Source organism: Triturus cristatus, chromosome 6, assembly GCF_964204655.1.
Source record: "Triturus cristatus chromosome 6, aTriCri1.1, whole genome shotgun sequence".
Lineage (NCBI taxonomy): Eukaryota > Metazoa > Chordata > Amphibia > Caudata > Salamandridae > Triturus > Triturus cristatus.
The window spans coordinates 1,480,184,905-1,481,338,337 of NC_140589.1; the positions used below are offsets into that span (position 1 = coordinate 1,480,184,905).

The following is a 1,153,433-nucleotide window of genomic DNA, read 5'->3' on the forward strand; positions in this document are numbered from 1 at the left end:
TAGGGACATGATCCTCTGGGGAAGGGCAAAAGCAGTACGTGCCATTGAAAGTACACAGGTGGAATGAGGGCAACTACACAATCAATGATCCAGGCTCACACTGTGCATCACAAGCTACACCAGGATAATGTGCAGCACCTCTAAGCAGTCACATGCCACAGGCCACTGACGCTACCGCAGCAGAGTACACAGACACACACAGGCACAGGACATTCACCTGCCATTGCCAAATGCAGTGACAAATCTCACTCTGCACATGTGCCACTAGACGGGGGGGGGGCTCACAGGTGTGGGGCTGGCTCTGCAGGTCAGACACACAGCACTGCTCCCTGCTCACATCACATGGGCAGGGTATATCCATCCCTCATGCAGCCCGGGTGCTACGCTCCACATATGCACCCACCCACATGACAGGGGACTTACACACACACCGATGTCCAGGGTACGAACACATCAAGTGGACACGCTCAGCACAGGTACACAGAACTAACACACATCTGTGGGTACAGTCACCTGTCACACTGGGCTGACCACATAATCACATGAGGACTGTAGAGGCTACATTCCCAGGAGGACAAGACAGGCAGAATGTGGCATGCACCATGCAGTGATTGTCACAGTAAACACAATGCTAGTGAGGATGGCAGACATGCACCACAGCATGCTCTGGCTGGGAGACATCAGGCATTCCCCCCTGGGACCCCCCCTAAAGTACATAGCATGTGTGTCACACCTGGACACAATGGCAGAAGTCACACTCACAAAAAAGGGACACAGTCTGTGCTAGTGGACTCTGCACTCACCTGATACCCTGGTCGCCCATACAGCAGGGGGTACTGTGGGAGGATCACATCCAGCAAAGCCAGGTTCTCCTCCAGGGTGAAAGGCTGTGACCTCTCCACAGACCTTGACATGGTTCCAGGGAATCAGTAGCAGCAGCTGGGTCGTCGAATACAAAGATGTGCAGGCAAGTGCTCCCTCATGGGACCTGGCTGCCTTATATCTGCCTTGCTGGCCTGTTTCATGCACAGGAGTACAGAGTGATTGGTCACTCACATTTGCATCCTATGTTTCCTCCAATCCCTTCAAACCTAGCACAGTCAGTGGGTTCTTATTGTGTTCTTTTCTTCAGCATGATGTCAACTCCAGAAGCACATTGCAACAAAGTAGATTCATTCAAACTGACTACTGCTGTGCACCTGCTTAAAAAAATTCAAACTTTAAACTTGGTATCCATGACAACCAGCATGCATGTAGGCCTTTATACTTGTCCCTCATGTGTCCCCTATGTAATTTGGAGCTTCACACACAGGTACGGTGCGTCCCGGGGCCCTAGGGCACCCCAAATGCATATCAACGGCCCGTACAGGCGTGTGTACGGTCCGTCTCACTATGGGTGTTCTCGCGTATGCGTACTCATAGTGATAGTGAGCGTACAGGCGTGTGTACGGTCCGTACCACTATGAATACGCATACGCGAGAACACCCATAGTGATAGTGAGCGTACAGGCTTGTGTACGGTCCATACCACTATGGGTGTTCTCGCGTATGCGTATTCATAGTGCTACAGACCGTACACACGCCTGTACGCTCACTATCACTATGGGTGTTCTCGCGTATGCGTACTCATAGTGGTACGGACCGTACACATGCCTGTACGCTCACTATCACTATGGGTGTTCTCGCGTATGCGTACTCATAGTGGTACAGACTGTACACACGCCTGTACGCACACTATCACTATGAGTACGCATAGGCGAGAACACCCATAGTGAGACGGACCGTACACACGCCTGTACGCTCACTATTACTATGGGTGTTCTCGCGTATGCGTACTCATAGTGGTACGGACCGTACACACGCCTGTACGCTCACTATCACTATGAGTACGCATAGGCGAGAACACCCATAGTGGTACGGACCGTACACACGCCTGTACGCTCACTATCACTATGAGTACGCATAGGCGAGAACACCCATAGTGAGACGGACCGTACACATGCCTGTACGCTCACTATCACTATGGGTGTTCTCGCGTATGCGTACTCATAGTGGTACGGACCGTACACATGCCTGTACGCTCACTATCACTATGAGTACGCATAGGCGAGAACACCCATAGTGAGACGGACCGTACACACGCCTGTACGCTCACTATCACTATGGGTGTTCTCGCGTATGCGTACTCATAGTGATAGTGAGCGTACAGGCGTGTGTACGGTCCGTACCACTATGAGTACGCATAGGCGAGAACACCCATAGTGAGACGGACCGTACACGCGTGCGTACGCTCACTATCACTATGGGTACACATACGGCAGCACTCCCATACTGATAGGGAACGTACACAGGCCCTCTTAGCGAAAGTACGGTGCCTTTCACACATCACAGTGGTGACAGGCAGCACACAGGAAGGAATAGGGCTGACATACTTGTCCATGGATGGACATCAAGGCATTGTCTGGGCAGTACTACATGTGTGGGGCACAGGTGTGAAAGGCTGTGATGTGGCACATTACTCCTGAGTCGAGAAGGCACCAGATGTATGATGAGATGTGTACAGATGCTATGTGTGACGGTGCAATGTGTGCCAGGCATGCCCTTAACTCCTTTGACATGTGTGCATGTCGTACTGCACACTTGGGATGAGCGTCACTGGCATGGCACGGTCAACAACACATGCAAGTGTCCCCTGATGCCCGCTACAGGGGTTACCACACCAGACATGTCACTACCCACGGTGCACGATGTGACTATGTCATGTATGTGTGGGGGGTTCCCATTAGGTTGATGTTGGAGCTCCCTCAAAAGCATCAGCTGGTGCAGCAACCAACATGTGTCTGTGTGTAGATGGACATGGCACACTGTTCCGCACACCAGGCCACATGTGGTATCGGATGTGAGGTGCGTATGTATGCATGGGACACGGAGTAGCGTAACAAGGACATGTCTGCATCCTCTCTATGAATGTGTGGTGAGTCATCACATATACACCTTCATGGCAAGGTGTGTGGGCTGTCCAAGTGTGATGTCATGTGACCTGTGGCTCTAGTGTTCCGCTACCAGTCTCTGCAATCGACATCCTACTTCTGCTGATGTGTGGATGTATGTCACTCCTGTGTTGCGTCTGGCTGTTCACTTACACTGGGACACAGCTAATCCCATGCCATGGCATGTGGAGGTTCACAATCTCCGTGTGTAGCTGGGTCTTGGTAGGAGTGTCACCTGGCAGCCATACGTGTCCAGGGCATGTGGCACATACCTGACTCCGTATGTCGCATATGTGTATTGACAGATTAACATGTGCTCAGCACCAAAAAATTGTTGTTGTAGTGCACTCACTCTTCCTTGTCACTTCCAAATTACTGCAGAGCGCCGCCTCTTCCCCGAGCACTTCCGGACTTGGCTGACATGCGGGAGAATGACTGTATCCGGTGCTACCGCTTCCCCCAACCGTTGATTCTGGAGTTGACGGCGAGGCTGGCACCACACCTGCAACCGCTGCACAGGTATCCTACGGCACTGACACCCAAGCTGAAGGTAATGGCAGCCCTACATTTTCTTGCCACGGGTACCTTTCAAAATACCATAGCTCATGTTGGTGGCATGTCCCAGAGCATGTTCTGCCGTGTGCTGCATGATTTCTTAGAGGCCATGTTGCTTCACCTGGATGAGTTCATCCATTTCCCAACCCCTGAAATGTTGACTGGTATCAAGCGTGGATTCTATGCCCTGGGAGGGATGCCCCATGTCATTGGGTCCATAGATGGGACACATGTGGCTTTGGTACCACCACAGGCACAGGAGGTAGCGTACAGGAATCGCAAGCACTACCACTCCATCAATGGCCTTGTGGTGTGTCTGTCCAACATGGTGATTTCACATGTCTGTGCTCGTTTTCCAGGATCAGCACACGATGCGTACATCATGAGGCGTAGCAGGGTGCCTGAAATGATGACGCAGCTGCGCAACGAACGAGCATGTGTTGTTGGTGGGTACACTCTGTCTGCCCTGTATTTTGCGTAGGAATTAGAGAAAACAGGGGTAACCCTATAACCCAAGGAACCTGGGCCTCATCAATATAATATAAACAACGGTTCCACAGGGAAACAGTTAGTTTCAATCGCAATACATCAAAAAACACACAGCATTTATAGATCAATCAAATAATCAATATTAAACAATGAATTTACAGTTCAAAAAGCAACGATTTATTCTTTTTCTTTTCAATCAGGTTTCAACTCATTCAAATGTACACAAAAATCCTATACAAGGGAAGAAAAGGCTGTATATACAATATTTTTGAAAAACGACGCAGTGACCAAGTGAATAAAGTGACTTAGTGCAATGGTGAAAGTGTAGATATTTACAGTATATGCACGTGTTTCAGAAATAAAACCAAAATATACACAAAATTTCTTATTCTGAAAATAGTCCTCGGCTTCCTTATGGGTATATAGTCAACCTTGTAAGGCACATGTCCTATCTTTTTTATAAACAAGGAATTCCAATTGGTTAAGGACTGTAGAACCGTCGACGTTTCGACCCTACATCAAACAATCTTTATAAGCAGTCATATCGGGTCTTCTTCAGGACACAGGGGGTGTGTATACCAGCCTAGACAAATTGAATAAGTATGTATAAATAATAGATCTCAATGCTGTGTTACAGACTTCGAACAGGGAGAGCGGGAATATTCCCATACACTCACCTAGGATATGGAACAGATGTCCACACAAATGTCAATCAAGAAAACAATAGTTAAATATTGGAACTTGGCGGCTACAGAAATAGGAACTGTTGATCCACCACTGTTTGCCTTTAAACGCGGTAGGAGTGTTAAGGATGCTGTAGTTAATGCTTACCTTCAAAGTCCCCCTGTACCAGACTTACGTTCACAATTGTCACTACCACCCATTTTGGGTCATAAAAAATGTGGCAACTGCAAAGCCTGCGTGTCCACGATAGAAGGTCCTGTGTTTGTCTTTGGGACAAGGAGCTATACACGACCTGTTTTTACGAATTGCAATAGTAACAATGTAATTTACGTAATATATTGCCCATGCGATAAAATCTATGTAGGGCAAACTACACAAAAAATTAAGTGCCGAATTTTACAACATATGAGCAGGATCAAATGTAAAACACAAGGGTCTCCTTTGGTGGACCATTTTCTCAGTTCCAACCATGCACCTGATAGTTTGAGATGGACAGTTGTTGAAAAAGTGCGGTTGCACCCGAGAGGTGGCAACATACATTCCATTCTCAACTACAAGGAATGTAGATGGATCCACACTTTGGACTCTGTAAAGACAGGATTAAACGAAAATGAGGAGACCAATAAACAACTAGGCATATTATGCTTTGGCTAAAGCAGACATGCATTGATATCTGGTTGAAAAAGTTTGCTTAATTTGTTGCCAACCTTCTGTACTTACTTATGCCTTTCTGTCCCAGTCACTAACAATGAACCATCCAAAATAATGATTTGCCTGTTCACTGAAAAACTTTATACAAACTGTTTTTTGAAAGGTATCTGGTGTATACACTTTGTTCCAAGTGAAGCGTTCATGGTATCCACTATATAAGAAATGCTAACATCCCTAGAGTTGTTTCTTAATAACCTCCTTTATTAATTATGAACCACAGGCAAATAACGATCTGGTTGATCACTGAAAAAACTTTATGCGAATTGTGTTTTCTGACAATTATCTGGGTAACACACTGTGTTTCAAGCGAAGTTAATTGGGGTTATGCATTATGTACTAGAATTGTTAATATAGCCTGAGCTGCTCTCTTCTATTGTGATTTCGACATTGTCCAACTAGGTTGTAAGAGTTGTCTAACTTGAAGAAAATGTATAACAGAGACTTGGAGCTAAATACACAATTTGAAATGAATGTTTCTAAGAATTCACTATGTAATCTAAATAACATGCACCTTTCAATACGTTGCACTTTATCATCTATGCTGAAATGTAGAACAGTTTGACTAGGGCACTTTGTTGCTACCTCACACGTACGAAGAATTGGCATGTTCGGTGAGAGCCGTTTCGATGTCAGTTGACGTTGTTACCATTAGTCCTGTTTCTATGTTTGCTGACAACAGCAATATAGCTGCTGCACGCACGTTTCCCGGGCTTGCTGCTCCAAGTAAACGGACCCCCTCGAATGAGAGAAATAATTGAGGAACATCAGGTATGAGGTGCCTCAACCTCCTGTATTTTACCTGTAAAACTTTAGGCTTAGTTTGTTTAATAGCATGTGCAGGCCGCGAGTCCGTTCGCTGGTAAATAGACTGTTAAACGAGCAGCTCTTATGCACTCGATAGATATGGGTTGCCCGATGAATTGTATTCATATACTGTATATTGTACGCTATGAATTGGACTGTCGCCTCGTCTGTGATTAAAAGCTTCGTTAACCGAGTTACAGCATTCCGGTTGAACATAGTCATCCCTAAAGTTTGCGTGATATCGCATATGTTGGATATATTGGTTGATTTGGTTTAGTGAATCGAGTCAACCGCGAGCTCTTATAATTGGCGATTTATCGTTGAGGTTATTTACTACTTAACAGACTAGACCGAAATGCAAATTGTATCATAATCTGGGAAACTATATATGGTGGGTTGGCTTAGTGAATTGAGCCAACCTTTAGTTCTTTTTAATTTATGATCCATTGTTGAGGCCATCCACTTGCTAACAGATTAGATCTTGGTTGAATATAAAATTTGCACAACTAAATATGTTTTGCTTGTGCATTTTAGTTGAATTCGTGTCCTGATGGCTGCGTCTACTTTTGAAGTGTTATACGCTAAGTTTCTATCTTGAAGCCAGGTGAGCCACCACTTGGGTTATTCCAAACTATTAATGGTCTTATTTATTATTTTTGTATCGCATGTCGTGAATAGTTTTTTGACTATTCTCATTTGGGTTCACATTTTTAGTATTCAAAAGAAAGTCCCGTTAATTGAAGCGGTTTTAACATAGAAGGAATTAACCTGTTAGACTAAGAAGAATCCTGTTGCAGCCAACCCTTTACGATTCCGGTAAAACTCGAATAATTTTTTTTTTTTGTGTAATGGCTTAAATGATTTCGTGCCTTTGTTGTATTCTTACTACTTTGCATATATGTCACCAGGCAGTTCCCTTTGACTGATAACGAGTGGCAACTGCGACATTTGTGTGGACATCTGTTCCATATCCTAGGTGAGTGTATGGGAATATTCCCACTCTCCCTGTTCGAAGTCTGTAACACAGCATTGAGATCTATTATTTATACATACTTATTCAATTTGTCTAGGCTGGTATACACACCCCCTGTGTCCTGAAGAAGACCCGATATGACTGCTTATAAAGATTGTTTGATGTAGGGTCGAAACGTCGACGGTTCTACAGTCCTTAACCAATTGGAATTCCTTGTTTATAAAAAAGATAGGACATGTGCCTTACAAGGTTGACTATATACCCATAAGGATGCTGAGGACTATTTTCAGAATAAGAAATTTTGTGTATATTTTGGTTTTATTTATGAAACACGTGCATATACTGTAAATATCTACACTTTCACCATTGCACTAAGTCACTTTATTCACTTGGTCACTGCGTCGTTTTTCAAAAATATTGTATATACAGCCTTTTCTTCCCTTGTATAGGATTTTTGTGTACATTTGAATGAGTTGAAACCTGATTGAAAAGAAAAAGAATAAAGCGTTGCTTTTTGAACTGTAAATTCATTGTTTAATATTGATTATTTGATTGATCTATAAATGCTGTGTGTTTTTTGATGTATTGCGATTGAAACTAACTGTTTCCCTATGGAACCGTTGTTTATATTATGCTGTATTTTGCGTAGACTTCCAGCACGACCGCTTCTCCTGTCCTACTTATGTCCATGTGGTTTCCATGTAGGGGACGCTGGCTATCCCAACATGCCATGGCTGATCACACCTCTCCGCAACCCCATCACGCCGGCCCAGCTCCGCTACAACACCGCCCATGGCCGGACAAGGCGAGTGATTCAGATGCCTCCACAAGACCGGCGGCGCCCTCCCATATGCCCCGGCAAAGGTCTGCAAAATTTCATGGTCTGCTGCATGCTGCACAACATGGCAGTTGAGAAAGCTGTGCCACTCATCCTGGATCAAGATGATCAGGACCATCCACCCGTGGAGGACGAAGGTCTTGGCAATGGGGCTAGTGATGTGGAGGATGTGGCTCCGCAAGAGGACATCCGGACTCGGCTCATACGCGACTTCTTTGCTTAGTGGTGAGTACCAGTGTCTGTGTGTGCACGCATTGGTCCCCATGTGGCATGTGTTGCGATGTGTGTGTCCATCTGCATGTATGCCACGTGAGTCAGAGGTGTGTGTGGATGTGTCACTGGAGTGATGGTGCCAGTGATGAGTGTATTTCCCCAGTCATAATTGTGACCTAGCATGTTGTCATCCTTACATGTGTCGAGTACATGCACATGCAAGTGGCAGTGCTTTTTGTGGCTGACTTCTTGTGTGTCTCTCTTCCCCAGGTACTTGCGCATGCCGTCTGCTGGTTGCATTGTTGTGGCACTGCTATTCCTCATGGACACGTCATCGTGTGCTGACTCAGCGTTACACGCACGGACAAGTTTGGAAGTCTCCTTAGGGTAAGGGATGCATCAGGGGTGTATTGGGTGTGGCAGTTGTTTACGATGTATGCACACTGCCCCTGTCGATGTTTGGTTCCTCTGCAGACATGTCACATCACCATGGTACACATGACATGCAGCTGGGTACACCTGAATAGATGGTCAGACTTGTTGACAGTCATCAGTGATGGGATTGTGGAATGTGATGATGGCATCAATGTGTGTTACACTGCCCTGGGACACATACGGTTTGCATTGGCTTGACATGGTGTGGGACTTCCACATCAGCGGATCAATGGTGTATGGCAGTCTCTCCGTGAGCAGCAGGGGGTGTTTAGCTGTTAGCCAACACTTGTGTGCCAGTTCCATGGCTATCACGCATTTGTGCTGCTGAAGGGGGGTGCCAGTGTTGGACCCACATGTTACTCCACATGACCCGTTCATGTGTACTCCGAGTTGCCTCTGCAATCCCGAATACATCACTAATAAAGGTGTCCCTATGCCTCCAAGGTGCCTCTTCTCAGTCAATGCTGGTGTGTTGCCACGGTGCACCCGGCATGTCTGGCATGGTTTTCCGCGATAGTGGCTATGTGTCTATGTGTCGAGTAGCAAGATGCAAGCTGTTTGTGTGGGATTAGACTGTGTATTGTGCATGATGTCCATGACTGTGTGGGTATTGTGACATGTGCCATCCCCATGCATCCAACGTTGGCCAGGCCACCATTCTCTGCATCCACCTGACTCAAGCTTGCAGGACATGGTTCTGCCACCTGTCCACACATACCTGGGTGCCCCCCAGGACACTCCACATGATCCCTGACCTCTGCGCATGGCTGTCGCTGTACTCAATGTGTCTGTCGGCACGGTTGTGCGGCCACCCCCTCAGCTGGTTGGGCCCATCACGGGTGTGTATGGTGATCCATGTCTGTCTTGCCTAATACAATGTGACCCATGTGTGTCCTGTGCCAGACTCAGGCCCCAGGGTGTGGATGGTTGAAGTCAAATGAGAACTCAGGCATGGTTAGACTTTACAAGACACATGTAAGGTAATAATGCAATCAGTAGGCATCTTCTCTTTATGGTGCGACTTTTTATTTTGGTTGGGTTGGGGGGGGGGTTTGACATGAGGGGCTTTCCGGGTGTGTGGAATCCAAAGTTCACTAGGGGAGTTGGTGTCCTTGCCATTTGAAATCCTCAGAGTCCATGCCACAGTCTTTGTCAACATTGGTCAGACAGTGACCAGCAAGTCCATGTGGCAGAGAATGTCTTTTGCTGCTGTGCTGCTGTTGCTCCAGTGGGCCAGGTGCCAGGCCAGGTGTCCTGGGAGATGGTGCTGTTGCGCCGACCCTCACGGTCTTTTCCGTGGACGACCCGCCCTCCTGCGGGGACCCTCAGAAGCAGGCCGTGACGATGTTTGGGATGCTCCGTCGGATGTCTCCTCCTCCTCCTCCTGATCCCTCCCTGTGGGTGGTGATGTTCTACGCCTGATGGCACAGGGAGGGTTGCCCATGTTGTCGGCCATCCGACGGAGTGTACTGTGAATTCCCGTGAACACCGTCACGAGCTCAGCCTGTCTGTCCTCCATCCGCCGTTGGTGTCGCAGTAGACAGGCATGTTGCTCCGCATGTTGCTGGGCCTTGATCTCCTCGAGGATGGACACAACCTGGGGCATGCCCGTGGTGTCCTGCCGGTATGTGTCCAGGATGTTTCGGACATGGGAATATACCGGTTCCCCAGCCAACAGGTCAGGCTCGCGCCTCCGCCTTCCTCCACTCCCACCACCCCTGCCCAGTTGCACCTGGCCTGCCCTTGTGGGCACATCGGGTCTCCGGGACCCCTGAGGGGTGGCATTGGCGTTGTCGCCTGCCTCCTCCTGGGTGCCCGGGACACCGTGTCCCTCCTGGCCAGCCTGGCTGCATTGTGGTGGTGGGGCAGGGATCCTGGGTGTCTCCTGGGATGTGGCAGGAGTGGGGGTGGTGGTTGGCCCAGTTGTACCTGACGCAGGTGCTGCAGGTCGTTGGACACCAGAGGGGCCAGGTTGGTCGGGGTCGGGTTTGTCCACAGAGTGGTGAGAGTCGTCGCTGCCGGTGGCTCCGTCATCCCGCCGAGCCGGGTCCTGTGAGTCTTCCCCCCCAGTGTTGGGGGGTGATCCACGACGTTGACCTGTGTGTGAGAGAGACAATGTTAATTTTGTTCCATGCAACATGCATGTTTCATTCATTTCAAAGTTGGCACATTTCCTCTGGGAATTTGGATATGTCTTGCATTCCACTCACAGTGTACTTGTGCATGGGTATGTCCCTTGGCCACAGCTTTTGCGACTTTACCTATGTGTGGCACAGTCTTACTTGCTGCGCCAATTGTGACTGCAGTCAGCAGTGGAGTGGGCAGGTGTGGCGAGCCATGCATTGGCGCCTTCCGTGTTGCACTGTACGTGGGCACATGGAGTGGTTTCACACACTTAGATAATGCAGATAGCTGGCGTTGTGCTCGTGCACAGGTTGTGACATGGCCCTGTGTTTTGCCATGGAGAAGAGGGGGGGTTCTGGCACTGGCCACCCTTGTCTACATGCACGCAGTCCACCTGCTGAGGAGCAGACATTCCCACACCCCCCAAGGCTGAATTGGTCTCCCTGTGTGTCCCTTTCTCACTCCCTCTCTGTCCCCCTCTCCCTCCCTCTGTGTGTCAGCCTCCTCCCTTTGTCCGTCTCCCTGTGTCTCCCTCCCTCTCTCTCCCCCTCTCCCTCCCTCTGTGTGTCACCCTCTGTCACCTCAGCCCAGCTTCCTAGGCACACACTTTTAGCAGATCTTTGAATGTCCCTTGGCTTGTTGATGTGAGTTTGTTTCTGATCTCCAGGCAGCCATTGGGTGTAGTGTCTGTGTGTGCGCTGCTGCTGTGGTGGTGTGTGCTACCACTCTTTCACAGTGTTGGCTGTTCATTAGCTGCTGTCATGTGCAAAAAGTGCCTTCACCCCATGTGTTAATGCAAGGCGTGCGCCATTTGCTGGCAAGTCTTTCCTGTGTGGGGACACACTGTTTGTCTGGCTGTGACCTAGGCCATATGGGCAGAGGGCATTGTTGTCTGCTTCTGAGTTGCACTATGTGATTTTTGGGGCCCACACTCCCGCCATCCGGGTTACCGTGTCTTGTGTTGGTGTTTTCTGTGGCCTGTGACTTTGCATTGTCCAGCTGGGTGCATGGGGCATGGTGGCGCCAGTGGCATGTGCGTGTTCATGGAGTGTGGTTGAGTCATGCGATAGCTTGGGGTGGTTGCGTGCCTGTTTGTGAGTTTGGTTGTGGATGACGTTCCCCCCATGTGAGGTGAGTTGTTTGTGTACTCACCCGGGTCTCGGAGTCCATCTAATCCGTCCACTGCCACCACCGGCAGTATGGCCATCACCCTCTCCTCCCAGGGATGGTATTCTACGCGTCTGCGGGGCGGCCCTCCTCCAGTGACGTTGGCCTGGTTGTGTTCGTCGGTCATTTTGGCTCGGACCCTCCTCCGCAGATCATACCACCTGGCTTGGCATTCATGCCTGGTCCTTCTGGTGTCCGCAACAGCATTGACAGCATCGACAATCGTCTGCCACATGGCTGTTTTTTCTGAAATGCTGGTCTGTCTGACCAATGTTCCAAAGAGGTGTGGCTCGACTCTGAGGATTTCATCGACAAGGACCTCCAACTCTCGGCTAGTGAACTTTGGATTCTTGTTAGTGGGCATGGTGAGGGGTGTGGGTGTGGATGGTGGGGGGGGTGTGTGTGGATGGTTGTGGGTGTGTGGGTGTGGTTGTACAGGTGTGTGTGTGAATGTGATGAGGGGGTGTTTGTGAAGGTGTGTGTGTGAAGGTGTGCAAGTGTAAGGTGTAGTAAACGTTATAGTATGGTGCTGTAGGTTGTCTGTGGGGTCTGGCAGCAGTGAGTCTGTTGCAAAGGCTCATGGTTTGTGTGTGTGGGCCCTTTTTATTGGTCCATTGGTGGGTGTGGCTGTGTTTGAACTTTGGGTGGGTGTGTTATAAGGAGTGGTTGTGTTTTGGGCCTCTGTTTGGGATTTTGGCAGTTGCAGGTCAGTGAATGTGTTGTTTTTGTGCTTGTTGGACTTGTTTAGTGGCTTTGTGCCATTCGAATGGTGTATTCTTGTGTTGTTTTGCTTTGTCCTGGTTGTGTATGTGCGTTTTTAACGTGTGTACGGTGTGTACTTCGGGCATTTTGTTGTACAGTGCTGTCCTTGTGTCTGGCTTGGTACGACTCGTACATGTGCGATGTTGTGTGAAGGTGCTGGTGTTGGGGCCTGGGGTGCGCTCCGTACTTAGAATGTTGGGGTGGGGGTACGCTCTATGCATACGCGGGTGGGGGTACGCGTCGTACATTCACGGTTGGGGTGAGGGTACGGGTCGTACATACACGGTTGGGGTGGGGGTAGGCTCCATACATACGCGGGTGAGGGTACGGGTCGTACATACACGGTTGGGGTGGGGGTACGCTCCATGCATACGCGGGTGAGGGTACGGGTCGTACATACGCGGTTGGGGTGGGGGTACGCTCCATGCATACGCGGGTGAGGGTACGGGTCGTACATATGCGGTTGGGGTGGGGGTACGCTCCATGCATATGCGGGTGAGGGTACGGGTCGTACATACACAGTTGGGGTGGGGGTACGGGGCGTATATACACGGTTGGGGTGGGGGTACGCTCCATGCATACGCGGGTGAGGGTACGGGTCGTACTTACACGGTTGGGGTGGGGGTACGCTCCATACGTCCGCGGGTGTGGGTACGGGTCGTACATACACGGTTGGGGTGGGGGTACGCTCCATACGTACGTGGGTGAGGGTACGGGTCGTACATACATGGTTGGGGTGGGGGGTACGCTCCATACGTCCGCGGGTGAGGGTACGGGTCGTACTTACACTGTTGGGGTGGGGGGTACGCTCCATACGTACTCGGGTGAGGGTACGGGTCGTACTTACACTGTTGGGGTGGGGGGTACGCTCCATACGTATGCGGGTGAGGGTACGGGTCGTACATACACGGGTGGGGGTACGACTCGAACGTACACGGGTGTACATACACGGGTGGGGGTACGACTCGAACGTACACGGGTGTACATACACGGGGGTACGACTCGAATGTACGGGGGCTGGGGGGGGGTCGGCGCGTACATACGGGGCTGGGGGGAGTCCGCACCGTACATACACGGGTGGGGGTACGACTCGAACGTACACGGGTGTACATACACCGGGAGTACGACACGTACACGGGTGTACATACACGGGGGGGTACGACACGTACACAGGTGTACATCCACAGGGGGTTACGACACGTACACGGGTGTACATACACGGGGGGGTACGACTTGAACGTACGGGGGCTGGGGGGGGGTCGGCACGTATGCAGGCACATGTCTCCATGGTTGCTATGGGTGTTCGGTGCGGACGGTGTTTTTTCCATCCGGTTGTAACATCGGACGCACGGGATGGATCGTGATTCCGCGGTCGGACTTCACTTTTCACATTTGTACGGTAAATCGTCCGGGGACGTGTCGGACACATTTTCCGACCCGAGGACGTGTGGGGAATTATTCCCAATGCGATTCGTATGGTCTTTTTCCCATGCGAATCGTAATTGGCAGTTTGTACGGCACTTGTACGATTCGTACGGTAAAAAGACCGGATACGAGTCGTACGGGGAATTTTTTTACCGGATCGTGATCGGCACCTAAGTGATTTGCCCATAATCACAGGATGTTGAGCGTGGTTGCCGAGATTCAAACCCGGTTTGCGTCTTGGCAAGTAGATTTGAGTTCCATCGCCCTAGCCATTAGGCCACATCCTTTCCCCTTGTGAGAAGTGGGGTGAATCCTGGTTGCTGGCATACCTTACGGGGCCCCAGAGCCAACTGAATACCTAGGGTATCACCATGACTATGGACCTGTGGACATTTCAGGGTGTTCACCCAGCACAGAGGAGTCCTTTTGCCAGTGACCTGCCTCCCATGGATGTTGTAAAGTGGAAGTTGACGATTCATGAACCAGTTGTGGCCTACACCTCCAGTGCACAGGAAGCCAGGATCCATGGAGTGCGTATGCCCTGTGTGGTAGCCAGTCCTGCACTTTGCTCACCCAGAAGTCTTGGGGGAGGCAGTGATCTGCTTCAAGCTGTCTTGGGGATTGAAGGTAGCATCCTTAATGGACCTTCGGGCCAGTGGTGCAAAGCTCCATAGACCGAAAGCTGGGCCCCCAGTTGGACCACCTCAGCTGGGGATTGGGCTGGTCTCCCAGAGTGGGGACAGAACTCCATTCTGTTTGCATTGGGTTGCCAGGGTTGGCATGCCTGACCTGTGGCTCGTACTCTGGTTCATTGGTAAAAGAGCCACCGCTGGTGCACAGGGACTTACTCAACTTGCAAACTCGATATCCAGGAGGTCTGCGAATCAGGATGTCTTGTGGGCCTCTGTCTCTGAACCACGCACCTCCCTGGGCCTGCCTAGGGAACCTGCGGAGGAGCATTAGTCTGCCACCAAGGGCTTGGACCTACCTCTCTTGATGGCCATGGAAAGAAGTGGAGGTGCGCTGGGATGCTGCAAGAGAGAGGGGCGCATTGAGGGACCCACTCTGACAAGGATAAGCGAGGACCTTTTGGTGGCTGATGCCCCGATGGCGCCTTCAATTCCGCTAACACCAGGTCCGACTTGGTGGGGGGAGAGAGAGGGGGGGGGGGGTCAGTGAAGAGTTTGCTCTATGGCCTTATAAAGCTGGTCTGGAGGAAGACTAGGGCGCAGTGAGAACCTGGAGGGCGATAAGGCTGATGTGGCGATGACCTGATCCCTCAAGAAGAGTCAATGAGCTTCAAACAACAACGTAACGTACTGAGCTTGGGCATGCACACGGCTGGCCCTTGTGGACCCAGGAGGTGAGCACCCTTGAACAGGAGCTTGGTCCTCTCCTCTGGACCTGGTGGGGAACGCCAGTGTTCATTTTAAGACCTAAACAAAGGCATCCTTCAAACAAAGAGCATCAGGCTCCGCTAGAAGACACTGAAGGGCACCGAGGAACAGACATACAGAAACATATCTGGACTGCACTGAGCAGGCCGGAAATTGGAGACTGAACCCTCACCACTGGCCAGTCTCCCTCCCTCACGAGCCTCTTGCTGCTGGCTTGTGGCTAGGTGTAGATTTTGTTCCCCATGGAGGCCTGGAGGGCGGCCCTGGCTGCACATGCTGCCTGCAATTGTCCAGTGGTCCTTTGGCGCTAGATGGCTGGGTTCCGCTCTTGGTGACAGAACTTTCACCTAAACCGCCTTGTTCTGCGGCTGGCTGCGCACCACAGGAGAGTTTTTGGCCCAGGACTGAACTATCAGGCATCAGGTTAGGCATGGTTAGCTGTGTAGATGGAATCACTGGTTCCGGTTCTTTGCATGAGATGGAGAATCTAATGGGCCAGAACCTGCTGATATTGTGTGGCCCTCTCCAGTGACTATGATACAGCGGAGGCTCTAAGCTTTAAATTACTGCCTTTCTGCTAGCTTTGGACCATACAGACAGAATGCTACACAGCAAATTCCCTGGAATATGAGAGACTGTATCACCATACCAAACAAACAAGTGTAAATAGAGCACAGCCTAAAAACTGAGAGCATGGGGTTAGACAAACCTTCTTCCGCAGTGGCGCAGACAAAGATTGATAAATTCACAGCTCCAGTGCCTGAGATGCCCAAGACGACTTGGGAAGGAAGTCCACTCCAGCTTTTCCCAGAAGCCACTGACACTGGAGCCCTTCTACAAGCCATACAGGTGCCAAGAACGGCATTGGAAACCAAAATTGGCAAAGTGGGTGTTCATGTCACTTTTCTTTGTCACAACCTCCACTATGTGGTCAAAAGAGTCTCGGAGTCTGAAGGGCCTATAACCAAACTCGAAGATGCAGTCCAGGAGCTCAGATCTTCTGTCTCGCACCTGACAACTATGTCTAAAATCCTGGAAGATTTAGCAGAGAGTGCTGAAAATTGAGTGAGGAGGAGCAACTCCTATTCATAGGCTTCCCAGAGGGGGCAGAGGGAATATCCCCAGAGAAATTCTTGGAGACATGGACAACCTCATAGATATCCATGGATAACCCTTCATCTAGCTTCACAATGGAAAAGAGCCCACAGATCAATGGCACAGAGACCTTCCCCAGGTACCTTCTCGTGCACTATGCTCACTAAGTTACTGAACTCCAGAGATGGTATAATTAAGGGAGTGTGTACAGTTAAGAAGCTATCATTTCAATCCTCTTGCATCATGTTTTCCCGGACTATATGCGCCTAGTGCAACAACAACGGTAATCCTAAACTTAGAGCCATGAAACTCCAGTATATGTCTATTTATACCCTGCAAGGACCACAGTGATCCACAACTCCAAATCCCTCTTTTTGGAGGCTCCAGAGGCAGCCTTGGACTTACCATTTGAGCAAAAGACTCCCAGATTCAATCCTGATCCACTACGGGGATCGCCCAGGCAAAAAGCCAAGGTACAAAACTGAGATAACGTTGGCAAACTATGAAGAAGCAAGAGGTTATGCAAGTCGTGCAAGTTAATCCAGGAATCACCAGACTCCTCAGAAACAGAAAGCAGCTGCCCTGGAGCTCACTGGAGTCAAAGACTCAGTACTACACAAGGATCGCCGATACTTCGAAGCTGCAGAGCAGATGGGATGATTGCTGTGGAAACGAACGGATGAATGGCTACTAACCCCTAACATTCTGTTATGCCGGCAAATCTGTATCCTATATACACTATTCCTATGGGGGTCACAAGCGCAACCATTTGATGTTCAAGTTTAGTTTAACTGTTTAAAGCTATGGATTGGACAAGGGATGCCTCTAGACAGAGGTGTGTGGGGGCAGTTGCAGGAAAAGGGGTTGTATTCAACCAGTTGGTCAGCGTTACTTCATATGGTTTAAATCTACACACAGTCCTTGATCTCTTGTGTTAACACACATCAGTCAACTTTGATCAGGAACGGCTGTGTTCTCACTGTTCTCTGTCTAGTTATGCCTAAGTCCCTGCATTGGCAACCATCACAGACTCACAAATGCAAATCACACACCAGCATGTATGACACAGTTATGGCATGGAATGTAAATGGGCTGAACCACTGCATTAAAAGGGGAGCAGTCCTTAAGTTTGTAGAGCGACAATCATCAGCAGCCCTGTTGCTAGAGGAGACTTATCTATTAAGTACCTGTTGGACATGGCCCTTTTTGCAGGGTCTCACTCAGATTTTTGCCTTCTGTTGCTGAACCTTTTTTTGTTGGCATTAAGACTCTGTTCACTTTTTCCAAGCTAACTAGTGGTACAGCGCTTGTAATCTCTCCCTAAAACATGGTATAATTGGCATAGATCTGATTGATACATTTAGTTTACTTGTAAGTGCCTAATAAATGGTATAAATGTACTAGCAGGGCTGCAGCACTCATTGTGACACCCACTAAAGCATCCTTTTAAAACATATCTCAGGCCTGGCACTGCAGCCTGTGCTGCAGTCTTAAACTACCATTTTGACCTGACAATTTTTTTTTTTGCCAGGCCCAAACCTTTGTTTCATTATCTATAAGTCACCCCACGGTAGGCTCATTGGGCAGAGTTCACCGTTTCAAAAAGTAGGACTTAAGTGTACTTAAGGCTTGTATGTCCTGGTAGTGAAAATCTCCTAAAGTCATTTTTTACTGGTGGAAGGCCTATCACATTGACTAAAACTGGTTACCTTATTACATTAAATATGGATAACTTTGGAGTGTGAGCGGAGAGATATGGTGTTTACACATAAATAAATTGTAATTTTAAATCCTCTTTAATGATGAGGTTGGATTTTAAGTCACAATTCTGAAAATGTAACTTTGAGAAAGTTGGCATTTTCTTTCTCTAACCATTTGTGCTCTCTGCCAGTGTCCTGGAAGCTATCACGGTAAATGGCTTTGCTGTTGGGGTTTATGTATTACTTTCAGACTGTGAGAGAAAGTCGACATAGGTGTGGACAGGATCGCCATCTCGGCAGGCTGACTAAGAGGAGCTACACCCTGCCGTATTTGCACTTCAAAGAACTCTGCCTCACACACAAAAGAATCTGACACCAGGCCTGTCCTGTCTTTTGCCACCCCAATACTTCTCAGAGCCTTGACATGGAAAGGGAAAAACTTCCCAGAAACAGATGTGGGGATAGTAAAGGGAATTCCCCCACTTCAAAAGCTGGTACCAGATATGAATATTGGACCTCCAGAGCCACTATACAGTACACTCCTAGGTCTGTGGACATTACAGAAAATGGACCGCCTTGCCCCTCGGACAACTGCCCTGCTGCTACCAAAGGACTGCCTTTCTGCAACCAGAGGACTGCCCTGCTGCTACCAGAGGACTGCCCTGCTGCCACCAGAGGACTGACTTGCTATCTTAGAAGGAAGACTGGACCTGCTCCCTTCATCCCAGGCTAACATGAGTGACTCCAACGAACAGTTGGCTGACCTCCTGTCTGACACAACCCAGCTGCACTGGATCTGCCTGGACCTGATAATGGACGTGCCGGAACCCTGGTGGCCTCTGCTGGAGTAAATTCCTGATCCCCAAGAGGTACCTCCCCAGGCCCTGATCCTTGGACGGCATGGGTTGAGCTCCTCCTGCGTAGAAAGGTGAAATCCAGAAGTTTGGGGCTTTTCATGACTGCAAACGGGCCCGTTCGTACTGAGACTCTGCTGGTTACGATGACCTCCAAAAAAAAGCACCAGTGAACTGACTCTTTGTGCCACAATGACCGCAAGCGATGACTCCAGGCCTGCTCCTTGCGCCACAGCAATGACCATCCACGACACTCTCCCTGCTCCTCGTGGCTTCCTCCACTACGAACAGAACCTGGTCCTGGTATCCGTCCCGTATATCAGCCTGAACTTTTTACATTCCCCCAGTCTAGAATGACAAGATGAGCTTGAGTAGCACTTTGTGCTTTTGGGCGAAATATCCACCTAAATCTTTGAAACTGCATATTTCTGGTTCTACTGATTAGATTTCTGTTGTTCTGGTATACTTGTATTTATCACAGTTTACCCTATTGCTCTAAATTGGTTTGGGATTTTTCTTGTGTTGTGTTCAGAGGGTTAAGCACATGTTAATTTAACCCCTTCAGCGCGGCGTGGATTACCGCGCCGTGCTGAAGGTTACGTGCGCGGGGCCGTGATGGAGCGGTTCCGTCATGCGCACAGCGCAACCGACGCGCATAACGGAACCGCTCCGTCACTCGCATCGAAGGGGTTAATGACTTTTGTGTTTGACCATGACAAGGATTATGGTTGTTACCTGATTGGGGCTTTCACCCCTCAACCAATACCCGATTTTTTACAGTGCTCGATTCTCGTTTCTAGCTAGATTTGGTTATGATAGGGTGCATCATGCAGGTTACACCAAAGGTTCCGGTGGAAAGCGATTCTCCTGCACAAAACTTCCCTCTCATCGTCTCCCGGGTGAAATCCGATATAGATGAGCGGTAAGTTGCAATAGAAGGCTGGGAGGCTGGGAAACAGTACAATTTACTAAGTGTCTACATCCCCCTGCAATTATATAAAATGTGGGTACTCCCACTTGGACTGATGCAAGGAATCACAATTATAGGGGTGGATTTAATTCCAAGTTGCAACCCATGATGCATTCTACTGTGCCTAGAATAGCCAGTCTTGTTAGGGATAAATGGTTTGCAGACTGGGTAATGAGCATGGGGCTATGTGATGCTTTGCCTATCTGATATCTGCTAGCTAGAGAATATACACACATCTTCAGTCCATAAAACTAGGTCATGTATCGACCCCCCTATCACTTGGCATTTTTTCCCCAACTACTGTGTGAAAAAACTTCCCACCTAGTCATCAACTACGCCAAAAGCCTAATAATTGGGGACTTCAAATATTGGGCTAATGATACAATGGGTGGCACTAGCTCAGCCGAATTGACTGACTTATTCATTGGACTGAACTGTGTCTAGCATGTGACAGCTCCCACTCGCATCAAAGGCCACACCCATGACCAAGTCTGGACATCCAACTTGATGGTTTCTAATTTGAGGATCTCCCCTTGCACCTGGTCAGACCATTATTTTATAAAATTCTCCCTCACAAATCTGCACTTAGCTAAGCCCCACACTAAGGCTAGCCTTATTGCACGAAATTGGAGACGCTCCAATATCGGGGATTTCTACAACGTGCTAGCTACGACGGCCCCACCTGAACAGCTTTTGATTAATAGACATGAAGAAAGCATCAAATCGTGGCTAGTGTCTGCCAGTGATAGCTTCGCACCCATCAGGAAAGTCAAAACAGTTAGACACCACGATACCCAATGCTGGTTCTCGGAAGATCTAAAACTTAAAAAACATGCCCTCTGCCGAGACGAACGTGCCAGGAGACAACATTACTCTTCAGACAAAAAAGATCTTTATCTAACCCAGCTTAAACAGCATAAAAAATCCATCTTACAAACTAAGGCAGCCTATTTCTCCAACAAAATATGAGCTCAACTATTAAATCTAAGGATATTTTTGCTAATATTGACTAGCAATCCAAGCCGGATAGAGTAACGGCGAAATCAGCCCCCACTCAAGCACTATGTAACTCACTCAATACTTATTTTATTAAAAAATTATCACCATCAAGACTAGCATACCTGCTAACTCTCCCCCTAAAGCTCAACCATCTATGCTCAGGAACCCTCATTCTCTGGCGCAGTTCCCTTCCATCACCAGGGAAGCCTTCTCAAACCTACTAATGAAGGTCGGATCTGGCTCTCCAATGGATTGCTGCCCTCTGCACATATTAAGGGAAGCCTTCCTCACATGCCTGGACCCCCCTCTCGCACATCTAAACAACTCCCTCATTCGGGAGACAGTCCGTAATACATTTAAAGAAGCAGAAATTATTCCGATCCTGAAGAAAGCAGGGGCAGACCCTTTAGCCCTTACGAACTATTGCCCCATCTCCCTACTCCCCTTTCTAGCCAAGGTCCTGGAAGCTCACGTGGCAAACTGCCTCAGTTCTTTTATTGAACAGTCCCACTACTTTGACCACCTCCAGGCAGGCTTCTGATCCGCCCATTCTACAGAGGCTGTTATTTTGACGGTCCTAGACGAACTAAGGAAAGGGGCAGACAAGGCCACCACGCAGGCCCTGGTGCTTCTCGATCTCTCCGCAGCATTCAACACGGTCGACCATAAACCTCTGGCTTACCATGTCAGTAATGCTGGGATACAGGGTCTGGCTCCTAAATGTCTTAAAACCTTTGTGGAGGATCGCTTTCAAACTGTACGCCTTGCCCAATTCTCCTCCCCCAGAGTCAAATTGACATGTGGGGTGCTGCAGGGTTCCTCCCTCTCATCTCATCTTTTTAACTTGTACTTATACCCCCTTATTCACTCCCTGGGCGAAAGGAAGGTTTGCACCTTCAACTATGTTGATGATTTCCAACTGATCTTTGACATTGACAAGTCGACCGCCTCCATCTCTAACTTTCAATCCACAATGCCACATATAAGCAGCTGGATGAACAGTAACCACCTGAAACTAAATCCAGACAAAACAAAACTTATCCAAATTGATTGGCCCTCAAACTCCTGGAATTCTAACTTCTGGTTGACTGAACTGGGAAACCCCCCCATTCCTTCCAGATCAACCAAAAGCCTGGGCATCACAATTGACAGTGACCTGTCTATTAAATCCCAGATTGGGACGGTGGTCTTTTCCTGTTGCTTTCAGCTTTGAAAGATAAGGAGTATCAGCAGATTCCTTACTACTGAAGCCCTGACCCAAGTAGTAGTGGCTTTAGCCATCTCTCATATTGACTATGCCAATTCACTCTACTTTGGTATACGAGCAAATCAATCAAAGAGACTACAACTGGGGCAAAATCAGGCTGCCAGATTAATCTACAACCAGCCTAAATGGCACCATGTCACCCCGCTCATGAAAAGATTACACTGGCTCCCAGCAGTCGAACGCAGAGCATTGAAGCTAGGATGCATAATTTTTAAAGCACTACATATCAAATGCCTGGTGTTTGTATCTTCTCGGGTGCAGCAATACTCCCCTACGCAGGATCTTAGGTCTTCCCATCTTAATTTCCTAGCTACTCCAGCTTTTAAACGCAAGAAACTGGGAGGACTAAGATTCGCGGTCTTTGCCCCACAATTTTGGAACTCTCGTCCTCTTGACATCAGATCGATAACATCATATTCCCAAATCAGGAAACTTCTAAAGACCTGGCTCTTCCTCCAGGTGTATGAATGAATCACTTAACAGTAGTGTCCCCTTAACTCCAGCGTCATGAAACCGTATGGTGTACTTGCACTTTAGAAGTATCTTTAACATATCATACTGTTAACCTTGCCACTACCGACATCCTGTGTACAACAGCATCACAAATCCTACCTTGGGGAATATCGGATCACTCCCCAGTCATAATCTGATTTGGATCCCAAAGGGAGAACTTGCCCGACCTGGTGCCTTAGTGCATAGTGAGTAATCTAGATAAAAAATGCATGTGCCTTCTAATGCAGGAACTGATAGCCTACATAAATTTCCATCAGGGTAAGTTGGATTTTCCGAGAATGCGGTGAGCAGCCGGAAAAGTCAATATATGTAGGATTGCCAAAGCCTATCTGAACAGAAGGGAAAGAGAGAAGCAACAACAGGGGGTTACCCTGATGCCAGTGAGCAGTGCTGCTTACTCCACAATCTAGACTGGTCCACCATTGTTGTTATACACAAACCAGGACATCCGCCTGACCAATGTGTTTCGTACTGTCTGATTTCCCTCATAAACACTGAAATTAAGATTTATGCTAAAGTCCTAGCCAACAGGTTCCTGCGCGTAATAAAGTTGTCGGTTCATCTGGACCAATGAAGCTTTATACCCCAATGTAGTACCCTGCACTGTTATGTAGAGTACACACCGCTCTTGCGTGACTGCATCAACTCAAAGACCCTAGTGCCTCATGCTTATAGGCTTTGAAAATTATTTGATACATTGGATTGGGGTTTCTTTAATAGGGTGTGGATGCACATGGGATTTGGTCCTCGATTTGTGTCCTACATTCACACTCTCTCCGTCCAACCCAAAGCACAATGAAAGTGAATGGTATTCTCTTCCCCCAATTCCCAATCCTTAGGAGCACTAGACAAGGATATCCTTTATCTCCCCTCCTGTTTGCCCTGGTTATAGAACCATTAGCAGTGTGGGCCAGATGTGATGCTCATGTCCAACGTTTACATTGGGCAAGGAGGACCAGATTGCCCTTTACGCAGAGGATCTCCTCTTGTTCGTCTCCCATCCCCATGATACAAGCCTCAGGCCAATCAAATGCTAGACCTATATTAGGAGGCTTCTGATCTCAAAGTTAAGTGGCCCAAATTCCTCCTGGTTCTACTTAGAAGGGACAGAGAGGTTACGGACTGGTAGTCCGCTCTCCCAATACATAGGCTCAGTTGTCAGTACCTGGGGATTCATATTGCTTTGGTGCCCAGTGTCGTGTGGAGCCTCAATCTCTCCTCCTTCATGGCTAAGATGAAGAAAGACCTCAGTAGATGGGGCAACCTCCCACTCAATTTCCTGGTCAGAGTAGCTCTGTTCAAGATGATGATCCTGCCATCAATTTCTAAATGTCCTACAAACGTTCCCATAAACGATCCCCCAAATTTGATTTTGTGAGTTACTGAGCAAGCCTCACTCCTTCATGTGGGCCAACCAAACCCTGCATTATATTTAATAAATTTATACAATCCACCTATGATAGTGGGATGGTCAAGACAGATTGGCACCTGCTGAACGATTGATTGAATGGTGGGTGGCAAAACCCTGCTTTTCAAGCTGAGGTTTCCATGATAGGCCAGTAATACATACATGGGCTGATGTATGGTTCTCTTATCCTCACTCATTTCAAAAACATTCATCTGCATTCCCATCGCTCAATCTGGCTTTGTGCTCCACCACAGAATATTTAACCTTTGTAATTAAATAGACCACGTCAACCTGGGATTCTCTCCCTTCATAGCCATCAGCCACTTCAATGGCTTATGATCCGTTTGCACTACAAACCTAGTACCAAACAAGTAAGGGCAGAACTTGTGCAACAGCCACAGTATCTCAAAGCTTGACTTCCCTTTGGCCAGATAGTTCCTTTCAGTGGGTAGTAGATTCCTATTAATAAAGCCTACTGGACGCTCTCTATTTTTGTCACCCAGTTGAGCTAATACTAATCTAACTCCGTGGTCAGAGGCACCCATCTTGACAACAACAGGCTGACTGTAGTCAGGCACTCTCAGCCCTTATTAGGAATGTACACTGCACTGGTGCACTGCTTAATGCCTTCTTCAGCTCCCCAAATGCCCTTTGACAGTCCTCAGTCCTGGACTGCTTCTTGGAGGTCAACGCAATCAACTATACTCACATAGGTAGCAATAAAGTTCATGTAGTATCCTGTGAGTCCTAACAAGGTCTTCAGAGACATCCACTCTGTGCATGACTTTTCCCTGTGCATGACTCAGCCCCTCCTCAAGAGACTTCCACACTATGCGTGACTCAACTTTTCCAGAACCTTCACGATAGAAAGTTCTAGAATATAAAAGGCACACCATTGGTACCATGCCTTGATTGGAAATTGGTTTCCTGGAAGAAGGAGATGCTTGACAGTTCTAGAACCTGCCTGCACATTACCATAGAGCTCGTGCCAGCAAGCAGTGATTTTGTCTGCTACACGGACTATGTTTCTCCAGCAGTTTCAACAGATGATTTCAGCGACCTGCAAAGAAGAAAACAGCCATTACCAAATAAGTACAAGTGTTGTACGCAGTGGCGTAACGAAACTTGAGGGGGCCCCCCTGCAAAGTGCATGAAGGGGGTACCCTCCAATCACACTCAGGAGCTCTGCTGACAGGTTACTGGGCTGAAGGGGTCCCCTGGAGCTCGGGGCCCCCCGCACGGCGGGGGCCTTTGTTACACCCCTGGTTGTACGATGCATAAATGCAATATTTATGGATGGTGTGGTCGAGTGGTATAAGTAACTCAGGCTTTCCAGCTGTCTTTGACACACCTCTCTATTTATTTGCTACTTCAGTATACAGTCTGAGTATAACATGAAAAGTAAATACACCAGACTGTACCTCTCCTGAAATGCTGGTTCTCCGCGTAGCTCCCAGGTTCCAGTTTTTGTCCTTCCCCTGGTTGACTCTTTTTTCTGGTTGGTTCACCGGTGAACAGAAGCCTTGGGATAAACCACATAAATTGTCCATTAATTTTCAATCTAAAATTACCTAAAGCAATTAAGGGTGCTCCCCATCACCTCACCAAACCAACTGTGTGGGAGGAGCCAAGATGGCGACCGGGACGGCAGCGTAGATTCCCGGCTCCGTGAACCTCCGCATCCCGCACGGATATCCTGCACGAGATCCTCAGACTGCGCCATGAGATCATGTTTGTGAATGAGAGAGACGACCGATCGTGTGACTCCGAGGTTTCTGGCTGCCGTACCGCCGGAGAAATCTGCAGTTGAACTTTGCGGCCCGTGCAGCCCCGGAGCCGGGACCTCGAGTGGACGCCTTGGCCGGGTGGCAGTTTCACAACAGCGGCCTGTGGTGACTGGGTGGAATCGGTCCACCGGAGCGGTGCTGCCCTCGGCCTGCATTTTGCCGTAGTCGCTCCCACTGCTAAGCGTAGCGGACTGAGGACATGCCCGGGGGTGCAATTCTCAGATTCTTCGGTGCTTGCCCCTGCCTTTGACGGTGAACTGCCCGGACGCCGCCCCTAGCTCGCCCTGATCCTTGCGGGCTGCTCCCGGCTTTTCGCGGGAGCTGGTCCGTGGCGGGGACGACTGTTGCCCGTGACCACGCAACGGCTGAGTTTGTGCCTGCCCCCGGACCCCTGTCTTCAGCGACGTGGACCTCGAGGCGCTTGTCCCTGGGTCCCGGCCCCAATACGAGTCGGGCCTTCCCGGCGGCCATCTTGTTGCTATGCAGCCTACCATCCTGTCCACTGGGTCGCAGCAGGATTGGGAGTGTGTGACTTTTGGGAGTGTGGCGGAGCGATCGCAGAGAGCTGTGCTGGGGTACGGCGACCTCCTAGAGGCCCTTGGTGCCCTTCATTTCTCCTTGGCTCGTGGCGCCGGGGTCTTGGGGAGTAAGCTCGATGGTGTGGCATCAGCGTTGGGACAATGGCGGCATGCTGGTCCACAGGTACACAGGGGCTTCCCGCACTGCACACAGGAGGATAATGTCGCGGCCACCCCTGCGATTAGTGCACAGCCGGACACTCCGGACAGTATGCTACCGTGTGATCGGCTAACTGAGGGTTTGATCTGTTCCGGAGGTATTGGACCTGAGTGGAAGGTGGTGGCCTTGTCCCGTGCACGGCCTCCGGCGACTCAGGGACAATTCCAGCAACGTTTGTCTACTTTGGCTGATTCAGCCTTCCTGGACCTTGTGTGCAGTGCAGATCCTGGGGCAGCACTGGGAAAGACGTCCCTCCAAGATGCGGATTGTGTTGGTACTCAGAGACTTCCACCCCACCTGTGTGCGTCGCTTCCCGGTTGTTTTTGGACACTCCTTTACCTTGGAACATCGGACATGGTGCTGGGTCGAGGGGTAGGCATGGGCAGAATTGCAAAGAGTGGTCAAGGATGAGGCTGATCCTTCGGGGGTGGTCATCTAGTAGACGGGCGGGCCTATGGTTGCGTACTCTCATGGTTATTAGCATAGTTGGTGCATAATGCTCCCCATCCCCCTTTTTTGATATGGTCGATTTGGTGCTGCTTATTGTTTGCTGTGGGGAGACTTCACCGTGCGGGAGGGAGAAGCCGGGGGTATGTTTTGAAGGCCCTCCTTCAGTTTATTATACTTTCTCCACCCCCCCATCTGGTGGGGTTCTTTCTTACTCCTTTTTCCCTGTTTCTTCTATATTTCGGGTCTAGTTCCAGGGCGACAGGCACACTGCTGGGGGGGGGGCCATACTCATTTGCAGAGGTGCAGGGTGGGGGGTTGGGGGAGGGGACTCTTTAGTCTTTATCACTTTTTCCATGGCCTCCTTTTTCTTCTCCGCTTCTTTTTGTTTTTTCTTTTCTGGGATCAGCGCGGTACACCTCCTTTGTTGTGAATCGTCGCCTCTTCATGTGTGCGGGGTGTTCTCTGGGCGTTAGGTACCGGGGCCTGCAGGCGCAACTGTTTTTGATATTCTTCCCCATCCGGATTTTCCCGTGTCTGCGCCATTGATCCAATAGATTGCTGCTTATTGCTTACGTCTATTATTCTTGCCCCTTATCGCTGTTGGGAACTTGTTTGGCACCTGATCCTACTGTCTTGTTTCATTATAAAATGAAAAACCCTTTTTCTCCTGGTGTCCTACCTGCGCGGCTCACTGGCCGGACTATATTGGAATGAAGATTCTGCTCTCCGAGGTGCCGCCGGTGTTTACATTTGCTCTTATTGCTCTGATTGTTTAGCGGCCGGCCCAGGGGGGTTGTAGGCCCATACTTGTTAATGATTGAAATGTCAATAAAGGTTTTAAAAAAAAAAAAAAAAAAAAAAAAAAAACAACTGTGTGCCTTTTCCTAAATGAGATTTGTTGTCACCAGTGTTGCTCATCACCAGCATAAACTGCCAATTCCCTACAGTCGACCTCTCAGTGAACTACAAACACCACAATTGAAAGAGAAATTGTAGCAGCTCTTGCCTGTGGCCATGACCCTCTCCTAGGGCCATAGCGGTGGAACCCATATGGCTTTTCTGCCTCTCTGGGACGCAAACAGTGGTGTCTTTTCAGAGGTCTTCTTTGGCTTTCTTTCTCATCGTTCTTACACCCTCCTAGAAACTCCTTTGCTTCAATGTCAACGTCTCCTCTGTCCGCTCCGTCTTCTTTCCCCTTGATCCTATTTTCGTAACTTCCCGCTGTAATCACCTCTAGTGTCGTCTTCTCCACTGGCATTTTCGCATCATTATCAGCTGCTGTTTCTCCTCCTTTTTACCGGCAGCTAAAACACGATCATTTACCGCTCCAAGGCAAATGGCAGCGGCCATATTGGATTTCTCAGAGCCTGCTGACGCTTCACACTGCTCTAGGAATGGCTGTTGGGGCCATTTAGTTGCTGGATTCCTATAAAGTTAAACCAAGTTCTTTTGTAGTTTCCTGGGAATCTAGAGGGGCTGAAAGGAGAAAGGTTGTAAGGCTAGGAACCATCCCATAATTCTGGGGTTGGTGTCTTTATTACGGGCTAGCCATGTTAAGGCGGAATGATTGGTCAAGAGATTAATAAAAGTACGTCCTAAAAGGTAATATTGGACTGCTTCCATCCCCCATTTAATGGAGAGACGTTCTTTTTCTAGGGTTAAGTAGTTTCTCTCTCTGGGAAACAATTTCTGACTGAGGTATAACAGGGGGCGCAAGTACTTTGATCATCAGGTTGGGATAGAATAGCCCCTAAAGCATAGCCCGAAGCATCCGTTTGTAGTACAAACGTTTTATTGAAATTGGGACACTGGAGAAGGGGAGCACGACATAAGCTATCTTTTAATCATTGAAAGCTGTTTTCATGGACATTGGACCATTGCTGGATGCGGGGGGGGGACACTTGTTAGTCAACAAGTCAGTAAGGGGACCTGTGATTTCAGAGAAAGAGGGAATGAACCTACCAGCCCCAAAAACAAACAAATTTCCCGTTTTGTGGTAGGTCTTGGTATTCGTTTAACAGCCTCGATTGTGTCTATTTGTGGTTGGACAGTACCTGCCCTAATAGAGAACCCTAAATATTGGATATGGTTAGTTGTGAGAGTTGACTTCTTAGGGTTAATGGTAAGCCCTGCTTGCTGTAAAGTGCTAAAAATACAGGCTAAATGTCTCAAGTGGGCATCCCAGTCTGAACTGTAGACCACTGTATCGTCAAGGTAGGCTGCTGCTTACCTACAATGGGGTGGTAATATTTGGTCCATTAGTCGTTGGAAAGTGACAGGGGTTTAGTAGAGACCAGAAGGTGACAATTTAAAGTGATATAAGCCCAAAAGGGTTGGAAAAAGCTGTTTTCTCTCGGGCCTCTAGGGTGAAGGGAATCTAGCAGTATCCCTTGGTAAGATCTAGGGTGGTCATTATGTTGGCGCCTTCAAGTTGTTCCATCAGTTTATCTATGTGTGGCATTGGATAAGTGTTGAATTTGGAAATGCTGTTTAGCTGTCTAAAATCAATGCAGAATCAAAGACTTCCATCCGGTTTTGGGACTAACACTATAGGAGAACACCACTCCCTTCAGAACGGTTCAATGATACCTATTTCTAACATGCTCTTAACCTCCTGTTCTCTACTATCACTCGTCTGCCATGCAGGAATACAATTCGTTTTTTTTTATGATCGGTCTCTCTGTTGTTATGATTTGGTGTTCTATAAGGTTGGTATGCCCTGGAGTACCTGAAAACAAGGCCGGATATTAATGGATTAAATAGTCTAGTTGTTGTCTCTGTTCTGTGGTTAGGATGGATCCTATTTTAATTTGCCCTTTGGTTTCACCTTCTAATGGTGGTGCAGGTATAATAAAGGGCTGGGACCCCGTGACATAATTGATGGGGTTATTTGCAGCTCCGTCAAGAAAAGGTTCTTCCCATTTCTTCAGTAGGCTGATGGGGAGTATCTGACCTTTTTGACCCCTTTTTGGCATCGCTATTTTATAGGTGACAGGGGTTATCTTCTTAAGGACAGTATAAGGCCCTTGCCAGGTGGCAAGTAACTTGTTGTCTACAGAGGGGAGCAATATTAGTACTTTCTCACCTACTGATAAGTTCCATAGTCTTATCCCTCTATCATAGGACTGTTTCTGTTGGGTTTGGGCTCTTCCCAGGTTATCATGTACTTGTTGCCACAGGGTTGATAAGAATTCTTTTAACTTGGTCACATATTCGGGTAGTGTTTTCGATTCATTTTTTTCCTCGGTTCACTGCTCTCTGGCCATATCTAATAGGGCTCTTGGTTTTCTACCAAATAGGAGCTCAAATGGGGAATACCCTGTAGAAGCTTGTTCATGGGTATGGATTGCAAAAAGGACAAGAGGTAGTTTATGGTCCCAATCTTTCCCTGTTTCTGATATTATTTTCTTTATAATAATTTTTATTGTTTTATTATACCTTTCCACTAATCCATCAGTTTGGGAGTAATAAACAGAGGTATGGATCTGATTTGCTAATTTCTGACATTTACCGGGATACGAAAGGAGTGCCCTGATCGAGTAACAATTCCTGAGGGAATCCTACTCTTGAGAAGAACGCGATCACTACTTGGGAGGCTGTTTGAGCTGTCATGCAGGTTAGGGGAATGGCTATGGGGTATCGAGTGGCATACTGGAATAAGGATGTATTGATGTCCCCTAGCAGAGGGAAGTAAGGGGCCAACCATGTTCATGTCTAAGGGTACTTCAATAATAGGAAGTGGGTACAAGGGTGCCTTTGTAATCCCTGGAGGATTTATCAGTTGGCACCATCTACAGGACGTCCAATATTTGGCCACGTCTTGATATACTCCTGGTCAATAGAATTTTTCCAATAAATATTTTAGGGTATTTTCCTTACCGTAATGTCCTCTTTCCATCTGGCTGTGGGCTAATTGTAGAACCTGTTTACGGAACCCTGTGGGAAACAATAACTGCTCTAATTATTTCTCCCCCACAGTAGTTACACAATACAATAGACCCTTTTCGACCACGAATGTGGGTCCTACCTGTTCAAGATTGCCGTCCCTGACTTGTTCCCAAGCATGCATCAGAGTGTTGTCCTCACTCTGCGCCATTTGGAAGTTAGGTTGTGAGTTGTCCATTGCCTCCGGGACTATCAGAACAGAAGGGGAAGGGGGGTTAAAATGAGATAGGAACTTGTGTTTTTCTCTCACTTTTTCTTGTCGGGTTTCCTCTCTTTCACAGATAGGTTCTCTATATCTACCTGACTAAAAGGTGCTTCATTAATCCAAGTGTCCCTGGGGTTTTTCTCCTCCACGTGCTCTAAATATTGTAGACATTTGGGATGGTTGGTTCCTATTATAACTCTCTCTGGTTGAGATGGGATCACTCCCACTGTCCGTAATGGAGGATCACCTTCCATCAGAACCTCTGCGACAAGATACTCCTTTTGGTCACCAGAGACACTTGTTACATTAACAACTCCCCCCCCCCCGTAACTTAGGCTTCATTTACTAAATCTTTACTAATTACAGTGTATCGGCAGCTGGTATCTAGTAAAGCCAAAATGGCTTTGCCATTTATGTGGATGTTTCTTTATCTCTCTCCCCCATGGATAAGATTCTGCCTTTTGTGTAACTAATTTCCATGGCTTCCATAGGTGGATTCCCTTAGGGACACTTGTGAGCTATGTGCCCTATTCCCAAGAGTGAATGCTTTGTGGCCCATTGGGAATGATCAAGGCTGCTAGCTGCAGATTTGTTTTTAATCTTCGTAACCAAATTTGCTTTAGATTCTATATGTGTGGATCCCTTGGTAAGTCCTGTAGATTTATTGAAGGTCATGGATCTAAATTCAGAAGAGCGATGAAAAGCACAAGCCAAGTCTACGGCAGTGGTAGCTGATAAATATGGATGTTGTTTGAGACAATTCCGTGTGCTTGGCCGGAAAACTTCAAGAAATTGTTCCAAACATATCTTCTTAATTACTTATCCTATGCATGCTGAGTTCGATTGGAGCCACCGACTCCCCAGATTCTTGATCCTGTAGAACAATGCCCTAGGATTGTCTCCTGTTACCCATTTTTCTGTACGGAATTTTATGCAATATTATTCAGAGTCACAACTGAGTTGTTCAAGTATGGCTTTCTTTATGTCCACATAAATTGTGGTTTCTGTTGGATTGGCAGTCTGATATGCTGCCTGTAACTCTCTGGAGAGTAGTGGTGCTACATACTGTCCCCACCTTTCAGGCAGCCAGGCTGCCATGGAGGCTAGCCTTTCTAAGTTTGTGAAGAAGTAGTCAGGATCCTTTCCCTGCAGATATTTCTGGCATCACTCCTCATCAGCCCGGCTAGCTTGAATCCAGTGTTACAGTGAGCACGGGACTCACGTCTGGGCATTCCCTTCCCACTTAGGGTGACAAAAGCAAAAAGAACAGATGATGGACAGAATGCTGAACAATGCAAACACTCACCCCAGTCACAGATCTGGGTTTATTCCATTGTTCTTTACTCACCACACCACCCCAGTTTGGACCCAGCCATATGCAAATCAGTCTTGACCCTGCTGCTCATGGGAACAGTCCAGCCCAAACCGCAAAGCCAGGTCCACCTTGAACCAGAAACAAGCATCCTAGGACCAGTTTCAAGGTATCACCCCTCATCAGCCAGGCTAACTTGAATCTAGTGGCACAGTGAGCATGGGACCCACGTCTGGGCATACACTTCCCACTTAAGCGACAAAATCAAAAAGAACAGATGATGGATGGAATGCTGAACAATGCAAACATTCACCCCAAGTCACAGACCTGGGTTTAATCCATATTTCTGTTGCTCACCATGCCACCCCAGTTTGGTCCCAGTCAAAGCTGGGTCCAAACGGGCATAGCATGATGAGCAAAAAAACGATGGCTTTAGGCCCAGATCTCTGTACTGTGAGTGAATATTTGACATTGTTCAACATTCTGTCCATTAATTGTTCTTTTTGCATTTGACTCGCTAAGTGGGACGGTATGCCCAGACGTGGATCCTGTACTCTCCATGTCACTGGCGTCAAGCTAGGTTGGCTATTGAGGGATGATACCCCGAAACCAGTCCCAGGATGCTTGTTTCTGGTCTTGGGATGACTTGGCCTGGCAGTTTGGACTGGACTGTTCCCATGAAGAGCAGAGTCAAGACGGATGGATCTAGGCCCAGATCTCTGTACTGGGATGAATGTTTGACATTGTGCAACATTCTGTCCATCAATTGTTCTTTTTGCATTTGGCAGAACTCCATTTAGAGGGCCATGGGGCAAGTAGTGGCTACTGAGCCTAACCATGGGGATTGTGGCTTTTTATTCCTGGTTTCCCAGGGCCTGACCTACTATCTGTCCTGAGTAACTGGGCCAAGTTCTACCTCTTTCAGCACTTGACTTGCAGTGGTATTGCAAGTCGAGCATTTCAAGGCTCTTTGAGGGGGAGGTAGATGCAAGGCATATACATACACAATACTCAAAGTACAAACAGTAATGGCAATAAGCTGATTGTCCAGACAAATACTTACAAAGCACAGAAACACCACACTAAATAACGTCAAAATCTCCTAAGGTCTGCGCTAGCATCGTCCTGGGTGAAATCTCTGTGTCCCTCTTTCCCTTCTATTGGAATTTGTTATTCTCCATTTGATAATGGAGGCAACTTCCAGATGTGGCCTACACTAGTCCCTATGAGGCAAAATCTACTTTGGCCATAAGAGTCAATGTTAGCAGCGCTAGCTGATAATTTTGTGCGAGTCTTCAGCTTGCCGATGGCCTAGAACAGTCTTACCCAACTCAATGGGTGTTTGGCCAAAATAATGAATAAAAAAACATTGTGATAGAAAAATTTTGTCTCAAGAATATCGGTATATCAACAGGAATATAAAAAGTAAGAATATTGTTTTAGGTGTTGTTTTTAATATTGTTGTAAAAAATATCGAATTAGATGATATGGTTGTATATAATATCATTTGTAAGTGTTACTTTGTATGTATTTTATTGTGGTTTGTCTGATTTTATATGATTAATAGTTCTTTTTTTTTGTGTGTTTAGTAAGATAATTTTTTTAATACTGAAATACTTAACATTTGTATTTTTAGTTGTACTAATGTGTAAAAATAAAGTATACGTAATTTTTTAATATCAGGATGTTGGATTTTAGGGGATAAGTGTGGGAAGAATTTTAGAAAGTAAATATTTTAATTACATTTTTATGTCAATTATTTTTTAGGCATGCAAATTAATATTGTAAAATGTATAAGTGTATGTTGTTACATTTATAATCTTCCAAATAATATCTTAGAATTACTTTGAATGTATATATGGTGAGCCAGGGTTCTCTGCAGATAGACGGAGGTCAGGTGAAGTAAGTCAGGGGTACTGGCAGATGCAGGGAAGGTGAGAGAGTTCCAAGGGTCTAAACATAGGAGTAAATGGTGTTGGCCACTGCAGCTACAGAGAGGGCAATGGGTGTGCCAGGCTTCTGAAGGTGGAAAGGATTCAGTTCACTTGTGTTTGGAATTTCAGCACATGATAACGGGATAGATAGTTCATCTTTTCTGCACAGATGGCACAATAGGATTTAGAGATCTCTGCACAAATGATGGTGCAATTAAATACAGAACACAATAGTGCAGAGAGTTTTTGGAATGGGTTAGTCGTCTCTGCGAAGAGGGAGAAAGGGCTAAGTGTGTTTATACATTTATTTATTTGCAGTTTTATGTAGAGCAAACAAGGACAGAGGACATTAAAGTGCTTTAGGTTGTAAAATACTGCATTACAGGACTAAAGTAAAAAAAGCACTATTACATATATAACGCATCACTGGAAATGAACAATAACCTAAAAATAACAGTGCATAAAAAATGCACAGCGGTCAAGAAGGTAAAGAGAAGCTGGCATTTGAGTGAGTCATCAGGAGAAGTAGCCACCTCCGTCGACGAGTAAGAATAGAAAAAGCAAGGTATTAGTCAGAGCAGGCAATAGTCCTCCAAATAAAAGGCTAGACTAGGATAAGTTAATCAGTAAATGGAAGAATCAATATTTAAGAGGGGATGAGAGATAGGAAACAAGCATTGGCATAGCCAATAGGTCTCGCCTTTGGGACCTTATAAATGTTTAGTTATCCAGCACAATATCCTTGGTGCAACAACATCAAGTGTTGCATGGCTAAACACTTATAAGGTCCCAAAAGCGAGACCTATTGGCTATGCCAATGCTTGTTTTGAGTGAGTGGCTCGTGCAGGTATGCCACTGTGAGGTAGAGATGCTGCGAGTGCTTTTACAAGAGTCCCTGTGACGTTGCGCCTCTTCAAAATGTATATTGGGTCTGGTGTAATACTTCTAGCCCCTATTCCCGTCTTCTCACACCCAATGCATGACACTCCTATTACCCCTGCCCTCCAGTGACACTTTACTTGTCACTGGTGGGGGTGGAGGGGGTGGAGGTGGTGGATGTGGTGGAGGTGGTGGACGTGGTGGAGGTGGTGGTGGTGGACGTGGTGGTGGTGGACATGGTGGTGGTAGTGGATGTGGTGGTAGTGGACATGGTGGTGGACGTGGTGGTGGTGGACGTGGTGGTGGTGGTGGATGTGCTGGTGGACGTGGAGGTGGTGGTGGACATGGACGTGGTGGTGGGGGTGGACATGGTGGTAGTGGATGTGGTGGTGGACTTGGTGGTGGTGGACATGGTGGTGGCGGACATGGTGGTGTTGGTGGATGTGATGGACGTTGTGGTGGTGGACTGGTGGTGGTGGTGGACGTGCTGGTGGTGGTGGACATGGTGGTGGTGGTGGTGGACATGGTGGTGGTGGACATTGTGGTAGTGGACGTGGTGGTGGTGGACGTGGTGGTGGAGGACGTGGTGGTGTAGGGCATGGTGTTGGAGGACGTGGCGGTGGTGGACATGGTGGTGGACATGGTGGTGGTGGTGGACGTGGTGATGGACGTGGTCGTGGGGGACATGGTGGTGGACATGGTGGTGGATGTGGTGGTGGACGTGGTGGTGGTGGACGTGGTGGTGGTAGTGGATGTGGTGGTGGTGGATGTGGCGGTGGACGTGGTGGTGGACATGGTGGATGTGGTGGTGGACGTGGAGGTGGTGGCTGACGTGGATGTGGTGGTGGACATGGTGGTGGTGGACGTGGTGGTGGTGGACATGGTGGTGGTGGACGTGGTGGTGGTGGATGTTGTGGTGGTGGACATGGTGGTGTTGGTGGATGTGGTGGACGTTGTGGTGGTGGATGTGGTGGTGGACGTGCTGCTGGTGGTGGAGATGGTGGTGGTGGACGTTGTGGTAGTGGATGTGGTGGTGGTGGATGTGGTAGTGGAGGACATGGTAGTGGTGGACATGGTGGTGGTGGTGGATGTGGTGGTGGTGGTGGATGTGGTGGTGGTGGGGGACATGGTGGTGGACATGGTGGTGGACGTGGTGGTGGACATGGTGGTGGTGGTGGTGGATGTGGTGGTGGTAGTGGATGTGGTGGTGGTGGACATGGTGGTGGACATGGTGGTGGTGGTGGATGTGGTGGTAGTGGACGTGGTGGTGGTGGACATGGTGGTGGTGGTGGACATGGAGGTGGTGGTGGATGTGGTGGTGGACATGGTGGTGGTGGACGTGGTGGTGGATGTGGTGGTGGTGACATGGTGATGGTGGATGTGGTGGTGGTGGATGTGGTGGTGGTGGAGGTGGTGGTGGTGGACGTGGTAGTGGTGGACATGGTGGTGTTGGTGGATGTTGTGGTGGTGGACGTCATGGTGGACGTGCTGGTGGTGGTGGACATGGTGGTGGAGGACATGGTAGTGGTGGACATGGTGGTGGTGGTGGACATGGTAGTGGTGGTGGACGTGGTGGTGGACGTGGTGGTGGGGGACATGGTGGTGTATGTGGTGGTGGACGTGGTGATGGTGGATGTGGTGGTGGTGGATGTGGTGGTGGACAAGGTGGTGGACAGTGTGGTGGACAGGGTGGTGGTGGTGGACATGGTGGTGGACATGGTGGTGGACGTGGTGGTGGTGGACGTGGTGGTGGACATGGTGTGATGGTGGTGGTGGACCTGGTGGTGGTGGACGTGGTGGTGGTGGACGTGGTGGTGGACATGATGGTGGACGTGGTGGTGGTGGACATGGTGGAGGACATGGCAGTGGTGGAGGACGTGTTGGTGGATGACGTGGTGGTGGTGGATGTGGTGGTGGTGGACATGGTGGTGGACATGGTGGTGGACGTGGTTGTGGTGGAGGACATGGTGGTGGTGGTGGATGTGGTGGTGGTGGACGTGGTGGTGGTGGACATGGTGGTGGTGGACGTGCTGGTGGACATGATGGTGGACGTGGTGGTGGTGGATGTGGTGGTGGTGGACATGGTGGTGGTGGTGGATGTGGTGGTGGTTGTGGACGTGGTGGTGGATGTGGTGGTGGACGTGGTGGTGGTGGACATCTTGGTGGTGGTGGACGTGGTGGTGGTGGATGTGGTGGTGGTGAACATGATGGTGGTGGATGTGGTGGTGGTCAATGTGGTGGTGGTGGTGGACATGGTGGTGGTGGATGTGGTGGTGGTGGTGGACATGGGGTGGTGGACGTGGTGGTGGTGATGTAGTGGTGGACATGGTGGACATGGTGGTGGTGGACATGGTGGTGGATGTGGTGGTGGACGTGGTGGTGGTGGACGTATTGGTGGTGATGATGGTTGTTGTGGTGGTGGATGTGCTGGTGGTGGTGGACATGGTGGTGGTGGACATGGTGGTGGACGTGGTGGTGGACATAGTGGTGGTGGTGGACATGGTGGTGGTGGATGTGGTGGTGGACATGGTGTGGTGGTGGACATGGTGGTGGTGGACGTGGTGGTGGTGGACGTGGTGGTGGACATGATGGTGGACGTGGTGGTGGTGGACGTGGTGGAGGACATGGCAGTGGTGGAGGACGTGTTGGTGGATGACGTGGTGGTGGTGGATGTGGTGGTGGTGGACATGGTGGTGGACATGGTGGTGGACATGGTGGTGGACGTGGTGGTGGACGTGGTGGTAGATGTGGTGGTGGTGGTTGTGGTGGTGGTGGACGTGGACGTGGTTGTGGTGGAGGACATGGTGGTGGTGGTGGATGTGGTGGTGGTGGACGTGGTGGTGGTGGACATGGTGGTGGTAGACGTGCTGGTGGACATGGTGGTGGACGTGGTGGTGGTGGATGTGGTGGTGGTGGACGTGGTGGTGGTGGTGGATGTGGTGGTGGTAGTGGACGTGGTGGTGGATGTGGTGGTGGACGTGGTGGTGGTGGACATCTTGGTGGTAGTGGACGTGGTGGTGGTGGATGTGGTGGTGGTGAACATGATGGTGGTGGATGTGGTGGTGGTCAATGTGGTGGTGGTGGTGGCCATGGTGGTGGTGGACATGGTGGTGGTGGATGTGGTGGTGGTGGTGGACATGGGGTGTTGGACGTGGTGGTGGTGGATGTAGTGGTGGACATGGTGGTGGTGGACATGGTGGTGGATGTGGTGGTGGACGTGGTGGTGGTGGACGTATTGGTGGTGATGATGGTCGTTGTGGTGGTGGATGTGCTGGTGGTGGTGGACATGGTGGTGGTGGACATGGTGGTGGACGTGGTGGTGGACATGGTGGTGGGTGTGGTGGTGGACGTGGTGGTGGACAGTGTGGGGGAGGATGTGGTGGTGGACATGGTGGTGGACATGGTGGTGGACATGGTGATGGACATGGTGGTGGATGTGGTGGTGGTGGACGTGGTGGTGGTGGTCGACGCAGTGAAGGTGGACATGGTGGTGGTGGTGGTGAACGTGGTGGTGGTGGACATGGTGGTGGTGGAGGACGTGGTGGTGGTGGACATGCTGGTGGTGGATGTGGTGGTGGTGTATGTGGTGGTGGACGTGGTGGTGGACGTGGTGGTGGACTTGGTGGTGGGCGTGGCAGGGGTGGACGTGGTGTTGGTGGAAGTGGTGGACATGGTGGTGGACGTGGTGGTGGTGGGCATGGTGGTGGTGGATGTGGTGGGGGTGGTGGACGTGGTGGTAGTGGTATACGTGGTGGTGGTGGTGGTGGTGAATTTGGTGGCCGTGGTGGTGGTGGACATGGTGGACGTGGTGGTGGTGGACATGGTGGTGGGGGACATGGTGGTGGTGGTGGACGTGGTGGTGGTGGAAGTGGTGGTTTTGGTGGAAGTGGTGGTGGTGGTGGACGTGGTAGTGGTGGTGGACATGGTGGTGGTGGACGTGGTGACAAATAGTGAGAAAAGGTAAAAGCAAAACACAGAGTTAATGATAGCCGTGCACGAGTGAATAACTAATGCTGGTATTTTAAAGCACACCCGTGCTTGTCACAGTAAAAGCAAAATACACTGCTGACACTGCAATCGTGTGTTTGATGGCCCGGGAGTGGTGCGTGCGTGCGCGCGCAGTCGGCTCTTTTTGGAAGCACATACTCGTGCTTGTGGGCGCGCCCCTGCTCGCTCCCACAAGGTGGATGCCGCCACAAGCACGAGTATGTGCTTCCAAAAAGAGCAGAGCGACGGCTAAAGGTCCTCCTATGCAGCGCATGCGTGCTGCGTAGGCGAGACCTAAAAAGGCTATTGTTAAAAAAGGACTAAGGAGGAAAGACATAGGAGGAAGGCATGAATTCAGAATGGGGCTTGCAGGGACTAGTTTGTAAATGCTTGGGGATCATGTTAAAAAGGTTAATCATCTTGCAGCAGGGTGGTGAATGTTTTAAAAAGCCCCTACAAAATATAATATTGTGTGAAAATAATCACATTGGATTGACATTGCTGATTTGTTCAGCTGATATTAATGAGCTTACAAAGTGCCATACATAAGGCATTAGAATGTCACGCACGAGCACACTGCTGACATAGAAATGTTAGACTTAACCACATTTAAAACTTGATGGCAATAAATGGTGAGAATCCCTTGTTACAAGGCCTACATTTCATGATAGAGCAGAAAGCCGGAATGACTCATGGGAATACTGATAGACTTTCTCTCCAGTTTTGCCGATCTGACAACCAGACTTCTACACCACTGGAGTAAAGTTCCGGGTAGTTTGATCTGGAAGGGGAATCTGTTGAGATGGGACTGTCCCATAGTAAACAGGCATGTACCCCTGCACTGAGTGCCTGACCGTATTTGAAACTGTTATCCTGACTTTTTGTTTGACCCTCGCGTCATGCTATTCTAGTGTGTGTGCAGACTCCTTGGCCTATCTCTGGTAATGTGAGGTCCAGAACCTGTTCTGTGACCTGGAGAGGCGCACTTGGTGTACCCTCACAGTGGTTATAGGATTACTGCCCATGCCTGGGTGGAGACGCATAAAGCAGTGGTGGCAGCGTACCATGTTTTGTGAATCTTTAGTGTGACCAGACATATTTCTCTGTGTCAGAGAGAAAGTACAGTCTACTGACCCCTCTTGCGTAATGTTCTGCTGTTATGACAATCCCCAGAATCTTGTGCATTCCTCTTGTATGCATGTTGAGTGTGTCTATGCAGCGATTGTGTAATACATGTATATAAGTAGGACTCTATGTGTGGTACAAGTCTTTGTACTGGGCCTGAAGGATCTATTTTAGATGCTCCAGGTTTATCATGGCACAAAACGGAGGGAAGAGAACACCTTCCCCAGATAGTGGAAGTGTCCTGCATGCATTGCTCTGCGATGTGGAGACCCAGACACTGAAGTGAAATTGGTGAACTATGCCGATGACACCCAACTCTTCTCTCTAGAGGGAAATCAGTCGATTCCTTTGGCAACTTTTCATGATTGCATGCAGGATACTGCCCACTGGCTAAGAGCTAACTCGCTTCAATCCAACTCGGATAAGACTGAAGTTTTATACTGTCCTGTAGGGAGGGTCCCTCACTCTTTTCCTGATAATTTTTGGCCTTCTTCAACCATGTCTACTCTGGTTCCGGCTAAAGCAGTACATAATCTGAGAGTTATGCTTGATGCTAACTTAACTCTGGAAACGCATGTAAACAAGGTGGTGGAGAATTGTTTCTCCCTGATTAGAACTTTAAGGAAGATTCTCCCGGTACTACCAAGGACGGCCAGAGGGCTGGTTGTTGGTAGTATCATCCTCAGTAGACTTGACTACTGTAACGCCTTACTGTTGGAGGCCCCTACATCTTTGATTGAACGCCTTCAAAGAGTCCAAACTGTGGCGACTAAACTAGCATTGATGAAACCACGACGCTCATCGGGCTCATTGGCCCTTGCCGAGCTTCATTGGTTGCCAATAATGCAGAGGGTCCAGTTCAAGTCTTTATGCTTGGTTTTTAAGGCCCTTCATGGCTTTGGACCCATACCTCTTCAAGAGACCTTCACATGGTATATTCCAACAAGGTGTCTCCGTTCTGCCACTGCCTGTCTGGTGAAAGTCCCGAAGATTCGAAGGGCCAAGTCAGGAGGCAGGGCGTTCAGCTCTGCTGCTGCCAAACTCTGGAACAGCCTCCCTTTGAAATTTAGACAGTCTCATGATCTTCTGCAGTTTAGAAAGAAGATCAAAACATGGCTGTTCCCTAGAGCTTGACAGTCCTGGACTTGCCCTGCTTGACTCCTGTTCCTCCCCTCCACCCTTTGATGATGATTCACGTACTATAGCGCCCAAGATACCCGTTGGGTGATAGCCGCGCTTTACAAATATCGCATACAATACAATACAATACAATACAAGCGAAGGAGGATGGAGACAGGGCTTCCCTTAGAAATTCAAAGAGGACCTTGTTAGCAAGCTGATTAAGCTCAAAGCAGTTGCTAAACTAAAGTGTTAAACCTCATGGAACTGGGAATTTCATGTGACTTTATGACCAGAAAAACAGCCCCACACAGTAATCCCCATTCCATGGAGTTGAGCTAGTAGTTGTGTGGTATTGGGGTGAATTTACTGCACTAGAACAGAAAAGTCACATGTGATTATTCGTTTCTTCAGTTCTATGCGACTCCAATGAGAGCCTGAGTGTTCGCTGCCTTGTCTGAGTAGCTTGTTCAATGCTGCTTTTATTTTGCATTCGAGTGTTTCCAGTCCAGCATTTATAATGGAAAGAACACTACAAGTACCAGGTTTCAATGAAAAAAACATGATTGTATAGGTTGCTGTGGTATCTGTGTAGCTATGGGGAATTGTTTCATTCTATGTACTGTGTATATATGCTATGTAGTGATTGACTAGTTTAACATTCTATGAATTGTATGAATACGCTATTTCTGAGCCTTTTGCAGTTGTGCATATGCAGTTCCTGTCACTTCAGTAAATATCACTTTTGGATGGATACATTTTGTTCCCCTGCATACCTGAAGCTTCAGTTACTTGCCTGCCATAGGTCAACTGCCAGAGCTGCTATTTGTGTTGGCAAGTGGCAGCGCCCCTGTTTGGAGTCCATCTTAAGCTCTGTGCTTATCTCTCTCTCCCCCCCCCCCTCCTTTGCCCCCCTCACTTCCTGGCATCTTGCACAGTATTTTTCCTTTGGCTGAACAGGCCAAAGTGCACTTCATATGTTGGAAAGGACTCCTCATCACAGTGAAAACAATACCATGTGTCATCCACAGGCATCAGGCCCAGGACAGGCGCCACGTCACGGCTATCCCTGAGAAGTAAAGGCACAGGCTGGGGCTGGCTGAGGTGCACCTTGTTCACTCTGTGACTGTTAATGCGGCCTGTTATCAGTGCCCAAAACTCATTAGTATCAATAATTTTAAGAAAAGTTAATCTACATTTCATTTGCAATAGATCCAATTTAAGTAGGGAGGCAAAGCCCTTAGTGGGGCAGACCCAGCACTTCCCAACAAGGCTCCTATTCTTTTCATGAACAGAACCGCTCAAAAGGGCTTCCATAAATGTAGTGAAACATGCATTTCTCAGAGGAACTGCTATACATTAAATGCACATTACCAGCAGTTCTCAAGACAGTTGCCATACTGCCAGTGGGACAGCACTTCTCTGGAGGCCCGCCATACCGTTTTAAAACGCCATATCTTAAATTAGACAGCCTGGACAAACACGTCTCAGTATGGCTGCAGTACCTTCCATAGACTGCACCCACACTAGATGCCACACCTTCACAGGGCAGTGCTAACTCTTCTAAGCAGGGCTGCATTACTTTTCCTTGACAGTACCAAATCACCTTAAAGGTGCTACCTCACCTAAAATTGTACAGGACCAGCATTTCTCGGCAGTGTTGGCATGTTTTTGAAGATACGGGGGCAGATTTTAAAAGGTTCACACAACGCAGCAAAGCAAGTAGCTGCTCTGTGTGAATGGGAGTGAGCTGAACAGCGCCATAGTTACAAAGCTAAGGCGCCCTTCTGCCCTCTCCCTGCGCTGCTGCACTTGTGGCCGCCTAGAGCCAACGCACCCCTATCTGTGTCATAGCGCAAGCGTGCCTGCGTTGTGGTCAGGAATGTACTTTTGCTGGAAGGTAAACCTTCCTCCACAAAGACGATCCTCGGAGGCGTATTCTTCTTCTCATGTGTTCTGCAGAATGCAGCACAAATCGAAAGAGGAAGTAACGAGGAGAAATTAAGATATATCAAGCCTCAGCAAGGTGGCAATACCTTTAATAGAACCGTATGGAACGACATTCACAGCAGGACTCCTCTAATTTCCGTGAATATTAACATTCAGCAGCAGGGTTGTAATACTTTTCATGAACACTAGCAGCAGTTTTCAACTGGGCTTTCATACCTGTCAAGCTCCAGAGAGTCCTAGCTATCCTCAACTTCCTCAGGGGATGTTGGGTCGACAGAAACCTCCCACGAGGAAGAAGGGGAACATGATCAAGGGAGAGGGAGGGAGGACAGGAACTCTTGCTGCTCACAGGCTGAAGATGGTAACACCTGTCCTGGATTCTAGGTCTGCGCTCTTGAGTGGTAAGGCTCTTTTGAGGGTATAGGATATTGCTGGGGGACACAACACTCACTCTAGTAGCAATATGGAGATACGCAATATCGCTGCTTGTACTCCAGCCTCCCAAGGATCTATGTGAGTACGAGAAAAGCAAGGTAAGATAGATGGTCATTATAGAGGAATGCAGTATTACAGTGTGTACTCCATATTCCCACACAAACAAGCTGACTTGAATCGTGAGTGGGTGTTGTGGTCATAATATCAGATGTCAACCTGGATACTGGCAATGCTCCCCAGGGTGCCCAGACATCAGCGATCATATAAAGCAGTTGGTTGAATCTGTAAAAACAATGACAGGCAAACTCCATCACACAGAAAAACAGGGCAGGCAACACAAGGGACTGGAGAGAGGGTAGAACACAACAAATATGAAAGACAGCAATACAGGTGAACCAACTATTGCAGGTAGAAGCCATTGCACCTGCGAGGTGTTCCACGGCAAAGTGGCCCTAAGGCACACTTACTTTATAAACTCTACCTCAATTAACCCAGAAATACCTGATAAATCTGAAGTCCCACCACACAGTTGTCAGCAGTCTACCTTCTGACTTTCCAGCAACCCGTCCTCCACACCTCCATTCTCTTCCCTGTCGGAGTCAATTAATCTTAAAATGATTGCGAATGGGCCTTAATAGATGACCCCTGCCCTTCCCCTGCAAACTAGCCCTTAAACTCCTAACAATTACCTTCTTCCAGTCTGTCAAAAGCTCCCTTTCCTCAGCCCCCAGGAGATTTTACTGTTTCACAGGCTTAAGATGGAATTTCTTTTGGAACTACCTTAGTGATCTGCGGCCTCGGACAAAAGAAAAAAGTCCCCAAGACCTCTCATAAATGCCATAACTCTTCCAAACCACTAAGTACTGAACCTGTCCCCATCTGGAATCAATAATGGATTTAACCTCATACTCAGGAATCCCATTATTGATGAGAGAAGGAGGTACGGTAACAACTTTTGTAGTCGCAGGATAAATTCTTGAGATATGGACCACTGGGAGTAGTTTCCATTTCTCTGGCAACACCAACCTAGCAGTAAGCCTGGGTGGTAAACTCCTTTACGCTTCGGAGTTTGCAGAGTTTTCTGCACTCCGCATTATGCGGAGCTCGCGGAGTTCTGAAAAAGTCAGAGTTTTTTCCTGGCTCATGCTTGTCAACATCAAGTTGCCGAGCGAAAGCAAGGAAAATCCACCTCCCGGTGAAATTTTTCCTTGTTCGTGATCGTCAATGTCAAGTTAGTGAGCGCGAGCGTGGAACATCAAACTCCCGTCGAGATTTCTCAATGCGGGTGGTCGGATTTTTCATTGCGAGTGGTCGCGTATGCTTGCGACCGCTCGTGTTGAGAAACCGTCCGTTCGCGTTGAGAAAGCTGCCGCTTGAGTAAAAAATCTACTCGAGCGGCAGAAAGGAAGCAGCGCCCGCTTGCGCTGTGCATGATGCCGTTCACGATGATTGCACAGTTCGGACTAACACCCGGCACTGAAAATCACCACGAACGGCATTTATCTAACACACTCGGCTGCTTGCAGAGCTCCACGTAGAACGGCTGAGTTTTTTTCCCACTTCGCCAACACCGCCCAGGCTTACCTAGCAGTTGACTTTCCTACTAGTCCGGAGATCTTAACCTGGCCCAACAAACTTAAGTATACATTTTGGATGAGTGCCTGGAATGGTGATAAATCCAGTAGAAAGCCACAGTTATCCCTCAATAATATGGGGGAGCAGCTTACAGTGTCTATGTGGTTTGACCTTACTAACTATTGGTGTCACTCTTTTGCTTATTTCTTTTAATGTGATTTAATAAGTGAGACAGTAAAGGCATCTATGAGGATGATAGGGACATAGGAAACGTGCAGGGATGCAAACCATAGGTGCAGTGAAATAGAGGTGTGCAGTGAGTTATTGTATGCAAATTCCACCATACTAATCACTGAACCAAGTTGGACTGCTGGTTCATAGGGAAGCACCTAAGGTACTCTTTAATTGTCTGATCCTCTTGTTCTGCCTTTTTTTTCAGATGTAGCAAAAGGAGTTAGTCAGTCAGCCATAAAACTTTATTCCGCTTAGAAAAGCCATAAAAGAACAAATTACAAACACATATTATACACACAATTCATTTCATAAGGCAAATGGATAAATCATTTTAAATCCCAACATATAAATCATAATTTAAAAACAACTGAAACAAAAGAAAATCCTTAAGCCAAGACCATTACCCGACCCAATTAGCAATATCTTTTCCTGATGTTAAGTGGCCCTCTAATAAAACAGGTCACAGCATGGCAAATCTGCAGAGAGTTCAGAAACTGTAAAAATCCAAAACCTTCCTGAAAAAAGTTCAAATTGCGCGAGCACAAAAGAGGAAGCAGAAGAGGCATTTACACTGATTTATAAAGTGCACAAAAAACAAAAAGTGCGAGGTGCTTTGCCTTGACAAATGATCACAAGGGCAGAGAGGGAGATTCTCCAACCATACCCCTTGTAATGGGAAAGCTAAAAGAGAGTGCAGTGTCCCCAAACGAAGCCTAGTTAAATAAAACCTGCATTGGGCATTTTCTGCATAGGAGAGGTAGAATTCTAACTCCTGGCCAGATGTGAAAACAAATAATTTGACAGAGAGGGAAGCTGGGAGGCTTGTTGCCTACACATACACTGCGACTGCTCATAAAATACTGAATTTATCTGATCTCTAGTGGAGCTGGCAATTTGGTCAGGGTTATTAAAAAGCTCTGAAAGGAGTTATTACCATTCTCCCTGGTAATAGACTCGATATCACCATGAGAGGGTTACCAATCTGGCAATACTTATAATCTGTGAAGACCCCGCCAATGAGTTAGAGGGTTTCATAATGGACGGAAATGGCCTCATCTGAGTAATCTGATTGAGTAGAAATGGTCTCTCTTGGCAAACTGTTACTAACTCTTTCTCTATAACCTAGGCTATTTCCTGTAAGTAACTTTCAGCTAAATCCATATCAAAATGGGGAATGCCAAATTGTCAAACCTCACAAGATGAAGAAGGGGGAAACAGAAAAGGGAGAAAAAGAGAGAGAGACACACCAGAGCTTTTTCTTATCGCAGGCCAGAGATTGCATAACCCGTGGCTGGATTCTGGGTCCATACTCTAGTAAGGTAAGCCTCTGTTGCAAGTAGAAAATATTGCTAGGTGGACACAGCACTCACTCAGGTAGTCATATGGAGAGGATCTGGGTGAGTATGAGAAAATCAAGATAATACCCAAAGGTCCTCATAGAGGCGTGCAATATTACTGCTTGTACTCCAGACTCCCAAGGAAACACGCTTTCCTGATTGGGTGTTGCTGTTGTGAGAGCAGGCGGTGACCTGGATATCGGCGATGGTCTCCAGGGTGTCCAGGCATCAGAGTCCACATAACAGGAGCTGATTGACTCCTGGTAAACAATGACAAATAAACTCAAACAAACTGGGAAAACCGGGCAGGGAACAAAAGAGATCAGAGAAGGGAAAACAAACAAATGGAGGGAAAGTTACGGGGGTGAATGGTCAAAGCTGGAAGCCAATGCAGCTGTGAGGTGTTGCCAAGCAAAGAGGTAACTAAGCACAGGTGTTTTATACAACTCTATCCCTATTAAACTGACAGTGCCTCATAACTCAGAAGCAAACTGTCCTCCACAACCTCCACTCTCTTCCGTGTCGGAATTTATTGATTTTAAAATTATTGCAAAGGGCCTTACTAGCTGATGGCCTCCTTCTGCTGACTAGCCCTTAACTCCTGACAATGCCTTTGTTATGTAGATTTGTAGAGCGCACTATCACCCGGAAGAGTATTCTGGTGCTGAGCAGGTGTGATTCTAAGCACACCTAGGGCCTAGTGAGACTACTCAAAAATCCAGGTCTTTAGCTTCTTGCAGAATTCAAGAAGTAAGGAGGAGGTTCCTATGTGTAGTGACAGGTCGTTCCATGCTTTTGGAATGACGTAAGAGAAGCTTCGACCACCGAATCAAGTTTTCCATACGTTTGGGATTTGTACAAGTAGGAGTCCAAATGAGCGGGTGTCTGGATGGTTTGTGAAAGCAGATGCAATTGTTGAAGTATGCTGGGCCATTGTTTGCAGCCCCTTCAAAGTGTGAGTGAGGAGTTTGAATTTTACTTGTTTGTGAATTGGGAGCCAGTGGTGCTCTTTCAGCTGTGATGTGGGTGCGGCATGGGGGGTTGAGAGTGATTCTGGCAGCTGAGGTCTGAATGGTCTGCTGCCTTCTGGTGAGTTTTTGCTGATCCCAGCATTGAGGGTGTTCCCATAGTCCAGTTTGCTTGTGACCAGGATGTGCATGATGGTTTTCTGGCTGCTGATTTGAAGCCATTTGAAAATCTTCATCGTCATCAGGTTATGGAAGCATGAAGCGGTGATGGCATTGACTGGGGCCGCCATGTCGGGTTTCCTGTCAATGGTAATCCCAAGGTTCTTGGCATGGGTGATGGAGGTGGATGTTGGTATTAATACTATTGGCCCCCAGGTGGAGTCCCATGGTGATGTGCTCTTTCAGAAGATCACAAGTTTGATCTTGTCGGTGTTCAGCTTTAGATGGTTGTTCTTAATCCAGTGGGTGATTTCAGTCATGCAGGCATTGAGCTAGTCTCGGGCACCGGGCTTCTTGTCCATGAGGGAGAGAATGAGTTACATGTTGGCAACATAGAGGACTTTGATATCATGAGACAAGGGTCAGGCTCAGGGAGGATCCTTGATGAACTCCCGAGATGAAGTTGTGGGTGTCCAAGGTGTATGGTGCCAGGCTAACTGACAGGGTCCTTCCAGTGTGGAAGGAGCAGATGCATCAGAGTGCATGTCCTTTGATTCTGATGTTGTATAAACATTAGATGAGGATTGGATGAAAGACTGTCAAATGCTGCAGAGAGGTCCGGGAGGATGACCCGTGTCCCCTCTGTCCAGTGTAATGTAGATGTAATCTGTGGCAGCGAATAAGGCAGTTTCTGTGCTTTGGTCGGGTCTGAAACCAGACTGAGTCATGTTGAGAAGTTGGTGGTCGTTGAGGTATTCGGTGAGGTGTCTGTTGATGATTTTCTCATAGTCGTTGGCTGGGAATGGTAGTAGGGAGATCCATCTGTAGTTAGCGAGTGCTGAAGGGTCCGCAGAGAGTTTCTTTAGCAATGGGAGGACAGTTGTGTATTTCCAAGCACCTGGGAAGGTCGCAGAAGAGGTGGAGGCATTCAGAATGGGTGGTGTGAGCATGGCACTGATGGGCTGGAGTCCTCTGGAGTAGGCATGCCCGGGGCAGGGGTTCCATAGGGCCTCTGAGTGGATATACTTCATGGAGGTGGCATGTTTTTCTGGGGATATAACAGACAATTTGGTTAGCATTGGTTCTTTGGATAAGATCAAAAGGCATTTGGTTAGGTCTGTCAAACCAGTTATGGACTGAAGTTTCAGTAAATAGCGGTAGTTTTGTCGCTGAACAATTGAGAGAGATTGTTGCAGATGTGCTGCAAGGGATTGATCAAGTTGGAGGTGGCTCATGGCATGGTGACATTTTTCTCAATGGCATAGTGGTGTAGCTAGTCCATGTGTCGCCTGTGGCAGTCCCTACGTTTGCCGCCCATGGCTGCATGTAAGAGCGGAGGGTGTGTGCTGGCGATTTTCATGACGACCGCAGGTAAGAGTAGGGGCGGGTCAGGGGGTGCTGGTGATTCCCACGATGGACGCAGGTAAGGGGGGAGGCCGCAGCCCCAAATCTTGTGCTGCCTGCGGCAAACTGCCCCGCCTCCCCCGTACGACGCCACTGCAGTGGTGAAGATATTCGCTTCTATTGATGCTGGCATTGATGCAGTCCATCAGAGCAGCGCGTTTCATGTTCTGAATCATTCTGTGGTAGTGTCTCAGGGCGGATATGAACATGCTCCTGTCTGCATTCTCCTACCACATTTTTCACTTGTGCTTCAATTGTTTGCGGTGGCGTTTCATCAGACTGAGTTCCTCCATGTAGCATCTAACCTGGGGTCTGGATCTTGTTGTATGGTGTTTAGGGGGGCGGGAGTTGGCGCAGGAGGTGACCCAATTGTTGGAAATTCATGATGGCTTTAGGGACACTGTTGCTCTCTTCTGGTCAGTGGGTGTTTAGAGCAGTGTTCTACTCCTTGTCAGTGATGCTGTTCCAGTTTTGGTTAGCTGTTCTGGAAATGGTGCATATGCGCTGGATGGGGATGCTGAATTTGATGAGGGTGTGGTCTTTCCAAGTAATTGGTGTGGGCTTGTCGGCTCAGATCTTGCCGAAGTTGGTGAAAATGGGAACCAGGAGGTGTCCACTGATATGGGTAGCTCCCTTTACGCGTTGGGTGAGACAGAGGCTTCTAAGGGCTTCAAAATGAGTGCTCTTGAGCTAGGGTCAGCGTGGTCTTCCTGGTGGAAGTTCAGGTCTTCGAATAGGATGAATTTGCTAGCATTGATGGCGAGTGGTACGATGAAGTCTGTGATGGTGTTGGTGAAGTTGGTGTGCAGTCCAGCTGCTCTGTAAAGGAGAGGGCCACTTAGGGTGAAGTTGGGTGTGAAGTGGAGCTTGAATGACAGGTGTTCAATGTACCAAACTGTAAACAGCATTGACAGGAACCACTGTGATGGTAGTTCCTGCCAATGCTTCAGAAATGACTTTCAGCTTGGAGGTAATTTCTAAAGTAGGTGGACAGTAACTCTTAGTGCAACAGAGTGATTTACTCCTTCTCCCTGATGGAGTAATAGGTCACCCTACCTATATATAAATTAGACCCTTAGTTACAAATAGGTTTGCCACTTTTCCAAGAAATGAATACCGCCCATTGGTTGCTGTTTTAAGACTGCAAAGGCCCAGACATGATACTAAATAGGACTTCACAAAAAATCCAATGCATTCATATGTGATGTGACTTTTCTGGCTGTGTTTACTTTAATTATTAGTAGTGAATGGTTAATGCTGCTATAGAACACATGTAAAAGTGTGTTCTGTTTATGTTTACTGTCTAAAGTATGTGCAGATAATGGCTAAAAATACAAGCTTTTGGTGATTTAGCTTATTTTTGTACTGACTGGGACATTAAAATGCCCCTGCTGTCTCATTAAAATTGTAACAGCTCTGTTGGAAAAAATGAAATATTTAGATCTCTTGACTGGGGGAGAATGTCTGCATTGTCAGCATTCCGTCCATCATTTGTTTGTTTTAACGCTTTTCGCCCTAAGTGGGATGGGTATTCCCAGACGTGGGACCCGTGCTCACTACGCCACTGGAGTCAAGCTATCCTGGCTGATGACGGCTGATAGCCAGAAACCGGTCCTAGGATGCTTGATTCCGGTCCAGGGAAGACATGGCTTGGCAGTTCGGGCTGGACTGTTCCCATGAGGCACAGGGTCAAGACTGATTTGCATATGGCCATGTCTGAACTGGGGTGGCGTAGTGGGCAAAAGAACGATGGATTTAACCCAGATCTCTTGACTGGGGGAGAATGTCTGCATTGTCAGCATTCCGTCCATCATTTGTTTGTTTTAACGCTTTTCGCCCTAAGTGGGATGGGTATTCCCAGACGTGGGACCCGTGCTCACTACGCCACTGGAGTCAAGCTATCCTGGCTGATGACGGCTGATAGCCAGAAACCGGTCCTAGGATGCTTGATTCCGGTCCAGGGAAGACATGGCTTGGCAGTTCGGGCTGGACTGTTCCCATGAGGCACAGGGTCAAGACTGATTTGCATATGGCCATGTCTGAACTGGGGTGGCGTAGTGGGCAAAAGAACGATGGATTTAACCCAGATCTCTTGACTGGGGGAGAATGTCTGCATTGTCAGCATTCCGTCCATCATTTGTTTGTTTTAACGCTTTTCGCCCTAAGTGGGATGGGTATTCCCAGACGTGGGACCCGTGCTCACTACGCCACTGGAGTCAAGCTATCCTGGCTGATGACGGCTGATAGCCAGAAACCGGTCCTAGGATGCTTGATTCCGGTCCAGGGAAGACATGGCTTGGCAGTTCGGGCTGGACTGTTCCCATGAGGCACAGGGTCAAGACTGATTTGCATATGGCCATGTCTGAACTGGGGTGGCGTAGTGGGCAAAAGAACGATGGATTTAACCCAGATCTCTTGACTGGGGGAGAATGTCTGCATTGTCAGCATTCCGTCCATCATTTGTTTGTTTTAACGCTTTTCGCCCTAAGTGGGATGGGTATTCCCAGACGTGGGACCCGTGCTCACTACGCCACTGGAGTCAAGCTATCCTGGCTGATGACGGCTGATAGCCAGAAACCGGTCCTAGGATGCTTGATTCCGGTCCAGGGAAGACATGGCTTGGCAGTTCGGGCTGGACTGTTCCCATGAGGCACAGGGTCAAGACTGATTTGCATATGGCCATGTCTGAACTGGGGTGGCGTAGTGGGCAAAAGAACGATGGATTTAACCCAGATCTCTTGACTGGGGGAGAATGTCTGCATTGTCAGCATTCCGTCCATCATTTGTTTGTTTTAACGCTTTTCGCCCTAAGTGGGATGGGTATTCCGAGACGTGGGACCCGTGCTCACTACGCCACTGGAGTCAAGCTATCCTGGCTGATGACGGCTGATAGCCAGAAACCGGTCCTAGGATGCTTGATTCCGGTCCAGGGAAGACATGGCTTGGCAGTTCGGGCTGGACTGTTCCCATGAGGCACAGGGTCAAGACTGATTTGCATATGGCCATGTCTGAACTGGGGTGGCGTAGTGGGCAAAAGAACGATGGATTTAACCCAGATCTCTTGACTGGGGGAGAATGTCTGCATTGTCAGCATTCCGTCCATCATTTGTTTGTTTTAACGCTTTTCGCCCTAAGTGGGATGGGTATTCCCAGACGTGGGACCCGTGCTCACTACGCCACTGGAGTCAAGCTATCCTGGCTGATGACGGCTGATAGCCAGAAACCGGTCCTAGGATGCTTGATTCCGGTCCAGGGAAGACATGGCTTGGCAGTTCGGGCTGGACTGTTCCCATGAGGCACAGGGTCAAGACTGATTTGCATATGGCCATGTCTGAACTGGGGTGGCGTAGTGGGCAAAAGAACGATGGATTTAACCCAGATCTCTTGACTGGGGGAGAATGTCTGCATTGTCAGCATTCCGTCCATCATTTGTTTGTTTTAACGCTTTTCGCCCTAAGTGGGATGGGTATTCCCAGACGTGGGACCCGTGCTCACTACGCCACTGGAGTCAAGCTATCCTGGCTGATGACGGCTGATAGCCAGAAACCGGTCCTAGGATGCTTGATTCCGGTCCAGGGAAGACATGGCTTGGCAGTTCGGGCTGGACTGTTCCCATGAGGCACAGGGTCAAGACTGATTTGCATATGGCCATGTCTGAACTGGGGTGGCGTAGTGGGCAAAAGAACGATGGATTTAACCCAGATCTCTTGACTGGGGGAGAATGTCTGCATTGTCAGCATTCCGTCCATCATTTGTTTGTTTTAACGCTTTTCGCCCTAAGTGGGATGGGTATTCCCAGACGTGGGACCCGTGCTCACTACGCCACTGGAGTCAAGCTATCCTGGCTGATGACGGCTGATAGCCAGAAACCGGTCCTAGGATGCTTGATTCCGGTCCAGGGAAGACATGGCTTGGCAGTTCGGGCTGGACTGTTCCCATGAGGCACAGGGTCAAGACTGATTTGCATATGGCCATGTCTGAACTGGGGTGGCGTAGTGGGCAAAAGAACGATGGATTTAACCCAGATCTCTTGACTGGGGGAGAATGTCTGCATTGTCAGCATTCCGTCCATCATTTGTTTGTTTTAACGCTTTTCGCCCTAAGTGGGATGGGTATTCCCAGACGTGGGACCCGTGCTCACTACGCCACTGGAGTCAAGCTATCCTGGCTGATGACGGCTGATAGCCAGAAACCGGTCCTAGGATGCTTGATTCCGGTCCAGGGAAGACATGGCTTGGCAGTTCGGGCTGGACTGTTCCCATGAGGCACAGGGTCAAGACTGATTTGCATATGGCCATGTCTGAACTGGGGTGGCGTAGTGGGCAAAAGAACGATGGATTTAACCCAGATCTCTTGACTGGGGGAGAATGTCTGCATTGTCAGCATTCCGTCCATCATTTGTTTGTTTTAACGCTTTTCGCCCTAAGTGGGATGGGTATTCCCAGACGTGGGACCCGTGCTCACTACGCCACTGGAGTCAAGCTATCCTGGCTGATGACGGCTGATAGCCAGAAACCGGTCCTAGGATGCTTGATTCCGGTCCAGGGAAGACATGGCTTGGCAGTTCGGGCTGGACTGTTCCCATGAGGCACAGGGTCAAGACTGATTTGCATATGGCCATGTCTGAACTGGGGTGGCGTAGTGGGCAAAAGAACGATGGATTTAACCCAGATCTCTTGACTGGGGGAGAATGTCTGCATTGTCAGCATTCCGTCCATCATTTGTTTGTTTTAACGCTTTTCGCCCTAAGTGGGATGGGTATTCCCAGACGTGGGACCCGTGCTCACTACGCCACTGGAGTCAAGCTATCCTGGCTGATGACGGCTGATAGCCAGAAACCGGTCCTAGGATGCTTGATTCCGGTCCAGGGAAGACATGGCTTGGCAGTTCGGGCTGGACTGTTCCCATGAGGCACAGGGTCAAGACTGATTTGCATATGGCCATGTCTGAACTGGGGTGGCGTAGTGGGCAAAAGAACGATGGATTTAACCCAGATCTCTTGACTGGGGGAGAATGTCTGCATTGTCAGCATTCCGTCCATCATTTGTTTGTTTTAACGCTTTTCGCCCTAAGTGGGATGGGTATTCCCAGACGTGGGACCCGTGCTCACTACGCCACTGGAGTCAAGCTATCCTGGCTGATGACGGCTGATAGCCAGAAACCGGTCCTAGGATGCTTGATTCCGGTCCAGGGAAGACATGGCTTGGCAGTTCGGGCTGGACTGTTCCCATGAGGCACAGGGTCAAGACTGATTTGCATATGGCCATGTCTGAACTGGGGTGGCGTAGTGGGCAAAAGAACGATGGATTTAACCCAGATCTCTTGACTGGGGGAGAATGTCTGCATTGTCAGCATTCCGTCCATCATTTGTTTGTTTTAACGCTTTTCGCCCTAAGTGGGATGGGTATTCCCAGACGTGGGACCCGTGCTCACTACGCCACTGGAGTCAAGCTATCCTGGCTGATGACGGCTGATAGCCAGAAACCGGTCCTAGGATGCTTGATTCCGGTCCAGGGAAGACATGGCTTGGCAGTTCGGGCTGGACTGTTCCCATGAGGCACAGGGTCAAGACTGATTTGCATATGGCCATGTCTGAACTGGGGTGGCGTAGTGGGCAAAAGAACGATGGATTTAACCCAGATCTCTTGACTGGGGGAGAATGTCTGCATTGTCAGCATTCCGTCCATCATTTGTTTGTTTTAACGCTTTTCGCCCTAAGTGGGATGGGTATTCCCAGACGTGGGACCCGTGCTCACTACGCCACTGGAGTCAAGCTATCCTGGCTGATGACGGCTGATAGCCAGAAACCGGTCCTAGGATGCTTGATTCCGGTCCAGGGAAGACATGGCTTGGCAGTTCGGGCTGGACTGTTCCCATGAGGCACAGGGTCAAGACTGATTTGCATATGGCCATGTCTGAACTGGGGTGGCGTAGTGGGCAAAAGAACGATGGATTTAACCCAGATCTCTTGACTGGGGGAGAATGTCTGCATTGTCAGCATTCCGTCCATCATTTGTTTGTTTTAACGCTTTTCGCCCTAAGTGGGATGGGTATTCCCAGACGTGGGACCCGTGCTCACTACGCCACTGGAGTCAAGCTATCCTGGCTGATGACGGCTGATAGCCAGAAACCGGTCCTAGGATGCTTGATTCCGGTCCAGGGAAGACATGGCTTGGCAGTTCGGGCTGGACTGTTCCCATGAGGCACAGGGTCAAGACTGATTTGCATATGGCCATGTCTGAACTGGGGTGGCGTAGTGGGCAAAAGAACGATGGATTTAACCCAGATCTCTTGACTGGGGGAGAATGTCTGCATTGTCAGCATTCCGTCCATCATTTGTTTGTTTTAACGCTTTTCGCCCTAAGTGGGATGGGTATTCCCAGACGTGGGACCCGTGCTCACTACGCCACTGGAGTCAAGCTATCCTGGCTGATGACGGCTGATAGCCAGAAACCGGTCCTAGGATGCTTGATTCCGGTCCAGGGAAGACATGGCTTGGCAGTTCGGGCTGGACTGTTCCCATGAGGCACAGGGTCAAGACTGATTTGCATATGGCCATGTCTGAACTGGGGTGGCGTAGTGGGCAAAAGAACGATGGATTTAACCCAGATCTCTTGACTGGGGGAGAATGTCTGCATTGTCAGCATTCCGTCCATCATTTGTTTGTTTTAACGCTTTTCGCCCTAAGTGGGATGGGTATTCCCAGACGTGGGACCCGTGCTCACTACGCCACTGGAGTCAAGCTATCCTGGCTGATGACGGCTGATAGCCAGAAACCGGTCCTAGGATGCTTGATTCCGGTCCAGGGAAGACATGGCTTGGCAGTTCGGGCTGGACTGTTCCCATGAGGCACAGGGTCAAGACTGATTTGCATATGGCCATGTCTGAACTGGGGTGGCGTAGTGGGCAAAAGAACGATGGATTTAACCCAGATCTCTTGACTGGGGGAGAATGTCTGCATTGTCAGCATTCCGTCCATCATTTGTTTGTTTTAATGCTTTTCGCCCTAAGTGGGATGGGTATTCCCAGACGTGGGACCCGTGCTCACTACGCCACTGGAGTCAAGCTATCCTGGCTGATGACGGCTGATAGCCAGAAACCGGTCCTAGGATGCTTGATTCCGGTCCAGGGAAGACATGGCTTGGCAGTTCGGGCTGGACTGTTCCCATGAGGCACAGGGTCAAGACTGATTTGCATATGGCCATGTCTGAACTGGGGTGGCGTAGTGGGCAAAAGAACGATGGATTTAACCCAGATCTCTTGACTGGGGGAGAATGTCTGCATTGTCAGCATTCCGTCCATCATTTGTTTGTTTTAACGCTTTTCGCCCTAAGTGGGATGGGTATTCCCAGACGTGGGACCCGTGCTCACTACGCCACTGGAGTCAAGCTATCCTGGCTGATGACGGCTGATAGCCAGAAACCGGTCCTAGGATGCTTGATTCCGGTCCAGGGAAGACATGGCTTGGCAGTTCGGGCTGGACTGTTCCCATGAGGCACAGGGTCAAGACTGATTTGCATATGGCCATGTCTGAACTGGGGTGGCGTAGTGGGCAAAAGAACGATGGATTTAACCCAGATCTCTTGACTGGGGGAGAATGTCTGCATTGTCAGCATTCCGTCCATCATTTGTTTGTTTTAACGCTTTTCGCCCTAAGTGGGATGGGTATTCCCAGACGTGGGACCCGTGCTCACTACGCCACTGGAGTCAAGCTATCCTGGCTGATGACGGCTGATAGCCAGAAACCGGTCCTAGGATGCTTGATTCCGGTCCAGGGAAGACATGGCTTGGCAGTTCGGGCTGGACTGTTCCCATGAGGCACAGGGTCAAGACTGATTTGCATATGGCCATGTCTGAACTGGGGTGGCGTAGTGGGCAAAAGAACGATGGATTTAACCCAGATCTCTTGACTGGGGGAGAATGTCTGCATTGTCAGCATTCCGTCCATCATTTGTTTGTTTTAACGCTTTTCGCCCTAAGTGGGATGGGTATTCCCAGACGTGGGACCCGTGCTCACTACGCCACTGGAGTCAAGCTATCCTGGCTGATGACGGCTGATAGCCAGAAACCGGTCCTAGGATGCTTGATTCCGGTCCAGGGAAGACATGGCTTGGCAGTTCGGGCTGGACTGTTCCCATGAGGCACAGGGTCAAGACTGATTTGCATATGGCCATGTCTGAACTGGGGTGGCGTAGTGGGCAAAAGAACGATGGATTTAACCCAGATCTCTTGACTGGGGGAGAATGTCTGCATTGTCAGCATTCCGTCCATCATTTGTTTGTTTTAACGCTTTTCGCCCTAAGTGGGATGGGTATTCCCAGACGTGGGACCCGTGCTCACTACGCCACTGGAGTCAAGCTATCCTGGCTGATGACGGCTGATAGCCAGAAACCGGTCCTAGGATGCTTGATTCCGGTCCAGGGAAGACATGGCTTGGCAGTTCGGGCTGGACTGTTCCCATGAGGCACAGGGTCAAGACTGATTTGCATATGGCCATGTCTGAACTGGGGTGGCGTAGTGGGCAAAAGAACGATGGATTTAACCTAGATCTCTTGACTGGGGGAGAATGTCTGCATTGTCAGCATTCCGTCCATCATTTGTTTGTTTTAACGCTTTTCGCCCTAAGTGGGATGGGTATTCCCAGACGTGGGACCCGTGCTCACTACGCCACTGGAGTCAAGCTATCCTGGCTGATGACGGCTGATAGCCAGAAACCGGTCCTAGGATGCTTGATTCCGGTCCAGGGAAGACATGGCTTGGCAGTTCGGGCTGGACTGTTCCCATGAGGCACAGGGTCAAGACTGATTTGCATATGGCCATGTCTGAACTGGGGTGGCGTAGTGGGCAAAAGAACGATGGATTTAACCCAGATCTCTTGACTGGGGGAGAATGTCTGCATTGTCAGCATTCCGTCCATCATTTGTTTGTTTTAACGCTTTTCGCCCTAAGTGGGATGGGTATTCCCAGACGTGGGACCCGTGCTCACTACGCCACTGGAGTCAAGCTATCCTGGCTGATGACGGCTGATAGCCAGAAACCGGTCCTAGGATGCTTGATTCCGGTCCAGGGAAGACATGGCTTGGCAGTTCGGGCTGGACTGTTCCCATGAGGCACAGGGTCAAGACTGATTTGCATATGGCCATGTCTGAACTGGGGTGGCGTAGTGGGCAAAAGAACGATGGATTTAACCCAGATCTCTTGACTGGGGGAGAATGTCTGCATTGTCAGCATTCCGTCCATCATTTGTTTGTTTTAACGCTTTTCGCCCTAAGTGGGATGGGTATTCCCAGACGTGGGACCCGTGCTCACTACGCCACTGGAGTCAAGCTATCCTGGCTGATGACGGCTGATAGCCAGAAACCGGTCCTAGGATGCTTGATTCCGGTCCAGGGAAGACATGGCTTGGCAGTTCGGGCTGGACTGTTCCCATGAGGCACAGGGTCAAGACTGATTTGCATATGGCCATGTCTGAACTGGGGTGGCGTAGTGGGCAAAAGAACGATGGATTTAACCCAGATCTCTTGACTGGGGGAGAATGTCTGCATTGTCAGCATTCCGTCCATCATTTGTTTGTTTTAACGCTTTTCGCCCTAAGTGGGATGGGTATTCCCAGACGTGGGACCCGTGCTCACTACGCCACTGGAGTCAAGCTATCCTGGCTGATGACGGCTGATAGCCAGAAACCGGTCCTAGGATGCTTGATTCCGGTCCAGGGAAGACATGGCTTGGCAGTTCGGGCTGGACTGTTCCCATTAGGCACAGGGTCAAGACTGATTTGCATATGGCCATGTCTGAACTGGGGTGGCGTAGTGGGCAAAAGAACGATAGATTTAACCCAGATCTCTTGACTGGGGGAGAATGTCTGCATTGTCAGCATTCCGTCCATCATTTGTTTGTTTTAACGCTTTTCGCCCTAAGTGGGATGGGTATTCCCAGACGTGGGACCCGTGCTCACTACGCCACTGGAGTCAAGCTATCCTGGCTGATGACGGCTGATAGCCAGAAACCGGTCCTAGGATGCTTGATTCCGGTCCAGGGAAGACATGGCTTGGCAGTTCGGGCTGGACTGTTCCCATGAGGCACAGGGTCAAGACTGATTTGCATATGGCCATGTCTGAACTGGGGTGGCGTAGTGGGCAAAAGAACGATGGATTTAACCCAGATCTCTTGACTGGGGGAGAATGTCTGCATTGTCAGCATTCCGTCCATCATTTGTTTGTTTTAACGCTTTTCGCCCTAAGTGGGATGGGTATTCCCAGACGTGGGACCCGTGCTCACTACGCCACTGGAGTCAAGCTATCCTGGCTGATGACGGCTGATAGCCAGAAACCGGTCCTAGGATGCTTGATTCCGGTCCAGGGAAGACATGGCTTGGCAGTTCGGGCTGGACTGTTCCCATGAGGCACAGGGTCAAGACTGATTTGCATATGGCCATGTCTGAACTGGGGTGGCGTAGTGGGCAAAAGAACGATGGATTTAACCCAGATCTCTTGACTGGGGGAGAATGTCTGCATTGTCAGCATTCCGTCCATCATTTGTTTGTTTTAACGCTTTTCGCCCTAAGTGGGATGGGTATTCCCAGACGTGGGACCCGTGCTCACTACGCCACTGGAGTCAAGCTATCCTGGCTGATGACGGCTGATAGCCAGAAACCGGTCCTAGGATGCTTGATTCCGGTCCAGGGAAGACATGGCTTGGCAGTTCGGGCTGGACTGTTCCCATGAGGCACAGGGTCAAGACTGATTTGCATATGGCCATGTCTGAACTGGGGTGGCGTAGTGGGCAAAAGAACGATGGATTTAACCCAGATCTCTTGACTGGGGGAGAATGTCTGCATTGTCAGCATTCCGTCCATCATTTGTTTGTTTTAACGCTTTTCGCCCTAAGTGGGATGGGTATTCCCAGACGTGGGACCCGTGCTCACTACGCCACTGGAGTCAAGCTATCCTGGCTGATGACGGCTGATAGCCAGAAACCGGTCCTAGGATGCTTGATTCCGGTCCAGGGAAGACATGGCTTGGCAGTTCGGGCTGGACTGTTCCCATGAGGCACAGGGTCAAGACTGATTTGCATATGGCCATGTCTGAACTGGGGTGGCGTAGTGGGCAAAAGAACGATGGATTTAACCCAGATCTCTTGACTGGGGGAGAATGTCTGCATTGTCAGCATTCCGTCCATCATTTGTTTGTTTTAACGCTTTTCGCCCTAAGTGGGATGGGTATTCCCAGACGTGGGACCCGTGCTCACTACGCCACTGGAGTCAAGCTATCCTGGCTGATGACGGCTGATAGCCAGAAACCGGTCCTAGGATGCTTGATTCCGGTCCAGGGAAGACATGGCTTGGCAGTTCGGGCTGGACTGTTCCCATGAGGCACAGGGTCAAGACTGATTTGCATATGGCCATGTCTGAACTGGGGTGGCGTAGTGGGCAAAAGAACGATGGATTTAACCCAGATCTCTTGACTGGGGGAGAATGTCTGCATTGTCAGCATTCCGTCCATCATTTGTTTGTTTTAACGCTTTTCGCCCTAAGTGGGATGGGTATTCCCAGACGTGGGACCCGTGCTCACTACGCCACTGGAGTCAAGCTATCCTGGCTGATGACGGCTGATAGCCAGAAACCGGTCCTAGGATGCTTGATTCCGGTCCAGGGAAGACATGGCTTGGCAGTTCGGGCTGGACTGTTCCCATGAGGCACAGGGTCAAGACTGATTTGCATATGGCCATGTCTGAACTGGGGTGGCGTAGTGGGCAAAAGAACGATGGATTTAACCCAGATCTCTTGACTGGGGGAGAATGTCTGCATTGTCAGCATTCCGTCCATCATTTGTTTGTTTTAACGCTTTTCGCCCTAAGTGGGATGGGTATTCCCAGACGTGGGACCCGTGCTCACTACGCCACTGGAGTCAAGCTATCCTGGCTGATGACGGCTGATAGCCAGAAACCGGTCCTAGGATGCTTGATTCCGGTCCAGGGAAGACATGGCTTGGCAGTTCGGGCTGGACTGTTCCCATGAGGCACAGGGTCAAGACTGATTTGCATATGGCCATGTCTGAACTGGGGTGGCGTAGTGGGCAAAAGAACGATGGATTTAACCCAGATCTCTTGACTGGGGGAGAATGTCTGCATTGTCAGCATTCCGTCCATCATTTGTTTGTTTTAACGCTTGAGCTAGGGTCAGCGTGGTCTTCCTGGTGGAAGTTCAGGTCTTCGAATAGGATGAATTTGCTAGCATTGATGGCGAGTGGTACGATGAAGTCTGTGATGGTGTTGGTGAAGTTGGTGTGCAGTCCAGCTGCTCTGTAAAGGAGAGGGCCACTTAGGGTGAAGTTGGGTGTGAAGTGGAGCTTGAATGACAGGTGTTCAATGTACCAAACTGTAAACAGCATTGACAGGAACCACTGTGATGGTAGTTCCTGCCAATGCTTCAGAAATGACTTTCAGCTTGGAGGTAATTTCTAAAGTAGGTGGACAGTAACTCTTAGTGCAACAGAGTGATTTACTCCTTCTCCCTGATGGAGTAATAGGTCACCCTACCTATATATAAATTAGACCCTTAGTTACAAATAGGTTTGCCACTTTTCCAAGAAATGAATACCGCCCATTGGTTGCTGTTTTAAGACTGCAAAGGCCCAGACATGATACTAAATAGGACTTCATAAAAAATCCAATGCATTCATATGTGATGTGACTTTTCTGGCTGTGTTTACTTTAATTATTAGTAGTGAATGGTTAATGCTGCTATAGAACACATGTAAAAGTGTGTTCTGTTTATGTTTTCTGTCTAAAGTATGTGCAGATAATGGCTAAAAATACAAGCTTTTGGTGATTTAGCTTATTTTTGTACTGACTGGGACATTAAAATGCCCCTGCTGTCTCATTAAAATTGTAACAGCTCTGTTGGAAAAAATGAAATATTTCTTAATTTGTGTAGTTAAATGAGGAATACTTGTTTCTGTAATTTGTGTGTATTGTTTTGTGGTTCAAATGATCAGAAATGCTTAGGCTGTGGTCCTCGACTTCCAGAAAAGATTCAGTGATCATCCCTGGATTCCAATAAGGATTCATTGGGGGGTCCCGGAGTGCCAGTAATGATGAAGTAGGGGTCCACAGAAGTCGAAAGGTTAAGAACCACTGATCTAGAGTCTTTGTAGAGCTGAGCCTGAGAAAAAAGAACAACCCTCTGTTCTCCTTCCCCAGTTATGCTCCCATTCCTATTTCCTGGGGCAGATTCCAATAAGTAAGCTACAGTCTCTTTTTAGTTTGTATTACATAAAAAAAAATAAGTATCATGTGGGTACTCTATTGGCATATAGCTCTAGCAGTGAAAACCACCCGTACAAGGTGCAAAGTCTAATAAATGTACAGACAATTGTATACAATATTTGAATTCAGCTTAGAATTAGAAATGTGCCTCTTCTGATGTAGTTGGGGAGAGGAAAGGCGGTCGAAATCTCCCTCCTCCAACAAAGGTAAAAACGTTTATACATATGTTGCATTTCAAAACTACCTCCCAGCTAAGAAATGTGCTTCAAATATCTATTGCACCCATGATAAATTAAGAACCTGATTTACAACGAGCTTACTACCGCTGTTTTTGCTGTTTCTATGTACTTTAAGTAACAGGTGTTAGTTTTACCCGGTATAATGATGCTAAATTTCCCGACGTTGGAAGGGTAAAGGCTGAGTTAGCATTACTGAGATTCAACTATGTGTTCTGTAAGTCGCAGCAGAAGTCAGCAGTGAGGGCTCAACTCTTAGCCGTATTGCCGACTGTGTGCAAGAGGGGTGCAGTAAACTCGCTTCCGACGCGCCTACCTTGTGCAAGACTACTGCTGTTATTTTGATCACTGTGGGATGATATTTTATTTAAAAAAACTATTCAATCATTATTACAAGCTACCACTATGTGGACACCGATACCAGCAATAAACCCACTGGCATGGAAGTCACTGGAAGTTTCCAGTTATTTATAAAGTTCTTAATACCAACATGAAGCCTGTTACTAAGCACCCTCAATGTTGACAAATATGAAAGCAGAAACATAGGGGGATAAAATACTTTTCCCAAGATCGCTGCTAAGTTGCATTTTGGCTTGATGGTTTCGGACAATGAGCATCAGGGCAGGTCTGTGCGTGCTCTTGGCTGTGCTTGGTTATGGATTGAGCTGGGATGAGCATCAGGCAGGGCTGCGTTGTAAATACACCAAACCATGCTCAATGGATGGCTATTTTAAAAAGCCAAACAGCTAGACAACTAGCTGAGTAGGATGAGTGTCAGCCAAGAGAGAGGTTACAGGTGTCACTCATAGTGTACCGACGCAGACTGTCATCCTTCCCATATCAAGAAAATTGTATTGTATTGTAATTGCATTTATATAGCGCTTACTACCCCTGACGAGGCGTCGAAGCGCCTTTTCGGCGAGTAGCACGCTACTCCGTAACCCATAAATGATTAGTGTTGAATTAGTATAGTGAAATATGAAAGTCATTTGAGTGGTGGATAGGTTAGTCAGTTATTTGGATTCAGAAGGATAGCGAAGGGATAGAGGAGCGAAAAAAGTTTGCATTTATATAGCGCTTGTTACCCCTGATGTTGTGTTGATGTACTTTTTCGGCGAGTAGCACGCTACTCTGGAAGCCATAAAGGATTAGTGGTGCATTAGTATACTGAAATATGAAAGTAATATGAGTGGTGGATATCAGTCAGGTATTTGGATTGAGAAGGATAGTGGAGGGATGCTTTGTGGCTCATAGCAGTAGAATGGAGGCTTGGGATGAGTAAAAGGGAGGTGGTGGGGGAAGAGTCAAAGGGAAGGGTTTAGAAAGGCTTGTTTGGGAGATTGAGTAGTAAAGTGGTAAGAGAGGATGCAAGAAGGGGTAGAGTGGGGAAGAGTCTAGAAAGGGCTATTTTGGGGATCATAGTAGTGGTATACGGTTTGGGATGAATGAGAGAGTTGAGGTAATGGATATATTGATAGAGGTATAGGGTGAGAAATAGGGTAGTGCATTGGAAAGAGTAGTAGAAAGAGGTTTGAGATTAATATAGAACCCTCTGGTCTAAAAGTCCAGCAAGAGTAGGAGAGAGCATCCAAAAGGCACCCCAGCGTCCCCTGGAGTGCCACCCAGCAGGACGAAATCACCCACCCACCAAAAGGTGGCACGCTCCATCACTGGGATTCTCCTCATTTCGCGATCCCTGACTCCCTTTGAGTTGTGTAATAATACCATCTAGTATTTGTACACAATTGAATTCAATGTAAGGGTTCAGCACTATAAAAAGCCAGTATTGCCCTCATTTGGAAGGTGTCACCATACTTAGGCTCAGCTCCAAAGAAGCCAGCAGCTTCCGTTAGGCTTTGATGGCATCACCTCCCCTGAGAACCTTCCTCCGCCTCTGTTTAAGTGCTAATATCTTCATAACTCATTCTCTTTAAAGGGGTCTCACTCATAAACGCCCGGCCTCAGCTCCATTTAGGATTGGCAACTTTCTCAGAAAAAACAGCCTGTCATTTCTTTACCTTTTGCATTGCCTGATAGGGCAAAAACATTGGTAGATCAAAATATTGTGGACAATTCTAAGTATTCTTTTGTAACATGGCAAATACCAGCCAGGTGACAGACCTATTGGGGGGTGCCTTTTGGGGATATTTAGACCCGGCAAGCAAAACTGCACCTCTAATGTGTGCAAGTGTACGGATGCTAGAACAGATGGGAGACGGGGCTACACGTGTATCCACACAAACAGAAGCCAGGCCTGTTGGCTTTGTCGCTGCTTCTGCCCGTTGCGGGCGCTGTGCGCCAGTGCCATGCTTGCCCCCTCCTCTGGAAAGCCTCGTCCCTCTTCCTCCCACCCTGCCTTGCGAGCGCGGGAGGGGGCGCGCGCTGACCTTGGCAGCTCCCAGCTGTGAGGGTGAATCAGCGGCCGCGTCCCGCGTCGGTCCTTTCCTCCTCTCACACAGGAGGTTTTCTCCGCTATCGGTGCACAACGGGCACAAAAACGTGGTCTGTTCTCCGCAAGTGGCCCGCCTACAGCCTTCCTCTTAATTGGCAGAAGCTGCTGGTTTTTTTTTCTTTCTCCTTCTCAGTTATCAATTCTCTTGGTCTTCTTCTGACTGAACTCTGTAATGTTGCAGTTTCTACGTTTAAGAAAAATAGGCCTCAGTTTGAAACTGAAGTACAATCTTTACAGTGGTCTGCGAACAGATAGCCCAAAGGTGGACTCAATAAGCAAGGAAACCTAGAACAGTGGTTCTCGTCCTTTTGACTTCTGTGGACCCCTATTTAATCACTATTGGAACTCAGGGACCCCTCCTAAATCATTGTTAGGATCCGGGATCCCCACTGAGTCTTTTTTGGGAGCCGGCACGGCCTAAGCATTTTCTATGATTTGAACTACCAAAACAATATATAAAAAATACAGAAACAAGACTTCATCAAACAAATACACAAATGATGAAATATTAAATTTAATTCACTAACAAATGTAAAAAAAAAATCTTAAATTTAATTTTAATGGGTGGATTTGAGCTTTTCTGACTTCAATTGAGGCCACTTACGGTCCATACTGTATTCTGTTTGATGCACATGCACTGCTCCCACAAATAAATCTGAGGGCTTAACTTAAATTTTAGCCTCCAAATTTACTTTTTGCTTTTTTTGTTGATATACATTTTTTTAATCTGTTAACATTATTACATTTTCTAAGCAGCTGCTTTTTTCTAGGCTTCATGGACCACCAGGGATCCCTGGACTATGTTAAGAACCTCTGCAGTAGAAAGTTCTGCCTGCCCTGTGCAGGGACGTAGCATGATCAGTAAGATTTGGGGGGTAGGGATGGGGGGGGGGGGAGCTTTAGATTTCCCAACAATCATGCTGGCATATAATGTTAAAATACATTATACAGCAAGCAGGGCTCTTGAGAGGGACTTAAGGGGCAGTGGAAAGGGAGAAGAATGCGGATTGGTAGGAGTAGTAAGTGAGAGAAACACAACATTTTGTAAAAAAACCCATAATTTTTGAGGGCTTTCAAACTGGAGATGAGAGAGTGTATGTGGTTTTGTCAGTTTGTGGATTCAAAAATCCCAGGTGAAATCCAACAAACACGTCACCATACCCGAACGAATGCACCCGTACCCAACTAGTCATCAAAAAATACATTTATTAGGGGGGTGTACCACTCAAAACATCCCCCCTGAAGCTAGGCCCCTGTCACTGTGATCAGTTGAGTGAGAAGTTCTTTATAGTCACCGTACGCAACTTTCCAGCAGGGAGTTCCCCTTCCAGACCAGCAGAGTAGGTCTGTAAATTGATATCCATCCCATGCACGGACAGGTTTCCTAATAAAATACACGTGGCTTCTGAGGCCACAGGCTCTTCTGAAAACATTCTCTATTGCCACATGTACCGCAAAGTAAACAGCCACATGTAGCTGTGTTGCTTGAACGTCAGAGAGGATCGGGTTGGTAGTTTGGAATACCAGTGACATTCCTGAGCGATCAACACTGATATAATGTTTCCAAGGATTTCGAAAAATGGCGTGACAGTTCACCTCGTTCGAAGGCGCATAGCGAGAGTTCTGTTCCTGGTCTCATACTTAGCCAAGTCTTACCTTAAGAACATCCCTGATTCGTGCCAAATATGTGTAAATGTTTTTGTATGCTCCTAAAATAAATGTACAGTGCTGAAGCCCGAGGACACTTTCGTAATTGTACACTGCTATTAATAAATTAAACTTAGACTGGCTTGTGACAGCCCCAATTTAGCTTGGAAGGTCACCGCTCACAGCTTCACTGGAAGTGTCCTCCTCGTCCCCAGGTGCACTTTACCTTCAGCCCCCCTTTCTCACTGTCAACAAGCACACCTGAACTCAGCTTAAAGAGACATTGCTTCATTTTAACCTGATGCCACCTTCTACTTACTGTCCGTTGTGCCAGAGGAATAACATGTAGCGCCATCGCGCCACCATGGCTTCGACACGCAAGAGCAATGATCAGCACATTTTTGCATGATGGAGAAGAGGGCAAAGAAGTGGTCGAAAGAAATTTAAAGACATCGCCTGATTACTTTCCAACAATCATCACCACGGCACCATCACCACGTTTTCTTCACCACAGCACTTATTCTGTGAGGAAGAGTCCCCAAACTGAACACATGCAACTCGTTGGTCCACCAAAACAAAAGTTCTTCTGATAAAACCTAAAAGAAGCTACTTTCCATTTTATTTGGGAACCACCCCATCTACTATAAGATAATTGCACTACATGTATGGTCGGAGGAGCATAAACAGAGGGCAGCTATGTGGGATGTAGGATTATGACAAAGAAAACTTAGATTTGGAGTGATGAAGATTTCCAGTAAGTAATTGTGACATTCCAACCTCAGTCCTTCATTTATGATACACCAAGAACCTTTACACTCCCATGCATTCAACCAGGGCCTAAAACCAGCATCTCGTGTATCCTGTGATTGTCATGAGTGGTAAACCCATTTTTTGTCTATTTTTTTGGGATGTTGTTTTTATTATAGTTTTAAACAGGGACAGATACAGTATTACAAATCGATGGCAGGCACATGGCCAATCCATAGCACTGACATGCATAGCCCCAGAAGCCAGTAGACACATAATTCAGCCTCCTTCCTCCTGCCCCCATGCATCCTCAGGTGTGTCTAGTCAACATGGGATCAATAAATCAATCCCTTTCATGGTGTTCCCCCGAACTGAGGGTCCGTGATGTTCCCAAGCATTTCTCCCCAAGTCACCTGGTACTTGCCACCCTATCATCTCTCCAGGTAAATTTAATGTGCTGTTCGTCCGCCAGCGTCCATTCCAGCAAGTCCTCCCATCAATCTGCCACTGCAGGGGCCCCGGCTGCCTTCCAATATATTGTGACTCGCCTCCTTCCCAGCACCACCCCAAGTACCAAGATTTGCATTTTGAGGTGCTTCTGACGCAGCACCACCCCGATCAAGCACAGGTTTATGGAGCTCTCCACTTCCACTATATGTGGCAGTGCAGCCAACACAGCCCGCTGCTACTCCTCCAGCCGAGAGCAGGTCGATGCCGTGTGGAAGAAATCAGCTGAGGGATGCCCACATCTGCCGCAATCCACTGGGCTCCATGGGAATATCCATGTCAGGTTAGTCTGCGTCAAGTAGGTCCTATGTAAGTAGTGGAACTGTATCCATTTGAATATGGCATTGGGGAGAGCTGTCTGACCTGTTCACAAGCCCCCCTTCACTCAGTTTCAGTGATCGCATCAGGGCAATCTGCGCTCCCCCTTTCCCTAGCGTGTTCCAGGGAACCACCTCTGCCCAGCACCAATGCCACCTGCAGATCGCCAACATCTAGGTAACCTCAGCAACTGTCTCACCGCCACATGCTCCTGTGGTCTGTCTGAGAAGGAGGGACAGAACTGCCCGTACCCAAATGAACCCAACTAAAACTGTTCCTGTGCCTGAGTGAAGTAGAGAGATTTATCATTTAGATATAGAGGACTGGCTTGGTCACATCCTCCCTCTCACAACTTTGTGTAGGCCTTATCTGTTCACAGGTCAGAAAACGATTTCAGTGCCCAAAGGGGCAGGTCTTCCTTGATGGGGCTGGTCTGAAATAATTTATAAACCAATCTGTGCCACACTCCTGCCATTAAGCGAATGATCTATGTAAACCCCGCTGGGGACCCCCTTCTCTACCATAAATAGTTCTGGGAGGGTGTACGGATCATGTATGACCACCAGGAGGGTCTGCTCCCAGTAAGATCAACATAAAGCCAACTCACGGTGTGCTGGACCTGGGTAGCCGTGAAATACAAAAACAGGTCTGAGAGTCCCAAACCCTCTCCCCACCCAGGGAGTTTAAGGATGTTGAGTTTTATTTGACTTCTCTTCCCAGCATCACACTAGCACTCACAACAATTTATCCAACTGGACACGTGCTTGAAGGGACCGGGCGCAAAACGTCTCGTAGCATATACAGGCAGCGCGTCAAGAATACCATTTTAGCTAAGGATATTCGCTCAATAATTGAAAGGGATAGGGTGTTCTAGAACCCAACAGACCCAGGGACATCGAATGTATTTTGGGCACCCTGGGCCAAACTTATTTTGGGGGGCTCTGTTTGGAACAGCTTTGAATTTATGATGCAATGTCAGCTTTTTCATGTTGTCTTTGGCTAGGTCGCTGACAATGCACAGGCACGCTGGTCCACATTCTAAATGTTTTTCCATCTAATATTTGGGGATAGTGATGTGTGTTTTCAATGTTGTAATGCAGCAGCAGCTCACTAATATTATTACAAATAATCACTGTGAGCTACGCCCATTTCTCAAATGTGAGGTCCTGTTTAGATCTAAAAGGAACTTTTTTATGGCTGTTGCATGGTGTGGAAAAGCATAAACACAACATTTCTCTTCATAATCTCTGTAAAAGACTCCCAAACATCACCTGGATTAAAAATAAACTAAAGGAAAGTGGTATATTGTCAGAAGCTGGCTTGGTATATGGTGCAAACATGTAAGTGGGCACTCTCCACTAATCCAGACAACCCTTATGATGATTTTGGTGGTCTTAGACAACCTTAGAAAGCTCTCTAAGTGGTAGCTGTGGAGAGCGGCCTCCAGGCTTAGTCGAGAAGGAGTGTAAAGCAGCTTGTTTTACCAGAGTATAATCTTTTTTTTTTTTTTTTATAAATTCTTTTTATTGACAAAAATAAACATACCGGTCACTTACAAATTTCAGATCTTTTTGAGTTACAGTGGCACAACTTTGGACTCTTAGACATTCGTATCTCTTAACATGGCACAACAGATCAGGAGCGTAAATTATCCCCACGTTCTTGGGTTAGCCGTTCCTCAACTGAGGGATAGGTTGGGGGCTCACAGACGTTACCACGGTAGGTATTCCAGGGAGATCAGATCGCCGCCCACTTCCCAGGGCACCCCCTCGAGACATACACTATCTTCTCCTGCAGCATTCACCAGTCCATGTCTCTCTTCCACGCTCCAAGTGTAGGTGGCGCCCCCGCCCCCCACAGCCGCGCTATGTTACGCTTTGCAATCACCAGCCCCAGCGTGACCTATATCCTGCCCTTTACCGGCAAGTCTGTGGGTTCCCAGATGTTTAGGAGGCACCTTTTGGCTTCAGGTCGTAGCTACACTCCCCACACATTGCTCATACAGTCATGTAGTTTTGCCCAATATGTGCAAACTTGTGGGCATTCCCAGAGCATGTGAAGAAACGAGCCCCGTTCCCCACAGCGCCTTCGACAAAGTTCATCCGCACTCCGTCCCATCACTCTCAGCCTGGTGACCGAGACATACACCCGGTGTAGTATTTTGAGCTGTATCAGCCGTAGCCTCGCCGAGATCGCCATCTCTCTGGGAGAGGAGAGCGCCTCCCTCCACTCCCCCTCGTCTATTTCCAGGCCGTCTGCCTCCCACCTCCCTTTGAGTAAGCTCAGTGGATCTGGGGAGTTGTGTATGAGCTTCTTATATGTGAGGGATATCGCCCTAGCCGGTAAATGCCCATCCAACAGTCTATCCTCTAGGGGGGAGGATTCCGGGAGCCCCGTCCCCGGTGGGATGTTGGATTGAAGGGAGTGCCGGACCTGCAGGTAGCGGAAGAATTCCGTGTGCGCCAGGTCATGCGACTGCTGGAGGGAGGCGAAAGACACCATCCCCTCCGCCCCCCAGAGGTCTCCTATACGGGATATACCAATCAGATCCCACTCGCGGAATCCCTTAGTGCGACCCAAGGACCCAAGCTTTTCTGATGCCCAGAGCGGGGTTGCCTTGGTAAGCTTGTCAGCCCATCCCAGATTTCGATTCGCGATGTGCCACAGTTGGACCGAGTGTCGTGTGGGGCCCGTAAGGCAAAACTTATTGGGTCGCGAATAGAGTGCAGCCTCAAAGTTGCCCCCAGGGAGGAGCCACTTATCCATCCCATACCCGGGTTCATCCCCACTACCATATGTGCCCGGATTAATGGCAGCGAGGTGTGCTGCCCAGTAATATTTGCGGATGTCTGGCAGTGCTATGCCCCCGTCATACCACCCCAAGGTCAACTTCGAGAGAGCAATGCGCGGCGCGCCACTCCACAGCAGATCCCGCAGAGCGGTCTCAATTTCTTTGAAGTATTTATGCGGTACCAAGTCCGGGTAGTTTTGGAGCGCATATAGGAACCGCGGCAGGGCCATCATTTTAAAGAGGGCCGCACGGCCCAACAACGATAGCGGTAGCTTCTTCCAGGTCGCCGCATCACTCTGAAGTCTCTGCAGGGGGGGCCTGAGATTGTTGTCAAAACGCATTTTTTTCGTCTCCGGAGATGTAGATTCCAAGATATTTGAACCCGGCCGCGGTTATCTGGATCGGGCATCCACGCGGAATAGACGGTGGGCTCCCCCAGAGCACGTATAGCGATGACTTTCCCCAATTGATACTATACCCGGAGTTTTTCCCAAAGCTTGTAAAGATGTCTAAGGCCACCCGTAGCGACTTGGCGGGGGAGGCAAGGTACAGGAGGATATCATCTGCATACAGCGAGATCCTGTCCTCCCGCCCCTCAGCCCATCGCAGCCCCCGTATGGAGGGGTCCTGCCTGATCCAGGCTGCCAGAGGCTCCAGACAGAGTGCAAACAGCAAGGGCGAGAGGGGGCAACCCTGTCTAGTCCCCCTTTCAAGTGCAAAAACTCCAGAGAGCTTATTATTGACTACCATCTGCGCCAAAGGTTCAGTATAGAGGAGGCGTACCCACCCAATGTAGCTAGGGCCAAAGCCCAATCTTGCGAGGACCGCCATCATATAAGGCCACTCCAGCGTATCAAACGCCATAGTGGCATCAAGCGATACCACCACCGCGTCTTCCTGGATCGTGTGCCGGCGTCCCATCACTCCGTGGAGCCGCCGCAGATTGAGAGCCGTGTTCCGGTGCGGCATAAAGCCCGACTGATCAGGATGAACTAGCTTAATGATGACAGGCTTAAGCCGGTTCGCCAGAAGCTTAGCCAGTATCTTAGGCTCGGCGTTCAGCAACGATATCGGCCTATAGGAGGAGCAGCAGTCCCTGGGTTTCCCATCCTTGGGGATAGCCACCAGGGTGGCAATGCGTTGGTCCCTCGGTAGCTTCCCAAGCGCCTTGCTGTCTTCGAACACGCTTTTGAGATGCGCTCCCAGGCAGTCAGGTTGGAGCTTGTACAGCTCAATTGGTAAGCCGTTCGGGCCCAGGGCCTTCCCGGGCCGCAGATCCTGAATGGCCTTGGCCAGTTCGGCGATGGTGAGGTTGCTTTCTAGGGTTTCGCGATCGTCGTCGGAGAGCACAGGCAACCTAATGTCTTTCAGGAGCGCGGCGGAGTCCTCCTCCGACCTGTCTGTTCCCCTGCTGTATACCTCCCTGAAGTGCTCCACAAAGGCGCCCACTATCTCCTGCGGTCCGGTCAGGGGGAGATTCCCTACGGAGCGGATTTCAGCCACCACCCTCTGCGCCATCTGTTTTCTGTCCAGCCAGGCTATTAATTTGCCCGCCTTATCCCCTTGGTCGTATAACCGGCCTCCCTTCTGGCTCGCTAAAGTCTTCGCAGCTTCCGTGGCCAGGGCCTTATACTCAGCTGCTTTGAGTTGCATTTGATGTTGGGCCTGCTGGGTCGTGCGCTCTTGCGCCTCTCTTTCCAGTGTGAGAAGGTCTCGCTCCATCTGGAGCATCTGTGCTTCCCTTTCCCTACGCTGACCGGCGATTTTCGAGAGGGCCTCCCCCCGCACGACGGTCTTAAATGCCTCCCAGAGGGTAGACGGCCCTCTACCGTACCTACGTTTTCAGTGAAGTAGTGGTCTATGGATCGTGTGAGCGCCTTCTTAAGCTCAGGGTCACGCAGCCACCAGGGATTAATGGGCGCCACACACCCCACCCTCTGCTCCCCGATCGTCAAGTGCGCCCATAGCGGGGAGTGATCCGATATGCCCCTCGGCAAGTGTCTAACGTCTTGAACCACGGTATCTCGCTGCAGGTGAGTCAGGAGATAGTCTATCCTGGAGAATGTGTGGTGCGGTCCCGAGAAGAATGTGTACTCTAGCTGAGTGGGGTGACGTAGGCGCCAAAGATCCACCAGCCCGTATGCTCCTAGCAAGCTAGCGAGCCACTTTTGTCCCTGTGCAATGCAGCGCGACGGATGTCTGTCCAAGTCGCCAGACACTACTGCGTTGAAGTCCCCCCCAACTAGAAGCTGCCCTTCGGGAAGAGAAAGAAGGAGTTCCCCAGGATCCTGATAAGACTGACTTTGGAGACCCGGCGGTATGTAGACCGTCACCAGGTTAAGCGTACGGCCTTCCCATCGCCCCGTGAGTACTGCGTATCGGCCCAGAGGGTCCGTCGTCGTGCTTTGAATTACCAAGGGGAAGCTACGACGCACCAGGATGCCCACCCCCCGGGAACCGGAGGTGAAGCCCGAGTGCACGGCTAGGGTGTATCCCCACCTGTTCAGTGCCTGACATGTATTTCCGGTGAGGTGCGTCTCCTGCAGCAGAACAACATCCGGGAGATGTCGTTTGAGGAATTGTAGTACTATAGTTCTCTTGAGCTTGTCCCCCAACCCATTAACGTTCCAGCTGAGCAGCTTGACACTGCTATCCCACTTCATAGCCATTCCCACAATTGGTGAAAAGATGTCGTCCGCAGGGCATGCCACATCGCTCCATCACACAAGGATCGCGTTCAAGTGACCAACTAACATTCCCCTCCCCCCAAAACGTATCCCGAACTACTCCATACCCCCCCTGAAACAGTGATCCCCCCCTCCTCCCGTTCCTCCCTGCTACCCTGCTGTGTAGGTTTACAACTACCCACATCCCACAACTAGCAGAGCGCCTGTCGCCCTAAACAAAGAGGGAAGAGAAAGTCCCTTCCCTCTAGAAACTTATTAGTGAGGCGTGCACTAGCGCCAACTCCATCCGGTGGGCGCCCCCCCCCCACCAACACACATCTCTCCTCCCGCCCGTGCGCGCCCGCCACCACAGTCGTCTCAATGTCCCCCCCTCACAGGAACCATCCCTCTTTTGTGGGGGTTACTTCAGTGTCAGCGGTGAGTGGGGCCCACCTCCCATCGCAAAATGTCAATGGGTTCCCAACCCCTCCATGTCCGAGGCAGTCCCCAACACCTCCTCAAGAGCCCGTCCCCTCCACACGCCACCCCGCCCCGGGCTCACCTCCCATCAATACGTTAGAAGAAAGTATACATTACAGTTCACTGCATAAGCGTCCAGGGGAGGAGGGGGGGGGGGGCGACGACCTCCACTCCTCCAAGTCTTCACCCCCGCAGTCGTTATATGCCAACCAGGACCGGACTACGGGATCTAGAGCGCCAGGAGCACTGACTTGATTTGTCCCCCTCTGGCCCGCCCACCTGCGGGGCCAGCGAGCCGGCCCGGGCCTCCTCTCCGCGATTCCTTGTCGCACTGTCCGTTGACCGCGGCGGTCTCCTGTCTAGCCAATCCTGAACCTCCGAAGGCGCAGTGAAGAAGAAGGATCCACTGCCATCGATGACTTTGAGCTTTGCCGGGAAGAACATCATGTATTTGATGCCCCTTTCCCGCAGCGCCGCCTTCACCCCTTCAAAGGATCGCCGCTCCATTTGCACCTTGAGCGTGAAGTCGGGAAAGAATCTGATTGTCGCATTTTCATACTGGACGTCCCCCTTTTGCCGCGCGGCCTGCAGGATGGCGTCCCGGTCCCTATAGTTGAGGATCCGTGCGATGATAGTTCGCGGCGGGGCTACGGGTTTAGGCCTGGGGACTGGAGCGCGGTGGGCCCTCTCCACCGAGAACATGGCGGAGAGTCGCTTTGGTTGCAGGGTGTTGAGGATCAAGTCCTCGAGGAACAGGTCCACACTAGGCCCCTCCGAACCCTCCGGAACTCCCACCACGCGTACGTTGTTCCTCCGGGCCCTCCCTTCCTGATCCTCCAACTTCAGGGCCACCTGTCGGTGTTGGTGGACAAGCTCGTTCACTCTCTGTTCCAGTTTTTTGGATGAGGCCGTAAGTTCCGCGATGTCCACTTTGTTAGTTCTGGCCTTTTCCGAGGTTTTGTTAAGATCCGTTCGCAGAAGGTTCATTTCAATGGACATTTTATCGATCTTGGTCTCAAGGGTGGTCCCCAGAGTCTGTATGGCGGACATAATGGCCGTCAAGGATGGCTCTGCCGGCCCCTCTCGCTCCCCCGCTGTTCCCTCAGTCTGGGGGGTCGGCCTCGGGACCGCATACTTGTCGAGTTTGTTCGATTGGGCCGCCACCGCACCTTTGGGCCTCATGGTAAGGTATCCGACGTCGCCACCGACCACCTACGCGATCCACAACCTAGGCCCCCTCTCCAGCGACGCTTCACTGGCCGGCCGTTACAGCACCTCTTCTTCTGCTGCGAAAGCCCCGTGCCCTGCCAAGGCGCCCAGCCGCGGCGGGCCTCTGCAATCTGGCCACTGTGTGCCGCCCGCTCCTCCCAGCGGCGCAGCCGCCCACCGGATATCGTCGAGGCAGCCTGATGGCACCGGGGGGGGGGGGGGGGGGGGGGGGGAAAGCCGCAGCCCACCTCTCTGCGGACCCCGCACCGGCCGTCCAAGTCCAAAGGCCCTTCCCTAGGGCCGCAAAGCCATGTGCCCAACTTCAATGGTGTCTGGGGAGAGGCCTGTGCAGTCCTTACTTCACTCGTGGTCCCGGGGTCCACCCCGCCGGATCTCCACCTCCGCAGCGGCTGGGTATGCAGGGCTGGGGCTCACGGGCCCCCGATCAGCCTCCCGCCGTCCACAATGTAGGCGCCCTCACCGCCGTCTCCTCGGACCTGCCACATGTGCCAGGGGCCCGTCCGGGCACCGCGTCGTCGCCCCCTCCGTCACTTGGAAGGCAGCACTCCGCCGCCCAGAGCAGCCACAGGACCCGGAGCACCCAGGGCCGCGGCCGCCACCGATGTCCGGCACGTCAGCGCTGTGACGGCCGCTGCAGGCTTCAGGTAGGCCGCCGCGCCGGGACGTCGCGTGGGCTCTTCGGACCGCCTCCAAGCAACTCCCGTGCGCCGCCCGGCTCCGATGTCCGTATCTCTGCAGCGGAGGCGTCCCTGACTCCCGGGGACAGCAGATACAGGAGAGCGGCGCCCCAGAAGGATTCCGGCGTGGTGTGGGTGGCGCGCACGAGCGAGATAATGCCGGATATTGCCGGGTAGAGGCGCCGTTCCGACGGAGCTCCGAACTAGGCGGCCATCTTCGCCGGCGCCTAGCCACGCCCCCCGAGTATAATCTTTTTGATATAGATTAAGTGAAAAATAACCACACAGTTTATTTATAAAAATATGTATATATTATAAGACACTCACTAACACATACAGATATCTCCTAACCGGAGATATACACAATGCACACAATACTTTGCCACTGACGTAACGAAATTCAAGTGGGCCTTGCTGCAAAGCACATGGAGGGGCCTCCTCGGGCTCAATCAGGAGCTCTGCAGCCAGAGTGCTGTGCTGAGAGGGGCCTCCTGAAGCTTGGGGCCCCACCCGCACCGCGGGTGCTGCGGGGACCTGTGTTACGCTCCTGTGCTTTGCAATACAAACAGGTAAGTAGCACAGATACACAGTGGTCGCTAGGGGGAGACCAAACCATATACTTAAATAGTAGTATGCGAACCACGACTCAAGTCAAGACTATACCCAGAAGATGTAGAAGTGCAGGGGACCCAAGGAACCACATGAGGTAAGTAACCAGGAACCCAACGGAGGCTGTGTGCAGAGTGGGAACACGACCGTGGGCTCAATACCAGTCAATGTGTTAGTCACGGTTGAAAAGGTCCGGTGGAACCTAAAGGTGGATTCAAGATGAGAAGTACCTTCAAGCAGAAGGGACAGAGTCTATGCCACTCAGGAGTGACCAGGAGGCACGGAAGACGAATGCCCACCAATGTCGGGTGTTGCAGGAGAGTTGACGGTGACCTTGGAGCTGCAGCTGCGAGGACCAGGCGATGCTGTGGAAGAACAGGAGCCATTCACGAGCTGTCCCACATCGGGTGTCGAGAGTTGAGGGGTCGGTGTCCGCCGGGAGCACCAACAAGTCTTGGCAACTGCAAACAACGTGGAAAGAGAAGAAGGTGCAGTGTCAGGACCAGCAAGGTCCAGGTGACTCACCACAAACAGGGGAGTTAGGGCAGACCCAGAGCAATCAGAGGAGCCTGCTGAAATCAAAGAAGACCCTCAAGAGGACCCACAGGCTGGAGACACTTGAGTCGCAAGAGGACCTCGAGCAGCTCACCAAAAATGCAAGCCCATGATGCAAGTGATGCGGTGAGGACAAAGATCTTGATCACAGGAGATGCTTGAGGTTGGGGCTACTTGGAGCCCAAAGATCTTGGAGGAAGGAAGCCAACAAGCCTGTGCAACGGCAAGTTGATGAGGTGCAGAGGGGTTTAGTTCCTGCAGCTCCGATGAGGGATACTGGCCTCAAACTTGATGAGAGGACAGGGCAGGCCTCGTTGGATGTGATGGATTCCAAGTTGCAGTCTCAGAGCCCAGAGCAAGGTCTAGCTAAGTTCAGAGTGCCCAGACGGTCGAAGAAGTCGTGTCTTGAAATGAACCTTGTCCCATGATGAATCTAGGGACCCACGACAGGCAATCCCTTAAGTACCCTAAGGAAAGGGTTAGGATGATTCAGGGTTCCCTCCCAGGGGAGGGGTTGGACAGTGCGGAGGATACTCCTATGTCCTTTGTCCAGTTTTGCACCAGAGCGGGAGCCAACGACACCCTGAGCTGGTTTGAACTGGACTATGCAAGTAGGGCACCAAATGTGCCCCTCAAGCAGACTGAGTGGCGCTGTAAAGCGCTCCCACCCAGGCCCCTATACACTAAAATCTGTCTAGGAGGTGGTCACACTGCCCTGTGACAGGATAACTATTGTGCTGCCTTCCTCTGCTCGAGCTTGGCTCAGCAGCAGGAGGGCAGAATTGTGTCTCTGGTCGGCAGCAGCCATGTTGTGCTGCCTGGGTTTAGAAGACTGGTACCGGGAGCACTGAGGGCCTCCCGGAGGAGCTTTACAGGGCATGGAATCATACCTCCCACGCCATTTACGGTGTGGGGGTATGATTCCAACATGTTTGATACCAAACATGACAGGGTTCGTTACAGCCACTTTAGAGATGGTCATCGTGTAATGACGCATGGCCACTCTATGTATCGTAATGGCTGATGCACTTACAACCCGGGAGAATGGACTCCGAAGGTTGTAAGGGTGTCCTGCTCATGCAGGGGCACTCTCACACTTAGAACCGAGCCCCCTGCCTTCAGGATTGAAAGGCCTGCTTTAGGGGTGACATAGGTTTAAAGTGCAGTAACCTTAGATATAGTGAAACCTGTATCTATCGTAAGTGGTGCTAGCATCAGCTTACACAGGCTGCAATGGCAGGCCTGTAGTTATAGTTTGAGTGATCTCCCATGGGTGGCATAACACATGCTTCAGCCCATGGGGGACCCCTGGGGTAACTATGTCCTGGGTACCTCAGTACCATATACTAGGGACTTATACGGGTATACTGTAGGAAGGTGGATATCTGACTATGGTTACCCCAAAATTTTTGCCTAGTGTCTAGCTGGTTTTTCGACTTAGTTGGCCTGAGATCCTGCTATTCAGGATCTCAGCCTGGCTGTTCTCTCTTTAAAATGGACTCCATGTACCCTAGGTACATACCCAATTGGTTGGATCACCCTGTCAGCCCCTGTACCAGTGTACACTAGGTACCCAGGGCATTGGTGTACCCAAGGCGTGCCAGGGGCTGAAGCATGTATTATGCCACCCCAGGCTTGGCCTAACAATCTGACACAACTGGCTGATCACTCAGCTGGGGTAAGTTGGTGTAATCACCTCTTACTTAGGTGTAGTATACCTATACCTAACCTTAAATGGGACACCTGGTAACCTATAAGTCACTCCTATGGCAGGCCTTAACAATCCTGAAGGCAGAGTGCTGGGTTCCATGTGAGATGGTGCTCTGGCATGAGCTGAGCCTGTCTGCAGTGGTCGGAACAACTTCCTTCTACTGTTTCCAGATATCGTCATACCATATACTCTTAAGTGCATTATGAACCTCGCGGTTAAATGCTAACTTTGGTTTGGCTTTATCAAAACATGTCGAGTAAGGTGTCATACGAATTGGAATACTAACCCCTCGCCAATTCTGGCGACGGGGTTAGCATTCCACCCTTCTAGAGGGACACGACATGTACAGTACCTGAAACCCGGCTAAAATCAGACATAGCCTCAGCTCCACAAAATGGATGCTGCCACCACAGACACAAGTCTGCCCTCCTGCTGCTGGGAGTCCTTCCAGCTTGGGAGGTGTGGACAAAGGGTTTCCTGCCAGGGGAGGTGCATGCACCACCCCAGACAGGATTTTGTGTATTGGTCAGGTAGGGCTTGAAAGAAACCAGACATGCCTGTGGCTCACAAGGAGCCTCGGTGCATATGCCAGTTCAAACCGGTCCTGGGGCACACCAGTCCCGGGCCTGGGGCGAGCTGGACAAAGGATTGGGGGTGTAACCACCCCCCTTCCTGGTCCCACCCATAGGGGGGGACCTAGCAGGTAGTCCGGCCCCTAGAATCCGCATAAAGGTAGGAGCTGTCTCCTAAGACTTCAGACATCCTGAAATCAACTTGAAACTAAGAAGAAGACGGGAACTTCGACATTCTGCTGCACAGAAGACTGAAGGAAATCTCCCCTGTGGTCAGGGAGTGACCACCTTGCTAACGCAAGCACCATCCAGCGAATCAACGTCTGCTTTGCCGCCGCCTCCCGCCGGAGCCCGAGCCCAGAGACTGACAAGACTTGGACCTCCAGACCTCTCACCGCCCGATCCACAGTCCCTGAAAAGAGGAGACCCGTGGAGGCACCGAGACACGTGGAGCCAGCCATCTTGAAACGACCACGACAAGCTGACAAGTGCAACAACCGAGGCTCCCTCCAAGTTGTGCTTTGGGATCTGAGAAGCCCAACTTTCGAGCAGCATCTGCACCAAAGGTGAGCCCTCCAGCATCTCCACGATCTGTGTGGGGCCCTTCTGCATTTTGCCACTCGACGCGCCTAACGGGTTGCTGGCCCGCTGGCTAGTAGCCATCTTGGCGACGAACTTTACGAAATACACCGCTGGTCTGGTTGCTCCAGACTGGCCCTTGCTCCCCTCCAAAGGAGCAGTCCCTCTGACCTTGCTGGTCAGAACCATCAGCTTATTTCATCTCCTACAACAATTGCTTTTGCCAAGGCTTGTTTGCTTCGATCAAGTCGCCGACACCGCCGACAGCGAGAGCTGGCGTGGGACAGCTCATGAACCGACTCCTGGACGTCGTCGACCTCCAGGGACCACGTGGCTGCAGAGACAAGCTACACCTTTCTTCCTGTTTGCACCCGACATTGCCTGGTACCCACCTGGTGCCACGCTGGTCACTGGCTAGTGACTGTGAACACTGTCCCCTCTGCTTACAGGTCTTCAACATCTCCGATCCACTCTTGGATCCACCGCATCTCTCCCGGACCGACCGCCTGCAGCATCTTTGTCTTCAGGCTCCACGGAACAGATAGAAGAAACCCGACGCACTTCGAGGCCTATGCACCCGCTTCCTGTGGGTGAGGTAAAGCTGGCACTCCTGTGCCCAAGTGTAGTATTACATCTCTAGTGCCTGTGTTCCAAATCTTGAGTTCCTAGTCCATCCGGAAGATCCTTTTTGCAGTAACTTTGTACTTTTTACGCACCCATTGAAACCTAAGGGAGCACGCGTGTGACTATTTGCTCTGCACACGCCACCCGTGGACCTCCTGGTCACTAACTGAAGTTAGCTCCTTGTAGGCCCAGCGATTCTAGAGGCCCTAGGCCTTTTCCCTTTCCTGTTCGTGGTACTTATACCACTATTTTAGTATATGGTTCGAGCGGCCACCAGGGCCTATCCATATAAAGTGCAACTTCTGTGTATTCTACTGTAATCTTGTTTGACGATTTGTGCTCCTGTGCTCATAAAGAGACTAGGGGTTACTTTGAAAAATAAATACATATATATTTTGAATATATATCTGTGTGGTGTCCTTTCATTGGTATAAAAGGGGGTTACATTTGGTAAAACAGCTGGCTTAACACGCTTCACGAGTTTAGCCTCAAAGACTGCTTAGCCTACGCTACCACTAGGGCAGCTAGTCCGAAAAGGTTGACTTACAACCACACCATAAGGGTTGCTTGGCATGGTACAAGGTGATCACTTTAACTAGTGAGCATCATATACCAGGCCAACTTCTCACATTGGTGAGCAGCGGTTGGATTTGAGCTTGCTGTGTTTTACCATTGTAATCTCTTGGTTACCAATTGAAAGATCACATAGGTACCTGTAGGTACATATAAAACAAGATTAGATATACATAAGTTCTACTGAACTTAGTTGTTGTAGAGCAAAGGGAGTAGCACACCCTGACTACAACTACTAGATAGGTTTAGTAGGTAAACCCAAGTGTAGGTAGATTGCAACACATCCACCCACACTTAAGAGCAATGGCTGGGGCAGAGGGGTCCACTGTACCCATCTCTGTTGAGAGTGACCCCCAGAGGGCACCATCCATCTTTGCTACCCTTAATCAGAATGAGCTCAGGCATTTGGCAACCCTTAGAGGCCTTAAACAGCCCAAGAACCCTACCTCTGCTGAGCTCAGAGAACTCTTGCAAAATGATGAAAATCAGAGAGAGCTCAAGAAAGCTTCCCAGTTAGCCCCCTTAGGGTCAGGAACAGGAGGCCCCCCTTCTGAAGATGCTACAGAAGTACCCCTTTCCAATAGCCATCCCTTAGATGAGAACCATACTACAGAGGAGGAAAGTGGAGAGGATACAGAGAGTAGTGAGGATGAAGGGAGAACTAGCCCAGTGCCAAGTGTTATACTTGGCCCAGCTAAACTAAGGCTATTGGGGACTGACAGTGGGATCATCCCATTGGATCTCCCCAGTGGACTTAACCAGGGGCTTGGGAGGCAAAGGAATCGCTCAGGTGACTCCAATGCTTCTCATGCCTCTAGAGGCTCTCAAGGTCACTCCAGGAAAAGGATGACCACCCCTCAGAGGAGGGAACACGAGGCCAGAATGCAGGAAACCCAGCTGAGGATCAGGAAGCAGGAGCTAGAAGTAGCCCTGATGGAAGAAAAACTGAGGAAGGCTAGGCAACCTAGAGAGAGTGGGTCTATACCCACTGGTGGCAGCATTGTCCCTAAGGACAAAGATAGGGTCTTTGATAATAGGAACCTGTCTAAGGTTGTGCCCCCCTACAAAAGTGGGGATGATATCCACAAATGGATAACTGCTCTTGAGAGAGCCTGCAAAGTACAGCAGGTTCCTGAAGACCAGTGGGCAGCAATCCTCTGGCTCTCCTTTGAAGGAAGAGGCAGAGACAGACTCCTCACTGTTAGGGAGGAGGATGTCAGAAACTACAGAGTCCTGAAGAGTGTCCTAGTTAATGGGTTAGGCTTAACCACTGAACAGTACAGGTTAATGTTCAGAGACACCCAGAAGACACAGACTCAGGACTGGTCTGAATATGTTGAATGTGCCACTAAGGCTTTGGAGGGTTGGTTGCTGGGAAGTAAGGTATCTGATTATACAGGATTGTACAATTTGATGATGAGAGAACAGATATTAAGTAACTGTCAAAACCAGCTCCTCCATCAACACCTGGTAGACTCAGATTTGACCTCTCCCCAAGAATTGGGAAAGAGGGCAGATAAATGGGTCAGGACCAGGATCAGGCCTAAGAATCAGGGTGGTGACCAAAAGAAAGATACCACCAAACCTCAAGAGAAGGGTGGGGATAAAGCAAAAGAGAAATCTTCCTCAGGGCCCCAAAACTCCACACAGGGTGGTGGGTCCCAAGCTCCCTCCTCTACCACAGGTAAAAAGCCTTACTGCCATGAGTGTAAAACTCCTGGGCATTGGAAAACTGACAGCAGTTGCCCAAGGGCTACAAACAAAACTGTTCCTCCAACTACTCCTGTCACACCACCTATTACTGTCAGCAGTAATCCCCCAGGTGGTGGGAGTGCCCCCAAAAATTTGGGTGGGTTTACTTGGGGAACACAGGGGGACCCTGGCTTAGCCAATTCCCCTACAGCAACTACTCTTGTCTGTGATGGTGGCATGGGGTTTGCCAACTTCACTGCCTGTCCCAACACTTTGGGTAGGTACAGACAGGAGCCCTACATCAATGGTACAAAAGCTGAGGCCTATAGAGACACTGGAGCTAGCATCACAATGGTGGCCCATTGGCTAGTTCCCTCTGAGCAGCTTTTGCCTGGTTTCTCCTACCAGTTGACCAACATTGATGGCAAACAGAACAGTCATCCCATGGCAGAGGTATGTCTCAGCTGGGGAGGTGTCACTGGCCCTAAAAGGGTGGCAGTGTCCCCAACCTTGCCTGTAGACTGCTTACTGGGGAATGACTTAGAACTCTCAGCTTGGGCTGGAGTTGAACAAGACACCCATTCTAAAATGGTAGGCCTTTCACAAAAGGGTAGTGGGGTTGTGCCATTCACAACCCCTGTCCAAATAGATTTCCTCCCTGGAAAGGTTGGAAGGGCAGTGGTAGCCACAGCCCAGGCACAGACAGACTTCCCTGTAGAGACTGGCAGAGCTGTGACAGTCACAGCTCAAACACAAACTGAGTGCCCCCCTGAAAAGGTTGGCAAGGCTGTAATGGTCTCAGCCTATACTCAGACTGACATAGGTGTAGTGAAGCCTGAAACTATGGATCACTCCACACAAACAGAGAGTAGTGGGGAGGAAGAAAAGTCTCCCTCTCCCCAGACATTAGGAAAAAGTCAGCCTCCTCAGGGAGCTGACCTCACCCCTTGTGAAGGAACTGCCCCAGAGGTAGCCAGGCCTGGCCTGGCAGAGCCTCTGATGTCAGTGGCCCCTTCCAAGGTGGGACCCAGTCTGGTGCAGGTAGCCTACCTCTCTCTACCCTGCCTCAGTCAGCCCAGGGCTGCAGAGGTCAGGGAGGCCAGTGGACCCCAAGAGGGCCCCTGTCCACAAGAACCCCCCATCAAAAGAATGAGGATTGCCTGGCTAGTAGCCCTAGTCAGGTGATGGGTGAAAACATTCCTGAGGGATCTCCTTTACAGGTAGTTAGGGACCTCCCCCTGAGGGATTCTGTTGGGTACAGGCAAACATGGGACCTTAGGGCCCCAGACCTGACCTGTCCCTACAGTAAGCCCACAAAAGGGACCCAGCCTCCAGCTTTAGGTAGCCAGAGGCTGACCCTGAGAGCACAGTGCAACTCAGTTCAGGAAAGAAAGGCATCCATGGTGGAGGGGGATTGGAGGAAGCTGAGGCCTCACTTTGAGGACACTCACTTCAGTACTCCATCTCAACACCCGCCTTTTACTTTGCCAAGACACACCAAAGGTAGAGATTCCCTATGGTGGAGACCCTCTGATACCCTTAGGGTGAGGGATTGCTTAGTGGACCATGAGACAGGGGGTAACCATGCCAGTGCTGGTTCCTCCTTATATGGCCACTTGGGCAATATAGGCTTACCTGGTCAAGGTCAGCCTTATCTCCCTTCGTTTGGGAGGGGGTTGTGTAGGAAGGTGGATATCTGACTATGGTTACCCCCAAATTTTTGCCTAGTGTCTAGCTGGTTTTTCGACTTAGTTGGCCTGAGATCCTGCTATTCAGGATCTCAGCCTGGCTGTTCTCTCTTTAAAATGGACTCCATGTACCCTAGGTACATACCCAATTGGTTGGATCACCCTGTCAGCCCCTGTACCAGTGTACACTAGGTACCCAGGGCATTGGTGTACCCAAGGCCTGCCAGGGGCTGAAGCATGTATTATGCCACCCCAGGCTTGGCCTAACAATCTGACACAACTGGCTGATCACTCAGCTGGGGTAAGTTGGTGTAATCACCTCTTACTTAGGTGTAGTATACCTATACCTAACCTTAAATGGGACACCTGGTAACCTATAAGTCACTCCTATGGCAGGCCTTAACAATCCTGAAGGCAGAGTGCTGGGTTCCATGTGAGATGGTGCTCTGGCATGAGCTGAGCCTGTCTGCAGTGGTCGGAACAACTTCCTTCTACTGTTTCCAGATATCGTCATACCATATACTCTTAAGTGCATTATGAACCTCGCGGTTAAATGCTAACTTTGGTTTGGCTTTATCAAAACATGTCGAGTAAGGTGTCATACGAATTGGAATACTAACCCCTCTCCAATTCTGGCGACGGGGTTAGCATTCCACCCTTCTAGAGGGACACGACATGTACAGTACCTGAAACCCGGGTAAAATCAGACATAGCCTCAGCTCCACAAAATGGATGCTGCCACCACAGACACAAGTCTGCCCTCCTGCTGCTGGGGAGTCCTTCCAGCTTGGGAGGTGTGGACAAAGGGTTTCCTGCCAGGGGAGGTGCATGCACCACCCCAGACAGGATTTTGTGTATTGGTCAGGTAGGGCTTGAAAGAAACCAGACATGCCTGTGGCTCACAAGGAGCCTCGGTGCATATGCCAGTTCAAACCGGTCCTGGGGCACACCAGTCCCGGGCCTGGGGCGAGCTGGACAAAGGATTGGGGGTGTAACCACCCCCCTTCCTGGTCCCACCCATAGGGGGGGACCTAGCAGGTAGTCCGGCCCCTAGAATCCGCATAAAGGTAGGAGCTGTGTCCTAAGACTTCAGACATCCTGGAATCAACTTGAAACTAAGAAGAAGACGGGAACTTCGACATTCTGCTGCACAGAAGACTGAAGGAAATCTCCCCTGTGGTCAGGGAGTGACCACCTTGCTAACGCAAGCACCATCCAGCGAATCAACGTCTGCTTTGCCGCCCCCTCCCGCCGGAGCCCGAGCCCAGAGACTGACAAGACCTGGACCTCCAGACCTCTCACCGCCCGATCCACAGTCCCTGAAAAGAGGAGACCCGTGGAGGCACCGAGACACATGGAGCCAGCCATCTTGAAACGACAACAACAAGCTGACAAGTGCAACAACCGAGGCTCCCTCCAAGTTGTGCTTTGGGATCTGAGAAGCCCAACTCTCGAGCAGCATCTGCACCAAAGGTGAGCCCTCCAGCATCTCCACGATCTGCGTGGGGCCCTTCTGCATTTTGCCACTCGACGTGCCTAACCGGTTGCTGGCCCGCTGGCTAGTAGCCATCTTGGCGACGAACTTTACAAAATACACCGCTGATCTGGTTGCTCCAGACTGGCCCTTGCTCCCCTCCAAAGGAGCAGTCCCTCTGACCTTGCTGGTCAGAACCATCAGCTTATTTCATCTCCTACAACAATTGCTTTTGCCAAGGCTTGTTTGCTTCGATCAAGTCGCCGACACCGCCGACAGCGAGAGCCGGCGTGGCACAGCTCGTGAACTGACTCCTGGACGTCGTCGACCTCCAGGGACCACGTGGCTGCAGAGACAAGCTACACCTTTCTTCCTGTTTGCACCCGACATTGCCTGGTACCCACCTGGTGCCACGCTGGTCACTGGCTAGTGACTGTGAACACTGTCCCCTCTGCTTACAGGTCTTTAACATCTCCGATCCACTCTTGGATCCACCGCATCTCTCCCGGACCGACCGTCTGCAGCATCTTTGTCTTCAGGCTCCACGGAACAGATAGAAGAAACCCGACGCACTTCGAGGCCTATGCACCCGCTTCCTGTGGGTGAGGTAAAGCTGGCACTCCTGTGCCCAAGTGTAGTATTACATCTCTAGTGCCTGTGTTCCAAATCTTGAGTTCCTAGTCCATCCGGAAGATCCTCCTGGTCACTAAATGAAGTTAGCTCCTTGTAGGCCCAGCGATTCTAGAGGCCCTAGGCCTTTTCCCTTTCCTGTTCGTGGTACTTATACCACTATTTTAGTATATGGTTCGAGCGGCCACCAGGGCCTATCCATATAAAGTGCAACTTCTGTGTATTCTACTGTAATCTTGTTTGACGGTTTGTGCTCCTGTGCTCATAAAGAGACTAGGGGTTACTTTGAGAAATAAATACATATATATTTTGAATATATATCTGTGTGGTGTCCTTTCATTGGTATAAAAGGGGGTTACATTTGGTAAAACAGCTGGCTTAACACGCTTCACGAGTTTAGCCTCAAAGACTGCTTAGCCTACGCTACCACTAGGGCAGCTAGTCCGAAAAGGTTGACTTACAACCACACCATAAGGGTTGCTTGGCATGGTACAAGGTGATCACTTTAACTAGTGAGCATCATATACCAGGCCAACTTCTCACATATACCATTTCCCAATCTGGGAGGTACCTAAGTACTTACCATAACCGATTTAGGGGAGAAAGCACAGAGACTGGGGTCCTGGTTACCAGGATCCCAGTCAGACTAGTCTGAAACAGCATATCACCAGGCACAAAGTGGTGGTAACCATAAAAGCAGATCCTACTTTCCTACATGTATAAAACAATCTATCTTTAAGAATCATTCAAGGTCTTCAGGGTAAGACTGTGTGGAGAACAGAGGAGAATCTATCAGACCCCCCCGACTAAAAGGCTGGGGTCCTGGGCCAGAGCCAACTTTGCCCATGCCTTAAAATGTCTATGAACAGACCGTTTGAGACGCTCCAGTTACCGTCTTATGTTAAGGTCGTATTGGGCCACTGGGCAGTCAGTCACCCAAATCTCCAGGTAGGGTAGCCTGTCAATTTCCCACTGCAGCCCCAACCCCTGAGGGGGGCTTCAGCTGTGTGTTGAAGTCCAACTAGAGGGAACAGTCTAGACTTTAATCTGTTTGTTTTTAGTCCAGACGTGTCTGCAAATCCCCCATTTCCTGTAGGAAGAGGGGCTCCAAGCGTCTTTGGTCTCGCAGATATATCAGGTTGTCGTCTGCATACAATGACACCATGTGGCAGGGTTCCAGTCTCAACCACAGCTGATATGCCAAAAGTTCCACCGCAAGCATAAAACACCGGGAGACAGGGGACAACCTTGTCTAGTGCCTCTGCCCAATTTCCATAAGTCTGAGACAATGCCTCCCATGAGCGACCTGGCAACTGGGTCTAGAGACAATAATTGCACCCACCAAATAAAGGTGGAACCAAAGCCCATTGCCTGCAGGACCACCCACATATACTTCCAGCAGATGGTATCAAACATATTTTCCAAATCCAGCGCTGCCAACGCCTGTTACGCCTTGGAGGCTTCCAGTGCATGCATCACGCAATTGAGGCACAAGATGTTAAACATAGTACTTTGTCCAGGGTCAAATCCTGTCTGGTCAGGGTGCACTAATGTGCCGACCACCCTCAACAGCCTGGAGGCCAAGACCTTACACACTGCTTTGTGTCCATGTTTAGCATTAAAAGAGGTCTATATGAAGTCAGTTCTTTTTGCTCCATGCCCTCCTGCTACCACTGTCGCCTACCTCATTGAGGGTGGGAGAAGCCCTCAGTGCCTTGCTTCCTCAAAAATGTCAAGCAAACTCTCTAAGATTGTGGAGGGTAGAGCCTGGTCTAATTCAGCAAAAAGCCTGTCTGTCCCCAGTGGTCTGCACAGGGCCTCTTTCAGCTTCTCCAGCTCAAGTTGTTTCTCCAAGGACAGCCGCTGCTCCTCCGAGAGCCTTGGCATGGTGGACTTGGCTATATATCAGTCCAGGATGCCCTGCGGGATGATATGAGTCTGAGCAGGCACGCAACTCCCATTGGGCTCAAAGGGCTTCAGCACCCCCCCCCCATTGTGTGTGGCAGCCCGGGCTAAGACAGCTTCCCGGGCACACACACAGCCGCATCCGAGTACTTCACAGGTCTTTAAAAGACTATTTGCTCGTTAATGAGGCTTTGTTGTTTTTTCACCTCTTCTTAGAGCCCCTGCATCTCCACTCTGCCGATTGCTGGAAGAATTAGCCCCCCCCCCCCCCGAAATTATTTCTTAGCCCCCCCCGAAATTTGGCTCTAGTTGCGCCTCTGAGTCTAAGCAAACTCCAACTGCAGGTACTCTGATCAGGCGTCATCAATTTGGTCCCTCGCTTCTATGTCAGGGCCTTTACTGCAGCGCAGCAAAAAGATACGGAAATGTGTCTGTCTCTCTTTAATAGCCAAGCAACAGTTTGCCTGATTTATCTCCCTCTCGGAATAGGCGCTGCCTATACTGCAAACAAAACTATTTCTCAAGTCTGGCGCAGGTGACCTCCATCTGCCTTTTCACCTTTATCAGTAGATGGGTCTTGCTAGGGTGCGCATCTGTCTGATCTTTACAACAAGCCTGTTTACGTTCCAGTTCAATAAGAGTGTATTCTAACTGTTAGTATACCTATGTTAGCATGCCTGCGCTACCCACCTCAGTGCCACTTTGTAGGCTTCCCATTCCACCACCCTACTGTCTGCAGTACCAGCATTTTTCCCATTCCACCACCCTACTGTCTGCAGTACCAGCATTGCGTTGGAAGAAGAAAACCATGTATTCTCGGACTTGGCCCCAGAAGGCCTCATCCATCAAAGCATAAACAGGCAGCTGCCACAAAGAGATCTTGGGCCTATGCCATCTAGGCACCATCGAAAACCAACAGTAGGGAGTGATAAGGGAGATTCCTATTCAGTTATGCTGAGGTTTTGTATAGATCAACATCATCTCCACAACCAAGTACGCCAGATGTCTACCAAATGGAAGTTCTCCATCGCTTACCCCAGTGTTGTGACCTGTCATCAACATTCAGGGCATAGGTGTTCACTATACAAGTTTCAAATCCATCAAGGACCCCTACCACTATGGCATATGTACCCAGAGGATCAAACAGGACAGCCCACTCCATGTTAAAGTACATAGCAACATACACGTGGCCACTCGATAATTTCCCTGACTTTAAGAACTGTCCGGAGCAAGTGGGTCTCCAGCAGCATCACTATTTGTACTTTATACCTGCAGAGGTAGCAGTATACTCCATACTGCTGAGGAAACTATTAAGACCCTGGAGTTTGCAGGTCATTAATGTTCTCTTCATGGTTACAAAAATGCACTTGGTAGGTACCCTTCCACTGGGCGGCTCTCTGTGAAAAGCAGAAGGACTCAGCTCTTTTTAGCATCAGTGTTGGCCATAAGGCGTCTGGAAACACCCGCCTGCTCTTGTGCCTGCAACTTCCATGGAGATTCAAAGAAAACACCCAACCCCTCATGGGTAGAATCTGAACCCTGCCAACTGTTGATTGCCCAGGTGTAACACTAACTCTCCCACCATATTGGGTGATCATGCACATTGCCCCCACCCCCTCAAAACATTGCAATATCAACTAAGCTCTCAAAAACAGAGGTCCAACTCAACAGTGAGAAAATCACAGCAGGGTATCAACCAAACTGGGCCCATCCTAAACAAGGCAGCTTTGATTGGCACAACTCTGCCAGCACTGTTCTCAGAGGGCAGAGGGGAGCAGCAGGGCAGTCCCCATGGTGCACCCATCCCTGGGGTGATGGAATGCCCAAAATGGTATCACTTTCTGCAATCCCCCATCAGTTGTTAGATGGCAACCAGATACATAGGGCTTCATACCCCATGTCCTCTGCTTTCTTGAGGCCGCTCCGCCCAACTGAAGCTTCTGATCAAACTAGGACACGTCAGTTGCCATGTGAACTCTAGGGCTTTTTGCCTGGCAAGTCCGATTGGACGGACCGCTCCTGGACTGCACTAGTTTCACCCGTCATTTCAGGGATCTGCAGTGTTGCTGGATATTGGGCAACATCATTATGTGAGTAGCGCACAGGGGAATGTCTGTAACCCCCCCACGCTCGTAAGTGCAGTGGTGACATCTGGCATACGGCCTGCTTAAGATAATGAATAATGCAAATACAATTGATGGACAGAACGCAGATCAATGTCATACATTCACCCCAGTACAGAGATATAGGCCTAAATCCATTGGTTTTTTTTCTCACCATGCCATTCCAGTTTGGACCCAGCCATATGCAAATCAGTCTTGACCCTGTGCCCAATGGGAACAGTCCAGCCCGAACTGCCAGGGCAGGTCCTCCCTGGACTGGAAACAAGCATCCTGGGACCGGTTTTGGGCTTTCAGCCCTCATCAGCCAGGATAGCTTGACACCAGTGGCATGGAGAGCACGGGACCACGTCTGCGCATACCTGTCGCACTTAGAGTGAGAAAGCAAAAGACACACAATTGATGGACAGAATGCAGAACAAATCAAAACATTCACCCCCAGTCAAGAGATCTGGGTTAAATCCATCATTCGTTTGCTCACCATGCCACCCCAGTTTAGACCTGACCATATGCAAATCAGTCTTGACCCTGTGCCTCATATGACAGTCCATCCCGAACTGCCAAGCCAGGTCCTCCCTGGACCAGAAACAAGCATCCTAGGACTGGTTCCAGAGTTTCACCCCTCTTCAGCCAGGATAGCTTGATTCCAGTGGCACAGTGAGCCCAGGACCCACGTCTGGGCATACCTGGCGCACTTAGAGCGAGAAAGCAAAAAAAAAACACAATTGATGGACGGAATGCAGAACAAATCAAAACATTCATCCCCAGTCAAAAGATCTGGGTTAAATCCATCATTCTTTTGCTCACCATGCCACCCCAGTTTAGACCTGGCCATATGCAAATCAGTCCTGACCCTGTGCCTTATGGGAACAGTCCAGCCCGAACTGCCAAGCCAGGTCCTCCCTGGACCGTAAACAAGAATCCTAGGACCGGTTTTGGGGTTTCACCCATCTTCAGCCAGGATAGCTTGATTCCAGTGGCACAGTGAGCCCAGGACCCACGTCTGGGCATGCCCAGACGTGGGTCCCGTGCTCTCCATGCTGATTTGTATATAGCCAGGTCTAAACTGGGGTGGCATGGTGAGTAAAAGAATGATGGATTTAACCCAGATCTCTTGACTGGGGGTGAATGTTTTGATTTGTTCTGCATTCCGTCCATCAATTGTGTGTCTTTTACTTTCTCGCTCTAAGATAATGAATAGCAAGGGGAGCCGGACGTGGTTCAGTTAATATACCACTACCTCGCATACTCGGTGAGCGTGATCTTTGGGGCAAACCTAGGCCTACCAAGCCACACTACATTGGCGACGAGGGGGCCACGTACCCGACTGAAATCCTCTTGCGCTCACCCTGATTCCTGCAGTCTCTCGATGGACCTGGTCTCGCCGTCCGCATCTTGTGCAGCGCCCGCTGAGGGAAACCGACGGTGTCTTTTCAGCCGACGCTTTTGCTGGCCAAATGCAGCGGCCCACCTTGTCCTGCTCAGTGGAATGTCATACATGGAGCCCAAGAGCCCACACATGCCACATCTCCTGTGGCATGTGTGAAAGTCTTGGTCAGCGGGGAGCGTATCCCATCTGAGAGGTAGTGTGGTGGCTGACCCATTCTGTTACCTGACAACTGAGTACTCCCGACCCACAAGAGAAACCCCACGAGGCAGGGGGGTAACAAAATCAAAATAAACAAAAAAAAAGAAAAAGAGCAAAGGACAAAGCCTCAAAGCTTTCAACCCAAGAGGAGCCCTACAAATCAGTGAGCCTTCCGAAGGTGAGTAGCTCGACCATTCCACTACGTAGTACACCCCCTGCACACACCAGAAAGCGAGGCCTGTGCATCCCCTACTATATAGCCAGCACAAAGGACCCTCAGGCCCCCGGACTGTGACCTTCTCTGCTCCCAGCCGCTCCTGCTGTGCTCTACCTCTCGGGCACATGGCTTCCAACCCTCCATTGGAACCTTTCATGATGATGGGACCTCCACCCTCCCAAGCTGCTCGCTGGAAAGCATGGCTGGAGCACCTGGAGAACTACTTTGAAGCTATTAAACTGGTCCCAGGGTGCTTGTTTCCGGTCCAGGGAAAACATGGCTTGGCAGTTCGGGCTGGACTGTTCCCATGAGGCACAGGGTCAAGACTGATTTGCATATAGCTGTGTCTGAACTGGTGTGGCAAAGTGAGCTAAAGAATGATGATGGATTCAACCCAAATCTGTGACTGGGGGTGAGTGTTTGAAAAGTTTCAGCACTCCGTCCATCATCTCCTTGTGTTTGCTTTGATTAAAATCCCCGCAGGCGCCCCATGCTCCTACATCTGGGAGGAGCTGACATCCATAAAATATCGAATTCTGTGGTCAAGGCTGTTCCCCCATGAAACAACATCACCCTGAGGGATGCCATCACAGCAGACTTTGAGCCTTATGCTAACTAGGTCTACGAAAGCTTTCTTTTGCGCCAAGCTCGGCAGCTACTGAAGGAATCAGTGGATGTTTTCCATGGGCGGCTAAGGGAGCTTGCCAGCACATGTACTCTTCCAGACGAAGATGACAAAGTTTGAGCCAAATTCATTCAAGGGTGAGCCTCCTCTAAACTGTGTGAACGTATCCTACAGGAGCCCAATATGTCCAAAAGAGTCATCCTGATGTTAGGGCGCTCTAAAGGACTCTCCAAAGCTCGAGCAGCCCACATAGACCCTAACTCATCAACCCCTATCAAAAAAGGGCGCGTCAATGCCGTCCAGGAAGGTGGTGCTTACAGGCAAAGCCTTCACCAAGCTCTGCCAAGCAAGGTCCACAAGCCCGCACCTGTAGATGGGGTGGTGGCCCCTACTCTCACACCGGAAACTGCCCCACTAGTGGCAAAACCTGCAGTGTGTGTGGCAAATCAAACTACTTCTCCAAAGTCTGTAGCTCCTCACATGGACGACGACCCAATGGCCCACTGAAAGCGTTCCGTACAGTGAAACTACACCCAGCCAACCTACCGGAGGGCGGCATGGACGGAGATGGTGCAACTATTGTCCACTTAGTGAGGATGCTGGCTACCCTCAAAGCCAATCCCCAGGCAGCCCTTATATGCCGAATCAAAGTGCAGGACCACACAGTCTCCGCCCTCATAGACCCGATGCCTCGATTCATTTTATGGCCACAGACGTCTACCACAGCCTGTCTGACCCACCGTCCCTCCGGAACACTAATGTGCAGGTATATGCTTTTGGCAACCTCTCACCGCTGCAGCTTCGTGGTGTGTTCCAAGCTGGCCTATCTCATGACTCAACCTGCTGGAGGGTGAAAGTTTACATATCACAAGAATGGTCAGGATTCCTTCTCAGTTGCCGCATGGCCCAGGATCTGAACCTCATACAATTTGCCTTTTGGGGTGCATGCATACGATCTGGATCGATACTACAGGATTTCGCACCTCTATTCAACGGAATCGGCTGCCTGGTAAGCCGGACATCTAACTGCAAGTAGATGAGTCTGTCTCCCCAGTGGCCCCCCAACATTCAAGGATTGCATTCCACCTTCTACCCAAGGTGGAGGCCGAACTGAAGCTCCTGGAGAAAGCTGGTATCATCAAGTGAGTGAGAGGCCCCACACCGTGAGTATCCCCCATTGTTGTGGCAAAGAAGCCCAAGCAGCCTGATGCAGTCCACATTTGCGTATACATAAGGGTCCCGAACCTGGTGATCAAGTGGGAACCTCATCTTACACCAACCATAGATGACATCATCGTGGAGCTGTTGGGCTTCAAATGATTCTCCAAAATGGACCTCAGGTCGGCTACCATCAAATCCCACTGCACCTGGACTCCCGTCCCATTACCACCTTCTGAACTCACATAGACCTCTGGAGGTACACAGGCTCAACTTCGGCATCTCCATGGCAGCCAAAGTTTTCCATAACATTGTAAAAAATGTTCTCTATGGCCTGCCCGGAGTGCTCAAAGTGAGTGACGATATCCTAGTTCACTCTCCCATGCTTCAAGAACATCTGACTTACCTCCATGCCGTCTTCACCAGGCCTCAAAAAACGAGGGCTCATGCTGCAAGGCGAGAAGTGCAACTTCCTACGAAAGGAAATCAGCTTCTTCGGTTATTGTTTTTCAACACAGGGATTGGCTTGGACCCCCGACAAAGTATAGGACATACAGGAGGCTCCGGCCTCATCATCAGTGTCAGGTGTCCGCAGTATCCGAGGCTTGGTGACGAACTGTGGATGCTTCATGAAAAACATCTCAAACATTACCGACCCATTCAGGGACCTCACCAAGTCATCCAGCCTGTGAGTGTGGAGACCAGAGCAAGAAGAAGCGTTTTGACAGACCAAGGCTGCCCTGTCCGGCGATACCTCTCTGTTGAACTTCAAACTCCGAAGAGAGTCCTAATTAGTGGTAGAAGCCAGTCCCACTGGCCTTGGAGAGGTGCTAGCTCAACGACAAGAATGTGGAGAATGGGCCCCGGTGGTGTACGCCAGCCACACACTCACACCCACGGAGCAGTTATATTCTCAAATAGAGTGTGGGGCGAGTGCCTTCCTATGGGGCTGCAGGCACTTCTACATCAACCTGTATGGTCATCCCTTCTCCACCATTACAGACCCTAAGCCACTGATCCCGCTCTTCCAAGGGTCCTCGTCAAGGCCTTCCAGAGGATTGAAAGGTGGATCCTGCAGCTGCAAGAGTTCCAGTTCACTGTGGAATACCGACCTGTCACACGGAACCCATCTTTTTTCTTGGTCAGGCATGCTCGACCAGCCACTCTCCCGAGGCTGCCGAAGCTGCGAAAACAGAAGAATACATGCGGATGATTGTGGATCGCTCCAAACCATTCCCGATGTCCCTGCTGGAAGTAAGGTAGGCCACCCAACATGATGACTGCTTACAAATCACTATCAAGTCAGTCACCACCGGAGACTGGCTACCACTTCAAAATCTGACGTCCTTCCACACAGAGGCTGTCCTGTCCACCCTCAAGGCATTGTATCATGTTCGCCAGGAGCTGTCGTTCACCAGCGATGGGTGTCCATTAAGAGGTCTGCGACTCATGTTACCAGAAAGCCTCACACAGAAAGCAGAGCTCCTGCCACATGGGGCGCATCATGGCATCATGAAGTCTAAGAACTGACTAAGGAGCAAGGTCTGGTTCCTGGGTCTGGATCAGAGAGTAGAAGCAGTCGTGCAAAGTTGTCCAGTCATCCTTGCTATGAGCCCACCTGTCCGCCCTGCACCTGTCATAACTGAAATTGGTCCTAGTTCCCTGTGGTAGAGAGTAAGCACCGATTTTGGCAGCCTACTTGGGGAACAGCACATGCTGGTCATAGTAGATGACTACTCATGCTATCCCAAGGTAGAAATCATAGCAACAACATCTGCCTCAGAAGTCATCTCGTATCCGGAGAAGCTCATGGCCACTCATGGCTTGTTCAGAGTGATCCGCACGGATAATGGGCCTCCCTTCAACAGCTCCGACCTAGCCGATTACTTGAACTCTCACAGCATCAAGCACCGCCGCATAACCCCTCGGTGGCCCCAAGCTAACGGGTAAGTGTAGTGTTTGATGGGAACCCTCACCAAGGTGATACAAATCGTACAGAACTGAACATGCCTAACCCCCCAAATCAGTAGTACCTCCGGAGAACCTGCACCAATGTGTACGCCTCCCAAAAATGGCAGGCTAAGGAGAGCCCCATCAAATTAGGTGATCATGTGCTTGTGAAAGAGTGCCACCCAGGCGGAAAAGTTCAGACTGTCCTTCGAACTTGATTCATGGATTGTTATTGACATAAAAGGCACAAAAGTGACAGCCAAGAGAGGCCACAAGTGCATCTCAAGGAATATTTCCTAATTCAAGAAAGTCCAGTGGAGGCCCACCACTGTATCCATGTCGGCTGACCCGTGGGAAGATGTTGCGGCGAGTAGCCCATCGGAGACCGAAGAAGACAACAGTCAGAACCAGGAGCAGGGCATTCTGAGAAACTGTTCTCAACACCGTTGCCCGGCCCATCTCAGGTTACTGCGGGCATGCCCCCAGTGGCACTCAGCAGGAGCCCAAGAGCTGCCAGTTCTGTGAGCCCGGGAAGAACCTCACCGGACTCCTCAGTCTGGGGTGATAGCTGCAACCCCACCCCAAGCCCTCTCAGAAGTACAATGACTTTGTGTGTGGCTAACCTGGGACTAATGCCGATTCTGCATTTGTAAGTATTCATATCCCCTCCACGACACCAAGTAAGAGTGTGATGTGAGGCATGTATCGTGGTATGGACTAAAGTGAAATACTGTGTTTTTGGGGTGTTTTCCTATTCCATGTTTAAATTGTTTATATATCCTCATAAAGGAGAAATGTAGTGTTGCCGGATACTGGGCAACACCATTATGTGAGTTTTGCACGGGAGAATGTCTGTAATTCCCGTGCGTGTAAGTGCAGTGGTGACGTCTGGTGTAAGGCCAGCTTAATAAAATAAATGGCCCGGGGAGCCAGGTGTGGTTCAGTTAATATACCGCTACCGTACATACTCTGCGAGTGTGATCTTTGGGGCAAACCTAGGCCTACCCAGCCATACTACAGGATCGGACATTCAGCTGCAGAACCCGTGCTCACTGTCACAGAGTTATCTGTCCTGTCAGCTTCCTGGATCGTGATTCGACCCACCCCTTGGGAGACAGCCGCCAGGCTGAAACACTCCCCAGATCCAAATCTCCAGGTACAACTCTGTATTGCTTCATTTTGCCTACTCCGGGAAACTCACGAAGCGCAGGCTATTGCAGCATCTTCAACCATCTCTTTAAGGACATATGGCTGTGGTCAGTTTTGCCAATTGTGTGTTTAGGTTCTTGACCTCACTATTTAGGCCTGGAAGTGAGCCTTCCACCATGTGCACCATCTGTGCCACTTTCCAGAGGCCAGTTTGCAGCAGATTCACCTCTATGGCCGCCAACAGATCTGTCTTAAAGGGGTCTTCAAGTGTTGCCTCTCTGCCCTTTACTCTCTGTGGATCAGTCTGTCTGATGGTCCTCTGAGGCTGAGATTGGGCCATAGCATAGTGTGTAATTGTGTTGCTCTGGTTTTATCTGCCCAGTGTAATATCTGTGAGTGAAATGCACTTGATGGAAGTTTACATGGTTGCTGAAGAGCCTTGATAGAGGTTCATCACCTGCACATATACTGGACATTCCATTCTCACCGGTACGCATGTGTGAGTGACTGCTGCAATCAAAAGTCCTTTTAACTCTAAAGAAGGATAAGTGTGATCCAATATAAATAGGCTTACCTGTTTTCAGTTTCTATATTTGGTATAGTCTGGTGGGGTTTTTTCCCGTGTTTTCAATACCTTAAAAACAGTGGTTATCAGTGGTTACTCGTTTTCACGCCATTAAAAACAACAGAAACAGTGTTTTTCCGGTGTTTATGGAATGTTTTGCTTTTAATTATTGCTTGCTTTTTTACACTGATAGTGCATGTGTATAGACAGCGTGCGTACAGGGTAAATGAGGTCCAAATACATTTTTGCAGATCAAACTTATTGTAGTACACCATACAGTACTTCTTTAGTTAGTCTTTGTCATGCATGCTCGCTCTCTCCTTCCTATGTAAAGGTTTATCAGTGAAAAGGCCCTTTCAACATTGGCACTTGAGACGGGCAACACCAAAACAGCCAGTACACAATTTACTAACTTTCGCCAATGACATAGCTTTCCATGCCAATGCTGGAGCACCTGAAGATTGTGATTCTCTAGGACATGTTCTGCAATATATGCGTTGAATTGGGCGCATATGCCCTCAGTTATTGAAGCGGTCAAAAATTACGCAGTACTTTTCAAAGTCTGGAGAAAATTCAGAAGGGATCTAGAACTTGTGAAGAGTACCTCAATGAGGCTTCATTAACTTCAAATTCCATGGTTGATGAAGGGACATTACTATGCATCATTGCAAGTCATTTCTCATAGACTGTAAAATAAAATTTCCTGAATTGCTCCTCAACATTTCTTTGCTTATCAAGTGGCAAGAATTCTAACATGGAGCATGTTTCAGTGCCAAAGTGACTAAAAGTGTTGCCCAGCCTACTCTCAAGATTTTTCACATCTACACCAATTACGCTGAATACTTGGTAGACAGGGGTGTTTTCAGACTCTAGAATTTTGATTATGTCCATTACAGCATTCATGTTTTCATGCAAAAACCTAAGCTTGCAGTAGACTGTACTTTTTCACATCACTATCAACATGTGACCAAAGATCATCACATTTCTTGCCTTTCTCATCATCACTAAGCAAACATTCTGTAAACGGTCCCCACATGAGTAATATAGCATTCACAGCCTTTAGAACTGAGAACCACAGCTAAATGACACAGTTAGGATGAATCTTTATTTGATGCCATACAAAGCACAAAATGAGAAATATTTGCATTTAGTTCCTGGGCATAACGAAAAAGTGCACCAGAATGGACAATAAAGTCAATAGAATTCTTCATTAACTGAAAATTGTAAAGATGCTTTCAGCATACCATCTAGCAAGTGACAAGGATCTCTTACAGGGAAGCACTTCAGCTCAGGTATCGATTTTGACAGGTCATCATACAACTTTTTCATATACATAGCTGAATTACTGCAAATACAAACACTATCACTCCAATCTTTATTGAACTTGGTAGGAACTTATTACAGCAGCATTCCAAGTGACACTGCCATGTTTACCAAACGTCTGTTGTCATGTTTTCACCACTATCTCAGATGCTTGCTGACTACCTGTCACTACACCTTGAATTGTATGTTTAAAGCCTGGGGCTTTTGGCAATTTACCTATAATTAAGATTGACTCACTAGAAAAGGGGGCTGATGTATCAAAGGATTTCACCCATTTTCTGTCTGTGGGTAAATGTGATGGTACATATTGGGAAAGAATTCTTATGAAACCAGCCATTTTACCTATCAATGAAATCAAATGTAGCCAAAATATCAAGTATAATTTTGATTTACTGATTCTCTACAGTTTATAAAATAACTAAATAAGACCTAAAACATGCTTCCAAACACTGCATCTTTTGACCAAAGACCACAAAACCGAAAAAAAGCAGAAGGAAGAAGAAACAATATTTTAGTGACACCCCTAAACAACAAAACTCAAGCAGAATATTGCTAGTCCAGCACTTCTTGCTGCTGCCTTGTATAACAAAGTTACACTGTATTGGTTCCTTCTGGAAGAAATAACAATGACTCTTCCACTCATCTTTTCCTTTCTTTGAATGGCACTTAGTTTGTGGGTGTGATGGTGTTTTTTCAGTGTTTATATGTTTACACTGGTGATGGCTATTTTCCTTTTGGTGGGGTTTTATCAGTTATAATAGGTTTAAACCTAAACCAGATAGCCTAAATATAAATTATCATGGCCATTTGGCACCACCGAGGATTACTCCAGCCCTAGTCCATGGTGAATCATGCCCAAGCTGGTATCATCACCACTGCAGGAGAGGAACTGGGAATTGGAGAAGCTATGATTGAACCATAATGTAGCCCCCACCCCCAATGAAAGAATGCCATACCAACTTTGCTCCCACTAACTCATCATACTGGGAAAAGGAATCTTACTGCTCAGAATTGAGGGGTCAATCAGAGACACGTTCCTCTATATCTTTGTGAGGAACCCCTAAACCTATACAAATTCTGGGACCAGAGTTTGCGAACCGCAGAGACCCAGAGAACATATCTGGTCTACTAATCTATCAAGAACTGAACACTGAAAGTCTCTTAAGTTTCCTTGATTGATTGAGAAAAGAGCGACTCCTCCCAGTAGCCACTGAGCCACCCTGCCCTTAGTGTACATGTGAAGGGTATCACGTGTCTCCTTAAGTGGGTTGAGATTAAAAGCATAAAGCCACAAAGGACATGTGACGAGGTAGCATACTTAGAAAGTTGTCCTGAAAGGGCTGAAACTATGTTACCTCACAGGCAGAAAATGCAGACTGGAACAAATAGAAGAGGAAATGGAAGAAAGGCTAAGATGAAAGACATAAGAAGGAGGAGAATATAAAAAGAGGAATGAAAGACTAAGACTGTCATCAGGACACAAAGAAAGGGAAGACAGAGCTGTGTGAAAAGAGAAACATCGTGATGGAGGAGAAGGAGGTTGAGGCAAGGGCAACTGGTCCTTGAACAGTTGGAACAAATATTGAAAGGAGAAATGCAGAGATGAGAACGACGGAGTGGAGGCTCAGCACAACCGGCTGACAACAGTGTTTAAAACAGCAGATCCTGCAACATGAGAAGAAATGGAACCTAAGAGCTGATTTGAGGATTGGTGGTGCCCAGCCTTCCACCAGCGAATCACACTCTTCCGTCTCAGTCAAGGGAAGGATTATGGCTATCCAGGTGCATGGGATAATACAGGAATGAAAGGTGGCGGTGGGGGGCTGAAATGACCAACCTAGTTGAAGAACAGAAGGCCAGGAATCCGTTAACCCCTTCGATGCGCATGACGGAGCGGTTCCATCATGCGCGTCGGTTGCGCTGTGCGCATGACGGAACCGCTCCGTCATGGCCCCGCCGCGAACCTTCAGCACAGCGTGGAAATCCGCGCCGCGCTGAAGGCGTTAATGGTTCAGAGTTCATTCTTAGGTCTGACGTTAGGCAAGACTACAATTATATGTATAATATACTTACTTAAAGGGACTTTCAGCCACCTATCTTCTCCCCTTAGTCTGTTGTTGTATCATGCACATTTTCTTCCATCCACTACAGCATACAGCATGGGACAATGGGTTTGCCTATTTCAGTAACTGGTCAGCTTCACTTTGAGAGACTGAATTTTGCTCTTTCACATTGAACATGTCCACACACAAAGGTAGTTCCCTTCAGTGCCAGAGTTTTTATTTTACTGTATTATTACTTTAGTGTTGCCCTTGTGTTTAGCGCCTGAGCAGGATGCTTTCTACTAGATGAAAAAACAGGCCACATTCTAGCTTTATCAGTTCCTGTCTTTTATCAATGCTGTTGTAAATTCCTTTGAAGTGTCTTTTGTTTATTTGACTGCTTGTATTTCACAGCATAACAGATTGCATCCATTTGAAACTGTTCTGTATTGTTATTCTCTTTTTACAATGCATGCAGGACACAACCCAAAAGCTTCAGTATTATACATGTGAATTCACAAGAGGGTGGACAATTCTTCAGAACACATTTATTCTGGATTCAGTTTCACCAATGATTCTTTAATAAACTTTGCTCAGGAAGAAAATTAGCCTTTCTCATGTTTAATTTGCAGCACTTGTGACACTTAAAAAAATTATTTCCTTCCTTGTTTGTTTGTTTCTTGCTATCTTTCCTTTTTTCTTGCTTTCCTTCCTTCTTTTTTATTTCTATTTCTTTCTTTCATTCCATCTTTCCTTCCTTCTTACTTTCCATTTTTCTTGTCTTCTTTCTTCCCTGCTTTTTTCTTCTTTCCTTCTTTCTCATCTTCTTTCCTTTCTTTTTTCATTCCTTCTTACTTTCAATATTTCCAGTTTTCTTTCTTTCCTTCTTTCTTATGTTCCTTCCTTGTCTACTTTTTTGCTTCTTTCTTGTTTTCTTTTTGTCTTCCTTTCCTATTTTATTTCTTTCATTCTTTTCACTTTTTTCATTCTTTCTTCCTTTTTTCTTCTTTCTTTCTTCTTCCTTTCTTTCCTTCTCTTTCTTTCTCTCGTTGTTTCTTCCTTCTTACTTTCTTTCCTCTTTCTAACATTTATTTAATTCTTTCTTGCTTTCCTTCTTTATTTTATTCTTTCCTTCTTGCATTCTTTCTTATCTTCTTTCTTGCCGCCTTTATTTCCTTCTTTCTCAGAGGTAAAAGGCTGGCTGCCAATGCCAAAACGATTGGCTTTTATAGGTCTGTGTTAGCCAAGACCATGAGATTTTACTAACATTATGTGTATGACATAGCTGATTAACTAGTGATCAAAAGAAGAGACTTAAACAGAAATTTTTTCAGTTTTTTATTTAGTTTTTTACATTTGTAATTGTTAGTCAGTCATAATACCTGGTTCTTTCCCAACCGTGCAAGCTTTTGGTGAAGCTTCTGAGACTCCCGACACTGAGAAGCTTAGGGAGCTATAGACCGAGGACCAATACTTCTCCTGGAAGGAAAAGAGAAGAGACATTTTCTGAGACTAGTGATTGTAGCACTTAAATATTTAGAAGCAGTGAATGTGAACTGGCTATAAAATAAAGATATAAGACCCACTTTCCCGTTGAACCAAAACAAACCCCACTATTACAGGGAAGTAAACAACACTTTGGAAATCTGGATAATTCTTTATTTAAAATGGTGAATCTTAAAGGAGTTTATAAACACCGCACTAAAATTACACAGGGTCAGGGCTGAGAAAGAGCCCAACATAGGTCTTTCAGAATTCTAATTCCAGCTGAAAAGTAGAGGAAAAAAACAGGCTCAAAAAGATAAATAAATCTGGGCACCAACACATATATTAAAACATTTACATGCCTTCAGGAGGAATTCAGGCTACTGAAATCCCAATTCTTCCAGAATGTACAGCTTAGACATCATACCCGACACACCTTCACAGCTCACTGGAATTTAGCTCATCAGAGGTAAAACTTACTATGTCCGCAATCCCTGACAAAAGTATCACAAATCCACAAATCCCTGGTAATTCACACACCAGGCAAATTCCCAGAGATTACAAGAACATGAGAGACCGATTGAGGAACGTAAGAAGATGAAGACTGCCAGACTGCATTGTGGCACAAAGGTAAGTTGCGATCTGAGCTCGTTATACACTCATTTAGGTCAAATATCTACACTGAGTCGACTATATGAGAAAGATGCTCTGAAGGACAGGTAGGTAGTCATCACCCACAAGCAAGAGGTCCCAAGAAGCAGGACGGGGATTTCTTGCACCTGATTTGGAACTGCTGAGCGTGAAGAGGCTTCTGGAAGGCCAAGATTTAACTAAAGTACTTGGATACCCTATTGTCCTCAGTCTGCACCATGCATTATTGAATATACGAGCTCGACCTGAATAGGTATCAAGGGCATTTGTGGGCTTAGGATTGGTAAAAGCCAAAAGGGATATAGCACAAACATAGAGAACTGCTGAAGCTTGAGGTATTGCTTATGGAGAGCAGGGCTTGAGTGTTGTGGAATCCTACAGAAGTAGATTTACAAAACACAAGGATACCCTCAAAAACACAAATTAATCTGTGGTATATTGGATTATTGGTGGAACATGGTGACTCCTCCGATCGGAGAGTTTCCCTTGGACTGTGATGTCTCTAATGTAATGGTAATAACAATGTATATCTCGCATTTATTATAATACAAAAATTCTAAGGTGGCTAGAAGTTTGGAAGTAACTCTGCTAAATTGCTTATATGCGTGTTTTAATACATGAAAATACCAATTAAATTGTTTTTCAAGAAAAAAAGATTAAGTGAGTAATGAGCGTAACTAAAAAAAGGGAAATTAATGTATTGAAATGCTTCTATCTCAGGGCTAAGCCTTTTTATGATTAAATCAGGAGAGGACATCACAGGAAATAAGTTAGCACCATCTTGGATTGGACATTGCGAAAAACGAACACTGGGAAAGGAACCATTGGGGATATATGGAAACTTGGGGCCAGATCTGCACACGTTTTGCAAGGAATGGCACCATTCAAACGCTCAATGAAAATCCCCCATATCAAACATTTTATGTGGTCTCGCTAAAGACAGTTCCAGCTGTTAGGAGACAGCATTGTTTACCATGTTCCCCATAGAGAATCCTTGATCAAGAATAGAAGACTTTCTTGTCCATCTCAGCTACCTTGCTCGTATTTGTTGCTTTCCTCCCTTTCTGTGTTTGACCCGCCCACAGGAGCTTTTGGGTTTCGCCCTCAGTAGATTCATCATTCTTCGTGCTCAGAACACAGCATTCCAAACAGCTTTGTTTAAACAACACCAGTTCGCTGTCGTCCACTGCCACATAGTTGTCACTAGTAAAACTGCAGCAGAAATGTGGAAGCTACAACATCAACCTTGGCAGACAAGTATAAACAAGCACTGGAAATTCCAATCGTTCTCCCTTGTAAGTAGAGGTAAGCAAGACCAACTGATGATGCAATGTTCGCTTTCTTCTTCATGCTTCCATGCCCAGCCCATAGCCATCCTGGACTGGCACTCACAGCGAGCCATGGAATATCCCTCTGGTGAATACGACTGCAGAGATGCTGACCCTACAAAAGTGGCATGGAGAAAGATGTCTTATTATGTGCATAGTGCAAAGACCCACTAACATGCTGCAGCCTCCAGTAACTCCTCTTTCCGGATGTAACACAACCACAGGTTGGTAAGAAAAGGACTACCTTCACTGTGAGTGACATCATGGCAGAAGGCAGAATATATGGATGGAGCCTCTTAGCAAATCAGATATGTTGTTTGATCTGAAATCTGCCATGCAGGTGCCTCATCATAACTGTGACAACAGCAAGTGTGGTATCTTGAGGTTCTGCCTTACTCCCTGTGATCACCTGGCGCCTAGGCGGGCTTGGGACAGAGGACAGTAAGATAACCAGGAAACCGTGCTTGGTCCTCCCATAGTGAGAAGTGATGACTGTAAGGTTACATGGCATTCAATGGTAGCAAGCAGAACACTCAAAAGGCTATGCTAATGCTCACTCAAAACAGCACCCTACAGTCTTTATCTTCCTAATCACCAGAAGGTCTTGCTCATGTGATGTTGTTTTAATCTCAAAATGCCTTATTGAATTTAAAACACATTGGCCATAGGAGACAACCTCCTGTATTGAATACATCGGAATGGCATATCCATAATCTAATACTCAGCATCTACTAACCATCAGTATTTTATGTTCAATTACTATACAATTGATAACCTACAGAATGCTTTATCCACAAGAAGGACTATAAAGAGCCGATTCCAAGCCAGATGTCAGCACCGTGTAGTAAAAACAACCAACCAGGAAGCAGCAAGAAGTCCAATCCGTTGGAAGTCCTGCCCGCAGGAAGGAATATAAAGAGACAAACCATTGCAAGCACATTCACCAGAAGCGGTCAACCTGGAAGCAACATAGGTCCTGACCCACACCTTCCTAGGATGCTTATCTCCAGCTAATAACAAATGAGAACAAGGGCAATTCCTATCTGGGCGCGTTATGACCTTCTAAGTGCCTGAGGCTAGAACCCATGGTCATAGAACATTCCATTTCTCAACATGTTCATACTCATTAAACAAGGGCCTCACATCCACACTTCCATGAACCATCCCAGTATCTGATGCATATTCCACAATCACCACAAAATCTATACCTACACAAGCCTTACAACTCCATCAACATTCTCCTCATCACAACACACATCAGACTGAGCACACATTGCACTTTGTGTTGATCAGTGAACACTCGGCAGTCCTGCAAGCACCCAGGGGGCTCTCCCATTTTACTTACAGGGGAGGATGTCCACAAGATTATCCAGATCCTACTGAACAGAGGTGAAAAGTGGATCGTAATGCAGCAGTTACAACTCTGGTGGCCCACTAGAGCCCACATAGTAATGCAGATTACCAGCAGTCTGTACTCTGATGAGCTAAGAAGAACCCTGGTGAATCTACTAAGTCCATCCATCATAAACTAGGGAGAACAAGTACACTTCAGGATACAGATAATGATGTACATCCTTATGTCATACAGAGCAGCAGGTTGATGTTACTGCATAGGCAGATACTAGGTGAACCAAGTATCCCCCTAAGAGAAAGTGAAAGTGTTAGGCAAGAATCAAGGGGCCTATGTATCAAGCCCTTTTCCCGTTCGCCGGTTGCGAATGGGAAAAAGCCTTTTGGGATGATACAAGGCCCTCGCAAAATAGGGAGTCGCAAAATTTGCGAATGCATTTAAGGAATCGCAAATTGCGATTCCTTAAATGCAATGTAGGAAGCACCCAAGTTGTGCGATTTTGGCTTAAGAAATCACAAAATTACCACCAACTTCAGGTTGTTGGTAATTTGCGATTTCTTTGAAAAATTCACTTTTTTGCATTTTTCAAAGTGCCATATGGTGCACATACATGCCCGTATGGCATGTATGTGCGCCATATTAGCACACATGCACATTTCAGGGGTCCAACAGGGTGTCCTTTTGGAACCCTTGCACCCTTGAATTTGCATGCGCAATTTGCGAGTACCTATTGGGTACTCGCAAATTGCGCATGCAATTCCCATTCATTCCCATGGGCCTCTTGGCCCATAGAAATGAATGGGAAGCCATTCCTTAATTGCGACTCGCAATTTGTGAGTCGCATTTAAGGAATGCTAAGGAATCGCAAAGTATTTGCTAATTTTTAATTACATCTCATTTTGCGATTCTCAAATAGCGATTCCCAAGAGCTCTCTCGCCTGTCAAGATTGTGTATCATATCTAGAAGTGAATATCCCACTATATTCTTGTGGAGTACATACCTTGATTGTAGTTCTTGTGGCGATCTTCTGATGTCTCCCACACACCAAAGAGAATCACTAACCAAAGGTATGTAGGATGGGTGGTCCAAGCCGACCTCAATAGAAAACTACACCAGAGTAAGGAGGGTGGCAGAAGCCATGGCACAGTCAGATGGCACAATAACTATAGAGGTACTTAATATTTTGCTGATAGGAAAAGAGTAGCGGCATAATGGTGATATCCAGATATTTTCAAACAATGAAAGCTACACCACATGTGCCCAGGAATAGTATTACAGTGGCTGAAGAGTGCAGCCGAGCCTTAAACCTGCCCAAACTGTGATTTCATGAACTGTAATCCGGAGTTCTTTGAGTAAATCATAAAAGTCATCATAGTCACAGATAGGAGACGGTATATGGCCTTAAAATGGCCACCAATCCACGGAACGTCCAAGAAGTGAAGAACTATTTAGAGATGGCGAAGTCGCAACAGGCCCCCACAAGAAGCATTCCCTCCATGAAAGACATGTTCACTTACCAGCACCACAACACTGTACCTTTCTCGAGACACCCGCCTGTGTGACCGAGGAGCCTAACTGTACTGTACTACTGCAAGAAGACAGTGCCCTGTAACTTAAGCCAGTAGATTTTTGGACCGCCACGGAATAAATTTATTTCCAGATAAATGGAGAATGAATATCCATCCTAAAGCACACAACAACGGATAATTTATTTTATTGCTCATTGGAAGAAGGATTGTTCCCTGATTGTCTAGAGAAGACGCTAAGCCATATCCACTTTGATCCCGCGGAATTTGAAATGCCTGGCATGGTATTGTTTAGATACCTACAGCCAAGGGATTTTTTAGACTGCTGACAGCCAATAAGGCAGTATTTGAGAGTAATGAATATCTGGATAAATTTGCTAGGATACCGAGTCAGGGCACTATCAGTATCTTTTATAAAATCTTGTCGGACACTAAGGACTTTGAAGGTAACATCGAGCACTTGGCTAGCAGACGGCAGTGAAATGTTTTATTCGAACTCTCCATGGCTGAGATCACTCAAAGTATTTCATCATCACACGACGTGCTCAATGTATCTTGGCTCAAGGTTAATTCTTTTAAAATTGTTTATGATCTGTAATATTATACGCCTCATGGGCTGCATAACTGGGGTCTTTGGGAGACCTCAAATTGTTTCTGAAGTCAGATCCTGCCACTGATACTAAATATAGGGCCTCCTGCCCTAGTATAGCACCCTACTGGGCAAACATGTTTGATAAACACAGTAGGGCGTTTAGGCTCAGAACCGATCTGAACCTCAGGTTATCTTGCTGGGCCACTCCTCTAACATACCATCATATCTGACCGGGATGTATTTCTTCTCACTCACAGTGGCTCGTTTGAGTCTGGCATGAGTATGGTTACAAAGGGAAGCACCTAATTTTAAACCTTGGTGGCATGAGTTTGTTTTCTTGTATGGTCTTCAAAAATCAATAATCAGTTGTGATCCAAGTCGCAAGAGACTTCCAAAAATCTGGGAGAAATATAATGAATGGATGGTGGTACACAATCCTGGCTGTGCAGACGCGATTTAGTGCCTTCTGCTGAGTAAATGGTATGTGGCGATTGATTGTTGATAGTTTTTTTTTTATATTTTCCATGTATAACATAAAAAGTACTTTTGTCTAAAGGGGGCTGCATCAGTGAGTAACCGATAAATTGTGATGGACAACAGTACTTTGGTAAATTTCTGATACTTACCTAATAATAAAAAAAATTGCATATGTGAATATTTTTGCTGCTCTACTCTTTCAGCCTGCTCCTTTGTTAGGTAGCACTGGCATTATTGATTCTCAAAATGTACACTACATAATGCTTCTTTCTTTATGTATAAATGCTCCTGCAATGGACTCACCTCATTACAATGTAAAGTGCTTTGATGACGATTTGATTTGGCCTGTGATGTAGGAGGCTAGCTTAGTATATGATGCACACTTCATGGAGTGATGCACCTTGCACTAATCCAGGAAACCCTTATGGTGATTTCAGTGGTATTTGATAACCTTAAAAGCTCTCAAAGGTTAGCTCTGGAGAGCAGCATTTGGGCTTATCTTGAAGGAGTGTAAAGCAGCTTGCTTTACCACATGTAATCAATAGTGTAGATTAGATGAGAAAGAACCACACTGTGTTTATGTAAAATAAGTATATTTATTACACATCACAATCACTATCACTTGGTATATCTCCTATCCCGAGATATCAATAATACACATAAGAATACTTCAAAGAAATCAGGTAAGTAGCACAAATATACACTTGCGTACGGGGGGAACCAAACCATATACTAAATAAGTTGAATGCGAACTGCAAAGTAGAATGGAAATTGGACCAAAGGACTTAGAAGAGATTGGAGGACCAGGAACCAACCAAGGTAAGTACCCAGGAACCCGAAGGAGGCTGTGTGCAGAGTGGAAACACAGCCACATGTTCAGTAGAAGTCAATGATGAAGTTGCGGTTGCAGTTTTAAAGAAAAAGGACCCTTCCCAGAGGACCTCGAAGAAAGCCTTTAGAGGACGGAAAGTTGGAGAGCCACCTCACCCGTTTATGCCCTAGGAACCAGGTTACCTGCACCAGGGGAGCCGGGTGCATAGGGGTGAAGTGACGTTGCAACCTCTCATAGATGACAAAGAGCGACTCGGGATGAAAGGCCTCTGGAGAAGTCTGTGAAGATGTCCGGTGAAATCCAAGGGTGGATTCTTGAAGAGGTGAACCTGCATGCACAGGGGACAGAGTCTATGATACTTGGAAGTGACCAGGAGGCACAGAAGCACAATGCCCACCTTTGTCAGGAAGTTCAGAAGAGTTCACGAGGACCTTGTCGCTGCAGCTGTGAGAACGCAGTGATGCTATGGAAGACCGGGAGCTGTACATGAGCTGTTCCACATCTGATGTCGGTGTCCTGGTGGTTGGTGTCCGGTGGGAGCACCAACAAGCCTTGGTACACACAACTGGCGTGGAAGACAAAAAGATGCAATTGTTGGGACCAGCAAGGTCCAAGGGACTTATCACATGCAGAAGAGTCAGAGCAGGCCCGAGCATGCAGGGGAGCCCACCAAAGCAGAAGAAGACCCTTGAGAGGACCCACAGGCCATAGGATTCATAAGAGGACCTCAGTGAGCTCAACAAAGATGAAGGCCCACGATGCAAGGGATGCAGGGAGGATGCTGTTCTTCAAGGGATGAGATGCTGGAGGCTGCAGCCTCTTGTAGCCCGAAGATTTCTGGAGTGCAGAGCCAACAAGCCTTTGCAAAAGCAAGTCAATGCTGTACAGAGGGGTTTGGGCCCAGCGGGTCCGACAAGGGATACTGTCCTCCAAATTGCAGGGAGGACAGGTCAGGCCTCGGGGAAACCACAGATCCACCACATGTATTGCTGAGTCTTGGGAAGTCTATAGGACAACAGAAGCAGCAGACCAGTCCGCTTCGATGCAGTGCCTGCAGATGCAAGGGCGTGACTCCTTCACTCCAAGGAAGATTACTTCGGATGTCCTTGATGCCCACAGATACCTGAAGATCCTGAGTGAAGCATAGACACAGATGAGGCAGAATGCTTGCAGAACAGTGAGAACAGGGCCAGCAGGAGTCTTCCTTGATGCAGTCTTGGTCCGAGGCGAAGTCCGGCGAAGTCCAAGTGTCCAGACGGTCGAAGAGTGTCTTGGTTTCAGAGATGAGTCTTGTGCCACGATGAATCTGAGGACTCACCCATGGGGGAGCCCATAAATATCCAAGGAAAGGGTTGGAGCAACTCAGGGATCCCTCCCAGGGAAGGGTCTTCACAGAGGGGAGGATGCTCCCCTGTCCTTTGTCCAGTTTTGTGCCAAAGCGGGAACCAAGGGTTCCTGAACTGGCTCAAACTGGTGTATGCAGTGGCGTAACAAAAGTTCAAGGGGCCCCCCTGCAATATATTTATTTATTTATTTATGTAAGTGTCTTATATAGTGCGTGAATCACCCTGTACGGGGTATCTCTGCGCTGAGACTGCTTGTGGCCATTCCAAAGAGGATTAGAATACTTCCGTTTTCAGAATTTTTCTGAAGGCTAGGAAATGTGTACACTGGCGCATCTGTATAGGGAGTTGATTCCAGTATAGGGGGCTGGGTGAGAGAAAGCTTTGCCTCCCATACGCGCCAATTTGATGCGGGGGGTACAGAGAAGTGCTTGATGGCTAGACCTAAGGGGCCTGGTCGGTGTATATACACAGAGGGGCCCCCGCTCTGGATTTATTCCGGAGCGCTCAGGCATAAGTACTGTGCCGAGGGGGCCCCATGCAGCTCGGAGCCCCACCGCACCGCGGGGGATGCGGGAGCCTGTGTTATGCCCCTGGGTGTATGCAAGAAGGGCACCAAATGTGCCCATCAATGCAGTTTTGTGGTGCTGGAAAGCACCCCCACCCAGCCCAATACACTAAGTCCTGTCTGGTCATACCTCCCTGTCACAAGAAACCTATTGTTCTACCTTCCCTGCTCGAGCTCAGATCAGCAGCAGGAGGGCAGAACAGTGTCTGTGGTCAGCAGCTGCACTAGCTTGCAGTCAGACCTTGCAAGGCTGTAACTGGCAGTACAGGGGGCTCCTCTAAGGGCCCCCCCCAGTACATGGGATCATACCTCCAATGCCAGAATATGTGTTGGGGTACGATTCTGACACGTTTGATACCAAACAGGATCAGGTATGGCACAGCCATTTTATAGTTAGACATTTCATAATTACTGAAGTCCACTATATGTCTTAAAATGGCTGACCACACCTAAAAAGTCTGAGAATTGACTCCAGGATTTGTAGAGTTGCCCTGCTCATGCAGGGGCACCCCCACCTTATAACCAAGCACCCTGCCCTCAGGATTGAAGGGCTTACCATAGGGGTGACTTATAGGTTTTAGGTACAGTGCCCTCAGATATAAGGAAACGTATATCTGTTGTTCGAGGTGCAAGCACCATCTCTCACAGGCTGCAATGACAGGCCTGTAGTCAGAGTTTAAGTCCGAGTTTAAGTGGATTCCCATGGAATGCACAATTCATGGTGCAGCCCATGGGAGATCCCTGGCATACTTATGCCCTGGGTACCTTAGTTGCATATACTAGGGACTTATAGGGTTACACCAGTAGCCAATTGTTGAGGTACTTAAGTACTTACCAAAGCCATTTTGGGAGAGAGAGCACAGATGCTGGGGTCCTGGTTAGCAGGAACCCAGCAAGCTACAGTCAAAACATACTGATATCAGGCAAAAACTGGGATAGCCATAAAAGAAAGATCCTACTTTCCTACACCTGTGCTTTAGAAAACCTCCAAATAAATGAATAAGTAAATAAAATGTAAGTGCACGTGTAGGCTGGGTTTATGGCCTGGAGCCAACAATCTAGGAGACTACCTGGCTCATCACATAGTGCCAGCCTTGCAGGCGAAGTTCCGTAAAGCTAAGAATAATGAAGAGCATGAGGTACTGGTTTTGGAAAGCAGTAAGGATGAATAAAATAACACTAGCTGAACAGTCAAATGAGTTTTACAGGCATTCACAAGGATACATCCGACTGGTGTGAAGAACGTTTTGGCGAAGCATTAACACAAAACCCAGGAGACCAAGGCAAAACATCCTACCAATCGTGAGCATTCTCCAGACAGTGACCTGCATTATCCTGCCATGCTCACTAACCAGACAAACTCTACACTGTCACTGAAACGTCACCATAGCCTGGTGCAAACCAAAGCATATGTTCAAGATAATATTTTGTTTCCCATGACCATGTGTTTCCCAAACGATTAAATAATTAAAATAATGATAAGTCAATGGCTTTTGTTTTAGGGGGCAGGAGTAGCACACTATCAAATATGCATTGTACCAAACCAGAGAAAAGTAATATCCTGGATCAATCCATCTGGCTACATGTCAGATGGACAATATGTTTTAGTAGTGATTAAAGAATACTCCCCCTAGACACAGTTGAAATTGTGAGCACCACAGCTTCCACCTCTTCCATTTCTAATGGGGAGAAAATGTCAGTACCCTGTGGAATTTCTGAGGATTTTAAAACTCACAATGAACGTACTGTCCAAGGATTTCTGATGTTGGTTAGGAGTCAGAAAGCAGAATGATCCCCCTGCTGGGCCAACAGCAAACGTGAAAAATGAAAGATGTATGGGGTGGCTCAAGAAAACAAAAGAAATGTAAATTAACTGTATATTGACTAGAACTGTTGATATTCAGATTCCTTTGGAAAAACCGAGCTACACTGCACACACTCAATAGATGTTGCTAGGGAAGCGTTTAGCAAAATCGATTAGCATTAGATATTTTACTGGCAGAAAAAGGCAGAGTCTGCAAGATGCTAAAATCTCAGCATTGCTGTTCATGCAAACCCGATGAAAGTAACATTTCTGATCTGAAAACCTGATTTTGAACCATTAGAGACATTAGAAACCCTGTGTTTTAGAAAATTTCAGAAAGGGTATTTTGACAATTGCCAATTGGTTTGTTACTGCTAGTGGAGGAAGCCTGAAGGCTATATTTATGCAAATACTAATAGTAGGGTGTTGCCTATTACTCTATTTTTTTACTTTTACTCTTATTTCTTCTGTCCAAATATCAAAGTAGATATTGTATTGACAGAAGGAAATGCAGAGCAATGACAGAGAGTGGAAAGGGAATTTTAATTACATGAACACATCAATCAAGATTACAGAAAAGCAAAACAATACAAGAGTTTGAAAAGAAAGAGAAAGGACTCAACTGAAGATGAAAGTAGTCTTTAAATGACTCATGTGTAGGAAAGTGTAATGGCTAGAAACCATTGATGAGGGTAATTTGTGAAGCTTTTTTAAATAAAACTAAATGTAGTTTTAGAGAAAGTGCAATATTAACATGTAATCTTAAATGAAGTAAAGAAATATTCAAAAACATGACAAAATGAACAGCTACCATATTTACACATACTAGGCCTCGAACGGATAAAGTAGCACTGTTAAAAGTCAAGTTCACTTAGAAATGCTTTAACGCATGAAATGTTATTTCTCAAGCAGAAGATGAGAACACAAAAATGTTTAATTTTTAAACTCTACATAGAAATGCTTTTTCATAATGAAGTTAACATTTCATGAACGTTTTACATATTTATGCAGAATGTTTCTACATAAACAAATCGTACTGTTGCATATGATTAGAATTTAGTCTTTTTAAATGGAAAACTATGAAACCATACATATAAAATCAGCCTTTAAACTTGATTTTGACCCGTTTAACTAACTTGTAGTTCCCTTTCAGAGCATATTTATTACAATCATTTTTCTTTTCATTAAAAAGATGTTTCAACTTTTACATAGCCTATTGTGTAGACTTTAGTTTCAAAAGGTTAGAAGGGTACAAGTATACGTGGGAAAGAAATGTTAAATGAAACATTGAGCCATGCTCAACAATAGCTGCAACAAAACTAGCAGAACAACTTGATGGACCATTGTTCTCTTAGCGATATAATTATGAGTGATCCTGTTCCCAGGAAAACATCAGACTCTGATTGGAAGGGCGAAGACAACAGAAGAAACAGTTGCAGACTTTCATAAAATGTGTTGTTTAAATAAGTGCGTGTTACTAGATTAGGTTCAGAAGCTTTTACTTCATTTTCCCCAGACCCTATGCCACATTACTCTGAAACTCTACTGAGTTTCTTGAACTTCTCTTTATGGGATATTCTGCTTTGAGATGTTATGTTAACTAAACTTTTTAAGGGCAACGGTTAGCCTAGTGTGTCCTGGCGCTGAGCACTGCCTGCTGGCTATCATAGTTGGAGGGTGCTACAGGGTAAAAAGCCATGTTTTCACCCCCTTTCTGAAGGAGAGGAGATCTAGTGAGTTCCTCTGGTGGAATGGAAGATCGTTCCAGGCCTTAGAGGCACAGGTGATAATACTCCTACCTCCCCAACTGGCTTTTTTGACCGGAGGAACTAGGACTTGTTTTGCTCTTGTGGAGCGGAGGGTCCTTCTAGGGACATACCACTGAAATTTTTGCCTCAAGTGGTCGGGGGAGATGTTTGATTTATTGAGCTGAATTTGCTGACGCTTTATGCTTGCTCTCACTCTCTCAATATAGAGCTCTGTGTGAATCTAACTGACTCCTTTATTCCCTTCCATTCTTAGAATAGGCAATTATCCTTTATGAAAGGCGCTTATTGTGTTTATTGATTTCTATATGAATTTGATATTATCAAGATTTTATAACATTTATTGATGAATTTGATAACGGCAAAATAAAGATGAGCTGCTAAAAGATTTTGAATGAATGTAAACCCTTAAAACTTCTCCTAATTCTCTTCATTGACTCAAAGATAATATTGATGATTAAGAGTTGTTAGTATACTTGATACTTTGATTTTTCTCTTCTCGCCACATTGGCCAAGATCTATCAGCCTGACAGAGAGGGAATTAGCCTGGATGATTGTTAACCAGAAATGTTAAATTAAACCTAATTCTCGCTCCAGCATTCCCAGGTCACCATGCTGTTTGCATGAAATGTGGGAAGTACCATCTTGGTGTGCGCCATTGGTCAACATTCATTACCCAACGATTCCATTAAATGCTTAAATAAGAGATTAAGGTCCTGTTTTAAAGTATGAAGATCTTTAATCTGTCCATCAGGGTGGAAATGAGCATTCAGTCTGCCATCATGACAGACAGAAGACCATCATATTTAGAGATCACTGTTGACCCAGCGGTGATCTCTGCACCTTTGGAGGAACCACCAATGTGCAGTTCTTCTGAATGTACCAAAATGGTGGACTAACGTCATTGGGTTTGGTGGCTGACCAACAAACTTTCTGTTTTCAAAAACAAACTCCCACAATGAGAGTATATTTTTGAACAAAAAATAACTAATGACCACCACACCCACGGAGTATCCCTAGTTGTGGGGCGGGTAATTATTTTATTCTTCTGTTTGTCCCCGCCAGGTTACTGGAACTTATCATTGGTAAACTGACCCGCAATGGGTCAGTCAGCCACTAGAAAGAAGTCTACAGGCAGGGAAAATGCAGATGGAGATTACCTGGCCTGGCAGTTTTAGCTCGACTTTTCCTAATGGCACAGGACAAAGGTTTATTTGTATATGGCTGGTCTCTGTCTGGAGTGGCAGAGTGGGCAAAAAATGATGGACTGAACGCGGTCCTGAGCGATCGCCATTAGCTGAGATTAATTTAAGCATTAATTTCAGCACTAAGTTCTCTGTTGCAGTTCAATTCATGCCTGCCCATCTTTGTTTCAGGAGGTGTTAATTCATAGAAGTTTAATATATCAAGCCAAGTACACTAAGCCTCCCTTTATTTTGGGGCCATCAATAATTTCTTTAATGTTCTAGACTTCTCCCTCAACCACTCTGATGAATATAAGGTATAACTATTTGGGCATTTACATGCCAGTGCTACTAAGAGAGGTATAATCTAACTATTTAGTAGGATAATATATGGAATATTGGCCCATGTGTTTGTGAACAACAGGGTAGTAAATGAGATGCAAAATAGATTCAAGACAAACACAGCAAATCAAGCAATGAATTTAATGTGTGAGGCAATCTAAATCTTAAAGCAAAAGGCATACCTTGGGTTCATGTTTTTGAAGGTATCCATAGTTTCAGTGAACCAAGGCTTTTCAATGTAGCACCTTGAAGAGCTGGGGTCAAGCCAGAATTGTCACACTGCATCAGGGCTAGGCAGGCGCTATGGTGACAACCTCACACCAGGTCATTGTGGACATCGGGCCCAGTCCAGACCTTTTCACCTACAAATCATTGTTTTCAGATGTTTGTCTAAGTGAGTCAATGGAAACAGAGCAGGAGTTCCAGTGACGGCTGGCATGTACCAAAGGTGGTGAAGTGGGTGACACAATAAAAATTATAAATTAAATAAAATACACCTACCTTCCTGTGTGATGTGATGTCCTCCTCCTTTGGTCTTCTCTCTTCAAGGCAGGCTCCAAAGCGGGACCGAGCCAACTCCCCTAACCAATCCTGGTGCTGCTCTCACCTGCATGAGAGAATCGTCAGGATTGGAGGTAGCGGCCTCACTCAGCACTCTCAAGAGCACTGAAGGCCTGAAATTTCTCTAAGCCAGCTGTCTCAGACAGCTGGGTTAGAGAGGTTTAAAATGCGCATGTCTGACTGGCCATCGCAAGATGGCCAGCTAAAGAGACATGCACATTATGAACTTTAGCGCACAGCTCCCTGCTGCCACTTGGCAACACTGGCCCGCCCAGTCCTGACACTCAGTTTGGGACGGGTGGGTTGCTGAAAAATAAAATGACAATAAATTAACTTTATTACCATTTTATTTTTCAGCTCTGGCCTGCGGCTTTTCTTTTTGTGGAGACACTCCTCTGCTCAAATGGAGGAGCCGCGCAATTCAGGACAGGCGTTAATGTCGTCAGTGACCAAGTAGGAGGTGGCCACCCAACCAGGAGTAGTAGGTGGTTATCTATGCTTGCCTTTTGCAGTGGTGGCTGCTACTGGGAAGCAGCAGTGGGGCGGGGAAGGGCGAGAAAGGGGGAGGGGTTAAAAAATACAAATTCACTTACTTGCCGGCCGGTCGGCTGGCCACCGCCTCTCTTCCATCCTCTTCCTGGCTTCTTCTGTGCAAATAGGAAGCAGGAAGCACCTGGGCTGCCAGGCTCCCCACATCTAATCACGATGCTGCAATGCAGCCTTGTGATTGGTCTGAGTGCCATAGTTCGGCGCTCAGTCAGGGAATGGGAGCCTAGGCATGTTCTCCACCCAGACTGTAATGCAGCCTGGGTGGAGAACATGCAAAGTACGCATGACTGTTTAGTCGGCCCGAGAGGGACGGCCAATCAGTCATTGCGCACTGACAGAGTGCCCACCACTCTTTCCCCCTGTTCTGAGAGCAGAGCAGATACACCCTGCCCCGCCAAGACACCGCAGCAGGAACAAATAAAATTATATGGTCAAGTTATTATCGTTTGATTTTTCCTTTTTTTTACACGGCGGTAAGCAGTGGGGTGACACTCCTCCGCCTTAGCGGAGGAGCAGCCACTGGCCTTTTGGTACGCCTGCCACTGCCACCCTGTCGTCAGGCGTCATGAAGGCAGTTACAACAAACAAATGATGGACGGAATGCTGACAATGCAGACATTCTCCCCCAGTCAAGAGATCTGGGTTAAATCCATCGTTCTTTTGCCCACTACGCCACCCCAGTTCAGACATGGCCATATGCAAATCAGTCTTGACCCTGTGGTCCAGCCCGAACTGCCAAGCCATGTCTTCCCTGGACCGGAATCAAGCATCCTAGGACCGGTTTCTGGCTATCAGCCGTCATCAGCCAGGATAGCTTGACTCCAGTGGCGTAGTGAGCACGGGTCCCACGTCTGGGAATACCCATCCCACTTAGGGCGAAAAGCGTTACAACAACGGCATGGTGAGCAAAAAAACGATGGATTTAGGCCCAGATCTCTGTACTGGGGTGAATGTATGACATTGTTCTACATTCTGTCCATCAATTGTTGATTTTGCATTTGTCACCCCGAGTGGAAAGGGTATGCCCAGACGTGGGTCCCTTGCTCTCCATGCCACTGAAAATCAAGCAAGCCTGGCTGAAGATGGCTGAAATGCCAGAAACCGGTCCTAGGATGCTTGTTTCCAGTCCAGGGAGGACCTGGCTTGGCAGTTCGGTCTGGACTGTTCCCATGAGGCACAGGGTCAAGACTGATTTGCATATGGCTGGGTTCAAACTGGAACGGCATGGTGAGCAAAAAAACTATGGATTTAGACCCAGATCTCTGTACTGGGGTGAATGTATGACATTGTTCTACATTCTGTCCATCAATTGTTGATTTTGCATTTGTCACCCCGAGTGGAAAGGGTATGCCCAGACGTGGGTCCCTTGCTCTCCATGCCACTGAAAATCAAGCAAGCCTGGCTGAAGACGGCTGAAATGCCAGAAACCGGTCCTAGGATGCTTGTTTCCAGTCCAGGGAGGACCTGGCTTGGCAGTTCGGTCTGGACTGTTCCCATGAAGCACAGGGTCAAGACTGATTTGCATATGGCTGGGTTCAAACTGGAACGGCATGGTGAGCAAAAAAACGATGGATTTAGGCCCAGATCTCTGTACTGGGGTGAATGTATGACATTGTTCTACATTCTGTCCATCAATTGTTGATTTTGCATTTGTCACCCCGAGTGGAAAGGGTATGCCCAGACGTGGGTCCCTTGCTCTCCATGCCACTGAAAATCAAGCAAGCCTGGCTGAAGACGGCTGAAATGCCAGAAACTGGTCCTAGGATGCTTGTTTCCAGTCCAGGGAAGACTTGGCTTGGCAGTTCGGTCTGGACTGTTCCCATGAGGCACAGGGTCAAGACTGATTTGCATATGGCTGGGTTCAAACTGGAACGGCATGGTGAGCAAAAAAACGATGGATTTAGACCCAGATCTCTGTACTGGGGTGAATGTATGACATTGTTCTACATTCTGTCCATCAATTGTTGATTTTGCATTTGTCACCCCGAGTGGAAAGGGTATGCCCAGACGTGGGTCCCTTGCTCTCCATGCCACTGAAAATCAAGCAAGCCTGGCTGAAGACGGCTGAAATGCCAGAAAACAGTCCTAGGATGCTTGCTTCCAGTCCAGGGAGGACCTGGCTTGGCAGTTCGGTCTGGACTGTTCCCATGAGGCACAGGGTCAAGACTGATTTGCATATGGCTGGGTTCAAACTGGAACGGAATGGTGAGCAAAAAAATGGATTTAGGCCCAGATCTCTGTACTGGGGTGAATGTATGACATTGTTCTACATTCTGTCCATCAATTGTTGATTTTGCATTTGTCACCCCGAGTGGAAAGGGTATGCCCAGACGTGGGTCCCTTGCTCTCCATGCCACTGAAAATCAAGCAAGCCTGGCTGAAGACGGCTGAAATGCCAGAAACCGGTCCTAGGATGCTTGTTTCCAGTCCAGGGAGGACCTGGCTTGGCAGTTCGGTCTGGACTGTTCCCATGAGGCACAGGGTCAAGACTGATTTGCATATGGCTGGGTTCAAACTGGAACGGCATGGTGAGCAAAAAAACGATGGATTTAGGCCCAGATCTCTGTACTGGGGTGAATGTATGACATTGTTCTACATTCTGTCCATCAATTGTTGATTTTGCATTTGTCACCCCGAGTGGAAAGGGTATGCCCAGACGTGGGTCCCTTGCTCTCCATGCCACTGAAAATCAAGCAAGCCTGGCTGAAGACGGCTGAAATGCCAGAAACCGGTCCTAGGATGCTTGTTTCCAGTCCAGGGAGGACCTGGCTTGGCAGTTCGGTCTGGACTGTTCCCATGAGGCACAGGGTCAAGACTGATTTGCATATGGCTGGGTTCAAACTGGAACAGTTAGGCCCAGATCTCTGTACTGGGGTGAATGTATGACATTGTTCTACATTCTGTCCATCAATTGTTGATTTTGCATTTGTCATGAAGGCAGTGACAGTGAGCAGACAGGGCTCCGAGAGCCTTCTCCCACTGCTTGCCCTGTCCCTAGTCCCTCAGCATCAAGCACGAGGCTGTTTTGGGGGTGAAGGCGGGACAGTGGATGATGTAATGGAGTGTGGCAAATAATGAGTGCTGTCACATTTGCTACACCTGGCTATCTGGCAAATCAACGCCCATGATCTTGACGCTCGCCGTTCCTAATGTTCAGGAGTTTTTGCCACCTCCAGAAAATCTCTGCTGCGCAGTGAGACGAGCGGCGGCTGCTGTTCCCGCCCTGCAGACCCTCCCTCTGTTTTCTTGCGCACAGTCGGCAGGCTTGCAGTGTGTGGGCCCTGCTGTATGCTCTGAAATGCCTCATGTTGGCAGTGACGTCTTACAGCATGTCATAATCCACTATCATTAGCCGGGCTATTAAAACAATTACACAAACAACCACTTTCGAATTATGTTCGCATGAGGTATTTTTGTCCCCCTTGCATCCAGCGTCCTTCAAGTGCGCGCGCTGCTGTTATTTTCTTCTCAAGCGCTCAGAGGCCTGCAGCGATAATTGCTGCGTGGCACTAGTTTCTTTCTTAGTTTACTGTTTATGACGAAAGCCTTTTTCATCTGACTACTCTAATGCGCTTTCCTCTGTACAAAATAATTTCTCCACGTCTCACCCGCGCCCATGCTCTTTTTTCACTACTTTCGTACTTCTAATGCCTTATGGCAGGCAGTGAAGGCCTAGAACCTTCCCTCTGAAACAGCAACACGTTGACGGAAAGCACTATATACAGAGGGGCATTATTACAACTAAACAGTGTATTCTTATAGATGAGTCCCCTAAACAATCAATCTAGGTAAGTCATACCATCATTAAACTTGCCATAGTGCACTAATATACCTTTGGAAGATTTGTTAGCTGAATACATTTACTTTTCGATTTCTCGCCTGTCTTCTACTTTGCCAATCTCTTGTTGTGATAAGTTCCCCATCTCCCTAGTGAAAGGAGATCATTCACACCTGACACTTTATTCATTCATGCATTCATTCGTTCCTCTGTGAGGTTGTTTTGCTGACCGTCAAGTCATCATGCTGTCTGTCTTATGACAGCTTCAGAAACAGACACGCCCACTGAAGGCGCTAGGGTGTTGCCCCACTCAGCCCACTGGTCCAGTTGGCCCATCAGCGGGCACTTTTGGGCCCTTATAGAACAACACTGAGAAGGGAACAGGAGCAGGGAACCATAGACAAAGGACAATCCAAGACAAAACTTCAGAGTAAAAGACATGATGAAACTGGATTCCAGCCGCACACCAACACGCTGTAGCGTGCTACCCACGGGGACAAGCGCTTCTGCGCCCCACACAGGAGTGGTATGCACTATACAAATACTTCAATGCAATACAAATAATTAGTGATTTAGGCATTCGCTGCTGACATTAGGTGTAACCTGCAGGATGTCAGAGCTACATGGTATTTTATTTCAAAGTCCTGGGCAAAAAAATATTTTCCCATTTAATCACATGCCTTAAAAATTACACAGGCACTTTTTTTTCTTTTTATTTACCAATCTGAGTTCAATTGGCATATGAAAAGACAAAAAACGTGCAAAAGTGTTTTTCTGAACAGTGGAAGGAAAGCAATGGATGAATGAGCAACATGGAGCGGGCAGGGGTTGAACACTGGTGACACTGAGCAACTGTGAGTGCAGCGTAGAGCTGTACATGAGGGAGGCAGCTGGAAAATACATGTACTCTTGTAGAGTGGTTAACTGAAAAGAAAAAGAAGTTCTTTGAAAGCAAGCTGTGGAAGCATAGGACCCAGCCAATCTAAAGAGATAGTAAAGAGGCTATGCTCCAGGGGAGGGGCAGACACCAGATTGACAAACTGGGAGACGAATATGAAGCAGGCAATTGAGAAAGACACAAATGCCAACCAATGGTAAGCAAAGGGCAGGCTCCATACCTACTTATATTCTGGGTAAGCCCACAATATAACTTTTGCAGCCAGACAGCTCTACTGTCTTATAGGCTCGAACTAAAAAACACAATAGTTTAACATAATGTCAGCATTCAATTATGCACATAACTATTGCCATAGTTCTGTCAGCTGTGCAAATTTATGGTTGTTATGCTTTTTCCAAAAATAGCTGTGAAAGAACAATGCCATTTTAGAATGGTGTTGTACAGCGATATACATTGCCCTGATAGATGTTCACTCGTGCCATAGTGTAGGATGTGTAGTGAAACAATCAGCAAATAATTGGATGTTGAAATGTTCCTACATGGTGACCAAATTGCGTCCTGCTGTGCAGAAACATGATTGTAACAGCTCCAATGATATAGGACCCACAACCCAAGCAGATAAGCGACCAGGAATCCGAAGATGGAGTTAGCAGTTTCTCTAGAGATCTTGACAAACTGTACACATGCCATTGACAGCATACTCAATAGATCTGGCCTAGAGACAGCTTTTACTGTTGGGTCAGCCTTATGTAATTAAAAAAAAATACATGCACATATACATACATACATACATACAGAGGCTTTGAGTCAGCCCCCTTTATCATATGGTCTTTTCAGCTGTCATTCACATTATTCTTCCGCATATAACAAAAAGTGTCAGTGGATCAGCCCACTTCAGCCAATGGCTGTCTTTGATGGCATTGTGCCAATATTTTCCTTTGCCAATATTTTTTTCTTTCCATTCTTTATACTTTTCTATATTAACGACATCTTTCTGTGTTTAAGCACTGTTTTCACCTTTCAGATATTAAAAAAATAGTACATTTTCTTTGTGCCATTAACAATCATATTCCCTGGTGATGTGCATTAAAGCCAAAAAGGATTTTTGTAGGTACCCCTGCTTGCTAGAAAACGCTAATATTTTTCTTAAAAAATGATATGCTAAGTTCAAATTTTTTACATATATGTCAAGCATATGGTTGCCAGATCTAAGCAAGCATGATTTATTTTGTTCTTCTTTTTATTTTTGTGGCATATACTTGCAATACAGTTTGAAAACACCTTTGTTCTCACACCAGCTTACCAAGGCCAGAGCTATAATTTTGCCAAAGCTTGTATTTCAAATGTCACTTTGCCTCATGCATTCAGTAGATGCTAGGACTCCTGTCAAGATCTAAGGAGTGTAAAACGCTGTGCAAATTTGCTGTCACAGGGCTGGTACTGGGGAATAGGCTCACAGCGATCCACTAGATCTCTGTGAAAGTGCCTTCACACGGAGCTTGGCTGAAAGACATGACTGAATGGACCCTGCAGAAGAGACACTTCAGAGAGTTTGGGAAAGATGATAAAGCAATGTATAAGATTGGACAGTGTGTAGCAATAATCCCGCTGAAGAATGCTTGATCGAAGGGGGAGGGGGATTCAGACGAGCCTGATTGACTACACACACACCTGGACTGACCTGTATGCTGCAGTGGCAGATGGCTGAGATGGGCTGAAAAGACTGAGGGCGGGGTAAAGGGGATAACGGATTTTACAGATATGGTCCTGCTTTCAAGTACATCTTACACAATGATGTTAAAACTGCCTCTCTCCAATTTGATGTGCTGCTGGATGTTATTTTTTGTTGCATGTGCATTGGACATGAAAAGTGGAACAATATTTTTTAAACATTTTCGAGGCAGTTATGAGCTAAGTCAACGAGATTATAGCACAAATTGAATGTTTGGTAGTTCATTTTGCTAAAAAAGTTACAGGTATAGTGCAACTCAATTATAAGCATTTACTTTATGAAACACTGCTACAAATTTCTAAGTACACCAATGGATAGATCTAATGTTGGGGGCGCGGCTAGCAAGAAATAGATGGCGGACGTGTGATCGCATCTCTCCGCTCCGGCCCAAACAATTATCCTGTGCAATCAACTCACTGGGGGACCATCCAACCAGGGGGTGAAACACACGCCCCCGCAGCCACTGTGGTGCGGGGGGCCCAAGCTCCAGGGGGCCCCCTTAGCACAGTACTCTGGCTGCAGAGCTCCTGATTGAGACCGGAGGGGGCCCCTCCACTTGCCTCGCAGGGAGGCACCCTCAAGTTTCGTTACGCCAGTGCATCCAACCCCAAAAATACACTCCCCACCCCAGTGCCATCCTGGTTTACACAGCCTTGAGTCTGAGGGTGGGCATGGAGCAGTGCGGGAGGAAACTTGAGCACCACAGCTGTCGGGCCCACACTATTGCCTGGGGCGAGACAGTGCTGAAAGAGAGGACGGAGCGAGTGATACCGGTGGCGTCACACAACCACGGAGGTGAGCCCCCGCCCTGGGTTCGCTGGAGGGCCCCCTGCTTGAGCATACAGCGATGCCTGAAACTCTGGCGGCAGTCCCCAGTTTGGGCAGACAGCAGTTGCTGGCCTGCCCTGGGGATGGGGAGTTCGAAGTTGGGGCACCTGTTGTTGTTTGTCTCTGGGGCAACACTGTTTGATTGGATAGTAGGTGTGTATTTGGGGGTTGCTTGGAGGCGAATGGTTGGAGTTAATGACATACCGATCTAAATGGCTACCAGAAATCTGGTACTCATCTGTGTGATTTGAAATGTCTAGGGAATGGAGTCTGCAGCTAAGTGACACAATATACATAAATACCTTAGCTGCAGAGGAGTACAGATTGCTTTGCCACAGGAGTCCCATCTCACAAGGATAGAGGTAAAGCACCTATGCCGTAGATGGTATAGCAAATTATATGCCACCTTTTATTCTGCTCATGTGAGGGGTCCCTGGTATGACTCAGGAAGAGGATCCCTATTGATTTTCTACAATCATCAGTCGACATGTAAGGGTAATGTGTCCTGGAGAAGAGCAGGCTATTGTGGAAGGAGGTGACTTTGGGGAGCATTTATGAGCCTAATCAAGACCAGTTGGTGTTTCTCCATTCACTATTTGCACCCTTGGGGAATTTGGTAGACGGGAACCTGCTTGTGGGGGTGACTTCAATTGTGTTACAGATGGGCTACTGGATCACTCCACACTCCCCTTACCTGGAGCACAAGCTCAAGCGCTTAGAATAGCTACAGGTTCCGGGAGTGGTTAAAACACTGGGAACTGACAGACGTGTGGCGCATCCAACATGGTATTGTAGAGGATTACTCTTATTCCTCCCACATTTATGCTCTCCACACTAGGCTGGACAGATTCCTGTGCTTAGAGAGGCTGAGCCAATATGCGACCTTTACCAAACATCTAGGACATACTCTCCCAGACCACAGCCCTCTGCTTCTATGGTTTTGACCAACTGATGATAGGCTAGTTATTCCCTCATGCGACTCCATCTGGCGGTGCTTGAGAACCCTTGTTACAGAGAATCACTACACACCGCCATCACAGAGTATTTTAATAATAATCAAGGCTCAGCATCGTCTGTACTTATAGAATGGGAAGGCTTCAAAGCTGTAGTCCTTGTCCACTGCATGTGTCAGTCAGTAGGAATCTGAAGAGAACTTAATGAAGAACTACACACACCAGATGTCACTCTTCATATACTAGACAATAGCTTAGGAACGTTAATCACCGAAGGCTACTAGATGCAAAGAAACATTATAATACCACCTTAGTATGCCTGAGACGCCACGATTTAAAAACAGTATAGCCCGGGCCCACGAAGAAGAGGGTAAATAAGGGAGGATCCTGGCGTGGCTCATTCACACCGACCTGAGAGGCATACCCATTACACACCTATGATCTGCTGCAGGGGCACATATATTTTCCCCAGGGGTCATTAATGATGAGTTTCGGGACTGATACAAGGCACTATATTGCCTCCCAGAGGCACTCCAAAAGCCCACAAGATGGCTTCTTGGGCCTTCTGCCTCTCCCAACACTGCCACCTGGGGTGCAGGAATCTATTGGAGGACCAGTGACAGTTCAGGAGATACAACATGCCATTAAGGAAATGGCCATTGGCAAGAACCCAGGCCCACAGTAGAGTTTTACTCTGCTTTTACAGATCAGATAGCACCAAAGCTAGAAGCGCTCTATGCTGAGTCCTTGAAGGCCTCCTGGCCGATTCCACGAGGAGAGCAACTGTGATTTGCCTCCTCAAGACCAAAATCTCAAGTGTATCCACTTCCACCTTCCGGACACTGTCCTTGCTAAACATGGACTTCAAGATCTCAAGTAAGGTGCTAGCATGTAGGTTGCCCCACTATATGCCGGTTTAGGTCCACAGAGACCAAAACGGTTTCATACCGAACTGCCGTACCTCCCTTAACCTCAGGAGACGTTATCATTTTCTCTACTACCCAGAGATACAGGCTTTACCAGAGGCTATGCTCATGTCAGTGGACTTTGAGAAGGCCTTCCACTTGGTATAGTGGACTTCCTGTCGAAGGTAATGCGTAGAATGGGAGAGGGTAACGACTGGATTAAATTGGTTAGCCTACTCTATTCTTGACAGATGGCACGGGTTAAGACTGTTTCTGCAATCTCAAACACATATTATATTTTGGACACAAGGCAGGCTGCCACTGTCTTTCCTGCTATTTACCCTAGCCATTGAACCTTTGGCAAAGAGATTTCAGTGAAGGTAGAGGCATAATAGTTGATGGTTATGAACATATCATCTTGCTTTATGCAGATGACCTCCTTCTGTACATAGCAAACACAACAAGATGATGGACAAAGTGCTGAAACTTTTCTACCACTCACCCCCGTCACAGATCTGGGTTGAATTCATTGTTCTTTTCCTCACTATGCCACCCCAGTTTGGACTCAGCCATATGCAAATCAGTCTTGACCCTGTTCCTCGTGGGAACAGTCGAGCCTGAACTGCCAGGCTAGGCCCTCCCTGGACCTGAAACAAGCATCTTGGGACCGGTTTCAGGGTTTCACCCCTCATCAGCCAGGCCAGGTCCTTCCAGGACCGGAACCAAGCATCCTGGGATCAGTTTCAGGGTTTCACCCCTCATCAGCCAGGCTAGCTTGAATACAGTGGCACAGCGAGCAAAGAACCCACGTCTGGGCATACCCATGGCCACTTACAGCAAACATAGCAATCACAACGAGATGATGGACAGAATGTTGAAACTTTTCAACCACTCACCCCAAGTCACAGATCTGGGTTTAATCCATCGTTATTTTGCTCACTATGTCACCCCAGTTTGGACCCGGGCCTTTTGCAAATCAGTTTTGACCCAGTTCCTCATGGGAACAGTCCAGCCTGAACTGCCAGGCTAGGCCCTCCCTGGACCTGAAACAAGCATCTTGGGACCGGTTTCAGGGTTTCACCCCTCATCAGCCAGGCTAGCTTGATTACAGTGGCACAGCGAGCAAAGAACCCACGTCTGGGCATACCCATGGCCACTTACGGCAAACATAGCAATCACAAGATGATGGACAGAATGTTGAAACTTTTCAACCACTCACCCCAAGTCACATATCTGGGTTTAATCCATGGCTCTTTTGGTCACTATGCCACCCCAGTTTGGACCCAGCCATTTGCAGATCAGTCCTGACCCTAATCCTCAGGGGAACATTCCAGCCCGAACTGACAGGCCAGGTCCTCCTGGACCGCAAACAAGCATACTGTGACCGGTTTTGTGGCTCACCCCTCATCAGCCAGGCTAGCTTGACTACAGTGGCACAGCGAGCAAAGAACCCACGTCTGGGCATACCCATGGCCACTTACGGCAAACATAGCAATCACAACAAGATGATGGACAGAATGTTGAAACTTTTCAACCACTCACCCCAAGTCACATATCTGGGTTTAATCCATGGCTCTTTTGGTCACTATGCCACTCCAGTTTTGACCCAGCCATTTGCAGATCAGTCCTGACCCTAATCCTCAGGGGAACATTCCAGCCCGAACTGCCTGGCCAGGTCCTCCCTGGACCTACAACAAGGGCCTATATTCTGCCCCAGTTCGACCCTGTCCATAACATATGGGGCAGATGTGTTTTTTACCCTAAAAATACCTCTAAAAATACTCTGTTCTCTAAATATGCCTTTCGTGAATTTTTTAGAACCCCTTGCTGCATCTCGTGGGGCAAAACCGAGTTCACCATGAATGGTCAACGTTTCAAACGAAGAGCCCCTAATCCCTTTTATTGATTACAATAAAAAAGTCTACTTCCTGGAGAAGTTTCTTTGAGAAGTAACCAATAAAAGATTATAAAACAGCTGATAAAAAAATTCAACACTATCATGTTGTTGGTGGTTTCACTGCATACAATGTTTAAAATGTTTTATAGGGCTCATCGTAGTGTCCTAGTTTACGATGTATCTGGCAATGTTTGCTTCTGGTCCCTCCCTTGGCGAATACTTGGTCAGATGTTTAGAAAGCTGAGAATTAATAAATTTTATTTATTTATTTTATTATTTAAGGATCTTGTTAATGATGCAACAGATCCTAAAGATGACCTAAGTTTCAGGGGGAGCCAGTAAAGATACTTTAGTACTAGGGTGATGTGGTTGGATTTCTCCAGACCCTTAATGAGCTCTGCTGCTACGTGAAGGATGCCTTTCTGGAGACCAAGGGTGTCTCTGGGATGCCTTTGAGCAGGGTATTGCCTTTGTTTCAGTGGGAGAGAACAATGGTTTGAACTGTTGCTCTTAAGTCTTCTCCTGGGAGAAAAGGTTTCAGTTTTTTCAGAAGAGATCATTAGAAGCAGGCTATTTTGGACTTCTTGTTAATGTGTTCTTAGAGTGAAAGGTTTGACTCAAGGGTGAGTCTGATTGATTTGGTCTATTCTGTCAGTGGGGGTGTGAAGTCCTTTAGGTTTAACTTAGAGAGCCATGAGTCAATCAGAGAATGTTTTTCATTATTGGCAAACAGAATGAATTTTGTCTTTTTGGTTTTTAGCATCAGTTAGTTTGTTGACTTCCAGATTTGGATGCATGCGATGCACGCCTTAGGTCGCTTTTTATTGTTGGTTGAGATTTTGAGATGGCATTGAGCTCCGAGACAGAAAATAAAAAGCCATTATGATTTTTGCTATAGACTGATTCCATAATTTGAGAGGGTAATTAAAATATATAAATAAAAGTACCGCTCAACTATTCAGTAATGTTTGCACCCTTTATTAAGTAGCTACACAACTATTCAGATTTCCTCTTACTATGCAAAATGATCAGGTGTAATCATTGAAGATCAAATAGATCAATACTGTTCAATGCGTTTGCTGGACTTCATGTGCCCAGCATTTGTTCAAGGTGCCAAGGTTGTCACTCATATTATGTTTTTGGTGCCCTCAGATTACTAGGCTTACAGAGTCATTCCCCCTGCAGTAGAATTATCCATCTGCTGTCAGTGTCATGATGCCATTGTTCTCATTGCTGCATTACCATGTTGAGTGCAGTCATATATATAGAACTGTGACATGTTTTCACAATCCTCAAGCAGTTAGAGCCCCATAACATCATCTATATCAACATTTTTCTGTTGCCTCTCTCCTTTCTTTCTACTTCACCTTTCTCTACTTCACGTCTTTCTCTTTCCGCTCTGTATTTTTGTATCTTACCTCTCTACCTCACCAATTACTGCATCCCAGCCTTTCTTTCTAATGCACTTCTCTATCTACTCGCATCTCTGACTATCTGCTCCAACTATTTGCTCCATCTCTCTTCCTCATCTATTTTCCTTTCTCATGTCTCTCGACATAGTGCACCTTACCTCTCCAACCTCGCCTTTTTTTCTACATCGCCATATATCTACCACAGGCATAGTTCAACTCTCTTTACTTTGCCACTTACTATATCCCACCTCCCCTTTTTACCTTTCTACCTTCCACTTCTTTTTACCTGACGTCTTTCTAAACCACACTTGTCATTTTGCCCATCTCTCAGCATTAACACTCTCTACCCTAAATCTCTAACTATTTCTCTCACTACAAAAAGAACAATTGATGGACAGAATGTTGAACAATGCCAAACATTCACCCCAGTACAAAGATCTGTGCCAAAATCTATCGTTTTTTTGATCCCCATGCCATTCCAGTTTAAACAAAGCCATATACAAATCAGTCATGACTCTGCTCCCAATAGGAACAGTCCAGCCCGAACTGCCAGGCCAGGTTTTCCCTGGAGCGGAAACAAGCATCCTGGGAACGGCTTTAGGGTTTCACCTCTCATCAGCCAGGCTAGCTTGACTCCAGTGGCATGGAGAGCATGGGACCCACATCTGGGCATACTTGTCCTGACTCGGGGTGACAAATGCAAAAAGAACAATTGATGGACAGAATCTTGAACAATGTCAAACATTCACCCCAGTACAGAGATCTGGGCCTAAATCCATCAAATTGTTGCTCCCCATGCCATTCCAATTAAACCCAGCCATATGCAAATCAGTCTTGACCCTGCTCCTAATGGGAACAATCTAGGCCAAACTGCCAGGTCAGGTTCTCCCTGGACCGGAAACAAGCATCCTAGGACCAGCTTCGGGGTTTCACCCCTGATTAGCCAGGCTAGCGTGACTCCAGTTACATAGGGGTACAAAAGAGGGTGGTGATGGACGGAGCATCAGAACCAATCAAACACTCACACCCAGTCAACAGATCCGGGTTTGATCCATCACCGTTCTTTAGTTCACTCTGCCACCCCAGTTCAGACATGGCCATATGCAAATCAGTCTGACCCTGTGCCTCATGGGAACAGTCCAGCCCGAACTGCCAAGCCATGACTTCCCTGGACCGGAAACAAGCTTCCTAGGACCGGTTTCTGGAATTTCAGCCGTCTTCAGCCAGGCTTGCTTGAATCCAGTGGCAAAGTGAGCAAGGGACTCACGTCTGAGCATACCCTGCCAACTTATGGCGAACAAAGCGGTACAAAAGAGGGTGGTGATGGACGGAGCATCAGAACCAATCAAACACTCACACCCAGTCAACAGATCCGGGTTTGATCCATCACCGTTCTTTAGCTCACTCTGCCACCCCAGTTCAGACATGGCCATTTGCAAATCAGTCTGACCCTGTGCCTCATGGGAACAGTCCAGCCCGAACTGCCAAGCCATGCCTTCCCTGGACCGGAAACAAGCTTCCTAGGACCGGTTTCTGGCATTTCAGCCGTCTTCAGCCAGGCTTGCTTGAATCCAGTGGCAAAGTGAGCAAGGGACTCACGTCTGAGCATACCCTGCCAACTTGTGGCGAACAAAGCGGTACAAAAGAGGGTGGTGATGGACGGAGCATGAGAACCAATCAAACACTCACACCCAGTCAACAGATCCGGGTTTGATCCATCACCGTTCTTTAGCTCACTCTGCCACCCCAGTTCAGACATGGCCATATGCAAATCAGTCTGACCCTGTGCCTCATGGGAACAGTCCAGCCCGAACTGCCAAGCCATGCCTTCCCTAGACCGGAAACAAGCTTCCTAGGACCGGTTTCTGGCATTTCAGCCGTCTTCAGCCAGGCTTGCTTGAATCCAGTGGCAAAGTGAGCAAGGGACTCACGTCTGAGCATACCCTGCCAACTTATGGCGAACAAAGCGGTACAAAAGAGGGTGGTGATGGACGGAGCATCAGAACCAATCAAACACTCACACCCAGTCAACAGATCCGGGTTTGATCCATCACCGTTCTTTAGCTCACTCTGCCACCCCAGTTCAGACATGGCCATATGCAAATCAGTCTGACCCTGTGCCTCATGGGAACAGTCCAGCCCGAACTGCCAAGCCATGCCTTCCCTGGACCGGAAACAAGCTTCCTAGGACCGGTTTCTGGCATTTCAGCCGTCTTCAGCCAGGCTTGCTTGAATCCAGTGGCAAAGTGAGCAAGGGACTCACGTCTGAGCATACCCTGCCAACTTATGGCGAACAAAGCGGTACAAAAGAGGGTGGTGATGGACGGAGCATCAGAACCAATCAAACACTCACACCCAGTCAACAGATCCGGGTTTGATCCATCACCGTTCTTTAGCTCACTCTGCCACCCCAGTTCAGACATGGCCATTTGCAAATCAGTCTGACCCTGTGCCTCATGGGAACAGTCCAGCCCGAACTGCCAAGCCATGCCTTCCCTGGACCGGAAACAAGCTTCCTAGGACCGGTTTCTGGCATTTCAGCCGTCTTCAGCCAGGCTTGCTTGAATCCAGTGGCAAAGTGAGCAAGGCACTCACGTCTGAGCATACCCTGCCAACTTATGGCGAACAAAGCGGTACAAAAGAGGGTGGTGATGGACGGAGCATCAGAACCAATCAAACACTCACACCCAGTCAACAGATCCGGGTTTGATCCATCACCGTTCTTTAGCTCACTCTGCCACCCCAGTTCAGACATGGCCATATGCAAATCAGTCTGACCCTGTGCCTCATGGGAACAGTCCAGCCCGAACTGCCAAGCCATGCCTTCCCTGGACCGGAAACAAGCTTCCTAGGACCGGTTTCTGGCATTTCAGCCGTCTTCAGCCAGGCTTGCTTGAATCCAGTGGCAAAGTGAGCAAGGGACTCACGTCTGAGCATACCCTGCCAACTTATGGCGAACAAAGCGGTACAAAAGAGGGTGGTGATAGACGGAGCATCAGAACCAATCAAACACTCACACCCAGTCAACAGATCCGGGTTTGATCCATCACCGTTTTTTAGCTCACTCTGCCACCCCAGTTCAGACATGGCCATATGCAAATCAGTCTGACCCTGTGCCTCATGGGAACAGTCCAGCCCGAACTGCCAAGCCATGCCTTCCCTGGACCGGAAACAAGCTTCCTAGGACCGGTTTCTGGCATTTCAGCCGTCTTCAGCCAGGCTTGCTTGAATCCAGTGGCAAAGTGAGCAAGGGACTCACGTCTGAGCATACCCTGCCAACTTATGGCGAACAAAGCGGTACAAAAGAGGGTGGTGATGGACGGAGCATCAGAACCAATCAAACACTCACACCCAGTCAACAGATCCGGGTTTGATCCATCACCGTTCTTTAGCTCACTCTGCCACCCCAGTTCAGACATGGCCATATGCAAATCAGTCTGACCCTGTGCCTCATGGGAACAGTCCAGCCCGAACTGCCAAGCCATGCCTTCCCTGGACCGGAAACAAGCTTCCTAGGACCGGTTTCTGGCATTTCAGCCGTCTTCAGCCAGGCTTGCTTGAATCCAGTGGCAAAGTGAGCAAGGGACTCACGTCTGAGCATACCCTGCCAACTTATAGCGAACAAAGCGGTACAAAAGAGGGTGGTGATGGACGGAGCATCAGAACCAATCAAACACTCACACCCAGTCAACAGATCCGGGTTTGATCCATCACCGTTCTTTAGCTCACTCTGCCACCCCAGTTCAGACATGGCCATATGCAAATCAGTCTGACCCTGTGCCTCATGGGAACAGTCCAGCCCGAACTGCCAAGCCATGCCTTCCCTGGACCGGAAACAAGCTTCCTAGGACCGGTTTCTGGCATTTCAGCCGTCTTCAGCCAGGCTTGCTTGAATCCAGTGGCAAAGTGAGCAAGGGACTCACGTCTGAGCATACCCTGCCAACTTATGGCGAACAAAGCGGTACAAAAGAGGGTGGTGATGGACGGAGCATCAGAACCAATCAAACACTCACACCCAGTCAACAGATCCGGGTTTGATCCATCACCGTTCTTTAGCTCACTCTGCCACCCCAGTTCAGACATGGCCATATGCAAATCAGTCTGACCCTGTGCCTCATGGGAACAGTCCAGCCCGAACTGCCAAGCCATGCCTTCCCTGGACCGGAAACAAGCTTCCTAGGACCGGTTTCTGGCATTTCAGCCGTCTTCAGCCAGGCTTGCTTGAATCCAGTGGCAAAGTGAGCAAGGGACTCACGTCTGAGCATACCCTGCCAACTTATGGCGAACAAAGCGGTACAAAAGAGGGTGGTGATGGACGGAGCATCAGAACCAATCAAACACTCACACCCAGTCAACAGATCCGGGTTTGATCCATCACCGTTCTTTAGCTCACTCTGCCACCCCAGTTCAGACATGGCCATATGCAAATCAGTCTGACCCTGTGCCTCATGGGAACAGTCCAGCCCGAACTGCCAAGCCATGCCTTCCCTGGACCGGAAACAAGCTTCCTAGGACCGGTTTCTGGCATTTCAGCCGTCTTCAGCCAGGCTTGCTTGAATCCAGTGGCAAAGTGAGCAAGGGACTCACGTCTGAGCATACCCTGCCAACTTATGGCGAACAAAGCGGTACAAAAGAGGGTGGTGATGGACGGAGCATCAGAACCAATCAAACACTCACACCCAGTCAACAGATCCGGGTTTGATCCATCACCGTTCTTTAGCTCACTCTGCCACCCCAGTTCAGACATGGCCATATGCAAATCAGTCTGACCCTGTGCCTCATGGGAACAGTCCAGCCCGAACTGCCAAGCCATGCCTTCCGTGGACCGGAAACAAGCTTCCTAGGACCGGTTTCTGGCATTTCAGCCGTCTTCAGCCAGGCTTGCTTGAATCCAGTGGCAAAGTGAGCAAGGGACTCACGTCTGAGCATACCCTGCCAACTTATGGCGAACAAAGCGGTACAAAAGAGGTTGGTGATAGACGGAGCATCAGAACCAATCAAACACTCACACCCAGTCAACAGATCCGGGTTTGATCCATTACCGTTCTTTAGCTCACTCTGCCACCCCAGTTCAGACATGGCCATATGCAAATCAGTCTGACCCTGTGCCTCATGGGAACAGTCCAGCCCGAACTGCCAAGCCATGCCTTCCCTGGACCGGAAACAAGCTTCCTAGGACCGGTTTCTGGCATTTCAGCCGTCTTCAGCCAGGCTTGCTTGAATCCAGTGGCAAAGTGAGCAAGGGACTCACGTCTGAGCATACCCTGCCAACTTATGGCGAACAAAGCGGTACAAAAGAGGGTGGTGATGGACGGAGCATCAGAACCAATCAAACACTCACACCCAGTCAACAGATCCGGGTTTGATCCATCACCGTTCTTTAGCTCACTCTGCCACCCCAGTTCAGACATGGCCATATGCAAATCAGTCTGACCCTGTGCCTCATGGGAACAGTCCAGCCCGAACTGCCAAGCCATGCCTTCCCTGGATCGGAAACAAGCTTCCTAGGACCGGTTTCTGGCATTTCAGCCGTCTTCAGCCAGGCTTGCTTGAATCCAGTGGCAAAGTGAGCAAGGGACTCACGTCTGAGCATACCCTGCCAACTTATGGCGAACAAAGCGGTACAAAAGAGGGTGGTGATGGACGGAGCATCAGAACCAATCAAACACTCACACCCAGTCAACAGATCCGGGTTTGATCCATCACCGTTCTTTAGCTCACTCTGCCACCCCAGTTCAGACATGGCCATATGCAAATCAGTCTGACCCTGTGCCTCATGGGAACAGTCCAGCCCGAACTGCCAAGCCATGCCTTCCCTGGACCGGAAACAAGCTTCCTACGACCGGTTTCTGGCATTTCAGCCGTCTTCAGCCAGGCTTGCTTGAATCCAGTGGCAAAGTGAGCAAGGGACTCACGTCTGAGCATACCCTGCCAACTTATGGCGAACAAAGCGGTACATGTTCGCCATAAGTTGGCAGGGTATGCTCAGACATGAGTCCCTTGCTCACTTTGCCACTGGATTCAAGCAAGCCTGGCTGAAGACGGCTGAAATGCCAGAAACCGGTCCTAGGAAGCTTGGTTCCGGTCCAGGGAAGACATGGCTTGGCAGTTCGGGCTGGACTGTTCCCATGAGGCACAGGGTCAGACTGATTTGCATATGGCCATGTCTGAACTGGGGTGGCAGAGTGGGCTAAAGAACGGTGATGGATCAAACCCAGATCTGTTGACTGGGTGTGAGTGTTTGATTGGTTCTGATGCTCCGTCCATCACCACCCCCTTGTGTACCGCTTTGTTCGCCATAAGTTGGCAGGGTATGCTCAGACGTGAGTCCCTTGCTCACTTTGCCACTGGATTCAAGCAAGCCTGGCTGAAGACGGCTGAAATGCCAGAAACCGGTCCTAGGAAGCTTGGTTCCGGTCCAGGGAAGAAATGGCTTGGCAGTTCGGGCTGGACTGTTCCCATGAGGCACAGGGTCAGACTGATTTGCATATGGCCATGTCTGAACTGGGGTGGCAGAGTGGGCTAAAGAACGGTGATGGATCAAACCCAGATCTGTTGACTGGGTGTGAGTGTTTGATTGGTTCTGATGCTCCGTCCATCACCACCCCCTTGTGTACCGCTTTGTTTGCCATAAGTTGGCAGGGTATGCTCAGACGTGAGTCCCTTGCTCACTTTGCCACTGGATTCAAGCAAGCCTGGCTGAAGACGGCTGAAATGCCAGAAACCGGTCCTAGGAAGCTTGGTTCCGGTCCAGGGAAGACATGGCTTGGCAGTTCGGGCTGGACTGTTCCCATGAGGCACAGGGTCAGACTGATTTGCATATGGCCATGTCTGAACTGGGGTGGCAGAGTGGGCTAAAGAACGGTGATGGATCAAACCCAGATCTGTTGACTGGGTGTGAGTGTTTGATTGGTTCTGATGCTCCGTCCATCACCACCCCCTTGTGTACCGCTTTGTTTGCCATAAGTTGGCAGGGTATGCTCAGACGTGAGTCCCTTGCTCACTTTGCCACTGGATTCAAGCAAGCCTGGCTGAAGACGGCTGAAATGCCAGAAACCGGTCCTAGGAAGCTTGGTTCCGGTCCAGGGAAGACATGGCTTGGCAGTTCGGGCTGGACTGTTCCCATGAGGCACAGGGTCAGACTGATTTGCATATGGCCATGTCTGAACTGGGGTGGCAGAGTGGGCTAAAGAACGGTGATGGATCAAACCCAGATCTGTTGACTGGGTGTGAGTGTTTGATTGGTTCTGATGCTCTGTCCATCACCACCCCCTTGTGTACCGCTTTGTTCGCCATAAGTTGGCAGGGTATGCTCAGACGTGAGTCCCTTGCTCACTTTGCCACTGGATTCAAGCAAGCCTGGCTGAAGACGGCTGAAATGCCAGAAACCGGTCCTAGGAAGCTTGGTTCCGGTCCAGGGAAGACATGGCTTGGCAGTTCGGGCTGGACTGTTCCCATGAGGCACAGGGTCAGACTGATTTGCATATGGCCATGTCTGAACTGGGGTGTCAGAGTGGGCTAAAGAACGGTGATGGATCAAACCCAGATCTGTTGACTGGGTGTGAGTGTTTGATTGGTTCTGATGCTCCGTCCATCACCACCCCCTTGTGTACCGCTTTGTTCGCCATAAGTTGGCAGGGATAGCTCAGACGTGAGTCCCTTGCTCACTTTGCCACTGGATTCAAGCAAGCCTGGCTGAAGACGGCTGAAATGCCAGAAACCGGTCCTAGGAAGCTTGGTTCCGGTCCAGGGAAAACATGGCTTGGCAGTTCGGGCTGGACTGTTCCCATGAGGCACAGGGTCAGACTGATTTGCATATGGCCATGTCTGAACTGGGGTGGCAGAGTGGGCTAAAGAACGGTGATGGATCAAACCCAGATCTGTTGACTGGGTGTGAGTGTTTGATTGGTTCTGATGCTCCGTCCATCACCATCCCCTTGTGTACCGCTTTGTTCGCCATAAGTTGGCAGGGTATGCTCAGACGTGAGTCCCTTGCTCACTTTGCCACTGGATTCAAGCAAGCCTGGCTGAAGACGGCTGAAATGCCAGAAACCGGTCCTAGGAAGCTTGGTTCCGGTCCAGGGAAGACATGGCTTGGCAGTTCGGGCTGGACTGTTCCCATGAGGCACAGGGTCAGACTGATTTGCATATGGCCATGTCTGAACTGGGGTGGCAGAGTGGGCTAAAGAACGGTGATGGATCAAACCCAGATCTGTTGACTGGGTGTGAGTGTTTGATTGGTTCTGATGCTCCGTCCATCACCACCCCCTTGTGTACCGCTTTGTTCGCCATAAGTTGGCAGGGTATGCTCAGACGTGAGTCCCTTGCTCACTTTGCCACTGGATTCAAGCAAGCCTGGCTGAAGACGGCTGAAATGCCAGAAACCGGTCCTAGGAAGCTTGGTTCCGGTCCAGGGAAGACATGGCTTGGCAGTTTGGGCTGGACTGTTCCCATGAGGCACAGGGTCAGATTGATTTGCATATGGCCATGTCTGAACTGGGGTGGCAGAGTGGGCTAAAGAACGGTGATGGATCAAACCCAGATCTGTTGACTGGGTGTGAGTGTTTGATTGGTTCTGATGCTCCGTCCATCACCACCCCCTTGTGTACCGCTTTGTTCGCCATAAGTTGGCAGGGTATGCTCAGACGTGAGTCCCTTGCTCACTTTGCCACTGGATTCAAGAAAGCCTGGCTGAAGGCGGCTGAAATGCCAGAAACCGGTCCTAGGAAGCTTGGTTCCGGTTCAGGGAAGACATGGCTTGGCAGTTCGGGCTGGACTGTTCCCATGAGGCACAGGGTCCGACTGATTTGCATATGGCCATGTCTGAACTGGGGTGGCAGAGTGGGCTAAAGAACGGTGATGGATCAAACCCAGATCTGTTGACTGGGTGTGAGTGTTTGATTGGTTCTGATGCTCCGTCCATCACCACCCCCTTGTGTACCGCTTTGTTCGCCATAAGTTGGCAGGGTATGCTCAGACGTGAGTCCCTTGCTCACTTTGCCACTGGATTCAAGCAAGCCTGGCTGAAGACGGCTGAAATGCCAGAAACCGGTCCTAGGAAGCTTGGTTCCGGTCCAGGGAAGACATGGCTTGGCAGTTCGGGCTGGACTGTTCCCATGAGGCACAGGGTCAGACTGATTTGCATATGGCCATGTCTGAACTGGGGTGGCAGAGTGGGCTAAAGAACGGTGATGGATCAAACCCAGATCTGTTGACTGGGTGTGAGTGTTTGATTGGTTCTGATGCTCCGTCCATCACCACCCTCTTGTGTACCGCTTTGTTCGCCATAAGTTGGCAGGGTATGCTCAGATGTGAGTCCCTTGCTCACTTTGCCACTGGATTCAAGCAAGCCTGGCTGAAGACGGCTGAAATGCCAGAAACCGGTCCTAGGAAGCTTGTTTCCGGTCCAGGGAAGACATGGCTTGGCAGTTCGGGCTGGACTGTTCCCATGAGGCACAGGGTCAGACTGATTTGCATATGGCCATGTCTGAACTGGGGTGGCAGAGTGGGCTAAAGAACGGTGATGGATCAAACCCAGATCTGTTGACTGGGTGCGAGTGTTTGATTGGTTCTGATGCTCCGTCCATTACCACCCCCTTGTGTACCGCTTTGTTCGCCATAAGTTGGCAGGGTATGCTCAGACGTGAGTCCCTTGCTCACTTTGCCACTGGATTCAAGCAAGCCTGGCTGAAGACGGCTGAAATGCCAGAAACCGGTCCTAGGAAGCTTGGTTCCGGTCCAGGGAAGACATGGCTTGGCAGTTCGGGCTGGACTGTTCCCATGAGGCACAGGGTCAGACTGATTTGCATATGGCCATGTCTGAACTGGGGTGGCAGAGTGGGCTAAAGAACGGTGATGGATCAAACCCAGATCTGTTGACTGGGTGTGAGTGTTTGATTGGTTCTGATGCTCCGTCCATCACCACCCCCTTGTGTACCGCTTTGTTCGCCATAAGTTGGCAGGGTATGCTCAGACGTGAGTCCCTTGCTCACTTTGCCACTGGATTCAAGCAAGCCTGGCTGAAGACGGCTGAAATGCCAGAAACCGGTCCTAGGAAGCTTGGTTCCGGTCCAGGGAAGACATGGCTTGGCAGTTCGGGCTGGACTGTTCCCATGAGGCACAGGGTCAGACTGATTTGCATATGGCCATGTCTGAACTGGGGTGGCAGAGTGGGCTAAAGAACGGTGATGGATCAAACCCAGATCTGTTGACTGGGTGCGAGTGTTTGATTGGTTCTGATGCTCCGTCCATCACCACCCCCTTGTGTACCGCTTTGTTCGCCATAAGTTGGCAGGGTATGCTCAGACGTGAGTCCCTTGCTCACTTTGCCACTGGATTCAAGCAAGCCTGGCTGAAGACGGCTGAAATGCCAGAAACCGGTCCTAGGAAGCTTGTTTCCGGTCCAGGGAAGGCATGGCTTGGCAGTTCGGGCTGGACTGTTCCCATGAGGCACAGGGTCAGACTGATTTGCATATGGCCATGTCTGAACTGGGGTGGCAGAGTGAGCTAAAGAACGGTGATGGATCAAACCCGGATCTGTTGACTGGGTGTGAGTGTTTGATTGGTTCTGATGCTCCGTCCATCACCACCCTCTTTTGTACCGCTTTGTTCGCCATAAGTTGGCAGGGTATGCTCAGACGTGAGTCCCTTGCTCACTTTGCCACTGGATTCAAGAAAGCCTGGCTGAAGGCGGCTGAAATGCCAGAAACCGGTCCTAGGAAGCTTGGTTCCGGTTCAGGGAAGACATGGCTTGGCAGTTCGGGCTGGACTGTTCCCATGAGGCACAGGGTCCGACTGATTTGCATATGGCCATGTCTGAACTGGGGTGGCAGAGTGGGCTAAAGAACGGTGATGGATCAAACCCAGATCTGTTGACTGGGTGTGAGTGTTTGATTGGTTCTGATGCTCCGTCCATCACCACCCCCTTGTGTACCGCTTTGTTCGCCATAAGTTGGCAGGGTATGCTCAGACGTGAGTCCCTTGCTCACTTTGCCACTGGATTCAAGCAAGCCTGGCTGAAGACGGCTGAAATGCCAGAAACCGGTCCTAGGAAGCTTGGTTCCGGTCCAGGGAAGACATGGCTTGGCAGTTCGGGCTGGACTGTTCCCATGAGGCACAGGGTCAGACTGATTTGCATATGGCCATGTCTGAACTGGGGTGGCAGAGTGGGCTAAAGAACGGTGATGGATCAAACCCAGATCTGTTGACTGGGTGTGAGTGTTTGATTGGTTCTGATGCTCCGTCCATCACCACCCTCTTGTGTACCGCTTTGTTCGCCATAAGTTGGCAGGGTATGCTCAGACGTGAGTCCCTTGCTCACTTTGACACTGGATTCAAGCAAGCCTGGCTGAAGACGGCTGAAATGCCAGAAACCGGTCCTAGGAAGCTTGTTTCCGGTCCAGGGAAGACATGGCTTGGCAGTTCGGGCTGGACTGTTCCCATGAGGCACAGGGTCAGACTGATTTGCATATAGCCATGTCTGAACTGGGGTGGCAGAGTGGGCTAAAGAACGGTGATGGATCAAACCCAGATCTGTTGACTGGGTGTGAGTGTTTGATTGGTTCTGATGCTCCGTCCATCACCACCCCCTTGTGTACCGCTTTGTTCGCCATAAGTTGGCAGGGTATGCTCAGACGTGAGTCCCTTGCTCACTTTGCCACTGGATTCAAGCAAGCCTGGCTGAAGACGGCTGAAATGCCAGAAACCGGTCCTAGGAAGCTTGGTTCCGGTCCAGGGAAGACATGGCTTGGCAGTTCGGGCTGGACTGTTCCCATGAGGCACAGGGTCAGACTGATTTGCATATGGCCATGTCTGAACTGGGGTGGCAGAGTGGGCTAAAGAACGGTGATGGATCAAACCCAGATCTGTTGACTGGGTGTGAGTGTTTGATTGGTTCTGATGCTCCGTCCATCACCACCCCCTTGTGTACCGCTTTGTTCGCCATAAGTTGGCAGGGTATGCTCAGACGTGAGTCCCTTGCTCACTTTGCCACTGGATTCAAGCAAGCCTGGCTGAAGACGGCTGAAATGCCAGAAACCGGTCCTAGGAAGCTTGGTTCCGGTCCAGGGAAGACATGGCTTGGCAGTTCGGGCTGGACGGTTCCCATGAGGCACAGGGTCAGACTGATTTGCATATGGCCATGTCTGAACTGGGGTGGCAGAGTGGGCTAAAGAACGGTGATGGATCAAACCCAGATCTGTTGACTGGGTGCGAGTGTTTGATTGGTTCTGATGCTCCGTCCATCACCACCCCCTTGTGTACCGCTTTGTTCGCCATAAGTTGGCAGGGTATGCTCAGACGTGAGTCCCTTGCTCACTTTGCCACTGGATTCAAGCAAGCCTGGCTGAAGACGGCTGAAATGCCAGAAACCGGTCCTAGGAAGCTTGTTTCCGGTCCAGGGAAGGCATGGCTTGGCAGTTCGGGCTGGACTGTTCCCATGAGGCACAGGGTCAGACTGATTTGCATATGGCCATGTCTGAACTGGGGTGGCAGAGTGAGCTAAAGAACGGTGATGGATCAAACCCGGATCTGTTGACTGGGTGTGAGTGTTTGATTGGTTCTGATGCTCCGTCCATCACCACCCTCTTTTGTACCGCTTTGTTCGCCATAAGTTGGCAGGGTATGCTCAGACGTGAGTCCCTTGCTCACTTTGCCACTGGATTCAAGCAAGCCTGGCTGAAGACGGCTGAAATGCCAGAAACCGGTCCTAGGAAGCTTGTTTCCGGTCCACGGAAGGCATGGCTTGGCAGTTCGGGCTGGACTGTTCCCATGAGGCACAGGGTCAGACTGATTTGCATATGGCCATGTCTGAACTGGGGTGGCAGAGTGAGCTAAAGAACGGTGATGGATCAAACCCGGATCTGTTGACTGGGTGTGAGTGTTTGATTGGTTCTGATGCTCCGTCCATCACCACCCTCTTTTGTACCGCTTTGTTCGCCATAAGTTGGCAGGGTATGCTCAGACGTGAGTCCCTTGCTCACTTTGCCACTGGATTCAAGCAAGCCTGGCTGAAGACGGCTGAAATGCCATAAACCGGTCCTAGGAAGCTTGGTTCCGGTCCCGGGAAGACATGGCTTGGCAGTTCGGGCTGGACTGTTCCCATGAGGCACAGGGTCAGACTGATTTGCATATGGCCATGTCTGAACTGGGGTGGCAGAGAGGGCTAAAGAACGGTGATGGATCAAACCCAGATCTGTTGACTGGGTGTGAGTGTTTGATTGGTTCTGATGCTCCGTCCATCACCACCCCCTTGTGTACCGCTTTGTTCGCCATAAGTTGGCAGGGTATGCTCAGACGTGAGTCCCTTGCTCACTTTGCCACTGGATTCAAGCAAGCCTGGCTGAAGACGGCTGAAATGCCAGAAACCGGTCCTAGGAAGCTTGTTTCCGGTCCACGGAAGGCATGGCTTGGCAGTTCGGGCTGGACTGTTCCCATGAGGCACAGGGTCAGACTGATTTGCATATGGCCATGTCTGAACTGGGGTGGCAGAGTGAGCTAAAGAACGGTGATGGATCAAACCCGGATCTGTTGACTGGGTGTGAGTGTTTGATTGGTTCTGATGCTCCGTCCATCACCACCCTCTTTTGTACCGCTTTGTTCGCCATAAGTTGGCAGGGTATGCTCAGACGTGAGTCCCTTGCTCACTTTGCCACTGGATTCAAGCAAGCCTGGCTGAAGACGGCTGAAATGCCAGAAACCGGTCCTAGGAAGCTTGGTTCCGGTCCAGGGAAGACATGGCTTGGCAGTTCGGGCTGGACTGTTCCCATGAGGCACAGGGTCAGACTGATTTGCATATGGCCATGTCTGAACTGGGGTGGCAGAGAGGGCTAAAGAACGGTGATGGATCAAACCCAGATCTGTTGACTGGGTGTGAGTGTTTGATTGGTTCTGATGCTCCGTCCATCACCACCCCCTTGTGTACCGCTTTGTTCGCCATAAGTTGGCAGGGTATGCTCAGACGTGAGTCCCTTGCTCACTTTGCCACTGGATTCAAGCAAGCCTGGCTGAAGACGGCTGAAATGCCAGAAACCGGTCCTAGGAAGCTTGGTTCCGGTCCAGGGAAGACATGGCTTGGCAGTTCGGGCTGGACTGTTCCCATGAGGCACAGGGTCAGACTGATTTGCATATGGCCATGTCTGAACTGGGGTGGCAGAGTGGGCTAAAGAACGGTGATGGATCAAACCCAGATCTGTTGACTGGGTGTGAGTGTTTGATTGGTTCTGATGCTCTGTCCATCACCACCCCCTTGTGTACCGCTTTGTTCGCCATAAGTTGGCAGGGTATGCTCAGACGTGAGTCCCTTGCTCACTTTGCCACTGGATTCAAGCAAGCCTGGCTGAAGACGGCTGAAATGCCAGAAACCGGTCCTAGGAAGCTTGGTTCCGGTCCAGGGAAGACATGGCTTGGCAGTTCGGGCTGGACTGTTCCCATGAGGCACAGGGTCAGACTGATTTGCATATGGCCATGTCTGAACTGGGGTGTCAGAGTGGGCTAAAGAACGGTGATGGATCAAACCCAGATCTGTTGACTGGGTGTGAGTGTTTGATTGGTTCTGATGCTCCGTCCATCACCACCCCCTTGTGTACCGCTTTGTTCGCCATAAGTTGGCAGGGTATGCTCAGACGTGAGTCCCTTGCTCACTTTGCCACTGGATTCAAGCAAGCCTGGCTGAAGACGGCTGAAATGCCAGAAACCGGTCCTAGGAAGCTTGGTTCCGGTCCAGGGAAAACATGGCTTGGCAGTTCGGGCTGGACTGTTCCCATGAGGCACAGGGTCAGACTGATTTGCATATGGCCATGTCTGAACTGGGGTGGCAGAGTGGGCTAAAGAACGGTGATGGATCAAACCCAGATCTGTTGACTGGGTGTGAGTGTTTGATTGGTTCTGATGCTCCGTCCATCACCACCCCCTTGTGTACCGCTTTGTTCGCCATAAGTTGGCAGGGTATGCTCAGACGTGAGTCCCTTGCTCACTTTGCCACTGGATTCAAGCAAGCCTGGCTGAAGACGGCTGAAATGCCAGAAACCGGTCCTAGGAAGCTTGGTTCCGGTCCAGGGAAGACATGGCTTGGCAGTTCGGGCTGGACTGTTCCCATGAGGCACAGGGTCAGACTGATTTGCATATGGCCATGTCTGAACTGGGGTGGCAGAGTGTGCTAAAGAACGGTGATGGATCAAACCCAGATCTGTTGACTGGGTGTGAGTGTTTGATTGGTTCTGATGCTCCGTCCATCACCACCCCCTTGTGTACCGCTTTGTTCGCCATAAGTTGGCAGGGTATGCTCAGACGTGAGTCCCTTGCTCACTTTGCCACTGGATTCAAGCAAGCCTGGCTGAAGACGGCTGAAATGCCAGAAACCGGTCCTAGGAAGCTTGGTTCCGGTCCAGGGAAGACATGGCATGGCAGTTCGGGCTGGACTGTTCCCATGAGGCACAGGGTCAGATTGATTTGCATATGGCCATGTCTGAACTGGGGTGGCAGAGTGGGCTAAAGAACGGTGATGGATCAAACCCAGATCTGTTGACTGGGTGTGAGTGTTTGATTGGTTCTGATGCTCCGTCCATCACCACCCCCTTGTGTACCGCTTTGTTCGCCATAAGTTGGCAGGGTATGCTCAGACGTGAGTCCCTTGCTCACTTTGCCACTGGATTCAAGCAAGCCTGGCTGAAGACGGCTGAAATGCCAGAAACCGGTCCTAGGAAGCTTGGTTCCGGTTCAGGGAAGACATGGCTTGGCAGTTCGGGCTGGACTGTTCCCATGAGGCACAGGGTCCGACTGATTTGCATATGGCCATGTCTGAACTGGGGTGGCAGAGTGGGCTAAAGAACGGTGATGGATCAAACCCAGATCTGTTGACTGGGTGTGAGTGTTTGATTGGTTCTGATGCTCCGTCCATCACCACCCCCTTGTGTACCGCTTTGTTCGCCATAAGTTGGCAGGGTATGCTCAGACGTGAGTCCCTTGCTCACTTTGCCACTGGATTCAAGCAAGCCTGGCTGAAGACGGCTGAAATGCCAGAAACCGGTCCTAGGAAGCTTGGTTCCGGTCCAGGGAAGACATGGCTTGGCAGTTCGGGCTGGACTGTTCCCATGAGGCACAGGGTCAGACTGATTTGCATATGGCCATGTCTGAACTGGGGTGGCAGAGTGGGCTAAAGAACGGTGATGGATCAAACCCAGATCTGTTGACTGGGTGTGAGTGTTTGATTGGTTCTGATGCTCCGTCCATCACCACCCTCTTGTGTACCGCTTTGTTCGCCAAAAGTTGGCAGGGTATGCTCAGACGTGAGTCCCTTGCTCACTTTGCCACTGGATTCAAGCAAGCCTGGCTGAAGACGGCTGAAATGCCAGAAACCGGTCCTAGGAAGCTTGTTTCCGGTCCAGGGAAGACATGGCTTAGCAGTTCGGGCTGGACTGTTCCCATGAGGCACAGGGTCAGACTGATTTGCATATGGCCATGTCTGAACTGGGGTGGCAGAGTGGGCTAAAGAACGGTGATGGATCAAACCCAGATCTGTTGACTGGGTGTGAGTGTTTGATTGGTTCTGATGCTCCGTCCATCACCACCCCCTTGTGTACCGCTTTGTTCGCCATAAGTTGGCAGGGTATGCTCAGACGTGAGTCCCTTGCTCACTTTGCCACTGGATTCAAGCAAGCCTGGCTGAAGACGGCTGAAATGCCAGAAACCGGTCCTAGGAAGCTTGGTTCCGGTTCAGGGAAGACATGGCTTGGCAGTTCGGGCTGGACTGTTCCCATGAGGCACAGGGTCCGACTGATTTGCATATGGCCATGTCTGAACTGGGGTGGCAGAGTGGGCTAAAGAACGGTGATGGATCAAACCCAGATCTGTTGACTGGGTGTGAGTGTTTGATTGGTTCTGATGCTCCGTCCATCACCACCCCCTTGTGTACCGCTTTGTTCGCCATAAGTTGGCAGGGTATGCTCAGACGTGAGTCCCTTGCTCACTTTGCCACTGGATTCAAGCAAGCCTGGCTGAAGACGGCTGAAATGCCAGAAACCGGTCCTAGGAAGCTTGGTTCCGGTCCAGGGAAGACATGGCTTGGCAGTTCGGGCTGGACTGTTCCCATGAGGCACAGGGTCAGACTGATTTGCATATGGCCATGTCTGAACTGGGGTGGCAGAGTGGGCTAAAGAACGGTGATGGATCAAACCCAGATCTGTTGACTGGGTGTGAGTGTTTGATTGGTTCTGATGCTCCGTCCATCACCACCCTCTTGTGTACCGCTTTGTTCGCCAAAAGTTGGCAGGGTATGCTCAGACGTGAGTCCCTTGCTCACTTTGCCACTGGATTCAAGCAAGCCTGGCTGAAGACGGCTGAAATGCCAGAAACCGGTCCTAGGAAGCTTGTTTCCGGTCCAGGGAAGACATGGCTTAGCAGTTCGGGCTGGACTGTTCCCATGAGGCACAGGGTCAGACTGATTTGCATATGGCCATGTCTGAACTGGGGTGGCAGAGTGGGCTAAAGAACGGTGATGGATCAAACCCAGATCTGTTGACTGGGTGTGAGTGTTTGATTGGTTCTGATGCTCCGTCCATCACCACCCCCTTGTGTACCGCTTTGTTCGCCATAAGTTGGCAGGGTATGCTCAGACGTGAGTCCCTTGCTCACTTTGCCACTGGATTCAAGCAAGCCTGGCTGAAGACGGCTGAAATGCCAGAAACCGGTCCTAGGAAGCTTGGTTCCGGTCCAGGGAAGACATGGCTTGGCAGTTCGGGCTGGACTGTTCCCATGAGGCACAGGGTCAGACTGATTTGCATATGGCCATGTCTGAACTGGGGTGGCAGAGTGGGCTAAAGAACGGTGATGGATCAAACCCAGATCTGTTGACTGGGTGTGAGTGTTTGATTGGTTCTGATGCTCCGTCCATCACCACCCCCTTGTGTACCGCTTTGTTCGCCATAAGTTGGCAGGGTATGCTCAGACGTGAGTCCCTTGCTCACTTTGCCACTGGATTCAAGCAAGCCTGGCTGAAGACGGCTGAAATGCCAGAAACCGGTCCTAGGAAGCTTGGTTCCGGTCCAGGGAAGACATGGCTTGGCAGTTCGGGCTGGACTGTTCCCATGAGGCACAGGGTCAGACTGATTTGCATATGGCCATGTCTGAACTGGGGTGGCAGAGTGGGCTAAAGAACGGTGATGGATCAAACCCAGATCTGTTGACTGGGTGCGAGTGTTTGATTGGTTCTGATGCTCCGTCCATCACCACCCCCTTGTGTACCGCTTTGTTCGCCATAAGTTGGCAGGGTATGCTCAGACGTGAGTCCCTTGCTCACTTTGCCACTGGATTCAAGCAAGCCTGGCTGAAGACGGCTGAAATGCCAGAAACCGGTCCTAGGAAGCTTGGTTCCGGTCCAGGGAAGACATGGCTTGGCAGTTCGGGCTGGACTGTTCCCATGAGGCACAGGGTCAGACTGATTTGCATATGGCCATGTCTGAACTGGGGTGGCAGAGTGGGCTAAAGAACGGTGATGGATCAAACCCAGATCTGTTGACTGGGTGCGAGTGTTTGATTGGTTCTGATGCTCCGTCCATTACCACCCCCTTGTGTACCGCTTTGTTCGCCATAAGTTGGCAGGGTATGCTCAGACGTGAGTCCCTTGCTCACTTTGCCACTGGATTCAAGCAAGCCTGGCTGAAGACGGCTGAAATGCCAGAAACCGGTCCTAGGAAGCTTGGTTCCGGTCCAGGGAAGACATGGCTTGGCAGTTCGGGCTGGACTGTTCCCATGAGGCACAGGGTCAGACTGATTTGCATATGGCCATGTCTGAACTGGGGTGGCAGAGTGGGCTAAAGAACGGTGATGGATCAAACCCAGATCTGTTGACTGGGTGTGAGTGTTTGATTGGTTCTGATGCTCCGTCCATCACCACCCCCTTGTGTACCGCTTTGTTCGCCATAAGTTGGCAGGGTATGCTCAGACGTGAGTCCCTTGCTCACTTTGCCACTGGATTCAAGCAAGCCTGGCTGAAGACGGCTGAAATGCCAGAAACCGGTCCTAGGAAGCTTGGTTCCGGTCCAGGGAAGACATGGCTTGGCAGTTCGGGCTGGACTGTTCCCATGAGGCACAGGGTCAGACTGATTTGCATATGGCCATGTCTGAACTGGGGTGGCAGAGTGGGCTAAAGAACGGTGATGGATCAAACCCAGATCTGTTGACTGGGTGTGAGTGTTTGATTGGTTCTGATGCTTCGTCCATCACCACCCCCTTGTGTACCGCTCTGTTCGCCGTAAGTTGGCAGGGTATGCTCAGACGTGAGTCCCTTGCTCACTTTGCCACTGGATTCAAGCAAGCCTGGCTGAAGACGGCTGAAATGCCAGAAACCGGTCCTAGGAAGCTTGGTTCCGGTCCAGGGAAGACATGGCTTGGCAGTTCGGGCTGGACTGTTCCCATGAGGCACAGGGTCAGACTGATTTGCATATGGCCATGTCTGAACTGGGGTGGCAGAGTGGGCTAAAGAACGGTGATGGATCAAACCCAGATCTGTGGACTGGGTGTGAGTGTTTGATTGGTTCTGATGCTCCGTCCATCACCACCCCCTTGTGTACCTTCCAGTTACATAGGGAGCATGGGACCCATGATGTCTGGGCATACCGGTCCCACTTGGGGTGACAAATGGAAAAAGAAACATTGATGGACAGAATGTTGAACAGTGTCAAACATTCACCCCAGTACTGAGATCTGCATCTGAATACATTGTTTGCTCCCCATGCCATTTCACTTTAAACCCAGCCACATGCAAATCAGTCTCGACCCTGCTCCCCATGGGAACAGTCCAGCCCGAACTGCCAGGCCCTCCCTGGACCAGAAACAAGCATCCTAGGACCGGTTTCAGGTTTCACCCCTCATCAGCCAGGCTAGTTTGACTCCAGAGTTATGGAGAGCATAGGGTTTTATGCAAATGATGGCAGTGGTTTTGAGAGAAAAAGCCAGCACCTCTGTTGAGTTCACAAACGTAATCTCACACAGTCTTTAAGGCATGCTCAATGTAAACATTGTGCCACCAACAGTGTTCCCAGTATAAGGAGAAAACTTACTCCAAAACCTCAAAATCGAAAATTAAACAACAGAGCACAGCACAATGCACAGTTACAAATGACTATTGCGTCAAAAGACAATTTTAATCTCGCAATTAATAATCAAAAAACAAGCAATAGGGCGCAGTCTTGACCAAGAGTGAATCAATTTCGTGATAAGTTGACACGTTGATGAAGCAAGCACACAGCCGACACATGGTTTGTCGTTAAACTACTTTCTCAAGGCTGTTAACAAAAACATATCATGTACAGCTGAAATTTAACACAAACAGGGAAATAATATTCAGATTTCCCAGTGTTTGACTATAACATGTGACTCATAATATCTTGAAAGAGTGTCTCATGGTCCATGCGCAATAAAATCCAATTAAAAGAAGAAAAAGTGCATGATAGAGACCTGACCCCATTTATAGCTATAAAACACATGCTCTAATCAATCAGTACCCAAGTTAGTTAAAAAAGCAGTGAAGGTACCACAAAACCTTATAACCCATTTTATGTTTAATGAAAAGAGGACACCAGAAACTGAGAGAAAAGTAAAACACAGGGAAAAAGAACAGGAAAAAAGAACAAGAAAAAATAACTTTCAACAATTACCTTAAAAACAGTATCCAAGTAAAGAAAGCACAATCAAGTATGAACACCCTTAACTTCAGTTGAAGAGGGGTTCAGAGATAATACTCCTTGTGTTTGCTTTATTTCTCTCCCTGCGTCATGTCTGAATGTCTTGCCTCTCTCTATACCTCATCCTTCTGAATACCTCATCCCTGATCTACATCTACAATACATGATCTCTATCTGTAGCTCTACCTCAATCTATAACCTTGCCCATCTTTATACTCTGCTTTCACCCCGCCCCCTCTGTATCCTTCCTGTCTTTGCTTTCTGTCTCCTACTACCACACCTATCCCTTCTCCCTCTATTTTACCTCTTGCTGAACCACTCTACTTATATGTCCTTCTCCCGGCTCCAGTCTTTCTTGTCTAACCAAAAACGTGCACACATAACAAGAGAAGAGAAGGGACACGGCAACTAAAGAGAGCCAATGAGAAATCTGCCAGTTTTCATGCTAATAATTAGATTTTGTACTGCTGCAATGAGAATGACCCTTTTGATTACAAGTATACGGTACATTTTCCATCTCTATGCCTTATTTTAATAGTACGCAGTAGTACACAAAACATCCACCAAATCACCCTTAATCTGCTTGAGAATGAGTTGGAAAGGCTGGTTAGGCACTGAATTCTACAAGAAATTTTTTCAAGACAAAAAAACTTGATCGAAATGCAAAAAGAAGTGGCTTTATACCAGTTTGCTCTAGTATTAATTGGCTGGTGAACGCTAGGCAGTCTGAGCCTTGTGCTAATTTTACGTTTCCCGGTTTCTGAAAGTTTAATGTATATTTCAATATTGTGTGACATTTAAATGTAAAAGTTGTTCCAAAAGGGGACCCAAAATGGGTCTTGCCTTGATTCCCAAAAATCCTCAAGATGGAACTGCTTCATCACCTCCTGGTACTGCGAGTGTCCCTTCTTACCTTGCTTCCTGGCAACTCTTTTGGCTTCTCAGTTCTCACAAGCAGCGAGCAGTGCAGGAAGCCTTTAGGCAGAGCTGAAGCCGAGACGCAGCCGAACCAATAGGTATTCTTTTGTTCTAAGATCAACATACACGCGGGGCCAGAGTCCACTGTGCAGATTACAACAGGAATTTATTTTCCTACCTAAGAAAATGTGTTTTTGTATCAAATTGTGTAACATTTCTTACAGAGAAAAAGCTTGGCTGGCTCTGTCTCTTCTTAATAAAAAAAACCAAAACGTTTGTCTGGAGCCATAATTTGCTTGCCCATCTTCACGCAAGAGTTAAACATGGCTGACAACAAGTACCTAACTTAAGGTCTAGTGAAACAGGGTGATTTGCATTAGATTGCACAGTTTAGTTAAACATGGAAGCTGGGAAAACAAAGCAAGTTTCCTGCTCCCAGATAGTGGCAATTTAGCCATCAGCATCTCCTTCTTACACGTAGACTCCATTCCTGTGATAGAGCCCATGCATGCTCAAAGCCGAATACACACCTCACACATATCACCAGTTTTACTCACCTTTTGATCTCACCAACTACTAACATTCACCTTGTACCCTTTTTCTCACTTCCATCTACGTTCTGACAGGTGCCCTTCACTTTGCAATAGAGTGTCCATCTCACTGTAAGTCATTACAGACACTGTTCCCACTTCTGGGCTTTTGTGTGAGCTCCTAATGATTTATAGCTATTGCGGTCTTGGCACTCTTCCACTGAACTAATTAGACGGTAATGCCTGATAGCAATGATTTGTAGATGAATAACTAGGGTTGGAAATGGTGTCTGTGATAATATGGAGTTCTCTCTTGGGGATAAATATGCTCCTCCTTGTGTAGCAATAGCAGCAGCTAATTACCTACTGCTAACCATATACCAAATTGATTTGTAAATGAAATCAATTCTTATTTTTCAACATAGCACTACAGCTCAAGCATACATTGTGTAATGCAAGTACATGTCACATTAAAAACAAGAATGTATCCATTATTTCAAAAGTTACTTCACCAGGTTAAACTATTATATAAACAGATAAATAATGTATGTTCCAAAGGCGGACTACTGGTTATCCAAGACCACAAAGATAATCCTTGTGTGTATTATTTTTCTTGTATGGTGGCTAGGCCTCTGGGGAGTGTTGATACGTTTCGGCCTTACATATACTTTGTAGGCCTCATCAGGACATCAAAGGAGCTTAATGAATTTTGCTGACTTCTCATGAGAAGATTAGCATATGTTATTAGTGAATTTTCTTTTAATTTTGCAAACGTTTCAATCTCCGCCCGTATGGATGAATCAAGGTCGAATTGTGTAGATGAATCTACAACCAACTGGTAGCACTTCTGTTGGTGTGTGCGGGAGACCTACAATCAATCAGATATCTGTTGGGAAAAGCTGCCTCCATATTCAATGGCAGAAATCTCTGAGGGCTTGCAGGGGATACCCTATTCTTTATATGGACACCCTATCAAGCACTGACAATCAGTATTGGATCAACTGCAGCCGCGGTCCGTCCAGGTAACAGCGGTAGGGTGGTGTGGCAGCGTGCAGATTTCAAGGGAACATTCATTATTTATTTCATTTCCCCTCTGCTTCGTCCCTCGAAATCCCCCCCATGTGGCCCCACCGCTGTTACTTGATCGGACCGCGGCTGATCAATTGTCTTTCTTTCAAGCCCTTCCAGGATCCTCCGAATTGCCTACTATCCCTCCCACACCAGAGAACTTTACACCATGCCTTGTTGGACACGCAATGTCAGTAAATGCTAAGCTGTCAAGTGGCCCCATGTCATGTGTGACACATTCAGCTAGTACTGTCTTTTTAGCTAGCAGCACTTGGGCTGTTGGGATTCTTATATTACTGAAAATGGAGTACAAGCCCTGAATGCAAAGTAAGTTTATATTAAAAGCTACGACAGCCTGAAGAAGTCCCACTTGACAAGACTAGAATTGGCCTCACTGACTACACTTCCACAACACTCACTAACCTGAAATGGACTCCTGAAATGCATCTATTGTCCAGCCTCTTCAACTTCTTAACAGTTCATTCATCATTTAGTATTTAATGGTATTATATAGCACTTTTTACCGCTAATGAGGCCACAAGTGCTCTCATTCATCAAAGGTGCTTGGTACCCTTTCGAATGCATGGTCAGCAAGGTGTGCATTTAGGTTGGGCTTATGGAGGTATTGGATAAGGAGAGTGAGGTTCTTACAAGCACTTTCCAACTTGTCCACTCTATTTGTCATCTCCCACTCACACATTTACCTGGAAAGTCACTCAACCACAGCCTTTCAGATGCAATGGCCTGGCTACAGATATTGCAATTTAACATGAGACAGCCAACATGACAAGTTAGGGTCTCTGAAGTATTTGTAACACCTAAGATGACTGTCTGTTGCAGAGAATTTTGAATCTCTTATTTCTGTATAAACTGGATTCGGTGGAGAAACCTTTCAGGGCTTCAAAGGGACGTGGCATGTTAAACATCACAGGAGTTGTATCCTTACCACGGCTCAAAATTGTGTCCACTTATTTTACATATCTTTTATTAAGCATACCATTGCTATTGTTTGGTATGAGTGAAGCAGTAAAAATAAAGTAGGAAATATCAAAATTTGTTTAAAAGTGTGCCTATTTTTCTTCTGCATAGAGAGAATTAGCAATTGTTTTGGCCCTTTACTGATGGTTAAAAACAACATAAAACACATGCAGTTGTGTTATAGTACTTCCAAAAGCTGCACAAAATCAGTTTATTATTCAACTATGAGGGTATAAATGATCAGTTTTATACTTACCTTTAGCCCTTGTGTCAGTACCTCAACATTTGCCAAACTACAATATTGAGTTTCAGGTAGTTGAAATGATTTGCCAAGGATCACAGAAATGACAGCACCAGGATTCATTGCTTGTTTCACTCAAGTCAACATCGTAAACTCTGAATACATTAAGTCAGAACTGCCAGTATATGAACCAAGTTTCCCACAAATCAGTACACGGAGTTACCTCAACTGTAAGGACAACATACGTCACACAGATATCCTTTAATGTTCCACACCAGCAACCTTTTCTTTCCTGATCCTGGCAGGCAGGGATCCTGTAAAGGATTGAGGTCTAAGGTATGGCTGCAGATAGCAACATCCCGGTTAGCGAGGTGTGCGGCTGTCAGCCAAGGCACTTCAGGGCATTTTATTTTACACTTTGCACCATGCAAAATTACCAAAAGTGAGAGAAACAAAGTGTTGATTTGGGGTTTACTAACTAGAGCAAAGTATCCCTAAAGTAATACAAAGTAGCACAACTTGACGTCAAAAGAACGTCCAGTGGGTGGCACATTCGCGTTCCTATGCAACCACTAATGTTTTTTTTCATGGAAAACCCTATCTACTACAATTTGTAACTAGGGCTTTGCACCAAAAGATTACATCTCCTGGAGACAGGCATAAAGTTGGAGAAAATCAATTTTTCCAAACATTTCATGTGTGCTGTAGTTAATTTTGTATTAGAAGAGTATTCTTCAGTACAAAACTATGCTAGATTTGCAGCCATAAATGTACCAGCACTAGGGAAGAGAGCAAAAGCACCATATCTGCTCTTTCCCTTCTATGCAATGAGCACAGCAACTTTGGTTGCTGCACTGCATTGATTGAATTTTTAGGTCAAGCATAGGCAGCAAGCATGCGCTGTCTGCAAGACCTGGTGTAAGCAGTGTATGGAGTGTAATCCCGCCTGCTGCTTGCCTCTGGTTAACTCCTCTGGTGCTCTTCTTTCTTGGCTCCTTATTGGTTGAGACTCCCAAAACATCACTTCTGTTGTATCGCAAGTAGCACCGGCCAACTACAATTTTGTTACACTGTAAGTGTTTACGTATTTCTTTTAGGGTACTATTCTTTTATGCTACTGATATTTTATCACCATGGCACCTAGCACGGCGCCCAGTTTTATGTTTTTAAACACCATAGCGCCCACTCTATGGGCCTCCATGCACATAACTTAAAAATGCACAGGCGCAACGCTTTATATTTTAGCACAGTGCCCGCTTTCATAATATTTTTTAATTACTGTGCACGGGCACCACGCTTTATGTTTTAGCACGGCACCTGCTTTTATATTTGCAACACGGGTGCCGCGCTTTTGGTTGAGCATGGCGCTCGCTTTTATGTTCAAGAAAGCAATAGCTTTAAGTATTGCAAATGCGAGGCCTGTTACATTGCAAATGCTTGTTATTAAATGTAGTCTTTTCTCTGTGTGCACTTATTGCTCAGCTGTGGGTGCCTACTAATGCCCTCCCTTTCGGCTCTCCACGCCTGGTAACATCCTGTTTTACTCCCCTGCCTGGGCCTTTTTTTATCAAGTCAGACAACAGGAATTGAGATGCATTTTACTTTAAATTGCAAATCATTTATTTGAAAAATGACTCAGCGGGTGTGCTGCTTAAACAAATGAAACAGTTGCATTTTAATTGTAAATGGCAAGCAAATATATTGGCCTCCAGGTACAGGGAGCCACGGGAACAAAAGAGTGAGCTGGGAGGGGAGTGATAGGGGGAGGGGAGTTGGACCACATGGCCCTTCTATTATTTCCCCCCTGCACACCGCTCTCTCCCCTGGAAACCTGACTAAGAACTGCCCCACTCACAAGAAAACAGCAGGATTCTCTTTTTGAGGCTAACTAAAGATTAACCTCTCTTCCTAAAGGCTATCCTCAGAGTCCCCAGAAGATGTGACATGCATACCCTCTTTTAAGTTTGACAAGCACTCTATCAAACAAATGTACTTTTGAAGAAGAAGAATAGTTTTGACTTTATTAAGAGAATAACTTCCATGTGCTTTAATGCAAGGTAAATCTATCCACACTGTGAAAAGCTAATATTTCATACAGTATAAGATTACTTGTATACAGTTTATCTGGAAGTATGTATGTTCCAGCATACTCGGTTATGCTTTACATGACGGAATTCAAATATAGCCACAGACTATATTACAGATGGTTCCTTTAATTTCGAATGCATGTCTCATAAATGGCCATTTCAATGCCACCGCATTCAACCAACCCTTGACTCTTAATTTGGTTAAACTTTGACACTGGACATGGTGCTATCAGGATAGAATTCAGCAGTTCGCTGTAATGTATTCTATCTGATCGCTGAAGAATAAATAAGTCTAAGAACTGCTGAGCATATTCTGGTAATGCGGAAGATAAAGCAGTAAACGACCAGCTCCAATTGTGTGAATCCCATATTGTTATAGGTCGAAAGAGGTATATTTCAAGTTGGTTAAGCATGGTGGAAATCTCAAGGTAATTTGTCTCCTGGCTGGACTCTCACGATAGCAAGGGTGAGCAGTCAAGGCTTCTCAGGGATGTAGCGTGGGGGGGGAGGGGTGGGGGGGGGGCAAGAGCTCATAACTCAACAATCAACCAACAGGCAAAATAATTAAATGACCAGCCCTGCACTTGTCTTTAAGTGAAAGCGATCACTTTAACCAAACAAGTGGACTAAATACATAATTCAAATATGCTAAGAAAATATGGGGTTGTATTCCTAGTTGCGTTCTTCAGAAGGTGGTACACTCTTCTGCTTCAGTACCTTCTACCCTCAAGGTACATTTTATAAGCTACAGTCCCCAGTATCTGGAGGCAGAGGCGTCACTTAGGCAGAGGTGCAAATTCTGTCAATCTTACATCCGTAGAGCTTAGAAGTACAACTCAGCTACTCGTTCTTACCCCTGGTTTACTTTGGGCAGAATGTCTGACGGTCTCATGCTCGATTCTGTTGAAGTGTGCCTCAGCCCATTTGCTCCGGTTCCAGGTGAAGCCTCTCAATGTCTGCGTACCAGTTCTCGAAGGTCAGGTGGTAAGACAGGCTAGCTCGTGCCTTTCGTGATAGCTTTTATTAGGTGCCTGTAGGAAAACAGAGTTTTTTGCGCTTGTCCCCCAATTTTTGCTCTAGTTTGCACTACTAGATGCTGGTTTTTGACTCTAACAGTGCTCTGAAGCCTGCTAACTAGGCTCCAGTGTGAGAAAGTGCCATCTGTCTTGCATGGTATGCCCCCACTTTTTGCTGAATTGCTGAATGTACTTTGACTGAGTGTGCCCGGGACTCCTGCCAATCAGGTGCCCAGGGCCTATGTTCCTTCCCTAAAACCTAAAACCCAAATTGGCAAACCCTGGCCACATGTCAGCCCCTGGTAAATCGTACCCTAGGTACCCAGGGCCTTGTGACCAGGGAAGGCCTCTAAGGGCTGCAGCAGTTATTGTGCCACCCTTAGAGGCCCTGTACCCTAACACAAACACACTGCCCTTGCAGGCTGAGTGTCTGGGTACAAGACACAACAAAGAGTCGACATGGCACACATCCCTGTGTGCCATGCCCACAACCTACACTGCCCTGGCATACTCTAGCTGGTGCCCTATGCCAGTGGTGTGGGCACAGGAGCATGAGCCCTGTGCCCCAACAGTACCCAGGTCCATTCCTGGGCACTGTAAGTGCGGTGCTGCCATTTAAGAGTATATGGTGTTGGCAGCTTGTCAAACACGAACTCCACAGCACCATAATGGCAACACTGAAGACTGAGAAGTTTGGTATTAAACTTCTCAGCACATTAAACCCGCACTGATGCCAGTGTGGAATTTAATGTACAAAGCACTACAGAGGGCATCTAAGAGATGCCCCCTGAAACCTAACCTACAATTCACGTCTTGTCTGAGAGGCTGCCTAGGCTGCCACACAGCAGACATTTTGCTGGACCCCTGGGTGCAGAGCCCCCACTCTCCTGGGCCTGCAACACTGCACATCCTGGGCGAGGTGCTAGGTCTCCTCCCCCAGGATGGGCAAGGGGAAGCTTCAAAGGCATGCCGCCTTTGTGAGTTTCTCCAGGCCACTTGCTGTACTCAGCAACTGGCCCCCACCGGTTCTGACCCCCACTCTGGCGGGAAGACTGGCCTGAAACCCCAAGTAAGGACAGGGGATGTGCCACCCTCTGACAACCCCACCCCTCAGGTGGGGGAGGCGAGGTGAAGCACATCTTGGGGATCTCGCCATCTTGAAGATGGGAAGCCCTGCCCAATCAGGACTAGGCTACTGCCTCCCTCCCACAGGAGAGTGGCAGGATAGGGGGTGTACCCACCCCAGGGCAGGGACCAATTGGTCCCTGCCCTTTACCTACCTGTAACGCCCCTAAATCTAGTATTTAGGGGCACCTTGAACCTTCCTTCCTTAGATCCCAGATTCCGAAAAAGCAAAGAAGAACAAGAAGAAAGAAGACCTGCCGTGCAGCTGCCAGGAAGAGGAAGACACCAACTGCTTTGGCCCTAGCCCTACCGGCCTGTCGACCCTCAAACCTGCTCCTGCTAAATCAGGGATAAGGACCATTGTTTTTGGTATCACTAATCCACCCAGGTCCTTCTTCCTTGGGTTACCCCATTTTTGTAATGGCAGGGATAAGGACCATTGTTTTTGGTATCACTAATCCACCCAGGTCCTTCTTCCTTGGGTTACCCCATTTTTGTAATGGCCTGCTAAATCCCGGCACCTCCTGTGGCCAGCAACCTCACAAACCCCGGAGGACCTGGCTACCTTGAGACTCTGAGCATCTGGGACTCCCACGAGCAGTGGCTCTGCTCAAAGCAAGTATCTAACCCCTGGCATCAGCCCGGAACCACGAACCCTGCACACTCTGCACCCGCCAAGCCTGGCCTGTGCTGGAGTGGACAAAGACCCCGAGGATGTCCCCTTGGTGACTGTGACCCTGAATCCCGCACCCAAGGACCCACCTCGACGCTCCTGACGACGCCTGCAGCCTCAGAACCAGGGCCCCCCCAACCGCGATCAACAGAGGGTAAGATTTCCCGACACCAAAAGGCACCCCTGCACCCGGCGCCCTGTGCCCCCTGTGCCTGACTCCTGGGTACCTACCTATCCTCCAACTACCCAACTTACCTCTCGAAGTGGTGGTGGCACCTGAAGAATCTTCGTCCCGAGCTTGCAGCCTTTGTTCATCCTTGAGCTTCTCCATAGCAATCCATTGAGCGCCCGAAGGCTCAAAAGCACCCTGCACCCAGCCGCCCAAGTGGCCCTGGCAGTGTAACTTCTACTCCTACCTACTTCCCCATGTGCCCTGAGCAAGTGACCAGGAGCCCAGCTCCCACAGCCGCTTGGCTTGCTAGTCAGCAGCCACCAACCAAGGGCCCCCTGCCTCCCATAGGATAACATTGGTCCTAACTCTCTCTGCACCAGGCCTCCCCAGTGCCGCTGAGGGTGTAACAACTGTACATACCTGACCCTGGGAGACCCCTGAGTCTGTGCCCAGAACCTTAACTCTGCCAGTCGAGTACTTACCCAAAAGCCGATAACTCACTTTTCTTCAATAGGGTAACATTGACTGGTTTCTTCTGAAATTTCTTCTAAGTGTGGAGTTTCTAAAACTTAAAATATTCACCTAAAATCAACCGAGTAACGAAAACGGAAATACTCACCTGCTATTAGGAGAGATCCCAGTGCTGGATCTTGGTGCCCAGCACTGAGCCTAAAAAGTACTCACCACCATACTTACCACTAACCCGATTTTCTTCCTTAGAAAATCATTGACTGTTTTTCTGTGAAATTTCTTCTAAGTGTCGATTTTTGCAAACTACACATATTCTTTAAAAATCGTACCAACTGTGAAAACGTAATTACTTACCTGTTTTAGATAGAGGTCCCAGTACTGAGCCTAGGACCCCAGCACTGGATTACAAAAGTAACGAGAACATACTTTACCCGTAACTTGAATTTTCTTCCATAGGAAACCATTGACTGTTTTTCTATGAAATTTCTTCTGTCGATTTTGCAAACTTATAAATGTTCCTTAAAAATCGCCTGTATAACTTAAACGCAGTTTCTCAACTGCTTACAGGTGGTACACTAGTGCTGGATCCAGGATCCAACACTGACCTAGAAAAAGTAACCATAACCCCACTTACCTGCTAAGTGAATTTTCTTCCATAGGATAACATTGGTAATTTGATCAGAAAAAGTTTCTGTCAACTTTTAAAATAGCAAAATATTGCTTAAAAATCACAATAGTAACTAAATCGAATTTACTCACTTGTTTCCAAGAACTGTCCCAGGACTGAATCTAGGATCGAGTCCTGGAGTTAGAAAAGTAATCCTGAAAGTAATCAATTGCATATAACTTAAAATTCCCATTGAGCTCAATGTATTATTGTGTTTGAAATTATGTTGCCTATAGCAACAAACCGTAACTATTTCCTACAAAAGTCAATTGCATATTGCAAAGTGTTTAACTAAAGCATCTCATTCTGAGAAAGTATATTTTAATACCTATTGTTGGTTCTAAAATAAAACAACCATATATTTTTATACAAACCATTGGCCTAGAGTTCAGTTCTTGAGTGTGTGAGACCATTTGCTGACTGAGTGTGTACAACAAATGCTTTACACTGTCCTCTGATACTGCCTTACTGCTCGACCAAGCTACCACTTTAGAGAGTAAAGTTATATCTAACTTTAGCCTCTGCCAAACCTCTGGGGACTGTGGACTCTATGAACACTGTACCTATTTGGGAACAGTATATATAGAGCCACTTTCCTACATCCAGTGCCAGTGCTCTTTCCCTAAAACTGTTATGTGTGAATTGGCACTCCCAAATGACAGAGACTTTACCCCCTTATAAGTCCCTAGTATATGGTACCAGGGGTACACAGAGCATAGGTGGTAGGGCAGTTCCCAGGGCTGGAGGGTGGTTTTGTGCCACCCTGTGTGACTCAAGCAAACTACTGACAGCATGCCTGTCATTGCAGACTGCAGGGGCAGTGCAAACTGCTTGCACTCGACTGTGCCCTCACTATGTGTGGCACGGTCAAATGCACTGCTTTTGGTATATATCAGTCACCCCTAGAGAAGGCCTCCTGTGTCCAGAAGGCAGAGTGCAGTATATTAAGAGTGTGGACATGTAAGTGAAAGCTTATGTCTCAATAGTGACTTAACAATTAAAGTACACTATAAGTGATAGGCAGCCGACAGGATGACATGGTACTTGCACCCAGGAATACTGGGGTTGCTAGCACCATTATGGTACCAGCTAGATATGTAAAGTTTGTGTCAAACAATGTGCCTTCTCTCCACTGACACAAATCTGGTGTCAAGGGAAGTTTGGCATACACCGAAGGGGCACCTTAAAGATTTTCATGTTCCTTACTGCCAGGTTTCACCTGGTGGTATGGAACAGTAAAAAATGACCACAGTTCAGCCCATATGAAATAGGTGGAAGGACATGTAGCCATTTCTCCGCCAGCCCTTACTCCCCAGGGTTGTCAGAGAAGTTTGGCTATGGTGCAGACAGAGTAGTTTCTGCTGCGGCCAAACTTAAGGTCCGCCTGCAATTTAAATTTGACGGACAGGTGGGCAGGGAATTCCGTTGCGATGGAATACTCTCACTGCAAATATGTAAATCAGGCCGAAAATCATCAGCTGCCCCTTCCTAACAAAGTCTTCATGGAATTTCTAAAAAGAGCCCTGTCACCATCCTTCTTGCTTCATATGCTCTTTACATACACACATGGGATGTCAGCAAGTTTCTGGGTTACACATAACAGCATATCTTTACTCAAGAGATGTCAGATCAGAAGGCCACACTCTAACACAAATACAAATGTCTGGTTTTACTATGAATCACAAAACGCAGTATGCTACCACCACCACTTTATGTGCTACTCGCAGGACAGGGACAGTAGTCCTCAGACCACTATGAGGCTATGCTTGGTGTGACTTCACATTGTCAGGGACATGCCTAGGCCTCTGTGCACATCCTAGATTACGTCGTACAAGGGCCAATAATAAAGGTCAGGATACTAGATTCACATGCAGACAGGCACTCAGGGCAAGGGAACATGCCTATGGTACCATTCAGGGGACATTCCTGTGTCAACACCCTCTAGACCTTGTTTGAGCTCAGTAATACATTTTAGATTCTTGGTCACATACGCTGTTAACCTATGACTCAAGCAATTAAATATTGAGTTCTGAAAATGCATATCTTTGCAAACAAGATTCATCACTTAAGCCAAAACAGACCTAGGGTAATCTAGATGTGATAGGTGTTGAGTCTGAATGGGGATTTTTAGACCTTACAGCCTGAGGTTGTTCTTCCCCCTATCTTTTTGCCTCCCTCCTCCACTTTTTCTGATCTTGTTTATGCAAGTATTAGAAATCTGTGAACTTTACCACTGCTAACTAGTGCTAAAGTGCTTATGCTCTCTCCCCCTAAACATGGTAATATTGGTTCACCTCCAATTAGATTATTTAATTTACCTATAAGTCCCTAGTAGAGTGGTATTACCAGGGCCAGACTGGGAAACTAAACCGGCCCTGTCAAACTGCTTGGCAGGCCCCCCTGGGGGGCTGAGGGGTGCAGACGAGCTGTTAGCAAAGGCTGGTTTCGGCTGATTTTATTACCAGGGCCGATATTGCAATCCCCCGGTAACAAAAACGGCCCCCAGGGGCCCAAAACGGCCCCTACCCTGGCGGCCCACCAGGGAAATGCCCGGTGCCCGCTATGGCCAGTCCGCCCCTGGGTATTACCTGTACCCAAGGTCTGTAAAATAAATGCTACTAGTGGGCCTGCAACACTTATTGTACCACCCACCTAAGTAGCCCTTTAACCATGTCTCGGCCTGCCATTGCAGTGCCTGGATGTGCAGTTTACTCAGCTATGTAAACCTGGCAAAATTAACGTTTTGCCAGGCCCAAACCTTCCTTTTTCATACACATAGGTTAGGCCCTGGACAACCCAGAGGGCAGGGTACACTGTATTTAAAAGACAGGACATGTACTTTTAAGGTTTACATGTCCTGATAGTGACACTTACATTTGTTCTTCACTACTGCAAGACCTATATCACCCGTAGGATAATATTGTGGTTACCTTATTACATTTTATAAGAGTATTTTCCAAATGGGAGGATATAATAGATTCAAGTTTGGTGTCTCTGGAATGACAATGTGAATTCCAAACTTATGGTGAAGTCGGATTTTAAATAGCAGTGGCTTTCAGAAAGTTGACATTTTCATACTTTAGCCATTTGGTGCCCTCTGCCTGTCTCTGATCACATGTCTGGGGTGGGTGACAGCTGTGCTTTGTGTATTCCCCCTTGACAGCCACACACAATGGCAGCTTAGGTGTGACTTGATGGGCCATCCTGGCAGGATGGGAGGGAGGAGACAGACCCAGCTTCACTCACATCTAAATAGGCTGTGTCATCGCCCCAAACAAAGGACTGCATAGCCCTCTGTAATGAGTCTGGAGCCAGGGCAGGACAGGGGGACCACTAGCAATGCAAAAGCATGTCTTTGAAGTCTCACCCACTTCAAAAGCACAACTGAGTATATGTATTGGACCTCTGAATCCACCACTTCAGTATGCTACTGGACCTGTGAAGACTGTGCCAGGAAGAAGGACTGCTGTGCTGCTGAAAGGACTGCCACTCTGCTGGACTGCTGTTTTGCTGTTCTTCTGCTTTGCTGTGCTGACCTGCTGTCTGCTGTCCTCTTTCCTGGGCGAGGGGACTGGACCTGCATCACTTGAACCCAGAGTGACTCCAAGGGCTAGCTGACTGGCCTCCTGATCTGAAGTCTCAGGGACATAAAAGAGTTCCAACCAACTTGTTTCTACACCTAGACTCTGCCAACTGTGAGACTGCCCAGCCAAATGTTGCCACCCCAGTCCTGGACCCTTGGAAGTGGGCCTAAGGTGCGTCTTCAGTGAAACCAACGCATCCTCTGTTGAACAACGCATCCCCGAGCAAAACCAATGCATCTTCTCGGCTGAGTGGTGCATCTTTGAGCAGAACCGATGCATCGCCGCTGTTGCATTGATTGTACTAGTTGCAAAAGACTTGCATCGCCACTGCATCCCGCATCTTTGTACTGTCGCATCGCCTTCGGATCCGCCACTGTGCAGTGCTTTTCCCTGCGCAAGCTCCTCGCATCCCTCATTGATGGCAGCCTCGATGGCAAACCTCCGCATCGTAGGTTCACCGCTAATCGAAACCAAAGCATCGTATCCACTGTGCCTCACATCCCCGACACCGGCCTTTGCATTGCAAGCTCCGTCAACAGGATTCTGAATGTCGACACATCAAGATCTCGCTGAGCTGTCTCGTCGCATCTTGGAACCGATGTATTGCCTTTGCTGCGCAACACATCTTTGACGCAGATACACGCATCGCTCTGCAACGAGGATTATTTTACTTTTGTTCAACGGGGCTTCCTGGGTCCCTGTATCCGGTCCGCACTCCATCGCGGTCAGCCTGAACTTTTTACTTTGTTCTTGTTCAGAACAAACAGGTGTCTCAAATAGCGCTTTTTGCTTCTAAGCGCTATTTTTCACTATAGATTTTAAATATCTCATGTTCTACTTATTAGATTTTTGTATTGCTTTATTTATTAAATTAAGCTCTATTTTTCTAACCTGGTGTGGAATCTTTTTGTGTGGTGTTTTTGCTGATTTACTGTTTGAAGTGTTGCACAAATACTTTACACATTGCCTCTAAAGTTAAGCCTGACTGCTCTGGGCCAAGCTACCAGAGGGTAAGCACAGATTCATTTAGGGAGTGCTTGTGCCTTACACTGACTAGGATTGTGGTTACTGCTTGACCAGGGCTCATACCCAAGTCAACCAGGGACCACATTTCTAACAGGGATCTTTGGAGTGAGTACATATACAAATGTATTGTACATGCCATGAACACCTTCCTGTTCTATAGATAGGTCAGCGCCAAAAGGCACCTACAGTTCTGAATAAAAAGTATTTTTTTTCTTCAAGTGAGTTCAAAGAGATATTACCCGGATACGGTAGGCACAACACACGGTTTACATAGTCTCTCTAGAGGTATTTAAAAAGTTAATGATTTCATTTGGCAAATATAAACGCATAGGTGATTAAATATGTACTTCTTTGTAGCGAATACACATTAGAATGTCAATTTACAAAATTAAACACAGTGCCATTTCCAAATACGCATTTGTAATTCATGGATATATTTAAAAGGCACGTAAAAATGGCACAGATACATATACCGATGGTGAAATTCTGTTTTTATTCAGTTCATTCCTTACTTCAAACACTACCGTGACTCAGTGCCACATTATGTTTAATTAAAGATCAGATTTACATAAATAGAAAGAACCCACATGGCGGCCTCTGCGCCCAGGTGTGCAGTATTGGATGAGTCACGAAAGTGTGCTTACTAATCCAACACCTACACTTCATTACATTTTCAAGGACAATTGCAACGGCCACATAAGATGAAATTGTGTCGCAAGCCCACGGCACCACGCTGTTCTTGTGGCAGGGAAGCAAGCTTTCGTTTTATGGTCACTCCAGCGCGAGCTTCGCTTACACACAATAGTCCTTTGGCTATAACCGGGGAACCTTTGGACCAGGGCTTTAAGTGGGCCGGGCCTCACCGGGTCTGAGCACCAGCAGTTTTTTACAGCAGGCGAGACATCCAGAAAGCTGACTGGAAACTAGCCCGAAAGATGCTCGCCTGGTATTTGGTCTACTGTATATCCTGTAAGTTTGGTAGTCAGTAGTTAAGGCTATACTGGGCACTCAGACAAACTCCCAGATAACTCTACTAGCAGAGGCTTGTTTGTGTTATTCCCCTGTTCCCATTGGGCGCAGCTGTCAGCTTACTGACTACAAGGGTGGTCCTACACTAGCTGTCAGCAACTGGAACCCTAGGAGGACCATGCAATCAACCCCAATTTAAAAAAAAAGTTTTTACAAATTAGAATTTTTTCTTGGCATCTGGATTGAAATCCTAGGCTCATATTTGTCGGCAAAGTGTCATAAACAGGGTCAGTGACAGGCAAGGCAGGTACAGGTAAGAGCAATGTGGCGATTGGGGAGGGGGGAGTCGACATAAGACAGGAAAAGGAAAATAAAATAAATAAAACCACTTATTTTGCGCTCGCCGCATCACGGTGATGCCGCGCGAGCGCAAGGTAAGTGGTTTTATTTATTTTATTTTCCCAATCCCGTCATATGTTGACTTTCCCCCCACTCGCCCCACCTCATCGCTCTGACCTGTACTGGCCACGACTGATCAGTGAGGCTATGTATTGTTAGCACGGTCGCTCACACCCGCTACACCAGGGATGGCTCCTACGTTTGAGCAGAGGGGCATCGCCCTACATGGAAAAGCCCCAGACCAGAGATGAAAAATAAAATGGTAATAAAGTTTATTTATTACCATTTTATATTTCAGCATCCAACCCATCCCGAACTGAGTGTCAGGACGGAGCGGGGCCAGTGCTGCCGAGTGGACGCAGGGAGCTATGAGCTACGTTTTGCGACAGCCAGTCAGACATGCGCATTTTAAACCTCTTAGACAGCTGGCTTAGAGAAAGCACAGGCCTTCAGTACTCTTGAGCGCGCTGAGTGGGGCTGCTCCCTCCAATCCTGGCGCTTCTCTCATGCTGGTGACAGCAGCTCTAGGATTGGTAAGGGGAGTTGGCTGGGTCCCCCGCTGGAGCCTGCCTCGAAGAGAAAAGACCGAAGGAGGAGGACGTCGAATCACGCAGGAAGGTAGGTGTATTTTATTTAATTTATCTTTTTTTTGTGTGACCTGCCTCACCACCCTGGGTACATACCAGCCGCCACTGCGCTACACAATTTTACACTTTGCTTCTTGTTAGTCTCCAGTGGCTGTCAGGCACAGTGTGGTACGACCAAATTGCTGGGATGGACGAGTTAGGCTGCCTCTTTTAGTAGGTCTGCACATGCATTCTAAAAGAAGCCTTACTCTGCTGACTGCCACCTTGTGGTCATAACTGCAGAAATGAGTCAGGGGTAATCTACCTAATCTTACGAAGCCCCAGCCTCCAGTCATAGCTGCTGCAGTCCAGAATGCAGTGACACCGTCTGGTTAATATGGAGTCAGGGTGGGGAGGTGTTTGGAGGAGCAGTTAGGAAACAGGCATAGTGGGCGTTACAGAAAGGTGCATGGTTCCACCTTGCTTTGTATATAGAAGCATCACATGACGTAAAACCAGGGACGTTTGGAAATGGACAGAACGATGCACATGAACGTTGTAAACCTGGTTTATATGTACTTCATAAGCAGAAAAATGCAAACAGGGGGATGCTAGTTCAGGAAGATCATATCATTTTAAATTAGAGGTGAAGGGCATGCTGACACGTCAAGATCAAGTTTGCTTCTTTTTCTCCTTTTGTTAGGGTTTGATTCTCATTTAGTTGTCTTCCTGTACATTCATTTCCAGTCACGTTTCGACCACAATATTATTGTCCATATTTCACTGTATCAGATTAATGCTACAGCCTTTCATTAGAAATTGCCTCGGGCCTACAATTCATCCTATCTTCTATTCTTCACAACTGAACCCAAATGTACCAGATATTAACCATCTGCTACTTTCTGAACTCCAACCATTAATGGTACACGTGCAACCAGAATATGAAGCTCAAGAGCATGGGCGTCCGCAGACATTTTTCCGGGGGGGGGGGGGGGGGCTAACCTGGCAAATGAAGGGGCGTGGCTAATGTAAATCAATAAGGGCGGGCTAAAAAAGCCAATCAGGATCGGGTAATTCTCAGGCCAAGCTGAGAAAAAAAGTGGTGAATTCTGCATTTGAAACTGGACAACAATTAGAGCACACATGAACCCTAAAATTACCCCCCTGGCCCCTTAAAACTCATATTTGCCCTGATCCCTAAAATTAGCCCCCTGGCACCCCAAAACCCATAACCGCCTTGACCCCTAAAATTGTCCCCCTGGCACCCCAAAACCCATACCCACCCTGAACCCCAAAATTACCCCTGCCCCCCCAAACTCATACGCACCCTGAACCCTAAAATTACCACCCTGGCCCCTTAAAACCCATACCCGCCCTGAACCCTAAAATGACCCCCTGGTACCCCAAAACCTATACCCACACTGAACCCTAAAATTACCCCCTGGCACACCAACACCCATACCCACCTGGAACCCTAAAATTACCTCTTGGCAGCTGGTACCCCAAAACCCATAACCACCCGGAACCCTAAAGCTACCCCCTGGCACCCCAATCACTAACCCACCCTGAACCCTAAAAACTCCCTGGCACCCTAAAACCAACACCCAACCTGAACCCTAACGTTACCCCCTGCACCCCAGAAGCTGAACACTACAAGTTTACACTACATTTGCATATTCGGAGGGGACTGTCCTCCTTGTCATTTCCATGCATGCAAGTCTAGAACACCGTTCACTTAGAGTAAACTAGATATGCAGCTGGTAGGTAATGCTGAGGCTGTAGAATGCATTAAAGTTACTAGAACTTACTTACTTAAAAACTGCTGCCTTCTCTTTGATACTATTCAGTGGAGTCGGGCTGATTAGCTGCACTATCGTCCTGGCATCCAGCCCCTCCCGAAGGTCACACTGTGTAGATAAGAGGTCTTCAAACTTTTTAGGCCAAGCCCCCCTGACAATATTTTTTAAGAGTGGAGGTCCCCACAATCACTTACATTTCAGAAAGTTGGGATTTAGCATTGTTGGCAACCATTTTTACCCCGAGGTGTTATCTGACAACTCATTTTCACAATTTCGAAACAACATTATCAGTGTTTTGTAAATTTAAGATTTGTGAGTTGTAAATCTTTCAGGAGCCCATCTAGTACTGTGCAGCCCGATCCAGCAAATAATCAGAATGTTGGCAGACTTGGCAACCACATAATTCTCTGGGCAAGGTCTTTGCTCTGAAGATACAACTCAATCTGTGGAAATTCCCACTGCCATATATGTTTATTTTGTATTATCCCACTAAAGCAGTATAGATGCCTTCGACCCCGGGCGAGGACCTTACAGACAACGCACACACACTATCAGCCCCACTTGAGCAGTCTCAAACAGCCTTATAGTGCATACTATTAATGTTACCGGTCGACCCTACCAGGAGGTCCACGCACGATTCATTGAGGCGCCACACCTACACGACAGGTCGTGCACTCGTTTACGAGGTCCAGAGGTGAACTTCCATGCCCTTCCCCTAGTTTAAACCTGTTTTACACCCTAGTTCAAGCGACATATTATTCACTCGAACCCCTGGGACACACGCATTGTCTCGTATTTGATCACTTCATCTCACTACTGATTCTGCGTCAGGTTTTACAGATGATATGTGATACCGCATACTGTACTTTATGCCATAATTGCTGGAAAGATTTGAATAATGTACAGTATATAAATTCTGAAAATGTCAATAAAAATATGTTACAAAAAAAAAAAAAAGCAGTATAGATGCCTTGGGCCCTGGTGCAAGCAATGAAAATGGCCTTCTGGACTAAAGCTGGGATTATCAGGGTTTAATGGGCCGGATGTAGCCGCGGTCCGTGCAGGTAAAAACGGTGGGGCCGGGTGGGGGGAGGGGGGGGCGGGTTGGGGGGGGGAGGAGGGGCATTTTGACGGACGATGACGAGAAAAAATTAAATAAATAATACATTTTCACTCGTCATTGTCCATCGGCAGCCGGATATAAATTAAAGCTGTTGCAGGCAGTTACTTGACAGCACTATCACAAATGAACAGGAGGAAGTGAAAAACTGCAACAAATGGCCTAAATTTGCTTTGTTATTATGGGAAAAACTTTGACAAAAGATAAAATGTAATTTTGCCTAAGACTCTGAAATTGCCAGCATCACAGCAGATTTGCAGAATCCAAACTGCTGTTGGCTAAAACGCCAGGACTCCCAGAGATGAGACTCTCAACTGGGGCCTCTTGATAGCAAAGTGAAGGACACTAGGTCATCAACATTTGCACAGGGCAATTATGCTGTATGTAAGACCCCATATCGCTCTATGTTTTTCAGCATGTCTTCAGTTAATGGTTCCTTTTTGTCTGATCATCAGGGTGTTGCTCTGCTTTTAGAAACATTCTCAGGAAAGACAGCGTCACCTGGACCATGAGCGGCAGAGGTGACTCAGAAGCACCTGTTTGTAAGTTATTAAAATGTCCTTGAGGAAAGAGAATGCAGGCACCCCCAGTATCTGCCACCATATAGTGGTTGTTTGCTATTTTGTAACATCTATAAATAGATTTTGACTGGCTGATGCTACAAAAATCTGTTTAGCAAGCCCATCTACTGCTGCCTCTGCGACTAGCGTGACTAATGCCATACAGCCTGTAGTTCTACATTGGACTTTGTGGCACGTGGCCCAAGTGAGTGTAAACTTACCATGACTGCAGGACTGGAATCATCTGTAGTAACGGAGAGCAGATCTAATTTTTCAACTGACAAGGGAGAGACAAAACCCAAAACTTATTGGAGGTTTAAGAGTTGAGGGGAGATCCCTCTCTGAGTTCTGAGGGGAGGAGTGTTGGAAGACTCAGTCAGTGTCAGACTGGAGTAGAAAAGGCCCGGATACCAAAATAAGAGGCCCCACTTATGAACTGGGTTCATGAAGCAGAGATGAAAAAGAATGGGCAAGACTCTGAGAAAGAGAGAGAAGTGTAAGGTGGTGAACAGAAGAGGTGTGAGCTGGAATCAAGAGTAAGCGGCCTTGGTATTTGGCCACCCTGGTGTTCAGCAGTGCTGGTGGCAGCTTTTAAGAAAAAAACATTGGGTCCCTAAAACTATTTATTTACTTTTTGACAAATTAAGTACTGGAAATAGCACTGGAAACAGTACTATAAGAAGACCAAAAGAGAAATGAAGAGTGGGAGGATCGAATAGAATCATATTCTTCTTGGTTTTATGTAGTTTGTGCGCATTGTACAGTAATTAAGCCAGATCCAGTGCAAGGACTGAGAAAAGTACCCCCGAATGATCTGGAAAGTAGACACCCCTTCCTCACAATTAGACAGCAGCTGTAGTTTTTTGGCCCTTATGTCAGCACTCAGAGCAGTGGAATCAACAAAAAGAGAACACCCACTCCATCAGAAATCTTTGGTACGAAATCATTGGCAATAGTAAGCAGTACACAATATAGTTAGTTAGTCTCAGATCATCGTGAAATGTCTGAGTACATCCACTGGGCCTCTCAAGTAATGTTACTTGCACTTGTAATCACAGTCATACTCATAGCCGGTTAGCCTCATATAAAAATTCCAGTGACGAACAAATAAACAACGCACAACACTCTGTGGCCTGGTAGAAGCATCGAATTAGCTTCAGTTTCGGAGCGGATTCGGAGCACAGCAGACGGGGTGGTGAAAATATATTTAGACCCAGACCAGAGGCGCAACTAGAGCCCAAAGTCCGGGGGGGGGGGGTGGGAGGCTACTACAAATTTCGGGGGGGGGGGGGTAATTCTTCCGGCAATAGGCACAGTGGAGATGAATGGGTGAAAAAACAACAAAGCCTCACAAAAAACCTCGTTAACACATAAATGGTCTTTTAAAGACCTGTGAAGTACTCGGGTGCGGCTGCAAACAAGACGGTCGCCAGCCCGGGCTGACACACACACGAGGGGGGGTGCAAGGAGGGGCGCTCCGGGGGGGGAGAAAGCGCCCCTCCTTGCCCCACCCTGCAGACGCCCATGCTCAAGAGATCTGTGATTCTCAAATTTTCTGAGATCTTCTTCACTTTCTGATTCATTTGAATGATTATCCATGTAGAGTGTGCTATTGAATATATAATTCTTCAGTTCATGCTTCCTGAATGGGTCATCGTTTTTTCCAGTGGCCTCCTGATAAACCTTAAGCTTCAGGAGGGGGCATACAATGACATTCTGTCAAGCATTTCATCGAGGCGGTGTGCACTTGAAAGAAGACCCTGCATTGCCGGGTTCTACACACTTTGTGTTGTGTTTTGAGGCTGTGTGTCTGTGGACTCCATGCTGAGTGCAAAGGTATGTTTACACTGCCCAGACCTCGTTGGGTTTACGCTTTCAGTGGCCTGCTCGGAACGGCATCAGTGAGGGGCACTCGTTAGAGCAGGAAAGGTTGCAAAAGAAGCGAGATGTTAAACCTGGGCTCCTTCTTCTCATGCCAAAGTTAATCTTGTTAGAAATGGCATCCTTGATGCGGTTTTCCCCCTAAGTTTTTGTCTTCAACCCTCCTGTTTGCAGACTTAGTTTTTGCTGGCTTTAAGACTCTGCATACATTAACTCTACTAACAAGTGCTAAAGTGCTTTTGAACACTCCTTATAAAATGGTAAAATAGGCTTAAACCCAGTTGGCATATTTAATTTACTTGCAAGTCCCTAGTAAAGTGGCACTATCTGTGCCCAGATCGTAAAAATTAAATGCTAGCAGTGGGCCTGCAGCACAGATTGTGGCACCCTATTAGGTAGCCTTTTAAACATGTCTCAGGCCCGCCATTGCAGACTGTGTGTGCAGTTTTAAATTACCATTTCAACCTGGCAAAATAAACCATTTGCCTGGCCCCAACCTTGCTATTTTAATACATATAAGTCACCGCTAAGGTAAGCCCCGATCAGCCCAGATGGCAAGATGCAATGTATATGAAAAGTTGGACATATATACATTTTACTTTTTTTACATGTCTTGGTAGTGAAAAAACCTTAAATTCTTTTTCACTACTGCAAAGCCTACCTCTTCCATAGGACAACATTAGAGTTACCTTATTACCTTTAATATTACCTTTGATTATTACCTTTAATAAGTGATCATTTCCAAATGGGATCAGGTAACCAGTTCACATTCTGTATCTTTGGAATTCTAATCAAAAATCCTCTCTTATGCAGGCCTGGGCGTAGTGGGTGTAGGGGGGGTACGCGGAGGGCCACGGACGTACGAACAAACTCTGTGGCCCTCCGCATAGCCCCGCTACACCAACTGCCTCCACCCCCCTATATTAACAATGACATAAGGAAATGAGCATGCTCTTTATTATGGTGCACAATGTACTTTACAATAGCGTTTTTTCATATCTTTAGCACTTTTTCTACTTTAATTAATACGCATATCAGTCTCTTACCATATATATATAAGATACATCATTCATCCCCACACTGACAGTATTTATTTTCCCATACAGCCTTGACAACTACGTGTCATTCTACTGCCGTTCATGAAATAAAGAATTAATTTTGATGCCACTTTCTACGTCTATTAGAATTGGATTAGTGAGGTGAGTGCATCCACGCACTACGCTCAGTGTGGATTTTGTTTTAGTCTGTTAAGATTCTAGATCAGGAAGTTTACTTCCATTTCCTGACGCGTGGGTGGTGCATAGCAGTGCTACATAGAGCATATGACATTTAGCTGTTCCTTTGAGGTGAGTCTAGTGAGCAATATATTTCTATAAGGTGTTTTTTGATTGATTGCCTATTAGTCAAACCTTACAGGTTAGATTAAGCTCTTGATGGTAATTATGTTTTGCTCTCCTTCCCTTTCCTATGTTTTTCAGAGAGTTTACTTTACATACTACTTCTTGAGGTCTAATATACGCCCCTTGTGCTTGTATTTTTGTAATATAGGAGGTGAGAAATAACTATATGTTTATATACCTTCTGAGTATATATAATTTTTGGCGATATATGTGTTTAATTTTCTCCTTGACATAAGCACTGGTGCTTTAATTTGGATCTGTCTCTGATGGTATAGCTTTTAGAGATTGATATATTCTTGTTATGATGCAAGTCAACAGATCATGCAATGTAGTGACATATATTAATTTCATAATGGTGTGCTATATATATGTTGGTTTAGATTTTCTAAATGGTTTTAAATGTTTTTATATGTTTTTTATATGTCTATTGTGGGGGACATGCAGTATGCCCCCAATTTGAGTAACACACATCAGTCATCTAAAGGATTGTTATGTGATTTGTTTGAATTCTGTTACATGTGGTCTATATAATTTCAGTGTTACTTGTTGTTATGTTATAAGTTTCTTTGTTATTGTAGAGTGTTGGCTCATCTAAAATTACCTATGTTATATATATATGTTTATATGTTTATGTTGTCATATTTGAGTTATGTTATATTTATGTTGTGTCTTGTCTATAATGTTACAGCCCTGACAAAATTCCCTCTGGCAAAGTTTCGGGAATGAAACGCGTTGGCTGTGTGCCAGTTTAAAGAGATTGTGGAATTACTCTTCACGCTGATCCTTGACTCCAAAAAGAGTGCACCTTCCAATTTCTCTCTTCAATGAATTTTAGTACTTAAAAGTAAGTTAAAACCCACTTACCTGTACTTCCGTGTCCCCGGGCTGCCCTCCTCCTCTTCGTCCCAAGAAATGCGCATGCGCGGACACGCGCGCATGCGCAGTTTTCGCAAGGATTAGAAGAAACGGCAACGAAGAGGAGGAGGGCACCCTGGGGACATGGCAGTACAGGTAAGTGGATTTTAATTTACTTTTAAGTACTGGAATTCATTGTTAATATAGGGGGTGGAGGCGGGGGCTGGCCAACTCCGCTACGCTGCAGCATGTGCGGAGATTTGCCTTCTCCGCGTAATGCGGAGAATGTAAATCTCCGCACACTCCGCGGGCGGAGCTGATGTCCCCTCCCAGGGCTACTCTTATGGTGAAGTTGGATTTTAAATTACAATTTTGAAAATGCCACTTTTAGAAAGTTGTAATTTTCTGCTTTGCCTATTTAGTGTCTAGGTCCCCATGACTGGGTGTAGCTGACAGTCGGGCTTTGTGTAATCCTCCTAGACAATCATACACAATAGGGAGCTGAGGTGTGCCTGGATGGGCCATCACTGGCAGGAAGGGGGGTCGGAGCTGGACACAGCCCTTCCTACACGTAGTCTGGCGACAGGTCATGGAACGCAGGATGCCTGGGTACTTAAAAGGGAAACCTCTAGAAGCTTCTCCCACTTCAAAGCAAGGTCCAGGTATAAATATTCAACCCTAGTCACAAACTCTTTGGTACACTTCTGGACCTGTGGATACTCTGCCAGGAAGAAGAACTGCTGTACTGCAGAAATGACTGCCACTCTACTGGACTGCTTCTCTGAAGGACTGCTGCCCTGCTGCTCTCTTACCTGGATGAGAAGGACTAGACCTACATCTGTTGTATCTCGGACACCAGACTGACTCTAAAGGCCAGGTTGCTGGCCTCCTGACTAGATACTGAGGGATAGAAGGCTCCAAAAACCTTGAACCCAGCTTCTGTACTCTGCTATCTATGAGTCCTACCCTTCAGAGTGGTGCTACCCCAGTCCTGGACCCTTGGAAGTGGGCCTGAAGGAGCTCTGCCAGCCCATCTGGGGATCCAGCAGACCCTACGCATCACCTCTGCTGCATGGCAAAATCCCGAAAAGAACTGATGCACGGTTCTCCTAGCGCAAGGACTCCACATTGACCTCGCTACCCACATTAGAACCACTGCTGTGCTCACCCTCGCACCGCATATCTCTAGGTAATGACAGTCTCGACGACGATGCAAATCTATAGTTGATGGCAGTCTCGACGAAGATGCAGGTTCTTGCATTGTAGCCTTGCAGCTCTTCGGAACCGATGAATTGCTTGACTGTGTGATGCATCCTCGACACCAGACTTAGCATCACAAATCCTTGTTGATGGGATCCTCAACAACGATGCAGGACCTCTCATTGCAGCTCCTTGAAACCGATGCATCACCTCGTCTGCACAGCACATCCATAACACAGGACCTTGCAACAATTCACAACCAGGATTCCCTGTAGCAGGTTCACGCTCTATTGCGATCAGCCTGAACTTGTGACATTGTCCCATTCCGGCGTGACCAGATATCCACAGTTGGCGGTTGTGCTTTTTGACACCAAATTTACTGAAATCTTCAACATTGCGTACCGCTGGGTCTACAGGTTGGAGTTTTGCTACTTTAGTCATGTTTTATTTATTACAATTTACTCTAAATTTCTAAATTGGTGTTGGATTTTTCTTGTGTTGTGTTTGAAGTGCTTCTTAAATACTTTACACATTACCGCTAAGTTAAGCCTGACTGCTCTGTGGCAAGCTACCAAGAGGGTTGATTGAGCACAGGTTATTTTGGGGTTTGCTTGTGCCGTACCCTGACAAGGATGGTGTTTGCTGCTTGAGTAGGGTTTCACCCTCCTCAACCAGTAACCCAATTTCTCACAATGCCATAATTCTGAATAGGTATGTGCTGCTATCCTTACGTATGGCCTATAGCAAGATGGTGGCTCTTCGACAGATTGTTGCTAAAGCAATCCAAGCCAAACCAATCTGGAGCTACTCTTTTCCCTGTGATGTCATTCCCCATTTAGATCATATAAAAGAAGGTATTGATGAGAGATAGATGTATTATAACTCATTTGTTCCCTTATTGTCCATCATATTCACACCTATTTGCTGCAATGTTTGTTTTTCATTTTGCTACACTTTTACTGTGGCTAAATTCCAATTGGATTCCTTGTTTCTGGAACATCCTTACCAGGCTGCTTTCTCTACCCTGATTTAGTGAGGTTTCGGTTCTTTGCTTAACTACATTTGCATTAAATATCTTCAATGAAGAACGCTCAAGATTGCCCAGATTTATTCTGCCTTTGTTGGGGGTGTCCTCCATTTGGGGCTCTCTCAAGGAGACTTGTGACACCGTTCACATGTATATTAAGTGCAGGATGGCACCATGGCTACTAGGAGTAGTCGCCCTTTCCTCAGGTGATCACAAAGATAACTTGATCTTCAAAGCATCGACGCCTAGACACAAAGTTAGTTTACATACAGGGCAAAGCGAAAACAGGTATGAAACCAATGAGCTTTACTTATAGGACAGTGTAGAAATGTGAATGACAAAGGTCTTTTACATAGAAAGTTGTGTGGAAATGAGCATTACAATGGTGCTTTTGGCTATGGGTCAGTGGTGCTATTGCTTACAGTGCAGTGGCGAAATTGGTATGGCAGTGGTTCTTTACACATAAAACAATGTGGAAATCAACATAAGGAAGGTGCTTTATATATACACACCCCAGGATATTCAAATGAGCAGGACAAAGCTGCTTTACGAACAAAGCAAAGTGGAAATGGGCATACCAAAGGGTGTTTTACATAAAGAGCAATGTAGAAAGTGGCATGACAGTTACGTAGATATTGAAATGGTCATGACAAACTTACCTTTAGAAAAAATGTATCTGGTAGCGACAGATCCAGACTGACGAATGGGGGAATTCTAAAGGTAAGGAATCTACAACTAGAAGTCTCTATCAGATAGAGGTGTTTTCCATACAAATCGATGTTGTTTTATACATGAGGCAATCTGGAAGTGGACATGGCATGGTGTTTTACACGGAGAGCAATGGTATTTAACACTACAAGCAATGTGGAAATGAGCGAGCCAGAGGTGCTTTAGATACAATCAAATATTAGATAGGTAGAGCAAAGGTGCGTTACAGACAGGGCAGTGTAGAAATGGGCCTAGGAAAGGGGCTTTCCAAAGAGTATAATGTGGAAGAGGTGAGTGGTGACTGACATACAGTGCTAAATTGCCAGGCAGTGTAGAAAGGAGCATAACAACAGGGCTTTACATATAGAAATTTGCTACTTTCCAAATACGTCAATGTCAATGCCCGGAAATCACCGCTTTCTAAATCACCTTCATTGGTGACCGACACCGCGCCCAGCACCGGAATCCCAAACGGGTCCTCTGATTGTAGAAGCTACGGTGAGTCCCCCGCCCTTACGGCCCTTCCCCACCGCCTCCCTGGCACAACCATACCTTACCCCGCCTTTTCTACCCTCAGGCTCTACCGCCGCTCCATCCGGAGGCTACTACGGCAGCCGTGGTGAGCTTTTTTGCCTTCCTCTCTACGCACCCCTCACTTGGGTTCTCGTCCTCGCGCAACTCGTAGCTGCAACCATACTCTTGAGCACGTTCTCCCTTCCTTCTTGTGACATGTTTCTTCCGTACCATGTTTTTTAATACCATGCTTTCTTATTATGCCACAATTAGCTTGTACCCACCTCGTAGCACAATTGAAATCCACGCGCAACTTATGTTATTAGTCACCGCCAATTGAATGCGTTTGATTACATATTTAACTGCTCGTTGAATTCTGGCTCTCGCTATTACTTCTGCAACTTCTGACGTCGTGTTACATGTCACTTTTATCACTTATGTTCACCTTGTCCCTGTGTTAGTTGCTAGTCAACCTCAATATATCTTGAATTGTCTTAACCTTATTTCCCGTTCCTTCCTTCCCCCTCCTCCCTTCCAAGGTTATTCAGGTTACATCCAACAGGCATAACAATTCTAGTCCTGATGATGATCCTTGTATTTCCCCAATGGATCGAAACGCCGTCGACATTTTAAACACCTTATATGCTAAGATTCATATATTGTAATGCACAAAGGTGTTATGTGAATTGTTTGTTTATTCATTTTTCAACAGCGCCCCTCGCAACAAACCGTGCTCCTTGCCTGAACCTATGTTTTTCGTCCTTTTGTCTTGCACAATTTTCATTGTCCATACACGACACAGGCTTGTGTCCCACTTTGTGCATCGTTTTGCTATTGTTGATAATTTATTTTATGTATTAGTAAATTCATGACCACTGTCCGGCTGGACAAGTCTTCTTAAGTACTGATTGAGTCCTTATTTATTCTAATGGATTTTGAAATTCTAGGGACCATTGTTGTTAATTAACTATAAAGTAAAGCACAAACAAGCCTAGCAATGGAGCTTTAGATGCAGGGCAATGTGGAAATAAGCATGACAAATTTGCCTCATATTCAGGGCAATGAAGTAATGGGCGTGGAAAATTGGTTCCTGTGTATTGTGTCAGTCTGTGACTCCTTCTTAAACTATACATTAGAGTATTAGAATTGTCTTTAAAAAAATATGATGTATAATGTATTTTGGTGTTATCTTTTCTTGAAGGGAATGGAGAACTCATTCCGAAATACCCCACTATCAGGTCATCCGGTCCCCATGGAGGAAGGGCTCAGGAACCCCTCAGGATCTGTAGTTCCTCCTGTAGTCAAACTTTTGTCAAGGTGCGTTCCTGGCTGTAAACCTAGCAGTGTCTGCTCCTTCGTCCAAGGCAAGGCACGGCGGGAGGAAGGAGCACACATGGCCAGGTTTCCAGACAGGTACACGCCTGGACAAAAGTTTGATGACAGGGGTTCCTGAGCCCTTCTATGGGGCCTGGATGACCCGATAGTTGGGTACTTATGGGCCAGATATGTAAAAGGTTGACAAAGGTCACCCTTTTGTTAGTAGCTGCATATTAGTGTACATTTGCCATGCCTGGATGTTGTGTTTCCGGCCTGAAGAATGCCATGGACTCACATGAGCCATCAGGCAGAAACATGTTGACGGTACAGTGGTGATGGGGTACTAATTCCCCCTATCTCCACATTTCATTTGATTTTTAATACCAAGTGTCATTTCTAGTAAATCTAAAGGTCTGTTTATGATGTCACATTGGTTTTTAGTCTGTTTAGGTAGAAGTGCCCCCCTGACTCCAGGTGCAGGCCGTTCTCCATTAAAGTGGGTTTTTGGAGAGTGTGGGTTGTCCTATGATGAAGCATGACACTTGGTCTTGTGTGAGGACTTCCCGTCACATTTTTCTCTATGTCCAGTAGCAAAGGGGTTTGAGTAGAATCATTGGGGATATATAATACCCAAAATAGATTCTTGGGTAGCTCTAGTGTGTTAAAAACATTGTGCTTGGCGGCCAGCTCACCCTTGAGGTCCCATAGCCTCTAGGTCCCTGCCTTTGATATCCTTCAAGGGTGTATGTTTGGAAATCTATCTCCAGTGCCACCAGTCAGGATTTATTCACCTCAGAGTGTAGACCAAATAAAAGGGTTCGCAGTAATTTATGTGGCAGCACCACCCAATATACGCCCATTGGTGTAGATGGAATACTAAAGTTTTGTGACTGGGTTATTGACACAGAGGACAGGCTAGAGCAGGGTCAAGGGAGGTTCATTCCACTTCCGGGGTGGTACAAGTAGGGTTAGAGGGATCTGCACGGAAACCTAGGAATGTCAGTTTGTTGTATGGCTTTGGCGTCCTTGAAGTTTTGCACCTTTTTCAGTTCTCCCGGAGGTGTCAATAATTAGGGTCTTCTAGAGAGTGTTTAAGATTAGTTCCATTCTCTTTTTCTGATCCAGGTATTATTGCTGTGGATTTATCCTTCCAGTGTACTCCTTCCTTCACTGAGGCTCGCGGACAGTCTCTCTCTATCTTGTCAGTGTACATCAACTCGAAGAAGCTTGTAAGCCCAGCATTAGGAATAACTATAATTACTTTGTTCTGTGGCACTTTTATAAATGCTTGTTATAGTAGTATATCACTTTATTCGATATAAAATATCATAAAAGTACGAGCAAAATTGATCCATCATAAAAGTCCATCATTATACAGCATATAACAAGATAAAAGTAGGATATAAAAAGGGAATATGTACAGATAAAAGACCATAAAAAACACTTCCTGATGTAACAAAACAAAATACTCATATATCTCTAAAGGCCTAACTCTTGCTAGGCCTTGACAATTTGGTGCGTATCAACCAGGCACACCCCAAAAATGTGGCTTCCCCACAGACCAGAGCAAGGGAAGAGGCATCAGTTAAGATAAAACGTAGCGCCATCCTGTAGTCCACAAAACCCACATTTCTGCAGATTGGACTAAGCCATTTCCTCCTTGCCGCCCTATAAACCGGACACGCAAAGAGGAAATGGGGGATGGATTCATTGGGGGTGGAGCACCCGGGACAATTGGCAGATGTTGCGCTCTGGTTTTTCCAACCTGCTACCAAAGTGTTAAGCGGGAGGGTTCCAAACCTAAGCTTCATGTAGAGCATTCTGTCTCGTGGAGATTGTATAAAATCGAGATACTGCTCAATTTTTGCATCAAGCTTGTGCTCCAGGAATTGGTCAGTGAGGATCCCTCGGTTGGGGTTTCGAGCTTCCTCTCCCTTCACCCAATCCCAAAAGGCTTTTTTAATGATTTGCTTTGCGGGTGGAGTCTGGCTAGACCATGCCTCCCCATATCCAATTTCTGTGGCCAACTGCTTTAATTTACAGATCCATTTGATCTTGTTGCCTGTAATTTGATTAATGATCTCATTCAGGGCAGCGGCATAGCTGGCCAGTTCAGGGGTGCGTCTCAAGCGGACCCAAAAGAGCAGAGGCGCAATCTTGCTATGTCCTTAATAGAGCGTTTGCCCAAATCCTTGAGAAGTGGTGTCAGGGGGGTGGAAGATGGGAGAGAGACCAGTCCTCTAAAAAAATGGTTCTCTGATTTCTCCAGGTCACTGACATTCTCAAACCCCCAAAGCTCCGCCCCGTATAGTGCTGAGGGTAGAGCTTTCCCATCGTAGACCACAAGGGCAAGGACTACTGGTCTACTGAAGGAAAGCCGCTGTTCTCTTAGAATTGCCCCCACCACCCTCTTATGGTTAAAGAGCATTTTAGCTAAATGACTGTTCCATTTCATCGTGTTGTTAATCCGGATACCCAAATAATCAAAAGATTCTACAGTATCTAGTGTCATACCCTTAAGTGTGATGGCATTCCTAAAATGTTTAGAGTGGGATAGTGTCATTAATTTTGTTTTGGTGGTATTAATCACTAAACCCCGTGCATCACAAAACTGGCAGAACCTATCAAGCAGCTTTTGCAGGCCACTTGGGCTTTTTGACATCAAAAGGGTGTCATCGGCGACGAGGAGGGTAGGGGATTTCTCCCCTGCCAGGGTTGGGGCATCTGATGGATCCTCTCTCAAATGGTCAACCACCCCATTATAAAGAGGGAAAACAAGGTTGGAGCCAGCACACAACCCTGGCTTACTCCCCTATTCACCGCCACCCTTTCTGTCAGCTGGCCCGGATTGCCCCACCTGATTTTAGCGTAATTCCCCTCATGGAGGCGCTTGATAATATCAAGAATCAAGGGTGGAAAGCCCAAGTCGGACAGCACCTGCCAGAGTTTGGCACGAGGGACTAGGTAAAACGCGGTCTTAAGATCGATAAAGGCCAAATATAGGCTGCCTTTCCCAATGACCACTACTTTCCAATGGATCATGTAGAACCGAAAGACCTGATCCATCGTGCCCACCCTCTGTCTAAAACCTGCCTGAAAGTGCGAGAGCACACTGACATTGTCCATCCACGACCTTACCCTCATAAGGAGGACCCTGCCAACCACCTTCTGTATTACGTCGATTAAGCTGATCGACCTGTAATTGGCAGGATCCTCCTTGTTCCCCTTTTTGAATATGTCTACCACTTCGGCACCCTTCCAAGAGTCCGGGACAGGGTGACCTCTAGCAATTAAATTCAATATGAGCAAGATGAAATCAGCCCATAGTTTAGGTTCTTGGAGGAGGAGATCACCGGGGATGCCGTCAGGGCCCACCGCCTTTCCTGGAGCTAACCCTGTAATAGCAAGGGAGACCTCGTTGAACTTAAAAAGATCGGATGGACTAACAGCCTCAGGGATCACATCTAGTGAGGGATCCTCCGGAAATAGAGGGAGCTTCTCGCAGTTAGAAGATAAAAAGCTATCTTTCAAAAGGGAGGCGGATTTAAGATCCTGCCAGTGCGCTTCTTCCCAAACGCGCTTGGCTTGTTCAATTGTCCTAGCATACTCTTTCCTGGCAGATCTGACAGAAGAAGTGTTTTTGCTTTGAAGGGCTACAGTTAACATGCGTCTCTTTTCCCTACATGCACTTGAATACCACGGGTTGGAAGGCCTAGGGATTGTTTTGTGCGTGCAAGGCTCTGATATGGTAAAGAACATTCCCAACTTTTCAATAATTTCTTAGTAGAAATTTGGAAGGGGAGAGTTCTGTGCTCCCACATAGGACTCTCTGAGCAGATCAAGCTCTAAAAACTTCTGCTCTATGAGGTCTCTTATTTTACACAGTTTATCCTTCTCATGTGAGACCCTATGCCATTTAAGACGTCGGTTACAGTTAGAGGGCACCACTTCTTTTGTTGTCAGTCTTGCTTCATTATGGGACCTGGGAACTGTCCAATTATTGCTTAAAAGCATACATAGCGGGTTGTGGTCACTGTCCTGGGACGGTAGAATTTCCATGTCCGCTAGATCGTGCCAGAGCCGTATATCCAGCAGGATATAGTCAATCCTTGACGGACAACTGGGCCTACTATATGTATTGGCCCCGCACAGATCGGAGCGTGTCCTACCATTTACAGTCTTAAATTGTGCTCCAATGTTAGGGCGCTCAATTGTATGGCCCTTTGGGTCCACTTCTTAATTGGGGCTAAACTAAGGGGGGGGGGGGGGATTGCAAATTTAGTGTCCTGCTCGCTAATGCCCAAAACATCCTCAACACAAAGGGGTTCATAGGTACAATTGAAATCCCCTACCACAATAGAAACTGAGTTGGGATTGATGCTAGACAGCTCACTCTCTAGTACTGCTATAGTTGAAGAAAATTGTACCCCGGGAGACCCTCTAGCATATACATTGAATATTTCCAAATTAAAACCATTTTTGGAGCCTTTAACCGTCAGGTGTAAAATGTCATTTGAGGGGGTTGTGTGCATACAAGTAGACCAGTTTAGAGAGGTGTTTAGCCAGATATGGAGCCCCCCCTGCTGGTCGACCTTTCCCTGATCTTATGGCTGGGATGAAGTAGGTGGCAAACCCAGATTTGTGGAGGGGTAGCAGACTCCAAGTCTCCTGAAGCAGGCAAATGTCTTAGCTATCTATGAAATTGTTCCACTCTGGGAGCAACAGTTTTTTTTTCAACCCAGCTATGTTCCAGGAAAGAAAACAAATTGTCCCTGGACTACTGCCCACAGATCGAATACCGCTAACACTTGTATGCCTAATGCAGTCGACCATTGGACTCCCCCGCTCCGCTATCCCTACCCCCCTAATATTTAGACAGGAGGCTACATCGTCTTTCCCCCCCCCCCCTTTATTTTGGTACCAGGGACTGATGGCAAAATTGTGTCCAATCAATCGACTGTACTCAGACCGGACTCTATTCCTCCCCCATCTAATGTCCATAATGGGGAATTACGAAACTGGATTGCCGAGTGCTCGGGGGGGAGGGGGGGGGGGGAGTGCGGAATTCAAGTGCCACCAGATTTCCAGCAATTTCAGCATTGAATACCTGCATCTCGATACAGTCTGTCTGCGAGCCATCCTTTTTGATCCTCCTTACTTTTGCCACATCCTCCCGTATTACCGTCCTGCATCCCCTCACATATCTTATCCAGTGGATTACTTTATTGTGGAGGGATTCTTGGCTTTCATATCTATGGGGACTCGTATATTTTGGGACCTTAGTCATGTAAATTATAGAAATGGGGTTCCTTGTGTATGTGTTACCCCTAATGGACCCCAAGCATGTCTGATCAGACTGCCCTTCCCTGGTCATAACAGTGCTATCAAATTTAGCTCTTAAAGGAAATCGATCTAATACACTGCCTCTATTACCCTTGCCTAGGTCCAGATCAAGATGTAGATTGGATTTTCTGTGGGGAATAGAACTATCAGTAGGGAACTGGGCTTGGGACACTTGGCCTATCACTGGCCCACGCCTAACCTCCTCAGAACTCCTTCTCACCGATTCCCTACCTGTGCTGATACTAGTAGATGGAGGGGGGGGGATGGCGAGGCCAGGTGGCCTGTACCCAAGCACATCGACCTTCTCCCTCAACAAGGCCAATTCCCTTTCAAGAAGTTCCACTCTCTGTCGAAGAGCATCGTTTTGGTGGCCGCACAAACTGCATTTTGCTGGACTAGCAGAGGGCTCGGCCACACCTACTTTGCTCGGGGTGGAAGTTAGGCTGTTCTCGATACTGGAATCTAAAACAGCATACCTATTTAAACAGGGTAGTTGGACAGATAGACATTCGCGATGAGTTCCCTTGCTGGTGGCTCCTGTAAAATCACTTAGACCGACATTTTTTTGTGAGGAGAGGGGCCCAAGAATACCCTCCCCTGGTCTGTGTACTTCACAAGTGGAATGCTTTTTAGGTGGTTTCTTATTGAACATTGCGGGAAATACTCTTTCGTGTGGCTGTGCTGATGCTGACACTTCCTCTGGATGATTCACATTAACAGCTAAAGTAGTGTTATTACTAGCACCCAGAATGTCCTCACAGTCATTCACAATACCTACAATCCTGGTTAGGACACAATTGCTAGCCGCATGAGAGACTTTCTTAGCTTTTTTCCCTCTTTTACTTAAAAGTGGCCCCCCTCTCTCCATTAGCTTCCTCTTTCCCATTGAGATTATTCCACTGAATAACGGGATAGATACGCAGTCACTGATATCAGCTTAAACGTCTAGCCGGTGTGCCCGACCTGAAAGTAACAAACAGTACCTGCAGTTATGGGCTTGTGGTTCAGATGACAGAGGGAGGGCACAGCCCAGCCTCCTCCTGGCGATGACGGGCGCAGACGGGCCCGGCCTGGGCCCAGGCACGCCCGTGCGCGTCCCGCGCTGCGGGAGGGCTGTTCTGTTTTTGTTGGCCCCGGCGCTGTGGTGACGTGTTTAGCGTGCGACACCCAGTGCCTGCTGGGGGCTGTAGTCAGCGGAAAGCCGTTCCCCTCACGGCGGGGCCCGATGGCCAATGATCGAGCTGGCCATTCCCCTCACGGCGTGGCAGGCGGCAGCAGTGTGGAAGGAGCAGGAAAGCCGTTCCCCTCATGGCTGGATCAGCAGGTGCAGCGCCCGTTGTTGTATGGCTTTGGCGTCCTTGAAGTTTTGCACCTTTTTCAGTTCTCCCGGAGGTGTCAATAATTAGGGTCTTCTAGAGAGTGTTTAAGATTAGTTCCATTCTCTTTTTCTGATCCAGGTATTATTGCTGTGGATTTATCCTTCCAGTGTACTCCTTCCTTCACTGAGGCTCGCGGACAGTCTCTCTCTTTCTTGTCAGTGTACATCAACTCGAAGAAGCTTGTAAGCCCAGCATTAGGAATAACTATAATTACTTTTTTCTGTGGCACTTCTATAAATGCTTGTTATTGTTCCCTTCTTATTCATATGAACTAAATGTTCCATACTGTAACCTCCTTGGTAGCTCATCATGTATATTGTTGCATCCCCTCCTGTGTCTCACCTGAGTTGCAACATTTTCCTCCCTCATCCTCATTTTTCTCAGTTGCATTTCCCTGTCTTGCCACCAATATGCGGTAAGGAAGCTCCTTTGTGGAGGTTCGCGAATATCATCTGAGCTGGGCTAGATGAAAGAACGTTAAGAATAGCGATTTCCTAATTGCAATATTTTACTAATAGCAATTAGCATATCGCTATGCCTAATGTATGAAATTCTTTTTAGTATCATTAGAGTTTCATAGTGAGTCACAAATAGACCTACCTCATGAATATTAATTAGGTAGGTCGCAATTTGTGATCGACTACGATTCGCTGCCAGCACAGGGATGGTGGCTGCTGGTGTCAGCAGACAACCATGTCTGTGATTGCTTTTAAACAAAGCAATCTTTCTTTTTTAAACGCAGCCCATTTTCCTTAAAGGGAAATGAGATGTGTTTAAAAAGAAAATAATGAATCTTTGAAGTTTCAATCTTTAAGAGTAGGACCACTGCCTACTCTTAAAAAATATTTTTCCAACCATTCACAAAGGGGAAGCGGTCCCTTGGTGACCCATTCCCATTTGCTAATGGGTCACTTTCAACTTTCAATTAGTGGCAAATGATGAATGTTTTGCAACCGCATTTTGGTTACAAAACATTTGTGCATACCATTTTGATTCAGTATTAGGAAGGAGTACCCTCAACACGCCGCTTCCTAATACCAAATCAAAAAATCCAAAATGTGATTTGCAATTTGGGCTTTGTACATCCCAATAAGCATTTTAGCGCTCGCAAATGTTCACAAATTCAAAAATTCTTCGGACATGTAGCCCTATGTTGTATCCTTTTCCTGTTCCTGACAGATTGCTAGACAAAAAAAGTGTTATGCACTTGAATGTTAATCCTTTACAAGTAATTGCTCAAGAGATACATAAAGAAAAAATAAATACAGAGTAGGATACAACAATGTGTGCCAAAGAACATACAAAACTTGCTACCAATAGTGAGACTAGTAAAATAAGAATCGGTGTAAGGGAACACTTTTGCGACAATACCTCAAGCTAGACAACAGTTTAAGTGATCAAAGAAAAGGTATCTGATGACCCTTGCAATATTACACCAAAAAAGTTATGGTGAGGGTTCTGCCCTTAACAGGACCCTATGTGTCAGAATAACAGTACACACTTCATTAAAAGACTGTGAAAGAGGAAGTTTTCGTGCCGTCCTTATCACAGGCTGTACTATTGATGTGCAATTCAACCGTAGAATTAGGCACCTTGCAGCTCAGGGTCGGACTGTGAACCAAACCCCCCCCCCCTCCTCCTCCCGGGATTGGGGGTGCAGCTGAGCTGTTTGCCAGGGACAGTTTCGGACGATTGTGTTACAGGGGCCGATGTTGCAGCCATGCTGCAAAAGTGTCCCTGTAACAAACGTCCTGTGCCCGCTACCGCCAGTCCGGCCCTGATGCAGCTGCACTCACAGCTTTTTGATAGGAGAGTCGCACCTGCTTTACCATGTCTGTAGATGAAAGACCCAAATTTGGAATAATTAAAATAATTAGCAATTTATCTGCCTGTTGTCTTCCATGTCCCTCCTTTTTAGGTCTCGCCTGAGACTCATACACTGAACCGAAGGCACAAATGAACAAAGCCAGCTGCTCTCCTGGCGAGAAGAAAGTCTGGTTTAGATTGTGCACTCACGCACGGATGACCACCAACTCATACACTGAACCGAAGGCACAAACCTACATGAACGCCGTCATAAGTATATAAAAACACAAGTGCGCCAAGCCAGAGTCGGGAGCAGTTTGGTATTAGACAAACGTTTGCGCAAGTTATTGTTAATGGCAAGTAATCAGTCAGGAGGAGGCTTGTGCGCGAGCTCGGTTGTATTTCCTAAAGATTTACTTGTGGACAGCATTTTAGCAAGTCCTCGTGCAATTAACAAAGACATGCACTTTGACACCCTGCAGGGAAGATCTCAGCACGAATGGGGCCAGTACTTGCATCGGCGAGGGGGCACATCCCCGTTATTCACCGCGCTATACACAAGGAAGGCACGTCAGCACATTCCCTTCGGTTAGATTAGGACCATGCCACACACTGCTGCACACCACACACTGCTGCACGCCACACACTGCTGCACGCCACACACTGCTGCACGCCCCACACTGCTGCACGCCCCACACTGCTGCACGCCTCACACTGCTGCACGCCTCACACTACTGCACGCCTCACACTGCTGCACACCGTACACTGCTACACGCCACACACTGCTGCACGCCACACACTGCTGCATGCCGCTGCATGCCACACACTGCTGCACGCCACACACTGCTGCACGCCGCACACTGCTGCATGCCGCACACTGCTGCACGCCGAAAACTGCTGCACGCCACACACTGCTGCACGCCACACACTGCTGCACACCACACACTGCTGCACGCCACACACTGCTGCACGCCTCACACTGCTACTCACTGCTGCATGCTGCACAACACTGCTGCACGCAGCACACTGCTGCACGCCACACAGTGCTGCATGCCTCACACTACTACACGAAACACTGCTGCACGCCACACACTGTTGCACGCCGCACACTGCTGCACGCCGCACGCCGCACACTGCTGCACTCCACACACTACTTTTATGCGAGTTTATGCTACTGACATTGTAAATGACAATGCCTTTTATTTGTTTTAAAACCAAAACATAAATAAAAGGCATTGTAATTTTACAATGCCAATAGCTCAAACTCTTATAAATGCGAGACCTATTGCATTGCAAATACTTGTTTAGATCTTGGCCAGACAGAGCATGCGCTGTCTCAAAAAGACATGTTGTTTACAATCCAGTGGGCTTCAGCTTACCATTTGTTCGCTCCATCGTCATTCTTCTATCCTTCGTTCCCATTGGTCCCTGGCATGCATGTGTCAGGCCTCTTGTTGTGTTTAGGCCTCCCCCAAAACAAGGACCATGTACTTAAGCCCGTCCACTGCTCCTGGTTTAGAAACGACTTTTTTCATTGTAAATGACTACTTGTGTTTTCACTCGCTCTGTCTTCCATCTTCTGTCGACAGTTTCCCCCTCCCACCGGCCCCCATCCCAACCCCAACCAGATCACCAAGGGGAACTGTTTGTATTCAGTTTGTGGCCCTTGTGATCTTGAACCTCTTCTATTTCGATTTGACTATGCTTTTAGGAGGAGTGTTTTTAAATAAATAATATATATATTTTTAGAGCGTGCTGCAGACTACATAAACAGAAGACAGACACTGTAAATCGTAATATGATATGTTTTGCTGCCAGCGTGATGTTCAAAAAATGTTGGTACTGATAGTACTGTTAAAACTAGTGGCTTCGATATTGTTCTTTAACTGCCTTGTGCATGTAATTATTTATTAGCTGCAATGACTGTTTTTCGTGGAAAATGCGAAATTAACATATGTCATGGCTTGTTGTTGTACACAGCGGTCAGTCCCCTCTTTTGTGTGTAGCAGCGGAGTGCCCGGACCCAAGCACTTCAAATCTTGCCTTCTCCAATGTCCCCTCAGCAATGCATGTTCATGTTCCTACAGAGGGTCGTGTTTACTTGTTGGCAATAAACAACTGCTGGCAGCAGCGATGGGTCACATGCTTTTTATTTCCCTTTCGCCGTGTTAAGTTTTGCACTTTGGTTACTGGAGAACACACAGCCAATGCCCGAACTGATGTGAAATGAAGGGACATGTTTCTTGATTTTCTACAGGTAGCGCAGCAGTGGGATAACTCAGTGGGTGAATGCATTTGTTGCTGAAATCTGCATGCAACCTACAACACATAGCTTTGAATATGGCAGGTCAGGTAAATATTTTCACCCTTCTAGTTTAACCCTCTGAGGAACAGGATCGCTATTTACAACAAGCATTGGCAAATCCAATAGGTCCCAGAAGCGAGACCTGTTGGCTTTTCAAAAGCTTACATTGTGTACTCGTGGGCTGCATAGCTAAAAGACATTAACATTAGCAAAGCCAATATCTCTCGTATCGCCAAGACCTATTGGCTTTGCCGATGCTTGTTGTTACGGCCATTACCTTGTAAGAAAATAACAAGTAACTGTACAGGGTAACCTGCTAAACAAGCACTTGTGCAGACATTAATGCATTCCTGTGATTTATTTGCAGATACCAATGAGTAACAGTGTGCAGGACCCTCACAAGAAAGTCTGCACCTCTTCAGTCTTCCGCTATTAGACAGAAATAATTATTAGAGGTCAATAAATATCACCGGGAGGCCTCCTTCCAAATAGTTATTACTTCATGTTGTTTGTTGTAACAGAAACCAGACCTCTAGGAGTATTAGACCACTACCCATCAATTATAGCATCCGCAGCTCAAACTAATCCACAATATATCTCTATTGAGTCAAGCAGCATATGCGAGACAGCATGCGGTCTTCACTGGCTGGCTCAATTTAGAACAAGACAACTGTGTGCCCTCCTACAAGAGGCCATACAGAAATAAAAGGAAACTTATCATTGGAAAAGGTAGAAGCCGTTTAAGTAAATCTGCACAGTTCTCATCACATCCAGTTTAAAAAACAACTGCTGCCCAAAGAGGAACAAGACTGTTTAAATGCTGGAAGGAAAACTACTCCTTGAAAAGAAAATATCTTGAACACATTTTAGGATCAGGCATAAGGTGAAGACCATCTGGAGTGAACTACAAAAATGGCCCGTAACTCACATGTACCCCTAGTAGATGTCACAGCCTCGAGCGGGCGAAGGAATATAGAATTCATGTAAGCACCATCGAACGATTGTATGAAGAAATATCGACCACAAAAACGTGGTGGTATTGAAATATCATTGTCAAAACATCAGCGCTCAAAATATCAACTTACATGCATACAATGTAAAGTACAATAATATCGACTACAAAAGCATCATGGACTAAAATAAGAACATTTCATTGGTAAGTATATGTATTTGAAAGTAATTAGCATTACTGTTATTTGAAGGAGGATTTAAAAAACATATGTTACATTAAAAATTACATAGCATTAAAAAGAACATATAAACAATAATTTACTAACTTTAAAAAAATGTAATTCTTAAATAACGTGTATTTTAAAGCTAAATCTAACTATTAATACAAAACGATTCTAATATTAAGTTACGAATTAAAATAAATGTATTATAAATAAATATAATTTGGAACTACAAATATATTATTAATTTAGATTGAATCAGAAAACATGATATCAATATTTTAGGTTATTAATATTTTTAAAACATTTGCAAATATATTGAATATTTATTAAAAATTGTAAAATAAATATTACACATGTGACAAAACTAAAACATTAAAATACTAAAATACATTCAAAAATATACGAAATAGTTAACAAATAAAACACCATACAAAATGATTACAATTAATTAAATAATTCAACCATATATACACGAGTGAAGTAAAAAAATAGTAAACTAAGTATGATCTAAACATAGTAAAAAAATAAACAAATATAAAAACAACTCAAATACATTTCTCTAACTACAATCCTACAGACATTGGGGAAAAATATACCATGTGAGGGGAAAAATTTCTATTTTGACTAAAGCCTAACAATCGTTGGAGAAAACACCTACATTGGTTAGGTCAAATTTACTATTCTAACTCCAATTTAACAAATGTTGAGGAAAGTATGTACATAAGAATCAGGTCAGAATTAATATTCTAACTCCAGTCTAAGAAACATTAGGGAAAGTGCATACATTGGCGGGGGGCATATTTACTGGTCTAACTCCAGTTTAATAAATATTGAGGAAATTGCATGCATTGTTGGGAGAGCGGAGCTCTGATTTAGTATTGTAACCCCAGTCCCATAAACATTGAGGAAAATGCATACATTGCCAGGTGGAGAGGGACAGAAGTATTAGAGGTATTGTTCTAACTGGAATCTAAGAAACACTGAGAACAGTGCAAAACAGGGGGTACAATGTACTGTTCTAACTCCAGTCCAACAAACATTGGAGAAAGTGCATACATTGGGGGGGGGGGGGGAGTAATTTATCACGCCTATTACAAATATATAGGAGACTATATAAAAAAAAAGAAAAAACCTAAAGTTATTAAAATATCTTTAAGATGAAAAGACTACAAACAAATATTAAACAGGATTGTTAAAATGAAATCTTAGAACTATTAACAAAATTTAAATAAAAAAGTCCCTCAAACTCACACATAAAATGCACAAACCCTTTTATTTAAATTTTACTAAGTCAGTTTTCGAATTACTATTAAATTATTACTTTTTTAAATAATTCTCACCCATCCACCAATGTACCCCACCTTTTAAAAAAAATACTATAATTTCTTTTCAAAATCTATAAGCAAATATTTTTCACTTTTAAAATGTATTAAACATAATTAATAGATTTCTAAAAATTCATATATTAACCAAGAAATAAATATACACATCTATAGTTATATCTATCTATCTACATCTCTCTATCTATAAAACACAAAGGAACTCCCAAAACAAACCAGACTGCAATACAAGAGATGTGCTAAACGCTAAAGGAGCAAGTCAGCCGTAATTCTCTGTCCTCAATCCCAATAGGAGCACTCGCAGGTGAGAGTGCTGGAAAGCCGTGTTTATTTGACATAAACAAACACAGGTTTCCAGAACTCTCCAATGTGAGCGCTCTTATTAGGATTGAGGATACACACACACACACACACACACACACACGCGCACACACACACGTATGTATTTACATAGTTTAACAACAAACTACCCACCCAAAAATATATTTTTTAAAACACTACCCACTCAATCCCCAAATACACTCCCCAAGCCATGATTAAAATGTAATACATAACTGAAAAAATATTAAACTTTTAAAAATTACTATTTTAATGTATAAAATAATTAACATATTAATCAATTAACATGCATACGTAGTTAAAAACACCAATCCCCCAACAAACCTAACAACGTGAGAAAATACACATTACTATAGTATATTTTTTTACACATTTTACGATAAAATATATAATAAAATGAAATCATAATAAAATATGATAAAACACCCAAGTAAAAAGTATAGTGAAGTAAATGATTGTTTACATGTCAATATTTGAGTAAAAAAGTAAATGAGCACAAGACTTGTCCTTTGTATTTCGTCTGTGAATTTTTTGTAGTCACAATATTTTGACCAAAATATTACTGTCAGGCAAACTTTTGAAGTTGCTATTCAGGTGGAATACCCTTCTACACATTCAAAGGATTCATGTCAAGTAACATAGGTGAGAGGGAGTGTTCCAGTCTCTCTCTCCTGCATTCATCAAAGCAACATATACAGTGAAGGAAAGGCCTAGCCTCTGGCAGATGGCACTGATGCACTACAGACAGTGCTTGAAATGGAAAAAAAGAAGTGCAGGTACTCTGTACCAGAGTTTCTGAAAAGTGCTGGGACTATCCAATTAAAAGTATTACGTTTTTCTACCGGTACTCTCCCTCTCAAATAAAAAAGTGCCGGTACTCAGTACCAGACAGTACCGGCCCATTTAAAGCACTGACTACAGAAAAAGAAACATGATTAAACAAACAATAAGAGTTTACTCCTGAAGAAAACCGAGGGCCTATGTTGTACTACTCAGCAGTGCAGAGCATAGAACAGCAAATTATAAAACAAAATTGATGCAAAAAAATAAAAAGGATGGGAGGCCAACTCGACTATGTGATACTAACATAGTTGCTAAAGGAGACGTCAACTTGATCAAAACAGAACTACAATTAGTTTGTGGGATGGAGAAGGCCAAAATCGGTGGTGATGTAGATGATATTATGGCAGTCCTTAGGTTTGTATCACAACCCAAAAAAGATCGCTGTCCAAAATTCCAGCATCCTGAACTGTGTGCGGAGACAGAATGACCCATATTGAGTGGAAGCAGCGCCGTCTAATATTGTGACCCTCAGTGTTTTGTGTCTTCTTACATGCAACTCCTGGGAGTCCAAGCAGCTAGTCAGAGTTCAGGGTTAGCTTACTGCTTTGTTCCATGTCCACCACCTCACAGTTACACAATCTATCAGCACAAGTGGTCTTGGTTATGTTGTATTGCCCCTGTTGTGCCAGAGCGCACAAATTCCTTACGCATAGATCAATGAAGGCAAACCGACCTTTAAGGACCTTTGTAATTAAATGGCTACAGTAGAAAGATATATAACAGAATCATATGAAGGCAAGACAAATGCAGTGGAAGGATAAAGAACACAGATCAGATCTTCCTTGACTCAGGATGCAAACCAGGAGAGCTGAATTATGGTCTGTTGGAGCACAACCCTAACATTGATATAGTGAGACTGAATGCTTTGGTTCCAAGATCCAGCAGAGTCTACAAAACGGCAAAGGTAGGTGCGAAAGGAAAAAGGTGAACAGGAGAAAGAATGATGTGAGGCATATGGTAGTAAGTGGCAAGAGAGATGATATAAAGGAGCAAACAACTAGAGAAACAAAGACATGAGCATTTAGGGAAAAGGACATTGAAAATATGACTTTGGATAGTGCTCACTATGGCTGCCTCATCCTATCTACCTATGGTACTTTTACAACAATTTAAGGCAAGGCAAATTCAGTGAGGGAACACAGCCCAAACTTAAGTCATTCTAAGAAAGGGACAACAAAGGCTCTGTAGCAAGATGGGGGATAACTGGAGAAAAGATTTGGGAGACTCGGAGTGAAGTTCAGTGAGAAAAGCCGTTCAGCCGGAATTACAACTAATTTGCCAGTCAAAAGGCATGCATGGACAATAAGTAGCACCTACGGAACAGAAAGTTGGCATCTCATTTGACAGGAAAAACAATGTAACTGGGTAAGAGAAGCTGATTGGTTACTAGTGAAATCTGGAGAAAGCGATAAGTAATTGTGTGGGAAATGTGGTTGGCCAAAAGTAAGAAGTGATGATTTCCGAGACTCGACGATTTTGGGCTTGTGCTCCATATTGGATTTGAAGGTTGAAAAGGAGATTGGAGACCAAGGAAAAAGTGAGGAGGTTTGACAGAAACAAGTGGAACAAAAGAGATGGACTGTAAGTGAGAAAGGACACTGCTTGGAAAGAACATCCTCTGGGAGAGAAATGAGAAAGATACAGCAACATCTTTTCCGAACATCATCAAGCAAGAGAACAAGCAGGTAAGACTGCGGCGAACAGCAACCAATTGAGATTGCATTGACCAGAATGAGGAGAGGAAGGCTGGAGTAGAGGGATTGGAGGAATAGAGACTGGAGAAGGGCAAGTGCTGACATGACTGTAATCAGAATGGTTGTTTGGGGAAGTATTTTTATCTGTCTTGTGGGCTGAAAGTTGGCCAACACTGTTGAATACTCTTGGAGGTGCCAAAAGGGATATGAGGAGAGATAAGGGAGTATAAGCATAGAAGAAGGGGCAGAAAGGGAAAGGGAGAGAGCTGGAGGAAGAGATTGGGTGAGACCTTGGGCAGGAATCAATGTGAGAAATATGATGGAGTAGGAAGCAAACATGTAGGAGCCATGTAGGAGTTGATGTAGGTGTTGAAGGTGATAGCAGATGAAGAGTGAGCACACGATGAGGACAAGGCAGGCAGTTGATGAAGATGGTAGGATGGGGATTAAGTTATTTACACTGGTTTGAATTTGAAATGCATAGTAGGCATAATTTTAACCCGTTTATTTAGATGGGGAAGTGTAGTAACTAAAGGATGTTTAGAGAGGAGAAAGGACTAATCATGTGGGTGTAGAGGAAGAAAGCAACAAACATATGAGTGGGAACTAATACCTAATACTAAAAAAAGAAGTCATTTAGCAGGCAGAGAGGAGGAGGAGGAGGAGGAGGAAATATTCTGAACAGTGAGAACAGGAAGATGATCACTGTAAAAAATGACAGAGAAAAGAGAGACATACTTGTGGAAGGGATTTTAGGAATGTATAATGGGAGAAGATAATAGAGGGGAGGAAGGATGTAGAAGGAATTTAAATGTGGGTTGATGAAGGATAAAGGTAAGTTCAGGAGCAGGAGAGGAAGGAGCGTTGGAGCTAGGCATACATGGAAAAAAGATTATGGTTCTTGTTATATCCTGAGTATTACATTTAATTGTAATTAGACTAGGGCTTCCTAGCTGCTCAGCCAGAGTGAGAGATGGTAACGGAATGTTGGTGTGACTGTGATGAATGGAATGCCTGGGTGCCTGTGTGGATGAGTGGTGACAGTTGGAGATGGGCTGAGCAGCTAGGCAGGCTGCTCCTGGTGGGGCTGGTGTAGGAGCTACTACATAGCTGTACTAAGACTGATACTGTTTGAAACTGGAACCAATAAAGAAGACTTAGAAACTTACAACATGGCTACTAGTGTTTTCATGTAAGAGCACATCATTTTGGCGACGAGCGGACCTGGACCCAAGTGTGCTTAAGGACTGAACAGTAACCCAGAGACTACAAAGAAACCATAGTAACCAGCGCAACTGCAAAAAAAAAGAAAAAAAAATACATGAAGCAGAATGGAGTAAAAGGCAAGCCAGCCCCACCAGTGTCCTGTCATCGGACGGCCCCACCCACCACCACCGTGTGTGTCCGGCCTGATCTTGCTCCATGGATTGACCACAGGTATGGTCTGTATGTAAGGGTTTGAATGGACTGACTTTCACCCTACCACTTTCTTTTGAATCTGCCGTATGGATGTAGCCACCGCGCAAGGGGGCGTGGCTTAACACGCAATGAGAGCGGACGTGCCCGGGTAGAGCTCCCATCTGAGCCTCCCTACCCCGGGTCGTTTCTCCGCTAAAAAATCCTCTCCGCGGCCCGCTACTGCCGGCGGACCTGTTCCGGCACCTGCTGCCTGCACTGGCCGACTTTGAAGCCCATCGGTGGTGGAGCCCCGCACCGACACCGACGGCGGGCCTGCGGCGTCGCTGCTGAGCCCGCGCCTGGGGACGCGGACTACGCGAGCCCGCGGCTTTGGATACCTCCCCGGGCCTTGAGCTGCGGCCTGCGGAGAACGCCTCGCGGCACCGCGAAGAAGCCCGCGACCATTGCGGAGGAGCCCACACGGAGCGGGCATAGCGGCAGGAGGCACCTGGAGACCCCCCCCCCCCCGCCCCTCCCCCACGGGCGAGCCGGGAACGGCCTGGAGCAGCCGCGTGGACATCGGCTGCGGCACCCAGCACACAGTGAGTTGACGGATGGGGGCCCTGGGAGCGGCGGGGCGCAACCAAAGAGATGACGAGGCCTAGCCGCTATTGCCCATAAGTAAATGCACACGACCTGCTGCAGGGCCGCGATGCCTCTGGGGAGGGGCCGAAATCCACAGCAGCGATAGGGATCCCGGGATCTGCGCCGGGACGCAGAGGCTTCGCCTCCCCCCCACCGCTCTGGCCTAGCTACTGCTGCACTGGGGTCTGGCCTCTACCCTATTGATCTCCTGCCCGCCTCCGGACACTGCAAGCGGACTCGCCCCAGATAGGAGAGCGACACTGCTGAGGCCTGCGGCGCTTACCGCCGCTGCTTGAGGATACAGAGAGCGCTACCAGGATGTGGACCTGGACCCCATAGACCAGTGCAGCATCAACCCTGCGCCTCAGGCCGCTGCGGCGGCGAACTATGAGCACGGAGTGGACAAGAGGCGCGAACACGTCCTGACCCTTTGGAGGGAGCCTTCAGACGTCCGTGTAGCGGTCTGCTCGGAGACATTGGACCCACGACGGCCGGGACGCAGTGCGTGTGACCCGGCGATCCGGAGCGGCGAGCCCTGGCGCTTGGCGGCGACGCAAGGCCTGCAAAGACAACCCCGAAGATGCAGGGGTGACTTGCCGCGCGCGACGGGCCCCCGCCCCACACCTACAGGAGAACCTGCCTTACACACGCCACCAGCTCCATGCCTAGAGGGGCGCGAACACGTACTGGACCGGGAACTGCAACGGCGAGGGGAAAACAAGTGAAAGCGGCACACGGGATGGACGCCGAGCAGGTGGCGGCGAAGTTGGACAGTGTCCTGGCGGTCATGGAACGGATGGAGAAATTGCTCCAACAGACGCGCACCTCTCTGGAGACCAGAATCGACGGCGTGGCGATAGATTTGACCCACCTCCGAGCCGATCATAAAAAGCTACAAGATCGTACTAAGACCCTGGAAGACGCGGTAGCAGTCATCGAACCAAGGGCAGTGCAGACGGACAAAAAGGTGCAAGACCTCCTGAACAGAATGGAGCTATTGGAGGGCAGGGCTGAAGATGCGGAAGGTCGGGCACGAAGAAACAACATCCGCCTAGTGGGCATCCCGGAGAAATGGGAAGGAGTGGATCCCGCCCGCAAGGTTGAGGACTGGCTACGAGACCTGCTGCCAGATGGCGCGCTTTCCCCCTACTTTGTGGTGGAGAGAGCCCACCGTGTGCCCGCGCGGCCGCTCCCCTCGCGTTCTCACCCCCGACCGTTTCTCCTTCGAGTGCTCAACTACCGAGACCGGGACGCCATACTACGCGAAGCCAGGAACCTGGGGGAAATCACCATAGACAACGCTGCGGTGATGTTCTTCCCGGACTACACGGCGCGGGTGCAGAGAGAGAGGCATTCCTTCCTGGCTGTAAAAAGAAGACTGCGCGAAGCGGGCCTCAAGTACTCGTTACTTTTCCCTGCCAAACTACGGGTGGTGGTACGTGACAAAACGCATTTCTTCGCGAGCCCTGAGGAAGCGGAGGCCTGGCTGGATGGAGGAACGCCCGACGCGCCGTGAAGAGTGCCGGGAGCTGCCACAACAGCGAGACCCAGGGGGCCGGGGAGGCGACGCCGTCGAAGATCGCCTACGCCACCGCTGGCCCGAGAGGCGGTGAGCCGCTCCCCACCGGCAGCCCTAGTCCACCAGGAACAGCAAGACGCCTTGCGCAGGGTGGCGGCACTCAGCAACTCCCCGGCGCCGTCGCTCCGCCTGGGCGCCAGCCCGGCAGCGTCTTCCACGGACGACGAGGCGATTTACGGCATCCCAGATACGCAGAGCTCTGGGGGGCCCCCGGAGGTCACGCCGCAAACGGTGGATCTCTTTGGCTGACGGAGCCTGGAAGCAGACTGTCATCTGCCGCATGGCATGAGCCCACTTGAGTTCCTGTTCAGCTGCCCCACCTGTCCGTGGGATTGCCTCGGGCCTGCTGGCGCCCACACTGTTGCTGCTCTGGGGAGCTCGAACACGGAGCTGGCCACTGTAAGTACATTTTCTACTCATACACACGTGAATCACCAACACAATTTGCGGGGACACGGGCGTGTCCCACAGCGTTTTACTGCCAACCCGCTGCACCATGATCTGGTTGGAGGGGGACCCGCCCCCCCCTTGGTACTTTTGCCCGCACTTGGCTGATATCTGGGCGCACGACTGCCACGGCATTGAACAATAGACACTAGACGTCCGCCGGTCAGCGGAGGCATGCATACCACACCCGGGAGAGAAGCTGGGAACCTCCAAGACTGCACTGTTTTTGATTACTGTTAGACTGTAAACCACAAGAACCCCCTTAGACTGTATAGTTTGCAAGCTCACTTGAGTGTTTGGACGGCGACCTGTTGTGCGGCCGACCTTTTGGTATTTTGGAACTTGTTGCCATGTTAAGGCTTTATGTATTCCCCTTCTTCCTTACCCCCCTACCCTGTTGGAGATCATGGCACTGCGCACACGACACTTATCACGACTACACGGTGGGAGCGGGCTGCTGGAGCTGGGGGACCCTTGGGCTGGGGGCCGCGCCTTGGGGGGAGGGAGGAGGCACGCATACACGCGGCTGCTATGGCTAGTGTACAGTTGTGCACCTGGAACGTCAGGGGAATGCACACACCGGCCAGACGTTATCATATATACTCATACCTAAAGCGACATAAAATCAACATTGCGCTGCTCCAGGAAACTCATTTGAACGGAGCCGAGGTGCGGGCGCTGCGCCGTAGATGGCGAGGGCAGCTGTATGCAACGGAATATTCCTCCTACGCTCGCGGAACACTGATATGGGTCCGCCCTGGGACTCCTTAGGAAACCACGGAAGTAGTAGTAGATCGGGAGGGCAGATATACGGCTGCACAGGGCAGGCTAGATGGCCAACTTCTCACGCTAGTGTCCCTCTATTCCCCCAATGTAGAACAGGGAAGCTTCCTGGCGCGGCTCTCAGCGACCATGGCACCTTGGCATGCAACATCATGGATAATAGGGGGCGATTATAATTGCACTCTAGATACAACACTGGATCGCTCCTTCCCACCCCCGCTAACGCCTCTACACGGGGAGCCACGAAAGCACTACTAGAATGGGCCACACAATGGGATCTACACGATGTCTGGCGATGGCGCAACCCGGGGACACGGACGTATTCCTACTACTCTGGCGCTCACGACTTACATGTCCGACTAGACCGATTCATGGCATCTACTGCCCTTCTACCCCACGTGACGGACGCACAATCCATGGGCCGCACGCACTCAGACCACAACCCACACTTCATGTCCATAGCCTGGGCACGCCCGCACCCTCCTGTACCCACATGGCGCCTGCAACCTGCGCTGTTGCTGGACGCGGCTTTCCGAGATAACTTGCTTACACGCGCCACGCAATACTTTGAGGAAAATGTTGGCACGGCATCCACTCCACAGGTGGAGTGGGACGCCTTCAAGGTAGTGCTCCGGGGGCACTGCTTGCATGCACAGGGACACGTGCGGCACCAATTGGAGAGGGACCTAACTAGGCTAGAGTCAGACCTACTGACGCGGGAGGAGGGGGCTATGGACGGTGACGAGGATCCGCTGCACGAGGCCCGCGCGGAACATGCACGCCTCTTAGAGCGACTCTGAAACGTCAATTATGCTGCGCACTCGGCAAAAACGCATCATCTTGGCGACAGACCTGGCAAACTCTTAGCGTGGCTGATCTCTCAAGAAACCCGCTCGACTCCGGTGGCGGCTGTGCGGGCGGGGGGGGGTGGAGCTGATATACAGACAACTTGGTGTCCACGATGTCTTCACTACCCACTACGACGAGCTGTATCGCTCCCGCTTAACAGTCCCCATCCTGATATAGCCGACTACCTCTCCCCCCTGCCACTGCCGCAACTAACTATTGCGCAACAGGACGAGCTGGGCGCCCCACTGGAGCCAGACGAGCTCCGGGAAGCCATCTTTAATTTGTCAAACGGCAAAACGCCGGGCCCGGATGGGCTACCGGCGGAGCTGTACAAGGCCGGCTCGGACATTCTCGTCCCGGAACTGCTGAGAATGTACAACGCGGCAGCGGAAGATGCCGCTCTGCCCCCTACGTTAAATGAGGCCATGCTAGTCTCTATTCTAAAACCGGGCAAGGATAGCATGAGGGTGGGCTCTTACCGCCCACTGGCGCTACTGAATGCGGATTATAAAATCCTGGCTTCTACATTGGCTAGGAGATTGGCCCCCCATGTACCCACCCTGGTGCACCGAGACCAAAATGGATTTGTCCCCACACGCCACACTTCCCACAACATACGCCGCCTCTTCCGAGTACAGGAATACGCTACGCAACAGTGGCCGAGAGCGGGATGCCTGATACTGGATCTGGAGAAAGCTTTCGATTCAGTTGAGTGGCCGTACCTGCGGGCGGTTACAGAGAAGTATCAACTGGGGGGGGGATATCGTGCCATGATAGACCTGCTTTATGCCAAACCGACAGTCCGAGTCCGTACGGGCCGCCTCCTCTCAGCTGCCATCCGAGTCCGCAGGGGCACCCGCCAGGGCTGCCCACTGTCACCATTGCTGTTTTCGCTGGCCATGGAGCCGCTGGCCGCGATTCTCAGGACGCACGGGCTGGAGTGGGGAATCCCGTTGGCGGATGGTATACATGCGGTGTCGCTGTATGCAGATGATTTGCTACTATACGTTAGGGACATAACTGCCATCCCCGACTCCCTCACTGACATATTCCACACCTTTGAGAGAATGTCGGGTCTGAGAGTCAATTGGGCCAAGTCGGGGGCATATCCCTTTAGCCCGGACACGCCTGAATGCGACATCCGGCTGAGAGGAGACAGACTGCAATGGCATCCCACCACCTTCTGCTACCTAGGGATACGGATCTACAGAACCCCGGCTGATATTCTGGAGGGAAACCTCTGTCGAGCGATTGCTTCTGTCCGAGCACAAATTGGCTTCTGGAACACTTTGCCCCTTAACGTGCCCAGCCGCGTGGCACTGACCAAAATCATTGTGCTGCCTCGCCTACTCTACTATTTTGCGAATATGCCTCTGTATGTTCCCGCCAAGCTATTCCGTGAATTAGAGGTGATGCTGCGTAGCCTCATCTGGAACAAGGGGAGACCGCGAGTGGCGCTGGTTAAGTTATACATGCCCACGGATTCCGGGGGGTTGGCAGTCCCTAATCTGGAATTGTACTATCTCGCGGCACAAATGCAGTGGGTGGCGGGATGGCTGAGCGGCAAGCAACTTGAGGACACTGCCTCGCACGCGGCTGCCTGGTCGCGCACGCAAATTAATACGCTGTTCCACCCGATAACCCGCACAACCTGCCCTTCCCAGATCTACTTGGCAGTGGCGCGCAGATGTTTCCTGAGGTGCCTACGTCTCACACGCGCAACTACGCCATACGCCCTGAGCTTACCGCTCTTGGGTATGCCTGGCCCGACGGGGCCGCTCACGGAGGCCCACTTGGCTAGCTGGGACCAGGCGGGGGTGGACACGCTGAGCGATCTGTATGCAGATGGCGACCTGCTCACGTTCGTCAACCTGGCTGAAGACACGACTCTCCCGGCGGGACAGTTCCTCCTACACGCCTCCCTCTTGCACACACTCACTGCTTCCTGGGGCGACATGGCAGCGGAGCCTCCGGTACATACCTTCATACAATACCTACATGTAATGGGGAATGGCGCACACATTGTGCACTGGCTGGCACAGGCACTGCAGGCGCACTCGCAACCATCCACATTAACGCTAAGGGAACGCTGGGCGGCAGATAGGGGAAGAGACTGGACAGATAAGGAATGGGCGCTGATACTGGCCGGCCCGACCAAAGTCCCGCGCAATCCCCGATTTAAAATGATACAATACTACATACTGCAGCGCGCATACCTCACGCCCGACAAAATTAACAGGTACTTTGCGCGGACAGATGCGACCTGCCAGCGATGCTTGCTGCCGAGAGCGGACCTCTTACACATGCTTTGGCACTGCCATGCTGTGCAGCCGTACTGGGACGACGTACTAACACTGCTCGCGCGCGGCGCTGACGGACAACTTCCGCGCACATGGGAAGCAAGCATACTAGGGCTCTATAGGCGCACAAAAGACAACAAAGTACAGGCACGCTTTTGGGACATGGGTCTTATAACGGCCAAACGCTTGCTCACCAAGCATTGGAAGGCAACCGCCCCCCCCACACATCCGACATTGGAGGGCCTCCTTTACCAATTGGGCGCAGGCGGAGAGCGCAGTGCTTCTTCGTGAAGAGACTGCAGGGCTCCCGAAGTTCCCCATCGCCCAGCTTTGGGATAACCTCCTCGCAGCGTTTCAGAGAGCCTGCCAGGACCGAGGGATAACTTGAATCTCTGGGGCTTATCACTCCCCTACTAGTGGGATGGCGGCAGCCCTAGGCCTATTGCCCTCTCGACGGCCCTCTTTCCCCCCCCCCCCCCCCCTGACCTGCGGCTCCCCGTGCACACTGCACGGTCCCACTGTGCTCCGCTTGGTGGATGATGGCCCCCCTGCTCTATCGCAGAGTGATCTCCTCCTCCCTCCTCTCCCCTTCCCCTTGACCCCACCTGAGTTTACGACCCTAAACTTCACACCCCCCTATTGCCACACATACATGGGGAGTAGTTTATATATAGGTTAAGTTCCCAGATCGAATCCTCATTTCACCACAGATAACAAACGATGGATGCGTCGCGCGGCACCCCCGGGGAGCTGCCCTCCCTAGCGCGCCCCCCCTTACAGATGACAATGTGATGTAGACACGCACTCCCTACCTGGGGCGGATACGCCCGGAGAGTGCGGCAAACTCTTGCCCTGGGCGCACTATGTGCCATGCCGGGTGTGCGCCGACACTTGGCGGCTGGGGAGGCGCGGCGCTGGAGGGACGGATGCGCACCGCGTAGCACACTCATACCCATGGGCTACGAAGCTGCACACTAGACTCGCCGGGCCTACACGTTGTCATATATGTCGCAGTGAGCTACACCACAGCATCCTTGTCGCGCTTCAGCCTACACTATGAGCACGACGCTGACGCTAGGCTGCCCGGAGGCCTTTACATTTTGGGGTAATAGTGATGTCCTGTAAGACTCCAGATCAGGGCCTAGGTAACCACCGACATAGCCGCGGAGTGGACTGGACCACAGCGCCATCCTCTGTTGCTGACAACACACATCAGGAATACCACAAAACTACACCGGAAAAAGGAAAAATCCCCATGTATCTGTTGTTTTGACAATGTACGCATCTCATTCCTGTACACATGTTAACCTGCACAACGCCGCCGGACCTCCGGGTTGCCGGCTGAATGGCTGTATCCCACCATTGGGAAACGTGCGCTTTGTTTAACTGATTCGCCGCCTGGACGGTGACTGTACATTGTACGATGCAGCAACTGCAAATAATAAAGGTTTTATCAAAAAAAAAAAAAAAAATGGATGTATCCACCGCGCAAAGGAGTGTGGCTGTTCAAGATGTGAGTTGTGGTCCAACTCAGTGAAGTGAATTCACAGGTGCCACACAAGAGTGGTGTGGTGTTGCTAAGATTTGTGCCTTGGTCTTTGTGAGCACAATTAAAGTCCGTTTACAAAAAGAATACTGGTGTGACCCTGTACAATTTTCACAATCTGGAGTCAAGTGCACAAGGAATGGATGACTCGATGCTTCATCTCTAATTCAAAGTTCAAATTTATAAAGGCGAGTTAAAGACTAACTCTGTGAATGTATTCACATGTACCACACATGAGCTAAGTGGCTCTCCTCATTTTGTGCCTTGGATGAACATGGAGTGCGCAAGCCAATGTGACCACTGTGACTTTCTTTGTGTTTACTGGGGGAGTGCTTCTTTTACTTGGTGACAGCCCTGGATCTACTGTCACAATATACTCCGTGTAGTGACTACACAGATGGTTTTAATAGTGGTACTGCAGGGTTGTTTTCGTGGATGCGATGGAAAATGCCAAAACGCTGTTATTGAGGACTTGTGAGGTGAGACAATTTATGATTTTGGTTGCTTTTGGCCGCCCATTATGTTCTGACAGTTCAACCGCTGCTCAGAGGTTTGAAAACATTGGCGCATGCCGCCCCGAGCCGCGCGCTATCTACAGCCGCGCGCAATCTTACCTGTTGGTGTTCCCTGAAGTGCAGTGGTGTCTCGCTCCTTCAACTGGCTCCTCTTGACGACGTTTGGTGCGCGCCTGTGCCTGTAGCCACCCCGCGCGTGGCACGCAGCGTGCCGCCATCTTGTGGTTGGCGGCACCTTACTATTCTTGTGGATCTTGTTTCTGCCAACCACGCTGCTGCGGTAAAGGTTTCTTCACAGTTTGATTGAGGCAATATATCATCGATGCGTCTACAATTGAAAAGAGGCTTGAAGTTGTGGCGCGGGAGTGTTCATTTAAAAAGACAGAGTGGCATTAATGGAGGAATTGTCGTTGAGGGATGTTTCTGGTGAGGTCGTATTCGAGGGATGTCTCTGGTGAGGTGCTCCGTTTCATGAATGTCGGAGCAAAGCTTACTGTGTTCTTGCATGTTGTCCTGCCATAGCCATCATGTTTCACTCCAGAGCCAGACATTGGTTTATACATACTGTCGAGGAACAACGGTGACATTTAGTGCGAGCTTGTGGAGTCACCATGGAATATTATGCACAGTGTTGTTCCTTGTTCTGACTATTTCTAGGTGGGGCATATTGTTGTGTTGCTGTAAGAAAAAGATTATATGTGTATATAAACATGAAAAAGTAATGGCACGCAGTTATCCTCTTTAGTGGGATTTATGTTCAGATAACACAGGTTATTGGTACACTGTTATTCTTTCAGGAGGGCAGCATGTTTTGGTCAATTGTATCTCAAATTACAGAGTTTGGCCAATGGAGCACAACTCGGGTGAGTGGTCGCTCACCGGCGTGGGGCACAGGTCTCTAGTGTTCTACAGTAAATGTAACATGTATAGCAATTTTACTTTGTGATGCCACAGTTTAATGGGTTGGGACGTCCTAGTCTCCTGGTGGGTGGACATCACAGGTTATCCCTTACATGAGGGTGGTTCTGGTCTTGGTGTGTGGTTTCCCACTTCTTTGTGTTGTGTTGGTAAGTCGTCTTGCGCTGCACGTCTTGGCTGTTTGTATGTCTATAAGTCGCCCTGCGCCTCACATGTTGTCCTGTGTAAGTCGTCCTGCGCTTCAGATGTTGTTGTGTGGAAGTCGCCCTGCGCCTCACATGTTGTCCTGTGTAAGTCGCCCTGTGCTTCAGATGTTGTTGTGTGTAAGTCGCCCTGTGCGTCACATGTTGTCCTGTGTAAGTCGCCCTGCGCTTCAGATGTTGTTGTGTGTAAGTCGCCCTGCGCATCACGTGTTGTCCTGTGCAAGTCGCCCCGAGCTTCAGTTGTGGTCGTGTGTAAGTCGCCCTGCGCCTCACTGTGTGTACCCTCTAGGTGGTCCATATTGTGGTACACGTGTATTTGTAGTATTGGTTCACCCTTGTTGTCTGTTTCTGGCCTCGGGTGTTTATCGTGGGGTGTGTTCACCTTTCACTACATGGTTTTCAAATGTTCAGGGGGAAGGATGGGGTTACTATTAGTATGTAATTTTAGTTGTTTGACAATTTATACTCCTTCCCAAAGGTACGCAGTGTTAGTCTGTTTTTCTGCGATGCAGTGTTAGTCTGTATCTCTGGGTTAACTTGGATTGTGATTTAATAACTATTTGAATTAATAATCTTCTTGAGGGAGGATGGGGAATTTTGATGCATGTTTTTATATATGTCGTATTTTGCCCATCTTTTCTTTATTTGCATTGTTCTCTCTTTTGTGATGTTTTATTTTTAGTTGCATCCTTGAGTTATGAACATCACTGCTTATCTTGTGTGTAGTTATCTGCTTCAGTATTGTAATCTTTGTTTTCATTTTAAAAGGAAAGGGATAATGTTATATCCTGAATATTACATTTAATTGTAATTAGCCTAGGTCTTCCTAGCTGCTCAGCCAGAGTGAGAGATGGTAACGGAATGTTGGTGTGACTGTGATGAATGGAATGCCTGGGTGCCTGTGTGGATGAGTGGTGACAGTTGGAGATGGGCTGAGCAGCTAGGCAGGCTGCTCCTGGTGGGGCTGGTGTAGGAGCTACTACATAGCTGAACTAAGACTGATACTGTTTGGAACTGGAACCAATAAAGAAGACTTAGAAACTTACAAAATGGCTACTATTGTTTTCATGTAAGACCACAACAGTTCTCTCTGTCAATTAGGAGGTGTCCCAGGCGGAAGGATGTGAGGCCATTGTTATTACAAGTAGAGGTTCTGGGATAACTATGGAAAAAGGGATGGGAGGAAGGACAAGGAGCGGAGAATACTAGAATAACTAATGGGAATAGCGTGTAAGATAGATAGATCAAGCAAAGCAGTTCTAGGAGGATGGGGACTTGGCAGGCAGTCGCTGAGGTGGTAGGATGGGGATTAAGCTAATGATCGTGTTTTGAATTTGCATTGCATAGTAGGCATCCTGTTAACCTGTTCTTTCGATGGGGAAGTGTAGTGATTAAAGGGCGCTTTAGGGGGGAGAAAGGACAAGTCATGTGGGTGTAGAGAAAACAAGCAACACAAATATGAGTTGGAACTAATCACCAATACTAACAAAAAGAAGTCAGTTAGCAGGCAGAGAGGAAGTATTCTGAGAGGCCAAAAGAAGGGAGCACATACCCACTGTAGAGAGGGTAAATAAGTAATATATAGGCCAGCATAAAGACACAGAGTTTACAAGAGGTTGTTCCAGGGGTTGCTGCATCCTTGGGCTTGTTTGCAGATGAATATCCCATGACAACTGTGTAGCATGTTGTTCTGTGTACACCATCCCTTCGAAAGGTTCCACCCTTTGGAACAGCAATCATTGATTCATTCTCAGGTAACCTAAGGATACCGCTGCAAGTGGTGAAGTGAACTTTCTGCCTGTGCTGGCACTGCAAAAGGCCTTGCGTCAGCGATTTTCTAATTGCAATGGCTGAATGACGCTTAGAAATAAGATGCCCGACCAAGGCAAGATAAGTAAGTTGCTCACAACCAATCAGTTTGCCCTCCCTTGACAAGGAGTACACTGAGGTGTGATTGAGACATGGAAGCTCAGAAACAAGCAGCCCTTATTTATCAAAGAAAATTTGCTTAGCGGGTTTCTGAGATGAACAAAGATGATCTTTAAGGTGGACATGGACACCCTAAAAAGAAAGTTTTATGACGATTACCACGTTGAAGGCTAATGTCAGGACCAGAAAGAGGGAATGGACTGTTGCTTCCTACCACGAGCTTCCATAAACTTTCCGATTCCCAGTTCTTGTATGTACAAGGCATTTTGAAACCAGACCTCTGGGAAACAAGAGAAGAGAGGGAGGCAAAATACACCTCTAATACCAATAAAGGCGTCACCAGCATCTATGACATAAAGAAGAGAGCATGAGAGAGCACTGTACTTACACTATATATAGATGAGGAATAGGTGTAAAAGCAAGTACAAACTTCAAGGCTGGAGGCAGCTGACCTAAAGGTAACCGAACTGTGGTAACAGGTGGGTTCACTGCAGAATGAAGACTGTTGCAGGGAAAAATGTTACAAGAAGCAAGAAGTACAGAAACACTGAACCACACATAAAAGGGAAAATTATGCTTTGCGAAGGCCCGCTAGAAAACAACACAAGTGAAGATGGAGGTGCTGAGTGACAAACTGAGTGTGAAATACATTAACTGTTGCCAGACACTGAAAACGTGCCCTGAAGCTGCTTTATGCTACTTTTCTGTTGGTCTCCATCTTGGATTGGGATAAAGTCTATCCATCTTGGACTGAGCTGTATGGAAGTAGTAAGAAACTTTGTGCCACATGTACACCAAAGCTATCATGCCCACCCTAGATTAACCCCTTCGCCGCGGCACGAATTCCGCCGCGGCGCTGGGGGGGGGGGGGGTTTGGGGGCAGTGCGGCGCCGCTGTGCTCATGACGGAACCACGCCGTCATGAGTCACGGGCGAGCTGTGCTCATGACGGAGTGGTTCCGTCACGACTCCGCCCACTGCGCTAATCGCCCGCACAGGCGGGGAATTAGTGCCGCGTGGGCGGAGCGGCCGCCAACGGCCGCAGCATGACGGAACCACTCCATCATGAGCACAGCTCGCCCGTGACTCATGACGGCGTGGTTCCGTCATGAGCACGGAACGGGTTAAACACTATCGGCACCAACTTTCAATGTGCTACAAGGCTGCATACCAAAAAACACAGTGTCCCGTTTATCTCTGCACACTTGTCATGCTCATGGCATCCGACTGTACTTACGCCCCACAGCTGGAACCAGCTAGACAACTAGCTGTCTAGACCTGGTGAGCTACAACAACTGAATATAATCAGATGGGATAGGATGATGAAAGAAGAGAAGAAAATAGACCTGCAAGCATCAGACTTTGGGCCAGTTTGAATCAATGCATGACAACAGCGGAGGACCAGAGTTGGGATTTGCAAGAGAAATGTGAAAATTCTGGAAATGAGAGCAAAATGGGACAATATTTGAGTCTGCGACCTAGATTTAGAAGGCATGACTGTCGTTGAGTTCCGACAATTAGAGTGGGACAAGGATTTAACAGCAAAGACCAAATGTCAAAGGATCTCTTTTTGAGAACATCTTCCTACCAGCAGAAGGAAGCTATCTATAAAAGAGGGGTTAAAGCAATGAGGACTATATTTTCATAATACTAAACCCATCATCCTCCATGACAGTACACAGACACCACTGCTCAAGAGGAAAGTTTGTATCAAATTATGGTTCCACTAAATGAAAGGGTAATAAGGTACAAATGAACTTTACCATGTAGCCTTCAGCTCCAAACGGAAATCAATATGTACAATGTTATCACTTTGAGGAAGGTCTATGTACACTTCACTAGGTGATGAAGGAAAGAGACCGTGTCGTATTGCATGTGAAGCAACCAGTTCTATGAAGACGTTGTCTCCCAAGAGGTAGAGGCACAGATCATGGAAGATGGCCTCCCGAGGTATGATAAAAGCATGGATGAACTTGCCGGAAGGGGTGCTACTGCTGCCTTTGACACTGGGGGGCGCCTATTGGATATCTGACATTTGAGTACTAGGCGTTGGTGTTGTAAGGGGGTCAGGCACTGTAGAACCATAATAGTCTGGGGATCCTAAAAAGAATCAGATTTCAGTGAGGTCCTGCCAAAGGCAGATGGAGAGTGGTCCCTAGCTTCTGAGTGTGGTGAGATTGTCTTCTGGGGTCCCACCCCCATACGGGTTGGTCCTGAGCAAAAGTTTGATGCCGAGGGTACATGAGCCTTTAAATAATACAGAGACTCCTACTCGACCTATATTTCTTTACTCCTGGCTACCATTTAGCACTAAAGTGGGTCACATGCTGTTACACAACCTGTCTCCAAGCTTGACTTATATTACAATATATATATTATAATTCATTTATTTTTCCTTTATCGTTTAATTTAAAAGGAGTTAAGCCATGTTCTCATTGCAATACATAGAGAAAGACAGTGTTCCACATTTGACAATACAATATACATACATTGTTGATTTAATTCTGTCATTTGACAAACATCAGTGCATTGAATATAGATTCAATAAGTAGCATGTCATTTTGAGAAACTAAAATCCACTCTAATCAAGAAACAAACAACATCACCCCCATAATCACACTTCATAAATATCCTCATCGATCGTATCGCTGACACACACTACTATTTGTTTCTTGATTAGAGTGGATTTTAGTTTCTCAAAATGACATGCTATTTATTGAATCTATATTCAATGCACTGATGTTTGTCAAATGACAGAATTAAATCAACAATGTATATATATATTGTATTGTCAAATGTGGAACACTGTCTTAAACTATGTATTGCAATGAGAAAATGGCTTAACTCCTTTTAAATTAAATGATAAAGGAAAAATAAATGAATTTTGGAATATAAGTCAAGCTTGGAGACATGTTGTGTAACAGCAGATGACCCACTTAAGTGCTAAATGGTAGCCAGTAGTAAAAAAATATAGGTCGAGTGGGAGGCTCTGTATTATTTAATTGTTTATTCCCACTGCTCCCAGACCTGTTCAATTTTTCTTTAAAGGGGGGCGCCTTTCTCATTCAGTTACAAAGAGCCTTCCCACAATACTGAAAATTGATGTCTGGACACATTATGCAAACAGAACACCCCACACATGTAGGATTGATGTTGACTTTTTTTATGTTTTGTTTGTTGTTTAGATATAGCGATATTTTGCTTTGAGCTAGTTGTGGACCTATAGGTGGCAGCATAGGCAGCACTGTAATTACTGCTGCCCCACAATAAAGCACTGAAATCAATTGAAAACTAAACTATTCAAGTTCATACTGTTCACTGTGTAGGACCTAAATGCTCCTGCAAAACATAAAGAATATTAACACATAAGAGAATACAGACCAGGTGTTGTTGCTTTATAGGCACGTGACCTACTGTATGCAAACACATCTAGACTCAAATCTGCATTCTTTCATAGTCAGGAACATTCTGTAGACAGGGCATGACTAAGGATGTAGCTTTTCTCCTAACTAGAAAAAGGCGCTTTAAGACAATAGGTAGACACCTTTGAGTAAGTATGTGAAATTCACCTTAAGTAAGAGGAAGATGGGAGAGGGAATGCTTTTCTTCTCCAAAGCCTGGAGAGCATTGCGGGATGCAAGGGGGCTATTCGGCGGACTTCAACTAGGTGGTTTATATTCAGCATTACAGACCAGGGTGTTCACAGCTAGTTCCAAAGTTGTCTCTGTTCACTTTAATATCACTTAATTATGGTGGGGATAAGGCATGACCTGTACACACAGAGGAAATAATTGCTAATGTATACCCAAAACATACTCCAGATTTTTCTACCAAGGCCCCTGAGAGCTACAGCCTGCCATTCAGGCATAGACTCTAGGACAGTTTGGGGGTACGCCATGGGCTCGATGCCTCTAAAATTATACCCACCTGAGCTGAAGTCCAGGACGTGGAGTCTAGATAAACACTTGCTGACAGATGCTGCACATTGGATTGAACTGAGGAAGTGACTAACAGAATATTTAGAGCTTATAAATTCAGCTAGTAGCCAATACACGTAATGCACTTATGTCAGTGACTTGGGGATGATTGTTGGAGACAGTGGCCATAATGAAAATAGTATGGCCACTTGTCACTTGTGCCAACCAACATGGACCTGAATCTTAAGGAGCTGCGGGAGAAGTGTGAGTCCTAGATTTGTTGATCTAGTGAGAAAGAGAGCAGGCATATCAAGTTGGCCCTGAAAGGATGGGTAGAATTAGTTCAGCAGGTGGAACTAACTAACATGTATAGATGTTTGCATTTTCCACCTTTTTGCACAAATGTATTAATTTGTGTTTTCCCCAGCACAACCGTAACCCAGCTTTGGCCAGTCACAAGTTATCTCTGGAAGCAAAGGAAAAGATGTCACCATTACTAACATTAGAGAGGTAAGCATCTTCAAACTACCAGTTCAGAAGTAAACAAATTGATAAATGTATCATGCAAAGCAGACATTAAAATTCACTGAGATCTAAGCGAAGTTGGCACTAGGGAACTAGTACCATTACAAACAACTGGTTTACAAATTGGCCATTCTCAATTGTTGGCCAAGGGAGACAAGATTGACATTTTCTGTTCAGCAGCATAGAAGTCAAAAGGCACCTATATATGCGTGAGAGAGCCCTGGTGATTGAAACAAACTGAGGATCCAGTTCAAGCCTCTTGCATCCCTCAAATTCCTCGAGAATCAGTCTGTGACTGAGTCTGAGATGCTGAGGGGTACTTGGCCTAAAGAATTATATAATTATATAAATGATATGAAGCCTCTTATATTTCTAAGCTCTGCATTGCATAACAGAGACCTCGACCAGCTTACTCTTAAAGAGGTCTGGGTTCAAGCCTGCATCCCAAGCCATAATTGACAGACGTTTTACGAATTAATGCAACATTATTGAATACAACATTCTAGAGCAGGACAGATCTGTAAAGTCACACTCATGTAAAAAGAGAATCTAAATTGTAAACCCAGAACCACATTTTACTGCCTCACCACCAGCATTAACGCCAGCAATAACAAACCACTCAGAAGTAGCATCATCTGCCAACCTCCTGGCAATAACAAAACCTTCACAGATGATCTTATAGAATTCATGACTGTCCAACTGCTCTACTCCCAAGGCAATCTTTGACTTCAACCTACAATCGCACAAAAAGGAACATAAGGACCGTGGACAACTGAAAGCCTTCTTGGATGCCAACTGGTTTGCACACTTATCTAGGTCACAAGCTTGTATCAAAGGATCCATTGTAGGTCTTAACTTGCTAGACAAGGGCTTGTTAAAGCAATTCCATCCTCTACTGGTAAAAGAAATGGATCTCCCTCTCCTTCACTTTCTTCTGCACTTCACTCACCCCATACTGAACTCTCCCCCAGACAAGCGGTGGCTCTTCCGCTAAGGCGGAGGAGTGTCGCCCCACTTTCATTCAGCACTGTAAAGAAGGAAAAATAAAACTATTATAACGCAAGGTTATTATCATTTTATTTTTCCATGCTAAGGCAGTTTAGCGAGGCGGGGTGGGGCTGGGCTCTCTAAATGCCCATGACTGTTTGGCCCGCTGTCTTTGCATGTTCTCCACCCAGCCTGCATTATAGCCTGGGTGGAGACCATGCCCAAGCTCCCATTCCCCATTTGAGCACCGAACCACGGCGCTCAGACTAATCACAACACTGCATTACAGCATTTTGATTGGCTTAGGGGAGCTTGGGTGCTAGCACAGAAGGCAGACAGAGGACGGAGAGGACTATTTTGGGTCCTTTTGGCTGTAGTAACTATAGAAGGGCAGTTTGTGACTAGCAATAGGGCTTACTCTTTTGTTGGTGAAATTTGTCAGGCCATAGACCCCTACCTAAACCTTTCTAAACCCTTCCTTACTCTGCTGTTAACCCCTCCCCTTTAGTCATAAGTATTCACCAGCCACTTCTCTCTATCCCTTCCATCTTTTTTACTAAAACCTATACATGCATGTGTGGAGATCTCAACAGGCAGGGGGAAATTTCTGCAAATGAAAAATAGGAGAGGCAGAGATCTACTCACATAAATATTTTAATAGCATTTTGTAGTACAATAGAGGTACTACTGTAGCATTACTAACCGTACTATAATATTCAGTTTGTGAATAGACTCCATGGTGGAAAAATTCCTCAGAGAAGATGTTACCCACTACACATATTGAGCTTTGCACAGGGCTCCTCTCTTCCGTTTTTCTCATTCGCAGAACTTAAAAGCAATCACAGAATCTAGATGAGTCCAGGGACCTAGGCACTACCTTGTCACACACAGGTATAAAACTGATACAGATGTTACCATACTTCAAATCAGTACCACTTTCTCTTTCAAGTATATACCTCTGGGATTGATAAAGATATTTAAAAGGCGAAATGCATAAAATATGATGCACATCACAGTGAAACAAATATGGTTGCTGTGATTCAGCATCTACATTGTCTTTGATAAATATCAGCTTAGCATACTTAAAAAGAATTCTCTTGGCAGTCTGTGCACCAAGCCACACAGTGTTATGAGAGTCACAAAAGAGTGCCTCTTAATATAGCAGCTGCCTTTCATTTGCTTCTCAAGGGCTTTTGTACTAACCCCATGAGATGCAAGGTGCATTGTTGAGATCCCATGGCAGCACTTTGGCGCCTGTATAGAGCAGTGAGTCAGGCTTTTGTCTTCAGCCAGAAGGAAACCTAACATGAAGAACAGTTCCACATAATAATTCTTTGTCCATGGTCTTAGAAATCTCCAGCTGCGTTCAGAAAGACCTTTTAGAGAAAATGTCTGTAAATTACAGGATCTCTGAACTGGCTGCTGAAGAGTGTTGAAGTTACATGTGTTCTAATTACTACTTAAAAAACTGAATTCTGCAGGTCTGTAATCCAGCAAACAGAATTACATGTGGAGTCCCAAGACAAGTTTGTTGTAGTTATATAGGACTTGTACTGTATGTCAACAGGGCCGGACTGGCTGCAGCGGGCATTTCCCCAGTGGGCCGGAGGGGTGAGGGACAGTTTTGTTGCTGCAGGGGCTGGGTTTGTCACTGGGGGCCAGTTTTGCAGCAGAGCTGCAATATCAGCCTCCTGTAACAAAAGCAGGAGTGGTGCTTTTTACTAGCCCCCCCCCCCATAATCAGCCCAGCACCGCTCACATGGCCGGTTGAGCAGCAATCTGCCAGGGCTGATTGCTGTTCCCAGGCCGGCCCTGTACGCCAGAGAGCAATCAATCAATCACATCATTTGTAGAGCGCACTACTTACCCGTGAGGGTTTCAAGGCGCTAAGGGGGGGGGGAGGGGGTGCTGCTGCTACTGGTCGAAGAGCCAGTTCTTGAGTCATCTTCTGAAGGTCAGCAGGTCTTCGGTTTGTCGTAGGTTGAGGGGGAGGGTGCGAGGGTGCTCCAGGTCTTGGCGGCGCGGTGGGAGAAGGACCTGCCTCCGCATGTGGTTCTGCGGATGCGTGGGACCGTTGCCAGGGCGAGGTCAGCAGAGCGGAGTTTCCTGTTGGGTACGTAGAAGGAGAGTCGACTGTTGAGATAGGCTGGGCTGGTTTTGTGGAGTGCCTTGTGTGCGTGCACTAGGAGCTTGAAGGAGATTCTTCTGTCGACGGGGAGCCAGTGCAGGTTTCTCAGGTGGGGGGTGATGTGGTCACGGCGCGGTATGTCGAGGATTAGGCATGCAGATGCGTTCTGGATTCTTTGCAGTCTGTTGATGAGCTTGGACAAGGCTCCGGCGTAGAGGGCGTTTCCGTAGTCGAGTCTGCTGCTGACTAGCTGACTAGGGCCTGGGTGACTGTTTTCCTCGTGTTTGTCGGGATCCATCTGTAGATCTTGCGGAGCATACGGAGGGTGTTGTAGCAGGTGGAGGAGACTGCATTGACTTGTTTGGTCATGGTGAGTTTTGAGTCGAGATGACTCCCAGGTTGCGTGCGTGGTTGGTAGGGGCACGGGGGTGTCCCTAGTGATGCAGGCCACCAGAAGTTGTCCCACGCTGAGGGGTTGGGCCCGAGGATGAGGATCTCCGTCTTGTCTGAGTTCAGCTTAAGACGGCTTTCCTTCATCCAGTCGGCGACAGCCTTCATTCCCTGGTGGAGGTTGGATTTGGCGGTGAGAGGGTCCTTGGTGAGGGAGAGGATTCAGCTGCGTGTCGTCGGCGTATGAGATTATGTTGAGGTCGTGCTGTCAGACGATGCGTGCTAGTGGTGCCATGTAGACGTTGAACAGCGTCGGGCTGAGGGAGGATCCTTGTGGGACGCCGCAGATGATCTCGGAGGCTTCGGATCGGAACGGGGGGAGGCGGACTTTCTGAGTTCTGCCGGTGAGGAAGGAGGTGGTCCAGTCCAAGGCCTTGTCACGGATCCCTGCATCGTGGAGGCCTGTGCGTAGTGTGCGGTGGCAGACGGTGTCGAAGGCTGCGGAGAGATCCAGGAGGATGAGGGCCGAAGTCTCGCCGTTGTCTAGTAGGATCCTGATGTCGTCCGTGGCGGCGATGAGGGCGGTCTCGGTGCTGTGGTTGCCACGGAATCCTGATTGGGAGGGGTCCAGGATGTTGTTGTCTTCGAGGTGATGGGAGAGCTGGATGTTAACTATCTTCTCGATGACCTTTGCTGGGAACGGAAGCAGGGAGATGGGCCGGAAGTTCTTGAGGTCGCTCAGATCCGCCTTGGGTTTCTTCAGTAGAGTGTTGATCTCTGCGTGCTTCCAGTTCTCAGGGAAGGAAGCGGTCTTGAAGGAGAGGTTGATGATGTTGCGCAAGTGGGGTGCGATGGACCTGCCGGCTTTGTTGAAGATGTGGTGTGGGAGAGGGTCGGACGGGGATCCGGAGTGGATTGTGCCCATGGTCTTGATTGTGTCCTCGATGCTCACGTTGGTCCAGGTTGTCAGGGAGTTGTGGTTGGTGGGGTGCGGTGGGTCCGGCGTGTCGAGGCCTGTAGGGGTTGTCCGGGGGTTGAAGCTGTCATGGATGTCGGTGATCTTGCGGTGAAAGAAGGTGGCGAGGGAGTCGCACAGGGCTTGTGATGGCGGGATGTCGTTGGCGCTGGAGCTGGGGTTGGAGAGTTCCTTCACGATGTTGAAGAGCTCCTTGCTGTTGTGTGCGTTGTTGTCAAGGCGGTCTGAGAAGAAGCTCCTTTTGGCGTTCCTGATGAGGTGGTGGTGGTTGCGGATGGCGTCTTTGTGGGCCGCGCGGCTGTCCGGCGTCTTGTTGCTGTGCCATATGTTTTCCAATTTCCGGCAGGTGCGCTTTGAAGCGAGGAGTTCCGGGGTGAACCAGCTGGCTCTTTTGCTGGTGTCTCTGTTGGCGGGCATTTTCATTGGGGCTAAGGTGTTGGCGCAGTCGTTCATCCAGTGTCCGAGGGTGAGTGCACCATCGTCGGGGTTGGTGGGGTTGGACGGTGGGTTGAGTGCGAAGCTTGTCTGTAGTAGTTCTTCAGTGACTTTGCCCCAGCAGCAGTGGGGGATCTGTAGGGGGCGGTGGTGTGTGAGGGGTTTTCGGAAGGAGAAGTGGATGCAGTGGTGGTCTGTCCAGGTGAGTTCGGAAGCGTGGTTGAAGGCGACATGGGGGTTTGAGGAGAAGATGGCATCAAGTGTGTGACCGGCGATGTGGGTCGGTGTTGTGACGATCTGTTTAAGTCCGAGGTTGTCAATCAGGGTGGAGGAGTTGTTGTTCTCCAGATGATAGTTCAGGTCTCCGAGGAGGATGTAGTCTGTGGAGGTCAGCGCGTGCGTGCTGATGAGGTCAGCGGTGGAGTCACAGAATTGTGGCCGGGGTCCTGGTGGTCTGTAGACGAGGGTGCCTCTTAGGGTGGTCTTGGGGTCCGTGTGGATCTGGAAGTGCATGTGTTCGGCGGTGCTGAGAGTGTCGTTGGTGTTTGTTGAGACCCTGATGGTGTTTTTGTGGACGATGGCGATTCCTCCTCCGGCTCCGTTGGTGCGGTCTCTGTGGGTGATCTTGTACCCGTTGGGGAAGGCTATGGCGATGTCCGGGGAGGAGGCTTCGTTCATCCAGGTCTCGGTCAGGAAGGCGACGTCGGGGGATGCGGTGTCGAGTAGGTCCCAGAGATCGACGGCATGTTTGCGTGCGGAGCGGGTGTTGATCAGGATGCATCTGAGCTGGTTGGGATCTGTCGTTGCGGGTGTCTCGGCGTCTTCGAGGCAGGAGAAGTTGCAGTTCCGGCAGGCGAAGGGACCGTGGGTGCGCTTCGGGGCGACCTTGCAGCAGGTGTGGGTTCTTCCTGGATTGAGAGCGACGAGGGTGTTGGCGTGGTAGCGGAGGCGGTCTTCCTGGCTGGGGCAGGGGTTCTGGCACTGGGCGCGGTCCAGGCGCGGACGGGCTTGCCTTAGGCGCGCCTTTGGCGCGCCAGCGGCGCGCCCACTGCTCGCGGCAGCGCAACGGCCGCCATGGGGAGGTGGGGAGGGAGGAGCACCTGGGAGGCGGGAGGCGTGTGTCGGGTGCAGCGAATGGGCGTGGAGGGGGCGGGGCCGCAGGGGAAGCAGAAGCGGGGACGGGGGAAGGAGACAGGCAAGGGGCACAGACTCAAGAAGGGGGCACAGAAGTCAGCACAAGGGGCACAGAATAAAAGGGGGCACAGAAGTTAGCACAAGGGGTACAGAATAAAAGGGGGCGCAGAAGTCAGCACAAGGGTTACAGAATAAAGGGGGCACAGAAGTCAGCACAAGGGGTACAGAATAAAAGGGGGCACAGAAGTGAACGGCGAGCGGGGGGCAGGGGGGCACAGAAGAGGAGCGGGCAGACAGAGTTAAAGGCACAGAGCGGATACGAACCTAAGGCCACCACTGGCCACCAGGGATGAGGCGCAGGTGGAAGCCTGCCGGCGGTGGAGGGCCTCGACTTCAACAGCGGAGCTGCAGCGGGGGGAAGCGACCTACCAGGGAAGGTCAAGGGTCGCTCATGAAAGTATCGATTAGTCTGTAACTAGACTGTGTGAAACAGCTTCAATGTGTGTCTTTGGTGGATTTAGTGGAAAATTAATGTGGAGTCATCTGATTGCACGGGTGTGTGGCAAAGAAAAGCAATTACTTGACAGGAGAAGAAAGAGGCCGATTAAAGACGTCCCAGTTTCATACACTTGAGTAACTGCAGAAGTTGTAGCGTGCTAGGAAACAGGTGTAAGAAGAGGTGTCAGAGAAAGAGAGTAGCATGTGATGCGTTAATCATAGAGGAGTCTGTGGCAGTAAACGAAGGGCCTGATTTAGATCTCGCCGGACGGGTTGTTCCATGACAACGGAGACAGATATCTTATCCGCCAACATATCAATCCCATCGGATGCAATGGGATTTATATTTCGGAGGACGGGATCCAAAACAGTTGTTCGTGCCCAAAGACATATACCTGGTGGGTATAAGCATGGGTATCAACATTTTTAGATATCTGGGGGATGGTGTAGAGAACAGTACATTTGGCTAAAACAGCCACATCAGTATATTAAGGTTAACACCGCAGCATGATCTTTTTATCATTCATAGCTCATGGAATATGTTATGGAGTGGGTCTTGACCTGTGATCCGGGGACCCTAGGGGGTCCGACAGGCACACTCGGGATTTGCGACTGTTTTACATAATTAAATAATATTAAACTTAGTGCATTAAAATGAATAAAGTATATATGTATAAGGAAGCAAAACTGAAAATGTAAAAGCTTCTGCTATATTTGTTTGTAAATTAAATACATTATTTCAATATTTGAACATATGTAAAGTGTATACTTTTTTCTACATGGGGGTCCCCGGATTCCAGTACCTGTTCAATAGGGGCTCCACAGAAGTCAAAAGGTTAAGAACCGTTGTGTTGAAGTATTGGTAGTTATTTTTGCAGCTCTGAGGGTGTCGTGAAGGAGTTTTCAATTCATTTCATGTTTTAAGAGATGTTGGAGACACTGAGGGCCCGATTCACAGAACTAACTTAAGACAAAATCCTAAACTTACTACCATTTTGGTATTCACAGAAGGCACTTACTTATTTTGGTATTCACAGAAGGCACTTACTCATTTCGGTATTCACAGAAGTTAGGAGTCCTAACTTTAGGACTCCTAAATGCCTTCTGTGAATACCGAAAGTCTTAAAGTTAGGATTTTTCTCAGTTTAGGAGTCCTAAAGTTAGGAGTCCTAACTTTACTACTGCTAAAGTGAGAAAAATCCACACTTTAATACTTTCGGTATTCACAGAAGGCATTTAGGAGTCCTAAAGTTAGGACTCCTAACTTCTGTGAATACCGAAATGAGTATGTGCCTTCTGTGAATACCAAAATGAGTAAGTGCCTTCTGTGAATACCAAAATGGTAATAAGTTTGGCATTTTGTCTTAACTTAGTTCTGTGAATCGGGCCCTGACAGGCTAAGCGTATGGGATACGTTTGAAGAAAAATGTTCTCAGCAGGTTTTAGTTGCCGGGAGTCAGCAAAGATACAGAGACACAAGTAGGAAGATGTGTTCTTTACAAAGAAGGGGACAAGGCATTGATTGACATGAGTCAGCCAATGAAGACCATTGAATTTGTATGTAATGTGTGAGGCAAGCTAGGCTTGGAATTTTTGGAGACCATGATTATTTGAGCATAAGACAAAGCGTTGTTTGATTATAATGGATTAATATACCTAGGAGGTGGATGTAAAGCTTATGGAGAAAATCCCTACAAGAAAGTCTAATTAGTTATTAAGGGAAGTCTTTATGCATATAATATTTTATGGATAATGGAGTAAAATGTACCTTAAAGTGGATGCAGAATATTTTGGTCAACAGGATCAAGCATAATAGAACATCTATGTATAGTCTGCAATCGAATGGGCTGACAGAGAGAATGAATCATACAGTTAAAGGTGTGAGTGATTCGGCACCTTCTGTTGACAAAAACACCAACTGAAAAAACACTGTTTGGATGCATTGGGCCACTTGCAATGATGTGATGGGAGAAACACCGTTTAAACTGATGAGAAAGAGAGGCAAAGGCACAATTGTATGTGTTCTAAATGATTATCAGAAAAGGAAAGAAATGCCATAGCAGCAATTGAGAGACTCTGTTTAGACTTGTTAGTGGAGGAATGACTAATTGTATAATGTAAGGAGATTCAGCAATTCATTCAGGTGGAAGCTGGGAGGTTTTTGTAGACGTGAATAGGCTGGTGAAAACAGTGCATGGCCAAAGTTTTTGAGGCCATGCACTGTTGCACTGGTGTGCAAGAAATGTGCAACATAACAGAATCAATAAAAGTGAAATGAATCCAGGTTAGCCTTATATGTGTACAATGTGAAAGGCACCCATCATGAGTGAAGTTATTATGACTATGTTGGATTTTATATTTATTATAAGGAATTCATGAGCGTTCAAAGTGATATCTAAGTTAGGAATGCAGAGAACATCACTGGTGGTTTAGAAATTGTGGCAGGGGATAGTGATGATGTGGCTTGTGTTGCGCTTGAGTTTCCAAAGTCAACATACTATCAGAGCATCCACACATGGCTCGCCCACATACTCTCGCTCAAGGACACAAGAGTTTTAGAGCTAATGTGGTTTGTCCATTACAGGACTCTTGCTTCCCTTGGGACATGGTCCCTCTAGTATTACAGCCTGCGAACGTACTATAACAGTTATCAAAAGAAATAAAGATGTCAACTTTGAACTGGATTGGAATATATTTAATGCTATACAGAACTTTGTACTGGATAAATTACCATGTCATGATCTGTAAAGCGCTCTGATACCCTACGGGGTCATGTTTGCGGTATACAAAACACTGAATAAATAAATGATAAAATAGTGGATCATAAATGTTCTATGTTTGCGATTTGTTCCTTGATCAGGCTGATGGACAATTGTGTTGGTTGTCCACCGCATAAAGAACTAGGGAAGATCAACCCAAGACAACCTTCAACGTTTCTATCCTGTTCCAAGTCAGAGCACCTTGACTTATGTTCAGGACCCATCATTTTGGGCTCCTGTGATTGAGAGAATATGATGGATCTCTAATTTAGATACAAAAGTTATTGGCAAAGCTGGACAATATAACTTCGGTAATGACAAACTGATCGTACACTTCTCTCTTAGTCAATGCAGCTCGATGGTCCTGATTATTGGTGGAATAATGGAGGGTTGGGTATTTACCGCACCCGCTAAATCCAACACCACAAAGTGCGACATTGCTAGATACAGCAAAAACCTCCTATTTTAAGTATTGCTCTAGAAAATGAGGAATTGCATTCTGAATTTTATGTTTTCTACGTTATATTACAACGTCTTCAGGTATAGGAATATAACACATTTTTTTGCTAGTTTCACCTGCAGAAATTAACCAGGGGAAACTGCAGGGGTAATCAGCACATGGAAGTCTGATCCCTGTGCAAACAGTTGTTAGTGCAGGGAAAGGAATTTGCCTGCATTACAACAACTGTTCATAGTAAGGGCCACAGTATTTAAAATATGCCCTGTGATTGGTTTGGGCGTGTGTGGGTTTGGTTTGAGTGTGTGAAGACCCCTTTAATGCTGCTAAGAGTACAATTTGCACCTGAAATATTCCACCTTGCACCGACCCACCGTTCCCGCTCACTCCATCGCTTACCTCACTTTTCAACACATTTACTCACCCATCCACCCACTTGTTAGTTCACTTTCTGCCTCACAAGCAAGGAATGTCAGTAATGCACGAGCAGACTGGCGTCTCTGTACATGCAAGTGAATTTCTCAGATGTGACCTAAAGGCCCATGCCTGATGGGCCTGGGAAACGCAAGCACGCTGCCGAAGTGTTGAGCCGGCCACTCGGATCATCTGCTTATCGGCTTAGCTGTGCCCTTGACAGTGGCTTATGCAAAGAAGCATTGTATTCAACCCAATGTTGCAGAGCTGAGATGGAAACATTTTGGAGGACGAGGAGGCAACATGAACATTCCCTTGAAGTGCCGGATGTAAACTCAAGACAAGGACAAGCTATCGACCTTCTCACATTTTTTGCAATATTTTCTGAATACAGTTACAAAGAAATAGGTCCGAATTTCTGCTCTTTTGCAAACATAGTTTTAACCCGACAATGGCCTATCCCCTTTTCTCGTACATATAAGGCAGGTGTTCACATTTTTTTTAAGTCTGACATTAGCCAAGACCTTTTGATTTTACTAAATGTATATGTATATTACACTCACTTATAGGTGCTTTCAGCCAGCCCTATTCATCCATTAGTGTGTTACTGTGTTTTTCAAATTTTTCTTAAGCCCACAACAGCATTCAGCTTGGAGCAGTGGTTCAGCCTGCTTCAGCCTTTGGATAACTTCGCTATGAGAAGGGTATTTTGCCCTTCCACAAGGAGCACATGCACATCCACGCGCTAAGTACTTAATTGTCGGAATGCTGTGGAAATGCATCCTTTTTGAGACCCAAAATTACTTTGCTTTTAACCAATGTTTTTTTTTTTGATCGATGAGGGCCTAACAGTTTCCGCATAAATAAAGTATTGCAAAACCATGAGACAACAAAACAAGCATTGGCAACCCCAAAAACTGACGGCCAATGCCAGACCGTTTGGCATTGTAAATGTTTGTTTTAGGGTTGGATTGGCTATGCAAATGTTTGTTTCAGATTCGGAGTAGAAACAGCTTTAGCAACTTCATCAGCCTTATATAATAAAAACAAATCATAAATAAAGTATCCACACAAATATACAAACATAGTGGCACAGAGTCATGTCTCTGTGTGCTCATCTTAGGTAAAAGAGGGGACTTTTAAAACCCACACCCAACTTAAAAATAAGGTCGTACACTGACTCAGTAAACATTTTGACGACAGCCCTGTTTCAGCAAATAAAATTATTTTTGGAAATAGAGTCTCATGGATCAGACTTGTTAACAAGCATGTTGAAGGCGATGCCAGCCTTGTTAACTTTAGCAGTGCTGACTGCGTGAGTCACCTGCTCTCACAACCATGCAACTTACAAGGCACTCCAACAGATATTTTTGTACTCCCCGGGGTTTTATTACAAATCCATATCTTGGCATTTTAATTCTGTTTTCAACCCAGGGTTCAATCAATTCCCTTCTCGCACAGTTATTGCATTACAGAATTGATCTTACCCACTGCAAGATGTAACAGATATCGATTGACAACCATACTCGGAACAATCCCTGATCAAAAGGGTCGCTTTTTTCGGTTGTAAAAGCAGGGGCGTAGCTTTGGGGGTTGGGGGAGGGTGTCTGGGGTGGTTCACCCCCATAATAAATGTATGTGCTGATGAATAGCTGGGTACAGGTATTTTCAGTCCAGTGTGGTGAGGTGTCTGTCGGATTTCACCTGGGATTTTTGCATGCATACACTGACAAAAACACACACTCTCTCATCTCTGTTTTGATTGCCCCAAAAAATATTGAGAGGCATATTTATGAGCCCCTTGTGACACTTTTGTGTCGCCGCTGCGTCACTTTTCGTGACGCAGCGGTGGCGTAAACAATGCGCCACGTTGTGCCATATTTACAAGGTGACACATTTAGGCAGATGCGTCACTTTGTAAACCCCTGTGCTACGTTATACCTGCATCAGGTATAATGAATGCAGGGTGGGTGTTCCACCGCAAGAAAGCCTCGTAAAAGTGGCGCAGCGAAATCTATCTGATTTCACAGCACCACTTCTAGGGCGCCAATCCGTCGCAACCTTTTGCCTGCTTCAAAGCAGGCAAAAATGTGACGGAGTGTTAAAGGGGTAGGCCTCCCCCAAGCATTGCTGGAATTGCGTCATGCTTGCTCCAGCAATGCGTGACTTTTGCGCCAACAGATACGTCAGGATTTCTGATGTATTTGTCATTCCTTGCAACAGGAGAGTCATACAGTAAATACGGCGCATCCATGGTGTTGCAAGGAGGGCGTAGTGAAAAGTGTTGCATCGCTGTTTTAATGCAGCGATGCAACACTTTTCATAAATAAGGCCCTCATTATTTTACAAAATATTGTGTTTCTCTCGCTTAGTACTCCTGCAAATTCGCATACCTTTCCCTTTTTACTGCCTTTTATGCCCCTCTCCAGTGCCCTGTGTGTCCTATCATGTATTTTAACATTATATACCAGCGTGAATGTCAGGAAATACGAAGCTCACACCCCCCAATCTTACTGACCAAGCAACGCCCCTGCGCAAAACCGTTCAAGCCCTATTTTTTGTAACTTAGAAATGATTGAGATTATAAGCTGGAACATTGCTGGCTAAGCATCTAAGGCGAAGTGTCAAATATGGTCTTCTGTCATTGAAAGTTACGATTTAGTTCTATTACAAGAGACCTGGTGAATGGGTGGGATGAATCGTCATGGCTACAGCTGATATTTCCTTCCTGCACAGCCATCTAACTCGGGAGTGCGAGAGGTGTACTTTCACTCGGGGTAACACTGTCGCTGAACTGCGACGTCATCTTGGTCCTTGTTGACAGTTGTGCATTACAAGAAGTAATCAGGGCACAAGTCCTATAAAAAGAAGTGGTGGGACTGACCAAGTAAGACAATATGCAAATAACCTCATGACGTCACGACGTAGCGCTATAAAAGAAATAAAATAGTGCTACTTAAATTATTTGTGCAAATACTGGGGCAGACTAACCCATCTGACAGTCTTACAGTGTCTGCATTGATATACAGGGACAGAACAAAGGCAAAAGCATGCTTCTCTTAAGTACCTGTGAAGAGAAGGCAAGCTGTGTGCCTTTGTTTCCCTCTGTGGCATTTACATTTAAATTTAAGGATCCAGGCAGCCCCCCAGTCAGCATATACAAAGAAAAGGAGGCCGGATGGCCGCTTAACTTCGGCCCAGGTGGAGGTGAAAAAAGGCTCCCTCGCTGCCTGCACGTTGCTGCTGGTAATGCAAAGCAGGCAACGTCAAGTGCGGCTGAACGTGTCCCGGTATCTGAAAATTACACCGGGACAAGTTCAGCATATTTCTGTGGGGCCCAGCTTCTTGGCAGGGGGGACGGTGTCCACCTTGTGAAAAGAGTGGGGGGACACCGTGTACCTGCGTGTACCCCCGGCTCGAGCCCTGCAAGTAATGGTTCTTAATTGCAAAACGAGTTTCACACTTTGCCTATTGAATTTTTATAATGATTTTTCTTTCTCAAATGTCGCCAACTATAAAATGTTATTTGAGGTGGTAGACTCTTTAACGAAGTGCTTGAGTGGGAGAATGATACATGTCTTTCTAATTTTGTGCGAAGATTTAAACAGATTTTGAATGTCACAACCTTTTCCATGGAGACATCTGCCGACAAAATGAAATATAAAAGACTGCGGCATTCTAACAACAGAGGTTTGGAGCTAGGAAAACCAATTTTAGAAAGAGATTTTACTTGCACCAATGATTTACAGTCTGAGGAAGCTCTACCTGTGCCAACCTTTTTCATTGTGGGTGATCATCCACTATAGACTGCAAATTTATTTCCAGATCCCTACTCACTTTTATAATTTATTGTGAAATGCTTAGTCTGAGCACATTAGATCATAACCCTCTTACTTTGTGCTTGGAACTCCCTATTGCTGTTCATCAACCAGTTCTGGGACTTATTATAACTCTGCTTCCTAGAGACAACAACCTTTGTCTTGTATGGAAATTACTGTTTTCCACACTTTTACTGGAAAGGTTCATCAAAGATAACCTCCAGGACTGTTTCACCTGCCTCGCCAAGGAAGACGACAGCGGGGCATATAGGAGTCTTTTACCCCAGCTTTGTAGGCACACAAGAAAACTGCTTTTGAAACTAACCATGAGATCTAGTTCTCAGAATCTCGAATGGTTCGATTTAGCTTGTGCCTTGGCGAATCGCAGGCGGACACTTGTCTTTGGCGCTGTACTGAAGAATATCACACTGTGAGCTGCAGGGCACACTACAGATATACAATCATGAACAGGAAGAAAGAAATACAAAAAGATAATCTACAGCATATTATGGAAGCCAATAAAAGGAACAGCAAAACCTTTTGGACAACAGTCAGTTGCTTAAGGAATAGGAACAGAAATATGGCATCCCCTGGAACACATATCACTGCCGACATATGGGTTAAACGCTTTTCTGGTTTATATAGCCTGAGCAGTATGGACATCAATTTAGAACCCCAGGGGCTTGACAAGGGTGTTTGTGCCAATTTGCAGTTTGGTTTAGACGAAGTAGTCACTGCTCCTAGGGATTGTTCCCCCAGCAAAGCCCTAGGCCCTCATGGGGTCCCAGACGTCCTCTAAAATGTAACATTGATATTTATGCACCCTTGTTAACCAATATTTTTAACAGTGTGACTAGCTTCTCCTCACCATTATCATGGGCCTACTCTGAAATCACACTCATCTTTAAGAAGGGGGATCGATATGACCTGGGATGTTATCGATCAATCTCTCTATGAATTCCACCGCCAAAATCTTGGGTAGAGTAGTCTTTAATCAGATTTGAGACTAGGCTAACAACAAGAGTATTCTGAGTTTTTACCAACACGGGTTCACGGAGCGCCTTGGTACAGTGGAACAGTGTTTAAACCTTGAATTGATTATTGGTAAATATGTTGTGGCCAAACACTGTCCACTGTATCTGGCCTTCATTGACCTACCTTCCACCTTTTACAGGGTAAACAGATCTAAGTTATGGTCAGTACTCTCGAGAAAGGCCAGATACAGTGGACAGTGTTTGGCCACAACATATTTACCAATAATCAATTCAAGGTTTAAACACCTAGATCTGGTAAATTTTTTGGCTACCTTCCATCAAAATCTAAATGCAAGAGTTAGATTTGACCCAAATGGGGAGTGTACTGATCCATTCAACCTAGAAAGAGGAGTCCGCCAAGGATATGCTTTAGCCCCAATTTTATTTGTTTGTACCATTATCTAATTTCTTGTGGTCAAGACGTTCCAGTGATAGGTAACCAGCATTATTATATGCCAATGATGCTGTGCTTCTGGTGCGCACGTCCAAGAGCCTGTCCCATTTATTACAAGGGTTCTCTGTATTTATGAGGGTCCATGACATGCAGATAAATTATTCTAAATGACACAGAATGGCTTATGGCCCCAGGAAGTCTAGAATTAATTCTATGTACATTGACTCCAATTTGCTAACTTGAGTGGTCAGTTTGCAATATTTAGGAGCAAAATTTGAAATATCTCGCCACTGGTATTCAAATATATTTGTGAGATGGATTAAATTAATTCAATTTACAACCTGTGCCCTCTGGTAGGTGGCATACTGGTAACCGCTTTCTTAAATACTTTTAAAACAAAATGTTTCTTAAAAGCAACATTTGTGGAAGGCGTTTGTTGTTACGCCAATGTAAACCGCATTCAGATAGAAGAAAAGCGATTTTGTAGGAGGCTTTTATCTCAGCGCCTCAAATAGTGTTTGCCATGAGAAGTTAGGGCTTTCCGATGTTGAAGACGGTATTAAGCTTGCACCCTTAATACTTTGGAAATCTATATGGAGCAATCCTTGTGCTCAATTTAACCAGAGGATGATTCATGATTGCCTGAGATGTGAGCTAGGGCGAGTTATTCCCTGGCTAGCATATGTGGCCCTGGCTAGCATATGTAGGCCGGATCTCTTAACAAACCCTACCTGCATAACATATCTAGATACAATTTGGCTTAAACTTGCTTTTATGGTTGCCAGGTGTCACCAGAGAGATCTCAGAGAAACCACTAAGGAAACTAATAAACAGTACCTTCTCCTACAGACAGCCACAGGACTCAAACCCTACTTATTGTACAATCTAAATCAATAGAAGAGATCCCTACTGCTGAGATTTAGAATTGGCTCTATTTGCACCTTGTTATGTTTTCCATGAGGCTGATCTGGAAAGGACAGCCGCTCACCTTGTCTGTATGATCAAGTATCAAAGCAAATGTTACTGAGTGTCCTCTTTAATGCACCTTTATTGGAAAATTGACCAGGTTGTTTTAATTGCCTATCTTAAAATAGGTCGTACAGGCCAGCTTTTGTTTTTTCACAGACTTTTAATGACCAAAAAACATGCTTTGCTGTTACCAGCTTTTTAAAAAGTGCTGTTGGTTACCATAAATCTATGTATAATTTTTATATCAGTATTTTTTGTATGTTTTATGCATTTGTTGTAATGAAATGTTGTGTCCTTATGATTAAGTTACTTAATTGAGTAAAGTGTTTTTGAACTTTTAACTACATAGAGGGACTGTTTGTCAGCCCTGTTCGCCCTTTGAATTGTTCTACTGTCATTCAGGTTTGCTTCTGCCCAACACAGTATACAGCCCCCTTCAGCTATTGGCTCTCTTGCCCTATGAGTGACAGCAATTCTCTTCATGACATGTGCACACTAAAATAAGTGCACCTCTGTGTATGGGTTGGTTGGCCAATACTTTACTTTGCCAACGCATATTTCTTTTGATTCTTTATCCTTTTTATATGTTTAGTCATCATTGTGTGTTTAAACTATGTTTTCAGGTTACAGCAATTCAAAACCAAAAGTGGATTTTCTTTGTACAGATAAGAATCATATTTTCTTGGGATGAGCATTAAAAATGAGAAAGGAGTCATACACCTACCCTAAGTACACCTTCCCACTAGGAAGTAGCCATACTGTTCTTTTAAAATGATATGCAATATTGTTTTCATTTAACATTTTAATTTCAAGAATATGGACAGCATGCATAGGTGGCAGCAAATTTTCTTGTTATTCTTCTTGCATGTTTCTAACATATGCTTGTAATACAAACAAGCATTTACAATGCAATGGTCTCGGCATTGTTAAAGTTAGAGCTATTGGCATTGCTCATAACCCCCACCACAAATCTTCAACACAACACTTAACCAGCACTCTTAACCCCCTTTATTCTCCCGATGTAGGCAGCAGTAGAACGAAAGCACCAGCTGGCAGAGTTATATATTTATATGGCGCGAACTCACCCGGAAGTTATTGGAGCGCTTTACATAACCCCGTATTTACATTACACATTCAGGCACGGGGAGATTTGGAGCGCCCCGCATGAGTGCCGGCTACGTTACACATTCAAGCACGGGGAAGGATGTGGATGCGACCCCGAGGGACGAACTCTGGCTTCCAGCACAAAAGTCGGCAGTCTAGCCGACGGACAAAGTAATGATATAGCGTGAACTCGCCCGGAAGGTATTGGAGCGCTTTGCATGGCCCCGTATTTACATTACACATTCAGGCACGGGGAGATTTGGAGCGCCTTACATGAGTGCCGGTTACGTTACACATTCGGGGAAGGATGTGGACGCGACCCTCAACACAACACTTAACCAGCACTCTTAACCCCCTTTATTCTCCCGATGTAGGCAGCAGTGGAACGAAAGCACCAGCTGGCAGAGTTATACATTTATAAGGCGCGAACTCGCCCGGAAGTTATTGGAGCGCTTTACATAACCCCGTATTTACATTACACATTCAGGCACCGTGAGATTTGGAGCGCCCCGCATGAGTGCCGGCTACGTTACACATTCAAGCACGGGGAAGGATGTGGACGCGACCCCGAGGTACGAACTCTAGCTTCCAGCACAAAAGTCGGCAGTCTAGCCGACGGGCAAAGTAATGATATAGCGTGAACTTGCCCGGAAGGTATTGGAGCGCTTTACATGGCCCCGTATTTACATTACACTTTCAGGCACGGGGAGATTTGGAGCGCCTTACATGAGTGCCGGTTACGTTACACATTCGGGGAAGGATGTGGACGCGACCCTCAACACAACACTTAACCAGCACTCTTAACCCCCTTTATTCTCCCGATGTAGGCAGCAGTAGAACGAAAGCACCAGCTGGCAGAGTTATATATTTATATGGCGCGAACTCGCCCGGAAGTTATTGGAGCGCTTTACATAACCCCGTATTTACATTACACATTCAGGCACGGGGAGATTTGGAGCGCCCCGCATGAGTGCCGGCTACGTTACACATTCAAGCACGGGGAAGGATGTGGACGCGACCCCGATGGACGAACTCTGGCTTCCAGCACAAAAGTCAACAGTGTAGCCGACGGACAAAGTAATGATATAGCGTGAACTCGCCCGGAAGGTATTGGAGCGCTTTACATAGCACCATATTTACCTTACACATTTCGGCACAGGGAGATTTGTAGCGCTTTACATGAGCCCCGGTCACGTTACACATTCAGGCACGGGGAAGGATGTGGACGCGACCCCGAGGGACGAACTCTGGATTCCAGCACACGGCGAGGCAGAAAACAGGCACACAGGCAGCATCTGAATACAGAGAGGCTTACTCCCAGAAGAAAACAAGCACACCACTGCCTTTCTCCGAGGTGAAGCAGAAATGCCTCGGAGAAAGGCAGCGGCGTTTTCGGATTCAGGGGCGTGTTTTTCTTTCTCTCCTCTTGCCATTGGCTGGAGGAGAGAAAGAATGGAATAAACACGCCCATCGAATAATCGACAAAAAACAAGCCCCCGAATCCGAAAAGGACGGGGCCTGTATGGAGAGACAAACCTCTTCTCCAATGGCTGACCAGTATTCAAGAGGCCAGCCAATGGAGAAGAGGAGAGAAGAGGGGCGGGTTCAAGCCCCTTTTCTCCAAGTCATTAAATCTCGCGAGCGAGACTGTGCAAACGCAGCCTTCGCTAGCTGAGACCTAAAAAAAAGAAAGAAAATTAACAATCACACGAGCTTCCCAAAATCGGCCCCCCTGGTTTGCCAATGCTTGCTTATTTATAACTGTCTTGCAAAAACTAGATTTACGCATATTTGACCCGTGCTACTTTGCTTTTACCACTTGTCCATGTAGGGTGGCAATGAATAGCCAGTCCAGGGTTTCCTGGTAATGCCTGGCCTCAAGGGAGCAGCATGTGCAGTTGCTTCACAAACTCATTTTTTTATAAACGAAGTTTTTTTCTTGGCAGAATTAATTCCAGGTTCGCATACAATTAGAAAATCATTCACTCCTTCTCGTACAAAGTCTGTCTTTCATTTACTTTTTCATCTGATTTACTTGCAAAGATTTTATATTTTTTTATTTCTAACCCTAAATATGTGTTTGATCTCCAAATGGTGAGAGTCTTAAAACATTTAGGAAAACAACTTTAGAGGCACAAAATGTATTGTACCAAAAGCCGGCACGCAATTGTTTTCAGAATTTCCATTTTACTAAAACAGGATGACGAGTTAATATCAAATTCCAAATGCTTACTCTTTACCCACATAATTTGGTTGCTTAAAATGCACTGTAATGTTCACAGATGATTTCTTAAGTTTATATTATGATTTTTTTGTTGTAAACATAGTGTAAATAAAACAAGATTGTACTACTGCATAGCAACCCCAGGAATATCATAGAACAAGAATATCAAGAACAGAATATTGAAGGTCAAAATATCGAAAGGAAGGACATATAGGGAATTATAACTAACATTTGGCGTGGTAGGGGGTTGGCTGCAGGGCCTGCATCTAAACTCTTGCAGGCAAGCAACCCCACGTTGCGCAGCGCTCAGCTGCCTACCCGCGGGCAGCCAACTACCAAGGCCAGACAGAGCGTGGGATTGGCTGCAGGGCCTCGTCTGTGGCCAACCCCCTGTGGGCAGCAACCCCCGTCACGCAGGGCATTTGGCTGTGCACGGAGTGGATTGGCCACAGGGGCTGACTGCACTCTGGCAAACTCCATCCCCTGGGGGCGATTTGTCAGAAAATAATAGGGTGCGTGCTCCTCCTCTCTTCTCAAACCTTTGCAGGCGCTGGGGATCCCATCCCCTGGGGTTATATTGTTTTATTGAGGGGAGGGGAGACGCAGCCCCCTCCCTGAGCCTTTGCAGCCCCGGGGACACAAACCCCGGACGCTGTCATGTTTTTTAAGGGGCGTACGGTGCCCCTTCCCGACCCTCTGGGTGCCCAGGTGAGTCCAGTCCCTGGGGTATTTGCTATTTTATTTAAATAAAAAGGGATGTAGGCTCATGTCCCTCTCCCCGAGCCTATAGTGGTTTATCACCTGCAGGGGCCCCACCCTTTTCTTCAGAGTCACAACTGGGAATAGCACTTCAGATAAGATTTTCTTCATCTTGCATTGTCAAATGTTTGTTTGGACTCAGAGCCTGAAGCTTTTGCCATTAGGTTGTCATGTTGGAGGTGTTCTAGGTTATGTGAAAAAAAATGTGTCTGTCCCCATTACCTTGAGGGCTTGACCATGAACCACCTGTGGACGAGGCAGATTTGGGCGCCAATGTGAGGGCACTTGCAATGTATCTTCCTCTTTCTCTTCTGTGTTTTTATGAGGATTTCCTCTGATCCTTCTGGAGCCCACAGTTCAACTCAGGTGACAGTATATGCATCAGATACCTGACAAAGGCACTTGCCTGTTAGTCTCTCCATTTGTACTGTCCTTTGCGGCACCACACCAAGATATGAGTGAGCATTATTTTTATGTCTTCAGCAGTTCACCAATGTGGATTGCTGCTGTGCAGGCAAGAAACTTGTTCCCACAATGTCTCACTTGCCATTAACCCAGACCGATTCACATGGTCCAGCATCAGCGTCATATTTATTTTATATTTTCTCCTGTCTGTTCCTTCTTTCCTTTAAGGGCATGGTATCTACTGGGCATGATTGTGCCATGAATTTGTATTTCACAAATTTTCGTGCACATACGCACCCAGATGACGATGATGGCATTATGCACAATTATTCGAATTGACACCTGTGAACACTTTAACCTTGTTTACAAATTATGTATTTTCAGGGCAGAAAGTGTCAGTCGTTATTTGAACACATTACAATAAGGCCGAAACAGAAGCAGCTCTGTTAGTCCTATGTTCATTTCATTCACAATGTTTAAAGGACACGATGGGTGTGTTTACACATGTGATCAAGGCTGCTGGGCAGCTGAAACACGTAATGTGTAAATAAATGGATTCCTACATTTCACCCTTCCTGGTCCTGAGAGTGTGTGTTATACTATTTTGGAAAGCAGAATTGATATTGTCGGCATGCTTCGCCGATGTATGCAGCACTTCTCACTGGTCCTTTACTTTGGGAAGGAGCGTCTTTTGTGGGATATATATATAGGTTACAGGGTCGTTATAGTCAGGAAATAGAATTAAAAAAACCTTAGAAAGTCACTGAAAAAACAAAGGTTACAGGGACGTTCTAGTTAGACTGACATTTAACTCGTAGAAAACGGGAGAAATTCAGCAGTTATAGTTACCTGAGCTAACTATAACTTACGTCCCCACAATGCACTGCTTATGACCTCACATATTACATCACTCATGTCATGGTCAGTGACATCACTCATGTCATAATTTTGACTAGAGGTGGGGGGGCCGCACAACCCCCCTCCTGGGCCGATTTAGGCCTGAGGACCCCATCCCCTGGGGCCCGGCCTCAATTGTGGGTGCCATGGTCCCACTCTGTTTAAACAAAAACAGTGGTTCCTGTGGACACTCAATGATTAATATCACAATATAATTCTCAGCACAATCGCAGTTAACTGGGAGTCTATCAATGTCAGGGAAAGAAGAACATGTAACACAGGCGGTATAGAGAAACAAGTTTTTTTATATATGGATATTCACACATTTGTTATAAATTTATCAGTGTTGAGTGTCCCAAGTGAAAAAAAGCGTGAAACCTATGAGTATCAATTGTGACTTTTGTGACATAAAAACAAGGTTTCGATGTTGTTACAGAAAACATCCATTCAATGGATACACAGTCAATGTTAACCAATGTGGGGTCTCATCAGGACCTATCAATGTAGGGACACCTGTGGATGACTGACAGTGAGTGAGGAGAACACAGGTATTCATGAAGTCAATGTAGAATTCAGTTTCAATCTGTAGCAGAAAAATTCCCACTTTGGATTCCCTGCCATTCAACAAGCAGAGACAGACGAGAGCAGTTCTCCAGGGAGTCCAAGTCGGGAATTTTTCAGCTACAGATTGAGTGTAAGAGAGGGATGCGTTCCGGTGCGTTGGGGTTCTGAATCAGTTTTTCTCGTAGCAGAGCGATGGTTATTATCGATTAGTTTGGTGATTACTGATCATTGATTATTAATTATTGTGTTTGACTAATTGACTATATGTTTTACATTAAGAGTTAGTGTCACGTTTTATGTTGTCTGGAAGCACAGGTACAGAGATACCTGGGAATCCTGGGAACGGAATTTAGAAGAGCGTGGTAAGGAAATCCCACTGCAGAAGGTTACTCATCTGTTGTCACAATACTGAGAAGCTACGCAGGGCTGGCAGCATTATATTAGGGACTATATTGTATAAGAGTAGAGTGTGAATGACAGCAGAGGGCCCGCCTGTGACACTTTGGCCTTACCCAAAGGAGGAGTATCCCTAGAGCAGTAGCAGGCTCTCCCGAGCTTAAGTGAAGGGTAAACAGTGCTTTTTACTCATAGTGACAGGAAGGAATTTTCTCTTTGAAGCGAGTGAAGAAACTATCTTTGGTTTAGCGGAGCAGACAGAGTAGCTCTGTTTTTACGTTGTTACTAACAAGAATTTTTATAAAGAAAAACTAGAAAAGACATTGTTGTATTACCTTGTGAAGGGAGGTTCAGTAGTAGGAGCCATACTGACGTCACAGAGAGCCGCGCTGGTATTGGTTGAAGCAGCGGGCGTGAGAAAACTGCAGATTGTAAAGGGAGGGTCAGTTGAAGGAGTAATACTGACGTCACAACAGATGCGCTGGCATTGGTCAGACAAGTGGGTGCGTTGTAAGCTCTGTTTGGTCAGTAGACAGGTAGCGTGCTGGTATTGGGTGAAGAAGGGAATACGTAGTGAGCCCTGATTGAATTGTTGCTGTGAGTCGCACAGGCATTGGATGAGTGTTGGCTAACAGGCTACGTGAGAACACGGAAGAGTGTTGGGATTTTGTCAAGTGAATTATATAAAAGAACAAAAAAATGAAGTTGATTAATAAGATCAAGAATTTCTTTAGGAAGGACAAGCGCATAGTAACTAGGGAGGGAATTTTTATGCCACCTCCCAATACGCCAGCTTCCTATATGATGATGGAAAGTGGATATCATACGTTTGTATGGTTGGAAAATTGGGTGGAGTATATGAAAGATGATGGTGTTTTAGCTTTCCCTGAACATGGTACATTTAATGTAAGAATTCTTCAGAATTTGAGAAATAGGATGAATTCGTTAGAACCAAATCCTAGGTTAATGCAGTATGAGGCTTTGGAAGAATGGGAAGTTGAGGCATTTGAGCGTGAGAAATACAGAGGAGGCATAAGAATTAATAGAGGATTTCTACCCAGACACCCATTTGACACTCGAGGAGATCAAATGAAAAGATGGAGAAGGGCTGTAGTAACAGAGGAGTTGTATCCAGGATTAATGGCTGAAGATCAAGAAGGGAGCAAATGTAAAAAAAAACGAAACACCTAGGTGTGGCAGGAATAGGGTGTGATGAATCTGATGATGAGTTGTTGAAAGATATTTTAGTAAAAAGACCTCCACCTTATCAGGAAAGACATACAACTCCAAGTGCCCCCATGATGGGAACTCCATTGGTTCCAGAAGTTCTATATGACCCAACAGTCATTCGAGCATCACAGGAAAAGAAAGGGATGCATTGAACAAAACAAAAGAAGAGATAATTCAGAAAATAAATCAGTTAGGTTTAAATGCGGACGCACTTGCAGTACCATTAACTATTGGTCCTGTAATTCCATTGTATGGTGATAAACAAGGTACACCAAAATCACAAAATGTGGGGGTCTCACAGAATAGTGCTAGAAAGGAGATAGTCATGCTAGAAGATCAAACTAGTGAGAGTGATTCGAATATTTCATTATTGGATCTCCCAAATATTGAGACTGTGACGGAAACCCCAAAGAGAATTTCACCCATAGATGCAAGCAGGAAAGTGTCAACTGTCACTCCAGCGGCAGGAAGTTCTGCTGGATTTTCTCCTGAAGATCTGGAGGAATGGGAAAAAGGATTAGGAAAACAGAAAATGCCACCAAAAACTATAGATGTAAGCAAGTTAAGGGTGGATTTAGAAGAAATGATCATTGGTACAATAAGTCTTGACAGACTTGTTTCATATGGAGATGAAGAATTGTTGTTTCTGTGCAAAAGTATAACTTGGAGGACAAAGAATTGTCATGAGAAAATAGCGGAAGCAGCTTTAGAATTTGGGATAGATATAGAAAAGTCAAAAGTACTACAAAAACCCTATAGATCAGAATTTACTGAGAAGGACTTAGAAAGCTTGAATGCGTCAGGAAGGAGATTACAAATAAGGGAATTGATACACCTTTTGAAGAAATAGGTAGATGAAGATCGATGGAGAAACAGATGGACAAAGAAAAGAAATGAGGCAGCTAGAAAAGAGGTATCTACATTTCCGTTTAAAGAAGTAGAAAAGGTTGAAAGGATGTGCCCGATGAGAGAAGTTCCAGGTGGTGGTTATGTTCATGTTCCATGTAGTAGACAGGATATTTTGTCCTTTACAAATGACTTACCTAGATTGAGAGAAAATACAATTGAATAGTACAAGCAGGTAGAGAGATTTGTCAAGGTTTCAAAGGTTTTGTTGAAGTATTTGGATGGTCTGTTTAACATAGTGGTACAAACAGATTTGTGGACAGAATGTAAAATTACAGTTTATTGGCCAACTGAAGAGTATCCTAGAGAAGGAAAGACAGGTGTGCCTTCAGAGGATGTAATGAAGAAATATAACCAAGTAATTACTTTTCTAAAAGGGAAAATTTCCCCTAAAGAAACAGATTGGATTAAAATAGACAGAACAACTCAAGAACCCAAGGAGTCAGTGCATGCGTACTATGAAAGGCTGCTACAGGTGTTTAAGCAGTATAGTGGATTCGAGAACATTGGTGATAAAGATATGGGACATTTTGTATATAGGATTGTCTATAGGCTAAGATAAAAAATTAACCAGATGATTCAGCAGTATATCCTTTGCTGTCAAAGTAAACCAATCGATGATATTTTGAAGTATGCAAAATACTGCAGTGACGACATTGATGCAAAGCATAAAAAGTTAAAAGAGAAAATGATGTGGGCACAAGTGAAGATAGCGGAACGCCAAGAAGCAATTTCCGGTTCTCAAAATGATAATCAGATGAATGGACAGAATCAGAATAGTCAAGAGTCGAATAAAAGCAAGGGAAAGGGACGAATGAATAGAGAATAAGCGAAAAAGAAATATCCTTGTCATGGGTATGGAAAGCTTGGATATTGGAAGAACAAGTGTAGAAATATTCAACAGAATAATGGGGTAAATCAAATTTTAAACACGCAGATGCACAATGAGTTGGTTGTGAATCAACAGCAACAGCAACAGATAGTTACTCCTCAGTTATAGGTGCCACAAGCCCCTTAGCCTAACAGTGTGAACGCTCAGGTACAGAGGTACAGTGTGAACACGCATTCCGTGGAGAAAGTGGTAAGAATACACAGACCGTTCAACAATATTGGATGCAAAGTGATGCGAGTGAATTGGGAATGTCACAATGACGGTGCCTGAGGGGGAGGAGGAGTGTGTGCTTGGCGCATCCTTGGAGGTAGATCAGTCAGGTCCATTTGTTGATGGGAAGGTTGAAGAAAATGACATCACTTTCCTAGTGGATACTGGCGCTACCCGTTCTACTGTAAGGACAGCAGAAATCCCAAACCTATCCCTCTCGGAAGAAACTATCCAAGTTGTAAGAGTCTCAAATAAGCAGATTAGGACCCCAGTCACAAAACCAATAGAAGTGAATATTGAACATTTTAGAGACATGCATCGATTTGTGGTATGCGACTCGAGTCCAGTAAACCTATTAGGTAGGGGCTTAGTCTGCAAAATGAACTGCACCATCTTTTGTACGCCTGATGGTGTGGCTTCCCAAACACCGGATGAAGATGTAGCTTTCAAAATGATGCTAGCTAAACAGGGAACAGAAGTGAATGAGATGTTTTCACTTCTTACCAAGAGTGATTTGCTTGATGAAGTAAGGAATACAGTGAGGTTAGATGTGTGGGATTTTACAGGAAAAACAATTGGTCTAATGGCAAAGGTAGACCCAGTCAAAATTGTGGTAAAGGAGGGTGCAATATATCCAAATACACCACAATACAGAATGAGCCTTAAAGTAAAAGCAGGAGTTGCCCCAGTAATTAACCAAATAATTGAACAGGGTATTTTAAAAGAAATATTGAGCAGTCCTTGTAATTTGCCACTAATCATGGGAATTAAAAAACCTAGTGGAAAATATAGAATAGTGCAAGATTTGAGGAAAATTAATAAAATAGTAGTACCCTGTTGTCCGGTAGTACCAAACCCTGCAGTGATTCTTTATCGGATAACATGGGATGCCCATTGGTATACTGTGATTGATTTGTGACAAGCATTCTTTTCGATTCCACTGCATCCAGATAGCCAATATCTTTTTGCTATCTGGTTCGGAAACAGTGCTTTGGCATGGTGCCGAGTTCCTCAAGGGTACACAGAAAGTCCGCCGATATTCAATCAGATTTTGAAAAAATGTCTAGAAACTTTGGTTATGCCAGGAAATTTGGTCTTGATTCAGTACATTGATGACCTATTGGTGGCATCAAAGACACGAGAAGCTTGTGTTACTGACACAATAGCTAGACTGAACCATTTGGCAGAAGGAGGACACAAGGTGACCCCAGAAAAATTACAGTGTTGTAAACAATAGGTTCAATATCTTGGAAATAAGATAGAGAGAGGAGTCAGAAAGGTGACACCGGAAAGGATAAAAGTGATTCGACAAATGAGCATGCCTAGAACTAAAAAGGAAGTGTGAATGTTTATGGGAGTGGTTGGATACTGTCGTCAATGGATAAGTGTATTTTCACTACTTGCAAAATCTTTAATAAGGTTGACACGAAAAGATATGACGGATCCGATTGAGTGGGATGATGAAAGTGAAAAAGCATTCATAAAATTGAAAAGTTGTTTTTGTCAAGCACCAGCATTGGGAATGCCAGACTATACGAAAGAGTTTGCTTTGTTCTGTTGTGAAAGGGAAGGGTGTGCACTTTCAGTGTCAACCCAGAGACATGGATTGTCTCGACGTCCAGTAGTACACTTTTCTGCTACTCTTGATCCAGTGGCTGCAGCATTACCTGGCTGCTTAAAAGCAGTAGCTGCTACTTGTGTGAGTCTGGAACAGAGTGAATCGATTGTGATGTGACATCCTATAAGGGTGTATGTACCACATTCAGTTGCAATCCTTTTAACAAGAACTCGTACTCAACATTTGACCCCTAGTTGGCTGACTAAGTATGAAAGAGTAATTTTGGGCGCTGAGAATGTAAGTGTGACAAGATGCACCATGATGAATCCAGAAACATTGTTGCCTGATTCCTATTGTGAGGAAGTGAAAGAGGAAGTTGATCATGATTGTTTGGATGTGACAGAAATGTGTACAAAGCCAAGACCTGATCTCCTTGACGTTCCACTAGAAGAATCAGACTTTGTACTGTTTGTTGACGGGTCATGTTTGAGAAGAGAAAATGGAGAATATGGTGCCGATTCCGATCCTGGAAAAACCGGGTACGAACCGTCGGTCGGAGCGTTTTCTCCGTCCGACTCGTACCCGGTTGTAAAACTTTACAAACATGCAAGTACGATTCGAACGGAAACACCATTTCCGTACGAGTCGTACAAAACACCGACCGACGTAAATATTCATACAAATGTGATCCGGGAAAGCGCCGACGTGACGTCGGGACGCTTTCAGGCAACGTTTCACGAACCAGGAAGTACGATTCGAACCGACAGCAGTCCGGACGGCAATATTTTTACGGCACCCAAAAAGTGCCGGAAAAGCAAAGTACGCCGTGAAACGACCAGATTAGGGGGCCCAGTACGCGCCGTAACCCCCCCCCAGCCCGGGTGAGCATGCGCCCAACCCCCCCCCCGCTCACGAGTCGTACCCCCCCGTACGTACACGGGTGTACATACACGGGGGTTCGACTCGTACGTACACGGGTGTACATACACGGGGGGTTCAACTCGTACGTACACGGGTGTACATACCCGGGGGTTCGACTCGTACGTACACGGGTGTACATACACGGGGGGGTTCGACACGTACGTACACGGGTGTACATACACGGGGGGGTCAGCGCGTACTCACGGGGGCTGGGGGGGGTTCGGCGCGTATGTGGGCACATGTCTCCATGGTTGCTATGGGAGTTCGGTGCGGACGGTGTTTTTTCCATACGGGTGTAACATCGGACGCACGGGATGGATCGTACTTGCGCAGTCGGACTTCACTTTTCACATTTGTACGGTAAATCGTCCGGGGACGTGTCGGACACATTCTCCGACCCGAGGACGTGTGGGGAATTTTTCCCAATGCGATTTGTATGGACTTTTTCCCATGCGAATCGTACTTGGCAGTTTGTACGGCACTTGTACGATTGGTACGGTAAAAAGACCGGATACGAGTGGTACGGGGAAATTTTTTCCAGGATCGGAATCGGCACCTAAATGTCTGGTTATGCTGTATGCACCGTGTCAGGTATCAGAGAAGCTTCCTGTCTAAGAGGAGTCAAGTCTGCACAAATAGCTGAATTGTTCGCTTTGACGAAGGCTTGTAAAATTGGAAAGAAATTGAGAGTAACCATATTTACAGACAGTCAATATGTTTTCGGGTTTGTGCACAACTTTGGCCAATTGTGGCTACAAAGTGGATTTCTGACTTCTTCAGGATCTCCCATAAGAAATGGCAAAGATGTTAAAGAAGTATTGGAAGCATTGTAGTTGCCAAAAGAAATTGCAGTGGTCAAATGTGCCGCACATAAGTCAGGAAATGATTATGTGACACTGGGTAATCAGTACGCAGACCAAGTAGCACAATTTTGTGCAAGAAATACAATGACTTTGAACAGAGGGATGGAAAAAGAAGTTACCAATTGCCAACTAATGTTTTTGAAACATGGGATGAAGTTAGACAATTACAGGATGAGGCAGACATGAAAGAAAAGGAACATTGGATCAAAACAGGTTGCACAAGAAGGGCTGATGATGAAGTGTGGGTGTGTCCAGATGGTAGACCAATAATGCTTGATAGCCTGTTGTCACAAATGGCTTGGGTATATCATGGAACTGCACACGTTGGGAGGGATGCCATGATCAGACATTTCAGACAGATGTGGTTAAATCCCAAGTTGAGGGTTGTTGCAGAGAGACTCTGCCAAAGATGTTTGACCTGCCAAATGCAAGATCCAGGGAGGAAGACAGTGGTCAGGAAAAATTGGAAATGCTGAAGGACCATTCACAAGATTGCAACTAGACTTCAATGAGTTGCCACCGTGCAACGGTTTGAAGTATGTCCTTGTCATTGTTTGTCTATTTTCTCGATGGGTAGAAGCCTATCCCACGAGAAGGAATGACAGTCTTACAGTTGCCAAACTACTGTTAAGAGAGTTATACCTAGATTTGGATTTCCAGTCACTTTGGAATCAGATAAAGGACCTCATTTTAATAATGAGATAATTAAACTAATATGTGAAGCTTTCAAAATTGAAAAGAAATTACATTGTGCCTATCGACCAGAAGCCTCTGGAGTGGTTGAGCAGCTCAATGGTACAATAAAATCCAGGTTAGGAAAGGTGTGTGCATCCACTTCACTGAAATGCCCTGATGCTTTACCTATTGTATTCATGAGCCTTAGAAGCATTCCTGTCCGAAGAACAGGATTAAGTCCGCATTAAATCCTCATGGGAAGAGCAATGAGACAGGCATTTGTACCTGGAAACAAATTGATGAATATAACTGATGATTTTGTTTTGGACTATTGTAAAGGACTAGTTGATCTGTGTCGCACCAGGTTGGAGAAGATGCAAACGCAGTACAGCCAAATCAAGCTCATGATTTGTGTCCTGGAGACTGGGTCGTGATAAAGAAGCACACGAGGAAATCGTGCTTGGAAGCCAGGTGGACAGGACCTCATCAAGTCATATTGGTTACGACAACAGCAGTGAAGTGTGCTGGCTTACCGAACTGGATCCATGCCAGTCATACCCAAAGAGTCCCAAGTCCACCTGAATGACAAGAGCAGCAACTGGTAGAACAAAGAAAAGAACCAGAAGATGAGAGTTGTGAAGTTGGAGAAATCAGAGAGACAGACTGAAGAACGCATTGAGGAAGAACAACCAAGTACAAGTCAAGTAGAGTGGGCACCAGTTACTGGGACTGAAGAGACTGCTGTAGAGACTGAGAAAGAGTTAGAGCTTGAAAGACCAGAACAAAGTGAACAAAGAATAGAAGAATCTTCTATAGAAAATCCAGATCAAGCTCAGTCAGAAGAAGAAAAAAAAAGACCAGAGGGTTCAGAGCAAATACAAACAACAGAAGAAAAAGAAGCAGAAAATTCAGAACAAGTCCAGCCAAAATAACGAGAAAAAGAAAGGACACTTGTAATAGGTGAAGAAGATGAAAAGGCAGTACAGACAAAAAGAGTTAAAAAGGGAGATCACTGGCCGAGTGGAGTGAAAAGACTGACATACTTTCTAAGAAGAAAAGCAGGGAGAGAACTAGACCAAGTAAACGAGGTATCAAGCCAGGTTGAGCAAGAACAAACAAGAAGAAGATCATTAAGATTGTCAAAAAAGCGAGGGTACCAAATAGAAAATATAAGGCTCCAGAGTGGACCTATATTATACTGGAAGATTTTGAAAATCTTGATCTAAACAGAGAACCAGAAAATAGCATTGTTGAAGGATCTGATGAAAGGGATTTGAGACCACCTTAAAGAAAAGACATTTGTTCAAAGGGTAGATTCATTGAGACATTATCAAAAGAAAAAAAGTTCGAAAAGGGAGAGGGACTGACCAAAAGCTGAAAACCTTTGAAGTGTGGGATCACACAAAAACTTTTCTTTTTATAATTTTACAATATTTTTATTAGAAAAGAACAACATTTTAGAAATAAATTTTAGATACTAAAATGGCGGAAGTAAAAGTGACTGAACATCCAAAATCTAACTTAAAACGACTAAGTGTTAAATGTTGTCTATGTAGTGTTACAATACTAATATTGATGTGGTTATTATTAACTGTTGTGATACCTGTCCTAATGGTAACTAATAAAAGAACACAAATACTAGTGAAAGAGTGAGTGCAGTTACTAAGAGAAATACTACTACATATTTAGAACAAATGGATAAAAGCATGTATTATCATGATAAATCAAGTAGTGATTAGTCATTACATTTATTTACTAAACTCCTTTACCAATATGTTAACACAATGGATGTGAGTGACTGTTATGTCTGCATGAAACTACCTACTTCTGTCTCAGAAGGTGTTACATATCACCATCTTCCATTAACTTATGGTGTGTCTTGTAGTGTTGTAAGTAGTCTGTTTTATGTTACTGGTAAGTTGCAATACTATTATAGTAACATGGATTTAGTATTTTCAGAAATCCCTATTAGAAGAAATATGAATCCAGTACTAAGTGGTACTAAGTGGTAAAAATGCAGAGTTCATAGTTATAATACATGCTCATAAAAATAATTTAACATGTCTTTTGCGTGATGAAGAAAAATATTTTCTAAATATATTAGAAGAAAGAAGGCAGGATTTCCAAAAGAAAGCGGTTGAGCAAAAGTCCCATATACCTTCATGGGCTGCTTTAGAAGGGGACTATAAGAAAGGCGAGACTCATGCTGCAATGTCACTGGACTTGTCAAAATTGGGGATATTCTGTCTACATTGATTAAAAACTGAGTATAATAGTGTTTTCATTGATACTAGCGAATGTGAACATACCTTCCTAATAATGGGGGGGATGGGGACTAAAAGGGGGAACTGATCCTGTATTCCCAGGAATTTATTATGTGTGCGGTAAAAATGCCTATTATAGGCTACCTACACGATGGTATGGCAGTTGTTACATTGCCATTGTATTTCCGAAGGTATACCGCATCACTAAGAACAATGAAATGAGTGACATAGGTAAATGACTAACAAGAAATAAAAGAGCAAGTTTTTCAGAAATAGTAGGCGATATATTTGGTGCACTGATACCTTCAGTTGGAGTCATATTGAATTCACATAAGATACGTCAACTGTAGTTGATTGTTTATCAACAGATACTGCTGGAGGATTCTTAATGATCAATACTCAAATGGTTGCAATCAGATCTATGGTTCTGCAAAATAGACCTGCCCGTGATATTTTATTGGCAAAAGAAGGCGGAGTCTGTGGCATGTTGAAAGTTCAATACTGCTGTACATATATCCTGGACAAAAGTAAAGGTATTGAGGGATATATCAAGAATATTACGAAGATTCATAAAGATCTGACCCAACTGGAGTTTGACGGTGTATGGGAAAAATTCAATGAAAGTTTTTCCAAAATAGGTAACTGGTTTTCCACTTTTGGAAGTAGTTTATTAGGGAAAATATTAATCCCGTTGGGCCCGATTCACAGAACTAACTTATGTTAAAAACCTAAACTTACTACCATTTTGGTCTTCACAGAAGGCACTTACTCATTTTGGTATTCACAGAATGCACTTATTCATTTCGGTATTCACAGGAGTTAGGGGTCCTAACTTTAGGACTCCTAAATGCCTTCTGTGGATACCGAAAGTCTTAAAGTTAGGATTTTTCTCACTTCAGGAGTCCTAAAGTTAGGAGTCCTAACTTTACTACTCCTAAACTGAGAAAAATCCTAATTTCAAGACTTTCGGTATTCACAGAAGGAATTTAGGAGTCCTAAAGTTAGGAGTCCTAACTTTACTACTCCTAAACTGAGAAAAACCCTAACTTTAAGACTTTCGGTATTCACAGATGGTATTTAGAAGTCCTAAAGTTAGGACTCCTAACTTCTGTGAATACCGAAATGAGTAAGTGTCTTCTGTGAATACCAAAAGGAGTAAGTGCCTTCTGTGAATACCAAAATGGTAGTAAGTTTAGGATTTTGTCTTAAGTTAGTTCTGTGAATCGGGCCCTGTGATTTCAATCACATTAGTTATATTAATGATAGTAATGACCTATAAATGTTGCAAGGGAAAAATGAGAACTGGGTCAATGATTGAAAACCAAGAATAGAAAGATGGTAAGAAAGAGAAAAAGGGAGTAAATAGAGTGAGAGGAAATAAGAGACAATCAGTATGGTAAGATGAAATAAATGAACATAAAAGAGAGAAATAAAGAATGTGTAGCAAACAACGTAGGTACCAAGATCAAATGATAAAGTTGGCACTTGGTAATGAAGGGTATTTTCTGATGGCTCTAAAATGCCATCAGAGGGGGGATTGATGGAGCAAGGATTCAAGGAAAATAAATTTGCTCGGATCAATCTCTCATTAACAGGTACTAATAACTAGAAATAGTAAATAAGAGAAAATTAACATGAACACGACATTTACATATGGGGAAAAGAGCTTTATGCACGCTTGAATAACAAAGAATAATTTGCTACGCAACTAAAATCCCGCTTGAAAATGATAAATACTTTGCGCATGTGCAAACCAGAACTGCGTAAATAACAATGTGACTAACTCGTTTGAGAGGGAAACTCTCATGCATGCGCAAAGATTACTAACCTTAGGTCTTGAGGCACCGTGTGCTTGACATATGCTTGCCTGAACTTCAATAGAAGATGTTGCTGCTAATGCTTTTGCTTAAAGAAAGAGAATTTAACATGGGATAGAGTAGAAGTGGGTGATGAACAGTGACAATCACATATTTAAGACATTAACATCTGTTTATGTTTCCTTTATTAATAGTGTATGTTTCGGACTAATGTGCTAAGCCAATGAAAAAGATGGCGGTGAAGATGTACACCAGTTGGGAAATGCCCGGTGTGATACAAATTGTGACCCGCTGACCGGATTGTTGACAGGCTGCCAAGAGCCAAGGACAAGTCGTTGTGTGAACGCATTCATCGACTGTAGAATCCTATTGAAAAATTGTTTAAATTGATACAACAGATGCATGGGAAAATAATAAGGCAGAATAATAAATGAGCTAAAGGGGAAGGGTTTTGCTAAACAAAGAATGACAGCATGAGGTGATGACAACTCCCCTGCCCCTGCCAAATCATAATCCATGATTCACTGATATTTGCAACTTTTGAGGGTGGGACATGCAGAATTAAAGAGTATAACTAGAGTGACTTAAGTTAAGAGGGTGTTGATGTTGATGCTGAGTGAGGTGAGCTGCTACCGAAAAAAAGAGAACAGAGTGGGAAGATTCATTTCCTGAAAGACAGCCTGATTAGATTGAAGATTTGCGGAAGAATATCGAGGAGGGAGAGAGTGTAAGAGAAGGATGTGTTTCGGCGCATCGGGGTGCTAGAGAAGTTTTAGTAGGTATTATCCTATTCTGCTCCTTTTCTATAGTCTTTGTCACCTGATTCTTAAGTCAGCAGACCTTCACCAGTCCTTTGGCCAGAGGGTTAGGTTTCCCGTTTCACCATTCGGTAAATATTATTCTGTCTTAAATTTGCATATCTTTTGCAAATGTATGATTTATTACATCTTTTTCTCTTCATCTATCCCTTCCTAATGTATTAATTTGGTGAATGAGTCGATAAATTGAATGTATTTGATAAACAAATGTTTCTCTCCCCTGAAAGTTTATGGAGTTTGCACTGTGAATCTGTACATATGGGCGTTCATTTTGACTGAGTTATTAGATAAAATTCATTGAATCTTACCCGGAGTCTGTGATTATTTTATTGAGTGTTATAAGATAAATTAGTTAATTTGTTAATATCACCATCAACTACTCGACTAATGGTCCCTTGACCAAAGGAAGAGTGTTGATCTGTGAAGGTTAGTTAGGCATAGACTAATCCAGATCAAGGTGAAAATAAAACTTGACCCCCAGCAAAACAGTCAGGAAACTTGAATGTGTATATGGGCTGATTTTGAGAAATTTGTTGATTGTGAAATGTTCATCCTGGCCTTTTGCTGGATTACCCCCACCATATCTTTGGGATCAGGGTAATCCCATCCCAACCTGCCCTCTTCAGGGATGTGAAATTCCTATATCCTGACACCCAGGACATATTGATTAGGGTCAAGGGCAACAAGTTATCATCTCTATTTTGTCCTTGGGACAAGTAGCTAATGCTGTTCAAACTTGTATTTATAGTTCATTAATTAAAAGCCTTTATTATTAGGGCGAGCACTATGTAAATGTTGTAAGCTCGTACTGCACAACTGACAGTGGTTCCAGTATAATAATGTGTACACACGTTTTCAAAGCTTAGCATATGAGGAAATGTCTAATGCCCCCAGAATGCTCTCTGATTAGATGCAAATATTTGCATAAGCTTGAAATTAAAATGTTCACAAAAAAATGAAAGTAGGGAAAAACATTTCACTAAACTACTGTAAAAGTTTAGGTACCATTTAGTAAAATGTGTTGATGTATGCTAGTATTTCCCAAAAATATTCATAATTGAAAAATCAGTGCAACCAGTTTCAATAAGATTATGGGAAACAAAAATAAACAAGCACTGGCAAAGCTAGGAGGTCTGAAATTGGTGGTCAGCCTTTCAGTTTTGTCAAGGCATGACTTGTTTTGGCATGGTTTTTGTAAAACCTTATTGGTGGGGGAGCTACCAGGCGCTTACTATTATAACAAACACTGGAAAAAACAAAAATTGTTTTTGGTCTCAAAAAGCTCTCATTGCTACAGTAGTTCCTGGCACTGAACAAAACTACTTTGAGTGCCAATATGCTCCTTGTGAAAGAGCAGAATGCTGTCAATCACAGTGAAGCCAGCCAAAAGAGAGAGGGAGAGAGAGAGAGAGAGAGAGAGAGAGAGAGACAGAATTTTAATAAACACAAACGGGTCATGGTTAACGCCAGACCTAACCAGTGACCCAATTATTAAAGAAAGTCTCAAAAGTGCACCCATGGTATATGTCCTCTCATTAAGTGCATATATATGGCTTTCATGAATTCACAAGAATTTACAGAAGTAGGGCAAGAAGGAGTACTCCTAGAAAATATTTGTGACCTGCATTTTAGCATGAGCAAATATGCACGTGTAGATTTGCTCATGCAAAAATCTGAGTGTTTGCAAGTTCACTTTTTCTCCAACCACTTTTTTCCCAACTCTGGAATAAGGTTTACGTCTGCCATTATCAGGAGTAAATTACCAACCTTTCGCAGTGTGGGAAAAGATTAGCTATGAGTTGGTGAAAACCCTTAAAATATGCAAGTTAGTAGGTTTGCACAGACTCAGAAGGGCAATTCAACCCTGGAACTGTTGCTTACCACTACCTTCAGCCCCAGTATGCAGATCTGCGGAAACATGGCAACATTAGGGAATTGCTAGTATTCAAACCCTACTATGGTGTGAGCCCTGGCATAATCCGAGAGGCTATATCAGAGCTCTTATATTATGAGATTGCTGCCTTAATTTGTCACCACATTACATGGCACAAAAGGGAAAAGTGGATTTTGTTGCAGGACAAGTAGATTTATGTTGCAACCTGCCCCACGGACAAGTAGAATTGTTAATTAAATTCCACATCCCTGCCCGTTTTCTTTACTTGTAAAACATTTTGTGGGACTAGTCTCCGAGTCCCAAGATAGCTGCTAACACTTCCTGGTTGGAGTGTTGGCAGCCAATCAAATTTCAGCATGGGGAATGTGGATCCTCGAGTCCACTGCTAGGATCCGTGCCCCAGATATCTATATTTGTTAAACTTGAATATCTCCAAAACTACTGGATGGATTTACACCGAATTACACAAAACACATATTTGGACCAACATCTATCTTTATGCCAAAATTGGCATAATTCCTTTCAGCGGTTCGTGCTGTAGTCATGTTCAAAATCCCAATGTGAAAATGTATGGATAAACGTGTTTTGGGACACCCTTTTTTTCTCGGACCCTGCTTGATGGATCACCCCAAAACTTTCAACACAGCAGCTGAACTGAGTAAAGCAAACGTTTTGAAAAGTTTCATGATGATCCGTAAAGCGGCGCCAAAGTTATTGGCAAAACAAAAAACACTTTTCCTAAGGAAACATGGTCCTAACTTTACTATAACTACCTACTGGCGACCGCCAGTGGGTAATATATATATATATATTATCTACTGGCGGTCGCCAGTAGATAGTTATAGTTAGGACAGTGTTTCCATGGGAAATCCGCAACATTCTATTTGGAATAACTTTGGCGCCGGTCGACGAATCCTCGCGAAATTTTCAAAACTAATGGGGCGCTACGCTCCGCTCCTACCCTGAAAGTCTCGGGGGGATTCATCAAGCGGGGGCTGAGAAAAAAGGGGGGTCCCAAAACGTGTTTTCCCCATGCATTTTTCCATAGGACCTTTAGACACAGCTACAGCCCGAACGGCTGAACAGAATTACTTGAAATTTGGCAGAGAGGTAGTCCTCAGGTCAAGGATGTGCCTTTTGTAGGTCTGGTGTAAATCTGTTCAGTAGGTCCTGAGAAAATAGCATTTAAATCAATATATATATCTGTAAGCGCGCTCCGTGCGCTTACCGTAAGCTTTCCGTACGCGCACGGTGCCGTGCGCGAGCTCAATTCTGATTGGTGGTTACATGACTGTAAACATTCGAATCGGTCGAAATCAGGAAGTGTCGGCCGCCATTTTCTGTCTCTCGCACTGAGAAACAAAGGTGGGGAACGTGAAACGGGGGAAACGAAGAGAGTTGCAGACCCCCTAGTGTTTGTCAGGGGGTCCAAGAAGGACCCAAAAGTACGAAAAATAAATTTAATAATTTTAAAAAAAAATTGCGGGGTACGCGTACGGTAAGCTTACCGTACGCGCACGGCAAAAAAATAAAAAATAAAAAAATAAAGAAGTAACAATCACATTTATTAAATAAATTAAAGGACCCACAAGGGAGAAAAAAACAAATGTTACTGCGTAAAAAAAGGCGAGGCGCGCACGGCATGGACTGCGTAACGTGGGCGCTCGGTGCGCGCAGGGTGTGCGCATAGTGAAAAACCAGAAAAAAAAAAAAAAAAAAAATACATAACTTAGCATTTAAAAAACCTTGCAAATTCACTGAAAAAAACATAGGTTTCACACATCGTTATAGTTAGCTGTACATTACACTCGTAAAAAACCAATGAAATTCCACGTTATAGTTAGATCAGGTAACTATAACTTGCGCGACCGCAATCCACAATGTGTAATTTCAGATGTCATCATTGATGTCATGAGTGATGTCACTGACCATGTCATGAGTGATGTACTATGTGACGTCATCAGCAGTTTATTGTGGGCGCGCAAGTTATAGTTACCTGATCTAACTATAACGTGGAATTTCATTGGTTTTTTACGAGTGAAATGTACAGCTAACTATAACATGTGTGAAACCTATGGTTTTTTAAGTGAATATATATATATATTACCTACTGGCGGTCGCCAGTAGGTAGTTATAGTTAGGACCACGTTTCCATAGGAAATCCGCAACATTCTATTTTGAATAACTTTTGCGCCGGTCGACGAATCCTCGCGGATTTTTCAAAATAGGTGGGGCGCTACGCTCCGCTCCTACCCTGAAAGTCTCGGGGGGATTCGTCAAGCGGGGGCTGAGATAAAAGGGGGGTCCCAAAACGCGTTTTTCCCATGCATTTTTCCATAGGACCTTTAGACACAGCTACAGCCCGAACGGCTGAACAGAATTACTTGAAATTTGACAGAGAGGTAGTCCTCAGGTCAAGGAAGTGCCTTTTGTAGGTTTGGTGTAAATCTGTTCAGTAGATTCTGAGAAAATAGCCTTTAAATCAATATATATATCTGAGCCAGCTTACGGTGCGCTTACGATGCGCTTACCGTACGCGTACGGTGGCGTGCGCGAGCGCGATTCTGATTGGCTCTTAGATCTTAGTAAACATTCGAATCGGCCGAAGCCAGGAAGCGGCGGCCGCCATTTTCTCTCTCGCACTGAGAGTGTGGATTAAAATACAAAGCACAAAAACATGTAAAGGGGCTGTTTGGACAGCTCCAAAGCACCTAGCCATGTTGAGGGAGTCCCCAAAGATCCCCCAAGGCCAAAAACGGATTTTTTTTTTTTCGCTAATTTCGCCGATTACGCTTACCGTACGCGTACGGTAAAAAAATATTTAAAAAAAAAAAATTATCCACACTCTCCCCAACCCGTGTGCAAATGGTGCCCGAAGGGCACCATTTGTGCTTGGCTTATAACAGGTGTGAAAAATTAAAATATTACCTTTCAAACCGCGTGCTCACTGTGCGCGCACGGTGCGCGAAGCGCACCGTGCGCGCACGGAACGAACTGCGTTAAGTGGGCGCGCACGCCACGAATGGCGTAAAGTAACTTAGCATTTAAAAAACCGTACAAATTCACTGAAAAAACCATAGGTTTCACACACGTTATAGTTAGGAATTAGCATTTAAAAAACCTTGCAAATTCACTGAAAAAACCATAGGTTTCACACATGTTATAGTTAGCGGAAATTTTACTGATAAAAAACCAATGAAATTCCCCCGTTATAGTTAGTGCAGGCAACTATAACTCACGCGACCGCAATCTTCTGCTGATGACATATGTGTCTTTATGAAAAAAAAATATTTGTAATATATGTATAGCTAAAAATTTATGGAAGAAGACATGGGCAAATAAGTGTCTAAATACAGTATTAGCATCAGCAGAGGATTGCGGTCGCGTGAGTTATAGTTGCCTGCACTAACTATAACGGGGGAATTTCATTGGTTTTTTATCAGTAAAATTTCCGCTAACTATAACATGTGTGAAACCTATGGTTTTTTCAGTGAATATATATATATATATATGTATATATATATATATTTTCCTCCTTTGCTTGTGTTGCAGCCACCGCACACCAAACCAGAGGGCTCGACGTCGTCTTAGGATCACCCAAGCTCGATCCAGTAGTTAATCCATCAAAACCTCAGTTTCCCCATTTAAGGACGACGCCATGTAGTGCCAAAATTTGCTTTATTTGTCGGTTACAGCAACCGACTAATAAATATATATATATATATATACATCTATATATCATTTATTTATTTTATTTCCTTCAGAAATGCTACATTGGGAAGCCGTGTTACTGCTTTGATTGGAGGTCTTCTCGAAAGCTATCTATAGATTGCCTGACATTTAGCAGCAGAGTGAAAACCAAGGACATAAAAGATATCCTCGCCTTCCAGCCACATGACTGCTTGTTCTGAAATAATCCATGGAATGTTCAGTGACCTTGTTACATTAAAATAGAATGGAAGGCATCCTTTGAAATCAATACCAGGGCCCACTTGGAAGGTAATAGTTTTCAGTATTATTTTAACTTTGTTTCACTTTCAAGTCCTGCTGTCAGTGCTCTTCTTGGCAGAGTAAAACCAAATTCTTGTCTAGTTCAGCTATGAGTCCTGTGCAATATTAGTTTTACTTCCCAGTAAAAGAGCTGACATGCAACAGTTTTATTTGTGTAGGGGATTTCATAATGCCCTTGAAAAAATTATCAAAAAACAACATATATATTTCAGGAAAAAATCAGTCTAAGCAAAGTTAGAAAGACAACATAAAACTTAAAAAACAAAAACAAAATGCCTGTTAAGGAAGCAATGTGGCCTTTACATTTATCTGAAAATGTGCATATGAATTTGCACATCATGTCAAACACGATACCACAAAAGACATCACATATGACATAACCAAAGAGATCTAGGGAGGAACAGTCTCCTGTGAACCATGCATATTGTGCATATGTGTGTTACATATAGTGCAAGGCTAGAGGTGCAACAAAATGAGTGCCGTCCGCCTCATAAGAGCCCATGCCTATGCGGCTATGGTTGCCTGGAATTGTTTTCGTACACTAAGGCCCTCATTCTAGGCGCTGCACAGTCATTTCAAGTTGTAGACCTTGATATGGAGAATAACACAGTAATAGGATGTTTTCTGCCTTCCAAGGTGTACAAACTTGAAATGTTCAGTGACGGCTCCTCCGCGTTGCCCTACTGCTTCTACTGAGTGTAAAAAGAGGAAAAATAAAATGATAATAAAAATAAAACTTAACTGGACGACAGAGCAGGGGAGGAGTGGGTTGCACTCCCTAAGTGTGCATGAAGGCTTGGCTGGCTGTTTTGGGCCAGCCAACCATTCATGCACACTTAGCATGTTCTCCTCCCAGGCTGCATTACAGCCTGGGTGGAGAACATGTCCAGGCTCCCAATCCCTGGCTGAGTGCTGAACCACAACATTGCAGCGTTCGGATTGGCTATTGGGAGCCCGGGTGCTTGCTGCTTCCTGTTTGTACAGGAGAACCAGGAAGAGGATGGAAAGAACAGAGGCGAGGCGGCGGCCAGGTAAGTGAATGTTTTTTTTATTCTACGTCCCTGGCTTCCCCCTTCCGCACCCCATTGTTGCTTGCCAGGAGCAGCCGCCACTAGAAATGTCATCTATTTGCATGCAACAATTTTTCCACGTTTTGGCCGTTTTCCCGTACTTACAACCAAATTTAGAATCTGCATTTGGCAGAAACAAGAGTGATATGCGTAAGGGCTGTAATGAGGCTGAAGTTTCTCGGGAGGTTCTGCTAATTTGCTATTGCCGGTCAATGGGATTTGCTACATGTCACGATAATTTAATTTGTGATGTGTTCTGCAATGTTGTGGCTGAAGCCTTGTGCTGTGTATTGGGTTATTACTAAAAGTTGCAAACTGATGGATATTTAAGATTTTTATTTAAAGCCTTAAGGTCTCCATTTCTTTTTTATACATAACTCCCTTCCATCTATCAGAGTAATGGATGCAAGTAAATTAAGTAAATGAAATACTTAACTCAAGGCCCGATTTAGAGTTTGAAGGATGGACTAATGTCCGGCCTGAAGACGGAGTAAATTACTCTGTCGCCTTGATGTACATCCTGTACCCTGAATCTAGATATGTTCCCCGGCCAGCAGACATCTTTAAACTTTGGCAGGAACCACTATCATGGTCTTTCCTATCAATATTGTAAACGTTTGATGGACGGCTTCGTCACACAGGATGATCGTCCGTAAAATGAATACATAGTTCTACTTTTTTCAAAAACAAACTCCCAAAGTGGGTTTTTGTTTTTAAAAAAAGTAAAACTAATGAACCCCACACCATGGGAGTTTTTTCCCATGGATTAGGGGCTCATATTTTTATTTTTACTGTCCCTCACCACTAGGTTTTACCTGGAGATGACGGTCAGTAAGAAACAACCATCTTTCTAGTGCTGTATCTGTAGCCCACTTTAACTTGTGCCCTAAAGTAACTGCACCTCGAATCCTCACCATGTACTGCTTGTACCCTCGCATATTACATCACTAATGGTGTGTTCAGTGATTGCATTGATAACATCCCTAATTGCATTTGAAATTACATCATTGAAACCAACACTGTGCATGGAGGGGGTGCGAATTATAGTTAGTTTAAGGCATTAGTTATTGTTACTTTAAATAATTATAACTATTTGATTTCAGTGGTTTTGCTAGTTTCAAACGATAACTGACATTTTCACTGAACTATAACGCGGTTTTAACCTTTGTTTTTATCAGTGAAATTCTAAGGCTCTTTCAATATAAAGTAAGATGTTATTCCAATTTCTAACTATAACGTTACTTTAACCTTTGTTCTTTTAAAGTATATATGTGTTTGGGTGTGTGTGGGTGAAAACCCTGAAAACCACTGACAAATCGATCCACTCATGATATATAGATTGGCTTATCAATTATGACATTTGTGTAGCCATATGCAGCACAAGGAGGTGGCACCAGTTATGGTTCAAGTAGCAATGTCAATGGTAATGTCATAAATAATACAATGAAAGTTATCACATATGATGTCACTATTGGTTTCATGTGTGATGTCATTCACCATGCAAGGAAAAGTTTAAGTTATGGTTTGTGCCACAAATCATGACTAGTTAATTTTAATGGTTTTGTATGTTTGAGCCAGAACCATAGCTTGGTTTTTAACTGTGTTCATTTTCAATGAATTTCAATATTTTTAACAGTATTTTGGATTTAAAATACGTATTTACTAAAAGTGTGTTACTAGTCAAATGATATACTGTAGAATGGTTCAATCTTACCTCTTTCAGAATCGTTTTAAGTTTCTTCTTTGGGTAAGTTCTGGACCTGGACCACCACCTCACTATATCTTTGTCTCTATTGGAGTGTTCATATCCCTGAGTGTGCATCTGATTGAGTGGTGGTGTGCATAAACCTGGACAAACCTTGGACGACTGCTGCCTCACTGTACCTTTGTGTTCCATTGGAGCATTATTATCCCTGAATGTAGCATAATGTGTGCATTTGAGAGTTGTGGTATGCAGAACTTGTGTCTGTTTTGGACGCTGTCCACTTCACTGCAGTTTTGGCTTCATCGGAGTGTTTATGCACCTGAGTGTAGTCCTGAGTGTGTATCGGAGCATGGGGCAGTGTGCGTGAATTGGGACCTGTGTTGGACACTCACCGCCTCCTGTACCTTTGCTTCCATTGGAGTGTGCAAATCCCTGAGTGTAAGTCCAGAGTGAATGTGTAAACATAGAGCTGGGTTGGATACCAACCACCTCACTGTGCCTTTGACTCCATTGAAGCGTTCATGTCCCCGAGTGCATTCCTGAGTTGTATTTGAGTGAGTGGCAATGTGCATTGGACACCCATCGCCTCAATGTACCTTTGGTTCCAACTGAGCGTTTATATCCCATAGGTTTAGCCGTGTGTGCCTATCTGACACCTGTTTTGGACACCTTCTGTTTTACTATACCTTTGCCTCTATCTATGTATTAATTTCCCGGAGTGTAGTCCAGAGTGCATATCTGAGTGAATAATGGTGTGCGTAAACCTTGGCCTGAGCTGGACACTGACAACCTCACTGTACCTTTGCTTTCAAAGAAGCGTTCATATTGCTGAGGTTAGCCCTGAATGTGAATTCAAGTGAGTACTGTTGTGTGTGTTAGCTTGTGTTGAGTAGTTCCAACAAATCTATATAGGTTCTGCATGTTTAGACAACATAAATGGAAGGATTGGTGTCCAGACTGATTCCAGACACCCCAAAGGATATGTTAGTCTATTAGTCCACCTAGCTCACAGTGCCACTACTAGCCCCTCTTACCTAGGAGCAAATAGTTTCTGGCAACTATCGAACATGACAACCCTGACCCCTCAGGGATCCTGAAAGCAGTACAGTGTTTTTCGCGGAGTCACTCGTGCTTAATTTGTCTCTGAGAGATACACAGAATAAACGGTGGGGACGTTTTCAATAAGCATTTATTGAACCAGCGTTATTCTAGTGTAAAGTGCGTGTGCTGCAACAACCATTAGACAGAAACAGATATATATGATTATGAGCAGCAGCAGAGTAAGAAAAGGTAGAATTCTACCATGGTGCTAAAACAATGGATATACGCAGGCATATAGATACATGACAGTAATAATTCGTACTCCTACGATGCAAACCCTAACTAGATGTACCTAAGCATACATAGCATGTATGTAGGTGTATAGCTAAGAGTCCCCTTAGGATAAAGCCAACCCCATTACCTGATGTGGGAGAGTGAAGGACACCTTGTGAGGGATGTCAGACCACTGCGTGCTGGAGTGTCTGAGTGCAGGAACTTCCGCATCTCGCGTCAGCATGGAAGTCTTTTTCTCCTCTGGTTTGCCCAGCGAAGATGTAGTGCTTATATACCCGAAAGGTACCCTTAGGAGTTCTACCTAGAAGTGTACCATGGGCATGTCGGGCAAGGATGACAATAGAGGTGACCCATATACAGAGTTATTATGCAGATGATGGTAATCCTGCTGTGATACTGAGAATCCTCATGCATAATACATGAGGCTAGTTTTCGGAGAAAACCACACAACAGTCATGTAGCACCTAACTAGGTAAAAGGTCAGCGCCAGACCTTTTTATGTAGAACAAGGGTAGGACAGATGTAGGTAAAAGGTCATGTAACTACCTAGGCCTATATTGGTGTACATTGGGGTTCGGAACACCTGGACTTATTTAGGGCACCCACCACCTCACTGTACCGTTGGCTTCATGGGAGTGTTCATATTCCTGTATGTAACCCTGAGTATGTATGAGAGTGTGTGGTGGTGAGCGTAAATCTGAACCTGCGTTGCACACACACACACCACCTCACTGTACCATTGGCTTCATTAGAGCATTCATTTCTCTGAGTGTAGCGCTGAGTTATCTGGGTGAGTGGCGTGTGCCTGAAACTGGACCCGTATCTGACACCAACTGCCTCACTGTACTTTGTCTCCAAAGTAGTGTTTGTGTCCCTGAGCGTAGTGTGTGAATGAATGAGTGGTGGTGTGCGTAAACCTGGACCTGCTTTGGATACTCATCACTGTAAGTTTGCTTCCATTGGAACATTGAAAACTCTGAGTATAGCCCTGAGTATGTACCTGAGAGAGTAGAAGTGTACGGAAACCTATGATATGTTTATTCCATGTGTTTTCCTCAATTCCTTTTGTTTAAATTTGAATGAAAAGTCAAGAAGTCCAACCTAGCAATACATTTTGAGAACTATTTCTATGGAGTTTTGGGTGTTGCACTGTTTGTTCGAGAGAGTGAAGTTTTGATCATTTTGGACAGGCACTGAGGTTGTTCAGTGAGTACCTCTCAAGATTTTTGATCGTGCCATTACTTTTGGCAGCATGATTGCCTTTTTTTGAATTACATGTTTGTGGCTCATACATTATTCCGTTGCTATCAAACAAGTAGCAATTCATACCACTTTCCACAGACTTGTTGAAGCCTTCACTGTCTATATTCTATACCGTGGGCATTACATCAAGCAGTCAGTGTTAAGTAGTCTGGCAGAAGATCACCGAGGCATGCCCTGGAGGGAATGCACAGTGCCAACATATCCAAATGAGCATTGTGACATTCACTGTAACTAGGCCAAATAGATAGTAAAAATTTTGCCAAACAGGAAGTAGCCCTGCGGTGTCGGAAGAAGACTTAAGACACAGATTCAATTAATTCATAAGAAAGTGGCACATTACAGACAATGATAGAATACGTTGGGCACAGTGTGGCAATAATACACTGATTTGGGATACAGAATGATTTAAATCCAGCACATGATGTCCTTAGAATATGGGTACACAGTAGAACAACAGTAGCAGTAAGTGGGTTTATCGATATTTACTGATGGCTTAACAATAATGTTTTTTTTATATTAGATGGTATTAGATGGTATTTGGGCTTAAGTATTGTGCCAAAATCTAATTGCATAAAGACTACTCTAATCTATAAATTGTGGATGAGGCTTTGCTGGAAACGAACCGCTTAGCAAAAGGTGCCAACCCTTTTAGAATGAGAAAAGATTAAGGTAAAACAACAGAAATACATCTAGATGATGTTAATGAAAATTCTGGTAGTGATATCAAAAAACTGAAGAGATAGGAAATGTTAAGCAGAGATGGGGAAAAAGTAATTGGTGGGAAATCTCTTTGTTAACTGGTTATTTAGAACATTGGATGGTACAGAGAGTTTTGATGATCATGACAATTCCAAATTATGAAGAGATATTAAATAAGGCATGTTTACAAGAATGGGAAGAAGTCATCAAAGGTAAGGAAAGACATTTGATTGAAACACTATTGAAACATGTAAAGTTGGAACATGTAAAGTTGAAATCTGAGACCGAATCTTTAAAAGAAGAATTATTGGAAGTGACAACTAATGATACAGTAAAAACATTTTTGAAAGAATTGGAAGAAATTCCACTGTATAAACAGAGGAAATGTAAATGAGATTGTAATGATTATGATACAGGGAGGGTTTATTGGGACATAGCAGACACCTAATACGCTGGTTTGAAGCATCCCTCCGGACCCATGCGGCACTCAGCTTAGATCCACTCCGCCGTAAATGGGCGCTAGACCTGGGACGGCAGCTAGCGGATAAAGAATGGACACGGATACTAAAGAGCCCGGTATGCATACCCAGGAACATGAGATTTAGGCAAATACAGCTGTAGATTGTTCACAGGGCATACCTCACACCCACCACGATCAATCGTTATTTTCTCCGCATAGATGCGGCGTGTCCGAGATGTGCTCAATCAGGGGCTGACCTGATACACATGCTATGGAGCTGCCCTCGAATACACGCATACTGGCACACAGTAAGCAGACTGCTACGCATATGCACTGGTCGCGACTTACCCTTTGAATGGACAGTATACATACTGCATCACTTCAAGAGGACCCCTACCACTAAGGTCATCTCCAGGTTTCTGGATCTGGAGATAGTGGTTGCTAAGCGACTTTTAACTAAGCGGTGGAAAGCGAAAGACCCACCACATGCACGTGCGTGGCGTCACTCACTGCTAGCAGCGGCCAAAGCGGAAAGCATTGCCATTCAGCACGAAGAAACACTGGGGCTACGCAAAGAACCCATAGCAACCCAATGAGGGGGGTCTTCCTACACGCACTGCAGCAGACTGAGGAAGGAGGGACTGAGGGGCGACCTGGTAGTGATGAGTGTGAACCAGTAGCAGGAGCCACACACACCACTAGAGGAGATGCAGCGATAGTCCATGTGCACGTAGGCACCGCAGGGAGAGGATAAATGTTAGTTCAATTAGAATTAGTGAGGTAGACGCTCCCGGAAGAGACAGAGAGGGGGGATCAATACAAACGGACAGGTCTCTGTTGTTGTGTGTTTTGTTCTTTGTTATACCATCTGTTCAAATGCCCAAGGTGGAATTACTGGAAGGACTTTTACGGAGCATTAAAACTGTCCTACCTGCACTCCATTGTATTTAGCTGTAATTCTACATAATGTGTAACGCCGATTGGAGAGCAGATGTTCCTCTCACTTTCTTAAAGCAGGAATTGTACGTTATTAGCTGTGTACCTGACAAACACACCAAACGGACTGCATGCAATACTGATGATTAATGGTTACACATGTATCATAACTCACCCTTTTATACTGTAAAAACAGCTTTCCAAGCATCTGTTGCCTTTCATAAAAATGCTAAATCAATAAAAACAGATTTAAACAAAAAATACAGGGAGGGTTTATGCAATTGGACGTAAATATGACTGTACAAAGATCATAAAAGTGTTGCTCAGAGGATTGCTAATTTATCAACACCAAGTTCTTCTGAAGTTGAGTCAGAACCAGAAAGAATGAATACAGTAACAACTGAGGGGACGAAAACTGATTTTTATTTTTTTTTAGAACAGATGCATGTAATACTAGAAGGACATTCATTAGGATAGAGCAACTGAGAAACAAAAAGTAAAAAAATGAAGGAGGAGACAAAAGGCAAGGCGAAGTAAAAAAAGGAATCTTCACATTTTGGGAAGGACCGCCACAGCCAGCCATGCGGTGGCGGTCCTTCCGTATGCCGACCGCAAGTTTCCCCCGGCCAAATTAGGATGGCAGTGGGAATCTCACCGCGACAGTCGGAAAGACCGTCCACCACGGAACTGCCACAGGCAATCCTTACGATTGCCTGGTGGAGCGGTCTTCACCAGTTAAATGGCAGCATTGCCTAGCAGGAACCGTCTGCCAAATTACGATGATGGCTTGAGACAGCCTTTCCACGGCAGTGGAACTGCCATGGAAAGGCTGGCGGGGATTGGGTTTAGGGGCCCATTGCGGACCCCCCTTGTGTTGGGGGAGGCGAAGGTGCACTTGGGGGGTACCCCCCTACCTTTCACAGCACTACGTGGCAGGCACTGTGTCTGCCACATAGTGCTGTGAAATGCACAACATGGCATTTTAGCATCGCGGTGGGTGCTGCTGTCAACAGCAACCGCCGCAATGCTAAAATGCAGGATCCAACCGCCACGGTGGTGGTCGCATCCTGATCCAGTGTGTGGGACCGCCGCATGCATGGCGGACGGTCCCAGTTTACATCAGGATGGCGGACGGACTCCAGTCCGTCTGCCATCCTAATGAGCCCCTTTGTGTGGAAGAAATAGCAAATGTGGACAATTTAGATGCATTGATTTGACTAATAGAGAACTTGACGCTGATGAACTGGCTGTTTTACAATATGACTAATGTCACAAGGGAGTCACTGTTCCTTTTTAAGGGAGAGAGAGAGAGAGGGAGAGGAGTACTCAAGTTGTGGACTATTCCCTATGTGGGGGACAGTGTGTCCTCATCTTGATGCCCTCACACACCCCAAAGGATGTCATGCTTCATCATTGGGCTTTTGCTCCTCGTCGGGCCGGTGCTTCAATGTCCTACGGGTCCCCCGAAGGGTCTCTTTATCGGAGATCTTTTGATGAAACCGTATTGGTGCGTGGGTGTGAGTGGCTGTGAAGTCCTAAAGTGTGTGTTTTTAAAAATGGCTGGAGGGAAAGTGAGTACATTTATTAGGGTGATCCCTCTGTCATTATTAAAAACAAAGTGTGCGGTGCTGCTCTCAGGGATATTATGTCCCTATGTAGCTAAATAGATAATATATCCCTAATGGATATATTCACAGGTCAACATGTTTCGCGCTTATTGGTCTCAGGAGGAGATCCAGGGCGCTTCGTCAGGACCAATTAATTGTTAGAAAGAAGTGTATGTGCAGTGGCCTAATTCATTCAGTGTCGCCAGACGGCGAGAGACACCCAGGTGCATCGGCCCCTGATACATCGAGGAACCCTCTCCAGTGACTCTAGCTTATCTCATGGGGCCTTACCCTATCAATTAAGGGAAGGATTACTTCCTCAAACTGTCCGGCGACACTGGATGAATGGTAAAACAGTTGTGAACAGGCAAAAATAGTGTGCACTGGATTGACTATATCGATGACCTACTTTTGATTTGATTTGGAGATGCTGAAGAATTTGGCTAAATTTCTGCTTCTCTTGAATGAGAATATTTAAAATTTTAAATTTACTGGTAAATGCAGTTTGTAAGGAAACAGAATGCTTAGATCTTTTATTGGTTGTGGGAGAGACTTCCATAAATTAATTTTTACATGCTCAGTCTTGCCATCCATATTTTCTAGCTGATTAGAAGCATCAGTATGGTGAGATGATCAGATCACGATGTAACCGCACTAAAAGTAGTGATTTTATAATTGAGGCCTCAGAATTGCAAGATAGGCATACTAAACAAGGGTATTCATTGAGTACAAAAAGACATGCTACAGATAAAGCCTTGAATAAGGTTAGAGGTTTTATGCTATTTCCTAAAGTCCTCCCCAGCCTGGATAGGAAATATAATTTTGTTACCAATTTTATGAATGATAATAAAGAATTTCATAAGATTTTGTCCAAACATTGGGATATTCTTATGTGGATTTAGAATCACATAGTTGTATTGATAATAGACCAATCATTACATAAGGTAAAGTGAATTCAGTAAGTGATATTATCACTAGAGGTTATTTTACTGACAACAGAAAAAGGAAAATTGATAGGATTTGACTAATGTGGGTTTTTATACCTATGAAAATTGGGACAACTGTGAACTGTGAATGACTATATGTAAATGGTTCAATAATATTTGTTCAAAAATAAATATTGAAGTAAGATTATTAATCAATTGTATTACAGATTTTAGAATGCAGTACTTCTTAACCAGTGGCCAGAGGACCTGTGGGGGTCTGCAAGGCCTCCACAGGGGGTCAGCAGCTGTGTTAACAAATTAAATATTATTAAAATGAATACATTAAAATTAATAAAGTATATACAAATAAAGAAGCAAAACTGAAAATGTGAAAACGTTTTCTATATTTTATTGTGAATTAGACAAACTATTTCAACCTCTGAGCATTTGTTTGTGTATACTTTGTTTTGTATTTTTGTGTATAATTTTAAAATTAAAATCATAGAAATTGCTTAGGCTGGGGTCCCCAGCTTCCAATAATGATTCTGTGGGGTCCCTGTATTCCAGTAATGATTTAGAGGGGGTCCACCAAAGTCAAAAGGTAAAAAAACTCCAATACAGTGTATACCTTGACATGTCCCTCTGATTTGATATATGTGGGCAGCACTGTAAGAATAATGAAATTACAAGTTTTAGAACATGTGTGTTCTATAAGAAATATTGAAATTATTCTTATCCTTATGCTGAGAGACATGGAAGTGAAGGTATTGTAATACAAGTAATTGGCTTTTCCATGGACAATAAATGGGAAAGAGGCAGTAATTGAAAATTACATCTTTGGCAAATGGAAGCCACAATTATAGTACACCTCCAAACTAAGAGCCTAACTTAGAGTTTGGTGGATGGGATACTCCGTCACAAACATGATGGATATCCCATCCGCCGTCTTACAAGTGCCACTGTATATATTTCTCTCGTAATAAGGCAGAAGGGATATTCATCACATTTGTGACTTAGTAACCCATCCGCCGAGCTCTAAATCAGGCCCTAAGTCTATGTATGGTATGAATACAATAGAGAAATTTCATTTTATTTGTAATGGGTGTGTATTTTATGGCAAGTATGAAATATTTTTTTTTTGTGTTGTACATATTATGAAGTAGCGGTTTATAAGTAATTATTGATTAAGCTATTAGGCAGGGATCTTTATCAAAGAGATTTGGATATCCAGGGCAGATTTTAGAGTATAATTCCTAATAAATTGTGGGTTGATTTGATGTTGTAGATTAGTATGTTCTATGAACACGTGACTGAATTTTTAAAGTTGGTCTCTTTAAAAATTGTGGAGCCGGGTTTTCTTTGAGAAAGGCCAGTGAGCGGACTGGGACGCATTCCTCATTGTACTTCCTCACTGTGCAATTTGCACTTTGTCAATTTTATGTAAAATAAAAAATGATGTGTTTATTCCATAATTTTTGGGAGTTCCTTTTTAATAAATTGTATTAAAATAGATTGCAGCCCTGCCTAGCAATATATTTTGTTTCATTCCGTTTTTGGTGCACAATTGTTTGCTTGAGAAAGCGTAGTTTTCATGATGTTTTATAGCTACTAGTGGCAGGATTGAGTCTTCTGTTTAAGTCTTAATTCACCAGTGTTACAAGGATGCACCACTGTATGATTAAAAACTAGAGCCTGCTGACTGCCCTACGGACCTGTTTCCGTGGTTTAGGGACTGCCAGCAGTATTGGCAGGCATGGATCGGGAGTAGCAGGGTGGGGGGGCAAAACAATTAAAAAACTTACCAAGCCCTCCTCTCTCCTCCGTCGTCTCTCTGGAACGGAAACAGGAAGCATACAGGCTCCCCTAAGACAATCACAATTCTGTTTTTAGCAGCATCGTGATTGGTCTGTGTGCCGTAGTTTGCCGCTCAGCTTGGGACTATGTGCCTGTGTATGTTCTCCACCCAGGCTGTAATACAGCCTGGGTGAAGAACATGCTAAGTGCGCATGACTGTTTGGCCGGCCTAAGATGGCCAGCCAGTCATGCGCACTTTCAGAGTACCCACCACTCCTCCCCCAGCTCTGTGAGTAGAACAGCCCAGCCCCGCCCCGCAAAATAGCTTCAGCAGTGAAAAATAAAATTATAATAACATCAGCTTTTATCATTTTAATTGTCCTTTTTTTAAACTGTTGAAAAGCAGTGGAGCGCTACTGCGCTGCCTTAGCGGAGGAGCCATCACTGACTGCCAGAACCTGTCTCTGCCAATTCCATTGATGAAAGTCAACAGCGGGGAGCAACATTTGGGAGGTGGCTGCTGCAAGGACAGGAATGAAGGCTTCACTGATATTTTTCCAAGAGGACAACAGGGACTGCATGCACTTATGACATGGTAGCGGGAACGTCAAAGTGAATGGAACTGGGGGTATAATTAAGCGGCACTATGGCACTTCAAACAGTTTCCTTGGGATTATTGAACATTCTGCAACTTTGAACAGCACCAGAGGCATAACTGATCAGCCATTGTACCTGACGGTGTGAGGTCTTGTGGCCAACGCTGGGTCTGGTGACTTAGTGGACGAATGCACCCACCGCAGGGATCTGTGCTCGACCTCATGGTCACAAGTGCAAATCTCGGTATGCCCATTCAGCCTTTCATCTTTCTAAGGTTGATAAAATTAATACCATTGAGTTGGGTAACAATAAACATCTGTTATTTCAGCACCAATAACATTCATGGTGTATGTGTGCTTTACAAGTACACATTTTATGTTGTGTTATGTTTGTCACTATGAGCAGCCAATGATATAATTGAACTGTACTGTGGAACTTTGAGTAGCCCCCTGGCATAGTGAGGCAGTATTTAGGTACTTTTAGTAGTGTCACTGGATAATTATAGCAGCTAGCAATATAACAAGTCGGCAATGCTGGGTGATGTGCTGTTGTGCTCAAGTACAGAAGCGGTCATTCTATCACCACGTACTTCCTACTTGTATCACTTGATTGCCCATTTTGCTCATTGTCTGACATTTGGTTTCCAATCTGACCTATATGTGTGTCATATTCAGCTCTTTTGAATATCTGAGGCCGTATTACAGCAAGTGCACCGGGGGCGCAACGGGTGTTTGCGCCTGTTTTGCATGCCCCAGGGGCACTTTGGCATTACAGAAGGGGGCGCAGACACTTGTGCGGCCCCTTCTGTAATACCGATAGCGCTGGCGCACTTAAAGCGCCAACGCTATCGACAGGGGGCGTTCCCTCATTTGCATGAAGGCGTGCCCCATGTAAATGAGGGAATCACTTTACCTCACTCCACTGCCAGTATATTGTACCAGAGTGAAAAACCCTGCATGATTCAGTTTCTGGTCCCAAAGAGATTCAGTATGTCTACCTTCTCTTTGCCCATAAGTTGTGCCGCCTGAAAGTCCAGCATGGATGTCTGAAACCTACTGCTAGCATCACAGTAGGCAATGGGTCTCCAACAACTACATCAAAGCACATGAAGCAGACAGAAACTGCTTCAGAAGGTCTGTTGCACCATCTAGTACTGGTACCATTTAAGTGGAAATCCTGTTTTAGGTCTCGCCTGGCGAACGCAGCGCAAAGCGGTGCTGTCCTCCAGCGAGATCTATTGTTGCTGACTTGCCTCGGAAGTGGGACAGGAGATGGGCACGCGCAGGCTCTTGGAGGATTTGAGTTGGTGTACGCGCTTGCTTGCATGTCCCGTGTTAATTAGGCTCTAGGCAGTAGTTTGCTTGTGAACGCGCTGTAAGACGCGCTAGCGTTTACTGTTGTAGAACAGCACGAGTTTATCTTGCACCTGGCGCCAGGTATGTTAATTAGCTTCCTGCTTTGTTGTTTGCCGATTGTGGTTCTACAGTTCCAACAGAGGGCATAAGCGGCCGCCTTGTTGGCGCCATGTGTGCTTCTATTATTGACAATCACTGTAGAAATGCATGCTGCTTTAGTGTTCGTTTGCTTGGAAATGTGTTTACGTTTTGATCTTTGCTGCTTTATTCATATTTTTGGCGAAGTATCATTTATCGCTAATTTGTGTTTCTAGTGGTGCCATGTGTGCTTCTATTATTGACAAGCACTGTAGAAATGCATGCCGCTTGCGATGTTCGCAGCTTTATTCATATTTATGGCGGGCTTCCATTTATCGCTAATTTGTGTTTTTAGTGTACAGTTTCCCGGGCTTAGAGTCTTCGTCGGAAAATCTTTATTTGAAAGGCTTTTTCAAACTTGTGATCTAGATTCTTAATTTTAGCACTTTTGCGTTATATAGATCGCGCTGCATTTCATATCGCTGTTAGATTAGTAACGTGCTCGATATTTTCCTGAGTGTCTGATGCAGTGTTACCTGCTGCTTTATGGTGGGAGTGAGGCACATTGTTATAAGAGCCTTTTCTTATAAGGCAAGGCAACATTGCCTATTGCGGGGCGCTCGCTCGTGCTTTTACGATTGTTGTCTTATGGCGGGCTTCCATTTGTCGCTAATTTGTGTTTTTAGTGTACAATTTGCCGGGCTTACAGTCTTCGTCAGAAAAAATGTATTTGAAAAACAAATATGCTAAAAACATTTAATTAGTAGGTACATGGTTTTGCCTATGCTTTTATAGAACGAAAGCATAATACACATAAAAAACTGCATGCTGTGTCTTTAGGAATGCGTGCTCAGTAGTTTTTCATTGCGACTACCGCTGTTGTATTATGTGCATGCTGTAGTCTATGCTACGTTAACAAGCATCTGTTACTGTTACAGTATAAATACATTTTCCAAAAAGAGTACGCCAGTTTAAGTAAATATTATTTAAGAAAATGCATTTCATTTTCCCAGTTTCCCGTATGTTTTTTTGCTGTCCGCTTTACTTTTATCTTTGGGTTTTCCTGCACGTTTCTGACTCTGTGTACGCTGCCTTTTTAGTAGCCACTGATTAAGCGTATATAGGTAACCGCATAAAACTTCCTTTTACTGCTGCCTATACCGAGGGTTCGCTTCGCCAGTCCACATTGCTTTTCCACTACAGACACAAACCACATACAACTATTATTGTGCATCATGCTATAATTCCTATCGTGCTGCGAAACTACTACCCCTGCATCCCCCGCTTTACTCGCTATAGGACCGTCTATCTCACTACTAGTTTCGCTTTCATTTGCTATTCTCGCCAGGACGCCTTTATTAAACTGCATGCCCCAGTACCTCCACATGACCCCTGCCACAACTCCGACCACACTGTCATCCTTGCCCCTTTGCTCTCCCCCACTAACACTACTATCAAACTACGGCCCCTAGCCCCTGCGGTCTATCTCCTTCTCTCCCTGCAATACATATACACCGCAGTGCCACCGCCCTTTCCCCACCATACCTTTCATCCCACTAAAACACCAAACTCTTTCGCTTTATCCCCGCCACAACTGCTGCGTCACACTAACACTACACGCCTCTCTGCTCTACTCCCATTATGCCACTTACAGCGTTAGCGATACAAGTCTTTTCCCTAGACCTCCGCCATCACTCTTCTAACATACTCAAACATCTAACCACCGAGTTCTACTCCTACAAATCTTTCTAATAATCATGTCAGTGTATACACGTGCTATATTTGTTGAGCGGTGTCATCTTATACTTCATCTACTTTGCATCATTTACCAAAGCCATTTTGCATATAATGCTATGCAAAGTTGAAAACATTTCCCACATATCATATTATATATTATATGAAATTTTATATTTTGCTACTATTATTTACTGCGGCACAATTGAAAACCATTTCTTAAAACTTATACCCTGAAAATGACACTACTGCAGTTTTTACTGTTGCTATTTTAACTATCGCTATTACATTAGCTTAATCGCGCTATTGCAATACGTATTTGAAAATTACGCTACATAACAATAGCAATTAAAACATACAATATAATATAAACTACGTAATAATATATTAAGGTACTTACAGTTTGCAGCATTAAAAAAAGCATCGCTAGGGAGCTTCCATGTGCGCATTTGGCTAAAATTCAAATCGTAAACGTGTATGGCGTCCAAAGCAAAACGCTCTCAGCAGCAATGTGCATGAGCACGCCAGCCAAGTACTACCACGTGATTTTTTTTTTTGTCCAGCATACGTTCAGCGGTGGCAAACAGCTTTGAAATAAATGCTTGTTCTTTTAGCAAAAATAGTCTACGGATAAAGATGCGTTTTAAATGTTTGCTTATAAAATGTTGCTCTTTCGGCGACACACTAAATAGATGCATGTCTAAAGACATAATGTAAACACGTGTAAACGTGTTTAAAAGCCTTTGCTTAAAAAACAAAAAGCGTATCAGCAAAAACATAAAAAACCATGCAGGGCGTTTGTATCCATGCTTAACAAAAACACACTTAAAAGTCTTTTACATACATTGCACACGAACAAGCACATTGCCTCGTAGTTATAGACACACACAAACCTGTTGTGCAGTATAATCGGCATTTTGGCAGCAGTGCGTTATAAAGCTATATTGATTACACGGTAATATAAATCTATCCAGATCGATACATTGTTGTACTTTTTTATCTGAAAAATTTCGATTACCAATGTTAAAATACAGTACTTACCTTAACTGCTACACCAATGCCACATAAAAAATAACTAGCAGAAAAATACCACAAAGTGCAAGGTAAGCCATTACAAACCTATTTTGCAGTTTCATTAACACACATTAAAAAAGTTGCAACTATTATACTTGCATTCTTATTTGCAATACCGATAGCTCCAACTTTCATAATTCGAGACCTATTGCATTACAAATGATTGTTAATACACGTATCGGCAAAACTCCAAATGCTCCCAAAAAAGAGGTAGCATCAAAATTTTGAACAACTCATGAATTTTGGTAAACAAGAAATCTGCGCCATGCTGTGGATAAGACAGCTCTTAACATAACATACACGCTTGGGTATTGCATGGAGAATTTCTCAGAGCGGAGTGCAAATTTGGCAACTAATGGATTCAAATACTTATGCACTGTAGTTATTAGATATTTCTTATCTACTAACTTAAAATGTATAATTGAATATGTAAAAGAAAGTTGCATGGTGGGTGGAAGGGTTCTGTTAAGCAAGCTAGCATTTTTATCATAGTGATATGGGTGTTGAATCCTTTCCCTTTATCACTCCAGAGGAAGGATATTGAAGTTTTCCTTATGACTGACAACATTTTTACGGGAAGGATGAAGAGGAAAAATGCCTCTACATGTTATCTATGGAGAACCAAGAAGAAAGGGTTTTGGTTATCAGAATTTTAGTAATCATTACAGTGCCTTTAAATTATGACCCTTGATGTATTGGCTAAATCAGGGTAGAACCGATATTCTAGGATTGCACATCAATGAGCCATTGGTCTCTAAAACCTCTTTATTAGATTTTTTGTTTGAAAAAGGATAATAGACACTTTATAGCTTAAAAACCTCTGGCAATATCTCAATCAGTTAAAACATGATAACGGAGACCCAGAATAATTTCTATTTACATGAACTGGCTCCCTTGTGGAAAGATCTGCCTAAACAAATTAAAAATAAAATGGCCCCTTGGACAAGTTGACTTTCTAAAGGGATAAGTCTGAGTGGGAACTTCTACAGAAGTCTTTGAGTTTTTGAAACTTAAATCTCGTATACGGAATATCAAATTGAGTAATACATAAATATTATATTGAAAAGGGAGTCCAGACACTTCTCACCAGGGTAGCAATACTTTTATGAGAGAGTACCGGCACTTCTCAGCAGCAAATAAGTACTCTGGAACACTGAGTATCTCCACTTCTTTACTTTAATTTCAAGTAAGGATTTTGCACATGTTTGTATTAGTCTTGTGTTTAGTGTGTTCCGTGATCTTGGTCCTGCCGGCAGGGCCGGCTTTAGGGCGGTGCGACCGGTGCCACCGCACCAGGTGCTGACTCTTCAAGGGGGCACCGTGCTTGGAAGTATTTTATGGTTTTTTAAAAGCACCTGCTGCTGCATTGCTGGCCTCCTGCAATTTTCATACAATAAAAATGTCAAGATAACTATGGTGATTAATGTTCTTCCAGGAGAGAGAAGGAGTTTTGTCTAATGGATGTTTTAACTCATTTTATGGTAGCACAGAGGGCTAATATGCCTGCTGCAAAGAATGGGAACCATGTAGATCCGAAAGTGCATATAGTTTAAATAGGTCAGTAATTTTGTCAGAGAGATCCTTTTGTTACTAACAGTGTAGATGTTAAAATCCTAACATGGAACAGTGAGCTAAGAACTGTAAAAGAGCTGCATGCAAACTGCAAGGTATAGATTACAGCATTATAATTTTCTCCTCTGTCTTTCATTAATCTAATATTTCAAAAAGGGTTCATTTCGGTAAACAAAAAATATCCTTATTATTAAATGTAACCCCAAACCATGGGGTTATGTTTAAGATTCTGAATCTGTGCTTCTTCAGACCAAGCACTCTTAAACTAAAATGTCTACCAGTATGGATGGCATGTGATTCACATTGTAGTCTTCTGGTTTATGGAACATTTCCTATATACTAATTTGCACACCTTTGACTGATTGTGTCTGTGTAATATGTGTGTGATGTAAAGTGCTCTGACACCCTATATTGGTATAGGAGGCACTATTAAAAAATATATCTGAGAGAGAGTGGTTACGGAGACTTGAGGGGGCACTGTTAAAGGATGGTAGTGAGGGAGTCTGTGGGGGGCGCCGACAAACATTGTCGCACAGGGCGCCACCAGTGCTAAAGCCGGCCCTGCCTGCCGGTGCTGAGCAACCACAAATGTTAAATGACGAGTGCTGAGGAGGGTACCCACCGAGTCTTCAAATGCTATCCTTTACCAGGCACAACCCAGTGGAGTTACAAATATAGTGAACGTCACATGTGCAGTATTTAAAAAGCAAATGTTTACTGCCATCTAGTGGCACAACACAAATGTACTGCTAGATAAACTTATCAGAAATCTGTTTATGCCTTTCAATTTAAAACAAATGTGGCCCCAAAAAACCGAACTTACTAATAAACACAGATTCACACATTTATCACTACTTCCATGTTTTTACCACAGTTCATTCAGCTTGACAGATAAAGCAATGCGCAGTGTCTCACAGATTCAGTTCATGCATGCTGATGAGCAAAGTGAAGTATGATATGGTGTGATAACAGAGATGTGCAAAGTGATGAGTTTGACATGAGTGTGACTTCTTGATTTACCGCCGTTCTTGAGGTACGGGGGCGCGTCCCCTCACCCACCAAGGGTAATGGACATCTTATTACACTCTCTGCACCTGCGTAGGTAATATTTCATGAAAACCACAATTTATTAACGGAGATCACCAAATATGTGGAGTTCAAAATGTTCTCAGGAGCTGAAAAACTGCCATAATATTACACAGCTGTGCAGTTTTAATTGCAAAGTCTGTGTGAGTTAAGCACACACGCGCATTACAGGCATAAACTTTGTTGGAAATGCATGAAATAATAAATGCATCCGAGACAATATGTAAGCGACCATTAATTATTATATGTATCTTTTAAAAACGTAAGGCCAGTAGTATTCATTGTGAATGCACTTCTTTTATAAAAAATGTTTTTAAAGGCCTGGAGGTGCTGATACATTCTGCTTGCCGCTTTTTTCTGCCTGTACATAAAAAATGTATCTGCTATGATGAAAATGCACAATGAAGACTAGCAGTGGGCTGGGTCTTACCGGCACAGGCAAAGCAAAGAAAGAGCATTGAGATGGGTCCCAGCTGGGTCCTTTATTTCGGTCTTCACCTCTGAAAAACAAAAAAATAAATGTAAAAGTTCTGGAGGGCTACACAAAACCCTGAGTGAAACACAACGCTTGCTGGCAAAATCGCCCCAGTCCGAGCCCCGTCTGGGACAGAAAGAAGCTGCCCGGCAACATTTTTTAAATGTATGGTGGAACCCACAATGCTTTTTTAGTGTTCCTAGCAGGAACTGTTCCACCAGTACAGATTGTCAGGACTCAGGCCTCTGACAAGAACCCCAAAGACTAAACGTAAGAGGGCCCCTGAAAAACTGAATGAATAAGGGAGGAGGGCAGGAGAAAATCAACAATGAAAATAACAACCTCCCCTATAAATTTTTAGTCGGTAATAATTCCCACAAATGATCAATGCCTCATTCAATCACAGAACTATTGTAAAATTACTTTTTTTAAACAATTTTATTTTTATATAAACAGAAATATAAATATAAAAAGACTAGTACAATGAACATAGTTTCAATAATTTGTACTGACAAAATGCCAAGTAAACAAGAACCCACCTAGTAAACGCCAAGACTGTGCCAGTCTATTTATTCATTGTTTGTTTGACAAAAGCCCTAGGCCAGTTGCTGATTCAAAGACATATTGAGAGCTTGTCGCTCCTCACTTCAGCATAGATTTGCCACCTGGCTAGCATTGTACTGGCCTCGCTGTCATTTTCAAACCGAACAGGTAAAACATAATTATCAGGAATTTATTAAAACCCAGTATTTTTTCCACTTTGAAATGTAAAATTAAATGAACAAATACAAGATGATAAAATGTTGAAAGAATTTCAATGCAGAGTGTTCCATTTATAATTTTTTTAAAGCAAATGGAGACAATATTAATGTGTTAAAAGAATACAGGTGACTTTACGCAAATTGCTATACGTTTACTATCCTCTGGCCCCTTCAGGACCCCAAAGAACCCACAAACGGACGGTATTTTTCTGACTACAGCTCCTGTATGGTTTGCAAAGTCCATTAGGTACTCTGTGCATTCTCGACAAGGTACATTGGGGCAGATTTACAAGAAAGTGACGCATCTGTATAGATACGTCACTTTCCCTGCGCCACCATGCAAAACCCTTGTGTCATCATGGAAGCGCCGTATTTACAATACTTGCTCTCCATGCCACTGGAGTCAAGCTATCCTGGCTGAAGAGGGGTGAAACCCCGAAACCGGTCCTAGGATGCTTGTTTCCAGTCCAGGGAGGACCTGGCTTGGCAGTTCGGGCTGGACTGTGCCCATGAGGCACTGGGTCAAGACTGATTTGCATATGGCTGGGTTCAAACTGGAACGGCATGGTGAGCAAAAAAACGATGGATTTAGGCCCAGATCTCTGTACTGGGGTGAATGTATGACATTGTTCTGCATTCTGTCCATCAATTGTTGTTTTTGCATTTGTCTCCCCGAGTGGGAAGGGTATGCCCAGACGTGGGTCCCTTGCTCTCCATGCCACTGAAGTCAAGTTATCCTGGCTGAAGAGGGGTGAAACCCCGAAACCGGTTCTAGGATGCTTGTTTCCATTCCAGGGAGGACCTGGCTTGGCAGTTCGGGCTGGACTGTGCCCATGAGGCACTAGGTCAAGACTGATTTGCATATGGCTGGGTTCAAACTGGAACGGCATGGTGAGCAAAAAAACGATGGATTTAGGCCCAGATCTCTGTACTGGGGTGAATGTATGACATTGTTCTGAATTCTGTCCATCAATTGTTGTTTTTGCATTTGTCTCCCCGAGTGGGAAGGGTATGCCCAGACGTGGGTCCCTTGCTCTCCATGCCACTGGAGTCAAGCTATCCTGGCTGAAGAGGGGTGAAACCCCGAAACCGGTCCTAGGATGCTTGTTTCCAGTCCAGGGAGGACCTGGCTTGGCAGTTCAGGCTGGACTGTGCCCATGAGGCACTGGGTCAAGACTGATTTGCATATGGCTGGGTTCAAACTGGAACGGCATGGTGAGCAAAAAAACGATGGATTTAGGCCCAGATCTCTGTACTGGGGTGAATGTATGACATTGTTCTGCATTCTGTCCATCAATTGTTGTTTTTGCATTTGTCTCCCCGAGTGGGAAGTGTATGCCCAGACGTGGGTCCCTTGCTCTCCATGCCACTGGAGTCAAGCTATCCTGGCTGAAGAGGGGTGAAACCCCGAAACCGGTCCTAGGATGCTTGTTTCCAGTCCAGGGAGGACCTGGCTTGGCAGTTCGGGCTGGACTGTGCCCATGAGGCACTGGGTCAAGACTGATTTGCATATGGCTGGGTTCAAACTGGAACGGCATGGTGAGCAAAAAACGATGGATTTAGGCCCAGATCTCTGTACTGGGGTGAATGTATGACATTGTTCTGCATTCTGTCCATCAATTGTTGTTTTTGTATTTACAATACGGCGCACCATGGCGCAAAGATTGACAGAAGCGTCAGAAATTCGGACGCATCTGTTGATGGAAAAGTCACGCATTGCTGGAGTTGTGTCGAAAGTATGGCGCAACTCCAGCAATGCGTGTTGCGGCCTATTCCCAATACACTGTGTCACTCCTTACGCCTGCTTAAAGCAGGCGTAAGTTTTGGCGCAGTGGTGTCCTAAAAGTCACGCAGTGAAATCTTGTAGATTTCACTGCGTCACTTCTACGAGGCTTTCCTGCGTGGGAACGCCTACCCTGCATACATTATACCTGACGCAGGTTTAATGTCAAGCAGGGCTTTACAACGTGACGCATCTCCCTAGATGCGTCACGTTGTAAATGGGCCGCAACTTTTACGCTGCCGATGCGTCATAAAAGTGACGCAACAACAGCGCAAAAGTGACGCAAGGGGCTTGTAAATCTGCCCCATTGTCTTTTCACACCGCTCAACCCGAAGGGACCGCAGAAGGGGACAAGTGCAGCTTCTACCTGGGTGTGTCTCTCACACCGTGAAACATAACCTCAATCTTGGTGCACGCCTTACTCTTTTAGTGCAAGTTCCACCCATTGGCGGAGTCTCTCACCGAGCGGGAATCTCAGGCTTTGAAGCACGGTCTCACTCACTGGGCATGAATTTTACATCTTAGAGTACAAAAGTCCCTCTTTTACTCTGATTTTCAACTGGGGGTACATTATCACTCACAGTGCTTAGACTCTTCACTCGGATTACAGTCTACAGTCGCAGCAAGTATATGAACTCTTAAAAGTGGAAGCTGGAAAAACAAGACAGCGGGTCAGTGCCATTTAAAGTCAGTGAATTCGTTCTTCCTAAGGCTGTTGAAATACCTTATAAACTCACCCTACAAACAGAACTGGAGCCACATCGATAATATTAGGTCGGCAGACCAAATAAATCCAGATACATCCACAGCGGCAAAACTAGTTTTGTCTCCAGATGGTGCAGGTCTCTGTACCTCAAATTCTCATGCACCCCACTTTCAGTTCATTCCAGTCTGTTCCACAACCAGAATCCTGCTAGTCAGCCTCCTAGTTTCCTTTCTGCATCTTTTAGTTCCTAGTTACTGTGTAGAGCATTAATAGATTTTGCATACTGTATTCTCAGCTTGTATCATTGCCCCCTCCTCTGAAGGATAAGAGGTTAAAACGTCCCCGTTGATTTTTGTCAATACCCCTGTAGGAAACCCATCTCTCTATATAGTGCACCACTAGGGGATACACTGTGCAGAGAGGTCGAGGAGACCCTTATTGGTTTACAGAGGCAAAAGTAGATAATACTAATGCTCTATTTTTGTGGTAGTGTGGGCGAGCAGTTAGGTTTATCAGACGGTAGTGCTAAGCATTTGTTGTACTCGTAGAGGCAATAAATGATACACACACTCAGTGAACGAAGTCAAGACCGAATTTGAAAAATAGTGTAGCAAAGTGCCCCTATTTGCATGGTTACACCCCACTTTTTGCCTGACATCTGATGCAACCTGACTTGATGTGCCCTGGGGTCCCTGCCATTCAGGTTCCCAGGGCCTATGTTCTTTTCCAAAACTGTACCTTTGTGTCCACAATTGGCACATCCCTGGCCACAAGTAAGCTCTTTGTAAAAGGTATCAAAAGGTACCATGGGTAACAAGGGCACTGTGACCAGGGAAGGCCTCCAGCACCTATTGTGCCCCCCTTAGAGGCTCTACACCTTAACACACACACACACTGCCACTGCATGTTTTAGTGCAGAGGAAAGTAAAGAGTCAACATGGCACACTACCCTGTGTGCCATGCCTGCAATCCACTGCTTGAGACCTAGGTAAGTTACCAGCAGGGTGCACTAGTCCTAAGGTGAGGCTACAGAGGCATGAGCCATGTACCCCTACAGTGTCTAGGTCCATTATTAGACATTGTAAGTGTAGTAAAGCCATAAAGAGTATATGGTCTGGGAGTTGGTCATTGCAAATTCCACAGCTCCATAATGGCTTTACTAAACACTGGGAAGTTTGGTAGCAAACATCTCAGCATATTAAAACCACACTGATGCCCTCAGTCAGAGGGCACCTTAGAGATGCCCCCTGAAAAACGACCAGCCCTGGGGTGGTTCCTGAATGACTGCACGTCATTTGCCACCACCAGACAGGTTTCTGGACCCCTGTGTAGATAACCTCCACTCTCTGGGTCCAGAAACAAACCCCATCCTGGGCAGATGTGTCATGCCTCCTCCCCCAGGATGGGCTGGGTCCACGAAAGGGGAAGCTTTAAATGCCTGCCACCTTTGTAAGCTGTCCCTGCCTTTTGCTGCACCCAGCACATGGCTCCCACTGGTTCTGGCCCCCACTTTGGATGGCAGAATCGGCAGGAAAACCAAGCTAGGAAGAAAGGTGTGCCCACCTTGGCCAACCCCACCACTCAGGTGGGGGAGGTGAGGTGAAGCACACATCTCAGTCCCCTCCATCTTGATGATGAGGGGACTCAGCCAGTTAGGAAGAGGCTCATGGCCCCTCCCACTGGGGTACCGACCCCAAAGAAGGGACCCATTGGTCCCGACCTGCACATCCCTTTATTGCCCCTAAATTTAGTATTTAGGGGTGACCCTGAGCCTTGCCTCCTCAGATTTAAGGAAGAAAGAAGAAGTACCGAAGAGCCGTGCTGACCCAAGTAGGAGAAGAGGACACCAACTGCCTTGGCCCCACGGCCTTGGGTGGCCAACCAACAGTGTCCAGGCATCTCCCCATATCCCAACTTACCTCTCCAGCTGGTGATCGCCTTCAGAAAGTCTCCCTGCCCGAGCCGGCAGCATCTTTGCAAAACCGAAGGTTTCCACTGGAAAGCACAGGGTCCGGACATCCATTTTGCACCCTGCACCAGGTCGCCCCAGTGCCGCTGGTGGTGCACCTCTTGCGCTGGTCATTGGCACCTGCCGTTCTGACCTTAACCCCAGGAGCTTTGATCCCACACCTGAGCAGCCTGCTAGTCAGCAGTCCCTACCTGACGGCTCTCTTAGCCCCATTGGCTAACGTTGGGCCCCTGCAATCTGCAACCGTCCGCTTCAGTGCCGCTGGTGGTGCAACTTGAGTGCCCATCTGGACCTTGGGAAACCTTGGTCCTGAATCCCAAAACTCACCTTTGTAAGTTGTGTACTTACCTGTGAAACCGCTAACACATTTTCCCCATATAAACCAATGTAAAGAGATTTTGGGCCAAAAAAATGTCTTAGTGTTGAACTGTGTTGTATGAAGAAAAAGAATTCCATTGCAAAGTATAAAAAGTCATACTTACCTTGTATTTAGAGATCCTAAGGTGTGGTATGTAGGCATACCTCCCCAGTACTTAAAGTAATCCAAAAGTAATGCAAAAGTAATGAAAAGTAATTATTGCGTAATTACTGTGTAATTTAAACTGTTTCCAAAGCATTTACAAACCTGTGACGATTGCAATTTCAAGCAAAACTGCCTTTTCTTGAACAGTCTTTCATTTGAAAGTATATTTAGCATACCTGCACCAAGTCTTGCTGGGTTCTAAGATAAAACATAACTGTATCATTTTATACTTACCTTATTGGTCTGAAGTCTGTCTCTGAGTGTGTGTATCAGATTTTGATTGAGTGAATACAATAAATGCTTAATACACCCTCTGGATAAGCATAACTGCTCGCCCACACTACCACAAAGAGAGCTGTTAGTACTTATCTAATGTAGCCTCTGCTATATCTCTGGGGACTCCTTGGACTCTGTCAACACTAATGCCTCATTTTGGTATAGTATATACAGAAACAAAATTAACCAAACAGTAAATAGAGGGTTTAAGGGAATGTTTAACCCCTTCGCCGCGGCAGGAATTCCGCCGCGGCGCGGGGGGGGGTTTGGGGGCAGCGCGGTGGCGCTGTGCTCGTGACGGAACCGCTCCGTCACGAGCCACGGTTGAGCTGTGCTCATGACGGAGTGGTTCCGTCACGTCTCCGCCCACTGCGCTAATCGCCCGCACAGGCGGGGAATTAGCGCCGCGTGGGCGGAGCGGCGGCCAACGGCCGCAGCATGACGGAACCACTCCGTCATGAGCACAGCGCAACCGTGGCTCATGACGGAGTGGTTCCGTCATGAGCGGGGAAGGGGTTAAAGACCTTGGGCCCGATTCACAGAACTAACTTAAGACAAAATCCTAAACTTACTATCATTTTCGTATTCACAGAAGGCACTTACTCATTTCGGTATTCACAGAAGTTAGGTGTCCTAACTTTAGGACTCCTAAATGCCTTCTGTGAATACCGAAAGTCTTAAAATTAGGATTTTTCTCAGTTTAGTAGTAGTATAGTTAGGACTCCCAACTTTAGGACTCCTAAATGCCATCTGTGAATACCGAAAGTCTTAAAATTAGGATTTTTCTCAATTTAGTAGTCCTAAATTTAGGACTCCTAACTTTAGGACTCCTAAATGCCTTCTGTGAATACCGAAAGTCTTAAAATTAGGATTGTTCTCAGTTTAGTACTAGTATAGTTAGGACTCCTAACTTTAGGACTCCTAAATGCCTTCTGTGAATACCGAAAGTCTTAAAATAAGGATTTTTCTCAATTTAGTAGTCCTAAGTTTAGGACTCCTAACTTTAGGACTCCTAAATGCCTTCTGTGAATACCGAAAGTCTTAAAATTAGGATTTTTCTCAGTTTAGTAGTAGTATAGTTAGGACTCCTAACTTTAGGACTCCTAAATGCCTTCTGTGAATACCGAAAGTCTTAAAATTAGGATTTTTCTCAATTTAGTAGTCCTAAGTTTAGGACTCCTAACTTTAGGACTCCTAAATGCCTTCTGTGAATACCGAAAGTCTTAAAATTAGGATTTTCTCAGTTTAGTAGTAGTATAGTTAGGACTCCTAACTTTAGGACTCCTAAATGCCTTCTGTGAATACCGAAAGTCTGAAAATTAGGATTTTTCTCAATTTAGTAGGTCTAAATTTAGATTTAGGACTACTAAATTGAGAAAAATCCTAATTTTAAGACTTTCGGTATTCACAGAAGGCATTTAGGAGTCCTAAAGTTAGGAGTCCTAACTATACTACTACTAAACTGAGAAAAATGCTAATTTTAAGACTTTCGGTATTCACAGAAGGCATTTAGGAGTCCTAAAGTTAGGACTCCTAACTTCTGTGAATACCGAAATGAGTAAGTGCCTTCTGTGAATACCAAAATGAGTAAGTGCCTTCTGTGAATACCAAAATGGTAGTAAGTTTAGGATTTTGTCTTAAGTTAGTTCTGTGAATCGGGCCCCTTGCATGGATATACTCCCCTAAGATTACTTTTGAAACAAAACACTTACCCATGGGTCTAAGAGGTCTACAAGAAAACCTTGAGTGCTGTAATCCTATAATAATAAGATATTACCTCAAAAGGAGGGGGAGAGTTTTTCAAAGAATTTTTCTAAAAAGGAAAATCCTTTAAAAAGGACGGATACCCATCACTCACCAAAGTGACATGCTTCATCATCTGGGTTCTCCTTCCTGGTTACTTAATTATGTAACGAGGGGCTGCAACCTTCCCACTGAGGGAAGGGAGCTCACGGATGTTTTCAATATGCAGAAGTACATGAGAAACTACAGATGTGAAGAGATATTCTATGAATGTGAGGGATGGACGCAGTGCATGGAAGTGAACAGTGATGTTAAAATTGGTAGTGGCAGACATTTTTTTTTAATAAGTATCTTCTACTAACCAAATTAAAAACAGTGCAAAAGCAGTGTGAGCAAATTAACTGCTTAGATGTAACGGGTTCTGGTCTACATGTTTCAGCCTTCTGGGATATCAAATGTATCCTTGGCCTTCCTCAGGACCACTATAGATATTTGCTACTGCGTAGTGAAAAATAAACAAGTGAAAATACAAGGTTGGAATCAATACAACCAGAAAACCTGATTTGCAGGAGTGACGATCCTTCAAAAGTGACAAGATAGTGTTAAATCCTGAAACAGAAGAGTGATATTTAGGATACAGAACACTAGGTCAAGTGTATATATAAATTTACTTTCTCATTAGGTGGTAAATTAATAACCATCTCTTACGACATATCAAATTATATGTTTCCAAGAACATCTCTTTACAAAGTTTATGCTCACCCGTTTCTTCGGGGGGATGGACCTCACCTGGCCACTGCTCAGGAATGGAGGCCCCGCTCTATCAATAAGAGGGAAAAAAAGGTATAAAAAAAATGATGTACATGGAAAGCGAGTCCTTTCCCCTGTTCATACATTTACCTCTAATTTAAAAACACATGTCCTGCACCAAGTGATTCTCTTTGAACTAGAAAAGTAGTAGACAGTAATAAGGCTAGTTCTGTACCTTACAGCCACTCATTGTAAATAATGTAAAAACTCAGAGGTAGGGAGTTTGTACTCCTTTATGTGTTTAAATAGCCATATTCATTGTCAGATAGAATATACATACTAACAATGCCTATTCATAAAGTAGTTATGGTATTCTAATTAGCAGGCGCTTCCGGCGGTGTTTAACCGCTTAGCAGAAGGAGTTGGGTAGACATAAAGGTGCCCTCTTTGTTATAGAGATCACAGGACATCAACTCTAACAGAGCAATTATGTACCCAACTGCTACATGTCGGAGGTTTTGTTACTGACCTGTCCGTCGGTACTTCGGACGGCCGTTGAGCTGGGGAAGGAGGTACCAACGTCAGGAAGAAGCCTCGTTTAAATGCGAAAATCTCACCGCAGCTGAGAACAGTTCGGTTACGAACCGGCACGGTTTTGCTGACGTATATATCTTATTAACTACAAATTGTGCCCAGTGCATGTGGGAAAATGTAGTTTTCAAGACTCTGTAATACTTTCGTATCACGAGTCACATGATGACTACAAATGTGTCCCGAGGCATGAAGGGAAACGTAGTTAGTAAAGCTCCCTTCCTGGTTTTTAGGTCTCGCCTGACCCAGCGCATGCGCTGGTCTGGCGAGACTTATTGAGAGGGCTCCAAAAAGTGCTACCAGGCCAGCCTAGAGCTACAGTGCATGTGCGCGGGCGCGCGCGCCGTGCTTTACCGCGATTACTTTCACTTTTGCGGCCGCACGGCCGCTTGGCATAGCCAATAGGTCTCGCTTTTGGGACCTTATAAGTATTTAGTTATGCAACTGTTGCATTGCTAAACACTTATAAGGTCCCAAAGGCGAGACCTATTGGCTATGCCAATGCTTGTTTACTTTTTATCAGCAGTCAAATAATTCGATGATGTGTGTCCTGTTCGTGTATTTCCATATTGCAACAGTGTCTTGGGAAACGTGGTGAAAGATACCTTTATCGGTTACAATCTCAACATAAAAAAAGTAATGAAAAGTTGCTTGTGTGTTAAAGACATCGGTAGTCTGACTTCACATGTCTTTATATTTTGATAAAATTACTAGTATTCCAACACGTGTGCTGGCGCACTGCATATGACCCGTAGGTATCAGAGCGCTTTACATACATACTGTAAAGAAAAACAGACGGAAATTGCATTACATAGTAGGCAGGAAGTAAGGAAGCAAAACCAGGGATAAAAAAAAGACAGCATGGAAGATAAGGTGGTTAACACAGTCCGGTCACCAACTATCCTAGAATGTCAAGAGAGAGGAGTAAACTCAGATATTGAAGTCTAGGTTAGTTGACGTTGGTCAGGAAAGTATTTTTTAAGGAGATGGATTTTCAGGTCCCTTTTGAAACAGGAGAAGGAGGGGTTGCATCTGAGGACTCTAGGGAGAGCATTCCACATCCTTGGAGCGTTGCCAGAGAACGATTGGTATTGTGTGGTTTTCTTTTTCAGTTTCAGAGGAATAAGAAGGAGTGAGTTGGAGCTTCTAAGCGATCTGGATTGACCTGCTCTTATCAGTTTGTTGTTCAGGTAGTTAGGGGCCGGAGAGTGAAGGGTTTTGTGTGTGTTGCAGGCCAGTTTGTAAATACACCTCCCTTCCATGGGAAGCCAGTTGAGGGAGTTGAGAGCTGGAGTGATGTGATCAAATCCTTTTACTCCAGATACGAGTCGAGCGGCCATGTTCAACACTGTCCTTAGAGGGGCTAGGCGAGCTTTTGGAGTCCCTGTTAGGATGGCGTTCCCGTAGTCGATTTTAGAGAGAATTAGGGATTGGACTACTGTCTTGAGGTCATCATGGGGAAGAAAAGGTTTCAATCTCTTGAGGTGTTTTAGAGAGAAAAGAGCACTTTTTGCAGAGTTTTTGATGTGGGCCTCCAAAGATAAGTTCTTGTCAAGGGTGATGCCTAGAGACTTAACTGAGTCGGATAGGACGATGGGGCAGTTTAGGGCGACCAGATTCTTGAGCCACTCTTGGATTGGACGATGGTTGCTTTTTGGAGAGAATAGGATTCGTTCTGTTTTATCTGGATTGAGTTTTAAGTGGTTGGCATTGAACCAAGAGTGGCATTGAGGTGTTGGATGTCACTGGGAGACTTGATTTTGAAATAGATTTGGGTGTCATCAGCGTAAAGGTGGTAATTCACTCCAGCTTTTTTAAAGATGATTGTGAGGTGCTCCATGAAAAGATTGAAGAGGGCCGGGGAGAGGATCAAGCCTTGCAGGACCCCAAGTGTGACTTTTGTTGGCTTCGAGAGACAGAAGTTGATTTTAATTTGTTGCGAGCGTGGTTGAAGGAAGGAGGTGAACCATGTTAGTACTGTGCCATTGATGCCGGAGCGCTTCAACATGGTCTCCAGAAGCGCTGGAAGATTTACTGTGTTGAATGCCGCAGATAGGTCAATAAGGATGAGTAGGCAGGCATCACCTTCATCTAAAGCCTTGTGAATATCGTCAGAGATGTTGAGCATAGCTGTTTCCGTGCTACAGCCTTTCCTGAATCCTGATTGAAAGGTGTCGAGGAGGTTGAACTCATCAATGTGTTTGTTGAGTTGGTGGAGAACGCATTTCTCCAATGTTTTTGCAAGGAATGGGAGGTTGGAGATAGGTCTGAGGTTGTTGAGATGAGTAGGGTCGGCCCCTGTTTTTTTGTGAATGGGTGTGATTTGTCCAAGTTGAAGGGAGTCTGGGACACAGCCTGAGGTGAGAGAGGCGTTGATGATTTTTGTCCACAAAGGGGAAATGGTGTGGTTAAGTTCTTTTATGATTGTGGATGGGATGGGGTCCATAGTGTGGGAGGAAGGTTTTAGGTTAGAAATTATACTGAAAACCTCATTTTCCGACATTAGCTCAAAGTCAAACCAATGCGCATTGTTTTTCAGCTGGAGGCAGACCTGATTGTCCTTGGTAAGAACTCTTTCTGAATGATCAGGGGTGGTTAGAGTGGGGCAGGTTAAGAGGGAAGGAGGGTTAGAGGTTTGGATGAAGGATTGATCAATTTTTGAGACTTTATTGGTGGCTTTGATTTCTTGAGAGGGAGTGCAGTTAGTTTGGCTTTTGACAATGTTGAAGAGTTCTCTCAGTCTGCTTTTTGCCAGATCTAGTTGGCTGCGGAAGAAAGACGCCTTTTCACTGAAAATGTGTTTTTTGTATGCTTGCAGAGCAGATCTAAGTTGCGCTAGGTGTAAGGTCGAGGGGTTTAGTCTCCAAGACCTTTCCGTTTGTTTGAGTTGACGCCTTTCCTCATTCAGATCCACGTTAAACCAGGGATAGATTTGGTTCGCCTCAATTGTTTGAGTTTGAGAGGAGCTACTTTGTCTAGAACCTCTGTCATTTTTGAGTTAAAGTGTGTAGTGAGGTCATCGGCCGTCGATGATGAGGGTTGAAGTTGAAGATGGGCATGAATCCTGGATTCGAGTTCGGATAAAGGGATTGCTTTGATATTTCTGGTCCAGTGTTTAGGTTTGTCATCACGAATAGGTTGGTGGAAGACAAGTGCATCAATCTTGAACAGAATGAGGTGGTGGTCGGACCAGTCAATGGGAGAAATCGCTCTCAGAGAGACCAGATCATTGTTGGTAATGATCGCATCCAGTGTTGCACCTTTGATGTGAGTTGGTTTATTGCAGAGTTGTTTGAGGTTATATATTTCAAGTAGGTTGGATAGGTTCTGGGCATTGGAGTCTTCTGGGTCGTTCCAGTGGATATTGAGGTCACCCAGGAACACGTCTTTAGTGTCTGTCAAGGAGAACTGTGATATTAGGTCTGTTAGTTCTTCGGGGAAAAGGGTACGCTCTCCAGGAGGATGGTGGATGGTGTGGAATTTGATGGGTGAGGTGCCCTTGGCATTGAGTTCGACACCCAGGTATTCAAACGATAGGTATTCTGCAGGTTTAAGTTTGGTAATCTGTATTCCTGCCTTGTGGATGATGGCTAGTCCTCCCCCCCGTTTTGATCGGTCTGTCTTGTCTGATGATGGTGTACCCTGGAGGGGTGAGAATGTCAAGAATGGGTGTGGAGTGGACATTGAGCCAGGATTCGGTGAGGAAAGCGATGTCAATTTCTTCAGCGAGTAGAGCTTCAGCAATGTCTGTGGCGTGTTGTACTGCTGATCTGCCGTTGAGGAGCATGCAAAAGAGAGGAGGGGGAACCTCGATGATGGGGGAAGGAAGGTGGATAGAGGAGTATTGAGCAGGAGGTCTAGGCGAGTGGACATTTTTAGGGATTCTGTTAGTGCCGATAATAACAGGGATGGGGATAGGGGCTGACTTCTGGCTCAAAGTGAGGTAAGAGTCGTTGATCTCATCAGGTTTCAGCATCGAAAAGGGTTGGCGATTCCGGTTGGGTCGAAGTGCCTGAATCCCTGATGGACTGGAGGGACGAGGGGTGCACTGAGGGGCCAAGGGAGCGGTATTGAGCGGGGTGGGAGGAAATCTACCCGGGGAGAGGGAGCACGGCGGCTTGGTCCTGTTGAGAGGATCTTGTTGTAAGTATAGGAAATCAGCAGCAAGGGAGTTAATTTTCAGCTCCATTCTGTTCAGTTGCTGTGCTATTGAGCTGAAAAAGTTTAAGGTTTTAGGCAGGGGCCGAGAATGACTTGGGTCTTTGGAGGGAGAGTGAATGAATATGGCTATTTAAACACATAAAGGAGTACAAACTCTGTAGCTCTGAGTTTTTACATTATTTACAACGAATGGCTGTAAGGTACAGAACTTATTACTGTCTACTACTTTTCTAGTTCAAAGAGAATCACTTGGTGCAGGAAATGTGTTTTCAAATTAGAGTTAAATGTATGAACAGGGGAAAGGACTCTCTTTCCATGTACATCATTTTTTTAGACTTTTTTTCCCTCTTATTGATAGAGCGGGGCCTCCATTCCTGAGCTGTGACCAGGTGAGGTGAGGTCCATCCCCTGGAAGATACGGGTGAGCATAAACTCTGTAAAGAAATGTTGTTGGAAACATATAATTTGATATGTCGTAAGAGATGGTTATTAATTTACCACTAATGAGAAAATAAATGTATGTATACACTTGACCTAGTGTTCTGTATCCTAAATATCACTCTTCTGTTTCAGGATTTACCAATATCCTGTCAATTTTGGAGGATCGTCACACCTACAAATCAGGTTTTTTGGTTGTATTGATTCCAACCTTGTATTTTCACTTGTTTATTTTTCACTACGCAGTAGCAAATATCTATTGTGGTCCTGAGGAAGGCCAAGGATACATTTGATATCCCAGAAGGCTGAAACATGTAGACCAGAACCCGTTGCATCTAAGCAGTTAATTTGCTCACACTGATTTTGCACAGTTTTTAATTTGGTTAGTAGAAGATACTTATTAAAAAATGTTTTCTTCCACTACAAATTTTAACATCACGTTTCACTTTCATGCACTGCCTCCATCCCTCACATTCATAGAATATCTGTTCACATCTGTAGTTTCTCACGTACTTCTGCATATTGAAAACATCTGTGAGCACCCTTCCCTCCGTGGGAAGGTTGCAGCACCTGGTTACATAATTAAGTAACCAGGGAGGAGAACTCAGATGATGAAGCATGTCACTTCGGTGAGTGATGGGCATCCGTCCTCTTTAAAGGACTTTCCTTTTTAGAAAAATTATTTGAAACACTTTCCCCTCCTTCTGAAATAACATCTTCTTATTATAGGATTACAGCACACAAGGTTTTCTTGTAGACCTCATAGTATATACAGAGCCAGCTTCTTACAAATAGTACTTTTTTTATATAAATATTTAGATCAAGAACTTCTGGCACAAGGTAAATACTTTTGGCAATATAGAGAAATCACAGTACATGCAAGATTCACAGTTATGTGCAATTATGCACAATACATTCCCTCTGGAGGGAAAAAGTAAATTGGAAAATCAATGCCATGCAGTTACTTTTAAGAATCACCTTTTGGAAATTAGAAGGCTCGGGAGCCAAGGTCCAAAGTTCCAAGGCCAAGTTCTCTTGAGCTCCTGAATTTCAGCGGGAACAAGGGGACTTTGTAGCTGGTGCGCTACGAAGAGAGGGGCCACCTGTAAAAGCAAAGCAAAGAGGGACTTGTAGGCAAGTCTGAGGGCTCTCAAGGGAGAGTAGAGGTCACAGAGGCTCTAGGGCCAAGGGAACACAGCTGGTTTGGATATGCCCCGGCCGGGTGGGCTGAGTTTAGTGTATACGTACAGCTGGGCAATGGCGCGCAAAGAGACACCTCGCGGTCAGGGGCTGGCACCTTGAAGCACGGATTCTGGAGCTGCTGGGCCACTGCTGAGGTGGATCTCTGGAGTCCTGATGTCCATCCTCGGGTGCTGGCTCACTGTAAAGGTGGATTCTGCCTGAACTCGGTTTTGTAGTTTTTTGAAGCAAGGGGCTCGGTACCCCGGGTAATCATGCTTTTCAGCTCCGGTGGGTCCTGGGGTCTCAAGATTTGGTGCAGAGGCCAAGCTGACCCTCCAGAGCAAGTGTACCTTCGGTTGGCACTTCGGACGACGCTGGACCGTACTATTCTGTTTTTGGGGCCTGCGGCTGAAGGGAGAGCACTCCTCTATTACAAGAGAGTTCCTTGGTGATCTACGAAGGGCTGATGATCATCCGGGGTTTATGGAGGCCACACAGTGGCGAGACCATCTTGAGGATAGGTACTATTGAGTGCTGTGGCGGCAGGCAGGAGTTTGCGCCCAAAGTCCTCCACGAAGTCTGCAGTTCTCGGTCCAACAGCATTTCTTTGTTCGTCTTCTTCTTATGTCCGTCGATACTAGTTCCAGGGTCTGGGGATGGCACTTAAATTCAAAATTCAGGAGTGTTTACAAGGGTGTGGCAGGTAGTGTCCAATTGGCCCCTTACCTGGGGTGTCTACACGCTCTATTATGTCCACCTCATGTGGGAGGGGGACTAAGCCCTAGCCCTGATTGGCAGAGTTCCACTATCTACAAGATGGGTGGCACTGAATGCACTTCACCTCACCTCCAGCACCTGAAGAGTGGAGTTGGCATAGGGGAGTACACCTGCTATTCTTTCTTCAGTTTCCCCGCCTGTCTTCCTGCCAAAAGGGGTGAGGACAGGAGGGAAGTGGGCCTGCTCCTTCTAGCAGGAGAGGCTGAGGTTGTATTTCAAAGGTGGCAAGGCTTTGCAGATTCCTGCCACAGATGCCCCTCCCGACCGGGGGGAGGTGTGAACACCTTCGCCCTGGGCAGGTATTGTTCTCGACCTCTGAGTGCGAAGACACTCACTGCATGAGGGTAGAACTCTGTCTGGGGATGACAGGCTGGCTCTAGCCAGTCGGTGACCAGACTAAGGGTTGGTAGGTTTCAGGGGACCCCTCTAAGAGGTCCTCTGTGTGCAGTTATTAATAAATCTAACACTGGAATCATTGCATGTTTGGTACCAAACATATAACACAGTGAAGCCATCATGGAGCTGGGGTACTCACGATGACAAATGTCCAGTTCATGTACTCCCTTTGGCTTCCCTGTTCACTTTTAATGTCCAAGAATCAACATGGATATTGCAAGGGCATATCTGCTCATGCAGTTATGACCTCACAGGAGATATAGTGCACCATGCCTTAGGACTATAAGGCCTGCTATAGGGATGCCTTCCCTATATCCCATGCAGTGTCTGTGGGCATGGCACACATAGATGTGTGCCATGTTGATTCTTTGATTTGTCTGCACCAAGGCACGCAGTCTGCAATGGCAGTGTGCATGGCCTTGGTGAGGGGACCCTAGGGTGGCACAATTTGTGCTGCTACCCTTGAGGTCCCTCTTCAGAGCCAATGCCATAGGTACAAGGGGTACCATTTACTAGGGACTTACAAGAGGCACTGAAGTTGAGCCAATTGAGAAACAAAAGGTACAGTTTAAGGAAAGAGCTCTGGAAGAGGGGGCCTGGTTGGCAGGCACCCTGTGTACCTCCAGTCAGAGTTACATCATTTTCAGGGAAAAAGTGGGGGCTAACCATGTCCAAAAGAGGCACTTTCCTACAACCCCTTTAGGAGCAAATGCATTCTCCCTGCCATTCATCTGCTTAACATGACACATAAGTCTTGCTTGAATTGGCAAGACAAGAACTCAAAATGTCACTATCTTTTCTCAACAGCATGCCTTCCCCATCTGTACCAGCAAAGTGCCTCAGCGGTGCTGGCCAGCAGAGGAACGGTCTCGGGGGATCTCCTGTGTGCAGCAATGGCTGAATCTGCTGCTTCAATGAAATATGGGACACCAGTAGAAACGCATCACTTTTCCTTGGCTCGCTTCTCGGCCATCCTACCCCAGTCCACGATTATATCCTAGTACTCCAACTGAATGCCAGGCTGCTTCTTTACACCAGATCAGGCCACCGGCCCGGAGCAAAACCAGAGACTACTCATTAGTCCATGCTGGTGAGCCACCTCATGCTGTTCTGGGAGATTGTGACTGGCCATCAAACTTCCTTGAGGAATCACTGAGGCCAGGAACAAAATCTCAGTCTAACACTGGCATGGAGTACAGCCATTCTGAAGCCTGTCCAGCTGGGCTTATGTTAGGCAATTTCTCATAAACTGAGCTGCAAGTGTTACCGGCTGGCCTCATACTTGTTAATAGAAATTCAGGGGCTGATGGTGTTTATTACTATGATTGACAGATCTGTAAGCAAATTTCAAAAGTAAATTGTGCTGTCATATGCACAATGTAGCTTCTATTTTGGTGTTTTAAATAAATTCTTGGTGACTAAATTAGACCTGTAGACTTTGCACTTGCTAGGTGCAGAGGTCTCATTTTCCATGCTTGCATGAAAGCCTTTAGTTTCCTTGCTATGCCAATGCTCTTAGACATAAAATAAAGCCATTTGCCCTCCCATGGATCACAGGTGTGAAGGTCTCCCATAACATGACCTGAGACTCGAACTCGACGGAGCCCACATTGGCTTGGAAATAGCATTCTGTTTCTTTCAAGAGGTATAAGGAACATGATTAATATGTTTACCATGCGTTCAATTTCCAGAGGCTTCCAGTTTGGGTCCATCAATGGCCCAAGAAGAGAATCAACGGAGAGTAATCTGAGATACTGCAGAGGATGATATCAACCTTATAAGCAGGTGGAAACTGATGAGTTTAGGCAAAAGTTGAACACACTGAAAAATAACTTATGGGCACCCAAGAAGTAGGTGTATGGCTTGGAGGTGGGGTGAATCAGGTTCCACGAGCACAGGGGAGCTACTGAAATCTCTTATTGGGGGATGTGTGAGTCAAGCTCTGACCCTAGGACAGTACCTGCCTGTTGGACTTGGCCCTTTTTGCAGGGTCATCCCTAAACTTTTTGCCTTTCACCTAGCCTTTTTTTCTGACATGGTGTTGGTGGTTTTAGGACTCTGGGCACTTTAGCTCTGCGGTCCAGTGCATGTGCTCTCTGTGTTAACTATGGTAAGATTGGTCTACACCTGTTTGGCCTATTTAATTTACCTGTCAGTCCCTTGTAAAGTGGTATCTCATATACCCAGGGCTGGTAATTTAAATGCTACTGGTGGGCTTGCAGTGCTGATTGCGCCACCCACCAAAGTGGCTTTTCAAACCTATCTCAGGCCTCTGTCATTGCAGGGCCTGTGCGTGCAGTGTTACTGCCGCTGTGACGTGGCACCTAAAGTGTGTGCCATGTCCGTGACCCACCCTTTTACTACATGTCAGTCACCCCTAAGGTAGGCCCTAGCTAAGCCCTATGGGCAGGGTGCATTGTAGGTAAAAGATAGGACATGTGTGTGAAATGTCCTGGTAGTGACAAACAGCCATTTTGGTTTTTCACTACTGTGGGGCTGCCCTCCCATAGGAATGCATTGGGGATTCCCTGATAAGTGTTTCAGTGGTAATTCCTGATATGAGAGGCACAGCGTGGTCAAGTTTGGTATGTTTGAAATAGTAATAATAAATGCTACGCAATGGTGTGCGCAGATTTATTATAACTATTTTAGAAATGCCACTTTTAGAATTTGGCATTTCTGTGTGCTATGTGTCTGCCTGCCTGATGTGAATTGCATGTCTGGCTTTTGAGTGACAGGGGCTGGTGAGGTGTGTGTGGCTCCAGGAGGGGCAGGGTGAGTCAGCGCTAGGCTGAATGGGACATCTGCATTTGGAGTGGTGGGAGGAGAAGTCCCTGGTCCCTGAATAGGATGGTGCCTGCCCTAGTGAATGCTGGCTTCGCCCCTCTGTGGTGTGTCTGATGACGAGCCCCCACCTAACAATGGAGAAGAGGAGCCCTGTCAACAGAGTGCTCCAAAAGCTCCCTGAACCAGTTGCATCTGGTTCCCCTAAGCCCTGTCCTGCAGACAAAGAGATTCTGTGTAGAAATACTGGGACTGTGACCCCATGAAAATGTGCTGTTCCTGACTTGGGGGTGTGCTGCTGCTAGGGCCCAGGAGGAACCGCCATGGGGGCTTACCTCCCTGCTGGAGGGCCCTGTGTGCTGGCCTCCCTGGACCCAGCTGTCCCCCCTGGACCTAGAAGAACATTTTGCTTGGACTTATGCTTCTTTTTGATGAAGGAATCATGCTTCTAGCGCCTCGTGATGGCTTTCTTTTAACCCTCCCAAGAGGAAGAGCGTGGGCTGCGCAGTGCTGAGCTGCAGCCCTTTTGGAGGGAATCCCCGTCGTAGGGATTAGCCCGCATTGCTGCTGTGATTAGTAGGTGCCCACCCCGCATTTGTGCGTCCTTCGAGCGGGAGCCTACCCCACTTTATGGGTATCTTGAATGGCAGGTGCCCACCCCGCATTATGGTGTCCTTTGGCAGGTGCCCACCCCGCCATTATCTTTAATTGAAGCGGGAGCCCACCCAGCGTTTCACCGCCGTGGTCCGAAGTGAAATTGACCGGCCGGAGGCTGCCAATCGCAGCGCGGCCGGAGAGGAAGTCAGGCAACGTGGTGCCTGACGAGGGGAGGGACTTTCACCTGAGCTGGGGGAAGCCCCGCGTACGCCGCCATGGAGAAGGGAACTCCCGTGCCGTAAAGAGAGACCTGCGGTGTTGTCCAGAGGAGCCCCGGTGAAGGGGGGCTCCACGAAGCCTTCCGGGTGCCAGAAGTGGCACCAGAGCTGACCAAAGGAGCCTGGGTCGAGGGGAAGGTCTACCCCGCCTTTGTGTGACCCTGCAGTGAACTTCCCAGTGAGCAAGAACCGGGAGAACGAAAGGGAGGCCCCGAGAGGCGGGGTCGACCAAGGCACACTGCCAGTGCCCTCCCGCTGCCTCAACGTCATTGCCAGAGGAGCCCCAGTGAAGGGGGGCTCCACAAAGCAGTGTGGGTGCCAGAAGCGGCACCAGAGGAAAACAGACAGCGAAGGAGCCCGGTGAGTGGGGCTGCGTTGAGAAGTCCGGTGGGGGGGTGTGTCGGGGCACATTGTCGGTGCCCTCCGCCCTGTGGTCATACCCCTTGTGGTGCCAGTCCTGCCAGGGCAGTTGGTAGAGTCCCAGTGGAGGACTCAGGGCACAGGAGGGCCAGTATTGCCCCCTTTTCCCTACATCAGCAACGTGGGGGCGATTCTTCTCAGAGTCCCAGAGGGGCCTAAGGAGCACAGTTGTGCCCGGCCTCACTTCCACAGATGCCATGCATGACAGTGGGCAGCTGTGACGTTTGGGGACATTTTTGTTAATGAGGAGGGGGGTGAGTTACACTTCCCCAAGCCCAGCGCAGTGCACATTTTGTGTTTGCTGCTGAAGTAGCCAGGGGGCCCTTTGAGAGATCCCCCCTAGAGCCCTGACTTTCTGGACAAAGGGCATTTGAGCCCCAGTGTAAGACCAGTTGGCCTGGGGTCATTTTAGGGTGTTGTTAGGGTGCAAGGACCTTGCCAGTGCTACATGGTGCACTGCTGCTTTTATGCCTAAGATATGTTCTGCCTAATGTGATGCCTCATGTGATTCATGCCCCATGATTACGGCGTAATGTGTTTATGCTGATGGAGTTTGGGCTTAATATGTTTGATGCATAATGTGTTTTTATGCTTGTGATACCTAATGTGTAATGTATTTATGCTTAGGATGTTATGCATAATGTGTTTATGCTGGTGAGGCCTAGTGCGTAATTTGTTTATGCTAGTGAGGTTTGGGCCTAATGTGATTTATTGCCTAATGTAATGCTATGATATTTTAGGATGGTGTCTAATGCTAATGTGATAATGCTTAGGTCATTATTTTACCAGTAGTTACTGGTTGTGGTTTATATTTACTTACCTGATCTGATGGTTCTGACCATGGCCCGATAGGCCTGGTCCTGTATATAATCCCCTGTGAATATTGTCTAGTGCCATTTGGCACAGAGTAAATGTGTGATTATGTTGTATCATAATACTAAGGCTATTTTTTGTATAATCTTGTGTGTAGTTTCTTTTGTAGTGTGCCTAGTGTGTTGAGGCTGTGTGTGTGTGTTGTGCAAACGCTTTACACATTGCCTCCGGGATAAGCCTGACTGCTCGTGCCAAGCTACCAAGGGGGTGAGCAGGCGTTATCTTCAGCGTGTAACTCCCTTGCCCTGACTAGAGTGGTGGTTTCTGCCTGGCTTTGGCACAAGCCTTAGCCAACCAGAAATCCCATTTCTAACACTGCCCATTTCCTAGTTCATTATAACATCAAAGTCTTCTGCCACTAAGAAAATACCCGGTGCTATCACCTTTGTGCGTCATGTTTAATGAGCTTTACGGAATGGGGGTGGTGTCTGCAAAAAAGAAGGGTCACTCCAGGGGATCATTTAGAACAACCAGATTGGAGAACATTTGAAAACCTGTACCTCCCTAGGAAAGGACCGTGAAGCCAGCTAAGTAGGTATCCTGAAGAACTAATATTTCAAGGACTGATGTTTAGCGGCCTTAACGGCAGTCCCTCTTTTTACTTTGTACATCTTGGGACACTGAGATAGGGCACTTCAGTTACATTGGGCTTAGGCACCACTGGTGCAGGAAATGGATCATTCGATAGAAATACATATAGCCCAGTGGTCGAAATTGGTGGGATCAGTGGGGCAGGATGTGCCCATCCTTTTTTAATTTAAGGAAAACAGTTCCTTTACTTAGTGAAAAGATACCCGTCCCGGGACAGTTAATTCCTTGGGCACAAATGCTTACGCAGAAGTGTTAGACAGGGAGTCTCCTGTGCTGTGAAACCAAATGTGGGCAGACAGCTAAACAAGCCTTCTTTCCAGTGTGCCTGCTTACCTAAAAGAAATGTAAATGTGCATTACGGGTCCATCTGCAAATGTAAAGGGAGCTCAGAAGCCGGTATTGGCTTTAATTAATGGTATCACTTGACACTTCCTGATGACACAGATTTATTCTTAGTGAGTGGTATTGGAAAGGAGTTACCAGCTGAGCTGCGAAGTGTGCTTTTTAAAAGGGCGCAGCACAGGCCCCTGCAACGCAGAGGCCTTTGTTAAACCCTAACTATTCTTCACTGCTCCAACCAGGATTCAATTCAGTGGCTCTCTGGTTACAGACACAGACCTCTACAGTGCATTAACTAATAGAGTTTTCATAAAGTTCAATAGTGCATTTCCCACTGATTAATTTAACTTGTATTTATTTTACATTTAAGCTGTGTACTATTTTATATGTACATACCTGAAGGTGAAAGACCGAAAAAAGTTACAGAATATTTTGTTTTTTTAGCCATGTCTTTGACCCCACATCCTCTGCGCACAGCATCACAGTTCCCTTCCTTTTTATTAATGCACTTTGACCGTTGAATTAGCCCCATGAGAAAATTAATTCAAGAGTCAATATGCCTGTGCCAGCTGTGAAGACAATTTGAAGAAAATAACATTGTTAACATGAAGCCTACAAACAAGCTCCCACCCCACCAACACTTCTAATCTGACTTGTCAGTCACTCTCCTCAGGAGCCTCCGAGAGCCCAGAATAAGAGGTGCACAGTGAACTCGCTTCCAGCCCCACATGTGGATCAAAATGAGCAGGACATTATCCATATCAGAGAGAGTGCAATCATAAGAAAGACAAAAATAGTAAGTAATGCCTGACCAGCGTATAGGTCTTAGGACAGGAGGAGTATTATGTTGTCAAGCTCTTGCAAAGGAAATAGATGAGTAGAAGAAATAATAGAAGGATAGCTGTGTATTGATACACTGCAGCCACCCCACTGAATGTAAAAATGCAATAGCTCGCAATAATGTCAGATGGAAATGTACACGATTTGTTCCCTCTCCTCCCCGTGCACTGTGTTCATCAAAGAAAGCCGTGCAGCCTCTTATTTGCATGTGCCATTGTTCTCCCCTCCATACCGTTCATGTTGCTTGTTTGATTTGAGCTTGCTTGTGTTGTCAATCTAGAGCTCTGATGGCGTGGCATAGAAATCTGTGCCTTTTACTATCTCAGGACGCGCTGAGGTAATTCAGTTTTAACTCCATTTTGTATTCTGTCGCCATTTTGTTGCCCTCACTCAGGCAGCTTGGTAAACCGAGTGTTTTTGCCTTTTGTACTGCGACGTGTCAAATAACCTTCTGCCTCTGTTTACGAGACTGATGTCAGGGACTGGCTGAGTCTACTAATCCTCGTCTGGTTTGACTAAACCCTGTCTCAACTGTCTGTCGGTTCACACCATTCTTTCCTGACTTTATCTTATCTTCTGGCCTTCGCTATTCTCTACTTGTATTCTCTCATTTCACAACTGTCCTCCAAAGCATACAAATATGTCCTGCCACCTGCAAGTTGAGTTGTAGACACTACCACTGATTAACTTGTGGGGAGGGGTGACAAAAACAGTTGGAAGAGAGGTTTATTTGGGTTACTTGATATCTTGTTTTCAAACTTTTCTCATTGGTTATATCTTGTTTTCAAACTCTTCTCATTGGATAATCATGTATGCATTGGGAGTGTTCTTGGTGAATCTATGCGCTATAAAAGATTGTGCGCCACGGAGTAAAGTGGCAGTCTCCTAAGAACATACTGAGTGTACTTCTGAGACAACTGTACTTAGCTGCAGCTAATAAACCTGATCTTCTACGCTCAACAGAATGTCCTGTGTCTCTGTTCAACAAAGCAGGTGAACTCAGGAGATTAAGGCGTGCCCTGCGCTGCCAGGCCCATAAGGCCCTGGTTCTTCAATTGGTGCCCTCTGTGAGGCGGCTTCAGAGGTAGCAGTTCTTGCCCGAGGATCGTGAGGAACCCCGCAAGAAAATTCTGGAGGAATCGCGAACCACGTCAAGCGACCCCTGTATGTCGAAGTGGTCCGAAGGTCTTTTTCAGCGCGGTTTCTCCTTCCTGACAGCTGCTGACGACTGCTGCCCTGACTGCCGCCTTGCGTTGGCCCTTTTTGGTGATGTATGGTATCGCGAGACGTTAGACGGGCCTCTGTTGGCGTAAGAAGACACTTAGTTAAGTATTGGTGGGTAGCTCCCACTATTTTTGTTTTGATTTGGGTCTTTGATTCGGCTATTGCAAAAGCCGAAGCCGAGGGGTGAGTACGTTTGTGCTATATTATTTGATTTAACCCCTTGATGTTTGTGAACAGTCCAGTGAAATAACGATGCCTGGTCTGAGTAAGTTTAGAAAGTTTTGTTGTTTTGGTTGTGATAGGGATTCCCGGCTGGAGGACTCTTGTCCAATTCCTCCGGTTGGAACTCCCACTTATGAGCTTTATTCTAAACATGGTGTTGGCCCCATTGCCTTTAATGAGGCATGGATCCGATACACAAAGAACGATGTTGTTCTACAGTGGCCACAGAATGGTAGCTTTGAGCCTGACATATTAGATAATTTGGAAGCAATTTTGTTTAAAAGAAAAGCCCGGCCGGCAATGTTTGACTCTTTCCACCTCTGGCGTAAGGATGCCAAACAAAGAGAAATTAAACAGGCAAAACGAGATAAGAAAACACAAAGTATGACGATCATACAGGCTGCCCAGCAGTTTAAAGATAATGAGATTAATCATGAAATGGAAATTTCTTGAGTTTTCAGTCTGTTAAGCAAAATGTCAGTTAATTAATATTAAGTAGAAATTAAATAAAAATCCAGAAATGAACCATGTGATATGCTAAATAGCTATATAATTTATAGAGTAAGCAACTATGCACATGTACAAACTGTTAAATGCTTAAAAAAATAAAATTAAAATTTACATTCACTAGGAATACAATGGCCTCAAAAACGAAATTGTGTGTTTTGTAGAAAAATAAACTTATAGTATTTTTTACTTACATACATTGTATTAGATATTAACAGGCAAACACTTGAGATGAAGTACATTTTTGCTTAACTCAAACGCAACACGCATTGATATGTCTTAGTTTGAAAAAGACTGCCACCGTGCTCATGTTACAACACTGAGAGACAAGCTTTTATTGTCGCTGAGCAAGCAGCTCTAATAGACAGGAATGTTTATTCAGCCAGGACTTCGCCCTCAGTTGAACACGGGTGAAACTTTGCATTTCAAAATGTTGTTTTAAAGGTTCCAAAACTAAGGTTCATTATTTTGTATTACAGGAAGACATTTCAATTAAGGGTTTCCTCTCTTTAAGCATTTTTATAAGAATATTTTTGGTTCTAATGTTAAAATAGTTGTTCTGTTAAAAAAAAAAAAAAAAAGTGGCGAAGAAATTTTTTTGGGTCATGTTTTAAGTTAGGCTTCTGTGCTTAGGCTTATAAATAAACATCTAAAATGATAGGCAAGGGATGCAGCTTGCTTTTATATGTGAAATTATCAAAAATGATTGGGTTTATCAAAAATAATTATTAATTATGAAAAATAATTATTAAAAATAAGTGCTTCTAAATTCATTTTTTTTACTATTTATAAAGCTTAATACTCATACTGTGACCTCCTAGCATTATAATTTAATTTAAGTTGTGTTGTACTGCATAGTGAGGACATTTGTATATGGAATTTCCCTTGGCGCAGGCTTAAAAAAAAACCTCATTTTTTTTAAAGGATTTGCAAGAGATATGTCTAATATCCAATATCTGCAATCTGTAAAGAACATTCTGAGGATGATTAATATGTAGCACAATTATAGGATATTTATTTTTAAGTGCCCCAAATATCAAAGTCGAAATTGGGTAAAATAGACTATTTAACAGCATTCTTGCCCTTTACAATAGATTTAAAGTGCCTTAGGCTTCAGTAAATGCATATATTTAGGTATAATACAAATTTGCAGGTTGTTCCCATTTGGGGTTGCTTTTAATGTCTCAGTGAGCCAATGTGCCCAGTGCAGAGGTTTGGGTTTAATATCAAGATTGAAGGTTATAACTCTAGCTAGACCTACTGAGACGTTCATCCTTTTAAGGTTGATGAACTAAGTACCGTTGCATAGGGTAGTAACAAACATTTGTTCTAAAGCTAGTATGTTATGTTATTATGTTCTGTGAGTTATTCACAGTAAATGTTTTAATAATTTAAGAATAGAAATAAATTGTAGCCCCTAAAAGAAGTAATATATATAACATGTGTTTTTAAAAAGGGTTAATTATTGCAGGTTAGGAAGAGTTAGGAAGGTTTTTTTGTCTGTGACAAGCTTCAGGGTGAGGAGAGACACAGGGCTGAGGAGCGCAGAACGCGTGGCAGATTTTGACCTCGAGGTCAGTAAGGTGGGAGTTAGGAGTGAGTGTAAACAGATGGAGAAACCATTGCTTGGAAAAGCTTCTCTGACAAGAAGACATTAATGCTTGCACACTATAGGAACCTTGAACAGTGGCGGGGACCAGGAATGCTGGCAGAGGCTGGATAGCAGCCCAGAAAGTTCTGCTGAGGTGTTATTCTTAGCTCTTGGAGGACTGTGCAAGGTCGAGAAGTGCATTCCTGCACGGCCTCGCTCAAATAAGGGCCTCAAAGGGGGTGATACATTCATATTTTTGCTTTTGAAAATACTGTCCATGTAGTTGCCTTAATTTAAGATGGTTGGTTACAATTGATATTTTGTGTGTTATGTGAAGTATCAGCAGTAGGTTGAAACAAGATGGTTTTTTTTGTATGACTTCTTTGAAAACAAAACAAAATGTTTGTGTGTTTTCCATGTTTTTGCATTTTGTCCTTCTATGAATTGTTCCTGCTGGTCCTGTGTGTCAGAAGCGACACAGTAAGTTATATTTGACAGCCGGTCACCACTAACTGGTCACCAGCTGTCAAACGGAGGGTTAGGAAAGTAAAAAAGTGTAATTTTCATTTTAAGCCTGGCAAATTAAGCAGGCCCGAATATTGGGTTTTGGGCTGCAGGTTCATAGTGCATAAAGTACATGACATGGTGTTGTGAGGAACTGGAACATTAGCTGAGATTACCGTATATGGTGTAGGGGCCAGCGGTAGAGTTAAAATTTGTGTACTATTTTGACTTTTGTGTATCACCCATACTCTTAGTATTGTGTCACAAACTTGACTATCACCCGAGTAATTTTTCGTTCTTCCTATAGATTTTTCTTTTGCCGCTTCTCCCCTGATTGATGTTGCATTGTGCCTAGTTATTGGGGATTTTAGCTATGTCCTAGTCCCATTTCTCTTTTTCGAATTCCTTTCGCCAGTCAGCCCTTTTATTATTATTGGTGTATTGTTCAGGTTCACATTTCCAGACTGTAGTAATGTACCAGGGACCCCCATATTATGTATAATTACTTTTTTGTATGACCAGACTGGTTTTTAAGAATTTTCTTTAGGCCTACTTCGATTTTTTCCAGTCTGACTGTCAGGGTAGTGATGGACTGGTTAACTGACTCAATACTATAGTAAGACAAGTTTTCCACCTCAATAGGAGATACCTTACATTAATTTTTTTAAACATGACAAATTTTCAATGACTATTTTAATTTGGTTTTTTAGCCTTTTGTTCCTGCTTCTTTAATTTTCGGTGGGATCAGATGTGTTCTAAATCATGGAAATACCAGGACTCTCTGCTTCTTGTCTTTTGTTTCCACATTTGATTATTAGCCTGTGTATTGCATAGTGCACCTGATGCACAGTTATTAAAGGGAGGTATCTACATGTCCCTGATAATCTGTATCATGTGATTTCTCTTTTGAGGTGTTCTAGATAAGGAATTTAGGAACACCTAGACGTAATCATTGAAAAAAAAAAAGAATAAAAAAAAATGTTTACCCCATTAGGCAATGCCACCATGTGATAGAATTCTCATGTAATTATCTACCCTCAGATGGCAGAGGATAATGAAGGGAACCCAAATTGAAGAGACTAGAAGTACTGCCTTGAGAATGACAGTGTATTCTAGACCAGAGTTGTCCTATGGCGTATGGTCACTCCCTTGCAAATTGTAGGCCACCTGCTTGCAGTCCCATTGTTAAATACAATGAACTGTTTTTATACTAAATTGAGGGAAACTAACAACTGTGTCACATTTCCTACGTCACTAGATTCTGCGGGAATTAAGTCATAATAACCTGCAGAACACTGATTTAAGCCTAATTCCCATCAGTGACAGCTACAGATGAAAGACGGACGTCTTGGCCCTACAGTCCCAGCACCCAGAAAGTAGCAAGGCTGGACAGCGATCGCCAGCGCGCCATCAATGGTATCTCCAAAGCATCGTACTTGCTCCATCAGACGGCGTTGGACATCACAAAACCAGAGTTTCAGTGTAAAATAGCGAAAGAGAAGGATCCCTGTTGTTGATGGCAGAGCTGGTTTGAGGCTTCAGTTTTCTACCTGTCATGTGCTGGTAACCTCTGACAGTGTGCAGTCCCTTGAGCCCTTTGGCCTGAGTTTTGGCCACCCCCCCTCTCTTTTCTTTGCTCCAACGGAAGGGCAGTGCACCAGAGGATCTAAGGCACTACATGATGAAAGGAAAATTAAATGAAAGAGCAGCCCAAACATCCTCTGACACCGAATAGCAAGTGTTGGAGCCTGAAAGTGTTGCTGAGCGTGAAAGTCTGTTGCTCTTTCCGATTAATAGTACTTGGGTCTGCACGAGATGATCTGTGCCCATGACCAACGAAGAGCACAATATCTGTAGTGCCTGCCGTAGAGGAAATATATTGGTGTACTGCCTTGAGACATTGAGACTTTCGAGTAAGCTGTGAGTGTTTGCCAGGAGGCCACTCCAACGGATACTGAGATGCACTATTTTCATGAAAGGCCTGAATGAAGAGGCCCAATGCAGAAGAAAACAACAGAAGAAGATTTGATGGATGATAGAAGCCTACCAGAGAGGCTTAGAACGGACTTTGGCATAGTTATGGTTGCACAAGTGGTTCCCGTGCAATTGCATAGAATGGGTGTTAGGAGACTGATTCTTATTGTTTTGCTGGCATTGTTTTAGAGTAGTATTCTGTTTAGTAAAAGCAGAATGAGGTCTATCCTCTGTTGAAGAGTATCCCCATTTCACCTGAGAGCATTGATAAGGATCGCCACTGTTTCACCCGAGTATACAATAGTCACTGAAATGCATAAGAGCACTGAAAAGGTTCGCTAAATAATTTTAGGATTTGCTTTTGCCTAGGGTTGTGAAAAAATGATAATCTTGTTTATAATAATGGTCATTACTTTCTTCTGCTATCTGAATGTTAATTATGACTCGATGCTTTGTTCTCTTTGTATCCCTGTTGATAGCTTACATATACCTGCTTAAATGAAATGTGTAGAATGGAAAATGCTCACCTAGCAATGAATTAGGATTTGCCTGAGTAATGGCAAAAGGAGGGTCTGAGGTGATTCAGTTTTAACTCCATTTTGTATTCTGTCGCCATTTTGTTGCCCTCACTCAGGCAGCTTGGTAAACCGAGTGTTTTTGCCCTTTTTACTGCGACGTGTCAAATAACCTTCTGCCTCTGTTTACGAGACTGATGTCAGGGACTGGCTGAGTCCACTAATCCTCGACTGGTTTGACTAAACCCTGTCTCAACTGTCTGTCGGTTCACACCATTCTTTCCTGACTTTATCTTATCTTCTGGCCTTCGCTATTCTGCTTCGCTTCATTTTTCAGTGCACCTTTTATTTTATCTGCACGCTTTTACAATACAAGAGTTTGCAAACATCTGACATCACTGTTGTTCCACAATCACCAATTGGATATCATTTACATGTACAAGTCCTTGTGCTTAATGTAACTACGCATATCAATAGACGTAGATATCGCCCACATGAATATGTGCAGTTAGGGGCCATGTTTAAGTAGGGCTGTGATCGCCAGCATCCCAACACCACCCATTCTCCCACTGGGTGATGATTTGTTTATATACAACTAAGGAACACAGCAAGATGGTAGGACGTCTTTCCAAGTTCAAGTATTATCAATTGTCAAGTTGGGCAAGAGAACTGAGGAAAGTAGGGAAAGGAAGGAAGAACTATGAGATAGAACATCAAATACGACCCCCTCAAAGGACAGAAGTTGCAAAATGGTATTGGACGCTGATAGAGGCGGGGGAAGAACCCTATTTTATGCTGGGAGAGATCTGGAAGAGGGACCTGCCAAGCCTACAGACGAAAGACTTATGGCAAGTATCGATGACTACTTTTTGGTCAACCATAAAGTCTGCAGCCCTCAGAAAAAAATCATCCCTTCACAGGGCATACTAAACACTGAAGAAGCTGTCCAAGTTGGGGGGACAAGAAGTGAGAAAATGCCCCAAATGATGAGAAGAGAAGGCTGACGATACACATATGTTTTGGTGGTGCCCTCTGATAGTGATCTTCTGGCAAGATGTGGGTTAATTGGTCAACGAGATTGTAGATAAAGACATGTTACTCAAGAAACAAAAATCTTTACTGTATGTGCTAATGTTGCTGGCAAGAAGGGAGATATGCATAAAATGGGTATTGCCTACTCCTCCAACAAAGATCGAATGGGTAGTATCAATCAGGACGATAAAATCTCTAGATCGCTAGAGTTCATTGAAAAAAAGAGCAAACCGTTGGGAAAGATGAGATATTTGGGAAATGAAAACTAACAAACATGGAGCGTGGAGATAGTGGGACAAATTAGAAACTGGTCCTATGAATAAGATATCAGTAGCCACATTTCTGGGAGGAGGAAACTCTCCCTGGATAAACAGCTAAAGTGGCTGTGGAGCTTGTTTAGAGTGTAACATGGACGATACCCTTGTCCCTGATCTTCTAAGGGAGAAGATATCGGAGTTGCCGGCTTGATCTGCCTCACAGAGCCCCCATACGCCTTTTGATGTTATCTGAGGGCTAAAAATAAATGTAAAAAAAGACTGCGTTCATTTAGTCTTTGGTGGGTGAACATTGCTTGTACTGAAAAAAAACCCCGCTCAGAACAGGTTAGCTGCTGGATGACATGCTTTTGGTCTTCCTTGGTTTCTGTACTATAAAACCCTACAGCCTCAGCTTCCAAAGGAAGCTTCCATCTGCGCTGCACGCTGGGTCGGGGCAACCTAGCATTTTGAAGTTGAGCATGAAGCTGCATTGTGAGATGGGGTCTAGCCGTATGTTGCCCACCTTCGACAGGCACCCGTACTGTGCTGTCCATCAGCAGACATCATCTCTAGAGCAAGTCCAGGGGCCGGAGTGCTGCTGTCTACTCGACGATCTGCACATATAAAGATAAGGCGGGGTTCAAAGACAAAGTAAGAGCTCGCTCCAAGGGGATTGGGCCAGCTATGCCTTTTTCTTTTCTAATTTCTTCACTTTTAATCTATTCAGCTCTTATAAACCGTCTTGCTTTTATTTCTCTACCCCACCCCCTTCCTTCTTTCACCCTGTTACTCTCTTTCCCTGTTAATCTTTTCTGGTTTCCTTCTAAACCCACTATTTCATGCCCAGATTTATTTTATTCTTCACGCTTTTCGTTTGTACCTTTTTGCTTTCTGTGTTAACTTGCTTGTACATATGACTTTCTTTACATGTTGTTGCCTGTTCACTAATCCATTTGGGCCCGATTCACAGAACTAACTTAAGACAAAATCCTAAACTTACTACCATTTTGGTATTCACAGAAGGCACTTACTCATTTTGGTATTCACAGAAGGCACTTACTCATTTCGGTATTCACAGAAGTTAGGAGTCCTAACTTTAGGACTCCTAAATGCCTTCTGTGAATACCGAAAGTCTTAAAATTTGGATTTTTCTCAATTTAGTAGTCCTAAGTCTAAATTTAGGACTACTAAATTGAGAAAAATCCTAATTTTAAGACTTTCGGTATTCACAGAAGGCATTTAGGAGTCCTAAAGTTAGGAGTCCTAACTATACTACTACTAAACTGAGAAAAATCCTAATTTTAAGACTTTCGGTATTCACAGAAGGCATTTAGGAGTCCTAAAGTTAGGACTCCTAACTTCTGTGAATACCGAAATGAGTAAGTGCCTTCTGAGAATACAAAAATGAGTAAGTGCCTTCTGTGAATACCAAATTGGTAGTAAGTTTAGGATTTTGTCTTAAGTTAGTTCTGTGAATCGGGCCCTTTGTGTTTAACTTCTCACATGCCCCATTCATGGCGTGTATTCCCCTCTCCTTCTCTCTTGTACATTCAGACTACAAAATCCTGCTGAAAATCTTATATATCTAGTTAGTTAACACTCCAAACCAAAGCACATAGGTAAAACACATTTTCATTAACAACACCAATAGCTCTTAACTCTCACAAATGCAAGATCAATTGCATTGCAAATACTTGTCTTAAATGTGTGGTAAATGAAGCAGTATAACTGAGAACAGGAAAGCAGCCACTGGTCTGACCTGAGGGAAGGGATTGCCTCCTCACAGTCTCTCGTGAAAAACTGCCAGAGGGAGGCCAAAAGAAACAAGGCTTCCAATTCCCCAGGAGGCTGCAGTTCAAAGCGCGACCACGAGTGAGAGGAAAGCCTCCCCATCATCTCTGTGCGATGCGCTGCAGAGTAACGCAGCCTGAGGGGAAACTCTGAGCGCCCGTCAAGAATAACGAAGATGTGGCTTCTAACATGTGTATTCTCCCTGGGAGGAGCGACAGTAAAAGCAGCTTTAAACAAAATACTAAATTAGAGCTGATACTAGTGGCAAAGGAGGCAAAACAATTTAACATGACAAAATAAGACAGGTTTAATCATTAAAGTAGAAATACATAAATGTGCACTACTAATCTCTGCTAGGGCAGCAAAGAAGAGGGAGTTTGCTGCTTTGCAGAGATGATTATATTGTAATGCGTTTGCTGATTGGTGAATGGTTTATGGGGTCACTGGCACTCTGCATGGCTAACCTCATCGTGGGGCCTCATGTGAGCAACTTCTTCCATGTTATATGGATAAAACAAGTTTACTTTGCTGTTAGAGTTAAAACACTAAAGAAGATAAGTCATAAGGGCTCCTGGTTTTATGGTATTTATTTTTTTAACATTTCCGTCTGTATTTATCCATTTTGTTTTCATTTTATCTGTATTTATCGACATTTATTTTTGGCGCAAGCAAAAAAAGATGCAGCAGCTAGTATTGTTTCACATTTATATTAAATAGACAATGAGCACTTGGTTGTTATAGGTTTAGATAGATTTATGTAGATGGGTAAATGGGTTACTGCTTTGAACAAAGAAGTCCTTTTGTTACTTGCACTTCATTAATTGTAATCCTTCTAATATAGCACAGTGAGCTATGAACGGCATGTGGCTCCTAAACCTTGTAACCCCCACTGTCTTAATTAACACATCCTACACATTGATTTACACACATATGATTTATTGTCAATGTATAATGTGTATGTGTGATATAAAGCGCTCTGACACCCTGCAATCCCCCTGACCCATATTACACTTCCCCCAAAACTGCTAATTATCACCCTATATGATCCAAATCCCCACTCTATCTCCTGAACAGCTAAGGCCTCATGTAGGTAGCCCAATACCGGTCGGTAACGGCCGATTTTCGGTAATTATACCGTTACTGACCGGTATTTAGGCTTTTGAGATGTAGGGGGCACATTACAGGATTCGGTAATTTACCGAATCGGTAAAATTACCGAATCGGTAATTTTACCGATTCGGTAAATACCTAATCCTGTAATGATATGTAGGGGGAGTGTGTGGGTGTCGTGTGGAGTCGGTATTTACCACCAACTAATAGTTGGTGGTAAATGAAGAATGGCTCTGTAAATGCATTTTCAAGCGCTTAGAAGTGTGCAATGTGGCAGACATACATGCCCTTAGGGCATCTATGTGTGCCACATGTCAACACATGCAGGAATCAGGGGTGCAACAGGGTGTCAATGTGACACCCTGCCACCCTTGATTGTGTTCCCCCCATTACCGAATCGGTATTTACCGATTCGGTAATGAGGCATACCTTCCCATTGATTCAATCAATGGGAAGGTATGCCTCATTACCGAATCGGTAAATACCGATTCAGTAATTACCGAATTTCTACGAATCGGTAATTTTTACCGCAGGAATACCTACATAGCATTTACCACTTCATAAATACCGAATCGGTATGATTCGGTATTTATGAAGTGGTAAATGCCAGGCCACCTACATAAGGCCCCTAGTGCATACACTCACCCGGTCTTTCCTCATTTGCATGCTGTACCACTGCCCTCTGCAGTCAAACTCTGCACCAAGATCATGGACATTATGGTCTCCACTGAAACTTGGCTCAACGATATCGCAAGCAATGTCCTTGCCCAACTTCTATATCCTCTTTTCTCTATTTTGAGATGCGACAGAGAAGATAGACATGGGGAGGTCATATTCATGCACAGAAAATCACTAAGCTGCAGGCTTCTACCCCATATCCATTTTCAATCCTTTGAATGTTTATAGATGGAAATCTCATTACATGCGGACCCAAACTTAGGAAGAACGTGATTTATCACCCCCCGGGACAAACCAACATTTTCAGAGAAGAATTAATTTTTCACTTCACAATTAATCAACTCAGACAGCAATATCTTTCTTGGGGATTTTAGCCTTCACTGGGGCTCCAAATGCAATACACTACTGGACAACGTTGCTACATTTCTCAACTACAATGACCTCTACCAACACTGCAAGGGCTCAATGCTGGATCTGATCATTGCTGGAATGCCCTAGCTAGTGACTCCATCCCAGTAGATTGGTCTGACTACCTACATATCGCATCAAAATGTCCTTCACACACACAAACCCTTGGTCAACACAAGAAGAAAATAAATTGGTTCAGAGACTCTAGTACCATCGACATCGAAGCCCTTGCTAACTTACCTCACATCAATAGTACTTCAACACAACATCAACAACGCTACAGTCAAATTCAACTGCTGCATGCAATACTTGATTGAGAAACTTGCATCCCCTCAAGAGCAAATGGGGAAGACTCAAGCCTTCTCTACCTTGGTATTTGAAATTGCAATATGAAAAAAGAATTGTATTAGAAAGCTTGCGACGTAATGGAGACAAGCACCCTCTCCATTCAGTCTAACTAAGTTACGATCTGCGAGGAAAGATTACAAATACCATATTTTTAAAGCCAAGGCATCACATATTAGAGCCCTCCTGGATACTGCCAAAAATAGAAAGAAATGACTATATGAGGTAATCAAACATGCCAACAACCCTTCCCCCAACCTCCACCCAAGTCCACAAATACACTTTGGAACACCTTTGTGGAGTTCTTCAGCAAAAAAGTAAAAGATATAAGCATCTCCCTCCCTAACACCCTGCTCAATATAGCGGAGGAGAAGCTGCCCTGCAAGACACTGCAGACATGGTCCTCTTTCTCCCCAATCTCAGAGGCAGATCTACCACTAATTATCCGGAGGGAAACCCACAAACCATCCTTATGAAGCCATTCCTGGCTCCATCAGTAAGTCATTAAACCAACTGCTACGCCCCCAAAGACTACCAAAGACTCCTTAAACAGGGCTTGTTCCTAGACCTTCTAAAAGTGGATCAAATCTCTCCTCTTCTAAAAAAACAATCATTGGATCCTAGCGACTTTAATAAGAACAACTTTCGTCAAGTCTCCAACCTGCCAGGTACGGTGGTTAAAATTAGCGTAGACTCCCAAACAGCATCCTGGACGCACTTCAATCTGGTTTCGTCAGTGCCACAACACAGAGATTGCAGTTCTAAAGATTGTCGATGATGTTCTCCACATCCTTGATACTGGAAATTTCTGACTTCTTGTTCTCCTCGACCACTCTGATGCATTTTATACAGTCAACCACCAGGCTTTGTTAGTCACACTGAAGCAGCGAATGGGATGTTAAGTGTACTCCTGAATGGGTTCACCTCCTACCTACCAAACCGCTCCTAAATAGTTAAAATCAGCGCCACGGTCTTGAAGCCAGTTAGCTTGCCACAAGGTGCCCTCCAGGGAGTGATCCTTTTCCCCACCCTTTTCAACCTCTATCTCGAACCCCTCTGTTTGATCCTCATGAACTCTGCGGAATCCTCTTCTTCCTGTGAACTGAAAACACACAAGTCTACCTGAAGGCCCCCCCCCCCCGATTATTTCATCCTTTTATTTAACACAAGAATTCAATCATAGATGACATATCACTCTCTGAAACTACACCCAATGAAAATAGAAAAATTCTTCATATAGAACTCCAAAGAAAGCTAACTCATTGGTTCAAAACTGAATGAAACTACTCCCTGCCCTCGAGGGCCATTCCGCCATTGTTCAGAATGCCAAGTCACTTGGTTTCACCTTCAACAAAGATTTAAACATCCTGAGTCATAGCACAGCTATGGCTAAGAGTGCTTGGTTTCAGCTAAGACTGCCACGAGAAATCAGACACCTCATCTGAGAACAAGACCTAAAATGAGTTGTTCAGGTGCTCAGTCTTTCTAGACATGACTCGAAATCGCACACCCTTCTGGCATCCCCAAAGTCCATCTCAGATCGCTCAAAGCAGTCCTCCATGCTACAGACAGCTTTGTGACCAGTCACAAAAAAAATTACCACTTTGCTCCAATTGTATGTTCCCTTCAATCTCTTCCAATAGAGGCATGAGCCCAATTCAAAACTGCCTGCACCACGCTCAAAGCACATCACTCATCTTCATCCTCATACACAACTGAGAAACTGAACATTTCAGGTGTGAAGCAGGAATCAAGAAACGCTCAATTTCTTCTCCTCGAACCACCCTTCTTAATTCGGTTGCGTTGTATGAACCAATACTTCTCTGGAAGCGCCACAAGAATTTGGAACGCCTTCCCCCTCCAACCACGTCCAACCCCTGACCACGTCATGACACCTTTAAAAAAAGATCTCAAACTGCTCTTCGAAAGACACTTGGATGAACTCCTCTTGCCTCCCCCTGCTCGCTGAAGGTTCCCCCTGCACCAACTTTTGATGAACCTCACTTTGTAAAGTACCATTGCCATTTACTTATATTGACTGCTTTTCATTCTACTTTCATTGCATCTTTGTGTCAATTACATTGTGATTCATGTGTTGGTTCTATTTCAAAGAGCACTGACGCCTCTGAACCAAGTCCATGCTATATAAAATCACAAAAATAAATAAAAATATGTCCTGCACGCTAATATTTAGGAGAGATTTAGAAAACAAGAAATTGGGGGATTTAACTTCACCCATTAATTTACAATGAGGTGGGTTGGGGGCGTTGGGGGGGGGAGTTTTAAGCAGCCGTTGTTTTTTGTTTTACAAAATCAGCATCTTCAGGGGCCTGTATTGGGAGTGATGCCGTCGGCCGATCAGAAGCAACAGAAAACCGGAGACGGACGACTGGAGGATTGGGAACCCATCAAGATTGCAATGAGGAGGGTTTACCCCCAACAGTAAAGAAGAAATAAGAAACACAAGAAGTGCCACGGTCCCTGGATTATTATACCAGTACAAGATACACGATTGCACTCATGAATGTCCTACACAGAACCTCCCAGCCCTGAGGAAGACCTTCCGAAAATCCTCACGGTCCCCACACGATGGTCGAAATGCGTCAGCACCCCCCTCACTGAGGCCAAGGGTCTCCCTGTTTGGAATTGTACAGACCTTAAAAGATATCTAACCAAAGCTGGATTTAGACAGCTTAGACTCGGACTTCGACAGGTTCTCCCTGACCTCATCACATTGGACCTAGGAATGATCACAGTATCGAGGATGTATAAACTAACAAGACCCGATGCTTTATAAATATAGTAGGACTACTAAAATTAACTAGATGAAGATCTATGTGATGTATGTAATGTATGTCATGTTCTGATGGCATTATATATAGAGTTTTATGTAAATTGTCTGTTGAAAAAAGTTTTCATTATGTTTGTATAACAGATTTTCTGTCTTGAAAAAGAAAACCAACAAAAAGAAAAAACAAACAAATATATCCTTTTTGATAAGATGAACCCTGTGTTTTGGTTTTCTAAGACCAATGTATGTATGATGGCTCTAACCCTTTTGCACAAAACTAAAATGTATTAAATGAAGTTGACTAACTAAAACTTACCTGCAGGTGTGAGTAGATGGCCTGAGGTACTAAAAAGAATAGGGTATTGATGGTCCAAGAAGCAAATGCTCATTGTTTTGCTTAACCGATTCCAGCCTCTTTGGTCGTTAACAGAATCACTACTCTTTCTTTGAACCGCATGTGTGCTACATCATCACATTTAAGAACTCTCTGTGTTACTGCTGCCAAATGTTAAATAAATTCCGTCAAAGCAACATCACTAAAGGGCATATTTATAAGCCCCTTGTGCTGCTGTAGTGTCACTTTTTTGTGACGCTCTGGCAGGGCAAACCACAAAATCATATTTATGGGGCTACGCAAAGCCACTTTGCATGGCTTTGAATAGCCTCATTGATATGGAGTAAGGCAAGGCAGTCCAAATCACTGTGTTGACTTACTCTGCACTAGGGAGGCGTTCCATGGGCGATGAGGTGGGTGTTTCCACGTAGCACCCATGGATTTTGACACTTCCCCAGATTTACAAGACCATATAAACCTGGGGATGAGCCAAAACCTTACACCTCCCCAGGAGAGGTGCAACGAGGAGAAAGAACTTTATTTCTCCTCGTTTTTAGGTCTCGCCTGAGCTAGCGCATGCGCTGCTCGGCGAGACATTTAGTAAGCGGCTTTTCAAAGCGCTTCCAAATGCTTTTGCCGGCCACCAGCTTGCGGTTACACGCACAAGCGCGTGCGCCTCGCTCCGCCTCTGCCGTCACTGCTGAGCGTGTATCCTTCGCGTGCTTAGCAGAGAACGCGTCATCGCGATCACTTTTACTTTTGCCGTCGCGCGTGCGCCTGCTTTCACATTTGCCGTCGTGTCTTCCACTAATGTTCTAATGCTTTAGCACAGTCCAGTGCTTGTTTTATTGGCAATTCAAGGTGCGCCAGCTAAACAACACTCAAAAGCATATTTTTAAATCTTTCTTTTACACCAGCAGTTTTTTGATTTTCGATACTCAACACGGACCTCCATTTAAAATATAAAAGCTCTGTGTAATTTTCACTGTGGGTGATGAGCACTTATTACCGGCGCTGCTCAGTTGCAATTGGTTCAGTGAGTATTCTTTTACTTTTGCCGTCGCGCGTGCGCCTGCTTTCACATTTGCCGTCGTGTCTTCCTCTGATGTTCTAATGCTTTAGCACAGTCCAGTGCTTGTTTTATTGGCAATTCAAGGTGCGCCAGCTAAACAACACTCAAAAGCATATTTTTAAATCTTTCTTTTACACCGGCAGTTTGTTTTCGATTTTCGATACTCAACGAGAACCTCCATTTAAAATATAAAAGCGTTGTATAATTTTCACCGTGGGTGATGAGCACTTATTACCGGCGCTGCTCAGTTGCAATTGGTTCAGTGAGTATTTCCTTTGGTAAATGAAGAGCATCGCATCCTGTCAGGAACATAATCACACTGTCAGGGACTCATTACCTGGCGCGTGCTTCCAAAATTTACTCTGCTAACGGAGGCGATTAGTGCATTTATATGTTCTGCTCTCACAACTGCCTTATTTCAATCAGATTCACGGAGGATCAGACGCAGGTATGAATTGCGTCTTTTACTCCTTCTTGCCCAGTCCACTGGAGGAACCCATGGAATTAATGGTGGCAAAAGCTCCTAACTGCATTAGACCAGCTGCTTTGGCTCAGAAAGCACATCCCCAATAACAAACATTGTAAACAGTTAGAATAGTAATATTATTTGTTGTTTCAAAAATGTTAGACGTCATTGTAATTTGGAAAGAAAAAAAATATAAATATAGTCTTTTCTTTTCAAATATATATATATATATATATATATATATATATATATATATATATATATAGTAAAATTTATGTCACGTGAAAAACACTGACGTTTTTAAGTGTCCATGACTAACATAAGGAACTGAAGAATGGGGTCTCCTTTCAGACTCTTTCGTGACCTCTCTATTTCAATCCAGTGCAAGTCCACAAGCTTCAAAGCAGACAGAGTCTCTAGAGCTTGCAAAAATATTTACATAGTCAACATCACTTTGTCTAGTGTTTTTTTTTTTGAAAAACCTTTATTGACATTGCAACCAAAGACAAGTATGGGCCTACAACCCTCGGGGCCGGCCGCTAAGCAGTTAAAGTAACAGCAAGCAAATCTTAATCACACGCAGCAACTCGGGAAGCAGATTCTCCATGCTAGTATACTCTAGTCCAGTGAACAGCCCAAAGGGGAAACCAGGATATAAAAGGTTTTCATTTTACAATAAGGGATAGAAGGATCAGGTGCCAATCAAGTTCTCAGCAGCGAAAAATGGCAGGCAGAGTAGTGAACGTCAACAATGAACAGCAATCTATCAAGTCACTGGCGCTGAAACAGGAGGTTCAGGATGTGGAGGAATGTCACGAGCTGTTTGCGCCTGCAGTCCCCTGCCCTAGGACCCAGAAGACATCACGGAAATTGATGCACAAATAAAAACAATGATTGGCAACGAAGGAAACCTACCGTACTGACCCCAGAAAAGAAAGACAAAGAAGAATAAGAGAAGAAAAAGGAGGCCATAGGAACAAAGTAAAGGACTAAAGAAGCCCCTCCCCCAACCCCCCACCCTGCACCTCTGCAGATGACTACGGACCCCCCCCCCCGCAGTGTGCCTGTCGCCCCAGAACCAGACCCGAAATATAGAAGAAACAGAGAAAAAGGGGAAAGAGAGGAAACCCCCCCCTAACAGAGAAGGGGAGAGAGTAGTAATAAACTGGAGGAGGGCCTTCAATCATGCCCCTGGCTTCTCCCTCCCGCACAATATATTCCTCCCCAAAACAAACAATAAACAACCAAAATTCGACCATGTCTAAGAGAAATGGGGAGCATTATTCACAGACTACACTATTAGTTATGCCGTGAGAGCACACAACCCCCAAGCCCGCCCGCCTATTAAATGACAACCTCTGAAGGATCAGCCTTATCCTTGGCCACGCTTTGTGAATCCACCAATGCATACCCAGCGACCCATTATCATGTCCAAAGTTACAAGGAAGAGGAGCGTCCAAAGAAGACCAGGAAGGGACACACACATGTAGGGAGAATGTCTCTGAACACCAACACAGTCATCGTCATGGAAGATCACCTTTCCCAGTACTGCCCCAGGGCCTGCGCCGCACACAAGGTCCAGGAAGGAGGAATCAGCCAGAGCAAGCGACCGCTGCGGGAAGATCGCCCGGGTCGCCGGAGGCCACGCATGGGACAAAGTCACCACCTTCTGCTCAAGTCCAAAATCTCCGGAACAGGCCGACCCCACAGCCAGCCGACCACCCGCTGCCACAGTGTCCGAAATTTCCAGCTGTCCCTTATTCACAGCGGCGGTCACGTTACTTTCCTCCTGTGTAGGGTTCACTTTGTCTAGTGTTAATGCTAGTTTAGTTATTTTCTAATGATGTTTTAGGTATACAGGATTGCTCAGGTGCGAGTCTGACTAAAACCCTCTACATTTATCACTAGGTTTGCGCATAAACTTGGCAACTTCCTTGCAACAGCCCTGGTCACTAGAACTATGTGTTTGAACAATAAGCAGGGCCACTGAAATTATGTGGCAGGGAGCTCCAAATTATGCATCAGGGTTGACAAAATTATGCGACTAGAAAAGTAAATTATGCAGCGTAATGCAGCATAATTGATAGTATTTTTTTCATTATATTGTAATTTGTATACGTTAAAACTGTATGGGCAAATATTTCACCTTATTAGTACCAGTTTAGTAACCAAATACAGAAATAAGCAAACAAAAGATGACCAGTTCACCTTTGTGAAAGGGCATCCAGCTTCTCTACAGCACAGCTTAGAAACATTGGATAAGCCAATAGCTCTACCTAAACACTTATAAGGCCCCCCCAATGCATAGCCAATAGTTCTTGCCTTTGGGACATTATAAGTGTTTAGTTATCCAGCACAATATCCTTCATTAAACAACATCAAGTGTTGCATGGCTAATCACTTATAAGGTCCCAAAAGCGAGACCTATTGGCTATGCCAATGCTTGTTAACTCTTTCTATGCATGCTGAAAGAGGAAAAAGCCTTACAGGAATGTTTTTGTGCAGGAAGGCCCATTCCTGAACAAACACAATCCTGCCAAGAACACTTGCTTCGTTTCGTTTTGTTAACTTTATTCGACAGTAAGTCATAAAAGTATCACAAATATACATAAAACATATTACAGCCAATAAAACAAATTTATAAATAGATAAAATTGTAAAAAACAATTAAACTACATGCAATTAATGTCGAATACTTTTTTTTAAAAAATAGGGATGGAAGAAGGTTTACCATAGCTCAATTAATTATACCTGGGGCAAGCCTCCATATCCTAGTACTATTCGGATTTCATATACCTAGCGGTATTCCTTAGCTCAAATTAGCCATGCCCATTTCAGGAATTTTGCCATGGCTAATGCAATTGGAAGGCTAGGTTCAGTGCATAATATTCTTAATGCCTCCTCATGTTTCCGTAAACCAATGAGGCGGCATATTGGTTTAACCCATTTTTTTCTTGGGGCTGCATATAATGGGCAACAAGAAGTGGCTCATCGTCTCATTCTTATCCTTACATTTAGGGCATTTATCACCATCAGTCCCCGCCCATCTAGACGTAAATGCCCTAATGGGAAGGGTTCCTATCCTAAATTGAAAATAAAGCTACCGGTCTATTGGTTTCTCTATTACATCCCAATGGGGTTCCAATAATGGGTAAGATTTAAATTCGAGGAAACGCTCTGTGAGATGAGCAGAAGCATTTACAAAACACTTTTCAGAGAAAATCATCTCCCAATATATCTTCTTAATTTCTGTCTTGGAGGGGAAAACAGTGTTTGTTGGGTCATCCCACAGATCCCTCAACCCCATTCTCCCTAGAAGAGATCTAATTGATTTCAACCACTTAATTTTATGAAAGCAATCCTTCTCTATTACTTCCTTGAGACCCCTTGCATAGTGATACAGTTCCTCCGTGGTCCATAGCCTACGCCAATATAATACTGGTCGCAGCATGGCAAGATCATACACAGACTTCTTACCGAGATCACAAAACAGGGGGACCAAAGGGGTACTTTGGGGGACATAAGTAACTTTCCTCAAAAACTCATTTTCTAAAGTGGTCAGCTGCTTAACATTAGAAAACCCCCACAGCTCAGCACCATATAGAACGGAACCCAAAAGTTTCATCCCATAGATCTCTAAGACTGATCTAATCGGTTTAGTGAAAGAAGACTTAAATCTTTTAAGTAATGCGCCTGCTTGTTGTTTAAACCTTAATATACTTGTATCTAACTGCGTATTCCAGCACATATCACTCTGAAGGTTGACCCCTAAATAAGTAAAGGCTTCAACCCGCTCTAGCCGACAATTGCCCATATATATACTTCCCTTGAACCGTTTTATTTGCTTTTGGCATCTAGGTTCAGTAAGGACCATAAATTTAGTTTTTGCACTATTTATTTCTAGCCCTCGCATATCACAAAAATCCATAAAACGCTGGAGTGCCTTCTGTAGGCCACTTGGGGTTTTAGAGATTATTAGAGTGTCGTCCGCGAACATAAGGACCGGGACGCACTCTCCTGCCAACACGGGGGCATCAGTTGGAACCAGAGAGAGGTATTTGGCCACTCCGTTTATAAAAAGTGAGAACAGGGAAGGCGCCATAACGCAACCCTGTCTCACTCCCCTCCCTACCGGAAAAGCATCTGTAACTTCACCCTGCCTGCCCCATCTAACTCTTGCATAAGTATCCTCATGAAGGCGTGCAATCAAAGTTAGCAATTCCAATGGCATACCTAATTCCTCCAATACTTGCTAAAGCTTCCCTCGCGGGACAAGATCGAACGCTACCCTTAAATCTACAAATATTGCATATAATGCACCTTTGCCCAAAACCACAACACGCCAATATAAAACAATAAATGTAAAAACCTGATCTATCGTGCTAGTCCTTGGTCGGAACCCAGCTTGCAACGGGCTAAGGATATCCCCCTCTTCCATCCAGTCCTGGATCTTTCCCAGGACCAGTCGCCCCAGTATTTTTTGTAATAAATCGATCAGGCTAATAGGCCTATAGTTACTCACTAGAGACTTATCACCTTTTTTATAAATGGGCACAATTTCAGCTCCTTTCCATGTGTGAGGGACAACATCCCCTGGGCAAAAGCATTAGATAAATAGCCAATATATAATCTCCATCTCTCTTTATCACTAAGAAATAAATCCACAGGTATACAATCCATCCCTGGTGCTCGCCCTGAAATTACAGCATTCAGTGCCCTATCCACATCCCCTAAGCTAAAAACGATGCCTTCATAAAATTTAGAACCGAGAGCCGTCCCACTTAAGTTGCCTTCAGTATTAGCATACTGAGGCTTGAAAAATTCAACCCAGGAGTTTTGGGGTACGTTATTTTGAGGACTAACCGCACGCCTACCTCCTTCCCATTTATAGATATCCCAAAAAAGTGCCTGGTTCTTTGATAGACATGCGTCTTTAAGATTCAGCCACACTTGGTCATCCCAATCTCTTTTTGCCCCAGAAATTATTTTTCTATAGTTGCAACGGGCTGCTCTAATTATCTCCAAATTCCTTGTTTTTAATGCTAAGCTCAAGTCAGCCCGAGCTTCCCTACAGGATTTATTGTACCACCTCTATGGTTTTTTAGTCGCCATTATCTTAACAGTACCAGATTTACAAAAATGGGCTTTGAGATTAATGAACAGACCATTATGATCATCCTCAAATGGGCAGAACTTCATCCCAGGACATGCACCATCTCCCATCTTATCTAATACCTTATCAAGCTGAACTTTAATAGCACTTAGTATATCAGCTAGTTTGCTCACTTTGCACTACTTAAGATGACGCTCATCATTTGATAAAATAGTCTGAGGGGCGAGTAGGTCTTCACTTAAATTAACTATTCCCTCCTGGCCTAGCCTAAATGATGCTACAAGAGGGTTATGATTGCTCTCAACACGAGTCCTAACTTCCATGTCCACCAGGGTATGCCAGAGCTTCAAATGGACGAGTAAATAGTCGATATTACTTGACCTTATCCCATTGTCATACGTTTTTACTCGCTTCCTATCAGACAATGTCCGACCATTTGCAGCCCTTAATTGGTTACCTAAACAAAGCCCATTTAAATACAACGCAGCCTCAGTCCATTTAGCTGATGGCCTTGCCTCCAGTTCAGGGACACCCCATCTAATATCCTTCTCTTCCAACATATTTACATTCCCCAGACCAAGCGGTTCGAAAGTTGTATGAAAATCACCCGCGATTAATGGCAAAACCCCATCTGGCAGAGATTCAATCAGGAATTCTAAAGCCGTAAATACCTCCGTTTTTTTCCCACCGGGAACTCCTCGAGCATACACATTAATTATAACGATTTTTAGGTCACCCAACATATTAAGCCTAACAGCGATAATATCGCAGTGCCCAGGTGAAAATAATTGGATACTACAACTTAAATGCTGTTTGACCCAAATTGTCAATCCTCCCTTTGGGCGTCCCCTTTGTCCTCTCACTGCAGGGACATAAAAGTTCAGATAACCTGGGTTAAAGACTGGTTCAACAGACCAGGTCTCTTGAAAGAGACAGATATCAAAATTATTAATAAATTCTAGCCAACATGGTGAAGCAGCCTTAGTCCCATTACCAGCTAGATTCCACGATACCATTGAAATCAGGCTAGCTGTAGTCTGTGTACCCTCTTTCATTACAATCCTATCCGCAGTAGGACTCGGGTACAACATCATATGCGCAGCTATAGTTTGTGGTTCCTTAATTGGTACGTTCCGGCCTAAAGTAGAACTATGGTGTGTCATCAGATATTCAACTGTGGTTTGAGGTTCCTCAATTAATGCATCCCTAGTTATGTTGGTGCTAAAGTAAAACTTCTTATACTTAGCCGGGATCAATGAATTATCTGCCCTATGTGAACGTAGGGTTGTGCTAATACTAACATTTACCCTAGGACTTGACACTCCCTCAGCTATTCCTATACCATCAATCATTTGTCCTTCACCTTCCATTAGGTTTATCTCAAGCGGTCTTTTTGTACTACTAAAACTTGAGGACTCACCCCCTGACTCCATTTGCTGTCAGTCGCACTCCTCCAAACCTGACAAAACTGAAAACCTATTATATAGACTTAAATTCCGTGTAATCGGGTAGCTAGATCGATCATTCCATAGGGACATTTCTCTACATAGATCTTGCACAGGAGCATAAAAATAGGTTAAAGAAAGTGATTGGATCCGTGATCTGGGGTCTATTTGTGGCCAATTACAAATATGTTCAACACATCTCCTATCTCTGAAATTGACAATCACACAGTCCCCCCCAACTGTGTTTACACTTCTGCCTACCCAATTTACTCTTCTTACAGACAGAATCTCGGCCCTGTTATACACGGGCAACGGCCTATTCGCATTAAGCCAAAATGTGCACTTATTTTTTAGCTCTGCATGTGTCTCCCTCTTACCCAGCCCTAATGATGGTACCCCTGCCAATATAACCACATAGGGGGCAGATTCAGGAGGGAGTTCCACAGTAGGTAGGTTTGGTATCACATGCTCTAAGGGTTTAGTTGGTATAAAGCCCACATGAGATGCCAATTTACTTGTCCCCATACTTTTATCCTTGGCTCCCTGCTCATGTTGCCTAGCCTCAGCAACAATAGCCAGTGGGATAGTAGTACAAGTGGTCTCAGACATATTTACAACGGAGGTACTACTCCTATTTGGCGATCCATTTTGGGTGTTACCCACAGCATTTTGGCATTTGGCTATTAATATCGTCTGTTTGCTGGTTGGGTCGCTATTCCGATTACCCATCGTCTTCTGAACTGATGCTAGCGAAAGTTCAAGACATGTCAATCTAGACTCAATACGGTCCAGTCTTCCGTAAGTTGGATAAATCATCTTTTTAAGCATATCTTCCAAATTTTTCCAAAACGGGGTACCCGCCTCCTCTGGAGAATCTCTCTCAACACCTAACTTGGGGGTTATTTCTTTACTTGCTAGACAAGATGGACCAGAACAATCTTTGTTTATAACACTCTCTTTGGTTACTCGATCTTTCCCCAACTTCCTTTTTCTGCCCTTGGGTTTTGATTGTGTTAGAATTTCATCGCCCGAAGATCTGCTTTCCATAGACATACCCTTAGTTTGGTTCATCATACCCTTTTTGGCTATTAGCGCTGATCTAGTTTTAATAATAGGAGAGGTCAAAGAGTTCTGGGAGGTATTTTTATTATTCTTCCCCGAAATAACAATAAGCTGTTGGTCCGCAACCACGACAACTGGGCTACTAGTAGCTTCATCCGGAGGGCATAATGTGTCATCTGGATCTGCTTCAATAGGAAGTGGAGATTTAATCCCTGCCAGGCTTCCCATAGATGACCGTTTGTCAAACACAGTATCTAGGGATAGCCTTTTTTTAGTCAATTCAATATCTTTAGCCAAAGCTGTCGACACCCGTATAAGGAAGTTGTCCAAAGTGCCCATCATTGACCCGCCTGCACTAGCACGGGTCACACTATTATCTCTTAAAGATGTTGTAGTAACAGTAGCCATAGTGGACACTTTATATCCTCTACTGCAACAGATACAGATATTAGAAGATTTTCCGGGGAAATTAAGTATGCACACTAGAGTAGGTCAGGGTAACGATAACCCTCACCTTGCATTAGAGAGGTGGTCCGTCCCGTCCTTAACCGGTCTTGAACGGGCTTAAACGGGTTCGCCCTTGGCCCGGCACACGTCCGTCCGCGTCAGGGAGCGGCGAGGTGCTAAGAAGGCGCCGACAGGCAAGTGGAATCAGGTGTGGCACACCAAGCCCCCTGGGACACGTAGTTCAATTCCTGCTGCTCTGCACTCCAAACAACTGCGAAGCGTCAGCGGGAGCGGTGAGGTGCTATGAAGGCACCGACAGGCAAGTGGAATCAGATGAGGCACACCAAGCCCCCTGGGACACGTAGTTCAATTCCCGCTGCTCTGCACTCCAAACAACTGCGAAGCGGCTCCCACGTCAGCGGGAGCGGCGAGGTGCTATGAAGGTGCCGACAGGCAAGTGTAATCAGGTGAGGCACACCAAGCCCCCTGGGACACGTAGTTCAATTCCCGCTGCTCTGCACTCCAAACAACTGCGAAGCGGCTCCCACGTCAGCGGGAGCGGCGAGGTGCTATGAAGGTGCTGACAGGCAAGTGGAATCAGGTGAGGCACACCAAGCCTCCTGGGACACGTAGTTCAGATACAGATATTAGAAGATTTTCCGGGGAAATTAAGTATGCACACTAGAGTAGGTCAGGGTAACGATAACCCTCACCTTGCATTAGAGAGGTGGTCCGTCCCGTCCTTAACCGGTCTTGAACGGGCTTAAACGGGCCCGGGCTTCGCCCGGCGCACGTCCGCGTCAGGGAGCGGCGAGGTGCTATGAAGGCGCCGACAGGCAAGTGGAATCAGGTGAGGCACACCAAGCCCCCTGGGACACGTAGTTCAATTCCCGCTGCTCTGCACTCCAAACAACTGCGAATCGGCTCCCGCGTTAAAGGGAGCGGCGAGGTGCTATGAAGGCACCGACAGGCAAGTGGAATCAGGTGAGGCACACCAAGCACCCTGGGACACGTAGTTGGTTGCATGTGTTGGTACTAGGCTGCTGAAATGGCGCAAGGGCAGGGGAAAAGGACAGGAAATCAGGAATGCACCGTATTTGATAAATAAGGTGTATTCCTGCCTTTTAACTTTGACGTAGGGCAGAGCAGCAAGGTGACTTACTGCGCTGTCCTACGCCAGATCCCCATAAATCTGCCGCTTACTGCATGGCTATAACGCTCCAGCAAGTGGCGCTGCTCGCACGCGGGTCCAAGGACACCAAACTCAGCGAGGGTTCCTTTTGCAAAATAAAGTATCTGTGGCTGCGGCTCCAGGTACAAATCGAACCATTAGTCTTTCCGGCTATCCAATCAGCTCTGCGCTCATCCGACCTGTTCTCTTTTAATATAATCGTATTAATATATTTTTTATACGATATGGTGTATTGGGGGATGCTTTACTAGCGGCCAACTCTCCACCATTTGGGGGAGGCAGGTTCAATATCCGATCCTGAAGCCTGTGTCAACGCTGCACTTCTCACGTGCCCGGCTGCGGCACCGTGGTCAGTGCTCTGCCAGCAGGGTGGCGACACGCCTCCAAGCCCCGCCCTGTGAGGACACACTGCGCTTGCAGCGCGTGGTACTCTGACGTCTGGGTCTATGAGCGCCGCGTGCCCGCCTCTCCCGCGCCTCCAGCTCCTCCTCACCTGTCTGGCCATGGCAGGCACAACGCGCAAGCTCGCCTCGGTAGACTTTCAGGTGTTTGGCCGTGTGCAGGGTAGGTGCTGGTATTGGGCTCTATTGCTATGCGTATGTTCTTTCTGTGTTGCTTCAGGAGCCTGCCCCTTGTAAATGGATATGTGAGAGCTGCATGGTCCAAAAATAGCCGCCAGCTTCTATTGGCAGCGTTTGGGCATCCTTTTTATTATTTCTGGTTAGAACAAGTGCTATCCTGGCTGCCTAGAACGTAAAAAACAGGCGAGGTATACAAAACCTAAATGCACAGTTTTCGATACAAATAAATTATATCGCCTGTGATTAATGTGGAAAGAAAATATGTAACGTGCACAGTGCCGTGCGTTCTTTCTCCACGCCGGGCACCTTATTTCAATCGAAGTTCTCACTGCGCTCTTTTAAGCGATATCTCGAGGTTTGATTTTAACCTAACAAAATGTCACACCCACAATCTCAGGCTTCCCAATTTCATGTGTTAGAAATTCACCCAATTGAAGTTTTACTCTGCATTCTGGTAGTCGTGGTTACTTCCTGATTACACCTCACGTTGGACATGTTCTCTGTGACACTCGTACAAATGGGTGAGACTGTTGTCACAGCTGCACCTGCTTTCCCTCCTCCTACAAACCAGTTCGAAAAATAACCTGAACATTGGGCATGGAATACAAACTTTTTTTACACAAAAAACGGATGTACCTGTCAAATGGACGTGTGTGTGTGTGTTGTTATATTTAATAAAGATACAGAACGGGTGAGGTGGGCCACATTCTCAAAGCTGTGCTTTAATAAAACATAGAAATCTAGTTACGTAGGTCCCGTATTGCCGTACATGTTTTAACTGATGGGTATGTTTAGAGTGGAAGTCACGTCACAAATACCCCTCAAGCAGTCTCAGTAATTAGTCTAATCCAGGTGAGGTCATAAACTCAATTAATACACAAACATGCTTTAGAAAGTCTCGGTTAGATACTCCTATATACACATATGTGTTGTCCCTCATTTAAATCGCATCTTCACGACCCCACAAGGTGACCTTCTCTCCTCTTTTCCCTACACCGACTTCTGTGAGGATAGTAACATGCAAGCCAAGCCCATGATTCATTCCACTGCTGTGAGTCCCCGATCACGGCAGCAGCCTTGACGCATTGGCCCAGCTCGCCTTCTAAGCTGCCCAAGTTGGGGTGAGCCGATGACCTGCTGAAGGTGAGGAGTAGCCAGGCATGCCTCTCCCTCTTTTACCACGCAGAGGAAAAAGAGTAGCGCAAGGGTCTTACAGACACTGTGGTTGGCGGCATGGCATGCTCTTTTCATCCCTTTGTGTGCTGAAGCTGACCTGCAGTGGAGCAGGCAGCAAGATGGAAAAGTAAAAGAGAGTAAGGGAGGAGAGAGAGAAAAATACAGAGGCCTCGCATTTAAAGTTTGGTGAGGCCATTCCCCAACTGCCTGAATCCGATAGCCAGACACTGGCCCCTCCAAGCCTACGCATTAACACGAACTGTGAGCAAGGGAAGTGGTAATGTCTACCAAACCCCATGCATCTGGCAACTCAAACAACCACACTAAAACTGTGATGTTTTCACTCTGGTTGGGGCATCAGAAAGCTGTGACCATACTCTGGCTGACCATTCCCAAGCACCTGTGTCACTATAGTACAAGGAACCTGTCCCCAAAGACACCCCCACCATATACAGTGCAAGAAGTCACGTCTGGCAAAGTAGGGATTTGCACACGTGCTGGTCTAACTGCACCGTGTGAATCATGCTACAAAGTACAGCAGCAGCCTTTTTGCCATTCAGCATATTCTTTGCACCGTCAGTACCCCTCGAGGTAGAAGCTATGAGTTTCCTGTATTTCGGCAGCCAAAGAAACAGATCTGGCTACAAATTAATTTATATTGCTACACCTAGTAGGTAAAGAAGTCTGCATATTAATCCTCATAGTCCACGCTCAGGTCAAGATTACTACAACGATGCTCTGGCAGCACCGAATCAACGATTCGGAACTCAATTCTAACCACGGCTACAATTTTATTTCCAGACAATCAAAAAAAAGGACCTAAGGAGCCAATTGATGCATTCTAAGCATGCTTCGAGTGTCTATCCGGCACGTGTGAATTAACAGGCCAAAAAGATCAAATACATGCCCAAATAATTCAAGGTTACGACTCAGCAAAATTAAGGAGGTTGATCTGGAGAGAACCCAAAATGATACAAAAAAATCTATAACACTCTTCTAGCAATCAATCCCTCCAATCACTTCTCTGACCCCCTTCCTCCTGCCCTATTCAAAATGATAAAAACATCTATCCTACCATTATGGACAAAAATTGTAAACGCCTCTCTGAGACAAGGCTCCATACCAGACTGTCTTAAAATAGGGCAGGTTACACCTTTACTAAATAAATCCGACGCCATCCCATCAGATCTCAACAATTACCGCCCTATATCCAACATCCCCACTTTGGCGAAACTGTTGGAGACATGTGTACAAATACAATTATGCAATCATATTGAGAACTACAACCTCCTAGACAATCACCAATCTGGTTTCCGTCAAGGTCACAGCACAGAATCTGCACTCACCCACATATTGGATGACATACTAAAAATGCTTGACTGCAACGAATCATGCCTAATGATACTTCTTGACCTATCCTCCGCCTTCAACACGGTTAAACATGACAACCTACTGTCCCTATTGGAAGGAAGGCTGGGCCTCTCGGGCACAGTGTTACATTGGTTCTCCTCCTTCCTTAATAACAGAACACAAAGAATCAAGATGAAGAATTCACTCTCTCAGCCCTCTGTGGTCAACATAGGCGTTCCCGAGGGCTCAGCCCAATCACCTATTCTTTCCAACATACTAATGGAACCCCTGGTGAACACACAGAAATCTGCGAATATCCTATATCAACTGTATGCGGACGGCACTCAACTGTATTTTAAAATCTCCACTCAAGAAAACGTAATTTCCCTCTACACTATTCTACAGAACACGCAAAGTTGGCTCACGAACAACCACCTCATGCTTAATACAAAAAAACAGAATTCATTCTCATCGCCCCACCCAATCACACACCAAAGATAGAGCAATGGTTGAAACTCCTAACCTCCATTGACTTTGCTCTCCTCATCATTGACTCTGCGAAATCCCTGGTAGTCACCATAGACAAACACCTGAATATGCAGTCGCACATCACTAATGCCACGAAGGGAGCCAATCACCAGATGAGTTTACTAAGGAAACTTAAACCCTTCCTCCCTCAGACCAACCTAAAAATGGCAGTGCAAGCCTTAGTGCTACCAAGATTAGACTATGGAAGCACCACTCTTTGCGGTCTCCCCAAATACAAGCTGGCTCCGCTGAGGGCTTCACTTAACACTGCAGCAAGATTGGTATCAGGATCTAAAAGAAATAGCCACATTTCTCCAACCTTGAAAGTGCTGAACTGGCTGGCCTATGAGGCTAGAATACAACTAAAGGTTGCCTGCATGACCCATAAAGCACTACATAACAATACACCCAGTTACCTAGCTCTAAAGCTAGAACGATCCGGAGGATGCAGACAACTACGAAGCACGAGCTCTTTACTTCTGAAACCGCAATCCTTTCATAAAAAGAGAACTGGTTGCAGAGCTTTTTCAGGGATCACTCCAAAGATTTGGATCTCCTTACCTCCAGTGGTATGGGGAATCTCTTCCTTTAAATAAGAGGTAGCAATACTCCTAATGAACAAATTCACGTCCTAAGACTTGATTCTTTGCTGACATCGAGTCATCGATACGATCCTCATATCACTGGCTGCCTCTTGTGGATTGAAAGAGAACATTATATGTTTGTTTATTTCCACAATACTGACCTAAGGCTCAATAACTATATATAATATAATATAATGTTCTGTTGCCCTCTGGGATCAGCATATGTTGTCCACCGGTCACCTATGTTATCTTATACTATTTACCTCTTTTGTAAGTAATGACGAATATCAAATGCGTGTGTACTACCTCATTTCTTATGTCTTTATAACTATATACTATAAAGGGCTCTGATACCCTCGTGGGTCACGTTCGCGCTATATAAATCCTTATAAATAAATAAATAAAATAAAATACTGCGTGCCATGCTAGCACTTAGGCATTCCCATAAACTCTCAGGAGACCCCGTTGGTGATATGCCCTGTCAAGAATGTAGCTGTCAAATCAGTAACAGAACAGAACAGAACAGAACAAAACAATAAAAAAAGTCCTCCAGAAGGCCTTCCCAAATGTTAGGTATTGTGGAGTCTCTCTCACTCTTGAATCGTCTCGCCTGGTAAGCGTTAACATTTGTTAAATGTATGGAAAAGCAAATCACTTTGCCAAAGTATGTCAGTAGTCAGCAGAAAGTTTATTAACACCCAACGGATGTATTTTGCCTCCAGGTGAGTTTGTTAAACATCTTCAAAGTACCCCTGAAGAAAACCAAAGTGATCAAAGAAGAAGAGCACGTTCCCACAATATCTGCTGTGGATGAAACAAGAAAACCAAGCATGGCTACCCGTTGCGATGCAAACTACGACTCCATGGTAGATGCACTGGCACACTAGTAGCACAAATGCATGAAAGGACTACAAGCTGCGCCAGTCCGACCACAAATTACCACATGCACCAAAGTATACTCATGCAACAGTTTGTCGCCTCTTCCAATTGCAAGAACCTTTAAGGTGACAGTTGCTCATCTGCAAAAGTCAGTCGGAGCAAAATTCTTTCTCTTGCACACATGGCAACACACTCCGCTGCGAAGATGCTGAATCTCTCCAATGGGAAACAGCCTTAACAACGTGGGCGCAGCCCCGTGTGCTGTTTTCTCGCAAGCTGAACCAAGCTTGCCTTAACCACTCATGCCTTAAGAATGCATATGTGTGATTTAGGCATTGCACGGTCTAGATGCAGAGCGGATGGGTGGGCACAGGAAGACAGGAAGGGGTAGGATCGGAAGAGGACGCAGTGAGGTAAGTGGGGGATAGTTTTTCGGGTTGGGGATAGTTTTTAGAGCTCGGGGTTGTTTATAGGGAAGGGAGCAGTTTTAGTCCTCAGGGTAGGAGAGGCTGATTCGGGATAGTTTTTAGGGCGTGGGGTCAGTTTGTAGGGCTCAGGGCGGGGGGGGGGCTGGGTTTGGGTCATTTTAGGGCGTGGAGTTTATTTATAGGGCTCAGGGTGGGGGAAGAGGGACAGATTTCAGGGCTGGGGGCAGGGGTATGAACAGTACGAAAAAGGTACCCCCTGAATATTTTGAGGTCTAAGAGGAGGGGGAAGAACAAAACTAAAGAAAGAAACCTCTGAACTGACCTATATTTCTTTTGATATGGCCATATATGTCTCAAAGCTACTAACACCCCAATGTCACTGGCATACAACACAATTGATTACAAAAATATATTTTTTATTTGGTTCTTCTTTTAGCAAAATTATTTTATGTTTTTTTAATTGTTTTATCATTGTACAATAACTTAAAAAATACAAATTCATCATTGTCTACACATACATATACACAGAAAATAGATGCAACCAACAATTACCTAGAAAGCTATATAATCACAAAAATGTGGGTGTGCAATAGTCATATATCATTTCATCCCTAGAATCATCAGTTGGTATTTGAATTATTTCATGTATTTCATATGTGCAAACTAGGTAATTGCCAAAACATTTCTTAAATCAAAATATAATAACTAAGAAACAGAAATTAATACATGACTAAGTAACCCCACAATAACTTTCCACAAATCTCTCTCACCATTCAGTCTTGCTCATTCACACCTACACTCATACTTGAAAAAGATTCAAGCATAAGGGAGATCCAATAACAATCTAGTAGGGACAGACTCTGTAATTATTGGTGATGTGAATCACACCCATCAGATTCCTCTGGTGTGTCTGTCTCTAAAGGAACTCTCTGCATATGTGATGGTCAACGCAAGTTTCGGTGGATCTGCATTTACACCACCTTCCTCAGGACCAAGAAAAGATAAAAAGGATTCTCAAATGGAGTGTCCGGGGTTTATCTTTTACCAGCAAATACTAACAATCATATTCAAGGTGGGCCAGGAGTTCATGCAACTGATAGCACATTGCCACCTGGGGCCAAGTATCAGATCTCCCATAAGACTGGATGTAAAATTAGACCTCATTAGAGCCTTAGATCGGGCTCCACTAAAGATGCATGCTAGGGCGAGTATATTGAGCTGATGTCTGCCATGTGTTATTTAGACATCTGTCATGCTGGTTATTGCTCAGTCCAGTAACAAAAAAACGAGTCTTCGGTCTGGCCCACGCTCAGCAGTTGAAATGGCAGACATCGGATCAATATACTTACCTTAGCATGCATCTTTACCTACTTGTCAAGTTACTTAACATTGCCAGTGATCGTTTCCCTTTTCAATATCTAGAACTCTTACAGGTCTTTACCTTTGTCCCATGCAAGTATCATATTCGAAATATTTCTGTTTGTTTTTGTTTTCTTGTTTTCCATGTACTGATAAGGAGTTCAACTGGGCCATGGATAAAAGCATGAAATGCAATGCTCAAAGTTGTCATTTGTGAATAAATGTAATAATCTGGCAGTCATGTAGCGCATTAGTGGTTCTCCCCACCTTACAGCACCATCATATATTCATCTACTAAACCCAGATAGTGAGTGACTTCACCCTTGTAGCGCCATCTCCCTAATTAGCATACCACTGCCCGCTTGCAAGTGACATTAGTTTTCTGACTTGACCTACTTATAACAGCAATTGTATTTAATTCCATGTATACCTCTGAAAGGTTGGTAGGGCTGGAGAGCACTAAGTCGTATACTTGCTAAGTCATCCCATTAAGAGTTTGATACCCGCAGCCAGTGCTGGCCTATACACACCTTGGAGGCCAAACGGTTAATGGACAAAAGCAAAGGACAGAGTCATATGTTGAACCTTCGTCTCAAAGAGCAATGGAGTTGGGTCATCGTTTTTCACATCCTGAGCACTCTCATACATCTGACTTACTCCACCCAAGCACCTTTGCTCACATAATAAAAAACGTACGTAATTACTTGATAAAATTACAAAAACTGCATCTAAAAAATATATTTCGCTCTGACCTTGTGGGCCTAGTGCCTTTAGTAAGTTAACACAAATCCACTGACAATCTGTTGATTTTTCAGCCCCTGCATTGGAAATTAGTAAGCTAAATTATAACATTGTAGGAATTTGATCTACCGTCAACAGCAAACCAAAATTAGTGATCTTATGTAAAGTAAAAAGATGTCAGGGCAGTGCAGGTAAGGTAAGAAGTTAAAATATGTTAATACCGGTAGTCCAGATGAATTACATCCATTGTTTAGGTTTGTATTCCACTTGTTAATAATAATAATCCACATTTGTAAAGTGCGAACAATCACCCGTAAGGGTCTCTAGGCATTGGGGGCCGTCGGGAAGATTAAGCAAGCTATTGCCCAGAGTCGCATAGTGCTGGGCTAATCTTCCGCCGGCGATCGAACCATGATCCCCAGATTTCGGAGTCAGTCGCCCTGGCCGCGGAGCCACACCTCTTCCACCTGTCGCCACACCTCTTCCACCTGTTGTAACCATGAATCAGACAAGACACAGTCCTAGATAAAACGGGTAAAAAATGTAACCTGCTTTTGCATCTTTTCACAGTACACTAACACAAAATACAAAACAACAAACAATTTGAGGCATGAGTGTCACGCCATGAAAGGCGATCTTCCAGCATTTAAGACCTGTTTTAGTCAACTGAGAAGAAAGACCTATGAAATACATAGAAACAACTCACAATTATACAGAGGTGGGCAGAGTGGAAGGAGAGTGCAGCTGGAGTGACTTCACCAATAACGAAAGAAACAATTGATGGACGGAATGCTGGACAATGCAAACATTCACTCCCAGTCACAACGATCTGGGTTTAATCCATCATTCTTTTGCTCAACACACCACCCCAGTTGAATGTTATGATTTGTTCTGCATTCCGTCAATCAATTGTGTTTCTTTTGCTTCCTCGCCCTAAGTGCGCCAGGTATGCCCAGACGTGGGTCCTGGGCTCACTGTGCCACTGGAATCAAGCTATCCTGGCTGATGAAGGGTGACATACCCTGAAACCGGTCCTAGGATGCTTATTTCCGGTCCTGGAAGGACCTGGCTTGGCAGTTCGGGCTGGACTGTTACCATTAGGCACAGGGTCAAGACTGATTTGCATCTGGCCAGGTCTAAACTGGGGTGGCATGGAATGATGGACTTAACCCAGATCTCTTGACTGGGGGTGAATGTTATGATTTGTTCTGCATTCCGTCCATCAATTGTGTGTCTTTTCCTTCACCATTAACGAAGTACAACACAGTGTGAGTACAAACGAAAAGAGAATTAATAGATGAACTGGACATCTCTGAACAAGGATTTAGAAGAAACATTTTCAGAATAAGCAAGATCCTAGTAGAGGTCAAGGGCCCAAACTTAGAGTTGCTTGTTTAACAGTGCTTTAAATATATACTGAGACATGGCACCGGGGTCCAGGAGGTCTAGGCCATTTTTTCCCCACTTGTCGAGGTCCAGCCCTATCCACAGAGAAGTACAGGAGGAGTGAAGACCAGCAAATCCCGAATCAGAGGCCATAATCATCTTCCCTAATTGCCCCTTAAATGAATGAACATTGTAGGGATGAGGGGATCCCACCCGGCCAAAGCTAACATCCTCCATAAGTTGAAAGCTTTTCCCAGAAACAAGCAGGATTTCACTTCACCGAAAGAATCCTCTTTCTCTGGTGCTTTTGGCTTCTTCCGTGTTGGTTGGTTGGTTGGTTAGGGGGTGCCGAAGATCACCAAGCAGATGTAGGTTCCTGTACTTCTTATGCTCATCAGAGCAACACAAAGCACAGACTTAAGAGCAGGCTGGTTTCCCATTCACACCCAAGTCACTTTTCCTCTCTCACAGTTGCTCCTGTAAGACAGTAGTTTAGAAAGAAGAGAGAAAACACTGGTGTGTGAGAATCTGCAGCATAAGATAAGTACGCTAGGCAACTCCTTTACACTTGCACCAGATATAAGTGTACTAGCACAGAACAATGATCGAGAATATCTTTGCAAGAAATTGGAATCTGCTAGGTTAAATGAGGGACAGATCTGCATTCTGAAGCACAAAGGAAAGCATGGTAAAAGACTTGAACAACAGTCTTCGAAATAAGACTGTTGACATAGCATTGAAAGGAATAAATATTGAAAGTAGAAACCATTAACATTCTTCACTGGGAGACTTTCCTTTGGCTCTTAATATGCACCATTCAAATTATAGTCCACTCCCAGGTTTATTCAGTCTTTGAATTTGTAGTTAGAGAGCCTTTAAATAACGCACAAAAACAATGTGATTGCCACAAGTCATGACTAATTACATCATTATCTATTTATGTTTGCTTTAGTTTATGACTAGTTCCATTCATGTACTTTGCAATAATTCTCACAACCCCTTGGCTTTAAAATGTTCTTCTAAATCTGTGCTCTAGAAATTTGAGTATGGTAAAGCAGCTGGAACTCGCCCCAAGGGGTTCAGGTGATGGGACAGAGAAGCACACCTTCTGGTTCAGGAATACATTTTTTAAAAGAGCCCTGTGCCGCAGAAGCTTTTTTAGGTCTCACCTGGCGTTAGCAGCGCGCATGTGTTGCACTCGCCATGCGAGGGCTTCTTGGAATCGATACGATTCCAGAAGCTCGCTTTCTGCTCCGCCCGTGTTTTGCATTGGTGTGCGTAATTTTTGCATCTCCAATTATGCAAAACCGGGTGTTACGATTGTCCAGGAGGCTTTTTAGTCCCTCCTGGTTACCACCCTGTCCACTTTTGGCCCCGCCCACCAGGATTGGATTTTTTACTTGCGGCGGGAGACAGTGTCTCTTAATTAGCCGCTAAGCACTTTTTTCTTTTCGTTGTGAGCCACTCTCACTGCAGGCACAGCACAACATGTTTTGTTTTATTAACGGAGCATTGCGCTTTAATGCGCTTTAAATTTTAAATGCAGTACTGGGCTATACAGAGCCCTCATTGCTGTGCGTGCGCTACATGAACGGATATTTGTTTGTTGTGTAGTGTGCAGTACTGGGCTGTACAGAGCCCTCATTGCTGTGCGTGCATGACATGAACGGATAGAATAGGCTCTTGCTCTACAAGGTCTGCTGGCTGTTGGTTTAGCAAATTCATACAGCTCAAACTGAACTCAAGAGTAGTAGAGACCTTTACAAGACACCCAGTTATATTACACAAGAGCACATTCACAAAGGAACACATTGCCTTTTAGAAGGCACGGGAGATTAACTAATTTGCCCAGAATCACACATTGGTAAGCCAACGCCGTGACTCGAACAACACCAGCTTCCGCACGCGATCATCATGTGTGATTAATCAATTAATCGCACGTGATCATCATGTGTGATTAATCAATTAATCTCCGCATGGTCCCCATGTTTACTAAAAACAGGGTGCTAAGGAACATTCACATGCGCTATAAGAAGGGACCACCCCTTTAAATCTGTTTCGTGTTCTATCTACTCGCCGTTTTTTGGATCTAATATTCGGCGTCTTTCTGCTCTCCCATGTGCCCCCTCCGAGATCCTCCTCTCCATTCGTATTCTGCCAGCACCCTCCTACCCAATAGTCATCCACCACCACCACCACATCCACCACCACCACCACCACGTCCACCACCACCACCATGTCCACCACGTCCCCCACGTCCACCACCACCATCACCATCACCACCATGTCCACCACCACGTCCACCACCACGCCCACCACCACCTCCACCACCACGTCCACCACCACCACCACTATGTCCACCACCACGTCCACCACATCCACCACCACATCCACCACCACATCCACCATGTCCACCACCACCACCACATCCACCACCACCACCACATCCACCACCACCACATCCACAACCACCATGTCCACCACCACCACCACCACCACATCCACCACCACATCCACCACCACGTCTACCACCACCACATCCACCACCACCACGTCCACCACCACCATGTCCACTACCAACACCTCCACAACCACGTCCACCACCACCACGTCCACCACCACCACCATGTCCACTACCACCACACCCACCACATCAACCACCAGCATGTCCACCACCACGTCTACCACCACCACATCCACTACCACGTCCACCACCACCACGTCCACCACCACATCCACTACCACCACATCCACCACCACCACGTCCACCACCACATCCACCACCACATCCACCACCACCACATCCTCCGCCACCACCACGTCCACCACCACCACGTCCACCACCACCACCACATCCACCACATCCACCACCACATCCACCACCACCATGTCCACCACCACCATGTCCACCACCACCACGTCCACCACATCCACCACCACCATGTCCACCACCACCATGTCCACCACATCCACCACCACCACATCCACCACCATGTCCACCACCACATCCACCACCACTACCATGTCCACCTCCACCACCATGTCCACCACGTTCACCATGTCCACCACCACCACGTCCACCACGTCCACTACCACGTCCACCACCACATCCACCACCACCACCATGTCCACCACCACCACATCCACCACCACATCCACCACCTCCACCACCACGTCCAGCACGCCCACCACCAGCACGTCCACCACCCCATCCACCACCACCACGTCCACCACCACCACATCCACCACCAACACCACATCCACCACCACGTCCACCACCACCACCATTTCCACCACCACCACGTCCACCACCACCACATCCACCACCACCACATCCACCACCACCACGTCCACCACCACCACGTCCACCACCACCACGTCCACCACCACCGTGTCCACCACCACATCCACATCCACCACCATGTCCACCACCACCACCACCACCACATCCACCACCACCATGTCCACCGCCACCACATCCACCACCATGTCCACCACCACCACGTCCACCAGCAGCACGTCAACCACCACCAGCAGCACGTCAACCACCACCATGTCCATGACCAAATCCACCACCACGTCCTGCACCACCACTACGTCCACCACCACCACCACTCCCACCACATCCACCACCACCACGTCCACCACCATCATGTCCACCACCACCACCTCCATCACTACCACCACGTCTACCACCACCACGTCCACCACCACATCCACCACGTCCACACCACATCCACCACGTCCACCACCACCATGTCTGCCACCACCACATCCACCACCACATCCACCACGTCCACCACCACATCCACCACCACCACATCCACCACCACCACGTCCACCACCACCATGTCCACCACCACCACCACATCCACCACCACCACGTCCACCGCCACCACATCCACCACCACCATGTCCACCACCACCACGTCCACCACCACCACATCCACCCCCACCACGTCTACCACCACCACCATGTCCACCACCACGTCCACCGCCACGTCCAACACCACTACCATGTCAACCACCACCACCACGTCCACCACCACCATGTCCACCACCACCACGTCCACCGCCACCACCATGTCCACCACCACATCCACCACATCCACCACCACCACGTCCACCACTGCCACCACCACGTCCACCACCACATCCACCACCACCACATCCACCACCATGTCCACCACCACCAGCCCGTCCAACACCACCACGCCCACCACCACATCACATCCACCACCACCACGTCCACCACCACGTCCACCACCACCACCACGTCCACCACCACCATGTCCACCACCACGTCCACCACCACCACGTCCACCACATCCACCACCACCACAACCACCACCACCACCACGTCCACCACCATGTCCACCACCACATCCACCACCACCACGTCCACCACCACCACATCCACCACCACCACGTCCACCACCACGTCCACCACCATCACCACGTCCACCACCACCACGTCCACCACCATGTCCACCACAATCACCAAGTTCACCACCACCACCACATCCACCACCACCACCTGTGACAGGTAAAGTGTCACTGGAGGGCAGGGGTAATAGGGGTGTCAACCCCGGCTGTACATGGGACATTTAAAGATGCATTGGGTGTGAGAAGACGGGAATAGGGGCTAGAAGTATTACACCAGACCAAAGATACATTTTGAAGAGGCGCAATGTCACAGGGGCTCCTGTAAAAGCACTCGCAGCATCTCTACCTCACAGTGGCATACCTGCACGAGCCACTCACTCAAACAAGCATTGGCATAGCCAATAGGTCTCGCCTTTGGGACCTTTTAAGTGTTTAGCCATGCAACACTTAATGTTGTTGTACCAAGGATATTGTGCTGGATAACTAAACACTTATAAGGTCCCAAAGGCGAGACCTATTGGCTATGCCAATGCTTGTTTTAAATATGGAATCATATAATGTCCACTACAACTATATGATAATAGTGTTAGATTTGGCTAAATGACTGCAAGATTGAGAAAAGTTTGCTGGGAATTGTAGTTCTAATCTTGCATGAAACTCCCATCCTATTGGCGATTTTCCTTCTGTGTGTGGCAAAGATATCCATGTATTTGCCAGAATTGCATATTTTCTGGGAGAATTTGTGGAGCAGTTCCTGTAGGTTCAGCACAGAGACAGGATAGGCATGAAAACATGTGCAAAATGTCACATATGCATCTCCGCTTAGGGCCTTAACATATTCAGACATTTAGTAATGTGTTTTTGCCAAGATGTCAAAAGTGTTTCACTATATCTCTCTTTGCCAGATTCAGGTGATGGGGGAAAAACAATTAACCTTTAAACTCACAAAATATGTAAAGTTAAACAAACCCTGAGCCACATTTGAAAGCCTGCTACAACACACCCCAGAAATAATATTCAACAGTTTATGTTCTTCTTGATGGTCAAGCTGCACAGACAGCCAATCAGTCAGAGCTTATCTGGAGGTAACACAAGCAAACATGGCAGCATGAAACTCTGACACTGTTTCATCTTGACTAGCACTGCTTATATATGTATTGTTAGCATGTAGTACAAGAATCATTTCTCAACATGTGCAAACATAACCGAGGAAAACATACTGAATCAAATGATTTCAACAGTCCCCCCTACAATGCAAACTGAGTATGAGTACCAATAATTGTATTGTATTGTATTGTATGGAGTTTTTGTATAGCGCAGTTGTCACCCAACGGGTATCCTGGCGCTTAGAGACCATGTTGTCCTATGGCAGCAGAACGGCTGAGCTACTAATCAGGAGTATTGCTACCTATTCCTGGTAAATAGCCAGGTCTTAAGGCTCTTCCTGAAGTCCATCAGGGAGTCAGCTTGTTTAAGGTTTTGGGGTATCTCATTCCAAAGACATGCTGCTGCTGTGCCAATGGCCCTACCTCCCATCCTGGCCAGCTTTACTCTAGCGATAGACACCAGGCTTTGACTAGTAGACCGGAGGAGTCTTTTGGGCTCGTACCAGGAGAATGTCTCTCGCAGGGGTACCGGACCTGTGTTATGTAATGCTCTGTAAACCATACAAAGAGACTTAAAGCTAATTCTATCTTTGATGGGCAGCCAGTGAAGGTCCCTCAGCGCCAAGGCAGCGGAGGAGCCACGCTGTCTATTAAGAGCTAATTTAGCTGCCATAGACTGGACTCTTTGCAACCCCTGCAGGATGTATTGAGGAGCACCCAAATACAGGGAGTTGCAGTAGTCAATTCTGCTCAGGATTATACTTCTAACCACCAGGGGTCTAGCCTCATTTGGTAGTAGGGGAAGAATTTGCTGAAGAGCTCTCAAGAAAGTGGCTCTGTATATACTGCGCCAAAGTAAGGTTCAGTGTGCACAGAGTGCACAGTCCCCAGAGGTTTGGCAGAGGCTAAAGTTAGATATAACCTTACTCTCTAAAGTGGTAGCTTGGTCGAGCAGTACGGTAGTATCAGAGGACAGTGTAAAGCATTTATTGTACACATTCAGTCAGCAAATGGTCTCACACACTCAAGAACTGAACTCTAGGCCAATTGTTTTGTATATTAAAAGATATAGTTGTTTTATTTTAGAACCACATGTAGGTATCAAAATACTTTCTCAGAATGAGATGCTTTAGGTAAATACTTTCAATAAGCAAGACTTTTTTTTTGACAACCAATTTTATTGAGTTTTGGATGTAACAACAAACAGCACCATTCAGAGCTACATGTACATTATCAGAATAGGGAGAAAAACACATCGCAATGACATCAAGGCTACATAAGGAAATCAATAAGAGCATATCCACGTGTACCTGAAGAGCGGACCACTCCATCTCAGTCATCGAGCACCCTGACTCATTTGCCCCACATGCGGCAACATTTCTCAGGCCACCCCCTGGCTACATATAGAGGCCGCTCCTGCGCAGCGCACCAATCCACCCCCCCGGCGCAAGCGCCCTAGTGTGGGAGGAGCAGTGTCCAGCCAATGCGCAGCAATGTCCCTCTTGGCGACCACCAATGCTGTGTTAAGGAAGAGCTTCTCAGCCCTGGAGCCGTCCAATCCATCAGTGACGCCCAGCAGAACATGTATGGGATCAAGAGGCACCTCCCATCCCAGGACCCCTGTCAGATCTTGTTTTAAAAATTCCCAATATCTCTGAATCGCAGAACACAACCAAACCATATGGTAGAAATCAGCGTGGGGGTGGGCACAGCGGGGGCAGTGGGCGTCAGGCCAAAGCCCAGCGCGGTGAAGACGCAGGGGTGTAAGGTAGGCGGCGTGCAGAAAATAAACTTGACCAAGAGAAGCCTCGCCGATACCGCAGTCGTCCTAGGGGCCATCAGGGCGTCCCTCCAGTCCTCATCCTCCTGAGCCCCAAGCCAGCCTTCCCACTTCTCGTGGAGTAGGGAAAGGGAATTAGGGGTGTTGTTGGTGAGTGAGCGGTAGATCCGAGAGACTCCACCCTTCCCCAGGTCCCCGGTCAGAACCTGCGCCTCGGGCGGGCTATATTCGGGCAGGGACGTGCCGTCTGTAATGTGGGAGCGAAGGGCATGGCGCAGTTGCAAGTACCGAAAGAATTGAGAGAGATGGAGGGAGTGTCTGGCCTGTAAGTCCTGAAAGGATCGGATGGGGAAGCGACTTCACGAAGCCTAGTGCCACAACACAAGGGAGTGCAGCGGGTCAGCCTGCCTGCCCATTGAGTATGACGAAGTGATGCATGCCAAGCCAGGAATACGCCGCGCGTGACCTCAGGAAGAGCTCGGGGAACTGCGGTCCCATAAAGCATCCCCTGGATAGAGGAGAAGCCCAAGATATGAAGCTCCAAGCGAAACGCTGGGTCGGACCAGCCGCCATTAAACCAGTCGTGAATTGTGAGGAGACGAGTCGCTAGGTAGTAGAGGTTCGTCATTCCAAGGCCTCCGTCAAACGGTAGGATTCGGCATTGGGCCAGGGCCAGCCTGGACTTCCGTCCTCCCCAAGGAATTTGGTGGCCATGCCGTCCATGTCCCGGATCCAAGATCTGGCGAAGGAGAGGTGGGTGTTCTGGAGCATGTACAGAAAACAGGGCAAGATCATCATTTTGGACAGGGCAATCCTGCCCAGAGGGTTTAGAGGCAACGTGCGCCATTTAAGGAGGTTGGCCAGCGGGGTGACATTGAGCTCCCACGCGAGGTCAGGGAGGAGGGAAACCCAGATCCCCAAGTACTTGAAAGACAGCCGCCGAAGAGGAATCGATGACTGCCAGTCAAAGCACTCGCGTCATAAGTGTAAGGGGACAAGGACGGACTTGGCCGGGTTGAGCCGCAGGCCGGAAGCTCGTTCAAAAATAGCCAGTGCCCGAAGGCAGCGAGTTCCCGACCGGGCTGGCTCCGCCAGGAACAGCAAAACATCATCCGCTTATAGCGCAATTTTATCCTCCGCTAGGCCAGGCCACCTCCAACCAGTCAAGGAATGGTCACTGTGGACAAGGCAAGCAAACGGCTCCATTGCCAGAGCGAAGAGGATCGGGGAGAGGGGGCATCCCTGCCTCGTACCCCATCCAATGGGGAAGGGTTGGGATAGAGCGCCGTTGGTTAGGACCTGTGCCCAAGGACGGTGATAGAGTAGTCTCACCAAGTTACGGAAAGGAGTACCAAAGCCCGTCTGTTCCAACACCACATCCAAGTAGCTCCAGTCAACGGAGTCAAGCAATAGACTTTTAAATGCAATAGTTACAGTTGTTGCAATAGGCAACACAAGTTAAACACAATTATAACATTGAGCTGAATGGGAATTTTAAAGTAAACACAATATCAATTACTTTGCATAGGTTTTTCTTACTCAGAGCTGGATCCTGGATTCAGCCCTGGTGCATCTCCTGTAAACAGTTGAAAGAAATCGTTTTTGTTGCACAGGCTTTTTTTAAGGAATATTTGTATGTTTCAAAAATCGACAGAAGAATTTCTGGCAAAAACCAGCAATGTTATCCTATGGAGGAAAGTTTGGTTATCGGAAAATCCCAGTTGTAATTGCTTTGCAGGGTCAGTGCTGGGAACAAAGATCCAGCACTGGGATCTCTCCTGATAACAGGTGAGTAATTCCGTTTTCGTTGATCGGGTGATTTTTAGTGAATATTTCAAAGTTTCAAAACTTGACACTTAGAAGAAATTCCAAGTGAAAACCAGTCAATGTTACCCTATGGAGAAAAAGTGAGTTATCGGCTTTCAGGTAAGTACTCGACTGGCAGAGTTAAGGTTCTAGGCATAGACTCAGGGGTCTCCCAGGGTCAGTAAGGTACAGTTGTTACACCCTCAGCGGCACAGGGGCAGCCGGGTGCAGAGAGAGTAGGCCCAATGTTAGTCTATGGCGGACAGGGGGCCTTTGGTTGGTGGCTGCTTGCAGGCAGGCCACGCGGCTGTGGGAGCTGAGCTCCTGGTCACTTACACAGGGCAAGTGGGGAAGTAGAATAGGATAGATGCTGCACCTCCAGGTGCACTCGGGCGGCTGGGTGCAGGGTGCTTTTGAGCCGTTGGGCGCTCTATGTATTTCAATGGGAAAGCTGCAAGACGAACAAAGGCTGCAAGCTCGGGGACGGAGATTCTTCAGGTGCGACCACCACTTTGAGAGGTAAGTTGGGGAGCTGTAGGTTAGGTAGGCACCCAGGAGTTGGGCACAGGGGACCGCAGGGCGCCAGGTGCAGGGGTGTCTTTTGGCGTCGGGAAATCTTACCCTCAGCTGGTCGCGGTTGGAAGGGTCCCTAGTTGTGAGGCTGCAGGCGTCGTCAGGAGCGTCAAGGTGGGTCCTTGGGTGCTGGATTCTTGGTCACTGGTGCCGGGGGGACGTCCTCGTGGTCTTTGTTCACTCAGGCACAGGCCAGGCTCGGCGGGTGCAGAGTGTACTGGATTTGTGGTTCCTGGCTTGGCACCGGGGGTTGTTGCTTGTTTGAGCAGAACCACTGCTCGTGGGAGTCCCAGTCTTTTAGAGGAGCAAGACAGTCAGGTCCTCCAGGGTTTTCGAGGTTGCTGACCACTGGAGACGCCCGGATTTAGCAGGAGCAGGTTCAAGGGTAGACAGGCCTGTAGGGCTGGGGCCAAGTCAGTTGGTGTTGTCCTCTTGTTAGCAGCTGCACGGCAGGTCTTCTTTCTTCTTGGTAGTTTCGGAATCGGGATCTGAGGAAGGAAGGTTCAGGGTTCCCCTAAATACTAAATTTAGGGGCGTTACAGGTAGGTGAAGGTCAGCGACCAATGGGTCGCTTCCCTGGGGTGGGTACACCCCCTATCCTGCCACTCTCAAGTGGGAGGGGGGCAGGAGCCTATTCCTGATTGGGTAGGGCTCCCCATCCTCAAGATGGCGAGAGCCCGGAGTTGTGCTTCACCTCGCCTCCCCCACCTGAGGGGTGGGGTTGGCAGAGACTGGCACTCCCCCCTTCCTTACTTGGGTTTTCCCGCCGATCTTCCCGCCAGAGTGGGGGTCAGAACTAGTGGGGGCCGGTTGCTGAGTACAGCAAGTGGCCTGGAGAAGCTCACAAATGCGGCATGCCTTTGAAGCTTCCCCTGCCCATCCTGGGGGAGGAGACCTAGTACCTCGCAGGGTTCTGCATTGTTGCAGACCCACGAGAGCATATGGCTCTCTGCTCAGGGGTCCAGCAACATGTCTGCTGGGTGGCAGCCTAGACAGCCTCTCAGTCAGGACGCTGGTTGTTGGTTAGGTTCAGGGGGCATCTCTAAGATGCCCTCAGTCGTGCATTTTACATTAAATCCCACACTAGCATCAGTGTGGGTTTAATGTGCTGAGAAGTTTGATATCAAACTTCTCAGTCTACAGTGCAGCCATCATGGTACTGTGGAGTTCGTGATGACGATCTCCCAGCATCATGTACTCTTAATGGCAGCGCTGCACTTACAGTGCCCAGGAATGGACCTGGGTACTGTAGGGGTACAGGGCTCATGCACCTGTACCCACACCACTGGCATAGAGCACCCAGCTAGAGGGGTGACTGAGGTATGCCAGGGCAGTGTGTTTGTGGGCATGGCACACAGAGATGTGTGCCATGTTGACTCTCTGTTTTGTTCTGCACCAAGACACTCAGCCTGCAAAGGCAGTGTGTGTGTGTCAGGGTACAGGGCCTCTAAGGGTGGCACAATAAGTGCTGCAGCCCTTAGGGGTGTTCTCTGGTCACAGGGCCCTGGGTACCTAGGGTACCATTTACCAGGGGCTGACATGTGGCCAGAGATGCCAATTGGGTTTTAGGCTTCAATGCAGTTTTAGGGAAGGAACACAGGCCTTGGACACCTGATTGGCAGGAGCCTAGGGCACACTCAGTCAAAGTACATCAGCAATTCAGCAAAAAGTGGGGGCATACCATGCAAGAAAGATGGCACTTTCTCACAATAATGTGTAAATCTTTCTGTAAAGCAACAAAACTCTGTATAATAGGAGGGCTACGGCTAGGAGGATGATGTACGTACAGTTTACTTACAGGCTGTGGGTTCAGTCTTCATGTAGCTTCTATGAAGGGGGTGCAATAATGCAGTTTTAAACAGATAATGGGGTCCTTGAAGAGACAAGTCTTTAGTTCCTCCTGAAAATGAAGGAGAAATGGAGCATGATATATCTGAATTGTTACGGTGTTCCAGATCCTGGGTACCTATCAAGAGAAGGCTTATCTACTAATCTTCTTGCACTTTTTACTTATGCCTGGCAGTGTTATTGCTGCCTGTATTGTGTTGAGCACCACTGATCCTGGTCCTGTCTGCCATGTTTTTCATGTTGAAGTTCATGCTTTTGTAAGGCAAAGGTGATCAAGTTCCTGAAGCATAGAGCTGTTATTAGATACACTTTCTAAGAACTTTGTTGAGCCATGCAGCCCCGTTGAGGACCCCTCTTCCCCACCAAGGTGCCATGTGGGTGTTTGAGATACCAGCAAAGTGGATGTTGCCTCAGTGGATATGGGCTAGAACTAACGATTGAACTGCTTATCCGAAGTCTGATTCAAGAAGATAGGCTTTGAGTCTGCGAAAAAGGGAGGATGGGTGCCAAGTAATATGATTTTTTGAGGGGGACTTTTTTTTGTCTTGAGGCTGAGACCACTTCTGAAGTGGAATATGAGAAGTGTTTAGCCAGCAGTTCAGGGGGTGCATTAATGTTCATTGCCATGAGCTAGCCTATCTCTTTCTGGTGTTGCTCCATTTTCACTTTCAATTTAAAGTAAACTTTTGAAATCCAGGCTTCCTTGGTAGGTAGGCAGTTCTTTAGGTAGTCAATGTTGCTGTCAGCCGCCTTCTTCCTGTGGAGCTGTAGGTATTGATTGATCTTGATGTTCTTGCAAGGTAGGAATACACCCAAATACTCCTATAAACAGGTTGTATGTGATCAGTGACAGGATAGAACCTTGGATAAACCGCACATCAAGGATATACAGTCACTTGAGTTTTCCATTTGAATATACTAGCATCTGTTGATCAGGTAGGAGGCAATTCACTGCAAGATGATATTCAACCCCATTTTTGTGGCCTTTGTGCTGAGCATGGTTTGATGCTCCAAATGCTGCAAAGAGATTGAAGATGAGGCAAACAGGGGTCATAGTTGCTGTCTCTGTGTTGCGCAGTGGTCTGAATCGAAACCGGTTATCCTGGAGCAGGGTGTTGACACAGGAAACAACCATTACAATGCAGTCATTACAATGCACTACCCTTACAGCGCAGATGTTACAATGCAACTGCCTTTACGTCCCATGCCATTACAACACATGCCCTTACAATGCATGTCACTACAACGCATGCCATTACAAAGCATACCATTACAACGCATGCCATTACAACGCAGTATAAGGTAAGTAATGGGGATTTTTTTGTTTTAGGGTGGGTATGGGTTTTGGGGTATATGGGGAAATTATTTTTACCCCTACACTATCCAACACTTACCCTACTGTTGCACTCACTGGAGTGGGAATAGCATTTTTTACCCCTACACTATGCAACACTTACCCTACTCTTGCACTCACCGGAGTGGAAATAGTAAATCTTACCCCTACACTATCCAACACTTACCCCACTGTTGCCCCAAAAGTATTATGCGTTGTAATGGAATGTGTTGTAATGGTATGCGTTGTAATAGTTGTTTCTAAAAATGCGTTGTAATGGCATGCATTGTAAAATCATGTGTTGTAATGGTAGTTGCGATGTAAAAAACGTTTTGTAAAGGCTTGCGTTGTAATTGTTTGCGTTATAACGTTATATATTCTGTTGACACACTTCGGTAGCTGGATAGTGACCTATTTCTCAAATAATCCTAACCAAAAAGGGGAGGTGGTTAATTACGCATTTGTTGGCGTGGTATCTGGGGTCATATGCTGGATTTCTTTAGCAGTGGGAGGATGTGTCCGGTTTTGACCAAAGGCCCTAAGATGGTTCTCTTGGGTGAGGGACGTGTTCAGGCTTAGCAGAAGCATGGGTGCTTCACAGATGACTAACTTTATTATTGATAATGGAACAATGACTTGACCTTGAAGGAATCTAAGATTCTCGAGTGGTCGTTAATGTTTAGAGTGTAGTAGCCTCACAATGGTTGTTGAACAGTGGCATTGGGGGTGATGCCTTGTTGTCAAGTGTCACTGATGTTTCTTTTTTTCAATTTTCTCTTCTCAAAGAAGCGTGCATTTTAATTACCTGTGGAGTGTTCTCTCGGTCTGTATAGTGTGTTCATGATACAGTGCTTGATGTCTTGGAAAATAAATGTCCCGCCTTTGGTGGCTGTATTGATGGTGTTGGCATAATAGATTGCTCAGCCCCTTACTATGTCCATACCAGTCTTCTAAGACTACCCTCTCTATAATACACAACATCTCTATTTCACTTTGTTACCAGCATGCAATACCTCCTTAAACCACAATAACACAATTCCATGAAGACAACAGTTTTGTGCCCTAATCCAAAACACCCCGGTCTCTATAGTCATCAATATCCTACCTCCATACCTGAACAGCTGCCTGCTAGGAGCAGTTACCCCTGAAGCCACCTTGGTTCTCACTTGTGCAATGCATGGTAATTTACCAATCTTCATGTGTTGTTATACACCAGACCCTATACAGCTGTGCAAAATAATCCTTGTTTCCCTTTCCTTGCGATTTAATGCCCACCTGCTCGCCTTCTTTAAGAGTCAAGTTGCGATGCATTTTCCCAGGCACATGGCAGCTTCCCAAATTCTGTTAATTCAAAGCTTGCAGCGATGGCGACATACAATACATTTCATCCTTGTAGTCATTATTGTGAATATGAAACGCACTGACTGGGTGACGTTTCGTTGTGACTAAGCAGAGTGGGTGGTTGTGAAGTGTGTTTGCTAAAATCACACAATAGGGGTGCAAGTACAGATATTTCAGCTTCAAGGGTACCCTAAGCTGCTTAACCGATGTGCAGCTTCTCATGTTATGGGGTTGGCGTTTGTTGCCCATGAATGACTCTATGATCATGTCTTTCTTTACATCCTATAATGTACAAAAATGTTGCCAAGCCCCCAAGCATATGTGTCAAGCTGTGGGTGCATTGTTGACAATGCAGTAGTGGATTATGTCTCTGCTAGGTACTTTTCCTTTCAAATCCTGATTCCTAATGTGCTCAGTTCTGTCACTACATTGTAAGTACATGTTCTCGAGTACGGAGTGAAGTGTGTTCATGAGTCATAGGCTGTATGACACAGGAATAGTTATATTGATTTTGTTAGAAATTGAGGGTCTCTAGTTGGCAAGACCTTGCACCTTTGTCCAAATAGGTACCCTTCATCCTAGTCAGGATAAGGGAGTTACACTCCTAAAATAACCACTGCTCACCCCCTTGGTAGCTTGGCACGAGCAGTCAGGCTTATATTAGAGGCAGTGTGTAAAGCATTTGCACAAAACCAACAGTAATACAGTGTAAGCACTACAAAAGGACACCACACCAGTTTAGAAAAATATCCAATATTTTTATATACAAGACCAAAAACGATAAAAATCCACAATACAGTACTTAAAAATCTACAGTTATCAAAATCCGCTTTAAAAAAAAAAAACAGTTTCTTTGTGTGGCATTGTGAGCAAACAAATCCAAACACTTCTGGCTGACCACCACGTCGTGTGCCAGCTACGATGTTGGGAAGACCCGCAAACAGTACCTTTTAGAAATGCAGGGCGCCGGTGACCTCTCGTTGAGTGTCCGAAAACACGGCGTCCGCAGGCGTCGGTTATGGAGGTCGGTGCAGGAGTCGTCGGAGCCCTCGAAGTCACACGTGTTGCAGGTCTATCTCCTCTCTGTTGGAGTCAGGAGCGCTGGCGTCGGCAGGCGTCGGGTGCTGCGGTGCGAAGTGCAGCGGTGCAGCATGCGGTGCCCTTAGGTCGCGGTGCGAGCAGCGGCTCAGTGGCGGCATCAGATGGCGTCGTCGGTGAGACCAGGGTCGCGGTGCGATATGAAGGCGGTGCTTGTCACGGTGCTAGCAGGTCACGATGCAAGCAGCGGCATCGTCGTTGCTGAAGCTCTGTCGTCGGCTGATGAACTGGAATCGATGGTGCCGGCGTCGGTAGGCCAAGGCTGTGGTGCGGGATGAGGGCGGTGTGTCGTGTAACTTTACGAGCGGTGCCCTCGAACTACGGTGCAAGCAGCAGCATCGATTTCAGCGTGGAGTGGCGGTGTCGGTGATATCAAGGCAGCGTCGTGAAGCGAGGCGGTGCGGAGTGCGGTGCCCACAGGTCGCGGTGCGAGCAACGGCTCGGTGGTGGCGTCAGCAGGCGTTGTCGGTGAGTCCAGGGTTGCGTTGCGGCGTTGCGGCGATGCCCTCTGCGGTGCCAAGGCATCGTCATGAAGCAAGACGGTGCGGAGTGCAGTGCCCACAGGTCGCGGTGCAAGCAGTGGCTCGGTGGCGACGCCAGCAGGCAGTGTCGGTGAGACCAGGGTCGCGGTGCGGCATTGCGGCAGTTCCCTCTGCGGACACGGAGTCGGCAGCAGCGTCGTAGACGTTGTCGAGTTGCTTTTACTCTGTTACAGCACAAAACACACAGTCCCCAGTGCTGCGGGCAGAAGAGCTTGAAGTCTTTGTTGTTCCTGAGACTTTCTGCAGATTGCAGAAAGTTCAGTTCAGTCCAGTCCTTTCACTGCCCAAGACAGAAGCAGCCACTGCAGACCAACACAGTAAAAAACACAGCAAAGTGGTAGGTCCTCCACACAGCTTCTCCAGCTCTTCTTCTTGACAGTCTTCTTGATCCAAAAGAGTTCTAAAGTTCAGGGGTCTGGGCCCCAATATTGATATCTCAAAATCCTTTGATCTCTTAGACAGAGAGTGTCTGTGCCCAGCCAGAACCAGTTCTGCCTTCTCTGGTGTGATTTCCTGGCAGGAGGTGGAGACAGCATTATCAGAGGCAGACCAGACCCTTTGAGGTGCAAGGAAATCTCCTCCCCCTTCCCCCATTGCATCCCAGGTCCATTCAGCCCTTTCCTGACCCTACCTAGACTATCTGGAGCCACTCCTGCACCCCAGGCTTCTATCATCCAGAACCCAGCCAGGCAATCCACATTCCAGCAGAGGCACACAGGGTGACTGAGCAAGAAAATACCTACTTTCTAAAAGTGGTATTTTCAAACACAGAATGTAAATCACCTTCACTAAAAGATGCATCTATAGATTCTGAGTTCAGGCATACTAAACTTTATTTTCCCACCTAGTTCCCAGTGCCAGTTATGTTTATAAGATGTAATAAACAAACTTCCCATTCTGTCCAATGGGGAACAGGTAGCCTTGCAATAGTGAAAAACGAAATGGGCTGTAATTCACTATCAGGACATGCCACACACACCAGGGCATGTCCTACCTTTCACATACACTGCACCCTGCCCACAGGGGTACCTTGGGCCTACCTTAGGGGTGACTAACATGTAGAAAAGGGAAGGTTTAGGGCCTGAAAAGTGGGTGCACTCGCCAAGTCGACATGGCAGTTACAAACTGCGCGCAGACTCTGCAATGGCAGGTCTAAGTTACCTTTTTAGAACTACTCGTAGGGGTAGCACAATCCGTGCTGCAAGCCCACTAGTGCATTTGATTCACAGGCCCTGGCACACGCAGTGCACTTTACTAGGGACTAACAAGTAAATCAAATATCCAATCATGGAAACACCAATCCATAGCACAATTTACCACAGGAGCACTTGCACTTTACCACTGATCAGCAGTGAGAAAAGTGTGCAGAAACACTACGCCAGCAAAAACAGAGTAAAAACCGGGAGGGCAGAAAGCAAAAACTCAGGGGAAACACGCCAAAAGATGCCAAGTCTAACAGATTTCTACATCAAACATCTTTTACAAGCTATTTTTTCATTGTTATATGATTTTTAAAAATTCAGTATAATTCCCATTATTCCTTATTACTCAGCAAGTCAGTGATTAGGCAAGTTTTATGGGACATGAGATCTAAAACAGTGGAGTGGAATCTGAAGTTTAAGTCTGAAGCCCGTGAGTTAGAGTTCACAATTCATCTTGAAAATAGTTACTGGGAGAGATGGTTGTAAACAGCATTCATATTTTATTTCAATTATATAAGGTTGTATCAAATTTTGCAAGAATGGTTTCCATCCTCTGAGTGGAGCATATTACACTCCACCACTGTGTATATTTCGGGGGATCAGGGTCTTTCCAATGAGTGGGTATCTGTTTGATGGTAGCACCATTCAAAACTACATGTACATTATCAGAATAGGGAGAAAAACACATTGCAGTGACATCAAGGCTACATAAGGAAATCAATAAGAGCATATCCACGTGTACCTGAAGAGCGGACCACTCCATCTCAGTCATCGAGCACCCTGACCCATTTGCCCCACATGCGGCAACATTTCTCAGGCCACCCCCTGGCTACATATAGAGGCCGCTCCTGCGCAGCGCACCAATCCACCCCCTGGCGCAAGCGCCCTAGTGTGGGAGGAGCAGTGTCCAGCCAATGCGCAGCAATGTCCCTCTTTGCGACCACCAATGCTGTGTTAAGGAAGAGCTTCTCAGCCCTGGAGCCGTCCAATGCATCAGTGACGCCCAGCAGAACATGTATGGGATCAAGAGGCACCTCCCATCCTGGATTCAGCCCTGGTGCATCTCCTGTAAACAGTTGAAAGAAATCGTTTTTGTTGTATAGGCGATTTTTAAGGAATATTTGTATGTTTCAAAAATCGACAGAAGAATTTCTGGCAAAAACCAGCAATGTTATCCTATGGAGGAAAGTTTGGTTATCGGAAAATCTCAGTTGTAATTGCTTTGCAGGGTCAGTGCTGGGAACAAAGATCCAGCACTGGGATCTCTCCTGATAACAGGTGAGTAATTCCGTTTTCGTTGATCGGGTGATTTTTAGTGAATATTTCAAAGTTTCAAAACTTGACACTTAGAAGAAATTCCAAGTGGAAACCAGTCAATGTTACCCTATGGAGAAAAAGTGAGTTATCGGCTTTCAGGTAAGTACTCGACTGGCAGAGTTAAGGTTCTAGGCATAGACTCAGGGGTCTCCCAGGGTCAGGAAGGTACAGTTGTTACACCCTCAGCGGCACAGGGGCAGCCGGATGCAGAGAGAGTAGGCCCAATGTTAGTCTATGGCGGACAGGGGGCCTTTGGTTGGTGGCTGCTTGCAGGCAGGCCATGCGGCTGTGGGAGCTGAGCTCCTGGTCACTTACACAGGGCAAGTGGGGAAGTAGAATAGGATAGATGCTGCACTTCCAGGGGCACTCGGGCGGCTGGGTGCAGGGTGCTTTTGAGCCGTTGGGCGCTCTATGTATTTCAATGGGAACGCTGCAAGACGAACAAAGGCTGCAAGCTCGGGGACGGAGATTCTTCAGGTGCGACCACCACTTTGAGAGGTAAGTTGGGGAGCTGTAGGTTAGGTAGGCACCCAGGAGTTGGGCACAGGGGGCCGCAGGGCGCCGGGTGCAGGGGTGTCTTTTGGCGTCGGGAAATCTTACCCTCAGCTGGTCGCGGTTGGAGGGGTCCCTAGTTGTGAGGCTGCAGGCGTCGTCAGGAGCGTCAAGGTGGGTCCTTGGGTGCTGGATTCTTGGTCACTGGTGCCGGGGGGACGTCCTCGTGGTCTTTGTTCACTCAGGCACAAGCCAGGCTCGGCGTGTGCAGAGTGTCCTGGATTCGTGGTTCCTGGCTTGGCACCAGGGGTTGTTGCTTGTTTGAGCAGAACCACTGCTCGTGGGAGTCCCAGTCATTTAGAGGAGCAAGACAGTCAGGTCCTCCAGGGTTTTCGAGGTTGCTGACCACTGGAGACGCCGGGATTTAGCAGGAGCAGGTTCGAGGGTCGACAGGCCTGTAGGGCTGGGGCCAAGTCAGTTGGTGTCGTCCTCTTGTTAGCAGCTGCACGGCAGGTCTTCTTTCTTCTTGGTAGATTCGGAATCGGGATCTGAGGAAGGAAGGTTCAGGGTTCCCCTAAATACTAAATTTAGGGGCGTTACAGGTAGGTGAAGGTCAGGGACCAATGGGTCGCTTCCCTGGGGTGGGTACACCCCCTATCCTGCCACTCTCAAGTGGGAGGGGGCAGGAGCCTAGTCCTTATTGGGTAGGGCTCCCCATCCTCAAGATGGCGAGAGCCCGGAGTTGTGCTTCACCTCGCCTCCCCCACCTGAGGGGTGGGGTTGGCAGAGACTGGCACTCCCCCTTTCCTCACTTGGGTTTTCCCGCCGATCTTCCCGCCAGAGTGGGGGTCAGAACTGGTGGGGGCCAGTTGCTGAGTACAGCAAGTGGCCTGGAGAAGCTCACAAATGCGGCATGCCTTTGAAGCTTCCCCTGCCCATCCTGGGGGAGGAGACCTAGCACCTCGCAGGGTTCTGCATTGTTGCAGACCCACGAGAGCATATGGCTCTCTGCTCAGGGGTCCAGCAACATGTCTGTTGGGTGGCAGCCTAGGCAGCCTCTCAGTCAGGACGCTGGTAGTTGGTTAGGTTCAGGGGACATCTCTAAGATGCCCTCTGTCGTGCATTTTACATTAAATCCCACACTGGCATCAGTGTGGGTTTATTGTGCTGAGAAGTTTGATATCAAACTTCCCAGTCTACAGTGCAGCCATCATGGTGCTGTGGAGTTCGTGATGACGATCTCCCAGCACCATGTACTCTTAATGGCAGCGCTGCGCTTACAGTGCCCAGGAATGGACCTGGGTACTGTAGGGGTTTAGGGCTCATGCACCTGTACCCACACCACTGGCATAGGGCACCCAGCTAGAGGGGTGACTGAGGTATGCCAGGGCAGTGTGTTTGTGGGCATGGCACACAGGGGTGTGTGCCATGTTGACTCTCTGTTTTGTTCTGCACCAAGACACTCAGCCTGCAAAGGCAGTGTGTGTGTGTCAGGGTACAGGGCCTCTAAGAGTGGCACAATACGTGCTGCAGCCCTTAGGGGTGTTCTCTGGTCACAGGGCCCTGGGTACCTAGGGTACCATTTACCAGGGGCTGACATGTGGCCAGAGATGCCAATTGGGTTTTAGGCTTCAATGCAGTTTTAGGGAAGGAACACAGGCCTTGGACACCTGATTGGCAGGAGCCTAGGGCACACTCAGTCAAAGTACATCAGCAATTCAGCAAAAAGTGGGGGCATACCATGCAAGAAAGATGGCACTTTCTCACAATAATGTGTAATTCTTTCTGTAAAGCAACAAAACTCTGTATAATAGGAGGGCTACGGCTAGGAGGATGATGTACGTACAGTTTACTTACAGGCTGTGGGTTCAGTCTTCATGTAGCTTCTATGAAGGGGGGGGCAATAATGCAGTTTTAAACAGATAATGGGGTCCTTGAAGAGACAAGTCTTTAGTTCCTCCTGAAAATGAAGGAGAAATGGAGCATGATATATCTGAATTGTTACGGTGTTCCAGATCCTGGGTACCTATCAAGAGAAGGCTTATCTACTAATCTTCTTGCACTTTTTTACTTATGGCTGCCAGTGTTATTGCTGCCTGTATTGTGTTGAGCACCACTGATCCTGGTCCTGTCTGCCATGTTTTTCATGTTGAAATTCATGCTTTTGTAAGGCAAAGGTGATCAAGTTCCTGAAGCATAGAGCTGTTATTAGATACACTTTCTAAGAACTTTGTTGAGCCATGCAGCCCCGTTGAGGACCCCTCTTCCCCACCAAGGTGCCATGTGTGTGTTTGAGATACCAGCAAAGAGGATGTTGCCTCAGTGGATATGGGCTAGAACTAACGATTGAACTGCTTATCCGAAGTCTGATTCAAGAAGATAGGCTTTGAGTCTGCGAAAAAGGGAGGATGGGTGCCAAGTAATATGATTTTTTGAGGGGGACTTTTTTTTGTCTTGAGGCTGAGACCACTTCTGAAGTGGAATATGAGAAGTGTTTAGCCAGCAGTTCAGGGGGTGCATTAATGTTCATTGCCATGAGCTAGCCTATCTCTTTCTGGTGTTGCTCCATTTTCACTTTCAATTTAAAGTAAACTTTTGAAATCCAGGCTTCCTTGGTAGGTAGGCAGTTCTTTAGGTAGTCAATGTTGCTGTCAGCCGCCTTCTTCCTGTGGAGCTGTAGGTATTGATTGATCTTGATGTTCTTGCAAGGTAGGAATACACCCAAATACTCCTATAAACAGGTTGTATGTGATCAGTGACAGGATAGAACCTTGGATAAACCGCACATCAAGGATATACAGTCACTTGAGTTTTCCATTTGAATATACTAGCATCTGTTGATCAGGTAGGAGGCAATTCACTGCAAGATGATATTCAACCCCATTTTTGTGGCCTTTGTGCTGAGCATGGTTTGATGCTCCAAATGCTGCAAAGAGATTGAAGATGAGGCAAACAGGGGTCATAGTTGCTGTCTCTGTGTTGCGCAGTGGTCTGAATCGAAACCGGTTATCCTGGAGCAGGGTGTTGACACAGGAAACAACCATTACAATGCAGTCATTACAATGCACTACCCTTACAGCGCAGCTGTTACAATGCAACTGCCTTTACGTCCCATGCCATTACAACACATGCCCTTACAATGCATGTCACTACAACGCATGCCATTACAAAGCATACCATTACAACGCATGCCATTACAACGCAGTATAAGGTAAGTAATGGGGATTTTTTTGTTTTAGGGTGGGTATGGGTTTTGGGGTATATGGGGAAATTATTTTTACCCCTACACTATCCAACACTTACCCTACTGTTGCACTCACTGGAGTGGGAATAGCATTTTTTACCCCTACACTATGCAACACTTACCCTACTGTTGCACTCACCGGAGTGGAAATAGTAAATCTTACCCCTACACTATCCAACACTTACCCCACTGTTGCCCCAAAAGTATTATGCGTTGTAATGGAATGTGTTGTAATGGTATGCGTTGTAATAGTTGTTTCTAAAAATGCGTTGTAATGGCATGCATTGTAAAATCATGTGTTGTAATGGTAGTTGCGATGTAAAAAACGTTTTGTAAAGGCTTGCGTTGTAATTGTTTGCGTTATAACGTTATATATTCTGTTGACACACTTCGGTAGCTGGATAGTGACCTATTTCTCAAATAATCCTAACCAAAAAGGGGAGGTGGTTAATTACGCATTTGTTGGCGTGGTATCTGGGGTCATATGCTGGATTTCTTTAGCAGTGGGAGGATGTGTCCGGTTTTGACCAAAGGCCCTAAGATGGTTCTCTTGGGTGAGGGACGTGTTCAGGCTTAGCAGAAGCATGGGTGCTTCACAGATGACTAACTTTATTATTGATAATGGAACAATGACTTGACCTTGAAGGAATCTAAGATTCTCGAGTGGTCGTTAATGTTTAGAGTGTAGTAGCCTCACAATGGTTGTTGAACAGTGGCATTGGGGGTGATGCCTTGTTGTCAAGTGTCACTGATGTTTCTTTTTTTCAATTTTCTCTTCTCAAAGAAGCGTGCATTTTAATTACCTGTGGAGTGTTCTCTCGGTCTGTATAGTGTGTTCATGATACAGTGCTTGATGTCTTGGAAAATAAATGTCCCGCCTTTGGTGGCTGTATTGATGGTGTTGGCATAATAGATTGCTCAGCCCCTTACTATGTCCATACCAGTCTTCTAAGACTACCCTCTCTATAATACACAACATCTCTATTTCACTTTGTTACCAGCATGCAATACCTCCTTAAACCACAATAACACAATTCCATGAAGACAACAGTTTTGTGCCCTAATCCAAAACACCCCGGTCTCTATAGTCATCAATATCCTACCTCCATACCTGAACAGCTGCCTGCTAGGAGCAGTTACCCCTGAAGCCACCTTGGTTCTCACTTGTGCAATGCATGGTAATTTACCAATCTTCATGTGTTGTTATACACCAGACCCTATACAGCTGTGCAAAATAATCCTTGTTTCCCTTTCCTTGCGATTTAATGCCCACCTGCTCGCCTTCTTTAAGAGTCAAGTTGCGATGCATTTTCCCAGGCACATGGCAGCTTCCCAAATTCTGTTAATTCAAAGCTTGCAGCGGTGGCGACATACAATACATTTCATCCTTGTAGTCATTATTGTGAATATGAAACGCACTGACTGGGTGACGTTTCGTTGTGACTAAGCAGAGTGGGTGGTTGTGAAGTGTGTTTGCTAAAATCACACAATAGGGGTGCAAGTACAGATATTTCAGCTTCAAGGGTACCCTAAGCTGCTTAACCGATGTGCAGCTTCTCATGTTATGGGGTTGGCGTTTGTTGCCCATGAATGACTCTATGATCATGTCTTTCTTTACATCCTATAATGTACAAAAATGTTGCCAAGCCCCCAAGCATATGTGTCAAGCTGTGGGTGCATTGTTGACAATGCAGTAGTGGATTATGTCTCTGCTAGGTACTTTTCCTTTCAAATCCTGATTCCTAATGTGCTCAGTTCTGTCACTACATTGTAAGTACATGTTCTCGAGTACGGAGTGAAGTGTGTTCATGAGTCATAGGCTGTATGACACAGGAATAGTTATATTGATTTTGTTAGAAATTGAGGGTCTCTAGTTGGCAAGACCTTGCACCTTTGTCCAAATAGGTACCCTTCATCCTAGTCAGGATAAGGGAGTTACACTCCTAAAATAACCACTGCTCACCCCCTTGGTAGCTTGGCACGAGCAGTCAGGCTTATATTAGAGGCAGTGTGTAAAGCATTTGCACAAAACCAACAGTAATACAGTGTAAGCACTACAAAAGGACACCACACCAGTTTAGAAAAATATCCAATATTTTTATATACAAGACCAAAAACGATAAAAATCCACAATACAGTACTTAAAAATCTACAGTTATCAAAATCCGCTTTAAAAAAAAAAAACAGTTTCGTTGTGTGGCATTGTGAGCAAACAAATCCAAACACTTCTGGCTGACCACCACGTCGTGTGCCAGCTACGATGTTGGGAAGACCCGCAAACAGTACCTTTTAGAAATGCAGGGCGCCGGTGACCTCTCGTTGAGTGTCCGAAAACACGGCGTCCGCAGGCGTCGGTTATGGAGGTCGGTGCAGGAGTCGTCGGAGCCCTCGAAGTCACACGTGTTGCAGGTCTATCTCCTCTCTGTTGGAGTCAGGAGCGCTGGCGTCGGCAGGCGTCGGGTGCTGCGGTGCGAAGTGCAGCGGTGCAGCATGCGGTGCCCTTAGGTCGCGGTGCGAGCAGCGGCTCAGTGGCGGCATCAGATGGCGTCGTCGGTGAGACCAGGGTCGCGGTGCGATATGAAGGCGGTGCTTGTCACGGTGCTAGCAGGTCACGATGCAAGCAGCGGCATCGTCGTTGCTGAAGCTCTGTCGTCGGCTGATGAACTGGAATCGATGGTGCCGGCGTCGGTAGGCCAAGGCTGTGGTGCGGGATGAGGGTGGTGTGTCGTGTAACTTTACGAGCGGTGCCCTCGAACTACGGTGCAAGCAGCAGCATCGATTTCAGCGTGGAGTGGCGGTGTCGGTGATATCAAGGCAGCGTCGTGAAGCGAGGCGGTGCGGAGTGCGGTGCCCACAGGTCGCGGTGCGAGCAACGGCTCGGTGGTGGCGTCAGCAGGCGTTGTCGGTGAGTCCAGGGTTGCGTTGCGGCGTTGCGGCGATGCCCTCTGCGGTGCCAAGGCATCGTCATGAAGCAAGACGGTGCGGAGTGCAGTGCCCACAGGTCGCGGTGCAAGCAGTGGCTCGGTGGCAACGCCAGCAGGCAGTGTCGGTGAGACCAGGGTCGCGGTGCGGCATTGCGGCAGTTCCCTCTGCGGACACGGAGTCGGCAGCAGCGTCGTAGACGTTGTCGAGTTGCTTTTCCTCTGTTACAGCACAAAACACACAGTCCCCAGTGCTGCGGGCAGAAGAGCTTGAAGTCTTTGTTGTTCCTGAGACTTTCTGCAGATTGCAGAAAGTTCAGTTCAGTCCAGTCCTTTCACTGCCCAAGACAGAAGCAGCCACTGCAGACCAACACAGCAAAAAACACAGCAAAGTGGTAGGTCCTCCACACAGCTTCTCCAGCTCTTCTTCTTGACAGTCTTCTTGATCCAAAAGAGTTCTAAAGTTCAGGGGTCTGGGCCCCAATATTGATATCTCAAAATCCTTTGATCTCTTAGACAGAGAGTGTCTGTGCCCAGCCAGAACCAGTTCTGCCTTCTCTGGTGTGATTTCCTGGCAGGAGGTGGAGACAGCATTATCAGAGGCAGACCAGACCCTTTGAGGTGCAAGGAAATCTCCTCCCCCTTCCCCCATTGCATCCCAGGTCCATTCAGCCCTTTCCTGACCCTACCTAGACTATCTGGAGCCACTCCTGCACCCCAGGCTTCTATCATCCAGAACCCAGCCAGGCAATCCACATTCCAGCAGAGGCACACAGGGTGACTGAGCAAGAAAATACCTACTTTCTAAAAGTGGTATTTTCAAACACAGAATGTAAATCACCTTCACTAAAAGATGCATCTATAGATTCTGAGTTCAGGCATACTAAACTTTATTTTCCCACCTAGTTCCCAGTGCCAGTTATGTTTATAAGATGTAATAAACAAACTTCCCATTCTGTCCAATGGGGAACAGGTAGCCTTGCAATAGTGAAAAACGAAATGGGCTGTAATTCACTATCAGGACATGCCACACACACCAGGGCATGTCCTACCTTTCACATACACTGCACCCTGCCCACAGGGGTACCTTGGGCCTACCTTAGGGGTGACTAACATGTAGAAAAGGGAAGGTTTAGGGCCTGAAAAGTGGGTGCACTCGCCAAGTCGACATGGCAGTTACAAACTGCGCGCAGACTCTGCAATGGCAGGTCTAAGTTACCTTTTTAGAACTACTCGTAGGGGTAGCACAATCCGTGCTGCAAGCCCACTAGTGCATTTGATTCACAGGCCCTGGCACACGCAGTGCACTTTACTAGGGACTAACAAGTAAATCAAATATCCAATCATGGAAACACCAATCCATAGCACAATTTACCACAGGAGCACTTGCACTTTACCACTGATCAGCAGTGAGAAAAGTGTGCAGAAACACTACGCCAGCAAAAACAGAGTAAAAACCGGGAGGGCAGAAAGCAAAAACTCAGGGGAAACACGCCAAAAGATGCCAAGTCTAACAGATTTCTACATCAAACATCTTTTACAAGCTATTTTTTCATTGTTATATGATTTTTAAAAATTCAGTATAATTCCCATTATTCCTTATTACTCAGCAAGTCAGTGATTAGGCAAGTTTTATGGGACATGAGATCTAAAACAGTGGAGTGGAATCTGAAGTTTAAGTCTGAAGCCCGTGAGTTAGAGTTCACAATTCATCTTGAAAATAGTTACTGGGAGAGATGGTTGTAAACAGCATTCATATTTTATTTCAATTATATAAGGTTGTATCAAATTTTGCAAGAATGGTTTCCATCCTCTGAGTGGAGCATATTACACTCCACCACTGTGTATATTTCGGGGGATCAGGGTCTTTCCAATGAGTGGGTATCTGTTTGATGGTAGCACCATTCAAAACTACATGTACATTATCAGAATAGGGAGAAAAACACATTGCAGTGACATCAAGGCTACATAAGGAAATCAATAAGAGCATATCCACGTGTACCTGAAGAGCGGACCACTCCATCTCAGTCATCGAGCACCCTGACCCATTTGCCCCACATGCGGCAACATTTCTCAGGCCACCCCCTGGCTACATATAGAGGCCGCTCCTGCGCAGCGCACCAATCCACCCCCTGGCGCAAGCGCCCTAGTGTGGGAGGAGCAGTGTCCAGCCAATGCGCAGCAATGTCCCTCTTTGCGACCACCAATGCTGTGTTAAGGAAGAGCTTCTCAGCCCTGGAGCCGTCCAATGCATCAGTGACGCCCAGCAGAACATGTATGGGATCAAGAGGCACCTCTCATCCTGGATTCAGCCCTGGTGCATCTCCTGTAAACAGTTGAAAGAAATCGTTTTTGTTGTATAGGCGATTTTTAAGGAATATTTGTATGTTTCAAAAATCGACAGAAGAATTTCTGGCAAAAACCAGCAATGTTATCCTATGGAGGAAAGTTTGGTTATCGGAAAATCTCAGTTGTAATTGCTTTGCAGGGTCAGTGCTGGGAACAAAGATCCAGCACTGGGATCTCTCCTGATAACAGGTGAGTAATTCCGTTTTCGTTGATCGGGTGATTTTTAGTGAATATTTCAAAGTTTCAAAACTTGACACTTAGAAGAAATTCCAAGTGGAAACCAGTCAATGTTACCCTATGGAGAAAAAGTGAGTTATCGGCTTTCAGGTAAGTACTCGACTGGCAGAGTTAAGGTTCTAGGCATAGACTCAGGGGTCTCCCAGGGTCAGGAAGGTACAGTTGTTACACCCTCAGCGGCACAGGGGCAGCCGGATGCAGAGAGAGTAGGCCCAATGTTAGTCTATGGCGGACAGGGGGCCTTTGGTTGGTGGCTGCTTGCAGGCAGGCCATGCGGCTGTGGGAGCTGAGCTCCTGGTCACTTACACAGGGCAAGTGGGGAAGTAGAATAGGATAGATGCTGCACTTCCAGGGGCACTCGGGCGGCTGGGTGCAGGGTGCTTTTGAGCCGTTGGGCGCTCTATGTATTTCAATGGGAACGCTGCAAGACGAACAAAGGCTGCAAGCTCGGGGACGGAGATTCTTCAGGTGCGACCACCACTTTGAGAGGTAAGTTGGGGAGCTGTAGGTTAGGTAGGCACCCAGGAGTTGGGCACAGGGGGCCGCAGGGCGCCGGGTGCAGGGGTGTCTTTTGGCGTCGGGAAATCTTACCCTCAGCTGGTCGCGGTTGGAGGGGTCCCTAGTTGTGAGGCTGCAGGCGTCGTCAGGAGCGTCAAGGTGGGTCCTTGGGTGCTGGATTCTTGGTCACTGGTGCCGGGGGGACGTCCTCGTGGTCTTTGTTCACTCAGGCACAAGCCAGGCTCGGCGTGTGCAGAGTGTCCTGGATTCGTGGTTCCTGGCTTGGCACCAGGGGTTGTTGCTTGTTTGAGCAGAACCACTGCTCGTGGGAGTCCCAGTCATTTAGAGGAGCAAGACAGTCAGGTCCTCCAGGGTTTTCGAGGTTGCTGACCACTGGAGACGCCGGGATTTAGCAGGAGCAGGTTCGAGGGTCGACAGGCCTGTAGGGCTGGGGCCAAGTCAGTTGGTGTCGTCCTCTTGTTAGCAGCTGCACGGCAGGTCTTCTTTCTTCTTGGTAGATTCGGAATCGGGATCTGAGGAAGGAAGGTTCAGGGTTCCCCTAAATACTAAATTTAGGGGCGTTACAGGTAGGTGAAGGTCAGGGACCAATGGGTCGCTTCCCTGGGGTGGGTACACCCCCTATCCTGCCACTCTCAAGTGGGAGGGGGCAGGAGCCTAGTCCTTATTGGGTAGGGCTCCCCATCCTCAAGATGGCGAGAGCCCGGAGTTGTGCTTCACCTCGCCTCCCCCACCTGAGGGGTGGGGTTGGCAGAGACTGGCACTCCCCCTTTCCTCACTTGGGTTTTCCCGCCGATCTTCCCGCCAGAGTGGGGTCAGAACTGGTGGGGGCCAGTTGCTGAGTACAGCAAGTGGCCTGGAGAAGCTCACAAATGCGGCATGCCTTTGAAGCTTCCCCTGCCCATCCTGGGGGAGGAGACCTAGCACCTCGCAGGGTTCTGCATTGTTGCAGACCCACGAGAGCATATGGCTCTCTGCTCAGGGGTCCAGCAACATGTCTGCTGGGTGGCAGCCTAGGCAGCCTCTCAGTCAGGACGCTGGTAGTTGGTTAGGTTCAGGGGACATCTCTAAGATGCCCTCTGTCGTGCATTTTACATTAAATCCCACACTGGCATCAGTGTGGGTTTATTGTGCTGAGAAGTTTGATATCAAACTTCCCAGTCTACAGTGCAGCCATCATGGTGCTGTGGAGTTCGTGATGACGATCTCCCAGCACCATGTACTCTTAATGGCAGCGCTGCGCTTACAGTGCCCAGGAATGGACCTGGGTACTGTAGGGGTTTAGGGCTCATGCACCTGTACCCACACCACTGGCATAGGGCACCCAGCTAGAGGGGTGACTGAGGTATGCCAGGGCAGTGTGTTTGTGGGCATGGCACACAGGGGTGTGTGCCATGTTGACTCTCTGTTTTGTTCTGCACCAAGACACTCAGCCTGCAAAGGCAGTGTGTGTGTGTCAGGGTACAGGGCCTCTAAGAGTGGCACAATACGTGCTGCAGCCCTTAGGGGTGTTCTCTGGTCACAGGGCCCTGGGTACCTAGGGTACCATTTACCAGGGGCTGACATGTGGCCAGAGATGCCAATTGGGTTTTAGGCTTCAATGCAGTTTTAGGGAAGGAACACAGGCCTTGGACACCTGATTGGCAGGAGCCTAGGGCACACTCAGTCAAAGTACATCAGCAATTCAGCAAAAAGTGGGGGCATACCATGCAAGAAAGATGGCACTTTCTCACAATAATGTGTAATTCTTTCTGTAAAGCAACAAAACTCTGTATAATAGGAGGGCTACGGCTAGGAGGATGATGTACGTACAGTTTACTTACAGGCTGTGGGTTCAGTCTTCATGTAGCTTCTATGAAGGGGGGGGCAATAATGCAGTTTTAAACAGATAATGGGGTCCTTGAAGAGACAAGTCTTTAGTTCCTCCTGAAAATGAAGGAGAAATGGAGCATGATATATCTGAATTGTTACGGTGTTCCAGATCCTGGGTACCTATCAAGAGAAGGCTTATCTACTAATCTTCTTGCACTTTTTTACTTATGCCTGGCAGTGTTATTGCTGCCTGTATTGTGTTGAGCACCACTGATCCTGGTCCTGTCTGCCATGTTTTTCATGTTGAAATTCATGCTTTTGTAAGGCAAAGGTGATCAAGTTCCTGAAGCATAGAGCTGTTATTAGATACACTTTCTAAGAACTTTGTTGAGCCATGCAGCCCCGTTGAGGACCCCTCTTCCCCACCAAGGTGCCATGTGTGTGTTTGAGATACCAGCAAAGAGGATGTTGCCTCAGTGGATATGGGCTAGAACTAACGATTGAACTGCTTATCCGAAGTCTGATTCAAGAAGATAGGCTTTGAGTCTGCGAAAAAGGGAGGATGGGTACCAAGTAATATGATTTTTTGAGGGGGACTTTTTTTTGTCTTGAGGCTGAGACCACTTCTGAAGTGGAATATGAGAAGTGTTTAGCCAGCAGTTCAGGGGGTGCATTAATGTTCATTGCCATGAGCTAGCCTATCTCTTTCTGGTGTTGCTCCATTTTCACTTTCAATTTAAAGTAAACTTTTGAAATCCAGGCTTCCTTGGTAGGTAGGCAGTTCTTTAGGTAGTCAATGTTGCTGTCAGCCGCCTTCTTCCTGTGGAGCTGTAGGTATTGATTGATCTTGATGTTCTTGCAAGGTAGGAATACACCCAAATACTCCTATAAACAGGTTGAATGTGATCAGTGACAGGATAGAACCTTGGATAAACCGCACATCAAGGATATACAGTCACTTGAGTTTTCCATTTGAATATACTAGCATCTGTTGATCAGGTAGGAGGGAATTCACTGCAAGATGATATTCAACCCCATTTTTGTGCCCTTTGTGCTGAGCATGGTTTGATGCTCCAAATGCTGCAAAGAGATTGAAGATGAGGCAAACAGGGGTCATAGTTGCTGTCTCTGTGTTGCGCAGTGGTCTGAATCGAAACCAGTTATCCTGGAGCAGGGTGTTGACACAGGAAACAACCATTACAATGCAGTCATTACAATGCACTACCCTTACAGCGCAGCTGTTACAACGCAACTGCCTTTACGTCCCATGCCATTACAACACATGCCCTTACAACGCATGCCACTACAACGCATGCCATTACAAAGCATACCATTACAACGCATGCCATTACAACGCATTATAGGGTAAGTAATGGGGATTTTTTAGTTTTAGGGTGGGTATGGGTTTTGGGGTATATGGGGAAAGTATTTTTACCCCTACACTATCCAACACTTACCCTACTGTTGCACTCACTGGAGTGGGAATAGCAGTTTTTACCCCTACACTATCCAACACTTACCCTACTGTTGAACTCACCGGAGTGGGAATAGTAAATTTTACCCCTACACTATCCAATACTTACCCCACTGTTGCCCCAAAAGTATTATGCGTTGTAATGGAATGTGTTGTAATGGTATGCGTTGTAATAGTAGTTTCTAAAAATGCGTTGTAATGGCATGCATTGTAAAATCATGTGTTGTAATGGTAGTTGCGATGTAAAAAACGTTTTGTAAAGGCTTGCGTTGTAATTGTTTGTGTTGTAACGTTATATATTCTGTTGACACACTTCGGTAGCTGGATAGTGACCTATTTCTCAAATAATCCTAACCAAAAAGGGGAGGTGGTTAATTACGCATTTGTTGGCGTGGTATCTGGGGTCATTTGCTGGCTTTCTTTAGCAGTGGGAGGATGTGTCCGGTTTTGACCCAAGGCACTAACTAAGATGGTTCTCTTGGGTGAGGGACGTGTTCAGGCTTAGCAGAAGCATGGGTGCTTCACAGATGACTAACTTTATTATTGATAATGGAACAATGACTTGACCTTGAAGGAATCTAAGATTCTCGAGTGGTCGTTAATGTTTAGAGTGTAGTAGCCTCACAATGGTTGTTGAACAGTGGCATTGGGGGTGATGCCTTGTTGTCAAGTGTCACTGATGTTTCTTTTTTTCAATTTTCTCTTCTCAAAGAAGCGTGCATTTTAATTACCTGTGGAGTGTTCCCTCGGTCTGTATAGTGTGTTCTTGATACAGTGCTTGATGTCTTGGAAAATAAATGTCCCGCCTTTGGTGGCTGTATTGATGGTGTTGGCATAATAGATTGCTCAGCCCCTTACTATGTCCATACCAGTCTTCTAAGATCACCCTCTCTATAATACACAACACCTCTATTTCACTGTGTTACCAGCATGCAATACCTCCTTAAACCACAATAACACAATTCCATGAAGACAACAGTTTTGTGCCCTAATCCAAAACACCCCAGTCTCTATAGTCATCAATATCCTACCTCCATACCTGAACAGCTGCCTGCTAGGAACAGTTACCCCTGAAGCCACCTTGGTTCTCACTTGTGCAATGCATGGAAATTTACCAATCTTCATGTGTTGTTATACACCAGACCCTATACAGCTGTGCAAAATAATCCTTGTTTCCCTTTCCTTGCGATTTAATGCCCACCTGCTCGCCTTCTTAAGAGATGCATTTTCCCAGGCACATGGCAGCTTCCCAAATTCTGTTAATTCAAAGCTTGCAGCGGTGGCGACATACAATACATTTCATCCTTGTAGTCAATATTGTGAATATGAAAGGCACTGACTGGGTGATGTTTCGTTGTGACTAAGCAGAGTGGGTGGTTGTGAAGTGTGTTTGCTAAAATCACACAATAGGGGTGCAAGTACAGATATTTCAGCTTGAAGGGTACCCTAAGCTGCTTAACCGATGTGCAGCATCTCATGTTATGGAGTTGGCGTTTGTTGCCCATGAATGACTCTATGATCATGTCTGTCTTTACATCCCATAATGTACAAAAATGTTGCCAAGCCCCCAAGCATATGTGTCAAGCTGTGGGTGCATTGTTGACAATGCAGTAGTGGATTATGTCTCTGCTAGGTACTTTTACTCTCAAATCCTCATTCCTAATGTGCTCAGTTCTGTCACTACATTGTAAGTACATGTTCTCGAGTACGGAGTGAAGTGTGTTCATGAGTCATAGGCTGTATGACACAGAAATCGTTATATCGATTTTGTTAGAAATGGGGGTCTCTAGCTGGCAAGGGCGTGCACCTTTGTCCAAATAGGGACCCTTCTTCCTAGTCAGGATAAGGGAGTTACACTCCTAAAATAACCCCGGGTCACCCCCTTGGTAGCTTGGCACGATCAGTCAAGCTTACATTAGAGGCAGTGTGTAAAGCATTTGCACAAAACCAACAGTAATACAGTGTAAGCACTACAAAAGGACACCACACCAGTTTAGAAAAATATCCAATATTTTTATATACAAGACCAAAACGATAAAAATCCAGAATACAGTACTTAAAAATCTACAGTTATCAAAATACGCTTTAAAAAAAAAACAGTTTCTTGATGTTGATAGCTCCATCCGGGGCTATCACGGCATTGTGAGCAAACAAATCCAAACAGTTCTGGCTGACCACCACGTTGTGTGCCAGCTACGATGTCGGGAAGACCCGCAAACAGTACCTTTTAGAAATGCAGGGCGCCGGTGACCTCTCGTTGAGTGTCCGAAAACACGGTGTCCGCAGGCGTCGGTTCTGGAGGTCGGTGCAGGAGTTGTCGGGGCCCTCGAAGTCACACGCGTTGCAGGTCTATCTCCTCTCTGTTAGAGTCAGGAGCGCTGGCGTCGGCAGGCGTCGGGTGCTGCGGTGCGAAGTGCAGCGGTGCAGCATGTGGTGCCCTCAGGTCGCGGTGCGAGCAGCGGCTCAGTGGCGCCGTCAGATGGCGTCGTCGGTGAGACCAGGGTCGCGGTGCGATATGAAGGCGGTGCTTGTCACGGTGCTAGCAGGTCACGGTGCAAGCAGCGGCATCGTCGTTGCTGAAGCGCTGTCGTCGGCTGATGAACTGGAGTCGATGGTGCCGGCGTTGGTAGGCCAAGGCTGGGGTGCGGGATGAGGGCGGTGTGTCGTGTAACTTTACGAGCGGTGCCCTTGAACTACGGTGCAAGCAACAGCATCGATTTTGGCGTGGAGTGGTGGCGTCGGTGATACCAAGGCATCGCCGTGAAGCGAGGCGGTGCGTAGTGCGGTGCTCACAGGTCGCGGTGCGAGCAACGGCTCGGTGGTGGCATCAGCAGGCGTTGTCGGTGAGACCAGGGTTGCGGTGCGGCGATGCCCTCTGCAGTGCCAATGCGTCGTCATGAAGCGAGACGGTGTGGAGTGCAGTGCTCACAGGTCGCGGTGCAAGCAGTGGCTCGGTGGCGACGTCAGCAGGCCGTGTCGTTGAGACCAGGGTCGCGGTGTGGCATTGCGGCAGTTCCCTCTGCGGTGCCGTCAGGACACGGAGTCGGCAGCGGCGTCGTAGACGTCGTCGAGTTGCTTTTCCTCTGTTACAGCACAAAACACCCAGTCCCCAGTGCTGCGGGCAGAAGAGCTTGAAGTCTTTGTTGTTCCTGAGACTTTCTGCAGATTGCAGAAAGTTCAGTTCAGTCCAGTCCTTTCACTGCCCAAGACAGAAGCAGCCACTGCAGGCCAACACAGCAAAACACACAGCAAAGTGGTAGGTCCTCCAAACAGCTTCTCCAGCTCTTCTTCTTGACAGTCTTCTTGATCCAAAAGAGTTCTAAAGTTCAGGGGTCTGGGCCCCAATATTGATATCTCAAAATCCTTTGATCTCTTAGGCAGAGAGTGTCTGTGCCCAGCCAGAACCAGTTCTGCCTTCTTTGGTGTGATTTCCTGGCAGGAGGTGGAGACAGCATTATCAGTGGCAGACCAGACCCTTTGAGGTGCAAGGAAATCTCCTCCCCATTCCCCCATTGCATCCCAGGTCTATTCAGCCCTCTCCTGACCCTACCTAGACTATCTGGAGCCACTCCTGCCCCCCAGGCTTCTATCATCCAGAACCCAGACAGGCAATCAACATTCCAGCAGAGGCACACAGGGTGACTGAGCAAGAAAATACCTACTTTCTAAAAGTGGTATTTTCAAACACAGAATGTAAAAATCACCTTCACTAAAAGATGCATCTTTAGATTCTGAGTGCAGGCATACTAAACTTTATTTTCCCACCTAGTTCCCAGTGCCAGTTATGTTTATAAGATGTAATAAACAAACTTCCCATTCTGTCCTATGGGGAACAGGTAGCCTTGCAATAGTGAAAAACGAAATGGGCTGTAATTCACTATCAGGACATGCCACACGCACCAGGGCATGTCCTACCTTTCACATACACTGCACCCTGCCCACAGGGGTACCTTGGGCCTACCTTAGGGGTGACTAACATGTAGAAAAGGGAAGGTTTAGGGCCTGACAAGTGGGTGCACTCGCCAAGTCGACATGGCAGTTACAAACTGCGCGCAGACTCTGCAATGGCAGGTCTAAGTTACCTTTTTAGAACTACTCATAGGGGTAGCACAATCCGTGCTGCAGGCCCACTAGTAGCATTTGATTCACAGGCCCTGGCACACGCAGTGCACTTTACTAGGGACAAGTAAATCAAATATCCAATCATGGAAACACCAATCTATAGCACAATTTACCACAGGAGCACTTGCACTTTACCACTGATCAGCAGTGAGAAAAGTGTGCAGAAACACTACGCCAGCAAAAACAGAGTAAAAACCGGGAGGGCAGAAAGCAAAAACTCAGGGGAAACACGCCAAAAGATGCCAAGTCTAACAGATTTCTACATCAAACATCTTTTACAAGCTATTTTTTCATTGTTATATGATTTTTTTAAATTCATTATAATTCCCATTATTCCTTATTACTCAGCAAGTCAGTGATTAGGCAAGTTTTATGGGACATGAGATCTAAAACAGTGGAGTGGAATCTGAAGTTTAAGTCTGAAGCCCGTGAGTTAGAGTTCACAATTCATCTTGAAAATAGTTACTGGGAGAGATGGTTGTAAACAGTATTCATATTTTATTTCAATTATATAAGGTTGTATCAAATTTTGCAAGAATGGTTTCCATCCTCTGAGTGGAGCATATTACACTCCACCACTGTGTATATTTCGGGGGATCAGGGTCTTTCCAATGAGTGGGTATCTGTTTGATGGCGGTCACTCTTAGAAGGGAAACAAGCAGTTAAATCTTGAGGTTATCAAGAAGCCTTTTTGCAGACAGGGATACTAACAATAGATCTTTGAGGGAAATGTAAGTATTTGGGATTATGATGAAGTTTATCCCATTATAGATCTTAGATTAAACAGTGAACAATTTGGGGAAATTGGAGGAGCATGTGCGCTATATTGGAATTCAGGGAAATACATTTCCAGCATTGGTCGTTGGTAAGTAAACCGGTTTGGTTTGAATTTACTAGAGGACCAGATTGCTCCATGAGATCGAATAATGCCTTTATTGCAAATAATTTCAGTCTTACAATCGAATCAGGCACAGGGCTCCAAAGAGTCAGGTATGGATAAAATTGGGCAGAAGGCTCTGATCTTTTTGTATGCTGAAGAGGCAGATGGGGTAGTTGTGTTCATTGAATAGAAGACAGCGAGACGACAACAGGTGATTTTGCTATTGATACTTGTTAAGGCTAACATTTTGTTGATCAAAAGAGTAATTTTCAGAATGTTTTTTTTCTTCATTGACTGGTAGGTCATAGCAAGCTATCACAATTGGGAAAGGTATATGGTAGCCTTGATCATAGAGTTGGCAGACAAAAAGGAGTCCTTCATTTATCCATATGTGCCACTGTGAATACATAACAATGTCACTTCACCCACATCGATGTTCTCATAAGTTTATTCACACGGAGAACGAGACACCCAGCTCCATCACAGTCAGGCACAGCTCCCTCAACGGTTCCTACATTCAAACATGGAACCTTCGTACGTCATAATGAAGTGCTCCTGTCACACCAATCTCAGCCTGACTGCGATTGGCTAATTACTATATGACAGCCATAATGTTGGGTTATTTGGGGATTGGGGATTTCTAATTATAAAGTGTACAAACCGCAGTAAAGAAATATATATATTTATATAAAATAAGTAATCCTTTTAAAGCACATAAAGTCATCCAGTTTTATCTTCCACCCGCAACATTGTATGCTTTTTAGGTCTCGGCTCGAAGGCTGCGCTTGCGCAGTCTCGCTCCGAGATTTACCGTTTCGGAGTGGGGCTTTAACCCGCCCCTTTTTTTTACCTCTTCTCCATTGGCTGGCCTCTGAAATACTGGTCAGCCATTGGAGAAGAGCATTGTCTCTCCAAACAAGCCCCGTCTTTTTCGGATTCGGGGTCGTGTTTTTTCGATTCTTTCTCTCCTCTGGAATGTAAACATTCCAGCCAATGGCAAGAGGAGAGAAAGAAAAACACGCCTCCGAATCCGAAAACGCCACTGCGTTTCTCCGAGGCATTTCTGCTTGACCTCGGAGAAAGGCGGTGGTGTTAATGGCGTCCTCTCCCCCCGCTCTCGGCTCCTGTGTTCGGCTGCTGCTCTGGTCTCCTCCCCCCTGTCCTCTCAGGCTGGCGCCGAAGTGTTGTGCATGCCCTACCATCCAGCTCCCTTTCTGTAAGTTTCTAAATGCGCTTCCGCAAATACAGATGGTAAATTAGTGTGTTCTGTGAGCCTTTGCGTACTCACAATGGCACAAGCTCACGTGCCATCGGCCCTTTCGTAATTGCTTTGCAAATCCGGTCGACTGCTCATTTTTCAGCCGGGTCTTTTAAGTTCCGATTATTTTGTCATGAAATAAATTCCTTGGTGAGCATTACATATGCCAGCCCCCGCCCATTTGCTCTCACAGCAAGCCTCCTTTTGCTCATGTCCGACCCCTGCCCGTCCAGCCAGGCAGCACAGGGGCAGGCGAGCGGACTGCCTCTGCTGTGCCCAGTGCTGGTGCTGTTCGCATCAATAAAGGCGACTGGCGGCAGCAGGTTATTTTCTTGTCACGTGTCGTAGGTGTTCCCGTGTGTTTTTATGGAACTGATCGGGCCATCACTATTTCGCTGTGCCCCCGCGCTGTATTCATATAGTCAGACTCGCAGCACAATGCCATGTGGGGCCAAAGATCTCCATTATGCCCAGCCCCCAACCCCCAGGCAGGGGCCACGGTGCAAAGCCGGTGCTGTCAAGAGCTGTAGAAGCTTCGGGCCGTGCTGACAGCTTCCAGGCGCGCTGCTGAGCAGTAGGCTTCCATGCGCTGCTGACCAGTCATGCCGAATGAACGTTCAGTACAGACTGATAAGCTCTACTGAAAGAACACTAATGCCATGCTGGGCAGACGTAGTGAATTCATTGCTATAACCCGGCCTCCTCCATCACTCGGAATGAACGTTAGTGCTATACTGAACGTCCATTCAGAATGAACTTCTAGGCGCTGCTGATCAGTCATTTCAAATCAATTTTTAGGCGCATCTGACTAGTTGTACTGAGGGACCTACCTCTGTCCTGTTGACCAGCAATAGCCAGTTTGATTTTAGGGACTGCTGACAACCATAGTGAGTGAGCTACTGGGGGCTGCTTGCCAGCCACACGGAAGAAACTATTAGTCACTGCTGAATTGTCCTAATGAATGCATTTCTAGGCGCTGCCTATCATTCACACATGATGTGCTTTTCTACAGTGCTCAGTAATCCTAAACTTCTAAGTGCTGGTGACAGCCCTACAGCATGTATTATTGAAAAACAATAATGACTGCTTACTAGTCACATATAGTGAATACGCCTCTAGGCACTACAGCCAAGTCACAGGGAAAGAGCCCCCAGGCCATGCTTACCAGCCACCCCAAAAGATGGGCCCTGCACGTCAAAGACAGGCCTTTCAGGAGAGACCTTTACCGAGAAACAGGCTTATCCCAAGAGGCAGACACCTCCCAAGGGACAGACTCCTCTATAAGGCCACACCCTTCGGAGGGTTATCACTTCTCCATAGCACAGCCTTCTCCAGAGGCAGACTGTTCAGAGACAGAACTTGCCCGTGGACAAGCCGTTCCCCTAAGGCAGACCCTTCCAAAGAAGTAGATCACTGCCTACAGACATCTTTCTTAGTGACAGACCTACCCTTCCTAGCCTACAGATCCTTCTCCAGAGACAGTTCTTCCTGGAGTGCCTAACAATGGTGTCTCCTAACGGTATGTTGACGGAACGTTAAGAAACACCATTGTTAAGCACCTTCGAGAAAAGGGAAGTTTCCACTCAACCTTGCACATCGTCAACTAGTGATCTGGTGTTTAATGTTCTTCCTAGAGAGAGATCGGAGTTTTGTCTAGTGGAATTTTTGACTCCTGGAAAGGTAGCACATAGGGTTAATGTGCCTGCAGCAAAGAACATGTACCATGCAGATCACAAAGTGCACATAATGTAAATAGGTCAGTGGGCTACTGCGTGTGTGTGTGTAGGTGGCTCTGTGGGTGGCTCTATTTGTGTGTGGGTTGCTCTATGTGAGTGGCTCTGTGGGTGGCTCTGTGTGTGTGGGTGGCTTTGTGTGGGTGCAAATGCAATTGGTCTCGCATTTGAGAGTGATTAAGCTATTGACATTGTAAATAACAATGCTGTTTCTTTAAATGTTTTAAAAACAAAAACATAAACAAAAATAATGTCATGAGCAATGCCAACAGCTCTAACTTTAACAATGCCGAAACCATTGCATTGTAAATGCTTGTTTGTCAAGGGCATGACTGCCTTAAAGAACGGCTTGTGCTCGCATCAAAGAATAGGACCAGAGAGGCCAGATATGGACGGCACATCAACAGCTAGGAGCAGATGCAACGATTTTGAGAGGCAATGTATAAATGTAGCTCTCTCTTTCTAGACTAGAATTGTTTGAGGTGCCCTGAAAGCATAAGACTGAATTTCCAGATGGGAAGAGAAAGCAGGCTCCCCTCATACTGATCATCTCTAATGGACCAATCTGTCTGGGTAGGGACAGTCCAGAAATGATTTCCTTGAAGGTACTTATAGAGGGTACGGCAATGGACAACGAATGCCAGTTTCTAGTGGCACAGAGCTGGAGTAGGCACCGAAGACAGCAAGAAAGAGACATTTGGAAGCTTAAGGCAGAGAGCCTGAGGGCAGTAGTTATAAGTAACTGAGGGAGCATGCATGGACAGAAACTCACAGGCGCAAGCAGGTGTAGGAGGATAGGCAAGCAGGTGCGGGAGGGTACTCAAGCAGGTGTTCTGAAGGTGAAGTAATCAGTTGCATAGGAGAAGTCACAACAGCTGCAAAGGCCCAACAGTTGAATGCAACTTGTCTCTCTCTCTCGAGGTAGGTTCTTGATAGCTGCTTATGTACATCATCACAACGTGTCCAGGACACCGTGGAGCACACCATATCTCCCACCACCAGTTTCAGGTGGGAAAGTCCTTTCCACGCTTGTTCTACTTGCATTCCTCTACTTTCACGGGGCTGTTTTGAATCCCACTGTGCGGAGAGTGATTTCAATTACTCTAAAAACAAAAATACCCTAATTATAACGAGCCTTTTATTCTCTCCTAGCTCTCTTATTTTTCTCTTGTCGTGTTATCATTAGAGATATTCTTATTGCACTTCTTTTTATATGTCGTCAAACCCGGCGCATTCAAAATGGACCACATGTGGAACAGCCACATATATTACCTTTAAATAGGAAAGCATTTTATCAATACGTATTTTGTATATACATACTATGGATATGTGGACGAGAGTAACTACCGTTGGCTGAAAATATTGCATGCATGCCACCCATTAATTTTTGATTTTTCTCAGTGATTCAGGCTTTTATTCTTTCGAGGTATTCATTCATCAGTATCATTCAATAATATTACATTCTACATTTTGAGAGAATGATGCTCTTATATGATGCATTTCCCATGACTAAAGAAAACCAGGTAGGTCGACAGTACAGGGGATTAAAGGCAAAATTAGCATGAAGCTCCCTTTTAACCCTGATGAATGACATCTGAGGTGTCTACAACTCAACTACATTATTTAAGGACCTTGCGAATAGAGAAACCTCGTAGTAGCATATTTCTTTTTTCCGCAGTACAAGCATTGGCCACTGGGAGGAGCTACAGGCTACATCCATGGAAGGATCTGTGGCTGCCTTTTTTTCCAGTCAGTTGCGGCAGCTGATTTCATTCACGTGGAATGCTCCCACCGTGACCCATGTATTTTTGTTTTTACAATATTTCATTTGAACTCCAGAAGACACCTCGAACTCCCAATGGGAAAATCCGCTTACACGACTTATAAATTAGGAAGTTCACGCTGAGCAGCATGGCAAATGAGTATAGTTTTTTTGTTAACGTGAACTTTGATACGTTTAATCAGAAAATGCTAAGCTTGCCAGAGGTCCACTTCAAAGAATAGTGTAAAACTGCGAAAATATTTATTTCACCGCTGTTCGGCTTTCGCTTGGACTAGTTAGAGAGGATGCAGTTTACAGCTGTACTTCGAAGATACTTTTCTTGTTTTAGTTTTTCCTTCATATTCCTCCAAAAATTCGCCTTCGCAAATTGCTTGCATTTGGTTACCCTCCGTCTACTTGTTATCAAACAAGAACGTAAGTCACGCTTTCGAAGTAGGCGCTCTGCTTGGGTTCCAGCGATTTTCAGTACTGGTTTTATTCAGAGCTTTGAATGTAGTAGATCCGTATACCTCTTATTTATTTATATCCATGCATCATCTGTCAAATTCCGATCAAAAACAAATTCCATGGCTTGCTAGGTAGGGTGGGATGGGGTGGTTATGTTTGAGTAAGTACCTTTTCTTTCTTCTATGCCGCCCCACTGCACTGCTTATGACCTCACATATTACATCACTCATGACATGGTCAGTGACATCACTGATAACATCACTGATGTCACCCCCACCGTGGCCGATTTCGGCTTTGGGGACCCCATCCCCCAAGGCCTGGCCAAAATTTGATGGGGGAGCGGGGCCGCGCGGTCCCCCTCCCTGGGCCAATTTCCCTGCTCCCACCGAGGGCACCCAGTGTGATTTAATGGGGACCGAGGGGGAGCCTACATGCCTCCGCAGTCCCAGCCGTTTCCCCATCTCCTGCGGGAACCAGCACTGCTCCTGCACACAGGGAGCTGATAAATATGCAGCTCTCTGCATGCTGGAGCAATCTTTCATCTGTTTTCTTGCACGCATGACAGCGGGCAAGGAAGCATATAAAAACTCCACTCCCAGCAAGCGGGAGCAGTTTAACAGCTTTCGCTTTCTGGGAGCAGAGTTAGTATTTGCTCTCGCTTGCTGGGAGCTTTCACAACTCCTGCCAAGCAAAAGCAAACTGCTATCACGTGAGGATGGGCACCTTGGGAGATAGCAGGAGCCAGCACTGGGGGGTAGCAGTTCCCAGGGCCATTAATGACTCCTCAAGGGAGGGCCGTGCAGCCTCCTTCTTTAGTATACACGGGGTGGCCATGGGGTGGTGGTGGTCCCCAGGGCCGTTTTTGGCCCTGGAGAGGGCCCCTCCACCAGTTTTTAAAGTTGTAGTTGGCCCCGGGGAGGTGGTGGTCCCTGGGGCCCGAGGGTCCACGTGCCACTGGCATATTTATTAATTTAGCCCAAGGGAGGTGGTGCAACCCGGGGCATTTTAAAGCCTTTTTTAAAAATAAAGTCGCAGGGAGGGGGTGATCCCTGGGGCTTCGAAGAGCCAATGGAGGGGATCCACCCAGCGCCCTCCAATATTAAAATAAAGTCCCAGGGAGGTGGTGGTCACCGGGGGCTAAAATGAGCCCTTGGAGGAGCCTCCGTGCGGCCCCTCCTTTATTTTTGAAATACCCTCATGCCCTCGGACCTGGCCCACCCAGGGGCTAAAGTGAAAACAAGTGCTGGAGACCGCACTTGCTTTTTTTTTTGTTAAATTTTTGTTGCAAATTTGTGAATCCGTTGCGATTTTTGCCCCAATTTGTTTTTCAAATGCACTTTGCCTTGGCGGGGTCACATGGGGACCCCAGCACCAAAGCTAGGGAGTCAAGATATTCCTACCCTGCCCCCTTTTCTTTCTTTTTTTTTTTTTTTGGGACTTGGCTGAAGCAGAGTCCCAAAATGGCTGTTAACACTTCCAGGTTAAAGTGTTGGCAGACAATCAGATCGCTGCATGAGATAGTCATTATATCGCGGCCACAGGTATACACGTTTGGATTTTCTTTAATATCTACAAAACTACCAAGCAGATTTACTTCAAAGTACAAAAAGGACGCTTTCTGGACCAAGAGCTACGTTTCTGCCAAATTTGGTGTAATTCTGTCCAGCGGTTCAGGCTGCAGTAGTGCCTAAAATCTGTACGGGAATTAACATGGGAAATACACTTTTTTTGACACCCCCCCCCCCTCCCGCTGCATGATGAATCACTCCGAAACTTTCCATGTACAATAAGACTCACTGGCGCATTGTTTTGGGGAACATTTTGGGAAGATGTGTCAAACAGCACCAAAGATATAGGCAAGTCAAAAATGGTTTTCCTATAGAAATTAGGTCCTAACTATAACTGCCTACTAGAGACCGCCTCTGGGTTCCTATGTGTCTCTCCATTATCTCCTCAAACAAGATAATACACTGATAGTTACTGCTGTGCTTCGTTATTCTTTCTCATCTGCACTATGTTTACCTATTATGGGGACTCCAGACTTATCTTAACTAAGATTCCACTGACTCAGCTGTGAGAGTTAGGAGATATACTAGAGATATACTCTTTTCCTGAGTCTGCTTTAGCAAACCCTGGCAGTGGTGGGCCAAAGCTTATTTTCCCTAACACCCTGAACATGACCGTCCATTCCATCGAAATTGAACGCCTTCTTAGCATTGAGTGAAAGGATAGCTGCAGGCTCAGACCGTGTTGAGTACATTTTACATAATTGTGCAGTCAACTGAGATTTTGTCTTGATCTTTTGGACATAAAGCCTGAATAATCAGTATTCAAAAGGCTTATTATCACTGTCAGGCACTGTTTGTCACCACCTTGTAATAGGCACCCGGATGACAAAAAAGAAGACGAGTTACCTGAAATTCCCCGATAAGACGGCATCGATCCAGCACCTGGGAAAGAAATCAACATAGTTAAAAGAGAAAAAGTCAAGGAAGAATCGAAACAGAAAAAGGACTTGTGTTATCCCCACAAAAGGAAGCAAGGGAAGTGGACAGAGAAGAAAGACCGAGGAAAAAAAGAGGCGGTGTAGCCAGGCAGAAAAAAGGACACCGAGACCGAACCAAGGCGCGCAGGAGAAGATGGATGTAAGACAGGAGAGGACATAAGGAAGGAGACAGCACCTGGAAGCACCCTTGGAGCGCGAAACCAGCATCACTCAAGCAGGAGGCCTACACCTTCACCGAAGTGCCTCTTGACAAAGACACCCTCCAGAAATGCCCTCGGCCTTGCCATGCTCCCGGATGAGCATTCCTTGCCCAGGTCAGTGAATGGGTATGGAGTTGGAGTGTGCAGGGAGGGAAGTCCCTGCTGGGTAAGAGTGGGGAGGAACGTTGAAGCTCAGCTTGATAGCACCAAGGCAGGCGGTAAAAGGAAGAAAAGGAGAGGACCTAGGACAGAGCCTTGTGAGATGCACACCAGATGTAGGGTGGATGTTTTTCAGCCCTACGGATGCACTGCGACATTTTGGGTGTTCTACCGAAAGAAAGCTGCCAAGATCTGGGAGATGCACAGGGTTGCAAAGCCCCACAGTTTAAAGTGCATGCGTGTCCTCGAGAACATTTTAGACTGAGCAATGTATTGAATTATTGACTGTGCCAAGAGTTAGTGCTGCATGCTTGTCTGAACCACGGATTCTGGCGATACACTTCCTTGATAAGCCCTATGTCACTTCCTCCATAGTAGAGCTGTCTTAAGAGGCGGCTTCTCATGCATCCCAGCTTGCCCACTTTCCATAGAAAACAATGGTGCAGACGGAATTTAGCGGCCTTAATAGAGCACCACCTGCTCTGCCTCGTCACAGGGCGTGTGTGAAACAGAATAGGTTTCTGTTTAACAGTCCTAACCATGGGACTTCCAATATTTTATCAGAAAACTGTAGACTGGATACCAAAGAGCTACAGCATCAACAAAACGCATCGCTCAGTAGTGTACAGTTGTAAGTGTTTACTTACTACAGCGCTAAACCGTGCTGCTAAATGAAAGCGAGAGCAATGCTCTCTAGAGCAAATATACCATTGTAAGCCACCATCCTGGCAGGAACAATCCCAAATTCTATCAAACTTCATGTCAAAGGAAGAAATGCCTGGAATTCGAATTTCGAATGGAAACATAAACAATTTTTTCTTTTCCTACCTAGAAGACATCATAATTGAACACCTGAACAAGATTTGCAATCACTCGTGTATAATGTATGCGAGATCATTTATTCCGCATCTATTTCTCTGTTTACCCTCTAGCAGCGGATGTGCAAAGCAGCCCTGATCCACTCCCTCTTAGCAACCATACTGCAGCTGCAAAGAAAGTCCTTTCTCTGTCTATCTGACTGCTCCTAAACATCTTCTTCTGTTCCTTCCTTGTGTGTTCCCATCTATCCATTCCGAGTCGGAGCTGTCATTTGTATAAAACTCCTTCACCTCGAACTGATCAGGGGAATGTCAGTGGGAAACCTCTCATTGGATTTCTTGGCATATTCAGAAATGTGTAGTATCCGAAGCAACCACGTTAAGAATTCTTTATATTTTGCATTTTGATGTAAATATTGCAGAATGTTCACGAATCCTATGCGATTCAGATACATATTTATGTTAAAAAACGAGATCTTGATTGATGTTGAACCTGAAGAAATGTGTCCAGCCAAAGTGCACTTCTATATGGTGAGAGCACAAATACATTCCACAATGTAAACCAATCAAAAGCCACAGTTACAGAGCCATAGATGCTGACCTCAGTCTAATGCAGCAAATAAAAGCATGTCGATAAGGTGGCAAGTATAGCGGAATTTGCAACCCAAAGTGATCAGTGAAAGCTGACATTCTTTACATTAGTCCATGGCAAACAATGGCTAATACATACCATGCACAGGAACTGAAAACAGAAAATCCAATCTGAATTGCATGGAAAGTGGAATGGTAAAAACATGGCACTTGAAGAAGCACCACAGGGTGAACATGCACAGCATGACTGACATTTGCCTCTCGCCTTCATTACTATCATCCCATACCCATTGCAAGTCTGAGTTATTGCATGTGCGTGGTTCATAGCGTCATAGTGGATACACAGAACACACAATACACAGAATAGCCACTGGTGCAGGCAGGCGAGTAGTGGGAAATACATGACTCATCCTGTCTCTGGAGTACTGCTGTAGACTCGTTCCAGTTCCTGTTTTTACATAGATACTTAGGGACTTCTTGCAGGAGAGATTAAAGTTTCAGTTGTTGGCCTTATGTCTGGACGCTGACTCATTTATGAAGCATATAGGTTAAAGGAATTTATTTATTTATATTTATAGCATTTGTAGAGCGCAACTGTCCCCTTACAGGTATCCTGGCGCTGAGGGCTTTCATCTGAACATAGCAGCTGTTAAAGTAACCACACGAAGACCACACGGTCACTTGGGGAAGAGCCAGGTTTTTAAGGCCTTCCGTAAGAGCAGTAGGTCAGTAGATGAGCTAAGAGTGACCGGTAACTTGTTCCAGAGCTGGGCTGCCTTTACCGTAAATGCTTGTCTGCCTTGTCCAGTCTCACGGAATCTGGTTACACAGAGGAGATTCGGTGATGCTGAACGGCGGCATCTCCCAGGGGTGCATCTCTTTAGACTCCGTTGCAGGGGCAGGGGGACCATGCCTTGAAGGGCCTTGAAGACAATACACATAGACTTGAAGGCTATCCTCTGTTTCAGAGGAAGCCAGTGCAGTTCCTTCATCGCATCAGATGTGGATGATCAACAAGGTTTGTTTAATGCCAGCTTGGCAGCTGACGCTTGGACTCTATAAAGTCGGTCAATAAGAGAGTCCGGTGCTCCGAATAGCAGAGCATTACACAAATCTAGACTGCTTAGAATCACGCTGCGCATGATTTGAGATTTGGCTTAGGCTGGCAATAGTAGGAATAACTTGCTAAGACCACAAAGAAGTGCAAAGCAAGCACCTGCTACTTTGTTTACATGGTTCTACAGGGATAGTTTCGTATAAAAAATAACTCCAAGGTTGCAGACCGTGACAGGAAGATGCAGCTTTTCATCTGTTAGGAGAAGCTAGAAGTTAGAGAGTAGTGTCATAGGGACTTTGTTCATAGAACAGCAGAGAAATTCAGTTTTATTACAGTTAAATTTGAGGAGAATTTGTGTTCAGTCAGTTAACTATATCTATCACGCAATTCTGGAAAGCATCAACAACGTCCTGCTGGTTATTGTTGATGGGCAAAATCAGCTGAGTGTCATCACTGTAGTTAACCAGCCTGATATTATGAGCTTTGATAAGTGTAATGAGCAGCTTCGTGTTAATATTAAAGAGGATAGGGCTGAGTGCCGAACTCCGAAGAACTCCATGTTAGATAGTTTTAAAATCAGAGCGGTAAGGGGGCAAGGCAAAGGCCTGGCACCTATTTGAGAGCTTGGAACATATCCACTTCAGTATGGAACCACTAACTCCAATCAAAACTAATCTAGCCAAGAAAGTGTTCTGGTTGACCGTATCAAAGGCTGCCGACAGATCGAGCAGTATAAGGACTGTGGACTGGTCGATGTCCACCTTCAACCGGAGTACATCCAATGCCCATGAGTAGCGTCATCTCAGTACCATGCCCTGGCATAAAACCAAACTGTTCCTGCTCTAAGAGAGAGTGGTATTGCAGATACTGGGACAGCTTCCTACTAACAATGAGCTCGAGTATTTTTGCTGGGAAAGGAAGAAGTTATATCGGCTTCTAATTACAGAGGATCAACGGATCCGCCGTAGACTTTTTCAGTAGGGGGTTGACTATGGTCCTCTTCCACATCCGTGGAACAATGCCCTTCTCCAAAGACTGATAGCATACCTGCAATGTAGGGGGAATCAAGTCATCTGCCATTTCTTTCCATACCCTGTATGGTCGGGGGTCAAGAGTTAAGCCTGACGATGTGGACATAGCAATGGCCCGAAAACTGTCATCAGATATTAGATCTAAGATTTCCAACCTGTATGAAAGATTATCTGAAAGATTAGGCTTATCGTATGTTTCGATGTTGCTGAACGCCGTAACTTTGATATTAGAAGGAACAGATGTGACTAATCCTATACTTCCATCTGGATGTGTTTCACCCTGACCAGGCACTATCGGTTCGGGGGGGCTCCAATGTCCTCCAGAATCTTGCTGATCTTCGTCTCAAAGAAATCAGCAAGATTGTCACAGAGAATTTGCGAGGTGTTACTTCCTGTTTTTGACACTCGGGTGAGACAAATCACGTTAAATGTAAACTACCTTATTTGCGCTTTTGGGAGCGGCAATGATCATATTGGCATAGCAGTCAGCCTTTGCTTTGCATACCTCGCTCTTATATTAATTCAGAAAGATCTTTAATCATTTTTTGTCCTCTTCTGAATAAGACCTACACTACTTCCATTCAGCTTTTTTTACAGGCTTGTTTTAGAGCTTTTAGTGATGTGCCATACCACGGGGCAGTGGGTCAGCGACGTGTTTAGTGATGTGCTATACCACGGGGCAGTGGGTCAGCGACGTGTTTAGTGATGTGCTATACCACGGGGCAGTGGGTCAGCGGCGTGTTTATAAATTAGTGAGGGGTATCTGTGAGTCAAGTGTTGCTAAGATACCCTCCTCGAGAGCTAAACAATTGTCCTCTACTGATTTCTTTGGGTTAAAAGTATTGGAAAGGTTGAAAACCTGTCCATGTGTTTGCCTGGTGAGCTTGTCCCTTCCTTTCCTCATTATGGCTGTGACCCACTTCAGGGATTAAGGTTCCTTTAAATTGAGAAGGAAGGATATTCGTGCATGGTCAGTCCAGCACAAGGGTAAGATATATTTTTACGAAAATTAACCTGTCACTTGAAAAAATAAGATGCAGGTATGACCACCCCAGTGGGTAGGGCCTTGACCTAACTGCTGCAGTCCCAGAATTTCGCAGGCACTTTCAAGTTCTTTAAATGGTATTGATAGATCCTCCCCGGCCGACAGATTAAAAACTCTTAATAGAAAGAAATTAGAATGGGCAAGGGCCATATTGGAGATAACCTCTATAAGTGGTTTAACTTGTGGGCTCCGGCGGCCTGTAATTTAGGACTCCAGAAACACAGAGCACCTTTCCGACTTCAAAGTAAATCCCAATAATTCATGGCCTGATAGGTCGGGGCACGGACGGGCACAGACGGGCTTGCCTTAGGCGCTCCATTGTCGCAACCACTGCACGTGTCCACTTCCCGGTCGCACCAGCGTTCGCTCTAAATAGTTTTCCCTCCAAGAAGACTAGACCGGCCCCCAAAATGGTTACTGGTGTCTCTCGCTGGCAAGGTGAGTAAAGTGCATGCAGTGCAAGCAATAATGAACAACAGTAAAATGGTTTTAAACCTAATTTTTAGCAGTTTAAAAGGCTCCCAATAGAGTGTGCAAAGTACGCCGTAACAGCAAAGTCAAGAGTGAACGCATAAAGTTTATGAGATAATTCCCCTTTGACCTTAGTACATAATTTCTGGTGTTTGTATGATGTAATGAGCCACCTTTATTACAGTGTTTTTAAGTGTTGTTTCAGGGGGAGGCACCTGAGAGTATCTAAGCCACAAAACAGTTCCTCTTATCTAGAAGATACTATGTCAGACGTTTCTGTACTCACTTGCATAGTAACCAGCCACATACTATTTGCTTTTATCCGCTGACAATCTAACAGTCACTGCAAAATACATATCTGGTAGATGAAAGGAAATGTGAAGATTTGTTTTCACAAAATTGCCCTTTCATTGTTCCCCCGGTGAGCATCACTGCAGGCAAGTGAGAAAGGGTAAAGTAGCCCAAACTCTCCAAGTCAGCAAGATAATCTTCCAGCACAGACCTCTATTTCAGTAATCTATAACAACCAAGTATATGGTATTTCATTGGCTATTACGTTATGTGACCGCTTTAGGTTGAGATGCAGGAGTGAGAAAGCCTGAGAAGTTATGGTAGAAGGATGACCCGCCTTTGAATGCGTATTGCAGCAAATAGGGCGGAGCATACCACAGCATGTATAGGAGGAAATTAAGAAAGATAATGAGAAAACTCTGAATGTGCACATAATTGGAAGTACGAAATGGCAAAAGTCAAGAGGAAAGGAGTTGACGCTCAAAGGTCATTGGGGTTGGAGCCAACCATTCTCCAAGACGGTTGCCTCTGTTTTCTGCGGTGTGGCGGTCCTATCTCTGAAGCTGTTATTTCCCATGGATGAAGTGTGGAGGGTTTAATGCTTGTGTGCCTTTCCCTATGGGCGTGAGGCACACCTGCTAGGTGTTTCTGCAGTGGTGGGAGCAGAGTGGTCCCGATTTCTACACAAGCAATTGCTCCAAATAATGCATAAAAATGGCAGCACCAGCTACATCCCTAGGTGGCTTAGTCCTCAGGTGATTAGGCTGACACAGATGACCAGAGGATGGAAAATTTGACATCTGGGGGCGAGGACAGCGGTGCCAAAAGAGACCAATGGAAAATGTGGCCAGCAGGAATAACACATAGAGGGGGGACAGATAATCTGGTTGCTGACCAGCTTGCACAGTGGCAGCCAGCTTTGTTTGTGGAAAAGAGGACTTTTTCTGCCCAAATCTATGACCTAAAGGGACACTAGAGATGGCATAGCAGTAGCGTCTGTCGGACCTGAAATAAAATAGTTTCATGCTGAGCCCTTGATTATGGAAACTCTTAGGGACATGCAGGGGACCACACAGACGATAGATTGTATAGTCACTGTGTGGGAGTGATCGTTTGATTTGCTGAAAACGCATCTGCACAACACAGAGAAAGTGGTTGGATCCCTGGAACTAAGGATTCTGGTTGTGGAATAATTGGCATTGGAGTCAGAAGAAGGCACCAAGATGAGTCAGAAGTTTGAGGAGGATGCATACTCCATAATTGTTAACTTTGAATCAAACATGACAATGCTGAAGCTACGAAGGTCCAAATCCTGGGCCCGCCTACAACTGCGGGTGCTGATGACTTGAGAGAAGCGCATTCCAAATAGGGAATTACTCAGAGATGACACTGACACAATGGTGATAATGGTAAAAGCCTTGTGCATTCCTTCTAGAATACCTCAGGAAAAAGCACTGAATCTGGGCATGATAATGGAAAAGGTAACTGACCCGAAACAGTGAGGGAAAATAAGCCAAGCCATGGGGGAAAACCAAATCTTACTGTGAAAGGCTCCAGGACTCACATTTTTGTAGAACTGAATCATGTGAGGCTGATGAAACAGGGCCTGCAGCAGATTAAAAAAGATCTGATTTCTGTCTGTGTTTCAGATTCTTTGTGGTTGCCTGCTTACAGGTCGAGATTAAGGGGGAACATTTGTGTTCTCTCAACATGAGGCAGCTAAAGAGTTTATAACTACTAAAAGAGGGAACCGGGAAGATGCTCTTAAATATGCCAATTGAGCTTGACCCCATCACACTGCGAGAGGCTGACGAATAACCTCTTATGTGTGCTGACCAAATACTTTACTCATATTAGGCCCGAGGGGAAAATACTATGCAAATTTTGATTGAGAAATGTTTTTGCTGAAAAATTGTTCTTTGTTGTTGCTCTCTACTGGAGGATGCATTTTAGATATATCATTTGTTTGCCCCACAACCACCCATCCCCCATCCCATTCGTAGAGTATGATCTTGGTACTGAGCAAATTTCAGCATTTGGGCCAAAGAGACAATGATAATAATACTTTGTTTATATGCCTCCTGAGTTACTGTTAAGCGTAACTAGAGATTCAATTTAGTATTTTGGAAAAATGTGTTACTTCCTGCTAATAAATAGATTAAGACTAGACCTGGGCGGAGTACAGAGAACTCCATGAAGTGACCAAAAAACTCCACCACGCTTTGCAGAGTCTGGAAAGCGGCGGAGTGCGTTAGGTTGTGCAGTTCGTGCTGATTTTTAGCGCCAGGTGTTTGTCCCGCACTGGAAAATCAGCACGAACGGCAGCATGCACAGCGCAAGAGGGCGCTGCTTCTTTATGCCGCTCGAGTAGACATTCTACTCGAGCGGCAACTTCTTCAACGCGAACGGAAGGTTTCTCAACACAAGCGGAAGCAGCCATCCCCGACCGCCCGTGTTGAGAAATCTCACCGGGAGGTGGTCTGGAGTAAGATTTTCCTCGCTCATGCTCGCCAACTTATTGTTGGCGAGTGAGGAAAAAACTATGCTCCTTCAGAACTCTGCACGCTACGCAGAGCGCAGAGTGGGAAAAGCTCCGCTACCCTCACGACCAGAGCGATATTTCATGCCCAGGCCTAATTAAGTCCACCACAGGTTAGATTTTCAAATGTGGAGTGGTAGGAAACATGGCTAACAGTAAAGATTGTCTTGCTATGAACAAACATACAAACTCTGCCTGTAGGTAGGCATTTTGTGAAGTGTTGTAGAACCAACTGCAAGGAATCAAGGGGAAAGACATACATAGAGAAAATAATGAGATTGTCTTACAAATCGAAAAAGTGAACCATGGTAATGCCATGGATAACATTCAGAGACTATTGAAGTGGATATATTTTGGGACTCCTATTTCAGATTGACAGTCATTTTCAGGGTCTAGTTGAAAAATCTTGCAGTCTCAATTTCGAACTTAATGAAAACTGGATGTAAAACGTGTGCGCTAAGAAGATGATTAAAACGGTACAGAATTTTGAAGCATGGGTAGAGCAGAAAGGCTTCTATATAGAGGGAACGGGGGATGCCATTCTATGCCGGCCTCACCAGAAAATGTTAGGAGTAAAGTTAAATCCAAATGCAATTTTCCTCGTTCAAATTCACGGGAGAAGATAAATTGAGGATAAGGTTGCTTTTAGGTCTGAATTTCTAGACGTGTTCAATGGAAAATTAGGTTTGCTTGAAAACCTATACCGTAAAGATTAAATTTAAGGCAGATTGCAAACCTGTTATTTGTGAAGTAAGGAAACGTCCAGAACTGACTATAGGTCCAATATTGAAAGAGTTGGTTAAGCTACATAAACAGGAGTGAATAAACCAGTGGAGCCAACTGAATAGTTGCCTCTAGGTGTGGTTGTGTTAAAACCAAGAGAGGGGGGGCATTAGTTTCTGCAGTGATTTCTGGGAACTAAACCAGTATGTAGCAGTTGATCATTTCCTGCTTTTGTCCAACTGTTAACTGTGCTATACCACTGGGGCACTGTCTTTGATTCGGTTTTGCAGTTGGGGGCTAGTTGTAACCATGTTTTGTCCATCGCTCTTCTAAAGTTCTCACCTCTGACTTTGTTCTACACGATAGTTTTTGCGTCGGGTGTGTCTCCTTGGGGAACCCCATCTGAGCCTGGTGTCTGTGGGGGGCATTCTTTGACTGTTCCGAGCTCTTCCCATGGTATTAGTAATCTTGTCTTCTTTGTTCAGACTGGAAGCAGATCATTTTGCAAATCCCTTTTTAGCCATCATTTGACATGGCCATAAGTATTGCATCCCAGGCTTGGACTACGTCAGGCTTCCTCAGGCACTTCTTGAGTCCAAGTGTAATATCATGCTTTCGCATTCACCCTACGTCCGTATCTCCGATCTCCACCTTGCCAGCCTACCACTCCCCGCATCATTACTGTTTACTGCATCACTAGTATGAAGGCAAGATTGGCAAATATGCTGGTAGGTTTTTTATTTTTAGAGTGCGGGAAGAGGCCCCACAAGCAAGCCCCCGGGGACAACTGGATCAGTCTGCTGGTTGTCTATTTAAAAGTTTATTTATTTATTTATTTAAAATCTTTTTATTAAATTTCAAATGTATACAACGGAAGCAGTGCACATTTGCGCCACGCAGGGCGCATATCGTAAAGGATGAAAAAACATATGAAACATTACTAGGTGACAGAGGCATTACTAGAGCAAGTGTTATGACAATACACTTTCCATTCTCCAACCATAGTTTCAGCACAGTTACACAGTCAGACTCCACCGAACCCATGAGTGACACAGACAACCCTGAACAGTTTAAAATGAAGTACCACTAACAGTAACGGAATCTTGCAAATATTGTCGAAGTGGCTCCCAAATATCAGTAGGTCTAGATGCGGATGGCAGCTCCTCTGCATAGATTGTGAGAGTTTCCCTACAATATATCAGATCTTTAATCCAAGCTGACAACTGAGGGAAGAGGCGACCACCCCAAGTCATAGCAACTCGCCTTTTGGCTAGCAATAGAGCAACGCGTGTAAATCTCCCTATTACCCCCTTTATCTGTGGTACAAGACAAAGCAAGCACACCGCTGGCGTGCCCTGTAACATAACTCCCGTCATCTTTCGTATATGACTGAGAATCTCCTTCCAGTATGTGTATACCACAGTGCAGTCCCACGCGAGATGGCAGAAGTCAGCCTTGTCATGCCCACATCTCCGGCATCGCGCGTAGTCTCGGAGACCCATTTTGTACAATTTCAGAGGAGTATAATATACCTGGTGTATAAATTTCAGATGTATAATTCGTAGATTACCATTGGGCGATAGCGTCCCTGTAAGGGTGCAGATATGTTCCCAATCTTTCGCTGTCATGGGGACCTCAAGCGCAGAGTTCCATCGCTCATCTGTGCCTCCCCCTACACCGCTTTGTATAATTTTGTAATCAGTTTCTTCTTGGAAGGGGCCACCAGCAGCAGCTGTAGTGAGAGAAGCGTCAGGGGCTCGGTTGGAAACCCTGAATAATGACCTCTCAAAGCGCGCTTTAATCGGTGTATAGTATATGTGAAGAGCGGCGTGGGATTGCTAATGAATCCCAGTTCAGTGTCTATCACGCTCGTACCTTCAGAATATACATCTCGCATGTGCGTCATACCTACTTCTTTCAGCGACCTAACAGGACCAGTATCCTGCATGACAGACAACGCCGCATGTCCCGCAAGCGGCATTGCCGGAGCATACAGAGGGAGCTTCCCTGCCAACCTGCCAATTGCCTGCCATGCCCTCACCGTCGTATCTATAGAATTAATTTCGTGTTGGGGTGTGCCTCTTTTTACGTGAGTTAGTATTCCCGACAGCGGTGTGGGGTATGTGTCTCCATCCTCCACCGCCACATGAGGGGTAAAGTCATGTGGTCGGTACCAATAGTAAGCGTATTGAGCCTGAGCACATAAATAGTAAATGTATAAATCGGGTGCACCAAATCCCCCCTTGGCATATGGAAGCGTCAGCGTGGCCCAGCTAATTCTTACCTGCTTTCCTCCCCACACTAATGTCAGGAGTTGAGCCCTTACCAATGCGAAGAAGTGTCTAGTCAACGGAATGGTAATATTACAAAACAAGTACAAGAATCGTGGCAGTACCGCCATTTTGAGTAACGCAACACTATCTGCCAAAGACAGAGGAAGATGCAGCCATCCCTCAACCTGCTCCTCCAGTCGATGGAGCGCCCTGCCGTAGTTTTCCTTGATAACCACCTCGGGGTCACGATGCACCCAGACACCTAAATATTTAATTGGCTCAGTCGTCCAAATTAACGGATATTCCAAGGGGGGGGGGGGGTTGCGTATTAGAGGTTAATGGAATAATCACTGACTTTCCCCAATTGATAGTGAGGCCAGAAAAAAGGCCAAACCTAATATATTCTCTCAGCACCTGCAAAAGATGAGACTGCGGTTCCCGTATGAAGAGGACCATATCATCTGCGTACATGGATATCCCGACAGGGCGCTGATTAAAGTTAAGCGCAGCCTGTCTATGGCGCTGACGTATTGCACAGTCCAGCGGCTCAAGCACTAGAGCAAACAGGAGAGGCGACAGCGGGCACCCCTGCCTGGTGCCTCGATCTGTACGGAGAGGGTCCGAGGTAAGGCCCGCCACCCTCACCCTCGCAGAGGTGTCCGTATAGAGGATTTGCAGCAATCGCAAGAAAGCATTTGGAAGGCCCATTCTCCTCAAGATGTGAAACATGTACTCCCATTCGATAGAATTGAAGGCCTTAGCGGCGTCAAGCATGACCGCAACAGCCCGAAGATCAGGGTTCAGGATTTGATACATGGCGAATATCGTGCGTAGATTACTGGAGGTAGAGCGCCCCGGAACAAAGCCGGCCTGATCCGGGAGTACCATAACCGAGAGCAGGGGCTGCAGTCTAATAGCCAATATCTTCGCAAAAATGTTGGCATCTAAGTTTATTAATGATAAGAGTCGATACGATTCGCACCTAGTCGGGTCCTTATCTTTTTTTAACAGAGTGATAATAAGCGCCAGCCGAAGCGAGGGTGGCAGCCTCCTGGACTCATGTGCTTCCGCATATACCTCTAAAAGGTATGGGGCGACAATGTCTATGTATTGTTTGTAGAATTCCGAGGTGAGCCCATCCGGGCCCGGGGCCTTGTTGTTAGGTAGAGATTTAATGGCTTCTTTAATGTCCGCCTCCTCTATTGGCCGTCCAAGGTATTTGCGGTGTCCGTCCGCTAGCCAGACGCATGCAACTCCCTCCAGGTACTCGGACAATGCCGTGTCATCGCATACGCCCCTGGAAGCATATAGCTCGCCATAAAAATTCTTAAATTGTTCCACTATGTCTTGGGGTTGATAGTGTTCTCCCCCATTCTCGTCTATTATCTTATGAATCTGCTGGTAATTAGCACGCGCCCGAATAGACTCGGCGAGCCTTCTGCCCGGGCGTCCGGCCTCGCCACAAGCCTTGGCTACCTGTCGTTTTGATATATAACGTATCTCTGTGCTCGCTAAATCATCATGCTCTTTCAGTAGAGCATGAATCCTGTCGAGTGGAGTGGTCGTCGGGTCCGCTATATATTGTTTTTCAAGTTCCCCCAACTGCTCTTCGATCTTTGACAGCTGTCGTCTGAGGTCCCTCAGTATCCCCGAAGAGGCTTGTCATACATACCCCCCGAATTGTAACCTTGAATGCTTCCCAAAGTGTTGCAAAACTGTCCACTGATCCCACATTCTGTGTGAAATATTGCGTGATTGCCTGTCTTATAGTGTCATCATATATCGGATCTAGCAATGCCTCCGCCCTAAATCTCCATGTGAACGGAAAGTGCACATTAGTTGGTATGCGGATTGTCAGCAGCACTGGGTTATGGTCTGAGAGCGTGCGCGGTAGATTGTTCACATCCACAACCCAGCAGTTGGCACCCTCATTTAGTAGCCAGTAGTCCAGCCTTGACCAACTGTGATACGACGGTGTCACATGCGTACCCATTCTCTCGACAGCACTGCGCTACTTTCACTGTACGCGCCCCTTGTGGGTTACACCTGTCAAGGGTCGGATGTAGGTGAGTATTAAAATCGCCTCCCCATAGCGTCGCCGCTTCCGGCCACGTCCGGAGCACATCCAACAGCCGTACATATGGTTGCGGGTCGTCCACCACTGGTCCGTACATGTTGACAAGTGTAATTAGTGTATTTCCTAACTTGCCGTGCACCAAGGCCCATCTCCCATCTCCGTCAGTCTGCGACCGTATGGGGGAGAATGGTATGCCCTTCTTTATCAGTATTAGCACCCCCCTGGCGTATGTGGAGAAGGAGGACGCCAATCGGTATCCCGCCCATCTGCGCGCTACATTAGATTCACCTCGCGTGGACAAATGCGTTTCCTGCAGCAGAGCAAAATGAGTTTTATGCCTATCTAAATGCGCTAACACCTGTCGAACTTTTTTTGGATTGTTTAGGCCGCGTATATTCCATGTCATACAATTGTAACTCTCACCCATTATCCACATTACCACATAGCGCTCTGCCTGCAAACAGCAACAGTGACATGCACCGCAACCATCCCAAAAAATCTGTGTCCGCTTCCGGCACACATAACACAACAACAAAAGGCCGAGGCCCTCCCCCACCCTCCACCCACTTCAGCAACCCCCAAACGCCGAAGAGAATCCCTGCCATAACTGTCCCACCAACCAAAAAACTACTCGCCACAAGAAGAAGTTGGGGTATTCCCTTGGAGGGAGTCATGGTGGCGCGCATTTCTCTCCCTTCACCCCTCTGCAGCGCTCCCCCGCAGCCCATATCGTACTTTTAGACCTTATTTTTATCCGGGCACCCAGGCCTCCTCGTCAAACCACACCTAGCAACAGCATATCGGGTCTGAGAGTCTTCCCATCGACCAGCATCGTACAATGTACCGTAGCGCAGCACCCCCGCATGCCCATCAGCGTGTGTCAACCCGAACCCGCTCCCAGCAAACCTGTCCCCAGCTATGCCACTAAAATCGCAGCAACCAGCATAACAGAGAGGAATAAGGAGCAATAAGACAGCTAGTATATAAGTGCTATTCAACATCAGAAGTGTGTTCAGGTGTCTGTTTTTTACGCCTCAGAGACCGCGCATATTCCAGAGCTTGTTTCGGATTACTAAAAATCTTCGCTGTACTGTCCTCTCCAGTCCGTAGTCTCGCAGGATACAGCATGGCATACGGTACCTGCTCCTGAAGCAGCACTTTTTTAACCCCTTGAAACTCTTTTCTCGCCGCCTGTACCGAGGCCGTGAAGTCAGGGTAGAATGAGAGTTCGTTTCCCTGGTACATCAGCTTTCCCCTCCGACGCGCCACACGCAGCACCGCATCTCTGTCTCTGAAATTGAGAAGGCGCACTATAATGGGCCGTGGTGGTGCGCCCAGTGGCGGGCGCGTCGCCAGAGATCTGTGCGCCCGTTCAACCACCAGCATAGTGGAGAGGTTTTCCGGTCCGCATACCTCACGCAGGAGGGTTTCGATGTACACATCTAGACGGCCAAAGTTTGTTGACTCAGGCAGGCCTAAGATGCGTATGTTATTCCGCCTCGAGCGCGCTTCAATATCCTCATTCTTGTCTTTGATTAACGCCAACATTTTTTCCATGTCTGTCGCCCTGGTAGCCACCTGTTGCAGTCAGTCCTCAGCATCAGAGATCCTCTGCTCAGCCGCCCCTAGTCTCGCACCCTGTTTATCCAATTTTGCTGATATACTGTCCATGCGGCTGGTGAGTGCCTCAATCTTGCCGTCTATTGATTGCAAGCTATTCTGAATCGCCTCCAGAGTCTTCTCCAACGCTGTGGGGACCGGCTCCACTGCGTCCATTTCCGCATCTGATGGCGCGCCCTGCAGAGCTCTACTCGACTTGCGCGATTCAAAATTGAGCCGAGGCTGATGTTTGTCGGGTTTCCCCATTGTTCAGAATTTTAGCCTTTCTTGACCGGTTGTCTCTAGAGCACACATGCACCGTTAGGCCACACACTAGGCCCGCCTGACTGCCCACAGTACCATATAGCTCGCAGCACTTCCAGAAGGCGCAGGCACTGCCGGGCAGCCACCACTTATAATCCACTTAGCTCCCCAATCCCGGCAGCCCAGCTGACACTTCCTGCGACCTGAAGACCAGCGCCCCACAGGCCCACCGCAGACCATCGACCCACCGGCAGGGACGTCAGTGTCGCATCGCAAGTGCTGCCACCAGCGCAGGCCCAGTCCGTACTGATTCAATCACCCCAGAGAGCACCCACAGCCACGCACCAAGGATAGTGCCGCCACCAGCGTCCTGTATCAGATGCCCGAGAGAGAGCCTGGGGAGCACCCAACGAGCAGAGTTCGCAGAGAAACTGGCATCAGGCTCCTCACGAAGCTCCTCGCACTCGGAGCAGGACCCCAAACAGCAGCAACTGTCAAAAGAACACAGGGATGGAGGGGGGGTGGACCACGCCCCATGCGCATTACTCACTGCAACGATATCCCCCTCCAGTCCTCCGGGGCTCCCTGCCGTCCTCGATCAGCAGCTCGCGGCCTTGCACGGCCTCCCAAGCCAGGCGCTCACATAGTGCACGCCCGCAGCACCCGGGCAGGCCGCGAGTACGCACGCCCGCACCCGGCTCCGGCACGGGCGCGGGATCTCACAGCGCCGATTCTTGCAGCGGGGGGGCCTCCGGCAGCTTGATGATCACCTCCTCCGCCCCATGCACAGCAGTCAGCCAGCCTCGACTTATCTATCGCCCCCAGAGTTGCTCCTCTCCTCAAGCGGCCGCCATGTTGGCCGCGCACGGGGTCCGGGGAACGGTACTGATCTCGGCCACAGGGTCATCCCGCTCCGCAGCTGCCATGGCCGCAGCGGTCTCCGGGTGTCCAGGAGCAGCTCCACTACATCAGACTCGCGGGGGGAGCCGCCTCGTGTCAGGATATTTAGCTAATTGTTGTGGCGACCGGCGGAGCTGCACTACAGTGCCGCCATTTCGCCGCGCGCCAAGCCACACCCCCCGTCTATTTGAAAGTTGAACTCTCTCTCATATGGAAAGTTTTAGCTTCTGGATTCCTACATCTCAGGCACAATGCATAGTAATTAATATTATTTTGGGGAGTAATGTAGTTTGTGCGTATGATGTTAAATTGTATCATTTACAAGCTTTCCTGAAAACTCCTAGAGCTGTGCTCGGTATTTGATCCCCATTTTCCTCTTCAGCTGTCTTACCAATGTCTGCTTCTACGTTTTCCCTTAGTTCATCTAGTGAACATTTAGATTCAACAGCGATCTTGCTTTCTTCGCTTTACCTAGTGTGCATCCATGTGTATTTTAATTCTGTGGTTAGTGATCCATTCAGTAGGAGTTGCCCCGCAGGGATGTCATTATTTTGAACTATGATGCCAAATTGTTCAAGAATACCACTCTCTTAAAGATTCCCCTTCGATTCTGCACCCTTTTCTGCCCACACCATTGCCCATCTTGGGCCTTTTCCTGTGAGAGCTCCAGGCAGTCCCATCAGTAGAATCCAGGTGTATCAGGCTTTTATGTGTGTCTTCTATGGAGCAATATACTCGTCAAAACCTAAGGATCTGCTTTATTCATGACAAGGTTTGAGAAGGACATCTGTTGGAATTTTAATTTGCATCTGCTCCCTATGAATCAACTGACCATTAGGCTGCCTGTTGTACCTCACCTCCCTCATAGTATGGCTTGTAGTCAGGGGCAACCAGGCCACCCTCTGCCATCGCAAGAGCAGCATACTCATTGCTACACAGCGTCCGTCAGAGCTTCACACAAAATCCAATAGTATGATATTGAGGTCTTGGCAAAGCCCTTACAGGATCAGAAATGGAAAGTTTCCTAAATAATATAGAAGCTGTGAGAGGACCGCCATTTTCAACTGGGTTTTTTCTCTCCAGCGCTAACAGTAAAAGGATCTCCAGAAAGTGACCCTTACCCTTTAGCACTGTTATCACAGGTCTAACGTTTGCATCGGATATGTCTTAATCATTGTGGTAGATATGGACCACAGATAAAGAGACGTGTCAGGTTTCCATTTCAATGTATGACAAGGGCGCTACCTCCCTGTTGGTAGTGGACTCTTGTTGGATGTATTCCACTTTACTTTAAACCCCGATATTTATCAAACTCCTCCAATGCTTTAATAGTCTGGTTGGGTTCAGTGGTTCCATCATTGAAGAACCGTAACATGCTATCACTGTAGAGGGAGTGGACTTGAGTCTCCTCCCACCATTATGCACCAGTTTCTGGCTACTTCACAAAGGACTCTATCTTCAAAGCGAATATCATTGCCATATGCCCCCTTCAACTGCATAGTACCAAATTACAGTGCAAGTACAGACTCCTGCTGTGGGGTTAGAGTACAGACATTAAATTCATTTAAGGAAACCAGATCCCAATCCCTTTTTTGCAGTACTGCAAGCAAGAACCCTCAATTTAATGTGTCAATTGCCTTTTCTGCATCTGTGAACATAGCCACCTCTGGGGGTTAATCCCTTAATTCACCCACCACCTAGAATAGTCACCTAATGTTAATAGATGTTGTACTCTTGGATACACCACTCTGGTCCAAGTGTATTATCTGGGGTTTTAGTGGAAGGAGCATAATAGCCAAACGCTTACTAACTTTTTATAATCAGCGTTGAGCATTGATAGTGGTCTGTACGATGCCATGTCTGCCACGTCCCATCTGGGCGTGGGAAAACACACAATGAGGGCTTTGTGAGTTGTTTTGGCAGGGAGTGCTCTTGAAGGGCTGCATTGGACATTTCACCCAACAGAGGTGCTAGTAGGTCTATGTGTGTAGATCAGAATTCAAAGGCAGCAAAGATGTCTCTCTACACTCCTAGCAGGTCACCAGATCAGATCAGATAAATACTTACCTGAATCTGGAAATGCTGTCTTCACGCCGGCACCCATCTCACAGGGTAACATGCAACCAAAAGAATGAATGGGGCCAACCTGGGTGAAAAACCAAGAGAGCAAAATAGTAAGGGCTGTCACAGGAAGGAAAAGGACACCGGGAAAGAGGAGTCTGTCCTGAGGAAAAAGATAAACATGCAGCAAGTGATGCATGAAAGAGGAACATGCTTAAGAGAGAGTAGGCTACTGGGGAGCTGCAAGAAGGTGAATGGGCTGAGGCAGGGAAACAGGTAGAAGGAACCAGATATGGGTCCTCAGAAGAATCTGAAGTCCGGGGAAAGAGTAGGGGCACAGCAATGGAGACACAATCAATGCCTATGATTGATGGTTCCCTGGATTCTGTGGAGTCAGGAAGACACCAGCTGCGTGGTCCAAGGATAGGTCAAGCAAGATGAGTGACTTGAGGGAATTGGGCGGGAGCGAGAGAGAGGAAAAACAATATCTAAATACACTGTTTTGAAGTTCTGGTAAACGAAGATTTAGACTTAGGAAGAAAGTCAAACCAGTAACTCAATACAACTTACCTTTTTTTGTATCTGCATGTGTGTATGTGTTCTCCTGAAGGGCAAGCTAATTTCTGACATAGATGAAGAAATTAAGACCGGCCAAACAACAACCACTGAGAGCCCTAAGAAAAAGAAGAGAAAGACAGGAGGACTAAGCCCAACATTGGTAAAGAAATACATATAAATATTACTGTGACTACTGGGAGAAACTAAAACAAATCTAGATATAAATAAGAAATAATTAGTTGCTATAAAGCCTGAAGGTGCCTTTAGTCCACTCACAGGAAGTATACCCTACTAATCCCATATCTCTACGCCCAACCGCTGCAGCAAGGGTGTTCTGTGCCCAAACTAGCCATGGGAAGAATGTCTAAGGACGCAGATGGTCTGATCCAGCATACATCTCATAAGTCAAGGCCCAGAGTCTGTGCCAGTGCTGTCCATATCTGACTCCAGGTGGTAGCCCTGGAGCGGTGTTGCTGTGTCAGGTCCCTGCTCCTCCTCTTTTTTCTCCTCTGTGCTTGTGCTGCTTGACCTGTTCGTTTTTGGGCACAAATTCTCCTCTTGTTTCTAGAGTTGGAAGCTGTTTGACTCCTCTCAAGTAGCCGTTACTGCCATATTGGACAGGCGCCACAGCTCAGGTCTCCCTCTCCTTAGGACATTTGCTGGCTCATCACAGTTTTCGGCATATGGTCCAGGTTCAGTAGCAGATCATCCGCGCTAGGTCACACTGAGGGGCTCCAAATCATAGTTCTGCTGAAGGATATTGTGTGGATGGGGTGGAAGGTAGCGAGCACAGTATAAGCTTTGTCACGCCATAGGCTGAAAGGTCGTGCCCCCCTAATAGGGTCAGTTGATGCCTATATATTAGACTCATTAGGTCATTACAGGTACTGCTGAATTTGTGGCTAGTAGTTTTGATCTAGGAACATATTGATACTGCAGTGTTGAGTATTTCCCAGGGGCGAAATTATGATCCTTTCATAAGTTTTGTATGTGCGTATGGAGTAATGACTGTTTAGCTGGTGAAATTTGTTTAGGGAAAACACAAGGTCTGTGCAAACTTTGTAGACAAGTTATAATTCCGAATAGGGCACAAACACCTGTTTGTACCCAGCCCGGAGTGACCAGCCCAGTTGTTATTAGGGCTGTAGCAGAAAATCCAGGAGTGAGCCAGGAACATACAAGGAGTACTCCTGGCTTACTCCTGGAGTTCATTAGGTAAGCCAGCTACAAGAGCAAATCACATCCATTTATAGCAAAATCTTGTGAACCAGGCTGAGAAAGTATTACAGTACAAGGATTGATATTATGGGGGATTGATACTATTGGAGAGTCCCCATTTATTGCCAATTTTCTTATTATGTAGGATACAAGTTCGTGCTACAGGGAATATGAAGGGAAGAAGCTCTAAAGATAAATTGCATAAAAGAACCAAAACAGTAAATTAGGAGGTGGGCTGAATGAAGGGGGGTGGAGATACTAGAGGGAACAACTTTTTGTGCTCCCCCTCCATGTTTGCAGTTGAAAATGGTTGGGTTAACGCCTGCTCGGCATTATTAAAATGATATCTACCATATGTAAGTCCATTCACATCTGCGTAGTTACATGACTGCATACATTTATGTAGGTGTAAGACTCGCGTACAGGATGAGAAGTGGGCATTGCAAGGCATGGTTAGGGTTGGAGATTGTGAATGCCCATAAACTTGTGAGTTTGTATCCCTTTGAAAACTCTTGTCTGACCCTTACACACCCTGGAAATAGTTGCAGATGTGCACCTGCTGAGGTCTAGAACATATCCCTTTCCAGGGTTGGTAGAGGAACAGAACATCCCCAAACTTGATGTGATTGTAAGGAGAGAAAAAACGTTATTTCACCTAGTCTCTGGCTTTCTTCAGTGTAGACTTTTACTGTGTGTACAATTCCATATTGTGGGATTACTAGGCTCAGGAAAAGTCACCTATGTTTCCAGGGAGTGCTTATGAACACTGCCACTGGTGCAGATTTACAGAAATACTAAAATGTCTGTGAATTCCAGAAAAGCGAAAAATACTTAAAAGAGAAGGCTCTACCTATGCACTTTTTTGTGAATCAGGCTTGTGGTGTTTATTTGAGAGAATTGAAGATAATCCTGTGACAGTTTCATGTTTATTTTGAGGCCAACAAATACAAATTTGAAGAACAATCAATATTGTTTGCAGAAATGTTTTTATTCCGACAAGTTTTACCACTGTATGATCCACTCTTTGCCATAGGGTCATTGAAATGTTGGATCACTGTATCAATCTGCAATCACTCATATAGCTAGATGTGTGCAAAACAGTCAATCAATCAGTAGATTTGTAGAGTGCTACATGTCACCCTTGATGGTATCCAGATGCTGGCAGGGTCCAGTTGATTAGCTGAATAGCCAGGTCTTTAGTGACTTTCAGAACTCTGGCAGAGATGGGGAGGTCCATAGATGAAAGCGTAGCTCGTTCCATGTATCCACTGCTAGGTAGGAGAGGAAGTGACCTCCGATTCTGCTACGTCGGATGCGGGGGTGAGGTTAGAGAAAAGGACATGGAGTTGAGGTGTCTGGGGGCTGACGGAAGTTCAAGCTGTGGTTTAAGTAGGCAGGTCCACAGTTCTGTAGGGCCTTGTATGCATTGGTCGGGAGCTTGAACTGGCATATTTTCCATGCTGGGAGCCAGTGGAGTTCCCTGCAGTAGGGGGTGATGTGGGTTCGTCTAGGGAGATCCAGGACATGTCTGGCTGCGGGGTTCTGTATGGCCTGCAGTTGGAGGAGGAGGTGAGCTTCGGATCCTGCGTAGAGAGCTTTGCCGTAGTCCAGTCGGCTGGAGATAAGGGCCTCGATGACTGAGCATTTTAATTTTTATTGGCCAAATAAATTTCTACCCCATTAACGATTGTATCTGAAATCTAACAGCTTGAACTAGGCCACTACAGCACTGAATTGGCACAGTGCTCTCGACCTTTGCCACATCTGGGCAGGAGGCGATAGAAGGCAAGGAGCCAAATTAATTTAGTGGGATTGAGCCTCCTAAATACTTAGACCAAAGTGAAGCGAAAATGTTGTATCACAGAGGGGCCCTGGAAGCAATGTTTGGTGAGGATACGTGTTTGGAATTGGGTCTGGCTTATGAGGGACAGGGCCTGCTTCTAAAAAATGTTGACATGCAAGGAATCGTGAATGTAGGTATGGAGCTCTGCTGTCCTTGGCAAGTCTCTAGCCCTGCATGTATACACATTTGCAGGGGGTCACAACATCTTAGCAATGCAGGAGGTTTGTGTGATCTCCTGAAAGTGCATTTTGCAATGCAATCTTTTAGTACATAAGTTACTTCACAAAATGAATGGTCAGTTCAAACTGGTCAGTGTGCAAGAAACACTGATTAATTTGCAACCTGCTCTTTGTTCTGTAGACCCTTAATCCTGACATGGTCGTCGCTTTTCAGCTAGCATGGTGCAATGCTGAACGTTTGCTTTGTCAATACCTTCTGACCTGTGTATTTGTGTTGTATAAGATTATTGGATCCATGCGTGCCTTGTTCTGTATGATTTTAAATAATGATATCAAAGTTGCCTTTTTGTATTATCTTTCAAAAGGTGAGCCATTCAATCTTGTTTTTCTTTGTCTCTTATTTCCTACAGGAGTTTGCTTCAGAATGGTAAGACATGGGCCGGTGCTTTATGCTTGTTTTGCTGCACAGATGTTATTTCAGTGAATCACTAATGGCCGGAAGCCCTCTGCTTTAGTATTGAAACCCCGCTTCCAAATCCTGCTGCTTAGAGCTCCAAACTTTATACCACCGAGTTAAGCAAATACATCTGTTTTAAGAAGGCTCTCTGTGTTAAAGTACACAATGCTAACGGAATATATCCTGCCTGCATGCTTTTATTGCAATGCTTGACATTCTAATTTGGTGATGGTTAGTGGGGTGCATTCCTTTTGGCTGATTCTGCGAGCTCGTTTCTTGACATTTGTTATCGTTTTCTCAGTTACATATCCTCTCTTATAAATAACTTCCCTAAATGTAAGCTGTCTGGCTTAGAGTCAGCTTTAGCTGTTTGTGCGCCTCATGTTTTCAAAGAAAATGTTAATAGAATTATAAACCTATATAGATAAATACATAAATGAAATTTAGGTCTCCACTTTTCATGCCATTGTTATGTTCTAGTGCCATTCACATTTTGCGTATGTTTACCACAACATACAGCATGGTACAACGACACTTTTCCGTATCACAGGAGCCGCCTGAAACAGAGTGCACTTCAGTGTCCGAGCAGAAAGGCCTGGACTGCTGAGACACTCCTTTATTTGAATATTTTTCCCAATTTAATTTGTATATTGCATATTTTTACAAAAAAAGTAAAATAAAGTGAAAATAAATACACTCTTGTCAAATCCAGACCAGTTGGCATTGCCAGTGCTTGTATAAGATTGGGTCTAACTTCCAAGCTGTGCAGACTGATTCAGTGCATTAGATCTACAGAGGCCTGGTTCTTCAGCATTGGGTCACAGACATTCACTGGCTTAGTTGAATAGTTGTACAATATGTGAGGATTACGGGAGATTTGATTGACAACTGAAAACCTTTAGTAGCCTTGCTGCATCACTAGTGACTGACCCTCCAAGGGCCCCCTCTTTATTGCACAGAGAATATAAAAAAACATGTAGAGAGATTGTTACCCTTGCTGCCTTCTGGTTATCCTTGGTAGAAATGCCAACCATGGGGCACTGCATAGTTCCTCATTTAAGTAGTTTGAGTAAAGTATGGCATAGTTTGTCCTAGTTAAGAGGAGTGGTTTACCAGTGCCTGAATTGGGGAACTTTCTGATTTGTGTGGGCCGTGGTGCCTGTGGACCCTTCCCTGTCTTCCAGTAGCCAATAAACATATACTTTACACTATCTCCACTGTGTTTCTCAAAGCAATAAGTGGATACCTACTTACCTTGAGTTCCATGATACTGAATACGGGTAAACTACATAATGGAAAGTCCTCGCATGATGCAAGGGGGTCCCTTTTGGCGGCACAAGCCACTCTTCAGACCGTCCCAACATGATTCAGATCAATGCACATTACCTTTCATTCTGCAAATCATATACTCAGATATCCCTTATAGAACGTGATGGCCTCCTTCATGGGATGTGGCAAGAGAGAACCTCAACGCAACTCAACTATCGGGTGTGTGGGCCTGTCTTTACTAATCACCATCAGCGCTACTTCTACCGTCCCTTAAAACTCTTCCTAGACTGAAGTCATCTTAATGCAGGTCGAAGAAAACTTGTTCAAATCATGGGCCTTGACCTTTGAATTAACCTGAAGGTTTCCCTTCCCCGCCCTCTTCTGAGTAGCCTTTACTTCCGAGACTCTCAACTGAAAGCGCTAAAACTGATTTCATAGTGGGCTGCCACGGGACCCATACTTCATTTAGTGGACTGGTTGGTTTCTCTGATTGGTGCCCTACACACGTTGTTCACAAAATGTCCACCTCTAAGACCCTCCCAAGACATGATCCGCAACAGAGGTACTCACGCCAAGGGGAAAATTCAGAGTTTGGCGGAGTGCTAACCCGAATGCAAAGCAACACTGTGTTTCCCTGCGTGTTTCCCCTGCTGGAAGCAGGAGGAACCTGTGCACAGACACAGGCCTGGAGTCATGAAAAACGTGAATGTATGGCCAGAATGGAGAAGGACATGTGGGACCCGAATTTACAGGAGTTAGAGTACCACGTCTCCTTCTCCATTCTGGCCAGGGAAACTCAGAATAGCCTGTGCAGAGGAGGAATTATCAGCCAGAATTGATGATTCTGCCCAAGTAATCCGGCAGTGGATATTTTTCACTTATTAATGGCACACACTAAGGGAAGCAACATTGAGACTATTCTACCTTAAAGCTAAGCATGGAAACACTGACAAGCCCCAGTCCTGATGGAGATTCACCATAGAGCCTTAACATAGAAGGGTAAATACATAGAACTGGAATAAAACTATATCTTTTCCAGAAAGAAGCTCTAAGATGTCTCATAAACAACTTTCGAAACGTGGTAAGAACTATGCACCCACCCAGTTCCAAGGAGCACTTATCGCAGTCCCTATCAAAGAGAATACATGTGCCCCTATAACAGATTGAATTCAAAAGGACTTTGCTAGTTGGATATTTAATTATCTCAAGTTATATTATACTTGAGGGTTGTGATTGTGTCAGTTTGTAAACACAAATGGCTAAGGCAGTGACTGGTCACATACACATTCATTCTGATGTAAATAACGTACTTAACATGACTGTATATTAATTGCAATTATTGTTTGAAGTTGTATATTTATAGTACATTTTGAAATGTCCCGAAATCATGTTTTGCTTCTATTTGAAAATGCAAGTATAAAGTACAATTAATGCAATTTATAATACATTTTGGAGCCGGGAATGGTCGACAGTCCTGTAGAATGTTGCATACAAAAAAAGTATAGACTCTATAACTTCAGTTGGGGACCTTCATTCTACAATACATATTATTTAACCTGCTCCCAGCATTAAAAAAAGTAAAAAAAAAAGGCCTTTGGATGGATATTTCTAACTGCAGATTCCTCATCTTGTGAATACCCCAAGATGCCAGACTGGCTCTGGAGATTTTTGTCAGCATTGTTACTGTTTGCCAGCAGATGGCGTTGTACAGCTCTGCATTGACTCTGTTCCACTCTGGATGTGATGCTGGAGCTACAAATAAGCACCACCCCTGCATGCTGATATTAGTAACTGTCTTTCCACGCCTTCGTACATGGATCCAGAGCTAGCTCCTTCTTCTCCTCGCCAGATGACGAGCCATTTTTCTTCAAAAATATTTTCTTCACTGTGCAAGGGAAATGTCACCTCCTAAAACCACAGGATTTAAATCTTATAAGGATTTCCTAAACATATGCCTATGACAGATCCACATGAGGTGTGCTTCTGGTATCTTGAGTCAGGCCATGACTCCAAGTCATGTGGGGTGTATGCCATGATGATTTAGAAGGCGATCTGAGCCCACAAAGCCAAACTTTATGTCACCAAACATTGTCGTAAATCAACTAAAGGACTTCCCGTTTGTAATCAAGGGGTCGGACTTGTTCCCGTTTGCGGTCCACAGTAAATTGAGGCATTTAACGATACCATTGCTTCATATCTCCAGCACCTTGTCAGTTTCCTCTGGCAAGCCTTTGAGCCCCACAGGTCTGTGAGGCCTCCAGCTGGTGGGTCCGCCCTTGGCGCTGGCTATGCCTTCTGAACCTGCTTCAGATTCAGCTCTGACTGGAGCTGATCCCACACCTTGTACCACGATCCACACCTGTTCCTGCAGGGCCAGGGCTGCACAGACGCTGCCAGAGAAGGTCGTCAAGCCCATAGTTCTGTGTGATTCCGAACCAAATCTGTCACGACTTCAAATTAAGCCATCTGCGAGTTCAGTTCCTATGTGCCCAGCTGTGAGAAATTGGCCTGGCATATGCTGGTCACTAGTTATAGTGGCCACCTTGCACCAGTCCATTTCGACTCTTATGGTAGATAGGTTTAAGACAACCTTTTAAAGAAAGCTATCCTAGTGGTAGCTGTGGAGAGCAGCCTTCAGGCTAAGTCTATGAGGAGTGTAAAGCAGCTTGTTTTACCAAATGAAAGGACACCACACAGGTATATATATTAAATATATATATATTTATTTCTAGACACACTCAACTAATCTCTTTATGAGATTAGAAGTCAGGAACACATTCAAATATCAACGTTTCACAATAAGTTAAGCACAAATATGGCTGGGGCCCTAGGGGCGTACCAGACCATATACTAAAAAAGAGGTCTAGGAAAGTCGACTTGCAGAATGACAAGGCCTAGGGCCTGTAGAATCGCTGGGGCTTCACTAATGCAGTAAAAGCAGGTAAGTAAACGACCCACGGGAGACGCATGCAGTGTGTGAACACAGCCACGGGTTCCCTATTGATTACAATGGAGCAAGTCGCGGTTTGATTTTTAAAGTTTTAGGGTACTTCAAGGAAGTCTACAAGCAAGCCACTTACAAGGTAAGTAATTCGAGGGCCAACACACACTAGGCCACCGGAGTGCACGAGTTACATCACCCAGGGAAGCCGGGTGCATAGGTGTCTTTTGGTGTCGGGTCGCGACTGGATTCAAGATGAAGATGACCTGAAAATTGAAGGGACAGAGTTCACAGTCACTTGCCAGTGACCCGGAGCCAGGAAGATGGATGCCCACGGATGTCGGGTGATTTCAGGTGATCAAGGGTGTTTTGACTCTTCACTCACGAGGTTCAGGAGAGATCGACGATGACCAACAGCTGGATTCGGAGTGTCCCACGATGTCTGCAGCGGACTGCGGTGGCGGCAACCGGATTGGAGCCAACAAGCCTTGGCAACAGCAAGTCTTGTGGAAAGTGAATTTAGTCAATGGTGCAGACCAGCAAGGTCTGAGGGACTCACCCAGCGAGGGTAAGTGAGGGCAGGCCTGGTGCAACCAGGGGAGCCCTTTGGTTTGTTCAGAAAGTCTTTGGGGGACCCACAAGCCAATGGGAAAAGGATCGCAAAGACGCCTCATGATGAAATGCTTCACAGGTGCCCACGGTCACTCAGGACGGGGTAGGCCTCTGATTTTCACTGCACAACCTGCTGGAGGCGTGGGCCACAAATGGTCCAAAGCACAAGTTAGTAGAACGTCGTCAAGGGGTTGCACTCAACAATAGTGCACGTTTCCTAGGTATTGCAGTTCCTCATCACTCGTGGGGTCCACTCGCCTCAGCTCTGCTGGGGACTCACAATGGCCATCGAGAAATCAGGAAATCTACTTCCGGGGCTGCAGGGACTTTGGACTCCAGCGGGAGTGGGAAAGTTTGCGACCGTGGATTCAAGTTTTGGTGCCTGCCAAGCAGGGGAGTCACTCCTTGACTCTAAGGAAGATTCTTCCGTCTTCCAAAGGTAGTGGAACGTCGAAGGACCAGGATTCTTCTTGTAAAGCGTCGTCCAGGGTTATCTACTTTGCAATGACAAGGTTTCTTATCTTATTCTGAAGATAGGGGAGGGACTAGCTCTATGACCACTCCTCTGGGAGGGTCAGGGTAGGGGGTGGTTACACCCACTTCCCTTTGTCCAGTTTCGCGCCAGAGCAGGGACAGGTAGCCCCTGAACCGGTTTGAGCTGGCATATGCACAGAGGAGCCTACTGCTCCCCCAGTGCAGGACTTCAAAGCACTCTAGGAGTGCACCCGCCCAGCCCCAATACACTAAATCCTGTCTGGAAGGTGGTGACACCTCCCTGTGACAGGATGCCTATTGTTGGGCCTCCTCCACTGCGAGTTTCAGTCAGCAGCAGGAGGGCAGCCCAGTGTCTGTGCTGGTGGCATCCATTTTGTGATGCCAGGGCTCTTTCAGATTTCTACCGTGTTTCCACAGTGGGTACATGTCGTCCCCTCTAGAAGGGTGGGATCATACTCCCACACCAGTTACTGGTGTGGGGGTATGATTCCAAGTTGTTTGACACCAAACATGACATGTTTTGATGCAGTCATTCCAAAGTTAGCATTAACCGGGAGGTTATAATGCACTTAAGAGTATATGGTTTAACCGCATCCACAAACAGCCACAGAGAATAGACTCTGCCAGCTGCAGAAGGGTCCTGCTCATGCAGAGGCACCCCCTCACATTGTAAACCAAGCACCCTGCCCTCAGGATTGATAGGGCCTGCCTTAGGGGTGACTGATAGGTTTATATGTGTGTGTATGGTGAGGTATAGGAACCTATACCTCAGCAAGGAGTGCTAACACTACCTCACCCAGGCTGCAGTAGCAGGCCTGTGGTGTCAGATTTAGTCTGCTTCCCAGGGGTGGCATAATACATGCGTCAGCCCCTGGTAGGCCTGTGAAGTACCTATGCCCTTGGTACCTAGGGTACCATATACTAGGGGCTCATAAGGTACCACAGTATCCAATCACTAGTGCATCTAGTATGCACTCCAAGTTGTTTAGAGAGAACAGAGAGGCTGGGGCCCTGATTAGCAGGGACCCAGCCAGACTATAGCCAGAAACCAGTGTTAACATCAGAAAAAAAGTGGGGGCAACATAAGTGCAGATCCTACTCTCCCACACCAGCCCACATTTTCTTCCTATTCATACAAAAGATTGCCTTGTCAGATGTCACCCTCCAGCACTCCAACAACTCTTTGGGTCGGATTCTGATCAGATCTAACCTACATTTGGTGATGCAGGTTAAGGTGGGGATGATTTCTCCCTACAATACAATGATGACACTTTCTATATGGACTGGCAAGTGACGCAGAAGAGTCAGTGTCATTCGAAAAGCAGTCGAAGTACTGGACATGCAACCACCTTCAATTGATGTAAAGACTAGGGTTCTCAACATGTGCAACTTCTTCTGAACCTCTGCGCCCTGCCAATGAGGGACTTACTGATACCCTGATTGGCAGTTGGGAAAACCTTTTTTGTGCCCACCAGTGAACAGACAAGTAGCACATTGTTAAAAGCCAGACCCTGGTTACCCTGTCTTCCTTATGCAACACCTTATTTTGGAGACCATGGTGGTACAGGCCTCCACCAGCATAGTCAATTCCAATTAGTTCATCCTGTTCACGCCAGAGAGGGACTTGTAGAGAATGGAGGCATTCGGAAAGATGATGTTCTCCTTGGCCAGCCTTATGCTTAGATCTGCCAATGCCAGCGGTTTACTAGGATGCTATTCCCATGCATAATGTGGTGCTTTTTGGGGGATGTTCAGGCGTCAGTAATGGACATACTTTTGGCGGCACCCATCACTTTGAAGATATTACAGTCTCTGCCCTGGTGTGCCTCGAAGAAAGCCGGGCTGCAGCATGCTCTCTCGGCCTTTCTTTGGCCCTTTCAGCAGTACCCCCAACAGTTTCTTCCCTCTCGAAGCTCTGTAGGGGTTTGGTTCACAGACCACACCAAGACCCACCTCCACAGCATCAGACCCCCCCCCAGTCCTTTTGAGGCCTGGGTCACCGATTCAGCCAACAATGTTCAAGCTGTCAGAGGTAGTGCACTGCTCATTCCCCCAGTCCTCCTGCCTCCACCACCAAACCCCTTCAGCTGCACATGGCCATCCCATTGAAGGCAACATAATGTATTAACGTCATAGGTAGTAGAGCATTTCATCCAACAGATGGGTACGTCAGACAGTCCAATAAGGATGTGCCTTACTATTCCTCTCTAGTCCGCCGCATATTCCACCAATACCAGAGTGACTGTTGGGGGACCATTTGTCCAATGGGGGTCCAGGCTTTTTTGGAAAAAGGAGTCATTAAAAAGGTACTGGCATCAGAACTAGGGACTGGATCTTACTTCCATTATTTCCCGGCGTCAAAGAAGGATGGAGGCCTTCTTCCTATTTTACATCTTCATCCCCTCAATTTGTTCCTGAAAAAGAACAGATTCAGAATGCTCACAGTGACCCAAGTTGTATCTGCCCTGGATCCAGAAGACAGATGGTAGTGCTGGACCTGCGGGATGCCTATTTTCATATTCCTGTCCTGCAATCTCCCAGGCATTACCTGTAGTTCGAGGTGGGCCAGTAGCAAATCCAGTTTTCCATTCTCCTTTTTGGGCGTACCACTGCTCGTTGAGTGTCCATGAAAGTGATGGTGGTGGTTGCAACACACCTTTGTAAGTTGAGGATACCTCACCTCATAAACTGGCAGTTAAAGACAGGCTCGGTACAGTCAGTCGTAGACCACCGCCAGACGATGGCAAAACTCTTAATTACTTTGGAGTTCTCAATCGATGGGCTGAAATTACACCTGACTATCGCACAGGCTCCCGTTAGAGCTGTTCTGGATATGGTGCAGTTCTGGCCTTCCCTCTAGTTCAACGAGTCCCAGACATTCAGGCTATGATCCAGATGTTTCAGCCTCGGTCCTGGGTTTCAGTTATAGTGGCGCTGAGACTTCTTGGCCTCTGCATTCTGCTGGTGGACTTCGTCAGTTGGCATAAGCAGGCTCTGCAGTGGGATCTGAAGCCTCAGTGGGCTCAGCACCAAGGGAACCTGACTGATTTCAGCCAGGTTTCAAAGGAGACTGCAAGAAACCTGCAGTGGTGGCTGATCCACTGTAATTGGACTGGTGGCATGATCCTTGCCTTACCCCACCCAGAGCTGACGCTGGTGACGGACGCTTTGCTGTTGCATCTGGGAAGTCCTCTGGGAGCTCAGAGGACACTGGCCTCTGGCAGAGATCCACCTCCACACCAATCTGTTGGAGCTGCAGGCCATTCACTTGGTATTGAAGGACTTCTTGCCAACCATCAGAGGGACGCTGGTCGATGTCTTTATGTATAACACTACTGGTACTACAACAATCAATAGGGAGTCCCTGCGCCTCTGGAACTGGTTGAATATGCATGGCATCTACCCTGACATGAACCACCTTGTGGGATCTTTAAACACCAAGACCGTTAAACTCAACCAGCGACACCTAGCGGATCACGAATGGCAGCTACACCCGGAGATAACATAGAGTGTCTTCCAGCAATAGAGAGAACCCTGGCTTTAACTAATTGCCACCACTGAGAACGTGCAATGTTAACACATTTGCTAGTTAGAGTTCTTAAAAAGCATTCTCTCTAAGACCTAGTCCATCTAGAGTTGAGCTTGGGATTTCTTTATGCCTTCCCTCTCCGGCCCACAGTTCAGAAGAAATTATGAACTAATGGGTCCAAGTTAACCTAGTGGCTATGGATTGGGCTCGGAGAGTGTGGTATTGTAACTTCTGGCCATGAGCATCTGTCCTGCGATCAGGCCGCCGCTTTGGGACGATCTTGTGTTGCAGCAGCAGGGCAGAATCCTGAACCCAGGCCTGTACAACCTACACCTTCATGTGTGACATTTGAGTAGCACAGTTGACTACCTTCGATCTGCCTCCTGAAGTACGAAACGTCATGCTAACAGCCAGGCATCCATTTATAAAAACTGTTAAGGCTGGATGCTGGGATAAGCTTGTGGCCTGGTGCAGCCGCTACAGAGATCTTTTACGGGGAAAGTTGCAGGATGTTTTGCTTTTTGTGTGCCTTGAGCCCAACAAGGACTGGCTGGGGGCACTGTTAAAAGTTATTTGTTGGCCCTTATGGCCTTTTTGTGTTTACGGACCAACCATACTTATTTAAATTACCTGTTGCGATGCGTGTTCTTAAAGGTCTGGTTCCTATCTTTCCACCTATACCTTTTGTGATGCCACAGTAGGACCTTAATTTGGTTCTCACTTTCCTTATGTGCACAGCTGTCCTTGTATCTAGTCACTCTCAAAACAGTCCTCCTCATAGCGATAACTTCAACTAAGTGAGCTATAAGCTCTCTCCGATCATTCACCCTACACTACCCTTTTCCCAGACAAAGTGGTGTTACGGACTAGGGCGGCATTCTTGCCGAACGTTGTAATGCCATTTCATGTCAGACAATCCATCACCTTTTGGCAGTCTTTGCTCAACTTCACCCCTCGAAAGAGGAGCAGAGTCGAGTCTTCATCGTATGGACCCCAAAACATATTTGAGCTTCTACTGCCTCACAGATTGCATGTTGCAGTTACTTTACACATGCATACAACACCCCTACTATCCCTAAGGCTTCATCAATATCCTTTTACCTTTTGGATCAATTTAACCTACTGCAGCCTGGTTTGGGGTAAATACATTTTTTTGCCAACAAATACGTACACAAAAAAAAAATGGCATAAAACATATGTGTGAGGGAAGGGGCATCATGATTCTCCCCACCTGATTTCATCTTAAAGTAGTATCAAGAGGCGTCTCAAATTGACACCATTTCAGATATGAGATCCAATCATTGCAACAAATGAATCTTTTGCAACTGGACTGGTCAAATAATTTGCCGAAATGCCCAAACTGTCATCGATGTTCCACGTTCAGCCACTATTGCATAATGTGAAATCATAATGGAAATGAAACTCTGAACATACACATCCTTCCTGAGATCCCTCATGATAGTTATTTTAAAATCCATAATCACACTGTTTGGACGGAAAAGTCCGCTTCATGGTAATGGATGTGCACTCCTGCCCTGGGTGCCCAGCTGCACTGATGTATGGATCCCTAATGCTGATTTTTGTTGTCATAGGCAAACACGGAGTATGCTTGTGCACCATGACCTAGATCTGTCTCATGGATTGTGGCCTTGTTGGACCAGGAGGGGTGTCTAAAGCGTTACCCTCATAGTGGTGGTACTTCCTTCACCAAAGGTTAAACAGAACCACAAGTGCCGTGGTGGCAGCATACCTAGTAGTGATCAGTAGGAGTGAACAAGTCTTTTTTAACCTGTGTCACTGGAGAGAGGCCTTCAGACTCACTTACTTTTTAAAGTTCCACTGCTGTGTGCTTAACTCGTCTTTTAGTCTACATCAGTTTGATGTGAAGTGCTGCGTAGCGCAACATGGTGACACTGCGTTGGATGTACGTGTTCCTTGGAAGGGTACAATACTGGGTCAGGGAAGGTCTGTACAGTGTGTAAACGATGAGTGCATGCACTGGGTGTATGTGTACCTGTGAGGAGTGGAGTGCATGAAGGATATGGTGTTGTGCAGTGTGTGCATAATGTACAGCATACACATAGACAGTGTGTGTGCTGGGTGTAGGTGTGCCTGCAAGTGGCACAATACAGAAAGGCTACAGTGCTGTGCAGTGCATGCAGAGTGAATGTGTGTCCTGAGTGTGTATGTGACGGCACAATAGAAGGAGGTAACATTACTGGACATGTTATGTACATGCACCAAGTGAAAGTGTGCCTGTAATGATACCTTACATGGAGGACCCTAAGTTCCATTTTGGGAGCCCCAGGCCTGCACGGTGAAGACTTGAGGAGGTAGAGCCCCCACACCCCTCTTCCCCGAAAGATTAGTGTATTGCTGCAGTCCTGTGAGCTGGTTGGGACACATTAGGCTCCCTCAGGACACTTCAACGGGTGCTCTTTGATTCAGTGACAGATCACAAGGCAGAAGCCTGAAAACAGTTGTGAACTCAAGTCACTCCCATGGGATGTGTTGTGGGACTATCAGGATCAGAGTCTCTCCTGCTGTGACAGACAGCTTTTCAAGAGGAAGAGGAGATGTATATATTTCAAAAGGAGCCGAATCACAACATAAAACTTCAAAGACCCAGACCCTAAATCACATTTGGTGTCGAAATGGAATATATGAAGGGGAGTTCTGTTTGGTCTTTATCTGCCAAGCAGCCAGACGGGCTGTATAAGAAAGGGAAGCTCTGCAAGTTATTCTGCCTGTGACCAGGCCTGGATGCCATGGCCTCCTAGTGTCCCTGCTGGGTGAGGAGATATTGTCCAGGGAAACTTGCCCTGGAGTACCACAGCATGCCTGCTTGCCAAAGCCAATGTACCGTGTGAGGAAGAGAAGAACGTTAGAGGGAGCAAGTTCCACTGGGGAGCCCTGTCAAGTGGACTCCCGGTGCGAGATGTGAGAGAACGGCTGCTGCATCCATGGGAGCTGTTGCCCATGTGCAGAACTGAGTTGACGACCCCCGTATAGCAGGAGAGGGCCGCTGTTAAGACAGCTGTGAAAAAGATTGCTGTCTGGTTAAGACAATAGGTCAGCACTGTTACAGCATTCACATATGGCAGAAGGGGCTGCCGTGGTATAGACTACTGTGCCGTAAGGGCCAAAGCATTGCATGACAGCTGGACGGCAACCCTGTATGCCATGAGTGTTGCTGGAAGTACTTGAGTCTTGTGGATCGGGCAGGAGCTTGTACACTGTGCGCAGTGGTGACTCGGTCACCAAGAACAATGAGGATTGTTACTGACCCAACCACGTAGAGTGAGGGAGAATGCCAAGGGAGCTCCGCCACCCCAGCCAGGGCTCGAGGACAGGTGCCTCAAAACACCCCCCCACACTCCTTTTGGAGCATGGAAACTTATCCCGCAGGAAGAGTGTAGGAACACCTCTGGTCACTGTGCAATCATCGCGAACGGCACCATGCACAGCGCAAGCGGGTGCTGCTTCCTTTCTGCTGCTCGAGTAGAGTAGAGTAGCGCCACACCACCAATGCAATATTTTATATGGACGGTTCTTTTCTAAATGGCAGCAAAAGGTCTCCTTTAGGTGCACCAGTAATCATCTGTGCAAAGAGCTCTTGTTTGTCTTTGTTTGTAAAGTCGTAAGTGGGGAGAGCAATGAGCAGCTCTTCATTCTAAAGTTATAGATTGACAAGAAATGTGCTGTGCTTCAAATGCAGCGTAGCAAGCTATGGAGTACCATTTCCATACGACCGATAAGCGCAGAATCGTCTGCGTTCAACAAACACAGTTTATAGGCACCATTTAAGGCAGTCATGGCTAAAGATATCCCAGTTAGCGAAGAGAGAAGATAATCCTTAAAGTGGTAAAATAACGTTGAGGCTAATATAAACTCCCCATATCTAATTTTAGATGTGTTCTAAGAGTATCACAAAACATTGGAATCCACCAATGATTCTGGAGCTGACATGGGTTTTATTGTGGCTCTAAAAAGTTACCTGACACGCTTTTCTTTGTTGTATACTCCAGTCCTGTGTAACCCAGCATTTAACTGTGGCTTGGGAGAGAGGTTTCCACCGATGGTAACAGATGAGCTTCACCAACTTTGGTGATATGTTTATGAAGGTAACAATTCGGTCATTAGAGCAGCTAAAGACAAGCTTAGGGCTAGGGGAAGAAAATAGGTATTGATATGTACAGTGATTAAAACAGCAGCTACCAGGCGGCTCACTCCCTTTGAGAAACTGTTGCAGAGGGTAAATGAAGATTCCCACCTCATCTCGAAAGTATTTACACTTTTGCAATGTGGAAAAGGCGATTTAAAGCTGAAGTTGGAAAAATAATTAGATCAGAAATTCTCACAAGGCCAACGGGCAATGGTCATGAAGAATGCACACAGGGGCATCAATCGTGCCAAGGAGAGGGAAACAGTACATAAAATTCTATTTAGATGGCATCTTGATCTAGATCATCCATTTGTCATTCGTACATCCATTATATCATTCATTATATCAACTGGCAAGGAGGTGTAGAGTCATGCCTCCTATGTTGGGAGGTGAGTCACCTACAGCAGTGGGTGCAGCAATGGGGAATTTTTTCAGGTAGCTGCTTACCTGGCAGACTCCCTCAATGTGAGGATGAATGCTCTTATTTCTCACTGGAGTCAGGGAGAAGCATGAGGATACTACCTGTCCTCAGTAGCGTTTATGGAGTTGGATGCCTGCAGTCAAGTTGGGGGTTCTGAAAAGAGATCTTCTGAATTGGTCAATATAATGATCCAACTACCGAGCAGGTTGTACTGCCACGATGAGGGCCACATTTATCACCACACATACATGACTGGTGTCATAGATTAGGGAATGTTTTGGGAATGGTCAATTTAACAAATTACATTAAAGGATCCAATCATATGTTTGCAAAACTATTGGGGCATATTTTGGGCTAATATCGTAGACTACAGGGGGTTTACGTGTCCAAGGACACTGAGAACACTACTGATTTTGCCAATCTAAGTGGACCATGTAGTCCCATATCTAATCTTGGCCTTGGGACAAGGACTTAATGTCTCTTGTGATCCTTGCCTTCCTTACATGGATTGGATAGAGTATTGTGGGGGTGAGTTGAGATGTGAAGTATATTCACTGTTGAATGTTGATGTTTCAGTTTCAGTTGAAGAATCAATGCAGACTCTAGGTCTGAAAAGGCCATAAATAGCCTGCACTTCTTGGACAAAACATCTTTTAGAATCACTGGATTTAGTCTTGACGCCACCTATTGGCGCTCAGGAGCAACTGCTGGAAACAATTTTCAGATCCAGTCTGACACCTGGGGAAATTCACAAGGTTAAAAATCTACAGTTGAAGTATCCACCAGAAAGAGCACTACCGGGGGTAAGTAATTTGTTAATCTAGAAGGGAATCTCTGTGTTCTCCCATTGCTACTTTAGAAAGTGCAATTTCTGATATACAATAGTGATATAGAGCACAGAGTACTAAGAATCAGTGATATGTACTTAATTTTTTTTCATGGTAATAAGGAAAGTTAAATATTTTTGTAAAGGCTAAGCTACATTGGAGGCAAGTTTCAAGAAGAAGGGGATCTTCATCTACTCTTACCTTAAGAACTGGCTATTAAGAGCAGACACACAACTTGGAGTTCACATGCCACTAACAGAAGTGCAGTCAACTTACTGATTTGTAGTCAGGGAGGAGAAATCACCAGGGACCATATGTATGAAAAACACGTTTTGCAATTCTCAAATTGAGATTTTTAGGGAATTGCAATTAGAGAATCACAAAATGCAATGTATGTAGGATTTGCTAAATATTTTGCGAATCCTACATATTCCTTATTTGCAAATCCAAAATTGAGATTAGCAAATAAGGAATACTTTCCCATTCATTCCTATGGGGTAGAAGGCCCATAGGAATGAATGGGAAGACATTCTCAATTTGCGATTCCCAATTAGAGAATCGCAAATTGAGAATGCAATTTCAAGGTTGCAAGGGTGTCAATAGGACACCCTGTTGCACCCCTGAAATAATCATGTGTGCACATGTGGCGCACATACATGCCCTAAGGGCATGTATGTGCGCCACATGGCACTTTGAAAAATGCAAAAAAAGTGCATTTTTCAAAGAAATCGCAAATTACCACCAACCTGAAGTTGGTGGTAATTTGCGATTTCTTAAGCCAAAATCCCACAACTTGGGTGCTTCCTACATTGCATTTAAGGAATCGCAATTTGGGATTCCTTAAATGTATTCGCAAAATAGGGAATCGCAAATTTTGCGATTCCTTATTTTGCGAGTGGGTTTTTGTGTGCTACATTGCACGCTGCCTAAATTGCGATCGCAAACGCTGAAATTCTGCCAATTTCAGCATTTGCGATCGCAATTTGGCTTCATACATATGGCCCTTGTTCTAATGAGGACAGTCCTGTTTTTGAGGGCAGAATTAAATTCAACAAATGCTATGGCAAAGCCTGACAAAGTAAGAAAACTAACCTCTTCTATAAAAGGGGAAGATGTACATGCGACTCCAACACTGGCCATAAAAACAATACTAGTTTCTGCTCCACATTATGTTCTCCAGCCTCTGTCTAATTTCTCTGTGCTGAGTGAACGAGACAATATTGAACTTAAAAACAAAGGAAACAGGCATCAGGCATCTAGAGTGTTGGAATCCACAAGCACTCTCCAATGAAAATACCACTCAAATGCTAAGTGAGCAGACAAAATATGTCTAAAAATCAGAGCACTACACTATCTCTGACCATAGCCATGGATGCATTGCGTCAAGGCTAAGGAACACATTTATATTTCTAAGCGATAAATGAATAGAACTTGGGATATGAATGGAAACCCCATGTCAATCTGATTGAGCTCTTAGCAGTCTTTTAGGTGCGCAACACATTTTGCTGTACAGTACTATTTAAAACCATGTGCTATATAAGTGGGTACATCTACGTCAGATTCTGCTGTTGGCACATCTTCCTGGAGCAAAAAAGCAGTTGCAGACAGTCAGGGACATGAAGCATTCTCATAGACGGAGTTGTTCAAAGCAAATCTAAATAAATCTGAGATTCTCATCTCTAACCTTTTACAACATCAGAAAATTCTAAATGCCCAAATTTAACATGCTGGTTTTGAAACAGGCTTGGTGGGTGAAGCATTTTAAACTAGATTATCCAGAGTTTTCACTGTGCTTTTTCACCTCTTTGTCATATATTACAAATAGTTTATTACTTCTAGTAAACAAACTGCAGAATGATGCTCCCTCAGGTATTTGGACTTGATTCACTATGTTTAAGGCATCTATGTGATGAAGTGTTGCATGACAGTTCAGCATCTCTGAGCCTAGGAGTATGGCGGCACAGGGCCCTCCCGGGTATAAAGCTAGGATTGTAACTACAGACAAATTAAGGGACCTAAGAACTATATATGAGTGAATACTGAAAAAGGTCATGAAGAAGATTCTTTCTGTGGTGTTAGAGAATGCTGTCATATGTATTGACAGATATTCCTTCTTCGCTAAGCAGCAAACAACGGCGGACCGTAATAGCCGCACCTCACTCCAAAGTTCCTCTTGTAATTATCCGAAAGTGATGAGAGTTGGTGCGCACATGCAACTCCTGCACCTGCCGTTGTTAGGTGCCAACTGCAAAGCAGAGTAGAAACTGTACAAGTGTCGAGAGGTGCACTCCCAAAGTGTCTTTTCCAATAAGTAAGACTGACCAATTTCTTTATGTAAGGCAATCCTTTATTTTAAATGTCATCAGACAACATGAGCTCCAGCCAACGCGTTTCGTTCATTAAGGAATGAACTTCTTCAGGGCATTGATGGCTTGAAACTGGATGGAGAGCCACGGTACTTGGTTCCCCAACGGTTATGATATAGGCTGAAAGAGCATAAAAAGTATGATGTCTTCCACGAGGAAGCGTGTCACGTGATAATGCGTCTCGTGAGGGCCTCCTTGATAAGGGCCTGGTAGCGTGAACCTTATGAGCTGCACGTCACAAACGTTCCTTCCCGGGTCGCCACACTGGTTTCCACACTGGCGACCCGGGAAGGAACGTTTGTGACCTGTGCAACCGTTCCCTCTAATTTCTCCCATTACTCCTTGCCAATTGTTACCCTTCCATTATTGCTTTATTCAGTCTCTCAACCATTCCATTTGCCACTGGTTGATAAAGAGCACTTAGTTTAAGCTTTATAGAAAACAAATCACTGTTTTTGTCTCTGTAGTTAACAAGCCTGTATTCTGGTCACTTAGAATAAATGATATTTAATAATATTATGTAATCTCCTTGTATAACTTCCAGTAACAATCTTATTATATGTAGAACTATATCATCCCATGTTCTTCCTGGTAAATTACTGCAAGCCATAAGATGCATGTTTTCCTTTTATTTTTATAACTTCGATCGTGTTCTACACACTCCTTTACCACTCTTTCTACCAGTGTGTCCATCACTGGTCACCAATGATCCCCCCAAAACCTTAATTTACTATTACTCATGCCCATATGCCCCTAATGAGCTAAATCTACTAATCTATTCCTGAATCAGCTTGAGAGATCTAGTCTCTCTCATCTGTACACTTAATCATTCCTTTTTGATTCATCCCCATCCACCAAAACCTGTTACTCGCTATTCTATCTCTAACTTTAACTTTCCCTTTCCACTCCTCTTTTATGTTTTTTGAACACTTCTTGTAAAACTGCCTGCTTACTTGCTTCTTCTTTCCAGCCATCTTCCAGTATCTCCCCACGGTCTACTAGTTTTTCTTTTCTTTGTCATCCTTCTCACGCATTTAATTTGTACCTTCACATTCCAATCTGGAAGGACAATCTTCAATGTGATTTTTAACTCCCTGTCTGTAGCTTAGTACAAACTCATGTTCCTGCAGTGGCAACACCCACTTGCAAACATGATTTGATAATGCAACCAATTCATTTTTGCTAAATGTTTCTTTAAATGGGTTGGGTTCCAGTTTTTACTGTAAATATTGTTTACCACACAAACTTGTAAAATTTATGGATACCTTGATATACTTTCTCTTTCTAATGCTGAATATTTAATTTCTGCCCCTCTAAGAACGCTTGAAGCAAATATTATTGCTGCTTCTTCCCCCACCTCTGCCTTACATCAATAGTCCTCTTAATGGGTTGTTACTATCACACTGGCTTTATTTGGGTCAAAACTTTCTACATTTGTAACTTATCACATAACGTTTCTGAATATTACTGATTCCAAACCATGTTTCCCTCTCCATTTGAATTCTGCCCTCTTCCTTAGCAGACTCCTCGTATTGCATGTCTTATTTGCAAAGATTGTTCCAAACGTACTATAATTGTTTGCCATTTCCAAAAACGATCATTCTTTTTAATTTGGTGGAGCAGTGGCATGGCGGTCCCGCACCGGGCCTCTTTCAGGCAGCGGTGCCTTTGAAAAAGGCACTGCTATGGGACAGCACAACAAGGTTCCTGCAAGGCATGGACTTGAAAGTCCATGCAGTGTAGGAACGGTTGTGAATGTACACAGGGGGGCACATGTTATGCTCCCCTGTGTGCATCCACAAGTGTACGAGGCACAGGGGGCCCTGGAGGCCCCCCTTTGTTTCCTCTTCTCCTGGGTTTACATGAATTTAGAACCTCCATGTAAACCCTGGAGGAGAGGAAACTCATATTATGCTTGGCGAGACTGCGGCGGTGCCACCAAGCGTATTGCAGCCTCCCAACTGCCACGCCACCTCCAGAGGATGGCGGTTCCCTGGCGGCATCGGTGGTCCCAGGGCAGTCCGACCGGCCAGCCCGTAATGGGGCGGTTGGACCGCCGTTGTGGCGGTGCCTGGGCCACCACCCCCCGCAAGTCTGGCGGTCCGAGGACCGGCAGATTCGTAATTAGGGCTTTAGCAATATTGGTGGGATGGAGTTAATCAGCATCTTTATTTTTGCACCCTCTATGTAATCATTATTCTACGGACCATTTTCTTTGTCTTCCTTTGCATGTACTTTATTTTCCCCTTATTCAATTATCTCATTTATTTTATTGCCTTTTCTCATATTATTTTCTCCTCATTTGACACAATGTCCTTTGTTGTCTGAAATTACTACAGATCGCTTTTACAGCTGGACAATCTTTATTGTTGGCTATGTGTCCGAATAAGCCACATCCGTCACATTTTCCTTGAAATGTCTTCTTTCTTTGTAACTTCACACCATGAGGATATGTTTGTGATTGCTCTCCCTTCACATCTTGCCTTTTGATTTTTACTTGTATATTTCCTCTCTAGCCATTTTTTCTTTATCTCCTCAATGCATGCATACATTTCGACAGAATTACACCTTCACTAAGTAAAGGATCATCTTTCATCCTCACTTTATCCGTTACCTTACCATTAATACACCTTAACATGAACATGAACTGATCCCTGGTACTCCCCTCTACTCAAGTTTCAAATGTGTTTAGTTCTGTTATGCACTCTTAAACTAACCCTCCGATCCGTTGCAGTCTCTTTCCAAAAGGAAATAATTCAAGTATAGTTCTCACTTTGGGCTAATAATGCAGGTAGGGTTTTTAGTTATAGATCTCTTGTACCCATTCAATCCTGCAGGTCATTAGTTAAGTTAGGTAGGAGATCATATATCTCTTGTGCTTCTGGTCCTAAACAATGCTCAAATAATGATAGTTTACTCTCTGAGCTTAGGTTACTCCCACACACTCTGCCTAATGAGCAAATACATGTTCTCCATTGCTCCCACTACAGTACTGGTGCTCCAGGTGACTAGAGAAAGAAGGGTAGGGCTGTTAAATTCTGCATTGTGTTTTGATCGTCCACACTTAACATAGCACGTGACCCACAAACTATGGCACACTGCAAAACAGACAAATGAAGGTTAACACCACAACATCCAATATGATGTCCGAGTATTTACTTAAATTTCCACTTAAGTGTGCTTACTTTCTCTTTTTTGTAGTGTTATGTTTTTCGTTCTAATCTTTAATCAGACTGCAAACGCCTAATATTACTGTCACTTGTAACTCTGCTTTTAAGTATCTTTTTCAGCTCTCTTACTTTGTAGCACATCAGTTTCTTGTCACATTCTGCTTCTTGTGAGTGTACAGAACATATGCCTGCTGAATTGAAAGATGTTTGTTTTTAGAACACTTCAATTGTAATAGAGAAAGTTAAACCTATTACCGTACTTTCCTGTTTAACAGCCTACTGAATTCCACCATTTACCTGGTTGCTGGGTTCACTACGTCTTGTGATATTCATCTATTTATTTAAATTGTTTTACTAATCCATTTGTTCACATATCAATGCTCTCCTTGCCCTTTTGTTGCTTGAGTCGCTATTCCTGTCAGCACTGCTGAATTTCTTCGCTTCTCCATTTAGACTCCAGAACTATTCCCTGATTACCGCTTGCTGAGGCGCTGACTTGTCTTCTGTTCTTGCAGTTTTCCTCTTCACCAGAGTGACAAAGAAGACCACACCCCTTAATGATTTAGTCTTAAATAAATTATTTCTCAAATGCCTCATCCATCATCTGGTTATTCCTAAAGTTCACCTTCCTCTAAAAAAATGCCCATTCACGTCATCTCAATCCCCCAGCATTCTATGGGATTTACAATCCCTCTCCCATGTTCTGTTTTCCAAGGACACCACTGGGGTTTTTCATCGGAAGTTTGAAACTCCAACACATTCGATTCACCTAGCCCTAACCACTTGACCAAGAACTAACCCTGGAAACCAAAGACAATAACCTTAAATACTATTTGATTTAGTCCTTTCCTCCAACACTAAATCAACTGTCTAAACAAATCCACTTATAGTTCGATTATTTGAAGAAGGAACTTGCACTTCACAAAGCGCACATTGAATATCATGATATCCCCAAGCAAGCTGCTCAGTGTCAGGTCATTGGTGCAACTCTCCTTGCACAACAGGCACAAACCTATATACTCAGTCAGAAATAAGGATCACCACTCTACCATGCAGCGTGTTCTCTGAAATGATGTAATTTCAGATATCATAAGTGTTGTTATCAATGCTATAATTTCACATGCTATAGGTTCTGAAATATGCAAGGGTATAGTGAATACATGGAGAAGGGGCAAGTTACAGTTGATGTAGTGTGGCGAGTGAGGTAACAAGACTTTGTAGTTTAAGCTGGGTTTGTATAGAAAGAACAAAAAAAGGCTTCCTAACTATAATTCATCCTTAACCTTTAGTTTTTTCATTTAACTTACATTTTTTTTTAAATAAAAGTGTTTCAAATCATAGTGTTGAGTGTCATTTAATTGAGTGTTAAGTGCAGTGTCAGAGTATAGTGAAGGACAATATCATACAGTTTATCGTCATAGTGTCTAGTGTTGTAGAGTGGAGTAGAGTGGAGTGGCTTTTTTATATTGATGTAAAGTGTTGCACAGAGGAGAGACGTTGTGCGTTGTATAGTGGAGTGGCGTATCGTAGAGTGGGATGTTGTACAGTGGAGTGGCGTGTCATACAGTACAGTTGAGTATCGTACAGTGGAGTGTCATTGACTGCAGTGTCATGCAGTCGAGTGTTGTCGAGTATAGTCTCTCACAGTGGCATAGAGTGGTGAAGAGTGTTGTAAAATATAATGGCATAGAGTGGAGTACAGTTCAGTGTTGTGGAGTGTCATCCAGTAGAGTTGTGGAGAGTATTGCAGTATCGTACAGTGGAGTGTTGTAGAGTGATGTGTTGTACAGTGGTACAGTGTCGTAGAGTGTAGGTGAGTGTTGTACAGTGGAGTGCCCTGTCATAGTGGAGTGGCGTGTTGTACAGTGGAGTGACTTGTGCTACAGTGTCATGCAGTACAGTACAGTGGGGTAGAGTGGATGGGTATAGAGTGGAGTAAAGTGTCATATAGTGGTATAGGTTGTAGAAGAGTCTTGTAGAGTGGAGTTGCATAGAGCACAGTAGGGTGTAGCATTGCACAGTGGACCGGCGTAGAGTCGAGTGTCGAACAGTGGCATAGAGTGGGCTTAAGAATCATAGAGTAGTGGAGTTCAGTAGAGCTGCGTAGCACAGAGTGGAGTAAATTGTAATACAGTGTAGTGTTATGTTGTACAGTCGAGTGGCGTGGAGTGACTTGGCATATTATACAGTGTAGTAAAGTGTCATAGAGCGGAGTGCTGTGTGGTAGAGTGGAGTGGCATGTTGTAGATTGTTGAAAAGTGTCGTACAGTAGAGTAAAATGGAGTCGAATATTGTAGAGTGGCATACAGTACAGTGTTGTAGAGTTTGGAAGAGTGTGGTGGTACAGAGTGCTTTAGAGTCAAGTGGAATGGAGTTGAGTGGAGTGGCATACATTCGAGTAGTGGAGTACAGTGGAGTAGTGTGTCAGAGTACAGTAGAGTGGCCTAGAGGTAGTTGAGGTCTTAGAGTGAAGTATAGCAGCATGGGGTTAAGTAGAGTGTCGTGTAGTGGCATAGTGGAGTAGAGTGTTGTACATTGGAGTGTAGGGGTACACAGTGTAGTACAGTGGCATAGAGTGTAGAAGAGTGTTATAGAGTGGAGCCGAGTACATTGGAGTGTTGTACAGTAGAATAGCTTGGGGTAAACGTTCGTACTGTGGATGGGTGGGGCGTAGTGTAGAGTTGACTAAAGCAGTGGTTCCCAAACTTTTGACTTCTGGGGACCCCCATTTAATCATTACTGGAACCCGGGGACCCCAACTAAATCATTATTCGAATCCGGGGGCCCCTCATGAGTCATTACTGGAAGTCGGGGACCCCGGCCTAAGCAATATTGATGATTTGAACCACAAAACAATACACAAAAATACAAAAAAGCATTCATCAAACAAATACACAAATAACACATTTTATTTCATTAGAAAACATATAAATAAAGAAGAAATCAAAATGTAATTTTAATAGAATGGTTGGAGCTTTTCTAAATTCAATTGAGGCTGCTCATCATCCACACTATATTCAGTTTGATGCACTTGTACTGCTCCCGCAAATCAATCTGAGGATACTAATTTAATTTTTAGCCTCCAGTTTCAAATTCCTTCACATTTACAGTATGTTTAAAAATGTTCAAGTGTACATTTAGCCTTCTTATATATTTACACTTTATTGATCTGTTAATATTATTCGATTTTCAAAGTAGTTGGGGACCCCCTCAGGAGGCTTCGGTGACCCCCAGGGGTCCCCGGACCCCAGTTTGGGAACCACTGGACTAAAGCATCATATATTGGAGTGGCATCTGGTACAGTGATGTGGAGTACAGTGTACTGGCATAGCATAGAGTAGAGTAAAGTGTTAGAGAGGAGTGGTATGCTGTGTCGTACAGTGTGGCAAACTGTCGTAGAGTGGAGGGCCATAGAGTGGCCAACAACTCGTTAAAAAAAAGCACCCTGGCCCACCGCATCGAAACAAACTCAAACCACAGCAAGGAGCTCTTCAACATAATCAAAGAGTTCTCCAGCCTCCCAGCCACCGGAAATGCCATCACCTCCTCTCAGGAACTCTGCGACTCCCTAGTGGATTTCTCCCACAACAAGATCTCCACCATCTTCAGAAACTTTGATCCCAAGACACCAGCCTCAGCCATCTTGATCACACGAATGAAGAACATGACCACCTGCTCACCACCTGGGATCAGCTCACCATGCAAGACATCCCAGCCATCATGACCTCCATCCACTCCGGAGCACCCACAGACCCATGCCCCCACCACATCTTCAACCTCGGAAGACCCCTCCACAACACTGACAAACTTCGGCAGATGCATGACAAATCTCGCTCAATGGATGAGGAACAACTGTCTACAACTCAACACAGACAAGAAAGTAGTGCTGATCTTTGGAAACACCATCCCATGGAGTACTGCCAGGACTAGGACCCGGACCAACACCGACCAACTACGTCTGCAACCTCAGCATCAATATGGACAGCAAGCTCACCATGAAAAAACAAATCAACTCAGTCTCATCTGCCTGCTTCCTCATACCTCCACATGCACCGCAAGATTGGTTCCCCATCGACAGCAGACGCACCGTCACACAGGCCCTGGTAATCATCCGACTGGACTACGGTAATGCACTCAAAGCAGGAATCACATCGTGCCTACTCAAGAGACTGCAGATGATTCAGAAGCAGCAGCCAGACTCATCCTAGACCTCCCCAAGCGGACCCACATCACCCATCACCTCAAGAAGCTCCACTGGCTCACCATTCAGAAGAGATGCCAGTTCAAGATGCTGACCCATGCCTTCGAAGCCCTCCACAACCAAGGACCAGAGTACATCAACCACTGAGTGAACTTCCGCCATCCCTCCAGACTTCTGCGCTCCGCCTCCCTCGTCCTTGCCCACCCCCCCGAATTCACTGCAGCAACAGTGGAGGACGCTCCTTCTACCTCGCAGAGATGTCCTGGACTGACCTTCCTTCACACCTACAGACCTCATCCTTTCTACTGGAATTCAGAAAAGGACTCAAAATTGTTATATGGTGCCTAGGGACATTGTCGACATTGCTAAGTTAACATGAGCTTCGCTGCCATGATGCTGCTTTTGCGCACGTTACTATATGACTTTGTTTTTGCAAGACTCTGTTTGTGCCTTTCACATGAGAGCGGGCTGCTTTTGCGTTCTCTGCCTTTCCTGGAGTTTAGTCTGAACACGATGTGCAAGGTCGATAAACAATGCCCCTTGTTATTCTGTTGTGGTCAGTCCCTAGCACCTAGACATAACATGCTACACACAGCTGCAGTACTGAAGACTCGTGCTTTAATATTACGCTGTTGCATGTTGTTTTAACACACTTGGAGTAAGCCGTTCCATGGAGAAGAGCTCTGCTGTTCTTATGATGTAAACCTTACATCCAGGCTTTAAGGTATGGGGTCTGTTGTCAAAGCCCAGAGATCGTCCTTTTTATAAAATAAACTTCTTCTAGTCAAGGGGTTGGTGGTCAGGCCTAAATGCCATTATTTCCAAAGTCTTTATAAAATGACTTCTCCCTTTGTATTCTATGCAATTGTAACAATGCTAACTGTGCTAAGTTTATGCATTTTGCTGCTAGCAGTGTCAGGTATACTGTATTGTAGAGCACGATAGTTATTTATTTATTTAGGAGTTTTATATAGCACTAGCCAGACCCGAGGGTATCAGAGCACTTCACAACAGTTTTTGAGCAAGATTCATACAATAAAGCAGTATTCTACATATAGGTTCGGAAAGTCTGCGTGTGCTGAGCAGCATTGAGGTAGTACGTGAGTCCTGAGATAACCTCATAGATTGCACGTTGTTTTGGGGTGGATACAATAAAGCAGTATTCTGCATATAGGTTCAGAAGTCCAAGTGTGCTGAGCAGCATTGAGGTATTCCGTGAGTCCTGAGATAACCTCATAGAGTGCACGTTGTCTTGGGGTTGAACCACTTAGGTGGGGGGAGCAGTTAGGGGTCAAATGGCAGGAAGGAGGTAAGTCTTAGAGCTACAATGTCTGGGAGAGACGACGAGCAGGGATTTGCATTTAGATGGCGGCTATCCATTCTGGAGGGGGCGGTTGAGGAAAAGGACTTTTAGGTGTTTTTTTAATTTTGTGAAGGATGAGATAGTCGTGATCCCGACTTGGATGGCATTCCAGATTTTGGGCGCATTTCCGGCGAAGGTCCGTGCGGCAGTTTTTTGTTTGCGTGTTTTCATTGGGATGAGTAGTAGGGTGCTGGAGCTCCTGAGGTTCCTTGTCTGACCAGCCCTTTTTGAGTTTAGCATCCAAATACTCAGGTTTTCCTGTGTGCAGAGCTTTGTGTGTGAGGCAGGCAATTCTGAAACTGGCACGCAATTTGACTGGGAGCCGTTTTAGTTCTCTGAGTGCTGGTGAAATGTGGTCGTATTTCCTGATTCCAGTGACCATTCTATCTGCTGCGTTGAGAGTAGTTTTGAATGGGAGCTGGGTGAGATTTTGTTTTACCAGTGAGGGTGGCATTCCCATAGTCGAGTCTGGATAGCACCAGTGATTGGGGGGCTTGTTTGAGGTCGTTGGTTGGGATGAATGGTTTTATTTTGTTAAGTAGCTTCAGGTTGACTAAGGCACTCTTTGCGGAGTTCTTGATGTGTTTGGCCATGTCGAGTTTTGAGTCTAGGGTGATTCCTAATGATTTAACGGAGTGGGTCAGAGTGTGATTGCCGTTAAGAGCATCCAGAGCTTTTAGCCATTCCGAAATATGAGGGTTCTCTTCTTTGTTGGAGATGAGGAGGATTTCGGTTTTATCTTGGTTGAGTTTTAGGTGGTTAAGTGACAGCCAAGGTTGGATTTCTTTTAGAGTGACATTTAGTTTGTGAATGTCAACTATGGAGGAGGTTTCTAGATAGATCTTGGTGTCATCTGCATAGAGGTGGAAAGGGATGTTAGCATTTTTGAGTAGGGTGGTGATGGGTTCCAAGTATATGTTGAACAGTTGAGGTGAGAGCACTGAACCTTGGGGGATGCCCCTGTTGACGGGGTTTAGGTCGGAGGTAAAGTTTTTTTTGGGTATCCTTTGTGAACGGCTGTGTAAGAAGGAGGAGAACCAGCGTAGGACCACCTCATCAGCACCTACCCTTCATGCAAAGCCTTGATGAGAAGTTGGTGATCCGCCGTGTCAAAGGCTGCCGATAGGTCTAGGAGAATGAGGAGGCAACATTGGTCGGAATCGAGGGATTTGTGGATGTCGTCTGTGATATTAAGGATCGCGGTCTCGGTGCTATGGCCTTTTCTGAAACCCGATTGGTGGAGGTCAAGAAGGTTGATGCTATCCATGTGCTGAGTCAGTTGTTGGAGGACGCCTTTTTCAAGGGTTTTGGATAGGAGGGGGAGATTGGAGATCGGTTTGAAGTTATTCAGTTCCTTGGAGTCAAGGCCTGTTTTTTTAGTAGTGGCGTAACTTGGCCAACTTTGAGGCATTAAGGTATGATGCCGGTTCTCAGGGAGGTTTGTTGCCTGATGATTTTTAACAGTTTGTTAGGCCTGTTTTTTGCGTTGTCCAGGTGGCTCAGAAGAAGGTGGGTTTTTCGCTGCTGATGTGTTTTTTGTATTTCCTTTGGGCTGCTTTGAGTTGGTCGAGTAGGCTTGAGGAGGGGTTGCTCCTCCATAGTCTTTCTGTAGCTCTTAACTGTCTTCTTTCGTTGTTAACGTACGTGTTGAACCAATATCTGGATGGGATGTTGCTGTTTTTTTCAGTTAAAATAAACGTTTTGAACTATTTCAGTGACTCTGCCAACTCTCATTGTGGACAAGTATGAGTGAGTGAGCGAAAGAGTACGTCTTGCTCCCGCTATTCCTGAGAGAGTAGGGAGTGTTGTGTTCTGGGTTGTCTAATCATTTTGTAGCTCCGTGATATTTGGAGGAGAACGAATCAGACATTATAGCTAGTCTGTCTTGGGAATTTGGTCACTAATGTGGTAGGTTGGTACACCCCTATACACTGAGGTCTTGTTTTCCTGTGCATAGTGCTGTGTATGTGCAGAATCCCTGTAACAATACCTGGATGTTCGACTAAGCCTCGGCAGCAGTAGTCTCAGCGTACAGCAGAGTGGCGTACTGTGTAGTTGCATACACTAGAGTGGCATACAGTGGAGTTGCATACAGTGGAATGGCGTACAGTGTATTAGTGTACAGTGTAGTGGCATACAGTGGAATAGCATATAGTTGAATGCGTAGAGTGGGATAGCATACAGTGGAGTGGCGTAATGTGGAATAACCTACAGTGGGGTGGCATACAATGGAATGGCGTAGAGTGGCATACAGTGGAGCAGCGTACAGTGGAGTGGCATACAGTGGATTAGCATGGAGTGGCATACAGTGGAATAGCATGGAGTGGCATACAGTGGAGTGGGGTAGAGTGGAATAGCACATTGTGGATTGACATGGAGTGTAATAACATACAGTGGAGTGGTGTACAATGTAGTGGCCTAGAGTGGAATAGAGCAGAGTGAGCTGGCGTACAGTGTATTAGGGTACATCGGAGTGGCGTACAGTGTAGTGGTATAGAGTGTAGTAGCTTACAGCGGAGTGGCATCAGTGGAACAGTGTGGAGTTGAGTGGAATAGCATACACTGGCGTTGCATACTATGGAATAGCATAGAGTGAAGTGGCATACAGTGGAAAAGCATACAGTGGAGTGTCGTAGTCTGGAGTGGTGCACAGTTAAGTGCTGGGTCTGGTGGCTAAGTGAACTAATGCGTCCACTGTAGGGGCCTGTGTTCCACCTCATGGTCACAGGTTAAAATCTAGGCAGGTGCACTCAGCCTTTCATCCTTCTGCGGTGGATAAAATGAATACCATTGAGTTGGGTAACAATAAACATCTGTTATTCAGTGCCAAGATACCCTTGGGTGAACGTGAACTCTACAAATACACATTATGTTATGGTGTACAGTGGTGTGGTGTTCGGATGTACATTACATTTGGCAGGAATATACAATATGTACAGAATAACATAGGACATCGATCTGCGCTGCCTTGCGTTTCTTCTAATTTACCAAGAGCCTTTGCCATCGCACCTGAACAACGTTGGACGATCAACTGCTCTTTCGAGACCGCCACCTTCCCTGATGACTGGAAACACACAGAAGTCAACCCTCTCCTGAAGAAACCCTCTGCGGACCCGACAGACCTCAAGAACTTCAGGCCCTTCTCCCTGCTTCCCTTCACATCCAAGGTGATCAAAAAGGCCGTCAACACCCAGCTAGCAAACTTCATCTAAGCTAACAACGTCCTGGACATCTACCAATCCTGATTCCGAAGCAACCACAGCACCGAGGTCGCCCTACTTGCCACCACCAACATCCGCCCCCTCCTCGACCAGGGCAAAACGGCAGCCCTCATCCTCCTGGACCTCTCAGCTGCATTCGACACAGTCTCCCACTGCACCCTAGCCACCGGACTCCAGGATGCTGGCATCCACGGCAAGGCCCTCGACTGGATACGTTCCTTCCTCACCAGCAGTACTCAGTGGGTCAGACTCCCTCCCTACCTCTTGGAACCGACAGAGACCAAATGTGTAGTGCCCCAGGGCTTCTCCCTCAGCCTCACCCTCTTCAACATCTACATGACCCCCCTCACAACCATCATCAGGAACTACGGGCACAACATCGTTTCTTATGCCGCTGACACTCAGTTGATCCTCTCCCTCACCAATGAAGCCAACATCACCAAACACTGCTTCCCAGAAGGGATGAAAGCCGTCTCGACCTGGATGAAGACCAGCTGCCTGAAACTCAACTCAGAAAAGACAGATGTCCTCATCCTTGGCTCCACCCCCTCTGCATGGAATGACTCCTGGTGGACCACACGGGAAACCTCAGCATCATACTAGACTCATCACTCACAATGAACCGCCAGTTCAACGCCGCATCCTCGACCTGCTTCAACACCCACCACATGCTCCAAAAGACTTTCAGATGGATCCCAGCCGAATCCAGAAAAACCATAACGCACGCACTCATCAGCAGCGGACTGGACTAAGGCAACGCTCTCTACAACGGATTCAATAAGAAACTCCGTCACAAACTCCAGATTGTCCAGAGCGCCGCAGCCAGACTGATTCTCAACATCCTCTGTTGCAGTCACATAACCCAACACCTGTGTGTTCTCCACTGGCTTCCAGTTGAAAGAAGAATAACCTTAAAACTCCTCACCCACGCATACTAGGCCCTTCACATCACCGGACCCACATACATGAACAGTCACCTCTCCTTCCATGCACCCACAAGACACCTCCGATCAGCCCAGCTCTCTCTGGCCACCATCCCTCGTATCAACAAGACTAGAACAGAAGGAAACATCTACCTCCGGCAATCTCCCTCATTGCCTCTCTTCAGGAAGGACCTCAAGATCTGGCTCTTCGGATGACCCCAGCACTCTAGGGAGCCTCCCCCTCTCCCCCCAGCACCTTCAGACCCTCACAGGTCAGTAGTTGGGCTTCAGCAACCCTGATTGACTCTGATTGATTGACCAAGCAATGCAGGGCCAAGCATGGTGGCCTTGTGTTGCTTTTTAAGTGGGACCTAAGAATTGCGTTGCCCATGAGAGACCATGTGTGACTCAAGGGTAACACAATACAATAATACATCTGCTACTTAGTTATATATTGTGACATGGTATACTGTGGTAACTTCGCTGTATACCGCGGTGCATGCCAGTGACAAGACAGTATATAATTGGCTAATGGCTTTCTTTAGAAAATTAAAAGGCTAGCATATATATTTGAATACGCTTTACCTGTGTTCTTGGTTAGGGCTTTAATTAAAGGTGAGTAGTAGGTTTTATTATTATTCTCTGCCTATTACTACAAATTGTTAATAGGTAGGGACATCGCTACCGCCAGCACCGGGGGTCACGCTGACATCGCCGCCGTGAGGGCAACGGCCAGCATTGAACGACACCTTCCAGACGCCCCAGCAAGACGACCGCGGTGACGCGGTAGAGCGCGCCTGGAGGCGCTTAAAACAGCCAGCAGCCTCCCGCAGCGCAGGACATCGCTACCGCCAGCACCGGGGGTCACGCTGACATCGCCGCCGTGAGGGCAACGGCCAGCATTGAACTACACCTCCCAGACGTCCCAGCAAGACGACTGCTGTGACGCGGTAGAGCGCGCCTGGAGGTGCTTAAAACAGCCAGCAGCCTCCCGCAGCTCGGGACACCGCTACCGCCAGCACCGGGGGTCACGCTGACATCGCCGCCGTGAGGGCAACGGCCAGCATTGAACTACACCTCCCAGACGCCACAGCAAGACGATCGCTGTGACGCGGTAGAGCGCACCTGGAGGCGCTTAAAACAGCCAGCAGCCTCGAGTGGCGCGGGACATCGCTACCGCCAGCACCGGGGGTCACGCTGACATCGCCGCCGTGAGGGCAAAGGCCAGCATTGAACTACACCTCCCAGACGCCCCAGCAAGATGACCGCTGTGACGCGGTGACGCGGTAGAGCGTGCCTGGAGGCGCTTAAAACAGCCAGCAGCCTCACGCAGCGCGGGACATCCATACCGCCAGCACCGGGGGTCACGCTGACATTGCAGTCGTGAGGGCAATGGCCAGCATTGAACTACACCTCCCAGACGTCCCAGCAAGACGACTGCTGTGACGCGGTAGAGCGCGCCTGGAGGTGCTTAAAACAGCCAGCAGCCTCCCGCAGCTCGGGACACCGCTACCGCCAGCACCGGGGGTCACGCTGACATCGCCGCCGTGAGGGCAACGGCCAGCATTGAACTACACCTCCCAGACGCCACAGCAAGACGATCGCTGTGACGCGGTAGAGCGCACCTGGAGGCGCTTAAAACAGCCAGCAGCCTCGAGTGGCGCGGGACATCGCTACCGCCAGCACCGGGGGTCACGCTGACATCGCCGCCGTGAGGGCAAAGGCCAGCATTGAACTACACCTCCCAGACGCCCCAGCAAGATGACCGCTGTGACGCGGTGACGCAGTAGAGCGTGCCTGGAGGCGCTTAAAACAGCCAGCAGCCTCCCGCAGCGCGGGACATCCATACCGCCAGCACCGGGGGTCACGCTGACAATGCAGTCGTGAGGGCAATGGCCAGCATTGAACTACACCTCCCAGACGCCCCAGCAAGACGACCGCTGTGATGCGGTAGAGCGCGCCTGGAGGCGCTTAAAACAGCCAGCAGCCTCCCGCAGCGCGGGACGCGCTCTGGCCGCGCCCGGGCAAAGCACGGGCCAAGGGCGGGCCCGTCCATGCCCGTCTGAGTCAGGAGGAGGCAGGGCTGGGCCACCCCCGTGGTTTGCGCCACACACGTTCCTGCCTGTGAGTATATTGTAATTTCAGTTGCAAGCTAATTTTTTCTGGGAGTTTGCTAAAATATCAATCAGTGGACTTTTTGACAAGGTAAAAGCTGGAAACTGGGTATCTCTGTAGTTTGCTCACCGCTGTAAGCCCAATAGCTTATTTTTGTTCGTCACCCACCCGTTTCAATTGATATGGGGAAACGAAAGTCCGAGATAATAAAACCGCCAGGGAAATCCCTGATTCAAAAAAAGGACCCAAAAAACTGGTCTTCATTATTGAACTATTTGACGGGTGCTGTGGGGGCAATCGAAAGACAGATAAGTACAGTGAAAGAGACACTAAATGCAGAAAGCAGGAGAGAAACACAAATTCCAACCCAAACAGAGGCAGACAGGAAAAAATCCCATACAGAAGGAGCCTTGTCATAATAGTGAGGTAAACGTAGTTCCATCGTCGATAAAGGGCCTTGAAATGATAATGAAAGAAGTACTGAGTAAGATGGATGAAAGATTCAAAAGTATCAAAATGATCTTAGATAAGATCTATGAGAAAACCATAGCCAGTAATAAACAGCAGGATAACAAGAATGAGACTAGAAGGAGATCAAGATTACAAGAAATAGTAGCAACGAGTCCATTAGTAAAAGCACTTCACTAAATAAGAACAATATAGATATGAGATGCAGAGATGAAAGAGGGGACCTAGGTTATAAAAGGAAATACGATCCTCAAGGCATTAATGCCCAAATATTTCCAACTGGCCAAAATCTCCCATCACAGTATACAACGAGTCAATTAAGTGATGTTAATAATATGTCAAGTCCCGCCCAGAGAAGTGTTACTACACACAAGCTCCAAGCTAATCAGCCGCTTCCAATCTCTACTCAGAGTAATATTGGGCAATGTATAAACTCTTTAGAACTTCCTCCTGAGGCAACCCCATATTCTATAATTTTAACAAATGTCCCGCAACTAATTGATCAAGAAAGAGAATCTTGGGAGACCCTGAGAAACAAATCCTTACACTGGCTGAATACAAAGACAGGCCTGGATAGAGTATTATTCAGAGAGTTTAAAATGGCGAGAAGAATAGCGTGGGTGGGGAAAACGCCCAAAAATATAGCTGGGGACTGTATAGTTTTAACATTTGCCTCAACCCACCTAGTACATATAATATTGGAACGTCTTGGGAGTTTTCTAATTGACCCTCGAGGTATTCATTTGGTCCCTTTAGGGTTTTGTTATAAACCATCTACAGTAAGGGATCCTAAGAACCAGCTATACCCAAAAAGTTCCTGTTATAACATCCCTATAGCAAATAGATTTGAAAGTCTATATAGCTTAGAAGACCAGGCTTGACTCGAAGAAACTAGTCCATTACAATCCCGATGCTTAACTATGACCTCTGAGGAACAACCGGCAAATGATCGATTTGTATTAGAACTTAAACCTACTAATTTTGCAGACGAGATAGCTACACTAGACGGAATCTGTATAGACGGCAACAATTTGCTAAAACTGATGTTTTGGAACGTGGCAGGGCTACTAACAAAGTTAGAAAACACAGAGTGGCGCAGTTTTGTAGACGATTTCCACATTTTATGTTTGCAAGAAACGTGGGTAAAGGAGCCTGTTCATTTGTGTGGTTATCGCTCCTATCAAATGCTTGCAGTTGGAAGAAAATATGGGAGGGCGAAGGGGGGGCTGGCTATTTATGTCTCAAATATGTTAAATTTAAGGAAAATTACAGTGAAATTTGAAGATGTGAATTATCAATTAATGGAGATATGTATGGGGAGCAAGCAAAGTTTAATGCTGGTAAATTTTTATAACAATGCATCATCAGATAAAATTGTGAGAATTATCACGAATCTGCTAAATACCTTAGTAAAAATTGTAACAGAAACAAGCGGGGCCATGTCTATTATTTGGGGGGGGGAGGGATTTTAATATAGCACTATGTGCAAAAATTGGCACCTATGTCTGTGGGGTTGTAAATGAAAATGGTGAATGTCAATCTCACTTCACTCACACCCAATATGGGAATATTTTAAACTGATTGATGCATGAGTTTGACTTAGGCTATGCGAATGAATTATGTAATGAGTGGGCGCCGTTTGAGAGTACATTCCACGGGAGAGGCTGCTCCACTGTGATAGATTACATCTTACTCTCTTCAAATTTGGCATCAAAAACGTTTCAATTTGTTACCCACGATGTCACATTGAGTGATCATTTTCCTTTGAGTTTATCGCTGAACTTGTTGACTAGTAAAAATAACCACGTTTTTAAGAATACATACCCCCCAGAACAATTGGAATTGAACAAGAGAAATGGATACTCTCTAAAATGGCAGCTGGTAGATCCGGTAGAAATAACTCACAAAGTAGTGGTGAAAAGTAAACTAAACTATCAATAGATGCACTACTAGCGGAAAATGTAACGAATGATATAATCTTGGCATCCTTTCAAGAGGTTACCAGAGTTATAAACGAGGTGCTATGGAAAACCAGTAGAAGTTCCGTGAAAAAGGATAAAGGATGGTTTGACTCAAAGTGCACCAAAGCCTATTCCAAACTGAACAGAGAGACCCATACAATCCCCCGGGACCAAATTAAACTGAGGGAGGCAAGGAAGGATTATTCAAATATAATAAAACAACGTAAAAGGGAAATTAAGGAGGGGCACTGGCAAACATTACAGGAAGCGGCCAAGTCTAAGGACGGGGCGGCTTTCTGGAAAGCAGTCCGGGCACCCTTCCTGGAGTCAGATGATACCCCAAAAATAGAAATAGCCATAACGGAAGACAAATGGGTAGAGCATTTTGCCAAAATTTTTAGTAATCACGTTTCCGGAGATTTACAAGAATTCACAGATAAAGAAGATTTTAAGCCTACCTCATTGCAGCAAGTACAAACAAATAATCTCCAAATTACATTAGAAGAGGTTAATATGGCAATACTAGCAAGTAAGGGGGGAAAGGCACCAGGCCCCGATGGGATTCCTCTTGACTTGTATAGGACAAACGTAGATTTATGGGGACCCATACTGACACAAATATTAAGGGCTAGCAGCCCTTAAAAATATATCGAGACCTGGAGCCAATCAATTTTGGTCCCAATATTTAAAAAGGGTAATAGACACGATCCGGCATGCTATCGCCCAATATCTTTATTAGATTCTACTGCCAAAATTCGTAGGGCGGGTCATATTGGCTAGACTACAGGAATGGGGGGAGGAAAAGAAGATTTTGTCAGACCTGCAATACGGGGTCCGTAAGGGATTGGGAACCATCGAACAGAGTCTTAATCTGAGCATTCTAATGGGGAAGTATGCTCATTTAAAAAGAGGAAAGCTATATTTAGCATTCGCAGATCTAACCGCAGTGTTTGATTGTGTGGTACACGAGAAGCTGTGGGGGATCCTCGAAGGCATACGGGTAAATCGTGACATTATAGACTTTGAGAGATACGTACCAGAATGCCAAGGCGAGAGTACGCTATGGTAATGATGGTGCATGTGCAATATTTTTTCCAATAAAGAAGGGGGTCAGGCAAGGGTGTGTCCTGGCTGCCTATCTTTTTAATCTTTATACAAATGGTCTGGAAAACGCTTTGCTCCAATCAGGTCACGACTTTCCAGTAATCAATGGTCGCCCCATTCTATCTTTAATGTATGCGGACGGCGCAGTTTTAATGTGTCGAACCCAGGTAGGATTGCAAAGATTATTAGATAGCTATGTGGATTTTATGTCTGAGTTGGGTCTAAGGGTTAATACATCAAAAACCTTTATCATGAAATGTGGCAGAGGGACTAAAAAATGTAGAGACCTTCTCATAGATAATCACAAAATTAATTTTGTCAACACTTTGAGCTACCTAGGTATTTTATTTGATCATAACTTAACATGGGTTCAAGCGGTTCAAACGAGAAGACTTGTTTTTATTAAGACAACTGCTGCTCTATACAACTTCTCAAAGAAATTAGGTACAAGGCCCCCGCAAATATTGTTACAAATTTATAGAGCGAAATGCATATCCTCAGCTATGTATGGCTCTGGATTATGGGGGCATTCTAATGTCCAATCACTCCAGTTAATTGAAAATAAATTTTTGAGATATATACTGGCACTTCCCAGAAGTACATCATCGTACGTCTGCCACGCAGAATTAGCCGTCCCATTTCTAACAGATATAATTAAGACAGAGCCAGTGCTGCTGTGGCACAGGCTGTGGACAAACGAGGAAACTCATGTAAATCAAGATGTTTTTAAGGATGTTATGGGAATGACTGATGTAATGAATTTAAAATGGTTAAAATATGTTTGTGACTTTTTAAATGACTTAGGACATCCTAATTTCTATAAGGACCCATGTACTATGAGAATGATATCTAGGAAGGAGCTGAAAAGAAAATGTATGGCACTCCTAGAATCACGACGGCTATCGAAAGAACTATCTAAGCCTACCGTAGTACATCACCAAATGACAATGACTACATATAACATGCAACCCTATCTTATTCTGGTTTCTAGCCAATATGAAAGACTACTGCTAGCCAGATTTAGATTAGATATTTTTCATCGCATGATAAGCTTCCCAAAAGCGAAGGAATGGTCACAAGAGATGCAATTATGCCCCTTTGATGATACTTCAATACAATCTACAATTCATACCGTATTTCTTTGTAGATTTTATACTTTGATAAGAAAAAAATGGTTGTTACCAATTTTAAAGAAATTAGATTTTAAAAAATGTCGACCAGCGTTTTTAATATTACAATTTTTAAATAATGAATTTGTTACTTGGTGCCTGACAAATTTTTTGAAAAACGTGGTAAAATGTAGGAAATCTATTACATTATGAATTAGGTGGATTCCCTATAAGTAGGAATACTCCTTACCATGTAAATGTGATGCTCTTTTTGTATATGTATAAATTGTGCAATTTTTTTTTAGTTTATTATGTATTTATTTATGATGATGCTTTTATGATTATTGTTAATAGTAATCAAATAAAGTTTTTCATTCATTCAATAGGTAGGGAAATTAATTTATATTTTTCTAAATATTTTTATGAAATAAAGCACAACTACCTACGAAGTTTAACTTTTTTAAGCAATGTGCAGTTTTTAAAATTATTTTTAAGTTGTGCGGTAATTTCTCTGTATTTCCACAGCACTCTGTACGCATTTTTATAAAGAATTAAATATGTAAAACATAAAATATACACTGTAGTACACTATATTTGTGACATATAGTGTATTGGAGAGTTTTTTTTGTTTTTCTTACATATATATTTTTTTAATTGTTTTATGTACCGTAGTACCTCCTTAGTATTACTGCTGTACTCTGTGAAATGGTTTAAAAATAAATAAAAACTAATTAAATTTTCCCTACCTATTACCACTTTAAGTGGAAATAGGTAGGGGAACATTATAAAACCTAATGCTTACCTATATCTAAGTCTGTAACCCAGAACACAGGGAAAGTGGACTTTGAAACAACATGGCTGCTTTTAACTATTGTATCACATAATGTACTATTGCATTACTTAATGGCTTGCCATTGCTAAGTACCACTATAGTTTTGTGAAATACCGCAAATTACAGCAACAACAGATATCACTAAGTTAAAATTCCTTAAAAGTTGAAAAATATACTTACCTGTGCTACCCAAAAAGATCATCTCCACACCATATTATATACTCCTGCCAAATTTCATTCAAATCCTTTCTGCCATTTTCGTGCTACATGTGAGTACAAAGTCTATAAAAAAATGGATTGGTGCCAAAACTTGTTTTGGACCCCCCTTTTTCTTTGCACCCCCTTGGCAAATCTCCGTGAAACTTTGCATCATCTGTCAATGTAGAAAAAGGAATAGGTTGGCAAAGCTTTGTGGAGATTCGTCAAACAGGCGCAAAGTTATTAGCGACCAAACATTTGCGAAATTCTTCTCTCTGGGAATCCTAACTATAACTACAGATTGGCTACCTCTACACCAAGTGATATAAGTTGTGCTTGATGAGACCTTCTTAAGGTAACAGAATCCTGTATATATCAGGAAAGTCCAAGTGTTTAAATAGGACATTTTTTATGTATGTTGTTTTGAATTTTAAGTCTATTTTTAAAATTGTTTTGTATATGTGACTAGTGTTGTGCTTTAGCCTTTCAATGCAATGTCTAATTTTCTTTATCTGTATATTTCTCATCAATTTCCAATTATTCTGTAGTACACTGAAGATGAAGCTAGAAAACTTGGAGTGGTTGGCTGGGTTAAAAATACAAGACAAGGGACGGTAATTGGCCAAGTACAAGGCCCAGAGGATAAGGTTGAGACCATGTAAGTGCAATAGTGCCTTCGCTTCTTAATTTTGATCATTATGGAGTTCATGCAAAGTACTTTCAAATGTATCATTTGCCCTGTATACAAAGAGGCTTGATATGTCATGCATTTATTTTTTATTTCCTAACCGATAAAATTGCAAAACATTATAATGAGGTATAATGAGTGATCATCATTTTAAGGTAAATTTGTTGCATCTGTGTGTAAGTATGATATATTTTGGTGCAAAATAATGTTTACAGTACACACTAATTCAAGCACAGAAAACGTCCGTCTTACATGTCGAATGGGCAGCACACTAAGATGATCGCTAGTTTTATAAGCTTTGTGAAGTAGCAGAAAAGGGGATTCTAGAAAACAGTTGTCTTCAAATGTATAAAGCATATGTTGTGCTTGGCCCTAGTCAGTGCCCTAGCAGACTTTGATAATGTGTCTTATTTTATTGTATGCTTTTACTCTTATGGCTGCGTTGGCCGAATAAAGTTTTATGAAATGTGAAAAAAATGTGTCTTGTTATACAAAGTTTGTCTTTACCCTAATCGTGTGCCTTGGTATTTGTCTACACATCCATTTGACAAATAGAACAGATCCCTTAAATGGTATGTTAAATGATTAAATTACTACGATATGCTTGTCTTTTTCACAGATTATTCCTTTACCATTGTTAGTTATGTGGCTTGATAATAGTGTGCAGGATGGTAACCCTGTTAATGGAGTTCAGGGAACATATTAGATATAATTAGGTTTCTGCATGATATGAGGTGGATTTTATAGAACTAATTAGACCCTGAAGTTTTAAAAATAGCCTCTAGGTTTTTTCAAGGTTAGTGGTGGTCTATGGTATTTTTTTTTTCATTCATTCCCCCACACTGTTGAAGGATATGCATCCTATCAATGTTGAAAGCTAACTGAAATGAAAATGTATCGCTTCGGTTCATTACTTAACCATTATCCATAGATGTGTATAATATTTTTCCAAGGCTTAAGTTTTGTTAACACTGTTTTTGTCCCACATGCCAGGGCAGTAGCTAAGATGAGGGGTACTATCTGGGCCCTGTGGAAAGATAACTGAGAGTGTTGCAAAGGGGTGGTTGCATGGGGCAGCTGTTGAATACTGTAACAGTGTACGGAAGGGAGTGGAAGGGTTTATTGGGACTGGGAATTTCTGGGAAACGTATGCCAAATCTATTCATTGACAGGCCTCTTCTCATAGAAATGCTCTTCTTTCTATGCTTTGCTGATTTGCATAGTGTAATCCAGTTTTATGGTTTACAAGAAAATCAATAAAATTTAAAAAAGAAAAATAGGTATTGTGCACTGAAAGGCCGTGGCTTCCTTTGAACAATATTTTCAGCAAATAGATAGATTTTTTTAAATATCTTTTTTCTTCAGAAGCCTTTTACTTTCTCGTCAAAAATCTAATGCTGTGTTGTATTTTTTCAAATATTTTATTAGCTATTAAATATAATTGCACCAAGCAATTTCCAATTGTCGCAGATGTATACCCGGCTTAACTCCCAGTTAGTGATTGTTTTTTGTTCATGTGAAAATTACGTTAACCTTCTTATAGTGTGAACTCTAGATCTAAAAGAATGTTGTGTGGTTTAGAGAACATTATCGAGCCCTCGCCTTCCTTTCTTCCTTCATTTACATATTTAGAAAAGTGTATCCTCATTAAGTTCTGGTCTGGAGGAGGAGCCTAGCGCGCAACCAAGATGGCCGCGTAGGTGCGAAGCTCCCGAGGACCTCCGCGACCTCCTGAATTAATCCTGATTATATCCTGTCTTTGACGAGGGGACTGTGTCTGTGTACCCGAGCTGAGGCGGCACCCGTTTTCCGTTTTCGAATCGGACCCCGGACACTGGTGGGAGCACCGATCGAAGATTGCGGCCCTCTCCGCGCAGGCCCCCCGGATTGGAGTTGTGGGGCGATCCGGGGACAAAGCGAACAACAACGGCGGGCAGGGCTGGGCGACTCGCGTACCCCGCGCTTTCACTTTCGCTTTTGCGCCCTCCTTGCCTCAAGCGAGGTAGGGTTGCGGAGCGGGGTGCGGTGGTGTGGCCTTGCCCCTGTGCCCGGCTGACCCGCCGGCTGTGAGTTGTCCTGCGGTGCAGTGGTCAACCCCCCCCCGGAACCCGTGAACTGGTTTATCGGCCCTTTCGAGGAGATTGGCACGACTTTGGGAGTGCGACATGTCCACAAAGCAAGATGGCGACCGGGCCAAGGTGAAATCGACCCGCCGCGGCCCGGCACATCAGTCAAACAGTATGGACCGCTACACCCTCCAGAAGGGATCCCCAGAGGCACAGCGTACATCCCCCGCGGGCCCGGCTGAGGCGTCTGCTCAGCCCGCGGATCTGACCCTCCGGGACGTCATGGGCGCCATTGCCGAAATGAAGGCCTCGGTGGACCAGCGCTTTGATACTCTGGCGCAGAAGATAGACTCGGCCCTGGTGGAGGTGGGCCTAGTGAGAGCCGACTTGTCTAAAACAAATGACCGGGTCGATTCCCTGGCCCACACCACCTTAAGTCTCACTACAGACGTGGCGGTCCTTCAAAAGGAGGTGCACCGGCTTGGCCAGGCGAGCGCCATGATGGACCGTCGATTGGAGGACGCCGAGGGTCGGGCCCGGAGGAACAACGTTCGTATTGTCGGGGTGCCGGAGGGACGGGAGGAGGAGGCGGCAGATTTGTTTGTGGAAGACCTGATCCTCACCCATCTCCAGCCCCGGGGGCTGAGTAAACTTTTTGCGGTGGAACGTGCTCACAGGGTCCCCGGAGGAAGACCTAAGGTCGGAGCTCCGCCGCGGCCTCTCATTGCCCGGATTTTTAACTTTCGGGACAGAGACGCTATCTTGCAGACTTCCAGGCTACAGGGACCGGTCAAGCTTGATAATATGGACGTGAATTTCTACCCTGACTTTACTCCGACGGTCCAAAAGCAGAGACTGAGTTTTCTCGGAGTTAAACGTCGCCTACGGGACATGAACCTTAAGTACTCAATGCTTTTTCCAGCTAAGCTGAGGGTGGAGGTGGATGGTCGCACGCATTTTTTTGACCGTCCCGAGGCGGCTGGGGACTGGTTGGATACTCTGCCTGGGGATCGGGGCCGGGGGGGTGGGGGGGGGTGCGGTTGGCGGGGAGGGCGCACCGGATCAGAACTGAGGGGTGAATAGTAGGCCTTGCTCTGGACAACATTTTGGTTACCATTCACTGATCGTGTATGTTCCCCTCCTATGGAGGTCGTACGGGGTCCGTTGGGGGCTTTCCCTCCTCCTCTGGGGGACTAGTTAGTTTTTCATCTATGGGGCGACAGGCACACTGCACTTTGGGGGGGCTGTCTGGGCTCATGCAGGGGTGCAGGGAGGGGGGAGTTCTGTTGGGATGGGTGGGTGGGGGTGGAGTGTTGTTTGTTTGCACCGCAAGGCGAACCCTTTACTGTATTGTTGTTTTTGAGATGCTCTTTGGGGGACGATTGATGGCTTTCATGTATGATGGGGGGTAGGGACCTGACTGTGTTATCATGGAACGTTAATGGACTGGGGGATAGGATTAAGCGTGGTGTGGTCCTGCAGTATCTGAAACGAATTTCACCAGATGTGATCTTCCTGCAGGAGACACACCTTATAGGTAATTCCTTTCATGCCATGAATCGGAGAGGCTATCGCTTGGTGGCCCATTCGGGCTTCACCTCGGGCTCGCGGGGGGTGGGCATCATGATTAAGAACTCGCTCCCATTGGAGATTGATGAGGTGCGCCATGATGAGAGGGGACGTTACACTGGCTTGGTGGGTAGAATGGAGGGCAGAGTGGTCGTTTTTGTATCAGTGTACGTTCCGCCGGGGTTGCAATCTACCACGTTTGCGGACCTGGGGCGCCTCCTCCTTGACCTCCCGGATGGGCTTCTGGTAGTTGGGGGGGACTTTAATGCGGTGGCTTCAGGGTCTATGGATCGTCATCCCCCCAGGGACCTCCCCCGGGCGCAGGCGTGGCTGTCCGGCCTCTCAGATACACTAGGATTGGTAGATTGCTGGCGACTAAAGCATCCCGCTCAGCTGCAATACACCTTCCACTCGGGTGCCCATGGTAGCCTCTCGCGGCTTGATTATATCCTTGTTCCTGCGGCCTATGCTGGGAGGGTGGGAGAGGTGCGCCATTTGGCGCGGGGTATTTCAGATCACTCCCCACTACTGCTGCATCTGGATGTCTTCCCGAGGGGGGAGGGCAGGGTGGCCCCAATTAATGCCTGGTATCTGCGCGACCCCACTATTCGAGCCGAATTGATCAAATCCTTGCAGCGGTACTTTGAGGAGAATGTGGGGTCTGTCCCTTCTGCCATCTCCCTTTGGGAGGCTTTTAAGGTAGTTCTTAGGGGGGAGGCCCTCTCCTTTATCTCCCATGCCCGGAGGCGCGAGCGGGAGGAGGTAACCCGGGTGGAGGCCGAAATTACTGAACTAGAGGGTGCCCTGGGGAGCGGGGTGACGGATGCCACATTGCATGTTTTACACCTCAAGCAGGCGGCCTATAGGGCCCTCGTCACGGAGGCGGCCAGGGGCCTCAGTAGAGAGCAACAGGGGCGACTGTATGATGTGGGTGATAAGGCTGGTAAATTGATAGCGTGGTTGGATAAAAAGGAGAGAGCGAGTCGTGTGGTTCCGTTGATCGAGAGGATGGATGGTGTATGTGTCACCGAGCCGGACGCCATTGTCTCCTGCTTCGCGGATTATTTCCGCGAGGTATATTCCCCGGTTTCTCCCTGCTCGGAGGAGGATTCCCATGCCCTGCTTCGGGACATCGCGCTGCCCTCCCTTTCGGTGGAGGACAGGGATTCGCTGGACGCTCCTCCCACCTCGGACGAAATTGCCCTTGCTATCCGCTCGGTCGCATCTGGCAAGGCCATGGGCCCGAATGGCATTCCTATCGAGCTGTACAAACTGCGACCGGATGTGCTGGCGCCCCACCTGCGCGCGATGTTCCTGGCGGCCTGCTCGCGGGGTTCCCTTCCGCCGGACCAGCGTCTGGCCACGATCGTGGTGATCCACAAGGAGGGGAGACCCCGTGAGCGGGTCACATCCTATAGGCCTATCTCGCTCTTGAATGCGGAGCCCAAAATCCTCGCCAAGGTGCTGGCCAACCGGCTGGTCGGCGTGGTGGGCGACTTGGTCCACCAAGACCAGTCCGGCTTCATACCCCATCGTAACACGGCCCTTAATCTGCGACGCTTGCACGGGGTGCTCGCGCGTGTCCCGTTCGTGCGGGAACCGGCCATCTTGGCGTCCTTGGATGCCACCATGGCGTTTGATACGCTTGAGTGGCCATACATTTGGGCGATGCTGGCGAAGTTTGGCTTCGGACCGGGCTTCATCAGCTGGGTCAAATTGTTGTATTCCGGCCCATTGGCGCAGGTGGTGGTGAATGGACGAGTTTCGGCCCCATTCGCACTGGGACGGGGTACGCGACAGGGCTGCCCCCTGTCGCCTCTCCTGTTTGCACTGGCCCTGGAGCCCCTGGCGGAGTGGCTGCGGTGGCACCCTTCCATCCGTGGTCTCCGTTGGACCCCCGAGCATGAGGACCGTGTGTCCCTCTACGCTGATGATATCCTTCTATATCTCGCCTCCCCGCGTAAATCACTGATCGTCCTAGTTGATGTTTTGCGCTCATTCGGTCGCAACTCAGGCCTCGTCATCAACTGGGCGAAATCCTGTGTATATGTGCTTGCCGGGGAGACTCCGGTCCTACCACGGGACTGTCCGATCCAGATCGCCTCCCAGGGGTTTCGGTACCTGGGTATATATATTACTCTGGACCCGGAAGCCCGCTACGAGCGGAATTTGCTGCCCCCCCTCCAGCGCTTGAAAGAGGACGTGGTGCGTTGGCGGCGTCTGCCGCTTTCGCCGCTTGGCCGAGCGGCCTTGTTTAAAATGATGTCGTTGCCGCGCTTTCTGTACGCTCTCCAGAACACTATGGATTTGGTTCCGGCGCGCTACTTCCGAGAGGTGGAGAGTTTGCAGCGTCGCCTGTTCTGGGACGGGAGGCCACGTATCGCCTTGGCTAAATTGACGCTCCCGTGGTACGATGGGGGGGTTGCCCTCCCGGATATTAAACGGTATTACTGGGCCTCCCAGCTAGCTGCGATTAATCATGGCCTTTATGGGCCCGCCCTGAACCCGGCTTTTGAAATGGACAAGATGCTCCTGCCCGGTGGCGACTACAATCGGGCGCTTTACTCTGGCGCGCCGGACCCTCGCCTGACGGGACCGACGCATGTCATGGTGCGTGTATGGCACGCGGCTAACGCAGCTATGGGGTGGAAGGACCGTTTGACCCGGGCGTCACCGCTATATGCATCGGCGAGGTTGGGCTCCTTGTGGACCTCTAAGGGCTTCGAGAAATGGGACACGATCGGCATCAGCACAGTGGGAGATCTCTGGACGAGGGGGGGGATTCAAAACTTTCGAGATGCTGCAGACGGAGTTTCAGTTGCAAGGCAGTGAGTACTTTCGGTACTTACAAGTCCGCCACGCGCTGGGCTCCGTCTTCCCGGATGTCGCGTCCATTCCGGAGTCTTCCCCCCTGGAGGACAGAGTGCTGGATGGCCATGTCCCAGACAGCACGATCTCCCTTATATACAAAAAACTGATTAACGACCGATCGGGCCTGCTGACTGGCCTCCGCGAGGCCTGGGTTGCCGATGGGCTGGAGTTGGACGACGAGGACTGGATGTCCGCGGTGGCTTCTCCGAAGGAGGTGGCCATCCCGGCTCGCCTTCGCTTCGTCCAGCTTAAGATCCTCCACCGGGTCTATGTGACGGGGCCAAGGCTTCTACGTATGGGCCTAGCTGAGGATGGACTGTGTAAGCGTGGCTGTGGTGCTTTGGCAACTTTCTTGCATATTCTGTGGGAATGCCCAAAGGTGGAGCGATTCTGGCGTGGTGTGCATGGGGTCCTGCGAGTGGTTACGCGTGTCGTGCTGTTGCCTGAAGCGAGGAGATGCTTGCTGAATGTGTGGGAGCCAACTGACTACTCGGTTCCGCAGACGCGGTGGGTGACTCTGGGATACATGATCGCTAAGCGTGACATTGCTCAATTGTGGGGATCCCAGAGACCTCCGGCGGTGTCGGCCTGGAAAGAACACATGGATTGGTGTATGTTTCGTGAAAAGGTGGTGTATGTTGCGAGGGGTAAGCCTGGGGCGTGGGTGAAAATCTGGGGCCCCTGGAACGCCTATCGTGGGGGTATTTGCGAGCCGCCGCTGCTGCCAGCTGCTTCACCAGCTCCGTCCCCCTAGCCGACCCCCTCCCCCAGCCATGGGCACGTGGTTCCCCAGTCCCTGATCTGTTCTCATTCCCCTCTTCAGAGTTTGGCAATTGGTTGGGGTTCCCCACTTAAGGAGCGCGTGCTGTCACTTGGGATTGCGGGTTGCCTTGCGGGTGTAGTTGTTTTTGTGTTGTTGTGTTTTGACAAAAGGAAACCGTATTGTTGGTTTGGAGTTATGTGGCCTGCACTACTGATATCTCCTGATTTACCCTTTTTGCACCGCCAAGAGATTTTTTTGTATGTATGTCATATGCTACTGCTACTCTAGCGGCCGGCCAGACGGTTGTAGGCCCATACTTGTAACTATTTGAGATTGTAATAAACGGTTTCAAAAAAAAAAAAAAAAAAAAAAAAAAAGTTCTGGTCTGCTTCTTATTTATTTTTGTCTTTATGGAAATGTTCTATTCTATCCATCTGGGCACATGACCTTTAGGCTTAATTATTATTCATTCAGAATTGACACACTTTGGTCAACTGCGAAAGATAAATGTTGAGTGCAGATTTGTGGTTTCACAGAGTCCATGTTAGTGCATTAACTATCTGAGGTACTTTACCAAGCTGCAGTCCAGTTATTCACTTCTTGCATATATTAAATCAGTCTGTTATAAAAGACACGAATGGCTCATCCAAGATCGGTGACTTTTTGGGCTAATGGATGGTTAATAATACACATATGTTATTTCAACATTAAGATAACCTGGGTGAACAACATGCCATTTAAAAAATATACGTTGTGTTCGCAAGAATAGCGGATAATCAAATCAAAATGAATTGAGAAACCTTTATAGTTCAGACATACGTATGATCCTGCAATTTTGTTCATCTAAATGTTTTCATACATTTAATTCATTTCTAAATGCATTGCAACTTCAAACAAGCATTGGCAAAGCCAATAGGTCTCGCCTCTGCAAGAGCTATTGGCTTTGGCAATGTGTTTTAGCCATCCTGTACACCACGTGGTTTCTCTTCAGCATGGCTAACAGTTAGTGGCGTGGGGTAGAGTTGAGCAGTAGTAGTAGAATGCTGAGTGGAGAATGAGTAGTAGAGTTTTGAAGAGTGAAGTAGGGGGAGTAGAGTGTCGTAGAGTGGAGTAGGGGGGCTAGATTGTTGTAGAGTGGCATTGGAGTAGTGTTGTAGAGTGGAGTATGGGGAGTAGAATGTCGTAAAATGAAGTATAAGTGACTTAGAGTTCAGTGGTGGAGATTGTCATAGATTGGAGTTGGGCGGAGTGGAGTGGATTGAGATAGAGTGGAGTAGAGTGTTGTAGAGTGGAGTAGGAAGAGTAGAATGTCTAAGATTGGAGTGGGGTAGTAGAGTGCCGTAGAGTGGAGTAGGGGGACTAGAGCGTGGTAGAGTGGAGTTGGAGTAGAGTGTTGTAGAGTGGAGTATGGGGTGTAGAATGTCATACAGAGAAGTAGCAGTGACTTACAGTTCTGTGTTGGAGATTGTCATAGAGTGGTGTTGGGTGGAGTGAAGTGGAGTGGATTGGGGTAGAGTGGGGTGGATTGGAGTGGGGTGGGGTAGATTGGATTGGTGTGGGGTGGAATGAAATAGATTGAAGTGGGGTGGATTGAATTGGAGTGGGGTGGATTGGATTGGAGGGGGTGGACTGGATAGGAGTAGGGTGGATTGGAGTGAATGAATTAGAGTGTGGTGGATTGGAGTGTGGTGGGATAGGATTGATTGGAGTGGGGTAGGGTGGGTGGGGCACAATGGATTGGAGTGGGGCAGATTGGATTGGGGTGGGGCAGATTGGATTGGGGTGGGGCAGATTGGATTGGGGTGAAGTGTATTGGATTGAGGTGAGGCTGATTGGATGGGGCGGAGGGATTGGGGTGGGATGGATTGAATTGGAGTGGTGTGGTGTGGTGTGGAGTGGCGTGGATGGGACTGGAGTGTGGTGGGGTGGATAAGATTGGTGTGGGGTGGATTTGATTGGAATGGGGTGGATTGGGGTGGAATGGATTGTGATGGATTGGAGTGGGGAGGATTCGATTGGGGTGGATTGGATTGATTGGGGTGGGGTGGATTCAATTGGAGTAGGGTGGATGGGGTGTATTGGACTTGAGTGGATTGGAGTGGGGTGGATTGGATGGGGAAGAATGGGGTAGGGTGGATTGGATTGGGGTGAGTGGATTGGAGTGGGGTGAGTGATGTGGGATGGGATGGGGTGGATTGGATTGGGTCAGTTTGGATTGGACTGGGTTGGAGTGGCGTGGCGTGGATAGAGGTGTACTGCATGATTATGTGTTAAGGCATCATTTTGGAAATTACACATAAGAAAGAAACAATGTCGCTTTGCAATATTTAGAACAAGATCATTATTGTCATCTATAGAGAACAGCGCCCACCAGCAAAAACAAAACATGAGTCTGAAAAGTGAGAAAAGACTTGGCAAAACGAAAGTTAACTGTAGAAAATAAAACTTTGCAGTTCTGTTTGCCCTGCTGGCCATGTTTTTTCCAGTCACACTGATCTTCAAAAATAATCTGCTGGCTGATTTGAAGATGCTTATTCAGCTCCATGGCTTGCCAGTAATGCTGGCCTAGCACTAAAAGCAAGTTTACTTTTCCGGAAACCTTGGTTAAGTACAGTTCTGTTCCTATTATCTGCATTATACATGGGTTCACACTCTTGAGTCTGCTGCCTTCTGTTCGCAGGACACTAGAAGTTAAAAAGAACAAAATAGTACCGCAGCCGTGTTGGGAGCAGTGGATGGGTACTGATTAAGTTGAATCAATCAGTGCTTGGTCCATGCTCCACAGAAAGGAACAGAAATTATGCTTGGCCTGCAATAACCAATTATGAGGCTATAAAGAAGAATGCCATGCGAGCCAACAAATGGTAAGCAATAGGCCCTTTTTTATTAACAAATGTGTCTCGCAAGCAAGAGGGCATGCGGTAGTGCACGACTCGCGCAGGTACGACCCTAAAAACGTAGCAGGATCTGGATTGCTAGTTACGAAAGATGCTCTCAAAGTGAGACTATAATGCTAGTTTTTCTGTAGTTCAAAGTCATTATTTGTATTGAACAATTAAATCGTTATAAAAAAACAACGTCTTTATAATTATCACCATGGTTTTCATTCATTTCAGGGAAAAGAAGAGTACTAAGTTCCCCTGTAGAACGTACTTTAAATATTTAACTGAACAATATTTAGTTCCCTTTTATTATTCTCAAAATAATAAGTTTGAATTCCAAGGACAATGTTGTGGAATATCCGAAGTAATTTGAAGACGGTATATCCAGCTTCTTCCTTGTGCAAAGATTTATATTTTTATTAATCTGCGTGAGAAACACACAAACAACTGTTTTTTCCACCTCATTCCAACGCTAAAATTTCTGCTTTATAGTTTAACTTCACATTTAAATGTCAGAAGTAATTTACACCCGGGTTTGTTAGTAAATAACACTCCTCATAGGCTACCTTCTTTTACTTGCCATTTTAGCAAATTTTCGGTGTGATCACAGGAAATATGTTTGGATTTAAATTCGAGTTTTCATGGCATTTTATCTTAATTGGCATAGAAATTGTTGTTGTGAATTCTGGTTTGCAAACCTCTATCTTGCTATTCTTAACAGGAATTTCTTTATTAACTGAAAAATGTTTTCTTTTCTCATTACACACCAGTGAAAGCTGTTTGAAGTTCAAGACCTATTAGTTACGGAGGGCAAGGGGTAGAGGATGGAAGCAATGCAAAAAAGTGTTAGTATGCATATAACGGAGAAATGGAAAGGAATCTCAGATGGTGTGACAAATAAACAAGAGATAAGCTTCATACATTCATATTATCCACCATGGTAGTAAATGCGTGTTCTAGATCTACAGAATGAACTACAAAGAAGAAGAGCTTGAGTGGACTGAAAGCTGCAATACATTTATGAACTCCAACTAGGGAGCCGATAACTATGTAGTTCGGAAACTCTTCCGTCCAAATCTGTTTCGGAATGATTTCCGACCGAATCGGGTTCTGCAAGTCTGACCGACCGATTATGATGCATCTGAACATCGTTCTGTCAGACTCTCATTGACTTCGACGGGAGCCTGTGTTCCGACCAACTACACAGGCTCCCATTGAAAAAAGGGGTGGGTGGGGAAAATCGTGCACCCTGTGGCAGGCACCCCATTGTGCCTGCCACACTGTGCATGGTTGGAAAGACGGGTCCCATGGGTACCCCCACGGGTCCCATTTGGAGGACCCTGGGTGAAGGAGGGAATGCCACGGGCCCCCAAAGTCAGATTTTGATACCCGATCTGTGTCAGAAAAACCAATTAGGAACGGCTGTCCGAATTCAGCATTGTAATACGTCGGTCGGAAACGCGCTCCGTAGACCCGTACAAGTCGGCTCTGAATGACTTGGTTACTCCGAATGTCGTTCGGAACCAAGTTGGAAATACCAAATGGTTTCCGACTTTCCTAATCGGTGGGTCAGAAGGCTTTCCGAATTGGTCGGAAAGACGGGTTCCAAATCGAATTCGGACGAACCAAATGCCATTCGGAGCCTTTCCGACCACATCGTAATCGGCCCCTAGGTATCACCAATTTAGAGCCAGGAAGAAATGTAATGTGTTGGGCATCTCAACATGTCCCTTTGTTTTCTAGCTTGGTCACTTGCACATATGCGCCTGTAAGCCAACACATAATATCACTGACCGTCATCAAAGCATATTGTTGCAGCCAAAGGCATGGCAAACCGCAGCAGTGCTAGTCATGCAGTGCACATTCTTTCACAGAGGGATACAGGTAGGAATTGGATCTGGGCAGCTAGATCTTTTTTAGATAACCAAATTTGTATTGGTTTGTGATTGTCTTGATGACTTCTTATGATACAAAATAAGCGAATACTTTGCAGACTTATGATCCGATTGTTAATGACCTACGTCATTGATTCCAAAAAATTCACCAGTTTGGCCCTGCTGGACTCACTGCTGGAAGATGGTGACTTTTGAAAGTGGTGGCGCATAACAAAAAATTGTTCATGACTTTCACAAACCCAGCAAGCAAGAAAGACGGACCCATGGGTGTTTCATATGGTTGTGGAGAGGTGGGGACATTTTTGGAAAATCAAAAAAGCAAGTAACAAAACAATACATTAGATATGTGCCACTGTGGGAAATTACTTTCTTAATGAGCCATCTATGGTCCCTCAACATTTCAGTTATATATTTTTTTAAATATCAAGTCAATTATGACTTGTTTGATTAGCACCAATAGGTGACCCCCAAACCAGCCAATATTCACTAAACCAAATAGTCAGGGAGGGGACTGATTCCTTATTCCTCCAAATGCTATAACGGTACAACAATTATTTTTTTGTTGAACTTGTACGCACTGAATTGGGCTTTGCCTCAGACAGGGCCGAAAAGCATGCTCAGCAAACCCAGAAACAACAGAGGAGAAACACGACAACAAAGGCTGCTCCTCAGACCTCCACACCACCCTTACTGTCATAGCTGTCAGATGCTGGGTGTGAAGGGAAGGAGCACACAACCAATCCAAGAACCAGATCTGACCATCACTAAGTCACTGGGAGACTTCAATATAAAGTCACACAGAGATTGGTCACTTTGAAGTAATCTTTACTGCCGAAGCACTGCCTATCACAAAACGTATGTCTTGGCACGCTAGTTTCCATACCTCCATAGCCCATGGCAGCCAATTCTGACGCTGTTCTTAATCTCTTTATTACAATACGTAACATGAGAACAGTGTGACAACTTGCTAGGCATGCCAACCCAGCAGTCCATCGGAGTCCAAAGAGCAGTTCTTGGTTCCTATTGGATGAAGAGCGGGTTCCAAGGACTGAGGTACACATATCGCGTAGGCATCCAGGGTACGGGGAGGTCAGGCAGGTTGACGTTCACTTTACTCCATCATGGTGGACTGTAGGAGGCAACATTGTCCATGCTCATCATAATGTCACCTGTAATGACGGGCCACAACCACTATTTAACTCCATCTGAGAGCGGCCCTGCCCTACAGTAAAATGGGAATAAATTGCAAGTCGAATTGAAAGTTGATGATAATAAAATGGACTAGACACAACTGGGCCTCATCCAACTGCATCTGGGGTACATGGTTTTCAAAGACTGCTGCTTTGCCTTATAAGTAGACTTTCCTCATCCTGGCATTGCACAATTTTCTCTCCAATAGGTCCCGTTTAGTCTGCCATATGTAGGCTGCCCTCTGTTTAAGTGCAGTCCTTATCTTCAGACAATGATGGTTACCCCAGCAGCGAGCCTTTGCCTTTAAGGGCTTTGCTTCCTACTCACAACAGAACTCATCCATCTATGCCTGCACAATACATGTTTTGCCATTATGCAGCAGGATTTTCAGTCTTTCACCTCAGCATTCTTTTAATTCTGAAGAGGAGTGTTCCTCCTAATTTTCTTTGAGTTTATTGACATTACTGGATAGTCCATTGACCTAACAGTCTCATAAAGAAAAGCAAATGTGTCTTTATTTCTCCTCAACAGTGCTTAATGTGTGCCTGTGCTTTCTGGTGCTCAGCACAGGCACTTAATTATCAATGCCCGCACTTATGACAGTCTGCCACATGGTGGAGCTGTTTGTCTAATTTAGTGATGAGCACAACAACAGTTGTTTAAAAATTCAGTATACATTAAAAGGACTAATACCTGTCGCCCAAGCCATTCTTATAGCTTTAGATGGCCTTGAGTAGTCTGAATTGTTGCACTTGTAGAAGTGTGATGGTTAGTAGTTGTGTTGAAACTGTCATGGGCAACACTGGCAGGGGCAGTGGATTGTGTAAGCTGCAGCATCCTCCTCGCAAGGACCCTGGCACCTATATTTTTACAAATTAAGCACTGCTCCCCAAAAAAACCCTGGCACCCAAATTAAGGCTCCATTGTTCTTTATCATTTAAGGAAGTTCTTTGAAACTCATCTTAGAAGGACCAGAACATTCCACATCAATTATTTCATGAATACCCAAGTTGACTTCCAAGATGTAAAGGGTCTTAGTTTGTATTGCAGCATTCTTTATTAGATGAACTTGGCCAAAGATTAAAGGAATGGTTAGGAGTGGAGTAGTGCAAGAAAGGCTGTGGACACTTTCTTTAGGGACAGTTTTTAGTTTGTTGTCTAATTGAATCTGTTGTGGCTCTGGATATAGAGGAGATAACTCAATGGGTCTATAAGGCATGTTGTTTCATCCATGGGGCAAGCAATGCTTTGTCTTCTGCAAGACGCCCCTCCTTTGCATTCATTTGATTGTGTCAGAAATGGTGATCAAGAAGCTCTGCCTAGAAGCAGATAGAAACAGAGGGAAAACTCGACATTAACTTTATAAATACTCACTAAACTAAGTCGATCCGCTCTTTTAATGAGCTTGAGAAAGTCAAACCTACTTTTTACAGGAATTTTTGTCAGCAGGTTTTCCTCGGGCCATGGTTGGTGTCATAGTCCTGAGCTAGCTACCTACAGGGGATACTGTGGGCATGATGACTTTCCAAGCAACAACAAGAATTCATTGGCAAATCTTTCAAACATACCTTCCCATGCCACCGCTCAAGCCAGTTCTGGGCCGGCTATTGTAGCAGATGAGCACCGCTACACTTTCCTTTTTTCTGCTGTTCATGTTATACGTTTTATGGCTCTTCTGTTGTACCTTTCACTGGCAGGTCAATGGAGGTTCTCCCTTCACAAGTGGGCTCTCTTCACACTAGACTTGTAGGCTTTGCTGACAGCGCGAGACTCAATTTGTTTTTATAGCTTTTCCTTGTTTGGCATTGATTTCACACAAACTCTGGCTCACTCCTCAGAATGGGTATGCAATTGAAGGAAGTGGCCCATTTAGGGTCACCTGGGTCACTCACGACCACCTCTCAGCCTTCCATACAAATGAAGAGTCGGTCAGACAGTAGAGAATACAAACCAAGTATATGTTTATTTAGATACACTCGTGAGGAGCCCTGTCTGCCCAGTCTCTAGGGGTGCTGCAGAGAGGACAGGCATCAGCAAGCATAGAGCTACATTAAGTACATTTCAGAACCAAAGAAGGCACGCCCAGAACGGACAATTCCAGGTAGATGCAGCTAAAACAAAGCGGCACAGTAGGATAAGTTTCGATTAAAAGGCTGGGTACACACTATCTCTTATTGAAGGTCGTTCTGCCCGTGCCCGCTGCTAGGCTGGTGGGAGAGGGCCTCTATCTAGTGGGAAAGGAATGCGTTAATAAGAACAGTGTATTAATTAACAGAGCAAGGCCTAACCTTGGAGAAACAAAAGTTTCCCCAGTCTGCTTCTCGAGTCAGGGAATACATCTGACGGCATGATTCAAAATGGCGGCTAAATATAAGATGGTGCCGCGAATGCTAACTTAACACGAGAACAAAGCACAACAAAATAGCAAAACATTTTCATTTCATCACAATAAAGAAAAGTTGTGCACCCTGGCCCACAAGGGTTTGTTTCCATCCAACTGATCATTTACAGGGATGGCATTAAGTTTATGAATCAAGACAAGGACCAGCTCTCTGCCCATGTTGGTTACACCACCACTGTTTGGGAGGACTTTGGGTTATCGAAAAATCATTCATAGTCCACAGTTTTTCGCTCACACTCTGATGTTGAAGAGTCTGTCCATGTCTGTCTCCCTAAGCTTGTGCCAAGCAAGTGAAGCATACAGAGGAGTTAAAAGTCTCCACTCCTCTCAAAGATCTCCTCTGCGAACCATGGCCCGCCTGATCATCATTCTTTCCAGTTCAATTTAGAAAATGTTCCCATGCCCACTGTGCATCTGACATTTCCAAGATTTTCTGACAAGAGCATCAAGTCTCACCTGTGAAGCTTAGGTCCAGTTGAATAGAGAAGGCAAAATATTATGTGGAGGCTTGGAATTTCTTCCTGTTTCTTAACCTGTGGTCCGGGGACCCCATGGGAGAAGGCGAAGCCTATATAGGGGTTCCCAAATTTTTAGAAAATGAAAGAATTTAAACAGATTATTAAAGTCTATATAAATATAGAAGCGAAATGCACAGTTAAATATTTTTAAATGTTTTGTAAATGTGAAGGAATTTGAGAATTTGAGTCAGAATTGCATTAGTATCCTCCTTGTTTCGAGGGAGCAAAGGAAGTGCATCAAATAGAGTATAGTATGGACAACTAGTGGCTTCGTTTGAATTTAGAAAAGCTCCAACCTTCCTATAAAAATGTACATTTTGATGTAATAATGTTTAATTTTTTTTATTTGTTTGATTAATGTTTGTTTTTATATTTTTTTGTGGATTGTTTTGCAATTCGAATCATCGAAAATGCTTAGACCGGGGTCCCTTACTTCCAGTAATGACTCTGTGGGAGACCTCGGAGTCTTATGATGGTTCTTTGGTGGTCCCGGGGTTCCAGTAATGATCAAGTGGGGGTCCACATAAGTCAGAAGGTTAAGAACTACTGCTCTAGCAATATTCAGTTCTGATCCTCCTCACATGATAATAAAATCAGACAGAAGTAGTCTTGGCCGGGATGCCTTATGAAAGGGTGTCAAACAGAGATAGCAGGTCCTATCAAAGAAACAACTGCATAACAATGTCTTGGAGCTTCTGTCGGTTTTCTTCACCATCTGTGGTTTAGCAAAGGACAGAATCCAGTTTTCCTTCTTTGAGATGGGCTACCATCTCCCGAGACACATACTCACATTCCACCCACTTTAAGAGTTCAGAACTGGTGCTAGCTATGTGTAAATGTACCCTGACTTATGAGCTCATAAAGGCAAGAGCATGGATTGAAGTTGGTTAGAAAAACAGAATAGATTAATGCTTCTGTTGCAGAAAATCTGTCTGCTGCCTCCGAGCTTTAGATATTAAATGCCGATAGAGGGGTTGATGTAACGTTTCATCCTTCAGAGGTCAACTAAATGAATAACGTCGTTTCATCTGGGACTCTGTTCTGTACAGCTCTTGCAAGTTGTTCCGCTGTGACTAGAAAAAAGTAGATAAAAGAAACCAGAAACAATTTTATTTTCCAGTTTTCGTACTACACCTTTGTGTTTTACAATGCAGTGTTCGGGAACAGTGCTTTTATTGATATTAATGCCTCTTATTTAATTAGCTGTTACTGTCTCTCACTCTTTCTGTCAAGACTGAAACAGTTTTGGGGAAGGTCCTGGCACTGTCAAGACTCCACGCACTAAACTTCTCCTCTTATCAAATAATGTAAATTTCAAACAGGACTAGTAGCACCTGAACACCAGGGCCTCATTTAAGGATCAGTTGTCATAGGCTCCAAGGGCCCCTTCCAAGTGACCCGTTTTTAGCTCTCGCCTAAGACAACACATGTGTTGTCTGTAGCGAGACATTTTGTTTACCAGTGATTTGCCTGATTGTCACTCTCACTTACTTCCTTTTTATTTGATGGCTTGTGTGGGCTTACTTCCCCCCTGTGAATGTGTCCCTCCCTTGGAGCATGGGCTCATTACTGTCTCCTTACATTGAATGTTTATTTTGGTGCTCCTTTTTTCCTTCTATTTGAGCACTCTGCCAGAATGCATGTGTTTTCCAGCTGTCTCCTTTATGTTTTTCTCTCCACCTCTCTGTACTTCTCTGTCTTTCCATGTACTTTTATACCCCTGCCTCCTTGTTGCTCTGTCTCACCATGCGCTTCTGTGCTTCCCCGCCATCTCAGTGTTTGTGTGTCTCTGTTATCAATAACTTATCGCGTAGCTAGCTGTATAAGTACTATAAAAAACAATGAATTAAATATAAACAAGAGGCTGTGATTCTAATTTTTTCCTAGGCTAGTTTGTGGAAAATGAAAGCCTAATGCACCGCCGTCATTGGAGGGGAGCGGACAGATTGATTTACAAATAGAAACTGAAGTCACCATGTGGTGGGAGTGCAGACGAAATTAACTTTGCGTGTGAATGCAAATACCCTAGCACCGAAGAGTAAGCATTACAGGGAAAGCGAGAACAAGGGCAAGTTGATGGAGAGCCAAAGAGGAAGGGAAAGCGTTCTTTGAACGCCAGGATATTGAAAACATGTTGCTTGTGTTTATTTTTTTGTTTCCATTAATCTTAGCTGGACTCTTGAAACCATAACAAAAATATTTTCAGTCATACTTGAACTAAGAGCTCTTTGGGTGTAACATTTGGGAGGGCTGCTCTATTTCCGCCGCGTTTGGACTCCTGCCATCCTTTCAAAATACTGTCAGATGACCTAAAAAAAATACCCTCTTGAAGTGGGAGCAGGGAAGGCGAGTTGCAGTATTTTCAGACATGTGCCTCGGCTTAACAAACTGACAAAGCCAACAGTACAATGACAAGGTTTTCTATCGCTAACTCACAAAAATACTACAGAGTGGGCCTAAGCAATGCAAGATTTCCCCATAAATGCAGTGTACAGCACAGCGGGAGCTGTGCAAACGTCCGTCACGCATTGAAGCGGTACAGCATTGTGATTTCCACTTCAGACCATTTCTGCCCAGGAGTAGGAATGTAGTTCACCCTGCATTGCCTGTATCATTGACCCTGAGGATAAATGTACAATTAGTTCCAAATAGAATCTCCATAAAGGGCTCCGGTAGTACTCTAGAGTCAAGTGATAGAATTGTGGAGCCATAAATCACCAAGGGACGTATTTTACTCATCTAGGGCCTCATGTAGGTAGCGAAATACCGGTCGGTAACGGCCGATTTTCGGTAAATATGCCGTTACCGACCGGTATTCAGACAAGTGAGATGTAGGAGTCCAAAAACCACTTTTTCGGTAAATATGAGGCGGTAAATACCGATTCATAGTTACCGAATTCCAAAATACCGATTCATGTTTACCGAATACATAATTAACGAATCGGTAAATATGAAGTGGTAAATATGAAGTGGTAAAAATTTAAAATGACATGTAGGAGCAGGCGGTAATTAAGAAATCCAGGAAAATCGGTAAATAAGAGTCGGTAATTAACACGGATTGAAAGCAGGTGGTAACCATCAACAATGCACATAAGCAATCCCAAAATGCAACAGCGTGGACAACATGGCCGCCATGTACGTCATTGCAAGGCGCCCACGTCTACAGGCAGCAGGACTGAGGGTGTGGCGACGGGAGGAACAAATCTACAGACAGCGCATCACACTATTACAGCTGACTGATGCAGAGATACATGAGAGGTACAGGCTACACCCCGAAACCATCATGGACCTGATAAGGGACCTGCACCCACTCCTGGACCAGCCAACAAGAAGGGCGCACGCCATACCACCACATGTGCAGGTGCTCTGCAGCCTACATCTACTGGCATCCGGCAGTTATCAGGTGGTGATAGCTGCGGTGGGTGGTGTATCCCAGAGTTGCCTGTCCCGTTTCTTCAGGAAGTTCCTGGATGCCATGATGCAGAGAATGCACCACTACATAAGCTTCCCAAACACACAGGCTGCACTGCAGAAAACAAAAACAGACTTTTATCACATGGCACAGTTCCCCCATGTCATCGGCTGTATTGATGGTACACACATCCCAATCTGTCCACCAGCTGATACAGAGCACATCTACAGGAACAGGAAGTCCACCCACTCCATCAATGTGCAGGTGATCTGTGATGCAGGGAACATCATCACAGATATTGTTGCAAAGTTTCCTGGGAGCACCCACGACTCTTACATCTTCCAGAATAGTGGGATCTACACACGACTGAGTGCCGGCGAATTCGGAGAGGGATACCTGCTGGGTAAGTAACAGTGACGCCCCTTGAAACCTGCAAATCAGAGTGTATAGAGGCATGTAACTGATGGTTCCCTCTTACTCATCCAGGCGACAGTGCATATGCATGCCGTTCATTCATCCTCACTCCCTACCTACACCCAGCAACCCAGAGTGAGAGACGATACAACGTGGCCCACAAAACAACACGCAATGTGGTGGAGCGCACGTTTGGACTACTGAAGAGCAGGTTCCGCTGCCTCCACAAGAGCGGAGGCGCACGCCAGTACAAACCCATCACCTGCTGCAAGATTATTGCCACTTGTGCAATGCTGCACAACCTTGCCACGAAAAAAGGTACAGATGTGGAACTAACATATTTTGAGGACAACGAGGATGAGTCAGGCCAGCCAGAGGGCAGCGCAGCTAGAGTGCCAACTGCAATCGATGGGAGAGAGAGACGGGCAGAGATCACATGCAACTATTTCTGAGTAAGTGAGGGGACACAGCGAGTTGTGAGAAGTCATGACGTAGTTTAATGTGGCACCACGCCATGAACACATGAACAGGCCAATCTGGCAATATACCATCTATACAAGGAGTATGTCCAGGGTTACGTCACCCAATGGGAAGTGGCTAAGCAGGGCCACATCAATGTTTGCGCATACGCGCTGCAGTGGTGGATTGCACGGCCTGTGCATCCTCACTAGAGCCAACCCCAAGCCGCCTGCTGCTCCTGCGTGCTTCTGGGACGGGGGGTGTGATGCTGCTGCTGGTGTCGATGCGCTCCGCAGCATCCCCTGCAGCAGTTGTCGACGCCTGACTAGTCAATAGCACCCCTAGTGCACTTGTCACCTGCACCATCCCCCGAGACAGGTCGCTGCAGCACTGTGTTAGGCCCTCCTGCATCGTCACAGAGCGCCGGCAAAGTAGGGAAGTCGCAGTTGCCAGACGGTTGAGTGCCCTGCTGGTAGTGTCCCTTCTCTGGCGTTCCCGGCGCCGTGCTTCGATGTCAGCATCTAATTTGCTGCACAACTGCTGGATTGACTGGGACATGTCCCGAATGCCCGCAGCCATGCCGCCAATGTTTGTGTCCATGTTGACTAAGCTTGTCTTCATCACCCGCATGTGCCTCTGGACTGACATAACTGCCTTTGATTGCAGGCGCTGTTGCTTCAACATTTGGCCCTCGAGCCCCAAGAAGACACCATGGCCGTCAGTGGGTGCTGGTGGACTCTGGACACGCGACCTGCGGCGCCCTCTTGCTCCCGTCTGTGCTGCCTGTGAGGTGTGGGGCACAGTGGGATGGCTCCCTTCCTGGTGCCCGGTGCGGTCTTCTGGGCCCATGCTGTCGTCTGACGAGGTGTCGAAGGCTCGTAGCCTGGCTGCTGGACGCCTCCTCATTCTCACACCTGCAAGCGGAGATGTGGCCGGTGATTCGAACATGAGTGGCGATGCTGGCTGTGGTTGTGGTGATGCTGGCTCTCGGTGAGGTGATGCTGGCTCTGTGTGCGGCGAGGCTGGCTGTGTTGGTGGTGCGGCTGCCAGTGGGCCTGCTCCCTGGTCTGAACTCGTGCTGGCTAGAGGTGATTTTTGTGGCAGGTGTGCCGTCTCCCCTGCAGCATGCCCTTTACTGCATGATGTCACATCTGTGGACAGAAAAACAACATTGGCTCAGTGTCCCCGAAGGGCTGCATTGCAAGCGTCACAATAAATCATTTCACATTCCAATCTGTCCTCTGTCTCCTTGTGCCTCGAGTGCGTGACATGCCCTGTTGCCCTGTGACATTTACGTCATGGTTAGTGTTGCCCTGACTGCATCTCCCGGAATGCATTGCCTGTCTGCACTGACACGTGTGGACTGCAGTGTGATTCTCGTTTCACAATGGGGGATGTGGGATAGGGGTAGGGGGGGCTACATTGCTGTGCTTTCGTCTTACCTTGGTGTGTTGCGGCTCTGGCAGAGCTGTCGGCGTCCCCAAGACCCACGACGCTCTCTTGCTCGATTGTGGCCGCCACCAGCTCCTCCAGTTCGGTGAGGGCAGGTGCCCTGTTGGTTCCACCTCCGGTCTGGCTGGCCTCCTTCTGGATGTCGCCCATCTTCCTCTTGGTCACAATCCTCAGGTCATACCAGCGCTTTTTGAGGACCTCAATGTCCCTGTGGGTCACTCCCACAGCATTGACCTGCGCCTGGATGGCCAGCCATATGTTGCGCTTTTCGGCCTCAGGCACTTGCAGGGATTGCCTCCCAAACAGCTTCTGGTGCTGCTTCACCACCTCCTCCACCAGCACCTGGAGTTCCTTGGGGCTGAATTTGAGCTTCCTCCTCCTTTCCCCTCCGTCTTTCTGTGTTCTCTGGCTGGACATGCTGTTCGTTTCCCGCTCGCACATGCAACTGCTCCCTGCCTCTCCTCTGCACTCCAAGCCTCTCCAGGGTCGGCTAATTATGTACACCTGCCTGGGTGTGGCCACGTCGGCTAATTGTGTACACCTGCCTGGGTGTGGGCAGTTCCTGGTTGGGTGGGCTGTCGTTGCACAGGATTAGCTGTTTCGTCAAGTCATGTGATGTTATTTACCGAATCCGTACATACCGATTCGGTGTTTTCCGAATCGGTGGATACCACCTCGGTCTTTTCCGAATCGGTAGATACCACCTCGGTATTTTCCGATTCGGTAATTATCACCTCGGTATTTTCCGATTCGGTGAATTCCGATTCGTATTTACCGAATGTTACCGAATCGGTAACTGTTACCGAATTTTTACCTACATATAACTTACCGATTTAAATTTACCGATTCGGTACGGCTCGGTATTTAAGAACCGGTAAAATTTATTTACCTACATGAGGCCCCTAGACTTTAAATAGCGGACACAAGGAAATGTCACCCATAGTTGTGATTAAAGTTTACTAATGCACTTGAGGAAAGTGATTCTGTAATCTTAAGGGGCTTTAGTTGTTCAGCCCATCTTAATTTCCACATAAAGTACAAGCCTAGCTCTTTATATGAATTTTTCTATGTTCCCTAAAAGTATCAAAGCTGATCACCAGGGATTGCTACACTAGATTTGTTTAAGGAAACATGATTGTGTCCTCATAAATAACCCTGGGTGGTGAACTCCGCCCCGCTCGCAAAGTTTGCGGAGTTTCCCGCACTCCGCGTTACGCGGAGCTCGTGGAGTTCCGAAAAACTCTGCTTTGCGCAGCGGAGCAGAGTTGTTTTCCTCGCTCGTGTTCACCAACATCAAGTTGGCGAGCACGGGCAAGGAAAATAAACCTCCCTGCGAGATTTCTCAACGCGGGGGGGGGGGGGGTCACGTTTCTCATTGCGAGTGGTCACGTATGCTCGTATGCTCGTGACCGCTCGCGTTGAGAAACTGCCCGTTCGTGTTGAGAAAACTGCAGCTCGAGCAAAAATCTACTCAAGCGGCAGAAAAGGTAAGCTTGCGCTGTGCATGGTGCTGTTCGCAATGATTGCACAGTGCGGACAAGCATTCAGCACTGTGCAATCACCGCGAATGGCATTTTTCTACCATACTCCGCCACTTGCGGAGCTCCGCGTAGTGCAACAGAGTTTTTTTTTCTTGCACTTCCCGTAGCTCCGCATAGTGCAACTCCGCGAACTCCGCCCAGGGTTAATCATAAATGGAAGCTTGAGAAGGGAAAGTTCCAATGTTTACACCCATTGTTGTAGCACAGGGGCGTCTATAATAAATTGTGTAATAACCTCACATTATACTTTTTGTTTATTGTCTGAAATTACAGTCATTTATAATATATATGGTGACTATAAAAAATGTCTTCTAGTTTTGATGTCATAGTTGAAGATTTCTGGAACATGAACTGGAATACAGCTCATTTTTCAAGAGCCCAAATGCATTGGAATACAAGAACGATAACTAATCTAAGTTAAAACCTAAAAATGTCTATTGAGGAAATGGCTAAATCAGAATCCAGTCCAATTGTACAGCATGAAAATTATATGAAATATTTTTGCGGTAAGAGATCTCAGCTAGCACAGGCATCTAAGGTAACATTACAGTGAATAAATAGTCCCTCACATACAAGCTCACTAGGGAAATATATAGCCTGGTTAGCTGTCTGTTTTTTACATTTCTCCCCAGTGTGGAGTAAGATAATTAATCTATTGAAAAGGAGAAGAACTGGACTTCAATCCCTTATGAAAAAAGCTCCTTACAGATCAACTATGGGTTGACTTGCCAAAGGCTGCAAGTGTAAACAATACTAGGAGAAATTGGAAGTTAATCTCTGAGTCTAAGGGGCACATTTCTGTGTCAAAGCCAGTCCTAATTAGTGATGGTGAATGGGTCAAATTCTTCACTAAACCATATGTATCAAATTCTATGGTTTTGGTGGATACTCGAGTGCTTTCAGATCCTTCCGCTACCTACATTGGAATATGGACTCCTTACCTTAGAACAGATTAAAGATTGCATTCTAAAGGCCATGCCCTTCAGGAGCTATGGGACCAAATCAAATCCCTATCACCATATTAAAAAGAGAAGCAACTCCATGGTCCACTTTTTTTTAACCCCCTCTATTGAACTAATGCTATCTGGAAAGACATTTTAAGTTCATGGACTGGAAGTATTGCTGTTCCTCTATATAAAAAGGGATTCCATTGTCCTCCTGGTAATTATAGGCAGATAACTCTATTAGATGTAGTGAGTAAGATTTTTGCAAAAAGTATATTGGAGCATTTGAATAGATGGGTAATTGATAATGCAATATTACCAGTAATACAGGCAAGTTTCAGAGTCAATAGTTCAACTTTAAATAATATTACAATATTTCAATCAATTACATGAAAATACGTGGATCCCTGGGTCCAGTTTGTTTATGCTGCCTTTATAGATTACTCTACAGCTTTTGATTATGTGGAAGGCTGACACTCTGGAAAAAGCTTCAAAGATTAGGTATTACATGTCATCTATTATGTTTAAAATTAGTTTTGCATACTACAACCTGGTGTTATGTTTTAATGGGTGGCGATCTAGGTCTTTCTTTGAAAATTTGAATGTAAAATTATTTAAAACAAGGTTGCATAATTGCACCCTTATTATATTCACTTTACATATATGATTTACTGTCTATTTTATCTATACTGATTGGAGATGCCCCTGAGGTAGGAAATTGATATCTATTGTGTCTGCTTTATACAGATGATATAGTTATATTAGCTTTAAGGGATTACGAAAAAGTCGAGATAGTCTTTACTGATAAACACAGAACATTACTTTAAGATCAATTTGATGAAAAGAAAGTTTGAATTTTTAGGGGTAAAAGAAATAACAAAGAATGAATGGTGCTGAGTGAATGAAACTTTAGAAAAAGTAAAAATGTACCCCTATTTAGGGGAAATTCTTTCTTCTACTTTGAATGATAAATAACATATATTAAACTAGGCTTGCAAAATAACATAACATGAAAATGGCCGTAGAATTTCGTATAATGCTCTTGGTCTTAGACATTTATATATCGTACAAAAATACCCCAATGGCTAATGTATGCCATCAAAACCATTCTTGTGAAATTTTGGACTTTTATGAATAATTTGGAGGGTAAGACATTGCGTAAACTTTGTAATTTAAATACTTTGGCAGCCATACAGGCAATCCGTTAGGAGGTTTGTTTGAATAGCACCTTATCCCTATGACTAGCAGCAGTTATTACAATGGGGGCATTGACTTCTTCATTGTGAAGAGAACCCGTAGCAAAAATGTTTGTGCCTTGAAATTTTTCATCAAAAGAAGAAATATAGTATATTCTGCAAAAATGTTGTCTATTGTTAGAACTGTGTGAGCGCCAGCAGAATGATATAGAGTACATGATATTGAATCAACTGACATTCCATCTGAAATCGTTAACTTCTAGTTTGAATATAAAATTAGAACCCGAGTACTGTACAGATAGGGATAATGTTAGTACTCTTATTGTTTCATGCAAGGAACGAAAACCACAGCACTGTTTGCCTTGAATATGCAACATATTATCCGAAAATTATTTTTGAAGTTATGAATGAATATTTTGCCATTAAGAATTGTTACTAGAGCCTAGTAACAAGTGGCTTTTAGAGATAGAATATGTGATCTGTGTAATAATGGCATCCAAGACTTGAATCCCGTTGTTTTTATTTGTCCTGCATTGCACTTTAGACACTGTCAATTTTTTGACACCACTTTTTCTTGGATTAGGAGTACGATCTGTGGATGGGGTTTGACAATTTGTAAGGTTACTAGAAAATGAAATGCCTTGATTTAAAAATTTTAGATTTTTGAAAAGCTTTTTACATTTGTATTGAAGTGATATTACTTATGTATATTTGCAAATGGACAACATGCCTTAATGTATGTGGAGCTCTATGAAAATCCAAATTTCATACAATAAATAAAATAATACATTATATGAATTTACTTTGTGTATTTTATTATTATCTAGGAACCTAGAGACCATATAAAGTTTGGTTGTTTTTATGAAACACCATGATTTAGGCTGTCTTCATTCACAGATAGGTAGTTGACTTTGCAGTAGTTAGACAGGGCATCAAGTTTTCCTTGCAGTCCTACAGCATATCAGATCAGGTCATCCGGTCATACAGAAGACACAAGATGTGTCTACCGCACATTTTTGGAGGAAAAGAGTATTTCCTTTAAGGTTTTTTGTAAGTCTGCTAAACCCAGTGAGAACCTTTATAAATTTGATTTCTTCTTGAGAAACGCCCTGTTAGATCAATTCCTACGTGTGCCCACTTAGAAGTGAATGAATAATTGTAAGTAAGCCAGCAGGGATCTTCAGGGCACCCAATTTCTCTCAGGGCGGTCCTAGATCTACAATTCAAATGCTGTTCTGAAAGCAACAACATGATCTTTGATTCTGATAGAGACCTCTAACTGCAGATTGCTCACCTTAGAATATTCCTCCAGGCATCCGACTGGAAAACTTTGAAGCAGTATCTCTGCGCCTGGAGGCAGTACTCACAGCTCTGCGCTGATGTTACGTCATCCAGGTGCGACATGTGTGGGCCCATAAAAGCACCCTCCATGTGAGCTGACATCAGTTACTTTTGGAGCTACTTCTGGTCTCTGGACGAGTTTTTCTAACAAATTCTATAACCAGTGTGCAAGGGATGTCTCCCAACAAATCTACAGGGTTTAACCTGTGTGGGGAATGCTATCCATAGATGTCAGTGACTCACTCCCAGTTGGTCTGCCTGTAACTCCATAGGCCCGCAACTCCGCTGCCTATGGTGACTGTACTCAGATGCTCCCCAAGGCTATCTGGGAGCATGAAGTCAAGCTTTTCATCGTCCTGTACTGGAAATCCCTGTGTCAAAGTTGCGTGGCTAGGCCGATCCTGGTCTTGTTACTGTGACTACTCGCTCGAAGACATCTAAGTCACATACATCTGGTAAATCCAAGAAGAAGAAGAAATCCAGTGGGGTACATCCCCGTCAAACCCCTCTAAGCACGGAAGGGGTTTGTGGACGTTACTTCTCTAGGACCAACTCCCACAGTTGTTCCGCATAGCCGGCTCTGATTCCTGTTCCACCCCAGCCCAAATTTCCCTGGCCCGGCGCTCCTCCTGCCCAGATCCAGGATTTTTAGGCAACAATGGTGTGCTTGTTTGTGCTGTCAGCTCCCTCTGGTGCGCTTTCGGGCCCCATGGAGCAGAGAGTTTCTCCAACAGGACCTCCTTCAGTGCTGGATGGGCCCTCCAGAGGCATTCCAACTCAGTCACGGACTCCTCCCCCAGCGCCTCGAACCGTAGCCCAGTATCAGCCATTGATACCAATGGTGACTTTGCCAGCATCAAACAACCCTGGCCTGCTGACTTCAGTGTTGTTTTTGACAAATCCTTCTGATTTGGAGACTGTTCCCCTGCCCCAGAACAGGGAACATGTCCTCCATGACATTTTTAGGATTGATTTGGACATGCTTGAGAATGATGGTGACTGACCCGTGTCAGAAAGATAACTGGTATGGAGAGCTGCAAGAGATCAAAACTAAATTCCTGATGAAGGCGCTATAGCCTGGTCACACTTCAGCTGAGCCTCTCCTCCCATTTACTGAGGCCTTGATGGATGTTTTGTTGGTGACCTCAGCCAAACCCTGTTAAGAGGCACCTGTCAATCGCCAAATTACCTGATAAACTGTTGTCATTGACTGGTACCTGGAGATCCAATCTTTTTGTCTCAACACCCGTCCTTTGAGAGCCTGGTAGTTCAGGCCTACACCAGCGAAATTAACCCAAATGCATTCCCCTCTGTGCCCTCTGACAGAGAGAGTAGAAACTCATCGACACATTTGGACATAGAGTGAAAAATTATCTGTGAACACTTCCTGTCTTTTGGTAGATTTTTTCAATGCCCAATGGGTTCTGTGGACCAAATCCTGCCCATGGTTTCAGAGGAAGCCAAGGCTATTCAGTCGCAGGCCATTCAGTATAACCATGATGTGGCTACATTTTCGATCTGCTGTGGGCAGGACACGATTCTTTGGGCAGGACATTGGTACCGGTGTGGCCCTCCATTGACATGCTTCGATGTGGTCCACTGGGTTCTCTGGGGATGTCAATCTAGCCTTATGTACATGCCGTGGATGGCTCCAACCGTTTTAGGGATAAGGCGGACTCGTAGGGGTAGTAGGGGTATGGCTCATTCTCTTGTCTTGCCGGCTGCCCCATGCCAACCTCACAACCAGTTCCGCCCTGCAGGGGATTGGGGGGGGGGGGGGGTGCAGCAGTGTAAATATATGAAAAACAAAAATGATAATAACTCAATGTTATTATCATTTTATTTCTTCCTGGTGCTGCAGCAGCTTTGAAGGGCGGGGTGGAGTTGCTCTGCTCACAGAGCAGGGGAAGGAGTGGTTGGCACTCGTAAGTGCGCATGAATGTTTGGCCGGCAGTCTTGGGTCGGCCAAAAAGTCATACGCACTTTGCAAGTTCCCCACCCAGGTTGTATTACAGTCTGGCTGGAGGACATGCCCAGGCTCCCAGACCCCGTCTGAGCGCCGAATGATGGCACACAGATCAATAACAAAGCTGCATTGCAGAGATGTGATTGGCTTAGGGGAGCCAGGGTAATACCTGTTTCAGCTCGACGCAGAGGAGAGACGGAGGAGAGGTGCGGCGATCAGGTACGTTTATTTTTCTTTTTTTACACCCATTTACCCCTGCTGCCTGCCCCACCACCCCGATCCGTGCCAGCTGCCGCTGGGTTTCAGCTTTGTTAAAGGCTGCCACCGGCCCAGCAATTGCCCCAATTCTCTCAGGGCCACAGGCGGGGATCCCATAATTAACATGGACAACAGGGACAGTGTGCAAGCCAGTCCACCTTCCCTTCGGTTGCCACTCTCCATAAGCATCTTTGATGGGTCCTTACCAGCGCACAGCCACCCTGTTGGCTGCAGGATTTGGTACTTCCTGCTAGGGAGGCAGGCTATCACTTCAGACAAGTGGAGTTAAGCTCTCTCATTCTTAGGCACCCCACTATATAGAACGGCTGACTGAGGGCCATATGTGCCTTTTGCATTAGAAAGGGTAGGCTCTTTTGTCCAAAGGAGCCATAGAGAGAATTCCCGTGCCAGAAGTAGGTTGTGATTGTTATTCCAGCTACTTTTTGGCTGCCAAGAGCAATGGAGGCATCCGCCCTAATTTAGATATTCGCCCTGTCACAGCCTTCCTGAGGAAGGACAATTTCAAGATGCTCATCTTGGCTCAGGTCTTGTCTTCCCTCCACCCTAGAGACTGGATGGTAGCACTGGACCTGCCGGACACCTATTTCCACATTCTCGTCCTGCAGACCCACAGGTGTTACCTGCTGTTCAAGGTAGGCCATGAGCATTTTCAGTTTACTGTGCTCCCGTTCGATCTCACCTGTGCCACTCAGGTGTTCACTCATGTGATGACGGTGATGGCAGCCCATCTGCAGAGTTAATAGGTCCCAGTCTTCCTATACCTCAATGACTGGCTATTGAAGAAGGCCCAACATCGTTGGGGTTCACTATCAATGCGTTAAAGTCACACCTGACACCTTCTCAAACTCTCCATTTCATAGGAGGCATTCTGGACATGGTTCAGTTTTGTGCCTTTTCTCCAGAAAAGAGAGTCCAGGACATTCAGACTATTTATTATTCTTTCTTTAATTCATTAAGTTTTATATAGCTCAAACATGAGCCATGCGGGTATCAGAGCGCTTTGCAGTGTTTAATGAGATGGGGAATATAAGGAACACCATTATTATCAAGGGTGGAACAAATAATGATAGAAGCCTCCAAGAGAGACTACAACAGGGTCTAAGACATAAAAAAACCCAGAACCCAGAAAATAAAATGCGATGGATAAGTATGCGTGCAGGACTAAGGGAACACATAGTGTTCAGGAGTGGAGGTTGTGGATTCTATGTCAGAAATGTGTTCTTCAGTATTACTTTAACTTCTTTCTTGAAACAAGCAGTTGAGGGGGTTCAGTCTGATTTCAGGGGGTGGGCGTTCCAAATTCTTGGTGCAATACCTGAGAATGCTTAGTTATATGTTTTCTTTTTATAGAAGTTTGGTGGTTTCAGCAGTAAGGTGCTATTGCATATAGAAGCTCTGCATCCACCCGATAGCTCCAATTTCTGTGCAAGGTATCTCGGGTGTTGAAGTGTATCACTCTGTGGGTCATGCAAGCTATTGTTAAGTGAATCCTTACCTCAAATGGGAGCCAGATTAAAGATTTCAGATCAAGAGTGATGTAGTTGTTTCTTTTGGATCCTGTGATGAGTCTAGCAGCAGAGTTAAGAGAGGCCCTTAGTGACGCAAGCTTACATCTGGCGAGACTGCAGAGGGTTGTACTTCCATAGTCTAACCTGGGAATCACTAGAGCTTGAACAACTGACTTGAAGTCATCACGGGGAAGGAAGGGTTTAATGTTTCTGAAGATGTTTTGTTGGCAGTTCACTCCTTTGGAATAGAGCTGATGTTCTCCTGCATTTTCAGGTTCTTTTTTAGCATTATTCCCAGTGATCTCGTTGAGTCTATAATTTGTGATAAGCAGTTAAAAGCTGTTATTTGTTTCATCCAATCTGTGATATTCGGTGGGTGTTCAGGTGGGACAATAATGAGGAATTCTCTTTTGAGAGTGTTCAGTTTGAGGTGGTTACAAGTCAGCCAGTTTAGGGTTTTTTGGAAGGTTGTGTTGAGAGACGTTATATCTTCGGGTGAAGAGATTTTTAGGTACAGTTGGGTGTCTTCAGTGTACATGTGATAATGAATGTTGAATTAATTCAGCAGATCAGCTAAAGATTAAAGAGAGTGTGTGAGATCTGGGACCCCTGTGGTACCCCTAGTATGAGCTGTGTGGGGTTGGATAGGGAAGTATTGACCTTTAATCTTTGGGGTCTGTTGTGGAGAAAAGATGTTAACCAATTAAGAACGGATCCTGAAAACCCCACCCTTTGTTCAAGTAGGTCTAAGAGGTTGTCGTGTTTGACTGTATCAAAGGTTGATAAAAGGTCGAGGAGGATGAAAAGGTAGGATTCGTTCTGATCCAACATTTTTAGGGCATGATCAACTATATGAATGAGTGCCGATTTAGCACTGTGACCCTGGCGGAAGCCGGATTGGCATTAATCTAGGAGGCTGAATTGTTCGATGTGGTTGTACTATTGTACATGGACACATTTCTCAAGGAGCTTCGCCAGTGTTGTCATGTAAGAGATTAGACGGAAATTGTTGGGATCTGCGTGATCCGCTGTGGGGTTTTTCAAAATAGTGGTAACCTGCCCAGTTTTAAGGCAGTCGGGGATTGATCCTTGGAGTAGTGAGGCATTGACTATCTTGGTCCAGAGAGGGTGTAGGGACCTTTTGACCTCTTTGAAGACATTCGCTGGTATGGGGTTGCTAAAGTGGTTTGAGGGTTTAAGTGCTGTTAGTATTTTGAAAGTGGTACTTTCATCAAAGGTTTTGATTGTGCTCCATAAGGCATTGTTTTGGGGGTGTGGGATGAGAGACAAGGTGGCTCAGCGATCCCATGTAGGCGTGTGCTAATATGAGGTGTGGGAGGGGGTGCTCCCTAACTGTTTGTAGGTCGCTTTTGATCTTTCTTATTTTTTCCCTGAAGGAGGAGGCAAAGTCCTCGCAGTTTAGCTGTGGATCAGAGCCTGAAAGGGCAGGGTTGGGTTGTCCTTTGAATTGTGGCTTGATAAGTTCAAACAACTTTCTTGGACAATTTCTAGCATTATCGATTGGTTTCTAAAGAAATTCACTTTCGAGATTTTTTTCCGTTTGTTGTAAGTGCGCCTCAATAATCTCAGGTGTTTAAGATGTTTGATGGAGGGTGCGAATCTACATGATCGTTCAGCTAGTCTAAGTTTACGTCTTTCTGCATTTAGGCTATCATCTAACCATGGTTTAGATTCTTTGGTAGACATTCTTTTTCATTTTAATGGTGCTATCATGTCTAGAATGGTCAGCATTGCATTGCTGTAGTGGGCTGTGAGGTCATGGACATCTGCCATATCCAAGGGAGGTGGCAAGATGTTGTTGCAGAGGAATGTCAGATTATTCAGGTTGGTACTTTGCATGCTTCTTTTCCAGTGTTTGGGTTTCTTTGGTTGAGGATTTATTGCCCTCACAGATTCTGTGATGAGGAAAGTGATGCAGTGGTGATCTGTCCAGTCACAAGGGACGATGGATTCCAGTTGGATGTTATTACTCTTGACAATAATAAGGTCCAAATTCGCCCCCAAATGGTGGCTAGGTCTGTCACAGAATTGTGTCAAGTAAGATCAGCTAGGAAGGATTTAAGGCTGTTGACTGCTGGGTCATTAGGGACATTCCAGTAGAGGTTGATATATCTGAGGAAGACCTGGGTGCAGTGTTGTCCTGCGTTCGTAGAGATGGTTTCCATAAATTGTTCTATGAATATAATGTTATCTCCTTGTGGATGTGAGATCATGTGCAGTTTGCACACTGGATTGTTATTCAGAATATCAATTTCTAAGTATTCACATGAGGATGGGGCTATGTTGTGTAACTGTTTCACTGAGAGGTTGTTAAGGTGTATACAAACAATACCACGACTGTTCTCTTGGGTCTAGCTAATTTTATAATATCATGGTTCGGTGGAACTAGTAAGTCAAGGGTAGGTGTAGAGGAGTCATTTAGCCAAGTTTCCGTAAGGAGTAGTATATCCAGCTTGTGTACAAGGATGAGGTCCGCTATGTCTGCTGTGTGTTTCTCTGCAGATCTGCAATTGAGTAACATACATTTCAGGCGTGATATGGTGTCCTTGAGTGATGGGCACGTGGTTGAGGTTTGACTTGTTTACAGTTCTGTGATTGAGCCTTGGTTCTCTGTGTGGGTTTGTAAGAATTGTTTGTTTTTGATCAAAATCTGCTCTGTTACTGGAATCTGTAGAATTATATGAGCGGAGGAGGGTGTGAATTTCACCTTTGGAGTGAGGATCTTTGAGTCTTGAGTGTCGAGTACAGGCATTGAGGTAGGGTCTTGTTCTCCATCTCAGATGGGGGATGCTGAGAGAGTTGGGGCCTGAAGGTGGTCTAGAGCTATATTTAGTGTCTGTAACCTGATTGTGGCTGTTCCTCACTGGAGTTTTGTAGTTCCATCTGTTGTTTGCCAGTTCAGAGATGATGCTTATTAGATTTTGTAGGCTTGTCTTAAGAAGTTGCAGGTCCCATGTAATTGCATCAAGTGTGGATTCTAGTGATGTGTGAGAGCAAGAGGTTGCGGTTTGGGTCCAAAGGCCCTGGAGATGGGGGGCTCAAGACTGTTGTGTTAGATTGTTGCTGGTCTGGGAGAACCAGGTGAGTGGAGGTCGGGTGTAGATGAGATGAGGCGTCAAGAGGAGAGGAGGAGAGCTGGTGATCTGGGCATGTAGGAGCGTATGTTGTGTGATATTGTTTGTAGGTGGGGAATCAGGCATTGTGGGTGACATCGTTTGGGCCAAAGGGAGTGCCTTAGGTGTATTCGAAGTATTCATGAGGGTATGTTCAGTCATTAAGGGGATAGTCAATGTGGTATGGTTATTTCCTTGGCTGTGAATCCCTGTTTATGCAATTTTAGCAGGGTAGTAAGGTGGTAGTCTAGTTTGGTGCTTCATGGGGACTTATGTTCCTCAGAAGGTGGTGGAGAGTTGGTGTTGTGTGTGTAGCACAACATGGGAAGCAAAGGAGGGGAGGGGTGGAGTGCCTAATGCAGTTAGGGTATGAAGGGGCATTACTTTGGGTTCCTGAGAGAAATCTGCAGTCAAGATAGCCTTGTGATTGGCCATATTCCCTACTAGTTAAGTAATTTTTGATGATAGAGAAGGTTTTATCAAACATCTCTAGGTTTCAGTCTGAAGATTGGATGAGGAAAATCCCGTTATTGTATAGGGAGATGGTCACCTCAGCTCTGCAAGTGAGTTGGGGGGCTAACGAGAGTTTGAGCCCATGTGGGATTTTCCTGGATGCAGTGATCCGGAGCTGAGAGAGCGAGGCTTTCCTCCATTGTGCTCTTCTTTTAGTGTAGAAAATAAGATCGCTTATAATAGCTCCTTTTTTTAGCGGAAATACGGTTCAGAAATTAGTGTCTGAGTTAGATTTGAGAAATCTGTGTCTTAGGCTCTTGGATGCATTTTTAGTTAGACAGGGGTATATATAAGTCTAAAGGGATTGCAGCATATGTGCTCCAGTATGTTCTCGATCCAATGTCCAATATGATCTTGATCTTTCAGCTTCAGTCCTGGATCTCAGTGAGATCAACTCTGAGGCGGCTGAGACAGATAGCTTCCTGCAAACTGCTGGTCAAGCACACCAGGTGGCATATTTGGGCTCTGCATTCGGATCTGAAGTCCCCGTGGCAACAGCATTGAGGCAACCTCTCTGATACTGTCCAGATTTTGGAGGAGATTGCAAAAGGACTGCAGTTGTGGCTAGAGGACCATGATTGGGTCAGCTGGCAGACTGCTCTCCCTTCCCCACCTGGAGCTGACAGTGGTAGATGATGCATCGCTTCTGGAATTGAGTGACCATCTGGGAGAGAAGGAGATCAGAGGTCCTGGATCTCCACCAGAGGCTCACCTCCAAGTTTACCTGTCTCAGCTATTTTAGTCTTTCTAATGTTGCCAGACCAGCCTTCCCTGTTTACATCACTGGTTGTGATGCAGTTGCTTAAGGGGCTTCAACATGTGTTTCCCCCTTCACAATTATATGCCACAGTGAGATTTGAATTTAGTTTTGACCTTCCTCATGTGTTCTCCTTTTGAGCCAATGTATAGCTGTCCTTTCAGATTGTTCATACCGAAAACAGTCTTCTTGGTGGTCATAACATTGGCTTGGAGGGTGAGCAAGCTCCAGGCTCTCTCTGTGAACTCTCCGTACACTTCCATCTATCAGGACATTTTAGTTCTTTGAACTCGTGCCTCTTTTTTGTCTAACCTAGAGACTCCTTTTCACGTTAAGCAAACTCATCCCTTCCGACATTCTTCACTCCACCCCACACCTTTAAGGTGGAGGAACAATTTAATCGATTAGATCCGAAGAGGGCTGTTTGTTTTTATATTGATCGCACTTCACAGTACCGTGTGGACGTTCAGCTCTGTATCAGGTTCACAGGAGTGAAGAAAGAAAAGATGGTGTTGAAAAGAACCATTGCTCCCTGGATCATACTATGCATAAATAGCTGTTATGCACTAGTGAAGAAGCAGCCTCCAGAAGGCTTGCAGGCATATCCAACCAGAGCCAGAGCTGCTACCACTGCATTGGCATGTGCAGTTCCTTCTGGACATCATGCTGCTACGTGGACATCCCTCCATACATTCACAAAACATTATTGTCTGGGAAGCCAGGTCTGGTGCGACAGGTATTTTTCCTGTTCTGTCTTGCAGGACATTTTGGTTTGAGCCAGTTTAGACTCACCTCCTACTAGGTACTGCTCTAATTTATTCTAAGGTAAAGAATCTGCGGTTAGAAGTCTCTATCAGAAGAACAAGTTACTTAACTTAGATAACACCTTGTCTCTAACCGCAGATTCCTCACCGCCCCTCACTTCCTACCCGTTGTGTGATCTGAACTATTTTTATTTAAAAAGATCCCAGTCTAGGAAACTGCACACTGGTCATGTCCAATTTGATTTTGGAACTGCATCTACAGGCGCAGAAGTGTCAGGAAAGCAACTGATGTCAGTGTTCATGGGTGGCACCTATCTGGCACGGACGACATCTGCGTGATGCTGCGGGTGCCACCTCCCAAATCACAAAGCTTTGAAGTTTACTGGATCCAGTCTGACGCCTGGGGGAAGATTCTAAGGGGTGGAGTCTGCAATTAGATAGAGTCTCTACCAGAAAAGGTGGTAAGTAACTTGTTCTTTAAAATCGATTAATTTACGTACAAGGCCCATAAAACAAATTAGTGGTCTGCGGCAGAGGGGCTTCCCGAAAGCCTCCCTGCTTTATTGGTAGTAAATCATTGTTTTTAATCCACTCCTCCAGATGTGACATAGTTAATTATACAGATACCTTTAAAATTGCATCTGTAAGACTAATCAATCTTTAATTGCTTGGTAAACTCCCATCTCTCTTTTTAAAAATGAGTTTCTCTACAGTCCCTGATATTGGGATTGTGCCTGTCGTGCTAGTCAATGAAAAACTTGTGATAACGTTTTGGTTCACCAGTCTGTTTTAGTTATTACCGCCGTAAGGTTGTCCGCACCAGCTGGTCGGCTTCATTTCAGTGATAGTTTTGTTTTCTTCCTTTTTTTTCACAGAGCAGAATGTTACTATAGGGTCATCGGTTAGATGCATTACAGGTGGTGCTCTCTTTTTAGGAAGATTCCGTAAGTCATTTAAGTGAATAACCCAATTTTCCTTTGTTAACATACATTCAAGTGATGTCAGGTTTGAATTACAATGCCTATTTACTAATTTACAAACGTTCCTATTATACTCTTGCTGTAGGACGTCTATCATTGTGTACCATTTACCATTAGAGTAAGCCTTCTTATCTTTAAGGAGCCTCCTATATTTTTTTTAGTTCATTAATTTCGTGGATAATGACATTTTAAAAGTCACAGCTAAAAGTATTTTGCATTTATGTATTTTACTTTTCATTTGTTGGCAAGTGACTTTGATCCATTTTAACTCCAATGAACATAAAATATGACTGTCTGTGCTGGCCTAAGTTCTAATGAAATTTACCCACGTTATCAGTAACCACACAAGTTTATCTCCGCTTGACAGGAAATCCTCTTGTTCTGAAAGGAAGGCTTGATAATCTAATAATCGTTTTAAATGCATGGGATCGAGTCTTCTTTTGATATACTCTACTAGTAAAGGTCATACTCTATCAACAATTGTTTCCTCTTCTAAGAAATGGACGGTAGAGGCTGCACAGTGGTCGCTGTCTTCAAAACCAAGTAGCTTGAATTGCTTGAAAAAACTATACTGCCATACTGGGACAAATATGTAATCAATAGGGTAAATTAGGCAGCCAAAGTGGAAGGTTTTGCCTGCTGGAGATTCTGAAAGACTTTGATTTTGGCACACCATTCCATTTTCTGGCATCTAATTGTACATATTTTCAACTTTCATTGAGCATGCCCAAAACGGAAAGTTGGCAGAGAGTACATTATTCAACTCAAAAAGATCACCCAGAATGTCATCATTTTTTGTAGGTATCAACTTCATATTAAAAACTCCAGCAATTATTAAAATCTTATCTGCGAATTCTATAAATAACAGACTCCAACCTTTCCATGAAATAGAAACATTCATCAAGCCCACGGCGGTCAGTTTTATATGTTTCACCTGCAGATTTACCACACACGCTATGGACCAGTGACCTTCAATATCAGTACTACGTGCATCCTTTGAGACGTTCATTGAGATTAGAGTTAACAGACCCACAGATTGTGGCTGACCGCTTTTTGTCGGTACACATCCACAAAAGAATAAAAATGCTCTGTCTATTAGGGTTCTCTTGCAGCTCGGTTCTTGCTACATAAGTATTTAGTTTTGTTACAAATTTGTGTCTTGGAAGCCCTCACCCATTTTAAATGTATCAGCAACCCTGCACATTCCAACTAATATTGAATTCGTGGCACATCTTCTTATATTATGTAGGCCTGGATGATCCGTTCGTGGAGTTTGCGGAGGTTTCCACACTCCGCGGCATTTTGAAAAACACGGAGCAGAGTTTTTTCCTCGCGGTCGCCAACGTCACGTTGGCGAGCTTGAGTGAGGAAACTCCACCTCCCGGCGAGCTTTCTCAACGCGGGCAGTCAGATTTCTCAACATGGGCGGCCGCGGATGGTTGTGACCACATTGAGAAACCTTCCGTTTACGTTGAGAAAGCTGGAGCTTGGGTAGAAAATCTACTCGAGCGACAAGAAAAGAAACAATGCAGACCAAACACCCAGCGCTGAAAACCAACCCGAGCGGCATGACCAAACGCAGTCCGCACCTTGTAGAACACTGCGTAGTGCAGCAGAGTTTTTTGGTCACTTCGCGGAGTTCTCCACGACCTCCACCAAGGCCTAATATACATTATCGAAGAATAAGTGGTGAGAAGAATTGTTGTTTTGTGGTAGGGTTGTAAAACTAATTACTATTGTATTACAAACCCAACAGCAAGATTTCCCTATGTTCTCAGAGATCTCATTTGATAAAACACACTGCAGATTCGCGCAGCTAATTGTTGGTTGAATCTTGTTATTCAGCTTGGCATTATTGATGTAGTATTGTACAGATTGACTTCCCTATGTAAGTCTCCTTGACCCGAAAAAAGACCAGCATTGAACTTCTGAATTTGACCCGCAATCTTTCCGCATTTTTTTCCTGAGAGCGAACAACAACTTTAGATTTTCTAGTCCTATATCATTCGGGATTTCTTGGCCTTATATATGGAGTTCTTTATAAAGGGGGCCAATATTACTTTTGTTCATATCTCTTCCAGACTGTAATTACACAAAGCCAACTAATTTTAGATTGGATGAGCTTATATCTGTAAGTTCTGGGATCTGTTCAAATAAAGACAATAGTATGGATCTATAGAAAGGGAGATGTTTCTTGTTTTTTTTGCCTTTCCGGCAATTGTTAACCCCTTCCATGCGGGGCGGATTCCCCCGCTGTGCTGAGCGCTGCTTGGGCGGGCATGGTCATGACGGAACGGTTCCGTCATGAGCACAGCTCAACCGACGCTCATGACGGAACCGTTCCGTCATGAGCACCGAAGGGGTTAAAGTGGTTAGTATTTGGCATCAGATATTTCAGTGTTGGCTGGATGTGTGGCGTCATTTTATCCTCTAAATATTTGTTAGCAGAGGGAGCTGTAGTGTAGTGAGACTGTGTGTGCTAGGATCCTTGCAGTTCTGGGTGGACTCTGTAGAGGAAGTACATAATTGGTTGGGAGGTGTTAAGGTGTGGTTATTAACTGTTATGACATAATCAGAAGGATAGTGAGATTGCGTGCAGAGGAATAAAGATGTACCATCCAAAGCTCCATGTGTGGTATATTTATTTGTATGTTCATGGGCTGGGGAGGATGCTAAAACTGGCATTGAGTGTGGGATCTGTGCCCTGAAGAAACAAGACTGCTCTCCCTCAAGGTTTGCAAAGGTACAGCAAACTCCTTGGGTGTGCCACATGAGCCTTTTTCGATGAGAAGAAGCTCGAAGTTGGCGTGTGTGGAATCAACTCCCCGCTCTAGCCAACATACAGCTCTCGAAAAAGTTGAAGGTCCTGCAGATGAGCATTTTCAAAAGCCTATCCAATCGAAAGTGCGTGAAGAAAAACCCTTCCGCTGGTGTGAGCACTGTTATCACAGCAAGTATATTGCTATCAGCCAATTTCTTCAAATATTCATAATAAGTCAATTGGGAGCAAGTATTCAATGTCTTCAAAATGTATTGCATTCATTTCATGCAAAAGTGATTCTTTGAAATCAAATGGTGTTCAAAACCATTCATGAATCATCTGTGTATGGCATCAATACATCCAAACCCAATGCATTTCGGGTCTCCTCCAGACCCTTCATCAGGGGTCATATGTCAATGCTATAAGTGAAACAGAAAAAGGCAATTTTATCTCACAGCCCTCAATAACTGTTGTCCATCATATTTACACAAAAATATGTAAAAAATAAAGAAAAACTCTTAAGAGTGATTACGTGAAAAAATACACATGCAACCTGATAGTGCCAAACGCTACGTGAAAACGTGAAAATGCCAAATGCAAAAACATGCCTTAATCGAAGCGTTGCTTACGCTAGGTGCTAATGGTTATGTTGCGAAGCAACAAATGTGGTGTCTGAAAAAGTAATGGTTGCGGTGTCAGAGAGAATAATCGCGGTGTTAGAGAAAATAATGACAGTTGCGGTGTCAGAGAAAGTAATGATGATCAAACCTCTTGGTGTCGGAAATAGTTCATTAAGTGAGAGCCTAAAGTCCTCGCGGTAACCCACACCGTAAAGCAAAAAAGCTGAGTGCTAAAGAATTTCAAACGTTAAGAAATTCAAACTCACCGAGTTCAGTGATTGTACGTGGCTTCCTCGGCCAAGAGCATGTACGTGACGTAACTGACTTGTTTATTTAAACTACCACTAAAGATAGAAAGCGGATCACAGCGTCTCATCATAAAAATAGAAAACGGTGCATTGCAGATGGAGGTGAACACTGACAGTGCGATTAAAGTAACCAAACAATAGATCTGGAAAAGCTACTTAATGGTTAATGGTAGATTCATGTTGCAATCTAAAGAAAAATTAAATACAAAGAGAAATTCGTTACAGCCTGTGGATCTAAAAAACAATGCATAATGATAAACAGACGTTTAAAAACGAAACACCACCATGTTGTGAATAATCATCAAAATCAATACTTTTTGCGAAAAATATTTACAAAAAACAACTGTATTCAATCCGATCATTCAACCCCATTTTCCGCAACGTCCGATCTTTGCTATGCAACGGTCTAAGAATCTCAAAGAACTGTTGGCTAAAGGATCTACGGGCCCCAAAAGAACGTTTAAAGGCATGCAAAAATGTATGAATTGCATACACTGCAACAACGTCATGATAGGCGATCATTTTAATCATCCCACTAAAGGATACAAAATCAAATTACGACATTCTAGCACTTGTGACACTATGAATGTGATTTACGCTTTGAAATGTCCCTGTGATAAAATCTATGTTGGCAGGACAGAAAGAAAGGTTAAAATCCGAATAGGAGAACAATAGAGTAACATTCGTTTGTTGAATGAAAAGTCTACAGTAGCATTACACTGGAAAGAAGCCAGACATAACATAGCGCAACTCCGTTTCACTATTCTGGAAGCACAAAAGCCGTCAAAAGACACTGATCCCTCCAAATCACTAGCACGTTCCGAATTCTTCTGGACCAAAAAATTGCAATCTCTGCAACCAATGGGGTTGAATGATCGGATTGAATACAGTTGTTTTTTTGTAAATATTTTTCGCAAAAAGTATTGATTTTGATGATTATTCACAACATGGTGGTGTTTCGTTTTTAAACGTCTGTTTATTATTATGCATTGTTTTTTAGATCCACAGGCTGTAACGAATTTCTCTTTGTATTTAATTTTTCTTTAGATTGCAACATGAATCTACCATTAACCATTAAGTAGCTTTTCCAGATCTATTGTCTGGTTACTTTAATCGCACTGTCAGTGTTCACCTCCATCTGCAATGCACCGTTTTCTATTTTTATGATGAGACGCTGTGATCCGCTTTCTATCTTTAGTGGTAGTTTAAATAAACACGTCACTTACGTTACGTACATGCTCTTGGCCGAGGAAGCCACGTACAATCACTGAACTCGGTGAGTTAGAATTTCTTAACGTTTGAAATTCTTTAGCGCTCAGCTTTTTTGCTTTACGGTGTGGGTTACCGCGAGGACTTTAGGCTCTCACTTAATGAACTATTTCCGACACCAAGAGGTTTGATCATCATTACTTTCTCTGACACCGCAACTGTCATTATTTTCTCTAACACCGCGATTATTCTCTCTGACACCGCAACCATTACTTTTTCAGACACCACGTTTGTTGCTTCGCAACATAACCATTAGCACCTAGCGTAAGCAACGCTTCGATTAAGGCATGTTTTTGCATTTGGCATTTTCACGTTTTCACGTAGCGTTTGGCACTATCAGGTTGCATGTGTATTTTTTCACGTAATCACTCTTAAGAGTTTTTCTTTATTTTTTACATATTTTTGTGTAAATATGATGGACAACAGTTATTGAGGGCTGTGAGATAAAATTGCCTTTTTCTGTTTCACTTATAGTATTGACATATGACCCCTGATGAAGGGTCTGGAGGAGACCCGAAATGCATTGGGTTTGGATGTATTGATGTCATACACAGGTGATTAACGAATGGTTTTGAACACTATTTGATTTCAAAGAATAACTTTTGCATGAAATGAATGCAATACATTTTGGAGACATTGAATACTTGTTCTCAATTGACTGATTATGAATATTTGAAGAAATTGTCTGATAGCAATATACTTGCTGTGATAACAGTGCTCACACCAGCCTGAAGGGTTTTTCTTCACGCACTTTCTATTGGATGTTACCTTTATGACGCCTCGGACAGGCGCCATGGTGTTTGAAGCACATGAGTAGTTATGCAAAGAAACACGTTAAACTAAGTGTGCACGTCGGCTTCTATTTAGTATTTCTACATTTTCAAAAGCCTGCCAGAAATCCACTGATAAGGCCAAAAGAAGAGATGCTGTGCCACAGCCTAACAGGGCCATCATTGGTACAAAGCAGATGCTAAAAGCAGTGAAAAACAGATTAAAAAGTACAGACATACTTACCAACATAAGCAAGGAAAGTGCCCCATGACATTGAATCGGACATGACGACCAAGCCTGGTTGAGCCGCTGACACTTGTAAAGTGGCAAGTAGCATCCAGTGCACTGAAAAGTCCTTTGGAATTGTGATTTTTTTGTCAATGGCTGCTTAAAGAAGTGCGAAGTATGATGCTGCCACATTTCTGAAACCACCATCACCATTCAACTAAGTCAAGAAGCAAAATATTGGTGCATAGATTGAAATGTTTGATGGCTTCATAGATGCCCTAGAAGAGGTAAATTACAAAAAAATAATTAAGTACGTAAAGAAATTTGCCGGTGACAGAGTAAAAGAAGTGCTGAAGAAAATATCGCAAGCTGACGAAATATCATACCGTCAAGTCAAGGAAGCGCTGGAAGCAAAGTTCAATCCAATGCCAAAAGTCGAATATAAAAGGTACATTTTCAATCAAGCATGACAGCAAACTGGTGAAATAATGGACGAGTTTGTTGAAAGACTTGATGTGCTTATCAAACATTGCAAATGTAGTGCCTTTAATGATGAAGAAGCCATATGCATCCGAGTAGTCGATGGCTGTCTTTCAGACTCCTTCCGATGACGCATGTTGAGAGCAGGTACTAATGGCCGCCAGGGCCAAAGAAAGAGCAGATTTACAAGCAGCTGAAATGGAAGCTGGAAAGGCAAAAAATCAATCAGCGTTGGCCATGAAAAGTAAGGACAAACACTGAGTAGCTGCATGCAAGTCGCCGTCTACAAAGAAAAAAAAACGTGGTGTTTCTGTTGTGGGTTTTCTTATCCACATGAAGACAAATGTCTAAGGCCCAACGTGCAAAGGTTGCACTTATGACAACCACTTCATAATGGTTTGCAAAGCGAAAGAGAAGCTAACTGTGCCACAGCGAGAAGAGAAAATGGACGGCAGAAAGTTCCAGAAGCCTTATCGCCATGCCCACAAAACAAAAAGGCGGCATCAGTTATGACAAGTAGAAACCAGGATTCGCCTGAATCCCTAAGTTTGATAAATACCTAGGTTTTGTAGGTTCCCTGGTTGCCTACTGACCCAGCTCCTGATTAGGGGGGCCATTCAGCATGGCAAGCAAGAGGAAATCGGATGTACCTCCTCTGTGCCGGCCCATATGTCAAAACTATGTCCAAAAGAATCTAAGTTTTCTCTTGCTTCAATGGAAATTTTGGTCGCTTTTTTGGGTGGGGGGTTTGCCTGATGCCTGAGAAGGCCGTCTACTCTCCTTTTTGTTTTTTAAATAATTTACCTGGGGTAAACACCCTTTATCTGCCAACTGCAGGGGGAGGAGCAAAAAGAATAATGGGGTAGAGCATTGCCCAATGCCTCAGTGGGCTGATGCCATCTCTTCTTCTTTTTTTTTAAAATGTATTTTCCCTTAGTCAAATGGGCCTTTACCTTGCCAGTTGGGAAGATAGGGTGTAATGCCCTTCCCCAATCTGCCCCTAAGGGGCGGCAGAAGAACTGTTGGGGGCATGCCTCTATGCCCGGATGACCCACACCATCCTCCCGTTTTGTTCATTATTTTTCCTGGTGTTTAGTGGTCTTGCTGCCCTACCAGTGGGCAGACAGGCTCTTGGGGCCCGCATGGCCCGATGCCAGTGTTGACCAACTCACACCTTTTTATTTTTTTTGATTTTCTCCCCGGTTTCTAGTGAGTTTTCTGCTCGCCTGTGGGGGGTGCTATTGGAGGTACCCCCCCCCCCCCCCCCAATTTCCGTCCACATGGGAGCACAATGCCTTGCTTTCTTTTTTGGGGGGGGCAAGCATTTACCCATGCCTGGGGGGCACTCCCCCTCCATAGTCTCTCGTGGGTGGATCTAGTGGGGGGATCATGGTCCTGCATCAATCTCCAAGTGGGCATCCACTAGGGAGAGATACCGCGTTAGCCCCTTTCTAGTGGTGCTTTTCCCTCTAGATCGTTTCTTAGAGACGGGGATATGCCATCTGAACACTGCTAGTGACGCTGACTGTTTTCACATCAATCAGTATGGGAGAGGAGTTGGCCTAACAGCTAGGGCGGTCGTCCTTAAATCTGGGGAGCTGGGTTCGAGTCTCTGCAACGACGCTGAACATCCTGTGATTCTGGGCAAATCACTTAATCTCCCCCTGCCTAACAAAAAATAAATGTGTCCTCATGTAACGCAACTTATGCTATGTAAAGCGCTCTGATACCCGATACCTTCGGGTCAAGTTCGTGCTATATAAAACTTCATAAAATAAAAAAAAGTGCTCATTGAAAAAAATTATGTAAGGAAAGCTGTTGCTTCCCATCCCAACATTATTTTTCAAGAAGGAAAACGTCTGTTTTAGTGCGGTGGACGAGCCATTCACTTACACTGTACTACCGAGGTAATGCAATGGACGTGAACAGTTTGTCTGGTTAGTTGGGTAACGCATGTAAGCAGAAGCATTCACAAATGTTGTTTACATGAGTTGCATGCAGAAAAGCTGAATATTACATGAAATCTTGCCTTGTTAGTTTTGTCAATGCTGGGCAAAAGTAGCAAAAATATTGCTTTTTATGTATGATGCATATACCAGATAAATAACTGAATGTGGCAAACAGCGTGGTGAATGACTGCCCTTCTCAGATGTAAGATATTGCATTGTAATGGAAGCACTTCACGGAAGGCTAAATGATACACCTATAAGCTCATAGCTTGAGTGAGGAGTATTGGTGCTGGGTGGAGCCACAGCTCATTGTATGTATGTTTTAAGGATTTGGTAACAATACCTCTTGCAGACAGCTGAGCTGTTAAACCAGACCTACTAAGTGATGGTACGTAAATTATGTATTGAATTTGTTATTGTATGGTTCGTGTGCTACTAACCAGCAACCTCAATGGGAACCTCATCAGTAACCTCTATTCTTGGTTGATTGGAGGTTTGAGCATCCACATCTGCACATGTTACCACTCTCTGTGCTGACCCCACCACACAGTAGAACTTACCTATTGAGAATGTTTGCACCCCCATATCAGGTTCTCTCTCCTCCTTTTCCACCATTATCCCACACCCCGTGAAAACGTCTGGAAGTTGTTGTGATGCTAGGCCCGCCACTCTTGTCTTCTGCGTATAATGGGTTTATTTAAAAGCGCTGTGCGTCACTTTTGTGTCATTTTTAACATGGGAAAAGTGACGTACGGTTGGCGCAAGGGGCTTGTAAATAAACCCCAATGTTTTTATTCGTGGTGTATTCTTGTCCTGCCTAAATGCTTGTTATGACATTGAAATGCTCAGTAGCTCTGTCTCTCTCTGTGGGATTATTCGTGTAGGATGTACCCCTGCTATGTATCACTGTCCTTATAACCTCTCTGACACCCTCTGGATCAAGTCGGCTCTGTAGAAAAACACAATATAAACATGCATGAATAAATGTCACAAATGTATGCGCTTGGACAGGGCTTCTAGCTGCTTTGGGGACAATTTACAGAATAAGTCTTCTTCCGAGGGCACATGTGCTTAAGGTAAAATGGGCTTTTCTGAATGGTTAGCCTAATTAATCCGATAACCAAACCGCTACGAAAGCAACATGCACACGTCTCGTTTGGATTTTAGGAAGCAGGTACATGTACATTAAATTCGCTGTTATACTTTGCTAAAGTATTGCGGTCTTTGCCCGGGCGCAGTATCAAAATGAGTCGTACACACCCCAAGCAAGCTACCAATGTGTACTGAGTATTTTCTCTTTCTGGCATCAGTCGGTAACACTGAACATGTGTCTCTACAGTCCTTCAGTGTTCGTTTTTCCCTGCTTTTTCCACTCCAGAGCTTGCCGAGTAGTTCAGTGCTCACGCGCACGCATAGTCCTTAGGTATTTTGGTAAATTGGTCTCAAATGTAATAAGCTAAATATTAAGGGTGGGCGTAGTTCGCGAAGTAGCACTTCGCGAAGCTACGCAAAGTGAAGTTCGCACTACGCGAGCTACGTGTAGCACTTCGCGAACTGCGTAGTAACATGTTCGCACTGTGCAAGATGTTGTTTTCAATGACTGCACAGTGCGGACAAGCAACCGGCACTGTGCAATCATTGAAAATGGCATCTTGCACAGTGCGAACTGGTAGTTTCTCATCGCAAGCGGTCGCGAGCATACGCGACCCCTCGCAATGAGAAACCTGACCTACTCGCGTTGGGAATCTCGCCGGGAGGTTTATTTTCCATGCTCGCGATCGCCAACTTGATGTTGCTGATCGCGAACAAGGAAAAAGTCTCGCCGGGATGTCATTTTGCTTGCTCGCGGTCGCCAACTTGACGTTGAGGACTGCGAGCAAGCAAAAAATGACCTCAGCACTACGCAACACTACGCTACGCGTGTTCGCACTGTGCTACGTGCAGTTCGCGTAGTGCGAAGTAGCGCGAACTTCGCAAACTACGCGAGCGTAGCGTAGTGCTTCGCCCAGGCCTACTAAATATCGGACTTGCAAAACTCTTTTATTATGTTCTGTTTGTTTACTTTTAATAGTTAGCTGTTGAATCACCCCTGCTGACACCCAGCCTCCCCAGGACAATATCCTCTCATAACAGGCGTATTCCTGTTCTTCCAGAAATGTTGAATATGTCAACTGGTCACGAATATCTCATGTTAATGAAGAAAACGTTCTTAATGGAGCTCTCATGAGGCGCATGGACACAGGTGTGCCAGGAGCCTGCCATGCGTGTCACGGTGCACCCTTCGACTTCACTTATTGAAATATCTCGAAACGTCCTCCGACACACGCTTTAGAGTGTCTGCACGGCTGGTCGAAATGATGGTTTAGGAGTACTGGGCCAAACTCAAAGGTGTAACTTTGGTGCCCAAAACAGACACGTGTGATTTGAAATTCCACATCAGAATAAGTTCCTCGCCCTGAGATTTATATGTATGGCATTCCCCTTCCCACTTATAGGCAATGCTTCCCAAAGTAGAGGGCCCACCCCACTAGTACTGTAGGCTTGGTTCTTTCCTTTATTCTTTCATTTGACATTGTGGATGGGGCTGCATGTGGGAAGCTTTTTCATGTTGCGCAAAATGACCTCCGAGGGTTGTTGTCGTGTTATAGGAGACAGATTGATGTAAGAAGTGAGGGTGTGTGAGAGATAGAAGGGCAAATTATAATTGTAATAAGGATTAATCAGCGTAGGCGCTGTAGCAGTGGGATGCTGTATACCGATGCACCAAACAAGAGAGAGGAGGGGGTCTGAAAAGGCCCAGTCTCCCATATGGCGACGTGTGCCAGGCAGCGCTCCCGTGAAATGAGTAAAGGGGCGCCAAGAACAGGAAATGGTGACATAAGCAGTAGCCATTCTCCATTTTAATTTATATTTATAAATTTAAAGGCAAGGCTACTGCCTACTGAGCTGAATAAATGCATCCTATGACGGGGGAAGGGAATGGAAAAGCAGTCAAGGCTGGTAAACTGAGCAGGACCTACACAGACTTTAAATGGACCAGATTTCAGCTAATCCAGCTAGGCAGAAGCACGCCAACATTTTGAACAGGGGATCACGCCCCAATCTCCTATCTCCAATGGCGGACAAACATCAGTCGGGTGAGTCCTAATCGGGTTGTGGCTCAGAGCCTTGCCAGACAGGCACCCTGCACATGTGAGGGTGAAAGACGGCTCGGCTTGGTAGGGTGATGCCCTGGCAGCCTAAGAGCAAATTGGCCTACCTCATGTTACTCTGCTGTCCCCGCTCCACCAGGCAAACCTCATACTTTTCTTAGGTACCCCCAGCATTGAATTTGAACGGCTGGTCGCAGGTGGTACCGATCGGCACTCATTTTTTGGACTGCCACTTATTTTTCCTCATTGGAGTTTGACCCAGAGCAAGAGAGAGGAAAATACACAAAATGAAAAGGATGAAGAGAAAGGTAGAAAAACTGGTAAGAAGAGAGAAAACAAAGATGAAAAAGAACCTGTATGTTAGATCTGACCAGTCTTGGCATGGTATTCCCCCTGCTTTTGCCTTACCTACACTGTTTTTGCTGAAAACGTTTTGTTGGTATTAGGACTCTATGTACATTTCCCCCTGCTAACCAGTGGTAACGTACATGTGCTCGCTCCCTTGAACATGGTAACATTGGCCTATCCATGATTGGCACATTACATTTACTTATAACTCCCTGGTATATGGTGCTACTTGTACCCAGGGCTTGTAAATTAAATGCTACTAGTGTGCTGCAACACTCATTGTGCTACCTACTAGAGTAAAGTATTTCGACCTTGCAACATATACCTATTGCCAGACTTAACCTTCTTATTTGATACTTATGAGTCACCCCTAAAGGTAAAGGTGGGCCCTAAAACAGTGCTTAATTTGTAAAATATGAAGTGCAGGTGCTAAAATGTTTGTCGGAGGCTCCACCTACATTTCTCTGGCTCCACCCAGTCACTCCACCCACTTACTCTATTAGCTCCACCCACATCTTCAACTGCCGCTGCTAAAAATGATGAAGGTAATTTGATACAAATGAAACACGTGGTCAGTCATGAGAATAGTGTGGAAAGGGACCCTGTAAGTATGCGCCTCAGGCACAGCGAGAAATAACTTAAACAGAGAGGAGATGGTCTTTTGGGGATAGCATGGTCTCAGAGTACTGTCTTGCACACAGCAACATTATAGTAGAGGAATTCTCTTGTATCGTTCGGGCGGTGTGCATTTGTCTTTCATGGCAAATAAGCGTATCTATCTGCTGAATTTAAGAGAAAAAGTGGTAAGCATCTAGGGGAAGAACCTGTGGTGCTAGAAGGATCAGTAATGTTGGGTGATTTTATAATGGGGTGGGGCAGGAAAACATCCAGTCGGGGTTTCCTGGCTGTCTAAATATTGTGAAGGTCTAACCAGCCCAGCATTCCAAAGGTGTTCTAGGTACATCCAGGCTAGTGCCAGACACCTGGCGCTCAATATTTCATCGGCCTCAAATCACACATGCAGTCTGGCTTAAAACATTATTGCCTAGTTGCGGGCAGGTTAGATAAGCACGACGTTCAGATAATACAGTGCTCCGAATGGGATGTTACAGCCACAAGAAACACACTAAAAGGGACACATACCACAGAAATACTCCTGAGTCCTGAAGCAGCAACCAGGTGGTGTAAAATGCACTAAGTGCATTGGGCTCAAAACGTTATAATGAACTGTACATCATGAGAAACTTCAGTTAAAAATTCCCAATGAAGTATTTGCACAAGTCATTTTACCTCAATAACAGTGATGGAAGCCACAACAGACCGTATTGGAGTTGAAAAGAAGATTCTTGGGGTATCAAATCCAGGGCCAGTCTGCATGTGAGCGCACAGGTTAAACTCGATGAGCCTAACCAGACTTGAGGGCGATGCCGCCTCCAGTACCCTGGGCGTTTTGGCAAAGCCACCTCCGTCTTCAGGGCTCTCTGGTGCTTGACCAGGGTCTGCTATGTGGGCAATGGGCATGAAAAGGATACAGCTTCAGCACCCAATGTAGGACGCCCATCCTTGCCTTGTACGTACCCACTCCCCGCCCTATTGTTTGGTGAGCTGAATCAGTTTTAGTCTCAGAAAGACACACAGGCGAAAAAAGCTAGGAGGTGGAAACATATTTTGGTTTTATTCAAAGAGCATTTTCGGTTTGTTGATAACAGCTTGTGAGATTTCTAACTTACTGTACACCTTTTTTCTTCGTCGCTGTGCATGTTGTCAAACACCTACTCTGGCGCAGAGGCGATGAAGTTCGGCTCTGTTCCAAGACAACAGTGAAGAAAAAAAAAAAAGTAGACTTGTTCTTATTGACAGCTGCTTTAGCCGGCCGTCTCTTCCTAAATAACGGTCCGGAAGAACAACCTTGCTAACACGCCGATGCCTATGGTGACGTGACACACGACACAGACATTTTTTTCTCACCTTTGTGGCTAATGCCACGGACCCTGGTCTCCTTGGCCGGCCCTTTGCCAGTGACCCACGACCCCCCGGGTACTTTCTGCTCTCTCCAAGTGCCCTTGCCCCTGAGTTAAATTTTAGTCAAACAGCAACCCTTTTACTTAACATATCTCACACTCTGGAACACACTGCGAACACACCAGTAGTTTGTTCCTTAATTAGTTCAGAACCTGTGACAGAAGGAAGAGGGAACGAATGCTGCTGCCTGCATATGCCTATCTTTTAGGGAAGGCCTGGGAAAGTGAAACCAAACTGTGTTTTGTCGTCTGGAAACTAATTAGTGCGCGGCTGTATGGAACACCGGCATGTTTGGAGTTAATGCTGTTTACACAGACGAATAGGCAATTTTCAACCACAATGCGTTTCACTATTGAACAAGCTTTCTGAGGTATTTCCATAATTTTATAAGCCCGGCAAGATAAACAAATGGACATTTTTCTTCTGTCCGCGTTCAGCAAAGGCTGCCAAAGCAACACCTAGTTAACTCATATCTCGTGCTATTGATTTGTCTCACCTGGGCATTCAGAAGGATTGTTTGTTGTGGGAAATTATACTTCAAAGAAGCAGGTTTTTTTGCCTGGCACAATCCACACTACATATTTGACTTCATATTTTTTGGGTTTTATTCTCTTCATGCATTTGTCGATTTAGCGCCCAGGAGTCAGCGAGCCAGGGGCTGGGCGGGTAGGGAATATGAGACGTTATTTCGCATGCCATTACTTCGCATGCTATTACTACGCGGTTATTACTTAGCAATAACCGTTACTACGCAAGTTTTTACTTTGCATACCATTACAATGAAAGTGTTAATATATGCGAAGTAAAAACTTACCTAGTAATAAGAATGGTATGCGGAATAATGTGTCATACTACCTTACACCTCTAAAACACTAAAACACTACCAATACATTAAAACACTACACTACCCTATACTACTGAAACACCACTACACTGCCCTAAACCCTAAAGCACTACCCCCTGCACGAACATACACATTCCTCTACTCCTGTGCCTACACTCATTCACTACCCATCACAACACCCCGACACTACACTAAACCCTAAAACACTACCCTACACTTCACTAACCCCACAACACTACCCTAAACCCTAAAACACTAACCCCAGCATGACCCTGCCCCTACCCCCAGTCCGTTCCCTACTCCCAAACACTACCATTTCCGACCCCATACCGACACTACACCCAAATACAGAACTTTACACTACACCTACACTACCATTTCCGACCCCATACAATACACTACACCCAAATACAGAACTTTACACTACACCTACACTACCATTTCCGACCCCATACAATACACTACACCCAAATACACAACTTTATACTACACCCACACAACCGTACACACAGCTTCACTTACCACTCTCTCCTCATGGATCACCTTCCACTGCTCCAGCTTCCTGCGTCCTCAGAGCTGTACTACGTTTTTAGAAACGGAAGCTCCTAAATAAACACAACGATGTGGCTATCCTGCTAAGTAACGGTCATGCGCAGTAAAACAATGCGAAGTAATGGTTTCTACGCACTAACGATCCGAAGTAAAGGCAATCCGAAGTAGTGGCCGCGTAGAAAAGGTCACCCACCCGTGTTTTTTTTTAACTTACTTAAACCCGCAGGCCATTACTGCGGCGCCGGCAGGCCCTATCCAGATATCAAAAGTGTGCACTGTGTACTGCTACGACTGGCGGGCGTGGCGGCGGGCTAATACTAGTGAATCTGAATGAATGAATCACATGGATGCATCCTAATAATCGTATCTTACGTAGCCACCGGAGGCGAGCTGCCTCCCACCACGCAGGTTATCTTACGAACGGACAGTCCATCACGCCACCACCCAACCAAAAAAAACACAGTGTTGGTTTTGGCACAGTATTGGAATGGCATCGCTAGTAGTTAGTTGGCTTAGCTTAGCTAGTTTACTGTTTAATGTCTTACCGTTACTGGTGGGCAGGTCGGCAGGGACACACACTGGTTGCACTGCTAACTGATTGTACGATTAGGCGGCCTGGTGCTGCTTGTTACCAGACAGTACTGGTCTGTACTGTACTACTTCAATGCAAAAGGAAGTAAACTCTACCCTATATATGAAAAAAGTACACAGTATCAATAAATATTTGAGTGCAAGCTAGAGACACACAAAGGAAAGGAACACAAAAATGTATACATACATATGTACACAACCACTTCAATTAATATTTCATACAAATTATTTTTATTTTGTTGATTGGGATAATTTATATATACAAATATAACACATTAGAGACATTTAGTGCGACAGAATTGAGAAAACACAGGTTCCCACTCGGAAAAAACAGAGAAAGAAAAAGATCTAATCACATATACATTCATTCACAACCAACACACACATTCATCAGAATTCATACAACTGTACTGTTTATGCTGGAACTGAATAAGTGGTACAAGGGGAAAACCCAACCCTCAGAAAGTTCTTCACAAAAATACTCAAGGACACAAATGAGTATAAGGGCCTTGGTGGAATAGGGATTTCAAAGGAAAAACAGTTTAACTAGATGTTGAGTCCGGTATGGAGAGTCAAGAGGGAGGGGCCCTTGTGCAAAACGCCTTTCGGCGTTTGGGCTTCTCTCGGTGCAATAATCTTTGAGATTCCACTGGATTCGTATTCAATCTAGGTAAATTCCTTTGGAGTTGCAACTGTTTTATGTTTTATATTTAATATTGGTCTATCTGTATGTATATCCTTATGTTACATTTATTTCTGTTGGTTTAGTATGGCATCCCTCGGCCGCATTAAAACATTTTAGAAGCTATTACGCTTAGATCTTTTTCTTTCTCTGTTTTTCCGAGTGGGAACCCTGCCCCCCATCAGAACCAACATCCAGCCTGCCCGAATAAATCCTTGTTTGTGTCCCGCGGCATGCCCACCGGCAAGTGGCAACACTGTCTGCAACAGTCAACTCTGCACTGTGAACTAAGGGCCACGGCCCGCGGCTGCTATGATGAACATATATTTATTAATGTATGAATCTTCTCTTGGACTTGGGCTCAGCCTCAGGGCAGGCTAAGTTATTAAAGAGTCTTACACAGCCGCAACTAGTCACTGTTAACCGCCGTGACTCACAGTGAACACGCTGCGGCTGCGCTGCAAGCACCGAGTACAGACACTGTAAATTTTAAAAAACATAAATGTGTGACGTGCGCAGCAGATGAGTAGACCCGGCCCTGATAATTAAGTGCCGGTGCTAAGCACCGGAAAGCACCGGCACAAATTAAGCACTGCCCTAAAAGCTCAAAGGCCAGGTTGCATGGTACATAAAAAGTAGGGCATGTGTGCTTATGTTTTACATGTCCTGGCATTGAAAAACTCCGAAAGTTGTTTTTCACAGTACTAAGCCTAACCCTCCAATAGACTAACACTGGGTTACCTTATTACACTGAATAAGTGAAAACTTCAGTTTGGGAGCAGATAGAGAAATACTTCTTCCACTCATTTGGATCATAATTTAAAATCAATTTTAATCATAAAGTCTGATTTTAAAGTACTATTCTAAAAATTCACTTTTAGAAAGTTTAATTTTTTTTGCCGAAACTAAATGTGCCTTTTTGCCAGTTGACATCACAGACCTGTTAATGGCTCCCCTGTGGGTTACACCCAACCCTCCCTGAACTTCAAAGGGTAGCGTGATGGCTAAGTCCACCCCATTCCTGACTTCTGAAGCTGCCTTCCCTGACACTGACAAATACAGCCCACACCTGGGCCTGCCTGCCCTTTGGTACTCGAGACAGATTGGAGCCAGACCCCGGGGAAGAGGAAGAATTGACCTGAACTAGTTAGGGTAGACAAAAAGGGTGACCCCCACACAAAGGCTGGCACAGTTTTTAAAGTGTCACACTCCGAACTGATCCTCAGAGCACTCCTGGACCTAAAAGGATTCAGAAGGACTGACTTGCTGTCTGAAGAAGGAAGGCTGGACCTGCTTGCCTTGAACTCAGGATCCCAGAAGTGACTCGAAGGGTCAGTTGGCTGAACTCCTGCTTGAGCTACAGAGACACCTCAATTTTCCAGAGGACTTCCCTGCAACTGTCCAGTTGACCAGCACCATATGGACCAGCCTGAGGCCTGATGCTGACCTCTTCTGGAGTGAGCCCTCATTACCAAAATGTGCCTCCCCAACTCCTGGAACCTTGGCTGGTGTCAGAGTGTACTCCTCCAACCTGCAAACTGCAAAAACTGGACTCCTCGTGAAGATCCAAAGGTTCTGGGCTCTTCGCATCGAAAAATAACTGCCCCCAGTCTTATCGCAAACAGGAGCGGACTTCACCAAAGCTGATACTGGACCTGCATCCGACTGTCGACGTGCCCCTTCCGGGTACAGACTCCAGACTTCACTTGCACTGTGCTCTTTGTGTCAACAACAATGGCCCGCATTTCCTGCCAACGCGAAGCTCCGACAGGCACCCAGCTTTTTGTGCCAACAATGACCGCATCGCCAGCACGAAACTCTGACAGGCTCCTCACGTGGAAGTGAGCTAACTTAGAAGGTAAACTTTCCACTGGGATGACCCTGGTCACTGCATCCAACCTGCGCTCCATCGCGGTTGACCTGAACCTTTGACTTCTACCCTGTCTAGCGTGCACATCACATGAACACAGACATTCTTTGGACAGCTATATGGCTCTTCGACACATTTAAGTGCCACTGCAAACCACACATCAATGTACAGCACACATGAATAGAGCATAAGGACACTGTAACCTTCATCTGACTTTATGGTGCAGAATTACGAATCTGAAGGATCTAAATCCACTGACCATGCCCCAATCTGGTTTGTGCCTCAATTGTCTTGGATGGCTGAGAGCCAGAGTCGTTTCTCCTACAGTGCTCTATCATGCTGCCAGTAATCTCACAAATCTCACCAACCTTTTGTTAGTGTGCTATGAATGGTAAAGTCACACAGACATTCTAGAATATTGTGCATGCCCTGAACACATTTTCCATTACAGTAAAGTCATGATGGGACAAGGTATGATGTAGGTAGGCTTGAAATACAGGGCACCCAGATGCCACCATTTCCACATGGTTTCATATGGGCGCTAGATATACGTAGATCGCGAAAAGCGTGATGACTGTCAGTCAACATGACACCTAGGAAAGTGAGAGACATGTCAAAGGTAAAAGGTATGTTAAACAAAATAAAATGGCAGCGTCCATTTTGTCCTGGTTTGTACAGAACCTGTTGGCAATCATGCCACTATCCATATTGCTCAGGAATACACAGCTCCATTTTCATAACAGAATTCTCATGTTGTGGTTATGTACCACACCATAGTAATTCCAGAAATCAAATTGCCCCGTCATGTAAGGCCCCATTTCTGTTCAAGTGCCACAGCTAGAATGCCACCCATCCTAACCACCCAAATGTTAGATTGAATATCATCCTTTTTAAATTATTCGTATTAACAAATTGCCTTTTTAACTTTTTGTATACAAGAAGTGTTGATTTTTTAATTGTCATGATTTTAATTATTCAAACAATAAAAAAGAAATTGATCGTATGTTTTTCCATTTCGAGCACTGGAGGTGTCTTGGAAAAAACCTTTAAGCGGCACCGTGCTTCTGTAAAGTGATGGGGTATTGATTTGCAGGCAACCTCACACAATATGGAGCATTTCTAACCAGCTCAGAATGCACTTCCTTGGGTACCTCCAGCGCTTTTGGTACGGATCCTAAATGTCAGGAAGAGTGTGTCACTGGGTGTGGTTTCCTTCCATGTGTCGGTGTTTAACACAATGGGGCAATTACTCTCTCCTAGGACCTTGGCGTTGAGCGCTTAAACCTGGCCAGTTCTCAGGGCGTGCTCCAGATGGGTCAACATGTTGCCTTTGTTTGTGGACACCATGTGCTTAACTAACATGAGTGATGGTCTTCCTCCCTATTTTTGTCTGATTTGCTCATCTGTGTGCTTTCCAAATAAATGTATCAGAGTGGGACCTACATTTTTCTTTTATTCAACAGTTGTGATTTTGCTTCAGATAAATGTTAGTTTGAAAATCAATTTGTTGTTACTAAAATGTCACAAATATAAATGTAGCAGACAAGAATCTCGTGGTTTCATGTATGTCATCTGATTTCAGATATTTTGTTTGTAAAAGCTTAAGGCACCTTCCCTTGATAGTCACCTTTCAGCCAGGCAACATGTTCCTGTTTTTGCACGGCTGCACTGATGTGCTCATAACTTGATTGGCTTTTATCCTAAACCTCAGATACATTTTTATTGAGAACAGAAAAAAAACTGTCAGAAAAGCGTAGAGTGCATATACCTATGGCCTGAGACCGACACAGAGAACATTTTACTTAGGTGTTCGTGAGTTCAGATACTGAAAGGTTGACGCAAGAAAACAAACACGCAACAGACCCTGAATTAGGGCCTGAATACGAGTTAGGCAGTGTGGGCCGCCACACCAGCACCCTGCTCCCACACCGCCAAACTCGTCTGCCGACCACCCGCCAGATTAGGAGTTTTCTCCTGGTCTGGCGGCCAGTGCTTTGGCAGTCCCAGGCAGTGAGCCTTAGAAAGGCACCCCAATGGGAACGCAAGTTTCTGCACGGCATAGGCCATCAAGTCCATGCTGTGCAGGAACTGGGGGTGCATGCATACAGGGGGGCATACCATGTGCCCCCCTGCATGCATCCCCATGGCCCTGAGGCCACAGGGGCCCTGTAGAGCCCCCTTAGTTTTCTCACCGCCACACTTTTCATGGCAGGCTCACTGTCATGAAAACAGTGGCGGTGAGGAAACTCGTAATGTGCTTGGTGGTGCTGCAGCGGAACCACCAGCATATTGCTGGCCTCAGACCACTGCAAGACCACCAGAGATTATGGATCCCTGGCGGTGGCAGCGGTCCTATGGAGGTCCGATCGCCAAACTCGTAATATGGCAGTTTGACTGCGGGTGCGGCTGTGCCTGCACCGCCGTTGTTGCTATGGCGGTCCATCGGACTGCCATAGTCATAATCAAGCCCTAAGTCTTTAAAGGCTCACCTAAGGGGCCAGGTCCAAGATGGCCTTGATCGCTGAACTCCAGATTGGTTTCCCATTTCTTTGCCTGAGCTTGCCACAGTTACAACATATTTTCAGCGTGTTGAGGTACACATTGGGGCTGCAGAAGTGGAGCCAGGGCCCGCTGGGAATCAAAAGCAGCCCTGGCAAAAATGTACAAACCAGCCCAGCTCCCTTTCTCCTCCCTCTCATGTCCCTCACCTTCTCTCTTTCTTTCCTGAAGCCCCCACCAGTGCCTGCTCTATTTTCCTGGTAAAACTGGAGAAAGTGACGGTGCCTTCAGTAACTACTCCCTGCCTAAAACTGGCCAGCAAAGGCTCCAGCCCACAGGGGAAATGCCTGGCGAAAACACGGGCAGTCTGGGCCTGAGTGGGGCCTGTCTTCTGTGTCCTGCGAGGAGAGATGAGTGGCAGCAATAAAAACAAGCCAGGGCAATGAAGAAGAATCAGCTCTCCTGAAGGTAGTGACTCAAACCATGCAGCCACAGCCTATTTGGAGTGCCCTTGAGGGAAGCGCCCACCGCTATTGCGGCCTGAGGGGCTTGCACCAGTTCACTCGCCTGGGGAGCCACATCCTATTCACAGTCCCTCAATGTGACACACCCTGGGATCGAGGGGCGGATTCAGCGCTGGTGGCACCCGGTGCGTCAATCTTTTTTGGCAACCCCAGTTCCCGCATGACTTCCTTCTCCACAAATTCCCACCCTCCAAGAGTGCTCCTCATCTCTGCATACATTTCATTATTTAATGTCGCTACTCATAGTTCACTCACACTCAGCTCTGTGATCTGCTTGGTACACAGTCTTTGCCGCAGGCACATTAGCCGATCTGGACTACTTTATGATGAGTCAAAACTGTCACTAGGCAAAACTGCGATCTCTCCAGCAGAAACATTAATCACCAGCGTTATCGTGACATTTTTATTGTTGCCTGAAAACTGCTGGACACACAAGGTACTCTGCAGCAGGTGTTTTTAAACCCATAACTTATTCTAAAACACAGCGCCCCTCCAGGTCAATGCCAGGTGCGGCTACGCCGATTGCACTGCCCTAAAGCCGGCCCTGCTGGGACCCTGACAACTGTCATGAGAAATGAGCTCCTAGAAAGTTTCTCTGAGCAGAGGCTGATGTTCTTTGACAGTGATTGCTCAATAACGCTCACCACCTAAGTATTGCATAGCATGCAGCGGGCATTCACAAACAGAAGCTCGAAGGGCTATATATATCACACTTATTAGCTATCACAGACTCTTGAGATCATGTGTGGCCAACATTCCATTTTCTTACCATGAATATGTGACGTTATGCCGCAATCAATTACCCCGCATACAATCACCCCACATTTTTTATGACGCAATTACAATGACCCCGCAAATTATCACAACGCAAACTTTTACAATGACTATGCCTTTACCACGCATGCCATTACAATGCAAAGGCATGCGTGGTAAAGGTATACTCATTGTAAAAGTTTTAAAGGTAAGTGAGAGTCCCCTACCCGACCCTACACCCTAATGTAGTACCCCTGCATGACCCTCCTTCGACACCCAGTCCTTTTCCTACAGTTACACTACCGAGCACGAGCCCCCAACACTACCATAAAACACTACTCTGCACTACACAAACACTACAACAGTACCCTAAAACACTACCCCCAGCACGACCCTACACTACACAAACACCACAACACTACCCGGCACTACACAAACACTACCCCAAACCCTAAAACACTACCCACAGCACGACCCCCAGTCCGGTCCCTACACTCAAACACTACCCTACATGACCCCGACACTATCATAAACCCTAAAACACTACCCTACACTAAACAAACACCACAACACAACACTACCACAGCACGACCCTACACTACACAAACACCACAACACTACCCTAAAACACTATCCTGCACGACCCCCTGACACTACCTTAAACACTACACTACACAAACACCACAACACTACCCTGCACAACCCCCAACACTACCTTAAACCCTAAAACACTACCCTACACTACACAAACACCACAACACTACCCTAAACCCTAAAACACTACCCCCAGCACGACCCTACACTACACAAACACCACAACAGTACCCTAAACCCTAAAACACTACCCTGCACGACCCCCCGACACTACCTTAAACCCTAAAACACTACCCTACACTATACAATCACCACAACACTACCCTAAACCCTAAATCGCTACCCCCAGCACAACCCTACACTGCACAAACACCACAACACTACCCTAAACCCTAAAACACTACCCTACACTACACAATCACCACAACACTACCCTAAACCCTAAATCGCTACCCCCAGCACAACCCTACACTGCACAAACACCACAACCCTACCCTAAACCCTAAAACACTACCCTACATTACACAATCACCACAACACTACCCTAAACCCTAAATTGCTACCCCCAGCAAAACCCTACACTGCACAAACACCACAACACTACCCTAAATCCTAAAACACTACCCTGCACGACCCCCAACACTACCTTAAACCCTAAAATACTACCCTACACTACACAAACACAACAACACTACCCTAAAACACTATGCCCAGCATGACCCTACACTACACAAACACCACAACACTACCCTAAACCCTAAAACACTACTCTACACTACACAAACACCACCCTAAACCCTAAAACACTACCCCAGCACGACCCCCCACCCCTAACAAATTCCCCCAATCCCCCTTACCTCTCTCTCCTCCTGGTTCCTTCTTCACGAAGTCTGTCGTCTGTCTCTGAGGGGCGGTGCACGTCGTAGTGAGGAAGGGGAAGAGCCTCTGTTTCCTCACAACGACGTGGATCACCAAAATTGTTTTTTTCACAACGCGTGTGCATTTACCATACATGCCTAAATGCACACGCGTTGTAAAAAAATGTGGAGTGATGGTATGCGGGGTCAAAGTCCCTGCGGAGTAATAGTATTCGGGGTCAAAGTCCACGTAAAAAAGTTTTGTTGTAAACGTGGATTACCTCTTACCATGTCTTGCACACGGAATCAACTATTGGAAGCGACAGTGACACTTGGTTTATCAGATGCAGAAAAAAACGGTATGGTCGAAATAAATGTTTGCCATGGAACTAACGCTAATCCCATGGCATCAGAAACCTCAAATAACGCCAACCCATATACTGCATGTCAATTGTGCACAGTTATGTGTATTTGTAAAGGGCACTATCACCCGCGAGAGGATGCTGGTGCACAGTTCTACGCAACCTTAATGTATTTACAAAATCAAGAAAGCGTGCAGTTTTTTGATTATTTGAATGGGATCCCAGGTAAAGCCCTTGGCACATTATCCATACCATCATCGTCTTTTTTTTAAATGATGTGTACATAGAGACATACTTCTGTACACGTGTTCCAATTGGAACAGTTGTTAGTATGCCCCCAGCTGTTGAAATCGGCCATGGTACCCAGTCATTTTATGAAGCCATAAACTTTGCTGTGATAAGCCATTTTATGGATATTATGTGGGCATCATACACGCCAGGGAATGTCTGAAATCTGTGTTGTGATTAACATGCTGCAGGGCTGTCTATCTGATGCTGAGTGTATAACATATTTTTTCAAGCTGCAAACTGTTCCCTAAATACTTTTGTATAAAACAGCTGTATCAGTGAGATAGCTGACCCAGTTAATGATTACTCATCGATTGCCTGATGATGTCGTGGGGTTTAAATGTGGCATCGGTAATCCTGCTAGGGTGGGGTTTTCTTATAGCTGGGTTGTGGATAAACGCCCTTTTTCTATCTACGAAGGGGTCATTTATAGCTGGGGAGTGGTTTGAACTGGGATCCTTGTTGGACCCTAATATTGGCTGCGATGTAGAGGGCCAGTTGTGATTAGGAGTCGAGGATAACTTTAAAACATTTTCAGTGTTTGTCTTAGAATAAGTTCCAGAACTACTGGACATTGAGGCACAGCTCTGTTGATCCATCGCTTCTTCTATGGAGCAGAGCCCTGCGCCTTGCACTTCTAAAGCTATTGAGCTCTTCCGCTGGACTGTAGTAAAACGCTTGAGCAACCTACCATCACTTACTCCTGCACTTTTACACTGTGGGAAAGGAAAAGAGCCCTACACTCTCAACATCTGTGCATTATGGGTTGATGTTTTGGATTCAGAAAAAAGGATGTTGGGAGCCCTCTCCCAATTAAACTGGGTGTGGATTATTCCCTAAAACTTTGGAAAAGATGGAGGTCAATCTATACGCCTGCCGCTAAACCACGCAGTGGTCCACTGCCATCCTCTCGGGAGGATATAGTGAGAAGATCATGGACTCAAAGAAAAGCAGCAGGGTGTGTCCTCACCAATGCCATTCCATAGGGCGAGGTGTGGACACCTCAGGTTTTTGATTTGGAGTGGGACATGCCAGAACATAGACCGCTAACCTGTTACTCTTGATACTGGCAGGAGTGACAAGGAATCCCACCAGACATCTGCTCAACAAGAACGTCCCACAGAATTTCAGCCTGGGTGGCGATGTTGCCAAGCAGGGCGTGGTGGGTTGGGACGCGAAAGAGAAATAGTGCCACCGCTGGGGCTTCGGACTCGCCCTCAGTGTCTTGCTCAACCGGCTGTTCCTGAAGGCTTTTTCAAGGAGCACTCATCCAAAGCTCTGTCATCTGCTGCAAAAATGGCACAGTGAGTAACAAGCTTCTTTTGTTACATCTGTTTACCAGTTCACACTTAGTTGTTATAGCATAGCCTGGATTGTTTACGGATAACTGCACTCATTTCTACTTTTGCATACTGAAGCCTTGCGTTTTCTCGGTCACTTATGATTAGCTCTGTTAATACTGTCTTACAGGTGGATTATGGGTGCCTGTTCTGAAACCAAATTCACTCAGTTAGGTTTTGTCATAATCCCAACACCTTATGAATTTAACATACACATGAGCTGTCTTTTACCTTTAGAATATAAGTCCTTGTCTCTAGTGTTAAAATGCGCACAACTATCTTTTTCACATATTAAAGCATACTTTGACCTTCTATCGTTGATGCACCATATTGTCTTTTCTTTCTTCGGTTTAGTGATGTGCTAGTAAAGCTTTTAGTCTTTGATTAAACTTTCTTTCTTTTTCCTTACCGGTTTCTTGCCCCTTCACGCATTGCCAGAAGTTCGAAGAACATGGACTGTGAATAAGAATTAAACTGATGGATTGACAGACGTCAGATAAGTCTTTTTTCTCAAAGTACTGAATCATGTTTCTACTTGGAAGTCGATTCTTTCCTAATTACCTTTTGTGTTTTTTCCCTTTTAGGATATGAACTATAAACAAGGTTCATAGTGTCACACGGACAGATATCAGATGAGTATCGCTGTCATAACGTTTCTTAAATATATAATGTTGTTCCTACTAAAATGAGGATCTTTTTTCTGATTAGTTCTTTTTATTTTGTCTTACTACAGGTACCTGGGTCTTTTCTTCAGCAAGAGTCAGAGTGGGATCTTCTAAGACCGAAGACTAGAAACCACATCTAGGGCTACTCGCAGGTAAACGTGAAGCATGGAATTTTCTACCATGTTGTTTTTCCTGATAGGACGATAAAGACGCGATGTCGCTTTTTTGAATTCTCTGTACAACTAGTAGTTGGCTGTGGTTTGGATGTTGTCTATATACAATGCTTTACTCAAGATGGCCGCTGAGACTTGTGACCTCTTGCGAGACTGTGCGCAGCTCCTGCCAGATCCCTGAGAGAATGCACCCTGAAGTGGACCATTCGCAGGAGGTGGTGTGCTGTGTGTTAGTGACTTTGTGGGCGTTGTGGGTTTTTGACCAGTGGGGGTCCTGCACAGACTTGACAGGACATGCAGGGCCACCACGACAAGTGCTCTTGGGATCGTATGGGCACTACGCCTCAGAAAATAAAGGTCTGAAGATTGGGTATGGGCCGCCAAAAGGTGGCATCCATTGGGGTGCGACTTCTGCAGGAATTAATGTGGGTTAGGAAAAGGATTTCTGCTAGAAAGGGATAGAAAGTTATCCCAATGGGTGTGTCACTATTTTTATTCTACAGCACTATCATTTGATGGAAGACATGTATTTCCTGCACTGAAGGAGTTCCATTTTAAAGACATTTAATTTTCTAACCAACTAGTGGAGTAACAAATTTGACAGCAATTGGAGTACAGTTTCTGTATAATAGTTTGAGTAAATGCTGAACATTTTCAAACAGTGTAATTCCATGATATTTATTTTGTGAAACATTTTTAATTTCAATCATTTCTTTTAGTGTTTTATGTAACAATACAATATAAGGCGGGCGTACCCATCTGACCTACCCTCCCCAACGTAGTCCCATTCTTTCTCATCCCATCATCTGTTAAATTGCTTCTGCCCATCCAATAACATGTCCACATCGATTTGGTGTGAAGGAGCCGGGTTCCCTTTCATAAATGTACTCTGGAACCCTCGGCCGATGGACCTTTTTATACCTGCTTAGAAGTATAGAGGGGAGAAACGACTGAACATAAAGACACCTCAAGACGAGGTTGTAGAAATACATTGGAACTAATACACAGCCAAACAAACGGGCGAAATTGAACTTCTGGAGCATGAAAAGAATGACAAGTTCAAAAACCAGAACGCAGGCAATAGGTGCCCCTACGTCAAGATCAGACTTCAGTGGAGGTTCATAAGTAAAAAGCATTAGTCTGTCCCTACACTGCCACTAACGTGACATCCCTACTTAGCATTACCCCAGGCAAGTCAGGAAAAGGTGTCAGCATGTGAAGACTTCCTAAGAAGTGCACTCACGCTGTATGGGTCAAGTAGCCAAGGGCTACAGAGCTCGTTTTAAGATGCTCATTCCCTCTTCATCGATCTCCTCTCTTCTCCTAACTCAATCCCCGGGGCACTGTCTCTAATTCAAAACACCAATTCATAAACAAGCTAACGGTGATCATGCAGGAACTGGCCTCTAGGGTGGAAGATGCGGAGGGCCGCGCTAGGAGGAACAACCTGCGCTTCATGTGCCTGGCCGAGGGTTGCGAGGGGTCATCCATGACGAACTCCATCCCACAGTGGCTCAAGGACATCCTTCCTGGTGACCTCCTATCCTCTGCCTTTGTTTTTGAGAGGGTGCACAGGGCCCTGATGAAGAGACCCCCCCCCCCTGGCGAGGCCCCAAGGCCTGTCATTGCAAAGATTATGAACTACGCAGACAGGGACGCTATTCTGCGGTTCGCCAGGACGCACAAAGTTAGCTTTCTACATGACTCTCGCTCAATCTTGGTATTTCCGCACTACACGCGCCTGGTCCAGCAACAACGCCAATCCTTCATGGCCACGAAGCGCAGAATCGGGGAGTTGAACGTTCAATACATGCTGCTATATCCGTCCCTGATGCGTGTAATCTACAATTCCAAGTCCTACTTCTTCGACACCCCGAGGCGGTCTTCGCGTGGTCGGATGAGTGTCCACAGCACCGAGCAAACTCTCCATCTGCCATAGACACGGAATCCTCTCGTTGCTCTCGTACTCAGTGGCCGCACCGCAACAAGTCCCAGAAGCGGCGGGGGTCGGGGTCTGACAGAGTGTCTCCGAGCCCTGAGCGTCCACCGTGATTGATCCAGATTGCTCCACACGCCAAGTGGTGAACTGTAAGACTTTACGTATGGTTGATTGTATATCAGTACTGTTATTTTCCGGGTAGGCGTGGGTATTCGACCACTGGCTGCTGGGCTGTGGTCGCCTTGCACTCCCTGTTTTCTTGGAGATATGGGGTGGGGTGGGATTCATTGGTGTGATATCTGGCGGCCCCCCGTTGGGGGTCCACTTCTCTTTGCACTGCGACAGATGCTCCTTGTTTTTGGTAATGTCGGGTGGGGGGGGATATCCTGTTGGATATGTTAGTTTATAAAGTTTATATGTTTTTGTACATGCAGAGGGTGGGATATTTTTCATATTGTCTTTCATGCAGATCTCCTAGCTCCATTCAGCGTTTACTTCAACTCTAATGACACCTGGTGACGAAAACCTCTCCGGGGACATAACAGTGGTATCTTGGAATGTCCGGGGGCTACTGAATACGGTAAAACAGGGTGCTGTCAGGCAAAGAGGTATGGGGCGGATGTCCTGCTTCTACAAGAAACCCATTTAATTGAAACAAAAGTCCCGTGCCTCGCTCGCTTCTGTTTCTGTCATATATATCATGCAGGGTTCACAAGGGGCTCCAGGGGGGTGGCGGTACTTATCCATCGCAGGGTTCAGTTTAAATATGTTGCACATAGGGCAGATCCAAGAGGGCGATTCCTGTTCGTCATGGGTACGATATGCGGTGAACAGGTCACTATTGGTAGCATTTATGCCCCTCCACCATTAGGCGCCACTTTTATTGACAATTTATTGGGGGTTTGGGGTTCCCTCCCAGTTGGTTTGACCCTGATGGGAGGAGACTGGAATGATACCATGGGGCCCTTGGACCGCCAGCGCATCCTCGATTCCCCTCAACCATTGGGTCCGACCAAATTGTTTACTTTGGCATCGACGATGGACTGGGCTGACATATGGCGGGAATTTCACCCTACTGAACGTGCATACACATATCTATCGTCGGTCCATGGGTCACAGTCCTGACTCGATTATTTTCTTGTCCCCCGGTTTTCTCTACATAGATTCTCGACAATACAACATCGACCCCGCGGGCTCTCTGACCATTCCCCGGTTACAATGCAATTCCACACGTGCTCTCGCAGGCCCCTTTTCCGCTGGCGAATGTCCCCTTGGCATCTCCGCAGTCCGGCCTATCAGGATATGCTCAACACTGCGATTACTACTTATTTAGCTGACAGTGGCCCCTCTGCCCCTTCAAACACTGTCCACTGTCCTCTGGGAAGCCTCAAGCCGACTGTCCGGGGTTGTGAAATAAGCTATCGCCGACAATAGAAAGGCACGCGCCGCGAACAGCTTGATGCCCTAGAAACGCGCCAGGCGTCCCTATCTTCCCAACTCAGTGCCAATCCCTGCCCCATCATTCGCCGTAATTTAGTTCTTGCACAGCAGGAACTACGTCAATTTCTATTGGGCGAAGCTAAAGAGATCAGGGAGGCATCGCAACACCGGATTTATCAGTGGGGAGATAAGTCCAGCAAAATGCTCCAGAGATTGTGCCAAGCGGATGGTGCCCCGGCCGTCGCACCCACTATTCGTGGCCTAAATGGGTCTTTACACACGTCGCCAGAGGGGATAGCTGAAACATTTGCGATACACTTTATGTCCCTATACGTCTGGCAGGAGCAGGTCTCTGCCGAGCTTATAGCGGAGTTACTCATAGACATTCCACCTCGCAGACTCCCAACTCCGTTCGGGACCATCTGGAGACTCCAATAACACTGGAAGAATTGACTGGCGCCCTCAACGCGCTCCGGCCATGTCGCGCCCCGGGCCCCAATGGTTTCCCCATGGAATTCCTCCGATCTCATATGCCTCTCTTGGGACCTCATTTATTGGCAACCATTGTGGACGCATCTGACCAGGTAAGGTTACCAAGCGACTGGCATAGTGCTTTTTCTCAAACGAGGCCGACCCCCTGAAGATCCATCTTCCTATCACCCAATTTCCCTTATAAATTTCGAACCCAAATTGTTAGGGAAAGTCTTGGCCGACTGCCTTAGGGATTCGATTGGTCCCGCTCAAGATCTGATCGCATAGCATTATATGCGGATGATGTTCTCTTTTTCATGACGGACCCGTGGTATTCTGGACCCCGGATATTGGAAATTCTTAGAGTATTTGGTGGCACCACCGGCCTTCATGCCAATCCAGCCAAATCTATCCTCTTCCCAGTGTGCGGGCATCAAGGTCGTGAATCGTGGGCCGCACAGCTGTCCCGGGCCACAGATGGTTTCAAATATCTGGGGATTTTCATTTCCCCATGCCCCAAGATTTTCATGGACACACAATATCACCCCACTGTTGATCAGTCTCAAAAACAAAATGGCAATATGGTCTGCTCTCCCTTTATCCCTTTATGGGCGCTCAGCCATTTTTAAAATGGTTTCCCTGCCTCGGATTTTATATTGCCTCCAAAATGTCCCTTATCCTATCCCTCATGCGTGGTTTGCTCAAGTAAACGCAATACAAAATAATTTCCTCTGGGGTGGTGGAGCTGTTCGCGTATTGTGTAGGGATCGCGGCTGCTGACATTTATTCCTATTATGTTGCGTCTTACATCCTTGTAATCAACGAACTATGGTATAATTCCCCCACTGATCCGGCTTATGCTGTTGAACACGCCGCGATGGAATACGTCCCCCTTCTCCACTTATTATACATACAAGGCTAGACCATTTACCACCAGCTGGCAGGCAAGTCATACAGTTATAGAGGGCAACGACCAGACTAATGGGATGGAAAGGGCTACTAATTCGACAGACCCCCCCTGTGGCAAGGTACATACCTCAGGACTGTTAACACACTGAGCGGCTTCCGGGGGTGGGACTTAGTTGGGATTTCGACCCTTGGAGATGTGTGTTGAGGGGCGCTACTTTAAAATCATTTCAGCAACTACAGACTGAATTCAGCCTTCATAAATCAAAATTCTGTAAATTGTTACATCTCCGACACGCACTCTCCCCCCATATCCGAAACATGGGGACTCTCCTGGAGTTTCAGCCCTTAGAGGGTCGCCTGTTGATGGGAGACATTGGACTACACATAATTAGGCAAATATACCAAACTTTGACAACACACACTCCCACCACTCTAGACAGGACCTGACTGGCCTGGCAGGCCGATATTCCCGAATTGACTGATGATGATTGGGCTGAGGCGATTGCCAGCCCAAGGGGCGTGGCAGTCTCCACGCGTTATCGGCTCATCCAGTTCAAATATTTGCATAGAGTTTATTACACGAGAGTACGACTGTGGCGAATGGGAGTTATTCAATCCCCAGTATGTTTGCGGTGTGGTAGTGAAGATGGGTCCTTTTTTCATATGATTTGGGCTTGCACTGCCTTACAGCCCTTTTGGAATAGAGTTAGGTCATGTCTCAGTGAGGTGCTGGGGTGGGTGCTCCCATTGGACCCACAACTGTTTTTGTTGCATTCTACTGACGACATTGGGGGAAACCGATACAAGCAACATCTATTGTTCCTCGCCCTTACTATTGCCAAACGTGACGTAGCACAGGGATGGAAGGCATCCTCTCCCCCGACTATAGGCAAATGGAAAACAGAATTAGATAGGTGTATGGGAGCAGAGATTGCAGTCTTTGAGGCTAGGGGCTGCCCACGGAAACATCGCAAGATATGGTCGCGGTGGGCGACATATCGTGGAATCGACCTGCCTCCTCTACCTGAGGAGGACCCCTGAGCGGGATCCGCCGCCCTCTGCCATGTATCCCCTAAGTTCTTATCACTTGCCTGTTTTATTATCTCACTGGATGTGTATTTTGTATCTGCTGAATCATGTGCTGTACCTCGAAATTTGACCACTGTCTGCATATTGTTTAGATTCTTATTTTACCTGCATGTTCAGCAGGGATTGTTCATTTTTATGGAAATGGTTATTGATGCACGTATTGTCCGAATGATTCAACGTGCTATTGCAGGGCGGCTGCCTGTTGTATCGCAAAATGACCAAATAAAATCTGTTGTTAAAATTTTTTTTTAAAAACAATTCATAAACACGCCCATTAGGTATCGTCCGATGGCCTCATCCCGCTGAGCGCCTCCTCTTAGGTAATTTTCCATTTAGTTTCGATACTCCCAGCTCCTGGCTCGATTACCTTGATTCCCAGGCCTTCTCCAGTGAAAAAGAACACTGTCTCACATTATCAGTACTCCTTGTACGAATATATTCTCTCCTCCCCGAGCCTAACTCCTAAAACAAAAGAGTTATTCTAACAAACAAAGATGAATTCCTCCACCTGCAACAGAAACGTGAGAAAGAAAAGATTCAACATGCACTTGAACATTACGAATAAAGCCCTTACTAAGAGAGCCAGGGAAAATACACTCCAGGCCTACAGAAATTGGCTAATATAAGAGTAAGGCACATAGGCCTTATGAAAATCATGCACAAATGAACATTTTACTAAGCATTTCTAAATCACACGTTACATGAGCACATCAAATACGTAAGAATTGTAAACCTCATACATGAATTCTACATGTTATTGTATTCCTCTAAGCATGTTTGAATTGCTGCATTAATTTCTTCACGTTTACATGAAAAGTATACATAGCACGTTGACTTTCACTTTATTACAATGCACATTCTACTGTCTCATGTTAATACGACAAAGGAATAAATGCAGGTGCGAACTACACATGATTATGATGCACCCCTACAAATGAAAGAGCACAATCGCGCTCTATCAGTCGCTAGTCTGCTTTTATTACTGAGGGTTGCATCCCACTCCACCTTGCTGACAGTCTTCCCCATAACTGTTGTACTTATCACTGTCTAATAGTTCCATCACTCTTAATTTCCTTGGGTAAGTGAGGCCTCTGTCTGTCAAGGTAGGTAAGCACAATATTCCAAAGTTTACACAATGTGTATTCGAAACCTGACATACTGTGTGCTAACTTTGATGCCCTACTAGCATCCAAATTCTCTGCAGCCAGAGGTCAGTCCCCCGTCTTTGCCTTTTACCCTTTGAAGATAGAGCCACCTGTTTTGAAGCCAGTGATAGATGAGAAATTGCCTTTTCCCTGGGTGAACACAGAGGATAAATCTTTCCCTGTCACCAGGGTGATATCATTCCGGATTTTCCTCTAGAATTCTTTCAACTTTTTACATGACCATAGCATGTGGAAGATAGTGCCTGCCTCTCCATAGACCTTCCGACCTTCTTCTGATTTTGTATGGCCTATTTTGTATTACTTATCTGAGGTCTAGTTCTATAAACGATCTTGTATATCGCTTCTTTTACCCAGGAGTCTCGCACATAATTATTTGCTTCTGTAAAGATGTCTTCCCATTGTTCGAGTTCTAATGTGATGTTACGGTTCTTTTCACTCTGTAGATGTTGAGGGTATTTGGTTGGCATCTGTTGAGAATTTAGAACTATGTATATCTTAGATACTAAGCTTTTGGTGGAGGAGAGTGCCTGAAGGAGTTGTTAGGAGGACTTGAGGTCTCTCGTTGCTCTACTCTTAGCCTCTGTGGGTAAGGCCCAGTGTCTCAATTGCAAATATCGAAGGCATTAGTCACAAGAATGACATATTCGTTTTTGATTGCTGCAAAAAATGTAACCATCTCTTTACTGAACAGACCAGACAGCTTGAAGCACCCTTGATCTCCACTCCCCAAGTAGTGGTAAGAGAAGCGATCAGAAAGTGGCCAATCTTGCTGTACGAGCTAGGAGATCCCACACATCCAGACTAGATCTAGAGTAAGTTTTGGCCTTGTTGGATCATAGGCCCAGGGGACTTCATCCATTGGGTGGTCAAATTCTGATCTATGAATCATCATAGTTTATCCCACTCACCCCACAACCATTCCACCATATAACTAAGTCGAGAAGCTTGATAATAATGAACAAGATTAGGCACCACCAAGTTCCCTTTGTGCTGTGGGTTTAGTGCACATTTTCTAGCTAGGTCTAGGACTTTTCCCCAACTATATATATGTGTTGAACAACTGTTAGATTTGGGCGATCTCGGTGTATTTAAGGGTTGGGTCAAGGGCCTCGGAACTAAAATAGAATTTTTGGAAGAATTGTCATTTTGAAGGCAGTTGTCTGTCCCACTCATGAAAGTGTGTGAGGACGATACTGGGCCTGAATCCCTTTTCATAGCACTGGGGTGATGCCTCTTCACTTTAGGCCCTCTCCCTGCCATCAGCAGTATGGGTATCCTAGGATCCCCAGCACACACCCCAGCCCGCAGTGGCAACGGAGGCAGTCATCTATCTTCCAATAGGCTATATAGCTTTTGGAGGGGACACCATCTTGAAGTGCCCGGCGTGGTCTCTGTCCTCTGCCTGTTCCCGGGAGCATGGGCTCTGTTGACAAGATCACGTTGTGAGCCAGCTCGGCGTGTCCACTCTGCTTGCGCTGTACTCCTGAGCCTACCTGGAGAGTTTCAGCTTACTGGTAGCACGCAATTCTCCAGTGTCAGGTGGAAGCCCCAGGATTAAGTGTCGGTCATCTTGTATGCCTGACCACGCCTCCATGAAACGTTTTTTAATAGCTAATGCTGCTCCTTTAATAGCTGTCCGGCCTATAAAACAATGCACTCACTTTTGAAATTTCTCGTGGTACTTGAATAATAGGTACCCTGATTACCCAAGCCACTAGTGCTGATTTGATCTACCTTGGGTGGATGAAAGGCTGAGTCACGCTTTCTGGAATACAAACTTGTTACAGATCTCTAAATTCAGTGCTAACTTCCGTGAACTATCTTGCATATTGTCCGTATTGCTGTATAGTGTTATACACTGCCATTGCCTTAAACCAGATATCCCCCCTTTTTAGGTCTCGCCTGAGACAGCTCATGCTGTCTCTTCGAGACGTTTAGTAAGTGGCTTTTAAAAGTGCCACCAGAGGCTTTTGGTGGCCTAAAGCTTGAGTGCACGTGAGCGTGCACGCCCGCAGCCGCCATCTGCCTTTCTGTCATGGCTCATTAAGCCTCCTCCACTCCCTTGCTGTCTGCTCTCACTATCCCCCTCCCTTCTCCCCCCTCCCTTCTCCCCCTCCCTCCTCGTTAACTTGTTATTCTTAACTGCGCAACCCTGCTGTCATAGCGCTTTTCCCATAACTTTTAGCTGTGCTGCATGGCTGAAAGTTATGATGAAATAGCGCTGAGGTGCATTCGAGCGCTATGAAAAAAGCGCTATAACGTGTTAGTTGGAATGAATGGAGCCACAACAAACACATCTTTGGCTGCACCAGGCTGGGCCCGAGCACAGAGCTCATTAGTGCTATAAGGTATGTTTGCAGTATGTCAAGCACAAGATACTCCAGATTGTAGCCCAGCTGAGGAACCTTAGAAAACATGGCTTGTATTCAATGTATCAATAGTAGTACACTATACTGCTAGGTGTAATGATCCGCATTCACGGGTGACTGTTTGTGGAGGGGGTTGGTCTGAAAGGGAATAGATGATGATTTATGGATGGAGCTTAGAAAAGCAGAGCCCAGACGTCCATTAAATGAGGCCCGTGCTAATAATTCCAAACAGAAAGCAGAGGCCAGTGCAGGGACTTTACCACTCATCAGCGGACCAGCGGGTTCTATGAGTAGCTCATATTGCAAAGCATGGCAAGTGCTCATATATATATATCTACACATTCTCTTCTGTCCAAAGAGTGCATGTGTAGAGATCGTGTGCACCAGAAGGCAAAGCAAGGCAGGCACATTTCACTGTCACGATATGGAAAACCGATATACATGTACACGTGTTTCAAACCTTTGCTCTAATAACATAATAAACCGTGCCTGCCGTCCAAGCACTTTTCCCATAACTATTAGCCTTGTTGCATGGCTGAAAATTATTTAAAAATAGCTCAGTGCTGCTTTGTAGTGCTTTGACAAAAGTTATTACACAGCCAGCACTGCCCGCATTATACCACTTTTGTTTTTTCTTTCAGTCATGCTACACGACAGCCGTGCTGCTGTACAACATGGGTAAAAGACAATGACAAAGCCAATACCTTTTCATCAATCCATGACCCATGTATCCACTATTCACCTTTCCATCCACCCACACATTTTTCTATCAATCACTTTCTCTTCTATTATCCTTTCACCTAATATCCATCTATTCACTCATTCATCCTTTCACCCTTCCCTCCTTCCTGTCCTCTATCAATCCTCCCAGTCATCCTTTCACTGTTCATCCATTCACCCATCCTTTCTTTCTTCCATTCTCAACTCATCCAGCCACCCAACTCCTTCCCATGCACTCTTCCATCTTTCCACCCTTCCATTCATCCTTTTGTTCCAGCAGGCTTCCAGTCCACTTTTCATTCATCCATCTTTTCACTCGTCCTTTCATCTTTCAGAACCTTCTTTCACCCTTCTTTGTTTTCCTCTTTTCCTCCAACCCCCTTTCCTTCTGTCCCTATTTTAATTCTTTCTTCCACACTTCCTTCTTTGTACCCTTCTTTTGTTTCACACTTCGTTCCACGATTCCCTTCACATTTCTATGTTTTATCCTTCCATTCATACTTGTATCCTTCCTCGTTCCTTCCTTTTTTCCCTTCCTCATTTCACCATTTATATTTAGCAATCTATTTCTTTTCTTCCCTCTTTGATTTTTTACTTTATTATCTTTCTATGTACCTCTATCTGTTTGATGCCTCTACTTTTCTGGTTTTCCAAATTTTACTAATTCAGTCCTCTATCTCCTTCACACACTTGGCTCAGTTCTTTCTGTTCTGCAAACCTGAAGACAGACGAAGCCCTCAAAAGAGTCAACATTATAGTGCCTTATCAGCCAAGTGGCTCATGTTAGCATAGCCAATAGGTCTCGCCTTTGGGACCTTAAGTGTTTAGATATCCAGCACAATGTCTTTGGTGCAACAACATCAACTGTTGCATGGCTAAACACTTATAAGGTCCCAAAGGCGAGACCTATTGCCTATGCCAATGCTTGTTATTTTCGTAACAGCCACCAAGGGTTGATACCCAGAGCTTCGAACGCCAGCAGAAAGCAGGCGTTCTTGTATCCTTTGTGTTCTGGCGAATTCACTACTTCTTACAATGTAATAACCCTCTCTGGGTTTCTCAAATGAAAATAGATTCCACCTTATGAAGAAAGAGCTCTTACCCAATTCTTACAGCTGCCGCAGACGGTATGGAATGAAAAGCTTTTGAATGTTAAAAATAAGTATTCCGTCTTGCCTTTCAAAGCATTCTTTCAAAGTATTCTTGTTCTCTCTTCAAAGTCAGGTCTAGAATATAGTATACCCTACAGAGTCCATCTAGGTTATGGGCTGTAGGGTCTGTGCACCTTCTCATGCCTAATGAGGCGTCCTGTAGCTGCGGAGAGGGGTGGGGGGGGGGGGGGTGGAAAGGGATCCTCTTCGGAGGGGTCCAGCCCCCTGGTTATCCCTCCTAACGCGGATGGGGTGGAATCTTTTTTCTTGGTTTTGTGCAGGGTAAACATTGTAGTGCTGCGTCCGTTTTTTTCCAAATTGTAATCATAATAAATCTACTGCCTTCAAATAATAGTATGAATGAATGAATATCGTTTATTGTTCAGTTAATTAAAACCTTAACAAAAATATAGACAATCAGTACAATACAGAAACAAAGAGTTAAAACATGATGTTTGCAGAAAAATGGTCAACAATACAAAGATACTGAAAAAGTTAAAAACCTCAAGTTCTGCTGAGTGAGGATGTTGATTAAAGCACTACAAGAAAATGCACAATAACTTAATTTGGCAGGAACAAGTGTACTTACCTCGGACCAAATTAGATGCCGCAATTACCATCATACTCGTGCAGATGTTAAACCGCAGCAGAATTGCTGCACGACACCACACCTAAATTTGGCAAAAACAAGTAAGATTGCCTCAAACTGAATTAGATGCCGCAATTAGCATCGTAATAAATTAGCGCACTTTGAGATCATCCTTCCCTGGACAATAAATAAGGTGCTGAATGTAAGGTGCAAACAGTGGCGTAGCTACGGGGGCAGGGGGTGTTTGAGGGTGCTACACACCCTTAATTGATGTATTAGCTGATGAATAATAGGGTACAGGTGCTTTCAGTTGGGTATGGTGCGGTGTCTGTTGGATTTCACCTGGGAGTTTTGCACTGACACACACTGACAAAAACACACACTCTTTCTCATCTGTGTTTTGAAAGTTCTAAAAATGTTGATTAGTTTACAAAATATTGTTTCTCTCACTTAGTACTCATTCCAATCTGCATTCCTCTCCCTTTCCGCTGCCCTGTAAGTCCCTCTTAGGCGCCCTGCTTGCTGTATAATGTAGTTTAACATTATATGCCAGTGTGATTGTTGGGAAATCTGAAGCTCACACCCCCCCAATCCTACTGACCAAGCTGCGCCCTGGGTGCAAAGGGCACAGCAGCAGCAAATTTGCAATAGAATAACACCATGCCAGGATGTGAAAATGTAGAGGGGAAAGTGCAAGAATGCAGAGCAGTGAACAAGGTAAGGAGCAGCGCCCCAAAATTGAACGGGCCTAATGAAAAAGTGCCTAGTGCCAAAGTGCAAAAAAACAAGCATTTGCAATGCAATAGGTCTCGCATTTTCGAAACTTTGACATGACGGTAGCGTAAATGACAATGCCTTTTATTATTGAATGTTTTTAAGCACGTAAAGAAAAGGCATTGTTGCATGGTATAAATGCCTAGATTGTAGCTCGGCTCCGCCCCTTTAATTTCCTGCTCCACCCACCTCTAGGTCTGCAAAAGCTGCCCCGAAAGACCCACCAAGTGCTCTCCTTCACGGATTTAGGGCCAGGTAGATTCTCCATTGAAAGCATCAATTCTGTGCAATAAGTATACAAATCATCCAGCGTGTACCGTAGTCTGAGTATGTATCTACGTAATGCTGCTCTCGTTGAGTGCTAACACGGTAGGGTGACTACCAAGAGCGGTTGCCACCACGAGCGGGTGCCGTCCAGGTTGATCCTAGGTTGTTTCATTCACGTGACTCACACTAAGTAGACGGAGCTCGCTATGTGAGCAGTGCTTATCGTTTTCTCGTAGGAAGTAGTGCCGAGTCCTTTCTGCGCACGTATCTGTTTTTGTTAAAACTATGAGGAATACATAATATCTTTTGAAGTAAGCAGCTCGTTTCGATCATAGCCAGTGGTGCTGAAAACCCAGGTACAGTGTGCTGTTTTGAAGTCAAGTGGGAAGTTCGGCCCCGAAAGTGCATTAAAAAAATATCTGTACAAAGTTCGAGAATGTTGAGCCAGCGCCGCAACCTGTGCCTGCGCTTCAAGTGCTTATTTTGAGGCACTGAGTAATGCCCTTTGCTGAACATCAGAGTCAGTGTTTTTATGTTTTGTCTGACCATAACTGTGTTTGGATAATACTTTCGTGCCTTATTTCCATTTGTGCTAGGTCTTTTCCCGTTTATGCCTTTATGTCTGTTGTGTTGCCAGTGTCTTCATGTATTCTCTACGTTGGGTACGTGTTCGCATACAATGAGATGACAGGATTGAATTTCTTCCCAGGGACGAGCTTTGTTCGAATACCGATGCACTGCAAGTTACAAGTACAGCTGAAGTTTTGTCTTTCAGGCTTGTGATCTTGTGACATTAGACTTAGTTCTGTGCGTGTGACTGTGTGTGTTAATCAGGGTTTAAGTGGGGCGAAAAAATGGGGGGAGCAGCTCAAAGGGGGGTTGCCTCTGTAACTAATGGTGTGGCTTAAAACAACTAAGCTAAAAATCTATGTTTTGCATAGTGTGCCGCCTGACTTGTATTTTGCTTTTTCTTTTATTGCATCTAGATATATGATACAAGTAACATCATACCTACAACACGTCCGGATTATTGGCTTTGACAATGGTTGTTAGTTGCATGAGATAAATAAGCCGCAACTATGGCTTGTATCTAATATTGAACGAGTGGTGCGCGCTCGCGCCACAGCAAAACATGTGGTTTCACTTATCGAGCCCGTGTCTGGGCACGATAATTGAAACCACATGGCCTTTGGTGCGCGTAACAGACACCAATAGGCCATGTGCGGAGCAATGCGCCCGCCTTTGGCCTATTGCGTGCTGTCTTAGTAAACAACACGCACACAAAGGCCAATAGCGAGCCACCAAAGGAAAAGCACACGCACAAGCGTGTGCGATTCCAGGCTCCGTTTCTGAACCCTGTGCAAAAGGACTCTCACTGCGTGAGCAGTGCTGCGCACTGCATCGCTGGGTGCGAGACCTAAAAATGGCAAGGTGACAGTAAGCCAGAATGTTAAGGTGCGACTGGGGGAGGCGAGATAATATTGGAGCAACCTCGCAGGGCTCAGGATTGAAAGGTAAGCTAATTTTAGAATCCAACTTCCAAGTCGGCGTTATTATCGGCTGTACCTAGTTTCGCTGCAGTGGTTGTAAGAACTTGATGATTTTGACATTTCGCATGGTGTTCTGAGTTCAGTCCTGCAATTGCAGCCTGGTAGTTGGTTCAGAGCCCCAGACGGTTAAGTCTCTTCGAAGTAGGTCTTTCCTTAACTGTAACAGGGAGGGGCAGGTACACACAATGTGGATGATGGTTTCCATGCTCTGATTGCAGTCAGCACATTACTTTTTTTTGTGGGATTCTGCCATACCAGGGTGTGACCCTACAGATTACCCCTCCCCCACTGATTCTGAGCGCCACAAACTTACACTTTAGCCACCTTGTGTAAGTACAGGTGATATATTGCTGATGTGTTCCCAGTTCGTTGGAATTAATTTCTGCCCAGGCATGGGAGTGGCTGCTCAGAGCAGCCATGTCATCTAACCTTGCCAGATATTTTGCAGTAATTGTTCACAATTTTTTTTATGCCGACTGCGGGAGATTTTTTCTTCATGCTTCTTTAAGTGAACGCCACTCCCCATTAAGGTGCCACTTTTCACGTTTTGTGATTTTCTTTTCGAAGATGACAATCTTGGATTTGGTGTTATTTCAAGTCTGTTCTTGTCGATATAGAGGTGCAGAGTTGATAGTTATCACTGTAGGCCGATTTTGGTGTGGCTTAACAACACAAGGTCATATGCGTAGAGCAGATGCATCATGCGTTGGCCTCCCAGTTGGCTTTGTCTAGGTCCTCCGACAGATCGGCAATGTACAGATTGAATAGTACAGGTGCTAGAACGCATCCTTGCTTCAGCCCGTTGCTTGTGGGGATTTTCCGTGAGACGTGTGCTCCGTCCCCCAGCTTCACCCGCACCCATGTATTTGAGTACAGTTACTTAATAGCTCTCAATAGATGTGATGGGAGGCCCTGCAATATGCGCCCAAGGATTCCCTAGGGATGCGGTTAAAAGCTGCTTTGAAATCAATAAATCTCGAATAAAGCACATGCCGCTCCTGGTTGCCTTGTCGCGCATCTCGGTCAGCGCCATTAAGTTTGTAGAGGTGCCACAGGTATCTTTAAAGCCACACTGGTTCCTGGGGACAATCTGCCCTTCACGTGCCCACACTTTTAAATTGTCAAGCAGAAGGCTTGCGTAAAGGTTGGCGTCTTTATCTTTGAGCGCTATAAGGCGGAATGGCTCAGCTGTGATTTTGATCCACCCTTAACAATCGGTTGGATGATCAATCCTCATCAGGATTCTGGGATTCTGTTTGATGCCAGACAGAATCCAAGCAACGGAGACAAAGAGGTGTCTGCTGAGAAGAGAGCTGACGGAAGGCTGTTCGAACCAGGCACCCCACCTTTCCTCATTCTCACCAGTTTGATTCAGGAAAGTTCCTCTATGAATATCAGATCTTTTTCAGGATTGCTTGAGTTTTCTTTCATATCTGAAGGGTGCTCTTGATGTGATTGAATTGGTGATGGGGTGTCGGATTTGATAGGTTCCTCAGAGTTAGTTATTGAGAAGTGCAACGTCAAATAGTAAATCCAGGCTGGTTCGGATATTTTTCCGTTGGTGCCTCTCTAACCTCCAACTGAAATTTGATTGATCAAAAAAGTTTAATGTTCCTCATCTTACTCACGTACACAGGCCCAAAAATCGTCATTCTTTTTAGACTTTGACAGCCAGACTGATCTTCTGAATTTTTGCCTTTGGAGTTTTTAAGTTTTTAAGTTTAATTTCGCCATCAGGGAAGAGTTTTTTTTCTAAAATTGTGCATGTTAAAGCTCACATCTCTTTTCACGGCTTTCCGATTCCCTGTTAGTGTGAGCTTGGCATTAGGCTCTGATGTTTTGGTATACTCGCGGTGCACCGGCTGGAATATTTGCAATATTTGGACCCTAGGAAGGCCCCATTGCACAATAGGGGAGTTTTTGTTAACACAATTGCTCTTTGTTGAGTTTGAATCTAAGTTATCGCCTCCATGCTTCTACTATCGTCCCATTTCAGCCTTTAAGATTTTTGGTGTGCACACTGGTGCTAGTTACAGGCACAGCGTCCAATTTGGTGGCACAAATGAACAGTTTGATTTGTTGTGGTCTGTGGTCACTGTCGAGGCGGTCCCCGAGAGTAAAGCTGAAGATATTCCTGAAAAAGGTGGCTTAGCACAGAGTGAAATTGATGTATGAAATCGACTTCTCGGTTGTCCTCCTGGGGGAGTCCCTATCGAATCAACCATTTAGCACCCTAAGGCCCAAAGGTTCACAATCCTATAAGAACAGGTCAGCCACTTTACTCCATCAGGTTTTTACTGGCACCTTTTGTATTGGAATGTCGCAAAGTGAGTCCATTTCATTGGTTTCCCTGCCCTTGTTCTTGCTGAACAGGTGAACATGTTTGTGTTGAAATCTCCAGTTAGGAGTGTGTCGACTAGCGGGTATTTTATTTTTAGATCTGATAAGATATTCGTTAGCCTTTTTAACTTGGCCCTCTTTTCTGTTGCACTGGGATTTATATAATAATTTATGATCAAAAGATCATGATCAGGGCTCCCGGTTTTATGGTATTTATATTTTTGTCATTTCCGTCTGTATTTATCCATATTTATTTTGTATTTATCCATATTTATTTTTTGCTAATTTTACCTGTATTTATCCATATTTATTTTAGGTTTTGTGAAAAAATGAAGCTGAAATGTGTGTATTTCTGCATTTATTTAACCAGTTTATGTGCACTTGTGCCTGAACGCCTGACAGGTTTCAATGATGTATACACACTCAGATGGTGAAATATGCACTTGTAAGAAAATATGTAAATTTTATTATCACGGTTGTGCAAATCTACTGCTGTTTAAGGCTCTTTACTAAAATCCCTATATTGTTTTAATCCCGTTACCTTTCAATCCACACATGTATTAGCCTTGCAGTCATGACTGACAGCATATAGAATCACTCAAAAACAACCCAATTTCCGCTTTTATCCACATTTAAAAATAAATACAGAAAGGAAAATAAATGGCTTTCCATCTGTATTTATCTGTGAAAATCAGTAAAAACAGAAAACAGGGAGCCCTAATTATGATTCTCAGCACGATAATGAATGCTGAGTTTCAGTCCTTGGACCCATGATTCCTTCACGGAGATCTCCTCCATCATGACATGCAGGGATGTTGAAATGTAAATTGTTAAACTGGCCATTAGGCGTCCATAGCTGCTGACTTTAGTTGCTGGTTTTTGATGTTCAGTGTAGCCTATCAGCGGGGCAGTTGTTTGGGCCCAGGTTTCCTGAAGAATGAAACTATCAAAATGGCTCCAGTATTTCATTAAATCTTGATTTTCGAGTTTTTGCACGAGTCCATGGATATTCCATTAGAGCCCTTGCACATCCCATCCTGTAGCTCTGTGATTAGTCTCAGAGGCCCAGCTTGGTTTTGCAGTGCTGGGCTATTCTCTCGGCTGAAGGGCGCTATTCATGATAGTTTCAGTGTGGGATTAAGCCTGGGTCTACGACTGGTCCCTAGCGTCACTATAATAGTGTCGGAGGAGCCAGAATTTTCTCTAAGTACCTCCCTGTTTGCCCTCATACTTCAAGTGTCTGGATCTTGATCATATTCCAGAAAAGCTAGACATTTCCTTTTTTTGTCCAGGGGAGAGGCAGGTGATGAGTGTACTTGGGCTTGAATTGTATAGATGAGTGGCTGTTCCTTCTGGATGATGAAGGCTATTACTTCTGCTTGAGCTGTTCCCTCAATCGATCAATTGGACGGCTTCTCCTTGTTATCAATTATTTTTTTTCTTCTGGAAAATGTTTGCTATTTGATTCACAGGCTCTGTAGGAGGGTGGGCCTTTAAGCTGGTTAGTGGTGCACTAATGATAGCTTCTAAATTTGATTCCACATCTGAATCGCTTTGGATTTTCCGATGCTTTGTGTCTGTTACACTATGGAATAGGGGGTTTGGTCCACTAGGGTCAGGAAGGACCTACTAACAATAGACAAAAAGAGAGACCTGACCTGCTATTTGAGTGATGCTGTTTTAGGGAATAAAACAGTCTTAGACCTTTATCTCATTCGAATGGTCTAGTGCAATTTAATTACTTTATTAACAAGAAAACCATTCTAATCAATGAAACATTGTGTAACCATGTCTCCTCAAAAGATACGATGTTTCGAAAATAACTATAAAAAAAATGTTGAAACATAAAACATTCATTATGGACACAAGACAGACAAATGACTAAATTATAACCAGTCAAAACAATTCAAAACATAACAGACAATTGTGTCTATAAATACATCATTTTTACACAAAAAACTACAAAGGCTGTAGGCCTACTGGGCATACATTTAAGCGTCTAGCTGGCATGAAAACATTTAGAACACAATGCTCAACATAGACATGTATCACTTGAACAACCCAGTAGGCGTTAAACGCAGACGCGTTTCGAGTCCCTATCACAATTTGAGGGTTCTCTTCAGGGCTTGTGACTGGAAAATCTGAGTTTTGGGTTCAAGTCTTGTTTGCGAACAGACGGTATTTGTTCCAGTACTTTCAAGGCAAGGAGGGTGAATAGCAGCGATCTGTGCTTGTTAGCTGCAAGCCTCGTTATTTCATTAAATCGCCCAATTGTGATACAAAGTTGAAAGGTTCTCTGTTGTATAAACAAATATGGTGTTCAGACCGCTTACTCCATTGGAAACAAATTTGCCAATTTTGAAGCTCGGAGGGAATTCTCTGCCACACTGATCAGTAGCCGCAGAGGTGGTTTCGAAGATTTAAGACTTAAATCTTTGAAACCACCTCTGCGGGACGAGCGTCTTTACTAACGAAGCTGAAGCGGCTATACAACGGAGAACCTTTCAACTTTGTATCACAATTGTGTGATTTAATGAAAAAACTCAGATTGTCCAGTCACAAGCCCTGAAGAGAACCCTCGGGACTCGAAACGCGTCGGCGTTTAACCCCTACAGGGTTGTTCAAGTGATATATGTCTATGTTGAGCATTGTGTTCTAAATGTTTTCATTTCAGCTAGACGCTTAAATGAATGCCCAGTAGGCCTACAGCCTTTGTAGTATTTTGTGAAAAAAAATGATGTATTTATAGACACAATTGGCTGTTATGTTTTGAATTGTTTTGACTGGTTATAATTTAGTTATTTGTCTGTCTTGTGTCCATAATGAATGTTTTATGTTTCAAAAAAATGTTTATAGTTATTTTCGAAACATCGTATCTTTTGAGGAGACATGGTTACACAATGTTTCATTGATTAGAATGGTTTTCTTGTATAATAAAGTAATTCAATTGCACTAGACCATTCGAATGAGATAAAGGTCTAAGACTGTTTTATTCCCTAAAACACCACTCAAATAGCAGGTCAGGTCTCTCTTTTTATCTATTGTGTCTGTTACTAGTATCCTGTTCCTTCCTGACCTCATTGTTGCTCCTCTTGCTGCTTAGCTCCTTGAGTTGTGGTGCATCTTGTCACTTTACCAATTGCCATCAGCTTGATGCTAGAATCCCCTTCGTTTAGAGACTAGGCTTGGGGGCAGAGGTGGGCCGGAGTAACTGCGAGCTGTGCAGCCCACTAATCTCAGCAGATGTTAGATGACTGACTTATATGGTGGTTTGCGGGGGTCACTGGAAAGGTAGTAAGGGCGTTCTGCCCTGGTCCACAAGCTGCACCCAGGCCTGGTAGGGCCGTTTCCGTGAGCCAGTAAGCTGCCTAAGCAGGGGCTTGCTGACGCCACCTGTCTTGCCTTCCTTGCTTGCAGCGGCGCTGACCTTTGCCCTGGGGTCAGTCTGATTCGGAGAATAGGATAGGATAGACGTAGCTTGTCTGGCTGATGCAGGTGCTAATGCTGGGCTTATGCTAGCTGGAGCTTGAGCGGGCTATGCAGATTTTCCACCACCCACGCCACCTTGCATGGGGTCTCCTGGTTTCCTCCACCTGATGTAGTGATGGTGGCAGCGCTAGTGGTAAGTGGCTGTGGATGAGGAAATCTAGGGTACATGGTCCTAGGCAGCCTGCTGCAGATTCATTAATTTCCTTAACAGCCCAAATGGTGCGCGGCTAAGGAGCTTGAGAATCGGAGGGCGGGGGCAGGGCAAAACATTGAGCGGTGCAGAGGTGAGGCAAACCCCTTGGTTTGCTAGGGACGGTGACCAGCTGCTTCTCTGGAGACCAGCTTGCAAGCGACCTGCGAAGGGGAGGCTGACAGTGGCAGATCCTCCAGGGAGGCACGGGGCCACAAGCCTCACCGAGGCCTGGTCAGCTGCCTCCACAGCACCCATGCTCCTCCTCTAGCATAGACTCCCTACTGGAGTATAGCAGCACCCGGAAGCTGCACCGCACACCTCGCCTCCTATCTCCTTCCTCCTGCCTCCGAACCCCTACGCAGACCGCTTCACGGAGTGGGACCGGGAACAGGGACAGCTGGCCTCAGTCGGCTCTGAGCCTAAGTCTCCCGAAGCAGTGATGCAGCACCTGAATTGGCGCTTATGTTGGTGCATTTTACTGCGGCCCGGTGTGCTATGCCCACAGTATAGTACATAGTAATAACTGATTAAATCCTATCCTGCACATATCACCAGCAATTCTTTAAGGAGCAGCGGGTAAGTATTGCCAAATAATAGAAATCATGACATCCACTCATATTCTTCAAGCATAAAAAATGACTTTAAATCATAAGGAAATAGGAATGAAAATAGGTCACAATCGCTGCCAGTGCCGTTAAGAATCTCAAACAATATGTGATGTGTTGTTTACCCCAATGCATCTTTTTGTCTTTACATTTTCACCTAGTTCACTGATGCTCCTGCCTCTGGACTTGTAAACAGGCCTGCACTCATAGGTATTGAGTACCTACACTTCTCTGATATAAAAAGGATAGTGCCTGCACGTCTCATCAGGAACTAAATATTCTTAATGGGAGATTTCTAGTACTTCTCAGTAGCCCACAGGTAGGCTGACGAGCGAGGACTTTTGCCTGCCGTCCGTAAAACTTCCAGACTAAGACAGAACGTTTGAAGTACCAGCGTTATTGACGGCCCACCGCCTGAACTTACTTTAAATAGATTGGACTACTTTGAACAATGTCCCGACTTTAAGATAAACATCGGATGCAATGATTCCTTTCGTGATTCAGCAGAATTCACGGTGAAGTTCGTAAGATATATTTTGATTAACTCTATCTTGAGATCCTAATCGGAAGTTATTAACGTTAGAAGGATTTAGATGTGAATTAACCACATTAAACCCTGTACCATATCATACGCCATCATCCTGTTGTCCTAGTCCTGATGAAGACCGCACTGACCTTATAGTAGTGCAGTAATTGGGTTGAAACGTCGACACTATCCCCTGGACCAGCATTTAGAGTCTGCGCAAAATTGAATTGTTTTTGTTCGCGGTTCTACTATAAATTCTTGTCTTCTGGCCAATGCAAATTACGATCTTTTTAATTACACTGTACATATTATGCACTTTATCACTGAGCACTAATTGTCACTTTGTCACTAATTGTTATCACTATGTGTTTTGATGGCCTCTCCAAATGATTTTTGGATATATATGAATGACGTAATTTATATAAAAACTGAAATTACTGGAGATTTTGTTTTGCTTTGTGTGTTACCTGTGACTCACTGCAAAGATTCTTGAATAACGTATGATTCATGCAATGTATATAGAAAGATATTCTTTTTCACCCAACAGAACCATTGTTTTCTTGACATAAGACTGCCCAGGTTCTGAGGGATACTGGGTTACCCCATTGTTTACGAACACAGGTACTCTGGGGCAGAGAGTACCTACACTTCTTGAGTTTCATTTCAGTCACTGGCCTCTGTCATCCAGCAGTCGTGGTTCTTACAGATAAATAACCAGTTACAATCTCAGCAGCAGACAGTGGTGTAGTACCTGGCTAAAATAGCACTACACATCAATACGTTTTCTTTAATCAATAGATGTGTCCTTCATTCTACCATTAGGTTTGATGATTAGTGATGATTGCTTTGTATGCATGATAGCTGAGTTGACTTGGGGGAAGGAGCCATGCATGTGTAGGTATTGAGGCTGAAGTTTTTTTTCTGTAGAGGGAAGGGTATTATACTGCACTGATGGGCTTTTTATGACCATGCATTTATTAATTTAATGAATGATTATATTACATTCAGAATAACATTAGTCGTGGTGTTGCTTGGTATCAAGTCTGTTTGTGAATCATAAAGTAGTCCTGCATCTTGCGTCTCTCATATTCTGAACCTCGAGATAACCAGTCAACTAGTGACATCACTGTAAAGTGTGGCAAGGGTTGTTTTTGTAAAGGCAAACAGGGTTTTGTTCCCCATTGACATTGGTCCCCAGACATTGCCAGGTACCACATATTTCCCTGAGGGGAACTTCTGACATTTCCTGAAAATTTGGTACCCCAAGAAATGTATAAAAAGAATCATCCTTAGAGTTGGTCATATGACAAAGTTGCTACTGCTCTGCTTATCAATCAATCAATCAGTCAGGGTTTGAGGGTCTCAAGGTGTTGGGGGGGCATGCTGGACCGTCTGAGCGCTGGGGTTCAGTCGAAGAGCCAGGTCTTGAGATCCTCCCTGAAACGGGTCAGCAACGGGGATTGTCTGTGGTGGAGAGGCCGGGTGTTCCAGGTCTTGGTGGCGAGGTAGAGGAAGGATCTTCCTATGGTTAAAGTCTTGCAGATCCGAGGGATGGTGGCCAGGGCCAACTGGGATGAGTGGAGGTGTCTGGTGGGTACGTAGAATGCGAGGCAGTGGTTCAGGTATGCCGGCCCTGCATCATGAAGGGCTTTGTAGGCATGTGTGAGGATCTTTAAAGTGATTCTTTTGTTAACTGGGAACCAGTGGAGTTCTTGGAGGTGTTCAGTGATATGGCTGCGGCGGGGGATGTTGAGGACCACTCTGGCTGCGGCATTTTGAACGTTCTGTAGTTTCTTGAGGAGTCTTTGGCTGACGCCGACATAGAGTGCATTGCCGTAGTCAAATCTGCTTCTGATGAGTGAGTGGGTGACTGTTTTTCTGTATTCGGTGGGGATCCATCTGAATGTATTTCGAAGTAGGTGAAGCATGTGCAAGCAAGATGAGGAGAAGGCGTTCAGTTGATGGTTCATAGTGAGAGAGGAGTCCAATATGATGGCGAGGTTTCGTGCATGGTCCGTGGCGTGGGCAGGGTTCCCAATGCTGAGTGCCACCAGGAGTTGTCCCATGTTGAAGGGGCGGGTCCAAGGATGAGGACTTCGGTCATGTCCAAGTTGAGTTTGAGGCAACTGTTTTCATCCAGATGGCAACAGTCTTCATCCCGCTGTGGAAGTTGTCTCTGGTGGTTGTGGGTTCGTTGGTGAGGGAGATGTCCAGTTGTGTCTCGTCGGAATAGGAGACGATGTTGAGTCCGTAGTTCCTGACGATGGCTGCGAGAGGGGCCATGTAGACGTTTAAGAGGGTGGTGCTCAGGTAGGAGCCCTGGGGTACTCCACAGCTGATAATCCATGGGTTCAGAGAGGAACGGAGGTAGTCTAACTCGCTGTGTTCGACCGGTGAGGAAGGAGTGGATCCAGTCCAGGGCCTTGTCGTGGATACTGGCATCGTGAAGTCTCATGATAAGGGTGTGATGGGAGATGCTGTCAAAGGCAGCTGAGAGGTCCAGAAGGATGAGGGCTGTGGTTTTGCCCCAGTTGAAGAGGGAGCAGATGTTGTAGGTGGTGGCGAGAAGTGCAGTCTCGGTGATGTGGTTGTTTCTGAAACCAGATTAGGAGATGTTCAGGAAGTGGTTTGCTTCAATGAACTCGGAGAGTTGGGCGTTGATGGCCTTCTCGATGCCCTTGGCTGGGAAGGGGAGCAGGGAGAGGGGTCTGAAATTCTTGAGGTCTGTCGGGTCGGCAGATGTTTTTTTTAGCAAAGGGTTGATCTCGGCACGTTTTCAGTCTTCGGGGAAGGTGGTGGTCTCGATCGAGCAGTTGATGGTGTGGCGGAGTTCGGGGGCGATGGCGGTGGCTGCTCTATGGAAGATGTGGTGTGGGCAGGGGTCCGAGGGGGCTCCGGAGTGAATGCTCATAATGGTCTTGACAGTGTCGTCTCGTCTGTAGTGAGCGGGGTCCAGTTGAGCAGGATCTGTTGGGATGCGGAATGGTTGGGTGTGGTGGTGTCGGTGTATTGAGCTACCACCGAATAGGTGCTACAAACCTTCTGGAGTTATATCATACAAGAGGGATAACCTCACAGACGTGAGTGTGAGTCCCTAGGGCTGAAAGTGTGAGAGATATTGTACGGTGCTTCTGCATTGCCCGTGTGACTGTTTTGTATGGGGCTTACTGCAGAGCTGTGGATGTTCTCCATTACATTTGCCCTGCTGCAGCAGAGCATTGTCAGTAACCTTGTCATTCAGTCAACTTCTGCAAGAAATGAGGGTAATAGTTGAGCGGGGTGAGTATTCACCCCAAATAATTACCGCAATCCTTGTCAGGGCAAACTCTTAAAGTGACTAAATTAGACTGATCTCAACACCCTGGTAGCTATGGCACACAGCAGACTTAGGGGCAGATGTAAAGTGTTCATGCAGTACTCAAACAGTAATATAATTACAACACAACAGAAGAAAAATACCAAATCTATGCAGAAAAAAATATAAATTTTAATAAGTTAAGTTATGATTTTTTAAAGTTTATCATCTGGTTGCACCCAACTGGAAGAAGGGTACGTTTTAAGGATGACCGCAATGGAGCGCCAGTCAAAAACGTACCTTTGCACTTAGAAACATTTAGAGAGTAACACATCTTTATCAGGGCAAGGCAGCGGGCTGTGGCTGAAGCTGGGCTAATTAACAAAGGGGAGTCAAAGTCCCTGGTCTCGGTGAAGTCGTCGACGAAGGCGGAAAAGCTCAGAGTGGGAACAGTTCAGGTTTTGTACTCAAACAGCCCTCGATAGTTATCGAATACATGTAGAGGCTTTGTCCTCTGAAGCTTTTTATGTTTTATGGACTTAGAAACTTGGAACCCGGATTTCTTCAGCGGGGCAAAGATGCACTCTGTGGCCTAAGGGGGCACGACATTGTTTGGTTCAGGTTGACGGCAGCAGAAGTTACAGCAAACTCGATCCTAGCGGCGATGCACCTTCAGTTGATTGGCTTGGCAGGTTGGTCCTGGTCCCAGTCCAGTTCTCAGAGCAAAACGTTTGGCAAAAACGTTTTTAAGTCCCAGGTTTCAGGAAACTTTAGGAGGAGTGCACTTTGACAACAGCTTAGGACCCAGGATATTGAGGACAGCACTTGGGGGTCATGACTCATTGCAGCAAAGGCCAGGAGCAGGGTACAAGGGGAGGTCCAGTTGGAACTGGTTAGCAGGGAATTTAGGAAAAGGCCTCTTGCAGTGTGTTGTGTCTCTGTATCCCAAACATGAGGGAGAAAGGGTCCAATCGGAGCTCTTCCCAGGTTACAAATATCAGGTCCAGTCCTCTTCTGTTCCTCTACAGGTCCACAAATTATTTGAGGATTGTACTGTGGGTCCATATTTAAGTCTGGCACCAGGCTGTGGATGGGGTAAACTCCTAGCCACTCCAGAACCAAATGAGGTTAAAGTTACCAGGGGTGACCCTACCCACTTTTGCAGCACTTTCTGGGTGCTGTATTGCAGACAATTCTACAATGTTCATCTATGCACAAAACCACTATGGTAGAACCTCCTTTCCCCTATGCAGAGCTCTTGTGCCCACCCTAGAGGTGTGGCCAGGGAAATCAGCAACCCCTCAATTGTGATCACTCAAAGCTGGTTCTGGCGTTAGCCCTTCTCCCACTGTGCTTGGTGTCTATCTGCCTACAAGTATGAATGTCCAGGTGTTAGCTACATTAGCATGTGACAGGGTAGGTGTAAACAATTGAGTTATTGTTTGAGGAGGTGAAAGTCCCACTTAGGCAACAACCACAGTCCTTGTCAGTATGAACCACAAAAGTCACTAAATTAACCTGTGATCAGCCCTCTAGTGGCTTGGCACAAAAGCAGTCATTCTTAACTTAAAGGCAAATTGCTAAGTATTTATGCAGCACACAAATAGTAAGAAAGTGAAAACACAATGCAAAAAAACTCCTAAACCCATTTAGAAAATAGAGTAAATTTTAATAGATAAAACCAGATCGTACCAGAACGACAAAAATCAATCGGTAGAACTGGTGAAATGCAGTTTTACAGTTTTTAGTGAAAATATCGCCTAAAAGCACAAACCACCACTCACAGTCATCTGGTCTCAATAAACTGGGGGAAAGTCACATGTTCAGGCCACCCGCCATGTCGGATACAGGGACCAGGTTAGTGCCACTGAAAAGCTATCTACTAAGTATGGTGCGAAGAGTTCTGTTTGTGTTGAAGAAGGCTGCGACGAGGAGACCGAGCGTCATGAGCAGTTGTCGCTGTAGTGCGAAGAGCTGGTCAAGCATCGCGGACAGTCGTTGCTGTAGCTTTGTGTTAGTGGTTATCGTGAGCTGCTGTTGCTGTAGCGCGTGCTGCAGGTCTTTTGTCGCTGGCCGTCACTGGTGGTCAGATTGAAGAGTAGGTTTCACTAGAAGATTGTGTTGGGGATCGTTACTGGTGGCAAGGTTCGGTCGCAAGGAGGCCAAACTTCAGGATTTATACCTTTTTCTTTGCAGGAGTTCACGCTAATACCAGCCAACAGTCCAGGAATTGGTGGGGGACAGCTCTTAGGGATCAGGACTCACTTCAGCAGAGACCACCAGCAGAGCGCAGGCTGGTCAATTTGCAGCAGGTCAGCTGGGCAGTTGCAGGGGGGCTTCTGAAGCTTGTTGTGTCCCTGTAGTTCACACAGGAGGGCAAGCAGGTCCAATCTTACTTCTCAGCAGTCCTTCAAGTATCAGGACGGTCCTCTAGCAGCAGAGTAATCCTTCTTCTTTAACTTCCACATGTGCAGGAGTGTTCTGATGAGTGGTTCTGGTGGCCCAGTATTTATACCTGGTGCCAGCCTTTGTTTGTGGGGGGCTTCCTCTCCTACCCCCACATCTAGTTCTGGAAAGTTCTTTCCCTTCCCTTGTCAAGACTCCACACTGTCTGGGATGACAATAGGCAGGGCAGGCCTGGTTTCAGGCTCCTTTTTGTGTACACGAGGCAAAGCCCTTTTACGTGTTAAGTGGGGTTGGGTACAGCTCCTCACCACTCAGCCTACCAGAAAGGCCTATGCTGTCCACTCCTAGGCCCCCTTTGTGTTAATGTCTGACAGCAATGCACAAACTCCAACAGCAGAGCCAATCTCAGTCATGCGTTCCAGGACACTGACAGGCGGCACAAATGGTTGGGACAAGAAAATGCCAACTTTCTAAAAGAACTATAACTTAAAATCTGACTTCACCATTAAAGCTTATTTTAAATTACAATTCAATTGAGTGTAAACAGCATAGCTTTATCTGCTCCCAATCTAAAGTTAGCACTTATTAAATACAATAAGATAACCTTGTGTTAGTCATTGAGAGAGATAGGCATTGCAGCAACGAAAATTTACATGTTCTTAAGCACACATGTCCTACTTTTTAAATACAGCCCACTGTGCCCTGTGAGCCTTTAGTCCTAGCTTAGGGGTGACTTATAAGTACCAAAAAGGACAGTTTAGGCTGGAAAAAGTTTATTTTGCCAAGTCGAAATGGCAGTTTCAAAACTGCACTATAGGCAGCAGTGGCAGACCTGAGACATGTTTCAAGCGGCTTCTAAAGTGAGTGGCACAATGGGTGCTACTCCCCACTAGTAGCATTCAATTTCCAGGCCCTCGGTACATGCAGTACCATATGCATGGGCCTTACATGTACATTAATTGTACCAATCAGGTATACACCAATTGTACCGTGTTGTAGGGAAAGAGTACCGGCACTTTACCACTGGTTAGCAGGGAAACAGTGCACAGAGTCCTAATGCCAACAAAAACGGGGTTAGCAATAGAAGGCAAAAAATCTGGGGGTGACCCAGTGAAAACAACCAGGTCCAACAGTAGTCCTCTTTGGAGTTAATTAAGTTCCTAGGCAGCCCAGATGGTTGGCCTGTCGGAGTGTCAATACACCTCCCCACACCCAAAGCATTTGCCTCAGATCTGGGAGCAAGTTCAAATTTCAGCAAAGGGGTTTTTCCTCTCCTGGTTCGCAGTTAGAAGCTCATACAATTGGGTTTATCGTGGCTTTAGTCAAGTAACAGGCAACTTTTAAAAAAGTTCTTATTCTAAAATATTATTATAAATATTTGTAAAAGTCCAAGAAGAACTCTGTAGCTCTTTCCTAGGTGTAGATAGCAATACTAAATGACATGCTGTACCCCGATGCTTTCTTTTGGAACAGCTAACCATTCTATTGACAAAATGGTTTTCAGGGCCTTTTCACTGTATGGACATGTTTAACATTAAACCTTTACATGTCCTACTTTTGTATAAAACGCACCCTTGCCTTAATGGGCAGTAAGGCTTATTTAGTGGCGACTTATAAATATTTTAAAAGGAGTATTTTAGGCCGGTCAAAAGGGGTTATTTTGACATGTCAAAATGACAGGTCAAAGCGATACTGCCACACTACTGGTGGCACGCCTGCAGTCATGTTTGCATTGTCACTTCAGTGGATGGCACGCTCAGTGCTGCAGCCTACTCGTGACATTTAACTTAGAGGCTCTGGGTACACTGTGGGTAGCATATACCAGGGACTTACAGGTAAGATAAATATGCCAGTCAGTGGTATGCCAATTTCATGTTGAAAGGGGGAGCACACAGGCACTTTACCCCTGGTTAGCAGGGGTAAAGTGCACAAATTCTCTAGTCAGTGAAACGGTAAAAGCCTAAATCTGGGGGTTCACCACACAAAAGATGCTCATTTCAAACAGCTTTCCACCTGTAACTCTGTATTTAGTAGGATACACAAAGGAAGGTGGACTAGAAACAAGGATGCAGGTGCATTGATTACACAATGGCTATTATGGCTGTACAGGAAATCATGCAGTCATACTAGGAAATTTGATTGTTCCTGTCCTCAGTAGCGTCAACAAGATCCACAGTTTGGTATTGTATGTGCAAGATGTGTGTGTGTGTGTGTGTACATTGCCTTGCTGAATGTTACAGAGGGGGTGTTGACTGCTGCTGAGACCCAAAGTGAGCTAGAACTTGCATACAGGACATCCTTGTAGTGTACTTAAGATCCACAAGAGACCTGCAGTATTGTGCTCAAGCACCGCCTCAAGGAGGAGGGAGGTGGCGTATTACAATCAATGAGAAGCCTTTTGGGTGGAGACAAATTTCTTGCCCCGACACTTAGCAGATATTTAGCCTCGCAATGGAGTGATAGGATATTTCATAAAACTGGTTCATACCAGTACCAAGTTCTGAGTGGAGTAAACAAGCAACAGTCTCCTGAGTGTGTTGTGTGCAGATAAATGGACCAAAGATCATCACAGATAAGAGATATAAGGATACATTTGTTATTCATCTTCATAGGCTGTTACCCTGAGCATTGTGAATAGCCCTCGCAATTTTAGTTTTTTTTTTTGCTGTAGTTACTTAGGGTTGCATTTATTAAAGTAAATGAAGATAGTGATATCAACCTAGGTTCATATGTTGCTCTGAGAACTTTCTGGATATGTACTTTGCACCCGCCCCCGTTTAGCCTTGACTCTACAGACTCGTCTTGATCTCCTGTTTATCTCCGCATTTCAGACTGTTGTATCCATGCATTTGTCTAATGCTTTCTTAATATTCTGGCACATGCATCAACAATGCCATTAGCGATTCCTTAATAGCGAAAAATAAGGATTCGCTAATAAGGAATAGCAAAAGGCTATGCATGTAGAAATCGCTTACAAAATAGCGATTTCTAAACATTCCTTAATTGCTACTCGCAAATTGCGAGTCGCAATTAAGGAATACCTCCCCATTGATTCCTATGGGCTTAGAGGCCCATAGGAATGAATGGGAGGACTTTCTCAATTTGCTAATCTCAATTAGAGAATCGCAAATTGCTCATGCTATTTCAAGGGTGCCAGGGCGTCAAAAAGACACCCTGTTGCACCCCTGAAATCTGCATATGAATACATCTTGCACACACACATGCCCCAAGGGCATGTGTGTGTGTAAAATGGAACTTTGAAAAATGCACTTTAGTGCATTTTTCAAAGTTTTAGCAAATTACCATGAAGTTTAACTTCATGGTAATTTGCTCCCCCTATTAGCGAAATCGCTAATTTTTAAACTTTCATGCATTGCATTTAAGGAATCTCAATTTGGGATTCCTTAAATGCAATCGCAATTTAAGGAATCGCTATTTAGAGATTCCTGAAATAGCGATTTTTGCATTTGGGATGATGCATCCCAAATGCAAAAATACCGGTTGCAAAGGGGCAGATTCTGCTAATCTGCCCGTTTGCGAGCAGTTTTTTCGTTGATGCATGTGGCCCATAGTCTTTTTATCTCAACCACTTCTTCTGTTTCATGATTTCATTACTGTTTCATATGGTGCTTGTTTCCTATATCAACGTTCCCAAAGAGTTACATAGCAACAACTAGTTCTCTTTAATTAAAAAATACAGTCTTATAAACTGTGCTTTTCCCTTTAGAAATATTAAAATATAACAGCAGAAATGCTGGTGGATGTTGTTAAGAAACCTTAAAGTATGCTGTCACCTGCAAATCACGAAGGAAATTTGATGCTATCGATATAAGCTAATTTTTTTTAAATATTGTGTGGTATAGCCGACTCATAATAGTATGGCAGTGGCAAGGAGCACAGTTCAATCTGTTGTCGGAGAGTAGTAAAACTGCTTAAAGAACTCACTTAAAATTGCCATATTCTAGTTTTGAGGTCGGCAAAGATGGATGCAGCTTGTGAGGACTACAAAACACCACGAAATACAGCCTTTGTAAACCCACCATTCCCTGCATGTGCGCTGCCATTTGGCACCGGACCAGCCCTGGTCACCATGGGTGACCTTTGCTATACAGAAAGTCGATCTGAGAAGGCCTTGTACAGGGTAAACTATGTTGGAAGATTGAAATTACTCTTCCTCCCCCATGCCCCCATACTAGCAGAGAACAGCAATTGTTGCTGGCCCACTCCCACCTGCGGACACGCCGGTATGTTACCGAATAGCCATGTCAGTGATCCACTGTCAGAATAACCTGATGAGTGCGGGATCACAGTAGATGGTCGTAGAGTACATAGAAACAGGCACAAGAGTGGCTGTTGCCATAAGATCTCCTAGAGTGGAGACGCAGAAGGACAAGGCCAGTGGCACTTGGAAAATCTTTGTCACTCTGAGAATGTCTAACCTGAACACTACGGGCCCAATTGCAAGTCTGGCGGTTTGAGGACTGCCAGACATGTGGTGTGCGGCAGTGGCGGATCCAGCTACCACCGCACCGGTGGACCAACCGCCCGATTACGACTAGGGCAGTCAGACCGCCCTGGGACCACTGGCTCCACCAGGGGACCACCGTTCCCTGGCGTAGGAGCGCCAATCAGAGGCCACAATATGTGCTCCCGCCAAACATATTACAAGTTTCCTCTCTGCCAGGGTTTTCATGGCGGTTCCACCTCCATGAAAACCCTAGCAGAGAGGAAACAAAAGGGGGCGCTACAGGACCCCCTGTACCTCAACCGCAGGTGCATGCAAAACGGGGGGTGTAACATGTGCCTCCCCGTGTGCATGCACATAGGTTTTTGCACTGCATGGACTTTCTAGTCCATGCTGTGTAGGAACCTTGAGTGCTGTCCCATTGCGGTGCCTTTTTTAATGGCCACTGCCTTTCAAAGAGGCATCGCCATGGGCCTGCCACACCGCGTGCCTGCCAGACTACTAAAAAGTCATAATCAGGAGTGTGGTGCGACCTTTGGCAGAGCAGTGGTGTGGCGGTTTGCACCGCTGTGCCACCGCCCCGCCAAAAAGTCGCATTCGGCCCCTAAGTGGCCAAAGAGTGAGGAAGTCCACCATATTCAGTTCAAGCGACGGAAAAGTCCAACTGTACATTCCACTGAGAAAGGGAAGAACTAATGGGAGTTATTAAAGGCTTGTAGACTGACAACTGTTTGACTGGGTGCATGCAATACTACATATGGATTGAAAGATTATGGAGGACACAGTTTCATCCCCAAAACACGTTATTCATCGAAATTCTCCTGAGAATTGAATAGAATAACATCCTGGGTGGATGCCAGTTTGGGAGAGGAGACAGTCTGTAAAAATGTTTTAGGAAAGAGTGGGGTGTGTAATTGTGGGTAATTTAAGAATATGGCAAATTAAATACCTGTAACTGGGGTGCAGATTTGGGGGATAAAAGGATCAAATGAAGCTTTAATAAGCGGGATTAATCACATTGGTGAACATAACAGAAGAACTGAAACCATATGAACTCCTCAGAGTCTGCAGATAATTGGATTTTCAAACAGGGTTTGAAGGAGGGGGGCGATCTTCAATCATTTGTGCAATGCTGGATTGAAAATTTATGGCAGGAAAATGTGTGATGCCATTAAAGCAATAAATGTGGAGGAAACACGCGTGTAAGAGAAAGCTGGAGAGTAGTGACCAGGGTCTGGCCGAACAATGGAGTGAACATGCGAAGAAATTCTTGATAGCCCCCAGATTCCTCTCACATTCTGCTGTTCCAAGACGTCAGTCAGGAGAAAGAGAAAAGGCGAAAGGAACTTGTAGTGCCTGGTAATTGTGGGAGGAAGCTTAATGAAGAACAGAACAGCCTTTATCCGGAACTTTCTCTCCGGCTCCACAATTTACAGTTCTTAGCAAAACGTTGTGATAGTGATGGACAGGCAAAATAACATTATAATTGGTATGCTGAGAGATATGGAGAAAATGCTTGTCAACACATAATATAACAGCATAACTATAACGTCAATAACAATATTAATTTACTGCTGGACTCAGATCCATTAAGAGGGCATTCTTTGATAGTGGTGAACAGTCAGGGGTTGTGCTTCTGGGCTTCAGTGAGTATTAGACACAGAAGTAACCTCTGTCTCTTCTGTGCCTCTCAATCAGCCCTCAGTGTGTTTGAAGAACGGTGGTAAATCCAGCCTGGGTTTGAACTGGAGATTGTGGTGGGGAAGGGAATGACATCAACATCTACTACAAGATTAGGCTAGAGTTTGGACATGGATTGAAATGAGTCCCCGACACCGAGAGTGACTTGTCACAATAGTCAAGAAGGCCCACTTGTGTGTTTCTGGGTTTGTCCATGGTGCAAGTGCTGGTGTTCAGGGTAAGAACTGCCAGGTGTTGCTTGTGTTTTGGGGTCACCAAAAATGTTTTGTTGAGGTGGCAAAAAGAACAGGCGAATATACAGCTGTTTAAGTTGGCCTTCCTACTTCGCCAGAGACTGAGAGCAAACAGTATGTTTTATATTCCAAGTTGTTTATCAGGGAATGCAGGGTTTACGTTGAACTACTTGCCAGGAGTGAATTGTTTTCTATCCAATAAAAATGTATTCTAAAACAAGGCCATTTCCTGAACTTGCATGTCTCATTTCTTCATAGGACCTACACCATAGGAAAATATTGTGTGGCTTTTAACCACGTCACGAGAAATGCCATGGCGTAAATGAGTTACCTTAAGCACTATACCAATTATTAAACTCATTAATACATTGCTTCATAAATAACCATAGTTACACAGTGTTGTGTATTGTTGTCAGTTAGTAATTCCACCAGCATCTGCAATGTTTAAAAACAGTGCGCTGCTTTCAGTGGTTCATTTGTAAACTCATTTCCCGCCTTTGCTGCGCAAGTAGTTCCATTTGCAGCGTTCCCGAAAGTGTACTGCAGATGCTGTGGCTGGTGACAGACCTTGCTACAGTACCAGATGTGGAATATGTAAAATACATTTGTTTTACCAATAATCTGTTTTTTCTATGTCCCGTGTAAACCAGAGAGCAGTGAAGTTGCAGCCTTATGAATTACTGATTGCAATGCTGCTTTCAGTGTGCGACATGTCATATTTCAAATATTTACAGTGAATTTATATAAGCATGTAATAAATTAAATGTTGAATTGATAAACATTTAGTGGACACTGGGCAGCTGTGCATTGTTTCCCATTCGTACACAACAGTGAAATCTCTGTGTCTGTATGCACAATGTATCTCTCTTTAGATGAAGGGTCTTTAGGCTTGGAAATGTGAATCCTAAAATTTCAGCAAGGAATCCATTATTCTTATGCCATTGGCGCGGCTGGGGCACCACTTTCCTTGTTTTCTGTAAAAATGTTATTACACACATAGTGAACTGTATTTTATTATTCACTATAAGAGTAACAAAGAATGGATTACAATTAGCTGGAATATCACCCTCCCTGGAAACTGAGGTATGAAAAAATGCTTTTAAATGTATGCTGTTTGTGTGTTTGAGAGTGCGACTATATCTATGTGAGAGTGAGTGTGTGTGTGAATGAATGTAATTGTAAGTTTGAAAGTAAATGCTAAATGGTGTGTGATGTCACTTCCTCTACCCCTGGCAATTTGATGAATTGACGTTCATGGTATCTAGGCCTCGCATTAGGTCATTTTAGCAGGGAGGGGGGCGGGTGGGCCACACCAGCAAACATACTCACTCACACCCATGCATTCACATGCACGCATACATCCATTCATAACACTCACTCCCAAATATTTGTCAATACACGCAACAAACATTTTTTTTAAAAGTACACTTGCATGCTGCAGCTCTCAGGGATGGAAGCCTCGGATTTCCCAGACAGGTTGGGACTGCTGCCATCTACTGAGGGGAGGCAGCAGCCTCTACCTCATCAAAGAGTGGGAGAGGGTTAGTGAGAGCCACTGCAGGCACCTCAATCTGTGATGAGGTGTCAGTGAAGCGCCTAGGTCCACGGCTATCAATGATGCTCCCCCTTGCCTGGATGGGGAGGGCCTCGAGGTGCTTTGCTAGGCTCAAGACGTCACACCCACAAGAACTATGACATCGTCAGCCGGCAAAGTTCAGCTCAGGCAGCATGTCGCCTGCGCATTTAGCGCACGTCGCCTGCGCATTTAGCGCACGTCGCCTGCGCATTTAGCGCAGGTCCTGCTCCTGACTGCCTGACCTGAACAAGAAGAGTGTCTGTCAGGCTGAACTTTGAAAAAGTTTGGGGGGGGGATGGCCCCTCCACCCGTTCCAATGGGCCGGGACTGAAACTACTCTTGTCAGGCGCGCAACACCCATTGGACTCAAAGGGATTCAGCCCCCCCGCCCCCCCCGTCGTGTGCGGCAGCCCGGGGATGAGACACCTTCCCGGGCAAAAAGCAGCCGCACCCGAGCACTTCACAGGTCTTTAAACGACTATTTGCATGTTAATGAGGCCTCGCTGTTGTTTCACCCCTTCTAAGAGCCCCGGGAGCTCCACTCTGCCAATTGCTTAAAGTTCAGCCCCCCCCCCGAATTTTTTGCTCCGCCCCCCCCCCCCCCCCCCCCCCCCCGAAATTTGGCTCTAGTTGCGCCTCTTACTCTTGTATTTATTCCCTTTGTCACGCCCGGCACGAGGGGTTCATGCTGATATAAAAACTCATTTAAATGAATAAAGGGCTTTGAGAATCGGGCTTGTTATTTAATTTTTTTTAAATCGGTGTGATTAAATAATGATCTATCATCATTATCTACAGATTTAGGAGTTATTCCAAATGTTGGCGAATGTATAAAAATAGGGTGAAAGTTTCACATTTAAGTCCCTGTGTATATCAAATGTGAATAAGAAAACCATTTGGTTGTGTTACTGATGTTTCAGGCAGACTAAGGCTGCGAGAATAATCTACTAGCGGAAAGTACAATTTTTCAGACTGGTGTATATGTTTGAGGACCGGTAGCCGACCTGTAGATGGCGCTGTGGTTCCAGACGAGACTGGTGTGAATGTAGTAAAAGGAGCGCGGCAGATAAAATACAACTGAACTATATTTCTAATACCAAATGTTTCTGTTTTGAAAATCGACGTGCAGGATTGTATAAGGGCGTTTCACGATACACGCACCCTTACTTCATGAACAAGGTTTAGGATGACAAGGCCCCGTCTCCAGATGTTCAGCTGCACAGCTCTGCCCCTCTCGTAGCCTTGGGAACAGCATCCTAAGGTCACGTGAAGTCAGAAATATCCTGTTGCAGCGGACTGCGAGGTAAACTGCGAGACCTGCACAGCTCATTCCTCGTTAATGTTAAAGTGAACTTTCGACTTCATTCAAAAGGTGCAAACATTGAGACCTTTATCTGACCTTGTAGTTCCTTTCCAGAATACGCACTTGTTGGAATATGCAGCCTGTGAGGAGGCCTCGGTGTTTTTCCTCACCGCGCCTCGCCTGCTTCTCCTCTATGGATGGAGCCACAGACGTCACACTCATTCCCATAGTAACAAATTGTGGTGCCAAGAAAAGACATTATTATCTTCTGGGGAATTTGGAGAAGCGTAAATTTAAAAACACGATAGGCTTTTAAAAAACAAGAAGAACAAACCTTCAAATGCGGCTGGGCCTCGACATAACCCGCTGCGGGAGGAACACAGGATACATTTTTGAAAGGCAAGAAGCAAAGCAAAACAATGCAAGTTTTTTTCCGAAAAATTTACAGTTTGTAAAACGTGTGTATTTCAAAGATGTAATTTAGCAATGTAATTTGGTTTAAGCCGTTTTTTTGCAAAATTGAGTGACCCGGAACTGTCGAACTCTTTAGTGGGGATAAACAATTAACAAACGGGATGATCTGGTTATTTATATTTTTTCTAATTAAGAAAGAGACGCTGTTGTTTGCAGACATGAATGAATGGTAATATTTCATTTCTTTTCATGGACGAAAATTAGAAGCTGCAGCCGCAATGCCTGGCCTGGATTGTCATACCCCTAGCTCTGCCGTTACTATCCCTGGTCTCAGAAGTAACAAGCATTGGCATAGCCAATAGGTCTCGCCCTTTGGGACCTTTATAAGTGTTTAGCCATGCAACGGTCGATGTTGTTGCACCAAGGAGATTGTGCTGCATAACTAAATACTTATAAGGTTTCAAAAGCGAGACCTATTGGCTATAGCAATGGCTGTTCTGTATGACTGCACTATGTCTGGTCAATATTTTCTGCAAAGCACTTTGTCACCCTTCGGGGTTTAGTAGAGTTACCTCAAAACCCACTAAACAAAGAAACACTGCAAAGTAATGATGGTGAAAAAACTATCTGAGTTATTTTGAGTGAGTTTTAGGGGTTTCAAAGCCTGAAAAAACTATCTGCGTTAGCCTGAAAAAACTATCTGCGTTATTTTAAGTGAAGTTTTAGGGGTTTCAAAGCGTGAGAGTACGTTTTTTCAGACTCTGGCAGTCTTGATATAATCTCGGGCAGATTTGGGGTCATGGAGGGCCAGCGAGCCTATCACAGAACACTAAAGGGGTCACTTACCAGACCTGATCAGTACTTCCGGAGAACACCTGCCTCTAGAATGATAGATCTCTTCTCATCTGTGAGTAACAGAGTTTATTTACACATATAAAGAGGACACATTTGGAGGTCCTGCATGCTGCAAAGCCTCGCATGCTAGTCTGGGCATTTCAATGCACAATCATTTTCTCCTAGTGTAGGGACAAACCAGATAATGCAACTTTAAAACTCCATGGTGTAGGGAGTACAACTGTAGTAGCCCCAATGTGCATCTTTTTCAAATTTCTGTATTGGCCTATCACTGCCAACTAGGATCTGCAGGGTTTCACACTAATACCCATCTTTATCATGTAGCACAGAAAAGACAAGACATGAAGTACATACATCAGTTGTTGTCCTCTGTGTTGACAGACTCATAACATGTTTCAGCAACTAATCAGAGATGCTCAGCAACTTGAAAGAATGGAGTAATATCAGCCCCAAATACAAATTTTAGGCGCGGCTATTCATATCTGTTCGCACCACAATAATTTGTGGCAAACTGAAAAACTAAATCAAAATAATTGTGACAATTTTCACCAAAATTCGCCTATGCTGATTCACTATGCTAAACACAGGATGGCTCAATAAATCAAACAGACTAGTAAACTAAAATTCTACAGACAGAAATAAACCGATAAGCAACACATACTGTTCTTTTTACACATCGTGGCATAGGCGTACCCGCCGTCGCCACTACATTTACCACAGTCCTTTGGGGCAACTTGCTGGTGTGACGAGCAGTGTGCGACCAACTTTTGCAAAACCGATAAGGGATACTCATGTTATAATCCAAATGAATTATTTTGATTTAAGGACTATTTTAGTAAAAACTGACGCTGTAAATTTGGATTATTGTTCCTTCCTAACGAATGCGTTTCAAATCAGTCATCTGTCAACTCTGTGATGAATTTAAAGCCCTGCTGCTTCCCAGCCTGGCTCCCGCTACACAAGTACCATTACATACATACATGAAAGTCACTCCTGAAGGGCGATTATTACCCTTCTCTGATTCTTTGGATTACTCTCAATAAGTTATTCGTATCAACTGTGGCAATTAGTGGGCAGGGAAGGACTGGCAGGAACAGAGCAGAAGTAATGGGATTTCCTTGCACACCACCAATAGATTATCGTTGTAAATTATGGATCTTGAGGCCTGGAAGTGCACAAAGACCCAATCCACATCCTGGCCATGTTAGTGGTCTTTGCAGAACATATATTTGAACATTGCTATGGCTTTGAAGTGCTTAAGGCAGCTTAGCGACTGGGACAACGCTGAATAGAGCTCAGAGCTCTCAGCTCCCTGGACAGCCATGGAGGCATACATATATGTTGCCAAGGTGAATTCCTTGGAGGAGGATCTGAGGCACTTGTCTTGTCAACTGTAACTTGATCTGTCTCCAGGTGACCTATGGCTAATGAAGCCAAAAGAACTTGACTTGAAAACTTGAAATGATGATGTGGACTTTTCCTGTCCCACTGAGCTTGCAGACAACAACATGGAAAGCGTTTGAAGGAGATGACTGAATTATACTTTGAGATCATTGCTCCTGCTTTCAATTAGTTCACTTACTTATCTATATTCTTGATAAATAAATATTGCAACTGAAGTAGATGAAAGGCTCTCTCTGAAGTATAGGGATCAAAAGGGATGAGGTAAGCCTGGTCAATCTTCGATTTGTGACTACCATGTCCGTTCCGCGGCAAGTGGGGATTAGGAGTTGGAGAACAACAAGGCATACCTTGCACGTCTGCTACCAAACTACTCCCAGAGAAAGCTAGGAAGCTTCGGGAAGGTTTGCACTTTTTCCCCATTTGGAGATTGCACCTCTATAGGATCATGTCAGGACTGGTGCAAGAAGGAGAAGCACTAAGATGTGCTACATCTCCCTGCCTCCTAGTCCACTGCAGACTAACCCAGTCACTAGGGACTGGGGCAGTGATTGCTTGACAAAAACACAAAAGGACTGGGGCACAAGAGGGACACTAATCTCAGGGGGTTCAGAAATGGTCCACCTACTTGGTTACTGTATCAAGAGAACTTGCGATCTCCTTATTTAGTTTAGCCCGTTCCATATGGTTGGGCTTTTTGGGGGCTCATGCATACTCTGGAGCCTTCGATCAGAGCATGGAACAGTGAAGCCCACAGAACAGTCTACTCCTCAGTGGAATCGTACAATGTAGTACAGACACATGGGAGCCAACACGGAACAGCTGTTTCACTCATAGTGGAGACTAACGATGCTAGTGAAGGTGCGTGTGATCCTAGTGCAGTAGCACGGACAGAGGCCTCATAGGTGCACCACTAACGATGCTAGTGAAGGTGCGTGTGATCCTAGTGCAGTAGCATGGACAGAGGCCTCATAGGTGCACCACCACACTTGTAATGCGACAAGATGGCAAAACCAGCACCTGTATATGTCCGGAAGCAACACAGATGGCCAATCACTGCCACAGTCACCTTCCTCTGCTGCACAGATTGCAAACTCAGGCACCCACTCTCAGAGACGGCACCCCACCTGTCATGACCAGACCAGGGGCACTAGGATCCTGGGGCAAAGGGCAGAGGCCAGAGGACACTGGACACCAGGTCCGGTGAGGGGAGGGGACAAGGGGGACAGGAAACAGTCGAGGGCAGGACCTCAGGGCGAGAGGTCGGGGACGAGGAACGGAATAAGCCCATGTGAAATAAAGAGTACCTGAACGATCCTGTGTCTCTCGTGTCTTCTGTGGGATCGGTAACACGACAACTGGCGACGAAGGTGCGTGATTGTGTGCCCAGCAGAGGAAAGAAGAGCGGTGGTCCGTCGTGTTGAAGAACACTGTCATCGAGACCAGGAGCCCACCCTGGCTCGTGTGTGCGGCCACACAAGGAGACGCGGCGCGGGAGCCCACCCCGACTGTCATCGAGCAAAAAAAAGACTGTCCTGCACCACCGGGTAAGGAGACTGGAAAGCCGAGTGAACGCGCGCTGTGAGCAGTTTGAAGCGCGAAATATCGCGAGAAGAGGGGCAGCCACTTTGGAGTCAGGCAGAAGGAGGGACAATAAGCATTAGAAACAGCGGGCGGCCATTTTTAAGTCAGGCAGCGCGCCGATTGGAGAAAAAGTACCATGAGACCACCGGCGGCCATTTTGAGGTCAGGCAAAACAGACCAATCAGAAGACAGAACAGCGCGACGGCCATTTTGAGGTCAGGCAAAGGAAAAAGTGCCAAATAGAACACCGAAAAGAGAAAACAAGCATTGGCAAAGACAAATAAAAGGGCCAGAAGTAAAAGAAAAAAAAAAGCATTGGCAAAGACAAAAAAAAAAAAAAAGGGAAATAAAGAGGGCCAGAAGTGACAAAACAAGTGTTGGCAAAGGCAAATAAAAGGGACAGAAGTAAAAGAAAAAAGCAAGCATTGGCAAAGACAAGAAAAAGTAAAAAAATAAAAAAGTAAAGAGGGCCAGAAGTGACAAAACAAGCGTTGGCAAAGGCAAATAAAGAGGCAGCAATAAAAGAAAAGGATGGCAGAAAGACAAAGTGCGCAATATCGTAGACCATTACCATTTAACCTATCAGAGCCACAAGCAGGAATACGGTGGGAGAAATGGATCAGGCGTTTTGAAAGGTACACGGAAGCGACCGATGTGACAGCAGAGAAGCAACTAGGCCTATTCCTAAACCTAGTAGGGGATGAGGTTGAAAACCTACTAGTGACACTGCCAAAAGAAGAGACTACCACCTACGACAAACTAAAGGCGTGCCTGACAAATAAATTTGACCCGCAAAGAAATGTCGATTTTGAGCGATACACCTTCACGATTGCTTTCCAACAACAAGATGAAACGCTGGATGATTTCGCAACGAGACTGCGAAAGCTCGTAATACACTGTGAGTTTGACAAATTCGATAACGAACAAGCCATCAGACTGCGCATCATTGAGGGCTGCCGTAACACGGAATTTCGCGCAAGAATGCTAAAGGAACCAATGTCGTTAGAAAACATCCTATCACTAGCAAGAGCAGAAGCAAGAGCGACAGCACAAGCAAAGGAAATGGAACGAGGAAAGGAACGATCAGTGGACTAAGTGCACCAAATGACAAACAATAACCGCACAAGTGGATGGAAAAAAGAGAGAAATGACCAGACAATGAAGAAACGACCAGAAGGAACGTGCTACAGGTGCGGACTTGAATTTCCACATTGAGGTCCGTGCCCGGCGTTTGGTCAGACATGTCGGAAATGCAATGGGAGAAATCACCATGCCAGTGTGTGTCAAGGAATGCAATTCAGGAACGATAGAGGAAGAACAGGAAGACCACGAGCATCAGCAAGCAGACATGTCCGACACATTGAAACAGGAATAAGGAGCTCCTCAATAGAATCTGAAGAAGAAGAAGAAAAAGAAGAGGCACCGACGGGACGACTATTTCTCATGTCGGATGTCACTACCGAACATGCTGAGGAGGGTAAAAGCGGAGAAAGCATATGTCTGGTAGACAAAAGCAAGATAAAAAGGACAGAATCGGTGACAATAGGTGTAGGGTCGCACAAAGCAAAGTTTGTCCTGGACAGTGGCGCAACATGTAACATCATGTGTGTGTCGGAATACGAAAAAATGGAAATAAAGCCAAGCTTAAGGCCGTCCCGAGTTGAAGTATTCACCTGGGGGTCCCGAACGCCAGTAACAAACATGGGGAAGTTTACAGAAGAACTGACATACAAAGACCAAAAGACGATGGAAGAAATTCATGTGTTAAAGGGTGACATCCCAGCGCCATGCCTATTGAGCAACATCACGGCTCAGATGATGGGTCTTTTTGAAATGACTTACAATGTATCAGATAAAGGAAGCATCCTGAATGAATACCCCAAACTACTGCAAGTACTAGGGAAGCTAAAGGGGCGGCAAATAACACTACACATTGATGAAACAGTAAGACCGGTAGCGCAACATCAACGGAGGGTACCAATACACCTGCAGCCGCAGGTAGAAGAGGAATTGGATGCATTACTAAAGCAAGACATCATAGAACGAGCAGAAGGACCAACGCCGTGGGGGTCACCGATCGTGGCCGTAACAAAGAAAGATACGTCAAAAATAAGAATCTGTGTTGACATGAGGATACCAAACAAAGCAATTGAACGCGAGAGACATCCCGGACCGCACCTTGATGATATGATCAGCTGTCTAACAGGCATGAGGCGGTTCTCTAAACTAGACCTGCGCAAGGGATACCACCAGCTAGAACTAGATCCTCAGTCTCGATACATCACAACGTTTTCCACACACTTAGGCCTGTTCAGATACAAACGTTTGAGCTTTGGTGTATCGTCGGCTGCGGAAATATTTCAAGAGACAATACGACAAGTAATAAGGCCGGTAAAAAACAGCCTGAATTACAGCGATGACATCCTGGTGTTTGGAAAGTCAAACGAGGAGCATGACAAAGCGCTAAGAGAGGTATGCTCTCACTTAGAGAAGGCGGGTCTGACACTAAATAAAGAGAAATGTGAGCTGGAGCGAGACAAACTAGTATTCTTTGGCCACATCTTCTCCAAGAAAGGAATGCGGCCGGATCGCAACAAGGTAAAAACGCTGGAAAGAGCACAACAACCAAGCGATGTGGCAGAAGTGAGGTCATTTCTTGGCCTGGCCAGCTACTGTGCAAGGTACATTCAAGACTTCGCCACTGTAAGTGCACCGCTGAGGGAATTAACAAAACAAGGACAAAGTTTCGCATGGACTGAAAAATGCAGTAAAGCTTTTGAGGAGATAAGAAACGCCGTAACGGCAGTAGATCACCTAGCATACTTTGATCCGAGGCTGTGCACTGAACTGACAGTAGATGCTAGCCCAGTGGGGCTAGGGGCATTACTGGCGCAACATCAACCAGGAAAAGACTCCCCAAGACATGTAGTAGCCTATGGAAGCAAAAGCCTATCGGATGTCGAAAAAGGATACTCCCAGCCAGAAAAAGAGAGCTTGGCGGTAGTATGGGCATGTGAACACTACCACATGTTCATTTACGGAAAACCTTTCACAATAATAACAGATCACCAAGCACTGATAACAATATACGGAAATCCAAATGCAAAAATACCACCCAGGATAGAGAGGTGGGGGATACGGCTAATGGACTACAACTTCAAAATAATACACAAACTAGGGAAGGAACACAATCCGGCTGATTATGTGTCAAGGCACCCCCTGCCACAAACATCTCAAGTAACAACCATGGCGGAGGAATACCTAAACTTCGCACTCAAACACAACACACCGGCAACGATATCAATGGAAGAACTGGAACAGGAGACAAGGAAAGACCTCACCATGCAAGCAATAATGAAAGTGACGAAACAGCAAAGGTGGAGGCACGTCAACAACAACAACAGCTGGGAAGAAGGAGTGAGAAAAGAAGAACTGCTTGCATTCAAAAAGATCAGCGAAGAACTCTCAGAAAGCGAAAATGGAGTAATGATGAGAGGCACCCGAATTGTAATACCCCGAACTCTGAGGAAAAAGACAGTAGAAATAGCACATGAGTCACATCGAGGAATTGTGGCAACAAAAAAAATGCTACGAGAGAAAGTGTGGTTCCCGGGACTGGACAACATGGTGGAAGACACCGTGATGCACTGCCACATCTGCCAAGTAACAGGGCCCCCATCAAAGCCGGAGCCACTGCAAATGTCCAAACTACCAAAGGCAGTGTGGACAGAACTGGCGGCTGACTTTTATGGACCTCTGGAGACAGGAAACTACTTGCTGGTAATAATAGACGAATTCTCCAGATTCCCAATAGTGAGGCAGGTAGCGTCAACGTCAGCAAACGCAACACTGCCAGTCCTGGATGACGTATTCGCAGCATGGGGCTCACCACAGACACTGAAGACGGACAATGGGCCCCGATTTTCAGGCGAGGAATTCAAAATGTTCATGGAATACCTCGGGATCAATCATCGACGAATAACTCCCCTATGGCCACAAGCAAATGGGATGGCAGAACGGTTCATGGGGACAATCAAAAAGGCAATACAAAGAGCAAAGTTGACGCAGATCTCAATAGGACAAGCTCTGTGCCAGGTCCTAAGGGACTATCGAAACACCCCTCACAGCTCCACAGGAAGGTGCCCCGCAGAACTGGTGTTGGGGCGATCGAGCAGGACGAGGTTGCCACAAGTGAAAGAAGAGGAAAGCATAGAGCGACAAGACATAGCAACGAGAGACACCGAAGCGAAAGAAAAGATGAAGGCATATGCTGATTGGAGAAGACACGCGGCAAGCTCAAAGATAGAAGAAGGGGACACCGTGGTAGTACGGCAGAAAGAAGTGCGAAAATCAGACAGTGTTTTCTCAAGGGACCCATTGACAGTGACAGGAGTGAAAGGGCCAATGATAACGGCTTCAGCAGGGCCATACCACATTACACGCAACAGCTCGCACTTCAGAGTATTGAAATCAAAAGAAGAGGAGCTGCCAATACATGGGCTGAAGGAAGAGACACACGAGGAGACAGCTCCAGCAGATGTCAGAACGCAACGACCAAGAAGAGAATGCAAGAAAACAAAAAGACTAATTGAAGAAATGTGAGAAGACAGAAGTCTGTAGAAACTATCTCTCTCTCTCTCTCTCTAACTAAAAAAAAAAAAAAAATTGTTTGCAACAAGGGGGGAGATGTCATGACCAGACCAGGGGCACTAGGACCCTGGGGCAAAGGACAGAGGCCAGAGGACACTGGACACCAGGTCTGGTGAGGGGAGGGGACAAGGGGGACAGGGAACAGTCGAGGGCAGGACCTCAGGGCGAGAGGTCGGGGACGAGGAAAGGAATAAGCCCATGTGAAATAAAGAGTACCTGAACGATCCTGTGTCTCTCGTGTCTTCTGTGGGATCGGGAACACGACACCACCTTCCAAGGAGTTTGAATATGGGGCACCAGGTCTCTTCCTCAAAGGTCTGGACCTCTTGTGACTGTTCCAACAGGGGCTCCGACTGATCTTGCAGCAGGGTCTTAAAGATCAACCACTCACAAGCAAAGGCAGCAGTTGCATACAGAGATGAGGCGCAGCACGTGGGCTTTAGGAGGAGGCACTGACTGGCAGCAGAAGATGCTGGGTCCTTGGCCAAGCACTCCATCCCTTTAAAAGCTGTGTTTAAGCAGGAAGGCTTGAGAACGAGCTCGGATAGAGGCTCAGACTTCGGGGCCTTAGAACAATACCAGGTGTCATTAAATTTGGTGTGCATGTATTCAGTGAGGTTTTCTGGGATTGGACAGAGTGCGCCTCCTTCTGGCTGGAATAACTGCATTGGGATCACAGCTCACATTAAAGATGGAGTTAAGAATAAAACTTTCACACATTCCTAAAAAGTTAATTTCATTTCCTTCATCTCTTTTGATAGTTTTTGATACCACATGCTGCCATAAAGGCGCTGCAAGATACAATTCTGTCAATATGACGTCCACTTTTTAGAAGGATGTAATAAAAGCAAAGACTCAAAACACTGAATGAGACGTGTTAAGTGCTCTGACTGATGGCCCGGATTGTGTATTTCAGTTTAGTCGCTGAAGATGCTGAGGCTGATGGCGCCCCCCACATCACCCTAATTGCATCTCAAAGGCTCTTCGCAGATGAAAGATGAACAAGCATTAGCCGCGGGGCCAAAGCGAAAGTGATCGCAGGGGAAGCACGCGAGTGGTGCGCGCGCAGCAGTAATCACGCCATATGGTGCCTCTGCTCAAGCGCGTGCCCGCGCACATTCACTGCAAGCTGTGGCCGGCGGTAGCATTTTTTGAAGCCCTTACTTATGGATTATGGGGAGGTTCGGTTCTACGTATTCACATTTCTGCTATTTTAAATGTCAAACATTTGCCCAGATATACCGGAAGTGGAAATCTCCTAACATACGTTTCATGTTTTTGCCATTATCAAGAAGAATATTGCCTCCAATTTGGGGGTCATATCTATACTTGCCAGGAAGCACTTGTGATCCACAGCAGGGGTGCGAAATCCAGTAGTGTTTTTCCAACTTCCCTCGTTTTCCAATATCGCTACCAGTCAGTAGATATCGATCTGCGAGAAGGGACGCTGGAGGTAAACAAAGAGCGGAAGAGAGACCAGCTTGCTGGGATGTGTGCCTCGTTGGCACTCTGTTCTGGTGCGAGTGTGTCGTCTGCGCTCTGTCCTGAACCTGACCTGAATGAGAAGGACAGAGTGAAACCGCGCAAAGCAAGAATACCCAATCCAGTTACAATCTAGTGACAGCAGACTACACTGTTTTTTTACTTAATTGATTAGTCTCTTAGCTTCAGGTCTTAGTTTTTTTTTCTAATCACTGACCTACAAAGGAAGGTGGAAACATGACCTCAGTATTATCATTTAACTGTGTCTCTACCTCTGTATTTCTAACCATTCTCTTACTGCCCAGCCCACCTGTTTAACATGTGCTGCTATGAACCTTGGTCCTCTGGAGTTCGTGCCTAATTTCCGGGTTTTGTCACAGGTGTAGGGACTGCTTTTGTCCTAGAGTCTGTATCCTGTCCCCCCACGGAGCTGAGTTCCTGAGTCGAGGCTCTGGTAATGTTTGGTGTCCTATTGTCTGTACAGGAGCCACGTTCCCATCGATTCTCCGATGTCCGGATTCTGAGAACAGTTGGCATTGTGTTTCAGCACAGGAATATTTTTTCTAAAAAGTCCACAAATCTATTGATTCTATCACTTGAGCAGACTGACTCATCTCTCAACAGTAGCTTTTGTAGTTACAATCAATAGGACATCCCGCAATACAGATTGTTTTCTTTTTTTGCAAATTTACTTTTGCGCGTGCCTTTTGTCATCTTCAGAGGCTATGGTTGCAAGTCTCGAGGTCTGGAGAGATCTCTTACCCTCTTGCTCCACCTCATTTCGTAATGGTGTGTTTGTCCTTGCTTCCCAGTGGAAATCTCCTGAAGCTGTGACGCAGCTGGTAAGTGTCGTCAGATCTGGGCGCTTGGCTTCTATAGCCTGGGCATCCAAGATGGCTGACCCATTGCTAGAACGGATGGTCTCACAGGAACTCACAGGAGCTCATGCTGGAGGAAACTGAGCAACTATAAAACTATGGGGCATATCAACAAGGACTTTTTCTCTGTTTTTTTGGCTTTAAAAGCCAAAAAAGCAGAGATAAAACTAGCACCCTATCAACAACAGGGTGCTAACATGCAAATTTGCATGTTAGCACCCTTTTACTCTACGCTTCCCCTTACATCTCTAATGAGATGCAAAGGGGGCGTTCCAGAGTAAAATAATAGGAGAAATGTCGCTAAGCGACACTTCTCCTATTATCAAGAATATCGCTAACCCCGTTAGAGACAAAAAAAGCAGCGCTAACCGCGGTTAACGCTGCTTTTTTACGTCTGGTATTTTTCTGACTTAGCCATGATATCCTATGGAAGGAGGATATCATGGCTAAGTTTGTCTGTCCCTATCAACAAGGTAACGTGAGATTATCGCTGGCTTTCCAGCGATAATCTCACGTTAGCCACTTAGCGTGAGGATTTATATCGCTATTGAGGTAAGCGTTGCTAATAGCGCGCTATCTCAGCGATAAAAATCAACGCTAGCCGGCGATAATTATCCTCGCGCTAAGTGCGCTTAGCGATAATTATCGCCGGTTGTTGTTGATATACCCCTCTGATTCCAGCGTTGTTTGGGTGCTGCCATTGGCGAACTGGCTTCATGCCTCTCTTCGCTGCTGCTTCGTCTTTGTTCTGCAATTGCTCGATACTTGCTGGGGTCTATTCTGGCAATCCTGCCAGGTCTCTTATGTTGCTGTCCTTCTTTGCCTTTGGTGTCAAATGTGCTGCAACCCTGGGGTAGTCGTTGTACATGTGCTGCAACGTTATCCCTCTGTGTTTGTGGAGGCTAGACCACAGAATTAAGGAAAACACCATCTTCCCTAGTTTTTTCTTTGCGCTACTTCTAACCTCCTACAAATCCCGACCATACCCTTTATGTATACTTTCTTCTATATATAAAGCGTTACATCCCAGCAATGGTAGTCCCGGGGAGCTTAGGGAGGAGGTAAAAGGAGAAAGATTAAAACTGACACCAGGTGAGCAAGTTAGTCATCACATTGAAAGGACTGATGAAAGGAGCCCACATCCATGTAAGCAGATGAATGATGCCAAAGACTTGAGATGTGCAGAACATAGACTCATTAAATTACTCTTAAATGATGAGGTAATCAGGAATCTGATCAGATAAAGTGCAAGTGTGCAATATGAAGTGCAGCTGCAGGCGGTGCCAATCAAAAGCCTGGATGAATTGTCAAGTTTTCCCGGGTTTTCAGAATTTGAGAATATCATTTGTGAGTCGCAGATGTGGTGGTAGAGTATGTTAAAGGGGGCACCTTGTACATGGAAGGATCTTCACCAAATTGTTTGTATCTGGTGTGATGAGGGGTGAGTAGGTTGAGGTTGTCACACCGTATTCCTCTTGGTTGACGAGGAGTAAACAGCTTGGTGAGGTAGATTGTTGAAAAACCACCAAGAGCTTTGTTGGAGATACCGAAGGTTTTGAATTGGATCATCAAGCCAAATATGAGGAAAGCACTTGATTCTAAGCTCTGAGTTTCCGGCGAGATTTATTGGACAGCCGCCTGTCGATGCCAATACAGTAACCCAGTCAGGACATGACCTCTCCGAGAACCAGTGAGTTTTTTGTGACAGCTGAAGGAGATTGTGAAATAATGATTTTATTCAGCAGTTAATTTGTAAAAACATAAGTGACGGGGCTCTCGTCAGGAGGTAGCTTGCACTACCCCATTTCGGCTGTTAGCGCTGCCTAAAATTGGACCAACTGCTAACCATGAAAGTGGGAAGAGGATGTGGCGCAATGGCCAGAGCTCCGATTTAGGAGCTGGGAAACCAGGCTTAAGTCTCGGCGTTGGCTCAACATCCTGTGATTCTGGGCAAACCACTAAATCTTCCTGTGCCTACCATAAATGAATGTGTCCTTAACTGGTGCTCATGAAAAGTGCCGGTGCTGAAGATTGAGGGCTGGTGCTGAGCACATAAAACCACCGGCTTACATTAAGCACAGGTACTTATTGGCCTAAATGTACCTTGATTCAACCATTTTTTTCTGCTCTTGCTAACAAATGCTTAAAGGAAGTGTCCGCATCTAATGCTCTAAGACTCTCTTTCACAGCATGGCTTCCGAAACGAGAAAGTGTTGATTAGCTTGCTTAGCCAAAAATGTTTCTATTCTTGTTATAACTAAAGGTTGTCTTCTTCCTTTCTCATTATCTTAGTCCCCGGACATTTGCTTCCATTGCAGAACCGCTGCAAAATCCCAATAAATGTGTGTCTTGCTTCTGTATAAGCAGCGTACCTCGCTTCCAGCTGTCTAGGGTACACCCTTGTTGGATAGAACTGTGATTCACATTTAATTTCGTTTTTTCTTATTGTAATAAACCCTTCAAGACTGCAATTGGCGAGTGATGAGATTTTTTTTTAGCCAAAGACTGAATTCTTCTAAGAAGACGTAGGTAGTGGAAGATGGTCAACAACAGAATTTATATGCGGTAGAAATAAGCGCACACTACTGATCCACATTCCCAAATTTCGGGCTCATTCTATGAGCAGTGGAAGTGGTACCCAGTGCTTTCAGCCAGGTAACAGGGAGAGGACTGGAAGTTGCAAAACGCAAGAGCAGGATCTCAGTTTTGTCCCCATGGGAGCATAGCCAGTTTTTGCGCTGAGAGCTGGACCTTAGATACACACAGGATTATGCACAGGGCCACATTGCAAAGGTCTACAGAATCGTCTTTGAGCTTTAGATGAATAAGAGTGTCAGCGACGTGCATTTTGTAACCATAGATATGGGGGTTGAGAAAGTGGCCAGGTATGAAAATTGACTGTGCCAATACTTGAGGTACCAAATGTTTCTCTTTGGCCTTTCTAGAGAGGAAAGGGCTCATTTTGACTTGGTGGATGAGATATAGGAGGAAGGAACTGAATAATCTTAGTGATGTGCCACCAATGCCTTATACTGATGCTCTCCCAAAATCTTTAGAATCACGACCCAATTGTTAGAATGACAAACTTTCGCGAACCAACCTACCTTTGATGGACAAGGCAAGGGCAATTTTGAAATGTAATAACAGCAATTGTTTGCAAATACCATAACCTCGACCATACCGTTTGATATCAGACTATGGACAAGATATTGATCTGCCCATATAAGTGGCAGATGGTGAACTGATCTGGAGTTTGAAGCTGGAGCACTCTTCACAGTGTGGTGCTGGCCTACGGCATTCGTTCTCTAAAATAACAAGGCTTCTGAAAAATCTTGTTGATATCAGTGAATTTAGCAAATGTGAGAAACGCCTTCTGCACCAGAGTATGGAGTAAGGCATCATATCCATTATTGTGTTACTATAAGGCCCAGTGGTGTATTTTTGGAACACACACACACACACACCCTACCCCATGCCTCCCTTCCTCTCTCTCTCTCCCAACAACCCCTACTCCCTCCAGGGACATTGTGTAGCACTGGTGCACAAACAGGGCTAAACATTTTAAATTTTACTTACATATTGCTCATGACTTTTGCGACCCACCGAAAATCATCTCAAGCCCCACCATTGGGTTCCAGCACACAGTTTTTGAAACACTGCCTTATACCATTTTCAGTCTCTTAAGTAGGATGGTGTGTCAATGATGCCAAATATGTCAGAGAGGCCTAAAAGAATTAGAGGCCATCTTTGTTTGATTGCAAGAGACAAGTGATTATTTTTGGATATTTAAGAGTGCTGTCGCTGTTCCTCGTTAACGTCAGAAGCCAAACAAAAATGTAATTTAGAAGGCGGTTTGACCCCAGGTAAAGTGAAAGTTGGCAATTGTGTTGTATGCTTTGTTGGTACAGCAAAGGCCTTAAATGAGTATTTAGAAGGATTGCCTGGAATAGGTAAGGGCTTGGGGAATGTCTCCTATGGCAAGGAAGAATTTGACTAAGTTTGTGATCCCAAGTGAGACAGTATCAAGGCCTAGGTTTATGACTATGGCACTTCACAAATCCAAGGAAGGGTGGTGAGGTTTGGTGGATGCGAGAATTATAATGTCTAATTTGTTGACAGTGTGTCACTTGCACAGGAGAGATGAGCAAGGGAGCAATGTTTTCTAGGGATCGTCACTCAGAGGGGTACTGATGACAACTTTATAGCAATAAAATCACACATGAAGTGTGGTGTATCCCACAGGCTCAGAGAATGGGACTTTCTTCCTTCTTAAAGGATTTCCCAGATATCACTTTTTTTGCATGCATGTTTGACTTATGTACACAAAGGGTTTGTAGAATAAGTCTCCCTAAAACACATACCTCTAACACCAACCAACTGCATATCTTCAGCTGCCTTGCTATAACAAACATTGGACTGAACAGTATGCAAATAACAACACAGAGCAACTGACACAGGGATTCCAAAATTAACTGCAAATTATATTTTCTGCATTCTAAAAGAACATTGCCTATGTCCTCATCCAGCCCACATTAGACACAGATACACAGTACATTACAACCTTACATCTCACCTAGTGGGGGTGTACCCTTTGGGGATTACAGTTTGCACTGGAGGTTGAAAGCAATAATGTCGCAGGCTGTCTCCAGTGACTTAAAACAGTGCTATTGTGCATCTTTAATGACCCTTGCAGGCAGAATAGCAGCATATATGTAAGCTGATTTTTGCGTAGTTCCCTCTTCACTACCTTGTAGGATTTTCTCTGTTGCTGGCTGGACCATTTGCTCGTAATTAGGATATGTTTGAATGTTTTGACCCTGATAAATGTGCTTAAGTGCTCACACCGGCCTACTGGAGGATTGCTTTGCTGCCTGGGAGTTTAAGAATCAGGCTATAATTGTCCAGGGGGTGCGGAAAAAGAGGGTAACAGCGACTTGCAGCCCTTCTCTGTAGAGAAGTGACCCAGGCGTCCTTTGGGCTTCAATGTGCCCAGTATCCACCCCTCTGGGAATCGTTTGACAGATCTGCTTTCAGCCTGTTTCGGGAAGACCAGGAAGTGCAGATTGTTCCTCATCAACCTCCCTTCGGCATCTTCCACCCACCCCTCGAGTCGCATTGTTTTGTCCTGGAGCCCAGTGATGGGAGTGCGCATCTCAGCCACATCTTCGGTGATGGTTTCCAGCTACTTGTTCATCTATATCTCAAAGATTATTGAACGGATTGTGACCAGACCCCCAAAAAGTGATATTCTGAGTAAAGTTACAGTTTCATGGTAAAGTTGGTAGAATTTCACTGAGCAAAAATTCCTATGCGAGCCTAAATAGGAAATGTAACTTTTTTGACCGCCCTTTTTCAACCCTGATCCCCATGATGTCGCTGCACGAAGCTGCAGCAGGGGCGTAACAAACGCCCCCGCAGCCCCCGCGGTGCGGGGGGGCCCCAGTCTTCGGTTAGGTAAAGGGGGCCCCCTCAGCTCTTCGGTAAAGAGCTGGGAGAGAAATGCTTGCTCTAGAAAGCAGGTACAGTCTGCAGCCTGCTCTGCGCTCCTCCCGTAGACCCAGGGCAGGACTGAAGAGAAACAAAGTAACAAGTTACATTGTTTCTCTTCAGTCAGAGCCCGGCCGGAAAAAGGATGGGGCCCTCCACTCTTCAGAAACACCAGGGCTTTCAGGGAGAGAGGTTAGACTTGTAAAGAGCAGGACAGATAACATTCTGCAGCGTTGTCGGTAAGTCTAACAGTTTTAATTGTGAGTTTTCATTGTGAGCTCCTTCAAAAAACATGCTATGTTGTGGGTTAATAACAAATGCCTGATATGTTTTAAAATGCAGCATTTACATTTCTACAGATAGGTTATCTGGGACTTTAATTAGTCCCAGCTGTAAATATCCTCCTGTGGCTGACCCTTTTCTTTGTCTCACACCACTAACAAGTGCAGGATATGTTACCTCCTGCCAGGCCCGGTTCTAGAGGGTGGGGTGGGCCGGGTGGGCCAGGCCCACCCAAACATGAGCCTGGCCCACCCAAACATGAGCCATGGCCCTCCCAGTGAATCTGCCACCGATGTACAACTACAATAAAAACTGTGCAGATAACTGGTGATTTACGATCCTGCTGCAGAGTAACCATTTGTCTGTTGGTAGTTTTTAAATGCTGATAAACTGAATTTTATGGGAATAGCTCAGTGGGTTACTACCTCTGTCACAGATATCCTTGTGTTACTTGCAGTTCAGAAGTTACTATCCTAACATAGGACAGTGACCTATGAACTGTCTTTAAAGAGCTGCATACAAACTTCGCTTTTTTGTATTGTGATATAGTTAGAACTTCTCCATTATTCTAATGTTGCCAAAAAGAGTTTGTTTGGGCAGTTATACATTTTTATCAGTAAAGCTGACCCCCAACCACTGGAGTACTCTTTAAATCCTGAGTTTGTGCTTCTCCAGTCCAAACCCCCATAAAATATATTGCCCACCAGTATGGATGACGTGATTTCTACACCTTGTAATCCTCATTGGCTTATGTGACATTCCCCATAGACTGATTTATTGTCTCTGTATAATGCGTGCTGTTATGTAAAGTACTGTGACACCCTACACTCATATGAGTAGCGCTGTACAACAAATGGAATGGATATGAGAGAGGGGCAACGGAGAGATGAGGGGCACAAGTGGAGGGTGGCAGTGAGGGAATTCGAGGAAGAGGTCATGGGGTGGGGAGCTACGGAGAGATGAGGGGCGCTGGTGGAGGGTGGCAGTGAGGGAGTCAGAGGAGGAGGTCACGGGGTGGGTGGAACTACAGAGAGATGAGGGGCACTAGTGGAGAGTGGCAGTGAGGGAAGCCGAGGAGGAGGTCCTGGAGTGGGGGTGGAGCTGCGGAAAGATGAGGGGCACTAGTGGAGGGTGGCATTGAGGGAAAACGAGGAAGAGGTAATGGGGTGGGGAGCTACAGTGAGATGAGGAGCACTGGTGGAGGGTGGCAGTGAGGGAGTCAGAGGAGGTGGTCACGGGGTGGGGGGAACAGCAGAGAGATGAGGGGCACTAGTGGAGGGTGGCAGTGAGGGAATCCGAGGAGGAGGTCACAGGGTGGAGGGGAACTACAGAGAGATGAGGGGTACTGGTGGAGGGCGGCAGTGAAGAAATCTGAGGAGGAGGTCATGGGGTGGGGGGGAAATACAGAGAGATGAGGGGCGCTGGTGGAGGGAGCAGTGAGGGAATCTGAGGAGGAGGTCATGGGGTGGGGGGGCTATGTAGAAATGAGGGGCACTAGTGGAGGTTGGCAGTGAGGGAAGCAGAGGAGGAGGTCATGAGGTGGGGGAACTACAGAGAGCTGAGGGGCACTAGTGGGGGGTGGCAGTGAGGGAATCCAAAGAGGTCACGGGGGAGGGGATCTACGGAGAGATGAGGGGTGCTGGTGGAGGGTGGCAGTGAAGGAATCTGAGGAGGAGGTTATGGGGGTGGGGGAATTATGGAGAAATGAGGGGCACTGGTGGAGGGTGGCAGTGAGGGAATCTGAGGAGGAGGTCAGGGGTGGGGGGAACTACAGAGAGATGAGGGGCACTGGTGGAGGGTGGCAGTGAGGTAATCCGAGGAGGAGGTCATGGGGCTCGGGGGGAATTACGGAGAGATGAGGGGCGCTGGTTGAGGGAGCAGTGAGGGAATCTGAGGAGGAGGTCATGGGGTGGGGGGGCTACAGAGAAATGATAGGCACTAGTGAAGGATGGCAGTGAGGGAAGCCAAGGAGGAGGTCATGGGGTGGGGGAAACTATAGAGAGATGAGGGGCACTAGTGGAGGGTGGCAGTGAAGGAATCTGATGAGGGGGTCATGGGGGGGGGAACTACAGAGAGATGAGGGGCACTGGTGGAGGGTGGCAGGGAATCCGAGGAGGAGGTCATGGAGTAGGGGGAAATACGAAGCTATGAGGGGCGCTGGTGGAGGGTGGCAGTGAGGGAATCTGAGGAGGAGGTCATGGGGTGTGGGGGAGCTACAGAAAGATGGGGGACACTGGTGGAGGGTGGTAGTTAGGGAGTCTGAGGAGGAGGCCATGAGGGGGAGTGGCTATGGCGAGATGAAGGGTACTGTTGGAGGGTGGTAGTTAAGCTATCTACAGAGAAAGAGGTCAAAAAAGAGGTCAAAAAGACATTTGCACCAGCAATAAAGCCGGCCCTGTCATGGCCTTTCTGTTTTCATTTATTTAATTAACAGTCAGGTGATTAGGACAACTGTGGAGCATACTTTATCATGCATGCTAATTATTTTTACTGCTATATTCAATGTTTCAAGTTTGAAGGTGATTTTACTATTGTTTTTTACTGGGAATAGTGAAAGTGGAACTGAATGGTGGCTGATATGGGGCTAGGGCCCAAGGTCAGGTGTGAGATAAGGTGTGATGGAGAAGGGTGGTAGAAAAGTGGATAATCAAGCCTGTAAGAGAGTGCGCTGCAGAGTCAGAGGTCAGGTGGAGGTAGTAATGAAGAGGGTTTCTCCCTTAAGGCTCGCACAGAGGAAGCCCGGGTAGTGTCACTTGCTTGATACTCCCACCTTAGAAACTTCCTCTTCCCATCAAAGGGACATTGCATGGAAGAAAAGCACTTTTTGAGAGTGATAACATTTAGAAAGAGACTTTGAAAAGAGTGCGTTTTACTGTGCCTTGTAAGAGTAAGGAGAGATAAAGGAGGGCCCAGAAGCAGGCCTGGCTAGATATATAAGCGATAAATCGGGCCAGCAGTAGCCCACCCGAATGTACCCTTGGCCCACCCAAATGGCTCCCACGTGCTGGCCTCACACTTCGGAGCTGAGGAGACCCGTCCCCTGTTGCTGTAGACGCCTCGGTGCTGTTGCTCCACCCTGGTGTAGGCTGCCAGCTCCTCACCCTGCTCCTAAACCTCTTACTCATCAGCTCACAGCCTCACATCTACCGGGGCACATGAGCTGAGCTACCGGGAGCCGTTTGTGTTGGTCTTGGCGCTGTTCTGTGGTATTGCTTGCTGTGCTGGAAGGAGAGAGGGCTCCTTCCTGTCCACCTCTAAACAGGTGCCGGGGACTACAGACAAAGGGGGCCGGGATTGACAACCCTTGTTGCATGTGACAATAAATGACCTAGTATTACATTCTCTCTATAATGGTGAGTTCAAATCAGAACATGCCAAATGTGGCCCTCGGGGTAAACGCACTGCTACTGGGCACCAGAAACACACAAAAATCACTATTCGGCTCCCGGGCATCGGCTAAGCATTATCCAAACAGTTCTGAAGTGCTGCTCACGTGGTATTAAGAAGTCTTTTCTTGCACTTTTTCGTCGAACAGCACGTCACAGAGACCGGTCTGTGTGCAACCCATTAATAAAACAAATTGCACCTCTGCCAGTGGCATAGTGTTAACTTTTGTTGAAATAGTGCCAAGAAACACGCTTATGCTGTTTGTGAGCGCTATAAAACACATAAATTGTATCAATTTCAGCTGCACGCAAGTTACCAACTGAAGCGTGTTACAATAGCGCTTAATGGAAGGTCCTTGCTCTTCATCTGATGTGTACATAAAATGAAAAGCATGTCATGCTTTGTTAGCACTGGAGTCGTAGAAGAATATGGAAGGATTTGCTGTCTTCGTCTTTCTTTTCTCATCTTGGTCTCTTTCAATCTTACTTTCATTAATCTTGCACTTAATTTACTAACTTTTCCTACTTATGCCTACTGCTGATTTTTGTTTCTACTCATATGTTGCATACTTCCTCTTACTGTGCTACGTAACCTCTTAGTTTTACCTTTCTCTTACACCTCATATTTGTTCCCACTCTTAAGTTTTATTATTCTAACATACTCTTGCTTCCACTTACAATTCATTAAGCCTATTTCCTCCTGCTCTTACTCATTTCTCCTCTTACTCCTATTACGTCTTCTAACTGCTATTCTTACTTTTGCTACCGTATTTACCAATGCCCTTATTACCATTAACTTAGTCCTACCTACTCCTACTTGCACTCTTACTCCTGCATACTCCTATTTGAACCTACCTTCCACTACTTTTACATCTAAATACTTCAGCTCTTCTGCTTAGCCCTTCTTATGCCTATTCTTATTCATACTTGGGAGAGGAGTTGGCCTAACGGCTAGGGCGGTCGACCTCGAATCTGGGGAACTGGGTTCGAATTTCAACAATGACGCTGAACATCCTGTGATTCTGGGCAAATCACTTAATCTCCCTGTGCCTAACAAATATGAATGTGTCCTCATGTAACGCAACTGGTGCTCATGTAAAGCGCTATGATACCCGATACGGGTCAAGTTCGAGCTATATAAAACTCCATAAAATAAATAAAAATAAAAAAAATGAACAGGACCTGCTCGGTCGCATTGGAAGGTAAACAAGCATTTGCAATGCAATTGGTCTCGCATTTGTGAGAGTTAGAGCTATTGACATTGTGAAGGGCAGTGTATTTTACCTATGTGTTTTCTGCTTGGAGTGGAGTGAATGTGTGTGGTGTCAAGTGGACATATGTGGTTTGGATTGGAATTGTTAGTTGTGGAATTGTATTTTGTGGATTGGATCTGTGTAGCGAAATAATGTAATTATGTGGATAGTAATTGTGTGGTATTGAGTGTACTGGAATTATGTGGAGTGGGATTGTGTGTCATGGAGTGGGATTGTGTGTCTTGGAGTGAGATTATCTGGAATGGTATTTTGCGTTGTGGAGTGGTATGTAGTGGAGTTTACTTATGTGGTGTGCTGTTAAATATTATAGCATGATGTGGAATTTTGTGGTGTAGATTGGATGTATGTGGTGTGTTATGTAATTCTGTTGTTGGTTTGAATTATGTAGTTTGTTGTCGAATTATGTGGTGTGGAATGGAAATGTGTAGAGTTGAAATGTGTGACGTGGAAGTGTTCGCTGCTGGGTGAAAATTATGTTGAGTGGTATTATGAGGCATGGTGTGAAGTGTAGTTATGTGGAATGTTGCTATGTGACAGACTGGATTTATGTGGAGTGTATTTATGCAATATGGATGAGAGCATAATTATGTGGAGGTTAATTATGTGGTGCTGAGTGGTATTATGTGGAGTAATTATGTGTGATGAATTGTGTGGGGATGAATTGTGGAATTGTGACGTGTGGAATTATGTGGCATGGTGTGGTGTATAATTGTGCGGAGTGGAATTATGTAGCATTTTGCAGAGTTGTATTTTGTGGAGGGTAATTCTGTGTTTTGGAGTTGCGTGTAAATATGTTGTGTGACGTATAATTATATAGGTTGAAGTGGAATTATGTGTACTTGAATTGTGTAGTATGGAGTGTAATTATGTGGTTTGGAGTGCTATTAAGTTGTGTGGAATGTTATTATGTGATGTGGAATTATGAGGTATGGAATGAAGTAGAAATATATGTTTTTTCATATTTAGGATTGTAATTATGTGGTATGGAATGTAGGGTTAAATTATTTATAGTTGAATAGTGTGGCATGGAATTATGAGAGGTTCAAATGTGTTGAGTTTGGTAGAATTAGGTAGCGTGGATTTGAGCAAGCTGTGCACGCTAAGGCTTTTATGTCATGGGGTATAAAGTTGACGATTGTCTATTTTTCCTTGTAAAAATAATTTGGGCTGTTTCTTTACCTTCCGGTACATTTCTGAACAATTTGTTAAGCTAAATTGTAATGTTTCTTTTTGTGCGTATGCAGGAAAGAACGAGTGTATGTGGAATGTTGCAACGTGGCATAGACTAGATTTATGTGGAGTGTATTTATGCAATATGGATGAGAGCATAATTATGTGGAGGTTAATTATGTGGTGCTGAGTGGTATTATGTGGAGTAATTATGTGTGATGAATTGTGTGGGGATGAATTTTGGAATTGTTAGACGTGTGGAATTATGTGGCATGGTGTGGTGTATAATTGTGCGGAGTGGAATTATGTAGCATGTTGCAGAGTTGTATTTTGTGGAGGGTAATTCTGTGTTTTAAAGTTGAGTGTAAATATGTTGTGTGACGTATAATTATATAGGTTGAAGTGGAATTATGTATACTTAAATTTTGTTGTGTGGAGTGTAATTATGTGGTTTGGAGTGCTATTAAGTTGTGTGGAATGTTATTATGTGATGTGGACTTATGTGGTATGGAGTGAAGTAGAAATATATGTTTTTTCATTTTTAGGATTGTAATTATGTGGTATGGAATGTAGGGTTAAATTATTTATAGTTGAATTGTGTGGCATGGAATTATGAGATGTTCAAATGTGCTGAGTTTGGTAGAATTAGGTAGCGTGGATTTGAGCAAGCTGTGCACGCTAAGGCTTTTATGTCATGGGGTATAAAGTTGACGATTGTCTATTTTTCTTTGTAAAAATAATTTGGGCTGTTTCTTTACCTTCCGGTACATTTCTGAACAATTTTGTTTAGCTAAATTGTAATGTTGCTTTGTGTGCGCATGCAGGGAAGAACGAGTGTATGCAAAAAATCATCCTATGTCTCAGTGTTAACTTCCACACCTCTAAACAATAATCCCAATCCTAGAATGAGTTATCCGTTTGCTTTACAACAGTTAGTAAAACAAGGAAGTGCTTTGCGAGTCTGTAAGTAGCAAAGGTTTTAAAGGGACTTGTTTTTGTGCAAAGTATTGCTTTTCCCAGTTCAAGGAAGGGATAAAAAAATATCTTCAGATAATAATAGGGGTGACAGGATGGTGCGATAGCAGAATATTGATTTGGGTGGATCTGGCGAGGACTGCGGGCAGCAAGTGCTTGATACGCTATTTGCATAAGAAAATACTATATTTTTTTTTCGTTATCCTCCATTAGTTATTAGTAAGGAAGGGGGAAGAGAAGCGTTTACCGACAGCATTCGGTTAGTCTTAGGGACACAAAGAATGCTGTGGTCTGTGGTAGATGGCGCCCAGAAGGCATACCTATATGTATCAGGAGCTGCCAAAGAAAGGAAGTGGAAATGCGCTTTAGACGTTGCTGGTATTGATGGCTACTGTGCGGTTGCAGACTTCGCTGGGCTGACAGTTGGTGGGGAAATGCTACGTTGTCATTGTAGGTTTAATTCATGAATCGCTCATTCTCTCTGGTGTTTGTCCTTGGGGTACTTGTTGACTGGTGCTACATATGGGATCTGGTTTGCCTTTGACAGCAGGTATGGTTTAGTGGGGTACATAGTGTAAATTAATGTTGGCGTGAGGAAACAAAAATCTGACCCTTTGTACATTTGATATTATTGTGTGCATCATGCAGAGGATGAAAAGTAGCAGGAACGGCTTTGATGCCGTATAGGCTAGCAGGAAGAAATGTTTTGAGGTGGTCAGTTGCAGAGATTGTTCAACATTTTTAAAACTTCCACAGTGGCATTGGGGGGGCCAGCAGCTGAAAGGCTCTGTCTCTACTGGTAGGCAGTGGTTAGATGGTGACCGGTCATCAGTCTTTCTGTGGGTGATGGACAGGGGAGCAGTAGGCGGCGGTCACAGGTTTGCAGTGACATCCGAGGGGTGGTTTTAAAGGCGGGCAGAAAAGCATAATTGCGGGTTTCATAGGGGTGAGGGTAGAGTGTAATGGATGAGTTAGTAGCAGGCACGACGGAAGTGATCTGAGTTTGGAGGTGGTTAACTGAGAGGGCTTCGCTTGAAGGTGGCTCATCAAGTAGGAGGATGTGTTTGGTGGGCCGGCTGGAGGCAGTGTTATGTAACTTTGCTGGAGGACGCAGCAGCATTTACTGATGTATGTAAATCGCTCGATGAGAGGGCGGATGTGACCAATAGAGGAACCAGAATCCTTTTTTTATGGCTGTGGTGAGCCCCTGCAGTATGGCGGGTCGCTGGCCTGAGGGCTCTTGACTGGCGAGGAGAATGGGGGGCCCCCTCCATGTACTTTGCAGGGGGGCCCCCTCAAGTTTCGTTACGCCACTGAGCTGCAGACCACTTGTGCTTTCAGAACCCAGATACCTCCCGCGTTACTCGTTGATTGTATCTCCCTTTGAACCTGTACAGTGCACCTTTGCCTTTCGGCCTGCTTCACAGTGTACAAATACCACAAACATACATGTGAAATATGTGTCTGAGAGTTCGGAGTAAAAAATGTCACTATTAATTTACCTACTGCAAGATTACTCACATAGTATTTGTTAGCGTTGAGTGTCAGCTCATCAGCAGTGCATAGTCCACTTTTGCTGGGGCCATCTTTGAAGGTCAGCTGCTGGTCTGCTGTCCTCCTTCAATGCCACTGCAACGGAGACACTGGATGGAGCAGGAGGAGAGCAGCCATGACAAATGATATGATCAGTCCAGGGGCCTCACCTAGTCCTACGTGGGGCTTAATTTAAGCCGGAGGTTGCCGGTGGGGGCCACCGGCACTCGTTTCAAGAGACCATCTCTTATGTTTTCTCATCAGACATGTACCTAGAGGAAGAGAGGGAAACACACACACAAACGAGAAAGAACGAGGAAGAGAAAGACAGAAAAACCGCCACAAAGGCAGAAAGTAGGAACCGGCAAGAGTGATATAAAAGGCAGGGCTTGCATGGCAGTGGATTAAAGAGGCATGAAGCTCATTCAAGACTACGCAGCCTTGGTATTTGGCGTGCCAATATTTAATAGCGCCGGGCGCAGGCTTCTAAGCAGAGCTTTGGGCACAGACACTCATTCTTTTACAAATCAAGCACTGGTTCTAGGTCTGATGAAACAGGAAACTGATGGCTGGTCCGCTTCTTGCACCAGAGAAGTGTGGACCCTCAGAAGAAATTACACATATTTAGAACTTGTTGCTTACAAGTCATTTCTTTATGCACATTTACCACTCCATTCGTTTTCAGCAATTCTACTACGTATTGCTAACAAACCATGTCAAAAACTGGAATAATCCAATCGGATGCCTTATGCCATTAATTCAAAGTCAAATTGGAAGATCACTAACAGTGAGGGGCATGTTAATTTACTGTGAAAATATGATCAAATTCTGTAAAGCGAATCGAATTAGCACTATCTAAATTCCCAAACAGGATTGTGTATTATTTGTCTTTCTTATGTTTCATGTTATTGGCATGTGTAGAAACAAGTTGCACAGAATATATAGAAACATAGAGATTCTGTCTTTCCCATAATTACCTAAAGCATGTTAAAATTAAAGCATGCTGCCACAAATATCTCCTTTCTGCTCATCACTGTTCAACTAGAAAAACAGAGCAGAAGAAAAAGCCATCTTTTTTTTTAATGCAGCTTTAATTAAGCTCCGTGACCTGTCTTTGCACTCTGGCTGCTGGCAGCAGGCATTGTGACATCATAGTGAAACTGTAATAAGTTATTACAATTGAGCTGCTATGCCATATATTACAGGCAGCTAGGCGCGTTCCCATACTTGTCCTGATAAAACCAGTCCCTCCATTGTGTGGGTGAACCCAGTGCCCATGACAGGAATGGTCCCAAAACACAACACGGACAGATTACATTTTTCAGTCAAAACCAACCCTATTTGTTGTTACATAAGTAGCTGTGGAGCCTAGGCTTGGGCTCACTGCCACCCAAGGAAACCTACCTAACCCACACTTTTCTGAAAACTAGACACTAAGGGCCTAATTACAAGTCTGGTGGTCCTAGGACCGCCAGATCCGTGGTCGGCCAGCCTTGACAGTCTTACAAATGCCACATGTGGTCGTGCTGCTCTGGTACCACAGACACCGCCGATCCCTGGCAGTGGTGCAGCGGTCCACAGGCATCCATATGCTTGGCGGGACCGCCGTGGACCCGCCAAGCATATTACGAGTTTCCTCTCCACCAGGGTTTTGGAGGCAGTTCCTCCTCCATTAAACCCTGGTAGAGTGTAAACAAAGGGGCACTGCAGAACACCTTGGTGCCTCACGTCTTATGGATGCACACAGGGGGGCACAACATGTGCCCCCCTGTGTGCATGCAGAGAAGTTCCAGCACGGCATGGACTTTTCAGTCCATGTCGTGCTGGAACTGTTTTGACATTCCCACTGCGGTGTCTTTTTTATAGGCACTGCCGTGGGATCACCAAAAGAATTGCCCGCCAATGACTGAAAAAGTCATTATACGGCTTGCAGTTCTCACGTGGGTTTGGCGGTGTGGCGGCAGGGCGGTCACCTCCTCGTACTCCTCTGGGTGCCCAGTTTAAAAAAATGTTTGTGTCTGGTAGGTTTCTGTGGGTAGCAGCTGAGCCCGGCCACAAATACTGCAGCTGCAACCATTGCCTAATCAGGTAATTTTTTGACAGGAATTGTTGATGTCTCCACATTTGTATTTTGGGGCCTGTTGTGTGGCAAGAGCTAGGCGAAGCCACAGAAGTAGGGTAATGTTTTTATTGGGAGATATATGGGAACGCTGGGTGGTAGGAATTTTGTGGATCTTGACAGATTGCCAAACTTTCAATCACAGAAAATGAGGAAAGGGCTTGTTTTTTGGTATAGTTTTAGCTTTGCAAAGCCTTCTGACTAAAAAATACACTTTGTGGAATCCATGCAAGTCACACCACCCTGGACTCCCCTGGGTATCTAGTATTCAGAAATAACTGGGATTGGTTGGTTTCCTCAGAGGCCATCCACTGTTCAAGGACAGACTTACACTGGTTGGTTTTAGCACCTCCAGAGGAGCTAGGTTCAAAAAGCAAGTACTAATAGCATTATCAGAATTTTGAACCTCTTACTACTGCAGGTGAGAGTAAACCCTTGTCAAGGCAGCAACCACTTTATGGTCCATTCACACACCTTTCATGCCCCACAACAATGACATTTATACCGCCAACCACGGGCCAAACAAAACTCTCACATCAACATACTGCTGTTTAAAAATGACCCATCACATTAATATGACACAGAACTGAAACACCAACCACATCGTCACTCACCCAGTCATCAGTCAATTTGCATACCAACATATCACTAGCAAACCTCTACACACATACCACCAGACATGTTGTATGTTGTAGCCTCAACAAGTTTCAGGACATCCCAATAAAAAGAAACCTAGGCTAAGCTTTTACTACCTGTCTATGTCTCCCTCAAAGTCCTGAGTGATACCGAACACCCATTACTAGTGCTTCCTGCGACAGCCACCTGAAGCTCAGGAAGACGTGTTTTTAATGTGCCTTGTGTGTTTTTGCTCTGCTCAACCCAAGTCCTTCCAATGAATGGATGTAAATTGGAAGATGTCCAAGTATGCCTTGTGGCCCAGATTACACTGACTGTGAGCATATCTCCCCTGAAACTAAGATAAACATGCTGAGCTGATTGTCCTAAGTTCCCTAAAGAACAGTTTCATAAGAACTAAGGCCTTTAGGATTTGGCGCATAGAGCACTCTGAGACAAAATGGCATGTGTCCTATCCACCTATATTTGCAGTGCTTTCATTGCAATGCTCTTGTCATACAGCTGATGGAACATCTACCATGTTTTGATGTAGGAGGAACATAGCAAGCATACCTCAAGCAAAACCAATGTGTTCCTACTTACTAGAGCAGTAATGATTCAGTGCCACAACACATCCTTTCTCATGGAGTCTCTGAAACATTTTCCATTCTGTGAAACACAATGAAACATTTGTGGTGGCATAGGGCAGGATTTGAGAGACACTGAGGACAGTAGTACCTGGCCCCTTGTCTGATTTCCTTTCTGGCACAAACTTGACATCTCCAACACATTTGGTTTTTCTTCTCTGTTGGAGGAAGATGTTTGGGAAAGTATCACCTATGGGACCTTGAAACCCAATCCAGCTCAGTTGGAACAGCTCCAGTTTCAACTGAAACAAGTTTTCTGATGACTCCCTTCTCCAGTCAAGAATGCACATCTTGCATACAGGACCTGAATGGCAATACAACACATGTGTGGTATGTTGCCATTTGGATTAGGTGCACAACCAGCTTCTTATACCAGATGCTGCTTTGTAAGTCTGAATTATCTGCTCATGTTTTTCAACCCCACCCATGTATTTATTGTAAAAACAAAACACTCCTGACAGCGGCTGACCCAAGATTCAGCACATCAATCCCTATACACAAACATTAAGAGTCCCGGGCATCCACTTCCTGAACCTGCCGCTATTGAGGGCTACTGGAATCCAGATAAAGCAAACTGTTTGAAGATGGAAGGTGCACCAGGAAATGGAGTCAAAATCGCATGTATAAGTCCATCAGTTTTCTTTATTAGTAAAGGGAGTAAAACTGGCCATCAGCCAACACGTTTCGTTCCTTTGACCAAAGGAACTTCATCATGTGAGAAAGTGGCTCTGTATATACTGTTCCCAAATAGGTACAGGGTGTACAGAGTTCACAGTCCCTAGAGGTTTGGCAGAGGTTAAAGTTAGATATAGCCTTACTCTCTAAAGTGGTAGCTTGGTCGAGCAGTAAGGCAGTATCAGAGGACAGTGTAAAGCATTTGTTGCACACACTCAGTCAGCAAATGGTCTCACACACTCAATAACTGAACTCTAGGCCAATGGTTTATATATAACAAATATATTCTTGTTTTATTTTAGAACCAACAATAGGTATTAAAATATACTTTCTCAGAATGAGATGCTTTATATAAATACTTTTGCAGTATGCAATTGGCTTTTGTATAAAGTTACAAGTGGTTGCAATAGGCAACACAATTTTAAACACAATAATGCATTGAGTTCAATGGAAGTTTCAAGTTATTTGCAATAGATTACTTTTAGGATTACTTTTGGGATTCCAGGGCTGGATCCTAGATTCACTCCTCGGTCAGTACTTAGACAAGTGATAAAAGTCGACTTAGTTACTGTTGTGATTTTTAGACAATATTTTGCTATTTTAAAAGTTGACACTTAGAAAATATTTCATAGAAAACAGTCTATGATTCCCTATGGAAGAAAATTCAAGTAACAGGTATAGTATGTTCTCGTTACTTTTGTAATCCAGTACTGGGTGCCTAGACTCTGTACTGGGACCTTTATCCAAAACAGGTAAGTAATTACGTTTTCACAATTTATACGATTTTTAAGGAATATTTAAAGTTTGCAGAAATCGACACTTAGAAGAAATTTCACAGAAAAACAGTCAATGGTTTCCTATGGAAGAAAACTGGGTTACTGGTAAGTATGGTTGTGAATATTTTTCAGGGTCAGTGCTGGGCACCAAGATCCAGCACTGTGAAATCACCTAATAGCAGGTGAGTATTTCCGTTTTCGTTACTCGGCTGATTTTTGGTGAATATTTTAAGTTTGAAAAGTCCACACACAAGAAATTTCAGGAAAAACCGTTCAATGTTACCCTATGGAGAAAATTGAGTTATAGGCTTTCAGGTAAGTACTCGACTGGCAAAGTTAAGGTTCTGGGCACAGACTCAGGGGTCTCCCAGGGTCAGGTAGGTACAGTTGTTACACCCTCATTGGCACAGGGGCAGCCGGGTGCAGAGTGAGTTAGGCCCAATGTTATCCTATGGGAGGTAGGGGGGCCTTGGTGGGTGGCTGCTGACTAGCAGGCCACGCGGCTGTGGGAGCTGGGCTCCTGGTCACTTGCTCAGAGCAAATGGGGAAGTAGATAGGTGCACAGGTTACACTGCCAGGGCGGCTGGGTGCAGGGTGCTTTTGAGCCTTTGGGCGCTCAATTGATTTCAATGGGAAAGATCCGGTTTAAAAAAAGACTGCAAGCTCGGGGACGAAGATTCTTCAGGTGCCACCACCACTTTGAGAGGTAAGTTGGGTAGTTGGAGGATAGGTAGGTAGCCAGGAGTTGGACACAGGGGGCCGCGGGGCGCTGGTTGCAGGGGTGCATTTTGGTGTCGGGAAATCTTACTCTCTGTTGATCGCGGTTGGGGGGGTACCTGGTTCTGAGGCTGCAGGCATCGTCAGGAGTGTCGAGGGAAGTCCTTGGGTGCCGGACTCAGGGTCACAGTCGCCGTGGGGTCGTCCTCATGGTCTTTGTTCACACCGGCACAGGCCAGGCTTCGCGGGTGCAGAGTGTGAAGGGTTCGCGGTTCCGGGCTGATGCCAGGGCGTAGAAGCAGATTTTGAGTAGAGCCTCTACTCATGGGAGTCCCAGGTGCTTAGAGCCAAAAGGTAGCCAGGTCCTCCGTGGTTTGTGAGGTTGCTGGCCACAAGAGATGCCGGGTTGGAGCAGGAGCAGGTTCGAGGGTCGACAGGCCGGTAGGGCTGGGGCCAAAGCAGTTGGTGTCTTCCTCTTCTTGGCAGCTGCAGGGCAGGTCTTCTTTCTTCTTGTTCTTCTTTGTAGTTCGGAATCTGGAATCTGGGGAAGGAAGGTTCAGGGTACCCCTAAATGCTAGATTTAGGGGTGTTACTGGTAGGTAAAGGGCAGGGACCAATGGGTCCCTGTCCTGGGGTGGGTACACCCCCTATTCTGCCACTCTCCTGTGGGAGGGGGGCAGTAGCCTAGTCCTGATTGGGCAGGGCCTCCCATCTTCAAGATGGCGAGCGCCCGGAGATGTGCTTTACCTTGCCCCCCCCCCACCTTAGCGGTGAGGTTGGCAGGCTGGCACATCCCCTGTCCTTATTTGGGGTTTCCGGCCAAACTTCCCGCCAGAGTGGGGGTTGCAAGTGGCCTGGGGAAGCTCACAGAGGCGGCATACCTTTGAAGCTTCCCCCTGCCCATCCTGGGGGAGGAGATCCTCGCCCAGGATGTGCATTGTTGCAGGCCCAGGAGAGCGGGAGCTCTCCTACCCAGGGGTCCAGCAACATGTCTGCTGTGTGGCAGCCTAGGCAGCCTCTCAGACCAGACGTTGATTGTAGGTTAGGTTTCAGGGGGCATCTCTAAGATGCCCTCTGTGGTGCTTGGTATATTAAATCCCACACTGGCATCAGTGTGGGTTTAATGTGCTGAGCAGTTTGATACCAAACTTCTCAGTCTTCAGTGTTGCCATTATGGTGCTCTGGAGTTCGTATTTGACAAGCTCCCAGCACCATGTACTCTTAAATGGCAGCACTGCACTTACAGGGCCCAGGAATGGACCTGGGTACTGTAGGGGCACAGGGCTCATGCTCCTGTGCCCACACCACTGGCATAGGGCACCCAGCTAGAGGGGTGGCTGATGTATGCCAGAGCAGTGTAGGTTGTGGACATGGCACACAGGGCTGTGTGCCATGTCGACTCTGTGTTTTGTCCTATATCCAGACACTCAGCCTGCAAGGGCAGTGTGTGTGTGTGTGTTAGGGTACAGGGCCTCTAAGGGTGGCACAATGAGTGCTGCAGCCCTTAGAGGCCTTCCCTGGTCACAAGGCCCTGGGTACCTAGGGTACCAACAACCAGGGGCTGACATGTGGCCAGGGTTTGCCAATTTGGGTTGGAGGTTTTGGTTTAGGGAAGGAACATAGACCCTGGGCTCCTGATTGGCAGGAGCCCAGGGCACACTCAGTCAAAGTACATTCAGCAATTCAGCAAAAAGTGGGGGCATACCATGCAAGAAAGATGGCACTTTCTCACACATCAGGGCTCCAAATATCAAGTAGAGTATTCAACAGGTTCAATATGTAACTGAAATGCACCTGTAGCAACCCGGGAAGAAACCCCACAATAAGGGTCAACCAAATCCAATCCTGACTCGTGATCTGAATCTTCTACATCCCGGCATACGGCAAGTACTCCCGATCCTAAGTTTTGTATTTATTGTAGTCCAGAATGCAGGTAGGCTTCTGGACTTCAGCCTTCTAACCATGCATGGAGACTTTAGGAGGTTGTCTCGTCATGTATAGTGGGCAAAAGATACACTTGTCTGTGATTTTGGAATTTGAAGGATAGAAGTGCCTCACAGCATAAAGCACTGCACTGCACTTTTGCAAGCTTCCTGTTAACCAGCTCAACTCAAAACCCTATTCTGTTGCTCCTAATTCCACCACAAGCAGGTGTGGCCATAGAAAACAACTCCCTGAAAAGTAAAATGTCAGAATAGAAATTGTCTAGACACAAGTGGTGCCCCTTGTTCTATAGGTGATATACAAGACCCCAAACAATTTTTCCACTTGTAGCTAATGATTTCGGGCAACCAGGTAAACCGTTCCTGTGCACACTCTTAGGCTGTAAGTATATCCAGTAGAGCTGTCAAAAAGTATGTACAATTTAATACTGTATTGAGCACTTGTGATGTCGATGCTTAAACAGCAGCTGTCCTTTGTATAATACCAAGGCCTCATCCACAGCTTTGTTTTATCCCGCTCTATAAATTTCTTTGAAACGCCTGGCAAAGCGGTTTACCACCTGATGAAGTTTGAAAAGCCCATCAGGATCCTAGATGGTCTCTGGGAAGGGTCTGCTTGTTATCATTGAAATGCACCATGCACTGCAGAAGCGAAAGACTATCTCTACTTATAGCAGCGGACAACAATAGCGTGCACCACACTGTGTCATGAGACCAGTAAGAGGACGCTGTTGGTTTATAAATAATGTCCATCAGGAGAGTAAAAGACCCCAAATCCTCCTCCGTTTTTCAACATTGATTGGAATTCACAGGTGCCCCCTTGAATGGGGCCCTTTGCTGCATCAAATACTGTTCGTTAGAGGTTGATTTGAACACCTATTTTGCCAAAAAATCCATCATCAATGAAGATGTAAAAACCTGGAGACAGAGCTAGGGACTGATAGATGCCTGGAGGACCTTGCACCTCCAAGACAGAGACTACTCCTACTTTTCAGCTGTTCATGAAGTGTATGCGCGATTAGACGCCTTTCTAAGCTCTGTAGATGCGCAGCGTCACGTCAGTGCTGCGGAATACCTAGCACGAACTATATCTGACCACAACTCACTCGTTCTGTCTCTAAAGTGGGGACACCCCCTGTCAGTGATCCCTACATGGCGACTTTGCCCAGACACCCTAGAGGATCAGGTCTTCCGGGAAGAGATCAGGGGGAAATAGCGCACTGCTTCACGGCCAATAAGGGGATGGCCTCCTCGACGAACACGGAGTGGTATGCCTTTAAGGTGGTCCTGAGGGGCCAGTGTATAACGCGTACCATGGGGGTCAGGCGTGTCCTCCTGGAGGAAGTAACAGGGGCAGAGACGACCCTTAGAGGACTAAAACACAGAAGGCTAGGGCACCCGGAACTGCAGCAGGCATTTCTAGATGGCTAAGGAGGAAGTAGCAAAACACACAGAAAGGCTTAGGTGTTTTGAGTATAAAAAATATTTGGAACGCACTCATGCTGAGCAAGACAAATTGGGCTCACTTCTAGCATGGTTGACAAATTCAGTGAGTAGGAGTTTGCCCCTAGTCGATATTGAGGACAAGGAGGGCGTCAGGCACTATGCGCAGAGAGCGATTAATGAAATCTTTGCCCACTACTACGCAAAGCTTTACAGGAACTAGTGGGTAGACAGCTCTGCAGATACACAGGAATACCTTGCAGATCTGCGAATGGCGCGGCTAACTCCAGAGGAGGCGGAGGAGTTGGGAATGGATATCACACAGTGTGAGGTGCGAGTCGCCATTGGGAGTATGGCTAGGAATAAGACCCCAGGAAAAGACGGCCTACCGGCTGAGTTCTATGCAACCTACTCAGAACAGTTGGCAACCCTACTGGTTACAATGTACCAGGAGGCCCGTGAAGTGGGCGTATTGCTGGAGAGTGCTAGAGAGGCTCTTATAGTACCAGTTCTCAAACCTGGGAAAGAACCGCACGATTATACGGCATACAGGCCTCTCATGTTGAACGTGGATTACAAAATCCTAAGCAAAGTCCTCGTGATGCGCCTTCTTCCTCACATGCCGGGTCTAGTCCATGCAGACCAGGCAGGGTTCATCCCAGGGTGGAACACGGCCATAAACATTAGGCAACTCCTTACTATTATGGGCTCTGACGGGTACGATAAACGAGAAGCGGCAGTGTTTGCAGTAGACATTGAGAAGGCTTTTGACAGCCTTGAGTGGCCCTATCTATATGACGCCCTTACTAAGTTAAGATTGGGGGAGGCTGTCTAGATTGGGTGCGGCTGCTGTATGCGTGCCCTACGGCCCGGGTGTGCACGGGTAAGACCATCTCACCCAGACAGAAGGTGGAGAGAGGAACGAGGCAGGGATGCCCCCTCTTCCCGCTTCTATTTGCACTAGCTATGGAGCCGCTGGTGTGCAGGGCCCAGAGTGGACAGGATTATAGTGGCCTGAGGACAGGTACAGAGCAGCATTTTATATCTTTATACGCAGATGACCTTTTACTATTCCTCAACAACACGGCGGATGAGTTGAGAGGAGCGAAAAACATTGTTGCCCGATTTGGTACTGTGTCTGGCCTCAAAGTCAACTGGAGAAAATCCAGTTTATACCCTCTCGCGTCCTACACCCCCCGCCACCTGAACTGGAACACCTGAAATAGGAGCCTCGCTGCCTGCAGTACCTTGGAGTCAAACTATACCATGGGCCGGCAGATTTACTAGAAGGCAATATGGGCCTAGCGATCAGATCAGTGAAGTCTGCAATGGACTTTTGGGGAACGCTGCCACTGTCTGTGGCCGGGTGGGCAGCTGTTCTGAAGATTATAGCACTTCTGCGCCTCTTATATTATTTTGGGGCCCTCCCGGTGTGGATCACACAGGCCGCATTCAAAGATCTTGACTCAGCAATCACGTCGTTCCTCTGGGGGGGCGGGATATAGGAGAGTAGCACTGACCACCCTGAGGCACTCTACAACAGACGGGGGCTTGGCGGTCCTTGACTTTGAGGGCTATTACATAGCTGCTCAGCTGTACTGGCTGATTCAATGGCTGGAGGCAAACCGAGACCCGGGACGAGAGCAGTGTTTGGCCGCGCCGGACACTGCAACCCTTGCAAAGATACTACTTCAAGTGTGGCGGAATACATCCGAAGACACAATGGAAACTAGGGTGGTGATGCGCTGTTGGGTGAGATACTTGAGACGAGTAGGCGTTAAGACCCCCTATTCTCCAGATATACCCGTCACGCTGCTGCGCTATCTACCACAGGGAGAGTGCTGGGCAGGGCTAGAGGACTGGGTGGAGGCAGGGCTGAAAGTGATGGGGGACCTGTACCTAGACTCCGCGCTGCTACCATCTGACGAGTTACGATATGTGTACGACTTACCGGGAGGTCACTTATTGAAGCACGGGGCCCTTACTAAAGGGATTGGACGTCACTGGGGAGTAGGAGGTACGGAGCCACGGACACTGCCAGCGTGCAAATACGTGGCGCTGTCTGCGGGGAGTATTAAAGCAGTATCATGCCTCTACAAGGCCATGAAACAAGATATGCAACAGCCACTAGCGCGCTTGCAATTACAATGGGAGGAAGACTTAGGTAAACAGATACTAGAGGTGGAGTGGGATAGGATCCTAGAGCGAACCCCGAAGGCATCCAGAATTGCGCAGTTTAAATAATTAATTTCTACATCTTGCACAGGGCGTACCTCACGCTGTCCCGAATCAGGAGATACTTTGGCATTAGGGGCCATTACCGGGGAAGAACCCTCGCAGGCAGCCCATGCCTCTAGTTTGTGGAGCGACCGTCTCAGTATCATCCAGTATCGATCAGGAGCGGCTATTACTATTATGCTGTAACCACAGTGAGGGTATACAGGTATCGATCAGGAGCGGCTATTACCATTATGCTGTAACCACAGTGAGGGTATACAGGTTTCTGCCCTGATCTACTTGGAGGGTATTTTTATTCCCAATGTTTCACGTGCACCTTCACTTTAGTTCTGGTCCTGAAGAAGTGCACACGACCGTTATGGCAACAGAAGCGCGAAACATGTGGACCTATGACCTAAGACACCTGGGCATAGTGTGCCTCCAGGGGAATGTTTTATTAAGCAGTTAGACTCTGCTAAGGGTACATCTGTTCTACATTGGCTGCATGATGATCCCTTTCTTAACCTTTTACACAATTGCACGCACACTTTTTTCACCCTCCACAGAGGACCCACTCACCACACACCTGCATGCAACATCCGGCAGTCCTCAAAAGATCTCTGAAAAAGTGACCCTTCGGGGGGCCCGTAGGGAATTGCAGCACCGGCCCTACGAGGAGCACTGCCCGATGATGAAGCATGACATCCTTCGGGGTGTGTGAGGGCATTAGAGGACAAAGAGTGGTCTTCCATTAGCTGAGTGGGTCCTCCACCTAGGATTTCTTTTCACTCTTCTCTCTCTTTTCTTCTTTTTGGGCCTGGGTGACATTTCGCGCCTGGCCGTAGGAACAGTGTCCCCTTTTTTTGGGTTTAGATACTTTGGCACGGACACGGCAGCGTGTCCACGGTGTGGAGAGAAGGAGGCGCACACAATCCACATTTTCTGGAATTGCCCCACACTTCAACCCTTCTGGAAGGAAGTAGGACACTTAGTAGGCGAACTCATTGATAAGGAACTCCTGCATACCCCAGAGCACTTCCTGCTAGGGTGGTTCCCCCACACGGCCAAGAAAAGACGACGGGGAAGTTCCAGGACCTAGCCTACGTGCTGGCCAAAAGAGAAATAGCCAGAAACTGGAAGGCACCGGGAGGGCCCAGGATTGCCTCCTGGAAAAAAGAACTTGAGTAATGGGCAGGAGCGGAACGCAGATTATTGCTCAGGGAAGCCCATAGGGGGATAGGCAAGATAGATAGGGCCAGAGTGTGGGAAGGACTAGTGAATGAGCTGATAACTAGAGGGCAGGACAATGATAGTGGGGCGAGCACTCCGCAACCAGCTGCAGTAGACCAAGGGAGCGGCTGAGTGGGACATCGAATAGGACACTGACCAGCACTCCGAAACTAGAAGTCTGACCCACACGAACCTACTATCACACACGGATTGTGAATAACTACCATACGCAACTCAAGGGGGGGATGGGGGTTGTTCAGTTAAATGGGAATGTTAAGTATACCAGAGAGTACTGTTTATGCAAAGTATGTGAAACAAATGTGGGAAGGGACGTGACCTATGAACACTGTATGTGTGTATTGACTATATCTTTGAACACCAATAAAATCTGGTTGAAAAAAAAAATCAATGAAAATGTAAAAATAATCAGTTGCAGTGACATTGCCTCTGTCCACAGAACAACCAGCAAGCCCAAAAAAATGAGTCAGAACTAGTTGGACTCCATCCAGAGCAACCCATTTCAGCTTCTCCTCTGCCTTTGCTTCAGCAGGCACAAGTCTAAGAGATTGTGGGGTAGCTTCAGGAACCATTACCCATAGATCTTTCACTTCCTGCTCAACAGCCAAGGACCTCTCTGATAGAGACATCACTGGCAGATTCTTCTCCACCATCATCTGATGTGATGTCAGTCCTTGATTCATGCATCGGTACTGGTTCTGAACTGGATTCCAGAATCAGCACCGGTGCTGCAGCAGCCGACATACATTGTGAAGTCATATCTGAAAGATGAGATAAAAAAAATCTGAATGGAAAAGCCTGAAAAAAAACATAATGAAAAATGAGTGAAGTGAAGCAAAGAAATCTAATTTCTCCGACAGTAATAGTGAAAAAAGCAGGAGTCACACCAACGAAAAGCACACAATACAAATTATTAAAAAAGAGAAATAGAATCTACAGAGAAGAAGCAATGAAACAAAGTAAAACTGTACAAAATCCAACAGTTTAACCTATTCTACCACCTACAAAGTTTATAAAAAAGCAATAACCAATAGCAATACTATAGCAAATCACTCTAATGAAACACATAATACTATTGAGCCAAAATACTCTTACCTCCAAAATGCAACAAATCACCAACAAAATTTAAAACATGCCTTGCTAAAACAATATATGTATATCATTACGTACAAACATAGAAACAATAAGAACAGTAGGACTTCCATTAACATAAGCAATATTCTAAACATTCAAGCTAAGCTGCACTAACTATTTCAAAATCTGTGCCTTCCTTCACACACTTTCACACAATATAATTGGCATGTATGCAACCTTTGCTCAGTGCTGTGCAAATAAGACACAAATTGGATAAGCATATAGTCTTAAAACATTTATGACACAGTGATAGGCACAGTGAGCACTCACACTGCCTTTAGCCTCAACTCGAAATCTCTCAAATTGTGCCCCATCATGAAGACCTAAGAAACATAGCTTACATTATCCTCAATACATAGGTAATGGTTGGCATGACACAGTACTGAAACACACCATCCAGAAAAGGCAAATGCATTTAGGGAATGCAGGATTATGTAAAGCAAGATATTTGGTGCCACATGGTGAAGACCTGGCCACATCCTGACCACTGCAGGAAACTCAATTCACAGTATCCACATTGCAGGGGCATGAAACAGTATGCAACGATGCCATTTGGAAAAGCCAAAACCTTTTATGGAATTCAGGAGGAAGTAAAACTTGATATGTTGAGCCCCATCATGAACAACCACTAACAACCCAACAACTGCAGGCAACTCAGTTAACAGTATTCACTGTGGAGGAGTCACATGTGGCATTAAACAGTTCTGAAGCATACCATTCAGAAGAAGCTCAAACTTTATTGAGTGCAAGATCAGGCAGAGCATGAAATGTGAGTCCTATCATCAATACCCACAGCAATCTGACCACTGCAGGCAACTCAGTTCATAATACCCACTGTGCAGGAGGTCACACGTGGCATAAAACAATACTAAAACATACCATTCGAAAAAAGCAAAAACTGATGAAATGCAGGACGATATAAAGCATGTACTGTTGAGCCCCATCATGAACAGCCAACTGACCACTGCAAGCAACATAGTTCACAACATACACTATGCCGGGGGTCATATGTGGCATGAAACAGTACTTAAGCACACCATTTGTATAAAGCAAACACCGGCAGGACAGTAAAAGGACTATATAAAACTTTGCATTGTGTCAACAATAGAAAAAAATACCCACTTTTCTTCCAGAAACTCGAAGAATTAAATGCTTTCTTCAGATTTCTGGAAGAATAATGTAGCTTCCGATGTGTATAATTTTATTGGTGGAGGCAAGTTCGTGCCTCACTTGACTTCTACCACAAAGGTGTTGAGAGACATAATCATTGCGCGTGGTGATCACATCACCATGGACTTCCTGGCTCATCGCAGGCCAGGAAATGAATGACTGGGAAACTGAGTTTCCCAGCTTTCCATTGATACTTTCCTTTTGCCACAGCTTTCTGTGAGTGCAGAGAACAGGGTTGTTTTCATCCCTCTCAGCACTTGCATGGAAACCAGGAAGCTGTATGCTGCCGGTCCTGCAACTGAAAGGGCCTGGGCCCATTTGTTCAGTTCCAGTCCAATGTCGGTCTTTCGGTGGTTCTTTTTAGCAGCATGAAAGTGTAGTGGGGAGTAAAATGTCTTAAATCAATTGAAATACAGTGTAACACAAAAAGGCTACACAAGAACCGAAGTCGACAACCAAGTGAAGGTTAGTCAATGTTATTGCAAATTCAAAAATAGTGAGACATGCACAAATCTTAGCATGAGAAGATAAAAGTACAGGGGAAACAGAAGAAGTCCAAATCTTCTTAAGAGGTTCACTCGATGAAGCATGTGAAGAACAATAAGTTCTATGACTATAATGCAAGAAATGAGAAAGCAAATGTTTAAGTCCCCCTGCATCTGCACTTCTTCAATATACAGCATTTAGTTTCTAACTATCCGTACTCTAACTCTAGAAGTGGCATCCCTAAGCTAGCGTGTCATAAAGATTTTGCAAGAGGAAAAGATGTCAGTAGGTAGAACCTTCCTAAGACGTCACTCAGCCATAGGATGGGTCTGAGGCATGAAGCCACAACCTAGGAAAGGGAACAAGTTAGCACTCAGGTGCTCTCTGTCAAGATGGCAAAAAGAAATGGGGTGTCTGTTCCTCTCTACAATACATCATATACTGAGTCATAGTCTGCAAATATCCCATGATGCTTTTCTCACACGTACTCTGCAATGGGCTCAACCACAAACCTTTCTATGATGTCGACTCCCTTCACGGCCTTCTCCATGTAACCTCCTCTTTAGCAGTTCGTCCTTGGTCTTCCCTCCTTCTCCTATGTGAAAACACCTCCCTCCACCTTATTTTTCCCAGGCCAGGCTGACTATAACTTTTTCATTCCGCTACTTTATCAAATAGAACAATACCCCAACTCTTCACTAACAAGCGTTGTCCACCTGAAATGCAAACGTGAGACAGAAAGCATTCTACGAAACTCACATGAAAATTTAAACATCAGTTTCCGAAACTAGGACATTTAAAAATGTGCTGCAGATTCAGGCCTACGACTTAGGCTAAAATGACAAATTCACTATGCCTGCATGTTAGTACTTAGACAAACAATTGCGTTCAACAGGAATGTTTCTCTTAACTACATTAATACGTGTCTTGCATTTACATAATTAGCCTTGAGGCGTCTAACACAATTAATACTTCACTGATTCACATTCACTAATGAGGCCTATAGAAGTTAATTACATTGGTTACATTATCCAGCACAAGTTCTATGCGTTAATTATTAAGCTTTACATTGTAATGCATTCATTTCGTAGGAACAGGTTACTTGATTCATGTTTCTTCTAACATCTAATTTCTCTCATAACATTGAATAATATGTGAGTGTTTTCTACAAGTGATTACATTGCACTCCTAATGGGTACCCAATGTAGGATACAAATTTTCCGCTCTATCACTACTGACGACATTGTGTCAGTGACACAATCACCGAAGGAGTTAATAAAATATGTATGTTCATATTGATTATCTACATATTTGCCCCAGTAAGAGTTGCTGCCTATGTTTTTAGACCTGATGGTGAAAACAAAGTTTATGACTTGTGATTTGAGTTTATATATGTCTTTAACAAACTTTACATAAGTCTTCAAGCAAAGGTACCCTATGCCATTCGTGGCTTAAAAGCCAGCCTTGGTTTTCTACCCAAATCCACTTTGTAGTCCAAGATTTGTAGCTTGACTTTTACAATCATAAGCAGAGGCCACACCACATCTCCCACACAGTAAGATAAAACATCTGTGACGAGCGTTCACATCTAAGGACCCGATTCCGATGTCGTTTGGAAGGCCTTTGAATTGGATTTGGCTTCCCCGGATCCGGTTTGTAGCCCTTGTTTCCGACCGAATCGTACACAGGTCCGAACGACCAAGTACAATGCGAAGATCGCATACGTTTCAACCGAATAGTTTCTGGGTGCCGAACCTGTCCGTATGACTCGTTCTTAGCCGAATCGTGCTGTGTAATTGAGCCGCATTACGTCCGAGCGAGTACGATGCGTGATTCCAACAGCCTCTTCACCTCGGTCTCAGCGAGACGAAACAGCTGTCGGAATCTACTTTGGGGGGGGCTGTAGCTGGCCCCCCTTCAACCCGGGACCTCTGAATCTGTCACGGGGGTGTGCCCATGGGTTCCCCCGATCCAGGCATGAACAGTGTGGCGGGCACTATGGGGTGCCCGCCACAGGGTGTACGCTTTTCCTCACCCACCCCTTTTTGCTATGGGAACCTGTGTACGCATTTGAACACAGGCTCCAATAGAGTTCAATGGGAGTCCGAGCGTACCGACTCCGTAAGCATACAGCTGCATCGTACTCGCTCACTCGGACTCCCGGAGCACGTTTCGCTCTGAAAGCCCTCCGGGTCCGAGTCGTACAGAGGGCTTTCCTAGCGAGATCAGAATCTGGCCCGGAGCTGGAAACCTATTCTGTTCAAGGGTTCACAGCTCAACGTGTTAAAGTGGCTTTTCACCTGGTCACTGTATGATGAACAAAGAAACTGTGTGCTACGCAACAGCACCATGTGAGCTGGCAGGCTCGGGAATTGGTGCTTGCAGGGCCTGCATTTGGCATTGTGACTTGGGCACATGTCCAGGGCACTGACCTTAAGAGGGGCACAGGATCTGCCGACATGGCTCCAAAGAAAAGTGCATTTAAACACTGTTTCTGAGGTCTGCTGGTACCCATGTCTGCATTTTGACTGCTTATCTTCTCATTGCTCTCCTTTTTCTTGCCCTCCAGGCTCACTTTCCCCAAACTCCTCCCATCTTTTTCAACACACAGACAGTGAAAGAGGATGAATGGAGGTGCCAAATGTAGGTTAGCCCAGTGCACTTTCTGGTGCAAAGGCCAGCTCTGTGTGCCTGGAAAAACTGAGAGAGACACTGCGTATGGATTCTCATCAGTGGGGCGAGGATGTGGTGTAACGGTCAGAGCTGCCAACGTTGGAACTAGGGAACCAGTTTCGAATCTCGGCGTCAGCTCAAGATCCTGTGATTCCGTGCAAATCACAATCTTCCAGTGCCTCCAAAAAATCAATGTGGCCTTGTGTAATATATCTGGTGCTCATGTAAAGCGCTCCAACACCTTCGGGTTGAGTTTGCGCTATATAAAACTGCAAATAAAATAAAATCCAGTGCAAGAAACATCGCTGCTCCTGACTTATCAGGCCTTCAGACAGCCAAATATAATTTGACGCGGGCACACAGCTCCACTCTGTGCCCGCAGAGTTTTGCACAAAACTCAGCGTGCCAGAGTTTCTCTGGTTGGATCCACTGGGGTCGCACTGGGTTATTGGCTGAGGAGTGGCTCGGAAGGCTTCCTCCATTGGGCTGATGCCAACATGAGGCCAAGAATTTGGGACATTGTGTGCAGTTGAAATCTGACAGAGGCCTTACTAGATGCGGAGAGAACTCTACCACGAAGGTCATTGTGAAGCGGAACGGAGCTGTTCCCTGGGGCGTGCGTGTCTCCACGTCGGGGCCGTTCCGGGCAGCCTGACCTTTCTGGAGCAGGATGTTAGCTGCGCCAGTCACAGCAGGGGGCACCACTATAATTAGTTTGGCTTCCAGTCTCTCTCTGTTGCTGGCCTCCAGTCTCTCTCTATTGTTGAGACACACCAGAGCCTGAAGACGCTTCGAGACAAAGGGCAGCTTTTGAAGAAGTGACACAGCGGCCTCGGTGGCCAGAAGACGCAGGACATTCTGTGTGGAGCAAAATATGTGATGTTAGCTGTTGTGTAAAGGAAGCACTGTCGCTTCTTGATTTCAGCAGATAAGTAGGCTGTGGCTATGGCCCCGCTCCATTTTTTAGGACAAACTCACATAAAAAAAGAGTCCATCATAACACTTCTGTAGGATTATAGTTGAATATTATTGCGAAGATGAATGGAAATTAAATCTATCCACCAGAAAGTTCACTGCGCGCAGATTTTGTGCGTTCATTTAAAGTTACTTTTTATTGAAACGTGTAAGCTTGGAACTTAAAATGTTACTTTACAAAAAGTAGTGTGGAAATTATCTGCAGTTATGTTTGGGCAACTTGAATGCAGGCCGAGGGACAATGTTCCATCAGGGGGTCATTAAGCAAACAACATAGGGAATGATTCACAACATTTTGGGTCCGTCCAAGTTTAATGTAAAATCACAACAACGTCCTCTCTGGGTGTCCCGGTGGATACTGTTACCCGTATCGTGATACCAGAATATTGTCAGAATACCGCCTGACATAAATATCGTGCCATAAATACCGTGTGTAAAAATATCGCCTCATTGGACTTGAATTGGCATATATACGCCCAATGGGACAATATTTTTGTAAACGATATTTAAGAGACGCTAATACTCCCTGTAATATTCTGATATACAACCCTCCTAGTGTCAGTATCTGCGGTTATTTATACCCACAAATATAATTTACACGGAAAATATGCAGTTAGGGTCAAAAGAGGAAGAACCCATATGTATAGCCAGGGTTTGCCCCTAAAAATTCCACAAGATATAGGGCAGATGGTGGGATACTGGGGCATAATGCATCGCTGATGGTGCGGGCAGGGGAGGTTGCGTGGTGGCATGTTTCGTTTTCTTATGATTTCATTATGTTAGTGTACTCAATTGTTGGAAAATCAATAAAATAAGTTTTAAAAATATGCAGTGAGGGTATAGTTTTGCAGCAGTGGGTGCAGGGCTAGCGAAGGGAACTCTCATGCAACGAGTAGTCATTGTGAACACACCGGACACCCACAAAGTTATAAATTTGTGGGTATGCGCGCACCTCTTTTTGAATCCATATCTTCATGTATAAATGTACTTCCAAAAAAGTTTGGGAGAAGGAGTGTAAATTAAGTGAATATTCTCTAGATAGTTTTGTATTTCCAGGGAATTCATGAGAACGGATTGCTGCACCAGGGCAAATACTGTCTTGGGGGAGATAAGTAGAATATGATGTTTAATGAATGTTCCCACCACAATTAACCACTGGGGCTCGGAAAGTTTTCATGATGAGTGGTGGGCAGGGAAGCCATTTCATTGAAGACCTTTTATTTATTTTTAATAGTTTGATTTTTTTGTAGAAAAATACTAGTTTTACTGAATTGGCGAGCGTAGTGAAATTCCTTCTCTGGGCGAGTCTAGGGCCTCTCAACACAAGTTTTGATAAATAGCATTGAGTGAGCCATTGTAAGTAAATATAGGGAAATATTTGGCTAAATGTGGTGGAATGTGATATTTATTTTTCTTTAAAAGAATGTTAGATAGCTTGAACAAGAGCGTTTTACGATAATCACAAAAGCAAGTTATGAATCAAACAATATGCTATGTACCAATAAGTGGAGTTGGTCATGCGGTCAAGAAAGTTACATAAGCAAGTAATAAAGTCAGAATAAACAGGCACACAGTTATTTGAAGTGCTGGCATGGGCAGAGTCCGATAGGTGCCAGGCGGTGTACAGGCAGCCAGGCAATGGACAACTGTGCGGATCCCGGAGATGTGGATGGTTGTGATAAATGGAGCCTCGCATCATTTATCACAGGGGAGGAGAGGGAGCTATGGCCTCAATGTGAGAGTAATCTGTTGGCTAGTAGGAGTTTTACTTATTTTCAGAAGATGGAGGAGGAGTGGTTGCACCTGGTCACCGAAGAAAGAGAGCTTCAAATTGTAGGGGCCATTCCGGAAAAGGATCGATTGTAGGTTTTCTTTTTGTTAAATGTTTGTGGCTTAAGTAATAAGGAGCTTCTACTTCTGGAAGTTCTGTTTCCACCAGATAGAGTAGCGTCCAGCCGTTTATAGAGAGCACATTCATTAAAATGGAGCCCTAGTTTTACTAAGTCAACAAACGGAAACCACTGTACCACAAACTTGTGATCTTACTTAACCCCTTCCCTGCTCATGACGGAACCGTTCCGTCATGAGCCACGGTTGGCGTGTGCTCATGACGGAACGGTTCCGTCATGACAATCCTGTTGGCGGCCGCTCCGCCTGCGCGGCGCTGTTTCCCCGCCTGTGCGAGGGGACAACGCAAATGGGCGGAGTCATGACGGAACCGTTCCGTCATGAGCACAGCTCAACTGTGGCTCATGACAGAGCGGCTCCGTCATGATCACAGGCCCGCCGCGCTGCCCCCCTGCCCCCCCCCCCAGCGCTGCAGCGGAATGTCCGCAGCAGCGAAGGGGTTAATAGTTCAAATGTTGCCCAGCTGAGCCGAGGGTGACCACCTCCCTCCAGGTGATTACGTTTAGGACCTTTGTGTGATAGCATAATGCATTGTGGGAATTGCAGTCTAATTTTGTTTCATTGAACTAATTAGGCTAATACACCTTAATGAATGATTGGTGTGTGAAAAGCTCAGGACTGTAAACATAGTATGTAATGGCTTGGAGTGAGGGGGTCATCCTCACTAAGCCACACCTGAACTATTGTTTATCATATACTGTGCGGGCAAAATGAATAATACACTAATTTACCCGTACAATCAAACAGTCGCCTCTGAATTATGTGACTTGTGAGAATTATTCTCTAAATAGTAGGTCCAGCTGTTGTATTCCGATTTAGGTGTCCGTATATAGGTTTTCATGATACATGTCCTTATAGAGGCACAATTCGCATTGCCCTTATAGAGGCATAAGATCCCAGTCCATATTTAGGCATTAGCCATGCTATCCAAATACAGGCATGGTCACCTACATCCATCCACCCCAACGTCACAACGAGTTCTTAGAAACCAGACCCTTAAGCTCTTGGGAATACCCCTAGCACAGGATTATTGATTTCTCCAAGAACTCATTTACTATGCATGAACCGCTATTCCTTAAGGGTTCATTCCTGACATCTTCCTCTGCCCGACTTTACGTCACTACACAGCCATGCCTACAGTATACAGGACCATGTAATGTGGTCTTAGATTCTCAGAACATTGTACAGTAGAATAAAGTGCTTGTGCATGCTATCTGTTGAAATAAGGATACTTTTATGCAGAATTTGTAATATTACTTTCACCAACTTAACCTTCGTACATGAAAGTATTTAGATCCCCATTACCTAGGCCTCTTAATACCAATTTGGGTGGAAGCAGAAGTGCCCACCCACATCATTATTATGATGCATGCTGTACTACCGTGTCCGAAATTACCATGGCCATGGACACTTCTTCCAGAACACATCTAGAGGAATTTGTCAGGACAAAAGGCCCGGAATTACTTGATAAAGTGTAGAAATAGGTGTGATAGCTACAATGTTCACATGCTACAGGGGATTATGTACAGAGCCCTGGTAATTCTGCTTCACAATATTTTTGATACCTACTGTGTTGATAATACGAGAGCAGTATTCCGCATCACAATTAACGTAGCATCTGTAATGAGGCCTTAGAATAATATTAAAGGTTGGCATGATATGTGAAGATATTTTTTTTTAAGTGCTTTTTTATTCTACCTGGTCCTTATATCAATGTATTTTCAGACCATGCTGCTAGTACTGCAAAGTGAGATGAGAGAGAGAGAGAGCTAGAGAGTAAAACATATGTTTATTTAGACCTTAGTCTTTTAAACAAGGATACTTAAAACACGATAACATGCAAATACAAAGACACTCAATAAAACACAGTATAAAATAAATGTAAAACTCAATTCATGCAACCATTAAAATCTACATTCGCTAAAATCATCTCAAACAATCAAGCACTAGGTTTCACATAATTCAATAAGGCTTTCTAAATTTAACTGTAAAAATGTATCAACAGATAGTAAAAATCGACCCATGGAACATGCCACATCAAGAAATCTCAATTCAACCAATAATGTAATCACTTGTTCTCTATCCTTTATGTCATATTTAATAAAAATAGGTTGTAAAAAGATCTTCAGTTGGGCCAAAAACCACAAACAATCCACCAAGGTGTGGATTAGACCTCCCTTTGCATTGAGGCCACACTTACAAATTCTTCCTTCACCTAGCATAATACTTCCTCTTTCAGACATTAGAACTTGATTTAGCCCACATCTAAACCTTATGAGACATCTTGTTATTTGGTAGACTCTCTAGATAGGGAAAGGTCTCGCCTCCCATCACAAGGTTATCAAGTGGGAGACTGAATGTTTCTTCCCCAGATATTGAAGAGCCTCCTCCCTAGAGACCTGCTTTGTTATTCTTTTCAACTCCCCCTTACTCACCCCTATTGAATTAGTACCATCTGCTAATTCTATTTTCAGTTCCCTACAACAGGTTTAAATCCTCCCTGTAACTCCTCAGGCCCAGGTTAGCTCACTTTGTAATAGCTCCCTTTTAAATAACAGGGTGATTTTGGGGCCTTCCACACTTTCTATTCGTATCCAAAATTTTATAAATACCGCCAGTGCCAGATACGTCCACATTGTCAGACTCATTTCCAACCTGACTGCCTGCACCATAGAGGAAGCGGGGGGAGAAAGTAGTTTTTCAGACACCTTTCTTGTTCAAGATCCCAACTCTTTTTGTCCCCTATACCTATCACCTCAGCACCATACTGAAATTGTGGCTGTATCATGGCCTGATAGGCCGCCAGCACAGTTCGCATGGAAGGCTCCCGTAGCGATAATTACATTTCTTTAGCCCCCCCGATCGATTGAAGCGCCTTAGCTTGTGTTGAGGCCAGGTGGTGCAAAGCGAAATGAGAAGGAAGAAAGCTTTTGAGAATACCCAGACTCATTCAACGCATTGTCTTAATACTCAGACTTACTTACAACTCTACCGTGAAAACTCAGAGATGTGCTCCCGGTAACACCAAGAATCGCTCTACTGTCTCTCATCTATAATACCCAGTGTCAGTCCTTTCATTTCACAAGTTGTACATCTTATCTGCCGATTTAGGTGAATGGGATGCTGCACTGGGACTAGGTACACCTCCTGACTCACTTTCTAGCACTTAAAGAACAGGAACGCCAATGAATGTCCGGTTCTGTATACAGTTTGCTGTAAGCAAACAAGGGTCTTCCTAAACATCTGTGTGTCAGTTGAGTGTAAATATCTAAGACCTGAGATCTACTAACAGCAACGCAACCATTCCCACATGTACAGGTTACATAGAAAAACCCATACAGGCAGACAGTGCTACAAGTATGCATGGATATATTGACATACAGGACACATATATGTAGGCACACATGGACACGAAGGCAACACATGCATATGGAGAAAACTTACATACAGTCCGGTCTGCAGGCAGCAGAAAATTACTCTTCCCCCTCTCTGTTTATTGCCACTTCACTCTTCTTCCCCTCCAGCCAACAATATCTTGCTTCTGTGAGGCCATACGTTCACAAGTGCGAGCTGCCTGAAATCAAAATGGAGCCCGCGTTGACACCACTCAGTGTCCATTGCCGGAAGAGATACATCAAAGATGTTGATGTTCCTGAGTCTTCAGCTTGCCTTTCCAACATCAGAGACTACCCTGTCAGGGTACATGCATCCGGGGGAGAACTAGAGAGAATCCAATGAGACAAGATAACCTGGTAGAACCTCAACAAAGGCAAATGTCCTACGATGCAACATGAGGTGTATGAAAAGGTTACGCATAACTGCATAACAGTACTATTAAGAATGTTACAACTTGAACAAACTGATTGCAAACTGTGTCTTGAGAGTGAAGCCTGTATTGACAAAAGGTGTACAATTACTGTTAATAAAAATTGTTTCAAAAAACTAAAACAAAAAAAACAAAGGCAAATGTCAAGGGGACTGAGAAATCCAAGATAAATAGTGAAACAAACAGCAAGTTTAGTGCAGATCTTGTCATTTGGACACATACCCCTTCTCAAACAAACTTCTTACATTGTAGGTGGTGCCATTCTGAGCATTTATGTCTGAAAGACTCCCCTTCAGACCCAGAAGCTCTCAGGAATAGAGGCCATACTGCTCCTGCTCAGACCATACCTCCAGGTGTACCTTTTTTTGACTGGGTCCCTAAAGACAACACCAGTTATTGCCAACTGGGCTCCAAATTCAAGATGTTTTCCTTTCTACCTTTATTTTTATGCTTTGGAATTTTCTAGATTAGTAATCCAGGACGTGACCCGGGATTGGTTTTCTAGACCCGCATGCAATAAGGGCTTTGTCAATGTGCAAACCGGAGACAGAATGTAAATTGGACTGCAACCACCCCACAACCCACTGAGCAATATTTGAGTGATATGCGTTTCAAGTAACAAGTCTGTGAGGTGTCAGAGGGATGATTGGTGGAACCCACACCCTCTTTTACAATAGAAAGGCATGCTCAAACTAGGAAACAATCAATATATTTTAAAGATTTATTTTAAAATTAAAATCCTATCATGTAGCATACAATACGAATAGTAACTATGATGAAAACAAACAGGTTAGTAGCTACAAGGTATACGAGCAGTGTGAAGAGAAGACGCTGTTGCAACATATTGATTAATGCATGAAGCTTCCTTTCAGTCCATATTTACAATCCCACCCTCTCTTCTTTGGCTAACTGAACCAATCTTCTCACAAAAGAATGAGCCTCAGTCTCGTTTGAACTATGGATCACACCCTCATGCCTGTTTTGAATTTGTTTTTCAAAAATGTTTTTCAGAAGATAGGTTACTAAATTCCATAAAACGCTGAGCTCATTGCCACACCAAATTGATGACATTCCTACCTGCAGTCCAGGCCTTTTTTTCTATGCAACTGAGCTCCTGATATGACTAATTCTGGATTCATTTCACATTAGAAACAGGACAAGCAGCCGCAGGATCAAGTGAACCTCTGGAACCATTCCAGGCCATTAATACCGGTCTGGCATTCTTACTAACACGATTTGTGGAGGAGTCGCTGACTGTTCCGGACGGATATTTGCAGGAGCGAAGCTGCACTGCGGCAAGTATGCTGAAAGGATAAACAGAAAGGCTGCTAAACAGGAATGCAAAAATCACCTTTCAGCCAATACATGACACCATTTATGAAATTCGATTTGTAATTAAAGATATTGCCGCAAATCAGAACAATACAAACATGTTTAGCTGTTGATGGAGGACAACAAGAGCAACAGCAACACCTTTTTTGTCTGGTCCAGGAGCACCAGATGTGGTAGCAGCTGCCGCCCCTGGCTTGCCCTTGCTCTCCTTGTTAGGTCTCGCCTAGTGATGCAGCGCATGCGCGCTACTCGCCTTGGCGAGACCTATTGTTGTCGGTTTAGTGTGCGAAGGGAGACAAACCATGTGCGCGCACGGACATGCGATGTGCGCGCGCATGGCGTCTTCTCTCTAGCGATGGTAGCTTTCACATGCTCCCACCGCGCGCTTGTTAACAATGAGGCAGTGAATACATAAAACCACTAGATGGCGCCAGAGGGTGGAGTTGCTGTGTTTTCAAAACACATGTGTAGTAATGTAGTCCAGACAGGTTGAGGTATTTCAAGAGGATTTATTGTTAGATGATAAGTATCCTGGAATAAGCCCCACCAGGAGCAGCCAGCAGGCAGCTCAGCCCATCATAACTGTGGCTTATCTTCAACCAGCACCCAACATTCCATAGTGCATCACAGTGCAGAGGCATTCCAATAGAAGGGCATGAAGTGGGTAAAGACATACATAGGAATATACAATAGGCAGGATACAACAACATGCTTGCACATTTTGACCTCTGCCAATTCTTTGCCTAGGGTGTTCAAAAACCTTAGAAATAGACATGCCGGTGTGTAACTGTTGATGGTGCGAGGTTGATGACCGTTCCATGCTCCAGTAGAGAGCCGATTCCCTCTTCACTTTCCTTTCGCGCCACACACGCTTTTCCTTTCGCCATGTTAAGCTAAAGCGCGGGTGCCGCGATTGTTGAAAAAGTAAAGGAATAGATGTTTTTCTACTTGTTTACTTTTGCCACAATCGCGGCACCCGCGCTTTACTTTAACATAGTTAGAGGTAAAGCGCGGGTGCCGTGATGATTGAAAAAGGAAAGAAATAGAAAAAAATCTATTTGTTTACTTTTTCAACAATCTCAGCACCCGCGCCTTACCTTTAACCATGTTGAAGTAAAGCGCAGGTGCCCGACCCCCGTGCCTCCTACTGCCCGGGATGTGCTTTTTTCGCACCCCTTTTCCCAGGCTCCGGTAACAGCCGGACCCAGCGCTCCTGCTCAACCATGGAATAGTTCATTCCTGTGCGGGGGCGACGGTGAGTGTCCGCAGCTCAGATCCGGCAGCTGCTGCCGCCTGTCAGCTGAGGTGGAGGGTCTTGTTTGAAAAAGGGTCTGCCTGGAGGTTGCAGCCCTTGGACGCTCACTGTCCCTCCACTGCAGAAGGGTGCCCGCTCCAAGCCTTAGCTTGTGCAAGAAGGCTCGTATTACTGGGGTGCAGTAGTGTCACCCCCTGTCGCTAGAGTTAAAAACCTTCACCAGGTGCTTAGGGTGATTGTAAGTGTTAGTGCCATGTGAGTACGTCTTATTCCAAATACTGCAGTATCAGTCTGTGTTTGTCAACGCCTCATAGTGTGAGTACCGCAGTTCCTGTGGTCATATAAATCATTGCGAGTATTGGTGACTCTGAGTACTGATGGTCCGTGTGACCGTGCCTGCTACTGTAAGTTGTAATGATGCTTGACTGCCTCTTATTGTAAGTACCGGATACCACATTTGTCATTGTGCTTGCTGATGGCTACTGAGTTCCTCGCCATCCTGTTTGTGAGCTCGCCTTCCCCCATTAATGGGGCGACTCACATAAGTGTTTCCCTCAGTGTAGGGCCCAGGATGATGGCTGAGTGCCCCTATGCCACCCATCTACAGTGCACCGCGTGCGCCTCCTGAGTTTCCTTCTATTTGGTGCTATACAAACGCTTGAAAAATAATGTTTATGAGTGTAAACTTGGTGAGAGTGTGGACAGAGGGCCCTGAGGTTTAGAGTCCTTCATACCGGTACCTGCTCCTCACTCTGTCCAGCTATGGTGCTCAAACTACCCATTGGTATCTCTCACCATCGTTCACCTCTGACTGCTTTTCACGTTTCTAAAGACATGATGTATATATAGGTGCCCTGAAGACATGGGAGTCCAGATGCATGGATGTTGGCTGCAGGTAATGTTTCTAGTAACATTAAGAAAAATACCTACTAGACTATCAAATGGGACCGGGAACGGCCTACACTACTATGTGGCCTTCATGCCTAGGACCCATCCCCCAGCCTAAAACTGAAATCAAAAGTCTAGGCTTCTGGCTGGAACAGAATCTTTCCATGACAACACAAGCCAAAAAAACAGCCGGCACCTGTGTTGGTCTACTTCGATCTACCAGGAAGATTCTTCCACTACTTCCCGCAACCTCCCAGAAAATGCTAATGCAAGGTCTAATATTATCAAGATTGGACTATTGCAATGCCCTTTTTTTGGGTGCCCCTGAAGCCACGCTCAATGTCCTGCAGCGAACACAAAATGCCGCTGCAAGGATACTCACTGGCACCCCCCGTAGAGTTTCAGCCAAACCTGCCCTTAAGACACTGCACTGGTTGCCGATACGCGAAAGGGTCAAATTCAAGTCCCTTTGTACCACCCATAGAGCTATGCAAAACCAAGGACCCCCAATGCTGAAATCTATGCTCTACCCATACACCCCGAACAGACCCTTACGGTTAGCGCAAGGCAACCTGGCCAAGGTCCACCGAAGTAAAAGAGCTCGTACTGGTGGACGCCGTTTCTCGGTGGTCGCCGCAACCCTCTGGAACTCTCTCCCAATCCAACTCCGGTCTGAACCTAATCATATGAAATTTCGAAAGCTTCTCAAAACTCACCTTTTCCCACAATAACCTTTTCTCTTCCCCCTTAGCCTCTACCCTCAGTTGTTGGTCTACAATCACAGCGCTGGGACGCTTCCGGGCAGCCATGCGCTATACAAATCCCAAATTCATTCATTCATTCATTCATCTACCAGCCTGATTTGCCCTGTGGCCCAGTCAGACTGTCTCTTAAAACAACTCACCTGGGACTGTTGCCTCTTAACCCTATTCAGTGTCTCCTCACATTAGTGCATGTCACACTGCCCACCTCTGTCTGCTTCTCACTCCTCACTCTGCCCACAGTATCTCATCACTACATTCTAGCCACCAACATTTGCTTCTCACTTAGTCCCCCCTACGTCTCCTCACACCACCCACCTCAGACTGTCTCACACTTCTAACAGCCGCCCTCGCCGTATACCGCACACCAGTGCTTGGTTCTCACGCTCGCACCAACATCTGCTCTTACCACTCTTAACCAATGTCTACTCCACACATCGCCCACCACTGTCTCCTCTCATGTCACGCTATGCCGATATTCTCTGCCAGGCCCTACAACTGCCCATTGCTGCCCGCTTCTCCCACTGCCCTCTAGTGGCTGCTTCTCACACCCCCATCGCTGCCTAGATCTGGCTGCCTGCTGTTTACTTGTTCTCACACACACCAGTGTCCGAAAGTCCGTCTCTTACACTGTCCGCAGCGTCTGCCTCTTAAATCGCCCACCCTTGCTTTATTCTCACACCGGACCTTAAGTCTGCTTCTAACTTTGCCCACAGGTGTCATCTTCCACTCTGCCCAAAACTGTGCTTTAAACCTGCTCGCGATTGTGGAAGCGGAGTTTAGACTCCGCATTAGTTGTGTATATCACTAATCATGTGTGGATAGAGGCTGGCAGTATGGACCATCTGCTTGCGTGCTTTCCGGCAGCGGGTACCTACATGTGCATGTTCTTGTATTGCATATAAACTTTAGGATTTCTATGTGGACAATAAAGGAGTTAAACCCCAGGACCTTGGAGTAGGTGTGAATGTGGGAGGTGAGCAGTGCGTGGTGGAAGTGGAGGCCGTCCGACTCTTCACACGCACCCATTTGGTGGCTGGCCTCTCGGCTGAGTCTGCCAACAACAGTCAAGGCGTTTGTTAGATAGGATGCTGTGTGTGAGGGAAACACCCCCTCACTCCCGTGACCTCAGTTTCTCTCAGGTCTAGGTAGGGCACTGGGGTCCAAATATATATCACCCCCCCTTCATGGGGTGCCTTTAGCGGCTCACATGTGCTACCTTACCACCAAACAGAGGCCATTCTTTGGCGCGGGACAGTGGAGTAGGTGTTACACCCCCGGGAGGAAGGGCTACTGGAATGTACAGTACCGCATCATATTCTGTTAACGCTGTAGACAGGTTTTGCGCGTACAGTGTGTGGCAGGTTCCCGAGGTCCCGGAGTCTTTGTGTGGGGGGTAGCGAGATGATCCCAGGGCTCTCTGCGAGATGGGAGGGCCCAAGTGCGAGGCCTTTGCCTCTAGTGACTCGTAGAGTATCTCAGGAAGTAGCTTAAAAGTTTGCAAATGCGAGACCTATTGCATTGCAAATGCTTGTTTTTAGGACTCATGAAGGCATCCACAGGAGCAAAAGGTAAAGAGGCTCTACTGTTTCCATGCTTCCCCTTTGACCCTTTGCACCACATTGGAGGCTATTGAGGGGCTAAGACAGATACAAACTGTCAAACGTGTGATAGCTTTGCAAAAAGTCTGCTGTCACTGGCATTCTGGATGATCAAAGTCCTTTTTTGAGAATAATAAATTGTTTTCATCATGACAGTAACAAACACAACAAATAGAATGTTAAGTTACTTTATGTGGTTTTTTTAGCGCTTGCAAATCACCCTAAAAAGTGTACCTTGGTGCTGACAGATTACTGGGCTGATGGTAGATGCGAAGAAGCTCCAGGAGTTAAGAGGTAAGTATTAAGATTATTTTTTAATTCATATAATTAGCTTGCAGATCGTAGAGTGAGAGGGAGGGGCCGAATAAGAGCAGGAGCGTTCCCCTTATCATAAAGGGGTATAGGCCAGGCGGGGTGTAGACCAGGTGGGGGCTGGTTAGAGAGAAGATGTGTGTAAGAATAAATAGACTGTTTAGGGTGCTGTTCCGGTGCAAAGTATGACCTTACAAAATACCTTTTTCTGCAAACTCAAGGATAAAAAGGAGGTACAGAACATCTGTTGATGACCTGTCCACCAATCACTGAAAGAATGGACGTATCCAAATCATTCTACCCTTGTTCTGATGCCGGCATTATCTTATACAGTCTACCTAAACTGATCACTTTAGTATTTATTTTCTATGTGGGATTAGGGGGTAATTGCCCACCCATAGGTTAAGACAGTCTCTACAAATTAAGCCATTAAAGGAGGACGTAGCCACCTGTTTTTTACCACTTTCAGTAAATCGCATTATTTTGTGTTTGGACAGCTTTCGGTTTACATATGTCCTTTCCAGCAGTACAGCAATGGTTTCCCCAGCAAAGTTCAGAACTCATCTTATAGCAATAAAGGATATCTTTTTGCATCCCCAGATAGTACAGAGGACGGGTCCCTCTTTCCCCTTGCATGTAAGTGATAGCTCTATTGCTGAACATGTTCTTACTAGTTATCAAGAAGCACTAACGAGTTCCGGTCCCTGAACTGTAGCTGAACCATGGACACTTCTATATCCAGGTTTCTAAACCTCTCCTTTCACACTTGAGGTAGATATCTCAAGGGTTCCACTACACCATTTTCAGAGTGTTCTCCTGTGCCTACGAACTGGCATTCATTCCCGACAAAATGTGTCCCTGGAAATTCATTAGCCTAGGCTTATGTCTATTGGGACACTTAGAAATGATTTTTATCATTTACCTCAACCAATTCACATTACGCGATGTTGACTTCAGGGCACCGTGCCATTCTTCACCTCATTATTCCGTCCATCACATCGGGTTGGTGCTCGCAGCCACCACGCTTTGCCCCCTCCTCGAATGCTTGACAAACATCCACTCAACATGAGCCCTATGGATGCCCCCTCCAGTACAAATATCTTACATTTCAGTACTGCAAGTGTCACAGCTACACACCATTACAAGAAGTGCCCGTCACCACAATAAACACCTTTAAAATACGAAGCCGTCAAAGTATGACAACAAAAAGCAAACGTCACATTGTACTCTGGGCATCCCCTGGTATCTCCCATCATAAACGAGCATCTGAAAGATTCAGAGAACAGTAGAGTCAACAGTTTGGTTGAGCTCCAAAGATGAAGCATCTGTCCCAGCTCTGTGGTTACTGCTCCACTGGCAGAAAGTATCCTCTGCTGAAATGGAGGGGGGTATTTTACTGGCCTAGTTTACAGCCATGTAGAGTACAGTTATCACCACCAGAATGAAGTCCCAACACTCAAGATTGTTGCTCACGAGTCTGAGGGTGCAATCTCCTGCGGCTTGATAGCATCCATTGTTTCTTCACTGTTGGAGGGCAGAGTGGTGGTCTCCTCCATGCAAGTAGACGGGACCCTTATCCCTGCCCTGATGGAGACCACATTGCCAAAGTTTTCATACAAGTCATCAACAGACTTCACCTGTTGCTTGTTGCTTTTTGCCCACGCTGTAGTTCTTTGCACCTCCACCCTTCAGTTAAGTGCAGCATCTTGTCATCCAAGACTGCTTTGTTCCTCAAATGGAATAGAGGCATATGTAGTTAAGGCATATCCCAAACAACTTCCTCTTTTCCCAAACTCTGTATTATCTTCTGGGGGGATTTTGTATAGTCTGAAAAAATGAAGGTCTACGTAATGAATGTTGTGTTATTTTTACAGAGATTTCTACAGCTCTGCCACTAATAGGACCTTATGATTATGAACTGTTTTAGAAGTTCATAAGTGTGTAAATTAATGGTTTTGGGGGATTGGCACCATCTCTTCCCTCTCCAAGAAAAATAATTTGGAGACGCTGGCACTCATCAGTGCTCCACCATCCCATTCTATGACACTTTGCCCAAAAACATACATTGTTCCTCCTTGAACTTTGGTGCACGTCCAGGACTTTCTCCCCATGTTGTTTAGCTGATTTTGGAGTGTCTTCGGTTAAGTCAGGCAGTGGACCACCACTTCAATTCCGCCCCTTTTGTCGGTCTTCCTAAGCAGGTAAGATAGTCACTTTAGTATTTATATTGTTTGCTTTATTATTCATACCTGTGCTGGACGTTAAGCAGGTTACATAGGGACGCCTCATGCTCCACCATCAAAGTTGAGGAACCCCTATCCTTTGTCCACTTTGTCATCCATCCTGATGCTAGACTTGGTATAGTTTTTCTATTTTGTTTCCCTCATGCTACTCAGCATGTTTTTTTTCACACCAACATATGTTTCATTTGGCTTCCAGGACTCACAGGCTCTTGCCTCCAACACATAGGTTGTGGCAGTACGATCTTGAGAACCACAGGGCTAGGGATCCTTATACCAATATAGCCCTATATCTCTACCCCCTGCAACACTTTGTAAAGGATCGGAAACATATCTGAAAGGGACTTCATGCAGCAGACCCCCAGTCATGAATTCAGCTGGCACCCCAGTTTGGATATACCACTCCACTTCCTCCCACGGAACCATAGTTGTGGCTTCCACAATGAGGTTACTAACTCTGTTTGATAACTCTGACCCTGAGAACTTTGTAGTCCCATATAAAATATGCCTGTAATTCAAATCCATTTATCAGTATTTACGTTTCCTCTACACTCCATGTGTCACCGGTCTCCAGAAGGTGCACCCCAATCTTTCAGACTCAAATCTGTGTTGATCACAAACTCGTGAGATGTTCCAAAAACAGCTTGATTCATCTATGCCTTCAAAGTCTCTAAGCACCACCTCTTACTGCCTGAGCCTTCCAGCAGTTGGAGATAGCATGTCAAAGCATGCAAAGATCTCTCGGATTCAGACCTCTTATGTGAGAAAGATACTCTACAGTACCTTTGACAGGTTTTCCTCCGCCGTAACAAACATACTTCCAAAGGGCTCAATACGTCTAGATGTTTACACTTGCATTGTTTCAATGATCTCGCCAAACATTTACTAGGGTCTCTCCCTATTGTGAATGTTAGATCTGTCAGCATTGGGGTAGTCTTACCCCAAACCTTTTACCTTCACTCCTCCTGTTAAGCTGAAATTCACTTTTGTTGGCTTTAGGACTCTGTGCTTATTGCAGTAAAACATGGCACAATTTGCACTTTTAATTTACTAATAAGTCCATAGTTAAGGTAGTCCAATTCGTACTGAGGGCCTGTAAATTAAATGATAATAGTGGACCTGCCGCACTTATTGTGCAACCCACTTAAGTAGCCCCTTAAAACATGTCTCAGGCCTGCCATTGCAGCTTGGAGTGCAGTTTTAAACTGCCAATTCAACCTGGCAAATAAACCTTTTGCCAAGCTCAAACCTCTTTTTAGAATACATATAAACCACCCCTAAGGTAGGCCCTAAACAGCCCATAAGGCAGGGTGCATTGTATTTAAAAAGTTGGACATGTTCTTTTTAGTTTTACATATCCTGGTGGTGAAAAACTCCTACATTTGTTTTCACTACTACTCTCCTATAGGATAACATTGGGTTACCTTAATACATTTACTAAAGTGCTAACTTTTGATTGAGAACTGGTAGAAAAGTCCTTTTTGCATCAAATTAAGTGTAATTTAAAATCCTCTATAATGGATTTTAGTTACAATTTTAGAAAAGACACTTTTAAAAAGTTAGCATTTTCCTGCCCTAAAGTTTCTGAGGCCATCAATGAGTTTCAGGCTGACTGGGCCTGTTAACACCCCCCCCTCAGAAATGTGTATTGGGCCCATTCAGTAGAACATGGGTGTAACTGGGAGAGGGCCATCCTGTCAGGATGGGAAGGGCGAAGCTGTTCCCTGCCCGATTTACATTTCAAAGGAACTGCCTCAGCAGACTCCCAAAAAAACTTGACAACAGGCTTTTATCACCCCAGACATATTGGGACCTGGGCAGGGAGAAAGGAAATTCCAGAACCACCTATGGGGGAGGGGGGGGAAGCACCATACGTTTCTTAAATAGTGGACCCTCAGACCAACTCTTCAGTACACTCCTGCACGTATGAACATTACAGAAGAAGGACTGTCTCATTCCCCAGAGGACTGCCCTGCTGCTTGCGGCCTTCCTTCTTGCCCAGAGGACTGCCCTGCTGCTTGAGGCCTGCCTTGTTATTCAGAGGAATGCCCTGCTGCTACCAGAGGACTGCTGTACTGTTTGAGGCTTGCCTTGCTCTCTGAGAAGGAAGACAGCACCTGGTACCTTCACCCCAGGCTAACCTGAGTGACTCCAAGGCCAGTTGACTGACTTCCTCTTTTCAGTTACAGGGACACAACAACCTCCAGGAGCCTCCTTGTAACTGACCAGATGACCTGCTGCAACTGGACGTGCAACTGGACCTGCCTGAGCCCTGCTGTCCTCTGCTGGATCGAGTCCCTGATCCCCAAGAGGTGCCTTCCCAGGTCCTGGACTCTTGACTGGCATCAGTTGATCTCCTCCTGTGAAGGCCTGAAGTTTTGCACTATGCATGCCGGACTTTGAGAAGGTAACTTTTTCAGCAGGACTAACCTGTTCCTGTATCTGGCCCACACTCCATGCAGTGGCCTGAACTTGTGACCTTGTCCTGGCCTAGCACAACCAGATACTCACAGTTAACACTTTCTACTTCTTGGTGCTATTTTTACTTAAACCTTTATAAACTGCATATCTCCAGTTCTACTGATTGGATTTTTGTTGTTTTTTTCTCATTATTATTTATTTTATTTAACTCTAGTTTTCTAAATTAGTGTGGGATATTTCTTGAGTTGTACTTTCACTTTATTGCTGTTTGTGTGCTACATAAATAGTTTACACAGTGCCTCTTAGTTAAGCCTGACTGCTTTTGCACCAAGCTACCTAAGGGTTAAACACAGGTTAATTTAGTGACTTTGGTGATTCACCCTGGAGAGGAGGTGGTTGTTGCTTGAGAAGGGTTTTCACCACTCTCAATCAAAAACCTAATTTTCTACGGTGAGCAAAAAACCTATAATCTTGTGAACAAAATTGGAAGTAAAGCACTCTTTACCATCAATGTTCATCTAGAGCATTCAGTCATCTTTACAGCTCTCTCTTTTTACAGAGGTTTACAAATTCTCACCTTAATGTAACAGGCCACATGTTCTGTTGGCTGCCAGCCCATGACACGCTGATGGCAGGTGGAATTTTAGTGACCCCTCTTTTACTTATGGATGTTTGATTGCGCTTATGAGAAAGAGCTCTCATTTTTTCCCAAGGACTCATTATCCATCGAACCATAAACCATATCTTTTAATTTTGGAACCCTACGTTCGCCACATTTCCTTCTATGTAAACAAAGTCATCATTTTCATCAGGATAAACATGCTTTTTCTTAATGCAGCCAGCTTGGGATCCAGCTCACTCAAGACCACCTTTCCACTGTGACCCATATTGCATTATTTTCCTTATTCCAGCATTTACCCCGTCTTCTCGCCCATATCCTCGCCTTCAGACAAGGACAAAAAAAGCCTCCTCAGAGGTATCACTTCTTGTTCTCTCACTATTAGCTGACATAAATCCATCCTTACTCGAAGCCTTAATCCATTTGTTAATCAGTCTTCTTAACACATCTTCCAGAACAGCCTCACCAAGTAGCAAATCATAATGTGGCTCAATGTCAGCCATAATGTTTCAAGAACAAGGATACCTCTCTTCTAATCAGACTGTTATCACCTCTGTTTTTATGTGTGTGTTTTACATCACCCAAGCTGAAATATTCCTCTATCAATTCCTTCTGTCAATAACTCACTTGGCAGCTGGACAGCTGCTACATCGCCACTTAGCTGCTCCACACATGCACGTTATTGTAAACACTGTTTACTTAATATTCAGTTGAAAATTCCCAAATTCCCAGAATGACTATGTTGGTGGTCACATTATGCTGTAGATGCACACACGTGTCATGCATGCACCTGTACAAAATGATACAGGTGCCATTATGTTTTAGTTTTTATTGAACAATCTAAGGGGGGGGGGGAGAATTTAGCGAGCAGGAAAGGTCACAAGGAAAATCACATGCACTCTCGGGGAGTGCTCAATCTAAAAGAAAAAGGTGTTCCCTAACAGTGAGCAGTAGAAGAATAAAAGTCAGCCAAGCAAAAGGATGGTAAAGATCTGTGATCCATGGGAGGGACAAACGCAAGATGGATAAGGAAGACATTGAATAAGAAACAAGCAAATTACATTGACAATAAAGCCAACCAATGGTGAGCAATGAGCCGGCTAAAACCACTGTGAGTTCTTGGTACAGCCAAAAAAAGTATTTTTCAATCAGACATCTTCCACTGTATAGTGGGGTAAACCTAAAAACTGCACACATTGTGACCAAAACCAACGACACAGCTAGTTGGAAAAGAATTGGAGTGTTCCTAATCTGTCGAAGAACAGCATTCAAAAGAGGATGACACTTGGAAGAAAGGGGAATTTGACAGAATAAACTTTCTAGGGATGGAAGCTTAGTTTGGTTCTAAGTTCTGTTCTGTAAAGGTGCCGCTGAGGTGTGGCATAACAAAGATTTATGCTTTATGCTAGCTTCAGGTCTTACCATACAATCCAGGACGCACTGCTGAAATAGTTACCCTGTGTTTTATCAGAGTGATCCCAAATGATAAAAGTTGTCTGTCACACTACTTCAACCTCCACATTAGTGTTCTGTGAAATCCCTCAGGGTTCAGTCTTAGGACCCATGCTGTTTAACGTGTGCTTTGAATCAATTAGAGCTGTATGTGAACTCACAAGAGTATCACTACACCAGTAAGCTGATGATACATAGATGTACCTAACAAACTCCTCAATCAATCTTTGTTCAGTGCTCAAAAAAGTTCAAAGATAAGTGACAACTATCTTTAACTCTTCAAATCAACCAAGAGACAGAATGTGTACTTTTCTTGCCTACATTCAAAGGCAACTTTGATCCAGAACATATTGATGAAATAATGGCTGCAGATTTCACGCTTCTTCGCCACCTCACAGTGGTCTCATCTGATTTCTCACTTGTTATGTCTCTCTGTTACTTCACATAAATAGGATCTCAAAATGAGCAAACGTCCACCTACTGGCTCTAAGCTTGGCTATGTGCGCAGTGAGAAATTGCCCCGCTGAGAGAAAGTCATGTTATATATGGTTTTTGACTGCTTTGGGCTAGCCCTTTATATGAAGGTGATCTAACCCCTGCCCAGACCTGTAAAGTTATCACTCCTGTCATTTTACTGACCATTACTTGTCATTGCTTCTGCAGAATCCAGAAGCATAATCCTTGACTGTTGCTGTGTTGGAATAGGTAGTTTAGTTATCTGTACATTTTGTACTCATGCCTATGTTCAGAATTGTTTTTTTGCTTATAATTTATTTGTTTCATGTTTTATTTTTCTTTGGAAGATATTTAAGGTTTTTAAGCTACCCACCCATTCTCTAAAGTCGATACTTGTCTGTACTTCTCATCACAATCTAGACTTTTTTCCTTTGTTTGACAAGATACAATTATAGGAAGTGCAAAGTTTTTTGTGTTCCACATCAACGTTTCCCAAACACTGGTTTGTGACCTGATTTTTGGTGGGTCTGGAAAGTCAATAAATAAAGATGCCTTTAAATTCATTCTGTGTTTATCATGTCTCATTTGCTAGTGCTTCAAAGACACAGGTCAAATATCAGGCTATATCTTCTGACAAATTACTGCTTATTCTTTTAACACAGGGATTGGTGTTTACTTTTCTTTCTCTGACTGTAAAGCGGGAGAAGTTTTTTAATTGAATTATGTGAAAAAAATGCTACACTACAGGGAGTGTGATAGGAAAGGCTGTAGGATGGTGTTTTTTGGTATCAGATGGCAAAATGTAAATACCTGCAAATGAACTGTATGCATTTACCAGTTAGGAAAGCATAACTGATGCATGTTATTTTGTAATTGTGAGGTGTGCTGGAAACAGATTTTAATAGGATCAAAGCAAATCAAGATTACTTGGTGATTTACAAATAATAAATATTCACAAAAACCTGTATTCAGCACCATATAATTTGTGTGCTATATAGTTTTATCAGTAACTCTTTGCCTATACAAGTTTAGTGACCATTTCAATGGGAAATGTGTTGTCTGTAAATGGCAGTGTGCTACCACACAATGCTTTAATTAGATAAATAAATCGCCCCTACTCATGTCCGTTAATGTAGGTGGGCCTCAAAAGATTGCCGTTCTAAAAATTGGGTTGTGGTTCTAAATGTTTGAGAAGTACTGTTCTACAAGAAAAGGAATATCATGTGACAGGAAGCACAGAGTCTGCTAAGCAAGGCTCTGCCATCCTTGTCCTGCAATGCCAAATCTCTCCTTAGAAACCTAAAAAGAGGCTGCCACATATCCAGCTTAAGAATCATGGAGATCAATATTTCAACTGAAATTCCAAAAATGAACAAACAAAATATGACAATAAGAGAAGTATATTTTTTTTACTATGCAAAAGAAATTAAAATCACTTCTCCTGTATAATTAATAAAGGGAACATGCATGCTACTGCGAAGCAAAATTGGATCCGTTTTGCACAGCCACCGCAACCAAAATGTAAAGAAAATTCTTCCAGATAGCTCTGCAAAGCAAAACATTTGTTTTGAAATCCTGATAATGAGAAACCATTTTGTGAATTCAGAAGGACTGTTGGGCTTGATCTCCATTGCAAGTATCTAAAGGAACTGATTGGCAAACACAGGACACAGTAAACCGCACCGTTCCTTACTCACCTAACGCAGAAAGCTATGTGATTAGTTGTTTCACTACTAATGAAGAAACACATACTCAGAAGTCATGAAAAACTCCCTTGATGCATTCCAGCTTCGGAGATGGATTTAACCCAGATCTCTTGACTGGGGGTGAATGTTTTGATTTGTTCTGCATTCCGTCCATCAATTGTGTATCTTTTGCTCTCTCGCCCCGGTCCCCTGTTTAGCAAGGCTTTGGATTCACATTTACCCTGAAATCCTGTAAAGTAACTTATCTTGTAACAATATAGAACACACAAAACATTTCTATTGATAGCTGACAGGATTTCAGTGTACTTATGTGCGACATTTCAATCCTATGCGTGTAGCACTTTGCGTGACACTATTGCGAGTAGAAGACACTTATATCTGCCCATACAATCACTCTCAAACAGGGTAACTATAGTACAGAATCGATATTCTAGTAAATGATTCCAACTGAGTCAAAGTCCTTTGCCAATAGTTGTCACTATCTGCTACAAACTTGATTCGGGCAGCAGAATTCAGTCATGGCAAGGCCTGGGAGCTGCTGTCCAGTGCAAAGTGGCCTCAGGCCTGCACTGACATTTTAGCCAATATACTGCTGTATTCTGGGAAATGTAGTTTTGCTTGAATTTGTTTCAAATGTGGGGATTTGCTAAAAAGCAATGATTTGCGTATGGTGGCACACATGACAGCTGGATGTGTGTTAAATACTAGGGTTGTTAATAAAATTCAGCAGTGTACATATGTGCCTATTGGTATAAACAAACTGGTACCTTTTGTAGCCATTCATAGAATTGACAATGAAATGTTTCTTCAGAATAGGACCTTTCCGAGGCTGTCGTGCCCAGACCGTGTGTGAGGCGGCGGCTTGTGATGAGCTGTGGGAGGGAGCCCATGCATCACAGGCCAGAGCCTTTCCACCCTCCCACCTCCTCGGGTCCCCCACGTTTTCAGCCAGCTTATTGTCCTTCGCCCGCAATGAATGAATCAATACTATCTGTCAAAACTTAAACAATATCCTATATAGCTCACTTAAACAGGTTGCCATGTCATTGGCCTCAAATAAATGGATACAGTTTTTCTCTAGCGCCTAAAGATGAATGAATATGCTTCTCTGCAGCTGAAGGCTGACATTTGTCAGCCACTAATTTCTAGAACGTCTTCTGCAGGGTGACCGTGTCCAGCCTGAACGCTTTACCCGTTATCACTTGATAGGATCAGGCCTGCCTGGGCCCTGCAGGTATGCGACCAGCACAGGACTCACCAGCAGCCCTGACAGCCATGCTGCATTTGAAAGAAGCACGGGTGCTCTGCTATGCAGCGAGGCGTCCGCTTATGCTTTCCATGCGCAGCTCCTGGGGCGATAATCAGAGGAGCGCTGGAGAGGGCCTGGGTGGGGATCCCAGCAATCCAAGAGCGTGGATGTCGGGGCCGGTCCCTCCGTCTCCTCCTAGAGGTCAACTTAACCTCAATGATGTTCACAAAGACCCAGGCGAAGGAGGAGGGGGTGTGGAGGGAGCAAGAGAGACACTCCTGCAGGGGCCGTTCGGAGGCACAGCGTCTCAGACCAAACTATGAGCTTTAAGGTCTCCACCTATGGGTGAGAGAACATAATTACTAAAATAGGACAGGAGTTAGACTCAAAGGTAACAAAGTTCAGTATTTTCCTGGTGCAACAGATAGGATGCTGTAACTGCCCCCCCCCCCCCCCCACCCCCTGGCATACTGCAAAGCCCTCTCAGGAGCTGAAGAGTAAATGCCCACGCTGTCCTAGGAGATAGAAGGCATCCGGAGACAAACTTGCAAGAGGGTAACAAGGATTGAACAACGAGCAGTAGATAAGGAAACTAGAGAATCAAAGGGAACCGAGCAAGTGAGAAAACAACAAAGGTGAAGAGACAGAATAACCCAAGTGCGAACTGTAGGAAATAGTGAGGAGTCACAACAACGGGTGTTGCCAGACAAGGGAACTCCATACCGGTGGGTCCGAAATACCTGGTTTGCCACTGTTGACAGAGAAGTGCTCCTGGTTGTGCTAGTCCTCTAGCGGCTGTGGTCATGTATATGTGTCTGGGAAACATAGTTTCTCGGGTACGAGTGAGTATTTTCAACTGTCCTGAGTGCCATCTCTTCCAAGTTCCCAGTCTCCTGTGTCCTAACCAAGTCAGACAGGCTGAGCAGATGGACTCTGAATCAGACGACTTTCACCGACGAACGCTATTGGTGCAAAGGCCATGGAGGTCGCGTCAGGCTCCTCAACCTTCCTCCAATCCTGTGGCAGCACCGGGTCAAGGTGTCAAGCAATGCCCACCATGCTGCACTGCAGAGTGTGGCACAGGAGGGGCTGCAGCACACCACATAGGGGGCGCCGTGGAGGTTACACTTTGACCCCTCTTACTTCCTGAGCCTTGCAACAATTAGAGATGCCTTTGCATGCCCAAGCATGTAAAGAGCTCTCTGATTCCAACCTATTAAGGGAGACACATCCTCCAGAGAACCCTTCAACTGGGCTTCCTCAGTCATATCGAAAATTCTTTCAAAGTGCACAATACATCTACAAGTTTTGACTTGCATTGTTTCAAGGATCTCTAGGGTCCCTCCTATTGTGAACAAAAAACCTATAATCGTGGGATCAGAATTGGGTAAAACACAGTTCACCATCAGTGTTCAGTTTAGAGCATTCTGTCTTCATAACGGCTCTCTCTTTCCCCAGAGCTTTCCAAATTCTCTCTTTAATGTAACAGGCCACGTTCATGAGACCTCTCCTCGCCCCATAGCTTGAAGATCTAGACTGGTGACGGCTGCCAATGCTGCCCTCTGAGTTTGCGTAACAGACATTGGGAAAGCACAGATGGCAATTATTACCAAGCACCATACATGATTAGAGAGACTAAATGTATGACTCACATTAGTGCGGAAATGCAGTTAAACTAACTAAAATGAGTTAGTGTAACCTCCAATGAGTGACACCTAGCAGTTTGTTATAGAAGCACTTTATTCAGGTCTGATTAAGTTGATTTGCTATAGCACTTATCAATTTATACACAGCCAATTACAGACGATATATGGACGTGGTGATCCTGTATCAGCAATGTCCAGCGGTTGTTGGCACCATATCAGTACTATGTAATGTGCTGTTGTCTGGCTTGCCCAGTTCTCCCACCACTCACCGAAGGGCCGGGTAACCACCCACATTCACCTCACTGCCCCCTACCTCTCGGAGTGGGGATATGTATGGTATTTCACTACTCTTAAGTCAACTCTTGAAGTAAAGCATCACATTTGGAGGTCGTATCCTCCTTCCTCACTCTATTGCCTTGTGCTGTAATTGTCGTACAGTCAACTACCTCAACCCACCCCCATGAACTCACATTTATTATCCAGCATATCAGGCCAGAAGCCTCAGATGACTTCCAAACCACTGCTGTACTCCATTACACAACAACTAGGCCAGGTCACTTTATTTACTTCAGTCGGCCCGGTATTACTCCCAAAAGGAGGGTCTCCAGTTTTCACAGATCAGACCTACTGGATAGTGGTGTCAACTTCTCTATCACACTTTTCCAAACAATATACCACCACTGGGAAGTCCCAAACCTTTTGATGAAAATTGACGTTTTCACGGATCCATCTACAACAGATACTAGATACACCTTTCAAAATTCGAATAAGGCGCCTATGAGATCAGTTTGGTCATATGTTAGAAATGAAATTATAGCAGTTTGAAATAAACATTTCTGGAAACCTGTGCTTCGTACCTTGCTGCCTTTCCCAATCTTCATCTGATTGCTCTGTCCTGTAATTTTCCTAGCATGTCTTATGCTGTCCAGTGTGGTGACACACTTGCACAGTAATCAATGTGCAACCTCCCTGTTTCCAAAGATGAAAATCATTTGTAGGACTTTGTGCTCCGGTGTGATGTTCTGTATTTATTAGGTCACTGTACACTGTGGAATTTCTTGCAGGGATGTTCAATTTCTACTTTACATCAGTGAATGTTTCTTGAAGGTTCGAAGATTGTTGGCTTCATATACATCTCCAACTCTTGATATCCCTGCATCTAATTCTTCAACTCTGGAACATCTCTAGTCCTGCATCTAACCATTTGCCTTCATTCACCCTTTACCTGAGCAAACAGATCCTGAGGAGACACCGCAGACGGGATTTCCCGCATGTAAACCATATATGTGCCAATGGTTTTGAGATTTAATCTCCAACAATACAGAGCAGCTTCCTCTTCAGTTAGATAGTGCTCTGTGTGCCGCAACAAGATTTGGAGGTCTTCCTTGACTAAGTCGACCTAACAGGGTTTGTGGACCCTGGTACCCGACATAACAGAAACTCTTCAGAGCAGCATTATCTGCAAATTAATAGTCCCTAAGCGAAAATAACCATAATTTACAATAGTCCTTCCACTTCTTTTAATTCTAAGCACTACCCTGGACAGGTGGAGTTATTTTCACGTCTTCAGCAGCCTTTATACAATCAGAGTGAAATTGGAATAGGATCATTTTTGCCAATCAATAATGCGTGCATAAACAGCAATTGATTTAAAACATATAAATATAACAACAAATAAACCTACTGTGACAGTGCCATGAAAGAACAATGTAATTCAGTAACATTTATATAGATTACCTTTTGGTTAAAATTTCCTTCTAACAGAATTGTCATTAGCATTTCCTAATGTGTATACATATATGTAAGTGAAACCTTCAGCTTTTTTTTAACTATGAGGAGTGTTCAAAGACTCTGTTTACAGTTCAGTTTAAAAGTAAATAATCTCTGTGCTGTCCTTAGCGGTGTCTCAAAATTAACCATGGGCGTAGGACTAACCTACGCTCGTGTAGTTTGCGCATCTATGAGCTACGCGAATTGCATGTAGCACAGTGCAAAAACGCCTAGTGTAGCGTAGCGGGCATTTTTTTGCTTGCTCGCAGTTCTCAACCTCAAGTTGGCGACCGCGAGCGAGCAAAATGACATCCCGGCGAGACTTTTTCCTCGTTCGCGATCGGCAACATCAAGTTGCCGATCGCGAGCGTAAAATAAAATAAACCTCCCAGCGAGATTCTCAACGCGGGGAGGTCAGGTTTCTCATTGCGAGTGGTCGCGTATGCTCGTGACTGCTCGCAATGAGAAACTACCAGTCCGCGTTGAGAAAACTGCACCTCGAGTACAAATCTACTCGAGCGGCAGAAAACGATCGCTTGCACTGTGCAAGATGCCGTTTGCAATGCTTGCACAGTGTGGACAAGCATCCGGCACTGTGCAATCAGTGCGAACAGCATTTTCCTTACCGTACTACGCAGCTCGTGTAGCTACGCGTAGCTTGCGTAGTGCGAAGTGCACTTCGCATAGCTACTCGTAGCACTACTATGCAAACTGCGCCCAGGGTTAAATATGGTGTTGTGAGCTGAGAGCCGAGGCTGCAGCTGGACCATATGACTCTGGCAGTTTATGCTCAAAATATTAGTTAGTCAAACGTAAACTCTTGCTAATAGTTGCACATAAGTACTGTTATTTGATAAAACAATCATTGAGTTTGAAATGTTTATTAAAATAACGGTGTCTTACTTCCTATAGCATCAATCAATATAACCAGCTTGATACCAAAAATTGGGAAAATAAAATAGTCTATTTTATTGTTTCCTCCAGTACGTGGGTATGACCTTGATTTTGAGCATCGGAACAGCTGCGAAGGTTTCTGTGACACTTGCCGAAGTACTTTCTTCTTCTTCTAGAAAATGCCCTGATGCAAGAATGTATGATCTGAGTTTTTGTTTTTTTGGTCATGAATGAGAGATGGGCTTGGGGCACCTCCGGTACTATGTGCTTCTTTTTTGTGGCTCTGCCATCTGCTCCCATCCTTCCTCTCTTTAGCGAGGCTAAACTCTTGTGACAAACCAGGGCATCTCTAACACTTGCCTCCAGGAGCGTGGCTGGTTGACCTACTCACCCACAGTAACTGGCAGCGATCCATATTCTGATTCGGGGAGCGTTGTGCGTGCATCTCTGCAACATACACTTCCCTCCTTCGAGGCTCTCCTCTCACTGTCTCTATTTCTGTGAAAGCATCCTTTCAACTGATGCTTGCCACATCTCTTGGAACCTTCAAAAACGAAAGTGTAACCGTTTCACGCTGCAATCCTGATGTGTAATTTCCAGATGACATCTGTATTATTTCCCACTATGCTACTCAAACATGGTGTTGTATTGTATGGTCTTATGAGCACTGTTAATAAAAAAAGAGATTTCCCAAAAAGATGCGATATTCCTTAGAAGGACTATAACTTTCATGCCTGCAGAAGACTGCGGCTGCCGGCAGCGCACGCAGTGCGCCCTCCTAAGAGGGCACCCCCTTAGTGCCGCATTCTGGCACGTCACCTGTGCTCCACTCATTGGGACCCCCCATGGGAGTACCCCTCTTCCGGCGATCTCCCATGCATTTCCGGCACCTGGAAGGCTGGGGCCAGGTACTTAACCATGTCCAACCCAGGTGCCGGCCTGTTTGTTCCCCCGCTGGACACGCTGTCACCCACCCTATCCCTTTCCCAGTGAGCTGGCGGCGGCGTTTTCCTTCTTATGCTGAACTTAATTGTTTATTTGTGTTACAGGCGGAGTTACAGGGTGATCCGGAGGCAGTTTGGTACATAGGGGTACCATCTGAGGGGGCACAGCAGGGGTGTTCGATGCCAAACCCCAGGAGTCTTTATGACAGGACCCTGGAATGTAAGCAACAGCACCCTGTTAGTCCTTCGGGCAGTTGCAAGTCAGAGCAACCAGGGGCTTGCCTTTGTCTGCTCCACCCCTGAAAGGGTGTGTGTTATAATCCAGGTCCGGTGGTCAACAATTTAAGGGTGAAAACTCCCCCCCCAAAAAATGGGAGCACTGAATGGGTTGGCCCACGGTGCTGTTTGACTCATCAGCCGGGTGGGCAGCTCAGGTAATTAGGGGATATGTATACCTACTTGCCACTGCCTATTCCTCCAAAACAAAACCCCCTGCGACATCCCATATCCCCAAAGTAAAAGGGATCGGCTGCAGCCCTTGCCAAACTCTGTGGAGCAGTGAACTCCTTTGATTGAGATAAGGATGGGCGTAGGAACAGAGCCGCATCTGATTTGTCATGGCCCTTGCCACCTCTAGCAAAGGTCTGGGAATAGGGGACTGATATAAAAGTGTCCATCTGTGTCAGCATAGCACTTGAAATGATACTGGATCAGATGTATTAATAGGTTTTGCAAGGCCGACCTTGTCATCTCAATGATATACGATGTGATCACAAGCTGAAGGATCACAACCTCTTCATACCAACAACAAACATTGCGTATTGGTAAAAGGAGAAAACGAAAGGGGTTTTGCTGCCTACTATTAGCAGCATCCATCTTTAAGTGTGCAATTTGAATCTCTGATAAATGGAGAAAAAAAACCTCTGGGCAAAGAGAGGAGCCAAATATGTGTTTATATTGAAAGGAGAGCTTAGTTACCTGTTTGCCCAACATTAACTTCTCTTAAGAAGGACACTCTGTAATATGTCATGATTTTTTGCTGCACATTGAAGCAATGTGATTGGGTTTTATGAGTGGGATCTTTCCCATTCTCCTCACCTTTCATGAGGTCCTCCAGTTCTTATTCACTTATTATTGCCATCTTTCTGAAGGAGGCAACCCCACTGAAACCCAGATTGTTTTTGTTCATGTGTCATGCTGTATATTGATTGGCATTGTATTTTTTTTTTTTTTTTTTTTTTTTTTAAAAACCTTTATTCGTGCATCTTAAAAGAACAAATACGGGCCTACAACCGTCAGGCCGGCCACGATACAGTAAAGCACTGATACCCACATTACAGCCCCCGTGCATCAACGGTCAGGATTAACAACAGGTTATGAGTCACATACTGGAGATATCTTTGAAACCCGGGGAAGGAGAGGTGAAGGTTAATTTTAAGTTTTTGATGATTTTATCAGAGAAAAAAGTCAATGAAGGATAAGAGCAAAGGAGATTCGAGTCCGCAAGATAGCTTCACCACACGGGCGAGCAGCAACATCAGTAAGAACAACAATGGAAGTAAAATCTCAAACAGTGAGGCGGTGCAGAGATATATCAGGATAGTCACATGAGCAAGTACGCGCCCCTCCAGAGCCGCCCCCACTCGATCCACCCCACACCCGGACCCCGAATCGAAGAAAGTAGAGCACAGAGACATAAAAGAAGAAAGGCCCATAGAACTAATTGAGAACAGAGTATTACCCCCCCCACCCTACACCAATGCGGAGGCTACGGCCTACCCCCCCCCCAGCATAGTGCCTGTCGCCCAATGAACCCGAAATATAGAGAAGAGAGAAAGTAGGAACAAAGTAAAGAAGGGAAGAAAACAGAAAAGAAGGTGGGGAGGAGCCCACTGGACACCAGAGCTCCCCGAACCATCAGCCAGTTATGGCCCCCACACACTGAGAGCCCTCTACTCCAAAAAACGGCATGCAAAGATACCATGGCACCACAGTTTAAGCGAAGGGATACAAGTCGCGACGAGTGCGCGCAAAACATACATACAGTTCCAGTCCCAGGCCAGCCCGTCCATAAACCATAGCGATAGAAGTCAGTCTAGCCCTGGCCCGATCGCGGGCTTGGGATTAAACCAGCTCCTGCGTGAAGGCCCCGTGTCCCGAGCAGACAAAGACAAGATGGCCGCTTGTGAGAGGATGGTGAAGTAGGATCACGAAATGGCCACTGACCATCGATTGAGGTCCCTCGTTGCACCACATAAAATCCAAACCTGGCAAGTAAGGTACAGGAGTTCCACAAAAAGGCAGCAGTGGGCCACCGCGGACGGTCCCTCGAAGCCGTCAGGTATCGCTCAGCAGGATAGCCTCGCGAACGCGGTGAGGCAGGGAACAATGAAGCAGGCAGCCATGACCAGGGGGACAAAGTATCCGCAGTTGAGGTGGAGAGCGGTGGACCCTGGGCGCCGGGAGCGCTAGATGAAGGCACCAGTGTAGCACAATCATACACCGCCGTTGCGTCCCCGCAAGAGGACAAGAGCACCGGGAGACCCACGCCCCGTGGATGACAAACAGTGCGCTCACGACCCGCAGCCGACAGTATGGGGTCAAACCGCTCACTCAGCGCCTGCAGGCCAGCGCACATCTGTAGTTGAAAGTCCCGCAGGACAGCCAGAACGGAGCCGCATGTCAGCGGAAGCTGGGCCCCAACATCGGCAGCAATCCGGGACGGCACTGTGGAGGTGGTGTCCGGAAGAGGGAGGGCGAAGTGGGCAGCGGGCGAGACCGGAGTATCACCCCCCAGCCGCGAGCAGGCACTCAGCGCCATGTTTTGCCGCTATACGTTGCAATGGCCAGGGGGGGGGGGTCGTGGCAAGGGGTCAATTCCCCTCAGGTCTACGCCGCAACAGGAAAGGCCGACAGTCGCTTCTCTTCTCGCCGGTCCCCCTCGCCGCTGGCTAGGCAATAGGCAAAGGGGGCAGCAGCCCCCCACAGCTCGGTCCTCAGAGCGGGGCAGGAGACCCACCGCACCGGGGCCCACCCCACAGCTCCAGCCCGTCAGGCACAGGGTGCAGAAGGTGTCCAGCCGTCTCTCCCCGGGCTCATCCGGCAACGATCCATGGTGCGAGGCGAGATCGGGACCGCGGGGCTCAGGTTAGCGCTAGCTGATCCGGTAACTGCGGAGCTTCCAGGAGGCCGGCAAAGGCCATAAGGGCGCAGGGTTTCAGTGCCGAGGACAAAAGCACCCAGAACTCGGGCATCCGGGCGGGTTGAGACTCCGGGAAAGCAGCAGCGCGGTCAGCGCGTCTTCGCACACGGTGCACCTCGAGAATCGGCGAGGATGGGCATCAGGATAGTAGTCCGAGGCCACGGACCGACGGAGCCGGGCGCTCAAGCGTCTGCTCCGGTCGCCATCTTGGCTCCTCCCCTTGATTGGCATTGTAAATTCACTCTACGACTTCTGTGTCTTCCTTTTACCCCCTCAACATTCACAGTACAATTGCAAACTGAATTCCAGGTGTATCAGCTGCCAATTTACTAATGTGCCAGAGCCCAAATTAAGTATTGATACTACTTCTCAAAATATTAATATTCAGTTTAACTTTATTTCGGCAAAATAGCCATAAAAGCCAAATACAACAATAAAAAAAACATTTTGTTTACATGACCATAATATACAATTACATACAATTGACAAAAATGATTTTATCTCCATGATTAAGCAATACCGCATGTTAAAAATGTGAATAACAATTTTAAATTAATTAAAAGCCAGATTTTAAAAATGGATAAAACTGAAAAAAAGCTGAAAAAACTGAGGAAGACAGTGTATCTTGAATCTATATGGAAAGGGAAATGGATAAATTAATAGATTCCCCCCCTTGCATTACAGTTTGAAGCCAGACCGTTTCCTGATAAGATACACATTAAATAAGAACCTACTTATGCCAAATACCACAAGTTGTGAGGTGTTGGACTTGATTATGCGCTCTGCTTCTTTGTAGGATCTAACCCCCGCGTGTTTACAAAGGGGTTTGATCCAACAAAGCCTCGGTTTCTTGTATGCCGGGCAGAAGAAGAGTAGATGGGCGTCATCCTCCTTTGCCCCTAGAGAACAAAGAGTTCACAAATCCGAACCTTTTTCCCCACCCCACCTACAAGTGTAAGCACTAATCTGTAAGACCCCATACCTAAATTGCAAATATAATGATTTTGCTAGTGGTGGACCAATCTCGTCCATGAATACTTCAAAATTGGGTACATCTTTTATATTTAGGAATTTCTGAGTCAGTATGCCAACCGTAGATCTATGCATTAGCTCGCCGTTGACGTAGGACCAGAAAGTTTCATTTACAATTTTTTGGGAGGACAGAGTCATATTCTGAGGAGCCTCCCATAAGTGGGAAAGCCCTAGTCTCTCATACCACTTGCATATATACTTTAGCCATGGGGTTTTCAGGTGCTCATCAATCTGGATTAATTCAGTCAAACCACGCTCATAATCACTCAGCTCCGGGGTTGACCATAACCTAACCCAATACAACAGTGGTCTCAATAATGCTAGGTACTCTGTTCTTTTATGATTAATATCAAGGAATACGGGGACAAGGGGGGTTCTGGCCGGTATTTTAAGCAGCCTGCGTACAAAATGATTTTCTACCTTCCCGAATTTATTAGTACAGCAGTAACCCCAGACCTCGGCACCATAAAGAGCAGCCGATTGGGCCTTCGCTTTAAATACCTCTAGTGCTGGTGAGATGGCTTTAGAATAGCTAGCACCATGCACTTTTAGGATAGGCAGTGAATTTTGTTTAATGGATAAAGTACTTTTGTCCAACTGCCCTTTCCAAGTCAGATTATTATCCAGCGTTAGACCCAAATAGTTAAAGCTCTCTACCTTTTCCAATTTTCGGTTCTCTAAGAACAGATTTTTCCTAGGGGTTTTATTAGGATTTATGGACATATATTTGGTTTTGGTTGGGTTTATTTCTAACCCCTTCTCCACACAATACTTTTGGAAGGAGTTAAACAAATTTTGTAATCCCCTCGGGGTCTGAGAAATAAGAATAGTATCGTCCGCAAATAGTAAAGACGTGATTATTTCTCCGTCTAATTTCGGGGAGTCATGGACACAATTCCTTAGGTAGCTTGGGATATCATTAACATACAGCGAAAAGAGTGTTGGGGCTAACACGCAGCCTTGGCGCACACCACGATCTACGGGAATGGCCCTTGAGATTTCACCACCCTTCCCCATCTAATTTTAGCATAATTCCCTGTATGTAGCTTGATAAGCTCAGTAAATAGCTCACCTGGGACCGCCAACTTCCTTAATGTGGACCACAACAAGTTACGGGGAACAAGGTCGAATGCGGCCCTTAGATCCATGAACGCCACATTGAGGCTACCCTTCCTAATATTTATATATTTCCAACAGATACACATAAACCTAAACACCTGATCCACTGTACTGATTTTGGATCTAAATCCTGCTTGGTATTTGGTTAATAACTTTGTCTCCTCAATCCAATCTAAAAGCCTATTTAAAATATGTCTGGCAAAATTTTTTTGTAAAATATCTATTAAACTTATTGGGCAGTAATTACATGGCTCATGGCGATCGCCTTTTTTGAAAATTGTTATAATTTCTGCCCCTTTCCATGATTCAGGGATCGGTGTTCCGGCCACAATCGAATTACTTAAAAAGTTTATATATGGGCCCCACACTTCCACATCATGTTTTAATAAATCGCCAGGGATTTTATCAGGGCCAGGGGCTTTACCCATTTTAACAGCTTGTATTGCCTGGTTAGTTTCTTCTAAGCTAAAGTATAGAGGAACAGTACTCTTCTCTAGATTAATTTCTTTATCAACAAGGGACGGGCCATCCTTATTGATAGAATAAAGCTTAGAAAAATGATCACACCAAGTATTTTCATCCAGGAAAATATCCTTTGGTGATCTACCCTTCTTGTTTCCCTTGGCAATTAGGTTCCAAAACGTACTCTGATCGCGTAGCTTAGCTGCACTCAACAAATCCTCCCATAGATTTGCATCCCATGCTTTTTTAGCTTGGGCCATGGTAGTATTATAGGCCTGTCTACCGTTTTTTATATCTAATAGATTCCTGGATTTTACTGCCTGAATCAGCCTTGACTTTGCTGATCTGCAGTCTTGGTTATACCATGGATGCACACAGAATGAGGGTAGAGGCTATAGATACCGCACTTGACAAATGAAAAGTGTTTTCTTTCAATAAAGTTCTTACAGTGCAAAGAACCAAGGAACACTGCCCTCTATGTTCCTTATCAGGACAAAGGTCCTGTTACAAAATTTCATTCAAGAAGGTTCAGCACCGTTCAAAAAAAGTCAATAAGTATTCAAAGAAATGTTCAAGACGTCAGTCATTTTCTTGAGAAGATTCTCTTTTTTTTATTATTGTGCAGTCACATGGAAATGTCATATTCACATTTGACATGAAGGATCTTAGCCGACGCGTTTCGTCTCTTACAAGGAGACTTCTTCAGGGCTTTCTTTTAACATTAGACTGATGCAGACTTCCACTGAAAAGAACGAGACCAGAAGACACGGGCTATCATACCCTCTCAGATACTCATTTGTTGGACTGTCCTTGAATAGCATGAAAAAACCTGGATTACTGGCTCTATTTTCAAATAATTTGCAGTCTGCATCAGTCTAATGTTGAATACTTATTGACTTTTTTTGAACGGTGCTGAACCCTCTTGAATGAAAATTTGGTTATACCATGGGTTTAACTGACTCTAGGTGGTTCTTTTTCCTGTTTCCATCTTTTTTATATATTTTGCTCAAGAGGGGGGTTAGTTCATCGACCAACTTGTAGTGTAGATCAAGAACACCCTGTGTGCCTAATAAGGGCAACTGGGATGCTCCAATAGTTTCATTAAATTTATCATAAATTTTGGTCAACGCTTTTTCTTTACCCAAGATATATGACCATCTTAGAGCACGCCTGTTGTTAGAAATCTGTAATTCCCCGACCGAAGAGTTTAGTAAAACCTCTTCAGATGGTCTGGAAATGAAAGGTAAAGAGTTTAGCCATAACTGGAGTGGAAAATGATCACTCTCCGTTCTGGAGTCTATCTTAAAATCAATTATTAAACCCCATAGGTTCCGGGAAGCCATTACAAAGTCTATATGTGACCTAAGGATTCCCTTAAAGTAAGTTGGGGCTGGTGGTCTATGAGATCGAAAACGACCATTACATGCTTTTAGGTCATGTGACACAGTCATCTGCAAAATCTGCGTAGCAGCTATTGTACTTTTGACTGGTCTTACGGGCTCCAAGGGCATGATATCGTTAGCAACATCTTGTTCATCAAACAATCTTTCCAGGCCCTGAATAGGTTCGTATTTGCAATTGAAGTCCCCACATACTAATACCTGAACGTTTTGTCCTAGATCTTCTAGGGTAGCGTCCAGAATTACTACCACCTTTGATTCCTTATTAGATGGATACGGTCTGTTATAAATATTTATTAGGTAAATAACTTCTTTCTCTTTTGTCACAATTTTAAGACCTAACAGGTCGGGAGAGGAAATAGATAGCTGGGTGACGCTTATTTCCAAGGTAACTTTAACCCAGATGACCAACCCCCCAGATGCCCTTCCTCTATTTGATGGTATAGCTTTAGAGCTAAATGTTTTATATCCTAATCTATAGGGGGTTTCTACCATCCAGGTTTCTTGTAAAAGTATAATGTCATAATTCTCAATATATGAACACCATACTACGTCCTTTAGATTCCTGGATAAACCAGCTATATTCCAAGATATCAGTCTAGTGTTAGGATTTCCTTTTACACATAATAAAGGTGTTCCTAATAATGTATCTTCTCTGACAGTATCATCCTCTAATATAGCTAAGGAATTTACTTCTACCACTTTATTAACATCTTTATTATTACCTTTTGCCTCCAACCTTACTAGATGAGACTTGTCAGCCATACCCAATCCAGCTATCTCACCCACCTGGGCATAAGTAATCCCATTGCTATATGGCAACTTGTCTAAAGGCACATCTATAGGACTTGGAGCTACTAAGGTTTTAAAGTCATGGTCTTTACTAATCATATAAGTCTCCCACACCGGGGTAACTACTGGTGTTACTAGAATTTCTTCTTTATCAGCCATAAGAAGTCAATCGTTTTGATCTAATGAGCTCAAAACTGTGTATCTATTTTCAGTTGGAATATCAAAAAGTGGGAATCTATTGGTACACGTAGGTCTTTTTCTGTTCATGGTTTGTGTCGGCCTGTCTAGATGGCTATAAAAATAACCCAAAGGATGTACACCCAGATCATTCTCCCCCAGTACTAGTGATGCTGCTCTTAATAGGACAGTTGCAACATGTTGAGGGTGTCTAAAATTTATAATGACGCAATCCCCCTTACATGTTTTCCTTGCATTGCCTATCCAAGAGGCTCGTCTAGTAGACAGTATTTGATCAGAGTAGTTTGTAGGGAATCCACAATTTTTGTTTAACCAAGCGACTGATTTCCGTTTAAGTGAATCGTGAGGTTCTTCGCGGAAATTAGGTGTTGCTGAGACTAGGGGTGGGACATTTGAAAGAACGACAACATAGGGCTCGCAATCTGGTGGAAGGTTAACAGAATGGGGTTTTTGCACAGGAGCCCTACACCTCTCGCTATTAAGTGGAGCTGTTATAATTTGGGTACTACTACCAACTGCTTGCAATAATTTCGTAGAATTAGTGGAACTCACTCCCTCAATTACGGGCAGTGGTACAGAGTAAGCAGGTTGTACCAGTACATCAGACAATTTTGTAGACTGATCCTTACTTATCTTCTCTAAAAGGCCACCCAATCTTAGTACTTCATTTGATAACAAATCAATTTTCTCCATCAGTGGTTTGGTCATAAGCTCTAATTTTGCCTCAAGTATCTTAGCGATATGCCCCAAAAGAACAGAGTTCTTGTCCCCAATAGTAATCGGGGTCTCTTTGTGGACTACAGTGCTTCTCTGGCATTGATCCAACGATGTCTTGTGGTGTGTACTCCCCCGCTTAGATTGGATTTTTCTACATTTCCTAACGACTCTTTTCGGAGGAGAGAGAAGTAATACAGGCTCATTGTGGGACTCCAATAAAGCTTGGCTTTGAACATCGTGATCTAAAAGAGAAATTGCTGGATTCTCTATTAAGGAGGCTTCAATAGGAGAATCGACTATAGTAGAAGTATTACTACTGGCGTCTAAGGGTAGCAGCACATTATCTGGGAAGGGCTCCTTTCCCAAAGATTTCCTTCTTTCACTATTGATTTTGCTAACCCTTTTGACCAGGTAATTATCCATGGTAATTTTGTTTTTAGCCATATTAGGTCACAGAACACGTATTGTTAATCACAGCTACTAATGAGTAAAAAAGACGGTTATCGATAGTATAACTAATTATAGTGAACCAACACGGGGCCAGTGGAACACTAGAAGTATTTAATAGTATCCAACTCGCATATACTCCCAGTAACATTGACCACAATATCTATCAATACACAAGAAGGAGTTGCCTGAGTGTTAATAATAACTCGGTTGAAATACGCACCAAATCTTAACTGACGATAACCTACACAAGTACTTGCAGTTATGACAGAGTCCTCGTTGCTTAGGGTAGTAGCCCCGCCTGGCCTCTTCCGGCCCCTAATGGCCACACAACGGCCCGCCCTTTGCCCGGGCTTAGCCCGGCTTCACCCGCGTGCATCCCGCGACGCGGAGGGAGCCTCTCCGCTTTAAGCGCCTCCGGGCGCGCTGGTAGGCGGAAACAGGAAGTGCCGCCGAGCACTCTGGGAGCTGTAGTCTCCCCCCACAGCGGCCAGCGATGGTAATGGCGGCGGGGGAGACCAACAGCGTCGCCGACCCAGGAGAAGAATGTCAGACCAGGTAAGCGTTGGTGCTACCGTCCTCTGCTTCGAAAGTGTTGGAAATGCCCCCGCTCCACCGAGGGAGCCTCTCCGCTTTAAGCGCCTCCGGGCGCGCTGGTAGGCGGAAACAGGAAGTGTCGCCGAGCACTCTGGGAGCTGTAGTCTCCCCCCGCAGCGGCCAGCGATGGTAATGGCGGCGGAGGAGACCAACAGCATCGCCGACCCAGGAGAAGAATGTCAGACCAGGTAAGTGTTGGTGCTACCGTCCTCTGCTTCGAAAGTGTTGGAAATGCCCCCGCTCCACCTAGGGAGCCTCTCCGCTTTAAGCGCCTCCGGGCACGCTGGTAGGCGGAAACAGGAAGTGCCGCCGAGCACTCTGGGAGCTGTAGTCTCTCCCCACAGCAGCCAGCGATGGTAATGGCGGCGGGGGAGACCAACAGCGTCGCCGACCCAGGAGAAGAATGTCAGACCAGGTAAGTGTTGGTGCTACCGTCCTCTGCTTCGAAAGTGTTGGAAATGCCCCCGCTCCACCGAGGGAGCCTCTCCGCTTTAAGCGCCTCCGGGCGCGCTGGTAGGCAGAAACAGGAAGTGCCGCCGAGCACTCTGGGAGCTGTAGTCTCCCCCCACTGCGGCCAGCGATGGTAATGGCGGCGGGGGAGACCAACAGCGTCGCCGACCCAGGAGAAGAATGTCAGACCAGGTAAGTGTTGGTGCTACCGTCCTCTGCTTCAAAAGTGTTGGAAATGCCCCCGCTCCACCGAGGGAGCCTCTCCGCTTTAAGCGCCTCCGGGCGCGCTGGTAGGCGGAAACAGGAAGTGCCGCCGAGCACTCTGGGAGCTGTAGTCTCCCCCCACAGCGGCCAGCGATGGTAATGGCGGCGGGGGAGACCAACAGCGTCGCCGACCCAGGAGAAGAATGTCAGACCAGGTAAGTGTTGGTGCTACCGTCCTCTGCTTCGAAAGTGTTGGAAATGCAGAATATGCAATAAAAGAATATGTCTTTGGCACGTTGCAGATGGACAGGATTCTATGTCAGGAACGGAAGTGAAGATTATGCACCTTCTTTCTTCCATGCCCAGGATCTTCGTGGGGGGTGGTGGGGGTCTACTGATGGTCAGGAGCTTTCTATTAACTACTGATCCTTTTTTGGGGCTCTTTTATTGACTTCAGTAAGAACACGACCATCTGGCCACTGTTCTCTAGTAGGAGATTGCCCTAAAGAGGGGCACAGGCACCTCTCCCTCAGGGGAGAACATACCTCCATGTCTAAAAGCTGCTCAGTTTGGTATTGTCATTACAGGCGATCTTAGCTGCTTAGGGCCAGTCCTCCTAAATTGTGCCACTAGGGGCATAATGCTGGCTCCTGCTGCCCCTATAGTGCGGGGGGGGCCCAATCCAACCCAAAGTAAATGTATATCTGGGAGAGGTGGGAGGCTCAGGAGCCCCTCATCACATTCTGCAAGGGGACCCGATCATGCTGCGTTACGACAGCAAGTGCCTCCTCAACCTGTCAAAAGCATCTAGTTGCTCAGATGGGTCATGTTTACTCTTGATCTTTGCAGGTTTAGGTGGCCCTGGAGGCCCCTGGCACTCCAAGGCCTCATTGTCTACAGTCTTCTTCCCACCATGAGTAGAGGTTCTGGGTGGCAGGCAGCCGTCCCCGAGAGGGATCATAGAGCTCCGCTAAACGCTTTTTTAACTGAGCAGTCCATGGCCTCTGCAAGGCCTGGCCCTACTGTGATAAACTCCTCCTCATCTACCTTCTTGAAATATTTCCCCGGTTAAATCTGCAATACTAAAATGTAGAAGGGGCCTCGCTTCACGGCACACTTGACTATAATCCCTGATAGGTGTAAATGAAGATTGACAAGTAATGTCTGACCTGTTTCCCTGATCAAACTAGACTTTGGTTATACAGCTTTATTCTATTCCCTACCTAGCAACCTTTCCATGGCGCAGAAGAGTGGGGGAGGGCAATCAAGGCCCTCCAATAGCTTGTACTAAGAGAAAACCAATGGAATAGTCCTCTGGCTGCTAGGTAGTGAACAGAGAGGATGCGGAAGGCTCCCTCAAATCTTTTGGCGGGCTTGTACTGTCTCACTGGCTCTTATTGCTGTTCAGCTATTTCCCAGGTCTCATGGGAAATGTAGCTCTATTATTGTAATAATGCTAGTGAGCAAATAAAGGAGGAGATGCACAATTCTTGCCTCTGTGTGCTTAATAGAATTGAAACTTTCCTTCAAGAAATCTAGGAAATGTTGTATTCCCCAGTAAAGTTGGAGTACATAGACAGCAATAGTGTGTACACTGGTTGTATGAATCACGGTACATATGCATTGGCAGACACTTTAACTTTTATTGATAGAAAACAATGGATCTACTTTTTTTATTTGCAGCATACCCAGAACAAACATTGCTTTCCTATAATTGGGGTAGAATTAGCTGAGTAAATGTGTGTTTTTGATTCTGTCGGGGCGCGTGCTGCTCGACTAATGGGAGTATGTAGGCTTCCTGTCATAGTTTTCAGCCGAAGAACTCCGATGCGCTATAAATAGGAAGTAAGCGCACACACTGTACTGGGAATAGGCTAATGTGTAAGTAAGTGCATTAAATCCATAGCTACAGGAGACCTTGCTCCATATCCGGACCGCCGAGCACCGGTAAGCGGTTCCTGCTTGCTTCTGAGCTGTTCTTCGTTGCCTCAGCATTACCCTGGTCACTGCAGTGAATGTGTGTTGCAGGAAGGCGAACCGGCTTTCTAATTACAAGGACAATAGAACAGAAATACATATACCGAAGAAGTGAGAAGCCTTCCTGGCATGTTAGTGGGGTCCGGAGTCCATTCAGTGCTTTTATTTGCAAATGAATGAGTTGCGGCGCTCAAAGCTCTGCTCAGAAGCCTCTGGACGGTGCAATTAAACGTCAGCAGGCCATATACTAAAGCTGCGCAGTCTTTAATTCCACTCAAGCCTCTTCAATCCCAATGCATTTTACTCGTTATTCCTGCTTTCTCCCTTTGCGACGGTATTTCTGTTTCTCTCTACCTACTTCTTTGTGCTTTGTGTGTTTTCCTCTCTCTTGCTATTGGTAAATGTCTAATGCAGAAAAATAAAGTGCCGGTCCAGTGGTCCACAAAAAAAAGTGCTGTGGCCTCAACTGGCAACCACCGGCTCAAGTTAAGCACTGGGTATACTTGAGTCTCTTTAGTTATTCCATACCAAACGCAGACTATTCGATGTATGGAGATTCCAAAGACGTTGATTCACCAAAATGCCAAGCATGGCAAAGGTTGTGCTATGTTATCGGTCATTTTGATAGCGTGTAACTGACGCTAGTGTGGCCTGAGCAGTTACAGGCAGACCTGTGTGAGTGGGACCTGTGTGGGAAACGTCGACTGTAAAGGGTGAGGTCTTGATGCGTGGTATGATTGCATTGCAGCAATCTTGACGCTGCTGGTAACCGTGGTCATGTTGAAAGAGGTGTGTTAGAGAGTAGAGCCAGCCTTTGGTTGCATTGTTCTAAGTATTTGATCCATGAGTTGTCATATGTTTGCATTGCTTGACACTCTTGTAGTCCAACGGACCCTGTTTCTGTGGGTGTTTTGCACTGCCATTTGCTAATTGCACTGTTATTTGTACCTAAGAACCTACTTGGTGCGTGCATATGGACGCCGAACCCATCTTGTCTCTAATGCCACACTTTGTTGTACTGCAAGCACACCCTCCTTTGGGCGGATGACTTTAATGCACACACCTGGCAGGAACAAAGGACGCCCCTGTAATATATCTGTGCGGGTCCACCTAGAAGGGGTAATGGTGCACAAAGGAAGATCAACAGATACCAACCAAATATGCAGGGATGTCCACCCCAAGTGACTTCACTGGCTTACATTGTCCCACATTTAGTCGGTCAGCTGCCTCCTATTTGTGGCTGAAGGACTATGAGGAGGGAAGCGAGTGAAAACTGCTGACAGCAAACAAGACACTGAAAGATGTTTCCCCCCTTCGAAATCAGCCCCCCCCCCCCCCCGGTGTTGCCTTCGTGGGCACAGCCCAGCAAGGGAAGCACCAGCCGAGCAGTGGGCAAGCCAGGAGAACCCCTCACTGGTATCCACGCATGCGCCCAGTTTCTGTTGCTCTCTGCACGGACGTGGCGCCAGAAATGAGCCATTCAGATCTTGTCTTGTATTTGCATTAAATCAAATTGGCAACAGGTGTTCTTGTCAATACTTAAGTTGAGTCGACACATAATTCTTTTTGGACTTCATATATTGTCACTTTAAAAAAAAAAGGGATCTAGTAGTTGTGCTTCCAAGCTTTTCTTCATTAGCTGTACCTCACTTTCTTTGATTTGTAGTATTTGTTTATTTTTATTCCATATTTTGGTTGCATGGCTTGATATTTCACAATCGTCTATGACCGGATAAACGCCTCAACTGATGCTTCTGTCAATCTGTTTTTAGATGTTCATTGTTCTCTTTCTGCTGTAATTGGTTTCCTAGCAACTGCTGTTTGTATCAGCTGGAACTGGAGCATCCCACTTGATCACAACTTCCTGGTTTTGTGTTATTTCCGTTGCCATCGTTCTGCGGATCTAGGGCCCTTATGTAACAACGTAAAACAGAAATCCCTTTACTACAGCAGGCCTTAGACACGGTAATGACGAAAGAGAGAGGGAATGCATGTTTATTTTTCCATTTAGTGAGTGCGAGTGAAATGTCCTTTACTTAGGGTTTTTTTTTTAAATATTATTTTTCTTTCGGGCAGGGGCCTAGACAAATGTATCTGTAGCCCAGCGGACTGGCACTCAATTGTCAAAGGACAGTTCCAGAAAACATATTGACTGTGCGTCGACCGCCGCGTGGTGGTTGCTAAGTGTGGCTTATTTAAGAGTGAGTCGGGAGAATTATGCCACCTCCAGTTGTGATTGAAGGGCAAAAGGACTGGCTGGTCAGAGGCAAACATCCAAGTCACCTTAAGTAGAAGGGCAAACAGTTGGTGTCCTGGGCCCGGAACCCATTTGTCCAGGTCTTAAGGTGCTATTGATTGGACCTTTGTGAATTTCTTTCTAGTGCTGAACTCGAAAACAGGCGCTCTCAGCCATGATTTTCTTCCAAAACACCTAGGATTGCCATCATTACAATGGGTAGTTGTTCATTGTCTCCATAACTGGTAGTAACTCAACTCCAAATCTCCATATGAAATCTGATTTCAGGCTTTTAAAAGGTACTCAAAGCCACCTCTGTTTTCATGGCCATTTGTGACTGTTCTGCAGTCCACTTCCAGAAGCAGAGCTTGGTTTCCTCGTGGGGGTGTCTGCTCTATTCTATCATACATAAGATAACAACCCATTGAGTCCCTTTATCTGGGCAGGGATCCACTCCCTGTAAACGGTCTGTGTGCCTTCACTGTGAAATGAATAAGGTTTATTCCCCTGTCCCTGTATCCACCTCCTGAGCGTTAGTTGATTGGTTCTAGAGCGCCTCTTAGGGTAGCTGGTTTTACTCGTCTGCCGGAAGGAGTTTACCACTTTACAAAGGCGCTCCCAATAATTGTTCCAAGAGATTCATGAATTTTAGAAGTGCATGGGTCTAGGAAATGCTGAGGGACGAAAACCCTTTTTTATCAAAATGTAAAAATGAGCCCAATACAAAAAACATGGATGCAAAGAAGACAAAACACTGTGCAGTGGAAGATGCAGTGTGCCTCTGATATCGTGTGCTCCTGAGTAAACGCCCATGTGGCATCCACTAGGGGCATCCAGGGCAGAATGGAAGATACATCCCATATGGTGGATGACCTAAAATAGAAGCGAACCAAGATTCTCTGTGGGAGAATCCTGAATGTCCCCTAATCCCAGAAAACAGCTGTTTCAGGTGTTATCCGAACTTTATGCACCTAAGACCGCCTGCCAGCTGTTTACACTCTGACTGGGAAGGACTAGAACACAAATAAAGAATAAGAAGAAAGAGTGAACAGCAACCTGAATTCACCAAAGGAAAAGGCAAGGAAGCTGGAGTTCCATATCGACTCCAGTCTCTTGTTTCAAGAAGTAGCTTCACAAGATTGCTGTTGGCAGAGGCTGTCTCCAAAAGAGCGGCTTCAGACGTAAGCCTGGCCGCAGTCCTCCTTCTCAGTACTGGTTCAGCACTGCCCACACGTATGCAAAGCAGCATCGGCCCAATCACCTAATTCGTTTCAGCTATTCAAGGAGCAGGCATGGTCTCATCTCTGTAAGTCCATAGCTGCTGCCTCATGCCATGGAAGACCATCTAACACTGACCCGAGAACCTCTTCTTGCACTGCTTCGTTTGGCAGGCAGTTTCTTTATAGGTATGTCTGTGATTGTCTGCTGTGGAGGAATAGTGCTCCTGGGTTCTGTGGCACACCCTGATGTATTGCAGTATTTCATGAATGACTTTTACTCGTGGTTGTTCCTATCATCCAAACATCAGGTACAGTGGCACCTGGGCTAGGCCTGGGCGAATTTAAATTACATTGGAGTAATTTAATGTTATGCATGTTGTGCAGAATGAATCCATTATGCCAGTTTGTCTAATTATGTGGCATATGCGGAAAAAATGACTATGAATGCAAAATTAGCAGCACAAATTACCACAAACGCACGGGTACAAGAATGTAAGTGACTTCTGTTCCTTATTCTTGTTTTTTAAATATGTCCACGCACCAGAAATGTATGCAAGGATGCATTTTTCGCTATAATATAGTACAACATGAACGGATTTGCATGTTACGCTATGTGCCATTTTGCATAGTTTTGCATTAATTGTATGTAATTACACAAATCATGCTCATTTCAGACACCCTCCATCAATCCGGGCCCAAGGGTGTGATGGGCCCACTCCAGATATGAGTGTTTTTTGCTATCCAACAGGAGGCTAGAGGGGCCCATTTTCCTTGCTTGCATTATGGCCTGTGACACCCTTACTGCCCACTGCTGTACATATTATGGCCCTTGAGTCAATATGTTTGACAAATTGTGCAATAATTTTCACTGCCTGTGCCAATGTTATTTAAACTTTTTCTTTGGGGTTGAGCCCTCCTTCCCTCTAAACCTACTTGGAAGTGCCAGATTACCCCATTGCATAATCCCATTGTGCAACGTGAGGTTGGTTTGAATTATTTTGTCATGGCTGCATTTACTTTCCTGTCCGGCACAGTTAAAAGTGTAGGAATTTCATAGCTTATGAAAAACTCACAAAAGTACCTCTTTGTGGGTGTTTACCTCATTTGCATAGCAAATCCATGACCACTCCACAGACTCTTCTCAAGGGATGGCTGCAACCCTTATCCTTGGTGTCACGAATGCAAAAATATTAGCATACTTTGATTTGTTGATTAGTGGCATTAGAACAGTGTGCAAATACCCCAAAAGGGTGTCCAAGAGCTAAGTCGCTACCAGAAATAGGAAGATCAAAATAGAAAGAACACTAGAGACTGTGGAAAAAATATGTATTCAGTTTTTTTTTGAGAATGCAGATAAACTGATTTGGTTACGAGGAAAGGAAGGGAGTGTAGTGTCCTACTTACATAAACTCGGACACGAGGTCAGATTCACGTTAGCCTTTTTATTCATACAACCTTCTCTGTTACTAGCCTACTCTGCTCTCCCCGTTTCCCAGGCGTGCCCCTTGATCCCTCCCTGATCCCGCCCTGTCCACGCCTCCATGGTTGCGGAGGACCTAAAGTCCGTTTCCTCTGCCCCACATTACATCTCCCCCTTCTTAACAAAATCAGTCACCCCACTCATCATTTTACTTTTAGATGCCCCAAAAATGTCACATAGTTACAGGTCTTCGATCAGGCGAATCGGTCTCTTAATGTTCCGGTGGGGACGAACATTGACTTCGGGACAGTCGGTTCTCCTCCACTAGGAGCCACTCTCGGCGACCGAGCGCCAATCTCTGTTGCACTGGTTTCTCGACTCATCGAGCCGTCGAGGAACTCCTTGACTTTGGGACTGCACTTCTGAAAATGCGCCACATTCCTGGTTATTCTTTTGTCATCCGATTCCGCTGTGATCATGGTTCCCTTTTGTTTGGTGACAACTAGTGGGGTTTCGTTAAAGCGACAATCAGACTTCTTCAGCTGTTCTTGTTTCACTAACACCCAGTCACCTTCCTGAATCCCAGATGGGACAGCTCTTCTGCGATGATCCGCATATGTCTTCATTTTCTCTTTCCGGAGTCGATCCGTGTGGGATATGTCATCAGAGTCAGACTCACGACACACTGATTTGTCGGTCCAGTCAACCATAGGTATTCGTGTGCGCAAGGACTGGCCTAGCATTAGAGTCGCGGGTCACTTGCTAGTTGTGGAGTGAGGGGTGTTCCGGTACGCCCGCAGAACTTCATTTAGAACTTTCTGAATGTCTTGTCGTGCCACTTCTGCTTGTTGAATGGCTTTCTTTAGGGTGGACATAAATCTCTCGATCATTCCGTTAGCCTGCGGCCACAGAGGTGCAATCTTGCGATACTTGAAGTTTAAATTATTGGCAAAATCGGCAAAGTCCTGACTGTTGAACGGGGGCCCATTGTCTGTCTTCACTATTTTGGGGATGCCCCATGCGGCAAACACTTCATCCAGCACCGATATTGTGCTTGAAGCTCTGGTTGAAGTGATGAGTTGTGCAATTGGGAATCGTGAGTATTCGTCCATGATGGCCAGGATGTACTGTCCCGACTTAAATGGCCCAAAGAAGTCTACAGCAATTTGCTGCCACACACCCTCCGGTAATCGGGACATTTGTAGCGGTGCGGGAGGATCAGGTCGACTAACCAGTTGGCATTGAGGACAGTCTTTCAGTGTAGTCTCTACCATTTGGTCGAGGACCGGAAACCATACTCTTTCCCTCAGGGCTCTCTTGGTGGCCACAATGCCTCGGTGGCATTCATGAGCCAGATTGATGACGCCCTGGCGTAGATGTTTTGGGATGACTATTCTATTGTCTCTTAGAAGTAGTCCATTTGTGGCCACTGATAGGTCCTCCTTTACATGCTTGAATGCTGCAAGTTCATGTCTGTCAACAGCACTATCTGGGGTGTCAGCATCTAGGTGTCTCCACTTATTGTTTTGCGTGCGTCGCTTTACTTCTCACAGGGTAGCAACTTCAAGAGTGGCGTCTATGATGGCTTCTAACGGGACCGCGGGAGGTCGGGCCTGGTCCACCACAAAACATATGTATTCTTCAGCCACAGACGACCTGCACTTTGTTGTTTCTTTGGGGTGCCTTGACATATAGTCAGCAGGGTTTTCAGCCCTTCCAGGCTTGTGTACAATCGTGTATGTGTATTCTTGGAGGCGAAGGCCCCAGCGTTCTATTCTCGGTAGCATTTTGGCCCGGGGATTGCCAAAGATGGTGATAAGGGCCTGATGATCAGTAATTAGTGTAAAGTGTTTTCCATATACGAAGGTATGAAAATGCTCACAAGCCCAGACAACAGCCAAGCTTTCCTTTTCGGCCTGCGAGTATGCTTTCTCTGCCTCCGTCAGACTCCTGCTTGCGTAGGCAATTATGTGCCTTTGATCACCTTCCGAGTCATATTGGGCAAGAATTGCTCCCAGCCCCACAGGACTGGCATCTACTGTAATCTCCGTTTTTCTTTTTTGATCAAAGTACGCCATGTTGTCAGCTGATTCCACAGCTGCCTTGATTTCATTGAAAGCTTGTTCACACCCAGCTGACCACTTGAATGGGTGACCTTGTTTTGTGAGTTGTCTCAGCGCCGCCACTTTATCCCTAAAAAGGAGCGAACGTCTCCTACATCTCGGGGGCTGGGGGTGTCATTCAGCGCCGCCACTTTATCTGGATCTGGTCTCATTCCCGCTTGGAAGAAGATATGGCCAAAGAACTTCAGCGTGGACTTATGGAACTCACACTTGGCTTTGTTTAAGGTGAGATTGGCTTCCATCAGTGCATGGCAGACTCGTTCCAAAGCAGTGTCATGTTCCTGTGTGGAGGATCCATATACCAGGATATCGTCACTATAGTTGAGGGCATTAGGAATGTGACAAATCGTCTTCCTGATGGATTCTTGGAAATTTCAGCCGCAGAGGACCCGCCAAAGCTAAGTCGTTTGTAACGGAAGAGGCCAATGTGGGTGGAAAAAGTTGTTATGTATCGCGACCTCTCATGTAATTCTAGTTGATGGTACCCTTTATTGAGATCCACTTTGGAAAATATCCTAGCTCCATTAACTGACGCAATCATGTCACTGATATGTGGCCCTGGGTGCCTCTCTCGCTCGATGGCCGTGTTAGGCGCCCTCATGTCAACACACAGCCTGACCTTGTCAGGTTCTCCTCTCTTCAGTACTACGACTACGGGAGAGACCCAGGGTGTAGGTCCATCCATCCTTTCAATGATGTCCGCAGCAAGCAGATCTTGTAACTCCTGTTCGACTGCGTGTTGAAGATGAAAAGGAACCCGTCGATGGTGTTGAGCTATAGGAGCTACTTGTTCATTGATGTGTAGTCGAATTTGGCAGTGAGCCATCTTCCCCAGACCAGTGAACAGCTTAGGAAATTTCCGCGTCACGTCAAGTTCATCATCAACACGGTACAGGATGTCCACAAGGCGTAGCCGTTCAGCAGTCGGAACACTCAGGAAGCAGTCGGCTTCCGGCTCTTCAATGACATGGATGTACGCAGGAATGGTCCGATCTTTGTACGTGAGCTGCGTTGAGAACTTCCCCAGACATGGGAGTGGCTTTATCGACATCCACGTGTATACTTTCACATGAGCAGGGCTCAGTCGTGGTAGCGGCTTGATTCGCTGGTATTCTGCCACTAGCATGTAGTTTAATGAGGCTCAGCTGTCCATGACAAACTTTGTCCAGTGCTTTCCAACTTAGATGCTGAGCCGGGGATATTTTTTTAGTCGGTCAGGATCAGCAACCATGCATACATACTCATCACTGTCCTGCGAGATGGGAGACAGTGACCTTGAGTCTTGAGATGACGTATGTCGAGATCTATAGCTTTTGCGAGATTGACAGCTAGAGCGAGAGGAACCTGTTGATGAATCTCGGCGATCACGTACTGCTTTGGCCTGATGACGCGTGCTTGTGGATCGAGATGACCTTTCCTGATCCCTCGGCTTACTTCTCCTGTGATTTCCGCAGACGTTTTCGAAATGAATCTCCCCGCCGCACTTCTGGCACTCCTGACCCATGGCGGGGCATCCATCCGTGTGGGGAAAGTCATATCCACACCGATAGCACTTGAGATGCCATTCTCTTCGTCTATTGTTTCGGCTGGAGCTACGATGTCGCCGGTGCACTGGCTGTTGGTGCCTCTTGGCCCTAGAAGACCTTGATTTCGCTGGAGAGTGTCTGCGTCCGTTGTGCGATTGAAGTCTGAAGGCTTGCTCACGCTTCTCACTTCTCCCAGTTTCCATTTTTTTTGCATGCTCTTTGGCTTGATCATGCACTCGCGTCATCTCTTCGATTTCGTCCAGCGAATAACTCTTCTTCAGCAGTTTCCGTCTCAACGATTCGGACTGACACCCTTCAATAACCCTCAGACGAAGGGCATCCTCAGTCGAGAAAGAATCAAATTCGCAATAGCGTGCCAGACGTCTAAGGCGAGTGATGAAGGTGCACATGGGCTCATCTTTTTCTTGGGCCGCTAGATTGAACGTGTATCTCTCATAGTCAATGTTTTTCTTGTGCAGAAATTTCCTGTTGAGTGCTACACACACACATCCGTGTAAGACGCCGCATCGGCTGTGGGTAATTCCTTTATGATTTGCCCGACGTCTTTGCCTAATAGGTTGCGTAATGCTATTAGTTGTTAACCAGCATCCGTCACCTGCGACCCTTTCATAAAGTCTTCAAAGTCCTCGAGCCATTCCTTCCACCAGAGACCCATGCCTCCGCCTGTTTCAAGGACCAGCGGTTCGGGTGGACGCAGAAATGACACTCCGAGCATCCCCATCTGCCCAGCATTGGCCGACGTTGACCCTGATGGGCGAACCGGTGAAGTAGACATGGTGAGGACCCAGGCCGTTAGTCGAGATTAGTACGCTGCCAGCGAGATTTCACTCACTGTCCGTTAACCGTGTCAGTGCGCGAGTGCCACTCAGGTAATCAGTCGCGTTGGCCACTCTTCGCTGGCTCTGAGGCTGTCTCCTTTCTCTTTTCAGTGCGTGAAGACTTACAGGCCATACGATTCCATGTACCAGTGCTTGATGAACTGGAACACCTTTCCCGTTGAGTTTGCCGAGGCTTGATTAATCTTTCATCATTGAGTTACATTTACCAATGCTTGATGACTTTCACGTTTGACTTGTTACATTTGCCAGTGCATGATGGCTTTCAGTGTTTGCAGTTGCATGGATCAATGCTTGTTGCCAAATTCCAGCCTTTGCCTGACTTCAAAATGGCCGCTGGGGGTGCCTCGCAGGGGATTGGTGCAAGCGCCTGACCGAAAGATGGCCGCCTTGCTCTCACGCGCCCCTCGATACTCAATCTGCACACATCAGCCGCAGCGTCTCAGGTGATCCGATCTTCCTCAGACGTGCCAGTACGACATAAGGCACTCACCACAAGTGTTCAGGCACAGGCATCACGCGACTGGGGTGGGCTCCCAGATCGTCGTCGCATCCACAGAACGTGGGACCTCCACGCTACCACCGGGGTCCTCAGACGACCCCACACTTTCCTCCACTTCGGCTGCGGGCACACCTTCACCGCATCAGCGGTCAGTCCTCCACAAGCGACCGGGGTGGGCACCCGCGTCGCAGCCCGCTCGATCAGACGCGATCGGGGTAGGCTCCCGACTCGCGCCATGTGAATCCACCGGACTAGAGCGCTCCTCACGCTCGCGCAGTTCCTCCCGACGGCTGCAGACAACAGGGTACACTCGACGTGGACTGTGACCACCCTCGTCGCCAGTTTTAGTGTCCTACTTACATAAACTCGGACACGAGGTCAGATTCACGTTAGCCTTTTTATTCATACAACCTTCTCTGTTTCTAGCCTACTCTGCTCTCCCCGTTTCCCGGGCATGCCCCTTGATCCCTCCCTGATCCCGCCCTGTCCACGCCTCCATGGTTGCGGAGGTCCTACAGTCCGTTTCCTCTGCCCCACATTACAGGGAGATCATTCCAAAGTTTAGGTCACAGGTAAGAGAAGGATTGACCTCGAACTCTAGACCTCCAGATCTTTGGAACAAAGAAGGCCCTACGACAAAAACAGAGGACCATGCAGATAATGCGTCTTTCCACAGAAAGCCAATGGAGCGTAGTCAGTAAAGAGGATGCTGCCATGCAATGGGGAGAGTGAAAGAGCAGATGAACTGCTGCACTGAACTTCATGAATGTGTCTGATAAGGCTGAGAGAAAATCCCAAATAAATGAACTTCCCTCAGTCCATGTGCAATAAGATGAAGGCGAATCACAAAGAGAGGGACTGGGGCTTGACAGGTCCACTATACGTGCCCCTATGTATGAATGGCGAGAACAAGGGTATACAGTTCCTAGGGGATGCAGAGAAGGGGATACCATAGGGGGCAAGATGGGGTAATGTACCAGGTACCAGAAGGTTAAAGGATAGAGGGGATCGCTCATTTTAGGAGTAAGGACCCTCACACATCCCGGAAGGTGTCATGCTTCATCATCGGGTAGCTCCTCCTTCGGCCGGCACTGCAATGCCCATCGGGCCCTGTGAGGGGCCTCTTTGCCAGAGGTCTTTTCTTTTTGCTGATGTGCAGATTGAGGGGTGGAGGGGCATATGGTGTATGTGCAGTGAAGGCGGTCACTTCACTGCACATACACAAATTTGAGCTCGAGAGGTTGTAATCCACACTCTCTAGCCACAGCTTTACAGTCCTTGTTTTTACCATAGCATAGGATCCCAGCCAATAAAGGAAGCCTGTGGGATCCCTATAGCTATTTTAGCTTGCACTTACGCTTTCCCACCTCTACTCATACTACTCTTCACACTCATGCCATTAGCATAGTGGAGCTGAATAAATATTCATGTAGCGGGATAGTGCTTAGGTTGTAAGGCTATGTGACACTGTATGACTCTCTTTTTCATTTTTTTTTTTTTCTTTCTTTTTTTATTAAAGTTACAGATGTACATCACTACATCACATTTGAATGGCAAAGAAATATCATTTACAGTCTTCAAGGGTTTAACTGCTAAGAACTTCCAATATATGCAGTTCTCGTTGGATCTAGATATCTCAAGTAACATGTATAGCATCTGGCAGTTCCTGTCCATTATACCTCTCACTCCTTGTATAACTTATTACGTTTAATATTTCAATTCAATTCAACAGCTCCCTCTGACGCTCTTATTCTCAATGCTCTGAGTTGCTGAAATTGTAAATCGTTTGCTCTCATACCATGAAGAATCTGCAGTTTTCATTCTGTCCTGTGAGAAGATTAACTATATAAAACCCTCAAATTTGGGTGTGAGCTGAAAACTTTTTCGATGCTACTGGGGATCCTGTCCAATTTCTTATTGGTTTTCTGTTCATTTGGGACTTAAAATCATTTTTGACTTTGTCTGTTATTTTGTATTGCCCTATTTCTGATGATTTTATTTATCTGTGCTTGGAATGTCTGTATTGTATCTTTTGAATTTTTGTAATCAATCTTTCTAAATTTCCTAATTCAGCGGTAAAACTCACTTATCCTCCTTAATTGACTGTATTTTGATGTGAAGATTTGTACCTTATCTTGGGGCACATTGCCTCATGAAATTGAGGTTTAATACCCTCCCCGATCCAACCACTCTAGGGCGTGTTTTTGGGGTGGAAGATTTTAGAAGTCCCTCGCACCCACTGTGTTACATATAATAAAATAATCTAACAGGTGAACTGTTGGATTTCCCTACCACTGACTATACCAGGCAGGATTCCACTAATGAAAATGGTGCTATTACCAAAGCTACATAATCCATTTATAATTATCCCTTGCCTACTGTCCTGACAATTCTTTGTTAATCAAAAGAAGCTCATGATCAATCCTGATCAAATTATTATGGGCAGGTAAGCAGCCACTCATCAAATGACAAAGATTGACACTGCTGTACAGGTTAGGAGGGCTTGCAGGCCCCAACTTTAAGATATATTATCTATGCGTACAGGCTCAGCATGTGCTCTATTGGTTCCACTCTACATCATCTTTGCCATGCTTAGTTATTAATAACCCTGGGCGTAGTTCGCGAAGTAGTGCTACGTGTAGCTACGCAAAGAGCACTTCGCACTACGCGAGCTACGCGTAGCACTTCGCGAACTGTGTAGTAACCTGTTCGCACTGTGCAAGATACCGTTTTCAATGATTGCACAGTGCGGACAAGCATCCGGCACTGTGCAATCATTGAAAACGGCATCTTGCACAGTGCGAGCTGTAGTTTTCTGCCGCTCGAGTAGATTTTTACCCGAGCGGCAGCTTTCTCAACGTGGACCACTCGCAATGAGAAACCTGACCTCCCCGTGTTGAGAATCTCGCCGGGAGGTTTATTTTCCACACTCGTGATCGGCAACTTGATGTTGCTGATCGCGAATGAGGAAAAAGTATCACTGGAATGTCATTCTGCTTGCTCGCGGTCGCCAACTGGACGTTGAGGACCGCAAGCAAGCAAAAAATGACCGCTGCACTATGCTACGCTACGCATGTTTGCACTGTGCTACGTGCAATTCGCGTAGTGCAAAGTAGCGCAAACTTCGCAAACTACGCGAGCGTAGCGTAGTGCTTTGCCCAGGCTTAGTTATTAAACAAGATACTGCCCACCCGATATCCCTCAGTACAATAGTAGAATTACGTGGAAACAGAACACTTGGGTGGTTTTACTCCACAGCCTGCACAAAATGGGCATGGCACAAACTGAATGATTTGAGACGAAGTTATGCATTTCACTCACCTGCTATATACTGGCAACCTTTGTGGGGCAGCACTTGCAGCCTGTGCTGCACTTTTTTGAGGCAGGGTGCATCACAGAGATGTTGTGAATGTGCCACCTAAATTATGCAAACTTCAGAGAATGGGCTGGAGAAGAGGGGGTGAAATGTCATTATTTTTCTTTTCTCTGTGTCTCTAGACACAGGCAACTTGATGCATTGTTCGGGTAAATATGTTATTTTAGCGAGCTGGTTTTCTAAGGAGTGTTAACGTTTGCCCATTAAAAAGGACGCTGACATTTGCATTTCAAAGGCTATCTCTGCCATGTCACCGACTGGGCTGTTTAACCCATGAGTACCTACAAGAAAAGAAGGCAGAAAGCCAGGAACAGAATTTTATTTGGCATTTTACAACTCTGCGCTGTGGCACTATGACATAGATTACCAACATGTATTTTTTCAGACAACAGCATGTTGTATTGTGTGGCTTGTAGAGAAAAGTAATTGGCTAGTGTCACGCTGTTCAGCGGAGCTCAGAAGCTGGGACTGAAATCAGGTTTCTTGATTGATTAGACATTGTGCAACTGAGATCCTGGATGGATACCACATTCTTTTCCCCTTCTGTCCCATTGAAAATTGTAATATTGACCCTATAGGCAAGTCAGCTGTCTTGTATCTCCTATGCCATTACTGTTGTCATAGAGGGAGTGACATTATGGCCTATTAAACCATACACAAGAGAGGTTTTTGTACTGTATACATCCTGAATTAAATTATTTCAAAATGACCTCCAATGTGCTGATCACCAAAAAGGAAGTGGAGAGAAAAAAAGTAATTGCACTGGGTCACACAGTTTGGTCATACTAGGAATTTGTGATTGAAACCAGGGTCGCTGGGTCAGAGCCCACAGCTAGTTTTGCCCTAGGTCTAATAAAAGCTTTTGCCTTGCCTGGGCATGTTATGCAAGGGCCTTAAAGTTCAGTAGTGGCTGCTTCTGAACGGGCGTGGTAGGGGTGGGGTGAGGAGTGGGGGCAGGGGAGAGAGAATTAAAAATTAATGAAAAATAAAAAAACTTAACTTGATGTGGCGGGCCACGGCCTGTCCTCCGTCCTCTCCACCCCCTTCCTGGCTTCTTTGGAAGCTTTGTGATTGGTCTGAGTGCCGTGGTTTGGTGCTCAGACAGGGAATGGGACCCTGGGCATGTTCTCCACCCAGGCTGTAATGTACGATGGGGGAGAACATGCAAAGTACACATGACATTTTGGCCGGCCCGAGATGGCCAGCCAGAATGTCATGTGCACTAAGAAGTGCCTACCACTCCTCCCTCAGCCTCTAAACAGCTCAGCCCAGTTCGCCCCCAACCAACTGAGCCAGGACATTTAAGTTATTATCATTTTATTTTTCCGTTTTTAATTGCTCACTCAGTGAGCAGTGGGGCGATGCTCCTCCCCCTTAGCGGAGGAGCCGCCACTGTTAAAATTATCCTTTCTTTTATTATCAGATGAGGCAACAGCAGTTGAGATATCCCTCTTCATAGAACAGCTACACCTTGGGCAGAAACAGTGCAAGGATCCCTCCTTCAGATGACAGGTACACTGAGGGTAGCATCAGCACAAGCAGGAACCAATTGGACGACAGCAGTGCAAGCTTGAGTTTCTCACAGAATAGGGACATCATGTCAAGAGCAATGCAAGCTTCCCTCTCTTTTGATTTTAGTTGAATATTTTGTTTTATTATTCGAATCAAAAAGAAAAAGAAAGATTGGTCATCAAAAGGAAGGAAAACAATGTATCAAAATACATAGCTTAGAGATTAATGGATAATACAGTAATATTAAATTGCAAAGCTATACAATTTAATCTAATAGTGAAATGTAAAAAGATGAGCATAATACATGTCTAACTATAATCGATTTTATATTTTATGCAAAAAGGAGAGAGAATAAAGAGAGAGGAGAGGAATAAAAGAAACAAAAATAGAAAGTAAGAAAAGGTAGAAGAAAGAGGTATAGAAATTAGGATAAAGATGAGTGTAAAGACAAAAAAGAAGTGAAAGGTAACCAGAGTAAATCTGATTTAATTTTCAGATATAATGATGAGGAAGAAACAGTAGATATTCTATGCTCATCACAAATAAGATTCCACCATATTAACAAACATTTTAGAATTATCTTTCCAACAAGTTAGTATAACTTTAAAAGAAAGCGCAATAAAAAGATCAAATAACATTGGTTTCGGAGAATGGTCATGAAAATATTCAGACATAGTTCCAAGAAAAACATTCTGAATTGATAGTGAAATATTACATTGAAACATTGTTGAACATTTAGACCAAATAGATTTCCAAAATTTAAAAACATTAGGACAATAGTATATTAACTGAACTAACATACCATTGGAGGAAAGACAGGACCAACATAAAGGTGAAATAGATGAGTCAATTTTTTTAATAAAAGTAGGTGTAAAAACAGCTCTTTCATACAGAAAAAAATAAAGATTGAGTAACATTGGCAGCTTTAGAGGTGGTGAAAAATTCTTATGCCATAATTTATCCCACTGTTGAACAGAAAGCAACACAGGAAGGTCTTGCTCCCATGTCAATTCAATAGAGGTTTTAAGGCTGCCGGAAATATGAGCGAATAAAAGGTTTATATATGAGGAATGCTTTAGGATTAGAATCACAAGCAATATTATATAGAGGTGTCAAGGGAATAAACGGAATAGAGTCAGAAGGAAAGTTATTGGTAAGTTAAAAAAACTAAGTACTAGAGAAGGTTGGGAATATTGGGGTAAGCAAGAGCTAGGTAAATTATAGCGTTCTTGTCGTGAAGTAAAAGGGAGAACAGAATTTTTTAATAAATGTATTATACCAAAAAAAGGAGGCAAGAAAAGTTTGATAAAAGTCAGAGCCATGGGTAGAGCGACTGCATTAAATGTTGAGAATATTTTAAAATAGGGTTTTTAGAAATAAATGTACAGTTAGTAATACAAATAACATCCTGAATGGAAAATTCATGAAATAAAGAAAGTTCAAAGGTGATCCAGCTAGGTATAGGAGAGTCATGATAATTTGTGGTCAAAGCATAAAATTGTCGCATTAAAAAAGCAGTATGATATAACTTAAAATTAGGGAATCGTACACCCCCTTCATTTTTAGATCTAGTTAAGTTAGCTAAGGCAAAACGAGCATTTTTATTATTCCCGAAAATTTTGTACAAATGGAATTATTTTGGGTAAATTAATAATTAGGAATTTTGAAGGGTAACATAGAATGTAGAAAAAGGATATGGGTGTTGTCCTGAGGTGGTCACGAAATTTGGAACCCTGCAGATAGTTACCTGCTCTTCCTGCTTGTCCCGTGGCTGCTGCTGGCTCTCATTTCTCCCGCCGCCGCTTTGCCGACTACGCGGCCGCCGAGAGGAGAAAAACTTCAGCCCCCAGAATCCCCAGCCCCAGAGTGTGGACCAGGTGACGCTAATCACGCGCCCGGAGGCGCCATAAAAACAAGCACACCTCCGGGGGAGCGGGTGTTGTCCTGAGGTGGTCACGAAATTTGGAACCCTGCAGATAGTTACCTGCTCTTCCTGCTTGTCCCGTGGCTGCTGCTGGCTCTCATTTCTCCCGCCGCCGCTTTGCTGACTACGCGGCCGCCGAGAGGAGAAAAACTTCAGCCCCCAGAATCCCCAGCCCCAGAGTGTGGACCAGGTGACGCTAATCACGCGCCCGGAGGCGCCATAAAAACAAGCACACCTCCGGGGGAGCGGGTGTTGTCCTGAGGTGGTCACGAAATTTGGAACCCTGCAGATAGTTACCTGCTCTTCCTGCTTGTCCCGTGGCTGCTGCTGGCTCTCATTTCTCCCGCCGCCACTTTGCTGACTACGCGGCCGCCGAGAGGAGAAAAACTTCAGCCCCCAGAATCCCCAGCCCCAGAGTGTGGACCAGGTGACGCTAATCACGCGCCCGGAGGCGCCATAAAAACAAGCACACCTCCCGCGTCGCGGGACGCGCGCGGGCGGACGCCGGGCTAAGCCCGGGCAAAGGGCGGGCCCTCTGTGGCCCTCAGTGGCCGAGGTCGGCCGGGCAGGGCCCTGTTATTTCCATATTGCTGTTCACCGCATGTACATTCTCCACAGCTATTGAAGGCGATAAAACGGTGAGGGTGATACAACCATACAACTATTGACTGGTCGCATATATAAACTATATATTGACTGTTGATTCTTACTATATCATTGGTTAATTTATTTGTGTATTAGTTCTTGTTTTTATTCTTTTATTTGATATAAAATGAGAGCAAAAAAACTACGCTCTGGAAGAGTCTTAGGGGGGAGGTCATGTATCAAAACTAGATCCAACCCCCTGAGGAATAATTTTGAACATAGTCTACAATTGAAGGGACAGATGCAGTTGTTTAAATTATGGGAAAAACCAGAGAATAAATATATGGAAGTTCCAGTCACTACTGACAATGAGATAATAACTACGACGGAACCGCAGTTAGAAGCAGCCTTCGACACTAACTCTAGGTTAGCTACGGAAAAAGTTTCTCCCACCTTACTCCTGTCTAAAGATGTAGACATCCCAGCATGTCTTCCTAAAGGAGATAATTCAGTCCTTTTGAAGGCAGATTCGAAAGTTTTTCAGTATAATACTCCTAAGGATACAGAAGATAAGGTGGAGGATATGAAAGAAATCTCTATTCCGTCTAGTATTGATCTAGAATTGTGTGGTCGCTATATGGGTGAGAGGGTTTTGAAACAGCCTGATCCTTGTATTTCCTTAAACGGAGCAACGCCTTCAGGATTACGGTTATATAGTAGCACCCCCTCTATGACATCTAATGACATTTTTTCACTGCAGAGTGATTTGAAATCTCCTCAACTTAACCTATCAGGTATTTGCTCTCTTACTGCACCCGAATATATAAAAAATGAAAAACCAATTTCTGATTCCCTGATAGCACTTGAACATCTACTGACCTCCATATTAGGTTTACTGAATAAATTTGTTGGGAGCACTGACTGTATTATGGACTCAGTAACTGAAATATTGAAAGCATTAACTATCAAAAATGCTGTGAACAGGTCTATTTTTCCTATTGAACCTCTTGTCCAGAATGTTATTGATAGTAACAGTGCATTAAGAAAAAATGTATCAGCGGGGTTGTTATTAAAAGTAGATATTCATGAGCCCTCAACTTCTTCTCTACCAATCTCTTTATCTTTGAGGAAAGAATCGGAATCGATTTTGAAGGAAGAACAATCGGCAGTGGTTAATCCAACCGCTGGAAGCAAACTTTTTCCTATTTTTATCCAGGATAAAAAAGAACCTGAAGGTATTGTGGAGACTACTGGGACAGTAATAGAAAAAAGCAGAAAGATTAAAGGGAAAAATAGGAAACCTGTTCGCAAATATAAGAAAAGACAGAGGAAAATTATTTTTCAAAAGCATGTAAATACAGAAGTACTTGATGTTATAGAAACTCCAGATAGTTTATTACTGGAGACTTCATCTATAGAGGTTGCTGGTGGTCTCACCAACCCTTTAGTTGAGGGCCCCCCTGGTGTTAGCACTTTGGATGGAGGACCCCTCTGTTCCGAGGTTGGTGGGATAGAACCTCTAGTATTAAGGGATGAAGTTACAAGTAATACGACTACTGAAAAAATAGTACTTAATCCATCGGCATCTATTTTTTGGCCTTTAGCGCATGTGACCACAAATTCATCTACTGTACCACTAAAAACTTCTAATCCATGTGTGGATACTTTGTCACTGGATTTTCTCCCCTTATTCGACTTAGACCTTAATATGAACAGATCATGGTTGCTGAATTCCTTCAAGGACATTGAATGTTTAAAACTTATTTTGTCAAGTGACATTGATTTGGTTTCAATAATGGGGTTTGAAAATGGTCCGCGCGTAAGGGTAAAATTCTGTTCAAAAATAATTGCGAATCTTGTCCTCCAACAAGTGGAATCATTTCAACGTAGAGGGATTGATGTGCTACCCTTTCTTAATAATGGAAAACATACGTTCTTTAGAAAAGGAGTTTCTGAGCTGGGATTTGGGCAAGAAGACCCGACCATCCATAATAAAGATCTAAAGATACGGGTTTCTAGAGGAAAGCGTATGGTCTCTCAGGTACCTTCTCCCCCTGAAAATCTACTTACTTCCATGACAGAAGATAATCAACACTGGAATTGGCTCCCAGGAGTTTTATCCAGTAACACATCGAATAACTTAAGACCGCTTTTACATCTTTAACAGACAATTAAAAATTATATCCTGGAATGCTGCAGGATTACATAATTGTCCTCAGAAGTTTGATTATCTATTTTCTCTGAATGCAGATGTGCTATGTATTCAGGAAACATGGTGCATAGATTCTCTTTATGGGGGGAAAAATTATTTTGTATTTGAGGCCGCTGCCACACCCTCAAAAAAAGGGCACGCGAAAGGAGGAATAGCCTGTTTTTTATCAAATTCATTACAATGGCAATTTTCCCATTATAAGGACACTAGTAATCTCTTTCAGTCAATAACTATTAATAACCTAGCGTCCACAGGTAGACGGTCCTCTCTTGTAATCCTTAATGCATATATCCCACCCGAAGAGATCTTTAATACCGTTCTGAAGCAAATGTTTTCTTATGTAAAACAATTACTAGAGCTCGATCACCCCCCATATATTTTACTTATGGGTGACCTAAATAGTAAAGTGTCCACTTCGAGTATAGACATGTTTAGAAGTAAATTTAAGGAAGAAGCATACAATATACCCCAAGCAATCTTTCCTAGTAAAATGAAAACTAACAAAAGAGGAAAGATATTACTTGAAGAACTCAGTTATGTAGAGGGGTTAATTGTAAATGGTAGGATGCCTTCTGACACTCCGGCTAAGTTTACACATAATTCTTTTAGGGGTGAATCTATCTTGGACTATGTAATTACGGATTATGATTCATTTTCTTATGTTCAGGACATGGTGATCTCTCAATCTTGTTTGAGCGATCATAATGTGATTAATATAATAGTGTCAATACAAACTCCAGATACTGAATCATGGTCTATAATTAATAAAGGTGTTTCTATACATTGCAAGTCCGGAAGGTGTTTCTGGGACCCTTCCACTATGAAAGATGTACAAAATATTCTTGCCCAAACCTTACTTGAATTAGATGATTGGCAGGGTAGGGAATTTTTATATTTTGAAATTCTTAAGGAAAACCTTACCACGAGAGCTAGGAAATTAAGTAAACCTAAAAAGCTATATCTCCCTCCCAGTTTATTACTACCCCTAAATAAGGAAATAAATAAACTCGTAAGGCAACAGTACATTAGCAGAACTAAGGAAAATGAGTATAAGATAGCCTTATTAAGAAGAAGGAGAGCTAGACTTAGAATAAAACTAAAAACAGAAAAAGAAGATTCTCTCTGGATCAGGTTAAGAGAGGCATCGGCCTTTAATAAATCTAGAGAATTTTGGACCCTAATAGGGAAAGGATGTGGGGTAAGAACTTCCCCTATCCCTATCTCTATTGCTGAAAATGTCTGGATATCATTTATATCTAGTTTGTATGCCTCTAATAATGTAGAGGGGGACAGCTGGGATCCAGCCCTAAATAGTCAGCCTAATATAGAGCCTCCATCTGAGAAAACCATCGCTTCGGTGATAAAGAGTATGAGTGCGTCCGGAGCTATGGGTCTGTATGAGCTGCCCATGTCTATAATAAAGCAAGACGTTACTTCCTGGAGTAGGATTCTCCTTCCAGTATTCCGTGCTTGCTTTTTATCGAGATCAGTCCCTAATTCTTGGAGGGGAAGTATATTAATCCCGATATTTAAAAAAGGAGAGGGGGATAGTCCTGGGAACTATCGTTTAATTGCTCTTTTGGACTCGATAGGGAAAATCTTTGCAAAATGTCTTTTGATTTTAATTTCTGAATGGATGGAATTGAATGACATCCTACCTTTGGAACAAACTGGATTCCGTAAAGAGCATGGTACACTTGATAATTTAACAGCATTACAGGTGATGGTCGATAAATACGTACGTGTTCGCGGTGGTGGAATTTATGCGGCATTCATTGATTTCTCCACAGCGTTCGATAAAGTCGACCGACCAACCCTGTGGAGAAAGCTCGCTATTCTAGGGATGCCGTTACACTTACTCGAACTTGTAAAAGCCCTTCACTCGAACACGTGGTGTAAGGTATTACAAGGTGGAGAAAGAGGTTTGTCTCAATCTATTCCTTCACCGAATGGGCTGAAACGAGGGTGCATATTGGCCCCTATATTGTTTTCTCTTTATACGGCAGACCTTCCTTCTTCCATTTCAGTGTGCGGTGGGATAGCCCCGATAATTGGAGGATCACCTGTATCAATTTTAATGTATGCAGATGATATCCTCATATTAGATTTAACTCCGAAGGGCTTGTCTAACCGCTTATATGCTTTAAATCAATTCGCAGAAGCAAATTTCATGAAGATTAATGCTTCGAAAAGTAAAATCATGTGTATTTTTGGAAAGAAAAAATGTAGGTCTGTAAATTATAGATGGGCCATAGGCGGACATAATTTAGAGGTGGTAAAAACCTACACCTTCTTGGGTAAAATAATCTCGGCAAACTTAAGTGAGAAATTCCATACAGACCATAACTCGCGTAAAGCATTAGCCCATGGTATGGGATTATGCTCCTTGTACAAGGCTACAGGGAAGAGACACCTTACACTATTTATGGATGTATTTAGGGCAAAGATCCCTGCAACCTTACTGTATGGGTTGGAATTAGTGGAGTTAAAACACTGGGGATTTTTACATAGAATGGAAGGAAAGATATTAAGAAGAATTACTTCCATTAATACAGCTTGTTCTGTATCCTCATGTAGATTGGAATTCGGACTCCAAAGTTGTTGGGTACAGGGGTTGATAGCCCTGGTAAGGTGGGTAGCTTGCTTAGCTAGAAGTAAAAAGGATTCCTTACGGGAAGCCATAAAAAATGAGCTTCTGGGCAATTTCAATGAGTTTTCCCTGTTAGTAAAAAACTTTAGAGAAGCAGTAACTCTGTTAGAGTTGGATGTAAGTACTCTGTTCTTACTTACTCCCTCTGAACTAAAGTCTAAATTAAAAAGTGCATCTTGGGAGCTCAGTTATAAATTGGATATGATTGCCCAACAAGGAAAATCGGAAAGGCAACTTCTTTTAAATACATATACATTAAAGCTGCCACAACAATACCTCACATGGAATATCCCCCACAGAGTCCGTAGGTTATGGTACCTTTTAAGACAAGATTTGCTTCCACTAAATCCACTTTTAGCTAAATGGTATGGTGTATCTCCTATATGTAATCTTTGTCATAATGCTGTACAGTATCGTAATCACGTTTTGTTTATCTGTCCTGCTTTACGCTTATTGCGTTACAAATGGTTGAAACCTATTTGTTTACAATTAGGAATTTTAAATGTAAATACCTTTTTTCATGCACTTTATTGTCCTCCAAATGAAATGTTCTGTTTCAAAGTTTTTAGCTTTTTTAAAGGTTTCTTAAATATTTATTGAATTATATATAGAGAAATATTTGTCAATTGTCTGACCAGTGTATATGATGTATCTCCTTCTCATCTGTTTGTCTGTGATTTTATTGTAAGAATTGTTGTATAATTGTGTCTTTATTTTATGTGGCCCTCTTTGAGAGCCAAAACATAATAAACTTAAACTAAACTTAAACTAGATATGAGGTACAATCATCATTTTAATAGTGTCTAATCTACCCCACCAGGATAAATGAAGACGGGACCAAGTAGAGAATCAGTTTTGGAATTTAAGTTTAAGAGCATTAAAATTGCGAGAGAGAGTGGGGGAGATAGTGGGGGAGAACCAGACACCTAAGCATTTAATCTTGGAACGACACCACATAAAATTGGTATTATAAAACATAAACTGATAGCATAAGGAATTTAATGGTAAATTTCAGTATTAGAGAAGTTTAATCTGTTTTAGAATATAAATCAATCTCCTGGAAAAATGGAGGTAAGGAGGTCAGGGGATTAGATAAATAAACCTAAACATCACCTGTATCAGCAGAGAGTTTGGTTTCAAGAGAGTTATGTTGGAAATCTGATATAGAAGGAATACAACAAATGCATTCAAGAAAATGTTCTCGACAAAGAAGAAATAGTAGAGGTGACAGGGGACAACCCATTCTAGTGCCTATATGTAAGGTGAAATAAGCGGAAAAACAACCATTGACAAAAACACAGGCACGTGGTTCTGAATATAGTAGTCTGATAAATTAAATACATTTAGGGCCAAAACCGAACCACTGAAGAGTTGTAAACATAAATTGCCAATTTACACGATCAAACGCTTTTTTAGTATCAAGAGATAATGCAGCGAGAGGGGAAGGGTCATTTTTCCCCATTGTAAGGATAATAGAGAACATCCTAATATTATCCGAGGTGAGTCTACCTTTTCTAAAACCAGACTGATCAGATTTATTAAGAAGGGGGATAACATCTTCTAGTCTAGAAGCAAGAAGTTTTGCAACATTATGAGCATCTAAAAAACAGCCTTCAGGTTTAGATTTTAATGAAAAAGAAGTAAAGAGCTCAAGTAAATTACGAGCAAAGATAGATGAAAAAGAAGAGAATAGTTCAATAGAAAGACTATTAGCGTCAGGAACTTTGGCTTTCTTTAAAGATTTAATAGCATCCAAAATCTCCTGGAGAGTTATGTCCTTTTCAAGGGTAGCTAGAATGTCCGATATAGAAGGAGGATTAGGAAGACCACTAAAAAATGTTTTGATTTTATATTCATAAAAATGAGTATCTTCTGTATATAATGATTCATAATAGGATTGAAAGGTGTTAATGTCAGTTGGAGTATAAAATAGTTTTTGTATGGTAATTTTGACTACATCCAAATTTTCCAATTTAACTTTTAGATAATTAGCCAACATTTTACCAGCTTTATTTTGACCACATGATATTTATATTTAATTTTGAGGAGGATGTTACATGCATCAACAGTAGCCAGTTTATTCAAGGAGGATTTGGCTTTGATAAGATCCCGCAAATGGGAGGGAGATTTAGAGGTAAAGTAAGTATGTTCAAGAGTCTTAATGTGTTGTAGAGTGGAGTGATATTCGGAGTACAATATTTTTTTACTTTTTGGCAGTGTAAGCAATAGTAGAGGGTACTAAACTACGCTTTACAGGCATCCCAATTGTAATGAACAGAAGTGTTAATAGACTTATTAAATTGAAAAGTGCTTCAATAAAAGACGTAGCTTCCAAAATAAAAGTTTGATCGGATAACAAGGAATTGGTGAATCTCCAACAAGCATGTTTGGTAATGTTAGAGGATAGGCAATAGCAGATTGGAAAGCTTAATGTGATTTATGAGGCTTAAATTTGCATTTAGATTTCCTATCAGAAAATGGGTATAACCGATCCTTGAAGTCACCTTCAACAATAATATTAGGATTAGTACTGAAAGATAGTTTGAATTTAACATTATGCCAGAAATCAGGGTCAGATTTCACAGGGCCATAAATATTGAAAAAAGTGATTTATTTTTAAAAGATAGTGGCACTAAGCAATACTCATCGTCCATTCATATCAGACTCAATTGATAAAACTTGGATATTTAACGATTTATGACATAAAATAGCTACACCACCCTTACGATTGACAGCAGGAGCAAAGGCAACTTGACCCACCCATAGACACGTAAGCTTAAGCGATTCAGCATCATTACAGTGAGTTTCTTGTAAAAAAGCGATGTGACAATTAAGTTTAGATAAATATGAAAGTACATTTTGATATTTGACAAGGTGACCCAGATGACGAACATTCCATGAGACGACATTAAACATATTGTTGGGTAGAGACAAGGGTACAAGAACTGTGATGACATAGTGCAACAGAAATGAAGGAAACAGGAAGACACCATACGTCAACAATCGGATAACATAAAGGTACTGCCAAAAAAATAGAGAAGAAAAACAAATAAACACTCATACAATTATAGAGAAAGTAGGAAGGAAAAGAAATATAAAGGAAAGTAAAATAGGATAAAAAATGGAAGAATAATGGAAAAATAAGTATGAGAATAAGAAAAGAATGAAGAGACAGATCAAGGACATACAGCCAGATCTGAAGTAAAAAGGAAGGAAGATGAGGCGCGTCAGCACAAAAAAGTAAGAACGACAACAGAGAAAAATAATATAAGGTCGAAATAATTAAGCCATATAAATTTGATTAAAAGACAGGTAAAAAAGAGAGAGAGACCATGCATAACTAACAGTTTAAAGGCATTGCACATTGATATCCATAGGTTGCTTTGTAATACTTTGTAGGAACATTTTTAATTTGACCGTATCTTCAAATGATTGGTAAAATCCCTCGTAGGTAATTTTACAGAGACAAGGATGTAGGATAGGATGCCATAGCGAATGTTCTGATGTCTCAATTGTGGATAAAGAACTAAGAATTCTTTATGTCTGGCATTGATTGCATTGGAGACATCTTGAGAGATGAAGATGTTGTGGCCAAACCATACAAGACGACGTTCTTCCCTGGCGGCTTTCAAGACATTCATCAAATCAGTAAATTTTAAAAAGAGCATTATGATGCCATGACATCTAGTATATTGAGGCTGGAGACGGCCCCATACGACGGTGTGCTCGCTGAATATTTAGAGGAGAAGAAGACTGAAGGTCTAGAAGATCAGGTAGAAATTTCTTTAAGTAGGTCAGAAGATCAGGGCCTTCAATGTTCTCAGATAGGCCATAAAGGAAAAGATTATTCCTACTATTGTGGTTCTCAAGATCCTCAGTATGTAATGTGAGTTTTTGAATTTCGTGTTTCAACATGTAAATGTAAATTTGATACTTGTATAGCACACTCCTCACCCACAAGGGTCTCAAGGCGCTTGTACAAATACCACTGTGGAACCCATCCTGGCTTTCCCTGTGAGGCATCCACTCCTGGGCACCCCCAAGGTGGAGGCCAGGCATCCTTAGCGTTGTGGGGGCCGTTGTGGAGATTAAGCAAGTTATTGCCCAGAGTTGCAGAGTGAGACTCCATGATTGGAATAGGCACCGAGGCGAGAATTATCAGGTCTGTGGAATTTTTTAGCCCAAGACCCGCTGAGGCGGGGAATTGAACCCTGGTCCCGGGCTAGACCTCTGCATCAGGGTCTGCCGCTCTAATCATTGAGCCACACTTCTCCACATGGGGATTATGGCAGCCATATCCTGAAGGTTACCTGCACGTTGTTCCCTAACGAACATTTTGTCTTCCATAACAATCCAGCAGTCTTCAATTTGTTGTCGTTTTTCATTGGTGGTATTCATGAAAGGTTTAAGGGCACGTACCTCACCCAAGATAGTGTCTAAAACAAGATTATGAGATGACTGAATTGGACATGGAGGATCATTTTTTTGCTCTCTTAGGTTTAGTGCTAGAAGACAATGGTTTAGTGGTAATATTGGAGTCACTGGCCAGTCTGATAAAATGCACCGAACGCTGAGTGAGCTTTTGGGAGGATCGAAATTTGCCCATACCTCAAAGTAGTGATGAGTAAAAACTGTTGAGGTAGTGAAGAACAAACTTCAAAAATGTAATCGATGTGCTAAGGAAATGGCGGCCTTCCACTTGTGACTGAAGATCATCTACACATCAGCAGGTTGGAAATAAAGGAATTTCAATAGTTCCCACTGGCTTGCGAGGGCACAAGGAAGCAAGGGAACAAAAGGCACTCTGAGGATCGGCATACCAACTTATAGCTTCATTTATTAAATCACTGCATCTGCATAGGGAATATGAACCGATTAATCAAGATGAAGAACAAGATCCTCAAAATCAATAAAATAATGGGTGCCAGCGCATGTAATCAAGTAGTGCATGAAATCTTGCCTTCAGGCTCCTAGAACTTCGTGTCACATCCGTAACACAGTGCCCATAAATATAGTTATCTTCTATACAGCATATTCTGCAACAGGGGCCACAATTTTAGGGCAGCTTGAAACCAGCACATTCCATCTCAACTAGTAACATTATTTGGGACAATATTAGATAATTTAGCAGGCATTTCATAAAATATTCAAAGCTTCAAAAGTCTCTAGTTGTCCAGGGACCAAAAAAGAATTCCATGAATAAATTAAAAGCTCACCCAGTCCATTTAGTAAACTTCTGAACTCGAAGATCAAAAACGTGAGCAGCGCGCCTAGAAAATAGCGGTTGCTCGCATGCGATAGAGATTTTTGCCGCGGTAACAGGACAGAGAGGAAGGGTCACATGAAGTTCCCACCGGCTTGCAAGAGTGCAAGCAATCAAAGGAACAGGATACCAATTCAGGGCACGCCGAGCATGGCCAAAAAAGGCCAAAAAAATAAAGCGTTTGCTCCGTAGAGCGACGGAGCTAAGCTGTTCGCCGCCATCTTGCTTCAGCGCGAAAGCCACGCAAAGCTTCCCTCTTTCACAGAAGGCAATATGTGCAATCATCAATCTCCTCAGATCCAGTACAGCAGACTAGTCCAAGGTTTCATCGCTCAAAGCACATGTTCAGTTAAGGTACGAGTGGCATGCAGGTTACGGACTTATATCTGGAGCAGGAACTTAATTCACTGCAAGGAATATATAGGTGGATGAGTGTGTTAATATGCAAGTTCTGACACCATTCTCACTTAGGTGCTATTCCACGTCAGCACCCTGAAAATGCTGCTGCTGTCACTCTGAGACCTGTTTTTAATGACTCTTTAATTTTCCGGGTATTTGTACAGATACACAAGCGAAAACTGCTTCGAAAAAGTTCTGAATGCGCGTGCATCAGCCATCAGGCTGTGTACAATCCCAGCCTTGGTGCTGCACCTGTTCAAAATGTTGAGGGCTGCCAGTGCTGCTAATCCATTTTCAGGTAACCCTTCCCTACTGTTTAAATTGGGACCTAAGACAAAAACACGATTACTCACCATGGAACGTCGTACATTAGGAGAGCTGTATTCTAATGGTAGAGTTATATTGATCCAGAAAATCATGAATATCTCACGCTAAACCCCACTAGATATCTTAATTTACTACAGGCTGCTCATATGCTGTGAGGCCAGGTCTGTGACATTTCCTTCACTGCATTGTGGTGAGAATGTACCTAAGTGCAGCAAGCACACTGAAGACACCACAGGAATTCAGCTGACACTGCAGTTCGATTTTTTCATAATGCCATGCATATATGTATACTCAAATGTGTTTAATGCCCTGTGTTCTAATTCTAAGTGTGTATGACATGTATTCAGTGCATTTATCACTTCTCCCACGTGCTCTCTGTCGACCCACTTTAGCAAATTCTGGTCTGGTAGGTGCTCATAACCAGTTCATGTGTGATCGAGTGTTACATACTCTACGTACACGCAGAACTGACTTACATGCATATGTTATACTTTAGTGCATCGCATACATATAGCGCATTAGGTTATCAGTGTTTGTATAGCGCCTTCTATCACTAGTATTCAACATTAGTGACTTTGCATGCTTTGCAACTTTTTTTCAGAGATGCAGAACTTGAAACCTTGTTGGCAATTGCACATTTCTTCAAAGTAGCACGTGCCTTTTACCTCTGTGATTTCCACATAGACATTGGTCATTTTTACAGACGACGGCGCTGAGGGGAAGAGGTGTTCATGATGCTAAAATTCCAGCGCCTGGAGAGCCTAAAAACAGGGCCGCTTGATGTACCTATTCTTCACGCAAGAAGCGGCAAAACGTGTCAGCAAACCTTTAAAAGGGACGCACGGTGTGGAAGTCTTCTCACAGACAACACCGTGTGGCGCATTTTTTTTGTCACAGTCCTCTGAAGGCTCATTTTGATGCGAATTCCGTGTGCCGCCGGCGTGAAGTGTTTTTGTCTGCTTAGCCTTGTTCGGCTGACATCTAATTCGTGGTATTTCGTGCTTGGACTTCGAGGGAAAAAGTTCATAAGAGAGTTTTAGATCCAAGCGGCAGAAAGTGTGTATTACCATGGCTGGCAAGATTTTGGCAGCTGCGCCAGACTTTTTCAATTCTTCTTTAAAGCGCGTGCCAAGAAGTTATTTTCTGGCTGAGTTGTGCTGCACAGTGCTGTCACTGTCCGGAAAGTTCAGTCTCGTTCTGTATGTGTGCAGCCACTGTTTTCCGATGACAGACCGAAGAATGGCGCCAAATGCTCATAGCAAAACTACTTGAAGTTCAAAGGATGCTTGATGTTGTCCTGAGATGCAGAAAGTACTGATAATGAAAATCCGGTAATGAAGGTTTTCTTGGTAAGGAGCAAGGTTGCGATACACCCCTGTTCGTGGAAAACTGCCTCTTGCTCGCGATACATCACTGCCCTTGGAAGACTGCCCTTTTGCTCTTTTCCAGTCCCTTTGTTCAAATGCACTTAGACCTGACAGCTGAAAAACAAAAGCCAAAAGGTATTGCCTATGCAAGAGTTATTGGCTTTGCCAATGTATCTTATCCTTGTTGTACACCAGTGTGGCTGCTGTTCAGTATGGCTAAAAGTTAGTAGAGTGGAGCAGGGGGCATAGAGTGGAGGGGCATAGAGTGGAGCAGAGTGTCATAGAGTGGAGTGGCGTAGAGTGGAGCATAGTGCATAGAGTGGGGTGGAGCGGTGGAGCGAGTGTCATAGAGTGGAGTGGCATAAAGTAGCCTACAGTGTAGTGGATTAGAGTATATTAGCGTGTCGTAGAGTAGAGTGGCATAGAGGGTCGTAGAGTGGCATAAACTATTGTGGAGTGGCATAGAATGGTGTACAAAGGGTTGGTGTAGAGTGCAGTAGTGCAGTAGAGTCTAGTAGAGTGTCATAGAGTGGAGTTTCAAAGAGTGAGGTGGTAAAGAATGAAGTAGCACAGAGTGAAGTGCCATAGAGTGGAGTGGTGTAGCGTAGAGTGGAGGGAAGTGGCATAAAGTGGAATGGCATGGAGTGTCGTAGAGTGGAGTAAAGTGTAGTAGAGTGGAGTGGCATAGAGTGGAGTAAAATGGTGTGGTGTAGAGCACATTGCGTAGAGTGGAGTGGCATACAGTGGAGTGGTGTAGAGTATTGTAGAGTGGAGTAGTGTAGAGTGTTGTAGAGCAGAGTGGAGTACCATAATGTGGAGTGGTGTAGAGTGGAGGAGGGTACAGTGAAGGGGCTTAGAGTGGAGGGGCATAGAGTGTCACAGAGGGCAGTGGCATAGAGTGTTGTGGAGTGGCTTAGAGTGGCGTACAAAGGAGAGGTGTAGAGTGTAGTAGAGTGTCTGAGAATGGAGTGGCATAGAGTGGAGTGTTGTAGAGTAGAGTGGCGTAGAGTGGAGTAGTGTGGAGTACAGTGGAGTGGCGTAGAGGGAATTGTACAGAGTGGAGTAGAGTGTTGTTGAGTGGCATAGAGTGGAGTATAGTATCATAGTGTGTCATAGAGTGGAGGAGCATTGCGTGGAGGGGTTAGAGTAGAGAGGCATAGAGTGTCTTGGCGTGGAGTGTTGTAGAGTGGAGGGGCATAGAGTTAAATGGTATTGAGTGGAGGGGCATAAAGTGGAGTAAAGTGGTGTAGAGTGGAGTGGTGCAAAGTAGAGTATCATGGAGCGGCATTAAGTAGAGTAGTGTTGTAGAGTGTCGTAGAGCAGTGTGGGATAGAGTTCAGTAGCGTAGTGTGGAGTAGATTGGAGTGACGCAGAGTTGAGGTGTGTAGACTGGTGTAAAGTGTCATAGAGTAGAGTGACATAGGGTGGAGTTGAATGTATAATGCTACAACGCGGTCTTTACATCGCGATACGTTTACAACGCAGTCATTACAATGCAAGTCGTTACAACAACTTGCGCTGGAGGGCGCTGGACTTAGGAATAGTATGATTTACTATTCCAACTCCAGCCTACGTAACATTAGGGAAGGTGTTGGAATAGTAAATCATACTATTTCTTAGTGTATAGCATCATCCAGCGCAAGTCGTTGTAATGACTTGCGTTGTAATGGCCATGTTCTAAACGTATCGTGGTGTAAAGACCGCGTTGTAACGGATGTCTTCCGGTGGAGTTAAGTGGGTATTGTGCAGTAGAGTGAGTCTCATAGAGTGGACTCTCATAGAGTGGAATGTCGCACAGTGAAGTGGCGTAGAGTGTAGTGGCATAGAGTGGAGTAAAGGGGAGTAGAGTGGCATAGAGTTGAGTGTCGTGGAGTATTGTGGAGTGAAATCGAGTTGAGTTTCTTAGAGTGGAGTGTTTTAGAGTAGAGTGTCATAGAGTGCAGTGGAGTAGACTGAAGTGGCATAAAATGGAAATTGCATGGTGTGACAGCACACTATCATTACATTTTCTATTGAAGTGACCATTACATATGCACATACAGTTTTATTGATAAACCCAATCACACACAAATAATAATGTGTGGAAATGGCATCACCAAGGGTATTGATTTGCTTTGACCATATTAAAATATTTGTTTCCACCACACTTCAGAATTACAAAAAAGTGTTTATTTGTACTTTCCAAATTCTGATATATTCTGAAATATTTGCACAGTTCATTTACAGACATGACTTTCTTTTGTCTGCCACAAGCAAAACCTTTGATTTCCTTCCAATAGTAGATATCAAGCTCCCTCAGAAGACATAGCCTGACATTTGACTTCTGGCTTTGAATGCACAGCACGTGTGACAAGTTAACAACACGTTTTAAAGGCCGGTTTACAGAAGCGAGCACTCGTGAAGAATACAAGGAACAATGGTAAATGGGTTGTGCCTTTCAGGAGGGAAAAAGACATGCAGGACTGCCTAAAACAAATATAGCCAGCAAATAGAAAGCAAGCAAATATGAGTTACAAACCAGAAAGCCAATGGTAAGCAATGGGTGCAATGTATTCCCAGGAAACTTTCAGAATGTCCCTAAGAAGTCTTTTCAGAATGTCTGGTAGGCTTCAGCCTAAAATAAAAATCACAGTGTGAGAAGTGAGCGGGGTCTTGTGCCTAAAAGGCAGTTCTGTTGCCCGTCGCCATCAACATTTTACCACCCCCCATTCCCCCAAAGAGAGCTTGCCAAAGGCTGGTGCCTATATCTTGGGGTATTTTCACACCCCTTAATGGATATCAGCTGTTCAAAGCATCCAAAGAAGAGCTGGAGACCTATTCTGTGCAGGGATTTCCAGCTTGTTATCCCCGCCGCTGTGGGATATCTGATTCTCACTTGGTGACCATGTGAAGGGATCCCATATCGTGTGACACTGTGATACTGTGTGAAAGGCCTGGTCAGCCACTTGCATATTTTCTTTATCAGCCTGATATTTGTGGAGATAGTACCACACTTTAAAAGTTCTGATAAGACAGGGTGCTGTTTTTACAGTGTATTTTATTTTCTGATAACATAGTAATACCTCACATTCTCCCCCGTTTCAGGCTGAAAAATGCAAAATATTGCAGTTTTGCTTACTACCTGTTACATTTTTCGTGGCTCAAAAAGTAACCAAACATGCAGAGTACGTTATGATTTCAAATTAGGGTTATCGACCTTCTTGGAATAGGGGTCTGTTTGTTTTAAATCAAACAGTATGCAATCTCAATTCCTTCTTCTGAGAAGAAATGGTATGGCCTGTGTGCATTTTTAGGATGTCATCAATCACACATGAAAATTACCTTATTCATGTACTTAATTTTCAAATCGTGCCTCTGCTTAAACTATTTAGCAAACATGTATGGGTAGCTAAAAGGGTTTAAATTAAACTAGAATTATACAGGAACACCAATTTAAAATGAAAAAAGGAATAACCACATACCTCACCCACTTAGCACATCATTCCAGGGAGGAGAGAAAGCTCTTTAAAATTTGAGGTAAACATGGATGCCCATCTGACAGAGGCAGCCTTTCCCACCCATATTAATGTACACTTTGGACGAGAGGGAGGCTTGGGAAGAAGACTAGAGGTGCTCTTCCCCTCCCCCAAACCTAGAGTTTGGGAGATTTTATTTTTAAATGGCTGACCCCCTTAAACATGCAACTGAATCGGTAAACCATATTGGAAATCCCCGTTCTTGCTACAGTTGTGGGATCCCCTCTGATCTCTGTTGACTGAGTTCTAAACTTTTCACAGCACTGTGGGTGCACCCGCCATCCAGCATCAGGTGAGAATATCATTGGCTAAGGCAAGTAAAAATTGCTACAAAAATAAGCATGAACAACGTTTTTTCATACAAGTAGTCAAAGAGGCGTATAAATCTGGGCTGCAGCGCCCTGGCAAGATCTGCAAATTAATAGTGAGCCTCAAAGGAATTCAGCACCTACCACAAAGAACAGGATGAATGAACTTAAGCTAAGGGAATATCCTCAACATCCGATCAGCTGATTTATGCACAGGCAAGGTTGTATGACGGAACCACGCATGCACTAACAACGCATGCCCGAATAACACGGTCTTAATAACCACCATGTATTTACCACCACACATGCCTTTAACACGCATGCCTTTACAACGCATTTCGTTGTAAAGGCATGATTGGGAAAGGTAAATGAGTGGTAAAGGTTACCTTCCAGCCCCCCACCCTGAGCCCTAAAAATCGTCCCAAGCTCTTAAAACTACCCCGACCCCAGCCCTTAAAATGCCCAAGTCTCCCCACCCTGAGCCCTAAAACCGGCCTCAGCCCTAAAAACTACCTGACCCTTCGCCCTGAGCCCTAAAACCCAGCCCTAAAATGACCCGGACCCCAGCCCTAAAAACTAACCACCCCCCCACCCTGTGCCCTAAATCCCAGCCCTGAAAAGTAAACTATTCCCCTGCCCTGAAACCCGGCCCCCAGCCCTGTAAAATACCAGCCCAACGATAAAAAAAGAAAAAGTACTCACCAAGCCGCCGTTCCTCACCAAACCACAGGAAGTGTCCAACACCCCCGCCCACTTCCAATGCTAAACCACTGACTGAACTAACCACGCATATGCCTTTACCACCTTTACAACGGAAATCGTTGTAAAGGAATATGCATGGTTAAGAAGGCATTTGCGTGGTTAAGGCATATGCACAGTTAATGCAAGCGTTGTTCTGCTTGTATTGTAATGGCACGCGTGGTTTGACCCGCGTTGTTAATGCTGTTTCCCCTCAGGCAAGTGTTTTAGGATCCATCCAACAGGAAGTTCGACATATAAGCCAGGCATCGAGCAATGGACCAGATAAACGTCTCTTCCTTTAACTTCAGTGGTGCCTGGTGTATAGACATTTCCTTCCTGTAGCCACAGTGCTATGTACACAGAACAAATATTGAGTGGTTAGCAACTGTGCTCAATCAAGAAAGTTCACAAAAGAGGAAAAACCCTAAGGGCAAAATAACCTTTGCTGGAGAGACTTGAAGGCTTAAAAAGCTGTGATCCCACCAGGAGACGTTCTGTGGAGAGCCGTGACACAAATCTACCCAACACTGAGCAGAGAAGGATTCAGACGACTTACTGAAGAATCTTGACACCATAAAAAAACTGAGCAGAAAAGGAAAAATTCAGTGAGACAAAAATCTAGAGTAAGGGGCAATGAACGCAACAAAAAAGTACATTGACTGTGTTGTGGTTCACTGCTTTTTGAGCTCTGCAGCCTTTTTCTACTGGAGAAACAGGAAATGGCATCATAGGAAGTACAGGAGCCAACTTGGAATGGTATGTCATCATAAGAATCCAAAGCATCTTCCATTTTGTATTGGGGATGTAGATATTTTCTAGATCTTCGTCTTCCTGAACTCTTGTGAAGACAGAGAAGTTAGCATGGGGGGGGGGAGGGGGGTCACATGTAGATCCTAGAAGGTAAGTAAATGGCTTCTTTAAAAAAGAAGGCTTTCCAAACAAATATGTTCTGCAAAAGCCCTTGGCAGAAACCTAGCCCTCTCAGGAAAAAGGATACATAGATTCTTGGTTACGCTGAACAGTTCTGCTAACCCGAAGCGCAGTTCTTGCGTCCTTGAGGAGCAGCACCATCATACTACAAGCATATAGGGATAAAGGCAAAGAAGAAACAATAGCTTGGAGTCTCAGACTGAGGTTTGGGAGGGCAATTTAGAATTACAGTTGAATATAGTTGACCTATCCAAATCCACCTGGGATCACAAACAACAAATTGTTTCGGTGGTAAAATACTCTAGGGTTTTGCAGCTCTCGTCCAGGGAGGGTTATGATGCCAGAGTCATACAGTTCTCGCAGATTTCTTAATTTTTATTCTCTCATATCAGGATTGGCATTCTAAAATACTGTATATCAGAATACACAAAGATCACAAGCTCAGGTTAGTAGAGTTTAGAAATTTAGGTCAGATTACTATTTCCACCCGGATTATTGCATTTTACTTTTCCTGACTGCCTAAAATGAGTTGATGTAGAACTCACTTTAACAAACTCCCAAGCTTCCACATGTATGCATTCGGTGAGTACTACATGCATATATTTGTTTTGTTATGTTATTACCATTATCAATGTACCAAAGTGCCTTCTTAATCTAGGCACAAATTTCATACGGGTCAGTGATTTCTATCCATCAGTTGTGTGTGGCTGTTTGGGTGTGTATGGTGAATAGAGGTTTGTTAAATGTCTAATACTTGATGAGACAGAAATGTCCTCTGCATGGTGTACAGTCATGTTCCCCTTATCGTGAGTGGCTCACTGCGTGTATTTGGTATCTTGTTTTTCTTTTATTTTGGACCTAGCCTCACACTTACCTAAAGTGTGCACAGAGGCCTACACCTGTCCTTAGACATGGGTTAGGTAGTGGACCTGTCCTGTGACATGGAGGGGCACGCCAAGTGTGCCTTCATTGCACTGACAGTGGACTAACATTCCTGTCATGGGTTTGCATAGAGTGTTGGTGTCAGTGTACTGTGTATTTGTGAATCTATAGTTGTGACCAAATATTTGTATCTGTGTCACTGGGCTTGAGGCTTCCGCTTCTTTGCGCTAACCTACTTCCTAGCACTTGCATCACAAGTGTATGTTGTGCGAATTTATGTATGTGACCTGCATGGTACACACATTAAGTGTATGAGTGATCCAGAGTAATAGAGGCCTATGGGATCCATTTTGGGATGCCCCAGGCCTGGCCTTGTGTATAAGATGGAGGTAAGGGTGCTTTTCCAGACAGTGGAAGGGTATTGCTGACATACCTGAAGCTGAAGCTGGAGCTTGGTAAACAAGGCTCCTTTATTACATTGAATTGGTCTTTTGCTGAGATAGTCTGCTGATTAATCTTCTCGTAGCACTGCCATTCAGTATATGGTGTGGGTGAAATGTGGGACTGCAGTCTTTGTTGTTCAAGGTGGAAGGGAACCCTTGGGTGAGGCCAGCTTCTTGTCTTTCTAATTATCACTTTTGGGTGTGGCTGATGACAGCTAGGTGCAGAAAGCTCACGCCTCTTTGTTTCTTTGTTGTGGGTGCACTGGACTGGAGGCTACCCTGCCTTGAGGAGTATTACCCTACCCAAAGGCTGTCTGAGAGCAGCTTGAAGAGAACAATTGAAAGGAGAACCAACCCAAACCGGTTCTGAACATGCAGGCAGTGGATCCACGTCTCCTCTCTGCTTTACAAAAGTGAGACCTACTGACCCACTTATGGTTCCGGTTCCAGGTTCTTATGGACCAAGGAAGGGAGTCCCATGCACAGTACTCAGAGGACTGCTATGTTACCAGAGCTGGGGTCTGCCTGACAGCCAGCTTCTCAGAGGTGAGAGGACATCACCTAAAGTCTTGCCTTGCTGTAAGAATCTGTTCATCTGACCTGAAGTGCCTAGAAGCTAACTTGCCTGCTGAGAGATGAAAGTAACCTGTCAATCTTGCAGTAAGGCTGTCTGTCCAGGAGGAGCTAGGTGCAGCCAGCTGATGGAGCCTGCCAAAGGGAGGAGGACGGAGGAGGGGGATCTGTGTGCACCAGGTGGCAGGAAGTGACTGTCTCTCCTATACATAGTTCCAGTCAGAAACAATCACAGCTGCCCAGTGCTGTTGTAGTGAGGATTGCCAGTGTAGCTGACCTTTGTCATTGTGATCCCAAAGATTTGTGGCCATGGCTGACACTGTGCTGCTGTTTCCAGAAGAATTGTTACAGCTGACCTGCAATTCATCCGAAGACTGAGCTTTGGCTGTGTGCCGCTGTGCTCAAGAGACCGAGGCCCGGCCTGCATCGCTTTTGCCGAGGAGTCTAGTCTCCTGAAGTGGGCATGTGGGAAGCATAGAACCCAGAAACTGTCCTGAGTGCGGCCGACGAGATCTGCCCATGTGGTGCTACGGGGCCAGGTTACCTCTTTTGCCAACTTTTGAGGGATCTCTGTCATCTGCTTCCGCTGTCACTCTTCAATCACAACCCACCTGCTACCTGAGGAGGCCGCATCAGAACGGCTGTACAGATGCCCTCCCAAGAGCGGGAGGGGGCTGGTCAATGCCTTATTCCTTCAGGACTACTGTGGTGATGAACTGTGAAAGACTGATCACATGACAATTCTCAAGGGGGAGGGGTTATCTGCAGCCAAGCCAAAATTCACACTCTTAAAACTATTTGTGGAAAGAGGGGAACTGCCTAGATAAGAATGGAGGGGAACCCATGTTTGAGGAACAGGACAGCCCATTGAGGTGCAGGCAGCCCCAGGGCCTTGTTCAGTAAAACTCTACCTCTGGTGTCTTAAATACGTGAGGCCATTTTCAGGAGTGCTTCACATGCAATAAACGTGAATGACCCCGGCCTGATTGAGTGAGAGCTGTAATTAACAGACAACATTTTTTATTTTAAATTTAAATTTTAATTAAATTTTGTAGAGGACTTCACAGTAGAGGAATGGAAATAGAGCGATCAATCAGCAGGTTTACTGTATGGCATTGAAACTGTTAGTGCTGTAATGCAAGGTTAGAGAAAGGCTTGAAGCCATAGATTGGTTTAGAATACCCAAATAAATCAAGAAGAGAGCTGCAAAGGAGCTCTCTCATGCACTGGCAACCATGGTGATTCCAGCTCTCTCTCAGGTGGACTGGGATTATTCATACTTATCTCGTGTATGTCTGTATATATTATTTGTAAAGCGCAGCTATCACTCCAAGGAGGTATCATGGCGCTATGCAGAATCATATTTATTGCTCAGGAGAACTGCAGCCTAGTGCGGAACGATCAGATTAGTGAGAGGCACCGGGAGTCTGAGGCTCCAAAGATCCAGGTTTTCAGGGATTTCCTGAAGCCTAGTTCTGAGTGTAGGAGATGGAGATGGCAAAGAAGGGCATTCCATGCTTTTGCCCCGAGAACCGCTACCGATTTCCCCCTTTTGTTTTACATCCGAAAGGTGGAGGTTTAAGCAGGTTTGCTGAGGAGGACCTAAGGAGGTGTGTAGTAACATAAGGCGTAAACCTAGCCATTAAATATTTAGGTCCTGAAGCTCTAAAAGCTCTGAACGTGATTACAAGTATCTTGAATAGCACTCTTTTATGGATGGGTAATCACTAGTGCAGGGACTTTGGGGCTGCTGAAGCTGAAGAACAGTGCGGTAGTTTAAGCACTAGGAAGGCTGGCACATGTTAAACAGTCTAAAGCTTTTTAAGGATTGACTTGTTAGCTCCTGCATAAATCCAGTAATCCAGTCTAGAGGTAATTCGAGCTACGGCCACTGTTTTTCTTGCCGTGCACGGGAGCAAGTCAAAGAGCTTTTTTAGAGATTTGATCAGCTGAAAACACTTCCCAGCCACCGCTAGAGCTTGTGGATGAAAGCTGTTCTGAAGATGGTCTCAGGTATTTAAAATAACCCGGGGCAGAGACCTCTGCTCCACCCTCGGAGTGTGCGGAGATTTGCCTCCTCCGCATTCCGCGGAGAACGCAGAAAAGGCAAATCTCCACACACTCGCAGCGGAGCGGAGTTGGCCAGCCCCCACCCCCCTATATTAGCAATGAATTCTAAATGAGTTCAAATTAAATTAAAACCACTTACCTGGCATGCAAGTAATTCTCTTAATTTAATTTTAAGTCATGTAGAATTCATTGTTAATATGGGGGGGTGGAGGCGGGTGGCGTAGGAAGTTCCACAGAGTTTGTTCGCATCTCCGTAGACCTCCGCTTAGCCCCGCTATCCCCATTACGCCCAGGGTTAATTTAAAACACCAGAGACCGAAATGCCGACAATGACACGACTTCTAGTTAACTTTCAACTTTTGGGACCTGAATCTTCAAATTCACAACTTAGCACCAAATAAGTGACCTTGGGTTTGTCCCTACTGAGAGTGGATTATCATATATTCGGTCTAATTCTGTTCCAGATGTAGGCATATTTTACCAATTCATGACAAATGTAGGAGTCTTGCTGTTTCTGTACACGTTACAGTTTATTTATTGTTTGTGTTTCATATATAATATATACAAAGCTTTAAATTTATTCTCCCCGTGTTGTATACTTATGTTTTTCCTTATTGTTCCATGTTTTCTTGTTGCTTTTCACTATATCGTTTAGCTTTATTTATGCCTGGCCCTCTTAATTATTTTTTAGATTCACTCTATATCCAGATTCATTTAAGACATGCAAATATTGTAAGTAAATAATTGTGAAACATACTTCGTAAATAACCCCATTGTTGGCCATTTACTCTAGTATATACTATACCCAAGCTCACAAGGGGTCATTGGGTTGCCCATCCTCTGTTTACTATAAGGCAATAAGGCAGTGCCCGTAGGGCTGGGCTGACAGGTCAGTATGTGGTCTGTTTTTATGGCTAGTTGTAGGTGTGTTTTATGGTCTGCTGGGCTGCTTCTTACTATTCATTGATGTAATATTAAAACAAGCATTGCATGCAGCAAGCTCAAATCCAGGCAGTTTATTCATGTCTTGCAAAACACTCAACGGAGCATTCCTTACAAGTTCAAAACTGCCCCGATTTGTAATGTGGGCAACTGTTTTAGCTATCTATTACACTAATGGGGCCACTTTTATTTGTGTACCTGGGCCTATTTTCTGTCTCAGTCTGACCCTGAAATCCGTATGATCATTTAAGGCTAAACAATCATTTAGAGATTATTCACTGTCAGGAGCGGCTGGTGGAATTTGAAACTGGTGGGGCGTAAGCTGCCATGTTCCGTCGAGCATGGAGGCGGGCTCACATGGTGCTAAACACGCATTTCTCAGATCTTATGATTGACATTTCGTTACCAGATACCAACTGGGCTGACTCAGAGACTCACTCTCTCTCCCTGTCTCGAAAGCACCATTCATGTTCTCTCTGGAAAAAAATGTCTATAAACTAAAATAACTTGCATGTTTGGCGCTCTATGGATTGTATGAAACAGAGACCGGGGATGTATGCCTTCCTGCAACACGCAACTGCTTCTCTGCCGGCACCAGCCAAAGCTTTACAAGTCATACTAGTACCAGCAAAAACTTTGGAGCTGCTTTGCACCAAACAATAATAAATCTGCCTCGGTATCTTGTCTGTACGAATGGAAATGCTGGATGAATTTAGCCTGTTTTAGGAAATAACCTACAAGCCCCATATGCTGACCGGAGTGACTGCACAAATTGCTGAGTCCTGATGTGCATATTCCAATATCGGCTCCTCTGCTGTTCAAGGTGGCACCCACATATTGGAAATCAATAATAAAATACGCCACGCAGAACTCTCCTTATGATCCCAATATACCACTGCTATGCCTTCTCACTCCCATGGGCATTGGGCACACTGATGCAACGCATGCTGTCCACATGGGAGCAGGCAGGCGTGACCAATGTGGGTGCACTCACTGGGACTTACATAAACCATGCCGACTTCATAAACGAACAGGGACTCACAGACACACTCTTTTTGTCACATGCAAGCCTTGTAAGATATGTCATATGGCACTGGGCTCCAAACGGGTCTGAACCCACAACATACGAGCTAGTCTACGCAATATATTTAATGGGCACTGGCAGATATTTGATACGTTGGTTATACCGAGGCATACGTATACCCATATTCTCGTCTCTGTTGCCATTACGGGAAAGGTGGGAAAGAGACATGGGCAGGGTTCTGCTAGATAAAGAATGGAGCTCGATCCATAAATACTCAAAACATGTTTCACATAACTCGCTATTTAAATTCATACAATGCATGATGGCACAACGGGCATGTCTTACACCACATAGGCTACGCAGAAGGAGAACTGCAAGCAAGCCCAGCACTGCCGAGGCGCCAACCCGGCCAGATTATCCAGCCAAACCTGACCAAACCCAACCCAGCCAAACCACCCTAAAATTAAAAAACAGTTAAAACACTTACCTGACCGGTGACCGCCTCGTCTTCTCCTGGCCCGCGTTGGCGCCTCTCTGCCCTCAATCAGGCCCGGAACACCACGTCCACGTGATGCATTGCAAGTGACTGGCAACTCGGCCCTCAGCCAATCCTGGCGCTGCAGCAGCGCCAGGATTGGCTGACGGCACCGCCTACTCCTCGCCCGCCGCCTGCCCATTAGGAGACCGAGGGGCTCCTAATGGGCATGCGCAAGGCAGCAAAAACACAAGTACGCATGACTGGGCACGGAGTAAAAATTAAGCTCCATGCCCACTCATGCGCACTTGTGCTGCCTTTCCCAAATGCGTCTGACAATGATGTCAGTCAACATGACGCCGGACCGCCCACGGTCCGACGTCATGCTGATTGACATTCACACAGAGGAGGGAGCTGCAGGCGCGAGGCGCAGGCGGTGACATTCACAATTTCACACAGAGGAGGGAGCTGCGGGCGCGAGGCGCGGGCGGGGGGGCTACGCCCCCACGCCCCAATGGACGCACCGCGCCTGTTCACTGTCCATTAATCTGGGTTAACTATTTTGAGATCCTTAGAGTAGACTTTGGGACCAGACCTTTCTTACCATTGATTGGCCTACACATTATTTCATTTGATTGCTTCTTATTTCATGACTTTCTGTTGTCTTCTTGTGTTTGTGCCTCTCCTGGAGCATAGCTTCTTTACCATCCTTTTGATCGGATAACTTGTATTCTTCCACTGATCACTTTCAGATAACTACTTTTTAGGTCGAGCCTGGGAAGCGCATGAGCATGCGCTGCTCTGCGAGGCTTGCTATATTCAGGTAGAGACTTGAAGCTCCGCACACTCTCCGCCCATATTTTGTATTGGCTTGTGTCATTGTCCACTGTAAACTGTGGCTGTTTATTGGTCAATAGGCTTGGTAGTCCCTCCTTAGTACCGCCTTGTCTCATTTTGTAACCTCCCATGAGGACAACCCCTGTTACGTGTGTTGTTACTCGGTAGGCTTTAATTACAGCCTCTGAGCACTATTTCCTCAAATAGCTTTGTCCTGCCTGGTGTTGCAGGCAGGATACGCTCTCTACTAAGGCTTTTTAAAACCTTTTATAGCACGGGCGCTGAACACATTTGCAATGCAATAGGTCTCGCATTTGCGAGATCTTAAGCAGTTGGCATTGTAAATGACAATGCCTTGTATTAATGTGTTTTAAAAACAACACATAAATAAAAGGCATTGTCATTCGCAATGGCAATAGCTGAAACTCTTGTGAATGTGAGACCTATTGCATTGCAAATGCTTGTTGCTTTTGCTTTTGGCATTCCGTGGGAGTGCATGTTTTTTCTTGTTCTCTCCCTCATATGCTGATTCTCCCCTTAAATACTCACCATGACCCGCTAACCTCCTCCCAGGCTTTTGGTGGTGAACCCGGCTCCCCCTCTCCAGCTCGTCCATTGCTCCTCCACCGCTCATTTTTAACTTTGTACATGGTTTCATTTTTGTTTTCACAATTGTATTTTTTCCCCCTCCCAGCTCTTCTATGCTTCCCTCTGCTCACTATTCCGTTGCTCCCATGGTTCTATTGTCACTGTTTTCAATTTTTTCCCCAAATTATTAAAAAATGTTTTTACATTTTGTTTGATGGGATCATCAGCTGTTATCTTCTACAAAGCCACTCCTTTCTCTCAAATGTGCCCATCATCTTGGAATAGCAAATTATTATAATAATAATAAAACAAAGTGGCTAAACGTCATGATGCATTTGTGCCCGTGCATGGTGATGCATGCACAAGTATATCAGGGCACTGCAGCTTTCTATTTTAGTGCTTGCACTCTCCCACATTGGCGGGCAAGCTTATTTTTTGTTTTTGCTGGTGTGGAATGGCATCATCAAAAATTACTGGCATAGCCTATAGGTCTTGTATGCCTTTAAATGGCAAAGCCTATCTTTGCTTGTAAAACAGAGTTGCTTGTCCACAGATTTAGGATTTGCCATCAGAGAGCATTGCCCTCAAGTAGGACGTCTGCCTACCCAGGCGCAGTTTTCAGAAGTGGATCTGGGTTAGGGAAGGCTAAGAGAAGAGGTGTTTTAGGGACCACCATGCAAAATCAAGTACTATCTGGCAAAGTCATAACTCTGGGCATTTATGAAATGTCATGACATTTTCCATCTGGAAAACGCATGGGAGTGTGTTTCTACAGATGGTACTAGAAAGTGTGCTTCTAGTGTGGGAAACATTTCACAAGGCTATGGTGGCAGGGTTTCTCCACAGGATATATCAGAATAAGGATAAAAAGAAAGTTTAGCATGCGCTCCACATCCTTACTGGCGGATTTTGTGCCAGTGGATAATCTCCCTAGTGTGGGTGTATGGTAGGACAGGTGGCTCCCGCCTGAAAATAGATGAGAAATTTGCGTGCTGCTCGCCAAAAAAGCTCTTCAAAACCCCATCAGGTGTAACAAACGGTATATAAATGCAGACATTTTTCACTCTTCTATCCCTCCGCTATCCTTCTCAATCCAAATAACTGACTAATATCCACCACTCAAATTACTTTCATATTTCACTATACTTATTCACCACTAATCCTTAATGGGTTCCAGAGTAACGTGCTACTCTGTACGAGTACGAGTCGGTGGGTCAGCCTGGAGAAGGTGACCATACGGACCTCTTAGCGCTCAGCGCGCTGTTTAGCCTGCTATAGGATTTTAACTATCCTGTTTTGTATTTTCTTTGTGTTCATTTTCGATTTCGACCCTGCTTTTAACTTTAAGCGCCCCCCCCCGGCCTACCTCTTGCACTGTAATACCCCTCCTGGGGACCATCTGCACCGCCTTTGGCGGGTCCGGGATCACGGGTACCTGGGGTGAATCGGAGCGCCATTTTGGATTGGGCTCGGGAACTCTCGCGTATTACCGCGAGACCTCGCCCGGAAGAGTCTATTTTAGCCCACTGCTGGTCGCGCAGCGGTGACGCGCAGCGGGAGCGCCCTCACTGCGCCTGAGTCTCGCCAGAGTCCTGCCCGTCTGCACCCGTCAGCGCTAAGGCAGGGCTAGGGCAGGATACTCTGGACGACTCAGGATGCCCACCATCATGGAAATACATCAACTACGACAACGAGTGATATGTCATCACCATCATGTTGTGGACCCTCTATGTGGTCCCTATCAGTGTCCTAGCTGTTCATTTGCCCTTTCCACCCCTAAGCCTATAAAATCTCTGTCGCGTAATCCTTGCGCGTCTAGGCCGGGAACAGTGGTGACCGATGGCACGAGTCGTTCCTCTCTTAAGGTATTTCACCTGAATGTCAGATCGCTCGTCTGCCATTTTATGGAAGTCTTTACTTTGATAGAGGACGAACAACCAGACGTCTTCTTCCTTACGGAGACATGGTTACATGACCAGGCTATGGTGTCTATTAATCTAGCTTTACCTATAGGTTTTACCATGTATACCCTACACCGAAATTCCAGAGGAGGTGGCATAGCAGCCGCTGTAAAATCTTGTTACCCTTGTGTCTGGCAGAAAAGTTCAGTGGCAGCTTGTGAAAGTGCGCAATTCAGTATTACCCTATCCCCTCACTTTACGCTGTCTGGACTACTTATTTACAGACCTCCTGGTCCTGATGGAATTTTCCGCCTTAGTCTTCCTGAGGTCGTGGCGTCTCTAGCTCTGAAGACAGCCAATTTTACAATTATCGGTGACCTCAACCTCCACGTGGATCAACCACTCACCAGCACAGTTGGTACCTTATTGGCCGATCTGGAGGCCCTTAAAATTGTCCAGCTGGTCGACCAAGGGACTCATAGCGGAGGACATATACTCGACCCCTTTCTTACGAACATTCCGAATGTTCTACTTAGCGCCCCCACACCCATGGCCTGGACAGACCATTTCTTAGTACAAGGTCATATTACTTTATCGTCCCCTGTGTTTGAACCCTTTTCTCTAAGCGTTTTTAAACGCCCTTGGAAGAAGCTTCAATTAGAGGAATTTCAGCAGTTTCTCTTGACACACCGCCCTCCCCTTTCTACAGAAATCACTTGTAGCTATGATAGCTTTTGTGAGTGGCTTACGTCAGCACTTGACTCCTTCATACCTGCCAGGTGGACTAAAATTAGATCTAGTCCCTCGAGTCCTTGGTATACGGACTCGCTCAGAACTCTTAAATCCGCCTGTAAAAAAGCGGAGCGTGCCTGGCGCAAAAGGTATGACGTTGAGCTCAAAAAAGCTTACAGATCCTGTACGAGGCACTACCATCAGGCTATCTGTAAGGCCAGAGCCACCTATTATGCGATGGAAATTAAAAATAGCCCAAATCCGACTAAGATCATTTTTCAAATCTGTAAGGAGCTAACTAGTAAACAGACTGCTACTCCTGTTAAAGCTACACTGACTCAATGCGAAAAAATAGCCACTTTTTTTGTAGAAAAAGTAGAGGCAATCTATAGATCCTTTCCCCAAGAATCTCGGGCGCTATGTCCTTCTAGTATCAAGCTTAACACCACCCCACAACTTCTTTCTATTCGTGGCCCTAATCCAGAGGAGTTTAAAGAATTAACTAGGAAAGTTAGATCAGGTTCCCCTACGGACCCTTTGCGCCCTACATAATTCCAAGAGCTCGAAGAGTGCTGTTATCCGGCGATCCTTGATCTTATTAATTTATCCTTTGAAACAGGAAGTGTTCCAGTCAAATGGAAACAAGCAACCATTGTGCCCATCTTGAAAAAACCCTCCCTGGACCCCTCTCTTCCCGAGAGTTACCGTCCCATCTCCCTCCTCCCCTGGATTTCCAAACTAGCGGAATCTCATGCCAACTGCGTTCTGTCTTCCCATTTGTTGGAAGCTAACATCCTCGACCCCTCACAAAATGGGTTTCGAGCGCACCACAGCACTGAGACCGCTCTCCTTGCGGTAGTGGAACAAATCAGAAAGCTGCTTGACAGAGACCAAACGGTAGCGCTGATCCTGTTAGACCTCAGCGCTGCCTTTGATACCGTCTCCCACTCCATCCTTCTCCAACGACTTTCGGAAGCTGGGGTCGGCCAGATCGCTCTCGATTGGTTTCGGTCTTTTCTTACAGACCGATCCTTTCAGGTGTCCACACCGCCTTTTGTCTCCGCCTCCCGTTCTATTTTGCAAGGTGTTCCTCAGGGGTCGGCTCTCAGCCCAACCTTGTTTAATCTATACGTCCAACCCCTGGCCGACGTAGCCCAGAGATACGGTCTCACCATGGTGTCTTACGCCGATGACACTCAGCTGGCGGTGGCACTTAATGGTGAGTCCGCAATGGACGCCGCTGCCTTTCAGGTCGCTTTACGAGGAGTTATGGGATGGATGTCGGACAACAAGTTGCAGCTGAATGCCTCAAAAACCGAGGTTTTAATCTTCGGAAAAAACACTGACCTCTGGGGCAACCAGTGGTGGCCCCCGGAGCTTGGCCCTGCTCCGGTGCCTGCTGACGAGGTCAGGAATCTTGGGGTGTGGTTCGACAATAAGTTGTCCTACATTCCCTACACTAAAAGACTGGCCGGGATCTGTTTTGGCACTCTACAGTGTCTCAGACCAATCTTTAAATTTTTTGACCCTACCACCAGGCAAATCATAGTTCAGGCTATGGTCCTAAGTAGATTGGACTATGCTAGTTCGCTTCTACTGGGACTTAATAAAGCGGAGCTTCTCCGCCTTCAGCGCATCCAAAACGCGGCGGCCAGGATGCTGGTTGGCCTGCCACGTTTTTGTTCTGCCCGCCAAACCATCCAAAATCTGCACTGGCTCCCGGTGGAACAGAGGATTAAATTTAAGGCACTTTGTCTTACTTTTAAAATTCTAAAGCTGTCCATTCCTCCTATCCTTGCCCAGACTATATCCCCTTATCTCCCGAACAGAGCGCTTCGCTCTGCGGGATCAAATCTGGCAATTGTTCCCCGCTTCAAAAGAGCTAGAATGGGTGGACGCTCTTTTTCGGTGCTAGCCGCCTCACTTTGGAACACCCTCCCCCTTTCGCTCCGTTCCATTACTAACCTTTTTCCTTTCAGGAAATGTCTGAAAACCTTCCTGTTTGCCACGATTTAGGTCCTTTAGCTCATCTATGACCAGTATTCTCTCACCGTTATGTTTTACCATCTTCTCAGCGCCAGGACGCCACTTTGCTGCGGCATCTGTGCGCTATACAAAAATTAATAACATAACATAACAACATACTCGCCAAAAAAGAACTTCAACATCCCACTGGGGGTAATAAGCACTATATAAATCCAAACCTATTTCCCTCTTCTATCCCTCCGCTATCCTTCTCAATCCAAATAACTGACTAATATCCACCACTCAAATTACTTTCATATTTCACTATACTAATTTACCACTAATCCTTTATGGGTTCCGGAGTAGCGTGCTACTCGCCAAAAAAAGCACTCCAACACCCCATCAGGGGTAACAAGCGCTTTATAAATGCAAACCTTTTTCCCTCTTCTATCCCTCCGCTATCCTTCTGAATCCAAATAACTGACTAACCCATCCACCACTCAAATACCTTTCATATTTCACTATACTAATTCAACACTAATCCTTTATGGGTTCCGGAGTAGCGTACTACTCGCCAAAAAAGTGCTTCGACGACTCATCAGAGGTAGTAAGCGCTACATAAATGCAATTACAATTACGATTAAACAATAGGTCGGCCTTCGCAGATTTAGCAAACACTAGTGGGTCCTCAAGTGCAAGAGAACTCTGCAGCGCAGTTCAACGCAAACCACTGAGAACACGCATGGGTCGTGGATGAGCGACTCACAAGAAACTTGACTAAAACGGCACTGCGGCCAGGGCTGGCTGCAGACCCAATCCATGGCTGATACCTAATCTGCAAAGGATGAACAGAGCTTCTAATTTCATTTCCTGTGAAGATAGATAACATCTAGTTAAATCGCATTTCTATTGCCGGAGATCATTTCCTAACAGAGGCTGAAACGGATCATTTGTTTTAACAATATTTCTCTTTTTACAATGTTCAAATCAATATCTTATTTCTTCATTTGATTATGATAAGCACCAACTCCACCCAGCCGGGATGTGTTAATGTGTTGGAGAATTGTTCTCATAAAGTACTATAGCTGTAATTTGCAATATCTGAACAGAAATCCATGCATAGATAGAAAAATCAGAGTTAAAAAAATCTGACATGTTAAGACATGAATTATGTAATTTAGGTCAAAATATGTGTCAAGCCACGTATGCATATATGCTCAGCAACAGGTGTATAATGTTAATGTCTGAAGCCAATGGCATGAACCAATGTGTAGGCGTAAGAGAAAGTGATGGGAGACAGAAAGACAAAATCAGTTTGTGAATAGTATCTCAGTGTTAAGGTCTGCTTGCACTGTCTGTGGAGATAGTCGTAGAGATACAGGATAGGAAATTAGCCAGAAGATTCAAAACACTTCTGCAAGAGTACACTGTTAAGATGTTATTGTGTTTTTCAGTGTTGGTGCATTGCCACCATTCCTCCAGTTATGATGCAGTAGCATTCCATGGAACTTGCATCTGGTTAGAAGGTGGTGGTTACTTGCGCGGTCATAGAATGGTACACAATTGACACTGGACACATCCTTGTTGTAGTTCAAGTATTTGATACAACAAGCCCACCAGCCAGCATCCTCTCATATTCATCTCCCGCACCAACCGTCTCCATGCCAGTTGGCCATTTGAATCTTCTCCTATGTCAGATGCTGGAAGGCGGGAAAACTACTGATACAAGAAAGATCTACTGCACACATTGCGCACACAATATACACAAGTAAAGATGAATTAACAAAGATAACACTACCCCAGGATACAACATCTCCCTCCTAAAAACACAAAATGCAAATGTACAGTAATATAAACTATATGTAAAGGTTAAAGAGAAAGTAATAAAAAGAATAGAAACAAGAAATCAAAAAACAATGATAAAACAAAAATGCAATATACTACTTATAATACTATACAGATAACTACGTTCCTTTGTCTTACAACTACATATATTATTGATATCAATGAATAATCTAAAGTTCTTACATATAATACTCCCACAAATAACTTGGCGTCTTCGTCATGCGACCACCTCTACTATTAATGTTTTCTTCACTATCCACTTAATCGTTACATGGAATATCATCTATATCATAAGCATCAGGCAAATGGTTTAACATATTTCTTTGAACTGAAGGATCACACAATTCATCATACATCACAGGTAACAACAAAGAATCATCATCCGTCAATCTCTTAGACATGACAGTTTTTTTAAAGTCCCCAAGAGCAACTAAATTCCTTTCTGCCCACCATCTGCTAACTTAACAACTTGAAATGGACTATTACATTGAAAGTGAACTTTAGACCTCTTGGATCTCATTTTTTAAGCATTACCCAACATCCCACATACACTTTTCTCTTCCCCCGCATACTCGTCTCCCCGCACCAACTGTCTCCGTGGGAAACAGCCTTTACAACACGGTCAGAGCCACACATGCCGTTCCCCACAAGCGCAACTACGCATGCCTTAACCACGCATATGCGTGGTTAAGGAAGTGCGTGGTCTAGATGCGTGTATGGGCAGGCACAGGAAGAGGAAGGATTGGGAGAGGAAGCTGACTGGTAAGTGGGGGCTAGAGCCAGGTTTTGGGGAGCTGAGGGGTAGATTTTAAGGGTTTGGGGACGTTTTTAGGGCTCTGGGGTCGAGGTAGTGTTTAGGGCTCAATGGGTGTTGGGGTAATGCTAAGGGTGGGGTCATTTTTAGGAATGGGGGGGTTGGGGTAGGTTTAAGTGCTCCGTGGGGGGTCGGGGTAGTTTATAGGGCTCAGTGGAGTGGGTCGGGGTAGTGTTTAGGGCTCAGGGGGTTGGGGTAGCGATTGTGTGTTGGGGTAGTGTTTAAGGTTCAGGAAGTTCGGGTAGTGTTTAGGGCTCGGAGGCGGGATAGTTTTTAGGGCTCAGGGGGTCAGGTAGGGTTTAGAGCACGGGGGGGGGCTAGGGTTGTTTTAAGGGCTCAGGGAAGGGGGGGAAGGGAGGATGGGGTTTACCACTCATCCCCTTACCAGTTATGCCTTTACCATGAAATTTAATGGTATAGGCATGCGTGGTAAAGGAATACGTTGTTCAGATGCATTAGTTGTTGGGGCCGCGTAGTAAAGACATGCATGGTTTAGCTATGCGTGCCTCTGTCATGCAACCGTCTCTAATCCAGTTGGTCATTCGAATCATCTCCTAGGTGAGATGCTGGAAGGTTGGCAACCTTCTAATACAAGAAAGTTCTACCCCACAAACCACATAAATAATAAACACAAGTAAAGAGGAATTAACAAAGAGCACACTACCCCAGGATACTAAAACCTGCACTTTGGAAAAATTGGAATTGTGCATAAAAATGTGTGTTTGGCATTCAGGATGAGGCCATTATTAATCTATTAAGATTCCCTTTCATGGACATTTTGGCAAACATTGCAGCATTTGCATGAATTTCAACACATACATTAAAGAATTATGTCAACTTTTGCTTTCATGGTTCAAAACCATCTACTAAATTACACTCCAAATGCCTATATGAATAGTCCCTCCCCAGAGGAGCTTCATCCCCAACTCAGGAAACTTTGGTGCCATCCCCTCTCAGTACACCACCTAAAGCTAGAATGAACATTGCACTCACAGTCACAAAATGTTGCCCTCTCGGTCAGTTGCCCAGTGCAGGTTATCCACAAAGACTCTGGCCTCCTCTTTCTGCATGAAGGCATACTTATCGCCAGGAGCCCCTGTCCTTGTTCTCCTCTCCACCTGTCTGGTAGTTAGACCTTTGTAATGTGTGGGCCAGGTGAAACCTAGTAGTTGTGATTGAAATCCTCAGCCCTCAATATTTGAGATTACCGAAATATTTTTGTCTGCCACTTAAACCTGTGCACCACCCCTACATTGATGGGTGATTACATCTGAATGAGATCTAAAGGTACTATGTCCTCATAGCTTCGGAAGGTGGACAAAATCACATCGAATTATCCTCATATTTCATTACCATCTATTACTTGGATTTTTCCTGCATTTTAGGAATGGGGGGCTTCCACTGCAGAACAATATAGGGAAGTTGAAGGGCTTGAGAGCTGATAAATGCATTTGTACCTTTTGTAAGAAAGGGATTCAGGACATTAGAGAAGTTGTGTGCCCTATGTGGCTAACTGCCAAATTTAAGTATTTTAGCAAGATGTTTCTTCGTCACGTGTAAGTACACCTTATCAAGCAGTTTTTTAAAAAGCCTTACTAAATGTATAGTCTATTTATGTTGGATGATTAATTGGTATGGTGTTTTAATGATGCAAATTTGTTGATCGCTTGTTGAGATCAAATTATAAATACATTGAAATATAAGGACTGCAGAGTCTGCCTTGTGCGGTGACGATCACTGGACTGGGATGCATAATGCAGGAACAGTAGGAGAAGGTGACCGCAGGATGGAACACCCAACGAGTAATGCCATAATTCAGGGTGTAATAGGGATGTAGTGATAAACCCTGTGTGGCAAGGTCACTCCTTGACAAGTGTCCTTGAGACACACTAGGCTAGATTATGTCTTGATGCTATGACATGCTGTGTGTGGCGTCAAGATTACACAGACAGGTTGCGCCAAGAGGAACACGGAGCTGGGTTGCCATGCAGAGGTGTGACAAGTTGAGGACCTACTAAGAGTAGCAAATAATGGTTGCATCAATGTAGTGAAACTGCTAGACCACTCAGACATAACTGACCCCATCAATAAAGTTCTTCCAGTTCACCGAAATACTTTTGTAAACCGTTCTTAGTTGATTTTGATCATTTTTTTCAGGATGTGTAAAATCTGCCTCACTCCTAATGGATTACTCTGTTTATTGTCCTTTTTGCTGTGCCCCTCAGATGTCCTCTTGATTGCTAAAACTATTTAACACAGAGGTCTGCAACGGGTAGCTCTCACGCTACTGGTAGTTCACCAGTATGCAATAAGTAGCTCTCTGAAGTGCAGTACAGCATAGTATGTTATTCAGAGGGTCTAGCGACATCGAAGAAGGTAGAACTACACATCTCTGGACCCTGAAAGTGCCAGCCAGCCAAAACAATGACAGGGCCACAAGCTTACCCACAAACACATACTGTGATCGAGTGTGGGACTTGGCCCATGACCATCTATCTTCATTCTCAGTTTAGCACAGTCACCTGGAGATTTGTCATTTTTCAAGCCCCTCTCAGTAATTCATACAGTAAAGTTGAAAAAGAGAAGAGATGTTCTTTGAGTGTTTTCACCCAAAATGAAAAGGACATACTTGATATAAACATTTGTTTTTTTGAGAAAGTGATATGCTGATGTTTCCAAACAAAATGATTGAAAGTGCAAATTATGTTTAAATCTACTCTTTGAGTGATAATTCATGGTGTGTTTGGGAGGTTCATAGCTATTAGTGTTTCCTTTGAGCCAGTTGGCACTTGCTGTTTTTTCATTAGTCATGTGGAGACATTTTATATTGATGAAGCTCTTCCAGAAATTGCTGTTGATCATCACGTCTTATACGTTGCGGTGTTCAGTGGCTTGCCAAAATATTGTATCTAGGAAATCGACAACCACAATATATTGTGATATAAATAGGTAAGTATAGTTTTATTTACATTCTTAATTCCACTTCTATTTATCTTGAAGGTCTATCTGTCATATAGATAGACCAGTCCAGTGCTTCCTAAATTGTAAATAAACATATTGTGTCCAGTCAAAATATTCGGGGGCTCACATCTGAGCACGCAACACTGGAGTGAGGCACAAAGAAGCATTATGTGAGGTCTATCTATCTATCTATCTATCTATCTATCTATCTATCTATCTATCTATCTATCTATCTATCTATCTATCTATCTATCTATCTATCTATCTATCTATCTATCTATCTATCTATCTATCTATCCATCGATCTGTCTATCTAGTAGGAATGGAGTTAAGAATGGTAAACCTATTAATACCTGTGTATAGATATCTTCATGATATTATGTAATCAGTATTCTGTATACGAAATTACATATTTATGGGTTGTTACTAGTATAATCCTGCAATATTTAGTCACTACTATGGCCGCATCTGATGTGGTCACTACTGCAACAGTGATTAAAGCCATTAGCACCTGGGGGCAATTTTCACTGATCACAAGTATCTGTCATTATGAAAAAGGTTGGAGACCCCAGATTTAACATGTATATGTAGTACATGAATGAACTTATCACATGCTTTAAATCTTGTGTTATTCTTCACTGCCAACTTTCACATTCCTACCATTCCTATCCAGATATCTTGGAACAGGACTTGGGCTAGAGATGATAAACAGGGGATACTAAATACTTAACCTACACGAGCGTTTTGGAAGAGTTTGACCCTCCTGTAAGTTATGTTATGACCTGTTGAAGGTCATTTTGGGAGTGCAAACCAGACTTAGGCTCCTTAAACAGGCAGGATTTTGTCTCTAAAATGTTGCAGATTTTACCACCATTTTAACATCTGTCCCACTTCTTAATGTTCTTGTCAGCTGCTACACAGCTATTTCCCAAGTATCATGGACATGGATAAAATAGAGTCCTGTGAACCGGATATTGTGTTTGCAGGTCACTTTTCCTCTGGCAAGGGAGTCAGTGCAGCTGTTCCCTTCAATGTGAGACATGATCTTGAGATTAAGGTTAAAAGATCTTCTTATAACTTGCTCTCACAAGTGTGCCTCCAAAGCCCACATAAAGCATGCGAGGTGCATCCATGCTTGCGTGAGAAAGATGTTGAATTGATGAAACCTATGTGAGGAGAGGGTTGTCTACTTTTTATCCAAATGTGCACCGGTTATGATCCTGAAGAATGTAAAGGTATAATGAAGTGGCTTTGTGGAGGGAAAAGCCTCAAGAGACAACACAGTGAGATAGCTTGTCGAAGGAATACTGTTGAACTACATGTGTGTTGGTGCCTTAGACAAGCAGGTGGATGTGTGGTACAAACAAGTTTTCCAATCATTGTGCAGAGAGCAGCGGACATAGCTAAGTCATTTAGAGTTTACAGTGCATACCTGTATGCTCCATAGCAATCCACTTTGCAGTTCCAAGTGTTCTTTCCATGGACCTAGTGTAAACCGATACAGAACTTAGGTTTTAACTCCATTTAGTGGATATGGAGGTAATGGTCACATCACTAGTGCTTTTCATAATGATTTCTTAGATGAGCATCATATTGAAATTAATTAGAGTACTTCCTATATCACTTCCCTATCTCTTTCTTTATCTCTTCTATGCTGATCCTCTTGTATGAATTCCCTCCAGTTTACTTGAGCTCGTTTGTAAGGGACATTGTCTTGGCTCACCACACATACCTCCACTTCATCAAAGTCCCCATCTAGACCTCCACCAGATAAAGACATTCTAGAGAGAAAATCAGTTGTGTTTTTTCCCCCGGAACATACTGCACCCTGTATTGATACTGCTGCGAGCTGTACTGCCACACCGAAATCCAAGGTGGGGTGCAGTCACCACCACGTATACTGAAAAGAACTGCAAGGGATTTTTGATCAGTGTGCAGGGTAAACGTGCGACCCATACATTGTGTTTATAGTATTGAGCACCCCACAATATATCAAGTGCACTTTTTCCAATTGCAGAATATGCGGGATCCACGCCCACATAATGCCCTTGACACACATGCTTCAATTTACTCATTTCCATTCTCCCTCCCCAGTAACAAAATGTCAGACAACCCATCACAATTCGCATCTGTCATGATAATACTGTCATGTCATATGCTTTTTGAGGCTGAACCTTCACTATATCTGTTTTAATTAGCTCAAACGTGTGCTAGCACTAATAATTCCGCTCAAACCGATTGTTCGTCTTGCCTAGTTTCCGTGTAGCCATGCGGAACAAGCATGGTGTGAAACTGCTAAACCTATGAAGGATCTCAATTGATCTTTATTATTTGGGAGAGGAGTTCCTTCACTCACTCTCGCTTATTTTAGTATCAAAACCTTTTATTGGAATTTGGAAACATATACCAACACCTACATCCATTGGCCGGCATTGGGCTGTTTACTGTTGATGAACTCTGGCTAATTTCAATTTAGTATCTATTGGAGCTTTTGACACCTTGCATGTCGCAAGTAGTCCACCCAGTATTCCGCAAACTTACGCTTGTCTTTCTTTAAGGTCAAATCAGACTTTTTCAATATTTAAAAACTGTTTTCAAATATTGTGTTGTACTTCATTCTCCCCATACACTAGAATGTGGTCCTGAAAAGGTGCCCCATCAATGTTCTTCAATGATAATCCAATCACGCGCCGAAATACAGCTGAATTGTGTGGTAAACATCAGCATCTGAAGGCCAGTCCTAAATAAGGCAGGCCTTCTCATGGTGACAAACTGGTGTTCTGTGGTGAACGGGTAGTCGACAAAGGCTTTCCTACAGCAGAGCTGGCTAAATCTCCGCTGTCAGAAACTCGACAAGATTGGCTCACTGGGACATTTGTCAATGTATGGTGGGTGTCTTGCAAGCGCCAATCTCATAATGACCCCATCTGTAGTGCCTTAATGCCTCTCATGAATTTCCTGGTTTATTTTCTCCACTGCACTGTCCTTAAGCAGCGTACACTGTGGTATCAGATTTATATTTACTCAAAAAACACTTTAAGGTATAAATGTTTGCTAAATTTCCTGTTGAATCCCTGAATTGAATTGAATTGAATTGAATTGAGTGTTTCCCTCAATAACAGGTTGATATTTTCAAGGGAGCACAAAGGCAGTGTGACCCCTGAACTTCTACCTTGTCCTTAATTTGAGCTGCATCTAAGTGGGATTTGTTGTGTTTTTTGTAAATGAGCCTGCCCCTAGTAACCTTATTATATCTTTTCACCTGCCTTGTGGTGCTTTCTTTAATGGCACAAATGCGATCAGGGGACTTGGGCAGGCTTCAAAGTGATATTATTCAGTAGAAAAGGAGAACCACGGATGCATGCATGTGTTGCTGTTAATAATGGTTGCCGTGCAACGCTAAAAATATATGCAAGTGTGAGAATTCATTTGGCTCAGAAAATAGTATCTCGTCTGTAAAACAGATTGCTATTTCTATGCGAATGTGGTTGGCATTGACATCTTAAAGGCATACTGTCAACAATCCGCAGGCTGCTTTTGACAGTTTTCAGCTATTTTAGGCTCCTGCAAACGTGCAATGCATATGTACGACTTTAAAGCTTTACCTTAAAAAATCACTGGGGGAGAGTTGTTCGGGATTAATCACATAACGTTATTTATGGTTAGTGAATGCGTTATAGTCAAGGCTACTGGAATTATACGGCAGAGGAGGGCCAAATTATGCAGCAGTGTCGATTAAATTCTGCTGCAAGAGAGAGCAAATTATGTGGCGCAACGCATCACATTTTGTGATAGTATTACTTCATTATTTTTACACTTGTTAACACTCTCCAGGCATGGATTGCACCTCATTACTACCAGTTTTATACCCAGATATAGCAAAAAGCAACAGAAAGGTGATACTTTGCAAAGGGCCTTTCACTGAGCAGCAACACGTTTCGTTGCTTTTTTAGTAACTTTTGAACCATTTGAGGTAGAAATTATTAATTTTTTTTAGTTAAAATCTGCAGATTATGCAGAAGATGACAGATTATGTGGGAAATGTGGCAAATCCATAATTATGTGAACAACAATCACATAGTTCCAGTGGCACTGGTTATAGTGAATATGCTTTGAGACTGTACCATTCTTTCCTCCTGGCAGGCAATGTACATGAATGTAAGGCAAAGGGAGCTTTTCAGCCAACCTAGAAGTCACATTCCTCTCAGCTGCTGTAAATGTCTATTTTTTTGTAAAACATGACCATATCTCCTTTCAAGTGAGTGGTCTACAGATCCACGAAAAAATGACCTTCTTACTTGAGTTTCTCAAAGCTATCGAATCCCTGGTGTGGCACCTTGTTTTTTGTCTCCAATCGTCTTTATTAGGGTTTTTACATTAAAAAAGTAACAAGCATTGGCAAAGTTAATTGGTCTGATGTTGGCCACCTGCTGTTTGGCTTTGAAAATTCTTGTTTTGTTCTGTCATGGTTTTTGCAAAGCTTTATTGTTGGGGAATCTGCACTGCGCTCATCAATCTAATAAAAATATTGGTTAAAGCCAAAAAATGGGTTTTTTGCCTTGAAGAAACACACATTCCCATAGTAGTCCCTGGCACTAAAGGGAACTAAATGTGTATGGAGAGGTCCCTTGTGAATGGGCAGCATGCCGTAACTCACAGTGAAGCCATCCGATGGCTAAAGTGGGCTAATCCATTGCCCCATGATCATGCTGGAGTGGGTGGAAGAAAAATGTGAATGACACAACATCTGACTAATGGGTGGTCAGACTGGAGTCCCCTCCCTATAAGTAACTTATACACATAATTTTAGTAAAATCAAAACGCCTCGGCTAACACCAGACCTCAAAAACCAATTGGTCTGGCAGCTGCTTTTGCTAATGCTTTTTTCTAATGTTTGTATAATTTGTTTTCACAAATAGAGAGGGTTGAAAAGATAGGTAAATAGAGAAGCGTGCAAAGACAGATAGATTGGGAGTGTTGAAGAAAATAGCTAGCTAGATAGATCATTTGCAACAATAGCTGGATAGTGTTGCATAGAAAGAGAGATAGATACATTTGCAAAGACAGATAGGATTGCAAAGATGGATATACCTCGATATGGTTGCAAAGGTAGATAGATAGACAGACAGACAGACAGACAGACAGACAGACAGGCTGACAGGTACATTTGTAAAATTGTATAGATATACAGGTAGATAGATAGACACATAGATAAACAGGATGACGGGTAGACAAGTAGATAGATAGACCGACAGACAGACAGATAGGTAGCTAGAGAGACATATAGTCAGACAGGGTTGCAAAGATAGATAGATGAATAGATAGATAGATAAGGAAATTGGAATGAATGGCACACCTTCAATTAGTAATATAATAATTAAATGTCTATATAAGCACAACATACAAGAGCACAGAAAGCAAACTAGACAGCCATACTAGCAGGGCATACATACTAAACTGGTTTACACATATACCTGTAGTCCTCAATTAAAATACATATCAGCATGACATACAAGAGTTCAGTTATAAATGTACTTCATTATGTGCATACTAAAAAGAAGATAACTTTATAAAAAACAGTTTTAAATAGATGCAATTTGGTATGCTGTGAAAAAGCAGCCGTCAGATAAATAAAGCAAAATACACACAGATGATGGGCGGAATGCAGAACAAATCAAACATTCACCCCCAGTCATTAGATCTGGGTTAAATCCATTGCTCTTTTGCTCACCATGCCACCCCAGTTTACACCCAGCCATATGTAAATCAGTCTTGACACTGTGCCTCATGGGAACAGTCCTGACCAAACTGCCAAGCCAGGTCCTCCCTGGACCGGAAACAAGCATTCATGGACCAGGTTTGGGGCATCACCCCTCATCAGACAGGCTAGCTTGAATCCAGTGGCACAGTGAGCCCGGGTCTCACGTCTGGGCATACCCGGCGACCTTAGGGCAAGAAAGCAAAAGACACACAGATGATGGACGGAATCCAGAACAAATCAAACATTCAACCCCAGTCAACAGATCTGGGTTAAATCTATCGTTCTTTTGCTCACCATGCTACCCCAGTTTAGACCCAGCCATATTCAAATCAGTCTTAACCTTGTGCCTCATGGGAACAGTCCAGATTGAACTGCCAAGCCAGGTCCTCCCTGGACCGGAAACAAGCATCCTGGGACTGGTTTCGGGGCATCAGCTCTCTTCAGCCAGGATAGCTTGAATCCAGTGGCACAGCGAGCCCCGGGGCTCACATCTGGGCATAACCGGCGCACTTAGGACGAGAAAGCAAAAGACACACAGATGATGGATGGAATGCAGAACAAATCAAACATTCACCCCCAGTTAATAGATCTGGGTTAAATCTATCGTTCTTTTGCTCACCATGCTACCCCAGTTTAGACCCAGCCATATTCAAATCAGTCTTAACCTTGTGCCTCATGGGAACAGTCCAGATTGAACTGCCAAGCCAGGTCCTCCCTGGACCGGAAACAAGCATCCTGGGACTGGTTTCGGGGCATCAGCTCTCTTCAGCCAGGATAGCTTGAATCCAGTGGCACAGCGAGCCCCGGGGCTCACATCTGGGCATAACCGGCGCACTTAGGACGAGAAAGCAAAAGACACACAGATGATGGATGGAATGCAGAACAAATCAAACATTCACCCCCAGTTAATAGATCTGGGTTAAATCTATCGTTCTTTTGCTCACCATGCTACCCCAGTTTAGACCCAGCCATATTCAAATCAGTCTTAACCCTGTGCCTCATGGGAACAGTCCAGACCGAACTGCCAAGCCAGGTCCTCCCTGGACCGGAAACAAGCATCCTGGGACTGGTTTCGGGGCATCAGCTCTCTTCAGCCAGGATAGCTTGAATCCAGTGGCACAGCGAGCCCCGGGGCTCACATCTGGGCATAACCGGCGCACTTAGGACGAGAAAGCAAAAGACACACAGATGATGGATGGAATGCAGAACAAATCAAACATTCACCCCCAGTCAATAGATCTGGGTTAAATCCATCGTTCTTTTGCTCACCATGCCACCCTAGTTTAGACCTAGCCATATGCAAATCAGTCTTGACCCTGTGCCTCATGGGAACAGTCCAGACCAAACGGCCAAGCCAGGTCAGATAAACAAAGACCACTCCTAAAGGAACAGCATTAGCGGGAGACAGGAACTGATAAAGCTGGAATATGCTCTGTGATCACATCAAAAACAAGAGCTGGTTGAAAGTGTTCTGCTAACACATCAGGCTCTTAACACAAAGGCAGCACTAAAGCAATAAAGTAAAAACACTGGCTGTGAAGGGAATTACCTTCTGTGCGGATGTGCACCTGGTAAAAGAACAAAATGTAGTCACTCAAAGTTAAGTTAGTCAGTGGCTGAAATAGGTTGGTCCACTGCCCCATGCTGTAGTGAGAGGAACCAAAATGTGAATGACACAACAACAGACCAATGGATGAAGAGTGGTGGCTGAAAGCCCTTTTGGGTAAGTATATTATAAATATAATTTTAGTAAAATCAAAAGGTCTTAACTAATGTCTGACCTAAAAAGAAAAACAGCAGGACAATCTTCAATACATTTCCCTATACAGGAGCATTTTGTGTAGACATTCACCACAGCATACTGCAACTGGATATGTAGTTATTGTGTTTATTGCAATAGTTATAATAATGGACTGTGTGGCACATTGCCCAATTATACTGTAAAATAGAAAAACTGTTAACAAAAGCATAGGTGCCCTCTTGAAGCATATGTGCAGGACTTCCCAAGTTGGTGTCTATTCATTATTTTGGCAATGTCAGAATGCATAGTTTAGCCATTTGCAAATAATGCATATACCAAGGCGAGAGTTGAGGTCGTGGGTTTCTTAATGCAGGAGAGAACCTTTGCAGCAAAATAATACCCTGCATTACAGCGACCTCACCCTCTTTATAGCTGAATCCTAACATAATGAGGATCATGATGGGGTCTGTCCCCCAGATAAGTAACCTGGAAGGTTTGTGGTCTCAGGGATGGTTTAGTGTCATCTCTAATCTTGCTCTTGACAACTAGGAGAATGCCATTCACCCATTGCAGGACTGAATTAGGACATTGTTTGACCCTGGGAGATTCACAGATTTCGAGTTAACTTTAATAGCTCACTTAGCAAGGAGCAATGATAGATCCATAAAAATGGATTCTGTTGTGTTTTGTGCATTTAAAGAGGCCTATAAGACAGCACTAGAGGTGTGGCACATCTCTTTGTGTCCTGATGTGGTCGAGAAAGTGGTGCAGACCACACTACAAAAAGCCACTATGTAATGAAGGTCCAAAAGCCTGTTTTTTAACCCTATGTTGGTTTTGTAACAGGAGCAATCCGAGCTGGTGTTCGGAAAGACAAGTGTAGTGAATTAGAAGTCAAGTATGTCCTATGGAAAACTTTACATTGGATATACTTGAATCTCCCATTGCAAGATATTTTATGCAAGTATTCAAGGAGGGCTTGAACTAAATCCCTCGAGAGAAACTGAAGGGGGTGAACAGGATCACCTTCTTTGCCCTTCTTTCCAAGGACACACTCCATCTGGGATCATTTTAACTTCCACCTTTAAATAAACAATCGGAACCGACTTTTTTAAATACTCATTAAAGTGAGACACTGCTTATTAAATATATTAAGCTTAGCCCATGTAGCGGTACTCAATTTATCAGAGACTGACACACAGGACATCAAATGTGTGATCTAGTTGCACATCTTTCTCTGCCGCCAGGCATATTTCTTCTATCTGAAAATGGGAAACCTTATTTACAATGCAACAAAAAAGCAATCAATGAGAGAGAAAGAGAGAGAGAGAGAGAGAGAGTGCAAGTGTGGTAGGTGCAGGAAGTGGAAAGTTCATGACTGCCAAGTGTCACTGTCTCATGTAACTTTCCGCCAGTCATGAATTTTTAGTCTGCAGCACTTTGTAGTCAAGAAGTGCATAAACATTCCAGCAACATTGCAGCTGGTTTTTCTAGACCATTAATTACATTGCACAAAATATGGTAATTTCTGAAAATTACCTATTACGTAGATATAACTGCTTTGCTCTGCTCATGATAAAGTATCAGTCAAAGTGTCACACACAAAGAACTGAAAAGTCACTGAAATGTCGGACATAAGCATGCTGAAAACTTGGCAGCCATGCTCAAGGGTCAAGTAGAGAGATCCTGGGAGTAACCTAGACACTGTAATCTTGCTAAGTATCTTGCAGTCATTGTTTAAGATCGAAAAGGGTCTGTACTATGAAACCTCAAGTCAACCCCTCTAAACCTTAAGTAAGGAGACAATGAGAGCTTCTCTCGTCGCAACTGATGGCATCCCAGTTTCAGCGACCACTTAGTATAACTTGGCCAGTTGAGACCAGCTTGCCCATCTTTTCTGCTTCGGAATAGGCCTGATAATGCCGGATTCTTATCTTATCTTACCATTTCTTACCACTCCTAAGAATCCTCAGCCGACTGGACCTTTTTACCTGCTGTGGAGTGTAAAGGGGAGAGAACCAACCTAACCAAATAAGATCAGTAACCAAACAATTCCAATGCTAAAGAATCACTAACTTCGAGTTAAGTTTTAGGGGATTTATTACAAAGCCAAAAATAACTGAACATACAAGCACCTCATGACGAGGTTAAGAAAATACATGGGCACTAATACAAAGTTTAATCTACGCAGCAACCTAATTTGATGAAGCATAAAAAGGATAATGAACTCTAAAAATATCAAGCAAAAGATAACTGCTCCAATATCAAAATCAGTCTTCATGGATACCTACAAAGAAATTGATTAGTCTGTCCCTATACTAACACTAAAGTGACATCCCAGCATAGCATTTCCCAAGGCAAGATTGGAAAAAGGTGTCAGCTTGTGAAGACTTCCTAAGAAGTACACTCACGTTGAAGGGATCAGTAGCCAAAGCTACCAAACTTGCTTTAAGTCTCCTTCCTCAATATCGATCTCTTCCTTCTACCCGCATCTGCTCCTTCTCTGCCGCTCATCCCTCGGGGCACTGTCCCTAATACAAAATGCACAACATGGAGGACATGCCTTCGTTACACCTCTTCTGGCTGAACATCTTCTGGAGGTAATTTTCCATTGAAACCTGTATGTCGTCCAATAACAGTTGAAACGTCCTTTAGTCCCCGGCTCCGTCAGCACTGAAAGTATCGGCTTCTCATTATCTGCATTCCTGGAGACTCTTGTAGCAAACGCTCCTCCATACCTAACTCCTAAAACAAAAGGTTAGTCTTAGCTAATGAGGACGATGTCCTTGCACCTGCAACAGAAGCCTGAGAATAGAAAATCCTTCCCTGTACATGAAATTTGCTGACTACCTTCAAATGAGAGCCTTCCCATGGAAAGTACATCTTGGCCTGCACAATTCAGTTAACATAAGAAATGCGAGTAGGCCTCTTATAGTAAAACCTAGACATTCAGTTAGGCCTCTATACATAAAAAACTACACGTGTTAATAACGTTGCATCTGTAAGCACTATATTTAATTGCATTCAATATATAAGTAATCATTCCTACACGTGCAGCCTTTAATATCGTGCATTACATTGCACACAAGTTAATTCATTAGGCACTTTACAATAGGCAGTTACCTTTTAAAAGTCATGAACTCTTTTGACTAACACAAATTACATTTCTAATATTACACTCACATTATTTGTTATTACATTTACTCTTCTAATGATCATCTGTTAATAAAACATAAAGATATATATGAATACAGGCTATACGTGATTATGATGCACCCCTACAATTTTCAAAACCCCATGGCGCTCTACCAGGCCCTTATTATATAAGTGGTGTAATCTATGCATCTTGATTTCACTATTAAGAATGTATTTTATTGCTGGTCTAAGCTAAGGAGTCCCTACCAGTGCCGCCGTGTGTGTCTTCATCCTCTGCATTGTTCAGGGAGTCCTCTAATGTGTGCAGCTCCCACTTGAGAGTTCTGCTGGATCCTACTATAGTCTGTCTGCACTGTCCTTCCAAGGCAATTTTGAAGGCTTCCCATTCTGTCAAAGGGGAGTTGTTGTCAGTACCCTATTTGTTTCCAAATTTTTACTGATGTTTTCTCCAATTTTGCCTCTAAATGTCGGGTCTTCCAAAATAATAGGTTGTAGCTTCCATGTTGGGACAAGAGATTGAGCCCTGCTCCAGACCATGCTGGCCATTAAGGAATTGTGATCAGACACAGACCCACATATATTCAGTATGGGAAACTATTGTTTTTTTGGTATCAGAGAAGATAATCCAATCTATTCTAGTGTGCATATCATGTGGGGCGAGTAAAAGAGTTATTCCCTGACAATCGGATTTGGGAGCCTCCACACATTGCGAGGGACCAATGTGAGAGCCGCTGTGCTAGGGCTTTAGCTTTTTGGATCTTAGTCATCTAAGGAAGAGGAGGTGTGGGGTGGCGAGTGGGTGCGGCCTGCCTAACTGGATATCTAGGACACAGTGATAATCTCCCCCAGAATCCAAGACAGGTGTGTGTGACCATCTCGTGAGTATGGAGGATGATTTGGAGAGGAAACGTGATTTCTCAATATTAAGGGCATAGATTATACTGAGTTGCACTGATGTGCCATTTAGTATCCTCTCCACCAGAACATAGGGGTGCTCCCCATCCACTTTGGTTGAGAGCGGCCAAAAACAAACTCCTAGTCTCACCCAAGTAAGAACTTCCCTGGCACATGCAAAAAATGTTGTATAGAAGCACTGTCACTTCATCTGTTTCGTACCCTAACACCTTCTAGGTCTGGTAAATGAGATTCCTGGGGGAATGCGATATTGACGCCCCTGCATTTGAGAAAAGAATATATGCAATTCCTTTTAGCCATTGAAGACATTCAAGGTCATGAGTAATATTTTTTTCATTATGGCCATTGTGATTCTTCTTTGGGTTTGTATTTAGGGGGACCCTTTGTTGCGACCACATGTATGTAGTCCACTGTTAGTGTTGTATTATATGGAGATCCTGCGTCACGTGAATATCACCAGCATGCACACAAACCAGATTTCGAAAAAAGAAACTTCCCAAACTCCCAGAAAGAGCCAAGATACACAGCCCTACTGTCCAATCTGGTGTTCAACAACAATGACACACAAACAATGCTGGACCATGGATTTGTGATAGGGTGGTGTGCTCACCAGAAGTAGGTAGCACACACCGGTAAGATACCCTGCTTTATCTACAACAGAAGTTATATGTATCAGCGGTGTTTGCCATGCCCCATGTGGCACTCCAAGGGGCAAGCTAACCATGTGAGAGCATCCAACTGGATCAAATTAGGCAGGCGGTATAGCCAGAAGTGTGAACTTCAGGATTCTAGAGACAGGGGGATATATGGTGCTAGCCCTAAAGAGAGTCCCAGTACCCAACTCTGGTAAAGGCATTAGCATGGGTGCCATGTATAATATTGAAGTAGGTATAATATTAACATTCATAGCTTTGAACCCAGAAAGGCTCCACACATCTGTCCTGCACAGTTCGGTGAACTATGATTCGGGGAGGCCAGAGTAAGGATGGTTTAGGTTCACAGACCTATCATGTAAGGCAAACAGAGGAAGAGCTAATGCACATAACTTTAATAAAATCATCGGCTGTTTGAGGATTGATAATAGGCAACTGTACAGAATCTGCACTCCCCGAAGATGCAAAAAGTTCCTCGCTGTATGAGTTAACATCAGAGGCAGGTGGAGAGCTGTCGGTGGATAAACGTCTAAGTCGGGGAGCAGCAGCCAGTGCTGACCTCTTGCATTTGTGCTGGTGAGGGAGTGTTGTTCAGGCTGGGTGTCTTCTGACTAGGTCTCCAGCTTCACCTGTGGGGGCACTGCTCGACACAGCATCTAAGTGGGCATGTATGGCTTAGTGGATGAGGTATTGTACTGCTCTTTCCAGTCCCATGCCTCCTCAGGTTCAGTGAAAACGAAAGTCCACTGATCTACCATGTATTTCAACTTTACTGGGATAAGGGGGACATACTTCAGACTAATTCTGTTAAGTTTCCATTTCAATCACATGAAAGATGCACAATGGTGCTACATCAAGGTACCATTTTTGAAAATCATATTTTTTCCTCCTACAACAACATAATACCCTATCTTCCCAGTCTATAGCATTTCTATCCCTGACCTTCAGGATTTTTGCTACTGTTGGCTGTGGTGGATCTCTGGTGGGGGGGGGGGGGCGCCTGACTGGAACTTTGTGCGCTCTTTCCACTGCGAACATGGACGAAAGGGCTGTCGGTGCCATCTCCTTGGCCAGTCAGTTTTCCACAGTTTATTGGATCGTTGCCCTCCATTCCCTCCAGTAGCCCCACAGTGTGCACAATGCTGCAGTGGTAATGTTCTTCCACCTGCCCTCCAGAAACTTCACATGGTCCAGCAGCTCAGTAATCTGCTGCTAAAGATCTAATGTGCGAGGCTGAAGGCCTTGTGAGTATTTTATTTGGTCTTGAATCTCTCAGAGAGCTTGCGCTGGTCTTTGAGCAGTATGCCAAAATCAATTGCGGCTGGCATCCCTAGTGTGAGTGATTGCTTGCGAAATCATGTCTAGCTTGGTGGAGGGAGGGAGGTCAGGAGCAGGTGTACTCCCAGCCATCCCAGTTGTAAGTATAGTGGAGGGTCCGGGCACATTCTGACGCACCACATTTTCTCATGAGAGATGGCTTTCTAGAAAATTGATTCCTCAACCTGTGTGAAATTTTGTGACAAGTAGTCTGCTGTGAGGATGGGGGATACAGGGCAGGGTTATATGGATGCTTGGAATGGTGGGAAGGCACCAGCAGCCAACTCCCCAAGCAAATTGTTCACTCATTTGGGTAAAATGACACCACATGCAGCCCTCTGGTGGGTGTCCAAGGGCCCAAGGGTCTCTAGAAGGGCACACTGCAGAGACTATATACAAGGGTAGAAGAGCTTGGGCCACAGACAACACCTTCATGCTGTGGCCTCACCCGTCCACAGAGTATATGTCCCCCAGGCCTTCAAGGTCCAATGGCAGAAAGTAGCAGGGTTTCATTGGAGGGAGAACAGGGGGTCCTGGTACATTCCTGCGGAAAGGGGCACACAACACGTCTGTGATGCAGATGATAGGCAGATTACATGAGCCCCAAAATCAGGATCTACATTTCCACTCAGATGGAAGAAGACTCAAACACCATGAGAAATAGGCTGCTGCCCCGGCACAAGGCCCTCTAGCCACCGCTGGAGACCACCTCTCTAGGTTCCAAGGCTGGGCCATGTTTACACAGCACCGCACAGCATGGTACCGGACAACAAACCACATTGAATGGCCCACCAGCATGGCCAGGTGCTAGACAGTTGACAACTAGGAAGGCATCAAGAGGGGAATTGAATTGGAGGCTATCCTTAGGGGGCTGATTAACAAAGGATATTGGGTTACTAATGGTGTTGCTGATACTTTGTTGTATCCTCATACAGGCTCTGGAGGTTATTTTAATACAAAATTCTGATTTTATTCTTCATGTCTGTAATCAAACTATCTCATTCAAATAAAAAATCAAGACACAAAGGATTTAAGTGGGTTGAGGAAATGCTGATGGTGTGATCACGTATTTTAAGGGATATTGAAAGTCACCTCGGAGTTCCATGACTTTATAAAAACAACTTGGCCATCAGCCTCATTTCTCCATGGGGACTTGCAATATCCTTATAACGTCAGGTGGTACTATCCTATATATTACAAAAATGCACAAAACATGGGGTCAAAAGTATAGTTGTATAAAACGTAATGCCATTCAAGCAGGTGATGCAGCATTACAAGCTCTAAAAATACACGAAGTAGGGTCAATCTCATGCACTACTGCCAAATGTTTCATAAGTCCTACACGGAAGGAAAGCATCTATTGCTGCACAGTCTGTCTGCTATCCCACCCATATGTATTTCACATAGATCCCAAAATGAGTAAGCAAATCGAGAGATACGCTCTTGTTCCTGTCTGGATCTGGAGGTGATGTTTAGGTGCCACAAGCTTACAGGGCAGCCTTCATCAGGGCCAATACTTAAAACAAAAATCCAAAGCATTTCATTACAGTGCACCCAATTGCCGACAACACATCATATTTAAATTGTTTGATGGGATGATAACCAGTTAGTTGGCTGCTTCCATAGTCAAGTCGAGGGCTTTCATACGATTCCAAACCCAAAAGGTATACCAGTGCTGGCTATGATCCCCAACATAACAGGATAGCAGAAGATGAGAGTTTGTAATCTTTTATTTAATAACATTTGGATTTTAGACTTTTTGAGATCATTGGGAAGATTGTTCCACCACCGGGCCGTGCAACCTACATAGATTTACCTCTGATAGTGCTTCTTTCAAACAATGAGTTGTACAACCAATTGCCCATAGATATTATGGGTCTGCAAAGTTTATATACTTTCGCCCTGACTTTTCAATAAGTCACACCTCTTTGAGCAATAATTTTTAAGACGCAATAAAGACCCAAAATATGACATGATCTAAGATTGAAGCCTACAATGAGCGGGCTGATGTGTTCACACCGCAATAGCCGAGTCATAACTATCGCAGCAAGATCTTGTTTTGTTTCCAATAGGCCCAGGGGCTTTTTCTGGGCATTGAAAAAGGGTGCGACTGTAGTTTATTGTTGACCCCACCATGCCTCTTGTCACTCTATCTTCCCCTGGTAAACAGGGTTGCAGCACGGACAGTATACGCATGTAAGGAATGTATGACTTTACAACGCATGCCATTACAACGCATGCCGTTACAACGCCTACCTTTACCCAGACTTGTTGTCGGGGGTGCGCTGGAAGTTGGAATAGTATAATTTACTATTCCAACTCCAGTGTGTGCAACAGTAGGGAAGGTGTTGGAGTTACCCCCTGCAACAAGCCTTTCGCGTTGTAACGACATGCGTTGTAATGGCATGTGTTGTAACGCTTGCATTGTAAAGGCTGTTTCCCCATATAAGATCAGCAGGTCTTCGTCATGATGTTAACCAAACTCACCATTCTTAGCTCATTATCAACAATGACCCCCAGATCTTGGAAACAGGAGCAGCAATACGTTAACTGCAGGTATGAATAAGAGGAGATATTCCTCTCCACTTCTTTTGATTCAGTACCACCTGCAGGACTGAACCAAACCTTCCTTCTTACTTTCATTCACTGATAAAGGGTATCCTGTCCAAATTACAACCACCTCACAGAGTGTCTCGTTTCATCTACCTTAGGTCTACAACCAAACAAGAGAAAATATTGGCTTCATCCATGTTTTGTTGTGAAGGTAAAAAACTAAGTATAGAAAAACAGATGAGCACTCACCCAGCAATCTTGAAGTCAACTTTAGAACTGCCAAAGCAAATAGACTTGTTAAAAAGCCAAGCTGTTTGAGACCATATTTGAGAGGTAGTTGGATAGGTCTTAAGACCCATTGCTCAAAATATGTTGATTCTGTCTTTTGCTGTGATGTCAGTTATTTGAATTTACAGAATGTCAGGATTCATAGAATGCCCTTTATAAGCTACCCACTCTGACTAGTCTTGCAATGAATCTCTCTTACATTCCATGTTAGTCTCACAATACCAGCAGGCGCTAAAGTCACTTCTTAGAACTACAGAGATAACACAAACATTTAATCGGAGGCTGAGCTTCTTTTCTTTATGCACAAGCCACATCGTCAAGGCCATGCTCGTTGATGGCCTCCTCCAGTAATAAATTGACTACCAATGAGTTCCACAGCAAATGGGTGTGGCCAAGCTGCCAAAGATGGCAGTTGTGACAGTGTAGCGCAGTGACATTTTTGTTTACTGCCCATCGCCTTGCTTACCCACTGCATCACCTTATTAACGAAATGTACACCATTACCACTGGAAATTATGTAGGGTAAACTGAATCGTGGAAATAATTATTTCAGCAACCAGTTGTCAATGCATCACACCTCTTTGTTGGATAAACCTCCATCCATTAACTAAATAGGCAGACCACAGTCGAAATATGTTTGTATTTGTTAGTAGGGTTGCAGTTCAAGAAAATCCATCTGGAGATGTTCAGATGGAGCATCAGCTGGCGCAAAGTGTCCTGTAGGCGTCTGTATCCCTTTCACCACATTATGTTAAGCATACACTATAAAGCTCTTTCATATTCTGTCTGCCATTTTGCGTATATTACTGTTTTCCCAAAACTGTCTCATGCTGTTTACTATACCATCTCATCCTAAATGTGAGGGTCCGTGCATCATCAAAGTCATAGGGTACAACAGTCTATCTGGCAACATATATCTAGTACCTGTCTTGTCTTCCAGCAATCATTTACACAGATAACTTGTTCTTTCCATTTTTGCAATTCCTCTGGTGTAGCTGGTTTCTGTAAATTGGCTATACCCTTTTCACTAAAGTCATACTCTGTAATGTCCTGTGAAGGCGGATTTGGCCTAACCACTTATGTCAATGATGAAATATTCTGTGCTGTTTCTTTGGCCACCATATCTGTAAATGCATTTCCCTTCCTCACATCATCTACTATTTTCTCATGAACATTACATTTCACAATAGCAATTTTAGCTGGCAAAGACAATGGATTTAATAATCATAGTTTTAATGGACAATGTTGAATTTTTGTTCCTTGTGATGTGAGAAACGCTCTTTCAGCCCACAATTTTCCAAGGTTGTGGGCCACCCCAAACGCATACTGGCTGTCAGTGTAAATGTTAACAGTCGATTTCACACTCAATTCATATGTTCTTGTATTTACTATCAGTTCCGTTGCCAATATTTCTGTCAATCTGCATGTTTCAACTACTGAATGTAAAGTTGTGATTGAGTAGGCTGGAATATATGACGTTACAACACAAACAATTACAATGTATGCCTTTACAACGCGTTTTTTACATCACAGCATCCATTACAACGCATGATTTTACAACGCACGCCATCACAATGCATTTTTAGAAACTACAGTTACAACGCATTCCATTACAACGCATACCATTACAACGCATAATACTTTTAGGGCAACAGTTGGGTAAGTGGTGGATAATGTAGGGGTAAAAATTACTATTCCCACTCCAGTGAGTGCAACAGTAGGGTAAGTGTTGGATAGTGTAGGGCTAAAAATACTATCCCCATGTACCCCAAAACCCATACCCACCCTAAAACTAAAAACCCCCATTACTTACCTTATAGTGCATTGTAATGGCATGCGTTGTAATAGTATTCGTTGCAACGGCATGCATTGTAGTGACATGCGTTGTAATGGCATGCGTTGTAATGGCATGCGATGTAAAGGCAGCTGCGTTGTAATGACTGTGTTGTAAAGGTAGTGCGTTGTAATGACTGCATTGTAATGGTTGTTTCCCGTAGGGTGCAGTGGTGGTGCCATGCTTTAGTTTGAAGCATGACCCATCCCATCCACCCATAGACCTCCATCCCTTTCTTCCACGGCAATATCCTGCAAATCTATATGTCCCTTGGTGTGTTCCTCTGTTATCAGTAAGCGACCTTGTTGTGTTCTTTCATCTCCTGTTGGTATCAGCAGCAGGTCTGCTGGGTTAAGTGTATTACACCTGTGTATTGTGACATGTGGGCTAAATAGGCATAGCTCATAATGAGTTATTCGTGGGTTGGTCAGATGGTGTGTCTGTGTCCGATTTAAAAAGATGTCTAGAGGAAGCGAACAGAATGTCCCAAAGTCAAAGTTTCAGCTTGCTTTAGAGCTGTGGTGGCAGTGGCAACTGTGCGCAGACAAGCTGGCAACACCTTCGCTACAGCAACAAGAGTAGTAGGGAAATATGCACACGGTCTTTTCATGTCTCCCTGGTAATGTGTAAGGACCCCTAAGGCACAGCCATCTTATTCATGCATAAATAAGTGAAAATCATTTGTATAATCAGGCATGCTTAATGCCGGGGCATCACAGAGAGCTTGTTTTATTGCCTCACAACTGTGTTGGTGAGTATCTGACCAAGGCAACGGTGTCGGAGTGTTCTTTGTATTCAATTGTAACATTGGTTCATATATTAATGAAAAATTAGGAATCAACTGTCTGCAGGGCTACACCATTCCCTAAAATGCATGCACCTGTTGTTGTGTTTGTGGGGTTGTAATTGCAATATTGTCTGAATCCTTTTAAAAGGAGGCAGCCTCCTGTTGAGCAAACTGTAATTTTTCGGGAAAAACCTCATGACCATGATGGGCTGGGAAGCTCAATATATTCACAGTATCGGTGATACACACATCTTGGGAGGTACTGGCAAACAGTATGTTGTCAACATATTGTATGACACTTTGATATGGGATCCACCCCACCGAGTGTGGACTAAGAATGTGATGTACCTATTGCCTAGATGATGGAGGTGGCAACTCTATACTGGCTATGTCTAACTTAGATCATTCCCTCCTATGTATTTGAAATCAGTGTCTTTCATTTTATCTGAGGAGATACATCTTTGAACCCTGAATCTCTGTATGCTGCTCAATGTTATGTTATTTTGTATGTGTCTTTCTCACTTAAAACAAAATAAAAAGATAGTTTAAAAAAACCTAAAGTATGACAGTGGTATCGGGTGAAGGCTGAAAATAGCCTAACTGCGGTTTCAATGCCTGTGAGTAAATGGAAGGACTTTCCATATATCCATGTGGAATTCTAGTAAAACAGTAGCTTTTATATTGGGAATGCTCATGTAAGGGAATGTGAAAAAAGCATTCTTCAAATCAGTGACAGAAAAATGACATGCTGTTGGGGGAATGCTGGCTAGGATAGTGAAAATATTGGGAACAACAGCGAATCAGGGTTGCACAACTTTATTAATCTCACGAAGATCAACTTTGAACCTCCAAGCTTGTTTATTGTGATCATCACTCTTTTTTAATACAGGAAGTATAGGACTACTGCATGGTGATCCCTGTCTCTGTTTAATAACATTGGTCCGGAGAATGTTCTGTTTGTGGCTCTTTCTCTCCTTCAGGGGAAATGCGGTATTGTGGGATACAGGGTAGTTGAGCTCCTGCCCTGAGGGTAGCATATACGAGGCGAATATTCATTTTTCCAACATCACTTTTGCCAGATGCCCACACTCTTTTGTCCACCCTCTCAAATAGCCAGTTTGATAACACAGTCTTTTTTCTTACTGCATGTGCCTGTTTTGGGGGTTTCTCCTCAGAACATTCTAAGTAGATACCATCAGCAGTACATTCTATGTTGGCATGTAGTTTCTTCAATATATCTATGCCTAATAAGTTAATCGGGATTTTGTCTGTTAACATAAAACAGTGTTTATCTCTGATGGGGCCAATTGTATATGTCAGAGGTGCAGAAATAGAACTCTTTATGGGGACATTTGAAAATCCCACAGATGTATTGCATTTTCCTGAGAGGGAAGCGTGTTGGATCAATTTATTTGAAATAGAGGAATTGGTGTCTCCAGTATCTACCAGAAACGTTACCTTTTCTCCCTGTACTGTAGCTTCAATATATGGGCCCATGGAATCAACTGGAATAGTCATAATTTCTCTGTCCCCTCTCGGGCTGTCCTATTCTATAAAGTCCCAGTATGGTAGAGGAACTGTGACCATTTGTTTCTTATTAAAATAATTATTAATGTCACCGAAGGTATCATCTGAAAACTTTGCATTTTGATATGTTTGTCAGGATTGGGAATTTCTATTCATTATATTTCCCCCTGCTCTTCTCTGTTGTTGGCCTCTTTGGGCGTATCTATTGCTTTGTCCGCCCTGCAGGTGAGGGCAGTCTCGGACCCAGTGATCGAGGACCATACAGTTGTGACGTCCATTGTCTATGGAGGTGCTTTGGCGCCTATCCGGAGGAGTGGAGTATCCTCTATTTCCTCCTCTATATCTCATGTAAGGTGTTCGACCACCCTTTCCTCTCTGTAATTGTTGTAATAATACTTTTCTTTTCAGTTCTTTTTTTCTTTTGTCCCCTCTTCCTGTGCCAATTTGTCTTCATAGTAATGGGCTATAGTCTATACTTCCATTAATGGCTCCACCCCCCATGTTGGTTCATACCTATGGATACATTTCCTTATCTCTTCCTGCAACCCATTCACTAGACAGTAGAAAGGGACTTGTTCAGTGCCCCTTTGTGAAGTATCCCTGATCATATAAGCGGAAAATATTTTCTGCAATCGGTAAAAGAAAGTGGAAACATTCTCATCCTTACCCTGTTTGCACCCATTTAGTTTCTGCCAAGTTATTCTTTTTTGGGGCACTATTTGTTGTAGTAACTGGGATGGGGGATCCTTTATTATGTTTGGTATTTTGCTAGTGTCCTTTTCCCTGACATCACGGGCTATTTCAATATCTTTCCATTTTATATCCGGGTCAACACTATCCTCAGACCTGCATCTGTGCCAGATATATGGTGGCAGAATGTAAGAAAACATCTGTTCGATATCATCTAATGTTAGTTGGGTCATACACCGTATTTTCTCTGTTCTAGCATATCAGTCTTCTGCTTATCTCCTTATGGCAGGGTAATCTTTAGAAAATGACAATAATCTGCTTTGGTCCAAGGGGCATGGACATGATACAAGTGGTTGGCAGCGTCAAACCCAGGCACCTCCTGTAAGGTTGCCTGTTTGGACACGCGGCTATTAGATAAAGTGGTGGGGCCATCAACAAATTATTCCTTTGCAGTGACGTCCCTCCTATTTAGTGCTGCCTATGTATAGACAAAGTCAAGGGAACGGAACCATTGCCATAAATTACGCAAACTATTTTCCTCTGAAGTAACTACTACATCCACCTCAATAAGAAATTTGTCTAGGTCTTTATAATTGGAGGGCAATTGGAGAGGACATTCCTCAGTGCCTGAATATTTAGCCTTAAATTTCTTGCATTCTTCCCACATTTTTACAAATTAAAGTGCGATTCGCCCTGTGTTGGGTGAAGTCACTGGGAAATTGCACATCTTCTGTTCTATCAGTTGTGGTAACCTCAATTTCAGAGCAAAACTGTTTTACCCTATTGTTCTCTGCAGGTGTCAATGTCCTGCTAATTTTTCCCTTCTCTTCTGTCAATTTGCCAAAGCTACTCTCTGACACACTTACTCTGTCCTCTATTTCACCTACTTTATCCTTCGGTACTCCCCCTATATGTTCTGTAGGTCTATACATTGGTGGTTTACCCCTTCCTCTACGTTCTAGTAGTTCCTCCACTACTGTGTCTTCATCCAATATAAGGGCACTCTTGTCTCTTCTTCTCATCATACGCTTTTAATTTGGCTCTGTCATTCTTCCAACATTCCTTAATATGTTTTTGTCTACCTTACTTGTCCCATCTGTTCAGAACATCAAATTGTAACAAACGTACCTTTTTCCTGCCTAATTCACACATACATTTTCGCAAATATGTCATTTTATCAAATCAAAGGTCTCATCTACTGAGAACTGCAAAGTTAGGGCGACCAAAGCAAACACAATGAGATGATGGACGGAGCGCTGAAACTTTTCAGACACTCACCCCCAGTCACAGATCTGGGTTGAATCCATCATCGTTCTTTAGCTGACTTCGCCACCTCAGTTCAGACCCAGCCATATGCAAATCAGTCTTGACCCTGTTCCTAGTACGCTGGGTATGCCCAGACGTGGGTCCCGGGCTCACTGTGCCACTGGATTCAAGCTAGCCTGGTTTGATGAGCGAGATGCCCCGAAACCAGTCTCAGGATGCTTGTTTCCGGTCCAGGGAGGACCTGGTTTGGCAGTTCGGGCTGGACTGTTCCCATGAGGCACAGGGTCGAGACTGATTTGCATATGGCTGGGTCTGAACTGGGGTGGTGAAGTGAGCTAAACTGGGGTTGCATGGTGAGCAAAAGAACAATGGATTTAACCCTGATCTCTTGACTGGAGATGAATGTTTAATTTGCTCTGCATTCGGTCCATCATCTGTGTGTCTTTTGCTGACAGATATTAAAAGCAGTGCACTGACTTTGCCACACATGGTGAGGGCAAAGTCGAAATGAAGCATTGTACACTGTTCCTGCAGTATGCAATGGCAGGCCTGCTGTCAGTGGCTTATTTGGATCACTCAGGGTAGCACAAACAGTGCTGAAAGCCCTGGGGACCCCTTCACCACCAATGCCATGGGTACCACTGGTACCATATACTAGGGTCTTATAAGAGAGGGTAAAGTCCTTGCCAATTGAGATTACCAATGCACATTTGCCAGTTTGAGGGCGAGAGCACTGACATTGGGGCCTGGGAAGCAGGCTCCAGTGCGCTTTCAGTGTAAGAATCATCAGCACTGGAGTAAAAGGTGTGATGGGGGTGACTATCCAAAAAGGGCACTTTCCTACAAATTGGAACTAGGGCATCCTTTCTCAATGATGGGGTGAGCATTCCTGAATCCAAGGCACCAGATCGATCTGGGACAGCTTGAGGGCGAGAGTTGTAGAATAGTGTAGTGGAAGGCGCCATCTTGAAAGTATTTGAAGGGGAGTTTAGTTAGCACGTAATTGAAATGCGTAGTGGCCAAATTGGAAACTGTGAAATTTACTCCAATGTCAAAGTGTTCGTTGAGAACAATTATATAAAGTTGAGGGGATTTTGTAACCTTGAGGGTAACTTCATTTCATTGACATATTGGTCGTCGGATTACAGAGGTTTGTGGAATTAAAAAGATTTTTAATAAAGAAGAAGTTGGAATGCGAGGTGCCTTATGTTCAGCACTAAACATGCATTTTTAGTTAATGGTGACACGCACACCTGGCCTGTCAATGAAGTTCACGTTGAATTTGAGCAATAGTGCAGTTGGTCTTCAACATTATACACGCAAGTTATCCTTACGGTGACGCGCACACCAGGCGTGTCAACGGATCCTAATAGAGGTTGTTTGTTACGGTGACATGCACAGCAGGCCTGTCAAACAATCGTAATAAGAATGTGTTTATTAAAGCGACACGCACACCATGTGTGTCAACGAGTCATTCAAAGAGTGCTGTGTATACAGGTTTAACACGCATCTCATTACAACGGTGACACGCACACCTTGCATGTCAGAGAGTTATGCATTGTTTGTAGAAACCTCATTTTAATATTCAAATTGTATGTACAGTGACACACTCATAATGCGCGCGGCTCTCCCATACTTTCGCTGACCACCGGGGAGGGGGTGACAGTGCACTCTCAGAGGGAGATTAATGGTCAGTTCTTGGCGTATTATGCCGCCCTTTATACTAATACCATGCAAGACGCTCCTGGGGAACTGGAGGACTTTCTGACGACGGCCCACTTACCAAAACTGGACCCCACTCTCAAGGAGGCGCTGGGGGGGGATATCTCGCTAGGCGAGATTCGGATGGCGATCAAACACATGGCGCACAAGAAAACCCCGGGCACGGATGGGCTCCCTGTGGAGTTTTATGTGGCCTATACGGACCTACTTGCCCCACAATTACAGTCGGTCTACCGGGAGGCCTGGAAGGATGGTCAGTTGCCTGCCTCAACACGTGAGGCGCTGATTATACCGCTCCTGAAGAAGGGAGGGGACCCGGGTGCCAGGACAGCGTATCGTCCACTCTCCATGCTCACCGTGGACTATAAGATCCTGAGCAAAATCTTGGCCACGCGATTGTTGGCGCATATGCCCTCCTTGATACACCCTGATCAGGCTGGGTTCATCCCCCGACGGAACACGTCGACGTGTATCCGGAGACTATTGCGGGTTATGGAGGTGGATTGTCTAGATTTCCCGGCCGCTCTGACGCTGTCAGTTGACATGGAGAAAGCCTTCGATAGCGTTGAATGGCCTTACCTGTTTAGGGTCTTGCAGGAGTTCGGCTTGGGGGATGGGTTCGTGCGCTGGACGAGGCTGCTTTACGCTAACTCGGTGGCCAGGGTGCGAACGGGGACCACGATATCGGCCTCCTACCCAGTGAGAAGGGGAACGAGGCAGGGTTGCTCGTTATCACCTTTGCTGTTCGCCCTGGCGGTTGAGCCCCTGGCGGCCCATGCCCGACTGGGACGCGCATACGCTGGGCTGTTACTGCGGGGGGAAACCCATTATATTTCCCTCTATGCCGATGATCTACTGCTTTTCCTGGCTGATGCGGAGGGGGCCTTACAGGGTGCCAAGGCGCTACTGCGGGACTTCGGACACTTGTCGGGCTTGAAGGTCAACTGGGGCAAGACTTGTGTATACCCTGTTACACAGTGGGAGGAGACCCCCCCCCCCGCCCTCGGGGCTATCCGCTGTGAAGCTAGCTGTCTGCCGTACCTGGGAGTACATATCTACCGCACCCAGCAAGATCTGTTGGAGGGGAATGTAGGGAGGGCAATTAGAGGTCTAGTGGGCAGTATTAGATTCTGGAGCACCCTGCCTCTTTCGGTAGCTGGGAGGGTAGCGCTACTGAAGATGGTGGCGCTCCCGCGACTGTTGTATTTTTTCCGTACGCTCCCTATCTGGGTGCCGGTGTCGTTCTTCCGCAGGCTCACAGCCATGATCACGGGCTTTATCTGGGGATCTGGCAGACGACGGGTGGCGCTGGCCACACTGCGACGGCCCAGAGCAGAGGGAGGGCTTGCTGTGCCCGACTTCGAGTGGTATTACTTGGCGGCCCCGCTGCAATGGCTAACGCAGGTGGTGGCAAGGGAGTTTAGAGGTCCCGATGACCCGCAGGGCAGGGTGATCCCGCGGCATGTCCTTTCTTTTATTGTCTTCCAGCAGCGACTCGAGCTGTCGCAACTGACGCTTGAGGAGCGAACGCTCCGGTTGTGTTGGAACCGCAGCTTGCGGAGGGTCGGCACTGTTCACCCCTACGCCCCGGAGATCCCATTGGGTATGTGTACGGCCCTCCCCCACGGCGGGGACTGGTCGGGGCTGGCTCAGTGGGAAGACCTAGGCATACAGATGGTGGGGGACATGTACCTCAATGGAGCGCTATAGCCATTCCAGGGACTGCAGGATTCCTTTGGGATCCCGAGGGGAGACTATCTACTCCACGCGGCCCTGGTGGCAGCCCTACAAAAGCACTGGAATACCGGACTCTCTGAACCGCAGACGGCTGCCGGCTGTCAGTATGTGGTCATGGCGGCGGGCACAGTCAAGGCCATTACATGCCTCTATCAGCGAATGGCGATGGAACACCTAGCCCCTTTGAGTGCGCTGAAGGATAAATGGGAATTGGACATCGGGAAGCCCATCCCGGACTTGACGTGGCCCAGGTTACAGAGACGGGCCTGGAAGAGCACACGTAATGCCAGGTTTCAATTGGTGCAGTACTTTATCTTGTATAGGGCTTATTTGACGCCAGCTAAATTATTTCAATATTTTGGGGGTCCCGCTCCGCGGTGCCCTCGCTGTGGGGAGGAGGGGGCCGGCTTTAAGCACATGTTTTGGTCCTGTGGCGTCCTCAGCGGTTATTGGGGGGAGGTCATTGATTGCTTGACCCAAGTAACGGGGCGGGAATTGGGGGTGGAAATGGGAGTTTGCCTGTTGCTGTGGTTTCCCCACACACCGCGCACGAAAGTCACGAGCAAGTTTTGTGACCTAGGGCTGGTGGTGGCTAAAAGAGAAATTACCATGCACTGGAAGTCGAGAACTGGCCCCAGCTTTGCGAGGTGGAGAACTACCTTCACAAAATGGGCGGGTAGCGAGAGTACACTTCGGCTGCAGCTAGCGCTGCGGGGAAATGATGAAAAGGCATTAGACATGGCACATGCATGGGAAGCGCTAGTGGTAGACCTCCGGGGGTGGGGCGCAGAAGCGGAGGAGAGTTTTGAAGCACAGGAGCAGCATGCAGCAGAGTAGCGGTGGAGAGGTAGCTGACGGGGCACACGTGGGGGCGGGGGGGCTTCTCTTCTCCTTGCTGCTTGGCGCCTGATCATGGGGGTGGAGAGTGGCCTGCGGCAGTTCCCACGGCCAACCACGAGACAGACTTATCCCGGTACCTGCGACTATGGCACACTGACATGCGGGTGGGGGGAGGGAGTATTTGTATTTGGGGAGTGTTGGGGGGCAGTGCGTTGATAGTTGGAGGAGGTCTGCTCTGTACCATGCAATGGAGTATATTACTAGGAGAAGACCAATGATATGCTGGTCCTTGCAGATGACTGTTGTAATTGAAATGTGCAATAAAAATTGTTTTTGCAAAAAATACAGTGACACACTCATTTTGTCTGTTAATTTACAAAGTGTCAATACTGTGTGCTAACTTGTTTTTTTGTTAGTTTTAACACATCCAACAATTTTATTCTTCATTGTGTTTTCATGTACTCTACAGTGTTACAGCATAAAATGTGGTGGTACATTCACTCAGGATGGAAAACAAGTCTCTTCTTCTTCCTCTACAGTTGCCAATGTATCTGTGGTGGAATGTGGTGTTGACAATTATAAAAATATTCAGTATGACCTCAGAGACATGGTTGTGGTCGTTGGTGAGCAAAATGTTACAGAGTGTGATATTTCTGAATGTGTGGATCCATACGTTGATATCACCATCGGAGATAAAAGGGTGTCTTTGTTAGTTGACTCAGGAGCAAGAATAACCATGATCACCCAAGAGTTGTTTTATGAAGTCTACGGCTCACGATGTTTGGAACCTCCTGATAGGTTTTCTTTTTCATACGAAGGGAGGAGAATTGAACTTGCAGGTTATTTTGAAGACTTCCTTGAGTTCAGGGGGAGGAAAATCCATGCGAAAATGTACGTGGCAATTAAGGGGTTGTCCATTCTTTGATGGTTCCATCAAGGACTTTTCAAAATGGTGCTTAGGCCTGGGACCAAGGATCAAGTTTCTATTGTTTGTTCGGATGATTTCAATGTAAATTTGTTCGAACACTATCCTTTAGTTTTTGGTGGGGGCTTAGGTCAGATAAAAGGCCTTACTCATCAAATTAGGGTTAAGGATGACGCCATTCCTGTCAAGCACAGGCTCAGGAATGTTCCTTTTAGTGCTAGGGATCAGTTGGAACAGGAACTCAACGGTTTATGTCAGAAAGGCATAATTGAGCCGATTGAGTCTTTCCTTTGGCTTTCACCATTGGTGGTCTCAAAGAAGAAGAATGGTGAAATTCGCGTTTGCATTGACTTAGGTTTTGTAGAATTTGAAAGGTAGGTCGTCTAGGCCAGAAGTCTTGCCCGAAGCCAAGCTTTGGAGTGCTGTCTTTATTTCTTGTGGGGGATAATAGGGCCTTCCATCTCTTCGTGAAGGTCGGCTGGGAGTCTAGGAAGTTCAATCTCTGCCAGGAAATGTTGGATCTCTGCAGAGTTCTCAACGACGGAGCCTCTATAAAGGAGATTGTAAAATCGCAATATTGTTTGACAGATTTCCTGTTGGGTATATACAAGATCGCCCATCTCACTCTGAAGTGCCGAGGTGGGATGCCGATCCTCCAAGAGGATCCAGGCTTAAAGTCTGCCTGATTTGTCGGCCTCTGAGAGGGTCCTGGCATTATTAGCTGACCAGTCTAAACATCCACGTTTTTCTATCAAGACCTCTTTTTAGAGGCCACCGACAACTGCCCTTTCTTCAGGATCGGTTAATGCACTCCATTCAGTGTCTATGTATGCTTGTTCATTTGGAGCAGTTCTTGCTCCAAGAATCTACCTAGCCGTGCTTAGATATAATGGCCACAGACCACCACTTTCATCCTCTCCCATTCAAAGGCCGTTGAGATGGCGGTATTCTCATTCAACTCAAAGTACTCTATCGTTCAAGTGGACAGAATCTCTCTAAGGAGCCTGTCCTTGAGTAGTGGGGCGAAGAGTCACCAGATTGGAATGGCTGGCCTACGCGTCCCCTACTCCAGTTCAGAATCAGTGGACTATGGTCTGAGATGCCCAAAATATATCATCTGTGTGATGTGGGTGCATAGTGTAGAGGAGCATACAACCCACCCAACCGTACATAGAGGCTGTAGCCCAAGAAATAGAAAGAGAAAAGCCCAAGGGTCGGATTTTGCACCCTCCATACATCTCAAAGAGACCAGTGTTGTAACTACGACTACAGCATTTCAGTGTTTGAGGTCCCCTGTGTCCTAGGGAGAGGAGTGTGGGCCCTATCAAGGAATACATTCAATGCAGATTTAAAATCACCCCCAAACAACCACTGGACAGTTGTCCAATCCACCAGATATGTGGGTAATGTAGCAAGGATTGATTGTTGATGGACATGTGGTGAATAAATATTACCAATAACATCAGGTATTCTGTCTAGTCTGCTTTCTAGAAACACAAACAAGTCCTCTGGGTCGAGAACGGATCTGTTAACGTTGAATGGGACACCCACTCTTATCCAGATCAAAATACCCCTTGCAAAGGCAGAGTAATTCGTGCTGAGAACCTGAACCCGCCAGTGCCTCTGTAGTATGATACCTTCCTCCCGAATAGTGTGGAATTCCTGTAAAAGTGCTATGTGAATTTTGCGGCTCTGTAGAAGAGAGTGGATTCTGTATCGCTTTCTCGAGTGTGTCATTCCTCTGATTTTCCATGTAAGAATAGCATTTTCGTTAGGCGCCATTATTGAAGAAACTAAGCAAACCCCTCCTAGCTCCCCCACCCAAATGTAACATGCCCAACAGCCCCCCACTCACCATCATACACTCTGGCTAACGAAGATAAACAAATATTATCAAACAACTGAAGGAAACCCTCTAAAAACAATACAAACTAATTGGAGCAGTCTGCAACCAACAGGCCATCCAAGGGCAACCAGTATCATCATGGACGGTCCATTGAGGGGAGTTCAGTCTCAGCACCAAGTAAAGTCGGCACTCGTAACAATGTTGAGAATAAATTGTCAAGAAGGGATATTAGGATCTTTGCATTTAAGGAGGGGGAGACCCCAAGCCCGGGCTACTCCAGGGCTCCCTATTGGTCAGTAGGGTTCCAAGCTGGGGCTCGACTGAACCTAAGTACAGAAGATGTGATCAGTGTCTCAATTACACCATCCACGATGAGGGATGATGATCACTGATAATGTGACGTGGTCCACTATGACTCCTCGGAGGGGTCTCCATCGAGTCACAGGGAAAGGTTTGGGTATGTGTGAGATCTTCGTGATCCAATCCTTATTCCAAGCCTGCTAGTATTTACTCAATTAATGCTTTCAGACTTGGGCTTTAAAATAGTCTAAAACTCTGTTTGACTTTTACATGACACTTACAAAATAGTCCACAGGTTAGAGGTAGGTGCACCCCTTTGCCCCAGGTGCCAATTTCCCCATACAGAAGGGGTCCTTGTGTTTGTATTGTACACTGATTTGAGAGAGTATTGGTACCTTATCTTTTCAACTCTTAGCTTGGTCACCAGCAAGCAAGTGAACTTCTGTCTGCCCACTTACAATTTTCCTGTTCCCTTGTGGAGGCATGGAGCAAAAAGTATGGCCTTTTATGCCCCAATAATTGCAATACTGATTATTGCTTGCCAGTGGATACATACGGGCCTTGTCAAACTCGTTGTTGTCTATTACTGTATTTCTCAATAAAAAAGAACTAGGAAAGACCTAACCGATACAACTTCTCATTCTGCGTCCGGGCCAATCTGCAGGAGTAGATTTGCTTGACTATAAGTGAATTTGGATCAGTGCATAACAAGATATTGTTTTAGACATTTGATGAGATGTTGGAAAAGTGTAGGTCACCAGATGTGACTACAAGTTTCCGAACAACACTTCTTTAGCTCTTTTAGCTTGTCTAGGTAAGTAAGCTTGAGGACTATAATGCTTTTAATGCCAGGCGGATTCCTAAACCTAGACCAGCAGCCACTAATGAGAAAAGTAAGGTTTGTTCCAAGCCCTATACTCGTTATACCACTAGCCACAGCACCTCCAAGATGCTTTTTAGCTCACATGTCTGTTACTATTAGGGGATAGCAGACTGATTGGCCAAATGTATCCATCATTGGATGCAAATGGCTCAAATTTATATCAAGGTAATGAGTCCCATGTCCGGTTACGACAGCTGTGTAGATAGGATATTGGTTGTGTTTTAATAGGCCTTGACCTCGCATTCTTCCTTGTCCTGATGAAGACAAATCACACCAGTTAACTAATGTTTTCCTGAAGATAATAAAATTACAGAAATGCGGGCGCGGTCTGTTAGGAATGCTGGCAGTATTAGTTAACAAACAAGCCTATGTCCTGTTTACAAATGCTCTAAAACGGCTAGGATATTTTATTTTTGGTTTAAATGTGCTGTGTGTTTTACCCCTTCCACCACTGATCAAGGGTGCATAATTCGAAGGAAAGAGGAGGAGCCAAAACACTCTGCAGTCCTCATCACAACAACAATAGTGATAATAACAACTTGCCTATTATATAGTGGTTTATGCCACACTTCTTTACTATTATGTAATTCATTGGTACTGATGATACCTGGGTGAATTGATAGTCAGTTCATTTTATTCACATTTAACATTTATGTGTAAATTTCCACTACATTGCAAGATAAATCTTGTTCTAAAGACAAAGCAATTTCCTTTCTATTTCCTTACTTTCATGAGCTGTAAAGTACGCGAAGAGTACTGTAGAATGAGCAGTTAAAAATAGTTTTAAATGCAATTTAAATCATTTATATCAAAGCTATACCAGAATGTAACTATGGTAACCTACGTTCATTCACCTTTCAGAAAAGTATTTTAAAATAAAAAAGAAACCATGTAAGTGATAGTGTTCTTTTGTCTCATTGTAGATTAATTTCATTGTATACAACTCAATATATGCAGGAAAATACCTCAAAAAAGTCAAATCATTAGAAATGTGTGCCCTTTTAGCATGGCACAATCTCTAGGTAGGGATATTTCTGAAGCAGCAGGCTAAAGGTAATCCTGTTAAAATGACAGATGATATGACTGATTGGTGCTTTGATCCCCGAGACTGTGCTGACATGCTATCTAACACTGAGATGCCCTCAGTTGTAATTTAGTCAATTAAACAAATGTGTTGGAATGTTCCATGAGCCTTTTGGTAGCTTTCTGGCTGTCACACCTCGACTGCACTCATGCGCTGTCCCGCCTAGTGAGGTGTTTGGAGCTCCTTACTTTACCTTGGCTTTGGCAATCTCATTCATTCACTTCCTGGTCAGATAGGTGTGTGTTACTTTCTCTGAAATTTCAGAGATGTATTTACTTATTGTCATTAACAACAGGTATATAGAATAGAAATCTAATTAGAATCCAAAATTAGCATTTATTACATAATAAATAGTTAAAACAGCCATAAACGGCCCCACTCGCCCAATTAAAATATCCACATTGTTTCCCACCTATACTACTAAAACCCTTTAATCATTTGGGTGGGTGAACCTTTGCCTACTTTATGTTTATTAGCAATCAATGTTGAAGGAACCAGGTTCCACGTTCTAGACTTACTCTGCAACCCCTGGTCGATGGCTTGTTGGTGCCTGCTTAAAAGAGTGGAGGGGAGAAAAATTGTCTGCCAATGAAAAATTTCCTAGCTAACGTAACGGAAAGTTTCAATTCTATTAAGGACTCGGAGGCGAGGATTATGCCTTCTATTCCTCACTTTATTACACAGCAGCCAAGAGTAAAACAATAGACTACATTTCCCATTAAACCCTGGGGAAACTGTAGTCAAACAAAAGAACCAATCGGCACTGTCCACAGTCCACCAATAGGGGTCCTCCAGCACCCAGATAGTCTGCCCTCACTGGTCCTTCCTCCTCTTTCTGAGCGCGAAGTCCTCCAGCCGAACTCCTCAGCCATCCTGTTTGTTGGATTCAGACCCTACGGAGGCAAAAGGAACCATCAATCCAAGAAGAGAAACAGATGTCGGCAGAATATCAGCATGATACTGCATAGAACAAAGCAGACATTAAAGCAATTCCTAAAACCCCAAAATGTGTTACTTACTGAAATACGGGGCGGGAATCCTGAGATGATCCCTAGGGCGGGATAATCCTCGCCTCCGAGTCCTTAATAGAATTGAAACTTTCCGTTCCGTTAGCTAGGAAATTTTTCATTCTATGTCAGGACTGGAGGCGAGGATTATGCTAGTTCAAAGCCTGCTCACCACGAGGTGAGCCATATCTAGCACAGGCTTGAAGTAAAACCTCTTAAAGGTTGAGTCCGAAGACCAGTCCGCTGCGTTGAGGATATCCTCCAAACGGGCACCTAAACCGAAAGCTTTGGAAGCCATAGCCCCTCTAACCGAGTGGGCGCCAAACTCTCTAAGGTTGATTCCTGCTTCCTGCATAACCCACCGAACCCATCTGGCAATGGTGGGGGAAGAAACCGCCTGAAAAGGCCTGCGGAGAGAAATTAGGAGCTGACGCTCCCCCGGAGGACGAAACTCTTCGGTCATCTCCTCATAAGCTTTCAAGCAACGGACTACGCACAGCTTGGGGCAATCAGGGAATTCCGGGTAGGAAATCACCCTTGTGTGACACTTTGTCCTCCTTGAGAGAGTGAAGGTCACCCCTGAAGGAGTGAACATCCTAGAAGAGATATCCAATGCTCTCACATCAGAAACCCGTCTGCAAGATACGAGACAGAGCAACATAGCCAATTTGGCTGACAGCTCCTTCCTGGACAGAAACCTGTTGGGCTGCCAAGAAAGGAACAAATTGAGGACCTGGTTGACGTCCCATAAGGCAGAGTAACGGGGTTCCGGAGGTAACGAAAGCCGAATGCCCCTGAGGAGTCTACAGACTAGGTGATGCTCGCCAACCGGAGAATTGTTCACAAGCACATGACCAGCCGAGATAGCAGAACGAAAGGTGTTAACTGATCGGTAAGCAAGGCCCTCGGACGCTAAATGGGCTAAAAAATTCAGGATTTGAACTAAATTCGTGTCCATGGGATTGCAACCCCTTTGCAGACACCAACGGGACCATCGGCCCCATGCTGATTTATAACGCTTGACAGTACTGTTTGCCCATGCTTTAGCCATGAGGTCCCCAGCTGCTGCCGAAAGGCCCGGGACTTCCCAGCGTCGCCGGTAATCCTCCACGCGACAAGTCGTAACGAGTTCTGCAGAACCAGAGGATGAGGGACCCCGTCGGGACTGAGAAGAAGATGAGGGAACAGGGGGAGTAGGATTGGAGAATCCCAGGAAAGTTCCAGAAGAACTGGAAACCAAGCTTGAGATCTCCACAAAGGAGAGAGGACTACCGGCTCTGCTCCCTGGCACCGGACCTGAGCCGTTACCCGAGCCAGCATGGGAAAGGGGGGAAACGCGTACCCGGTTTCCAGGCTCCAATCCTGGAGAAAAGCGTCCGTGGACACCACCAGAGGGTCCGGCCTCCAACTGAAGTAACGAGGCAACTGATGGTCGAGCCTCGAGGCAAACAGGTTGATCGACAGCGGATCCCAAAGTTCGTTTAATCGGCGAAACACTCCGGAGTCTAGCTTCCAAAGACTGGAATCCTTGAAATTCCGTGATTGAAAGTCCGCCACCAAATTCTCCCGACCCGGGAGATACTCCGCTGTCACCGCGACATGATGCTCCAGGCAGAACTGCCAAAAGCTGGACGCCAAGTCGGAGAGGGGTTTGGATCTGGTGCCTCCCAGATGATTGATATAGCGGACCGCTGAGATATTGTCCATCTTGAGAAGGACAGAAGACTGTATGCGATCCCTGGTCCAACAACGAACGGCGAAGGAGCCCGCTAGGAGCTCCAAGCAGTTGATGTGTAAACTGCGCTCTTCTTGAGACCACAAACCTCCTGTGGAAAACTCGCCACACCTGGCACTCCAGTCCTGCATGCTGGCGTCGGATTCGATAACTAAATCTGGAGCGGAACCAAAAATGGCGCGTCCGTTCCAAGCCTCCATGTGTTGCAGCCACCAATGAATCTCGTCTCTGGCTTCCCCCGACAAGACAACCTTGTGTGAGTAAGGGAGCCCTCTGCGGAGGTAAGACGCCTTGAGGCGTTGGAGCGTGTGGTAATGCAGGGGCCCCGGGAAGATTGCCTGTATAGAGGCGGAAAGCAAGCCCACCACTCGGGCCAGGTCCCGAAGGGACACCTAAGCTCTGGCCAGGGTACGACGCAGCTTGTGACGGATCTTCGCAATTTTCCGAGCGGGAAGGCTGAGAGAAGAAGACCTTGAGTCGATCACGAACCCGAGAAACGTCAGAGACTGTGAAGGAGAAAGCATGGACTTTGTCTCGTTGATGACAAACCCCAGTCCTTGCAAGAGATCTACCGCTACTTGAAGATGATGAAGAAGGCGACGCGGGCAGACGTCCATGATCAGGATGTCGTTGAGGTAGACAACCATTCGAATACCTCGAGCCCTTAACCACTCCACCACAGGGTGGAGTACCTTGGTAAAGCACCAAGGGGCCGACGAGAGGCCGAACGGGAGGGAGGCGAACTCGAAAACCTGATTGCGCCAAAGGAACTGCAGGAAACGGCGATGGGGGGAAAGATCGGGATCACCAGATAGGCGTCCTTCAAGTCGAGGCGGACCATCCAATCGTTGGGGCGCAGCATGTCGCGAAGAAGATGGATACCCTCCATCTTGAAGTGGCGGTATACCAGCCACTCGTTGAAACTGCTCATATTGATCACCGGACGCTTGCCACCGTCTGTTTTGTCGACAAGAAAAATATTGCTTAAGAAACCCCGCGGGTGAAGGTCGGCGGGAACTAACGCCCCCTTGGATAGAAGAGAGGAAACTTCCTCGTCTACCAGAGCGGAGTCGTGGAGGGAGAACAAGAGGGGACGCGGCCTGGTGCGTTGGGTAGGAGTCCCCTGATACTCTATTCGAAAACCTTGAATGGTTTGAAGAACCCAAGGATCCCTCGTGACAGAAATCCACGCCTGGAAAAAATTCCCCAGCCGCCCCCCTATTTTTGGAAGGGAAGAAGGGAGTAAACTCACCGTTGGAAGAGGTAGCAGCTCCTCGGTAGCCTCGGCCTTTGCCACGCTTGCCTCTTGTGGGGTAGAAGTTGCCGAAGCGGCTTTGATCCTGGTACTGTCCTTTAGCGGGGCCTTGCCCACGTGGCTGGTTGTTGGAACCACGGCCGGACGAGCGGCCCCTGCCTCGACCGGCCCCCCGGAAAACCCGAGGGAAGACCTTCCGAATAGTCGACTGGGCTCTATCCAAGGAAGTAAACGTGTTGACAAACTTCCCCAATTCCTTCACGAAGGGCTCCCCAAACAGGCCCCCCTGGGCCACTGCACCGGCTTCAGTATCCGCAAGGTCCCCCAGTTTGGGGTCCACCTTAATCAGAAGAGAGCGCCGTCGTTCAGTTGAAATCGCACAGTTCGCGTTACCCAGGAACACAATGGCTCTCTGGGCCCAGCCCGACAAGGATTCCGGGGAAATGAGGGAACCAGATGCTTTCGCCTCCTCCGCCATGTCGAGGATCTTAGTTAACGGGCCCAGGACATCCAGGAGTTTGTCCTGGCAGGACCGCCAGGACCTATCGATCCCCTTCTTGGGATTGCGCATGAACTTTTGTAAGAAAGTCGCCATGCGGGAGTCAATTTCAGGGGCCAACGCTACTTTGCCCTCCAAGGAGGGGCGAGGGCACTCAGCCCTTACACAACTACGAGCCTCCCTCTCAAGGGGTCTCCGAATACGCATAGCCACGTACTCAGCTACCTTGTCAGCTGGAGCCCAGTCAGAGGAACGAGGATGAACGATGTCATCAGGATCGAACATATCCGAGGTGGCCGGGACAGTAGAGGGGTCATGAGGGTTGGAAGGACCTAGCCCGGGATCAGTCGAACCAGAGGGTTGGGGAACCGGCAGAGATTGCCCCAAAGGCAGAAGAGGTTGCGATGCCAGGAAAGCCTGCTTAAGCCTGTCAAAGGCGGAAGGGTCCATACCTGTGTCGCGTGAACGTTTAGCTGGGGGGGGAGAAACCCCCAAGGGCGCAGGGGGGGGATTTGCAGGGGGGGGGAAAACCCCAGAAGATTCACAAAGCGCGCTAGCGCCTGATCAATGCGCTGGGTAAGGCGGTCCTCTAAGGGTGCCATAGCTTCCCCCACAGCGCGGTAAATTGAGGTGTCCACCGCCTCATAAAACTCCTCATCCCACTGGAGGTCGGTCAGGGCATCATCCCCTCCATGGGAATCATCATCGTACCCAAATTCCATGATGATGATTAGGATACACAGCCTAGAAGGTACGTATACAAAAGGTCTGGGTTTCAGACGCCAAGAAATCCCACCACAGAATATAAGGCTGGGAGACAGCTAGCAGAGGGGCGAGGTAACTTGCAATTAGCAAAAGTGGGGGGCGGAGGACCCTGGCACCAAAGTCTGGCAATACAAAGATACAGAAAGTCTCGTGGACAATACTGGCCTGGGCAGGTGCCCCAAAGCGTGAAACACGCAGTGCAGTACAGACCCATCCGGGCGTTTATTTGAAATTGAAATACAGGCTCCACCCGATGCTATTTCTGAGTGGAGCGTAAGCGCTGTACAATGAGCGGAAGTCTCGAAATAGTCGATAGAGACTTCACGCTCGCGTAACGCCTCAGGCCAGATTCCCTCTACGGCGCGTCACACAGACCCTTCGGGGTCTAAAATGTGCGTGCCGCAGTAACGTCCACCGCGCCCCCTGACGGGCGGAGGAACCAGGGACACCAGACAGGCCGCGTAGGAGATCGGCTCCCACGGTCTCAACAACCGGGCGGGCACCCGCCCGCAAATATATAACTAATACCGAAATCAGCGCGGGGACAACCCGCACAGCTCACCAGGACCGAAACAGGCTCCACGCGTTTCCGAGCCGAAATCTCGTCAAAAAAATTTAGTCAGCTTCCTCACGTCAGAGAAACGAAGTCACTCGCAATAAACCAACAAATTCCATAATATCATTCACAGACACATAGCTCCATAACGTTATGACCATATGTAGTACAGCACATCGTTATACCACAGATAAACACATAAGTAAAGAAAACACTTAGCTCGGCTGCTGAGCAGCGAAGAAAGAGGAGGAAGGACCAGTGAGGGCAGACTATCTGGGTGCTGGAGGACCCCTATTGGTGGACTGTGGACAGTGCTGATTGGTTCTTTTGTTTGACTACAGTTTCCCCAGGGTTTGATGGGAAATGTAGTCTATTGTATTACTATTGGCTGCTGTGTAATAAAGTGAGGAATAGAAGGCATAATCCTCGCCTCCAGTCCTGACATAGAATTACACATTACAATTCCTGTTGCCCATGTTGCTTACGGAATACAGACTCCGAATCAAGGATTAGTAGGTTTATTACAAAGCCAAGAAAGGTTGAACATACAAACACCTCAAGATGAAGGTGTAAAAATACATGGGCACTATTACAAAGTCAAACCTACGAGCAAAGTTTAGACGGTGCAACACGTACAAGATAACCAATTCTAATAGCGTTACGCATAAGATTACTGCACCCACATCAATTGTGCTCTTCATTGGAGGTTCGTAAATAAAAAGCATTAATCTGTCCCTACACTAACACTAACGCGACATCCCTACTTAGCATTCCCCAGGCAAGCACAGGAAAAAAAGGTGTCAGCGCGTGACGACATCCTAAGAAATACACTCACGTTGTGGGTCAAGTAGCATAAAGCTACAGCGCTCGGTTTAAGATGCTCTCCCCTCTGCAGTCCTGGCTGAAGATTTTCCACCGGACTCTGTCCCTAACCCCAACACAAGAATAATAGGACACACCCATCATTACATCACGCAATTACCCCATCCAGCCGGACACCTCCTCGTAGGTAACTTTCCATCCAGCAACGGTGTTTCCAGGCTCTCGCTTAATGACCTTGATTCCCAGGCCTTCTCCAGGGAGAATGAACACCGTCCCACATTATCAGTACAGTTTGTTCAAATGTATCATCTCCTCCCTAAGCCTAATTCCTAAAACAAAAATCTTATTCTAACTAGCAAGGATGAATTACACCACCTGCAATACAAACATGAGAAAGAGCAAATTCTGCATGCACATGTATTATATTAACAAACCCGGCTAGAGAGCCAGGGAAAAATACACATGAGGCCTACAAATTCGACTAACATAAGAAGTGATCTGAGATTTTGTTAAACACACGTATACATGGGCCTTTTTACTGTGCACATTTTAAATCAATGCATTACATAACAGTGAATTAATTTCTCACTAGTCACTTATAAAATCAAAACATTAAAGCTTCATCATGTAGATAACGATTACAATGTTAATTTCTCCACGTTGTACAGACATCTCTCTATTACTTCATTTTACACGTTATTACATTACACATTCTAATAACCAAATGTTATCACGACAAAGGATTATGTGTGTAGGTGCGAACTGCCCATGATTATAATGCACCCCTACAAATGGAAGTGCACTATCGCGCTCTATCAATGCCTTATGACTTCCTTTTAATCAAGAATTCATTTTTAACACCCGTCCCTTGAAATACTTTTCATATGTTCATATATTTCAACCAGTTGAATACCGGACCTAACTAAACTTAGCACCTCAAGGTTTTTGATTAGCAGCGACGGCTTCTCCACTAAGGCAGAGGAGCGTCGCCGCACGGCTCTGTGGGCAGTTTTAAAAGGAAAAATAAAATGATAATAATGCAATGTTATCATTTTATTTTACCGTTCCTGCTTGGGTGCGGGCTGGGCTAGGCTGGCCAGAGCAGGGGCAGGGGGAGGAGTGGTACGCACACTCAAAGTGCGCATGACGGTTTAGCCGGCCGTCTTGGGCCAACGAAACTGTCATGCGCACTTTGCATGTTCGCCACCGGCTGTATTGCACTGCCTGGGTGGAGAACATGCACAGCCTCTCAGTCCCTCTCTGAGTGGCGAACCACGGCCTCAGATCAATCACAACACTGCTGTAATGCAGCGTCGTGATTGGCTAGGGGAGTCTGGGAGCCTGTGTGCTTTCTGGTTCCTGCTCCTGGAGTTGACCGAGGAGCCGAAGAGGACCGAGAGGCAATGGCCAGCCTGCAAGTAAGTCTTTTTTTTAATTTCATTTACCCACCCATCTATCCTCCCCCACCCCTGTTAAATAGCGGCTACCACAGTAGATATGCTCCCATACTGCCCATAAATAAGAAGATACAGAGCCAAATGTTATCAATTCATCTGATCTGACGCATCGAGTCAGAGCCTCTGATAAAGACACAGAGCCATTTAAATCTAATAGGGGAGACAGCCACAGTCTACGACCCCTATCAAACTTTGGGAAGAATAGCAGAAGGTGCTCAATGCTATCTTTACCACCAGGGATAATCACAATAATCATCACCTCCTTGGCACTTACCATATCTTAGTGGTATTCTCTAGTTAGAAAGGTCCTCAATTTGAACCTTTCATATAGTGGACATTTTTGTTCTAGGTAAAATGCATCCCAGTAGTTTTTGGTCCCTAATTCCTTTCTGTTTATGAGGTACTGTGCCAGCAAAATACCTCCACTTACTTTTGTTATTATTTCCTCTAGTCTAGGAGTCCAATACCAACTCTTAAGCGTGTATTGCATCTGGCCAACCCGGGAGTGGTCCTTCCAGTAGCACTCTTGCTGTAAAGATGTTAGGAGGTTCTTGACATATGTAACCAACTGCTGCTACTTCTCCCTCCATATGCAGCCATTTCCAAGATTTTATATAAATTGTAGCACACTGTGCAAACTGACTTATTGTAACAAAGGCTTCAGCATGGCCTGATCGGATCTACTAGACATACCAGGCTCACAGCCGCAGCCGCTGCAGGTAAGAGCGGTGGGGCTAGGTGAGGGGGACACCACCTCGAGGGAAAATTAATTATTTATTTAATTTCCCCTCATGGTTGTGTCTCGAAATCCCCCCTCACCTGGCCCCACCATCCCACCGCTCTTACCTGTAGCGGCTGTGAGCTTGGTATGTCTAGTAGAGCCGATCAGGCCATGCTGAAGCCTTTGTTACAATAAGTACAATAAGCGGCTGCAAGCTCAAGGTGTAGATGTTCTGGAGGAGTGGCGCCCCACCGCTTTGCAGCAGTGAAATAAAGGAAAAATAAAATAATAATAACTCAATGTTATTATCATTTTATGTTGTCCTTCTGCCGCAGCTTTGCATGTCGGGGTGGGACTGCTCTGACGACAGGAGCAGGGAGAGTGATGATCACACTTTGTAAGTGTCCATGGCTGTTTGTTCGGCCGTCTCGGGCCGGCCAAACAATCATGTGTACTTTGAAAGCTCTCCACCCAGGCTGCATTACAGGGTGGAGCACACGCCCTAGCTCCCATTCCCTGGATGAGCGCTGTGGTTCGGCATTGCTGTGTTGTGATTGGCTTAGGGGAGCCTGGATGTGCTTCCTGTTCCGGCGGTGCCGAGGGGCGGGGAGGAGAGACAGAGGAGAGACGCAGCAGTAAGGTAAAAACATTTTTTTTTTAATTTTAGATCCCATTAACCCCGCTTCACCACCCCCGATCTTTGCTGGCCACCACTGTACACGATCAATATTCTAAATCTTCCTTGAAATGCCCAACGGCCCTGCACAGTTCTTTATCTCCCCAGGTGGGATTAGTGCAAGACCTGGCAGAAGTTTAAGTTCTTTACGCAAATCGAAGGACAAAGGGCTGCCTGCAAGTCATGACCAAAAGCCAGGCCATGTTGTAGTTGGTTTTGTCCATACAAGGGCTAATCCCTGCTGTGCATAGCTGAGGGCATGCCACAGTGGTGTATATCAACACGAGGGTTGCGCCCAACTCTTTCCTGAGCACGGTCCATGGCTGCGTGCAGTCCAGTAATTCCACATGGGGGTTGGGTGCATAACCCAGAGGTTGCTGCCCGTGGCCAAAGACCAAGCAGAGCTCTTTTGAGTGAATCAGGGCCAGCATTCCTTCCCTGCTGCAGACATCTGTTCTGTCCATATGAGGGCCAAGCCCTCTTGTAGACGGCCATAATCCATGTGGTGTGGATTATATCCACGAGGGTGGTGTGTGTACGTTCGAGCGGCCGCTGTGTTCAGCCAAAGGCTAGGCTCAGCTGGCTTGGTGCAGACATGACTCAAAGGCTGCCGCGTCCAAAAGCTGCTGTGCTTGGCCTTTCGCTGTGTGCATCTGGGTTATGTAAGATGGATGCTAGGTGCACCACTGGCCATAGACAGGGGGGGGGCGCAGGAAGGCTCTGGGCCTGGTCATAGGCTAGGATCAGCAGCACCCCAAAGCCTGCTCTGCAGAGCAAAAGGTCATAGCAACCTAGATTGGATGGAATGTGGCTGTGTACAGTATGTTATTTAAGAAAGACCTGAAAAAACGATATCAAAAGTAGGGTATGGTTAGCTTTGCACAGATGAAATGAACAGCTGTCTATAAAAAAAACACTCAGGTATTCAAAAAACATAAAATTCCAGTTATAGTAAGCTGCACAAATCATAACTGAGGCCCTCTCCATGTACCGCTCAGCACCTCACCCTTATTAATTATAATACTTAGAAACAGCAGAAGAGTGGTATAAAGTGCCATGTAAAGGCAGGTTAATTGTATTATTATTATTCAGGGTCGTTGGTCAGGTGAGTTGGAGGGACATGTCTCTTCCCTTGCCCTTTGTCAAGGCCGGGGTATGAACTTGTTAACTTCCCTAGCTAGGGGGCATGGCATGGGGAGACTGTGATTAGCCCCCTGGTCCTTCCCATGCCAGGGGCTTGTGGTGGAAGGCTTCTGCTTTTCACCTCTCTGCAGCCTGTCAGTGGCCAGGGAGGGAGTGGGCAGCTTAACTGCCCACCTATGAATGTTGCGGCATTGGCTCTCCCGCTGTACTGTTTTCTTTCTTTACTTTTTATCTAATGCAAAAATATCTATAGAGTGCACAGGGCACTAACATTTGCCCTCATGACTCCAAAACGGCTAAACGGATTTTCACCGATATTCGAAAACGCACCGAAAGAACAAAATGCTGCCCTGCTTGCTATAAATACTAGGTGGCCATCTGTTCAGCGGTTTGAGAGTTGCCCGCGAAGAAAGAAATTCCCCTGGGAAATCCCCCTAGAAAGGACACTGAGACATGATTTTGGGTCTTCTTTCAACTTTTGAACCGTTTGACTGATGTGCCCTAAGTTTGGGCCATTGCAAGATATTCTTCCATATATTACGGTTTATGATTTTGGTCAGGGGCAAAGTCATTAAAGGTACAAAATCCGATTTCCTTTGAAGTGTGGTGCATATATATGCCCCCACATATTCATACTCCCATGCAGATGTGATTGATTCATGAGCCCCCAATGCTCATATATTCTTATGTTAAAGGGAAACATATACCTCAGCACTTCTTTCCACTTCACGCTCCCGCCAGGCGAATGTAAACAAATGGGACTACAGGGCCACAACATGAAAAAATCCATTTCCTTTTCCCACGCATTTTTTTCTTCTCTTACTTTCCCACCCTTTTCCCAGAATGAGCGGTTTAAGTTACTAAAACCAGACATTAAGAATGTGTGTTTACATGTTTCCAATTGTGTCATACAATATGTAGCTGAAAACGATAAACAGCTGGAAACCACCATCCGAGGATGTTTATGGGAAAGCAGGGTTCTTATCCGTTTCTAGCATGATTGGACACTATCTCGCAACCATGTGTTCAACTTAATTTCAGAAGGAGTGCTTTGGGCATGTTTTAGTGATTTGTTCTTCAATTCACAAAAACCAGAAGCTAAATATGAGCCTGGAAAAGTATTTAAGCTACAGTGCTAGACTCTGTTAGTGAGGTACTATATATATCCACCAAGCTGGTCTATAGCTCTTGGTGCGCCCTTTCCTGTTGATGTTCGCGTCAGGATCGGCCACATCCGAGCATTCACTTTTGTACTAAGGCACTCAGCACTCCAGGGGTGAAAAATCACATATTTTTTCTATATATTGTTTTTAGGAGGAAGCCAACGCATTTTTCGACCCCACGGTTTTTGGCACGGCTAGTGCAGCCCCTCTTTAGTGGCCGTTTATATTCTCCTAAATAGGCTAGTTATGATGCATGTTGGGATATGTAGTCCACATTTGATAAGCTAAAAAAAAAGTTTTCAAAATAGACACCCGCATGTCACAGTGAATAGATATTGTCGCTCCACCATATATGGTTATGAGTGTGCCATCATTTTGTTTTAACAATAAGAGTGTAGTTGTTAGAGGAGGAGCCTAGCGCGCAACCAAGATGGCCGCGTAGGTGCGAGGCTCCCGAGGACCTCCGCGACCTCCTGAATTAATCCTGGCGATATCCTGTCCTTGTTGAGGGGACTGTGTTGGGGAACCGGAGCTGAGGCGCCACCCGTTTTTTGGGCTCGAATCGGACCCCGGACGCCGGTGGGAGCATCGATCGAAGGTTGTGGCCTTCTCCTCGCCGGCCCCCCGGATTGGAGTAGTGGGGCGATCCGGGGACAAAGTGAATAACAGCGGCGAACGGGGCTGGGCGACTGGCGTACCCCGCACTTTCACTTTCGCTTTTGCGCCCTCCTAGCTCTCAAGCGGGGTCGGACTGCGGAGCGGGGTGTGGTGGTGTGGCCTTGTCCAGGAGCCCGGCTGACCCGCCGGCGGTGGGTTGACCCGCGGTTCGGTGGTCGCCCCTGCCCCCCCCCTGGCACCCGTGACTTGGGATAGCGGCCCGTTTGGGGTGCTTGGCACGACGGTGGCAGAGCCAGCATGTCCACCAAACAAGACGGCGACCGGGCGAAGGTGAAGACGACCCGCCGTGGCACGGCGCACCAGGCCAACAGTATGGACCGCTACACGCTCCAGAAGGGTTCTCCGGAGACATCGCGTGCATCCCCGGTGGGCCCGACGGAGGCATCCGCTCATCCGGTGGATCTGACCCTCCGGGACGTCATGGGCGCCATCGCAGAGATGAAGGCCTCGGTGGACCAGCGTTTCGACACCTTAGCGCAAAAAATAGACTCGGTCCTGGTGGATGTGAGCCTTGTGAGGGCAGACTTGTCCAAAACAAACGACCGAGTCGACTCCCTGGCCCACACCACAACGAGCCTCACGACAGACGTGGTGGCCCTCCAGAAGGAGGTGCGCCGGCTTGGCCAGGCGAGCGCCCTGATGGACCGGCGACTGGAGGACTCCGAGGGTCGGGCCCGGAGGAATAATGTCCGTATTGTGGGGGTGCCGGAGGGACGAGAGGCAGAGGCGGCGGATCTTTTCGTGGAAGAGTTGATCCTGACCCACCTCCAGCCCCGGGGGCTGAGTAAGCTTTTTGCGGTGGAGCGTGCTCACCGGGTCCCCGGGGGCAGACCTAAGACTGGTGCCCCGCCGCGGCCTCTCATTGCCCGGATTTTTAATTTCCGGGACAGAGATGCTATCCTCCAGACCTCCAGACAACAGGGACCGGTCAAGCTTGACAACATGGAGGTACATTTCTACCCAGACTTTACCCCGGCGGTCCAGAAGCAGCGGCAGAGCTTTCTTGGTGTTAAACGTCGCCTAAGGGACCTGAACCTCAAGTACTCAATGCTCTTTCCAGCTAGGCTGAGGGTAGAGGTGGATGGTCGCACGCACTTCTTTGACCGGCCCGAGGCGGCTGGGGACTGGCTGGACACTCTGCCTGGAGATCGGGGCCGGGGGGGCGGGGGGGGCGCGGCTGGCGAGGAGGGCCCGCCGGAGCAGAATTGAGGGGTGACTGCATAGGCCTTGCTCTGGACGTTGTTCCTTCACCATTTATTGATTGCGTATTTTCCCCTCCTATGGAGGTCGTGCGGGGTCTGTTGGGGGCTTCCCTCCTCCTCTGGGGGACTAGTTAGTATTTTAGCTATGGGGCGACAGGCACACTGCACTTTGGGGGGGCTGTCTGGGCTCATGCAGGGGTGCAGGGAGGGGGGAGTTTTGTTGGGACCGGGGGGTGGGGGGGGTGTGTTGTTTGTTAGCACCGCAGGGCAAACCCGCTACTATGTTGTTGTTTCTAGGATGCTCGATGGGGGACGACCGATTGTTTCGACGTATGATGGGGGGTAGGGATTTGGCTGTGTTGTCATGGAATGTTAACGGCCTGGGGGATAGGATTAAGCGTGGTGTGGTCCTGCAGTACTTAAAACGTATTTCACCAGATGTTGTCTTCCTGCAGGAGACGCACCTTATAGGTAACTCCTTTCATGCAATGAACCGGCGGGGATATCGTTTGGCGGCCCATTCTGGCTTCACCTCGGGCTCGCGGGGGGTGGGTATTATGATCAAGAACTCGCTCCCGTTGGAGATTGATGAGGTGCGCCATGATGAGAGGGGACGCTACACGGTTCTGGTGGGAAGAATGGAGGGTAGAGTGTTTATCTTTATATCAGTGTACGTCCCGCCTGGGTTACAAGCCACCACATTTGCGGACCTGGGGCGCCTCCTTCTGGACCTTCCGAGTGGCCTGCTGGTGGTTGGAGGGGATTTTAATGCGGTAGCCTCTGGGTCTATGGATCGCCATCCCCCTAGGGACCTCCCCCGGGCACAGGCGTGGCTGCCCGGCCTTCTGGACACGCTGGGCCTGGTGGATTGCTGGCGATTAAAGCATCCTGCATTGCGACAGTACACCTTCCACTCGGGTGCCCATGGTAGCCTCTCGCGGCTTGATTACATCCTTGTCCCGGCGGCCCACGCAGGGAGGGTGGGGGAGGTGCGCCATCTGGCGCGGGGTATCTCAGACCACTCCCCATTGTTGTTGCATCTCGATGTCTTCCCGAGGGGGGATGGCAGGGTGGCCCCAATCAATGCATGGTATTTGCGCGACCCCACCATTCGTGCTGATTTGATCAAATCCCTACAGCGATATTTCGATGAGAATGTGGGGTCGGTCTCTTCGGCCATCTCCCTGTGGGAGGCTTTCAAGGTAGTCCTTAGAGGGGAGGCCCTCTCCTTTATCTCCCATGCCCGGCGGCGCGAGCGGGAGGAGGTGACCCGGGTAGAGGCCGAGATTGCAGAACTGGAGGGTGACCTGGGAAGCGGGGTAACAGACGACAAGTTGCATGTTCTACACCTAAAGCAGGCGGCCTATCGGGCCCTCGTCACGGAGGCGGCCAGGGGCCTCAGTAGAGAGCAGCAGGGGCGATTGTATGATGTGGGTGATAAGGCTGGCAAATTGATTGCGTGGTTGGATAAGAGGGAGAGAGCGAGCCGTGTGGTGCCTTTGATTGAGAGTGTTGATGGTGCGTGTGTCACTGAGCCGGAAGCCATTGTCTCCTGCTTCGCGGATTATTTCCGCGAAGTCTACTCCCCGGTTTCCCCCTGCTCGGAGGCAGACTCCCATGCCCTGCTTCGGGACATCGCACTGCCCTCCCTAACGGTGGAGGACAGGGATTCGCTGGACGCCCCTCCCACCTCGGACGAAATTGCCTTGGCTATTCGCTCGGTTGCATCCGGCAAGGCCATGGGCCCCAATGGTATTCCCATCGAGCTCTACAAGCTACGCCCGGATGTGTTGGCGCCCCACCTGCGCGCGATGTTCCTGGCGGCCCACTCGCGGGGTTCCCTCCCGCCGGACCAGCGTCTAGCCACAATTGTGGTGATCCACAAGGAGGGGAGGCCCCGTGAACGGGTCACATCCTATAGGCCGATTTCGCTTTTGAACGCGGAGCCCAAAATCCTCGCCAAGGTGTTGGCCAACAGGTTGGTTGGCGTGGTGGGCGATTTGGTCCACCAAGACCAATCTGGCTTTATACCGCACCGCAACACGGCGCTCAATCTGCGGCGCTTGCACGGGGTGCTCGCGCGTGTCCCATTTGTGCGGGAGCCGGCCATCTTGGCGTCCTTGGACGCCACCATGGCGTTTGATACGCTTGAATGGCCATACATCTGGGCGATGCTGGCAAAATTCGGGTTTGGCCCGGGTTTCATTAGCTGGGTCAAATTGCTATATTCGGGCCCATTGGCGCAGGTGGTAGTGAATGGCCGAGTCTCGGCCCCATTCGCGCTGGGGAGGGGTACGCGACAGGGCTGCCCCCTGTCGCCTCTCCTGTTTGCCCTGGCCCTGGAGCCCCTGGCGGAGTGGCTGCGGTGGCACCCTTCTATCCGTGGTCTCCGCTGGACCCCCGAGCATGAGGACCGTGTGTCCCTCTATGCTGACGATATCCTTCTGTATCTCGCCTCCCCGCGTAAATCACTGATCGTCCTGGTTGATGTTTTGCGTTCATTCGGTTGCAACTCAGGCCTGGTCATCAACTGGGCGAAATCCTGTGTATATGTGCTTTCCGGGGAGGCTCCGGCCCTACCACGGGACTGTCCGATCCAGATTGCCTCCCAAGGTTTTCGGTACCTGGGTATCTATATCACTCTTGACCCGGAGGCCCGCTATGAGCGGAATTTGTTACCCCCCCTCCGGCGTTTGAGGGAGGACGTGGTGCGCTGGCGGCGTCTGCCGCTCTCGCCGCTCGGCCGAGCGGCCTTGTTTAAAATGATGTCCCTGCCACGCTTCCTCTACGCCCTCCAGAATACTATGGACTTGGTCCCGGCACGCTATTTCCGTGAGGTGGAGGGCCTCCAGCGGCGCCTGTTCTGGGACGGGAGGCCGCGCATTGCTCTGGCTAAATTGACGCTCCCGTGGTACGATGGGGGGGTCGCCCTCCCTGACATTAAACGGTATTACTGGGCCTCCCAACTAGCTGCAATTAATCATGGCCTTTACGGGCCCGCCTTGAACCCGGCATTTGAGATGGATAAGATGCTCCTGCCCGGTGGCGATTACAATCGAGCGCTCTACGCTGGCGCGCCCGACTCCCGTTTGACGGGACCGACGCGTGTCATGGTGCGTGTCTGGCACGCGGCTAATGCAGCTATGGGGTGGAAGGACCGTTTGACCCGGGCGTCACCGCTGTATGCGTCTGAGAGGTTGGGCTCCCTGTGGACGTCGAAGGGCTTCGAGAAGTGGGACACGATCGGAATCAGCACGGTGGGAGATCTCTGGACGAGGGGGGGATTCAAAACTTTTGAGACGCTGCAGGCGGAGTTCCAGCTGCAGGGCAGTGAGTACTTTCGGTACCTACAGGTCCGCCATGCGCTGGGCTCCGTCTTCCCGGATGTCGCATCCATTCCGGAGTCTTCCCCCCTGGAGGACAGAGTCCTAGATGGCCATGTCCCGGACAGCACGATCTCCCTCATATACAAAAAACTGATCAACGATAGATCGTGCCTGCTTACTAGTCTCCGCGAGGCTTGGGTTGCCGACGGGCTGGAGCTGGACGATGAGGATTGGATTTCCGCGGTGGCCTCTCCGAAAGAGGTGGCCATCCCGGCTCGCCTTCGTTTCGTCCAGCTCAAGATCCTTCACCGGGTTTACGTGACGGGGCCAAGGCTTCTGCGTATGGGTTTTGCTGGTGACGGAATGTGTAAGCGTGGCTGTGGTGCGTTGGCGACTTTCATGCATATACTGTGGGAGTGCCCGAAGGTGGAGCGATTCTGGCGTGGTGTGCATGAGGTCCTGCGTGTGGTGACGCGTGTTGCGCTGCTGCCTGAAGCGAGGAGATGCTTGCTGAATGTATGGGAACCGAATGACTATTCGGTCCCGCAGACGCGGTGGGTGACTCTGGGATACATGATAGCCAAGCGCGACATTGCTCAATTGTGGGGATCCCAGAGGCCCCCTGCGGTGTCGGCCTGGAAAGAGCATATGGATTGGTGTATGTTTCGTGAAAAGGTGGTGTATGTGGCGAGAGGTAAGCCTGGGGCGTGGGTGAAACTCTGGGGCCCCTGGAACGCCTACCGCGGGGGTATTTGTGAGCCACCACTGCTACCGGCGGCCTCGCCTGCTCCGTCTCCCTAGATGGCCCCCCTCCCTCAGCCGCGGGCGCGCGGTCCCCCAGTCCCTGATCTATTCCCATTCCCCTCTCCAGAGTTCTGCTGCTGGTTTGGATCCCCCACTTATGGAGCACGTGCTGTTATTTTGGATCGCGGGTTGCCCTGCGGGTGTGGTTTTTTGGTGTTGTTTTGTTTCAAGAAAAGGGAACCGTACTGTGGGCTTGGAGCTGTGTGGCCTGCACCATTGATTACTCCTGTTTCACTGCTCTGCACTGCCTAGAGACTTTCACTGTATGTGTGCAATATGTTTTTGTCATTCTAGCGGCCGGCCGGATGGTTGTAGGCCCATACCTGTAACTTTTACGAACTGCAATAAACGGTTTCAAAAAAAAAAAAAAAAAAAGAGTGTAGTTGTTGCCACCTTATGTACTTCAAATTGTCTTTGACTTATCACCTTAGTGGTGTTGTTGTAGACACTATTCTACCCAATTGTAATTGGCTTTATTCATATTTTCACCTAAGTGGCATAATTAATGTCATAGTTTGAAATAATCAGTGGGTTAGTTCTGTAAAGTTTCCACGATCTCAAAAGGACTCTTTCTTGTGACCGTCTTCCATTGTATTCTTAGGAGTTTATCACTCTGTATATGACAACTGGAGATGGTTAAATATGTACATGTAGCTCCTAATTGTTATTCAATCCACATGGCTGTTGTGTTTTCAACCATATAATGTATTTTGATTCTAATTGTTGCAATATTTGTTGTAGATTTTCTTCTCTCATTTTTGTCACCATGTCTGTTGCATAGTTTCTCATTGTTTCCCAGTTTTCTTGATGTTGATTCATGTAGTGCTTGGCTATTGTATGTGAAGGATTCTTATTTTGTACCACTCTGATGTGCTCTAAGATTATTTTTCATATTGAACATATGGTGCTTCCGATGTATTTGAGGCCACATTTAAATTTGAGGACATATTGATATATGTCAAATTGTGATTCACAGTTAATTTTCTTGTTAATTTTGATTAATTTACCATCCTTATCTAGAAATGAAGTTACATATTTTTCTCAATTTAACAGGCCTTAAAAGATTTGCATTTAGTAAAGGCAGTTTGTGACTCCTCCAGCCAATTGTGTTCCTTTTTAGGTACAAGGTTTGCTAAAGACATCTTGGGGACATTCGGAAAGCTTCCCTGGAAATGCATCCCGTCCATTACTTAATATTGGATTTGCGGTTTGTAGCTTACACTTGCTTGCTTCTTATTTGATGGTTCTAATTGTTTTAGGCTGTCCAGCTTGCATTCATCCCTTCCCTCCCCCAAACCTTATTTATTTTATTGTCCCACCAGTACTGGGGTTCTATAAACAGGCTTTAAATCTTGTTCTTATCTTGTCGCAGTTGCTGTGCATTTAAAGACAGAGGTCAAATGTCAGGCTCTGTCTTCCAGGGTGCTTGGTGTTTACTTTTCTTTGTCTGACTTCAAAGTAGGAGGATTTAAGTTGCAATCATGCTGGCTGCTGGGGGATTGCCTGAGGAAGGCTGTACAATGTTATTTTTTCTCTCTAGCACACAACAACATTTAAATGTTTGTATATGAACTGTGCAGATATTTCAGAATATATCAACATTAGAAAAGCACAAATGAAGCAAACCTTTTGGTACTTCTGAAGTGTGGTGGAAACAAATTTTTTAATACGATCAAAACAAATTATTACACAAGCTGATGACATTTCCACCACAATATTGTTTTTGCACTGTATTCTTTTATCAGTAAAAGTTTATGTCTGTGTAAATGTAATGGTTATTTCAATTGAAGATGTGTTGTCTGTAATGGCAGTGTGCAACCATACCCTGTATATTCCACTGTACGCCACTTGACTTGACTTTACTTTGCACCACTCCACACTACGCCACTCCATACTACGTCACTGAATCCTACTCTACACCACTCCAATCTATGCCACTTCCCTCTATGCCTCTCTACTCTTCACCAATCTACTCTATGCTAATGCAGTCTACCCCAAACTACTCTACTATGCACCACTCCACTCTGTGTGACTCCACTCTGTGTGGCACTCAATTCTATGCCACTGCACTCTACGCCTATGACTCGCCTCTGGCCCACTCCACTCTATGCCAGTTCACTCTATGCCACTCTAATTTACTCTGCACTTTACTTCACTCTCTGCCACTGTACTCTCTGATGCACCACTCCACTCTACTCTGAAACAATCTATTCTGTGCCACTGCATTCAGTGCCACTGCACTCAGTGCAGCTGCACTTAACACCACTCCACTCTACTATGCGTCACTGCACTATATTCTGCATCACTGCTCTCTACGCCAATGCATTCTACACTGCTTTACTCAAAGCCAGTGTACTCTATGCCAGTCAACACTGTACTCTACGCCACTATTTTCTACTCTGCAACACTTTATGCCACTGCACTCTTCGTCATTGTACTCTGTCACTGCACTCTACGCCACTCCATTCTAATCTGCACTACTGTACTCTACACCACTCTACTATACACCACTGTACTCTGACAGTATACTATGCAACACTGCACTCTCTGCCATTGAACTCTACACTGATCCACTCAAAACCACTCTACTCTATTCTGCACCCTGTACTCAAAACCACTGCACTTTATGGCACTACATGCATGCCGCTGCATGCTAAGCCACTCTATTCTACTCTGCACCAGTGTACTCTACGCCACTGCTCTCTGTGCCACGGCACTTTACAAAACTGCACTCTATGACACTGCTCTCTACAACACTCTACTCTGCAAGACTGCACTCTTCACCACTGAATTCAAAGCCACTTTACTCTGCACCATTTCACTCGAAACCACTGCACGCTATGACACGCTACACCATTGAGCTCTATGCCACTGTACTCGACTCCACTCTATTCTACTCAGCACCTCAGTACTCTATGCCACTGCTTTCTGCGCCACTTTACTCTGTGCCACTCTACGCCACTGCATTCTATGCGACTGCACCCTGCAAAACACCACTCTGCTCTTTGCCACTGCACTCTGTTCTGCACCATTCAACTTTGCGCCACTCTACTGCACTCTATACCACTACACGGCATTACTCCATGCCACTTTAATCCATTCTGCACCACTGCACTCCACGACACTGCACCCTACACCACTCTACTTTGCCACTGCACACTACACTACTCTACTCTACACCTCTGCACTCTACCCTGCACCACTCCACTCTACCCTGAACCGCTCCATTATACACCACTTTACTCTACTCTGAAACAATCTACTGTACTCCACTGCGCTCTACGCCACAGAAATCTACTCTGCACCACTCTACTCTTTGTCACTGCACTCTACTCCATTCTACTCTACTTCACTACACGCTATGACAATGACATCTACACCACTTTACTATAACCAATACACTCTAGACACTGCACTCTATGCCAGTCTACTCTACAACACTGTACTTTACATCACTTCACTCTAGGCCACTCTATGGCCCTACACTCTATGACACTCCATTCAATGACGCTCTACTCCATTAATCTCTACTCCATGAGACGCTACTCTATGCCACTCTACAACACTACTCCACTCTACACCACTCCCTCTATGCCACTCCATACCACTTTACTCCAGTCTATTCTACGGCACACTACTCCACTCTACTCTACCCCACTCTATGCCAATTCACTCTGATACTCTTTGATTCCCCACTCTACGCCACTCTACTCTACAACACTCTGCTCCACTCTATGCAACACCCTTTGTGCTACTCCATTCTGCTCTACACCACGCCACAATACTCTATCCCAACCCACTCGACGACACTCAACTTTACTCCACCTCACAGCCTTTCGCTTTACCACACTTGACTCTCCCTATGACAGTCCACACCACTCCATGACACTCCACTTCACTCCATTCCACTCTTCGCTACCCCAAGCCACTCCATAACACTCCAGTCTACTCCACTTTACACCACTGCACTTCACGCTACTTTCCTTTACCCCACTAACATTTAGCCATGCTGAACGGCAGCCAATCTGGTGTACAACATGGCTACATCATATTGGCATGTCAGCAGCTCTTGTATAGGCAAGACCTTAAGCTTTGCCAGTGCTTGTTAATATTAAAGTGACTTTTGACAAGCTTATCTTTCAGCAAAGGGGGCCTTTTGAAAGTAACACATGGAGATTTGTCTATCTTTGGTCCAATATCCGGATCCTGTTGTAACAAATGCCAATACTTTCATAATATTTGACAAATAGCTTTGGATTTGTTGCTGAGGATCAATATTAGCTTTATTTGATAATTTGATGGATAGGCCTCTTGGCTTCTGGTGGTAACTAAGGTCTCTAATCTTGTTTTGTTTCTTGATCTTTCCAGACTTTTTGTAATATAATTACTCCGATATTCCCTCTTCAAAAATTGTTTCTTTACATCTTCATTTTTCTGTTCCATATCCTCTTCTTTTGAACAATTTCTCTTCATCCTGAGGAATTTGCCATTCCTTAAGAGATTGTTATATCTAGGAAATTTATTTTTGAATGTGGAATGTAATTGTGAACTTTAGACCCACTTCCATGTTGTTAAGGGCTGCAAAATACTGTTTAAAATCCATCTGTGAACCATTCCAAAAAATAGTCATCAATATATCTGGTCCATAAAATTCTGTTTTCCAGAAATTGTTCATTTTCTTCACCCCAACCTATCGTCATCTCCCAGGAGCCCTTGGTTAGATTAAATTAACTTGGTGAGAATTAAATGCCCATTGCACTTCCACATTTGTTTTATAGTTGTCATGATGACTTATGAGTATGTTGTTGTTTAGACGTATATCAGTCACTTCCATGAGCATTTGTGTCTGTTCTAGCTCCTCTATACTGTGTTATTTTAAGATGTAATCACCTGCTTTGCAGCCAATGTCATGTCTAATTGATGTGTATAAAGACACCACATCAATTGTGATTAAAAGATACTATTGCTGCCACATTATGCAGGGTAGACTGCACACTAAAACTCCTGTATCTCTTGTATAGGCAGTGGCAGCTGGTGATATTTGAAAGTGCTGGGACGTAAAAGCTGGGTATGACTTTTATGTATTGCAGGTTGCAAGCACTCTTAATGGACATATGTGGGAGCTAGGATGAGTCCTCCTCCAAGAAAAAATTGAAAAAAGATTGGCAAATGGTGCATTTTAAAGCAAATAAATTTAGTGACAAAACAAGGCTTAGAAAGCAGTGGGAATGTATAGTCTTGAAATATTAAATACATTAAAAACTCCCCCATATCTTATTGCATTCATATGTTCTACAGTTATTGTAATGTGCAAATCATACAGCATAACAACTTCAGACCTTAAAATTGTGTGCTTGCCCAGTATCTTGCAAATCATGCGGCATCAACTTTGGAAGAAAATGCTATTACCAGGCTTTGGGAAGCACTCGCCGCTGCTGGGTGCAACCAGTCATATAGAAATATGTGCAGGCAGGTCTTTAAGTGGGATGAAAAAAGAGGGGGCTCTTAAAAGGGAAAATGTAAAATTATTTCAGTGATTCCCATATTGTGCCACCCAACCAGTATTTTGGTTTCTCTCTGAGGAGTAATGCATCTAGATATATGATACAACTGACTTACACATAAAACCTGTCATTATGATTGGCTTTGTCAGTGGCTGTTAGCTGTTTAAAATAAATAAGTAACAATAATGATTTGTTACTTATAATTAACATTGGAAATGTTTCAATTCTGAAATTGTGAGTCTTTGAATTGAATAGTATTGAGGCCTGTGGGAGTTTTGGCCTTCATTTATGTGCGCTTTATGTTAGATATATATATGTGTCCTTTTTCTCTGCATATCTTGTCCATCTGCACATCTTCAACCACCTCTCTTTCCTCTGCAGCTCTCTGTTTTCACTCTTCCCCAAATGTACTTCCGCACATCTCCCTCACTTTGCCACTTAGAAACATACACTGTACTCACTCCTATTTAAGCAATTTATTTCTTTTTGCTTCTGCCTTGTAAATATTTTGACATCTGTGTACCCACTTCACACACCTTTCCACAGAATTTCAGTTGCAAGTGGAAGACATGACCATTGTTCTGTGTGCTCTGCAGCTAGGCCAACCCACTGACAAGTATTTTGCGCGGCTTCAGCCTAAAACGTCAAAGTTCTTAATCAAAGCCCCTCATAAACACCTGGCACGACTCAAAGAATGCACTAAGCAAGAGTAATAAGATGTACAGAAAAATACAGAAACACAACATGATAAAATAGCTAACACTCTTGGGGAATGCAATATTAAGTAAAAAGTGAAATAAGAGAGAAACTAAATCGCTGACATGCATTGCCTTTACATTTTTAACATTCATTGTTCGCAAATTAATCCATGTTTTGGCAGTAATTTTAAGGGCATGAAGATAGGGCCAGTTTTCTCGTCATACAGCAGATAGCAGTCTTTATTATAAGCACATATTTCTCCCTTTGTGCTTGACTCGAATATTTGGATCAACTTCCCAGGAGAAGAAAAACCCTGATCGTCTTTACGATCAATGATGAAGGGAAACAATTACAACAGTTCAAATTCTAAAGGGGCCAGTGATGTGCAGCTAGGCCCCGAATGCCATCGTGATGAAGGTTAATGTGACCAGGGGTCTCAGCACAACATACATAACACAAGATTAGCATTATAACACTTACCATTACCAAGGCACCAAACCACACATACTTTCCAATACTCCTACGTGTGATGAATGGGACGGGGTGGGATCCATACCTGTGAATGACGGACAGCTGCCCTCACACAAGGATGGAGACTCCGCCACCAGAAACTATGATGCTGTAAGCATCACTCACCTACAGTAAATACTACCATAGACTACAATGGCAATGAAGAGCTTTAGAACAGTAGGCCCTGCGTCGTGCGTCACAGTTCAGAAAGTTGACTTACTGACTGGGTTCCGTCTCCTGCTTTAGAGCGAGGCGGGGGCAGGCAGGCTGGGACAGACCGCTCAGACTTAAATACATTGATTTGTTTAGAGACACAATCGTAGCTCTAAATAAATTGATCTATTGAACTTTTGTGCAGGAATGTATAGGAATTTCAGTGGTGTGCAGCCCCAGAGCCCTAATGGAGAAACAGGCCATGTATATCAGAACTCAAGCTCTTCACTATTGGCGCCTAATAGTAATCAACATACTTTAAAAGATTCTCCTATAAAGATTCACATGCCGACTCAATGGGCCTCCCTGGAGAATCTAGCAGACATTTTATGATTTAAAAAGAAAATCTTTATTTGTTTTTTTAGCGTTTCATGAAGAGTGCAACAGACATCGCATTGAGACTTTTGTGCACTTTTGGTAAGAAATATGTTGTCAGCATAACCGGATTCTTATATCTCAAAAATCAATATTCATCATTGTTACTCAATGATTTCTTTTGTCAATCCTGTATTTTTTTTTCTCCGACTCCCATTTCATTTGTTCTATTAGGTTAATTTTTTATCTTGATCTTGACATCATTTGTTACATCTTTTGGCTGCCGGTCTGCTTCTAGCCTTGAGCCTAGCCTTGACTGCTCATGACGCTACGTTGCTGCTTTTGTCCGCTGCTTTGATTTTGATGGACTTATTGTTTTGTAGACTCCTTATGACGTGCCTCTCCTTTTCGGTTAAGCTCTCCCTCTTTTGATTGTTTTTTACTTTCTTCATATTTTTCAATTCACTCAACAATAAATCATGAAAGATATCAATCTTGCAAGAGATGTTTGCAATTAAGAAAGAAATTACAAGACACAGAGACAGTACCCGGAAGGAGAAAAGTATAGGATTAACGATTAAACAAATTCCTGATACAGTTACCTTATATGAACTTGCAATTTAGCCAAATGTTCAAATTACAGGAAGTCAAATGTTTCAAAAATGTGAGGTAAATGCAAACCAACATAAATACACGTATTTCAAAAACAAATCGAAATTCTACCCAACATTCTCACCTGGCAATAAGATTGATATCATTCCTGAATGAGTGTCAAGTGGATTCGAAAATATGAACAGGGCCCGCGGCCCCCTGCCCCAAGCTGTTGAACTGGCCCCAGGGACCCTATCCCCAGGGGCCCGATATTGTTGCAATGTGGGCAATATCCTGCCTGCATTTTTCTGGGCAGGGAATACAACTTGGCTCCTACCTGGGAAGGAAGCAGTGCAAACCTTTGCTCCCACCCTGGTGGGAGCAAAGTTACTGAGCCAGCTCCTGCTACCACCACAATGGGTGCTGGTTGGGGAGCTGGCTGAAGCAGGGATACCACCAAGCATTTTATTTACTGTTGTGGGGCACTGCAGGGAGTGCAGCAGCCCCAAAACTACATTAAAAGAAAACACAGTAAGCCTCCTGGGTCCTTGAAACCATGACCCCCGGAGAGTTTACCAAATATTTTTTTTAACATTTTCTTTATGAATCTTTGGTTTGGATGAGTAATGCAATGCAAACTCTACTGAGAGCAGAAATTACACACATTCTTGTAGCAACTTAATTTCACATTCCAATAAGTAAGTTATAACCTGAAAACCCCTTTGCCCTTAAAGTTAACATACTCTGAACATAAAGTGCATTGGTTCTGGTGGGCAAGTGGTTAGTGAGTCAAAAGATCAATCTCTTGTCATATAAGGGTTTGAATGCTCACCAGGCTGTACCAAATTTGGTTTGCTTATTGTATATGATGGAAGACAGTTTTTCCATGGCAAATACGTTCCAAACCATACTCCACCAGAGGGGGCTGGGGGGTGTAATGTGATGTTTCCAAACTTGTGCCAGGGCCATACGCGCTACGATCAGGAGGTGGGAAATTAACATGCCTGCTGGGGTTCTTAAAGGGAAGAAGGCGTTCTCACCTGGATCGTCCAGAAGTATCACTAGGGGGTCGAGGGGCAAGTTGCTGCTGGTTATGTGGTGGATGTCAGATAGAATCTCCTTCCAATATGTCTGAATGAGAGTGCATGACCATCACCTGTGCAAAAAAATGCCTTTCTCGCCACCGCCTTTCCAACACAGCTCCAAGCTCACAGTAATAGTGTGTAGCGGGTGGGAGATGGGTACCAGCATGTCAATAAATGATATGCTCTTTCCTTATAACGTACGCTAAGAGATGCTTTCCCAGCTCTGTGGCAGATTTTGACCCATGTCTCTTCTGTGATTTCAGTCCCCAGATCGCACTCCCAATGTAAGATATATTTGTGTTTAGGTTTTGTTTGTCAGTCCAGGACAAAGGTCATTGGAGCAGGGTTATGCCTTTAGGTAATGTATTTGCAAATATGCCCTCTGGGGGTGTTTTGTCCCTGTTGGCGTATGGGGCTGCCTCTCGGGAGCCCGCCCAATGTAAGAGCTGCATTATGTAAATGTAAATGTAGTGCATTTATATAGCGCTCCGCACACCCCCGAAAGGGTCTCTCAGGCGCTGTGCACATACCGCTGTGGAACCCTTCCTGGCCTTTTTACCTGTGAAGTGCCCACTCCTGGGCACCCCCAAGGTGAAGCCAGGCATCCTAGCGCTTTGGGGGCCGTTGTGGAGATTAAGCAAGCTATTGCCCAGAGTTGCACCCATGATTAGAATAGGCACCGAGGCAAGAATTATCGGGTCCAGGGAAATTGAGCCCAAGACCCACCGAGGCGGGAATTGAACCCTGGTCCGGGCCAGACCTCTGCATCAGGGTCTGCCACTCTAACCATTGAGCCACACTTCTCCAGTACGGTAGTGGTCCGATTTATCCAGGATCCACCTCTCCACAAGGTCCTCTCAAGTGATAATCCTCCCATCCGTGTATAACTCGCCTAGAGTATGGGGTTTATCTGCTTCCCGCACTTTAAATTTGAGGTCATGGAGCCCGGGTCGGAACTCTAGGTTGTGCGTGGTGGGGACATTGGGGAAGGGATATGTTGTTGAGCCTTCTCTATGGACAATTCCTTCTCTGTATCTTTGGCAAGTCAATGTTGGGGGCATTCCCCAAGAGAGAAGGCACGAGCAGGCAGGTATGTATTAATGTCATGGAGAGTAGGAGTTGGTCAGTGGGAATGCAACAGGGGAGGGGAAAATATAGAGGGACGCACACTGGTCCGGGATGGGGGACCTGATCGATATCTTCTCTATTCCTTAGGCTCACATTGGAAGTCCTTATCCATAACAGGGAGACTGCTAAATAGTCCAAAACGCAGTTCTCATCTAAGGAGGGCGGGACCAGAGACTTTTTGTTACGGACTAATGCAGAGCTTTGGAGTGAAAGTTTTGCAGTATATTCGGGGTGTCCTTGGTCATCACATCCTCACTTTGCTTTTTCTTTTCTTCTCTTTCTCTCTTGGTCAGAGTTTGATGATGACAAATTAAACTTGTTCCCAAAAATGAGTGCCGATGCCCTCCACCTGCACTCACCTCTACAAGTTAAGCACTGTCCATGGTGTTTAAAGCCCTCAGGCATGTCAGAAGATTTTGCAGGACCTGGGTGAAAAATTTCATGCAGGCTCCACATAGCATGAGCACCTGTTTCTAAGGTAAGATAAATATCCTCAAACCAGGGAAAGAGGAGACACAGCAGCTCCAGCATCAGGTGCCATCTAGTAGTATATCCATGCTGGCTGCCTCATCATTAATAAAGAGGGCAGGATTGCCTCAAAATCAATTAATACATTTTGTGGCATGAGAGTGGGGCCCTGAAATGATGTAGGACTTGAGGAACAATGCACCGCTGCCTTGCTCTTCTAACAGCCTTGAAACACCACAACTCCAACTTTAGTACTTGCTTTACTTTTTGTGCTAGAGAAAATGTATGCAAAAATAACAGTTGACGGACAGAATGCAGAACAATGTCATACATTCACCCCAGTACAGAGATCTGGGCCTAAATCCATCGTTTTTTTGCTCACCATGCCATTCCAGTTTGGACCCAGCCATATGCAAATTAGTCTTGACCCTGTGCCTCATGGGAACAGTCCAGCCTGAACTGCCAAGCCAGATCCTCCCTGGACTGGAAACAAGCATCCTAGGACCGGTTTTGGGGTTTCACCCCTCTTCAGCCAGGATAGCTTGATTCCAGTGGCATGGAGAGCAGAGAAAATGTATGAGCCTAAGTAATTATATCTTCAGATTGGCCATATAAAATTGGTAAAACTACTGCGAAGCCACAGCATGCTCAAAATAAACCAAAAACGATGATCTCTTCAGTTCGGCAGCAGTACAATCGACATTTTGTAGGACTTTTGAGCCTGTCCTAACTCGGACATGTAGACATATTTGCTGCTTCTTAGGCTTCTTCCTCTTCGCCAATAAGTTTGAGAAAAAAGTTATGCTTAACATCAGAACAAAATAGTTGAAATAAGACTCTCCCTGCTGGGAAAGGAAATGGAAGAAGTTCAAATCCTTGGAGTATTACAGGATCCTAAAAAAAGACCATGGGAAACTCTTCCAGGAAGTTGTATCAGGTGCACTATGCACAAATATAAAGCTTCTTTTTATAATAAGTTTTGGGACAGAGAAGCCCCCTGCATGGGGACAGTTGTGCACCCCTGCCCCTGAGTACCCAGCTGCATGGATATCAGTACCCCTGGTAAGGATTTTTAGTCAAACACGGATCAGGCGTTTGCGCCATGACGTAGGCCTGTCTCATGGTAGTGCACTACTGTTGGACCGGGAGGAGTGCACCAAGTGGCATCTTCGTGATGGTAGAGGACTATTTGCCCTTACCTGGAGATAAGTGACAGGACCACGGTGGTGGCAGCATTCCCGTTTTGTGCTTCGTAGTAATCAGTAGTGTGAACAGAAGTATGTACCTGTTACTGGAGTGGGGACTACAGGCCCTCGAATGTAAAGTGCTAACCAGAAATACACGGTCATTTTTGCTGACTGCATAATATATATTTATTCCTGATGTAAGTCTTGAAGTGAATTTGGCTGGATTTATAACTTAAAACACAGCTCAGGTTGTATGTCAGAATTTTGAGGAAAAAACTATCATTCAGCTTATATATTGTAGACAAAATATCAACATGCCTAACAGATATGTACATCATCAAGGTACATATGTGTGGAGTTATGTAGAGTGTACCAATACTTACCTTTATATTCTTACCTGTAGACTATTCTGGTAGGTGATATTTCAGCCAAAACATGTTGGCAGGTTGATATAAAATTTTGATATTGGTAGTTAACTACAGTTTGCAATTTTTGTCAGGAGATAATTATGTATGGCAAGATTGTGGCAGTCTGGGCCACTGTGAGAGTAAATGGTAGGCTGTCCCCCGACTTCCCTATTAAGAGAGGAACCCGACAGGACTGTCCCCTTTCCCCACTTCTTTTTGCCCTAACTTTAGAGCCCTTAGCATGTCTGATCCGTGCCCATTCTGAGGTCAAGGGGTTCCAAATTGAGGGCTCTCCTTTCTCAGAGGAAAAGATTTCCTTTATATGCTGACGACATCCTGCTTTATCTTTCTCAACCTAAGGACTCTATCCCAGCAGACCTCCACGCCTTTGAACGCTATCGAACTTACTCTGGGTACACCATAAAATGGGAGAAATCGGAACAATTTCCCATTAGAGGGCACTTTGATCCGATTGGCCTCCCTGGCAGCTTAAAATAACCAGAGAGGGCTTCCAATACCTGGGAATTTATGCCACAACAGATTCTGAGTGATGCATTGCCCAAAACGTTAAGATAATACTAACTGACGTCCAAACAGATGCTAGCTGCTGGAAAAGGCTCCCCATAACACTTTTGGGAAGGGCGGCATTATTTAAGATGATTACTCTCCGAAAATCGTTATATGTTTTACAGAATACATATTACAGGCTCCTGGATGACATTTTCCTCCAGATTGAGGGCGAACTTAGAAAATTACTGTCGAACAAAGGCCTTCCTAGGATAGCCCTTCGTAAATTACAAAGTAATCCCTACAACAGAGGCATAGGTCTCCCAGATCTCCAGTCCTTTAACTGGGCATCCCACCTAATAGATATCAATGACTGGGGATTCATGGACAGAGACCATCCTACTTATGCCCTAGAAAAGACCCAATTTCAAACACATCCACATCAACACTTCCTTTATGCCGGTAAGGGAAGACGTGGTCTCTTACCAGCTACCCAAATAACCTTGGAGACATGGGATAAGGCCAACTCCTTCATAGGCTGGAAGCAAAAAATCACCATTATGGATGGGTAGAAACTTGAAAGAAATAACCAAATTAAAAGGTTTTACCTCCTGGGATCAAATAGGCATTTCTATAGTAGGCAACTTACTAGAAGAGGGAGCTTTAATGTCTTTTTTCTCCCTCCAGAGGGATTTCCAACTTCATGACCGTCAATACTATAAATACTTGAAACTCACACACTCTTGGAAAGCCGAAAATATTACCCCAGACCTCCCTGAATTTGCACCTTTAGAAGGCAGGCTCTTAATGGATGTGTCATGAGAAAAGGCAGTATCCTACACTTATAAAACTATTAATAATAACATGCCTGATACCCTCTTAAAATTGAGGGCAGCGTGGGAGAGCGATGTTGGTACATTTGAGGATCTTGACTGGAAGGTGGCCTTGATGTTCTCGAAAGAAGTGGCTATTAGAGCCCGGCTTGAATAGGATTTACTTCCACAGTGCCCAAATGTATAAAATAGAGGAACCTCGCTGGACAGCTCGCGCTGTGGAAGGGAACAGGGAGACTTCAACCATAAATTATGGTCATGCTCTGTCATACAGATATACTGGCGCCGATTGCTGTCAGAACTCGGTGCAATCCTAGAACTGCTGATATCTGAAGACCCCAAATATGTCCTTTCAGGGATACCCAATGGTTTTGATGTGTCATGGATGAAACTCTTATTGTGCAATTTGGGTTTGGCTGTGGCCAAACAAGACATGGCCCGGCGATGGCGAGCTTCTGAAGTGTCCAATCCTGCTGAGTGGAGGAGGGGTATGGACTAATTTATGGCTGCCGAAAGAGTAACTTATAAAAGTAGGGGGTGTCCTCGCACATTTGGTAAAATATGGGGGAGGTAGATTGAATATTATGGACTTGATGATGATGTTGACATTCCTGCAGGGTCCTCTTTGTGATTATGTTGTGATTATGATGACCCTCTTTTTTGTTGTGATGATTGTGATCGTGTTAATGTCTCCTCCCTTGCTTGAGTTGTCCAATAATGCTGGACTTCTACTGTATTGTTGTTCTATCGCCATGTTTGCATTTTTCATGAGTGTACCTACCAGTACCCCTTTGTTATTTTTCATAAAAATCTAAATAAAAAACATTTCTCAAAATAAGATTTTTGCAGCCTTTATTTTTCAGTCTATGTTTTTTACAATAAGAAAGGCCTGATTTAGAGTTTGGCGGACAGTGTACTCCATTGCAAACGTGACGGAATACCCTGCCTGTCATGCTCTCAGTCCGACAGCCTCATTTAGAGATGGGTAGATCTTAAATAGTCTATTAGCAGAGCCCCCAGTGGCTCAGTTCAAGGAAAACTTCCTCCAACTGCCTGTTGGAGTAGGGGGTCATCAGAGAAATTACATTACACCGCCTTCCCTATTTAGGGTGGACTGTGATAATGTATTTTTCCTGTCCATCACCCCCAAGAAAAACCTGGCGATGAGGAACAGGAAAAAAACATAATGATCCCCACTCCCTGGGAGTTTTTTCAGAAACATACTCCGGCTTTGGGAGCTGCAGGTGTTTGTTTCTGAATAAAGGTTTGGTGGATTGCCATCAAAACAGACGGCGGACAACCACCAAACTTTTTTGTAAATCGCAAAGAACCACCATGTCAACTGTTCCTTTCAATGTGCAGAGATGACCGCTGGGCCGGCGGTCATCTCTTAATTTGACAGACATAGTCTGTCAGGGTGGCGCAAGTAATTTCCTCCACATTGCCGGATTGTACTTCATCCGCCACACCATAAATAAGGCCCTGTGTTTTCACATTGTATGCTTTTACATAGAAGTGTATTGTCATCCTCCTCTCATACATTTTTTTATATAAATAATACGATTTGATATTATTTCCGTGATATATGCGATCACATCTGATAGTAATGATGTGAAGAGTTCCTCTGTCATCTAAGAAACATAACAGTAATTCATTCTCACAACATGTGAGCGTGCTGTTAGGTATGTGGAGGAAGTGTCCTTGAATTTAACACCTCCCAACTAAGGCATCTGAACGAAAAATAATTATTGTTGAGTCTTTCCTTGATATTTGGCCACCAGCTTTTAATTTGTGTCCAACATTCCAGACGTTTTCCAAAAAGTAGGAGTGTCAAATAGCCATTAAAACTAGATAGTAAAACATAGTTGTGATTCAGTGAAAAAACACTGTAAGGCACACCACTGCATTGTTTCCAAAAATTGTTCGAGCTCTACTAACATGCAAGGAAAAATGGACTCGCGTAAAAAGCAGGTTTCTAGATCATGAACGTTTTAAAAAGCATAATCCACAAACTACTGCTGTACAGAACAAAGAATAAAGGAAATGTATACCTATGACTCCAGATACCAGGGTCGTGGTACTATCTTGCATTACTGTTAAATTAGCTGAAAGAAGCACTTGTTAGTTACAGTACTTAAACATCTTGAAAATGACAAAACAGTTTCATTTTTTGCAAACACTTTAATAGTGTTTTATTACTGTCATGGTTTTTTAATCTAAAACACATTAGCCTACTTTACTGCATTGACGGCCTGCGTGGATTGGGAAAAGGCTGCAGCGTCGCATATCCTTCACCAGATATTTTGGCATTTGCTCACTTATTACTGAACACCCGTCAAACAAGTAGAATTAGGAGTTTTACTTTTACTTTAGTCAGCATCAAAATGCTGCTTCTGTTTGCCAAAATAATATCAGGTAAACTCCTGGAAAGATCTAAAAATGACGATTTCTGCAGTTTAGTAGATGTTTCACAGGCAATTCTTACCTACCTAAACGTGGACCAGGTTTCACATTAGGGGTATTTTATGTTTACTCTTAAGGCAGAGTTGTAGAAGTCATTCATCCCATTCATGAAACCATAAGGGTTATTACTCTTAAGGGAACTAAAGGAAAAGAAGAAAATGACTGGGGCATAAAATAACAGCAATAAACCTTATAACTATGAGGAGGTGGAAGGCAGGGAGGGTGTGGAAGGTGCACTAAGGTGTGGTTTATAAGTTACTACTGACTTTGCCATGTCAGAAGGATTAGCCATGTGAAAGTCTCCGAAGGTGAAAGATGTAGTCTCTGGTTTTCAGATAGGCACAGTTTGGGGATCCCTAGTAGGGCTTCAGGGTGCTACAATTTGTGTTCTAAATTTCCCTGAGTGCCTTGGAAGGCAGGAGATGAAAAGGTCGAATATGGGAGCCTAACTGTAGGAGATTAAGGATGCCTCATGGTGAATGCCTTGAGGGACTTGGTATTTGGGGTTCCATAGAATTAGTGGTATTCTTAGGTTCTACTGGACATTAGGCGACTGACCTTCACTTTTCAGTTGGGGAACAATAGAGCACAATACATCAATAAATGGGAAAGGATTTTAGATTGTGTGCCTCAGTGGGGTGACAGGTTTCAATCAATTCTGGTTGGGTTAGAGTAGGGAGTTACAAGGCTTCCTATAGGTAAAGGATTAGATGTCCCTTTAAGAAATGTGCCTTCAGGTATTTTTTGAACCTTAAGGACATTGTAGTTATCCTTACCAGCAAACTGATGTTGTTCCAGATACTGGATACTTGGTTCAAAAGCCTGATTCTAAGTTTTTCGATTTTTTTATTTTACTTGATTTTGGCAGTGTACTATTCCTTGTGATATAATTGGCCGACATAGATGTATATTTCTCCACCTCTTGGAGATGATCACTTTTTTGTATGTTGGACTGGCTCAGTAGCCTATCTAGTTTCTTTGGGGTAGGAGTGATGTGATCATACACAGTCCTCAATGAGTTATGTGCTGGCACAGAGGATACTTTTCAGTAGATCCAGGTGATGTACATAATCCTGGCAAGCAGAGCGTTGCTATCCTCTAGGTGGGAGAGAACCAAGTATGTGATGTTGTTCTATTTTTTAGGTCTTGCCTGAGACAGCCATGCACTGTTGCTTATCAGACATTTTGATAGCTTGCAGGGGCTTAGAGCTCACCCATTGCTTACCATTATTTGGCTTCATCTCCACTCTCATTTGCTGGTTTGTCTTTGGCCAGCACACTCCAGCTATACTTCCTCTTAGTGTGTTTGGCCTAAGTACCGCTTCCTTTGCCACAGTGTGTATCCTTCCACTACTCGCAAGCGTCCTGAGGTACTTTTTTCTTCTTTTTGGTGTTTCTAGCTTTGTCATCATTGCTCATCTGTTGCCGTTGCTCACTCCTTCGTTGCTTCCCCCGTTATCATTACTTACCCCACCCTTCTCTCAGATTGTTGACCGTCCCTCCCGCCCTCCTCCTACATTTTGATGCTTCGTCAGTCCCCCGCACCCTTCCCCCGCGTTGTGTTGGTCTCCCCATCCCTCAGCCCCTCCCACATTGTGTGGCTTGCCCCGTCCTCCAAACCCCACTCCTATGTTCAATGCAAGCGGGATCTGCTTGCAAGGGATATTAGTCACATATACAAGATAACACAATTAAGCAGTCGTTGAGGATTTAGGAGCGCTGGGTAATCTTTTGATAACCACAGCAGTTTCCAAAGATCTGCAAGTCGCAACACGTGGCGCTGAGGCAAGACGCACCCCCCGTCCCTGCACAGATAGATCCCAAGTCCTTGTGCATTTCAACCCTGCTCTCGCTCCTTTCTATTTAGGTCTGGTTATAGTTGGAGATTTGGAGTCTCCCTACTGCTGCTGCTGCTGCTTCCCCCATCTCCGGCTTGGGAGCCACCCTGAAAATTGCAACCTGTGAGTGGGGGAATAGAGGGTGGGAACAAGCATTGGCAAATCAAAGCCAATAGGTCTCACCAACTTTGACCGCATCATAGTGTTTTTTTCCCCTACTTTTAGACATGCTGCACAGCAGCCGCGCTGCTGTATAACCTGGCTAAAAAACACATTGACAATGCCAATAGATCTTGCCTAGATCATGTATAAATAGTATTTGTTGATCGCAATAGTTGTAATCAGGTGCAAGATACGCCTGATGCTGTGTGCAATGTTTATGTGCAACTGGAGCGTGTTTGCGCCAGTTATAACCGCCCTACTTAGACTGAGCCCATCTGTGTTTTGATTAAGTGAAAGCCATATATAGTGATCTTTGTTCCATATCTTGCCCCTTCACTGATACAATTAGACCACCCACTCTCCACTTCATCTCAGCTAAGTTTAAGGGCGAAATACAACATGAACAACAAGCAATGGCATAGCCAATAGGTCTCGCTTTTGGGACCTTATAAGTGTTTAGCCATGCAACAGTTGCATAACTAAATACTTATAAGGTCCCAAAAGCGAGACCTATTGGCTATGCCAATGCTTGTTTCTGTTTATTAATGCTCTGTAGTAATGGCGGCGCACGGGTGCCACCATTACTACATAGAAATAATAAACAGGAAAAAAAAACTGGCTCGCGGTAGAACATCAAAGCGGCCATGCGGCCGAAAGCGGCCGCGAAAGTGAGGCGCGCGTGCCCGTGCATATGCACTGTAGCTCTAGCCTTCAGTGGTAGCACTTTTTTGAGCCCTCACAAAAAGTCTTGCCAGACCAGCGCATGCGCTGGGTCAGGCGAGACCTAAAAATGACATCTTTTTGGTGTAGTTTGGACCTATATTTTAGGTCATTTAGCCGAGTCCACTGCTAGTATCTCCATACTATTGATTCCAGGAGGCTATGCAGTGTTACTTTAGCTTAATCGAGGGAAGGCTTTTGAGTATGTCCAAAATGCAAGGCTGTTGAGTCTTTTAACAGAAAAAATTATTCTCCTTAAATGGGGCGTAGCGAAGTGAATTGCTGTGCATCAGGTTATGTTCCCAACAGTCGAATTGTCTTCTTTACTGATCAGGAACTTTTACTTTCAAGTCCCGGTCCGCAAGGTACCATTGTTTCCTGAAACATTGATACCAGAAAGAGAATCTTGATGTGGCGGCGTCAAACTAAGGACCAGGATGACTGCCCCCTGCACATTTTAAAAAATAACCTTAAACTACGTAAATTATTTCCATACAGATTAGTTTAAGACTATGTCATCAATGTATGTCCCTCTAAATGTTACCTTGCATTGGCAATTAGACCTAGCTACATGCTATGAAGATATAGAAACATGTGCGCCTAAATAGCCGTGATCAGACCGGACGACATATGGATGGATGGCGCTCCTACATACCTGCCCTGTTTTCAGGAGAGGTGACTAGGTCTAAGGTGTCTGGCTGACGATTTCTCATTGCAAATGCACATTTAACCAGTGCTGTTTCTCCTGCTTTCTGTATGCCTGGACATTATGAGCAGAATCTGCTTTACGGCACAGGTTATTGTTCCTTTTCTAAACCACTACAGTAGCATGCAAGGGTTGCAATAGACTGAAAAGAGAAAAATAAAACATTTTGGGGCATATTATCAAGAAAAGTCGTCAAATGTATCGCCGCTTTAGCGGCAGAAAACTGCCGCTAAAGCGGCGATAATGGGCTTGATAATATGCTCTTGAGAATTCCAATAGAAGCCCATGTTCTGGTGTCAACATGGGCTTTTATTGGAATTCTCACGGGCATATTATCAAGCCCATTATCGCCGCTTTAGCTGCAGTTTTCTGCCGCTAAAGCAGCGATCATTTTAACGCCGTGCTTGATAATATGCCCCTTTGTTTCATGTACACGTCGTGTGAGGAGATGTCCAAGAATAGGCCCATGTAGGAGCAATACCCCAGAGCTCTGCTGCCTGACCTTTGCACCAGAGCGGTCTGGGTCGGCTCTGAGGCACCTCGCAACTGGGTCAGTTCATATTATTCCACAGAGAAACTGACCAGACCCTGGGTCGCCTCCACTTCAGTGGTGGACCGCGCAGCATTGTGAGTTGTGGCAAGGCCTGCCGGACGTGCTTCCAAGATGGTGGACTCGTCGCACCGGCAGCCGCCGATGCCGCCCTAGGCGCCTAACAACAGAGGCACCCCCTCCGCATTAGCTACAGCGAAGATGACTTGGGTCTGCCTGAGCGCCATGACAATCCTGACCGGCCTCCCTGAGGACCACTGGAGACACAGAGGTATCTGAAGTGGTCACTCTCCATCAGACCAGGAGCAAGAAAGGTAAAACGAACACTCCAACCAGGGCGGGTGTGCTTACTGTGCAGGGGGCTTCTTGGCAGTGGATTGCGTGGCCTCCATCCACCCCCTCCTCCCCTCGCCTCTGTTGTGACTGCTACCTGGGCTGTGGAGGTGTGACATACCAGCTGCGGTGCCTGGCCTGATGGATTGTTTGTGGGCCGTGACTGAGGCATGGCCACTTCTGGAGAAGGGACATTGCTCACTGGGAGGCGTAGACTGACCATCGCCCACACAGGGTGTTTGTCAGGCTAGCGGCATGACCGGCGAGTGGGACGCTGCCGGAGGGCCGTCTGTACACACCTTATCTGTATGTCATCCAAGTGATTTTGAGGAATGGCTGACACACTCCTAGCACTTTGAGCGCCGTCCCCCTTTGGAGGATGCTTGACTTGGGCACCTGTGAAGCCTAATCTACGCCCTGCATCAAGGTAGAGACAACTCTCTGATACCACCAGAACTTTGAATACACTACATGGCTGGCCACTGCAACTATTTGTGATGGTTGCCCTGCCTGATTGTGGCCTCTCAGCTCTCCCTTTACGTCATTTTGGATTTGTATTAGTGGTTACAGGCACTGCTGACCCCTGCCTGCTATTGTCGCACCTGGGAGAATGTAATCACCCTCCCTCTGTCTGACCAATTTGCTGGTGGTGGGGGATCTAACGCCATACCTCATCATGACTTTCCACCGAAATCCTAAGGACACCACCCTCAAAGACAAATTCTCTAGAAAACAGGCGAAAAAGGCAGAACAATCTAAGGATGCATCTCCCCCCCAGAGAAGCAGACTAATGTGGCAGCGGAAGGCGCACTGGCGACACAGCCATTTTTTAAGACATTTTTTGGGATCCTTCGAGATGATTTTCACCACCCTAAAACAGGAGATAGCGTCTGAGGTGATGGACCTCAGGAAGGATATAGGTTATCTGGGCCAGAGAGTGGACTTGCTGGTACAAACTCAAAATGCTTGCGAGGAAGAACTAGAGGGTCAACGCCGAGAGCTCCTGGAACTGTGGGACGAACACCTGGAATTGCACTACCAACTGGAAGATTTGATAAATTGATCACGGTGCTCCAAAATCTGGATCAAAGGGGTCCCTTCACAGGCAATTACGGGAAATTTGGAAGATTTGGCGATCCATCTCTTCTGTCATGTGCCTCCAGATTTCAAAGATCAGGATGTGGTCATTGAAAGTATTCACAGGGCGGGTCACCCTTCTTGCTCGCCAGGTCGACCACAAGATAGCCTTCCATGCCTACACTACTACAGACAGAAGGAGTCTATTCTGTTGGAGGTGCACGACAAACTAACTTTTGACTTTGAAGGCTTCAAGATAGGGTAACATCAAGATTTTTCTCTGATGATTTTGCAACATCGCCGCTCCCTTCATCCTGTGAGAGACATCCTCCATGAAGAGGGTGTTAGATATAAGTGGGGACACCTCTTCCATCCTCAATTTGTGTGGAATAATGAAACTCAGAGTGTCCGAACTCTGGACGAGTCCAAGTCGTTGGTAGATATGCCAGGGTTCCATGAGACCACTTCTGACTTGCAGCCTTCACGAGGGTCGACCTCCCCTTCAGCAGGCCCTCTCTACTCCACTCGACCTAGGAAAGGTAACATTCGCAAATCCTCCAAAACCGAGTCAGAAGGAACGAGGCGCGTTGATACATCAGTTACAACATCAGGTTGGTGCTTCATATGCAGACAGTGACCATTGACATTGAGGCAGCCTCGGCCTCCCTTGCGGTGGCACGATTGCTACACGTGTTTTACATACTAGAGACCCTCAGATTTTTACTTCACGGAAGGCTTTATGTCTCGGATGCCAGCCCTCATACCGTACGGACTTCTTTTGGCGGTGGAACTCCTCTCGATTCGCGTTGATGGAAGAAGAGACACTCCGGTTCGACAACATGGACCCTCAAAGCTTGAATGTTTTTGTACCCAGGCGGGGAACTGTTCTGTTTCAATGTTTTTGTTTCCTTTTCTCGCTTTCCTTTCGACAGCTTCTATAGGCTCTCTCCCTGTGCAGACACCACTTACTGACAATTTTTATGGGGACCCTTGACATAGCTGTAGGCCCACTTGATTTTCATTAGAATACACTCTATGTTCAAGCAATGGTTAACATACTTAGCCTTACTGTCAGGGGTTTCAGTGCCCATGTGAAGCTATTGGCTCGCCTCTCTCTTATCAGGGAGGCCAACTGTGATATTTGTCTTCTGCAGGAGACACATCTGCTTAAGACTGACTAGAAGCTGCTACGATCCAGGTGGTTCGACTGCCAATACTTCTCTTCTCTACGTGGAAAGAAAACTGGGGTGGCAATCCTATTGGCAACACACTTCCCCGGCTGGGTGACCAAGACACACATGGAGATACTGGGCAGACTGCTATCCCTACATATTGACATAAAAGGGCATCAGTTTACACTGGCCAACCTTTATGGCCCCAATCACCACCAGGAATCCTTTCTTAAAGAGGCATTTGGGGGTGTTCTTACCACCCCTGATGTGGATGTCATTATGGGAGGGGACTTTAATATAGTTGTAGACACGCAATTGGACAGGTCCCCCCAGAGGCAGGGGCAGGCGGGGGCACTATCTTCAGCTTTTAAACACTGGTTGGCCGAGGTGGGATTGATAGATATATGGCAACAGACACACCCGACTGCACAAGACTTCACCTTCTTCTCCACAGCGCATAAAACATATGCCCGCATTGATTTCTTTCTTACTTCTCCACATATTATAAAAGCGATATGTATTGTAGTCATAGAGGTGGCTGCTTTGTTGGAATACTCTCCTATCACTCTGCAGTTCACACAGCTTAACCTAGCTTCATCTGTCCGCACTTGGCGTCTAAACGCTAAGCTTCTCACCTACGATAGTACACTCATAGAGATCAAAGACACCATAGTTGCCTGTCTAGCCCCGAATGACACTCCGCCCACTTCTATTGTGCTACTATGGGACACATTAAAGGCTGTAGTGAGGGGTCAGTTTATACCCATAGCAGCACGCCTTAACATGGATAGACGCACTAAACGAACACAGTTAGAGACCACGGGCAAGGAGTTTGAGGCTACCCACGAGCATACAGGTTCTCTGGCAGACCGGTGCCACCTTACTGTGGCCCGTAAACAGCTGAAAACCATACACATGGACAAGGCAGAGTATTCCTTGTTGCGTTTTAAACAAAAATACTACTCTTGTGGGAATAAAGCAGGATGCCTCCAGGCCCACCGGCTCTGCTTTCAAATCAGAGTATAGATGAGCTGTTGAAATCCGATGGTACCCTGATCCTTTAGGAAGAGCTGATCACTCTGGATTTTTAATCCTTTTATGCCAACCTGTACACCGCAGAATGACTTGACCCTGACTTCATTGAGGCATACATAGAGCCTATTCCCTTAGCCTGCATCCCCTCCCATGGATGTCCACAGTTTAGACCGGGACATTACTCCCAATGAGGTTCTCATGGCTATACAGCACCGCCTACCCGGTAAAGCCCCAGGTCCTGATGGGTACAGTGTCAAATTTTATACATCATTTGGAACACTCTTGGCCACATATTGGCAAGGCTATAGAACGATTTTAGCACCACCTTTTACCTCACACACATGATGCAACTGGTCACAATTACAGTCAACCTTAAACCTGGGAAAGACCCCAGGTATTGCTCCTCATACTGCCCCATTTCTTTGCTGAATGTAGATGCCAAGATCTTTAAAGATATTCTGGCCCCTAGGCTAGCTCCTAACATGCAAGGTTTGGTGGATCCAGATCAGACAAGACTTATACCCGAGCGAAGTTGCAGGGACAACGCCAAGCGCATCTGTCACCTACTTGATAAGAAGTTCCTCTGGGATGGGAAGAAAGTGAGGATGGCACAGGCATATCTACCTCAGGCGGTGGGGAGCCTTGGGTTCCCCCACTTGGCAAGTTACTATCAGGTGGCACAACTGTGATACATGGTGGAGTTGTCCCGCCCTTTTACAGAAAAACAGGCAGTGGCAGGCATGCATATATGAAAAGTGCTGTGGTTACCAAGGGCACACCGACCGCCCAGGGTATATGTCTCGCCAATTCTCCATACCACCATGGCTGTATGGGGCAGGGTACAACTTCAGAATGGCCCATCCACTCCTGTTTCCCCCCACCTATATTGGGAACCAGATTTCCCACCTGCACTGCATGGCTCACTATACAATGTGTGGCAAGAGGCTAAGTGTGAAAGAGTGGGAGATCTTTTTGATGCTGGTGGCTTTATGGATGTTTTCCAACTTCAGTTGGCTTATGGCCTTGTATCAAAGTCCCATTGGCAATATATAATCCTGCGTAACTGGGTGTCCCTACCCTCGAACCGTTCCCATGCAGCAGACCTCTCACACCGTTCTCTAAGTGGCTCCTTACACGCTTCTCGACAAACGCTTGCATTCTGATATCTACGCTTTCCTCAGTCCGCCAAAGATACTGCCATAACATCTGCATTGCGTAAATGGGAGGGGGATGTGAGTGCAACTTTATCGATAGGGAATGGCAAGATATTCTTCATCGAGCCCACGCCACTGCACACAGTACATCTAGTAAAGAAATGTTCCCAAAACAGCACATTATTGGTATTACACTCCAGCGCGTATCACACACTGGAAGATTGGTAGAGACAGTGCATGTTGGCGGCAGTGCGGGCAGTTAGGCACCCTGGCTCATATTTTATAGCAGTGTCCTAAAATAAGCTCCTTTTTCAGGAGCTTATTGATGATGTGGATGACATATATGACACTGTTATTCCCCATTTCCCCAGTTATGTCCTGCTTGGATTCCCGAATCCATTGACATATCCCTTACGAACACCTAGAGGGCAAACTATTACCCTAGCATTAGGAGTCGTGAAACAGTTCTTACTAGTTTGGGCAAAGACACAATTATGACTTTTAGGGATTGGCTTTACAAACTCTGGGAATTGCTGGGGATGGAAAAACTGGTGACAATACTGACACATACGCTACCATCATTTGATAAGACATAGGGACCATGTATTCGCTACCTCTCAGATGAATTCCGAGAATTTACATGTCCACATACCTTCAAATCCTGCGTCTGACCCACACCGACAGTGATCTTACTTCTAGAGATGAGGGATAAATACATACAACCTAACTCTGACCCCTTCCCCATGCTCTCATAGTACGCCATGGATGCCTTATGTGCTCCAATAGCCATCACTACATACCTCTTGCTTCTTTATCCCCCCCCCCCCCCCCCCCCCCTTCTGATTTCTACCATTTACCCTTCAGGTCACAGTTATTAGCGATATCCTGCCAGCCATTGGATGTAGGTGGGATGATTGTTGTCACTGCTGAATATCTTTCTATTAATAGTAAAATAGATCCTAAACCTAAATGTATGTGTCCTCATAATGCTTAACATCAGTATACATCATCAGAGCACGGCCTCTGCTCCTGAAATTCGCCGTGTGAGTACCAGTGTTGGTCCTCGCTCTGTTCGAGATTATTAACCTCAAGCTGCAGGATAAAATATTCGAAAATGCAGAACAGTAAGGGTGCTACTACTCGGAAACGTTTACAACGTGGTGTTAGCATGTGTTAGAAGAGAAAAAAAAGTATGCAAATTGTGAGAGGTGTTAGATAAAAAATTTGGACGAGCAAAAGAATCGCAGCTGAGGAACGTAAAAGGAAAGAAAATGAAAGGGTGTCTGTGTGACAATTATAGCTCTCTGTGCAGATGGTTCTGAAGATTTCATGGTTGCAGATGCTCTCCCATTGTAATTTTCAAGAATGTTTTTTTTCTTTTTAATACTATGTATAGTAATTCTCCTTTCTTGGTCAACGACACATAAGGCTTCTGCTCAGCATTTATGAAATTCCGGTTTTCTTATCTTTCTGAGCTCCGGCAATGGATAGTCTAGAAAGTCCAGTGGCAAAACGGAGCATCTGCGACTTCCCTTCTTGCCTCAGAGAAAGATCCCCACCATGGAAAGTGCTGGTTCTGCTTTTAGCTGGGAAGGGATCGTAACATGTGCTCGCAAAAAGCAAACATTTGTCCCCAAACTCTTACTAAATCCGATCACGTGAAAACATATTCGCATGATGGGCATTGTTATCTCCACGACGGGGGCATTGACAATTATTTGGTGGGGAAATGTTTTTAATCGCAAGAGGTGTTAGACATGATGAAACATTACGAAAAGTTGATCACAATATTTGTTGTTATCGAATATAGGATTACAAGGATTGCTATTAACTTTGAACTCTTTATTCCTCTAAAGCACGTTCAGGGATGTTTTCCATCCCTCTTCTCTCACTATTACTTTATCATAAAATTTGGCAATAATCTCTTGTGTATATTCTGCATTATAAATGCTAACTATTAAGGGGGAGCTTGCAAAACATTTGTTAATCTTTAGCTGCGTGAAAATACTTTTCCTCTGTAAATAATGTAGCTGCGGCAAATTATTACATGAGATTGGATTGAATTCATCAAAGGATTTTCAACACCCATCCTGACTTGTGGCGGTGTTGACTTTGGCAGAATATTTAATACAGGAAAATCCTCATTCCTTCATATGGCCGTGTGTGATATGTAAATCTTGGAATTTCTATTGTTTTTTTAAAATTTAAAAAAAAATATTTTTCTTTATTTGCATTTCAACAATAGGAAGACAGTCATGATCATAAACATATCATATCCATAGCAGAGGGATATTGTACATGTCATGTAGCATATGGTCACACGAGTTACATAATATTGATCCTAGTACAGTCCTCATGCTTATTATTTATACACATTGTCAGCAAATTATGTATGTCAGTTCTGCTGTGGTACCCACATAGGCATAACAAATCTTCTGCAAAAATGGCTATAACTCCCATAAGAACGCCCCCTTCCCACTCCCCTGCCCCAGTGGCTCCCACATGTACAGACAGCACCCACTGTATAATCTGCAGGGCAAACCAATCAGGTTTTCCGCAAGGCCACATGTTAAGTGGAGCACATCATCAACCATCACACATGTCTCAATACCTCATGTCTCAGCGAGTTCCTGTGTCATCATTCCCTATGTTAGCAAATCTTCTAACAATTTATCATTCCTCTTTGTGTGCCGCATATACGCCTCTTCAGCACCCACCCATCCAATCATATTCCTCCTCCAGTTCTGCATTCGGGGTGGCGGGGGGGACCCTATTGCGATACGCCTCTTGGCTACCACTAACCCAGATTCACAAATCGCCTGCTCAATTTCTTTTTTGGATTAGCCGAGACTAAACCCAATAGACATTGTAGAATTGTGTTTGAAACCTCCCCTCCCATTGCAGATTTGATGTGGGATAACACTTCTGTCCAGTATACTGCAAAGACAGTGCATCGCCACACCATGTGTATGAAGCAAGCCCCATTCTGACCACATCTGGGGCACTTGGAGGTCCTGTCAGGATAAATGGTGTGGATATGTCATGGAGACAAGTAGGCTAAGTGTACGTAATTATTTTGCACCAGTTTAAATCGAGGGTTTATAGGCACTGCCCTGACCGCCTCGTGTATTTTAGCCCAATCCCTAGAAGTCAAGGGCACGTCACACTCCCGCTGCCAAGTTTCTTCCAACCGGAGTGTCTTCACTCGATGGTCTGCTCAGAGTGCGTGGTATATGTGTGTTATGTGTAGTCAGCCTCCAGCCTGGGACAGGATAGTGACCAGGGTGGATGTGGGTGTAGGGGCCTCCGGGTCTTGTCGGCCATAGTTGCCGAGTCGTTGCCGCTATCCGGATATAGATCCAAAAGCATAATACAGCCTCCTTCCCTCCACCTATCCATAGACATTGTCTGTGCTATCTGGGCAAAGGGCCGCACCATCCACAAATCCAAATTAGGGGCATATGGGACATGTTGCAGCACTACCCACAACATCCGCTCCCAGAGCCGACTCAAGAGTCAAACAACATAGGGTAATGACTCTAGGATAGATTTCCCCCTCAGTAACAGCTTGACTAGCCGATGTCCCCCATGTGTTCCAACCAATAGTGATCTTTCCCAGTTATCTTCTAAATCAAACCAATGGGCAGCGGGCTGGGGCTGGGCCTCCAAATAATACAACTCCAGATCCAGGACCTCCAGACCTCCCTGTCCCCACTCCCGTACAATTTTGCAGCGTTTCCCTGCCCTTAATAAAGGATTTCTTTGTTTGTTGCATGCTGCACAGCTCATGGCCGCATCTTCAATAATCTTTGTTTTAACTTTCTGAAAAACTTTGTGTCGTTCTTCATAGTGAGATAAGCTCTGGGTGTTTTTGTATAGATAATGTTCATTAAGCATTTAACGTGGGCTCTATCGCATCTGTTAGGAGCTACTAAAAATGGATTAGAGAGTAGGCTGGTCGCCCAATACTATTTCCCAAAGTCCGGGCGAGCTTATCCTGCTTTCTCTAAATCCTGCTCTAACTTAGTGTGAGCGATTTTAGGTATTTAATTATCCAGGATAAATTTTGTAACACAGCTTTCTTATTTATCAAAGAAGCTCTTCAGTAGGTAAACAGAAGGGTGTTGAAGGAGTTATAATTAGTTCAGAAGAATTGTCACCTTAATATAATTAAGTCGTCCAATCAGTGATAGTGGGAACTTTTGATTATGATCAAAAAGTACATTTTAGACCACTTTGAGTTATAATTAAAGAGGAAAGCCTCTTCTGACTTCTTTGGGGATATTGTTCCTAAGTATGTAACTTTTTTTTCTCTGGTTAACAATTTTGCTCACACCCAGGATAATGTTCTGTAGCATGAATTCTATTTTATCAACGTTTACCTCATAGCCTGACGCCATGTCAAACTAAATGAGAAACAACTTTTTGTTTTGATAATATCATGTATTCTTACTTTTTGGTTTTAGGAGTTTCAGGTTAAATGATCTGAACAAAAGTATAAAAAGAAAAAAACATAACTAACTAAATAGATTGGCTTAGCATGCGCTGCATGACTTCATAGTGCATTCTTCCGTTTCACAGTTGTGCAACGGGACCCGAATTGTGGTGACTTGACGCAAAATATGGCATTGCTGACAGCACTGAGTACTATGTGAAAAATGCAGTTTCCTCAGACTCAAATGCACTGAGCACACACACACTCTGAAAATCCAAGTCACAACTTATTATGCACTAATTGGCACATATTTATTGCTAGCCTCTCTCTAACCTCAGGGGCCATGAACCTCAGAAATGCTTGATGTGCAAAAACTTTTTGTAATTGCAGATCACAGGCTTTTCTAATGCAAATAGCTATGTCACAATGTATAAAAGTTCGTTTGAGAGTTGGAACAGTATTTTGGCTTGCCAACTAAATTTTCTTGGTTCGTTCCTAATTGCAAATAAGAAGGGGCATCAAACGGGCATCCCTCTCCGATTTGCCAGTCACAATTTAATGCATAAGTGGTTTGAGACAGCAGTTGCTATTGTAAACAAATAATCAGTTACCAGAACCTGACATGGTAACAAATTTCAAAGTGGAAGCTGTTCTAAAGGACGCGGCTTCCCTTTTGGGAATTTTGGCAAGTGGAATCGGGGGGGCAAACAGTAGTCTCTGGACAGTTGCATGTTCTCCCTCATGTTCTTCCTTACATTCCTTTAAAAAAATTTTTTTAAATAAAAACAGCCTGTTTCTCTTAAAGGGCTACTTAAAAAAACAATAATTATCAAAGCCATTAGGTATGGCCATTAATATCCAGCTGCAAAGCAAGTGAGTTTGTCATTGCCTGTTTGCTTTGGCAAAGTTTATCAAAAATGTGCTTTATAATTCTTTTCTGTTCAAGTTCTGCAGGCACCTGTAGAAGCAACTTGTTGACCATGTTGAAATGGTAAGGAATGATGAAAGGGGCTGAAATCTTTTTCCAAAATGACCACCCACATGGGCAGCCATCCTTGACTGACTATTGTTATACTTTATGGCAAAATACATTGGTTCGCGCATAGTTGTATGCCCTGCGGGCATACAACTACGCGCAAACCATCATTGTGTGGATTTTTTGCCATTAAGTATATTAAAACATGTAAAAATCACCATGCCATCTCAGGATGATTTGTTAAATACTTTTTGGCAAAAACCATTACAAGATGGCTGCCAGTCCATGCACTTGCATGGGCTTCCATCTTTGAGTGTTTATTTAAATACTTTTTTTTTAATATAAATTGAAATATCCGGTTATAGATGGTTGCCACGTGCATTGCCTGCACACAACGCAGCCAACTTCAAATGACAGCAACTGCCTTGTGGCAGACTTGGAAGCTGCTGTCCCATTGGAAGAATAACAAAAAAAAGAAAAAATGTTTAAAAGGAAAAAATAAAAGTGTATTAAAAAATAAATCACATGTTTTCCCACTAGTCCTTGCACTAAAAGAGACCATTTCTATGGTTAATATGCTCATTGTGCAGTGTCAAAATACTGCCACTTAGGCAGAGGGGATCCAGTGAGCTGACCTATGGTCCAATGCTTTATGTGGTTGTGGTTGGAAGCAAAATGACAGTTTATCAGACCACTAGATAAAGACAGCTGATCAAAAGTCCCTATATGCATGTATATCATATTTAAACTGAAAGAAAAATAGTAGTCTGCTGAAATAATTAAAGCTGTCTCAAAGTCCAGACATAAAATTTATCACATGGAAGGAATTCAAATGGAGGAATGGAGGTCTGCTTTCCGTTGCAATCCTCTGTTCCTGTGGTTGTTGACATATAAAGGGGAGTTGCAAAATGTCCCTAGATTTATTAATATTCATGAAACATGCGGTTTTTCGATCCCCTAAATGTTCATTTTGTATTGCAAGTGATCAGTACATCAATCACCTTGAAAATGAAGCCCTGCCTGTAATCCTGTTAGTGTGCATTTGTCACATACTGGTTTGTGAACATGACTTAGCACATTAGGCCCCTTTATTGTTCTCCATTTTGCGAGCCCTAAAATTGGGTCTGAAGGCACAGTACGGCGTGGGAGAGGTTTGTCTGTCCCTAGTCTGTGGATTTGCTCAAATATGTGTATGTGCAGATTATGTGTGAGATATAGAGTAAACATAAAAACCCTCACATTCAATTGCTTTTATCTTTTGCACGTCGTAGATGCTTATATGCCTCAGAAACATTACTAAACATAGATTTTTAACTTTTATTTGCCTTATTTGTTTTTTTAAATGTGTAGAGTACAATTGAATCGAGTTATTTCCAGATCCTGAAAAGGTCTCTGGATTGAATGTCCTGCCTCCGTGCCCCTGACTCACGCAATGGCATCACCAGGGATTAAGATTTATGTTTTGAACTCGCGGAGTTTCCGCACAGTTTAATGCTTGTTTTCTCAGCCTGAAGTAGGAGACACAATAAAGAGAGCAGAGACCGAAATAGATGCCACAAAGATAGCGCAAGGAATACGTTCAGACCTCAAGATGGTAATAACGCTGCTGCCCTGACCTGCAGGATGTCTACATCTCTGCCAGATTCATGGCAAGGTTCATTTTACGACTTACTGAGTCGTGTGTTACCCACTGAGCGCTCTGTGTTAAACATTGAGAAGCGATGTGCATTGTGTACATTACACTATCAAAAAAGAGATCCTATGTCAGGTATCTTTGAGTAGATATTGTTTTTTTCATCATTATTTATTGTAATATCACACTCATTCACTCTTTCTTATATATAGTACTATATATGGTGATGTGCAGAGGGCTGGAGCATCACTCGGTCCTTTTATCCTCATGAATGTACCTGGTACCAGAAGTACAATGTGGACAGGGTTTAGTCTACACCACTAAGGACGTACACACATGTTGCTTGTTTATCTGATTCAGAAGTTTTTTTTAAACCATATTTATTGAGTTTTTCAGCAGTGCTCGAACAGCATTATAGTGTAACCTCACAGTGCGTTATTGACAATCCAGCTAAGTCATGGGTACTCACAAGCCTTCTCTCGGGGGCCAAATTTACAGTGTGGTTTGTGCCCGAGGGCCGCACCGGTGGGGGCGGGGTCAGTGGGGGAGGGGACGGGGCTAGAGCAACAACAAAAAAACTATGACAATGAGGTCGAACACAGGCCCCTGCAGCGGACGCCTTTGTCCACTGAACCACCAGGCCCGGCATACACACATCTCTCTCTCTCTCTCTCTCTCTCTCCCTCTGTCTCCCTCTGTCTCACTCACTCTGTTTGTCTCCCTCTCTCTCTCTGTCGCCCTCTCTCTCTCTCCCTCCCTCTCTGTCTCTCCCTCCCTCCCTCTCCCTCTGTCTCCCTTCCTCTGTCTGTCTCTGTCTGTCTCCCTCCGTCTGTCTCCCTCCCTCTGTCTCCCTCTATCTGTCTCCCTCCCTCTGTCTGTCACCCTCCTCCCTCTGTCTGTTTCCCTCTGTCTGTCGCCATCCTCCCCCTGTCTGTCTCTCTCCCTCTCTCTCACTGTCTCCCTCCCTCTCTCTGTCTCCCTCCCTCTGTCTCTCTGTCTCCCCCCTCTCTCGCCCTCTGTCTCCCTCTGTCTGTCTCTGTCAGTCTCCCTCTGTCGGTTTACCTCCCTCTGTCTCCCTCTATCTGTCTCCCTCCCTCTGTCTGTCTCCCTCTGTCTGTCGCCCTCCTCCCTCTGTCTGTCTCCCTCTGTTTGTCTCCCTCCCTCTGTCTGTCTCCCTGTCTCTGTCTGTCTCCCTCTGCCTGTCTCCCTCTCTCTGTATCGGTGCCGCTCGTAGGCTTGGGACTGCTGACAACTGTGGGAGCATCACGCAAACGCCGCGCTGCCCTGGGGGCGATACTCACCGGACTACAAACATCAGAAGGCGGGACTGCTAGGACTGCGAGGACCAGGCTGCTTGGCGGTGAGCGCAGCTGCATCCTCTTCCTGGCTCCTCCCCCAGAAGGTTCTTGACGCCTCGCGGCCCCCGCTTCACGGGTGCCGCTCGTAGGCTTGGGACTGCTGACAACTGTGGGAGCATCACGCAAACGCCGCGCTGCCCTGGGGGCGATACTCACCGGACTACAAACATCAGAAGGCGGGACTGCTAGGACTGCGAGGACCAGGCTGCTTGGCGGTGAGCTCAGCTGCATCCTCTTCCTGGCTCCTCCCCCAGAAGGTTCTTGACGCCTCGCGGCCCCCGCTTCACGGGTGCCGCTCGTAGGCTTGGGACTGCTGACAACTGTGGGAGCATCACGCAAACGCCGCGCTGCCCTGGGGGCGATACTCACCGGACTACAAACATCAGAAGGCGGGACTGCTAGGACTGCGAGGACCAGGCTGCTTGGCGGTGAGCGCAGCTGCATCCTCTTCCTGGCTCCTCCCCCAGAAGGTTCTTGACGCCTCGCGGCCCCCGCTTCACGGGTGCCGCTCGTAGGCTTGGGACTGCTGACAACTGTGGGAGCATCACGCAAACGCCGCGCTGCCCTGGGGGCGATACTCACCGGACTACAAACATCAGAAGGCGGGACTGCTAGGACTGCGAGGACCAGGCTGCTTGGCGGTGAGCGCAGCTGCATCCTCTTCCTGGCTCCTCCCCTCACGCCCCTCTGTCTTCATCTTGTACTTTTCCTACCGCGCGCAAGCGGGACGCGCGCGGGACTAAGCCCGGGGCGAAGACCGGGCTAAGAGCTGGCCGTTTGAGGCCGTTCGAGACTGGAGACACTGGGCTGGGCCACCCCCCTTATATCTTAGTAAGTGTATGTGACTGCGACCTTCTTACTGATATTGATATTGGTGGGAATAATGTCTAGGAATAAAAATGTAGCCGCTGGCACATCTATGGCAGGGACCCTGGACAATTTTATTGTTAGAGCTGCAAACATTTTAGAACGAGAAATAGACCTTACCGAGCGACGTTTATCGCTTGAACCTTTTACAACCAAACGCTCATCTCTAGGGAAAATCGCCTCATCTGTAACACCAGGGGTAACCACCATTAACCTTATACCATCTGAATGTCTGTCTAGTGAAACTGAAAGTGCAGACCTCAGTACTGATTTAACTATTGACAGTAACAAGCGCAGAGACATTATAAGGTCCACTATACCTATAACTACTATGGCGGTTGCTGCTAACAATTCAACTGAAGGTGTTTCTACCCGCGCACAATTACATGCAATAACCGAGGCTACCTCACTTTCCTCCTCCTCTCCCTTAAATTTAGGAGCAAAACCGAAACTTAAGGCTGCTCCGCAAGTAAAAAGGGGGAGACAACCAAAAGGGTCGAAAAACAAAAATAAAACAAATGCGTCTAACATTACCCCAGGCGCTGCTGAATATCCTCTGAACGAAGTCCCCTCAGACTTGACCAGGCAACTAGATGTTGGGTTTCAGGCTAAAATAATAGAAGTGTTTGAAAATTCAACCCGTTTGATTCTGGATAGACTTTCCAAGATCGAGGAGCGACTACAGAAATTAGAAAAGACTGCCTCTGCTAATTTAGAACATAATCAATTTTTGAGGACAGACCTACTTAGGGAGCTCCATGAACACCCTCTTCTCTCCAAAACTGCCAGCAACCCTAAAGAGAAAACTCCCCCCCTATGGTTTTGCCGTTAATCGACAAGCATTTGGGATTATTAGAGGACAACTGTGCAAACACAGCCTGCATTGAGAACACCACGACTAGTAGTGGCCTTCAAAACTCCTATGCAGGAGTAAAGCCCCAGCAGAATCCATCGGAAGTTAACAAAAAAACCAACAATCTTATTCCACAAGACAGTAATGAGGTAGCAAATAGAACTGTTCCTGTCCAAGATGTTGTTCCCAAATTACCTACCTTAGACCTTCCCCCAGAATCCTCACCCTACGTCATCATACTGGCGGGAGTACCTGGCTTGCAGGGAAAAACCAATGAGTCTTATTTAGAATTGAGGAACAAAACTATCTATTGGCTTAATTCCAACCGACCCCTCCCTCCCAACATTCATACTAAAATCCTATTTGTACGGAGAGTTAGTTGGCTGGGTAGAAGGAGTAAAGACATACTGGGAGACTGTATAGTTGTTAATTTTAAGGACACTCAGGCTGTAAAATATATCCAGCACGTACAATGTTTTGACCCTAACACAAACATTATTCCACTACCTCTCGATTACTTTTATCCTCACCATTCAGCAAACAAGCAGTGGGAACTAGTAGGGAGGGCAAAAATACACACTAACCAGGCAAGAGGTATGTTGCCTATACCCAGGCAAGGCTGGTTGGAGACTATTCCACTGTCAAACAGGTATAGCTGTCTGGATATGGTCGACTGACTACCCCTGAATTACAACGTCGTCGAATTTGCGGGGGAAGTCACAGTGGGTGACAAGTCAAATTTACCGACAGACCCACGGCCCGCAAAATCGTCAACTTCCTTAGAGAACAACTTAGGAATTATCCCTATTAATACTGACGACAACGAGAAAACTGACTACCTTACATTGCCGAGCAGCGGATCTTCTAAATCTGTTGCCCCTGGCGTAACTCCTATAGTGATCTCATCTTTAGAGGGCGACACATGCCATTCTATTAGACTTCTATCTTGGAATGTTGCAGGGCTGTCCTCCAGGTTAGGCGACATAAATTGTGCTTCCTTTATCAAACGGTTTTCGATTGCCTGCCTCCAGGAATGCTGGACGGTTGAGCCCATTCACATGAATGGTTATCGTACTTACCATACGCCAGCTGTACACACGCTGAGAGGGAGAAATAAAGGAGGGCTTTGTATTTATGTCTCAAACTGCCTAAAGGAAATTAAGATTTCTTTTTTCTCCAATTCCATCTTCTACCAGATTTTGCATATAACACTGGGAGGCAATCAACATATCAACTTGATAAATTTCTATAATAACATACCGAAAGATGCTTGGGCCTCGACCTACAAAGAATTACTTGAGACCCTTAAAAATATAGATGAAAAAGAACGCATTGATAGCTGTGTGATCTGGATGGGCGATTTTAATTATTTTCTATGCCCATTGAGTGACCAAAACCTATGCGGACTGGGTGAGACAGATGGTGTTCCTGTGACACATTTCTCACATACATCTTTGGGAAAACATCTAAATGAGATGCTTTTTTCCTTGGACCTGGGCTTTGTGAACGAACTATGTTCCCCACCAGTCTCTTTTAACCCCACATTCATTGGGCGGGGTTGCAAATCAATAATTGACTTTATGTTAATATCAAAACGCTATTCCCACTACATTCTTGCGTTTGAAACATGTGAGGTAGCAATGAGCGACCACTTACCGCTTAGTATGTCCCTTAATATAATGTTGGGTAAAAAGAACATGGTTACTAAGACCCAGACCCTGTATGACTTTAAATTAGAACTTGCAAAGAAGAACGGTTATACCCTAAAATGGGATAAAGTGGAACCAGTGGCCTTCCTAGGAAAACTAATTCGCTCCAAGGAAGAGGAATTTAATATCTGTCTTACTGAGCACATTGAGCCTCCTAAAGTCAATGAAGCTTTCCTTAGCATCTCGGAGGAAATTAAAAAGCTACTCACGAGACCACTGCATTCTGGGGCAAACAAAATTAAGAGATGGTTTGATAGAGAGTGCAGCAAGACCCACGCTCATTTAATGGAACAATTAAAAAGGGAGCCTAGGGTAATGGCTGAAGTTAGATCAGCCAGATCTGCCTACCAACAGGCAGTAAAAAAAAGGAAAAAACAAATTAAACAGGAAGCCTGGAGTACTCTTCGGGAAACTTGCATCTCCAAAAATAACACCGCATTTTGGAAAGCGGTGAATGCTCCGTTTTTCTCCAAAGATTCAACAGACTCCATGGTAATAGCAATCTCGGAAGAAGGCTGGTTGTCCTTTTTCCGTGAACTTTACACAAAGGATTCTCAGGTCGAGACAGAAGGGGACTTTAATTTAGGCAATAAGGACATAGTACCCTATCCAATAGACATCGATTTCACCATGGAGGAAGTTATGATAGCCATCAATAAGAGCCCAGCGGGTAAGGCCCCGGGTCCGGATGGCATTCCCGTAGATGTTTTTAAGGCTAACAGTAAGTTATGGGCCCCCCTGCTAACCAACGTTCTTAACAGTTTCACTAAAACGGGCTTCCCAAAGAGCTGGCAGGAAGCCATTGTGGTACCCATTTTCAAGAAAGGAGATCGTAGTTCACCTAAATGCTATAGACCGATCTCCTTACTTGATTCACTCATGAAGATCACGGGGAGAGTTATACTCGATAAATTACAAGCATGGGTGAACAACACAGGTACTCTCTCCCAATTTCAATACGGTTTTAGGGAAGGTCTAGGCACAATTGAGCAAGGTCTGAATTTAGCACTCCTAGTAGCCAAATACGTCGAGGCAAAAAAAGAGAACTTGTTTCTTACATTTGTGGATTTAAGTTCGGCCTTTGACTGCATCAACCACAATAAACTCTGGCTAACTATGCAGGAAATGGGAGTGGACCCAAACCTCCTTATATTCATTAGAGAACTATATCGGGAGGCGGGCGCAAGGGTACGCTATGGGGAAAAGGGGGATTGTACTTCCAAATTTTCCATAGAAAAGGGTGTGAGACAAGGCTGTATTTTAGCACCATTTTTATTTAACTTATATATTAACTCGGTCGCGTCTCACCTCCTGGAAGATAAGCAGGACTATCCCAAAATTGGCAACTCCTTTATTCCCATTCTCCTATATGCAGACGATGCTGTAATCATGGCCCGGACCCAAATCGGTCTCCAGAGATCGATTACTAGCTTTTCCGAATATATGGGCAGTAGAGGCCTAAAGATTAATATAAGCAAAACATTTAACATGTGCTGTACAAAAAAGAATAATCTCAGCTGCAATTCATTTTTATCTAACACGAAAATCATGACTGTTAATACTTTTTCGTACCTAGGTATCACCTTTGACAATAAGGGAACTTGGACAGCGGCAGGTGATTCCCGAAAGCTAGCATTCTCACGAGCAATTGGGGCGGTTAAACATTTTTCAAATAAGGTTGGAGGTCGCCCGGTACCAGTCTTGCTTGATATCTATAGAGCCAAGTGCGTATCAACTGCAATATATGGTGCAGGAATCTGGGGGATTGTGAACACCTCAAGTACTCAAATCCAGATTTGCCAGAATGCTTTCCTGCGGTATCTATTGGCTGTGCCGGGGTCAACTTCTTCTTATGCCTGTCATCAAGAGTTGGGCGTGCCTTACATTGCCGATCTTATCAAATTGGAGCCCATCTTGCTGTGGCATAAAGTCTGGTCTGGAACCGAGACAGTCCTGAACAGGGAAATAATAAAGGATTGCCTAGGCCTAGATGGAGCACTGAAAATTCCCTGGTTCAATTATGTAAGGAAATTCCTCACTGAATTGGGCCATCCGGAATTCTTCAATTCTCCAGCTAGTATGACGAATTTCTCAAGAAAGAAGCTCAAGCAAATTTGTCTGCACTTCCTCTCAGAGGAACGCTGGATGTCAGAAAAAAGCAAGAGCTCTGTCATGGCCAATCAGCTACTTATTACAAACCCAGGTATCCAACCATACTTGAAATTAGTCCCCAGCTGCTATACTCGTATGCTGCTATCTCGTTTTAGGGCTGACATCTTTTTTAGAATGGTCACATTCCCTGAGAAGAATTGCTGGCTTAAGGAACTTACTCCTTGTCCCTGCGACCAGATTTCTGTCCAATCTTCCCTTCATTGTATCCTTTTTTGCAAATTTTATTCAGAACCGAGAAAAAGTATTCTTCGACCAGTTTTAAAAAAACTAGGGTTGAGACAATGTAGAGCGGCGCTGGTCAGATTACAAATGTTAGATGATGAATTCCTTATCTTTTCGGTCTCTATGTTTCTAAAAACCGTTATTAGATTCAGGATCTCTATGAATTAGATCATTTTTTAATATGCTGTTATTTTTAACCCTGAAAGTCTTGATTTAATGAATGAAATGTGATGCATATTTGCTTTTATGGTTTTGTATTTTAAAAATCGAATAAAGCTGTTTCTGATTCTGATTCTGATTCTCTCTGTATCCCTCTGTTTCCCTCTCTCTGTCCCCCTCCCTCTGTCTTCCTCTCTCTCTCTCACCCTCTCCCTCTCTGTCTTCCTCTCTGTCTCCCTCTCTGTCTCCCTCTCTCTGTCTCCCTCCCTCTCGCTGTCTCCCTCTCTCTGTCTCCGCCTCTCTGTCTCCCTCTCTGTCTCCCTCCCCCTGTCTGTCTCTGTCTCCCTCCCTCTGTCTCCCTCCCTCTGTCTGTCTCCCTCCCTCTGTCTCTCTGTCTCCCCCCTCTCTCGCCCTCTGTCTCCCTCTGTCTGTCTCTGTCAGTCTCCCTCTGTCTGTTTACCTCCCTCTGTCTCCCTCTATCTGTCTCCCTCCCTCTGTCTGTCTCCCTCTGTCTGTCGCCCTCCTCCCTCTGTCTGTCTCCCTCTGTTTGTCTCCCTCCCTCTGTCTGTCTCCCTGTCTCAGTCTGTCTCCCTCTGCCTGTCTCCCTCTCTCTGTCTCCCTCTGTTTCCCTCTCTCTGTCCCCCTCCCTCTGTCTTCCTCTCTCTCTCTCACCGTCTCCCTCTCTGTCTTCCTCTCTGTCTCCCTCTCTGTCTCCCTCTCTCTGTCTCCCTCCCTCTCGCTGTCTCCCTCTCTCTGTCTCCGCCTCTCTGTCTCCCTCTCTGTCTCCCTCCCCCTGTCCGTCTCTGTCTCCCTCCCTCTGTCTCCCTCCCTCTGTCTCCCCCTGACTCCCTCCTTCTGTCTCCCTCCCTCTCTCTCTGTCTCCCTCGGTCTCCCTTGGTCTCCCTCTCGCTCTGTCTCTCTCCCTCTGTCACCCTCTGTCTCCCTCCCTCCTTCTCCCTCCCTCTCCCTCTCTCTCCCTCCATCTCCGTCTCCCTCTCTCTGCCTCTCTGTCTCTGTCCGTCCCTGTCTCTGTCTTTCCCTGTCTCCCTCTCCGTCTCTCTGTCTCTGTCGCTATCTGTCTGCCCCTGTCACTGTCTCTGCCTCTATCTGTCTGTGTCTGTCTCTATCTCTGCCTCTATCTGTCTCTGCCTCGATCTGTCCCTGCCTCTATCTCTGTCTCTCTCTCTCACTCTGTCTCTTTCGCTGTCTGTCTCTACCTCTATCTGTCTCTGCCTCTATCTGTCTCTGCCTTTGACAGTCTGTCCCTGTCTCTGCCTCTATCTACCTCTATCTATCTCTGCCTCTATCTGGCTCTGGCTCTATCTGTCAGTCTGTCCCTGTCAGTCTCTGTCTTTCTCTGTCTCTATCTCTATCTGTCTCTGTCTTTCCTTTAAATAACTTTTCAACAAATGGTGCTTTTTCATGCAAAGTATACAAGTGTTCCTTTAAGCTCCAAAACACATATGGGCTGATGGGCAATGTCCTGCATAGAGGTCACTTCATCAGAAGCAAAAATAGTGCCTTTAAGTAGCATATATTATTATATCAACAACTATGCTTTCAATTGTGTTCTGAATTGCTGTCCTCTGTCACCCTCTGTCACCTCACCCCGCGTGTGTGTCAGCCCGGGATGAGACAGCTTCCCGGGAACACACACAGCCGCACCGAGTACTTCACAGGTCTTTAAAAGACCATTCACTTGTTAATGAGGCTTTGGGGTATTTCACCTCTTCTTAGCGCCCCTGCATCTCCACTCAGTCAGAGTGGAGGTGCAGGGGCGCTAAGAAGAGGTGAAATACAACAAAGCCTCATTAACAAGTGAATGGTCTTTAATAGAATCGCCCAGCCCCCATAGAGCAGAGTCCGCGCTGCTGCAACCGGCGGTGTTTGACACTCTTAAAAAAAAACAACAAAAAAAAAACACAGGCACGATGTCTGCAAGGTCCGCGGGCTGCCAAGGAAGGCTTGCCGGGCCGCTGGCGGCCCGCGGGCCGTACTATGAGTACCCGTGAGCTAAGTAAACAGGTAGCGTTCATATAGAGCATACTGGAATACAAACTCTTGATGACTCAATGAAGTTAAAGTAACCAACAGCAACTGAGGGCCTAGCCCCATATCCTGTGTGTTTCAGACATACTGGTGTAGTGTCTGCACAATGCACAGCAAGTATCCCCAATGTTGCCCCAGTAACGTAACAAAAGTTTAGGGAGCCCCCGGGAAAGTACACAGAGGGCTCCCGCTCTGGATTTAATCCGGAGCTCTCATTCCTGAGTACTGTGCTGAGGGGGACCCCTGCAGCTTGGGTCCCCCACATCGCAGGGGCTGGGGGGCCTGTGCTACGCCCCTGTGTTGCCCCAGTGAAAGGGGAGGGGCAGATGCAAGGGTGGAGATCTATCTGTGAGTGGAACATCTTAAGGTTACAACAGTGGTTGCACACCTCTCAAATGTATTGATTAGGCCGTCCCAGTCTGCGGCTATAGGGCATTTGCGCCAGCCGTGTATCTCCTCTCGTCACAATGACATGGCTTTCCATCTCATTGCAATTGCGTGTTTAGCCAGTAAAAGAGCGAGGTCAATAAATAGGTTGGTTACACCTACCGCCCTCCACCTCTTATAGAGACACAACAGACAGCAGTCTGTCTGATTCAGGTCCTGCCGGCACGTGGTTCTTGTGAGAACCATGCAAACCTCATTCCAATAAATGTGCGTAGCTGAACAGTCCCAAAACATATGCAAAATGTCTGTTGGGGGTGGTGTCAGCGGGGGCAGTTAGGTGATGATGTGGGGTACAGTTTATGGAGTCTGGCCTGTGTCAGGTAAGCTCTTTGTAGGATGTCGTGCTGCATATATTGAAAGCGTGCATTACGTGATACCTTGTGCAGTACCTAACTCAGAAATAAAGTAACAACAGACAATCCGGTATTCCTGGGAATCTGGGTAATCTAGTGCTGAACAACAGAGGCTCCGTCTTATTTAACTAAATAGAAAATTGAATTACTTTTGAGAGGGGTCAGAACACATACAAAAGAACAACTAGAACTTGTATTAAATGCAGTTCATTGAGGATACATTTGATCAGATAAAAATTACAGTAGTTGCTCCATGTGACGGTGCAGTGCAAGTGGCCAGTGAGAGATGATGCAAATGTTCACAGCCGAGCAATAAATGGAAAAGGCACAATACTGGCTGTTTAGAACAGGTTTGGGGTCAACACAGACTACAATATAAGTTTAGGGTCCGAATCTATACATTAAATGTTCAGCCAACACAGTGACTACGTCTATGTTTTGACTCTGATCATTTGTTAATTATAGGGTCTTCAACAGGGCAAAATGATGATAGCATCCTACAAAGTATAAAAACGTTATTAACAGCCGAGCCTGTATTGTATGACATGGGAGGTTAGTACACAAATGGGATTCTATGCCTACCTCTTGGCATTATAGCACGTATAGGCATTATAGCACATAGCTTGTAAATGTTTGAATTGAACCTCTGAACAATCTGTGATGTAAATAACAGAATGTGAAAATGTGGAATTAATTATTGCTAGACCACTGTATTTATAAAACATAATAAATAATACATTGTGTGTGTGTATATATATATATATATATATATATATATATATATATATATACAGATATGTATATATATATATATATACATTGTATAACGATGGTATTCCTTTGCGAGCAGCACTCGAAGAACGGCGTAGGTTACCAGCCTAAATACAGGGTATGGACAATGTTCTCCAAGTGGGTTGGTTACAAGCAGCCCTTCACGTCGCCTGACGCGTTTCGCTGTAGAGCTTCTTCGGAGGTTCCAGTGAAAGGTACGTGCAGCGGTGTACTAACTCTCCCATGAAATAGCCAATTCAAACACGCCCCTGCATGGGGCTACCAATCACAATTATTCCAGGCATTGTGGGAGATGTAGTATTTATTTCACCTTTAGTAATCATTGATGCACTTTTACTGCTGAGATAAAGTCCTCATTGGACCCCCACTCAGGAATACCGTCCTAGATCCCTCGTCGCTCCTCCGTTCTGCCGGTGCATCCGACCTCACGGCCCCCTATGGATATGGGGTGGTGCCCGCTCGGCGGCAGGACCGCCGCCCTTAAATTGTATAACGATGGTATTCCTTTGCGAGCAGCACTCGAAGAACGGCGTAGGTTACCAGCCTAAATACAGGGTATGGACAATGTTCTCCAAGTGGGTTGGTTACAAGCAGCCCTTCACGTCGCCTGACGCGTTTCGCTGTAGAGCTTCTTCGGAGGTTCCAGTGAAAGGTACGTGCAGCGGTGTACTAACTCTCCCATGAAATAGCCAATTCAAACTCGCCCCTGCATGGGGCTACCAATCACAATTATTCCAGGCATTGTGGGAGATGTAGTATTTATTTCACCTTTAGTAATCCATCGTTATACAATTTAAGGGCGGCGGCACCGGCAGAACGGAGGAGCGACGAGGGATTTAGGACGGTATTCCTGAGTGGGGGTCCAATGAGGACTTTATCTCAGCAGTAAATGTGCATCAATGATTACTAAAGGTGAAATAAATACTACATCTCCCACAATGCCTGGAATAATTGTGATTGGTAGCCCCATGCAGGGGCGTGTTTGAATTGGCTATTTCATGGGAGAGTTAGTACACCGCTGCACGTACCTTTCACTGGAACCTCCGAAGAAGCTCTACAGCGAAACGCGTCAGGCGACGTGAAGGGCTGCTTGTAACCAACCCACTTGGAGAACATTGTCCATACCCTGTATTTAGGCTGGTAACCTACGCCGTTCTTCGAGTGCTGCTCGCAAAGGAATATCATCGTTATACAATTTAAGGGCGGCGGTCCTGCCGCCGAGCGGGCACCACCCCATATCCATAGGGGGCCGTGAGGTCGGATGCACCGGCAGAACGGAGGAGCGACGAGGGATCTAGGACGGTATTCCTGAGTGGGGGTCCAATGAGGACTTTATCTCAGCAGTAAATGTGCATCAATGATTACTAAAGGTGAAATAAATACTACATCTCCCACAATGCCTGGAATAATTGTGATTGGTAGCCCCATGCAGGGGCGTGTTTGAATTGGCTATTTCATGGGAGAGTTAGTACACCGCTGCACGTACCTTTCACTGGAACCTCCGAAGAAGCTCTACAGCGAAACGCGTCAGGCGACGTGAAGGGCTGCTTGTAACCAACCCACTTGGAGAACATTGTCCATACCCTGTATTTAGGCTGGTAACCTACGCCGTTCTTCAAGTGCTGCTCGCAAAGGAATACCATCGTTATACAATTAAAGGGCGGCGGTCCTGCAGCCGAGCGGGCACCACCCCATATCCATAGGGGGCCGTGAGGTCGGATGCACCGGCAGAACGGAGGAGCGACGAGGGATCTAGGACGGTATTCCTGAGTGGGGGTCCAATGAGGACTTTATCTCAGCAGTAAATGTGCATCAATGATTACTAAAGGTGAAATAAATACTACATCTCCCACAATGCCTGGAATAATTGTGATTGGTAGCCCCATGCAGGGGCGTGTTTGAATTGGCTTTCATGGGAGAGTTAGTACACCGCTGCACGTACCTTTCACTGGAACCTCCGAAGAAGCTCTACAGCGAAACGCGTCAGGCGACGTGAAGGGCTGCTTGTAACCAACCCACTTGGAGAACATTGTCCATACCCTGTATTTAGGCTGGTAACCTACGCCGTTCTTCGAGTGCTGCTCGCAAAGGAACACCATCGTTATACAATATATATATACATATATATGTAAACACAATTCCCACAGCGCTGTCAGCTGCAAACAGGACATGGACGCCAACTTCGTGCTGATGTTATCTTTTATTTAATTCATGACAGGATGACGCGTTTCGCCCACCTCACTGGGCTTGCTCACATAACGAGACACATTTCAAAGCTATCATTTAAAGTTCAAAACACACCATGTGATCGCAAGTAGGAATAGTCATGAAAGACAGACTATGACTCCAAATACTTCGTATACATGAAAAGCAAATGCAGATCTTACATTGTAATTTCATTACTGGTTATAATCTGTATTTAAAATTATTATAATCTTAAAAACACAGTGTGGCTAATGCCAATATTAAAACTAGAATCAAACATATTGGTTACTTTCATCCATTCGTTTACAGCTGTCCAATACCACAGTCTGGGTACTTGTCCTAATATCTGCTCTAATGCTGCTGAGTTTGATCGACACCACATACTGCAACGAATTATCCTTAAAGAACAAATAAAGTGCATAGTGCAAAAACAACTGATGTTATTAAACAAGTTATTTCCACAACAAATTGGCAAATAAGGTGAGCAACATGGCTTAAAGATAAATAATCATATCTGCTTCAATGCAGTAAATTGCTATCGCCAATAGCCATAGTTCCTTATTAAGTACACTTTAACTATACACTTTCCCTGATTACTACAGTACCTATCTCCTCATGGATTTATAGTAAAGGGCATAGTGCAAATATATCCTTCGTGGATACAATACGTATCTCCGCCTGGAGGTCTAGTAAAGTGCATAATGCAGGTACGTTGTGAATACCAATACATTTCTGTTATTTCTTGTTGTCCTAAAGATGTAAAAAGATCAAATCTAGTTCCATACTGATAAGCATATTAAACATTACATTCACTTAAAAATGAATCTTTTTTGTCAAAGCTGTAACAAAACGGCTAACCTACATACTCCTAGCATTCAGTGCACAAAATTCTAAAAGTGTGTGAAAAAAAGTGCTTACGTGCTTAAATTAAAACCTTATGACCACTAGGGAAAGGGGAAAGACAGCAGCATTTATTCTCTTAATTGACCAGAGCAACCTGATCTGTTCTACTTCACATATTCAGCAAAGCTTAAATGATGTCTTGTTAATCACTCTAGGTGGGGAACCCCCCCCCCCCACTTTTGGGGAATAAAGGGGCAGATGTAGGTAAAAAAAAATTTGCGAGTTCTTAATAGCGATTTTTACCGAATCGCTATTAAGAACTCGCAAACTGCAATGTAGAAAAAAAATCACAAAATGTTTGCGATTCGGTAAAAATCGCAAAACCCTGTCCGAATCGGTATTACCGATCTGAATCGGTATTACCGATTCGGAATTCGCTAAATCGCAAATTAAAAAAAATCGAAAATTAGCAAATCTGGCATTCAGGTGCACCCTGATGACATCGCACACAGGAAGTGGCCACACCCATGCTGTTTCTCAGTGCCTAAGGCTGTGGGAGAGGCAGAGAGCAGGAGCACACACCCAGGAGCTGCACAGGAGTTACCAGGCAGACACCAACTACCAGGATGGAGAAGGGAAAGGAGCCTGCAGAGAGGAAGAGGAAGAGGAAGCAGAAATTTAGCGAAAAGGAGTTGGAGGTGTTAATTGAAGAGGTTGTGAAGACTCACAACCAACTTTTTGGGAAGAAATCTCTGCATGTTCCAGAATCCCAGAAAAGGAAGGTCTGGCTTGAAATCCAAGGTAAAATTAATATCATTGGTGTCACCTAGCGCTCCATCGACGAGCTGAAGAAGCTCTGGTATGATCTGCGCTCATGTGTGAAGGAGACGGTGGCTGACAGACTTAAACAAGCCAAGAAGACAGGTGGCAGACCATCCACAGCGCCTGCAAGCACACCCCTGAATTAATTGGTGGAGTTCACCCTACAGCCTGAGACCATCAGTGGGATAGGAGATGTGGGCAGCTCAGCCAGAGACAAGAACAGAGAAGGTAAGATGCATGCACAGCATAGCCTGACCCCCCCCCCCCCCAATTCCCAATCCCCCATGAGTAAGTCAGATTTCCACTCCAGGCCATATTGTGTAAACGACCAGCAATGCATCATGGGGGATGTAGTCCGGAAACCCATATAGCATATCAGTGAGTTAAATAAACACGAGTGCAGGGCAAAAGGAGGAGAGCACAGGAGCCCCACAGACCCTGCACAATGAGCAAGCACAGTCCCCGGAGACACAGTCACCCATGCAGCGTAGCCACACCAGTGGTCCCCGACGCAGAGCAAGGGTACAAAGTCCAGATGCGCAGGGTGGAAGATCCAGTGTCTTTGCAGGTCTGGAGGGCACAATGGGGAAGGTGCAATGGCTGCAAGGCAAGACAATGTGGTCAATGCAACAACAGATGGTGTCCATGAACAGGAACCTTAAGGACATCAAGGAGGGCATCAATGGCTTGAACCAAACTGTTGCAGAGGGCATGCGGGAAATGGCTGAGGCAGTGAGGCCGTTGTGCACAAAATTGGACAGTGAACGTGGCGCAAGGCGCAGGGAAAAACAGCGCCAGGAGGGTTTCATCAAGGCGGTGAACCGCCTAGCCAATGCCACTTCTGTCTTCAGCAGGCGCACAGTAGCCATGCAATTGGAAATGGCCCACTGCAGCCAGGATGTTGCTAGGGGGTCAGTGCAGGTCACCACTGCAGTCGAACTGCTCCAGACAACAAACATTGCTGCCACAGGGTCAGGGGACGGTGGAGACAGTGAGGAGGTCACCATCCGCAGCAGCATTACTCCACCCATTGCTGAGCCCAGATGGCATAGCGCAAGGCAGGAGCCAGCAGCAGAACAGTTCTCTAGGGAGGGTAGTGTGCAAACTGAGCAGGGCACTGCTGTGCGTGGCCGCAGGAGATGAGTCCATGCTGCTACAGACATTTGCAGATGGGTGAGGTAACCCATGGGACACACTGATAGTGGAATGCAAGGTGCATGCAGTGTGTTAAAGCCACACTGGGCTACTCAGGACACTCAGAGGCCAATATGGTGAAGCGGTGTGCATTACTATTGCCTTCGCCAAATTCACCCCCAACCAGACATGTGTAGATTCCGCTGTGCCTGAAGATGTAGGAGTCATGCGTGCTCCCAGTGAATTTCGCAACTATATGAGTTATGATGTGTGACGAATCACAAATTACCTGAACGTTAATCGAATGATATGACTTCCTGTTCAAATATATGTACTCAGTGCCAGAGGGGGGACAGATTGCGAAATGTGTCACATCGATGCACCCTATGACATGTGGGAACTGGACCATCTGTTAAAATCCATCTTGGTCTTACGCAGTTCCATTTGCGTTGAAGAAAACCAGTTATAATGGTGCATTCTCTGAAGCATGGCATCCAAGAAGGTGTTGAAGAAGTGTGACAAATGCAAAAACAACAGTTGATGGACAGAATGCAGAACAATGTCATACATTCACCCCAGTACAGAGATCTGGGCCTAAATCCATTGTTTATTTGCTCCCCATGCCATTCCAGTTTGAACCCAGCCATATGCAAATCAGTCTTGACCCTGTGCCTCATGGGAACAGTCCAGCCTGAACTGTCAAGCCAGGTCCTCCCTGGACTGGAAACAAGCATCCTAGGACCGGTTTCGGAGTTTCACCCCTCTTCAGCTAGGATAGCTTGATTCCAGTGGCATGGAGAGCACGGGACTCACGTCTGAGCATACCCGTCCCACTCGGGGTGTCAAATGCAAAAACAACAGTTGATGGACAGAATGCAGAACAATGTCATACAATCACCCTAGTACAGAGATCTGGGCCTAAATCCATCATTTTTTTGCTCACCATGCCATTCCAGTTTGGACCCAGCCATATGCAAATCAGTCTTGACCCTGTGCCTCATGGGAACAGTCCAGCCTAAACTGCCAAGCCAGGACCTCCCTGGACTGGAAACAAGCATTCTAGGACCGGTTTCGGGGTTTCGTTCCTCTTCAGCCAGAATAGCTTGATTCCAGTGGCATGGAGAGCACGGGACTCACGTCTGAGCATACCCGTCCCACTCGGGGTGACAAATGCAAAAACAACAGTTGATGGACAGAATGCAGAACAATGTCATACAATCACCCCAGTACAGAGATCTGGGCCTAAATCCATCATTTTTTTGCTCACCATGCCATCCCAGTTTGGACCCAGCCGTATGCAAATCAGTCTTGACCCTGTGCCTCATGGGAACAGTCCAGCCCGAACTGCCAAGCCAGGTCCTCCCTGGACTGGAAAAAACCCCGAAACCGATCCTAGGATGCTTGTTTCCGGTCCAGGGAGGACCTGGCTTGGTTGTTCGTGCTGGACTGTTCCCATGAGGCACAGGGTCAAGACTGATTTGCATATGGCCAGGTCTAAACTGGGGTGGCATGGTGAGCAAAAGAATGATGGATTTAACCCAGATCTCTTGACTGGGGGTGAATGTTTTGATTTGTTCTGCATTCCGTCCATCAATTGTGTGTCTTTTGCTTTCTCGCCATAAGTGCGCCAGGTATGCTCAGATGTGAGTCCTGGGCTCACTGTGCCACTGGAATCAAGCTATCCTGGCTGAAGAGTGGTGAAACCCTGAAACCGGTCCTAGGATGCTTGTTTCTGGTCCATTGAGGACCTGGCTTGGCAGTTCGGGCTGGACTGTTCCCATGAGGCACAGGGTCAAGACTGATTTGCATATGGCCAGGTCTAAACTGGGGTGGCATGGTGAACAAAAGAATGATGGATTTAATAATATCAAAACTAACAAAGGTGACGGACTTAAATGGTAGCACTTCACTTCTAGTAATGCTGCTGCCTTATCCGGCGGTTAGTGCACAGAGACTCCAGCACCATTCACCTAGTGGTGCCTCAGAAGAAGAGAAATTCTGACAAACAATTCAAAATGAATGGAGGTGCACTGAACATAGAAAAGAAGTCCAAAAGTGTTTCTTTTTTTCTTTGTTTAATATTTATTTTAGATAGATACACAACCGCAGCCAACGCGTTTCGTTCCTTAAAGACAAAAATTTTTAACGGAACTTCTTCAGGGCTGCAACAAGAATAGAAAAGAAATATATATAATACAATCATTAAAACTGACGGACGTACACATATATTTACAAACATTAAAAACAATTTTTTTTGTCTATTTTTTGTTTTAAGATCATACCATTTATACAAAAATAGAGTTGTTATATACAAAAAATACCCTAAAACCATATAGATTCATTACATTCTTTTACACATTCGCCTACACTTTGTGAACACCGATTTTACAAAAATATAGTAAAATATAGCAAAAAGAATTTTGATCCATCAATATACTAGGTCTAAATAGCATAATTACAATTTCTTTAGGAACTCCAGACAATATTTCACTTTTAAGTTTATTAACCAAATCTAAAACTCATAATATACAGGCCATTATCTTACCTCAAAGTGACAGCAAGTTAAATACAAGCTTAATATTCCGAAAATGAAGAATAACAAATGAGCAGTGTATCCCACTTGGTAATGGAACTATCCAGAAATCAGAAGATATTCTAAAAGAATTTTTGAGACAAGAAAACCAAATTAGAACAACCTGAACTAGTTAGCATGATGTTTGAGAAAGGGAAGAAAAACAAGGGATGAATATAATCAATTGTCTCACCCAAATCGGTCGCAGAGGGTTTAGATAAATCTGAAGAACCAGTAGTAGAAAATAAAGATGTGAGGATCCATTGGGATGGTGACTAACAAAGATTCTTACTGAGAATCTAAAACAAAATATGACAAATATTGGGTCACTTATATTTAAAAGTGATAGAGATACATTGCGTACAAACATCATTTACAAAGAGCATAACAGACTCCACAGTGTTGGCCTATATTTCACAAAAGGAAAACTAAAAAAGCTTCAAATTTGAGAAGACCTCAAAAATAACAATCTGCAACTTTGGACGATATAATAATCAATAAAGAGCGCTTTTGTTTGTTAAGATTCGCTGGGATCTCACCTGTACTGTTCCTTCAATTCAAATTGTGAGGAAGATTGTCAAAAGACATCATTAAGAATATCCCTTACGGAGAGTTAGTGAGGGTAAGAAGAAACTGTTCGGAAACAAAAATTTTCGAGAGAAATGTCTTAGAGACAGGAAATAAATTCCTGGAAAGAGGTTATGAAGAGAGAGATGTAAAAACAGCCATTTCAAGAGTACATCAAATAAGTAGAGACTCCACGTTGGAGAATAGTACCAAAAAGATGAAAACTAACAATGACAAACCAAGATTCATCACTAAATACACTTCGCATAGTCAAAAGATTTTTAGTATCTTGAAAAACAACTGGCATATGCTACTAGAAATACCCGCTTTCGGAACGACTCTGACCAAAAATCCAAGTATCACTTATAAGAAGGGTACAACTTTGAAAGAAAGATTGTGCCCTAGTTATGTGACTTCATCAAGAAAACCTCAAACATGGCTACCTATGAAACCGGTCGGTTTCTTCACATGCAGCTCCTGCAATATGTGTGCCTTTGGAAAAAACAAAACGAAGGAATTTATGTATAACACGCAGAAACAATATAAAATCAGAGAATTTATTAACTGTAAAACCTGTTTTGTAGTTTATATATTGGGCTGTAAATGCAATCAAATATATGTAGGGAGTACAACGAGAAGCCTAAAATTGAGAATACAGGAGCATAGAAGAGCAATAGTTGCAGGAGATCCAAAGTATCCTATGGCGGAGCATTTTAAACAAATTCATCCTAATGACCATGCATTTTGGTTCTTTGGAATTGAACATGTGGCTGCATGTAATAGAGGTGGAGATAGAGCTCTTATGCTAAGACAATGTGAGGCAAAATGGATTTGTAGATTACAAGCAATCAAGTTTGGTCATAATACTGATAACGAATTTCATTATTTCTTGAATTAAGACAGTTGTTAATGGTCAAAATCTTGTATGCAATTTAAGTAAAATCAATTATTTGCGAGTCGTGGCATTAAAATGTATTATCAATTTTGTTGAGAAGTTGCTCAATTGACCGAATGCTACAGATGTGATGACATTCTTATAAGTGGATGTTAAGGAATACCAGTAATATGAAACCTTGCATTGAATATTGTCTCACTCGATCTGACAGCAAGACTGGCCATGTAGTCATTATGGCAATATGGGACTCTTTCTCTTTATCCAGCATTATTCATATACTCTATTCTTCATTCCCAGACCTCACTCTCTGTATGTCACCTTTCGTTCGAGGTTTGTTAAAATATAGTGAAAACAATAACACTCTTAATAATGGATCCTCACATCTTTATTTTCTACTACTGGTTCTTCAGATTTATCTAAACCCTCTGCGACCGATTTGGGTGAGACAATTGATTATATTCATCCCTTGTTTTTCTTCCCTTTCTCAAACATCATGCTAACTAGTTCAGGTTGTTCTAATTTGGTTTTCTTGTCTCAAAAATTCTTTTAGAATATCTCCTGATTTCTGGATAGTTCCATTACCAAGTGGGATACACTGCTCATTTGTTATTCTTCATTTTCGGAATATTAAGCTTGTATTTAACTTGCTGTCACTTTGAGGTAAGATAATGGCCTGTATATTATGAGTTTTAGCTTTGGTTAATAAACTTAAAAGTGAAATATTGTCTGGAGTTCCTAAAGAAATTGTAATTATGCTATTTAGACCTAGTATATTGATGGATCAAAATTCTTTTTGCTATATTTTACTATATTTTTGTAAAATCGGTGTTCACAAAGTGTAGGCGAATGTGTAAAAGAATGTAATGAATCTATATGGTTTTAGGGTATTTTTTGTATATATCAACTCTATTTTTGTATAAATGGTATGATCTTAAAACAAAAAATAGACAAAAAAAATTGTTTTTAATGTTTGTAAATATATGTGTACGTTCGTCAATTTTAATGATTGTATTATATATATTTCTTTTCTATTCTTGTTGCAGCCCTGAAGAAGTTCCGTTAAAAAATTTTGTCTTTAAGGAACGAAACGCGTTGGCTGCGGTTGTGTATCTATCTAAAATAAATATTAAACAAAGAAAAAAAGAAACACTTTTGGACTTCTTTTCTATGTTCAGTGCACCTCCATTCATTTAGAATGATGGATTTAACCCTGATCTCTTGACCGGGGGTGAATGTTTTGATTTGTTCTGCATTCCGTCCATCAATTGTGTGTCTTTTGCTTTCTCGCCCAAAGTGCGCCAGGTATGCTCAGACGTGAGTCCTGGGCTCACTGTGCCACTGGAATCAAGCTATCCTGGCTGAAGAGGGGTGAAACCCTGACACCAGTCCTAGGATGCTTGTTTCCGGTCCATTGAGGATCTGGCTTGGCAGTTCGGGCAGGACTGTTCACATGAGGCACAGGGTCAAGACTGATTTGCATATGGCCAGGTCTAAACTGGGGTGGCATGGTGAACAAAAGAATGATGGATGTAACCCTGATCTCTTGACTGGGGGTGAATGTTTTGATTTGTTCTGCATTCCGTCCATCAATTGTGTGTCTTTAACTTTCTCGCACTAAGTGCGCCAGGTATGCTCAGACGTGAGTCCTGGGCTCACTGTGCCACTGGAATTAAGCTATCCTGGCTGAAGAGGGGTGAAACCCCGAAACCGGTCCTAGGATGCTTGTTTCCGGTCCAGGGAGGACCTGGCTTGGCACTTCGGGCTGGACTGTTCCCATGAGGCACAGGGTCAAGACTGATTTGCATATGGCCAGGTCTAAACTGGGGTGGCATGGTGAGCAAAAGAATGATGGATTTAACCCAATCTCTTGACTGGGGGTGAATGTTTTGATTTGTTCTGCATTCTGTCCATCAATTGTGTGTCTTTTGCTTTCTCGCCCTAAGTGCGCCAGGTATGCTCAGACGTGAGTCCTGGGCTCACTGTGCCCCTGGAATCAAGCTATCCTGGCTGAAGAGGGGTGAAACCCCGAAACCGGTCTAAGGATGCTTGTTTCCGGTCCAGGGGGAACCTGACTTGGCAGTTCGGGCTGGAGTGTTCCCATGAGGCACAGGGTCAAGACTGATTTGCATATGGCCAGGTCTAAACTGGGGTGGCATAGTGAGCCAAAGAATTATGGATATAACCCTGATCTCTTGACTGGGGGTGAAGGTTTTGATTTGTTCTGCATTCCGTCCATCAATTGTGTGTCTTTTGCTTTCTCGCCCTAAGTGCGCCAGGTATGCTCAGACGTGAGTCCTGGGCTCACTGTGCCACTGGAATCAAGCTATTCTGGCTGAAGAGGGGTGAAACCCCGAAACCGGTCCTAGGATGCTTGTTTCTGATTCAGGGAGGACCTGGCTTGGCAGTTCGGGCTGCACTGTTCCCATGAGGCACAAGGTCAAGACTGATTTGCATATGCCCAGGTCTAAACTGGGGTGGTATGGTGCGCAAAAGAATGATGGATTTAACCCAGATCTCTTGACTGGGGGTGAATGTTTTGATTTGTTCTGCATTCCGTCCATCAATTGTGTGTCTTTTGCTTTCTCGCAAGAAGTGTGACAGGCAACTTTGTGAGACACCTCAAGCCACAGCTATCACCCTCTCGTAACTACCGGATGCAAGTAAGTGCAGGGAACAAAGGAGCTGCACATGTGGTGGAATTGCGTGCGCCCTGCGTGTCTGCTGCTCCAGGATGGGGTGCAAGTCATGTATGAGGTCCTGGATGGTTGTGGGGTGAAGCCTGTACCTGTCATGTATTTCCTCTTCTGTGAGTTGGAAAATGGTGATGTGTATTCTGTATCTGCGTTCCTGTCGCCTCCTCATCCTCTGTGATGCTGCTTGGATCCGCATCCGCCTTGCAATGACATAGAGGGCCGCCATTATGTTTGAACTGCTGCATTCTGGGGCTGTTTTTATGCAGCGCACCTGGTTACCACCTGCTTTGAGTTGGTGGTAATTTGCGACTCGCAAATAGCGATTTTCTGAGATATCGCTATTTGCGATTCTTCTTACATTGGTGTGCGATTTTTTTTTGTGATTTCGTATTTTGCGAGGCGCTATTTGGGAGTCGGTGGGTCTGATACACAAAATAAGGAATCGCTAACTGATTTCGCTTTTTTTTAGCGATTCCTTATTTTGTGCTTGCCTTTACATTCCACATGGGTCTTTTGCGATCGCAAACGTAGAAATTCTGCGAATTCCTGCGTTTGCGATCTGTATTTTTCTTCCTACATCTGGCACATAGTGCTTTTAAAATGAATCAGAACTGTCTGCCTAGTGGGTAAAAAATCCAACCAAGGCTGTTATGATATGGATTCTACCTGTTCATCATCTAACACTATGTCTCATGAAATCTAATATAATGGATAGGTCAAGGATCTCAGAGCCTGATTGTAAGCCCACTGATGCTATAAATACTTGTGGAGTTCCTCCCCATTGTTCAACCCATTTGGTGTCTGTGTATCTAACACCAAAATAAATTTGGACTCTAATCTTCTCAATAGTTTCTCTCTATTTCCTCCTCTACTTAATGGGGGCACTTCACCTATGGCAAAATATTTCAAGCAGCTCAGGTCGTTGTTATGGACTGCTTTAAAGTGCCTGGCAACTGGGTAGGACATGTCGGAGTTAACTATTGTATATCTCAACAAGACCTGACATATTAGGAACAGTGTATTATAGTTCAACGGATCAGGGGTACATATTTTTTTTAATCTACCCTTACAGGACAGTACAATAATGACTTGCCTGTATGTCCCACTGTTCACAATTTCCACTAAACACCGTCATGTACCACAGTTCACAACAAGCCTTTTAAAGAGGAATAAATATACCACCACAGAAACCTTGAGCAAAAAATGTGTGAGAAAGTCGGAAAGCACCTCACGTTAGTGACACCAAGGGGGCTGGCGGCATATATTTACCAGTATGCCCACACTATCATCATCGGTAGCTTTCCAAACGAAAGAAAGAAAAGGTGAAAGTGAAAGGATTCCTCCAAGGTGAGAAATCAAAGAAGCAAAGTCGGTGAAAAGACTGCACCATGTGTTCAAGATTCACTGAGTGCCCCCTAGGTCCCAAAAAAACAATGAAGTGAGGAGATGCAATCCTCAATTAAAACGAAGTACCTCTTACTTGCGCAAGAAATTTTATTCAATGCAGTAAGCGTCCTCAAATAAAAACGGCATCTATTTGGCCATTCACACAAATACAGGCCAACTGTCATTCCGGCAACTTCATCAGGGCTAGTATGGGACCATTCACCACCTCGCTTGTTGGTCACTCAGACCGCGTGGCTGCTGTAGTCCTTCATGCCTGCACACCACCGCCAGGGACTCCGCGTCAAAAGGTCGGGACGGAGCACTGAGCGACTATAGACGTCGCGGATGCAGTGAGACTGACGTTAGCAGTTACGAGTGGGACCGTGACCTTTTGGTGGTGTTCAAAGCGCTTCGATTGACACGCGCCAATTGAATGCGTTTGAGGGGGCGAGGGGTGGGGGCGGGGAGAGTTCCAAAAGCACTGTTGCATGGTCAGATAATGTTTTGGGAAGATGAGACACACCAGCCATCCACATGCAGAGAGAGCAGCAAGTAAACTATTCTCGACCTGGCATTAAGTGCCGATGTTATACATGTACCCTCCTTAAGGTTACTGTTCAGGCTGCACCACATATCTAGTAGGCAGTTATCATTGAGCAGTGTGTGCAGCTGTGCATCTGCGCTGGGGTGGGGGCGATGAGAGGTGTCCACACGGTCTGGGGTGGGTTCAACGCTACATTGTCTCCTCCCCATATGACGGCACCTGGTCCTAAACTGACTATCTGTCGCCACACTTCAGAGAAAAATCCCGGGGAATCGATACTTGGGCCATAAATGGATGCCAGAATGACCAGGTGGCAGCACAGAGTGCCCGCAAATAGAACGTATTGTCCCTCCGTGTCACATTTTACGTGAGTGAGATGCCAGGGTGTGCCATTCTGAATTAGTATGGCAGTCCCACAGGCGTAGTTGGAATAGAAGGACGCGTGTACTTCAGAGCACAACCGCGGTCGAAGTCAGGGTGCTGAGGATTTGGTAAGTTCCTGTAAAAAACAAATATTGATGCGATGACAGGTGAGATTCGCGTGTACTAGTCTAGTCTTGCATTGTCATTCAGGCCTCTGACATTCTAGGTCAGACACTTAATAGCTTTCATTCAGCTCTCTGTGGGAGAAAACTTATGGACCAGAAGAGTGACCGTGAGAGGGAGCTGTAGTGTGTGGCTCAGCATGAGGGTGCAAGCAGGCAGTGAATGGTATACGAAGGGAGGCAGGAGATTCGTGGGCAGTCTGTCCACAGTGACATTTGCAAATACAGTAAGAACTAGGGGGCATATTAACAAGGAACAGGGAAAATTAACGCTAAGGGTGCTTAGCGTTAATTTTTGTAACTCCCGCTATCGCTGGATAATATCGCCTGGCTATCGCGTTATTAACAACGCTAACCGCCTAGGCGATAAAAAATCTGGGGGTATATCAGCAAGGTGGCAATAAAAAATTATCGCTGCTTTAGCGTCCGTTTTTGGACGAAAAGCGGCAATAATTTTACCGCTTAATCAGCAAGGTCACGCTGAGCGTGATTCCTCGCTTTAGCTCCCTTTTCCATAACGCCCACCTTTGCATCTCTAATGAGATGCAAAGTGGGCGTTCCGTCCCAAAATAACTGGAAAAATGTCGCTAACCGACATTTCTCCAATTATCAAGGGAATCGCTAACAGGCATAGCAATAAGAAAAGTAGCACTAACCACAGTTAACGCTACTTTCCTTACGCCTGCTTTCATCTTGACTTAGCCATTATATCCAATGTAAGGTGGATATAATGGCTAAGTATGCCCTGCCTTATCAGCAAGCTAACGTCAAACTTTGTGAGATTATCGCTGGATTTCCAGTGATAATCTCACTTTTGGCTGTTAGTGCGAGGAATTTTAACGCTTTTGAGATAAGCGTTGCTGATAGCACGCTATCTCAGCGATAAAATTCCACGATAGCCGGCGATAATTATCCTAGCGCTTAGTGCGCTTAGCGATAATTAACGCCGGCCCTTGCTGATATGCCCCCTAGCGATAGCGGCATTTTGGGAGGTTATCGCTGGTAATGCAGCGATAAAACTACAAGGATAGGGATATCCTTGTTGATAGCCCATGGTGGATTTAGCCATGTAATTCACCTCCCATTGGATTACATGGCTAAGTCTGAAAATTAGCAGACGTAAAACAGCAGCATTAACCGTGGCTAGCGCTGCTTTTTTGTCTCTAACAGGGTTAGCGTGAAGCTTGATAATAGGAGAAATTACGCTTAGCGACATTTCTCATATTATTTTGCTCTGGAACGGCCACTTTGCATCTCATTAGAGATAAAGGGAAGCGTAGTGAAAAAAGGTGCTAACATGTGATTTTGCATGTTAGCACCCTGTTGTTGATAGGGCGATCGTTTTATCTCCGCTTCTTTGGCTTTTAAAGCCAAAAAAGCGGGGATAAAGCCCTTGTTAATATGCCCCCAGCCGAGTACGATTCTGCCATAAAAATGCAAACACAACTATCAGAACATGCAGTGAAACAAGCCCAATCTCACCTCCACTCACACCAACCCAAGAAAGAAGTTGAGACCCCAAACCCACTGCCCAATCCTAAAAGACACCGAGAATACCAATACTGATCAATAGCTTTCTATCTGAATCTTTTTGCGCAGGAACATATTGAATGAAAACAACATGAGCCTAAAGACCACTTTTTCCGTCAATTTAATCAAACAAATTCTTCTATTTTTTGTTATATTGCACCATACCTTTTTAGTGACTTAACCGAGTAAATTTCAAACATATAACACAAAGATATAGCTGTGAACACATAAAAGACTTTTACAAACAAATTCTTTACGCACTTCATTCATTACAAATCTGTCATATCTTACATTCACTCCCATACCATACTGCACAGTCCAAACCAGACATACTCTCAACTCTCACATAACCATCATATACCAATTCAATAAAAAATTACTTTTTTAGAATAGCCATAGAACAATTTTCAACAACGTAATACAAAATACGATGTTTTCAAACAGTTTTTTATGATTCTTATGGCCGAAGGACTAGGGTTGACGCGTTTCAAGCCCCTTCTACTATTGGGGCTCTCATCAGGACCTAGAAGCTCTGTTTGAAGAAGGATAGAACATCCATGAAGCCTTTGTATCTTAGACGTTAAATGTATAGTCTTGTAGTTGGGTTATGGTTTTAATTTTTAATACTTTTCTTGTAAGCGCATTGATGTATGTGTTGTCTCATCCGTTCGAATAGTGGACGGAAGGCTGTGTTCCAACTTAATTTTCTCACTCGGAGGTCTCGCTCTTCTTTATTTAGAGCGTGGAGGTTAGCGTATCAGGTTGATTTGGCTCTCTGAGTTACTTTCGCTACTCTCATTACACACGGAGGTAATGAGAGTAGCGAAAGTAACTCAGAGAGCCAAATCAACCTGATACGCTAACCTCCACGCTCTAAATAAAGAAGAGCGAGACCTCCGAGTGAGAAAATTAAGTTGGAACATAGCCTTCCGTCCACTATTCGAACGGATGAGACAACACATACATCAATGCGCTTACAAGAAAAGTATTAAAAATTAAAACCATAACCCAACTACAAGACAATACATTTAACGTCTAAGATACAAAGGCTTCATGGATGTTCTATCCTTCTTCAAACAGAGCTTCTAGGTCCTGATGAGAGCCCCAATAGTAGAAGGGGCTTGAAACGCGTCGACCCTAGTCCTTCGGCCATAAGAATCATAAAAAACTGTTTGAAAACATCGTATTTTGTATTACGTTGTTGAAAATTGTTCTATGGCTATTGTAAAAAAGTAATTTTTTATTGAATTGGTATATGATGGTTATGTGATAGTTGAGAGTATGTCTGGTTTGGACTGTGCAGTATGGTATGGGAGTGAATGTAAGATATGACAGATTTGTAATGAATGAAGTGCGTAAAGAATTTGTGTGTAAAAGTCTTTTATGTGTTCACAGCTATATCTTTGTGTTATATGTTTGAAATTTACTCGGTTAAGTCACTAAAAAGGTATGGTGCAATATAACAAAAAATAGAAGAATTTGTTTGATTAAATTGACGGAAGTGGTCTTTAGGCTCATGTTGTTTTCATTCAATATGTTCCTCCGCAAAAAGATGCGGATAGAAAGCTATTGATCAGTATTGGTATTCTCGGTGTTATTTACGTTTATAGGCTTGGCCTTACTGATATAAGCCTAAACCCAGTTCTTGTTTAATTCAATCCTAAAAGACAGCAGTGCATGAGGGATACATCCATGGAGACGAACAAGAGCCGGGCGAACTCCCCAGGCAAGGGCGACTGGATAGCTGAAGTGGTAACAGTCACCCATATAGTGCACCGCGGTCTCATCCCTCACCGCGCACCACACGGTCCCAATGCCGAGAAGAACCATGTAGTAAGTGTTTGTCTTTATTTTTGCTTTGTATTGCTTTGTTATTTGTGTTAAGGAGGAATGTTGTGTCTCCCGAGTGAGGGGTTCCTATGGAGCAACCCCGTAACGTAGGGCCGCACACTCGCACAGCACTCCGACAATGACGTAAGGGGGAGAGGTAATAAATGGCCCGGAGCCCCGTACCTCGAGGCAGAAAACGTGTAAGTACGGCGGGGTCTCATTGCTTTGCTACTTGGAAGCAGGCCACGTTCCTGGGCCCCGACAGCTTGCCCTCCTCTGAGGCTGTGTAACTACACACCAGAGTCCAGTGTAAAGAAGCCACTCCGGATGCTTTTAGGCAGGACTTTCAAGTATTATGCGCTTTCAGCCATTATTGACCGGCTGAGCTCAGACCTATTTTCGTCCCACCTGTCCAAGTGATGGAGTTCGCTGCTTCTATGGCACTCAGAAGGGTAGAGAGGACCGGAGACGGAAGGCAACCTGGAGGCGCGTGACAGCGGCTGTGCTCGCCCTGCCACCCATGCACGCGCACGCCGCCACAAGGGAACATTGCTGTATCTTCCATCCTTGTTTACCCATTCATGCAAATTCAGAAGGCTGCCTGTAACGGCACTTACACCAGCACGGCGCAGCCCGCTTCCTTTTATATCGCTGCCGAAGCGTGCAGCTTGGTAGGGGGAAGAAAGAAGCCGGTGTCTGAATGATTTATCAACTGTAAATGTAAACTGCTAAGTCGTGCTTTACTTCAGACGGGCCTGAGTCAGGGCAGCACTGACTGAAAGGGATGGGGGTTAAATGCACATCTCCCTTCTTCAGATCTATAATTCGTCGCATGTATTATCTTTCAGGAAGGCAGGCAAAGATCCCTGGGTCTGCCCATGCATCTTCCCGTCTGCCTCTCTGGTGCTGATGCAAGGGGCCTGCAGAGTTTCCAGCTGAGTAGCCTGGTTGCTGTAAAACAATGCTTGCATGCATCCGGTGTTCCATCTGTTCTCGGGGCTTGATGTATAAAAGGGTTTTTCTCATTCTGTGTCTATGGTAAAATACGTGACTACATGTGGTAGTACAAATGGTCAGCACCTTGGTTTTGCATGCACGATTTCCTCTAGGTCCAACGCAGAAGGACATGCACACAAACAGGATGAAGAGGGAATACCATGCAGTAAAGCCGGTCACAAAGTGTTTTCTGCATGTTAATCCACACTTCATGGAGTACAACTTTGAATCTGGCGCAACAACCAATCGGATTACATGCATATTTTGCACAAAAGTTCTCATCGACACACAGAATGTTGTTGATAGTGTTTTTGTTTTTTACACCTGTCCCTTGTCATTTTTTTAATTTTATTTACAGTTTGCGTCTACATTAGGTATGCCAAAAGGCTGTTCTAGGCGCTCACTACTTTCTGTCTTTACCCTAGATTCTGCTGCAGTCTAGTTTCACGCTGTGAGAAAGTGCCATCTTTCTTGCATGGTATGCCCCCACTTTTTGCTGAATTGCTGATGTACTTTGACTGAGTGTGCCCTGGGCTCCTGCCAATCAGGTGCCCAGGGCCTGTGTTCCCTCCCTAAAACTGTATTGATACCAAAACCCAATTGGCATCTCTGGCCACATGTCAGCCCCTGGTAAATGGTACCCTAGGTACCCAGGGCACTGTGACCAGAGAAGGCCCCTAAGGGCTGCAGCACTTATTGTACTACCCTTAGAGGCCCTGTACCCTGACACACACACACTGCCTTTGCAGGCTCAGTGTCTTGCTGCAGAACAAAACAAAGAGTCGACATGGCACACATCCCTGTGTGCCATGCCCACAACACACTGCCCTGGCATACCTCAGTCACCCCTCTAGCTGGGTGCCCTATGCCAGTGGTGTGGGTACAGGTGCATGAGCCCTGTACCCCTACAGTGCCCAGGTCCATTCCTGGACACTGTAAGTGTAGTGCTGCCATTAAGAGTATATGGTGCTGGGAAGTCGTCATCACGAACTCCACAGCACCATGATGGGTACACTGAAGACTGAGAAGTTTGGTTTCAAACTTCTCAGCACATTAAATCCACACTGATGCCAGTGTGGGATTTAATGTAAAATGCACGACATAGGGCAACTTAAAGTTGCCCCCTGAAACTAACCCACAACCCACGTCCTGACTGAGAAGCTGCCTAGGCTGCCACCCAGCAGACATGTTGCTGGACCCCTGGGTAGAGAGCCATCCGCTCTCGTGGGCCTGCAACAATGCACATCCTGGGGCGAGGTGCTAGGTCTCCTCCGTCAGGATGGGCAGGGGAAGCTTCAAAGGCATGCCGCCTTTGTGAGCCTCTCCAGATCACTTGCTGTACTCAGCAACTGGTCCCCACCGGTTCTGACCCCCACTCTGGCGGGAAGACTGGTGGTTAAACCCAAGTGAGGAGAGGGGGTGTGCCAGCCTCTGCCAACCCCACCCCTCAGGTGGGGAGGCGAGGTAAAGCACAACTCCGGACTCTCGCCATCTTGAGGATGGGGAGCCCTACCCAATCAGGACCAGGCTCCTGCCCCACTCCCACTGGAGAGTGACAGGATAGGGGGTGTACTCACCCCAGGAAAGGGCTCCATTGGTCCCTGACCTTTCCCTACATGTAACACCCCTAAATTTAGTATTTAGGGGCACCCTGAACCTTCCTTCCTCAGATCCCGATTCCGAAACTAAAAAGAAGAACAAGAAGAAAGAAGACCTGCCGTGCAGCTGCTAACAAGAGGACAACACCAACTGACTTGGCCCCAGCCCTACTCGTCTGTCGACCCTCGAACTGCACCTGCTAGTCCAGTGGTCAGCAACCTCAAAAATCCCGGAGGACCTTACTGCCTTGCTTATCTAAAGACTGGGACTCCCATGAGCAGTGGTTCTGCTCAAACAGCAACAACCCCAGGTGCCAGCCAGGATCCGCGAATCCAGCACACTCTGCACCCGCCGAGCCCGGCCTGTGCCTGAGTGAACAAAGACCACAAGGACGTCCCTCCGACTACTGACCAAGAATCCAGCACCCAAGGACCCTCCTCGACTCTCCTGACAACGCCTTCAGCCTCACTAACAGGGACCCCCCCAACTGCGACCAGCAGAGGGTAAGATTTCCCGACGCCAATAGACACCCCTGCACCCGGCGCCCTGCGGCCCCCTGTGTCCAACTTCTGGGTGCCTACCTAACCTACAGCTTCCCAACTTACCTCTCGAAGTGGTGGTCTCACCTGAAGAATCTCCGTCCCCGAGCTTGCAGCCTTTGTTCGTCACGCAGCTTTCCCATTGAAATCCATTGAGCGCCCGACGGCTCAAAAGCACCGTGCACCCAGCCGCCCGAGTGCCCTTGGAAGTGCAGAATCTGTTCTATTCTACCTCCCCACTTGCCCTGTGTAAGTGACCAGGAGCCCAGCTCCCACAGCTGCGTGGCCTGCCTGCCAGCAGCCACCAACCAAAGGCCCCCTGCCCGCCATAGGATAACATTGGGCCTACTCCCTCTGCACCCGGATGCCCTGTGCCGCTGAGGGTGTAACTACTGTACCTACCTGACCCTGCGAGACCCCTGAGTCTTACCCCAGAACCTTAACTCTGCCAGTCGAGTACTTACCTGAAAGCCGATAACCTACATTTTCTCCATAGGGTAACATTGACTGGTTTCACTTGGAAATTCTTCCAAGTGTCGAGTTTTGAAACTTTGAAATATTCACTAAAAATCACCCGAACAACGAAAACAAAATTACTCACCTGTTACCAGGAGAGATCCCAGTGCTGGATCTTGGTGCCCAGCACTGACCCTTAAAAGTAATTACAACTGTGATTCTCAGATAACCTGATTTCCTCCCATAGGATAACATTGTCTGGTTTTCACCAGAAATTCTTCTAAGTATCGATTTTTGCAACTTACAAATATTCCTTAAAAATCGCTTGTTTACTATAAACAATTTCTTTCAACTGTTTACAGGAGATGCACCAGGGCTGAATCCAGGAGCCAGCCCTGAGTAAGAAAAACATACGTAAAGTAATTGTTATTGCAGTTTGCTTAAAATTCCCGTTGAGCTCAATGTTATTATTGTGTTAGGATTGTGTTGCATATTGCAACAACTGTATCTATTGCATTGAAAAGTCTATTGCTCATTGAAAGCATACAACTATAGCATCTCATTCTGAGAAAGTATTTTTTTACCTACTTGTGGTTCTAAAATAAAATAACAATATATTTTTACATACAAACCAATTGGCCTAAAGTTCAGTTCTTGAGTGTGTGAGACCATTTGCTGACTGAGTGTGTACAACAAATGATTTACACTGTCCTCTGATACTGCCTTACTGCTCGACCAAGCTACCACTTTAGAGAGTAAGGTTATATCTAACTTTAACCTCTGCCAAACCTCTGGGGACTGTTGGACTCTGTACACACTGAACCTTTCTTGGGTGCAGTATATACAGAGCCACTTTCTTACACACGCTACCTCTTATTTCAGGAGTACACTCCTATTGAACAATACTTGACTCTTGTGTTTGTGTATAGGAATGTTTGTATTGTATACCTCCACCATTAATGTCCTTTATTGTTCCATGTTTAAATGTTTTACATACATGTCAATAGACCTGATTCAGGCAGGATATTCCTGATTTTTAAAGCCAAAAATGGCTTTATTTTGGCTGTCTCCTGCCTGAAATTCGATCTGCTTCAATAGAAGTCAATGGGGGAACTAAATTCCCCAGATTATGTTGTTATTTTTGTTTAATCTCCCACTTTGTTCTTCTGACATGTTGGCATGTATGGTTTCAGTTTCTCCGCATATGACTTGTGGGTGTAATCAAGTATGCTGTGGATTGGATATGTTTGGATGGATGTTAGTCAGTTGCAAGAAATTGCTGATTTCCCTCATCTGAGACTAGGGATGGATAGCAGTGGTGTGGAGGCACCGATCTTAGTCAACTTATCGACTGCTTTGGATACTGTTGCTGTTGTTCTCTTCATCCAGAGACTTCAAGATCTTGGTTTACACAGATGGTTGCGATTGGCACTTTGCAATTTTTAATGCAAAATATTTCCTGTGGAGTACTACAGGACACTGCTTCGACCCCTACACTTTTTAACAAATACCCCCGACCCGTTACTAATACCCTGCTTTAAAGTTACTTGAAAAAGCTATGCTGAACATGTGGTTCAAAATCCGCCCATCAAACAAGGAGGATCACAATAGTTTCCCTGCCTGAGGGCCGGACTGGTGATTCCTGGCCCTGGGCAATCCCCCGGTAAGCCAGATGGGGTGGGGGCCAGTTTTTTTCAGAGGGGGCCGGTTTTGCTGGGCCCGATTTTTGGTCCGTGAGTCAGAGTCAGACTGCACTGTGGCCTGTCTGTCTGACCTACGCATTGTTGTTTTACAGATCTCGGTCATTTGTTATCGCCTGAAAATGGTAACCCTGTGTGTTGATGCAAAAGATGTGTTAGCAGCAATCCTTGACAGCAATGGAGTATCTGCTTTCTTCCTCAACATCAATATTTTTTGTTCTCCTGGTTTTCTGTTTGTTCGGTCTGCCAGTAGCAAACATCGAGTGGCAATAATTGTTTTTAAACTCAAGGGGTACAGTGCACTAGAAAGGCATATGCCCTTTAGCCTCCAAACATCTGTGTTTATAACTCCACTCTTATCTTGCCTCCTCTGCTTCATTCCCCCCGGTGCCGGTACCTAAAACAAAGTAATCCAGATCCTAGCTTTATTATCCATAACTACCTTTGCAAGATTTTCAGTCATACTACCATCTTCTTTGACATCCATGCCCTTGAGGCACTCAAATGGGGCAAGAGGAGTCCCAGTCACTGTACTTTTAATTTTTAAATGATAAAAAGCACATGCATATCCCTTAACTACCACATTTATGCTGCCTGTCGATTGCCTGTACACCTCTTCCTTGTGTTTCTCTATTTGATCTATTTACAGACCAATTTAACCTGAAACGAGGCTGTTGTTGGCTTCGGTGACCCTTTCCTCCTGGCTTTAAATTTTATTTTACTCGTAAGTCGCACTAATCGTATTTTGAAAATTTCGTGACTTTTTTATTCTATTCCCAGTTTGTTGATAGTTAATAATTTAACCTTCACTTCCTTGGGCTTACACCAACTTTTATACTTGTGAACTTTACCATTGTAGTCACGTCTCTCAAGACTCCCATTTCCAGTGTATGCTGAATTTGCCGGTGGAATCCGCTTGCTGCAGCTCAGGCAGACTTTAGGAGACCTGCAAATGGAAATAGGCACCTAATCCGGGTGCAGAACCATGGCTGCTAACAGGTGGTTGGCCGGTGGAGACACTAACAACCCCACAAATGCTAAAGTGCTGCCATGTAGAGCTAAATGAGCATCCGCCCTAATATCAAATGGTTTACGAAAGTGAATCAGAGTCGGACCCTGGGGCATATTGTGGGCGGTGGGCTGCTGGCAATCATCTCCTCACCGGCGCAGACATGTTAAGGCAAAGGGGCAGTGGAGACACCAGCAATAATGGCAGGTAGGGAGGAAAATATGGAAGAGATGAAGAGATGAAGGTGGGATGAAGGTACAAGTAAAGAAGCAGGCAGAGAGAAAGCGAGGAAAGACTTCTAGAAGAGAAAGATAAATGAAGCATGAGAGTGAAGGGCAAGGGGTTGTCCGGAGGGATAGCAGGAGTAGGGGATAGGAGAGAAGAAAGGTAGAATAGGCGCAGAGAGAGAACAGCTAGAAAACTGCTTAGGACAGACGGAAGGAAGGGAGTTTGCAAGGGAATGAAGACTGACAAGTGAAGGAAACCAGTGAGAAAGGGAGGGAACAACGACCGAAGAGAAGAAAAAGGGGAAAGATGGCAGTAAGAGAATGAATGATTGAGAAGGAGAAGCGAGAAGCCATAGTGTGTCTCGGCTAGAAAAGCCCACAAGGCTTATATCTGAGGTACGAATCTTGGCAAAGCCAATTCAGCCATTCAGCCTTCTGAGGTCTATACATTGACTCTCTTTAAATTAGTTCATAGCAGCACGTTATTTAAAATTCTCAGAAAAGGCAAAACCTGCTGCATTATGAGCTATGCAGCCAGGCCAGCTTGTGAGTGAGAGCAAGGTGGCATGATGAGGGGGGGGGCCTCCATGTGCTTTGTAATGAAAAATGTGCTGTAAAATGCACCATTTTAGTCTGTCTTTTTCCAAACTTTTCTAGGGGGGAGAACCCCCCAAAACCCCTTAGTGGTGGTCGGACACGCTCGCTGCACTCGCTCACTCCGTGCCGGACTGGGGTTGGTCTGGCAAAACTTGCCAGGGCTGCTTTCAGTTTCCAGTCCGGCCCTGCTATCTGTTGACAATCACTAAATAGATGGATCCTATCTATCCGAAGATTAACTCAGCTATGACAAAGATCATGGTGATTGGACCCCCTTCTGACCTCCGCCTGCCTTATATCTGCCTCGCCCAGCTCAGGGCCCTCTTTCCCTGTCCAAGTGGTAAGAAACCTAGGAATTGCTAGGGGTGCATTGCTGACTCTGGATCCTAAGGTCTCAAATGCTGTGAGATCACATGTTGTTACTTTGTCTCCTAGCAGAGTACACGCAGCACTCATACTCTCTAAGTTGGACTTTTCCAACAGTGCACATTTAGCACTTTCCTTAAGTCTGCTTGCATCCCTGCAAGAGCTCCAGATTGTGGCGGTCAGACTCCACTGTGAAGGTTTGGGTTTTGTCCATAGTCCATCTTCCTTTACACAATGTAGGTCCTGCAGTCCTGGCCAAACAATTCAACTGTAAAGCACCTAGGACCCTCTGGTCAAACCCTGTACATCAGTTGCCCTCTCCTAGGATCAGGAAGTTATGTTTCGGATGCTGAGAATTTCCTTTCACACTTTGCAGACACACTGCAGACACAGACTGTGCAGACTAAATCACACCCTAAATCCAATCAATCTGCTAAAATACACCACACACACACACACACACACACACACAGTCTCTCTCTCTCTCTTTCTAGACACTCATATACTAGTATACACTTACCCTCAGGGAAAAGCATAGCCCTAGCAGAAATACCCTCTTCACTGCTACTCTGTTGCTTGGATTGGGAATCACACGACGCAGGCGCAGTGACTAACAGCCAGGCTGCAGGTGGACTGGCCTGCAGGAATGTAGATTAAATGGAGCTTTATGCCCCCAATTACAGCAACGGCCTGAGCATTAACTTAATTTCAGTAAAGTTGGACCAGTCAGTCACCTGCTGTTTTAGCGTGGTGACTTGCTGTTTTATTGACATGATAGCCCATGTTTTCACAGGATTCAGCCTCTGTAAATAAAGGTAAAAATGTGTTTTGAAAAAGATGCAAGAAGCATCAGGGAAAACACTGACATTCCCTGCGCAAGGCATTGAGGTTAGGCCGCTGTAATATAATGCCTACTTGACCTTTGGAGAAGACAGGCATTATTAGGCATGGCCCGTTATATAGGGCGTGGGTGTGGGGGGGGGGGGCGTGGGTGTGGGGGGGGGCTATAATATTGATCAGCCTGACAAAGACTGACAAAGACTTATCATGTTCGGGTCAGGCAGCCAGGTGATATACATGAGCTAAATGTGCATGCGCCTGGCCTGAACTTTGCTGAGCTGAAGATTTCACGACCCTGACGGTGTGACCTCCTCAGCCCGGCAAAGCCCTGTGTGGTCCACCCCTTCATGATGACGGGGCACATCACCAGTGGCTGCTGCTCCCACAAATCGGTAGGGGAGGGGGGTGTTAAAAAACAATAAGATCACTTTTCGGCCGGCCGGTTGCCTCCGTCCTCTCCATCCTCTTTTCCTGGCTTCCCTGCTAACAGGAAGCAGGAAGCACCCAGGCTTCCTAAGCCAATCACAATGTTGCAATGCAGCGCTTTGTTTGGTCTGACTCTGAGCACCGTGGCCCGGTGCTCAGGCAGGGAATGGGAGCCTGGGCATGTTCTCTACCCAGGCTGTAATGCAGCCTGAGTGGAGAACATGAAAAATGCACATGAATGTTAGGCCGGTCCGGGACAGCCTGCCAAACCTTCATCCGCACTTACAAAGTGTTTCACCACTCCCCCAGCTCCTGTCGTCAGAGCAGCTCCACCCGCCCCGCGAAACTGCCTCAGCACAGAAAAATAAAATGACAATAACCTTGCGTTATTATCATTTTATTTTCCCTTTTTTGCAGTGCTGAAAAGCAGTGGGGTGACGCTCCTCTGCCTTAGCGGAGGAGCCGCCCCTGCACATCACTGATAGACTTGGACCTGGGTTTTTCAGTTTTAAGCCCTAAACTGCCTAGTGCTGACTGTCATTCAGTGACGCCTCGTCACAGAGTGGGGTGGGATCAGCAACTCTCACTGACCCCATTCCACTCTGAGACTAGTGGGGGAAGGTCCTCCCTCATTGGCTGAGCCCTGACAAGGTCAGACTATCAGAGGCAGCGACAGGCTTTTCTTCTTTACCCTGTCCAAAATGTCTGTAGTGTCTTCACCAGCCGAGGAGCATGCAACAGAGCACGCCACACACAGAGCTCTGGTTTGCACGTCTTTATTCTTCAGCATGCAACCATTAACTGAACGCTCTGCATCACAAACTTTATTAACCACACCCAGTCACATCCACCAAATTACGTAATACTTGTAAGGAGTCTGCCGAGGAACACTAGAGGCCTCATACACATAAACACACGACGCAACAACATCCAGCTACATTCCGGTGCCTTCTGCTTCCCCTCCTGCTTGACCTGCCATCACCTCAGCAGCCAAGTAAGTAACTTTTTTAATGTTTGGATGCATGCATACATGTCTGAATGTATGTGTACTTCCAACTGCATGTTGTAAATGGGTGTGTGTATGTGCTTGATAATGATTGGTGTGTGCGCTTGAGAATGGATGGGTGTGAGTGAGTGTGAATGTGAATGGGAGAGTGAGAGTATGTGTATGCACGTGTGGTCTGCCCCACTGCTCAGCCTCATTATTATGGGCTACTAGTAGCCATTATTACTTCTTGTCCTCTAAAGCAAGCAACTCTTCTCAGGTGACAGTTGTTCAGAACTTATCATACATAGGAGTAAGGTGACTTCCTGGTCATCCCATTCGTCTGTTAGGCTTCTACGAGTTAAGTCAGGTCTTTTACCAAGCAGCCGTCCAGAGCCACGGCCTTTTGATTAAAATTACTTGACTAACGCCCAAGACTATCTTAAAGTAAGAAACAGGCTTGGAATCTGCAATTTGCTAATTACATTTTTATGAAACTGTGGTTTCGTTGTGTAATGTCTCATCTGGTCATAATAAGTTACCCTACTTTAATGAAATCCTAGTCAGTGGCGTAGCAAGGGAAGGGGGTTGGTTTGCGGCAGGTGGCACGAGTTTTGGGGGCAGCGGCCCCCCCACTCTTACCTGAGGCCACGTGGGGGGGAAAACGCAGGATTAATTTGCCAGCACACCCCCACCCACTCTTACGGCTGCCGCGGGGCAACAAAGGCTGGGACCGCCAGTGGCGGCAAAAGGCCTAGCTACGCCACTGATCCTAGTCCCAATGGTATGTAGTTTATAAGAGGGTATATTCGACAATATTGAATAGCCCTCTCATTACTTACATATATATGTAAAGGAGTATCCCTTCTATTGGGTCACCCCATTTATCATTTGGATTTTAGCCTAAAGTATTAATGTGATTAGAAGATACTTGTAAATGTCTGTGTTTGTCATACACATGTTGATCTTGGGTTCCAGCTGTGTGTTTTGTTGTGGAGAGCTCTGAGATGCCCTGTAGGCAGGCGTGCTGTTCCCTCATCGATTTGTAAATTGAAGTCACGTTGCAGTGCACTTGCTCTGTTAAGTTTTTTCATCAAATGCGCACAATAAGTATTATTTATGTTGTCTTTCTTTGCAGCACATCTGATTCTTTTGTTAAATAGGGGCAACCAACTGCGCCTTTGCATGACTCGCAGCAAAGCTTTTGCTAATGAGGGTTCCATTAACTGGTGAAACGCATGCGCACAGTATGTTATCGACTTACCATGCCAGAGATTTCTTTCAGAAGAAGGTCCTGACACAACGGATAAAGGACATTCACAGCGGCCATTGAAGCTATAAAACCTAATTAATCACTACATTTCTCAAACTCCCTTGGCAAATGGTGGCACAAAAACCTGTGATCCCTTGCAGCGTTCAAGGGCCCCTTCTGAATCTATAGTCCAACTACTCAACATTTTTAGGTCTCGTGACCTGCGTTGCACTGCGCAGCAGTGCTCGCGCAGGTCGCGAGACCTTTAGTAGGTAAAAACGGGGAATTCAAGCTGACCTAGGAATCACACACGCTCGTGCGTGAGCGTTTCCTTTTCTGCTCCCCCATTGGCCTTTGCGTGCGCCTTATTCTAAAAGACTGCACGCAATTGGCCCGAGGCGCGCGCATAGCTCCTCCCATGGCCTATTGGTGTCTATTACGCGCACCAAGCGTGTAATAGACACCAATAGGCCGTGGGAGGAGCTATGATCGTGCCCAGACACAGGCGTGACGCGCGCGCCACTTGTTTTTCTTTACTTTTGGTATAAGCGCGGCACCCGTGCTCGTGGGTGCCGCGATTATACCAAAGGTAAAGAAATAGAAAAAACATCTATTTCTTTACTTTTGGTATAATCGTGGCACCCGCGCTTTACTTATAACATTAAAAGTAAAGCGCGGGTGCCGCGATTATACCAAAGGTAAAGAAATTGAATTTTTTTTCTATTTCTTTACTTTTGGTTTAATCGCGGCACCCGCGCCTTACTTTTAATGTTATAAGTAACGCGCGGGTGCCGCGATTATACCAAAAGTAAAGGAATAGAAAAAAACATCTATTTCTTTACTTTTTTATAATCGCGGCAGCCGCGCTTTACTTATAACATTAAAAGTAAAGCGCGGGTGCCGCGATTATACCAAAGGTAAAGCGTTTGCAATGCAATAAGTCTCGCATTACTGAAAGTTTGAGTTATTGGCTTTGCAAATAATTATGCAACACCAATAACTCAAACTTTTAGTAATGCGAGACCTATTGCATTGCAAATGCTTGTTTTTTATTGTTGTGGTTCAACTCCATCTAAGTGCTCCTTTCTTCATTTTTCTAATGCATGTTGTTTGTGGGCTATTTGATACAGTTTAGGATTGTAGGAGCTGTGGTCGAAGTGATAGAAGGTTTGGACAGAGTTCCGCCAGCTTGAGTGAGCAGGGCAGTAACTCTGAGGACCATGACTGCTCTGACAATAGACTCCAACCCATGCTCTTTTCAAATCTCAGGGGATATCTCATTCCCAGCAGGGCATTTCAAGCCCGGCACCACCTCCCTTGCCTCCAGGTTTTCTATCCCTCGGCCACTCTGAACACTAGTGGTGCTCCACAAAGGAGAAACGGCCAGGACCAGACAGCACTTTTATTCCATCTGGCATTTCCCCGGCAGGCTGGAGCACTGGAGGCCGGATTTTAAAGGCAGAGGGCCACTGCCAAGATCTCTGTCACTTTTATTTTTCATTTCAAAAGTGTTTATTGAAAGAATATTTATATCTCATAACATTTCGATATAGTCAAAATACAATCATAATTATAGGCGTACTTGCCTAAAGATACAGGTCCCCTCGATGCCCAATTGCTGTGTTTCAGTTGATGCCCGCTTGCCCTCTGGTCACTTTGTTTTTCTTTAACTTCACTCCCTTTATACTCTATGCCTGCTGTTCTCTGCTTGTGTCAATTTGACTTTGCACCTGTTATTCTTTTGCCTTTGTCATTTGCGGTTTGTGCCTGGTTTCTTGTCACCTGTGTGTTTTTGCCTTTTTCTGCCTGTTACTTTTGTTTTATTACTTGTGCCCAGCGGTGCCCACAGCTCACCCTCCCGTTTTCCCACTCTCCCTCATTACAGCCGCACCTGCCTCCCCCTTCTCACATCCTATCGCCCCTCCTAGGACATACTTAATAGAGGCCGCAGGGCGGCAGCGCAGCGGGCACGCCACTGGCGTGCAGAAGGTTCACCAAAGGCAAGCCTGTCTGCCAAGTCCGTGCCTGGACCGCACTCAGCACCAGGAACCCTGGCCCTCCGGACACCGAGAGAGACTCCCCTGCAGAACTCTGAGCCCTGAAGCCCCGGATGCTGCAACAACTGCTGCCTCGCATCTCCTCGATCAATGGTAGGACCTTTCACCTGCCGCCACTGCCTCTTCACCTGCAACCCATACCTGCCCATCATCCTGGAATCCTTTACCATACCCACAGCACTGACTGTGACCGCCACAGAATCACTCCACTGCCTCCTACTCAATGCCCGATCACTGTGCAAACATGACACCGAAATCTGGGAAGCCATATCACCCTCACTCCCAACGTTGTTTTCATCACTGAGACCTGGCTCAGCCTCGACATCGACACCGCCATGCCCAACAGATACAAGATGATACACCGGGACCGCACCAACAAACACGGAGGTGGCATCGCAATCATACACAGAGAGACCATCCGTTGCACCACCGCCAAAGACAACACTGCACCAATCATGGAGCATAAATTCTAACTCCAAACCGATGGCAGAACGACCATGAAAGACACCCGCGCATACAAACCCCCAGGCCCAAGCCCTTGCTTCTGCAACTCCATTCTGGAATTCATTGCCTCACTCGCCATCGACTCCAAACACTACATCTTCCACAAGGACCTCTACTTCCACCTCGATGACCATGAAGACACTAACACCGCCAACCACCAGGAAAGCATGAGCAATATCGGCCTCACCCAACTGGCCACCGACCTCACACACAGCACATGCCACACGCTTGGCTCAATCTTCACTGCCAGTGACAGAGTTAAGTACATTTATGTCACCGAACTCACCTGGGCCGATCACGCCATTGTCCACTTTACCATTGCAGGAGCACCATACACCACCACCAAGACCCCAAGCTCCTCCTGCTGCAGCTGGAACTAAGTGAGAGAGACCCAATAGTCAAACGCCCTCAACACTACCCGTCGACCTCACAACCAGCCTCGTACAGACCGCCGAAAACCTCTCCGCTTGGATCACCAAATGCACCAACAGAGTTGCCCCTATCAAGCCCTCCCATACCAGTAGATCCACCAGACAAGCCAGCTGGTACACACCAGAACTCAAGACCACAAAACGCAACTGCAAATATCTAGAAAGATGATGGTGCACCAGCAAAGAATCCACAGAAGAGCCACCTTCAAATAAGCCCTCAACAAATACCATCAACTCCTAAAAGGCACAAAAAAAATGTGTGTTGGCAAACTGCATTGAAGCAAGGTCCAACCACAGCAAGGAGCTCTTCAAATTCATCAGAGTTCTCCTGCCCATCAGCCACTGAGAACATGATCCCCCGTCCTAGGAATTCTAGTATCTTTGAACCCCAACCTACAGATCTCCACAGCCTCCTCACACCAACTGACACCACCCACAACCCTCCGCTCACAGCATGGGAAGAGCTCACCACACAAAGCACCACACCCATCATCGAACTCTATCCACTCTGGAGCACCCACTGACCACTGCCCCAATCAAGGAAACACGAAGAGGTCAGACCCCTCCTCAAGAAACCCCCCACTGACCACAGACATCTCGAGAACTAGACCCATCTCTCTGCTCCCCTTCCCCGCCAAAGTGCTTGAAAAGGCCATCAACCAACAACTCCCAGAACATCAGTCAGTCATAATAACTTTATTTCACCACTACATATGGCATAAAAAGTATTCAAAAAACATTCAATCAAAGAAAGTTTAAATATTAAAAATACCAAATAATATACAAAAGCGTTAAAAGTGTTAAAATCATACAAACAATAAAATGAGTCTCATCCTTAGGCCCGAGTCGGATCCGGAGTGTTTTCTGACCGAGCCGGACCCCTACAGTCCGACCGAGCGAGTACAATACGTACGTATGCTGTCGGACTCAGTTCGGTCGGACTCTCATAGAAGTCAATGGGAGCCAGTTGTATGATGAGTACATGCGCTCCAATTGACTGAATGGGTACGTCTCGAACATGTGCGCCCCCTACAGTGGGTACGCGTCGGTGCCATCCGCACCGTACATGCCTGTTTGGGGAGACCCATAGTTCTCCCCCTGTCTCCGAGTCATAGGGCTGCGGGTGTCAAGGACCCCCGAAGTCCGACTCGGGGAGTTTTTGCGAGCCGGACACTCCGGCTCGCACAGGATGTCCGATGTATGCATCGTACTGGCTCGGTTGTAATCCATTGCACGCCACGGTTAGCTTCCGACCGAGACGTACGGAGCGGTTCGGACCCAGAAACGACTCAGTCGGTGAATCTCACGTAGCTCGCATCGTACTTGCTCGCTCGTACAGCTACACGAGTCGTCCGGAAAACACTTGTACGGCTCGTAGTTTTTCTGGCCGGATTGCGTTCGGTGCCCTTCCGACCCGGATCGGAATCGGCCCCTATGTGTGAACATACAATCATCCTTATACAGTTAATGTACTGTTAGTTTCCTTCTTCGTATAGCAGACAGGTGGAATGAGGCTACACAATAACAGACAAAAGGGTGTAACAGTGATTGGAGGTAATACAACGCTGGGCGGCATTGACTAAATTAAGTTTACGCATCAGTGGTAATATATATCTTTTCCTTTCATCCAAATATATGTTACAAAAGAACAAGAAATGGAGGTTCTTCTGAAGGGAACGACCATCACATCGACAAGGTGGAAGTGCATTGATAGAATATGTGTTGGCAGGCTGGCCTAACATCAAGGGAATATGTTGCAGCAGGAATCGCAATAATACATATCTGTGTTGATAATTGGAAACTGATGTTAAGTATGAAAACACAGAATTATCTATGCTTGGTGTTACAAGATATTGATTAACCTTAAACGCTTTGCGGTTCCTCTCCCATCTATCTCTGCTCAATCTGTACAACAGTTTATTTTTCAACTTTGTCCTAGGGACTTCCATGCATGAATCGGGGTCTGTAAACAGATTCCCAAGGGTAATAGCTTGTAAATTGGATTATATATATTTTAACCACCGTATTCTTAATGCCCCATCTAGTTTCTGGCAATCTTTTACGATGTCCCTAGTTAATTTAAGTGTTTATTTTATCCAGACTGAAAGCAATTGTAGGATGGGCGCAATTTGGATCTGGTCCATTATATCGGCAAGCTGAAGTCCACAGTGGACCTTTAATGAGGTACAAGTTTGTGGAAGAGAACCCAGTCTCCTCAGAAAGCTGTCCTCTAAAACCTGGAGTCTAGATGTATCGATTAGGTTCCATATAGCAGCCCCGTATGTTGCAACTGACACTACCTTTGCCTGGTAAATCATTTTTATAGTGTGAATTGGTTTTGATCCAAGCTTTTTTATAAAGCTAAAAAGCCCTCCGATAGTTCTTCCCATTTGCAAACCCCTATTAGTTGCCATACTTTGCCAATTATTCTCTCTATCAAATGAGACCCCCAGATAATTAAAAGTATCCATGATCTCAAGCGTTCAGCCTTCAATGTGCATTTTAGGATATTTCTTGAGCTTCTTGCCTGCCACGAGGAAGAAGGATTTCGATTTGTTTACTTCAAGGGCCAAGTGCCCCAAAAAGGTTTTTGGGCACCCCATCCATAAGTAATGTGGCAGGAAACGTGGCAAAACTTTGTACCAATGTTCTGGGAGCACTGCCGCATCGCCGCAGCCCAAAAATTGACAGCAAAAGCAACACTTGTTGGGACTGACTTCGGTCCGTGAATCCAGTCCGGGTTTTCCTGGAGGGCAGTCAAGTGGTGGATGTTGGGCTTGAGGGGCCTGCAGCGTGGTGTCTGGACATTGGAGTTGCAGGCAGAACAGTGAGCGCCACCCACTTGGGAAAGGAGGTACTCACCTAAGACGCCCTGATTTCTGCCACGCCCTCCCGTCGAACCTTCGCCTATCGTAGCGAAGTCAGCGCCATTTAAAGATTGGACACTGGCAACACTGGTTGTCTGAGAGCATCTGATGAAGGAATTCATTCCGAAACGCTTTATGCTGCCAATAAAGTTGCCGGTTCCTGAAAGCCACTGTGTGTGCCCGGATCTTCTTCTGTGGGGGGTCTTGGTTTGTGATATTTCGGTGCATGGCCACTAAAGCACCTTGGGCACCCCATCCATAAGTAATGCGGCAGGAAAAGTGGCAAAACTTCGTACTTCCAATGTTCTTGGAGCACTGCCGCATCGCCGCAGCCCAAAAATTGACAGCAAAAGCAACACTTGTTGGGACTGACTTCGGTCCGTGAATCCAGTCCGGGTTTTCCTGGAGGGCAGTCAAGCGGTGGATGTTGGGCTTGAGGGGCCGGCAGCGTGGTGTCTGGACATTGGAGTTGCAGGCAGAACAGTGAGCGCCACCCACTTGGGAAAGGAGGTACTCACCTGAGACGCCCTGATTTCTGCCACGCCCTCCCGTCGAACCTTCGCCTATCGTAGCAAAGTCAGCGCCATTTAAAGTTTGGACACTGGCAACACTGGTTGTCTGAGAGCATCTGATGAAGGAATTCATTCCAAAACGCGTTATGCTGCCAATAAAGTTGCCGGTTCCTGAAAGCCAATGTGTGTGCCCGGATCTTCTTCTGTGGGGGGTCTTGGTTTGTGATATTTCAGTGCATGGCCACTAAAGCACCTTGGGCACCCCATCCATAAGTAATGCGGCAGGAAAAGTGGCAAAACTTTGTACTTCCAATGTTCTTGGAGCCCTGCCGCATCGCCGCAGCCCAAAAATTGACAGCAAAAGCAACACTTGTTGGGACTGACTTCGGTCCGTGAATCCAGTCCGGGTTTTCCTGGAGGGCAGTCAAGCGGTGGATGATGGGCTTGAGGGGCCGGCAGCGTGGTGTCTGGACATTGGAGTTGCAGGCAGAACAGTGAGCGCCACCCACTTGGGAAAGGAGGAACTCATCTGAGATGCCCTGATTTCTGCCACGCCCTCCCGTCGAACCTTCGCCTATCGTAGCGAAGTCAGCGCCATTTAAAGATTGGACACTGGCAACACTGGTTGTCTGAGAGCATCTGATGAAGGAATTCATTCCAAAACGCGTTATGCTGCCAATAAAGTTGCCGGTTCCTGAAAGCCACTGTGTGTGCCCGGATCTTCTTCTGTGGGGGGTCTTGGTTGTTGGTATATATATATATATATATATGTATATATGTATATATAGATTTCCAAAGTCCTTCAAAATGCAAATAATGCAAGAGCAGGAACAGACCACTCCGTGACTGCAAAATAAAGTGCTTTTATTCTTCAAAACAGCAGCAAGACGCGTTACGACCGGGGAACCCGGTCTTGATCACATGACATGTACAAAGATCATAGAGTTTATATAGCATGTAGTGAACCGCCAAAACTACTAACCATGAAATGGAGATAGAAAAAATACTGTTCGCGATAAATTGCTACAGGTCTGAAATGTTTAACAAGAAAATTCTTATCCAGGCATTCTAAAAATAAAACAACAGACTCTATAGTTGTTTTAAAATAGTAAACCCCTATAAAACAGTGTCGGCGGATAATATAATCAATGTAAAATATATATCAAAATATCACGCTACAAAACACACTGAATAAAAAAGGGGGGAATTAAAGATATACTGGGCAAGTGCCCATAAAATATCAATAAAGAAAGGATTACAAAGCAAACAAATCAGACCATTGTAACTAATTCGGTTTAGCAGCTCAACACATAATTGATATATGCGCATAAAAAGTATTATTTCAATAAACGAATATTAAATCATAATCGATTATAGGCAAAAAACCTGTAGGCAAAAATAGTTTTAAGGAAAACAATTAATAAAGTAGATGTCAAAAAGTGACAACAGTAGCAAGGACAAGACAAACAGTAGCCAAAAAGATAAAAAATATAGTTAAAGGTTTGTCCATAAGGCAGATTCCAGAACTGAAATAAATAGAGTCATGAATATATAAATAGATTCATAACCAACATCACAAGTTAAATCATGTCATGAAAAATCTATAATTAACAGTTCAGATGGAAAAAGCAACAATCTGGATAAAAACCTACATATATAAACAATGCTGCATTCAAACAGGTAAAAGGAATAATGGGATACCATGATTCCAGATCCATTAATCACCAGCTGAATTAAAGCCCAATCCCAAATACCCCATCAGTATCGAGAATAAAACCGGTAAAATCGAGAGATAAAACCAGCTAAAAACGATAAAGAAAAGAGTATAAAAAGATCAGGATAAAAACACAGCTTAATGAAAAAAAGGATCTAAAATCCGATATAAAATACAGTATAAAAGGAAACACAGTAGCAATAGCAGTAAAATGCCTCAGAATCATCATCATTATTAGCATTTTTAAAGGGCTCTGAAAGTTAGAGATATTGAATGAGGGAAGACCAATTTAATGCATGTTACAAGAAATTATGGAGGTCTTCCCCAGTATTTAATCCATTAGGAATCTTGGTATCCAATAGTAAAATATAATGGCTTTCCAACTGTCTGAGTCTTTTCTCTCTATCACAACCTTTCTTGGAAGATAGGACCGCGTCAATGACAAAATAACTAAGATCTTTCAAGTTATTCTGGTGAACTAATTTAAAATGACGCGCCACTGGATAGCTAGAATCAGAATTGACAATCGCTCTGAGGTGCTGCAGGATACGATTAAAAACTTGAAGTTTGGTGCTCCCTATATAGCGAAGATGGCAAGTGCATTGAAGCACATAAACTGTATAATCTGTTTTGCACGTAAAAGAACCATCGATCTTATTAACATCTTGACTAAAAGCATCGCTATATTCGCAAGTATTAACACCAAATTTACACGCCTGCACGAGCTACATTTGAAAAAACCTTTCCGGTTGGAAAGCCAAGTAGTGGGTTTTATAGATTCAGGACTAGCTTTAACTAAAACATCTCGCATAGAGGGAGCCCTTCTGAAAGTTATACCAGGAATTTCAGTGATTAGTGGAGCAAGAGTAATGTCGGTTTTCAGATATATATATATATATATATATATTCACTGAAAAAACCATAGGTTTCACACACGTTATAGTTAGGAATTATCATTTAAAAAACCTTGCAAATTCACTTAAAAAACCATAGGTTTCACACATGTTATAGTTAGCTGTACATTTCACTCGTAAAAAACCAATGAAATTCCACGTTATAGTTAGATCAGGTAACTATAACTTGCGCGCCCACAATAAACTGCTGATGACGTCACATATTACATCACTCATGACATGGTCAGTGACATCACTCATGACATCAATGATGACATCTGAAATTACACATTGTGGATTGCGGTCGCGCAAGTTATAGTTACCTGATCTAACTATAACATGGAATTTCATTGGTTTTTTACGAGTGAAATGTACAGCTAACTATAACATGTGTGAAACCTATGGTTTTTTAAGTGAATTTGCAAGGTTTTTTAAATGATAATTCCTAACTATAACGTGTGTGAAACCTATGGTTGTTTCAGTGAATTTGTACGGTTTTTTAAATGCTAAGTTATATATTTATTTTTTATATTTTTTTCTGGTTTTTCACTTTGCGCACACCCTGCGCGCACGTTGCGCTTCGTGCACCGTGCGCGCTCTGTGGGCGCTTGGTGCGCTTCGCGCACCGAGCGCCCACGTTGCGCAGTCCATGCCGTGCGCACCTCGCCTTTTTTTTCACAGTATCATTTGTTTTTTTCTCCCTTGTGGGTCCTTCAATTTATTTTTTAAATGTGATTTTTACTTCTTTATTTATTTATTTATTTATTTTTTGCCTTGCGCGTACGGTAAGCTTACCGTACGAGCACTCCGCGATTTTTTTTTTTAATTATTAAATGTATTTTTCGTACTTTTGGGTCCTTCTTGGACCTCGTGACTAACACTAGGGGGTCTGCAACTCTCTTCGTTGCCCCCTTTTCACGTTCCCCACCTTTGTTTCTCAGTGCGAGAGACAGAAAATGGCGGTCGACACTTCCTGATTTTGACCGATTCGAATGTTTACAGTCATGTAACCACCAATCAGAATTGAGCTCGCGCACGGCACCGTACGCGTACGGTAAGCTTACGGCAAGCGCACGGAGCGCGCTTACAGATATATATATTGATTTAAATGCTATTTTCTCAGGACCTACTGAACAGATTTACACCAGACCTACAAAAGGCACATCCCTGACCTGAGGACTACCTCTCTGCCAAATTTCAAGTAATTCTGTTCAGCCGTTCGGGCTGCAGCTCGGACTAAAGGTCCTATGGGAAAATGCATGGGGAAAACGCGTTTTGGGACCCCCCTTTTTTCTCAGCCCCCGCTTGACGAATCCCCCCGAGACTTTCAGGGTAGGAGCGGAGCGTAGCGCCCCATTAGTTTTGAAAATTTCGCGAGGATTCGTCAACCGGCGCCAAAGTTATTCCAAATAGAATGTTGCGGATTTCCTATGGAAACTCGGTCCTAACTATAACTATCTACTGGCGACCGCCAGTAGATAATATATATCTTAATGTACACATAAAAATAAGTAATAAATGCAACAAGTAAACTGCAAAAAATAAAAAAATACTTCCAACTTAATTATACATAAAAAGTAAACAATATATAGCAGTATGTTTTACTAAAAATATGTTAACATTTACATAAATATATATCTATATATTTATATATAACATTAAATACAAAAACACATAATAATAAATATTTAAATAATAATAAAAAACTATTAATCTCTAAATATACTAGTCCCACTACAGTGTATGCCACAGTTGGAAAAGCGCTGGATACCGAATGGGTAACATTTATTATTTTCACACCAGTGTGTGCAACAGTAGGGAAAGCGTTAGACGCCAGAGGGGTAAAATTTACTATTCTCACTCCAGTCAGTGCAACCGTGGGGAAAGCATTGGATTCAGGAGGGGTAGAATTTACTATTCTCAGGCCAGTCTTTGCAACAGTAGGGAAAGGATTGAACTCAGGAGGGATTAAATGTACTATTTCCACTCCAGTCTGTGCAACAGTAGGGAAAGCGCTGGACTAAGGAGGGGTACCATTTTCTATTCTCACTCCACTCTGTGCAATAGTAGGGAAAGCGTTGGACTCAGGAGAGGCTAAATTTACTATTCCCACTCCGGTCTGTGCAATGTTAGGGAAACTTTAGCGTCATGAGGGGTAAAATGTACTGTTCCCACTCCATTCACTGCTACGGTACAGAGAGAGCACTTCATTTCCAACAAATAACATATTTTAACAACTCAAAAATATAAAATTCTACATAAAAAAATTAAATGTCTAAAATTTTTAAAAGTTAACATAAATATTTTAACATTTTAAATAATTATCAATTAAAACAAATATTATTAATAAAATTAAAATATCATACCATATCCCCCGCAAGCATGCTAGCCAACACCTAAAATGCAATGGAAATAAAATAAAATATAACACAATTAACACAATTAACATATTAAATAATAAAAAAACTTTTCATAAATGAAAACATATTTTTTAATTTATGATTATGTAAATAACTTCTCAGCCTATTCCTCTACAAAATAAACAACGCAAGCCAAAAATATAACTTAACTAATATGATATTTTCACTTACATAATTATTAATTAAATAATCAATAATAAAGTAATAATTATCAATAACTTAATTCTTAATCAACTTCCCACCCTGGAACCTTAACAACACAACAACCCACACCTAAAATATATATACAAAAAATGTAAATAATTTTACAATTTACATAATTATTTACCATTTAAACAATTAATAATAAATAACTGAGAATTAGTTCACTATAATTAATTTACTTCTCACCCTCGAGTTGTACCCACACCTAAAACATAACTTAAAAAATAATAATTAGCAATTAAGTAATTAAAAATTATTAATTAATTATAATTAATTTACCTCCCTCCCTGTACTCCTTCAAACCCTACGACCCGCACCTAAAGAATAACTTTAAAAATTAATTAACTACACAATTTATATGATTAATTTTCAAGTAAATAATTGATAATTACAAATTAATTGTTACTTAATTATAATGAATTTACTTCCCACCCTGTACCCTTACAAACCCCACAACCTGCACCTAAAACATATCTTAAAAACACATTAATTTGAAAATTAACATAATTGATTATCAATAAAAAAATTAATAATTCATTAATTGCAATTAATTTACTTCCCACTCTGTACCACTATAAACCCTACAACAAAAACATTTAAAACTATATTAAAAAACATTAACAATAATTATAACAGTTTATAACATATACAATTAAAATATATACTAAAATACAATGAGATAATTTAAAAATGATATTAACAACAATATTTTTGCAAATGATATTAACAACATAGATATTTTTAACATTGATAGTAACAACATAGATATTTTTGGAAACAATATTAACAACATAGATATTTTTTAAATCGCTATTACTTACCTTAAAAATCGATATTTTTGTCAACCCTTCCGTGACAACCACAGCACCGAGACCGCCTTGATCGACATCAGAACCCTCCTCAACCTGAGAGACACAGCGGCCCTGATCCTACTCAACCTCTCAGCAGCACTCAACACCATATCTCACCACACCCTTATCAAGAGCCTCCGCCACATCAGGATCCAGGGACACGTCCTCAAATAGATCGCATCATTCCTCACAGGATGAATCCAGAGAATCTGCCTACCACCCTTCACATCGGAACCCAAGAGCATCATCTGCGGCGTTCCGCAGGGTTCATCTGTCAGCCGAACCCTATTCAACACCAACATGACATCCCTGGCCAAATTCATCAGAACTATTGGCCTCTACATCACTAGCTTTCACTCCTGAGGCACAGCCGGGAGCAGGGACTCGTGAGTTGCTAAATTGTTTTTAATGTTGTCACTGGTTGCACTTTGCCTTATTTTAACGAGGAGATAGACACCATCCCCGCCCAGCGCTTAGAACGCTGACGCGGGCCGGTGTTTTCACAAGGAGCGCACGTCATTGGCCGGACTGACAGGCACGCCTACTGCCAGCAGCCGCGCCCCCTACCTGTTAAAATCGCGCCAGAAACTGAGCGCAGCGTCACTAGCTTTCACTCCTGAGGCACAGCCGGGAGCAGGGACTCGTGAGTTGCTAAATTGTTTTTAATGTTGTCACTGGTTGCACTTTGCCTTATTTTAACGAGGAGATAGACACCATCCCCGCCCAGCGCTTAGAACGCTGACGCGGGCCGGTGTTTTCACAAGGAGCGCACGTCATTGGCCGGACTGACAGGCACGCCTACTGCCAGCAGCCGCGCCCCCTACCTGTTAAATTCGCGCCAGAAACTGAGCGCAGCGTCACTAGCTTTCACTCCTGAGGCACAGCCGGGAGCAGGGACTCGTGAGTTGCTAAATTGTTTTTAATGTTGTCACTGGTTGCACTTTGCCTTATTTTAACGAGGAGATAGACACCATCCCCACCCAGCGCTTAGAACGCTGACGCGGGCCGGTGTTTTCACAAGGAGCGCACGTCATTGGCCGGACTGACAGGCACGCCTACTGCCAGCAGCCGCGCCCCCTACCTGTTAAATTCGCGCCAGAAACTGAGCGCAGCGTCACTAGCTTTCACTCCTGAGGCACAGCCGGGAGCAGGGACTCGTGAGTTGCTAAATTGTTTTTAATGTTGTCACTGGTTGCACTTTGCCTTATTTTAACGAGGAGATAGACACCATCCCCGCCCAGCGCTTAGAACGCTGACGCGGGCCGGTGTTTTCACAAGGAGCGCACGTCATTGGCCGGACTGACAGGCACGCCTACTGCCAGCAGCCGCGCCCCCTACCTGTTAAATTCGCGCCAGAAACTGAGCGCAGCGTCACTAGCTTTCACTCCTGAGGCACAGCCGGGAGCAGGGACTCGTGAGTTGCTAAATTGTTTTTAATGTTGTCACTGGTTGCACTTTGCCTTATTTTAACGAGGAGATAGACACCATCCCCGCCCAGCGCTTAGAACGCTGACGCGGGCCGGTGTTTTCACAAGGAGCGCACGTCATTGGCCGGACTGACAGGCACGCCTACTGCCAGCAGCCGCGCCCCCTACCTGTTAAATTCGCGCTAGAAACTGAGCGCAGCGTCACTAGCTTTCACTCCTGAGGCACAGCCGGGAGCAGGGACTCGTGAGTTGCTAAATTGTTTTTAATGTTGTCACTGGTTGCACTTTGCCTTATTTTAACGAGGAGATAGACACCATCCCCGCCCAGCGCTTAGAACGCTGACGCGGGCCGGTGTTTTCACAAGGAGCGCACGTCATTGGCCGGACTGACAGGCACGCCTACTGCCAGCAGCCGCGCCCCTTGCTCCTCCCCTCTACTTTCCTTTAAGGATGTGCCTTGGCCGGAAGCGCAGCGGACGAGCGCAGCGGGCGCGCCGCCTGCGCGCCGAAGGCGCGCTTAAGGCAAGCTCGTCTGCGCTCGTCCGCGCCGGGACCGGGCCCAGGGCCACCCCCCCTGCCCGAGCGACGATGGACCCCGGAGCTTATAGATACAGTAGGGAGGTACTGATGCTGCTAAACCCACTATCCGGCAGAGCCCACTGCCCACGTCTACTCCCTAACTTGAAGTATCAAGATAACAAACCCTGCCCAAAATGCTCTGGCCATTTGCCACAGATTATACCCATCCCTGTAAAATCACTATCGTTTACAGGTCAGACCTCAGGCGCCAGATCTTCCCCCCAGAAGCATATGGAAAACAGGAACGCCATCAAGGGGAAATTAAATAGTGGATTACTAAATGTTAGATCCCTTCCGAAACATGCAACAGAAATACAACTGCTTATTGAGTCCAATAACCTGGACATCCTATTTGTCACCGAGACATGGACTAGGATGGGGGCAGATTTTGAATTAGGGCCGGCATGTCCAGGAGGATACAAGATCGTACACAAACCCAGGACCTCGGGACGAGGGGGAGGATTAGGAGTTATTTTTAGGGAAGATCTAAATGTTGTTACCTTGTGTATCGATGATGTCTCATGTGCTGAAATCCTCGGGATATCGATCAGAAATGACTCTGAACATTGCATCACTGGCCTAATCTGTTATAGAGCGCCGGGCCATTTTAGTGCAATACAACAACAGGAACTGATTACTGTGTTTGACAACATGGCATTATCACACAGCAGGTTATTGATATTGGGAGATTTTAATTTAGGGGACAATGACCAATCGCACCCAGCCTTACACAGTATTACACAATCCTGCAACAACTTGGGCCTGAAACAATGGATAACCACCCCTACACACAGGCATGGGAACATACTGGACCTAATATTTGCTGATGAGGATCTCGTCACCGTGGGAATAATTTTACCAGTAGACTGGTCTGACCACCACCTTATAAACTTTAACATCTACACGTGGTTTAACACAGAATCAACAAACTCACAGACCAGGTCCTTTATTAGCCGCGACTGGAAGGGCCTGCTAAAAAGGAAAGAGGAAGGGAAGTCTGATTTCAGTCTAGTTGGTACTTCGATTGTTCCGGAGAATGATATCACTACCAATTACCACTCACTATGCCAAGAGATAACCAGGCAACTTAATGCTATTGCTCCATTGAAAGTTATCAGAAAAAGAGGGAAACCCTCTGCACCCTGGTACAACGATAATCTGAGAGAACTGAAAACTATCTGCAAAAAGGCAGAGAGGCGCTGGAGAATGAACTATTCAGAACAGGAGAAGCTGGCCTGGAGGCAGACAATAGGGCACTACAAGAAGGAAATTAATATCGCCAAAGCTAACTACTTTGCAGACTTAATTATTAACAGCTCCAACAAATCCCGTGACACCTTTAGATTGGTTAAAGAGCTGTCTCACCCTGAATGTGCCAACAGTCAAATTAGACCATCACAAGAGCTATGCGATGGCCTAGCTTCCTTTTTCCAGGAAAAAGTCGCAAAGATAATCGAGAATATGAAGGATACCTCCTCCCCTCGATTGCAGGGCTGCAGCGAGAATAAGGTAGGAAATTTAAGATCCTTCACTCCAAGGATAACCCTGGAGAATTTCGATACCCCGACGGAATCAGAATTCGTGAAGACAGCCCTCAGTACAACTTCGGGATCTCCGCTGGACCCCCTCCCGCACAAAATATTAAAGGAATTTGGGAATGAGTTTTTTCCAGTACTTCGACGGTTGTGTATACAGTCCTTTGATACAGGTATTGTGCCAGGGGACTGGAAATTAGCAGTCGTCACTCCCCTGCTGAAAAAATCTAACCTCGACCCAAGCTGCCATAAAAATTACCGACCCATATCACTCTTGCCTTATCCAATTAAGATCATGGAACGGCTGGTCAGCAGAGGTCTGGCCCTGTTCCTGGAAACCAATAACATCTTGGAGGAAGAGCAATTCGGCTTTAGACCAGCACACGGGACTGAGTCAGCTCTGCTGACGGTGCTGGACGATCTACGAATGAGGGCGGACAGGGGAGAGTCAGCAACTCTTATTCTGCTCGACCTGTCCGCCGCTTTCGATACGGTAAACCATGACATCCTACTGACCAGACTGCAAAACATCGGAGTCGGAGGAGCGGCGCTTGGCTGGTTCCACTCCTATCTGTCAGACAGACAGCAGGCAGTAGCAATTCCTCCGTACCAGTCGGAATTTGCTCCTGTACCTTTCGGGGTCCCACAAGGGTCCGCAATAAGCCCAATACTCTTCAATATTTATATGCAACCTCTGCTGGGCATCATCAAGACTTATGGTATCAGCGTGATCAACTATGCGGATGACACGCAGTTGATGATTTCCCTTGATGGTACTCAGGCAGACTCACTCGAATCCTTCCACTCCTGTCTGCGGGAAATGACATCATGGCTCAAACAGAACTCTTTGCAATTCAACAGTGAAAAAACCGAAATAATGCATTGCAAAGTTGGCAGAGTCACCAGAAGTCTACCCTCAGACTTCTGGCCTCTGGAGCCTAGGGAGTCATTAACCCCGGTAAAGGCAGTAAGGAACCTTGGAGTGAGTTTCAACGAGAATCTGAGTCTCGAGACCAATGTCAACAAGCAGGTAGGCAGCTGCTTCGCTCTATTAAGAGGGCTGCGTAAATTGTTGCCTCTTCTACCAATACAGGTCAGAGCCACTGTAGTAAGAAGCACTATTCTCAGCCGCCTAGATTATTGCAACTCCCTATTATTGGAGTCTCCTGCCTACTTGATCTCTAGACTTCAGACTATTCAGGCAGCCGCGGCCAAACTGACTCTCTCTCGAGGGCGAAGAGCCTCCACTGCCATTGCCTTGGCGGACCTCCACTGGCTTCCTATACGCCAGAGAATTCTGTTTAAATCCCTATGCACTGTCTTTAGAGCAGTACACGGGATGGGCCCTCGTCCACTTCAACACAAATTTAAGTGGTATGAACCCACTCGGTCTCTTCGATCATCCTCTTCCAGACTTATTGACACCCCCAGGTTCAGGAAAGTCACCTGTGGTGGGAGAGCCTTCAGCATAGCGGCAGCACATCTGTGGAACAGCCTACCTATCGACATCAGGAAAACAGATGAACTGATGGCCTTCCGAAAAAAGGTGAAAACCTGGCTCTTTCCCAGAACCTAATTGTTTCAGACTCATTAGACTCCCCTCCTTGCTCTCCCTGTTGCACAAAGTTTTAGCTATTGTACACAGCGCCAGGATGCCCGTAGGGTTACAGAGCGCTCTATAAATGCCATAAATAAATAAATAAATAAATACATAATTTCCTGCGCAGACGACACCCAGCTCATTTTCTCGCTCTCACAAGACCCCTCCACCACCAGGATCAACTTCCACAACTGCATGACACCGAATGGATGAAGATTAATTGCCTGAAGCTCAACATGGACAAGACTGAGAGTGCTTACCTCTCCATAGAACTAAACCTGGTGGCCTTCCAAACTCAGATCCTCAACGACAGACCACGCTCGCAGCCTTGGCATCATCCTGTGGCATCATCCTGGACAGAAAACTCACCTTGAAATGCCAGATCAATGCAGTCGCCTCCGCTTGTTTCCACACCCTCCGCATGCTATGAAAGATCTTCAGATGGCTCCCCATCGACACCAGGAAAACTGTCATCCAAGCCCTAGTCACCAGCCAACCCAACTACGGCAACGCCCTTTTCGCAGGAATTATCACCCAATTCCTGAAGACACTCCAGACGATACAGAATTTAGCTGCTAGACTCATCCGCGACCTCACTAAATGGACCCACATGACCCCTCACCTTAGTAACCTCCACTGGCTCCCCATCCAGAAAAGATGCCTATTCAATTATTGGCACGACCAAGGGCCAGCCTGCATCAACCACTGCCTCAACTACCACCATCCCTCCAGACACCTGCACTCCACCTCCCTCACTCACACCCGCCACATCTGTTGAAGCCACAGCGGAGGACGCTTCTTCTCCTACTTTACCAACAAATCCTGGAACGTCCTCCCCCTCCACCTCTGAACGGCACCCTCTCTCTCGGAATTTCGAAAGGGACTCAAGACCTGGCTTTCTGACTGATTGCAGCATGATCCTAGCCCCCTAATACCCTCACGGATGATTAGCCATGCTCTACAAATCCCGATTGATTGATTGAAAGATATGATTCGACATGCCAATAAACGGATAGATCTTGAAATAAAAGTAATGACAATATTATGAGCACAAAGAACCCTTTTCTGCCTCTTCTGTAAAGATTAAAACACCATCAGCATGGGCATCAACTTTTTGTGGATCAGAGGTAAAGGAATACCTTTAATGCCATTATCATTTCTAATTCTTTCAAGCAGCAGTTAAATGGATAGTACGAAAAGAAGCAAGGGAAGAGGACAACCTTGATGGGTACCTTGTTTGAAGGGGAATACTTTTGAGGCACACCCATTGATATGGACTGTAGCTTTTGGTTCATGATAAAGGGCAAATGCCATTTTAATGAAGTTATTTCCAAGACCAAACCTCTGTAAAGTGGTCTGCAGAAATGTCCAAGAGACATTAACAATGGCCTTTTCTGCGTCCAAGGTTATCAGGGAATAGGGGATCCATATCTCAAGGAATTCCCCCACAGGAGTTTGAAGCATCTTCAGCTCCTTCTTGCAGGCCAAAGATTTGCAGGTTTCCTCCACAGTTTCATTTTTCCAAGACTGTAACTTCCAATGAGAGGAATGCCTATTTAGAACACACCGATTTGAAGTGTTTATGAGAGCTCTTTCTAGCGTCTTCCAGGCAGCTTATACGAGATTCAGCTTCCATTATCCTGTTAGCAAGACTTTTGAAATCATTCCTTAGACCCTGAATGTCAGATTCCATCAGATTAGTATTAATTGTCGTGCTTTGTGCCAGACCATTTAGGGCAGTGAGCCGTTGTAGACTGAAATCCCTGTTAGTAGATTGATCTGACTTAGATTTTAATGGTGAGTCTGGTAACGGTGGCATAGATGTATTTTCTGCCTGTTTTGAGCTCTTTTGAATCTTTCAGTTCTATGTCCCTACCTTCGGCCATTCTTACATGAAAAGAAGTATACATCACCAATGAAAAACCTCTGGTAGATGTTAGTGTAAGGTAGAGGTCATAAGCAATGACCATCAAGCATGTAGAAGTTTATGACCAAGAGAAATGCTAGTAAGAATATTCAATTATTATACGTAGGTCCAATCTCCAATCGTAAAGGAGGTCCACAATCACAATGCCCCATAAGCAGAGACAATTATGTATACAGATACACCTTATCTGGGAATCAGGAGCACCCAGTGAAGTAGAAACCATGATTTAGTCATTTTAGAAGCAAATAATAAAACTGGTATCCATGGTGGCTATTTTGTCTTCATAGATGATGCCTGACCTTCAGTTTAGAGGGCACAGATAACAATGTATAAACCCCAGAGTCTTTCCAGAAATCATCAGGTATAATGTGGAAGATAAAGTGGGTAAACGCATTGTCCCAAGATTATGGCAATTCACCCTTAAAATAATGAGAAAAAGCAGAAAAAGAATGGCGGCAGCTATTTTGTTGCCTGACCTTTGCAAAGGTCGTATCAGTGCTCCGGCATTCATGATGCTGTTTAGATGGGGTAAACAGTCACCCGAGCTGCAGCGATGTTATTGCAGGTGAGCCACGTCAAGACCGTCTCTCATCACGGAATCTGATCCCTGTATTCAGCAGAAGGTGCTCTTGATTGGCTGGTGATAGCGCTCTGGTGGCCATCTTGGTCATGCGCTAGCCTCGCTTCTCGTTAACCATGCCTCCTGCTAGCCACAATCTAACCTCACCCCCGGATCTCTGACACTTTCAACTACTCCCTGTGTAATTTTATGTCAAGACCGGAGGCTCCTATTATGCTTTCTTATCTTGCATTTATTAGACAGCAGCCAAGATAAGTGAGAAAAAACTAGAATGTAGGAAAAAAACCTTTATAGATAATAATATGTAAATAATATGTAATTTAAAACAACAAGCCAAATGGGAGCAAAGATAAGTCACTTATCTGACTGCGAGCAGCAAGAAAAGAGGAAGCTACGCAGTCAGATGTGACGTTTTATTGGTAGTCATCTTGTGATTGGTTCTTAGGTATCGTTTTTTCTGCGTCCCCATTGGCCAGTTTGTTTACCTGGGCCCCTGGGAACTGTAGTTTTTTCTCACTTATCTTGGCTGCTGTCTAATAAATGCAAGATAAGAAAGCATAATACTCGCCTCCGTGTCTTTAATAAAATTAAGACTTTCCGTCATAGCAACTAGGAAAATCTACATTACAGAGGGTTCAGTTGCTGCTTTAGTTGAGAGAGAGAGAGACAAAAGAGAAAGAAGAGGAGATGGAAGAGGAGGAAGGGAGCAGGCTGGTTTGAACATTTTTGCCAGAGCTGCTTTTGATTCCTAGTCCGGCCCTTGAAAACATCCATCTTCCCCTCCCCCCAACTCCCTCCAACAGACCAATCAGCTAAGCTGCTCCACCATGGGGTAAGTCGTGGCACCTGCATATGGTGACTGGAAAGTAGTATAGGTTCTGTGTTGCATATAGGAGGGATTAGAGTAAGTTCACTCTGCATGTCCATGGAGATGGGCAGTGAGCCTGTCTGTACTCTGACCAGTGCTTTAAATGGGCCGGTAATGTTTGGTACTGAGTACCGGCACTTTTTTATTTGAGAGGGAGAGTACCGGTACTACTCAAGAAAAACGTAATACTTTTAATTGGATAGTACCAGCACTTTTCAGAAACTCTGGTACAGAGTACCTGCACTTCTTTTTTTCCATTTCAAGCACTGACTCTGAATATATGTAGACGGCAAAGCACTAAGCAGTCTGGCCCGAGACCACTCCACCACCCATCAGTAGACCAACCTGATAAGCAGTTCCACAGCGGGGCGAATGCAAGTCGTGGCACCTGCAGACGGTGACTGGACAGTGGTGTAGGATCGGTGCTGCAGATAGGATGGGGCAGAGTCAGCCCTCTCTGCATGTCCAGGGCGGAGGACAGGGAGCCAGACTGTACTCTGAGGGAGGGAGCGAAGGCAACAAAAGTGGTCGCCTCAGCAAGAACCTTTGACAGCAATTAGGGGAAGTAAAATTCTGTAACTAATGGATGTTGTGAATCTGAGTAAAGAAAAGTACGCGTAAGACTTGTCTTTATTAGAATTGCAACTTTCTTACATGCTAGCGGGGACGCACATTCTCAGTAACCAAGTGAACGCAAAGGAAGGATTTTTAAATAGCTTATAATGTGCCTGCTTTAATATGCAAATCGTTATCACAGTTGTTAGCAGTGTCAGGGAAGCGTCTGCTACAATCCAATTAATGTGGCTTATTAGTTATTACTACTGAAATGAGTGACAAATGGAACAATTGGGTGGGGAAAAAAAATGAAAGCAGTTTCCTGAAATATGTGAGTTTATTAAAAAAAAACTAGAAGAAAAGATATTTGAACAGGAAAATGAATATGGTTTCCTTAACGTGTGCGTTGATGTTCAACTTTTAGCCATAAAGTGTGGACGGGGAAACTTGTTTGTTTTTTGTCTTCGTGTTAAGAGTACCTTCTGCTGCCCTTTGATACATGGAGAATGCCTGATGTGTGGGCCATAGCACTTTTACAGTAGATGCCATTGAATGAAAAGGAGTATTTTTAGGTACTGTTATTTTCTCGACACCAGTGCTGTTTCTATGGTGACCACAAGTTGCTACATCTTGCAACGCATGCGCTTGTAATAGCAGAATGAGTGAGGTATGTTCAACCACAGCAGCCATGGGGGATGCCCTATGTCTTGCACAATGCACAGCTTTACCTTTCAATGTATAGTAGCGTCTTATTAAGCGCCCAAGATCTGTATAGGTGCACACCACTTGTACTGTGATGTATTTTAGTAGGCATGCAGGTGAATTACTACATTTCGAGTCTCATGTACTAAGGATTGTGAATCAAGCTTTGTGACCGAAAAACACCTTTTCGCAAAGTACAAAACCCGTTTCACGAGTTGGAAAAGTCCATCTGATTCCTAAAACGGGGGCTGCAACCCTTTCCAGATCTGCAGGATCAGGAAGGAAATGTTTCTCTCATCTTGTCAAGTTGCAAAGGTGTAGCAATGGTATGTGACCTGAATTGCAGCTAACACCATTGAAAGCTTACCGCCTTGCAAGTTGAGGGGGTAACCCCAGGCATCGTGGGGGAGGGGGGGGCACATGGGGTGGGGGGGTAATAAAAAAATAATAATAATTAACTTACCTTGAGGCCAGGTCCCGTGTCTCTGCTCCTGCTCTCCTGCCTCCGACTCCAGGAACAGGAATCAGGCAGCCAGGCTCCCTCCCCTAAGCCAATCACAACGCTGCAAGGCAATGTTTTGATTGGTCTGAGCACTGTGACACGTCCCTCAGCCAGGGACTGGAGGGGTGGGTATGTTCTCCATGCAGGCTGTAATGCAGCCTGCATGGAGAGAGGGAAAGTGTGCATGACTGGTTTGGGCGGCCCAAGAGCAGAGCAGCGACCCGCAAAGCTGCAGGATACAAAGCATAAAATGATAACTCTAGGGGGTCGATTGCGATGGCGGCACCGCAACGGCTAAAGGGACCGCCCGCAATAGTTACGGCGGTCCCGCAGTTGGCATTGGGATGCGCCCGCCACACTGGCGGGCGCATCCCGCATTCTTTACATTGCGGCGGGCGGTGCTGCAAGCAGCACCCGCCGCAAGGTAAAAAATGCATGTTGTGCATTTGAATGCACAACGTGACCGGCACTGCGCAGTCCCTGCCACCTTGTGCATGTAGATGCTGGGGGGTACCATAGGTACCCCCCATGCGCACCCCCCACTACCCCAACACCCCGGGCCCCCAACAGCAAAGACCGCTCGCCTTTCGGCGATTCACCACCTGCTACATAATATGTACGGCGGTGTCTTGCAGACACCGCCACCATGTTATGGGCTTTTTCTGCCCGGTCGACGAGTCGACCGGCGGAAAACCGTCTGTCGGTCTTTCTGTCTGCCGGGGTCCCCCCCGCCATCGTAATGTGGCGGGGGCGGATGGGAGGTGGGTGGTGTATTCTGGCGAGCGGATCGCCACCGCCATGTGGGCGGTGGTGATCCGCCCGCTATTATAATTGACCACTAAGGTTTTACCATTTTCTCTTTCTACTTGGCACTGCTTAAAAGGAGTGGGGCGACACTACGCTGCCATAGCAGATGAGCCGCTACTGCAATGGGTTTGAAACTCCACAAGCCTAAGTGGAATGGTATATTCCACAACGTGATCTGAGGTCAGGGAACCTGCACTCGCCAAGGTCAAGAGGATAAAACAAGCCAGAACCGGCGGCGCTCATTTTCACATCTACATCTTCATCTTACTGACAATTATTTCTGGTTCAGAAAGAAACTGTCTTTTTAGAGGTTAATGCATTCTCTTTAAATGATAAGAAATGTTAGTCCAGTTCTGCCATCTTTTTGGGAGTCCAGCAGGCCTTGTTCAGTGTGAAAAGATGATTTCTACTAATTGGTAGGTGGACTGACAGTGAAATACAATAAATCAAAAGTTACTTGCCACAGATCTTCCAGGTTCTCCTCCGACAAGCATCGGCTCCAGCTATGGTGTGAAGGGGTGTGTCTGTTGTCTTCTCTGCACATTAGCCTGTACCATTTTGAGATCTCATTTCTTCAACTGTAGTTGCATGCATCCCCCTTTCAATAGAAGTGGTTTTAAAATCCCTCTCCCAGCTCATCGATGAGTACCAGAAGAAACCCGAATATATTTGAATTTTGAGAGGCCGCTGGAGATTCTTACTAATTATTCATCCTATGGTTGCAAGCCCTTATTATCTATGGGTTTCCTTATTTAGAGAATCTGACTATCTTAAGAGGGATACTTATAGCATCTTTTAAACATTCTGTAATTCCTGGTGAATCCCAAATACGTGTGTTTGTACTATAGTATGAGATAACCCAACTATGGCTAAGCTTGTACCGAAGTAGAGCTCCCACCTTCAGCACCTTTAGTTCTCCCTTCTTGATGTATTTGTGGGAGACAGATTTAAGTGGAAAACCATTGGACGCTATAACTTTATGAGCCATTGCTAAAAGTTTTTAACCTTCGTGAGAATCAACCAGTGGCCCAAGAAGCATCCTAAAGGTTTTCAACTGGAAAGCCCAACAGTACAACTGAGTTAGGGCCCACTCTTTTTTTAACTTCTCCTTATTTTTTTATGCGATTCGTACTCTTATTACCCCAAAGCTCTGCTTTGGAATCTTGTCTATACAATTTAAGATATCAATTCACAGGTATCTTATTCAACTACAGTATAGAATTGTAGTGCTCCTTACATTCGAGGACATAATCTGGGCTTTGTCTTCATTTATAGAGCACCCAAACATATCTTCAAATTTGTGTCTAGCTTTGAATTCTAGAATTGCCTAATCGGTTTGACTCATAAAACTGATTAAATATCAGCCTACTACACAATTTGTTTTTACTATATCCCTGTACCGCAAAAGGGACACTACCTTTCTCTGATATTATCTATTGAGCTAAAGGCTCTAAAAAAAGTTCACAAAGCACAGGTGAAATAGGGCAGCACTGTCATGTTCCTCTATTAATGTGGACTTTAACAATTAATGAGTTATTTCTTAGAATCCTGACTGAAGAGTTAGTGTACAAACCTTTAATCTCCTCATTGAAGTTCAAGGGACAGCCAAAACACTTCAGCCATTCCCTCAAACACTTCCAATTCACGCTGTGTGTAGGTCTGTTGCTTCTATCACCTGGTGGACTAGATCTGATCTTCGTCAAACAACTTCCCTTCCACCTTTGTTAGTCTGTTTGCCGATATCACTGCAAAGATTTAATAAACATTATTCAATAAAGAAAATGAGAGATATTATTCACTCCTAATTGGAGGTTTGTTTGGTTTCCGAATTACAGCAAAAATTGCTTCACATCAAGTAGGTGGGGGTTCTTGCCCATCTATCAGAAAACGATTGGATATTTCTAACCAGAATGGAATCAGCTCATTGGCTACGTTTTTAACTAGTTCACTAGGGATGCTGGAGGTCTTTCAGCTTTCCCCTTCTTTATTTGAGTGATTACTGCCCTTATTTCTTCCTTTGTGATTTCTTTTGCAAAATTTTGTTGGTCCTGAGAGAACAATGTCTGAAATTTGAGAGACTCAAGCTCAATATATAAGGCTTGATAAAAGTGCTGGAATGATTCTTCAAGTTTTCCCTTCTCAGTGGTTACTGCTCTATCTAGAGAACTATAGATAGCTGTTACGAAATTTCTAGCATTTTGTGTTTTAACCTTCCATGCCAAGATTTTCCACTTTTTTCACCACATTCAAAACCCTGCAGATATTTTGCTTCCAATTTATCATGAACCTTTTGTTCTAAGAGAGGCCTACTCTTTTGTTTACAAGTATCCAAGTCAGCTTTAATTCTTTCGTGCTTTAGTCAAAAATTGGGTCATGAAATTTCATCTCCAACTCCTCCATTATCTCTGTCAGACTTTGTTCCTCTGCATTTTCTATGTTTTTTCCGACTACAGACCATTTACCAATGACCCCCAAAGGAAAGCCTTGTATGAGTCCAAAACTATGGACATCATTACGATGCCCACCACCGCAACGGCAAAAGGGACCGCCAGCCATAGGTGCGGTGGTCCCGCCATGCCAATCAGGATGCGACCGCCACCATGGCGGTCGCATCCCTCATTTTTTACATTGCGGCAGGCGGTGCTGATGTAAAAAATACATGTGCATTTGCATTCACAATGTGACAGGCACCTTGTGCATGCAAATGTAGGGGGTACCATGGGCACCACCCAAGCGCACCCCCCAACACCCCGGGAGCCCGCAATGGGCCCCCAATACAAAACCCTGCATGCCTTTCTATGGCGTTGCTGCCATGGAAAGGCATATCTCCGCCTGCATCATAATATGGATGGCGGTGTCTTGTAACCAATCTAACAAATAATACTCCCTCTTGACCTATATAACAATTTCCTATATATGAGCTAGCACACAAAAAACACCAAATTGTATTCTTTATATTTTTATTTATCGTATTTTTATATTTTCATTTTTTTCTTTATAAAATTGGCTCTCTTGCTGACGGCAGGACGATCTGAGGACGCCTACGTGCTATTGAAGGACTTTGATGTTTCGAGCGCTGGGACACCATAAAGAATTACAACAGCGTGTTTCTGTATTTTTGGGATTCTACCGATATCTGGGTTTGGATGGAAAAGAAATACCCTGGTGATCTTTAAGCAATTTACTTCTTAAAGATATATGTAGCACTACGGAATTATTGTTGGATGTACCCTAGCCTCACATTACACTTAGTGGGACTTGGAGGCTAACATCATTGGACATCTACAGACAAACAGATAAAAAAGAGAAAAGGAAGAAATATACTGTGGTTACGTTTTACAGCACAAACAGCAGGCTTTGTAGTTCAATATTGTTCCCCTAGACAGATACCCCAGGTTTTGAGAACTTGCACTAAGAGAAGTAGCTGGTCCTGAAGAAGGTGGTTTTCACGTTTTCTTTTACCACCGAAACGCGTTGACCAAATCTCCCTGTAGATCCTACAAATCTTAGTAGCAGCTCCCTCTTGGGGGCCATCAGGATTACCTTATCACTCATTATGTGCTAAGTGGGAAAACTACTGAGATATATGTGCAAGGAATGTCTGGTATGTGTTTGTATGAATGAAGAGTTTGTATGTGCAGTGTTCTTTTCCCTGGGCTTTGTTTGGTTTTTGGTCATGAATTGGAATAATACCTTTGTATTAATGAACTGACATGAATAATGTGTAAAGTATAGTGATGATGTTATTTATGAAAAATTTATTTATTTGTTCAAAACTCGATTATATTTTTATAAAGAAAAAAATGAAAATATAAAAATACGATAAATAAAAATATAAAGAATACAATTTGGTGTTTTTTGTGTGCTAGCTCATATATAGGAAATTGTTATATAGGTCAAGAGGGAGTATTATTTGTTAGATTGGTTTCATTTTCCCCTTTTCTCCCTGACCTGTTGGAAAATTAATCTGTATAAAGGGGGTCCCAATATTTTCTGCATGGCGGTGTCTTGTAGACACCGCCACAATATTATGCCCCTTTTCCACCTGGTCGACAAGTCGACCGGCGGAAAAGCGGCGGGCGGTCTTTCTGTCCGCCGCGGGCCCCTCAGCCATACTAATATGGTGGGGGGTCATTCAGACAAGGATGCCGGGCGGATCACCCCGCCGGGCCAGCGGTGGCTACCCCCATCCTAATGGGGCCCAAAATGTTTTAAGGCGTTACCCCGATTTGTTTCTTTAAAAAAAAGTAGGGTTGAACTGGAGTTGCTGAGTTAGGGAGAGGTTAGAGAGAAATCTTCTTTCCATACTCATGTCGCATCATTTACAGTTTGGCAAACTGACCACCTGCCCCTCTTTGCGCCAGATCCAGATTGTGCTGCCACATTGACAGGAATTTTGCACCTGCCGGAGGCATACATGGAAGGTGGTTCTGGGCATAAAAAAACATCTTTGGCTTCATCACCCCTGCCCTCGTTACACACCTCCCTGCTCCCTGGCTCCTCCCATTTAACACCCCCGCTCGCCTGTGACTCTGGCCATGTAACCACATATTTCATCCCCTGTGACACCACCCCTTTTTTCTGTTGGGCTTCAGACTACATGGGTCCTTGATGTGTTGTCCAGTTTCCTAGACCCAGGTGTGAAATTTTCAATGGTTGCTGTGCGAGACAGCCATGGTTTATATGGCCATCATGGACAGAAATGATGTGGTCAGAAGTAGTGGGTGGCAGGCTGACCGAACAGCGTTTCATTCGGCATAGCGGTGCACTAATGGCCACCTCATATTTGAACCAGTAGTGGTTTTGCATTGAGTACACCTCCCCCAGCTACCTAAATTAGACTGTGGAATGAACATTGACAGATGTCAGTTTATCCTACACCTCTAAATCAGGCACATGGTGCTTTCCAGCAGGGCCACAAATGAATATACCACACATTCTGAAACTGCAATCTGAAATTGACAACCTGGAAGATAAAGTTTGCTGTGGATTAAACATATTTTCTAAGGAATTAGATTTGCTCATTAATTTTAACTGAAACCTAGAAGCATCATGGCAAAGGTTTTTTTTCACTTGATTTTAGTCTAATATCCTCTAAATTAATCTCTTGAGACGACTACGTGGCGTTGTGGGTTTGAGGTAATGCTGCCCGAGTAAACAAGTGCTCCACTGGTTCAAGTCATCAAACAGAAACACTTTTAGATGGCTGCACTTTACCAGTATCATTGTCCTACATGCTCGCTTTGAAGACTCTAGATTGAAACCTGATGTTAGTTCTTCCCATAACTGAACCTTTAAAAGGCACATCGTTTTGTGGTGGGACACAGTTATGGGTCCCTGGATTTCTGTATCTTACCCACCAGGGACGGATTGGCACAGCGGGCAGTCGGGCATTGGCCGAAGGGCCGGTGTCTCAGTGCCCTCTGTGGGCAGTTTTTTAGGTCTCGCCTGACTCAGCGCATGCACTGGTCTGGTGAGACATTTTGTGAGGGCTCCAAAAAGTGCTACCAGGCCAGCCTAGAGCTACAGTGCATGTGCGTGGGCACGCGCGCCGCGCTTGACCGAGCTTACTTTAATCGCTTTGATGTTTGATCGCGATCACTTTCGGGGCCGCACGGCCGCTTGGCATAGCCAATAGGTCTCGCTTTTGGAACCTTATAAGTATTTAGTTATGCAACTGTTGCATGGCTAAACACTTATAAGGTCCCAAAGGCGAGACCTATTGGCTATGCCAATGCTTGTTTCCTTTTCTTCCTCAGCCCACAGAGGGCACTGGATAGGGAGAGCAAAGCAGCCTCGCTGGGGGGCCGTGTGATATGGCCCTTGGGGATCAGCGGTGGCCTCTCCTTGGCCCCCTGCCTTGCCAAGCAATTGCCCTGAAGGGGGGCTGGGCAGCGGGTGATTGTGTGCGAAAATCAGCATCCCTGGGGTCAGGTGTTGCTCAGGCCATTGAGCCATTCTCACCTCGGCCCCTTGCAGCCCACACAGCCCAGAAACAATGTTCTATTTGACACATTGGTGGTGCCAGGTACGACAATGTTTCTGGGCACCCCCAACCCCCATAACCTCCTTTTGCAAAGTTTCTCTCACTGATAGGCATTGATTGTTACTGGTGCTTAGTGTGGAAAAAACACAAACTCAGGGTTTCAAATGTAACACAGTGGTTGGGGTTGTATATACTAATAAGAGTGTATCGCTACCTAAAGAAACAGTTTTTAGCAACCTTAGAATGACGAAAGATTGAGAAAAAAATACTTTCTAAACTCATGACTGACAGTTTTCTTGGACCTGGCTTGGCAGTTCGGGCTGGACTGTTCCCATGAGGCACATGGTCAAGGCTGATTTGCATATGGCTGGGTTCAAACTGGAAGGGCATGGTGAACAAAAAAACGATGGATTTAGGCCCAGATCTCTGTACTGGGGTGAATGTATGACATTGTTCTGCATTCTGTCCATCAACTGTTGTTTTTGCATTTGTCACCCCGAGTGGGACGGGTAGGCTCAGACGTGAATCCCGTGCTCTCCATGCCACTGGAATCAAGCTATCCTGGCTGAAGTGGGGTGAAACCCCGAAACCGGTCCTAGGATGCTTGTTTCCAGTCCAGGGAGGACCTGGCCTGGCAGTTCGGGCTGGACTGTTCCCATGAGGCACAGGGTCAAGACTGATTTGCATATGGCTGGGTTCAAACTGGAATGGCATGGTGAGCAAAAAAACGAATGATTTAGGCCCAGATCTCTGTCCTGGGGTGAATGTATGACATTGTCCTGCATTCTGTCCATCAACTGTTGTTTTTGCATTTGACAGTTTTCTTGCAGCTGTTTGATTCCGGTTTATAACTCATTGTGTTATTTTTGAGGGATTGCAAATTATGAACTGCAAGCATCAAATAACATCTGTGTCAAAACCCACTGATCTATCTACAAGTAAATACAAATCTGTGACAGGCATGTTTCAAGCTGCGCTTTGCAGAAGGCACTCTAAACCTCTGTGTTACGATGAAGGAAAAGTACATTAATCCCCAGAGGTATCTTGCCATTATTAATATGCTCTGAAAACTGCTGGGTGCACAAAAATCTTTGCAGCATGTGCCTTAACATGGCAAGATATCTTAAACCGCCGCATCTTTGTGACCCACTTAATTAAAATCAGCAAATATATTGCATGAGAAAGTGTTCGTCCTCAACTCGCATCCTTCTAATGTTAATAAAACGAAGTTTGCTGGTTTAGAAGTGGCCCTATTTCAAAATCAATAACACACAGCTTTTGAGTTTCTTTTATAAGCATGTTTATTATTGTGTTACCATGCTGCAAAGGGTGGTCCGGGTTACTTTGCAAGGGGGCATCCGTGGTCTCGATGCAAATTGTTCCTGATGCAAGATGCAGTGGTGCGACAACGCTCCTCTGTTGTCTAGTCCAGAGGTGTGGGTTGTGGTTTGGGGAAGAGCCGGAATGACGGGAAATGGGACTTATTAGGTCTCGGCTAGCGAAGGCTGCACTTGCGCAGTCTCGCTCGCGAGATATAATGACTTCGAGAAGAGGGGCTTGAACCCGCCCCTCTTCTCCCCTGTTCTCCATTGGCTGGCCTCTTGAATGCTGGCCAGCCATTGGAGAAGAGGTCCGTCACTCCGAACAGGCCCCGTCCTTTTCGGATTGGGTGCCGTTTTTTTTGCAACTTTTCTAATTATCTCCTCCAGCCAATGGCAAGAGGAGAGAACAGAAATACACGCCCCCGAATCCGAAACCGCCACTGCGTTTCTCCGAGGCATTTCTGCTTCGCCTCGGAGAAAGGCAGCGGTGTGCTTGTTTCTCTACGTCTCTAGTCTAAAGCCCTTGCCGATTTGAGCATGTATATCGAAATGAATCACTGGTAGTAAAAAAAAAAAAAACAGTGCGCCCCTCCTAAGGGAATCATAAATATAATGTCACTTGTGGGCGGGGCCGTTTTCCATAAGTTATTTCCAGGCAAAACGAGGACTTACCAATTGAAAGCAGGAAATATCATGGAGGTGTGGGTCAATTCTAACGGCAGAATGCTTCGCTTCGCCTGGAAGCAACGTGGCAGTCACTCCAGACACTGCCCGTCCATTGCGCAGCACATGGTGCGCAGACCAACGTCTACATTTTGTATGGTGGATACTATTTTCTCACGCGCACAACAGATGGCAACCCAGCGTCCATTTCACTCGAAGGGGCATGAAGGCGGCCATGTTGGCATAACTGGGGTTCCTCTGTGATATTCTCTTCTAAGTGGGAGGTTCTTGTTGTCCATCCGCATCCATCCGGACCGGTGGAACGTTCCCAAACCGGTAGCAGCCATGAGCGGCGGGACGCCCTATATTGGCAGCAAGATCAGTCTGATCTCCAAGGTCGACACAGAAAACTCCACCGTGGCGCTGGCCAAAGGTGCTGGAAATGGGTTTGGAGTCGGGGTTTTAGGCAAGACTGCGAGTAACAAAATTGTAGCGGCCAATGCTTTGGGGCTGTAAGAGAGGCTTGGGTAGGGGAGGTCAGGGGTTTGGGGATGGGTGTTTAACTTCCATAGCCTCCTTGTTGGCCTTCCCAACGGGGAGAGGGTGTACTTTTAAAGATTTTTATTTGCTCCCTAGCCGCCCGCATGGATGTGTTTTGAAACCTCTGGTGGTGATGTTGTCTGCACAGGTGAACTATCACTTTACCCTTTCATATTTTACTTTTGTTTTCAGTGGTACCTCCAGTTCTCTCCAAGTTGTGTTACTCTCTGCGTCCCGCTATCGATGCAGCCCTATCACGTTCTTTGTTTCTAAAAGTGCTTATCAACATCCTTGCTTATTTTTAAAGTGCCATATATAACGGCTTCACTGAAGCGTGGCACCTCTGATCCCATGTCATTTCGTTTTCAGAATAGGAGCACTTAATTGTGTGTTTTTGTAGCCTCTACATCTGTTTCCTGAAAGCATCTGCTGATGTGCAGTGAACTTTTCACATACATATTTGTGCTTTGGTGTTTCTCTTAAGTACAACTTAATAGGAAAACACTGCAAGTAGTACTGTCTGGGAAAAATATCATTCTACTTCAGCCCCATTAACTTAATTTACTGAGAATTATATCTACTGATGGAAACTCGCGGTAACTTCATTGTGTACGTCTTTATCTCCTAATGAACAACATGTCAGAATTACGTGTATTTGTTTTTCTTTCATGTGAGACTTGAAACTGTACAGGGATGGTGCAGGTGTCTCTCCCCCTTGCCATATTTGTAAATGATGCTCGTGAGGTAATTATTACCCTTTCTTCTGTAGTTGCTTTTCTCTGTTGGTTTGTAATCTGACGGAGGATTGTGACCGACTCGTCTATTGAAATAACTCATTTAATCGCTGTAGTAGGCAAAAGAAATGACTACTTAACTTGGCTGCAGAAATACTTATTCACGTTCCCTTTTTCGCTGGATATATATTTTAGGAAGGGTAGAGAGCTGAAGCTGCCAGTGTTGCAGCAGTGAGCACTATTTGGAAAAACTTCACCGAAAGAAAGCGTGGCTATCTTTGTCGTCTTTCTGATGTATGACATTTCAGTTGCAACAGAAGTTTAAATTCTCTAACGATACATCCACTGGTAAATATTAGCATTATACCACAAATATATGTTGACATACCGTTATTTAAAGACATTTCATCCTGTTTTTAACTTCCCATGCTGTCCGTCTTTTCAGCTGTTGGGCTATAATTCATTGAAGACAGCACGGAGAGTCACTTAAAAGAAGCTCAGTTTTCTGTATTTATCTACGTTTAAAAATAAATGCAGACAGAAAACATTGCTTTCTGTCTGTATTTATCTGTAAAAACGGAAAACCGGAAGCCTTAATTATAATGGAATATCTTGAACTTTGAGTGTGTTTAATATGTGGGAGTATACTAACTGAATTAATTGAAACTGAATGTAGTTTTTTGGGCTGTATACGATTTAAGCCATACACCCTGCACTTCTCATTTAGCTTGAGCACACATCGGGACACCTTGTATAAACTATTGTTGGTATGGCTACAGTCGAACGATACACGAACAGGCATGCATACCCACTTATAGAGTGAAGTGCTGTTTAAAATATTTTAACCACTGGAGAACCAAGCAGTCGTTCAAGCAACAAACTACTGTGGGTAATGTGGACAACATTTATTGCTAGCTTGAGAGCTGTATGGTGCTGAAGGACTGAAAATGGTGCCTCAAAAAGTTAGTCAGGAAATGGCTTGCAATATAGCCACGCAAACCGTACCTCAGTAATTTCCAAGAAGTGGAAAGTGAATAATGGAAAATAATGCATAACTCGAAGCTATGTTATGGAGGTTGCTATGTTATGAAAGTTAGTTTGAGACCCTTGAAAGTGCACAATGGAAATGGGGTTCCTTTGGTGTGCCAAAGTACATTTGTAGAGCTTTTGGAAAACATGTGGATCCTGTAACTAGAACTTGTATCTTAATCTAGGAATACCCAGCAAATTAAGTCCAATGTGGAATCCTTTTTCATGTTTCATATTGAAAGGGATGTCACTGTGGTGTACAATAGTTTATGATCCTTCATTTGTTTGATAAGACAGAAATTTTTCCAGGATAATACAGCGTCACGAATCTTACGAAGAATGAATTTACATGGTCACAGCTTGTTGGTGAACAATTTAGAGTTTGAACCCTAGCATGGGCCATTCTGCATCTCTCTCTACGAGAGAATATTTCACTGCCAGATGCCTCTTCAAGCCTACTAGTAATAACTGCTGTCAGCATATTAGTGGCTTATGGTGTTAAGCAAGTTCCTGACACCTGTGGGTAGATTCTGCTCTCACAGTACGAGTATATTGAATGCCCTTAGGTCATTAACCTGTACCAAATCTATATGTGTAGAAAGTGTGAATTGGATTGCTCTGCTTACGTGCATCATCAAATGATGGGCACATGAGAAGTAGAATACATGTTTTCTGTTGCCTTTTCCTGTGGCATTGTTCCTTAGTATTTTTAGGTGAAGCCTACAGCACTTGCGCTGTTAAGTGATCTGTTGTAGGTACTTTGTGGAGGTCTGACTCCTCCCACGCTTTGTATAGGCTTTCATGTACGTCCTTAAAAAATTGTAGCCTGCAGATGGCAACTGGTGGGTGCATTTTGCACCTTTTCTGGCAAGTTAACTCCCATGGAGTATTGCCACGGGAATGAGCAGGGACGCGCACTATGCTTGCGTGCTGATTACCAAGAAGCACTGCTGAGACCTTTTAACACCTCCCAGCCCGTCGCTGAATATTAAGTGAGCGATGACTTGTGTATCAAACAAATGATAAAACTCTGCTCAGGCCCCGATATGGGTCCAGACGCCCCCCTCTCTGGTTCAGTCGTACCTAATTGGCCTTTCCCTTCCTGCTGACTCGTCCACAATTTAAGCCACCAAGTCTGGTCACCTAGGGGCTAAAAGCATGTACAGATCAGAGAGCAACAACCCCTCCCCCCCCCCCCCTCCAGCCACCACAACCGTGTGGCTGTTTCCGAAGTGCCAGTACCAGTTAAGGGGGTACTGGTCGAGGAACTCAAAACCATACACTTTGGGGGAACGTGTAACAGGGCCCCGCATTTGCGTGGAAAAAGGATGTTCGCTAGCTATATTAGTCAGCAATACTTTATTTTTATTTTTAAAGCAAAATTAATCTAATACATCTTTCAATAATAATGTTCATTTGTTGACAGTAAAAGGTTCCCAAACAATCTTAAAACGGTGTCCCTTTGACAAGTAGATCACGTATTCCCACACTGTGCACGCGGTGAATTTCCTCTCACAATAGTCATAGTGCCGGGAAAAAATATGACACTTTATTATCTGTGACGCAGCAGCGTGTGTGGGTTGCTCTATGTGTATAGCTCTATGTAGGTGGCTGTGTGTGTGGGTGGCTGTGTATGTATGGCTCTGTGTGTGGGTACAAATGCAATAGGTCTTGCATTTGAGAGAGATTAAGCTATTGCCATTGTAAATAACAATGCCGTTTCTTTAAATGTTTTAAAAACATAAACAAAATTAATGTCATGAGCAATGCCAATAGCTCTAACTTTAACAATGCCGAGACCATTGCATTGTAAATGCTTGTTTTTTTACATGGAAGAAGCTCCGGCTCGAAAGCTGAAAAGGATCCGGACAAAATATAATCGCATCAAGGAATCTGTTAGAAAATGTTGAGAAATCGCCTATAAAGTCAGTTTTTTTTTTTCCAAACAGCAACCGATAAACTTGCAAGCTTGTTTGCAGTTATCCCACCCCGCTCTGTGGGCACTACCTTTGTGCTGCATCTGAATGATACACCAGATTCATAGCCCCCTGACTTAACTCTAAATTGTCTTTTGGAAGTTTTGCAGTCATTGTTTGCCAATAGAAGTGCATTCATTTTGTTAAGATATGAAGACTTAAAGCTGAGAAAGCCCTGTGCGATGTGCACTGTCAGAGCGTGAGCAGCATTGTTTGTCTTTTATTGCAGCAGCTAAGCTCACGCCCCTTGTAGTGCTTGCCCAACATGCTGTGTGCTCAGGAGGCTCCCGCCCCCTGGGCTGGCATCAGTAGCTGAGAGGGAAATGGGTGTCAAGCAGGCGCGGATCGTCCATTGGGGCGTTGGGGCGTAGCCCCCCCGCCCCGCGCACCCGCCTGCACCCGCAGCTCCGTCGGTGTCTCTGAACTTAGTTTACTTAAGTTCAGAGACGCCGAGGGTGGGGAGAACTAACTGACAATGCATGTCAGTCAGCATGACGTCGGACCGTGGGCGGTCCGGCGTCATGTTGACTGACATGCATTGTCACAAGCCAGGGAAAGGCAGCACAAGTGCGCATGAGTGGGCATGGAGATTAATTCTTACTCCGTGCCCAGTCATGCGTACTTGTGTTTTTACTGCCTTGCGCATGCCCATTAGGAGCCCCTCGGTCTCCTAATGGGCAGGCGGCGGGCGTAGCATAAGCTGTGCCCTCAGCCAATCCTGGCGCTGCTGGCAGTGCCAGGATTGGCTGAGAGGGGTTGGCAGGCCCCTCCTCCGGTACCGTTACGGAAGGCGCCCAGGGGATCAGAGGTCTGAGAGCGAGGTGGCGTGGACCCGTGGACCGGCTGTGAGGTAAGTTTAAAAAATATATATATTTCATTCCCCCCCCGTGCGTGGGCCCCCACCCCCCTCCCCCCCCCCGAGTCGCAACTGCTTCACTGTACCTTCTGTGCGGCTTGCATTATATAAATGTGACGAATAAATAAAAGTGTGGCGGGCGTGTGACTCACGTTTTTGGTCTTTTTGAATAATTTGAGAACAGTGCTCAAACTAAATGAACGTTTCTACCTCAGGATAAACCTCCTGTTAATTGTGATCAGTTTGGAGTCGCCTGGCAAGATACGTTTAAGAATAATAATGGATTGGATGGGTAATATAGTGCTTAATTTGGCAAGTGTCCCAGTTTCAATAAACTTTTTCAATTATTGAAAACGGGATTATATGATCTCCAAATGAACACAGGGATTTTATTTAAAGGGATAAAAGGCCTAATAGATTTTTCCTGACGTGAACATGTGACCCGCAGTTACTCTACACGTCCCAAAAAGAGCCGCGAACCAGCTGAGCTTTAGCGCCATTGGAGGCAGAACCCAGTGATGCTACCATGGAGGGGGATGTCACACACGCTGAAGTGCAATATCAACCCTCGGCTGGTGCCCAGGAGCAGGTCACATATGCAACTCTGCACCTCCCAGACTCCAGAGGAGCTCAGAAGGCAGCACAGGCTGAGCCCACAGCAGGTACGGATTGTGTGAATGTGTACAGTAACCCCAGCAGCAGGTTAGCCTGGCCATCGAAAGCTCTCAGCAGGTAGTGGTGTCTAACTCCTGACTTCGGTCGGACTTACTTTAGAATTCACATGAACAAGGCAGACTCACAGAAGAAAGCTTTGCTCATCAGGCCCCCATATTATTCTCTATTGAGTAGCCATGCTGCACACCCCTTCCTGTCTCGTGCACGCTATGTACGTGCCCACAGTGGCTTCCCCCCTTTATTTCTCGCAGGTTTTCTTTAAAGTTCGCCTTGTTGTTAACACTGTGTCAGAGCCCGTTCGAACGTCTGCTCTTTTTATCATGTGCTCGCCCGCAGACTCTTTTATATCTTTCTACTAGGAAGTGTGAAGGTTTAGACACCCGCAGGAGTGTTAGCATCATGTCCGCTTCCTATCTGGACTGACATGTTTCTATTCGTTATATTATGGACGCTACAACAACAATATGGACGCTTGCAGTGGAAGCTGACACGTTTGGATTGTTTTTGTTAGAGGGACACATTATTCACATGGAAATCGAGATGACACATTTATCACCAGGCCTATTGTGTCTTGTTGTGACTTTAGTGTCTCCAAACTTATAAACCATAAAATGGGCGGTGAGAGACACACTGTAGAATCTCAGGAATGAATGAATGTAGCCATCAGTTGGAAAGGCTTCGCGAGGGAACTATCAGGCCTGCTCCGAGAGGGGGCAGAGAAGTGTCCTGTTGTTAATTTAACTAGTAGTTACATATTTATTTGACATGTATGGTGCTGCTATTATTTTATCTTTGGGTTCAATGTCGGATTAGCTTGCAGCAGGGCCAATAAACAGAGACCTTTGCTTTGTTATCATGTCTCTGCTCCTCATTTCACCAAAAATGTGCGGCTGGTGACTTCAATGTTTTCTATTGCTTCTAAACACATTTGTTGCGTCTCTTGAGAGAGTGAGGCGAGGCTCTCTTTTGCTGCACAAGACCCGGTGGTATAAAGTGTGCGTACACGGTCATTCCTGCATGGATGCATTCGGGAGACTTTCGTTTTAGCTGGACGAGTGGATTGTTTGCATGGCATTATTCGCTCTCTGCTTCTTCTCCAGGCCATTTAGATTCCATTGGGCAGTGAGTTCACGCTGTCAAATAAGATGTACACACTACAGTAGAGCGCGCTAAGCATACATTTGTAATAACAAATTTATCATTCCAAAGCAATTTGTGTAATGTCCTGGCGCAGAGCAACACTTCAAATAATGTAAATAAAAACTATTGGATTACCGTCAGAGAGGTGCGTTTCTTCTGACTATCCCGAGTCTTTGCAAAAGAAATGTCACACTTTTATTTTAAGATGGCTTCCTTGTTGACAGGCCGTGAACAGAGTTTAATACTGTGTTATGTGTTTTCTTTTAATTCCTTTATGCCCCCTGCTCAATGCCTAAGATGTGCATTGTTTTAGCTGATAACAACTGAAACGAGCATTTGCAATGCAATGAGATGCTAGTTATGCCCATGGCAGCTTCACCCAACCTGTGCCTACCAACAGCAAACACACGATAAACGCGCTGTGCACAGACCTGCAAACAAATGCACAAGCCAAATCCAATGCACACAGGACGCATAGAGCTAAGACCATATACATTGCCACTACACCCCAGCACACAAACACCTCACGCTCTCTGCATACCACCAGACAAAATTCTACACGCATAACCTACAATCTAACCCCCCATATAGGTCTACAATCTGCTATAAACTACCAACAGAAAGTCAAATGATGTCTGCTCACTGCCCCATGAAATCCAAGCGGTTTACTTGCAGTTAAATGAAATAAGGCATTTGTTTATTGAAAGGTTGTTTGTGCATTGCTGATTGGATATAATGGATTGCTGCTTCCAAAGTGACAGAAAAGTCGTATAACTTTTGGTGCCGGATTGAATGCATTGTAACAATGAGTGAACACATTTTCACTCGGAACTGGGCAATTTGTCAACAGTGCTAATGGATCATGATTGTTAATGTCAAATTAAGAGAAGGTCGTCCCAGATAAACATCTTTGTTTTTTGCTGTGTGTAAGGATGAGCGCTCCACAGGACTATGTTGTTGTTGCTGAGCTGGGTGGTCAGTTGTCCATTTCCGGCCCTTGCAAGTACTTTCCCCACGGCATCCCTTGCCGAGTCTCTCTAGCAGTGATGCAGTACTGTGCCACAAAGTGGGTGACATCATGTTCGAGCTGCCTGTTTAAGTTGGTTTGGTCAAGGACACGTACTGTTTGTTGAGCTTGCAGTGCTTTGCCTGCTGTCTGGCTCTGGTGCCTTGTCATCAGACCTCAAAGTGGTTGACACATTCGTGCTTTCTCAAATTTGCTTGAAAATGCACCATTTGCCCACTATTTTTTCAAAGTTTTCACGGGGGAAACCCCCTCCCCCCGAGCCCTCCATAGGTGGTCCAGGCTCGCTCGCTACTCTCGCTGGCCGCAATAAAGTACAACAATTGTTTTACGCCACACCACTTTCAAATGTCACCAGCCGCCACTGGTGTCAAGGCTTGGTGGGGGGATCATTCAGGCCACACCTGCCCCCACACCCCAGGCAACAGGCGGGGACAGAGGCGCTTGATAACAGAAAAAGGGGTGATCATGACAGCGTAGTTCCTGGTTCCTTCATCAAACTGCTGACACACAGGGGGCGGGAGTAAAGCACTACTCAAAGTCACATCTTGATTCATTTGTGTGCCAGTCAACCTTATAGCTCTATATTAAAGGCCACATCCAAAATGCAGACAAGGGACTCATTTCTCCATATGCCAGGAATATTAATTAGTAACTTTTGGTTAGTTTTTGGCTATAGTCTGGAGATCATTCTGACTGGGCTCTGTTTTAGATCCTAGGCCAGAATATGGCAACATGTGTGTGTGTGTTAATTTCAGGATATGTGTAATATGCTTCCTCAAAAGAGAACTGTTTGAGCCTCATTCTAAGCTAGGCCATGCTCGAGGCCTAAGCAAAATTTTAAAACATGACACTTCTTTCTCTGTGCAGCAGGATTTCCTTTTCTAGCATGTTGAGGTTATATGTTCTTTTTGCTGATTTTCTATGTTTTTCATGGTTATTGCCATCCTTAGAGGAGCTTTCCTGCAAGATAATTGCCACGGTCTGTTTAAGGGCTTAGGCCCTGTTATGTCCAAACATGTGGCTTTATTCTGCCTGCAAGAGGAGGGCCATTTGGTATTGCACAACGTTTTCTGGTTGGTTGTGTTTTGTTATCATGCATGTGGCCCAGAGAACGTGCTTCAGATTTGGTGCAACAGCATGCGAATTACACATGGAGGTGCATGTGAAGAATTGTGAGGGATTGTTACACAGATGGAATATTTAAACCAATATCACTAGTTGTCTGTAGGTCATTTGAACCATGATTCTAAGAACAGAGGGTGTTTATTGCTTCTTCTGAGTTATGTGTGGCATTTTATATATAATCTCTTGGAAAAGTGAAGAAGGTTCACTTTGCAGGTTTGCATGTGTTTTACTATGACCATATAGTATTACCTGTATCTTATATACTCATTATCTACCTACCTCTTCCTCTTTCCATAGCTATAAAATTTATACTTGTATAGCGCACTACTCACCCGCAAGGGTCTCAAGGCACTTGTACGAATACCGCTGTGGGACCCATCCTGGCTTTCCCTGTGAGGCATCCACTCCTGGGCACCCCTAAGGTGGAGGCCAGGCATCCTTGGCGTTGTGGGGGCCGTTGTGGAGATTAAGCAAGCTAGTGCCCAGAGTTGCAGAGTGGGACTCCATGATTGGAATGGCACTGAGGCGAGAATTATCAGGTCCATGGAATGTTTGAGCCCAAGACCCGCCGAGGCGGGGAATTGAACCCTGGTCCCGGGCTAGACCTCTGCATCAGGGTCTGCCGCTCTAATCATTGAGCCACACTTCTCCACTATGTACCTTTTCTTCTGGCTACCCGATCATCCCATCTTTACCTTATGTCTCTCTCCCCTTCACACCTCTCACTACATGATTTCTAGTTCTACTTCACCTCTCTCATTATACTGTCTCTTTATCTCTCTGTTCACCTCCACTTTTCCCCCAGCACTCCAGTTGGTACTACCCAGCAGAACTGGGGATCACTGTCTAACTAGAATAGTGCACACAAAGAAAGGGGGGAGGTAGGACAAGGCGACAAAAGGTACTTACGTTCAGGGAAACGTGCAAAATGTGCGAGGGAGCTAGATTTAATTTCTTTTGACTGTTTTGCAAAAATGTTTATGGTTGGTATGCAAAATGTATTTCTTTACTGTTCGTCATTAGAGGTTCTGTTCTCCAAAGGCAGAAGTTCAGAGCTGCTTTTCCTCTTACCTTTGTTATTACATGTTCTATTCCCAGAGATTTCAGTCTTACCCTTTCCCCTTGACTTTGTACTAGATTTCTGATTTCTGTGATGGTCAGAGTCAAGGACATAGCTTGTTGGGAAAGAGTATCTAACGACATGGTGCAGAGTGTTAAGACTGCAAGTAAGTATTCAGATTTCAGAACTGTATTGCTCCTAGTCTTTGCCAATGTTACTGGCTCTATAAACTATAAAATACTTCATTTACAAATGAGACCTCTGAAACTAACCAAATGGTGTTTCATGAAAGTGCACGCCCCGCGAATGTGGGCCACTTTTTTCTGGCAGTGCCCGGGCCAAATTGTGATCCCAATGCGACCCTGTTACCCACCACAGATGTACCTCAGATGCCCCTATTGTGACCAGACACAGAGTCCTAAGCGATCTGACTACTCCGTCCTCTTTAGTGCTGTCATGTTACCAACCTTAGCAAAGGGCCACCTTTGCAGGAACCCCCAGTTTAAAGCTGATGCTTTTAATATGTTGTAGGGGAATCTGCAAATAGTTTGACATTGATGGTCTTCTTGGCAACATGGGTTTGTGATATCTAATAGGGTATGGTTTGCGCGCTCACCTATCAGAACAGACCGCCCACAATGCATTATGGTCGATACAGTTCAATTTATTCACTAATCAGTTATTTTTACAGTTTGTTTCTGTCACGTTTCATATATTTTAGCAGCCGCGTGCTAGTCAGTACTGGAAATCTTCTGACAGTGTTTCGGTGTTTATTACCCTTCATCAGAGAAGAGCATTCCTTCCATTTGGGTGTGAGTGTACCTGCTTACTTATTACTGTTGTGATGTTATGTCACTGCTATATCAAACTAAGTATGGCGCGTCCCACTGACTCAGACAAACCGAACTTGCCCTCCGTAAGTGCGAACCACACACTGGAGTATGGTTTGCTTTTCTCCATTCTCTTCCTGCCCACAGACGTACACACCACAGTGGCCTCTGTGGTTAACATTACCACGTTCTGGACATCAGCTGCTGTCCGGGTGACCATTAGGTGTCACTGCTGCACTAGTGTATATCTGCTTCCTCTCGCTTGTGAAGAATGTAGCAAGCATAATTAACCCCCAATCATATACAGTAACCCTGTCAAAGTCCGAGTTTAGCTTCTAAGCAGGTTAGCTAGACACTGGAATTAGTGCAATGATTGCCCAGCTCACAGGTTCCAAGATTCATTGGCCCTGTTTCAGCTAGAAGGCAAATTTTCAAAGGATATTGCAAAATTATGTTTGCCAAAGTCACCTTTGATAAAAAAAAAAAAAGGAAGGACTAAGTGTCTGCAGTTATTACTACTGAGAAGAGACGAACACTACTCGTGACAGAAATCGAAACATAGCATATACATGGTAACCATTCAGTGGCCAGCACAACGATCACATACGAGGCAGGCAGAGCAGAGGGACTAACAACACCCAACCCTGCTCACTACATGTAGAGAAACTAAAGATCATATGGAATGGAAACAAAGTACAATAACACAAAGTATAATAATGCAACAACATGTCTGCCAAGCGAAGAAAGCATTGCCAGCTAAATGTCTCTTAAAGTGCTCTAGAGAATATGATTACAGTCAAGAGTGCTCTCTGTACCCATTAGATGAACATTATATCCTGGCCTTGCAAGATGGCCGCTACGTTGCGTCTACATGCAATGTTGTGATGAGCATCTTGAAGGCATCAAATATCAAATTCCAAGATGGCTAGCTGCCAAGGTTAGCTCTTCCAGGGCTTTAAGTGGGATAGAAAAAGTGGGATGAGAGGTCTCTAAATTGGGCGTGGCCTGTGCAATTACAGGTTTGGCTTAAACATTTAAACTAAATTACTATGATTCATATGGTGTGGCACCCAACCGGTGCCTCTCTGAGCTTTCTGCTATTGCATCCAGATGTATTACAAAAGAACTGACTCACCTAAAGCCAGCCAGAATTATTGGCTCGTCAGTCAGTCAAAAATTCTTTATTTCGCTATGTTTCAATAGCATATAAAGTACATGAAATACACACTTTATTATACATTATATATTAACTGACATAAAAAATCCACAGTAAAAAGATTAAAATAATGCAATTTTACAAATACATTAATATAATTCATTAAAAAAATCTGATCTGATATAACAAAACTTTATGAGAGTGGAAGTGCAAAGTGCCATTACAATAAAATTGCTGATCGCATATGATCAAAGTTACGTCTCATTTAGGTTGCTACTGTTTGGGATCCCCTACTCTTCAAAGGTGACCAGAAGAATGACGCTACCGAATGACAAACAAATGGGACGGCAAACTTTTGAATGAAATATCAAGCTGGGTGACATTGTCTAAAACTGTAATCGCGTAAAAGCAGAAGAATGTATCTTTTCCTTTGGGCACTATAAAAATTACAAAAAAATATAAGATGCAAATCTGTTTGAGGTGATAGCCCATCACAGAGGCAATCAGGAAGGTCAACTAATGAATGACTATGAGTGGGATAGCCCAACATCAACGTGGTATAATTTAAACGGCACCTCACTAAGATGTTGCGATGTTGGAGGTTCGTCACAAAGGCTAAATAAGAGTATTCATAATGTTTAATAGTATGGCCCATCTGATACAGCTTCACCGTTAATTTATTATAATTTATGTCCATTCTCTCTCTAGCTGCCTTTGTTAAGAAAACCTCCTTAATTCTTGCCTTAGATATCGATACACAGGTGAGTAGGTTCTCATATAAACCCTGCATACCCAAAACCCTTAGAGAACTCCTTACATATTGCAGCCATGAAATCTTGTGTAAGAGATCTAAATTTAGGTAGTCCCTCAGAATACTCTGGGTCTGGTTGACCGTCTCTCCTCGCCATACCGTAAAATCGGTGCTAAGCGAATGTTATCTGTAAGAATGACAGTTATAGTTGAAGCAGCTTCGAGGAAGAGCTAGCTGTTTTTTAAAGAACTCATTCTCTATGCGCTGCAAGGAATCTATATTCACCATTCCCCAGACCCCTGCCTCGTAAGTAGCAACAGATATGGTTTTAGCCATATATACCTTTTTTATTGCCTCTATGGGCTTAGACCCAAGCTTCTTGATAAAAACTGAAGATGGCCAAAATACTCTTTTCCAGCAGAAGAACTGTATTAGCTACCATATTATTCCATGTGTTCTCCTATCAAATGAAACTCTTATATAGGAAAATGCGTTCACCACCTCCTCCCCCTGGCTATCTATTTGGAATGATGGGAGTTTCTTTAGTCGTGCCCCCGCCACAAGTATAAAGGATTTTGCCTTGTTTATACGAAGATCCAGGCTTTCCATAAATTGTGTATACTCTATGAGTTTCTGCAGTGCATTCCCTGTTCTGGCTATTAGCACTGCATCATCTGCATAGAGTAGTATTGGTACGGGTACTGAATTAACAGAGGGGACTTCTGTGGTAGATCCAGACAGGGTAGCTTCCACGCCATTGTTATAAATTGAAAACAAGAAAGCGGCTTCGTCAATGATTGTTATTTGTTTGAGGTAAATGTGTAAGTATTAAACAAATGAAGGAGTATACCCCGAAGGCGAAGGGTATCGACGTGATATAGAGAGGATACAAAAGGAAAATTCTTTCCTTTTTAGGAAGACCCCTCACTCATCAACCTAGTTGGTGACATGCTTCATCATAGGGGTCCCACCCGAGTAGCCGAATGCTACCCGGGTGTGCTTCAACACCTGATTACAGTGGAGCAGGTAAGTCGTAACAGTGGTGCAGGTGAGTAGAATCGTGAGTTAAACTTGTCTTTCTTTAACTCCCTAAGAATTTTATTATGAAGAAATAAGACAAGGTTCAGAACAACTTGAGATACCTGGAAGGCTAAATTGACCTGTGGTATCTGTGTGGAAATAAAAGTGATCGTGGTCGGCATGTTTCAACCTATAGACGATATTACCAGGTTTTCTTCAGGACCTATATCAATGACCCGAATTGTATACACACGCTAAGGTGTATCCTGCTCTGGGTCAATCAACAACCACATCGTGTACTTACAGTATGGTAACCTCTCAGCATTCTGTGAAAGGGAAAAAATCTGAAAGAGAAATGAACAATCACACGTAGTTCTAGTTAACCACGTGTGCTTAGACCATAAGTCGATTCTTGTGATCCTCTCGTACGTGGCTTCAGTTTGAGTCATCCAACGTGGTGTGCACTGTGATACACACACTCCATGCATGGCGTACAGTACGTGCGTGAAACCACCCATTGATGGTGTCAATAAAGCATTATTCACCAGGGGTGAAAAGCTGCCCCTGATTCTTTTGTCTGACCCACACATAACATTTTTAGTGGTGGGTGTCTCACTGCTCAAACTTGAATGAGTACGTATCGTGGTAGGAGCTATTCAAAGTATGCATGCATAATTAGCGTTACTAAACTGTCGGACATGTTGTGGGGAGATCAAGCTTACTAGAGACTCGATTCAGTCGCGCCTCATGGTAACCATAGGCATAGGCGCTGGTTCTAGTCACACTCTAGGGAAAGAAAAAACGAGGTGTCATTGCAGTTTTTTTAATCGAGTGATCTGTTGTAAATTAAATTTTTGTTGTAAATAATTGCTATTGAAAATCTTTCAATTCTGAACTTGAGACTGTGAATTAAACATTATTTAGGTCTTCTGAAGGGGCTGAATGAGGTCGTACTCGTCTGAGTGTCTCAATCACTCCTGTTATGTTTTCTCTCTGTTAGACATGTACGTCCTTTTTCTCTCTGCATGTAATCCATCTGCATATCTTACACCTCATCTATTTCCTCTCCAGCATCCTCTTTTCCCTTTGTCTTGCATGCTCATCCTCGTGTTTTCTTCACCTAACTACCTCCCCAACACACCGGGCGCCCAGTCATCTGCAAGCACTGCATTTTCTTTTACTTTCAGTGTCGATATTTTGACAACTGTGTAACTACTTCACACACATTTGCACAGAATCACAATTGCAACCGGAATACGTGACCATTGTTCTATGTGCTGTACCGAGAGGCCAAGGATTGAATGACCATGATTTCTGAACACCTTTTTGATGTATTGCACTGTGAGAAACTCGCACTGTCTTCAGCCTCAACTACAGACCTCCCAGCTGTGGCCCGTTAAAACCACCTGGAGGCTAAGAATAATATGCTATAGGAATCAAAAATACAGAAACACAACTTCCTGGAAATAGCAAACACTGTTAGGAAACGCAATACTAGCTAAAACCTAAGAAATATAATCAGAAACTAAATAGCTGACATTGGTTACTTTATCTTTTTATTCATTGTTTGTTCAGAAATCGATCAGTGTTTTTATCAGTAAAGTTAAAGACAATGATATATGGTCCGATAAGGACCCCTTTCTATTTCTGTTTTCAATTACTTCTGGGTCTGAGACCTGGCCCACTTAAGGGCCTGGAATTTGCCAATGCTGGCACACTTTTACAAGCACTGGCAAAGCCAATTGCTGCAACAACAAGCATTGGCAATGCGAGGCCGATTGGCTTTGCTAAATTTTCTTCATCCAATCTTTCTCTTGCGCACTCTGAGGCTGGAACTCTCTCCTGCTATCTGCACCATTACCACTTTAATTATACTCAAAAGAAAATTAACAATTCCTTCGAATTTTCACTTCTTTCCCTGTCTCTTTAGCTACTTTCCATTTTTAGGTCTCGGGACCATCCGGTCTGCCGAAGGCAGAACCGGAAGTCGAGAGATTTAATGTTTTGGAGAAGAGGAGCTTGAACCCGCCCCTCTTCTCCATTGGCTGGCCTCTTCAATGCTGGCCAGCCACTGGAGAAGAGGTCCCGTCACTCCGATCATGCCCCGTCCTTTTCGGAACGGGGGCGTGTTTTTTGCAGAAAGTCTAATTATCTCCTCCAGCCAATGGCTGGAGGAGATAACAGCAAAACACGCCCCCGAATCCGAAAACGACGCTGCGTTTCTCTCGAGGCATTTCTGCTCTGCCTCGGAGAAAGGCAGTGGTGTCTTCCGGTGCCCTCGGCTTGTTCTGGGTTATTATCACATACGAGCGCTTTCCAATACAGGAGTTTAGCACGTACACTTTACAAAAATAATCTGATATATTACGGGGTAACGCGTCAGCATATTAAAGAAATACCTTTTTGATTTTAAAGTGAGACGCATTTTCACATGATCTTTGTTGCTTAATTCAAATGCCAGGTATTTTTAGGTTTTCGATCGAGCAAGGGCTCTTAGAGACCAGCCTGACCCTTGGCTGGCTCTCCCCGGTAATGATTTTCTTGCCCCCTGTACGCACACCTTCACATCTACATGAAAACTGCTTCCCCCACCTTTGGGTACCCTGAGTAGTACTGTCTACAGTTCCCACCCAACCCTCTCTGTACATCCTTACATTCATTCTCTTAAGCATCGCTCATCTTTGAATCTCACGCTGTCTACGGACAGGACAGGACAGCTCGCTTCCGGCTGAACTTTTTCTTCCGGTGTGCTCACCTCTTTGGTACGTCACAGCTGCTCATCCAGGCGAAGCGCTGCCCCTCCCATCCGCTCTTCGTCTTGCCGTAGCGGATGACATCCTCGAAGAGAAAGAGCAGGGTGCGAAGGAAGTAGGCAGTGCTGACGCTGCGATGCAGCAGCTGTGCCAGCAGGAAAGCCACAGCCAACGCCAGCCAGAAGCAGGCCACACAGCTCGGCTTAGTGGCCGTCCCCAGCATGGCCCAAACAGCTGTTTCGCACAGCTGAGTGTTACGTTTGGTCAAACGTGCCTCGCTGTTTCATTAGCCCGGGGGAAAGTATCAGCGTGGAAACCTTTACTTGTCGCGGGGTTGTGACGAGAGAACGGTGGCCGGGACTGCGGTTACCATGTTTGCGGAGCCTGCAGGCTGTGTGTGATGCTTTTAAATGCAAGCGGCTTTATTTCATTCTGTGTTCTTAACAAGTTAGCAGCAATTAAATAGAAATAGAATAGACTATTAGTTCTTTTCGAAGAGTTGTACACTTGCTCTGCAGTCATAAAACGAAGAGATCCTAGAAATGAGATCTGAGAGAAAGAATACAAAAAAATACATTTTCCGAAGTGCGAGAATCGAAACTTTATACACATAATGGAATATATTTATTATTTATGCGTTTTAATATAGTTTGAACTTTACCCGAAGGTAAAATCCACGCCTTCTCGCTGTTGTTTACATGACCCTTTCCCATTCTAAGATGGGTGGTAGGACACGGCGGTCCAAGCAGGTAACTTCGGTTATCGGCAGCCTCCGCCTGAGGCAGGCAGCCATCTTGAAATGGGCATTCTTAAGGGTTTTCTCTTATAGTGCGAACTTCTGTCTACAGCAGTCGTTCTTGCCTGGTCAACGCTTATATTTATGTCCTTTAGAACTTTGCTGCAACCCGACATAGCTATCTATAGTGCAGCAGGTTCAGTGGCACCAGGGTGCACTCCGCAGCGGGCTTGTTTGGGGCTTCTTTCTGCAGGAGGTGGGTCTAGTTGCTCCTCTGGCCATGCGCTGCTGTTCCTCCCATCACACCCCTTGTGCTGTGGCTGGCTGCAGTGATTCCAGGATTTCTGCCGTGTTTGGAGAGGGAAAACGACAACAGGAGGATTTGACGGTGGACAGGCTTGTTTTTTGGGAAGTTTGGAGAGAGTTTCGGGTCCCGGAATCTTGCGCCTGGACGGCCCACGGAAGGGAGAATGCGGCCGACTAGGATTTGGGGGTGAGTACCGGGATCCGCCGCTGGTGTCATTTAACCAACAAGCATTTACAATGCAACGGTCTTGGCATTGTTAAAGTTAGAGCTATTGGCATTGCTCATGACAATGCCGTTTCTTTAAATGTTTTAAAAACAAAAACATAAACAAAAATAATGTCATGAGCAATGCCAATAGCTCTAACTTTAACAATGCCGAGACCATTGCATTGTAAATGCTTGTTTTCCTTTAGTGACAGGAGTGTGATATCTTTTTGGGAGGCCAATTAGGGATTCCTTTACAGTGTGCATGTAATGTCTCCTTTATTCTGCTTATTATATTCCAAATGTCTTTTACACCATTGAATATTGTCTAATGCACCACCGAATGGACTATACATCTTGACTAAATAGTTTTGAGTTTTAATTTAGTATTTTGATCTAGAGTTTTTATTTATTTATTTAACGGATGTTTATATAGCGCAAACTGGAGTATCAGAGAGCTTTACATAGCACAATTTGCGTTACATGAGGACACATTAATTTTTGTTAGGCTCAGGGAGATTAGGGGCCAGATGTAGGTAAATTCAATTTAGCGAGTCCTTAATAGAGATTTTTACCAAATCGCTATTAAGGACTCGCTAAATTGAATGTAGGTAGGAATCGCAAAAATATTTGCAATTCCTTAATATTCCTTAATTGCGAATCGCAACTTGAGATTCGCAATCAAGGAATACCATCACATTCATTCTTATGGGCCAAGAGGCCTACGGAGTTAATAGGATTTGCACCCGCAATTTGAGAGTAACCAAGAGGCACTCGCAAATTCCAGGCGCAATTTCAAGGGTGCGAGGGTTCCAAAAGGACACCCTGTTGCACCCCTGAAATGTGCATGTGTGCACATGTGGCGTACATACATGCCCTAAGGGCATGAATGTGTGCCACATGGCACTTTAAAAAAAGCTAAAAAGTGCTTTTTCAAAGGAAATCGCTAATTACCACCAACTTGAAGTTGGTGGCAATTAGCGAGTCCTTAAGGCCAAAGTGCACTTTCTTTTGTGCTACTTACATTGCATATAAGGAATCGCATTTTGCGATTCCTTAAATGCAATCGCAAAATAAGGAATCACAATTTTTGCGATTCCTTATTTTGCGAGTAGGTTTAATCTTACCTAAATTGCTCAAAGCCAAATTGCAATCGCAAAGGCTGAAATTCTGCGAATTTCAGCATTTGCGGTTGCTATTTGGCTTCCTACATCTGGCCCTAAGTGTTTTACCCAGAATCACAGTATATTCAGCGTCTTTGCCAAGACTCGAACCCGGTTCCCCAGATTCGAGGTCGACCGCCCTAGCCGTTAGGCCAACTCCTCTCCTTCTTTGCTGTTCATGTTATTTTGTGTTTTGGTACCTTTGTTATATGCTTTGTACAGTATACTATATAGGTGCTCTGATGCCCTTGGTACTGGAACAGAGAAATAAATTCCATCTGGTTAGGCTGTAAAGATGAACATGTTATGGGTGTGGTAACATTAGACATGAAGTATGCATCTTTATCTACAGGACAATATAAAGTGAAACATTCCATATTTACAATTAATTTAGGGTATCAAAACATATAACTTACTGAGCAGAAGGGAGTGATAAAGTTCTGTGTTATAAGAACAGCAGCAGTGGGAGAGATCCTACCAAAATGTTAGTGATGACTAACAGTATGGGGGGTAGGTTGTTGGATGCCTTTCATATGTTGCAACCACTAGTGCTGGAAGCTTTGTTTGAAAACTAGGATTTTCAGGTTAATCTTTGTTATTTTTATTGAAGTAAATCACAGTTACTGCGCCTACAACCAAACCGTACCAAGACGAATGAAAGCTCAGATACATTTCCAAAAACATAATCAATTCTAAATATACATCTCGTATGCCAAGAGCAAAGATAGAGGGGGAGAAATGAAGGCATCAGGTTTATCTTGGTATTGTCATAACAATGTGTCTTTCTGGAAAATCAGATGGTATAACTCGTAGATCATTGTGTTAATTGGAGCAGTCAATGCAAAAACACAAATGTGATGCTAGAGAGGGGGAAGTAAGACAGAACATATTTCAGCAGTTCCATGTCCCAGCTGACCTTGTTTGGGCTTCCGTTTCTCATCTAGGGTGGCTTTGCCAGCTTTGACTTGTGAAAACACATGGTGGGTGTCCTTGTTGCAAACCTTCAGTTTTGCTAGGTGCCAAAGGGCTGCTTTGAGTTTCATCTGGAGAAGGTCCTTCTTTATACCGCTCTACTCGAACCCAGGAAAATCAGTATATTGTCTTGCTTTAGCAGCTACTCAGTTCTGCAGCCAGGTCCTTTTAATTTTGATATTTTTCCCCGGCCCCCTAGTGAAAAGCCTGTAGGCTTTTTGGATCATTACATATGGCCGGTCGGGTCTATCAAAACTTCTTCCTCAAGGAAGCTCTGAATCGAGGTCAAAATGAGTCCTTCTCGCTCAAACCTTGTGGGCACTCCCAGCAGTCAACATATGCGGCCCTCGTGGTATGCTTTGGACACTGCTGCTGGGTTTCCACATGAACCAGCTGGAAACCTCTCTGTGCTTACTGTTAAATGGTAGCGGCAGTTTCAGTCGATAACCTTCCAAGTATTTGCCCGGCGATAATCGCCTCTCATACCACTCGATAATTTACCAATAAAAGAGGCAGGCGCCGGAGACTGGAAGGCAGGAAACAAGGTTTTATTCCGTCGGAGCAGAACACATCAGATCAGACAGCAAGGTATCGTCACGAGGTGCTCTAACCGCATCTCTGAGACCTGGTCTCTTATACACTGGTTTATTGCTTTATTACACATAGTACATTCTTGAGATTCTTTTGAAGTACGGGGGAATATCCCCTGGAGCCCCGGTTCAGATCCGATCCCACACATAGATACAGTAGAAGTTCCCACCCTACCCGCAGTGGGAGATGGCTATCGCGCAGCAGGGAATTCCGCTAATTCCCGGGGTGTGTGCAACTGGCCGGGTCTCAGGGGGTAGGGGCTTTGATCTACTGTAATCCCTTTGATGTGGGGTGTTTCCCTTACAGTAGGGGCAATAAACTGCATCCGCAGGGCTAGGTGATGGCCTGGGACCAGTTCGGTCAATGGGGCGCAGAGGAAGGGGGTTATCAAAGGAGAGGCATGACCATGTATGGGTTTGTCGGTCGGAAGTGGCTCCGTAGCAGGGTCGCGCAGAAGGAGAGGGTTTATGGCCTGTATGAGAGAGCGGGGGTGGCCAGCGCGCGGGGGATGCTCGCAGCGCCAAGGGGACCGCGCTGACGATTGACAATGAGTGGGGAGAGAGTGGGGTGCCTAAAATGGCGGCCGTGCATTCGCTGTGCGTGACGCTGGGGAGAGGCAAGATGGCGCAGGTAATGTTCAGTTTGCAAGCTAAATTTCCACAGTCCTCCCTTTTAACATATCTCGCCAGCTTGCCTGGCCAATATTCACCTTTGTTAGCTTTTCAGTTATAGTATCGTCAATGTTCGTCATACATTTCTTAAAGATACAGAGTCTTTAGGGCAGGCAGGAGTAATCTGACACATTTGTACATTGTCTCATACAGTTTGATAAAGTAGGCGAGGAGGAAGTACATTCAGAGTTGCAGTATAGTCGTGTACATGGCTGGTGTTGTATGAGTGTTACCATAAAAAGTTACATTTTCTTAACTTCCCAGCGAACAGTCGGAAGTGACTGATGCAACATCATGAAAACTCAAATAGGAAGATAGTTAATAAAAAGGTGGTTGGGAGAGGATTTTCAACTTAACATAGGTTCTTCTTTCCAGTGTCCTATTATAAAGAGCCATCACTGGTAAGCTCTTGTTGTTGTTCTTCTTTCGTTGGCACTGTTGAGCACCGGCGGTGGAGCTAAGGTCCAGCTCAAATCTGATGTCTCACGTGGCAGGGTGTGACCACTCACTGTTCTCTGATCACAGTCCTGTTCCTTAACACAGTTCACCACAGGAACTTTTGAGACAGGGTGCCGGCCCTTTGTTCCTCGGTAGTAGGTCAAAGTCATAGTCCAAATGAAAGAGGAAGAGAGAGTGGGGTGGCATGGGATCGGATCAGAAATGCGGACCAAGGAGAGCAGAATCTTATCAGCACTGAGCCCATCAATCGGGCCCGATGGGCTGAGACTTCAGGCACGCTGGTCAGTGAGCAGGGGCCTCGATGTAGCCCTTCGCGCTCATCGTTCTGAATGGTGTCTCGTCTCATACCCTTGTTGCTTCGTCGCTTTCCCCCTGGTCGATGTCATAGATGCTTTATGATCCGTAGCCAGACTGTGCGTCACGTCCGACCCCTTTCTTCCGATGGCTGCAGGTTATCCTTGAATAGGTTATAAGAAACGAAAGTCTTAGAGATCTTGGCAGGGAAGACATTTACGTACTTCATTCTCTCTCCCAACCACTGAGTTGTTGCGGAAATGTTCTTATCTGCTACTACATGATTGGTGCCTATTGGCTCTGATGTTAATGTGTGTGTTACTAATCTATTAATTACTGCGGTGGTGCAGGGTTCTGTGGGTGTCCCTGCCCATCGTCTGGCCTTCTAGGTGTCGGTTTCTGCGCCTTATAATACAAGGTTTGGTAATACCCGTAAGTGTGAGGTGCTACTGTCATGTGTTCATGAGTATCCTTTCCATACAGTAGGTGACCCTTTATCGGTTTAAGACAGGGCCATCAGCTGTTTCGTTCGGGATACTCTGAGACGGCTAGTATAGGGCTGGAGTTATCTCTGGGAGAACAGGGTGCTTTAGACATTCTATTTCGGGCTAACTGGTCAGGGGTAATTCTGAGTGGTGGAGATGGTATCCTTTAAGAACAAAAAAACCACTGACATATAGTCCCCGTGTTGAGGGTCAGATTGGGAGACATCAGTCGTCTTACCCGTCCTTTCCTTCTCAGCTGATTAGGCTTAACGTTCGCAGAGAGGAGAGGTAGTAACGTGGTAAAGTATGGTCGTTTTTGTTTCTGTCAATTTGTTCGAACACCACCGTGTTCAGGCCAATTATACACTTACCAAAGAGGTGTATGTCGTTAATTTATTTAAGAAGAAAAAGAGTGCAAGAGAGAGTCTTTTGCGAGGGAGGGGGAGGGAGAGAGAGAGAGAGAGAGAGAGAGAGAGAGAGAGAGAGAGAGAGAGAGAGAGAGAGAGAGAGAGAGAGAGAGAGAGAGACGTGTGCATCAAGTAGGCTATTTTGGCATACATACGACACAAAACGAGAGAGAGAGAGAGAGAGAGATGGGTAAGATAATAGGCCACTTGGTGCACACACAACATGGAGTAGCATGGGTCTGTTCCATGTAAGAAAACACAAGCGGGGAAAATACATAAATTCGGTGATCACGTACACACAAATGTTGGATAGGGTGTGACAGTACATGCATCAAGACGGGGACTCAGGGCTGCGTTGAGCACGGGGACCTTCTCCTTTCCTGTCCTCCATTCCTATGCAATGCTGCGTACCTTTAGTATTTGGTAGTTTATCTTATGGGTTGTCTGACCCTTTATTCTCCTCCCTTTGATCGGTGGACGAGTACTTCAATCATACAATGACGCTTTCTTCAAGTGACCCAAACATGAAATGCATACACATTCATATCGTATAGTCGTAGTACACACGCACAATCACGTCATACAGTTTTCCATGTTCCCAAAGATGATCTGTAATTTTTCGCACTATCTCGCAACATTTGTCTATGTTTTCCCTGATATTGAACTTGGTGCGGTCCATGTCCACTCCACTCTTCAGTCGGAACTTCGTCGTGACCTATAGAGGGGAAATAAGAGGGGAGGGAAGGTGCAGTATTCAAAATACCCCAGCGCGCGCAGACACGAAAGGTTCTACCTACCATGTACCAGGCTAGCCGCAGGGGTGGGTAATACCACGGACCTATTATTCTTTAGTTCGATGCAAAGATGCTCTAGTTCATTCATCTCCTAAATTCGTGTTCCCTGGTCGTGCATGTAGTTCTCAATTGGTCGTGTATTATGGTGCAGGATACCATACCTTTGCGTGCGACATATACCTTAAGTCATAGCTCATTATTGATTTGACAATTCTCGGAAAAAGGGCAGGCGTGATTGGTACAAATTTCGTTAAACAAAAAGATTTTTAGGCAAATTGTGTCTGTATTATCTGTATGCCTTCGCTTAGGAGTAACAATCATTTATTGAAAAGAAAAACCTTCAACAACCTAGATGATTAGTCATGACACTGATTTCGTAATTCTTTTTTAAGAAGCCCTTTATTTAAAACAATGTTAGTATGGAAAGACGGGCCTACAGCCGCCATAGACCGGCCACGGTGTGAGAGGCGTCGAGCAACATGAGCAACACTGGATTAACATGAAAAAATCGGTTCCCCCCCCCCCCTCTCCCCCACCGCCATGTGTGGAAGCATCGCATACATGTATATATATCTCTTTTTAACACGAAGGTCACGTGACTGGAACGCCACAAGGAGTTGTAGGCCACTCCTACATCAGCGCCATCTTAGGGCGGGGTCGGGCTAGTGCACAGTCTAAGTCTTTCCATGAATTAGCAGTTGAACCAGAATCCCTTTCGGTAGTTCGAGAACTTTCGTTAGCGTCAACTTTGCGTCACTGCAACCTTGTAGCAATGCCACGGTTTGTTCTTAGGGCGGGGCAGCAGGCGGGTTCTTCCGCCGACGCTTTACTGTCTCACTGTATCAAGCGGAGGCAAGGTGGCTGCCGCCCGGGGGCAAAAAAGGGCAATGGTGGTGGTTTTGTCCTTACCGGAAGTCCGCAGGAGTCGAACGTCAAATGACTCCAACCAATTCTGCAAGGCTGAGGGGAGCGTTCTGTCAAGGGTGGGGCCCATGCCCTAGCAAACAAGCTTTCGAGTCCAGAATTGTCTCACGGTGGGCCAGGCCTGGAACCGGAGGGGTCGACCGCCGGAGTTCAAGGACAGCAGTAGCAGCAGCTCTTCGGTACAGTCACCGGAGAGGAGCCAGCAGCAGTAACAGCAGCAGTTCGGGTGGTGCTGCCACCGGAGTGGCATCAGTTGCAGCGACAACAGCAGTCCGGAGGACATCATCATCGGAGTGGGCCCCTACTTACTTGGCTGCGGGGGCCCACTCCCCGCGTCGGGTGCTAGCGGCAGTCCTGGTGAACCCTGTCCTTGGGTGGTTGCCTGGCGGCCGCGTGCAGGGGTGCCGGCTCAGCCGAACGGCGAATGAAGTGGCAGGGCGCAACCCAGCTGGCCGACGTGTGAAAGGTGTGGTTTGGGGTGCCCTCATCTGCTGGCGAGCCTCCACCTGGGGAGGTGGGGGAGGTCCGTCCGCGTCGCCTCCCCCCGCCAGGGCACCCTCCGTTATTGAAGGAAGAAGTGACTGGGAAGACCCGCACAGCGTGCCAGGGTGAAATTCAGCAGGCCGATGAAAAAGATGGCTAGGTGCAGCTTAGCTGGCCGGTGAGTGAAAGACGGTTGGGGTGCCTGGCAAGCCTCCACCTGGGGAGGTGGAGGAGGTCCGTCCGCGTCGCCTCCCCCCGCCAGGGCACCAGCCCTCCGGCGCTTCGTATAGCCTCCGGCCTATTCGCACAATCGGCCGCCACTGATGTCAAGGGACTCCTGCATGGCTTTTATAGCCCAAAATCAACTAAAAAGGACCGCCCAAAACAGGCCAATGTTGCAACTTCGAGGAAGGAGAGGCGAGGACGGTGTCACGTGGACGAAAATGTTTTGGGATGCAGGTCGCAGCAGACTGTCATGTAAATAGTTGTTTAAAACATGTCCTAACCTGTTCATTTTTGCCGGAATGTTGTTATACTTATAATTTATTAAAAATGTTTGACCATACTATCTTGCTGGAGTGTTGTACGTATCAGCGATCTGGTTAGCGTATTCGGCGTTGCTCGATTGCACGTGATCCTAATCAAGTGTGGTGGCGTTGATGGTGGGTATCAACAAACTTCCGGTTGTGTCTATTGGGGTCCCTATTTTTGTTCAGTTCCAAAAGGACCGGGCACTGGGATTTCCAGTGTCCGAACCCTCTACAGAACGCACATTGGTTCCCATCTAAGTCTCTCCGTCCGTTGTAGGGTGTAGGTGTATGGTCTCTAGGGGGTAGCTTTCTAGGGGCGGTTGGTTGGTAGTTCTCCTTCGGGGGTTCCCTTCCTATTGTCACCCCTTGCAATTGTGCTATCATCACCCTCTCCTTTAATTCCTTTTTCTTCTTCTCTGACGCCCTATCGTTCTCGTTTTTCTGGTTTTCGTAGTATTGGGCCATCTGGAGAATTGCTGCGGGTTTGGAGGCTGCCCAACTACTCTCGCTGGTCTGTAGTTTCTGGGAAACTTCTGGCGACAGACCCTTTACATAATTCTGGACAAAGAGGTGGTGTCCGGTTGCGGTGGTCATGTCTTGGCCACTGTAGTCGGAAAACACAGTCTCGAATCGGGAGAAGTATTCAGACACGTCTTCCTGGGGTTTCTGGCGGCAAGCCGTCACTATCGACCAGTCTACCTTTCTTTCAGGGATTAGAGTCTTCAGCTTTTGTACAATCTTATCTGGGAGCTCTAGGATGGCTTTCGGGGGTTTCTGTCCTGGTTCTCGCTGTTTATCTATGGTATCGAGTTGTACCCAGGTATATCCGAACGGCTCAGCGTGGTCAACTTTCCGGATTTGTTTCCACACATCAGCCGGCAGACATAGCCCAAAGAACAAGTCGATATCTGCTAGCGTCATTATCGTTGAGCCTAAGGCTGTACCTAATTCAGTGTAGAAGGCAGTCGGGTTCTTTCTCAAGTCGGGTAGGGTCTTTCTAAAGGTCAAAATATCTTGCCGGTCCCACGGCTGGTAGACCCAGTTATATACAACCCTTCCCTTCGCATCTTGGTGGTTGATGTCGTCGTGTGTTCCCTGACCCCGTGGGGGGACCCAGTAGGGGGCAGCTTCTTTAATGGGCATCATGGCATCGGCCCTTCCTCCCTGGGGTTTAGTTGCTATGGGGGTTTCTGTTTTGGTTGTTTGTCCATGTTCTTTAAGGTGTCGGTAGACCTCGAGTGTACGAGTGAAGAGGTTCGCTACATCGCCCTCTCTTTCTTCTCCGATGTCTACCTTTCTATATAGGGCCGCTAAGCCTTCGGGACCTTTATCGTGGTACCTATCCTCATATGCATTCAGGGCGTGATAACAGAGCCGTACGACAAAGTGTCGTCTGCGGTTGTCGGCATACGATTTATACACATCCGTTATATACTCCTCACTTTCTTTTCGCTCCACCAGCGTCCCTACTATCTTGTCAATTCCTGCTCGTTCATCTTTAGTTAATCGATTCATTCTGGTGGAATCATTCTTCCTCATCTCATGGTCATCTAGCGTTATAGCCGACGTTGGGTTCGGTACAAGAGGCTCAGCCGGCGCGGAGGCCGTGAGGGCCGAGGCCCCTGTACTGCTTTCGTTCGTGTTCGGGGGTTGTGGGTGTTGCACTACTGGTTGGGAGGGTGCATACGGAGGGGGCATGTAAATGGTCGGGGGACCTAACAGTAATTCGTCATTCGTTTGCTGTTTGGAGGACAACACAGGGTAGAGCAAAGAAGGGGTCCTAACAGCGTACTGGTCTGAGGTTTCGGGCTCCTGTCTTAGTTTAGTTTCCCTTCTCTCCTTTATGTCTTCTTCTAACTTTTTAGCGGCAAGGTGAGCTGCCTTTCGTAATTCCTTTTCTGCTTTTACTTCTTCCCTCTTTTTCCGTTGCGTCGCTTCTTTGCGCCACATGCCAATACTGTCAAGCATAGTAGGCGTTGTCTTATTGCTACGCAGAGCTACTTCTAGCGCTTCTATCTTGCGGTCGTCGAAGGATCCCATCAGTGGCCACTGACTTTCGGGCTCCTTCTTGGTATATTTATGCCACAGCTTGCTATAAGCCACGGCGACTAGTCCATATTTAGTGAACATGTCCTTATTAGGGGTGCCTTCCAGTGGAGCCGGGTGGTTCACCTCTAATAAGCGGTCCGGGCAGAACCAACTACCAATCAGTGGGGAGAAGATAGGCATGACGGGTTTCAACGGGGACAAAAGTCAGCACTACCTATCTTTTCACTGCTTGCAAAGACTAGACAGAATATCTCTATTCCTCGTTATTTGTAAGCAGAGAATACCTCCAAAGAACCAATATCGAACAACTAGTGTTCGGACAATCAATCAATCAATCAATGGGGAGATAAAGATAGGCACGACGGGTTTCAATGGGGACAAAAGTCTGCGTTACCTACCCTTCACTATTTGCAAAGACTAGACAGAATATTCCTATTCTACGTTATTTGCAAACAGAGAATATCTCAAAAAGCACTATTCTTCAAAACAATCAATGTTCGGACAATCAATCAATGGGGAGATAAAGATAGGCACGACGGGTTTCAATGGGGACAAAAGTCTGCGTTACCTACCCTTCACTATCTGCAAAGGGAGAGAGAGAGAGTATTTCTACTCCTCCCCGTTTGTAGACAGCGAATATCTCAAAAAGAACAATCAATGAGCAATACTAGTATTCAAACAATCAATCAATTATTTCGCACTTTTGTCGTGTTTCACGACCTTACCCGGACCGCATGGACAGTTTCTCGTCTTCCGCCTCCAGCGCCCGATCGTCCTCTATTCTCCGTATTTGCCGCGGCACTCCTGATGGTTCCCAGTCAGGACCGTAGATCACTCGAGAGAGGTCTGCTCGGAACCAGTGAAGTTCGGATGATCGGCTGCCAGACGAGGGTCTATTGGGCAGGAGCTCTCCCGATCGTTGCAGTCGTTCACTCTGTCGTCGGGACCTCTCCCACTGGATCCACGTGTCGCTGATGGGCCCCACGTTGGGCGCCAATTGTTAAATGGTAGCGGCAGTTTCAGTCGATAACCTTCCAAGTATTTGCCCGGCGATAATCGCCTCTCATACCACTCGATAATTTACCAATAAAAGAGGCAGGCGCCGGAGACTGGAAGGCAGGAAACAAGGTTTTATTCCGTCGGAGCAGAACACATCAGATCAGACAGCAAGGTATCGTCACGAGGTGCTCTAACCGCATCTCTGAGACCTGGTCTCTTATACACTGGTTTATTGCTTTATTACACATAGTACATTCTTGAGATTCTTTTGAAGTACGGGGGAATATCCCCTGGAGCCCCGGTTCAGATCCGATCCCACACATAGATACAGTAGAAGTTCCCACCCTACCCGCAGTGGGAGATGGCTATCGCGCAGCAGGGAATTCCGCTAATTCCCGGGGTGTGTGCAACTGGCCGGGTCTCAGGGGGTAGGGGCTTTGATCTACTGTAATCCCTTTGATGTGGGGTGTTTCCCTTACAGTAGGGGCAATAAACTGCATCCGCAGGGCTAGGTGATGGCCTGGGACCAGTTCGGTCAATGGGGCGCAGAGGAAGGGGGTTATCAAAGGAGAGGCATGACCATGTATGGGTTTGTCGGTCGGAAGTGGCTCCGTAGCAGGGTCGCGCAGAAGGAGAGGGTTTATGGCCTGTATGAGAGAGCGGGGGTGGCCAGCGCGCGGGGGATGCTCGCAGCGCCAAGGGGACCGCGCTGACGATTGACAATGAGTGGGGAGAGAGTGGGGTGCCTAAAATGGCGGCCGTGCATTCGCTGTGCGTGACGCTGGGGAGAGGCAAGATGGCGCAGGTAATGTTCAGTTTGCAAGCTAAATTTCCACACTTACAATCAATGTGATCCAATGTAGCCAATCCCAGCTCATGAACTGAAGACTACACATGGACGGCTCACACTGTCAACCCTAGTAGCACCTTTCAGTCTCTTTTCCATTGATGAAAGTGCAGTCTCTAATGAAGTCTTCTTACTTTCTGTGTTAGAAGTTGTGTTCTGGAGGTCACAAAACTCTAGTAGAATAAAGGATTCATTATCAGAATCTCTTGTGTCCTGGCCTTCAGCTTTTGAGCCTCGTGCACCATCATCTGTTCCAGGCTGTCGTTGTGACCTGGAAGCAGAAAAGTATTTCATACCCCCATTCCTTTTTCTGTTTCTCCCGGCTTACCTTGCGGATCATTCTTCCACATCTAACTGTACCACGTCCGAATAAATAGACCCACTGTTCTGTGTGCATTTCTGTGGGAGAGTATTTCAGTCAGTCATCCAGTCTCCAAATGGGCCTCACTGGTCCTGCCCCCATGGCTGCACTGATACCTCCTCCCCCTCACTCTTCAGCACTAAAGCCTCACTGCCCTTATCAGGCATTCCAGGGACAGGTCCAGTAGCTGACCCCCTACTGTGGCTTGCCTCTCTCTCCCCCTCTTCAGCCCTTTGCGTCATCTATCCAATATTGATGGGGCTACTGTCTGGCAGCATATCGTTTTCTGGTGTTCCTGGGGGAGTTCACTTCGTCACCTTCTTGTGAGCTGTAGTCTTTTGGACACCTGCATTAAGCCCTCCAGACCAGATGAGGAACTCAAGACACCTTGCTGTCCCACCTCTCACCTTTAGGCACCAATCCAGCATCCAGAAGATAGCGTTGCACCAGAGCACAGAGAGAATACGTCAGCCCTGACCTGCAAAGAGTCGCTAAGCCTCCTCCCTGTTCTCCCCCCCCCCCCCCAGCAATAGGTTATACAATTACATGACACAATACACTTCTCGGAAAACTTCATTATATTGTATGCACAAACACTTCCTGAAAGTGGTCCAGCCATTTACCCCAAATCCTGTTATGTTTCCCAGGCCAGCCGCAGGTCTTGTACGCCTAGGCTTCCAGCAATGCACAATAGTCCATGCCTTTAAGCCACTCTGTCATTGTTGGGAGGTACCACAGCTCGCCAGTGTTTGGTGATGTCTCTTTTGGCCACTGGACTTCCAATATTATAGATTAATTTATCCCCGTTCAGCCCGTCCCACCCCTGATGAATACCCAGTGCCTTCTGTTGGGGTCAGATTCCAATGTAAGTCCCATCATTCCTTGCAATTTGGTATACACCCTGTGCCAGTACTGACGAACATGCGGACATTCCCAAATCATATTTAACAGGATGCCCTCTCCAGCCCGCAGTGTGTGCAGACATCTGTTGGAGGTTTTGCTCATTTTATGTAGTTTCTCAGGCTTGTAGTAAATGCGATGAAAGTATTTAAACTGCACTACTGGTAGCCTTGTGGAGGCTGCGTGTGGTGTGCCTGAGTGCCTTAAACCAACAGTTGACCACTAGTTTAATGACAGGCGGCAGGTGTTCCGGAGGCTTAATGCCATACAGAAGTATTAACACCCCATATTTCTCCACTTCCTGTAGTTCAAGCCGCACTGTGAGGTAACCTCGGGCTGAGTAAGTCTAATCACTAATGGGAGGTAAGTGTGTGGCCTAATAGTACAGCTGAATGTCTGGAACCCCTAGACCTCCATCCCAGGGAGATTGTACACGTTTCACAAATGCTACTCTAGGGGGCCTCGGCCCAACATGTAAAAAGTGAGGGTACCACACAAATTGTTAAAGAAAGAAGCGGGCAGTGGGAGTGGGTAATTTTGTAAATTGTATAGTAGTTGTGGGAGAGAAGTCATTTTGTATAGGGCCACCCTCCTCATGCATGCCAGACAAATATAGTTGCGTCTGTAATATGGCGCGGGCACAGAGTCAAAGGAATTCCCTCATTTGCATTGGACACACCCCTAGGCAAATAAGGGAACACCCTCTGTTGATTGCACTGGCGCTTTAAGTGTGCCAGCGCTATCGGTATTATAGAAGTGGGCTATCCTGGCGGCTTATGAATTCTGTGATGTGCAGGTGCCTGGAGCTGTACAGGGGCGAACAACTCGGGGGATGGCTGCTTCCTGGGCTTATTTTCATGGGGCTTCTACGGCAGAGACCTGCAAGGCCGCCACTTGTAGTGCTCCCCACACCTTGATGTCCCATTACCACCTTGTGGTGGGTGGTGCTGGGTCTGCCAGTTTTAGGGATGCGGTTTTGCGTTCTGTGCAAGGGGGGTAACTTTGCTGCTTGTCGTTGTAATAAAGTCTGTTTGCAGCTCTATTGTTGAAGCCGATTCTTGCTTGGGGATCTGCTCATGTGTGTAAGGACTGTAACAGGGACGTCTGACGAGGAGGTAATGACCGGTTACTTACCGGTATTATTCATTACTCCGAGTCGTAGACCTCCCCATCGCAGTCCTGGTTCCCATCCCTCCCTCCCTGTTTCAGCTTCTTGCACTTGGTAATACAGCATGTTGGAAGGTAAGGTCGGGGTTATGTGCCACAGGATGTGGGCGTGGCCTGGAGGGTAGGGATGGGAGCAAGGGAGTTTCAGCTTGGGATGTCTGCGGCGAGGAGCTAATGCCTGTGTGTAAGGAATGTGACGGGGAGGTCTGACGAGTGGTAATGCCTATATTTCTGAATCCTGGAATTGTCACACCCACCTGTATCGGTAACGTTGATTATGACATTCCCATACTGGTGAACAATGTTAAAAAGACCTAAGAGAAAACAACCTTTACGTCATACAAGGTAATTCCAAAGCGCAGTTCCAGCAGCAAAGAATTTTGATCAAGCAACATTAGTTTTGTCTCGCTTCCCTCTCAGCGTGGTAAAAAGTAGTCAACAGTTTTTCTTTATTTGTAGTTCTTGCATAGTAAGATTTTTGCCTTTAATTTGTTGTTTCTGAGCTCTGGTGGGTAAATTATTGTTCTTCGCATCAATTTCCTGTCTTTGGAAACTTTACACTCTTTTTTTAGCTCCTTTTGTTACATACCTTTGTTCACAGGTTGGAAACAATCGATTTTGCACAATATGGAAATTGATTTCTACTGTGCGTTTTTCTATGCAAAAATGCTCAAAGGGAAGTAAGTAGGCTTTCTGTTTCCAGAGTATTTGTTCTGTATGGGGACTGACTGTGACATTGCAGTTTACAGCCCACCATTTTAAATCCGGTGCGCAAATGTACAGAACTGTGGTAGCAAAACTGTGATTATTAAAAACTGCATTTTAGGTGCTCCTACAAATATCAACGAGTTTGTATATGCAAAATAGGGCCGAATGTAGACAAGAAATGCGTAGTTTCATTGCCTCCCCTAGGCATTGATTGATGCACAGCAGTTGAGCTGCTTCACATCTCTCATGCACTTGAAATAAAGGTCACTTGCAGATTGATACAGTACATTTATTACAATATGCAGGGCGTATACAGTGGCCAGTTTTGACCTTTGTGTTCTATTCCTCGCCACTGCGGTTTGCACTCAGTGAGTATGATAACAACCCATAAAATGCTTGTTTTCATCTCTTCCAGATGTCACCAGACAATTATGTGAGCATCACTAGAGAGGGACTTTGGAACCGCCCACATGTTGGGGTTCAGGAGTACATTTTTTTAATTGGGTAGAAGTTGTGTGCTTCCACAAAAAGTGCGTGCCCTCCATGCAGCTATGATCATTTTGATAATGTATCCAGCTGCCTGAACATGAGCTTTCAGGGCCACACACATGATATTGTAAAGCTATTACAGTGTCTTAGATAACTAGATCATTTAAGATGATTTTCTCTGGCAGCAGCACAGATTGGAGAACGAGTAGGCATTAACTTACATGGAGTTTAGGTCTGGCTTGACAGTGCAACTGTCAGCTGACCATTTAACCTACACCAATATTATTCTTCAGTTCTTTGCTTCCACACAAATACATATCCATTCCCATGCTAGGTACTGCAATGATTCATATTAATATACAACATTCTTTTAGAGACAGACCTATTGACATTGCTGGTGCTTGTTTAATATTTTGTTTATAAACACAGCAAAACCCACATATAAATATATTGTAAATGTATTCAATACCAATACCAAAGTCATATAGAAGTACTAATTAAATAAACCTCTGAATTAGACAATATACCATGTGAAGTGAGCGTAAAATCCTTATTTAGAGATTGGTGAGCAGGATACTCCATCACACATTTGGACGTTTCATCCACTGCATTACAAGTACATTACAATGTTTTGGAGTGAACTCTTCACCCCAAACCATATCCCATGCCCACCAACCAAACAATTGACCGCAGCGATCCAACGAATATAAGCAAAATATGACCATCATTTTCAGATGCACATCCTCAGACAAGGTAGGCCTTTAGATATGATCAAACGTGCATGGAGTTGAGGCAATGCGTTGCCTTTTACATGCAGGCCAATTTGTTTCTGAAATGTCACTCATTTGAAAAGGGTGAAAAAAATAAGGGTTCTATTCAGAAAAGCATATTGGCGTATGTGTAAACTAGTACTCCTGTAGTACAGTTTTATGCCCTCTTACATGCCTTTGTGAATTGGCCCTCAAACATCTAAAATGGGAACAAAATGGATATATTCAGAGAATGGTATTATATAATTCATTTAAATTGAAGGGAATGTGCCTATTTTCACTTCTTTTAAAACGGAGTTGGCTGTATCGGTGCCGATTCACAAAGGTATATAAGATTTCATAAGAGTTTTACTTTCATAATCATAAATGCTTTTTTCAATCAGCCACCATCAGTGCTTAATTTGAGCTGGCGGTTTCCGGTGCTCAGCACCGCCACTTTATTGTCAACGCCAGCTCTTATGACTGCCTGCCACATGGTGGTGCTGTATGTCTAATTTATTGAGCAGCACAACAGCTGTTGTTTAATAATTAAATATGTATTAAAATCACTAAAACCTGCCACTCAAAGCTATAACAAAAACTTGGGCAGATTGTATTAGTCCTTTTAATGTATATTTAAAGTCAGAATAGTCACACTTGTATGAGTGTGACGGCTGGTAGTGATAGTACTGCCATTGGCAGCGCTAGTGGGAACAATGGATGCTGAAAGCTGCAGTGACCTCCTGACCAAGACCCTGGCACTTCTTTTTTTTTTGTGTGCAAATTAAGCACTGCTCGCCCGCCTTGTATTTTTCAAAACCTGTGCATTCCTCAGGACAGCCCCTTAGGGCCAGTGTGGCAGTCTCAGGCTTTACCCACCATGGCCTGAGGTCTGATTCCACAAAAGGCACCAGTGGATGAGAGCGGTAAGCAGGCGCGCAACACCCATTGGACTCAAAGGGCTTCAGCCCCCCCCCCCCCGTCGTGTGTGGCAGCCCGGGATGAGACACCTTCCCGGGCAAAAAAGCAGCCGCACCCGAGCACTTCACAGGTCTTTAAAAGACCATTTGCATGTTAATGAGGCCTCGCTGTTGTTTCACCCCTTCTAAGAGCCCCTGCAGCTCCACTCTGCCTATTGCTTAAAGTTCAGCCCCCCCCGAAATTTTTGCTCAGCCCCCCCCCCCCCCCGAAATCTGGCTCTAGTTGCGCCTCTGGCGGTAAGTGAGATGTAGGAGCAGGGCGCGAGCTCGGATCTCTCATGTGGTTCGGGAGGCAGGCGCTGCCCGGAGCCTCTGCTATCTGTAAATGCGGGAATGACATCTCAGAAGAGAGGAGGCAACGAGCCGGCCCAGCATCTTTCACAGATGCTCATAAATGTCAATCCCTCATGGGCTGTGTTTTCTACCGAGACGTGGTGAATTGTGAAAGATGGATGCGTCCCACCAGCCACTTGCTGGAAGCAAAGGGCCGTGTCACACACCACGAGCGGAAGCCTGCCAGCCAGTGGCGTAACGAAACTTGAGGGGGCCCCCCTGCAAAGTACATGGAGGGGGCCCCCCATTCTCCTCGCCAGTCAAGAGCCCTCAGGCCAGCGACCCGCCATACTGCAGGGGCTCACCACAGCCATAAAAAAAGGATTCTGGTTCCTCTATTGGTCACATCCGCCCTCTCATCGAGCGATTTACATACATCAGTAAATGCTGCTGCGTCCTCCAGCAAAGTTACATAACACTGCCTCCAGCCGGCCCACCAAACACATCCTCCTACTTGATGAGCCACCTTCAAGCGAAGCCCTCTCAGTTAACCACCTCCAAACTCAGATCACTTCCGTCGTGCCTGCTACTAACTCATCCATTACACTCTACCCTCACCCCTATGAAACCCGCAATTATGCTTTTCTGCCCGCCTTTAAAACCACCCCTCGGATGTCACTGCAAACCTGTGACCGCCGCCTACTGCTCCCCTGTCCATCACCCACAGAAAGACTGATGACCGGTCACCATCTAACCACTGCCTACCAGTAGAGACAGAGCCTTTCAGCTGCTGGCCCCCCCAATGCCACTGTGGAAGTTTTAAAAATGTTGAACAATCTCTGCAACTGACCACCTCAAAACATTTCTTCCTGCTAGCCTATACGGCATCAAAGCCGTTCCTGCTACTTTTCATCCTCTGCATGATGCACACAATAATATCAAATGTACAAAGGGTCAGATTTTTGTTTCCTCACGCCAACATTAATTTACACTATGTACCCCACTAAACCATACCTGCTGTCAAAGGCAAACCAGATCCCATATGTAGCACCAGTCAACAAGTACCCCAAGGACAAACACCAGAGAGAATGAGCGATTCATGAATTAAACCTACAATGACAACGTAGCATTTCCCCACCAACTGTCAGCCCAGCGAAGTCTGCAACCGCACAGTAGCCATCAATACCAGCAACGTCTAAAGCGCATTTCCACTTCCTTTCTTTGGCAGCTCCTGATACATATAGGTATGCCTTCTGGGCGCCATCTACCACAGACCACAGCATTCTTTGTGTCCCTAAGACTAACCGAATGCTGTCGGTAAACGCTTCTCTTCCCCCTTCCTTACTAATAACTAATGGAGGATAACGAAAAAAAAATATAGTATTTTCTTATGCAAATAGCGTATCAAGCACTTGCTGCCCGCAGTCCTCGCCAGATCCACCCAAATCAATATTCTGCTATCGCACCATCCTGTCACCCCTATTATTATCTGAAGATATTTTTTTATCCCTTCCTTGAACTGGGAAAAGCAATACTTTGCACAAAAACAAGTCCCTTTAAAACCTTTGCTACTTACAGACTCGCAAAGCACTTCCTTGTTTTACTAACTGTTGTAAAGCAAACGGATAACTCATTCTAGGATTGGGATTATTGTTTAGAGGTGTGGAAGTTAACACTGAGACATAGGATGATTTTTTGCATACACTCGTTCTTCCCTGCATGCGCACACAAAGCAACATTACAATTTAGCTAAACAAAATTGTTCAGAAATGTACCGGAAGGTAAAGAAACAGCCCAAATTATTTTTACAAAGAAAAATAGACAATCGTCAACTTTATACCCCATGACATAAAAGCCTTAGCGTGCACAGCTTGCTCAAATCCACGCTACCTAATTCTACCAAACTCAGCACATTTGAACATCTCATAATTCCATGCCACACAATTCAACTATAAATAATTTAACCCTACATTCCATACCACATAATTACAATCCTAAAAATGAAAAAACATATATTTCTACTTCACTCCATACCACATAAGTCCACATCACATAATAACATTCCACACAACTTAATAGCACTCCAAACCACATAATTACACTCCACACAACAAAATTTAAGTATACATAATTCCACTTCAACCTATATAATTATACGTCACACAACATATTTACACTCAACTTTAAAACACAGAATTACCCTCCACAAAATACAACTCTGCAACATGCTACATAATTCCACTCCGCACAATTATACACCACACCATGCCACATAATTCCACACGTCTAACAATTCCAAAATTCATCCCCACACAATTCATCACACATAATTACTCCACATAATACCACTCAGCACCACATAATTAACCTCCACATAATTATGCTCTCATCCATATTGCATAAATACACTCCACATAAATCTAGTCTATGCCACGTTGCAACATTCCACATACACTCGTTCTTTCCTGCATACGCACAAAAAGAAACATTACAATTTAGCTTAACAAATTGTTCAGAAATGTACCGGAAGGTAAAGAAACAGCCCAAATTATTTTTACAAGGAAAAATAGACAATCGTCAACTTTATACCCCATGACATAAAAGCCTTAGCGTGCACAGCTTGCTCAAATCCACGCTACCTAATTCTACCAAACTCAACACATTTGAACCTCTCATAATTCCATGCCACACTATTCAACTATAAATAATTTAACCCTACATTCCATACCACATAATTACAATCCTAAATATGAAAAAACATATATTTCTACTTCATTCCATACCTCATAATTCCACATCACATAATAACATTCCACACAACTTAATAGCACTCCAAACCACATAATTACACTCCATACTACACAATTCAAGTACACATAATTCCACTTCAACCTATATAATTATACGTCACACAACATATTTACACGCAACTCCAAAACACAGAATTACCCTCCACAAAATACAACTCTGCAAAATGCTACATAATTCCACTTCGCACAATTATACACCACACCATGCCACATAATTCCACACGTCACAATTCCACAATTCATCCCCACACAATTCATCACACATAATTACTCCACATAATACCACTCAGCACCACATAATTAACCTCCACATAATTATGCTCTCATCCATATTGCATAAATACACTCCACATAAATCCAGTCTGTCACATAGCAACATTCCACATAACTACACTTCACACCATGCCTCATAATACCACTCAACATAATTTTCACCCAGCAGCGAACACTTCCACGTCACACATTTCAACTCTACACATTTCCATTCCACACCACATAATTCGACAACAAACTACATAATTCAAACCAACAACAGAATTACATAACACACCACATACATCCAATCTACACCACAAAATTCCACATCATGCTATAATATTTAACAGCACACCACATAAGTAAACTCCACTACATACCACTCCACAACGCAAAATACCATTCCAGATAATCTCACTCCAAGACACACAATCCCACTCCATGACACACAATCCCACTCCACATAATTCCAGTACACTCAATACCACACAATTACTATCCACATAATTACATTATTTCGCTACACAGATCCAATCCACAAAATACAATTCCACAACTAACAATTCCAATCCAAACCACATATGTCCACTTGACACCACACACATTCACTCCACTCCAAGCAGAAAACACATAGGTAAAATACACTGCCCTTCACAATGTCAATAGCTCTAACTCTCACAAATGCGAGACCAATTGCATTGCAAATGCTTGTTTACCTTCCAATGCGACCGAGCAGGTCCTGTTCATTTTTTTTATTTTTATTTATTTTATGGAGTTTTATATAGCTCGAACTTGACCCGTATCGGGTATCATAGCGCTTTACATGAGCACCAGTTGCGTTACATGAGGACACATTCATATTTGTTAGGCACAGGGAGATTAAGTGATTTGCCCAGAATCACAGGATGTTCAGCGTCATTGTTGAAATTCGAACCCAGTTCCCCAGATTCGAGGTCGACCGCCCTAGCCGTTAGGCCAACTCCTCTCCCAAGTATGAATAAGAATAGGCATAAGAAGGGCTAAGCAGAAGAGCTGAAGTATTTAGATGTAAAAGTAGTGGAAGGTAGGTTCAAATAGGAGTATGCAGGAGTAAGAGTGCAAGTAGGAGTAGGTAGGACTAAGTTAATGGTAATAAGGGCATTGGTAAATACGGTAGCAAAAGTAAGAATAGCAGTTAGAAGACGTAATAGGAGTAAGAGGAGAAATGAGTAAGAGCAGGAGGAAATAGGCTTAATAAATTGTAAGTGGAAGCAAGAGTATGTTAGAATAATAAAACGTAAGAGTGGGAACAAATATGAGGTGTAAGAGAAAGGTAAAACTAAGAGGTTACGTAGCACAGTAAGAGGAAGTATGCAACATATGAGTAGAAACAAAAATCAGCAGTAGGCATAAGTAGGAAAAGTTAGTAAATTAAGTGCAAGATTAATGAAAGTAAGATTGAAAGAGACCAAGATGAGAAAAGAAAGACGAAGACAGCAAATCCTTCCATATTCTTCTACGACTCCAGTGCTAACAAAGCATGACATGCTTTTCATTTTATGTACACATCAGATGAAGAGCAAGGACCTTCCATTAAGCGCTATTGTAACACGCTTCAGTTGGTAACTTGCGTGCAGCTGAAATTGATACAATTTATGTGTTTTATAGCGCTCACAAACAGCATAAGCGTGTTTCTTGGCACTATTTCAACAAAAGTTAACACTATGCCACTGGCAGAGGTGCAATTTGTTTTATTAATGGGTTGCACACAGACCGGTCTCTGTGACGTGCTGTTCGACGAAAAAGTGCAAGAAAAGACTTCTTAATACCACGTGAGCAGCACTTCAGAACTGTTTGGATAATGCTTAGCCGATGCCCGGGAGCCGAATAGTGATTTTTGTGTGTTTCTGGTGCCCAGTAGCAGTGCGTTTACCCCGAGGGCCACATTTGGCATGTTCTGATTTGAACTCACCATTATAGAGAGAATGTAATACTAGGTCATTTATTGTCACATGCAACAAGGGTTGTCAATCCCGGCCCCCTTTGTCTGTAGTCCCCGGCACCTGTTTAGAGGTGGACAGGAAGGAGCCCTCTCTCCTTCCAGCACAGCAAGCAATACCACAGAACAGCGCCAAGACCAACACAAACGGCTCCCGGTAGCTCAGCTCATGTGCCCCGGTAGATGTGAGGCTGTGAGCTGATGAGTAAGAGGTTTAGGAGCAGGGTGAGGAGCTGGCAGCCTACACCAGGGTGGAGCAACAGCACCGAGGCGTCTACAGCAACAGGGGACGGGTCTCCTCAGCTCCGAAGTGTGAGGCCAGCACGTGGGAGCCATTTGGGTGGGCCAAGGGTACATTCGGGTGGGCTACTGCTGGCCCGATTTATCGCTTATATATCTAGCCAGGCCTGCTTCTGGGCCCTCCTTTATCTCTCCTTACTCTTACAAGGCACAGTAAAACGCACTCTTTTCAAAGTCTCTTTCTAAATGTTATCACTCTCAAAAAGTGCTTTTCTTCCATGCAATGTCCCTTTGATGGGAAGAGGAAGTTTCTAAGGTGGGAGTATCAAGCAAGTGACACTACCCGGGCTTCCTCTGTGCGAGCCTTAAGGGAGAAACCCTCTTCATTACTACCTCCACCTGACCTCTGACTCTGCAGCGCACTCTCTTACAGGCTTGATTATCCACTTTTCTACCACCCTTCTCCATCACACCTTATCTCACACCTGACCTTGGGCCCTAGCCCCATATCAGCCACCATTCAGTTCCACTTTCAATATTCCCAGTAAAAAACAATAGTAAAATCACCTTCAAACTTGAAACATTGAATATAGCAGTAAAAATAATTAGCATGCATGATAAAGTATGCTCCACAGTTGTCCTAATCACCTGACTGTTAATTAAATAAATGAAAACAGAAAGGCCATGACAGGGCCGGCTTTATTGCTGGTGCAAATGTCTTTTTGACCTCTTTTTTGACCTCTTTCTCTGTAGATAGCTTAACTACCACCCTCCAACAGTACCCTTCATCTCGCCATAGCCACTCCCCCTCATGGCCTCCTCCTCAGACTCCCTAACTACCACCCTCCACCAGTGTCCCCCATCTTTCTGTAGCTCCCCCACACCCCATGACCTCCTCCTCAGATTCCCTCACTGCCACCCTCCACCAGCGCCCCTCATAGCTTCGTATTTCCCCCTACTCCATGACCTCCTCCTCGGATTCCCTGCCACCCTCCACCAGTGCCCCTCATCTCTCTGTAGTTCCCCCCCCCATGACCCCCTCATCAGATTCCTTCACTGCCACCCTCCACTAGTGCCCCTCATCTCTCTATAGTTTCCCCCACCCCATGACCTCCTCCTTGGCTTCCCTCACTGCCATCCTTCACTAGTGCCTCTCATTTCTCTGTAGCCCCCCCACCCCATGACCTCCTCCTCAGATTCCCTCACTGCTCCCTCAACCAGCGCCCCTCATCTCTCCGTAATTCCCCCCGAGCCCCATGACCTCCTCCTCGGATTACCTCACTGCCACCCTCCACCAGTGCCCCTCATCTCTCTGTAGTTCCCCCCACCCCTGACCTCCTCCTCAGATTCCCTCACTGCCACCCTCCACCAGTGCCCCTCATTTCTCCATAATTCCCCCACCCCCATAACCTCCTCCTCAGATTCCTTCACTGCCACCCTCCACCAGCACCCCTCATCTCTCCGTAGATCCCCTCCCCCGTGACCTCTTTGGATTCCCTCACTGCCACCCCCCACTAGTGCCCCTCAGCTCTCTGTAGTTCCCCCACCTCATGACCTCCTCCTCCGCTTCCCTCACTGCCAACCTCCACTAGTGCCCCTCATTTCTACATAGCCCCCCCACCCCATGACCTCCTCCTCAGATTCCCTCACTGCTCCCTCCACCAGCGCCCCTCATCTCTCTGTATTTCCCCCCCACCCCATGACCTCCTCCTCGGATTCCCTCACTGCCACCCTCCACTAGTGCCCCTCATCTCTCTGCTGTTCCCCCCACCCCGTGACCACCTCCTCTGACTCCCTCACTGCCACCCTCCACCAGTGCTCCTCATCTCACTGTAGCTCCCCACCCCATTACCTCTTCCTCGTTTTCCCTCAATGCCACCCTCCACTAGTGCCCCTCATCTTTCCGCAGCTCCACCCCCACTCCAGGACCTCCTCCTCGGCTTCCCTCACTGCCACTCTCCACTAGTGCCCCTCATCTCTCTGTAGTTCCACCCACCCCGTGACCTCCTCCTCTGACTCCCTCACTGCCACCCTCCACCAGCGCCCCTCATCTCTCCGTAGCTCCCCACCCCATGACCTCTTCCTCGAATTCCCTCACTGCCACCCTCCACTTGTGCCCCTCATCTCTCCGTTGCCCCTCTCTCATATCCATTCCATTTGTTGTACAGCGCTACTCATATGAGTGTAGGGTGTCACAGTACTTTACATAACAGCACGCATTATACAGAGACAATAAATCAGTCTATGGGGAATGTCACATAAGCCAATGAGGATTACAAGGTGTAGAAATCACGTCATCCATACTGGTGGGCAATATATTTTATGGGGGTTTGGACTGGAGAAGCACAAACTCAGGATTTAAAGAGTACTCCAGTGGTTGGGGGTCAGCTTTACTGATAAAAATGTATAACTGCCCAAACAAACTCTTTTTGGCAACATTAGAATAATGGAGAAGTTCTAACTATATCACAATACAAAAAAGCGAAGTTTGTATGCAGCTCTTTAAAGACAGTTCATAGGTCACTGTCCTATGTTAGGATAGTAACTTCTGAATTGCAAGTAACACAAGGATATCTGTGACAGAGGTAGTAACCCACTGAGCTATTCCCATAAAATTCAGTTTATCAGCATTTAAAAACTACCAACTGACAAATGGTTACTCTGCAGCAGGATCGTAAATCACCAGTTATCTGCACAGTTTTTATTGTAGTTGTACATCGGTGGCAGATTCACTGGGAGGGCCATGGCTCATGTTTGGGTGGGCCAGGCTCATGTTTGGGTGGGCCTGGCCCACCCGGCCCACCCCACCCTCTAGAACCGGGCCTGGCAGGAGGTAACATATCCTGCACTTGTTAGTGGTGTGAGACAAAGAAAAGGGTCAGCCACAGGAGGATATTTACAGCTGGGACTAATTAAAGTCCCAGATAACCTATCTGTAGAAATGTAAATGCTGCATTTTAAAACATATCAGGCATTTGTTATTAACCCACAACATAGCATGTTTTTTGAAGGAGCTCACAATGAAAACTCACAATTAAAACTGCTAGACTTACCACAACGCTGCAGAATGTTATCTGTCCTGCTCTTTACAAGTCTAACCTTTCTCCCTGAAAGCCCTGGTGTTTCTGAAGAGTGGAGGGCCCCATCCTTTTTCCGGCCGGGCTCTGACTGAAGAGAAACAATGTAACTTGTTACTTTGTTTCTCTTCAGTCCTGCCCTGGGTCTACGGGAGGAGAGGAGCGCAGAGCAGGCTGCAGACTGCACCTGCTTTCTAGAGCAAGCATTTCTCTCCCAGCTCTTTACCGAAGAGCTGAGGGGGCCCCCTTTACCTAACCGAAGACTGGGGGCCCCCCGCACCGCGGGGGCTGCGGGGGCGTTTGTTACGCCCCTGCTGCCAGCATCCCGGCGCATCCTTCCTGACACTGCCCTGACAGATGAGGGATTCTCTTAAGCGCAGTAAAGAGAGGCAGATAACAAAGATAACAAAGCTCGTACCTACAGACTTTGCAGCATCAGATTCACTGCACAGGAGCATTAATATAGGACAAATCACACAGCTGACTTGTGTGAGTGGGCTTCGCTTCTGTTTGCAGTGGTTGCTTCTGCATTAAAAGCGCTGCAAGAAAACGCAGCTGCGCGCATTAGTAACGCAACATCAATCAGGGAAAAAACTACAAGGGCAATGTTTCCAATTTAAATCATTTGCTGATGCTGGCTTCTGCCTATTCAATAACCGGTGCATTCTATTTTGCCGAACACAATATGGATTGTTAAAATGATCTCTTTAACGTCCAATGTGTTTTACATTGAGTGTAGCAGAAGAGTCATCTATCATTCGTATTACCATAAAGGATGCCCATTTAATTCTGTTGCCTGCTTGTCACCATATGAAACAAGCATTGGCATAGCCAATAGGTCTCGCCTTTGGGACATTATACGTGTTTAGTTATCCAGCACAATATCCTTGGTGCAACAACATCAACTGTTGCATGGCTAAACACTTATAAGGTCCCAAAGGCGAGACCTATTGGCTATGCCAATGCTTTTTTATGATAGATACTGCTTCTGCCAATTCAAAATTATTTCTCAGTCTGTATAGAAGTCTTTTAGCAACTCCTTGATTGTTTTGCTAATTCCCACTCATTCATAAAGATGGAATATTTGTTTTTGGTTGTCAGTTGTATCATTTGCTGCTGATAAAGCCAGCAGGGTAAATATCATCAATTGATTCTCACCCGACTGGGTGAGTAGGTCTACTGTGCTATCTGATAAGACTGAATCATGTTTCTGGCTGCCTTGAATCCAGATTGAAAGTTGTCTACCTGTGAACTCTGGAAGTTTCTGGTTGACATTGCTCTCTTGTGTTTTGTTTGGGAAGAGAAGATGAGACTGGCCTGTGGTTTGAGGAGTCTTTCGCATCAACAGAAGGTATCATGAGGGGGAGGATCACAAAGACATATTTCTGGGGGTCCTGAATCTGATATGTTGCAGGTTCGGTCAAAGTGTTGCGAAACCAGGGTGGAAATCCGACAGACATTTAATCAAAGGGGTCCATTGGTAGATTGTGCCAGAAAGAACAGTATCATTGTAGCTATTAGGAATGTACAAAGTATGTATAAGGCTAACATTCAAAAATACATTGTTTTATGACTAAATAACATGTCTCCCTCTTGATCCCTTTCAATCATATAGTGATGAGTCACATAAAAAGGATCTCTCCTTCACTTCCCTTAAATACTGCTGTGCTGCATAATGAGAAGGGTCCTTGCATCAATAGGGTTAACTTCTGTCTTCACTGTGATTGTGGAAGATCGGGTCGGTGGAAACCTGAGGATTCACATTAGTTAAAATGTTGTGCATGATCACATTTCCTCTGACCCTTTCATGCTGAATCACCATAGTCATAAGCTAATTTGCTGATGCACTGATCTGCAGCGCAGCAGTATTTAACAGGAGTGTGAAGCACACAGCTCTCTGGTAAAATAGACATGTTTTTCTTTTAGTCAAATGTGTTGGGACGCTGGGACGGTCCTTGAAAAACCAGGACTGTTATGGTAAATCCAGGATATTTCATCTAATGACACAGCCGCTTTTTTCTTTTTGTTTGTTGATTCAACTAAGATTGACAAATAGCATAAAAAATGCACAAAATTAGTTTTTGTTTTTTTCTTGAAAAGTGAGTGCGGACACTGAAGTATTACGGGGACAAAGTGGAAGGGAGAAGCAACATAGGCTGGGGGACACAGGGTGTTAGTTGGGCCTGAATCAACTCAGGGACATGGAAGTAACACGGAGGGCAGGGGGATAAGCAAATTGGTGAGAGGCGGAGCACATTAGAGAACGGAGGTAGAAGAGCAGATTGGCGTGAGGGAAGCAGCAACGCAGTGGGGGACCATTGAGGGGCGAGCACATCACAGAGGGGCGATGGGGAGACCGACAAATGCCGAAGAAATGCGAGAAAAAATAAAAACCAGAAACAGCAACAAAAAAAAAGCATTGGAAATACCTGCCGCAAACCTACGCTCCGAGGCTGTGTTGGGTCAGGAGTGCAGTGAAGAGGCGGGGATTATGAGTCTGCAAGCCAAACAAAAAAAACAAGCATTGGGAAAGCCAATAAGTCATGCAGTTGCGACCTATGGGTTTTGCCAATTACTTTTGGCAGTGTTGTATAGCATTGGGGTCCTGTAAAGCATTGTCAAAATAAAGAACATGATGGCGGGTGCGGCAGTCACTCACACAGTCTTGGGGGTTTGAGAGGTTTCCACGGCGTCTAGGAATGGATGGGGGGAGTAATATGAATGACGTGACGGGCTTTCTACAGACAGATGTAACCACGGAAAGGGCTTCTTGGAGGAAATGTCAGAGGGGCCTTTACACAATACAATGCCACGCGTGTTGTGTGCATGTGGGTGCGTGCCCACTCACCCATGCGCTCGTCATGAAGCACTGGATGTTTTCAAAAGACGTGCATGGTATAAGCACGCGCCAAGTGCGGTATTATTTTTAATGCATCATAGCATTTTCTAGGATCAGGTTAACAAACCATTCGTTATATAAAAACAAGCATTGGCCACGCGGCCGTGAAAGTGACACGGCCGCGTGGCCCGCAAAAGTGAAAGTGATCGCGATCAAAGACAGATGGCGGCTGCGCGCGTGCACGCTCACGTGAACGCAAGCACTAGGCCACCAAAAGCCTGTGGCAGCACTTTGAAATCCCACACACTAAATACCATTCGTTATATAAAAACAAGCATTGGCCACGCGGCCGTGAAAGTGACACGGCCGCGCGGCCCGTGAAAGTGAAAGTGATTGCGATCAAAGACAGATGGCGGCTGCGCGCGTGCACGCTCGTGTGAACGCAAGCGCTAGGCCACCAAAAGCATGTGGCAGCACTTTTAAATCCCACACACTAAATTTCTCGCAGTTCACCGCATGCGCTGGCTCAGCGAGAACTAAAAACTAGCATTCTTTGATTAAGGAAAATACCAAGGGGCATATTATCAAGCACAGCGTTAAAATTATCGCCGCTTTAGTGGCAGGAAACTGCTGCTAAAGCGGCGATAATGGGCTTGATAAGATGCCCTTGAGAATTCCAATAGAAGCCCATGTTCTGGTGTGAACCTGGGCTTCTATTAGAATTCTCTAGGGCATATTATCAAGCCCATTATTGCCGCTTTAGCGGCAGTTTCCTGCCGCTAAAGCTGCGATAATTTTAACGCCGTTCTTGATAATATGCCCCCAAGTTTTCGTTATTCCTGGACAGCCAGTTTGCTACTTGGCTCAGTTCATCAACAGATATTAGCACCCTGCAGGGAATTGAGCATGTCTCATCCAGTCAAAATGCTTTAGAAAGGGCTCTAACTGTTGTTGTTAGTCTGCATTACAAGGGGCATATCATCAAGCGGCAGTGATAATTATCGCTGGCCGCGCTTAGCACGAGTTTTCCCATCACCAGCTATCGCTGGAATTGATCGCCAAGCTAGCGCTGTATTAACAACGCTTAGCGCATTGGCGATGAAAATTCCAGCGATAATGGGGAAAGGGCCTAACATCATTGGAAAACCAGCGATGTTCACTTGTAAACGGCGATAACCTTGCTGATACGACCCTGTGGTCGTATCACCATAATCCACCCCCAATGTTATGTATACATAAGTCTGGATTTTAGCAGACGTTAAAATCCACAGATAAAGGCCAGTCAGCGCGATTTTGTCCATCGCTACGCCGGCCGGGCCATTATAGTTAATATCGCGAAGCTGCCTTTGCGATATTTATCCATGGAGTTCTGTCAGGCGCGCCTACTTTGCATCTCATTAGCGATGCGAAGTTAGGCATGCTGGAAACAGGCGCTAAGTCAGCAAAACACGCGCTAGCTGTGCTTGTTGATAAAGCGATAAAGTTATCGCCGCTTTTCACCCGAAAACGGACGCTAAAGCGGCGATAAGTTCACCGCCAGCCCTTGATAATATGCACCTAAATTCTAAAGTCTGAATAAGGAGTAGGAAGGAATTGCAATAGCATTATTGCACACCTGTTTTCAGGCATTAACAGTTCTTAATTGAACTTACCCACATTATGCATCCTTATCTTTGTCTTGGGACCATAACCGTGGGGTGTACAGTTAACATTGGTCAAAGCCCTGAACTGGAAGAAGGGTCATGTGAAGTAGGGATTTCCTGGTGACACTTACTTGTTACATGCAAACCAGGTCTAATTGTATAACAGCTTGAAGGACACTAACTTTTTAGTGTGTGTATGTTTAAAGCTTAGGGCCTAGATAGAGAACTAATATTCTAAATGGTGATGCTAGCTAACTGTGTGTGAGATCCCCATATTATTTTAGTTGCAGGTTGACATTCCTCACACAAACAAAAATAACACAAACACAGCAGAAAGGAATGTTCCATTCTCCATTCCAGAGGACTGCGTGTGGTGATTAGCGCTGCAAGGCCATCCAGCCACACATGGAAATGGCTTGGAAAGAAGGAGGAAGCAAAATTGGTTACCATTGCTTGCCTTTTGAGCACGTCTCTAACAGAAGCATTGTTCATGGTTTGGAGTGCATATACTAGTGGCTTCACAAGAGGTCCCACCCACTTCTCTCCACAAACAGTCAATGGGGAGAAAGGTATAAAGAGGCCTGGGAATTTGGGAGGGGCAAATACAGAGGTCAATTGTTAGGAAGGACATGCTGTAGCGCCACTATCTGTGAGATGGTGATTTATGGTGATTTATTGTGAAGACGACTGCAAATGAAGAAATGTTTTGGCTCAGTTTGGGCCTTGATTACTTACACAGTGATGGGTCCGTGAACTATTTCAGTGCTCTTCAAGTGAACAAAAGTGAAACAAGCATTTGCAATGCAATAGGTCTCGCATTTACGCAAGTTTAAGCTATTAACATTGTTAATTACAATGCCTTTTATTTATGCTTTAAAAAACATAACATAAAAGGCATTGTCATTTACAATGCCAATAGCTCAAACCTGCCAAAATGTGAGACCTATTGCATTGCAAATAGTTTTTTGGCAGGCACGGAGAGATTTAAGTGATTTGCCCAGATTCACAGGCTGCTGAGAAGACGCTGAGGCTCGAACCCACTTCCTCAGTTCCAAGGTTCCTCCACCTTTAATGTCTTTGTGTGAATCCCCGCCTTCTCTTGCCACAGCACACAGAAAATAGGTACAAGATTATAAAAATATGGCCCGAGAGAATAATATGGGCAAATCGTACTTCTTTCTACTAGAATTTACCTAGTTGGTTTAAGAAGCACCCCTAATCCCTGCAAGCCCAAGGCTACACTGTGCCCCCGTGTCCTTTTCTCTAACAGGCTGTTGCCCTTACCTCCACTACTGAGGTCATCAACTGTTTTGGGAGCACCACCACCCGCACGGACCCACAATGCGGTGGCTGGCCATCCAGAGGCGTAGCTAGAGCTTGTGGCGCCCGGGGCTATCCTGGAGAGGGGGGGGGGGTGCTGGGGAAGAAGGATGGCGAGCACTTGAAAGAGGTCCGAGTGACACATAGTATTGCCGCTAATAGTTACCTCGATCAAGCAAATCACATGCACATACATGACGCGGTCCAAGGCTACACAGTTGAATAGACCAGTGACTGGCAGTACAAAAGAGAATACACAGACTGCATGATCCATTTGGGGACTCAGAAAAACCGCATGTGCCATCCTTCAGAAAGCTGCGTAAACAATTACCTGGTAATCCCCTCAGCACAATGCAAACATGCACATACATGACACTGTTCAGGGATCCATCATCTACAGCTGACAGTGGAGAAGTGTGGCTCAATGGTTAGAGCGGCAGACCCTGATGCAGAGGTCTGGCCTGGACCAGGGTTCAATTCCCGCCTCGGCGGCTCTTGGACTTAAATTCCCCGGACCTGTTAATTCTCGCCTCGGTGCCTATTCTAATCATGGGTCCCACTCTGCAACTCTGGGCAATAGCTTGCTTAATCTCCACAACGGCCCCCACAGCGCAAATGATGCCTGGCTTTCACCTTGGGGTGCCCAGGAGTGGACATCTCATAGGAAAAACCAGGAAGGGTTCCACAGCGGTATGAGTACAAGCGCCAGGATGCCTCCGGGTAGCTGCGCACTATACAAATACATCACATTTACATTAAATGACCATACATCATGGTCCCTCCATTAAAGCAGTGGGGACCTGCACAAACGTGATGTGGTCTGGGGACCCAAAACCAACGTAACAGTGTCAAAGCCTGTGATTCTTTGTCTTTCAAAAACAGCAAATTAAATGACTCACTGTGTGCCCTTAGAACTAAACGCAGCACAAAGGGGTCAGTCAGCTCCACCTTGCCAACACAGACCAGATACAAAGCCCACTCTGGTGGCCCAAAGGTAACAACCAGGTGTTGCGCCCTGTCATTACTTCAAAGCACTAGCAACCAACTCCTGGGAATGAAAAAACATGTGCTCCTGGGACCCAAAAACAGCTTTTAATAGTGCATCTCTCCTTCATAGCAGCCTCAGAACACACATGGTGCACAGCCTGCCCGGGGGCCCAAAGCTAAAAAACAGGGAGGGGCGGCGCATTATCATCACAATCCTCAAACACAGCTGTAGGAGCCTTGGGAGCATGTTCAACTCTATCCAAGGCCCGGGACAAACTGCTCCAGCGCTGCGGCACTCTTTGAATATTCAGAAGAAACCAGAAACATTACATTTTTCTGCGATTTTGTTTTCACATTACTTTCATGGTAACCAACAGTGTTAAAAGTCTACAAGAATAGTAAAATGATAATAATGTGTCAAGTAAAGAACTGCAAGGCTTGCACACGTCCCAGCTTGTCATTCTTTCAAACACCTTGACTTCTATGACCAAAAGAAATTGTCAGAGCCACTGGTCGACTAACCCCTCGCCTTGGATAAAAATACACTCCAAAATCCAAAAGGTTGTGTGAATTAATTTTGCATTAACTACTGCTCAGGATGATGTATAGATAGCCATTTGGTTCCTACTTAGGGTTTTAGCCTGTCTGTTACATTAGTAGATGAGCAAGTAAAAGTCTAGGTAAGTTTCTATTTGTGAATCGCCAGGACTCGGACTGAAACAACCATGCAGCCACTGAAAGACACCAACCAGGGCACAATTCCGGGGTGCACAGCGTCCACCCATTATTTTCACAGGGTGAACGCTGTCCACCCTGCCAAGAAGTTGGCCCCACAGAAATATGCTGAACTTGTCCAGGTGTCATTTTCAGACTCCTAGACACGTTCAGCAGCACCTGCACATTGTCTGCTTTTCATTCCCAGCAGCAACGTGCGGGCAGCAAGGTTTTATTTTCATATTTATCTCCAGCTGGAACAACGATAAAGGGCAAGTTAAGGGGCCTTTAGGCCTCCTTTTGATCGAGTGGCCTGGAACTTCACATTTAAATGTAAATACAACGGAGGGAAACAAAAGCACACAGCTGGTTATCTCTTCACAGGTACTTAAGAGAGGCATGCTTTTGACTTTGTTAGGCCCCTTTATGTAAGTGCATGAACTGTAAGTATCTCAGATGTGTTGGTCGGTCCCAGTATTTACACACAATTTAAATAGCACTATTTTACTTTCTTTTATAATGCTACACATCCCTATGCAGTGTCAGAGCAATTTTACATAACATACAGATTGGAAAAAAATCATGCAAGCGTGTAAATCAGTGTACAAGATGTGTTGCATGAGTCAGTGAGGGTTAAAAGTTGTAGCAGTCACATATCCTAAATAGCTCACTGTGCTATATTAAAAGGTTTACTATGTATGAACTGCAAGTAACAAAAGGATCGGTGTTCAAAGCAGTAACCTTACCCAACTACATAAAAAAAAATCTGTCATCTGCATATTACATGATGTGCTTTGCAGGCATATTAACCTTCTATACTACTATTCTAGCCTACAACAAGTCAGGACTATTGGCTTTGTCAATGGTTATTAGTTGCATAAGATAACTAAGCTGCAACTATGGCTTGTTACATATAATATTGAAAAAGCTTCCACTTAAAGCCCTGGTGATAATACCACAATGTTACTGCGCTTGCAATTCAAAAAGAGAGCAGCAGGGCACAATGGGGCTTCAAGACACTGTGAGACATTCGGATCATCGGATTATCATGAAAAACGCTCATTTTCCAGTTCACAATGGCCTAGGGTGGGCCAAGGCAATCATTGGGTGGGCCTGGCCCACCCTCTAGAACTGGGCCTGGTCGTAGGTATCAAAAAAATAAAAATGAATCAGTTTTATTTACATTATTCATCGCTTGGGCAGTAATTGCAGCGATGATCCGAAAGCAGCAATGATACAAACTAGAGCATCCCTTTTTCTGGAATAAGTGAAAGAAGTGTGCTCTGCTTCAGATCTCTGGGGAGCATGTAAATATCTGAAGGGCGGCAACATGTAGGCATTCACAGCACAAGCTCCCTCTGGGTACAAGAGACTGTGGCTGCCTGTACCCCACCTCCCATGCCAGATTTCTCACAACTCGATATCTGTCTGAAAACACAAAATGGCTCGTTCTGAAGCTATGACAAGATTTCTCTTGGGGTTACTTTATCCAAAGCATCACTGGGAATAAAAGAAAATAAATAAATATATATATATATATATATATATATATATATATATATATATATATATATATATATATATATATATATATATATATATATATATATATTATATATATATATTTATATTTAAAAATCTAGTTGTCCTCCAGGTTTACGACCAAAACTTAGAAAACAGCTGTTGTGCAAATAGCCAGTGAAGACTTTTGTATTGGTGATCACACTGTTCACATGCTTTGTGGAAGTCCTGATAACAGCCCACTATGCAGAGAGAAGCAGCACCCACCTAAGGGAGGCAGAAGCAAAGGTAGAGGGGGAAAGGCCTTGTGATGACGTAGTAAGAGTGCGTCCTCTATTGAGATGGCAAGAGAGACCCCCAGTAGTTTGCAAACTACCAGTCTGTTTTTTTTCTTTCGCTCTATGCATGGGGAAAAAACTGAAAAATATGCCAGCAACGGTTATCAAAGAAGGGAGTGCTGGCAATATGGTCGTAGGTATGATGTTACTTCTTGTATCACATAGCTGGATGCAATGACAGAAACAGCAAAATACAAGTCAGGCGGCACACTATGCTAAACAGATATTTTAAGGGTAAGTGTTTTAAAGCCACGTCCTTAATTAAATCGGCCACCCCCCTTTGAGAGACCCCCCCCCTTCCTAGTTTTTTCATCCCACTTAAAGCCCTGTTGGAAAACTCTTCTCTTACCTCACTCGTGACTCGTTCCAGGGTCTCTATGGCAGGCAGGGGCGAGGTTGGTTCGAACTTCTTTAGCCGCCAGACCTGTCTCCAGAGCCATCAAATCACCCAGATATCAGCACTGACTGCCCCCAGGCCAGAATGAGCGCGAGAGCGCGTAGCGTGAAGCGCGTGACGCATCACTGCTACGTCGTTCTCATCGCGAGGGCAGGGCTGGCCAAAATAAATTCATGTTTTTTTTTTATGTTGCCCAGGGCCGTCATTGGTAGCGCTCGCGCTACAAGAGTGATTGACGGCCCTGGGCCCTGGAGGCTGGTCAGTGCGAAGTGCGCTCAGTCAGCGCACACTTTCAAACTGGGCCGTGCCCGCGCGCGCGCGGCACTGGTGACCGGTTGCGGCCGCGGCAGCCGTTATAATTTATTTGGGGACATAGTGTACCCAAATAAATTATAAAGGCCGCCACGGCCGCAACAGGCGACCAGTGCCGCGCCGCCACCCCCAAAATTGTGCCGCCTGGGGCGGACCGCCCCCCCTCGCCCCCCCCTAGCTACGCCAGTGTGGCCATCTAAAGGTAATTAATGCAGGAGCTCACGCTCAGAATATCCTGTGCCCCCATCGACGCTGCAGTGTCGGCTCCATGGGGCCCCATTAAGCCTGCAGCCATCTTCTCCTGAGCACTGCCATTCTCCAGGTTGCCTGCCTATCTTCCCTGCCAGGAGCAGCAAGCTCGCCTAAACGCCTCTGCCAGCTCCTATTTCCTGCTATCCACACAGGCAGTGCGCTCAACACACACCGCTGCCCGCTCTTCTCCGCTCATGCCGCCTCACAAGGACTTCCTAGAATCGCAGGCAACGTGCTCTGCCTAAGCCATTGCCTGCCGATGATATCTCTCACTGTGCTGGGCCTCTCCTATGGTAGACCAAGAGGCACGGACAAGGGGTCCAAACGACGAAGGCACATAAAAATGCTGGGCAATGTTTTGTTTTCCTGGCTCTTCAAGAAGGGAATAATAATATGGGAAGGTGAATTGACCTCACACAGAAACGGCGAGTATATGTTATCTAAAGGCTTAAATAACACATTCAAAGAGACGAGCTGCTAACAAACGAAACCTTCAAAGCAAAAAACCAAAAACAAAGGTGAAAAGCCACGGACTGTCTAAAGTCTTGCATAATTAATATCAGTTAGCTTTGGAAACAGCTGAGGGTTTGATTTTTTTTAAGGCTCTGATACTCTCTACTTATTGACTGAGCATGTATTAACGTCAAGACCTGCACGTAAGGATTGTGGGCTTTTTCGTGGCTTTAAAAGCAGCAGAACCTCACCTTTAGCAAATTAGTTGTTTGTTAGGTACGGTAGTTGCAGCGTGAGTGGTTTTTTATGTAGATGTAGTGGTTCCATTTTTAAACTAGCGCAGCCGCGCGGCCATGAAAGTGAAAGCGGCACTGCTTGCTCCTGCAGGCAAAACGCAGTGGGATGCGAGGAATGCAGTTGCCCCTCCGTGCCCCTGCTCGCTCCCGACAACAAAACACTGTGGGAGTGACCAGTAAACAAAGAAGTGGGACATGCACCCGCCTTTGGCCAATTGTGTGCTTTCATTTTTTGAAAGCCAGACGCAAAGGCCAATAGGATTTCACATCAGACGCACAAGCTTTATGAAAGCTTTCTCATTGTCTGGAGTGATTGCAAGAGGCCCTCTCCTAGCGCAGCGCATGTGCGTTGCGCTAGGCGAGACCTAAAACGGGCTTTGGATTTGCAGTCGATATATACCAGGCTTCTCCAACAAGTTGCTCGCGAGCTACTGGTAGCTCTCCAGGTACCTGTAAGTAGCTCTCCTGTGTGCCAGAACACTAAATTATAAGCTTTTACTTGGTTGAATTATGCATACCAACATTTAGATTGTTTAGTTGAGACAAAAATGTGTTTATTTTCAGAACTCATAAATTGATATTTGGAGACAAATGGCTGAGTTTCCAAGATATATTTAAGGCTGATATTTTAGTGCTAAATCATGTGACATTGGGAAAACATTTACAAATATTATTACCTTGGTACCAGAAGCATTGCAGCTGTAGCTGTTATGTAAACCAATGTAAAGGCATTATATATTGCCAAAGCTTTTTATATGTTGCAGCTTGCAACCAAGCCTGATGGACTGAGGGTATTGCTGGTAGTATTCTTGCATATGGTGGGCAATAATGTAATCTTGTCTGATGTGGTCACTATTATAACACTAATTACAACACTTAGTAGCTCTCAATGAGTTTCATTGAACATAAGTAGCTCTCATTACAGAAAAGGTTGGAGACCCTAGACACAAAAGGCATACTTTGTTTAAGCATCGTACTAGATAATTATTGTCTCTAAATATGACACATCGATGTGGCTAAATTGTATTAAATATTATTTAATTGTTTTGGGATGCTTAGTTTAAAAATGTAACACATCATAGAACCCCAGTGAACATCCATCTATAAATAATCATATCTTAGAGATTTTCATCATTTCAGGATATTGTTTTCTTAGTCAGTTGATTGCAATTCATCAGTCACAACCCAGTGGGCATAAGTAAAAGCATATTGGCACCATTAATTACATTATCTATCCCCAATGGGTCACCAAAGTAAGTATATGATGGTGTTGAAATTAATGTCAGTCCTTTAGCAGTCCCAATTCTTGATCCTAAGAGTTCAATAAAATGTATAGTATATCAGAAAAGTAAATTAGGTACTGGTATCCCGTAATCCCTTAGTCTAAATAAATAATGTTTATGCTATTCTCCATTTCCTATGATAGAAAAGTTACATTATCCAATAGCTAAAAAGAAATTCATATCATAAAAAGTAACTGTCAAACTAAGGTTGTCTAAAGGTATACAGCTATTTCTTTAGCAATATGAGATCCTTTGGGAATTTGTTTGTAGATGTATTGTATAGCTTGATTCCAGAACCCCACGAGCTGTAATCCTGTCTCCGCCTCTGCAGGTATGTTTTATTGTGTCTATGCTGAAGAAATGTAATAATTCTCTGTTTCTACTGTTTTTCTAAGTGTCATCCGATGGTGTATGTGTGTTCTTGTTTCTGCATAGTTTGTTTGTGTTTCAGTTTTCTCTTTTTCACAGGTTGGATAGTGCTTCCAACACAACAGAATCCATTTTAATACTCTGTAGGCAGTTGTCTTCTTTCATCAGTGACTAGGTGGCAATGCACTAGGTGATCGCTTAAGGAAAGTGCTCTTTTGAATACAAGTTGTGTCTGTTCTTGTAATATTTTGCCTAATATTACATTGGTTTTGAGAATGTTAAAGTTCTTTCTCGTGGAATTCTTAAGTCATGTGGGATCAGGGCTGAAAGGTGTAATGAACCGGTCTACATCCTGTTGTGGATTCTGATTTATTTTGATAGTTCTCAATAGGTAATTCTGTGTCATGTTGGCTACAATGTTTCTTACTGTGTCAAAATTCTGTGTTTAGTAACCTCTTCATTTAAAATTGATAATCATCTCATTCTTGACCCTGCGATAACACTCCTGGGTACCAGAATTTCTTTTAGTTCGAAGGAGCTCCTTGCAGGTAATGCTCCATTTGAAAGTTTTTGATACACACTGCTCCCTTGTAAGATACAGTTGCCAGCAATGGATTTCTGAAAGAGATAGATGTTAAGTCTATTGCAACCTGTTTATATTGCAACCTCTGAATACTCTACGCTCTCTTTACCCATTGTAACAGTGAGTTTGAAGTTTAAATTGATCTGATTCCATTAATTAACAAACTCAAAAACATCTTTTTCATCTCCCTGCCAAATAGTGAATAAATCATCTCTGTATCAAGGTCAAATTGCCACCTTGTCTGTCCATTGCTTCATTACCTGAGCCCATACTCCCTGGTCCTCCCAATAGCGCATGAATACATTTGCATAGTTGGGGGCAAAGCAGGTATCCATCACAGTCCCTCCTCTTTGACTGGCCTAGTTGTCCCCAAAAATAAAGATGCTCTCAGTGAGGCAGAATCTGATCACATGCAAGAGAGCCTGCGTATGTTGATATTGTTTTATCATCATTGATTGTAAGTCGTTACATGCCTGGATACCATTAGTGTGTGTGACGCTGGTAGACAAACTGTTTACATCCACCTCATCACATAATCTTTAACCCATTATATATTTTTTTCTTACAATTGAAATCTTTGGTGTCTCTTTCTAGTGAATACTCTATCTAACCCAGAGGTCATTTTTGCTCCGAACCCCCTAAGCAAAATGTTTTGAAGTCAGGCCACCCTCCAAAACTTTAGGGCAAGACTTTGGGGAGTGGGAGTGACAGGGCTGACTGCAGGGAGAGGGGCTTATAAGGTAATCTCAGGTGTACTTTTTCTTTATCTCATAACCCACACTAAATGTGAGACTTATAAAAGAAAAAATACATCAAACAAATACAGAACATGACCAAAAAAACACTACTACCCATAACTGGGGTGATGTGAGCCCCTCACACTCCTGGGCCCCAATGCACTAACAATAGCTGTGGTCGTGAGTAGCAGGCTGTCTCCTATGCCTCTTTTACCCCTTCCCCACCATGTCAGACCATCACTCCAATTTTGAAACATACTTTCTGCCCCTGTCAGAAATAAAGAGCTCCCAAGTATTGCCCATCTCTTAGCAACAAGAGTACCCTCAGCCTTAATGCTATCCAGGAAAATGGGAAACCATACTTCTTTAGTGAAGTACGACAGTCATAATTGTGATGCGGTAGGCCCATAACACTTCTGGCCCTTGTGCCACTGCACCTTCTTCACTAATGATAAAGTGTCCTTTTAATAGATTTATAAAAATGTTTGGGTTAAGTACAACCTGATTATCTAATACTAAAATGTATTCTTTGAAAGCAGTTATTTTATCTTAAACATTTAATCATTTTGTGGGAGCCTGTCTCATAGTCAGGGCCACTGGAATTATGCAGCTCTACGGCCATTGCATTTCTGCATAATTATTTGTGGATTTTCCACATTTCCCACATAAGCTATCATCTGCTGTGTAATCTACAGATTTTAACAGCAAAAAAAAAAAAATGTTTCTTCCTCAAACTGATCAAAGTTACTAAAAACGAGTCAACAAGTGTGCCTGTGCAATGGAAAGCCGTTTACAACGGTTGACTGGTCAACTATCAATTGCTTATTGCTGTATTTGGGTATTTAACTGGTACTAATAAGGTGACATTTTTGCCCCAGCAGTGCTACCATGTGTAGAAATTACAAAAAACATGAAGTAATACTATCACAAAGTGCACTGCATAATTTACATTTTCTTATGGCCTCAAGTCAACCCTGCTGAATAATTTGGTCCTCTACGGCCACATAATTTCAGTGGCCCTGCTTATACTGTGTGTAATACAATTTTAGAATAATGATTTTTATATTCACAGTATTTTCGGCTGCACCCTGGGGTTTCATAGCACTACTGATACACAAGTCACCGTTCTGAACTGTGCCAAGCAGGATTCAATTCTGTGACTCTCTGATCTCACAGACAGACATCTGGAGTGATCGCACAAATCGATTGAGGTTCCATAATGTAAAAGAGTGCCTCTCCCACTGATTTTTATTGTTTAATTTGCATTTATATTTCATTTAAAGGATGTGCATTATGATATGTGCTGTGTCTAAAGGTGAACAAACAAAATGTTTGTAGAACATTTTGTTCTTTTTATTCATCTCTTTGACCCGTCCACCACCACACTCAACATCACAGTTGCCATCATTTTTAAATGCACTTCAAATGCTGCATGTAAATGATGATAGCTTGTAAATGCGACAAATAGGCAAAGTCGGGCTTCCAAGCTATCTTCATTTACAAGTACTTACTGAGGCTTTTGCAGTCCCTCGGAACACAGCCACGGCTGCCGAAGGGGAGGCATGTGACACTATTTGGAGACCTCTAATCTTACCTCAGATTCCTTAACTTTAGAATATCCCCAGGCACCAGATTGGATCCAGAGGTTCTGAAGCAATGTTCTCAGGCGCCGATAAGTGCCACCTTGTAGCTGCATGGTGATTCCATACCATCCTGGAAGTGACGTAGCAGAGCCATCTATAAGTGTCACCACAGTTTTATCATCTTTATTCTTCTGCACCCTCAGACATATTGTAGGTGACAGTGTGCCAAAATCTATCTTAGAATCATATAATGATGATCAGGAGTCCAAGTCACAGTATTGGGAAGTGGAAGGGCAGTGAGGAATCTGCATTTAGATGTAATATTCACCAGAAAGAGCTTTACTGAAGGAAAGTAACTTCTTCTGATGGATTCTTCTAACCACAAATTCCTCACCTGTAGAATAGATACCATAGCACACCACCCAAAGGTGGAGGGTCAGAGGAGTGGACTCCAGTTAAGAATTCTTCCAGATCCAAGCTGGCAAAATGGTCCTCCGATCGGGACGGACTGTCAAGGCAGTAGTGTTTCATGACCTTGTGCAATGACGTCCCTGTTTTAGACTGGCAGGTGTACAGAACTACAACCAACACCCCACTTGCCTTGGCACTACATAATGAGTCTGCAGGCCTTCCGGGTTCGCTTATTGGCCAGCACATAGCAGATTTTGTTGCATCTCAACAGGGTCCTTTTTTGTACTAATTTCTTTTTCTTTGCTCCAGATAATCTTACAAAGAGCAGATCATCCGCTTGATGGTCTTTTGTGCAGTCAAGATAGAAACTCAAAGAGCTTTTAGGGTTGGAGATTGAACCACTCCTACTGTTTTGAAGAGAGAGGTGGGGTAAAAAATATTGGTAGAATGATAGGTTGTCCAAATTAAAAAGATTTCCCAACTTTGGGCCAGAATTCTGCATGGGTCCTCAGCACCAGTTTGTCTGAGAAGAAGGTGGTGTATAGGGGTTGCATCACTAGTGCTTGCAGTTCTTTCACATTTTAAGCATCAGTAGTCAAAGCTGTGTATCGGCTGAAAAGGCATGCATATAAAATATCAACATAAAGTTCACTTTCTACTGCGGCTTAGCGAATGGCTTTAAGGGAAAAGTGAGTCAGACCTTTGATAAAACGTATAACGAGGTGATATTTAAATAAAAAGGGTTGATCCTGTCGGCACAAAAAAGCCGAAAGGGGCAGCAGATAACCCTTAACTGTGCCCACTGCAAGGTCTTGCGGGGCCAATGATAGAGAAAACAATAATATGTTTGAGAGCTTGGTCTTCTGGGGGGGGAATGGTGAGCACCACTCAAGGCAACAAAGTTCTGTCACCTAGCATAGATGTACTTATTTGAAGGGTGTTGGGCTACAAGAATGACATTGACTACTGTGGCTACCAGCTGGATTTAACAAATAGATTTAACTGTTGCTGACCAATCTCCACATATATAGGTGTAGATTGTGGAGATTCTGGTGCAAGACCATTCCCTGTTGCCAAAGTGGTAGACAGATTGAAGGGCAAATGCTTGTGCTCATGAATTCTGGGTACCATACTCTCCTGGCCCATTCTGAGGCAATTAAAACGACTCAGCCTGGTCTGTCTTGATTTTCCTCAGAACCTGAGGCAAGAGAAGTAGCGATGGGAATGTGTACCAGAGGCCCGTGTCCCATCACAGTCGGTATGAGTCTCCCAGTGTCTTTCCTGGAGGAAACTCCAGTGCACTTGTTCTTTGCCACCTCAGGATGGAGATGTCACTTGTGATCCATCAGCTAATGTCTAAACAGCGTATCTTCTCTGGTATTTAGATATCCCATGTGATGGTTTTATACTAGAAAGAGGTTTTGTGGCACGGATCTAGAACCCCACTCCGCCCTGCTTGTTGCTGTACCACATGTCAGTCATGTTGTCTGTGAGTCAAGCTATCCTGGCTGAAGAGGGGTAAAACCCCGAAACCGGTCCTAGGATGCTTGATTCCGGTTCAGGGAAGACATGGCTTGGCAGTTCGGGCTGGACTGTTCCCATGAGGCACAGGGCCAAGACTGATTTGCATATGGCCATGTCTGAACTGGGGTGGCGTGGTGATTAAAATAACGATGGATTAAGCCCAGATCTGTGACTGGGGGTGAATGTTTTGCCAATGTGCAACATTCCGTCCATCATCTTGTGTGTTTTGATGTTGTCTGTGAGGACCTGCACCAGACTCCCTTTGATGAATGGAACAAAGGTTTTCAGGGCCTGGTGTATCGCCCAAAGCATCAGAGGGCTGATGTGGAGCTGGATCTCTGACAGAGACCACTCACCTCGGATCTCCAGTTCACACCGGTGACCCCCCCCCCACCAACCCAGCAGTAGTGTATCTGTCACAATTGTGAAATCTGAGTGAGAAAGCGAGAGTGGCCTGCCGTAAGTCATGTTGTTGCTTCTCTACCACCAAAGAAGATGCTGAGCTGTCTCCTGTGAGAGAGAGAGAGGCAGCCTTGATGCTGGACCCACTGAACCTGAGGTTCTACTGCAGGGCCTGCATATACCAATCTAGTTGAGGAGGATGCATGACGCTGCGAGTCCAAGAAGCCTCATAACCATGTTCCCACGACTGAGCCTGAAAGATTGGGATCATTTTCTGAATGTTCTGGACTTGCTGCGGCATTGGAAAAGCTCTGAATGGCACTGTGTCCAGGATGGCCTCTGTAAAGGGAATCCTATATGTGGGCTCAGTTGGGACTTTAGCTTGTTGATAGAAAACCAGAAAGATTCAAGAGTTCAGAGGGAGGTGGCCTAGGATGGACTGCAGAAAGCTTGCCTTGAGCAGCCAGTTGTCAAGGTACAGGAGCACATGTACTTCCAGAAGTCGTCAGCGGCCATCTACTTCACTTTTGTGAGCACCCGAGGGCCTGAGGTAGGGCCTGAGTATGGCAAACTGGAAGCACTGTGACTGCCAGCAATAGTTGTGTGTCTGTAGGACAGGCATATTGAAATACGAGTACTTCAATGCAAGGGGCACCATCCAGTCTCCTGGGTCCAGAGCAAAAAGAATCTAAGACAAGGTAATCCTTTTGAATTTATCTTTCATCAAAAAAGTCATTCAGTGGGTTCAGTTCAGGCCTGAGGCCTCAGTCCTCTTCAGCACGAGAAAGCAGCATGAGTAGCATGATCCTCCTTTCACTCAGTTCAGTACCCTCTCCATGGCACACTTGGCCAATAGAAGGTTGATTTTCACAGCAAGGTTGCAGAATGGTCTGCTGATAATCACGCTGATGGTGGGACAAAATTAGGGCATGGAACACATGAAAGGCAGTGTGTAGCCCAATTAAATGATTTGCAGGACCATCTGTGCGGCATGATCTTGTGCGTGAGTGAGATTCTGCCAAAACGTTTTTTGTTTCTGTTTTAGTAAGCACAGTCTGATGTCCATATCAACCCAGTATTGATGTAAGCACTTGTTATGGAAGTTGGAGGTAGACAGGCACTTTGGGATTCTGGGTATTAGAGAACCACACTAGTTTATCTTTCTCAGCATTTAGCCACAGGATGTTAATTTTTTTTTTTTTTTTATAATTTTTATTGAGAGAGAAAAAGACAGAGTACAATGCATTGTTGGAACAATCTTTGGGTCCACAGTAAAAATTTACCAAGTGCGCAGTGTGCACAGTCCACCTCCCCACATCCCAATGAAAATATAAGGAACATCTCAACCCGGCAACAACTTGCGTGTAGACAGAATGTTGTACTTAGTGTAAGTCCACCCCACTCGGCAACGTGCAATAGAACAGGCATATCAGTCTCGTCAGGGCGGGAGTGTGTCATCAAAACCAGAAACGTCCAATATTTGGTGTCTATCAAGCTGTAATTCAATGGTAGGGGATACACAAATGTCGCCTCTGTATTTGTTCCACCTCCCCCACTTATGGTCCCATTTCTTGGGGCACCCTCTATGCTTAAAGACATCTTACTCAGCGATCAGTGCCCTGTCCATGTCAACCGCCCAGTCCCTCAGGCATGGAACCGCCGCCCCCCCCCCCCCTCCCCATTTCTGCACTATATTTCGTTTGGCGATGGACCACCCAGTTGAAGCCCAGGATGTTCATTTTAGTCTGTTCTACCAATGCTGCAACAGACTGTAATGTGGTAATCAGTTTTGTGCCACCTCTCCTGAGAGTTATATACAAATCTGAATATCATCAGCACATTGCTTTTCTAAACACTGATTTTCTTGTACTAATGTACTTGCAGTCCACATAAAATGTTACAAAGAGTAAGAAAGAGGGAGAATCCAATGAAGAATATGAAAGCGGAAATACTATACAAGTGAAACACCAGAATCCAAAAATATTGCTTTGTTTCATGGTGCATGCCTTGGAGCTTTATGGAGGCCTTGAGCTTTATGGTCAAGCCTATGTTAATGATTCTCAACCCCATATGTGAGTCGGAAGTGCACATGAAGATTTCTTGAGAAACTGAATGGATACAAAACAGATGTTCTGCTTCCTTATTTTGCCCTTTCTTTGGAAATAAAGCGCCATTCGCCAAATACACCAAAACATTAATGTTTACCTAGTTAATAAAATGTGAGTTCTTCCTTAGGGCAACTCTGATCTATTTTCCTGTGCGGCTCAGGGAACTTTGGTAGCCGTATAAATGCAATGCTAGGGTATGCTAAACTTTGCCCCAAACATACAGGAGAGAGGCTTGCTTCCTCAAGAAGCCTCCAGTTTTTCTTCACAATAACTGTCCTGCTATGCCTTGTGGCAATCTCTGTGTACCGCATACTCTTTTGTTGCAGATTACTATATGGCTTCCTAGAGCTCAAGAGATAAATAATCTCTTTAAATAATGTATGGAATAACCTGAATGGTAGCACATATTCTTACATGTATAACTGCCTTCAGCAAGTTACAAATCACAGATTAAAAATTAAGTCTGTGATCTGAATAATTCTCAATACATATAGTTCATCGGCTGTAACATAATGAATGCTAATTTGTAATGCACTTTCAAACAGGGCAATATACATTCAGTTACCACCACTGAAAATACCTTATTACCACATGTGGTAATGTAAACAAAGTCTATACAGTGTAGAGGATTCACTGGCTCCTCTTGAGAATAGGTGCAATAGATGTAATTTAGAAAGGGTACCTCCAGTGTATGGAGTTTGTAATCCACTACAGCATAACCCCAATGCTAAATTGCAAAGTCAAAATCTAAATCCTTGGTCTTTTTTTTTTTTTTTCGAGAACACTTCTCAATCAATCAATCAATCAATCAATCAATCAGACTTTTATATAGCGCGGCGGATCACCCTTTGAGAGTCTCAAGGCGCTGGAGAAGCTGGCTGCTGTGCAGTGGTTTGTTCATTCGAACATCCAGGTCTTTCCTGAATTGTTGGATCACGGAGTGGTCCTAAAATGCAGGGTGAGGTTGTTCCATGCCTTGGCTACCAGGTACAAGAAGCAACGTTCTCCGCTGTTGGATTGGCGGATCCTGGGGGTGTCTACGAGGAAGATCAAAGTCTTTGACAAGTCTGAAATCCAATCTCTTGCCGAAAAGATTCCAGTTGCAATCACTATCAAGAGTGCCTGAACCATAAGGAATCTATACTCAATGGATCTACGGTGGCTGCCATCGATGCAGGTCTCGAGAATGGCCTGTGGTTCTCTGGGAAATGTAGTTTGTTTTAATTCTACTTGCATGTTTCACTTTGGGCACCAGTTGGAGCCGCAAAGCCTCAAACCAAGCATCACTGAAGCTTTGGATGTTCTACTGACCTCCTCTGCAGCAGAACACTCATGCAGCATTAAAGGTCGTAGGAGCGAATTTCTGTGTCTGTCCAACATACACAGGTAAGCATGGGACATGGATCAAGATAGTTACAAGCTAAACAAATAAGCACATAAGCTCCAAACCTAAACTTCCTGCAAGTTATACGATATCTTTAAGGAAATTTGGGTTTGGGGCTCATTTCTTCTTCTTCTGAAAATAGTACACAATGCCCAGTAACCTATCTGGAGAGTTAATGTACTTATCAAAATTTTTAACAGTTTTGTGTGTAGGCTGCACACATCTTTGTGGGTGTTGTAATAAGTTAGGTCATCAATGGAGTAATTGGTGATGTCATTGGTAATGTCATTTGTGATGTCATGAACAGTTTTTATTAGTATTATTATTATTAACAGGTATTTTAAAGTGCAAACTATCACCCAACGGGATCTTGGCGCTGCAAAAGACTGTCATGTGGATATGGGCTAATTGTTTACTGATATTTCCCCTGCCCTTTCTACTTTGGAAATTCAAAAGGTGATGGGGTGTATGTTTGTAATTTGTCTAACTACTGTCAATCACTAGGGGTTGCATTCCAACCCATCATTCTTCTACCCATAATGCCACCTCAGTTTGTACCCAGTCATATACCAATCAGTCTTGACCCTGCTTCTATAGGAGCAGTCCAACCCGAACAGCCATTCCAGATACTCCCTGAACCGAAACACAAGAAACCAATTGGGGCTCATCAGTCAAGTGTAGCCTGGTTCCAGTGGCTCAGTGAGCGCGGGACCCATGTCTGGAAATACATTTGCCACTTAGGGTGGCACAGCAAACACACAAAATGTGGTGAAAGGATTGCTTGCAATTTGTCTAACCACTGGCAATCAATCGGGACAGCATTCCAAGCCATTGTTCTTTTGCCCACCTAACTGACATTCTGCAAAAACTCATCCTCCCCGTTACAGTACATTCTATATGAGGCATACGTCCTCTTCAAGAGAACTTGCTAAACACTCCAAGTCTTTCTTCCGCTTAATGCAGTACACCCTCCCTTTACTTAGAAATATCCCCTCCTTCCTTGTTTCCATGTCTTTTTAGGTCTCGTCTACGCAGCGCGCATGCCCTGCTTAGGAGGACCTTTAGCCGTCGCTCTGCTGTTTTTGGAAGCACATACTCGTGCTTGTGGCGGCATCCACCTTGCTGGAGCGAGCAGCGGCGCGCATGCTAATTGGCTGTTGCTCGCTCTCGCAAGGCGGATGGTGCCACAAGCACGAGTGTGCTTAAAAACAGCTGCTGCTTCTAGCGCGATCACTTTCACGGCCGCGCGGCCACGTCACTTTCACAGCCGTGCGGCCAATGCTTGTTCTCTTTCTGATTCATTCTCTCTCCTGTAGTTTGCCATTCTTCTCCATCGCTTTCCCCTCCCTCCTTTCATCGTCTCCACATCCCTCTTCTCTTTCCTGTGCAGTTTCTCTGACCACTCATTACTCCATCTCGCCTCCAGTTACTGACGTATCTCTTCCCTCCCCACTTTTCTCCCTTTCCACACTCTGCCTCTCCCCCCTTATTTCCCACCATCTCTCTACTCTGCTTTTCCACTTCCCTCTTTCTTAGTTCCTTTCTTCTCTCCCATGACTGTATTTAAGCTGTTCTCGCCTCTCTTCCTTCGTTTGCTTCCACGCTCCCTACTCCTTGAACTTACTTCCTCTGTTTCTCCATGCTTCTTTTGCCCCTCCACTTTCTTATTACGCCTTCATCTTACTTCTCCCACTGCTCTTTGATCCCTATCTTCCTTGCTTCACTAAACTTCTGTGCGGCGCTGGCGTATTTAGGCAAGCTTCAGAAACGGGAATTTAATCTAGAAAATACATTCGCAATCAGGAAAGAAATGTCTCGGCAGAACTCAGAAACGGTGAGTAAAGTGTTCGGAAGAGAAGGGAGATTGTCGGAGGTCTGTCAAGGTGCGGTAGATTTAGTCATAAATTCAAAGATGTGAGTTTTGAGAATGTGATTTGTGACATTTCTCTTAAAAGTAATTTTCTGTGGAAATGTCTGCAGTAACAGTCTACAATAAGATGACTGTCTTTCTGTTTTGAAGATGTGTTTACGGGGCTCGGGAGCATGTTAAATTGAGCATTAAGAAGTAGCACAAAAAATGGTTATGCATCCCACATAGAGACGCACTTCAGATTTGGCGGTATTGCTGCAAACTAATTTAATTGCTTGCAAAAGACAATCGTTCCCTCCCCACTTTTCTCCCGTTCCACACTCTGCCTCTCCCCCCTTATTTTCTACCATCTCTCCACTCTGCTGTTCCACTTCCCTCTTTCTTAGTTCCTTTCTTCTCTCCCATGACTGCATTTAAACCGTTCTCACCTCTCTTCCTTCGTTTGCTTCCACGCTCCCTACTCCTTGAACTTACTTCCTCTGTTTCTCCATGCCTCTTTTGCCTCTCCACTTTCTTATTACGCCTTCATCTTACTTCTCCCACTTCTCTTTGATCCTTATCTTCCTTGCTTCACTAAACTTCTGTGCTTCTATCAGCTCCCTGCTCCTCACACCTTCTTCCCTCTTCACCTCTGTGCTTCGCCCTTTGCTTTTTAGCCTCCTTATTCCACTCCCCCTTTCAAACACGACCCCCCCCCTTCTTTCCTACATGGCCCCCTTTTATTTTCCAGCGATTTTTGTCTGCCTCAATTCCCTCCCTCACTTTTTGCCCACTTCCCTCCTGCCGCCTCACGTGTCATCATTCTCCCTCTCTCTCTCTGGCCATTCCTCGCACCCTCTTGCAACCTGCCCCACACCTCTTCACTCTCCCCTCAGACTATCTCCACCCCTCTCATCCTCCCCACCCCACCTCCTGTGCTGGGGATCGCCCAGCATGCTGCTGCCGCTGCCTTGGCTCGCAGCCCCTGGCAGACACATTCTGATCTGTTCTAGCAGCTGCGGCAGGGGCGTAACAAACGCCCCCGCAGCCCCCGCGGTGCGGGGGGCCCCCAGTCTTCGGTTAGGTAAAGGGGGCCCCCTCAGCTCTTCGGTAAAGAGCTGGGAGAGAAATGCTTGCTCTAGAAAGCAGGTGCAGTCTGCAGCCTGCTCTGCGCTCCTCCCGTAGACCCAGGGCAGGACTGAAGAGAAACAAAGTAACAAGTTACATTGTTTCTCTTCAGTCAGAGCCCGGCCGGAAAAAGGATGGGGCCCTCCACTCTTCAGAAACACCAGGGCTTTCAGGGAGAGAGGTTAGACTTGTAAAGAGCAGGACAGATAACATTCTGCAGCGTTGTCGGTAAGTCTAACAGTTTTAATTGTGAGTTTTCATTGTGAGCTCCTTCAAAAAACATGCTATGTTGTGGGTTAATAACAAATGCCTGATATGTTTTAAAATGCAGCATTTACATTTCTACAGATAGGTTATCTGGGACTTTAATTAGTCCCAGCTGTAAATATCCTCCTGTGGCTGACCCTTTTCTTTGTCTCACACCACTAACAAGTGCAGGATATGTTACCTCCTGCCAGGCCCGGTTCTAGAGGGTGGGGTGGGCCGGGTGGGCCAGGCCCACCCAAACATGAGCCTGGCCCACCCAAACATGAGCCATGGCCCTCCCAGTGAATCTGCCACCGATGTACAACTACAATAAAAACTGTGCAGATAACTGGTGATTTACGATCCTGCTGCAGAGTAACCATTTGTCTGTTGGTAGTTTTTAAATGCTGATAAACTGAATTTTATGGGAATAGCTCAGTGGGTTACTACCTCTGTCACAGATATCCTTGTGTTACTTGCAGTTCAGAAGTTACTATCCTAACATAGGACAGTGACCTATGAACTGTCTTTAAAGAGCTGCATACAAACTTCGCTTTTTTGTATTGTGATATAGTTAGAACTTCTCCATTATTCTAATGTTGCCAAAAAGAGTTTGTTTGGGCAGTTATACATTTTTATCAGTAAAGCTGACCCCCAACCACTGGAGTACTCTTTAAATCCTGAGTTTGTGCTTCTCCAGTCCAAACCCCCATAAAATATATTGCCCACCAGTATGGATGACGTGATTTCTACACCTTGTAATCCTCATTGGCTTATGTGACATTCCCCATAGACTGATTTATTGTCTCTGTATAATGCGTGCTGTTATGTAAAGTACTGTGACACCCTACACTCATATGAGTAGCGCTGTACAACAAATGGAATGGATATGAGAGAGGGGCAACGGAGAGATGAGGGGCACAAGTGGAGGGTGGCAGTGAGGGAATTCGAGGAAGAGGTCATGGGGTGGGGAGCTACGGAGAGATGAGGGGCGCTGGTGGAGGGTGGCAGTGAGGGAGTCAGAGGAGGAGGTCACGGGGTGGGTGGAACTACAGAGAGATGAGGGGCACTAGTGGAGAGTGGCAGTGAGGGAAAACGAGGAGGAGGTCCTGGAGTGGGGGTGGAGCTGCGGAAAGATGAGGGGCACTAGTGGAGGGTGGCATTGAGGGAAAACGAGGAAGAGGTAATGGGGTGGGGAGCTACAGTGAGATGAGGAGCACTGGTGGAGGGTGGCAGTGAGGGAGTCAGAGGAGGTGGTCACGGGGTGGGGGGAACAGCAGAGAGATGAGGGGCACTAGTGGAGGGTGGCAGTGAGGGAATCCGAGGAGGAGGTCACAGGGTGGAGGGGAACTACAGAGAGATGAGGGGTACTGGTGGAGGGCGGCAGTGAAGAAATCTGAGGAGGAGGTCATGGGGTGGGGGGGAAATACAGAGAGATGAGGGGCGCTGGTGGAGGGAGCAGTGAGGGAATCTGAGGAGGAGGTCATGGGGTGGGGGGGCTATGTAGAAATGAGGGGCACTAGTGGAGGTTGGCAGTGAGGGAAGCGGAGGAGGAGGTCATGAGGTGGGGGAACTACAGAGAGCTGAGGGGCACTAGTGGGGGGTGGCAGTGAGGGAATCCAAAGAGGTCACGGGGGAGGGGATCTACGGAGAGATGAGGGGTGCTGGTGGAGGGTGGCAGTGAAGGAATCTGAGGAGGAGGTTATGGGGGTGGGGGAATTATGGAGAAATGAGGGGCACTGGTGGAGGGTGGCAGTGAGGGAATCTGAGGAGGAGGTCAGGGGTGGGGGGAACTACAGAGAGATGAGGGGCACTGGTGGAGGGTGGCAGTGAGGTAATCCGAGGAGGAGGTCATGGGGCTCGGGGGGAATTACGGAGAGATGAGGGGCGCTGGTTGAGGGAGCAGTGAGGGAATCTGAGGAGGAGGTCATGGGGTGGGGGGGCTACAGAGAAATAAGAGGCACTAGTGAAGGATGGCAGTGAGGGAAGCCAAGGAGGAGGTCATGGGGTGGGGGAAACTATAGAGAGATGAGGGGCACTAGTGGAGGGTGGCAGTGAAGGAATCTGATGAGGGGGTCATGGGGGGGGGGGAACTACAGAGAGATGAGGGGCACTGGTGGAGGGTGGCAGGGAATCCGAGGAGGAGGTCATGGAGTAGGGGGAAATACGAAGCTATGAGGGGCGCTGGTGGAGGGTGGCAGTGAGGGAATCTGAGGAGGAGGTCATGGGGTGTGGGGGAGCTACAGAAAGATGGGGGACACTGGTGGAGGGTGGTAGTTAGGGAGTCTGAGGAGGAGGCCATGAGGGGGAGTGGCTATGGCGAGATGAAGGGTACTGTTGGAGGGTGGTAGTTAAGCTATCTACAGAGAAAGAGGTCAAAAAAGAGGTCAAAAAGACATTTGCACCAGCAATAAAGCCGGCCCTGTCATGGCCTTTCTGTTTTCATTTATTTAATTAACAGTCAGGTGATTAGGACAACTGTGGAGCATACTTTATCATGCATGCTAATTATTTTTACTGCTATATTCAATGTTTCAAGTTTGAAGGTGATTTTACTATTGTTTTTTACTGGGAATAGTGAAAGTGGAACTGAATGGTGGCTGATATGGGGCTAGGGCCCAAGGTCAGGTGTGAGATAAGGTGTGATGGAGAAGGGTGGTAGAAAAGTGGATAATCAAGCCTGTAAGAGAGTGCGCTGCAGAGTCAGAGGTCAGGTGGAGGTAGTAATGAAGAGGGTTTCTCCCTTAAGGCTCGCACAGAGGAAGCCCGGGTAGTGTCACTTGCTTGATACTCCCACCTTAGAAACTTCCTCTTCCCATCAAAGGGACATTGCATGGAAGAAAAGCACTTTTTGAGAGTGATAACATTTAGAAAGAGACTTTGAAAAGAGTGCGTTTTACTGTGCCTTGTAAGAGTAAGGAGAGATAAAGGAGGGCCCAGAAGCAGGCCTGGCTAGATATATAAGCGATAAATCGGGCCAGCAGTAGCCCACCCGAATGTACCCTTGGCCCACCCAAATGGCTCCCACGTGCTGGCCTCACACTTCGGAGCTGAGGAGACCCGTCCCCTGTTGCTGTAGACGCCTCGGTGCTGTTGCTCCACCCTGGTGTAGGCTGCCAGCTCCTCACACTGCTCCTAAACCTCTTACTCATCAGCTCACAGCCTCACATCTACCGGGGCACATGAGCTGAGCTACCGGGAGCCGTTTGTGTTGGTCTTGGCGCTGTTCTGTGGTATTGCTTGCTGTGCTGGAAGGAGAGAGGGCTCCTTCCTGTCCACCTCTAAACAGGTGCCGGGGACTACAGACAAAGGGGGCCGGGATTGACAACCCTTGTTGCATGTGACAATAAATGACCTAGTATTACATTCTCTCTATAATGGTGAGTTCAAATCAGAACATGCCAAATGTGGCCCTCGGGGTAAACGCACTGCTACTGGGCACCAGAAACACACAAAAATCACTATTCGGCTCCCGGGCATCGGCTAAGCATTATCCAAACAGTTCTGAAGTGCTGCTCACGTGGTATTAAGAAGTCTTTTCTTGCACTTTTTCGTCGAACAGCACGTCACAGAGACCGGTCTGTGTGCAACCCATTAATAAAACAAATTGCACCTCTGCCAGTGGCATAGTGTTAACTTTTGTTGAAATAGTGCCAAGAAACACGCTTATGCTGTTTGTGAGCGCTATAAAACACATAAATTGTATCAATTTCAGCTGCACGCAAGTTACCAACTGAAGCGTGTTACAATAGCGCTTAATGGAAGGTCCTTGCTCTTCATCTGATGTGTACATAAAATGAAAAGCATGTCATGCTTTGTTAGCACTGGAGTCGTAGAAGAATATGGAAGGATTTGCTGTCTTCGTCTTTCTTTTCTCATCTTGGTCTCTTTCAATCTTACTTTCATTAATCTTGCACTTAATTTACTAACTTTTCCTACTTATGCCTACTGCTGATTTTTGTTTCTACTCATATGTTGCATACTTCCTCTTACTGTGCTACGTAACCTCTTAGTTTTACCTTTCTCTTACACCTCATATTTGTTCCCACTCTTACGTTTTATTATTCTAACATACTCTTGCTTCCACTTACAATTCATTAAGCCTATTTCCTCCTGCTCTTACTCATTTCTCCTCTTACTCCTATTACGTCTTCTAACTGCTATTCTTACTTTTGCTACCGTATTTACCAATGCCCTTATTACCATTAACTTAGTCCTACCTACTCCTACTTGCACTCTTACTCCTGCATACTCCTATTTGAACCTACCTTCCACTACTTTTACATCTAAATACTTCAGCTCTTCTGCTTAGCCCTTCTTATGCCTATTCTTATTCATACTTGGGAGAGGAGTTGGCCTAACGGCTAGGGCGGTCGACCTCGAATCTGGGGAACTGGGTTCGAATTTCAACAATGACGCTGAACATCCTGTGATTCTGGGCAAATCACTTAATCTCCCTGTGCCTAACAAATATGAATGTGTCCTCATGTAACGCAACTGGTGCTCATGTAAAGCGCTATGATACCCGATACGGGTCAAGTTCGAGCTATATAAAACTCCATAAAATAAATAAAAATAAAAAAAATGAACAGGACCTGCTCGGTCGCATTGGAAGGTAAACAAGCATTTGCAATGCAATTGGTCTCGCATTTGTGAGAGTTAGAGCTATTGACATTGTGAAGGGCAGTGTATTTTACCTATGTGTTTTCTGCTTGGAGTGGAGTGAATGTGTGTGGTGTCAAGTGGACATATGTGGTTTGGATTGGAATTGTTAGTTGTGGAATTGTATTTTGTGGATTGGATCTGTGTAGCGAAATAATGTAATTATGTGGATAGTAATTGTGTGGTATTGAGTGTACTGGAATTATGTGGAGTGGGATTGTGTGTCATGGAGTGGGATTGTGTGTCTTGGAGTGAGATTATCTGGAATGGTATTTTGCGTTGTGGAGTGGTATGTAGTGGAGTTTACTTATGTGGTGTGCTGTTAAATATTATAGCATGATGTGGAATTTTGTGGTGTAGATTGGATGTATGTGGTGTGTTATGTAATTCTGTTGTTGGTTTGAATTATGTAGTTTGTTGTCGAATTATGTGGTGTGGAATGGAAATGTGTAGAGTTGAAATGTGTGACGTGGAAGTGTTCGCTGCTGGGTGAAAATTATGTTGAGTGGTATTATGAGGCATGGTGTGAAGTGTAGTTATGTGGAATGTTGCTATGTGACAGACTGGATTTATGTGGAGTGTATTTATGCAATATGGATGAGAGCATAATTATGTGGAGGTTAATTATGTGGTGCTGAGTGGTATTATGTGGAGTAATTATGTGTGATGAATTGTGTGGGGATGAATTGTGGAATTGTGACGTGTGGAATTATGTGGCATGGTGTGGTGTATAATTGTGCGGAGTGGAATTATGTAGCATTTTGCAGAGTTGTATTTTGTGGAGGGTAATTCTGTGTTTTGGAGTTGCGTGTAAATATGTTGTGTGACGTATAATTATATAGGTTGAAGTGGAATTATGTGTACTTGAATTGTGTAGTATGGAGTGTAATTATGTGGTTTGGAGTGCTATTAAGTTGTGTGGAATGTTATTATGTGATGTGGAATTATGAGGTATGGAATGAAGTAGAAATATATGTTTTTTCATATTTAGGATTGTAATTATGTGGTATGGAATGTAGGGTTAAATTATTTATAGTTGAATAGTGTGGCATGGAATTATGAGAGGTTCAAATGTGTTGAGTTTGGTAGAATTAGGTAGCGTGGATTTGAGCAAGCTGTGCACGCTAAGGCTTTTATGTCATGGGGTATAAAGTTGACGATTGTCTATTTTTCCTTGTAAAAATAATTTGGGCTGTTTCTTTACCTTCCGGTACATTTCTGAACAATTTGTTAAGCTAAATTGTAATGTTTCTTTTTGTGCGTATGCAGGAAAGAACGAGTGTATGTGGAATGTTGCAACGTGGCATAGACTAGATTTATGTGGAGTGTATTTATGCAATATGGATGAGAGCATAATTATGTGGAGGTTAATTATGTGGTGCTGAGTGGTATTATGTGGAGTAATTATGTGTGATGAATTGTGTGGGGATGAATTTTGGAATTGTTAGACGTGTGGAATTATGTGGCATGGTGTGGTGTATAATTGTGCGGAGTGGAATTATGTAGCATGTTGCAGAGTTGTATTTTGTGGAGGGTAATTCTGTGTTTTAAAGTTGAGTGTAAATATGTTGTGTGACGTATAATTATATAGGTTGAAGTGGAATTATGTATACTTAAATTTTGTTGTGTGGAGTGTAATTATGTGGTTTGGAGTGCTATTAAGTTGTGTGGAATGTTATTATGTGATGTGGACTTATGTGGTATGGAGTGAAGTAGAAATATATGTTTTTTCATTTTTAGGATTGTAATTATGTGGTATGGAATGTAGGGTTAAATTATTTATAGTTGAATTGTGTGGCATGGAATTATGAGATGTTCAAATGTGCTGAGTTTGGTAGAATTAGGTAGCGTGGATTTGAGCAAGCTGTGCACGCTAAGGCTTTTATGTCATGGGGTATAAAGTTGACGATTGTCTATTTTTCTTTGTAAAAATAATTTGGGCTGTTTCTTTACCTTCCGGTACATTTCTGAACAATTTTGTTTAGCTAAATTGTAATGTTGCTTTGTGTGCGCATGCAGGGAAGAACGAGTGTATGCAAAAAATCATCCTATGTCTCAGTGTTAACTTCCACACCTCTAAACAATAATCCCAATCCTAGAATGAGTTATCCGTTTGCTTTACAACAGTTAGTAAAACAAGGAAGTGCTTTGCGAGTCTGTAAGTAGCAAAGGTTTTAAAGGGACTTGTTTTTGTGCAAAGTATTGCTTTTCCCAGTTCAAGGAAGGGATAAAAAAATATCTTCAGATAATAATAGGGGTGACAGGATGGTGCGATAGCAGAATATTGATTTGGGTGGATCTGGCGAGGACTGCGGGCAGCAAGTGCTTGATACGCTATTTGCATAAGAAAATACTATATTTTTTTTTCGTTATCCTCCATTAGTTATTAGTAAGGAAGGGGGAAGAGAAGCGTTTACCGACAGCATTCGGTTAGTCTTAGGGACACAAAGAATGCTGTGGTCTGTGGTAGATGGCGCCCAGAAGGCATACCTATATGTATCAGGAGCTGCCAAAGAAAGGAAGTGGAAATGCGCTTTAGACGTTGCTGGTATTGATGGCTACTGTGCGGTTGCAGACTTCGCTGGGCTGACAGTTGGTGGGGAAATGCTACGTTGTCATTGTAGGTTTAATTCATGAATCGCTCATTCTCTCTGGTGTTTGTCCTTGGGGTACTTGTTGACTGGTGCTACATATGGGATCTGGTTTGCCTTTGACAGCAGGTATGGTTTAGTGGGGTACATAGTGTAAATTAATGTTGGCGTGAGGAAACAAAAATCTGACCCTTTGTACATTTGATATTATTGTGTGCATCATGCAGAGGATGAAAAGTAGCAGGAACGGCTTTGATGCCGTATAGGCTAGCAGGAAGAAATGTTTTGAGGTGGTCAGTTGCAGAGATTGTTCAACATTTTTAAAACTTCCACAGTGGCATTGGGGGGGCCAGCAGCTGAAAGGCTCTGTCTCTACTGGTAGGCAGTGGTTAGATGGTGACCGGTCATCAGTCTTTCTGTGGGTGATGGACAGGGGAGCAGTAGGCGGCGGTCACAGGTTTGCAGTGACATCCGAGGGGTGGTTTTAAAGGCGGGCAGAAAAGCATAATTGCGGGTTTCATAGGGGTGAGGGTAGAGTGTAATGGATGAGTTAGTAGCAGGCACGACGGAAGTGATCTGAGTTTGGAGGTGGTTAACTGAGAGGGCTTCGCTTGAAGGTGGCTCATCAAGTAGGAGGATGTGTTTGGTGGGCCGGCTGGAGGCAGTGTTATGTAACTTTGCTGGAGGACGCAGCAGCATTTACTGATGTATGTAAATCGCTCGATGAGAGGGCGGATGTGACCAATAGAGGAACCAGAATCCTTTTTTTATGGCTGTGGTGAGCCCCTGCAGTATGGCGGGTCGCTGGCCTGAGGGCTCTTGACTGGCGAGGAGAATGGGGGGCCCCCTCCATGTACTTTGCAGGGGGGCCCCCTCAAGTTTCGTTACGCCACTGAGCTGCGGCAGGGGTGCTGGCCCCGTACCCATCACTAAACCAGTGCATACGTGTAGACGAATGTTATCAGATGACCCCCTATACCCCCTGACTTCCCTCAAAGTACGCAGATAGCTTGTCACAACTTGTGCCCCTCATAGAATGCCCTGTGATGCCCCGAGGCACTAGTTTAAGGGTGCCATCTGCATTCAGCAGTGTAGTTAGAAATGTACTCTGGGCATCACCAGAGGACATGGTTTTGGATTTTTGAGTATAAGAGTAATTATTAATCTTAAAATAACAGTATGTTAATAAATTACATTACAGCTTGGCGAAAACCGTGGATTGTAGAGGGCCATGCCAGGTACGTAGCTTTCAATGGTGGAGCAGTTGCACCGGGGCAGAAAGGCCGGAGGGGCCCACCACTGAACCCTGGTTATTGGTGTGTTTCAGCCTTCAAACAGCAGACAGGGGGTCCATATCCTTCCTTGCACTTAGGGATTAGGTCGAGTCATTTCAGTATGTATTTACATATGCTGGATTGTCTTTTCTTTACATAGAAAGATAGGTCTCTACTGCTCTAGTGTCTTGTTTTGCAAATTTTGTTACCAGTAGTCCACTTATAAGGTCCCAAAGGCGAGATCTATTGGCTATGCCAATGCTTGTTTCTTTTTCTGTCTTCTCTGCAGCGAGAATATGCACTTTATCAATGGTGCGGCTGATAAGGAAACAGAATTTTGTTGTCCGCGCTACTGCAAAGGTATCTTGGTGTTTCGCTCTAGCGAGCACCATTGGATCAGCCCTCGCGCCGCATGCATGTGCTGAGCTGGGACATGGGGAGAAAGGGACAGGCAGTCCAGCTAAGCCATTCTCTTCCCTTCAAGCGGGGGAGCTGCACGTTGGCTGTTAGCATCCTGCGGAGGCGAGGGAAAGCTAATGAGGGCTGAGCACTAGAGGGGTTCTATAGGGAATGAATTCTTGTGAGATGAGATTGTGTTGTTCTACAAACCCCTCTAAGAATAAACCACTGCTTTGAGTGTGGTAGAGTGGTTGTAAGCACTGGCCATGGAGCTCTCATTTCCAGTTCAAAGTTCTTCCCTTTGGTCTGTTGACATTGTTGAGAATCTTTACAAAGGAACCAGCTCCAGTGATGATGCTTTTACCTTTAGAAGGTATTCAAGTGATGCCGTACCCTGATGACTGGTTCATTTTCTCTCCTTCTCTTCCTGAAACATTAAATGACACAAAGAGAGTGTCTGAGTTTTACATCAGCCTCTGGTTTGTCTTAAACCTAAAGACATCAAACCTGGTACTATCTCAAGTGAGACTCTCTATTAGAGCTCTGTTCAACACAAAAATGGCTTGAATGTTCTTACCAAAGGCAAGAGCTTAGACTTTGCAAAGGACCTTATGACTCTTACTGTCTTCTCAGGAAGCTTCTACCAGAATGTTCTTGAAGGTGTGGAGGTTATTGGTAGCAAAAATGGCAATCGTTCGTTGGGCTCGTCTCCATCTGAAACCTCTTCCTCACCATCTTCTTACCCGTTGGTCCCCGGTCTCACAAAATTGCAAGACCAAGGTGCTGGTGTCCCAGTTCCTAATTCAGCATCTTAGTTGTGGTTGAACAGGGAGAATCTTCTCCAGAGGGTATCCCTGAATCTCCCATTCTACTTGTATTAACCATCAATGCAATTCAGTGGTATTAGGGAGCATCATTCGGGGACGTGCAAGTAAAAGACAATTGGTCCCCAACGGAAGCTCATTATTCCTGGAATTGGATGAAGTTGCAATCAACAAGGAAAGCCCTGGGAACATTTACTCCCCTCATTTAAGGAAAGGCAGTGATAGTCAGAACAGCGAACCAGGTAGCCAAGAGCTATATGAATCAACAGGTTGGAACCAGGATAAAAGCGTTTCTGACATTGGCACAGACAATATGTCTCTGGGCAGAGGTTTGCTTACTTTCTCTTTCAGTGATGTATGTCCCAGGCAAGGACAATTTCCAGGTGGACTGTTCGATCTTCACTACATTTCCATCTGGGAAGTGAAGCATTCCAACAAATAGTGGCTATGTTTTGTCACCCATGGTTATATATTTTTGCCTCTCCAACCAATGCTCTTCTTAAGCCTTATTGCACAAAAGTAAAGGAAAGTCGTTTTTGTGCAGCGGAAGCTCTGTCTTTGAAGTTGGCAACAAGCCCTCCTGTAGGCCTTTCCTCCCATTCCCCTGCTCCACGGGGTGCTTCAGAAGATTCAGTAGGAGAGGGTGACAGTGATTCTGGTGGCACTGTTTTGGCCCAGAAGGACATGATTTCCAACACTGATGCAATTGGCAGATCAACAGTATATTCACTTTACACTACCTCCCTGTAGGAAGGTAGGGTCCTTCTGCATGGTTACCCTGACTTTTTGCCTGGTGCTAAGCTGTTTTTGACTAGTCTGACTGGGATCCTGCTAATAAGGACCCAAGTATCTCTGCTTTCTCCCTTAAATTGTTATGTTCAGTACTTGGGTACATCCCAGATTGGATACTGAGGTACTCTTATCAGTCCCTAGTATATGGTACTAAGGTACCCAGGGCATAGGTACCCCAGAGGTCCCCCATGAACTGAAGCATGTATTATGCCACCCATGGGAGTCCATTCAAACTGTAACTACAGGCCTGCCATTTCAGCCTGTGTAAGCTGGTGCTAGCATCACGAAAGATATAGGTTTCCTATATCTAGGATCACTGCACTTAAAACCTATAAGTCACCCCTATAGCTGTCCTTTGAAATCCTGAAGGCAGGTTGCTTGGTTCTAAGTGTGAGGGTGCCCCTGCATGAGCAGGACACCCCTACATCCTACAGAGTGCATTCTTCCGGGTTGTAAATGAAGCAGCCATAAACCATATAGAGGGGCACCACGTAATTACTCGATGACCATCTCGAAATTGGCTGCAACGAATCCTATCATGTTTGGTATCAAACATGTTAGAATCCTACCTCCCACACCGTAAATGGTGTGGGAGGTATGATTCCACGCACTGGAAAAGCCCTCCATTAGGCTCTCAGTGCTCCCGGTACCAGTCTTCTAGACCCAAACAGCACAAAATGGCTGCTGCCGACCAGGGACATGGTCTGCCCTCCTGCTGCTGAGTCAAGCTCGAGCGGGTGAAGGCAGAACAATAGGTATCCTGTCACAGGGAGGTAAGACCCCCTCCCAGACAGGAATTAGTGTATTTGGGCCGGGTGGGAGTGCTTGCCAGCGCCACTCACTGCATGAGGGGCACATTTGGTGACTCCTAGGGTAGTCTAGTTCAAACCAGCTCTGGGAGCCGTTGGCTCCCGATCTGGTGCAAAACTGGACAAAGGACATCGGAGTAACCTCCCCCTGTCCAAACCCTCCCCTGAGAGGGCCCCTGAATCATCCCAACCCTTTCCTTAGGGTACTTAGGGGCTTACCTATAGGTGGTTCCCTAGATTCGTCGTGGGACACAATTCACACAAAACTTCTACTGTCTTGGCACTCTGGACTTTGCTAGACTTAGTTTGGGCTTGACTTCGTCCCCCTTTCAGTCTGCTGCATCGTCTGTGCCTGTGAACCATATAGGAACCTTCCAATGCCTGTGGGTTTCCAAGACACCTAAAGGAATCTCCCTTGAAGTGAAGGAGTTACTTCCCTGTATTCCCAGGCACTGCAACTAAGCTGACCAGTCTGCCGATCCTGAGCTCCTACGGACTCCGAAAGGTTTAACAACACAGGTGATGGTTCTCCACAGCTCTCCCGGCTTGCCCTGCCCTCTCACCAAGTTTGAGGCCAGTATCCCCTGTGCACTGCGTCAGCTTGCCGTTGCAAAGGCTTGTTGGCTTCCTTCAAACATGATCTTCGGGCTCCAAGTATCCTCAACCTCATGCATCTCCAGTGACCAGAATCTTCACTTACACCGCATCGTTTGCACCGTGGTCTGCATCTTTTGGTGAGCTGCTCGAGATCCTCTTGCGACTCCAGTGCCTCCGGCCTGTGGGTCCTGTTGAGGGTCGCCTTTGTTTCTTTTGGACTCCCCTCATTGCTCAGGCCTGCCCTGGCTCCCCTGTTTCTGGTGAGTCCTTTTGACCTTGCTGGTTCCGACATTGCACCTTCTTTAACTTCTACGTTGTTTGCAGTTGCCAAGGCTATTTGGTGCCCCTCGTCGGACACCGACAACTCAACTCTCAACATGCGACGTGGGACAACTTGTGCACGGCTCCTGGTCTTCCTCAGTGTCACCTGGTCCTCACAGCTGCAGAACCAATGTCACAGTGAACTCTCCTGCAACTCCCGACATCGGTGGGCATTCGCCTTTCAGGTCTCCGAGTCACTCCTGTGTGAGATATACGCTGTCCCCTGCTTGCAGGTACTTCTCATCCTGAATCCACCTTCGGATTCCACCCAACACTTTCTCCTTCTCCAGCAGCGCCACTTTCCTGAAGTCTTCTATTGGGTTCGACTGCTGTTTCCAACACCACTTCATGCCTATGAACCCGGCTTCCCTGGTGTAGGTAACTTGGGTACTAGGGTATCCACGGGTGTGGTAGCTCTCCAACCTTCTGTCTTCCATAGGGTTTCTTCAGGGTCCACTGGAAAGGGACCTTAATCTTTAAAATTGCTACCGTGACTTACATGTTGAATTGTACAGAGAACGCAGTTGTGTTCCCACACTGCACACGATCTCTGTGGGACTCCTAGTCACTCACCTTGTGTGGTTCTTTGGGTCCCTGGCACTTCTACATCCTGCAGAAACTGTCTTGACACGAGTAGTGGTTCTTATACCACTTTCTTAGTATATGGTTTGCCCCCCCTCCCCGGTTTCCACTGTGTATTCTATGCTGTTTACGTGATTTCTATGCAAAGTATTGTGTGTATTGTTCATATCTCCAGGTAGGAGATATCTAAATGTGTTATCGAGTATTATATAATAAATACATATTTTTATAAATACCTATGAGATTGCATTCTGGTAAAACAAGCTGCTTTACACTCCTTCTAGACTAAGCCTGAAGGCTGCTCTCCACAGCTACCACTTAGAGCGCTTTCTAAGGTTGTCTAAGACCTCCTAAATCACCATAAGGGTTTTCTGGACTGGTGCATGGTGCATGGTGTCCACTTACATAAGGATTAGGACACTTTACCCCGCACACTTTTACTCTGCGTGTCATTACCCCGCAGTTTTTACACCGCAAAATATTGTACAACGCAGGGCTTTACACCGCAAACTATTACAACGCATTCCCAATTACAACGCAATTTACTATTCTAACTCCATCATGGCGTTACTTTGGGGAATGCGTTGTAATAGTTTGCGGTGTAAAGCCCTGCGTTGTGAAAGATTTTGCGGTGTAAAAACTGCAGGGTAATGGCACTGCGGAGTAATGCATGTGGGGTAAAGGATGTTTCCCTACATAAGTGTACATCATATTCCAGGCCAGCCTCTCACAATCCCCCACTGATCAGAATTCCTCATCTGTCTCACAAGGCCATGCAAGTGTTAAAACTATCTTCTTGGAGGTTGAAAGGAGGAGGTTGCAGACTTTAGGATGTTTTAGGGACGTGGCCATCTCCATTCAGGAGTCCAGACAACCATCTGCTTTAGCAGCCTACTCGAAACATAGCGGCCATTTTGAAAGCTGAAGCTTGTTGAATATCTTAAAGACTGCATTGTGGGGTGCCTTTAAGGTTTTAGAGTTTTTTGAAAGAAGGGTTTCGTAAAGGTTTATCTCCATCAACTCTTTCTTCACAGTGGGCAGCCATTAGGGTTTTCAATGAATCACTAGTAGACTTTTCCAAAGGTGCACCTTTTGTTAAGAAGTTGCTTAAAACGTTTAGGATTAGGAGACTTTTCTGGCCTTCAATGGTCTCACCTTGGGATTTACCTCTGATTTGGAAAAAGTCTTCAAGGGCTACCGTTTGTCCCTTTAGAATCAGCACCCTTGCAGTGGTTGACAGCAAAAGCAGTATTCCTTGTGGCTATCACATTGGTCACTGAGTTAGGGGGTTAGGAGCCCAATTAGCTTTTTACCATTACATCAGATTCTGATACCTTTAGAGTTATTCTTAAATTACACCCAATGTTTAAACCCAAAATTCAGTCTCAGTTCCATGTGGATCAGGAAGTGAATCTTTCAGTGCATCAATCAAACAACAGAGATGAGGTGGCCTTATTATTAATTGTAAAAAAAGAAAATCTGACGTAGATCATTTGGACAGCACAAGGGATTTCAGAAAGTCCAGTTCCATTTTTGCTTCTTTTTGTTCAGCAAATAAGGAGGAAAAGCCATGACTCTTTGCAGAGAGGTTCGGCAGGCTGTGTCAAAAGTCTACTCCTCCAGGCACAACACAGGTTCCAGGGTGTATATAGGAACGGTCAATAAGGCGGGTTGAGGGAACCTAGGAAGAAGCAAATGGTGCTCTCGTAATTGAAATCTGCAATGTGGTAACATGGCTTCCGCAGTCAAGTTTGTAAAACATTACTGTTTAGAATTGGGAGCTTCTGCTAGAGTTCTGAAAGTTGTTGTGGAGTAAATGATAGTACTTGGATTGTCCTTATCAAATTGTTTTTTCTGCAGCAGAACTTTCTTGTGATATAGTCTCATCATTGATGAGTTGCATACATAATCCCGCTTATGTCCTCATGGGCTATGGACTGTGACGGGGAGGACGGGTTTTTGGGTAATGAATATATTACTTACCGGTGATCTACGTTACCCAAAACCATAGGCCTCCCCTTCACAGTCAAAATGACTGCCCTCCCTCCTTAGGTTCTTCAGTCCTCAATGCAGCTTTCTAATGAAGCACAGTAACAAGAAAGTATGGGGTATTTCTATGAAAAGGAAGGATGTACTGCAGAAAAAAGACTGTGTAGAGTGTTTTGTTGAGGATGTGGCCACCCCAGACTTTGTACTGTGACAGGGAGGACAATGGTTTTGGGTAATGAAGACCACCAGTGCGTAATATATTCAGTACCTCATCCGGTTGAAACAATTAAAAGGGAGTAACTTTTATACCACACAAATCGCCTGTCCAAATTTAAATCACTGTATTTGTACAGATGTGCATCTCACTTGATTACAAGGAAGGGTAAACAGAATAACTGGGACACAAAATTTAGAATAGGGGTGGTCGTAACTCGTGTAATCCAGTGTAGCAGAAACATGCAAAATTACCAGAGGATTCCACAAGATGACGCATAATTATGCGAGAAGAATAATTCTGCATTTAGCTCTATGCCTTAGTGCAAAAATGCCAGTTTGCACCTAAAATGGGTGCGAGAATGCATTTTGCACTTAGAAATATTACTAAATGCAATAGAACACGAATAGGGAGTGCGAGCAGCCACTCAAGCTTGCTAAATGTGCTCTTGCGGTAGGATTTTTTCCCTCTCAAATAACACATTTTTACGCGAGCAGGAGTAATGGCGTAATTTTTGGTGTTTCCACGGCAAAGAATAGCACAGAATAATCAAAATAACTCCGAATACTCTGGCGGAATTTAAATTTCGCCTGGGCGTAATTTAGATGCCTCACCACCATCCAAATCAGGAACAAAACATAATAAATCTGAGTAAGTTCTTTTGTTGGACTCAATTAAAAGAGGTTTGATCACCACTTGATCTAAAAACAAGTCATATTTTTGTTGTTGAAAAGTAGCGCGTCTACTGAAGGTTATGCCTTGTGCTGGTTTAATAAAGCTTAACATTTTATAGTTCATTTTGCATTTGTCATGCATGGACGGATTACAACCTAGCAAGTAGTTGAAAGTGAAAGTGAAAGTGATGAAAGCCTCGTAATTACACATTTGTTTTAGACACCTATTGGCTAAATAGTCCCAAGATCAACAAAGCTGTCTCACACACACACGATTGTTAACACACGGCAATTCTAATCGCCAACTAAGGCAATCATGCATGCGCACCTTGGGAAGCCCACCGAGTACTGTCACTTACACTGATGTTAACACGATTAAACATGAGCACTTTTAACCGGCCCAAAAAAACCTGAATCCCTGACCTACCTAACGCCAACTACAAAAGTTAAATCTACTGAAATGTAAAAAAAATTAATTGGGACCATGCAGAGCCATCTTTTCAAGCTACGTGTTTTAAGTATTGCGTCAAACGCCAGGCTTGTGGTTTCCATGGAAACGGGTAGGGTTGAGCTGTGGGAGAGAAAGGGGCCAGACAGGTTCGTTTTCCTTTGAATTCCTCGCGATCGCTCGACATCCAACGGCCAGAGGTGGCGCGCGTACAGTTATCTTGTAAAACAATGTTTCCACTGATCTTTGTGAGCATGCATATATATAAAAAAAAAGTATGGAAAGGTAATTGCAAAAAAATGTTTTGTCGAGAAGAAGAAGCGTGGTGTTGAGGACCGGTCTACAATAACAGCTCTGGGGGTTGCAGGTACTTCTCTGCGCCTCTCACCCACTGTAAATATGTTTGGAATTTTCCTCCCTTACTTGAGACAGCTACTTTGCTCAAGATGTATTTATTGGGTCAGATTTTTCTCCCTGGCTGCTTTTCAAAAACCCATTGCACTATTATTTATGAACACGGGCCAGACTGGTAAAAAAAACATCACTGCCAGTGTGTGCCTTCCGGTGGTTACATCTCAGACGTTGCCGCTGGTTGTCCAGTTCTAGAAAGAAGGACCAGCCATCATTTCTTGAACACATGCGGCTGAGAGTCAGGTATATCAAGCGGTTGAAGTGCATTAAAAACGTATGGGAACTGTAATAGGGTCGGATTGGTAACGCCGACACTCGGGCAATGGCCGAGGGGCCGGAATCCGAGTTCCAGCTGTGGGCTGCTTTTTTGGGCAGCCTGGAGGCTGAGTTTGGCAGTGTCTGTGCTGCTTGAATGACACCAGCAGCCCAGTGAGTGGCCTTTCTGGATGCAGATGGGCGTCCATTACCACCCTTTTATCAACGGCAGAGGTGTCAGTCACTCCCTTTCTCTTGCTAGGCCGGTCCATTAATGTATGCATTAATGTATGCATATTGAGTGGGGCAGGGGGCCTGAGCAGAAGTGGCTGTAGTGTCCTGCGAGACACGTTCTAGTCTCTCACAGGAAACTGTAATTGCAGCCACTCCCTCGAGGGCTGAACACACCGCACCCCCACACCCATCCATCACGGGTGCCACGAGTGACGTGGCCCCGTCAATAAAAGGGCCCGAGTGCACGTGCTCGTGGCCAGTTACCACCATACAGACCCTGGTGTCAGTGTCCATCATTGCCGTGATGTGGGCCTGAGGCCCAACACCACATTGGCGACGAGGCGGGTAGCCAGCCCCGCGTGCCCGCTGCTCTGCGCATCATCATCCTTTGTGGGGGAGGAAATGAGCCCCAGCAAGCTGCACCCCCACCGAGCAGTCCACTGCCACTCGTGGCTGTAGTAATCGCCACGGCCAGGAAGCAATGAACGGAGACCAGGCATGTCTCATGCCCACCAGCGTTAGAGGTGGAGGAGAGGACATGTGACCCCGGTGAAGGCGAGTACCCTGCGATGCCAACTACGCATCCGCTGCCAAGCTCACCAGTGCATCCACAAGACCCAGCAACTTCCCGAGTCCGAAGAGGGGGGGGGCGCCCACACCTCCATGACAAGGCCAGCTCTGTACCCGCTGCTGCACCCTAACCGCCGCCTCCGTAAGTGAGAAGCCTGGCGCCAGCTGCTCGCAGCACACCACAAAGCCTGCAAATACAAGAGGGACCGCCGCAGCCGGTGAGGGGACCAGCCCAGCCTGCAGGGAGCCAGAGAGCTGCACAAAGGTAGGAGAGGCCACCCCTCCACGAATGTGTGCCTCTGCCGCAATCCCATGCCGTCAGGACACCCATCTGGTAACGGGCGGTGAGCGAAGAGCCAAGCCTCCAGCCCCTCTCGGCGCCCGCTCCTGGGAAACTCGTCACACTGCCATCGGCAGCTGAGCAGACGCGGAAAGAGGGCCCAGCAAACTCCGTGCCACCTAGCGACACCGCAAACCCCCCCCCACGGTTGCATTCGAGTCAGCCTGGTGCACATCCAGGCAGTGAGGGAAGAAACAAAGGCTGCTGCCGCCCGCTGTGAAGCCTGCACCCGTGTGAGCCGGAACGCGGAGGTACACATGCCGCGTGGCCCGTACTCAAGGCACCTCCGTCACCCCCAGCAAGCCGCCCAGCCCATGTGCGCCGCCCCTACTGTGCCCCCTACCTTCCTCGAAGCGATCAACACGGTCCGGAGGTAGGCGCGGGGCCGTAGGTTCCAGGCTGCCAGCAAGCATCTAGGCCCAGCACCGGAGGCCGCCAAAGACCAGCTCCAAGCTCCAACAGCGGGGAAGAAGCTTAGCAACTCGGCAGCCGCGGAGATTTACCCGCCAGGCTAGCTCAAGCCTGCAGCGTCAGCCTCGTGTAGCCTGCCTTCGAGAGCGGGAGACTGCTGCAATGCAAGCCGCGAGCACCAGCAGCGCCATCTAGCTGCACCTCGCCCAAACTGCACTCGACGAGGTAATTGGGAAAACAACCAGGGAAAGACACATACCTGCTACTCTCTACTGAAGTGACACATGTGAGCCATGGACAAGGAAGCCCTGCAGCACAGCCAGGAGAATGCTTCACCCGCTGCCCCACAGCACCTGCAGCATCAAAAGCAACCTTCCCACATTGTAGGCAGGAACCACCCGGCCCGCAGCTCGAAGAAGGAAGGACGGGACGTTAACTACAGAAGCGCTGCACGGTGGCCACCAGTGATACTGCAGCCGCCCTCACTAAGCAGCAACAATAGATACAGAGACCTGTGCGTGAGAAAGGGCCACAGCATTGCTCTTAAGGTTCATACTACCCCACCACAAGTAACTGCAAGGGGAAGGAACCAGCCAGGACAAAACGGCCCTCACATGACTCCCAATGACCAGCAAGCTCTCTGAGGCAACCCTGCGCAGGAAGCGCCTCTAGCAAGCACAGAAGCTATCCTGTCCAGCACAGCATGGTGACCACAGCGCCGCCCTCACCCCACTAGCAACAGTCAGCATGGCAGGTAAATCAAGCGCAGGAAAGGGGCAAAAGGAACTGTTTTTTCAAATGTCAGCCCCAAAAGAAAGCCGTACACAGACTCAATCAGCGATGCAATGGCCACGCATGGCAAGCGGCCCGCCCAAACGCGAAAGCGCCTGCAGTGCTCAGCAGGACAAGGTACTCACGTAGGAGTAGTCTCAGCATTTCTACGCCCCAGGACCCTGGCAGTAGAAGAAGGGGCGCTGCCTTCCACCCCCTGCAAAGCACAGAAGAGACTGAACACTGATCCCAACACCACGGCACAGAGGTGCCGAAGGCGCTGCCAAGTGGCTGAAAGGAAGAATTTTCGAAACTCCACATAGCAAAGCGCTTAGGAAGTCCAAGCCTACCACAGCTACACAAGCTGCCAAGAGACTGTTGGAAGCCAACAACAAAGCACAAGGGAGAGACTGTCAACCCAGCAGAGAGTTGTCAGAACAGCGGGACCAAAGGCCCACAGCAGCACAGCCTGAGCACAGAAAGCCCAGGAAAGGAAAGGAAGCGCGCCAACGGAAGAATGCATCCAACCCCACCCCAACTAACAGACGAAAACAGGGACATCTACAGCCCGGAGCCATACTTTCTCAATAGAAATTGAGGCTGCAAAACTCAACCAGTGCCAGAACTGACCGCACCCAGCTGCCCTGCAAGAGAAGGGCATAAGATAGGCCTACAGTATCTCTGTCCCTATGCAGCATGCCCAATACACCAGATGAATGCACGCATGTGAAACTCACACCCAGCAAGGAGATACCAAGGGCCTAGGACTACCCCAGCACAGGAACGTGCCAAGAAGCAAAAGACAGTGAAGCCCAGCATGACGGCAAGCCCTGAGAGAAGCACCCAAAGGCGAAGACGGAGCGCACGTGGTCCGAAGCGCACAGAAGACCACACCAGCGAATCCGACAGCACGGGCAGGCGCCCGGAGGAGAGAGACTTCTCCACAAAGAAACACAGCTGAACACAGCACAGAGAGCGACCACGTCCCCACTGCACCAGCGAAGCCCCGCAGTGGGCTGAAAGCAACACAGGGTCCTCCTCAACACAGCCTCAAGATGGAGTCGGCGGTGACCCACAACAGGCAAGAGAGGAGTCGCACCCGCAGCGGCCCGAAAGCGTCACAGTGTCCGTGACACAGTGTCCTCCTCAACACAGCCTCAAGATGGAGGCGGCGGTGACCCACGACAGGCAAGGAAGGAGTCGCACACTCCACGTGGCGACCGCCACAGCACCAAGCGCTCCAACGCCAGCGACACGTGTCTGGACGTCACGTCGCCCAGCAAGCAGGGAGCGCGCCGGAGCAAAGCAGAAGCCGGCGCCATGACAGCGCCGCCTCGAGGTCCAAGTGCAACGCCCTCGTAGAAAGAAGAGTGACAGCCCTGTCACCCTGAAAAACCGGAAGACACAGGTAGACTGAACAGACCGGCAAAAGGAGAAGACCAGGGACTCACAGCAAACCAAGAGCTCACCCGGACACATCCGACAGCCACCAAGGCGGACCACCGTCCCTGGACACAGCCTCACGGGAGAACCGAATGTAAGCCGCAGCAGTCGCGAACCGCGTCTCTCCACCACGCTTCCCCAGGTGAACGGCCACTCCCCGAGTGTCGGCAGTCCAAGTCAAGTGCCATCCCTGCTCCTGTCCGCAGAGGCCATGGGTGAAGATCTGCTCCGAGTGTCCGTCCTCACACTGCCTCAAAGATGGAGTTGGCGGCGACCCACAACAGGCACGAGAGGATCAACACACTCTACGTGTTAAACCGCCACGGACGCTCAACATCAGCAAGGCGGAGGCACGTGGCTGCCCAGGTCCATCCTGACATCCGGACTCTCTCAGCAAGCCACCACCACCTGTAATTCCGACTCACCACGTGGCTGGCAGCCATCACCACGCCAGCCATCAACACATGCGTCAAGCACCACTCCCTGAGTACCGATGGACTGGAGTCCGAAACCGTTGCCACCCAAGCCGACTAAATGGAACCCAAAACCACCTGTGAACCTGGCCTACACCGGAGCAGCGACAGCGAGTGCAAGTCTTGACCAACACTCCTCCACCCGTGAGGGTTGTGTGTGCGACCAAGCAACGGCTCCTCAGCGGTCCTGCAGCTGCCCCCAGACGGCACACAAGCAGCGGCTCCAGCGCAGCCTTCCTACAGTCCCGCAGCAACCCCGACGACGGGCCTCCCCAGGCGGGAGAGCGAGAAGAGACATTGCCCCACCGACAGGGTACCGGTCACAGCCAAGTGTTCCACAGGGACAGTCGGTCCTGCAACTCCTCCATGTGAACTCTCACTTAGACCCCGTCCATGGTCATGACGCAGCCCACCAAAAGAACTAGTAGATCTCACCACAGACCATCACCAACGTCAGCCAAGAGGAAGCCATGCAAGACACGTCATTGTCAGCGAACGGACGGTATGCAGCGGATGTCTCCAAGCCTGCGGTCGTGCCCTGAGTCCCTCAGGTTAAAGTACGAGTGCCTGCGGAGAAGGTTCTACTGCAAGCCAAGTTCACCAGCCGAAGTCTGATGTCGTCCTGCCACCTGGCTCGAGAAGCTGATGGACCCTGTGGTATTTAATCAACGGTGTGTTTTTCTTCCCCACAGGTTGGACTGGCATCTTGTTTGTCCTTCAATAAAGTTGGGGAGGAATGTAGTGTCCTTCGAGACACGTTCTAGTGTCTCACAGGAAACTGTAATTGCAGCCACTCCCTCGAGGGCTGAACACACCACACCCCCACACCCATCCATCACGGGTGCCACGAGTGACGTGGCCCCGTCAATAAAAGGGCCCGAGTGCACGTGTTCGTGGCCAGTTACCACCATACAGACCCTGGTGTCAGTGTCCATCATTGCCGTGATGTGGGCCTGAGGCCCAACACCACAGTGGCCTCACTTGTTTTTCAGTTGTGTTTCACCAGAGTGAACTAATCCGTACATTTAAAAAAATCTAAATAAAGTCAAGAAAACATGCCTCTGTCAGAAACCACCCATCCCCTTCTTTTAAAAAAAAACTCAGCCGAAGCAGTGCTTGGCGGAAAGGCAATATGCAAATGTGGGCCACTTTTATTTAGTGTGCTTGGGCCGATTTTTGATCCCAATCCAACCCTGCCCTGACAGCAATGGGGGCAGGGAGTGCAAGAGTGGGGTCAAAGGCGGGGCAAAAAGAACAAAATATTCAGTAACCATTTTGTTGGTCATTCATCTTCAGGTAATCGCATATAAAATAACATATCTCTTAATTGAAAAATAAATACAAATTGAATTGATCAGTGGGAAAGCACTATTTTATGAAACTTCTAATGCAATCACTGCAGATGTCTATATGAGTAACCAGAAAGTCACATAATTGAATCCTTGTTGATGCAATGGCGAACATTGCTACGAGGTCCTAGCTTGTGATAGAAAGCACTAGGAATTTGAAAGTCATTAAGTAGCGTAAGATAGGCTGCCACAAAATGCACAAAAAGATTTAGGTTTAGATAGAAAAAAATGTGCTTCCAAAATATAGATTTTAGTCATCTGCAGACTGCACCTAGAGCAAACATTTCTTAAAGGAGTCCATTAAAAGCAGGCACTCCATAGCTCCAACAAACAGTACGAAATCCATGGGTCTAAACAGATAGCTAAGAAAATATGTGCTCAAAAAGCTACAAACAGATGGGTGTATAATCTATTCAGACAGAATCACAAAATGCACACCTACGAACGCCAAAGGGCATTTCCCTTTTTAGGACAAAATCCCTCACTCACCACGAAGGTGACATGCTTCATCATGGGGATTCTCCTCTCCAAGGATAACCTAGTTCCTTGAAGGGCTACAACCCTCTCAACTAGAGAGAGGAGCTCAGGGATGTTTTGAATATCAAATAGGATAACCTAAATCTTCATGTGAAAAACAACAGTATGAGTGAAGGCGCAGCGCAAACAAAATATATATAAGTGCAACAGTGTTGAATAAAACTGGATAAGGGTTGTACAATTGAGCATTTATTCATATACACCCTTTACCAGGATTAAAACCAGAGCACCAGCGGTATGGATTTAAAACCGCTCAGGTGACAGTGAAAAAAGTGGTCGACATGTTTCAGCCATACTGCCCATGCGTGGGTCAGGCTTTCATCAGGACCTCTACCAGGTGCTGCTGCGAACAAAGTGAGAACCATTGCAACAAAAAAAGGTTACTGAGTATGATTCGTCAGTGTATCCACTCACTCTTCAGTCTATCATTTGGATGGAAGAGGAGTAAACCCGCATATGCTGGGTATTCAATGCCACCTCAGCCTGGCAGCCGCTCAGGAAGGGGGCACCGCTCTATCCGTCGGTACTCCGTGCGGTGTAGAGCTCATCTGATAACACCCTTACAATACCCCTAAAAAAGAAAAAGTCTTTAGCAGTACTTTGCAGTGAGAAATCCCATAATATTCACCACATCAAGCTCAAAAACAAAGTTTTGCCAAAAAAAACAGAAGCTGATTTTCTCTGGCCCCCAGAAGTACACCTCTAGGATTATCATCTACATCACATACATACATCGCTGAAGTTGCGCTACTGCCCACAAATGTGTCCATGATCGTTGGCACAGCCCCTAGTCCGGTCAACAGTTTCTTCTGCAGAGGCAAAATGAACCATGCCCCAAATCCATTTTGGTCTGGAGGAGGCATGCACATCCCTAGCCTTCCTGCAATGTCCCTCTTTGCAGCGAGTCCCCTCACAGTACTCCATGATTCCAAGAAGGGCCAACTTGGTGTCATGGGGAACATTACAGCCATCCAACCGACTGTGTATAATGTAACAGTACCCGCCGATCTCGTTATTCTCCCATATCATGAGCCTAAACGTAGCCTTCTGAGGACCACATCCGAGGCATGTTGGACTCAAGGTATGCCACATCCGCCAGAGTCGTGCACACCTTGTGTAGGTAGTTAAACTGGATAGAACAGAGTCTGCTTGAGATAGCGGAGGGAGAATTTTCGCCAAAATAGCTCCTTATCTCCCAGCTTTCCCACATGCACTTTCCAGCTCGAACGAAGGGGATCGAATAAACAATGTTGACTATTAGCAGTTTATACATTCTCAAAATCCTTTTTTTAATGAGTGGTTCAATTGTAAATTTAGCTTGGAGGGGATTCAATTATGGCAACTGAACTACCTGGTCTTCATAAACGCCCAGATCGTGGCAAATCTTTAAATCGCTATAAAACTGAGAATTTGAGGGATCAGATTTGCTCGAAAGCTGCTGGAAAGTTTAAATGCACTCCGAGTCCCAAATATCCCACAGTTTGGACATACCAATTAGATCCCAAACCTGAAATTCCTCCTGATGTGATACCTATGGCAAACATGTGACCTACCAGAAGGTAGCGCATTTTGGTAGATTTAAATGTAATGTAATGTAAAATGTATTTCTATAGCGCCATTATCACTCAAAGAGTATCATGGCGCTCACCCAACCCAGATGAAGGGGGTTGGTGGGAGAGAACACACTTCACGCTAAACATCACATACCTAAACCATTGCCATACATGCAGCGTCAGTTCTTAAAAAAAGCCAAGTTTTTAATGCCTTCCTGTATTGGGTTTCATGGGACATGGAGCGTATAACAAAAGGAAGCTTATTCCACGCTTTGGCCCCCAGTACAAAGAGGGATTTACCCCCTCTAGTCACCAGCTTAAATCTGGGGGTTACAAGGAGGTTCTGCCCTGCAGACCTTAGGCAGCGTGCTGGATGGTAGCGTTTAAAACCATTTTGTAGGTATTTAGGTCCTTGGTGGTGAAAAGCCCTAAAAGTAATTAGGAGGATCTTAAAAAGTATCCTCTTAACAACGGGAAGCCAGTGAAGCGCATTCAGTGCTGCTGAGGCTGACGACTTACGCGGCAGACGTAAAACTAATCGAGCTGCTGCATGCTGGACTATTTGCAATCTATGAAGAACCGACTTATTTGTTCCAGCATATAAGCTATTGCAATAGTCCAGCCCAGAGTTTATTAGTGCTACCGCAACTGTTTTCCTAGCTGACAGAGGCAGAAGATCAAAAAATTTCCTCAGAGCTTTTATAATATGGAAACAGGTGCCAGCTACGGCAACCGCTTGCTGCTTAAAAGACAGTTGATTGTCAAATTTGATGCCTGGATTCCGAGCTGAGGTGATGGTATTGGGGGGAGTCACAGCATCCTCAGGCCAACAGCTCTTTGGGGAAAACAACTTGTGTTTTCCAAATGGCAAGATCTCAGTCTTGTCAGCATTACACTTAAGGTGATTGTCAGTCATCCACTTAAATGTTGCTGTTAGACAGTCTTTGAGATTTTTCTCAGCATCGGGTTGCTCCCTATCCAGTACTAAAATAAGCTGAGTGTCGTCAGCATACGAAATAGTACTGATCTGGAATGAGGTAATCAGTTTTAACAGGGGAACCATATACAAATTAAAAAGTATAGGGCTCAAACGTGATCCCTGGGGAACTCCAAAACTGAGTGCCTTTGCTTCAGACTGATAGGGGCCCAGCACTGTAATTTGACGCCTGTCTTTGATGAAGTTAACCAGCCAAGCCAGAGCCGTCCCCGCCACTCCTGCGGCAGCCAACCGGTCCACTAGAATGGAGTGTGAGACCGTATCGAAGGCTGCCGACAGGTCAAGTAAAATTAAAACCGCCTCCTTTCCTTGGTCCATGGCCATGCGAAGGGTTTCTGCTGTATACAGCAGAGCAGACTCGGTGGAATGGCTTGAGCGAAACCCTGACTGATGTGGATGTAAGATATTATTTACTTCCAGAAAGCTCGTAAGTTGTTTAGTTACGAACCTTTCGGTCAGCTTCGACATCACCGGCAGCAGGGAGATCGGGCGTAAATTTGAAAGAGTGGTGGGGTCGGCAAGGGCTTTTTTTTGGAGTGGTTTAACAGCGGCAAGCTTCCAGTCATTGGGGACCTCTGCAGTGACTAGGGATGAATTAATAATACTGTTAATGATAGGATTCATGAGTTCTACCGCAGTATGTAAAACCAGAGGGGGACATGGATCGAAGGGAGATCCTGATTTGCAAGCTAAAATAGCTTTAGAGGAGTCTTCAAGAGAGATGGGAGCAAAAGTATCCAAACATGCTAGAGAACTCGTCCTCACCCCTCTTTCTGTATTTCCTAAAATAGGATACACTGGAGGAAAGCTCTTCACAATATTGAGGATTTTATTCTCAAAGTAGTCTGAAATTGCATTACAAAGCTCTAAGGAAGGTGGAATTTCCTGCACGAGGGCTGAAGGACTCATAAAGCCCTTGACTATCTGGAAGATTTCCTTTTGGTCTTGATCGGCCGTCACTATGGCTTGAAGATAGTATGCCCTTTTAGCTGATTTTATGTCTGCATGATACTTTCCCCTAGCAAGTTTATATATCTCACGGGCAGTTGTTTCATAATTTCTGCGCCACTGTCGTTCTAATCTTCGTAGTTTACCTATTTCTGCTCTCAACTCCTGAGTAAACCAGGGGGCATTCCTTTTGATTTTGGTTGAAATACACTTTTTAAGACTCGTGGGGCCTAGTTTCTTACCTACCATAGTTAGCCAGTCACAGAGGTTATGGTAATCTATAGAGGTACTGCCTGTTAATACTGGAGTGCATGCTGCACAGGAGTCCAGCACATCAGGACGATTAGAAATTTCCTTCCAATTAGGTTTATATGTCAGATTTGATATTGGGGAGTTATTAGTAATAGCACCCAGGTTTTTATGATGTATAGGAACACAAAATGGAATAAAAAAATGATCAGACCAAATCTGAGGGCAAGGTGATTGAACTGTGAGTCCAGTGAAGTTAGAACAAACACAGTCCAGTAAGTGACCTCCCAGATGAGTATGTTGGTGCGTCAAAAGGGTAAGTCCTAATATATTGATGGTATCCATAAAATGATCAACTCCTGGGGCATTAGGGGAGTCGAGATGTAAGTTCAAATCGCCCAGTATAGTGAAATTAGAGCATCTAAGCGATAGATCACTTAGGACTTCCCCCACAGTGTCTAAAAACTCATTCGGGGGGCCTGGAGGACGATAAACAAGTGCACCCGAAAAGGTGAATGAATCATGGATGCCTAGCGAAAAAAATAAAGCTTCCGCTCCTTTGATATCGACCAACTCATGTGAGGAACATTTTAATGAGCTACGAAAAATAATGGCAAGACCCCCTCCCCGTTGTTTTTCTCTGTCCAAACGCTGGATAGAGAATGTTAGCGGGAGGGCTATGGCAAGATCTGGGTTGCACCAGGGTTTAAGCCACGTTTCGGTAACCAAAAGCCAATCGAGTTCATTGTCAATGATTAAATCGTGTATATGTTGGGCGTTCTTGCACAACGAGCGTGCATTAATTAAGCCACCTCGCAGGACGGAAGTGGTGGACAATGACTTTACTATAGGTTTAATAACAGAAGCCATCGTGTTCCGAATACAAGCACGGGGGCTGACCGGGTTCGAGGAGTGCTACTCTATGACTCTCCTAAGATAGTCCAACATGCAATAATACAGTGGCAACCGGCCGTCGCGGAGTAGAGATTAGCGAAGTTGCCTAATCTTACCCTTTCTGCTACAGCTGTCTCCGCCCTCACGCCTCCTTCGCGCGGACGAACGCAGACGGGCAAGACTCTGGCCCGACTCCGGCACGAGTCTGGCACTTTAGTTCAGTTTACTCACACATTTATCTAATACGTTTCATTTTTTTTTTTTTTAGCAACTAAAATGAAAATTTTGCACCAGTGCATTCTTAGCAAATCAGCACCATCCATGTTTTTCTTGCAACACAACATTAGGCGCATTCTCCAATGGAATGAAACAAATCAGTAACATTACCGTAATAGTAATATGAACTTGGTCCGATAGACCAGTTCTGCACTCCTCATTATAAATTTTGTTTTTCTTAATCTCATCTTCTCCCCCATCTGTTTAATGTGTAACGTTTCACCCAACCAATTATCTGCCGTGGCCCGTATTCAAACCCACCTATCAACAGATGGGGTCCAAGGTTCTACCAGTGTATAGCAATCCTCCTCTTAGCTAACTATGTTTCAAATATATAAAATGTCCTACCAATGTGGTAGGTTGTTGCATGCTACCTATACAGTTTTATTACGTGTCTCGCCAATCAAGCATAAATTATATCAAATTGTGCATTGATCTAACTCTTTGCTTGATGATGCAGCCACTCTCTTCAAAAGCTCTCCCAACTTCGGATTCAGTGTCTTCAGTCCATGACTTGTTTCCCTAATACTCCCTTTAACTGCCTACGACTATGGTGGCAATTCCCATTTTTATTCATGGAGTTTTGTTCCTGGAGGGTACGAAAGGGAGCAGATTATCTCAGCCCATTCCGTCAGGTCTTCAGCAAGTTTATCATACCTTATTTCTTTCTTCATCTGGGATTACTCTGTCAATTCCCATTCCTTCATATCCAAACCCAGCTATCAACAGACCGAGGTCTAGGGTTCAGCAAGTGCACAGCAATCCTTCTTTTGGTTAATTCTGTTCCAAAAATCCTATACCCAGGTGGCCTGATTTTCTTTTTGGGTATTATTCCTAGCAAACATTTTTTCATTTTCGGTTGTCACATGTTAGTTATGCAGTTTCCAAGTCTGCGGGTAACCTGCACCCAAATGCTATGCATCAGTGGGCATTCCCAGGTGACATGGAAAAAAATCAGCTCCTTCAGCCCGGCATCTGGTGCGTCTAGTGGACCTTCCTGGTTAAGTTGCACTGAGTTTGGCTGGGGTCAGGTACATTATATAGATATAATTGTACTAAATTAACTTAAAGAATGCATTCCTTCAGGTAGTCTTCAGCACCGACACACTGCCATAATTTGTCAGTGAGACCCTCATCTAAGTGTATCTGCCATTATTCCGAAACTCGCAGGGTCACTGGGGCTACCTGTCCTCAATCCTCTTTAAATATTACAAACACATTTTCAACATTGTGGCGGGGCAAACAGCATCATCATCGTTTGTGTAGGCTCAGATGCCTCTAGGAATGTGGTCCATATGTCCCTAGCAGTATGCGCTATAAGAGCATACTGTCGAAACTGACCTCTCCTCACCCCAAGACTGTCTTACACTCATTGAAATGTCACAAACCTGTTCTCAGGCTACAGGTCAGATACTGTCAAACAGCCCTCCTTTCCAGCTCTCCACTTGGCAATTTGTTAAAAGGATGAACACTCCATATTGACATATCTGTGCAAACAGCGGGCGTTTTAAAACCTCTTAACCGCCCTGTTCCAGACCAATCAGATCTGGCTAATTACACGAGGCAGCTGGGTTCACATTTCAAGGTGGTGAGCTTAACCCTGTTCCTCCTACCTGCCCAGATCAGTTCCACCAGTAATATGTCCAACACCATTCGCGAAATAACATGCATAACTCCTTGCAGCACATACAAGTGCTGTGACAGAAACACAATTTGGCCAGAGCAGCTCTGCTCATGACTGAAGGGTGCAGTGTTTTCCAGAATTGAATTGAGGATCGAAGGTCAGCTATCACCCTTCCCATATTCAACCTATGGCTGTCGGCTTGATTCATGATGATTCAGATGTCTAGGTACCTAAAGTCGTTGGTTACCCAAGTAACACCAACCCTCGGCAGGGAGTCAGCTGTTAACTCCCTTAGTTCTCGGTAATACGGGGGTAGAGTCGAACGGAGACTGTAGCTTTGTGTGTAAGTAATGGAGAATGTTCTATGTCATTCCATGTTCTATATTCTGTATATATATTGGTGGGGTGAGAATGTTGAGGGATTCTTTGCATGTTGAGATGTAGATGCTACACCTGTGCTCCTGGGATTGGAATAAAGGAAGATAACTTCAAGTTTCCTGTGTGCTTGGATATTTATTACCACAAGGGAATACGACAGTTTTGGTGATGATTTATGGTTGCAACCCCGTATGAAGCCGATGTGTTTTGGTGCACTTTGTCAGTCATCTACAGTTTGTTCATTACTGCACTAGATAAGGAAAAAAAGGAGGAAATAAGTGAACTCATTGATGATGCTTGGTGCATGGATCAACCTTTTTTTAGTGTCATAGGTCCCCATTTAAAACCTACGGATGTGAATCTTGAAAGTTTCACAGGTGAAAAAATCGGCATGTTTGGATTTAGATTACTTGTTTTTGAGTTCAAAGGGAGGATAGCTACTTGCAAGTCGTATGTAGCAGCTGATAGTCTAATTAGGTAACTTTGGAGAAAATGGGGGTTCCACTTCCAAATGGAGGTGCGCACAAGTATACTGAGACCTATCGAGGTCTTATTCAAGTTCCATTTAATTCAAAAGTGATTCTTACAAAGTTAATTTCAATTTCAATCCATTGAACTTTATTCAATTCTTTAGACGTTCTTCATTTTATTAGCAAATTCATTCTTTGCTGAGACATCTTTAAATTACATTTCACAACCACTCAATGCATTTCGGGTCATGGGGTGACCCTTCTTCAGGGGTCTCTAATGGAAAAACAAAGAAATATTTTGAGCCCATCAGCCACATTATCAAACATAAAACTCTAAAAGGTTTACACGTAATGTTCTTCATACATAGATTGCTGTTGTAATATGACACTTTCTGTTGTTAAATCAGGTACTAACTAATCTTGTTGTCACCCGAAGGTTACCCTATCAAATTATCAAAAATAAACGCCCTAGATTGAGCTAACAAACAATCCAAACTCGCACGAGGTCTTTTGTGAGCTTTAAATAAACAGGGAAAAAAAAACAATGGAACACTTTAAGATCTTTGAAGGAAATGACAAACATTACCATACAAAGAGCGGATAAAGGGGGAGCCCTAGTGGTAATGAACACGGAACTTTACATGGAGAGTGTGCGTACACATTTACAAGATGTTAACACGTATCATAAACTGGATCAAGATCCTACAGATATATTTTCAAATACATTGAAAAATATCCTGGATAAGGCACTCAAGATGAAATGGATCACAGAAAAAACATATCAATTTTTTAACATAAAATATCCTCGGAGACCTCAGTTCTACATGCTCCCAAAAATTCATAAGCATGCCACTAAACCACCCTTCAGACCTAAAGTGTCCGCATGTGGATCAATTTCTGAACCTCTAGGGCAATACCTAGATTGGTTCATGCAACCTCTGGTACAGAATTGGTGTACTTACGTTAAAGATACCACCGCATTTTTGAATATGCTGAACAGCATTGAAATTCCAGTGAATGAAGAAATATGGTTATGCTCCATCGACGTAACATCACTATACACCTCCATCCCTCACAATGAGGGGCTAGAAGCTATGGAATGGAGTCTACTGAAAAATGACGTAACAGGAACCGATAAAGTATTTATGTTGGAACGGCTACACTTTGCGCTATTTCACAGTTACCTGGAATGGGAAAATGAATTTTATGAACAATGTAGTGGAACATCCATGGGTTTTGCGGGGGCACCATCCTACGCAAATACATTCATGGCTAAATTTGAAAGTGATCACATACTCAACAACCCAGATTGGTTAATTGGCATCATGGTATTTAAAAGCTACATAGACGATATCTTTATAATTTGGAAAGGAGCCAAAGAAAAACTGGTAGAAAATATTCATGTTTTAAATCAACAGCACGAACGGATTAAATTCACTCACCAAATTGATAAAAATGAGCTAGCATTTCTGGACGTTAAAATAACTTTGAGGAATGGTCAAATATGCACTGAAGTGCACATTAAAGATACTGACAGAAATAGTGGTCTCCACTATGAGAGTTTCCATCACCATTCTCTTAAGAAGCATTTACCTTTGTCCCAATTTATCCGCTATAAAAGAATTACATCGGATCCTAACAACTTATCCTCTACAATCGACAAGCAGATCCAAAAATACAAGAAACGTGGATATCTAAAGGCCATATTACAAGAATCCAAATCAAAGGTATTAGCAATGAGCAGAGATTCCTTACTTGGCAAGAAAGAAAAATCTGATAAAAAACTCACAGTATGTGTGTTGAAATATTCAGTACAAACCACCCAGATCACTAAAATGATGAGAAAACATTGGTCTCTCATAACACAGGAACCTGATCTTCAACCATTAGTTGCGAATCAAATAACGTTTGCCTACAAGAGATCTAAGAATGTGAAAGAACTACTAAAAAGACAGAGGACACTGAGTGACAATACAACGTATAAGGGAATGAGAAGATGCGAAAATTGCATGCACTGCAATAATGTGATGACTGGTCAGTCTTTTACGCATCCAATGACAGGAAAAAATATTCCTTTACTTCACTCAAGTACTTGTGATACCAAAGGGGTAATTTATGGAATAAAGTGTCCTTGTGGAAAGCTATACATAGGACAAACAGAGCGCAAAATAAAAATAAGAATAACTGAACACAAAAGCAATATCAGACAAAAAAATCAAAAGTCTACAGTGGCCACTCATTGGATGGAAGCAGGACATAATATTTCACAATTGTGATTTACCATATTGGAAGTAATCAAACCACACCCTTCTATGGATGCTCACAAACAGAGATTAAAAGCAGAATACTTTTGGATTCGTAAAATGGACAGTATGCAACCGCTAGGACTAAATGACAGGATAGAATTATCCTGCTTTCTTTGAATAGAAATTGAGGAAAACGACATTGAACTCCTGTTTCTAACATTCACATATGTTTTTACCCCAACCCAAAATGGCCGAACAAAATACTCCAATTGCAAGTTATATTCATGTGTTTGTACCTAAAGCTTTTTCATTTATGTACTAGTTCTTGTGCCTTTTAGTTTAAGAATGAACCACGTTATTATTTATGATATAGGAACACAAATATACAGTTTAAATTATGTATTTCACATTATGAACGTTTTAGTTTTCAAAATGTGCGTTAGCGCTTAGAGAATTAACTAAGGTAATACAAGGGTTCATGACAGCCTAGAAATGCGGATTGTTCAAACTCTTTAGAAGGTGTATACATCGTGATGCCCGATATTTTGACTTTGTATATCCGCGATCATGTGATCGCGTTTGAACCAATCAGGAAGCTGTTATATAGAAAGATAATATCCAGGCTAGTAAGCAGGATTTCCATTGGAGGAACACTGAGGCGTGTTCTACGTTTCACACAAATGTAAGTGTTGAGTATGAAACGCTATGCTTCATTATAGTCGTCTTCTTAATGAATTTACACAGTTATAAATAGTTATGGGCATTCTGCTTTGAACACGCCAATATGTTTTAGCACATAAACAGAGTTAATGAGTCAGATAGCGTCTGTGAAACATCACGCACAAGATTGTTTGTTTGTTTATTCATTAGCGCGAGGACCTTCGATGCTTTATTTTAAGAATGTTTTTTTTTCCTTGTTTTTTTAAAGCTCACAAAAGACCTCGTGCGAGTTTGGATTGTTTGTTAGCTCAATCTAGGGCATTTATTTTTGATAATTTGATAGGGTAATCTTCGGGTGACAACAAGATTAGTTAGTACCTGATTTAACAACAGAAAGTGTCATATTACAACAGCAATATATGTATGAAGAACATTACGTGTAAACCTTTTAGAGTTTTATGTTTGATAATGTGGCTGATGGGCTCAAAATATTTCTTTGTTTTTCCATTAGAGACCCCTGAAGAAGGGTAACCCCATGACCCGAAATGCATTGGGTGGTTGTGAAATGTAATTTAAAGATGTCTCAGCAAAGAATGAATTTGCTAATAAAATGAAGAACGTCTAAAGAATTGAATAAAGTTCAATGGATTGAAATTGAAATTAACTTTGTAAGAATCACTTTTGAATTAAATGGAACTTGAATAAGACCTAGATAGGTCTCGGTATACTTGTGCGCACCTCCATTTGGAAGTGGAACCCCCATTTTCTCCAAAGTTACCTAATTAGAGATAGTGTTTCCAGACAAAACACTGGGAGGAAGCTACACACAACAAAAATTGTGTACACATTTAAAAAAAATATGAATACACATGAGTGCCTGATGGACTTCTAATAGAGCAGCTGATAGTCTGTCAGTTTTAGGTTGGAAAGACCAAAGGGCATTACATACATTTCTTGACCCTAATAGTCCAGAGCAGGTGGCTTGTGCTGGTGATCGAGAATAAACAAAAAAATTGGGTCCGTAAGGAATTTTCTGAAGTGTTTAATGGCAAAATCGGGAAACTCAAATGTTTCACTCGCAAAATAAAAGTAAAAACCTCTGCATTCCTCAAAATTCACACAAAGTACCCAGTATACACATAGTTGTCAAAGAAGAGGTCAAGAGTGAGTTTAAGAAACTATAAGATGCTGACATCATAGAGCCTGTTGAAGCCTCCTAGTGGATTTCACCAATGGTAGTCGAAAGACGAGTCAATGGCAAAATCAGGCTCTGTGTTGATCTTAGGTACTTAAATGACAACATACTTGTAGATCAATTTCCACTACAGAGAATGGAAGAAGTTCTTTCTTTAACTAAAAATGCCCCGTGGTTCTCCACTATAGACCTCTCTTCAGCATATCACCAAATTTCTCTGCATCATTCTAATAGAGGTGTGACAGCATTCTGTACACCGTTTGGCTGTTTTCAGTTCCGTTGTATGCCTTTTGGGCTAGTGTCAGCAGCCGATGTGATCCAGAAACTTATGACGGACCTATTTGGTGATATGCCGGGAGTTGTGTTTTCACAGGACGATATCCTTGTCATGGGCTGCAACAAAAAAGTCCATGATGAGGGTGATGAATGTGCCGTTAAAAAAGGGATTAACAGCTGAAATCTTGAAATGCAAATTTGCTGAAAAGCAGGCCACATACTTAGGTCATAAAGTTAGTTCTATTGGAATTAGACCTAAAGAAAAATTAGTAAAAGCCATTGTGGATGCACCTTCACCCGAGTCAAAAGACAACCGTAGGTCATTCTTGGGCCCAGCTCAGTTTTATGCAAAATTTGTAGACAGAATTTCAGAAACAACTCATGCAATGTGATCGTGCTAAAAAAACAATGCACACTTTGATAGGAATAATGTGTGGCAGTAGTCTTTTGAGGAAATCAAAAACGGTATTAGCAAAGCACCAAACGTACAAGGGTTTGATCCCAATGCAAGTACAATTGTTACCATTGATGCATGCATCAAGGGGTTGGCCATGGTAAAGAAGTAGTGATTGCTTTCAAATCACATCACACTCACTCACCTCCACTGAGGAAAAATACTCGGTCATTGAACGAGAAACCTTAGCATGTGTTTGGGCTTGGGCATTAGAGCATTTTCGGAAATTTTTATGGCCACAGAAATTTCCCACTACGATGTGAACACAAACCTTTGATGAAACTGTTGACAACTGAGGGACTTTTAGGGGCTACAGCTAGAATGGCTAGATTGTCAGTGTGGTTAGAGGATTATAGGTATGACATCCAGTATGTGCCTGGTGCAAAGAATTTTACAGCAGATTATTTTAATAGAATGACGTTGCCTTTGACAAAAATTGATAGAAATCCATGGGAAGGATTTCCAGTTGCAACATTTTGCAAATTGATATGCCCCAAGACAGCTTTGACCGAGATGAGTGGTTAGTAGCTGAGAGCAAGGATGACATTTTAAGAGAAGTGAAAAAGAAAATATTGAATGGGTAGGGTGAGTTGGATAAAAATTGTCTAAAACATGAACACAGTGGATTTTGGGAAGTCAGAGATGAATTGAGTGTGAATGATTATTTGGTATTACGTGGGGAGAAAGTAATGCCACCCAAAGATGTGCATAAAAAGTCATCAATCTATGCCGTGAAAGTCATTCTGGTATCACAGAGAATGAAAGATTTGTATTAGTGGCCCAGAGTAGATATGGATGTTGAAAGGTTGGTCAGATTATGTGCAAAATGTGAAGTGGGTGACCAACCTCAGAAAACCTACAATCCACCTCAAGGTTCCTTTGGATGTCTGAAATTACCCTGGGAAGAGGTAGTTTTGGATATAACAGGACAAATTAATTGGCAGGCTGGTACATGCAAAAACATTTTAGTCTTGGTGGATGTGTTCTCACATTAGTTGGAAGTGCCAAGGAACCACAGGAGATTCAGGAGGCTGACACGATCGCCGAAGTGCCTTGTGAGAAGAATTTAATCCAGAGAGGCCCTTGGTCCCACCACTCTCCTCGAGGAGCGTCGTTGCACAGGTTAGTGCTTGATTACACGGATGGAGGGTGCAAGTTGGAGAAGGGGAGCAAGCAATTCTCTCGGAATAATAGCTAACTTAAAGAAAGGAAGGAACACTAACCAAAGAGAGGCTGCTAAGTGATTTTGTTATGTGTTTTGTACCGGACCTGATGCATTTATGTAGTTAATATAGAGGATCAGAATAGTTGGGCAAGAGTCCTGAGAAGCTATGCGCAACCTATTAAAACGTAAAGGAGAGGTTTAATTTGTGTTTTGTGTTTCTATTCATTTAATTTTCTTTGCTTGAAATAGGGTCAGTGCTCTGCGATAGACAGGAATATTCTGAGGCTTTACCCAACAAATGTAAAGGGCAGAAAGTGAGCGAAAGTAATTTGAAATAAAAGAACTAAACCAACCCCGAAAAAGCTAGAAATAGAAGAGAAAAAAGAGGATTAAAACATATATAGAAACGCAAAAGAATTAATGGGGAAAAGAAAGTTCGAGAAATACCAACTTTGTAGTGCACTTCCCTGTGCTTTGTGTTCTTCAGAGGAACTCTGGTCTGGAAATACCTTCACCTAAAAGAAGAAAGGAAAGTGAAACCCAGGAAGAGATCAAGTCCAGAGAAATCAAAAGGGAAATATCAAAACTCTGCTAATTAATTGGGCCATAATTGTTTTTTCCCCATTATATTTAGTTTTTTCTACTTACCAACGGACTAAAGTTTGGAATAGAAATGAGGAAAAGAGTGAGAAAACCCAACCTGGGTGTCGTCTTTCGCTAAACAAACTGAAACCGCCGCCTACATCCTCCCATTGGGTAGAGCTTAGAATTGTTGCAATTATTAAGCCGCACCACGCCTCCTCATACTCACATAACGCAAGTAGTACAATCAGGGCAGAATATTCTGGTTCTCTAAGATAAACGAAAGTATCATCTGAATATAATGACACCCATGAGTGGTAGCTCCCACCTGTATTCCCCAAATGTTGCAGCACCTCCCGTAGCCTACAGGCCAATAGTTCCATTACCTGTGCAAACAGGAGTAGGGACAGAGAGCAACCCTGTCTTGTACCTGGTTCCATTGTACATCGCTTTCAAAATAAACTAACCGTACACACACTCGCCACAGGACTGGTTTACAACAGTTTGATCCAACTTGTATACTCAAGCCTTAGTCCAATTACACATAGTATCTCCCAAATGTAAGACCGACAGACGAATCAAACGCTTGTTCAGCATCTAGCAAAGGTAACACATATTCCTCCTCCTCTGTACCCACCATATGGAGAACATTTGACATTCTACGCAGGTTACACAATGTGTTTCTCTGTGGCACAAATCTGCATTGATCCTCATCGATCAAATCTGAGATCGCGTCAATCTGTTGGACAGTGCTTTGCTTAATACTTTAGCATCATCATACAATGTTGACAGTGGCTGGTACGCCAATCGTTTTACTGGGTCGCTGTCAGGTTTGGGAATGAGGACTCTCTGGGCTTCCCTCATTGAGTTGAGTAACACTTCTGTGTCACATGCTTCACTATAAACCTCAAGCAGTTTCGGTTATTTGCCCTGCTCACTTCGTCAGGTATCTAAAACATCCTCCATCACAGGCACTTTGCGTGATCTCCATTGGCTCAGGATTGAGCAACGGACACAATTTAAGGCCTTGTGCTATATGCATAAGATTAAGCTGGGTACAGCACCCCATTACCTTTGCTCCCTAGCCCAGTTATATCTCCCGCCCCGCTTACTTCGCTCCGCATCCCAAGCCAACTTCACAGTTCCCAGATTCAAACTTTCTCGCATGGGTGGACGCTCCTTCTCGTACCTGGCCCCAGTGCTATGGAACTCACTACCTGCCCCACTCCGCCACGAAATTTGCCATAAAAGCTTTCGCAAAGTCCTGAAGACCTGGCTTTTCATCCAGTAAATAGCTCATCCGTTTTATCTGCAAACTGTCCTGTGCGCCGGGAAACCTCCGGGTAGCTGTGCGCATTATAAATTTAATTTAATAATAATAAATAAAATAAAAAATAGGTGTGATAGAACTCTATCGCTAGGCCATCACCCGCTGGGGCCTTCGCTTTCTGAATGTGTTTGATTGCCGCTGCCACTTCTTCCTGACTGAGTGCGCTGCAAGCATCTCCCTTTGTTTTGAAGTAACTGTTTTTAGGGTGAAATATTGCTTTGTAGGCTTTGGTCTATTAATGATCGACTGCCTGAGGTTGATTATTTAAGTTTTTCATGTGCTGAAAAAAGAGCGTATATATACTTTCCTGGATGAGTGCCACATGACCCTATTTATCCCTTACCTGTAATATCTGCATTTACGGGAGCTCTCTTTTAAGTAGTCATGTGAGTAGTCTACCTGACTTTTCTCCCTCCCTATATAGATGTCCTGTTGGTGTGTTTTTTCGAGGCTATCCCAGGTATTAGTAATTGTGGCTTTTAGGGCAGCCCATTCTGTCATCCTTTGTAGGTGCCGGGATAAGTCCTCCGCCGCGGCCTTCAGACGATTATCTTGTATACTAAGTGGGTTCTCCATATGTTTTAGAATGCGTTCACACCTAATTACCGCCTTCATTGCCCCCCGCTCACTGTTTCTCTCATTAGTTGGAACCCAATTATTCATAAAATATTGTGTGATGACTTCCGCAAGTCATTCCAAAAAGATTGCATCCAACCAGGCTCCTGTTTGCAATTGCCACAACAGAACCTGGGGGGGCGGGGGGATTGGGGTTTTCCCGCTACATATTTGTGGTGAGCAGTGGGGAATGGTCCAATAAGTGTCTAGCTAAATATGTTTGCAGTCAAATACTTTTTCAGTTATTTTGAAGATTCCCTGACACATGTTGCATGGTTTTTATCATTATTCAGAGGTGAACGTTCCTTTCATTTGGAGGTTCTTACATGCTACTAGTAATAGATTACTCAGGTGAAATATTAAAGCATGGTGTGTGATTCTAGATCAATGTGCCAAAGGGTGTTGCATTACTATTGGTTGCTATTGTGGTCACCACAAAAACCCCTTAAAGGCAAGCCTTTGCTTTGTTGGCTGCAAATTATATGTTCTGTCCAGAGAGTCCTTATGGTTTATTCTGTGTATCAGTGGAAATCATTCCAACCTTACAACTGAAGGTGAAAAGAATACAGAACATTTATTTAGTTGCAAGAACTACTCCCCAACCTCTTTCAAATGACGAAGGACAACACTTCTCTCCACTCCATGACAAGCCACTCTATCCCAATTCACTCTACGCCACTCCATGACCGTCCTGTCCACTGTACGCCACTCCACTCCCCTCTGATTGTAGCACACATTTGTGCTAAGTCCTTTCTGCTGTATCTCTCATAATTTCTTAGAGGGATTGCTGACTATGAAATATCTCCTTTTCTATAATGTACTGAAATATTTTCATCTGTAATCTGGTTTCTGCTCTGGACATTCTAATGAAACTGCTGTTTTTGCCGTCGCTGGATTCATTCTTCAATCTCCCAATCAACCCAAGCTGCTTGTTACTTACTTCATAATTTTGATCACAATACTTTTCATGTTCTCTTTCTGTGTTTTGTATTTCTGGCTAGCTTTGAAATGTTTCTGGTTTTAACTGCCTGACTGCACTTTTTTTTTTGAAGTCTTGGAAAGGATCGCTGTAATCAACTACATTTAAGAATGTAGGAGTATTACCTTTATTTCAGCATGCATGCCATAAAAGTTATCACATCTTCATTAATATCAACAATAAATAAAAGCACATACCCATAAATACACAACATTTTTAAAAAAAACATATCGTAAAATGTCAAAGGCCATTTAAGAATGTCTATATGTATTATGTATGTATGTATTTATAGTGCGAATCCAGCCAGGGAGTAACAGGCCATTATACAAAGTAGATACAGACGGATTTAAGACTGTGTGTAATCAAAAGGGGGTAAGGATGAATCAAGATTGTATACATGTGCACTGAGCGGGTCCTCTTTATTGTTTCTGTTCAATATGTTAATTTTTCAACTTTATTCTACTTATTTACCATTCTGCAGTTTCTTCTTTTGGTATCAATACTTATTTTAGGTTGATGACTGTAGGAAAATGGGAGTGTTAGTTGAGGAGGAAAAGTACCCACTGCAAGTAATAATCACAACAGTTGTCTGGGTGAAGCCTCAAAGTCGCTAAATTAACCTGAGCTCAACCCCTTGACAGGCTCACCTTAAGTCAAAATGCAAAACAATAAAAATCACAAAATGAATTAGGAAAATAGAGTAAAATATACTAAACAAAATGACAGAAATTCAAAGAAGGGGTACTTGAGATATGAATTTTTAAAGTTTTAAGTAGGAATAGGTTCAATAGCACAAAGTGCCAATAATAGAGTCAATGTCAAAGTTACTTTTCCTTAATATTTGATACAAATATGACCAGCATTGATTTGGATTTTTAATAAGTATTTGAAATACGTATTTAATTATTTTTGTAGCTGTTCCCATTACGGACATAACAGTATTAGTGTTTTACTTAGTATTTTAAACTGTGCTCTGGTTTAATACAAATTTCTACATGCCATACTTTTAAATACCATGCACAATAGGTGATGCAGTCCACTTATGACATTTAACTTACAGGCCCTAGGTGCACCATGTTTAAAGGGGAACATAGACGCTTTAGTACTGGTTAGCAGGATTAATGTCCACAGAGTTATAAAGCCAGCAAAAAGATATGGTCCAGAAAAGGTGAAAAAAGTGAGGTGACAATGCAGTAAAGGTGGATTTCCTACAGGCCCCAAAACTAAATTAGAAATGTAGAGTAGACATATATTTATCAATAGGCCATAATAACCCATAGTTTTACATAAACACGTTCTGTTATGCCAAAATGTAAGCTTTTTTCAAAAGCAGAACTGTTCTGCAGGAACATCGAAATGGTAAAAGGACAAATTTGAACTCATGCTCTGCAGGTTCCACCAAATGTCAGCTGTGGGTGTTCAACTTGCAAAGTCATTTTTTTGGCTTTTGGCAAGAAGCGCCTACCATTGCGTATTACACTATTAGCCTAGGTACCAACCAGTATCAGAAAGCACTGGTGTGCAGAGTGCAAAAAAGATAAATCGAGACTCCGTATTCTGTCCTCTTTCCGAAACCCCAGTGCCAGTAACATACATTGTCCCTTCCAGCCCCTGCATCTTGCCACTGGAAGCCTTGTACAAGAAATCTGTAACACAAACTTGGTTAAAATGTTTGATACAGTGGTGAGGAAAAGATGGTTTGGACATGCAATAGGACAGAAGCCTTAATTCTTGTATGGGCCTCCTAAAAAAGCGTCACCTTGAATGCGTGAGGGAGTGCAAGAGTAATACAAATACCACAAAAACACATACACATACATATGTGCAGACAACCACAAACAGACTCATCTACATTGACCACAAACACTTGCACACACCACACACGGGTAAAGCAAGAATGTTTCTTTGATCTACAAAGAACAGGGTGCCTAAGCTTTACATCTCTCCAGGGCAAAAGCCCTGCTTTCCTATCTTCCAAAATTCAGCGCTTCATCCCTCACCGCCAGCTCAGATCAGCACATTTACATCTACTGGCTGTTCATAGACGCAAAAGAAAGAGACTGGTGGGAGTCAGGTTTTCTGTGTCCGCTTCTCTCACTTGGTATACTTTCCCCCTTGAAATGAGATCTTCTGTGAATTACAAGGGATTGAGAAGAAAACTGAAAACTTGGCTGTTCAGACAAGCTTATGAATAACTCTGACAGCAGTAGCCTCCTTCTACCCCAGCGCCAAGAGACCTTTTTGGTGGATTTGCACTTAACAAGTGATCTTTAACATAACATCTAGAACATATGACAACATAAGACTCAAAACAACTGTGTTTTTTTTAGCACAGGCTGGAAAGCATAAATGGTTATGAAGAGAAGTCAAGCATTTAAAATGAAAACTTGAAAAACAATATTCACTGCCTTCAAATACTGCTAGATGCTCACGCTGGTGCTCCGGATATCCCACTAGAAATATTTAGGGTTAGTAACTAGAATCCAGGATTAAGGTGTATTTATTTGTAATTAGAACTGTGGCCATCAACTTGTGGGAGCCCCAACTCTCTATAGCCAGATGTATGTCATAATATGTTGAATTCAGTATTTACAAAACAAAGAGTTATTTATTAGCTTTGAAGTTAATTGGGCCCATGTACGAGTAACTCACCCAGCTCAATATTTAACTTTGCATTGTGGGACTTGTAGTTAGTTTATCCTCATATGCTTTTAGCACTCCAAGTAACAGAATACAACATAAATGTTAGACTTTAAGAGATGCGCGATTGTTGTGAGATCATATAATTCCTTTGGAAAGTCTATGTTAAAACATTCTATAGGGACTCACCCAGAGCTCTCCATGAGGACACATATGAACCCAAAGAAAAAGTCCTCCTTTAACCCTCCTTCGACTACCCTGCGTACCAAGGTAATAACATTTGATCAAGCGGTCACAAGGGACATCAAAGCTCTAAACACCAAAAAATACATTACCACAACCTCACCTCAAAGGAACAAACAGCACTCAAAAACCCTGAGATGAGGGAAGAAATTGTTATAAAACCAAATGGTAAGGGCGACACAGTAGTGATACAGACCATAGAAAATTACCAACTAGTCCGTACGAGCCTCCTGAATGACTAAAGAAATGATAAAATCCTAGCATTAGACCCAACAAAGAAATTAGGGGTTAAAATTCAAAATCTAGTTACTAGAGCAAAGGAACAGTGGCTCGCCAAAAAAAGAGGTGTAGTTCCTCATAAATAAAAATCCCCGAATATCATATCTGTGTACATTGCTCAAAATGCACAAACAGCGGGATCCTGTCCCAGAACACCCCATTGTGTCAGGAATATTTTCTATCTTAGAACCTCTGTCAACAATTGCTAACTGGTCCCTACGACCCCTAGTAATGGAAAGGCCGTCATATGTTAAGGAGACATAACATCAATTGAGCAGCCTAGAAGGGACAGAATTTGATCCTGAAACAGAGTACAGGATTGGGTTTAACGTGGAAGCCCTCTATACAAGCATTCCGCAAGATGAGAGCCTAAAAAGCAGAACTCTTGCAACAGAGGCAATGGCACTGGGAGTATCACATTGAATTTATTGTGACACTTGCTAAACTCGCGCTTAAGAAAATCTATTTTGAGTTTGAGGGCAAAACATATGAACCATAGCACAGGACTTTCATGAGGAGTACCTCTGCCCTGTGTCTGGCTTGTTTGTAGGTGCGAACAGAACCACACATGGTCAAACTACTAAGATGCACACGAAGCCTATGGACAAGAATAGTTACTCCACGTTGACCGTGCTCACCCTTGCGCCCTCAGAGAGAATTTACCAGTGGGACAGTCCCTTAGCATGAGGCGCAGCTGCTCTGACCTCACCGGTTATAAAACAGCGCCAAAAACAGAAACAAAACTCAAGGGATTACCCCAGATGAGTGATAGAGAAGAGAGCCTGATTCAGTCACAGAGAAAATCTACTATTTGTCTAATAAAACATAACCACAGCAACCGATTTGTGTATTGACACCGACCAACACTTCAAATGAAGAGAAGAAGATAATAGACAAAAATTGCTGTATATTGAACAGTAAAGGCCTGTAAAACGTGCAGTACCTGCATAATGGAGAGCCATACAAATCTGAAAATAAAGGACAGACAAGAAACTAATACACTATAGGGTCTACCACAGGACAAGGGTCACTTCTTATGTGACCATTGCTCAGTGTATGTGTACTTACTTCACACATGAAAAGCATTTGATTAGAACTTGAGCATCAGTGGGAACAGAGGCACCACACAAACTGTAAGCTGTCCCCAAGACTACACATACACACGCACATGTTCGGGAGGTGACGCACTAGGCAGTGCAAGACTGCGAGGGAGACTCGGCACTTCACAGTGTGTACGTTTTATTAACTTAGCTTACTGGCCAATAACTCTATTGGCCTTTCTTATTTATTGTAGAATCTTTTAAAAAACATTTTCTTATAAACACCACAGCATTCAAATAAATTGCAAACTTCACGCATTGTCATTGTATTTACAACTCCGTTATTAGGTGCCATTTTTACCCCAGAACAGGTCTTGAAAAGTCATCATGGGCTACGGGCTGGCGAGAGAGTCGGGGCTGACCTGCTGGTGGCTCTGGATTCTCTAGCTCTACCCTGGAAGCCGTTGGTGGTCACAAGTGGTGGCAGATTATTTACCTGCGGCTCTGTTGTCCGGAGGGCGGTCAACCTAAGGAGAGCAGGCTATCTTGGTTGTAGCCTGCTGGCACAGCCCGAAGGCAAGCAAAGGCCCCTCGGAGAGCGGGTTGTAAATACAATGACAATGCGTGAAGTTTGCAATTTATTTGAATGCTGTGGTGTTTATAAGAAAATGTTTTTTAAAAGATTCTACAATAAATAAGAAAGGTCAATAGAGTTATTGGCCAGTAAGCTAAGTTAATAAAACGTACACACTGTGAAGACCAAAGCTGAATCAGGTGTCTCTTTGAGAGAGTGGAGAAAAGTAGTGGTGATGAGAGAGGGGGGACAAGTGTGCTTTGTATGCCATCTATGATCCACTACAAGTGGAACAGAGCAGAACATGAACAGGTGAAATGGAGGTATGGTAGCCTTGGAGCGGTAAGCGGACTATAGGGCAATATATTAGATGTAAAACAAAGGGCCCTGGGCCATGCAAAAGACATGAATTACAGTTTTTCAATTCATGTTGATGAATCTCCTTACAGTGTGAGACTATGGGGGCGTGGCCTCTGGCCTGTCCTTTATGGGGAAGGATATAAGTGAATACCACCTGAGGTAAGCATACCTCTATGTTGTGTCACTTTACATGATTGTAGTACTTTTACAGATTTGTAATGAACCACCTATTGTGCTCGCCATTTGTGTTTCTACTGATGAACTTTGACACCGTCGCATCAGGCTGCATGCATTGATTTTGTTTGTTATGTACCTATGCCTACGTTTGTGTTTTGTATTTTATGTACCAACCACGGAATGATCTTGTTTCCTCTTGTACAACAGCCATTAATATATGCTGCAACGGCAGACAAGTAAGACTGTATTACCATTTTTTTCTTTATGTTGCTTGTCTTGTGTTGGTTTAGGAGATTTGACTGATTGGACCCAAGACAACGAGACACGGGGACTAACAGACAAAGTGGTAACATTACTAATCCTGATGAAAGCCCTGGATCCTAAGACGCCAGTGAGAGTGGGCTGAAACATGTCAATGAAAAACATTGTATCCCTTCCAGAATACCCCCACACAATTTTTAATCAAACCGGAAGTGCCAACATTAAAGGGATATTGAGGTGCCTACTAGGTATTTTTATCTCTTAGTAAGCAGACCCCCATCGTAGAAAACATTGAAAGTGCTCCTACCATATGGTTGAGCCCATCCTGGATTATAAGGACCAGCATGAAACCTGATGATGAAGCTTGACACCAATGAGGGTGCCAAAAATAGCCCAACGGGGAGCTGCACCTGAATTCATGAGTACACCAGGACTTCAGGAGATACCAGGCCTGAGAAACGTGTGACCCTACTATCATTTCAAATGGAGAAACTTTATGGGCTTTTCAAGACAATGCACACAATAGTTGTAGCTCCCAAGAAGCAGCACAGACAGGAAGTAACGGAGGCGCACTGGAGCTGTGGCTTGGGGAGCAGCTCCTGGTTCAGGAAGCAAGGCTCCACAAGCAAGGCGGACCCATCCTCGGTTGCACATCTATGCAACCCTCCCTCCCCGCCAGGGCAGGTTCTGGGTCTTCAGTTATCCTTGTTGCTGCTCGTCCGATGATTCAGTGACTCGAGCATTGCTTCAAACATACATCGCCGCCTACAAGCGAATGTGGCAAACCCTAGCACGGCCAACGAACCACGCTCACTTCAAGAGTCAGTACATTCACTGCCATCAAATTAGAAACCATTGGCTCCTGGTACAGCGCTGTGAAAGGCGGCAATAGCAATCCGTGTGTCAAATGTTTGCCTCTACTCTTAAATATGACCCTTATGCCAACTTTAATTTGCTACCTTTAAATCCAGCCAGTGAGTAGTAGACACCGTCCTCGTACATCACAACCAGGCAGCCATCCTCTGCAGGTCCCGCTACGCTTCCCAAACCACCTGTATTATGCTAATGGTAAAATGTAACATTGCTGCACATCACTGCTTGAGGGCTGAATTCTTGTTTCTAAACAGGTTAATTGGGCACCAGTTTGTATTTATGAGGGTTGCTAAGTCCTGCTGCCATGTCCCAAAGACCGCCAGGCAGTGCTTTTCAAAACCCCCAACTATGGGCATCCACGCCTGGCTGTTCACAGCGCAGAGTGACTTTGGGGCATGACTGCTTGTTCTTTGGAGCACTGAACCCAGCCCATGTCTGGCGGATTTAAAGCCGCTCAGTGTCAGGACGCACTCATGGTAGTTGGCGCAGGTCCTGCAGTGGGTGAAGCCGGCTCGCTCAGTGAAGTGTAATCAGCGAGCAGAAGCCCGGGGCTGTGCATTACCCACGGGGTCTTAACAAGCGTTTGGCACTGAACATTCCTGCGGAAATAAGTACCTCGCAGAAGGTCAGAAATGCACTTTACGAAGCACTGACATTGGAGAACGAGTGTTCTGAAAGGTTTAGAAAGTGTACGCTGTTAATAATTAACAGCAATGCTATTTCTTGTGACTGAGGCTGACGGGCACCATCCCCTTGCATAACCGTTCCTGGTAATGCGCTACAAGCACACTGAAAGGAGCACGTGAAATATATCGGCACATTTTCATTCCTAAATGTTGGACAAGAAACAATTGCAACGGGTATTGATGGAGGGCCGTGGGAACCGCGCGGCGCCTCTTCGCGCCAACCCGGAGGCCTTTTGTTATTTCCTCTCGGCGGCCAGCCTTTTCCGAATGCCTTGCTGTTTCCAGCGTCTCTTTGCCTCTTTTGTTCTATGCAGTAGTTTCCGTTTTAGTTTTCTGTCCTTGCTGTGGTGGGAGCCGGTCACAAAACCTCTTCCTGGCATGGAAGTGCTGTTAAGTGAGCAAAAAGTTGACTCTACCTTTGTAGAAAAGCCCTTCTCATAGTCTGCGTTAGGAGAGGGGAGGAGGTGGTAGCTGCTGAGAAGGCATCTTGCGAAACCCCACGAAATTGTCACTTATTCGGTATTCACGAAAGTTTTCTATGGTGTTTCCTACTGTGAGAGCAAAAGGGAAAACTGTGCCTTCAAAAGGCACGAGTAAAGTGTGTTTCTACGTGGGAATCTAATGGAGCATCCTGGAGTGGTTGTTTATGCGTGAATACAATATTTTATTTTAGGCGGAAAAAGTCTATTACAGAAAACACAAAACAAAGGCCCAGCACCCTCTTCTGGAAATTATGAGTGTAGTAAATTTCTTAAGTGCAACCTTCAGGAATCATTTGAATTCATTGTATTTCAGTTTTTTTTTTTGGCATTCAGCTTCTTGCTTTTATGTAACAAAACTGTGGAATGGAAAACACAGATTTACTCTTTCATTTTTAGTTAATAACTAAGACAGCCCAGGCGCTGCCCCTTTCGAGATCTGTTTTCTATGTAGTGGACTTAGAGGTTACTTCTTGTTTTACCATCGGTTGGTTTCATTGTCACTCTAATTTGTTTGCTTCTTATTGGTCAGCTGCCGTAGGCTTTCTTACTCTTCAAGTTTGTCCTACCCTGGAACAGGGACGCATTACTTGTGTCCTTCCACTGCCCATTTTGTTAGGCGCTCCTTTTTTCTTTGTGTTTGAACACTGTACCAGTGTGTGTCTTTTTCAGCTGGTTCACTTGCGTACCTCTCCCACCTCTGTGAATCTGAAAGAGACTATTAGTTATAGATTCCTTACCTTAGAATTACCCCCAGGCATCAGCCTGGAACCGGAGAATTTTTTCTCAGCAGTACCTCTGCGCGCCCGTAGGTGGCGTTGGTCGACTCCACGTTCGTCGTCGGCATCGTGATTGCCGGGATGACATTGCGGTATCTACTTAGACGCCACCCCTGCGCGCTGACGTCAGTTCTTTCTTTTTCGCACCAGCCAGTGCAGATCCGGAGAGAGCGGTACCCTTAGTCACTTTTTGACTAACGGCAGGCAAGTAAGACTTGTCAACCTCTTTTTTGAAGTCTTTACGACTCCTGGTGCACGAGGGCTGTCAAGTCGTCGACCCGGTTTCAAGCCTTGCGACTCCTGTCACAAGCTGATGTCGGTCACCGTTCCGCACCTCGTGTGCCTTTGGTGCCTGGAGCGCAACCAGGACCCGAAGTTGTGCTCCGACTACCGGGCTCTGAATCTTAAGTCTTTGCAAAGGGTTCCGAAAGCTTTTGGAGGCCCGGCAGTCGGCTCCATGCCGTTCAAGGTCCCGGTGGAGGGGAAGGTTGCGAGACCGGTTGCAGAGCCATCACCTCCATTCATCAACAAAGTCTTTGTATTCGGGTAAGTCGAAGCACAAGAAGAAGGCAAATAAGCATCGTCGCTCTTCGCCTTCTCCCTGTCTATCAGCCGACGTGACATGAAGGGCCGTCGTTCCCCGGCTCCACCCTCGAAGCCTTCTGGGACGGCTTCGCGCTTCCCTCCCTGTTGGGAGCCGGTGCATCCCCTGCCCAGCTTCGTAGCATTTTACGAAGCCCTCCATTCCATCTTTTGGCAGCCCGACTCCGCCGGCGCCCTTTCGGGCCCCGCGGACTTGGATAGGGGGTCCAGGCCTAATATCCGATCGCTCCAGCCTTGGCGCCGCAGGGCCCCCAAGGATCCAGGCCTGGATCCGGATCAGTGCTGGTCGACCTCACGCTACCGTACCCAACGCCGATCCTTCTGACAACACCTCCGCTGCTGGTTTCTCCCCCAGCCGGCGTCGACCCCAGCCAACCTCCTGACTTGGACACAGAGCCAGACCAGCGTCGACTGACGCCGGTAGCGGCGCCAACCGATACTTTTGTACCACTGTTCTTCCCTGGCATTCCTTATTGCCCTGAGTGGCAGCCAGAGGAGGGTGAGTACGACTGGGAGGGGTCTGTTGACCCTCTGGCAGACCAGCTTGAAGAGCTGGACTGGAGAGAAGAGTTGGATGATGCCAGTGGTCTGGACACCTCCCCAGACCTTGGTATGCTTTCTCCCCCTACCGTGGCTATGGAGGAGGGAGCCTCCTCTGCTATGGTGTTGCATAGGGCGGCTGAGGCCTTGGGCCTTGAGCTTCCTACGGTGGCGATCAGGACTGACCTCCTGACTGAGGTGCTTCAGCCAGCAGCAGCCTCTTCGGAGCCCTTGCTGCCTTTCAATGAGGCCCTCACTGACGTCCTTCTGGGCTCCTGGTCCAAGCCCAGCACAGAGGCTCCTGCGGATAGGATGATTGCCCGATGCCACCACCCGACCTGGGTGACCCACTTTGCCTCTCCCAACACCCTACCCCCGAGAGCTTGGTGCTCCAAGCCTCATCCTCGGAAGGAAGCACCTTCCCTACAGCTCCTCAAGATAGGGAATTCAAGAAACTGGACCATCTTGTGAAGAAGATGTTTTCTTCTGCCAGCTTAGTACTGCGGTTGGTGAACACCGCATGTCTCTTGGGACGTTACACACATTCAGTGGGGACATGGTTGTGCAAGTGCTCCCTCAGTGCCCGGAGGAGGCCCAGGCCATGCTCACCTGCCCTGTTGCTGAAGGTCGAGACGCAGTGAAGTTCACCATCCGGTGTGGGCTGGATACTGCCGACTCGCGGAGCAGGACAATTTCCACCTCGGTAGCCCTGAGGAGCTACGCCTGGCTGAGAACCTCTGGCTTCTCTGGGGATATCCAATCTACCCCTTTGGACATGCCCTTTGATGTCTGTCGCCTGTTTGGTGACAAGGCGGACAACACGCTCGAGCACTTTAAGGACTCTAGAGCTACGGCCAGGTCTTTGGGCCATGCAGCAACTTCTCGTCCAATGCAGTCTGCCTTTCGCCCCTTTCGTGGCCATGGAAGGGGCACTCCACCATGTTCCACCCAGAGCCACAGGGCCACACAAGTAACCCAGCCTCTGCGCGGCCGGTAACGTGGGACCCAGCGTTGTGGGTCTGGGGGCCAGAGGGCAGGTCAGTCCACCAATGCCCCCCCTTCAGCTGCCTCCAAACCTCCCCAGTCTGACTTTTCAGGGCCACCAGTTGCCAGTGGGCGGCAGGATCCTCCATCACCTCCTCCACTGGCATAACATCACGTCGGAATGGTAGGTTTTGCGGTTAGTGTGAATGAGCTACTCCCTCCCCTTCAAAACGACCCCTCCCTCCATGCCACCAACACTCTATCGCATGTTGGAGGATCACTTGGCCCTTCTCCGTCAGGAAGTTCTGGCTCTCTTGGCCAAGGGAGTTATCGAGCAAGTCCCTGTGCCAGAAGTAGGTCGTGGTTGTTATTCCCACTACTTCCTGGTACTCAAGAAGGACAAAGGCCTGCATCCTATCTTGGATCTCAGGGACGTCAACCGCTTCCTCCAGAAGGAGAAGTTCAAAATGTTGACATTAGCTCAGGTCCTGTCTGCCCTTGACCCTGGAGACTGGATGATAGCATTGGACTTGCAGGATGCTTACTTCCACATCCCCGTTCTGCCAGCCCACAAGCTTTACCTAAGGTTCATGGTAAGCCACAAGCATTTTCAGTTTACTGTGCTCCCCTTTGGCCTTACCAGAGCCCCTCGGGTGTTCACAAAAGTGATGGCGGTGGTCACAGCTCATCTGCGCCGATCAAGGTGTTGTATTCCGCTTTAGGTGTCCATATATAGGTTTTCCTGATATATGTCCTTATATAGGCACACTTTGCATTGCTCTTATATAGGCATAGGATCCCAGTCCGTATTTAGGCATTAGCCATGCTATCCAAATACAGGCATGGTCACCTACATCCGTCCACCCCAACGTCACAACGAGTTCTTAGAAAACAGACCCTTAAGCTGTTGAAAGTTTCCCTAGCCCAGGATTATTGATTTCTCCAAGAACTCATTTATTAAGCATGAACCACTATACCATAAGGGTTCATTCATGACGTCTTCCTCTGCCCGACTTTACGTCAATGCAAACATTCCTAAGCACCTTCCAGGTATAAATATACCTTCCTGTACCATGGCAAGCCACGGCTCAGATGCAAGACTTGATACTGCTCGCCATTGCGGCAAGCATGGAGGACACCTAGGAGCCCGTGTCCTGGCCTGAAGCACTGACAAGACGCTGTCATCCCTACTCGCAGAGAATCCAGCTTCCAGTGTTCTGACTCCCTTCGCGGGGTGTTAGAGTTTGAGAACCAGATAGAGATTCCAACCTCTCTCATTCTTAAGGTATGGAGCTGACTAGAACCTAAAGGGACTCTTGGCATACAAACTTAGCCTACAAACTATAGCATACCATACTATAGAATACAGCACCTACTTCTTACCTTGTCCTACACTTAGGTACACTGGGGTAGAACTACTTAGAGAACGCATCGTACGAGTACTCACATTTTTAGCCTATGTTATTTGTGTATATGAATATATGTGTCATAGCTAAAAGATAATGCTAGCGCAGTATTATTTTTTTCTACTGTTTACGCTGTACATAATATATCTTGCATACTGTCTAATGATTGTAACAGCACATATCTCTTACACGAGAAATAAGACTGTTCAATAAATCCTTTTATTGAAACGCCCATCTACTCTTTCTGAGTAAACTCTGCAGAAACTAAGCATGCACAATTAGCTGAGTAAAACTGTTATCTATTGTTTCCATGATTCTGAGAGTGTCCCGATTCTAAAGTGAAACAAAGTTGCCTTGTTTATGCGGTTGCCAGAAACTACTCCCTTCTTGTTTCACAAGGAGTTTCTAGTGGCCTCTGAGTTAGCTGGCACACAAAGTAATTAAGTTTAATATACTCGATAGGGGCATACTGACCTCAGTCCTATGCCAAAACTATAGTGTATATTATTCCAGTGCGCAGAGCCTATTAGGGAAATAGGAACTACACTACAAAGGGTTCCAGTCTTCCCCTGTCTCGAGGACTGGCTGTTGAAGGCGAGCTCGCCCCAGGTTGTCTCCTTCCATCTCCAGACTACGGCGGACCTGCTGCATTCACTGGGGTTCACTATTCACGTGCCGAAGTCACACCTGATTCCCTTTCAGAAGACCCTTTTCATTGGCGCAGTTCTGGATACAGCGCAGTTACGAGTTTATCCTCCCGAGCAGCGAGTCCGGGATATTCAGGCTACGATACCGATGTTTCAGCCTCTATTCCGGATTTCGGTGAGAATGACCCTGAGGCTACTGGGCCTCATGGCCTTCTGCATCCTGATGGCGGATCATGCCAGGTGGCATATGCGGGCTCTGCAGTGGGACCCGAAGTTCCAGTGGGTGCAGCATCAGGGGAATCTTTCCGATTGCATCCAGATCTCAGAGGGCACTGCACACCAATTGCAGTGGTGGCTAATGGACCAGGAATGGGTCAACAGCAGATGCCTCTCCCTTCCTCAACCAGAATTCACAGTGGTGACAGAAGTGCCACTCCTGGGATGGAGTGGCCACAAGGGAGAGGCGGAGATCAGAGGCCTATGGTCTCCGGTGGAGTCCGAGCTCCACATCAATCTTCTGAAGCTCCGGGTGATTTGTCTGGCACTGAAGGCATTCCTTCTGTCAAAGGAAGGGTAGTGCAGGTATTCACGGACAACACCACCGCCATGTGGTACTGCAACAAAAAGGGCGGGGTGGGGTCGTGGACCCTATGTCAAAAGGCTCTTCACCTTTGGACGTGGCTGGAACATCAGGGCATGTCCCTGGTGGTTCAACACCTGGCAGGTTCTCTGAACGCCAGGGTGGACGAACTCAGCCGCTGGTGCATGATGGATCACGAATTGCGTCTTCACTCGGATGTGGTGCAAGGTCTCTTCTAGCAGTGGGGAGAGCCTTGGTTAGATCTGTTTGTCATGTCAGCAGTTCTGCACGTTATAATTTCTAAGGCGGCACTCGCTCGGCGATGCTTTTCGTCACAAGTGGAATTGCGGTCTTCTATCCGCCTTTCCGCCTTTATCACTTCTGCCCAAAGAACTGAAGAAGATCAAACGCGACTAGGCCCAAGTCATTCTTGTGGCTACAGACTGGGCACGAAGAGTCTGGTATCCCGATCTCTTGAATATGGCCATAGATCCTCCGATCAGACAGCCTCTTAGGGAGGATCTTCTGTTGCAGCAGCAGGGGATGATTCTCTACCCAAACCTGTCCAGCCTCCACCTCCTTGTGTGGCAATTGAGAGGTGACAGTTGACAGCTTTCAACCTTCCTCCCAAAGTCTGTAATGTCATCTTGGCAGCCAGGTGTCCCTCTACTAAGACAGTATACGCCTGTAGATGGAACAAATTTGTGGCATGGTGCGCAGCAAAGGCTGTGGATCCCCTTTCTGCCCCTCTATCTGAGGTTCTCCTATTTATCCTTTCTTTGGCCCAGCAGGGCTCTGCTCTGGGCACCCTTAAAGGCTATTTTTCGGCCATTTCGGCCTTTCTTCGCCTTCCTGGTCAGCCTTCTCTTTTCAAGTTCCCTATTGTAAATATATTTCTTAAGGGCATTACTCACCTCTTTCCTCCTATTCCTTTCGTAATGCCCCAGTGGGACTTGAATCTGGTCTTAAGTTACCTTATGTGCGCTCCCTTCGAGCCACTACACAATTGTCCTCTCAGACTCTTGACTTTAAAAACTGCTTTTCTGGTTGCCATCACCTCTGCTCTGCAGGGTGAGTGAGCTGCAGGCTCTATCTTCAAAACCTCCTTTCCTTGCTGTCCATCTGGACAAGGTCGTCCTTCGAACTAGGCCTTCTATTCTACCCAAAGTGGTTACCTCTTTCCACATAGGACAGATCATCACTTTGCCCACCTTCTTCCCGCCCCCGCATCCTTCCAAGGAGGAGGAAAGACTCCACCGTCTGGATCCAAAACGTGCGTTATCATTTTATCTGGATCGCACAAAACAATTCCGGGTGGACGATGAAATCTTTATTGGCTATGTGGGCGCCAAGAAAGGTTGGGCTGGGCAAAAATGGACCAACTCTCAATGGGTCATCCTTTGCATTAAGATCTGTTATTCCTTGGCGAAAAAGGAGCCTCCGGTAGGACTGCGCGTCCATTCCACCAGGGCGAAGGCAGCCACTACTGCTTTGGGATGTGGAGTCCCCCTCAGTGACATCTGCCAGACAGCCATGTGGGCATCTCTGCACACGTTCACTAAACATTACTGCCTGGATAGTCAAGTCCGGAGAGACGGCTTCTTTGGCTGTTCAGTTCTCCAGGACTTTCTGGTGTGAACTTAGTTTGCAGACCATCTCTGGGGTTGGTATTGCTGGGGTATCTATTCTAAGGTAAGGAATCTATAACTAATAGTCTCTTTCAGATGAACAAGTTACTTACCTTTGGTAACAATATACCTGTAAGAGACATATATTAGTTATAAATTCCTTACCACTCCACCCATCCTCCACGCTCTGTGGGCTGACCTCTAGAGTAAGGGACTCTCTTTCAGGGCCCTAGTTTTGTGCACCAGTGGTCAGTGTCTTGCATGGCTCTGCGCTTCTGGTGTGGAATGTTGTGTAAAGACTGAAATCAGCGCGCAGGGGCGGCATCTAAGTAGATACCACAACGTCATACCATCGATCACGACGCCAACGACGAACGCACAGGGGAACTGCTGAGAAAAAATTCTCCGGATCCAGGCTGACGGCTGGGGGTAATTTTAAGGTAAGGAATATGTAACTACTATATATGTCTCTTAACAGATATATTGTTACAGAAGGTAAGTAACTTGTTCTTCTGGCATTCTTCCTCGTACGTGTTGCCGATTGCTCCCCATCCTCAATCCCACCCTCTCTCGGCCATATTGCTGCTTGCCCACACCTTCACTCCCTCCATCACCCCCGCATCTGTGTTGTTGCTTGACCCCACACCCTCCCTCCATCTATCCTCCATGTCGCTCCATGCCCCCAAAACTCCTCTTCTCTGTCATCCGTGTTGCTGCTTGTCCCACCACCCACCCTCCCTCCACAATCACTCTGCCTCCCTCTTCAGTCACCCTCCTTCACTCCACAAGCACCCTCCCTCACTCCAAAATCACCCTCTCTCCCTTGCCCGTGTTGCTGCTTGCCCCAATCTACCTCCATAACAAAAAGAAGTGCTATGACACAGACACTATCGACCATGTCATTGTGATTTTTTTAAAACTTTAAGCCATGCTGCATGGCAGTCGCCCCTCTCTACAACAGGGCTATACATTGACAAAGCCAGTTGCTTTCTTCTCGTGGGCTCGGCTTATTGGTTTTTCCAGTGCTTGTTTTTCTGAGGTCTGACCTAGAGACAGAAGTGAGTGACACTTTTTTTTGTTTCTTAATAACATGTGCACATTCACCTAAAAATAAGTGCACTTTACTGCTGTGCCTGATGGGCTAATTATGTCCTTTTCCAATGCTTTTTTCGTGGGATTCATTATCTCTCTTTTTTTTTTTATTATCCTTGATTGTTTAAATTGTATCTTCGGGATACAGTAATTCAAGGCAATTGTACATTTTCTTTGCGCGAATACAAATCAAAGTTTCCAAAGATGTATAATAATACTTAATAATACAAAAATTGATTTGTGTACCTATTGTTAAGACTCGCCATTCTATTAAAATAATTTTTTAGGGTCGAGCCTTCGAGAGCATGCACTAGCGCATGTGTCTCGCGAGACACTGTTGAAAACAAAAAAGGGCCAGTTGCTTACCATTTGTTAGCTTGCGTGGCACTCTACTTTACAGCTTTGCAATTCGTCAAGACAGGCCAAAGATAATTTCCGTTCCTCTCTGTGGAGCAGGGACCAAGCACTGATTGAGTCACCTTAATGTGATTGGAAAAAACGTGTACAGCTGAACAAACAAAAGTGCAAAGATTTATTTTCCATAGTTAACTTTCTTTTATTTTGGCAACTTTTCTTTTCTCATTTTGTACTCATCTTTTCTTTTGTTTTTACTCGTGGACACTGCTTTCAAAAGATAAGGATTATTTTATTACAAAGCAACATTGTTTCTTATGCGTAATTTCTAAAATGATGCTTTAACACATAATCATACAGTACATCCCAATCCACCCCACTTCAATCCGCCCCACTCATATTCAAGCCAATCAACTCCACCTCACTCCACACCAATCCACCCTAGACCAATCAATCCACCCCACTCCAGTCCAAACTACTCACCCCAATCCAATCCACTCCAATCTACTACACCCCAATGCTCCCACCCCGCCCCACTACAATCTGCCATACTACATTCTGGCCACTCCAATTCACCCCACTCCAATTCAAAACAATCTGCCCCACTCCAATCCAAAACAGTCTGCCCGACTCCAATCTGCCCCACGCCAATCCAAAACAATCCGCCCCACTCCAATACAAAACAGTCTGCCCGACCCCAATCTGCCCCCACTCCAATCAAAACAATCAGTCTGACTCCATATGTCCCACTCCAGTCCACTCCAATCTGTCCCACCACAGTCAAAAACAATCTGCGCTACTCCAATCTGACCGACTGTAATCCATCCCTCTCCAATCTGCCACACTCCAATCCAAAGCATTCTGCCCCACTCAATTCCAAAACAATCAGCCCCACTCTAATGTATCCCTGTCCAATGTGCCCCACTCCAATTCAAAACCATCTGCTCACTCCAGTCCGCCCACTCCAATCTGCTCCACTCCAATCCAGAACAATCTGCCCCACTCCAAGCTACATCACCCCTATCCACCCCACTCAACCCAATCCACCCCACAACAATCTACCCCACTCCAATCCAATCTACCTTGCCCCAATCCAATCCACATCACTCCTTCCCCAATCCACCCCACTCCAGTCCAATCCAACACAATTCACCCCATTCCAATCCAAAACCATCTGCCCCACTCCAATCCAAATCAATCTACCGCAACACAGTCCAAACAAGTTCCCCAATCCAATTAACACCAATTCACTACACTCCAATCCTCTCACCCCACTTCAGTTTGTCCCACTACATTCTGCACACTCCAATTCACCCCACTCCAATCCAAAACAATCTGGCTCACTCCTATCCAAAACAGTCTGACAGACTCCAATCGGCCCCATTCCAATCCAAAACAATCTGCCCCACTTCAATCCAAAGCAATCTGTCCCATTCCAATCTGCCTCACTGCAATCCAAAACAATCCACCTGACTCCAATCTGCCCCACTCAAATCTGCCCCACCGCAGTCAAAAATAATCTGTCCCAGTCTAATCCATCCCTCTCCAATCTTCCCCACTCCAATCCAAAACTATCACCCCACTCCACTCCATCCCACACCAATCTGCACTCCTCAATTCCAAAGCAATCTGCCCCACTCTGATCTGCCCCTCTCCAATCTTCCCCACTCCAATTTAAAAACCAAAAACCATTTGCTCACTCCAGTACGCCCACTATAATCTGCCCCACTCCAATCCAAAACAATCGGCTCCACTCCAGTCCATCACACTCCAATCCAGAACAATCTGCCCCACTCCAATCCACCTCACCCCAATCCACCCCACACAATATACCCCACTACAATCCAATCCACCTCACTCCTTCCCCAATCCACCCCACTACAGTCCAATCCACCACAATTCACCTCATTCAAATCTGAACAAATCTGCCCCACTCCAATCCAAAACAATCTGCCCACTCAATCCAAACTAATCTGCCCCACTCCAATCCAAATCAAACTGCCCCACTCCAATCCAAGAGAATCTGTCCCACTCCAGTATGCCCCATTCCAATCCACCTCACTTCATCACAATCCAGTCCACCCCACTCCAATCGAATCCAGCCAAATCCAATCTAACCCACCGCAATCCAATCTACTCCACTCCAATCCACCCCACTCCAAGTCACCCCACTCCAATTCACCCCACTCTATTCCACCCCACTCCAGTCCATTACACTGTAGTCCACCCCACTCCACTCCAATCCACCCCACTCCAGTCTGCCCCAATTCAATCCACATCAACCCAATCTACCCACTCCATCCCAATACACCCCACTCCTATCCACCTAAATTCACCCCACCCTAATCCAATCCACCCCACACCAATCCAATCCACCCCACCCCAATCCAATCTACCCCACCCTAATACAATACACATCACCCCAGTCCAATAAACCCCACCCCCTCCCCAATCCACCAACCTCAATCCAATCCACCACAATCCACCCCACTCCAATCCAAAACAATCAGCCTAACTCCAATCTGCCCCAAGTCAATCTGAAACAATTTGCCCCACTCCCTCCAAAACAATCTGACCTACTCCAATCCAAAACAATCTACCCCACCCTAATCAATCCACCTCAGTCAAATTCACCCCACCCCAATCAAACATACTCCTCTCCAGTCCACCCCCAATTCACCCCACTGCAATCCACCCTTCTCATTTTCACTCAAATCCAGTCCACCCCTCTCTAGTCCACCCCACTCCACTCCAATCCACCCCTTCCAGTCTACACGCCCCATTTCAATCCACCCCACTCCAGTCTAATCCACCCCATCCAGTCCACCTCACTCCAATCCACCCCACTCCACTGCAGTCCAATCCACCCCACTGTACCCCAATATAATCCACCCCATCCCAGTTCAGTCTACCCACTTAATTCAACCCATACAGCCCACCACAGTTCAATCCACCCCCTCCAGTCCAATCCAATCCACCTGCTCCACTCCACTCTATTTCACCCCACTGTAAACCACCCTACTGTAACCCCATCATCCCCATCCCAAACCAATCAAATCCACCCCTCCAATACATCCCAATCCAATCCACCTTACACAAATCCAATCAACCTCACCCTATTTCAATCCACCCCATCCAGTCCACCCCACTCCACTCAATCCGACCCACTCTACTCCAATCCTATCCACCCTAATGGACTCCAATACAAACCACCCCATTACCTCCGTCCACTCTAACCCACTCCACCCTATTCCACCCCACTCCACTCTATGCCACTCCACACTATGCCACTCCACTCTACTGCACTCTACGACACTACATTCTATATTGTATGCTATAAATTCAACTTGGCATCCGCAGAGTAAGTTGTAGCTCACAGCTAATTATAATACAAGCATGCCTATCCCTCGCGTATCCTTCTGCCAGCACACTGCTAAGCGCTGTGACACAAGACACAGTAAGAGCATCACTCTGGTCACTCACACATGACACCAAAATACTTCCCAAATGGGCTCTCGGTAGATACAACATTCTTCCAACCAAGCAATCTCCGGCAACAGGGTATTAAGTGCTGTATAAAAGTAAGTATAATACAGTACAACATAACGGTTTGTAGCACCTTTAGCGCTCTCATTAGAATCCTGCGTGTGCAGTTCATCAGCTGGTGTTGAACCTCTGTTTGCCCCACCCTCTCGTTTTCTGATCACTCGTTCCATATTGCTATACAAATTCTCCTCTGGAATTGAAGGTGGAATCCCATTGACCTGGACCCCGGACCTTCTTCTCAGATTCTTTTGCCGCTCTAACTTGACTTCCCTGCTTGGTACACTCATTCCGACACTCCTTTTAAACCCTCTCTTATCCGTTAGGGCACCTCCATGTCACCATTAAGTTTATCCAAAACACCAGAGTTCACACTTCCACTTTATTTTCCTCTTCATCCGACAAACCCTTCACATCCAACACTACTTAGCACCGCTTTCACCACTTTTTCAATATCCCTTTCTTCAGGCTTAAAGTGCAGTGGAGTGCTGAGATGGGTTTCAGCAGAGCCTTCATTCTACCTGGTAGGCTCGTAATGCTGGCAGTGCCCTCCGGTTGTTCACATTGTTTCCTCCATAGCCTCTCTACCGGGCGTAGGGCGTAGGGCGTTTTAAGTGGCCCCCCATAGCCTTTTTATATTCTGGCCCATTGACTGTAGTCACTTTTTTACCCTAACTCCTCCTTCAACATCAAATGGCAAATGAATGCTACACTGCTTTATTATCTTTTATTTTGCTTATTGTAACACTTATCGTCTTGTGCTTCCTGCTTATCCTACATATTCCCTCCAAACTTTTCAAATTCTACTGCTCCTTTGCACTTTACTTACTAAAAGGTAATCACAGAAAAAATGCAATCAACAAATTTCATATCTTGTCATCAATAATAAAATGTAAAACAATTTAAAACTAGAACATGATTTGTGTAGTATGTAGTGAAGTGACATAAATGACAAACTCATTCTTTAAAATGCAAACGTTTCCATTTTAAGGACTGATCTGACCATCTGTTCTCAATAGAAATATAAATCATCTTATCATATGTTCCTGCATAAACTATAAAAGTAACTAAGGTTTACCAGCATGAAAAGAACTAAATAAAAATAGATAGGATTTGAAATTATGTAGAAAGTCTAAACTAAAGCTAACATTTAAGATTCGATCTTTAAAGATTGATGTTTATTTAGTTATTCTAACCCCAATTTTGTATTTCTTGAAAGGGGATGAATAAGATTTGTTGTGCTACATTATAGCTAGAATAAATCCAAAATTTGGCCCCTGCAAGTAAATTAAATTCGAACTTTACTAATTCTCTTCAGGTGCTGGATATAGTGTGTAAAATCCAATAACCTCATTCGATGATGGCTGTGGGTCCTCTTACATAGGCACTAGTTAGGTCAATTCAACTCCAATGCTTGAACTGGTGTCGATTGTGTCAGAGAGTAAAACCATAGTAATATTTTCTGTTCAGCTTATCTAAAAATGTAAAACATTGGTAATGGAGATGTTCAATACATTACCTTTCCTTATTTTAGTCTTTTTGTTTTTGCTTTAGTCAGTGTTCTGCATTTCTCCACAAATGTCCTAGTTGTCTTTGTTCACTGGCACTTTTCAGACTTTCTTGCATTGCATTTATTTGTGCCCATGGTAGTTCTTTCTTCAATATCCCAATGCCTCATCCGTTTTGTTCTTCTTCTCAGTTTTCACCTGCTTATTTTCGGTTTACTGCTACTTGATATGGTGTTTTTTTAACTCTTCTCACGCCTTTTTCCTGGACCTTTTCTCAACTTGCTATTCATCTTTCTTTTCCTCTTTTGTGTTTTCAACACATTTGAATGTATCTTTTCTCTGTCCCTCAATACTCTTTGGCTAATGCCTTAAAGAGAGCACCTGCCTATCTTGTTTGTCCTTGTTTAAATGTTTTGTTTGTAAAACGTTCTGCTGTTTGGATGAAGAGGCTATGAAAGCTGTAATCAATGAATAAATGTAAATAAACAGATAATGTTGCAGTGGGCTATGAATCAGAATCTACTTGCTTTCATTTGATAGGTAGTGTATAGGAAGGTGAGTATCTTTTGAGTAATTCCCTTGGACCATTTTTCTTTTGTTAGAGTAGGAGAATGGAACTAGAGCAAGCAGTACACACAAGTCTTTTACTTTTGTATCTTATTGTATCAGTTATTTTATATGTTGTTGTGTACTCTAAATGTAAATATTATTTATTTGTAAATTACCATTTTTGTGTAGCAGTTTGTTCATTCTTATAAGTCTAAATCCATGTTCCATCACCTATTGTATTATCCATGGCACCTGTCTGCAGATATTTGAATACTGTTGATTACTTATGATGTACATACATATTCTGCACATTGTTATTTCCTTCTTATATCTATCGGTATTGTGTTTATTCTATGTATAGCTCTCTGACACCCTTGAGCCTTGTACACACCATATAAAGCTGTAAAATAAACAACAAAGGACTGTTCTCAAGAACCCAGCCCAAATGACTTGTCCATATGTTTCCTCTGTGCTACCCCATACCAGAACCCCTTCTTTGTATTTATTAAAGCAGAAATCTTCCTTTTATCTGATAAAAGATGTAATCTAAGTACTTTGAGATACTGCTTTCTGGGATGAGTTGGATAAACATAACACAATTCTGAATTTTGAATGTAACTCAAGCATTGTGTGGTAGAGCATTGTTATTTACTTGACGGCACATTTTCGATTGAGATTGCCACTAAATTTGCACATACAGTTTAACTGATAAAACTATTTAGCACAAAATGATAATATGTGGAAATCTGGTTTCTGTGAATATTTATCATTTGTGCATCAACAAGTAAGTGTCTTGATTTGTTCTGATCTCATTGAAATCTCTGTTTCCAACACATTTCAGAAATACAAAAAAAAGTGCTTTGTTTTTGCTTTCTTAACTTCTGGATGTATATAGTTCATTTACAGGTATTTACATTTTGTTGTGTATCGCAAAAATAACATCCTACATTGTCACATAAAAGAGGGAGCTTAAGGCCTATCAGTGCTGCTTGGATACTCTCATCTAAGTATTTGAAAATATCCTCTAGTACTTAAATTCTTGCTAAGGTTATAAAATGGCGGTATCTGGTCTGTGTTCTTTGCCCTAGAATACATTTAGAACCATTTTGTGTTTTTTGAAGTTTTTTTAGAGTCTACTGCGGGTGCTTTGTTGAATACATACTGAAAGCACAGTAGGCTTGGTGAGAGTGGCAAAAGTTTTTTGCACGGCATGAGCCTTAGAAGTGAATTCATTTTAGTTAATTCCTAAACTGAAATAGGCTGGAAGCTGGACCTTAGTTACAGTGGTAGGGAATTGTGTATTTGAGGAACCTGCAATCAATATGCATCAGCCCCATTGACAGGCCTCATAAAAGGGAAGAGGAGAAGAACGGAGCAATGGGGAGGATGTAATTTTGTTGTTTTGACTCTCTAGTGATGTAGGGCTTTATCTTCGAGGCATTTATGGAGGGACCAGCTAATCTTTAAATAGGTTATTACATGGCCTAACAGCAGGTGGAAGGCTCTTAGTTAGTGTTAGGACAATGGGATTCCAAAACTGTTTCCCCTTAGGTAATTAGTTTAAATGATATTTTCACATATGGCGTAGTAATGTTGGATACTAGGTACTAGAAGGCAACATTGCAAGGTTCAGAAGTATTTCAGATATAATTTCACCGGCACCCTGATTAAGACTATATTTTTCTCTGACGGAGCACCCCCAGGCAGAAAAGGAGTCACGATGGAGGTAGATATGGAAAATAAAGCAAAACAACTCAAAGGGAGAAGGAACACCCCTAAGGAAGACTGTAACGTGGGAGCCTAAACCCCGCCAGTGGTGGTGTAAGATCTCTAAAATATCAGTCTCCTGCAGGGAAATTGAAATTGAGTCAGGAGTTTTGCAGTCTAGTAAGAAACCCACATGATAGGAACAGGGATCTCAAAGCTAGTTAAAAATTCTAGTTAAACTTTCTTATCCTGGTCCAAAGTGATGCACAGCACAGATAGAAATAGATTTGTTTGGGCAAAACAATTAAACAACAAACACACCTTTCATGAATCTAGGTCCTTTTGGGTTTCAATATGTTTTTATTGGTCTTTTAGTATCAACAAAACACTATATCTTTTCACTTATGTAATGTACCAAATTTCCTTCCCTCCCACATTACTTGAAAAGTTATTTGCCCTTCCCAATAGATCTCCCTATTGTTTTCTGTGTGGTTTTATCCCAAGTTTTTCTCTAATGCCATTTGATAAAGAAATGTAATCTATAATTGGAGCATTAAAGGACCATGGTGCCCTACTTTGTCATAGCTCAGTAAAAACTTCTCAAAAGGGGTCCGTTTCTAACTGGCTGTAGTATCCAGTATCCGACTCGTAGATAAAACTCTTCTCTTCTGGCAGCCCAAACTCTTCCTTAAGTAGTTTTTTTTTTTTAAATAACAACTTTATTAAATTTCCAGCCAGCAATGCAAGCCAAGGTGAACACATGGCTCGCACATAGCAGAATATGTTATATACACCACGCAGGGCGGAAACATCTCTGACCCATTCACTTTCCCCACACCCGCCCAAGTTCCTGGGGGCAGCCACAGGCTTCAAAAAACACTCACACTTGCTGTGCACACTAGTCTCCACTTCAACAGGGTAGGAGGCCCAGGGGACAACCATTGTGCTGTGATGTCCCGTTTTGCCACCAGGAGGGCCGGACCCAAGAACACTCTTTTCGCCCTTGTACCCCCAGATCCCTTGAATACCCCCAAGAGAATCAACATGGGGGAGAGGGGAACTTCCTATTCCAGCACCCCATCAATTCATGGGTCATCTTGGTCCAATACTGAAGTATCATTGCACATGGCCAGACAGTGTGGTAGAAATCTGCCGGCTCGATTGCGCATCAAAGGCTTGCATGGGTGGGGCGCAAGCCAGCTCGGCATAAGCGAGTTGGGGAAAGATATGCAAAGTAAACGTAATGGGATTGAACAAGTCACAGTCTGAAGGAGGTGCTAAGTTCGCGGTGGGCCATCAGGGCATCTCAACAGTCTTCGTCCCCTACAGGTCCCACCCAGCTCTCCCAACGGGTTCTGAGGTGGTCAAGTGAACCAGGGGAATTGATTTCAAGTCTGTGGTAGATCTGGGATATTCTGCCACCGCCTAGGCAGCCCATGAGTAGCTTGGCTCCCTGTGAGGGGAGGGAGGTGGTCCACAGAGTGGCCGATCTTCCGTCAGCCATGGCCAGGCAGAGTCCAGAGTCTCAAAGAAGTGATTATTGAGGTGGATGGCGCAGAGCAGTGGGGGGAATAGTAAGCGGTACTGAAGCCCCATTGCCCTCAGCTTTGGTTTCACTTCCGCATAGGAGCACCTACTTTGATAGACCTTGCGGGTGTAGTCCAGGAAAAGAAGGACTTTGGGATCTCAACACCAGAGGTCAATATGCTGCCGAGCCTCACTGAGAATGGCCTCTCTGTCCCGGTAGTTAAGAATGTGAGCTATTAAAGGCGGGCCTGGGGGTCAGGGCCCAGTGCGCTTTATCAATGGCGAACCATGAGGACAGACAATTGGCGAGCATCCAGGACCTGATCCAGTATTCTCCAGTGTTTTTTGCTCAAAGTGTTTTTGCTACTCTGTACCTGCTATGATTTGGAAAGGCTGAATTTCATTTCTAGGTTACTGAAAGATATGTAATTCTTACCACCAAGGTCGGTTTTGGTTGATAGAATTTAATATAAATGTGTTTTTTTTCTTTGCAGGAAGGCCTGGCTGCGGAAGGTGGGGAGTCCAAGCTCCCGGATTGACCGGACCGAGTTCTCGCAAGAGAAAGAGATCCCTAAACTAGAATTCAAAGGCTTCGGCACTAGATACTGAGACGAAAGGCCCAAGCACAATGAAAGAGTGCCCCACCTCTGCGTCGGACTCCTTTATCAAGCTTTATCAAAAAGCATAGTAAAGCAGCGCTCATCCACTGGAGCTGGAAAACCGCAGCATAATGTGTTTGTGCTTTTAAACATTAAGGGGCAGATTTTCAAAACTTTTGTGCTGGTTTAGCATCACAAAAGTGAAGCTAACCAGCGCAAATTTTTGTTTTGCTAGTTTCTTTCCAGTGCAAAAGTTCCTCGGTAAGTAGCGCAAAGCAGCGCCAAGCACTGCTTTCCGTAACTTTGCACCGAGGGGGCGTGACATGGGTGGTACATGGGCGTTTCCCTGAAACCACCTACTCCTTTTGACGCAAAACCATTTTTACAAAGATTTATAAACATGGTTTTGTGCCAAAAGTTAACGCCCCTTCAAAGGAGGCGCTAGCAGGAAATTTTTTTTTATTTCTCTGTGCTTTTCCGACTTTCCATGCATGCTGCACTCTGCAGCACGTACGCAAAGTGGGAAAAGCTTTGCATTGTGCCGTGCATAGTGTTTTGTACAGGAAGGGTACCCTTCCTGTACAAAACCTATGCTACACTCATGCACACACCGTAGCACTGCGGCGCTAAGATGTGTGCATTGCGCACGGCAGCTGAAATCAGTGCCGGCGCAAAAGAAATGGGAGGAGAGAGCTATATCTCTGAAGATATGTCGCTCTCCTGCTCCCTTCCTGTCACGCAACGCGGTGCAGCCTTGCGGGGGGCTGCGCAGCATTGCGCGACTTTTTTGAAAATCTCCCCCTTAGGGTCTTATTCCAGTATCATTACTGTGCGGTGATACCCCTAGGGAAATAGGGATACCACACCCTGCAGTTTTCCACAGCCGATGTCCGAACCCCAGTCTCATCAGTCAGAATGAGGAATAACCAACCAATGGAATCTGTTTATAGGCTCCAAGTTTCCGCTCTTCCCAACTTCTTTTTATTCGCACACAATTTAATTAAGAAAAAAGCTTGGTTGGGTTTGTTCGAGGTATGAGTACGTATTCATTTTCTCTGAACTCGGATTCCTAAATTATTTGCACCGATTTACGATTGACCTCTAAGGTTCGAATGGAGGGCCTGAATGTGCTGGCAGTAACTGCATTGCACGTTAAATATTGTATCCATTCCACATGTTTAGGACATCCATGTAAGAAAGAATGACAGACAATGACTGGAAATTGAAATTATTGATATAGTCCATGATTGTCCTGAAAATCTGCCACGATCATCAGGCACTTTGGGACCTGCCCTGGACACCTCTGTTGTAAATGCTTTTTCACATAGTCAGGTTTCTGCCTGTTTTGCTCTGTTCTGTTATCTTAGGTACACTTATTATGACATGAACTCGTGAAAGCAAAATATAAAATACTGGTGTGGCAGGTTCACCTCCTGAATTCCCAAAGCGCTAACTTTGGCATGCTCTAGGGATTGCAGTGTTGTCTGTCATTATTTAATTTTTGTATTGTTGTTATCCGTTTTCCCAACAGATTTCAATAATTGACTAACAGTTATTGATATCATGTCAAGAATTATAGATCTGTCAAAAGTAAAGCCTTTTTCTTTCCATTTTTGAATTGCTCTCTTTTGCAGTTAAAATAGTCATCTGTCAGTTCTAAAGAGCTGTTGCGAGTCAATATTCCCTCTTTTACTGAGAGCATACAATATTATATCTCAAGTATTTTAAATTGGACGTTGTTTCACCAAAATGCTAGGGGTAACAAAAGTGACATCACACATTCTTTGCCTCAGTGATATCACAGGAAGTGATGTCATGCCCTTTGACCCTAAATCTTCCCAGGGTATTATGTCACATGTTCTAAACCCTGACTTCATCAAAATAATTGACATTGGTAAAGTACCATAACTGCATAATTAATATAACAACATAACACAGATCAATCTCCCTTCTTGATTCCACCTATATTTTAAGTGAGCTGCCGACAATGCATGTCAATAGAATATTATCAATTTCTCTTTGCCTCACATGAAAAAATATATGTTTGTTTGATGATGAGATACAGGGCTATAAAACACAGAACAATGCTGGGAATCGAAATTATTTCTGTCACCCACTTTCATTATTTAATGGTTCCCCAGTGTATACCTCAAATGGGAAATGTAATGATAAATCATAGGGAGAGGCAAAAAAAGAGATTTAAAAAAGTACTTATTTACACCTCTAATAATTGACATGAACCACTGGGCCTATTTACATTAGAAAATACACATGTGAGGATATAGCAAAGGGACTCTTGGCAGATGTAAGTGCTTTGATAGGTGCTAGATCTCAGCACCCGTAAATCCCACTGGGTGTGGGACTGACCACAATCCTTGGCGTTACAAGATGTGGTTTGCTTTAAAGTTTGTTAAAGCCCACAAACGTGGGCATTCACCAACTTCTGTCATTCTCTTTTTCAGCCTGGAAAGGGTCATAGTTTTACTCCAACCAAAAGCTGGTGTAAGTCGTTTAATGTGTGAATGGGATGTGGGTATAGGGGAATGGGTTTCTCTATGGGGGAAGAATAGCTTCCCTGCATAGAAAAAAGAAACAAACACTGTGCATTTGTAGGGACTCCATCCTACTTCAGTAGATTCTTCTGCCAAGTAGACAACTGTACAGAGGGAGTGAGTTTAATGATTGCCCAAGGTATCTGCAAGGAAACTTGCACCAGGGGCAGCGCTCCATGTTGATTCTAATCGGAATTTATGAATTCCAAAAAATTGTAAAACTGTACTTGGTAATAGATTCTAAAAATCACAGTGTAGTTTACTAATTGTTTTTGTGAATCAGCCCCCCATAAACTGAATGTGAATTTTACTGTTGGTTTAAATTATTCATTATTGTCAATAACATTTGAATAATGCTCAATTGTGACACACTAGCACAGAGGAAGCAGAAAGGGGAATATTGTGTTACAACATATACATTTCATGTAGCCTAATAAATGCCTTGTCTAGAAATATAATTTTTTTTGTACTTGTTTCTTATTTTATTTAATAATAGAAGTGGGAATTGCACTATTGAGTTTGCTTGACATATCAGAAAGTTTACTGTCCTAGCTCCCAGCGGCTGGTGCAGAAAGTAAACAATGCTCATCAGAACACTGAATACATTCTGCTCTTGGCACTGCCTGTACAACGTCTGAAGCCAATGGTCTCGAAGGCAGTACTAGGGGTTACGAGGAGCAGATGCGACCCCCAATGACGCTTTAAGACATCCCATGATGGTTTTTGCATTTAAAAAAGTGAAATATGCAAAATTGCAATATGTTTAATTCACACTACATTGCAAATATATTGACTGATGAGACTTTTGACTGCTATGCCAACAAATGAAAGTGCCATTACACAAGTGTTTTAGGATAAATGCATTCATCAAACTAAATAAACAGAGTAAAAGTCTATTTATCCATTAATTATGATGAATGCATCTCATGTCTGGCTTCCATACCGCTGAATGGTGCTATCAGAGCCCTCATGATTTGCAATAGCTTTAAATGCCATCAGCTTTCTCCACATAGCTACACACCCTTGTACTTGCAACCATGGCTGCAAAATAATTAGTTCAATGTACTACTGCCTCCATAAGGTGGCCTGGAGCGCAGAAAGACCATGACTTATTACAATTGTGTTTTGGGTGTATAAAGTTTGTGCTTGACAGGTCTGGTCATTTTGAGTTTTGCCTTAGGTCGGGGGCAGGGGGAGGACAACTAGCAGTTGCTGTTCGGTATCCTCGATGGGTACTTTAGTTATCTGTCACCGGTGTCCCGTAGCCTCGGGCACGGTCTGTTACACTCCAGTTGGCTAAACCTTTGTACGTTTGACTCTCAAAAAGTAACAAGGTCGACCAGTAAACGTTTTAGTCCATGAAGTACCAGAGGTATTGAAATGCTGATATATTTAAATGTACAAACTAAACAAAAAACGTTTGTACCTTCGGTACGTCTTGTCTGGTAGACTCTACCTAGCCGCAGATTCCTTACCTTTGATTATTCCCCAGGCATTAGACTGGATCCAGAAACTTTCAAGCAGTACCCCTGAGCGCCATTAGGTGGTGTCGTTCAACTCTGTGTTGGCATAATCAGCGCCCGAAGTGATGCACGCAGTGCCTATATAGGTGCCACCCCAGCACGCTGACGTTAGTTTATTTTTACATCTTTCTACACCAGAAGCACAGAGCCACAAATAATGCGGACACACTGAGGTGTATTGCTAAGGCCCTTAGAAGGGTGAACCTATGAATTAGTGCTTAGAGGAGGGAGGGTCGGTAAAGAATTTGCGGCTAGATAGCATTTTTACCAGATAAGACATTACCAAAGGTAAGTAACTTGTTCATCTGATAAAGACTTCTATCCTCAGACTCCTTATCTTAGAATAGCCACCCAAGCAATACCTCCCTGGAGGTGGCTCTCCAAGTCAGATTAAACCAAGAAGTCACGACAGACCTGACCATTGAGGCAGTAATAGCTGGCAAATGTGTGCAAAGATGCCCAATTGCTGTGTGACAGATGTCCCGGATAGGCCATCCGCATGCTAATGCAGTGGTCGCAGCTTTGGCTCTGGTAGAGTAAGCATGCACGCTCTCAGGTTTTTTCATTTTGGCCAATGCTTAGCAGATTTTTATGTAGAATGTAGAGAACTAGCCATCGTTAGATGGCCCTTTTCTGCACAGTCTTCACATTCAAAGTCCTGATATACCCTACGAAGAGTTGATCGTTGTTAGACCTGGCACCTTGGCGTGAGTTTCCCTTCCACTTTTTGCTGATGTGCCTCATTGTGTTTTGTTGGTGTTAGCTGCTCAGGGCACTGTGCCGCTGCTAATCAGCGCCACAGTGCAAGTGCTCCCTTTTGAAAAGTGTATACATTGATTGGTGTCCATGTTTGGCTTATTTGGTTTACTATCAGCCCCTAGTAAAGTGCACCAGGAGTGCCAGGGCTTGTAAATGCAAATGCTGCTGGTGGGCTTGCAGCACTGGCTGTGCCACCCACAGAAGCAGCCTAGTAAAATGTGTCTAAGGTCTGCCACTGCAGAACCTGCGTGCGGTCTGGTACTGTCGCGCTGATTGCGCAAGTGCACCTACTTGCCAGTCCCCAAACCTTCACTTAACTACATATTAGTCACCCCTCTGGTAGGCCCAAGGGCAGGGTGCATTGTAGGTATAAGGTAGGACATGCCCTGATGTGTGTGGCATGTCCTAATAGTGAATTACAGCCATTTTCGTTTTTCACTATTGAAGGCTACCTGCTCTCCATAGGCCAGAATGGGCTGCTGGAATTACTACACGCTGTAATTCCAGAGAGCATGGTAGAAAGTCAAGTTTAGTATGCCTGAACTCAGAATAATAAAATACTTCTTTTAGTAAAGTTTATTTTAATATCCTGCGTTTGTAAATACTACTTTTAGAAAGTTAGTATTTACTGACCTGGCCATTTCAGTCCGCCTCTGCTGTGTGTGTTCTGCCTAGCAACAGTGAGGAGCAGGGCTGGGGAATTCCAGGAGACAGGCTGGCTGCCAGGTGGTGGGTAGAGAGATTACACCAGGATGGGTGGGAGGAGTACACCTTTGACTCTGAATAGACCTGTGCTCTGCCACCACAATGCCGGCTCCGCCCCCTGTGGAGCGGCTGATGTCTCTGCCCTGCTGCTGAAAGGAAAGAGCAGAGTCACCACAACAAAGTGCTCCAAAACTGGACTGAGCGAGGCCCAGGCCCCCTGGCGACAAAGAGCAAAAGAATTGTGCTATAAACGAAGGAGCCCTGCTCCTAAGAAATCAGATCCTGTTTGCGCCAAGAAGAAACTCTGCCTGAAGGAGAAGGACCTGGAAAAGCTGCATGGAGGAGTACTGTCTCTATGCCTGAGAGACTTGGCCTGCGGTGGGTGCCTGACTGCTGGAAGGAGAGGAAAAGACTAAAGGAAAAGACTTTTGAATCAACTTGTGCTTTGAACAATCTCCAAGGGCTTGCTGGTGAACTTGCCCCCTGAACTGCGCCCCAGGAACAGTGGGCGCTACCTTTCCCCCAGAAAAAGAGAAGCTGCTGGAGGCGATCCTGTGACGCTGACCCCTGAGGACCTTGTGCCCCTCATCTGAGCACCGCGACATCTGCCACCGGGGCTACTGCGAGCACCGCGAAGACCTGTCTGCCTGGTCCAAGCACCGCAAGCAACTGCCCCCCCGAGCCATAGCTCGCAACGCAAAGAAGAGACTGAGTAGGCTCCAAGCGCCGAGCCTCTGCGACCCCCTGGCCGTGGAAGCCCCTGCAAAGACTTGCGATGCACTGTGTGTCCTCCCCGTGAAGCCGGCAGCGCGACGCGCTGAAGAGATTGCCCCCGAGCTGTCCCTCAGGCTTCTGCCCTCTGGTACGTGTCTGGAAGTCTAGAAGTGCCCCGCGAAGCAGCGCCATCCACTGACCTCAAGGGACAGCAACGCGACGTATGACACCCCTCACAGCCTTCTGGAGCCGCCAGGACTTTTGCCCAACAAGAATTTGAGGTACTGTTCGCAGCGCGCTTGAATGCGACCCGTCCGTGGCTTTGTTCGACCCGTACTGGCTTTGGAGACCCGCTACGCTGTACACGCGTGAAGAGTGAACTTTGGCAACCTCCGAAGTAGCTGTGCGAGACGAACTGGAAAGGTACGAACCGTCCCCCATTCAAAGTATAGTACGTTGCTCACGCGAGAAGCGTGAGGTTTGGCAAGAGGCGTACCGGACGTGTACGACGCGTACCAACAAAGGTACGGTCCGTACGGTTCACGTCCCGAGTACGCGTGCTCACGCGAGAAGCGCGAGAAACGGCAAGTGACGTCCAAAACCTCGTACGAAGCGTACTCAAGGCGCTACGAAGCGCACAGAACCCCTAAGAACCCTATTTTAAGTAGAAAACTGCCATTTTAAGACCTGTGGACTGCCTGAAAGCATTTAAAAGTAACTGGAACCCTAGTTAAGCAAGAGAACTGTATTTTGACAACCTGCCTAAAGAAATCTTTTATATAAAGAACTTTATTTTGATATAAATACAGCCTTGTGTCTTTGTGTGGTGGGGTGGTGATTATTGTGTGGGACATCTTGAATGCTTAACCAAATGCCCTCTGGAATCTAGCCTGACTGCTCACGCCACGTTACCTAGAGGGTGAGCAGGGGTTATTTTTAAGAGGTGATCCTACGCCCTGACTTAGAGGAAAGGGTCCCTGCTTGTCGCAAGTGCATACCTGCGCCAACCAGAGACCCCGGATTCTAACAATCGTCCACCAGGAACTCTTTTGTGCGATCTAGATAGAAAGACAATGCTCTTTTTGGGTCCAAATAATGGAGTCTGTCCTCTTCTTTAGAAGGGTGAAGCGGAGCAAAGAAGGTAGGCAAGGTGATGTTTTGACCTACATACAAAGGTGTCACAAACTTAAGCAGAAAGGAGGCACGGGTCCTCAGAACCAGCTCGGTATAGCTTATACAACCTTAAAGGTGGTGTAAGGAAGGTGCACAGAGAGTGCCTGCAGTGTGCTGACCCTCCTGGCTGATGTCATGTCCACTAGAAAAGCTGTATTTCTCGTAAGCAGGAGAAGTGGGCAGTTGTGCAGTGCCTTTAAAGGTGTGCACATAAGAAAAGTCAGGACCAGGTCAAGAACCTATGGAGGCATGATGAATGGCCTGGGAGGAAATCTATTGGAGACCTTTGAGGAATCTATTCACACAGGTGACTTGAAAAAAGAAGGCTAGTCCGGCAATTGCAAGAACGCTGAAATGACAGCCAAGTAACCTTAAACAGTGCCCAGAGCAGAGCCCTGCTGGGCCAGAGAAAGAACAAACAATAGAATCCGGGACATGAGTGTAGAAAGTGGATTAATATCCTTGGATGCACGCCATGCCGCAAACGTTTCCAAACAGCAGGCCCACAGGGTCCTGGTGGATTTATGCCTAGCTGCCAGAATAACATCACAGACTTCAGAAACCAGGTTGAAAGTTGTCAGCTGTCACTGGCTTAAACTCCAAGAATGAAGGCGGAGTGTGCACAGGTTAGGGTGCAGGACTCTACCCTGCTGTTCCAACAGAAGATCCTCCCGAAGGGACAGCCTGAATAGAGGACTGATGGTCATGCTTAGGAGCTTGAGATACCAGACGCTCCTTGCCAATCCAGGACCACAAGAATGACTTGATGACAGTCATTCCAGATCTTCTTGAGAACTCTGGGCAGGAGTGATATTGGGGTGAGAGCCGCATTTGCGCAAAAATACTGACATTGCACATTCTCGGTAGTGCTGAACAGATCTAACCAAGCATCTCCTCTCTCTTGAAAAATACCTTGCACATCCTTTGGGTGGAGATGGCTGACCTGGCATTCAGAGAGCCCTCCAGGTGTTGAACCACAAGGGAAATGCCCTGACATTCCTGCCATGTCCAGAGACACAGGGCCTCATGACACAGAGACCACAACCCCAGTCCGTTCTGTTTGTTGCAGCACCGCATGGCTGTGGTGTTGTCCATGAACACTTAATCTAGCCATCTCTTGATCGAAGGAAATAAGGATTTCACTACCAACTGGATCAGCCGGAGCTCCAACAGGTTTATATGAGGGCCGCACTCCACTGGAGAACAGAGTCCTCCTATCTCCATCTCTCTCAAATGGCCACCCCAGCCCAGGAGTGATGCATCTTTGACTACAGTCAACTCTGGTTTGGGAAGTGAGAGGGGTCAGCCGCTGACCCAGTCACAGTTTTTTGCCCCCACTACAGGTCTATTGCAGTTCTCTTCAAGATCTGGACCATGTCGGAGAGATTCCCCTTATGCTGTGCCCACTGGGCCTTCAGATCCAACTACAGAACCTTTGTATCCCAATAGGCATGTTTCACTAGAAGGATGGAGGGGGCCATGAGGCCCAGCAGCCTCAGACTCAGTCTCACTGAGTATCAGTATCATAGCCTGAATATCCTGACTTGCCATTCAGGAGGATAGGCCTGAAACTGCACGGTGTCCAGAATGGCCTCAATGAAAGGGAGCGTCTGAGAGTAAGTCAGGTATGACTTCAGCACGTTGCTAGTGAACCCCAGCGAATGCAGGAGGTCCGCTGTAGTCAGGCGGTGGGAGATGATATCCTTGTGGTAGGGGAAGACTGGAACCCCTGACCTCCGCAGATGTGCTGCCACCTCCGCCATAACCTTGGTGAACACCGAAGGGATGCTGGTGAGATCAAAGGGGAGCACAGCAAACTGAAAGTGCTCTTGGTCCACTGTGAACCCAGGTAGTGCCTGTGGGTAGACAGGATGGGGATGTGGAAGTATGTGTCCTTCAAATCCAACGCTATCATCCAGTCTTCCGGGTCCAAGGCAGACCGGACTTGAGCTACGGTGAGCATTTTGAACTTCTCCTTTTTCAGGAAGAAGTTGAGAAGGCGCAGGTCTAGGATAGGACGGAGACCTACATCCTTTTTGGGCTACAGAAAGTAGCAGAAATAGAAACCACAACCTACTTCTGACTCTGGCACCCTCCCTGTGGTTTCTTTGGCCTAGAGGGTCGACACTTCCCGGTGGAGCAAAGAGAGAAAGTCCTCCGTCACCCGGTCGTAAGTGGGTGGCATGGGTGGGGGAGTTTTCAAAAAGGGGATGGAGTAGCCCCTCTGAACACTTTTGTAAAACCCACTTGTCCAATATTATGGAGTGCAAGTGGGGCAGGTGATGGCAGAGCCTTCCTCCCATTGGGTGGTCGTGCTGGTATAAGGACAAACTAAAAGGGTTTGGAGGCTGCAACTGCGGGAGGGTCAGTTGGTGTACTGACTTGATCTCTAGCAGGCTGTCCCGCGTGGTTTGTGGGAACTACGTCCACGGCCACAAAAAGGCTGGGTATTGGCCTTAGTGCAGGGCAGGAAGGGATGTTAGTAACCCCTACCAGAGTCACAGAAGGGGCTAAAGGCAGACTGGCGTTGGGCCATGGATAGGCTAAAGGACCTAGCCGTAGCTCTGCCGCCTTTAAAGTGCTCCAGTGCTGAGTTTCTCTGTTCACCAAAGAGGCATGAGCCATCAGAGGACATGTCCACAAGGGAAGCTTGGACATCCCCTCAAAAGCCAGTGGTTTTCAGTCCGACATGGCGTCTAAGTGCCACTGACAATGAAATCGCACTGCCCAGTGAGTTAGACATGTCAAGTCCGTGACATCCTTGATTTGCCACTTACCAGAGACAGTTAGTTTAAGACGAACAGCATATTACTAGCAACAGGATTCAAAGAGAAAGGGCAGAGGTCTGCCACCACTCTAGCAAAGACAAAGACCCCACTTTACCAGCTGCCCCACTTTACCATTTGCCAGCTTCTTCCTTCCACTAAGAGATTACCCCGCTTGGGGTAAAGCCACTGTTCCTTTTCCTTGGACCACTTCTGATTTAATAAGCATTAAGAAACAATTCCCCAAGAGTAGAGAAAACCCTACCCAGTTCTGTGAAGAATTGCAAATTGTGTTTGATGTGTCCATACCTAACTGGGCTGATGTAAATCAATGATTGCATCTGGTGGTGCCAAGTGAAGTGAGAGATCAGTTGGTTAAGAAGTTGTGTTAGCTGAAACAGGGTCCCAGGAACGATGGGACCCTGAACATGGCAAAGGATGCTTGTTGAATGCTGTTTCAGATGTGTGCCTAGTGAAAACACATTGAACTAAGATTTTGAATTGTAAACAGAAGAAGAATCGACAGAATGAGTTTGCAAGAGATTCAGGCATTGTGTGATGAAGATGCATGAGGAAGTTGTAGTTACAGCATTTTTGCAGGGTTCGTTACAGAATGTGCAAACTTAATTGAAGTCTATTTGTACTGGATGGCAACCTAAAATACTGGCTGAATTAGTAATGGTGGCAAACCATTGGTGGCATAAAAAGAACGAAAGAAAGAATCTATTGAGTATTAACTGATTTCTTTGAAATTGCAGAAATGCAATAGAATGTGAAGGGTAGAGGACGTCGAGCCTCACCAGGAACAAGGCGGGGGCCAGGGTGCAGGCAGGTGGGGAGATGACACTGGAAAGGCAGGGAGAAGCCTCCGGTGCCGAAGGGCCATGTTTTGCCTGCAGGCAATCGACACACTGGAAGAGAGATTGCCCCAATGCTGTTTCAAATGCATTTCATCTCACGGACACACCCAAATTTATTGAGGTTACACAAAATCCATATCCTGAAAACCAGAGCAGCCCAGAGGTGCAGACTGTAGTGTGAACATCCCGGTTCCCTCAGATCAGAAAGGTTCCTATTTTGATAGTGTGATGAACAGAAATCCCATCACTTGCCTTATTGATCCTGATGCAGCCGTTTTGACTGAAAACTCCTGAGTTCCCCTCACAACCTCCCTTGGGCTTGTCCATAGACACAGCTTGTATTTCAAATCAACGTGTTTCACATCACATTTCTAACCCTGTTTCTATATCCTCTGGCCCATCAGTGACAAGCTTGCTTTCTTTTTAAGTCCTACCTCACCAATCGAATCTATTGGGTCATGATATTTTGGGATACTTGACCTATACTGTTTTCAGTACACCCAAAGAAGACTACCTCAATGTGCCACAGAGCGGGGAAAATTAGTTCCTTGCCCGTTGGTACAGCTGTCAGCCTCTGGCTCTTCTTGGGATATCTTATGGCTGTTGAATGGGGAGTTCACTGCAAAACAAACGGTACTGCACCTATCCTTGACCGGAGCTGCCATTCAATGTATGACAACACCTCCTACTTGCTGTTGTCTGAGAAGTATTTCTATACAGTAAATCTTTCTTCCTTTTTGATTTGCCTCACTTGCCCACTGACATCTTGAGGCAGCTGGGTGCCTTTGAGTGGAGTGCCTCTCAGCAAAAATGAAACTTGCCTTGATCTGTTCTGTATCTGGGAACAGTCTGCCTAAATACGCATGTACCCCTCCTGAATCTCGACTGGATCTAGAGGTTTTAACAACCATACCAACTACTGCTTGTCTGGAATTCCACATCTTGCTTACTCAGAATGGGGGCAGTTTTGTAAACACCAGGAGACTAGTAACTGGAGCATATTTGTTGGCCAAAGCCAGTGCACAACTCAATTCAAGACTATACATCACAATGCCACGCCCTTGAACACCCTTCGACTACCGCAGTGGTGTTTCATGAACATTGTTATTAAAAAAAATCTGTGGCAAGAAGGCTTACCCTTGGATGCCCCGAGATTGGTCTTGGGTCTGTTTTGCTAGAGTGGTCCCTGCCATCAGACTCTCTGCAGAACATCTCCTCCAACAGCAGCGGAGGCACTGTGAAGTTTCTGAAACAAACAGATTCTTGTCCATTTTGTTTCCCAACTATGGGGTAGGGCAAACCATTAGAAAAACCAGACACAATGCCAAAATAATAGAAGAAGTAACCTATGCCACTGCCATTTCGTGAGGCTTGATAACTGATCAGCTAGATACCCAGAAATCCATGCTTTTGCAGAATAGAATTACACTCAATCATGTCCTTACAACCAAAGAAGTAGGGGGTGTGCCATAGGAGGGTCAGAATGTTGCCCTCACATCCCTAACACCTGTCTAGTTATCCACGAACATATAGATCACATCAAGAACAGCATAAGAAATTTGCATGAAATTAAAAGTGGCTTAGACTGAAAGGGATCTCTTCTGGTCTTGGATAACGTAATTATTTGGGAAATAGAGAATGGCAATTTTTCATTTAGTAATAGCAGTGATTATTAGCATGGTGACCTTTTATGTTCTGAAAAAACTGAGCGTCTGCATCATTCAGCGTGTGTGTAAAAATCAAGGTGTTGCCATTATCTGCTTGATAATGGTGAGGATGTCGATGATGATGAACAATGTAACAATGAAGAATGCAAAACAGAGGTAATTAGGCTATATGTTATTGATTAGTTGTGAGTGTTCACCTTGTGGTGAAAAAGGGGAGACTGAGAGTGTATATTTTTATTCATGTGTCTACTCAGCTGAATTAGTAACATTTGTGAATTCAAATGTATATCTACTTAAAAATCGATGAGAACCTTAGCATTATTGGACAGTTACACAGATTTTAAATGCCCTTCCATCTTGTTATCCGGTGTTCTACATTGCATATTTAGTCTGACTGTTCAAAAAAGCATAGCTTCATTCTGAAATTGGCACAACGAAGCGAGAACTGCAGATTTAGAGAAGTCAGCCTTTTAGCATAACTTGTTGTATTCTTTTTTCAAGGCCTTCTCACATACTTCCAATGAGAAGAGCCTGGTGCCTGCTCGTTAGTGTATCTGGGGTTTCTGTTTAACCACATGCTTTCCTCTGCTTATTCCATTGAGAAAAATTGTATATAAGTAATGCAAAAATGTACATAAATTAGCATTATCCATGCTCTGACTAATCAGACGGTGGAGTGCTGGTCCGTTGAATGGCCAACTGCACTTAAAATATATATTTATTTTTATTTCAAATCATTTTTATTGAGAAAAAAAAAGAAAATAGAGAAACGGCAAATACATACATTAGATAACATATGTAATCCCAATAAACAAGATAGTTATATTCATACATGAGAGCCAACAAATCTGTAAGTGGTTCATACATATCACAACAGATATAGTACAACAATCCTTACAAAACATAATAAGTAGATATATCAAATTAAACAAAGCTAAATTAAATTAGATCAAAAACAAAAGCAAACTAATATTAAGCCATGAAGCACACGAAGCATACCATAAGGTCCGATTGTGCCATGCTGCATGAGCACCATTACTGCCAACACATTATTGCATATGGGTCGCCATCAAGAAGGCCTATACTGAAATCTGCAGCGTTCTTTATGAAAAAATAATGTCTCCCGTATCCTCAATCATGGTGGGTCAAATGAGAATGAAGACCCATCGAGAGAGTTCCAAAGTTTCCTGTGGGAAGTACGCCATGGTGAGGAATGTAGAGCTGGATTGCCCGCTCCTCTTAGAAAGGAGAGCCACTCCTGCCATACCCACTCGACTGTCATCCCAACTCCGCAAGACATCACACAATCAAATCACCACTGCAATCTAACACACACACATCCCTGTTCATACTTGAACCACCGTTCACCGATGTCCTCGCTGCACCATCAATCTTCGTCGGTCTCCAGCAAAGTCCGTCATTCTCCGCTCGCTATCATTGGGCTCTATTTTGGGCTCTATGGGTCTATATCTATTCTAGATTTTTCTGGATGCTCCCCTCACTTCAAGAGGCAACCATCCTAGTCTGCTACCAACTGAGGGAGCCAGGTTCCACCATTTAGACTTACTCTGGAACCCCTGGTCGATGGCTCTTTGTTGCCTGCTTGTCAGTGTGGAGGAGAGAGAAAGTCATTAGCCAATTATACATTATCCTTGCCCATGACGCTAAAGAAACACAGACTCCTGCTCCAAATTTTAGTAACTTTATTATAAAGTCAAGAAAATTTGGGCATACAAACACCTCAAGACGAGAGTGTAAAGGTACATGGGACTAATACAGAACCAAATCTACAAGTGAAATGTAAACAGTGCAACATGCACAAAATGACCAATTCTAGAATCAGCACACAGATAATCATTAAGCCCTCTTCATTGGCGGTTCGTAGGTAAAAAAAACATTAAACTGTCCCTACACTACTGCTAGTGTGACATCCCTACTTAACATTTCCCCAGACAAGTCCCCAGAAGGGTGTCAGCACGTGAAGTCTTCTGAAGAAGCGCACTCAAGTTGAATGGGTCGAGTAGCATAAACCTACAGATCTCGTTCTAAGATGCTCTCTTCTCTCAAGGTATGGCAGAAGTTGAATCCCAGGACTCTGTCCCTAACCCCAATACATAAGTCGAAGATCAAACCCACAAACACATCAAAAGACTGCCTCAACCATTTAGGCACATCCTTGTAGGTAACGTTCCATGAAGCAACAGTGTTCTGCAGCTCTTGCTCGATGACCTTGGTTCCCAGGCCTCCTCCATTATCAGCACCGCTGTTTAAAGGCATCCTCTCCTCCCTATGTCTAACTTCTACAACAAAGGCATTATACTAACTACCAAGGACGAATTATTCCGCCTGCAACAGCAACGTGAAAAGAGGAAAATTCCACAAGCACATAAATTCTAATAGTAAGCTTTAACATGAGAGCGAACAGGGAGAAACGAAAGTTAGGCCTTCAGAGTTTGGCTAACATAAAAACAGTACACGACATTTAAAATACACACATATATGAAAAATATAAGATCCAAACACGTACAATTAGAATGTTAATTACATGAGGAAAATGCCTAACACTTCACTTACACGTTATCACAATTAACGATTTAATAACCTAATGTTAATACAACAGATTATATGTGGATGCAAAATATCTATGATTATAATGCACCCCTACAATTTGAAGAGCAAAATTGCGCTCTATCAGTAGGTATGCGGCAGAAGAGCATGTACAGAGACTACTGGAAAAGAATGTAGTTTGTGAGAGGTCGTAGGGGTTTGAAGTGGGAGAATTAAATGAATGCTCATCAGCTCTTAAAAAGATACTTCCAAGCCACATATTAGCAACCAAATGGACATTTAACGTTGCATGCCAGTTTCTGCATTAACTCGATTAGCCTTTCCCTCACCTTTTTGTATACGACAATAAGTGTAACAAAATTAAACTTTAAAAAAAACAGAAGCTTATTCAGACAAACTAAAAAACAGCTGCATCTATGGACTGCCATTGTCAACGTATACACCTGGCTCTCTGAACCATCAAAACATCTTGCTACATACAGTATTTATTCAGATCTGAAATGAAGGCTTTCGATCCTCAGTCAGAGTGTACATAACTGACGCTTTATTTAAAATTACAACATATCTTTTAATATCTGCGGGGCAGGATCCTACAGTGTTCAAGTATAAAACCAAGCAACAGCAGAACAGGTAAACATGGACAGGTACCTTGTACTGCAGAGGTCTGAAGTTTCAATAAGTGTACCTATTTTTTTTTACAACCGCCATCTTCCTTCTCTGAATAGAGAGACTGGCTGGTCACCCTTGAAGGAAGTTTATATTTCAACTACCTGCTAAAATGAGCTTCATTTAAAATTTACAGCCCCCCCCCCCCTCCATGAGGACAGCAGGGTTTTTTTTATTTTTTGAATTCCCCAATCCACCCACCGAGTGCAAGCATGCCCAGTGAGTGCATTATAATAAGTGATGGGCCTGAGCACGACAATTTCGTTTTACCTAAAGGAACTGGCAGACATTCATCAAAGGAGAAAACAAAAAGAGAGAGAAACAAGCACGCCCTTCCCTTGGTTCCCCCACCATTACATGCTTTGATGATTGACATGCTGTTTTCTTTTTTTGGAAGGCTCAGCTTGTGCTCTGGCTTTGACTCTTCTGCTGTCTTCTATGGCATGCCCACCTCTAGCTTTGGCATTAAAAAATCAGAAGAGGAATAAATCGCATTTTGTGGCAGCTCAGGGTGCTTAGTTTGTGAAATAGATTTGCTACCTTGCCCTGGTCCTAGGTTTTACCGTTGGACTTGGTCACTCTTTTCCATTAGGGCAAAACTGGAAGCGGTAGCCAGGCAGGACTCCTCGAGGCTGGACACCTTTACCGTGAGGTCCTATTGCCAAGTTTTCACCACAGCAAAAAGCTCTTTGTTGCCTTTGATGCAAGCTTCCTGGACAAGCCTCAGCAACTTGTTCAGTCCTCTAAAGGTGGAAAATAACAAAGTCCCACTTTTCTCTAACTACTGAGAAAGTTCCTTTTAATCAGTACTACTGCCCCCTACTCTTCAGGGCAGGCTTTTAAGCACGAGATCACTCTCCAGTCAGGTCCCTAACAGGATCCAGTACTCTATGGTCAGCTAGGCTCTCTTGGAGTGAGGGGTCTATGGGGCATATTATCAAGAAACAGCGTTAAAATTATCGCCGCTTTAGCGGCTGAAAACTGCTGCTAAAGCGGCGATAATGGGCTTGATAATATGCCCTTGAGAATTCCCATAGAAGCCTATGTTCTGGTGTCAACATGGGCTTCTATTGGAATTCTCAGCGTCATATTATCAAGCCCATTATCGCCGCTTTAGAGGCAGTTTTCTGGCGCTAAAGCGGCGATAATTTTAACGCCGTGCTTGATAATATGCCCCTTTGTTTTTTGTGGCCCTGAAGTAGGTAAATAGGAGGTTGACCTCCTCACTCTCAGAGAAGTTTCAGTCCCTGGGGATTAGCAGAAGTTCTTTAATCATCTTTTTCAGCAGGAGTGAGAAGTCCTCTTTCTTCTAGCACTTCTCCAGGTGGAGTCTTCCCAGTAATTTCTGAGGACGTGGTGGTTGGGGGCAGATTGATTCTGTGCACTAGCCAGTGACTGGAGAAATTCTGCCACCCAGTCTTAACTACTTTCTCACAATAACCCCCTCCATTTTCAACACTTTTTCTTTAACTAACTGTAAAATCCCCCTGAAGCCCCTGTTTCAGGATAACTTAACTCTTCTGCCACTATGCAGGCCTATATTCAGCTCCCTGTCCACTCCCCTATTTAGATGAGTCCTCTCCTCACATGAAGGGGTGCAAACTGGTTCGCTCCCCCACTGTGACTGGAGTCTGGCTGTCTAGGCGGGTACTGCCAATGAATAGAAGCCCTCCCAGGCATCTCCAAACCAAAGTTGATAGTATTGATGGAGCAGGGTTTTGCGAAATAAAACCTGCTCAAGTCATTCTCATTGTGTGGATTATTAACAAGACCTGTGAAAATGAACAGTGAAAAACTAAAAACGGGGAGAATATGAAATTGCACAAATGTGTGCTGGAAAGAGATCAGTATTTCCAGTGCTTTTCTAGTAGGCTGCAGACGTAAATGATTAATGCAGAAATAACGACCAAAAGAAATTAATGATAGAATTCATGAGTTTTAAAGGAGATATTTTTCCTTTGCACTAACTGTTCAAAACTGTGTACATAATATGTAGAGAAAATGCAAAGCATTAATATTGAAGTTTTGTTGTGACATAATAATTACTTATGTATTTGTTTTTCCTAGAAAAAAAGCACACTTTACTGTACTGCAGAGAAGACCTCAAAAATCTTTTTAGGTGTAATGTGCTTTCTAAAACATGGGCTGCAAAGTTATGTATTTTGTCCATCGAGAGTTCCTGACGATGGCCATGGTTGTGCGGAGGAATGAATGAATGTTATTAATGGAATTTCCTTGCCAAACTGAGAAAGTAGTCTTGTGGACAATCGCATTGAAAGTTTTTATACAATTCTACTGAATGCCATGTGCAAGCTACGGAAGAGATTATCGGAGTTTCCTCTGCTGAAGGACGATGGTTTCCTAAAGACAATGGAACTGTTGAAAGTCAGGTGCACTGGAAGTGGAGTGAGCAGACACGCCCTGGATTAGTCCAATCGAAATTGTGGATTTTTGTGTTTTGATACATGTGGGGCTGGATCTTTAGTGAATGTGGGTATAATTGCTAGTGTTATAATAATTAGGGGGGTCCGAGCTTGGAGAAAGATTTTGACTTTGCGAGAGGATAGGGACGTGATTCTGTTTCCTTACTTAACTGGCTGGCTGTTCTGCTGATTCTGACTTTTCTCCTGATACCTCCGTGAGGATGCTCAGCTTACTCTTCCAGCCGGAGAGTGGCTTTTCAGGCTATAAGCATTTCATGCTATAGTAATTCTTAGGTTCATATGATATTCTGAATTTGCATTGATCTTATTTGCAAATGCTCTTTTATCTCTTCATCTATCCACTCACTCATGGCTCGCTGTGAGATGTTATTATGAATTACTGTATTAATGTTTCTCTTGTGTGGTGATCTATGATTCAAGCTGTATTGTACTTGATGAGTATTCTCAATTTTCTTAAGAATTAGATAAAAGCAAGTTGACAAGTAAGCAGATTTTGTCATTATTAATGTCTTTTTGATTATAGTGTTTTAATTATTTCTTGTTTTGGTCCTCATAAGGTTAGGATTCTGTCTATCTTTTACCAATCCCTAACTACTCTAAAAGATCCATCGGAGAGAGAGGACCACATAAATAATATGAATATTGGCAACTTGTTTAGTATCATTGGTTTAAATTACGCAGCGGAAGGGACCATTAGGTGTTGAGATTGGTTTCTGAAGGTAAAATTTGGCAAAGCCCCTTTCCGCTGCAGTTTTTGGTAGCAGACTTGATGGTTAGATTGATTAAATTGGTAATTGATCAGGACGAAATTGGTCATTTTTGTTATTAGTATTGTGTATTTCCGTTATATGTTGTGGTCCGCTGTTGACCTTAATGCAGTTGAGTAACGGGTCAGAAGTGGTCTAAGATCCAGGGATATTTAGCCTAAAAGGCGTGTCTTAGTGTGGCATACACTTAGCGGTATTGCGCTGTCTGCTGTTGATGCAGGACTAAACAATAGTTGTGTTGTTAGTATGCACAGGGAACTTTGAAGTTTGTGTAGTGGGGATTTATTTGGGTACCTTTAGAAAGCACAGCTGAAGAAGTCCCCAAAAGTTTTCACTTGATAGAGGGTAGAATAACGCTGGTCGATATTCTGCTGGTAGCGAAAGAATTCTTGAAGTGCTTGAATCTATTTTTCTTTAAGCGGAGCAGGCAAGCAGGTTTGTTTTATATGTTCTAATCTTGTCTGTCATATAAGAAAAATGTTTAATTTACTACCAATTATTTTTGTAATGGGAGGGTCAGGTGCAGGAGTTATACTGACATCACAGAGAGATGCGCTGGCATTGGTCATCTAGTGTGAATCGTCACAAAAGAGTGCTGTGCTGCTATTGGTTGGTTGGTGTGAGTCACGCTGGTATTGGTCAGTGTGACCGAATAGCGTTTGTGGAAATACAGAAGATTTTTCTCTATTTGCTTTTGTTTTAGTGTAATGAACGAAATAAAATGAAGTTATTGAAATTGTTGAAATTGTTGAAGACCTTGTTTAGAAAAGATGAGCCCATATCTATTAGAGAGGGAATCCCTGTACCGCTTGAGGGTACCCCTGCTTCTTTTATGTCTTTAGAAAGAGGATATCACAGGTGTACATGGTTAGAAAATTGGGTGAAATATACAGAAGGGGGTGGGAATATGGCATTTCCAGAGTATGGTACTTTTAACGTGAGGATTTTAGCAAACTTGAGACATCAAATGAATGAATTTGACCAAATCCTAGACCTATGCAGTATAAAGCGCTTGAGGAATGGGATCACGAGGCTTACAAAAGAGATAGAGACAGGTCTGAGAATAAATACAGAAACACACTAAGTAGATACTCAGAGGCAGAATGAGATGCTCAAATGAAGAATTGGAGGGGAGATGTGATAGCGGTAGGCAAAGGATTATATCCAGTTGTTTTAGTAGAGAATCAGGGAGGAGGAAAGTGTAAAGAGAAAAAGAAAAATGTTGTGGAAACGTGTCCAGATCCTAATGAGGTAGATGACGAGTTGTAGATGAATTATTGGGAAATAGACCTCCACCATTTCAGGAAGAACAACAAAGAATTACCCTAAGTGCTCCGTTGATTCAGGTAGAAGTTTCTCAATATTCTCAAAGGAAAAATACGAATGTAGTAAGCCAGGTGAAAGAAGATTTGACAAAAAAGATTGCTCAATTGAATTTGAATGCAGAGGCTTTGTCAGTGCCCGTGACTATTGGTCCTACAGTTCCATTGTATAGTGAGGGCCAGATTATTTCACAAGTGCATGCATTGACAGTGCCTGTTAGCAGTAGGATAAGTGGTGGTGCTGGTGCAGATGAGACAGGATCATTGATTGATATTTCAGAAAGGTCAGTGGAAACCCCAAAGCGTAGTGTGCAAATAGAACCAAGGAGACTAGTGCAAAATGCGAGAGAAGTGACACCTACATCAGGAGGTTCAATAGGGCCATCTCCAGAAGAATTGGATGAATGGATTATAGGGATGGTGTCTAACAAAGTCGAGTCGAGCATGGATGTGAGTAGATTAAAAGCGGATTTAGAGGAAATGATTATGGGTACGATTAGTCTTGAAAGATTGAGTAAATCTCAGGAGGAAGGAATTTTTGTGTAAGAATATAACAATGAGAGCGAAGAGTCTTCATGAGAGATTTGCTGAAGTTGCACAGACTTATGGTGTTGACATAGAAAAATTGAAAGCTTTACAGAGAACATATAGATTGGATTTTAGTGATAAGGATTTGGAGAGTTTGAATGCTTCAGGAAAGCGACTGCAAATTAAGGAGCTGATCAATACATTGAGACGATGGGGTGAATTGGAACATTGGAAAGGCAGATGGGCTGAAAAGAAAAAAAGAAATGATTGCAAATCAAGGGGCTTCATCAATGTTTCCGGTAAGAGAGACAGGTACAGAGACAACGGCTGAAATTATATATCCAATGAGAGAGGTGCCAGGAGGTGGATCTGTTCATGTCCCTTGGTCAAGGCAGGATATACTGACTTTTATGAATGAGTTCCCCAGATTGAGAGAAAAACCAGTTGAGTGGCATAAACAAGTAGAGAATTTAGTCAAAGTTTCAAAGGTCTTGTGGCACGATTTAGATGGCTTGTTTGATATTGTGGTTCCAGCTGATTTGTGGGTTGAGTGTAAGATTGCTGTAGATTGGCTAAAAGAAGAATATCCCAGAGATGCAAAGACTGGAGAACCATCAGACGAAGTGATGAAAAAATATTATCAGGTTGTTACCTATTTAAAGGGAAAGATTTCACCAAAGGAAACGATTGGGTAAAACTAGATAGACCAACTCAGGAAACGAAAGAAACAGTGCATGCTTATTATGAAAGACTTTTACAAGTGTTTAAATAGTGCAGTCTTTTGAGAACATTACTGATAAAGATATAGGACATTTTGTATAAAGGTTTGTGTTTGGATTAAAACCAGAGATTAGCAGTATGATTCAGCAGCATTTGATTTTGTTGGCAAAATAAAAGTATGGACTAGATACTGTGGTATGCAAAATATTGTAGTGATTATATCGAGACAAGACACAAAGGGCCATACGTATGAAGCCAAATTGCAATCGCAAACGCTGAAATTAGAGGAATTTCAGCATTTGCAATTTAGATAGTGTGCAATGTAGCACACAAAAAACCCACTCGCAAAATAAGGAATGGCAAAATTTGCGATTCCCTATTTTGCGAATGCATTTAAGGAATCCCAAATTGCGATTCCTTAAATGCAATGTAGGAAGCACCCAAGTTGTGCGATGTTGGTTTAAGGAATATCAAATTACCACCAACTTCAGGATGGTGGTAATTTGAAATCTCTTTGAAAAATGCACTTTTTTCTTGCATTTTTTCAAGTGCCGTGTGGCGCACATACATGCCCTTAGGGCATGTATGTGCGCCACATGTGCACACAAGCTTATTTCAGGGGTGCAACTGGGTGTCCTATTGACACACTTGCAACCTTGAAATTGAATTCTCAATGTGCGATTCTCTAATTGCGAATCGCAAATTGAGAATGTCTTCCCATTCATTCCTGTGGGCCTTCTAGCCCATAGGAATGAATGGGAAGGTATTCCTTATTTGCGAATCTCAATTTGCGATTCGCAAATAAGGAATATGTAGGATTTGCAAAATATTTAGCAAATCATACATACATTGCATTTTGCAATTCTCTAATTGTGATTCCCTAAAAATCTCAATTTGAGAATCGTAAAACGCGTTTTCATTCATATGGCCCAAAAAGTTGAAAGAGAAATTAATGCGGGCTCAGACGAAAGTGGCACAGAAAGGTAGTGATTTTGTAGATTTCTCTCAAACACGTTTTAAAGGAAAGGGTCAGAATCAGAGTGTTCAGGATGGTCATATTGCTGCCATGGGAGGTGTCATGGTGAATGGTGATGTGCTTACACAAAGAAAGGGAAGAGATATAGGCAATAAGGAGGATATGAAAAAGAAATATCCATGTTATGCGTGCGGCAAGTTGGGACACTGGAAGCGCGAGTGTAGGGCTTTTTTAGAGAATAATTAGATGATTCAGAACAATGAACAGATGCAGGTCGAAATGAATAAGAATCAACAACAACAAGTGATAACACAGGTTCAAATACCACAAGCCCTGGTGCCAAATGAAAATGTGAATGCTCAGGTACAAAGATACAGTGCAAATGTGGGTTTTTCATACTGATGAATCAGTTAATAAAAATGTACAAATGGCTTCACAATATTTTTTGCAGTGCCAGGAAAGTGATTCAGATACATCTCAATGACGGTGCCTAAGGGGGGGAGGAATAGTGCGTGCTTGGCGCATCTCTAGAGGTAAATCAGTGTGGTCACTTTGTGGATGGATAAGTAGAAGGTAATGTGATTACATTCCTTGTAGACAATGGTGCTACCCGTTTCACTGTGAGAACTGTGGAAATCCCTCACCTACCCCTCTCGGGTGATACTATCCAAGTCGTAGGTGTTTCAAATCAATTGATCAAAACTCCAGTGACAAAACCAATGAAAGTACAAACTGGAGATTTTCAAGACTTGCATCATTTTGTGGTGTGTAATACAAGTCCAGTTAACCTGCTAGGTAGAGATTTACTATGCAAGATGAATTGCACCATCTGTTGTACACCGGATGGAATAGCATTTCATACACAGCATGAGGATGTGGTATTCAAGATGATGATGGCAAGGGACAGAGGTGAATGATGTGTATTGTTTATTTACAGCAAAGGATTTGCCCGTTGAGAGACAGTGTTGACTGATGTGTGGTATTTTTCAAGGAAAGACATTGGACTAATGAAAGGAGTTGATCCTCATCAGATTTCAGTCAAACAAGGTGAAGAATTTCGTAAAACGCCACAATACAAAATGAGTCCTTAGAACATTGCAGGAGTGACACCTGTAATCGAATTGATGATTGAATAGGGTATTCTGAGAGAGATACTAGGGAGTCCTTGTAATTCACCTATTATGGGAATTAAGAAACTGAGCGGTAAGTATAGAATAGTTCAGGATTTGAGGAAGATTAATAAGATAGTAATACCCTGTTGCCTAATAGTGCCAAACCCCACAGTGATTCTTTACCAAATTCCACGTGATGCAAAGTGGTTTACAGTGATTGATTTATGCCAAGCATTTTTCTCAATACCCTTGCCTCCGGATAGCCAATATTTGTTTACGCTCCGGTTTGGAGACTGTGTTTTGGCATGGTACCGAGTTCCTCAAGGGCATACAGAGAGTCCCTCAATCTTCAATCAGATTTTGAAGAAGTGCTTAGAGTCATTGGTAATGCCAGAAGACTCAGTTTTGGTGCAATATATTCACCATTTGCTTGTGACATCAAAGACTAGGGAGGCATGTGTGACAGATACTATTGCTCTACTGAACCGTTTGGCAGTAGGTGGGCATAAAGTGTCACCAGCAAAACTGCAATTTTGTCAAAAAGAAGTTCTATATTTGGGACACAAAATAGAGAAAGGAGTCAGGAAAGTATCACAAGATCGAATAACTGCGATCTTGCAAATGAATCAACCCAAAACACAGAAAGAAGTCAGAATGTTTTTGGGAAAGGTTGGATACTGCAGACAATGGATCAGTGGTTTTTCACTAAAGGCCAAGCCATTACAAAGATTGAGACATAAAGATGTGATCGATCCAATTCAATTGAATGAGGAGTGCATGAAGGCATTTGTGGAATTGCCAGACAGATTTTGCTTTATTCTGCTGTGAAAGAGAAAGTTGTGCACTTTCAGTTCTAACGCAAATGCGTGGAAGGGCACGTCGCCCAGTGGCATATGTCTCTGCAACACTAGATTCAGTGGCTGCAGCTTTACCAGGATGTTTGGAAACAGTTGCTGCTACTTGTGCAAGTTTAGAACAGAGTGAGACGATATAGGACATAGAAAAAAGTGGGGGTAAACATGCAGAAAAGGTGAATTTGCTACATACAGATGTTAGGGATAACGGAAGGACTGAAAGTTCTTAACTTGGTGGGGAGTACTACAAATCCGAACATCAGAAATGTATGATATGAGATCACACTAAACAATAAGAAAAACAGTATGTAAGTCAGTAGGCGAGTGCAAAGAGATCAGTATTTCATTGTGATTTAATGCATCATAAGTTCTTGATAGCACAGAACAGCCATGTGGAATGAAGCCAACACATGTTTGGACATTATCAAGGCTTGTATCTAATTGTAGCTTGGATCAATCAATCAATCACTCAATCAATCAGGCGTTTGTTAAGCGCAACTACTTACCCGTAAGGGTCTCAAGGCACTGGGGGGGAGGGTAGCAGGCTCCAGTCCATCAAGTAGGGGGTGGGTCTGTCGAAGAGCCAGGTTTTGAGGTTTTTTGCGAAGATGGGGAGCGATGTTGTCTGTCTGAGGTGGATCGGCCGGGCGTTCCAGGCTTGGGCCGCGAGGAAGGAGAAGGAGCAGCCTTCTGATCTGGTTTTTCTGGTGCGGGGGACCACAGCGTAGGAGAGCTGGGAAGATCGTAGGGTCCTCCGGGGTGCGTGGAATTTGAGTCGGCTGTTCAGGTATGCTGGTCCGGTGTCGTGGAGGGCCTTGTGGGCGTGGGCGAGCATCTTGAAGGTGACTCTAGGTTCGATGGGGAGCCAGTGGAGTGTGCGCAGGTGCTGGGAGATGTGGCAGTGTCTTGGGAGGTCGAGGACCAGTCTTGCGGCGGCGTTCTGGATGTTCTGTAGCTTGCGGGTGAGGGTTTTGTTTATTCCGGCGTAGAGTGCGTTGCCGTAGTCGAGTCTGCTGGTGACCAGGGCATGAGTGACAGTCTTTCTGTGTTCGCGGGGGATCCATTTGAAGGTCTTACATAGGAGGCGGAGTGTGTGGAAGCAGGAGGATGAGACGGAGTTGATCTGGCGGTCCAGGATGATTTCTAGGTTGCGTGCGTGGTCCGTGGGAGTGGGCGGGCTTCCGAGGGCGGGGGGCCACCAGGTGTCGTTCCATGCATCAGGGTTTGGGCCTATGATGAGTACTTCTGTTTTGTTGGTGTTTAGTTGTAGGCAGCTGTTTTTCATCCATTTGGCGACGGCTTCCATGCCTTCTCGAAAATTGTGTCTGGTGGTATTGGGTTCGTTGGATAAGGAGAGGATGAGTTGGGTGTCGTCTGCGTATGACACAATGTTGAGTCCGTAGGTTCTGACAATGGGGGCGAGCGGAGCCATGTAGATGTTGAAGAGCGTAGGGCTGAGGGAGGACCCCTGGGGGACTCCACAGGTGGTAGGTGTAGGGTCGGAGAGGAAAGGGGGAGTCTGACCCGCTGCGTTCTGCCGGAGAGGAAGGAGCAGATCCAGTTGAGGGCCTTGTCTTGGATCCCTGCGTCGTGGAGTCTGCGCATTAGGGTGCGGTGACCGACTGCGTCAAACGCCGCTGAGAGGTTGAAGAGGATGAGGGCTGCTGTTTCTCCTTTGTCCAGTAGGGTGCGGATGTCGTCTGCTGCAGCGAGGAGGGCGGTTTCCGTACTGTGTTTTTTTCTGAAGCCGGATTGGGAGGAGTCGAGGATGTTGTGCTCTTCGATGAATGTGGCGATTTGGCTGTTGATGGCTTTCTCGATGACTTTCTCTGGTAACGGGAGCAGGGGGATGGGTCCGTAGTTTTTTTAAATTTTTTTTTTAAAGAAACCTTTATTTACACAATAAAATACATACAAGGGCCTACAACCTCCAAGGCCGGCTGCTACAGAGCCCGAGGGCTCGCAATGCAACGCCACACATTCAAATAAACCAGAGGCGAAGCTCCCGGCAGTTCGTGAGCATATGCAATAGGCCGTGGCCATAGGTCAAGAGCAATCGGATAAAACAGTTTCATTTTTTATGAAATACAAAACACACTCAAGGCAATGAGAGTCCAGAATAGCAGCGTGCGCTTCCCAGGACGGGGGGCAACGTACAGTAGCCGAAGCAGTTCTTGACAGGAAGTGGAAGTGGGGCGCAGTGGGAAGACAAAACATGGAACACACCTCACACAATCCCGCAGAATGTCTGGCTAGGGGGACATAGCAATATCAACCTCTAACGGCAGAGGCGGGGTGCAAATATGTCCACGATATAAATTCCATGGACCCCATACCTTATTCCATTTCCCGGGCTTGCCTCTCGCCACATACACCGTCTTTTCCCTGAACATACACCAATCCATATTCTCCTTCCATACTGCAGTCGTGGGCGGCCTCGGGGAGCCCCACAGCTGTGCAATATTACGCTTAGCCACCATGTACCACAAAGTCACCCACTGCGTCTGTGCCGCATTATAGTCATTCGGTTCCCAGACATTCAACAAACACCTCCTAGCCTCTGGCAACAGAGCAACGTGCGTGACCTCCTCCATTACGGCGTGGATGCCGTTCCAGAATCGCACAACCTCCGGACATTCCCATAGGATATGAAGACAGGTACCCGACAAGCCACATCCACGCTTACACATTCCATCCCCCGAGTAACCCATACGTAGCAAACCGGGCCCCGTGACATACACTCTATGGAGGATCTTCAGCTGTACAAATCGTAAGCGGGCCGGGATCGCCACCTCTTTCGGGGAGGCCACCGCCGAGACCCAGTCCTCATCGTCCAGTTCCAAGCCGTCGCCCGTCCATGCCTCCCGCAGACGGGTCAGCAAGTCAGCGCGATCGTTAATAAGTTTTTTGTAAATAAGAGAAATAGTGCTGTCGGGCACATAGCCATCCAATACTCTATCCTCCAGCGGGGAATATTCGGGGATAGCAGCAGCGTCCGGAAAGACCGAACACAACGCATGGTAGACCTGTGCATACCGGAAGTACTCTCTATCATTTAATTTGTATTCGGTTTTGAGCATTTCATACGTTTTGAAAGACCCCTTCGCCCAAAGATCACCCACCTTACATATACCAATCATATCCCATTTCTCGAAGCCTTTCGTTTTCCACAAACAACCCAGACGCCCGGAGGCATACAACGGTGTCGCCCGAGTCAGGCGATCCCTCCATCCCATCGCAGCACTCGCCGCATGCCACACACGTACCGCAACCTGCGTGGGTCCTGTCAACCGTGCATCCAGGGTCACCGAATACAGCGCCCTATTATAATCCCCACCCGGGAGTAGTAATTTATCCATCTCGAAGGCCGGATTCAAGGCAGGACCGTATATCCCATGGTTCACCGCCGCCAGTTGAGACGCCCAATAGTATCGTTTAATATCGGGGAGGGCGACCCCCCCATCGTACCAAGGGAGCGTCAACTTGGCGAGAGCGATCCGCGGCCGCCCTCCCAAAACAGTTGGCGCTGAAGACCCTCCACCTCACGGAAATAACAGCCTGGGACGACGTCCAGAGTATTTTGCAAAGCATACAAGAAGCAAGGCAGCGACATCATTTTAAACAATGCCGCCCGTCCGAGCGGCGAGAGCGGAAGTCGTCGCCACCTCGCGACGTCAGCCTTCAATCGCTGGAGGGGAGGGAGAAGGTTTCGCTCATAGCGGACCGCGGGATCCAGAGAGATAAAGATTCCCAAATACGTGAACCCCCGTGTAGCAATCTGGATAGGGCAGTCCCGCGGCAGGAGGGGGGCCTCGCCCGAGAGGACATAAACACACGACTTGGCCCAGTTGATAACCAGGCCAGAGTTACGACCAAAGGAATTCAATACGTCTACTAATACAATTAGAGACTGTCGAGGAGAGGTGAGATACAGAAGGATGTCATCCGCATAGAGGGAGACACGGTCCTCAAACTCCGGCGTCCATCTAATGCCCCGCAGCGACGGCTCCCAACGCAACCAGGCAGCTAGAGGCTCTAAAGAAAGTGCAAAGAGAAGGGGTGACAATGGACAACCCTGCCGCGTACCTCTCCCCAGCGCGAGGGAAGCCGACACCCTGCCATTCACCACAACCTGTGCCAATGGATCAGCGTATAGCAATTTTACCCAACCAATGAACTCAGGGCCGAACCCGAATTTCGCCAACACGGCCCAAATATACGGCCACTCCAAAGTGTTGAACGCCATAGTAGCATCTAAAGATGCCAAGATAGCCGGCTCACATATAAACTCCGCTCTAGCAATCACGCCGTGCAACCGCCACAAATTCAGGGCGGTATTCCGATGAGGTATAAAACCGGACTGATCCTGATGAATCAAGTCGCTCACGACCCGAACCAGCCGAGTAGCCAATACCTTAGCCAGAATTTTGGGTTCTGCGTTCAACAGCAAAATGGGCCTATAGGAGGCGCAGCGATCTCGCGGCTTCCCCTCTTTGTGTATCACGACTATAGTGGCGAGGCGTTGGTCAGGGGGGAGGAAGCCCACCGCACGTGCCGCGAAAAACATGTCCCGAAGATATGGCGCTATCTTATCGGGGGACAACTTATATAGTTCAATGGGAAGACCATTAGGACCCACGGCCTTACCAGAAGCGATCGAGCGAATGGCCAGAGCGATCTCATCCGATGACAACTTCGCCTCCATCAATAGTGCATCAGCCTCCGATAGGGTTGGCAATGCAATGTCTGTAAGCAACAGATGAGAATCCTCCTCCAAACACACAGAAACCGGAGCGTATACCCCGCGGAAATAGTCCGCGAAGCAATCCACAATCTCCACAGGGTCAGTCACACGCACTCCATCCATTCTCTCCACAACGGGCACCACCCTGCTCGCTCTCTCCTTCTTATCCAACCAAGCAATCAACTTTCCGGCCTTATCCCCAACGTCATACAGTCGTCCTTGCTGCTCTCTACTCATCTCTTTAGCGGCATCCGTGACCAGCGCTCTTTAATCTGATTGTTTGAGGCTGAGAACGTGCAATTTCTCATCAGTAATACCCCGCTCCACGTCCTTCTCCATTTCAGCTATTTCAGTTTCCAGGCGAACCACCTCTGCCCTCCCGCACCTCTTAGTATAGGAGAAAAGTGACAGGGCCTGCCCCCTGACCACCACTTTATAACCCTCCCATAGGGAGACAGCCGAGGACACCGACCCCACATTATCATTAAAGTAGTGATCGGTGGACTTGACCAGTTCCGCGCGGATCTTAGGGTTACGTAAATACCAGGGGTTAATAGGCGCTACTCTCCCCTCTGCCCCAGGGACAACCTTCAATTGCAACCATATAGGGGAATGGTCAGAAATACCTCGGGATAAATGACGCACCTCCCCAATCATCCCAGCTTGGAGCGCCGGCATAAGCATGTAGTCGAGTCTCGAGAGACTCCCATGGGCCCCCGAGTGAAAGGTATATTGCGCCTGTCCCGGGTGCATCAATCTCCAGCAATCTACAAGTCCCAAAGTGTCCAGAAAGCCACCCAACCAGGCCTGAGCCCTAGGGAGATCCCTGGGGGGGGCGACGGTCCTCCAACCCGGATACAACAGCGTTAAAATCACCCCCCAACACCAGAACCCCCCCAGGGAGTCCCAGGACCAGACGCTCCAAATCAGCAAATGTAGCCGTCTGTAATCCCGGAGGCACATAAACAGCAACGAGCGAAACAGTCCTACCCTCCCATCTCCCCACCAGTGCCACATAGCGCCCCCTATCATCGTGAAGCACCTCGTCCACCTCCAAGGGGAGGGAGGCCCTAACCAAAATGCCCACTCCCCTTGAGCCAGAAGTGAAACCAGAGTGAGCGGCAAGGCGATAGCCCCTCCTGTTTAGGGCATGGAAGGAGTTCCCAATCAGATGTGTCTCCTGCAGGAAAACAATGTCGGGCGAAATCCGTTTCAAAAACTGCAACACCACCCCGCGCTTAATCCTGTCCCCCAATCCATTCACATTCCACGAAAGGATTTTCAATCCCCTACCCCCCACCCCACTCCCGTGCATGATACCCACATCCCGGAAAGCACAACCCAGACAAATCAGCAGAGAACTTCACATTGCCTTGCGAAACAAACAAACAGTCCCCAACACCCCCCCTCCCCCACAATCCCCCAACCACAACTCCCCCCTCCCTGCACCCCTGCTTGAGCCCAGACAGCCCCCCCAACTCGCAGTGTGCCTGTCGCCCTAACATATACCACAAAAAGAACCCCAGAAGGAGGAAAGGGCCCCAATAAGCTCCCCACAACCTCCAAGCATTTGAAGGGCATAGTGCACCAAACTATAGTCCAGTTGAGCCAAGGTACAAAACGTCACCAGTCCAGTCCATCACCAGGAACCAAGTTCTAGTCCCGCTCCATCAACCCCTCTCCGCTCTCCGCCATCCGACCGTCCCGATCCTGTCCCCGAGGCAGGGCATCCAACCAGTCTCCAACCGCCTCCGGCCGGTCGAAGAAGTGTGAGCGACCCCCGAACTCAACCCGCAACCTAGCCGGGAATAACATCGCGTATTTCAGCTGCATATCCCTCAAGCGCCGCTTGACGCCCAAAAATCCCAGCCGTTGTTTTTGGACCGCTTGCGTGAAGTCCGGGTAAAAGCTGACATTGGAGTTCTCAAACTTCAGGGGCCCGGCCACTCTCGACGCCTGAAGGATAGCATCCCTATCCCGAAAGTTAAAGAGTCGGGCGATTATGGGCCACGGGGGAGCACCCACCTTGGGCGCACCGCCCGGAATCCTGTGGGCCCGCTCCACCGCGAAGAACTTGCTCAGTCCCTTGGGCACGAGATGATTAACCACCAGATCCTCCACAAAAAGATCAGCAGCAGAGTCCTCCGATCTTTCCGGCACTCCAATGATGCGAACGTTGTTCCGCCTAGCCCTGCTTTCGGAGTCCTCAAGTCGACGGTCCGTCAGGTCACTGGCTAGCCGCAACCTACGGACCTCCGTCTGCAGGGCGGCCACGTCCACAGTGAGGCTCGACGCAGCTTGAGCCAAGGAGTCGACCCGCTCGTTAGTTTTGGACAGGTCTGCCCTGACCAAATTCACATCAATCAGGACCGCGTCCAATTTATGAGCCAGGAAATCAAACTGCTGACCCACAGCAGCCTTCATCTCCTCGATAGTGCCCATGACGTCCAGCAAAGTCAATTCTGACGATGGGCCCGAGACCTCTTTGGACCTCTCATGCGATTTATGCGTGCCACTAGGGGATCCCTTCGTCTGCGCATAACGATCCATGTTATTGACCTGAGTATAGGCCCCCCTCCGGGTTGACTTGGGTTTCAACTTGTCTCCGTCCAGTCGCGCCGCCATCGTCCGGAGGCCACCAAGGTTGGCACCCGCCAGCACCAGGAACAGGGACCGGGCAGCTAATTCAATTGGACACAGCCGTCGCAGACAGTAAGCCCGTGTATAGTCCGAGAGTCAGGCCAGACACTCCGCCGTCCGCGTCCCCCTGAAACACCAAAGTCCCACATCCGGTATCAGTAAACAAGCTTGAAAGCGAAAGTGAAAGTGCGGGGTACGTGGCAGATCAAGCCCAGCATGCCGCTGTTGTTCACTTCGTACCCGGGCACCTCACCAACTCGAGATCGGGACCAAGGCAAGAGCAGGCCGCAAACTTCGGAGCGCAACCATTCCGGCTCCCGGCGTCCGATCTGAATTTGGAAAACGGGTGGCACCTCAGCGCAAGTTCATCAGCATAAGCCCGTCAAATAAATCAGGATTAATTCAGGATAGACGTGGGAGGTTGCGGAGGCCCTCGAGAGCCGTAAGCCTACGCCGCCATCTTGGTTGCGCGCTAGGCTCCTCCTCCGGGGGGGGGGTCCATAGTTTTTGAGGTCGGTGGGGTCCTCCGAGGGTTTCTTCAGGAGGGGGTTGATCTCAGCGTCTTTCCAGTCGTTGGGGAACGTGGCGGTTGCCAGGGAGCGGTTGATGGTGTGGCAGAGCATGGGTGCGATGGTGTCGGCAGCTCTGTTGAAAATGTGGTGGGGCAGGGGTCCATGGGGGCCCGGAGTGGATTGACTTTATCATCTTCAGTGCGTCTTCGGTGGTGAGGGCTGTCCAGTTGTCGATCGCTGGCTTCAGGGTGTCGGGGCTGGTTGGTGAGGGTTCAGTGTGTTGGTTGTCTTCGCCGAAGTTGTCATAGATGCTCTTGATTTTGTGGTGGAAAAAGGTGCTGAGTTTGTCGCAGAGGTCTTGTGAGGGAGAGATGTCAGTGGACTCGCTGGTGGGTTGGGCGAACACCTTGATGATGTTGAAGAGTTCTTTGCTGTTGTGTGCGTGAGTAGAGATTCTGTCTTCAATCGCTTTTTTCCTCGTTTTTCTGATGAGTTGGTGGTGGGCGTTGGTGGTGGCCCTGAAGTTGCTGTAGGCTTCTGTGGATTTGGTGTTCCTCCAGGCCTTTTCGAGGCGATGGCAAGTGCGTCTGGACTCTCGAAGTTCGGTGGTAAACCATCTGGCTTTCTTGGCGTGGGTGTTGTTGTTTTTCTTGAGGGGGGCTATGGTGTTGGCGCTGTCGGCGATCCATCTGTGCAGGGTTTGGGTGTTGGGTTTGTCGTTTTCCACAATGTTTGGAGTGAAGTTGCTGAGTGATGAGGTTAGCTGGTCGTCGGTGATTCTGGTCCAATTTCTTTGTGGGAGCAGGTGCAGGTGTCGTGGATGGTGAGTGTTCTGAGGGTGAAATGGCCGCATCGATGGTCAGTCCATGGGAGTTCGGTGGTGTTGCTGAAGGTGATGGAGTTACCTGTTGTGAAGAGGGGGTCGAGGATGTGTCCTGCTGAGTGCATGGGTTCGGTCAGGATCTGGCGAAGTCCAATGTTGTGGAAGTTGTCCAGGAGGGATGCGGTGCTGGGGTCCAGTTGGTTGTCGAGGTGGAAGTTGAGGTCTCCCAGTAGGCTGTAGTTGGTGGACGCGATGGCATGCGGCGAGATGATGTCCGTGATGGAGTTGGCGAGAAGTCCACGAGGTCCAGGGGGTCGGTAGATGAGGGTTCCTCAGAGGGTGGTGGTAGGGCTGGCCAGTATCTTGAAGTGAAGGTGTTCCATCAGGTCTGTGGGCTCATCAGGGAGTGTGCAGAGGCGGAGGTTGGATTTGTGGATGATGGTGATTCCTCCTCCCGGTCGGTCCTTCCTGGAGATCTTGTATCCTTGGGGAATGGCGATGGCGATGTCCGGTCCCGAGGTGGTGTTGGTCCATGTTTCGGTGAAGAACGCTACGTCCGGGGTGCTCCTGTCGAGGTGGTCCCAGATTTCAGTGGTGTGTTTGTGGAGGGATCGGACGTTGAGGAGGATGCATTGCAGGGTCTTTGGTTGGGTTGTGGTCTTGCCGGCGGGTTGCGCCGGGTCCGTAGTTTTGGCGGTGCTGCAGGTGTGCTGGCAGCGGTGACAGCTGAAGTTCCATGGGTGTCGGCTGGTGATGCTAGATTGCAGTTGTTGTTGCGTCCTGGGTTGAGAGCGTGGAGTGCCGCTGGGTCGTAGCGTTGGCATTGAGGAGGTCCAGGGTTCCTGGCGCTGGTCGGGTCTCGGACGGGCGCAGACGGGCTTGGCTTTGGTGCGCCTTCGGCGTGCCTTCGGCGCGCCCGTTGCCCGCATCCGCACAGCCGACGCACAGCGGCCACCATTAATTAGGGGTCGGGGAGGGCTGGACAGCTGGGAGGCGGGAGCTGGGAGCTGGATTGGGCCTGTCGCGTTGGTCGTGCTGGGGGGGAGGGGCCGCGGGGGCAGCAGCAGCAGGGAAAAACGGGCAGAAAAGGCAAAAAGAGAGGAAAGTGTGGAAACGAGGCAGTGAAAGGTGCAAGAAAAGTGGGGGAAAGACACAGAAGGAGAGTGGAGGTAAAGATTAAATTAGTGAAAAACGAGTGAAAACGGAGGAAAGACACAGAGGGGGAGTGAAAGGGGGAGATTGAAATCAGTAAAAAACGAGTGAAAATGGAGGAGAGACACAGAGGGGGAGTGAAAGGGGGAGAGTGAAATCAGTAAAAAACAAGATAAAACGGAGGAAAGACACAGAAGGAGAGTAAAAGGGGGACATTGAAATCAGTGAAAAACAAGTGAAAATGGAGAGAAAGAGCGGAGCGAGAGAAAGGAGACAGAGGTCCACTGGACCACCAGGGATGAGGAGCAGGTAAAACCTGCGGGTGGAGGAGGGCCTCGAACACCAGCACTCGCGAGTTCAGGGACTCGGGGGAAGGCCTCACTTGATGGTGGAGCTGCGATGGGGGAGAGCAATTTCACTGACAATGATTCAGTGGTCTTGCTCCTGCCTTTCCCTCCTTTAAAACAAAAGTGCGGCAGAGTACTCCAAAGTGGAGGAGAGGCGGGAAATCACATCCACCTCACTAACATGTCTCACCTGCACCCTCAGCCCCACAAAAAAAACACCAAAGAAATGGAGCACTTTTTTCCTGGTGCAGCCCGATCCGTGTGCACACACTCCGGTGCAGCACCACGTTAGTCCGACGGCCACAGACTTAAGTCGTAAGTAGATGGTTGACTAGTGGTGGAAGAAACCAGCTAGAAATGGTTCTCAGCTGTTTGTTGTGAGGTTGATGCCTGTGTTATAAAGATGTCTTTACTTGTTTCCAAAGTAAAGGATCAGAATGTTTAACAGGATAAAAGAGTAGATATGGAAATATGTCTTTGTTAGAGTCCTGAGCCAGGGCTGTGATAGGCCAGCAGTAGTTGGTCAGATTTGTCAAGAAAAAGTGGTAGTAATAGCTGTGATACATCGAAGGTATAAGTCTGGGAGTTTGTGTTTTGTTCTGTTGAAATCTTTTACCAACTACTACTGGCCTATAAGTACTTGTTCCAAGATATATTTCTATAGCTACCTTTCTACTGAGATGATCTACAGTGAAGGCTCAAGTATCTAAAAGTGACGAAGGGAGTTACTAACATAGTAAGAGCCTTTGAACACTCAGATAAAACAACTTGATGGTATGCTTACTAAGGTCAAATGTCAAAAATTACATAGATATTCCAGTAACAGGCAACATTTCTACAACATGTGTTAAGGGATGGCAATTAACAACATTGTTGATATTTAGAGTGTAGGTTGGCACAGACCCTGATGTCCCAAGCTTTTTTAGCGATCATAACCGCTAACAATTATTCTGATGAGTTAGTGGGTTGTGCAATAGTTACTTCACACAAAACATCTTCTACTTTTTAAAGATCTTCCTTAATAATATAACAAGACACTGGTCTAACTTTAGGCTTAACCAGAATGGGGTTTGATATGAGTTTTGTATAGTGTGTTCAAATCCCTTAAAACACCCAACTTTAGAAACAAACACATTAACATACTTCTTCAAAAGTTAATTTGTGTTACTTTGGTCATCATCCATGGCAGTTGAAGCTGGTATCACACCACGGGTTACTTGGTGGTCTGTTCTAGGTTTCAAAACAATACTCAATCATCCCAAATCATGCAATCCCATAATATTGAACTCCTTAACTGCAACATAAATATTAGCTAGAAGGGAATGTCCCATGATTTCTAACCAATCTTCAAAATAGCGCATAACTGTTATGACTTATTCCCTAAAAGCTTTAGGGTTGACATCAGACACAGACAATACTTTACTTTTCCAATTCTCTGCAAAGGTTACATCTGATATAATGGTGAGTGGTGAACCAGAATCTGGCATGATGCTCACATCAACTTTACCAATATGGGCAAAACCTAATGGTTCTTTAAATAGGGACCTATTTTGTCTTTGCATTTCCACTTCAACGGTGAGAACTAAATAATTCATAGTTTCTTGCTCTAGCTCATCCACATAATTGACCTGCATATCACTGTTCTTTCCCGCTTTTCCCTATACTCTGTAAATTGCCAACGTTTTTTTAACTAAATGCAACGTTTGCCTAGCGCAGGGCAATTTGTAGCATTTACCTTAATACCTACATGACAATACAGACACATCTAAAACAAATAATGTTCTATCTTGATGCACACCTTTATTGGTTCTGTCTTTCTCTCTGATGTAAAAAAGGTACAAGAACTTTAGGTGATAGTGTACAACGTTCAATTCCCTTTGCTACGTTCATTACCTTTGTGCTTCAATCTTTGAATTGCTGCAAGCTAGAGGACACTCTCAGAAAGTTACCCGCACTGTCGCCAAATTCACATTCAGGCGCTAAAATCCTAGATGAGAAATCTATTCCTTAACAGTTTTCTGTGTTATTTCTTTTTAATTATGTCTTTTCAACATGACACTTGCCTCTCCTGTGAAACAATTTTCTAATAGTGGAACAACCTCTTTAAATTCTTCCCATAGAACAAATTGTCTGGCAGGAGGATTAACTCCAGGTAAGTTATCAAAATGTTTCCAGCCAACATCAAAAAGATATGCTTCATTGCGAAGCCCTAAGTGTGATAGGTATGCCCAGATATGGGTCCCCTGGACATTGTGCCACTGGAGCAGAGCTGTGCCCGACTGAATAGCCCTAATCAGGGCGAAAGTGGTCGTGGGTTGCTTGTGTTCTGGTTCAGGGAGGACCAGGCTTAGCAGTTTGAGCTGAACTGTTCCTATTGGAACAGGAACAAGACAGATTTGAATATGGCTGGGACCAAACTGATGCGCCATGGGGTGCAAAATAACAATGTACTAGAATGTGCCCCAGTAATAAACAGAGGCTTTGATTAATTCAAGGATTCCAACCTTCACTTTTTTGTATACTTCACAGCATCACCCAGAAGGCTAAATATTAGACCTTTCTTACTCTCAATAGAAAGGTTTTTTATTATAAATAGCTATGAGGTAATTTCCAAAACAACGAAAGCACTGTTTGAATTTCTAAATTTTTTTGGGGTCAAATATCTTATTATTGGTTTCAAAGATATAGGAATACTCAGAAATGCAAAACAACGTATAGGGCAAGGAGACCCCAATGCATCATTTTGGCCGACAATTACAGTGTGCTAAAATATCTTATACAGTTTGTGAACTAGGAGTCGGCACATTTTAAATATTGTGAACATATAGCTCCCAGGTTCCGTCGGATCCTGTAATTACCATCAACCTCGTGAACCCGTGGGAGATCCACAACAAGATCCTTATCGATCAGTCTTCCCCCTCCCCCCGTCGCCCCTGTGTATAACAAAAGAACACAAAAACTTAAACTAAGGTGTCACGGTCACTGAAAAATCACAGATAGTTGCTGTTAAAGGTAGGGGCCCAGGGAGAAGGGAACCCCTCCGTCCCGAAGCCCTTTCCGCAAATTGGGAGAGTCAGTGGAAGCTCTAGATATGAAAGAGATGGACAGCTCGTAACCTCGGCCCACAAGCAAACCGGGGCAGCCCTTTAGATAAGTATTGTACCAGGGGGGCCCACACATAATCAAATCCCTTACGGGCATCCTCTACAATGTCTGCCACTCTCTCCATCGCCAATGCCCGCCACAATCTGGCGTGCCATTGAGTGAGGAAAGGGGCCTCTGCTTTCTTCCACACTGCCGCTACAGCTATCTTAGCCGCCCCAAGTCAGAGCCACAATACTGAGCAGTCCCCTTGCGCCTGGCACTTCAGGTTGGGATCCCGGATCCTCAGGAGTGTGTGTTCTAGCCTATCTGGATTCGGGTAACCCAAGATCTGTTTGATTTCTTCTGCAATGGGGTGTCCAAGTGTGTATCCCAGAACCTTTGGTGTCTAGGGGTGTGTTGGGAACCCAGCACCTGCATGAGTGAGTATAGGAAGAAGATTGTCCCCTTTGAAGAGGCCCTGGACATGGAGGCATGAGGGAACAGCTTCCTTCACATCCATAGTAAATATTGTTTTTGCATGACTCTCTAACGTCACAGTGACACAAACATGATAGTAAACCACGCTAAAGGTGCAGTCTGCTTTCACTTTTGCATAACTCCACACACCAAGCACTGATCTCTGTGGGAGAGGCATTGCTGGAAATGGGAGAATGTTCCCTTTCCAGCATTTTCTCCCTAGCGGTTTCTACTTGTCAATTTCACTGGGCACACAATCCCCCAGCAGGGATCCACTCCATTAGACCACCAGGGATCTTTGTTTGCGGGGGAGCAAGCCTCCCAGCCATAAGCGCAAGCTCACCCTCACCCCTGGCTACTAGGTGCTTACCGCCAATCTGCCCCCCCGGGGGGGGGGCAGAATGTCCACTAGACCCCAGAGAATATTGTTTTATTGGTGTTTTGTGGAGGAAGAGGGGACTATCTCTAAAGAATGGGCCTGTGCTCTCGCTCTCAACCTCGGACAGGACAGACTTTCTGCAACCTCCCTGGGGGGCAGATAGGGGGTGTTTACCACCAATCTGACCCTCCAATGGGCACAAACCTACTCTGCACCAGGGAAGTTGCTTGTGCTTTTTTTGGGATGCGAGTGCGCTCCTCTGGGCATGGGCCTGTGCTCTCCCCACTATCATGGGCATACGTATTTTGCCCCTCCTGGAATGGATAGTGAGTGTTCACTCCCAATCTGCCCTTTTGGGGAAGGAAAGCCCACTAAAACACCTAGAAATATTGTTATTACCAGTGCTTTGCAGGGGGCCCCTCCCCAAGCATCGGCTTGTGCTCACACACCTCTGTGCAGGACAGACTTTCTGCCCCTCCAGGGGGCTTATAGGGGGTGTTTACCTCTAACACGGCTCCCAGTGGGCTGAAAGCCCACAAGGCACCATAGAAAATTGTGTGTGCTTGTTTTTTGGAGGTGGGAGTGGCCCACCTTGAGCACGGGCCTGTGCTACCCCCTTAGCATGGGCACAACAGTCTTTATGCCCCTCCTGGGAGGAAGATAGGGGAGGTTTTAACTTTCTCTGCTCCCTCAGGGGCGTGGGGGGGCAGGCAGCCGACTAGACATTAGTATTGTTTTACTGGTGGTTTGGGGAGAGCGTCCCCCACAAGGACATTGGCCTGTGCATCCCCTCAACTGTGGAAAACAAACTTTCTGCCTCTGAGGTGCAGCTAGGGGTGTTTACAAAGTCCACTACGCACCAGGGAAAGTTGTGTGTGTGTTTTTGTAGGTGGGGATGGCCCACCTGAACCTCAGCCTGTGCTCCCCCTTATCATGGGCACACCAATCATTCTGCCTTCCCAGGTGGGGAAGATGAGAGCGTTTACCCTCAATGAGGGGTCGAAAGCCCACTAAGTGCTGGGGACAAAAGGCAGAAGAAATTAGGGGTGTGGGTGGCCCCCACACAGATTGACCTCTGCTCCCACCCCACAACAGGCCCATCAGTCTTTCTATAACCCTGTGGGCAAAGTGGCTGAGTTTACTCTCCAATCTGCCCACCCCCCAGTAGCAAAAAAACCTACTAGGCACTAGGGAATTTGTTGTTTGTTTTAGAAAACAAATATGGGATGTGTACCTATTCCCCACCTCTCAAGTACCAACAGACTTTCTGCCTGTCTGGGGAGCAGAGCATATCCACAGCAAGCAAGATAATATTTGGATTCTTTTGGGCATAGTTGTGACATATCATCCAGCAGAGAGGGTATAAATCCAAATTTCCTCTTACTTGCTAGGCTAAAGGGCTGCAATATGTGAGGCTGTGCTTGGCCGCCACCAAGGGAAATCTTATATTCTCAGAAACTTCAGGGGTGCCCATTGTGGGGTAATTTGCGTGGATCCCAGGGCATTTCCTTATCCATAATGTCCTGCAAACCTCAATAAGTAAAAGTTATTCAACTTGGCCCACAGTCACCCACACACTCGTATCTACTACTCCCACAGCCACCCACACACTTGTATCCACTACTCCAATTCAACATTGTGCCCAAAAAGATAACTCTGTGTGAAAGGAAACACACACTCTGGAAATCTCGTAGGAATCTAAAACGTTTAGTGGAAAAACTATCCTCCAAGCATCAAAAATATTTTAAGTGGGGCGCGTGGTTTGGACGTCGGAGAAAATGGCGGCGTAGCGCATCGCTCCTCCCGTGGCGATGGACTCTAGGAGTAATTTGGGAGGTCTAGATTAACCTTGGAGCAGCGATCAAGGCGATTATGGTGTTCGGAGGCTAAGGTCCACCCCAGGGGTGAATTTTAGATCCCTACGAGCTGCCGGAGGCACGTTACAAGCGGGTGCCCTGAAATCGGCATCGACCACGAGCGGTCCGTGTGACCATGTGATCCCGCTGGCCCCGTGCTGGCTGAGCTGCTGCCTGCCCGACGGAACGGAGGGACCCACACCGAGGCTTTGTGAGTAGGATTGCGACGCAAAGCGGATGGCTGCCGCCGCTGCCATGTTTGGCCATGCCGGATGAATGATGGTCATAAAATGGCTCCTGCATGGTTGTCGGCGAACGGTGACGGAAATTGAAGTTTTTGCCACAAGCAGGGATCGGAAGGCAGCACGGAGGTGCTACTGGAAATGTGTGTGGCAGAACATTAATATTGCAAGTTGCAAGTTGATGTACCGTCACCTCATAACGGGAGCTGGGAGGTTGTCGGCTATGCTATGCTGTGAGCGCTGAAGTCGTACTTACACAAGATGGCGGCCACAGTGGCGGTTGATGTTAGGCTCTTGTCTCCGGTCATTTAATCTTGCACTGCTAGACTCATTCGTACACGGTGATAGTGTTTTACAAGAGTGGGCTCCTGGAGGGATATACACTTCACCTTCTTTGGCTCTAAACCGCAAATTCTTTTACAACGAGTGGAACGCACGTCAAGGTGCGATGCTGCACAGTAAGCAACCACAAGTGCACTAGTGGAGGCAGGATGACTGACATCGATGTTTCCAAGCAAGCAGCATGCTCAGCCAATATATGTTACCTATGTGGTTTGACCAGTGTGCATTGACCACCAAACATTGAGCATCGGAGGAAGGGGCAAAGCATCTTGGAATGCAAGGATCTTGATATGCTGAGAGAAACTGGCAATAAAGGGATGGCGAAGCAGATGCTTTTACTGGGCGAGATGGTCTGACCATGCTGAAATGAGATTAGAGACGCCACATCCATGAATGTAGACCACGGGGAGCTGCGCAACATATAGGTTAACATATAGGTCACAAGAAGATCGTCGGTGTCCACTCTATCCTAGTCACTGTGCATACCTTGATCCTTTGGAAGTCTTCTCATCACGGACTGAGATTGCTATCAAAAGAGCTATTGGGTCGGCTACCTGGTAAGTGAATCAAGTGACTGTGCTCGCTACTAGTAGTTGTATCAGTATGGGGGACAAGGATACAAAAACCCTCAAGAGGCTTAAGGCTGTCCCTCCTAATCCGATCTCACCTATTAAAGGCAAGAAGGACGTCACTGATACGATGGACATCATATTGAGCAAACTTGAGGAAGTGCAAGAGCATGCGAAGTCCACAAAGGAAGAAATCGTAGCCATCCAGAAGGATATTCGAGATACTAATGCCAGGCTCACGGAAACAGAATCAAGAATCAGCAGTCTCGAAGATACGGAAAACAAAACCTGTAAATCTCTTAAACACCTATATGTTTCCACAGAACAGATGTCAAGGAAATTGTCAGAGTTGGAGGACAGGAATCGAAGAGGGAACCTACGTATCTTTGGGATACCGGAGGGATCAGAAGATGCATACGAGTCCTGTGTCCCATTCCTGGAGGCATGGTTCTCGCAGGAAACCAACCTCAGCTTCCATCACCTGTTGGAATTTGACAGAGCTCATAGAGTTCCGGGCAGGTTCGCACCGGGTCAAAAAGGCCCTAGGCCCATTGTCTGTAAGCCCTTGCGGTACCAACATGTGGATCGAATGTTATACTTTGTGCGCAAAAATAACCACATCCTATGGAAATCAAGTAAGATCTTTATATCACAGGACTATAGTAAAGAAACTGTTGATGTGAGGAAAGCTTTTCTCGCTCTACGCCCAAGGCTAAAATCACTGGGCCACCAATTTGGTTTTGTAGGCCCCGTGAGGTTTCGTGTCTTTGTCAATGGCTCTCCACAGATCTTCACAGATCCACAAAGACTCAGACAATTTCTAGATGGAGTTGAGGATCTACATATGGATACGTCGACGTTGGCCTCCGCTTCTTCCTCTAGATAAGGTATTTCTCTGAGTGTCTCTGCGTTTGATTAAGCTGACACCTGAGGTCATGCGAAGATGGTGTCTAATGCACTTTTGTATTATGTTCCTGGGTCAGGGGCCTACATTGGCTCTCTCGTATGTGTTCTGTGCCTTGACCGACTGCTAACTGCTAGATAGTACATTAGGTATATGCACGGTTTTCAGCCATTCATGTAACGGTCTAAGGTTGTTCTGGCTGATCTATGTTTAGGTGTAGGCTCAGGCGACAGGTGACAGACAGCTGAGTTTATGTAAGAGTCCAAGCACCTAAAATATGCATAACGTCTTGATGCTGCCTTTGTTGGTTTCTGTGTACTCTGGAGATGCATTCAGTAACATACTTACATGAGAGACTTGAATTTAATTTAAATGTGTGTCGTTTTTCCTCTATGCTCTTTTGGGGCGGGTGAGTAGTCTGTTCTGTTGCAAGGTTCTTTTTCAGGGAGGCGGTATAGTTACTGTGGTCAGTGAAGGTAATAACCCCTTCAAGAAGCAGGTCCTGCTGCATCTATGCTTGTAACACATCTACAGAAAGTTATATTGCTCAATGAGTACACATGTTCTGAGTTGTTTTGATTGTTGGGTTAGCTCCCAAAGTGTTAACACGGTTTTGGTTTAAGACCATGGGAGGGACACTGTTTTTTCCGTGTCACCATGTCTACTATGTTATTTCAGGGTGGAGAGGGTGGGTTGAGGGGTGGTGGGATGAGGGGAGGGTTGAGGGGATGGGTAAGGATGGGTAAGTGTTTGTATTTTGTGTTATTTTTCTTTTGCGTTGATCATGTTGCCATAATGTCATGCATACCAGGTTCGGAATCATCACCAATGCCCTGATGAAATGGTTTATTGCATCACCTTTGATTCTACCATCACCTTTGATGCTACCTTTAAACCTATGGTTGCTCTACTTAAACCGGTTCAGACCAGGTGTTGTTCTTGCCTGCATCTCTATGTTGATGTAGTTTGGGTGAGACCTGTGTTGGTAGATATAGACTCATTTTACAGCCGATTCACCATGATCTTCTATTGATTCTCTATGTCACTACCCACAATAGATACACCACTTGGCATAACAAGAGTGAACAACTTGAAAATACTCTCACTTAATGTCAAGGGTCTAAATCAGCCCGTTAAACGCCAGAAAGTCCTGGATTATCTCTGTAGGCAAAAAGGTAATATTGTCCTGTTGCAGGAGTCTAAACTTAATGCCAACCAATTTCATACACTTAGGAATAAATTCTTTGTTGAATTAGCAGGGTCAGAGGCGATAGGGAAAAAGGATGGGGTCTTGACATTGATCGCAAAAAAATCTAACGTAGATGTGCTTTCCTCCACTACTGACACTAAAGGGAGATGGGTTACAACCAAGTTGGTTAAAGATGATACCGAATTTTATGTTACGAATGTCTACGCTCCTAACACGTGTGATTTGAATTTCTGGTCCGATCTGTCCAAACAAATCGAGACTATCCCTGATTCAGCCATACACATACTTGCAGGGGATTTTAATCTACCCTCTGATCCAGTTCTGGACAGGGACTCTCGTTGTTCCTTTCGTAGCAACAAGTCTCATAAATCTTTCACTAACCTATGTATCCGATTTAACTTGGTAGACACTTGGAGGTTGCAAAACCCTGATGGGAGAGATTATACTTTTTACTCGCCTCCACACGATTCATTCTCCCGTATTGACTATTTATTCATCACAAAGAATGGTATTCCCAGAATAGAAGAGACATCCATAGAACCGAGGGTTTTATCCGATCACTCTTGTATAACCCTGACCATCTCCAATGTGAAATCATCCACTCGCCAATCAATCTGGCGGTTCAATGATGAAGTCCTTGAAAAAGAGCAACATAGGGTAGCAATCGATACCGCCATTAGAGATTATTTAGAACATAATAGTAGGGGAGATACTACTGATTTGATACACTGGGAAGCATTGAAGAGTACGATAAGAGGGGTTGTTATTAAAATAAAATCTGCCATAAACAAGAACCACAACAGGGCCCTGGAAACTCTGGAGGGAGAAATTGCCACACTGCAGAAAAGACACCTGCTTGATAGGAGAGAGGAGACACTGAATAAACTAGCCAATAAGAAGTACGAGTATAATAAAATAATTAGTGAAAGAGCGGGGGTTTGGTTGAACAGGAGGAAACAATTCAAATTATGTGAATCAAATAAGGCTGGGAAGAGCCTAGCTGCATACCTCAAGTTTAAGGTGCAGAAAAATATGATAAATTCCATTCAGGACCAATGGGGGGCGGCACATTCAGATCCAGTCAAGATAGCAGAAGTATTTAAACACTTCTATGAGCGTCTCTATGCCAAAAGTACGGAAGTGGAAGATTCCAAAATTGAGGGATACTTAGAGGAGTGTAATCTACCGTCCCTTCCCACTGCTGATCGAGAAGATCTTAATGGCCCCATCATGATTCAGGAAGTCGAGATGGTTATTAAATCGTTAAAAAGTGGTAAGGCTCCCGGGCCGGACGGGTTCACTGCTAGATTTTATAAGTGTTTCTCCTCCCTCATATCGCAACCACTTTTACACCTGTTTCAGGAAATCAGCACTGTTGGAGAGGTGAGTGGCACGTTATCTGAAGCTATCATTGCCGTTTTCCCAAAAGAAGGGAAGGATCCAGCGCTCCCAAAGAACTATAGGCCTATCTCACTTATTAATCTTGATTGTAAGCTCCTAGCCATGATTCTAGCTAATCGACTTCAGAAAGTTCTGCCCAAATTGATACGCCCTTCACAGGCAGGCTTCTTAAAACATAGATTATCCAGTGATAACACCAGAACATTAGCGCATGTACTCGAAAAAGCGAAACTGTTATCTACCCCCACTGTGGCAATCACACTTGACGCCGAAAAGGCATTCGACAGAGTCGATTGGACCTATTTGAATGCGGTACTAAATAAATTTATCCTGGGTCAATTTTTTACGAGGACGGTGATGTCCCTTTACTCTTGTCCCTCTGCTAGAGTTAGAGTGGGCGGCTCGTTCTCCTCCACGTTTCAGTTGCACCAGGGAACCAGACAGGGGTGTCCCCTCTACCCTTCACTGTTCTTATTAGCTATTGAGCCATTCCTTCACCACCTGAGGACTAGTGAGGGTATTGCCGGAATTCCGTTTAAATATTGTATAATATAGCTAACCGCATATGCAGATGATGTCTTGGTTGTATCAGAAAAGGCTGAAGAGGCTATACCGGCTCTCATGTCTACCATTGATTAATTCTCCAGGGTGTCTGGATATAAGTTAAATAAAGATAAAACGGAGGTTAAATTGTTAAATAATCTGGGGAATAGAGAGGTACTGGGGAACTCTGGTCTGACTTGGCAACCAGGCTGCTTTAAGTATTTGGGGCTGGATTTTGATAAGGATCTAATCACAACATTGTGTGTTAATGAAAACCTGACTTTAAAGAAAATATCTAAATTACTAGAAGGATGGTCCCCGAAATATCTTTCGTGGTGGGGCAGGGACGAAACCTTGAAAATGATGGTGACCCCATTGGTGAACTACCTGGCAAGTATGTTACCGATGACCTTCTCAGAGGTCTTCCTGACAAAGGTGGATAGGCTATTTGGAGAGTTCCTGTGGCAGGGGAAGAAACCCAGGATATCAATGAAGAAGCTTCAGCTATCAAAAGAAAAAGGCGGCCTTGGTCTCCCTAACTTCAGGAATTATCAGACTGCCTTCCTCTGTAAACAAGGTGCACAGTGGCTGGCTGCGGATTCGGATTATGCCCCGCTGTGGATAGATATTGAAAAATCCCTTATTGATGAGGTTCCTCTTACAGCCATACTTACTATGGATCGCCCATCTCCCTCATTCCAAATACATCTTATTGAACACAAGGAGGGCCCTTTTGAGACTTGACCAAACTCATAAAACAGGTTTGCCCTTGAAAAAAACTACTATGTTGTCTTTATGGTGTAATCCCTCATTTAAGATCGAAGGGAAACCTCTTCGGTGGGAGCACTGGTCAAGGAAAGGGGTCAATCTGGTGAGTGACCTGTTCGAGGGGGAACGCCCTGTGCCATTCTCTTCGCTCCAGGCCAAACACAACCTGGCACCGATAGATTTTTATGACTTTTTGAAACTCAAAGTTATGTTATCCACTCGCTCCCTTAGTCCATGCGACCCATGGCTTAAGACCCATGTCCCACGGCTCATGGCGGCTGGTCATTTTGTTTCCAAAATTTATAAGCTGCTTCTCCCTACTCCAAGGAAGGCACACAGGAGGAATGAGTCCAAGTGGGAGTCTGAACCTAACTCTACCGGTTTATTATTTGACTGGGATATGATACATACCACTGCTCTATCGAATAAGATCTCACCAATTTTAGCCCAAACCAAGTACATGATCATTAATAGGACATATTGGACGCCAGAAAAGCTCTTTAAACTCCTTTTGAGAGATAACCCTACGTGTTGGAACTGCGATTCAGCTGTAGGAGACTTGGCTCATATGCTCTTTGGCTGTCCCGCGTTGGGATAATTCTGAGGAAGAGTCTTTGACTGCATAGAACATATTTTCGGTATCAAACCTAAGAGAGAGTTTGTCTATGTTCTATGCTCTATCAGGAGCTCCATCGCGCCAATGATCGTCAGCTGTTAGATATCTTACTTACTCTGGCCGGTAAGGTAGTGTTGTGCAAATGGAAGAGCCGAGCTGAACGTGCGCGGCCCAAGAGGTTTTGATTTATCAGGCTCAAGAGTAGCCTAAGATCCCGGGATATATTTGTGATGTAGGAAACACCGATTTGTTGTAATTGTCTGGCCGTTGGTTTGTTGGGAAGTCGTGGAGCGCAATTGATGACCTACTTGAGATAGGGAACTTTGTGTGAGTGGATTTGTTAGAATCGTGTGTGGAAAGCCTCATGCACAGGGGTAGACTACAGCGATTCGATTGGCCAACGCAGGTCGAGGGTCACGGTGTTTTTGAGTTATTGAATTCTATTGCTCTTTTAGTAAGGCAGACAATTACTTGTTAACTGTCCGGTCATTGAGAAGGCAGACAGTTACTTGGTTCTATGAGTGTGAGAGTGAATGCGTACGGTGTGATTGTGAAGGAGGGTGAACCGCTTTGAGGTGGAAAAGGTGATGTCAGAGTGTGCCGCACTGTGATAGGTTGGTTGGTGTAACGCCGCGCTGGGATTGGTTAGTTGTCATCAAGAAGCCAAAGCAAGGACATTATGTTTGCGAAAATAATTTTTTCTTAATCATGCGATGCTTTAGGGTACTATGAGCTATGTGTAGGGGAGACACTGATGTGGTAACTCGAGTGGGTGAGGAAGCATCGCCCGAGGATACTCCAGCACATTACATGGCAATGAACGGAGGTCTCCATATTATAGCCTGGCTTCAAAATTGGCACAAGATTACTGAGAAGGAGGGAGATTTCGCTTTTCCTTGTTACAGGTCATTCCAATTGGAAGTATTATACCAGTTAAGGGGAGTGATGTCTTCGTTGTGACCCCATCCTAGACCAACACAGTTTGAGGCATTAGATGCTTGCATGTGAGCAGCTCACGCATAGAACAGGGAAAAATCTCAAGGAAAGATTAAAAAAAGCAATGAAGGCATATCACGATGCACAATGGGATGCACATTTGAAGAAGTGGAGAGTAGACACCATTGAGGAAGATAGGCTGTACCCATTGTTAGTGAGAGAAGGAGTGACTCGGAATAGGAATGGGATGATGGAAGTGACACCAATGACAGCCTGTTAGACAAACTATTAGCAGAGCGACCTCCACCTTATAATCCACACTAAGAGAAGGGAAGGCAGGTGCAACAAGCATTGAAAGAACGGAAGCATCACACACAGGCCCTAGAGCTAGAGTAGTGGGAAAGATTTCAACTGGGGCAGAAGGAAGAGGGATGCCAGTGCTTGGAGGGACTGAGACAAGTGGAGTCAATGCTGCCATATGGTTACCGGAAGCCCTTACAGTACCGGTCACCATTTAACCTATGGTCTCTGTGTTCGATCCGAATTTAAGGGAAAGCAGTAGCCAGCAACAGACGGGATTGGCAGAAAGAATCAACTCAGGGGAAAATGTCACGATGAATGGGAAAGGTCTATTTTTGGTGCCTGAGGAAGCTAGTACTCCACTGCCAGCGACCGCAGACCCTTCAAGGGTGTGTGGTGAGTCTAATACAGTCCGGTCAGGTTCATTGGCAAATTCCCGGTCATATTTGAGAATGTGGAAAGCTCCAGTTAGAGGACCCATGGGGAGGATACTGAATGTGGGAACCAGTCAGGGAGCTTCTGGAGATCAGCATGTCTTACAGAATACAGTGTCGCAAGATCGACAGAGGAATCCGAGTAGTGAGAGGGAAGGACAGACTAGTGTATCGAGCCAGGGAACGATTAAGGCTGCAATAAAAGCAAAATTGTTGGATGTAGTGAGATTGAAACAGAAGTAGATGAGCTAATCAGTGGAAGCATGCCTTTGGAAAGGATAGAACTGTATGACAAGGATAAGTTGTTGTTTGTGGCAAAGGATATTACTCGTAAGGCAAGGCGGGCACATGAGAAGTTGACTGAATTGGCCCAGAGTATGATGTGGACCTGACCATAACAAAAATGTTACAGGAAAATAATTGGTTAAATTACATTGATCAGGAATTGGAAGAGAAAAGGATAATGGGTTTGAAAACACACATTCGGGAGTTGGTCATAGGAATACCCACATGGAGCATGCTTGACAAGTGGGAAGAAAGGTGGTCCAAGAAGCAGTGGCGGCCCCTCCATTAGGGCATTGGAGCGCCGCCCCACTACTTTCTCGCAGTGCGAGAAGCAGAAAATAAAATAGTATTTTAAATACCATTTTATTTTCTGCTTCTCGCGCTGCGAACAAGCAGAAGGGAGAGGTATGCCTGATTGGGGGCGGGTGGGAGTGTTGGAAAATGAGGCAGAATCTGTGAGGCCTGCACAAATAACATGACGACATTTGTCCTTCACTGGGAACCAAACACCCAATTGTAGCGCCTGACTCTCAGAGGGTAGCGTTGCAGAGCAGTCTGAGGCTTACTCAAGGGAGGTGGTGTGGGCTAGTAATCGCCATTTGCAGGTGCACAAAAATAACACTCAATAATTGATTGTCCAGTCTGTACTTTGCTTTATAAAAGTAAGAGTACATTTATTAAACACACACACTACTCAATACTATGCACCAATTTATAAATATACATAAGCTGTTGGAATTACTTTGTGACATTGGATAACATCTCCACCCCTCCCGCAAAGGGGGGGTGGGGTCTAGTACCACCCCTCCCATGTTTGCACATCAACTTGCCCCCAATGCAGCTAGTTGAACATAACCTGGATCGAGGGCCCTGCGCACTGGCACCATCCCAGTGGCGACCCACCCCATTACCTCAACAAGCATTAAAAAGGGGTAAACCTGCCTTGGTGACACATGACCCTGACTGAGCATCTCCTACTGACCATAAAGTAAGCACCTCTATATCTTAAGGGCTAGCAGTCTGGGGACTTCACCTAAGCGCAGCAGCAAGAATCCATGTTTACGCACACTTTAGAATGACAGTACTCATCACATTGGTTGATCATTTGAATGCATTGCAATTACAGCCCCTAAAGGCATCACAGATTAATTCACAGGATTGCGCATATACAGCCAGACACCCTAGCAGGACTGTCTGGCAACATAGCCCCACTTGGCTTATGACATCTCCTTACACATGTGACTTACAGTCCCTTCAAAAGAAGTACTCCTGGCAACTACACTTCTCCTGCAGTGCGCCTCTTCACTTTAAAAGGAATCACAGATGAAAGCATGGGATTACATAAATACAGTCAGACCCCCTAGCAGGAAGGTCCAGCAACATAACTCCATTTAGCTTAACATCACCTTACACAGGTACTTCACTTTACACATGTGACTTTCAGTCCACCTAAAAAGAAATAACCAATAGTAAATGCATTTCGGTGCAATTACACTACTTCACCTCCAGGGGATGCCCTTCTCCAGACATCCCCAACTCAGCCCTTCACTCCATGATGCACTTCATAGTACACCCTCAGCTGTAGAACATAAGTTCCAGCCTAGAAGGTGTTAAAGGCTGGCTGAGCCCTTGAGGGGTTATTCTTTCAGATGCTCCGTGAAACTTATGGGTGGACTGTTCTTCTTTATGCTGGGGGAGGCTGCGGTGCTCCTACAGCCCCCCTGCACCCCTTTTCACACATGAGGGTGACCCCTTCCTCTGGGGGGGGAACAACCTTTACAACGCAACTTTTACACCGCACTACCATTACAACAAAACTTTTACAACGCATGCGATGTTACAACGCATTCCTTTACAACGCAAGTCTTTACATCGACTTGCACTAGATGGCGTGCTAACATTAGAAATAGTGTAGTTTACTATCCAAACACCTTCCCTACTGCAACGTGGACTGGAGTTAGAATAGTAAATTACACATTTCTAATGTCAGCACGCCATCTAGTGTATGTCGATGTAAAGACTTGCGTTGTAAAAGCATGCGTTGTAACATCGCATGCGTTGTAAAACTTTCGTTGTAACAGCATGCGTTGTAAAAGCATGCGTTGTAACGTCATACATCCTCTGGGGGCCACCAGGCACCAAAATGGCAGATGTCTTCGTGCTGGGGGGGGGAGGACTGCGCTTCTCCAGCAGCTCCCCCGGCACCTTTTCACAAGTGAGGGTGACCCCCCTCCTCTGGGGGCCACAAAGCACCAAAACGGCAGATTTCCAAATGCCTGGCGAGGCATTCTGGGGCGCTTCATGCTCCTCTTTACCAGCCCCAACCACTGGGAACACTCTCCTCCGCCCTCGGGGTCTCTGATTCAGCAGGGTGCTGTCTTCACTGGCTCCCTGCGCCAGCCTTTCGCCTGGCTCTCCTCCGTGGCCTCTCTTCTCCCTGCGCAGAGGCCACTGCTCCTGCGCACCGGTCCTGGGCTCTTCTTCTGGTGCTGTTAGGGTCCTGGGGGCAGTCAGGGGGTCTCTCCTTCCAATTGCCCATTGCGCCAGGCTCCAGCACCTTCAGCCTCAGCAGACCACACCCCAGAGAGAGCTTCTCTTCCTGTGCAGGCACTTTTTAAAAGTTGATTAGGGGTCTGGCAGGAAGTCTCTGTTGGTCCTATCAAACAGCAAGACATCACGTCCCTGCCCCTGCTCCCTCCTTCTTGTCCAGCCTCTGGGTTTGTTAAAAATGGCGTCGTCCAGTGTCTCTGGCCACATGGCCTCTGAAACCCAACTCCTTCCCTCCTTGTTGCAGCCTGGTGCCTGGCACCTAGTGATGGATGAGCCTGTAGCCCCACCCATCATCTCTTCATGGAGAGGAGGCCCTCGCTTGTGGAAGAAAGGCTATCAATCCATCCAGCTGAGGTCAGCCCTCAGCCTGGGTCTGGTCATGGCTGGCTCAGAGAAATATGACAGTTCTGGATGACCCAAAAGCAGTACAAATATGACTTTGGACTCTGCAGAATACTTCTTTTCACATTTGCTACATTGGACTTAAGTGCGTGTCTGGAATCTGTAGGCCTAATGGAAAAATCTGGGTGGCCCATAGTGTCAGAACCACCTTCTAACAGGGAGGGTATGCCTGGTTGGGGGCAGGCGGCTGGGCGGGGTGTGGTGGAGGGGCTTTTACCCTGAGGCCGACCAAAGCAGTCATGCGCACTCTACATTTTCTCTATGTATGCTGCAGAGAAAATGGCCTCCATACTGGTGCCCAGCTGGGCACCGTCCGGGACTCCGCACCAATCGCAATGCTGCCATTGCAGCGTTGTGATTGGCTTACAGGAGGGGAGGGAGCATGCCTGTTCCTGTTCAGGAGCAGCAGAGGCAGTGCGGACCCGGCCCAGGAGCAGAGGCGGAGCGGACCCAGTCAGGTAAGTTTTCTTTTTTTTATTATTTTAACCCCCGCGGTAAACCCCGCGCAAAACCCAGCGCGACCTCCCCCCTCCCACGGGTATTGCAAGCCGCGACTGCCAAGAAGAAGAGTGTCAAGAAAGGGATAGGAGATACGCCACCTCCCAGAGGGGGGACGGTGGGAGTGGAGGTTTACTTATTGCAAGAGGTACTGAGTGGAGGGTATGTGCCTTGGAGCAGGAGTGATTTAACAGAGTTTACAAATGATTTTCCTCGGCTGAGGCTGAAACCTGCCGTATGGTATAAGCAATTCGACCGCTTTGTAAAAATTTCCAAAGTGTTGTGGATTGATTTGAATACTTTGTTTGATATTGTGGTCCCAAGTGATTTAAGGGCTGCATGTAAAATTGTTATTGATTGGCCATCTGTTGAACCAGAAAGAGATCCTGTAATGCATGTCCCTTCGCCAGTGGTTATAAAAAAGATTGAGCAGATAATCACATGGTTGCAGTCTAAGGTCACCCCACAGGATATTGATTGGGTCAATATGGACGGAGCCACCCAAGAGCCTAAAGAATCAATGCATTCCTACTATGAGAGGCTTTCGCAAGCCTTCAAGCAGTGCAGTGGGCTGGATACTCAAGACCCTAAGGATAAGGGACAGTTTGTTTCAAAGTATGTGCTAGGATTGAGACCAGAGATTGGCTTCATGATCCAACATCATTTCATCTGCTGGCAAAATAAATCTGTGGATGAAATCTTACATTATGCCAGATACTGTAGTGATGAAGTAGAGTCCAAGCACAGGAAGGTGAAAGACAAGTTAATGCTGGTACAGATGAGGAATGCAGAAAGGGTAGAGTAGGTACCGATAAATGGAGGAACTTTGGGTCGGAAACAGGTGAATATTCAAGGAGGGACCCAAAATGTGTTGGCCCCTATGGGACAGGAAAGAGGAAGAGGATTGGATCTTAAGTCAGGAGTAGACTTAGGTACTCTGAGAAGAACCACTGCCTGTCATTATAGTCACAATATTGGGCATTGAAAGCACGAGTGCCGAGCAAATCCAGCAAATCAGGTCCAAGATGAAGAGGTTTCACAAATACCTGATGTTGTGAATACTGTGACAATACCTAGATCCATGAATTGGGGGAGGGTTTCGGAGGTGCAGGGACCCCAACCTTCGAGAATTCCACAGGATAACCGAGTGTACCAGCAAATGTTTTTCATTGAGACTTTTGACGAGTTTGATTTGAACCCGTTCCAGTGACGGTGCCCAGGGGGGAGGAAGACTGTGCTCTTGGAGCAGTCTTCAAGGTAGACCAGAGTGGACTGTTTGTGGAGGCAGATGTTGACGGTCACCCCATTACATTCTTGATTTATACTAGTGCTACACGTTCTACTGTGAGATCTGCAGTAGTCCCAAACCTACCCCTCTCGGGACAATCGATCCAACTTGTAGGAGTTGCCAATAAGAGAATGACAAATCCTTTGTTTGACAGATGAGTTACCTATAAGAATAGGAACATTCCAGGATTGACCCAGGTATGTGGTGTGTGATTCGAGTCCAGTTTGTTTGTTGGGACGTGACCTTTTGTGTAAGCTTAACTGTACCATCGATTGCACGCCCAAGGGTGTAGAATTTCAGACCAATAATGACGATATTGTATTTAAACTGGTGAACCAAAATCTCTGCACAGAAATGTTTCCTGTGCTAATGGTGGATGAGCTGCCATATGACTTGAGAGTCACTGTTTCTCCTGTGGTGTGGGAATTTACAGGCGAGGGGATAGGGCTGATTCGAGGGGTTGAGCCACTTAAGATACAGATTAAACCAAATGCTGAATTTCCGAGAAAGCCGCAGTACAACCTGACCCCGGAAACGGTGGCGGGAATAACGCCTGAAATTGAGTCCACGAAAAGTTCCAGTTTGAGGAGATCACCAGGAGACCCTGACTTTATTTTGATGAACAGGGCCTTAAGGCTGTTCATCAGAATTGGTGGAAAAACAGAGAGTCTCACTGCCATGCAGAGCTCCCTTCATTAACAATATAGCCTCACTCTTTGATTGAAAGCTGTCATAGATGTCCACCACTTTATTGATGAAACTAGTGGCCAGAATTTCACATTGGGCATTAGAGGCAATAGTGTTATCTGTTGTCTGAGGTGATTTCACCATATCCTTTAACAATGCAAAAATAGTTTTGGAGGGTTTATCACTGGTATTAATTTTGTTTGCAAGATGTGCTGCACTGGCTTTCCCTATCTGTTTATGGTAAGCTTTCATGCAACTGAATCCTCCTACTACCCAAAAAGGAGGTCCGGATGTTTTGGGAAATGGTCGGCTATTGTTGACAGTGGATCCCCAATTTTCTGTTGAAGGCGAAGCCTTTACAGAGATTGACGCACAAGGATGTGAGTGATTCAGTGCTCTGGGATAACGACTGTTTACTCGCCTTCTTGGAGCTGAGAGAGACCTTGTGTCACGCTCCGGCTCTGGGAATGCCTGATTACAACAAAGCATTCTCCTTCTTCTATTGTGAGAGGGAGGGTTGTGCTCTAGCTGTACTCACCCAGACACATGGGTGTGTCCCTAGACCATTGGCCTATTTCACAGCTACATTAAATCCCGTAGCTTCAGCCTTTTCCGGATGTCTTAGATCCATTGCTGCAACTGGTGTCAGCATTGAAAGATGTGAAAGTATTGTGATGGGTTATCCACTTACTGTTTATATTCCACACTCAGTTGAGCTCCTGATGAAAAGAACCAAAACACAGCATCTGACTAAAAATAGGCTTACCAGTTATGAGCACATTATCCTGGCCTCAGAAAATGTTACCTTGAAAAGATGTTCTATGTTAAATCCTGATACCTTGATGCCTATTCCAAATGTTGAAGGGGGAGATTGTGAGGCCATGACTGTCTAGATATGACTGAACTTTGTACCAAACCGAGGCTTAAGATTATTGATTAACCACTGCCTGAATCAGATCAAGTCCTTTTTGTAGATGGTTCATGTTTAAGAGACAAAAGGGTCATTTGAGAGCAGCGTTTGCTGTATGTACAATGTCTGGAGTTGTGGAAGCAGCTTGTTTACAGGGAGTACCCTCCGCACAAGTAGCTGAAATCATTGCTTTGACACGTACACACCTTGTTTCTGATCAAATCTGAGTCACCATCTATACCAATAGCCAAGAACCCTTCTTGGTTTGTTCAGGACCTGCCTGGTGTCTGACGCCATTCGTCGTCTTCACTGGTTTCCCGTGGCCAGGCGAATTGAATTCAAGGCTCTATGCATTTCTTTCATAGCCTTGAAATGTACCACACCTAGTATCCTGGCCAACCTCCCCTCGCCATATGTTCCCTCACGACATCTATGCTCACAGGGTCAACACCTCGTGGTGGTCCCCCGGACACGGAGAGTCCGTGCTGGAGGTCGCTCCTTTCGTAGTAGGGCGGCTCTCCTCTGGAACTCACTTCCTGCTCACATCCGTGGCCTTAACAACTACCTAGAATTCAGGAAGGCCATTAAAACCCACCTTTTTCCTGCACCGTAGTCCTATTATCTATTCCAACCGCACGTGTCAGTTGCTCTGCTGTCAGCGCTGGGATGCCCCTTTGCTGGGGCAGCTGTTGCGCTTTACAAGTTGTGGTAACATAACATTCGGTGTGGTTCATGACTTGAGACAGCTATGGTCACAGAGGGGGTTCTTAATGTCATCAGGATCTCCTATCAGGAATGGAGAATATGTGAGACAAATTTTGGCAGCTTTACAGCGGTCAAAGGAAGTGGCAGTAGTAAAATGCGCTGCCCATTAAAAAGGAGGAAGATTTTGTTACTAAGGGTAACCTATGTGCGGATGATATTGCATGGTTTTCTGCTGTACATGCTTGCATTTTCAATGGGCATTACTCAGGAGAGAGCACAGAAAGAACCAAGCTCAGCATGATGCTAGCCATAGGGGACACTTGGGATGAGGTCAAGCGTCTGCAGGGAGAAGTGTCAGAACAAGAAGAAGCTAGTTGGATTAAAGCAGGGTGTGAGAAAAAAGATGATGGCATTTGGGTTTCAACAGATGGTAGAGCAGTGTTACCAGATTGTTTGTTGAGTCCTATGGCAAGGCAGATTCATGGAGCAGTTCACATTGGGAGAGATGCTATGGTGCAAGTGTTTAGACAAGCATGGTTCAATCCGAAGTTTCGTGTGTTTGCTAAAGCAGTGTGCCACTGATGTGTTACTTGTCAACAAATGAATGCTAGAAAGAAAACTGTGGATGTTTTGAGTCCCATTGGGAGGTCGGGAGGTCCTTTTAATAGGATCCATCTTGACTACTTTGAGATGCCCAGGTGCAATGGCCTGAGATACATTTTAGTGGTGGTGTGTGTCTTCTCAGGATGGGTTAAGGCCTATCCAGGTAGGAGGTGTGATAGTCTCACAGTAGCAAAGTTATTGCTTATAGAGCTAATACCGAGGTTCGGATTTCCTTCATTGGAGTCGGTTAGAGGAACGCATTTCCACAGTGAGATCATGAAACTGTTGTGTACTGCCTTACAAGTTGACCAGAGATTGCACTGTAGCTATAGGCCAGAAGCGTCTGGGATGGTGGAGCGAATTAACAGGACTCTCAAGATTAGGATAGCGAAGGTGTGCTCTTCAACGTCTTTGAATTGGCCTGATGTGTTGCCCTTGGTGCTGATGAGTTTGCGTAGTACTCCAGACAGGAGAACAGGACTCTACCCTCATGAAATATTGATGGGGAGGGCAATGCGCTTGCCTGCAGTACCATCCACAGCATTGATAAAGATCCCCAATGATTTGATCCTTGATTATTATAAAGGATTGGCTGATGTAGTCCGTTCTGTCTCACCAGCTTGAAGCTACGACGGCACTGACCTCAAAGGACCTCTTGCATGACCTATGTCTGGGGGACTGGGTCTTTGTTCGGAAACTCATGAGGAAGACCTGCCTTGATGCACGGTGGCGAGGTCCGTATCAGGTGATCTTGGTGACAAATACTGCTGTGAAGTGTGGAGACTTGCCATACTGGATTCATGCCTCCCATACCTGCAGAGTTTCAGGACCCTCGGAAGAAACAGCTCCTCTTCCTGAAGACAATGAGGCTGTGGTTGCAAGGCAGTTGGAGAGGGCAAGCCAAGCTGTGGGGGTTCCTGATGAGGCTGGTAACCCACCATGTCGAGTTTAGGGGGGTCAAGCTACACAAGGCCCTGGTACCGACTCTGAGGGAGACAGTAACTTTGCAAGTGGTATAGAGTCAGACTCAGCTGAAAAGAATGGTGTGGGAAGTGGTCGAGTGCTGCGAAGAAGAACTGAAGTTGGAAAAGAATTGTGGCCGGGGAGACAGGAAAGGTAGAATTTTAGACTTGCATCTGAAAGAGATCTTGCTCCTGTATCTGAAACGTCTGAATGTGAGCAAAGCGATAGAGAGCAAAAAAGAGGGAGCTTGAGTAGATCGAGAAGATCAAGAGTACCGTGTCAGAGAAACGCTGCTCCGGAATGGACTTATCTGATTTCAGATGCAGAGAACAGCAAGGTCCAGGAGACTGCTATCTGGACCAGTGAAGCGAGTGAACCTCAGTGCTGATAATTGAAATTGAACTGTTGACACTGACTGTACCAGATCCTTCGAGACTGAGTGGCTTACAAAACCTGATTTTAGAAGCGCTTTCATTTCCAGCTTTTGGGCGTCAGCCATCAGATCAGGAAATGGCATCATTTCGTATGGAAATTTTGCAGCGTGTCATTGAGGAACTTGGTTCTGATCTCATAAATGATGTACATTGAACTGTAAATAAAAAGGTGTTACTCTAAGAAGATAACTTAGGCCTGAATGGAAGAACACAATTTGGGACTTTTCCGTAAAAGAAAAAGAGGGCTAGGGAAGTCTTTGAACTGTGTAAATAACTGTATCATAAATTGAGGCTGAACAAATTCAATGACTTCAAGACATTGTGCATGAACTTTGTGGTGCAACAAGAGAGAGGCCAATAAAATACATTATTTTGATCCTCTTGGAAGTCACAACCCGAACTTGATTCAAAATGGAGTCTGAAAATTCGAACCATAGAAAGAAGTGTGTAATAGGCCCACTCATAGTAGGAGTAATCATAGTTATAATTGTAGTCATTACTATATCCATTATAGAGTCACAAGAACCAGAAGTTGATGGGGTGGGAGTACGAGGGACATCCACACCTTCTACTTCTAGCACAAAGGAGGGTACATTAAGATCTGATAGTGCTATGATAGAACAAACTAGTCGATTATTGCATGTAGATTTGTCTAAAGGTGATTATACGTTGAAAACGTATGCAAACTTGCTATATGAGTATGTGAACACGATGGACTTGAGAGATTCTTATGTGTGCATGCAGTTGCCAGCAACAGTAGAATAGGATATCAGGTACCACCACTTACATTTGACGTATGGTATCACTTGTAGTATATTGCTTAGCATGTTTTATGGCAAGGGACATTATGAGTAATATTTCACAAACTGCGATATAGTGCTTTCAGAGGTTCCAGCTTACAAGCAAATGAATAAGTATGACTATTACAAACAAAAAGAGAGAATGGGAAAATACTTTGTGCCTATTGTCACATTAGATAAATCTTATACGAATAGACATAACTTGATGTGCATGTTAACTGACATAGATAGAAGATAGGCATAGGCAATCACAATTTAGACCTAAGAGTAGAGAGGCAAAAATTGAGTGGACTAAGAAGGAGTTAGCCCATAAGGCAAGGGAAAAGTATGGTCCAATAGCTTTAGATCTACAACAATGAGGGAAGCTTTGCATCAGACAGGTACAGACATATTATGATAAAATATTTGTGGGACTTAGTGTATCCAATCACATTTTCCTGATTGAAGACTTTGTAAAGAAACCCTTGCAGGAAAGGTGCACGTGGTGCTAAATGTGTATTTTGTGTGTGGGAAGAATGCGTATGTTCGATTGCCACTAAATTGGTATGGCACATATTATTTGGCTGTTGTATTTCCCAAGATATATCATGTTGAGGATTAGTGGCCATTGGAAGAAAAAAAGTCTCATCGAGAGAGGCATGGTACAAGTGCAGGAGAGATTGTAGGAGGTGTTTGGAGCAATGATACAGAGTCTGGGAGTGGTTTTAAATGATGTGAAGATTAGAAGGTTATCCACTAATGTGGATAAGTTGACAGTGAATACAGCTCAGCTCAGTCTTTATTACTTGTGGATGGAGAGACGGTCTCGATAAGGGCTATGGTGATGCAAAGCTGTCTTGCTTTTGACATATTGTTAGCAAAAGAAGAGGGAATTGATAATCACCAGCACCCAGTACATATACTCAAGATGGCTTCCCTGTTCACTAGCAATGTCCAAGAATCGACTTGGACATCACAAGGGCATAACTGCTCATGCAGATATGTCCTCACATGTAATATAGTGCATCCTGCTTTGGGGCTGTAAGGCCTACTGTAGGGGTGACTTACATATATTGCATGTAGTGTTTACAAACATAAGAAGAAGCAACAGTATCTCAACTGGTATCGTTAAGGGAGTCAATTAAACACGTATTTGCAATACATTACAAGGAAAGAAAAAGGGAGACACTGGATAAGTTTTTAAAATGTGCACATGGCATCATATAATTAAAGTCACAATTAAGAAGGTACAGTTGTAACAGCACTGTAGGCATAGAATGCATAGGCAGCCCGAATTGGACTTGGTGCACAATTGTGCTCGTGACACAAAAAAGTGGCGACGCAAGTGACAATGTAAAAACAGTGAAAGGCACACGGTGACAAAATGGTAAAATGTGTACAGTGAACTCAGTGGTTCAACGCTGATCGGAGAATCTCCCAACCCGCTGGATTAACTCCACACCGAACGATCTCCCCCATCCGCACCCATTTTGTGGGTGACAGAGGAGCTCCAGTTTCTAACAACCCCAGTGCCGCCGACGCCGATCCTCACTCACGGCACCCCTGCACAGAGGCCGAAAGCCCCGACCCTGTGTTTTTCTCCCAAGGACTTCTGATATTCATTGGAGCCTCCACGCAATTAGCCGCTCCTCACCACCATCCTTCCCAATTGGATTGATTCCTCTTGCCATACTGAGGACACGGGACCGTGTCCCATTCAGCCTCCGGCTCAACCACACGCAGATGTTGTCCACTGCACCACCTTTGGACCCCCCCTAGACCTTGCGCGTACCACCCAGCTTGACCCTCAACACTGCCTATCCTGCAACCCGGTCCTGAAGATGATCCTGATTTAGTAGGATCGAAACGTCATCGACTCCTCATCGCAACTGACGGCGCAGTGGTTCAATTAAACTGCTCAGTCATTACCTACCTAATCATTGTAAATCGTTGCCTTGAACCACTAAGTTCACCGTACATATTTTACCATTTTGTCACCGTGTGCCTTTCTCTGTTTTCACATTGTCACTTGCGTTGGCACTTTTATGTGTCACAAGCACAATTGTGCCTGAAGTCCAATTCGGGCTGCCTATGCATTCTATGCCTGTAGTGCTGGTACAACTGTACCTTCTTAATTGTGACTTTAATTATATGATGCCATGTGCACATTTCAAAAACTTATCCAGAGTCTCCCTTCTTCTTTCCTTGTAATGTATTGCACATACGTGTTTAATTGACTCCCTTAATGATACAAGTTGAGATATTGTTGCTTCTTCTTACGTACCTACCCAGATCTCAACCTGGTTTATGGGTTATACTCCTGTTGTTTTCACATGTTTGCAAACATGACACACAGGTGTGCCATGTTGTGTCTTCACTTTGTCTGAACCATGTCACGCAGCCTGCAATGGCAGTTTTGATGAGGGTGGTAAAGGCTCCATTGGGGTGCCACAAAACATGCTGCAGCCCTGAGGGACACTCTTTACTGCCTATATCCTACTTACCAGGGGTACCATTTACTAGGGACTTACAAGGGCGCTAAAGACATTGCCAATTGAGGGAACAATTTCCCAGTTTTAGGGAAAGAGATCTGGCACTGGAGACCTGGATAACATGAACCCAATGCACTTCTGTCAAAATTGCATCAATTACTAGGCAAAAAGTGGGGGTGACCATGTCAAAAAGGGGCACTTTCCTACACTGACTGACCCAGAACAAAACTCACAGGAGGGACCAGAATTCACACCTAGATGTCAGCCACTGTGATATGTGCATCAAAAGGTTAACCCCAGGCTCCCTGCCCTACTCTTCATGATTCCGTTATCAGCCCCATCTCCTGTCCTGAGATGCGCCCAGGCTCCTTGCTTGTGATCTATCACAGACTCAAAGAGCAACCCTTTTATAGCGTAAGGGTGGTGGTGGGGTGGTGTCCCTTCCTCCAGTGTGTCCCACCCAACTCACTGAAATGCACCAATACACATATCTGTCTGAGGGGATTCCTCTACTCTTCATGTCTTCACCAGGCAGGCCTGAACTTCCCAAACGGTAGCCCAGGGTCCTCCATGTACCGGGCCAATGCAGGCCCACACACTCGGTGTGCTATCACAGCACACTTCCTGTCCAGAACTGTTCCTTCCATGCATTGTCCCATTACAAGTAAACATACATTTCATTTAGTGCGCACATTCAGTCTGCGTGTACTGTTCAGCACTGAAGCTTTTATATATTGTACCTGGGTGTGTTCTCTATAAACACGCACATTGCCAGCACTCGCTATACAACACTTCACCCTTTGTGTAGTGTACTAAACACAGGCCCACATACACCCTGCACATGCTTTCATGCACCTACTGCACAGCACTACATCTTTCATGTAATGTATTCCTCGCAGGCAAGCCACATGCATTACACATACATCCAGCACAGTTACTACTCCCGCGCTGCACAGCATAGCATATCTACCTGATGTAGACCAAGAGCGAGTTAAGCACTCAGAAGCTGAACTTTTAAAAGGGTGAGTGAGCCTGTAGCCTCACTCTAGTGACCCAGGGTAAAAAGGACCTGTTCACAACTACTGATCACTACACTGTATGCTACCACCACCACGCGTGTGCTACTTAACTCCTGGTGAATATTCAAAATTACAAGAGCAACCCTTATGTCCCTGCGAACCGGGTAAGTACAATGTACTACAAAAACAATGTTCACAAGGAACTAATTCAAAAATAATAATCTATTGTATACAACATCAATAGTTGTTTTTGAATTAATCTCTCACACAGGAATACCAAATCAATGGTCAACACAGTAAGCCTTCACACGACTTATTGAAATTTACCAAGCTTCAGCCGAGGTCTTTATTTTAATACAAACTTTCTTGTTGAAAAACATATAAAAAACATTCTTTATATACACAACTCCTCTCTTTCTTATATTCACAGTGCAAGGTGACCCCAGTGAAAAAAACCATAACCTCACAACTATAACAGAAAAATACAAACAAAAATGTAGAAGGTTATTGGAAAAAATGTAACAAGGACAGTTTATAAACAATATGTAATGAGTCAATTAGGGCTGTCTCTTATTTTGTTGTCGACGGCGTTTCGACCCACTTCTAAATACCGGGTCTCATCAGGACTTAGATTCTGGGGACTAGTGGAAAGAAGAAAGAGGGGAAAATAACTATACTAAAATCAATTATCTATATACTCCTATATGAAAATTAGGACCTAGATGTTGTACAAATTTTGGCTTACCAGTGTAAACCATACAGTTGTCCTTATCGGATCCAGTATGTGTGAAGATATGGGGGATGAGATAATGTACATCCAAACCTGTAGGTAAGGAATATTTGTTATATTATCGGTGTAAATACAATCATAGAACTATTTAGCGGAACACCCTGGTGGAGTATATTAATAAACTTACTTGGACTTTCTATACTCCTTCCGCGAATAGGGGTCAAACAATACACCGAATGTATTGGCTTTCCTATAGGTGAGGAATGTTCATTTTTAGTGAATGTTCCATCATTAAGATGTCCAGAGTAACACCACGGTGTAATGTATCTTATTTCACTTAGAAACGCCGTCGACAACAAAATAAGAGACAGCCCTAATTGACTCATTACATATTGTTTATAAACTGTCCTTGTTACATTTTTTCCAATAACCTTCTACATTTTTGTTTGTATTTTTCTGTTATAGTTGTGAGGTTATGGTTTTTTTCACTGGGGTCACCTTGCACTGTGAATATAAGAAAGAGAGGAGTTGTGTATATAAAGAATGTTTTTTATATGTTTTTCAACAAGAAAGTTTGTATTAAAATAAAGACCTCGGCTGAGGCTTGGTAAATTTCAATAAGTCGTGTGAAGGCTTACTGTGTTGACCATTGATTTGGTATTCCTGTGTGAGAGATTAATTCAAAAACAACTATTGATGTTGTATACAATAGATTATTATTTTTAAATTAACTCCTGGTGAAGGCAGTAGACTTCTTCTACTATGAGGGTAGAGCTTTGGACGCCCCTCCCAATCCAACATACCACAATCCGTGAAACAATCCTATGTCATGGTGCACACGCATGATTCATGTTTCCCTATGACAAAAAATCAGCATCAGGATCCAGTACAGTTGGGAACTCACGACAGGTGTACATGTCTTTTACCATGCACAGGTCTTTTCCATTCCAAGAGATGCCAACATTTTTTTGTTCCTGTGTTAAGAGATTTATAAAATGTTAGTAACGCCCCCTCTAATAAGGGCTGTGTTGGCAAAATGAAATAATTTATTTAACAAACAAGCTGCGAGTGTTCTCCGTCATACCTGAAATTAGCCTTTGTGGACTTGGCAGCCATTATTTGGACAATGGACAGCACAAAGGAAAGCAGAATACCTCCAAGGCTTATTCAACTCGGTGACTAATGCCACTAAGTTTCCATCCCTCAAAATGGCGGCCCGAAAGCTTATAAAGTGCCGCCCAATAGGCCACTACTGCTTTGGAATCAGTCAGAAGGATGCGTTGTTGTGGTAACAGCACGAGCTCCGGCTTACACAGAGCTGTCCCGCAAAAGACTGGCTTGAGTTCACTTTTGGGACAATGTAGGCGCATAGTCCATGCATGACGCACATACTATTCGAATTTATCAACAGCGCCAGCATCTTTCTTTTAAATTTGGAAATGCCAAACACTAAAACCAAACATGAACTGCAAGGGAGTTTTCAACAACGAATCACGTGTTCGGAATGAATGCTTTCGATGTCTTTATAACCTTTGGCTCTTCTAAAAGGGAGAACAAGGTGATGACAGCACGCAGTATTTTTAACAAATGTGTGTAGGAATTGCTATGGGGCACACAATGTTTACGGGCAACCCATCTTGAGAAGGGGGGCAAAAACCATTCTGTATTAGAGGTAATTTATGAGCATTTGGAAAGACAAGATCACTCCAGCAATAGTAACAAATCAGTTTCACGGGCGGGGGAGCAGCATTAATTCCTACATGTCGGTTGCCGTGCGTGCAATGGGCCCCAAACTCAGTTGAGCGTCACCATTCTGCCCGATAGATCTCTGTAGCGTGCACACTCCGCAGCCTGGACCGCCCGCCGCACGAAAAGGAATCCTGCTTTTATCGGACTCAAAAAAACAACAGAGATGTGTGGTATCAGAATATCAAGGCCTAATATATGTCCGGCAAAAGTATTGTGTCGCAAATCGCCCAATTGGAGGTAATAAGAGATAGGCTATAATCAGGGCTTCAAGTGTGCCGGGTCCTGCTGGTTCTGAGCACCGGCAGTTCTTAAAAGCAGGCGCCGAGACGGGTCCCTATCGGGCTCTCCATTTCTGCCCTCACCCTCAAGTTGGAAAAGAAAATCTTAACTCTGCAGCAGCAGTGCCGCTGCTCAAGGATTTCGATGCAACTTCAATAGAGACTCGTTTTCATTCTTTCACAGTCTCATCCTTTCAGAACTGAAGCAGTTTCAGTATTATGTACCACAAAGCCATAGTCGTTGCTTATTTATTAAGCAATTAACACCCATTGACAAAGCCGATAGCTCTGGATTGTTGTAGGTGTAATGTTACTTGTATTATCTATCTGGCTGCAATAACAGAAGCAGAAAAAATACCAATGAGGCGGCACACTATGCTAAGCACAGATTTTTACCTTATGTGTTCTTAAGCCACGCCCTAAATTACATCGGCCACGCCCCTTTGAGAGACCCCAGCGCCCCACAGTTGTTTCATCCCACTTAAAGCCCCGGCTATAATATTTATATCAGTCAGTATTTTTTTTATTGCTATTCTGCCATACTGTACACCGAAGCGGAGTTAGCCTGTTCTTTATTTATGTTGAGAGAAAGAAGTTCGAGGGTCTCACTGCTCTGGCACAAATGTTAAACCACTACTCTTCAGGAATTAGAGTAATTTCGCCACCTAATTTGTCCTGTATCTATGTGCAACTGTGGGACACTCTTACATTTACGGTGTTGAAGAAGGTGGAGGTAGGCATCAGACAGATTTCTGTGTTAAGATATGTTCAGTGCAGCCAAGACCTCTTATGGCTTCTGAACCAACCAGTGTCACAGCTGGATATGTTAAGATCTATCCCTTTTGGTCAAGTCAAAGCAGCGCACAGCTTCAAGGGAAACATTGGCAGAGTCAAAAAGCAGTGGACAGGTGAGCTAACATACACACAGAGCAGACAAAAATAAACACACACCTGCAGACACTCGTTCAAGCAGACCCTATGCACATAACCTCTGATAACCTCAGAAAAGTGACGTCAAGCTCCTGCGGACACAGAAAAGCATGTACTGGCACTCGTGAGCACTGACAGAATTTAACCAGGTATCCATGCACAAAGACCATTATATCTAGGCTCACCCATGCACCCAAAACAAGACACAACTGCCCCCATGCACCCAGACCAGTAGTCATAGACTAGCCTAGTCATAGACTAGCCCGGTGCATTTAAACACAGCTGTGAGGTGCAGGTTAAAATTTAGAAACAGCACGCATGAGCACACACGAGGACGTGCAGCAGGGAAGCAAAGGCTGGAGTGAACCAGGTTAACACCTGGTGATGTGCACCAGACAAACACAGGGTGCACTGGATGGTGTGCATCAAGTAGGCCTGGGCTAAAATTTCGTTCCGTTCGCGGAAATTGCGATAATTTGACATTTTCGGGTTCCGCGGAGAGCGCGAAAATGTCAAAATTTCCGCTTTCCGCAGCTTGGCGATAATTTGTTTCTTGCTCGCACTGTAAAATAATACATTCTCGCGCGCGCGCGATCGCCTTACCTGAATCCCTGCGTTCGCCGACAAGTTTTCTTGATCCGGTCGCGTTCTCCATGAGATGTTGTATTGTTTTTAGCCATTTGGGCTGTCCCGTGACAGTTCGCGCCCGCAGTGACGTCATGCGTCGCGCGATCACGTCTTTCTTCTCGCGATCATGCACCGCGAGACAACTCAAAACAAGATGGCCGCGCCCGCGAGCAACCAGATGGGTAAGTTGGCGACCCGCAACCATGCAGAAAATCTCGCGAACATGCAGGAAAAAAACTTCCGCATCTTCGCGATATTTCCGCTTGTTTGCGATAATTTTAAACATTTTCGCGATAATTTGCGAAAGTGGATTTCGCAAATTCCGCCCACCCCTAGCATCAAGGGAATGATGGGTGATTTGTATGAGGGGTGCAATGAAGAGTGTGCCTCGGCGAGCAGTGTGTGATGCACAATAGGGGAAGGGGAATAGGGCATCGAGGCACAGAGTCAAGAGTTATAAGACTAGGTAAACAAATATGGTCGCCACTGACCTTATATATGGCTGCTGCACTCTTGCCGTAACATTTTGGATCCAGCCTGCCCGTCCTTTCTTTGACGTAGTCACCACCTTGTAAATGAATGACAACCATGCGAGCGGGGATGGTGGGAGGAGAATGCCCCGATTACTTACCGGTAATCTTCATTACTCCGAGTTAGTCTTCCTCGCCACATGACTAACGAAGTGAGCTTCTGCTCCACACCAGAACCCTCCAAAGCAAAAGTTAGCCTCCCATCCCTTCCCAATATGGCCGACCCATACACCCCATGACCACTATAAGAGGTGGGCCGGCCCAACCCCAAAGCCTGAAACTACCAAGCCACACATGAAGCCGATAGCCAGACAGGGAGGGAGGGATGGGAACTCATGTGGCGAGGAAGACTAACTCGGAGTAATGAAGATTACCGGTAAGTAAACGGGGCATTACCTCCTCGTTAGTCACCCTCGCCACATGACTAACGAACACCACCAAGGCGGAAACAGGTTAACAAAACAACTTTAATCCATCGTGTAATGAAAACCACAGAATAAAAACACAGTCCAAACAAAGGACAAATCAAGGGATGGCAGAACCTGCACTCAGAACAGCATCTGCAAAATCCCCAGGAGGAGAGCCCCCCAGGACCACCCGGTAGTGTTCCATAAACATATGGGGAGAAGACCACGTAGTCGCCCGGCAAATCTCCTCAGTGGACACACCCTTAAACGAGGCCCAAGACACAGAGGCACTCCGGGTGAAACGACCCTGGACAACCCCTAGGAGGTCAGAACCCTGGGCGTCGTACGCCAGCAGGATAGCCTGCTTCAGCCAGCGACTCAGAGTTGACACAGAAGGTTTGGGACCAGAACGTACCGGACCAAAGGTCACAAACAAACTGTCACACTGACAAAAAGAGGAGGTGTGGGCCAAGTAAATCTCCACTGCACGACGGACATCCAACAAGGACAGCGGGATACCCACCGCCGGGGAAAAGGAAGGCAAGGACACCTCACGAGAGCGGTTAGCCAGGGAGGGAATCTTAGGCAGAAAGCGGGAATCATGGCGCAGGACCAGCCGGTCCGGCAAGACCCTTAAGAAGGGGGGAGACCGAAGGAAGGACCCCAGCTCGCCCATGCGGCCAGCCAAGACAATGGCGACCAAGAAAACCACCTTGAAGGTGAGGAACTTCGGATCCACCGACTGAAGGGGCTCAAAAGGGGGACCCTGCAGAGCCCGCAGGACCAAGGGAAGATCCGAAGGAGGGGACAGGCAAACAGCCCGAGGCCCGCCGCAGAGAAAAGCTCCGCAGCAAGCGAGCCACCAAGGAATACAGAAGTTCCAGGTCCGGACTGCGGAAGACCCGCAGGGCAGCCCACTAAGCCCTCAGAGTGGAGGTAGCCAACCCCAGGGAAAAACCCTCCGCCAGGAAATCCAGAACCCTCATGGGGTCCACAGACACCGGGTCAGAACCCAGCAGGCCGCACCAACGGGAAAAGGAGGCACTGCAAGGTCTAAGACCTCCGGGAACCCTGCAAAAAAGCAACCACCCCCGGGGAACACCCCGGGGCCAACAAGGTCACCCGCTCAACAGCCAAGCCTGCAGATGGAGCCGGCGCAACACTGTCCCGGGAAGAGGAGGCCCCCGCAAGGGGAACGGGAGAACCGGAATCGGCCAACATGGTCCAACCGCCAGCTCGCCCAGGAGAGGATACCAGGAGTGGCGCACCAAACCGGGAACCACCAAGAGCACCAGGGCCCGGTCAAAACGGATCTTGCAGACCGGCACATGGAGGTAGGCATCCAACAGGTCCAGAGAAGCCACCACCTCCCCCTGGACCAGCAGCGGCAGAATCTCCTGCAGAGAAAGCATCTTGAACTCAGTGTGAGGAATGAACGAATTCACCCACTTTAAGTCCAAGACAGGCCGAAAATCCCCAGACTCCTTCCTAACCAGGAACAGGATGGAGTAGACGCCGAAGCCCCTCTGAGATGGAGGAACAGGCCGGATGGCCGCCTTCACAAGCAGGTCCTGGATGCCAGCGAGCAAGGCCGCCCGTTTGACTGGAGATGAAGGCAGCGGGGTAGCATGGAAGGCGTCCGGAGGAGGGGAACTGAAGGAGATGGAGAGACTCTCCCTCACGATCCGAAGAACCCAAAGGTCCGAGACAGAGGACTCCCACGCTGGAAGGAAGTGGCGGAGTCGGCCGCCCACCGGGAACCCACCCGGCGGGGCCAGAAGATAGTCAGGACTTGGGAGCAGAGGTGGAAGCAGCAGGCTGAGACCGGGATTTGGAGAAGAAGGGGGCGCCCCGGCCGCGACCCCTACCTCAAAAGGGCGCACCACCCCTGGGCGTGGACGAGGTGGAAAACGCCCTCTTGGAAAGCGGGCCCTGGAAGACCTAAGGGGAGCCAGCAGCTTCCGGTCCTCAGCCGACTTTTTGACCATGTCCTCAAGGGAAGACCCGAAGAGCTTCGGCCCGGAAAAGGGAATCATCATCAGCAAAGCCTTCTGGGCAGCCTCAGCCTTCCAGTTGCGCAACCAAATCTGGCGCCGTGCCTGAATAGCAGCGCCACCAGCAGCAGCCGAGGCCCCCAAGGTGTCGAAGGAGATGTCAGATAGGGGCTGAGTCTGCTGCTCCATAAGCGCCAGGGTAGGAACCACATCCGCCCCCTGGTCCAACAGCTCTGCCAAGGACTGGAAATCCTTCAACAAGGACTGCACAGTGTAAGACAGGTAGGCAGAGGCACGAATGGAAAAATTGGCCTCCGAATGAACCCGCTTGGCCGCGGCCTCCACCCGCCTGTCAACAGGGCCCGAGGGAGAGGCGTCCTCGGAAATAATGGAAACCTGCAAGGAAAGCCCCGCCATCAGAGAGTCCACCTTCACAGAGGGAGGGTAATCCTTGGCAAAGTCCTGGATGGTGTAGCGCTTCGCCAGGTACCTCGGGAAGGCCTGCTTGTCAATCTCCATCCATTCCCCCTCCAACACCTTTTTAACGGAAGAATGAAGAGGCAGAGACTCTGGTTCCTTGCGCTCGTATTGTAAGAAAAAGTCCTCCGAGAGTTCTGCAGCCGCTGGAGCAGGAAAAGCCAAGTTCTGCTTGATGTGCAGGAGAACATCCAGCAACTCTTGACCCTGTACAGAGCACCCCCGGAGATCCTCCTCCTCCCCTTCAGCGTCCGAAACCGAAGCGGGGTCCAATCGAGGATGCTTAGGAGAAGAGGGACCCTACCCACCAGAGCGCTGCGCAAAAGCAACCGTCACCGCAGCTTAAATCATGTCCTGAATGGACTGAAGGGTGATCGACTCAGGAGGAACCTGGGAGGGCGGGTCCTCCCCCACAGGGACAACCCCACGCTCCATGAGCAGCAACAATGCAGGAACACAAGCACAAAAGCCAGCAGCAGCCCACTGGAGACCAAAAGGGAAAGAAACAGATGCCCCTAAAAGTAGGCAGGAAAAGGTGGGCCAGCCCTATGAAATCGACTGGCAACACCTGCGCGGGACAAGCCCAGTACCAAACCCCGCCCCCGGGAGGACGAGCCAGCCACAGCATCCGCCCACCAGCAGGGAGAGCTCCATACCAAGAGAATAGCGAGAGCAGCGGAGCAACGCCGCCGCCCGCCGTGGTGGACCGAAGTGCCGGCGGAGCCCGAGCGGGGAACCAGAGGCGGCCCTCAAGAGGGGGAAAAGCGGAAGTGGAACAGCCTCCTCACGAAATGAGCACAGCAGCCCACGTAAGGTAGGAAAACATGCACAACTGCCGCCGCCCGCCATAGCGCCTGGAAGGGAAGGCGGGTGGCGCGTCAACAAGGGGGGAGCAAAAACAAAGAAAATCGAGCCGCCGCCCGACTCAGCGTCACGAGGGGCAGGAGGGCGGCGAAACAAACCGCACAGCCGCCGCAACGCCATGAGGGGCAGGCGGGCGGCAAAACAACCCGTACAGCTGCTGCCCGCTACAGCGCCACGAGGGGCAGGTGGGCGGCGACACAAATGCCCATAAGACCAGCCGTACGGAAGGAAATACCCTAGACCACATTAGAGACTGGGAGAAAAGGCTCATAGGGGAAAACAAAAAAACAGAGGAGGCAAGGCAGTGCCAGCCCCCATACATCGCCACCCCCCCCCCCTGGAAACCCTCGGCCCGCTAGAGCAGAGCCTAACCGGCTCAATACAAACACACCGGGGGAAAGGGGGGAAAACAGAGTCCAAGCCCCTAGGATCCGCTAGAGCAGGACCTCCAACCCGAGACCCACGTACCTGCTACTGCAGGCACCACTTACCTGACGCATCTGGAGAACGTGCGCAGAACAAAAAAAACAGGATTTGGGGTTGGGCCGGCCCACCTCTTATAGTGGTCATGGGGTGTATGGGTCGGCCATATTGGGAAGGGATGGGAGGCATGGGAGGCTAACTTTTGCTTTGGAGGGTTCTGGTGTGGAGCTGAAGCTCACTTCGTTAGTCATGTGGCGAGGATGACTAACGAGGATGTAATGGGATAGAGCAGAGTTATTCCAAAATATATTTGAGGTTGATATTTTAGTGATAAACCATTTTACATTGGGCAAACGTTTTTCAAATGTTATTACCTTGGTACCCGAGGCATTGCAGTTATAGTTGTTATGTAAACCCATGTAAAGGCATTTTATATTGCCAAAGCTTTTTATACGTTGCAGTTTGCAAACAAGCATGATGGACTGAGGTGATCGCTGGTAGTAATCTTTGATATCGTGACCACTAATGTAATCTTGACTGATGTGGTCACAATTTTAACACTAATAATAATAATAGCTCTCAATGAGTTTCATTGAACATAAGTAGCTCTTATTACAGAAAAGGTTGGAGGCCCCTGGGATAGAGAGACGAAAAGCCTCTTAACCACTAGTTGCTTATCTGTTTAAGTCGTCTTTGGGGTGTCTGGTCTTCCGCTGCTCTCAGGTTTCCTACGGAAAAAGAAGCAACATTTATTCACAATTTTACTTCTTCCCTATAGTCTAATCACATTCTCAATTAACACTACTTTTACTACTTTAAATATAAGACTGTCTTTACTTTGTCTGTGAACTCTTCTTTCTGAGATTATAGAGCAAGTCGAAAAGGAGTATTCTATTCACTACATCGCGTAAACTCTCTCTCTACACAAAACCTTCACAGAAAAATAAGCATCTACCTTTTTTGAGAAGACATCTCTACTGAGTAGCTGTCTCTTCATCAAAAAGTAAATATAAATGTCTGTAGAATACTGTCTCCTCGAGCTGTTACCTCACAGCAGAAGGGCAAGAAAGGAAAATAATATTCCTTGCTGAGCTAGCTAATAGTTTTAAGCAATAGGAATCATTTTATTATAAGAAGCCACTTATGGGTTACTTCCTGAGATGTTTACTTGGGACAGTAGCTCACTCAGAAGAGACTAGGGGCCAGATGTGCAAAGCTTTTCTTTTGTTAGCAAACGGCCCAATTCGCAGAATCCGTCCATTTGTGAACGATAAAAGGCATTTTTCAATTTACAAAAACCCAATTTGCGATTCGGTAACCTATTACCAAATCTCAAATTGGGTTGGCGACTTGGAATTAGGAAGGGGCGGGTTTAGGGCGTCCCTTCCTAATACCGAGTCGCAGTGGCATGTGTGAATGTTTTGCGGCCGATATGCAGCAGCAAAACATTCACATTTTGCCACCTACTTCAAGTAGGTGGTAACTGTGATATGCTGGTCACTAGTTATAGTGGCAACCATGCACCAGTCCAATTCGACTCTTATGGTAGATAGGTTTAAGACAACCTTTTAAAGAAAGCTATCCTAGAGGTAGCTGTGGAGAGCAGCCTTCAGGCTAAGTCTCAGAGGAATGTAAAGCAGCTTGTTTTACCTTATAATCTCTTGAATTACCAAATGAAAGGACACCACACAGGCATATGTATCAAATATATATGTGTTTATTACTAGACACACTCTACTAATCTCTTTATGAGATTAGAAGTCAGGAACACATTCAAAATTCAACGTTTCTCAATAAGTTAAGCACAAATATGGCTGGAGCCCTAGGGGCGTACCAGACCATATACTAAACAAATGGTATAAGAAAGTCGACTTGCAAAATGACAAGGCCTAGGGCCTGTAGAATCGCTGGGGCTTCACCACTGCAGCGAAAGCAGGTAAGTAGCAGGCCCACGGGAGACGCGTGCAGTGTGTGAACACAGCCGCGGGTTCCCTATTGATTATAATGGAGCAAGTCGCGGTTTGATTTGTAAAGTTTTAGGGTACTTCAAGGAAGTCTACAAGCAAGCCACTTACAAGGTAGGTATTTCGAGGGCTAACACACACTAGGGCACCGGAGTGCACGAGTTACCTCACCCAGGGAAGCCGGGTGCATAGGTGTCTTTTGGTGTCGGGTCGCGTAGCTGTTTTCTATGGAGACCAAAGAAGACTTGCTGCTTGTGTCGACTGAAGAAGTGTCTGGTGGAATCCAAGGGTGGATTCGAGATGCAGATGACCTGAAAATTGAAGGGACAGTGTTCAAAGTCACTTGCCAGTGGCCGGTGGCCAGGAAGATGGATGACCACAGATGTTGGGTGATTTCAGGTTGTCAAGGGTATTTTGACTCTTCGCTCACGAGGTCCAGGAGGGATCGATGATGACCAGCAGCTGGATATGTAGTGTCCCATGATGTCTGCAGCTGACTGCTGTGTCGGCAATCGGATTGAAGCCAACAAGCCTTGGCAACAGCAAGTCTCATGTAGAGTGAAGAAAGTCGATGGTGCAGACCAGCAAGGTCTGAGGGACTCACCCAGCAAGGATAAGTGAGGGTAGGCCTGGAGCAACCAGGGGAGCCCTTTGAGTTGATAAGAAAGTCTTTGGGGGACCCACAAGCCAATGGGCAAGGGATTACAAAGATGCCTCTTCAGGAAATGCTGCACAGGAGCCCACGGTCACTCAGGACAAGGTAGGCCTCTGATTTTCGCTGCAAAACTTGCTGGAGACTTGGGCCACAGATGGTCCAAAGCACAGGTTCATAGATTGTTGTGAAGGGGTTGCACTTGACAATAGTGCACGGCACCCGGGTATTGCTGTTCCTCGTCACTCGTGGGGTCCACTCGCTTCAGCTTTGCTGAGGACTCACAATGGCCAATGAGAAGTCAGGAAATCTACTTTCAGGGCTGCAGGGACTTCTGACTCTGGCAGTAGCGGGATAGTTTGTGACCGTTGATGAGAGTTTTTGGTGCCTGCCAAGCAGGGGAGTCACTCCTTGACTCCAAGGGAGATTCTTCAGTCTGCCAAAGGTAGTGGAACGTCGAAGGGCCAGGATTCTTCTTGTAAAGCGTCGTCCAGGGTTATCTGCTTTGCAATGGCAAAGTTTGCTATCTTATATTGAAGATAGGGGAGGGACTAGCTCTATGACCACTCCTCTGGGAGGGTCAGGGTAGGGGGTGGTTACACCCACTTCACTTTGTCCAGTTTCGTGCCAGAGCAGGGGCAGGTAGCCCCTGAACCAGTTTGAGCTGGCATATGCACGGAGGAGCCTACTGCTCCCCCAGTGCAGGACTTCAAAGCACTCTAGAAGTGCACCCACCCAGCCCCAATACACTAAATCCTGTGTGGAAGGTAGTGACACCTCTCTGTGACAGGATGCCTATTGTTGGGCCTTCCTCCACTGCAAGTTTCAGTCAGCAGCAGGAGGGCAGCCCAGTGTCTGTGCTGGTGGCATCCATTTTGTGATGCCATGGCTCTTTCAGATTTCTACCGTGATACCACAGTAGGCACATGTCGTCCCCTCTAGAAGGTTGGGATCATACTCCCACACCAGTTACTGGTGTGGGGGTACGATTCCAAGTTGTTTGACACCAAACACGACATGTTTTGACGCAGTCATTCCAAAGTTAGCATTAACCGGGAGAATATAATGCACTTAAGAGTATATGGTTTAACCGCATCCACAAACAGCCACAAGGAATAGACCCTGCCAGCTGCAGAGGGGCCCTGCTCAGGCAGAGGCACCCCCTCACATTGTAAACCAAGCACCCTGCCCTCAGGATTGATAGGGCCTGCCATAGGGGTGGCTGATAGGTTTATATGTGTGTGTATGGTGAGATATAGAAACCTATACCTCAGTGAGGAGTGCTAACACTACCTCACACAGGCTGCAGTTGCAGGCCTGTGGTGTCAGATTGAGTCTGCTTCCCAGGGGTGGCATAATACATGCATCAGCCCCTGGTAGGCCTGTGAAGTGCCTATGCCCTAGGTACCTAAGGTACCATATACTAGGGGCTTATAAGGTACCACAGTATCCAATCACTAGTGCATATAATATGCACACCAAGTCGTTTAGAGAGAACAGAGAGGCTGGGGCCCTGATTAGCAGGGACCCAGCCAGACTATAGCCAGAAACCAGTGTATACATCAGAAAAAAAGTGGGGGCAACATAAGTGCAGATCCTACTCTCCTACAGTAACCCATTTACAAATGGGAAGGGGGCCCCTAGATAGCCGTTCCCCTTTGTGAATGGTTGTGAAAACATTTTTTGGACCACTGCCTGCTCTTAAAAAAATTAAAAGAAAACTTTTCATTTTTCTTTTTGAAACACATTCCATTTCCCTTAAAGAAAACAGGCTGCATTTTAAGAAAAAACATTGCTTTATTGAAAAGCAATTACAGACATGGGGGTCTAAGGACTCCAGAAGGCCACCATCCCAGTGATTTTAACGATTCACAATGGGTCGCAAACCAAGACTTACCTCAAGAATATTGATGTGGTAGGTCTATTTTCAACCCACTTGGAAACAGAAAATGTGTTGAAGACACATTTGTACATTGGTGTTTGCGATTACCAAACAGCAAATCGCAAAGATTTGCTATTTGGCAATCGCAAACGATTACCAACGTACATCTGGCCTTAGGTTCAGTAATACTTGTTATACGAATATTGGATGGCAAGTATGACATCACATGTTGCTTTGAAAAGAAAATCAAATTAACGTCTACTGTGAACAACCCACTATAGCAAGAGTTGTGTCACATCTCATGCAGGGTCAGATTGGCCTATGAGGCAATCGGTAGTGCCCAACTGGCTGTTCTGACAGGTCCGTGTGTGGGCTGCTTTTATGTCGGCCGTAATCAAGACCTTTTGATTTTATTGAATATGATACCATACATACACATAGGGACTTTCAGGCACCTCTATTCATCCATTTGTCTGTTGTTGTGTCATTCTCATTTTGCTTCCACCCACTACAGCATATAGCATGGGGCAGTGGGTCATTCTACTTAAGCCACTGGTTAACTTCACTTTGAGTGACTGCTTCTTGCTCTCTCACAAGGAGCACATCCACACACAAGCTAGTCCCCTTCACTACCAGTTTTTTATTTTTTATTTTTGCTTCTGATACACATTCATCCACGGGAGACGCGTGCAGTGTGTGAACACAGCCGCGGGTTCCCTATTGATTATAATGGAGCAAGTCGCGGTTTGATTTGTAAAGTTTTAGGGTACTTCAAGGAAGTCTACAAGCAAGCCACTTACAAGGTAGGTATTTCGAGGGCTAACACACACTAGGGCACCGGAGTGCACGAGTTACTTAACCCAGGGAAGCCGGGTGCATAGGTGTCTTTTGGTGTCGGGTCGCGTAGCTGTTTTCTATGGAGACCAAAGAAGACTTGCTGCTTGTGTCGACTGAAGAAGTGTCTGGTGGAATCCAAGGGTGGATTCGAGATGCAGATGACCTGAAAATTGAAGGGACAGTGTTCAAAGTCACTTGCCAGTGGCCGGTGGCCAGGAAGATGGATGAACACAGATGTTGGGTGATTTCAGGTCGTCAAGGGTGTTTTGACTCTTCGTTCACGAGGTCCAGGAGGGATCGATGATGACCAGCAGCTGGATTCGTAGTGTCCCATGATGTCTGCAGCTGACTGCTGTGTTGGCAATCGGATTGAAGCCAACAAGCCTTGGCAACAGCAAGTCTCATGTAGAGTGAAGAAAGTCGATGGTGCAGACCAGCAAGGTCTGAGGGACTCGCCCAGCAAGGATAAGTGAGGGTAGGCCTAGAGCAACCAGGGGAGCCCTTTGAGTTGATAAGAAAGTCTTTGGGGGACCCACAAGCCAATGGGCAAGGGATTACAAAGATGCCTCTTCAGGAAATGCTGCACAGGAGCCCACGGTCACTCAGGACAAGGTAGGCCTCTGATTTTCGCTGCAAAACTTGCTGGAGACTTGGGCCACAGATGGTCCAAAGCACAGGTTCATAGATTGTTGTGAAGGGGTTGCACTTGACAATAGTGCACGGCACCCGGGTATTGCTGTTCCTCGTCACTCGTGGGGTCCACTCGCTTCAGCTTTGCTGAGGACTCACAATGGCCAATGAGAAGTCAGGAAATCTACTTTCAGGGCTGCAGGGACTTCTGACTCTGGCGGTAGCGGGAAAGTTTGTGACCATTGATGAGAATTTTTGGTGCCTGCCAAGCAGGGGAGTCACTCCTTGACTCCAAGGGAGATTCTTCAGTCTTCCAAAGGTAGTGGAATGTCGAAGGGCCAGGATTCTTCTTGTAAAGCGTCGTCCAGGGTTATCTGCTTTGCAATGGCAAAGTCTGCTATCTTATATTGAAGATAGGGGAGGGACTAGCTCTATGACCACTCCTCTGGGAGGGTCAGGGTAGGGGGTGGTTACACCCACTTCCCTTTGTCCAGTTTCGTGCCAGAGCAGGGGCAGGTAGCCCCTGAACCAGTTTGAGCTGGCATATGCACGGAGGAGCCTACTGCTCCCCCAGTGCAGGACTTCAAAGCACTCTAGAAGTGCACCCACCCAGCCCCAATACACTAAATCCTGTCTGGAAGGTAGTGACACCTCTCTGTGACAGGATGCCTATTGTTGGGCCTTCCTCCACTGCGAGTTTCAGTCATCAGCAGGAGGGCAGCCCAGTGTCTGTGTTGGTGGCATCCATTTTGTGATGCCATTGCTCTTTCAGATTTCTACCGTGATACCACAGTAGGCACATGTCGTCCCCTCTAGAAGGTTGGGATCATACTCCCACACCAGTTACTGGTGTGGGGGTACGATTCCAAGTTGTTTGACACCAAACACGACATGTTTTGACGCAGTCATTCCAAAGTTAGCATTAACCGGGAGAATATAATGCACTTAAGAGTATATGGTTTAACCGCATCCACAAACAGCCACAAGGAATAGACCCTGCCAGCTGCAGAGGGGCCCTGCTCAGGCAGAGGCACCCCCTCACATTGTAAACCAAGCACCCTGCCCTCAGGATTGATAGGGCCTGCCATAGGGGTGGCTGATAGGTTTATATGTGTGTGTATGGTGAGATATAGAAACCTATACCTCAGTGAGGAGTGCTAACACTACCTCACACAGGCTGCAGTTGCAGGCCTGTGGTGTCAGATTGAGTCTGCTTCCCAGGGGTGGCATAATACATGCATCAGCCCCTGGTAGGCCTGTGAAGTGCCTATGCCCTAGGTACCTAAGGTACCATATACTAGGGGCTCTTAAGGTACCACAGTATCCAATCACTAGTGCATCTAATATGCACACCAAGTCGTTTAGAGAGAACAGAGAGGCTGTGGCCCTGATTAGCAGGGACCCAGCCAGACTATAGCCAGAAACCAGTGTATACATCAGAAAAAAAGTGGGGGCAACATAAGTGCAGATCCTACTCTCCTACAGTAACCCATTTACAAATGGGAAGGGGGCCCCTAGATAGCCGTTCCCCTTTGTGAATGGTTGTGAAAACATTTTTTGGACCACTGCCTGCTCTTAAAAAAATTAAAAGAAAACTTTTCATTTTTCTTTTTGAAACACATTCCATTTCCCTTAAAGAAAACAGGCTGCATTTTAAGAAAAAACATTGCTTTATTGAAAAGCAATTACAGACATGGTGGTCTAAGGACTCCAGAAGGCCACCATCCCAGTGATTTTAATGATTCACAATGGGTCGCAAACCAAGTCTTACCTCAAGAATATTGATGTGGTAGGTCTATTTGCAACCCACTTGGAAACAGAAAATGTGTTGAAGACACATTTGTACATTGGTGTTTGCGATTACCAAACAGCAAATCGCAAAGATTTGCTATTTGGCAATCGCAAACGATTACCAACGTACATCTGGCCTTAGGTTCAGTAATACTTGTTATACGAATATTGGATGGCAAGTATGACATCACATGTTGCTTTGAAAAGAAAATCAAATTAACGTCTACTGTGAACAACCCACTATAGCAAGAGTTGTGTCACATCTCATGCAGGGTCAGATTGGCCTATGAGGCAATCGGTAGTGCCCAACTGGCTGTTCTGACAGGTCCGTGTGTGGGCTGCTTTTATGTCGGCCGTAATCAAGACCTTTTGATTTTATTGAATATGATACCATACATACACATAGGGACTTTCAGGCACCTCTATTCATCCATTTGTCTGTTGTTGTGTCATTCTCATTTTGCTTCCACCCACTACAGCATATAGCATGGGGCAGTGGGTCATTCTACTTAAGCCACTGGTTAACTTCACTTTGAGTGACTGCTTCTTGCTCTCTCACAAGGAGCACATCCACACACAAGCTAGTCCCCTTCACTACCAGTTTTTTATTTTTTATTTTTGCTTCTGATACACATTCATCCACGGGAGACGCGTGCAGTGTGTGAACACAGCCGCGGGTTCCCTATTGATTATAATGGAGCAAGTCGCGGTTTGATTTGTAAAGTTTTAGGGTACTTCAAGGAAGTCTACAAGCAAGCCACTTACAAGGTAGGTATTTCGAGGGCTAACACACACTAGGGCACCGGAGTGCACGAGTTACTTAACCCAGGGAAGCCGGGTGCATAGGTGTCTTTTGGTGTCGGGTCGCGTAGCTGTTTTCTATGGAGACCAAAGAAGACTTGCTGCTTGTGTCGACTGAAGAAGTGTCTGGTGGAATCCAAGGGTGGATTCGAGATGCAGATGACCTGAAAATTGAAGGGACAGTGTTCAAAGTCACTTGCCAGTGGCCGGTGGCCAGGAAGATGGATGAACACAGATGTTGGGTGATTTCAGGTCGTCAAGGGTGTTTTGACTCTTCGTTCACGAGGTCCAGGAGGGATCGATGATGACCAGCAGCTGGATTCGTAGTGTCCCATGATGTCTGCAGCTGACTGCTGTGTTGGCAATCGGATTGAAGCCAACAAGCCTTGGCAACAGCAAGTCTCATGTAGAGTGAAGAAAGTCGATGGTGCAGACCAGCAAGGTCTGAGGGACTCGCCCAGCAAGGATAAGTGAGGGTAGGCCTAGAGCAACCAGGGGAGCCCTTTGAGTTGATAAGAAAGTCTTTGGGGGACCCACAAGCCAATGGGCAAGGGATTACAAAGATGCCTCTTCAGGAAATGCTGCACAGGAGCCCACGGTCACTCAGGACAAGGTAGGCCTCTGATTTTCGCTGCAAAACTTGCTGGAGACTTGGGCCACAGATGGTCCAAAGCACAGGTTCATAGATTGTTGTGAAGGGGTTGCACTTGACAATAGTGCACGGCACCCGGGTATTGCTGTTCCTCGTCACTCGTGGGGTCCACTCGCTTCAGCTTTGCTGAGGACTCACAATGGCCAATGAGAAGTCAGGAAATCTACTTTCAGGGCTGCAGGGACTTCTGACTCTGGCGGTAGCGGGAAAGTTTGTGACCATTGATGAGAATTTTTGGTGCCTGCCAAGCAGGGGAGTCACTCCTTGACTCCAAGGGAGATTCTTCAGTCTTCCAAAGGTAGTGGAATGTCGAAGGGCCAGGATTCTTCTTGTAAAGCGTCGTCCAGGGTTATCTGCTTTGCAATGGCAAAGTCTGCTATCTTATATTGAAGATAGGGGAGGGACTAGCTCTATGACCACTCCTCTGGGAGGGTCAGGGTAGGGGGTGGTTACACCCACTTCCCTTTGTCCAGTTTCGTGCCAGAGCAGGGGCAGGTAGCCCCTGAACCAGTTTGAGCTGGCATATGCACGGAGGAGCCTACTGCTCCCCCAGTGCAGGACTTCAAAGCACTCTAGAAGTGCACCCACCCAGCCCCAATACACTAAATCCTGTCTGGAAGGTAGTGACACCTCTCTGTGACAGGATGCCTATTGTTGGGCCTTCCTCCACTGTGAGTTTCAGTCAGCAGCAGGAGGGCAGCCCAGTGTCTGTGTTGGTGGCATCCATTTTGTGATGCCATTGCTCTTTCAGATTTCTACCGTGATACCACAGTAGGCACATGTCGTCCCCTCTAGAAGGTTGGGATCATACTCCCACACCAGTTACTGGTGTGGGGGTACGATTCCAAGTTGTTTGACACCAAACACGACATGTTTTGACGCAGTCATTCCAAAGTTAGCATTAACCGGGAGAATATAATGCACTTAAGAGTATATGGTTTAACCGCATCCACAAACAGCCACAAGGAATAGACCCTGCCAGCTGCAGAGGGGCCCTGCTCAGGCAGAGGCACCCCCTCACATTGTAAACCAAGCACCCTGCCCTCAGGATTGATAGGGCCTGCCATAGGGGTGGCTGATAGGTTTATATGTGTGTGTATGGTGAGATATAGAAACCTATACCTCAGTGAGGAGTGCTAACACTACCTCACACAGGCTGCAGTTGCAGGCCTGTGGTGTCAGATTGAGTCTGCTTCCCAGGGGTGGCATAATACATGCATCAGCCCCTGGTAGGCCTGTGAAGTGCCTATGCCCTAGGTACCTAAGGTACCATATACTAGGGGCTCTTAAGGTACCACAGTATCCAATCACTAGTGCATCTAATATGCACACCAAGTCGTTTAGAGAGAACAGAGAGGCTGTGGCCCTGATTAGCAGGGACCCAGCCAGACTATAGCCAGAAACCAGTGTATACATCAGAAAAAAAGTGGGGGCAACATAAGTGCAGATCCTACTCTCCTACAGTAACCCATTTACAAATGGGAAGGGGGCCCCTAGATAGCCGTTCCCCTTTGTGAATGGTTGTGAAAACATTTTTTGGACCACTGCCTGCTCTTAAAAAAATTAAAAGAAAACTTTTCATTTTTCTTTTTAAAACACATTCCATTTCCCTTAAAGAAAACAGGCTGCATTTTAAGAAAAAACATTGCTTTATTGAAAAGCAATTACAGACATGGTGGTCTAAGGACTCCAGAAGGCCACCATCCCAGTGATTTTAATGATTCACAATGGGTCGCAAACCAAGTCTTACCTCAAGAATATTGATGTGGTAGGTCTATTTGCAACCCACTTGGAAACAGAAAATGTGTTGAAGACACATTTGTACATTGGTGTTTGCGATTACCAAACAGCAAATCGCAAAGATTTGCTATTTGGCAATCGCAAACGATTACCAACGTACATCTGGCCTTAGGTTCAGTAATACTTGTTATACGAATATTGGATGGCAAGTATGACATCACATGTTGCTTTGAAAAGAAAATCAAATTAACGTCTACTGTGAACAACCCACTATAGCAAGAGTTGTGTCACATCTCATGCAGGGTCAGATTGGCCTATGAGGCAATCGGTAGTGCCCAACTGGCTGTTCTGACAGGTCCGTGTGTGGGCTGCTTTTATGTCGGCGGTAATCAAGACCTTTTGATTTTATTGAATATGATACCATACTTACACATAGGGACTTTCAGGCACCTCTATTCATCCATTTGTCTGTTGTTGTGTCATTCTCATTTTGCTTCCACCCACTACAGCATATAGCATGGGGCAGTGGGTCATTCTACTTAAGCCACTGGTTAACTTCACTTTGAGTGACTGCTTCTTGCTCTCTCACAAGGAGCACATCCACACACAAGCTAGTCACCTTCCCTACCAGTTTTTTATTTTTTATTTTTGCTTCTGATACACATTCCATCTTTATAAGATCCCATCTCCAGCCAAAGCTGTTGTAAACGCTTTTAAGAGTGTTTTGCTTTTCTGACTGCTGGTATTTCACAACATACCAGATTGTGTCCATTTGAAACTGTTTGTAGTACGTTATTTTTCTTTTTCTTTCTTTCTTTCTTTCTTTCTTTCTTTCTTTCTTTCTTTCTTTCTTTCTTTCTTTCTTTCTTTCTTTCTTTCTTTCTTTCTTTCTTTCTTTCTTTCTCAAAGGCAAGAAGCTTGCAGCCAATGCCAGATTGATTGACTTTTTTAGGTCTGTGTTAGCCAAGACCTTTTGATTTTACAAAACGTATGTGTATAACATAGCTACTAAGAGGGGTTTCAGCTAGACTTCATCCATTAGTATGTGGTTAGCGTCTTTCACATTTTTCTTCCACCTACTCCAGCATGCATTAAGGGGCAATGTATCAGCTCACTTCAGCCACTGGCTGACTGCACTATGAGTTAGGCCATGCTGCCCTTTCACAAGGAGCACATCCACACACAAAGTAGTTCCCTTGAGTACCAGGGAGTACATTGGTAATGTGTGAGTTTTTTTGGACCAAAAAGTAATGTTTTGCCTGTAGCAAATTATTTTCTTGTAGGTTGGTGAGTTGCCCAGCATGTTCACAAACAATAAAAATAAAGTTTTGTTAAAACCATGACAAAACGAGAAGTGCTAGAAGGCTGGATGCCAGCACCAGACCTATTATCTTTGCCAATGTTTGTGATCTGTTTCGCTGTGTTTTACTGTTAATTTCCCTGATATTAAAACAAACATTGCCTGCAGCAAGCTCAAATCCATGCAGTCTTCAATGCCCTGCAAATCACTTATACATCATGTCTTTACTTGTTCAAAATCGCCTCAATTTGCAAACATGGGGCAATTTTTTTAACTAGCTTAAATTAGCCTATTTTCAGTCCATTAGACCCTGGTCTCATGAAGGCAAAAATTCTCCCGAAAACCTTTACTGGGATTACTAATGTAAGCTACATCAGTGTAAGCCAAGAAAAAGTTCATTCAGACAGGGATGCGGAGAGTGAAAGCATTCCACCCCGCCAGAGCTGAAATACTGCAACCTTCTGCTGGGACGGGAAGCAGCTTGAATTACTGAGAAGGAAATTCTTCAAGTCTTGAAAATCCTAGGAAAACAGCAGTCAAATGCCAAAGATAAGCAACCATCTTACCTACAACACGCCTTCAACATTTCAGTGCTGTGTAATGGCGGCTGTTCTCATGAGACCAGCTTGTAAGAAGAAATACTACACCTGCTTCCTCAAAACATCCAGAGCGTATAAGGCAATTGATAACGAGGTATTACCTGAACTTGATGTATACAAGGCCTGACACACAGGGTGATGTGCGAATATGTGTGAACATGGTGATGTAAGACTTGAGTAGCTTATGAAGTCCAGTCTTTACTTGCACTCGGGTACTTGGTAGTATATCTCCCTTCTACATGTAGGACTACTAGTACCAGAATGCAAAAAAAATACCAGGACCAGATAAACTTTTCGCTTGAGAACAGTTTGAAAGCCTAAGAAGTGTATTTTCAGCCGTTATCTCTAATGCTTTTGTAGTGATTTCTTTAGAGGGGTTGGAAGATATGAGCAGAGGGATACCACATTCAAAATGCGTTTTCATTGGAAGATGGTGGCACTTTTTTGGACCTCCGTCGCTTTGGCTACACTATCACAGCGGATGCCAGATGCTGCAGCCACAACATGGTAAGCTGAGAAAAACAGTTGTTTCCAAGTGAAAGTCCACTTTCAACTTTAGCTAAAACATTCCTAAGTGGTGCCTTCGAACTCAGAGGTCCGAGATGCGTAAGAGCTGGAAGTGCCACATGAGAAATGATGAGGCAGGCCTGCCCCTGTGGTGACAAGATGAAAAATGCACTTTCACTACACAGGCCCTGGTAGCGATTCCCTATTGTAAAAGCCTACTACTTGAACTTTATCTTAGGCTAACTTAGGAAGCAGCTAGTGAAGACATCTGCACACTGTTAAAATATTTATCAAAAAACTGATTCAGTGGTTAATATAAATGTTGGTGAGTATACTCCAAGGATAGGTCTGTAAAAAGTGCTAATTTCTGCCTGAATGACTAAACCTTTTCTTCTGGGCCATCCCTCTTCTCTAGTATTGGATCTTTCATAGACTTACATGCTTTGATTAGTGGTCGTAACTAAAGTTTAAGGCCCCCCCCCTGCAATGTACATGGAGGGGCCCCCGCTCCGGATTTAATATGGAGCGCTCAGGTCTAAGTACTGTGCTGAGGGGGCTCCCTGCAGCTCGGGGCCACCCTGCACCGCGGGGGATGCGGGAGCCTGTGTTACGTCCCTGGCTTGAATCAGCCCCGTCGTTGATCTGGGAGTCCCACTATCTCATTACAATAGCTCTCTATAGTTGAGTAACCTATTCCAATCATGTAAAAAAAAAAAAAACTCCAACCAATCAGGTGTGCACTGTTTGAATATCACACCCTGCACAGGGTACCATTCCTCATATTTAAACCACACGTCATGTGTGAAGGGAGTCCAAATGAGCTCTGCTCACACTTTCTTTGATACAGATCAATGGCATATTTCTAATTGGAGATTTGCTTTAAAATTGACTTTCAGCAATGTCTGAATCTTTCCTGTGGGAAAAAGAGACTTGTTCTGATGAACCTCACAAATGATGCATCTATTGTTTATACCCTGAACATGACGAAGGACTGCAAATTTGCAGGGAATATTCCACCAAAAAACTCTCAAAGACATGGAAGGGAGACTGTTTCTATGGCTACAAAAGTCAAGAACGCTACTGCCTCAGACAATGAATCTGACTCCTTCACTAGACCCAGAAAAAAGCCTAATGCTGGAGAAAAATTAAGTCCCTGAAACAGTTTTGGACAAGGCGGATCCATCAACTTCATGAGAACCACCAATAAAGCAGTCAAAGAAAATATAAAAGCAGCCTGTCAGACAGCGGGGTCCATGCCCAGAGGCAAGTCGTGAGGCAATGAAGGCGTGACAGCAGTTAACAACGACAACTCCTCCGACAAAGTCAGATTTCCAATCTCGGCCTCATTCTCGTCATTCTGAGACACAGAAGCTACCTTTCTCTCCTTCAGCCTTCCTATCACTAGCAGTTACGTTATCTTCATAGACAAAGGACTCGTCAATAACAAAACGAATTGCTCTAGGTCTCTTTGCCATGAGCAAAGATAATATTGAAGACGACATCTACAGTACTTCTGTCTCAGTTTTATTTATTTTTGCATGGTTTAATAAAAACCTTTAGAAATTAAATCTGTATCGAAGTTCTAAAGTCAAAGAGTATGTGAATAAGTTAAATTATTAACAATATATTTGCACCAATGTATTCAGCTTCTAGATTCTAGTAAAACATTCCAATAAAACTCTATTATTCACAAAACACATAGCTTAAAAACAGCTGCCAGTGTACATCTGTGTAAAATATATATACATTTATCTGTATATAGATCTCTATTATCTATGTGTGTGTTACAGTACACTAACATACAAGTGGACACATACGTCACATGCTTTTCCATATTATATAAGTTTATATCTTTTTTGTGCATCTATATGTTTCAATACAATAGTATACAAGCAAACACATACTGCATAAATTTAACAAAATTACATGATAGTTGTGGGTAAAACCCACTTAAACATTCAATCAAAACTACTCTACAAGATCTTATTTGCAATGTGTTAAAGTGTTTACGCAAAAGGTGTCCACATACTTCAGCCAACTTTGGGCAAACGCACAGAATGTGTATTACAGATTCTTGTTTATACCCAGAAAGGGGACAGGTTTGTGTTGGCCAACAATGCTTCCAGCAAGGTGTCAAATCTTTTGTGGGTAAGTCACCCATCCTTAGCTTCATGAATTTAACTCATGAAGAAGTAGTATTCAAATATAACTATAGGTTTGTGCAGTCATAAGAATGTATAACCATCCATGACTGAGTTTTCTTGGCAAACTTGTTTTTGTCCTGCAAATGTGAAGAAAGTCTCACTGACTTTAAGGGAAGAACCTGAGGTGGCAAAGGCACAAAGGGAAGAAAAGCCTTAAAGTTCACAGAGTGGGTGATAGATAATCTCCCCACAGATTAGGTTTTTTACCACTTCAAATTTCAAACCATAAGAGGGAGGCTAAGGAAGGTTCGGGTGCTTGTTGAAGTTTTTTTGCAAAATTTAATAAAAGTGCTCTGGCGGGAAAAAACTTATCTTACTAGGACAAATTCCAGGCAAACCTGTGCCTGAGAGTTGTTGGGTTGCAGTTCAAATTGACTTCTGTAAAAGTCCGCTTGAACTAGTAACTTTGAATCGCACCCTTGCATTATTTCTGATCCATAACTAAAAGGTTGTATGAATTTAGCCTCAATTGTGTTGAGAATGGGGAGCAATGATGGGCCTCTCAGCTTAGTCTGCAATGATTTACATGCAGATGAAAGCGTATTTGCTCTTTGTTTTAAAGCTTGGAAATGTAGCTTAAACTTGAGTCGCTGACCAAAATGAACTCCTAGGTACTTGTGCGTCTTAGTTAATTAAAGTTTTTCATCCAAGTGTCAGGCAAAGTTTTGTTTCCTCTGCTGGCTGCCAAAAGACATAATGTTTGTTTACTTGATATTAATTTCCAGCCCATTCCTTCTGGTATATGCCGCAAGAACGGTTAATAATCGTTGTAGTCCAATAGGTTTCTCAGTAAGTGGGTTTTTGTCATCCACATATTAAAGACTAACCAGAGGATTATGGGGTAACCACGGTGCTTCAGAGTTTATCATACTCAGACTACAATTAAAGTCTGAGATAAACAAATTTAATTAAATAGACACAAGGATGCAGTCCTTTTTATAAATAGGGTGAAATACGGTGCATCTCTAAGAATCTGGAAGTTATTGAATAAAAATGCTTAAGATGTTTGAAGAGAACTCAGACCCAGCTTTGAATAATGCGGATGGAAGGCCGTTTGGGCCAGAAGCCCTATCTGTTTTGATCTATTTAATGACTTCTTCAGTTGAGTTGAGGTATACCTAAGCTGTTTGACACTAAGCATGACTTTGAATTCTCTGGCAGAGGATCCGATGAAGTGATAGTACCATATAATTTTACTATGTGTTTGAGCAAGACCAATTCAGGAATATTCACAACATATGCTCTGTGCTCCCCATAAGTCAGATTATTAATAAACTGCTGGAAAGATTTTGTCTCCCTTCCTACAAATGTGTTGTATTGTTATCCAGTTATGGCTTATGTAGTCTGATTCAGCTTTTGAAATTGCTTTCTTGTAGGATGACCTGATTATCCTTTTTTATGGAGCTAGGATTGTCTTGTAGCTATCGGAAGTTTCCTAAAGGCTCATATTTCCTTATTTATTTTACGGGAAACAACATTTACATCGCAGATTTTACTCCACGATGCAAACACAACGCGGTCGTTACAACGACCGCATTGTCACAACGCACTACCTTTACAATGCAAGTCGTTACAACGACTTGCGCTAGAGGGCGCTCTAGGATAAGGAATAGTATGATTTACTTTTCCAACACTTTCCCTAGTGTTGCACACACTGGACTTGGAATAGTAAATCATACTATTCCTAAGTCCAGCTCGCCATCTAGCGCAAGCCGTTGTAACAACTTGCGTTGTAAAGGTAGTGCGTTGTGTTTGCATCGCAAAGTAAAATCCGCGATGTAAAGAGATATATTCTTATTTTACACTTTTCTCAAATTAATGCTTTGGTGAACCCATCATTTGTGTTAAATTGAGGTTGCAGACTTTTCGTCTTAAGAATAGATAGCACTGTAAACTTTTCCAGTAATTTTGAAAGAAATATGATCCAGTCGTTTACCAAAGATCAATGGGGAATCCTTCCCTGTTGTCCAAGTCCGTATAGATTGTGCTGAATATGGCCCAGAAGTATTTTTTAGAAGAGACCTTGAACATGTTTTTATTAGGTTTTTTTTTATTAGAGCACACACATTTACTGATATGCAGCAATCATTAAGCAGTACAGATGATACATCAAGTGCGTTGCTGCAGGATATTATTACTTATACAAAATAAATATAAAGTTACATGTACGGCATGATAGTTCAGGCAACTGTAAATCCGATGGCAGTAACAACATGTGGTGCAAATAGGGTGCTAAAAACTCGATAAACTTACTGGAAACAAAAAATGAAAGCAAACCGTGTTGTCCTACGTGTAATAGCGGTACATGATGTTGCTAGTAACCGTGCACCGAAAATATAAAGATCTATAGATCCGGTAAAAAAGTGAGGGGCGAGGGGATGAAAGGGGTGGGGAGGGGGGAGAAGGCTACGGCAATATCAATGATGGCAGGGGGAATCTGTGTCCAATGGAGATCTATTGGAACAGGAGGGTTGGGGGCCCTGGGAATCGTTGCTCACCGATAGTAGGTAGGAGCGAAGAGGTTGACAGATATCCTTTGGTCTGGAAGATGGGGGTTGGATAGCATCACAATAAACCAAACTTTTGAGCCATTGTTTGATAGTGGGTAGATGTCCTCTTCCCCAATGTAATGCCACAGAGTCACGCTTGGCAAGAAGGAGGGTCATCTTTGTGAAGCGTCAAACACCCTTCAGAAGATCCTACACATAACCTAGCAATGCCATGAGTGGATCTGGGTCGATTTTAATCATTAGGGCCAGTCAGGAGAATTCCTCTCTCCTGAGTAGTACCATGTGGCTGCAGGTCTATACCATATGCAGGAAATCTGCCCCGGAGGGATGGCATTTGGGACATTCTGGAGATCTTGTGGGGTCATATTTGTGCTGATCCTTGGGAGTAACATACTTAAAATGGATTAGTTTGTGACAGTGATTAGGTGGTATTGAGCGTATCTGTGTGCAGCAGGCAGCCCACAGACACGTCGGCTGGCGTTCTAGCTCTTTTACCCAAGCATCTCAAAGATGTGATTCATGGGCAGGTAGTAAGGCCACTCAGGCGTGGTACAGCTTCAACCCTAGTTGTGGGCCGCTGTCGTCATTAATCACCAGTGTCAGAGAAGCAAAGTCTTCTGGTCCTCACGGGTACTTCGGAAGTTGTGCCCGAAGTGTGCTGTGCTGTGCAAATGGTAGATCACGAAGCTGTCCATGACAGAAGCTATTTGTAACTTTCCCGGGTGAATTTGCAAAGGGATATGGCGCTCAAAAGACTTGTGTGATAATGTTAGAAAGTGTGATGTGGGGCTCAGAGGTAGGGAAATCACCCTCCTCCCCGATGGGTGACCTAGGTCAACAGTTAAATACTTTTTACCCTCCAGTACACGCTAATATCCACATACAGTTATTTGACAGTAATGTAACAAGATTCTACAAATTCTTTTGTTCATCTGTTATTTTCTGTAACTATATCCGGATATTAGCCTGAGCTGGAGGGTAAAAAGTATTTAACGGTCCATGACAGAGGCCGTGGTGAATCGCGAGCCTGTGGAATGGGATATCATGTGTCCAGCCGGAAATAAGTCTCGGAATGTTTGACGGCCATATTGTGGCAGGGTGCGCTTGACCAGGTTCCTGCAGGTGAGGGGGATCAATGGGTTGTCCAATAAAATCAGCGAAGGTGAGTAAAGTGACGAATCTCCCAGCATCCATTGAAGTTTTGAAGAACCAGAACCAATTGGGCCTGGTGGCGCAGGGTACGCCTTAATCTCCTGGGTTTCTCCTGCTCAGCTACACAGAGACACGGGACACTCTGTCGGCGTTAGAAGATCAGATTTATTTAGCTGCAGCCAGTACAGTTATCCTAGAAGTACACAAGGTAGGTTCTCAGGAGACTGCCACTTCACTCTGTGGTGCATCAGGTTAAATACCATACAATGTTATAATCATTAATACAAGGTACTCCCAGAGCATACAAGAAGGAGCCAATAAGGAAAGTTGGAAAACAAAGTGGAACCAATAAGAAAGATTTGAAAACAGAAGTGTCGGATAACTCAGAAAGACCTCTCCTCCAACTATGTTTGTCACCCCTCCCTCAAGCTAATTTATTAACAGATTCATAACTAACTTGCAGGTGGCGAGATACGTTTGTGTGTGTGGGAGGACAGTTGTGAAACGAGAGAATGCTAGCAGGAGACAGTGAAGGCCAGTCGATAAGATAAGGTCAGGAAAGAATAGTGTGAGCCAACAGATAGTTGAGACGCGTATTAGAAAAGCCAGACAGGGATTAGTGTACTCGGCTAGTTCTAACACCAGCTTTGCAAATAGAGGCCGAAGGTGTGTTTCGACACCAGGCTACAGAAAAGGCAGAAATAGACTTTGTTTGCCGTGCTGCCTGAGTGATGGCAACACAAAATGGCGGCGGGCCACAAAATGGCAGGTCGATTCGATCGTGATCGAAAATCGAAGTTCCTCAGACCCTCCTTTTGCCAGAACTCAGGCAAGGATAGACTCATGCTAATCTGAGTCCACGTCAATAGCCATGAGGTCATCGAGCTGTTGCTGTAACATCATTCGGATGTTCTTGGTTATTTGTGGCTTGGGTTTTAGGATGCACATAGTAGCACAGAGATCACAGATAGCGGGACCACAGTGCATACAAAGGCAACAGGAGAAAATAATGGTCAAGATTAAACCAAGAAATGTCAATGCTTTCCAACCCCATTTAGACAGTAGTCCCCAAAACCATTCCGTTAAAGACCAATCTCCTTCGTCCTGATGAATAGACTCAGAGATTATGTGCAACTTGGAAATGGCTTGGTATACTGTCGGAGCGTCATTAGGTATGAAAATACAGCAACTTGACCCGATCAATTTGCATACTCCACCACGGTCGGCAAGAACAAAGTCTAAAGCAATTCGATTTGGTAATGTCATAAGACGATCAGCCTGTAGTTCTGCCGTGATGTTACTCAAGGCTCCTACAGTGATGTCTATCGTAGTCTCTACGACACGGACCAATTGCCTTATATTTCTGCTGTTAGCCATTGGACCCCAGAAGGGAAGAAATCCCTTAAGGAAATCTCCTCCCTCTTGTCCTGCGGTGTCCTTTGAGTCGATAATCCTTCTGCCATATCTGGTTCGGTGATAACTTGCGGAGGCGGTGTAAGTAGGGGGAAGAAGGAAGGCTATGTAACAAGTACCAGAGAAACCCGTGGGTAACCAGGTATAAGCTCTATTATAGCAGATGAAATAGGTGCCTTGAGACGGAACTAGAGGAGGCGAGTTTTGAGAGGAATAAACGTACGTGTAGGAGCAGTTATTCCTCGGTGTAGTGTCAGGAGAGTGATCGTTTATCTGTAAGCAGAAGTTACCCTGATGTGGTATGGTCCAAATCGGCGAGGACTTTCCTTCCTTAACTTTATCACTAAGACTGGACATATATTGGGTGACATTCCAGTTAGTGTATGCCTTTCTTTCATCAATGGCGATTTTACTATTCTCCATGATTTTAGCCATAACTACCATACCTTTAATCAAAGAACTATGACTAAAATCCGGATAATTGATATGTGAACTAACAGATCGTCTGAATTTGCTTTGATAAGCATTAGAGAAAATGACGAAGTAAGCCCAAGCAGAACCCTCATAAGAAAAAGGGAGAACTAGATATGGCATTCCTTTCTCTGTGGTGTGTGGCATAAGTCCACACACCCAAAAATCAGTCGTATTGACCACCAAATGGTGCTGATGTAATAGTTGGATAAAGGAATTGTTATAATACTCAGTTCTTCTAACAAGTTCATGTGAAGGAAGAGTATGGAAGAGGTGTGGAGAGACAGTAGAAGAAGGCAAAGAAGAAGAAGGGGAGACATCTTTTGGTTGCAAAGCATAAATTATCCAACTAACAAACGCCAAAATAATACACAATAATATAGTAACACATACAGTTATGCTGAAACGACTGTACATTATTTTACAGGATGCTTTCTTCATTTCATCTTTTCTTTCTTTGTTACCTAGTGTAGTTTCCATCTTACTAAAGGATGCTCACGGCAATCTTCCTCAATCACTTAAGTCACGATGTACCACCGTCCTATGACACTGAAGATCCTGCAGGCCTATTGCCACTTACTCAGGCCGTGACTCAGACTCCTACCGTGACCCTGCAACCGGGACAGTATACTACACAAGAGAAAAGAGTTTAAATGTTCTTTGATCTAGGTCTCAAGTAATAACGTTCTTTTCCTGGAACATTCTGGTCTTGGAACAATGTTCGTGGTTCAGTCGTATCCAAGCGACGATGCGATGGAATTGTTTCCTGTAAAATGTTGTCGTTCTCTTTCTCAGACAGTGTCCCACTCAGGTGTGCATCGCTGAAGGGTACAAATCGTGGAACCTTTTCATTTTCACAGTCACCAACACCTCTGCGTACCCATTGATCGTATGGCAAAGGCACTTTCTTACAATGCACACCGTGAATCCAATTCTTCTTTCCTCCGACCTTAACTGCTGTCCTCGTGGTCAACAAGACCATCCGGGGCTCTCGCCATCTGGGTTCCAAATTGCTGGACCTCTGGAAATTCTTCACTCAGACCCAGTCACCCGGACGGATGGAGTGATCTGGATCTGTGGAAGCCTCCGGCAGAGTACTCTGAACCTGTTGATGAAGAACACGCAATTTAGTTGTAAGGTCATGCAGATAGTCAATCAACATTGGATATGGCAAGTCTGAGTATTTCTTAGGACGAGGGATTCCCCATACGTTAGCCGGACGGCCAAACACCACCTCATAAGGGCTAAGTCCCAAACGAGAGTGTACGGCAGTTCTGGTGGATAGCAGAGCTAATGGCAAAGCATCGGGCCAATTGAGTCCTGTACTTGCTTGAACTTTTGCCAATTTCAATTTCAAAGTTCCATTGTAGCATTCTACTAAACCTGCTGACTGTGGATGATTTGCCGCATGGAACTTTTGCTTGATACCAAGACCTGCACAAACTTTCTGCATAACTTGGCCAACAAGTTCGCTCCCATTGTCGCTCCAGACAATGCGCGGCAAACCAAACATAGGGAAGAATTCTTTCAGAAGGATTTTAGCTGTGGATAGGGCTGTATTATCCTTTAGAGGGTATGCTTCTATCCATCTTGAAAAGGCGCATACTACCACCAGAACATATTTGAGGTTGTTGCATCGCTCCATATGAATGTAATCGATTTGCAACACCTCAAATGGATATGTCGGAGGAGCAAAGTGACCTGCTCGAGTTGGGGTTCCCTTTCCCGGGTTGTACATTAAACAAATAAGACAGTGCTTCACTACATTGTCGGCACATTTTGGGATACCCTCATTCTGCCATACTGGGGCCAGAAGCTTACAGATGCCTTTTGCACTTAAGTGGGCTAGACCATGTGCCATAGTAACCACTGGGAGAACATAGGCATCTGGTAACAGCCAACGTTGATGTTCGGATAATTCCACCCAACAACCCATCTCATCTAACATTCCCGTACTTTCTTTCCACTTGCTCATTTCCCTCTCTGAAGCCTCTTTCTGAATCTCTTTCACGCTTTCTATTGTATTCTCGGACATTCCTCTTTCTTTAACCAAACTCGCAGGTCCTGCCACATACATTCGACTTGTTGAATCCCTCGCTGTTCTCTTTGCTTTTCGTCTGCAAACGCATTTCCTCGACCAACATCATCCGTAATCTTTTTGTGTGCACTACACTTCACGATCGCTATTTGAGTGGGTAAGGCAAGTGATTCAAGGAGATCAGTCACTAACTGACCATGTTGTATTTTGGTGCCATGTGAGGTGAGGAAACCCCTCTCCCTCCAGAGTCGCCCAAAGTTGAACGCTACACCGAAAGCATATTGGCTGTCAGTGTACACGTTCACTCTCTTCCCTTTTGACAATACACAGGCTCTTGTCAAAGCTATCAATTCTGCTGCTTGTGCTGAATTATGTCTAATGCGTGCAGTTTCCACTATTGTGTGCAAAGTAGTCACAGCATAGGCTGAAACTGTATCTCCATTAGGCATTTTAAAACAAGAACCGTCTACCCATAGAGTTCCATCCGGATTCTCTAGCGGTGTGTCTCTCAAGTCAATTCTTCCTTTTCTCTCTTCCTCAGTACGGAAGAAACAGTCATGTTGGTCCTGAACACTTCCCTCATTTGGAAGGGGCAACAAGGGAGCTGGATTTATAGTATTGCATCGTTTAATGTGTATGTGACTAGCCAACAGCGTCAGCTCATATCCCGTTAAACGTGCACTCGTAAGATGCTGTGTTTTAGTTCTGTTTAGTAAGGTATCCACTGCATGTGGCACCATGACAATAAGAGTGTTATCCAACACTATTCCAGCAGACTTTCGGATAGAAATTGCTGCTGCTGCTGTCGCTTTGAGACAAGTGGGCAATGCTTTAGCTACAGGATATAGCGTAGCCGAAAAATAGGCACATGGCCGCTGTTTGTCTCCAAATTGCTGTGTTACAACTGACAATGCACAACCTTCTCTCTCATGAACATAGAGCAAAAAAGGCTTAGTGTAATCGGGTGTACCCAATACAGTAGCAGAACACAGAACGGTACGTAAGTCAGTGAAACTCTTTTGGCACTCATCAGTCCATGGAAGGGGCTGAGGCGTATCCATTAAAGTGAGTGCCAACAAAGGTTTAGCAATTAGTGAGAAGTTAGGGATCCACTGTCTACAATAAGAAGTGATACCCAGAAAGGCACGTACCTCCCTCTGTGTGGATGGTACAGACATTCGTACAATCGCCTGAATTCGTTCTGGTGTCAATCGTCGTCCCTCCTTTGATAGGAGATGACCCAAATAGGTAACCTCTCGACAGACATATTGTAATTTGGAAGGTGAAACCTTGTGTTTCAGTTTAAACAAATGGTGTAACAATGCAACAGTGACATTTTTACAAATCTCTTCTGAATCAGCGGCTACCAACAGGTCGTCCATATATCCTATACCAGACGCCAAATGAAAAGTATCAAGATTACATTTTAGAGCTTGGCTGTAAATAGAAGGACTTTCACAATAGCCCTGGGGTGCGCGTTTAAACCGGAAGCTTCGGCCTCCAAGAGAAAAGCCAAAAATATCCCTACTCTCTTCTGCAATGGGGATGCTGAAGAAGGCATTCTTCAGATCAATAACAGAGAACCAGGTCGCTGTGGAAGGTATCATTGTCAACAAAGCAGTGATATCTGGAACAACAGGAAATTGTGGGACAACAATTTTGTTTACCTCCCGCAGATCAATTACAAAACGGTACACAGGAGGCTGAGAAGGATCGGTGCGTTTGAGAACAGGAAGAACAGGACTATTGCATGTGTTACCTCTTGTTTCTTCAACCACATCCTTCCGAATCAAGTCATGAATTATTTCCAAAAGCGCTTTCTCACCTTCAGCATAAATTCTATATTGTGGGATGCGTGGTAATTCAGCATTAGGCTTGAGAGTGACAACATAAGGCGGAATCTCAAGACAACCCACATCATTCGGACCCGTGGCCCAAAGCGCTGTTGGAAGAGAAAGTAATTCAGGTGGAAATTGATCTTTAGACAAATACATTGGGGAGACCAAATTCTGTCCCAAAGTAAGATGTACACCAGAAGGAGAACAATATATTGTAGCATGCATTCTTTTCAATAGATCTAGACCCAACAGATTCTCACCGCAACCATTCGTTAACAGAAGTGGAGCTTCTAAATCATAGGGACCAACTGAAATAGGCAAAGGGCAAGAAATTGGATTGCGGACAGGGGCTCCAGAAAATCCTATGGAAACATTCGTTAAGCCAGACAAAGGTGCCCCAGGGAGTTTAGAATGAATGATAGAACTTCTCATTGCCCCAGTATCTAAGAGAAATGGCACTGAAACACCCATCGTAGTGACGTTAACATAAGGACCATTCTGATCTACTGGGATTGGCACAACTCTCTTACTTTGTCCATGGCTGTCCTAGTTGCCATGAAGACTCTCATTTCCATTTTCAACATAATAATCTTCATTATAATATTGCGTAGACCTAACATTCTGCTGATCAAAACAGCTCGCGGAATTGGGAGAAGGAAGGGCACGCTGTTCTTGAGTCAACACACCTCGACCTCTACCTCTGTTTGCTGACTGGAGGCCAGCACGACCTCGTGGAGCAGATAACGCTCCATTGCGCTGCAATAAAACCGGACAACTATTCTTAAAATGACCTTCCTCTCTACAATAGGCACATTGATTAGGACCTAACAAAGGTCGCGGAATGTATCGCTCAGGTTTTTTATATAACCTCTGAAACTGTGGGGGCTGCTGAATTTGAGGCTGAACATAACGTGGCGGATAGGCTTGTTGCAAGAGAACCTTCGTTTTTAATTCTTTCGTCTTTTTCTCTTGCTTTTCTTTTACTTCCTTATCTCTATTCTCATAATATTGTGCAGTAGCCAATATCTGGGCCGAAGAAGAAACAGCCCATAAACTTTCTGAATCTTTTAATTTGTGTGACAGCTCGGGAAGCAAATTGAATACGAATTTGTCCACAAACAATCGCTGTCCACCCTCTGTAGCCATGTCTTGACCACTGTGGTCGATGAAGGTCTCTTCAAAACGAGTGAAGAAATCGGAAACACTTTCATCTTTCTTTTGCTTGCATGCTGCTAATTTATCCCAATTAACTCTCAGTGCAGGCATCATAGTTTTCATTAACGTAATGATCCTACCAGGGAGTTCCGAAATCAGAACGTCAGGCTTTGCGCCACCCACTTGGTCTCTATCTGTGTCAGTTATAACATTCCAAGTAGCTCCTAGTTCCTGCGCATGATCCTCTCTTCGAATTTTAGCCCAAATTGTCTGTGGGACTACATTTCCCATTGGCATATCAATATCTGCTAGATTCATGATGCAGGCGTCAACTGTCTGCGTTAGTTCTTTATAATAACCTGCAGGGTTCTTACGGGGATCCGGTAGAGTTTGCTTAAGGGCCAAGACTTCAGATCTTTTCCAAGGGACATGTACCCATATACGCTGGAAATGAGCAGGAATAAGTGGATTAGCACCCGCTGCCGCAACCTCTTCTTTCCATATAGGTGGAACCTCTCTCATAGGATAATTTTTCGACGTTAGTTTAACCAACGGATCGGAATCAGGGAAGATTTGAGAAAACAATAAGGATCTATTAGAGATAAGCATCCTCATAGCTTCCTCAACCTTGGAACCCACAATAAGACCTTTTTCAAAATCAATCTGAACATTTAACAGATCTTGTGGAATCGGTCTTGAACTCAAATCTTCCCATTCTTTAATAAGAATGTCGCACATTACATTGAAAGCATATCTTTGCGTAGGCGCATTACATTGCAAAAAGGTAGGCATAATATCAAGCACACTGTATTGTGGACCCTTCTTAATCCATCTTCGTGCCAAAGAGTCTAACTTCTCTCGTTCCTCAAAATCTGGGAACTGACTACGAGACTGTCTTCGAGCAAAAGCCGGAGACACACTTAAAGCTCCAAAGAAAGGAGATAGAATACCAGTGACAGTGTCCGTGAGGCGCTTACGCACAGACGGAGAATGAGACATAAGAATTGGGGATAAGGTATTAGGGAAACTGACAGAGGAAGAATCGATAGTTGCAGGAGGAGCTGAAGGCAAAGGAGATCTAGGATCAGGAGATGAGGGTAAAGAAGTTGAGACTAACGGTGAAACCGGCAAAGGCGGTAATACTGGAGGAAGCAAATGCAGAGGAGCCGGAACAGGCGGAAATACCACTGGCGGCTGAACAGGCTGTAACGGCTGAGGTACATTGGCATTTTGCACATAAGGTGGAGGCAATCTTAATAAATGGGACATTAGGGATCTTCTTCTATATCTTTCTTATTATCAGAAGGAGAAACAGGCAACAACGGATAGCATTTATCTATCGCCATACGATGCTGTCTTTCTGAAATCTCAGTCGCATTATCAATTTCATCGTCTTTGAACTGTTGGGCAGCCTGTATAATCGCCATACCCTGTGCCTTCCTATCTCGTTTTGCTTGTTTAATTTCTTTCTGTTTGGCTTCCTTTCGCCAAAGGCGGAAAGAGTCAAACATTGCCGGCCGGGCTTTTCTCTTAAATAAAACTGCTTCTAAATTATCTAATACATCAGGATCAAAACTACCATTTTCTGGCCATTTTAGAACACCATCTTTCTTCGTGTATCGGGTCTATGTCTCGTTAAAGGCAATGGGGCCGATACCATGTTTTGAATAGAGCTCATATGTGGGAGTTCCGACCGAAGGAATCGGACAAGAGTCCTCAAGTCGGGAATCCCTATTACAACCAAGACAACAAATTCTTCCAAACTTAGTCAGACCAGGCATCTCGCGATCTTTCCTGTCTGTTCACAAACTTCAAGGGAGTAAAACTCAGTTTACGCAGCACAAATGCACTTACCCTCGGTTTTGGCTGTTGCAACGGTCAAAGACTAAGGTCTACAAATACTAAGAAAACAAAGGACAAAAATTGTGGGCGCGACCCACGAAGATACTTAACTAAGGACGTCTTCTCACACCAACAGAGGCCCGTCTATCATCTCGCCTTACCATACATCATCAAAGGAAGGGCCAAAGCAGGGTGGCAGTCAGGGCAGCGGTCGTCAGTAGCCGTCAGGAAGGAGTAACCACGCTGCAAAAGACCTTCGGACCACTTTCGACATACAGGGGTCGCTTAGTGTGGCTCGCGAACCCTCCGGAATTTTCTTGCGGGGTTCCTCACGACCTTCAAGCAGAACCGGTACCACTGAAGCTGCCCCACGTTGGGCGCCAGTTGAAGAACCAGAACCAATTGGGCCTGGCGGCGCAGGGTACGCCTTAATCTCCTGGGTTTCTCCTGCTCAGCTACACAGAGACACGGGACACTCTGTCGGCGTTAGAAGATCAGATTTATTTAGCTGCAGCCAGTACAGTTATCCTAGAAGTACACAAGGTAGGTTCTCAGGAGACTGCCACTTCACTCTGTAGCGCATCAGGTTAAATACCATACAATGTTATAATCATTAATACAAGGTACTCCCAGAGCATACAAGAAGGAGCCAATAAGGAAAGTTGGAAAACAAAGTGGAACCAATAAGAAAGATTTGAAAACAGAAGTGCCGGATAACTCGGAAAGACCTCTCCTCCAACTAGGTTTGTCACCCCTCCCTCAAGCTAATTTATTAACAGATTCATAACTAACTTGCAGGTGGCGAGATACGTTTGTGTGTGTGGGAGGACAGTTGTGAAACGAGAGAATGCTAGCAGGAGACAGTGAAGGCCAGTCGATAAGATAAGGTCTGGAAAGAATAGTGTGAGCCAACAGATAGTTGAGACGCGGATTAGAAAAGCCAGACAGGGATTAGTGTACTCGGCTAGTTCTAACACCAGCTTTGCAAATAGAGGCCGAAGGTGTATTTCGACACCAGGCTACAGAAAAGGCAGAAATAGACTTTGTTCGCCGTGCTGCCTGAGTGATGGCAACACAAAATGGCGGCGGGCCACAAAATGGCAGGTCGATTCGATCGTGATCGAAAATCGAAGTTCCTCAGTTTACGCAAGGCCCAGCACGTGGTAGATAGTGCATGAATGTCATTGGGACCCAGTGGGACCCCTTTTGGTAGGATAGCAATCAGAGGTGTTGGCTCGGCCTGATTCAGTTCAGGTGTGGTGTATGGGAGCCTGGCATTTGAAAGAAACCAGTGATGTGCAAACTAGCATTGCGCTGCCAGATAATACAAATGGAAAGAGATACCTTGAACCCACCGGTTCCATATGGGAGAACTAATGTGTCCTAACTGACTTGGGGCCGCTTACTAGCCCAAATGAGTTTCAGGAGAAAGCTGCATAGTGTGATGAAGAAAGACTTGGTGAGTGGGATGGGGATATTTTGAAAAAGGAATAAGAACCGTGGGAGAATCACCATTTTATTTGTTGCAATGCGCCCCACCATTGATAGTGGTAACTAGATCCATCGCTCTACCTGTCTGGCCAGTGAATCTATGGCTGGGCCATAGTTCGATCGTATTACCTGTTCTGCATCCCAGTGCAAATAGATACCTGGGTATTTGGTCGGACCATCCACCAGGCCAGTGGGAATTCACAAGTAAAAGGGGTATTAGACTCCGTGAGGGGGAAGATTTCTGATTCTGACCAGTTAATCATGAGACCAGAATGGCCACCAAAGCGGACCACCTCACGAAGGATCAGGCAAGATTTTCCTCTGGCCGCCACATGAACAGAAGAACGTCATCAGCATAGAGAGACACAAGGATGGGCTCTGGTTTGAAATGAAGTCCTCGATGTATGTGATCTTTCTGGAGATGTCTAACCAATGGGTCCATGGATATTATAAATAGCAATCGGGACAGGGTACAACCCTGCTGGGTGCCACGAGTAATTGAGAAGGGTTTGGTAAGAGAAAAATTGGCCCTAATGCGTGACACCTAATCTGCCCAGAGTGGCATGAGAGAAAGGCCACTAAAGGGAGTCAAAGGCCTTCTCTGCATCAAGCAGGGCCACTGAGGTTGGGACATCAAGGACTCTCCTATTAAGGACCGGGAATACTGTTTGCCAATTTAAAGATGTTGATCGGGATGGAGATATTATTTGTTACATCAAGAGGACCAGATGGTTTGAGAATACCTCGGCCAGGATTTTGTTATTGTGACAGGGGTCGATAGGATCCACAATATGGGTAGAGTTATAACTGTTTCTCTCAGTGAAGGGTGGAGAATACCAGTTTCAAGCGATTCCACATATATGGGCAGAAGATGTGGCGCTAGAATGTGTTTAAAGTGTCTTTAAAACTCCCCGGTGAGCCCATCCAAGCCAAGGGCCCTGGAACCATCCAGGGAGTCTATGGTCTGTACAATCTCCTCACTGGTGATGGGCTCACTGAGGAAATGATGTTGGGCTGTGTGCGAGCCACACCATGGAGGTCTCCTCTAGATATTCAGTCTGGGCTGTGGCTTCACCGGAGAGTTTAGGGGTGTATAGATTTGTGTAATACCGAAGGAGGGTCACCAGAACATGTGTGTTGGAGGTTGTCTTGGACCGCCCCCAAATAAAGGAGAAGCTTCTAGGGGGGCAGAGGAGCCTGGCTAATGTACGACCCAGGCGTTCTCCCTCTCCATATCTGCGCTCTCTGGCGTATTTCTCCAAACATAACACCTGACGATCCGCAAAGTCACAGTAGTCTGCCAGAAGTGCAGCCCACTTAAGTGAATGCATATTTTTGTGCTGCTGAGGGGCAACCAAATCTATTGCAGTCCAGCTGTCTTTAATGCGCATGAGACCTCTGCAGATGTCCAGTAGTATACCAGAGTGCGTAGCAATACATATACCCTGATGTACACTTTGAATGCCTCCCACAGAGTGTATTGAGTATCCACAGATCCTACATTAAGCTGGAAATACTCCACAACTGCTGTGTGCAGTTCACCGCAAAAGAGTGCGTCCTGCAGTGCCAGAGTGGGTAATCACCATATTCTCTCCTGGGAGCCTCCAAACTGTAAGCAAAATGTGGTGCATTCTGGCATGTGATGGACCATGTCTACCTATGGGCCCAGGGTTGTACAAATGAGATAATAGTCAATGCAAGCCCAGGTGTTGTGGGGAGTGGAGTAATGGGTGTAAGCCAGTGGAGTGGAGCCTCTGGTACACCAGGCACCTTTAAATGCATTGGCATTGATAATATCTTGCAGGATGCAGTGCAATCTGGTATTTGCTAGTTGAGGAGGCTGCAGTTGTGTCTCGGGTTGTATCCATGAGCAGATTGAGGTCCTCCCCTAGAATTATGCGGTCAAAGTTGAGTCGCTGAATCTGGGAATGCAGAGTTTGAAAATTTTTTGGGGGTGTACACATTGGGGGCATAGACCCTGACCGGCAAAATTAGGTGTCCTGCCAGGTTCCCCATCACCAGGGCATATCTTCTGCCATCATCAAATGTAGAGGCTATGGGGCACAACGGCACATTTTTGTGGATTAGTATGCAGACCCCCTCAAGTAAGTACTATAGCATGAGTAATAGTGGTGAGACCCCAGGTAAAAGCGAACATGTGTGGTCTACCCGGTAGGAGGTGCGTCTCTTGTAAAAATGCAATTTGGGCACCATGCTGTGCAAGGTATTGAAGTACCTACTTACCTTTGCACGGGTTATTAAGGCCATTATGTTCCATGACAGTATCGTGGTTTCAACCAAGCGCAGTTTAGGACGGTGTGGTTGTGCCATCATGAAGGTGTGAAATTCAATGTGGCTGAGTGTATACAGGACAAAGGTGAGGAGCAACATGTGTGTGAGGACAACAATAACAAACATAAACATCTGAAACCCAATCCACCATCTCACCACCCACACTAGGTGACAGAAAGCCCACCAAATCCCAAAATATTCAATCCCATAATTGCAAAAAGAAAACACAATGAACATTACTGTGTGTACCACATGGGGGCTGGCAACCCTACGGCAGCGGCCCATCTGAAGCCGCATTAAGTCTGGTAAATAGTGAAAAGAGGCAATGTTCAGATGAAAAATAACAGATTTGGGTTACATTGGTTACGGTGCGGACCGGGACTATGAGAAAAGAAACGTCCGCTGTCTACTTCGTCGGTGAGTATGATCATAGTCCCAATAGTTATCAATTAAGGAGGAGGTCAGCGCTGGCATTTGAGTGAATATCTGGTGAAAACTGTCAGGAGTGGAGCGCCGCGAGGTGGTGGCTTTTGAGTATCGTTTACAAAGGTTCATTGTGGCTGTCGGGGTTTATTTCCCACGTCCACTCTGAGATGCAAGGGGCCCAGCATGTTGTAGAGGTGGCCCATCTTGCGATGGGTGGACTTGACATCATTGAATTTGCAACAAGCCTATTGTACTGCTATGGTAAAGTCAGGAAATAGAGAAATCTTCAATCCTAGCCATTGCAACATTTCAGTTTCTCGTGCCAGTCTGAGAGCTGTGTCACAATCCCAAAAGTTTAGCGGTCTGGGGGGCACCTGGGATTGGTGCGAGGGCCCAGAGAAAGATGGGCGCTTTCCACAACAGATGTAGACATGGAATGTTGCCTGCCGAGCACATTTGCAAACAAGCATTGGCACAGCTAATATGTCTCGCTTTTGGGACCTTCTAAGTATTTAGTTATGCAGCACAATATCCTTGGTGCAACCACATCAACTGCTGCGTGGCTAAACACTTATAAGGTCCCAAAGACAAGACCTATTGGCTATACCAATGCTTGGTGTGGTTGTGTGTGTGGTTGTGTGTGCGGTTGTGTGTGGTTGTGTGTGTGTGTGTGTGTGGTTGTGTGTGTTGTTGTGTGTGTGGTTGTGTGTGTGAGTGTGGTTGTGAGTGTGGTTGTGTGTGTGGTTGTGTGTGTGTGTGGTTATGTGTGTGTGTGGTTGTGTGTGTGGTTGTGTGGTGTGTGTGGTTGCGTGGTTGTGTGTGTGGTTGTGTGTGTGGTTGTGTGTGTGTGTGGTTGTGTGTGTGTGTGTGTGGTTGTGTGTATGTGTGTGTATGGTTGTGTGTGTGGTTGTGTGTGTGGTTGTGGTTGTCTGTGTGGTTGTGTGTGTGGTTGTGTGTGTGTGTGTGGTTGTGTGTGTGGTTGTATGTGTGGTTGTGCGTGTGGTTGAGTGTGTGGTTGTGTGTGTGGTTGTGTGTGGTTGTGTGTGTGGTTGTGTGTGTGGTTGTGTGTGGTTGTAGGTGGTTGTGTGTGTGGTTGTGTGTATGGTTGTGTGTGTGGTTGTGGTTGTGTGTGTGTGTGGTTGTGTGTGTGGTTGTGTGTGTGGTTGTATGTGTGGTTGTGGTTGTGTATGTGGTTGTGTGTGTGGTTTTGGTTGTGTGTGTGGTTGTGATTGTGTGTGGGTGTGGTTGAGGGTGCCGATGTGGTTGTGGGTGTGTGTGTGGTTGTGTGTGTGGTTGTGTGTGTGTCTGGTTGTGTGTGTGTGTGGTGTGTGGTTGTGTGTGTGGTTGTGTGGTTGTCTGTGTGGTTGTGTGTGGTTGTGTGTGTGTAGTTGTGTGTGTGTGGTTGTGTGTGTGTGTGGTTGTGTGTGTGGTTGTATGTGTGGTTGTGTGTGTGGTTGTGTGTGTGGTTATATGTGTGGTTGTGTGTGTGGCTGTGGTTGTGTGTGTGGTTGTGTGTGTGGTTGTGTGTGTGCGGTTGTGTGTATGGTTGTGTGTGTGGTTGTGTGTGTGGTTGTGTGTGGGTGCGGTTGAGGGTGTGGGTGTGGTTGTGGGTGTGTGTGTGGATGTGTGATTGGGTGTGGTTGGGTGTGGTTGTGTGTGTGGTTGTGTGTGTAGTTGTGGTTGTGTGTGTGTGTGGTTGTGTGTGTGTGTGGTTGTGTGTGTGTGGTTGTGTGTGGTTGTGTGTGTGTTTGTGTGTGTGGTTGTGTGTGTGGTTGTGTGTGTGGTTGTGTGTGTGTGTTTGTGTGTGGTTGTGTGTGTGTGTGTGGTTGTTTGTGTTGTGTGTGTGGTTGTGTGAGTGTGTGTGGTTGTGTGTAGTTGTGCGTGGTTGTATGTGGTTGTGTGCATGGTTGTGTGTGGTTGTGTGGTTGATGGTGTGTGTGTGGTTGTGTGTGTGCATGTGGTTGTGTGTGTGGTTGTGTGTGGTTGTGTGTGTGGTTGCGGGTGGTTGTGTGTGTGGTTGTGTGTGGTTGTGTGTGTGGTTGTGTGTGTGTGTGGTTGTGTGTGTGTGGTTGTGTGTGTGGTTTTGTGTGTGGTTTGTGTGTGGTTGTGTCTGTGTGTGTGGCTGTGGTTGTGTGTGTGGTTGTGGTTGTGTGTGTGTGGTTGTGTGTGTGTGTGTGGTTGTGGTTGTTTGCGTGTGGGTGTGGTTAGGTGGTTGTGTGTGGTTGTGTGTGTGTGTGGTTGTGGGTGTGGTTGTGTGTGTGCTTGTGTGTGTGGTTGTGGTTGTGTGTGTGGTTGTGGTTGTGTGTGGTTGTGTGTGTGGTTGTGTGTGTGTGTGTGGTTGTGTGTGTGGTTGTGATTGTGTGTGTGGTTGTGTGTGTGGTTGTGTGTGTGGTTTTGTGTGTGGTTTTGTGTGTGGTTGTGGTTGTGGTTGTGTGTGTGTGCTTGTGTGTGTGTGTGTGGTTTTGGTTGTTTGTGTGGTTGTGTGTGTGGTTCTGTGTGTGTGGTTGTGTGTGGTTGTGGTTTGTATGTGTGGTTGTGTATGGTTGTGTGTGGTTGTGTGTGTGTGCTTGTGTGTGTGTGCTTGTGTGTGTGGTTGTGTGTGGATGTGTGGTTGTATGTGGTTGTGTGTGTGGTTGTGAGTGGTTGCAGTTGTGTGTGGTTGTGTGTGTGTGTGGTTGTGTGTGTGTATGTGGTTGTGTGTGTGTGTTTGTGTGTGGTTGTGTGTGTGTGGTTGTGTGTGTGTGTGTGTGGTTGTGTGTGGGGTTATGTGTGTGGTTGTGTGTGTTTGTGGTTGTGTGTAGTTGTGTGTGGTTGTGTGTGGTTGTGGTTGTGTGTGTGGTTGTGTGTGTGGTTGTGTGTAAGGTTGTGGTTGTGTGTGTGCTTGTGTCTGTGCTTGTGTGTGTGGTTGTGTGTGTGGTTGTGTGTGTGGTTGTGTGTGTGGTTGTGGTTGTGTGTGGGTGCGGTTGTGGGTGCGGTTGTGGCTGTGGGTGTGTGTGTGGATGTGTGGTTGGGTGTGGTTGGGTGTGGTTGGGTGTGGTTGTGTGTGTGGTTGTGGTTGTGTGTGTGTGGGTGTGTGTGTGTGGTTGTGAGTGTGGCTGTATGTATGTGGGTGTGCTTGTGTGTGTGGTTGTGTGTGTGGTTGTGTTGGTGTGGTTGTGTGTGTGGTTGTGTGTGGTTGTGGTTGTGTGTATGGTTGTGTGTGTGGTTGTGTGTGTGTGCTTGTGTGTGTGTGGTTGTGTGTTTGGTTGTGTGTGTGGCTGTGGTTGTGTGTGGTTGTGTGTGTGGTTGTGGTTGTGTGTGTGTGTGGTTGTGGTTGTGTGTGGTTGTGGTTGTGTGTGTTTGGTTGTGGTTGTTTGCATGTGGGTGTGGTTGGGTGGTTGGGTGAGGTTGTGTGTGTGTGGTTGTGGGTGTGGTTGTGTGTGTGCTTGTGTGTGTGGTTGTGGTTGTGTGTGTGGTTGTGGTTGTGTGTGGGTGCAGTTGTAGGTGCGGGTATGGTTGTGGGTGTGTGTGTGGATGTGTGGTTGTGTGTGGTTGTGTGTGGTTGTGTGTATGGTTGTGTGTGGTTGTGTGTGTGTGTGTGTGGCTGAGTGTGTGTGTGGTTGTGTGTGTGGTTGTGTATGTGTGTGTGTGGTTATGTGTGTGGTTGTGTGTGTGGTTGTGTGTGTGGTTGTGTGTGTGGTTGTATGTGTGGTTGTGGTTGTGTGTGTGGTTGTGTGTGTGGTTGTGTGTGTGTGGTAGTGTGTGTGGTTTTGTGTGTGGTTGTGTGCATGGTTGTGTGTGGTTGTGTGTGTGTGGTTGTGGTTGTGTGTGTGGTTGTGTGTGTGGTTGTGTGTGTGTGGTTGTGGGTGTGGTTGGGTGTGGTTGTGGTTGTGTGTGTGTGTGGTTATGGGTGTGGTTGTGTGGGTGTGGTTGTATGTGTGGTTGTGTGTGTGTTTGGGTTTGGTTGTGTGTGTGTGGTTGTGTGTGTGGTTGTGTGTGGTTGTGGTTGTGTGTGAGGTTATGTGGTTATGTGTGGGTGTGGGTGTGGTTGTGTGTGTGGTTGAGTAAGTATGGTTTTGTATGTGTGGTTGTGTGGTTGTGGTTGTGTGTGTGGTTGTGTGTGTATGGCTGTGTGTGGTTGTGTGTGTGTGTGGTTGTGTGTGTGGTTTTGTGTGTGGTTTGTGTGTGGTTGTGGCTGTGTGTGTGGCTGTGGTTGTGTGTGTGGTTGTGGTTGTGTGTGTGTGTGGTTGTGTGTGTGTGTGTGGTTGTGTGTGTGTGTGTGGTTGTGTGTGTGGTTGTGTGTGTGGTTGTGTGTGTGGTTTGTGTGTGGTTGTGGCTGTGTGTGTGGCTGTGGTTGTGTGTGTGGTTGTGGTTGTGTGTGTGTGTGTGGTTGTGGTTGTTTGGGTGTGGTTGGGTGGTTGGTGTGAGACCGGCCTCGTGGCATGGACCCTCCCGACCAGTAAGCAACCCTGCAACCACACCTGAACCCCCCTGGTATCACAGACTTCCAGCCTCCATGGCCCAATAAACCCGATGACCGGCCCAGGCCCCAGCAAAACCCAAGACACTACCACGCATCCCGGCTGAGGGAGAGAGCAACCCCCCAAGCAAGACCGGGAGGCGCCGTCTCTGTCACACCTCTGATCTCCTCCCCAAGGAGGGTTTCGATCGGCCACCAGGCCCCCGGTGAGCGGGCGCCTCGCATGCTGGGCGTCTGGAGTCCCTCCCAGACCAAACTGAACAGATCAAAGGGCCGAGTGGCAGGAAATCCCAACACACCGCCCCCAGGCACCAAGACCCCTCTCTGCGAGGACTCCGGACTTCAAAGAGGAGGGGGAGTATAACAAGGGGTGCTGAAGGGACAGGCGGCAGAGAAGACCTGGACCTACGAGAGCCCTGCGGACCTGGTTGCGGCTCGACCGACATCTGAACCCAAGGACACGACCGGAGCACTGCTGACGCTGTCGCGGCTCCTCGAACTCTGAAGCCATCTGAGCCCTGCTGACGCTGTCGCGGCTCCCCGAACCCTGAAACCATCTGAGCCCTGCTGACGCTGTCGCGGCTCCTCGAACCCTGAAACCATCTGAGCCCTGCTGACGCTGTCGCGGCTCCCCGAACTCTGAACCATCTGAGCCCTGCTGACGCCGTCGCGGCTCCCGAGAATCGGATACCACCTGTTGCCTGCTGAGAGACTCGCGGCGCTTCTATCCAGAAGGATTGCCGAGTGGACCCGAATCCCCCAGCTCGAGGATTGAGAGCTGTGCGACGGATACTCCACAAGAGACACTGACCTACAGACTGTCCCGCTACCCCACTACCCCATCACGAAACCACCGGCGCTGGTGGCATTGATTCAACGGCTGTATCACGGATCATAAAGATCCCCGGAAACTATCGATAAAGTATACTATCTCACTAAGAACTACTGTGTGGTGTCCCTCTGTCGAATAGTGTGAGCTCAGCGGGTACGATCCTAGGGACGAGACCCTTCCCGGAAGGGCCTCTTCACCAGCGCTTGGCCTAACTCTAGGAGAGGTGAGTCAAAGGGTGGTCAGGAACGTATTCCGAAGCCGCCCGTAGAACAGCCTTCCAACATTTGGTGGCAGACGACAGGATCCGAGCCGACACCTAGAGATCGTACAGTAAACGGCTGACGCACTACAGAACAGAGATGGAAGGAGAAACCGCCATGAGTACCGCAGGAACCAACACAAGCCCGACGTTCCGAGAGGACCGGTTGGAATATTATACGCATCGAGAACTAAAACAGTTCTGCAAAGACCTTGGAATCGCTACCACCAGATTACGCACTAAAGAAGATTTCCAGGAGGCATTGAAGACCTGGATCGAGGCAGGGGCTTCCCTGCCCCAAACCGAAGGAGACACCCAAGAAAGAGGACCGCCAAACGAACCACAAAGCATTCCGGTAAGGAGCAACGCCACAGAGGGGGGCCTATCCCCGGAAGAGCTAGCGGACCGAGAGAGGGGCCGCAACCATGAACTAGAACTAGCCAAACTAAAAATAGAGGGAGAGCTAAGGTTGGCCGAAAAAAAGTTAGCCGTAGAACCATTACTCCTACAAGGGGAACTCGAGGAAAAGAAACGCCAGCGAGAACACAAAGAAAGAAAACTTCAACTAGAACACGAACGCAGCCTAAAAGAGATCGAACTCAAGGCCAAGAGTGAGGAGTCCAGAACCACGGGAAACCAACCGACCTCCCCCGCTGGGGAACCAAAAGTCCACATCCCCAAGGATGTGGTGAAGGAATACTACAAGAAAGACGACATCCAGCAGTGGTTCAAGGCCTACGAAGTCGCCATGACCTCCCACCGAGTTCCAAAGAAGGATTGGGGGGCTGGCCTGTGGGGCCGGTTCCTGAGCGAGGGGAGAGACACCCTGCTGGACCTGCCCTCCACCGTGCTAAATTCCTACAGCCACATGAAAGAGGCCCTATTAGCGAGGTATGGACTCACCCCCGAGATGTACCGGCAACGGTTTCGAGACAGTAAAAAGATACCCGGTACTACGTGGGTGGAATACATGAACTTTTACAGCAGGGCCTTGGACGGGTGGATCAAGGGCAGCAAGGTCTCCACCTTTGAGGAACTATTTGACCTGATAGCATGGGAACACTTGGCCGCAAATTGCTTTGTGGAGTTACGCCAGCACCTCCTGGACAGCAAGCTCACTGACCCTCGGAAACTGGCGGTCGAAGCTGACCGATGGGTGAACACCCGGGCCTCCCGGGGCCCCGTGGGAGATTACGGTCGCCACAGTCAGGGCCCCCCCCGCCAGAGGGGCGGAGGGAACCAAGGCAGACCGAGGGAATCCCAGGTGGGCCCCCAGCATAGTCCCCCCAGAGGCCAACCCCCGCACTTTCCAGCCCCACCTCCAGCCAGCACAGGGCCCCCGGGGAGGCCAGGACCCCGAGTCAAGATCACCTATTTCCGCTGCCAACAGACCGGACACTATGCCAGTGACCCCCAGTGTCCCATGTACCAACGACCCGTGGCGACAGCCCCTCCAGCCCAACAAATGGCCTCCGTAGCCCTAGGGGAAGAGATGGACGACTCCGAGGAGTGGAAACCGGCCGCCATGGCCCTGGTCTCCCTAGGAGACCGAGAGATGGTTCCCGGAACACCCCTACCCGCCAACACGGAAAAATACCGACAACAAGTGACGGTCAACGGTCACCGAGTCGAGGCCCTCCACGACACCGAGGCGAGTGTCACAGCGGTCCACTGACACCTGGTCTCCGAAGACCAGATCCTGCCCGACGCCTTCTGTCCAGTCATATCTTCGGACAATTCCGAGAGCCTCTGCCGGATGGCCCTGGTACCCTTCGAATGGGGGGGAGTCACCGGTAAATTGAGAGTGGCCGTCCGAACCTCCCAACCAGTAGACTGCCTCCTGGGCAATGACCTCGAGAACTCCCTGTGGGGGCAAGTGGAACGAAGAGCCCATCTGGAGATGATGGGCCTACCCGAATGGGTATGCGCCACCACGTCTGCCCAATCGTCTTCCCCCGAGGGAGATGAAGCCTTACCCCTGAACCCAGTCGCCGTCCCCGAGGACCGGGACGCGCTACCCGAGCCCGACGACCCTCTCCCGGAAGAAGAACCCGTTCCCAATGACGGGTCAGCGTATCCAGACCCCGAGCCACTGACCGAGATCGTGGACCTACCCGAGATGGCCCATTGGCACTGCGAGGGAGGTCCCTCCCGAGAAGAATTCTGCAGGGAACAAGCCACCTGCCCTTCCCTCATTGGACCCCGACAGCAGGCCGAAGCCCAGGCAGCAGGCGACCAGTCCGGAACCCACTGGGTATATTGGGAAAGCGGCCTCCTGTACAGCGAACAGAAGTCGGCCGAGCTGGGATCGGCCCGGCTACTGGTGGTACCCCTACGCTTCCGAAGTTTCCTCCTAGGCCTAGCCCATGATGTACCCCTGGCAGGACACTTAGGCCAAGACAAAACCTATCATCGCCTGGTTACCCACTTCTATTGGCCCAAAATGCGAGCGGATGTAGAGGCCCACTGCAAGTCATGTCTCACGTGTCAAGCCAGCGGAAAAAGTGGTGGGAAGCGCAAGGCTCCGCTACAACCCTTCCCCGTGGTTAGTACCCCCTTTGAGCGGGTGGGGATCGACATCGTGGGACCCCAGGATCCCAGAACCGCCCAGGGCCACCGTTTCATCCTCGTCCTGGTGGACCATGCCACCCGCTACCCAGAGGCCATTCCCCTCCGCACAGTAACGGCCCCCGTGGTGGGCCGGGCCTTGATGGGGATCTTCTCCCGCGTGGGGTTCCCTCGCGAAGTTGTGAGTGATCGTGGCACGAACTTTATCTCCAAGTACATGAGGTCCTTGTGGCAACAATGCGGGGTGTCATACAAATTCACCACCCCATACTACCCCCAAGGCAATGGCCTAGTCGAACGATTTAACCGGACCCTCAAAGGAATGATCATGGGCCTCGAAGAACCCCTTCGCCGGAAATGGGACGTCCTCCTCCCTTGCCTCCTGTTCGCCTACCGAGAAGTTCCCCAAAAATCCCTGGGGTTCAGCCCATTCCAATTACTCTACGGACACCCCGTCCGGGGACCCCTGAGCCTGGTCAAAGAAGGCTGGGAAACGGCTCCCCGGAGAACCCCTCCCGATGTATTCCGCTATATCCTGGCGCTCCGCAACCAGACCCGGAAGTTCCGGGAGCTCACCGAGGCAAACCTCGAGGCTAGCCAAGAAGAGATGAAGCGCTGGTATGACCAGAATGCCACGCTGGTCGAGTTTCAGCCGGGCCAACTGGTCTGGGTAATGGCTCCGGTGAAACCCTGCGCCCTCCAAGACAGATGGACTGGACCCTTCAAAGTGGTCGAGCGGAAGAGCCGAGTCACGTATCTAGTGGAGGTTCAGTCTCCTCGTAACCCCCTCCGGGTCCTCCACGTGAACCGCCTCAAAACCCACTTTGTGAGGACAGAGTTGAGTTTGCTCTTGGCAACCGACGATGGGACTGAAGAAGACACAGAGCCCCTTCCGGACCCCCTGTGTGCTAAGGAGAAAGATGGCCGCCAGCTACTGAGACAATTCACAGACCTCTTCTCCCTCACCCCTAGGGTCACCGACTGGTGCGTCCACGACGTGGACACCGGAGACAGCCTGCCGGTCAGACACCGAGCCTACCGAGTCCCTGACCGGGTCCGGACCTGCATCCAGAAAGAAGTAGCCAAGATGTTAGCCCTAGGGGTGATTGAACCCTCCGACAGCCCATGGGCCAGCACGGTAGTACTGGTCCCGAAGGCAGCAGCCCCTGGTGTTGCCCCCGAGCTGAGATTCTGTGTAGACTACCGGGGACTCAATGCGGTCACCCGAGCTGACGCTCACCCTATCCCCCGCGCAGACGAACTCATTGACCGCCTCAGGGCTGCTCGCTACCTCAGCACCTTCGACCTGACCTGCGGATACTGGCAAATTGCGCTCACCGAGGGAGCCAAGGAGCGGTCCGCCTTCTCCACCCCGGATGGGCACTACCGCTTCAGAGTCATGCCTTTTGGGATGAAAAATGCCCCGGCCACCTTCCAGCGGCTGGTGAACCGGGTCCTGGCCGGTCTAGAGGGGTTCAGCGCAGCGTACCTAGACGACATCGCAGTATTCAGCTCCCAATGGACCGAACACCTCCAGCACCTCCGACAAGTACTGATGGCCTTGCGCCAAGCAGGCCTAACCATCAAAGCCAGCAAGTGCCAAATTGGACAGGGCTCAGTGATCTATCTGGGGCACCAGGTGGGAAGCAGGCAGGTCGCCCCCCTCCAGCCGAAGATCGACGCCATCTTGTCCTGGGAACCCCCCACGACCCAAACAGAAGTCCGGGCCTTCCTAGGCCTCACCGGTTACTACCGGAGGTTTATTAAAAACTATGGCAGCATCGCCGGCCCCCTCACAGAGTTAACCTCCAAAAAACAACCGAAGAAAGTGCAGTGGACTCCCCCGTGCCAAGAAGCGTTCGACGCCTTGAAAGCCGCTATATGTACCGCTCCGGTACTCAAAGCCCCCGACTACTCTCAGGAATTTGTGGTTCAGACGGACGCTTCGGAGCACGGCATCGGGGCAGTCCTCTCACAATTCAACGACAAAGGCATAGATCAGCCCATAGCCTTCATCAGCCGAAGGTTACTACCTCGGGAACAACGGTGGAGCACCATTGAAAGAGAGACCTTCGCAGTAGTCTGGGCCCTCAAGAAGCAACGGCCCTACTTTTTCGGAACCCACTTCCGAGTTCAAACGGATCATCGACCCTTACGGTGGCTGATGCAAATGAGAGGAGAAAACCCCAAACTGCTATGATGGTCAATCTCCCTCCAGGGGATGGACTTCACTGTGGAGCATCGCCCCGGGGCTGACCACGCCAACGCCGACGGCCTGTCCCGATTCTTCCGCTTCAGCGAGGAGAACCCCCAAGTGGATGGGTAGTTCTCCCCGCCTTTCAGCTGGGGGGGGCACGTGTGAGACCGGCCTCGTGGCGTGGACACTCCCGAAAAGTAAGCAATCCTGCAACCACACCTGACCCACCCCGGTATCACAGACTTCCGGCCACCATGGCCCAATAAACCCGATGGCCGGCCCGGGCCCCAGCAAAACCCAAGACACTACCACGCATGCCGGCCGAGGGAGAGAGAAAACCCCCAAGCAAGACCGGGAGGCGCCGTCTCTGTCACACCTCTGATCTCCTCCCCAAGGAGGGTTTCGATCGACCACCAGGCCCCCGGTGAGCGGGCGCCTCGCATGCTGGGCGTCTGGAGTCCCTCCCAGACCAACCTGAACAGATCAAAGGGCCGAGCGGCAGGAAATCCCAACACACCGCCCCCAGGCACCAAGACCCCTCTCTGCGAGGACTCCGGACTTCAAAGAGGAGGGGGAGTATAACAAGGGGTGCTGAAGGGACAGGCGGCAGAGAAGACCTGGACCTACGAGAGCCCTGCTGACCTGGTCGCGGCTCGACCGACATCTGAACCCAAGGACGCTACCGGAGCCCTGCTGACGCTGTCACGGCTCCTCGAACTCGGAAACCATCTGAGCCCTGCTGACGCTGTCGCGGCTCCTCGAACTCTGAAACCATCGGAGCCCTGCTGACGCTGTCGCGGCTCCTCGAACTCTGAAACCATCTGAGCCCTGCTGACGCTGTCGCGGCTCCTCGAACTCTGAAACCATCTGAGCCCTGCTGACGCTGTCGCGGCTCCTCGAACTCTGAAACCAACCGAGCCCTGCTGACGCTGTCGCGGCTCCTCGAACTCTGAAACCAGCTGAGCCCTGCTGACGCCGTCGCGGCTCCCGAGAATCGGATACCACCTGTGCCTGCTGAGAGACTTGCGGCGCTTCTATCCAGCAGGATCGGCAGAGATTGCCGAGGGCACCCGAATCCCCCAGCTCGAGGATTGAGAGCTGCGCGACGGATACTCCACAAGAGACACTGACCTACAGACTGTCCCGCTACCCCACTACCCCCATCACGACACCACTGCCGCTGGTGGCATTGATTCAACGGCTGTATCACGGATTATAAAGATCCCCGGAAACTATCGATAAAGTATACTATCTCACTAAGAACTACTGTGTGGTGTCCCTCTGTCGAATAGTGTGAGCTCAGCGGGTACGATCCTAGAAACAAGACCCTCCCAGAAAGGGCCTCTTCACCAGCGCTTGGCCTAACTTTAGGAGAGGTGGGTCAAAGGGTGGTCAGGAACGTATTCCGAAGCCGCCCGGAGAACACCCTTCCAACATTGTGTGTGTGGTTATGTGGTTATGTGTGGGTGTGTGTGTGGTTGTGTGTGTGGTTGTGTGTGTGGTTGAGTAAGTGTTGTTTTGTATGTGTGGTTGTGTGTGGTTGTGGTTGTGTTGTATGTGTGGTTATGTGTGGTTGTGTGTGTGTGTGGTTGTGTGTGTGTGTGGCTGTGTGTGGTTGTGTGTGGTTGTGGTTGTGTGTGTGGTTGTGTGTGTGTGTGTGGTTATGGTTGTGTGTGTGGTTGTGTGTGTGTGGTTGTGTGTGTGGTTGTGAGTGTGGTTGGGTGTGGTTGTGTGTGTGTGTGTGGTTGTGGGTGTGGTTGTGGGTGTGGTTGTGTGTGTGTGCGTGTTTGTGTGGTTGTGTGTGGGTGGTTGTGTGTGTGTGGTTGTGTGTGTGTGTGTGGTTGTGTGTGTGGTTGTGTGTGGTTGTGTGTGTGGTTGTGGGTGTGGTTGTGTGTGAGTGTGTGTGGTTGTGTGTGTGTGTGTGGTTGTGTGTATGTGTGTGGTTGTGTGTGTGTGTGGTTGTGTGTGTGTGGTTGTATGTGTGGTTGTGTGTGTGGTTGTGGTTGTGTGTGTGGTTGTGGTTGTGTGTGTGTTGCTGTGTGGTTGTGTGTGGGGTTGTGCGTGTGGTTGTGGTTGTGTGTGTGGTTGTGGTTGTGTGTGTGACAGTAATACTAAAAGCATATCAAAATAAAGGAACACAAACATCGGGTGCTTAATGAGCATGATGAGGTTTGCCATATGGAGCCTCTGTTCTCCTTAGCGCGCGCCCGCTCACATGCACTGTAGCTCTAGGCTGGCCATGGTAGCATTTTTTGAGCCCTCACTAAAAGTCTCGCCAGTCCAGCGCATGCGCTGGGTCAGGCGAGACCTAAAAACTGCTCAACAACGAGATCCATGTGGCCAGTGTTGGTGGATTCTGCCACTCCAAGAATGCGTGTTTGTGACTACCTCTGGCCTCGAGGTCTTCATTCTTCATAGCCATGGACTTTTAAAAAAATTCCAGCCTTTGCAGGCGTTTTGTGGTTTGTGCTGTCCCCTCCTCGAGACCCGCTACTCCGTGGTACCAAGTCTGGTGGTATGTTCAAGCTCTGCCATTATGGCGTCTGTGCCGGTTAACTGGCCGGGTTCTGGCCCTTTGTGGCTCCCCTGTCCGCAAAAGGTGCTGGGTATATAGAGTCCGCTTGTCTGAGTTCATTGAATGCAAGTTTTCTCTGTTTGGGATCGCCCTGTAACATTGCTGAGGCATGACGGGGGGACATCATTGTGGTATGGGGTGTCCCACAGTAGGCACCCCAGTGGATGCGTGAGCACAGCTTAGTGGGAGGGAGCAAGTAGGCATCAACAAAGGCAGGGAGCATTTACGCAGCACGTTGCAGCAGCCAGCGCCGCAGGGATAATGTGTAATCCAGGATGGACGTTCGGGTGGAGGCAAAGGGGCCCACAGAGTCAACAAGGCAGTGCCCAGTAGGTGTGCAGTACTCCGGTGTCTACCTTGCAGCCACCACCAAGACGAAAATCCGCAGTGCCAAGGATGAAGGCAGGCCTGCGTGCTTCAGGAGGTGAGGGTGCTCAATACAGTGGCAAAGGTGGGGGTGTGTAGACCCTCCACAGGGCACCTGCCATCTTGCAGAGTCCCCAGTGGTTCTTCAAATTTTCGATCAGGGGCAGGCCCTGGCACCAGGTACCCACCCCGAGCGCCACAAGGGATGAACACCCGCTGCCTTGTCACTGATCTCCCTCCCCGGCACAAACAGAAGACTCCATGCTCCGAGGCAAACTGGGCCCATGCAGGGGTCGCAAGGCGTGTGGGTATGCCCGGCAATCAGGGGCAGTGGCGACGCTCCGGCAGGTGTTGCAGCAGTCAATGATGAAGGTAGGAGGGAGGGTGCGATCGAGGCCCGTCTCCGTCAAGGGGCCCGCAGCACGGATGCCAGGAGAGGAGTAGCGGGGCCAGGCTGTGAGGGAGGCCTCGGCAGGCAGTGTGTGCCAGCAAAGTGGGGCAAGAACCATGGTATCTGGTGGCAGCAAGCACGTGGCGTGGTGGATCGGGGAAACAAGTAGGGTCTTTCTGGCGGTTTGTGGGAGAGGCAAGCAACCCAGTGAGGCACAGTGGCCTTTACACCTCAGGCTATCCTGCGGCCCCTCCCGTAGGGCCTCTGAGGTAGGGCTGGGCCACACGCAGCCCCCTACTGTCAGTCCCATCAGCTTCAGGGGATCCAAGCTGGAAGTATGTCAATGCCCGATCAAAAAGGAAGGGAGTTAGGGCTCATTTCTGCCATTTGTTGGGCGGTGTCGCTGGAGTTTCAGAGTCATGTGGCCATCTTGGTCACTGGCAAGGCCATACTCCACTAAGGGCCCAGATGTAATTCTTTCCACCTTAGTCTTTTTAAGGAATAGGCATACGCTTGAGTTACAGGAGCCTTCTCATGAATCTTAGTGCTACTGTGTACCAATAGATCAGTAGCGGCTGCTACCGGTGAGTACTGATAAGGCGGGGGCGGGGTGTTAAAAAAAAGAAAAGAGGGGTAAAAAGAAATTAAGAAAAAGATACTTACCTTCCCAGCGGCTGGCTCTCCTCCGTTCTCTTTATCCACGCCCAGGAACAGGAAGCATCCAAGCTCCTCTACCCAATCACAACGCTGCTTTATAGCAGTGTTGTGATTGGTCTGAGCGCCTAGCTTCGGCACTCAGACGGGGACTGGGAGCCTGGGCATGTCCCCCACCAGGCAGTGTAATGCAGGCTGGTGGGGCACATTCAAAGTGCGCATGATTGTTTGGCCTGCCCAAGGAGACCGGCCAAACAGTCATGCATACTTTAGAGTGTGCTTTCCACTCTTTTCCCTGCTCTGTGGCCAGCACAGCCCCACCCCACCCACACCTTTACAGCACCAGACAATAGTGAAAAATAAAAGGAAAATAACAGTGTTATTATCATTTTTTTCTTCCTGTGGGGCAACGCTCCTCCGCCTTAGCAGAGGAGCCACCACTGCAATAGATTAATTATCTGCAGAAAATAGTCTTCTGTGGCCTTGGATCAATTTGAAAGCTGGTTTCCGTATGAAAGATGTTCAGATTTACAAGAATATAATCCAATAATGAATGCGATTTTAACGTAATTCTGGTGAGAGCTGCTGGATAATCTGTTTTTGGCCCCCTGTTCAGTATGAGCAACTCTAATTGATGCAAAATGTCCAACAAGGACTCTTTAAACTTGTTTTTATTTACAATGTGCATCTAATTGTGGAGGGATTTTCCATAGAACATTTTAAATATGAACTTGTTCTGAATATGGGTTCAGAAAGAATAAGCTGGTGTTAAAGTCATCAGTAAGCAGCCAGCTGGCACTAGCATGAATAGTTATCAACTCCCAGACAATTTCTTCAAATTGCTATATCATAACCTTTTTTGAGCTTTATCTGGGCTTATATAAATATTAAGGACAGTAAGGGAACCTGATTTTTGGCTTTCCCAGTTATAAATAAATATTCAATTTAAGCAGATTTGCTTCAAATGCAGCGGTGCAGTGCTAAGATTTGTTCTTACTGCAACATTAAGAGATAATTCTCCCTTGGCTCTTCCTTTTGCAACTGATCTTGTAGCTAATTGATGATGCTCAATAAAACCTATAAGTGCAAATGCCTCTTCACATTATGGGGCATATTTTCAAGGGCAGTTTTGCCGCTTTAGCGGCACTTTTTGCAGCTAAAGCTGCGATATATTCTTATCGCCCTATTAACAAGGCGGCGCTAACATGCATCAGCGCATGTTAGCAGCCAATTTCCTAACGCTTGGCATCTTAGCAATGTACATCGCTAATGAGATGCAAAGTAGGCGTGCCTTACAATAACTCCATTGACAAACGTCGCAAATACAACTTCGCTGTATTATCAGCGCCGCCTCGGACCCGCATAACGATGAGAAAAGACGCGCTAAGCCCCCATTATCGCATGTTCCTAACGCCTGATTAAAACCTGACTTAGTATTGTTGCCTATGGGAGGTGGATTGAAGGGTTAAGTACACCCTCCCCTATTACCAAGATTTTCATTAGTGCTGTGAAATCATCGCTGGATTTCACACGCTAATGAGGATTATCGCAGTCTATTGCTGTGTTGTGTTTAGCCTGTTAGCAAAGCGTTGATAATACATCGCTAACACGGCGAGGTAATTCAGCGATAGAGGGCGATACTGAAAAATGCGCAAAGCGCGTTTTGCGATATTTATCGTAGTTTGTAGATATGCCCCTATGTTTCTTGAAAAACAACAATATCAAAGGATTTATAAAATTTTACAGCTCCCACATCTTGTGGCATATTCACCAGACCGTTCACGTTCCAGGAATAAATGTTAAGAGCAGTAAAACCTTTTTAGCTCCGTATTATCCATTATTTGCTCAAGCTGATGCTATCCGCGTACAGTCACACTCCTCTGCCACACTGTCAGCTTCTCTACAGCTTCTGCCTGTGTCTTGAGAAAGACATATGTTTAAATCCAAGGTTTGACTTTCTTTATATGGTTTGCCACTCGCACCAACAGCGCTTTAATGCCCCCCACAGTTACTGGGTTTGATGATTTCCAAACCCTTTGAGACCCAATTGTTGTGATGGACTCAATAGAGCTGTCGGAATGTGGTGGTATTAAAATACCTGGGTAAAGAACTGAGTATTCAGCAGACACTATAGTCCTCCATCTGGCAAATTATGTTTTTCATAACCAGTTGGGCAGTTCCAATAGAGTCCCTAGTGATCAGCGTAGTTTCATTTTCATGATTTTGATCGCTTGGGATGAACTAAATTTCAGAAATCTTTGCTGATGTTAGATGTGCTAACTTTTCAAGAGACCACAGTAGTTTGAGTATGTTTCCACTGTCCAGTATATCAAATGTCCTTTCAGATTTATTTAATGAGTAAAAAGATAACTTATTAGTTATTGTTTTATCGTTGTTATCAGAATCCGGTGGGTACTGGCTCTCCAATTGGTGATTCTTCACACCCGGTTGACTGGTGCGACAATGGAGCCTGTGAGGCTGTGGTATCAGGATTTTAGAAGGACTTTTTATTATTACTGAGGCAGTGGCTTTCGGTTCTACAGATTGCAAGGTTCCTTGACAAAGTATTGATTGATTAAAGCTTGATTTTGATATGATACCGAGATTTACTGGAATGGTCTGCAGACTAATACCCTGTTTTAACTTGAGGTTACTTTGAGTAATTCCTTTATGTGGTGTGATAGTCTGAATATCCTCCCGGTTTGATGTTGGTGATGATGTCAGAGCGGGGAATGATTTTTATTCTGATGGAATAACTTCCGGCATGAAGCTATCCGAGGCTCCAGTGTTTTTTCCTGCTCGTTCCAAGATGGGACGCATTTTAACCGTAGCGTTACTCTTTTTTTGGCTTGATTTTTATTACCTGGAAGCTTGGGGGCATATTATCAACAAAACGGCGTTAAAATTATCGCCGCTTAGAAAACTGCCGCTAAAGCGGTGATAATGGGCTTGATAATATGACCTTGGGGATTCCAATAGAAGCCCAGGTTCTGGTATCAACCTAGGCTTCTTTTGGAATTCTCCAGGGCATGTTATCAAGTACATTATCGCCGCTTTAGCGGCAGTTTTCTGCCGCTAAAGCGGCGATAATTTTATCGCTGCGCTTGATAGTATGCCCCTTGGTTTAAGCTTTTCTCAATCTCTTTCTTCCTCGTTTGCCTAACGGTTTGTAATCGATATCTTTGATGATTCTGGCTTTTGATGTAACTGATTATCCTGGGGTATATTATCAAGACAGGCGATAAAATTATCGCCGCTTTAGCAGCAGAAAACTGCCGCCAAAGCGGCGATAATGGCCTTGATAATATGCTCTATGGAATTCCAATTGAAGCTCATGTTAGACGTCCTTCACATCTAACCTGAGCTTCAATTGGAATTCCATAGAGCACATTATCAAGGCCATTATCGCCGTTTTAGCGGCAGTTTGCTGCCGCTAAAGCGGCGATAATTTTATCGCCTGGCTTGATAATATGCCCCCTCATTTCGTTTGGAGTTTTTATAAGGGAGATTTCCTCATTTTCTGCTGAATTGTGGACAAGAACAACATGAGTTTCGACTTCTCAATAGTTGTTAAAGGTAATTCCAAAATCGGGCCAAATTTGTCGACCTTTTTTGTTTAAGTCTGCTTCCAGCTTGGCAAGCGAAAGTTGTAAATTCCGTTCTCCCAATTCTTTGCTTGCTGCTGGAAAACAACGAGGCTCACATTCAGGTTTTAATGATTTCAGTTCCTTCGCCAATTCGTTTAAAACGTGATGGAGCGATTCCAGCCTGTTTACAAGCGGCGAGCACGGGCACATTTGGGGTAAATTAGAAGCCACTGCTTTTGTATCGTGGAGTAACTTGTGTAGACGGCCTTGCTTTATTTCAATTATGCGGCAATGTGAGTGGCAATAATAGGCAGTAGATCAGTCTGTACTTCAAGCTTGTCCGATTGAAAATTTAAAGAGTTTTAGGAATAGTAGGCCACAATGTAGGCCCCCCTTTGCGCATCTATTATATGCGCATTGTCTGAGATATTGTTAGTGTTTTCTAGAGAAACATGTTTATTTGGCCACGAGCTTCTCTATTGAATTAAAAAGATAAATGTTCCTGGAAGGCTATAAGGATTGAGATATGGGTGACATGAAAGCTTTCATCAATATCCGCTTGTGAGTTCTTGATTTACAATCAAGTCTTGCAGGGCCTTCCCTGATAAGGGTTCTTCAGGGGGGCCCTTCACACACTCCTCGTTGGTACACTGATGATCCTGGCAGACTTCGCCATCCAGGACTTTGTTAAATTCTTAGTTAGATTGCTGCCAATTTTAGATACTACTGTCAACGACAAAGAAACCATTGATGATTCCAATAATGGAGACATCCTCCACAAGTAAGGCACCATTGACAACTGGAACGACAGCAGTGCCTGGACATCCATTGATGATTGGATCACCATCGATGAGGTCAACGTTAATGACAATATAACTCACCAACAACACCCTCAATGAGGTTATTTACGACAGCGAAAATACAGTCAACAATACAAATAGCTGTAATATCAGAAACTGGAGTTCCATCAGATGTACTCCATGAACATACATTGCAGAGTATGGTCCATTCTAAACCACCAGCAAGAAAATTACATACTGAGAGATCAGAAGACGAAGGCCAGGCATGCAGCCCTACACAGCTTAAGGTAAAATAGCAGGAATACAATAAAACAAGGAATTTCCCATTACGGTGCCTATGCATGAGAAAGGTGAGCATACTGGGTCCTACGAGCTGTTCTATTAGTTGATGGACTTCAGGACAATGCACCAGTTCCTGAGGTTTTCTGCCAAGATGTATTTATGTATAGCATTCTTGGCCCAGGTAATTTTTTTAACATGACTTTAGGATGACTCTTGATGACTCCCCTGCTTGATGACCAAAGTGGAAAGGGATACTGTCAGATGTTTCTAGGGCCTATGACAGACTTGAGACAGTGTTCGGGGAGAGGGCGAGAGCGCCAGTAAACTTCTTGTCCTGTGGCGGTGTCCCTGGCAGATAGTAAAGGGAGATACACGAGTTCAGAATCTGAGACTGGGCAGCCCCCTTAGCGGGTTATGATTTGTGTGGACACCGGGCAGGTGGGAGGGGGGCCCTGACCTGCAGGTGGGCCCTGGACTCTCCTGCCCTACCCCACAATGCCAGGGTTTTGGAACTTTGGGAATTACACCTGTGTTCAGGTAACCCGGTGGGCCGATGCGCTATGCGGTGCCCTGTTTTAAATGTATGGTTCTTCTCTGGGATTGGAGGAGATGGTGTGGTGAAGTGTCCCAATGATTTTTTTGTAAGTTCCCTTTAGGAAGGGTGCACGGTTGCCCTGGGTGGAACCTAGGGGGGGGGGGCTGTTGCAAGGTGGGGCCAGCTGGCACACTGAGCAACCCGGATCTCATGACAATGTGTGCGCTGGACGTTCTTGGAATGTGGAATGTGATATTTGACTTGTGTATTCATCTTCCATCTTGCCTTGATATCTATGAAATTAAAGTTTTATTGGTGTATATCTGTCCTTTTAATGGGCTTCACTTACAAGCAATTCTCAGTGTTGATATGGATAAAAAAGGCTACGCCGCGGAAACCACACACGGGCTCAAACCTCTGTTCTTGAGTATTGCAGTGAGAGAATGTGGGGCTAGTTGCACGTGTGTGCGTACTATAAGCAGGCGCCCCCCGCAACTAGAGGAGGGGCGCCCCTAGTCGTGCCACGGGCGGGAGCCTCAGTCTGGCACAGGGTGTGGCGACGGAGGGTCATCCAGTGACGTCATCAGGATGTGCAACAAAGCCTCTGGACTATTAAAGCCAGCACGCCACGGAGAGCTTCCTCTTTGTCCCGTTGCATCACACCTGCTCTGCTGTGGACCAGGATCAGCCGGCGCACGTCAACCACCTACCCACCCACCCCTGAGCTGGCGGTGTCCCTGGTAGATAATAAATGGGGATACACAAGAGTTCTGATTCTGGGTCTGGACTGCCCCCTTAGCGGGGTATGATTTGTGTGGACACCGGGCAGGTTGTAGGGGGGGCCTGACCTGCTGGTGGGCCCTGGACTCTCCTGCCCTACCCCGCGATGCCAGGTATTGGAACTTTAGGGATTGCACATGTGTTCAGGTACCCCGGTGGGCTGACACGCTATGCAGTGCCCTGTTTTAAGTTTATAGTTCTTCTCTGGGATTGGAGGAGATGATGTGGTGAAGTTGTCCCAATGATTTTTCAGTAAATTCTTTTTAGGAAAGGTGCATGGTTGACCTGGGTGGAACCTGGGGGGGCTGTTGCAAGGTGGGGCCTGCTGGCACACTGTGCAACGCGTATCTCATGACAATGTGTGCGCTGGACGTTCTAGGAATGTGGAATATGATATTTGACTTGTGTATTCATCTTCCATCTTGCCTTGATATCTATGAAATTAATGTTTTATTGGTGTATATCAGTCCTTTTAACGGGCTTCACTTACAACAAGCAATTTTAAATGTTGATATGAATAAAAAAGGCTACGCCGTGGAAACCAGACACGGGCTCTAATCTCTGTTCTTGAGTACTACCTTGAGAGAATGTGGGGCGATTTGCACGTGTGCGCATACTATGCAGTGTTCGCAATAAATATATCAAAACATACACATCCTGCACTTTTGTCTCCTTGTTGGAATGGATACACTACAGATGATAACCAGAAGAATGGGAAAAGCCCAAAAGATGCTTATCACCCAAAAAGTGCTGAATGTGATGATTAAACTGCACCATTGTCTGATTCTCCTATTTTAACTCTCTCTAATTCTACTGTGAATGACCTTCCACAATTGCAAGGAGAGGGGATTGCAATCATCCACGAACATTCCTTGCACGTCAAGACCTTTCCAGTGGACAGTCTCACATTCTGTGAATACATGGGTGCTGAAATCCTCACAGCAGGCAGATCCCTAGCTAAACTACATCTCAATTACCACCCTCTGGGAGACAACCAGCTATTCATTGAACAAATAATGGAAACAATGACAGTACACTCTATCAGCGGCGGCTCCTCTGCTATGGTGGAGGAGCGCCCCACCCAAAAAAGTCAGGAAAGGAAAAATCACGACACTCGTTTTATTTCTCCTTTCTTGCTGAAGCCTTGGGGGCAGGGCCTGGGGCGGTGACAGCACTGAGGAGAGTGGAAGTGCACTCCCTTCACTGCGCATGATGGTTTGGCCGGCCGTCTCAGGCCAGCAAAACCATCATGCGCAGTGGACCCCTCTCCAACCCCAGCTGCATTGTTGGGGTGGAAGCGAGCAGGCACAGACTCACAGTCTGTCCTGGAGCAACAATCGAGGGTGCTCAGGCCAATCCTGAAGCTGCTCTCAAGCAGAGGACCCCTATGCACCCCTCACCCATGCCTTATTGCCCGCGCGCCCTGCCACTCATCCCAAACACGGGCCGCTACTGCACTCCATGCTACATCTCAATGCCATCTTTCGAAGAGATTTTCAATATACACTGGAATGAAGAGGAGAACACACTAGACTCTACTCTAAAACACTCACAGATCAAAACCTGTCCAAATCCTGCACAAACCCAACACATACCAAAAGACCAAAGCTCAACCTAATCATATCCAAAGAAGGAGCCCTGACAAATAACTCAATCACGCCGAACGACTGTGCTGATCATCACTCAATCTTATTTCACCTAACTGCACACACTCCGAGAACTAAAGGGCAAGAAATCAAACAAAGCACAGTGGTAGAAGATACAAGAAACATGAACAGGGAGGAGCTGGCCTCTCTTTGCCTGAGAAACTGCACTCCCCCTAACTGAAATGCAGAATGTTCTCTACCAAACGGAGCAATATATCCAAACTGTGACAAACATAGTGCAGACTCTTGGTACAATAAAAACCTAAACAATTAAAGGAGGAGTCTTAGACATGCTGAGCGTATATGGAGACATGAACCCTAGAAATTCTATCTAATCAAACTATGTGAATGATGGAACAACTGCAAAAACACAAAAGTGTCATACTTTAGAACCCAACTCAACAACACAAGACACTGACCAGGTAAACTTTTTGAAATTGTCAAAAGCAAACAGGGACAAACTATGCAACCAGGATTATCAGCAACTAAAAGAAAAACTGTGAGGCTTTCTCAAACTTTTTTGTAGAAAAAGTTTTAGTTTTAGAAATTGAAAAAGCATAACTAGCGACAGAGAAAGTTTACAAGCCACTATCGGCAACAATCATATTTCCAAAGGTGAATATCCATCCCCAGAGGAGGACCAAATTACAAACCATCCACCCAAGACTAAAAACCATGCAATCTAAAGCGAGTTCAAAATACTAAATGAAGACCTTATTATTCCTGAAACCAGCTATACATTTCAATGACCCAAACCCATCCACAATAGAAAAGGAACTCAGCCTTTCTTCCCCCTTGTTGATGATTATGGTAAGCTCATCGATAACGCAAGGTATAATCCTGGACTGCATGAAGATAGGGCAAGTGACACCTCCCGTGAAAAAGCTAGTGTGGACCCAACAGCTCTGAACAATTTTCATCCAGTGTCGAACACCCCTTTTCTCACCAGATTGTTGGAAACATTAGTACACAACCAACTGTGTCAGCATACTGAACAGTTGAACTTACCCAACAAATTTCAGACAGGATTCACACCAGGACACAGCACCAAAAGAGCCATTAGACACATCATAAACGACGCCCTCAAGATGCTAGACTATAATAATTCCTGCTTACTCATCCTCCTAGATCTCTTATCAGCATTTGCATGGTCAATCACAACAGCCTGTTAGAGCTACTGTAATGCAGAAGGGGGCTATCAGGTAACATACTCAATTGGTTCGCATCTTTCTTACAGAACCACTCACAACTAATCAAATTAGGTAACTCACTATCAAATGCTTCCCAAGTGAGACGCAGAGTCCCACTGGGGTGGACAATCTCACCAACGCTCTTCAACCTCTATATGAAACCATTGACAGAGATCCTCAAACAATCAAACCTTGCATACCACATGTATGCGGTTGATGCACAACTATACTTAAAGATATCCTCCATGTAAGATGTCATCATACTCAACTACACTCTACTTAAACCACAACCTGGATGTCTCAAAACAATCTCAAGCTGAAGTCTCTGAAAACAGAATTCCTACTCATCTTCCCTCATAAACGCTCTCCACCCATCCAAGAATGGAGTAACCACATAGACGCCCTCATGAGCAAACTTTCCATTATAGAATCAACTAAATCCCTCAGAATAACACTGGATAAAAATCTTAACATGCAATCACACATCAGTGTAACCATGTGCAGTGCATCATTCTAACTCAACCTTCTGAGGAAATAAAACCTTTCCTCCTACCACCAGACTTCAAGTTAGCAGTAAAATCACTAGACAGAATTATTGCTGTTTGGTCAAAGCGTCTCATGCCTGTCATCAGTCTTGCTGCTGCATTGGAGGGTCGCCTTGAGTGGAGCTGTTCTCAACTTGGGAAGACCTGTAAGGGCCACACAGCCATATTCCAGTCCAGAGACCACACTCAAAGAAAAGTCATCTTTGATGCTTAACAAAAGGATACCATTTTTTGGGTCAGTTCTGGGCACAGGGCTTGGAAAAGCATTTCCTTTCCATAAAGCCAGCTGTCTACAAAACAAAATGGTAGTGACAGGTCATCAGTTCAAATGCCTGTTAGGAATGATGTCCTCATGCATTTCTTGATATCATTGTATCGATTACACTTGAGACCACTACAAGAATAATTAGATAGCCAATGGCACGAGCAACAGGGAGATTCAAGGCCAAATCAAAATAACATCAAGAATGAAAGAAGCACTGCCTCGGTGGACACAAAAACACAACATAAATAGGACTCCGGTGTCATCTCGATCAGACAAATTTCATAATGGCAACAGATGCATTGAATGAGGGATGGGGAGCGCATTTCGTGGAGTTAGCTATTAATGCCAGGTGGTCCAAGTACGAACAGCAACTGCACATAAGTACATTAGAGCTTTGACCAGTGAGACTGGTATTGCAGTCCTTTCTCCCAAGAATAAACCCATCGTCAATATTTGTTCATACAGACAGAAACATTTTTAATGAACCAAAAGGGAGGGACAAGATCAAAACTTTTATCAAAAGAAGCACATAATTTATAAAATAGGTCCATTCAGCACCAAGTGGAACACTTGCCACGGAAAGACAAGGACTGGGCAGACAAGCTCAAGCAGTTGTGTGTAAAACTGTCACAAATGGGAGTTGAACCAACACCACCGTGACAAGGTTTTTCAAAGATGATTCAACCTGAAGTTCCATCTCTTTGCTATGAACATAAATCACAAATGGCAGTACTATGCCATCATCCATCCACTAACGGGATTATGTGAGAATGTGTCTTCAAAAGCATTATGAAGGGCCTTTGCTTATGCATTTCATCTGCTCTCCTTCATCCCAAGAGTTCTGATCAAGATAGAGAGAACTTAATTGGCCCATACAGTTCGGTTCATGGAACTTTTATTTCTATCGGAAGTCGCGTCAAAACATATACCACCATCAGTGCATCTACTATCCTGATCCAACAGCCAGATTCTTCATCATATCCAGCATCAATGAAATTGTTTGCATGGCTCCTGAATACAGTGAATACTACAATTTAAAGATTGTGGATGAGTACAGAGCAACACTTACACTAGCTAGAGCTTTATCAACTAATCAAATGTACAGTACAAAGTGAAAGAGATTCTGTATATATTGTAGAGAACATGATCTTCACCCACTATTGGTATATTCACACATCTTATTATGCCATATCTGTTGAATTTAGCAGAGTGAGATCTTTCCAATGTGTCAATCAAAGTTAATTATGCTGCAGTTTCTCGTTTAAGAAGAGAATCAAATAAACCACCACTCTGCATTGACATAACAATTAATTGAGGTTTCGTTAGAGCTTTTCCACCAATGAGACGACTACCAGTTCTATGGCAACTAAATATACATGTCTCGCAATTAACAAGAACCCTACTTGAACAAATTCATAAGACAGAAATTAAATATTGGTCCTGGAAAGTTGGTTTTCTTTTAGCATTGACATCTAAAAGAAGGGTCAGTGAAATCCAAGCATCCTAGGACCAGTTTCAGGGTTCCACCCCTCTTCAGCCAGGATAGCTTAATTCCAGTGGCATGGAGAGCACGGGACCCACGTCTGGGCATACCCTTCCCACTCGGGGTGACAAATTCAAAAACAACAGTTGATGGACAGAATGCAGAACAATGTCATACATTCCCCCCAGTACAGAGATCTGGGCCTAAATCCATCGTTTTTTTGCTCACCATGCCGTTCCAGTTTGAACCCAGCCATATGCAAATCAGTCTTTTTTTTTTTTTAAAGAATCTTTTTATTAACAGTCATCGACATCAAATACAATATGGCACATTACAATAATGTATATATTTAGATGCAGGCACATACAAAGTGAACAGCAGCATAACAGTTTGTGCACTGTGGGGCCAATCAAGGCGAGGGCATGTCTTCCGGGTCTACGTGTAGTGATGGGGTACAGATATTGCCTCTGTAGCGATTCCAAGATCCCCATATCCGGGTCCATTTCTTGGGGTATCCCCTGGCCACATAGACTGTCTTTTCATGGAACATGCACCAGTCCATGTTGATTTTCCAGTCTTTAAGCTTTGGTGGGGCGGCTGCCCCTCAAGCCTGAGCTATGTTTCTTTTTGAAATCCTAAACCCAAGGGTGGCCCATTGTGTTTGACTTACATTTAAGTCAGTAGATTCCCATATGTTGAGTAAACGCCTACGCGCCTCTGGGAGCAGGGGGATTCCCAGAACATTCCCCACCACCCACCCTATGAATCGCGCTCCAATAGGTCTGGACAAGTGAGCACTCCCAGATGATATGAAGGAAAGTACCCAGCTGGCTACACCCCCTACGGCAGTCCCCCGTGGGTGCATTTCCCATTAATACTAGTCTAGATCCTGTCATGTATATTCTGTGTAGTATTTTTAGTTGAACCAGTCGCAGTCTAGCGGGGATAGCTACCACCCTGGGAGAGGACACAGCCTCCTGCCAGTCCTCGCCATCCAGCTCAATACCATACGCCGTCCATTTTTGTCGGAGCTGTGTGAGAGGGTCCTCCATGTTGTGTATTAGCTTGTTATAAATGAGAGAGATGGATTTCTCCGGGAGACAACCGTCCAATACCCTGCTCTCTAGTGGGGAGGACTCAGGGGAGGAAGAGCCCTTGGGAAAGGCAGAGCACTTGGCATGCCAAATTTGTCTGTAGTGAAAGTGCTCTGTGCCAGCTAGGTCATGTTTCTCCTGCAGAGAAGCAAATGTTATTATGTCCCCCTTTTCCCACATGTCCTGGACTCGGGAAATACCTATCATGTCCCACTTGTCGAAACCCTTTGTCTGCCATAGGTGTCCCAGTCTGGCTGAGTCCCACAGGGGGGCGGCCAATGTCAATCTACCCTCCCAGCCAAGCGATCTAGTGGCAGTGTGCCAGATTGATATCGAGTGTCCAGTGGGGCCAGATAGTGGAGGATGAGCAGGTTTGGAGTATAGTGTTCTAATGTAATTCCCGCCCGGGAGCAGCCACCTCTCCATTCTATAGCCTGGATCATTAGGGGACCCATAGGTGCCGTAGTTAATGGCGGCTAGGTGGGTGGCCCAATAATATTTACTTATGTCAGGGAAGGCGATACCCCGTCATACCACTTCAGCGTCAACTTGCTGAGGGCAATGCGCGGATGTCCGTTCCACAGGAGCTCTCTCTGGAGTCGTTCAATCTCTTTAAAATAAGCGGGGGAGGAAACTACTTCCAGTGAGTTTTGAAGGGCGTAAAGGAAACGTGGGGCAAATCAGTCTTGACCCTGTGCCTCATGGGAACATTCCAGCCCGAACTGCCAAGCCAGGTCCTCCCTGGACTGGAAACAAGCATCCTAGGACCGGTTTCAGGGTTTCACCCCTCTTCAGCCAGGATAGCTTGATTCCAGTGGCATGGAGAGTGCGGGACCCACATCTGGGCATACCCTTCCCACTCGGGGTGACAAATGCGGGCTGGACTGTTCCCATAAGGCATAGGGTCAGACTGATTTGCATATGGCCATGTCTGAACTGGGGTGGCGGAGTGAGCTAAAGAATGATGATGGATTAAACCCAGATCAGTTGACTGGGGGTGAGTGCATGCAATGTTCAACACTCCGTCCATATCCCCTTTGGTTTTGCTTTGTTCGCCCTAAGTTGGCAGGGTATGCCCAGACGTGGGTCCCTTGGTCACTTTGCCACTGGATTCAAGCTAGCCTGGCTGATGACTGCTGATTAGCCAGAAACACGTCCCAGGATGCTTGTTTCCGGTCCAGGGAAGACATGGCTTGGCAGTTCGGGCTGGACTGTTCCCATGAGGCACAGGGTCGGACTGATTTGCATATGCCATGCATATGCCATGTCTGAACTGGGGTGGCGGAGTGAGCTAAAGAATGATGATGGATTAAACCCAGATCAGTTGACTGGGGGTGAGTGCTTGCAATGTTCAACACTCCGTCCATCATCCCCTTTGGTTTTGCTACAATATTATGGTGGCACAATAACTGTCTGCTTGATAGTCTGACATACAGCTCATGCAGAAGAGTGTCATTTCTACTGGGAGTACTTTGGAAAAGTAGATTGACAGGACATTGTTTTGTTATTGCTAGATTTCCATATGGTTGTATATTTGCTTCTGTATCTGAATCTGGGCAAGCATTTATTTGCAACACTGTCCTCCTAACATCTGACAAGCAGGTGCGTGGCTTGCTCCAGAATGTAATATTTTATACATCTGAAAATACATTATTTCCAAGGTTTCTTAATTATTTATGTCTTACCATTCTTAATTAATACTTCCACTAAGAAAACTATTGTAAAATTTCCTAGCTTCCGTTAAGGAAAGGATGCAAAGGCAAAGATTATGCTCAAACTTTCTTAACTTTATGTATCGCCAACAGACTTCAACATTTACTAAAGTACCTTTCCCATGAAGCCTCAAGAAAGGAAACAGAAAAACTCAATCAATCAGCAAGTCCCACATAGTTCCATGTCTTCCTCTAAGCCCCTCTTTCTTCGTGTGACAGTGGCCAAAGACTCCAGCATCTTCAATCTTGCTTGGAATTCTCCTTCCCTAGAACAACAAGCATTTGCAATGCAATAGGTCTCGCATTACGTGAATTTGAGCTATTGGCATTGTAAATCACAATGCCTTTTAATTTTGTTTTTAAAACATACATGAAAATAATTGTCATTTACAAAGCCAATAGCTTAAACTCACGTTAATGCGAGACCTATTGCACCTGCACCAATACTTTAAGGTCTTTCCTCTCCCTGTACTGTGTAAATCAGCCACCGCTGGAATAATGGCGTCATTTACGTCCTCAGAATTTGTATACTAGTGCCTTCGACCATCAGTGCGGCATTGGAGCACTTCCTTAGTTGTGGTGCTTTTGCCGTGAGGTTCTGGCATGTTTGTCTATTGGTTATGTATGTGTTTTGGGATTTCGATGGTTAGGAGAGATTTGTTATAGCTCTTGTGGTAATGGTAGGGTGGCTCAGTGAGTTGAATGTTTGCAGCTGACAAATGCAGTGCTCTAGAAGTCAGGAGTTTGAATCCTGGCCCAGCACACTAAGTTTGCCATCCTCCCAAAGTTGGTAAACTGAAAATCCATAAAATGGGCCGTGGTACAATAACATCTGTTCCTTACAGATGTGGAATAAAGTGCGGTATGCAGCACTAAATAACAGCGCACAGTGTGTGTTGGTTAACGTGAACTAGGGTATCCTGCGTAGGAAAAACAAAACCCAGTATCTTTAAGAATTCCAAACAATAGGTATTCTCCAGTGTTATTTTGTTTGATGATGTCTTGTTTTTGTTTTGAAACCTAATATGACATCATTCACGGATAGCCTTAGATGGTAAAACGATCTCCTAAAGCGCTCTGAAACCTTCGGGTCAAGCTAGCGCTATATAAAACTCTCAAACAAATAAATACATACCCTGCTAGAGTTCTTTGTAGCCTGCTGTGCATAAGGAGGTGCCGACGGACTTGGCCACTGATTCTCAGAGACATTTCTACGAGAGGGGTCGTTTCAAACTCCAACCAAAACAAACAGCTCAGGTGGAGAAAGCTGATCGCCCGGGTCGGTCGTGATTGCACAGTCCCGAAGGTGCCCAGCTCACGTGGGCTCGCTCGGATCCCCTCTTTGTGAGTTTTGGACAGAGTCCGGATGGCCCCAGAGCCCCAGCGCCTCCCTGAGATGTCACTTGATGGTTTTGGAGAGCCGCGCTGAGCTGAAAAGCCCCTATGATGCTTCGAGGCGCTGACTCACTCGCCTGGAATCAACCCGAGGGTCAGCGCGCGCTGCTTCCCTCGCACACCCCGGTGCCTCTAATCTCCCTGCGGTGTCAGCCTCTTCTGGCGGCTCCCACTGAAGGGCCTAGAAGACCGCATCCCACAGGAAGCGCCCAAACCCTGAGTGCACAGGACCCTGGGCCACCGGCGAAGAAGCTGTTGTGAAACTGCAGGCAGGCGCGGTGCAGTGTTTCTAATTCACTGAGTTCAGGCAATCTAAGAGCAGGCATGAGCCCTTCCGGTTCAAGAGCCACCCTGTAGCCCACCCCCCGGGTGAAATAAATGTGACTACTTTCAGGAAGGTCAACAGGAGAAAGACAGAAGTATTCCACTCCCCTGGGTTACTATTAGGATAATACAGCTTCACACCGCTGCCAGCACAAACTTCGAAGACAGGGCAGAACAAGCACTCGCCATAACGCTGTTTATATTTGCATCGCGCTTTCACTTTCAGTGAAAGCGAAAGCACGATGCAAAAATAAACACACGCGGCGCCCTGTCTCCTTTTGGGAGGCCCATCAGGACTGGATCTCAGAGGCTTGTTTACATAACACGCCTCTGCGATAAGAAATTGCTTAACGACAGCCGTGAAACAGGAGACCCAGTCCGGATGGGCCGTCGCAAAAGGACAAAGGGCGGTAACACAGAAGCCTCATTTTCAATGGGAAGCCACCGTTTACCATAAATGGTGACGCTACCCAATGAAAATGAGGGGCGGGGCTTCAAGCCCCCTTCTATAATATACTCACCCACAATATGTCTCGCAGACGCGAGCATCGCATGCGCGCTGCAACGCAGCTCTGCGAGACCTAAAAACTAAATCTCAATATCTTATCGTACCCCAATATTTTTATATCGAACTCCAAAGCTGATAAAGCATCAGTTTTTAACACAACAACTGAAAATCAACATTCTATTAAATCATGAAAAACACAAATATGATAGTTATACCTTACAACGTTCTTGCCCATGTGTGCCATATATGTATTGCCCATAGTCAGCCTGAGATCCAGGACAGGGAGTGGTCCCTCAGATTGTCAGGTGGGAATAACCCTCGCCTCTGCGCCCCTAATAGTATTGTAACATTCTGTTACAAATAGAATTTTACTTTCTAAGTCAGGAACAGAGGCAAGGATTAAGCTTGTTCAAAGCTTGTCCACCACCAAATATGCCTAAGACTGGCTTAAAGTAAAATCTATTAAATATAGAATCTGAGGACCAGGCCACTGTGTTAATTATATCCTCTAGCCTCGCTCACATAGATAAAGCTTTGGAAGCCATCTCTCCACGGATGAAGTCGGCACCAAACCGTGAAATATGAATGCCAACATCCTGCATGTCCAACGCACCCCCCTGGCTGTGGTTGGAGAGAACACCGCCTTGAAGGACTATCCTAGGAGAAGTTAGGAATTGGCTTTCTCCTGACGACCTAAACTTCTCCATCATGTTTTATAGGCCTTCAGACATCGGACCACATACAATTTGGGTGTATTGTCCAAAGCCGAGTATGAAACCACTGTGGAGTTGCATTTCATCCACCTGTAAACATGAAATCTCACCCTGTCCGGGTAACTACTCTACCTGATATGTCTAGAACTCAAACATAGGATACTCTTCTACATGAAACCAAGCACAAAACATGGTTATCTTGTGCACAAAAGGAAGAGATTCAGTACCCTATTAACACCCCACAAGGAGGAGTACTACGACTCTAGAAGCAATGACAATCAAATATCCCTCATCAGTTTACATACCAAGAGGTGTTCACCGATGGAGTATCCATCCAGTAGGAGGTGACCCACCGAAATGGCTGACCTGATGGGGTGATCGACCTGAACGCTAAGCCATCTGCTGAGGAAGAGGATAGTGAATTCATGACATAAACAACATCAGACCCCACAGGATCCATACTTTTTTACTGACACCAATGTATCCATATCCCCTAAGCTGACCTGTACCATTTGACTGTGGCACCCGCCCATGCCTTCAGAAATGGTCGCTCAGCCTCCTGCAAAAGTCCAGGGACTCTCCATCTTTCCCTGTAATCCTCCACGCCATGAGCAGCATTGTTCCTTGCAGCATTAATTGATGAAGGTCCCTGCAAGGGTCCCGGAGAAGAAGTTGTGATCGAGGTAGATTGATTGGAAAATTCCAGAAAAGTTCCATTAGAACTGGGAACCAAGTTTATGATCTTCATATCTTCATAATCAACACTAGGGTTGCCAACTGTCTTTACACGTGTGCCAACAACCGCATGATTATTGCAAACGGGGGATGCATAATCCTGTAGGAAGGTGTCCATCGTTGCTGCTTGTGGATCCGGTTTCCAGCTAAAGTGCCATTTTACTTGATGACCCAGCATCGATGCAAAAAGATCCACTATGAATTGCACCCATCTGTTCTCTATTGCTGAGATGACAGCTGGGTCCAGGTTCCAGTGGCTCATGTCTTGCCATTCCCTGGAGCACCAGTCTACTACTCTTTGGCTTTGCCTGGAAGGTATTCCACCATAACCAACCAATTGTTCACCAAACAGAACATCCAAAAATCTCTGGGCAGGTCTGCTAGGATCTTCAATCTCAATCCTACTAGATGGTTGATGTAAAGCAACTGCAGAGATATTGTCCATCTTTACCAGGACGCAACATTGAACCTTATCCTTAGTCCAGCCTTGTATGGTGAAGGAGCCGGCCATTAGCTCCAAGCAGTTTATATGTAGTTGTTGTTCTTGAGTTGACTATTTTCCTCCTGAGTAGGATTCCCCACATTGCACTCCCAAGCCTGTTGTGCTGCTGTTGGAATAAATCATGATGTCCGGATCCGAACCAAAGATTTCTATCACGTTCAATGCCTCTATATGCTTCAGCCACCATCTCATACCTTCTTTCACCTCTTCAATAAGAGGTACCATCTGTAGGTACTTCAGACCTCTGCATAGATTATAGGCCTTGAGTCTGTACAGGGCCCTGTAGTGAAGCGGGCCTGGGAAATTTACTTATATTGAGGAGGATAGAAGCCTGACTATGCAGTCAATCTATCTCAAGGATGTGGATTGCTTCAAGAACGTTTTGCACAATTCCTGTCAAATATATGCTATCTTCAGCAAGGTAAGGCTTGCCATCTTTTCCCCAGAGTTGATAACAAAACCTAGGAACATACTCTGTTGAACCGACGTTAGAAGATAGGTCTTCTCGTTGATGGCAAACCCCAAGCTCTCCAGCAGGTTTACTGCCATTCAAAGGTGTTCGATAGTCTTCAGGGACATTGATCCATCCGCAATATGTTGTACGTATTTACGATTAGGAAAAGCCCCTGAGCACGCAGAAACTTCACAACATGTTTCAGAACCTTCTGGAAAAACCATGGCGCCAAGGACAGGCTGACTTGAGCCCTCCACACAAATTGCAGAAATCTGCGATGGGACAAGTAAATGGAGACCATAAGGTACGCATCCTAGAGGTCTAGTCGAGTCATCGAGTCGTCAGGCCAGAGCAGGTCTTTCAGGATTTGAATGTCCTCCATTTTGAAGTGGCAATAAATCAACTACTCATTGAATTCTCAAAGGTTTATAATCAGTCTCTGACTCATGTCTCTCTCTTTTCTCTACAAGGAAGAAGTTGCTCAGAAAACCAAAGGAATGGAGTTTGGTTGGAGAGATCACACCTTTCACTAAAAGGCCTGATCTATGAGGGTAGCATCTTTTTCTAAGAGGAAAAGAGGCCACGTGCAGCAAGGCTGAACCAGGGTACCAAAGACTGCTATGTGGAATGGCTGTATCATCAACAGGACCCATGCGACCTGAGGACAGAGCCCTCTCGTTGTGAAGGAAGAGTGCCAAGCATCCCCCCACCCCTTGCTGGGAAGAAGGGAGAACTCTCATCTGAATTAGTTCAATTGATTTGTCCCAGTGGATTGCCTCTGGCTCCGTGTGACTTCTGGAATTCTCTGGATGGAACAAATAAACCAAACCTGGTTGGGTCATGACCTCATGGCAGGGCTTGAGAGAGGAAGAGACCGGTTGAGCACCCCCTACCACGCTGGTCCTGGCCAAAACCTTAGGGTTGAATAACGTCTTCATAGAGGCCTGCTCCTTTTCAAAGGAAGTAAATGTGGACATGAACAAGCTCTTCAATGAACTGGCCGTCCGGGTCGGTCGTGATTTGTTTTATTTACGTTTTCTAGCTGCTTATTCCCTGTGCTAACGAAAAGCAAAATTATCTCACACCTCCACCATGAAAGAGATGAGTATCAAAAGTGATGTACACATGTTTATGCTTAATTGTTAAGTAAACTGTACTCTTAATGAAATGTGTATAATTGGAAACTCAATAAAAAAATGTAAAGTGAAAAGATCAAACTGCTCTGGAGGTTGATGGGGGAGTTTAACCTCAATGAGTCCTTGCCCTCATCATTGAGGAAAGAAAAACAAAACTCTGATGGATGTAATGCTTGAATTTATCTCAGTCACTGGTTATTATATGGTTGCATCATGTCTTTAAGTGAGATAAGATAAACTGGGGGTGGGGTGCCCCAAAAGGGCATGGACTTATAATTAAGGGTGTGGCTTAAACACATAAGCAAAATATCTGTGCTGAGCATATTGTGCTGCGTGACTGGTATTTTGCTGCCTCTTTCTGTTGTTGCATCCAGATACAATACAGCAACTGATATTACACTTAAAACAAGCCAGGACTATTGGCTTTGTCAATGGTTGTTAGTTGCATAGGATAAATAAGTAGCAGCAATTAATTTGTTACATATAATTTTGAAAATGCTTCGATTCTGAAATTATGAGATTTAAAATAACTATAACGAGTCTCTTTGAAGTTACTTTAAAGCCAAGTGAAGGGTGGTACTGCTGCAGAGTTAAGCTTTTTTTTCACTTTGAGGGTGAAGGTAAGCATAGGGAGTCCGATAGGGACCCGTCTCGGAACCTGGTTTTTAGAACTGCCACCGGCCCACTTAAAGCCTTGGGCAGCATGCAGTGGGAATGATTTAGGCTTAGGATTATGGACCATCATTTCTCTGTCACAGAGGAATTGATACGTCAGTCAGGCTGTTGGAATATCATCCTCCATAATCAAAGTTTGTGATGAAGGACGGTTGTCCGTCATATTGGAGTAGGGTACGTCACCTGGTATTCAGTAGTCTGTTAGTTTCCCAGTCCACTGTCAACAGATAACGCTCCATCAATGTTGTTAGGCCGTCAGTAGCGGCCCATCCCCTGACAAAGTGGCGGGGTGGGCCGGGCCGAAGTTGAAAGGTGTGGTGGAGGGACAAAAATAAATAAAAATAAAAACGTACCTTAACGCCGCCGCCGTTTCCCGCCGCATTGCGCACTTCCTGATTCTGGGCACAGGCTCCCAGAAAGCACTGCGGCCAATCCTGACGCTGCATGAAAGCAGCTTCGGGATTGGCCTGAGCATCGGCAACTTGCGCTCCCAGGCAGACTGGGAGCCTGTGCCTGTTCTCTCCAGCCCCAGTAACGCAGCTGGGGCTGGAGAGAACTTCACTGCGCATGAGGGTTTGGCCAGCCTGAGACGGCTGGCCAAACACCTCATGTCCATTAAGGGAGTGCCCACCACTCCCCCACTAGCAGTGTCATCCCCTGGACCCGCCCCCAAGACTCGTCAGAGTCCTGGGGCGGGTCCAGGGGATTAAAATAAAACGGATTTAAAACCCATTTTATTGTTGCAGTGCTCCTCCGCTCTAATGGAGCAGCCGCTGCTGTATGGCGTACATCCGCCCACTATATTTACAGTTGTCTGCCTCCCGTGTGGGATGGGCGAACATCACGATGGAGTACAGCAATGTCAGACATGTTTTCAGACTGCGGATGCATCCGTCAGCACACTCAGCTACTCAATATCCACTTATCTGTTTATTTATTTACTCAGGTTCAATGATCCATCAAGATGATACAAAGAAACAAATATAATGTATACAAACTTTTATTTTAAAACATACAATCTTCATAACAACAAAGCTATACTAATTTCATTTACAATGCACAAAAATAATCCTTACAATGCAGTCACCCCAGCACCATGGTGCAAGGGCGCCTGCATTGGCACTAGACAGCACCTTGTGCGCCAGCACAGGTAAAAGACAAGAATGCACAGTATAATGTTAAATACGCCACATGTCTGCCCTTACCCTATCACGCAGCACAGTGCTGCAAGGTTTTGATAAATGTGTCCCTTTGTTTCCTCACAATCATATGCTTCTTGACAACAACAATTACTATCTCCTGCATTCCCAATCTCTGATTCATCATGCACCACACAGTGCTTCTATTCAGGCTCATCACACACCAAACCGAGGTCCACACTTGTCATCTCTGCACCACAGCTCTTTTCAAATTAGGAACTACTTGCACTACAAACTATACCAACCCCTCTTTCGCACAGAACAACACTTCCCTTATGCAAAATTGTACTATGTTCCAGCTTTGCTGATTTACACCACACGCCAAGGAGCCTTAAAGGCTCTGAGAACTTGATATCACTTTTCACCACCTTCACACTATTTCTTACCCTTGCTGTCTGTCCAATCTCAAGTCTCGGATTCTTGGTACCATTCATACTGTCATGGTAAACCTTGTAGCAATTCTCTGCACATTGTGTTCTGTTCTTGACAACATCCTGATACCAGTGTCCCACTTTAGAGCGTCTCATCCACCCTGGCATCACTTTGAAATTGGGTGTTGTATCTCTCATTACACTTAATGGACTATACCCTGTTGTTTAATTAAGTTACCTTATGCGGCCACAATGTTTTTTGACATTCTGCCTCCCAATCCAAGTTGCCGTTCATCGCAATATGAGCAGTATCATATCAGTGACAAAATATCGAAAACACAAATATGGCGTGGACAGAATATTTTGTCACAAATATTGAGGACAAGAATATTGAGAAGGTAAGTGCAAATGGGTAAGTATAAATGTACTATTCTTAACTCCAGATCTATGTACCTTGATATATATATCGTCAAGGTACATATATGTGTAGTTATATAAAGTCAAACTTTACTTACCCTTAGAAAATGACCTACACAATATTCTTGTCCTCGATATTTTTTACACAATATTTCGTCCCACGATATTTGAGTTTACAATATTTTGTCCAAATACCACAGTATCTGTTATAACCCTGTTCAATCTCTCAGCACCTCCATTGCACTTGAGTTGTGTGCTTATGTAAACTTCTATTCCACCCCCCAACTTCTTTAGCCACGACTCAACCTTTCCTGACTTGAATTGCACGCCATTATGGCTAAAAAAAATAGCCAGTGCACTCTCTCTGGAAAACAGTTTTTTTAACACACTCAAAACCATATCTACACACACATTGTTCACAATTTCCAATTTTGTCCATTTCAAAAAATGATCCAAGACTACCACACTCCATAATTCTGCTACTCTGAGTAGGTCCCATTGTATGAATGCAGTGGCCTCTACACTTTCAAACCTTTAACAGTGTTTCCACATGCCACACAGTTCCTAACATCTCAACCACAGTATTCACACCTGGCCACCACAAAAGTGTCCTTCACGCTTCTTCTAGTACAAACAATACCTGAATGTCCTTCATGACATATCATAACAATGTGCCACCTCAAACCCTTTGGATAAATTATTTTATCTTTATATACAAGGGAAATCCATTCCACTGTTAATTCATACCTCAATTTCCAGAATGTCTAAACTCCTGAAGCATATTCTTTCTAGGCCAGCTACAATAAACGAAGATCCTCAGGTTTCCCAACAATGCATCATCCTCACTGCCCCTCTGCTAGTCCTCCTTGCATAGAGCCACACTGCGGTTAACCCACAATACTTGCAACTGCATAATCCTTCCAGTCACCACCCTCATTCTCTTCCAAAGGAACCAGCATCCTAAATAGGAAGTCAACAATTAGATTCTTTATACCTTGCACCCTACACTATATTGTACGACTATTTCTGTAATTTTATTAACAGTCATCCAATTCTTCCAAATGCTTAAATGCTTAATACACGCCTTCTGTTGTTAGCAGTTTTGTTTGGGGTTTGTGGACACTTTTTAGTTTGCTAGTTTCCCATACATACTGTATAAACTGACTCACACCCCATACACATCAAGCTTTCTCTTTCGATAACAGATTACCAATCCTCCACCATGGATAAAGACTGATAAGCAATCTCAACCACACACCCATAACCTGAGATACAATTGCTCCTGCTCACTTTTACTTGCATTAGTAGTGAAGATGCTAACCTCCTTGGGCTCAACCCCCTTTAACCCCTTGGCTGCGGCGGGAATTCCGCCGCAGCGCTGGGGGGGGTTTGGGGGCAGCGCGGTGGCGCTGTGCTCATGATGGAACCACTCCGTCATGAGCCACGGTTGAGCTGCGCTCATGACGGAGTGGTTCCGTCATGACTCCGTCCACTATGCTAATCGCCCGCACAGGCGGGGAATCAGCGCAGCGTGGGCGGAGCGGCGGCCGACGGCCGCAGCATGACGGAACCACTCCGTCATGAGCACACGGCACCCGTGGCTCATGACGGAGGGGTTCCGTCATGAGCGGGGAAGGGGTTAAAGCAGGCAAACAAAACATTGCAGATTTCATGCACTGTAAGACTTGCTCACATGCACCATCCCACAATAATCTCTCTTTCTTCCGTATGAGATTTCTCAACGGATATGCTACACTTGAAATTTGTAGCACAAACTGAGTAGAATGTAAATTCTCCAAATAAGCGTAAAGGGAGAATCTGGATTTCATGAAAGACATGGAGGCTAGCATTATGCATATACCCTTTTATTGCTACACCAATGCAGGCCTTTATAGCAAGCAATAATGAGACTCCATAGCCTAGAATTAAAATAAACAACATGCTCATATTCGCACTTGGACAGCAGCCATCTTCCTCCTTGTCTGCTTCGAGACTCTTATCCCATTATCAACATGAGACCAAACAGCATGGTCTTTAAAAGGCCAATATTCCAATCCTAGAAAGCAAAATAACATCAATGATTTTCTACCAAACAAGAAAGAGAAAAACAAATCAATAAAACAATATTGTAGGCTCTTTAAAAATGTAGCTGACACAAACTAAAGAACTACATTTCACTGTTAAACTCAACTGTATGAGCATTAAGAATCCCACAAAACAGCTCTCCCAAGATATGGAGTGATGAGGGGAATACTGCCAGCCTCTGCATCTTTAATGAAATCCAGATTCTCTCTTTACACTTATTTGGAGAATCAACATTTCATGTCTAGACTGGAGACTAGCATTATGCATATTCAAAGCTTCTCAAAGCCACAGCTGACATGTTTCCGAGACAAAATGCAGCATTATACAAAAAATCGCGAGTCCATAAAAGGCATTCTAAATTCTGTAGCCACCAGGTTAGCTCCTCTCTTTCTTCGTTTGAGAGACATATTGGTTCTCCATACCACAATTCTTTCCTCAGATATGTTGCTTTCAAACTCTGAAGTGCCCTGTAATGAAGAGGACATGGAAAAACGGTGTGAATGCAGATAAAAAAGGCCAATCATTTGTGCATGAGACCTCAACATCAAACTCCCTTCTTCAAAATACCTCTCCCCTCTGCCTTTGTTGTTTTCACCTTTCTTATTGTCAGACTTAGAATGCACTTCAAGGTATCCACGTGATATAGCAGAAATGCATCTCCTTCTTTGGTACCCAAACTGACTTCTCTCTGTTTATTAGGAACCCAACACTCTCCAACAAACTCACCAGCTGTCAATAATTGGGTGTACAACTCTGTACGACTCTGTGACCTAAACAAAAAAATAATCAAGGTACATAAACACGTCGCTTGCTTAGGCCTAGCGCGTAGTCCTCCCATGTGTGAATGTCCGTGAGCCCTGTGACTGTGAGAAGGGTGGCATGGATTCTGGTCCAGTAAGCGGGGAGCGTTGGGCAGTCCCAGAACATGTGTAGAAAGGATGCAATTGGGATTCAGACTTTTGCAGATGCCGAACCAAATGGAAGATACACAAACTAGTAGAGACCTCCTAACCGCCTGAATTGTGGAAATGTCTGATTCATATTGTTTCTATTGAATTATTTAAAGCTTTCTTTTTTCTAGTTTTTTTTTTGTAAAATCATTTTTATTGGCATTTGTTATATTGTACAGTACAGAGTTTATGATTGCTTCGGAGGCAACATCATACCAGTGGTACATCGTATCATTATTTATGGCCGGACAGTGGAACATGACCTATACAACATTTCTTTAAGCATTACCGCCGACTTGATAAGGTGTATGGGTATGAAGCATGTGTCTGTGTGTGGATGCCTATTGCACGTACTGTGGGCGAAGCGTGGGCACTCAACACTGGCCCTATGATGCATTGTTTGCCATGTTGAAGATAACGATCCGAATTCTTCAAACTGGGGAAATAGAACTGGGGTACACTGTGTCTAAGTGAGTGCCGCATGATAGGAGTCGGTGAGCTAATACATCTGAACTGGGCTGTGGACTCTGTGTGTGTGTGTGCTGGGGGGAGACAGGGATGTTGCGCTAGGGGTGGTACATGTGTTGTACATCTTCGGCATAGAGCCCCGCCCCACCTTATACCTACTCCGCTGAGGAACTGCAGTGGGCAGCTTAGTGGTGCGCGTCTGCTGCAGGAGATCGAATACTCTGTGACAATAGCTCCTCCGCTATTTCGTGGTTGAAGGAATGGAGTAGGATAGCCCATGGAATGGATATGGGTTGTTTACGAATACCCTTAACCTCATCAGATCGGAGCACCTCTTCCTCTGCAGCACCCCATTTGGTGACAGCCCCCGCACAAGCGCTAGCGGGGGCCCCCCTGGGGGCCCAACAGTGCATTGCTATGCATTATTTAGCTAAAAGGAGCGCCAGGGACGCGAAACGCGTCTCCATTTTTTGATTCTTACGTCGCTTGCTTAGGCCTAGCGCGTAGTCCTCCCATGTGTGAATGTCCGTGAGCCCTGTGACTGTGAGAAGGGTGGCATGGATTCTGGTCCAGTAAGCGGGGAGCGTTGGGCAGTCCCAGAACATGTGTAGAAAGGATGCATTAGGTTTGGGGCATCTGGGACACGTGAAGGACGTGTCCGGATAGTAATGTTGGAGTTTCTCGGGAGTCAAGTAGGCGCGGTGCAATATATGGAGTTGTATGTTCTTGAAATGATAGTTGCGGGACACTTTTTTAGGACACTCTAATGCACACTCGCACTCTTTGTCGTGAAGTGGTCTCTTGAACTTAGCCTCCCACTCCTCCCGGAGGGTCGCGAGGGTGATTGGGTGTAGTGCTCGCACCGCTTTGTATATCCATGTGACTAAATGGCGCCCTTGGCCCACCTGCAGCAATGTGTGGATCACTGGGTGTGTGGGGGGCTCAGTGTCTATTATGTGCCACATTCAGCAGCAGTCTTCCAGTAGTTGCCGATGCAGAAGAAATTGCCCCCTGGGGAGATCCATGTCGGCCGCCAGTTCTGCAAACGACTGTAATTGCCCGTTCGTTTATAAGGAGCCTACGTCCATGACCAAGTACTCTGTCCACTCCCACAGCGCTCGCTCTGTATAGTGTGTGCGACCCCTAGGGAACCCCACCAGCGGCAGGACGGGCGAATACATGGGTGCTTTGCGGTTTATTCTGTGCACACATGTCAGGCAAGCGCGCGCCACTGCCACTTGGAGAGGACACTCCTGTATTGGTGCCGCCCCTGGCAACAGCATGCGCATTATGGTTGGGACCAGAATGAACCCGGTAGCTGTGGTTGTCTCCCCTAATGCACGGCCTGCTGTCCATCTCAACACCCATTGAAGCTGGGCCGCGAGGAAATATGCCTCAAAGGAAGGGGCACCTAGCCCTCCCTTATCCATGGGTAGGTGCAGCTTAGCAAGGGCAATTCATCGATGTCCCAAGCCCCAGAAAAGGGTGCTGAGGACAGTGTCCAGCTCCCGGAAGAAGGAGCATGGGGGAACCATCAGAAGATTTGCAAAATAATATAGTAATCTTGGGACTAATATCATCTTGGCAACTGCGATTTTGCCAAAGACAGCCAGGGGGAGGTCCTTCCAGAAGTGCATGGAAGACTGGATACCAGCCATTGCCCTACAATAATTCCTCTCATATAGATCCTGCGGTGTGTGGTACAAGCGGACGCCCAGGTACCTCACTGCTTGTGGGCTCCATGATACATCTACGCTGCCCAGTCGTACTGGACAAGGGGGGAGATCACTGGCGAGAGGGTATACAGTTGACTTGGACCAATTCACTCTGAGACCTGCCACCACTTCAAATTCTTGCAGCGTGTGAAGTATGGAGGTCAAATCCGACTGAACTTCGCGGACGTAGATGAGTATGTCGTCCGCGTACAGCGATACGGCATGAGTAGTGTCTGCGAGTGGGATGCCCCAGCTCCCGCCCTCTTTGCGAGGACGGATCGCCAACGGCTCCATGGCCATGGCGAAGAGGAGAGAGCGGACAGCCTTGGTGTGTACCCCTAAGTTTGGGAAACAATAGTGACATATGGGGCCCAAGTCTCACCCTAGATGTTGGTGCGGAGTATATGAGCTTGGTGTAAGCTGGGTCCCTCTCCCATCCGGCGTGTGACCTGAAGTAGGTAGGGCCATAGGAGAGTATCAAAGGCCTTCTCGAGGTCCAGGACCAGACACGCTGCATGAGGAAAGCGGTCTCAGATCTGGTCCTGAACGTGAAACAGGCGCCGTATGTTGTAGGAAGTATTTTTCTTTTTTCTAGTTAATCCCAACAAAAAAATCCCATAAATTGGAAATGCACAATCAGGCAACCAACCAAATAATCACTATGCAATCATTAAAGCTTAAACTGTCAAATAAGAGAAAATGGAGCACTTATCTGTTTAGGAGCAGCAATGAAAAGAGGAAGATCACTGCTGTTCAAGGGCTAACATGGGTTTTTGTTCATTCTGGTTCCAGAACCTTAAGTCTGGTTATTGTTTACTTTGAAGAACTGCATTGGAGCAGCTGCCAGGAAACACTCCACACCTGCCACTTCTAACTAACCCCAGATTCCAGAACATGCCTAGAATTTCTACATTCAGATTCCAATACCAGAAATAAACAATAAAACATGAAAAGACTACATACTAAAGACTACTGTAAAACAGATTATTTCTTGAAATTCTACTGACAGCAATGAAAAACGAAAAACACATTATGTGGTGTAACATGGTGCTAAGAACAAGCACAGTGTGATTTACTGCTGATAAATTACTGCTGACAGCTTTCACTGCCAAAACTGTTGCCACTCATTAATGCGGTACAGCCTGTTGCATGCCACAAACTCTTCCTTTCCATTGCTATGGCCTTCGTTGGCGGGGCACTCTTCCACTGTTTCTACCCTAGTCCCATAGGAGGTTGCATAATCGTTTTTATTTGATCCCTCTATGATGGTTTGGCCAAATACCTGAAACAACAAAGAATTGAAGTATTTCTTTTTTTGGATTGGCGGCAGAAACCACAAAATGCAGGGCAGTGGTGATAAGATAATATTTGCTTATAGTCAAGGGTTTCACCCACTTCCCTGGAGCTGTGAATAATGCCAGGGTGATTGGCACCAACAGGTCTCAGGATAGAATTACAGGCCTGTCAATCCAGAAAGGGCTCCTGGCACAGGGCTATTCTTCTGATTGGCAGGAAAGTTTGAAAGATTAGGCACTGTTAAATCACTTAATTTTAAACAGTATTTTATGCAGGTTGTAAATTGTGTTTCTCTTTCAGAAAGTTAGATGGAGAGTAGGCCTAGTCACTACATGCAGGCCAGTATGACTTATTGCAGGTTGGGTGCTTCAGTGTAGTTAACGTGTAGGCAAAACCTATGTTGTCTACCATAGTATTTGGCAATGCTGATTCCCCATCCATCATTCTGAGGTCGGTAAATTCAGTACCACTAAATTGAGTAATAGTAATATCTGCTATTTACAGCCATTATAAAATCAGAATTGTTGTAAAAAGCACTAATTTAAAACCAAGTTATTATTAAAAAATGGGTTTGAATAAAAAAAGGTCTATCTGATTCTATAGTTAATTAAGTGCAAACATCCCTTCATTTAGGAGTGCAAATTACCACTCATGAATGCTATATATGTGCTCTAGTAGATCGGATTTGCCACACAGAAATTCCCCTGACTTTGGTGGCATGTACAAAAACCAACGTGCAAAACGTTTTTTAAACGTGCATGCAATTTCTCATTTTACTGCATAAACTGGATAAAATCATATAACCTCTCAAATAAAGAATAACTCTAAACCAGGCGTCTCAGACCTTTTCTGTAATAAGAGGCGCTTATTTTCAATGAAAGTCAGTCCGAGCTCCTAATATTATACGTGTTGTAATAGTGACCACATCAGATAATCTTACATTAGTCACCGGCCTGTGCAAGATTACCAGCAGTGATCACCTTAGTGCATCAGGCACGGCAGCCAGAAGTAATGGATAAAGAAAGGTAATACAATTAGTAATAAGTCTTCCAAACACCGCATGGTTTATCACTGAAATATCAGCTGTAATATATTTTTTTAATTCAGCCATTTTTCTCCAAGCATCTCCTTAGGATATGTGAAAATATACACCTTTTCATCTCAAATACATCATTTTCAGTGTTGGTATACATATATTACTTCAACCAATCAAAAACTTCTAATTTAGTAGGCTGGCTGCACACAGGGGAGCTACTTACGGGTAGCTGGAGAGCTCACAAGCTACTCGTTTGCGAAACCTACTCTAAATGGCATGTATACTATTCTTTATGCCAATAATGCCTATATTAAAAATGTTTCAGCGTGGTTCGCTTTTCAATCAAGATGTAAATATAAATATATTTTTGCTATGCAGTTAATTAGTATTGCATTAGTAAAGATTATGTTCTTAGTTGGGATGTACTCTATTCTGTGGCATTACTGGAGCTTAGTGGTGTTTGCACAGTGAGAAGACTACCAACTGGTAGCAGCTGGGGCACAAGCAGAAAGAGACCTGGCGGCTGGGGCACAATATGAGCAAGGTCACACTAGGGATTTGCCAGCGCTTAGTGGCTGGGGCACAGTGTGAGAATGCTCTGAAAACTTCTAGACCTTTTGGGTTATATAATAGTGCAAAGGAGGAGACACAGGTGCTAACCAACGTTAGACCTGTTGTAGGGCTACCCATTTGTTGTGTTCTCTTACTTGTTCCATTGTCTGCACTTTTATTGTGTTTCCCCCGTGATTCGGTGGGGTTAAACTGTCTGTAGGGAGACTTTTTTCTTTTAATGTTTTTTACTGTTTATCACAACACAGCAATGTGAGTTCAACTTCTGGGTGCTTTTTGAATTTGCAAGATATTGTTCAGTAGGAACCCCACTTCTCCTCTCTTCCCAGATGACGATAGTCATAATCAATTTTAAACACTGGCCTTCTCCCCCCTTGAACATTCAGGGCATTCAGGCGTAGGCCAACACACCCGCTAACGTGTCAGTTTTATGCACTGTACATCATGTTGTTTCTTGCATCACATTTCTAAGATCCCTCTAGGACGACCATATCTTCTTGAATTTATGTGGGGCACCTTTCACCTTAAATATTGTTTCTTTGGCCTGCATGCACGAGTCATAATGTATTTCCCTGTGCTGTAACAAGGGAGCGGCCCCACTGCCCCATAGTTGGACTATGTCTCGTCTGGCCACCTCAAGGGCCAGTTTGTGAAACATTTGAGTGTATTCTGGTATTGCCAGACCTTGCCACATTCCCAGCAGTGCCAGGAGAGTACCAAGATCAGCCTCCCTTCCGGCATGTTCACAATTCATGGGAGTACATCCGACCAAAATGGCTGTATATAAAGACAATCCCAACATGTATGGAAGAAAGTACCCTCCTCGTCTGCATCTCCTCAAGCGTCTGTCATTGTATATCAATCCGATTTTCTCCAAAGGGAAGTATCTGCTGTAATCTATGAAGAATTTTAGGCTGGACGAGCTTAAAACTAGCTTTTATCGCCGCCGCCCAAGGATGCCCACATGCCTCCTCACAGTCTGCCTCCTCTATTGGTCCTAATTCCACTACCCATTCATCCTGTAGTGCAGCAATAGCTTTTGACAAGGCCCCTCCTAAGTATCCTATTTGCGATTCTGGGGTCTTCCCATCTCACAGGAATGATCTGGTAATTTCGTTCACCGTCTTAAAGGAGTCAAAGATTCATTATGGAGTTAATTTAGTGAATTTAAGGAGAGAGGTCGCCTTGTAGAGGGTAGCTCTGCCGCAGATTGAGAGTGGAAGCCCCCTCCAGTGTGCTGTGGCTTTTTTTTTGTCTACCAGGAACATGAGATTGTTTGTGATAAACTCATCTGGGTCCTTTGTTATATATATTTCCAAGTATAGAAAGCCCTCCAATTATCATTTTAGTGGGCAGCTCCACTGCTTAGGTGGAATCAATCCATCAGGGAGAACAATATGGATTTATGCCATTTGATTGAAAAGCCTGAAAATGCACCATAGCTGTGATCTTATCCAGAACCCTGGAAATAATGACTTCGGGATCAGCCACATAAAGGGCATTTCACATCATATCAAATTGATATCACATCTTCATAGTCTGGGTCCCATTTCAGCCCCCCTTATCTGTGTGTCATATCTCAGGCACTTGGCTAGCAGGCCCAGAGATAGTGCAAACAGCAAGGGGGAGAGAGGACAGCCCTGCCTCATACACTTCCCAACTGAGAATGGGTCTGATAGGAAGCCATTTACCCTTAACCTACCCACTGGGTCGTCAAAGTCCTGAATTCTGGGCGGGATCCTTTCTTTTGTAAGATGCACAGTAGGAAAGGCCAGTCCAATACACTAAATGCATTTTCAGCGTCCAGGGCTGGAAACACTGACAGCTCCCTAATCATGGGGCTCCTCGGTTGGCAACCATAGAGGTGTCTTTGGTTGTGCCCAATTTCCCTCTCGGGCATTAAGCACAGTTATTCTGCATGGATAAATTTGTGCATCACAGGTTACAACTGATTTGCCAAGACTATTTCTTGTAAATTCGTTTCAATATTTAAGAAGGAAATTGGCCTATAAGAGTTGCAATCCGCAGCAGCTTTACCCTTTTATATGAGTCGTCACTATTTCCACCCTCCACAGGTCCAAGGGAGTCTGCCTCCATCCTAGTTGTGTACAACATGTGCTTATAATGTATCAAACCCTTCAGTCTTTTAAAACATGTTGCTGTAATGGCATCACATCCAGGAGATGTTTTGGTTCTAAGTTGGCTTATCCCTCTGTGATTTCCTCAACCCTATTCTCCTTATCTAGTTGCGCACTCCCATATGGAGTAAGGTCCAGTGTTGGGATATCAATAATAAAGTTTCAAGCTCACAATTTGGTAAACAAACCCTAGGCGTATAGAGTAGGGCCAGATGACGTGCAAATGCAGAGACTATTTTGTTTCCCTTCTCTATCCCCTTATTTCATGTGGATGGCACTCACCCACCTCTGAATCTCATTTCTTTTGGCCAGCCATACAATTGTATTTCTGCCTTGTTCCCTACTTTGTACAACCTGCGCTGTCACTGTCTATACTCCACCCTTGCCTCTCACTCTACCAGGAATTTATACATCCTTTTAAGCAAGTAAACTTGGTAGTCTGTATCCTCAATTGGGTTTGCTTGGTGCTCTCCTTCCCAATCCAATTATGCATTTTCTAGATCCCTCACTGCTTGTTTCCCCCTTTTGACATCCTACTACCAATGATGTGGCTTGACCCCTAATGACAGATTTGTAGGCCTCCCATAGGGTGGCGTCAAAATTCACGGAAAGAATTGTGATGGCTTTACCATTCTGCCTCAGCCCCACTCCAGCATAGAATTCAGCCAGATCAGTCCATGTGTGGGCCACTGCCAGTGGAAGGGGCCCACACGCCATGATTCCCATGCCACAGGAGCCCACTGTAAACACCAAATGGACAAACCTATATCTGCCCCTGCCTAGAAATCCCCATCTATTACCCATTAAATGGATCCCCTCAAGAAGTACCCAGGTCTAGGGCATGTCTGGCCAGGAATTGAGCGACCACTCCCTGCTTCAACTTATTACCCAAGCCATTTACGTTCCAGGCTGTGACCATAAGGCCCTCTCTCTCTGCATTGGTCAGCAATGAAATGGCGATTCTGATGTCCACTTCTTACACATCAGGGGTTTCCCACTACACCCAAACTATTGCACTTAAACTGTATCACTTCCCAGCCCTTCCCACCCCCATCCTATGACCTCCAGCGATGGGCCCAGAACCACCACCCTTCCCAATGCTTGAGGCACATGTAGTCTCCTCCGCCCACCCAACAATTAACTCAATATGTTTCGTGGTATTACCACTGTTAATTCCGTTCTCCTCTTCCCCAGGTCTACTAAGAGAGTGAGCAGTAGAATTTGAGAATGAAAAAGTGAAAGGGGGGAGGGAGAAGAAAGGGGTGTGTCCTCCTCTCTAACTTCCTCCTTTGCTGAGTTCATCTTCTCCATTGATTTTGTAGATCATGTCCTTTATAGTGGCTAGTCCCATTTTTAACACTGGTGTGTTCTGCACTTCATATGGTTAGTTTTCCTTTGTTATGTTCTCTGACACTGTCTGAGGGCTTTCTCTAGTGGGTTGTGGTGACAAGTTCTGTTTGCCTTTGCCAGCCTTTATCTGGCCATCTAGGTAGTCCCAGGCAACCTCCAGTTTTAAAACAGCCAGGATTGCCGATCTGACACAACTGGTAGCCATGCAGGAAAGCGCCTTATGTATTTACTGCCACTCTTACGAAGTTCTGCTTTAACTTTATCAAGGGACCTCCGTACAGCTTGCACCTCCTGGGTGTAATTGAGGACTACTGCAATGTTTGTGGTGTCAAAATAGTGAATAGTAAAGGTCCTTCAGTCTAGCTGCTTTTAGGATTGAGATTGGGCCTGGTAGTTCAGGATTCTTGCTATAATTGATCTTGTGTTTGCTCCTGGTTTTGGCGGTCGTCCTGGAATCCGGAGAAACAATTCCTCCACAAATATGGCTGATAATTCATCCAGCTGCACAAATTCTTTGATCAAGGCCTCCACAAACGATTCTGCTCAGGCACCTTCCGCTCTCTCTGGTTACCTGATCACGTGGATCTTGTTCATCTGTATCACCCCTCAGTGTCTTCAGCTCTGGCGTGATGGTCATAAGGTGTCTAATTTCCACCTTCATTTCAATAAATGTGGAGTGGTCTACTGTTGTTTGATATGCTAATACTTTTTTCTCAGAAATTGTTTGCATGTCTATGCATACTAGGTTAATATCTATGACCACCGAATCTATCTTCTGTTCTAGTGCTGAGCAGGGACTCCCGCACTGCCTCCAGCATCTCTTTCAATGACGGCTCACCCAAATCCCCTTTAGGGTCAGCTAGGGCTGCCTCAGTGGTTGTCATAATGTCAGTGGTATTTCCACTACTAAATGAATATTTCTCCAGTTCATTAGAAATTTATGGATTGCCTCTTTTATCTTGCAATCTAGTGGCCTATGTACATGGTGGGTTGTACCATATTCTAGCACCCGTTATCCAACTCCCTAGATCTTGATGCCCACCTGTTGTTCCTCCCTTTATTTACTTTAGTGTCCTGGGTACTGTCAGTTCCCCACCTCAGTCCGGGAAAGCCTTGCCAGTGTTGTTATGAGTGGCGGTGCAGGCAGCGGCGCATATGTGAGTTTGTGCCTCCTCACAGTTCCCCTTATTAATAATCTCTTTATGTCTTGTATGTGGCCAACAGTTTCTAATGGATTTTCACTACCATTTATGGCCCAGGTGAGTTTTGATTGTCTCTTTTGTATGGGCAGGGCTCATGCAAGGGGGAGAGGTCACTTCCAATGCCTACAATTGCATAGTGTACTGGGGCCTACCTCTTGTCACACTTGGACTGAAGCATTGAACCGACTGCATCCCACCACTCGGTCTCTCTTACTAGGTGGGGGTGCTTCCATCTCCAAGCTGACCCGTCCGCTTCATCAGGAGCCACAGTGTCACTTCTCCTCTGCTCTGTTCTCCGCGTCTGCCTGCAATGTGTGTAGTTGCCAGGTTGCTGGCTTGGTTCCAGCCCAACGGATCTCAGGTGCTCATGGCATGGGGAAAGGGAGGTCGCTCTCTCCTCTGTGCTCTCTGGCTTTCATGGGGCCAGGGAGAAATGCAACAGGCCCACGGGTGCCACACGCTGTCTCTGGTGCTGATACTGATGTGGATTTGAGTTGTTTTCATGGCTCGAGTCAGAATGGAGGCCAGATTAAGTCGGTGTCAGTGGGATCTTTCTCTTAGGCCACCATCTTGCCTATGAAGTCAGGCCATGCCCAAGCCTCTAGAGAGACTAAATAGACTATTTACCAGTTATCTACCCTCTACTATATTTAGTTAGTTATGCCTTATTTCATTGTTGAACACCACAGTGCTTGTTCTTTTCTTGAGCTGATGGACTGATTTCTGATGGTCCTGAGGTTCAACAGATCAATTCTTTATGGAAAGGATGTTAAGACCTTGGTGACTGGGGTGGTTAATTATTGTACATGTGTGCTTTTTTCGTATGATAACTTCGATATGGTATTTTCTCCATACATTCTTACTTTGACAGTAACATCAAGAGGGACTATTGGTTCAAATACAGAATGGAAGAGGATACTATAATACACTAAGACACTCACAAGAAACCCACGCTTCAAGTACACGCAGTTCAATTATTCACACCAGACATATTTGGCTCCTTAAAGCATAGTGTAGATGTTTCAAGGCTCTGCAGATAGTTGTCCCAGATTCTGTGAACCCTGTGCGGCTGTAATGTACATTATATGGTCCTGCACAATAATTGCACCATACTGAGCCCAGATTGTATCAATCCTATCAAAGTTATCTGATAAAGAAATACCCTAAAGCATACTGGCCTGTATTTTGGGCCAGATACATACCAGATTTATCGATTTAGGACTGATACTAGCCAAATGGGCCATAGCTATGGCATAGAAGTCCAGGCACCCACTAGAAACTAGCTCTGCAGAAGTGAACCAGAGCCGAGATACCAGTTTCTGATAGAGACTTCTAACCGCAGATTCCTCATCTTAGAATTTTTTCCAGGCATCAGATTGGATCCAGAAAATGTTGAGCAGTCCCTCTGCGCACCGTTTGGTGGCATTGATGGCTCTCCACTGACATCTTCTTTTCTGGATGTGTTGTGCACTGTACATGTATAGGCGCTACCATGGTCCTTTTTTGACCAACTTTTGAGATCTTTTTGTAGTGCTAGTGGCATGTCTCTTAACCTACTGGTCTTAAACCTGGTGGGGAATGTCAAGGGCTGATGTCTGTGTCTGTTTTTGGTGCTGGGTCTGTCTTTGGTGCCTGTGGTTAGACAATGATTCCAGGGCATGTGCTGACTATCGATCAATTCCCCGAAGGCGATCCGCGAGCAACTGATGAAGTTTCTACTGTCACAACATAAGAAGACCCCGCTTCAATCACTGTCCCAATCCCAGGGAAGTCACGTAAATGGTGTTCTTCAAAGTCTAAGTTGTCATCGAAGTCAGGTAACTCTAAGAAGCACAAAATTAAGAAGTTGAAGCATTCTTCGGCATCCCCTAGTAGACCTTGTGCTTCTAGGCTCCGTTACTGCACCCCCCTTGCAGAGCCCACATCCGGGTACTCTCCATGCCTCCCTGAATCTCTTGAAGCCAGAGTGACCCCAGTCCAAGTTAGGGAATTTTATGAAGCTATGCACTCCATCTTTGGGCCACCACCCCTGACGCCAACTGGACCGTCTGGATCATTTGCCAGATCCGTACGGACTCTGGCCTCAAGCCCCATGCTGGTACCCGTTCCCCTGCCACCACTCCCGACATCACTGGTGCCATCCGGTGGTCCGGAACCCATTCTCCTATCCAACTCCGAGATGGCACCGCCACAACGCCATTTGAAATCGACATCGGCACTAACTGGCCCATGCCAACAGTCTGGTTTGAACACACTTCCTCTGTCCTTTGACAGACCCAGTAGACAATGTGATTTTGGAGGTGGTGATTATGACGACAGCTACGGGTTTCCGGATCCTGCTGATGAACTAGCCCAATACTACCATTAGGACAACTGGTATGAGGAGCTATATGATGCCAGTGGCTGGACATGTCTCCAGATTCTGGCTTGGTCTCTCTTCTGTGACTTGCCACTTAGGAAGGCGCATCCTTCGCCATGGCGGTGAGAAGGGCAGTGGAGGTTCTCAACCTGCAGCTTCCCTCCATTGAGGTTAGGACTATCCTCATGACAGAGGTGCTTCAACCAGGGCTAAGCTCTGTGGAGCCCCTCCTCCCCTTTAATAAAGCCATCGCCAAATCCTGCACAGAGGTGCTCATACCCAGGATGCCTGCCTGCCACCACTTCCCCACACCTGGAGGCCCAACCTTCAAATCAAATCAGGTGTTTGTTAAGCGTGACTACTCACCCGTAAGGGTCTCATGGCACTGGGGGTGTGGGAGGGGTTCGCAGGTTCCAGTCCATCAAGGAGGGGGTCTGTCGAAGAGGCAGGTTTTGAGGTTGGTTGCGAAGACGGGGAGCGATGTTATCTGTCTGAGGTGGAGCGGAAGGTCGCTCCAGTCTCTGGCCGCGAGGAAGGAGAATGCATGGCCTCCCGATCTGGTCTCTCTGGTGCGGGGGACCACTGCGTAGGAGAGCTGGGCTGATCATAGGGTCCTTTTGGGTGTGTGGAATTTGAGTCGGCTGTTCAGGTATGCTGGTCCGGTGTCGTGGAGGGCCTTGTGAGCGTGGGTTAGCATCTTGAAGGTGACTCTAGCTTCGATGGGGAGCCAGTGGAGTGTTCGCAGGTGCTGGGAGATGTGGCAGTGTCTTGGCAGGTGGAGGACCAGTCTTGCGACGGCGTTTTGGATGTTCTGTAGCTTGCGGGTGAGTTTTTTGTTTATTCTGGCATAGAGTGCATTGCCGTAGTCGAGCCTGCTGGTGACCAGGGTGTGAGTGATGGTCTTTCTGTGTTCGAGGGGGATCCATTTGAAGGTCTTACGTAGGAGGTGGAGGGAGTGGAAGCAGGAGGACGAGACGGAGTTGATCTGGTGGTCCATTTTGAGCTTTGAGTCCAGGATGATTCCCAGGTTCCTCTCCCAGCACCCCTCCCCTGGTGGTGCAGGCCTCGACTGCTATAGTCAACCCTAGTGTTATCCCTACCACTCCACTGGAGAAGGAATCCAAGAGGCTGAACACTTTTAAGAAGAGATTTTTTCTTTTACCAAAGTAGCATTGCAGCCAGTGAACACTGCATACCTCTTAGGCCAGTACACCCACATGCTGTGGGACTTAGCTTTGCAAGTGCTGCCCATGGTCCCAGGCCATTTTGAAACAGTTGATACTGGATGACTGGTGTGGACTGGACAACACCAAGTCACTGTGTAGGGTCATTGCCTCCATGGTAGCACTCCACCATCACACCTGGCTCAGATCGGCTGATGTACCTGGGGATGTCCAGTTGTTTCTGATGAACATGCCTTTTGATGGTTCCCGCCTTTTTGTCAGCAAGGCTGATACATTGCTTGAGTACTTCAAGAAGAATTGGGTCACTGCCAGGTCATTGGGTCTCTCCTTGCCCCCATGCCAACCACACTCCTTCTTTCGCCCCTTCAGTGGTTGAGACTTCCAGCTGCATCCCAATACTTACCTTACCCCTAAACTCAACTCGCTTCCCAGCCCTTTTGTGACCATAGCTGCTGATCTTACAAAGGCTATGGGAGCCAAGCCAGTGGGCTGTCCAGGTCCCAACCCCTCCAGCTGCCACATCCTCCATACCCTTTAGCATGCCCTCAACGCAGCACACCTACCCCATTGGTGGCAGGATAAGGCACCACCTGCCCCAATGGCAAGTGATAGCCTCCGACAAGTGGGTACTCCAAATCGTCCAACGGGGTTATGCCCTCCCATTCCTTGAGGCCCTGCAGTCCATGCTGCCGTCATCGGCTGACAGAGGACCACTTCTCCTTACTACACCAGGATGTTCAGGTGCGAAGGCTCTTTTAGACAAAGGAGCCATCAAGAGTGTACCAGCACCACAAGTAGCGTGTGCTATTACCACTAATTTCTGGTGCTGAAAAAGGATAGAGACCTGTGCCCTATCCTAGGTCTTTGCCCTTTCATTGCCTTCCTATAAAAGAAGAAATTCAAAAAGCTCACCCTGGCACAGGTCTGGTCTGCCTTGGAATGGATGGTAGCATTGAACCGCCAGGACACATATTTCAACATTTGTATCCTGCAGGACCGCAGGCGTTATCTGAGGTTTACAGTGGACCAGGAGAATTTCCAGTTTGATGTGCTCCCATTTGCCCTCATAAGTGCCCCTCGGGTGTCCCGAAAGTCAAGGCGGTGGTTGCGGCACATCTTTGGAGGTCAGGGTTTTCAGTATTCGCCTACCTCGATGACTGGCTGCTGAAGGCAGGCTCGCCACAGACAGTCGTCACCCACCACCAGACTAGGTCAAATGTTCTGCATTTGCTATCATTGTGCCAAAGTCACACCTGACTCCTTGTCAGGCACACCCCTTCATCAGATCCATTCTGGACATGGTGCAGTTCTGTGCCCACCCTTGTAAGTGGAGAGTCCAGGACATTCGGGCTATGACCACGATGTTTCAGCCTCAGATCTGGATCCCAGAGAGACTGACTCTGAGGCTGCTGGGTCTAATTGCCTCCTGAATCCTGCTGGTAAAGCACACCAGATGTCATATACAGGCTCTGAAGTGGGATTTGAAGTTCCAGTGGGCACAGTGTAAGGCAATCTCTATGATCTGGTCCAGATTTTGGAGGAGACTGCAAAAAATCTGCAGTGGTGGTTGCTAAAGCCGATTGGGGCAATGGCAGACCCCTGTCCTCTCCCTACGCAGAGCTGATGGTGATGACTAATGCATAATTTCTGGGATGGGATGGCCACCAGGGAGAGGTAGAGATTACAGGTCTCTGGTCTCTAGCAGAGGCATGACTAGACATCAACCTTCTGGAGCTGAGGGCAATCCACTTGGTGTTCAAGGCCTTCCAGCAAGGGAAGGCTGGAACAGGTGTTCATGGACACCACCACTGCCATGTGGTATTGCAACAGACAGGGTGGGGTCTCATACAAGAATGGGGAGAACCTTAGCTTGATCTGTTCGCCACTGTTAAGAATGCGGCTCTCGCTAACAGACATGTTCCTTTTAGAATGTAACTCAGGACTCCTGTACCCCTTTCCATCAATACCTCTTCTGCCCCCTGTTCTCAAGAAGATCAGTAATGACCAGCCCAAGTCATCCTATCGACTTCGGATTGGGTGTGGAAAGAGTCTTCCAAAACTGCTGGACAGGAGCATCTGTTCTTTGATCAGGCTGCCTCTTCAGGAAGTTCTGTCGCAGCAACAGGCCAGGGTCTTGCAACCAAACTTGTGTACTCTCCACCTTCATACTTGGAGATTGAGTGGTGACAATTAAATGTCTTCGATCTTCCTTCTGAGATCTGCAATGTCGTTTTGGCAGCCTGGTATCCTGCAACAAAAACTGTATACGCCTGCCGGTGAGACACGTTTGTAGCTTGGTGCTCCTCACAACAAGCTGATCTACTTTCAGCCTCTCTGTCGGAGGTGCTGTTGTTTGTGATATTGTTATCATGTCAAGGCCTTGCTTTGGGCACTGTTAAAGGTTGCCTTTCTGCCATTTTTTTGCGGTTACCGGATCAGCCCTCTCTGTTCAAGTCACCGGTTATAACACGTTTCCTCGAGGACTTACAACATTTGTTCCCTCCTACCCCTTTTGTTATGCCTCAAAGGAATGTTGATTTAGCTTTGACAAATCTCATGTTCTCCATTTGAACCCCTGCACAGCTATTTTCTAAGACTTCTGACTATTAAGACAGTCTTCTTAGTGCCCATTACTCCGTCTAGGAGAGTCAACAAGCTTCAAGCTTTTCCTGTTAGCCCTCCGTACAACAGCTTTTATCCAGATAAGCTTGGTCTTTGGACCTGTGCCTCCTTTCTGGCTAAAGTGGTGACTCTCTTCCATGTCAGCCAAAGCATCATGCTGTCGACATTAGTCGCTCCACCTCATCCTTCTAAGGGAGAGGAGAGAGACCCCATAACCAGGATTAAAAAAGAGCCTAGTCCTTTTACATTGATCACACCATAGAACACCAGGTAGAGGATCTGCTTTTAAATGGGTTTTCTGGAGTGCAAAAAGGCAAGCATGTGCAAAAATTTACCACCTCTTGATGGATTGTACTTTGCATAAAAATATTCTACACATAAGCTTAGAATGAGCCTCCTGAGTGCTTGGCAGCCTATTCCACCCGAGCCAAGGCATCTACTATTGCGTTAGCATGCGGCGTGCCTGTCTTGGACATCTACCAGGCTGCTATGTGGGTGTCACTCTGCACGTGGAGAAGTGTGGCTCAATGATTAGAGCGGCAGACCCTGATGCAGCGATCTAGCCCGGGACCAGGGTTCACTTCCCCGCCTCAGCGGGTCTTGGGCTCAAAAATTCCACGGACCTGATAATTCTTGCCTCGGTGCCTATTCCAATCATGGAGTCCCACTCTGCAACTCTGGGCAATAGCTTGCTTAATCTCCACAATGGCCCCCACAACGCTAAGGATGCCTGGCCTCCACCTTGGGGGTGCCCAGGAGTGGACGCCTCACAGGGAAAGCCAGGATGGGTTCCACAGCAGTATTCGTACAAGCGCCTTGAGACCCTTGCGGGTGAGTAGTGCGCTATACAAGTATCAAATTTACAATTTTTTTTTTCACATTCACGAAACACTACTGCCAGAACAGTAAGATCCGTTGAGACAGGCATTTTGCCTGTTCGGCCCTCCAGGAGTTTTTGGTTTGAGTTTGTTTGCAGACCCACCTTCAGGGAGGTATTGCTTTGGTACCTATTCTTAAGTGAGGAATATGCAGTTGTAAGTTTCTATCAGAAGAACAAGTTACGTACCATTGATAACACTTTTTCAGGTAGATACTCTATTTAACAACAGATTCCTCACCAAACCCCTTGTCCTCCCAATTCTGCAAAATGGGCTCTTCACCTGAATGGTCTCACTGGATTCTGCACACTGGTAAAACATCCTTCTCACATGGCTCCAGTTTCTTGGTGGGGAAATAGTCACAGAAGAAACTGATATCTGCACGCCGGGTAGTCATCTATTTGGCCCTGCACATGTCACATCTGAAGCGGATGATGTCAACACAGAGCCGTTGGACCCACTGTACAACATTAAGTTACTGGTTGAGGGGGGTGAAACCGTACTCAACCTAACCACAGTTCTTGTCAGGGTGGAACACAATTAAACCCAAAATGAACCAGTGCTTAATCCTCTGGTAGCTTGGCGCAAAAGCAGTTAGGCTTAACTTAGAGGCAATGTGTTAAGTATTTACGCAGCACTTCAAACAGTAATAAAGTGAAAACACAACACAAGAAAAAGAAAATAGAGTAACATTTAATAAACTGTTTGACATCAAACCAACAAAAATCTAATCAGTAGAACTGGAAATATGCAATTTTAAAGCTTTTGTAAAAATCAAGCGCTAAGTAGCACAAAGCGCCAACCACAGTTATCTGGTTGCGGTAGACCAGGTCCACGTCACTAGTTCAGTCAGACTGCAATGGAGCATGGGCTGAATACATGACTGAGTTCAGTCAGCTGAGAAAGTACCTTGTGGGCTTGGGCGCCAAGATGTGAAGTTCTTGCGTTGAGATGCACAGGCCGGTGTCGATGAGCTGTTGATGAGGAGCTAAGTCGTGAGGTCTGGCGTCAAGATGAGTCATGCAGCAGTGAAGTCGATGACCGAGGAGCTGCGATGCAAGGTCCTTCATCATTGTCAAGGAAGCTGGTGGGGCTTCTTGAGACTTGCTCTGGGTCGACACAAGGGATGAGATGCGTCGTACTGGGTCAGTGTCAGTGTAGGGTTGTGTCGGCATCGAAGAAGCTGCTGGTGCTTGCGAGAAACTTGTGATGAGATGCATTGGCATCAAGGACGTGCTGTGTCGCAGTGGACTGGAGTCGATGGTGGGCTGCATCGTGCTGAGTTAAAATGTATGGAGATACATCGACAATGAAGAAGCCTGTTATGTCCCTTTGGCTTTGAACAGGGGGCCAGCCAACTTACCCTTGGAGATGTACTGGAGTTCTTGGTCCACACAGGCAAGCAAGATTCAGCAAGGCAGCTCACAGCGCAGAAGAGTCCTGCTACAGCAATAGTAGGTCTTAGCAGTAAAGCAGTTCTTAGTCAACAAGCAGGTCAGTCACCAGGGCAGCCTTCACAGTGGGGCAGTCTTTTTTCCTGGCAAAATCCACAGGTCCAAAAGTGAACTGAAGAGTTCGATTTGAGGGTCTACTATTTATATCTGGTGCCAACATTGAAGTAGAAGGTTCTCAAGGTTTCCACCCCCAAAGGTGTTTGGAATTTCCTGCCTCCCTGCCCAGGCCCCGGCTTGTCTGGGGGCACAAAAGCCCAATATGAAACCCTTTGTGAGTGTGCTGAGGCAGAACCTTTGTGATGTGCAAGTGTGGTAGGTGACAGCTCCTCTCCCATTTCATGTTAGGGATGTCCCATCCTGCATACACCTAATCCCCCTTTGACTCACTTTCTGGGAGCAATACACAAAGACCATATGGCTAGGAAAAGAAAATGGCAACTTTCTAAAATTGGCTTTTTCAGAATTGTCACTTAAAACCCGACTTTACCATTAAAGAGGGCTTTAAAGTATGTCTTTAGACACCAAACTCAACATTCCTACCTACTCTCAATTGAAAGTTATCACTTATTAAATGTAATCCGGTAACCCAATGTTATCCTTTGGGAGAGGTAGGCCTTGCAGTAATAAAAAACACATTTTTGTTTTTTTCACTACTAGGACATGTCACACATAAAAATACATGGCCAACCTGTTACATACACTGCATCCTGCCCTGTGGGCTGTTTAGGGCCTACCCTAGAGGTGACATAGGAGTTAACAAGCATTATAAAGCCAATTGGTCTTGGCAATGCCCAAGCTATTAGCCTTGTCAATGTGAATATCTTTAGCCATGTTGTCTAGCAGCACATCTTCTGTTCAGCATGGCTGAAAGTCACTGAAAGCCAAGAATCACAGGATGTTGAGCAGACACTGAGTCTCTTCACCCCCCAGGTTGAGTTTATTATCCTGCCCCTCCTAACACAAAAAAGCACTATGATGTGGCCACGCTGGACGCATCATAGTGTTTTTTTCAGTGACTTTCTCATCACTAAGCCAGAAGAATCTGGGGAGACCTTCAGCGTTGGTGTGGTCTGACCCAGGACGGTGTTCCACCATAAAGTCCATTCCCTGTAGGGACCACCTCAACAGCCTGGGATTTTCAGCCCTCATATGCCTGAGCAATCTGAAGGGCTGGTTGTCTGTCTAAACCAGGAAGTAAATCCTAAACAGGTGTGATCTCTGCTTCTTCAGTGTCCAGATGGCAGAAAAAGCCTCCCTCTCAATAGCACTCCACCTCTGTTCCTGGACAAGTAACCTCCTACTAAGGAAGGCGACCAGTTGGTTTAGCCTCTCCACATTTAAGTGCGCTAAGACAGCCCCTATGCCATACTCTGAAGCATCCATCTGGACAATAAATTCCTTGAAGAAGTCAGGAGCCTTGAGTACAGGTGCTGTAAACATGGCTCACTTAAGGGTGTTGAAAGCTTTCTGACAGGCCTCTGTCCAGATCACCTTTTTGGGCTCCTTCTTGGAAGTCAGCTTAATTAAGGGCCACAATAGTGTCATATGCCAAAACAAACCTCCTGTAGTATCCAGTGGGACCCAGAAAGGCCATCACCTCTGTCTGTGTTTTGAAGGGTTGCCAGGCCAGGATAGTCTTTTTGCTGGCCTGGATGGGCTGCACCTTGCTCCCACCCATCATGTGGCCCAGATATACCACAGCACCCTGCCAGATCTGGCCTTGATAGTCAGGTTTGCCTACTGCAGGGCCTGAAACACGTCCTGGAGGTGGTACATGTGCTCCTTCCAGCTGGTACTGAAGACAGCTATGTCATCTAGGTAGGCAGCGCAGAACAGCTCTTTTCTAGCCAGGACCTGGTTAACAACCTCTGGAAGGTAGCTTGGGCATTCTTTAAGCCAAAGGGCATCACCCTGAACTGGAAGTGGCCTTTTGAGGTCAAGAATGCAGGCTTTCTTTTGCCCCGCCGACCCATAAATCTGCCAGTACCCTGATGTAAGATCAAAACTACTGTGGAACTTGGCAGCGCCCAGTGGGTCGATGAGCTCATCAGCTTGATGATGGGGTGAGCGCTTGTCTTGGTGATGGAATTGAGTCCTCTGTAGTCCCATGTTCTGGATTGACACCCATTGGGGCAGCCGTAGGCACCAGCACAAATGGGCTGAACCAGGGACTGCTGGAGGGCTCAACTACCCCTAATACCAGCATCTTGGAGACTTCCTCCTTGATATTAGCTCTCACCTTGTCTCCCAACCTGTAACTTTTGTTACTGAAAGGCATACTGTCTCCAGTATCAATGATGTGGGTAAACAAGTGTGTAGGCCCAGGGGTGAGGGAGAACAGTGAGGCAAACGGTCCCAATAGATGGTGACACTTATTCTGCTGTTCTGGTGTCAGAGTAGGGGAGAGGTTGACACCCTTTACTGACCCATTGTGCACCTTGAAAGATAGGAGGTCAAGGAGAGGTTCTCCTCTTCAACCCCATCATCCATCACCAGGAGCATGGTCACCTTAGACCTCTCAAAGCGTGGTTTGAGATGGTTTACATGGAGCACCCTTAAGGTGTTTCTAGGGATCTTGAGATCCACCAGGTAGATGGTATCCCCGTCTGCCCTTTCACCTCATAAGGGCTGTCCAGCGATCTTCGAGAACTCTGGGTTCCGCAGGCTCCATGACCCACACATTCTGGGCAGACTGAAACTCTACCTGAGTGGCTTTCTTGTCATCACTTTTTGACTGACCTCAAGATTGTCTTTACCCTTCTTTCAGAAGCACTGTACTTGGTCACAGAGAGCCAGCATGTAGTTGACTATCTCCTGAGGGGGTTTCCTAGGAGCTTGCTCCCACCCCTCTCTCACAAGGTTGAGAGGTCCCCTAACAGGGGGTCCATAGAGGAACTCAAATGTGCTAACCCCAACCGTGTTGTAGGCAAACTGTCCCATTTCCACCTCATGGGCTCAGGTACGCACATTACCGTGCCCTTCAGGATCTTGTTGAATCTCTCAAAAAGCCTGTTTGTTTGCAGGTGATAAGGTGTGGAGAACTCGTAGGTTACCCCACACTCATGTGAGAATGTGTCTGAGGCTGTCTTCATCTGGGGCCAATGAAAGTGGGGGACTTGTCCTGCCCCAAATATTCTGCCAGGGGTGTATCATGAGTCAGACCTAGGTGGAAGGCCCTGTAAAACTCTGGGACCACCAGCACATAGGTTGTCCTATCCCCAGGAAGCTTGAGCTCACTACACTGGAGGTTGTTCTCCCAGTAGATAAGGTGATCTCCAGAGGTATCACCTGCTGCCTGGGCTTCAGTTTGCACCCTCAGGACCTCTAGGGTGGGTCATTCCTACTGTACTTCAGAGTATACTTACCTGATTGCCCCATCCTCAACTTGCCATCCAGCAAGTTCAGGCAGGTCTGCTGGAGCAGCAATGGCTTTCCCGGTAGGCTCACGGGTGACCTCCTCAGGTGCCCATCAACCTGGACCATGGAAACTTCAGGTATCACACACCCTCTGCCCCTTTCCTTCTTTGCAGCTGCCTGTGCCATTCTTCCAGGATACTGGCTTCCTTGACTCCCCTGTTGGGCAGCCATGGACCTTGTGGTCATATAGAACCATTCAGAGAAGTCTAACATCTCTAGGTGGGACCTGAGTGCCACTTCCTACCAGACAGTGTGCTCTAGGTCATTGCCCAACAGACAAACTACAGGCATGGCAGGGCTCACAGCTACTTTTAGAGACCCTGAGACCACCCTCCCCCACTCAAATGGAACCAGAGCAGCTGGGCAGTGACTCTCATGGTTGTCTGCGACTATGACTTGGTGGAATGTATTAGGGTTGACCTGCTCTGAGGACACGTGATGACACCTCACAGTAGTCATACTGGCTCCTGTGTTTCTCAGAATCTTCACCCTTCGCCCATTGATAGTCACCTACTGCCTGTACTTAGAATTATTGGAAGGCATATGGGCTTTTGGCACCATCTCAGTTTCCCCTAGGGACACTAAAGTAACCTCTGCTCTCTCCTTTATGCTAACTGGGACCACCTTGTCCCCAAGCACTACACTGGCCAACCCAGGTGTCTTCCCAGCAGTAGAGGGCTGTTCCCTCTTGGGACATTTTGTGTCTCCCTTGGAGTGTCCATATTTGTAACACTCAGTACCGTGAGACAAACCTCCGTCTGTTTGTCATAAAACCCCTTTCTTTTAGGCTCAGACTGGGTCTGGTTACTTTTGCAAACTTGGGAATTATTTTACGGGCCATTAGAGAACTCCTTATTTTAAGTTTCTCTCCCCCCTCTTTCTTATGGTAGGACCACTGACCACTCTTCTGGTGACCCCCCCCCCCCCCAGAGACCTTCTTTGGACACTCTAGTGCTGACCCAGAGATCCGCCTTCTCTGCAAGCTCCCTGGGATCAGTGAACTTATTATCATTCAGGTGTTGGTACAGCTCTGTTAACCAACATGTGCTCTTTCAGAATTAGATGAAACAACTCAGTAAAATCATCAATTTTGCTGCCCTCACCCAATAACTCAGCGTCATGCTGGCATAATCAAGCAAATCCACACAAGGCAGATTCTGTGTCTATTATCTTTTCCTGAGTCTAATGCAGTACTTCTTGGGTGAGATGAAATTTGGTAACAAAGATGTTTTTACTTGGAGTTTATACAAGGTATCCCTCCACCCTGTAGGCATGTGTTTCCAGAGTGATGGCCCTTAATACTCTCCTGGGTCCCTGTGACCCTGTGCATCTTGCAGGCCACCTCATTTTTTTTTTGTTTAAATCTGTTTTATTAGAAGTTTCATTAACAGTTGCTATTACATGTTAATACATTTTCTCTGTTTGAGTATGTGATACAATATATGCAATCATGCAGTACCTGTTCCAGTGTAACAGCTGCCTGTATATTGCATTTACCAGTATCTCCTGGGGCTTTACATAACTCTCTTGTTCATCTCTGTTGCCCCATGAGGAGCTCTGATCTTTTTCAATATCCCATTGATGTACCTGCCCAGGCATCTTTGTGATGGTCTACTAACTTGGGAGGTGGGTAATAATGTGTGGGACAAAGAAAAACAAACAGGTGACAGTGTAACATGACTGGAGCAACACCCGATCCCCCACCCAATATGTCTATTTGCTACCTATGTTCTGGAATGTGTAGGCGCATGTGCAAATTTACTGTGAGTGTCACTCATGCGTGTCCACATGTACCAGCCCCCATGTGTGTGATGGTGCTATGTTCGCCCAGGAAGTCTCTGATGCCTGTGTCTCAGTTTGCTGCAATAGGGATCTTGCGGAGGCCCCTTCCTGGTGCAGTACTACACTTTCCACTTTTGCCCACACCTGTAATGAGTGCTGCCAGGCTAGTACCTGAGAGGGCTCGACGGATTTCCACCTTTTTGTGATCATTCGCTTGGCCACTACCATTCCTAGTTCGATAAAACAGGAGGTCACCCTATGACACTTACTCCAACGATATAGATGTAGAATACAGGTCTCCTATTTGAAGGGGAGCATGTGTTCCATGCATCGGGCCAGGGCCTCCACAACAGCACTCCAGTATCCTTGAAGGTGCGGGCAGCTCCACAGCATGTGTAGCAAGTCCGCGTCCACAAGACAGCAGCATGGGCAAGCAGCATCAGTGCGAGTGAAATATTTGTTGATCTTGGCCGGTGTAAGGTATGCCCTTTGCATAAAGTAGTACTGTATTACCCTGAAACGCATATTCCTAGGAACTTACATTGGGCTCTTGAGCACAGCCTCCCACTCCTTGTCTGTAAATAATCTGTCCAGGTCTTCTTCCCACCGCAATCTCAGTGGTGGTAACGCTATTGAGCTGTCTAAGTGAGGCTGCAAGCTACTTCGCAAGATACTTGCCATGCCCCATAACGAGCAAGTATTGGATTGTTAGGTGTGTCGGCGGCTCAGTTGTCATGTCGCCCCATTGGCTAGTTAAAGCCGCCAACATCGAACGATGTTACAGAAATTATCCCAGGTGCAACCCTTCGGCAGCCATCAGTGTGGCATACGGTATTAGGGTGCCCTCCCTGTATAAGTCCCTCACATCATGGATCCCCACCGTTCCCCATTGGCGTAACTCCGTCGCCGCTGTGATTGCGCGTCTTCTGGGTGTGCCCAGTAACGGCAGAGCAGGCGCATATGACCTTGCACTTCGGGTAATATACAAGGATACGCCATGTCAAGCAGTAGGGGAATCAGAGGTTTCCCCTTTACAGAGGTTGGAATAACTTGGTGAGGACGTTAAGGGACCAAGATGGGGTGATAGTGGCCGTGTCAGATAAGTTGCTGCTGGCCAGCCACCACGCCACACAACGCAGTTGGGCATCGAGATAACATTGTTCCATGTTAGGTAGCGCCAGGCCACTCTGGTTGGTCGGTAGGTAAAGCTTTTTGATGGTCCAGGCTGGTGTCAGGGGTGCCAGTCAGTCAGCTAGGCTTTTCGCTAGAATTTTGTAGTTGACATTTAGTAGCTGCAGAGGCTGATACAACGATAATTCAGTGAGGTCTCTATCTGGTTTCGGCAACGAGATCAGGCACGCTTCGCAAAGCGACGGGGAATGGTTGATGCTTTCAGGGCCGCAGTGTATAAAGTGTGCAGCTGTGGGACCAAAGTTGCGGCATAGGCCTTGTAGTATTTAGCAGGTAGCCCATCGGGTTCAGGGGTGTTGCCTGTCGCTAGTACCGTGATGGCTGCACGGACCTCCTCAAGGGCAATCGGTGCTTTGAGCGCCTCTCACTGTTCAGAGGTGATCACAGGCAGTCTTATTGTGTTCAGGAAGGCATCTATTTGCGTTAGATCATACCAGACTGTGGGCTCATACAGCGCTGTATAATGTTGTGTTATCTCTGCATGGATTTCATGCTGGGTGTATACCATGTGTCCTGCGTTCGTATGCAAAGCGTATATGGGGTGCTGAAACTGCTTCTGATGCAGCAGCCATGTCAATAACCAACACGTTCTGTCCAACGTTACATGTGCACGCTCAGAGTGTGCTGCGTAGTTCAGATATTGAAGTCGCTCTAGTAATTGAATGTGCTCACTGCGTGCTGTATCTAGTCGTTGCATGCCACCCGAACTTGTCTTCATTTTATGATGTAAGAGCCCACGTTCGACCCTGCTAACGGTTTCATTTAAGTGTTTGCGCATATTCCATGTGAGTCCGAGACTATGCCCCCTGATGACGGCTTTACAGGCGTCCCACTCTGTTAAGGTGCTTTTAGTGGAACCTTCGTTAGTTTCAAATTACTCCACTGTTGCAAACCCCAGTGATGAATGAAAAGCTGAGTCCTCCAGCGCTGCTGGTTGGAATTGGCATCCCATTTGAGCTGTATGTACTGTGGGTGTGTCCGCCCTAGGTATTCGATCAATCCAACTATCCAGTCTCAACATGATGAGGCCTACACTCCTGCATTGTCCGGAAGCCCAAACTCACTGGGACCGGGTGTGCCCATTGTCACGCCACAGACCTCAGAAGATATCATATGATTGAATGTGGGGCGATACTAGACCAACCAGCTGTCTTACAAAACCACATAGAAAGATAAAGAATGATCCTATTATAGCTAAGCCTAGCACCTCTGTTACAGAGATCATAGAAGAATCATTGTGCAAACTAAGCAGTGATGCCCATGAGGGGCCACATAGTCAGGTCATCACAACAAACATAGCAACATTAGACGTAATGATGCACAGCTACCTAAGCACATGAGACACCATCGGGGTGATCAGGGGCTAAAACTGCATCACACGCAACCCTGCACCTGACACTAGTACCCTTGGCAGTTGCCACAGTCAGGCAATTTAGTATGGCCAGATCCACGTTATGGATCTGTTCTCATGACATTATATATGTTCCAATTCGGACCCCCGGTTCCTTTTTTCTTTTTAAATCCATGGAGCGACTGGTGAGCACCCGAGCCCTTACCACAAGCCTGCACTGATGCATTAAAACATGCTCTGGAAGCACGTACTACGGGAAGACCATACGTAGTGAAAAGCTTTCACCATGACACGTGTAAATATTATAACATGGAATGTGGGCGGCATACATACACCAGCATGCCACTATTCCATATACTCATATCTGCAGCACAGATCCACCAATATAGCGCTCCAGCAAGAAACTCATTTAACGCAAGTGGAGGCTGGATGCATCCACAGACGCTGGCGAGGGCAAGTATTTAGCACTAACTACTTAACCCTGGCATGGGGAGTGCTGATATGGGGCTGAGTGTTCAAATTTTATCTAGCCGAGTTTGCAGTGCAGTTGTGTTTCCATGTATTGTTGACTTTAGCTCGGCTAAAGTGTATTCATTGATGCGGATTTTATCTGCCAACTTGTGATGTTCTGCTCGTAAGAGTGTGAATTCCCATGAGACTTTATCGATTTTAGATTCCAAAGGTGTGCGTGTGTGGTCGAAGGCTGTTCCTATCTTCTCTACTGCCTCCAGTACTGTGTCCAACTTAGCTGCGAGAGCCAAGTGCATCGCCTCCGGATTGAGGTAGCCATCCGCAGGCGAAGCCTCAGTCATCTTGGACCACGTTGCCGTGACTGGGGCATGTGTCCACGGCGAGCCATGGCCAATTTCTGAGCAGAGGGTATGCAGCCTTCCGTGTTGGCGATTTGTTCGCTTCTGAGCTCTAGCTCACCCAAGTGTCCGAGAATTCGCTACACTTGTGTGGGGGATGTTTCTTGTTCTGTCTTTGAGCCGCTAGAGGGGTGTGGAGAGAGGAAGGAGAGAGGCCACCAGCCTCTGTACCTCTCCCTGTTTCATGTTGCTTGCAGCGAGTGCCCGGTGTAATGTGTTCGGGACCTCAATTACTCCCTACTGGGCTCTGACACTGTTTCCTATTTTCCGTGGCGTCATTTAAAGTCTTACAGTTGCTAGGCCGATTATTAGCTCTCACCAGTGCCGGAGCATAGATGTGACATCACTGGTGAGTTGGAGACGATCCAGCTCGGTAAATTGACGCTGCATAGTGCCAATATCGGCAACTGTAGTCACATAACATCACAATGCATCAATAAACCACACGACACCTTGTTAGTGGAGAAATTTGCTGCAGGTTTATTAGCATAACCAATATGCCAACATGGTGGGTTATCTTACGGGTGATCCCAGGGCAGGCCAACCCGTATGCCGCCTGCCCGTCTGATAAGCCAAATTACACCGTGGCCATCGCCAATTGGTGCATACCAAATCTTGGGAGGGTCCACCCCTCCCATCCGTGGATCACCAGTCCACTCGCTTACTCACGCCCCCCCCCCGAAAGAGGTGGGCGGTACGTTCTTGGCAGCCCCCGGTTGCTCAGACCCACAACTGCCCGTAGGACTAACGGGGTGCCGTAGTTCTTCCGGGGGACAACGCTAAGACATCCCTGGGTATCCTGGCTTAGCACCAAGCTGTGCTGCTGCATGAAGTACCCCTTGGTATCTGCAGACTCTGGATCGCCCTGTAACTCCTCCTGCAACACAAAACAATAGGTTAGAAATTATGCCCCCCCCCCCCCAAAGACCTTATATTGGCCGTCCGCCGGGTAAGCGGAGGGGCGGGCAAGGAGAGACGGCAGGGACCAAGAGGCTGCGTGTTGGGCGGGGGACAGCATAAGTAGCCCTGTCCCCCCCCCCTCTCCCAGGAAGTGGGGTCGGCCGGAAGTCTTCCCTGGATCCTGGCCCAGGGAAAACTAGAAGGACGACTCCAGTGCCTTCCTGTGGCACTAAGGCGGCCGCCCTATTGAGGGGCCGCTGCGCAGCCACCCGGGCAGCCTTGGCATAGTGCCAATATCGGCAACTGTAGTCACATAACAACATCACAATGCATCAATAAACCACACAACACCTTGTTAGTGGAGAAATTTGCTGCAGGTTTATTAGCATAACCAATATGCCAACATGGTGGGTTATCTTACGGACGATCCCAGGGCGGGCCAACCCGTATGCCGCCTGCTCGTCTGATAAGCCAAATTACACCGTAGCCGTCGCCAATTGGTGCATACCAAATCTTGGGAGGGGCCACCCCTCCCATCCGTGGACCACCAGTCCACTCGCTTACTCACGCCCCCCCCGAAAGAGGTGGGCGGAGCGTTCTTGGCAGCCCCCGGTTGCTCAGACCCACAACCGCCCGTAGGACTAACGGGGCGCCGTAGTTCTTCCAGGGGACAACGCTAAGACATCCCTGGGTATCCTGGCTTAGCACCAAGCTGTGCTGCTGCATGAAGTAGCCCTTGGTATCTGCAGACTCTGGATCGCCCTGTAACTCCTCCACAGCTCTGGGAGTGGCCACTGTCACTACCAGGGCCCCCCACCAAGGCATCCCTTCCTACTTACACCCCACTGCCACCAAGGCCTCCCCTAGGTCTAGTAGAAATAAGTCCATGCCCAGTCCTGAGAGGTGCACCCCATCTCCCTCCAAGCATCCCGTGGACTTGGCATGAAGTAAACCAAGTCTGACAAAGCTAAAACCTCTTTTTGGTTGACTTTCCTACGCGATACCTCAATGGCGTCCCCAGAGCGTGCTCCTCTCCAAACAGCCCGTGGTGTGATTTCTGACCACCAGAGTTCACATGACCCCAGGGTATTGCTCAACTGACACAAGGTGTCCCTCATCTCTTGGAGCAGAGTTCTCCTCCCTAGTGTGGTCAGGTCATTTCCTCCCAAGTGAATTACCAACATGTGCGGTGGAGGCCACCCTCCCCCGAGTATCTGCTGCAGTTTCCTGGTCAGTTCACTCCAACGCAATCCATGATAACCCAGCCACGTAATGTCCGTGGCGGTGAAGCTGTGCCGCCATTTTCTGACCTCCGCCCACCGAGCCAGTCTTGTGATGCTGGAATGGCCAATTACCCATACTTTGGTTCCTGATAAAGAAAGAAATGGTGGGTTTGAAAATATTTATTGTACTAGGGAACAAACTGCACAGCACATCTACAAATTACATCATAACACAACACTGCAACCGTCCGAGTGGCCTAGGGCCCACTCGTGACTCCAAATTTACACAGATCGATGAGGGTGCAACCTGTGCTGCCGCACACCACCCATCCCGCCTAGGGCCTGATGTACCGTTTGTAGCACTGAGACTCCCAGGCCCCCACTTGCTTGATACTCTCAGGTGGCATCCCCGCTAGGAATGCTGTGGTTGCTGCCCCAATTCTGAAGGAGTGGCTACTGAATTTCTTGGCCCCATCTGCCTGCCCCGACAACCGTAGGCAAGCCTGCAGGATGTAGTCTACTTGAAACCTTGTGACCGGGACCCATCCTCGTGCACTAAAAGGTATCCCGCACCCCCCGGGCGGAGGGCCAAATAGGCTCTGACCCATAGTAGAGGACAGTATCTGGCATCCCCCAGGCTTTGCAGCAGAACCAACCTCCCTAGCCCGGATTGGTCTGTTTTGGACTGCCTCACTACTATCCTGAGACAGCCCGAGTCTAAGTCAATGTCTTTGATGTTCAAGGCTACCCCGGAGTTGTCCAACTTGGATCGCGCCACCAGTTCCCCGATCCTAAAGGCCCCAAAGAAAGCCAGTGCGAAGCAGGCTGAGAATAGAGTTGCCTCATACCCCGAGTGGGTGGCCCTAGTCATGCAGTCGAGCATCCCCTGTAGAATGGTGTAACTAATGGGGGACCTGTTATCAGGCGGTCGCGGTTCACTCCTAGCCCACCCCTTCAGTGCAGCTTTGATAACAAAGGCTTTGGTGGGGTCGAACTGTCCTCGTAACCTAGCGTGGTGGCTGATGGCAGACAGGTGACCCAAGATCCACCAATGAGATTTCCCCCCATCCTTGGCCCACAGTATGAATTGTTGCACTCTGAGTTCCAAGGAAGCCAGATCCTCCTCCCATGCCCCAGTGATCGCACAAAATTTTTCAACACAAGTCCTGTAACGCTTCGCTGTCCTTGGAGCTAGGGACCGCTTCCCCAAACCCCTCATCCATTGTTCCACTTCAGAAGAAGCCATAAGTGTGGCGGGAAAGGGGTCATTCCTTCTCTCGGTCTTGGCCAGGCCTCCCGGAAGCGGCGCCACTGAAAGCATGAAAGAGCGTCAGCGGCTACGTTCAGAACCCCTTGAATATGCCTAGTCCTGCATTCCACATTGTTCTTCAAGCATGCCCTCACTAGCTCTCGCAGCAAGCACAACACCAGGGGACAACTAGCTGACTGAGTGTTGATGGCCTGTGCCACGGCTAGGTTATCTGACCAAAACAAAACCCTTTTTGCTGCCAACACCCCAGGCCATAAGTGAAAAGCGATGACTATGGGGAAGAGTTCCAATACCGTGATTTTGGACGTGATCTTCCTCTTGTGCCAGGCGTTCGGCCACTTCTCGGCGCACCACTCCCTGTCCATAATCACGCCGAACCCTTCCCGGCCTGACGCATCTGTGAAAAGGGCCAGTTCTGTGCTGTGGGCCCAGGGCGTGCGCCAGAGGACAGACCCATTGAAATTGTCCAAGAAGTCCGCCCACATGAGTAGGTCTTCCCTCATGCCTCTGCTCAGCTTGACCATGTGATGCTTCTTCTTAACTGACGCTGTGGCTCTGGCTATCCTGCGTGCAAATACCCTTCCTGCTGGAATTACTCTGGCAGCAAAGTTAAATTTCCCCAGGAGGCTCTGAATGAAAGCTAGAGAGGCCTTCTCCTTCCCCACCGCTAGCCTAATCTGCTGGCCCAGGTCACGCACTTTGTCTGGTGGCAACCTGGCTTCGCCTAAAACCGTGTCCAGTTCTATGCCTAGGAAGGTGAGAACCTGCGCTGGCCCTTCAGTCTTTGGAGCTAGGGGGACGCCAAGCTGCTGCGCGAGGGTCTGAAAATTTGATAGCGCCGCCTTGCATTCCTGAGTGCCATCCCTCCCGATGAATAGGAAATCGTTTAGGTAGTGGGAGACTCCTGACACCCCGAAGGAATGCTGTAACGCCCATTGCAGGAAGGAGCTAAAAGCTTCAAAGAAAGCACAGGACACCGCGCACCCCATGGGCATGCATTTGTCAAAGAAGTACAGGTCGTCTAGCTTGAAACCCAGCAGGTGCTGGCTGCTTGGGTGCACTGGTAGCAATCGGAAAGCCGACTCAATGTCCGCCTTTGCTAGCCAGGCCCCCTTGCCCGTCCTCCTGACAAGGTCCAGAGCCACATCCAGCGTACAATATGACACTGAGCAAACACCCTCTTGGAGCCCATGGTTGACTGAGTCCCCCTCCGGGTAGGATAAGTGGTGGATACGTCTGAAGGTCCCTGGTTCTTTCTTGGGTACCAGCCCCAGCGGGGAAACCACAAAGTTCTCCAGAGGAGGCACCCTGAAAGGTCCCGCTACCCTCCCCAATCGTAGTTCCTTCCTGACTTTTTCCTGCACTACCGCCGGGAGGTCTCTAGCTGATTTGAGGTTGTCTGCCTCCCTGCAGGACAACGGGCCAATGAACGGGATAATGAAGCCTTCTGAGAACCCCCCCAGAAAAAGTGCGCTCTCTACCTTGTTGGGGTACTGCCTGAGGAGATGGAGAATGTTGCTCAGGTTCACCGGGGACGGCCCTTTGCACGCGGGGAATACTGACGTGCTGGGAGGTACCCGGGACAGGATACCTCTGTGGCAGTTGACAAGTGGGAGCGAGCTGCAAGAAGGTAAGGTCAAGGGGGGTGGCGGGAAGAGCTACTGATTCTGGCTAAGCTATCTCAACTGGACTGTTTACATGTGTCTGAGGGTTTCTTGTCCTGCTTGGACTGACACGTGGTTGCAGCGTGCCTGCCCCCGCATCTGCTGCACACATGCTGGAACCTGCACTTGCTCCCCCAAGAGCATGCCCCTGCGTTGAAGAGATTGCACGTCCCTGACGAGACCCTCTTGAACCCCCCCCTGTTGCCCCCCCTACGCACCCCACGAAAGGACTGCTTAAACGGTTTCATGCTGGACTGGTTGGGCCCTGGAGGAGAGCCCCCTCCCCCAGTAGCCTTCGGCTGGGTGACTGTGCTCTGCGCCCCACGAGATCCCTTGTGGTCCATCCACAGCTGGACCTCCTTTTGATCCCATTCCATTTCCGGGCATATCGCCATCTTTTTTCTAAATTCCCGGTCGTAATTGAGCCACCCTGCTCCCCCCCACTTCTGTGCCTCAGAATGGATTAACCTCTGGTAAAGTACAAGCGCCTGACCTTGCTCGGGGAATTTTTCAAGGATGACGGACTGAAAGATGGAGAAGGCAGATAGCCAGTTGTCAATGGGCTTCTCTGGCCATTGCTGAAACCTGATTTTCTTGTCCTCCTCTTTCCCCCCAACCCTCCAGGCGTCTTGGCCATGTTGGCCCAACAAGAGTAAGGAAAAGATGTCCAGAAATTCACTCCTCCAAATAAATTCTTTCACTGCCACCGGCACTTCCCATGACAACGAGCTATGACCTGACAGTAGGGGTACGTGGGTGACCGCCTTCTTATCTGTTGGCGGCTGGACTGCCACTGTAGTAATCCCTAGCTGAGGTGCGGTGGGAGGAACGACTGGCGGGGGACTGGGGACCGGTTGGGAGATGATGGCTGTAGGTTGCGCTGCAAGTGTCTCCCCCCCACTCAGCTGCTGCCCCTCCCCCCTCACCAGTGCCAGGCCTAACCCTGGGGTCCCTACAGTCGCAGCCACTGGCCCGGGGGCCTCAACAGGCCCCGTAGCTACAACGTCTATGCTCTTGCCTGTGTCCCTGCGGGAGGAACACCCAAGGTTGGACAACTCTGGTGCCTGAGTGCCTCTTCCTTGGAGAGCCCATACATTTGCTGCCGGAGTCAAACCCCCTCCAAACAGTTGGCAGGTGGGGCTCCCCCGGATGCTCCAGCCCTCAAGAGGCTAGCTCTGACCTCCTCCATGAAGCTCTTTAGAGTGTCATTGAGCTTACCCAAGTCCTCCGTGGTAGCGAAATTCGTATACAATGGGCCGCCGTTCGTGTGGGGGACTGTTCTTAGGGACACGGGCTGAGGGACGGGCCCTAGTGCGCCTCTGGGGGTAGGTGCCGCCCGGCTCTTGGGTGGCGGAGCGTCTGCCGGAAAGTCTTTCACTGTAGCACTGCGAATCCGTTTGGACCGGGACGGGCCTGCCTCTTCGATAGGCTCCTGCCCAGTGAGAGAGCCACCAGAAATGACCCCAGAATCATCGGGGTTGCTGGCCTTCAATAGGTCAGCAGCCCAGGCCAAGCACTTGGACTTAGCGAGTTCAATGATGGCTGCAAGCTGTACGTCCTGGGGGGTGCCTTGCTGCATCTCCTCTACTTGGGACGTCCTCGTGAAAAGCGAACGGGATCCCTGGCTGTCCATCCGTCGAGCTCGGGTCGCTTTGGTCTGAAAGAGAAACCGTAATAAGATGCAGCCTAAACCAACTTGAACAGGCACACCTTAAGGTCCTCCGGTGTCCCTTCTGCAACGCACAAGCCCGCGCCCATACTTACTATGCTTGACTCTGAGCTAAAGCGCCTGCAGGATGCCGATCCCGCGGTTGCCAAGCAATCTGTAGAAGATGAAACAAATGTTAGATGACACAACCCCCCACTTCAATCGTATACTTTGCCACTAGACACCCTCAAGTACTCTTGGTCTCCTATCAGGTCCTGCTAGCTCCATGACTTACTCCTAGATCACTAGCAGGCTCGCTCCCAGCGCTCTCTGGGTCAATGGTGAGATCTGTGTTGGGACAAAGTAGGGATGATTAATATTCGCACCCCACACCTTGAGCCGGCTCTGCTCATCTGCCTCTCCTCCCCGAACGACTCGCGGGATGGCCGTCCCCACCCCACCTGCTTCACCTGGCTCGTGCCAGACACAACCTCTCTCCCCCGGGATCTACCCGCCCCGGGTACTGCGCCACTTGGATTCCGGTACCCTACCTATACTCCGTACTTGGCCAAGACGCAGGAGAGGAAACAGTGTCCGGGAGGAGCTGCCTGTACAACTGGTGTCCCAGACGAGACGATCGTGACCTGCTGGGGAGACAGAAACATTAGAAACATGGGGCATCCGAGAGGCCCCCCCACTAGGAGTCAAGCCCCAAAGCCCTAGTCCGCTTCGGACCACCTGGCCATGCTGACCCTAGTCTGTGCCCCCCCTTTGCTGCTCACTGCTGCCTGGAACCAAGCTTGTAGGAGCACCAAAAGATAAGCAGCTCGGTCCGCGTCCCCAGCCTGAGCCCTAGCCCGCAGGCTAGAGACAAAAACATCACTAGGCCTGCCTGCCCCCTGTAAGAAAGAAAAAACAAACCAGCATCGTTAAATACACTCCATGCCCACGGGGACACACACATGCGGTGTGAATAGCAACCATCTCCATGGCCCCACCTCGAAGCTCGAGCCCGGTTTCCTGCACCAAAATCAGCAGCCTGAGACTCGGAGCACCGCGCAAACCAGGCGCTCCACACCCCCCACTACACCTCCCCCCCCGGGAGGCCCGTCGACCATGGGAAGCGCTGCCCCGCACAGCAAGCAATGCGGACCTCTCAGCGCCAGTCATCTTTACTGAAAAGAATGCTTTTTAATGCCACCTCAGTCGCAGGGAGCGGGCCGCGTGGTGTTATATAGCGCAACCCGACCCGAAAGATAGGGGCGCTGTGCATGGGCACCGTAAATACATCACATATTCAGTCACGGGGGTGTTAAGTGATTTGGCCCGCAGCCCGCCGCAATGCGGGCCTCTCGGAACCTGGCATCCCTACTAAAAAGCATAATGATAGTGGCTCAACAGCAGGGAGCAGGCCACGTTGCGTTATACCGCGCGACTCGACCCGGAGGATCGGAGCGCTGTGCATAAGCTGTGTATACATGCATATTCAGTCGCGGCGATAATAAGGGATTTGCCCGGAATAACTGGAAGTGTGGAAGCGACCTCGAGGCTCGAACCCTGGTTTCCTGCGCCGCAGTCAGCAGCCTGAGCCTCGGAGGATGCGCAAACCTGGCGCTCCACCCCCTCAATTGCCGTGCCAGCCCCGCCACTCTGGGAGGCATGGCAACCGAGGGACGCTGAGGTGAGCGCAGTCGCGCTATCCACAGCAATGCGGACCGCTCGGCGCCCGGCATCCCCACGATTAGTTTTGAATGACTCCACAGATGAGGTAGCGTGCAGCGATGCGTTGTACGCGCGAGCTCGACCCGCAGGATAGGGGCGCTGACCTGGGCCCCGTATAACATAGCATATTCACTCCCGGGGAGTTTATGTTATGCTCCAGAAACACAGGATAAAGACACGGCCGCAATGCTCGATCCCTGGTTTCCTGCCCAAGACAAAAGGTTGTGCCTCGGAGCACCGCGCAAACCGGCGCTCCCCTTCCCCCGCTGCCGTGCATTGCACCTCCACCCCGCGATAGATCTGAAGGCACAGCGAGAAATGGAACCCCACGTGACTGAGCCACGCGGACCACGGGCACCCGCAACCGCGTAGACCTTCCGCTGGCGCGGCCTCTGTGCCGCACCTCGCCCCCAGAGGAGTCGCATTGCCACTACCTGGTGACCAGGAACACGCGGTTAGAGCGCTGTCCCCCCCACCCACCTCTTAGGACAGACCGCCGAGACGGTCCCTGCCCTGGGTACTACCCTGAAATCGGCCGGTCGAGGGGGCTGAATGCACTCCCGCATAGAAAGGGCTGCAGCGGCTACCCCTAACACACCACCCAAGGCCTTGTGCTCAAATGGGCCAAAGCCCCAACCAGGGGTTCCCCGAACTCGTGGGCCCAAGCGGGCCGGGTCCCAGCACGCGACGAGCCGAGCGGGGCTCCGAATGCCTCCCCGGTCAGCATGGTGCTCGACCCGGGGAAAGTACCGCTGCCCTGGCACCAAGCCCGCCAGATATTAAGGCCACCCCCCATGCGCCGCATACCCATTCTCCCAGGCCGTAGGCCCTGGGTGCACGTTCGATGCCCGCACCCCCCCCTGCCCATGGTAGTCCGTACCACAGGGCCCCGTCAACCTGGTGCTGCCCAGGGACAGGGCCGTGGCGGGGGAAGAAAGCAAGCGGACTCACCATTCTAAAGACGAACGACACTGCGACCATGCGATGCGACAAGGCGAGACGGCAGGGACCAAGAGGCTGCGCGTTGGGCGGGGGACAGCATAAGTACCCCTGTCCCCCCCCCCTTCCCAGAAGTGGGGTCGGCCGGAAGTCTTCCTTGGATCCTGGCCCAGGGAAAACTAGAAGGATGACTCCAGTGCCTTCCTGTGGCACTAAGGCGTCTGCCCTATTGAGGGGCCGCTGCGCAGCCCCCCGGGCAGCCTTGGCATTCTGGGCATCTGCTGTTATTGGCCTGACCAGCCACTCACCGCGTTCTTGAGCTAAGGCTACGGTTTGGCTTGTTCGCTCGGGTACGCTGCTATCCTGTCTGCACACCTTGGTAGTGCAAGTTCCGTTGCGCATTGGGGCCTCGTGCTCACAGCTTACCAGCAGTTCTTGCATGCTGTGTAGGCCAGGATTCCGGTGTCTCTTACATGTTTCAGTGTCCCCGGACCCCAGGTAGTTCAGCACGCATGTGGGACTCGCCTTTCTCACCCGGTTTTACCTCAAGTCTTCTGCAGCGCAGTGCTCCCTTGTTGCCAGCCCGTCTTTGTCCTTCAGTTCACAGCCCCTGCAGCTGTGCGTATGATGCAGGTCAGTACATTGGCTGTGCGTTCTGGATGCCCGCTGTTCGCGGCCTGGCCTGCCTCTCGCTGCGTCCTTGGGCTAGGGTTTTGTTTTGGCGTTTCCACTCGGGTACGTTGCTTCCCTGTCTGCACACTGAGGGCGTGCAATTTCTGCTGCGTATTAGGGCCCCGTGCTCACAAGCTACCAGAAGGTTCCGTGTGTTGAGTGCACCAGGTTTCAGGTGTCTCTTGCATGCCTTGTGGCGTGCTTGACATTGCAGTGTCTGAGGAGAGCGCGCGAGCCCGACTCAGCCACTCGCGGGTTCCTTCTGGTGTACTTGACCCCACCACTTGTACGCCAATTCTGGCCACCACTGTGTCGGAGATTTGGCGTACCTGGGCCTAGGTATGATCTGGCCCCCAGATCCCTTTCAGCATCCCCCAACTCCGGGTAGCTCAACACGTGCAATGGGACTCGCCTTTCTCTCCCGGTCTCATCTCAAGTATGCAGTGGCGTGTTTCCTCTGTGTCTGCTAGTCGTTGTCCTCCAGCTCACACCCCAGCAGCATTTGTGTATGCTGCGATCTAAGACCGCTGACGTCTCCTTCCATTTTTAATGATGTGAGGATATACTTGAGTCTGTGACACCTAGGTTTGTCACGCTACAGGCTTGCACACTGTTCGTCTCACCCACAGCTCCTCCGTGCAGTGTGGCCTCTGGTCGGGTCAACGCTGCTCCTGCTCCCGGCGCACCTGAGCTCTCGCAATGTGAGGGCCGGCCACCAGGCTAGGCTGTGCGTCCCGGCAGCCCGTGCACAGCCAGACCCGGGTCAGTCCCCCACCCTGTCAGTTCTCCACACTCAGTTTGGGCGGATGGAGGCCCGTTTCCTTCTCCCTTTTGGGCTGTTCAGTCACACCTGTCGCCTCTCAACTCCAACTGCTACTTTCCTTGTTTGCGGCCTCTCAGCACCACCACCTTGTTTCATAGATATTCGTAGTGGGGAGCGATGCCGCTCACGATGGTGGCCAGATTGGTAGCAATTATGGAGGATTTGTCAGATCTACTCACGTTTCAAATGATGAGAAGATCCACAACTTCCCCTGATCAGCTATTGCACCCAATGTAGTCAAAGTACTAACAGTAACCAGGGGAAGAAGGGAATAAAACAAGGAGGGAAAAAAACACAAAGGTCCCACATCGCACCACTGTCTGTGTGAAATCAATTGTGCCACTGGAGTGGACCAGGAAATGCACTACGCCGTTCGAACGCTTGAACGCAAAGCATTCTCCCACGCATGCTCTAAAGCGGGGATCGCCCGCGTTTGTAGTTCGCTAGTGGCTAGCGTTCTACAGACGTGACAGGATTGTGCAGGATAAGGGGTGAAGTGTGGAGCAGTGTTAGGATGCGATTGCCATCTTGGCTGGCTATCCCTTGAAGGCCACCTCATAGGAAGAAAAACACTTAGGGGCATATTATCAAGCAGGGCGTTAAAAGTATCGCCACTTTAGCGGCGATAATTTTAACGCAGTTTCTTGATAATATGCCCCTTAGTAATGTCATCCCCTACCAGATAACTGGGCTCCAGATAGTTAGCTATGTTGACCTTCCTGTCCCCGTCAGACATTGAAGGTATGCTGCACTATTGTTGCTGGACTCCACTTGTTTGACTCTGCTGCCCAGCTCTTTGAGACTTGGCTCATGGTCCGTTCTCCTTTTCTCCAAGGCCAATTTCTTATCCTCCACTTTATTTGCTTTGTGTGCGGTACAGTCTAAAACAGACAAAAAGTCCCTTAGATATTCCAAGAAGGTTGTCCCTCTGTTGTTTATATTTGTGATTGTGGTTGATGTACCTAAGCCCTACCCCATGTATTGAGATGATAACGTTGTAAGGTATGTCCCCTTCGAAATGAGCAACATATGTTTGTGATTAACTCCTGTGCTTTTTCCCCCACAATGTTGCTGCTGGCATAAGGTTTTGCAAGACTGTTTATACACATCCTATTGCACCACTTGGGTTCGAAAGTCAATTATTTGTTCACTTGTTCATTGTCTTTTATAGAAATCACATATAGAATGTAATAATCACGATTGGTGAATGTAAGGGATTAAATTGTAGTTTATCATCCACTCAGCTTCATATTGCAGTTAAAAAATTGTTGTATCTGTTTTTCAATATAAAGTGTCAATAAAGATATATTTTTTTTTTTTAAAAGAGTTCTATCGGTTCAGAGTTTCCTGACCAATCTGAATCTCACTTGCACCTCCGACTCCTTCTCTACCATTAGCTTTCCTGTTTCTCCTATGGAATGCCAAGTTAGTGTTTGACCAATGATAGGAAATTCATTGGTGGAAGATCTGGGATTAACAATTTAACACATCCTGTATCCTTTTCTGAATTCTAATTCACAGACTCTTTGAGAAATATAAGCGGGTTCTGTTCAAGCAATTCAATTATCCTCCTTTACAGAGCTTTCAGAAAACGTAGAACTTGAAACTGATTTTTCCTTTCCTTATAACAGGGCATTTCTTTAAATGTTTATGTGAGCAATAAAACCTATAACCTTATTTCCAGTTCGAATGTCAGCTTGTCATTCACAAAAGCTCCAGCACCAACTCTTTCAATTTCAGTGCTTCCTATTTGTGACACAAAAGACACTGGGGTATATTCTCAAGAACGTGTGAAAACTACCGCAAGAGTAGCTTATCGCAACCCACCATAGCACAGTCCATCGCGGGAAAACAACACCTTCATAACGCGGCATTCCCAAGCCGGCGGCACCATGCGATAGTCCCACAATAACGAGTCAAATGTCCGCAATGAAGTCAACGCCCCGCCGCAAACATGCGAAATACCAACACATAAAAAGCTGCGATGAGGGCAGGCGCGATAAAAAAAATCTGCGAAAAGCAGCCATAGGCCTGCCAATCCCACGCGTCATGTGGGAAAGTGCACTATAAAAGAACTTTTAAAAAACACACCAAAACCCAATTAAACCACGTAGCACCATGGATGCACCTGGACAGAGTGAAGAGGACAACCCGAACCCCACAAGTCCCACGGAGGACCAGCCAGGAATCCCATGCTCCTGGAAGGGCAAGGAGAAGAGGAAGATGGGGTACAGTCCGCAGGAAGACTGGATCATTGTCACTGAGGTGACAGAACACTACCAACAACTGTTCGTCACCTCCACTGTGCCATTGGCAACACAAACGGAAATATGGCAGTCCATCATCACCAACATGAATGCAGTCGGAGTTTAGAGGAGGTCACTGGAGGAGGTCAAGAGGCGCTGGCATGAAGTGCACAGCCTAACCAAAGAGAAACTCTCTACCAACAAGAAGGCAGCAAAAGCGACTGGAGGTGGTACTCCTGCGCCACAGGAGGAGCTGGATGAGCTGGAGCAAAAGGTGGCCACAGTCATCAGTGCGGAGACGGTGCAAGGAGTTGGAGGTCTGGACACAGCACGATATTACCTGACCCAACAGCAACAGGGTGAGTAACGACCAGGGACAGGGGGGACGGAGGGAGATGGGCACAATGGCACACATGCACAATCATGCACAGCTCACTGAACACCCACAATGAGTGTGGAACATGTTCCTGATACCCTTGGCACACTGCAGCACACATAGAAACACCAAGTAGGCCCCCCTCCACAATTGCACAAATGGGCCCTCCATATCACCAATGCCACAACCTACCCATGCACATGTGCTGAAGCAAGAAAAGCTGCGGCTCTGTGAGCCACACGGACTGTGCAACTAACACTGCATGGCAGATAGCATGGCACACAAGACGACTTAGAGCTGGCTGAGTGTGGACGACATCTGTAAAGGAGCAGGTCACACCCTGACACATCCATGTGCACCTACAACCCATGACGTCAAAAACACATCTGCAGACAAACAATGCACAAGAGTACAAAAATATGTCCAACAGCACAAATGACACAAGTCGCAAACATCACAGCACCCGAAAAGCACACAAGCCAAAGGCACGTCGACTCATAGGTTTGAGGTGCCGCAAAATCAGAGCTGCAGGGCCGAATCGCCAACAATGCAGCACACACACATAGCAATCACAGCACATCAACATTGACGACAATGTGGTACAAAGTGCAATACCTACACCACAGGACAGAGGACACAACTGCTGCCGCTCGTGCGTAGAAACTGGCCAATCACATCTGGCATTGCTTGACACTGTGAGATGATGATATACGAGTACAACCTCACATCCGTCATGTAGTCGAAATAACCACTGTCTCCCATCAAATAGGAAGCTCCTTAAAAACAGTCACAATGTACATTGTCATGCAGTCTGTATGTAAACATGTACAATGGGCAACATACATGCAACACACTGTTAACCTGCATCTCCCCTTTACATTGCAGAGGGACAATCAATATGTCCTACAGAGCAGACCATACATCTCTGCAGTGATGATGAAGAGGACACCCTGCAATTCTGCTCAGACACCCTGCAACAGCTTGTGGCCAGCCTCAGCACCCCACCCCACAGCTGCATCGAGGTGACCCCACCCCCTGCACAGCCAACACATTAGGAAGCACACACCACCACGGCTGGCCCACAGGACCCCCACAACCAACACTTTGAATTCCAACGCTGTGTGTTAGCATGCCAGGAGGAGTTGGCTGACCAGCTGCGGGTGGGTTTCGACACATCTCCGCCCCCTGAGGTGTCAGTGGCGCATAGTGATGCAGCCCTTACACCTCTGCACCCTGATGTGTCAGTGGCCCACAGTGATGCAGCCATAACACCACCACACACACCTGACACACCGGGCTCAGAAGACGTCTCAGAGGAGTAAGATGTGGAGTGCAATAACTGTGTGAGAAAGGAGGCACTAGCATCCATACCCGCCACATTGCCAGTCCCTGCATGGTTCAGCCCCATGCATCATGCCCTGGTACAACGCATCCAACTGTCCCCCGGAACACTCTGCGACATTCCCCTGGACCCCGACATGGACTGTCATATTTGCCCTTGTACCAATGACACAGCAATCCAGTTGAGGAATGTAGTCTTCATCTTCAGGTCAACTTTGCATTCCCACAAGGACTCTGGTTGTGCCACCACTGGGCAACCATGTCATGTGGGCTTGAACTGGACATGTATCCCTCCATCTTGGAAACTCCCCAGAATGTGAATAAAACATTCAAAATCACACAGATGTGTCATGTCTATGTTCACCCACGTGTACAAGTATGGATGAATGTAGGGACGTTGATTGCACTAAGAGGTACACGCCGGTAAATGTCAGCAATGCGCAAGTTTGATCCTGACCCACATGGCCAATTGGATTACTGTTAAGGTGTGAACTAGCTGTGGCCTCATTGCACATGCACAACAATCTCGCATCCCCCAACGTAGCCCCACGTCCATGTATCACATAGGGCTGTGTGTGTCAATGTCAAAATCGGTAGTCCGCCTGAAGTAGTGTCCCCCATCGCATGTGGCTAAGGAACTCCTCTGCGCATGACGTACTCACACACATCAGTGTGTACACGGTCTGCTTCAATGGATCATATCGATCCACAAGGCTCACATTGCTGAAGACATGTAAGGGCACAGGTCTACCAGCAAGTATCCCAAACACAATGTGTGGCTCACAGGGGTGGAGCTGCCAATAGGGATACACCACCTAGGTACCAGAGGCAGTCTGTCCCTCCCTGTGTACGGACAATGCTCATTGATACACACGATTTGTCAAAATAGTCAACACTCATCACAGTTGTACACTGGTGAAGTTGTGTAGGCTTTATTAGCATGTGCGTGTCAGTACGGGCAAGTGATGGTCCCCAACAGGCAGACATATGCTAAATACACTTACAGGCAGAATGGGGAAGTGTCGAGGTGCATGGAATGGGCTGGCAAACATGTACACATATCCTTACGGTTGACAACGGTCTCAGCCCACCTTGCCTTGCTGGTCGAGTCATGTGATGTTTGGCGTCTGCTCATTGCCCCGTGTCAGGGGACACGACTCACAGCCCATGGGATCTGCATGGAGCTTTCCCACTGGGCTGCGTTGACTGTGTGCTCTGCTGACACTGAGCAGGTGAAAGGACCAACAAGGTCACATGTCGTGCCACATTGGCATGTGTGTAGTCTACATCCAGCAGTATGTCAGATTTGGAAACTTTACCAAATAACGCTGTGCAGCTCCGCCCATGGAGCTGCAGCACCTTGCACAGGTGTGTGGCAACACGCGTATGCGCACACACATGCATTTAGAGTCCGTGCGAATGCAGAATCGTCCACTGTTCTACTGGCTTAAGGGACCAATCCTCCACGATGCAACACGGTGTTGGGACCTGTGCTCTGGGTGTCAATCAGTTGTGTATGCAGGAAGGTAGTTATTCGTCAATGAATGCGAGTGCTGCTTCGTAGGCAATCAGTTCCAGAAGTACGTCGTTCTCGGATTCAAGGAACACGAGGGAACTGGTCCGGACAGATGTGCTCCGACCACGCAGCTTTACCAATCCGCAGCACAGCCCAATAGGGGAGCGCCTCGATGTGGTCACTGCACACAAGGAGTTGTGCAATCTCCCATCCACTGCTGCCGGCACAGACACCAAATATCAAGGCATCCCATGCCCGGGTATCCCGGTTGCACTCCTGTTCCTGTGACAACAGGGGTCGCACATATAAGTCGTAATCCACTTCAGCTACCGTTGTGTTGGATAGGCAGACCTCCATGGGCCACTAGAATGTGCATGATCGACAGTGGAACCATGTCTGGAGCATGCGACGTATGCAAGCCGGAAACTCAGACGATAACTGATTTGCAGGACTGCCATTGGTAGAGCTCCCAACAGATGCAGCATTCGTGCACGGTTGTAAAGTCACTATAAGCAAATACACCCCCTATTTCGGGAGGTGGGGGCATGTAAGTCTACACTTTTGATTAACTTGACACTCATAAATGGTGAATAGCCTAAAGTAGTAAAGTTACTCAAAAGTGTAAGATTAAATGTACTTGTAGTAAATCGACACATGTAGATTTACCTATTTGAACAGGCCCCTGTTTTCTTTTTACCTCAGTTTCTCCCAAATTATCTAAAGGTGGGGGGCACTGACAGAGAGCCAGGGCTGAATCAATAGCAATGCTTTGTTTGAAATTCTGTTCCTTTTCCTACAGCGGATGTGGAGGGCAAACATTATGGAATTGGTCACAGCTTACTAGTATTGGAGCCAATCATTTATAAAAACAAAAGGTGTTTTTAGAGGCGCTATCAGGATCACCTGAAGAGTGTCGCATTCACAAATGGTCCTTGTGTGGAGAATCGCCAGATTGCGAAAGTGGCCGGTACCCCACAGAGGCATTCACACACACAAGTACCACACAGATGCCATTCACTGAAGTAATGAACCCCAATTATGGGATCACTGATCATACTTTCCAGAGAAGACTGCTAAACTCTTCTCCCAGTGGTGCAGGTAAGAGATTTTTACCCATGGCTGTGTCATCAACGTCTTAGGCAAGGAAGCTGTATTCTCCTTGACTACTGGTAGGAACATAATTTGCATACACCCCTGCTCAAAAGAGTCAAGTACCTAGTTCAGGAAATAAAAAAACATTGGGGGCTTCCACCAGGGTCCTTGTTGATGCAAGGCCACTTAAGAGAAATACAGAGCAGAACTCAGAATTGTACAAAAATGGGCCTTGGTAATATGGCTGACAGTGCTTACAGCAGCTTTCTTCCTTACTAAGAGTGGGAGAGAGAGAGGGATGATGTGAGAGAAGCCAATATCCCTCTAGTTTCTCTGAGCCTTTCAGAGACACTAAATATTCATGGAAATCTTGAAGAGGCCTGTGCTCCTCAGTACCTCCAAATTGTTTGTGCTCCTTATGTCAATGTCAGCATAATAAACCCCATAATTGACCTTCCAGCTATTGACATATACATTTTCTGTATCCAATGTAATTTTAAAAAATACAGCAGATGCTTTTCTTATACTTCCATTATCTGTGACTTGGCACGATAGTATTGCATTCAAGAAGTACTTCTTTGTGATGTATCTTATCACACAGCGTATTTTGACATATCTTGTATTTTTTGTCACTGGTTCCAGTTTTAAAAACATTCTTGTGTTTATTGTTCAGCACAAATGCACGGTTTCGCTTTAGCAGACTTCAATTGATTTTTTTTCTTCAGTGAAACTTCTATTTTTAACTAATGTATTTAAAGCATTTCTTAATTTGCAAGCTTCGATTCATGGGGGACAGTTCTTCCACAGGCTGTGCATTCCTGGAACGCTTCTGTTTAATTCACCACTGAACAATTGCCCTCTGTAGTGCTGCACTCCTGTGGTTTCACCTCAGAGTGCACAAGATTTATGTAATAAGGGACGATGGTCTGTGAGGAGTTTTCTATTTTTCCAACTGGATTTTTACATGATTGAGAATGAATAGGCTAAATAAAGCATTTATCATAGTTCTTTTTCCTTACGAAGCTATGATTTTGCACATGTTTCATTACACTTAAACCCCCGGTCCTAGGCTATAAACAACGGATTCAACACGTACTACCTTTTAAAACTATTGTTTTATGTACTTGTCAATATTAAAGCTGCATTTTTAAATTATTATGTATTACCTATTATTTATTACTTTTTTATGCATGTATTTGCTTGATAGCTTTTACAACTATTTACTTGTATTTATGTACTTGTCAATTTTTAAGCTACATTTTTAATCTATGTATCAGCTATTAAACGTATTATTGAAAGTTAATTTTTAAATTTGTATGTATTTGCTTGACAGACGTTCTTTTTTTCCTGTGCACTTGCAGCTTGTTTTGTGTTCAATGTTGAAAATAATAAATTTATTTAAAAAATAAACAAACTAGTTCGACACGCCTTTACCCTGGAAACAGCATTTCATCAAAAAGTACCTATCTTTTCCAAGACATTGTAGGGATGTCACTGTCCCTTTTACCAAGGGCTCCTGCCAATCACAGCCAACCCAGGCATGCAACACATATGTAAAACAGTCATTGGCAAACATTATTAAACTTTTGTGGCATCTCTTAGCTGCAGTACAAGTACCCAGTCAATGCCACACACTATAATCAAAGTAAAAAACCATGGAGAGTTACTACCTGAGATGACACCTGAGCTTGTTCACGAACCCATCATGTAATGTCAAGATTAGGTTATTTCTACTCAGGCTTGGAACAGTCATTGGAAATCTGTTCTTGGCGCCTGATCAGACCCATGTACAAAGCATAAAATAAAAAGTTTATTTGAAATGATTGAGGCAATATCGATGCCATTTCAGTTGCACTCACATAAACAAATTAACCATGTGTTACAGACAGTACATAGACCACACATGTTGGCCCTCACTTCTAAATGCTTTAAAAAGCAAACACTAATTACCTGCATCTACATCAAGCATTCCATTAGCAGAACATAACGACTCAGGTCGTCATTATGTGTGGAGTTACCCTACCAGGAGTACTTACTCTGGAGGAAGAGTGGTTTACTCCAAAAATTGAGGCTTTCCTGCGTGGGAACGCCCACCCTGCATACATCATACCTGACGCAGGTATAATGTGACGCATGGCTTTACAACGTGACGCATCTCCCAGGATGCGTCACGTTGTAAATTGGCTGCATTTTGTACGCCACCGCTGCGTCACAAAAGTGACGCAATGATGGTGCAAAAGTGTCGCAAGGGGCTTTTAAATCTGCCCCACAGAATTTGGTCCAGTATTCCTGGATCCATGTGGTCGGTCCAGAATCCAGGAAAAAGACTGTTACACCCCTTGGGTATATCAAATACCGGACAGCGAGGCCAATCCAACCATCTCCCAGTGGAGGTTTATCTACTTCCTGTAAAGACTCCGGGAAAGTGAAGGGAACATTATCAGTAGGGGAGAAGGAAGTGTAAGAGAAAGAAATACCCGCTATTGCAGGTTGGATGGTCGAAGATTTGGACTAATTTATTTGGTTCACTGGATAGCACAATGGCAGACAGAGATCATATGGATGAAGCACAACTTAGCCCGTGCAGTGAGGAGTCACTGTAACTAGTCCCCAGTCAAATCTGGTGACTTGTAGGAGAACTGCAGAAAGTAGGAACTCCACAGCACCGGTAAAGCCAAGTAACACCTACATCCCAGGAGGAACACAGGAGCAAAAGCAGGCAGTTGGGAGCAAAGGAAGGAAACCAATAAGGGTAACAACAATAACAGTGCAGGAAACAATATCAGATGCAAACTAATATCAAAGCAAGAGGCATAACAATCACAGTAGTCAGAAAAAAGCTTTCAGATCAGAAAGGTTATTATAGGCCTCTGCCTAACTCGACCTGGAAGTCTCCTTGTCAAACACTGGCATTGTAGTGGCTGGTGTACAGTGTTGCTGATTTAATGTTGGATACTCTGTCCTGCATGACTGCTGTTTCCATTGTCCCATTCTCCATATCCTCCACATGTGGTGTTTCATAACCCTTTTCTTATGTGTTAATATCAGAGACCCTCCTCCTAGTGCTCCCCTTTCTTTTGGACGTGGGTTTATTAGGAAACATCTTGTGAAATGCTAATCTTGGGGCATGGTCAGAAGATGCTGGCTCCCAGGAGTTATCAGATACATCATATCTTTTCAAGCCACCAAGTATTGCAGTTGACTTCTGATGCACAGAGAATCCACAATCTTTTCTACTTGGTACTCGGGTGTTCTGTCAACTAGAGCAGAGGAGGAATGACTGAAGTACGGGAGACAACCTGTTTGACCGTAGAGACATAGAATACAGGTTGAATTCCCAAATGACAGGGTAGTTTCAACTCTAGTGTAGAATGTTGTGGCAAGCTTGAGATGAGAAATCGACCTACATACCTGGAGAACACTTATGGTGAGACCCTGGGAAAGCTATATAATAAGTGGAGATCCAGACCTTTTTTTCTCACCTTGAACATCTAAAATATTGTTTGAGTGTCTAGCTGAGCCTTTCAGTCAGTCCGTCTGTCTAGGGATGGTAATTCATGAACAACAAATTTACAACCCCTAGTTGCTTGAGCAAAGCCTTTCAACATCTAGACCCATGATGAAAGATAATGAAAATGTAGGAACTCATGTAACTTAACAATTTGTTTGAAGAACAAGCCGCTAGTAAAGGGAGCTGTTGGAATTATTTAAAAAAAAAAAAGAGAAATGTGCTGCGTTAGTCTTTCACTACTTACAATAAAGTTATCCCTTCTGATGGTGGTAGATCAGTTCTAAAATCCAAAAACTGACTAAGGTTAATGAGGCGTGCACAAGTGTTTAAATAATTGACTGGTTTCTTTCAGGGTACCTTGACCTTCACATAGATGAGACACTATTGTACATATTTTTGTGATCTCTCCCCTTATTCCGGCCACCATAATTGTTGAGTTATTAGACAGGGAGTGTGGGAAGACCTATAAGCAGTCATCACTCCTATGGGTCCATCAGAGAATACACACAGGATAACAAGTAAAACCATATAGGTGTATTGAGTGTGGAAAGAGTTTCATTCAGTCATCGGACCTAAAGCGCCATCACCAAACTCACACAAGAGAAAAAACATATATTTGCCATGAGTGTGGCAAGGGATTTGATAAGAAATTAGGCCTAATGTGCCGTCAGCGAACTCACACAGGAGAAAAACCTTACACATGCATTGAATGTGAGAAGAAATTTAGTCGGACATCTATCCTAAGGGGACATCAACAAACCCACACAGGAGAAAACCCACATATGAATTTGGTATGAGTTTCAATGAATCACCTCACCGCTTTCAACTGCACCCCTCTCATCATAGACTCAGCCAAATCTCTCAGAATCACCCTGGACAAGCACTTGAATATGAAAAATGATATCAGCAATGTGCGTAAGGGAGCTAATCACTTGATGAGGACACTTAGAAATATCAAACCATTCCTTCCACGATCTGATTTCAAGCAGGTGGTCCAAGCGCTTGTCTTGCCAAGACTAGACTACGGTAGCGCTACACTATGTGGTCTTCCCAAATACACCCTGGCTCCACTAAGGGCATCACTGAACGCTGCAGCTAGACTGGTTATGGGTACCAAACGAAATGAGCACATATCCCCATTTCTAACATCTCTTAAATGGTTGCCCTACGAAGCTCGAATTCATTTAAAGATTACCGTTCTGTCGCACAAAGCCCTGCATTTCAAAACGTCCAGGTACCTAGCGCAAAAGCATGAATTATCCTGTGGTGGTAGAGCCTCAAGAAGCGCTAACACTTTCCTCTTGAAACCACTCATCCTTTGCAAAAAGAGAACTTGTCACCAAGCCTTCTCTGGCGCTGCCCAAAGACATAGAACTATCTTCCACCATAAGTACGCAGAATCTCCTCAACGGCAGCTTTCAAAATGAAAGCCAAAAGATTCCTAATTACTACATTTTTACCTTAATTGGGCTAGATTCATCTACTCAAAGTCATTGATCCTACAACCATTGTACAATCATTTGATGCTGTTCTTTTTACCGCATAGTGTGCCCCCCTTAGTATCCCGCTATATACCTGTTTATTGTATTACTCTCCTTGACTCATTTGTCTTGTAATTATGCAATTATCCCTGTTTTTTTAATTCTCAGGTTATGTCAATATGGCATTTATGTCCCTCCCCCCATCCTTTGTAAAGCGCTCTGATATCCTTCTGGATCTTGTTCGAGCTATATAAAACTTTATAAAT

The 1,153,433-nt window shown here is 45.9% G+C and overlaps 1 protein-coding gene and 1 long non-coding RNA gene across 2 annotated transcripts; one reads left to right on the plus strand and one right to left on the minus strand.

Moving 5' to 3' along the window:
* Positions 1–103,627: 103,627 nt before the first annotated feature.
* LOC146821576 (uncharacterized) lies at positions 103,628–323,515 on the minus strand. Its single transcript, XR_014963187.1, has 3 exons — positions 322,671–323,515; positions 274,893–274,962; positions 103,628–103,761 (listed from the first exon to the last, which is right to left on the minus strand). It is a non-coding gene; the product is annotated as an uncharacterized LOC146821576 (long non-coding RNA).
* A 687-nt stretch (positions 323,516–324,202) lies between these two features.
* ACYP2 (acylphosphatase 2) lies at positions 324,203–963,422 on the plus strand. The gene is made up of 4 exons (XM_085612596.1): positions 324,203–324,359; positions 399,221–399,237; positions 437,106–437,215; positions 960,308–963,422. The coding sequence occupies exons 1-4, from the start codon at positions 324,242–324,244 to the stop codon at positions 960,420–960,422; spliced, it is 360 nt and encodes a 119-aa protein (XP_085468722.1). The 5' UTR covers positions 324,203–324,241; the 3' UTR covers positions 960,423–963,422.
* The last annotated feature ends 190,011 nt before the right edge of the window (positions 963,423–1,153,433 follow it).

Excerpts from the sequence above, each read along its gene's own strand:
- ACYP2 (XM_085612596.1), top strand. The coding sequence starts at position 324,242 with ATGAGCGCCGCGTGCCCGCCTCTCCCGCGCCTCCAGCTCCTCCTCACC. Across the intron at positions 437,216-960,307 it reads GAGGATAAGGTTGAGACCAT|GAAGGCCTGGCTGCGGAAGG; the intron begins GTAAGTGCAATA and ends TTTTCTTTGCAG.